Source organism: Macaca fascicularis, chromosome 5 (assembly GCF_037993035.2).
Source record: "Macaca fascicularis isolate 582-1 chromosome 5, T2T-MFA8v1.1".
NCBI lineage: Eukaryota > Metazoa > Chordata > Mammalia > Primates > Cercopithecidae > Macaca > Macaca fascicularis.
This window is the reverse complement of record NC_088379.1, coordinates 71,748,515-72,901,947: the sequence shown is the minus strand read 5'-3', so window position 1 is coordinate 72,901,947 and position 1,153,433 is coordinate 71,748,515. Positions and strand designations below refer to the sequence as shown.

At 35.4% G+C, this 1,153,433-nt stretch overlaps 2 protein-coding genes and 1 pseudogene across 51 annotated transcripts; 1 reads left to right on the top strand and 2 right to left on the bottom strand.

Moving 5' to 3' along the window:
- The first annotated feature begins 242,641 nt into the window (after positions 1–242,641).
- On the top strand, positions 242,642–1,100,333 carry ADGRL3 (adhesion G protein-coupled receptor L3). 50 transcript variants are annotated; one of them, XM_065545138.2, is made up of 28 exons: positions 242,642–242,721; positions 420,735–420,800; positions 530,462–530,689; positions 550,653–550,856; positions 621,832–622,045; positions 719,679–719,788; positions 774,108–774,122; positions 776,243–777,043; positions 840,747–840,827; positions 919,101–919,403; positions 922,191–922,294; positions 937,309–937,494; positions 940,513–940,551; positions 964,369–964,552; positions 965,450–965,572; positions 970,429–970,637; positions 971,606–971,782; positions 1,002,306–1,002,515; positions 1,006,507–1,006,727; positions 1,020,010–1,020,076; positions 1,021,888–1,021,979; positions 1,057,204–1,057,230; positions 1,059,807–1,059,975; positions 1,065,701–1,065,826; positions 1,072,410–1,072,506; positions 1,091,360–1,091,488; positions 1,096,028–1,096,045; positions 1,097,989–1,100,333. In XM_065545138.2, the coding sequence occupies exons 3-28, from the start codon at positions 530,635–530,637 to the stop codon at positions 1,098,786–1,098,788; spliced, it is 4,761 nt and encodes a 1,586-aa protein (XP_065401210.1). In that variant the 5' UTR covers positions 242,642–242,721; positions 420,735–420,800; positions 530,462–530,634; the 3' UTR covers positions 1,098,789–1,100,333. The 50 variants fall into 50 exon arrangements, with proteins under 50 accessions (XP_065401210.1, XP_073896029.1, XP_073896034.1 ...); XM_074039940.1 differs by lacking the exons at positions 242,642–242,721; positions 1,091,360–1,091,488 and adding exons at positions 243,311–244,366; positions 1,094,053–1,094,112 and having other exon boundaries at positions 919,116–919,403; positions 1,096,028–1,096,079; XM_065545141.2 differs by lacking the exon at positions 242,642–242,721 and adding an exon at positions 243,311–244,366 and having other exon boundaries at positions 919,116–919,403.
- LOC107129735 (small ribosomal subunit protein eS12-like) lies at positions 800,522–801,035 on the bottom strand. The gene has a single exon (XM_045393281.3). The coding sequence runs from the start codon at positions 801,000–801,002 to the stop codon at positions 800,604–800,606; it is 399 nt and encodes a 132-aa protein (XP_045249216.1). The 5' UTR covers positions 801,003–801,035; the 3' UTR covers positions 800,522–800,603.
- Positions 1,100,334–1,134,594: 34,261 nt separating the features above from the next.
- LOC107129682 (small ribosomal subunit protein uS8-like) lies at positions 1,134,595–1,134,987 on the bottom strand (annotated as a pseudogene).
- Positions 1,134,988–1,153,433: the final 18,446 nt, after the last annotated feature.

Below are 1,153,433 nucleotides of genomic sequence, written 5' to 3'. Positions count from 1 at the left end.
AAAGGCCATGCAATCTGGGATTATCTAGTTAATCATAGGACTTGAAAAGCTCTTGTCAAGATTAAGGTTCTTGGTTAGGTCAGGAAACCAATAAATTTATTACTGATGTTGAAGTACATTCCCTGATATTGTTAGTTTATTATCTCATGAGAATTGAAATCTGCATTTTAGTTCACTTGGGGGAAATATATTGAAGATCCATTTCAATTAGTATTGTGGGGTATTAAATGGGACCAGTTTTAAAGGGCCTATTCCCCATAGCAAATACTTTTATTCCTAAATTAAAACATATTCTTATATATCAGACCAAAATTCTAAACAAATTTCCAAAAACCACACATACTTATTTCTTTTTTTTTTCTAATTCATCAACTAAGAATGCTATTCCTGCTACTACATTTGATATAAAAAATTGACAACAAATCAACCACAGAATTCTGTGGTAAAAAAGAAATATACATTTCAAAGATTAACATAAACATAATAAGTTTAATTAACTCAAAATCCCTTGGAATTTTCAATACTTTAGAAGAGATTTCAGTTCAAGTTTACCATCTTTCCTCTCCATTCTTTTACAGATTCTATAAATGTGTGGTGCAGAGGAATCCTTAAATGATCCCCACCCCCCCCCCCCCCCACCTCACCTCCGACACTTGTGATCTCCCATCGTAACTCCCAGAGCTGGGACTGTGAATTGGATGGGATACTATGCCTGTGATTATAGTAGACCACAGGCCAAAAGAGATTTTGCAGATTAAATAATGCTATGAATCAATTGACTTTTCGTTCATGGAAAGACAGACTTTTTCAGTAAATTGGACAGTTCTAATCACATGACTCTTAAAAAGCACATAATTTTCTTTAACTGGTAGCAGAAGAGAAAATCAGAAAGATTCAAAGAATGAAAAATACTTGACTTGCCATTATTGGTTTGAAGGTGGAGAGGACGACGTGAGAAAGAATGCAGGTGGCTTCCAGGAACAGAGCGTAGGGCCCAGATAACACCCAGCAAGAAAGCAGGGACCTCAGATCTACAATGCACAACAAGGAACTGGACTGCCCATGATCTGAATGAGGATGGAAGTGGACTTTCCCCAAGAGCGTCCAGATAAAAGCCCAGAACTCCTGATACCTTCATTTCAGCCTTGTGAGACTAAGCAAAGAATCCAGCTGAGCCTTCCCAGGCTTCTAATTTACAGATCAATGAACTAATAACTTTGAGAAAATATATAAATCCTCCATGTTTATACGACATTGCTATCTTCATTTGGGTCTTATAACCACAGTACAATATTACTTCGTATAGGACAAACTTATTAATAATTGGGACCTCCATGTTAAAAAAAAGAAAGTTTAATAGTGTATGGGTTTCTATTTCTTGAAACAAATTTAGTAGCTTAAAAGAACACAAAGGTACACATACAAAAATAGCTCTTTTATTCTCTAAACCTGGCCTAATTTTCTTCTGGAGCCTACCCCACACAAAAGAAAACTTATTTTTTCCAAACAACAATATTTCAGTCTCTTCGGGTTTTTACACTTAGTCTCTTCAAACTCCATATCCTTCACAGACATGTTTTGAAGAATCTTTTTGGATCCTTCAGTCTTTTAAGATGGATGCTCTATCTTGACATTCTTTCCCCTTCACTTTTTTCTTCTTCAGAGGAGGAGAATGTGAGTATACTAGGAGACTTACGTTGTTCTCATGACAGCGAGTGAGGGGTACAGTAATACCTTGTGTCCTTGGGCTCCTCCAGTCTCTTTGAGTTTCTTATCTGTCTGACTTCTGCTCCCCCTGCTGGAACTCACTGTCAGGGTTCCTAGGGCTTCATCAAGGCCTAATGATGAGCTCTAATTCCCAAGGCAGTACCTCAGCCCTTGCTGGTATTGTGAACTTTCCTGAACCTCTGCTACATCTTCCATCCACACCAGGAATAAGCAACCCATCCCTATCCTCTAATGACCACAGTTGGATCATATCACCTCAAATAGTTTCACTTGGAGCAGGGTCATGCAGGAACACTGGATTCCATTTTACACCTCAAAGGTACAGCAAGCAACTCAAGAAAGCTAAACTACATCTCTTCTTCAGCCTAACCATGTTGAGTCCCAAAATTTAGGTTTTTGTAACCTCGGAGACGAAATCTCCTTCCAGAGTTCCACAACCTAGAGACTCTAAAGGGCTGCCAGCCTTGGTAATTGCTTCAACTTATACAAGATGCCTCCTCCTGTCCAAGACAAAGTCTGGGTGTACCAGATTTTTCAGCCCTTCACTCATCTGCCTTTCTCTCCCTTTATCTCTCAAAATTCCTTGTGACCAAAAGACAGGCTCTGCGCTATCTATCTACTGCTTTTACATCAATGCATGACATGGAATGTAAAGATAGGAATGTTTCTCCCTATCACTGGTACCAACCTATGAGGACTATCGCTGAAGCTGAAAGCTGAGTCTTCTCTATGTTTAGGAGAGAATTTTCAAAGTGTGAGCCATTGATGTTTCGGCATTGGTATGTTAAGTAAATTTAGAAAATATCCACTCCAAAGTTTTCCTTCCAAACCAGTTTTCTTATGGAAATATTGTCTTTTGGTATTTAGAATTCAATATTAATTCTATCTTAATCTTTGCAAATTGCTATAAAATTACTAACGCTGTCTACTCATCTTCTAAAGCCAAGAGAAACTTCAGTTTATCTAAAGACCCTATAAACAGAAAGTCAAAGAGAAAACCATAAAAATATAATCAAAATACCACCCAGGTATTTGAAAACATCATAAGGTTGAACAAAGAAGTCTCAACATGGGAGAACCTTATTATTTTCTCATCTTTAGTAGAGATTAACCAGTTTAAACATTTGCAAAAATAGGATTTCCCTGAAACGTGCTGTGCCACTGGACGAAAACAAAGGTTATTTTTCTTGCTTACTACATTGAATGCTGTAATAAGACACCTAGTCTAATCATAACCTTGATGACTTTAAAAATAGCAGGATTTTAAAAAGTTTTTGTAAGGATGACAAATGATTGATTTAGAATATATTACCAAATGGTCATTATGAGAAAAGGCTTCCTTCTCTAACTGAAAGCAAAGGTAACGTTTCCACATGCCTGGCAGCCTTTAAAACATCCAAGATCACGACTGTGGACAGACACATATGTAGCCCCGTGTAGGACACTTCTCTGCTGACATTATATAGTCTTGAATTATGCCTAATTTCCAGAAATGGGTAAATTTTCAATACTTATAAATTAAAATACATTTTTGAAGACTTGTCTCATATGCAGTGTTCATCCTGTTTTCTTACAGAGACTTCACTGAAAATAATGTAAGAGACAACCTTTCTTCTACATTTCCAAGGCTCTAAGTATAAGGATAAAATAGATACACAGCACTATCCTAATTTATTTTTAATCTTTTCCTGTGATTTATTATGTAGGACACTGGACACTCCCTAGAGACCTAGAATTCTATGCTACAGCATATTCAACATTGCCATTTATTCATTTAATTCCATATTTCCTTTTTTAAAAAGTCTATATTTCTGAAGTTGCAGTATCTCATATTTCCAGGAAGTTCTCACAGCTTTAGAGTGTTTGCTGAAAGGAAACTCCACCGTGTGGTCTTTCAGTTGCAAAAAATTCCAGTTTTATTGAGATATATCAGTAACAATTAAATTTCCTTCTGTCTTGTGAGCACCTTTTCTGTGAATATCTTTTATTAACAAAATGTTTCCAATAATCACATCGCATTTTTTTCATTTTATTGTATTTATTTCTTTATTATTATACTTTAAGTTCTAGGGTACATGTGCATAACGTGTAGGTTTGTTACATATGTATACTTGTGCCATGTTGCTGTGCTGCACCCATCAACTCGTCAGCACCCATCAACTTGTCATTTACATCAGGTATAACTCCCAATGCAATCACTCCCCACTACCCCCTCCCCATGATAGGCCCCGGTGTGTGATGTTCCCCTTCCTGAGTCCAAGTGATCTCATTGTTCAGTTCCTACATGTGAGTGAGAACATGCGGTGTTTGGTTTTCTGTTCTTGTGATAATTTGCTGAGAATGATGGTTTCCAGCTGCATCCATGTCCCTACAAAGGACACAAACTCATCCTTTTTTATGGCTGCATAGTATTCCATGGTGTATATCTGCCACATTTTCTTAATCCAGTGTGGCACTGATGGACATTTGGATTGATTCCAAGTCTTTGCTATTGTGAATAATGCTGCAATGAACATACGTGTGCATGTGTCTTTATAGCACTATGATTTATAATCCTTTGGGTATATCCCCAGTAATGGGATGGCTGGGTCATATGGTACTTCTAGTTCTAGATCCTTGAGGAATCGCCATACTGTTTTCCATAATGGTTGAACTAGTTTACAATCCCACCAACAGTGTAAAAGTGTTCCTATTTCTCCACATCCTCTCTAGCACCTGTTGTTTCCTGACTTTTTAATGATTGCCATTCTAACTGGGTGAGGTGGTATCTCATTGTGGTTTTGATTTGCATTTCTCTGATGGCCAGTGATGATGAGCATTTTTTCATGTGTCTGTTGGCTGTATGAATGTCTTCTTTTGAGAAATGTCTGTTCATATCCTTTGCCCACTTTTTGATGGGGTTGTTTGTTTTTTTCTTGCAAATTTCTTTGAGTTCTTCGTAGGTTCTGGATATTAGCCATTTGTCAGATGAGTAGATTGCAAAGATTTTCTCCCATTCTGTAGGTTGCCTGTTCACTCTGATGGTAGTTTCTTTTGCTGTGCAGAAGCTCTTTAGTTTAATTAGATCCCATTTGTCAATTTTGGCTTTTGTTACCGTTGCTTTTGGTGTTTTAGACATGAAGTCCTTGCCCATGCCTATGTCCTGAATGGTATTACCTAGGTTATCTTCTAGGGTTTTTATGGTATTAGGTCTAACATTTAAGTCTCTAATCCATCTTGAATTAATTTTCGTATAAGGAATAAGGAAAGGATCCAGGTTCAGCTTTCTACTTATGGCTAGCCAATTTTCCCAGCACCATTTATTAAATAGGGAATCCTTTCCCCATTTCTTGTTTCTCTCAGGTTTGTCAAAGATCAGATGGCTGTAGATGTGTGGTATTATTTCTGAGGACTCTGTTCTGTTCCATTGGTCTATATCTCTGTTTTGGTACCAGTACCATGCTGTTTTGGTTACTGTAGCCTTGTAGTATAGTTTGAAGTCAGGTAGCGTGATGCCTCCAGCTTTGTTCTTTTGACTTAGGATTATCTTGGCAATGCAGGCTCTTTTTTGGTTCCATATGAACTTTAAAGCAGTTTTTTTTCCAATTCTGTGAAGAAACCCATTGGTAGCTTGATGGGGATGGCATTGAATCTATAAATTACCTTGGGCAGTATGGTCATTTTCACGACATTGATTCTTCCTATCCATGAGCATGGAATGTTCTTCCATTTGTTTGTGTCCTCTTTTATTTCACTGAGCAGTGGTTTGTAGTTCTCCTTGAAGAGGTCCTTTACATCCCTTGTAAGTTGGATTCCTAGGTATTTTATTCTCTTTGAAGCAATTGTGAATGGAAGTTCATTCATGATTTGGCTCTCTGTTTGTCTGTTACTGGTGTATAAGAATGCTTGTGATTTTTCAGTAACCAAAACAGCATGGTACTGGTACCAAAACAGAGATATAGACCAATGGAACAGAACAGAGTCCTCAGAAATAATACCACACATCTACAGCCATCTGATCTTTGACAAACCTGAGAGAAACAAGAAATGGGGAAAGGATTCCCTATTTAATAAATGGTGCTAGGAAAATTGGCTAGCCATAAGTAGAAAGCTGAAACTGGATCCTTTCCTTACTCCTTATACGAAAATTAATTCAAGATGGATTAGAGACTTAAATGTTAGACCTAATACCATAAAAACCCTAGAGGAAAACCTAGGTAATACCATTCAGGACATAGGCATGGGCAAGGACTTCATGTCTAAAACACCAAAAGCAACGGCAACAAAAGCCAAAATTGACAAATGGGATCTCATTAAACTAAAGAGTGTCTGCACTGCAAAAGAAACTACCATCAGAGTGAACAGGCAACCTACAGAATGGGAGAAAATTTTTGCAATCTACTCATCAGACAAAGGGCTAATATCCAGAACCTACGAAGAACTCAAAGAAATTTGCAAGAAAAAAACAAACAACCCCATCAAAAAGTGGGCAAAGGATATGAACAGACATTTCTCAAAAGAAGACATTCATACAGCCAACAGACACATGAAAAAATGCTCATCATCACTGGCCATCAGAGAAATGCAAATCAAAACCACAATGAGATACCATCTCACACCAGTTAGAATGGCGATCATTAAAAAGTCAGGAAACAACAGGCGCTGGAGAGGATGTGGAGAAATAGGAACACTTTTACACTGTTGGTGGGATTGTAAACTAGTTCAACCATTATGGAAAACAGTATGGTGATTCCTCAAGGATCTAGAACTAGAGGTAACATATGACCCAGCCATCCCATTACTGGGGATATACCCAAAGGATTATAAATCATGCTGCTATAAAGACACATGCACACGTATGTTTATTGCAGCACTATTCACAATAGCAAAGACTTGGAATCAACCCAAATGTCCATCAGTGACAGACTGGATTAAGAAAATGTGGCACATATACACCATGGAATACTATGCAGCCATAAAAAAGGATGAGTTTGTGTCCTTTGTAGGGACATGGATGCAGCTGGAAACCATCATTCTTAGCAATCACAAGAACAGAAAACCAAACACCGCATGTTCTCACTCATAGGTGGGAACTGAACAATGAGATCACTTGGACTCAGGAAGGGGAACATCACACACCGGGGCCTATCATGGGGAGGGGGTAGTGGGGAGGGATTGCATTGGGAGTTATACCTGATGTAAATGACGAGTTGATGGGTGCTGACGAGTTGATGGGTGCAGCACAGCAACATGGCACAAGTATACATATGTAAGAAACCTGCATGTTATGCACATGTACCCTAGAACTTAAAGTATAATAATAAAAAATAATTTAAAAAAAAGAATGCTTGTGATTTTTGCACATTAATTTTGTATTCTGAGACTTTGCTGAATTTGCTTATCAGCTTAAGGAGATTTTGGGCTGAGATGATGGGGCTTTCTAAATATACAATCATATCATCTGCAAACAGGGAAAATTTGACTTCATCTTTTCCTAACTGAATACCCTTTATTTCTTTCTCTTGCCTGATTGGCCTAGCCAGAACTTCCAATACTATGTTGAATAAGAGTGGTGAGAGAGGTCATCCCTGTCTTGTGCCAGTTTTCAAAGAGAATGCTTCCAGTTTTTGCCCATTCAGTATGATATTGTCTGTGGGTTTGTCATGAGTAGCTCTTATTATTTTGAGATACATTCCATCAATACCGAATGTATTGAGAGTTTCTAGTATAAAGGGTTGTTGAATTTTGTCAAAGGCCTTTTCTGCATCTATTTCGATAATCATGTGGTTTTTGTATTTGGTTCTGTTTATAAGCTGGATTACATTTTTTGATTTGTGTATGTTGAACCAACCTTGCATCCCAGGATGAAGCCCACTTGATCATGTTGGATAAGCTTTTTGATGTGCTGCTGGATTCGATTTGTCTCTTGTAAGGCAGGCCTGGTGGTGACTAAATCTCTAAGCATTTGCTTATCTGTAAAGGATTTTATTTCTCCTTCACTGATGAAACTTAGTTTGGCTGGATATGAAATTCTGGGTTGAAAATTCTTTTCTTTAAGAATGTTGAATATTGGCCCCCACTCTCTTCTGGCTTGTAGAGTTTCTGCCGAGTGATCTGCTGTTAGTCTGATGGGCTTCCCTTTGTGGGTAACCCAACCTTTCTCTCTGGCTGCCCTTAACAATTTTTCCTTCATTTCAACTTTGGTGAATCTGACAATTATGTGTCTTGGAGTTGCTCTTCTCAAGGAGTATCTTTGTGGCATTCTCTGTATTTCCTGAATTTGAGTGTTGGCCTGCATTACAAGGTTGGGAAGTTCTCCTGCAGAGTGTTTTCCAACTTGCTTCCATTTTCCCTCTCACTTTCAGGCACCCCAGTCAGACATAGATTTGGTCTTTTCACATAATCCCATACTTCTTGAAGGCTTTGTTCATTTCTTTTTCCTCTTTTTTCTTTAGACTTCTCTTCTTGCTTCATTTCATTCATTTGATCTTCAATCGCTGATACTCTTTCTTCTAGTTGATTGAGTCGGTTACTGAAGCTTGTGCATTTGTCACATATTTCTCATGTCATGGTTTTTATCTCTGTCAGTTCGTTTATGGCCTTCTCTGCATTGATTATTCTAGTTATCCATTCTTCCATTCTTTTTTCAAGATTTTTAGTTTCTTTGCGCTGGGTACGTAATTCCTCCTTTAGCTCTGAGAAGTTTGATGGACTGAAGCCTTCTTCTCTCAACTTGTCAAAGTCATTCTCTGTCCAGCTTTGATCCGTTGCTGGTGATGAGCTGTGTTCCTTTGGAGGGGGAGATGTGCTCTTATTGTGCAAGGGGGAAGGGAATCCCTTTTCCTAGCCAGGGGAACTGAGACACACAACACCTGGAAAATCAGGTAACTCCCACCCCAATACTGTGCTTTACCAAGGGTCTTAGCAAAGGGCACACCAGGAGATTATATCCCACACCTGGCCGGGAGGGTCCCAGGCCCACGGAGCCTCCCTCATTGCTAGCACAGCAGTTTGGGATCTAACCGCAAGGCAGCAGGGAGGCTGGGGGAGGGGCGCCCACCATTGCTGAGGCTTAAGTAGGTAAACAAAGCCTTCAGGAAGCTCGAACTGGGTGAGCTCACAGCAGCTCAAGGAGCCCTGCCTGTCTCTGTAGACTCCACCTCCAGGGACAGGGCACAGCTAAACAAACAAAAAAAGCAGCAGAAACCTCTGCAGACGCAAAGGACTCTGTCTGACAGCTTTGAAGAGAGCAGTGGATCTCCCAACATGGAGGTTGAGATCTGAGAACAGACAGACTGTCTGCTCAAGTGGGTCCCTGACCCCTGAGTAGCCTAACGGGGAGACATCCCCCACTAGGGGCAGACCAACACCCCACACCTCACATGGTGGGGTACACCCCTGAGATGAAGCTTCCAAAGCAAGAGTCAGACAGGTACACTCACTGTTCAGCAATATTCTATCTTCTGCAGCCTCTGCTGGTGATACCCAGGCAAACAGGGTCTGGAGTGGACCTCAAGCAATCTCCAACAGACCTACAGCTGAGGGTCCTGACTGTTAGAAGGAAAACTAACAAACAGGAAGGACACCCACACCAAAACCCCATCAGTACGTCACCATCATCAAAGACCAGAGGCAGATAAAACCACAAAGATGGGAAAAAAGCAGGGCAGAAAAGCTGGAAACACATCACATTTTTGAATGCTGCTTTTGTTTTATGAAGACTGAAGGCAGATGATGAGTTAATTGAAAGAAATAGCAAAGGGTATGGGGGAAAATTATATGATAGAGAGCTCAGTGACTACTAGCTGAGTAAGAAAATGAAAAATGTGCAGATTAACTCATCTATTTCTATTAGTCTCATTTATTAAAGCTGTAGCAAACTGTTTACCCTGCTGGTTAGCTCTTGCAAGAGTAACTCTGATCTCATGAATGTCAGCACTTGCCCTCCAGGTTTCCTGAGCTTTCAGCTCAGATACCTTTCTTGTCCAGCTCTTCAAAGCAAAGAAAAGAAGAAAGGAAAAGGAAAAAAGCATCCAGTGGGAGATTACAACATCCTCCACAGGGAATCCCTCCTGCGATCTGCTGACAGTAAGAACATGTTGAGACAGTGCTCGGTATGCCATAATCCATTCTGAATGTGACTGGAACCTTCTGTGCAAAGTGAGCCAAAGGTCAGCCCGATGTCAACACAGAAGGGAAACAGAATCCATATTTTGCATCTCTGTCAAACAATTAGTTGTCACCTATAATTTCTTATTGTCAAAGGGCAAATTCACTCTTTCTTAAGAATTTTCTTGTTTTGTCAGCTGAGTAACAGCAAGGCAAAATATTCACCTAAAGGTACTTCAGCAATTTTAATTTGTTATTTCAGTCCTTGTAAAATAACAAGTTTCAGCCTCAAGAACATGAGACTGCTTTTGGAGTAGTATTCCAGATGATCTTATCTCTAGAGAAACCTCAAGGAAACCTAAGCAGTTTCATAGTCACCTTAAGGCATAATCAAATGGACCTATATTCTTATGCCATTCATGGTTTTTCACTTCATCTAAGCACATTTACAGAGGATCTATTTTATTACCAAAGCTTTGTGAGTCTATTAAGAGAACCAATTAATTTTTAGAGAAATGTGTATGTATGAGACAAATGTAATTGACTGATATATTGATCATAGGATGTTTATACAACAGATTGAAACATTACTTTTTCTATGTTTCATATCACCTCCATGTGTTAATTTCCCTTGTATTCCATGTAGAATTCCTTAATCCAAACTGCATAATTTCTCACATTAAGTATTTCAATAGCCTGCTATTGAGTCTACCTTTTTCATCTCCTCTCTTATATTAATCTTCCACATCTTCATTCTGATGCTACCTTTCGCTTTCTAAAATAAAGTGGTGATCATGTCACTTTCCTGTTGAACTTTCTCTGGATTTTCATTGCATACAAAACGAAGTTCAAACAACTCACCATTCAAATATATTTGGAGTCCGTTTCAACTGTGTTTTCAGGTTCATCTACTCCTTTACTGTCATGCCCACTTACAAACTCTACTACTAATAATGTACCATACACTCTAGCTGTTGTCAGTTACCTAACACAATCTGGTAAAAGAAAATAATTTCTACCTCTGTGTTGCTGCACATATTCTACATACCTAAAATATCAACTACAATCTCACACTGAAAGTTGTTTCCCTTACAAATATTATCACATCCCTCCCTGATGACTCCAAGTGGAATTTATTTCTCCCACTACTGTGCCTACTTAAAAGACAATTCTTTATTTAGAGACACTTAATTCCCATAGACTCTGATCTCCTCAAATCAAGGGTTTCATTTTATTCAAGCTTTGTAAAAAATGAATTATATAAATTTTTGAACGGTTCATTGAATAAAACCATAAAATAATCTAGTAAAATACTATCTGATATTCTTCCCTATGGATTTATCCATCCCAAAGTAGAAATACTATTGGCTCGTTCATTGTAAGGCGATGTCATTTTCTATTAACACTTCAAACATAATTGCTGAATATATTGCTATAATTCCATTGATATAAGTAAATTACAACCATACCAGCTGTGGTAAACAGACACAAGAGCTTTGCTAAAATCTTATTATTTGATTGTAAATGAATTAGGTTGAAATGAAACAGTATAGTAGTTCAGGTTAACTACATTTTAGACTTATTTGTGACAGCATCATATGGTTTTACCTAAATAACACAGTTTTCACCTATCACAAGGCACTATTAAGAACATCTACATGAGCCAGGTGTGGTGGCTCAAGCCTGTAATCTCAGCACTTTGGGAGGCCGAGATGGGCGGATCATGAGGTCAGGAGATCGAGACCATCCTGGCTAACACGGTGAAAACCCGTCTCTACCAAAAAACACAAAAAACTAGCCGGGCGAGGTGGCGGGCGCCTGTAGTCCCAGCTACTGGGGGGCTGAGGCAGGAGAATGGCGTAAACCCGGGAGGCGGAGCTTGCAGTGAGCTGAGATCCGGCCACTACACTCCAGCCTGGGCGACAGAGGGAGACTCCGTCTCAAAAAAAAAAAAAAAAAAAAAGAACACCTACATGAAACAGTGACCTTATGTATTATGGTTTCATATCCAATTTTTTACATATGTAAACCTGATCGCCTTGAAAAGGAGCTTTTGCAATATCTAGTACATTGAAGAAAAACAGTTTTCTTTATTTCTAGAATTGTACAGCTATATTCATTTTACTTTTATTTAAAAACATGGAGTTCATTCTATTAATATACAACAAAAGCATACCAGATAGCAGTAGTTGTTTCACTAAATAATGGTATGCTGTTTAAAAAAGAATTAATTTCCTGAATTCTAAATTATTTATATTATTTCAGTTATAACTAAGGATGAGGTATACAGTACAATCTTTCTCTGCCATTTTCTCTTAACTACCAAATGGTTATCATTTGTTACAAGTTTAAGGATACTTGAATAACTGAAAACTGTTGCAAAGGCATGAAGGTGCTTTAGAAAGCAAAGTCATTCATAAAAAAAAAGGCAAATCTTTGAAATGCTTACATAATGAAAAAGAATTTAAATTCTAGGAAAGACAATCAATATTAAAACAATTAAACATGGATTTCTTGAAGACATTATACAATCTCCCTGTTTCAACCAACAACTAAAATCAGTGACAGTGAAAAGTAGCAAACAAAATTATGGTTCTATTTGCTATTTGATTTCATTAATATATCTCAATCGATTTTGCAAATCAAACTTTCTCATGTCATCTCTTAAGTGGAACATATTTTAATGATTATTCATTTCTCACCAGTCCATAGATCCTTGTAGGCTCAAAATCTTTTAGTTTCATTCATCTTTGAATGCATTTCATTTTCATAAGTTAAGGAAAAATATTTAAAGGTAAGACCTTAAAATAAATGTGTACATTACTTAATTAATTAAATGAAAGAACTCTAAAATCAGTATAAAGAATTGAAGGAATTATTATTTTTTCATTATCTTTATAAGTTATCTTCAAGAACTGTACAAGCAAAAGAGTTTGAGATGAAAATCAAGATTCTCTTTCAAATATGCCTTGAATTACTACTGCAAGTTGGACTTAAAGTACAAAAAGGTTATCATCACCATCAACTAATATTTAATAAGCATTTAAGAGAACATGAAGCTTCCCTTTTGATTATATTGAAATTCTTCATAAAAAGCAATCTACTTTCAGGGTCCTGTACTAAAAGAGCCTATCATTATAGCAAATGTGAGTAAATTAAATAATAAGCAATAAGCAAATAAACAATAAGTAAGGAAGATATAGCTGCATTAGGTTAAAGCAAGAAATACTTTAGAACAATTATCAGTAATAAATAAGAGTTTCAAGCTTGAACAAAATAAGCATTAAACATTTCAAAATGTGATTACGCATTACCTGTGCATTTGAGACCCTGGATATGAGGTCCATATGTGTTTAAGCAGGAAATATACCTTTCATTCATTTAAAAAAAAAAAAAAGACAAAATCAAGTTACATTATAATTTGCACAAACCAGGACATTTCTCACTCCTAATATAATGTTAATCGTTCCAGCATGTCAACAAGAGCTTTTGCAAAGTTGGTCAGGTTATCAGAGTTGAACACTTCCTAAAGTACAATTTGTCTTTTTACCAGTTTCATTTATTATCTAGCTCTGCATTGTAAACTGGAAATATTCTGATTGCCTTCTGGCACACTAATATTTCTTCATCATTTCCCTTACAGTTGATTAAATGGCATGTTCATCAACTTTTTTAAAGCTTATTTATTATTATAGTGCAGTTAACAACCCATTTTAGAGATGTATGAAATGAGGAATAAGAATGTGGAGTCAATCAGATAAATTCAGTTAACTTGTTCAAAACTTGGAATCAGAACTTAATTTTTAAAAATGGAAGAAAATTATTAGGCCCAAGGTCAGCCCAGCCTAACAAATAGAGTAGTCAGCCATGAGCACAATATGATAGATTAATTATTTATATTTTTGAGAATAATTAAATCCAATTAATGGATAAGAAATACTTTTTTTTTTTTTTTTTTTTTTTTTTTTTTAATGACAGAGTGAAGCCGGGAGGGGAGGTTTGGAGAGAAATGGGATACTGAGCTCCTTCACTGGTTTGATATAAATAAAGGTAGAGGAAACCACGTGAGAGTCAGTTGAGGCTTCTTCACAATTGTCTCAAATTTTGTGCTTCAGAACCATAATGTAGTTGGTGCTCAAGTACTTTATAATTCCTTTTCTTTATACTCATCTGTACAGATCATTTTTTAATGTGAACCTTTCCAATGTCTTTCTACTTCATACGTGCATCCATCACTGGCAGCATATATCTGTTTTTCTTTCTGGATTACTTTACTAAAGTGTTAACTATTTGTTTTATTGCATATGTTTCAGGGTGACCTTCTTTTACACACCTTCTTTTGTTTTTTTCCTGCAGCTGAGACTACTTTTAAATCAAATACCAGGCTGGAATCATCCTCACCTTCACTTTCATAAGATTTAAGTGTCTCTCATTGCACAGTCATAGGATTCAGCCACCCTCGCTTTTAAACAAGTTCTTGAGCTCTAGTTCTGACTTATTTGTGAAATCATCTTTTAAAATACTAACAAGTGGCTATATATATAGAGAGACTATGTCTATATTTTTTGTCTAATTATGTTTAGGTATTATACTTTAAAATTATATAATAACTTATGTGTTGTTTTCACATAATATATATATTTAATTATGTTATCAATTTTAAAGACAGATATTATATTTCATCATAATAATATACAAACATTACCCTAAGTCAAATGATTTAAACAATATTGCTCTAAATGCTTAGAGGGATGCTGTAAAATTTATCCAATTTCTATTTGAACAGATTCATTATTTCTTTCCCATCATATATGCTCATAATTTTTTGAATAACTATGGCGTCTACCTTTGTGTCTAAAGCTTTTAATCTCAAATTCTCAAATTCTTTTCAATGTAAAAACACTAATAATAACAACGTCAGACACAATAGTAAATCTTCAATATCAAATTCTCTATAACTGAAAAAAGGGATCATATTTACTTTGTTACCCAAATTTTCCTCTATTTTGTTGATATCCTAATGTAAAGGATGTTATAACATTAATCTCAAATTGTAAAAGTGGAGAATAATGAAAAATAGTGTTATATCTCATCCTATGAAGTTCTTACAAATGTTTATTAAAACAGCAGTTTTAGTTTTAAATGTAACTATAATCAAAAGTTACACATTTCAATTAGTTTCTCACTAGTCTAATAAGAACAAACTTCTGCATGTGAAATAATATGAAATAGAAATTAATATTGCAGAGATGTTGTTAACAAATTTGTAGATTCCAATTTAATAGAAAAAATTTTTAATGGAGAGCTAAATAATTATATTCAAACATTTTGAACATTTAATATCCATTATAGTTGAAAGCGCCTGGAGCAAATATGAGTATATAAACACACTGATAGTATTTCTAACTTAGCCCGTCCCTGGAGACTTCAATAAAAGTCAGACAACATACTTCAGGACAAATACGCTAAAGAATGGGAAATTAACTTCTTATGATTCTCATTTTTAAAAATCCTTTTGCTTGAAGTATACCTTTCAAAAACCAAAAGCATTATGTTACATAGAGTATGGACTTTACTCATAGGATATCGTCATCCATAATTTTGGATGAAATCCACCTATGTTCTGTCTTATTTTATGAAAAGACTTTTGATCATTGCCTATTGTCAGATTCTTAGATGGGAATATATCAAAGTTTTAGAAGTAAAAATGAGTCTGAAATTGAAGTTATTGTTAATCTGACTGAAGAAAAATTATAGTAATATTATTAAGACATTTAGCTTTCGTGTATGTACTACTTTCTATAAGGCAGTTATTGTTCTGAGTGAGTTACAAATATACTCAATTTAATTTTATCATAACTATGTGAGGCAAACTATTATTATTATACATGATTTACAGATGAAGAAATTCACAGACAGCATAGAGCTAGTAAGTGATTACAGATCTGATCTAGGAAGTTTGGCTCTAGAGGCCATGAGCCCGTTCACTACACAACTCAGTTTCTCATTATGAAAAACTACAGACGGCTAGCAAAAATAAAAATTGCTGCCTGCATATGAGTAAAACACCAAGCCACATATATTTTATTATGTATCATAAACTCCACAAAGCACTTTATCTCTTTCTCTCTTAAGACACTTATTTGACTCTATCTAGTATTATAAACATTTTTTACATATATTCTCTCACATAAGTTTACATCAAGACTCTAAATTCCCTGACATAAAAACTGTGCCTGAATTTTTTCGTCTTTCAAAATCCTAGTACAGTCTCCCATATTCTTTAGACATTCATTAAGCATATTTGCATAATAGAACAAAAATGTCTTCTACATCAGGAAACTGAGTAAAACAAAAATATACTTAACAAAATGAACTACTGATCTGGAGTAAATTTTGGCTCTCCATATAACAAATGATTCTTCATATAACTGCCTCCTCTTGCCAAAAAATAAAAATAGGTATCAATCCTTTGAAATATCAACCCCCACTGAGAGAATTCAATCCATGAGAACTGAGAAAAATTAAATATAAAATGATAGCCTACCATACTATTTTCAATTCTAATTTTAATAACTTACAACCTATTTTATTTAAAATTCAGCATGCTTTCCCTTAGCCACTAATTTCTAGTCTTTCTAATTTAACTGGTTTAAAAATTTTTAGCAGCTATGGAATTTATGCAACAATTGTAGTTTTAGCATTTTGGCATGAAAAGAAATGGAAATGGCTGAGACCAAAATCAGAGAATGACCCAGATCATAAAGGTGAGAAACATCAGACATGTGAGAAACATCAGACATGTTCATGTTACAGTTGCCAATTTCAAAGCTATCAAAGGGAGTATTAGGAAATAATAATGGAGAAATGGTAGAAATCAGGGATATAGAATTGGAATTTATCATCATTTGAATGATTGATGAAGCCATAGAAAAGAATTTATTAATGAAAGAGAAATGGATAAGAGAGAAAAGTGAAAAAAGATGAGGATAAAATATTGAATATTAGGTAGTGACTATGTTTCATGGCTTAGGATGGGGTGTGAAATGCAAAGGAAAGGGAGAAATGGGAAAAGAACTCGACATAACTAGCATAGATAATTTTAAAGAAAGCAAAAGAACAAGAATTTCAGGAAATAGGGAATAATCAAACTTTCAAGTACTGTGTGTGGATGGTTCAATGAGAATAAAAAATGAAAGAAGTCTTTAAAGTTAGTGAAGAAAACAGTTCTTAGTGACAATAGAACAGCTTTATTTGAATGGAGGAAGCTAAACTATGGCCTATAAGGAATAAAAATTGTATAAATACAAGAAAGCAAAATCATATGTAGAGATTATTTTTAAAGACATTTGAAAATAAAAGAAAGGATAGTGGCTGAGTGGTTGGTTAACTTAGAAGTTTGCAAGATCATGGTGTGATCATTGATAACTATTGTTAAAACTTTTAGCAGAAGGAGAATTACTTCAACTCAAAAAATTAAAGCTATGAACATTCTTAAGTTGAAAGTCATCGCAGTTTACTAAATATCCCCAATAGTTTACCTGTGGTACATTTTGATTCTGAAATACTTACAGAAATATTTTACATTTATATTACACTTTGAATTTTACAAGCAAGTTTCCTGGCTTTCAAAGCACTGTGATTCTTACAATAATCAAATGAGTAAAAATGATTGTAACCTTTTCTTTCCAAGTGGGGAAATATGTTTTCTGAGAAACAGCAATTGACTTTGCAGAATTAGAGGCATTGTTTAGGCCAAACTCAGTACTAACATAACCAGTAGGTTCCCAAGCAGTTGCTTTCAAAATTTGTGACCAAGTGACTTTGAAGATCCTAATAACCCAGATATGTGTAAATGCACAAAGGTAGGTGCCGCATCACTACAGTTCCTGAGGCAATAAACAATTTCAATAGCAATCATTGGTCACTAGTTTCACACCCCTTTTCATTCATTATTCTTTCTCATAAAACCATTACTTGAGTCAATATGGCAGTCTCTAATTTAGAACAGAAATAAAAAACTGAGCCACTTGTGTTAAGTTCACAAAAATAGGTCAGTGACAGAGAGCTGGCACTAAAATTTAAAAATACCAAATCCTTATCCAGCTGCTTTAACTGAGTAACTCTATTTTTCATAAAACTCATTCAACTTATTATAACAGGTTTATGGTGCTACAGACCATATATAAGTACATATTACACATGTATATACATACACATTCATAAAATATTTGATTTTATATATTTGAATTATGAAATATTATATTTTCAGTCAACTTATAGGATAGAAAATTCCCTTTTCCTCAACTTGTAGGATAGAAAATTACCTTTTCCTTCTTACCTACAAAAAACCCAAGACCTGAAATAGATTCCCCTCATTTTTTTAAATTAAAAAATACACACTGTTCTAGACATGCCTTTGGTATCCATGGAGCTACGTAAGCTCTTAGGTGAGCTAGTAATATATCTCAAAGTAGGAGAAGAAGTTTATAAATGTGATAGATCTAAGGAAATAAAAGATAATTATAGCTTAGATATCAAGCATCATTTCAGAACATAAACAATGTGAGTTCAGGTTGTCTGGCTCCTTATCACTAGCTGGGGGGAAAGTAATGACCCCTGTAAACATCTAGTACCCATGAAACTGTAACAAAATATTGTTCAGAGATGTCTACTGATTGTGAAATTAACTTCATGGAAAATAACTTAATGTATATCGCGCCAAAGACAGAGGAAGCATAAAATATATAATATTGCAGTTACAGGCTACATAAAATCTTATTGGATCAGTGATAAATACTTGCACTCCAGCAATGTTACTGTTTTACTGACTACCTTCTTTGGGAATGTTTACAAAATACATGGACAACTTATTAATCATTTTAAAATACAGCAATTTTAAATCTACTAGCATGAAATTGTGTGCAAAGCAGTCACTCTGAAAAGTATTTAATTAATGGGATAATTTTCCAGTCAAAAACGATCTTGCCTAAATAAAGTTCCCTGTATACAGAGAAAACATTTACAAGGCACATGAAGACTAGAAGGCTTTTGTCCAGAAATTAATGTTATACAAATAAAAAGTGTTTTTGCTTGTGATGCTAATCACATTTTAAATACACTGGTATTTATATTAAATATTGAATGGCAGGCGTTTATTATTTATGACAGTCAGATATCTGCATTTACTTCTTCTGGTTCCCGAATTTTAATTTTTTTGTGTGATTTTTTAGTTATTATTTCTGCCAATCAGATTCCACCGTGGTGTTGCTGGTTCACAAGAATGTCAATGAGCTATTTAACTTTCCATTTAATACTCATTGGGTTAATTTGGGATGATGAGGATGTGCTTGTTATTTTATAAATGAATTATTCATGCCAAAGACAGTATTACCCATGAATACAGGCAAGTAATATTAAGCAAGGAAGGGTTATGACCATAAAGCCATCATACTTAAAATCTAAAGACAGAAAAGAGGAAAAAGTAAATTTCAAAAATGCAATTAGCTGAAAAATGAAAATATATAGATAGATTTACATATATATAATTTCCCTTCAAGTAGAATCATGTATATATTTGTATATATGTATACATATATATCATATATATGTGTATCATATATATGTATACATATCTATCATATATATGTGTATCAGATATATGTATACATATATATCATATATATGTGTATCATATATATGTATGCATGTATATTTATGTATATAGATGTATTTTCCCCTTAAATATCATAAATAAGTTATGACACCTCACAAATGTCATTTCTCAAACTCCTGGGCTCACGTGATCCTCCTGACTCAGACTTCCAAAGTGCTAGAATTAAAGGAATGACATACTATTGTGAAAGCTCTTATTAAACAATAGATTTGTAGTTTAGTAAACTCTGATTAAACCGCAAAACTCTTTTTTTTTTTTTTTTTTTTTTTTTTTCCTTTGAGACAGTCTCGCTCTGTCTCCTAGGCTGGTGAGCTAACTCACTGAAAACTCTGCCACCCGGGTTCAAGCGATTCTCCTGCCTCAGCTCCCCGAGTAGCTGAGACCCTAGGCAAGCCACCATGCCCAGCTACATTTTATATTTTTAGTAGAGACGGGGTTTCACTATGTTAGCCAAGTTGGTCTCAAACTCCTGACCTCAGGTGATCCTTCCATCTCAGCTTCTCAAAGTGCTGGGATTACAGGTGTGAACCAACATGTTCGGCCCACAAATCTCATTTCCAAGGATTTTAATACTTATTATACCACTGTGACTTTATGGTCCCTCTATTCACTATCATCTCATCCCACTCAATCTTCAAAATTGAATTCAGCTTTCTCATCTATATTTCAGATGTAATAGACTCCAAAATTGTGATTCGTGTTCTCTTCAAAGCAAATTCTTTCTGATTGGAAAGGTGGAACAATAGCTTGAAATTTTAAGAAAATTTCAAACACTGACCCAAGACACTTTGGGGCATATTGCTTTTATTTGGAGCCTGGATGATGATGATGATGATGGTGATGATGATGGTGATGATGATGGTGATGATGATGATGATGAATACAGCCACAAAGAAGCAAGTCAGAAAAGCACTGTCTCTGTCTTTTCTCATTTTTGAAATAGGTATTATTATGCATGTTTCCCCATTGAGGAAACAATGCTTCAGAGAAAATACGTAACCTCATTATTATGCTATCATCAGTGTGACATAGACTCAGTACTTGAACTAAGTCTCCTTAGCCCAAAGTTGTTTTATTTTTACTCTGTTGACTAATTTCTGAGGAATTACACATTAAGATCAAACATGCTGAATTGAATAAGTATATTTCTGTTTGCTGTTGCCAAAATCCCACCAAGATGATAGTAAAGGGAAGTATTATCAAAATCAGAAATTTAAGAAGACAGAGGAAAGGAAGAGACAACACATAACAGAAGTAACTGTATGGAAAATTCAGAGGAGATGTAGGGTAACTAATCTGGCAGAAAGGAATGTTCAAACTCCTGCTGGAATTCCCAGAAAAGATTAAGGCCAAAGTGTGGCTCAGGGTTTAGAAAGTAGTTATGAGTGAAAACTTGAAAAAGATTTAGAACTTAAAAATTTTCCCGTTAATTCCTTTCCCTAATTTTCCCATTTAGGCAATTATTCTATTTCAGTCTAAGAAGACCCCAGTTTCAGAAAAAAAAAAAAAAAAAAAATGAAGCTGAAAAAATGTAGTGTAGGGAGAATGAGCACAATTTAGGGTAGAAGAGAGGTGATATCTTGAAAAGTGGACATGGAGAATTCACATCTGAATGTTTATTCCCTGGCCCACCTAAGCCCCTAAACTCTCAGAATGCTATCTAGGAAGTTCATACCACATCAACACCACCAAAGCTATACCTGCTCTGCCCCAGTCATGAAACCGGAGGATTCCTCTCTGGAATAACTGATCAGCCCAGGAAAAAAGTCCTATAGAATTTTCAATTCAGTCCCTCAGGAAAACAGCAGTCTCTGCCCAATCTTTTTGTGGCCTTTCGTATATTCATTGGCTTGTTTTATCTTTTTTTCTAGTTTTATTGCAGTATAATTGACAAGTAAAAATTGAATATATTTGGGATATACAAGGTGATCATTTGATACATGCATACATTGTGAAATGATTACCAGAATCGAGTTAACTTGGCAATAATAATATAGCCACGTTAGCTCTCTTATGGTTGTTGTGTGCATGGTGTATTTTTTCCATCCTTTTACTTTCAACCTCTTTGTTTTTGTTTTGTTTTGAAACAAGGTCTCACTCTGTCACCCAGACTGGAGTGCAGTGGCACCATGACAGCTCACTGCAGCCTGAATTTCCCAGGCTCAAGCAATCCTTCCACCTCCCCCCTCACAAGTAGCTGGACCACAGGTACGTACTACTACGCCCAGTACTTTTTTATTTTTTGTAGAGATAGGCTCTCACCATTTTCCCAGGCTAGTCCTGAACTCCTGGGCTCAAGCAATCTGCCCACTTTGGCCTCCCAAAGTGCTTGGATTACAGGCATGAGCCACTGTACCCAACTGACTTTCAACCCACTTGTATCTTCGAATCTAGAGTGTGTGTTACATAGGCACCATATTGTTAAATCCTGTTCTTTTTCTCAATTTAATCTAATAATACCTGACTTTTGATTTGATTTTTAATTCATTTGTATTTAATGTTGTTATGACTATAGTCAGATATAAATGCCCTTTTACATTTGCTTTACTATAAGGCTCATGCCATTTTTGCTCCACTTTTACTGTCTTTTTTTTATCACATGTATACTTCCTAGTAACATTTTAATCCCTTTAATAATGGTCAATTGTATTTTTAAAATTATTTTCTTAATGATTATGCCAAGACTTAAAATATATGCATCTTAATTTTTCAGTCTACCACAAATTTTTATTAACTTGATTCCAGTGGAATATGAAAATTTTACTCCTGTATAGCTACATTGCCCACATTTTTGTGCTATTATATTTATACATATTATATTTATGTATATTACAAACCCTAAAATACAATGGTATAAGTATTTTATTTTGGAATCTTATGTCTTTAATTTAAAAATGAAAGAAGACATAAGAACAAATGCATATTTACAGAGTTTGTTATATTCATCTTCCTCTTTATAAGAGCTGATTTAAATTTTTTTTCCTGTGAATACTAGTTACCAAGGTGTCATATACTTATACCAATAATGTTTTGCTCCCGCCCACCCATTGTTTTTCTCAAATATTACATTTCTATGTGTTAAAATCTCAACAATTTAATTATATACATATTACTTTATCCAATTACTTTTAAATCAGTTTTTTAAAAAGAATAAATATATAGTTATACTGACTTGTATTATTATCAAAATGGTTGTTTGTACTGGCACCCTTTTGCTTTGTTGATTTGAATTACCGTCTGGTGTCACGTGCTTGCAGCCTAGAGAACATTCTTTACTTTTTAATAATTTTCTAAAGCGGAATGCCAACCAATAAATATTGTGATTTTACCTGTCTGGGAAATTCTTTACAGTCATGTGCCATTTAATAAAGGGGATACATTCTGGGAAATGTGTACTTAGGGAATTTCATTGTTGTGGGAACAAATTTCATTATTATGGGAACCTATACCTAGCCTAATGGTATAACCTTTTGCTCCTAATAAGTACAGCCTGCTACAGTACTGAATACTGTAAACAATTGTAACACAATGGTAAGCATTTATGTATCCAAATGTATCTAAATATAGAAAAGATACAGTAAAAATATAGTAACATATTTTTTATAAGACCACCTTAAGATGTGGTCCATCATTGACTGAAACTTCGTTAGGTAGCACTTGACTATATTTTACCTTCATTTTAAAAATATATTTTGGCTGGATATAAGATGGTTGGTTGAAAGTTTTATTGTATTCTGTTTTGTTTTACATTTTCAGTGCTTTGAATATATTGTCCCACTGCTTTCTGGCCTTCATAGTTTCAAAAGAGATGTTAGTTGTTAATTTTATTGGGATTCCATTCTTCGTAATGCCTCATCTTTTTCTTATGACTTTTAATTTTTTGGCTTTCAATATTTTGACTATGATGTGTCTGGGTGTGATTATCTTTGTATTTATTCTACTTGGAGTTAGTTGGTCTTCTTGGATGTGTAGATTATTGTTTTTCATCAAATTTGGGAAATGTAAGGTAATATAGTCTTAGAGGTACTATTTTTAAAAGATGGTAAGGAAAGACCAATCTTTGGCTGTGAAATTTGGCCACAGGCATGAATTATGTGCTCATGTACTTAAATAGCTCGTGTACTCAGAGCTTTCAATCTGCTCTGTGGTGTTTCTCCCTTAAATAGCAGCAGATGCAGCATGATCACCAGATGTATTAGTGTTCTACAAGAACACTAATGTTCTAGTGTTGTGTAAGAAATTATCATATTATAAACTTAGAAACTTAAAACAATATCCATTTATTGGCAGTTGAGCCATGTTTCGTTTTCCGGCCTACAGAACTATGAGCTAATAAATGTGTCTTAAAGACTAAAGTCAAAATGCCAGTCAAGCTGTATATTTGGAGCTTGATTAGAGAATAATCTGTTTGCAAGATCATTCAGGTAGTTGGTCACAATCAATCTCTTACAATATGACTTTAGAACTGAGGTTCAAGTTTTCCTGCTGATTTTTGGTTGGAGGCTCTCTCAGCTATTTGAGACTAGCCTCAGGTCCTGGCCACAGGCCAGTTTGCTTCTTCAGGACCAACAGAAGTATTCGTCTCTAGTCTGCCAAGATGGAGCACTATACAATGTAATTTAATTAACATAGTCAATCAAGGGAAAAATGATCCCACCATATTCATACACAAGGAGAGAGGTCTATATAAGGCAGGTATACCAGAGGCAGGAATCTTAATTCTGCCTGAACCACTGGATATTTCTACATATCTGAAGAATCCTTTGATAATAAATTCATAAAAAACAGAAAATGAATAAGAAAGTAAAAGGAATCAGAGGAAATAGTGGTACAACATGAAGCAAACAAAAGTTGTTTTTGTTTTTTTTATAAAAAACCTATAATTAATATTCCCAGAAGTAAAAGAAAATTCCTTTTTTTCAAGAAACAAGAACAGGAAAGGATAAATAACATAATCAGAAGAGGATAAAGAGATATTTTAAACTAAAACTATGATGTTGAATATTAAAATCAATATCATATTTGGAAAGTAAAGAAAATATTCCAAAAAGTATGACAAATAAAAATTAGATATTAAATGAGAAAAAAATAAGACAATTAGAGACACAATACAGTAACTCTAATATCTAAATGTTACCATTTCTAGAAAGAAAACATTTAGAAAAGTAATTTAGGTAGGAAATACTACAAGAACATTTTCTGAATGAATAAAAATATTTCCAGATTAAAAAGACCCATCCAAAACCTTGTAAAATAAGTGAAAATACATTTACAACAAATCATATAATTATATAAATTCTGGTAATACAGAGAAAATCCTAAAAGTTTTCATTGATAAAAGTAAAAAAAAAAAATCACAGGAAATATGTGGTATCAGAATGGCATATAACATCTCAAGAGTAGCACTAGAGATAGAGGACAATGGATTAGTATCTCTAAAATTACTGAAAAGGGAGAGTTCCCTGAACCCTGCTCCCCAACCCCCCCTCAGGGTGTGCGACAGGGGTGTGGCTTATCTTTTCTGACACAGTGTGCTAAAACCCCTTACAGGAGGGGGTGCACACAGATGGGCAGATGCAGGAGCTGTAGTGAGCACTAGAATAAAAGCTAGTTAGATGACCTAATGTGGATAAATGCATTGATAGGAGCATTACAGATTTGCCAGAAATTTTTGAATGTATTAATGACAGATACATAGATGACTTTGTATTGCCCCTCTGAAAAAACAATACCTACAATGGAAATGTGCAGAGTGGCCACAGGAACTTCATAAAAAGGTATCATAATAATAGATAATAATCATAGTTAACTATCTGGCCCAACTTAAACATTATTCACAGGGTCATAATTAAGTAAATATTGAATGTTAATTTAAACCAGAAGTGTGGATATATAAATAATGAGAAGGTGGGAGATAAAATTATTTATGTTTGGGAAAGGATGGTATAAGAGAACTGTGTTGGAAGTCATAGGTAAAATTTAAATTAGAAAAATCAAAGCATATCACCAGGAATGTATTATTTCAAACTATACAATTTATCAGCAGAAGAACCAGGGTAAAAAAGAAATCGGTGTTTGCCACCATGGAATAGAACTAAGGGGAAGTCAGCACGTGTGCTTTGTTACTATAAACAAAATTAATCCATTTGGACTTATATTACAAAACACTATAAACTGGATAGCATATAAACAACAGAAATTCATTTCTCCCACTTCTCAAGACTTGGAAGTCCAAGAACAAGGTGCAGGCTTATTTGATGTAGGGTGAGGGCCTGCTTTGTGGTTCATAGGTAGTGCCTTCTAGCTGTGTCCTTACATGGTGGAAGAGAGATATCTGTCTTGGGCTTCTTTTAGAAGGGCACTAATCCCATTCATGTGCGTTCCGCCTTTGTGATCTAGTTCCTGCATAAAGGCCTCACTTGCTAAACTGTCACTTTAGGAGTTAGGATTTCAACATATAATTTTCGGAGAAACACAAACATTCTGACCATAGTGAATACTAATCCAAACTTCCCTGTGTCCTAAAAATGAAGCTTTACCTCTCATGCTTAGAGTTGCAGTAATTCATCATTGAGTTTTTGGAAAGCCACTGTCATTCATCCTCCATGCTTAATTAATATAAAGCCTGCCACATGAAATGCATTCATGAAATGATGGTTTCCTTCTCTTCTTCCTTCATTCTATGTTAGATCATGTCATTCCTCTGCTTAAATTCCTGAATGGCTCTCTTTAGTTTTCAGATACAATTTTCAAAGTGTACTTAGCACTCAAATGCCTTTGATATTTGACCTATATCTGCTTTTCAAGGCTCACCCTACTCACTACCCTCTGCCCTATACAGTCCCATCACCAGTCATACAATTGACCACTCATGATATTTAATTATCCTGCACCTTTGCACATGCCATTCACTCTGCTGGAAACCATATCCTTGACCAACTCCACGTCTCTGTCTATACAACTCCCATCTTTTCTTCAAGTCTCCACCCCAAAGTCACTCTGTATAGATATTTTCCTGAATATTCATTCCCAAACAGCTCCTCTTGCTCTTTTTAGTATGCTTTCTAGCAAAATAAACAATATTAAAATCCACAGTTTCCCAGATTCTAAGCCTCGATGTTATTCAAGATTCCATCTTCTCATCTATCTCCTATGTGAAATCAAAGACTAAATTCAGTGAATTCTACTGACGATATCTATCCAAGTACATCTCTTTTCTCCTATCAACTGCCTGTCTCAATGTGAATTTAGAACCCTATCATTTCTCTAGAATATTATAGCATCCTGTGTCTTTATTTTCCGTCTTGCCTCCTGTTCTAATCTGTTACCCATACAGTAACTATAGTGTGAAAGGAGTTGCGTGTTTACCGCTTCCCTAATTCATAAGGGAATTTCACACTGATTACATCTAGCTCCATCCTTTGCATGAAGCAAGGTTTTCCCTTCATTTTGCCTTGGTTGCCTAAATCTCTACTTTTGATTCTAGTAGAGAGCTCAATTAAAATTGTAAGGACCATTTGTTTCTGAGTTTTTTTATAATCAATAGGATGATAGGGTTGAGGGAAAGCAAAAACTGAGGAAATGACACTGTGGTTTTTTGTTTTTGTTTTTGTTTTTTTGTTTTGAGACAAAGTCTCACTCTGCAGTCCAGGCTAGAGTGTAGTGGTGCGATCTTAGCTCACTGCAGCCTCCAACTCCTGGGTCCCAGTGATTCTTGTGCCTCAGCCTCCCAAGCAGCTGGGATTACAGCTGGGATTAGCCCACTCGGCTAATTTTTGTATTTTTAGTAGAGACGCGTTTTCATCATATTGGCCAGGATAGTCTTGAACACCTGATCGCAAATCTGCCTGCCTAGGTCTCCCAACGTGCTGAGAGGCATGAGCCACCATGCCTGGCCAGAAATGCCACTTTGAATTGATGGTCCATAAGCTGACCACTGATGTATTTTAATTTTCTCTGGACAAGAAAGAGAGTCAGTTTCCAAGTAGCACCCTAGTACTTTACAGCCTTGCTACTCAAACCAGGGTTCATGGACCAGTAGTGGTGGCATCTTCTGGGATCTTGGAAGAAATAATGCAGATTTTCAAGGCTCATCCCATTACTACTAAATTTAAAATATGCATTTTCAGCATATATCAGGTGATACACATATACATTAAAATTTGAGAAACTACTCTCTAAACGAAGTTTCCTCTTCATCCACCCTCCCATCCTCACTCAGGCCCTGCCTCCTCCAAGATTAAATGTCTTTCTGTTTTTTCTAATTGCCATGGCCTCTTTCTCCATTCTCACTTTGAACCTTATCTAGATTCTGAAAGCAGAAAAACATACTCTGCTATCATGAATGTAAATTTTTGTTTGGAACCTTGCCAGAAGCTTCTTTTGAGTCCTCTTCTCTGCAATTCCAGAATCTGTGAGTCACCCTCATCAGATTGATCTGGAAAGGGAAATGGCCCTCAGGGTATAGGTGAAAGGATTCTTTGAGTGCTACGGGGCAGAGAACCCCACAGGAAACATCAGTTTAAATGTGTGAAATGAATCCTAACACTTGAATATATTAAAATGCCAATATAAAAGCATGACATGTTATACCATAAAAGGCCTTCAGTGGTAATCTGAAACTCTCAGGAGAACGTTCTCCTCAAAATGGCATTCAAGGCTGTGTTGAACGTTTATTATTTTCATGGGCCTTTTATTTTTCTTCTGATTTTTTTTTCCCCGAAGCAACTACTCTTCTCCCATTTTAGACCACGTGCTTCAGATTAAGCTGCTTCCATCTTTAGTTTCAGGGGTAGGGATGAAACCTAAAGCCAGCCAATCTGCACATGACCAGCGTGGCTAGACAGCTATAGTCCCATGACCCAAGCCAAATCAGTCAGACTAAGAAATAATCACAGGACTTTCACCTTAAAAAGGGAGTTGGCAAACTTTTTTGTAGTAGGCCAGATGGTAAATAGTCTAGGCTTTGAAGACCCAGCCACAAACTGTCTCAATTACATATTTATATTTCTTTTGTTTATTGGCTTACAAGTCTTGAAAATATTTTTTTAAATCTTAGCTTGTTAATCTCATAATAAAAAGCTGTATAACTGATTTGGCCCTCAGGCCATAGTTCACCAACCTCTGCTAAATGATCAGGACAAAGGAATTGTCTTTTCTCCTGCATTAGAAACCGTGAGAAGGTAAGTCTTCCCACCATGGGAGAATAAATGGTTGGAGAAGAAGTCAGAGCAGAAGGACAGAGAAAGATAAGATCCTGAGAATTTTGTTTGAACTCTATCAGTTCTACTCCTGGACTTCCGAGCTGCAGGAACTCAGAAATGTTCTTTCTACTTCAATTATTGTTGATGAGATTTTCTTTCACTTGTGACTGGCAAGAGTCCTAATATACAGATCCTTCTTGTTCTTGTCCCCACTTAGTTCACCAGTATCAGTGCTTGTAAAAACGCAGCCTCACACTCTGTGCTTTGGTCATGATTTCTCTTGAGTTTATAAATGAAGCATCACAGATCAATAAAGACATGATGCTGAGAAACAGATAATGTTGAAAACACTGGCTAACAATTAGGGAAAATTTCCAAGTAGATCCTCACCTCACCTCATATAACAAAATGAATCTCAGATAGATTAACTTGTTAAATGTAAAACTGTATATAAAACCAGAGGTTCACCTCCAATAGAATTAAATAAATGTCATTTTTGTCAGTCAAGATAGTAAATATTTAGAGGAATTATAATTTTTAATTCTGGAATAGGTTCTGGAGAAAGATATAATCATGCACTCCGGTGAAAGTATAATTATTTATGACTTTATAGAAAATATATTTTTAATATGAATAAAGATATTTTTTAAAGCTCATACTGTTTAACCAGCCACAGGAAAGTAGTCATAGAGATATGTAAAACTACGCACATATAAAAATGTCCACTGCTTTGTAATTTAACATATATCATAAAATTCAAAAATTCCAGAAGTTTAAAGATGGACTATTTTAGAAGGCAAATATACTTTTAAGCATAAAAGTTATTAATAATCTTAGACATTTTTAAATATTTAAAGATCTAAAAATTTGGTATGTAACATATTCATAGTTAAAATACCATCTTGTCAAATAATTATAATTCCTGGCAGTTTATAATAAATACAAAATATTAATAAATTGAGCTTTTAGCTATACCATTTACTAAATTAAATAATAGATTGAGCTTTTATCTACATCATTTGGTAATTTGGGACATTATACAAGGTATTCCTGCTTTCCAACCTTTATTTCTAGTAAACAACAGGGAAAAAAGAAAGCTTAATACTACAGTTGTTTTAAAGATTATGTAAGATTATTATAGTAGATGTTCCATAAATGTGAGCTTTTTCTACACACACCCCCACCTCCTGAATTTTTTCTGTGGAGTTGTAGCTTATAAAAATGTATGTGGGCATGTTTTCCAGTTGAATTATAATACATATACATAGCATCGTATGAATACGGATACCCAGTTTTAGTGATGAGACAATTGAGACTTAGAAATATGGTGACTGTCCAAGGCCACATTGGCAATAAGCTGCAGATTTGAGATAAGCATCCATGTCTCCTGGTTCTCAGTTTCTTGCTGCAGAGTATACATGAAATATCAATGCTAAAAATTAGGCAGCCTGTAAAAACTGGAATGCCTACAGGACATCTTCCCACTCCCACATTTTCACAATGACCTTCTTGTTTCAGAGGTGGTATCTGTGAAGCGCCCTGACTTGCCTCTGCCTCAACTTATTGTCTTGGTTTTGTTTTGTTTTTAATGGGGATTCAAATTCTGGCAATAATAAGGCTTGCTGGCATGTGAAATGCAAGAGTAGACTTTTCTTGACCATCTAGATTGGATAGCTTTATAAGGAGGAGACTGATGATAATGAAGAAGAATTTATGCCCAAAAGAACCTAGCATTTTTTTCAAAATAAAAGGGGTTACTTAATCTCTATCAACTAAGAATTCAATTTAAAGACTGAATAACACTATGAATCCATTTGCTGAATATTTTTCAAGATCCTCTATGACCACAAAGATTATTACAACATCATCATCTCTGTAGCTGCCTACTCACCTTTGGAAAACAAGAATATGAAACTAGAATAGATTATGCTTCATTCTGCATGATTGTTCCGAGCTGTGTGGGAGAGCTGTGTGTGTTCTTTCTTGCATATCTTTGTGGAAATATATAATAGTGATCCTGCTGGCCTGAGGATGGGTGGGTGTTGTACCATGTGGAGTTAGTTGTGTGTTTGTGGGAAGAAAGCTGTGGGAGGCTGGTGTGATGTGTCTGGAACTCACATCAGTGTATGAGTTAAGGATGAGTCAAAAGTGTATCTAACAGGCAGCAACATCTTTATATGTGCAGAAGTGGAGCAAAATTTATTCTCAGTATACCTGGAATTAGATTTGAGCCTACCCATTGAAAAACCCAAGGAACCACCTTCCATTGTTACCTTCACAGTTAAATATAAACCAAAGGTAGTCATAGTAGCACAAGAGGTGCCAATTTTCAAAACTATGGAAACTGTATTTCCATCACTACCGAGGAATGAAAGCAAACTTTTTAATTTACTTCCAGTTTAGAATCAGTTGTGCATTTCAACATGCTGTGCACAAGAGAATGTCAGACAAAAAAATATGTATATAAGGCACACTCAGAATTGAGCATAGAATTATGTTTATCTTAAATGTTTAAAGTTTGTTCTTAATAATATGATATGTAGAGCGGAGTTTAGATCAATTGAAAATATACTTTTAATTACTCACTTCTACTAATAATATTGCTCTGAGAGTTTATTAATCAATGTATTGCACATTAGTTGAAGCCTACTAATTATTCCTAGGTGTACAAAGTGAATAACATCTTCTTCTGGCCCTGCAATCTATTCTAAATTAAATGCATTTTGTTTAGTTTAGTTTTTTTTTCCACTGTAGACAATGTATATCTCTATACCTATATTTTCTGCAAAATATTAAAATTCTTGTATTACTATCCATTTCCACCAGTACGCTGCACATTTTTGAAAAAAAGTTTGATGTATTTTATTTGCATATCAGTCTTAATATAGCAGGCATTCAATAAATATTGATACATTGAATTCATACAATATAAAGATATATTAATTGAGGCATTGACAAATGTTGTGGAAACAGAAGGGAAAGTGAAGGCAGGAAAGTGTCTAAATCACATAGGATTCTGGGTCTTGATGGGTGAATAAAAGTTTCGATTATATGTCTTAGTGTTTATCTTCCTGAAAGGCTATAGCATTAATTCCCACTCCTAATTCCAACACATCCCACTCCTAACTAGAGGAAGAAGGTATTTGGAAGTAGCCTTACTAGCCCCCTCATGAAGATGTTTTCTTATAGAAAGAAGGTACCTGGTAGCAGTAACCTTACTAGCCCCCTCACGAAGATAGTGTCCTATAGAAAGAAGGTATCTGGTAGTAGCAGCCTTACTAGTTCCCTCATAAAGATGGTTTCCTATAGAAATAAGGTATCTGGTAGTAGTAGCCTTACTAGCTCCCTCATGAAGATAGTTTCCTGGAATGTAGTGTACAGCATTGAGTCAACATTTAAGGATAACATAAAATGAAGCCAAACTCACTTTTCAGCCTCCAGCCACATCAAAAAGGTGTTTTATAACAAACAAAATAAATAAAAGATATTCTGTAAACACTGACACCTTAAAACTTACTTCGTTCATTCATTCATTTGGCAAATATGTATTATGTACCTACTGTGTACCAGGCACTCTTCAAGATTTGTGGGAAAGAACTGTTTCAAATTCTTTTCATTACTTCCCTAAAGGCAGAGACTGTGGGCCTAGCATGGCATACTTCATTCAGAATGAGGTATTTCTCCCAGCTTTTAGCTGACACATTCTAAAGTTAGCAAAAAAATACTTCAAAACAATGAGAAGCTTGTAAAATAAAGTTTGCAGATGATACATATGTTTTTCTCTTGTTGAAGTTGCTTAGCCTGACTTCTCCTTGGCAGGAGAAAGCTACAGATCCTGTTTAACATATTAGGCTCAGCAGTTAGTCCACTAAGCTTTCTCTAAAAGAAAATCAGTAATTTGGAGATGTCAGAGGATCTCTGCACCCATATGCAGTATCTCCCCAAGGTTTTCCCATAACTAGTCCTTCTTGACATGGACTCTTCAAAGTGATAATTCAATGAGCAGACCCTTTAAAAAATCAGATGGCATGAAAAGAAATTCCCTGTCTATATACTGTTACCTCAAATTGTAGGGGGAAATGTTAGAATGAAGTCATCTTGAAATTTATATGTAATCAATCCTTGTATAGATTCTATGGTCTGGACCAGTCATACTGAATGGTGCTTGATACATAGTGTTGATAAAGCAATTTCCAGGTAATCTGTATGAGTTGTCCCTAGAAAGCTGTGTTAGATTACCTTTTGGAAACTCAGTGAGAGTATCTTCTCATTTCTAAGCTGTGACTTTTGACAAGGGCTACAAGCCTGGGAACTACATTTCCCTGAATCTCTGAGTTAATTTCCACCAATGAGAGGCACTCAAGGATTTGAAAGTAAGAAGCAAAGCAGGATGGTCTTCAACAAGCGTAAGATTTTAGAGAAGCTTCCTGTGAATCACCCACCTCAGTTCTGGAGCTGTGACCATCACCACATAGTTTACTGCACATTTTTAAACTTCCAGAACAATTCAAAAGCAATGGGACAATTTCCTTTTTTATTTTGATCCATTGATTAGGAAAGGTTTATTGAGTGCTTTCTATGACCCTGGTACTGGCAAGGCTCTGTTTATAGAAAATCAAATAAACATTTCCCTGCCCCAAAGGAACTTATTACAATTTTTATAAATATTTGATGACAACAAAAAACACAAAAGTACTCAAACCTACAGAAATTGGTGAGAGATTTCTCTCATTTACAGATGGAGAGAAGAGGCAGTACTAGTTTTCATTTCACTGAATATTGCACTCAGCAATTTGATCCTGTAAAGTTGCCAAGGCAATGCCAACTGACTATGACAGCATATGGGAGTAGACAGACATTCACGTACACAGACACAGTGATTTTGTAAGCCTCCTTTATAAGATGCTACACTAAAAATAAAAGTTTCCATCAAAATTATGTTTTATCACATTAAAATAGCCTAATTTGCCAGGCTGTGGAAAATAGATGTTAAACCACTTCTGGCAGTTTGAAATGTGATCTAAATGTAATAGAAGATGACATTTCTTTTGCCACATGCACTTCATAGGCTTCTGGCTAAATAGTAATACAGTTAGCACAAACAACAGAGTGAGAACGTTTATCATACTCTTTATTCTTATGTACCCTAATGGACACCCACTTTCTTATATCAAACTGAAGAGATTATAATGAAGAAATGATGAATAAATCATTTAGGTCAAGTATCTTTCTATATATAGTTTAAGCCATGATTTTAAAACTAAAGCACTTATAACCTTAAAATACTTTGCGCTACATGCAGGATGTCAATTTTACATTTAACTTAAGTAAGAGACACAGAGTTGTTTTATAAGAGATAAACTGAGCATGAAATTTTTGATGTTGTCTTTTCACTGAAATCAATGACAAAGCCAAAAAGAAACAGAATAATTTGTTTTTCAGTTTGTATTTCAGTCTGGACATTTCTCTTAACAAAAGAAAAAAATTTCCTTTTACCCTTATGACACTACTTAGTTAAGCATGAATATTATATATGGAATAACTCATTAGATTAGCCAAGAGATTAACAATAATGTATTCAGGAGCACTTGATGATAAAGAAAACCAAGGCTCAAAATAACCTTAGCCAATAGAAGTCACGGACCTTTTCAGAACACAAATTTTTCTCTATTAATGGCTCTGTGGGTTCTCCACAGCCTTGTTCTATTTCAAAAAAAAAAAGAAGAAGTATATTTTCCTTCCTAAACTTATTGTGAAGGGCCAAAATAATCACCTTCTTAATTAAGAAGCAAGGCCATAAATACTGGAAATCTCAATTATGTTAAGGTGAAAATAAATCATTAATAACAAAATGGTGAATACATCCAGAGAAAATTAGAAAGTTCAACTAAATTATCTTAAAAGAAAATCTGATATTTTTGTAGAAGAAAATTACTAGTATAAAATTATAGTGAAACATAAACACCAAAGGCAGGGTCAGATAAACAAATGAAGTTCACTTTAGGACCATGATCCCATGAAGACGCTTGACTAACGCCGTCAGTGCCACTAGGTAGGTGCTTGGGATAGTTGACAAGGAAAGGTCATGATGTTCCCAAGCAGGACATCTGTCTTTAGTTGGTCCCCAAACTAACGGTGACATTGCTTATTACTATGCTTGAAATAGTGAATGGATGAATGAGTGAATGAATAAATGAATAAATAAATATTAATACTCTTGATGAACCCAAGAGCACAGAAGATAAAGAAAATAACAAACACAAGAATAACCTACTTCAGTTAGATAAAGGCCATTCTCAAATTAATTGTAGACAATTTGCAGGAAATAGTTAAGGGAAAAATGTCCAAGGAAAACTTTTGATAAAAACCTGATGCTTGAAACAAAAATAAATATTTTATATTCAGTGTCTCCTGCTGAGTTTTATCATTCACACATTACCCTAAAATTAGATCCTTACTGGAATTTTTTTTTTACATATAAACATGATATTCCTAGCAATTTCTAAAGAACAGTATGCAAGTCATAGTCAGTATGCAAAAACTAGTGATATGAATAAATATTTATCTCAGAACATATTAGCGTGAGAAACATACATACAGAATGTTTCAGAATCATAAAAAATCACTTTATGAAGGATTCAGAGTTAAAACCACATTGATCTCTATTTAAATGTTATTAGCATAATAACTAAAATAACAAAATAACTTCTAGTCAGGGGAGTAATAGGACATAATGGATGTATAGGACATAATGGATGTATAACAATATCTCATTTAACCTATAGTACCTATGATTATTTTACGTATTTTTCAATTCCTAAATTTGGCTATTTTTCACTATGTTTTTACTTACACAAACATCATAGTAAGAAATATCCTGTATATTCACAATAAGATTCTGGACTGCAAGTTAGTGAAATAGCCAAACTGGACTCAGGATAGACAGCAAAATATTGTTGTGTGTGTGTGTGTGTGTGTGTGTATAGTCTCCTGTAATATTTACAGAAGTGGGGTCTCAACCAGGACCCTACATTGGAGTCACCTAAGGAGCTTTTCAAAATTACCTAATGCATAGGCCCAATCCTAGAACAAAGGAATCAGAATTTATTTAAAGTAGGGACATAGCGGCCAGGCACGGTGTCTCATGCCTGTAATCCCAACACTTTGGGAGGCCGAGGCGGGTGGATCACGAGGTCAGGAGATCAAGACCATCCTGGCTAACACAGTGAAACCCCGTCTCTACTAAAAATACAAAAAATTAGCCCAACATGGTGGCAGGCACCTGTAGTCCCAGCTACTTGGGAGGCTGAAGCAGGAGAATGGTGGGAACTTGGGAGGCGGAGCTTGCAGTGAGCCGAGATTGCGCCACTGCACTCCAGTCTGGGCAACAGAGCAAGACTCCATCTCAAAAAAAAAAAAAAAAAAAAAAAGTTGGGACATAGCATTTTTTCCAAAGATTTCCCAGGTTGTATTAATGGTACAGCCAAGACTGAGAACTGACAGATTTAACAGTAAAAAAAAAATATATGTTGTTAAAGTAACATCCTCTCTCATTAAAATTACCTGGTGAAAGCATAAAGATGGTTTTCTGTAACGTAGGAAAATATTAAAGGTGGAAATTAGCCTGCAAAATATTCTATGTAAAAGTAAAACATTGAATAAAATTGTGCAATAATAGTTGCTTAAATTGTAGATCTTCATATTGTAATAATTTTCTCTGTTATCATTTAGATCAAATTATAAATATCTAACCAGCCTAAAAGCCTCTCAACATGTAAGAGGATCTGTATCATCAAACTAGATGAGGAACTAGTACTTAATAAACAATGTTGAGAAGGAATGAGGTAAATTCATTTACAACATACTCTCTCTTCTTTTCTTTCTCTCAAGAATATTCAAGGTTTTGCTTAAGCCTTCTAAAAATGAAACATCAAAGTTATAGATTAAAATCTTAATTAACATTTATCTTTTAGATTTTTATTCTTTGAAAACCAATTATTATATTGAGTTTTACATACCAAAAACCATATATACTCATTGTCTTTTATTTTAAAAAATATTTTAATGTATATCTATATAACTGAACTAAAATACAGAAGTCTACGTTTTGCCTTTAACTAAGACTCCCTATCCTAGATATAGAAATTATTTTAGAACTGAAATGGGCCTTCAGGTTCACACTTTTTTGTTAAATTCCTCACTTCAAGTATATACTATTTCTTTGTGCTATAAGCATTCCAATTATACTGTTTTAGTTATTTTTAAAGGTACAATGAATTATTGTTGATTGTAATAATCCTGCTGTGCAGAATAAGATCAAATATTGGGTCTTACTCATTTTATCTAACTATATTCTTGTACCCATTAATCATCCCCACCTTACCCCCTAGCTCTCACTTCCTTTCTCAGCCTCTGGTAACCATCCTTCTACTCTGTATCTCCATGAGATATACTAATTTCCTTTCTTTCGGGTAGATACTTAGAAGTGGGATTGCTGGATCACATGGTAGCTCTATGTTTACTTGAAGAACCCTCAAACTGCTCTCTCTAGTGTTTATACTAATTTACATTCCCACCACCAGTGTATGAGGCTCCCTTTTCTCCATATTCCCTCCAGCATTTGTTCTTGTCTGCCGTTTGGATATAAATCATTTTAACTGAGGTAAGATAATATCTCATTGTAGCCTTGATTTGCATTTCTCTGATAATTAATGATGTTGGGCACCTATTCATATGCCTTTTTGCCATTTGTATGTGTTCTTCGGAGAAATGTCTATTTGGGTCCTTTGCCCATTTTTTAACATGATTATTATATTTATTTTTCCTATTGAGTTGTTTGAGCTCCTTATATATTCTGGTTATTAATCCCTTGTCAGATCAGTAGTTTGCAAATATTTTCTCCTATTCTATGGGTTGTCTCTTTACTTTGTTGATGGTTTCCCTTGCTGTACAGAAGCTTTTTGACTTGATATGATCCCATTTGTAAATTTTCAATTGGTTACCTGTGATTGTGAAGTATTACTCAAGAAATTTTTGCCCAGATTAATTTCCTGGAGAGTTTCCCCAATGTTTTCTTGTAGGAATTTCATAGTTTGAGGTCTTAGATTTAAACTTTTTTTTTTTTTTTCCAGAGCAGGATTGTAAGTTTATTTTTTTTCTTTTTTTTTTTTTTAATCTTTTCTTTTTTATTATTATACTTTAAGTTCTAGGGTACATATGCATAACGTGCACGTTTGTTACATATGTATACTTGTGCCATGTTGCTGTGCTGCACCCATCAACTCGTCATTTACATCAGGTATAACTCCCAATGCAATCCCTCCCCCCTCCCCCTCCCCATGATAGGCCCCAGTGTGTGATGTTCCCCTTCCTGAGTCCAAGTGATCTCATTGCTCAGTTCCCACCTATGAGTGAGAACATGCGGTGTTTGGTTTTCTGTTCTTGTGATAGTTTGCTGAGAATGATGGTTTCCAGCTGCATCCATGTCCCTACAAAGGACACAAACTCATCCTTTTTTATGGCTGCATAGTATTCCATGGTGTATATGTGCCACATTTTCTTAATCCAGTCTGTCACTGATGGACATTTGGGTTGATTCCAAGTCTTTGCTATTGTGAATAGTGCTGCAATAAACATACGTGTGCATGTGTCTTTATAGCAACATAATTTATAATCCTTTGGGTATATCCCCAGTAATGGGATGGCTGGGTCATATGGTACTTCTAGTTCTAGATCCTTGAGGAATCGCCATACTGTTTTCCATAATGGTTGAACTAGTTTACAATCCCACCAACAGTGTAAAACTGTTCCTATTTCTCCACATCCTCTCCAGCACCTGTTGTTTCCTGACTTTTTAATGATCACCATTCTAACTGGTGTGAGATGGTATCTCATTGTGGTTTTGATTTGCATTTCTCTGATGGCCAGTGATGATGAGCATTTTTTCATGTGTCTGTTGGCTGTATGAATGTCTTCTTTTGAGAAATGTCTGTTCATATCCTTTGCCCACTTTTTGATGGGGTTGTTTGTTTTTTTCTTGTAAATTTGTTTGAACTTTTAATGCATTTTGATTTGGTTTTTGTATATGGTAAGAGATAGTGGTGGTCTAGGTTTCTTCTTCTACATACGGATATCATTTCCTCAGCACCATTTATTAAGAAAAATGTCCATTCTCCAATGTATGTTCTTGGCACTTGTTTCAAAAGCAAGTTCACCTTAGATGTTTGGATTTATTTCTGAATTTTCTATTCTGTTCCATTGATTTATGTATCTGTCTTTATGCCAGTACCATGTTATTTTTGGTTACTATAGATCTGTAGTATAATTTGAAGTCAGTTTATATGATTCCTCCAGTTTTATTCTTTTTGTTCAGGATGGCTTTGGCTACTCTGGGTCTTTTGTTGTTCCATATAGATTACTGATTCAGTAATAATACATAGACCAATTCACTTTGTGAGAAATCCAGAAGCCATTTAAGGGACTGTTGAACCCCAGGCAAGTGTGTAACCAGTCACATTGAATACAGTAGGAAACTCGGTGGCACTCACTCACCATCGTCCCTCATCCTGACTCAGCATAGGGCAATCAGGATTTCACAGAGAGGGGAAAAATGAAGATTGAAACATACATCCAACATTCAGACTTTTGAGGGAGGCTGCCCATAGAACTATTTTCTGTTTTGCCTGAATCTACATGTTGACAGGAAAAGGCACTAGGCTGGGAAATCTGAGAACAAAGGCAATGGTTTGAAGTACTCATTTATTATAGTGCCATTTTCTAGTTCAGAATGGAATGAGTAGGAGAAAATCTCCAACTCCCAACATTTCTGGGAATGGAAAGAGTTGGAGTGTAAGGCCAATTTTCCAGCTTTTTGAAGGGCAGACCATGGACTGGTTTCTGTCTCATCCTACTAGGAGTGCTGATGGGACCTGGCATACTGTAGATGGCTGAAGGCTGCTGAGAACAAAAACATCTTGGTTGCATGCTGTTGCTCTAGAGAATGTGCAGTGAGGCTGACAGAAGCCAATGTAGCTGGGCAGCTTCTCCCTCAAGGGGTAAAAAGAAAAGTGGAGCATGCATCCAACATTGTAGCATTTTTTGTTTGTTTGTTTGTTTGTTTTTATTATACTTTATATTCTAGGGTACATGTGCACAACGTTCAGGTTTGTTACATATGTATATATGTGCCACATTGGTGTGCTGCATGTGATACATATGCTCATGTGATGCACCATACAATGCTTATATGATGCACCATCAAACAGACCAATATACACAGAAAAATTCCAGAAGGAGAGAGAGGAAGGGAGTACAAAGCTTCTTTGAAGAAATAATGGCCAAAAACTTCTGAAATCCGGGGAAGGAAATGAATATGCAAATTCAAGAAGTCCAATGAGGCTGGTCATGGTGGTTCACTCCTGTAATCCCAGCACTTTGGGAGGCCAAGGCAGTGGATCACTGGAAGCCAGGAGTTTGAGACCAGCCTGGCCAACATGGTGAAACCCCGTCTCTACCAAAAATACAAAAATTAGCCAGGCATGGTGGTGCATGCCTGTAATCCCAGCTACTCAGGAAGCTAATGCAGGAGAATCACTTGAACCTAGGAGACAGAGGTTGCAGTGAGCTGAGATCACACCACTGCACTCCAGCCTGGGTAACAGAGAAAGACACCATCTCAAAAACAAGCAAACAAAAGGAAGCCCAGTGAATCTCAACTAGGAGGAACTAAAAGAGGCCCACAACAAGACACTTTATAATCAAATTGTCAAAGTCAAAAACACAGAGAAAAACTTGAAAGCAGAATGAAAAAATCAACTTGACATGAGGGAGTCTTCATAAGACTATTAACAGATTTCTTGGCAAAAACCTTGTGCTGAGGGGAAAAATGCCAAACAACACTGTATCCAGAAACAACACTGTATCCAGAAACAACACTGTATCCAGAAAAACTGTTATTTAAAAATAAAGGAGAAATAGACTTTCTCAAATAAACAAAGGCTGAGGGAAAGCATCAGTACTAGATTTACCTTAGAAGAAATGCTGACATTGGTCAAGTTGAAATAAAAGGATGCTGGAAAGCAACACAAAAGCATATGAAGATATAAAGTTTACTGGTCAAGATAAATATGTAGGCAAATACAGAATATTAGATTACTCTGATGGTTGCATATAAATCACATTTACTTTGGTATAGAAGTTAAAAAACAACAGTATAAAAACCAACTATAACTATAAAAAATATGTGAATGGATCCACAATATATAAAGATGTCATTTGTGGCATCAATAATGTAAAGTTTGTGGGAGAAGTAAAAGAACAGAGTTTTCACATGCCATTAAATTTAAGTTGGTATTACTTTAAAACAGATTGTTATCATTACAAGATGTTTTATGTAAGCCTCATGGTAATTAAAAACACCTATAAAACATACATAAAAGAAAATGAGAATGGAATCAAAGCATGTCACTACAAAAAATTAAAGAAACACTATGGAGGAGAACAAGAGAAAAACAGGAACAAAAAAGCTGCGACACAGAAAACAACAAAATGGCAATAGCATGATTCTTGTCAATAATTACTATAAAAATGCATAGATTCAGTTCCTCCATTAAAGACAGTGGCTGAATGAATTTTTAAAAAGACAAAATTATATGCTGTCTACAAGAGACTCACCTTAAATGGAGCACACGTATGCTGAAAGTGAAAAGATAGGAAAAGGTATTACATGAAAATAACAACCAAAAGAAAGCAGGGTGGCCATACTTATATCAGACAAAATAGACTTTAAGTCAAAAACTGTCACAAGAAATAAAGACCCTGTATAGTACTGAAATAGTCAATTCAGCAAGAAGATTTCATAATTACAAATACATACACAATAATCATCAGCACACCCAAATGTATAAAGCAAGCATTGACAGAAGTAAAGAAAGAAATAGACAGCAACACAACATAGGGAATTTCAATACCACAGTTTTAACAATGGATAGAATATAGAAATACATCAATAAAGAAATAGAGGACTTCAACAATGCTATAGACCAAATAAACCTAACAGACATATACAGAACACTCCACCCAACAAGAGCAGAATCCACACTCTTCACAGCACACATAGGACATTCCCCAAAATAGATCCCTTTTTAAGTCACAAAGTAGACATTTCTCAAAAGAAGACATAAAAATGGCTAAGAAGTACATGAAATGATGCTCAATATTGCTAATCACGGGGTAAATGCAAATTATAATGAGATATCCCTTTACAACTCTTAAGATGATCATCATCAAAAAAAAAATTAAAAGAAGAGCAGAAGAAACAAGTGGTGGTGAAGATGCGGATAACTGGAACCCTCATGCGCTATTGGCAGGAATGTAAAATGGTGTAGCCATTATGAAAAGCAGTATGACTGTTCCTTAAAAATAAAACTACCATGTGATCCAGCAATCTCACTCCTGAGTATTTATCCAAAAGAATTGAAATCAGAATCTCAAAGATACTTACATTCTCATATTCATTGTAGCATTATTCACAATAGTCAAGAGGTGAAAACAATCAAGTGTCTATCAATAAATGAAGAAAATGGTGTGTGTAAATACATATATATGGAATAAATAATGAAATATATAAAGGAATGGAATATGGAATATATATTATATATAATATTCCATATATGGAATATATAACGGGATGGAATATATTGTATATAATATTCTACATATATAATAGATAATGGGATGGAATATAGAATATATATGTGTGTGTATATATATATGGAATATTTTTCAGCCCTTTTCAAAAAGAAAATCTTGCCATCTGCAAAAACATGAATGAACCTAGAGGACATTGTGCTAAGTAAAATAAGCCAATCACAAAGTAAATCCTGCATGATTCCATTCATATGAAGTATATCATCAAAGTATAATATCAAAGCAGAAAGTAGAATGGTGGTTACCAGGCACTGGTGAAAGGGGTGGCAATGAGAAGTTGTTGTTTCATCAGTAAAGAGTTTCAGTCATGCTAGATGAAAAAGCTCTAGAGACCTGCTGTACAGTAATGTATGTGTAGTTAACTGCACACTTAAAAATTTAAGAGTGTAAATTTCATGTTACATGTTTTTGTAACAATGAACCAGTTATTTTTCCTAAATATCCTATTTAAATATTTTAAGATAGGATAAATGTATCTATGTCATAAATTTATTATGAGGATGTATTTGCTAATATATGTAGGACTCATAGAACAGTGCCAGGAAATTTCTCAGGTGTTAATTTTATATAAATGTATATATTTATTTATAATATATAATAAATGTATATAAAATAAATTTATAATATATAATAAATGTATATAAAATTTATTGTTCATTTTTGTTGCTGTATAAATTACTGATGCTTAATACATTTTGATGATTGATTGATAATAAAGTATTCAAAGATATCAATAAAGTAATTGAACCAAGCACTAACAGGGATATCAATTAAACCAATGGTGAAATACTCTAGCAGGGTAAAATTTTAAAAGATGGTTGAGTCAGTGTATATGGTAACCTATTATACTTTTATCATTTTGTTGTTGTTGTCTTTTTTTTTTTTTTTTGAAATGGGGTTCTCACTCTTCCACCCAGGCTGGGGTGCAGTGGTGTGACCATGGCTCACTGTAGCCTCAACCTCCTGGGCTTAAGTGATCCTCCAACCTCAGCCTCCTGAGTAGCTGGGACCACTGGTATGCAGCATCACACCCACCTAATTTATTTTTATTTTTTGTAGAGATGAGGTCTTCCTATATTGCCCAGGCTGGTCTCAAACTCCTGGACTCAAGGGCTCCTCCCACCTTGGTCTCATAAAGTGCTGGCATCACAGGTGTGAGCCACTACACCTCGCATCGTTGTTTTTTGGTTTTTTGGATTTGTTTTGTCTTTTGTTTATTTTCCTAATTTATATTTTTAATTCAACAGCTTTCACGGTGCAAGTAGTTTTTGGTTACATGAACGAATTGTATAGTAGTGAAGTCTGAGACTTGCCATTGTTAATCTTTGTTCAAAGCAACTGGTAACAGATCTATTACGATTATTCATTATTTCCTCTTATATTAACATTCAATCCATTTTTTTTATCTTACCTAACTTCAATTTAATAACATTCAATAATAAACTGAGTATATTAACACCATGCAACTGTGTAGCATTAACTGAGATTATGTGTCGATTTTGAAGCAGGAGCAAGAACCTTGGAACTAGTGCTGGATTTTCCCTATTAGCTGTGTGGTTTCAGGCAAATTACTTAACCTTATCTGGCTCACTTCTCTCATCTGAGAGGATAAGGATGGAAAACGAAGGTGCCTTCCAGACAAGTGTTTTCTCCTGAGTAACCTCAGTACCCGGGCCTTGCTGCTTCTGCCTTGCAGCACATTTCCACATACCATCACATTCAACTAATAAAAGTTCCACATTCCAAATGCACTGAAATGTATTTTTACTCAAGTTTCTGAAGACAAAGGGAGGTTGCATGATACATAGTAAATGCTCTAGAATTTTTCTTTGCTACATTCTGTCCTCCAAATATCCCCTCTCTCTGACCCCATATTTTACTTCCAAAACTATTTCTTCTCAAACCTGCCTTTAATGAGTCAGCATTTGCTTTTGTTGTAACATGCTCTCTCACTGCACCCTTCCACATTCAGCTGTATGTTATGTAGATCAATTTAGTCTCTTCAGATTTCAATCAATTATTTTTATGAATTATTCCAATTGGCCCCACAGAACAAAGAAAACATTTATAAATTCTTTTCCTTTTTATCTGTATGAAAATTTTAAAGTTTGCCAACAATTCTCTGTGTCCCAATTCTCACACAATCATGTATAACATTGAACATAATCCTAAGGAATATCCTTGAAAAGGGACTCATAGCTTTGGCAGTACCAAGAGCAGCATTACTGCCAGACACAAAATGTGTAATTAAAATAGAATGACACAACGCTTTTTTCTTTTAAGCAAAAATGTAGTTGTTTAAAGAATGCATTGCAGAGCTCAAATCTTGGCTATGAAATAGAAAATAATAAATGAGTTAGAGCTATCCTTTCTTCCATTTGCAGGAGATTCTTCCATTATGTTTGTGCTCAAAATAAGATACAATCTTCTTCACGATATTGCTTTTTGAAATAGATTGCAAAATTTGTTATCAAATATCACAATAAATGAATTACAAATATTTTCAGAAATAATCTTCCCATCATTTTTGGCTCCTTTTATTTTTATTTATTTATGTTTATTAGATAAGAACTATTTACTTGTTGCTACATGTACTCAGAGATACAGTCTTCAAATAAGGAACTCCCATGATATGGAAAAACTCAATTGACTAAAAGTCATTCATTTATTATTTCAGAGAATAAGACACTGAAATGATATGGAGACTTACCCAAAGCAAATGTTGAGATGCTAGTATTTCACATTTCATCCTCGCTGGCCAATCTTGTTAAAAAAAAAAAAAAAAAAAACAAAGTAGGTGTAATACAAGTTTCAAAGATCTTTTCAAGACTTTTGACATTTCTAGGCATTGTAGTTGAATTTACAAACTTACCAAATTTACTTCTCAATCATCATGGGCCCAAATAGCTAGAATATTATTTTTATCAACTGAGGTATACAGTGGCTTGTCCGTCAGTAAATTAAGAAGGCATTTATAGACTTTTCTAAATGGAATACTATTTTTGCTCTATATCCACAATTTCAGACTTTCTTTTTTTTTTTTTTTTTTTTTTTTGAGACGGAGTGTCGCTCTGTCGCCCAGGCTGGAGTGCAGTGGCCGCATCTCAGCTCACTGCAAGCTCCGCCTCCTGGGTCTACGCCATTCTCCTGCCTCAGCCTCCCGAGTAGCTGGGACTACAGGCGCCCGCCATCTCACCCGGCTAGTTTTTTTTGTATTTTTTAGTAGAGACGGGGTTTCACCGTATTAGCCAGGCTGGTCTCGATCTCCTGACCTCGTGATCCGCCCGTCTCGGCCTCCCAAAGTGCTGGGATTACAGGCTTGAGCCACTGCGCCTGGCCACAATTTCAGACTTTCAAAACAAGATGTTTTGGTCCAATATAAGCCCATTAAAAAAAAAAAAAAAACGAAACAAGAAGTCATGCCTTTCTCCCACATAGTTGTAGCTTACTAACCAGAAAAATACATACACACACACACGCATATGCACACACAAGATATAAGTGCCTAACTATGAGTTTTTGGACCCTTGTTCTCTGGTAGTATGTTGCTTTTTTCTCATGATTCTTTTCATATATTTTAGTAGAAATAACCAACCATAAGAAAAATGGCACATAGCTGTACCAGCATGCCAATTCTGATATCTGGTACTCTCATGGTTCCAGTTAAGTGAAACCATTTTCCTCACAGCTCCTCACAAGGAGGTAGCTTTAGAAGGATGGGACTTGTGCAACGTGACTTAGCTCTCTGTTGGCCAAACCAGAAACAGGCACTTAATTCAAGTTCAACAATAATCTATAGATTGTTGTCCAGTAACACATGATGTTGCCTGCTGAAACAAGGTAAGCTTAATTAAGCTGATTTTCTCTGGAATGTCTGCCTGGAAACAATTGAGTAATTAATAGATGGAGCTAAAGCTGAACAGATACATACACATGATCAAGAAGGTATAATCTGGGCTTAGATACAGAAATCAAATCTGAGAATGAAGAATTACAGAAAGCCAAATTCATGAGCACACAGAAGTTATGAGCTACAAAAATAAATAAATTCGTACTTATACGAAGTAACTTGCATATATTTCAATTCCTCCTTTATAACAGAAGGAAGAAAATCTTATAAGAGTAGCAGTAATGGCAGAGAAAAACTGACCATTTAAGGATACAACAGTTCTACTTATTTTTTCACTGATAAAAAAGCAAAAAAAAAAAGTTTAAATAATTTTATTTGGTTCTAGTTTCTATTATATCCTACAAATTATTTCATCAAAAGTTTCTAAGAAAAAGCAAAACTATTATAATCTTACCACCCATGGAATGTTACTGATAATGCTTTTTGCATGCATTTTGAATAAATATTAAATCACAATGGCTGAAATTATTTGTAACCTGATTTTTTACTTATTAACATATCAATAATATTTGCATATATTTATTCTTCTATATGCTTCTTTTTATGCCTATAGTTTATTTTATACAATGTGAATGATGTCATGTGGCTTACCATTAAGTTTTTCCTTTAGATTATGTTGAAATTTTCACAAGTATAAATAATACCGAGATGAACTTTTACAAAATTAGATTTTTATATACATCCATAATTTTTCCTTGGGATAAATTCAATGAATTACACTTTGCCATGTATTTTAATGTCATCTGAGTCACAATCATATAACTTTAAAATAACAAAAATTCAACAATCAAAATTCAATTGAATTACGTTCCTTGTTAAAAAATGGATAAGAAATAATACTTGTAGGCGGCATGAAATAGCTGACTCTTTTATTTTTTTTACATTATTGTAGCACAGTGCAGATATAATGACCAGTTTCAATAGCAGAGGAGAAAATACTGCCTCAAAATATGCACACGAGGAACATTAACAGGACTTTAATGAGCCGTTCTTAATTGTCTGGGTTTTAAAAGAACAAAATCTATAGTGAGGAAAGAAATGTAAGATAAAGTTGCCAATCAAATGACAGATTGGCAGAATTCTTATTCACAATCATAGATGCCATTAAAGTTTGCCTATCAACATCCATTAAATACAATTTTCTAAAAAACTCTGAACATCCCCAGTGACTTGAGATCAGTGCCTATGTTCCTTTAATTACAACAAGACAAACCAGGGGAAAGGAAGCAGAGAATAGATCCAGAAAGAATATGTCCTTTCCGTCCATTTTTTTAAATTAGCCCTGAGTTTGAAATCCACTGAAAGAACTGCCTCACATGCTGAAGAGATGAGGATAGGCCTTTCTTAATCAGGGATGACACAAAATCAAGACATTTCAGGGCAATACCTGCAGGAAAGGATAAGTATTCCGACAACGTCAATGTCTGCAAACATCCTCTAATGCCACCAGGTAAAAAATAATCACCATCAGCAGTATCCAATGCTTATTCAGCAAGCCATGGAACTAAATGACCCTCACTCAGTTTTCTGCTGTAAGATTTACAGAGATAAAGAAGCTGAAATTTAGCTTAAAAAGAAAAGTCACTAAAAAATAAGACTCAAAATCAGATATATGATCACTAATAATCAGTGGTGTCCAAACTGCCAAAGAGAAGGCAGTCGGTATGCACCCTTTATTTATTGTTTCAGAACTTGCCATAGTGTTGTGAAAAGCATTTTGAAGGATGTAGAAACTGTATGTATACAATTAATTCTAATGGTGCGGTAAAACCAATGCCACAGCACATATCTACTGTCTCTTCCTAACTCTGTTTCTTTAGTGAAACCACAATGGTAGCTGAAAATTGGTCATGATGGAAGTATTTACATGAAAATTTCCAAACACTAGTAATTGTAACTCTTTTTTTCCCATAATGCCAATTGTTAATATATTAGTACAACCTTGGAATCCTAATTGTATTTTTGTGGATTATACATTCACATATATAAACTCTCCTGATGGATAAAGTTTACAATAAAAGAATTAGTCATGGGCTATGTTGGTTAGTGATGTTCATATTAGGTACAGAAAACGAATTTTTGGCTGGCTGTGGTGACTCACACCTGGAATCCCAGCACTTTGGGAGGCCAAGGAGGATGGATCATTTGAGGTCAGGAGTTGGAGACCAGCCTGACCAACAAGGTGAAACCCCCATCTCTACTAAAAATAGAAAAAAATTAGTGGGGCATGGTGGTGCATGCCTGTAACACCAGCTACTCAAGAGGCTGAGGCAGGAGAGTTGCTTGAACTCAGGAGGTGGAGGTTGCAGTGAGCCAAGATCACGTCGCTGCACTCCAGCCTGGGCAACACAGTGAGACTCTCCCTGAAAACAACAACAACAAAAAAAAAAAAAAAAAAAAAAAAAACACACACATTTTTAATCCAGACTCCAGTGTCAGCCAAAGAAGCAACTTGATTTTTGCTTAAGTCTTGTTGTCTGTCTGCTGGGATGATAATTTGCAAATACAGTTTTTATGATTATATAATTTAATTGATGTGTATTTTACTTAACGTAAAATGCACAGATCCTAATACAGCTCCATGAGTTTTAACAGATGTATAACTCACGTAACTTGCAATAAAATCAAGGCACAGAGAATTCCTATCATCTCTGAATGTTCTTTTGTTTCTTTTCCAGTCAAGAACCAAACTCATCTTGCTCAGGCAACCATAGTCTGATTTCTAACATTATAGATTTAGCTTTATTTATTCTAGGACACCATCTAAAAGGGATATTATAGTGAGTACGTCTTGGTGTCTGACTTATTTCACTCAGAATAATATTTTGAAACTCATTCTTGCTTCTTAATAGAAATAAGACTTATTCTTGTTTCTTTCTTTAAAAAATTAATCTTTTAGGCCGGGCGCGGTGGCTCACGCCTGTAATCCCAGCACTTTGGGAGGCCGAGGCGGGCGGATCACAAGGTCAGGAGATCGAGACCACGGTGAAACCCCGTCTCTACTAAAAATACAAAAAATTAGCCGGGCGCGGTGGCGGGCGCCTGTAGTCCCAGCTACTCAGGAGGCTGAGGCAGGAGAATGGTGTAAACCCAGGAGGCGGAGCTTGCAGTGAGCCGAGATCGCGCCACTGCACTCCAGCCTGGGCGACAGAGCGAGACTCCGTCTCAAAAAAAAAAAAAAAAAAAAAAAAAACAAAAAATTAATCTTTTTATTTGCAAGTAATTTTAAATTTACAGAAAAGTAACAAGAATTAGAGTAATACCACAAACAACTTTATGCCTATTACTCAGATGTATATATCTGTTTTACAATTTGCATGTGCTCTCTCTCTTGTTTTATACATGTATATATACACACACATACATATACACACATACATAGTTATACATATATGTAAATATCTCCACATATATATTTTTATATAATAAATAGAACTTTTTTGAAACATTTGAAGAGTTACATGCATTATGGCACTTTACCGATATATATTCAGCATGCTGCTTAAAAATAGGTTTTCTCTTAGAAAATCTCATTACATTTTTCAACTTAGGTAATTTTGTTTTCAGCAAGGTTTTTTAATAAACTACACCATATTCTCATTTTTTCAATAGACCTGGTAATGCTCTATAAGCAATCCTTTTCTCCTACACAGTGTCCATTCTAGAATCAGACTTCTTTTTCATTGCAGAGGAGTATTTTTTATATGATTTAAGTTGTTTATTTATGCATTCTTAGAGAGATATTTGGTTTGTGTCAAGTTTAAGGCTATTACAAATAAAACTGTTGTAAACATTTTTGGCCACATTCTTTTGAGGACGTGAGATATCATTCCACCAGACAAATAACTAGCAGTAAAATTATTGAGTCATAGGATAGATGTTTTAACTTTTTAAGAATTACTACACAGTTTTCTAAAGTACTTGTGCAATTTTACAGACCCCAGAAATAAACGAGCATTCCAGTTGCTCCATACTCTCACAAACATTTATTATTGTCAGTCTTTAAATTTCAACAATCTAGAAAAATGTGAACTGGAATATCTCATTGTAGTTTATTTAACACATGGTGCCCTGATGACAAATAATGTTAAGCAACGTTTCATGGCTTATTGGCCATTTTTTATATTTTCTTTTGTAATAATCTGCTCAAGCCTTTTTTTTCCCCATTGTTTTGTTGATTTTGTTTTTATTATTGACTTGTAGATATTCTTCATATATCATTCATTACAGTCCTTTATTAGTTATACATATTGTGAATGTTTCCCAACTATTTGGCTCGCTTTTCTGGCAAAGATGACTTTTTATAAAGAAAATTGAAAATTTTTCATTAATTGCCCTTTTTATTTTTCTCTCTAAGAAATATTGTACTAATATAAGGTCTAGAACCTATTGTTTTTGCTTATATAATTAGTTCTATAATCTGTCTTAATTTTGGAAAATGTTATTCAAAACAGTCAACATGCTTCTTTTCCCCCATAGTTATCTACTTGTTTCAGAAACATTTGTTCAAAGGGTTTCCTTTCCCATGGTATGGTATTGGCACATTTAAAAAAAATACTTCATCATATATTGTGGAAATATTTATGTACCTTGAACTATTTATCTGTGCTAATGCTAATACCACACTGTCCAGATCATTGGTAAGCTTAAAGCAAGTCTTGGACTTAGATAATATATATCCTCTCTGTTCTTTTTCAATATTATTTTCTTTTTTCATGGGTCCCTTTGTTTTCCTATACATTGGAGTATCAGCTTATTTTTTAAAGAAAATCTTATTTTCTGGGAACATGATAGGATTTTCATTGCATCTGTAGCTAAATGTCAAGTGAATTCACATCTTGAGACTTCCAACTGAGTATTCTGCATATTTCTCCATTTATTTAGTGATTTTTAAATTTGTCTCAATAATGCACTGTAGTATTATGTAGCACTATGCAATGTATACACAAATTTAATTATCTTTTATAAATTGATTTTATGTCATAGGAAGGTGCTAAATTCAATCTTTATGCTTTTCATTTCTTTATTTTGACTGATAAAACCTCAGGAGCAATGTTGGGGGCAGGGCATAGCTCAACAAAAGGCAGCAGAAAGTTCTGCATACTTAAACGGCTCTGCCTGACAGCTTTGAAGAGAGTAGTGGTTCTCCCAGTACAGAGTTTGAGATCTGAGAATGGACAGACTGCCTCCTCAAGTGGGGCCCTGAACCCCGAGTAGCCTAACTGGGAGGCACCTCCCGGTAGGGCCAACTGACACCTCATACGGCCAGGTGCCCCTCTGAGAGGAAGCTTCCAGAGGAACGATCAGACAGCAACATTTGCCATTATTTGCTGTTCTGCAACCTCTGCTGGTGGTACCCAAGCAAACATGGTCTGGAGGGAACCTCCAGCAAACTACAACAGACCAGCAGCTGAGGGTACTGACTGCTAGAAGGAAAACTAACAAACAGAAAGGACATACATACCAAAACCCCATCTGTACATCACCATCATTAAAGACCAAAGGTAGATAAAACCACAAAGATGGGGAGAAACCAGAGCAGAAAAGCTGAAAATTCTAAAAATCAGAGCGCCTCTTCTCCTCCAAAGGAAGGCAGCTCCTTGCCAGCAACAGAACAAAGCTGGACAGAGAATGACTTTGACAAGGTGAGAAAAGAAGACTTCAGACAATCGGTAATAACAAACTTCTCCGAGCTAAAGGAGGATGTTCAAACCCATCACAAAGAAGCTAAACACCTTGAAAAAACATTAGATGAATGGCTAACTAGAATAAACAGTGTAGAGAAGACCTTAAATGACCTGATGGAGCTGAAAACCATGGCACAAGAACTACATGATGCATGCACAAGCTTCAGTAGCCAATTCGATCAACTGGAAGAAAGGGTATCAGTGATTGAAGATCAAATGAATGCAATGAAGTGAGAAGAGAAGTTTAGAGAAAAAAAAAATAAAAGGAAACAAAGTCTCCAAGAAATATGGGACTATGTGAAAGACCAAATCTACGTCTGATTGGTGTACCTGAAACTGACGGGGAGAATAGAACCAAGTTGGAAAGCACTCTTAGGGATATTATCCAGGGGAACTTCCCCAACCTAGAAAGGCAGGCCAACATTCAAATTAAGGAAATACAGAGAATGCCACAAAAACACTCCTTGAGAAGAGCAACTCCAAGACACATAATTGTGAGATTCACCAAAGTTGAAATGAAGGAAAAAATATTCAGGGCAGCCAGAGAGAAAGGTCGGGTTACCCACAAAGGGAAGCCCATCAGACTAACAGCGGATCTCTCAGCAGAAACTCTACAAGACAGAAGAGTGTGGGGGCCAATATTCAACATTCTTAAAGAAAAGAATTTTCAACCCAGAATTTCATATCCAGCCAAATTAAGCTTCATAAGTGAAGTAAAAATAAAATCCTTTACAGACAAGCAAATGCTTAGAGATTTTGTCATCACCAGGCCTGCCTTACAAGAGTTCCTGAAGGAAGCACTAAACATGGAAAGGAACAACCGGTACCAGCCACTGCAAAAACATGCTGAATTGTAAAGACCATCTATACTAGGAAGAAACTGCATCAACTAATGAGTAAAATAACCAGCTAACATCATAATAACAGTATCAGATTCACACATAACAATATTAACCATAAATGTAAATGGGATAAATGCTCCAATTAAAAGACACAGACTGGCAAATTGGATAAAGAGTAAGACCCATCAGTGTGCTGTATTCAGGAGACCCATCACACATGCAGAGACACACATAGGGTCAAAATAAAGGGATGGAGGAAGATTTACCAAGCAAATGGAAAACAAAAAAAGCAGGGGTTGCAATCCTAGTCAATGATAAAACAGAATTTAAATCAACAAAGATCGGAAAAGACAAAGAAGGTCATTACACAATGGTAAAGGGATCAATTTAACAAGAGCATATATATACACCCAATACAGGAGCACCCAGATTTATAAAGCAAGTACTTAGAGACCTACAAAGAGACTTAGACTCCCATACAATAATAATGGGAGACTTTAACACCCCACTTTCAACATTAGACAGATCAACAAGACAGAAAGTTAACAAGGATATCCAGGAATATGAACTCAGCTCTGCAACAAGAAGACTTAATAGACATTTACTAAACTCTCCACCCCAAATCAACAGAATATACATTCTTCTCAGCACCACATCGCACTTATTCCAAAATTGACCACATAATTGGAAGTGAAGCACCCCTCAGCAAATGTAAAAGAACAGAAATTAAAACAAACTGTCTCTCAGACCACAGTGCAATCAAATTAGAACTCAGGATTAAGAAACTCACTCAAAACCACTCAACTACATGGTAACTGAACAACCTGCTCCTGAATGACTACTGGGTACATAACGAAATGAAGGCAGAAATAAAGATGTTCTTTGAAACCAATGAGAACAAAGACGCAACATTGCAGAGTCTCTGGGATACATTTAAAGCAGTGTATCAAGGGAAATTTATAGCACTAAGTGCCCACAAGAGAAAGCAGGAAAGATCTAAAATTGACACTCTAACATCACAATTAAAAGAACTAGAGAAGCAAGAGCAAATGCATTCAAAAGCCAGCAGAAGGCAAGAAATAACTAAGATCAGAGCAAAACTGAAGGAGATAGAGATATAAAAAAACCCTTCAAAAAATCAACAAATCCAGGAGCTGGTTTTTTGAAAACATCAACAAAATTGATAGACCAGTAGCAAGACTAATAAAGAAGAAAAGAAAGAAGAATCAAAGAGACACAATAAAAAATGATAAAAGGGATATCACCTCCAATCTCACAGAAATGCAAACTACCATCAGATAATATTATAAACACCTCTACGCAAATAAACTAGAAAATCTAGAAGAAATGGATAAATCCCTGGACACATACACCCTCCCAGGACTAAACCAGGAAGAAGTTGAATCCTTGAATAGACCAATAACAGGTTCTGAAATTGAGGCAATAAATAATAGCCTACCAACCATAAAAAGTCCAAGACCAGAAGAATTCACAGCCGAATTCTACCAGAGGTACAAAGAAGACCTGGAACCATTCCTTCTGAAACTATCCCAATCAATAGAAAAAGAAGGAATCTTCCCTAACTCATTTTATGAGGCCAGCATCATCCTGATACCAAAGCCTGGCAGAGACACAACAAAAAGAGAGAATTTTGGACCAATATAACTGATGAATATCAATGCAAAAATCCTCAATAAAATACTGGCAAACCGAATCCAGCAGCACATCAAAAAGCTTATCAACCATGATCAAGTGGGCTTCATCCCTGGGATGAAAGGCTGGTTGAATGTATGCAAATCAATAAATGTAATCCATCATATAAACAGAACCAAAGACAAAAACCACATGATTATCTCAATAGATGCAGAAAAGGCCTTCAACAAAATTCAACAGCCCTTCATGCTAAAAATGCTCAATAAATTAGGTATTGATGGGATGTTTCTCAAAGTAATAAGAGCTATTTATGACAAACCCACAACCAATGTCATACTGAATGAGCAAAAACAGGAAGTGTTCCCTTTGAAAACTGGCACAAGACAGGGATGCCCTCTCTCACCACTCCTATTCAACTCAGTGTTGGAAGTTCTGGCCAGGGCAATCAGGCAGGAGAAAGAAATAAAGGGCATTCAATTAGGAAAAGAGGAAGTCAAATTGTCCCTGTTTGCAGATGACATGATTGTATATTTAGAAAACTCCATTGTCTCATCCAAAAATCTCCTTAAGTTGATAAGCAACTTCAGCAAAATCTCAGGATACAAAATCAATGTGCAAAAATCAAAAGTAATCCTCTACACCAATAACAGACAAACAGAGAGCCAAATCATAAGTGAACTCCCATACACAATTGCTTCAAAGAGAATAAAACACCTAGGAATCCAACTTACAAGGGATGTGAAGGACCTCTTCAAGGAGAACTACAAACCACTGCTCAAGGAGATAAAAGAGGACACAAACAAATGGAAGAACATTCCATGCTCATGGATAGGAAGAATCAATACCATGAAAATGGCCATACTGCCCAAAGTAATTTATAGATTCAATGCCATCCCCATTAAGCTACCAATGACTTTCTTCACAGAATTGGAAAAAACTTTAAAGTTCATATGGAACCAAAAAAGAGCCCACATTGCCAAGACAATCCTAAGCCAAAAGAATAAAGCTGGAGGCATCACGCTACCTGACTTCAAACTATACTACAAGGCTGCAGTAACCAAAACAGCATGGTACTGGTACCAAAACAGAGATATAAACCAATGGAACAGAAAAGAGCCCTCAGAAAAAATATCACACACCTACAATCATCTGATCTTTGACAAACCTGGCAAAAACAAGAAATGGGGAAAGGATTCCCTATTTAATAAATGGTGTTGGGAAAACTGACTAGCCATATGTAGAAAGCTGAAACTGTACACCTTATGCAAAAATTAATTCAGGATGGATTAAAGACTTAAATGTTAGACCTATAACCATAAAAACCTTAGAAGAAAACCTAGGCAATACCATTCATGACATAGGCCTGGGCAAGGACTTCATGTCTAAAACACCAAAAGCAATGGCAACAAAAGCCAAAATTGACAAATGGGATCTAATTAAACTAAAGAGTTTCTGCACAGGAAAAGAAACTACCATCAAAGTGAACAGGCAACCTACAGAATGGGAGAAATTTTTTGCAATCTACCCATCTGACAAAGGGCTATTATCCAGAATCTACAAAGAACTTAAACACATTTACAAGAAAAAAATCAAACAACCCCATCAAAAAGTGAGCGAAGAATATGAACAGACACTTCTCAAAAGAAGACATTTATGCAGCCAACAGACACATGAAAAAATGCTCATCATCACTGGCCATTAGAGAAATGTAAATCAAAACTACAATGAGATACCATCTCACACCAATTAGAATGGTGATAACTAAAAAGTCAGGAAACCACAAGTGCTGGAGGAGATGTGGCGAAATAGGAACACTTTTACACTCTTGGTGGGACTGTAAACTAGTTTAACCATTGTGGAAGACATTGTGGCGATTCCTCAAGGATCTAGAACTAGAAATACCATTTGACCCAGCCATCCCATTACTGGGTATATACCCAAAGGATTATAAATCTTGCTGCTATAAAGACACATGCACACATATGTTTATTGCAGCAATATTCACAATAGCAAAGTCTTGGAACCAACCCAAATGCCCATCCATCAGTGATAGACTGGATTAAGAAAATGTGGCACATATACACCATGGAATACTATGCAGTCATAAAATAAGATGAGTTCATGTCCTTGACTTTGTAGGGACATGGATGAAGCTGGAAATCATCGTTCTGAGCAAACAGTCGCAAGGACAGAAAACCAAACACCACAGGTTCTCACTCATAGGTGGGAATTGAACAGTGAGAACACATGGACACAGGGTGGGGAACATCACACATGGGGGTCTGTTGTGGGGTGAGGGGAGGGGGTAGGGATAGCATTAGGAGATATACCTAATGTAAATGACGAGTTAATGGGTGCAGCACACCAACATGACACATGTATACATATGTAACAAACCTGCACGTTGTGCACATGCACCCTAGAACTTGAAGTATAATTTAAAAAATACAATGCAAAATCATCTATGCCTTTTCTCTGATCGTAAGAAAAATGCATTCAAAACTTCACTATTAAAACTGAGATCAACTATAGGTTATTGTAGATGCCTTTTTATCAGAATGAGGACATTCTGCTCTATTCCTAGATTGCTGGGGATTTTTACTATCAATAGGTAGTAAATTTTATCAAATCTGTTGTTTTTTTTTCTTTTTGCATCTACTGCAACATCCATAGGTTTTTCTTCCTTATTCTGTCAATGTGACAAATTACATTATATGATTACAATTTTAATAAGTTATAAATTACTTTTTTTTTTGAGACAGAGTTTCCTTCTTTCGCTGAGGCTGGAATACAGAATGAGGTGTAAATTACTTTTAACAATCCACAATATGAGTGTACAATTTGATGTGCCCCAGAATAAAGAGAAGGTGGCGAGTTTTATTATAAAGAAATGTTACACGTTGTTTTAGAGGAAAGTATGTTGACACTAGTAAAGTTTTGAAGAGGAGGCAAGCTCTGAATGGTTAGTCATGGCAATGAGTAAAGCTAGTCTTAAAGTCTCAGCAGCTTGTTTTCGTAGCTATTATATAAAACTGGTTTCAGATTATTACAAGGAATTTCAGACGCTGGGCTTGCAGAGAGAATCACATTCTTGGAGTGATGTTGTGTGCCTTGAGTGCTTTTTCCTCCTGGCCTCTTGACTCTGCTTTAGTTGGATATGACAAGAATGACCCAAGTCGTATGATGGACTTTCACAATGGAAATTTTCTATTTTATGATTGTGGTGGCTGTTACATGACTATATGTATATATTTGACTAGACTAGTTGAATTGTAATTTTTAAATTTAGAGATGAATCTTTATATTTTGACTTTGACACCAGAAACTCAAAAAGTTATTTTGTGTCTAAGGTCTTTGATTTAGCATAATGCTTTTCAGAAAATACTATCCTTATTAAATTTAATTGGCATATTTGTCAAAAATCAATTAACCACATATGTATGGGTCTATCCTATTCCATTTATCTGTACTACCCTTAAACCAATGCCACACAGTGTAGATGCTAATCACTTTAGAATTAATCCTCAAATTATGCAGCCTAAGTTCTTCAACTTCATTCTTCTTCAAAAAAGTTATTTGTAAAGTCAAGATTTTTTACATTTTCATATTAATTTTAGCATTTGCTTGTTGATTTCTACAAAAAGTTCTGCTTGCATTTTGAATAGGATTGCTTTGAATCGATATATAATTTTCAGATAGTTGACATGTCAATAATATTGAGTCTTCCATTCCATAAAACTAGGAAACTAACTTTTGTTTAGTTTAATTTCTCTCAATTTTTCTTTGTATTTTTAGTGTTACATGTACTTCTCATAATTTGTAAAATATTTCAAAAAATTCATGTTATTCATACATAGTGTTATTACATTTTCTTGATGAATTGACTTATCATAATGAAACCTACCTTTTAATCTCTGCTAATGTTCTTTGTTCTGAAATTTTCTTTCTCCAGTATTAATGTAAGCACTACAGGTTCATTTTATGTATCCTTTTGTATCCTTTACTTTCATTCAAACTGTGACTTTATAAATAAAGTCAGTTTCTTGTAGGCAGCAGTTGGATTTTGCATTTTTGTATCCAATCTAACAATTTCTGCATCTTAATTGGATTTATAGATTTTTTTACAAATAATGTAATTATTGATATGATTATATTTCAATTTGCTCTCGATATTTATTTTCCATCCATCCCATTTGATCTTCATTATCTTTATTATTTGTTTTCTACCTTCTTTTGGATAAATTGAGGACTTAATTTTAACTCCACTGTTCACTTACTAGTAATATACCTTTTTTTTTGTTTTCAGGGAAGTTTCTAGTGCTTACACGATGGATAGATAGAACTTTTATCCTACCTGTAGGAAACACTATACCTTTTGAGATATATTGTATAAGAGCCATATAACATTATATTTCTATTTTCCCTGCCATCTTTTGAATCTTATTTTCATACATTTTACTTCTACATATGTTATAATCTCCATAATACTTTGTTATTTTTGCTTTAGTCAATTACATTTAAAGAGACTAAAATCACATGATAATTTTCACATTCATCTAAATATTTACCGTTTCAAATACTATTTAATTCTTCCTCTAGATCCAGTCTTCTTTTCTGACATTTTTCTTTTCATGTTAACTTTCTGTAACATTTTTTGAAATACATTTGTAATTCTCAAATTTCATTTACCTAAAAATGTTCACATGGCCTTCAGTTTTGAAAGATAATTTCACCAAAGTTTGAGGTAGACAGTTTTCTTTTTTATTTTAGCATTTTAAAGATATAATTAATTTTTTTCTGGCTTCCATTTTTTGTATGACAAGTCAAACGTAATTCTTTGTACTGTTCCCCATAGGTGATATGTTCTTTTTACCACTTGCTGCTTCCAAGTGTTTTGCTATAGTTTTGATCTTCAGCTATTTTAATATGACATTCTTACATTCTCTCTTTGTATTCATTCTATTTGAGTTTCACTCAGCTTGTTGAATCTATTTGTCATATTTTCCCAGTTTGAAAAGTTTTTCTCCGTTTTCTATTTCCTATCTTTCTGAAATTCCAACTTCATATATATTTGACCACTTGTTATAGTTACAAAGGCCACAAAGCTACAAATTATTGTTTGTGAATATACTATCTCTGTGTGCTGGAATTTATATAATTTTATAAAATTTATATATTCATATGTATATTTTTTATGAGTAAACATGTATAAATAAAATTTACCTATAGAGTATAATTAATTTATACAATATAGTTGCATTAGTCAATATTCAAGTTTACTCTTTCTTTTGCAGTGTCCAATCTGCCCTAAATTTTATTGAATAAACTTACTGCTGATACTGTAAATTATTGTTTTAAAATTTCTAATCTTGTTTTGCTTGTTCGTATATCTCTAATAATGTCCTGCAGTTGTTTACCCATTCAATGTTCTATATTATTTGAAGTGTATATAATAGCTGTTTTGAAGTTCTCACCAATAAATTGCAACATCTAGGTCATCTTTGAGTCTACTTTTTGTTTACCCATTCAATGTTCTTATATATTATTTGAAATATTTATAATAGTGTTTTGAAGTTCTCATCAGTAAATTGCAACATTTGGGTCATCTCTGATTCTACTTCTGTTGACTTTTTGTCTCTTGATTATGGTAACATTTAATTGTTGGGTTTTTTTGGTTTGTCTGTCTAGTAACTTTTGATTAATGATATAATATATTGTGGATGATGCATTATAGAAACTTTAGATTTTGTTTTCTTCCTTTAATAATATTTGTCTTTGCACCCTGGTTTTATGGAAGTTTAGTTTTAGTCTTTGCCAATATGGTTCTATGTTTATTTTTTCCTTAGTACTAGGGTATATACCTAACCTAGGTTCATTTCTACCAGAGTGTATATATGTCAATGAGTCACCTAGAGTAGTTGAGCTTACTACTGGCTACATCTTGTAGAAGCAAAACAAAAAACATAACAACGAAACCCCTTCTTCTTGCAACGTACTTTCAGTCCACTTTACTGACAAGGTCTAACCTTGTGCCAGTTGGCAAAGAAAAAATATTTGCAAGGTCCAGCTCCAGTACCATAATACAGAGCAAGGAAGAATGGATTTTGATAACTGACACAGATGGTATAACAGTTTCTTAATTATTTTTAAAAAATAGAAAGGAAAGTAATTATAGAAATATTATTTTCAATTTCTAGTCATCTGGTAGACCCAAACTCCAATTGTTGTCCCTTCATCCCCTTAAGACTGTTATTTTTGTTTAAATTCTATTCATCCATGCACCATCCCAAATTTGGAAGTTCCTTGTCAGCTAATTGCAAAAATCTGGGCCATCTGTGTGTTTATTAGAACCTACTTGTGGTTCAATAGAAAACCTGAGGTTTCCACTGAGACCCTCTAAATTGGCAGGTCTAGAACTTCAAACTCTTCTCACCAACATCTCAGCAACAGCTCTCTTGAGTCTCACCTCACCCTGTTGGGCAGTATTCTAGAGTCTTGCTAACACCCCAACGGGAAGCTTCCCAGGCAGACTTACCACCAACTTAGTAGGCTGTTTCCTAGCACATTTTACTAGAACTGGAACGGAAAGATACCTAGAAAATTTCCCTGGAACTCTAGTGAGTGTTTTCCTCCTCACAAGTCTTGGCCTGTGACATCCTAGCAAACTTCTCCACCATTCAGGGTTCCACAGCCACTGCTTTTCTCTGAATACTCAATCTCAGCCATATTGTTAGGTACCTCTTTGAAATCTATTCCTTCCTTGAGTACATTCCCTTAATCCTGCATATGGTATTCCAGTATTCTCTCAGATTCCCTTTACTCTGTCTTAGTAGTTTGTCTTATTATACTATCAATAATTATCTTCAAATTACTGGTATGGTTTCTGTCTCCTTAATGAAAACTATAGGTTTAACTTCAATGCATATGACTGAAGTTAACTTAAGAGCAAGCTAAGTTTGATGCCTGAAAATCTACAAATGGAATAACAGCAAGAAATCGATTTAAAGTGATTAAGATAGGGAGACAGGGGAGGCAATGTTCAACGTGAAGTCTGTGCACATTCTTCAAAAGTAGGGTCTAAGAAATATAATGAAGGCTTCAATGTACAATGCTCCTATGATGGTGAGCACTTACGTTTTGTGATGAAGTTGAAAGAAAACAAACAAAATAATCTCCTTATTATGACAATCATCACAATCTTGAAACAGATGTTTTATCTGTAAACATAATTGAAAATAATCTGAGGTCATTTTAACAGCTAATCCAAAACTTTAAATTTGTACCCTGTGATAAGTGGGACTTCTACTTGATTATATATTTTTTTTAACTTGTGAACATGGGTTCAAATACTTCTTTCAAAATCTATTACTCAGAGTACCTGTGATTTCCTCACATTCTCTCCCCCCAAATAATTCATGTATTTCTCTCCCTTCAGTCTCACTGCTGCTCTTTCTTAACACTTGCTTTTGGCGGTGTTTATTCTTTGTTGTCACAGGTAGAGACTATGAGCCTAGAAAACTGGTAAGTACTGGGTTTTGTTTTATCCCTAGGTACTTGAAGCAACTAATTTCTTTTCCGCTGCCAGTAGGAGCTGAATTTTGGGAGATGCACTGCTGTTTGCTATTCTTGAAGCGTATTGACTCTAAGTGTCTAGGAACCACCTGCTGTGGCTAGGGAATGTGATCTGGCTTTTGCAGTTTCCAATGAAAAAGTGTTCGTTTTGTTAGTGATAAATTGTTTCCCTCTAAAATATTGCTAAAAGATCATTGCCACCAGCTACTGCTCTTTTCAGGAAAGAGAACTTTCATTTTGGCAGCATATTGACTGATATAGAGAAATAAAAGGACCATATCATTAAGGGACCCCATAGGGCTTGCAAACTTGTTTATTCAGAATGATGGTAATTGTCAAATTAATGAGTATTCTGATTTATAATCATATGAAGTCATTCTGTTCAACTCAAAAGGTATTTATGAAGCATCTGGCGTATGTTCAGCATCATATTAAATAGGAAGTATTTGTAATTTTTAAAATGTTAAGGCCCTAGAGTCAAACTTTCTATATCTGAAATTTAGTACTTGCATTTAATACACGTGTAAATATAGGCAAGTCTTTCTAAGCCCCAGATTCCTCATCTATAGATAGAAATAATATTTTCTACCTTGACGAGAGAATACATATTTCCCTAGAATTATTCATAATTATTTCAACAAGTTTTTAACAATATTGTGGTATTATATGAAATTTTTCTTGCCCTCAATAAGCTTTCATAAAACAGAAAATAAAACACATAATAAATTGTCAGGTCCCATAAACCAACAATATAAGTTACACTAATATAACTTATAAGTATATGTGTTATATATATTATATATACACACTATAATATACATATGTGTGTGTGTGTGTATGTATGTGTGTATATATATATATATATATCCCACAAGAGATTAAGTGGTTGCTAGCCAAAAAACAAAATAAGAATTATTTCATTCCCCTGTGGATTTGGCTAAAATATTGGTAATAAAATCAGGCACAACTCCAACTGAAGACGTTGGTGAAAAGCCAAGCTGGGTCTATAAGGAATCACATATTTTGAGACATATATTTATGCTGTTATTATGATCACTAGCATCTCACTGTATCAAGTAAAAAGATCATCACATCCTTGAGAGTAGGGCATGTTTTGCAAGGGAATGATGTTTTTCTTTATTTTTATGCTTCTGTACTAATAGGTTGGTTCAGTAATATGGTAGACCATTGGTTTGAGTGAGGAAAGGGGACAGGTTGAACCTGTTCCAAAGAAAAGACCGACATATGTTACTGATGCTGGAAGTTTCCCCAACTTTCTCTCTTTCTCAAGGTCTGATTGTTCATATTTTTCTGTCGATTTTGTGAGCGTCTCTATTTTCCATAAACTTATTTTACTTAAATTAGATGAGTTGGTCTCACTTATCAGCAATCAAAGGTCCTTAACTGTTGCAAATCTGTTCAAAAAATGTTTCCTCAAGTGTTGATAGAAAGTAAAAGAAGTTACTCAGAACTTCTTTCAAGTTTTTTAATCCATGTACAATAAAATGTATATATGATAGAAAAAAATATTACATCATTTAACACTTTCATGATCTCATTTTCTCTAAATTTGTAGCCACTGTTCTCAGGTCAGTCATTTATTATTTTTATTGATGTACATACCATAAAATTTACCCTTTCCAGTGTTTTTTCTTTTCTTTTCTTTTTTTTTTAACTATAGTCACAAAGTTTCACAACCATCACCACCATCTAATTACAGAATATTGTCATGATGCTCCCCCAAAACTCCTCCCCCTTATCTGTCACTTCCCATTCCCTTTTCCCTAGTCCCTGGAAAACAGCAAACAGTAATCTACTTTTTTCTCCCTGGATCTGCCAACTGTCAATATTTCATATAAATGGAATCATATAGTAAGTGTCTGACTTTTCTTACATGTTTTCCAATTTCATCTATGTTGTGGCAGGTATTGGTACTTTATTCTTTTTTATGACTAAATAATATTCTACTGTGTAGATATACATTTTGTATCCATTAATTCATTGATAAAAATATAGGCTGTTTCTACTTTTTCACAGTTTTGAATAATGTTGCTATGAATATTTATGTTAACATTTTTGTGTACACTTTTGTTTTCAATTCTCTTGAATATATATACTCATCTCTTGGTATCCATGAGGATCTGGTTAAACCCAGGACCCCACCAGATACCAAAATCCATGATTGCCCAAGCCCCTTATACAAAATGATGTAGTATTTGTATATAACCTATGCATGTCCTCTCATGTACTTTAAATCATCTCTGGATTACTTATAATACCTAATACAGTGTAAGTGATATGTAAATAGTTGTTATACTGCATTATTTAGGGAATGATGACAAGAAAATGTCTATACCTGTTCAGTCCAGAAACAATCATTCTTTTTTAAAACAATATTTTTGGATCTGAGATTGGTTGAATCCATGGACGCAGAACCCACAGATACGAGGGGCAACTGTCCCTAGGAATAGAATGGCTATGTCATATGGAAACTCTGCATTTGACTTTTTGAGGAACTGCCAAATTGTTTTCCAGAGTAGCTCTCAGGTCAACTCGAATAGACAAATCAGTCTCTGAATATGATGCTTGCAAATAAGTAATTAGTATGCCAAACTCCGCATAATATATCTGAACCTAAAGGATTCCCAGATACCAGCCATATTGCTGTTAGAGTATTGTGATGGCTAATTTTTTGTGCCAAATTAACTGAGTCATGCGATGCCCAGGTAACTGGTTAAATATTATTTCCGTATAGGTCTGTGAGGGTATTTCGGGAAGAGATTAACATTTGAATTGGTACATGAGTAAATCAAATGGCCCTTCCCAATGTGAACAGGCATCATCCAATCTGTTCAGAAAAGAGGAACATCAAATGAAGTCTTGAACTGAGACATTGATCCCCTTCTGCCCTCAGCACTGTAGACTTTCAGGCCTTCAGACATGGATGAGAATCCCTACCATGCTCTTAGGTCTTCAAACTAAGCCATCAACTTTCTTGAGTCTCTAGCTTGTAGACAGCAGGTTATAGAATTTCTCAGCCTCCATAATTGTGTAAGCCAATGCATTAAAATATATCACTTCCTTGATATGTCTTTATATATGCCTTTTTGTTCTATTGAGGTCCTCAATAGATTGGATGATACACACCTACACTGGTAAGGGTAGATCTTTACACAGTCTACTAGTTCAAATGATCATCGCTTCTAGAAATACCCTAATAATACAGAAAATACATACAGGAATATATGTAGATATGTCTCCTATTGTTTCTGTTTCTCTGGAGACTCCTCATTAATAGAAGTATCATGGTGGTTCCTTTTTCTGGACATGTTAAGAGAAAGCTTACTAATGAGAGACTGTTATACTCTGTGACTGATCAAGTCCTCAAAGAAATTACCTGATTTGACAATGTTTATTTACTTGCCAAGAAGAATCCAAGACTTTTTGATGTTTGTAAAAAAAAATAATAACAAGTAGGATTTAGTATGATAGCATGAAAGTTTTTTCCCAGGTGACTAGTATAACTGGTTTGTGAAAAATGCATGAAACCCAGTCAGGGGATTTCAGTTCCAGTTCCTGATTCCCCTACGTAAGGCACCTAGGTACAGGCTCTTACATTCTTGGAAATGAGTTTTACCATCTCTAAACAAGAAGTATAACATTCATTCTGCTACATCTAATTCACAAGAGCCCTTTAGCTAAAATAAGATGATTGTATTAGTCAGGATTCTCCAGAGAAACAGAGCCAATGTGATATAAATAGATATATGAAAGGAGATTTATTATGGGAATTGGCTCAGGCATTTATGGAGGTTTAAAAGTCCCAGACGTCTCATGATGAGCTGCCTGTAAGATGGAGACCCAGGGAACCTGGTAGTATAATTCACTTTGAGCCCAAAGTCCCCAAAACAAGGAGCTCCAGTGCCTGAGGGCAGGAGAAGATAGATGTCCTAGCAGAAGAGAGAATTCAATTCACCCTTCCACTGCTGCCTTTTTGTTCTATTCAAGCCCACAACAGATTGGATGACCACCCTACATTGGTTAAGTGTGGATCTTCTGCACTCAATCCACTCATTCATATGATAATCTCTCCCAGAAATATCCTCACAGATATGCCCAGAAATAATGTTTAACCAACTATACGGTCACCACTTAACCCAGTAATGTTGACAATTAATTTAATATCATATGATATATAGATAACTTTTAAATAAATCATCAGTTTCTTTAATAATGTTATGACCTATTATCATAACATTTTTTCCTGTCTTAAAAAGACAGTAGACAGTGTGATTATACCTTATGCTTTTATGGGTTTTAACACAGTCTACATTTAATTCAAGTAACCAGAAAGTATACAATAAATTATAATTAAACAGTCTGTCTAAACTTTTAAGATGAAGATTTTACTCAATGGTATTCAATATTCAAACAAACTCTAAGAAACCATAACTTCTGCTAATTTCTGGTATAACTTCAAGTATAAGAAGATAATTCCTCTAAATCTTTTGTTGTTAGAGCTTTTTTTTTTTTTTTTTGCATTCATGTTATATTTATATAAACTATTAAGTCCTTGGTTTCAGAGGCTGCAAAGCAAAGATGTTATGTAATGGAGAGAGGACAGAGTTGGGTACAAAAATCTAAATTCAGAGTCTGTTTCTTACCACCTGAATGAATGTGGGCATAGACTAATGCTCTCTGGCCCATAAATTGTTCAATGATGTAAGGTATGCAATGATACTTCTCTCAAAAGAATGTTGAAGGAATTAAATAATATGCCATTAGCAAAAGTCACCTAGGAAAAAACTCAAAAAAAGGATATTCTTCCCTTCTTTCTTTTTGTAAACCTTAGGCTTTAGGGCAGCTCCTTATATGGTAAACACTCAACACAAAATGTATTGGGGATGATAAAATTTGATCTTGCAAGTGTGTCACTGCTAGTTTTTTAATAATTATTTTTAATATATTCTCAAAGATGTGACAGATAGTTGCTATTTTAATATATATTTATTCTGAAACTATTAATAATTAATATCAATGATCTATTGTTGAAAATACACTATTTTTTGAGAAAGAAAAGGTATTCATTTCCCCACCAAAACATACAATACCACTGTGATAATAATTAGTGCTGACCCCCGACATTGCTTTATTCTCCCCATAACAGGATGGAGAGATTGTACTTCTCTAACTCCTGGAAATTAAGTATGACCACGTTTTGGCCAACTGAATATGAGAGGTGGTATGAATCACTTTCTAACAGAGTCTGAAGCATCAACATGCTGTTCTCCACTTGCCTTTTCCCTCTGACTGGACAATTGGCAATGTTTTGAAGAGCACTGATTCTCAATCTGGGCGATTTTGCCCCCTCAGGGGATGATTACAATCTCTGGAGACATGTCTTGGTTGGATTGAGATGAGGAGGATGCTACCTGCATCTAGAGAGTAGTGGCCATGTCTGCAGTGAATATTCTACAAGGTGCAGGATAGCCTCCTCAACCTTTCTCTGATCCTGGGGCAATAAAAAATCATCCAGCCCAAACTGGAAATAGTGCCACTGTGGAGAAACCCAACTTGGAGTAAAGATTTGGATCTTAGCCCCTAGTTGTTCAGAAACAGAGGAAGTATAATCAAGAAATAAACCTTAGCTCTTTTAGATCATTAAGAGTTTCAGGTTGTGCATTATCACAGCATAGCCTAGCTTTTCTTAACTGACACATTTATTTTGCAATTTGGGTGAAATTAGAACACAATGCACTTCCTCAAGTAATGCTTAAATAATGTGGTTCCAATATTTTTGGATTTAATATCCATTTAACACACGACTGCAGGGCTGACAATTGAGGCAAGATTTATATAAAATGGAAAGTAAGTTGATCATTTCAAATTTCAAGATAGTTTAACTCGCCTTTAGAGGAAAATGATTGTTCATCAGAAGCATCTGGCTTTAATGCTTAACGTCATTTCTCTAAGATACTCAAAAATTCAGGCAAATATTTGAAAAAAAGAGATTATAAAATTTGATTTTGAACACGAGACTGCAGCTTGCATGCTTATTGAAAAAAAAAACTTTCATATCATTTAGAAATAGTTTAACAATTTCTACTATTTGCCTATGAAATAATTCAATGTACAAGTTGAAATAATCATAAAATGGCTATTTTGATGTATAGCTTTATGAAAGAAATTAAGAACAAATTTATAATGACAAGAATTTTTTACATAAGAAGTATTTCTCTTAATGAAAAATATTAGTTGTGATATCAGGCAGATGTAAACAGGCAATTTTAATTACTGCTCTCAAAGTCACATACCTTCTCTCCTCCAGACATTTCCTATGATTCTATTTACTTTTTCATTGATTACTTTAGTTAATATATTCACCTAAAGAATTAAAAAGTATATAAAGATAAATAGTAAAATGTTTTCCTCCCAATCAAGCCAGCCACCTATGACCACATGGATGGTTCATGGCTGCTCACGAAGGGCACCACCTAGAACTGGGCACACACTCACAACACGTGCAGCCACCCCTCACTAACCTCATTCACAGTAACCTTGTTATTAGATTCATATCGATATGCATATATTCATTTACTTATGCATCTATATGCATATATAATATATGCATAGTCATACGCAATATATGCATGCAAATATAGATACATACATCCATATGCATATGGAAATAAATGTAAATTAAATTGTTATCCCCTTTTTACTGTTTTTCTTACACAAAACACATGGCAGGGGAGAAAGTTATCTCCATGTCCAGTCACAATAAAGGGCTCTCAAAGAGAATACCAGACTGTTCTACAAACCTTAGGAAAATAAACTCCAATAAAAGTCAAAGCAATTATTTAGGCAGACTGAAGTAAATGTAGTTTATGCTTGGCAATTTCCAGCATCTCATTGCAGAATCTGTTGTCCTTCTCTTTACGTATACTTCAGATAATATATGTCTCCTGCCACTCAAAGCCTCTCATTTTCAACTATTATTTTTGGCAGTACTAAGTAATGAAGCTTTGCTTCATTATTAATGACATTATCAAGGTCAAATATCCTGTTGACCTTGTTAGCACATATTTTATATTTCCCCAGTGTTATACATCTGATGATCTGATGCATAATAATGTATTAATTGTTGATAAATGCTACAAATGCTACCTTTGGAGATAAATATATACTGTGATTTTTGCTAAAATATTATATAAGGTTGCATTTCCAAATGTTTTATTATTTTAATAGTTTGGGGGGAACAGATGGTATTTAATTACATGGATAAGTTCTTTAGTGGTGATTTCTGAGATTCTGGTGCACACATCATGCGAGCAGTGTACACTGTACCCTATGTGTAGTCTTGTATTCCTCATCCCCCTCCATCCCTCCCCGCTGAGTCCCCAGAGTACATTATATTGTTCTAATGCCTTTGCATCCTCATAACTTGACTCTCACATATAACTCAGGACACACAATATTTGGCTTTCCATTCCTGAGTTACTTCACTTAAGATGATGGCCTCCAACTCCATCCAGGTTGCTGTGAAGGCCATATTTCATTTCTATTTATGGCTGATTAGTATTCCATGGTATACATATACCACATTTTCTTTATCCATTCATTGGTTGATGGGTATTTAGGCTGGTTCCATATTTTTGCAAATGCAAATTGTGCTGCTATAAACAAATAACTTCTTTTCCTCTGAGTAGATACCCCGTAGGGGGGGGTTGCTGGATCAAATGGTAGATCAACTTGTAGTTCATTGAGTCTCCATACTGTTTCCCATAGTTGTACTAATTTACATTCCCACCAGCAATGTAAAAGTGTTCCTTTTTACCACATCCACGCCAACATCTTTTTTTTTTTTTCTATTGTGGCCATTCTTGCAGGAGTAAGGTGGTATCACATTGTGGTTTTGATTTGCATTTCTCTGATCATTAGTGATGTTGAGCATTTTTTCATGTTTGTTGGCCATTTGTATATATTGTTTTGAGAATTGTCTATTTATGTCCTTAGCTGACTTTTTGATGGGATTATTTGTTTTATATTTATTTATTTATTGAGAGAGAGGCTCATTCTGTCATTCAGGGTGAAGTGCAGTGGCAAGATCTCAGCTCACTGCAACCTCCACCTCCCAGGTTCAGGCAACTTTCTTGCCTCATACTCCCAAGTAGCTGAGATTACAGGCACCTGCCACCATGCCTGGCTAATTGTATTTTTAGTAGAGACGAGCTTTCACCACATTGACCAGGCCGGTCTTGAACTCCTGACCTCATGATCCACCTACCTCAGCCTCCCAAAGTGCTGAGATTACAGATGTGAGCCACCACACCTGGCCTATTTGTTTTTACTTGCTGATTTGAGTTCCTTGTAGATTCTGGGTATTAGTCCTTTGTTGGATACATAGTTTGCAAGTATTTTCTCCACCTCCGTGGGCTGTCTGTTTACTCTGTCGATTATTTCTTTTGCTGTGCAGAAGACTTTTAGTTTATTTAAGTCACATTTATTTATTTGTTTTTGTTGCATTTGCGTTGGGGTTCTTGGTCATGAAGTCTTTGCCAAAGACAATGTCTAGTTTTTCCAACATTGTCTTCTAGAATTTTTATGTTTCTAGATCATAGATTTAAGTCTTTGATCCATCTTGAGTTGATTTTCATATAAGGTGAGATAAGGATCCAGTTTCATTCTTCTATACGTGACTTATCAATTATCCCAACACCATTTGTTGAATAGGGTGTCCTTTCCCCACTTTATGCTTTTGTTTGCTTTGTTGAAGATCAGTTGACTGTAAGTATTTGACTTTATTTCTGGATCCTCTATTCTGTTCCATTGGTCTACATGACTATTTTTACGCCAGTACCATGCTGTTTTGGTAACTACAGCCTTGTAGTATATTTTGAAGTTGGGTAATGTAATGCCTCCAGATTTGTTCTTTGTGCTTAGTCTTGGTTTGGCTATGCGGGCTCTCTTTTTGGTTTCGTATAAATTTTAAGATTGTTTTTTCTAGTTCTGTGAAAAATAATGGTGTTTTGATGGGAATTGCATTGAATTTATAAATATTGCTTTTGGCAGTATGATCATTTTCACAATACTGTTTAAAATACTGCATGTTATGTTTGAAAACTTCATTTTTAAAACACTTGGAAATTTTTAGAAATCACACTATTTAAATCCAACCTTCTAGATATTAGAAGCCTTAAAATATAGAAAAATAAACATTAGCCTTAGAAATGAGGAAGATATTATCCATATACTAAGATAATCAAGGTGTTTCTAAATTATGTAATGCAGATTGTCCCAGAGTAGGAGCCATATAGGACCAACTGGTCATCCTCACTCATGAAAGAACAATATACTCAGAAAATAAATAAAGAAGGACTTGACAATAGTAACCTCTAACTAAGATAGGTGAGGGCTTTGACTCATGATCAAAACAATAAGCTACTACAGTGACTTAGTGGCTTACTACACAGGAAACCACTGAAGCAATGGAATGATACCACAAGAAAGGAGAAAGAATCCATCCCAAAGAATAAAAATAAGATATTTTCTCTATGTAATATATTTACAATAAGAAATTCTGTTGTCAGAAAAATATTTATTTTTGATCCTAAGTTTTAAAATATGTTGTAGCAGAGCATGATTGAGAAAATTGTCAATGTTCCACCTTAATAAGGATTACTTTTGTCTGTTCAACTGGACATACACACCTCATCCAAAATGACACAGCACAGAGCAGAAGAAATGTTACCTAATGATGGAGACTATCTCCAAGTAACTAAATTTTGAGCAGAATCATGCAGGGAATGACTACAGTTTAAGCTGACATATTTGATGACAGTCTCTGATGACAAAGTTCTTGAATTTTTCACTATTTGTTTATTCAACTTGCCCTTCAATTTTCTAAATTAGCTCATATTTCCAATAAATCCCTTTAAGTGTTTCAGTTCCTAAAACAAAAATAATTTAATTGAATTTTTATATCCACAAGATCAAAACACATCTTTGGCGTTAGAGCAAATAATCATGGGAAAAGAAAAACAATGAGAGCTTGAAAAACTTGTAACAAGAAACATGAGGTCAAGTTTTAAAATATGATAGAAGCTTCGAAAAACAAATTAATAACTGAAGAAGATCTATTTAGTAAAAATGGAAGACTACTGTAAGAAATTCAGCCAGTATTCTGACAAGAACAATAAGCAATAAAAAGTAAATGATTGTTATTGACCAAATGTTTGTACCCTTCCAAAATTCATATATTGAAGCCCTAAACCTCAGTTTATGCTATATTTGGAGAAGGGGCCTCTAAGGAAGTACTTAAGATTAAATGAGGTCATAACATTGTGACTTTGATCTGGTAGGTTTGGTGTCCTTATAAAAAGAGATACCAAAAATTCTCTTTCTCTCTCTCTCCTGTGTCCCTCTTTTTCTCATGCACTGAGAAAAGCCATATGAGAACCTAGCAAGGAGGTAGCCATCTGCAAGCTAGTAAGAGAACCCTCACCAGAAACTAAATCCTATAAACCTTTTATCTTGCATGTCTAGACTCCACAAACGGGAGAAAAAAATTATCTGTTGAAGCCATCCAACCTGTTCTATGTCGTTATGGCAGCCCAAGCTGACTGATAAAATGATGAAAGAAAAAGGGAACAGATCCAGGAAATTCAATCTATAAGAAAAAAAAGAGCTTAATGAATTCATGAAAATACAAGGCAAACAGACCCAAAATAATGATCAAATAAATAATATAAACATTCCTGAGCTGAAAATGACCATTAATTGAATATCTAAGGTTTTCACCAAGTACCAAAAAGAATAAGCTTAAAATAAATAGAAATATTTCTATGAACAAAGACCATCTCTACAGATATTAAAAAAAGTTACTCACAAAGAAATTTTTAAATGAAACTATATTCATGTGACTGTAATAACTAAAAAATTAAGAATTGATTAATGTCTGCAGTGTTTTGAGGAAATATTATTGATACTTCAGAATATATCGCAACTAACATTTTCATAGGACAATATACTAGTTAAGTTGTGCTGAATGTTGTAACTAAATACCTCAACATATAAGTTAATTAACACAATCAAGATTTATTTATCCTTCAACTCACAATTCATCTTAGCTTGAGGATGATCTGTTCTATGCATTCAGGGATTCAAGTTTCTTCTATGCTTAGTCAGAAGAGACATATTATTTCCTTAGATTCCATGGATGAGAACTGGCAACAAGGTCAGACCTCAACAGAAGGGGATTCAAAAATATATTTAACTGCACACCCAGGTAAAAGAAACAAGTTTGACAAACATTTAGGCAGCACTGTCCAAGAGAACTTCTTATGAAAATAAAAATGTTCTATTGTGCTGTCTAATATGGCCAGCACTACCTATATGAGGCTGTCTTTGTCTCTTTAGTGTTGTTATAAAGGAATACCTGGGGCTGATTAATTTAGGAAAAAAAGAGGTTTATTTGCCTCACTTTTCTGTAGGCTGTACAAAAAGGATGGTGCCAGCATCTGCTTCTGGTGAGAGACTCAGGATGTTTCCACTCATGATGGAATCCAAAGAGGAGCTAACATGTGCAGACCACATTGTGAGAGAGGAAGTGAGAGAGAGCAAGCAGGTACCAGGCTCTTTTTAACAACCAGCTCTAGGAGGAACTCTCATGGGAACCAGCAGAGTGAGAACTCACTCATTACCATAAAGTTGGCCCTAAGCCATTCCTGAAGGAGGGACTCACTCCTATGACCCAAACATCTTCTACCACTGGAGGTCAAATTTCAACATGAGGCGTAGTGGGCCAAACAAACCATATCCAAAGCATAGCAGAGGTTACTTAGCATTTGAAATGTTGCTAAAGTGACAGAGAAACTATTTAATTTTTCTCAATGTTAACGCATTTAAGTTAAAATAGCCACACGTGACTAGCGGCTTTCCTATTGGAGAGGGCAGACCACCCGTTTCTGCCACAAAGTAATAGAATGTGTGGTCAAGGATGTTATTGAGAAGTATTGGTAATAATAAATACATGGGGGCCAGGCACAGCGGCTCATGCCTGTAATCCCAGCACTTTGGGAGGCTGAAGCGGGCAGATCACTTGAGGCCAGCAGTTCAAGACCACCCTGGCCATCATGGTGAAACCCCATCTCTATTAAAAGTCAAAACAACACAAAAAAAATTGGCCAGTCATGGTGGCATGTACCTGTAATCCCAGAAACTCAGGAGGCCAAGGCACAAGGAATCACTTGAACCCTTGAGGTGGAAGTTGCAGTGAGCCAAGAGTGTGCCAGTGCATTCCAGCCTGGGCAACAGAGCAAGACTCTGCTATAAAAACAAAACAAAAAATAAATATCTGGAGACAAAACAAGTATCTACCAAGTTGGGAATATGTGATATTACCTCCTCAGTGAATGGTTAAAGTATTACCTGTTGAGTCTTGGTGCATAGTTCATATGCCTGTGCAGGATAGAAATTTAGGAGGCTTTGGGAAAAATATCAGAATATCAGCTTGAGTTGGCTTCCCATAAAACCTCCACAGGGTTCTGCAAATAGTACCATGCTTTGGTTTGAGGCAGTAGTCCTCAAAGTATGGCCTGGAACCAGCAGGACCAGCATCACCTGGGAACTTATTAGACAATGAAATTTTCCAGCCCCATCCCAGACCTACTGAATCAGAAATTAGGGGTGGGGTCAAGCAATCCGTGTCTAATAAGCCCTCATGGTAATACTGACACTTGCTAAAGTTTGAGAGCCACTGATCTAAGGCAATAGTTCTCACTCTAGCTGCTCATTAGAATTAGCAAGGGAACTACAAAAAATAGAGTTGTCATAGTTCTGTCCTCAGAGATTTTTATTTAATTGTTATGTGGTAGGGCAAAGTATTTTTAAAGGCTCCCCGGGTGATTCAAATGTACAAACAGAATTGAGAACCAAAACTGAGGAGACCCAAACTAAAAGCAGAAAAGGAAACAGAATACAACTCAACTTTAATACCAAAGACTTTTTCTGCCTGTTTCCCGTAGTGCAAACCTACTGAAAGTCAATCATGGATTTTGGATAATTATAATAGATCGATTCTCTGAAACATTTTAAATTTCACATGAGCGAAGACAAGGGCAATAATAGTTCAAATAGAAGAGAGAGCCTGGGCCCTTTGTGGTGTCAGGAAATTGAGAAAAGTCTGAACTCCCTGGCCCGGCCTGCTACACAATCCGCCTGACAAAGCCTCTCTAAGATGAATCCTGGGATATTATTCCCTTAGACTCCTCTCTTACCCTAGTACTGCTCACTGCTCTAAGAAGTCAAGGCCCATTCTGGAAGAAGTGTGATCAGTGTGGTCACACGCACAGACTTAGGAACCAAACTGCCTTGGTAGGACCTTGTTCTACCTCTTGTTAGCTGTGTAACTTGGAAACATAAGTGAACTTCTTTATGCCTCACTTTTCTCTTCTAAAATAAAAATATATGATTTTACCTACATTATTGGGTTGCTTAAAATGGTGGATGAATGAATGCATTGCTAAAACACTTGAAACAGTGCCTTACACTTATTATTAGGGCCAGAAATAAGATTAAAATACAGAGTCCATGCTAGCTTGTTGCTAAGAAACAAAAATCAGAAAGGCAAGTGAATGTTAAATGACCATGAGTTAGACATTGGTTATTAGCTATAACAATGATAAAAAAAAATGCATTATATATTATATGAATAATTACATGTGTAGAAGCATCAATAGTGTATTAATCCATTCTCAGACTATTAAGAAATACCTGAGACTGGGTCATTTATAAAGAAAAGAGGTTTGATTGGCTCACGGTTCTGTAGGCTGTACAGGACGCATGGCAGCTTCAAGGGAGGTCTCAGGAAACATTCAATCATGGTGGAAGGTGAAGGTGCCACAGGTACATCTCACAGGGCTGGAGCAGGAGGAAGTAGGTGGGGTGTGTTGGGTGGGGGGGGGTCAGGAGCTACACACTTTTAAACAACCAGATCTTGTGAGAACTCTATCACCAGAGCCCCACTAGTGGGATGGCGCTAAACCATTAGAAACCTCCCCCATTTTCAATCACCTCCCACCAGGCCCCATCGCTAACACTGGGGATTAAAACTGAACATGAGATATGGGTGGGGACACAGATTCAAACCATAACTGATAGACAAAAAAAAAAAACTAGATGATAGATGATGATGGAGTGCTGGATAGACATATAAATAGATAGATATACAGGTAAAAATATTTCAGGTATCATTCTAGAAAACAGCAATGAACAAAATGGAAAATGCCTTATAGTGAGATTATATTCTAGTGTTTCAGAGAGGTGACAGAAAATATACAAATAGATATATCAAATAAATATAAGCACTATGAATAAAAATAGAGAAATAGAAATAAAAGGAGGTGACACTTAAGGAGCAACTTGAAAATAACAAGGAAAGCTTTGCTTACATCTGGGGACAGAAAGATAAAGGCAGAGGGAACTGCAGTACAAAAGCCCTAGGGCATTACAAGTTTGAAGTGTTCAATGAACAGCAAGCCAATGTGATTAGAATGGACTGAATGAGGTGAAACCCATTAGAGAATCAATAGCCCGGACATGTAGAGCCTTGCAGAGTATGTACAGTCAGGAGTTCACATTCCATTTTATAATAATGAGAAGACAGAATTATTTGAGCAAGAAAGTTTGCTTTATCAGGCATATAACTTTAAAATCTACTCTATATGTATGTGATGACTTTATATTACTGGATGAGGAGTAGAGAGGGGAGGCTAGTTATGAAGCTTTTGCATATGAAGCTTTTAGACCACACAAGAGATTATACTGGCTTGAACCAGAGTGATGGCCATGGAAACGGTGATAAGTGGTCAGATTCACAGTAAACTTGGATTTGTGAATATGATTAATGAAAATGATTGGCCTGAGAAAATGGGTGAATCATTAAGTCCATTAAGTGAGAAAACCCAAGGGTTTGACCTTGTTAAATTTGAACTGCCCACATAAAGATTCCAAGGAGGAGTTGGGTATGCAAGTCTGATGCTCAGGGGAAATATGGGGGCTAAAGATATTAACTAGAGTTCACAAACTTATTTACATTTTTAAGAATACATGAGATCACCTAGGAAGTATGTGCACATGGAAGAAAATATCTAACTGCCTGGTAGTCCCACCAGCTACTTAAGTGATATTTGCCATGCAGGCCTATGACTACTTAATCCCTAAAGCAATTCCAAGATTCCCTAAACTTATATAAATAGGAAAAGTATTTCTAGTGTAGTACCATCCACGGATGAGAAATCCTCCCAATCTCCTTCTGAAAAGTGATTATGGAGGACTTTGGTCAAGGGAGGCACTGTATTAGTCTGTTCTCATGCTGCTAATAAAGACATAGCCAAGACTGAGTGATTTATAAAGGAAAGAGGTTTAATTGACTCACAGTTCCACATGGCTGGGGAGGCCTCACAATCATGGCAGAAGGTGAATGAGGAGCAAAGTCATGGCTTACATGGAAGCAGGCAAGAGAGAGCTTTTGCAGAACTCCCATTTATAAAACCATCAGATCTCGTGAGACTTGCTCAATAACATGAGAACAGCGTGGGGGAAACTCCCGCATGATTCAATTATTTCCATCTGGAGACAATAATCACCTGTCTTTGAGCACGTGAGGATTATTACAATTCAAGGTGAGATTTGAGTGGGAACACAGCCAAAACATATCAGGAACCAACCATTTTCAACTGTGGGAAATACGGCTGCTGCTTGATAGAAGTCCCTCTTCAGCCATGGGGGCAGAAATTACTAACCGTTCTCTACCACAATAAAATCTGCATTCTAGAGCTCTAATTGTTGTACGTTGCTTTCCATTTTTCTTGTTTCCAAAGGGAGTTCTTATTGGGCTTATATTGTCTTTCCACTTTTATTGTTAAATGGTTTTATTTATCATTTAGCCCATAAATGGCCAGATCACAAAATGGTGCATCCGGACCTCACTGAGAAAACTGAACAGAACTCAGAGATTGTAAATTCAGTAACTGAACAAGATTTCAGGTTGTGTTCTGATGGAAGAGATGAAAGGTGTTTCCAGTTACCCAGAAACTATTTGCCTTGTTTTAGGTATGAACACTGTTGCAAACTTATGTATCCTCAGGATATAATGTATTTATCAAAGAGTAAAATGCAGTGAATATTTTAATTTTTACCTATTTAAGAAGTCCTTCCTTTTTCTCTCCCCACTTTTCCTTTTGGGAACTACTCCTTCAATTCAACAGTATTCAACAACCTACCTTCTAAGTTTAAAAGGAAGGTATATGATCCAGGCATATGACAAACCGACATATGATCCAGGCATGTGACAAATTGACAGTCAATTTGTCAATTCACCTGGCTGTGGTGATTGGTCCACTCTTCTTATATGATTGAATGCAATACACACAGATCCCTACCCTGAGATGTTTGCTTAAAGCAAGAGGAGAGGGGTCATTTGGGGTCATGGAGTTTGAAGAATGTGAATTGGTTGCTACTGGAAGCCATTATCTCTTACTCCACATTGAAAAAAGCTGTCTGATATAAGGAAAAATGAAGTCAAGCAGAGGTAATTGCAGATGAGAAGAAGCTGAAGGGAATCCCAATTGTGTCAGGTCCCTACTTCTGAAGTCTGACATCTCAAGATCTGTTCTTAATCCTGAAACTCTTTGACTCTATGACCTTTCAGTTTCACCAATTGATAAATACCCTTGTATAAGCAGGTTCCTGTGGGATTTCTGGAACTGGTAACTTTTAATTAATACAGGTTAATTAATCTTAATTTTATACATTAATCTATACAACTAACCTTAATTCTATATCATTAATGCTGAATATATATTTACATTACAAAATTTAAATTATGGGTAAAAAATAGTAAAGGAAATCACAGTGATTACATTCACATTAGAAGTCCTTAGGAGAGAATGCTGTATGAGACATATGCCCATGAGTCACAGGGACTGAAGATCCATTTCAGATGCAGGATGTGACCTTGATTTGGGATATAAATGCCCTGATTTTATACTACACCAGTATTTCCCAACTAGTGACCCCACATTGGTGGCTTGCATGAGGTTAAATGTGCTACCAAAAATTATTTGTTGCTTATATAAATGTGAACAGTTAAAGTTTAGAAAAAGAAACCAGTTTATTTTCTGTAACATTTCTCAAATCTTCTAATTACATTGTAATTCTTTACTGTGGTATAACGTAACCAGATTACCATCTAATCAAAAAAACACCATTATCATCTTTTAGCATCTCTGCAGAATGCAGTTTGAGAAATACTGGACTAGTCTTATGTTGTAGATAGGGAAAATTGTCCTTAAGACTCTTAACCTTATCTTATTTGTTCTGATTTTAAAACCTTAGAAAGTAAGAAGAATGGGGTGAGAAGGAAAATACCATTTTTCCCCTGTGCAAAAATAGTTTCAGATAAGGATGCCAAGCCAATTCAGCCTAGCTGCCCAACATCTAGGTTGTTAAATCAAATCACAGAGAAGCAAAGCCCTAAGCCAAATAAACAAATCTCTAGTGATGGAGACATAGTGACTTTGACAGGCAAATCCGAGAATATTCATGAATAAGAGGAAACTTCTTAGTTCCAAAAATGACTGATATGCCTGTAGTCAGCTGTCTATGAATCCTGATAGACATCAACCCTCTGATAAATAGCAGTCTAATCTAGCTGTTTTAAGTGTTAAGAATTTTCTGATAGCTATATAGTTATGAAATGATAGTGATTTTTTTGAGGGAATGATGGTATCTTTAGTTTCTATATTAATCCTAAAATATAAAGGAATCATCTTTAGTCTAAAGATAAACTAAAAAGGGATTAAATCATTTGTTCTCAACTGTTAAGTTTAGTCCTGGCCTGAAAGCATGAAGATAGACTAACAGCCTTGAAAATCCCTGTGATTCATCTTCTTTTAAGGTAAAATGCAGTGATATTTTGCTAACCAATGATGTTGAAACCATTTTACTTTGGCTTTTTGCAGTTTTTGAAAGTGATGAGTAGCATTTAAGAAGAGAAAAAAAGTTGACATATACAGTGAGAATTTGTAATTAAAAGAATTAAATTGACCCCAAGATTCCAATTTGTACAATCCATATGAAGCCAATGTTAGTAGCATTGGCAGAAATAAACCTAGAAATTGTCTATCTGTATGTGACTAATGTGTATAGGAACACAGAAACACTAAGTGAAGTTGATTTAGGTGATACCTCAGGAAAGTTGGATTGTAATTTCCAAGTTCAAATTTGGAAACAATATCATTTAGAAAACGATTTGATGAAGACAAAGGCAGTAGCGGAAAAGAGAAAAATGATGCCAAATCAGCCTCAGGTTTACAGTGTTTTAAAAGTACTATGCGGGTCCCGGTGTAGTGGCTCACGCACGTAATCCCAGCACTTTGGGAGGCTGAGGCGGGCGGATCATTTGAGGCCAGGAGTTCGACATCAGCCTGGCCAACATGGTGAAACCCCACCTCTACTAAAAGTACAAAAATTAGACAAGTTTGGTGACATGCACATGTAATCTCAGCTACTTGGGAAGCTGAGGCACAAGAATCACTTGAACCCGTGGGGTGGAGGTTGCAGTGAGCCAAAATTGCACCACTGCACTCCAGTGAGACTCTTAAAAAAAAAAGAAAAGAAAGAAAGAAAAAGAAATTCTATACAGGTAAAACACGTATGAGTGGACATATCACCCATTGGGGTTCACCATGGCCCAGAAGAAATATACCTCAAAATCACATATTCTAGTAGCTCTCAGTCCATGCACAATAAGCCATTTTCAGATTACCACAATGACTTCCCATATATGACAAGAGAAGCAGTACTCTGAATAGAAGATGAAAGAATCCAAGAACTGGAAATGCCTGCTCCCTATGGCAATGTAACCCATGTTTACCAGGCCACTCTAATCCAGGATTTTAAATGAAGATGTATTAGCAGTAAATTCTATTGACTCTTATTCTGAAATGTAATTTCTCCAATTCTTAACAGAATCTTTTTCAGTTATATTGGCAAGGCCCCAACAGCTGTCTTGTACGTGCTCATAAACAATTCCGTTCAGCAACCACATGACATCACCATTTTCCTGTTATTTGTTTGGTCAGCCTCCAGACATGAGTAGGGTCGCTACCTCCATCTCTGCTGAAAGGCGGGGAGGCATTTCACCTCTGTCGTAGGTTATGCTCCCCAGAAACAGAGCCTGAGCGGTATTTTGGAAGAGTGCGTTTATGAAAAAATGGGATGAGACAGGCAGATACAGCAAGGAAAAAATGCTAAACAAGGATGTGTCTCAGCAGGAGACTACCTATACTCTGATCTCACTGTGAAATTTCAAAGTTTAAATTGCATCACAGAGGTATACCCACCTTAAGACAAGGAGCTGCTTTTTTGAACACGCATGTCCCACAGTCACTGGCTAAGGTCTGCTTGCAAGAGATGATGGAGTGGGGCTTCTGTTTGACTGATAATAATCTTTGGAAGAAGGGGAGAGCTAAGGGTTCTTATTAACCAACATTCATAGCCACAGGAAGATGGGTGTATGTACTAGCAAAGGGATCTGTGTGATGCATCAACAATGTGGATTCCTTGCATCACTCAGATCCACTTGTCACGTTAATGTATCCCGTCCAGACATAGCTTCTCCAGGATTCTGGCTGGTCTCAGTTGCTGGGAAAATTTACAAGAGAAAGGCTAGTAGGATGAACTTCATCCACTGTTGCTGTGGCTGATCCTAAAGCCTTAACCATAATTCATCACGTCCCTCTTCAACCACCCTTTCTCGATTCTTCTGCTAATTGTCTAGCATTTCTGCTTGTCAAAATCTCTGGCTTACCTTGTAGGATAAGTAAGACTACCGTCCCTGAGAACCCTGAGCTCCGATTTAACTGGCATTTTTCAGATCATCGTTACAGCACTTGCCCATTTTCAGTTACAACTATAGAGATGCCCCAGTATGGAGTAGCAACCGTACTTCCTCATGGTGATCAAAATCAATTATCCCTGACAGTATGTTAACTAATTTCTTTTCTCGTTTTTTTATGATCTACAGGCTGAAGATATATAAAGAGGTCAACCTCTTTTAGATTTCTTTGGTGTGAATCTGACTGTGTTCTCTAGTAGAAGTGAACTATTCTACAAATCAGAATCTGAGGATCCAGCCTAAAGTCGCAGGAAGGGGAATCCCAAATTCCTAAATGGATCCCCAGTAGAAAAGGTGAACCACTCTTACTTTCTGGACCCATATATTCTAACTATTAGATACACAGTTTAATATACTAGCCATTAGTTTAAGATAAATATTATGTCCTAGATGACAGCACTCCATTCCCTCAGGGGTTCATCTCCAAACTGATCCAATCAGGCCGGCAACTTTTGGGTGGCATCCTATGTGGATTTGATGGCCAGAGTATATTGATATAACTTATTTTCCAGAATGTTTATAAAAAAGAAGTTTCTTCATCCAAGAAAGTGTTATATGAAATCCTGCATTGTTGGATCAGACACTGTAGCCCTTAAATAGTGTGGAGGGGTGAGGCACCACAGGTAAACATATACTTGGATTCTATGTCAATCACAGTCAAAATTATTTCCCTTTCCATAGTTTAACAGGTCTGATATAAACTACATGACACCAAGTCAATGATTGGTCTCCTCAGGAAACGTTGCCATGTGGGGACCTCAGTTTTATGTTTTGTTGTGGGCAGATTAAATATTCAGCCTTGATAAGAGGGAGCACATGCTGTCAGACCCATGCATAGTCTCGTTCTCCACAACCATAGTGCACAAGAGCTGGGATAGCCAAAGACAGAACCTGGCTGGCATCTATTAGCTGAGACATCTTGAGCATTTGTTTGTTTAATGCCTCATTTGCAGTGGATGCTTTCTGTGAATCAAAGATCCTCAAACTTTGTGTTTACTCCTATGTGTCCATCCACATGCCTTTTCTTCAGACATTCTTGTCCTTAATCTATCAATTTTGCTCCTTCCAAGCTACTGACCACAAGCTACACAAGTTGACACTGGCCCTGTGTCTATATATACTCTTGCCTCAGGCCACTTCTTCACAATCACTGGATAAGGTATTACCCTTCAAGATTCAGTACACACCTTTAATCAATGGCAGTTTTAAAGTGGTATGTCCCCAGTATTTAGAATACATGGGTCTGGAAATCAACAGCTAGAAATTGAAGTGACCCAATTGTGGAATTTGCTTCCAGAAAGCAAAGAAATGAGTATCCACACTAGCAGGACCCTGATCATGGGTTACTGCTCGTCTTCTGTTGCATATTGAGAGCAAGGAGAGGACAATTCTACAGCTAAGGGGTCATATATGAGTTAGAATCAGAGAACATTTACAGCAACTGAGGCATGAGTATAGTACCAGTCAACAGGATCTGAGACAGGCAAAACAGCATCTACTATGATTATTGCCTCTAGCATCTAGATATAAATAAACTGATCTCTACTGGTTTAGCCACTTCTTCCTGGTACAAACTCTTCTGCTAGGCAATGTAACCACTTTCAATGCACGCTGCCACCATGCCTCTTCTAGGCAATAATAATGCTGCCTCTGATGTGTCAACACTTTCAGAGAGCACTGACTCATCTGTGACCAAGTCCACCTCTTCCGCTGGATACTGTACTATCACCTCACCCAAGCACAGCTGCCTCCTCACTGTATACTATCACCTTTTGAGAAACAACTGGTCCTTCTAACATGTACTGCTGCTGCCACCTGTCAATACTGGTGATTCATGGGAGACATTGCGAAGCCAAAGCTCTCTTATGGTCTTTGGCTACATGAGAGAAAATGTCTCTTCCCTCTTTGCATCACATTCTCTTAAAGAAGAATTTAAGCAACATTGCCATGATCCTAACATTTTGAAGAGTTTACTCAAAGCTCTCTTGACTTAGGATTCAAACATGAGTTCATAAAAAGTAGGCTCAGAATTAACTTATGTGAAAGAAACCATGTTCTTCTCAGAATCATTCCTTCTATCTGATAAGTGAGTCTGAGCTCCTTTATCCCCTAGGATGTGTTCTTTTCTTCCTAGACGCCATCTCTAATTCTCATACAATAGTTTGCTGGAAGCCCTGCCTGGCCGGTCTGTTTGTTTGACACTTCCACATGTATCTGAGTCCCAAGAATGAATATTGCTTAGGCTTAAGGCAAAACAAAATATAGAATAACTTGTCCAATATTGTATATACTCCTGTGTCTTCTAAATCTAACTGCCTTACCTGTCTCCCCAGGTTTTCTCAAAGACCTATTAAACATTAAGTTACAAAACCTATTGAACATCAAGTAAACATTAAGTTTACATCCTGAACCTTCATTAATTCAACAAGGTAACACCATTCCATAAAGCCTTACTGGAGATGGCAATCAAGATTTCTACTTAAGGTTCCCCAACCTTGCCATTGCTTCATTTCCTTCCTAATACAAATACATTTCTTATTCTCTTTGTATTTTTTTATTCTGTTCATAAGAATGACATTTGTATCGCTTTTTATTTGATTTTTAAAGCAGATGCAGATTATAAACAGCAGCAATGATTCAGAAGCTCCTGAAAACAAAATGCAAAGGTTGTAAAACACATGCTGCATATGCTTTGTAAACATTTTCATTTCATAATCATCTCTATGAAGAACTGAAATGTTTGAAACGTGGTTGAAGTTGATGGGATTCAGCAGGCTCGAAATTGATTTTTTGTTCTGCTTTTCAAGTATTAGATTGCTATTACCTTATGTGTTTTATATATACACTCTTTAATAATGATTAAAGCAATAAAATAGATCAGGTAATAAATGTAAATTCTCCCTGTAAAAGAGACCTAATTCATTTTTAGGTGACTCTAGGTACAAGATTTCCTGTAATTTGTTTTCAAATGTAGATTGTATACTTTGGTAAGCAGCATAAGAAGCATGTTTTCTCCTATGAAATCTACGGTTTTTAACTTCATGACAAATAGTATTCTGTGACTAAAAAATTATGAAAACTATGAAAAGGAATTAAAATAAGGTTACATAATTTGGACTCACATTTCATTGCTCAATAGTTTACTTGAAAAGAAGAGAATGTATTTTCTATAGAAGAATGCCATGAATATTGCTGTTTGCAAATCGATGAGAGGGTTCATGCTATTTTAGCACTTGTTTGAAGTCAGGAAATCTGAATTCTATTTAGGAATCTGATTGACATTATCAGCTAAAACCAAACATTTCTCTCAATCTTCCTGGAGTTTCTATAGCTGTACCATCAAATGATTATTACTCTGCTTAATTATAATAGTAACAGAATGTTCTTGAAATACATTTGATACTTAGGAAGTGAAGTATATATTTTGACAGACCCCACAGTATAGTTGTATCTAGCATATATTCTGCAGTCAGAATGTACGAATTCTAATAATGGCACTACCTCTTATTATCTTACAACTTTGAGCAATTTATCATTTCTCTGCCTCATTTTCTTCATCTATAAAACAGGGATAACACTTGCACTTATCATGTGGGGTGGTTATGAGGAGTCAAGCTGTGAATATCTATAAAGATTTTAGAACCATAGTTTACACATAGTAAATGATGTATTTGTTAAACAAATACCTTTCAGGTAACTATCATAAAATGCAACATTCTTTATGTTACATACATGGGAGGAGGAGTCTCAGATAGTTTTAAAAAAAACTTCAAAATAATACATAAAATGATATTCAGCAGTAGCAAAAAAAATAAAACAGTTAAGTCATCTTAGTAAAAGACCAATTAAGTGGTCATAGTATAATGTTTCTTTTTTTATTATTTTCTTGAGATGGAGTCTTGCTCTGTTGCCCAGGCTGGAATACAATGGCACAATCTCTGCTCACTGCAACTCTGACTCACAGGTTCAAGCAATTCTCCTGCCTCAGCCTCCCAAGTAGCTGGGATTACAGGCATGTGTCACCACACCCCGATTAATTTTTGTATTTTTAGTAGAGAGGGGGTTTCACTATGTTGGCCAGGCTGATTCAAACTCGTGACCTCAGGTGATCTGCCTGTCTTGGCCTCCCAAAGTGCTGGGATTACAGGCATGAGCCACTGAGCCCAGCCTAATGTTTTTGTCTATATAGTGGAAATGTGGTATATTTAGGACTTGTCTTAGATTTAAAAAATAAAATTTATACAATTGGTTACTCAATTTAATATCAGTTTAACTTTTAAAACATGAGAGAATTCTGAAGCCTTCTTAAATAATTTTAAAGCAGGTAATTTAAAAATTCAGAATTTCAGAGATGGAAGAGCCTGAAGTTTTCAGTAGCAATAGCACATAGAGTTTAAGGATTAATGATCTTGCTTTGCTGGTAGGTAGGTGTATCTACGTAACTAAGTTCTGACAATTAAAATCTAAGCATGAGTGCCATGTGAGAGTTTTCGGAAACCTGCTTAAAAGGACTCTGTTTTGCCCTATCCTACCCCTGTAATAAAAAGGTAATGGCAGGAGTTCCAACAGCAATCTTTGTCTAGGAGGCAACCCTAGGAATGGAGGTGGTGCTGAGGGTGGTGGAGTAGAAAGTTAGAAGGAGACTGGGGCCCTAGTATCTCCACCAAATCAATCTGAGTCACCTACCTTGTGTCTTTAAGTTTGAGAGAGAGAAATAAATTTTTACACTATTTAAACCAATTTTATTTTTATACTTTTAAAAAAACATGCAGCCAAATGTAGTCTCAAATGAAGCCTGCTCCCATAGAAAGCACATAACCTGTATTTGCCTCTCCCCCTACTCAGTAAAATGTGGAAACATCTGAGAATTGTATTTGTATGGAAATGGTGGGTGTTGAGGAGGTACGTAATCAAGCAAGCATTATCCCACTTAATTTGGTCTGAAAAATATAGCTTGGTAAAAAGGAACGTTCTGGTTATCCAGCTCAACTTACTCAAATTTTCTGCATTGGGATTTATGGAAAATCAAATTAGAAAACTTGTTTCTTTATTAGCAGTCTTCCTGTGGATGGGCAGCAGGGTTTGATATTTCTGGGTTTCTTTTCTATAAATTCGTTTAACATTGTAGATGCTTCCTGTCATCTCCATAGACCCAGAGCGTCCCACCTGATCTCCTTACCCGATGCTGATTAGAGCTCTAGCATCTAGTGAGCAAGGAGAGTCTCTGGCAGTGTGCACGTGCTAAAGACTTTGCAGCCTCCCCTTGAGTAATGATAATTGTTCAAAAATATCCCTTACAGATGCCAATCTGTTATCAGAGAGGGAGCTATTTTAAAAATGTATATTTAGAGTAAAGCTGTAAGCAGTGCAGAATTGAGCAAGAAGGTTGAGGGCATGTGTCTGATTTTATTTTTCCTTTACATAATGCAAAATAGTTTGCCACCTAATGTATTAATAATGTGCAAATCCCAAAGAGACAGCGATTATAAATAACATGGAGTAGTTGTTTATTCAGTAACTAGAACTTTGCTAATTTTCTCCACTACACAAGATTCACCAGATAAATACATGTTCCAGATAAATAATTTCTAATACTAAGATGAGAATTATAGATCTAATCAAAATGAATAACATTATTAGGTGAGAATATCTTGAACGTAAATAGCTTGGATAATCTCTTAAAGCATTTATTTTAAATATTTTCAAATATAGACAATGCATTTGCAATACATTTGGTCAATTCTTTATCAAAAAACACAATTCCTATTATTTGTTTGGCAATAACTGAACTTACAGAATTCAGAAAATCCATCAACATATGGACCTCCTGTCACACAAAAGAGTGTTTTGGGTCTGGGGGGTTATTTTTGTTTTTTCTTAGAGAAAGAAAGGGCAGAAGCTGGAAATAGAATGTTATTCCAGAGACACAAAAAAAGTGATGCCTAATAGAGACTCCTTTATTCATAGACAGGACGCAGTTGAATTAATCACTCCATGTTCATAATCCACTTGGTAATATAAGCACTTCCTGGGATTAATGGGATGTAGAAGTAACACATCCTGAAAAATAACCTGTAAAAGAGTGTGTCACACACTGCGGAAAACCCAAAGTCTAATACAAATGACCAGGATGTAGTGTCAAGAGGATACAGTGGATCACTAAACTCGTTTTCATGTCTAAAGTGGATAGAAGAATGTTTTAACTCTAGAGGGTGGTCTGCATGATGTTTAGAAGAGCCAGCCCAAAAAAAGAAAAGTTGGCCTATTTATGCATTGTTGCCCAGGAAAATGGAAACTAGATCTGACTAGAGAATGAACTTATTGAACTAATCAATAAAATGCATGCTTAAAAAATAATTTCACCCTGCTTTATTTAAAATGTAATGCCTAAAAAAGTGGCAAGCTATTATGATTAAACCAAAGAGGTAAGTGGAGAAATGCAGCCTTCAGTTTAATTTCATTAAAAGGCAGACCACTTCTTTGAACCTCCATGACTGAAAGAGTCACCCACATTAAAAGAAACACAAGAGAAAAACAATGGCTAGAAACCAAAAAGATACATCTCAGGGAGAAGGGCAGTGAGAAGTGTCTCACTATTAAAAGCAGTAGAGTACCTTTTTTTTTTTTTTTTTTTTTTTTTTGAGATGAAGCTTTGCTCTTTTTGCCTAGGCTGGAGTGCACTGGTACAATCTCAGCTCACTACAGCCTCCGCCTCCCAGATTCAAGTGATTATCCTGCCTCAGCCTCCTGAGTAGCTGGGATTACAGGCATGCACCACCATGCCCAGCTAATTTTGTATTTTCAGTAGAGACAGGGTTTTAATATGTCGGTCAGGCTGGTCTCAAACTCCTGACCTCGGGTGATCTGCCCACCTCAGCCTCCCAAAGTGCTGTGATTACAGGCTTGCGTCACCGTGCCTGGCCAACATTTTCAATACAATTTTATCAGCACCTGCTTTCACCCAATCTCATTTCTATATCTGGTCTGGATGGAGGAGAGAGATGTAATTCAAAAGATTATAAATGGAGTGTCTCATATATAAGAACTACTTCTCACTTTCAAATATATTTGGGTCAAGTTCACTTATTAGACTATAAGAATCTCTCTCTCTCTCTCTCTCTCTCTCTCTCTCTCTCTCTGTGTGTGTGTGTGTGTGTGTGTGTGTGTGTGTGTGTGTGTGTCCATTTCCAAATAAGCACTGGGGAATGGATTGAGGACACAGGATTCATCACGGACAAGATAAAATTTCCCTCAAGAATACCCACTCATGCCTATTATGGATATCTACCATTGCTACATGAGCAATTTCTCAAGTATTCTGACAGTAAGGAGGTGTGTGAGTATTGCAGTTTTTTAATCTTATCATAAATTTCTTAAATATACTAATCAATTTTTTTTTTTTGAGACAGAGTCTCACTCTGTCACCCAGGCTGGAGTGCAGTGGCGCGATCTCGGCTCACTGCAAGCTCGCCTCCCGGGTTCACGCCATTTTCCTGCGTCAGCCTCCTGATTATCTGGGACTACAGGTACTCGCCACCACGCCCGGCTAATTTTTTGTATTTTTAGTAGAGACGGGGTTTCACCATGTTAGCCAGGATGGTCTCGATCTCCTGACCTGGTGATCTGCCCGCCTCGGCCTCCCAATGTGCTGGGATAACAGACGTGAGCCACCGCGTCCGGCCCCTAATCAATTTTTTTAAATGTTTGCTTGTGAGTTTAAGTAGCATGGAACCCAGATTAACTGAAAGTTACTGAAGGGCAGAGTCTGTATCTCATTCAATGTTGCATTGCTGACCGAATGTGGTGGCTCCTGCCTATAATCCCAATACTTCGTGAGGCCGAGGTGGACAGATCACCTGAGGCCAGGAGTTCGAGACCAGCCTGGCCCACATGATGAAATCCCATCTCTACTATAAAAATACAAAATTTAGCCAGGCCTGGTGGTGCACGCCTATAGTCCCAGCCACTCAGGAGACTGAGGTGGGAGGATCACTTGAAACTGGGAGGTGGAAGTTGCAGTGAGCTGAGATTGCTCCACTGCTCTACAGCCTGGGTGACAGAGTAAAAATTCATCTAGAAAATATCTATATATTGTTTCACTAGCTGTGTTAGTCAGAATTATGGCCCCTAGAGCCTGTGAATATGTTATTTTACCTGTTATACATTATCCAGGATTAAGCAGATGGGCCCAATCTAATCACGTGAGTCCTTTAAAATTGATTTTTTTTTTTTTTTTTTTTTTTTTTTTTTTTTTTTTTTTGACTCAGAGAGGTGAGAGAGAAGAAGAAGATATTGGAAGACAGAGCTTTCCGGAGAAAGGGGACTACCAGTCAAGGAATGAAAGGACTCTAGAAACCGCGAATGGCCCTCAGCTGACAGCCAGCCAGAAAACAGGGATCTTAGTCCTACTCAAAGAACTGAATTCTGCCAACAATGAAATGAGCATGGAAACAGATTCTCCCTGATAGCCTCCAGTAGGAACGTAATCTTGCCAACACCATGATTTTAGCCTAGTGAGACCTGTGTCAGACTTCTGAACTACAGAACTATGATAATAATTTTTTTTTCTTGAAGCCAATAAGTTTGTTGTAATTTGTGATGAGCATAAAATGTTGATTACTAAACGTGTGGCACTGAGAACATCAGAGCCTGCAGGTACCTCGTGGCAGTAGAGGGAGGGTAAAAACATGCATCGAAAGAGCAAGAGAGAGAGCAGGGATCCTCTTCTGATTCATAGTTCATGCTAATATAGTAAAGCCTCCAAAAATTCCGAAACAATAAACTTTATACATTGTATTAGATTTAGTGTTTCTTCAACTTATTTGACTTCAGAAACCCTCTCTTTTCATGTCAAGTACTTTAATATCCTCTGGAATAAGATAGGGAACTACCATCTTAAGCAAAACCTGCCACTTGCCTAACTCGAATTTTTTTTCTTTATCTTACAGGAGAATCAGTAAATCTGAAGGAAGAAGAATGAAATGATCAACATATTTGGCAATTGTAAAAGCCATATGGGTACTAATAATGCCAAAAGGATAATGTTATGAAAGAGCAGGCTCTAACCTTACAGGTCCATTTGTTTTTTTTGGAAAATCACACTTATAAACCATTTAGCTTTAACCATTTTTTGTGGCAACCTTAGTTCTTTATATATGTATAGAACTATTGTTATTAATAAGTTAAATACCTCTAGAAATCCATGTCTTTGACCTCACGATAATATTGTGTCATTAAAATGTCTAATTTTACAAGGTTGAACATTTTATAAAATCTCAAAGATGGTGATACATAACCAAAAGTAAGAGAAAATATTTTTATATTTTTCCTATTTTCATCTCTTCCAAGATGACTGAGGATTTCTATTGGGGAACAAATGTTCAATGACGTAGATTGAAAATCTTATACTATCCTTGACAATTAAAACTTCAGTTCATTTTTACTCAGACATTCATTCAATAAGTGAGGTTTAATGTAAACTAAAAAAAAAAATAAATCATCCTGGTTAGCAATTAGACTATTAAACGTTATTTCAAATCTACTAAATAATTTGAAGCCTAGCTAATCAAACTGGAAACCCTAAAAATTAAATTTTGTCTATTTTATGATATGTTTCTTTAAAGCAGCCTTGCCTTCCTCTTTTTGTTTGTTTGTTTGTTTGTTTGTTTATTTGAGACGGAGTCTCCCTCTGTTGCCCCAGGCCGGAGTGTAGTGGCATGATCAGCTCACTGCAACCTCTGCGCCCTGGGGATCAAGCAATTCTCCTGCCGCAGCTTCCCAAGTAGCCGGGACCACGGGTGCCCGTCATCAGGCCCAGCTAATTTTTGTATTTTTAGTAGAGATAGAGTTTCACCACGTTGGTCAGGCTCGTCTCCAACTCCTGACCTCAAGTGATCCACCTGCCTCGGCCTCTTAAAGTACTGGGATTACAGGCATAACCACTGCGCCTGGCCACCTTGCCTTCGTCTAAAGGAGGTTACTAATAATGGGAAGACAAGACTTCCATCTATAATTTCTTTCAACTATTGGTCTCATTAGAATTGATTTTACAATTCTAGATCGCAAGGCAAAAAACTTTTATTGTCCCAAAATTCAAACGTCCACTTTAACAACGTTTACTGTAAATATTCTATCTGATATTAAGGACAGCAAAGCATTATTAAAATCATTGTTACCAAAATTCCAGCATTCCAGCATTGTAATATTATGATACTAGCATTAGAAATAGTAACAAAGACATAATTTTATATCGAAGAGAGTATATGTTTAAAATTCCAACTGAATGTTAGGATGGAAAAACTTTTAATTTGTAAGTTGAAATTTTTCATCGTGATTGCTTCAATTTCACTTTAGCCTGGAATTTTGGCTCCTCTTCTCATCACATTATTTAAAGTCTTGTCTTTACATATGAAATATATGAATTGTGGCACAGTCAATCCATTATTTCAGCAGGCATAACAGCTGATATCAACCACTATTAGGCTGATGTAACTTACATCTATCATGAACATCACTAAAATAGACGTTTTTTTCAGGACCTGGTGTCATGATGATCAGCAACTAAAAGCAATGCCTGACTGTGGATATCTCCATGTGTGAGCTAAAAACAATTAAATTGTAGCTGGAGGTAGAAATGGGCACTCCTGAAGGAACAGTTATTTTAAACACCTCAAAACATATTCTCTACAAGATTGGAATAAACTTCTATGGAATTAATGTTTGTTATACATAAGAGAATTATTAGCCTAACAATTGCCTTTATTTCTTGTCTGTTAGAATCTTGATCAAGATGATTTAGGAACATGAAAAGGTCATCAGGATGAGTTTTTGAAAAGAAAAATTCCTTTCTCTCTTGGAAAGTTCATATTCCAAACACACGATAAGCTGAGTCACATACTTGACGGAGTCGTTATAAACTGGAGATAACAATTAGACTTGTCCTTCCATTTCCAGACTTTGTGCCCTATCTATACAAGTCTGCACTTCAACGAGACCCAGCTTAGTAACCTTAGACGCCGTTTTCTCCTTTTCTGTCTTGTATGAGTTGTGAGGATTAAACTGCCTGTTCAACTGCAAGCAGGCCTCCCAGAGCCCATGGAAACTGGCTACAGCTGAGTGTTTAAGCCAACCAATCTAAGCAAAGGATGGAGGTGGTCCACCAGGCCACTGGTCCACTCATCCAGAAAAGCTGTAACAGAAGTCCCAGAACCCAGCCTTCCTAACGATAGCGGGGGAAAGTCTGGTGCTCCCCCACCTTGAAGGTATCTCGAACAGCATGGAAACCAGTTTTGTCATTTAGTGATTCCACTTTTACCTCCCAACCTCTGATCATACGTGCCATGGAGGGACTGGTATTTCCTAATCATGATGCTGAAAAGACCCAAGGCCACAAGTGAATAGCAATGACAGATACTCTTCACTGTCCTTGAATCCCATGATCAATAGTGGACCACTGTGGATCTGGTTTCCATGAGTGTCCCCCCACCAAAGGTTTTCCAAAAGGCCTGCTCTGTGTCTGCTCTGTCTTTCCATTTACTCTTTGTCTGACTTGCCCCATCATCTGAAGTACCATGAGCCGGTCTTTCTTTCTTACAAGCAGGAAATGCACAACTTTAATACCATTTTACTTAGTTCAAATAGAACCAAATTTCCAGACATTTTTTAATGAAAACACAGATCTTGCCAAGAAAACAGATATTGGCAACAGCGGAGAAAGAGCTTAAGATGTTACTGGCAAATTTTAGTGTTAAGAACCTGAAATTTCTCTGGAGAGATATTTCATATTTAGGGTTTCTTACCACAAAACAGTATGTATCCTCTTTTACAAACTAGAGGGCAAAATGATGTCACCAAAAGAGCTTTGGATAAGAAGTCAATAGACACACATTGCAGACCTGGCTACAAAAACAAATCAACAGTGTAACTTTGAGCAGGTCACTCAATATTTCTAAAACTGTTGAAAAGAGACTTTTTAAGAGAGAGAGAGTGAGAACTGGCATGGCAAATGAGAAAACCTAAGTTGTTTGCATCTTGTGGCTTGAAACTTTGAGCTAGTGGAGAGCATGTATTAACATAGTCCTGTGTGGTCAAAGAGGGGCACTCAGATATTTGCATTTTGAAAGGCTCACCAGCCAGGTGTGAAGGCTCATGCCTATAAATGCAACACTTTGGTAAGCTGAGGTGGAAAGATCACTTGAGCCCAGGAGTTACAGACCAGCCTGGGCAACACAGGAAGACTCCCATCTCTACGAAATATTAAAAAAATAAAATTAAAACAGGCATGGTGCACACACTCGTGGTCCCAGCTACTTGGGAGGGGATGCTGAGGTAGAAGGATCTCGTGAGCCCAGAAGATCAAGGCTGCAGTGAGCCATGATTGCATCACTGCACTCCAGCCTGGATGACAGAATGAAGAAAAAAAGAAGAAAAAGAGAGAGAGAGAGAGAAAAGAAAGGAGAGAAAGAAAGAAAAACAGAGAAAGAAAGGAAAGAAAGAAGAAAAGAAAGAAAGAAAGAAAGAAAGAAAGAAAGAAAGAAAGAAAGAAAGAAAGAAAGAAAGAAAGAAAGAAAGAGGGAGGGAGGGAGGAAAGGAAAGGGAAGGGAAGGAGGGAAGGAGGGAGGGAGGGAAGGAAGGAAGGGAGGGAAAGAAAAGAAAAGAAAGAGAAAGAAAGAAAGAAAGAAAGAAAGAAAGAAAGAAAGAAAGAAAGAAAGAAAGAAAGAAAGAAAGAAAGAAAGAAAGAAAGAAAGAAAGAAAGAAGGGAGGGAGGGAGGGAGGGAGAGAGGAAGGAAGGAAGGAAGGAAGGAAGGAAGGAAGGAAGGAAGGAAAGAAAGAAAGAAAGAAAGAAAGAAAGAAAGAAAGAAAGAAAGAAAGAGAGAGAGAGAGAAGAAAGAAAGAAAGAAAGAAAGAAAGAAAGAAAGAAAGAAAGAAAGAAAGAAAGAAAGAAAGAAAGAAAGAAAGAAAGAAAGAAAGAAAGAAAGAAAGAAAGAAAGAAAGAAAGAGGGAAGGAGGGAAGGAAGGAAGGGAGGAAAGGAGCAAGGGAGGAAGGGAAGAGTTTTTGAAATGAGATTTTGAAAAGAAAAATTCCTTTCTCTCTCAGAAAGTTCATATTCCACACACACAATAAGCTGAATCACATACTTGACTGAGTCGTTATAAACTGGAGGTAATAATTAGACTTGTCCTTCCATTTCCAGACTTTGTGCTCTAGCTATACAAGTCTGCACTTCAGTGAGACCCAGCTTAGTAACCTTAGACACTATTTTCTCCTTTTCTGTCTTGTATGAATTGTGAGAATTAAACTGCCTTTTCAACTGCAAGCAGGCCTCCCAGAGCCCATGGAAACTGGCTCAATTTTTCTTTCTCAATTTTTCTTCCTCCAAGTCTCATCTCTCTACCCATCCTGGCAAGGTCACAGATGCTTCACAGACTGGGAATTGTTGGGAAATGATGGTTTATATAAACACTAGTGTGGAGGAAAACAAAAACACACCCTAAGGAAGAAGACTACAGTCTTGTCTTGACAAGATAGTGGCAGCAGAAATTGGTTCTCTGTCTCTTCAAAGAACGATTTTAACAGTGTTCCAGAGTCCTGTTATATCTCTGCATCATATTAGCATATTCTTTCATGACAATATCCTTGTTGGTGTTTCTGTGCTGGAAGGAAGGAAGGAAAGAAAAAGGAGAAGGAAGAAAGAAAGGAAGGAAGGGAGGGAGGAAAAAAAGAGAAATAAAGAAAGGCCCACTAATTTTTTATATATATATATTAATTATATATATTTGTTTTATATATATATAATTTTGTGTGTATACACATTTTCTTTTTTGAGATCTAAACTCCCTCTGTTGCCCAGACTGGAGTGCAAGTGGCAGGATCTTGGCTCACTACGACCTCCACCTCCCGGGTTCAAGCGATTCTCCTGCCTCAGCCTCCTGAGTAACTGGGATTGCAGGGGCCCACCACCACACCCAGCTAATTTTTGTATTTTTAGTAGAGATGGGGTTTCACCATGTTAGCCAGGTTGGTCTCAAACTCCTGACCTCAGGTGATCTGCCCACCTCGGCCTCCCAAAGTGCTGTGATTATAGGTGTGAGCCACCACGTCTGGCCTTGTAAGTATAATTAAAATGTTTTTATTATCAATATTTTAATGTCAGTACATCTAATACTGGACAAGAAAGTAGAAGAGGACTGTATTATTAACTTTTCCTAACTAGAGATTATCCAGCAACTTCACACAATGAAATTACTTTAGAATAAATCTAACTAGTACATTTCGAAAAGCATAAAAAGAAAAACAAGTAGATACCACCTCTTCAATTATTACCTAACAAGCTTTGAGAAAATATTTAGATCCAAAAAACATTTTTGAAATGTGTCCAGACAAAACGTAATAACACGTTAATCTCACTTATCATTTTGTTTTCTGAAGAACTCAAAAAGTATTTTTAAGATTCATCCTTTTGAAAGCTTTTATTGCTAGTAAAGAAAGGAAGATGTCCATATAGAAAATAGCTGTGCTAATTAACAATATTAATGAGTATTACCCAAAGGAAGCATTTCAGGAAGAAAACTTTCTGGCATACCTGTCTCTGAGAATTTTTGTTTTTTCTTTTTCTTTCCCCACCTGTTCTTTGTGGGAATTTTGTTTTCCATTGAGATGAAGCTTTTCCGTGTTACTCATTTTCCAAAATTATTACTTGTAGTTCCTATGTAATTAATGTTTTTAAAGTTTCATAATTAATTATGGTAACTACCGAGATGTTTTTGTTTTAAGTTAGGAGATTCTTTAGTGATTTTTAAAAAATTATTCAAGTGACTAGTATCGTCACAGAGCACCGTCCCCCAAGTGTACAAGGAAGTCTTGTTTTATTGACATCCTGGACTTCCTTACTGCTCTTTGTCTTTTTATGTTTAATCAGGAAGGTGGAGGGTAGAATGCAGACAATGGAAGTGGTGATAACCAGCACAGTCAGGAGGAAAGATGTCAGATGTATGTGAATATGTATGTGTGTGTTCCTACAAACCTTTGCAGCCACTAATTGCCAACTCCTTTCTTTCTCAATTTTTCTTCCTCCAAATCTCATCTCTCGAGCCATCCTGGCAAGGTCACAGATGTTTCAGACTAAGAATTGTTGGGAAATGATGGTTTATATAAACACTAGTGTGGAGGAAAACAAAAACACACCCTAAGGAAGAGGACTACGGTCTTGTCTTGACAAGATAGTGGCAGCAGAAATTGGTTCTGTGTCTCTTCAAAGAACAATTTTAACAATGTTCCAGAGTCATGCTATATCTCTGCATCATATTAGCATATTCTTTCATGCCAGTATCCTTGTTGGTGTTTCTGTGCAGTAATTAAATGTTAGACATTCTAGATCTGTTTACCACATTACACAGTATTCTGCAGATGTATAAAACAGTATGAAAAATATTTTCATATGGATTAAACTGAGCAGCATCTCTCCAGTGCCTTCCTTTAGATAATTTTTTTTGTCCCAATATAAGAGTGATAGTTTTACATTGTTTTATCTTTAATAGAAAGGATATTTTATCCTAGGTAGACAGCAAAGAAATGAATCACACAGCTTTCTATTTTAGAAGATATGACAATCATCCTAAATTCCTGATTCTCTACAAATAAATAGCAGAGTTCTCAGAAACTTATTTATCTCTTTAGAAGCCTGAATTGCTAGGTGATAGATAAACAAATTACAATGTTTTACAAAAATCCAGAGTGGGTTCAGACATAATAACCTATTTATACTGTAAGCCTCATCTCCTGATTCCTTTATTGGTCAATTCATGGCTTCATTATAAGAAATATTGAGCATATTGGTTTGTACAGATAACTGTATTAGATGTTAAAAGAATGAAACAGGCACTTTCAAAAACTTACAGTCTGCTAGGCAGAAAAACAATAATATTGATAATTATAACATAAGATAGAATTTGGAAGTACGTACTAACAATATTTTAATAATATGGAAATGATTAGAAGAAACATATAGTCACTCAGGTGGAATCATGAGAAACCAACTGAAATGGGTCTGGTAATGTCGATATCATTATGGTATCTACAGATAAGTGGAGGAAGGCATTTCAAACACAGAAAATTGAATAGGCAAAAGTTCGGGCGATGTAAAGGCTTGTTTACTCTGCTGTGGGCCAGACACTGGACTTAGCAGTGGCAATACAATGATGAATATTAAGTTTCCACATTATGGAGTTCACAGTTAGGGAACAATCGGGGAATAATAAGTAGAGAAGTATTGCTTGTAATACCAGTACCAGCCAGTGGAAACACAAAGTAAAGAATATTGAAAGTCAGGCTAAGGAGTTTATTCAGTGAAATGCTGGTGTGTTTGTGCACGTGTGCATGTGTGTGTGCATGCGCACTTTAAGCAAGAGAGAGACAATCACAGTTGTGATTTAGGATGATTAATTTGGCAGAAAAAAAATGATATAGGGTTGGAGGAATGGAAGTAAAGAGGCTAGGGAAGAGTGTACTTTTGCATATCAAGTTCACTCTTTTTTAAAGCAAGGTTTTACATTTCATCTCTCTCCCCTTTAATCTTTTTTTTTTTCTTTTTTTAATGTGAGATGGATGACGGTGAGCAAGGTCACTTGCTTTTCCTCAACCTGCCACCTGCTAGGATTTTTCTTATCATATATATTACATGCACTTTCTCCACTTCTCACTGTGTTTATTCTTGCATCTGTTGTCTTTTCTCTAATCTCCTTTGTCCCTGATGCCAATTCCAAATACTCAAAGGCTGGCTAAATATATTACTGCCCACTTTCGAACTCTGATCTTTAAGTTCTTATATGGATGTATGTTTCATTCAGGTTGGCAGTTCAACTTATTATAAGCAGAGCTTATACTGACAGAATCATATATTCAGGTCTTTTCATTTAAAAAATATAAAAGAAGGGAAGCTGGTGCCTCAGATAAAAGGACTGCCCAATTACAATATGGGACAGGACCAGATGTATGAGTATGGAGAAAAGGGATCAGGAATCATAGTAGATAAGATGACAATGAGTCACTAGTGTGGGACTATAGTTAAGAAAGGGAACATGATAGTGGGATACATGAGTAGGATCATAAAATGTAAGAACCATAAGGTACTCAGCATTAATCAGGCCCAACGGATCTGGGCTTAACACAAAAGGAGTGTGATGACAGGGTCCGCCTAAGGCACAATCACAAGGTAAGTGAATTAGACTTTAGCAGCAGCTGCAGACCAATCTTTTCCATACCCTGCGTATCCTCACTGATGCCCACACCTCCAGAGAGTTAACACTCAGTATTGTCACATGGGGCCACCACTCAGGCACCCTCCCACATTCAAATACCATCCGCCTCTCTTTCTACAATGCTGGAAATTTGAGATCTGGATCCCAGAGTTCTGACAAAATACTGCAGAAAATGAAAGTAGTTGTATGTTCAAAGGAGAAGTTGGAATAGTAAGTCTTAAACTCAATGTAATGACCCTGCAGTGGTGCAGTTTCTGGCAGTATGGCATACCATATAGTGATACATTGGGATGGGAGGTGTAGTAAGGAAGGCTTTCAGTTTTCTTCTATAAGGAATATTTAAACCAAAACCACGTTATGCATGCAGCTAGTTAACATAACACATAAATCTGGCATAAAATATTTCAGAATGACTTTAGGTAACTAAATGAGTAAAACACACACACACACACACACACACACACAATTCATTTAATCCCAAAGCATATTACTTGCATTTTTTCCTGCTGAATTTCAATCCTTTTCTCACCAATTCCGCAAGTTAATAAATATGATTTAAATTCATATTGTACTCTGTAAGTACTATAACCATCTAATAATCATATATAAGGTGTCATAAGCAAACTATATATATGTATATATTTATATATTCTCCCAGTATGAAATTCAGTCACTCACTAAAATATTCAAAAACACTAAACCAATTACAGAGCATTTAGTTTCATTTATCCCCTTTTTCTGCACTGGTAAATAACACTGTATATATTGATAAAATCTCTCAAAACACTTACTTATATCTTCCACTACATAAAAGTCTTCAGGACTATATTTTGGAAGACATGATCAGTAGGATGATTTGCCACACATCAGTATTAAATAACTGAGGAGTAAATCCTTTTAAACCTATGATGTTTACAGGGGCTTCTATTTAAAGGAGGGCTTCACAGTGTGCCGTTATTCTATTTCTGTACTAGTTAGGTCAAAATCTGCTCTCTAAATGTGCACATTCACTCATCAATTCATTCAACAATTTTTTTAATGTTTTATATGTGCCAATGTAAATAAGACCAACAAAATCTTTGTTTTCATGGAAATTAAATTTTAGTTGAATGGGAAAGAAAATGAACACATAGAATAAATATCAGATAAGGATAGGTGCTATGAAGAAAATAAAACATGGTGCTTGGAGAGTGAATAGGTGATGCGATGAAACTTCAGATAGAAGGGAAGCAAAAGGCCACCTTCAGGACGTAAACTGTGAGCTGAGACCTCACTTTTGCCAAGGATTAGCCATGCAAAGATCTGATGGAGGAGCATTTCAGACACAAGGAAGAGAAAATTCCAAGACTCTAAGATAGGGAACAAGCTTAGAAAAATTGAGGAATAGAAAGAAGGCTGATGCATAGGCACAGGGGCACATGTCTAAAGTTCCAGCTACTCAGGAGGCCGAGAAAGGAAGATGCCTTGAACCAAGGAGTTTGAGGCCAGCCTGGGCAACACAGCAAGACCCACATCCCTTTAAAAAAACAAAACTGATAGGACTACAGTATAGTGACCAAGAATGCAAGAAGAAAGATGACCAGGGAGAAACCGATAGGGGCCAAATGAGGTAGTGCTTTGCCAGCCTTGGTAAAGGACTCAGATTTGATGTTGAGTTAAAGCAAAATCTATTCAAGAGTGTTATACAGAAGAGTAAAAATGCCTTATTTTTGTTGTTAAAAGGTGAATCCAGCTTTTGTGTGGAGCTTAGATTGCAGGGACAGGAGTGTAGAAACAGACAGTGGGGAAACTATTGCAGTTCCCAGGCAGAATATGCAGGGTGGTAGTAGTTTAGAAAAAGAACAAGGAAAAAATTCAGGCTATATTTTAGTAGCAGAACCAACAGAGCTTATTTTCTATTGACGGTAGGGGAAAAGGGATAAAGAAAGAGGACTCAAGTTTAACTCTAAATCCCAGTCAAGCAGGAAAATGTAAAAACTTATGAAAGAAAAAAAATCATGTAAAAAAATAAACACTAGATGCATATTAAAGTCACTTGTTAAACTAACCCTACTGAAATCCAAAAAAAAAAACTCCTTTAATTTTAACAATATTCAATTCAAAAACATTTCTTAAGTGCCTACTATGTACAAAGCACTTCGATCAAACTTACAGATAATACAAAAAGATGCAGTTCCTGCTCTCAGTAACTACTAAAAATAGAAGACATATAATTAACCAGAGAATTAATTTTTGGATAACGCTTTCAAATCAAGAAAAACATTTATTGAATGCCTACCATGAGCACAGCACTGCTAAGAATAAAAAGTGGTTATATAAAGATGAACAAAATGTGCCATTGGCAGCAAGTAATTTAAAATCAAAATGAAATACATAATTTCTCCTGGAATTAGCGAACAGAAATTATAAAATATACATCTATCCATTCCATCTTCAATAAATTGGGAATCATCACTACTTCACTTTTGAAATCCATCTTTATACTTGCCCAATGGCATCTGGTAGTCATTTTCCCTTCCTCTTTTATATTATGTCTCAGCAAACATGCTGAAGGGACTATAGCAATCAGCACATTGTGTTTTTCTTATAGTCATACTTTGCTCGGCTCATGCTGTTTTAGGTAGAGAAGCTGCACTGCTAAATTAAAAGGCTATGTACTCACAGCGAGTGGGTTCTGATGACCTAAATGATTGGAGGGAGAGTAATTTGCTATGCCATCTGAACTCTGAGTGTACAAAGCTGAGTCGTGCATGGGGCACAGCTCAGCTTTTCTGTGCATTCATGCACTAGGACTTCCCATTTCACATAATTAGTCACTTTATATTAAAATAATTAATAAGAAAGGGGTTTAGTATCTTGCATGCTGCTAATGGTCTGTTGCCATTAGCATAAAAATGCTTCAAACGTATCTTTGGAATATAAAAATGTTTCAAGCAAGCATTGTGCATTTTCAGAGCTGGGTGAGAGAATAGTGACAGAGTGCTTGTGTTTTTCAGAATGACTGAATCTACCTCATCTGCTACTTATAATTGTAGGTGTTAAATGCCAATTGTCTGTTTTCATTTGGAAGGGAAATTTTGTATTATGTCAAAGTCAATGGTATGTTTATATTCATGAGATTTGTGGCAAAGGTTGGTGAAAATGCTTAAGGCATGGAATTTTTCCATATGGGAGCAATTGAAGGGCAAAATGCAGAATCTTATAGAACAAGTCGACTTTCAGGGTATTCTGAGTACAGCTGACTTCTCTATGAGTTCAGATGAGTACCTAGAGGCTGGATCTGGCCCTCATAGTGATAAAAATAACATGTTCCCACACTTATGATGATAGACACCTGTTATTTAGACAATTTCTACCAACAGCAAAAAAAAAAAAAAAAAAGTGAAAATCTTCATTGCCAGCGCTTCCCTACTCACAGCTGCTTTCATCCCATACTAATCACAGCAAAGCAGACACCCATCTTAAAATTGACCATAGAATGTAAATGGAAATTAAAGTCACTAAAGCATCTGAATATGATAACTGTCTGGTGACAGTACTAAGGCAATTAAAAAAAAATAAAGCAAACAGAAATAGAAACAGACAGAGATAAAGAAAAAGTTATAACATTGCAAATCGTTAAGTCATCAGATTTAAATGTCCTATACGTGTATACATATATAGTAAAATATATCTGAGCATAAATGTCTGTTTATCTTTTTGAAATGACACTACATTATTCATTTAACATTTAGACAGTATCTATATGAGAAAGAATAAAGAGTTCAGAATGGACTTCATGGAAAACGATGGCATTTGTCCTATGTCTTAAAGAAAAACCAAACTCTTTGTAGAGGACAAAGATGGAAGATGATAGTATTGAACTAACAGTTCTTATCATCCTGTGAACATGTAGTATTCATCTCACTGCCGTGAGTGTCTTACCTATGCCTCACGAAGCTGCATTCTAGACTCAAGATTAGTCCTTTCTGCCAGCATAGCTGGTCCAGTCCTCACCTCGATTGCCAATTTTCCAGCTGCAATTGCTCCTGAGTTATCTAGAGTTGTGCTTGTGGGTTTAGGATTGTACAACTCAGAATTCCATCAGCATTTTCTCCTGCCTTTCCCATAATTGTCCCAGTGGAAGTCAGAACAAAGCAAGTGCTCAGATATGCTTCCATCTTCCACTTTTTACATATGCCTCATTCAGCATGTGAGAATTATGAACATTGTGGTTTCAATGCTCAGAAAGTGGCTGTGTTCTAGGGCTGAGCTGGTGTTTGTATTGATCTTGTCCTTTCACTTGATATTCACAAAAGCGTAGAGACTCTAGTGTCATGAGGACACAGAAGATGAGCGAAAATGTATACTTTGTGGATGTTTCATTTCCTGTGAGGTTTACTGAGCATTTGTAAAGATAACTTGCAAACTAGAAAAGTCCATACAAATGTATGAGAGCAATTACAACGGCATTATTATGCTGTTGGCCTTCCAAAGAACACACTGACCTTAAGTCATTTTTTTCTCTTTTTCAGTGATAGCACTATTAAAAAATCTACATATTTCTACATGCTTTTATATAACTTACAGCTAAACCCTATCAGCCACAAGTGGAGTTTGATTATTGCAACTTCGAAGCACATTTGGCTCACTGAGAAACTTAACATACTAAGGCCGTATTTGATATTGTCAGCATAGACACTGTCTAACCTGGACCACTCTCTAAGAGTGAAGGGAAAAAGAGCTGTGTGTGAGTTTCAGTCTAAAGCTCATGCTGCAAACAGTAAGCAATTGACACAAATTTGTTGAAAGGAGAAGAGACGTGTTTTGAGGCACTGATATATACTTTCTTGTCTTTCTCTGGTTCATTTGCCATTTTCCCAGGTGATTATTTCACCACTTCTCTCTCTTCAAGGCTAGACTTCTCCAAAATTGCTGGTGTCTCCATTTGCCCCCAACCCTAAGATCTGCATTCTCCCCTTCTCTGCTCCTCTGTCCTCTGAGAACTGACCTATAAATGCCAAAGGAACCTTAGAGACCATGTGTTTGACAGATCGCAATCTGGAATCTATGTTGTTTCACATATTTTCTAAAAATGATAAGAGAAATTGGATGTTTTCCATATAATGATATCACACATGGAAACAAAAATATGTTTACTTGATTTTAATTGGAATTATGTGAACATGTGATAGAGTAATCAATAAAAAGGAGTCTTTGGTGAACTATTAGTCAATTAAATAGTTAATCAAGTATTAACTATTTTCATAACAACTGATTTTGAAACAAATCAAGTTATTAACTTGAAAGAATCTCCCAGTTATCTCCTGTCTTGCCCTCTTTCTGACACATGCTCCAAGCCACTACATTGTGACATTTCTTACAAAATTAAACCTGATGAAGAACTTCCTCATTTGTACAATCCCTTAAAGATCCTCATTTGCCTAGGGAACGAAACCAAACTCTTTATCAGCGCATAGAAGACATTCAGTGTCCCAGCCCCAGCCTACCTTTACAGCCTCATTTCTCACTTAGCTTCTCATTTCCTTCTACCCACTAACACGCCCACTCTTCCCAACCTCAAACCATACAAAACTGCATGACTTGCAGTTCCTCAAAAATGCCAGGATATTTCAAGCTGCCTCGCCTTTGCGTACACTGCTTCTTCTGCCAGGAGTGTTCTTCCCATCTTTGTATGCCTAGCAAACAAACACCTACTCATCTTTCAAAATTCAGCTCAAGTATTACCTTTCCTAGGAAGTTTCCAGATTCCTCCCTCCTGGATGTCTGCCCCAGTAGAATTATCATTCCCTCATTTAAAGTGTAGATATCATAGTACATTTAGCATCAGGCACATATTCTCACTTACATGCCCGCTCTGGTGCCCCCACTCCATTCAGTCTCCTTCCTGCCATTGCCTTGATTGTTCTAATGGCCAGGAAATTTACCTTATCTTAGCACCCCCAGTACTAGCATCCTACTATTTAGTGTTCGTGAAAGGAACAGAGAAGGTAGAGATAAAGGAAGGGAAAGAAGCAAAGCTAGAGAGTCCTAGCGCCTCTACTTAAAATTATATTTCAAATCTAATAACTCAGCTGTCCAGGGGCATCTCAGCTGCTACTCCTCTCATCCAAGCTGCTCTCATCTGGACCCTGCAGCAGCCTCTCTGGTCTCTTTCCTTCCCCTTTGGCCATATGATGATCTATCTTTCACACCTCTGCCAGAGTAATCTTTCCAAAAAGGAACTTGGATCATATTGTTTCTCTGCTAAAACCTTCCACAGTTTTACAATTTTTCTTTTAAAAAAAGCACCTAAGTGTTTCATGTCAACTTACTTCTCCAATCTCATCCGGCATGGTGCCTCTCCTACTTCAGTACCATACAGCCACATTGCGTTTATTTCTTTCTCACCAAGACAGCAAAGCTTTCCTGCCCCAGGGACTTTGCACTTAATATGTCAGGAATATTCTTCCTAGATCTCCATATGGCTGCTTCCTTGAGATAATTAAAGATAAGTTCAAATGTAATCTTCAAAAAGAAGTCCTCTCTACCACATTGGTTAATGTAGCCCCAAACCTACCCCAAATACTATAATTGTATAAATAGAACGTATCGTTACCTAGGGTTATCATTTATCTATTTGTTTACTGTTTTCTGCCTGTTTTTCCCATTGGTAGAATGACAAGAGATTTGTCTTGTTCATCACTCTATTTCCAGGGCTTAGAACAAGTCAAGGTACATCCTGCAAGCAGTAAGCACTTAACACAGATTTGTTGAAAGGAGAGGAGACATGTTTTTAGTCACTAGTATAACCTTTTTTGTATTTTTCTGGTTCATTTACTCTGCCATTTTTCTAGGTGATTATTTCACCACTCCTGTCTCTTCAAGGTTAGACTTCTCCAAAATTGCTGGTGTCTCCATTTGCCCCCACCCCTAAGATCCACACTCTCCCCTTTTCTGTGCCTCTGTCCCCTGGGAATTGACCTATAAATGCATCATCTAGGGTGCCCTACTGCCTGACTGCCCAGAGTTTGTCGATGGGAATCTTTGGAGGGATATCAAAGGGCAGAAGAAAGAGATCACGATAGCTCCTTCCTGCTCCCTGCCTGCTGTGGACTTTGGTTCTGGCATTTGCTGCATCCTTAGAAATATACAGCTTCTGGGCCGGGCGCGGTGGCTCAAGCCTGTAATCCCAGCACTTTGGGAGGCCGAGACGGGCGGATCACGAGGTCAGGAGTTCGAGACCATCCTGGCTAACACGGTGAAACCCCGTCTCTACTAAAAAATACAAAAAACTAGCCGGGCGCGGTGGCGGGCGCCTGTAGTCCCGGCTACTCGGGAGGCTGAGGCAGGAGAATGGCGTAAAAACCCGGGAGGCAGAGCTTGCAGTGAGCTGAGATCCGGCCACTGCACTCCAGCCTGGGCGACACAGCGAGACTCCGTCTCAAAAAAAAAAAAAAAAAAAAAAAAAAAAAAAAGAAATATACAGCTTCTGTCGGCATAAAAGTGAATTCATTTTCTGCTCTTGTTAGTTTCCTTTGAGTTTTCCAAACCTTCCCAATACATTAAAAAGCTTTGAACCATCTGAGTTAGATTCTATTTTCTGGTGTGGCCTGGACTAAGGGATTCATCCTAAGCCAATGATATTGCTTTCCACTTTACTAAGAAAATTGTGACACTCAAAAGAGAATTCCAAAGACCTATCCCACTACATCACCAGCATCTGCTTCAATATCCTCTGCCATCTTGCTTAAGATTCTAGAGCTGCTTGTCCAATGTTGTAGCCACTAACCACAATGTGGTCATTGACCAGTTGAATGTGGCTAGTATGACTGAGAAACTAAATGTTTGATGTTATTTAACTTTAATTAATATAAATTTTAAATTAAAAAACATAATTCGTTATTGACAAATTTTAACCATGTCTTGAACACATGGATATACAAATCACGTTCTGGAACAATACACTTTTCGAAATCCAAATACCAATCATATATTAATGATGAAAATTTTGTAACTACATTGAGATGAGGTGTAAATATAAAAGAAAAAAGAATTTTGAAGATTTAGCACAAAATAAAGAATGGAAAATAACTCATTAGTGATTGCCATGTTATCGTATGTTGAAGTAATAAAACATTTACTATGCAGAATAAATATGTCATAAAATTAATTTACCTGTTTATTTATTTTTTGTTGCTTTTCTAGACACAGAGTCTCACTCTGTTGCCCAGGCCGGAATGCAGTGGTGCAATCATATCTCATAGTAACCTCAAACTCCAGGCTAACATGATCCTCCCATGTCAACCTCCCAAGTGGCTAGAACTACAGGTGTATGCCACCATGTCTGGCTAATTCCTTTTATTATTATTATTTTTTTAATTTTTTGTAGAGACAGAGTCGTGCTATGTTTTCCAGGCTGGTCTTGAACTCCTGGCCTCAGGCAATCCTCCGACCTTAGCCTCCCTACACAGCTGGTACTACAGGTGTGCTTCACCATGCCCACCTAATTTAAACATAAATTTTTTGCAGAGATGGGATCTCACTATGGAGCCCAGGCTCATCATGTACTCCTGTCCTCAAGTGAGCACAAAGTTCAGGGATTACAGGTGTGAGCCACCATGCCTGGCCCTATTTTTTCTTGTTTTAAATGTGGTTACTGGGAAAATATAAGTTACATGTATGGCTTCTATTATTTTTCTATTGCACAGCACTGCTCCAGATCTATTCTCTTTTCCCCTAATTTAAGAAGATTGATCCCTCATGTACTAGCTTACACACCTCTTACCTACTCAAACGTACCCTCCAGCAATTCCTTCTCTCTCCAAAATTATCAAGGTCTCCGCTCAGTTCAATTTTTCCCCTCTGCATATAGACATGTAATATTTTTCCATTCAAGAAAAATCTTCGACCCATTTCAACCAATTTCACTTACACCCCTTGGTGTCAAAGTTCCTTGAAAGTACTGTCAATTCAGTCTCCAATTCCAGTTCTCTTATTCTTTTTGAATCCTCCACTGAATCTGTTCTTATCAAAGTTACCAAATGCTTTTACACTGCTCACTCACTGGTCCATTCTAAGTCCTAATGTTAGTTGATCTACCAAATGAACTTGAAAATGTTGCCAACTCCATCCTCTTTGTTTTGTTTTCTTTCCAGCAGTTTTCTTTTCTTTTTTCCTTTCTTTCCAGTAGTTTTCAGGGCATCACATTCTCTTGGCTTTCCTTCTCTATCACTGGTTACTCCTTTTTGAGCCTTCTTAAATTAATCTTTCCTCATTTCCCAACCTCTTATCATTAGACTGCTCCAGAATTTAGTCCTTGGACTCCTTTCTCTTTGGTCATTTATTTGGCAATTTATATTGTCTTGTTGCTTTATGTATCTTTCATACGTCAATAACTCCAAAATATATTTATCCAATCCAGAGCTCAACCTTGAATTTTGACTAATAGTTCTTACTACCTACTTGACATCTCAAAATTGAACTCCAGTGTTCCCAATCTCCATTATTAGCAATTCTATACTTTGAGTTGCTTGGGTCAAAAACTTCAGAGTCATCTTGGATTCCTCTCTTTCTCTATTCCCTAAAGCACTTCTCTCATGAAATCCTATTGGCTATAACTTCAAAATGTGTCAAGAATCTGACCACTTTTCATCAGCTCCACTGTTACCATGCTGGTACAAGCCCCTGTCATCTCTCACAGAATTATTGCAACAGCTTTCTAACTGTTCTCTCTGCTTCCTTTAACCCCAACCCCCAGTAGTCCATTTTTAAACAGCAACCAAAGTAAATATGATAATAAGAAAATCATATCTTGTATTTTAACAGTTCAGGAAAATCCAAAGATTCCCCATTTCATTTGGAATAAAAACCAAACCCTTCACAATGACCAGCAAACTCTTATGTGATATGACAAAGACAATGTGATAATCACATCCATTTTTCTCCTCTTTTCTCACTCTACTTCAGATACGCCAGCCTCTGAGTTCTTTTTAGAGCACACCAGGCATGCTTCCATTATAGGCCCATGCTCTGGATTTGCCTCTGCCTGGAACAACTTTCCTCAGGATATCCACATGCTACTTCCTTCACATACTTCAAGTCTTTGCTCAGAATTCACCTGTCCTTGAAAGCCTGAGCTGACTCCTTACTTTAAACTGCAACTCTCACCTAAATTCTATCTCTCTTATCCTGCTGTTTTGTGTTGTTGTCTCCTAGTACTTACCACCTTTTTATGTATTATATGTTCTACTTATTTTTATCTTTTTTTAAATTTCCCACTTCACTAGCATGTAAATTCCACAAGGGCATTTGTGGCCTGGCACATAAGAGAGATGTTCATGAAGTATTGGTTGAATAACATCATCCTGCAACTCATTCCTTTAGTCTTAATAATATAATTCTTAATAGATGTGTTTTCCAATGCATTAATGACCTCAGTTATAGTTTAAGGAAAAATCCATCTCAGACTCATCCTGCTTAACCAAGAGGTAGATAAGCCCTAGATGTACTTGTAAGTCCTAGTACACAGAGATCATAGTATTAAAATAACAATATTAAGAAGATAGAAGAGACTGGGCGCAGTGACTCATGCCTGTAATCCCAGCATTTTGGGAAGCTGAGGCAGGTAAATCACTTGAGGCCAAGAGTTTGGGACCAACCTGGGCTAACAGTAAAACCCTGGATCTACAAAAAATACAAAAAAATAGCTGGGCATGGTGGTACACGCCTGTAGTCCCAGCCACTGAGGTGGCTGAAGTAGGAGGATCACTTGAGCCTAAAAAGCAGAGGTTGCAGTGAGCGGAAATCATGCCACTGCATTCCAGCTGGGGCAACAGAGCAAGATCCTGTCACACACACACACACACACACACACACACACACACACACACACAGATAGAAGATAGGTGAGGTTGTTGTTGTTGTTGTTGTTTTTCCTGAGATGGTGAATTGTAGGCTTTTAACATGTATCATCTACTTGGAGATAGCAAAACAGGCAAAACAGTGTGTAAAGATCAACACTGTGAGATTTTATTCAGGAAGGAATATGGGAATTCACCCAAAGGGCAAAGTACACTCCAGATTCTGGAGAATACAAGGTTTATAAGCAGCCTGTGTGACAGAATTTAGTTGATTAAAAAAAAAAAAAAAAAAAAAAACCTTGGTGCAGCCATGGCCTCTCTTCTTTATACATGAAGGAGAAATAAAGTATTTCTCAGACAATCAAACACTAAAAGAATTCATCTCCACTCTGCCATCCTTACAAGACATGCTCAGAGGAGTTCTAAAGAGGGAAACAAAAAAGCAATACTCATCATCATAAAAGTATATGAAAGTATAAAACTCACAGGTCTTATAAAACAATTACACAATTGAAACTTCAAAGAAACTAGGTAATAATAAATACTATGACAGGAACAAAACTGTACATATCAATACTAACCTTAAACATAAATAGGTTCAATGCTCCACTTAAAAGATACAGGATAGTAAAATGAAAAACAAAATCAAAAACAAACAAACAGCACAAGTTCTAACCATATGCTGCATACCAGAAACCAACCTAACTGGTAAAGACAGTTCAAGACTCAAAAGAGTGGAAAAAGTTATTACATGCATACAGAAACCAAAAGCAGGTAGGAGTAACTAGGCTTATATCAGATAAAACAGACTTTAAATCAACAATAGTTTTTTAAAAGGAGCAAAAAATATCATTATTTACTGATACATGGATTAGTTCAACCAGAAGATATAACAATTCTAAATATATATGCACTCAGCACCAGAGCACGCAGATTCATAAAACAAATACTAATAGCCTAAGAAAAGAGACACACATCAATACAATAATAGTGGGGAACTTCAATACCCCACTGACAGCACTAGGCAGATTATCAAGGCAGAAAATCAACAACAACAAAAAAACCTCTTGACTTAAATTAGACTCTGGACCAAATGAACCTGACAGACTTTTACAGAACATTCTACCTTACAGCAGAATATACATTTTTCTCACCTGCACATGGAATATTCAAAGAAATTGACCATATGCTAGGCCACAAGGCAATTCTCAATAAATTTTTAAATATCAAAATTATATCAAGTAACTTCTCAGACCACAGTAGAATAAAACTGCAAATGAGAAGTAAAAAGGACCCTCAAAACTATACAAATAGATGGAAATTAAATAATTCCCTCTGGAATGATTGCTGGGTCAATGATGAAATTATGGCAGAAATAAAAACATTTTTTGAAATTAATGAACAAAGAGACATAAAATACCTAAACCTCTGTGACACAGCAAAAGCAGTGCTAAGAGAGAAGTTTATAGCAATAAATGGCTACACCAAAAATATAGAAAGAACTTAAATTAACAACTTAACATTGCACCTCAAGGAACTAGAAAAACAAGAACAAACCATACTCAAATTGGGCAGAAGAAAAGAAATAACAAAGATAAGAACACATCTAAATGAATTTGAGACCAAAAAAAAAAAAAAAGAAGGAAAGACAAGATGGTTCTTTTAGAGGATAATCAAAATTGATAGACTTCTAGCTACATTAACAATAAAAAAATGGGAGAAGATTCTAATAAACCAGAAGTGATAAAGGTGTCATTATGACTGATACAACAGAAACATAAAAGATCATTAGAGACTGCTATGAGCATCTATATGTGCACAAACTAGAAAATCAAGGGGAAAGGATACATTTCTGGAAACGTATAACCTCCCAATATTGAACCAGGAAGGAATGGAAATCCTGAACAGACCAATAATGAGTAGAGAAATTGAATTAATAACAAAAAAATCTCCTGAGAAAAATAAGCCTAGGACAAGCCAAGTTCACAGCAGAATTCTACCAGACATACAAGGAAGAGCTGATACCAATCTTACTGAAACTATTGCAAAAAATCAAGAAGGGAATCCTCCCTAACTCATTCTATGAAGCCAGTATCAGCCTGAAACCAAAGCCATGCAAAGACACAACAAAAAACAGAACTACTTACTGGTATCCCTTATGAACACAGATGTAAAAATCCTCAATAAAATGCTGGAAAACTGAATCGAAAAACCCATCAAAAAGATAATACAATCAAGTGAGCTTTATTTCAGGGCTACATGGATGGTTCAACATACACAAACCAATAAAATGTGATTCACCACATAAACAGAATTAAAATAAAAACCATGTGATCACATCAACAGATGCAGAAAAAGCACTAAAAAAATTCAGCATCCTTTCAAGAATAATAATAATAATAATAAAGCCCTTACCAGACTAAGAAGAGAAGGAGCATGCCTTAAAATAATAAAAGCCATACATGGCAAACCCACAGCCAATACCATACTGAAAGAGGAAAGTTGAAAGTATCTCCCTATGAACTAAGAACAAGACACAGCCATCTCTTCTATTCAACATAGTGCTGGAAATCCTACTAGATCAGTCAAACAAGAGAAAGAAATAAAAGGCATTCTAATTGGAAAAGTGAAAGTCAAGTTATCTCTGTTCACTGATGATAAGATCTTATACCTAGAAGACCCTACAGACTCTTCAAAAAGACTCCTGGGTTTGATAAATGACTTTAGTAAAGTTTTAGGATGCAAAATCAATGTACGAAAATAAGTAGCATTTCTATACAGCAGTAATGTGCAAGTTGAGAATTAAATTAATAACTCAATCCCATTTATAATAGCTACAAAAAAGAAAACTAGCTAGGAATACATTTAACCAAGAAATTGAAAGATGTTTAGAAAAACTACAAAATACTGATAAAAGAAATGACACAAACAAATCAAAATATATCCCATATTCATGGATTGGAAAAATTAGTATTAAAATAACCATATTCCCCAAAGCAATTTACAGATTCAAAAGAAGTCCTATCAAACTACTAACATCATTCTTCACAGGATTAGAAAAAGCAATCTGAAATTTCATTTAGAACCAAAAAAGAGCCTTAATAGCCAAAGCAATCCTCAGTAAAAAGAAAAAAGCTGGAGGTATTACATTACCTGACTTCAGATTATACTACAAGAGGTTAGTAGCCAAAACAACATGGTACTGGCATAAAAATAAACACATAGATCAATGGAACATAATATAAAATAAAGCCACCTACCTACAACCAACCAATCTTTGACAAACAAAAATGTACATTTGGAAAAGGAAACATTATTTAATAAATTCTGCTGGGATAATTGGAGAGCCACATGCATGACTATCTGTCACCATATACAAAAGTTAACCAAGATGGTTTGAAGACTTAATTTAAGACTTGAAATAATAAAAATTATAGGGAAAAAAAGCTAGGAAAACTATTCTGGACATTGGTCTAGGTGAAGAGTTTATTACTAAGTCCTCAAAAGTAAATGCAGCAAAAACAAAGAGAGAACAATGGGACTTAATTAAACTAAAAATAATAAACAGAGTAAACAAACAACCTAAAGAATGGGAGAAAAAACTGACAAAGTATTCATCCATTCAACAAAGTACTAATGTCTCGAATCTGCAAGGAACTCAAATAACTCAACAACAACAAACATTGAAAAGTGGACAAAGGACACGAATAGACATTTTTTGAAAGACGGCATACAAGCAACTAACAAACATATGAAAAATGCTCAACATCACGATTCATCAGAGAAATGAAAATTAAAACCACAATGAGATGCCACATCACACAAGTCAGAATGGCTATTATTAAAGTCAAAAAAACAACAGATGTTGGAGAAGATGAAGAAAAAAGGGAATACATATACTGTTGGTGGGAAACTTCTACGGAAAACAGTACGGAGATTTGTCAAAGAACTAAAAATAGAGCTACTCTGATCCAGCAATCCCACTGTTGGGTATCTACCTGAAAGAAAATAAACCATTATATTAAAAAGGCACCTGCACTCATATGTTTATTACAGCACTATTCACAACAGCGAAGTCATGGAATCAACCCAAGTTTCCATCAACAGATGATAGGAATTTTTTTAAATGTGATACACACAGACACACGTGTACACACAAACACACACACACACGCACATACACACACCATGGAATATAAGTCAGCCATAAAAAAGAATAAAATCATCTCTTTTACAGGAACATGGCTGGAACTAGAGGCCATTATCCTCATTGAAATGACTCAGAAACAGAAAATCTAAAACCACACATTCTTACTCATAAGCAGGAGCTGAACACTGCGTACACACATGGAATAACATACATTGAAGACTCCAAATGCTGGTAGAGTGGTATGAGGGTGGGGGATGAAATACAGCATATTGGATACAATGTATCCTCTTTCATGACAGTTACATTAAAAGCCCAGATTGTACCACAATAAATAGTAAATGAAAAAAAGTCAAAATATTTTAAATTACAAAAAGAAAAAATTTAATGTCAAAATATTTTAATTACAAAAATAAGTAAAAATAAACTTTTTTTAAAAAAGATAGGTATGCTATTGAGAAGGTTCATCCTAACAATTATCTTGAAGACTGCCCAGTTTGCAACAGTAGGTCTCATGAAACCTAAGGAATTCACTACAGAAAGGAATTAAAAGCTATCTCTGATTTCTGCTTCTAAAGAGATGAAATAGAAGTCTAGACTCCATCTAGAAGAGCCTGGGGATCATCCGATCCAGTTTCCTCCTACAGCTATTCACTGGTAGTGCTTGAACTCAGGGAACTTGTCTTCCAATCAAAAGCTATTCCTGTTATTACACACTGCATTTTCTCACATGCATGTATATATATATACATGCACAGAGATAATAAATGCCAGCTGCTGTTAACTGACAAGAAACTTTGTGTTTGTTTGTAATGTAGTTGTGAATAAACTGTAGCCCAATTTCTCCTAAAAACTAGTGTTATGTCCTTAGGCAAGCAAGCCCACATAAAGGGATTTCACCTAGAACTTAGTTGAAGTATAATATGAATCATATGTTAGCACCTAATCACCATTTGTATAACCAGTTCTATGGGAAACAGTACACAAGGCTGCAATTCATTGTAATGAATACACTTCAGTGCCAGTTCCATAAACACGAAAGGGAAGCCCCCAAAAATATTTCTGCTGTTTCTCCAAGGTGAAGGTTCATGACGAACAATAACACAGTTGCTAATGTAGAAAGTGCAGCATTTCCTGATAGCTGGGAAAACAGACTTTAACAAGTTTGCTACCAAAGGGTCCTTACCAACAGAGGAATAGTTACTGTTTTCATACTTAAGGTCTTAAGCATATTATTAAATTAAATGCTAAAAGTCTGCTTACATTAATAAATAATACTGAGTACATGTACACTCATTCTCCATTATTTCAGCTTTTGTATATATGGTAGACTCCCTTCAGTATGTCCTCATCCTAATCTGGAAGCTGTGAATATATTACCTTATATGTCAAAAGAGACTTTGAAGAAGTGAGTAAGGTTAAAAATTTTGAAAAAGAAGATCATGAATCTTTAAAAGCTAAGAATTTTTCCCAGCTATAGTCAGAAAGGGAGACACAATTATGGAAAAGGGTCAGAGAGTTGAGATTCAGAGGGCTGAGAGGTGAAAAGGTCGCTACCCACTATTGCTGGCTTTGAAGATGCTGGAAAGGGGCCACAGCTCAATGAATATGGGCAACCTTTAGAAGCTGGAAATGTCAAAGAAAGATTTTCCCTAGGAGCTGCCAGCAAGAGACATATCCCTGCCAATTTGTTGCTTTTAGTCCAGTGAGACCCGTGTCAGACTTCCAACTTATAGAACTATAAGATAATACACGTGTATTGTTTTAAGTCAGTATATATCTGGTAATTTGTAATACCATGGAAATAAAATCCTTAATACACTCATTGAGAAGGATTTTTTCACAAACTATAACCAGGTAACAGCTGGGATCCTCCTGCCTTTTAAAATCAAGACTAGAAATGTACATTCCCAGTCCATTGATTGAGAAGGCCAACACTTCCCCAAAATTTGAATTGACTATAAGGCTAGAGGTGGATCTCATGGTCATCTCCATCTCTCTGATTATTTAAATAATCAGCACAGGAACCATTTCGTCATGTCTCTCAAAAAGTTTTCCTTTACACAGAATACACCAAGTAGACGTTTCTTGTTTTTTCTATATTTCCATCTATTTTTTTTTTTTTTTGGTGCAAAATATCGTGTGCAAAATATTTTACTAAAGACAGAAAATTTGTGCCATAGAAACACAAACCACATAAAATCAAATGTTTTTCAAAAAAGTTCCGTATCTTTTTTTTTTTAAACTAGATTCAGAATCTAGTCATATTGTTCTTCTCTCAAATCCTATTGCATAGTACTTTGTGGTATTTTCTCTGTTGAACCTTATATACTTCAGGTTTTGGCTCTCTTCCAACCCTGTGGCTTATGAAGAGTTTTCTTTAAATAAAATATTTCTTTTTCTAATGGCAACTACTAATATAATTCATTTGTCACCTTTCTATATGAATTTTGACTATTTAATACATCCCCTCCTATAATCTATGTAAGAACATAGTCTCCCTTCCCCATTCTTCCCAATTTCTTAATAAGAAATTAAGACAAATATTTCATAGCCATACATCAAGCTAGATAATTATTAAATTCTAATAGCCCTATGAGCACAATTCTCATGAGACAGTGAATAAAAATGGAATGTTAAACTCTAAGCTTTGTATTAAATTGATTTCCTACTGTTTTAGCTTCACATACAAAAAAAAAGCACCCATATTAATCCCCATTATAAAATTATACAGCATCGGCGGGGCGTGGTGGCTCACGCCTGTAATCCCAGCACTTTGGGAGGCCGAGGCGGGCGGATCACGAGGTCAGGAGATGGAGACCATCCTGGCTAACACGGTGAAACCCCGTCTCTACTAAAAATACAAAAAATTAGCCGGGCGTGGTGGCGGGCGCCTGTAGTCCCAGCTACTCAGGAGGCTGAGGCGGGAGAATGGCATGAACCCGGGAGGTGGAGCTTGCAGTGAGCCGAGATCGCGCCACTGCACTCCAGCCTGGGCGACAGAGCGAGACTCCGCCTCAATAAAAAAAAAAAGAAAAAGAGAGAAAGAAAAAAAGAAATAAAATTATACAGCATCCAATTTATAAAGAAATTCATAACTAATTCACAGGAAAAAGAGGAAATTTTGTTGACTATTAATAGGTGTCAAGTCCTTAAGTCCTTTGCAGGCGTTATCTAATTCAATCAACCTAATGAATAAAAATTACCAACTAGTTTTTGATATGAATGGCCCCACAGTACATGTATTTTCTCATTTATTTTTTGATAAACCCATAAGGTAGTTAGTATTTCCATCATATGGATAAAAATGCAAGCCATGAAAAGGTTAAATAATTTTCCTAGTGGCAAACAAGTGATAAAGCTAAGATTCAGATCCAAGGATGCGTGACCCAGATATCAGTCTTCTATCTCATAGGCTATAATACTGTAAGATTAAGTTGCAGATAAACAAACTGAAATTCTAAGAATTCAAACAACTTTCTTAGAGTCCCACAACTAACAGGCCAGAGGCTAGCTTTCCAAGCTCAGTTCATACAGCATACCAAAGTTTATGCACTTTCAACTACCTCTAAGATGTGCAGGACTTAAGCAACTTGAAACACCAGACAGAAAAAAAAAAAAAAAAATACTGAACGATAATCATATTAAGCCATTTTTCTCCTTCACAATGTTTTACTCCGAGATATCTGAAACAAACATAATATATAAAATAGTATTTTAGAGAAGCATAATTTTATAGGAAGGATGAAAGCTTTGTAGTGAAAAAGACTTAAATAATAGAGTATTTCTGGAAGAATGCACAAGAAAATGAAGAAATTTTGACTCCAAGGAAATGAAAGTGGCTGAGAGTCTATAGTGAAAGAAGACTTACTGTTTTACTAAATATACTGTATAGCTTTAGAATTTTCTGTAACAGATTTAATTAATTAACTACTGAAAAAATAATTGATTTTAAAAGATATATTTAATATAAAGTACCTACTATTTTAGATGGTACAGAGTAAGCACTTAACAAGTGTTTTTTTCTCTTTTTATTCAAAGACGAGGAATACCTTCAATATCAACAGGACACAAAATTTGTGAGAAATAATTGTTTTAGAGCAAAGTAGTAGCCTCACCTCTCAGATGCTGCTGGTCAGGAAAAGTATGGCTTCCAGCAGTTTTCTTCCCAAAGTTTAAAAAACAGGAAGTCTCTTAGGAATAGAGTTAAGAATGTAAAAGATGCACTGGGTTTTTATTTAAGAAATCATACTAAACTTGACTTGGCTTAACAGAGCTAGCTTACAAAATTCATAGAACAAGAAAGGTTTTAATTGCAGGCAAATTAAATTTGGAACTTCAAGTTTTAAGATATATATTTAGTCTATAAAATTTGCAGCTTCTATAAAAACACTAAAAACTCAAATAAAACACAACTGTAGAATACAAATAAAGATGAAGTTTTGGTATATCCAATTATCACTAGACTTTTCACATGCGCAAAATGAAGAATTGCTGTAATTGTCAGGATATTTATATGAGACATTTGCTGGATTGTTTGGTTCTTAGAAAAGATCTGCTCCAATCTGGTAGGGAAGAATGATGAAGGTAGAAACGAAAGGCAAGTACTTGCAACAGAGTATAGGATATCATTTGGTTCATTAAGAAGAAAAACTACTGCTTCCACTACACTAAGTTGGTTTAAAGGTATTTTCAGAAAGAAAAAAGAAAAGATAAAGATTATGGTACTTTAAAAACAATTCAAGGAAACAACATGTCAATAAAGTCCTTGACCGAAAAAGAAAGAATAACAAAGATTTTAATATAACTTATTGTCTATATAGCATGCTGCCACTTTAATTATGAAATAACCAATCCATGCTCATTCCTAAAGCAGCAGTCTTTACACAGACCAGGCAGTATCTAGCATTTTTGTTTATTCATCAGATATTTATTGAATATTTTCTAAGTACAAGGTATTATGCTGAAGTGCTGTGAGGAATACAACATATCCAGTACCTGACACCAATCACAAACAAGACAATAGGACACCATTTTCCACTGAAATGCAACTTAAAAACCTAGGGAGACAGATAAGATAAAGAAGGCAGTATTTTAAAAACATCTTATGAATACAACAAATACCATTCAATAGATGCTCAAAAGAAGGTTGTGGCTAGAGGAACAGAGAGAGCTTAATGAAGGGCAGGCTATAAGGCACAGTATCAATCTGACGATGGCCTTCATCAACTCCCTTCTTGTGACATGATGGAAAAACCTTAATTTTCAGAGTAGGATCTGGTTTTGGCCACCACTGGCTGTGCAAATTAGAATAAATTTCTTGTCCTCTGTGAACCAGTTTTCTAATCTGTAAAGTGGGCTTTAGTGATATAACCTTTCTCTGATCTTGACCATTCCTTAATCCTTAGCAGTCTCATTTCATCCCACTCTTGGTCACTGGAACAAGCACTGCAGCAGTCACCTCCTAATCGTCACTTTTTGATTATTAAATTCAATGAAGACATTTTACCTATTATTTTATCATTCTGCTGCCTTTTACCCCTTTGATTAATCATACCTGAAAACTCCTTCCTCCCAAATCTTACTGGAACTACACCATTACTTTCCTTTGTAGAAGTATTTTTCACACTATAGGCCAGTACTCACTAGTGAACTCAATTAGTAGATCACCACCAATAATTTGAGAGGTTTTGTTTGCTTTACTTTGTTTTAAATTTTAGAACTTCATTTTTTAAGAAAAGTTTTAGTTTCATAGAAAAAAAAATAGCAGAAGATATACAGATTTCCAAAATTCCTCCACCCCCACACATATATAACCTCTTCTATTAGGAATTTGTTTTTTAATAAAATAAAATACAACAAACTTTTAAAAAATCAAACACATCACACTACTTATAGTAAGTATTTTTTTGGTGACATATTTGTTTCAGGGGTGTGTGTGTGTGTGTGTGTGTATGGGTTACTGTGCACGGTATGTGTGCCTGACCAATGAGAAATATAAAATGTAAAAATAAAATGTATTTCTCATTGCAAGTCATGGTGAAAATTTTGCAAATCATGGTAATTAAGCTTCCCAGTTTAATTTGTTAATTCCTGCTCTTACATTTACCTCGTTGATACCGATCCTCTCCCCTTTTGGCTATCTATAAGCCTCGATTATCTCTGCCAGCTCTCTCCGCAAAACTTTACAATCAACTTTTCAGTGTTGCCCCTGGATTTTTATACATACCTAAACTCATTATAAATTATTGATCACTTCAGTCAAGTAACATGAAGAAAGTGACAGGCTAGAAAGTTTAAGTTGACAAGAGTATGGAAAGATAGGTTCGAATAAGAGAGACCAAAAGCAGGGAAATCAGTTAGAAAGCTATTACTGTGATCCAGGATAAAGCACTTATAGAGTAAATCAAAGTTAGAGGTAGTAAGGATGCTGAAAGAAATTAATTTAATAGCAATATTAGAAAGAAATATGTATTAAGGTCAAGGTGATGGGTGACAAAGTTGATACTAAGTTTCAACAAAAGGAAAATTAGATTATTTCTCCAACATTTTAATTCTGAAAAAAAAGCTATTTTAATAATTATAATTACCAGTGTTAATAATATCATGTTTATTTTATTTTTAACTTGAACCACTGTATTAGTCCATTTTCACACTGCTATAGAGAACTCGTGACACTAGGTAATTTATAAAGAAACAAAGTTTAGTTGACTCAGTTTCACATGACTGGGGAGGCCTCAGGAAAGTTACAATCATGACAGAAGGGGAAGCAGGCGTGTCTTACATGGTGGCAGGAGAGAAGTGAGAGAGCAAAGAAGGAACATGCCAAATACTTATAAAACCATCAGATCTCATGAGAACTTGCTCACTATCACTAGAACAGCATGGGGGAAACCGCTCCCATGAGCTAATCACCTCCTACCAGGTTCCTCCCTCAACACTGGGGATTACAGTTCAAGATGAGATTTGGGTGGGGACACAAAGCCAAACCATATCAACTATTAAACATAAGCAATTAAAGGACTATAAGCTATCCAGAACTAAGTCCACACCATAACTTAGTTTAATAGATATTTTGGTTTAATAAACATTACATATGTATATTTAGGTTCAACTTTCTACAAAGTTAATTTAAAAATACATATTCAACAAAACTAATTCCTCTGAAATTTCAGTGCTAGCTGAACCCTTAGATATATACTTGCATCAAATCAAATATGTAAATATATAGTCATAAGTATGTACTTTTTCCAATAGTTCTTCCCTCTGTAAAAATTAGAGCAAAGAAAGAGAAATTTAAAGATCAAACTATCATTTGAATTTTTAAGTTTCAGACTTATGTGTAAATATATATTTTCCCTAGTGGGATCCCCTTTACTTCACACTAAAATGTCTTTTGCTCTTTTCTAGAAATGGCTTGACTTTAAAATTATGTGTCAACAAATAAATTTGATACTATCCTGTCAGATATTTAATTCCTCACTTTCTCTTCCCCTTTAACTAAACTTCATAAAATGCCCTCTAACCATACTTTAACAGAGTGATGACAGTTTAATTAGATCAAGACCTCAGCAAAGAATAATCATGATGATAGTGAAGACATTTATGGATTACAGTTCAAGCTTTTGCTACTATCCTTCAGTGAGTCCGGCAGCTCTATAAAATGACTACCTAAAATGTCAATGAGTGCTAATAAATTCATGCTCTTACTTTCCCATCAACAGATCAGCTGATGAGAGAATAGTCATATTAATGAACAGTATCACTGAAAGAGAATTGGACTTGAAATCAGAAGACCACTTTTTGAATCTGATTTTATCATTTGCTAATGATTTGGTCTTGGGGAAGTCACTTTAAACTCTATGAAGCTCATATTCTTTTCTTTGTAAAATGAAATTAATGTATCGTACAGTTTGGTAAGTACTGACACATAGAACCTAAATAATACTTCCTTGAGGTTCTTCTGGTGAAATGTTAATTCTCTACTAAACACATGTAAAGTAAAGGAGACAGATAGACCAACAGGTTACAAAAGGAAGATAAGGGAAAGAAGGTCTAGATTCAGAAAAGTTTTTCTGGAAATGCCATCTTGTGTTAAAGGTTAGGAGAATAGGGTCTATATAACAGTTCAAGGTATGCAAGGTCAATAAATAAGACAAGTTTTGTGTTTGTTTTTGTTTTTGTTTTGTTTTGTTTTTGAGATGGAGTCTTACACTGTCACCTGAACTGTAGTGCAATGACATGATCTTGGCTCACCATAACCTCCGCCTCCCAGGTTCACACAATTCTCCTGCCACAGCCTCCTGAGTAGCTGAAATTACAGACGCACACAACCACACCCAGCTAATTTTTTGTATTTTTCGTAGAGACAGCGTTTCACTATGTTGGCGAGACTGGTCTCAAACTCATGACCTCGTGATCTGCCTGCCTCGGCCTCCCAAAGTGCTGGGATTACAGGCATAGGCCACCACCCCCGGCCACTAAGACAAGTTTTTTAATAAAAGAAGGAAAATGGGGAATAGAATTTATACACGTTCTTCCATTGTAATGATGAGAAGCACCATGCAAAAGTGCAAAGCAATGCACTTAATAATATAATTAGTTTCACAAATAAGCAGTGCTATCAGTGGCATTGTTTCAATTTGAATATGTGAGACTATGAAAGCTTATTGGGAATCATCTAGCAAAAGCATGAGATTGTCAGTTAGAGAGTAAGTAGACTTAAAGTAGGAATGCTGTTGCTATGTTTGTATCTAAGAAGAATGGAACTACAACAATGGTAATGGAATATAATAAAATAGTTGTATATATTGTATTCATGGCTTGTTTTATTCTATTCCAGGTATGTATTGAAAAATGCAGAGTGAGAATGAGCTGAAGCATAAAACATCCTGTGCTCAAAAGATCTTGCAAAGCACCAAACAGCAAAAAACTGCTTAGGAAAGGGGTAAATACAGGTTTGCATCAGTCTCTGAAAACTAATGGCATGAAGTTCATATCATAATTCTTCCAAAGCACTAGATCTGGCCCAGAGGGAAAGATACTTTCTGGTGGTGAGGTTCCCCAAGGGAATTTTTTTTCTTTTTCCTATATTTATGCAGTTAGATGAGTTTTATTGCACAAATGATTGGAGGTTACTAAGCTCTGGGGAATTTTAAAGGAGATAATTCTACCAGTCTGTCTACGATTCAAAAACGTAACTCTTCCTGTAGAAACAGACTCCTTTTATTGGGCACAGTATTCTAGGAAATATAACTCAAAATTTCTTTGAATGACATTAACTATTGAATAAGTTTCATCTAGAAACAAGCATAATGACCAAGTAACATGACCAGTGGGCAAGAGGATGGAACTAGAACCAGAAAGAGAGATAAGTGAACACAACCGGCATTCCCTTAGTGCAGAGTCCTGAAGTGGGCCCACTGTCTAAATAATCGTGCCCGAAGAGGCCATGGTTTGTTTCAGCAGCCACCAAGGTCTGAGAAACTCTAACACTCAAATGGGGACACAGATCAAAGGTTCAAGAAAGCAGGCAAGACTTGAATTCAAGTCTATTGTAGGGTTGGGTTCTCATATCAGATTATAAGGCTATGCAGAAGGTATTAAATGAGTAATAACTATACAAGAACAAGCTATACTTGCTTATGATAGGGCAATATCAAAAGTTAATCAAAGTGTTATGGTCCATTTTAGTAGGAGTTCAGGACAAGGCTTAACTCCTGGAAGAAATTAGTACTTAGCAGTACATGAAGGCAGAGTTGCAGCAACTCAGGAGCCCTATATTGAAGGTACAGACTAAGTAGACAAGTAGGTCCAAGAAATTCATTTTAGGCATATCAGATCCTGAGTGAGTAGCATCAAAACTGTTTCTAGATCATACCTCATTTGTGTGGATCAAAATCCTAAATGTGTTCTTGGTGTTAATCAACATGAATTTAGGAATGAAGCAAGCTTGTATCTTCACATAAAGATTAGGGACAACCATAGCTGAGTGGAAATGGAAGATGCAGAAATTGCCAGCAGCCCACATATATAACAAACCTTTTTTTTTCTAGGCCCACAAGAACCTTTACATCACATATACCTACATTCAGAGGCCCAGAGAGAGTGACAGGGTAAAAAACAGGAAGTTTAAAATGTCAAAATATAAAAAGTTCTTTACATATTTTCCCCCTAGAAACTTTTTTTAGACGAACTAGATTTAGCCATTTAGATTATGTACCAGAATATATGAAGATTATTCCTTATTTGGATGTCTTCAAGTTCTACTGTTTATATCTCTCTTGTTAATCATCGAGTTTTTATTCAGAAATATTTATTGTCAATAATTGGGACTTTCAGTAGTAAATTCAAGCATTTGCATTACACCAACTAATACAGTTCTCTCTTTAAAATGAAAATGAATTAAATTAAATATTTATATTAATTATTTAGAAAGAGAAATCATGGAAAAACATGATTTCACAGACTGAACCATCTCTGACCCCTGAAGACTTCAACACCAAAATTTTAAGTTAGATGGATTCCTTTGTTAAGAAATTGTTAGCCCCTAAAGGGAAGTATCCATTGTTCATTGTGGTCATCTTTCTGGATTCTTCTTACTTTGATCTCATTCTTCCCAGTTTTTTATGCCTGCTCTATTCTACATCTATTACATCATTTCTACCACTTAAACTTGGCTTTGGCATTTGGTATCTACATTTTGATTCTTGGCTACCCATCAAGAATTTTGACTAAGTTTCTCACTCCATTCCTCCTCCCAATAGCTCTCTCAGATATTATCAATTGTCCTAGATCTGAAACCTCAAATTAAACTCCTCACTGTCTCATCACCATTTCCCCAATATGCCCCTTTCCAGCAAAAGATGAGGGAGGGAGAAATCTACAGACAAAACATAACTCATAACACCAGAGATCATCAAATTGCACATATTTTCTTTATTATTAAAGAATGACTGATTTGGGGAAAAGAACAATTCAAAGACCTGTACTTGAAAAGTAAGAGGCTGCCCTACTTCCACCTTACAGTCACAAGCTAACACTATAAGTAGATTGATGTTTATCTTTCTAGACATATTTTTGAAATTTGAGAATGAAAAAGTCAAGTAGGATTTAACATTTTTTAAAGTTTTGCATTTAAAGATTCATCTAAGATTCTATTTTACAATGTAGACTTTTGTGATTCACCTTCAGAAATTCTGATTCAGTAGATTTCGAGTATGACATCTTACTTATGTCCTAGTCCTTTTTGTGTTGCTATAACAGCCAGGAAAGAAAATTTGTTTCTCGCAGTTCTGGAGGCTGGAAAGTCCAATATCAAGGTGACAACATCTTGCAAAGGCCTTCATGCTGCACCATTCCATGGTGTAAAGCAGAAGGACATACCTGGGTAACAGAGACAGAGAAAGCTAAACTCATTTTCTTAACAATGCACTCTTGAGATAATAACCCTACTCCCATGACAATGACATTAATCCATTCATGAAGGCAGAGCCTTCATAGCCTAATCATCCCTCAACAGTCTTACCTCTTAACAAGGTCACAAAGGCAATTAAATCTCATCATGAGTTTTGGAGTGGACATTCAAACCAGAGTACCAAGGGACTTGCATTTCAAGCATTACAAGTGATTCTGATGATGTTCTCTCTATGACCACATTTTATCAAGCATTAATTTAAAACTTCTATTGATTTTGTGTTTTGATTAATATTTCTACCTATTTTCATGCAGTTCAGTTACACCTATTTCCATCATTTCTCAAAACTGTATTCATTTTATGATTCTTTCATAATATATTATTTGTATAACAATCTCTAAACATTTATGTTTCCCTTTAGAAAAACAGAAAATCACATTTTAATTGAGCTGTGAATTTGGATAGAATTCTACTAGAACTCATAGAAAAAGGTGTTTCTCTGTTTTATTTTCCTTTTAATTAGTTTACAGTCACCAATTTCTCATTTATTCCTACATTTTATGGTTGAACTAATTTGATCTCATAATCTCAAGGCATTCATAAAGACAGAAAGATTAGGCAATGTAAAGACAACCAAATGTGCTGTTTTCCTCTCTGATGAAATTTAAACTAGAGCTACTGAAGTGAATTGTAAACTACCAGCGATAAAAACAAAACTAAAAATGCATTTTATTGATGAAGAATAGACAAATAAGAAACACTCTGCTCTGCTCCCTTGTAGGCCCCATTAACACTTTTAAAGCAATTAAAAAATAGTTCATTAAAGACTACAGGTGATTTGTAATGTTAGTTGGACATTGTTGTCATTGGGGTCAGTCAAGATAGATTTTCATTCAATTACCTACACATCTTGACTCCCCAAGGATACTTGAAAGAGTCATCTGCACCAACCTCCTCAGTGATTTTTAACTTGAAGTTCATTAGCTCAATGGCAGATTGATGCATTACACTTAAAATATGCTCAAATGTCATCTTTTTAAAAATCGACTAACAGAGCCTTACACTATGGAGTTAAATTCAATCATTCAATTTAGCTTTTGGTTCTTTAGAGAAATTAACTTCCTTTATCAAATTCAAGCTGCAAGGCTGCCACAAAAGGTGTTAATCATGTCATTTGCTACCACTAATGTAAGCTTTGCTTTTATCCAGTTCTCTGCTCAACTTCTTCCTGCATCAATTCTTTTCTAGCCAGAGTGTTCCACTGTATAATTACTTCCGAAGAGTAACTTATGTGCATTAGGAAGCATATTAAACAATCAATCAATAAATATTCATTGAATGTCTACCGTCTTCTTCTGAAAGAAGACCCATGCCCTTTACTCAAAGAACTTATCATCTTATTGGCATAACATGATTTACATACATGAAATGATTAAATAGTCATAAAATTAAATAACTTGCTAAACTGTGTGGCTCAAAGAATTATATGCTACAGAAGCTCAATGATAGGAAAGAGGTCAGAGGATTTAAGCTGGACTCTGAGGAATGAAGACGGTTTTGGTAGAAAAGGAAAAAAAATGAAAACAATTAGAAAAAGACTGAAAATAGTGTGAACACAGAGGGTGGGCCCAGAAACCAGAAGGAGGGTGGCCAATGTGAAATCAAGGGAGCAGCCAGCCTGCCTGGACTGGAAGCTTCATGTTGGGAAACAGTAGGAGATAAGATAGAATGGATAAAACAAGAATAATGTTTATCAGACTGTCCTGCTGTAAAACAAAACAAAAGATCAAAGACTGTCTCTGATCTCTAAAAATTTACATTCCTTAGAGAAAGATAACATTCTAAGAAGAATATTTATGCTGTCTGTTCAAGGTTTTCACCTACAGACTTTTTCTATACGTAAATTTGATACATTTTCTATAATCCCTTGATTTGTAGGCTGGAGAAGAACCTAAATTCAACTTTGATTGTGAAAGTCTATCTCCCCTTACTTAATAGGTTCAGAAGTGATAAAGGATGTAACTCAATATAATCAAACATTGACTGGGCATTATTATAACATCCACACTGATGTGAGGGCCCAGATTATATGTTGTTTTTAAATATAGAATACTTTCCCGTAATAATTATGAATTTGGAATTATAAGAGGGAGGAATTTAATTGAGAATATTTAGTAACATCTTAAATGAATTTACCTTGCAAATCGTATAATATTTTTTTAAGTTTGGATTTGACCATCAATTCCTTCTTACCTAGAAAGTTGAAAAATCTCTTCCCTCACTTTTTCACCCACCAATTCTGAGTGAGACTCGATTTATTGTTCTTTGCTATTCTGCTCTTCGGGTTTTTTCCTTGATGCCATGGAGTAGGGGGTGGGCGGGTGTTGCAGAGACCCTTGGCAGTGATGCATAGTCTAGTTAATCTAGGCATTTCAGCTTTGTGACCTCCCTCAGAATCCCAGTCAACCCCATATTCACTCTCCTTCACACTTTTTCTTGTATTGGTCTCATTATGTATATATAAGTGTTTGGAAAAAGTGTTGGTTGCCAATTTAAACTATTTATTGTCTTCACTACTTTAGCTGCTGCTGGATTTCTGAACTCAATCTACCAATAACTTCAATGCATCACATGCTCACTGCAGTTTTAATTGCTCTTGCCAGTTGCTGAACTCTTTGTACGCGTTCGCAATTCATTGTGTTACGCCCTTAGTGCGGTTTCTGGCATCTGCCCTAACTGCTGGATTTTCGTGTATGAAGAGGTTCAGCAGTTCTCTTTACAAACTTTCTGCCCAATGGGAGGTGCTATTATGGTACTTTATTTGGAGAAATTGGCGATTACCCCCAGGAAATCAAACAAAATCCCTATCTTTTATATTTCCTCATTTTCTCACTCTTACTAAAATCAGAAGTTATTTCACCTAGAGACTATGAGAGCAGCAGAAAAATTTTTGTTTACTTTAAAACCAAGTCTCTCTACTAAATGTGGGTGTAGAACCCAACCTCACAGGATGAAGAACTAGCTAATAGCTAATGTTGCCTGAGCACCTAAATGCCAAATCGTGTGCTAAATATTTTACATGATTTATTTCAATTAATTTCCACAACAAGCCTATAAAATAAATACTATTGTTCCCCTTATTCAGATAATGAAATTAAGTTTAAAAAGTTAAAGAAATCTTCCTAAGTTAACAAAACCAGAGATTTAAATATAGGTAGATGTTGACAGCAAAGAAACTCCTATATGCCAGTTTCTCTACTTTGGTGTTATATTGCCACTCAGACCGTCAATGAAATAAAGAAAACAGTCAATTTAGGGTCATAGACCAAAACCTCTTGTCTATGACCATTATTTTTTAGGTGATATGAAGCATTGTGAGAGCCTAGAAGGAGAAGAAAATGATGTACTTTACATTATGCATATGGATTATTAAAATAGGCAAAACTATTGCTACAAATAGAACCAAGCTTAGCTCAAATATAAGATAACTTCATCACTTATTCACATAGTAGTCCAGTGGGAAAAATTTAGGTCAGCAGGATGGTTCTCCCTCAATGCTATTATTCAGGAACGCAGACTAACAAGGCTTGTCCATTCATAATATATGGCTTCGAATGTCTCTCTAGTCATCTTACATTATCACCATTGTAGCCCAAAGAAAAGTGAGAAAGAGCATGGAGGGGCATGTCTAGAAGTTTGTACAGCCAGCCTTGGAAGTGGCACACACAGTAGAGAAGTATCTACTCACATACCATGAAAAGAGCACTGTCTCATGACTACACCTAAATGTGGTGCAGATTGGGAAACAGTAGAGCTGGCCAGCTGTAGGTCCAACCCTTCAATTACGGTGGATGCAAAAGACAAAAGGTTGTGAGGGTCAGATAGTCCTCTCCACCACAGTCTATCTCTCTGACACAGATAAAACAGAGCCCCCAGTTAAACTGGAGTTCCAGTGCTGCAGCAGCTGCTAGTGACCCTGCTCTAACAGGAAATGCAGGAGAGCTGGACACAGGTGTTTACAGTGTGCCTTGCGCAAGATTCTTCTTTTGCCTGTCAGATGGCCTAATGCCTACTTGCCCAACCCACAACTAGGGGTCTCTCACACAAGAAACTTGTTGAGACTGGAAGGTGCTCTTGTGGCTCTTGTCTGACCCATGTCCACTTTATGCCTGCCTGAACATTGTTCTGACCCTGAAAGCCCAACCCGACGTTGCCCTCTGTGTCCTGGGGAAAACCCTGCCTGGGGCAGCCACTCGTTCTTCAGATGGAAGGCACAAATTCAATACACCACCACAATAGGAAACAAGATCAAAGATTTTTACTTACGGATCCCGGGCAGAGAGAGTGTGATGAGTCAGGAGGGCAGACTTCCTTCATCCCCAAGTCCCATGAGGCCGGAAGGAAAAGTCAGACACACATACACAGAGAGAAAGAACATGTCAACTCACAGTCTATATAAGTGAATAGGGTGCGGGGCATTTAAATTTCATAGGCAAATGCCTGGATAATCCATTTAAAGGAAGCAGGGAGGAAGCAGGGAGCCCAGTCTGCTAGCTAAGAGCAATGCCTCTAAGTTCTCATCCCTGGCCACCTGCTTGAGGCTTTTGGGCGTGGAGTTCTCCTTCTAATGTCTAGGCAGCAACCTTTGCTGTGTCCTTCCCTTCACAGACTTACTCTCTCCCAAGGACACAGTTCAGTCTTCTCCAGCTATCGTATCCAGTCCCAAGCCCAGGATCTCCAGCAGGAGAAGTTTCTCTACAGGGCTGGATATTTTTCTTCATGGAACAGAGACCTTTAACTAAAATTATTGACTCAAAGCCCCAGTCAATATACATTAATAGAGTAGGATAGCCACAATAAAAATGTTTGTTAAAAAGGGGGATAATACACAGAGCCACATAAACTCTCATTCATTGCTGGTGGGAATGCAAAATGGTACAGCTACTTTGGAAAACAGTTGGCAGTTTTTTAGAAAAGTAAATATATACTTACTGCATGTTGCAGCAATCATGTTTTGTCATACTGTATGCTCACAAATGAGTACTGCCAAAAGTGCATAGATCTGGAATCAATCAGATACCCTTCAAAAGCTGAAGCCATAAATAAATGTGGTATATCCATACAATGCAACATTATGCAGTGATAAAAAGAAATGAACTATCAGGCCACAAAAAGACATGGAAAAAATCTTAAGTGCAGACTGCTAAGTGAAATAAGTCCACTTGAAAAGTCTACATACTGCGTGATTACAACTATGTGACATTCTAGAAGTCAAAAATCGGTGGTTGCCAGCAGAAAGGAGGGAGAGTAAGAGAGGGATGAATTGAAGGAGCACAGGGAATATTTAGGGCAGTGAAATTACCCTATATGATACTGTAATGGTGACGACACGTCATTATACGTTTGTCAAAACTCATAGTACATACAATAAAAAAATTTGGACCCTAATGGAAACTGAAGTTTAGTCAATAATATTTTATCAATATTGGCTCATTAATTGTAACAAATGTACCACACTAGAAGAATTTATTAATAATAGGTGAAACTGGTGAACAGGAGTTGAGATGAGACAGTACATTGGAACTCTCTGTACTTTCTGCTCAATTTTTCTGTAAACCTAAATTTGCTCCCCCCGCCCCCACAACAAAAAAAGTCCATTTAATAAAGGAGAGTGGGACAATAGGAAACACACAGCAATCACAGTCCATTGAAATGGCACATTCCTGCTGGGCTTGCATTGTGTAAGACCCTGCCCCGGTATTAAATAAAGTCCCCACATTAGGTGTGATTCTGCTTTCTGGGAGAAGTTTTCTGGTCTGTGATCCTCAAAGACACCAGGATTTGGCTTCTGAGATGTTTCTCCCTTTCTATAGTCTTTCACTGCACTCTGTAATGATCATCAGAGTGTATGTCCCGCTTCGGGGTTGCAGGGCCCAAAAACTCACTTCTTGTTTGTGACAGTTTGATGGTTTAAGGATTATTTTACAGGTCAGAGTCAAAGCTTTCTCAGATGAAGATTACGGTTTTCTCGGCAGTGCAATTCCCTCAAAAACTAAGTAGATTTCCTTTCTATTTCTTGTCCTTTCCAGGTGCCAGTAGCCACACCCAAAATAGTTTTTTTAGACATAGTTTTTCAATTTGCTCTTTTTATTTAAACTTTCCTGGAGAGAGAGAGAAAGAGAGAGAGAGAGAGAGAGAGAGAGAGAATGTAATGAGAGCTACCTTGAGATCATCTGAAACAGTTGAGTGGGAACATATCACCCTTCATCTGATTTTTGCTGCAAGCTTAATTGCCTTAATTTAACTTATCTTATTGAGTCTTTGTATTTGAAGCTATTTTACATCTTATTTCCTATTTGGGTTCCAGGAGCAGTTAGCTTTTCCAGCCCTGTGAAGCCCTTCATCTCTGACTCTGTCCCTTCAATCTTTGTGCACAAACCAATTTGTAATACTTCAGTTGAAGCAATGAATAGCAGCTAACACCTATAAACATGGAGCACTTTCCAACCACTTTACCTAAAACTATATGAGCATGTGGTCTGCATTCCAGGTTACAGTTGGAATTAATTTTAATAAATCGCAATGTTTTACCACAATGTAATGTATTTCTTCAGCTTTTCAGCCTGTAGCACTACCGCCCAAACATTAATTTCTGGGTTTCTTACAGAAGGTAAATTGCTTGAAGAAAATACCAAAAATTCAGTGGCCTAAAAAATATGTCTTTCTCATATGAAAGTTCAGAGTAGGGGTTCCAGACCAATGCTGACTTTTCTCCATGTAGCCATTCAGGGATTAGCCTGACGGCCAATTTACCATTTTCAATGCATGAGTTCCAAGATCTCTCTGCTTATCGACGTGCTAGTTAGGCAGGAAAAAGAGCATGGTAAAATACTCCAAAGGCTTGAGAGCCAGGCCTGGCAGTGGAATTCAACACTTCTACTCACATTCCATTAGAGGGAACTCAGTCATATGGCAATATCTAACTACAGAGAAAGCTGGAGAATGTAGTATAGCTAACCAACAATTTATCCCAAACTCCCATTCCAGTGGAAAAAGAGACAATAAATGTACATGAACAGCATTATTTCCCAAATCCCGATAGGCCTTAGCCCTAGCCTAATTTCGTGGAATAATGGCTGATTTACCTCCACCAATTCAGGAGGATGCCAGCCCACCTCCAAGTCCAGACACCAATCATTTAGCCAGAACAACAACAAAAATTCCCTTCCATCTCATTTAAAAGCTGCTCTTCTAATTTTCTGTCCCACAATCTTCTCCTGCTCAAGGTATTTGTGAGTGGGGAAATTAGTATAAGAAAAAACTCTCTTCCAGAAACAGCCAATCATCTCACAGCCTTACTATATCCATCTGCGTTAATCATATGCAAGAAATCAACAGCTTTTTTGCATTGCACTTTCATCCCTGTACTTTATACACAGTCTTCCTGCAAGAAACCAGGATCTGACCTGGAGTATATTCCTCAGCCTTCTGTGCAACCAAATACCCACATCGCTGGGAAGAATAAAATTCAGTTTTCTGGCACAGTGCAGTCACAATCAAGACAGAAAAATAAAATGTGTCTTTTAAAGAGTACTGACATTCTCAGAAACATCATTACTAATATTGAGCCACTTAATAAATGTGAGACATCATTCTAAGAGGTTGACTTGTATGACCTTATTTAATCTTCATAAACATTGTCCCCATCTTATTGAAGAGAAAACTGACGCTAGTAGACACTGACAAATTTGCACAAGTTTGGGCAAAAACATACATTAGCAAACAGAACGCTTAGCCTCACAGTTCAAAATGTTTTCATTCACGTTAACAATTACATCACATTTTTCCAAAGAATAATTCGTAAGGGATTTTTGCTTTACATTTGTGCAACTAAAGCCCCAGTTAGGTTTTCCCAGAGTGAAGAAACAATCAGCTCCAAAGGAGTGTTCATCTTTACCCCTTCAGAGACACAAGCTGCCTGCGTCTTTTATATGACAGTTTTTACAACTTCTACCTATCAAACTTTCAGAACACACTGTTAGGAAGCCTCTCAGGTATAAAGAGTTGCTCGGAAGCAATCTTTGCCTCAGCCCATTAAACTTTTGAGTCATCTAAAGCTACTTGTTCTGATTCCATATTTACCAAGCAACCTCCTGATTATGACTTGGCTTCTCAAGTGATTCTGCAAGCAGGAAAGAATGTGCTAATCAAAAGCGTTTTGAAGTTTTTATTATTTCTGTTTACAATTTCTAATAGAAAATTAATAAATGGCTTATATTATACTCTGACTTCCCATCCAAACTGCCAAGAGAAGAAACCTCAACAATCATGAAAATTTAGTGTGCAATAATTAAGTTTATCATTGAAAATTAAGTTGATATTCTGGAATTTAGCAAATAAAATTGAACGCAGAAACCAGAAGACCTCATTGGCCATGTTGTTTGGGTCAAAGATACTAGGGTATTAGTAAAAGATGAAAAGATAAGGGAAAAAAAAGAGCAACAATAATACAGGAAATTAAATTGTGCAAAATTTAAATTTGATTCAGGCACTGATAAAGAAGAATTATAGGATTTTAAGAAAGATGGGAATTTAGTCAAATCAAGGGAATATATGTTACAGTTTTACGGTAGAAAAAAGAAACCTTTAGAAGATAATCCACAGGGGCCGGGCGCGGTGGGTCACACCTGTAATCCCAGTACTTTGGGAGGCCGAGGTGGGCGAATCACGAGGTCAGGAGTTCGAGACCAGCCTGGCCAACATGGTGAAACCCCATCCCTACTAAAAGTACAAAAAAATTAGCCAGGCGTGCACACCTGCAGTCCCAGCTACTCAGAAGGCTGAGGCAGAAGAATCACTTGAACCCGGGAGGTAGAGGTTGCAGTGAGCTGAGATTCTGCCACTGTACTCCAGCGTGGGTGACAGAGTAAGACTCTGTCTCAAAAGAAGAAGAGGAAGAAGAAGAAGAAGGAGAAGGAGAAGGAGAAGGAGAAGGAGAAGGAGAAGGAGAAGAAGAAGAAGGAGAAGAAGAAGAAGAAGACGACGATGATGACGGGGAAGGGGAGGGAGAGGGGGAGGGAAGAAGAAGAAGGAGGAGGAGGAGGAGGAGGAGGAGGAGGAAGAGGAGGAGGAGGAGGAGGAGGAGGAGGAGGAAGAGGAAGAAGAAGAAGAAGAAGAAGAAGAAGAAGAAGAAGAAGAAGAAGAAGAAGAAGAAGAAGAAGAAGAAGAAGAAGAAGATCCATAAGATATTAATTTTTTTTTTTTTTTTTGAGACGGAGTCTCACGCTGTTGCCCAGTCTGGAGTGCAGTGGCGCAATCTCGGCTCACTGCAAGCTCCGCCTCCCGGGTTCCCGCCATTTTCCTGCCTCAGCCTCCTGAGTAGCTGGGACTACAGGCGCCCGCCACCGCGCCCGGCTAATTTTTTGTATTTTTAGTAGAGACGGGGTTTCACTGTGGTCTCGATCTCCTGACCTTGTGATCCGCCCGCCTTGGCCTCCCAAAGTGCTGGGATTACAGGCTTGAGCCACCGCACCCGGCCAAGATATTAATTTGAAAATTCCTGCCTGATATTGTTCCAGCTCAGGTACTAAGAAGAATGAAGAAATTGAATTAAACTGAAATCAATTTAGGGAGAAAAACTGAAGAACCAAAGGCAAATATAATATTTCATGTTTGAGAGCAATGGGAAATGGGTGAGATTCCAACAGTGATGAAAAGACCAAGGGGAAAAAGTTTTGTTTTCTGAAAAGTTGTGTCTCTCTGTTCTGATATTGATGCAATTTCTTCTGACAGATGTCTGTCGAACACCCCCATAAGCCCAATGCTATACTTGATGATAGATTAAAATATGAGAGAAAAATTAAAATGGTTCCAGCCTATGTGAATCTTGAAATAGTATTGAAAAACAATAAGGCAAATACACATAAAACAGTTTAACAACAAAAAGACTACAAAAGCTAATGCCAAAGATGGCAAGCTCCGTAGGTATTGAGAGATGAGAGGCAAGACAGACTAGAGTTGGGAGAAAAATTACTGAAGGAGAGAATATTGAATATAAATTTTCTGAAAGCTTTTAGGCTTCAGCAACACAGGACACAAGTTGACAACATCAGGTAGTCTTACTGAAGACAGTTTCAGAACCAGTATTGGCTGCTCCTCTTCCTATTAAAAACTGTATACATATATATACCATTATATACGTATACAATTTTATATGTGCATGTGTAATAAGTCTATTCTCAAAATCACCATTAATTAAAAACTTCTATGTCTAAGAGGTAGAGATTAGTATTAGAGATTCTGTTAGATATGCATGGGTGACACATAAAGATTAAAAGTTTGAGGGCTGGGCACAGTGGCTCATGCCTATATGAGGCTGAGGTGGTATGATTGCTTGAATCCAGGAGTTCCAGACAAGCCTGGTCAACATAGTGAGACCCTGTCTCTATAAAAACTTATTTTACAAAATGAGCCAGGCATGTTGTGCCATGATCACCCCCACTGCACTCCAGCCTGGGTTACAGAGTGAGACCCTGTCTCTGAAAAAAAAAAAAAAAAGTTTGAAGATGAGTGACAAATTTGCTAACACACACAAACACACATGCACACAAAACTCCTTAGAGCCCAAATGGTAAACTGGCAGTTCTCCTTGGTATTGATTTTACCCATCAAATGTGAACCATGGGATCCTTAAACATTTTTAGTTGGTTTCCAACACCGAAAAATCAGAACGGGTCAGCTAAAAATTCAGTTTCCTGTCTCACATATTTGGAAAAAAAAACAAAAAACAGTAACTTAAGATCGGATAACACTATGCCTGAATTCCCACATGTAACCCAGTCTTTCATTCACCAAATATTCACCGAGTTCTGATAGGGGCCAGGCTCTGTTCTAGTTACTGGGAATATATCTATCAGAGAAAAACAGCAAAAATCGAGAGAGAAAGGAAAGAAAGAAGGAAGGGAAGAAGGGAAAATAAGGAGAAAGAAAGAGAAAGGCAGGAAGATAGGCAGGGAAAGAAGGGAAGAGAACAGATGGAAAAATGGGAAAAGAAAGGAAAGAAAATTTAAAAATAAAAGATAAAAAAATCCTGAGTTTATAGACATGATTTCAGTTGAATCTACTAGTGCTAAGTAGCAGCTGCTCATTTAAAACAGAGTCTGTCCTCTCCAGGACCATACAATACCCATGGCTTCTAACTGCCTTGGAGATGAATATTTGGAGAAATGTTTTTAAAACATTAACTCATGTCTCTAACAATGAAATACTGAAATCCTAGGTTTCTTTTAAACTGCTTCACTCATTTATATTATTTGTCTTATTCATAAGACTCCCTAGCTTTGGGATTTGTGGAATTTGTTGATTTAAGTCAAGATCTCTTACCTCTCAGAGATCAAATTTGTAGCTGAACCCCAATCTTTTAGCTTGTGACAGTTTAAGTCCTTCCCAACAGATTCCACCAGTTCCTGCAACATTTTTTGGTCATGATTTTCTCAGTCTCCACCATGAAAGTTCAATCTCCTGCCCTGAGACACCCTGGAAACAATTTAGTCACTTCATCACTTTCCACATAATATCCCCTCACATTAAGCATATCATGATTTCAGTAACCTGTACTCAAGATCTACATGGAGAGAAGAGGCAGTTGTTGGAGGGCTCTGTGCAGTCTCTGGCATCAAAAAGCTTGCTCTGCCGCCCATAGGCACAATCCTGAAGAATAAGGGTTGAGTAGGACAGAGACACAGGCAACTCTAAACCAATGGGAAATGTGTTTTAGGAGATACCCCAGCCTCCTCATCAACCTTGGCCTCCAGTGGAGCACTCTGAAGCACATTACTGTTTCTAAAAATGTGGAATTCCACAGCAGTAACAGACTTAATGCATCTTTTGTTAGCTTTTCCCTTTCCTTGTCTCACATCCCCACTTCTTCACGATTGTCTACTAAAATCTCTTCCCAATAACGACCTTTACCTAAGGCTTTGTCTCAGGGCCTTGTGTTCATTTTGTTGTTGTTCTTCTTCTCTTTGTTTGTTTTTCATTTCGTTGTTGGAGGAGGAGGTGCCAAAACTAAGACTGCATGACAAGTAGAGGTTACATGCCTTTGCGGTAGTTCACTGATTCTTCTTTCCCTCTTTCTGTCTCCCTCATGTCTTCTCTGAGGCAATAAACAAATCCTTTATTCCTCAATTTGCATAATGATTCAATTCATATACTAGTTATTCAGAATCCTCTTCCACCAGCAATATACAGTTGACTCTTCTCAAATAAATGTTAAGTTCTTCACTAAGAGGGCTTTGAAAATTGTTACAAGGTCACTGAAACTTGTACCAATTGTTAATTGTTAATTAATTTTTTCCATTTTATTACAAATAGTAATTACATAAAAATGGAAGAAAGCAGAAAAGAACACATGGCTTGAAGCTGGAGCTAAAGACTTGAATTTCAGAAAAGACAGATTTTCAATTAGAATGCCTTGTGAGTGATGCAAAGAGAGTCCACCAAGTCAGATTTCAAACGTTTTTTATTGAAATATAGGACAGAGGTTTGAAAAGATTTACTTGAACATTGACCAAAAAGTGCAATATAAATTAGCTTAGCCTTTCACAAGATGGAAACGAAGCAGAGAAAATTATTGCATAGTTCAAATTACTGGATAAACTAGCCTTTCTAAAAAGACAAATAAAGGAGGATTTAGAAGAACCTGAAAACTGTTGGACCAAGTTCATTGAATGAAGCCAGACAGTATAATCCAAACTCATCAGTTTCATTCTATTCCACAATTGTGAGTGGACCTTGAGATTCTTCACTTTGGGGTGAAAATAATAGTTAGCTCATTTTTGATAGCTTGGTACAAATGTTAAATTGCAGAGGTTAATGAGAGGGAAGGAATTCCCATAGGAAAAAAAAAAAAAAAGTAAAGGTAATGATTCCTCCTTCTACAACTTCCCCTACATTGCCTGACCCCACATCTATTTCTTTCTGGGTGGCAAGGGAGCAAAAGTGCTTTAAAAAGAGATAGCTAAGGAATATTTTTCCTAAGGGTTATGCTGCGGCCTATTTTTTATTGGGGGAAGAGGTGATAGAGGTAGCAAAGAAAAGGAGAAACTTTTTTCTTTTTCTTTTTTTTTTTTTTTTTGTTTTGTTTTTTTGGAGACAGAGTCTCACTCTGTCACCAGGCTGGAGTGCAATGGTGTCATCTCAGCTCACTGCAACCTCTGCCTCCCGGGTTCAAGCGATTCCCCAGCCTCAGCCTCCCAAGTAGCTAGGACTGCAGACACGTGCCACCACGGCCGGCTAATTTTTTGTATTTTAGTAGAGACGGGGTTTCACCATGTTGGCCAGGATGGTCTCGATCTCCTGAGATCATGATCTGCCCACCTGGGCCTCCCAAAGTGCTGGGATTACAGGCATGAGCCACCGTGCCTGGCCTTTTAAAGACAGAACCCATCCACCAACATCAGGATCATTAAAAACCATACTATTTGAAATGCAGTTTATTTTCTTGCTCTGAGAAAACTTTTAATGATTCCCTGGCAAGCAATAATTATCTAACTATGTCAAGAAATCTTCAGAACTTTATTTTGGGCATTAAAAGAAAGTACAACAACAAGGAATGGATAGGATCTGTTTGCCATTTCTAGAAAGAATACTAAGCCTCAGTGCAGATAAACAGCCAGTTATTCTGATAAAAATGAAAATAATCAACATCATTGTCTTCCTGGACTAATTCATAATTCAGTTTAAAAAAAATAGATCTGGAAATTCCAGAACAGCCCATGAACTTCTCATATGTTATAGTAGCAATACAGGTGCATTTTGAAAACTTAGCCAAAAGTGAATTAATATTAAAAGCCACTTTATTCTTTTTTGTGTAGAGTCTTCTTGACTGGGATCTCAACTTATGCTGTTGGTCTGTATCACAGGAGCCACCTCTCAATGACTGGCAGGACTAGCAACCCAGCTATATAAAATGAACGCTTTGGAAACGATCTTGAGCATCTCTTTCTTCTCTTACATCAAATCTATCTCCAAATTTCCACCAATTTTAGCTTCTAAGGAATCTATGGTCTTATCTCCACACCCACTGCCACCATTCTGGTCCAAACAGTTGTCACCTCCTACCTGAAATACTGTAATGGTTGTCTAATATGTCTCCTTCAATCACCCTCCAGCCTTTAATTGCTTCTCCATACAACTTCAGAGCAAACTTCTTAAAATGCCAATCTCATCATACAGAAGATAAAATTTCTCAGTATAGCCTATTAAGACTTTGCAAGGTCTGACCAGAAACTATGACTGACCACATATGCTCCCTTTCTCTTTAACCCCAAATATACTGTAGGTAACTTTCAGTTAGAAGAATGCACCATGAAAATTTCAAACAGATTCAGACATTGCTCATTCTGAACTATCCCTTTTTTATCATCATCTTAATTGTTATATTTGCTAACACAGAAAAAATTCAACTTACAGTAGATCCGTGTTAGATGATCCTTCTGGAATTAATTAGATCCAAAACATTTGATCAAGAAAGACTTAACTGACATCTCAGAAATATTCCTGCTTTATCTGAGGCTGCATACATTTTAAAGTAAGTAGTGTTTAAATCAAAATCTTAGAAATTTTTTCCTTTTTGTTGATAAAAGCTTTATATCTATTATGAATAATGTTTAACAATATGAAACTCATTTTATGGTGATAAGCAATACTAAAAAGTCATAAAATTGGGTAACTTACAATGCATGCAATGCAACAAAAACACCTTTTTTTTTTCTTGAGACACGATCTTACTCTGTCACCCAGGCTCGAGTGCAACGGTGTCATCTCAGCTCACTGCAACCTCCATCTCCCAGGCTCAAGTGATCCTCCCACCTCAGCCTCCAGAGTAGCTGGGACTACAGGCACGCACCTGCACACTCAGCTAACTTTTGTATTTTTTGTTGAGATAGGGGTCTGGCCATTTTGCCCAGGCTGGTTCAAACTCCTGGGCTCAAGTGATCCACCTACCTCGGTCCCCCAAAACGCTGGGATTACAGACATGAGCCAACAAATCTGGCCTGAAGCCACTTTAAACTTTCATTTCTTCCATTAAGCAAAAATACTTTCATATTTTATCATCAATAAGATCATGTCAAGGTAGATAAAAGAATTATCCAAATGTCTTAAAGTCATGCTCTAAAAATGTTAATATTCTGACTAAAAATGAAATCAAGGTTAAAACAAGAAAGAAAACACAACCTGAATATTCTTAGAGAAAAATAAAATTCCTTTTGAAATTTGAATTTACACAGTAAGGCAAGCAATCATATACAATATTGGAAAATCAAAGCTATCAAGCAAGAAAAAGCTTCCATTTAGAAATAATACTTCAGAATGTAATAGAGTTTAAAAGAACTCCTTCAAGGTTGTTAGGCCATTTTTGTGTCCTCTCTAAAGAGTTGTTTTATTATGAGACTCTTTCCCGTAGAAATAGATATTTTATTCCCAATTTATCTTTTCTCTAGTAGGAGAACAGAGAGAAAAGGAAAGTCAGATTGTCCTGCAATTTTTTTTCCAGAAACACACCATTACGCCTATTCTCTAGTTACTTTTTACAATAGAAAGAGCTGGCAAATAAGTTGCTATTCTTTTTAAATATAAAGATATTCTGCATGGTGGATTCTTGCAGCAAAACTGAATTAGATGGCGGAGGTATTGAGTGGTAAGAGGAATTTATGAGTGTACTTGCAAGAGTTAAAGTAATATACTTGTTAATGTTTGCTGGCATTTTTGGTTCAGTGTAAATAACAAGGCCACATATTTCTATGTATTATTGATAAATTGGACACATCAAATAAAATCCAACATGTATTAAGAAATGGGACATGAACAATGTAAGTCCAAGAAATAATGTCTTTACTGAATAAAAACATATCTTCAAGCTTGGTTATCCTGAATCTCTGTATGAACCCATTCTAGCTAGCCGCGGGTCAGCTGCTCACTATTTAAAACACTTTTACCCTGGATCTCAGATATCTACAGCCCTCCCCAAGTGAAGGACTATTATAAAATTCTGAAATTAAATACTTTTTTAAAATTGTCTTTTTTTTTTTTTTGAGACGGAGTCTCGTTCTGTCGCCCAGGATGGAGTGCAGTGGCCGGATCTCAGCTCACTGCAAGCTCCGCCTCCCAGGTTTACGTCATTCTCCTGCCTCAGCCTCCCAAGTAGCTGGGACAACAGGCGCCCGCCACCTCACCCAGCTAGTTTTTTTGTATTTTTAGTAGAGACGGGGTTTCACCGTGTTAGCCAGGATGGTCTTGATCTCCTGACCTCATGATCCGCCCGTCTCGGCCTCCCAAAGTGTTGGGATTACAGGCTTGAGCCACCGCGCCCGGCCTTTTTAAAAAATTTCTTCAGATGTCACACCTTATTCCTTTACTTGTTTATTTAATTAATTAACTTATTTATTTATAACTTTTATTTTAAGTTCAGGGGCACATGTGTAGGTTTGTTACATAGGCTACCTTGTGTTGTGGGGATTTGCCATACAGATTACTTAATCACCCAGGTATTAAGCCTAGTGTGTTATTCCCAAATATTTTAATGTAATATTTTTTAAGACCATTTTTGTGGGTGGCAATGGCTCTAAATGTACTAAAAACTAATTGGGAAAATTTAAAATTATAAATATTTATAAAAGAGAACCTATTATGTTGGAAAACATAATAAAGGTATGTTTGTTTTGTTTTTTACTCATTTGGAATAAAATGTATACACCTGAGAATAAAAAGAATAAAAAGAAATCATCCCCAAATTTAATGAATGCAAATTTAAGCGCAGCAGATAGTTTTATCAGTTTTGTTCTTTGTTTCTACTCTAAAATTATAACAATGATCAACTAGTTGGACAACTAACTAGTTATATCTTCCAGCTGTGAGCATCACGAATAAAAGTACAGCTTTCTGGCATGTAACACTCAGTTCTTCCTGCTGCTTACATTTCCTTTTTTGATAAATACATATTTATTAGAAAATTACAGTTATATTTTAAAAATACTAAAGATATGTCAAAAGATAGACACTGTGTCCTGTCGTTTCAACCATCTTATATTAAAAAAATGCCTCAATCATGTGAATGTTTGGCAATTTTTTTTTCACAGATGGTAAACAATTATTTTATAATTTGAGGAAACCAGAGCTATATGCCATTCATTTCAATAGTGCAATATGATCAGTTGTGTAACCTAGCCTGGTTTAGAACACTGATTATTTCTTTTTTTCTTTCAGCAAAACAGTAAGATCCAATACACCAACTGTGATGATTAATACTGTCAGCTTGATTGGATTGAACAAGGCAAAGTATTGATCCTGGGTGTGTCTGTGAGGATGTTGCCAAAGGAGATTATTTGAGTCAGTGTGCTGGGGAAGGCAGATCCACCCTTAATCTGGTGGGCACAACCTAATCAACTGCCAGTGAACATAAAGCAGGAAGAAGAAAGTGCAAAGGCAAGACTGGCCTGGCCTCCCAGCCTACATCTTTCTCCCATGCTGGATGCTTCCTGTCCTCAAACATCCGACTCCAGGTTCTTCAGTTTTGAGACTTGGACTGGCTCTCCTTGCTTCTCAAGCTTGCAGACAGCCTATTGTGGGACCTTGTGATTGTGTAAGTGAATACCTAATAAACTCCCCACATATATATAGATATAGATATAGATATAGATATAAATATAGATCCCATTAGCTCTGTCCCCCTAGGGAAACCTGACTAACACACTAACATAGAGCATCTTAACTTTAGGCGAAAATAGGTAACCTGGCAAGGTGAAAGGCTCTTAAGCCTCTGTTAAAACCTTTATACTCACTATAACAAATTGGCTTCCAAGATGGCCCCACAGCATCCCAACTTCTTCGTTGACATAACCTACATAGCTCCCACCACATTGGATAGATCTGATTTAGGTGTTCAATAGAATATTGAGAATATTGAGTGTGACTATCAAGACTAGATGATAAAGGACATTGTGGCATCTATGTTACTCAGATTCTTGGATTGCTTAGTTTATGAGAAGCGAGCTGCCATGTTGCAAGGACACTCATGCAGCACTATGAAGAGGTCCATATGGAGAGAAAGTGAAGCCTCCGCCAACAGCCAGTGAGGACAGCAGCCAGACAGCAGCTATGTTGAATGAGCTTTTTTGGAAGTGAATTCTCCACGCCTTGCCAAGTCTTCAGATGAACATAAGCCCAGCTGACATCTTGATTGTAACCTCCTGAGAGACTCACTGCCAGAATCACCAAACTAAACTGCCCCAGATTCCTGACCCTCTCTACTCTGTGAGATAATAAATGTTTCTTGTTTTAATTAGTTAATTGGGGTAATTTGTTATGCAGCAGTAGGTAACTAGTACACTTACTAAGGGCCTTTAATGTTTTATTTTTAAAAAAGCATCTTGTCATCACTACCCTACCATAGATGCATGCATGCACAAACACCCTCATATGTACTTGCACATACAACAATGGAAAACATATCCTAACACTTATTTTTTCTACCCCAAATGCACTCAGTTAGAAAATATTCACATTTTCTTTAAATAACTTCCTCTAAGTTAATTTTGCTGCTTATTAAAAATTGCTTAACTTTAGAATATCTTAAAATTATTTTGTGTAAAAAGTCAAGAATTAATTTTACTTTTTAAGTATTTGTGTATGATAACAAAACAAATTTAATGTAACAGTGCTACTTACTAACAATAATAAGCCCGAACTTGTTACACTGTGTATCATTTAAAAATAAACCACTATAACTCTCTCAGACATTTTGTGTTACCATGACAAAGAGTTTATATTAATACTACCAACAGAGATTTTATTTTGACATGGACAAAGGTAGTCTCAGGAACCACAAAAAATCTGTGTACATAACATGAAACACAAGGTAAGTTTGCCATCAACACACAATGCTTCTTGCCTAAGACCTTTACCATAACACATAAACAAATTTGTAAGTGTTGACTGTTTTGCTGCATTACCTGGTCTGTCTGCCTGCCACAAAGAACTCCTAAGTGCAACGTCTTAAACACATTCCTTATATTTAACACCACAGGAGACCATTTTGAACTTCCTATTTGTTGTATGTGTGTGTTTGTTTTTTATTTTTTGCTTTATTTTGAAGTGGGGACACTAGAGGTTGGAAAGGCGTGCAAGGGTTGTTTGTTTCCCGCAAACCAGTAATCTTGCTGTGAGAAAAGGGAAGTTCCCATCTCAAGCTTCTGCAGAAATGCGCTGATTGGCACTCTGCTGATTCGTTGATCTTAAGCACAGCCAGTAGAAGTCTGATTATAATGATCCTTTTTCCTGTTCTCTCTGTATATATCAGGTGCAGCAGGGCTCTCAGGGATGTGCTGTTTAATATCAAAACCCAACAAAGTTGGAGAGTTCCCCTTCCTCATTCAGTGGTAGGCAAGGAAACACATTTAATATGTCTAAGTTGTTTGCAAGCCAAATCAAACATAGCATAGCTCATGATCGGAACCTGGCCAAGTGCTCATAGTGGGTGGTCAATGCACATTCGTCTAATTTAATTGAATGATCACAAAGAGCTTTAGACTAAACTGGAGCTTTAAAAAGTTTCCATTGTAAGCTCCAGGTTTTAACACTGTAATATGGTGGCATATTCATATTCTCAAAATGTGACTATGAGAGTCTTTCTGGAAACTTCCTGTGGTGTAGGCTCTAATTACAATATGTGACCAGCAGAGTGACAATGGAAGCTCCCTGCCATAGTTTTCTAACCCCCTCGTAGAGAGTTAATGAACTATCCAGTATCTTTCTAATGAATTCTTTCTCTTTTTCAATTATCCAGAGTTATTTTCTGTTTCATACAACTAAGAGCCTTGACTGATACAGAGATTATTTTGATATCTGTAATAGATAGATTCCAGAATTTGAAGCTTTTAAGCCACTTAGAAGAGAAAATAAAAATATATCAAACAGATAAGGAGCTGAAAATATCATGAAATTAAAATATGCTATTTCAACATAGTACGATTTTAAGATTAAAATCATAACATTAAACAAGAAACACTAAACATCATAACACCAAAAGCAAGAAAAATATAATTTCTGAATAAAAAAGTCACTTAGTATACCCCATTTTGATCCTGGAAAAGATAATTTTTCACAGTGGAACCAGTGATCCATAAGCATTTGGAAACTATTGCTCTAGCTGAAGTATATTCCTGACCATCCCTTACAACCATTTTACTTCATTTTATTTCTTCTCAAGTTATCTCCTTTCATTCCTACATAATAACATTGTAATTAATTTAAATAATTTAGCTAAGGGATAAATTAGGCCAGGTAAAATGATTTAAAAATAAATGATCTTCAAGTTGATCTACATAATCAACATAATTCCTAGCAAATCTCTAACTGGGTTTTTTGTAAAAATTGACAGTATGATTCTAAAATTCATAAGGAAATGCAAGACATTCAGAATAAAGAAATTTTGAAAAACAACACAGTTGAAGTGTTCCCATTTCCTGATTTCAAAATTTAATATAAAGCTACAGTAATCGCTATTATGTGGTGTATCACTTTGTTTTCATCCTGCTATGAAGAAATACCCAGAACTGGGTAATTTGCAAAGGAAAGAGGTTTAATTGACTCACAGTTCTGCATGCCTGGGGAAGCCTCAGGAAACTTACAATCTTAGCAGAAGGCACCTCTTCACAGGAAGGCAGTAGAATGAGTCCTGAGTGAAGGGGGTAGCCCCTTATTGTGAAAATTTGCTATCATGAGAATAAACATTCTCATGGGGGAAAATTGTTTCCATGATTCAATTACCTCCTACCTGGTCCCTCCTACCACACATGGAGATTATGGGAACTAAAATTCAAGATGATATTTGGGTGGGGACACCGTCAAATCATTTCATTCATATCATCACATCATGTCATATCATTCCACCCATGGCCCCTCCCAAATCTCATGTCCTCATATTTCAAAACAAAATTAGGCCCTTCCAACAGTACCCAAAATTATTAACTCATTCCTGCATTAACCCAAAAGTCCAAGTTCAAAATATCATCTGAGATAGTGCAAGTCCCTTCTGTCTATGAGCCTGTAAAACCAAAAGCAAGTTAGTCACTTCCTAGATACAACAGGGGTACAAACATTGAGTAAATACACGCATTCCAAATGAGAGAAATTGGTCAAAAAAGGGGGCTACAGGATCCATGCAAGTCTGAAGTCCAACAGGGCAATCATTAAACCTTAAAGTTCCAAAATGTTCTTCTTTGACTCCATGTCTCACATCTGGGTCACACTGATGCAAGTAGTAGACTCCCATGGCCTGGGATGGCTCCGCCTCTGTGGTGTTGCAAGGTACAAAACTCCTCCTGGCTACTTTCATGGGCTGGCATTGAATGTCTGTGGCTTTTCCAGGTGCATAGTGCAAGCTGTCAGTTGATCCAACATTCTAGGGTCTGGAGGGCAATGGCCCTCTCTTTTCACAGCTCCACTAGGCAGTGTCCCAATGATGACTCTGTGTGGGGGCTCCAACCCCATATTTCCCTTCTGCACTGCCCTAGCAGAGATTCTCCATGAGGGCTCTGAACCTGTTGCAAACTTCTGCCTGGACATCCAAGCATTTCCATACATTTCTGAAATCTAGGCAGAGGTTCCCAAACCTCAGTTATTGACTTGTGTGCACCCACAGGCTCAACACCACATAAAAGCTGGCAAGGCTTGGGGTTTTCACCCTCTGAAGCAACAGCCCAAGCTGAACAATGGTCCCTTTTAGCCACAACTGGAGCTGAAGCAGCTGGGACACAGAGCAGAGGATGCACAGAGCATGAAAGGAAAACATTCTTCCCTCCTAGGCCTCCTGGCCTGTGATGGAAGGGGCTGCTGTAAAGTTCTCTGATATGCCCTGAAGACATTTTTCCCATTGTCTTGGTGGTTAACATTCTGCTCCTCATTACTTATGCAAACTTCTGTTGCCGGCTTGGAGTTCTCCAAAGAAAATGTGTTTATCTTTTCTATAGCGTTGTCAAGCTGAACATTTTCCAAAGTTTTATGTTCTGCTTCCTCTTGAATGCTTGGCTGCTTAGAAATTCCTTCCCCCAAGTACCCTAAATCGTCTCTCTGAAGTTCAAATTTCCACAGATCTCTAAGGCAGGGCAAAATGCTGTCAGTCGGTTTGTTAAAGGATAGCAAGGGTCACCTTTATTCCAGTTACCAACAAGTTCCTCATCTCCATCTGATACCACCTTAGCCTGGACTTTATTGTCTATATCACTATCAACATTTTGATCAAAGCCATTCAACAAGTCTCTAGGAAGTATCCATCTTTCCCACATGTTCCTGTCTTCTGAGTCCTCCAAGTCTCTAGGAAGTTCTAAAGTTTCTCACATTTTCCTGTCTTCTTCTGAGCCCTCCAACCTGTTCCAATCTCTGCCTGTTACCCAGTTACAAAGTTGTTTCCACATTTTTGGGTATCCTTAAGATAGCACCCCATTCTACCAGTACCATTTACTGTTTTATTCTGTTTTCACACTGCTCTGAAGAAATACCCAAGACTGAGTGATTTATAAAGGAAAGAAGTTAATTGACTCACAGTTCTGCATGGCTGGAGTGGCCTCAGAAAACTTACAACCTTGGCAGAAGGCACCTCTTCACAAGGTGGCAGGAGAGAGAAGGAGCTCTGAGTGAAGGGGAAGCCCCTTATAAAACCATGAGATCTCATTAGAACTTACGCACTATCATGAGACTAGCATGGGGGAAACTGCCCTCATGATTCAATTACCTCCAACCAGGTCCCTCCCACCACACATGGGAATTATGGGAACTATAATTCAAGATGATATTTGAATAGGGACACAGCCAAACCGTGTCATGTAATATTAGCATAAGTATATACATACAGATCAACGGAATAAAATTAATGATTTGGAAATAAGTCTATACATTTCTGATCAACTAATTTTCTACAAAGCAATTCAAAGGAGAAAGAATAATTTTGTTTTGCTGTTCCAGCAAATGATGCTGCAACAGCTAAAGAGTCACATAGAAAATTGTGAAATTGGACACCTTCCTCATATCAAATACAAAAATTAACTCAAAATGGATCAAAGACCTAAATGTAAAAGCTAAAATTATTTAACAAGTAGATAAAAAAAAAAAAAAAAAAAACCCACAAACAAGTGTAAATCTTTGTGGCCTTTGATTATGCAATGATATTTTTAGATACAATGACAAAACCAAAGAAAAAATAAATTATATTTTATCCAAATTTAAAAACTTTGTTCTTCAAAAGATGCTATTAAGAAAGTAAAGACAGCACCCAGAATGGGGTGGGGGGGGGAACCTTTGCAAATAATATATATCTAATGGTCTATTGTCCACAATATATTAAACAATCATTACAATTCAATAATAAAGTCAAATAACCCAATTTAAAAATTGGACAAAATATTTTAATAGACATTTTCCTAAATAAATACACAAATGGCTAATATGCACATAAAAAGAGACACAGCCTCATTAGTCACTCAGGAATTGCAAATCAAAACTAAAATGAGGTACCACTTCACATCTAGTAAGATGACTATACTAAAAATGACAGACGAGTGTTGATAAAGATGTGGATAAATCGGAATCCAAATAAATTGCTGATGAGAATGTAAAATGCTGTAATCACTTTGGAAAACAGTTGGTGAGTTTCTCAAAAGATTAAATGTAGAGTTACCATACGACATGCCAATTCCAGTCTTAGATGTATGCTCAAAAGATAGAACATGTATGTCCATAAACAAGCTTTCATATGAATGTTTGTAGTAGTGTTATTTATAATAGCCAAAAAATGGAAACAATCCAAATGCAGAAAAGGTCAACTAGTGAACAGGTAAACAAAATGTTGTGGATTTATACAATGGAACATTATTCAGCCATTAAATAACATGAAGTACTATAATATGAATAAACCTTGAAAACATTATACTAAGTGAAAGAAGCCAACACAAAAATGCCAAATATTATATAATTTCATTTCCATGAATTGTCCGAGCTAAACAAATTTATAACAAAATAGATTAGTGTTTATCAGGAAATGGAGGGAGTGGGGAAGGCAAAATAACTACTAATGCATATGGCATTCTTTTAGGGCAGATGAGAATGTTTATAATTAAATAGTGCTCGTGGTTGCACAACGTTGTATATACACTAAAAATCATTGTACTGTATATTTTAAAATGATTAGTTTAATGGTCTGTGAATTATAACTCAGTTAAAAAGAAATAAGTAGAAACTTCCAGTTTAAGTTCAGAGACGATGAGAGATATAAAGAGCATCATCCCTGCAATAACAAGCAGGAAAAAAAAAAAGGGAAAAAGGAAATTTTAAATTTTTCTTGGGCTTATCATAGACTTAAGATTATAAGGCAGGGGGCGGAGCAAGATGGCCGAATAGGAACAGCTCCAGTCTCCAACTCCCAGAGCCAGTGACACAGAAGACCGGTGATTTCTGCATTTTCAACTGAGGTACTGGGTTCATCCCACTAGAGAGTGCTGGACAATTGGTGCTGGTCAGCTGCTGCAGCCTGACCAGTGAGAGCTGAAGCAGGGCGAGGCATCGCCTCACCTGGGAAGAGCAAAGGGGAAGGGAATCCCTTTTCCTAGCCAGGGGAACTCAGACACACAACACCTGGAAAATTGGGTAACTCCCACCCCAATACTGAGCTTTAAGGAAATGGGCACACCAGGAGATTATATCCCACACCTGGCCGGGAGGGTCCCACGCCCACGGAGCCTCCCTCATTGCTAGCACAGCAGTCTGTGATCTACCGGCAAGGCAGCAGCCAGGCTGGGGGAGGGGCGCAACCATTGCTGAGGCTTAAGTAGGTAAACAAAGCCGCTGGGAAGCTCCAACTGGGTGGAGCTCACAGCAGCTCAAGCAAACCTGCCTGTCTCTGTAGACTCCACCTCTGGGGACAGGGCACAGTAAACAATAACAAACGCAGCAGAAACCTCTGCAGACACAAACGACTCTGACAGCTTTGAAGAGAGCAGTGGATCTCCCAACACGGAGGTTGAGATCTGAGAAGGGACAGACTGCCTGCTCAAGTGGGTCCCTGACCCCTGAGTAGCCTAACTGGGAGACATCTCCCACTAGGGGCAGTCTGACACCCCACACCTCACAGGGTGGAGTACCCCCCTGAGAGGAAGCTTCCGAAGCAAGAATCAGACAGGTACACTCACTGTTCGGCAATATTCTATCTTCTGCAGCCTCTGCTGCTGATACCCAGGCAAACAGGGTCTGGAGTGGACCTCAAGCAATCTCCAACAGACCTACAGCTGAGGGTCCTGACTGTTAGAAGGAAAACTATCAAACAGGAAGGACACCTACACCAAAACCCCATCAGTACGTCACCATCATCAAAGACCAGAGGCAGATAAAACCACAAAGATGGGGAAAAAGCAGGGCAGAAAAGCTGAAAATTCAAAAAATAAGAGTACATCTCCCCCGGCAAAGTAGCGCAGCTCATCGCCAGCAACGGATCAAAGCTGGACGGAGAATGACTTTGATGAGATGAGAGAAGAAGGCTTCAGTCCATCAGACTTCTCAGAGCTAAAGGAGGAATTACGTACCCAGTGCAAAGAAACTAAAAATCTTGAAAAAAAAGTGAAGAATTGATGGCTAGAGTAATTAATGCAGAGAAGGTCATAAACGAAATGAAAGAGATGAAAACCATGACACGAGAAATACGTGACAAATGCACAAACTTCAGTAACCGACTTGATCAACTGGGAGAAAGAGTATCAGCGATTGAGGATCAAATGAATGAAATGAAGCGAGAAGAGAAACGAAAAGAAAAAAGAAGAAAAAGAAATGAACAAAGCCTGCAAGAAGTATGGGATTATGTAAAAAGACCAAATCTACGTCTGATTGGGGTGCCTGAAAGTGAGGGGGAAAATGGAACCAAGTTGGAAAACACTCTTCAGGATATCATCCAGAAGAACTTCCCCAACCTAGTAGGGCAGGCCAACATTCAAATACAGAGAACGCCACAAAGATACTCCTCGAGAAGAGCAACTCCAAGACACATAATTGCCAGATTCACCAAAGTTGAAATGAAGGAAAAAATCTTAAGGGCAGCCAGAGAGAAAGGTCGGGTTACCCACAAAGGGAAGCCCATCAGACTAACAGCAGATCTCTTGGCAGAAACTCTACAAGCCAGAAGACAGTGGGGGCCAATATTCAACATTCTTAAAGAAAAGAATTTTCAACTCAGAATTTCATATCCAGCCAAACTAAGTTTCATAAGTGAAGGAGAAATAAAATCCTTTACAGATAAGCAAATGCTTAGAGATTTTGTCACCACTAGCCCTGCCTTACAAGAGACCCTGAAGGAAGCACTAAACGTGGAAAGGAACAACCGGTACCAGCCATTGCAAAAACATGCCAAAATGTAAAGACCATCAAGGCTAGGAAGAAACTGCACCAACTAATGAGCAAAATAACCAGTTAATATCATAATGGCAGGATCAAGTTCACACAAAACAATATTAACCTTAAATGTAAATGGACTAAATGCTCCAATTAAAAGACACAGACTGGCAAACTGGATAAAGAGTCAAGACCCATCAGTCTGCTGTATTCGGGAGACCCATCTCACATGCAGAGACATACATAGGCTCAAAATAAAGGGATGGAGGAAGATTTACCAAGCAAATGGAGAACAAAAAAAAGCAGGGGTTACAATACTAGTCTCTGATAAAACAGACTTTAAACCATCAAAGATCAAAAGAGATAAAGAAGGCCATTACATAATGGTAAAGGGATCAATTCAACAGGAAGAGCTAACTATCCTAAATATATATGCACCCAATACAGGAGCACCCAGATTCATAAAGCAAGTCCTTAGAGACTTACAAAGAGACTTAGACTTCCATACAATAATAATGGGAGACTTCAACACTCCACTGTCAACATTAGACAGATCAACGAGACAGAAAGTTAACAAGGATATCCAGGAATTGAACTCATCTCTGCAGCAAGCAGACCTAATAGACATCTATAGAACTCTCCACCCCAAATCAACAGAATATACATTCTTCTCAGCACCACATCACACTTACCCCAAAATTGACCACATAATTGGAAGTAAAGCACTCCTCAGCAAATGTACAAGAACAGAAATTATAACAAACTGTCTATCAGACCACAGTGCAATCAAACTAGAACTCAGGACTAAGAAACTCAATCAAAACCGCTCAACTACATGGAAACTGAACAACCTGCTCCTGAATGACTACTGGGTACATAACGAAATGAAGGCAGAAATAAAGATGTTCTTTGAAACCAATGAGAACAAAGATACAACATACCAGAATCTCTGGGACACATTTAAAGCAGTGTGTAGAGGGAAATTTATAGCACTAAATGCCCACAAGAGAAAGCAGGAAAGATCTAAAATTGACACTCTAACATCGCAATTAAAAGAACTAGAGAAGCAAGAGCAAACACATTCGAAAGCTAGCAGAAGGCAAGAAATAACTAAGATCAGAGCAGAACTGAAGGTGATAGAAACACAAAAAACCCTCCAAAAAATCAATGAATCCAGGAGTTGGTTTTTTGAAAAGATCAACAAAATTGACAGACCGCTAGCAAGACTAATAAAGAAGAAAAGAGAGAAGAATCAAATAGATGCAATAAAAAATGATAAAGGGGATATCACCACCAACCCCACAGAAATACAAACTACCATCAGAGAATACTATAAACTCCTCTACACAAATAAACTGGAAAATCTAGAAGAAATTGATAATTTCCTGGACACTTACACTCTTCCAAGACTAAACGAGGAAGAAGTTGAATCCCTGAATAGATCAATAGCAGGCTCTGAAATTGAGGCAATAATTAATAGCCTACCAACCAAAAAAAGTCCAGGACCAGATGGATTCACAGCTGAATTCTACCAGAGGTACAAGGAGGAGCTGGTACCATTCCTTCTGAAACTATTCCAATCAATAGAAAAAGAGGGAATCCTCCCTAACTCATTTTATGAGGCCGACATCATCCTGATACCAAAGCCTGGCAGAGACACAACAAAAAAAGAGAATTTTACCAATATCCCTTATGAACATCGATGCAAAAATCCTCAATAAAATACTGGCAAACCGGATTCAGCAACACATCAAAAAGCTTATCCACCACGATCAAGTGGACTTCATCCCTGGGATGCAAGACTGGTTCAACATTCGCAAATCAATAAACATAATCCAGCATATAAACAGAACCAAAGACAAGAACCACATGATTATCTCAATAGATGCAGAAAAGGCTTTTGACAAAATTCAACAGTCCTTCATAATAAAAACGCTCAATAAATTCGGTATTGATGGAACATACCTCAAAATAATAAGAGCTATTTATGACAAACCCACAGCCAATATCATATGGGCAAAAACTGGAAAAATTCCCTTTGAAAACTGGCACAAGACAGGGATGCCCTCTCTCACCACTCCTATTCAACATAGTGTTTGAAGTTCTGGCTAGGGCAATCAGGCAAGAGAAAGAAATCAAGGGTATTCAGTTAGGAAAAGAAGAAGTCAAATTGTCCCTGTTTGCAGATGACATGATTGTATATTTAGAAAATCCCATTGTCTCAGCCCAAAATCTCCTTAAGCCGATAAGCAACTTTGGCAAAGTCTCAGGATACAAAATCAATGTGCAAAAATCACAAGCATTCTTATACACCAGTAACAGACAAACAGAGAGCCAAATCATGAATGAACTTCCATTCACAATTGCTTCAAAGAGAATAAAATACCTAGGAATCCAACTTACAAGGGATGTAAAGGACCTCTTCAAGGAGAACTACAAACCACTGCTCAGTGAAATCAAAGAGGACACAAACAAATGGAAGAACATACCATGCTCATGGATAGGAAGAATCAATATCGTGAAAATGGCCATACTGCCCAAGGTTATTTATAGATTCAATGCCATCCCCATCAAGCTACCAATGAGTTTCTTCACAGAATTGGAAAAAAATGCTTTAAAGTTCATATGGAACCAAAAAAGAGCTTGCATTGCCAAACCAATCCTAAGTCAAAAGAACAAAGCTGGAGGCATCACGCTACCTGACTTCAAACTATACTACAAGGCTACAGTAACCAAAACAGCATGGTACTGGTACCAAAACAGAGATATAGACCAATGGAACAGAACAGAGTCCTCAGAAATAATACCACATATCTACAGCCATCTGATCTTTGACAAACCTGAGAGAAACAAGAAATGGGGAAAGGATTCCCTATTTAATAAATGGTGCTGGGAAAATTGGCTAGCCATAAGTAGAACGCTGAAACTGGATCCTTTCCTTACTCCTTATACGAAAATTAATTCAAGATGGATTAGAGACTTAAATGTTAGACTCAATACCATAAAAATCCTAGAGGAAAACCTAGGTAGTACCATTCAGGACATAGGCATGGGCAAAGACTTCATGTCTAAAACACCAAAAGCAACGGCAACAAAAGACAAAATTGACAAATGGGATCTCATTAAACTAAAGAGCTTCTGCACAGCAAAAGAAACTACCATCAGAGTGAACAGGCAACCTACAGAATGGGAGAAAATTTTTGCAATCTACTCATCTGACAAAGGGCTAATATCCAGAACCTACAAAGAACTCAAACAAATTTACAAGAAAAAAACAAACAACCCCATCAAAAAAGTGGGCAAAGGATATGAACAGACATTTCTCAAAAGAAGACATTCATACAGCCAACAGACACATGAAAAAATGCTCATCATCACTGGCCATCAGAGAAATGCAAATCAAAACCACAATGAGATACCATCTCAAACCAGTTAGAATGGCGATCATTAAAAAGTCAGGAAACAACAGGCGCTGGAGAGGATGTGGAGAAACAGGAACACTTTTACACTGTTGGTGGGATTGTAAACTAGTTCAACCATTATGGAAAACAGTATGGCAATTCCTCAAGGATCTAGAACTAGATGTACCATATGACCCAGCCATCCCATTACTGGGTATATACCCAAAGGATTATAAATCATGCTGCTATAAAGACACATGCACACGTATGTTTATTGCGGCACTATTCACAATAGCAAAGACTTGGAATCAACCCAAATGTCCATCAGTGACAGACTGGATTAAGAAAATGTGGCACATATACACCATGGAATACTATGCAGCCATCCAAAAGGATGAGTTTGTGTCCTTTGTAGGGACATGGATGCAGCTGGAAACCATCATTCTTAGCAAACTATCACAAGAACAGAAAACCAAACACCGCATGTTCTCACTCATAGGTGGGAACTGAACAATGAGATCACTTGGACTCGGGAAGGGGAACATCACACACTGGGGCCTATCATGGGGAGGGGGGAGGGGGGAGGGATTGCATTGGGAGTTACACCTGATGTAAATGACGAGTTGATGGGTGCTGACGAGTTGATGGGTGCAGCACACCAACATGGCACAAGTATACATATGTAACAAACCTGCACATTATGCACATGTACTCTAGAACTCAAAGTATTAAAAAAAAAAAAAAAAAAAAAAAAAAAAAAGATACACCCTAAAAAAAAAAAAAAAAAAAAAAAGATTATAAGGCAAACAACAAATCCAAAATATGGGGAGATCCAGAACCTGTTCAGTTGCTTACAGGAGTAGATAACATAGGCACCAAATAAATTGCTATAAAAATTTATGAAAAAAATGTTTTAACAAATTGCTAAACGCCATGTGTGGCTAGCATGAAAAGAAGAAACCCTAAGGATCTTAGAGATAGTGGAGGTGGAGTGGGGGAGGGGGACTATTTTTGTAGCCTTATTTTTCATTAAGCCCACCAGGTCCTCACAAAGAAAATTAGGAATGATCCTGATAAAGATTTCCTTGCAGTTCTGGCTGAGGATAAGAGCAGCTACTGCTGAAACTCCATTCAGAATCATCTCTTCTATCAATCCTATAAAATAAAAGCCTATATCTGCATATTAAAGAGCCAAAAAAATTGTCACTTTGGGGCACTCACGGAACTACATTGCAGGTGGAGAAAAAATAGCTAAGCCATAAATCTCTATCTTTAAGGATAGGGTAGGATATATGCTACATGGGTAGGAGGCTAAGTTGCAGCATTGAACTACAAATGCAAAAAAGGTCTCCATCCCCACTACTCACCACCATACCAACATGTCAGGCAATCATTACATTGGAATACACTGGGAGAGCTCCAAGACAAAGATGCTATCTCGGAAGCACTGCAAAGGGAAATCCCAAAGCCAAGTAAGAAGCGCACATTGAGAATTACCTTCTTAAATACTAGTCCACACCAAAAACACAAGACATCATTAAAAGAATATGAAGCTGGTGGTGCACTGAGGTAACCCCAGCAGCAAGAACAAACATTAAATCCAGCAACATTAACACAAATCCCCACACTAGAGTTCTAGCAGAAAAAAGGCATACATACTGACAAACAGAAAAAATATTTACATTATCTACTGTCAATTACAACACTTATGAATTTCAACCAAAATTTTAAATCATACAAAAGGGGAAGAAAAAGTTCAATCTGATAAGACAAACTTTCATTAGAATTAGAGTAACATGTGACACAAATAGTAAGGCAATTAGAATTTGAATTTAAAATAATTATAATGAATATATTAGAGTATCTAATAAAAAGATAAACATCATGCATGATCAGATAGGTTATTTCAACGTGGAGATAAAGTCTATAAGAAAAATAAAATGGGCAATAGAAAAAGACTTGAAACTTTCAAGGAAAATGGGAACTTGAAGATAGGTCAGAAAAAATCACCTTAGCTGAAATGGAAAAAGAAATAAATGGGTGGAGGGTAAAGAGAAGAAAAAAAAAAGAAAGAAGAGAGCATCCATGCATTATGGGATAATATTAAATGCTTAAATATAAATATATCTGTGTAATTGGTAACATGGAAAGAGAAAAGAGAAAGAATGAGTAGAAAAAATATTTAAAGAAATAATGGCCATATTTTTTTTCAAAATTAATGGCAGATACCAAACCACAGATCCAAGAATTTAGACATCAACAGGCTGGTTAAATAACAAAGCAGGATAACAATAACCAAACCAAACCAAACAAACAATAACAAAAACCCGAGCATATGTAATATCGAAACCACTAAAACCAAAAACAAAGATCTTGAGGAAAGCCAAAGAAAAAAATATACGTTACCTGTAGAGGGACTAGAATAATAAATATAGCAGAATTATTTTCAGAAATCCAACCAATAGACTGGGTGCAGTGGTTCATGCCTGTAATCCCAATACTTTGAGAAGCTGAAGCAGGAAGATCACTTGAGGCTAGGATTTTGAGATCAGCCTGGGCAACATAGTGAGACCCCGTGTCTAAAAGAAATCTTTAAGAAATTAACCAGCTGAGGTGGCAAGAGCCTATAGTTTCAGCTACTCAAGAGGCTGAGGTGAGAGGATCACTTTAGTCCAGGAGTTGGAGACTGCAGTAAGCTACAATCCTGCCACTGCACTCCAGCCTGGTTGACAGAGCAAGACCCTGTCTCTAAAAAAGGGAAAAGAAAAGAAAAGAAAAAAAAGCATGCAATCAAAAAAACAATGCAATGACATATTTAAAGTGCTTAAAGTAAAACAATTTTCCACCCAAAATTTAATATTCAGTAAAACCACCTTCAATAACAAAAAGAAGTTAAAGCTTTTCCAGATCTAGAAAATCTGGGAGGATTTAATGCCATGGTATCTATTCAATGTTTAAGGAAGTTCGCTGGGGAAAAAAATATGTCAGAAACCTAGAACTATCTACACAAAGAACCTAAAATGTCAGTAATGGAATAAAGCCAATTAAATTAAGTTTTTATATTAATTGTTCTAAAATATACTGTAAAGCAAAAGAGTATATGTTATAGGATATATACATATCACCTAAATGTGTGAGATATATACATATATCCTATACTCTCTCTCTATATATATATACACTATGTATGTTATATACATACATGTATCTATGTAAATGTTATATAGTGTGTGCATATATAAAAATACATATATTTCAGAACTCACCAAAAATATTCTAATAAAATATTTGTAAAATCTGTATGCTGCAAACTACAAAACACTGATGAAAGAAATGAATGAAGAGATGTACCACTTTCATAGAAGACTGAATATTTTTGAAATATCAATTTTCCCAATTTAATTAGTGGATTCAAAATAATCTCAATCCAAAATCACAGGTAGTAGTATATCCACAATGTGTTTCTAAAAGTCATATAAAAAGTCTGTAAGAATAAGAACAGCCAAAATAGTTATAAAAATGAACAAAGTTGAAGAACTCACACTATCTGGTTTAACACTTAGTGTAAAGCCACAGTTAAAAAGGCAGCATGTGTCAACATAGAGTTAGACAGAGACAGAGACTGATGGATCAGAACAGAGACCCCAGAAATACACCTAATCAATGTAGTTTGATTTTTTACAAAGGTGGAACAGATATCCAATAGAGAAAGAATAGTCTTTACAATAAATGGTGCTAGAACAATTGGATGCCCATATGCAAAATAACGACTCTTGATACATAACTCACATCTTTTGTAAAAATTAATTCCAAAAAAAGACCTAAATGTGAAATATAAAACCAAAAAGTTTAAAAAGTTTAAAGGTAAACATAAATGAAAATCCACATAAACCTTTAGTTTGATACTGTTTTTAGAAATAAACAACAAAATCACACTTGATGAAGGACTTGTAACCACAATACACAAAAAAACTGTTGAAGCTCAACAATTAGGAAATGAACAACCTTGTTAAAAAAAAAATATGTAGGCAAAAGCCAGGCACAGTAGCAAGGGCCTATAGTCACAGCTATTCAGGAGGCTGAGGCAGATAGATGCTTGAGTCCATGAATTCAGGACTAGAGTCCCTTATAATATCATCTGTGAGTAATCATGACACTGCAGCCTGGGCAATATAGTGTGGCCTCATCTTTAAAAGAGATAAAGTAGGCAAAAGATCTGAACAGACACTTCTCCAAAAAAGATATATGGATAGCAAATAAGCAAGTGAAATGACATTCGGTACATGAGTCATTAGAGAAATGGAAAAATTAAAGCCACATGCGATATTCTAGAAATCTATTGGAATGGAGGGAAGGAAGTGAGGAAGGAAGGAAGGAAAGAAGGAAGGAAGGAAGGAAGGAAGGAAGGAAGGAAGGAAGGAAGGAAGGAAGGAAGGAAGGAAGGAAGGAGTGGAGGGAAGGAGGGAGAGAAAACCTGACAATATCAAACACTGGTTAGGATGCAAGAAACAGAGATCCTTGTTCATTGATGGTGGAAATGCAAAATTGGTATAGTCATTTTGAAAGACAGGTACTTTTTTACAAAGTCAAATATATACTTACCATATGACCCAACAATCCCACCTCTATTATTTACACAGATGTACTTCAATGAGTAAATGGTGCCACATCCATACAATGAAATATTGCTCAGCAATAAAAATAAGTTATTGATTCACATAACATTGATAATTCTTAATATGTTGCATTAAGCAACAGAAGTTAGAACAAAAGGATATACATTGTATGATTATGTTGATCAGTGGTACCAGAGATTGGGAGTAAAACAAACAGTTGCCTACAAAGGGGCCTGCAGAAGGGACTTTTTGGAGTGATGGAACTTTTCTACATAGTACTTGGGTGGTAGATACATGACTCTATGCATTTGTCAAAACATAGAATTACATACAACAAAGATTGAATTTTACTGTTTGTAAATTTAAAAGAATCAATAAGGATGTCGGGGGATCACAGGATGGAATGTAGACTGTGACAAATCTTATTAAACTACATGCATTTGGCAGCTTTACTGAAGGGCATGGAGGGGGAAAGGAGCTGACCTAAATAACTTTAGAACAGCCTTGACTGGATATTGTAAGGCTAAAGACAAAAAGAACAGTACACAACTATTCTCTTGTTGGTAAATTTGTTCCTCGCAAACTTTGAATTGCTAATACAAATTAGCAATTCTAAAACTACTTTACATGTATCTAGAGTTGAACATATAGCTAAATAGATTGTACATAATGGGACCCAGTTTCTCTCTGCCAGAGAAAAATGTTACAAATAAGGAAGGAAGAAAGGCTAGAATGAGCCTTGTGGTGCTGAATATGCTTCAGAGGTATCAGTGAGAACTTACATTTATTCTACAATGTCTAAAGATAGATAGGTTCCATAACATAGATATGTGTACAATACATCAGTTATGATTCTACGACTGGAGCTGAGGAAATGCATGATAAGCCCAGAGTATCTTGTAGTAAGAGAAAGTTAGAATGTGCTCAAGAAAGGGAGAAGAGGTGACAGTCCCTGTAAAAGGGGCACAGAACTGAAACATTAAGAGTTCCCAATGATCAAAGCCGGAACCACTTCTGTAAGTACAATAGATGAAGATCATATTGAATTATAAATCCAAAGAATACAATATATATTTATATATCCATTCTCCTATAAATAATTGAATAAATACATAGGAAAATGAACAATCTCTTTAGAGAATAATTCCAATTAGTAAATAAAGAAGGAATAAGGGAAATAGAAAATCACCATTAGAACACTACACTAATAACTGTTGCAGGCAAAATCTACTGAAGAATACTAAAATTACTAAGCAAACCTTTTAAGAGAAACAGAATATTTTCAAAGACTTGACATATTTCCCAAAAGCATTTACTAGTCGTTGTGGTGGTTTTACCATGTGTCCACAAATTATTTGACACTCCTTCCTCTAGATGATAAAGCTAAATTTCCTTCCCTTGTATGTGGAGTGGATTTAGTGATTTGTGTGAAAATAAGGGAATAGCTTTACAGTAGCTCATTTAATAAGGGAGTAGCTTTACAGTAGAGAAATTTGGCATATGCCACCTTAACAGGTATATTAGATTTCTAGGACTGTGGTAAAAAGTACCACAAACTGAGTGGCTAAAACAACATTAACATATTCTTTCATAACTTTAGAGGCTAGAAATCAGGGAAAAAAAAAAAAAGGTCTAGGCAGGGCCATGGTTCCACTGAGGTCTCTGGAAAAAAAATTCTTCTTTGCCTTTTCTATGCTTGCCAGCCATACTAGACATTCCTTGATTTATAAATACATCGTGCCAGTTCTCTGCCTCTGTCTTCCCATGGCCTTCTCCCTAATGTATCTTTGTCTATTTCCAAGTTTTCCTCTTCTTAAAAGGACAACAGTCATATTAGATTTAGAGCCCACAATCATAAAAGATTTAAGGCCCTTTGACATATTAGTGGAAGGTCATGAGTGAAAGAATCAGGATGTCTTCAAGGAGTGGGTTGAAGCAATGAGAATACATCTGCCATGTTTTCATCAGAGGACAACTAAAAAGGGAACAGGTTTGAAAAGTTAGTCAGTAGGGATTCATTATTTTCCATGCTCTAATTGTTTAAATGGAAATATCATTTATGCATTAATTATTATAAAGCAATGACAAACATCAAAAGCTGTTTCATTAATATTTTACAACAAAGTAACATGGAAGGAATGTTATGTGTGTAAGTGGTACTTTATTGATTCAACATAGTATTGTTTAGCATATGAGACAGTAAAGTATTAACAATTTATGGTTTATATCAATAAATTATTGTCTTGTTGAAGGCTGGTTCATTTCATCATTCATAGCAGTGATGAAGGAATATCTAAGAGGAAGTCCATATGGAAGTGGGGAATATAGGAGATAATTGTACAATCTTTATGATTATTTTCTACTATTATTTAAACTTATCCTAATAACAATTGTCAAAAACATTACAATTTCTTTCTTTTCTTTTGACATTTAAACTATATTTTAAAACGCAAAATATTTTCGGCTGGGTGCAGGGGCTCATGCCTGTAATCCCAGCACTTTGTGGGGCTGAGGTGGGCAGATTGCTTGAGCTCCGGAGTTCAAGACCAGCTTGGGCACCATGGCGAAACCCCATCTTTACAAAAAATACAAAAATTAGCCGGGCCTGGTGGCACACATCTGTAGTCCCAGGTACTTGGAAGACTGAAGTGGGAGGATGGCTTGAGCCTGTGAGGTTGAGGTTACAGTGAGTCAAGATTGCACCACTGCACTCCAGCCTGGGTGACACAGCCAGACCCTGTTAAAATAAAATAAAATAAAATAAATAAAATAAAATAAAACAAAACAAAACAAAATAAAAATAAATCCAAAATATTTTAGTTGTGACTATACAAGTTGGCCCAACATGATAGAAAGATCTAAGTTTTCATGAATAGCTTATTTTCCCTTCTACTCAAACATCAGGTTAAGTTGCTGGGGAAACTACTTGTACATTTGAAAATGATGGTGAATATGAACAATTGATTCAGTAACTACTGCAGTGACTGTCTAATTTAAATCAAAATTATTTTATTGGATCCAGATGCATCCAGAATGTTAACAGTTTTACAAGAAGAGAGACTTCAAAAATTAGTTGTGACAGTTCCACACCATTGTGGCCTAAAAACTGTTCTGAAGAAATTTCCAGCAAAAATGTTTAATCCTGCAGTTATATACCCCTTTCTATAAATAAAGGAGTGACTCTGTAATATAAACAAAAAGGAAACATGTAATAAAAGTTGAGCAACATATTAAAAAGGAAACTGCCCTTTGGAGATAATGGATCTATTCTCTACTCCATGCATGAATGCAACTCTCATTAACGCTAATGGAAGTTATGCATGAGCATCAAGAAAATATACCTAGTATAACGAATTTCCAAAGTGGATAATAGCATCTAATCTATTCCTGGCATAGTCTTGTCTTTATTCAGCCAAACAAAAGTACTCCTGAAATCTGGGGCTAGAGATAAGCATTTGAGTAAAGAATTTTAAAGTAATAAGAAGAAATACTAAGAACATAGCAGTCCTTTGGGTACTATGCTAAGTACCTGGATGACAGAGTCATTCACACCCCAAACCTCAGCGTCAGGCAATATACCCAGGCAGCAAACCTGCACATGTGCCTCCTGAATATAAAATAAAAGTTGAAAAAGAAAAATAACCAATTCCTTGTGGTCACATTGGTGTGACTTTCTGCTGCCACTGTGGGGTTTTAAGGGACTGGTTTCAAAGCGATGAGGTCACCTAATCAATTTAATAGAAAAACCTATAATACACTACCATAATGCCTAATACAGAGTGAGTGCTTAGGAAAGCTTAGCTGTTTTCACAATCTCATTTAGATTTTCTGCTTATAAAAATATCATAAGATTAGCTATTAACAAATGGTTTTCTCTCCAATATTTTTTTTTATCTGGAATTCAAAAGATTCAAAGGCTCTTGATTGTAGATTATCTGTTGATATTTTCGATAGCTTAGGGTAGCTGCCTGCAGCTTTTTAGTAGTTTTTTATTGTTGTTGTTGTTAAGACAGGGTCTCACTCTGAAGTATAGTGGCACAATCAAGGCTTATTGCAGCCTCAACTTCCTGGGCCCAAGTGATCCTCCTACCTCAGCCTCCCACCACGCCCAGCTAATTTTTTTTTCTTTTTGTGGAAAGGAGATCTCACTATGTTGTCCAGACAGGTCTTGATCTCTCCAGCTCAAGTGATCCTTCCACCTCAGCTTCCCAAACTGCTGAGATTACAGATATGAACTGCCATGACCCACACTTGTAGCTTTTCATAGTAGAATTTATTTTAAAGTCAGATGGTCATAATATTCAAGCAAATAGAGTCTTTTTTTATTAAGCAAATTTTAAGTATAGGCTGGGCACAATGGCTTATGCCTGTTATTCCAACAGTCTGGGAGTCTGAGGTAAGAGGATCAATTGAGCTCAGGAGTTTGAGACCAGCCTGGGCAACATAGCGAGACGCTGTCTCTACAAAAAAAAAAAAAAATACAGACATTGTCCAGTTGTGGTGGCATGCACCCATAGTTCTAGCTACTCGGGAGGCTGGGGTGGGAGGATCACATGAACTGAGGAATTTCAGGCTACAGTGAGCCAAGGTCATACCACTGCCTGGGTGACAGAGTGAGCCCCTAACTCCTAAAAAGATAGATAGAGAGATGGATGGATGGATGGATAGATAGATAGATAGATAGATAGATAGATAGATAGATAGATAGACAGATAGATAGATACATACATACTTGCCCAATTTATTGAAGAAAGTTGTTAGATATTAATATTTCAATAAACATGAAAATATACATTGAAAACTGGGCAGTTTTGTTAATCCTTCACCTAAATATCTTCAATGATTTCTCTCAGAGATGGAATGTCAGTGTTCAGCACAAGTTCTTCTGTTCAAAACTGCTCCACAGTAGTCTCTCTTTACAATTGGTCTGTGTTCAACCATATGACAGAGAATAATTAATTGTGTAAAATAAGCTGTTTCACAGATGACGGTCTTGGTTTTTGTTTCAGTAATTAATTACTCAGTTTATCTAAATGAGGTGTTCTTATCCATATTATGTATTGATATTTTAGGAGTTTTCTGTGCTTTTTTTCCTCTGCAATTTTTTTTCCTACTGAAATTAAGTCCCAGAAGCTTCCCAGTCACACTTCTTGCTTTTTGTTCAATAATGGGAATTGCTCCTGGTCAGCAGGTAGATCTCTCTCTCTCTCCCAATCAATCTAAATACTTTGTGCTTGCTTGCTCACCATTTATCTCCCCACCTCACTCCCTTCCTCCCTCCCTCTCTTCCTCTCCCCTCCTCATTTTACTTTTTGTTTCTGCTCTGTCAACTCTAAATATGGGATAAGCATTTCTCCTTCCCTCTTCTATCTGATAGAGTGGAACGAGTTAATTCTACTGAAGTTATCAGGAATAGTGTGCAAGATGGAAAGCAAACTGGCTACCTACTGACATAAATGTTTTCATATTTTCCATGATAATCACATATGTAAATATATTACTAAAATGTTAAGAAAGATTCATCTGTAACTGGAGAGAGGAGAAAAATTAGAGATCCTTTCAGAGCCTGGAAGCAGCATAGAGCAAACAAGTAGTGGAGGGAGCTGAAAGAATAGAGCTAATATGATTGAAAGTTTCATATATGCCTGGCATTTTAAATATGAGCTATTACTGCCATACATTGAGTATCATTCAAAGAACATGAAGCCTGAGAGATTTAGTAAATTTTCTGAAGTCACCCATCTTGTAAATAGTATTTGCACACATATTTGGTTCCAAATCTCCTGAAATGTCCACAGCTAGCCAAGACTGCTCACTAATAAAATATCATTTAATCAACACTCACTGTTCCCTGAGTAGGTCATTAACACCATCAAATTAGCAAGTTTTGGTCTCTGTGCCCAGCAAAACTTCCAAAGACACACACCACAAACCACAGTATCCATGCACTATAAAATAACATCTCATTTTCAAAAATGTGGCCAAATTATTTAACATGTCTTATGGCATGCACATTGCTCTTAATCCCAAATATAAGATATTTTAGGGTGCATGTTTTTCCATTCTCATTCAAAAGAACATCATTTTAACCCCAATTTCCTAACGACCTGTGACCACTCAATTCCAAATGTCTTACCACATAAACCATTACCTATTATATTACAATTAAAAGAATTCACTTTAAGTGTTCTAAAACAATAGACTTTAGATTAACTTTCATTCTATTTATCATTTTTTCATTAACATCTGTTAATCTTGCTTTTAATGAGTCAACATGGAATAATAGAAAAAGTATAGGGAAACTGGGTTGAAATTCCCCAAATATTTCTTATAATGTTTATAATCTTTATGAAAGGTTAAATACAATTTTTGCTTCAGTCTTTACAGCTGCAACATTGAGGCTTAATATTTCCCTCATTGATTTGTTATTAAGTTGAAAAGGCATGTACCTGTTACATAGTGGACAAAAAATAAATCATTATACTCTGTTATCATCACCATCAACAGTATTCAAGTCAATACAATAAGATTGGAAAGAACTACTTCATAACCTAGCATTTATATGCACAATTTACTGAAATTTGCTTTTTAGGTTGGGAACGATACCTGCTAATTGATGGACATTAAGTTAATTAAGATACACAAAGCACTAATTGCAGAGAACAACAGATTTCCCAACATACATGCCTTACAAAATACAGAATGACTGTGATATTATCTATCACTGTGTATGAGTTCTATCAGCACAACACTGCACTTTTCCCTGCAAAATCTAAATTTTCATAGCCAAGCGATAAATGTGTATACCTAGAAGCTTAGCCTAGAACCTAACAACTTTCTCCTTGTTCCTTCTTGCTTGCTTGCTTTCTTCTTTTTTCATTTCCCAAATTAAAATTCATTCAGTATTTCAAGAAAATAAAATAATTTACTGATTTCTCACCTACCATTTTATTTTTTTTTTTTTCTGCTTTTATTTCTTTCTTCAAACTCTATTTTTCAGGTCCATTCCTTCCAAGAAAGTCTCAAAAACTCATTTACCCTAGAATATAAAACTCCAAAGACCAGTTCAAAGTTACAATATTATTTGTGGAGAGACGAAATGTGTTATTTTACATTTAGCTTAGACCAAAATGCTGTATCATCTAACAAGCTCTTCTGGGTATGAAAATTCAGAAAAGAGGTCTCCTATGATTCTGTCAGATCTTTGGCAGCTGGTGACCCTCTGTCCGTTCTACAAAGTCCCTAGATATTAATTCAACACTCAGAGAAGAAAAAATATATATAACCATCAGAAGCAAAGCAGATGTGCCAAATGCACAGGAAATCAGCTATACAACTTGTGAAGCATACATTATGAGTTTATCCCAAACATCTTGTTAAGATATAACATTGAACGATAATAATACATAAACATACCCTGAATATTATCCTGTGGAAAAATCTGCCACAAATATATCTAAGTTATTTATGCCCTCTCAACATTTTTTGTTGTTCACATTATACTTATGTCTCCTAAAAATATGCAGAGCACCAGCCATACCTGCTTCGGATTGTTAAAGGAGAATACTTATCCTTCCAACTTGGTCCACATTTATCAATGTATTACATTTTGTATGCCCTTCATCAAACAATATTCCAGTCAACATCTCAGCCAGATGCCCTCCAATCTTTGATTAGCACAATAGTATTCCAAGTGTGCCTTATATAATTGCCTTCTGGTCTATTCTGAATCCACCTTTTGCTATGCTATATCTCTTTTCAGATCTTAATAGCTAAAATTTAAATTTGACCGATTAAAGCAATGTTTTTTATTAGGAACGCACACTGAAAAAAATAAATTTAAAAAAGAATAAAGGTTGACTCTATAAATTGGAATACATAAAGCTTAAAACATGAAAGAGTGGAGTTACATTAAAATAAGTATAATTTAAAAGTCAAATTTAAATATGTACAGAAAGCATGTGAAATTGTGTATATTTTAGCCTTTAGGAACAGTATTATTTGCCACAAAATTCTTAAGTTCCTTTAATGAAATAATACAATGCTTAAAATATGGGGGGAACCACTGTAAAAACTGAGTAGTGTTACTATGGCAACAGAAAACCATTCAACTAGTCTTAGGCACTAAGAAAAGTGAAAATGAGTTCTTGCTCCATGAGAAAAAAATAGTACAGATGATATGCAACATACCTGTTACACTTTTGACTTAATAAATATTTCAGTAATATTTAAAAACACAGTTCTTATAGAAACATCATGTTCTGAGTCTTTAGAAATGAATTAAAATTAAAAGCACCATAATGACACTAAAATTCTGAAGACAGTATGTGACATTTTTGGGATAAAGATGGTATATCAAAAATTGATTTTATGTTTTGCTTCATTCAATATACATTTATTAGTTTCTACTGTGTACTAGCACTGTAATAGGTACTGTAGATAAAATAGAATACAAAGCAACACAATCCCTATTATTTTGGAAAGACAGTACAAAATAAGACATGAATTCCACATATAATTATGTATAACCATAGGAATTTTGCATATATTATTCCTGCTGTCAGAGGCAAGGGGTGGGGAAGGACATAAGGAAAGAATTCCTGACATAAGGAGAATATCTGGTGAATTTTACAAACTCTTGCTTTTTAAAAAAAAAAAAAAAAAAAAGGGTGGGGGTTGGGCAATATGGCCCCAAACATACAGGATCTTATGAAACAGTTGACTTTGGCCTTTAGTCTTAAGGCAATATAAAACTACTGAAATGCTAATCAGGGAAATAAAACTGGTCACATTTTCATTTCAAAGAAAATTAAATTTCAGACTACATCGTTCAGTTTTGTTGTGGAAACAAACATCAAAAGTTTATAAAACAACAAAAGGAATTATGTCTCAATGGCTGCTTGTTCAATTGCAGATCAATTCTGGCTGCCAGGCTACACTTCTGCTGCCCAAGACTTTCATTTTTAGATCAGACTGAAGAAGCAGGCTCTACCTGGGGCATACTGTTTTCATGGTATATCAAAAAGACCAAGAGCACTGAGCAACCCACAATGTTCTTAAAGCTCCTGGCTAAACCTAAAACTCAATCTCTTTTGCTGAAATTTCATTGGTTCCCACAAGTCACATGGCGAAAACTAAACAAGTAGTCAGAAAGTGTACTCAACCATGCAAGAAATATGGCAATCCACATGGCAAAGTGATGGATGGGGGGTGAATACATAGTTCATTATCAAAGAGGGAAGAGATTAGTTAGGAAAGATAAAACAATCCACCACAGAGGATTTTCTCACTTATCCACCTTTAATTACATTTTGTGACCCTAATAAGTAAAAGTATAACATTATATAGCAAGGACTTTTTATTTTTTTTTTAGACGGAATCTCGCTCGTCGCCCAGGCTAGAGTGCAGTGGCGGGATCTCAGCTCACTGCAAGCTCCACCTCCCAGGTTCACGCCATTCTCCTGCCTCAGCCTCCCAAGTAGCTGGGACAACAGGCACCCGTCACCATGCCCGGTTAACTTTTTGTATTTTTAAATAGAGAAGGGGTTTCACCGTGTTAGCCAGGATGGTCTGGATCTCCTGACCTCGTGATCCGCCCGCCTGGGCCTCCCAAAGTGCTGGGATTACAGGCGTGAGCCACCAAGCCCGGCCCGACATATCATTCTTAAAATCACCTTGCTTGTTACTTACATATTAGGAGACAGGTGGTAGACATCATGAATGAGACATTGAGGTATTCAAGGATGATTATTTCAAGTAATAATAACTTAAAGGCATATCACAATCTCACAAAACATGTACCCACCAATACAAAAGGAAAACAAAATTAAAAATCATCACAGCGAATAGATTTCAAAGCTTGTATTTATGACTCATATGTATTATTTTATTTCACCTACACCAAATAATTGAATTTGAAAGATTTCATTATCAGAATATTAAGACATCTCTAATTATTTGTGTCCATCCACCTCACAAATATATACTGCACTATGTCATGTAAATAAGCATTAAAACTTAGCCAACCACTTCCTTATAAAATAACTGTAGTTAATTCATGAACCTAGTGAAAATAATTGCTTGGCACTTAAATATGAATTATATTTTATTTGAAAATTGATTGCTCAACTTCATCAGAATCAGATAACCAAAAGTTGTGTGCTGACTAAGGTAATAACGTCTTCATTTGTAGTGTTTAATGATAAGGGAATTTCTAAACCTGTAAACAATTACTCCCCACCACTGAAAAACCTGCCTGGTGTTCTGGCCATCTGGGCATTCCACCAGTCTACCTAGAAACTTGCACACCTCCTGCCTGAGTGTGCACAGGAATATTAATGTTCCTTAAGAATTATCTTAGTTATGCTAATAAATACTAATTTTCATAAGTATTATTCCATGAACATTTTTTATGAGCAAGTATGCTCTTTTAAAAATGATCCATTTTTAGTAGATTAGCTTTCTACTGCTGCGTAACAAATTATTACCAATTTAGCAACTTACAATGAGATGAATTTACTATCTTACCCTTTCCTTGGGTCAGGAGTCCAAATACAGATTACCTGGGTCCTCTGAGAGTTTCTAACAGGCCAAAATCAAGGTGGCAGCCAGGATATCAATCTCATTTTAGGTTCTGGCTCTTCCATACTTACTAGAGGTGGCAGAATTCTGTACCTTGAGCCCATAGAGACTAAAAGTCTCCTGCTTCTTGCTGCTTGTAGGTCAGGGACTGCTCCTATCTTCTACAGGCCACCCTCAGAAACTTGCCAATGCCCATGCCATAGGCAGTCCAGGACATGGTAGTTTGCTTCTTCAAGGACACCAGGAAGAGCTCCCTTTTGATTAATTTAATGTCAACTGATTAGAGACCTTACTTGTATCTGTGGAATCTGTTTTGCCATATAAGATAACATAATCACAAGAATAATTCCATCATAGTCACAGGTTCCACCCACTCAAAGGAAGGGGATAGAATCTTCAGGGTCATCTTAAAAGCCTACCCACAATACATGACTACACTTCATTTTTTTAAAAACTGGCTGTGCTGACTCAACAATGTAAAAACTGTAGAAATACAAATTCAACTCTACAAGATTAATCGAAAGTACAATTTGATAAGTTTAGAAGATCCTTCAAGAAAAGGAAAGAATGTTTTATAATATATATCATGTTAAATAACCTTCTATAATTAAACATTCATTTCATATAAACATATACTTCAATTTCAAGTAAGTTTACTATAAACAATGAGTGGACCAGAGGTCTAAGTGGCAACTGAGATGGCTTCTATTATTGTGAAACTCTCACGAATTCCTCTAATTCAGTTCTTTCTTTGTGCTTATTAGGAAAGAATACTCCCTTTTTCACTGGATGATCTTGCATGAACACCAACCTGGATAATCCCTACTAGCAACCTCAAAAGACATGAAATGAGTGAAAATCATCATCCTAGGACATTCTGCATTCCTGAAATTTGGGAGCTAGATTTTTGGCAAATAATCAAACATATCAGTTTGAGAGAGAGAGAGAAAATATTGAATGGCAACCCTAATTTTACCCCAATTAATGTAAACCGTGAAATTTGTTTTAGCCTGAATAAATGCTCAGAAAATTCCAATTCTCTTGTTTTAACATCTCAAGGCAGCCTTTTCTTATTCAAAATAAATGTATGTATATATGAACCAATTTTTTTCTTTCGTCATGAGTTTGCAGCAACCTGAATATCTGCGGATGAAAATTGGTACATGCTAAATGACCAAGGAAATCATTAGCTTTTAAAAATAAGCAGAGAAGTTCTAAGACTAATGAGGGATAAATACAGACATGATCAAGTTGCCATTTATTACCAAAAAATCATATAATTTCAGCATGATATAAGACACAGTAAAAACATTTAATTGTTTATCAAAACTATTCAAGAAAGAGATGAGGTTTTAGATACATTCTGCAAGCAGGCATAAATATGTGATAGGTTATCAAATCCAATTAGAACTCAAAAACTGCATATTGAGATCCATAGCCAATTTGAGTGATTGGATATTTACCAAATTATTGTTCTGTGATACTTTTTATTGTTTGTAAGTTTTGTTCCCTTTTATATGTATTTTCCTGCTATGAAGTATGTGATTCAGATTTGAAACTTTAAAAAAATAAACTATAAGTTATTGTTTTGCCAAACTGAGTAAGATGAACTTGGATATCCAAGTTAACAGAAATTAATCAAAACATAACTTAAAAAGCTATAAGAACGTTCTACTCTCTATACTTGCAAAAATCTGAAAAATACATGGCAAAACACAATGAAGTCTCACTACAACACTTTAATACAAATAATTCATCAGAAAGAAAGCTTATCTTTCATTTCAACAGATAAGTTTGAATAGTAAATGCAATAAAGGAATCCAAGCTCTAAAGTGATCTCTTGCTTTAATCCTTGGAGGGCTGTATTACATAAAGGTTTCACAGTATCCCTTTAGTCATCAATAAAATGAACAGATGTGTTAGTTAGGGATCTCCAGAGAAAGAGAACCAATAAAACGTAAATACATACATAGATAGACAGACGAGAGGGGATTTATTAGCAGAATTGGCTCATTCAGTTATGGAGGCTGAGAACTTCGCTTACAGCCCATATGCAAACTAGGAACCCTGAGATGCTAGCAGCATGGCTCAGCCCAAGACTTAAAGCTTCAGAATCAGGGAAGCCAATGGTGTAAATCCCAGTCCGTGATAAAAAGCTGGAGAATAAATGGATGCGGGCAGGAGGTTTCAGGTAAGTTCTAGAGTCCAAAGGCTAGAGAGCATGGCGTTCTAAGGTCCAAGGGCAAGAAAAGAATAGTGTTCCAGCTCCAGGAGGGTGGGGGTGGGAGGATCAAGGAGCAGGGCAGGATCGCTTTTCCTTAGCCTTTTTTCTTCTACCTGGGACCCCAGGGGATTGAATGGTGCCCATCCACATTGGGGGCAGACCTTCGCCACAGAGTCCACCAACTCACAGGCCAGTCTCCTCTGGAAACACCCACACAGACACACCCAGGAGTAATGTTTTACTAGTTCTCCAGGTATTACTTAATCCAGTCAAGTTGACACCAAAAATTAACTATCACAACAGGTATTTAAAGATCCGAAAATTTTTTCATAATTCTGGAAATATTTTTATCAACTATTCCTATAAATCATTTAAACATCTTTCTACCATATAAGAAGAGGATCAAAATTAAGACTTAATGCTAAAAAGAAAAAAAAAAACAAATCATGTTTCAACCTTTTTTGTACCTTATAAATTTACTTCAGTGAAGTTGACCTTTTTCGGAGATCAGTTCAAGAAATTGTAGAACGTGCAGAGATTCGTGTAACCACCACACCAATCAGGCTCCAGAATAGTTCTATTACTCACAAAAACAGCTTCCTAGGACTACCCTTTATAGTCACAGCAGGCCCCAACACTTAGTAAGAGCGAATTCTCTTCAATATACCTTTGCCTTTTCCAGAATGTCTCATAAGTGAAATTATAAAGTATTTAATCTTTTAATGTTGAATGTTCCATGTAAGTGCAAACAAGTCATGCACACACACACACACAAATTCTTAATATAATCATGTGGACCTCATTAGTGTAACCGTGGAAATACAGCTTTGACATCTGCCCATGCATTTGGAACAAAAGACAAAACTAGTTCTATAATATATGAGGTCAGAATGAAAGGATAGCAGTGGTGCCTCTGTCACCAGACGAGGACCGGAAAATGTAAAGCTGTCCCTAAATATACCTCTCAGAAGTACTTTTCTTGTTCACTTTTAGATATGTTCTACAACTTAGGATTTATTTTAAGCTGGCTATACTCGTATCCCGCTTCAGAATATGGGGCTACACACACTGCATTCGCCAGGTAGGGTCAATTAATTTGTGAAAGAGCTCTGACAGCTTTGAACAAAAGCTCTTTTCTATTTATTAAGGCATCAGAGAGCTGCCATATGTTAATTATGAATCCATTTTTTACTTCAAATACTTGGACAACAAAAAGGCATATTAGACAGAATATTTAACTAATGTGGTTTTTTAAAATATAAATTAAATCTTTATAATAAGAAGAAACAAGCTTTCCCCTTGACCTCTTCTTATTTGTAAACTTATTTTCTCTAGTCCAGTTTTTAGAGGAAAGAAAATCAGAAGAAAAAAGGTCTTACCAATGGTTTTTCACTCATCTTTATAAATAGATTGAAGATTATGTGTATAATAATTCATAATAAAAAACAACTCCATAAATATTAGTTAATGATGGTAAATGCATAATTTTATATCAATTCAGAAATTGTCTTATTAGGTGGGACTCTCAAATAACAAAATGATGGAGTAGACCACACTAAATAAAATTATGGCAACTTACTGGGGCTATCACATCCAGAAAGTGATGAAGTCTCGTGTTTTCATTTGGATTTTGGTATTTTATTGGTTGATAGATGCTGATAGGGTTTGGCTCTGTGTCCCCACCCAAATCTCATGTTGAATTGTGATTCTGAGTGTTGGAGATGGGGCCTGGTGGGAGGTGACTGGATCATGGTGGTGGTTTCTAATGATTTAGCATCATCCCCAGAGTTCTGTCTCCTGATAGAGTACTCACCACATCTGGTTGTTTGAAAGTGTGTAGCACTTCCCCTTCTCTCTTTCTTCTTTTTGTTCCTTCTTGTAAGATGCTCTGGCTTCCCCTTCACCTTCCACCATGATTGTAAGTTTCCTGAAGCCTGCTCAGCCATGCCTCTTGTACAGCTTGCAGAACTGTGAGCCAATTAAACTTTTCTTTACAAATTACCCAGTCTTTGGTGGTTCTTTATAGCAGTGTGAGAACAGACTAATACAGATGCTTTGAACTGTCATTTTGAAGCTCTAACCATAAGAAAGATTTAGGAAATGACCAAATGTTTTATGGAGAGAAGGATCCTTATTCATCACACACTAGGTTTAAAAAATTGAGGCATTGGAGAAGAAGAATAAACATTTATTTCAATGTATGATTCCTATAATTGGTCAGTTTATCTTTCTTAATATAATGATCTCCAACTTCAAAATTCATTATTTCAACATCATGGTATTTATGACTTGATGAGAATACACTGATTTTGCAATGATCTTACTAACAATAGAAGTTTCTGTTATAAAAAATAAAATAATGAATCATTGTCTTGAAATACTGTGTTTTGATCATTGCAGATTAGAGAGTTGTCCTGTGGAATTACACAAGGCTAAAATCTGGCCCACAATCTGCAAGGTCTTGGGAAACAGCTATTTCCAAATGAATCTCAAAATAGTATTTTTATTTTGTTCTTGTGCACCACATATACAGCTGGTTTATTTCTCCACTGCAGACCAGTCAGACAATTTATGCATTTTTCCCTGTTGGATATTTCATTTCATAAATTACATTTCACCACTGACTTTTCTGGTTCTTCAACTTGAAGATGACAAGAAGTCACTGGCCTTGATTAGCAGCAATAAACATTTATTAAGCTTCAACAATGTGTCAGATGCTATATTAGTGACACTTTTAAAAGAAAAGAGTCACCCAAAACAAACACCCAGTTGGATTCCCCACTTCTCATCTCTGAGAGGACTGTATCTATTCAACCACTTGCAGCATCCATTCACACAGAAGAGAATCTGTACCCACTCAGTTGATAACTATTGTGTTCTTGAAAGATGATATAGAAGAGTCAGCGTTGTATCTAGGGATAAAGTGAGGATCAGTAATCTGGGTGGGCAATTTAACACAGGTTGAAGTAAGGAGCTAGGAGCTTAAAGGTCAGGAAGGTAACACTGGAGAGGGAAAGGAATAAAACAAAGGATGACTTGATTTGATCTGGTGAAGAGGAAGGAAGGACCAATCCTATGCAAAAGTATGAAAATAGTGTATCCTTAGTGTCTGCCACACTACTTTGCATTTTCTTTGGCTCCATGGAAACAGTAATTCCATTTCACTTACCTCGTGTAACTAGTGTTTCTTTATTTACCCACTAAGAAAATTTGTTCTTGAACAGGATATAACTTTGTTCAATTTAATGTGTAATGTACAACTCTTCGAATGCTACTCTATTGGCTCAGTGCTTGAGAAGAGTCAGCTAAAAGGTAAGAATGGAGGTACTGTGTAAACAGCACCCATTGATCTGCCACCACAGGTCTGCCTTTGTCCTTCCCTTACAGAAACAAAAGTGCTTAACTTTACTCTACATAGCCCATTCTCCTTTCAGGCAACTGGAATCATGAAAAGATGAAATAAGCAAGAGCCAACTGCTCAAAGGGAAAATAGGAGGGAGCAAAATTTTACATGTTTGATTTTATTTTCTTCTCTGGTTATTTCAATTTTATCCCTGACTTTTTGGGGTGCAGGGGGCTCTCTTAAGCTGACTTTGCAACCAGTCACTGTAAGTTTTTAAAAGCAAATGACAAATGACAGCCAACCAATGATTCAGGACCTGAATCTCTCCCCAAGCCCACACTGACCTGCTAAAACTCATTATATGCTCCTGGTTTCCAATTCTTAATTCCACATTTCAACTTCATACCTTCCTTCAAACTTCACCTACATTGCTCTCCATTTTGCTAATAGACCCTTAGCATTTTGGATACTGGTGATTCTCCACTGTTTTTAGCCTTAACTACTGTGGATAGCATTTCCTCTGCTTGGAACATTTTTCTTACTCCTTTCTTCTTCTTCTCCTTCTCCTTCTCCTTCTCCTTCTCCTTCTCCTTCTCCTTCTCCTTCTCCTTCTTCTTCTTCTTCTTCTTCTTCTTTGAGACAGAGTCTCACTCTGTTGCCCAGGCAGGAGTGCAATGGCACGATCTCAGCTCAGCTCACTGCAACCTCCACCTCCCAGGTTCAAGCGATTCTCCCACCTTAGCCTCCCAAGTGGCTGGGACCACAGGCATGCACCACCACACCCAGCTAATTTTTATATTTTTAGTAGATATGGCATTTCACCATGTTGGACAGGCTGATCTCGAACTTCTGACCTCGGGTGAACCACCTGCCTCAGTCTCCCAAAGTGTTGGGATTACAGGCATGAGCCACTGGGCCCTGCTATCCCCTCTTTTAAAGTCTCACTTATCCTTCAAGATTCAGTTCAAATACAACTTTTTCATTGACACCTGTTATAATCCACAGCTCTGCATAAATGGTTCCCTTTGTGCTAATGTAGGCATTCAGTTTACATTTCTCATGGTATCAGTCTTAGAGTTAGTTGTATGTATCTGTGTCCATCAACAGATTAAATAACACACACAAAGCCTTTTAATTATTTTTATATCATGTCATTGTGGTGGTTCCCATAAGTATCTGACTTTGTAGCCCTCTCCATAATTTCTTTGCTGCTTTCCATTCTAACCGTATCAATTTAAAATCTAAATAAAAAGCACAATTATTACGCAAAAACTGCCCAAACTAGTCTAATCTCCTTTTCTCACTAGATTGCAATCAATAAACATGACTCATGAAAATTTTGGAGTCACTTCTAACCTTAGTGCTTTGATTATAATAAACATTAAAGATTTGAATTAAATTTTATTGAAGCAAAAAGCTATTCAATTTTTCTTTCAACCTTCCCTTTGGCCCACAACTAATCATCCCACTAGTTAGATGGCAAGTTGTTGAAAAGTAAGGTTTTTCAGATAGTAGACTGAGATTATGTGTAAATATAGCATTTCATTTAATTTGGATATCTTATGTAAAATATAGTTATTTTATATGCATATCTAAATAATTGCAGAAATATTTAATTACTACTCATGAATAAACAGATTATAGATCATCTATAAAGAAATTACAAAGGTCACGTTTTTAAAAATAGCACATTCATAATCAAGATAATTGGCTCTGTGGCAAGACCCATTGCGGTCTTTCTACAGAACTACTGCTATAGGATCATAATCAAATTTGTTAGCTGATTTCCAGCAGCAGAGTTCAGGTTTCTTATAAATATATGAGAGGGAGAAGGAGCACAACCTCATTTTCAAGCCTTAGGTTGAGACCACAGTGCTGGCTGGAAAATGAAAACCTTTAACTTTTTAGGTGAGTTCCTTTTAGGTGGAAATCACTTAGAAAGAATAAATATAACAGTGATAACATGTTTCTGATACATTTCAGGCATCAACCAAAGCTCCAAAAGGTAGACATAATGTTGCAGAAAAATTGTTCCTGCCTACCAACAGATAATGCATATAGCTATTTAAAATACTCTCACTAGACCAGGATATATTATAAAGTTACAGATTCTTACAATATAAATATTCAGTATAAAACCAAAAATTATCATATCAGAATTTTAAATTTAATGATTTAATCATCTATTTTTGTTGGTACTGTCATATACACTTTTTCCAAAAGCTGAAATTTATCCTATCACAGTAAAAGACAACATTTTCCGGTAAATGTCCACATGGAGGATTATTTTATTTTTTAAATTTTAAGTGTAGCCCTAGAATTGAAGACTGTTATGTTATTTGTTCACTTTTTAAACTTCATGCTTTTAAAAAGGAAACAACAATAATGTTTGATGTTTAAGCATGTAGATGCAAGACAGCATTTACGAACATCAATGTGTGTGCCTACTATGCCTTACTAGCTAAATATTCTACTGTTGTATAACAGGATCATTTGGTTATTGACTTTGGTTATTGACTTTCTCAGATTCCTGAACAGTCCAATAACAATGTCTTTCCTTTACTGATATTATATATAGTCACCGTACTAAACATCATACATTAAGAAAATCCACATCCTCGAATGGTTTAGACATACAAACATTTGAGTTCAAATACATATCAACCACTTAGTAGTTATATGACCTTGGCACGCTACTCAAACATCCTTGTGACTCCTTTTCCTCGTATATGATTTGGTGGTAATAATAGTACTTAACTCACAGAAGTGCTATGAGCAGGAAATTACTTAATATATGAACAGTGCTAGACAAATGATAAGCGCTCCATAACTGTTAATTGTTTTTTTTTTAGTCCCAGCTTTGTCACCAAATAATGTGGAACATAATAAGACAAGTCATTTGCTCTCTTTGTCAAATGAAGTTTACAGCACCTTCCTTAACTAGATACTAAGTTTGCTGTAAATGAAAAGTTAAAAATGTTAGTAATTTACATATTAACTTAAAAATACAATTTTTATGTAATTGATTAACCTTAACAGAAATGGAGCAAATGAGATTAAAGATGTGTTGAATGTAGGTATAATGGTAAAAGGGAGATATGAATAAAGGGAAAAATAGAAAAAGGGGCCAGGTGAGGTGGCTCACACTTGGAATCCCAGCACTGTGGGAGGCCAAGGTGGGCAGATCACCTGAAGTCAGGAGTTCCAAATTAACCTGGTCAACATGGTGAAACCTGTCTCTACTAAAAATAAAAAAATTAGCCAGGCATGGTGCCACATGCCTGTAATCCCAGCTACTTGGGAGGTTGAGGCAGGAGAATCGCTTGAACCCAGGAGACAGAGGTTGCAGTGAACCGAGATCATGCCACTGTACTGCAGCCTGGGTAACAGAGCAAGACTTTGTTTCATAAAAAAATAAACAAGTAAAAAATAAAAAGAGAGAAGAAGGAAATAATTAAGTCAAAATGCTGTCTATTCCTGAGTTGGGAATTCTATATATACTTAACAGAATGTATTACATGCACAGATCAAAACCAACAATGTCTACAAAGCACAGAAACCTGAAAATTATAGAAAATATAAAGAGCAATTGATTTAGAAAATGCAACATGATAAATGCTCAATAAAAATTAGTTATTATAGATAAACATATCTTTGGAACAAAATTAATGTCTTTATTTTTATCTCCAATTTACTAATTGGAAAATAGAAGTTCAAAAAAGTAAATTCCCCAAGGTCCACAACATAACTAGAACAATGTAAAAGCTGGAATTCAAGCCCAAGTTCTCTGCTGATAAAGCCTGTTTTCTTTCTAAGAATATTAACTGCCTCTCAATTCCATGAAATCACATTATGTAATATGCCTCAGGCAGTGGCAGAAACCTAGGCTGAAATAACCAACACTCCTTGCCAGACACTTTAGAAAGATTGTGTTTCTTCTCCATTAAAGAAGTGGAACATATGGTTCAGGTGGGCAGACAAATAAGTGGTTAATGGTTTCATCAATATCCTAAAGGAAGAAGTTGAATAATTAATTGACACTAGAAAAACACTGACAATGCAAGAGTGAGAAGGACTGATACAATCATCTATAGGTCTCTAAATACTCAGCTAAGTAAATTTTATTTTGTATTGTGCTATGTTGTATACACTGAACTGTATAGGGAATTTTAAGGGTAGTTTTGCCATATGCAATTTTAACCTCTATTGGCTTCATATGACCTCAAATTACACTTCCCAACCACTGATCACAGGCAAATTTAATTTATTCTCCTTATAGGACACTCTGTTTCTTATATTTCCTATATAAGTGAAGGTAGGCTAACTGTTATAGTCCATGAATGTGAAAATATCAGTAGCTTACTACAGTAAGCATTTATTCTCATTCAAAAATGCCTAAAAAGGGTTTGCCCAGTAGGTAGTTGACTTTTCTTCAAGTTGTGACTCAGGGATCTGCGCCTCTTTCATATTGTGAATGTGGTCTGCCATCTTCAACTAAGGTCTATGGATCATCTGCAATAAGGAGGAAAAGCAGGAAAAAATCCTACATAAGAAGTTGTATAGGCCTGGCCTAAAAGTATGCAGCTCTTATAACATTTCTACTGTAGATACAGTATATGTTATATACATTGCAATGTATATACAATAGACATTCCTGTGGGTAGAGAACTCAGTCACATGATTGTACCTGTTTACAACGGAGGATGAGAAAGGTAGTCTCCCTCTGTGTACAGGAAGATTTGGTGATCAGCTAGGCAGTCTAAGACATAGTCTCTCTACCAAAGATGATGTCTCATTCTAGATGTCCGCATATTAAATATTTTAAGGACCCTTCCAAATGCATCCTTCCCAAGAAGTATTCTAGGATTGCCCAACACAGACATGATTTCTGCCTCATGTGAAGTATTACACAAGATTGTAGGGTTTTCATTTTGTTGTGTTTTTACATTGTTCTTAAGGAGTTTACCCTAAAGGCAAACTACAGAGGTTAAGCATGTAATTCAGGGGCCAAAATCATCAGTTCAAATGGCAACATGTTTACTTACGAACTTCCTGACCTCACAAACTTGCTTCCAGTTTCTGTGACTTTGTCTCCTTATCTATAAAACAATACATACCTCAATGTCTGGTTAAAAGTTTCAGTTGGCATAATATATATAAAGCTCTTAGAAGACTGCCTGGAACAGGTGAGTACTCAATAAGTGTTATCCATTTTCTTAAATTTGCCATTTATTACCCATTTACTTATCTCATTTCTTGTACTAAACCATAACCCTCCTCAGGGCCAAGATCATACCTTACTCAATTTCAGATGTTATATATTTCCTGTGTAGTACTTGAGGAATATTGGGTAATCAAATAATTAGTGGATTGAGACAAGTAATTTCTTTTAGTTCTTTTTAAAGATTTTAAATGCCCTGTCTTATTTTATACAATAAAAAAAGAACAAAATTCATAGTGATGCTTCATACTCAGTTGCAAAATATTAAAATATATGTATTCATAATTTCCCCCATTACTTCACACGGTTTAGTACATAAACGTCCACCTAAATGTATAGGGTGGTATTTATGATTGAGTTTTACCCTGTGTGCCCTTTATATTAATGTAAACTCTTGAACAGTGACCAAAAATCATTACAGCTTGATGTCTGTTCAGTGGCTGGAATGAAATGAATTGGTCTCAGTCCAATTCCTAGTGGACAAGTGTCTAAATCAAAAAAACACCACCACAATTAACATTACTTTACTTAATAGTTTTAACCACTGAGGTCAAGGATAAAATGAATAATAAAATTTGAACTAACCTTGCAACACAAGTTGTAACTTCTTCCCAAATAGAGCTTGGATTAAGTTAAAAGGAATGCCTGATAACTAATAAATTTACAGAATAAAAGGAAGAAAGGAACTCCAATGAGGATGTGATTTTATATATCGTAATAATCACATAATTTTATAAAACTGGATTTTCTATAATAGTCATTCCTTTTCACAAATAGCCTTAAAATGTTTTCTTCATGAAAAAATTAATTCCTATCAAATCTTAAAAGAATATTTAACTTACTATTAATATTTGTAAATAAAGTTGAGAATTTAATTATAAGCATATTCATTTCATCCCCAAATCACATGTAGAAGACTCACTGATAAATTTCTAAAAGCAAGAAGAAACACAAATATTCCCTAGAGTCTTCACAGAAAGGCAGAAGAAACACCTTTGGATACACAGAGTTTCACTGAAGGTCTTAAAATTACAAAGCCAAAGTCTTTTTACTAGCAGAAAGGTAAAAACTGAGTATTCATTTCTTTTCACAGAATTATAGGATGCTGTATAGTTCATGTTTTAAAGAAGTCCCAACATTTCATTTTAACAAAACATAATTACGATTTTTATAAATTGACTTGATTTCCCCAGAGTGACACAAGGATCTCCATTCTTCATGTGGTACTTAGTATCTGTACGGAAACATCATGCATTAATACAATTTCTTATTTGTGTATATATGTGTATTTAACATTGTTCAAAGCACTGAGAAAAATATCAGAGAACAAAATAGGCAAAACTCTCTGTGCTCATAAATTTACATTCTAGTGATGAGAGAAAGATAAAAATGAGAAGAATATTTACTAATGCAATAGTACAAGGTCAGGGAGATCAGTGTAGGCAGTAGAATATTCACCTGCTAGGGATGTCATGACAAAGTACACCAGCCTGAATGGCTTAAAGAAAAAGAGATGTATTTTCTCAGCGTTTTGGAGGATAGCAGTCTACAATCAAGGTGTTGGCAGGGTTGGTTTCATCTGATGGTTGTGAGGTAAGGATGTGCTCCAGACCTTTCTCCCAGGTTTGTAGATGGCTACCATTTTTTCTTTCTTTCTTTTTTTTTTTTTTTTTTTGACAGAGTATCGCTTTGTCACACAGGCTGGAGTGCTGTGGTGCGATCTCAGCTCACGGCAACCTCTGTGTCCTAGGCTCAAGCGATTCTCCTGCCTCAGGCTCCCGAATAACTTTTGTATTTTTAGTAGAGATGGGGTTTTGCCATGTTGGCCAGGCTGGTCTCGAACTCCTGACCTCAGGTGATTCACTCGCCTTAGCCTATCAAAGTGCTGAGATTACAGGCATGAGCCACTCTGCCCAGCCAGATGGCTGTCTTCTTTCTGTATCTTTATAATAGTCTTCTCTTTGTACCCCTCTGTGTCCAAATATCCTCTTCTTATGAGGATACCAATTATGTTAGATTAGGGTCCAACTCCAATGACTATAATTTAACTTAATTATTTCGTTAAAGATCTAATCTCCAGGTACAGAACATTCTGGAGCACTGGGGATTATGACATCAATATAAAACCTGGGGGGATGGGGGACACAAGTCAGCCCATAACAGCAGGGGGAGTAAAATTAAAATTTTCAGTGTAATGATCAAGTTAGATTTTATTGAAATGATAATGTTTGGGCAAAGGCGCAAAATAGAAAATTTACGAAACAACAATTTAAGTTCCATTTTTGTTTGTAATAAAAGTTTGCAATAAAAACCAAATTTGCAATTAATAAAAATCAAGTAACGCTAACTAACATAAGAAGGAAGTGTTATCTCAGAGAACTTATGAAAAGACTGAGGAAAGCCGCATGACCACCACCGAGAAAGCCTGATGAAACCTGGGAGCGCTGTCTCCCTGCTGATTTTCTCTGCTTCTCTCTGCACATCTGCTTTGTTCTCTTCAGGCAGACCCACTTTCTCCGCTTGACAGTCTACATGGTTGATGATGGCTCTCCATGGTCCGCAGTCTATACATATCCCATTTTCAGCAGGTTGTAGAGACTTACCAACCATTCTTGAATGCTAATTACAAATTCCAAGGAGAAAAAGTCTCATTGGCCCAGTAAACTAATGGACAAAGACCTAGGATCATGCACAACAAAGTTAGCTGCCCATGAGCCTTCTCCATGGAGGAATGCTAAGGATATGACTTGTGAACTAAGCAAAGGCCTCCAGTATAGTCTATAAAAGACAGTAAAGGCTGGGCACAGTAGCTCACGCCTGTAATCCCAGCACTTTGGGAGGCCGAGGCAGGTGGATCATGAGGTCAGGAGTTCAAGACTAGCCTGACCAACATGGTGAAACCCCATTTCTACTAAAAATACAAAAATTAGCCCGGCATGGTGGCACACACCTGTAATCCCAGCTACTAAGGAGGCTGAGGCCGGGAGGCCGGAGAATTGCTTGCTTGAACTCTGGAGGTGGAGGTCGCAGTGAGTCAAGATCACACCACTACACTCCAGCCTGGGCAACAGAGCAAGACTCTGTCTCACTAAAAAAAAAAAAAAAAAAAAAGACAGTAAAGTTTTCCTCTTCAGATATTGAATATTGCTTTTTATAAAACTTCGTTGTTTTGACCCTTTTTCTTTATCTACTTTCATTCTTCCTTCATTGACATTTACCAACTCTATATAAAATTACTCAAATCGGCTCATCCCTGGTGTGGAGAAAGAGAAAGAGCACGGGAAAGGGAGTCATAAAAAACCCATGATCTGGGGTATGCTACTTTGTACCTCTCACCACATGTTACAAATCTTCTCTCACTATAGGATAATTTCTTGTTTACTTAAATCCCCAATTGCTTATTCAAAATTTATTCAAAAATATGTGTATTAATTTCTCACTGTGGGTCAGGGACTCTGATAAGGCAGAACCTCTGAAAGTGGGATGGGGGAGGTTTTTATCTTACCTGCACTTAAGGGTTACTACTATTTGTCATTTAAAATTCCAATCTGCTTTATAATAACCCATACTTATCTCATTAAACTTTGCAGCAAGATCCTCCCAGGAAAGTGAAGCAGAGAAAATGGGGGTAGAAACTGTAAGTTTCTGGAGGACAAGAGCTGAATTTTGTTACCTAAATATGAAGGATTTAACACATTTTTTAAAAACTAAACAGTGATTTTTGTGGACTATATTCCCCATGCTTGTATCTCACATCTATAAATAACCTTTAAGGAGATGCACATGCTGGATGCACAACAAGGATGAGAGTCCCTGACAGATTAGTGAAAGTTAAATGAATGTGAATACAAGACTGTGAAATAACTATGAAATAAGAGCATTTTGGTTGGTACACACTATTCCTATGATCAAATCTTTTAAATCTCAAAAAATGTACAATCTCCTTTTACTGGTATAAGGATTACCAAAAATTTCACATATGCTGATGGTTTTATTTTATTTTACCTCGAATTTCAGCCTCTAACTTCAACATTCATATATCCCAAATGTAAGCAATCCATGAACAGCTCCACAATTTAGGGTTATTAATTAGAATAAAGTTAGCAGTTTGACTACGGAGTTCAGCCTGTTTTCTTGTGATTCTTTAATGCGGTTGACTGCCTGCAAACATTTAAATGATTCCCCTGCCACTTGTCTACGTATTTAAACAAATAGACTATTACTAGTACAAAGGCCTACTTGGTTTTTCTAATTTGACAGAGGATAAAAGAAGGCTTTCGCAACTTTGTTTTATTTCTAAACTCATTTAGCACCAAGTGCATATCCACTTTGACTGTTTTTTGAAACAGGTTCATTATGAAAATGGTCTAATAATGAGTAGTTGGATCTAGAGTTTTATCCCTCCCCAAATGAGCCCGAGCTTGTTTCTCATCATTTCTTTTATAATTATGTTCTCTTTCAGCCCATTCTGTGGTCTCCTCCTGAACATATTCTCTTTTGTACTGTTTCCTTTGACTGTGAATACTTCATCATACGTGGTAATTTTTATTATAAGTCTACAATATAAATTCATCAACGGATATCTAAGTGTCTACCTTTCTTGAACTAATAATTTATAATATAGGTGCTTGCTCAAAATGGCATTACTCATATTAGGGAAATATGCATAAATAAGCCACTGAATTAAAAAGAAAATGATGTATAAATGTTTTATAACTCTTGAGGTTGAGCTATGCCTAAGCCAAATGCTTGCAGGAAGATTGTTTTTAAGACTGTGACTCTAGTAAGCAGATATGAGCGACAGGGACAGGGAAACCTGGAAGGAGGGAAGATAATGTAAGATTGCAAAACCTGAAAAACTAAGGCTCAGGAAATGGGCTCATCTACTCCTCCGTAAGTGGATCATATTATATATTGTCCTACAACTGTTCGAAATTAGCTCAAAGTGCTGATTGTTAATTATTCAGGAATTTTTCAAATCAATTTTTCAGCCATTGATAGTTTAAAATTAGCCACAGTGCTAGTATTCATACCGTGGAAATGAGCAAATGAGCAAATACCACCCATTAGGGCATGCATTTTTCACCTGGGACACATTGCTTATGAGTATTTTTATTTGCTCTACTAAGGGTCTACAGACTAAAGCAACATTTTTTAAATAAAGCTTTATTGAACGCAACCACACCTATTTATTTATGTATACCTATGCCTTCTCACAACTCAAACTTGAGTAGTTTAGGTATAGATCATCTGGCCTGCAAACCCTAATATACTTACTAAATGGCTATTTGGAAAAAAAAAAAAAAAAAAAAATGCCCATTCCTGTTTTGAACTATGCTGGGTGAATTTCCAACCTTGGTAACACAAAACCCTGTAGCCAGATTATTCCATTTACACCTTTGCCTTTGTTTTTCAGTATTATAGGAGAGGCTAGTCTTACTCTTCCCTGAAAAGGTTTACACATTTCTTTCCTAATCTTTGTGTTTGATTTCTCATATAGGAGTACATATCTTGGCTCCCTAAATTTATGTTAGTTCATTGAGATTTTAAACAGAAGATTTTAAGGTTTCAGACCCTGGTATAAGCACACCCAAGAAAAAGTTTAACAAAATCCTACCATTAGTGGTAGATTTTATCTCTTGTTTAAACTCTGAATGTCTCCAGCACCATATATTAGTTTCTCCTTTGCGTCGCTGCTGACTTAATCTATGTCTCCATCTTGGCCTTCGGTTTTGCAATACCTAAGATCCCCCTGACTCCAGCCATAGACTTCAATAAGTCAGTGATGAGCAGGTTCTTCCAAAGAGCTGTGTTGCAACTTTGAGATTCCTAAGAGTGATCTTAAACCTCTGCTTCTTATTTTCTAGGTCTTTATTGGATTGTTTTTCTTCTTCTGTTTCTTCTTTTGTCATAATTCCACCACTAAAATAAAATAAGCATAGCTTATACAGATCTAAAGCAATGCATACAGCTTTCCTTGATTATCAGGCTTTTCCTACTTTTCATTATTATTTAAATTTTTGTAATGTTATTTCAATCAATATTTGCATAACTATCTTTATTTCTAAAGCACAGCTGTTCTTTTCCACATTTGACTGTTTCAGTTATTAACTGCTAATCCCAATACTAATCATAATGACTGATGAGAATTTCATAAAATTCACAATCATGGGAAAACCCTTTAAGAATTATATGCTAAATATAATACAAACTCCAGTTAAAATCTGCTATATTTTTCCAAATTTATTTTGAAATTATGTTGATCCAAAATATAACCATAGAGACCAAAACTAAAAATATGCTATTTTACATTTTCCTTTTCTAAGATGCTAAATATCAGAACAATGCTACAACCTTATAATTATCCGGTAAAGAAAAAAAGGTGAGTTAGTTTTGTTTCTACTATCAAAGTAGATAATAAATGTTGTATCTTTCAAGAATCTTGCAATGAATGAAATTCAGCTTAAACTAAATTAAGCAAAATGGAAATAGGTACAAAGGTGAAATCTCGGCATAGATTACATGGCTAGAGCAGGACTTTCTCTCTCTCTCTTTCTCAACATATATATGTGTATATATATATATAGTATATATATGTATGTATGTACATATGTACAACTGTATCCCTATTCATATTTCTGTCTCTTGTCTCTGCTTTCACATGTGTTGGCTTTCTTCTCAGGCAGATTCTCTACATGTAGCAAAAATGACAACTACAACAACTTTAAGTTTCATATTAGCTTTTGGGAGCCAAAAAGTAAAATAACCTCTTTACCAATAATAGGTCAAGAGAATGTGCCCTAGGGGGACTTGGGTTGTCCTAGCAAAAAAAATGGGACGTTGTCTTTTCCTAAACCAATCAATGAGGCCAAGGAAAATGATAGAGTCTGATTGACCGAGGCTGGATTACATGCTCTTATCTGCAGTATTTGGGGAAAGGCCACATGAAAGTCTCAACTAATAATGGATTCTGTCAATAAATAAATAAACAGCAAGAGAAGGGAAAAAAAAAGAGCCATTGTATCTACCCATGTCTTCTATATGGACTACAAAAAGCTGTTTATAGCTAATGTGAAAATTTCCACTCTAAGGAAAGTGTATGCTAAAATGAAATATAACTAAAAATGTAGCACTGTCCCTCTTCACTAGAAGGGCTTGCTCCATTTCAGGTGAAAGAATAATGAATAAATGGATGAATGCCTGAGTGAATGTTTAAGCATGGACTTGTCTTCTCTGTCCAGGGCAATGCCTACATTCAAAACTTCAAGGTCAAACTGACCATTCGTCAATCCTTAAAACAGGTATAATCAACCAGGGGTTGATGTAACCATCTGTCCAGTATATATCCACACCCCTGGAGTAGGCCCAGAGCTTAGGTCTGGGGAAATGGCCAGGTTTTTACTCAACAGCAACGTTCTGAAGAATGTGTACTTTGAAGTCTTTCTTCAAAGAGCCCTCTAAAAATAAGGAAGTCATCTTCTCATGGCTTGAGACTTTTGAATCCCTGAATTTTGTAAAGTGTCTCACTTTTCAACTGTCTAAAATCCCTCTATTCTCTATAAGTGTACAGTAAAATTTCTAATCATTTAATTTAATGCATAGATCATTCATTCACTAGTTCATTCACCCAATTTTTTGCAATGTTGCTTTAAGTCATAAGACATCTCTTTTATTAAATATTCTGCATTCTCCCTCTCAATATCGATCCCTTTACCTTCGCTTTCCTCTCTCCTTTCTCTCCAAATTTTATACTACCCACTCCAGACTGAATGAATGCCTGCTTGATTAACACAGCACTGAATTTTAGGATGTATTTTATTAATTTCTAATTATGTGTGTGTGTATATATATATATATATATGCTTTTAAAATTAGATGGCAAACATGATTCACTGATAATTGTGTCTCTAGTCCTAAGTCCAATGGAAGAGTAACAATTATTCAGTAAAATAATTAAGTTTGTTTCAAATGAAAGTACCTGTGTCTGATTTGTGGTAAAAAATCATTTGTACTTTAAAGAGAGTGGGAAGGCATCGTAAGGAAGCTGAAAGAGATTTCTAGATATTTTTAAAGGTTCTAGAAATTATTTGCTATGATGACTTCAAATTCAAAATGCAAGACTTTTCTTGCTTTCATATGTGCGAGAAACTATTTTTCTCTCTCTTTAAGACAGAAAGAGAAATAGTAAATTCTGTGGATAAAATGCAACAGTGGGATAGTAGCGAAGAGACACAGATGTCTAAATGACCATGTGTGCAAATATTTTACATTTGATAGACATTTACACATTATATTTTGGAGTCAGTTTGATCCTGTGTGAAGTGAGAAAAAAAGATAGTTATCTTTACTTTAAAAAAAATCAGTAACTAGAAAATTAAAAAGTTAAGTGGTTAGGTCAAGTTCATGAATCATATTTATATATGAGTTCATCCTGTAATATGGGGCAGGATTATAATTCCACTGAAGTTTCCCAGTCTCTTTACTTATTGATGAATTACATTTGATCAGAAGTATCATCCTCTAAGTATTAATTTTCTTCATTTCAAAATAAGGGTAAAATAGTACCCACTAAATAAACTCATAGTGAAAAGTAAAGAAAAAAAAAATGCATGGAAATCTGCGCTCAACAGGAAGTGTTTATTTTGCAGTCACTTCAGCAGCACTCTCTGACTTTACCAGGCCAACTTGCCTTGTTTCAGAAAATGTTTGCCTAGAAAAGGCAGAGCAAAAGTGGAAAATAATCATATATTCTACCTTGCTGATATGGAAGAAGAGAGGCCCCTGAAAAAACAATGACAATTCATTGTGCAGACCAACAAGAAGTGTTACTGGTTGAGAGTAGATCAACTGTCATGGGGGAAAGAGCCTGTGGCTAAAGATGGTGAAGTAGCCTCAGGGTAGGATGGAGAGGAAGGAATGTATGAATACTGAATGCCATTTCCCCATGAGACATTTGCAGTGGGAAATGATTGCAAACTAGCTAGGACCTATACTGGCCAATACAAGAAAATGCTTGCAGTTTCATAACACTTTCTACATCAAAATGCTAGTTTTCTGGACTAAAACACTGTGTTAAGGGTTCATTTTAAGGAATAAAATGCTATTAATATTGGTGTATTTTTATTTTTCATATACAAGTTGCTTAATATTCACAGACTTTTAAAGTTTGTAACAGAAAAGCTGCTTCAGACGTTTATAACAAGTATTTGGAGAAACTGGAAATTAAGTGTAAGCTAAATGTTTTTAGGTCTGGGCTAGCAATTTAGAGGATTTGTCAGAGTACTTAGAGGCCTGTAAGTGTTATTATACAATTTTCTTTCATTTAAAATCCAATGAACATTAACTTTAGATTAATTTTAATGCTCATGAATAAAAAATTCTTCCATTTAGAGTTTATTCAGTGTTTCCTAGAATTTAGTTAATTATTCCTGGACTAACTAGGAAAAATTTAATATGGTAAGTATAGTCATCATTCTACAATTTATACTTTGATAGCAACTAAGTTATTTACCTAAACAACAGTATATTGCTCTGAAATGAGAAATAAGAGTTAGCTTCTCAAAAGGTTCACTAAGATCAGAGAGACCTTTGGAAGAAAATATAACTGAAGAACATTTTTATTATTATAAACATTATTATTAATAATATTACTATTGAGAGCAACTGTAAATTTCTCTTCCTCTAATTATTGATATTATTATGAAGCCTAAGATTAATAATATACAAATACTGCTAACACCTTACACATATCAAAATCTCATCCATCCGATTCTCCCTGCTAAACTACCTGCCCTCTGTAACGTAGCTCTTCTGTGCTAAAGAATTTGATACTACACAAAAAAGAAATGATGTGAGAATAGGGAGGAAGACAAGAACTTGCCAAGTAGCAACATATAAAAGAGGCCAAGGGTTGGGCGCAGTGACTCATGCCGTAATCCCAACACTTTGGGAGGCCAAGGCAGGTAGATCACCTGATGTCGGGAGTTCGAGACCAGCCTGACCAACATGGAGAAAACCCGTCTGTACTAAAAATACAAAATTCGCCGGGAGTGGTGACGCATGTCTGTAATCCCAGCTACTCAGGAGACTGAGGCAGGAGAATCACTTGAACCCAGGAGGCGGAGATTGCAGTGAGCCGAGATTGCGCCATTGCACTCCAGCCTGGGTAACAAGAGAGAAACTCCATCTCAAAAAAAAAAAAAAAAAAAAAGTCCAAGTAGAAACATATAATGAACCTGAGAGAAAAAGAAGAAAGAAAATAGTAGCCATATGGACTAGAGTAGTATGAAGAGAGACGGATGGTTGATATTTGGGTAGTGAAGATAACTGCAATATATATGGATGGAGTTTTTTATTAGATGGAGCTTTATCATTCAAACACTGCAATTCCTTGGACACATGGGTCGAGAAATCAAATCCTAGTACTTTGGGAGACCAAGGCAGTTGGATTGCTTGCATACAGGAGTTCAAGACCAGCCTGGGCAATATGAGGACACCCTGTCTTCACAAAAGATAAAAAAATTAGCTGGGCATGGTGGCATGTGCCTGTAATCCCAGCTACTCAGGACCTGAGGTGGAAAATTGCTTGAGCCTGGGAAGCAGAGATTACCGTGGGCCGAGATTTCGCCACTGCACTCCAGCCTGGGAGACACAGCGGTAAAATTTTGAAATAATCCTGGCATTAAACAAAACAGAACTGGTATGGATTTAGAATGATGATACAAAAGAGCAAAGGTTAATCAGGGTTCTCTGAATTAGAACGTCAAAGAACCATTAAGAAGATGACAATGAAATGAAGTCAGCAGGACAAAGTTAAAGAAGATACCTACTTATAAAGTGGATATACTAGCCATAGAAGTAAACAAACACAGACCTACATTAAGGAAGCTAAAATATCCCTTTATTAAGTGTTGAAATGGAAAACAATTTTTACCTGCCCATTGACACACACATTCCCACATCCCCACACTCAGTTTCTTAAGAAATCAAAGTCATTGTGAGAAATAAGAAGAGTTCCAAGTTCACCTATTATGAATAAGTAAGAGTTTCTTCCCATATCTCAGTGGTCAAAATAAAATCCTCACAAGGGAAAGGGGTGCTAACAGGGGACTTAAAATTGGTTACATTTTTGCTTTGGTTTGAGCAAAGAACATCTTCTTGTGGTAAACAGCTATTAATATTGTTATAAAGCAAACAGATGAAATTCCTTTCTGAAGCTACTATTCACAGACATGTGGAAAGTAAGGGAAATAAATAGTAAGTCCCCCTCCCCAGCTTATAGTTTGAGAGGTGGAACTTTGATGAATCCAATAAGCCTCCACTTGGCAGCATTTCTGGAATTTTTCAAGATCGGTTATGCGGCACTTGCCAAGCCCTCCTCCTCTCTTGCCCCCAGTAAAAGAACGAAAAGAAAGGGGGTTAGCCGGTAACAGATTGTCAATAAAAGGACCATCTGCAAGTCCTGTTTAAATATTGGATTTGCCTTTGAAGGTATCTATGAATATTTACTAGGGTAAATGTGTTAAAAGGGTGAAAATTTTAACTTACAAATTTTCCCAGTCATTTTACCTAATTAAATAAAGAGAAAGAGAATGTCCTTTTTCCTTATTGAGTCCCTTTCCACTGCCCATCCTTTTAAAAAATTATTTGTCAGAATTTCATGAGGCAGAATCATAGAATAAATAGGTAGAGAAAGCAACAAAGAAGTGGAATAGGAAAAGACCTTTTATAAGCCACTAATATTACCTACATAATAAACATAATTAGAGATTGGAAAATAGGGAAAAGAAAAATCTGAATTGATCGGATAGCATTGAAAGGGGATTTATTATTATTTATTTACTTGTTATCTACCCAGATATATTTTTGTGCACTCATTTTAGAGAAAGGCAGTCTCCAAAGCAGTGTAAGGTAGTACAGAATTGAAGAGAAGACAAAAGAGATAATGAGAACAGCTCCAGGATTTAAATATCAGAAATATTATTACATTTAGCTGTTTGCATACCTATTTGAATTTGACTAAAAATAAGATGGAATCAGAAGTTCTAGGATTCACAAACTTTATATGTTTATCATAGACAGGACATGCTCAGCAGATGACTGCTGTATTAGGTACTTTATTTATAAAATAGTACATTATTCACAGGAGTGAATCAGATTCAGAACCTTGTTAACTGTCTGGGTGAGAGTGAGACCCTGTCTCAAAAAAAAAGTGTAGATAACAGATATTTTGATAATGCATTAGAAATGAAATTATGCTCATAAACACTTCACTGTGCATTGATTATTTTTATCATCCTTTTAAAGCATAAGAAGCAGATAACCTGTCAAGATGTTCTCTAGAATAGAGAAAATTGAGTCTATTTCCTTCTAGAAAAGTAAATGTCCATTGTGATCTCTTAAACATGAGAAAAAGTTATGACTACATGTTTACAAATTAGAGGGAAACATTATAGAAAAACAATTTAATTTGCTAACACCAATAAGAAAGCAAAAGGATGCTTGACATTGCATGGCAAAAGCAGTTTAACCAAAAATCTTCAGGATGCAGCAAAATTCTATAGACAGTTTGTTTAACCTTTTTAAACAAAAACTTCAAAAAATTTCTCAAAGACTGTTTTAGGTATCTCAATGGAATTATTCCATAAACCAGAATAAATTTCTGAATGTCTGAGGACATTTATAAACGGTCCCATTTTCCTTGATACTAAGTTGTAGAGTCCCCGTTGCTGACTACTACTTTAATTATAATTCCTAATTTTAATTCCTATGTTGGCATTAATTCATTTAATACATTGTTTTGACACTGAACACTGATATTTCTGAAGTCTTATTAGCTCTAGGAACACAAGCTATACATTTTTGGTACCTGAGTCATCCTTGTTTCTGGAAGCTAACATTCTGAAGAGCCTTTATAGTCATGCAGATGTAAGGTAAATACAAAAAAAAAAAAAAAAAAAAAAAAAAAAAAAAAGGACTCCATCTTTCTTTTTTCTTTCTTTCTTTCTTTTTTTTTTTTTCCCTGAGATGGAGTTTCACTTTTTTTGCCCAGGATGGAGTGCAGTGGCACGATCTCAGCTCACTGCAACCTCTGCCTCCTGGGTTCAAGTGATTCTCCTGCCTCAGCCTTCAAGTAGCTGGGATTAGAGGCATGCGCCACCACGCCCAGCTAATTTTGTATTTTTAGTAGAGACGAGGTTTCACCATGTTGGCCAGGCTGGTCTCGAACTCTTGACGTCATATGATCCACCCACCTCGCCTCCCAAGTGCTGTTATTACAGGCATGAGCTGCCGCACCCAGCCAACTCCATCTTCTATAGAGACATCCAAATAGCGAATAATTCAAAAGCAGATGTTTCAGGTTAAGATGCTAAACTATCTGTTTCATAATGTATAATTTTTAGGTAGGGATATCTCTCTCCAGATAATTATTATGTTATCTGAGGACTCAGAGACCAGATATTAGGTAAAGGGACTTAGTAAAGAGAGAATATAAAAAAGAGACTATAGTTTTTGTAAGAAAACTACATATTACTATGATCCCTAAGATCATAGTAATAAGTTTGGCCAAAGGGGAATAACAACTACTAAGAACATGGAATAATGGGGAGGCTCTCAGGCTTGAAGATCAATTTTTCTTTCCGATGATTATTTTTATTACTTTTTTTTGAGACTGAGTCTCGCTCTGTCGCCCAGGCTGGAGTGCAGTGGTGCTATCTCGGCTCACTGCAAGCTCCGCCTCCCGGGTACACGCCATTCTCCTACCAGAGCCTCCCAAGTAGCTGGGACTACAGGCGCCGCCACCTCACCCGGCTAGTTTTTTCTATTTTTTAGTAGAGACGGGGTTTCACCGTGTTAGCCAGGATGGTCTCGATCTCCTGACCTTGTGATCCGCCCGTCTCGGCCTCCCAAAGTGCTGGGATTACAGGCTTGAGCCACCGCGCCCGGCTATTTTTATTACTTTTTAATGTTATTTTAAACATTTGGAATGTTTAATTTAAACATTTCAGATGAGTGGTAATTTAAGGAATAAAGGGAAAGCTTCTGTGTATATGGTAGTAGAGGTGACTCAAGGAGTTCCACACTTGTTGGAGTAATAAACATGCAATGTTCAGAGCTGAAGACAAGTAAACATCAGAATTATTGGTGAAAGAGACTGAACTGCCTGTATTTATCAAGAGATAGTCTCCAGCTACCAAAAATGTATAGTTTCTGTTCCTAGAGCTAATAAGAGTTCAGAAATGTCAGTGTTCAGTCTCAAAACAATATATTAAATGAATTTAATGGAAACATAGGAATTAAAATCATGGTGTATAAAGTAGTAATCAGCATTGGGGACTCTACAACTTAGTATCAAGGAAAATGGAACCATTTGTAAATGTCCTCAGACATTCAGAAATTCATTCTGGTTCTTGGAATAATTCCAGTGAGATACCTAAAACAATCTTTGAAAAATTTTTTGAAATTTTTGTTTAAAAAGTTTAAACAAACTTTTCTGAGTACATAAACCTACTTGTCCAATGAATGAATGACAACAAAATTTAAATCTGAGATGAAATGCAGTTTTTCTAAAATATGCATTTGCTGAAATCTTCAGTTAAATACTAATTGCTTTGGTTTTTGTCTTAAGAATCCATGCACATTCCTTCAGTCAGCTGCTTTTATATGTAATTGAATCTTCACAGCACTTTAAGGTGTATGTTACTTTCTTTTTCTCACAGGTGAGCAAAGGTAAGAAAACAGATTTAATGACCTCTACAGGTCATGCTTTTAGTCCACGATACTACACTGCTCCAAACAGAGTGAGTACACTAGACAATTTACTTCCTTGGTCCTTTCAAAGGTGAAGAATCTCTAGAAGTTAAAGAATAACACAAAGCATAACCTAACGATTACTACTGCAGTGCAAACACATATTAATTGTGGCTATGAGATTTTTTTATGTTTCTTCACATTTTCCCTTATCTTTTACATTGTGCTTATACATGTATTTGGTAGGCAAGTGAATAATAAAACTTTTTTCAAATCACAGTGTGTCTTCTGAATGATTTCTTGCCCACTCTTTTCTTTCTTTTCTTTCTTTCTTTCTTTCTTTCTTTCTTTCTTTCTTTCTTTCTTTCTTTCTTTCTTTCTTTCTTTCTTTCTTTCTTTCTTTCTTTCTTTCTTTCTTTCTTTTTCTTCTCTCTCTCTCTCTTTCTCTCTCTCTTTCTTTCTTTTTGACAAAGTCTCACTCTGTTGCCCAGGCTGGAGTGCCTTGGTGCAATCTCGACTCACTATAACCTCCACCTCACAAGTTCAATCGATTCTCCTGCCTCAGCCTCCTGAGGAGCTGAGATTACAGGAGCCTGCCACCATGCCCGGCTAAGTTTTGTATTTTTAGTTAGAGACGGGTTTTTGCCATGTTGGCCAGGGTGATCTCAAACTCCTGAACCCAGTTGATCCGCCCGCCTCAGCCTCCCAAAGTGCTGGGATTACAGGCATGAGCCACCATACGGGGACAATTCTTTCAAGACATATTTACAAATATGTGTGTTTTTACATTTATAAAACACAGTGTGTATACTTGTTTCTTGAATAAATTTAAAACAAAATCTGTACACATGAATATTTTTCTCATCATTAAATTCTATCATACTAAAAGTAAAGATGGCTTCTCATTGATACTGCAGAGATTTTCATTTCAGGGAGTGGATAGGTGAAGACAGATTATATAATTTGAAGATTTTTATGTTACAAAAGTCATCTACAGAGCAAAGATAAGAACTCCAGTAAAATAAAATCAAAAATAAAATCTTTCTTGAGATCCAAAGCTAAGAAAATACCATTTGTCTAAAATATTTAAGAGATCAGTATCCACAGGTGGTATTTAATAATATTTTAATATTATAATATATAATGAATTTAAATGAGAATTGCTGCATGCCTTCATCCACTTTGTATTGCTATAACAGAATATCTGAGACTGAGTAACTTATAAACAATGGAAGGCTATTTAGGTCACTGTTCTAAAGGATAGAAAGTCCAGGAGCATGGTGCTGGCATTAGGTGGCCCTCATGCTGTGTCATCCCATGGCAGAAGGTGGAAGGGCAAAAGAGCAGGAGAGAATCAGAGAGGATGGGTGATGAAGTCATCTATTTCATTAGAAATGCACTCCTGCAATAACTAACCCCTTCCCACAATAATGCCATTAGTCCATTCATGAGAACAGAGACTTTGTAGTGTGACCACCTCTTAACAGTGTCACCTCTTAATACTCTCATGATGGCAATTAGATTTCAACGTAAGTTTCGGAAGGGACATCCAAACCACAGCACCACAGAATATGGGACATTTCTAGCATACACCTGCCTATGGCACTTTCACTTACATAACTTAAGATTTACAAAGACATTTAAAAAAAATTCTTACACTGTCAATGTTGTTTCTATAGCGTGTTTAAGTGATAAAAGGATTGAATCATTAATTTATTGTCTTTTAAATTTTGCCTAGCTGCATGTAGGCATTTGGCATATATTTCTATTAGCACTTAAATGCAATACCAAAATTGGATTCTAATACACAATACGTCTACTTCAGCTGAACTGAAAATAAAATTTAGTTTTTAAATTATTCTTTTAAAAAATTTCCTCTTGGCCGGGCGCGGTGGCTCAAGCCTGTAATCCCAGCACTTTGGGAGGCCGAGACGGGCGAATCACGAGGTCAGGAAATCGAGACCATCCTGGCTAACACGGTGAAACCCCGTCTCTACTAAAAAATACAAAAAACTAGCCAGGCGAGGTGGCGGGCGCCTGTAGTCCCAGCTACTCTGGAGGCTGAGGCAGGAGAATGGCGTGAACCCGCGAGGCGGAGCTTGCAGTGAGCTGAGATCCGGCCACTGCACTCCAGCCTGGGCGACAGAGCGAGACTCAGTCTCAAAAAAAAAAAAAAAAAAAAAAAAAAAAATTCCTCTTAATTGTGTATATGTTTGGGTGAAATAGTGTCATCTTAGTTAGAACTAACTAGTTTTATTTATTTTTTTTATTTTTATGAGATGGAGTTTCGCACTTGTTACCCAGGCTGGAGTGCAACAGTGCGATCTCAGCTCACTGCAACCTCCGCTTCCCGGGTTCAAGTGATTCCCCTGCCTCGGGTGCCCACCACCACACCCAGCTACTTTTTGTATTTTTAGTAGAGATGGGGTTTCACCATGTTGACCAGGCTGGTCTTGGACTCCTGACCCCACCTCAGCCTCCCAAAGTGCTGGGATTACAGGCGTGAGTCATGGTACCCAGCCAAGACTAACTACTTTCAAATTTAAAAATAAACCCCCAAAATTCTGAATTCGTAGTCGGTGTATGTCACAGGCTGTAGCAGAAGTTCTAAAACTTCTTCTCACAATCTAGACGAATGAAAGAAAGGATTACTGATTCCTTAGTGTACTATAGCAGCAGAATTTAGCATGTTTCCTAAAAGTAAATTAATTACCTTATTAACTGAGTTTGTTCAGTAAATTTATGTTTCCCATGTGTCTTAGTCTATTTTGTATTACTATAAAGGGATACATGAAGCTGGGTAATTTATAAATAAAAATTATTTATTTGTCTCATGATTCGGGTTGCTGGAATGTTCAAGATTAGGTATCTTCATCTGGTAAGGGCCTCAGGCTATTTCCATTGACCGGGGAGGGTGGGGGGAAGGGAGCTGATGTGTGTGGAGATCACATGGTGAGAAAGGCAGCAAGGGACAGAGAGAGAGAGAGAGGGTAGATACCAGGTTCTTTTGAACAACCAGCTCTCATGGAAACTAATGGAGTGAGAACTCATTCACCACTGAGGGAGGGCATTCATATATTTATGAATGATCTGCTCCCATAACCCAACACCTCCCATTAGGTCTCAGCTCCAACATTGAGAATAAAATTTCAACATGAAGTTTGGAGTGAAAACATCCAAACCATAGCACAGTGTATACTCATGTTTAAAAAAAAAAATAGCTGTGTGATCTTAAAATAAAATTAGAAATATTTCTATTATTGATAGAAGCTTCAATGTTAATTTATTTAAAAATATTTTTTTGAAATCCCAGAATCTCAAAATCTCAATATCATTTTGTAGAAATGTATTTAGATTTATAAATATTCATTTAAAAATATTTAAACTATATGAGTCATATCTAACAAAGCTAACATTCTGATGAGTTTTATAGAGCAAATTACCAAATCACATAATCAGAGATGTGTTTGTAATATCACTTTTTCTTCAGAGGACTGTGAAATTATACATGGAATTAAATCCCAGTTCACTTTTATCACTATTCTTAGAAATTTGTAACTCAAGAATTTTTAAATCTTAGTAAAGATGCATTCAAGTGGAATGAAGCAACTTGCAACAGATGAATGCCCCACCTAGAAAAACTAGATAACAAACTGGCGCAGTGGCTCACGCCTATAATCCCAGCATTTTGGGAGGCCGAGGCAGGCGGATCACTTGAGATCAGGAGTTCAAGACTAACATGGCCAACATGGCAAAACCCCGTCTCTGCTAAAAATACAAAAATTAGCCAGGTATGGTGGGGCATGCTTGTAGTCCCAGCTACTTGAAAGACTGAGGCAGGAGAATGGCTTGAACCGAGGAAGTGGAGGTTGCAATGAGCCGAGGTCATGCCTTTGCACTCCAGTCTGACCGACAGAGTGAGATTCCATCTCAAAACAACAACAACAACGACAAAAACTAGATAACTGAAAGCTCAGAGAGTTGTTTAAACAATGCACATTGGAAGAGCTAAGACTCCAGAGAATAAAGAAGCTTGAAAAGCTAAGTTTAGCTCTATAGCCATGGCATTTGCCAACCATAGTTGGGAGATTCTAAGATGACTCCCTCTGACCCATGCCCTTGTATAATTTTCTCCCCTTGAGTGTAGAAGTCACTTTGTAGATGATGAATGTCATCCCTATGATTAAGTTATGTTATATGGCACAGGTTTTAAGATTTTAAGAAAGTGAGACTATTTTTGACAAGCCTAATCTAATCAGGCGGGCCCTTAAAAGAAACTGGACTATTCCTAGTGAAGAGACTCCAGGTGTGAGAGGGATTTGACATGAGGCAGATTCTCTGAGGCTGGGTTTACAGATGAAGGGGGCCACAAGGCGGGGAACAGCAGTACCTTCTAATAGCTGAGAATAACCCCTGGACAAAATACAACAAAAACATGAGGACCTCAGGTCTGTGACTGCAAGGAACTAGAACTAAATAAACTGCCAACAGGCTGAATGAGCTTGAAAACAGATTCTTCCTTAGTCAAATCTCCAAATGAGCACAAAGCCCAGCTGACTCTTTGATTTCAGCCTTGTGAAACCATGACCAGAGAACCCAGCCATATACCCAGATATCTGACCTACAGAAATATAACCTAATAAGTGGATGTTAAGATAATAAGTTTGCTTCAATGTGTTATGCAGCAATTCCAAGCAAAGACAGAAGTCTGAGAATCTGGTAGTTATACTGATAAAAAGAACAAGACACAGAAAAACCAGAAAAGCTTTTGGACTTCAGGGATCCTCAAGTAGCTGGCGAGTTTCTGTTAGAGTAGGAGACTAAAAACTTAAGTGGAAAGCCTCTGGAAAAAAAATCATATTTTTTAGCAAATGAGAAAGATAGGGTTAAATTTCAAGAAAACTCCCTAGACTCTCAATTGAAAATTTTGCAGGAAAAAAATGGACCAAAACCAGACTGAGCCTTACCATGATTACAATCAGCCTCTACTCAGTAAAATCCATGATGGATTAAGAGATCACGCTCTTTGACTAGTGGAAAAGGTAAACCATCTCCAGAGAACGATGGCATTATTTGGAGTTTCTACAGTATTTTGTATTCACTACCAGCATTTAATCAAACATAACTAGCCATGCCAAAAGTCAGGACCATATGACTGAAACAACAGAAAAACAATAGACAATAAAAACAAATCCACAAGGGATCCAGATGTTAACAAAAAGTTTTAAAAATACTGCCTTTCGAATTCTTAAAGCATTGTCACAGGTGTCTTACTATGAAATGTCTTTAATCTAATTTTATTTCCTTTAGAAGTATGAGGGACTGACAAGAAACTAGCCTGAAGATAAATCTTAATCTCTCATCATAATCTAATCATAGAGGAACTCAGCCAATGTTTAACAATAATTTATCAACTCCATGCAAACTATATTCTACTTGATCCAAGGAAACACAAATGTTCATTTACCTATATGGTATTGATTCTACATATATTAATTGTTTTGCTTTTGTTCTTAAATATAAAATTGAAGTGCTTTTTAACACATTAACTTTAACATTTTGCAAAAGGAATATAAGAACAGACATTTCTTAAACTTTTTTTGTTCATTTCTACTTCAGAAAATTTTACTCTCCCAAAACGGTGTCAACTTGCTTTTGAAAGATAGACTTTTATGAAGAAACACTTAATTATTGTAGTATTCTTAAGATAGTATATTAATAATGGTTATTAGCTACTAATATTACCTCAGATAGAAAATTATTATATTATTAACACTCAAATACAAAGAAGCATATTAGTTAAAATTATCCACTCTGGCTAAGGGGAATGTACAGATATTTAGTAATTATAGGACCATAATTTCATTTTTCTTTAAATAAACAAAATATTTTGCATAATCACAATTTGCCATATCCCAAAGGGTTTTAAAACATATTTTATACAAAATAAAATATTAAAAGATATCACATAGTTAAGTTGAAATTAAACATAAAATTAGTTTATAAATAATAATGCTAGTATTATGAGAACTTATTGGATATTATTATGAAATAATTTGACTCCAGATTTGTTCCTATATATGAATTATACACTTCTACACTTACAATAAGCCAGTATTCTCTCATCTTAAATCCATTGTTGACTCTTACTAGCCTCCTGAAATGGGAAAAATGAACTTTTTCTGCCAGTGCTTCCTTTTTTCATACTTATTAAGATGAAACAAATCTGTAAAACGTTAAAGATTTGGGCTTTAGACTTCACTATGAATTACCTTTTCTGAATTTTAGAGCCTTTCAATAATTCAACACTTTTATTTATTTCAAGGTTGGTCAGTATAAAATTTCACATTGACGCATGAGTTTTTTTTATTTCAAGACTAGATCCTGAGCTGCACACCATGACCGTATGCTGAAAATGACTTAGCAGTGCACTAATATTAAGGTTTCCAGCTTCCCAGATTATAATTGTTAGATCGAAGAATAGCTAATAAACACTGAATAGATGAGACAATACTGAAGAAATATATTGCCTATATTTATCATGATTAAACATGGTTTATGGTTTATGTAACTCCTATGTCTAAGATGCCTGGGGCTTGCAGTCTAGTTATGTTGCAGTAGTCAAGGTGAAGAAAGAAACAGCATTTTGGTTGTCCTGTGCCCTTGTTCAACACTTAAGAAAAAAATGTTTCACTGGAGTCAGCTTTGTACAAGAAAACGAACTTTGGAATTGACAGATCTGTGTTTCAATCCCGCTCCTATCCTTTATTAGCTGTTGGATATTAAACAAGTTATTTAATTTATCTTAACCTGAATTTGTCCCTGAAGTACTTATGGAGAAATAGATATAATACATTTAAAGCTCTTAGCCATTAGTAGCCATTCAACAGATAGTAGATATTCCTGGATGGCCTGGCCCTCCACAGGCAAGTATTCTATCCAGCGGTTCAAAAGAGTTAAGTAACAGAAAACAACCCTGATCAACAGTAAATCTGAAGTCTGTAAGGACTTAAACTAAACCTTATGGTATGCTATGCCTTGTGGCATCAAATCCCACATGATCATTTCTCAACTTGCTAATACACAAGTGTTGTGATGAATTTCTTCACAGTAGCTTTCACTGTGAGCTGCACCAGGTTCTGTCCTGGTTCTCTCTCTGGCTTAGGCACTCAAGGCACCTTTGCCTGGAGCACATTTCAGATGAGTGTCTTAGATTAGGGGAGTCTCTCTATTTACTCATAATATTGGTAGAGATCTTTGTTCCCTCCTCCGAAAGAACTATTTGCTCATGAAAATTAGAAAATGTGAAGGAGGTGTGTAAATATGTTTCATTTCTCTAGTCTCCCCATTGCAAATGCTAGTCTTCATCTTCCCTTTCAAGGAAATTATAATTGTATTCAATGCTTTTCTTACATACTTTGAGGTATATGTGCCTTTATTTCTCTCTTGGTCTTCATTTCCTATTCAGCGTTCATTTTTAGTTGGAGGATCCACACCAAAAAACTAAGAAATTTCTAAAACACATGAATGCACTTATAGAAATTGTGTAAGATATATGTTATTACTAAATCTGACTCATTCTTTGAGATCCAGTTAGGTCAACTCCAACATTTAAGTTTCCCTCATCAGCTGAGCCCACTACTGAATTCTAATAGCAATTCATAATACTTGCAATTCATATCACATTTGGCCTTATATAATAGTTTTGTATGCACATGGCTTTATTTTCTTCAAAACACCTGGCACAGCATAAGGAAGGCAAAAAACATGGACTTTGAATGTCACACAGACCCAAGTTGAAATTCCAGCCTCACAATTACTGGCTGGTTTGCCTTGAAATAGTTACTTTAATCTTGGACCAGTTGCTGCATGCATCCTGTGTGATACTTAACCTCTCTGTGTCTCAGTCTCCTCATCTACAAAATGGAGAAAATAGTATTTTGCTAATATATAGGTGATGAATACATAAGATATATCATGTAAAATGTTTAGAACAGTTATTGGGACATGACAAAGACATTAAAAATATTTGCTTTTATAGTGAATAATTATATTATAAAAGTATCATTATTATTAAACGCTATTTTTTTCCTTTTTCCCCAACTTTTTTGAGGTTAAACTCTAAATTTTAATGTTCACAATAAATGCAATCAGGCTGTCTTTTTGGGAATATTGCATGAGTTAAGTATGTTATTTTATGCAAAGAATATCTCGAGTATTTCCTAATATTTAAACAATAATTTAAATTGTATTTTCTTCAGAAAAGATAGGATGTTTTACACGTCTTGGAAATGCCCGAACATTTTTGTGCATAATTATATTTTACTAAAAATGTGTTGTGTTAAATTAAATCACATATAATTGAATTGAATAGCATTCCACCAAATAAATTATAGTTGGAGGAGGTGTTTTTCCCCCTCTTCAGTGATTTATTATTTCTGATTTTGAAAATTAGCAGATTCTGACAAATAGTCCTAACATTTGCTATCCACATTTAAAAAATTTGAAGATTTCCCTTCTTTCCATGGTGAGATATCTCAATAACTTACAGCTTTTGGACATCAGAAGAATCTAATTCTCAAATCTAAAGGAATCATCTGTTGAACTTCAAAGAGAATTAAATTAAAAATATGCTATGTACTATACAACAAATCCAGAAATACCTAAAGCAAAAATGAAAAGTCTATTTTGCTATGAAGTAAATAAACTAATCCATTCAGCAAATAATGGTTGAATGCATATTATGTTTACTTCTGTGCTAGACGTTGCAGATAACAAGAACATATAAGAAATGATCATTTTCTATATTGAATAGGTAGCAGTGCTTTAAGTGAAATAAAGCATGTAACTGAATGAATATAACAGAAAGAAAGTGTTTATTTTATGTTAGAAGTGGAACAACATACTTTATGAGTTATAAAGGCAAGTGCAAAGTATATTCCTAGCTGAAAAATAAGAAAAGACTAAAAACAAAGGGATATCTGAGCTAAGTAATAGAGGAAGTATAAATGTGTTGATGTTAAGATGGAGACGCAAGTACACTTGAACTCTACAGATTGAAGACTGTCTCAACAAGATGTATTATGTCCCAAAGATGATATGTGCAAGTCTTAAGCCCTGATACCCATGAACGTGACTTTATTTGGAACAAAGGAGTTTTGCAAATGTAACCAATTAAGATGAAGTTATACCAGATTAACGTGAGCTCTAAATCCAATGACTGGTGTGTTAATAAGGAGAGAGAGATTTGGAGATACACAGACACACATACAGAGAAGAAGGCCAGGTTACAACAGAAGTAGAGATTGGAGTAATGCCGCTACAAGCTAACAAACACCAAGGATTGATGACAACCACCAAAAGCAAAGAAGAGGCAAGGAAAGATTCTTTCCTGGAGCCTTCAGAGGGAGCATGGCTCTGCTGACACTTTGATTTTGGACTTTTAGCCTTCAGAATTATGAGGCAAGCAATTTCTGTTGTTTTAAGCTACCACATTTGTGGCAATTTTTTATGGCAGCCCTAAGAAACTAATATATTGATCAAAAAAGATGTTTTCCACAAATTTCTCTCTTCTGTTGAAATGGGCTTTAGTAAAAACCATCTGAGCTTTGGTGTCTTAAGTCCTGACGGTGCCTTTTTTACTAGTAGTGTAGCTTCAGTTAAATTAACTTCTAGCTTTAACTTAACTATAAAAAGAATATGATAATATCTACATGTTTTTATTTTTTTAATAAATCAATAGAAATAAAGCATACATGTTATCTGATACACAGCAGATGTTTCACCAGCATTAACAGTGATAATGTTATTAGTGATTACTTTTATACAGGGTCCTATTGCTGATTGCAATTACCAAGAACTCTGATGGTGACATAATTAATAAAATAGATAACTCCAGACTTTAAATTGTGTCTTCTTAGATTTATTAGACTTCAGCTTTGAAAGATCTAAGACATACCTGTGATTTTTAAGAATATTAATACAGCATGAAAATAAGCGAATTACCAGATACACCCTGTTTTGCATAATTACAAGTGATACGCCTGCCTCGGAGCATCATGCTTGATTGATATTGGTAGTCTGATGACACGATTAAATTAAAAAATGTTATTTTATAAGAGTGGAATGGTGATATCTTGTCATTATATTCAATAGTATTAGATATCAACAGATTTCTTGGTTCTTTGTACAGGTGCACTAATTAAGAAGGCACATGTCCCTGATTTTTTCATTTTTGAGGAATATAAAACAAAAAACACCATATGCTTGTTCTGTGCTTCTTAAAATGTGATTTAGACCCATCTAGATGTGTATAGTAGTGTGCTGGGAATACCTGTTAACTGCACAAGATAAACAGTGCATATATTCCTATAGGCTCAATTTTAGGAAGACTTTTAAAAGGGAATTCAAGGTATAATATCAAAACAAGCGTAGTAATGAACAAGTAGCTAACAATACAGTATCTAAAGCCAGAGAGCCTCAGTTCATATGCTTATCTTAACCAATCATTAACTTCATGAACTCGGGCAAGTTTCTTAACATCTGTATGCCTCAATTTGCTTCATGTATAAAGTGGAAACATTCATTAGTATAATATTATAGCATTTAATATGGTTATTAATTGAGCTAATACAAGTAAACCACTTGGAAGAACAGTGCCTCTGCTGAAAGTCATCATAGATATTACAAACAAATGGAAAATATCTTATGCTCATGGATTGTAAGAATTAATATCACTAAAATGGCCAGATTTCCCTCAGTAATATACAGATTCAATACTATTTTGATCAAACTACAAACGTCATTTCTCATAGAATTAGAAAAAAAAATCTAAAGTACATGTGGTACCAAAAAGAGCCCCAATAACCAAAGCAATCCTAAGCAAAAAGGATAAAGCTGGAGGCATCTCATTATCCAATTTCAAACGATACTATAAGGCTGCAATAACCAAAGCAGCATGGTACCGGTATATAACAGACATCGACCAATGGAACAGAATAGAGAACCCAGAAATAGAGCTGCACACCTACAGTCGTTTGATCTTTGACAAAGTCAACAAATATAAGCAATGGGGGAAATAATCACCTGTTTCATTAATGGTGCTGGAACAGTTGGCTAGCCATATGCAGAAGAATAAAACTACTCCTACCTTTCACGATATGCAAAAACTAACTCAAGATGGACTGAAAACTTCAATGTAAAACCTAAAACTATAAAATTCCTAGAAGAAAACCTAGGAAACATCATTCTGGACATTGGCCTTGGGAAATAATTTATGGTTAAGTCCTCAAAAGCAATTGCAACAAAGACAAAAATTGACAAACCAGACCCAGTTAAACTAAAGAACTTCTGCACAGCAAAATAAACTATAAATGGAGTAAACAGACAACCCACAGAATGGAAGAAAATATTCGCAAATTATACATCTGACAAAGGTCTAATAGACATGATCTATAGGCAATTTAAACAATTCAACAAGCAAAAAACAAATAACCTAATTGAAAAGTGGGCAAAGGACATGAAAAGACATTTGTAAAAAGAAGACATACAAATGGCCAATAAACATATGAAAAATGCTCAACACCGTTAATCATGAGAGAAATGTAAATCAAAACCACAATAAGATATCTCACACCAGTCAGAATGGCTATTACTTAAAAAATCAAAAAACAGCAGATGGTAGCAAGACTGCAGAGAAAACGGAATATTTTATACATTGCTGGTGGTCACGTAAATTAGTTAAACCACTCTGGAAAGCAGTTTGGGAGCTTTCTTAAATAACTTAGAGCTATCATTTGACTCAGCTATCTCATTACTGGGTATATATACCAAAAGTAATATAAATTGCTCTACCAAAAAGATGCATGCATTTCTATGTTTATATCAGCATTGTTCACAATAACAAAAACATGGATTCAACCTAGGTGCCTGTCAATGGTGGATTGCATAAAGAGAATGTCGTCCATATACACCACGGAATACTACACAGCCATAAAAAGAGCAAAACCATGTCCTTTGCAGCAACATGGATGCAGCTGGAGTACATGTCTTAAGATAATTAACACAGGAACAGAAACCAAATACCAGATGTTCTCACTTGTAAATGGGAACTACATACTGGGTACTTGTGGATACAAAGATGGCAACAATAAACACTGGGGACTACTAGATGAGGAAGGGAAGGAGGGCAGCAAGGGCTGAAAAACTACCTTTTGGATATTACGCTCACTACCTGGATGAAATATACCCATGTAACAAACCTGCATATGTACCCCGGAATCTAAAATAAAAGTTGAAAAAAAATAAAAGGAATAGCGCCTGAAACTAAAGCCGAGTTTAACCATGAATCTATAAACCTTGGAATTAGGAAAGTTCTCTTGCATAGCTCATTCCAAGCCTTGGAAGGTACCTTTGCAATCTTTGCACAAGCTCTTTTCTTTTTGTAAATATACAAAAATAAGAGATTTATTCATAGTCATTTAAGGCAGAGACCGTTTCCATTCTTATTCCCTCTTCATCAGCTTTCTTTCATGTCAGGTGGATTGGAATGGATCAAGGCCCTTTTCAGATTCAGCCACGGGTAAGTTGAGTTGGAGAGATGCTTTGGTTTTAGCTGAATAATTTGCATATATAGTTAAGATATTACCATTTTGGTGAAAAAATGCATTCCAGGGTTACAACTCCTGTGCTGATTTTCCCAGTGTCATGACAGGACGGTGAAAGACAAGAGCTTATACCACAAGATACATTAACTCGTCCTGTAGCACCTGTCATTGGAAGTATGTGGGTAATAGAGGTTTGAAATGTATACAGCCAGAAGCTGGTCTCTAGGAAATTCTTCCAAATCTTGTAGCTTATACATGAAATAAAGTTGACAGAGCTTTTCTCCAATTTTAAAATAGATTAAAAATTTACACATTATAAATAATGAATTGTGATGCAGAAAAAAAACTTTTTCTAATATCAGTATTAGCAAAAAAATCAATTATGATAGGAAGGCTAAATTATTTTTTATAAAAAATGACATTGTATAATTCATGTTATTTGAAGTGGCAATGAGTCTGAAGACAAAAGAAAGTGGTATAGAAGTGTGTTACCCATTTAATTTATAAAGAGTTTTTTAGATTTTGTGATGCTTGTGGTATTGTGATTTCTTTTCTCTTTGTAAATAAATGTTTACTTATATACTCGTTTTTATATACACAGTTTTTGGGGTCTTTGCTTGCTTGTTTGTTTGAGGTAGAGTTTCGCTCTGTTGCCAGGCTGGAGTGCAGTGGCACAATCTCGGCTCACTGCAACCTCCGACTCCCTAGTTCAAGCGATTCTCCTGCCTCAGCCTCCCAAGTAGCTGGGATTAAAGGCACGCTCCAGGTCTCCCAGCTAATTGTTGTATTTTTAGTAGAGACAGGGTTTCACCATGTTGCCCAGGATGGTCTCGATCTCCTGACCTCGTGATCCACCCACCTAGGCCTCCCAAAGTGTTGGGATTACAGGTGTGAACCACCACTCCCGGCCTATGTAGACAGTTTTATACTCATTTTCTTAATGAGCAAACAATAATTTTGTAAGCATTAGTATCTACAAAATCTAAGATTGCCTCTGCCCCTTCATATTAACTGGTAAAATCACAAAACTACTAAAAATTATGAGTGTGAATACATATAAGTATATATATATATAAATGTATATGAATGTTAAAAAGGCTTAATTTTTAAATATAAACCTGAGAGTCCAAAGAAATTTATACTTTCTACATGTAGAGGTCAGACTCTCTACCTCTGCCATGTATAATTTTGAGATTCACTGTTTTATTGAAACCATTCCACAGACATTTATTGAGCTCCCACTAAGTCTTGACTGGAATACAAATTGAACACCTCACTGTCTCCATTTTCAAGTAGCAGAATATCTATAGAAACAAAGAGTTGCTGTCAGATAAATGAATGATAAGAGGAAAAAGAAAAAAAATACAGGAAGAGTGGAAACATTTCAATTTTATTATGTTTATTTGAGACTTTTGATTTTTTTACAACATCGCTTTTATTTTCTGAGCGTTACTCATTGTCATGTCTTCCCCAAGAGAAATTAATGAGTAATAATAACTGAGAAATATTATATAGGCCTAAGTAATTAGGCTGCAAATATTTTCAGATATTACTAAGTCAAAGAGTGTTTTAGCAAGCAAAAGAATGTCTCGGCAGAAAAGAATGAAATGAGAAAAATGGGCACAGGTATTTTCCTTTTCATGTAACTGATGTTATCCTGGAAATTCCAAAATCCAATTTTTATAAAAATTACTAGTGAAGCAATTCCTCAGCATAATATAGAAAAAAATCCCTTTTTGAAATAAAGATTCATTTTAATTGCCTTTTTTGTGTTTATAGATATTGATAACATAAAGTACCATATACCTATAGAAAAAAACATTATTCAGAGTAAAAGGCATAAGATATATAAGAGAAACAAAGACTTCATAAAGAAAACTCACATTTATTAAAGTGGGTTAAGGACCGCAGTTTCTCACACTGGAAAAAGAAAATGAGCTAATAATATATATAACTAACAATTTATGATGTCCTGCACCAAACAGGCACTCAGTAAATATACATGCTTGGTGATAATGAGTTATGTAGAACTAAAAAAAAAAAAAAAAAAAAAACAAGAAAACTATGGAATAAACATGAGATTCACAAAAGATAAAGCAAATAATGAAAATTATAATATTTGAATTTTTAAAAGAATTATTAGGCACTTAACTACAGGTATTAAAGGGTGGCATTAGTGAATTATTATTGGCAGAACAGATGAAAATTGAATACTGAAAGATTTTGGCAGAATTTCATTTTCTAAAGGGCTTTAAAGTTAAGAGAATAAAAATATATATATATATATAATAAAATATGTTTAGAAATTAGGGGAACTATAGTATACTACTTTTGAAAATGTATTAAGTAAATTTTATTTTATATTTCACTTCTTTATTTCCCATGATTCTAAAAAGCACATGTTCAATAAACATAAAACATATATATGTGTATATATATGTGTATATACTGTGCATGTGTAGCTAGATAGATGATACAAAAATAACTAAAAAGATAAAGAAGCTATGAAAATCATTAAAACTTTAGCTGTATGGTCAATCCTGATGAGGTTTCTTCCTTGGTTTATCAATTAATACCTGTTCCTACAATGTGAAAGGTATTTTGTGTAATCTGCCTAGATTGTAAAATTTTGCTTTTAAACAGGATAATTTTCTGTGCATTATGTTAACTCAATTATATCCTCAATTATTTCAGGGGAAACAAAAGACAGAAAGCAAAAGTTCTCACTTCTCAAAGAGGTAAGTTTCTTTATAATCCTGTTATGCTCCAAGATGTATGTGTGTTGGGGGGTAGGGGGTGGGGGTACTGTCTCTTTAAATACTTTACCAGGTACTTTTTTCCAAGTACTCACAGTTCTGTCTTAATCGAGTCTCCAAATCTCTTCTGAAAACATTTTTTAAAAAAACTTTTGCCTTCCCCAAATCAGATTCCAAATATAGAAAAACAGGCCAGGTACGTTGGCTCATGCCTGTAATCACAGCACTTTGGGAAGCCGAGGCGGGTAGATCAGGAGTTTGAGACCAGCCTGGCCAACATGGTGAAACCCCGTTCCTACTAAAAATACAAAAATTAGCCAGGCCTGGTGGCAGGTGCTTGTAATCCCAGCTAGTCGGGAGGCTGAGGCATAAGAATCGCTTGAATGTGGGAGGCAGAGGTTGCAGTGAGCCGAGATCGTACCACTGCACTCCAGCCTGGGTGACAGAGTGAGACTTTGTCTCAAAAAAAAAGAAATTAAATGTGCAGGATATTTTTATGCCTAAAACTATCAATGCTTTTCTAGAGGGTCTCTAGAAAATCACAACAATTTGTTCTTTTACCTCTTAAAAGGAGATGACAGAAGTATCCAGTTAGGTTTCTTTGATGAGTTGCATGACAAGAATTGTCAAATCAGAAGAGATACTTAGACTTCTTTAGGTTAAATTACTATTTGTTAAATGTTATCAATGTAAATATTTCAGAAATTATATGCTTTATGGGAAGTCTTTGGGTATTGTTTAAAGCTCTTGCTTTCAATAATATGTATCATCCTCAAGAAAACACTGAAAATACTCTTATGAAATAGTTTTTTTTTCTATATTTGTCAGAGTTTAAGTAGTGCTTTATCTAATATTAGTCAACAAAAGGAAAATGTTATGAGTCATAGTTTCGGTTTACTTAAAGTGTTCTTAGGCCACAGTCTTAATTTTTTATGTTGAATCTAGCATCTTCTAAGCCAGTGGTTCTCACACAGTGGTGAACATTCGACTTTCCTATGGAGTTTATAAAAATACACATGTGCAGATTCTGTTCCAGACTTTACTTGTTATTCTTGGTATACTCTTGATATGTATAGTTCAGGAATCATTATATGTAATATTTTAAGACTTTTGTCCTATAAGAATCCATCCTTAAAAAAATAGATATAGCATTCACTGTCTTTAAAACACACAAAAATGATCAGTCTCTTTCCATAAAAGACAGTCTCCAAAACTTGTGGGTAAAACCTACACTAGGTACTTCCAACTATTGGTCCTTCAAAGTTTAGGATGTTGGGTATACGCTTTGACTCAACATTGCTTAGACCACTGTTAGACGGTAGCAGGCGGCTAAGTCAAGATCTCCCCAACTCTTTTTACTGAAGAAGCAAATGTCTTCATGAAAATACTAACCCAAGATCCAACAGAATAAGAATTAATTACAGAAGACCAAATGAACTAAAGAGGGAAGTTCTAAACTATTTAAAATCCGGAACAAATGAGTTAACTCTGCTTTCGTAACTGAAATGAAATATTTAAAAAGATCCCTGATTCTTACTGATCACCTAATTCAGAAACTCTATACTGCTTCTGGTTTTTTATGGCAATATAGTTATCTGCATAGGCTCAATAAGAATGCTTTCCTTTTCACCAAGATATAATAGAATAAAATAATTGTAAAATTGACTGTCATATTTGAGAACAATGATTACTTAATCGGACATAACAAGCTGCTTTTGAGAAACAAAAGTTGATTTTCTTATGGAGCCAATGAATATTAGACTCTCCCAGGAAAACTGCCTAAAATGTGGCTTGCAGCTTCCCAGCCTTATAGGTGTTAAGGAAGGTCACTTCCTGACAGGTAAAGAACTTTAAAACATTCGCAGCACTTTGAGAAGAAAAAAAAAAACTCCCAAATTTAGAGCTATGGTGGAAAGAGTATCTTGGGCTTAGTTCTCTAGTCTTGGTATAGTAAATAATAAACCTTTTATAAGTCAAATATGAAACTACTTATGAATATTTCCATACAGAAGTTAATCATGTGGTGTTTTTAATTGTCCAATTAAATCAAAAGCCATATCGATTTACAATGATTTGTCTTTCTTGATTTGTAAAAAACTGAAAAAGGCCTGTATGCAGAATTAATACCCTTACCACTTAACATAAGTGATCAGGTCAAACCTAGTAAAACTAGCCTTATCTTGTATTCAAGAGCATCTTTCTTTAAATTATTATGATTACAAGATAGAAAGACACCTTCAGGAAAAATTATGAAAACTTTGAAATACAGCAAAAAGGTTACCAGGTATTTTCAATGGAAAATAGCATTGTCTAGAGCACACTGTTTTGGATTATCTGACTCTATGGGATTTACCCTTTTCATTATATTTGACTATTTTATAACTCTGTAAAATGTATAGAAAACCAATAATAATGTGAATGATTCTTTGTCACACAAGGTAAATTTATTGTGTTCAATGGAATGAAATTGATTATAGCTCTGGGGATATTGATCCATTTTGCCAGCGTTCACATGAGCCTATGTAGGTGCCTGTTCTTTGGATTCTCCTAAAAACTGGTTGTACTATCTTACTAGTTTCCTCATTACTTAATGAATTTAATAAGTTTCTGCCATATGTTCATTTAAAAAATAAGCAGGTTGTGGTAAGTAGAAATTACAGTTGAATAAATAAGAGAAAGGTAAATGTACCTCCACAGGTTTAAAGTAAAGTATCTTAAATAAATTTAAAGCATATAATTAAAACTTCATTTTGACAAAACAAAATCTATGAAATGAATTACAGAAGCCATTAAAGAAAAAGCTTATGGGTTACAGTTTTATGTTGGCACCTTTTTATGTATCTTTATTTCTCATAACACTGGTTGGTATATCTCTCAGACGCTATTTTTATAAGCACTGTTCAGTCAGAGAGTTTTATTAATTTAACTTGGTTAAAAGGCACAAGAGTTGCATTTCTAAAGCAGTGAAAAAGTTCTGTCACCTAAAATAAATAATACCTCTGAAATGAGAAATACCAAAGCTTATCCATTGACTAGTGTGCTCTTGAAGATAGATTTTTAAAAACCGACAGGTTTTATCAGCCCATAAAATTTCATATCCTCGCTCTTGCTTATCTGTGTCATGACAATAAGACATTCAATGACAGTGAGGATCATGTTTATAAGGTAACTTATGCTAACACACCATTTTGCAAAGCAATATAAGGAAAACTAGTTTTTAAAAATGTCAATAAATATTTCAAGCAGAAATTATTCAGTGGTCAATTAAAATTGAGAAAGAAGAGTCACAATGAAAATTAGCATATTTGAAGTTCTGAGGATTTCTACCATTAAACATCATCACTGTGAAATGAATTAGAAAAAAACATTTTTCAAATCTGTGCGAACATTTCCCCCCACATATGCCCATTAATAGCCCAAGGAATGATATCCTTCAGAACAATAGCTGCTGAAGGGGGATGCTATACTATGTCATGAATCATATTTTAGATCTTCAGTTAACTCTCAATAAATCCTCTAAAAGGAAGGTATTTTTAATTACAGCAATTAGAAATGTTTTTAATTGGAAGAAATAGAAATACAGACAAGGACTTGCAGAAATATAACTCATATGTTGCTGCATATAGTATTTGTGTCCCTGCAAAATATGTTAAAATCCTAACTCTCAAGTTGAGAACTGTATTAGGAGATCAGACCTTTGGGAGGTGATTAAATTATGAGGGCAAAGCCCTTATGAATGGGATTGGTGCCCTTATAAAAGAGGTCTGGGAAAGGTACCTTGCCCCTTCCTTTAGGGAAGGTTATAGGGAGTAGACAGTCTTCTATGAACCAGGAAGCAGGCCATCCTCACTAGACACTGAATCTGCCTGTAACTTACCTTGGACTTCCCAGCCTCCAGAATGAAGAAAAATGAAATTTTATAGTTTATTAGCCACCCAGTAGATGGCACTTTGATATAGCAGTCCAAAAACTAAGACACATATAATCCCATTATGTCATTTTTCTGTGTACATAGTAAGTGCTTTCATTTTCATAAAAATAAATGGAATTATACAAGTTTATTTCTATAACCTCCATTTTTCATTAGACATATGACAAAGATATTTCAAGCTATTTAATTTCCTTATAAAACATAATTTCTTATGGTTGCATGATATTCCAATTACAGATGAACCATAATTTATTTAACAAATCTTATCAATAGGCATTTAAGTTGCTTCCAGTTTTTTACTATTGTAAATTCTACCATGATGTCATCCAAAAGACCATCAGGATGGCTAAATAGTAGAGAGGAGAGTTTTAGTGGCGATATCAGTTTGCAAACTGGGAAGAGACAGCCTCCAGCTTGTACCAAAGGTGCTCTCTCCTCAAAGAGGAAAAGAGAAGAGTTGGGTTTTATGCCTCACATGGCCCATATTAAATAATAGGGTTACGCATATTCAGCAAGTTTGGGAGAAAGGCTATACATATTTATGAGGGGTGTTGAGTGCATGCATAATGGGCAAACATATATGTTATATGCATCCCATATTTACTTTGGGGTGGGGTTTTGGCATCAAAATTGTGGAATTTGGCTGTTTACATCAATAAGCGAGCCATAGGACACAGTTCGTGTGCAGTCTCTATAAGCTGGTTGAAACTGGCTTATGGTCTGCAGTTGCTTATCAGGCAAGGATGTAAGACAGTCCTCTGTCCAATCAGAGTTGTAATGGTCTGTGTTGTAAAATAAATTTAGGAGGAATCTGATAATTGGCCTCACAGCTCCTATTGTCAGGGTGTTAGCAAGTGTGGTTTATGTTGTAGACAGAGGTATTTAGGAAGTTGCCATGCCAGCCAATCACTGAATTCTTGACCTGTAAGTAATTTTTGTTTCCTTAACCTTAGGATCCATCTTAGTGTATAGAGGGGCATTTACTTTGCTCTGTCTGATCACAGTGGATATCCTTATGGCTCTATCTTGGATATATTCATGATTATTTCTTTATGATAAATTCCTAATCTGAACATAGTAGATCAAAGACAATGCAAAATTCTAGTGCTTTTAATCTGTAAAAGCCTTCCAACCTCAGTGGGGCTCTCCAAGCTGCAGAGCTGCATTGTGTTTGCATTTTACTATCAGCTCTCTTTCCAGTTTTTGAAGATGCTTAAAATCATAACCACTCCTTTCAAACCCTTAACTGTTTTTAATCGCAGTCACTAACTCTACATCCTTCTTGAAAAAAACAATAGAACATACCAGAGAAGACTTGTGTTGCCTTCCTTACCAAAAATTATTCTACATAATTACTTTCATCACCACCTATTCGTTTGATTTTTCCCTCAGGTTGAAAAGTAAATCCTCCTCCTGCAAATTAGATTGCATCCTTCTAGATTTCTCAGAAGACCAATATGTTTTCTCATATATCTGTCCTCTATTCTGCCTTACCTGCCTTTCCTTTTCTACTCATTCCTTCACAACCTGTTATCCAAACAGAAAAAGTCAGTTCCACAGTCCACTCCAGCTACCACCTTATTTTTCTTCTCTCTTCACAGTCAAACTTATTTAAAATGCTATCTCTACTCACTGTCTTCATTTCCTCATTTCCATTCATTGCACTGCAAATCTGACTCACCTCCATCTCTTACATAGCTCTTGCCAAGGTCACATTTTTACTCATAATTCTAATGGAAACATGTCCTTTTGTCCTTATTTTATTTGCCCTTATTTTATTTGCCCTCTCTGCGACACTTAACACTATTACTTTCTCTTTGAAACATTTACTCTCCATAGTTTGACAAAAACATATTGTGTTGTCATTCCTCCTACCTTTCTAACTCTTTGATCACTCTCATTTGACAGCTTCTCTTACCCAAGCTTTAAAGTCAGCTATTTCTAAATTTCTGCAGTAGATTCTTTTCTCTTGTCTTCTATTTATTTTTTGTTTGTTTTTCCTTCTTATGTAACATATTCTCTCTAGGAGATATCATCCATATTCGTTAGTTTGATTATAATCAATCTCATTTTTATCCCCTAGCTACAGTCTTAAGTTTCTAACAATTTCCATGTACCAGCTCTAACTTTAACCAAGTTACTGAAGCTTTCTCATCCTGAGTTTTCGTATCTGTACAATTAAAATAATGACTGTATACTTGCTATAGATTACTATAAATCATCAGTGAGATAATTTAAATGTTTTAGTACAGTAGCTAGCAGAAAGCAAGTGCTTAAGGAAATACTAGTTATTTGTAATCTCTAGTGAATTTAAAATAATTTATACAAAACCTCACAAAATGAAGTAATTCATGGGAAGAAAGTTCTCCTTAAATACAAAAATTAATAACACCAAAACAACAGATTGCTTTGTACACAGAAGATAAAATTAGTTAAGGCAGCCATAGCTGTAATAACAGATGAACCTGAAATATTCAATGGCTTACTTAACCCACAAAATTGTATTTCTCACTCACTTCAAATATAATAGGTAAGGCACAGGCTTTGACCCATTCATTTTTCAGGAACTCAGACTGATGCAAATTTGGTATGCATATAGTTAGTTTACCTTCCAGGATTTGCAGGTGATATTTTTAGCAAATATTTTGCCACTGCATATCTGGAGTCTCAATCTTCCCAATTTCTGAAACAAATTTTCTTGACACCGGCTGACTTCCCATTCAGCCATGATGTACCTTTTAGGTTTGTTGTTGTTGTTAGAATTCCTACTTACTTCTAGTAGCAATTTGTGTATTAGTTACAGTAGTACAAGCTGCTTAAGAGGTAAATGCCAAAATCTCAGCAGCTTAACACAGTCACCTATACGATTAACTTCATTTGTATAATATCTTCCTCAATGTCTTAAAAACTGTAAGTCAGGAAACCTATATTTGTTCTAGTATTGTAAGTAGTTAGCAACCAGCTGTATAACTTGTTTGAAGTCATTTCCCTTTTTCTTGTCTTCAGTTTCATGTGGAATAAAAGCTCTAGAAGCTCCTTTCAACTCTATAATTTGGTTAACTTAAAATCATATCAGAATATTCATAGCTATCACAGAAACCAACAGAATGAGAAAAATATGTGTGTGTTTAGAAATATCAATGCCAAACATTTGTTCAAGTATTTATGAATGAAATAAGGATGATCAAGCTACAATGTAGCTTAACAAGCATCTTTCAGGACATCTTGGTGGTCAGACTTAATATGGCCCCACTGATCCTACATCCTAGTACTCATGGCCTTTATGTAATCCTCTGTTAGTGTGGGGCTAGGCATAGCGACTTTCTCTTAACAAACAGAATATTGCAAAAGTAATGAGCTATCATTTCTGAGATTAGATTACTTTTTTTTTTAAATTTATTTATTATTATTATACTTTAAGTTGTAGGGTACATGTGCATAACGTGCAGGTTTGTTACATATGTATACTTGTGCCATGTTGCTGTGCTGCACCCATCAACTCATCATTTACATCAGGTATAACTCCCAATGCAATCCCTCCCCCCTCCCCCCTCCCCATGATAGGCCCCTGTGTGTGATGTTCCCCTTCCTGAGTCCAAGTGATCTTATTGTTCAGTTCCCACCTATGAGTGAGAACATGCGGTGTTTGGTTTTCTGTTCTTGTGATAGTTTGCTAAGAATGATGGTTTCCAGCTGCATCCATGTCCCTACAAAGGACGCAAACTCATCCTTTTTGATGGCTGCATAGTATTCCATGGTGTATATGTGCCACATTTTCTTAATCCAATCTGTCACTGATGGACATTTGGGTTGATTCCAAGTCTTTGCTATTGTGAATAGTGCTGCAATAAACATACGTATACATTCTTCTCAGCACCACATCGTACTTACTCCAAAATCGACCACGTAATTGGAAGTAAAGCACTCCTCAGCAAATGTACAAGAACAGAAATTATAACAAACTGTCTCTCAGACCACAGTGCAATCAAACTAGAACTCAGGACTAAGAAACTCAATCAAAACCGCTCAACTACATGGAAACTGAACAACCTGCTCCTGAATGACTACTGGGTACATAACGAAATGAAGGCAGAAATAAAGATGTTCTTTGAAACCAATGAGAACAAAGATACAACATACCAGAATCTCTGGGACACATTTAAAGCAGTGTGTAGAGGGAAATTTATAGCACTAAATGCCCACAAGAGAAAGCAGGAAAGATCTAAAATTGACACTCTAACATCACAATTAAAAGAACTAGAGAAGCAAGAGCAAACACATTCAAATCTAGATTACTTTAAAAGGCTCTCCCTCTCTCTCTTCTTTCTCTCTCTCTCCCCATACACACATCCCTCCCCCACCCACCGGGGAAAGCAAGCTGCCCTGTTGTAAGTAACCTATGGAGAAGCATAAAGGGCTAGCAACGGATACTTTAGTCAACAGTTAGTGAGGACCTGAGGCTTGCCAACAGCCACACAGGTGAGCTCAGAGGCAGATACTATTCCAGTCTAGCCTTGAGATGACCTTAGCCCCAACTAATACCATTATCACATCCTTTTGAGATAGCTGGAGGCAGATAACCCAGGTAAACTGACCTCAGATTTCCAAGACTTATAAATTATGAGATAATAAACATCTTTTGTCTTAAACCTCTCTGTTCGGGGGTAATTTGCTATGCAGAAATGGATAAATAGTACCCTATTTAATTGGTGAACAGCGAAGACATCATTCTTTTGACAGCTGGTAGACTGCTGTAGCAGACCTCACTTCTGGAAGGGTAGCAGCAAAAGAGATTTTCTTGAGTCCCTTCTCATATTTTTTTCCTTTGGCTTAGCTCAGTTCCTGCCCCAAAAGGACGAGACTGCAAAATGTAATTTTCCTCTCTTATTCTGCCCTTTTAGCTCTTAGAATATTTAAATTGTGCCTGGTCATCCCTTATCCTTTACTGTGATAACACACTTAACACTTTCTAGTGGATTTTTTTTTTCAATAGCTTTAAGAAGTACTTTTTAATAATATTCTTACTACTTAAGTAAAACTTGTATTCATCATAGAAAATTCAGAAAAAACAGGGACGTAAGAAAGGAAAATAAAAATTACCTGCAATTGTGTTGCTCAGAAATCCATCATTGTGGATGTACATCCTTCAAACAAATATCTCATAATTATTTAGGTACTCAGGTTTTAAACAATTTAACAATAATAGCACATATAATACACTTTTTATGTGCCAAGAAGTTTTCTAACTTAATCTTCAAAGGACCTGCAATTATTGTCCCTGTGTTACAGGTAAGTAAACTGAGGTCCAATATACCTGAATTCATACGCACCTTTTCTCTCACTGAGCACTAGAGAATACGACATGAAGTCTATCTCATTTGTTCACATTTTGACAAAAAGCCTTTAATGACACACTCTCTCACACTCAGATTTGGGTAAATGATGAAAGAATATTAGAAAGCCTGAAATAGTTTTAATAACTGCTTTTTAAAGTACACACACATACATTTCTTTCATCTCTACATAAGGCCAGCACAGAGGTCAGCATTTATCAGAGGTTACCTCGGGGTCAAGCTGCTGGAGAAGGGCATAGATCATTGTTAACGTCCCATGCAATGTGATTAGGATGAAAGGGGTCATTCTGAGGTATCTACTGACTCCTTCCCCTAACACCTTAGGTTACATCTTCTTATGCTTTATGAGATCTGGAAAACACATGGGCATAATGTCCTTATTAAGTTCAGAGAATAATAGAGAAGTCAGAAGGTGATTTAAAACCTAGGACATAGCGTATTAGGAGTTCTGGTATTCATCTCCGTTGCCAGACACAAGAATCAGTAAAATGTCAAATCAGCCTGCATTTTAAAACAGCTACTACATCTCTGCATTGAATGAAAGTTGCCAAATACAATTACTATACTTTATTCTATAGCTTGTGACCAAATATTAAATATATTTGATATATGTAAAACACGTTGTGATTGTAACATCTTTGCCACCTTGATTCCCAGATAATGCAAGAAAAAATTCACTCTTTATATTCTAATAAATATTAGCAAATATAGAATATATTACATTAAACAATCACTCACATATCATTATAATATACTATATATTGCAAATGTAACTCTATGTTACTATAATTTGACCAGTATGGTTATACACTAAATGTCCTCCAAATTTAATCTTTATGAAACAGAAACTTAACTCTCTTGTACACCACTGTATCTCCAGGGCCTAGAATAGTTTGTGCAAGGTACATACATTATATCTATGTTCATTCATTTAATAAATGCATATGACTATATACTATTAAAAAGGAAATGAAATACAAAGATGATAAGTAACTGATTTAGGTTCACATAGCTAGCATTCAGGAGTTTGAATTCAATGTTACTCCTAAAACAATCCACCACCACTACTGCCACCATTGAATAGACAGGGAAATATCAGAGTGAGAGCTGGTGCTGTGGAGCTCACACACATCCTTGGCTCTGCCCTAAGAATGTGCCATTAGGCAACACTTTCAGTCCTAGAGTTTGAGGAGCGCTATTATGATCCACGTCTCTGTCTGCTTGATTACAGGTATATATGTAGAACTGTATTACAGGTATATATGTAGACATGCACATAGATCAGCATAGCTTGTAACTCTGTAAAGAATAGAATTCATGTCTTATTCATATTCATGATTATGGAGCTCGTACAACACTTTGTATACAGTGGAAACCCAGTAAAGTTGTGATTAATTGAATTAGAAAAATGCATTATGTTAGTTACATAACTCCTTCTGAATGCACATCCACAGTTGGGGATATTAACCAATGGCATAAGACCCTCTTATGTAGCTGTGGCATTCAGAAGGAGGGCTCCAGTTTGGGATGAAGAGAAGCTATAAAAACAGTTTTTCAAAATGAAGAAGTGCTTCAGTTCCAGAGGAAATGAGATATCAGGAAGTGTTTCCAAGCACAAAAGAGTAAAGTAGCCATCCTAGCTACTCCAAGTTAGATACAGAGCAAGAACTTGGTCAGTTGATCAAGACAGAAATCACTAACTTAAAGTGAAGAAAGCAGGGCAAAGCCAGACTTGAAGCAAACTTAAAATGTTTCATTTTCCCATTTTTCTCTCTTTTTCTTTCAGTATCTTCCTCATCTTTTTCTGTATTTCTTTCTTACCTTCAATATAAAAGTGACATATCTTAAAAGTCAAGATTACACATGGAAAAACTGTAACATCATTTTTAAAAAATGGCAATGGACAACTAATGATGGGACCAATAGTCACTCCAGACATTGAAGACTAGAGATACTATTGCTGTGGTGCACAAAAGCAAATGCTTATCTTTCAGGCATACAAAGCAAAACGGGAACATAACAGGATCTATCACTCACAATAGCCAATAATACAGAAAACCAAATTATCAGGAAAGAGATATTTTTCCTAGGTCTGAAATCTGAGAAGTAACAATGCATGAGTCTATTTTGGGGACTTTTTGGAATTACACATAATATTGTGATTAGGCCTTCAAGAAAAGAAAAAAAAGAAGATAGAAACTTGGTGTAAATAATGAATTCAGGCTGGGTGCATTGGCTCACACCTGTAATCCCAGCACTTTGGGAGGCCAAGACGGGTGGATAGCCTGAGGTCAGGGGTTCCAGGGACCAGCCTGGCCAACATGATGAAATCCTATCTCTACCAAAAATATGAAAATTAGCCAGGCGTGCTGGCACATGCCTGTAATCCCAGCTACTCAGGAGGCTGAGGCAGAATTGTTTAAACCTGGAAGACAGAAGTTGCTGTGAGCTGAGATCACATCACTGCACTCCTGCCTTGCAGACAGAGTGAGACTGCATCTCAAAAAACAATAATAAATAAATAAATAAATAAATAAACATAAAATAGAAGAAATCACCAGTGCAGATAAAGACAAGATATAGAAGACTGAAGGAAATATCGAATGTGTCTATGTGCACCACTGGTGTCGTCACCAATGAGGCATACTGCCCCCAGGGGATACCTGTATCAAACTGGTAGACTGGCCTAGAAGTGCCACCAACTTGCTCACCAGTCATGTGCACAGTTTCCAGGGGTTTCCTGCCCCAAAGCAGTGCACCGGCTCCTGTGCTCACCATCAGGTATGCCACCCCCAGTGGATCTCTGCCAAACCCAGCAGACTGGCCCCCAGGTGCCTCAAGCACAGTTATCAGCTAGGTGCATCATTTCCAGGGTGTCTCCATCCCAAAGCTGTGGATTATTCAGCATACTCACCAGAGAGATATGCCACTTCCAGGGGGACCCTACTATGAGCTGGTGGACTCCTGAACTCACCAGCTGCGTGTGTTACTCCCAGGAGAGCCTTATCCTGATTCAGTGGACTTGCCACACAAACTCCTACGGGGAGGCCACCAAGGAATTAGCAGGTATTGCTGAATTTGACTATAGCTGAATAAACTGTTCAGGGATTACACTACTGCACCCACCTGGAATCATAGCCAACACATTCTACTGAACTAACAACCCAAGACATATCTGCAGGTGAAAGTCTTTCCCTACAAAACTGGAAGAGGTGACTGTTCCAGATATCAACAGAGGACAAAAAAAAAAAAAGATACATAAAAAAGCAAATGAACATGACATCACCAAAGGAGCACACAAAAACATTCTCTAGTAAATGACCCTAAATAAATGAAAATTTATGAATTGCCTGAAAAGAAATTCAAAATAATGACTTTATGAAAACTTAGCAAGCTGCAAGAGAATACTGATAGGAAATTCAATAAAATCAGAAAAAAATCTATAATTTGAATTCAACAAAGAGATTGATATCATTAAAAAAGAACCAAACAGCAATCTTGGAACTGAATAAATCAATAAATAAAATAAAAATACAGTTGAAAGCATCAATAGCATCCTAGATAAAACAGAAGAATTTCTGAACTTGAAGACAGGTCTTTTGAAACACAGTGAGAAGAAAAAGAGAAAATGCATGAAAAAGAATAAAGAACATCTACATGACTTAACAGGACACTATTAAGCAAAGGCATAGAAAGGCAGAGGAAGTTTGTTTAACGAAATGATAGCTGAAAAGTTCCTTAGTCTTGGGAAAGATACAGACATCCAGATACCAGAAACACGTCCCATACAGATTCAACCCAAAGAGGTCCTCTCCAAGGCACATTATAATCAAACTGTCAAAAATCAAAGACAAAGAGAGAATTATAAAAGCAGCATGAAAAACCCATTAAATCACATATAAAGGAATCTATGTTAGACTATCAGCAGATTTCTCAGCAGAAACCTTGCAGGCTACAAGAGAATGGAAGGATATATTCAAAGTGTTGAAAAATAAAAACTGCTAGCCAAAAATACTATTCCCAACAAAGCAATCCTTCAGAAGGGAAGAAGAAATAAAGCATTTCCTAGGCAGCAAAAACTGAGAAAATGTATCCCTACAAGACAGGCCTTACCAGAAGTGCTTAAGGGAGCGCTTCAACTGAAAGTGAAAGGACGATAACTACTAATGTGAAAACATATGAAAGGATAAACCTTGCTGGTAGAGGTAAATTCATAAACAGAGTATTCTATTACTATAACAGTAGTATATAAACTTTTAAATCTCCAGTATGAAGATTAAAATCAGAATGCTCAATGATTATATCTACAATAAAATATTAAATGATAGACAATATAAAAAGATCTAAACCAACAACACAAAATTTTAAACTGTGAAGTGGGGAAGGAGAAAAGTCTAGAGTATTTGTATGTGATCAGAGTTAAGTTGTTACAGTTTAAAATAGCTTCTTATAATTATACAAAATCTTAAGTAAGCCCCATTGTAGCTACAAAGATAAAAATTACAGTTGATATACAACAGAGAGAGAGAAAGGATCAAAATTTATAAGTACAGAAAGCCAACAAACCATGATGGAAAAGAGTGAGAAAGAAACAAAGGAGCTACAAAACAGCCAGAAAACAATTAATAAAATGGCAGGAGTAAGTTCTTACCTATAAATAATAACCTCGCATGTAAATGGATTAAATTCTCCAACTAAAAGATACAGAGTGCTGAAAAGATTTTAGAAGACCCAACTATTTGCTGCCTATAAGAAACTCACTACACCTGTAAGTGAAACTCTTCACTGAAAGTGAATGATTGGAAAATGACAGTCCATGTAAATGGAAAGCAAATGACAGCAGGAGTAGTTTTATACGTTTATATACACACATATATATGTGTGTGTGTATGTGTATATATATTATATACATTTATATTTATATATAAATATAACATGATATATATAATATCATGTAAAATATACTTTAAGACCAAAACTGTAGAAAGAGACAAATAAGATCATTATATTATGATAAAGGGGTCCATTTCAGAAGAGGATATAACAATTGCAAATTGATTTGGAGAGGGGACACATCCAAATCATATCAGCCACATATAAGAAGCCCACAGCTAGCATCATTGTGAATGAAGAAAAGCTGAAAGCTTTACCCCTAAGATCTGGACCAAGACAAAAATGCCCACTTTCACCATTCTATTTAACATAGTACTGCAAGTCCTAGCTGGATAAATTAGACAAGAGAAAGAAATAAAAGTATTCAATTTGGAAAGGAGGAAGTCAAACTGTCCCTATTTAGACATGACATAATCATATGTACAGAAAACCCTAAAGACTCCACCAAAAAACCTGATAGAATTAATAAACAAATTCAGCAAAGTTGTAGGATGCAAAATCAACACACAAAGCAGTAACATTTCTATATACTAACAGTGAACTGTATGAACAAGAAACTTTTAAAATCCCATTTATAATAGCTATCAAAAAATAAGATACCTAGGAATAAATTTAACCAAGGAAGTAATATATCTTTACACTGAAAACTATAAAACTTTAATAAAATAAATTGTAGAAGACACAAATAAATGGAAAGATAGCTCATGTTCATGAATCGGAAAGGTTAATTTTGCTAAATTGTCCATTCTACCCATTCTATACATTCAAGGCAATCTGTATCATAATACTAATGACATTTTTCCCAGAAATAGAGAAAAATAAAACTAAAATTTGTATATGACAACAAAATACTCCAAGTAGCCAAAGCAATCTTAAGAAAGAAAAAAAGAAGAAAGCTGCAAACATTACAGAACCTGATTTGGAAATATATTACAAAGCTATAGTAACCTAAATAGCATGATATTGGCATAAAAACAGACAAATAGACCAATGTAACAGAATAGAGAATCCAGAAATTAACCTCTGCATCTATAGCTAAGTGATTTTCGGTGAAGTTTCCAAGAACACACATGGGGAAAGGGCAGTCTCTTCAATAAATGGTGCTTAGAAAATTGGATATCTACATGCAGAAGAATGAAACTGAACCCCTATCTTTCACCATATAAAAATAAACTCAGAATAGATTAAAGGTTTAAATGTAAGATTCAAATATATTAAACTGTTGGAATAAAACACAGGGGAAACACGTCATAATATTAAACTAGGCAGAATTATTTGAATAAAACTCCAAAAGCACAAGCAATTAAAAGCCAAAATAAACAAATGGGATTACATCAAGTTAAAAAGCTTCTGCACACTAAAGGAAACAATAAACAAAGTGAAAAGAAAATCTAAATAATGGGAGAAAATATTGCCAAACTATTCTTCTGACAAGCAAGTAACATCCAGGTATTTAAGGAACTCAAACAACTCAATAACAACAACAAAATCTGATTTTAAAACAGGCAAAAGAACTTTATAGGCATTCCCCAAATGACTAGCAGACATATGAAAACATGCTCAACATCACTAATCATTAGGAAATGCAAATCAAAACTACAGTGACATATCACCTTACTCCAGTTAGAATGGCTATTATCAACATCTCTACTAAAAATACAAAAAGTTGCTGGGTGTGGTGGCACACGCCTGTAATTTCAACTTCTTGGGAGTCTGAGGCAGGAGGATCATTTGAACCCAGGAGGTGGAGGTTGCAGTGACCCTGGATCATGCCAGGGCACTGCAGCTTGGATGACAGAGTGAGACTCTGTCTCAAAAAGAAAAAAGGAAAAAAACAAACAAAATAAACAAACAAAAAATGCCAACAGATAAGAGTTAACAATAATATGGGGGAAGGGAAACTTTACACACTTTTGGTGGGAATGTAAAGTAGTACAGCCATTGTGGAAAATGGTATGACGATTCCTCAAAAAAAAATTAAAGTATAACTACAATGTAATCCAGCTACCCCACTACTGGAAATACATACAAAAGAAATGAAATCAGCATGTCAACCAAATGTCTTCACTCCCATGTTTATTGCATCACTATTCACAATAGCCAAGATATGAAATCAAACTAAGTGTCCATCAGTGGATGAACTGATAAAGAAAATGTAGTGTACATATATGCACAGTGGGATATTATTCAGACATTTAACAAAACAAAATTTTGGCATTTGTGACAACATGAATGAACCTGGAAGACATCATGTTGAGTGAAATAAGTGAAGCACAGAAATACAAATACTGCATGATCTCACTCATATGTGGGATTTTAAAAGCTGATCTCATAGAAGTAGAGATCATTGGTTTCCAGAGACTGGGGAAGAGAGAGGCACAGAGAAAGAATTTGATGAACATGTACAAAGTCACAGTTACATAGAAGGAATAAGTTCTCATGTCATATTGCACAGTGCTTTACTTTAGTTAACAATAATGTACCTAATATTTCAAAATAGCTAGAAGAGAGGATTTTGTATATTCTTACTACAAAGAAATGATAAACACTTGAGGTGATGGATATGCTAATTACCCTGATTTCATCATTTCACAGGATATACATGTATTGAAACATCACATGGTACTACCCAAATATGTACAATTTTTATGCACTAATTAAAATTGTTTAAAATGACTAAAGAAGATAGGCAGAAATAAGTAATCCCAAAAAAGGAAGAACAAAGAAGGTAAAACCACAGAATCAATTTCACAATTTACTTGAATATGACAAAATGTATATGTAAAAATGATACAAAATCCCACTGGCCAATATCTATCAGTGTAAATGCCTACATTTTCCCAGGAATGTACTCATCATTTTCATATAAGTTTCCTTGACAGAAATAATTAGTATTAAGAACTCTTATTTTAATGTGGTGGCTACTGAATTAAAATTTAAGCTATTTTATATAAATTTATTATGTTATCTTTTAATATGTTACTTTAAAAAAAACCTTGCTCCATTCCTAAATGCCAGATTACTACACAGAGTTAATCTTTTGCTCATGTGAAGGTATAGGAAAAACAATGTAGGTTTTGGAATTAGATAGATCCAGTTTCAAATTTAACCTCTTTTGCTGTAACCTGTTGACTGACCTTAAGCAAGTCAGTTAGTCACTTGGCACTTGGCCTTTTAAAAATTTATAATATGGAGTAAATAACTTCTATAGCTCTAAATAGTTGTTGACTATATGCTATGTTTTCATTATTTATCCTCTCCAAAACTCATGTTGAAACTTAATCCTCAATGTGACAGTATTGAGAGGTGGGACCTTGAAGAGGTGATTTGGTCATGAGGGCTCTGCCCTCATGAATGAATTAATCCACTTATGAAATAATAGATTAATGAATTGATGGGTTACTGAATTAATGGAGTGGGACTAGTGGCTTTAAAAGAAAAGGAAGAGAGCCCTGAGTTAGCAGCTTAGCATGCTCAGTCCCCTGGCCATGCGATGCCCTGCACCACTTCAGGACTATGAAGAGGATCCCCATCAGCAAGAAGGCTCTTACCAGACGTGGCCCCTCAACTCTGGATATCTCAACTTCCATAACTATAAGAAATAAATCCCTTTTCTTTATCAATTACTCAGTTCAGCTATTCTATTACAAGCAACCAAAAATGGACTAATACAACTATTAAATGAGGTTCTATATATAATGTCCCCTGCAAGTTTCTAGGCATATATTTGATAAGTAGTGGGTCTATCCTCTGCTTTGCTCTGATGAGATTGGCACTCCATATCTTAAATAGGTAAATGAAACATATACATGCCAGATAGTAAAAAAGAAACCTTCAGAGGAAAGAATTTCCTAATATTTATACAATGAAAGCAACCTCAAGAAAATAATCCTATGTTACCGTTCTTAAATTGTTTTGCATTCAACAGTTCCACCCTTAAATACCTTATTCAAGATGAAAGGCATAGTGCCCAGTAACATATGTGTTAAAATAAAGTGTATATGTGTCCTCACCAGTGTAATGGAGCACAGACATTAGTAACTAAATATTAAATGTTAATCAAGTTCTGAGAAAAACATTATGAGATTGTTGAAAGGTGAACAAATGAGACGTTTCACAGTCATTCTACTATGGGTAAAGAAATAACCCTGAAGGTTGCTAATCAGCCGTACGTTTGAATATTGTGCATATTATTAAATGTATGCAGCACCGTACTAAGTTTCTGCCTTCCGTGAAATAACATTTCCTCTCAAAAAAAGGTTTCAGTGCTCACATTTTATCCTAAGAAATGCATAAGACCCAGGATTTTTCAGTACAAAATAAGCAATATTTGTAGCTCTGCACGTTGAGCTTCAGTTTTCCCAAATCAAATTGAAAGTCTGATCTCTCCTTTTCTAATAAATACAAATCAAATTTAGTTATTCTCTTATCTTTGCTCTACCACCTGAGACCCACCAGTTTTCAGAGTTCTCTTTAAAATTTTTTTCATTAAAACAAATCTGTGTAATATGGCAACCACGCTTGTTTAGTTCTATAAAATTACTTTAAGGTTTTTCCTGATGTATTTTGTTAACCAGAATATATTTCAATATTATGGCTAACCTCAAGGTACCAGGAAATTTTTTTTTCTAATCCTTTATGGAAGTTTTTTAAAAGTTCAAAAAGCTGTGTCTCATAATATTTGTAATAATTTCCTGACCCAGCATAGGACTCTCCAGAAAGCCAAAGTGGGCTACAGAAAAGTATTTCCTCTGTTTCACTTCTCATAAGCTTCCCATGGTTCCCAAGAATTTTGTAAGGTTGTATAAGGCTGGAGTTCAGTTGATAGTTCAGAGATTGGTTGGCCTATAGCAGAAGTATCCTTCATGTTGACAAATGAAGTACTGACATGTAAACAATAGCACATTCTATGTTAGGCCACACAAACCTAGTTCACTACCACAATAAAAACTTCAATTCTAATGGAGAAGCAAAATGATAATTCTAGCCATCCATATGTTCAACAAATCTTTATTGAGCATTATGATATGCCAGGCCCTATTTTACTTGCTAGGGAAACATCAATGAAGAAAATAAAGGAAAGCCTTCATCCTTAAAGAGCTTACATTCTGATGGAAAAAGAGAGACACAAACCAGGACCAATTAATCCATTAGGCACAGTAGACACAGAGCATAAGGCTTGTAACACCCAAAGTGTCCCACAAAAAAATATTTTCATTTCACTGTCTTTTAAAATCGAAATAAAAATTAGAAATATTACAATAATACATCCATGCTAGATTATATTTGTCTTTATATCAATGTAGATGTAAAATATAATTTAAAATATTTTTCATGGCTGCAGAGGCCCAGGGAAGTCATGTTGTGGACATGTAAAAAGCACAATGAATGAGTAAATCATGGTGTATTAGAAGGTGAGAAGCTCTGTGGAGGAAGAAAAGGAAGTGTGATAAACTGTCGGGTAAGGTTGTTTGTAATTTTTCATAGAGTGTTAGAGAAAGCATCACTGGGAAACAACATTTGTGCAAAGGGTGGAAGGAGGTTAGGTAAACAGCCATGCAGATCTCTGGGTAAAGAGCATTCTAGAAGCAGATGCAAAGCTCCAAGATAGAAGGAGCAACAAGGAGGCCATTAGGCTGCAGCAAAGTGATCTCTGGGGAGAGGAATTAAAGGTGAGGTCATATGAGTCAGGGATCAGATGTGTGGGGCTTTGTATGTCACTTCAGCTTTATTCTGAATGAGATAGGAAGCAACTGGAGGATATGGGGCAAGCTCCATGTTATGGGTTGAATTGTGTACGCCAAAAAGTTATGTTGGACTGGGTGCAGTGGCTCAAGCCTGTAATCCCAGCACTTTGGGAGGCCGAGGTGGGCGGATCACCTGAGGTCAGGAGTTCGAGATCAGCCTGGCCAACGTGGTGAAACCTTGTCTTTACGAAAATACAAAAATTAGCCAGGCATGATGGCAGGTGCCTGTAATCCTAGCTACTCAGGAGGCTGAGGTGAAAGAATGCTTGAACCCAGGAGATGGAAGTTGCAGTGAGCCAAGATCGTGCCATTGCACTCTAGCCTGGGCGACAGAGTGAGACTCCATCTCAAAAAAAAAAAAAAAAAAAAAGTTATGTCGATGCCCTAACTCCTGACACTGGTGAATGTGACTTATTTAGAAATGGGGTCTTTGCAGACGTAATCAGATTAAAATGAGACCACTAGGGTGGACCATAATCCCAAATGACTGGTATCCTTATAGGAAAAGGAAAACACTATGTGGAGGCAAGACGCATAGGGAAATCATCATGTGATGACAGAGACAGAGATTCGAGTGATGCAGCTGTAAGTGAAGGTACACCAGGTGATGGCCACCACCAGAAACTGGGAAGAGGCAAGGAGGGATTGGAGCATGGCCCTGCTGACACCTTGATTTTGAACTTCTAACCTCTAGAACTGTGAGACAAGTTTATATTATTTTAAGTGATGCAGTTTGTAGTACTGTATTATGGAAGCCCCAGGAAACTAACAGTGTGACATTGTTCTAATAGTATCTCTCCAGATGAATGTCGAAAATAAACTAGAGCTAGGTCAAGGGTGGGAATGGGAGGCTAACTATGATTCAAGTATCCTTGGAGGCAGATTCATAGGAAATTGCAAATAGGAGGTTTTTCAGGAATGCTCTTGGGAGCAAGATGGGGGGCGGTGGTGTTGCATGGTGCGAGGAATGAGGAGCTCAGTATCGGGAAGAGAGAGAAGTGGGGCTACAAAGAAGAGGCAAAGAGCCCTCAGGCACTCCAGTGGAGAAAGAGGTGGAGTGGTGAATCTGGAATAACCTTTCCCAGTCATCATCTACATGTGAGGAGTGGGCCTACTCTAAGTAACCCTGTGTAGTATAGGTATTGAATGTGGGCTTGCCCATTTGAGGGGATATAACGTTGAGCAAGACAGCTTCCTTCAGCAAACAGAAGGAAATACTTGAGGAACTCATCTGCAAGCAGCTACATTCCTCAAGCTGTAGAAATGAATACTTTCATCCTGGGGAGGAGGAATATGTGAGCTATTCACAGCATCCTTGAAACAGGACATTGCACCTATAGAGGTGAGATTCAAACAGCACAAGATATTAGTGTGCACGGAATTCTGTGTGTCTGAATGGTGTAGTTGTGTGTTTACATGTCCCAGCAAGGATCTTCCCATTGGTATAGCACTCAAAATGTTCAACATACTGTACTTAATTTGGTGGTGACAATAACCCTGTGATGTAGGTGAAGACAGGTATTTTAATATGCCCATTTTACTTATAAAGAACATAAAGCCCAGAAATATTGAGTGACTTGACCAATAGCACAGAATTAGTTTGTGTTAGGAATGGGACTGAAAGCATGGTCTTCTGAATTCATGTCTTGAGCTCTTCATACCAGGCCATTTGATGTAAATATTACTTCAGTTATGTGGCAGTGCTGAGGCTACACACTTGTGCATATTCTTCTATACTTCATTATTTCCGAATCACCAAGGGAGTGTAGAGGAAGAACTGGATTTCTGTTTATCAAACTCACATCAATTTCATCCTGGACCTAAACCTAGACTATATTTGCCAACCCCTCTTACATTTAGGTGTAGCCATATGACTGAGCGTTTGTGAATGGAATCTGAATGTAGGTGATAAGGATCATCCAGGCCCATACAAAATGCTAAGAAAATCGTCCCTTCCTCTTTTCCCATGGGCTGTCTCGTACAGCCTTGAAAATCATGTGTTAAGACGAAGGAATATTCATCAGCCTAGACCTCTCAATGTCTAAAAAGAATAAAGATACTCACATACTACCACTCCCCTCCAGTTTGCAGTTCTGATTCAGGGTTCTCTCAATCATTAGAAAAATCAGAAACACAATATGCATATCCTTATGTGGGATATTACAGTATAGATTTGGAATTTTATTTCATGGCATTTTGCTTAAGTATAACCAATATATCTTATTTAAGTCTAATATTGAATAACTTAACCTAAGAATATAGAAAGATGTTGGCAAGTGCATGTTTAATCTTTTGACCATTTAGTGAGATAAACTGAGAGAATATTATTATGTTATTTTCCTAATTGTTAAATCTCTAGGAGGCAAAATGGAACAATATAAACAAATACATAAATAAGCACATAAATGAATGAATGAATGAATAAATAAATGCTCCTGGTTTGCATCATTCTAACTAAAATTATGCCAGAGAAGGAGGGAATATTTCTTTATTCCTGTGCTCATATTAATTAAAAAAAAAAAAAAGACCCAAGGGAGAAGTCTGGTTTAAGTCATGTGGCTATCCCTAAACAAATCACTGGGGTAGAGCTGGTTGCAATACTTTATGTGGCCTGGATAATTTGCCTTTCCTATGTGGGTTGGGTATCATAATGGACATACCATTACTAGCACATAAAGTGAAGAGTAGAAGGATACCCAAGGAAGAGGCATGCTATTTCCAGAAGTGGAAAGAGAGAAATGATCAGACAAAACCCATTAATAACTGCTAAGAAGTTGTGCTGGCTTCATCAAAAGGTGAACACTACAATGGCTGTTTTCTAGAAACTAAGTATAGGCATGTAGTTGGATCTTAGGAAAGAAATAAAATGAAGATTCAGAAAACCACCCCAAATCTCTCCCTGCATTTCTTCTGGCTCCTCTCTCTGCATGTGCTTCATGCCACTTTCTGCAGATTCCTATTATCTTCACCTGTGCTCAGTGGCTAAAAGCAGGTTCAACTGATGATACAATAGTTCGCCACTCCCATCAAGAGCGAATCACCTCTGATTCTTGAATTGATATGGCAGAGAGAAGAGGGCCACACCACAGCTTGATAGTTTACATGGCCCATTAAGAAACAATGAAAGAAACAATGATTCTCTTAGCCCCAATTCCAACTTCCCTAAGAAGAACTGATTAGCTTGATAATCAAGGAAGTTACCTCTTTCCCTCACTGATCCAATAAACTGTAGCCAGTGGGGAAGTCGCTCATTATCAAAACTTGCCATTGGAATCTCCACCATGTAAGCAGAGCGTTAGTAAAGTAAACATGTCTATATGGTATATACTTTACTGGATTTTTCAGCCTTAGTCATTACACCCTCTGTATTTCAACATCATTGTTAATAAAGTAGAAATGACGTCTATGTTGCTTGTTTTAGGGGAAGATTAATTACAATGAAAAATGCCCTAGCACATAGAAGGTTAAAAGGGTTATGGTCTAAAATTAAATCATAAGAAAAAATTTGTCATTCTTATTTATTTTGAGTAAAAACATTGTCTTCTGGCTGTATAACCTAATTAGATGATTGCCAAGCTCTATTCCAGTTATTTAATGCCAATGATTTTCCACTAGTTGATTCCAAACCATTAAACAAATAAACCAAAACAAAAAATCAAATACACTTTAAAATCAGGAGATTTGCTCATATCTTAAGGCTATTCCAAATCATGCCACAGTACAAAGGGATTTCAAAAGGATTCAACTTGATTTGAGTAATGGCAGCCTCCCCTAGACAAGGTGACTAATTTGAACTTGATAACTCTCATTTAGATATATAAATTCTATTAATCTATAATCTTAAGAGAACGATAGATATATTAATATTAATCAGACATAGTTTAATAGATACGGATGTATTTATACATCTTATGTATTTCATATTATATATTATATAACATTTATCTTGAATTATTTCATTCATCAGACATTTATTGAATACCCGCTAGGGGTCTGAGCAATGTATGGGGGACTTAAAATTCATGAAAATGTAATTAAAATATAAAAGTAAAAAATATAAACTTTATTTCTCAACATAAGCTCTATTAAGTTCAAGACACTTTAGTAAACAATGATCCCAGCCATTTAGTTCACCCCTAAAGAACTGAGGATCCTGGGAAGTTTACCATGTCAATGTAGTCTTTTTTATGTTATTAACTGAAGAAAAATGACTGTCCTTTAAAGACTTTTTAAGATTAAGAAACAAAAAGAAGTCAGAAGTAGCCAAATCAGGGTTTTAAGGTGGATGTCTAATGATTTCCTTTAGAAATGCTTACAAAATTGTCCTCATTTGATGAGAGGAATGAGCAGGAGCATCATCCTGGTAAAGAAAGACCCTCTGGGTAAGCTTTCCCAGGTATTTAACTGCTAATGCTTTGACAAACTTTCTGAAACAACCCTCATAATAAGCAGATGTTATTCTTTGGCTCTCTGGAAAGACAACAACAAGCAAAATGTCTTGAGCATCCCAAAAATCTATTGCCACGACTTTGCTTTCAACTGGTTTGCTTTTGCTTTGACTGACCACTTTCACCTCTTGGTAGCCACTGCTTTGATTGTGCTTTGTCCTTAGGATCATGCTGGTAAAGCCATGTTCCATCTAGTATTACAATTATTCAAAGAAATTCTTCAGGATCTTAATCTCACTTTATTTAAAATCTCCATTGAAAGCTCTGCTCTTGTCTGCAGCTGATCTGGACTCAATGGTTTTGGCACCCATTGAGTGGAAGGTTTGCTCAACTTTAACTTTTCACTCAGAATTGTGTCAGTCGAATGAATTGGGAAGTCTATGGTCTTGCCTATTGTCTCTGTTGTTAATTATTGGTCCTGTTTAGTTAGGTCACAAACAAGATGAATTCTTTTCCTTGAAAATTGATGTAGATGGTCTGCGTCTGTGGGCTTCATCTTCAGTGTTGTGTCATCCCTTCTTAAAACTAGTTATCCATTTGTAAATGACGGGTTTCTTTCGGGCATTCTTTTCATAAACTGTTCTAAAGCATCGGTGAGCTCACCATTCTTCTACCTAAGCGTCATGATAAATGTGATGTCTGCTTTTGCTTTAATTGTAGCAGAATGCATGTTTCTCTGACAGGGGCTCTTTTCAAACGTATATCTTACCTTTTTCAGAGGCTTAAATGAGATCATCATCAGTCATGTTATAACAAGCTAGTATGAGTTTATTTTGGTGCAGTAAAGTTTTGAAATCCATGCATAGTTTTTCTTTTTAATAATACATATTTTCTGTGAACATTTTGAAGACCCCTCATATTTCCGAGTGGAGAATAACCATTATTTTCTGATCAGTCTTATTTTTGTTATTTATAGGAAAATAGGTGAGGCATATAATTGAATATGATGTCAGATATGAGAAAATCATCTAACTGAGAGTATTGCAGAAATAATGTGGCCAACATTCTCAGAAGGGTAATGCCGCATGCCTTCCATGAGCTCAGATTTTAAAGAAATCCAGTAGGTAATCTGAAGGGAAGCTAACTTCCTAGCTATCACCATAACACAGGCTGTATGTTAGCATTATAACTACATATCCATACAGAATTTTCCCTATACTTATCTGATTTGGGATTTAAAATATGCATGCAAAGGAAACAGGAATTTATGATAAAGGCTAGCAATACTTATTTTAATCTGATTGCATTCTTCAGGAAAATATTGCACTAAGTCAGGTTTAGATACCACCATGTGGCAGATAATGTAGCTGTGAAAAGTGTCATATTCAATTTGGGTTGTTAAAATGAAGTACCATAGCCTTAGGTGGCTTATAAACACAGAAAATTATGTCTCACAGTTCTCGAGAAATAGATCAGGGTGGCAGCATGATCAGATTCTAGTGAAGGCACTCTTTTGGACTGCAGAGTGCCAGCTTTTCGTGTCTATTCATGGCAGAAAGAGAGCAAGTGAGCTCTCTGAAGTTCCTTTTATAAGGGCACCAATCTCATTCATGAGGGCTCCACCTTCATGACCTAAGTACCTTCCAAAGACCTCTCCTCCCAATATCATCATGTTGGGAGTTAGGATTTCAATATATGGGTTTTGTGGGACCACAAACATCCAGTCCACTGTAGATAGCTCCTTAGCCTCCCTTACCATCAGGAATATATTGAGACCCTCGGTATAGTATAGTATAGTCTGAAAAATTCGTGACAATAATTTTGATTAGCCAAGCCTGCATTAGTTGCCTGTACCTGGACCCTTCAACCATGGCCAAGGGTCAGGGCCAAAGAGTATGGACAAGGCCACATCATAGACACGTTTGCCCAATCATGTGTGGAAGCTGTTCTCAGAGAAAGGGGAGTAATTATGAGTCAGACATCTACTATCTGTGTCTATTATAGTCTTAAAGGAGTGAGGCTGAAAAGCAGAGCCCACAAAAGTAGCAGTGTTTTATAAAGAATCAAAAATTCCACTTTCTTCCTTTCTAGACTATGACAGTTATTACTGACTATCTCTGGTTGACCACGATGTTTTCGTTAGTACAGTACAAACATATTTGTATACTTTATCTTATAAAGATGGGAGGATCTTAAGAAAATAGTGTTGGGCTCTTGAATGCTTTTGTATTTCTGGAGACTAGAATCTAGGCACTGTGATGTTATGCTTTTAACGCAACTCTATGAGTGCTGAATGCTTCTACTAGAGCAGGGTACTATCACTAACATTTATAGTAAGTAGCTATAAGCATTCTGTGTTGAAACTAATGAGGAGTTATGAAAGGTAATCTAACTGTGGGATCAAAGACAAGGTAGCTAGAAAAGTTACAGGAAAAAAACAAAGTTACAAGAAAAAAAGACTGTTGTTGCTTTCACAGTCTTTCAGAACTGGCATGCATGTATGCAAACATTTGAGAAATTATAATAAAGAGTTTTAAGGAGACACTTCCGTTGGAAGAAAAGAAATCAATATGTGGAAAACGTTTACTACTTAGGGAAGCTGTTTAAAAATATTTAATTTATATCTAGATCGGTATCTGTATCTATAGCTAAGCTTTCAAGTCATTAAGAATGTACAATTCATAGGTCTCTTTTGGATTGAAAAAGAAGGGGGGTGAATTACTTGAAGCAAGGAGGGAATAGAAGATACCAAATTAGCAGGGCAATATAATCTGGGTAAGATTTTACAGACTTAAAATGGTCCTTTCGGAAATATCCCAGGGTACAGAAAGGGTCACTGAGTGCTTCTTAGGATTGGGCTATCCCATAGGGTAGTCAAACACGTTCTGATAGCCCTATGTAATCTATATTTTCGTCATTATTCTACTGATTTCCAAATGCCTTAAAATTCTATTCACACCATGGCATCCTAGGAGTCTGAGTGCTATGCTTTGCTGTCTGCGTTGCAGATGTGATTTAACTCTGATTACCTTGATTTGTCAGTGAATTTAGGCCCAGTAGCATTTAAGATAGTAACTGTCTGCGGATATCTGACTGAGTATTAGAGAGTATTGTCCCTGATGGCAACAGCTCAGTAATTGGAAATCTGGTGAAAGCTTACATCTGATTGAAGTAGAAGGTCATTTCATGTGAGAGTAGCACTGTCACGTGTGTGCCTTATCCATGCATTTTGTTACTGAAAGACTAATATATGCAAGCCTAGCCCAGGGTGGTATGCAATGGTAAGTCAAAGGATGAGGAAGAGCTAAATCATGAAAGAATCCTGATTTTCACTTGGACACATGACTGCCTAAGGTAGTCTACATTTCCCATGTAAAGGATGGAATGAAAGGGAAAATGGTGTATGCAACTTTAGGAAACTTTCCCTGGATGCAAGAATGCTCTTCTCTTCCTCCTTCTTCCCTTTCATCTTTGCTCTTGCAAGGTAGGTGTGATTACTGGAACTGAAATTAGGAATAGTGGCCACAGATGGCTGAGCAAGAAGACAGAAAGTGTCTATTTCAGTTTGGAATGCTTTTGATGGCCATACCTGCACTAGACCACCTATCTCTAGATTTTCATTTGAAAAAGAAACAAATTTGTCTTGTTTAGGTCACTGCTATTTTTTGTTTCTGTTGCTTGAAGCCAAATTGAGTCTTAACTAATACAGTATGTATGCATCATTTTAAAAATTATTTTCGCTTTAATCAATTTTTTCCCACTAACTATTGATTTTATTCAGATAAGGGGACTTTTGTTGAGTATGAAAAAAACAAGATTACTTTGAATATGTAAACATTACATACCCTCTCCCTTTTTATAGCAATTATGGCTGAGATGTATATCATTATACAAAATCCTTGTCCATATCTTTGCTTATTTCTGTAGAAGAGATATCTATAAATAGAAACACTGGATTTAGTGGCATATATATTCTATAAAGCAGTTGTTTCGTATTGTCAGCTTTCTTTCTAGAGCAATTGTGTCAGTGTATATTACTAGCATAGAGGCATGCCTGTCTCAACACACTTTCGTTAGTGTTTAGTAATAGAGCACTGTTGCTATTTCACCTAATTTTATGGAAAAAAACATGAAATATGATAGATCTCCTAATTGGACATATTTTTATGTATTAGATTTCTATAGGCAGAACATATTTCCTTACATTTATTGGCCGTTTGTATTTATTCTGTGAACAGATGGTTTTAAGGTCTTCTATCAACTTCCATACTGTTGGGGATCTTAGTATACTTCTTATTGATTTGAAAGGGTCTTTGGTCTAAAAATTTTAATAGTCATTTAAATGTTTTAATTCTTTTTTTCTTATTTGATTAGATAATTACTTTTTATTTTCATTTTTGGAGCCCTTTTCCCTTTGGTGAAAATTATTTTTTTTCAATTTTAATGGTGCTGAAACCAACAGTGCCATCTTTTATAAAAAAACCACTCTAGTTTGCACAGTTACGTCATATGATAGTATCTGTGCTCAAACATCATCTGTATGATGTCTCCTCATTGAGAAGAAGGTGTTAAATATAGTAGCTAAGAGGACACAGAATTTATTTTATTTTTATGGAAGCTTCACCTTAGAAAAACATTGGCAAGAGTCATGGATTTCCTGGCAACGAAGTGAGATGCTTTATGTCTTAAATCAGATATAGGAGACTATGTCCATGAGATTAAAAATGATTTGGAAGCTTGAAGTTTGAGGTTAGAATATAAGCAGCTGCCTTAAATAATGTTGCCTTGACATTTGATTAATTATATAAACAATTAATCTGTTATCTTTCTTTCATTGCTTTTCTTTACTCATCGGTTATTTTTATTCACACCTCCCACCCCCGATTTTTGGTTCTTTCTCCTTCATTACTGTCTTTGTAATTTTGGTTATTTGTGGTCAACTTCTCTGTGGTGAACACTTTCAATTACTTATTTAACTGACTATGCTTAGTTTTCAGTTAACATTTCATTTATATAGATACATATATATGTATATGTATGTGTGTACATATATGTGTGTGTGTGTATAGATATAAAACTTTTACTTTGAAATTTCATTTTCCTGCATCCCTCCAGACCTCTGGTATTGTGTTAAAGCTGATTCTAAAAACTGATCTATAGCTACTATTTATTTAATATTCTCATTCTACCACTAATGATCTTTAATATCTGTATATTGTCATTATATATATTTTATCGATCTAAATAAATATTAAGTATGTATTTAATCTTTCTGATGCTATCACTAATCATCTTTAATACATATACTTGTCATTATATATATATATATATATACTTACAATATTATTTTTATTACTTTTCTTAATAAACCATTAAGCATTTGGGAGATGAATTGAGTAACTTCCATTTTTCCTCCTTTACAAATAAGAGCCTCTTGTCACAATTGGCTAGAGTCTACTCTTTCCAAAACTATTTAAGTAACAAGTGACTCCAGATGTCAATTTGTATTTTCTTTAAGTACCCAGGGGAGTTCATGGAGGTCCTGTATTAGGCAAATTCAAATAGCCTAACTTCAGCTTGTGACCATCTAGTTGGTCAGAATTTAGCAATATCATTAAATCTCCCTTCCCACCCCTGATTTTTTTTTAAGGAGTAACTATGCGCAAAGGACTGTAGATATAATCTTTCCTTATACAGATAATTAAAACTAGGAATTTGCATTCAAGAAAAACTGTAATCTGAAGAGGCAAATGGACAAACCATTAATGATTAAAAAGGAACAAGGAAAAGGGCAGAATAAAATAGGTGTTAGTGAAGAGATATCATCAAAGGGTTTCAGGGTATCATGAAAGGAGTGATTTTTGGGGAGGGAACTTGGTGAGAAGAGGCTTCTTGGAGAATGCTGGATTGGAGTTGAGCTTTAAAGAATGAATGAGATTTTAACTGTCACTTTGTGTTGGGTATGGTTTTAATTCTAATGAGGTTTCAGTTTCTTCAGATATACTAGGATTGATGTTACCTTTTAAAGAGCTCCTACAAGTTGTTAGATCATTCTAAATGTATACAATCAAATACAATTTGGGAAATTTAGCTACGGATGTACTGTGCTTGTTGAATGAATATGATAAATCTTAGCGATTTGAGTGTACTAGTATAGAAAATAACATCTCAGCTATTCGAAATCACGAAATTTTAGAGCAGGAAAAGATCTTACAAATTATCCACTCAACACTCTCCTTTACAAAGAAGGCACCAAAAGGTTCAGCAATTGACCAAGGTCACTCATTTAACTTGACCAGACTTTTCCTCTATCAGAAGGCATGGCTTTGGAATCGGCACCTTTCTGTATTCATTATGGTAATTTCCATTGATGTTGTGAAATAAGATAATTGAATCTCCACGATTGATCACCAGACAGGGATACTTTAAACTGTGCAATGAACTTGCAGGTTAAGTTTGAAGGAACATAAAATGGACCAAAGGCAGGAAACATTTTCAGACTCGGTACTTGCATAATGGAAATACGGAATAATTCGCACCTGAAAAAAATGAGACACTGGCAGGACTTTCAAGCCGATGTCCTTTACTCACGTAGGGTGGAACTGGAGAGGAAGACTAGAGGAGAAAGGAGGAGGAAGGGGGGGGTGATGAAGAGTGGGAGGGGGAGAGAGGGAGGGAGGGATGGAGGAGGAAGAGGAGGGGAGAGAGCGAAAGAATGAGAGAGAGAGAGAGAGAGAAAGAGAGAGAGAGAGACAGAGAGAGCGCGAGCCGAGGCGAGCCTGGAAGCCACTGGAGAGGTACCCTTTGTCTGACAAACCCTGAAAGGGAAGCCTCTATAGCAGCCCTCCCGTTCCCACCTCCAAGCGTTTGCCGAACTGCTAGGTGGAGCCCGCGCCGCGGAGCCCACGAGCACTCCAGATCCAGGTTTTGTCGGCCACCCCTTTCCCTGGCGCTAGCCCCCTCCTCGGCTCTCCGAGCTCTCGCCGCTGGCCCGCCCGACCGCGGCTCATTCTGGCCTCGGCTTGGGCCCCGGCTGCGACTACCCCGCGCGCAGGCTGCACGGCCCCCGCGCGCCCGCGCTCTGCCCCACTCTCGGCGCGTCGCCCCCCTCGCCTGCTGGCCAGGCACCGCTTGCTCCAGTTCCCAGGAGCGGGGATGCAGATGCTGCAGCTGGTCGGGGTGGGCGCCGCCGCCGCCGCCGCTGCTGGTTTTTCTCGGACTGCTCGTTGCCTCCGCTCCGGCAGCTGCTGCCGCCGCCGCCGCCGCCGCCTGTGACTCGCCCCCTCCCCTTTCTTTCTTCTCTTTTTGCCTCGGTCCTCTTCCTACTGGTGTGCGCGCGCGCGGGTTGCACGGTTTGCTTTGGCAGGAGCTCGCTCGTGTGTGCGCGTGTGTGAGTGTGCGTGTCTGGAGAGCGCCAGTGCCTCGCTCGCTCTTGCGGAGTCGAAGAAGAGAAAGAACCAAAGAGACAGCGGCGGCGGCGCGGAGCCCGGGGCTGCGCGATGAAGCTCCCACATGCCCGCAGCTGCCCGGCCCGGCCGGCGAGCTAATCAGCCACCCCACGGGCTCGGGGCTCGCCGGCCCCCGGGACGCAGCCCTCGGCGGCCGGGCGCCCACTCTGCCCGCGCGCCCCCTCCGTGCACCGGGGAAGGAGTTTGTGTGGTTCTCGCTCAGGCTGTCCGCGGAGGTTGCGGGCGTGAGAGGGGACCCTCGGCTGGGAGAGAACCTCGGGAGGACGAGGAGGAGGACGGTTTGGCGGAGAAGCCACCCCTGGCCCTCGCGGCTCCCCCTACCTATTCCATCGCTCCCGCTCCGAGGCGGAAAGGGGAGGACGTGGAAGAAGAAAAAGAAAGAGAAGGGGGGTGGGGTGGGAGAACTGGATATAAAGATCGGCTGGGGGGATGGTGGAAGATTTTTGGTCTCTTCGGCAGCGTCTTTTCTTAAGCGGCGGCGGCAGCAGCAGCAGCAGCAAGAGGAGAAGCAACCCCAGCTATGACTGCCGCATGTTAATAGCTGCCGCTGGGTCCCTCGGCTGCTGCTGGAGACAGAGCCTGACTCCGAAGTTGTGCAACTGTGGACTGGCAGAGACATTTGAACCCTCTTTTCTCTTCGCTCCGCTTTTGCCCCCTTGGGGTGTGTGAAGCGAGGAACGTAAAGGAAGGCGAGCATTTGGCTCTCTTTTTCCTTCCCCTTTCTCCGTGGCTGTGTAGCAGAAGAAAGGGAAGAGAGACTTTTTGTTGTTGTTTCCTTGACTGGGGTCTCCACCCTCCTGCTGCTTTCTCTGCGCTTCGATTCTCGTTCTTTGCCGCGTGTGGTTGGGGGTGTCTGCACAGGGGCCGGCCGGTCTTTTGCCCCGAGCTCAATGGCTGGATTGTGGAAACTGCACCCGCCTTCAGGTTGTTGAGCAACTGATGGGACGATCTCAGGGACCGGCGGTTACGAAAGGTAATTTATTCTTCGCACTCTTCATAATAGGGGTCGCTCTGGCCGGGCGCAGGCTTCGGCGTCTACCGGGCGGGCAACAGAGGGGGTGCGGGGTGCATGCACACTCGCCCTTACACTCACACACTCGCCCTCACACACACACACACACACACTCATCCGGTCGTGATGCGGGGCGGGAAAGGAACCTCCTGGCTGGTGGGCGCTCGGGTCTGGCGCGGGTTCGAGTTTTTTCCAGCCATTCGGCGATTTGGCGGCCGAGGGGAGTGAAGGGGATATGAGACTGGGCGCATTCGCAGCTGCACACGCTGGGGAATAGGAACAGTTCCCACCCCGTGAATTTTCCCTCCCCTCTCACCCCAGTGCCATCCCCTGGTGGGAGCAGAAAGCGGACAGGAGGGCGCCTTTTCTCCGCCTGGCTGGAACTGGTGCGGCTGGAGGCGGGAGCAGGCTGGAGGACGGACAGGGTCTGGGTGAGAAGCTGGGCTCTGGGAAGATGGAAAATGCAGGGTGCCGAGCCCGACACTATTCTCCCTCGACACTTGCCTGGAACATCCGTGGTGGCCCCTTTTGCCCAGGTCGCGCCCCTGAGTCGTGGAGTCGCGCTGCCTCCCCGCGCCCTGCCTGTTGTGTCCCCTTCACGGCAGTTTGGTTTAGACCTGCGTGCCCAGGCTTTGTTAGGCGGTTTTGACTGGAGAAAGCTTCCACTTTCGTGGGTGGCCCGGGCTGCGCTATGCTGGTAGTGGGCACTGGGCGGGGGGCGGCGGTGTTGCACGAATCCGGGCGGCCGCGGCGCCGGGGCGGGGTGGGCAGAGCATTGGTGGTCGCGGTTGGCGGGTTACAGGTAGGAGAAAAGGCACCTCGGCGCTTCTCTCGGGAGAAGGGAAGGCTCCAGGCTGCAGCGGAGCGTCTGAGCTCAGAAGCTTAGGGTGCCAGGCCCCCAGCACTGTAGGGGTGTGTGTGTGTGTGTGTGTGTGTGTGTGTGTGTGTGTGTGGTGTAGGGGTGGGGGCGACCTCCTCTACCAGGGTTACTTGGCGGCGGAGTCGGCGTTTGAGTGTGTGCGCATTTTTGCGCCCCAGGGACGGCAGATAGATATTTGCGGGGATGCTGGAGCTGATGCTACTGGAGCTGAGCTTGCTTATTGAAATCGCCTGGGATCCGCTTAACTGGAAAATCTGGTTTGAGGAGGCCACGGGGGCCCCCGCAGGGTGGCGAGGAAGCCTTGCCATGTCCCCTTCCCCTGGAGAGGCGCAGCTCGGCGAGATGCGTGCGGCGCGTGAGAGTCGCTGGTGCAGCGCTCCATGCACCCCAGATTGGCCCTGATGAGAACCTCATAGGGTAGTCATCTCTCCAGCAGATTGAAGTAATCGAGTCCAGCCAGCATAACTCCTGGTCCCTGGAATTCTCTGGCCACTTTCCTCGCTCTGATAGAAACATGCGCTGCTTTTATTTATGGCCAGAGATATCATAGCAGTTGGGCGAACTCGAGCCTTGCGAGCCACCTCCAGGGTGTCTCCTCCCTGTGTCTGCGTGTGATCCCTGCCTGCGGTAGTTAGAGCACATTGTAAACAACGGTGTAAGCACTCCTGCCACAGTCTCCTTTAGAGTCGAACCTGCTGTCCTCTGTTGTGTTTACTTTCCTGGCTGTATTACTCATTAGGAAGTATAAGGCTTCTTGCACCTCTGATTTTACATCCTTCCAGCCAGCTGCTGGGGAAATGAGGAGACACATAGACTCTGGCAGGAAGGAAAAATTGCCTTCTGTGTTTTGCTCTGAAGTAAATAGGCGGTCTGCTAATTTTAGTGTCATATGGGCTATCATCACTAGTTAAAGAATGTCATCGTAGAATCTGCAAAGAAATACTTCTTTAGCATTTTTTTTTTTCATTTGGAGACTCTCCTATATTTCCCTACGAGAATAAACAGAGTTTGGTAAGATTTCTTTTGTATATTTTTCCATCTGTAATGGTCCTAAATGATCTGGATTTCTGGCGCCCAATTTATCTGTATGTGGATTACAAATAGGATAGAATTCTCAGCTCTTTTATAATCACCAAAATAGGATACCAGATAATTTGTATAGGAGTTAAGAGGATATTTGTTGTTGAATTATCTCTCAGCTTTGTTTCACCCAATCTTTTTTTTTTTTTTTTTTTTTTTTGGTAACCAAAGCAAGGGTAAAGAATGCACAAAGATAAACACAGTTTACAAACTGTTACTTTTGCAAGTGAAACTGCTTTTTACTTTTTACTTTCAATAATTAAAATGTATTAAATTCCTTAGGTCTAGATTAGCTCTGACTGCTTTGGTGTTTGTTGCAAATACTTGTGTTCTATTTTGTTTTAAAAAGTATAGGGCTCTTAATGTAACAGGGTACTTTGTTTTTAGGTACAATAATTTCTGGATGTCTTCATTATTTTTTGAAGACCTTGACCTCTTGAAAAAGCATAGATTGCAAAAGACACTGAATCACTGATGCTTGACTTTAAGTTATATTTTCATGAGAGATATTGCTAATGGCCATCACCTAACAGAAAACTTAGAAAATTTTGATTTAATTCAGTGGCCATCACCTAACAGAAAACTTAGAAAATTTTGATTTAATTCATGAGAATCTAGCTTCATGTATTTGTTTCATTTCTAGATGATACGTATTAAAGTCTTTATACTTGCAAATATTTCTGAGGATTAAAGAATACTTGTCCTCCCATTTTAGAAGATCTAATCACAATGATTCCCAGTCCTTACATTACAAGATTTGATCAGATCTGTTCTTTGTTTCCTAGCAGCATGTGTTCCCTAGCAGTCATACATTCCACAGGTCCTGATGTCATTAGAACTGTGTCTGTCAGTGTATTGTGCTGTCTTTAGCTGAAGGTGAATGTGTCAGAGTATTTGAATGCCATTCCATAGCTCTTCCTTATCACTAAGTATTCAGTAACCTGATCCATTTGTGTATATGGTTGACTAGACTATTTCTACAAAATCGGGGTAGGAGGAATGATTAACACAAAGTTTTCTATGAACTATTAATGTTTTTTTAGATAGAGATGTTAGGCTGCATCAGGCATCCCCGGCCTGAAGAGTGATAAGCCAGCGTGTGATTTGCCTGATGGGTAAATGCTTTTGATGTCTCATTTTAGGTTTCTTGGTGTGATTATCCTTCAGACTGAGAGTGCTCCTCAAAAATATGAATGGAAAGTCTTTCAGAAATGATTTTCTTAATCATGATCTTCTTACATTTTGCAGATTTAAACACTCTTTTCCACAGGGAATAATAGCAAGTATGGCACTTACTGGCTGCAGCTACACAGGCTGGCATTGTTTCTACTAATTAGGAAAGGCAGATTTTTTTATGGATTTGATTTACCATTGATTCCTTTGTGTGCTATAGTCAAGGAAATCATAAATAGTAGATTAAAAAGACTATAAAATCATGAAGATTGAAGTTAGTCAAATAATATGATGCAAAACTGAATTGTTTTTCAGATTTGATTTGGACCACTTTAAGTGTTGGTTGAAACTCTCTTTAAAAAGGACTGCCAAGTAGAAGTGACAGTTACTGTTAGAAGTGGGGAGTTTTGGCCCAGAAATCAGCAAGGAAAACTGATTGCGATTTTCATATTTAGGATCAAACAGTGATTTTAAGAAATGCTGTGCAGCCTTAATTTAGCATGGTGTGAATGGCTAGAGCAGTTGGAATTTTAAAAGGATGATCTGTCCTTAAGTTTTGCAAATGGCTATTTTGCCTTCTCTTTCCTAGATTTGCATTATATTCAAAATATGCATTTGCTCACTTTGGGAGGAACCGTAAAGAATATGGCTGTATTGTAATTTATTATTTGTTTGTCCACAAGGATATATTTGCCCTTAGATTATTATTATGTCTTCTTATTTCATGCAAATGCTTTCTTTATGGAATAACCATTTTTATAATTAAATAAAAAGTAAAACTTGCAAGTATTAGTAAGGTCCTCCTGACATTTTTCCTTGGTTATCTTTCTGTGTTTTGTCGAGTAGGGGTAGGAAGAGGGTTAGAGAGTTGTTGATCAATGAAGAGAAAAATCCAGATTTTTCATTCGTTGTAATACATTGCAAGAATGTAGTGTGAGCATGCCTGTAAATAACATTTATGCATCTAAGGTATGCAGGTTTTTCCCCAAATCTTTAATGTCATTACTCTGATCTGAGTGTCAGCATGGCCCAATAAAATTAACTCTACTGCTACATAAGAAACCAGGTGTAACTTTTTTCTTAGAATTGTGAAATATGCTTATCGATTCATAAGCACAAAATATAAAAAGAGAAAAGTAGCTGTCCCACTTGAAATTAATTGAACTTCTTTATTTATTTTTGGGGGTGAATAAAAGGGGAGAGTTTCTGTATTTGCTCATAATAGGTTCTATAGACCTTGATAAATCATGTCTTCCTTATGTCTTATTGACACCTAAAACAGGAACTTAGTTTCAATTTTAACAAGTATCTTCATAAAAGTGATAACAAATAGGTATTAAAAGAAGTGAAAATTTGGTCCATATTATTCAAGAATTTAAATAGAGTATTGTGACGATAATCCTACTTATTTTGAAAACTATCTTTGGGATGGAAGAATAAATCACCCAACTGAATGTTTCTTTCTGCTAAAACTTCCATGTCAGTTTCTTTGTAAAGCAAACAATGCTCTTTTATCAGTGTTTTCAAAGTGTCCTCTGGGGAACCCTGAGGATCTCTGACACCCCTTCAGAGGAAATGTGAAAAGAAAACATTTTTATGATAATGCTAAGACATTATTTGCCTTTCACTTGTATTCTTTAACAAGTGTTCAGTGGCATTTTCCAGAAGGTATATGATATGTGATGACATCATTGCTCTGATGGCATATGTCATATGTTCTTATGTATTTGCAAGTTTTAGAATTTTCCCAGTTTATCAATACTTGAATGGTGACAGTTACAGGTGTAATAATCAAAAGTCACTTTAGAGGCTGAGTGCAGTGGCTCACACCTCTAATCCTGCACTTTGGGAGGCTGAAGTGGGCAGATCACTTTAGGTAAGGAGTTCGAGAGCAACCTGGCCAGCATGAGGAAACCTTGTCTCTACTAAAAATACAAAAATTAACTGGGCATGGTGGTGCATGCCCATAGTTCCAGCTACTTAGGAGGCTTGAAGCAGGAGAATCGCTGGAACCCAGGAGGTAGAGGTTGCAGTGAGCCAAGATCGCGTCACTGCAATCCAGCCTGGGCCACAGAGCAAGACTGTGTCTCAAAAACAACACAAAACAAACAACAAAAAAAGAAAACACTTTAGGTCATTTTTTTTTATTATTATACTTTTAAGTTCTGGGATACATGCACAGATGTGCAGGTTTGTTACATGGGTACACACGTGCCATGGTGGTTTGCTGCACCCATCAACCCATCATCTACATTAAGTATTTCTCCTAATACTATCCTTCCCCTAGCCTCCACCCCCCAACAGGCCCCGGTGTGTGATGTTCCCCTCCCTGTATCCATGTGTTCTCATTGTTTAATTCCCACTTATGAGTGAGAACATGGAGTGTTTGGTTTTCTGTTCCTGTATTAGTTTGCTGAGAATGATGGTTTCCAGCTTCATCCATGTCCCTGCAAAGGACATGAACTCATCCCTTTTTAAGGCTGCATAGTATTCCATGGTATATATGTTCCACATTTTCTTTATCCAGTGTATCATTGATGGGCATTTGGGTTGGTTCCAAGTATTTGCTATTGTGAACAGTGCTGTAATAAACATACGTGTGCATGTGTCTTTATAGTAGAATAATTTATAATCCTTTGGCATATACCCAGTAATGGGATTGCTGGATCAAATGGTATTGCTGGTTCTAGATCCTTGAGGAATTGCAACTCTGTCTTCCACAATGGTTGAACTAATTTACACTCCTACCAATAGTGTAAAAGCATTCCTATTTCTCCATATCCTCTCCAGCACCTATTGTTTTCTGACATTTTACTGATCGCAATTCTGTCATGAGATGGTGTCTCATTGTGGTTTTGATTTGCATTTCTCTAATGTAGGTCATTAATTTTTAAGAGTGTAAAACGGTCCTGGACCAGAAAGTCTGAGAACGGCTCAAGTAGACTTTTCTGAGATCTGCCTCCTTGTACTCTAAAATGCCACCCATCCAGCCACATAAAGAGCCATGTAGGATGAGAAAATGATTAGATGTCCAACCTGTAAAAAGATAGGTAGGTTGGATATAGTTATTAATTATTTGGCATTTTCATTATTTTATTTCCAAATAATCCAGTGTAGGAAACTTGTTTTTAGACTTTTGTCCCCATTTATGGAAATGGAAACTTTAACACAGCAGATATGCAGCCTGATCTGCTGACTGCTCTTGGGAAGGCTACAAAGGAGTCAAGGGGAAAATATGTTGATCTAGGGCCTTGATCTAGGGCCTAGATCAAGATATTTTGATACCTAGAAAGGCAGAGTGGCGTCGAGATGAACAGAAAGGGACTCTGGAGTGTTTGCCTAGGTTTAATAAACTATTGGATTTGGGTTAAGATACCTGATCGCTCTACGCTTTAATTTCCTGACATTTTTAATGGATTTAACAATTTTACCAAATTCACAGATGATTATGAAGATTTAATTGGTAAATCTATGCAGAGTCCTTAAAACAGTTCCTTGTGCATAATAATAACATAATTATTTGCTGCTATTATTATTACTATCATCATCATCATTATTGGGTCTCATGAGAGTCCTAGGAAACTTTAATCAATTCCCCATGTGATTCAGATACATAATTATATTTCACACCATTTTACAGTATGTCTTAAAATGTTGGTAAATTTTTAAATTTCATATAAAAGATAATCTTGACTTTATTTTACTCTCACACTAAAACTCATGAAGGGTTATTAGCATTTTTTAGAGGAGGAATTAATAAAACACCTTTGTTAGCTTGAGCTAAGTTTGAAGTTTGATAGTGAATGTGAATGCCCAATTAAAACTAGATTTCAAAGACCCTAATTGAATATTTATGTATCTTGGGAATTATTAGAGAGGAAATCACTTTTCTGAAGTGATATCAAGATGACTCACTATACTCTTAATCTGTTAATCACTATCTAAGCACCACAACAAGCCATTTTCAGTGCAAAGGATCCTTGGGGCAATTATATACTGTAGTTCAGTCTGTTTGTGAGTAATGATATGTCTAACTAGTGAAAGAAGCTATGCATTCAGATTAGCTTTACTAGATGCTAAAGTTTAACTGGAGAACTGTGTAATATTTTTGAATGAGACTTTGGCAACTATTTGAAAACTCTAAGTTACAGATGTGCTTATAAGTTATGTACATTTTTGGGGTATATTCTATGGCTTGTTATAATTTCTGACCCAGCCTATCACTATGAAATTAGTACTATAGCACTTTCCTTCCAGAACTTTGGTCGATTCTGATTTAGTGTTGTAGAAACTAAATTATCCTCCATAGATAGGAATAGCTGGGCAGTGTTTTTAATTATGAGATTCTCAGAAATGGTGTTTGGACTGAGAGTCACTTGAATACAACCCTAAATGTGCAAGTTTCTACCTCTGTTATTACTACCTGTAAAATAGAGATAATAAAGTCTACATTGCTGGTTTGAGTGGAGTAATAGGAAGTAAATATAAAAGTACCTAGTGGAGTGAATATTTCATGCATAGTACCTTTTGTTATTAGTCATAGTATTATTAGAAATGTCCTTGAGTACCATTATTAAGAAAACTTAGCTAAATGAAATATCATTTTCTTAATTGAAGAGTTCTTGATGAGCTGGGAAAATCAATAGCATTTTCTTAAGTAGTTGAGAAAGGTTCGACTCTTGTATTTATTTTTACTATGTTGTTTCCCTCTGTCCCTTTTTAACCTTTTAAGTACTTATTTCTGAGCTCCTCCTCATCTTAAAATGTTATGCTCTGCTCCGAATTCCCCATCAAAAATTACAATCCTAGCAGAAAAATATTTTTGACATCTACCAAATAGTATGTCCGAAGATTGACTTTAAATTGGGTATAAAATGAAAGTAACAATTTAAGATGTTTTAAATACCCTGTTATCTTTTCACATGTCAATCATTCTTTAAGCTTTAACTGCATCAGAATTTTCTGTAATGCTGTAACCATATCAAGTCATCATAAACGTCGAATATATCAGGATTCTCATACTTTTAAAAGATTTATAATCCCAGATTTTAAGTCTCCTAAGAATGCCATAAATGAGATAAACCTATAAAATTCAAATCCCAAAATTGCTTTAAAGACTAAAACTTTTGAAGGGCTTGTAAATAGGCCCAAATTTTAGAATTGACATCTGTATTTCAGTGACAGTGCCAATAACAGAAGTTATTAAAATGTGTGACTTTTTCTATAATTATCCAGCATGTATACTGAAAAGGAAAGGATATGATATGGTAGGTGGTAAAAATGAATGAAAAAGTAAACTGCACATTGGACTGGATGACTGGCTTGCTAAATTGCACCAGAATTAGGTGTTTTAAAGTATGACTCAAGGAACTGAAAGCCGAGTAGAAACAACACCCCCTCCTGTTTGATCAGCTTGTGTTGGTGTTTACGCATCCCGCAGAGGCAGAGCGTGTTACTATTCAGGACAGCCCCAGTGGCTCCACAGTAGCCTGAGCCTGTGAGAATAGAGGAGAGACTCAAGCCCAGTTTTTGATGTTCTGCTTGGGTGGGTAACCTGAATACTAAAATGCATTCCATTGACGCTGACCCTGTAAGAGGGTTTTCAACAGTCTCCTGTTTTGTTTTGATTTGGTTTGGTTCCCCCCTTCTCCGTTTCCTTTTTCTCAAACTCTTCCAAAGACTTTTGGATAAAAGGAAATGGTCCTGACTGATGGTCATCTTTTTGTATGAGATTTTATTTCTGGCAAGAATGGAAGGGTTCAACTGGTTTTCATTAACACCTTTTGTTTTTTCAAATTTTCAGTGTTCTTGGTTTGTCAATGGCTTATGGTTGTTGTTTGAACCTTGACTCAGAATACTGATCATGACTTCAAGGCGTGGACAAAGAACTATTGAGAAATCATTTTCTGTTAACACAAGGCATGTGTGTATCTATAGCCTTTCTTTATATTGGCTTTAAATGTTTGGTTGATGTTGTCTAATGAGTTTTAATTATATTATTAACTGTAGTTGGCTTTGGAGGAAGAGCTTAGGCAGCCATTTAAAAAATTACATACAATCATCTTTTGAGGTTTAGGCAATTTCAATTAGTTTTCACTATGATTCTTAATTTTTATGTGTGATGGTTAAATATTACAGTCATTCTAAAATGGTGCAACTTTATGATAGTATCTAAGTAATATGTACTTAAATTTAACTTAAAATATTTAATAGAATGGGTGTTTTCACTATTTCTATTTTAATTGCAAAGACACCTCCAGCTAACTTTCTGCTGAACTGATTAATTTATTGGGAAGTTATTGTGTTTCTCACCTAAAGATTCTTGGGAAAGAGTGAAGTTTTACGTAGGTATCAGAAAAAATTGGATACCTCTAGGCTTCTTCTTCAATTCCATGCCTACCAGTTCCAGGTCTACCCAGCCGACCAGTTTTCTTTTTCTCTGACTACTGGATTCATTCCCTTTCACCACAGTCTGAATTAAGTACTCAGTCTTATACTGATCGACTGTCATCAGCTTGGTGGAGGCAGTAAGAATATTGCAGTTCCTCTGTGGATGAATGGATAGCTAGCTTGAAGAAGAAAGGCTCATTTAAGAGAGGGATGTTGCTCACACAAAAAGAAAGAGGTGCTGATAGTATCTGAATAGTGATTCTTTAATAACTGGGACAAATCAGGTGTTGGAAGAATTGGTTAGGAAAATCATTGAAAATGGGTTTACCCTCTTCCTATAAGAGGCCAGAGTGATCTTAGAAAATGGTTCCTTACTCACTTGACCAACAAAACCCAACAAAATTATGCAAATCGGGAGGTTCAAATCTTCAAGTTCATTTCAAGAGCACCCAAGTTATCTATTAAACTGCTCAAGATATCTAGGCTCTGTATATATGAAAAGCCACCAAATATCTGAAAGAAGTGCCTTTGCAGAAGCAGTGTGCCATTTCCATCCTACAGTGGTAGAGCCACTGTACAATGGCTCTGTTCAGTGCCATATGGGAGAGCTGGACACAGGTTTGTTGGCACAAAGAGAGCTGGATTTTTTCCTGTACATGCTTAAAAATGCAGAGAATAATGCTGATCTTCAAGGTTTGAATAGAGACTATCTAGGCATTGAGTAGATTCAGATGAACAAAATCCCCAAGATGTGACACCTGATAGTGCTCATGGTTGAATTAACCCATGTATGAGCTTCGCTGGCCACATTACTGAAAAGGAACAAATTGTTCCAAAACCAGAAGTGGAGACTGCACAGAAGAAAAAGTTATATCAGAAGAAACTGAAGAAACAAAAACTTATGGCATAGGAACAAATACAGCATAAAATAAATGCAAATAGAAGTAAAACCAGAAAAAGTGAGTTTGTAGATATGTATCCATCCATCTGTTTGAGACGTCTAATTATTTTACACTTGCTGTGTACTCATTATGTCATGCTTCTGATGAGAATTTATGTTTATTCAAGTAAACCTTCTGTTTAGAGGCAGAGTATTCAAAGTTATATCAAGTAAGATATTTCAGATAATTGAGCATGGATAACTTTATAGTTGCCTAAAGCATCCAAACAAAATATACTTCAGTGTATCCAGTAGTGTTTTTCAAATGATAGACATCTAATATGGGCCCATTATTACCAAAACCAGAGACTGAATATTAATGCTGACACTTAACCACCTGAGATGGCTTAAAGCTATTGTATGTATTCTTTGGAATACTCCTAAATTTATTATGTTACTTTTCCTGTATTCAGAAAAGAAAGTTATGTTGAGTTTTCATTTTCATTTAAAAGTACCAAATCAATATAAGTAGTAACATATGAAGATAATTTGGAAGAATTTTTAAAGGTTAGTAGAAGGCCTAATTAGCAGAAATCTTATGTACAATGACCTTCCTTACTATTGCAAATCCTCAAAGAAGAAGGAGCACTAAAAATTAGTATGCTGTCAACATTTTTTTTTTTTTTTTATGATTTGACGTTATTAAGCAAACTTTGCGAGTATTTCTTTTTCTGGTGCGTTTGATTAAATGTGTGATTTTATCTTGGTGAAATAGCCTGCTGGGCTGCAGACAGTAGTGTTCAGAAATGAAATTTGCTTAGAGCCTCTGAGTAGACATTTATTCAATGAGACCTTTCTTAAATAATAGATGATAGTGAGATAACAGTGGTGTGTGTATATATGTTTTCTTCCTTGAATTTAGGGGATGTTGAGCTAGAGCAACAACAACAAGAGAAGTAATGGGGTATGAAAGAAAGCATTAGATTTATATATGAGAAATTAACCTACTTTATTACAAATGAATGAACAGTCTGTATGAGGGACTCATAGTATCAATGTCAGAGGACACTGTGTTAGCCTATATGTTTTGTTTTAGCAGTCCTTGTATGTTAATTCCTTCCCGGCTACTCTCTTTTAGCTTAGTAGAGGTTACCCTGGAATGAATTTTTCCTCAACATACATCATTTGTGCGTGCTTTTTCGATTCTACTTGGGTGCTGGTAATGGCAGAATTTTGATTCCCATTCTTTCTTCCTAGTATAGAAGATCATATTTAAATTTTTTTCTGATTATAGTACATGCTCATGTTGAACACTTTTGAAATACAGAGATACATAAAGTTAAAACTGAAATCACACAATATAACATAATAGAGTGGCATACCACCATGTTCGCAGAGATTACATCATACGTAATTTTTGCTTTGATTATCTGCATCTGTATTTTGTGTTTGTGTTTGTTTTAATTGAAATGAGATTAAACCATATTTAGTTTGTAGAATTATCTCCAATTTCTCAATGCCATTATTTTTTTGAAAGCATTATTTTAAGTATTGTAAAATATTTCATAATGTAGATATACTATGATTTATTCAAACATTTACTTATTCATGTGGGTTGTCATTTGTTGCTAGAATAAGTGATGTCACCATGATTACCCAAGTGCTGAAAGCTTGGCCTGTTCTCTAGTTTTTTCTGTAGTACAGATTCCTTGAAGTACAATTACCAGATCAAGGAGTAAATAATCCTTTGACTTTTTCTACTTGGTTACGGATCCAGATGCATCATTGCCGTCTGTATAACTGGTCCTCTGAAGGTTTTGGAAACTCTTAAGAATTGTTAACTCGGCCGGGCGCGGTGGCTCAAGCCTGTAATCCCAGCACTTTGGGAGGCCGAGACGGGCGGATCACGAAGTCAGGAGATCGAGACCATCCTGGCTAACCCGGTGAAACCCCGTCTCTACTAAAAAAAAATACAAAAAACTAGCCGGGTGAGGTGGCGGGCGCCTGTAGTCCCAGCTACTCTGGAGGCTGAGGCCGGAGAATGGTGTAAACCCGGGAGGCGGAGCTTGCAGTGAGCTGAGATCCGGCCACTGCACTCCAGCCTGGGCGACAGAGCGAGACTCCGTCTCAAAAAAAAAAAAAAAAAAAAAAGGATTGTTAACTCTCAGTAGTGTATATAGTTCATGGCTACTAATTCTTGGTTATGTATAGTTAGTAAAGTTAGTAACTTTTACTAAGTTTTTGGTAATTCTTAAGAATTACTAATGCTCAGCTGTACATGTACGCCAATATATAAAAGCAGAGGTCAATATAATAATAATAAATGGAAATTTACTGATTATTAATATTTAAGTAAAATTGTGCCTTATGTCTTTGAATTTAACATATTACTAAAACAAAACCATACAACGAATTTGCTCCATGAAGAACTGAGTCCACCGTGTGTCTAATATTTCCATAAACGTTCTTAGTTTCTTTCACTGATCTTGAGTGGACCTCATATCTCTTAAGTTTATCTAAAGTATCAACTTAAAAAAACTTTTATTTTCCCATACTTCTTATGGAACAAAAGCAAATGTGGTTTGGATTATTGTTCTAAAATTTAAGTATGAAAAGTAGGAGCAAATTATCAGTCAATGCATTTAAAATAAATGAAGTTTGTCTATAAAAGTAGACGGGTCAGAAAAGTAATTAAACAGAACATTTTGGCTTATAATAAGTAAACGGGAACACAGGTTTTGCTAGGTGTAACCTCAATTGGAGATCTGTCTGTAGGAATAAGAGTTAGGTACAGGCTGGATGCTATGACTCATGCCTATAATCCCAGGACTTTGGGAGGCTGAGACAGGACAATCGCTTGAACCTAGAAGTTTGAGACTAACCTGGGCAACATTGTTATACCCTGTCTCTATAAAAATTATTAGAAAATTAGGCAGGCATGGTGGTGCATGTCCGTAGTCCCAGCTCCTCAGGAGACTGAGGCTGGAGGATCGCTTGAGTGGGGGAGTTCCAGGCTGCAATGAGTCATCATCGCGCCACAGCACTCCAGCCTGGGCTACAGAGTGAGACCTCGACTATTAAAAAAAAAAAAAAAAAAAAAAAAAAAAAAAAAAATCCATAAAAATAGATACATAATGTGAAATGTCCAGTAGTGTTTAGGTAAAATTAAAGAGTAAAACAGCAGGTGGATAATGCAATTTGAAATCAATTTTCCAGTAATGCTGGTACCTACTGAATTTGATTTCATTGTAGTTCATTCTTTGTTCTGAGAGACTTTAAACAGTATTTTTGTGACTTCTGCTTCCAATTGTACAGACATATTTACGATACATTTCTAGCAGTCAGAGTAGAAACATATTCTACTTTCACTATCGATATTTTGTTTAAATCTGCACCAGAACATATTTATGGGACAGAGTTTAATGCTTGATAAATAAATGATTGTATAACTGCATGAATGTGCTTTATGGACCTAGAAGAAACAACTGAACATGAAAGCAGTTTTTGAAGTTACTGTTGCAAGATAAATTTAAGTGCCATTGAAAATTGCTCTGTACATGCGCGTGCAATAAAGAAAGGCACAGAAGGAATCTTGAAAGCCAGACTCTCTGTGTTTTAGTTTCCTTAAAAATATATTGTCAAGAGTTGAAGTGACTTGCCCAAAGTGACATGGCAGTTTTGTAGCACGTGCTGCCTTCTATTATGGAATTTCTTTTTTTTTTTTCCTTTTTTTTTTTTTTTTTGAGACGGAGTCTCTGTCGCCCAGGCTGGAGTGCAGTGGCTCGATCTAGGCTCACTACAAGCTCCGCCTCCCGGGTTCACGCCATTCTCCTGCCTCAGCCTCCTGAGTAGCTGGGACTACAGGCGCCCACCACTATGCCCAGCTAATTTTTTTGTATTTTTAATAGAGACAGGGTTTCACCGTGTTAGCCGGGATGGTCTCGGTCTCCTCACCTCGTGATCTGCCCACCTGGGGCTCCCAAAGTGTTGGGATTATAGGCGTGAACCACCGCGCCCGGCCTGGAATTTCTTAGTCTTGCACTTGAGAGTTCTCATTTCTGATTTCAGGAATGATGTTATCACTCTCTATCTTGTATCGAATTAGTCACGTAACTTCCGTAGGTCTGTTTCATCTGTAAGTCCAAGATAGGGTGGTGGGTGGTCCTTTTACCCTAAAATATCCATGGGATAAAATAAAATGGTAAAGCTTATTAGAATACTTCTGCTTGCAAGGTATACTTTTCAAAAAAAAAAACTTAATAGGTAGTTGATGTAAGAATTCACATTTCTTCCTTTGTTAAGAGCTAAGGCTCAGTATTGCATGTGGTAATAGCATATTTTAAAAAGATGAAATAGATTAAACCATCTTTTTGTGATGGCTTAAAGGGAAAGTGACATAATGAAGATGCTTTGCATGATTTAAAACCATTAAGGAGTCTGATATATTTTTATGATATTTCTCTATTATTAAGGATAGTAATACGTTTTGTTCCTAATAAATGATTTGAGGATTGGTGTAGTGTGTTATGTCAACTTTCTTTTTCTTCTGTTTATATTCAATACTTGTTAGATTCAGAGCTTTGGGCCCATAGTAGTGTTACGTTGTATCAAGGCAATTTCAACTTTTCTTCATTTATAAAGCAAAAGTGTATACCTTGAGTGTAGAATTCTCAATGTCCTCCTTTTACTCCTTTTTCTTTCTTATGGCTGAATTTGTTTATGTAAAATTATTACAATTTATTATAAGGTTCAAACATTAAATTGTGTTTAGTTCTACATTAATGAAATGATCTTTACTGGCTGGGCTTAATAAACACATAAAAAGTATCAATTACAGTAATAAAAATGTATACACATGAATGAAAATCAAAGAGGAAAAGTAGAAAAAGGGCAAAGGAATCATAAAAGCATGATTTCAAATCTTTCCTCTATGTCACATTGGAAAAGTTACTTCACTTCTCTATGCCTAATTTCTTCATGTGTGGAAAAAGGAGAAAAACAATACCTACCTTTCAGAGTTACTGTGAGGATTAACTGAGGTAGTGCACATACAACATATTGCACACTGTCTAGATTTGTATAAGCACCCAATACATTTTATTATTTGTGTTAATTTTTTCATTAATTTGTTGTTGAAGCTGCTACCTTTTCGTAAGTGGGCCTCTAAATTGTTCTATTTTTCTACAGTTCCCAAAATACTAGTTTCATTAAATCATTAATTTTATAATTCACTATTTATTTGTTAGCACCAGATGTCTGCAGGGTGCTGGGGATATGGAGCATAACATGGCAGAAAGAGCCTCTGACTTTATGGCACATGCAAAATCATGGAAATAAAGAGGAATTAAGCAATGTATCCCTCATTAATTAGTCATAGTTAAAATTGTGGTAAGTGCTACAGAGGAAAAGTCCAGGATGCTATGAGAGTTTAGCAGCAGAATCAGACCTTGTCTGAGCTGGGTGGTGAGTGGGATCTGAAAAGACTTCTCAGAGCCAGTGACATGTGAACTGAGATAGGAAGGTTGACTAGGCAGCCCTAGAGAATGTGCTCTCTTCACTTTCTGTCATCAGAAGAGCTCATCACAGACCCAAGCATGTTCTGGTGGGGGAGATTAATAGAGCTGAGTACAGGGAGGAAAACTGAACATTGATGCCTTCATGTGGCAATGGAGACAACAAATCTGAAATTTTTCCTTTACAGAGAAAGTGAGTTAACATTGAGAATGTTTCAATACCACTTGTCTAGCTTTACTATTAAATTTCAAGATGCCAGAAAATAAACTCTCTATTGACCATAAACAGTGGTCAGGCACTGAAGATCTGAGATGAGCAGGAATATGTAAGATCTATACAAATATTGAAATGAAGATTTCAGAGTTTAGTTTTGTAGATATGTATCTGTTCGTATTGTAACGAGGAGAGTTTTACTCCAGAAGGTTGGTTCCTACTCATCCTTATCCTTATTTCTTCCCATCCCTATTGACTTACTAAGTACCTGGTATCTTTTGTCCCTGAGAAACTCTGTAGAAATAGAGGAGCCAGCTTTAGGAATACCAGTGCTAAAGAAAAGGCTATGGTTATGACTCTATTTGTCAAAGAATAGCAGTAAAATATCAATCTGAAAAACAATTGTTAAGGAAAATGTGGTATTATTATTTAGTAAAGACAGTAGACTTTGTCTTCTTTTCACTGCTAGGATTAAGGTTATTATTTAAATTTGGGGGGACTTTCTACAGTATGTAATGATAAAGATTATTTATTATTTGGAACAAATTATTTAATACTAATAAAGTAATAGTGAAATATGTTTTAAAAAATGATTTTTGTTTAGGAGTCTTTGGGCAAAATGTTAAGTAAGTGTGGTTTAGGAAAATTAACTTAGTGAAATCAAATTTTTAAAAGAGGAAGAGTCCTATAATAGAAGATACTATATTTAGAATCATTAATCTTTTTCATTCATTTATCAAGAAATATTATTAAGTGCTGATTTTTTTTTTTTTTGAGACAGGGTCTTGCTCTGTCACCCAGGCTGGAGTGCAGTGGCACGATCATGGCTCACTGCAGCCTCGACCTCCTAAACAGAATGGATCCTCCCACCTCACCCTCACGAGTAGCTGGGACTACAGGTGTGCACCACCATGCCCAGCTAATTTTTTTTTTTTAAAGTAGAGATGAGATCTTGCTTTGTTATTTGGACTGGTCTCAAACTCCTGAGCTCAAGTTACCCACCCACCTTGGCCTCCCAATGTGCTGGGATTATAGGCATAAGCCACTGGTGTGCCCAGCTTGAGTGCTTCTCATATGACACAGTTAAACACAATTGTGATAAAGATTAAACAGGAAAAATACTGCATTTTATGAACTCGTCAAGTAGTGCCTTCCTGAAGAAGGGAACCTCCTGTTTCAAGGCTTAAAGAAAGGGGCTCAGTTCTTGTGAGGAACTCAGAGGTTAGAGAACCTGGAACATAAGGATTGAGAGAAGTGATGTGAGATCTGGCTAGTAAGTAGTAGCCAGAATTTGTAGTGTTTTCTAAGGTTAAGTATTTTGGGATTTTATCTTAGGAGCAATGGGAAGCCATTAAAGGTTTTAAGCAAGGTAATAACAAGATCAGATTTTCATTTTAAAAAGATTATGTTGGCTGCTCTGTGTAGACATAATTGGAGGAGGCATCAAGAGGGGCTGTGGAGAGACCAGCTACATGAGCGTCTAAGCCACTGCCCTTACTGCTTCTGAGCTAAGCAGCAAAGGATAGATCCTGCTTCTTTCTGGCCTCAGTTGATTCATGTGTAAAGAAGTGGTCTGCATTGAATAATACCCATTTTGACTGTACTATGCTGTACTCTAATTAGATTATAAAGATATGGAGGACCTAAATGAGATGGTGATCATTGGTTAAATGACCTCATCTAAACTTTACAATTTTTCACTGATCTACCTATATAAGATATGGTTGCAGTTATCATTCTGTATCCAGTTGTTTAATCTGGATTTATCTTTCACCTGAAAGTTAAAAGGCATTCTCTGGAGACCTGTAATGTAACTAGAATTTTTAATATGTTTGTATTTTAAATGCTATTTAAAAACCATAAAGCCAGATGTTGAAACTGCATTTAATTTAATTAAGACAGTTGAAACCACGAAGATCTTTCATTTTGTTTACAGTGATTTATTTATAAACACCCATCATTGAAGTCAGGGAATTCCTGTTTTGATGATACCTGAAAAGAGAGTAGTACGTTTTTCTTCTAATAGTGGTTTAATAGTCTGAATGACAGATACAAAATAGTTGACTATATTATTTAAGAACTTATGAAACACTTCAGCTTTTATGCTTTTCATTAATAATGTAAATATTTTATTTTCCCCTTGTGTTCTGTCCTCTAACTCATCATTGCTCTTTGTCATCTCTCTCTTATGGCATTTCTGACATTCTGCCATGACTTTCAATTATTTCTCTTCCTGTTTTAAACCTCTATGAAAATTTATAAAGTCATCTGCCAGGTGCAGTGGCTCACGCCTGTAATCTCAACACTTTCGGAGGCCAAGGCAGGAGGATCACTTGAGGTCAGGAGTTTGAGACAAGCCTGGACAACATGGTGAAACCCCACCTCTACTAAAAATGCAAAAATCAGGCAGGCTTGGTGGCGGGCGCCTGTAACCACAGTCACTTGGGAGGCCGAGGCAGGAGAATCGCTTGAACCTGGGAGGCGGAGGTTGCAGTGAGCTGAGATTGTGCCACTGCACTCCAGCCTGGGCGACAGGCGACAGAGAGAGACTCCATCTCGAAAAAAAAAAAAAGAAAGAAAAGAAAATACAAAGTCGTCAATGGCTGGAACTTCTTTTAGTCTTTTCATAAGCTAAAGTATTTGGTTATGAAAATGAGATTTGATTTTTTCAAAGATAAGGGCTTTGTATATTAGATGAAGCATACGTGAAATGTGTCTTGTATGATTTTAAAAGGTAATAGAACAACAAGCTCTAATAACTTGTTTGTGTCATGATACTTAGTGATTTAGAACATGAGCTTTAGAATCAGAAGACTCTGAGCCTAAACCACGGGACTGCTGTATAGCAGCTATGTGACTTTGGGTCACTTCCTAAGTATCAGTTTACGCTCTACATCATGGGACTGATATTATATCTGTTCCGTAGAAGGATCGTGAGAATTAAATTCAGTCATGTAATCTAATGCACTGGCAGAAGGTTTAGTCATTGTGAGATTCAGCTAGGAAAAATTAGTGCTATCACCACCCTTGCTTCATGTAGAAAAAGGGAGTGGAACACAGTGGTTCAAGCCATTTCCTTTTTTTCCCCTTTGCTCCTGCTCTTTTTGCAAGATTGACATTGCATTTTATATCTGCTGCTTTCAATCTTCAGGGACTTCCATTTGGAATCATTCTGGCATGCTGCTTCATGTATATCAAACTGTCTTTTTTTATCTCTGACTTATTCTGAAAGGAATGATTATCTGGCAATTTGTGAGATACAAATGGAAGCCTGAAACTTATAGCAGCGTCAGATAAGCACGCCAGAAATGACTTTATTACTTATTTCTAATACCGCATTCTGTAGGCACATATACATAATATATGGACTGTAAAATACAGCTTGCATACTTAGTATTTTAGGACAGACATAGTCTTTCTTTTTCCCCAATGAACATTTTCCCCTAAATCAATTACTTTTAGAACTTGAAGTAAATTGCTTATTTTGAAAGTGACAATTTAAGAAAACAGTCTCACTATTGCAAAGAGTTACTGTGACAGAGGCCGGAATATGAGCTCAGAGACCTTTATCCTGAGTTAACTTCTTTCTTATTGAATGCAATAGTTTCATAAACATGTATTAATTAGGGATTATAATTAAATAATATTTAGCAAATGTATTAGATATTATGAGGAAAAACATACAACTGACATACATAATAAAATAGTATAATTTTCCAGAACATTTTGAAGCCAGGTTTTCTGAAAGCACCTGTAGAGGTGTATGAACTAGGACTCAGTGTGTCTTTATATTTGGCCTGTGAGAACTTGCCCTTCAAAGGTAGGCTTGTAATATGATGTCAATATTTGTGTCCTCTTCAAGAACTGCTATTTCAATATAAGACATTGTCTGCTCTCTAATTACAGTATTCAAAAGAGAGAGATACAATTTTAAGCCTCTCTTGATAGCTGAAAAGATTTTTTTTGAAAGGACATAAAAACCCTTAAGTTCTTGTTCTGGGTAACCAAGTATCATATTTTATTTGTAATCCTAACTGCTATGAAAGTGAATTGGTAATTTTTCCATGTTTTTGAGTCTCTTATTAGAATTAATACTTCTACAATAAGTTGCTTTACTATTTATTTTTTTTTCTGAGTAGTTTATTAAAAGAGCTGTTAAACACTTTGTGACATGTTTAAACATATTCAAAAAACTTATTTTAGATAATTTTATGTAATTGTTGTAGCAAACCAGATGTTGGGAAGTTCTTATTTAATCAGAGATAAAAAATATTCGCAATATAGTTTTGTCTAGCTGTCAGCATAGATAAATGAATCCATTTCAATCAGCATGCTCCCAGTGAAAAAAGGAGGAGATATAATAACATTTTTCTAGCTACATTTGTTGAAAATAAATATTAATCTTCTATGTGGTTAAAACCATGCTGTGCCAACTCGATCATAACCATAATTGCAGGGAAGCCTTTCAGATTTTTATTTTTATGAATTCTGGGTTTTTTTAAATCCTTCTGGAAGCATTGAATTAGATTCTGCTTTTCATTTAGATTATTTGCTCATTCATGTTTGTGTTAATCTCATATTGAGATACCTTGTTAAGATACTCTTGGGTAGTTTATTGTCCAAATAGAACATGTGATCTGGTCAAGATTTTTTTGGGGTCCCAAACATAAACCTTATCTTAACCTTTCTTTTAAATCTGTTGTAATTCGTGGGAGAAGTTTAAATATATGTTTTTGTTTTTATTTTATATCAATTCATAATTGTACATATTTATGGAGTACATAGCAATGTGTTGATATATAATATAGAGTGTTCAGATTAGGGTAATTAGCATATCCATCATCTCAAACACAAAGAAATAACAAGCAATATTTTATATATTCCTCGTTCTCTTTGGTTCTATAGCATTGGTTAAGACAAACTGCTTGCTTCTGTAGTTATGCTGACTTCCTGGAAAATGTTGCATAAAGTAAATCACTAAAGGAAAACAACTTTGAACTAACAAAACAAAACAAAATTAGGCATAAGGCCAGAAAAAATGTTAATTTCAAGCTCCATTGGAAATGCCAGTGAGAAGAATGACAGGGACTCATGTGAGTACAGGAACCAAACTGGTAAGGAACGAGGTTCCATATTCTAGTCTTCTTAGTGTACAGTCAAGAAAGAGAGAAAGGGAAACCCAGACTACAAAGGGAATAATTTCCTCCTGAAACAATACCAACAACATCACTTCCCCATAATAATAAAGTTTGATTTTAAATTTATATTTCCTCTTAGGGGTCCTTAATTGTTTAAAAGGAATTGTAGTGAGGGGTTCGATGTTATGGTTATAATTACTGATTTTTGTCAAATGTATGGAACATTTGCAGGGAAAATTGTTAAGATAGTAGAAAAGTACTATGAACTGTAATAATTACCAGCATTAACTGATTGTTCATGCTGATGTTTGTCTAGGCTATTTATTGAGGAAATATAGAAAATGAAGATTGAAGGCATCATTTTATTTTCACCTCTAATAATAATTCTTAAGGATGACTGTCAGATTTTTTTTTAAGTCAGATTATCTCTCTATCTCAGTTTTATTGATACCCTCTTCAGAAAGCAACTTTTGAAAGGGTTCTTCTTAATTGCTGGATAGAAAGTTGGTTAGAAGCACTTGTCAAAATTCCCTTTGGAGACATGTTAGACTGCCAAGGAAAAGGGTGAAATGATACATATAGTTTTATTATCTTCTCTTGCTTTCATTATGACATTCTGATGAAAGAGTAGAAAGTACATTTGATGGGCTCTCTGCAGTTACAGATACAACCTACAATATAAGCAGAGAGTGATGCAAAATTGTTCTCTTATGGATTTCTCATTGGCCTCTTGTTTCAGTGGCTTGAGGAATGAGAAGTGAAACAATACTCTCAGCTTCTGAAACACAGTGGTTTTGAAAGTAGGTGTAGAACCAGATTGGTGAGAGGTGGTGTCTGTCGGTCAAATGCCTCCACTTGTGTGTAAGATTTATATGTCAACATCGTGGGTGTTTGCCCACACACTATGGGGTAACAACCCGTATTTGATTTTTATTTTTTTCTCTAATGTTGAGGGTGTGTGTCTGAGTGTCTGTGACTTAGTGATTGTTTGGGCATTTTGGGTTACCTTGTCATTCTTACATTGGCCAGTTTCTGTCTGCTTCCCTATGCCTTGAGAAACACAATAGAAACGACAATACAGAAGCAAGCCATCGTCTTCCAAGAGTAAAATTCTAACAGATCCCAGACTTTAAGTGAAGGAATGATTTGAGGACATTTCCAAATATAGCACTCTGAATTATGAGCTTATAAAGTGCTAGGTAAGTGTCTTTGTATTTATTAACTGCTTATTTTAAATTTTTCATGCTTTGCTTAATTAATCAACACTTTCTATTCATAAAATTTCTATATTGGTAAATTAGAATTTTTTTGAAATAATTTTTTAAAATTATTAAATTTTTTTAAATTGTTAAATTCTTATTTTCAAAAATAATACTTAAATTTTTATTTTCAAAAATAATCTTCATGTATACCGTTTGGGGCCTCAAAATCAGATTTAATGAAAATTTCATGTCTAATAACTACAATAACTACTTTTATCTTTACTCTTTATTTCAGCTTCCAGACAACTTTAAATATGTTTATGTTTCCATAGCTAAAATTTGTTGGGTGAACTCATAAATATTTAACATGTGTTTATGTATCTTAATTTGGGTCTTCATTGCCGTTAAATATATGTTGTTTCAATGTGGGAGCCACCCTTTAATTTTATAGTTTGATATAGTAGTGGCCAGAAAAACTTTAAATGCACAGGTTTATTTTTGGTCTTTCATTTTTAAAAGTTTCCAAATTAAAAATTTATTGCTTCTTACTACAGCATTATGTATCTTTATGTATTTAAACTGAAACTGGGTCTTCCAGATTTTCTCTGGAAGAAATATAGAAAAGTTGGCCTTATATTTCTTAAGGCCAGAAAAAAAAGTGTATACCTAGGGGATGGTGTTGTTTAAAGTATGTGAGTAGAGGATTAACAATTCATAGTGGTCACTTAGAGGTGCAGACATGAACACACAACTGCTTACTTGAGGCCACCTCCTTGAATTCTCTGTGAACTTGGTCCAGACTCAGTGCCCTGGCTAACTGCATGCTACTTTAGGCTCTTAGTCATTCAGAAATCCTTGGCAGAACCCGAGGGAAGGAATGGTGGACTCCAAGGGTCGGCAGACACCTTCTCACTGACTTCTCTGACTGGATGGCAACACATAACCATTTCTGATGTCTTCTGTAGGGGTGATGGAGCTTGAAACAGTCTGTACTCAAAAGGAGAGGGTCCTCTTATTTATTAAACTTCATCTTCTGAATGTAATGCCAACCATCCCTGTCTGCACGAACCCCAAGCATTGTGGAGAATGGGGAAGGACAAATCATCCCTCTTTTATGCTTCCTTAATTCTCTTCTCCAGTCTTCTCACTTCTAACTCAGAATCTGCTTTGTAGTTTATTGGTGGAAAAGGAAAGAAAAATATAAATCGGCTTTGTCATTTCAACCTCTGATTATAATTCAACCCTGGAATTTAGTAATTTGTACTCTGGTAGTTTCAGCTTAGCTGCCTGGCAGAGCAGAAGGGCAATCCAATGGTTCCAGGCACTGGGAACAGTCACATTCCTTTAGTATCCTGTTGTTACCTGTGCTGCTTCCTGGATGATACTGTGGGCTCATTGGTTCCTAGCCAAACCTATCTTCCTTGAATTGATAGCCCCACAGTTAAAGGGCTATGTAAAACCAAAAACTTTAGAAACATTCAGTTTTATATAGCTATTGTGTCAATATATAACCTTCCCATTTCTCCACCTTCCTGTCTCTATTCTGATAGGGGCATTATTTTTCCTGCCCTCATCCTCTTCAACCTCAGTGCTGTCCTGGGGTATAAACATATATCATTTAACTATGATTTAAATATGATTCATTATGTAAGATGTGTGAAAATCAGTCCCAATACCATAGTCAAGATGTATATGTGTCAGTAATTACAAACACCACTTTGTTATTCACTTTAGCAAAATATAGATTAATGTATATTAACAGGCATCAGTTGAATAGGCTTCTCTATTTTTACTTCCGTCTGCCCTTTCAGTGATATCCAGTTTCATTCCTGAGCTAAGCTTGCTTCATTCTTAAGGAGCCCAAGTCCTTTCTTTGGGATCCCCAGTGAACAGTCAAACCGTTCTCCTTTCAGTGACTCAACTCCAGCTCCTTAAGTTCTCTGGATTTGGTTCCATATCTGTTTTCTTTACTGGCCCATGGTCAGTGTAAAAATCCAGTAATATTTTCCTTGTCTTCTTTAATATCTTTTCCATCACTGCTTTTTACCTTCTTGTTCTCTGAATTCTTTGGCTAAAAGCTCTCAAGTTCTCATTTTTCTGTAACAGCTCTCAGAGTATTCCCCATTCCCAAGTCTTTGTCTCCCCCAAAATTACCATCTAGAATTTATGATGACTCATTTTAGGTTACCTGTGAGTCACTTTGCCCAACTTAGGTTTTGTTCTCTATTGTTTTTTTTTTAGTTCAAATATTATCATACACATTAACATTTCTAAACAATTACAATTATCCCGCCTTCCATCAGACATTAGCATGGTCCTTTCTCCTAGCATTATGAGGGGGTGTCTTAGAATCTATAGTTATCCAATTGGCTGTGATTAATGACTACTTTTTAAAAGAAAACACTGTGGGTTTATTTTAGCTATAAGTAGGCAGTTTTTAGGACTTGTAACAGCAAATAAATAATTGCAGTTTGAAGTATAGGAGACAAGAAAAATCTTTGTTCATTTCTTTGTTTGTTTGAGCTGTCCCATTACTTTCCACAGTGTCAGAAATCTCTTGTTTTCTGTGCACATGTGAGACTATTTTAATGTTACCGTTGTTAATAGCAGAACTCATATTTTGATGTGGCATGAATAGCGGAAGATAGTTCATTTTATGATATTTTTCAGGTTCTTGACCTTAGGTGAAATACAAAGGTCAGTAATCTCTGAATTATAAAGTAGGATATATGTGATCTCTATTTATTTGTCTTATTTTATGGGATGATGGAGGAAGACCCTAAGAAGTTTCTACTTCCATTTCAAAGTGCCTGGCAGAATACCTGATAGGTTGCTCAGGTGGGAATGTGGCATGAAGTTATAATTTCACTCTACTCAGGATGGTTAGGTGTTAGTAGAAAAAAAAAAAAAACAAACTAATGGAAAATGGATTCTTTACAAAAATCCAACTCTTTGCTACTATCCCCAGAATAAGTGGAATGCCATTATCTTCGTAAATTTAGATATTTGAACTCTCATGAAGGATAAATGGGAAAGATATCCTGCTGTGAAATCATATTTAATGTATTTTAGATATTTAGAATATAATTTTATTAATCTTTGCTTTGGGAGTAAGCTTTATATCTAAATGATCATGAAATCTTTTAAAGTTATGTTTTCTGAAACTTAAAATGAATTATAGTGCCTAGCACATAATAGGACATCATAATGCATGTTGCATGAATGAAGGGGTAACACTTTGTTTTGTCTTCATAAAAATGTCTGCAGAAGATGACTTGGAGGTTTTTTGTCATTTTTTCTGGCACCTCCCTTTTTTTTTTTTTTTTTCTTTTGAGACAGGGTCTTCATCACCCCGGCTGGAGTGCAGAGATCTGATCATGGCTCACTGCAGTCTCAACTTCGGTGCAGTGGGCTGCTTATGGCTCATGGCAGTCTCAACCTCCTGTGCTGAAGCAGTTCTCCCACCTCAGCTTCCCAAGTTTGTGGGACTATAGGTGTGCACCACCATGACTGGCTAAGTTTTAGATTTTTTTTTTTTTTTTTTTTTGTGGAGATAGGATCTCCCTACCTTTCCCAGGCTGGCCTTGAACTCCTGGGCTCAAGTGACCCTCCCACCTTGGCCTCCCAAAGTGCTGGATTATGGGTATAAGCCATGGTGCCCAGCCCTCGTTTTCTCATAGTGTATTTCTTATCTCTGATCTCTGAGAGTTATATCAAAGTCATAATGGCAAAGAATGATCTGTTCTTAAATTTTTTCCTTGACTGAGCTGACTGTCTAATTTTTTAACTAACGAAATACAATGTTTTTCATCCCGCATTCAAATGTATCACTTAAATTTTCATTTATCATTCATGGATCCATCTTTTAAAAATATTCTTTTGTCAAAAATCAAAGGGTAATAAGCCATTATTGTTAAACACAGTCGACATATGCTGCAATCTGCTGATATTCTAAAACTTTGAATATTTGAAATGGTCATTGTTAATGCTCTATAGCATCTGGGCTGCTTAGCCTGCTACTATGAAATTTTGTGCTAAAAGAACTAGGGATTGTTTTAAACTTTTTATTTTGGATCAGTTGTTGACTTAGATAAAAGTTGCAAAAATAGTACAAAGAATTCCTGTATACTCCTTAATTATCTGCTTCTGGTATTACCATTTACATAACTGCAGTCCACTTATCAAAATCTGAAAATTTAACATTCATAAAATTCTATTAACTGAATTGCAGATCTTGTTCAAATTTCACCAGCATTTCCATTAATGTAGGAGTTTTTTAAAATGTGGAGTGATTCATAGCTGTAACTATGTAAAGTTGATAAGTTTTGCTATTAACTGACTTTTTAAAAAGTAATGACAGAATTTAACAAACCTCTGATGCTATGAGAATGACGATGTCCTTTTCTTCTTATTCTGAAGTACATTTTTGAATGTTACCATTTGAGAAAAGGAATATCATTACTATTTTAGGAAATCATTCAATGTTACTGATGTTAACATTTTATTTTTACCCCATTTCAGTGATCTCAGTAGCATGATACATTCCACATTTCCATGTGGTTGTGGACATAGAGTGAAGTTCCATATTCTAATTTGATGTTTAGATCCATAATACTATGAAAGTTATAGAGCTCGTCAGTGTCATCAATCGCAATAACCACTATTGATATAGTACAGAGTAGGAAGAGCTAAAATGTAAATGTTCTAGATTAAAACTAGACTGAGAGGACCTTTAAGAAGAGCAGACCATGACAGATGAAAATTTGGATTATTTGTAAAAGAGCTTCCTTAGTCCTTAACATATTTAACAACCCGTTATGTGGAGAAATTTGTCTTTATGTCTGAACTTATACTGCAGCATAAATTAAATCCCTCTTATTTTGTCAACAGTAGTTAATAAGTGCAATGGCACGGTCTGGGCTCACTGCAAACTCTGTCTCCCAGGTTCAAGCAATTCTTCTGCCTCCGCCTCCCAAGTAGCTGGGACTACAGGAACCCACCACCATGCCCTGCTAATTTTTGTACTTTTAGTAGAGATGGGGTTTCACCATGTTGGCCAGGCTGGTTTCAAACTTCACCTCAGCCTCCCACAGTGCTGGGATTCCAGGCATGAGCCACCACGCCTGGTCTCTTACTTATCCTTGTGTGCTTCAGCTGAATATTGTATCTGGCACATGTACAGATAGAGTACAGTCTTTTACTTGAGAGAGGCTATGATGTAGAGAAAAAGCAAGAGACGTAAAGGTGAGGGCTGTGATCTTCTAGCCTATAGGCCCCAGGCATTGATTATTTTAAAGTGGTCTCCAGTACCTTCTTAACTCTCACTCAGCCAACTGTTTGCCCAATTGGCTCAGCATTTCCTGTGTTTCTGTCTTTGCTTATGTGCTTACCTAAGCCTTATTTACTTGTTTATGAATAATGAATGCTTATAAAATAACCTATACCAAATGAGTTGTATAGATAGCACCTTTTTGAAGTAAAACTTCTAAATAATTATTGATAAGTCAATGAAAGTAATTACTTTGGTAGCCCTATCTGGGCATTATTAGCTTTATTGCATTGTTTTGATAGAACTTAAATTTGGGGCTAGCAAGGATTTTTTTTAGATTTGAATTTTAACATAGTATACATCATACCCTTCAGAGTAACTCTGGAAGTATTGCTTTTTTAAAAACTGTTTTCTTTTAATCCTGTATTGGGTAACTTTAAGTTTGTAAATATGTGAAAAGAAGTCAGGCTAATATTAAGTGACCCTGTGAGTCAAAACTTTAGGCTGGGTATGGTGGCACATGACTATAATTCTAGCAATTTGGGAGGCCAAGGTGAGATGATCACCAAAGCGCAGGAGTTTGAGACTAGCCTGGGCAACACAGCAAGATCCTATCTCTAAAAAAAAAAAAATTTAAAAAATTAGCTGGGTATGGTGGCATTTGCCTGTAGTCCCAGCTACTTGGGTGGCTGAGGCTGGAGGATCACTTGAGCCCTGGAACTTGAGGCTGCAGGCTGCAGTGAGACGAGATTGTGAGCTCCAGCCTGGATGACAGAGTGAGACCCTGCCTCTTAAATATATATATACACATACACACACACACACACGTATATACATATTATATAGATAGACAGAATGTACTTTAGAAAAACTTTTTTCAATATCTGATCTTTACATGTTTCTAACCATAAGGACTCAAAAATATCTTAAAGCTGGAATGCCATGTATCTTTCATCAGTGTAATGTTATAGGGCCACCGTAGCTACAAGGGTATCTGGAAAGCAAGTAATTGTAAAAGAAGCACATTGTGATGGTGAATAAAATGAAGGTTCTCTTACTTAGTGATGGTAAGCAATCACGACTGTCTGCTAGAAGCCCTTAACACAGTTCTTGGCACATAGAGAGTGCTCCATGACTGGCAGCCATTCTACTACCATTATTATTATTGTTACTGTATTACACTTGAGTTCTTTCTGATTGTCAAGATTAGTCTTGGTTTAATTAAGATGAAACAGTGCTTAGTAGACATTGCAGATGTAAGTGTTCCACGTGCTGCAGCCTTTCCCTATTATTTCTGACTTAGTAATGTGGAGTTGATCGCAAAAGTTATTAAGGAATTGTAAGGAGAGATGGATTCTTCCCAATTTATTTAAACCTTTCATCCTGAGTGTGTTTCTTTGATTTGGGGGTTATGTTATTTTTAATTTTTATTCATTTATTTATTTTATTTTTTGTAGAGATGAGGTCTTACTACGTTGCCCAGGCTGGTCTTGAACTCTGGCCTCAAGTGATCCTCTTGCTTCGGCCTCCCAAAGTGGTGGAATGATAAGTGTGAGCTACTGTGCATGGCCTGTGGCTTATGTTTACAAAAAAATACAAATTACTGTTTATCTCATCCACCTATCATGTATGAGTTTTATAGTAGTATTACTTAACCATTTGACAATATATTACAGAGCACTAATTAGGAGTTCGTATCCTGATTTGGCTAATAATAAAAGCTAATCAAACTTGCAGTTCATTCTCTAAAATTTAAATCTCAGCCTCCTGGGGAAAAGGGCTGATAAAAACCAGGTAGGGTGGCTTGGCCACAGTCTGTCAGGTTTTTGTCCAGTGCAAGCATCTAGTCCAAGCAGGACTTACTATGCTTATTTAAAAATTACTTGCTCTTCCAGACACCCTTGTAGTGAGGGTGGCCCTGTAACATACCACTAATGAATTATTCTGTTAGACAAGTAAACTGAGGTGGAAGTCCAATTTTTTTTGGAGTGGATCAACAATGAAGATCAACAGTAAAAAGTCTGTGAGGAAATAGTAGACCCAGGCATGCCAAAATGTCAGTTGGTTGTCATAAAACTAAATCCATGTGACCTCACTTGATATTATCTCATATGAATTTTATTTTTTGGATTTAGCAATGTTCATATTCTAGACTTATGCTCATGTTATGCTTTCACTGGCAATTGGGTGAGGCAGAAACAGAAATTGGAAGACATCCTATGTCTCCAGGTGAGAAGGTTTGATGGATGAAGAGACCAAAAGCTGACTAGCAATTCCCCCAGGGAAATACTTCTAGTGGTTGTAGGGGTGGAGTGTAGGGAAGGAGCACAAGCAACCTCCAGTGTTGCATCTTCATTCTTTTCTTTCTTTGAGAACACTGTAGTTTATTTCTACATCTCCATCTTCCTTCTTCACCTGGCTGTTTCAGACTTTTCATTTAGGCCCCAGATTAGTCATTGCCTCCCCCAGATCTAGGTAAGGTACTTCTGTGCATTTCCTTAGCAACTACATTTCCCTTGCCGCAGCGCTTCCCAGGGCTTTTTGTAACGTCTATTTACTTGCTTTATTTCCCATAAATAAATAAGACGTCGAGGGGTGGTATCAATGTTCTTCATTTTATCCTTTGGGTCCAGCCAACTTCCTGGCACATGGTAAGTACTAAATATAAATTAATAAAAGGTATCCATGGTATCAGATACCTGCATTGTAATTACAGTACCTTGGGAGGAGTGTATTTCAGCATATAATGCTGAGGAGGTAATTATGACTCCATAATATTACAATGCTAGAATGAGACCACTAGCTTAGCATAAAGAAACAAAGGAGGCAGTGTGTGGGGAAGCATTACTAGACAGATATATTAGGAGAATTGTAAACAGGTTTGACCTTGTGCAAGTACTTAACCTCCTCGAGCCCCAGTCTCCTATTCTGAAGACAGTGGAGAGAATTGTTATATCTCCCTTCTGGAATTGCTGTCAAGGTTAAATGTTTGGATGCATGTGAAGCACTCAGAATCATGCTTGTTAAAGAGTAAATGATCACATTTTTAAGCTTATGTTATATTGCATTTTTAATTTGGATTTAAGCCAACTATCCAAGTGCTCTAAAGAGACAAAATATCAATTTTGGAGCCCATTTTCTTAAGTTTGAATTCCAACTTTACCAGTGACCAACAATGTCACTTCATTTTTTTTTTTTTTTTTTTTTTGAGACAAAGTTTTGTTTCTGTTGCCCAAATTGGGGTGCAATGGCGTGATCTCGGCTCACTGCAACCTCCACCTCCCAGGTTCAAGGAATTCTCCTGCCTCAGCCTCCCAAGTAGCTGGGATTACAGGCATGCGCCACCACACCTGGCTAATTTTTGTATTTTCAGTAGAGACAGGGTTTCACCATGTTGACCAGACTGGTCTCAAACTCCTGACCTCAAGCAATCCACCTTCCTTGGCCTCCCAAAGTTCTGGAATTACAGGTGTGAGCCACCGTGCCCAGCCCCAACAATGCCACTTTGGAAGAACAAGCGTACTCATTTTTAAAGTGGGGTAGTAATAGCACTTGCTATTATTATTATTGTCACAGGATTGTTATAAGGACTAAGTCATGTAAGACATGTAAACTGTTTAGAACAGTGCCTGGAACATAGAAAATGTGCTTTAAGGTAATTATTATGTAGGTCAAGACACTCACAACATGATGTTAGAAATAAGCCCTCAGCTTTATGAGGATGTTTGCCAGAATATAGCCAAAGTGGGAGGCAATGCTATACTGTGAAACTGTTATCAGGACTTTGACTTACCCAACATTGTAATCAGACTCATAGTTTTCTTGCCTCCATGCCAGCTTAGATGTAGTTAGTGATGATACCTCAGTGACTCTATAATGTAGTTCTGTTGCAGAATTATGTGCTTGAATATTTGTACAGACTTATCAAACAGATGTACTTATATTGTAATTACTACTAAAATCCAATAGGAAAAAATCATTATCCAGTTTATTTGATTACATTAATGAAAATGTAATATTTCCCTAGTAATAATAATATCATCTAATATAATTTAAGGTATTAAACTTAAGTTTTGTTTAAGAGCTTCCACATACATTTACTTAGAACTGTGCCATCTACGTAGGCATTTGAATGATTGAAGTAGGTAAGTAACATTTCTACAGTTACTCTTTTCTTTTTTTAAATCTCCTTTTTAGAAATTCTACCTTCCTCTGCTTTTTAAGACCATGGTTTGCCCTAATTTTCTACCATTATACTACTCTTTTTTTTCTTCTTTCTGCCTTGGTAGATTAATGAAGAAGGTAATAGGTCCTATGGAGGAAAGAAGAAGAAGAGCAGTATGAGGGGATTGAGACTGAGTTGGGGGCATAGAAGGCAGCTTGTTCTATTAAACAGGCAGGCGAGGAGGCTTCATTGAGAAGGTGACATTTGAACAAAGACTTGTAGGATGTCAATATGTACAGGGAAGTTGAATATAAACATGTTAACAGAGCATTTAAGGAAATGGATAAATGAAATAAATGTATAAATGGCAAGGACATGAATAAGGAAATAAAAGTGGTGTGTATGTATGTGTGTGTGTGTGTGTGTGTGTTCTACAAGTTTTTAGGAAAACTCAAGACTTCTGAGGATTAAAGCTAGAAAGGTAGGTAAGAGCCTAATTCTGGGCCTTGATGGACCTAACCAAGTAGTAGCCATGGAAGCGGTGGGAGTGTCTACTGGATTATAAGGTTCTAAGGAAATCTTCATTAATCTATGACTAAATTAAAGATGGACAATAAAGGTAAAGTAGTCTAGGTTAATTTATAGCTCACTTACTTGGGGGATAGAGAGGATGGTGATGTCATTTTGTGGTCTTAGAAGATTATGAAAAAATTGATGGGAAAGGGAGAGATACTACTTTCAAGTAGGACAGTTCTATCCCCTACAAGTGGATATAGGCTGGATATAGCTTAGAGGTAGAATTGGGCTAGAAGTATAGATTTTGGCACCTTGGGGCAGAAGTTGTGTGTTAGTCCATTTTTATACTGCTGATAAAGACATACCTGAGACTGGGAAGAAAAACAAGTTTAATTGGACTTACAGTTCCACATGGCTAGGGCGGCCTCAGAATCATGGTGGGAGGCAAAAGGCACATGTTACATGGTGGTGGCAAGATAAAATGAGGAATAAGCAAAAGTGGAAACACCTGATAAACCTATCAGGTCTCATGAGACTCATTCACTATCACGAGAATAGCATGGGAAAGATCGGCCCCCGTGATTCAGTTACCTCCCCTGGGTCCCTCCCACAACATGTGGGAATTCAGGTAGACAAAATTCAAGTTGAGATTTGGATGGGGACACAGCCAAACTGTATCAGGTTGAGACCAAATATATGGTTTACATTTCTAGGAGGAAGCAGAAGGAATGGGCGTAGAATATGGCCAAGGAGAAAGCCATGGAGAACTCTGATATTTTATGGTCGGTGAGCCTGGAGGGATGGTCAGACAGCTTGGAGCTTAAAATAGAAGTAAAGAAAGTGTTTCAGAAGTTCTTGTTCAAGTGTAATGAGTGTTGTTTTATAGAGCAGTTTTAGTGAAGGGTGGTAGTACCTGAAAGACGACTGCAGTAGGTTGATGACTGAATGAGGGGTAGCAGCGGACAGCAGGTGTAAATTATTTCCCCATCGGTTGAGAAAGGAAACAAGGAAGGTTTTGGCAGTGTGCAAACAAGAATCATAGACAGCTGTGAAGTTTGGTTTTTGTTTACTGTCTTGCTCATTTGCTCTTTCAAGATATGAGATGCTTGAATGTGATTATGAGTTGCATGACGTTAGCCAGAAGTGAAAACATGAGCAAAACAAGACAACCAACCAAACAAGGTCCCAGAAGAGATGGAAATGAGCCTCTTTTCTCTTGTGCACTTGTAGACAACTGTATCTACTTTAAGGCTATAAGAAATAAATGAGAAACTACCTCCTTGTTTGTCTAGTAGATCTGTGAGTAGATGACACTCAGTAAATGTTACGTCCTCCAGCCTCCCAATCCTCACTGCAAAAATGTGCCTTGCTTATCTACAATTTGTACCCAGTAGATATGTATTAAATGAAAGTACTCGACTGTACTATGTTTTTACCCTATATGTGATAATTAAGAAAGGGTTGAGAACTGGTTGATTGCTAATTCTTTTTTGTAGTATAAACTTATAATTTGGCCAATTTTTAAATTAACACATCTTTTCTGGCTATGTCATTGATTATAAGCTTTACAAATTATAATGTTTGTAGTTCAGAATGATACTGTAGTGTATTAGAGCTTGTAGGCTAAAGCGTTGCTTACAGAAGTGAGAAAGAAGCAAACTACAAATCCCATAAACAATGAGATGGGCATAGGATAGAAAAAGCATAGGTGTAATTACTCCCAGGCCAGGTGCTTTCCTAGGACTGCATTGGAGTATCACCAAACCTGAAAGAATAATGCGTCACTCAAAATAAGAGCTAGTTAACTGTGGATGTATAGAAAATAAATCCTGCTCCTATTGGCTAAGAACATCACTTGACTAACCTATGGAAGCCATTAAGAACTTGAGTTAGTTAATTCCCCTTTGTTCTGTTTCCATGTTTATTTGACTTCTCTGAAGCCAGCTTTCAGGAAGAGAATGGACTAGAAGGTGGGACCCCTAATATCCTGGTTCCGTGAAGGTTTTTTGTAAATTAATAAGGTCACATTCCATTTATGTATATCAGCTTCTGTCAACTTTGGATCCAGTGAGTTTTCTCCTGAGAGACCATTTATTTTCTATATGTGCTTTTTTTTTTATCCGTGTTTTCTTTTCTCTTTCGTCTTTTCTTTTCTTTTCTTTCTTCCTTTCCTTTCCTTTCCTTTTCTTTTTTCTTTTTCTTTTTTTTTTTTTTTTTTTTAGATGAATTCTTGCTGTGTTGCCCAGGCTGGAGTGCAATGGCTCTATCTCAGCTCACTTCAACCTCCACCTCCTGGGTTCAAGCGATTCTCCTGTCTCAACCTCCTTAGTAGCTGGGATTACAGGCACTTGCCACTACACCTGGCTAATTTTTGTATTTTTAGTAGAGACGGGGTTTCACCATGTTGGCCAGGCTGATCTCGAACTCCTGACCTCAGGTGATCCACCCGCCTTGGCTTCCCACAGTGCTGGGATTACAGGCTTGAGTCACCGTGCCCTGCCTGTTTATCAGTGTTTCTAAGCATGAGAGAGTGAATCCTTCTCTTTGTAATGTGATCACAGGTGAGACACCCTGGAGCTTTTTCTTTGGTGACCACCTTGGCCATTTTTCTACTCTGTGTATCATAGTAATAAAAATTTATACCATTCAAAACTCTTCCTGTTTATTTTTTGGTATTTGATGGAAATACTCTTTACCACATATGAATATTATTCTTTTATTTCTTTTTTTGTCCCTCCCCCTCAATGTTATTCTAATAAGATTTTTCTAAGGTTACATGTATGAAATACATTTTTTATGAGTATGTATCAATATTATGATTACAAACTATCTTTAATGATTTTTAGCCTCCATAAGTAGAGGTCAGTGTAAGATATATAGGCTCATGTTGTCTGCCTTATTAACTTTAAGGAAAACACAGTAAATTTCAGTAATAATTTCTTTGAAATATAATTGTCACATGAAGTTGTTATTCATTTCTTAATTCAATAAAGTGAATTAGAGCTAAGTTTTCTCGGCATGGTATATATCAAAACTATTTGTCTGCCTGATGAAATCATTATTGTAAATCTGTCTGGGCCTGAGTTCTTCCTATCTTTTTAGAAAAATAAGGCTATGAATTTTACTTCCTATTTCAGATAGTATTACATTAATATCTTTTGCTCTGCATGTGAATTCACATATAATGTTTACTCATTTATTTTTCAAAATGAAAAGAAACTTTATTTACTCCTTCACAGTGGTAGTCCCAATTCATATTTTTATATTTTACATTATTGTTGTTGCAGCAAGAGTTCACTTAAGTTTATTTTCCCTATAGTGTTTTCTTTTAATGCATGAGTAGTTAGCAATGAGATTCTGAAAATGCTAGGAATCTTCACATTTTCCAAGTATATATATTCATTGTGGCTGCAGGAGACTCTATGTACATTAAATCCTTTCAATTTTAAGTAGCATTAAATGAAGTATTTTTATATTGCCATATTTTATCCATACATAAGTGACAATTCTTAGTGTTTTGGTCCTGGGTTTCTGTTGGTTGTTTAAATATTCATTTGGCTAACAGAGCTATGTTTGCTGTGTTTTGCTACTCAGAGGGAAGATTTCTGTTAGTCCTTATTCTTTAACACAAGGAGGAGCATGAAATGTGACAGAAGAGATCATCACGAACAAAATCTAAATCTTTTGTCTCTGACAGCTCCATGAGGGAATCTGAGAAAAAAGGCTGCTTTGATTTGACCCCGAAATATAACTCCGGTCTGCACTTTGGGTGTTCTGAATACTGATAAGGACCACAAAAGATAGAACTATTGGTTAGCTTCGAAAAAGCAAAAAATTAGCTGTAAAATAATTAATACAGCTGAGCTTCTCTGCAGTTATTAGTATTCTGGAATTATCTCATGAAGTTTTGCACCAGTTTTGAAAAACGCTGCAACATCCACTTTGAAAATCTGGTCGGTAATCACATCTCTAGTGCATTAAATTTAAAACAAGGCCCTTTTAGGAGCCAGGTGATATTGTAATTTTGCATATAAACATCATATGTAGTGAAATGGTTAGGGTGAAATATTGAAACACAATACAGTACATTGCTGGGTAACTTTTGTAACAGTGTGAGTCTGTGTTGCTGAGACACATAAGTTGACACTTGCTCTTTTGCACTCCTGAGTTTGTGCTGTTATCAATTCGTTGGAGGCCTACAACTTTCTCCTTTCAGCTGATTGATTTTGGATTTTTCAAACTGATTAATGTTTTCATTTGAATGGTAATGCTGATTTTGCAGAAGATGTGATCTTTTAATTAGCAGATGCTGAGATTAGCATTAGGGTTGAACAGTAATTAGCATTTGTTCTTATAGTACAAGAGCACAAACTAAGTACTGCAGCAAATAGAGCCACTGTGTCCTCCTTACATTGCCTCTTTAGATCTTTATGAGAGAGGTTTAAAATTATTAAAGCACTTAGTCACTGTGGTACTACATTTTAACAAATTGAGGATTCACTTAAGATAAAAGTATTTTCAACTCCCTTATACTCTCTGTTACCTCTGTAAGGTTCTGTTTTCGAGGTTTATCTAGACACTTCATAGTGAAACTTAAACATTAGTTTTATTAAAGGGTAAATTATAATGTGTGGTGTGTGTGTGTACATGTGTATATGTGCATGTATGTATTTCTCTGAACATGTCCACAGTCTTGGTGTCTGGACTGTGCTTATAGCAGTAACACCCACTGTATATCCAAAGTTATTTTGAGGATCAACCTAAAATTGATGAGCCCCAATTACAGACAGTCAGTGGAGTTAAGACTTGGGGGTTTTCCTTCAGGCAAACCTAGATTGAAATTATGACTGTCCCACCTCCTAGGGCAAATTATTTAACAAGTTACTTCTCAGTGTCCTCATCTGTAAAATGAAGATTATAATAGAATTATTTGAAGATTAAAATAATTTCACATAAAGCACATGGTATACATTAAATAATGAGGGATTATTATAGTTAAAAACACTGTGTATATGAAGTAATACTCGTTCTTGTATATGGCCTACATTAAAAAAATAACTTGTTTTAGCTTATTAATGACATAAAACAAATTAGACACCTACAGAATAACTAAATCTTTTTAAAATGAATAAGTCCTCTTATTCTAGAACTGCAGGCTTTTTAGACACTCTTATGTGCATTATGTTAAGTTTCTACCTCCTCTCTAGAAAGACATTTGTGTCTCCGGTCTAGCCCTTCTTCATGGTCACTCCTCCAAGGAATCCTTATAGATAGATTGGTTGTCCTTACTAAAACTACCACCAAGCACTGGCTGGTTTTATTTTTTGTTTTAAATGGTTTCTGTAACAAATGGTGGTGGTTGGGAGAGTCAAAGCATGAATGATGAAATACTCATCTAGATAACTTGGGGCAGTTTGTCTGTGTGAACAATACAGGCTGTATTTTTAGGGCTGTGAAAGTAGACAGTGGGGTGATATTTTATAGAGATGCTAAATATGTGTTTGACTGCTTAATGTGTATCAAACTTCAGCATGATGAAACTTTAGCCATTAGTATTCAAAGAGGAAATTACTGGTGATCCCTAGTGCCTAGAGAGACTTCGTCCTATATAGAATTCCCCCTCTCCCCTCCACTGATGGCTATTAAAATAGCCCTAAAGTAAATGCATTTACGTTTGTTACTATGGATGTTACTCTCCCAGGAGACAACAAACAGATCGCTTAAACTCTGAGTGAAAAGAATGATTGACAGTCTAAATCTCTGTCGCCAATGCTTGCTGCCTCCCCACTTAAATACAAACACAGAGAAGGGGTAACAAAATGAGTCAAGGTAGGTTTTCAAATGAAAAACAGGAAAAAAAGAAGAAGCAGGAAATATAATGCTTTATTTCTATGAGAGTTTAAGTGGTGCTTGAATGTAATTAAATTTTAGCATGAAGAGAAAACAGGATTTTCTTCCAGTGTATCACTTTCATTCAAAATAGGTAAAACAAAATATGGCATTGAAATGGACAGTTATGTTAGAAATAGAAAATAGTTAAGAAATAGTTTCTTGAGAAAGAATTGGCTAGGATATTTAAGTTCATCAACCTAAATGTTTACTGAGTGCACATTTCGTTCACTATCAGAGGCCGTTGATTATTTGGCAACAACTTCAGTTTTCAGACCTACCTCTTTGGGATTGTCTTAGTCCGTTTGCTCTGCTTTACAAAATATCTGAGAGTAGGTGGTTCATAAAATAAAACTTATTGCTCACAGTTCTGGAGGCTGGGAAGTTCAGTATCAAGGCATGAGAAGATTTGGTGCCTGGTGAGGGCTACTCTCTGCTTCCAAGACGGTGCCTAATGTTGTTGCATTCTTGCATGGCAGAAGGCTGAATACTGTGTCCTCACTGGTGGAAAGTGGAAGGGCGAAAAGGGGCCCAGCTATTTCCCTAGAGATAATTTATAAGGGTTCTGATTCCATTTGTGAGGGCAGTGCCCTCATGACTTAATCACGTCCTAAAGTTACCTTCTCGTAATACTGTCACATTGGGTCTTAGGTTCCAACATATGAATTTTGGGGGGACAAATACGAACAACCCATACCATAGCAGGAGTATTTTGCAAAAGGATCTTCCAAGATTTCATTGTTTGCCCATCTCTAAGGAAGACTTTCTGCACCACAAGTTTAGTATAAGAAAACTTTATTTTTCTTTCAAATGAAGTAGAGCTTAAACATCCATGAAAGAGATGTAGATGTCTTTATCTGTAATTTTTTACTCTTTTAATACTGAAATAAAATTTAGTTAAATAGGTGTCAGTTTTCTATATTAACTCAATTTTTTAAAACATTTTAAGAAAGTTCAATGGATATGTAGAGCTATTTACAGATGTTTTGCTAGGGATATACTCATGTGTTGCCAGCAGAGTTTCCATAAATGTTTATTTCTTTTTTAATACTTGCTACAAGATGTAATTTTTTGTTTATGTATTTACTTGTTTAATGTTTTATGAGGGATGAATCTAATTTATCTTGTTCATTACAATCTTATGCATAGGGCTAGGGACATAGGACATGCTTGATAAATATTTGTTGAATGAAATAATGAGAGATTTTGCCAAAATGAATATATAGGTATGATTTTAATGGCTAGGATATCTAGTTGTAATGTATAATACTCATTGAGCACTTACTGTTTAATCTTATGCATTAGTTCATTTAAAATCCTAAAAATTTTGTTGCTATACTCATTTTTAGATAAAAAACTATGTGTACATATATATGTATCTTTTACACACACATACATTTAAAACACTGTGCAGATTTATAGCGAGGGTATAAATCTTTCATAATTCTTAGGAAGCATCAGAACAATATAACAAATGGCCGAATAAAGCAGATATAGCTCAGTTGAGCCTTAAAAACGAAATAATTTGGAGATTAGATGAATAAAGAGATAGGATGATTTGATAAAGGTAACGAAGGCGATAGTTTTCATGAGTATGTAGGGTCACAGTTTTGAATGAGGATCTGTGATTCAGTATAGATTCCAGAAGATCTTGAATGATAGCCATAGGATTTTTGACTTTATCAGGAAATTGGACACAGTGTAGATTCTTAAATTAGGAATCAATATACTGAACCTACTTTTATCACTACCTGTGTTAGCTGGACTAATCTACAAGTGGCTTGGAAATATTTTTAAAGATTACTTATTTTTAGGCTTGCCATTGTAAAAAAATGTTTAACTCTTATTTCATATTTGATTTTCATTAAATTTATAAGTTACTTAGAAACAGAATATGCAGTTTGAATTGGAAGTGACCTGTCTTCTACCTATATCCCTTTTTAATCTTAACACTCCTGAGATTTTAGTAAGCAGCACAATATTTATCACTTGTTTACAGCTTAATATATAAACCTTTTTACTTTGAGCACAGAAATACAATCAGACACACCATTGACGCATTATAGTTTGAATCTTATATTCCATTATTTTATTTAACATTGCTATATTTGGGAGAAATGTATTTTATGTTTTATAATATATCTAAACATACTAAATTTGCTATGGTATTTAGCGTGAGTTAGATGTCAGAATAGATCTGATAATGTAATTCCTTGCTTAACTCTTTTCTTTGCATTATTCTTAGAATGCAAATCCAAATAATTAGTATGGCCAGGCCTGAGGTGCTATGGCTTCCATCCATCCTTCCAGCTTCCTCTCACATCCCTCTCTTCATGGCCAACTCTGCTCCAGCAGCCTGTACTGTTTCTTCAGTTGTGGTTCTTTCCTGATTGAGAATATTCATGCAGACTGTTCTCTTTACCTAGAGCATTATCTTTCACCCCACCCACTTTTTCCCGGGCAGCACTTATTCATGATTGTATTTGCTTGATCATCTGTTTGATATCTGACTCCCTGTTCTGATTGTAACCTCAATGAGGATGGGGATCGTGTCTATTATGTCACACTGTGTTACATTCGTTGCCCTGCAGAGGATCACGCATGTAGTTGGTGTTCAGTAAATATTTGTTAAATGAGGTGAATGAATGTCTCCCAGACCAATTAAGTTGTACTTTGATGTTTTTCAAACACATTGGGGTGTGAATTGCCACAAGGAAGCCTGTTAGCTGTTTGAAGCCTTCTGCAATTTTTCTTTATTCTGTTATCTCATATATTGATTTATATTTGACTCAATGACCATTTACACTATTTTAAACATTACATCCCCTATCTTTATGTAAGCTTGCATTCAGAATTAATGTCTGAACCCCAACAAAAACCAGTGTTTCAGTATATCAGTCAGGAGCTTTCCAATGAAACAGTTACATGCATTTTTTATGAACATTAGAATTAGCAGTGCAGAAAACGCACAGAAATTCCCGGTACACATGTATTCATTGCCTTAAGGCTGTTGGCTAACAGCTTACCCTTAACTGTATAGGAATGTACTCTTATTTGTTGGGTAAATAGAATATGTGTGATGATTTCATTTTTACAGACTGTCATTCTCTTCATACTTAATAAACACATTATTTAATTTTAAAATTTTAACATTAAGGAATATATTAATTCTATAATTTATTTTAAGCGATTATTGAACAGTTGTTTTATGCAAGGCACTTTTTAGAGTGCAAACCAATAAAGCATAATCTCTGACTTTAAGGAGTCTATATGTAAGCCAGTGAGAAAATAGGGCAAGTGCTATAAGCAGTCTACAAACAGCCATGGGGACACGTGGGGAAACAATTCATTTCAACAAGGGAGTCAAATAAACCTTCAGTGAAATAGGTGATACTAGACACGAACATTTAAAGATGAGTAAGATTTTTGTTAGACTAGTAAGAATTATGTGACACCCTCTTTGTGTTTAGTACAGGGTTTCAATTTCAAACTAAATGGGAAGTAAACAAAAGCATCAGGTAGAGATCAAACTATTTGCTTTATTAATAGTAGATCTCAGTTAAAAACCAAAGTCTGGACTTGCAGCCAAATGGTTTTGCAAGTACTTCTCCTCTAGAGTTAAAACTTACCCAGACCAAGAGAGAGAAGAGAACCAGGTCCTGTGTGAACTGTAAATTTTTACAATTTTTTTTTTTTTTTTTTTTTGCTAAATCGAAGAATATAGACATCAATGGCAGACACTGGAGGTCCCACCCAATTCCTTTTCTCCCTTAGGCATCAGCAACTGAGGAATGAAGAGATTTTCTAGCATGTGTTTGTCTTCGAAGTACAGGTTTCTGCATGAGAGAGAGACTTAGAGTTTCCTCTAGTAGTATTTTTCTAAAGAGAAACTTGCCTACATTTTAAAAGATACATACTTGTAGTAGTTAAATAAGAGCTTTTTTATTCTAATGTTGGCTTTTCTTTAAAGCCATCATTTTGTTTGGAAGAAAAACTATTTAATGTCCATTTTAGTCCCTCTTCCTTCAAAGACATTTAAAAGGAAGTCATGTTTGTACTAGTGGAAATCTTGGGCAAATAATATTAAAACGATATTATGGTCGATTTGTGAGTGAAACCCAGGGTTGATTTTAATACAGTCATCATAAAATAAGTTAAAGGACATTATTTCATTGTGCAATCTAATAAACCTAACCACACTATTAAGATTCAGTTAAATTCAATTTTACTTTACTACTAAAAATATTTTCATGAAATACTATCCTTAGATTGAAGAAACGTTACTATAGTGAAGGTTAATTTGTACTGGCAATTGTAAATAAAGTTGTTTGATAGAATGCAGACTAGGATCATATGTTGCTATCGGGTCTACCTAACTTTCCCTATCTGTCATATTTTATAGAGCAAATATTTGTAGGTTATGGACTTCAGTGTGAGACCTTTGGCTGTGAAAGTTTATTAGCTGACTCCAGTTACACTGATTTATGCAGTAGTAAATATGATGAAAGGGGAGGGATTGTGTTTTACTGGTAAGAAAAACAGTAGAACAGAGGGGATTAGACTTGTATTTCAAGTCATCTACTCTCTGGGGCATATTTTCCTTATAAAATATTTCAAAGATATAAATGCCCATTTAATAGAATGTAAATATTTTTCAATTAAACAGTATTATAGAAGAGTGGCGGAATTTAATTTTCTTTCTATATAAGGCCTAATAGGTACACAAGTAATAAAGAAATAAAACTGATCTTTCTCTTTCTCTCCTCAAATAGATTTATGCATGTGTAAATACATGTGTGGCATGTTCTCTTATATTACATGAATTTATATCTATAGTGCTGATAAAATTAAACTAGCATTTAATTTTTTAGAGTTATTGTACAATGATAAAATAAACTCATAAAAAATAGCCAACCAAAACCCATTCTTGGATTTCTTGTTATGGAGCGGCTGTACCCTGAGTCAGTAATTGGGAACACACAGATGGAATCAGCCCCCATAAAAACACAATCTCTGACTCGATAGAACCTATGGACTCTGGCAGAAATAGGAATGATACTGGGAATCTCGAATAGTGGGTCAGAGAAGCAGACAAAGTGATCATTTTCAGCTAAATATTTGCACGTAGCACTGTGATACAACTTCACCGGTGACTTCTGTTCCATCTTTCTGCTTTTCTACTGGTTTATTTCTACCACTCATCTTTGCTTATTTTGCTATATTGTTGGTATTGTTTTTTGTAATGGAAGAGTGTTTGTTTAGAGATAAGTGAAGGATTCACTGAATGGGGCACTATCCACACAATCTCCATTCCTCTACTCTTCTGGAGATACTGGCATGAAGAACTGGGCTGCAAACCGGTGAGTGGGTTGAGCTGTAGGAAATGAGGAGACAGCATCTTGTGCATTCTGTCTTTCTCTTTGTTCCTTCTTGTTCTCTTCTCTCTGAAGCACATTCAATTTTGCTGTCTTTACTTCTGCTTCCGTTGCCAGACTGTCAAGGACAGCTGAAGAAAAATCAAATAGACTTGTAGATCAGTGCTATTACACATGTAAGGTTTTTAGCCTCAGCCGAACCTTGAGTACCACTCAGCAAATCCTTTCCCTGTCTCCCAGGCAGCTCCCTTTCTCATCTATCATGCTCTTTGTATTTGCATGTGCTATTCTTTTCGTGAAATACATTTAAAAAATTTCTTCTTCTCCAGATAAAGCCTAGTCATCCTTCAAGGCAAGTCTGGAATGCTACATCAATTTATGAGCTTTATAGTCTGCCACTTCCTCTTGTCCATCTTCCTCATGTCTTGTCCCCAGCAGAGTTAGTTTCTTTCTTTCGTGTACAACACAAGAGGCATTGTCATTATTGTTTATGCCTTTCTCTCCCACATGCAATTACTGGAGGCCATGTCCATGCCTCATTAATTGTTGTCTTGCCCAGTACTTGGCACATGGTTGGCATTAGTTTAGATTTGTTTAGTAAATCAATGCCTGTGAATATGTTGCCAGTCTCAAAATGCAGTTTGCAAGAGGAGCGAGAACCATCATCTTCACATTTGTCACAAATGTCTTCCTATTTATAATTATCATACTTTATTTTAAACACATCACTACATAGTAATAGCATTAAGTGGTAAACATATGCAAGGGTGAAGAAATAGTTCAAATGATAATCTAGGCTCCCTGCTTTCAGATAGGGCAATAAAATACCTTCAGGCAGATAGCTGTCTGTCCTTATTCTTCATCTTCATTTTCTTTTACAAGATTTTTCAGGTTGTAGGCTTCTGTGATATCTGTGAGTCCTCCCTGCCATAGTTTGTTAGCGTCTGATCTGTAGCTACCACTTATATTAGCTTTCTCTGTGTCTCCCACACTTATCATCACTTTTCTACTCTCTATTGTCTCCTAACTATGGCCCTTTTCTACATAAAATCTACAACTCTTTTCAGATCTCATTTTTGTCAGCCACTTGCCAGCTGTTGAGGCAACAGCTGATTTTTGTTATGTAGTGAAAGGGTGGGGCCCTTGACTCACAGCTGCCAAGCTTCTGGTTCTTTTCCCTCACTGCCTTGAAAACCCAAGTCCCTTATTACATAAAATAGCCCAGCTGCTATCTATCTTGTAACAGGTGATCAGGGAAGAGCTTTCTGTAGGATGATTAATAACAAGACTAGTTATGAGGGTAGCTAGATGGTGCCTGACAGAACTTATATCAAGCATCGGGGGGAGTTTAGTCATTACTATGTTGCTGTATATTAGGGTCTCTTAAAAGAGATATTTTATGACAAAATCTACAAATTTACAGGAGTTGATTGTTTTCATATACCCAAATTCGTTTGGTTTTACCATACATTTAAATTTAGATGTGTTATTTAGGTTGAAACTTAACAATAATGGCTTTGAGGACACCCAAGTCGAATGTAAATTTTATTTTTTATTATTTGTCTTATTTTTGTTACATTATAATTTTAATTTTGTGTTTTCCAGCAAAAATGAAGTTAACTATACCCTAAATAACAGATTTATGATAATAACCCTTTTCCTATATAATAGTTTAACCAAAATCAGGTGTGTATACATATTTATATAAAACTTAGCATATATTCCAATTCTGAGCCATCCCTCTTCCCATATATACCTTCTAATAAAGTTCCTCTTCAGAAAAAGAATGTATATATGGGGGAAAGGAGATGGCTCAGAATTGGAATAAATGCTAAGATTTACTAGGATTACTGATTGTGTGGAATTAAAATTCATCATGTGCTTACAGGAAAGATATTCAATTCAATTTTTACTATAGAACACAACACAAATTGAATGCTACCACTAATGGATTATCTTCCAAGCAAACAGGATATGTAATAATATAACAATGTGAGATTGAGATTTTTCTAAAGGAAGAGAAATAATTTTTTTCTGTAAATTTTAGTTTCAGGCATCTTTGCCATGAGCATATTGGCTTTCAAACCATGATGAAAAACAGTCACTTCTTTTTTTTTTTTATCTAAATTCATTTAACCATTAAGTTATCATATATTTATTGAGTTCTCATAAAGTTTCAGACACTGAGCTACATCCTGGGGATAGAGTGGTGGGTACAACACATAAAGAGCCTTCATTGTATTCTGTTGCAATTCAGAGAGTGCTTTTTATAAACAGAAACCCTGCCTGTGTATGTTCTCCTATAGACAGACCAAGATATATATGATAATTCTTGTAATGTAGATTCTATAAACATGCTTAGCTCTTTTCTGAAACTTCTTGGGACATTCACTTTTTGACAGCACGAATTGTAAATCGTGGATAAAATTGTTATCTGCGTTGGTTGTGATGGTAGTTAAACGTATTTCAAAGGGCTTGTTTTTCAACTTATTTCCCGTGTAATGCCACAATTCAAAGTTGCCCATCTCTCCTCACCCGGAATGGTAATTAGATATTGACTTTTTTCAGGTAAATTTCAGTCAGTTGTAGGATTTTCTAATTAAACCACAAAAGGATACTTGTGAGAGCATTTACATTCTGTAGTTTTGTGTTCTACATATTTTACATTGAAATATATGATTGCCTTTTCCTACCCCCCTATAATTTAGGTTTATGAGAAATTGTTATTTTCCTTTCTTAGATATTAAAATGAACTCAAAAGTATCAATAATAATAATAATAGCTATAATTTATAGATCAGGAGGAGTTGTCAAGAATGATACCAGAACGATACATTATAGTAGCCACGGAAGTTATCCTGTGATATGTTTCCTTGCTTGTAGAGTTAATAGCAAATAAATGAACCATATGAATCCCTAATTTATGCTTTGAAGAAATGCAAAACCATTCAAAGCAAAATTAATTTGATTTATGTTTTAGAGCTATTTTATTTACTCTAGATATCCCTGCAGAAGAAGAGTATAGTAATTTCATTTAAAAGGTTTAGAGGGGCGAACTGCTCTATATGTGAAATGCAGTGTTGACTTACTGAATTGAAACCTTCTCATTTACTTGTCTTTGCTTCTTTAGAAGTTAGATCAAGTGCTGCTGTAGAGTAAATTTTTTTTTTTGGTCATTCTCATAGATTTTCAGATTATCTTCTAAAGCAGACCCACAGTGAGTTGTTGAAATGCTTCATTTCAGAAAGTTACATATGACTAAGCATGCCCTAAATTGAAAAGTTAAATTAAATTATTGCTTATGTAACATTTCTTTCCAAGTATTGAGTCTGATTACTTACTAAGCAACTCATCAGTGATTTTATTTTCACTGCCTCAGTCAATTTATTGTTTATTTAAGGTCTTTTAAAGAACAAATTTCACTGCTATTTTATGATCAGCTCAGCTAAATGGCAAATACTGGGTTAACGTTACAATATTGACTATCTTTTGGTTTAATCTGACATGATTTATTTGTAGGTTGCTGACAAATGGGATTAAATGGTTAATGGCTAGAACATCTAGGCAAAATCTTAAATGGATTTTAAATTAGCTATCTTATATTTGTCTAAAATACTCTTTATTCCTTGAGACACCAATTTTTCTTTTACAAGCACATCTAATCAATTTCAAAGTGAAGAAAAATAGAGTCTGAGCCAGTTGTGAAAATTATTTCTCCTTGAAATGTTCAGAGTGCTGGAATTTATTTTACAGTTCCACCTAAGCAGGCTTCTGGACTGAAAGGAAGGGAATGAATAGTGTCTAAATCTGCTTTAGGAGAGAGCTTGTTTATCGAGCTACACCTCATTTTCCTTTATCTGTCACTACGTAAATAATAGGTCAAATTTCTTGGTTGGTTGTATTCTACGTGCACAGCATAAAGCTTGAGTCAACTAACTGTAGCAATTTTGATTCTTCCTTAAGCTTTCCTTTTCTTGTTAAGCTCGCTTCTCCATCTAACCTTCCTGTTTCCAAAAGGATGCAAACAGAATTATGAAGTTTAGACAATGAGAGTCTTCATGTCTATCTTTAAATTTATGCATTCAGTCTGGAAATGAAGTACGAGATTTTTGCAGGATGAAATAGAAATTACAGTGAAGTGGACTGTTAGAAATAAATGGATTTCTTTTTCTTTTTTGGAGCTTTCAACATTGTGTTTGGCAAAATCTTTCAGTAAAGGTAATACATTCATATGGATTAACTGTGTCCAACAGCATTTATCAGAAAACCCAACATATTAGGGGCCTAGACAGTACAGAAATACATTTCTCTGTCTTGGAAGAAGAAGTTTAGCAGTAAGTGATGCATGGCTCTATGCTGTCTTCATGATCTGGAGAGACCAAAGCTCCTGCCTCCCCCTACTCCTCCTCTTTCTGCATTTTGACTCTGGCATTCATTCTCTGGATCACCTCACATTGAAGATGGCTTCTGGTGCTACAGCTACCTCATCTACATTCCATATTGCATGAAGGAAATGAAGGAATCTAACAGGGTGACAAAAGGAATGCATTTTCCAGCTCATCAGCAGCTTTCTAGGAAATTCCACAGAACGTTTATGTATCATTAGCTTGAATTTAATCACATGGCCACACCTAGCTGAAAACGTTGGGAAATGTAGTCTTTTAACTGAGTGTACTGCCCCATAAATAAAATTGAAAAGGAGAGAATGGATATTATGCACAATTAGCAGTCACTGTCATTTTCAATTTCCTCATCTTTAAAATGAGCGAGCGAGTGGCTTTCTCATGGTAGTTTTATGAGGATTAAGGGGTATACTGCGTAAATGATTCTTAGGCCTGGAACATAGTAAACATTAGCATGGTTCCCTTTCTAATTCTCATTTCCCTTACCATTACTGTAACATTAAAGCAGCGGGAAGTCTCAAGGCTTTATGGACTCTTATGATGATCCACATTAACTTGTGAATTATTTCACTTTTGGGACTAATATGTGCTTTGTTTTGCAATTGGTGTCTCCTTGCATTGTCTCCCTTCTGTAATGCCATACTCAGTGTTGGGATGTAAGTATGTTATGTCTTTATGCCCTATATAACTAAGAATTGAGGATCAGTCACTCTTTGAAGTGGAAAAGGATTAGCCAGAGGGTTGATATATCTATCCTCCTGAAAATTTGGGGACTACAGATTTCTCTGAAGCTATCAGTCTACCTGAGGAAACCACAAGCTCTTTAGAACAGAGCATTCAATGGCAGTGAGGAACCAAGGGCAGCCTCAAGTGGGTTACAGGACTGTTTTCTTGTTAAAGCAGGAGTTGGATTGGCTGATCTTTGGGGTTCTTCTTACTTCTTAAATAACATGATTCCAGGAATTCCATTTTCCTCACATCTTTTAAGCCATACACAGGTTCTTGTGATGTTTGGTGCCTTTTATATGTAGACTGGATAGTGAGGGGCCGATCTGATGGTCTTGAAGGAGCTTATAGTCTATACCATTGATTTTTGTTGCCTAAGATACTGACTTCTCTGTTTTTCTCTCTTGAATTCTAAGAATTGCCAATTATTCAGATTTGAACCACTTCAAGTAAATATTCCTGAAAGTGAAATCGTTTAGTGATATTTACATTAGTACATTTTTGACATGCATGTTTATGTAAGAACTGCATATTTTTTTCTCTCAAATGAGCTGTGTGTTACTGACAGCTGAGAAGTTACAAATAACTCCAGGTAAACACTGGTTCTGATATTTGTTACTTTCGTGCTGTTGGTAAGGTCACTTAGATGCCTAAATACTTAGTTTCCTCATCTGTAAAATGGGAATATTTATAATACTCTTTTTATCAGTGAAATGGGAGTGTTATAATAAAATCGTAAATATGAAGCCTTAACAGTGTATCTGGAGAAAGAGATCATTAAAATTATTTTATTACTACTGTTTCTATTATGGAAATGAACTTAGAAAACTAGATAGTTTAGAGTGATAGTCCATTTATATGTTGCTGTATAACAAACTTCCCAAATCTAGTGGCAGAAAACAACTACTGTTTTATTATGTTCACAAATTATGTGGGCAGACTTTGGACAGGGCAGTGAAGGTGTCTCTGCTCCATCATGCCTGGGGCCTCAGTGGGGAAGGCTCCAAAGGCTGAGTGAGCCTCAGAGGTCTGGGGCCTGGAATCATCTGGAGGCCCTTTCACTCACATGCCTGGTTTCTGGGCTGCACAGACCAAAGGCTGTGCTGACCAAAGGCTGGACCATTGACTAGAGAACCTACACATGACCTTCCCATGTGACTTGGACTTCTCGCAGTATGACGGGCGGATCACGAGGTCAGGAGATCGAGACCATCCTGGCTAACACGGTGAAACCCCGTCTCTACTAAAAAATACAAAAAACTAGCCGGGCGCGGTGGCGGGCGCCTGTAGTCCCAACTACTCGGGAGGCTGAGGCAGGAGAATGGCGTGAACCCGGCAGGCGGAGCTTGCAGTGAGCTGAGATCCGGCCACTGCACTCCAGCCTGGGCGGCAGAGCGAGACTCCGTCTCAAAAAAAAAAAAAAAAAAAAAAAAAAAAAGAAAGGGAACGCTCGGAGAGCAGGTATATCAAGTGACCAAGTGGAAGCTGCATGGCATTTGATGACTTCACTTCAGATGTCAGATGTCCCATAACATCACTTTTGCCACATTCTATTAGTTGAAGAATTCACAGGCCCTCCCAGATTCAAGGTGAAAGGACACTGACGTTTAAGTCTTCTTGGGACAGTGTCAAGCGACTTGTGGTCATCACCAATGCCTTGCTGCTCATTATAGAAGGATGAATGATGACAAGGAGTAAACATGATTAACTTTGAAAACAATTTTTCTATAAATTATTCTCAAGAAAGTAATGTAACTATAATGTGTCACCACCTACTATGGGCAAGCAGTTTCAGGTTTCCATCAGAGGCTAAAATCACTGTAAATTTAATCCTTGATTTTCATCTTATTAATCTTGGATCTTCACACTGTCAATTCTAGCATAACTTTTTTTTTTTTTTTTTTTTTTAGTTTAAAAGTCATTGTGATCCTCAAGTAGTTTAAAAGTCATTGTGATCCTCAATACTTTTTTTTTCTTGCAGAAGTTTCTTATCCTAAGATTCTTTTTTTTCTTGAGATGGAGTTTCACTCTTGTTGCCCAGGCTGGAGTGCAAGGGCCTGATCTTGGCTCACTGCAACCTCCGCCTCCCAGGTTCAGGTGGTCCTCCTACCTCAGCCTCCTGAGTGGCTAGGATTACAGGCACTATGCCCATATATATATATACTTTTTTTGAGATGGAGTATCGCTCTGTCGCCCAGGCTGGAGTGCAGTGGCGCGATCTTGGCTCATTGCAAGCTCTGCCTCCTGGGTTCACGCCATTATCCTGCCTCAGCCTCCCAAGTAGCTGGGACTACAAGCGCCCCCCACCATGCCCGGCTAATTTTGTTTTGTGTTTTTAGTGGAGATGGGGTTTCACCGTGGTCTCGATTTCCTGACTTCATGATCTGCCCACCTCGGCTTCCCAAAGTGCTGGGATTACAGGCATAAGCCACCGCGCCTGGCCTATTTTTTGTATTTTTAGTAGAGAAAGGTTTCACCATGTAGGCCAGGTTGGTCTTGAAACCCTGACCTCAGGTGATCCACCCACCTCAGCCTCCCAAAGTATTGGGATTACAGGTGTGAGCCACCACACCCAGCCCCTGCAAGTCTTATGAGGACTAAATTGCCTATTTAAAAAATATCTAGATCGGTATTATGCATATAAGTTCATTATGTGTACATTAAATTAAATAACATGTCTGTAAGCCCCTTTTAAAAGCTATAAGGAACTACGGGAGATAAATTATTCTTAACTCAGTATGTTATTTACTAATATTGTATCATTAACATCATCATTACACTATTCTGTCAAAAGATTTGAAAAACAAGTGAGTTTGATAAATGTTTTAAACTTAGAATTCATTGCAGACAAATAAGTGATTCACATTTTTGAATGACAGTGAATGAATATTTTTAAAACTTTGTTCTAGGGGCTGTAGTTATAATTGTGTTTCAGTTGTAAATGTCTCATTAACTTTACAAATTGATCCCTGTTATTTGTTTGGAAGTGACAGCACAATAATATCAAATTCACCTAATAGCTCTCTTTGTCAGATCACCGTATTTTAGATAGTTTCTGATTTCATTTGTCTCAAATTAGAAGAACTTTTTTGTCTTTTCTTTTTTTTTTTTTTTTTAGTCCTGGTAGCTTGATTCAAAATGTGACATTTTGGCACCCAGTAGTTACTGATACTATTCTAAACTTTAAGATCAAAAAGGAAATATATTTACATCTAAATGACCGTACTGTCTTCTGCTCGTCATGTCTGCTATTTAATTTTTATTTTTAGTGACCTCAGAGTAGGCGTACCTTACATAGGCTCATGTCTGAAAATGATTTGAATAGCCAGGGTAAACTTGCCTTTTCTGGATGCTTTTTTCTCCTCCGAGTGAGGTGAGGACACTGAGGTGAAGGTGTGTCATGCATGTATTTTTGGTTACTTATTTTCAGTCTAAGCCAGTTCTATGAGTAGCTCTAATGGTTAACTTTGTAAAACATTCAGAAATCTGACTGCATTCTCAAAACATACCTGGTCCTTTAGGCAGCAGTCTACAGGTGATTACGCCTGGACGTTTGCCTAAAGATGATTTAGAAAATTGGTTGGAAGCTTTGCTCTTCCCCAGCTATCAAAAATTAACCTGCCAGAAATTTGCAAACACAGCAAAGTTATATTAATGATTCTGACTCATGCATAAGATTTTCTTTTTTAAAAAATATAAAGCTGGCTATTCCAAATTCCAAACATTCAGCATTTATTATTTGGTAATTTCTATTGCAGAATGAGTAGGACATTCATTACCAGACCCCTTGACTGTCTCAGACCTCTAGGTTGTTGATTCAGTGTACTCACTGGAGGTAGGTAATCAGTATTCTCTTACTCCATTGATAAACATGGGGTTTCATTTGTTGGGAGAAAAGAGAGGAAAGTCTTTGTACCGAACACTTACACCAAGAGGAACTGTTGTCTGATTTCCAAACAGGCCAGGGAATATATTGTGTTGCAGGATCCCCTTGGGTATTCATTAAAGCATACTGCCTGTGTCACAGGGCTGAGAGCCTAGAGAGCTGACATGGGCCTACTTTGTGATATGTACACAATTTTGTATGTTCAGTTCCATATATATGTGTGTGTGTGTATATATATATATGATTAACTATATTTATAGCCTTTCTAATCAATACCATTTGTATTACAAATTTATTTCTAAAATTACTTTGTACTTTATAATGAAAGTGAGCTTCAAAGGCTTTGAACTTTGGCATATAAGTTAGTAAATGGTTCTCTCTGTGAGAATTACACCAGATGATCTCCAAATGCTTTTGCAGCTCTAAATCCCTGTGATTCTGTGAACCACGATTATTTTTTTCCAAAATTAAGCCTCCACCTATATGATTTTTGGCCTTTGCTTAATTCTGAGTGTAAACATCTTTATCAAAATACTGTACAAGCAATCAAGTCGCATTATCAATAATCAGTAGTTGAGAAAAAGAAAGCTTGCTAATTTGGGCTCTTTTCATATTAACCACTGCTCAAACTCATTATGCATTATTTCTTTTTCAGTTAGAGGAGTTCATTTACATTCAGCATCTCTGGGTTAAGTCAAGGTGAAAAAGCATTCAGTGCAGTCCCCAGTTCACTTCTATCTTGTAGAATTGTGAGGCATTTTTTTTAGATGTTTTAAAATGGGGATTGTAAACTCAGAAGCCTCATGGGTTAGGCAGTTGTCATTAATGAATTAGGGATATAGTGTGTAAATGTTGCCAGAACCTCACATTATTTTTTGAGAAACTACTAGTCCAGATTTTTGTTATGAAAGTTTGTACCTTCTTAGTGCTGTTTGAAATTATTTTAAAATCTTGAATATTAAAAAGATAAACAAATAAGAATGACATGACTGTGCATGACCAGGTCTCTTCATTCTTTAACTTCTGCCTTAAAACCAGGCATGCTCTTCAACTTCATGCTGCTAGATATTCTGCTGTGAATCATTTACCCTTATAGATCCCTCCTCTTGAGGATTTCCACTTACTCCCTCACTGCACGGTTGTACAAGTGTGAACATGCCTGGAAACTATGATTATCCATGGATTTTGACAAAAGATCCTCAGTAGTTGTTACCATGCTTATTAAGTTCCTGAACAAATTTTTATCTCCTAAATTAACATCAAATTGACAGGCATCCAGGATGGACGCTGATCCTCTGGTCATCTGCACACTCAAAACTTAGTTTTTATCAGTCATTTTCTTCCTTGTGGATCAGTTCAGAACCTTTTACATTTTTTCCAGTTTGTTTTTTATCTTTCAATATCATCCCTGCACACCACAGCACCAATGGCTTCCTTCATGCATGCTATCTTTTATTTTTTTTTCAAGTAGAGTCATTTCATAATATGATACTCTTGTACTTTTTACATCACTGAAAGAATAGGATGGACAATGTACACAAACTAACTAAAATTGCAACATAAATATCATGAACATATATCAGATTAAGGGATGTTGCTATGGCTGACATCAGAATGACATCTCCTGACTGCTAAATTCATTTGTTGCTGACAGTCAGGGTTGGTTGATAATCCCATTGTTCTTGAACACAGACTTGCTCACTTCAGTGAAATTGTTAAGGCAGAAACTTCTCAAGAGCTGCTGTCTGAAGCAAATCTTAGGGCCAGAAGTTATAGTATATTCATATTCAGACTGATGCACTAGAGTTTTCAAAATGATTCGTTTGGTCTTCTTATGAAATAGTTTTGAGATTCCTCTTAGTAAACATTGGTTTGATTTTATTTCTGTAAATTATTTTTTCTTCTCCACTGTATGGAGAAGACCGTCATGAGTGAACTTGGCATTTGCGTTGTTAAAACCAGTTGGACAGTATCTTCCACATTGCGAAGCTATACATGTCTGATATGTTCTGAAATAATAGAAATTATAGTTAGATGTACTATTTTTGATAATTTACTCTGAATGAGACATGTAAATTATTGTCTTACGTTGCCATGAAGATCTATCAAATACATTTATATTTCACATCAATGTTATGAAGTTCCATTATTATTATTTTACAGAGGGGAAGCCAAGATACAGGAGTGGAAATTACTTGGCCACATCGCACTGGTAGGAAATTAGTCTTGGAAGTTTAACACAGAAATCTCACTCTTAACCACTATCCTGTCTGCCTCTCATTATTTCATTTGAAATAACTCATGGTTAGTGTAGTCAGGGTACAATAAATTGTTTCCTAGCACCATACAAATCAATCCCTAATAAGTTGTTATGGAAGCTTTTGTAAGAATAGTGTAAAGCTCCTCTGTCGATATTTTGAAGAATTTATTGTTCTCCTCTTTTGCAAAGTGAATATGCATGTGTCTGCTTTGGCCTGCAGTCTTCTGGCCCCTCCCCAGTCTTTTAAGTTCCTTCAAAGATTACTGCAGTTGTTGGATCTACTTTGCAAGTTCTCTCAAAAATTATGGTCCTTAGTCAAATGTCCTGGGGACTGAAACACTTTTTCAGTGAATGAGTGTTTCTCAAAACACATTTTTTAACCATTAGCTTCACTTTTCCTTCTGGTAAATTTTTCTTCTGTTCTTTTCAATCAGGTGGCCATTCTCTTGACAGAAAATTCTGAGACAACATAACAATTGGTTGTTTAGCTGTTTTTTAATCATTTTTTGCCTATCCTTTACTTTTTACACCGTTAATCTCAAAATGTATGCCCTTTCTTTCCTTGTTATGTGCATTGATTTAAACTGTAGCAGCATTTGTTGGATAATTAGGAATTTTAAAACACATCAGAAGTTATCTTTCTGCAAAGCTGACTAGAATTTATGAAAACTGTGAGTTTTTTTCTGAACTGGTAACAATAATACAATAATTATCCATTTTTTTTCTCAATATGAGCCAGTAAAAGGACTTGACATTTTCAAGAACATCATTTAACTCCTTCAACATAAATTTTCAGAGATTAGCATCTGTTGTTTGTTTATTTTGTGTGAAGAAGTATTGTGAGTGAATGAATACCAAATCAAACACAGAAAGCGCATTTTTACTTTTGCTTTACCAGTGATTCACTTTATGTTAATTTTTACCTTCTATTAAGTATAATCTGGAAATAAACTGAGTTTATAAACTCTAAGGATGATTGCAGACATCCAGGTTAAAATCACATTTCAAAAATGTGGTTAAATTTGCAGTGCATTTGACTAACTGTAGTCTCATAGCCTACTTTCATTAATGGGAAAATAATCTGTGCCTTTGAAAAACTAAATTTAATATTTCCTACAAAAATGCTAACAGTTTTTTTGATTCTCTTTCTTATTTCTTATACTTGAGATCTTTTATGCACATCCTTAACACACACACATAAAATCAAATTTTAGCATGAATTGAAACATGAAAATTATAACACAATATTTCCCAGCTGAACACAAAAGTATGCTGAAAAATCTTAATGTACATTCCACAAAGCCAATGACAAATCTTGCCCATAGTCCTTAGAGGCAGTTTCATTGTAAAATATTTTCCATGATTTTATTTCACCTTCCAATATTTTGAATTCCTCAGGATCAAAATGCGGTATTTCTATTAAATCCATATTCCCAAGTCTATCACTGACACATTTGTCCTCCTATGAAAAATATCATTGTAGTCTATGATAGATCGCAATGTCAAGAAACTGATCTTGTTTCAATTTTTAACTCTGTTGAAAGAAATAAAAAATTCCATTTGCTTCCAAGTTGTGGAGAGAAGAAATAAGATAATTATTCAAAACAATAGCTTTAATATAATATTTATTTATGGTTTCTAATTAATTCTGTTGATTATTATTCTTAAAACTGCAATAATCCTTTGGTAGCAGGTATATGTTGTGTGGGCCAGTGAACCTATTTGTTTAAGTCCATAGACAAGATGTGTATTTAAGAAGATTAGGGTTCTTTGAACATAGTGTTAGACATACTAAATAGGTAGCTCAGGAAGACATTAAATGTATTTTATGAGTGCAGTTTTTAAAGACAAAGATAAGTATTAAAGTTCAACTCCCCCCAAAACCCAATATGGATGTATTTTGGTAGATAGGATAAGTAACCGTCGAAAGTAAAAATCGAATAAGATATGATAATGTTAATATGGTATCAGTGATCATCTGTAGTCAGTTTATAAAGTTTATTAAAGATTATTTCACTTCATACCATTTTTCTATTTATTTCACTTAATTGAATTAGAGGCGTGTGTGTGTGTGTGTGTGTGTGCGCGCGCGCGTGCGCGTGGGGATGCGCACCCCATGCTTTGGGAAGGAGGCACAGCAGTTCTGGGGAAAATGTGTGTGTGTGGTCCCAGCTGCCTGATTTTTCTCTGAGAGTCAGAAGTGGTGTGTGAGTACATACAGATTAGGAGTCCCCAAGGTCTGTCTTCCTTTAGCTGCTACCAGCCCCATTTTCCCCCAGGACTAATAATTTTTAAACCTTAGTGGGAGGACCTATCCCCCCAAGACTGAATACTGATTATCACAAGAGATCTTGCTTGCTAGCTCTGAATGGACTCGTGGACCAGGTCCCTTGATAAACTGTAGTTGGGGTTCCAGTAATAGAGGTCTCCTTCTTACAACAGCAAAGATTCTGCAAATGAGGAGACACTTTGCCCACGAGTCACCATGGTTTTGGTGCTGATGGTTAATTTCCTTCTGTATTACAATCCTCTCTAGATACAGCTCTTGCAATATTTAGCACCCACCAGGATCCCCTGGAATTCATAAGCATGTGGTTTATGTTGCATCATTGCAATGTGGTTCATGAAGCCTTAGGGCCCGGAGTCCTGGATTCAAGTTTTTGTTCTGCTCCTCTGGGATGAGTGACCTTGGAAATGTTGCCTCCCTGATTCTTTCCTTTGTAGAAGGGCACTGCAAATAGCATCTGACTCCTGATGGTTGTGAGAACTAAATGACATAATGCCTGTTTGCTTAGGTCTGTTTTAGGCATATATGAAGTGCTCAGTCAGTGATACTGAAATCAATGTTTATATAGTCAGTGTATACATTATATACAATGAAATCAATGACTTATTATTGACACTTGTAAGGTGTTATCTTGCTGGTGGGAGAGTACACCCAGTGTACTATTCTTTCTTCTTCTTTGTAGCCCCTAGAACTATAATGTCAGGGAGTCTATAAACAATAGGCAAGTTAGCTCCCTTACCAGTACTCACTTCACTCACATATATCACAAAAATAAACAAAATAACCTACTTCTAGGAAATATAATTAGATAATATTGAACATTGCTAATGCAATAAAAATAATCCTTATTTACTTTGCTTCCTTAAATCCCGTATCAAGATAAGAAGATACTAATTTGGCCTTTCCTCTATCTTTCCAAAATTTTAAAACATTCCCAAATTTGCCTCATTATCTCTATCACTCCAGGCACACTTCCCCATCAATTGAACTTATCTCAAAATGAATTCATGATATATGCCAATAAAATCATTCACTAGCATCTTCCCATTGTTACCATATCTAACATTTAAGAAATAAAAATGGCATGACGATTTAATAGAAGACCATTACTGCTCAGTATTGGTCAGGCTTCTTCCTAATTCTAAGCAAACTCAACAAAGCAATTGTTCCCACAGCCTAGGGTTTTCACTTTTATACTCCTAGTGTTTATATTGCATGAAGCCTTCCTGAACAGCACGTCCATATGCTTACTGCTGAAATCACAAGGAAATGTCCTCCTCACCAATGAGGTGTGAGAAAGGAGGAAAGCAGAAGTGTTTATTTTTATATCTTTTTTACTGTTACCTTTTTTCCCTTTGAACATATTTATATTCTCAAGTACTCACTTTCATTGGAAATATTTGACATTCTAATATAACATGAGGCAAATCAGTGCAGACTCAAATAGGTTACCAAGATATAGACCTGTGACATATTAGATTTTCTCTTTTCAACAATTTCAAAAATCATTACTTTATGATTCGATTTAGGAAGCATTTGAATAAGTACTTGATATCTAACACTACTAGAGGCTTCAGGGATTTCTCCCTAAAATATTAAAATGGTTCTTGCAATCAAGGAACTTCAAATTTCATTGGTACTTATGAGATGTGTAAGATTAAATGGCAAAATGTACGATAAACACGCTAGATATTAATACCATTCAAGGTCAGAGTTGGGAGAGATCAGAATGATTCAAATATTTGAAGATGGTTTTATTGAATAATAAACCTGTAAATATATGAAACATTTGAAGGGTATTTGAAACCTAATGATGGTTGTTTTATATTATATGGATGAGAGAGAGAACAGATAAAGGCAAAAATGAACTGAATTCATTTTATTATTACCTTTTACTAAAGTATTGAATCAAGTGCTGTTGACATGAAAAACCAAGAATGTACATCTCTGCCTATTCTTTTCTCTGGGCATCGCTGGAATCCCATGTTAATGAATAATGAAATGAATAGAGACTGTATGGTGTGGTGCAGTTTATGTCAGAAATAGAGTGTAATGGTAAGAACAAAGACTTTGGTGTTAGACATGTGATATTGTATGTTATTTTTGACATTTACTGCCTTTCTAATATTGGAACAGTTAATATCACCGAGTCTCATTTTCTCTCTTAGGGTGGTTGTAAGAATTAAGTAAGATAATGAATGAAAAGTACCCAGCAGAATATATGGCATAGAATATGCATTAATATATAGAAATATGACCATCACTTGAGTTAAGAGACTGGTTAAGGAGTTTTGTAATCTTATGCAGTAGAATCTAAGTAGCGTTTTTAAAAAAATTATTTTTTTGAGACAGGGGCTCACTCTGTCACCCAGGCTGGAGTGCAGTGACACGATCTCAGCTCACTGCAACCTCTGCCTCCCATGCTCAAGTGATCCTCCCACCTCAGCCTCCCAAGTAGTTGGGACTATGGGCATGTACCACCATGCCCAACTAATTGTTGTATTTTTTTGTAGAGACGAGGTCCCACTGTATTGCCCAGGCTGGTCTCGAACTCTTCAACTAAAGAGATTCCCCCTGGCTTGGCATCCCAAAATACTGGGATTACAGACATGAGCCAACACACTCACCATTCTCATTTGTATTAAGAGAAAAATATCAGTTTACCAAGGTGTAAACTCAATCTCTGGGGCTAAAGCTTGATCCTCCCACTTCAGCCTCTTGAGTAGCTGGGACTACAAGCATCCACTACCACTCCCAGCTGTTTCTCCTTCTTCTTCTCCTCCTCCTTCTCTTCTTCTTCTTCTCCTTCTCCTTCTCCTCTTCCTCCTCCTCCTCCTCCTTCTTCGTCCTTTTTTTTTTTTTTTTTTTTTTTTTTTAATAGGAGACAAGATCTTGTTATGTTCCTCAGGCTGGTTTCAAACTCCTAGGCTCAAGAGATCCTCCTGCTTCAGCGACGCAAAGTGCTGGGAGTGCAGACATGAACCATTGCACCTGGCCCTCCTGTATACTTTAAATCATTTCTAGATGACTTATGCTACCTACTACAAGGCCTTACACATTTCTTCATTTGCGTGGGTTCGGTGTAGCACTTGGCAGGCATCAAATTCAAGTTTGGTATTTGGGACTTTTTGGAAATTTTTTCTGAATAATTTTGATGCATTGTTGGTTGAATCCATTAATGCTGAACCCACGGATAGGGGGCAATTGTATTTTGAAATCTGCCAGGGTGTGTATGTGGTGGTGGTAGGATATTTTTCCCATGGAATTTGGCCAACACTATAAATAAGGAATTTTTATTTTTTTCAAGAGCTGGTTTATAGGCATAGTGCTGAATAAAAGAGACAAATGATTAAAGAAATAATTACAATAAAGTATGCTACAAAACATAATATAGTGTTACAGTGTAGTCTTTGTGAGGACATCTAAACCAGCCAGGGAGGTCAAGGAGAGCATCTCCTTTCAAAAGCAGTAATATCTACATTGAGTTCTGAAAGATGCTAGGATTTGTCATGCAAAGAGTGAGGATAAAAATATTTGAGGCAGAAAGAAACAATGTGTGTGAAGTTCCAAAACTAAGAGAGGATTGTTCTTTTAAACAACTGAGTTCAGTATGGTTAGAGCTTAGACTTCAAGGGGAGTTAGAAATGTTTGGGAAAGATAAGATTAAATATTAAAACAGAGACCAAGGAAGGGCTTAGTAAACTATGTTTCAAAGATTTATTTTTGAACACAATTCCATGTTGAAAGTGCTCATCATGGAATCAAGACTTATCTCTGAGCGTCATCTTTGGTACGCTCATGTTATAATAATGATTTTTACATTTCAGCAATGCCATAGCAGTGTCATGGCATGTGGTATGATCATTCAGCCGTCTATGACAATGTAATTATAATACATTCTTTTTATTATGTATCACATGTGTAATTTTGTAGTAAAGGTCTTTGTGAAATTCAGTGTGCTGAGTGTCTGATCATAGTAACCCTTTCAAAATTAGAAAATAAAATCAGTTTGGCATGATTTCACTAAAAGTCACCCCTTTTCTCTGTAAGTGCTAATTCTGTATTGTATCAGTTATAGTTTTACTAGAAAAAAATTAATGTCGCCATTGTGTTATTTCTAGAACCTTTTTTTAAAAAAATTGGGCAACATTTGCTTTCAGATTCTCCAGACACTGTATTAGCATTCATCATATTTGTATCTTTTACTTACCTGGGCTGCTTCTTACCCGGGCCAGTAACCGGAACTTCTCTGGTCTCTGATTATTATTTTCTCTGTTTTGGTCCCTCCTGTTATCCTAACCATATTTATTCTATCATAGTCATTGTTAAGAGCATTTATCTTAATAAAAAAAAGAGAAAGAAAACAGGAGCTGAGGACTTATGCTCCCTCTCTCTAATTTTGTTCTACTTCATACAATTCTACCAACCTACCACAGAATCACAGACTCCTTATCTTTTTTATTAAATAGTTTTTATTATGTGAAACCAATTCATTATTTTTGTTATTTGATGCACTACAGCCACTCTTTAAAAACTGCTGTAACTCAACCCAAGAAGGATATATCTTTAAAAATGTTTCTGGACCAGCCACTAGTTTCTCATCTCTCAAGTGTTAAGTACTGGGGAAGATTTGCAAAATAGCACCAAGAAAATTAGGATCTATGCGTATTTATAAGAGGTTAGCTTCTAAGACAACCATAAAAATTTCATATTTATGATTTCTGAAAATTGTTGAATGCAATCTTAATATATTTATTAAGTAGATACGAAATAGCTAAATTAAAAAGTTATGCAAATGTAAAATAATTGCAGAAACCATACTCAAATTTACTTTTTGCTTTATTATTTCCTGAATGTATATCATTTTAACATTATTAAGTGCAAATAATTAAACTGAAATTTAGAATATATAAAATATTTTAATAGAAATTGAGTTTTGTGGTTAAAAAGAAAACTAATTTTCCTAGAAAAATAATATTTAAATTCACTTTGGCATTCAAAAAATATTGGGCTGTTCCTAATGAGGAGAAATCTGGCAATTGGCGTTTAACCCTTTCAGTATTAGCTGTAATTGAATGTAAATTGTAAAGCAAGTTGTCTAGCATAGAGTACGTTTGGAAAAAAAAAAAAAGACCCTGAAAAAGTCTCATTTCTTTTACTTTTTAATGTGTAATTCTAGCGTTTCATTTTACAAAAAGTATAAATACTCCTAAATCTTACTCATTTCAATAGAATGTCTCTGTTTTCCATGAGGTACCAGAAAAAGCCTTAAATGATATGTGACGTGCTGCTAGTCATTAAATGAGGCATTCAATGCAGTATGATTGTGACTCTGTTGCTCAGTCATTTCAAGTTCTGTCCATCAAAATTGTGGGCACTTGCTTCTCAAATGAATCAAAAAGAGTTTCCAGGACCAGGGAGATATAAAGATTGAAATGCTAAGCAACACACCTACCATAAAGTAGAAGTGATTGATTGGTCAACAGAAAACGTAATGTTCAGAGTTTCATGGTTGTAGATAAAATAGGCTATGTTTATTTATCCATTTAGGGCAGATTTTTTTTTTTCATTTGTTCCAGGTTAATTTTGATTTCTTTCGAAATAACTGGAAATTATTTTGAGATAGGCTTGTTGGTATCCTTGATTATCTGTGTGGTGTCTGCATGAAAGAGGAAGCAAGTAGATTTTCAGGAAGTTTTCTTAATAGTTCGATGCAATCAGTCTGGCCAATATCGAGAATTACTGCTCCATAAATAATTGTGGTTGGTTTTGATTTTATTCAGCCTAATAACAAGTATTGCTCTATAGATAATTGTTGATGGTTGCAGAGTCTGATTTCGTTCAATTAAGCTGGTAACCTTTTTAAGAAACTGTTTGGGAGAAAGCCAAGAATTCCAGTGAATTGACTTCTAGAGGAACTGAATTGAAATTGTCTTAGCTTCAAAAATGTTTCATGTAGGTCCAGCTGTGTTAATTAACCTTTCCCTTAAACTACCTTCTCCACAATTAGAACCCCAAATGGGCAAACATAGCGAAGGACCATGCTATCTAGAATTAGGTTTTGCTCAAAACCTAAAACTTGGAAAGACATTATAAAGTAGGTTTGCGACATATAGTAAGTGTATGAGGGTTGCTCCTTCTTTCTAAATCACAGAAAAATTCAAATTCTCTCTCCCTCCCTTTCTTCCTTTATAAAAATCATCCATGTGTGTATTCAACAAAAGTAAAACCAGTATATATTACGCAAAGGTTTGCTTTCTTTGTGTCAAATTGTTAATCCATAATGGTAAATACTGTGCTTGGAAGACAGTAGGAAACTCGATCAAACATACTCTTTACTGATAAAGAAGAGAATTGTCATTTAGAGTAGTATACTTGACCTATGGCAAATGCTGCTAGTATTGGAATTCCATTGTTTATCTCTTGTGCTCTACAGAGTGGGAGGGAAAAAGAGGTACATTGTATTGAAAGTATACATTATGCTTGAGAAAAAGTGTTTCTTTAAATACAGTACCAATACTTTTTAGTAAGTACCAATACAAACTAGGAAGGCCAAGGTCATAGGGTCTCAGTAACCACCTATGTCAGTAAAACGCATCTTGTGTGTTTCATGGTTACAGTTAGTCTATAAAGTTGTATTGTTGATCACCCAAGTGAAAGGCAAGAGAGCATTGGTAGGATTTCCTACTTGGAAAAGATAGAGGAGAAAAAAGGAAAAGTGAGAAGACAAAATTACAAACTCTTCAAAACATGCTTGTTTGATGATGATCAGTAGTAGGTGTTATCTTTGTATACAGAATCTTTGGGTTGATTTTTGTTAGTTGTATCAACTTGAGTAATAGTTCTTATTTCTGGGAAATTAGAATCTACCAAAGAACAACTTAAAAAAAAAACTGTTAATACTGGATTTCAATAAATGAAGCTTTGTCATTTACTGATGATCTTTATTCATCACATTCACAATTCACAAGAGTATTTCTAAGGTGGTTTTGATTTACTGACTTTTCCCATGCTCCATGAGAACTGCCATATGCCTGATGATTCTGGGCTGTCTCTTCTAGGTTTCATACCCATCCCTTGAGATCAACAGTTACTCCCTATATCCCTGGGGCAACTAAGCGGAGGAGAGTAGTTAACTAAAGTGGCTTTGAACAGTGGCAGAAAAATGTGCTGGGAATGCCTTATATTCTAAGCAACTTCCAATCTCTGTGGGCTAAAAGTGCTGTGCAATATGATAAAGAGTATAACATCACGAGTTTTGTTTCAGGAGAAAAAAGTGAGATAATTGGCTGAAATGGACAAATTTTGAAATTTACTAGCCTTGAACAGTGATGAATAACTAAAAGTGCTGAATCAACCTGGCCTTTGAATTAAAGCAATATAACATACTGTAGAGGTTCGTCGTTTCCAGCAAATAGGAGGTCCTGGCACACACAGTAAGATAATGTGAAAAATTAGCTTCAATCTATGATTTTTGACCTTCAGTACAATTCTAACTTAAAATATAATCTTCAAAATTTGCATTTTTGAATTTATCTTTTCCCTGTCTCTTGCAAAACCACATACATCAATATACATTGATATTTGGGGAAAATGATCCACAGTGGTATAAATTTAACATGCAATTCTGGGATACTAACTTTTGAATTTCACATATTTAAGTCTTTTTATATTTCTAGAATTTTCATACAGGATGTAATAACTTGATAACGAACTCAACAGTAATTTGCACCATTTCAGATAATCTACTGATTAAATTTTTGCATACTTTATATATTCTAACAGAGATTCCATTTTCAGAGAGGTTCTCTGGGCTTTCTGCTTCATGTCTTCTCCAGCCACCCTGAACGATTATATCCTAAAGGTCTGTATTCTAAAGGTTTTCTGACACTGGACTTGGTTCTCCATTTCATGATCTTTCTGGCTTTGGGACTACTTTAGACAGAGATGTTTTCTAGGCTTTTTCTATGCCTTCTCTTACATCTTTAAATGCATTTATGGATACTTTAAAAAGATTAAATTGTGCTCAAACATATTCATAAAGCAGAACATACAGCTGACTTATATTTGGGAGGACTTTTATATAGTGAGAGTTCTAGACTCTAAGAACATGCCATTCAATTTTAACATCACTTCTATTGATAAAAGAGATTTATCATATATTGCTTTGATTTACTACAGCCTTACTGGATGTTTGTGGACAGAATTTGTAGATAGGAAATGTTCTGCAGTGGATCCCATATTGAAATTTGTGGATCCCATTTGAGATTTACAGACTAATATAAAAACATAGGGATACAAATTTTATGACATAATTCTGAGTGTCATAATTGTCATTTCGAATTTAATGCTTATTCTTATAGAATGAAAGTTGTTTTATATATACGGTAAATCTAAGCCTTCCAAATGTATTTTATGCTTAATACAAACATCTTTTTGTTCCAAATTATAGTAGTCCATTAACTGAAGAAAACCAGGACTAATGCCAGTGCCATTGTTCTTTAATAGTAAAATCTAAAGAACATTACTGCACTAAGGTAGTGGAGCATTCAAAATCATAATTTCATTAATGGAAATGTGCTGGACTATCACTAATCAATGAACTTCTGTTTAGTTTTTAATAGTATTTTTCCAAATATTTTAAATTTTGGTCTAAGTATTAGACTTCGTCAAAGTATGATAATACTGAGCCTCATAGTAGTTTCAATGTATTGAATGTCATATATAAAACATATTTAAAAGGTTTAAGCAGATTCAAAATAAATACATAGCATAATGAAAACAGTTATACTGCTAGCTGGAAACTTAAACTTTCAATTACACTGGAATATATTTATAATAAACTTTTCTAAAAACAAAATAAATGTCTAATGTAATAAATTGCCAGAATGTGATATTTATGAAGCATCAATCAGCATTTTCTTATTTTCAAGAATGGCCATAGCTGCAACTTAGCAGGAATAAAAGTCTCTGCTCCCTCCCCTAAGAAAGATTCATGTGTGTTAAATAAGAGTCACACAGAGAGAATACCTGTAACCCTACTGTACCATCATTGAGCTCAGAGACTGGCAAACTTGCAAACACCTTCCTGTTTTCCACTACCATTCTATATCATCCCTGGAGAGTTGAGGAAGCACAGATTGATTCATTTGCACCTACAGTGTCAGTTTTCTCATCTTTCTTTTGATTTTAGCTTTCCTAAAAGCCACTCTCAACATTACAGCACAGACAAGAATGAACATTTACTGTGAATTGATATTGAAAGTATGGTTAATAGGGATGGCTTCCCCTTTTCCTGATACCATGGTTTACTAACAAATAAACAAAGATGCCTTATTTTCTCTTTTCCCGCCTCTCTCTCATGTACTGGCATACAAAAACTGTGAGCCTCTCCATGAAAAGGCAGGCTGTACATGAACTTAATCTCTGTATCTATTTCAGAGAAGATATCGGTCTCAAATTGGAGTTAGGGTATGGAGTATTTTCATTGACTTCCCTTTTTTTATTTTGAAGTTTTAATTAGAGTATTATAATTATGAAATAGGTAGCATAACTATTTCTACACAGTGGTGTGGAAAATACTTTAAAAAATAAAATATCCTAATCAAGCAAGTTTTATGGAAGTAGAGGAGCATGCTTTTAGTACAAAATCTTGGCAAGAAAAAATAGATACCTGACCTTACAATTTATGTATAATTATCACATTGGCCAACGTGCTATTTTAAAATGACTCCATGTAAATGTATGACTGTTTTTCTCAAACATAGATTCAAGTTCATAACATTTATTTTCCTTTTAATATGCATCTAAATTACTAACTGACCAAAACAAAATAAAATATAGGTAACTTGGGGGGAAATTTCTGTCTCAATAAGCTAACTAATTGCTTCAATTCTTTCAAACATTTTTTCCTATTTTTAATGGAAAACGTCCAAATTTTGGTGCAGAAGTCACAGGCCTAATAGTGCAATTTGAAATAACTGCAGCAGCTTTTTTCCTCTGATTTTATTTCTTCTTTCTATGTAGATGAAAAATACAAAACTTCATCTCAAGCGGAATAGTTATCTTTTATTTGCTGATTAAGCTAACCAAATATATATCATCTTATTTTCTGTTTTGTTTTAGCCCAGGGTCTAATAAAGTTGTATAGGAATTTCTTGGGCAGCCATTTATTTGAGGTAAATACTGCGGTTTGAGAAAAATATTCATGTAACTTAATTTCCTGAGGAAATGATCTATGAAATATTTAACATCTAGTTGCTAGCATACTTTTTTAGTGCTAATAACTGACTCCAAAGAGAAAGAAATGGCATTCTTTTTCATTTTATTCCAGTGGTGTGTGGTATATTAAAATATGACACATATTTGGAAAAATACATTACATAAAATTAGATGTTAAACCTGTAATGCATCATTTTATTAATTGAGCAAGATAATTTCTTGAGAAACATTGCTACTAGATTATGGAAAATATATGATCAAGTTGTTAAGATGGCAAAAGCTACACTAATTCTTTAAAACTAGGGACATTTATGTATTTGGAGAGCACTGTTGGGAAAATGAGTAATTTCGTCAACTCATTCATCATTTACCCTTTATACTTAGAGCTTTAAGAAGAGAATGGTAACTGATAGTATATCCACTCTTTCTTTGGCATTCAGACAGTAACTTGTTCAATTAAAAATTCTTGTTAGGTCAGACATAATGGATTCTTGTTGTTACTTTAGTATTTATTCAATGAAAGAGATCAATATTTTTGGCCCCAAGGGAGCTGCACTGATAAGAGACTCACAGTAAGTCTCTCTGTTCATTATAAACTTTTGGCTGGCAGGTGCAGTGTCTGCTGTATGACCAATTTTAATTAGAACATCAAGGTGGAATGAAAATTCAGACATTCTTTTTCTCTTTCTTTTAATAGCCTATATGCTTTTTAATAGCTTTTTACCTTCTCCTCCTTCCTTTTCTCTGGTGTGTGCCCCTTTTAGAAGGTATTTCTTAAAGGGAATTTGAGAACAAGAGATCTGATTTTGAGAAATTTAGCTATTATCCACTTGATCCCATGTGTTTCAAGTTTGAGTAGATTAAATCTGATCATGGTTGTGTGTAGCCTTGTTGTACGAGACAGGTAGAGAAATAATCATCTTTCATTATCACAGCCACCTTTGCCAAGTTTTAAATGTATCTTTGTTTAAATTTAATGGAACTGATTTGTGATTTTTTGGAAACATGACATTAAATAAAGCCATAAAAATCTATTTTGCTTTGCTACTTCAAATGCTTTCTAAATATGGCCTAATGCTCTATTCAAGTAATAAAGTCATTTGCAGAATAAGCTGTCACATTCAACAAGCTCTAAATTTGACTAGATCTATTATTTTACAAATTAAACCAAAGTGCAGGTCTCTGCCTTCCCTGCAACAAAATCTTAACCAGACTATCGCATTTAATCTGCTAGATGATTTATTAACTTGCCATTTAATTCGTTTCTTTTAAAGACTTAATTCAGAGTATAGATTTGAGAGCTGGCAGAATCTTTTACAAATCATTTAGTTTTGTTCCTTTCTTTTACAGATAAAGAAACTGAGACCAAGAGAAATTAAATGGCATGCTTAAAGTTACATGTCAAATGGTTGCTAGAGAAACCAGCTCCTCTAATTTAGTTTTCTTTTCAAAATAGCATGTCAAAGAGATTTGTTACTATATATAAAAAACAATACTTGCTTAAATTTATTTATTAATAGATAAACTGATTTGTTTTCACGCCCCAGTTTACTTAGAGTTATCATAATACAATACATAATAATTTAGACCTGTGGGGCATGCAAAAAGCAATCATGTTTAAAGATCAGAATACATAAAGGTTAAATGTCAGAGGCCTAGAAATAAGAGGTACAGCATTTAAGCCTAAACTTTAAATTGTAGGCTCTGTAAGTGCCAGGACCATATTTTCTAGGTTTTCATAAAAGGAAATCTTAAAGGCCTGAGTACTCACAGAATGTTGTTGCCTGAATAATTAAATATTCCAAAGAAGGTGAGAATTTCAGAGAATTGTACATGTTACTAACACCAGTATTTCCCACACTGGAATAATACTATTTGTTTACTTTTCAGTTAAATATGAAAAAAAATCTGTTTATTTGAAATTAGACATTTCCTGAAGCATATATCTGTCTAATCAAAAAGGTTCTAATCATATTAGGAGAGTGATAATTTTAGTAGTTTAGACTTTGCATATAACATAGCGACATATTAGAGGAAAGAAGTATAAAATGCCAAGGCAGGAAATTGTTGTTATCAGAAGTATATTTATATTATTGTGGCCATTAAGCAGGCTAAATATAAGAATGACCAAGAAATGCAAAATATCCTCACACCTGCCATTTATAACAGCTAATACAGTAAGAAAGCAAGCATATGGAGTCTACTGCTTGCCATGCCCCAAACATAAAGTCTCTTTATGACTTTACTGATCATTTTTTTCATTGTCTGTAATCAATGAAATGTAATGTTGAGACTTCATTTTGGAAGACCTGATACTGGTGTTTTCTAAGTTCAAATAGAAAAGGATAATATTCTTATGGCACTTTTGTACTTTGGAAAACTCTATCTCATAATAAACGGAAGAAACCTGTGGTTACAGGAAAGAAGAGTAAACAGTGTCATTTATTGAGAGCCTCCTATATGAGAGGAATGTGAGACACCTTCCCTTAGAAAATGGTAAAGGAAGGTATTAGTGTTCTTAAAAAATAATAACAGGGAAATCTAGGTATGAGGGGGCAGAATTCAAATCTAGGTCTTCAGAGTTGAAGTCAGGACTATAGACTCAAGTGACTTCCGGGGCCAGCAAGGAAAAATGAAATTGTGAAATTTATATGTCTTGTAAATCTTTGCTCTTCGCAGTTGTGTAGCATTGAATGCCTAAGACCTTGCTCTTCAAGATTTGACAGAAATGACTGTTACCCTGTTTTTCAAATGTCTCATCTCACACGAGGTTGTGCATTATGGCATTAAGAAATATAACTCTCCTAGAGCTATTTGTGGCTTAGAATAAGAGTTTTGTTAACATTTCTTGGTACTTTAGACCTTAAATGGAAAAAAATTGCAAAATGAAATCTATCTTATGGTGCATAGTGCTTTTATACACACATCAATGTGAAGTAGGTCTTTATGAGATTGATTTTGTGACATTGAACAACAACAACAAAAAGTAAATTACTGAAGGCTGAGATAGGTAAAGAAACAGAGAAGTCTACCCACATTTCTGAACTCTTTGCTGGAGGCAGCTGTGTCCTACAGCTTACTAGTTTACAACAGACTATTCACTGCTTTTGAACTGTTTCAGATTACTCAGAGACAGCATTCATGGCCAGCCCAGAATTAATGTGTAAGTGCCCTTCTCAGAACCAGGATAGAGGAAGACGTCACTTAACGTTGGAAGAGGTGGATATTTAGATGTCATGAACTTCTCTAGGCTTGTCTTAGGGCTAAATAGTAAAAGGTTTCCCTTTCATAAATGTTCATTCTCATTATAGAATGAATGGGTAATATATAGTTCCATCTACTTCTAGATGTTTGCTGTTCATTTGTGTGATGTTTAATGCAAAGCAAGAGGAAAGAAAACGTAGTTCTTTAACAAAGATCTCTTCAGTATATGTTAAGTTTACCACTAGAGATGAAAATACATTGTTTTTTAAGTGTTTTATTTTCTGAGGTCTTTGGGTAGTGGAATAAATTCACAGCCAGTTCCATGTAATTTGGATATGTGATTATTATTTAGAATCCCTGATTTCTTTAAGTTGTAGTTTCTTATAAGAGACTAAAACATTGTACTTTATCATGCAGATGATTTCTTATGCAAAAGCAGTGCTCTGTAGTACTTCTACAGAGTTTACAAAAAGTAGTTTCGTGATAGTAATTTTTAAAGTTTTCTGTGTCAGTTTTTTGAATTTTAATGACAATTTTTTATGATCAAAAATCAGTATATAGAAGTCATAAGCCCTAGGTTTTAAAAATAAGAAAAGAAAATGGGAAATACAGTAATATCATACTTTTTTTCAGGAGAAATTAAAGAAAATTAATTGGTAAGAATAATATTACTTTCACTTCTTATATAAATCTAATATCTATATCTGCCCTGCATTTTATGTAATGAGGACCATAGGATAGATTTTACTTTATGAGCATTCATTTTAAATTAAAAAAGTAACGTAGTCATGATTTTCATTATTTAGAAATGCCCTAGTCTAACATTTCCTCAGACAGCATGGAATATACTGCTGTGGCCTCTAGTAGGCCTCTTCAATGATGCTAATTAACACCAACATTGTTTCTGCTATTTTGTTGACATACCTCAAATTTAAAATGAAAAGTAGCTTTTGAGTGACTTTAATTGTTAATACTATTGAATTAATTTTGATATTTCTGAGGAAATGATCTTCATTTAATGTAAAATTTACTAATCAAATTTACTATCAAAACACTTGATATTGCTGTATAGAGCATACTCTACTAAAATAGTATGTTGAAGATAAGTCAAATCAGCTTTTAGCTATTGTGTGGTATTCTGGAGAGGTGTAGGATATTGTAATGTGGATCCTAGACTCAGAGTGCCTGGATTTGCCTTAGTCATGCTAGCTGTGTGACTTTGGGTAAGTTACCTACATTTTCTACTACTCAGTATTCTCATCTGTAAATAGGGAACGATGATAAGACCTAGTTAGAATTGTTGTGGGACTGGAATGAGTTTTATGTAAATGCTTAATACAATTTCTGACTTGTTAGCTCTTTTTATTTTTGTTGTTGCTATTGTTTTTAACACAGAGTAAGGACACATGATGTACTCAGGACCAGAGTTTAGTTTACTATTGTTGGATTTTTGTGTTTTGCCATGGAAAATAATATTTAAATAAGACCAATGTCATCACGCTGGAGCTCTATTTTCCCTAAGTGTGGTATTTGAAAGGAGTTACGCAATATAATGTCTTTTCCCAGCTGGGAGAGGCAAGTCACTGCTTAGATGGCCGGTCCTGGATATGAAGAAATTTGGTCCACTCAGTGTGAGTGACATATTTACCCTCCTCCACCGTGAATGCGCCCATGCACTTAGCCATTTCTGCAGAGTTGCACAGATTCTGTACTTGCTGAAAAATATGTTTGCATGGAAAGGCCTTGTGGCATATTTTGTGGCATTGAATTGCTACCATCTGTTTCCTAGCCAATGTTAAAAGAAAAAGAAAAAAAAATGAAATAGCATTAGAAAATGTGTCATTTTACAGGAGCCACAGTAAAATTTTTTTTGCACTCCATTCCCTACCCTCGAATATGTGACATGTAAGAGTAGCTTCAGATACTTTCAGATTTACCAATTCACAGCTGCGTATAATAAAACATTTAGAATTTATCACAAATGCTTTCACTGTTAACTACTAATTCCCCCCACCCCGTGGAATTGGTGGTGCAAGTCTTAATTACATTTTGTGTTATTTACTAATATATATTTTAATGTTTATTTTAAAGATATTTCTCTCACAATGATATACGTTCCTAGGCATAAAAGAATGATATTTTAAGAGAATTTGACATAGTAACTATTAATAGCTTGGAAACTGAAAATCCTGACTTTTACAATGAATACTCTATTGTCTTCAGCATTCCCATTTATAATAAAGCATGCTAAGGCGACCTTTATCTTTGTATTAAAAGGTGAATCCATATACAACATAATAAATGAGCAAAGGATTAAGAAACCTTAAAGTGCATATGTAGCAATATCAGAGGAAGAAGCTGCTGTACTTTGAACAGCTTTGGCAAGAAAAAGTTAGGTAAAGTATAGAAGTCTGAAGAAGTATTTGATGACAGAGTCCTGGCATGAATAGTCTTTTTCTACCTTTCATCATGAAGAATCTCTAACAGTTTAATGAGCAAATATAAAAATGATAAATGCTAACATTATTATAGAATCCATGGGAGAGACTGCCATCTCCAGTATGAAATTAAGGAGTTACTTTCAAATTGTATCCCATTAATGGAAGACAAGAAGAGAAGAATATGTTATGAGCTTTAAACTATGTTGGCCCCATGTTGAAAACATCAATTCCTTGTGACACTGAATTTCCATGAGAGCAGGGCTATTTATGCTGTGTTCAGCAATTTATACTTCCAGTATCTAGCCCAGAGCTTCTCAGTAGATGCATTGAATAACTATATTTACCAGAATGTGATTTAAAAAATAACACATTAAGGGTAAGTTCTGGGGTTTTTTTTTTGTTTGTTTTTTTTTTTTTTTTTTTTTTTTTTTGGTTATCAGAGACAGTGTGCTGGTCAGTAAAAAACCAGACTAGGCCAGATAAAATGGAGTGATCTTGGAGTCAGAGGCTTGAGGCCAGGAGTTCAAGACCAGCCTGGGCAACATAGCAAGACCTCGTCTCTACCAAACAAACAAACAAACAAACAAAAAACAAGATGGACACTTTGAAATCTGCCTCTGGCTTTGCCACTCACTAGTTTTTTGTTTGTTTGTGCGTTTACCTTGGAAAAGTCACTTTTTTTTTCTAGGGTTCACTGTTCTTTCTGTAAAGCAGTGGCCCAGAATTGCAACTGAGGGCACTTTTAGCCTACAGAATTTATAAAGAGGTTGGAGTCAACCTGCTCTTCTGTCCCAAACTACATACTGTTCATACAACTGGGACAAGGTAATTATTCTTAGCTGTCAATGTTGTCAGCTGTGCCATTTAAACCTGTGATTCACTCTTTTGTATTATCAGAGTAACTATCTTTATTACTCTATAAGTTTATCTGAGGGTAGGGATTCTGCCTTTATCAACTTAGAATGGTGCCTGTAACAGTGCTTTTTAAAACCTGATAAAACACTTTCTTCAGTAATCACAAAAGGTACCATTTAATGATAGCTAAATCTCCTAGAGTATCTGCCTAGTGTTGGTAGCTAAAGAGTATTTGCTTTCATTTTCGTAGGATGTGCATACATGAGTTCATGTTGATAAAGAGTATGCTATCTAATCAACATGTTATCTGAAGATAAAGCATTGGGCCTCTGGTTTTTCTGTTTTTCCCCAGAAATCTCAGAGTGTCATGCATAGTCGATCTAGTCTGAAAATTTTGTTTCTCTATGTTCTTTGAAAATTTGAATTAGATTGCTTTAGAAGGAGCATGCAGGTTTCAGTTTGGCATAGATGTTGCCACTTGCTGTTACTTCTTCTCAACCCACTTGACTCATTTATATAACCTGCCTGGTCCCTGTAGGCTCTTAAGTGTGAACCATGTCTAGACAGATCAAGACTGGGCATTTGGTTACTTACATATCTAAAATAAAAGTGATGTCTGTTGGCCTCAGGGGAGACCCTGTTGAATCTACTTATTCTCTTAAAAATAAAAGTAGAAAACTAAATAAAGATTAAAGAAGTAGACATTTGTGACTCAACTTTTATTTTATTATTTTTTTTCCAGCATTAGAGCTCAGACTGTGTAGCACAGGCCAGTGAAAGACATTAGTGAAAAGACAATAAGCTGGCATCAGAGTTCATGTTATCAGGGTGCAGGCCCAACACAGAAAGATGAGAGAGTTATTCTGGTGAAATGAAGAGTAAGTACCTGGGTGCAAAGGCTGCTAGACAGAAGAAGTTGATTATCTCACTCTGAAAACCAATCCATTAAATAAAGGTCATGCTGCTGGGGAGAAAGGAATATATTATAGTTTCCTCAACATCTTCAATATGTTGACATCCTCAACAAAGAAGGCTCTTTCCCCATCATTACTCTAGCACTTCCCTGACAAACCCCATTAGAGGTATGTCAGCCATAAGTCTAGATGCTTTTAAACCATTTATATTTGTGTCTCTATGACTTCTCAGGTTTTTATGTGTAATGCTTGCAGTATAGAGAATATATCTTTTCATTTGTTATACATTTGCCTCCTTTAAACTTAAAGGAACAGCATTCAATTCTGCTATATATGAATTTAGTGAATTTTCACTAGTCATGATTTTATAGATTTTGATCACATTTATTCTTTGTTTTGGCTTTTGGGGCTAGAAATTCCTGTGCTAAATTGTTTGGTGGGATTTCCACAGATATATTTAAGGAATCATTTTGTGTTATAGATTTTTGAATCCTTGCTGTACATTTCTAATTCATTTTAGTCAATTAGTAAAATATAACTGATCTTCATTTTAGTTAGGTTTATTTTTCTTGTTTTGATAGTCTTCCCATTTTGTTTTTTGCAAGCTGGGACTTTAGTAAGAAGAAAACTGAAATTTAGAAAGATAGCCTGCATCTTAATTCTTTTTAATTTTTATTAAAAAAATTTAACCACGAACTCCTAGGCATACTGCTTAACACTCATATTGTGCTCATCTGTAAAATAGGAATAACACCCAATATTATCAGAGTAGACATCACAGTACCCAATATTAAACAGAACAGGTACTGTTATGAGAATACAAAAATTAATGATTAAAAGAAATTGGAAACTTTGAAGTCCTGTACAAGCTCAAATTTTTATTTTCTACTGTAACTATTAGAATGAAACTCCCCTGTATTTCATTTGTTTATTTAAAAAATAATGTCTGAATTTTAGCAAGTGTTTTTTGATGGTTTCTGGCTACTTTAGATGGAGTTTATAAGACATACATTACTAGGACCAGGCATCTAAGTTCAGTTTCTGACATTGCCACATAGTGGATGTATAATTTGGGACCAATAAATCATTTATTCTCTTGAGCCTCAAGCTCTACGTTTTCTGAATGATAATATAAGCCTGACCGAGTTATAAGGACTGGAGCTATGCATACGATTTTTAGAATGGTACACAGATTAAAGTACTTCAGTAAAGGTTTCATACTGCTTTGTCTTGATGAACGCAGATAACATGTAAAGTACCTATTATACCGCACGACCCAGGTAGAAACACACATATTAGTTCCATTCTCCCCTTCTCATTAAACCTATTTATTTTATTTTATTTATTTATGTCATATTTAATACTCTTTTTTAGTCAAGGTTTAAATAAATTTAAGTTATTTAGGTAGAGTCAGCATCTTGGTGTAGAACTGACTGGAATCCACAATCTAAAATCACAGGGATATAGTTGGAAAAAAATGCTTGAATAGGAGTCTAAAGATCTTAATTCCAGTTCCAGAGCCACGCCTTGCCAGCTGTGTTGTTCAGAACAATTTACTTAACCTTCCTGAAATCCATCTCTTTCGTTTATAAAAATAGGATAATAATATCTATCCAATGTGCCAAAAAAGACTGTTGTGAGGATCAAATAAATTAATATGTGTCAAAATGTATTTTAAGCTCTATTGCTTATAATAAATTATAAAAATAAATGCTATTGTTCATATTAGATGTAGCAATGTAAATATTAGGAGTAGCCACTTAAGTAGCATATAGACAGATTCTCAGACTTGTAGAAGAAGCGGTAATGACCTAATCCCATGAGGGAAGCCAGCCAAGAATTTATACCTGCTGGGTAAACTCTCCATTGTAAGGCTTTGTGACTGTGAGCAGTCAACAATTTCCAAAGGGCTGGTCAGGAAATTAAGAGAACAGATTAAAGTAAAATTGGGTAATGTTTCCCCTGGATCTTGATACTTAAAATTGTTCAACTGAGACACAGCTGATCCTTTCATTTTTTTAAGAAAAAAACCTATTATAACTCGCTTTGGCTGCCTATAGTTATGGCATGAATCATGTTTATATGTTGAAAAGATTGTCCCTTTCATCGGCCCTTTCTGTTGCTCCTTGACAGACATGCAGCTAAGATCTAAAAGTATTTCTTCTTTCGTCAAGGGAATTTTCCCCTCACATCAAAACCCTGGAGTTCTGAGCAAAGATAATTAATGAGCTAGTAACAAATTGAATTTTAGTTTTTAGAAGACTATTAAAACGTTTTCTATGCTATTTCTAGTAGTAGTCTCAGTGTTGAAAATAAGAAACATGACGTCAGATTCCAAAATATCTTAGGAAACATTACAGTACTATTTCTTTCTCTTTTCTTTCTTTCTTTTTTGAGATGGAGTCTCACTCTGTTGCTCAGGCTGGAGTGCTGTGGCATGATCTCAACTCACTGTGATCTCTACCTCCCGGGTTCAAGTGATTCTCTTACCTCAGCCTCCTGAGTAGCTGGGATTACAGGCATGCACCACCACACCCACTAATTTTTTTGTATATTTATCAGAGACCAGAGTCTCACCGTGCTGACCAGGCTGGTCTCGAATTCCTGACATCAAGTGATCCACCCGCCTTGGCCTCCCAAAGTGCTGGGATTACAGGCGTGAGACACCACATCTGGCTGTGGTGCTACTTCAAAGGGCAAAAGTAGCACTTCAGTAGTAAGAAATGGTTTTGAGCACACCTACAAAAAGTAACAGATAGGAGCAAGTACAATATCAAAGCCTAATTTATACTGTAGATTTTGTATGTTTGCATGCAGGCATGCCAATGCCTATTAAACGTTGAGCAAAACTCCTTTAGTAATAAAATCCTTGTGTGTCTACAATTTAGTGCTTTAAACATGTTGTTGCTCCACGTCTGTTCATGATCATAAAAGAAAAATATTTCAGACTCCAGCAGATCATGACTGTCTAGACAGGTTTCAAAAAGGATATTGCATTATGTGATAATGGAAGTTGTAATATTTCAGCTTAGGGGCAGATACTTTAAAAATATAGATCTGTTTAGACTGAGTTTTGAAGCCAAAAGGGTATCACTACTGATACTTAGTTTACTTATAAGTAAACTGCTGTATCAAAATTGGGTATTCATTGACCTTTCTGAGTAGTATTTTGTTTTGCATCTATTAGGTGAATAGTTTCTCTAAATACTAGTTTAGGTGAATGCTAGATTCTTTGAATAAGATTCATTTTTTCCTATCATCCAGGTTAGTGTCTTCCCATTCATCCATTCAAAATACGTTTGCTGAGCACCTTATATGAATATTATAATAGGAGAGATTTCCTTTTGAGAGTGTGGTCAAGGGAAGCATCTTTAAGTAGACAGCATTTAAGCTCAGGCCTAAAACATTACAACTAGCCCTTCATCTGTAAGATATGGTTGGACTTTATGCTATCTAAGGCCACATCTATGATTCTGTATGTATAAAAGTGATATAATCCCATGTGGCTGAATTTAGCATGTTTCTTCATGGATTTACTTTTCCATTTGAGGACTTTACATGTTTCTGTTGCTGCTTTTCCTCCTTGTCCATCTATTATGTATATTTTTTTCTCCAATTCTGTACCCCTCTTCCACCACCATACCCCACGAAAAGAGCATTTGGATTTAGGAAATGGATATCAAGTGCGTTATTCTTATATGTTCTATTGACAAATATGAGATATGGCCAAGTCATGTAACTTCTTTGGCCAAAGTTTCCCCATCTGCAAAATGAGGATAAATATTTGTTGCAACTACTTACTGAGTAGTAGTAGCTGGTTGATACTTCTATGTCGAATGTACAAATACATAGGAATGTATTCTTGAGAAGTGTTATGGTACCTTCATCCAGAAAAGGTTGACACTAATAGAGGAGATACAAACCCAGGTAGTTTATTTCTTTCTTAAATTATTTTAAATTATATTCTTTTCTTCTCTTTTTTTTTTTTTTTTTTGAGACTGACTCTCACTCTGTTGCCCAGGCTAGAGTGCAGTGGTGGGATCTCGGCTCACGGCAACCTCTACCTTCCAGGATAAAGCGATTCTCCTGACTCAGCCTCCTGAGTAGCTGGGACTACAGGAGCGCGCCACCATGACCGGCTCATTTTTGTATTTTTGGTAGAGATGGGTTCCACCATGTTGGCCAGGATGGTCTTGATCTCCTGATCTTATGATCCACCCACCTTGGCCTTCCAAAGTGCTGGGATTTCAGGCGTGAGCCACTGCGCCCAGACTTTATTTTCAAGAAGAAGTATAAATTAATGAAAATAAAAGAAGTTTTTGTTAAAGGTGTTTTTTCTTCTCCCTGACATACCTAGTATACTAGTTACCTTTAAACACACCGTATTGTTTTTGGAGAGGTAATAGAGATTAAACGTTGGATAATGTTAAATTAAAATTTCCTTCCCTGAATGACAGCTTTGTATTGCCTGAAATTATTTTTCCTGAGAAAGGTTTTTCAGAGTAGATTGGCTTTCTAAATTATAAGATTGTTATTGTTTAATGATTAAAAATGTATCTAACATCCTTTTAAAAGGAAATAGATCATTAACTTCAGAAGTTCATGTAAAAATGCATATTTTAAGAGCAAGATATTAGAATTAACTTATATATCTAACAAAAAGAGATAGATAAATATATTGTAATATATCCACTTAGCAAAATGTTTTGCAACATTTAAAACTATTGATACAAAATTTACACTTACTGACCTGGAAAATAGCTGTGGTATTTTATAGAACAAGAAAGATGAATCAGTCACTTAATACGACCTAATTTTTTTTAATGAAACATATTGATAGGTAGAATAATAATATATAAAGTTCTGGAATATTATACATCAAAATGTTATGCTTCAAGTAATTTCTGGTATTTATGTTATATATATTAGTTAATACTTCCAGTAATTACTTGTATTTATCTCATATATATATATTCATATATATGCCTAATTTTAAAGGTTGACAAATATTGCCTTATCATCGAAGTAACGAAACTATTTTCAGTTTTTTAAAAAAGATAGTAGTTTTTTTTTTAATAGAGTAGCCATTTTGAAAAGGTAGTACCGAATGGGGTACCATCCCAAAGAACGTCGAAATGATAATATTCACATCCAGATTTTTAGCTTTGTCCATTGCTGCTATTCTTTTTTAAAGCTTTTTTACTTGTAAGCTTCCATTTGTTATCTCACAATATTTCTCTGACCTAACCTTTGGGTACCCCAAGAGGAGAATCTCTCACACATAAAACTGTAGTCTCTAATGAGAACTAAATATTTTAAGAGGACTTACATGCTTGCAGGTAGCTTTATTTTATTGCATTTAGAAATTGTTAATCACTAAAAACGGCTATGGGGACTTTACTCCTGGATGAAGCATTAAATTACTAACAGGTGTGGAAGAGAAGGCAGAATTTTTGCTTCTGAATCTTCAGATTAAGGTACTCCTTCCCTTTGATTCCTTCTAGATGCCTTATGACCATGAAGCAAATGCAGGAGAGATTAGGGCATAGTAAATCAGTAGAATTTTGGGTTTTTTTTTTTTTTTAATTATTATACTTTAAGTTCCAGGGTACATGTGTACAACATGCAGGTTTGTTACATATGTATATGTGTAACATATGTATAATATGTATATGTGCCATGTTGGTGTGCTGCACGCATCAACTCGTCAGCACCCATCAACTCGTCATTTACATCAGGTATAACTCCCAATGCCATCCCTCCTCCCTCCCCCCTCCCCATAGTAGGCCCTGGTGTGTGATGTTCGTTTTTAGATTCAGGGTGTTAGCTGGCCTTGACTGAGCATTAGTTGCTTGTCTTGTTAAAATCTTCTTCTACAGTATTCTATTTCTTTTATTAGACAAAACCATGACGTTGATTTGGAAAAGAACATTTTAAAATTGGAAGTATTATATTTAAAAATAGTTTTTAAAGTTTAGAATGTCTTTTCAGTTTATCTCATCAACATCATCTTTCTAGATTCACCAATGTGAATATATCCTCCAAACCACCCAGTTTGTTTCTCTGTGCTGGTAGGGCACTTGGCTCTGTCTCTAGCTCCTCTAGCTGTGGGAACTATATCTAACTTGTTTTTCATTTGGCTATCAAGATTCTGTATAGAATGACTTCTGCTTTTCCTTTCTGCTAATAGGGAATGTGGTCATAAAATTAAATATAATAAAATAAAAAGTGATAACTTCAGTCTCCTCTAATCATTCATTGAGATGAAGGTGGGAATACTAATTTGCGTATTTTCAAGTTCTAAGGAGGCTTCATGAGTAGTCTGTAAAGAATGCTATTTATATGCTTTCATTCTTTCTCTAAAGTATGGCACCTGATAATAGAATTTTCAGCTAAAGAAGATTGAAAAAGGTAAGTTTCATAATTTTAAAGACCATGTTAAACTGCTACTTTCGCAAGATCAAATTCAGGACTCTATAATGAGGTTTTATATCACATTTTACATCAGATTTAAAATCTGCATTTGGTTATTAAATTGATTTGTAACCATTTTAATATTCATATAAGATAATTTCGTGTGTGGGTTTTTTGCACATGTGGTAGTGTAGTATAGTGGGAAGTTGGCTTTTGGAGGCAGGAAGTTAGATTTATAATGCTTTTGAAGGTCTTCAACAACTATAACATTTTATGAATTTTTTAGGCATTTTTTTGGATGACTTGTAGCTTCATTAAAGGTATGCTAGCTTTTTTTAACTAAACATAGTAAATTCTTTTTTAGTTCCTATACCTATAAATCTTTTTATCTTGTTTTACACTGCCTAGAATTGTTTACTGAGTGTGAATATTGGTAACAGATTTAAAATAAAAAGCACTGATAAAAAGTAAAATCTTATATTTCACAGTTCTATAGTTGAGATTTGATACTGATCTTTAGATTCACAATGAAAATTAAATAAATTTCAGTTAAACAGTTTAAACCTATTCATAGAGCATGACAACCAGTAGTTATTAATATTTTGTTCATTATTACCTGACAGACCCAGAGTTTTTGTTATCCATTGAAAAACTTCAAATGTGAAGACCCTCCTCTTAATATGAAATATAGAATTCTCACAGTGGATATCAAGCCTTTTTTGTTTGATCATGGTTCAGATATATTTTTATCTACATGGTTCTTCCTTTGTAATACATTCTTATGGCAAACAGAACATTAAGAGGCCAGAATGGAAGGTTATGTTTAGCTAACTAGCAGATCTCACTTTAGAAGGGTTATCTACAAGGCCATGAATAATTGTATTACACACTGCTTGTTGTAATTTAGAAAGATAAAAGTATTCCTCTCTGTTCCCTTTGTGTTCATGTTTTCTCTGCAAGTAACAAATGTTTAACTCGAACTTCTGTTTTATGCTAACTGCAGCCACTGCTAACTTGATGGCTAAAAGTTAGCACCATAAAAAATTGCTCCCCTAAGAACTAAGAGTTTTTCAGGGAGTTTTCTCAATTGTGTTCAAGAATAGGACCTCAGATTCTTCAATTCCATCTTTTTCTGTTTCTCTTTTCATTCCTTTTTTCAATAGCTGCCTCATATGCTGATGACATTAGTGAGATTTGCCCAGCCTGTCTTCTCAGCTCTACTGATGACAAATTTTGTCACTAACTCTGGCCTTTGGAAATGAGGGACACCACTCTCCTCATTTGCAACTTTGTTTTAGAAATGGTACAGATTGTTTCTTCAGTTCTCCAAAGTACAGATCTGATGGTTCAGACTTTACTGCAAGTTTAAAGGTAAAAGGGGGGGGGGGGGTGGAAATGACATAGTAACTTACAAATTACTATGTTATTAATATTAAAGAACTCTCAGATCTCAGGGACTAAATTTGTCCTCAGAGTCTTTTAGCTTCTTACCCTGCTTGCAAGTAACTGGGCCAGTTGACCCTACCAAGTAGAGTACTTTAAGCACCTAATTGTCCCTGCATTTTTGCCCAAATTTGAAAGGGCTCTGCCCAAAGTCCCTATCTCTCTTTACATTGAAATGATTTATAGTATAAAGGTCTACATTCTGGAACATCCCCCTCAATTTAATTGTATAACTATGTAACAATACCTGCTTGCATATATAATCACAAGGTGGTAGTTCTTGTGTTTGTGAACCAAGTATGTAATGGATCCTAATGCACTTTGGATAGTTTGTCTTTGACAGAATAACCTGCCCAGTTCAATTTTGTTCCATGGCCTCTTAATTGATGTAAAGTGATACATATGTGCTTAACTCTCCATATCTTATAAACAACTGCCCAAACATGCATTAATTTGCTGTCATGTAAGTGAGACGGGCCTTCTAAAGTGAGAGATACCTTTGACTTTGAAGAAATTGTTACTTCTTTAGAGGTCACAACTCACCATCACATTGCAACACTGTGACAGAGTATTAACTTACTTAAAACGTAGAATCAACTTCCTTAACCACTGAGACCACTTATTTCCCTTCTGAAATATCAGCATCAGGTTATTCCATTGCTTTTAGTGCTTCTACAAGAAACAGTGGACAGTTGCTTGTTTTATAATTTCCTAATCTAACCAATAAAGCCTACACCACTAAGTACAGAAAATTGTATGACAAATTTAGATAAAAGTTTAGCACCTACTCTTTACCAAGGCTTCCTACCACATATCATTTGTAAGCTGCATATTAATGATTAATCCAGAAATATATCTTTTCTGTGTAAATGTATGTACAGTTTTTTCACTACTAAATACATTTGATGTTCATGTTTTAAAACTATGGTTTAAATTTTTATGAGAAAGCTTTGTCTAGCTATCAAAATAATTGGACATTGGTAATCAAAATTTTAGCATTGGCTGTGTGCTTTCTTAAAATACCTAAACAAATGGTGAAATTGCATTATCTTGTGGGGGAGGGGGTGGAAAATAAAAATGGAAAAAATATCTCTATATATAAATCAACAAAGATATTTTTCATGCCTGTTTTCCTTACTTTCTTTTATACTTTTCTCCTTTCCTTTCTTCATGTCATTCATATTATCCCTCCCTCTTAATCCCTACTCTGTATTTTTTCATGTATGTTATCAATCTTTGTTTAAAATTGTTCTATAATATACTTATTGATCTTAATATCCAAAAGTATGTATTTGTGAGATGGCTGACCACAGGTAGTTACTTGGATATGGAGTCTTGTAATGAGAGAGAAACTTCTTAATCTGTAGAGAAAGAAAAATATATGACCCTAGCTTTATTTTGAATAATGCTTTAAACCCACTGGTATATCAGACATAAAAATACCATATCACTGAGTGCTAATTACAGTAAAACATTTTATCACTTGGACAAATTAGGTAAGCCTTTAACAAATTAAATTAAAGATTTAGCTTACTGCATAAAATTATCAAATATTTATTGACAAATGGGAGGGCAGATATATATGGTTTTAGTTTTCATATCTGGGATACTGTTCTGTGTTTCAAGTCAACTACTTCAGTAATTTTCTTGATCTTAAATTCGAGGAAATACATTTTCTAAAATGATTCTCTTAATATTTTTCTCCGTTTCTCAACCATCTGCTTAAGTTGCAAATCCATTTGGGTTGGTCCTCATGTGTTTAGATATTTTTTGATATTTAGCATTGCCCCACAGTCATGCGTTAGTATCCTCAAAGCTGTTCTGTGCCACTTGGTAAAATACGGTGATTCAAGACAGTCAGGCATTGTTGTAAACAAAGGGAAAGCATGTGTATTCTAACTTCACTTTTAATCTATTCTTTGTTTAGTTAGGGGTTTAAAGGAACCCAATTTTGAACCTGGCATTATCCTAAAAATTGTTGTGTATTTTGTGAAATACTTTGTCCTTTTGGTGCTCTCCTTACAGGCCTGTGAACTTGAATTCACTCAATATAGTACCAGATATGAATAGAGGCTAATTCCTGTTAGGAAATTGAGAACGGAATCACTTGCTTTTACTTGACAGCTTTGACATAGGTTTCTACTTTACTTTTTTCTTCCCCTCCAGCTCATGCAAAGGAGAGCTACAGAAAAGTGTTTCATTCTCTCAGAATCATTTCAAAATGAAACTAGATCTTAAATATATTAAACTATTTTGATTTATTCTGCTGGAAAATTAATCTTTTTTGTGGTCAGTTGTTTCACAGTATCTTGGCATAAGGATATATTGTGTATTTTTAAAAATATAATTATTTAAAACTTGATTTATCTTTTTGGCTCCATTATTTGAACCCGTAAAATAATTCACATGGGTTACCTGCCAAATTCATGTAATCTTCAGAGAGCCGTGAAGGGTTTTTTTTTCTTTTTTAAAAATTTTTTTTATTTTAGAGTATGGAGTCACTTGTTTAGTATTTTTCTCAGCAATTAAGATTTTCACCTCATCATGCCAGCTAGCTGACATTAGCAGTGAAATTTTAAAAGGTGTTTGATTTTTTAAAGTCATTTATATTTCTTTGAGAGTAAAATTTAAAATTTTTTCTAGAATATTTTACAGCATTTAAGATATTAGCAGAAGTCATTACATGAGAAGATAAATTCAGTCTGACTTTAAGATAGTACCTATATAACTAAAGCAAATTGGTGAATTATATATCATTACTTAGTAATTGGGAGATTGTGCAAATAATTAAATATAATAATTCAGTTTGACATGATTTTTTTCCTTTTATATATATCCAGATAAACCTTGTGGATAGTTGTAAATTCTTATGTAAATTTATCATATTCATTGATATTTTTAAAAAACAGTATTTTTTTTTAAAGGTCCTAACGTGAATGACAATGGAAAGGGGACCACACATGTAATTTCTAATGTATAATGTTGAGAATAATCTTTAATAATTACAAAACCTGTACATTTCTTCTCTTAGAGGTCACTAGTTGTGTATACATTTTCTCTTTTCAAATTTTAAATTATTTTTAAATTTTTGGTAATTAGGATATCTATATTTTTTAGTAATTATGGAAGTCAAAGGCCTCTATCAGTTTATAAGAAAAAAAAAACTAGCTTTCACTGACTCATGTTTAATAATTAACATTACCAATAAATAAGGGATTTTTTTGTAGTAGGGATTTTCAATATGTAGAAGATCCCATCTTCTTTGTACTTGAGTAGAAAATACTTTTTACCACACCAAGATAGAAACAGTCCAAGTACATAATGTTTACAGTTTTTGTAATCATATCATAGAAGTGTACTGCCGTGAAGACCATTTGACTTCTTGAATACTTTAGGATTTTAATAATGCTAATTTTAATAATACTAATACAGTCTCTTTTTGTGCTGTGGTATTGCCTGCAAGAGTAAAAATACATTTGATGATGTTGTTAAAGGTGAACTCTCCTGTTCTAACATATCGTCATTTCCATTTTATTACACTGTACTTGTCTGGTGAGCATAACTTTAATATGCTCTTAAAACAGTAGAAAAATTACCTAGATGAAGAAAGTGTTCACCATGAGGGATAAGAGATCATTTAATTTACTGCTTTTTATACTATTGGAAAGCAGTTGTTTGAATAAATGTTCCTGTTTTATGTGCATTACCAAACTATAAATGAATTCTGTATGTAGCTTTCAGTCTGACAATCAAGGGCATAGAAATGTAAAATCTTTAAAATTCTGATAGAAAGGAGAAAAGTTGGCTCCCCGTTGTGTTTTATAAAAGTCCCAGGAGTCATGTTATTGGGTCTGACTGGCTTGATTTGGAGGGTGTGTCTATCCTAATCCATCTGTAATGCCATGAGGATGACACGTACTAATTGCCCTAACTCAACCAAGGCTTATCCCTGGATGGGCGTGAGACCAATTTCCCATGGCTAGGAAATTTGGGGTACTGTTTGAAAAACATAACAAGTTCTGGGGCAGAAAATAACAAATATTCATGAAACTCAGGGTCATTGAGACTATCTATGGGTTGAGTGGGCCTTAGCTTAAAGTTTTATGCTTTTGAACATTAACATTCACTCTCTCCCCCTTACTTTTAGGATCTTTTTATTCATAATACTCCATACAGCCAGTGTACTGGAAAAAATGAAATTGAACACTATAAGTAGAACAGAATCTAATACAATTATTTTGGACATCCCCCAAACCTAGGTCTGTTGGGAGAGAGGCATTTTCACTGAGAAAACCGTTTTATGCTTTCTCCTGGTAATGTCCCTCCCCTCACTAAATAACATCCCTTTCTCTCTCCCTAAGGTATTTTTATTTCACTAAATAGATACTTCTGGCTTAATCATGTAGAATGCTTTCAACTATACATAACACAAAACCAAGCTGACTAGCAGCATTAACTAAAAAGATGCTTGTTTACTTAATATTACTTCCAAAGTGGTCCCTGTGATGGTTTGACCTTGAAGTTGAATCATCAGGGACCGACTCTCTTTTCACAATCTTTGGTAGGCAGTTGCTGCTGTTTCATTTTTTTTTTTTTTTTAATCTCTAGTTAAGATGACTTTCAGATAGCTTGACATCAGGTCTTGACATAACATCACTCAAAGATAGAATATAGTGAATTGAATAAATGGTTTTCTGAAGTCTTCAAGCACTCTCTTTATATATTATTAGCTAGGACTAGGTCACATAATATTTCCTAGCTACAGCACAGGCTGGTAAATGCATATCTGAATTTTTCAGTTTCTATGGTAGGGACTGCATCACATAGAATGTGTTGAGAATAGTTGCGTGGTCAATGTTTCCCAAAACTGTAATTAAGAGTAATTAAGAGATAGCTCCCTTTGTTTTGTATAGAGGCATGTAAATAAGAGGTTGGTCTCATACTGAAAACTTTGCGTTGAGATCCATTTCTCTGGTTTAGTTCTTGAGATTTTCGGTGGTTCTAAATTTTTAGGACAGTGCCATTTTAGTCAAATATTTCATATAACACAACTGGTTATACTAAACTTGTTATCCTGGTGTGCTTCTTCAACCAGGGCACTAGTGGTTCAGAAACAGGATGGGTCAAAATAAATTAATAATGTAAAAATTAAGGTAAAATTATACATATATTTATATATACAAACACAAACGTAGACACCTAAATATATGTATATAAGATAACGCAATATGGAGGGTATAAATTTCTGTGATGTAGCACAGCTGATGAATTCTAGTAACTTGAAACAGGCTCATCATAGTTTTCTTTCATTTCCTATTCCCACACTTTTCTTCTTTCATAAGTTCTAACAGGCATCACTGGCTATCTGTCCACTCAAGGTATGTATTCAGTGAAGGCTATATTTAAGAGATGCTAGATGTATTTTCACCTTAAATATTTCACCGTAAAATATTAGCCCCTGAGTAAAATTTGCTTATTGTGTTTCATACCATCTTTCTCTTTTTCTCACTTTATATTTGATTAATAAGATACGTGTAATTGTACCGAACATAAATAATTATGACATGAATAATTTTGTTTCACTGGTCACTTCCAATATTAGAAGACCATTAACATGCTGTGTAGTAGATTATAGGGATATACATTATGGCAATAATTATCTTTATGTCATAGTCATAATTTATAATATAGTAAGGCACCCATTTAGAGTTAAGGTCTAAGGTAATAGTGTTTTTCTCTCTTATGCCATCAGAATGAGAAATATTCTGAACCCATGTTTCCAAGCTTTTAACTAGGCAAATAATTGGATATTGATGTACTAAGGATTTTCTACATGATTATGTTATCTTTGTTCAGGCTGGGCAAATTTAAATTAATACAAAGGCCAAATTAGGGATTCTGGCATAATATAAGGAGACAGTAAGAGGACGCTAAAGGCAGAATGTCTAAGCAGAAAACCCGGCTCACTACTTACAAGCTGTGTGACCCTCAGGTTGCTCTTCTATACAATGGCTGTTACAAAAGTTAAACAAAATTACCCATGTGAATCTGTAGCGTAGTGCTTAAAATACGGTAAGCACTTAGTAACTGTTAGCACTTGTCATTATAATTTGATTTGTGAATCTTACGGGAGAGATACTTAAATGTAAAGTTATATCTTGAAAAATGGAAAACAAACAGAACATGCCTCCCCTATGAAGGAAGGATTGTGGGTCTTTGTGTGTCCACTAGCTTTTAGATCATACTTACAGAAAGCTTTGAACATATACCAGGCTCCATAGTTGTATTTGGATCATTGAATAATGTTGATTAGTACCACATTTTGAACCTATCCGTACTAATCAGCCACAACTTTTATCATCTTTATGAAATTTATCTGAGATTAATTTAGAGTTGATGACCTATTGGACTTGGCATTCATATATTATCAGAACATATGGTTAGGTTGATTAATATATTAAAATACTTATGAAATTTAGCATTCTAATTTATTACATTGTCATATCATTACAAACAATGTAGTGGCTTATATTCTATCTTTCTCACTATTTCGCTGTGTTTAAACACATGTGCATATACAATGGTAAGGAACATAAGGATAACATTTAAATTATTTTAGCCAGGTGTGGTGGCTTATGCCTGTAATCTCAGCACTTTGGGAGGCTGAAAAGGGAGGATCAATTGAGCCCAGGAGGTTGAGGCTGCAGTGTAAAGCAGGGACGGGAAGGGAAGGGAACGGAAGGGGAGGGGAGGGGAGGGGAGGAAGAAAGGAAGGAAGGAAAGAAAAAGAAAGAAAGAAAGGAAGGAAGGAAGGAAGGAAAGAGAGAGAGAGAGAGAGAAAGAAAGAAAATTAATTTTAGTCTTCATATGTTTTTTTATTTACAATGTGTTAGACCCTGAACACGTTGACTACTGATTAATTTCATGTTTATTCAGTGGCATGTTATGATTGTTTACTTTGTCATACTTCTAGATAAAAATAATGCAATATATTATAAATGCAAAATATTAAAAATGGGTGAGCTCTTAAAAATGTGAATGTTTGATTTTTTAAAAAACTGGATTGCTATCTTTAAGTCACTTGCGGCCACTAGTGAAAATACTAATCTTGACTGAAAGGGGAAGTTACAAATTGGTAAAGGAAAGATTACTGCCCATGCCATTATGTTTTCTTATTAAAATATTTTCTATGTTTATTTTCAGTTTTAAAGAACTTTGCTATATGTATTTTGAATGTTAAAGGCCTAAGATTTTGCATGGATCAATACACACACACACACACACACACACACAAACACACACCCCTCCGTGTACATGGATTCCACATTCATGAATTCAACCAACCAAGAATCAAAAATATTTGGGAAAAAAACATTGAAAGTAACAGTACAATGATAAAAATAAGACAAATAAAAAACAATATGAGGTAACAATGATTTACTTAGCATTTATAATGTGTTAGGTATTATAAGTAATCTAAAGGTGACAAAGTGTATGGGAGGATGTACATGGATATATGCAGATATCACAACTTTTTATATAAGGGAATTAAGCATTTGGGAATTTTGGTATCCTGGAGTTGGGGGATGGTGGTCCTGGAACCACCTCCTTGGATATGAAGGGAAGACCATGTATATATATATATATACATAGTCTTTTTTATATATATATAATTTATTTATATCTATAGAGAGAGAGAAAATGAATGAATGGCTTAATACAGAAGCTGAACAATAGTTTCTCATGGAAAGTATTCAATTGTCCTTATACTATTCTTAGTTTAAAAGAAACTGCTTTTGAGACAGAAGTATTAATATAAAATGGAAATGTTCTATATGAGAATAAGAGTATAATTATTATCACATTTTGGGAGAATATTTTGTTTCTGTTACATCTAGTAGGCATTCTTTATGCTAGGTCTTTACATTTTATGGTATGATCATTTTTACAGGTTGATGCACTGTTTTTCTTTGTTGAAAGTGTCCATTTTAAACAATGATTTTTAAAAAAGTAATGGCATTTTTAATCAGTATTAAAAGGGAGGAGAAAATATTCCACATGTTATGGGAGAACAAATGAGATAGAAATTGCGTAGTGCTCATTGATGGTATAAGGTTTGTAGGGTCAAAAGTATACAGCAACAATTAATACTGAAGTCAGCATGAGCCTCAATAAATAGAGCAGCTGCAACTTATAGAGGACTAAATCACTTCATAATTAAAACTGTAACCTTAAGCCTTCCTGAAACATATTCCTTTTCCATTCGGTCTGAAGTATAAAATATTCTGGGAAAGAAAGTAAATTTAATCTTGTGTGTTTACTTCAATGAGAAAGTATTCTAAATGTGACGATAAAAATGAGTATAATAACAAAACAATCTCTGGGAGTTTTGAGGCTATGGTTGTGATACTAGTAATATTAACTACAACTTATATGAAAGAGACTGATAGTGTCTGGGAACCAGATTATTGTTCAGCTAGTTAGCTAGCCTGTACATGCATGTAATTATCTTTTGTTTATATAGAAACATGCCGTGTGTGTATGTGTAACTGTGTATTCATAATCTGGACTTTAACTTGCCAGTTTAAAGACTGCCAACAGTGCGTATGACTGTGCCATGCATCCGATGCATGGTAGTACTAGAGTGAATAACACAAGTGCCAGAGCGTCTACCTGGGGGCTTTCTTTCTCAATACCAAATTTAGAGACCTGGAGTCAAAGAAAGAAAATCTTGAAAGCTGTTGGGAAGCTGGAAGGCAGGAAATAATCTTGTTTGCAATGGTGGAGATCTTAGATGCTTTTTATGTTCTTTTTGATGCCTATTCTCAAAATGTTCCCCTTCAGATTGCACCACTGGGAAGGCAAATAGAACCTTCTTGACCAAAACCAAGAGTAATTTTAACAAAATGTGTACCTGAGTGGCTTGACTATATCTTCTGACCTGTAATTTCCTAAGATCGCCTATCCAATTTCAGGCCCCAAAGGAACATAAAAAGGGATTTCACAGAGTATTCAGGTTAATCGTCTTCTTTGCTTCCTCTGTTTCAGTCCCACCTATGGCTAGTTATCAAATACTGAACACTTGCCTTAGCAGAGCAGGACTGAGCAGGGAGCAGTGTTGGTGAACTGCTGAGACACATTGTGTAGCAGCTGGAGGTTTTGTGAAGTGGAAGACACCAAAGTCAAACTCAAGCTCTGAGTGTATTGAGAGGAAAAGAGCTGGGAAGCAGACTCACCAGAAGGAAGAGCACAGACACAGGGAGTGGAGAGTATACAATTCTGTTTCCTCTTTTGTGTTTTAAGCCATCATTACCACCGCTTATTGACAGGGATCTGCATAAAACATGATTTCTGCTAGGTTTATATTAAATATGGTTGTTGAACAAAGCTTTCTTGATTTTGCCTGCAAACCCTATGATTTAAAAGCAGTTGCTCACACAATTCTAAAATGGATTTATTTTCATGCTCTCACAATGATATTAAAACTGTACTTTAACTGTAAGTGGAAATATATAAGTAGCTGAAGTACTCAGATTTCAGACTTATGACTTATTTTAGTTATGATATACACAATTGTGCTGCATATATTAGTAAATGCCTACTTATGTGTTCCATGTCACAGCTGCCTTTGTTAATCAGAAATTAATAGATTCAGATGAAAATTGTTTGGTTAATGTTACATTTGCTGATAATACCTAGAATAAAGCATAGAATATTTGTAAACTCACTTTTTAATAAGCTCATCCAACTACAAATCTGTTAATGAGAATTCTGATATAGCAAGCAGTGAGCTTTGAGGAAAGGTCAACCAAATAGATTTAAATCCTAGCTCTGACCTTCCTAATTATGTTACCTAGAGCAAGTAACTAAATCTCACTCTGCCAGTTTCTCCACTTCACAGATGTGAAAAGCTCTCTTGTGGTTTTTAGGGATAAAATAGGTAATGAACTTAAGAGCTTTGCATAGTGACTGGAACATACTGTAATTTATCCCTTCTGAGACCTACATTGGTATGGACAGTCCGCAACTTACAATGGTTCAAAATGGTTTCCGACACTATAATGCCCTGAAAGTGATACACATTCAGTAGAAACCACTTTCGAAAATACTTCAAAATTGGAATTTTGATCTTGTTCTGAGCTAGCGGTATGCAGTGGGGCACTCTTGTTTTGCTGGGCAGCAAGCTGCAGCTCCCAGTGAGCCCTGCGATCACAAGGGTAAACAACCTTCAGGTCCAGTGTGCTTCCAGCTGAGTACGTGTGTGGTGAGTACCTACAGCACAATTCCATTTTTCACTTTCAGTACAGTACTCAATAAATTACATAAGTATTGAACATTTTATTATAAAACAGGCTTTGTGTTAGATGATTTTGCCCACTGTAGGCAAACTTAAGTGTTCTGAGCATGTTTAAGGTAGGCTAGGCTAAGCTATGGTGCTCTGATAGGTTAGGTGTATTAAATGCATTTTCAACTTATGATATTTTCAACTTAAGTTGGGTTTATGGAGACCAAACCCTATTATAAGTCGAAGACGATCTGTCTTCACATTTTAACATATCTGAAATTGGATGCATCATGGTAATGGATAGTGCATCAGTTTAATTGGAAAATTATTTTCCTTACTGGTACATAAAATAATCATGTTCTGTCTTATAATCAGAGGCATCTTATCATTGTTGAAATATGGTTCGTAAAATGGCATATAAAATAATGTTCTGCCCTTTGATTAGAGGCATCTTAATATCTCATCAACATGGAAATAGGCGCTATTACTGCCCCTTACTTTACTGCGGAACTGTTATTTGACTTTGTCAGCCATTGTTTAATATTAATATTTAATATTGCTATCTGGGACTCAATGTAAACTCCTTTTGTAGTCTTCAAATTAAATTGTACACACACACAGACACACACACACACAGACACACACAGACACACACACACACACAGACACACACAGACACACACACACACAGACACACACACACACACACACACACAGAGTAGTCCCCGTTATTCGCGGTTTCACTTTCCGAGGTTTCAGTTACCTGAGGTTAGCCATGATCTGAAAATACTAGATGGAAAATTCCAGAAATAGGCAATTCATATGTTTTAAATTGCCTGCCATCCTGAGTAACATGATGAAATCTCACGTTGTCATGTTTTGTCCCTCCTGGGACATGAATCATTCCTTTGCTGAGTATCTCCAAGCTGTCTACAGGCCCCATCCTTCCATCACTTAGTGGCCATCTCCATTATCTGTTGAACTGTCAAGGTATTGCAGTGCTTGTGTTCAAGGAACCCTTATTTGACTTAATAATGGCCCCAAAGTACAAGAATAGTGATGCTGGCACATTGTTATAATTTTTCTATTTGATGACTTGTTATTGTTGTTAATCTCTTAATGTACCTAATTTATACATTAACCTTTATCATAGGTATATATGTATAGGAAAAACACCATGGTATATATAGGGTTCAGTTCTACCTGCAGTTTTAGGCATTTACTGGGAGTCTTGGAACATAGTCCCTGTGAATCGAGGGGGAATGCCTGTGTATGTATAATAAAATAGAGATCTAGCAAATATCAAACAAATATAACAGTACTAAACTTTTTGAAACTGAGCAAGTTAGTAATTGTTATTATTTAGTTAAATATATTTCCATACCTCATCAAATTTCCTATAAAACAATTGATTTCTGCATAATACTTAGGAGTTTTAAAAAAGTAAGAGCAGGCCAGGCACAGTGGCTCATGCCTATAATCCCATCCAATATTTTGGGAAGCAGAGGCGTGAGGGTCACTTGAGCCTAGGAGTTTGAGACCAGCCTAGGCAACATAGAGAGACCACTGTCACTACACAGACTTAAAAAAAAAAAAAAAAAAAGGCCAAGGGTGGTGGCATGTGCCTATCGTCCTAGCTACCTGGAAGGCTGAAGCAGGAAGATAGCTTGAATCCAAGAGTGTGAGGCTTCAGTGAGCTGTGGATCGGCAACAGAGTGAAATCCTGTCTGAAAACATTAAAATAAAGCAAAACAAAAACACAAGTAAGAGCACAGTATGACATTGATAACTGAACCTTTTAGTATATATTATGTGTTTTAAAATCAAAATTCTATGGTTTCTTATATAAGGTAAATTGATTTTGGTGGCTGCATAGTATGAATGTGTGCAATTTATACGCGTAGTACAAAAAGAGTATTTTAAAATAGACACTAATTATTTGGATAAGAAACAAAAGCAAAGCTAACTTAATAATACTGTTTTTTCCATTGCTGTGTCAAATTATGCGATGAGGGAGACTTGCGTCGGAGTGCAGAGATGAAAAATCAGAATCAGAACTTGACAGGTTGAGACTCACAGGAAATGAAACAGAAGGCTGAGTGACTCTTTACTCAGAACAAATCTCTCAGGTTAACTGAAAGTCTGGGGCTGGGAACAAAGACAAATTTATTGCCCTTTCGTGGTAAATGTCTGCAAACCTAGGCATGAGAGAGCCTTTGATGCCCTGGTGCACCTTTCAGCAGATTTGTAAATTCAGTAGATATGTGAAATAAAAATCAGCAGTTGCCTTGCCTTATATTTCGATAGATAAATTGCTTAAGGATTTTTAAATCCATCCACAGTACAGATGATAGATACTGGATTAGAATTAAGGGATTTATTTAGTCTCCTTTTCCCAGAAAATCAAGATTACTTCGTGTCAAAACAGTGTTGTCAGAAAATGTAAATAGCAAAAGGCTTTACCTGAAACTTCATTTAGAAATGAAGACTCTCATATTTTCAAAATATAGTGTCATTATGAGATATGATGTTGTGTACCTTTATTTCTGAAAGTAAGCACCTTTACACAAAGCTAAACACCTTATAGTTATAAAGTATTACTTCATGAAAGAAGCAGTGCTCAAATGTATGATTTATATTACTGTTCTTTGACTCATTTAATTTTACGTTAATTATGTCATGAAATCAAAAATGCATTATGATATATTTGACATACATCATATTGATACTATTTGAAAACTCACTATTTCAAAAGAGAAAGATCACTTTTAGAGCAGTTGACACTCCCCCTACTCCGTAAGATACTATAAACAACCAAAAATAATAGATCAATGTATAGTACATTGTTATAAATACAACATTATTCAAGTCATTATATGTTTCTTAATAAGAGCAATGAGCTTATTTCTGTGTTTGATGTTGTCTGTTGCACTTTTTGATTGCATAGGTGACAGTTTATTTTACAACTGGTCTGTTTTTAAAATAGATAATTCTGATCTGGGTTACATTTAAAAACATTACAAAATAGATCCCAGAAATGTTTTTTGAAAAGGAAACCTTTTTTGGGGTGTCTGTGTTTCTCTTTCATTGCATTGATTAGACAGCTACCTAATCAGCTTATTAGTTTGCCATATGCCTTATATAATATGTGCTAAATTGCAGATTTCAATCTTTATCAGTGGAATGGGGATGCATCTATACTTTGAGAAACTGTGGGAAAAATAAAGATGTTGAAAATAAATTTCTAATTTATTAATGATGATTATAAAAATATGCATTAATTTTACTTTTTGCCTTGAATTTCTGTAAAGTTTTAAGGAACAATACTTACTTTCAACAAAAGATTTTTTTTTCCTGGTTTTTACTTGAACTCTATGACTTTAATTGAAGGCACAAGATATCCTGGAGATGAGGAGGGATTTTGAATGGGCAGAATTTACTAAATTGCCACCTTTTTTTAACCCTAAATTATTCTCTTATTTTTGACTCAGGGTTTGTTTTAGTTATCTCAAGAGATTCTTATGTTAAATGAAATGCCCTCTGGAATGTTACTTAGTACTACCGCTACAACTATTATCACCACCACCATCACTGCCATCGCCACCACCACCACCATCATCACCATCATCACTGCCACTACTACTACTGCTGACCACTATTACAGTATAATTTGCAAGACTTTCTGCTGTGTGTTTTACATTAAGAAGGTTATATAATACTTTATTTTATGTTTCCATCCTTTCGCTCAAAGGCAATTATATAATACTTTAAATAGCCATTATATATGTAAGGAAACTGCAGTGAAAGAAGAATCAGCTCCTCAAGATTAAACAACTAGTATATATTACATTCAGGGATTTTAGTTACTGTTTATTTTTCCATGTATTATACTTTCGTTACTAATTAAATTGGGTATGTTTTAATTACCAAATATTGTTAAAGTAATTATTACCCTCCCCATGTAAAAGTTATTTAAATTGTTATTTCTCTATGCTTTCCCCTTGCCCCCCAAATGCATGAAGATACAACTGTCATGGGAATATCATAGTAATATTCAGGGGAATAGAATTAGATTAATTTCATTTATACCATGTTAACCAGCCCACATTTGTGATCCCTCTACTTGGACAATTGTGCCGCTTGCTCAGTTGTGCGGGTAGAGATAACCCTTAATTCCTCCTTATCCAGTTTTTGAATCATTTCATTAAACAAAAGCCTTTTTGAGTCTTCTTTTGTTGCTGAGAACAAATGATTAGATTTTAGGAACTGTAGCTACTTTTGTTATTCACAAATTCCAGAGCCTTTCAAAATTTATCATTCACATTCTCTGCTCTGCACACAATCAGTCATTATGTCAGCAGCTGCCCAGGGAGCCTTACTTCAATTCATTCAGCCAAATAATAACGATCAGGACAACCATTTCTACATTAAAAATAATAATAAAATCAAATCCTTAAACAGCAGAGTTCTTTACTTCTGTAGTTAAAAATTAATTACTTATATTCAGTAGAAATCCCATCGTACATTTTGAAAGGTAAGGAAAAGCAGTATCTGTGTTGAAAATTAATTGATTAGATTGATATATTTTAATAATAGAGAAGGTTATAAAAGGTTCCATTTCCAAATAAATGACTTCAAGTGATTTATTAGAGGCTACGATAACTTAATCAGATGTTGGCTTTCATCATTTAGTATTTTAGTGACAGAAATCAAAAATTGTACCATTTGAATAATTATAAATTTTGAAATACCTTTAATGCATGCAAGTATTGTGATTCTACTTTTGTAAGTCAGATAATAAGTACAGTAAATATTGAATATTTAACTTGCTTTTAAATACATAATGCATCTGTGATTAAATTAGAAAATATTCTAAATTTCAACTTGTTTTCCCCTCCATCTTTCTCGCTACATGCCCACCCTCCCCATCTTCCCCCCCTTTTCTGTGATGTGTCTTTCTTAAATTTCAGTGGCATCATTCAGAACATTGAAATAACACTTCACATATCACAACCAAAGCATAAACATGAGTATTAATTGATACAGCATCATAATGACTGTGTCAGGGACATGCATTCATAGAATTCCTTTAACATCAGGTTATCGTTATTTTAAATATCTTTGATCGTGTTATTCCATACTAGTGTCTTAAATGAAAGCCTGTGTTTTTGTCAGCATCCTTAGTTAATTTCTATCTTATTCTAAAAATAAAGAAAATGAGATGTAAATGCTGACTCAGATTATCAGTTTGCTGGCAATTTGCTTTTAAGTCACATATGGAATTAGAGACATCAATCTATGCACAATGTTGCCACCTTCTGCTGAATACTTTACATCTTTGAAAAGATCTGTTTTACTTTCAGAGTCAGCATCAACTTAAGCAAATGCGGGGCTTTATATTAATTTAAATTCAGTTTTCGTTATATGAAAATAAGATGTTTATGTCACATGACCCAAAGAACTGCTTTCTTTTACTTTGGTGTATGTGAGGGCTATTGGTAAGGATCTGTGTGTAACTCTTTATATAAAGATTTATGCTGTACATTTTCCCAGTTCTTGGCAAAAGCTTAATAATTAACAGTTCACAGTTCGCTAGAAAATGCTTTTCTAAAAGATTACCAAAAAAATTTAACTTTTTACAGTAGAATATATGTCATCTATTATTATTAAAACCTTTCTAGTTTTCGCTTACTGTCTTATTTATTATCAGATATTGAAACCCAGTTTTCTTTTTATAAACAAGCCATAGCAGTATGTTGCAGAGTCGGCTTTTTATAGGTTTAAGAATACACCCAATTTACACTTGTTAATAATAAATAATTCTCACAAGTTTCTTGTATTTCACTCATTGAGATAATTAACTCACTGGAAATTCATGTTTACTGAAAAACTCATTTTTCATATATAATACCAGTATGTTATCTCCATGTAATCTCAGGTTACTGGTATCATGGCCTTCATTCAATGTTTCAATACAAATGTGTCTAAAGGGTTACTTGGATTTCGCAAATACTTTAAAATCTGCCAAATAACTCTACATGCTCTAAACGCATAAATCTTGCAAACAAATCTGATTCAGGATTAATATCAAATTGGAATGGGCCAGTCTAATGAATGCCAAGCTTAATGTACAATCTATTTTTTTGAATAAATCATACAGGAAAATTGCAGAGTGTGTAAATTACATAGCCATCATAAATCAATATCTTTTAGATTGCTCTGCCTTGGTTAAGGGGTAGCACTGCAGAGGCCATGACATACTTGAAAGTGAATGAGAGGAAAGCAGTTAAAGTGAGAAAGGAACACCTATTAAGGAAAGGAAATGCTCAGAAAATTATTATAAAAGTTGAGTACACAAATTACATATCTCTGGGTAGTGGTTATTTTATGCAGAGTACATGAACGAATGAGATGGCTCATGCTGGTCTTTACTACTTTACTCTATGACTGCTCCAGGACTAAGATGTTTGAATCATTCTCTGCAAGTTTGCCCTAATGCCTGAGACTGAGTTTTATTCTTTTTTTTTTTAGACGGAGTCTTGCTCTGTCACCCAGGCTGGAGTGTAGTGGTACCATCTCGGCTCACTGCAAGCTCCACCTCGCGGGCTCAAGCAATTGTCTGCCACAACCTCCCGAGTAGCTGGGATTACAAATGCCCAACACCACGCCTGGCTAATTTTTGTATTTTTAGTGGAGACGGGGTTTCACCATCTTGGCCAGGCTGGTCTTGAACTCCTGACCTTGTGATCCACCCGCCTCAGCCTCCCAAAGTGCTGGGATTACAGGAGTGAGCCACCACACCCGGCCAATAATGCGTTTTCTAAATTCTAGCATAAAGTAATTACTTAAGAAAGATTTGGAAGTCATTGATAAAGCTGCAGATTATGGTCTCTGTTCAAATCTCAGTTTTGTATAAAATATTAACTTGTCTGGAAGATACTAGTAATTAATCTGTTTAAAATATTTCACCTGGGACTGCCATTTTATTATAAATACACAAATGACCTTGCAATCCATTTTCCATTTGTATTGTCTAAATAAAGAAAAATATTAGCCAGAAATAAGAAGATTGTGAGTTTAAAATATCACTTTAAGAAATATTGTCTATACTGGCAAAACAAATTTTATGAAGAGATGTGAACACTTTTTAAAAGCTTTTTCACGGGATCATATTAACTGCCAGGAAGTTTTGCCAAACAGATTTTAAGGGGAAAATCAGGCTATCCTAACTGTCCAAATGTTTTCTCACGTTTCAAGCAAGCAGCTGCTGGAAGTTCCTGCCAGTAGTAAACCTTTCAGGCAGAATGTGAGCAGCTGCCAATCTTGTGTCAATATTTTAAATACATTTAGAACCATCTTAACTGGTGTAAAAAATTTCTCTTTCCCCCAAACGGGCCAACAGATATCTCTTTTTGATGCTTTGCCTTCTTTTAATCTTCTGGTGGTGACATAGCTAAGTAAGCAATTTTTGTAGAAAAGATTTTTCTGGAATATTGAGAATAAGAACAAATTTCAATTTGTCCATGGACAAGGACAAATCTGAAATAACACTAAAAAGAACATAAAAAAATTGTTATCAATGAATAGTTCAGCAAATGTTTCAGTGGTGAATTTTAGTGCTATTACTAGAGCTTAAAAAGAAAAAAATAATCGAAGCCCAGAATTTAATCTTCAGAAACTTAAGATCAGGGTTGGCAAAGGCAACAAATAATTGCCTAGAAATCAGTTTGAAGGGATCTCTTAAACTGGGAATAATTGTCTACTTGACTCTTAGATTATCATACAAAGTTTATGTTGTAATCTCTGGTCTCAAGAAGTTATTTTTAAGGTAGATGAGCATCAGAGTGCGTGGTGTTATTGCAGAAGTGGATTGAAAGGATAAAAATGGCAGAAGATTGTGCTTGAGACCTGATCAGATGAATTTTTGTTTCCTAGATTAGGTGGGCCTTTGAGTTTATTGAAAGGGTGATGATGGGCAATAATAGAATCAAAATGATGAAGGAGAGAGGTGGAGAAACAATAAGACCAGGCTGATGTCATAATAAGAGACCACGAGTTTGTTTGGAGAGTGAGAATTAACAGAGACCAAAGAAAGTGAAGTGAAAGGCTACTAGTGGAGACTCCGAAGCAAATGGTTCATAATTGGTTCTGTCTATGCTTTTATCTAAAAAACTAGGTATTGGATTTTTTTTTTTAAATTAAAAGTTGAACAGTATGTGGAACTGAGCATTATTTACTTTAATCTTTCATTTTCTCTTTTTTCCTTGTCCTACTTAAAGTCTTTTGTCATAGATTTTTTTAAAGATTTAATTTCACTACTAAAGTTTTGTGAAATTTTGATTATTCAGATTCAAAATTACTAACATTTTTCATTATACACATTAATAATATTTTAAAATACCCAGAAAACAAAATTCTAGCTCATTATTCATTTTAGATTATGAGATATAACTATAAACTAGTGTAATTTTAAAAAAAAACAAGTACCCAAGTTAGAACAATTAATGTAAATAAGGCACATTTTAGAAGTAGTCATCCTGGAAAACTATACACTTATTCCAGTGATGAAGATATTAGTGAATCATTTTTGAAACATTTCATTGGAATTGTCTTTATAATCAGGAATGGATAAGAAAATAAATTTCACTGATTTGCTGAAAACTACGTGGATGTTTCTTTCTGTCACTTCACCTCATTGGGCTTGGCTTCAAATACATTAGGACTTTCCAAAAAAATGAAATCCACTCACAAAAGATGGCAGTATGCTATTAAACATAATATAGAACTCATTGACACCTCCAAAACGTTAGTGAATTAATGAGTACAAATATCAACTCATATGACTATCCAAATTTAGAACTCTTATTGATAGAATTAACACAACAGACATTTGCTTTTTGGAAGAGTGGTTTGGATAACTAATTGCAAAGTAGTTTTACTTTCAAAGACTGGGAGATACAACGCCTACTTTGAAAGCCCAGTTTTAGCCATTACCAGCTGTGTAGTTTTCAGTGGGCAAATCACTGCATCTTCCTGTATCACAGTTTATTCTTTAGTAAATTGGAAATAATAACCTTAAAGGTTGTAAAGATTGATGACTTAGTGCATGCGAAGTGCTTAGAATGGTGCCCTGCACATGGAAAATATTATCTAATTGTTGACACTTATTAAGGTGCTACAGATAACTCTGGATTTGCCAGTCCTTTTTTTCTTCACTAACAAAAGTCATATTAAATGGCCTTTAAAAAAGTTTTTACCTGAAAGTAGCTGTGACAGAAACTGTTTCTGGAAAATATCATTGTGTGACTAAAACTGTCATTTTTTTGATTAATTGTTTGAAATCTTACACTTCTGTAATAAAGAATAATTGGTTAGATGTTTATACATTTTACATTTCAAGTGGCATCATTAAGTGTCTAAAAAGTGGGATTTTTAAAGTTAGTACAGCTTTCCCTCTCAGGATTTTAAAATGTTTCTGTGTTCTCAAACATTAGTGGTGAATTTATGAGTGATTTTACAGACTCTCTAGTACAGTTTGATTACTTCATTTTATTTTATAAATACCAAAGAATGCACACCAATTTTGGATGCTTACACAAAACACAAATTTGACAGAAAAATGAAGCTGTATTAAACCGCACACAAATCACAATTTAAAGATACATATTTAAATACAACCCAGAATCTCTGTCCTATTCACAAGGCATCCTGTTCAGTATTAGGAGATAATAGATACCTTTTTTTTCCAAGGGTATGAACATGTTTCTTCTCTGACTTGGGTAGCAGCTGTGACTGCTGTGCACAGATGTGATAGCACTCCAGGTAAATGAGAGATACAATGTTGTTTGTGTAGCAGCTGCTGATAATTGTAGAATATTTGTGCAGTAGCCCACCTACGTTGCTCTTCTGCTGATTCATAGAGGTAAAGACTTCATTGTGTGGATTGGTTTTCCCTTCAGGTAATTGATTCAATCTTTGTTTCTCATTTTGTAGTGAAATGCATTTGATTTTAATCCAGTGGTTGTGCAGTTCTCAAGGGAATACACACCTTGCTATTGTAGATGAAATTCTATGTGTTTAAGATTGTGAGACTTTCAGCCTCTTTGTTTATATTATTGACTAAAGTGATTACATACCAACCTTTAGATTATGCTATTAAAAAACAAGCTCCTGAATGGCAGCAGGCAGTGAGGAGATGCTCTTTTTAAAAAGGTAGTGTTTTCTAAAGCTTTATGCCGAGGTTTCGTACTTTATGGATTCTTACCCTTTAATTGTGTGTGAGTGTTTTCCAGAAAAAGTATCCATGTCATTTTTTTTCTCATTCTGGTGTTTGCTATAACTTTCACATTTTCATTTTAGGAGAAATTGGATGAGTATGTAATTTGTGTGTGTGTGGGCATGTGTGTGTTTGTATTTGTGGTTTCCTTGTGATAAAATATTTCTTTAGTTCTGATCATATCTGTTTTAATAAGCCCCTAAGGGTTTTGATTGGTAAATCTTCTCTTGGGGGTCTTCTCATTGATTTTGATCTCATAAATGAGTGTTACTCATATAGTGAATGCTTACTAAAATCCCAGAGCAGCATGGACCATTGACAGGAAGGTGCTATCCATCTTAAGATAAGAATCACCTAAAGTGATTCTGATAGTCCTGGAAGTAAATCAATTTAGACAGCGTAACACTGGTACCTGCCTTAGAATTCATTGTCTTTGAAGACTATTGCTCAAGATGTAGATAAAGAAGCAGAGTCCTGGCTTATATTTATAACTAATTAAATTGAAAGAGAAGACTGTTTTATTCAAAATCAAGCATCTCATGTTTTGTTATCAATCATAAGCCTGGTGCTTTGCATAAACCATTTGCAGGAATAATTTGAAGCACTGAATTCTTTGGAACAGCAGATTTTCCAAGTTACTTTTTTATAAACTATTTTGAGTCTATAATAAACAAGATACATTATTATTACAACACTTAAATTATGAGTATCTTCCTTGGAAGAATGAGTTTCAGTCTAGATTGAGGCTTTTCAGTAGCAGCACACATGTATTAAGAGTTTCTATATTGTTATATCATTACAGAAAATTTGTAGCATCTTGTACCTCTTACAAAGGGAGTTCAAGTTTAAAGTACTAAAATAACTGTAGTACATATGGTGTTATGGAATGGGTTGTAAAATCAGTGAGGCTTCTGTTTACATAAGTAGATGTAGTTGGTATAGGACACACTTGAGTTGGAGGGTCTGGGGCAAACCTTTTCTAAATGGGCTGGCTTTTACTCAGCCTCAGTGATTGTTGCCTTGAGGAAATTTGGGTTCACTCTTCTAGAACTTCTGATTTATAAAGAGAAGTAGAGTATCTATGTTATTGACAAAGCTGGTCCCCCAAAAGATAGGGTCTCTGCGTGTTTGGTGTTGTGAAGCCAATACATGAAACAACTTCAGCGTCAAGCAGTTAAGGCTTTATTTGATGGCCATGGAATGGAGAAGTGGGAGCATAGCTCATAAATCAACACCTCCACTCATGAAAGCCAGGAAGCTGTAGATATAAGGTATCTTTAATGAAGGAGTTGGGCATTATAAGCAAGGGGAGGAATATTCACGTCTTCTCGGAGGGTGGGTGGAGAACCAGAGTGCTGCCTTCCTTGTTTATGGTTTCTTCCAGTCATTGTCATGATTGCCAATTGTCATAGCACTGGTGGGGGTGTCATTTAGGAGGGAAATTCGATTATATTGAAGTTAGAGGTTCTTCAAGTGAGCTGCCATCTTGGATCCTACCAGTTTTAGCTGGTTTGGTCACAAGGATGAACTTCTTTAAAAAAAAAAAAAAAAAAATTAAGTTTTCTGTTTTTGAGATGGAGTTTCGACCTGTCGCCCAGGCAGGAGTGCAGTGGGTGCGGTGGTGCTTTCTCGGCTCACTGCAAGCTCTGACTCCCGGGTTCATGCCATTCTCCTGCCTCAACCTGCCTCCTCAGCCTCCCGAGTAGCTGGGACCACAGGCACTCGCCACCATGCCCGGCTAATTTTTTTGTAGTTTTAGTAGAGACGGGATTTCGCCGTGTTAGCCAGGATGGCCTCGATTTCTTGACCTTGTGATCTGCCCACCTCGGCCTCCCAAAGTGCAGGGATTACAGGTGTGAGCCACCCCTCCCGGCCAAGGTTGAACTTCTGACTGTGGGCTTCTTATTTCTTAAAGATAAGCAGAGTTAAGATGGGGTAGAAATTCTATGAGGCCATGTAGTCATTACACTGAGTAACATGTAAATTTCCATGTGCACTTTCCTAGTTTTAAAACGATGGCTACTAGTTCAAATTCTTGCTTTTCTATATTTATTTAATGATGCCTGGCTTAAGAGCAGATGTGCAGTGTCTTTCTGTAAAAGCTTTCATTTATCCAACTCTAGGATTAGCCTGTGCTTTAAAAAATGGAGCCACAATTAATAGAAAATAATATGCACACCTCTTAAGTGTTCTCTTTCACCATTTTTGACAATTATATACAACTTTGCAACCACCACCCCAAACAAAATTTAGAACATTTCCTTCACCCCAGAAAGTTCTCTGTTGCCCCATTCCAGTCAATTCCTCATTCCTTCACGTGTACAACCATTTTCTAGAACTTTATATTATAGAACAAAGAAATTGTGTCTTTACACCAAATGAAGCCCAAGGGCTACAGCTACCATTGGCAATCTCCTGCTATAAAGCAAAATAAAATGTACTACTCCTTTGGATGGGATGAAGAGAGAGAAAATAATAATTGTTGGATGCATTTTTGTGCACACCACTTAATTTTATTGAATTCCTGTGTGTAAAAATTTCTGTGAGTTTCAATGCATCATGTTCTAAATGCAAGAATTGAGGCTTATAATAAATAGGTGACTTGCCCAATCTTAAACAGCTTTTAGCCAAAATGGAAATGAAAAATCAGACCATAGTTTTCCAGATTGCTTTTCCACTGCTATAGGACTGGAAAGATATTTTTGAAAATTAATATAATAATGAAAAATGGTTATTACTACATGATTGTGACAATATATAAAATATTTGATATTTTAATTGACTAACACAATTCTGAGATATTATGTCTAACCTTATGTTCAAATTTATGAGATAATTTTTTATCACTATTTCACAGATTTCACAAAATAAATACTAGTGTTAGTAAGTACCTTGCCCAGATTCACATAGCAAATGAATTATGAGGCTGAAATTTAAACCAGGGACGTTTAACTTTAAAGACTTTTTTTTTTTTCATAAAATTACTTTCTTAAATTATATTTTACTGTTGTAAAGTACTGATTTTTATTTTGAAATAAAACTATTTTTAATACGTTATTCACTCTGATAGATATGTTTATGAATTGCAAATATCAGCTAATGAACATGCAGTATGAAAGTATGCAAACAATATGGATATTTCAAAAAGTATCAAAACAAAATGGATGAAAAAAATGTTTTGTGTATAAATGTAATATAATATGAAAACGTAGAACCAATGTAAGGTGCATTTAAGTTAGATAGCACATTGTACTGAAGGGTGAATTCTGCAGTTCAGTCACTGGATAATTAGCAATTTAAGTTTTTGTCCTATTGGTTGGGGGTTGAATAGTATGAATTAATCATATTCTTCCTCTCTGTCATTTCTCAACCAATTGGAAAATCAAGATCATGTTGTCATTTTTAGATGGTTAAGACTAATTTTAAAAGTGCAAGTTGCCTCACAAAGCAAGGTTCCCAACTACATCCCCCTACAATGGTCTCGCCTACTTATTTGTCCAGGAAGAAGCCGGAGAATAAAGATCTCTCTGAAAGCAAGAGCAAGAGTTGTCCTAGTTATTGGCCACTTGGGAAGAAAAAGTTGCTTATGAGCATGCAGATCTATGAGAAAGGGAAAAGACCCAGAGAAGGGCCTCAGCTTGGAGTGGTGATGTTCATGCATTAGCGGCTCCACCCAAAATGAGTATGACTTACTGAAGTCTAGTTTCTTAGCAATTCTTCCACTCCTTTGGGAGAAACAAACACCAGGTGGAGGGGGAGCAAAATCTCCCACCCTAACACTGCTCCTGAGAATGGAAGGGTTGCTGGAAGTGTACCAGTCCTTCCCTATAAGGGTGGCAGTGAGAAGAGAGGAAGGGATAAAAGGATCCTCCTTATATTAATTGTTGCTCATTCTTGTCATACACTAGAGGTTTCAGTTTGAGTGACAGGAAAGTGTTTGTGGGTGCATACTTTAGTGTTTTTAAGACTTCCTTAGGGGACACTTACTGTGCCTAACCTGTTTGTTCATTTGAGTCTGCTGCTAGTGTGTTAATTCAGTCTGGCACCATAACTGCGTCTGAAATTCACAATAAAATAAAAACCATTAGTAAAGGCATCAGTCAGTAATAAAAATAAAGTCTGCAAAGCTTGTAGTTTAATTAAAAATGGAGGCTGTTGAAAATGAGGGATTAATGGAGTCATAAAGTAGAAAAATTAAAATGCATATGTAAAATGGAATGGAATAATAGTCCTAGAGATATATCTTGTCTTAAACAGGTCTTTGAAACCTTCTCATCATTAGTTTGAAATTTTGAAGGTCATGAAGTCAAAGAAAGAAGAAAGTGCACAATCAGCTTGACTGAACTAGTGATAGGGTTTTACAGTTTACTGTCTTGTTTGAAAAATTAGTACCTCAGAATACATGATACTATTTGGCCATTTCATTTCACTTTTTCTTTCTTTACAATAAGGTAATATACATGTTTGTTTGGCAAGTTCTTCAATTATGTTTTTGCTGCACATGTAGACAAAAGAATTCACCTTCACATTGTATGATTTTAAAGTAAGTTTCAAGAGATTTAAAAGAATTTAAAAGAGATTTAAAAGAATTTACTTTGAGTCATGAAAATATAAAGTTTTAAATGTTACTAATTTCGACTTAATTTTTTTTTTTTTTTTTTTTTTTTTTTTGAGACGGAGTCTCGCTATGTCGCCCAGGGTGGAGTGCAGTGGCCGGATCTCAGCTCACTGCAAGCTCCGCCTCCCGGGTTTTTACGCCATTCTCCTGCCTCAGCCTCCCGAGTAGCCGGGACTACAGGCGCCCACCACCTCGCCCGGCTAGTTTTTTGTATTTTTTAGTAGAGACGGGGTTTCACCCTGTTAGCCAGGATGGTCTCGAACTCCTGACCTCGTGATCCGCCCGTCTCGGCCTCCCAAACTGCTGGGATTACAGGCTTGAGCCACCGCGCCCGGCCTCGACTTAATTTTCTAGAGGGCAGAGAATGTTAAGAAAGAAAGGAAGTCACATCTGTCAATTACTTTTCGTAAACCTATTTGAATTCAGTAAATTAAAAGATGGCTTTGTCTACTCTGTGGTTCAATATCTGAGGTCAGGACATCTGGTACCCTAATTTGGTTCTCCCACTGTTATACAATGGGGATTTGGGTCAAGTCATTTAAACACCTTTTTCACTCCCTCTATCAAGCCTCTACAAATTAAAATGCAGCTTAGTAACCAGTGGAGTATGTCACAAGCACCTTATTTACTCATTGCATATGTGTGAAAACTACCAAGACAATTACATCCACCATAATATTTTTCTGTTGCTGTATAGCAATAATCATCTATCATACTGAAAAATCTATTTCTTATGTATGCAACTTTCCTAATAAATGTCTATAATGTAGTAATGTTTTCACATAGGAGTCAGAATGTCATGCTTTAAAGAGGTTGGAAGGAAAGAGAAGATAGATTGCTGATAACTCATTGGTTTAGAGTCTTAATTTTTAGATGTGTTCACCAATGGACTTACAGCAGATGGACCCTCCCCACAAAAATCTCACTACCACTGTCTTCCACTCAAAAAAGTGAAAGATAGGATTTAGTTGTTCCATAAATCATCTTTCCAAGAAAGAGAGCTGTTCTTGCAATAGGGTGGCAGATGGAACAGCTTTTTACCAGTGGGGGGTTTTGTTCTTTGCTGCCAAAGATATTTAGGAAAGGAGGAATTATGCTAATTTATCTATTTTTCTCCTTTGCAAGCAACTTTACATGTATAAGAAACTCACTTACTCATTTTGAGGTCTAAGTTATTATTTTTTGGCACTTGGCACATAGCACAACTGTGTGCTGAATGTATATGCACTGTTTAACCTTTAAACATTAGATATAAATGCAATATACTATTCAAGGGTCTTCTGCTTGTTGAATTTCAAAAAGTCATGAGAAGGTTAAGATCTAGAAAACATTCCAGATAGTCTCTCTTGATGCCCACTTCCTGAGATCATGTGCAGAGTATGAAAGCTCTTATAAAAATAGAGACTTCATTTCCCCTAGCTAAAACCCAATAAATTAAAATATATAAAACGGGCCAGGTTTCATTCTGATTAAACAGTCAACGATTATTTATTTGTTAAATAACCCTGTTTATGGAGGAATAGAATGCGTAGGCTCTTGGTAAACTCTCCCCAAAGCATTGGTTTCTGACAGATGTACTGATAGTTTTACTGTCTTTCCTGACTTTATATAATGAGTGTTTAAAGGCGGACTGTTTTCTCTCTGTGAAGAACAACACCGATTTTCCATGTTTTGCCAAGGGCATGGGTTATTCCAGGGTGCAGTCAAGTGATCAATCCATTGGGACATACAATTATATCCTACTCTTTGGTGCCTTCAAAGAGAATATTTTGGGAGAATTATTAGTTTTCTCAAGCAGTCATACGTGTATTTAAATTGCAAGATCAAATCCAAAATCCTTTGAGCTTTTTTTGGAATAAAGATACCATGTGAAAATGATGAGCACCCTCATTACTATTACTACTTTCTAAGAAACTCTTTTTCCGTACCCTGTAAGATCAGTTTTGTTTTTTTTTTTAATTCCTTTGTTCCCTTTTCTTTCATCTGCTGCTTTTTACTTGTCCCACTTCAGGGGAAGATAATTGAATCACCTCCGGCTCAGTGCTTGTGGACCCTATAAATTTAATGTCTCTAAATAAATTATGCATGTTACAGAGAAGTTAGAAAGAGTGGAATGCATATATTCCAGTCTAGGTTGTAGTTACAGACGATTAGTTAATATCTTAGGTGCCTTATATTACTTTGATAGGGGAAAAAATGGATATCTAGATCTTCGGCAAGGACGTGCTACTTTGTGCCAAATTTGAACTCTAGGTTAAAAAAAAAAAAACTAATGTTTTCTGAGCTCGTTATCCTGACTGGTGAGTGATGCTGACAAAAACACACAAAAAAACTAATATTTTTAGTGTATTATTCAAGATAGTATAGACTATGTTGCAGTGACAAATAAGATATTAATTAACACCACAAAGTTTGGTTTATTGTATTCAGTACGTGACAGATCATTTTCTTGGGTGTCTCTTCTCCAAATGGTGATCTGTGGACCAAGATTGTTTCCATTTTGTTGTTATTCCTTCTGGAATATATAGCTTCTACAGTTACTGTGAAGTATTAAAGAGACCCAAAATATTGGGAGCTGTATTTGGAGGGCCAGGTCTGCTCACATTTTATAAGCCAAAACTCAATCACGTCATTTGCAACCTCACTGCAAGGGATCTGGGAAAAGTAATATTTTCTGTGTATTCAGAAAGAAGAAACAATGTGATGAACAGGCCCCACTGTCTCTGCCATAGTTAGTGCTCCTATGAGCTCACATAATACAACCTGTGCTTTTGCCCTCAGTGGCACTGTCAAATAATGTTACTCACACCTAAATACCTTATGTGTCTTAGTTTTCATAACACATCATTTAAAATCAAGAAGCTGAAGAATGAAGTAGGAGGACTGGCAATACCTGACTTCAAAAATTACTGTAAAAGCACAGTAATCAAGACTGTGGTATTGGTGGAAAAATATTCAGATTCTTATTGTCAAAAGAACCATGCTTAGGGTAATTAAAATACTCTGGATGATACTACAGTGGTAGCTTCACATTATTATACTTTTGTCCAGACCCATATACATTTTTATACAACCAAGAGAGACTGTGGTAGAAGCTATGGGCTTTGGGTGATAAGAATGTGTCAATGTAGGTATATTAATTGAACAAATATAACACTCACATGTGAGATGTTAATAATGGCGGAGGCTATGCATGTATGGGGCAGAGGGTATATGAGAGATCTCTGTACCTTCCTCTCAGGTTTTCTGTGAAGCTAAAACTGCTCTGAAGAAAATAAAACCTTTAAAAAAATAACTGCAACAAAATAGAGAGTCCAGAAATAGACCCACAAATATAGTCAACTGATCATTGACAAAAGTGCAAAGACAATTTAATAGGGAGAGGATAGTCTTTTTTAACAACTGGTGCTGCAATAACTAGATACCCGCATGCAAAAAAAAAAAAAAAAAAAAAGTCTAGATACAGACTTTACACCTTTCACAAAAATGAACTCAAAGGTGGATCAAGACCTTAATGTAAAATGAAAAATTATCCAAATCGTAGAAAATAACATATGAGAAAATCTAGGTGACCTTGAATTTGACAAAGAGGTTTTATACACACAATCACAGTTAGTCCATGGAAGAAAAGCAACTGATAAGTAGAATTTCATTAAAATTAAAAACTAGTAATGAAAAATCTAGTCATATCTGGGAGAATAATATTTGAACAACACATATCTGATAAAAGGCTTATATTTGAAACATACTAAACCTTCTTAAAACCCAAGAATAAGAAAACAATCCAATTTAAAAATTGGCGAAAGACTGGAACCTACAAATCACCACAGAAGATATACAGATAACAATTAAGCATGCTTAACATCATATGACATTATGGAATTGCAAGTTAAACAACAAAATACCACAACATACCTATTAGAATGACTAAAATCCAAAACACCAACACCAGCAAATGTTGGTGAGAATATGGAGCAACAGAAACTGTTATTCATTGCTGGTGGAAACGCAAAATGGTACAGCCACTTTGCAATATGGTTTGACAGTTTCTTACAATACTCTTACCATACTATTCGGCAATTGTGCTCCTTGATATTTACCCAACTGAGTTGAAACCATATGTCCATACAAAACCCTGCACATTAATGTTTGCAGGAGCCTCATTCTTAATTGCTACAACTTGGAGGCAACCAAGATATCCTTCAATAAGTATGGATAAGCAGATAGTGGTATATCTATACAATGGAGTGTTATTCAGAGATAAAAAGAAATAAGCTATCAAACCACAGAAAAGACACAGGGACATCCTAAATGCTTGAAATGTAAGCATTACGTGAATCTTATATTGCTTAGTGAAAAACCCCAGTCTGATTCCATACTGTGTGATTTTACAATATGATATTTTGGAAAAGGCAAACTATAGAGACAGTGAAAAGATCAGTGGATGCCAGAGGATCATGGGGAGATGAAGAAGGATGAGCCCAGGAGATTTTTAGGACAGTGAGTGTACTCTATATGGCACTGCAATGGTGGATACATGCCACTGTATATATGTTCCTACAGCATATTTCTGGTCACAAAAACATTACCAAACCTCTAAATTAAGACCCAAAATACTTCTAATGTTAAACATTAAAATGTTAACTATACATACATTTGAGAAAGATTAATAAAAACAAGTAGGGTGGTTTTCTACAAATTGATTTTAGTTCAGGGTCTTAGATGGCCAGAGCCTAACCTAACAAGTCAGAGCACAGATGGGAACGAGCCTTGGCCAGGACACCATCCCACTGCAGGGGGAACTCACAACGACACCCACACTCACTTAGACGGGGAACCTGTAGACATGACAGTTCACCTAAGGTGCACATCTTTGGGATGTTGAAGTGCAGTACCCAGAGAAAATCCAAAAACACAGGAAGAATGTGCAAGCTCCACACAGACAGTGGCTCCTGGCAGCCAGGAACTGATTATTTTTCTCATCAACATTTTAATGGAATGACATTGAACAAAATGACATTTTTCAAGGGACTGCTATGCTTGTCCTTTTCTTTATTAATAAACCCATCTAGCACATACTAACTTTGTTTTACCTGAGTATACCTACTTGATTTTTTTTTTTTCTTTCTGAGACGGAGTTTCGCTCTTGTTGACCAGGCTGGAGTGCAATGGCATGATCTCGGCTCACCGCAACCTCCGCCTCCTGTGTTCAAGCGATTCTCCTGCCTCAGCCTCCTGAGTAGCTAGGATTATAGGCATGCGCCACCATGCCTGGCTAATTTTGTATTTTAGTGGAGACAGGGTTTCTCTACATTGGTCAGGCTGGTCTTGAACTCCCGACCTCAGCTGATCCTCCCGTCGGCCTCCCAAAGTGCTGGGATAACAGGCATCAGCCACTGCGCCCGGCCCCCTACCTTGATTTTTGCCACTGTTCCCATGTAGTGATCTCATGATCTCATGGATGCTTTAGCTCCACCACTCCTGGGAGGTAAAGTTTTATCATCTTGCTGGCTCCTTGAAAAGTTTTACTAACAAAGTTGCAGTTTATTCTATTAGTTTACTTCTAGCCCAGTGATTCTCAAACCCAGGGTTTATTGCCCTCCTGGAAACATTTGGCAATGCCTAGAGATACTGTTTGGTTGTCACAACTTGGGCTGAGGGTAGTACTACTGGAATCTAGTGAGTACAGTTCAGGAAGGCTGCTTAACATTCTATAATGCATAGGACTGCCCATCCCACAACAAAGAAGTATCCACCGCTATGTTCCAATAGTCTTGTGGTTAAGAAATTCTGTTTATTAGCAATTTTTAATGATTTGTTGGAAATTGAATCCATTATGTGATTATCTATATCATTCATTAATTCATTCAATGGATACTTACTGGATAACCACTATAATTGGAAATGGTAATTCATTTTTATTGGTGAATCTATACATGGGATCTTGATCTAATCTGGGTTATGAAAGAAGGCTACCTAAGGAAGGGACATGTAAGCTGAGATTTGAAGAATAAGAGATAGTGAAATTTGTAATCACAGTAAGGAAGGGTGTGGAGAGGGAAGAGCCTTCAAAGCAAAGCGAACGCTCCCTATGGTTGATATGGTTGAGTCTAGACAAGCTTCTCAACATGGGGAAGCTCTTGCCCAAGTTCTGATTTTGCAGCTGCCCTGTCCATAGGTCCTCTTCCTTACCTGTGATCCAATATCTTGCCCCATAGATGGTAAGTATTTGCTTTTCTACCCTGTTTCCAGGACACAGGATTGATTGTGCTTTATAGGTCCTGTCAAACTGCTAATAGGAACAGAGTGGAACTTTCAGTGTTCAACCTAGACTAGCTATAAATACCATTCATGGTGGTGAGCCTCGGGATGTTAGGCAAGGACTTTGTATAAAGTTCCTTCTACGAGGTCAGGAACTAAGCCTGTTAATAGCAATGTTAAAAAGTATAGTTCACTTGATCCTGGTGGAGAAGGAGGGGCTGCAAAGGCAACTCGGCTGGCCTTGATTTTGAGCCCTGGAGATATACGTTTAATAGCATCTTTCATTTTATCTGCAACTCTTGGAAACCATGAAAGAAAGGTAGGAGTGTAGAGACATAAGAGTAGCCATACTTGAATGGGTTGTTTAGGGCTCTTGGCAGCTGTTTTTTAAACCACCATAAAATCATTTTCAGACCTGCTATTTCAGTCTTAGATGGTAAAGGATCCTCAAGATACTACTACTTCTTGGCAACAAATTAAATGCCAAATGAACTTGTAGACTAAGTTTGCCTTCTTCTTTCCATTTTCCAGATATTTATCTTGTAAAAATACAGTTCAGAAGTATCATACATTCTCTTTCATACATCAGATGTTTATTGAGCGCCTACTACGTCCCAAAACTGAGGCACTAGGGATAAAACAATAAACAAATTTGGTCCATGCTCTCATGAAACTTATTTCCATTTGGGGGAGGCAGATTATGAAAAAAATATAAATAACTTATTAAGTAAAAGAATTCCAGATAGTGTTAAATTTAATTAAAATAGCACAAAATACAGATACAGAGAATGATTTGGGAATGAGGCTCAGGTAGGCTCTATTAAAAAAAAATGAGATTTGGAATAAGACCCAAATGCTAGGAAAGATGAAAGCTCTTGATGATATGCAAAAAGTGCATTTGAAAGAACCCCGAAACAAACAAATTGGGCTTATTTCAGGGGCAGAAAAGGTCAGTGTGACTGTGGCTGGCATTTAGTATGGCAGGCCAAGTAGGGTAAAAGACAAAAATTAGGAAGATAGGCAGGGTCTAAAATAGGTCGCACCGTAAGACATCAGAGCAAGAAATTTGGATTTTTAAAAATTAAGTTGGTGCAAAAATAGTCATGATTTTTGCCATTAAAAGTAATTACAAAAACCCCATTTACTTTGGCACCAACCTAACACTTTCTTGTGAATTCTCTTGGCGAATTATAAGAAGGAAGAATGACATATCTGATTTACATCGTAAAAAGATCATCTGGTTACTGTATGCATGGGTAATGAACTGCTGGTGCCATGGGAGTAAGACTAGAAGTCAGGAGGTCAATTAGAAGCCTACTGAAGTTTTCCAGGTGATAGATAATGATAACTTGCTCAGATTGTAGCTGTGAACTATAAAAAGAACTGGTTATTCAGAAAATGATTCTATTAACTTCTATGCCATTTTCATGTTCGTATGATTGTTTACTTTGAGATAATTTAAAATATTTTAGTATATATTTTGCTAACAACATATTAAGTGGCTGATACGTAAGTGTCTTTCTGTGCCCTCTTTTTTTTTTGTTACATGTCTGGACACTATGTAAAAAGGAAGTAAGGAATTTTAGGCTGCTTTTCTTCCTGACAATACAGAAATTGAACATAGAAATTTATTTCTTTTAAGCCTGTTCCTTCCAGCTTTGAACCTTTTAAGCTTCCACCAATACTTACCTTTGTGGGTATTTCTTTCATTATCTAGAAAGGTATAAGAGAGGAGTAAACCCTGAAACTTGTGGAAATAAAAGCACTGTTGATTTCTAAATTCCCTTGCATCTCTGGAAACTTTGGTCACTTTTGTGTGATTGTTCTTTTAAAAACCTCAAGGCCTGGATTACCTGTTCTTCAAGTACATTAATACATTTCTTAGAACTAAATCTGGAAGTGTATCTGGCAGACCATTATCTTAGCTATTTGCACTGCTAAAGAAGTAGTAATTATTTTAACTTTTAAAAATCTACAGAAGATTTTTGGTGGAAATGAAAGTACCCTAGTAGATTGTAAGGCATGTTTGACCCAAAGATTAATAGGATCCTTACAAAGACTTTTCACTATTTCGTAATTCAAAGAGTGGTTAGAGTACGTTCATTATGAACTGCCAAGATCCTTAAGGGTTTTACAGGAGCGCTGGAAATGGATTTTTCCATATCAAAAGCTGCTAACTCATTTTTTTTCTTCTTCTGTAAGGCCTATAATAGTAGGTTTTTCTTTGTGTATTAGGTTTGGTACTGTTTTGAAGGACACAGGAAAATGAGTTGTGAAATGTAAATGCAGATTAGTGGAGAGCAAGGTAGCTTGTTCCTAGTTACACTTTTTGATTGGGGAAGGAAAGACAGAGGTTGAAGATTGTAACTTCTATCCTAGGTAGAGTAACCAGAGTCTATATATCATACTTCCAATCTATCACACCAACAATATTAATAGTAAAATACTTTCTTAAGATTATTTTACTCCTCTCCAACCTGATATAAAAACTTACAAGACAGTTATTTCTATGCATTAAAAAAAGAAAATATATAGGGCCAGATGTGGTGGCTCAGGCCTATAATCCCAGCATTTCGGGAGGCCAAGGTGGGTGGATCACTTGAAGTCAGGAGTTCAAGACCAGACAGGCCAACATGGTGAAACCCCATCTCTATTAAAAACACAAAAAATTAGCTGGGCATGGTGGTATACGTCTGTAGTCCCAGCTACTTGGGAGCCTGAGGTGGGAGAATCACTTGAACCAGCGGGGTGTAGGCTGCAGTGAACTGAAGGTTGCAGTGAGCCAAGATCGCACCACTGCACTCTAGCCTGGGTGATAAGAGTGAGACCCTGTCTCAAAACAAAAACAAAAGACAAAAAACAATACACACACACACACAAAAAGAAAATATATAGGATAATATTATAAATGAATGATTCTGGAAATAGTCTACTTAAACAACTTTGGAAGACTGTCATAAACAGCACTGGACAAGAAGACTCAAGATAGGGATTTTAGCTCAGCTTTGCTGATGAGCTAACATTTTACCTTCTCAGAGCTTCAGTACCCTCATCACAAAAGGGCTATAATATTTGCCTTGCCTTTATCTCAAGATTGTTTTAAGGATCAAGTGAGGTAATGCTTAGAAAAGTTTGTGAACCATGAAGTAGTATATAATATCATTATAATTTCCCTGATTTGAGTCATCACCCCTTTTCAGAAGAATTAACTGAACATGCTGTCTGCTGAAGCCTTATCACTCTGTGCTAGGACCTTAACCCAGGCTAGGCTACAACATGACAAAGGCATTATGAATTTAATCTTTGGTAAACGCCATTAGAGTCCTTCATCAGGGTAATGGCTCTGCACCACCCCCGTACACTACAGCTCTGATTATAGTGCACACCACACTTTTGCCCAGTTACAAACTATATGATTGCAAAATTGAAAACTTCCTCAGTTCAATTTTCTATGATTTTTCCTTAGCAAATTTAATATTTCAGATAATTTAAAATATTTCACATAATATAATTTTTTTATATTGACAGTCAATACTCATTACATCTAACATTTATTTAGCGATTATGAGTTGTCAGATATTTGGCAAGTTCTATAAATTTATTCTCTAGTTAATCCTTGCAGCAGTCCCATATTTTTGTGCCAATCTAGTGAAAAGAAAATGGAAACTTAGATACTAACGGGCTTGTTCAAGATGACAACTGGTGAATGGTGTCGTTAAGGAATAGGCTGCCTGGTTTTAGGATGTATACACTGAAATACTACCTTATAACACTCCCCAGGGTCATTTTTTGGTGAAAAGTGTAAAAATTTGTTAGAGATGTAGCATTTCCAGAAACCAGAAAAACGCCACTCAACGAAAATACATGACAACTTTTAGTCTCATTCTGGAGAAAGAAAATGTCAGTCCTCCCTACAACTACTTTAAATAAATCACTAAGTAATTTAAAAAATATCTTCACATCAGCATTACTTTCTGCCCCATATGCCCAAGATTCTGAAAGCCTTTGGTTATCTTTTATTATATTAAGATCCTGAGAACATGTATATGTTTATAGTTAGATCTAAGATAAGGGTAGAAATGTCTGGTTAATTCCTGAAAATTGACTTCACCATATTGTGTTGGTCTAGAAATCCCTCCCCTTTCCCTCATATGTTGCAGTTGATGAGCAGATCTGAATATGCAAAGCCTATTTAAAATCAATGGCCTTAGATCCAAGGCCCAGCTTACTATTTGCCAGACTAATAAACTGAGAATTAATGTATCTCATTGAGCTCAAATTTGATTGTATGTAAAATGAGAATAATTATTAATGATGTTGTTTGTAATCTGTTTGAGAGTACTTTGTAAACTCCAAAGTGCTATATAAATTAATTAATTCTATTTTAATGTAGTAAACTAGAGATCTCTGGCAACTGAGTGAGGTAAGGTGCTCTTGTCGATCTAATTTTCTTACGTTTTACATATAAAAGCTACTAAAATATATGCATGAGCTTTGAAAAATTGTTTCTCCTCTGGTATGGACTGAATTGTGCTCCCCGCAGCCCAGTTAATATATTGAAGCCCTAACTCCTAATATGATTGTATTTGGAAATAGGGCTATGAGAAGGTGATCATAGTTAAATGAAGTCCTAAGGGTGAGGCCCTAATGCATAGAATTAATGCTCTTATAAGAAGAGGAGGAGACACCAGAGCTCTCTTTCTCCTCCATATGAGGGCACAGTGAGAAGGTGGACTTCTGCAAACTGGAAGGATACCCCTCATCTGGAAATGAATAGGCTGGCACCTTGATCTTGGACTTCCTAGCCTCTAGAACGGTGAGAAGTAAATTTCTGTTGTTTAAGCTACCTAATCTGTGTATGTTGTCACTGGAAGTCCGAGCTGACTAATGTACCTTCTTATATGCAAATATACCTAAGGATCCGTGTAAATTACTAACTATATCAGTGTGTCATTCCTACTTGCGTTAGTCAGAGTTCTTTAGATAAACAGAACTAACAGGAGAGAAAGAAAGACACAGAGAGATTTATTTTAAGGAACTGGCTCACATAATTGTGGGGCTCCCGAGTGCAAAATCTGTAGGGCAAGCCTGTAGGCTGGAGATTCAGGTAAGAGTTGTTGTTTGCAGTCTTGAATTTGAAGGCTGGTAAACTCAAGACTTTGTATGTTGCAGCTTGGAGGCAGAATTTCTTCTCCCTTAGGAAACCTCCATCTCTGCTCTTAAGACCTGCCCATATTATGAAGTCTAATCCCCTTTACTTAAGGTCAACGGACTGTAAATGTTATCACATCTAAAAAATACCTTTACAGCAACATCTACAGTAGTGTTTTACCAAACCAATGGGTCATCAAACTCTAGCCAAGTTAACTCTTAAAATAACTATCACACTGCTATAACAAATTACTACAAATTTAGTGGCCTAAAACAACACAAATTTATTTTGCTCTTCTGGTGATTAGATGCCTGAAATAGTTCTCATTGGCTTAAAACCAAGACGTTTTTAGGGCAGAGATTTTCTGGAGATCCTAGGAGAAATATCCCATTTCCTTGCTTTTTCAGCTGCTAGAGTCTGCCTTTATTCTTTGGCTCATGGCTTCCTTCGTCTATTTTCAAAGCCAGGTCCTTCTCATACTGCCTTCTGTCTAGCTCTCTCTTCTACCACCTTCTTTCATTTATAAGGGTGATTACATGGAACCCATGTAGATAATCCTAGATAATCTTTCCATCCAAAGGTCAGCAGATTAGCAATCTTCATTTCACTTGCAACCTTTTTTCCTTTTTCGCCATGTATCATAATAAGTTCTGAGCTTTAGGGCATGGGCATCTTTGGTGGGCCATTCTATGGCCTACCACACTTGCTGATCTTCATGGAAAAAGAAATGTATGTTCATTGTTGAGGCCAGATCTTGGAGTCAGATCACCTAAGTTGGTTGTCCTAGCTCTTCCTTTTACTATATCGGCACATCTGGAAAGGACTTTGAATTGTTTTGCCCCAAATTTTTCTCATCTATAAGTTGAACTAACAATTCTTAAGAGGATTCAATAAGTTGAATCACCTAGAAAAGCATGTATCAGGAAATCATTACATTATTTTTTATAACAGTAATGTGTTGCTTAATTACAGGGATGGGGATACATTCTGAAACATGGGTCCTTAAGTGATTTCATCATTGGGCAAACATAGAGTGTACTTATACAAACATAGATGGTGTAGCCTACTAGATACCTAGGCTATATTGTGTAGCCTGTTGCTCCTAGACTACAAATCTGTACAGCATGTTACTGTACTGAATACTGTAGATAATTGTAACATAATGGTATTTGTGTATCTAAACATGTCTAAATGTAGAAAAGGTACAGTAAAAATATGATATTATAATCTTATGGGACCCATGTCATACATGTGGTCTGTTGTTGACTAAAATGTGTTACATGGTGCATTGACTGTATTTTAATTACAGATTTCAATTGTGGTTGTTTCAGAGAAATAAAAATAATATAAATTGGTTAGAAGGAAGGAGATAGATTAAATAATCATCAGGTTATTACATAGTTTTTAAAAAAATTTTTCTGCAACCCAGGATAACCCACTGTATTAGTCCGTTTTCACACTGCTGATAAAGACATACCTGAGACTGGGCAATTTACAACAGAAAAAGGTTTATTGGACTTACAGTTCCACACGGTTGGGGAGGCCTCACAATTGTGGCAGAAGGCAAGGAGGAGTAGGTCACATTTTACATGGATAACAGCAGGCAAAGAGAGAGCTTGTGCAGAGAAACTCCAGTTTTAAAACCACCAGATCTGGTGAGATCCATTCACTATTGTGAGAAAAGCACAGGAAAGATCCACCTCCATGATTCAGTTGTCTCCCACCAGGTCCCTGCCACAACAAGTGGTAATCATGGGAGCTACAAGATGAGATTTGGGTGGGGACACAGAGCCAAACCATATCATTCCACCTCGGTTTCTCGAAAATCTTTTATCTTCACATTTCAAAACCAATCATGCCTTCCCAATGGTCCCCTAAAGTCTCAACTAATTTTAGCATTGACTCAAAAGTCCACAGTCCAAAGTCTCATGTGAGGCAAGGCAAAGCCCTTCTGCCTATGAGCCTGTAAAATGAAAAGCAAGTTAGTTACTTCCTAGATGCAATGGGGATACAGGCATTGGATAAATACACCCATTTCAAATGGGAGGATTCACCCAAACAAAGGGGCTACAGGCCCCATTCGAAAATCCAGCAGGGCAGTCAAACGTTAGAGCTGCAAAATTATCTCCTTTGACTCCATGTCTCACATTCAGGTCACGCTAATGGAAGAGATGGGTTCTCATGGTCCGGGACAGCTCCACCTCTGTGGTTTTTCAGGGTACAGCCTCCCTCCCAGCTGCCTTCACAGGCTGGCATTGAGTGCAGCTTTCCCAGGCACACGGTGCAAGCTGTCAGTGTATCTACCATTCTGGGGTCTGGAGGATGGTGGTCCTCTTCTCACAGCTCCAGTAGGTGGTGCCCCAGTAGGGACTCTGTGTGGGGGTTCCCACCCCACATTTCCCTTTTGCACTGCCCTAGCAGAGGTTCTACATGAGGACCCTGCCCTACAGCAAATTTCTGCCTGGGCAACCAGGTGTTTCTGTAAATCCTCTGAAATCTAGGCAGAGGTTCCTAAACCTCAATTCTTGATTTCTGTGCCCTTGTAGGCTTAATACCACATGGCAGCTGCCACGGCTTGAGGCTTGCACCCTCTGCAGCCACAGCCTAAGCTCTACATTGGCCCCTTTTAGCCATGGCTGGAGTGTCTGTGAAGCAGGGCACCAAGTCCCTAGGCTGCACACAGCACCGGGACCCTGGGCCTGGCTCTGGAAACCACTTTTTCCTCCTAGGCCTTCAGTCCTGTGATGGGAGGGGCTGCTGCGAAGGTCTCTGATGTGCCCTGCAGACATTTTCCTCATTGTCTTGGTGATTAACATTTGGCTCTTCATTAACTTATGCAAATTTCTGCAGCTGGCTTGAATTTCTCCTCAAAATACAGAATTTTTTTTGCTATTGCATTGTCAGGCTGCAAATTTTCCAAACTTTTATGCTCTCTTTCCCCTTTGAAACTGAATGCCTTTAACAGCACCTAAGTCAGCTCTCGAATATCTTACTGCTTAGAAATTTCTTCCACCAGATACCCTAAACCATCTCTCTCAAGTTCAAAGTTTCACAAATTTCCAGGGCAGGGGCAAAGTGACGCCAGTTTCTTTGCTAAAACATAACAAGAGTCATCTTTGCTCCAGTTCCCAATTTCCTCATCTCCACCTGAGACCACCTCAGCCTAGACCTTATTGTTCATATCACTATCAGCATTTTTGTCAAAGCCATTCAACAAGTCACTAGGTGGTTCCAAACTTTCCTACATTTTCCTGTCTTCTTCTCAGCCTTCCAAACTGTTCCAGTCTCTACCTGTTACCTAGTTCCAAAGTTGCATCCACATTTTCAGGTATCTTTTCAGCAATGCCCCACTCCTGGTACCAATTTACTGTATAGTCTGTTTTCACACTGCTGATAAAGACATACTTGAGACTGGGCAATTTACAAAAGAAAGAGGTTTATTGGACTTACAGTTTCATGTGGCTGAGGAGGCCTCACAATCATAGTGGAAGGCAAGGGGGAGCAGGTCACATCTTACTTGGATGGCAGCAGGCAAAGAGAGAGCTTGTGCAGAGATACTCCTGTTTTTAAAATCATCAGATTTCATGAGACCCATTTACTATCACGAGAACACTGCCCCCATGATTCAGTCATCTCCCACTGGGTTCCTCTCACAACACTTGGGAATAATGGGAGCTACAAGATGAGATTTGGGTGGGGACACAGAGCCAAACCATATCACCCACTTTTTCTGTTTTAAGTTATCTTGCAGTCTAGAGGCACAGTGACATTTTCTGTATACACATATGTACCTACTAAATCAAATACATTCTATATTTGAGAAAAATATACTTGGAAATTGGAATAAATAGGGCATTACCAAAAAGATTAATAAGGATGTTAAAAAAAAAGAATGTTTGAATGAGAGTCTGATTTTTCCTGCTTTTCTCCTGATTTTAAGGAAGAGACACAGGTTTGAGAAGATGTAGTAAGGTAGGGTTGATTATTTCTAAGAATAAATAGCCCTATAATTAAATGTAATATTTTCAGATTAGAAAATCAAAAGCAAAATCACATTAGATTATAAAATTGACTTCAGACATAGATATGTTTTTGTAATTTGTATTGTTGAAAGTGAAGAGTAATCTGCCCAATATTGCACTTATTAGGACCCTTCTGCTCAGCAAGCAAATAGGAAGCAGCAAAATGTTATATCTTACATTGATTTTGAAAATATTTACTGAACACTTTTTATGCAATTTTTAGATTTAAGATTTTTGACAGCAATAACCATATACTAAGCTTTTTGGCATTTTTGTCTTGGCTCTTACTATTCCTGTTTGTGACAAATATTGTGAATATAGTACTTACATTGTCATGGAAAGAAACTAAATTTTCACTAATCATCTGCATAGTGTAATTCATTAGTTCATTATATTAAATAGAATTTTAAATTATTAAAGCACTAAATAATATTCTTATTACCATTTGGAACTCTGACTTTACAGATTACTTTACTAAATGCATTGCTTAAAGACAGCATGTAGGCTGAGCACAGTGGCTCATGCCTGTAATCCCAGCACTTTGGGAGGCTGAGGTGGGTGAATCATGAGGTCAGGAGATTGAGACCATCCTGGCCAACATGGTGAAAGCCCGTCTCTACTAAAAATACTAAAATTAGCTGAGTGTGGTGGCATGTGCTTATAATCCCAGCTACTTAGGAGGCTGAGGCAGGAGTATCACTTGAACCAGGGAGCGGAAGTTGCAGTGAGCTGAGATCACGCCGCTGTATTCCAGCCTGATGACAGCGTGAGACTCAATCTCAAAAAAACAAAAACAAAAAGAAACAATAGCATGTAGACAATTTATAACCTATTTTTATTGATATTTTTATTTATGTTGTAGTACAGTATTTTATACTAACATATGCTCATATATTAATGCAGTAGTACTTTTGAAATATGAACAAGTGGAAAGAATTTTCTCAGTAGCTCAATAGAAAGGTTGAGCTGAAGGTTGAGTGTGAACTCTCATTTGTTTAACAGGCTTATTCTTTTTCTTTTTCATCTAGCGAATACTTATTGAGCATGTCCTATAATTCTAGGTGTTGAGTGACAGGTTAACAGAAGAGAAAAAGTTCTGCCCCTGTGCATCCTATAGTCTAGCTTGATTTTATTTTTTTTCTAACATGATACGTCTTTGTTATCTTTCCTGCTAATTTTATACTATTCTTTTGTTACTGAAGATATAAAATAAATTAGTAGAGTAAAAATATGTTTAATAAAATAATCAAATTATTGTCATTTGAGCTAAAGATATTAAGTAACTCACTGTGGAAATAGAGAAGAGTCATTAAGCAAATAAAAGTCATGATTACTAACATATTGAAGAGAATTGTGTCCCTCTGAGATTATTAGAACCCATTACATTCAAAAGTCTAACTTCCAGATAGCATATTAAGAAATATGGTGACAGAGACACTGGAAACTATAGAGTTATTTGTCCATGACTGCAGTGAGGAATGAGGGCCCTCAGCTAAGGTGGGAACCCGCGTGTGTTTGGTTCCAACACCTATGCTTTTAACTCAAATAAAATCTGACCTCTTGGATTTTATGTTACTTATTCCCTTGAGTGAGATGTTCAGTGCATATATGTATGCTGTTAATGCATACATGCTTAAATGTATACATGCTTTCAAAAAACATTTCTTGAGTAGTTACTATTTACTAGGTGCCGGGTATAAGAAGAGGAATTAGCCAGTTTTTTTTCCTCTAGGACCTAAATATCTAGACATATATTCACATCCTTTCAAAGTTTCAGGAGACAGAGAAGGAAATTCCTGACCATTTTTTATGTTTTATTAGATCTTTCAATACAGAAAATGTTTATAATCATAACTGTTTTTAATCATAACTGTTTTTCTTTTAACCATTATAATTTACATAAATCAAAATTGAGGTAACAAACTAGTATTACCCCTAATAGTAGCTACAATTGCTCGTTTAGTGTGAAAAAATCCATGAATTTTTATTATATTTTGTTTAGGAATTTAATTATAATTGTGATTTTTTTTGCAGTATTATTGTCTCCAGCTAGCCAGTTATGCCAGGTAGTGTGTGTGTGTGTGTGTGTGTGTGTGTGTGTGTGAGAGAGAGAGAGAGAGAGAGAGATTAGGAAAACAAAAATTAAGAATGGTGAATGGATAATTATCCTGAAAAACCTAAATTTATGTTGAAAAATTTAAAAATTCCCTTCTTTTGAGGAGCTATTGCTCAAATGCTTTGGGGTAAATTTTCAACACAGTATGTGTTAACATTGAACCGTGCATCTCTTATTGACATTAATGGGAATCTCTCAGTTAAATCTGCTCATGCTGTGCTAAAAAGGAACCCCCTAATGCTTGAGTAGTTTCTTGGTTATCATTGATGCTAAAATAGAGTTACTGTGGTCCATGGTATAAATTTATATTTAGACAGTTTAAAAAATATTTATTTGATATTTATGTGAATTGTTATATAAGCACCAAACCTAATACTCTGCATTTTAATATTGGAAATAGTGGTGTTCAGTCAACCAAACTATATATTTTACTTCACACAAGGCAGAGATACTTTACTTCAGTTTGAGTTCGTTTTACTCCTCGCTATGATTCTTAAAAGAAGCCACTAAGGCGCAAAGTGAGAACACCCGACAATTCGCTAATACAATGCTGTATGTTAAATGTATTCTTAGAATGTCCCTTTTTTTCCCTACTGTCCTTATTTTTCATTTATGTACATCAAGAGCTTCAAAAGCATTCTATCTAGTGTAAGCTACACATTGAGTTTTACTCAGTTTTTTTTTTTTTTTTTTTTTTAAATTTTGCTGGCTAGGGTAGATAGAGATTTCCTGTAAAGTTTGCTCCTACCTGTTTTCCTTTTCCGTTTTAGAACTCTCTAGAATGGAAAAATGAAGTACTAGGAGATAAATTACGCATTTAAGAATGATAAAAACTAGTTTAGACTTGTTGAGTTCAAAGTGCCTCTAGATGCCATAGAGTATCGTCCAATCAGATTAAAATCTAAAGTTTGTGATAGGGGAAACAGTCAATTCAAAGGACTGATTTTGGAGTCATGAGCATAGAGGTGGCAGTTGAAATTCTAGGATTGGAGTAGATCACTAAGAAAAAGCAAGTAGAATAAGAGGTGAAATGTTTGGAGAAATAATACAGATAAAGAGATTGACAAAGAGAATTTGAAGAGTTAGGAAGAGGTTGTAGAAATGATAGACAAGGAGGAAACAATTTTAAGATGAGGTGATCAAATATTTAATGTTCCATAGTATTATAGGCATATAAATGGAGAAATGGTCGTTTAATTATTAATCCATGATGATGTTCAGTAGTTTTAAAGAAATAGGACTTGGACTATGAAATATTGAGGCATGAATGGAAAATGAAGAAATGAAAATTGCTATTAAGACTGTCAAAAATTATTTCAAGAAATTGGCAGTGAGAAGGCATTCAGTAAGATGGTAGTGTGCAATGGAGCATGAGTTAGGGGAGGATTTTTTTTTCCTGACTTGTTTCTTTTGGATTGGCAAAATTTGCATACACTTAGTAGTAGGAAGAGCTTTTAATATGTATCCCAAACTGGGTTACTTCTAACAGTGAAAATGAGGCAATGACTCCAGGATAACAGGCATACACTGTGACTGTGCCTAGTAAACTAAAATCTGTGGAAACCCCAATGTAGAGCTTGAGTGAATTAACTTAAATTTTTAAATCCTAATCTATTGAGTGGATAGGCTGGGGCAACCTAGAAAGCTTTTAGGGTTCTGGATGATACAGAGCACAGAAACATTTTGACATTTATTTCAGAGATAATAGGAACCAGTGATGCTTTCCCAGTGATTGGTTATATGCATAGGCAAAACTTGTAAGGCATATGCCAATGATCTCATTATATGTTACAGGATGTCCTCCTTGCAATGAAAGGAAAAGGCAGAAACACAGCTATGACTTAAGACATTTTTTATAGGGGATGTTTCTATAGCATATAAAAGAATAAGACAAGGAGACTACTATCTATTACAACAGAAAAAGTTACAAGTATAGATTTTTAGACATATTTCTTTATTTATTTTTTGGTTTAATTTTTATTAATCACTAATTTGAGCTATGTCAAATGGGGCCAAAGAAGTTTCAGATAAAACTTTATTTGCATATTTCAAGTTATTTAATTTTCAAAGTAGAGTATTTTCTGGAATAATATATTAGGGATGTTAGATGATACAATTGGCCTCTTTTCATACTAAGAGGGTCTCATTTGGCTTGGTTTGTTTATTGAATTCTCCTATTCCTGCTCCTGCCTTGTTGTGCACTGTTCTCCATAATCCCTCAAGCTGAAAACTGATCTCCAGTCAATAGTGTGCAGTGATTCGACCTGCTCTGTAATCAGTTCCGCTGTGTGAATGAAATTCATCATGGGAGACTTGATTACTATCTCTGTTAGGACTGACCTGGTTGAAAGGACTGTCAAGTGGCCTGAAATTTGTATGCTTTGGACGTGTGCCATAAGGAATTAGTTGCTCAACAAAAAGAGCTAAATTGAGCAGTCATGAAGGACTGGTGTTTATTGATTTCTTTTCCCTCTTCCTCCTGAGCAGCTAGATGAAAGCATGCATATTTAAAAGCTATAACCCAACCATTTAAGTGAAAATATTCCTCTACTCTTACGAGTCTTACTGATGTAGTTTCAAATAACTTTATAAAGTAAAATATTTATAATTTAAAAAATACATATTTAGATGGTTAATAAAAGCTCAAAAGAAATCTTCAACAGTATTGTATTACTTCTGATACTTACTCTAGAAAGCAGATAGTGATGTCAAATAATTCTTCCTGTAGAGATCAAACCATCCTTTGTTTGAAATCCTTTGTTTTGTTTGTCAAAAATCAGTCCTTTGATGTTGCACTGAACTTTATTTCTTTTTTAAAATTTTCTTCAGGTTTATTTTTCAATGTAGAAATTTAGTTTTTAATTTATAAAAAATGAGAGATGCTCAATTAAAATATAATGAGAAAAATAAAACCACTTGGAAGCTACACAAAAATAAATTTTGTTAAATTTTTCTCTATCTTTCCAGATATCTTTCTGTGCTGTGCACATATACTGAACTAATGTTTAGTAAACTATGTTTTTTACTCAACGGTATGTCATGACCATTTTGTAAGATAATACATATAGTATACAGTTTTGTGTTGCCTTTTTATGACTGCATAGGATTTAGATATTTAAGTGATTTTCTACTGGCGGACATATGGAGTGTTTAATATAAACAATGCTGTGGAATAACTGTCTTATTCAAAGATTATTGTCAGAAAAGAATGATTTGAGTTGTATGAGCAAATAGGGGTGTTAGTAGGGTACAGACACACCTCAGAAAACCTAAGGTTATTCCATGAAATTGGGCCTCCTTGAGGGCCTAGAATCAGGAAGGAAATTGCAATCACTTTGACACATTCTCTTGGTTTAGCTCCTCTTTGGTATCCGCCTGGTTGTCTTTTTAATAAGAGTCCCGGTTATCTTTGCATTGTGCATATGCTGGAAAATGCCTGCTCCACTCCTACATGACTTCACAATTTGAGACTGATTGAAGTTTTCTTTTTTATTTCCAACTTTCAAGGAGAGAGGTATTATTTGGTGAATATGATTGATGATTAATTTGATGCATTTACTTGACTGGGATATGGGATGCACAGATAGCTGGTTAAACATTATTTCTAGGTGTGTTTGGGAGGATGTCTCCAGAAAAGATTAGCATTTGAATTGGTAGACTGAGTCAAGACAATAGCCCTCAAAAATGTGGATGAGCATGATTCAATTTTATTGAGAGCTCAAATGGAATTAAAAGGTAGAGGAAGACTAAATTCTCTGTCTTGAGCTTGGGACATCCATCTTCTCCTCTTCCTCTCAGACATTGGATCTCCTGGTTCTTAGGCCTTTGGGTTTAGACTAAAACTATACCTGCAGCTTTCCAGGTTCTCCAGCTTGCCTACAGCAGTAGATTATGGGAACTTTTGGTCTCCATAATCATGTTGTGTCCAGAGTTGGTTCTTTCTGGTGGGTTCTTGGTTTCACTGACTTCAAAAATGAAGCCATGGACCTTCGTGGTGAGTATTATAGCTCTTAAAGGTGGCATGGACCCAAAGAGTGAGCAGCAGCAAGATTTATTGTAAAGAGCAAAAGAACAAATCTGCCACAGCGTCGAAGGGGACAGAGCGGGTTGCCGATGCTGGCTGGGGTGGCCAGCTTTTATTCCCTTATTTGTCCTCGCACGTGTCCTACTGATTGGCCCATTTTACAGAGTGCTGATTGGTGCATTTACAATCCTTTAGCTAGACATAGAGTGCTGATTGTTGCATTTTTACAGATTGGGGCATTTACAATCCTTTAGCTAGACACAAAAGTTCTCCAAGTCCCCACTCGACCCAGGAAGTCCAGCTGGCTTCACCTATCAATGTGAGTCAATTTCATAAATCTCCACATGTATTTATCTTCTATTGGTTCTCTTTCCCTGGGGAACCCTGACTAATACAACCAGCATGGGTCAAGTGGTTCCTGCTTTTGAAACCAGTTAGGTTCAAGGGGAGGGGTCATGGAGACTGCTCCTTAGCAGGGACTATGGAGATAATATGTTGTGTCTGTTTCTAAAGAGAAGTGGGGAGGATAGAAAGAGAATAAACTTTGCATGTATTTTTGTGCACAACAAATTATAACCCTAGTATAAATACCTATAAGTAAATTTTAAGATTAATAAGTATATGTTGTAAATTTTAACATAGGTCGTCACCTTAATCATCAGAAAGGTTATCTAGGAGATACTTCCTCCAATATTTCCTGAAATAGTTTTGTCCTTGATACTTATATCAACAATATTGGGATGTAGATATTTTTCACTTTGGCCTATATGATAGCCCAAAAATTATGACCAATTATGGTTCAATAAAATTTATTTAAAAGTAAAGTTAAAAATTTTTACACATTTTCCTAGTATTTCTTCTGTTTTAAATTTTCTTCCAATACATTTTCTATTACTATGTTTTGTTCAATTTGAAAAAGGTTTTCCTTAATATTTGTATTATTGATACTTTGTCTATCATTGATTATAAATTATTTTCCAATTTAGGCTTTCAAACTTGTTTAAGGTGATTTTGCCATATAGATATTTGAATTTTTTAGCTAGTTATCTTTAAGTACTATAGAATTTTGGATTAAAGAATACACATTTTAAATAAGACTAACCCTAGCTGTAAATAATAGCTTTAGTCATTCCTATATATAAGTTGCTAATACAGGTATGAAAATATATATAATTAGATTACAGTTTAGTGATTTTTCTAATTTAAATGCATGCATTGCCATTTTAAATCAGTCTTTTATTTCCCAGTTTGAGGAAATAAGAGCATACATTTTGAAACCCTTTCACTATACTATTCATGAGAGAAGTGGGTATAGTCACTGTTCTATAGGAGTGGACAAGTAGCTTAAAGACCAGCTTTTTGTTAAAATTTACTTTCTCCAAAGGCTTCATTCCAATAAAATTTTAAATTATTTGCTTTAAATACTCAATTTCATCAAACGTAGGAGATGATCACATGTAACTTGTAAAAAAAAGTAGGAACAGGAATTAATACCCGTGAATAAGAAAGAACCTTTGGAAATTTGCTAGTGACTTCTATTTATATTTTGCACTACCATCATAAATTGACTTGAAAACAAACTATATCTTGACTAAATTCTTAAAAGGCAAGCTTTAGTGGGCCTGTGTTACTATTAACAATGCACATTTTTGGTATTCAAAAGTATAAGAAATCACCGACAAATTGATTTCTTGAATAGTTAAGTATTCTGAGTGAAGTGAGCTTGAAATTTATAAAGCGTGAACCAATTACTTCAATTTTCAGTTCTATTATCAATATTCCTAAAATGTTTTAGCACATTTATTTGTAAGGAGGATGTAATAAAAATGATACATCTTCTTTGATATAGGCTTATAATGTCTGAGGATCATTTTTTGTAATATGAAGTTTCTAATTATAATTTTAGGTTATATGTCTCCTGAGTCCAGGACTGACTCTGCTAACAGTGTTTTAATAATAATAATTTATAATGTGTTTTCTCATGATTTATCTCTTTCTCTAAAAAAGTAGTACAATAAAGAAAGTTAGTTGTTGTTTTGTTGATAATTAAAGTTTTAATGTATCTGTCAAATACAAGGACGTTTGCTGGTCAATGCCAGTGACCAAAATGAACTACAGAAAGATTAGTTCAGGTAAGTAAGTGGTTAGAGGTTAACAGAAAGCCGTCATCTCAAGCTTGCATATTCTGTCTTGAAACAAATGCACTTATATGTTAGGCCAGGGTTAAGGAATTTACTGTCTTTGAAGGCTTTGACGATTGGGTTGCTGGCATGGTGAAGGCATGGTGAAAGAATCCGTATTCCATTAATGGATGAACTTCTCACCCATGTGATAAATAGTATACATTACAGAGAAGTATAATGATGAGATTTATTTCTTCTGTTTCAGGGAAATGTAGCAATGTGTGTATGCCTGTCTTAACTTAAAAAGCTGTCTCCTTACCAATATACTACAGATAAAAATGGCATTTTTTGAGTTTAAGTTATAAGCACATAAAAATACTTAATAAAATTTTATTTTCTTTGGGCTCTTTGTAAAGTAAATGAAAAAAATACATCAGAAGATTTTAACTCTGATGTACATAATACTGGTATTGCTGATAGAACTAATATCTTCATTATAAAATAGCTATATTATATAAGGTCTTACCACAAAGAGCCATAATGATTCAGGGGACATTACTGGAACTCTGGAATCCTTATAAACTAATGGGGTCCTGTTTTATTTAGTGTTCTGTTGTTCAGTGTACATGTAAAACATCACAAAATACATGCAGTAATATAATATCCTAGGAACGTGCTAAATTAAAAGCCACCTTAACTGAAATGTGGTATATCACTTGTATGGTGTCGTATTTGTTCTTCACTTGTTGTTCAACACTTGCTTAAATTTTTAGTTTTATGGCATTTCTTAATCTTAGTATTACCAAACCCTTTATAATAAAATCTCATTTGCAGTTTTTTTTTTTTTTTTTCTTTTTTTTGACAGGATCTCACTCTGTCGCCCAGGCTGGAATGCAGGTCACAATCATGGCTTACTGCAGTCTTGAACTCCTGGCTTCAAGCCATCCTCCTGCCTCATCCTCTGGAGTAGCTGAGGCTCCAGGAGTGTGCCACCATATCCATCAACTAATTAATTTGTTTATTAATGTATTTATTTTTTGTAGAGAGGGAGCCTCACTATGTTGCCCAGGCTGGTTTCAAACTCCTAGATTCAGGTGATCTTTCTGCCTTGGCCTCCCAAAGTGCTGGAATTACAGGCATGAGCCACTGTGCCCTGCCTGCATTTTTTTTTTTTTTTTTAGAAAGTCTCATTCTGCCTCCCAGACTGAGTGTAATGGTGTGATCTTGATTTGCTGCAATCTCTGCCTCCCCAGTCCAAGCAATTCTCTTGCCTTAGCCCCTCTGAATAGCTGGAATTACAAGTGTGCACCACTATACTTGTGTAATTTTTGAATTTTTAGTAGAGACAGGCCATATTGGCCAGTCTGGTCTCAAACTCCTGCCCTCACGTTATCCACCCACCTCGGCCTCCCAAAGTGCTGGGATTACAGGTGTGAGCCAACACGCCCAGCCAATTTTTTTTTTTTTAATGCTTTTTATATTGTACAAGAACTATAATATTTTTCTTCTCTGTCCAAGGTTTAGAATAGATTTACCAGGGCATTTGATAAGAGGATCTACCTTGGCAACTTTTTATAAATTGCTCCCCTCCATCTGGTGAACCCTAGAAATAAACTCAAATTTGGTGTGGTGAAGAGATATTAGTTAAATTCAGCAAAGTTTAAAGGGTGTATTTGATATGAAATGTACATGAAAGGAATAATTTTAAATGGTGTCAAAGAAGGATCCAGAGTGATGACTATCAAAAGAAAACCATGGCTGAGTGCTGTCTGGGGCAACCCTCCTTTTCTGATATGAACTGTGATCAGTTCCCACAGGTCTAGAAAATGTGTCTACTAAGTAAGGTTTCTCTAACCATACTTTAAGATGCTGGAAAACTTCTGCATATATGTCTCCAATTGGGTTTTGCTATGTCAATCTCTTTTTTGGGTTAGGAACATGAAACCTGAAAAAAATTATATAATATATATATTTTAAAGACTTTCCTAGGCAAGACTATAAAATATGTCTTTTTCAAATTCAGTTGAGTTATATATGTGAGACAACTCTGGTGGCATTTTTCTATTCATCAAATTGGATTTAGGAAGAGCTCTGTCATCCTAATAGGTTAAATGGGGATAAAATCTAGACTTCAGTTGTATCTTACCATGACACTGAATAAAATTTTACCAAAATTTATGTTGTTGGTAAAATATTTTCTTCCTCATTAAACAAAAGAATAACTATAGTCCGTATGAAGTGAATTCATAACTTTTAAAAACACATTTACAAATGAATTGTTTATATCAATATAAAAGCAGAATGATTTCTGCTTTTTTTGGAAGAGGTTGCTTAAAATAATAGAACTGGTTTATTAAAAACTAATAAAATGTTGGGTTAATAGTTAGTTTTCTATTTTTTCTTTGAAGAAAAGGCATTTAAACAAGCCTCATTTTTAAGAAGAATTCATTTCTGGAGTTATGAGAATGGGCTTATATTACTTACATGGGGGATACCTATAAAAGCAGGATTTAAAGCATAGATTTCTTTTCATTCCATTTTACTCTTAAGATTATTCAGTTTTTAAAGAAATATCATTACTGTTTAAGATTATTCCTGTAATGAGAAATCACAGCATGCCTCTTGAAAAATGGTTCCACTTCATCTTTTCTCATTCATTTGCTAGCACAATTATAAATGCATGAGTGCAGTGCGTGGCTATTCAGGTCAAATTTTCTTTCAGGACTGATGTTCCTGTTATACAGTTTATCCATCTATTAACATCCCGAAATGTCAAAAGCTTCATTTTTTAAGAGTAGAATGTCAGTTTTTTTACTTAGAGCAATTTAGTCAGCACAAAAAGGAAGAGATTTGACAGTCATAGCTATCAGGGCAAAGATTGGCTGATGATTTGAGGAAATAGGAATAAATGTTCAAATATATATTAGGGTGCCTGCATTTATATACCTCTAGGATAATTTATGAGGTGAAGTGGAAAGACAAATCAATTCAGTGTATGTGTGTGAGAAGAGCTGCATCTACCTCCTAAATTTCAGGGTTTTGAGAAATATTTCTTAATTTTATAAACTCTTTTCTTTAAATGCTTAAGTGACTTTGGATTGCAACCCAGTATATCATTGTCATTGTGGGAGAAAAGTTTTCAATTAAGTATTGTTTACACCTCACTATTTGAAGCTGTGCTCTCATAATTTTAAAAATTCATTTTGTGGATAATTCTAAATGTATTTATTGTAAACAGGTTGATAATGAGAAGACCAAGGAAGTCACATATATGTGGAAAAGCTGTTGGTTAGAGAACAAAGGCTATTTTTTTTTTTTTTTTTTGAGACGGAGTCTCACGCTGTTTCCCAGGCTGGAGTGCAGTGGCGCGATCTCGGCTCACTGCAAGCTCCGCCTCCCGGGTTCCCGCCATTCTCCTGCCTCAGCCTCCTGAGTAGCTGGGACTACAGGCGCCCGCCACCGCGCCCGGCTAATTTTTTGTATTTTTAGTAGTGACGGGGTTTCACTGTGGTCTCGATCTCCTGACCTTGTGATCCGCCCGCCTCGGCCTCCCAAAGTGCTGGGATTACAGGCTTGAGCCACCGCGCCCGGCCAAAGGCTATATTTGATGTATTCTATATGTACTTGTCTATTGTGTATAAAATGAATAATATAAAATACTAAAATTGCTTTAAAAATACTGTAAATTATATTCAGATCAGTGGAGACTTCACAAACTGTATATATCCCTATTTTCAAGTTGTTAGAGTCTAATCCAAACAATTAGTTTCCCCTGAAGCCTCTTGAAAAATTACCCTTTTGTGGGAAAATGGATTGGGGTGGCTGTTTTCCTTTTTCATTTCATAAGTGATTTGGACCTGAGGCATGATTTGGTTGTTATCCACACTCCATATGGATTGCAAATACCTTCCCATGTTGTGGGAGTCCGTGCGGTCCTGGAAGGTCTGTGGAGCTAAGTTTCTGCTCCGTTGTAACATTTCATTCTCTGACGAGTACCGTACTGTCTTGAGAAGGTCTATCTGTTTGGGCTTTTCCTCTCTAAAAAGCAAAGTCAAGAGCATGGAGGTTACAGGTTATTTTGGTGGCTTATTTTCCTCAGCATGTGAGGGGTAGGGTGGTGTGAGGGTGGAAATGGGGCTCATTATGCCTTTCAGTTTATTCGTTTGTTGGTCCTCTGTCAACCTGCCAGCCCTCTCTGTGGGATAAATGCCCTTTGTATAATAATCTGCCAACATTCATGGTGGTTACATTCACTGTACCCATTCTACTGTGGCACTCCATTACGACTGGGTTTTGAATGCAAAGCTTCATGATATCTGGGTATAAACAGTGTGCTGAGCAACAAAGGCATCCTTTGTATTTCTTAGTTTTCTTACAGTTCCATTTTTTTTTTTTTAACTAGCTTTGAAGAAAGGATTTTCTTAAAATAGGGATGAAAATGCATGCAGTCACCACTCTGTTCCATACTTTCATAAAGCGGTGTTTGGGGTGGGGAGGTGCAGCTGATTTGTTCCTTAGACTAAAATGGGCCAAATTTGAGGCTAATTTCCTACCTGTGGAGGTGTGGATGAATTGCCTTTTGTTTTCTTGCAGTTTCCTTGCCTGGCAGGTGGCCACATTGATTATTCCTGGCATGTGCTTTAGAAGTGCCTCTCTGATCCTTGTAAGCTCCTGCTTTGTCCACAGCAGTCCTGTAGAATTCTTAGCTCTGAACTCTCATCTCCAAGGAAGATGTACCCCTGACCCCTTTGTGAGTACCTCGTCTGATCTGTTTTGTTTATTCCCTCTTGTCTGTGGGGCCTTGAGGTCACTTTGAGAATAGAGTTGAATGACAGACAAGTGTCAGCAGACAAGTGACAGTTACAAATTAATCAGGGAAGATTTGTTTTCCTTCCCTCCACACTCCCACCCATTACTTTACAGTTAGAATCAAAGACCCAATTTATGAAGAAATACAACATGCTTGGGTTGCTACAGCAGACTGGAGAATTGCTGTGCCTCTGCTTTCCGGTCATTTCCTGCCCTTCTCAGGGGTCTTGCGGAGGTTTTGTGAAGGTCAAGGGACTACCTTCTCGTTTTCTTTTCCTGTTTAGTTTTTCTTGAAATCTTTGACTCCAGTGGAGATAATGTGTTCACTCTTTAATAAAGCAGTTTAAACTGACATTTAAATGGTCACCTTAAAATTTATTGAGCACTTGCTGTGTGTTATGCTTCACGTGAATTTTCTTATTTAACTGATGTACTTACATGTGACCATGAAAGTCAGTGCTTGCTTCCTTTGAAGTTTCTTTGGCTTTTTAAGGCACAGAAGTCTATTTATATTATTGTGTCTCTCAATTATTTGGACAGAGCACTAACCTGCAAGGTTCTTATATGTATACTCTTAAACACATACTCTCTCTCTCTCTAAATAATTAAAGGAAAAAAATCCTCATTATATCATAATCTCTCTAACATTGACTTTTAATACATTCAGAGTAGTACTTAGAAGACTTTCATGACAGGCTGGGAATGGTGGCTCACCCCTGTAATCCCAGCACTTTGGGAGGCGGAGGCAGACGGATCACTTGAGGCCAGGAGTTCAAGACCAGCCTGGCAAACATGGTGAAGCCCCATCTCTACTAAAAATAATTTAAAAAAAAAAAAAAAAAAAAAACGTGTATGGAGGCAAAGGCCTGTAATCCCAGCTACTCGGGAGGCTGAGGAGAGAGGATCACTTGAACCTAGGAGGAAGAGGTTGTAGTGAGCTGAGATTGTGCCAATGCACAATGTCACTGGGTGACAAGTGAGACTCCGTCTCAATAAAAAACTTAAAAAAAGACTTTCATGACAATACAATACAGAATCAAGGAAACATCTTTCTGTTATTCACGTTTTAAGGTGGTTCTCAAAAGTTAGTGCGAATATCATTCAGTGTGTGTGTGTGTGTGTGTGTGTGTGTGTGTATGAGAAAGAGAGAGAGAAGGGACTGATTTGATTTAGCGGGTGTTACGGTGGCAAAAGGATCTGCACGTTATATAAACATTTAATTTCTGTGCAAAAGGCTCAGAGACCATAGTTTGAGGATCACTAAGAAAAGTCATTATATGTGGCAGTCAGCATTATAAATGTATCATTTTGAGTGAGACTGTACTCACAAACTGAACTGATTTAACTCTATGTTGCTAGTTCCGAATTGGATGTCCATGAGAACAATGTATTCTTTGTATGCTTTCATTTTATGTACATATGTGATTATTTAAATATTGTACAGATAGAACCATATACCAATATACACCAATATGTTTTCCATTCATCATTCAAAAACTATTGAATAAATATTAAGTGAAAGTCAGCAACACAATAAACATTTTATGTAAATATGCATTATTGTAGTTTTTCAACAAAATGTAAATAAACTAAGAGAATGTAACAGTATTATGATAGTCTAATTTATATGAGTTGTGAAGTAATGACATTTTCACGTGTTAGCAAACTTAACTCATGATCACTACATGTTTTACACGTGGAAAGTAATTCCTTTTCTATCCTACAGCCCTTGTTAATGAGTACTGATGACAGTGATAATGTGGGGAGGATTTATAAAATTCCCCTCATAGACCACTAATAGAGTATTTAAGTGCTATAGAGTCAGATTTACTCTAGAAGTGATTGATCCAACTTGAGTCTTTTCTAGTCTTTGACCAAGATGCTTAACTTCTCAGTACTTCCTCTTAAATGATTATAAGAGTAGTCCTAACTAATAGGTTTATTTTGAGGTTTGATGAAAGCGTATATGAACAAGCCCATAATACAATGCTTCACACACACAAAACCTTTCCTATATGTTTAATTAGGTGCTCAGGGGTGTCAAACAAGCACATACAATCTGCAAATTTGGTGATTGTATCAGCATGGTTTTGTTTTATTTCGATAATTGTTAAACTCAACAATACAGAGATCTTAGATATTTTAAGTAAATATCCATGTCCACCATCATTTTAGAAACTGAGGAAAATATGTACAGAATAATAAGTGAGCTGGCATTGGATTTGGTTTACTTGATCCAGGAATGGACTGTACTTGCGAATATTAAATTAAGATGCATTAATTCACAGAGGTTGAGTTCATTGCCATCAAATTAGCACCCACTTTCTAGTTATTTGTACCATGCAAGAGACTTCACATATTTTTTAAATATTAGCAAGAATGTGAACTATTTTTCATATTATAATTTTTAAAAAATCTTTTGAATTTGTTCTATAACAACATATAGTTACATAGCTTTGTAACTAAAATTGTCCTGTCCTTTGTATGTTAATATAAATTGTCAAAGATAGTTATGTAGTTTGGCAGTGGTTCTACATGGTGATGGAGCCCAAGGGGACAATCTTGGGTCTCTTGGTCTTTGGGTTTGTGAAGCCAGGTGTTTTGGAGCCAGTCTGTGGCCAGCTGGCATATTTTTAGAGGAGATGCTCTAGAAGTAACTCTTCAGGCAGAGAGAAGGAGTCAGTTTGGTCAAATAACTGAAAAACAACATTATTGGGATCCCTCTTCAGGATAAATCCATCTTAACTGGCCCTGGAGGCTGTGTAAAGAGTATGAAGTTGAGTAGGGTATCTGTGCTTATTCTGCACTTCATAAAGTACTCCATCTGAGGATGCAGCACTTTATTTTGGCAGCTGTGATGTGGTGATTAGGCTTGTATTTTAGACAGGACATGCATCAGAGTCATTATCCCTCAGATTCAAACTAAATTGGATATTCTGCTTTACCCACATCTGACTGTTTGTCGTTTGCTAAAAGATGGCCTTACCAGTTCTGTTATCCTCATTTTAAAGCCCAGTCCAAAATATCACACTTCTCAGTGAATTCATTCTCTTGTTTCCTCTTTGATTCCACATTTTCCATGCTTTTCTCTATCGTAGCAATTCAAGATTTATAACTTGTCTTACTTTGGGAGCATGGGGTTAGTGGGATAGGCATTCTCTTTTTTTCTGTACAGCTTTAATTTTCCAAGTTCCCAGTATAATCCCAAGTACATACTAAATGCTTAATAAACGTAAATGAATACATCTGTCATTTGGATACATCTTTCTAAGGTAGACTTTAATATGCTATTGAGGGTCTTGAGTGAAGTGGTGCTATTGTCCAGCTTAAAACTAAACATAATTTATACCAGTCAATCTCTCTTATGCTGTGTATCTTACACTATGTGGAATATCACTGCTTATCTGGGAGATTTATGCACAGACTTTTCCTTTAAAGCCTCTTTTGAAGCTAATTTACTAGTATTTAGCAACAATACAGTTATAGTAAGTACTGATACGTCAAGAGCCAATGGATTTTTATGTAGGTTTGTTTGCTGTAGTGTATATGTGCATGTGTGTGTATATACATACACACATATATATACACACACACGTATATACATATATATATTTATACACACACACATATTTACCTCTCCTTCATTTTTCTTCTTGTGCTCAGAATAAGTTGTATGTGGGGTTTTGGTTCTTGTTTTATTGCAAAACCATTTTGTTAAATTTATAATCTATTAAAATCAATAAATTTTGAGGAATAGCTGTATTTCATATTTTCAAAACTCACTTGTGGGGAGATTTGCCAGTATGAGGATATTAATTAATATTTCCCTTTGAGTAAACTTTATTAGTATATTATTATAAAAGTAATTCATGAATTTTTATAAAAATATCAGAGTACATAAGTATGTAAAATAAAAAGTATGAACCTCGAACCCCTAACCTCATTGCCCACAGCAAATGCAATAAGTGATTTATTATATATTTTTCTAGACTTTTCCCCATATATACCTCATATATGCAGTATATAGCTACATATATATTTTTATATATACACACATATTTATGCTATGCACATCTAATGCATAAGATATTCATTTATTTAAAAATGGAAATATAGCTGTTATGCAAAATATTCTCTTAGATGTTTTTGTTATTTCAAAATTTATCTTAGATATCTTAGACATCTTCTTCGGTTAGTGTATATTTAGTTCATGCTTTTCATCAGTCCCATAGTAGTCTGTATATGCAAGGCCCATGATTTAGTTATTCAGTCTCTTATTCTGGGAATTTAACATTGCTTTCAGCTTTTTCATACTTTAAACGTAGCTGCAGCAGACACCATGGGCATACTTATGGATGCACTCGTGTTTGGTGGAGAATATATTTGTAAAAGTGGGATTACAAGGGAAATCATAAAATTTGTCATTAATATTTTGTTGAATATTGACAAAATACTCTAAAATGTAAGTGTTCTTTCTTATCTATGGTTATTTAAAGATAGGAGCTTGATATTTTCAGATAAGTACTTTTTTCGGATTATAAAATAACGTATATTCATTGTAGAAATTTTAGATTTATATGAGTGTTAAAGAATAAGATAAAAGCTTTATAATCCTACTACCTAGAAGTAAACACTGTTGATATTTTGATACATTTACTTGTAGCCGGATTTCAACTTTCCCTGCTGCTGCTGAGGGGTTTTTCTGATTCCTGGAGGCCTACAATCCATTTAACTCCTTTAAGTCCCAGAATATTATTCCTTATGTGTATATGCATTTGTCTAGTTTTGGCTTAAAGTTACAACTTGGATAAACCTCTTGAGTCTGCCAGTTGACCAAAATTATTAAACAGTTCATGAACAGTTACTTACTTTATAGTCTATAAACATTGTGGGAATAGGTAATCATAAACTACTAAATTATATAAATACTTAATAGTGATAATGACAACTTCAGGCTATTTCTCTAGAGAAATGCCATACAGATAAAATCCTTTTATACTTTGTCAACTTCTGGGTGATCTCTGAGGAGACCGTATTTCTACATTCATGCCTCCCACACCCCTCATGCCTAAGGACAGGAAAAGGGAGTCAGTCTCTTCTTTGGTTGCCATTACCTCTTTCATATTTATCCTCTTTTTGTGACAAGCTATGCTCTTTTGAGACTCTTGCCATCTGGCTCTCCAACCTTCTTTCCCATTTATTGCCAATGTGACTGATCTTGTCATTTTCTTCATTAAGGAACATTCTAGCACCCATCTCGTAGCTTTTGTCTCGCCAAACCCTTACACTTGTTTTCAGTGACTTCAAATTTTAACATAATTTTAACACATTTCAGTTCTTTGGCTTAATCATCTCTAATAGCCTCACCATTCTGCCATGATTATCCTTGTATTAGTCTGTTCTCATGCTGGTAATAAAGACATATCCAAGACTGGGTAATTTATAAAGGAAAAAGGTTTAATTGACTCACAGTTCCACATGGCTAGGAGACCTCACAATCATGGCGGAAGACGAAGGAAGAGCAAGGGGAATGTCTCACATGGCAGCAAAGAGAGAAAAATGAGAGCCAAGTGAAAAGGAAACCCCTTATAAAACAATCAGATCTTGTGAGACTTGTTCACTTACCAGGAGAACAGTATGGGGAAACTGCCCCCAGGATTCAGGTATCTCCCACCGGGTCCCCCCCAAAACATGCGGGAATTATGGGAGCTACAATTCAAGATGAGATTTGGGTGGGGACACAGCCAAACCATATCAATCCTAAATCTCACTGTCATCAGATATTTTAATTTTCAAAACCACAAAAATCAGCGCTTTCTGCCATCAGACTCCTATTCTTCCAACTCACTTTCTCAGATATCCTCATAATGTCAATATTGTCAATACGTTGATTTTCTTCTTTACTCATGTTAGGTTCCTGGGTCATGCTTTTTCTTACAGCCTTGCAAGTACTCTCAGAAACCTTGCTTTTTATCCCTCAATCACAGCAGCCTGGCAAGATGCCTTACCCTGTATCAAAAGTGATGTGTGGGAAGGAATCTGGCCAGTTCAGACTCTGGTCCTGTCTCAGGCTTACTAGCTATATAACCTGTGGCAAGTCACTTCTTTGACCTAGACTGTAAATAAATTGTGGTGTTTGGACTAGGGCACCATATTCTAAGACATAATAGATTCTAGACCTAGATGTTAACATGAAAAAAAAGTTCCACAGTCAAATGAGTTTGGCAAACACAGCATATTATTTCTTCTTGTAAATCCACAGTGCATAATATCTTAAAGGCTCTGCGAATTCCCACAGGGGGAAAAATGATTTAACATTGTTTATCCCTGCATTTCTCAACCTATTTGACTACTGAGCTTTTCACCCTTAATTCATTTCTGCAGAACTTGGGTTCAGTTAAACACATTTTGGGAAATACTGGGCCAGATTATCTTTAGCACTATTTACTTTTCATTTTTAATTTCGTGATTTTATAACTTCACTTTATGTGCTTGTTTAGTCACTCTGAATGTCTGTGATAGGTATACTTCAGCATCTCCATAATTCAGTGAGATGGATTTATGCAGCATATCACCCACAAGTAAAATAATGAAATAGTGCATTGATAGTGGTCCTTTTAAAAGGAGTATTCTCTTGAGATCAGCAGTATTTTATCTACTATGTGAGATAGAAAGAGAGAAACAATTGCTATGATTTATTAACTACAGCATGGCAAGTAATTCCTTATTCCATAGGCATTGCTCAGTGAAAAAGATTTCTTTAAGACCTTCCTTCAAAGTCACTTGAATGAGAAGTAGATACATTTCTTTTGCAACTGCATATATATAAGAGTTGCCAACAGTTGCTTTGCATAATTTAGTGATTCTGATAGGTTGCCTGAGTAAAGTACAAGTTAAACAGATGCACGCAAGTACAGGATTGTAAAGTTCAAAGGAAATGCAAACTTGATTAACAAAAGTCACTGTCAGAGACTAATTGTAATTCTGCAGCATATGAATCCTTGAATAATGTCCCCTAAAAGGTCAGCCAAAGTCCTGCTTCTGTCTACTATTCCCTTGAAGAGAATTTTCAGATTTAGGTATTTCCTGGCATCCTGAAAGTCAAGAAAGCTATAAGATTTTTTTTTTTTTCTTTTGAAGTTTCTTTTACAGATTTTACAGTGTGAGATTGGTGAGAATGATCATTGTGCCTGTCCTGGTCATTAAGTAATAAAATGATGTATCTTTTAATGAAATTAGCTAAGTGTACTACATGTAAATCATAGCTCTATAGATTGCATACATCTCTTTTGCTTGTTTACTGGATTCGTTGTCTTGAATTTACTTTATTTATTTGTTTATTATTTATTTTTGAAATGAAATTTCCCTCTTGTCGCCCAGCCTGGAGTGCAATGGCGCACTCTTGGCTCACTGCAACCTCTGCCTCCCAGGTTCAAGAGATTCTCCTGCCTCTGCCTCCTGAGTAGCTGGGATTACAGGTGACTGCCATCGTGCCTGGCTAATTTTTATTTTTTGTTGTGTATTTTTTAGTAGAGATGGGGTTTCAGCATGTTGGCCAGGCTTGTCTTGAACTCCTGACCTCAGGTGATCCTCCTGTCTTGGCCTCCCAAAGTGCTAGGATTACAGGCTTGAGCCATCACGCCCGGCCTTAAATTTATTAAAAAAATTTTTTTAATTTGACCTTTAAAAAATATAGTATGCCAGAATATTAAAGATTCATGCCAATGTTATTAGTTATGGATTTTTAAAAATTATGTTGGTTTTATTATAAATATGGTATATAATTTCCCAAGAGCATAGCAGAAATAATGAATTAGTACTTAGACATTTTTGTAGCTCTAATGATTAAATGACTGCTTCAATAGTGCAATTTTTCAACTCCACATAATTAATGACTCTGAGGAAGTAAATTATATTTAATTTTGATAACTTATGATTAAATAATTACATATTTTGTTATTTCTTAAAATTATTTGTTTTATTGGTTGTGATGTTGACTGAGTTCTCACTCACTCAATTGACTTTTGTTTTTTAGAAAATATTTTGTAAGACAAACAAAAAGCTCATGTTAATAAGAAAAACTATGATTATTGCATGAACAAGAATAAAATCTGTGGTCCATGTACAAGGGAAGTCGCATATATATTATTAATTTATTAAGGAAATTGTACCTAGAATATAGTCATTATTGGAACTTTCTGAAAGGAAAGTTTCTGTGGCATATTACACTTTTCTGTTTCTTTAGTCCTCTTACAAAATGTTCAATATTTTGATAGTGACTTGAATAAAGACATCAAATAGAATTTCTCTATATTTGTGGAGGATAATTATTTAGTAGCAAAATATTTCATTTCAGAAGCAAATTCCAAAACTGGTCTATACAGTCTATAAAATTTGCATGAGTTGTCGATTTTTGATATCTTATCCTCTTCGATCCAAGAACTTATCAGAAAAAATACCATGTTGGGGTGACGTGGGTTAAGGCCAGCTCATGTTGATAAGATTGAAGGGTTTTTATTCATTTGTCAAACCTTTTCAAAGACTTAGTATATTCGAGGCCCAGCTGCTCCTGTGCATGTGTAATTATAGCTGAAATAGATATAAACAAATTAGTCCAGTTCAAAATTATAGATCCTCTGTCAGTGACTAGGCACGCTGGTATGCACCTGTATTCCCACCTACTAGGGAGGCTGAGTTGGAAGGAACATTTGAGCCCAGGTGTTCTAGTCCAGCCTGCGTAACTGGGTAACACAGTAACATAGTCTCTCCCTCCCTCCCTCTCTCTCTCTCTCACACACACACACATGCACACACACACACGGACACGCACACACACACACACACACACACAGCTGTGTCAGAAGTAGATGGTTTGTATGGGGAGAAAATGAAAGTCATTTTAACATTGGGCATCAGTTTAGAAGTTTGAGATTTCAGTAATGTTAACAAAATTTGATCATTGTGGTGGTGTCATAAAAAGCTAAGATGGGCCAGGTGTGGTGGCTCATGCCTGTAATGTCAGCACTTTGGGAGGCCTAGGTGGGAAGATCACTTGAGGCCAGGAGTTTGAAACCAGCCTGGCCAACATAGCAAGACACTGTCTTTGGAAAAGAAAAATTAAAAAAAAAAAAAAAAAAGCCAGGCATGGTGGCTCATGACTATTGTCCCAGGTATGACTATTGTCCCAGGTACTCTGAAGGCTGAGGCAAGAGGATTGCATTAGCTCAGGAATCCAGCAGTTTGAGGCTGAAGTGAGTCGTGATTGTGTCACTGGACTCTAGCCTGGGCAACAAAGCCAGACCTGTCTCAAAAAAAAAAACAAAACCAAAAACAAAGCTAAAGTGAATTTAAATTGTGTTAATAATTAATGTTGTCCTGAATAAGGCAGTTATTAGTGTTGGACAAAAAGGAATTTTAAAAATTAGTACCAGTTTTAGAGGTCTTAATTATGAAAAATTGTGACTGTGAGGTTCCAAACTGGGTCACGTAAAGAAATATTAGCCTAAGGAAGAGAGTACTACAGGGGGCATGATAGCTTTTCATAGATGTTAGCAGATGCCATGGTCAATGCTCTCACTATTAGAGCTTCTTGTAAGGGTCCAGAATGTTAGAGTTAAAACGACTTTCCTAGCACCTTTAATTACATACAGTGAATGTGCTCGGAACCTTAAGTGTCTCCACTGGAATGTGAAACTGACCCTAGATTTGTAAAGACAATTGTTTCAAACTTTTTATGTGCCTTTCATTACACCAGAAGAAAATTTCTGGCTTTAGGAAAATTTTTAAAAAGAGGCGTAGTTATTTTTTTTCTTGTTACTAGGTAGAGAGGGATATTAAATTTGATTCCCCCCAGCGACTAAGTTCCTAGAGCTATAGGAAGGTGCATTAGCTCTTTTAGGCCAGCAGGTATCATTCGATGCATTATGGATATAATAGAGCACATTGTTATTAACACACCATTCTTGTATTCAGTATGATCTCATGACTACTTAGAATGGTGTTTTGAACTATAGTCCTACAGTATGATGCCTAAATTCACCAAATTGAAGCAAATGCAATGTATGCCTATGTTAATCCCCCTTCCCCCGGCCTCATATTTAAAGTCCTTGGGAAGTAATGACTCAATCAAATGAAAGGATTTATCACAGTGCTTTGCTTTTTATTAAGTTGGCCCCTAGAAAATCGTGCATTTTCTATGAGAAAAAAATGTTGAAGTCCCATACTGTGCTCAAAACCAGAATCAAAAGAGAAGGATTAATCAGTATAATCCTTGGTATCTTTTTCATTTACTCATATTTTGTGCATTTTATATCTGGGGAATTTGCATTTGTCTTACCACAGTAAAATAAAAAGTCAGCTTGAGATCATTGTTAAAAATATTATTAGAAAATGTCCCACTTTATTCTTTCTGAATCTATCTAAAAAGACCATATTCACATTTTTTTTATTCTCATTTCTTAAAACAGATTCTCTTAGTGAATGATTCCACCCCTAGTGAATCATTTCTTGTTCACCATTTATTAAAGGCAGACAAGGTGACTTGTTAATGTTTCCTCATCATCTAAAACCAGAAAGCACCCTTGGATAATTTTAGCACTTTTTCAAGCTTATAAGGTAAACAACATTATTTGAAAAAATAGAACATAGTACCAAAAGGAAGAAACTACATCAGATCAAACCCCCAAACCCAGAGACACTCTTTATTATTATGTGCACATAAAAATGTTGTAATCAAAATTATCATAATATGGTTATTTTCCTTTGTAGTTGATGCATTATTTTGTTATGTTTAAAGCACATACATTGAAATAATCAGGAGGATATTTTTTGAATGTATATTGAGACATCTGTTAATCTTTGTCTTTATTTAAGAAAAAAATCACCACAGTGTGCTTTTTTAACATTCTGTAATTATTCTTCCTTGAATACTTCAGTGAGATCATGTAATAAATATTGTTTATTATCGCAAAGCAGAGTTGTGGAAAAAAACATGGCATATTCAAATGAGTATCCTAGTAGTAGTGCCAGAACAAATGTATAATCTTACCATACATTAACCAAACTTACATTCTTTGGAAGGTGGAAGCATAATTCTCAAATTAAATTTTTACAAGACAGAATTAAGAATTAAGGTTATTTAATTGGTGAAAATAAATTTCTGCAATACAGCAAGCCTGAATGTGAGAAAAGAACTAGTCAAAGGTGTAAAATATGGCTGATACAATAATGAATTTAAATACCTTAGTAAATCATGACTATACAACTTTATTAGACATTGTTTCATAAACTGGAAGACCTGGCAATCTGATAAATCTGCCTTTTAATACTCAGTGGTTAATATTTTAAATAAATTATTTCTTTGTCTTTTACTGCAATAGTTAGCTAAATCTGTCTTGAGGAATGTGGAAATCTGAAGTCTTGCCAAAGAAATAATACAGTGTAAGTAAAGAATTCTGGAGTTGGACCTAAAAAGTTAAAACTATTATTTTAACTGAGTTTTTTGGTATATTTTCAGAAGTTTGAATATAGCAGAAGGAGATTGGGGGGGTGGGTAGTTATTTAAGACAAATATATTTAATTTAACTGCCTTAAAATATTTATCTTACTCCTAATAGTTAAGAACCAGCTATTGTTGAATAAGCAAATAACACTTTTATGATACGTTACTAGTTACCATGTGTAAAATTAGCAGGATTAGTTTTAAAAATAACAGAACATTTTGAATCTTATGAAGTAGCGAAACTTCATAATAAATAGACTTTTATTTTGGTGTTCAGAAATGTGTTCCGTCAATACGTGGATTTATTTCCTTCACAATTTTCAACATTTAAAAAGTGTTCTCTGAAAAGCAGATAATAGTAATTTTTAAATATTTTCATTCTACTGAGAACCAGTATATGTTTTTTACTTTAAACGTAATTAAGTATTTGGTCATAATTTTTCTGTGAATGATTTTACAAAATATAACAGCTCAATAATTACCCATGGTTATTTTAGCAATAAGTCTCTCTTTCCTAAAGTGCTGCACCATGATTCCCTGTTTCAAGCGCACCGTAGTTTAAACCAGTATCCCTTTATAAACTTTGATCAAGTCCAGACTCCTGGATGCATTGTTACATGTAAGACTATAGCTGCTTACCTCCTTTACTGCCTGTTAAATAGCACCCTATTAGTACCTGCATTGCAGATTGTAGTGAAGATTAAATGAAATAATGCTCAACAAATTCTGGTACCTTTACATAAAGTAAGCATTCAATAACTGTTAGGTGTCATTCTTTTCCATTAAACTGCAGGGCCTATAAGGCCTTCTTCTCTGTGATATTTATCCTTGGCTCCTAAAATTGTACCTCGCCCATAGAAAATATTTGTTAAATGAATCAATAAATGAATGAATGAATATTTCATGGATGGCATTTCCATACCTTGTTTTTATTTGTTTTTCAGGTAGCCCCTGAGAATACAAACATGCATTAATTCTTTTATTTATTCAACAAATACTTACTGAATAATCACTCAGAACAAGAACACTATTTAAGGTTATCATCTGGCCAGTGATATATTTCATTATTTGAAAATTCATTAATTTCCCAAATATATATTGAATACTTACTAAGGACTAGGCGCTGTAGATGATATTGCAGATTGAAAGCAGGGAAACAAGTTAAAACATGTTGCTGATATCAATTAGAGAAAATAATTGGAGGTCTTGATATCCTTGAGCATAAACCCGTATCTCTAATATTTTCAGTTAATATAGTACAGTCATTATTGTCCATTTTGGACTTTGAATTCTGTATAGAGGAATAGTTTTGGAATAGTATAATTTTTACGAAAAGGTATGCCTCCCAAAAACATTCTGATGGAGTTTTTTTTTCTAACTGGGTGAAATGTAGACCTTGATAATAACTGTCTTCACAGGAGTATAAATGTAAGAGCAATGATACAGTTCTCTTTTACGTTATCCCCAATTAGAGACATACCTTACTTTATTGTGTATCACTTTATTGCACTTCATAGATACCATGATTTTTACAAATTGAAGATTTGGGAGAACCTTGCATTGAACAAGTCTTTTGGTGCCAAACAAGTCTTTTAGCACCATTTTTCCAGTGGCATATACACACTTTATGTCCCTGTGTCACATTTTGGTAATTCCTACAATATTTTAAACTTTAAAATTATTATATTGATTGGAGTGATCTGTGATCAGTTATCTTTGATGTTACTACTATTATTACTTTGAGACATGATAAGCTGTGCCCATAAAACACAGCAGTGAACTTATTTGATAAATGTGTGCGTGTCCTGGCTGCTCCTTGAGCCGGCTGTGTTGTGTCACCTGTCTCCCTTCTTTTCCCCCGCTCTACGCCCTAAAACACAACAATTTTGAAATTACACCAATTAATAACCCTACAGTGACCTCTAGGTGTTGAAGTGAAAGGAAGAATTGCGCCTCACTTGAAATCAAAAGTTAGAAATGATTAAGCTTAGTGAGGAAGGCATGTCAAAGGTGAGACAGGCTGAAAGTTAGGCCATTTGTCCCAGTTAGCCAACTTTTGAATGCAAAGGAAAAGTTCTTGAAGTAATTTAAAAGTGCTACTCAAGTGAAAACCTGAATGATAAGAAAGCAAAACCGCCTTTTTGCTGACACGAAGAAAATTTCAGTGGTTTGAATAGAAAAGCAAGCCAGCCACAATATTCCCTTAAGCCAAAGCCTAATCCAAAGGAAGTCCCTTACTCTCTTCAGTTCTGTGAAGCCTGAGAGAGGTGAAGGAACTGTAGAAGAAAAGTTTAAAACTAGCAGAAATTGGTTCGTGCAGTTTAAGGAAAGAAGCCATATCCATAACATAAAAGTACAAGGTGAAGCAGCAAGTGCTGATGTAGAAACTTTAGCAAGTGATCCAGGAGATCTAGCTAAGATCACTGATGAAGGTGGCTACATGAAACAAAAGATTTTCAATGTGGACAACAACCTGCTATTGGAAGAAGATGTCATCTAAGACTTTCATAGCTAGAGAGAAAATTTCAGTGCCTGACTTCAAAGCTTCAGAGGACAAACTGACTTTCTCAGTGGGGGCTAATGCAGCTGGTGTCTTTAAGTTAAGCCAGTGCTCGCTAATCATTCCCAACATTTTAGGGCCCTTAGGAATTATGCTAAATCTACTCTGCCTGTGCTATATAAATGGAATAACAAAGCCTGGATGACAGCAAATCTTTTTATAGCATGGTTTACTGAATATTTTAAGCCCACTGTTGAGACCTACTGCTCAGAAAAAAAAAAAAAAAAAAGAATTCCTTTTGAAATACTGACAATGCACCCAGTCACCCAAGAGCTCTGATGGAGATGTGTAAGAAGATTCATGTTGTGTTTATGCTTGCTAATGCAACATCCATTCTGCAGCCCACAGATCAATTGAAGTGCGGTAATTTCAATTTCCAAATGTAATTATTCAAGAAATGTAATTTGTAAAGCTATAGCTGCCATAGACAGTAATTCCTCTGATGGATTCAGGCAAAGTAAATTGAAAACCTTCTAGAAAGGATTTACCATTCTAGATGCCACTAAGAAAATTTTAGATTCATGGGGGAATATCAAAATGTTAGCATTAACAGGAGTTTGGAAGAAGTTGATTCCAACCCTCATGGATAACTTTGAAGGACTCAAGACTTCAGTGGAGGAAGTAACTGCAAATGGGGTAGAAATAGCAAGAGAATTAGAATTACCAACAGAGATTGAAGATGTTACTGAATTGCTACAATCTCCACCAGCCAAAAGATTATAACTTGCTGAAGGCTCAGATGATTGTTAGCATTTTTGTAAGCAATAAACTCAGATGATTGTTAGCATTTTTAGCAATAAACGATTTTAAAGTAAGATATATACTTTTTTTAGACATGATGCTATTGTACACTTAATAGACTACAGTAAACATAATCTCCTTTTTTTTTTTTTTTTTTTGAGATATAATCTCACTCTGTCACCCAGGCTGGAGTACAGTGATATGATCTCAGCTCACTGCAACCTCCATCTCCCAGGTTCAGGTGATTCTCCTGCCTCAGCCTCCCGAGTGGCTGGGACTACAGGCATGCACTACCACACCTGGTTAATTTTTGTATTTTTAGTAGAGAAAGGGTTTCACCATGTTGGCCAGGCTGGTCTCGAACTCCTGACCTTAGGTGATCAACTCACCTCGGCTTTCCAAAGTGCGGGGATTACAGGTGTGAGCCACTGTGCCCAGCCAAAACATAACTTTTAAATGTACTAGGAAACCACAAAAAATTTGTGACTTGCTTTGTCACAGTACTCACTTGATTGTGGTGATCTGGAACCTAACTTATGATATACTCGCGGCATGCCCATAATATTTTTGTAGTACGTTGGTGCAAGAGTAATTGCAATTTTTCCATTACTTTCAGTGGTAACAAACGCAATTACTTTTGCACCAACCTGATACATCTAATGATTTGAGTGATAGATATGAATTGAAAATACTCCATGCCTGCTAGTATCCAAACTTGCAGGGCAGTATGAATAGAAAGGAACTTAGTCTTCACATCTATTTGACCCGAGGTTCTAAAATCCTATGAAAGAATCTTTTTGGCTTAGTTACTGTATCTTAGGGAGATAGGCCCAAGAATCTCCCAGAAGGAGGAGTTTGCTGTTGCTCTCAGCAAAGTGATCCAGGTAGTTTATACTGTCCTTTATTTGTGTGCTATTTTGAATAAGTAAATAAATAAGTCTGCATTTTCACATATAAATATGTAGGTACACATATATTTATGTGTGTGTGTATATGAATACATGTGTATATATGATATATATAGCTATATACATAGTGTGTTTTATCACAATATTCACTTTATTGTGAATATATACATTTTATATACATATATATACACACAACCATTTTATACTCTTTCCATTTTTAAGACATTTTAATTTTATGTTAGCAGTTGTTTCCATGGAATATATGTTTTAAAAGCCCATTTAGTCATTTAGAGCTTTGTACAGATGTGGGTTTAAAAATACATATGTGTAAAAAGGCTATTAGTCTGTTCTCTGTTTTATATAAAAGAGGTGTCTTAATAGGTATCCCTTGTAATTGGGACTGCAAATGTGCACCACCACACCTGGCTAATTTCTTTTTTTTTTTTTTTAAAGAAACGAGGCCTCACTATATTGCCTAGGCCAGTCTCGAACTCCTGGGCTCAAGTGATCCTCCTGCCTTGGCCTCCCAAAGTGCTGGGACTACGGGCATGAGTCACTGCACCCGGTCCTAAGTGTTATTTATTTGAAAATATTTCAGCTTCTGCTCACCCCGAAATAGATGAACCAAACAGGGAAAAATTTTAACAATTTTTATATGTAGATGATGGGCATAAATATGTGCTTTATATTTTTCTCTCCACTTTTCTAATTTGAAATTTTTAAGTAATAAAATTTACCATACAGTTTCCCTTACTATTTCTAATATCATAGGTGGATTTAACATTCTCATTTTCATTTTCCTATGTGTACCCTATAGTCAGCAGTGCTTTGTATTTATTTCTCTTCTTTCCTTTCAGAAAAACATCATCTATAAATAATAACTCTAATACCAGACATTTACTGGTTGCTTACTATGTGCCGTGTATTATCTAAGGGATTGACTTGTATAAACTCATTTAATCTTCACAACACACCTGTTAAATAGGAAATAATATAATCCCGTTTCATAGAGTAGCAAACTGAGGTACAGATAAATTAAATGGCTTGTCCTAGTTCTCATGACTAATTGAAAGATTAGGGATGGGATCCTTTGCAGTGTAGCTATGTTGCTCAGGTTATTAACCAATAAACAATATTGCTTCTGTAAGACAGTTTATTTCAAATACATGAGAGTTCTCCATATGCAACACAATGGACATCCACTTTTATATAAATTGTTTAAAAAACATGTTAAGGCAATACAAATAATTATAGGATTGAAATAAAGGTTAAAATGAGAAGATATTTTAATGGCTGAGGTTGTTTAGTTTGGAAATGGTGTATGATCACAAAAGCAGCATGTATTTTATATTTCATATAAAGTCTTTTATTCCTCATAGATGATAAGACTGTGTGTGTGTGTGTGTGTGTGTGTGTGTGTGCGCGTGCGCGCGCTTTAGTGACCCAAATAAAATACAGACTTTGAACTCCAACTCAATAAGCTATTGTAAGGTACATAAAATTTTCAAAATTATTAATCAGGAATGTGAATAATCTGTCCATTACCTCTGGGTTCAGAGAGGCCAGGACAGTGGGTTCTGAAGAAATTAGCATGATTTATTAGTAGTTCCAAGTCGTATCCATTTCAATTTATCAGCATGACCTTGCCAAGTCTCTTTAAAAAGCTTCTAGTGTTCACCTTGAGTCCCTATTCTGCCTTGAACAGTGGTATAGTTTTGTGGCCTTTTTTTCTCATTTTAGTTTATACTTGCTACAGCAGGTCAGTCTCTGGTTTCAACTTTCCTTTAGTCACAGACTGAATTGATTGGAATATTTATGGTCAATGGACCAGAATAATTTGTCCTTGGTCCTTTACTGAGTTCCTTAAAAGTAACAATACAAAGACTAGGTTTATTTTGTGAAAATAAGAGCAGAGACTTCTTATTCTAAGGTCAGTTCCTTAACTCTCTGGTGGGTGATGTTACGCAAGACGTTTAACTAAGGTTCAACGATCTCATCTTAAACTTTGGCAAAATGAGATCGACTCTGTTTGCTGTATAGAAATTCTGTTAGGGTCATATTTAAACAGCTCCCACATCTGTTCATATTATATTATTGTGACTGATTTTTGTTAATATTCTTGTGTCAGTTTTACTTTAAGCCTCTTCTGAAGTGCCTTTCTCTCAGAAGTAATACATCTTATTCTCAGAATATATATTACATGTATCTATAGTTCATCTTTTTGATAATTTTGCAGTTCTTAATAGTAATGCATTACTCACTCCACGGAGATAGTTGACTCCTACTGTCTGTAAGTACGATTGTTCTTGGTCTGAACGCATTTTCTAAGTTCTCAGGTGATGGGGCATATCAAAATATGGAAACGTGCACTTTACCTATCTTTCTAAAAGTGGCCATTGGAAAATTAAATTGGTATTTCTACTCTGTGACAGACATGTGACTGAGCCCTTTATATCCAAGTCTATTTAGACAAAATACACCTCGGCAGTTACAGCAAACATTGATCCACTGTCTCCATAAAATATGTAGACAGGGTTTAGTTGTTGAACATTTCACCTCTTGGTGCAGCCATGCTAATCCTCCTACAGTGGTTACAGATCTAGCACAGAATAAAAGAAATGGCAGTTTTTCAACAAATGTTGAATAAATGAAGAATAAAGTTCATATTTTAAGGATATAGTCTTTTGACTTCACAGATGATATTCATAGTAATATTCAAGTTTTGAAATGTAATCTTGAAGCTCTTAATGTGTTAATATGATTCCAATAATTAAGTTTTAGTAATAATTTAATAATTTATAATTGATTTGATCCATATCTATAAACGGTAGGGATGCCATTTCTGTAGGAAAACTGACACTTGATACTTACACATAGAATGCAGTATTTATAACTGGTGGAGATGATACAAATTTGACTATACCTTCGTTTCTTTCATTTGTGATAAATCCCTTTTTATTTGACTCTTTCTTTCTTCCTAAAACAGAAGAACATAAAAGCTTTTGCCACTACTTACTCAGATTACCCATCTACTAATATTCTCATTGGTGTCTAGGTAAGGTTATAGATTTTAACATAAAAATGATTTTGGAAAAGAGTACATTTAAGCCTTAAGAAATCTGTTATGCAGGATTTGATTAATTCTTTTCTACAAAGTACTTAAGGCAACATCAAATGCACTGTTGAGGGGTACATCATTAGTTAAATGGAACACTGTATTTTTATTTCAGTAAAAATGATTCTATATATTAAGAAAAAAACAAATTTATTTCTCCTCAGGAAAAAAAAATTAGTTATCTAACTAATGATCATATACAACAGCTTTTTTTTTCATTTCCACAATACTAATTGTAGTTTTTATTTCATTTGTGTAAGTATTTTTTCATTTTTGTAAGCACTTTGCAATACTGCAGTGAAGCAAACACATGTCATTCCATGTAATATTTGACAAGGTCATTGCTTTAAATAGCTTCTTGAGTTTTTGCTTCTTAATTTTATTTGCTTGGTTTGATTTAAATTATAAACAAACATAAAAATTTTCCTTGAAGTTACTTATCATAAACAAAATGACTTGGAAATACATTTCATCATTTATCATAGAGAGGACAAAGATAAGTTGTTAGAAAAACAACCCACTAAAATAACCATGACTGCGAAGTCCTGGCCTTGAAAGTTCTGTTTCTTTTTGTTTGACACAGCGAGTCAAAACATCAGGCACTTTTTCCTCCCTGAACACGTTCGGGCTGTTTTCTCAATGTACTCATTGGTGTTTGCCAACTTGCTGATATAATTTACTGACAAAATACAGTGCTTTTTTTTTTTTTTTTTAGTAAAATATTGGTCAAATTGTATCTGCAAAATGACTCAACAAGTCAATTAAAGTGTCATTAATTTTAAATTCTGTCCCCACATATTCACTTCATTAGCATTAGGGATTTTAACGTTTATTTTTTAATGTCGATCTGGGGAAAGTAATGAACCATAGCCTTACTTTTATCAAATAATTACATTTTCTGATTTTACAGTATGAATGTGCTAAATTAATTGCTTGTTAATGATTAATATATGTTTTGATTCATAAATGATGTTAATTAAAATAGTATTTAGGAATAATAAAACTATTTTCTGAAGGGTTGAATTCCAATATAATTATAATGAATAATGTAGTAGAATTTTTTGAGTTACATTGTAGGATAATAGTAGAGCATGTTGGTATTTTTCCATTGTCATATTAATGTATGTCTATTAAGGAATAAATACAGCAAAGAGGAAATTTGTACTTGCAAGGTGACCAAATCCTAAAACGGTTTAATGTATATCAGTTTACCTATTTTTACAGGTATTTTAAAATACATAGTTATAATATTCCTACATAGGTTTCCTGCTTTCTTTCGTTTACATTGTATTACAAGTATTTTAAAGAGTATTTTACATTTTCTATATTGACTGTGGTTTGGTTTATGCATCAAGAGTCAATTTTCATAGCAATTTCATATTAATAGCTGGCCAAATTTGGCCCCTGTGAAAATACATTAATGTAATTTTTTTTGGCACACATGAAAGTTATCTGCAATCAATAAACACTTTGATCTGTTTGGAAAAAGAAAAACATTAAGTATTTGAGAAGATACTGTTTACTATATTTAAAATAGAACATTTCTATGAAAAATCTAAAATAAATCACAAGCAGACACCAACATTTGAAGGAAACTTCAAGGTTTAAATAAACAGTATAGTCGGTGGTCAAGGTACAGGCCTTAGAATTAGAATGATTAATTATGAACAATTTACTTAGCTTCCCTATTCTAATAGGGAATTACAAGTAGTTACAAGGGTGAAAGTTGCTGATCAAATATTTCTCCTTTCTTCCTCTTTTGAACGCATTCCCATCAGGCTTTAGTTCTTAGCCGTTTTACCAAAGCTGTTGTTTATCTGAAAAAATATTAATGTTGTCAAATCCAAAGTTTAATTCTCAGTTCTCATTTTACGTTATTTCTTAATATAAACTACTGGCCACCTATAATCTGTTCTCAACACAGAAGCCAGAATGTTCATTTTAAAATGTAAGTTGTATCATGTTATTCATCGCTCAGAATCTTATAGTGGGTTTCTGCTCATGAAAGCAGACCATTGATGTCTTCTTGAAAAACTTTTCTCAACTGTCTTCTGGGTCATCCAACTTTCCTTGTATTTTTCTGGCATCTCCCTTAGTTTTCTTCAATGATTTCTCATGATCCTCTCTAATCTACAAGTTTTGGAGATTCCCAAAGCTCAGTCTTGGGTTCTCTTCTGTTTTCTATATTCACTTCCTTGGTAGTCTCTTCTACTTTAGCATTATATGTGATTTAATTGCTTATTGTTTCCAAATTTTTACCTCTAGCCCAAATGTTCCACTCTAGACTCATGTATATAGCTACTTTCTCAAGTATCTTCACTAGGATTTTTGATAGGCACATCCAACTAATATGTCCAAAGCTTAACTTCTACTCTCCACCCACACCCCTAAAAATGTCTTTTTTAAAAAGCTTTCAAAAATGACAACTCCTTTCTTTCATTTGCAAAAGTCAAAAACATTGACTTCTCCCTCTCATACATCACATATATGATCCATAAGCAAATCTTATAACTTCTACCTTACGTACATTGAGAAATTACCCCTCACTGCTTATGCCGCTAATACCTTGCAACCAAACCACCCTCATTACTCACCTGGATTATTGTGTATCTTTCTAACTAGTTGGCCTGGCTGCCTATAATCTGTTCTCAACACAGAAGCCAGATGATCGACTTAAAATATAAGTTGTATCATGTTACTCCTCTGCTCAGAATTTTATAGTGGGATTCTGCTCATGAAATAAAAGCTAGAGTATGAATAATAGCCTACCTACTTCTACCAGAATTGGTATTAAGCCCCTTGTTAGCTGTCTGATCCCTCCTACCATTTTTCTCCTCCCTCACTCTGCAGCTTCCCAATTGCCTCCTTGCTGCTATTTAAATCCCTTTCAACTCTTGCCTGAGGGCCTTTGCCCTTGTTTCCTCTGCCAGAAATGCTCTGAAATGCTATCCTTGTCATTTTCCACATAGCTTGCTACCAGTTACATTCAGGTTTTTACACATTTTACCTTCTCAATGAAAGAGTCTTTGGTCATACTACGTAAAATTTTACAAATGCACTTTTATCACTGCTCACTGAATCGTACCTTGTTTGTTTGCCCTGTTTTGTTATTACTCTAAACTCCACAAAGCCAGGGTTATTTATTTGTTCATTTCCTTATTCCCAGTACCTACAAAAATGCCTAGCACATGGAAACAGCTCAATACATTTGTTGAATTAATTAAATATTCATTGAATGAGTGAATTTTAAATCACGTAGTACATATTCAGTTCATAGGAAGCAATATTATGATGATGTTATTGATTTTATTATTATATATAGTGGTATGTATAGTACTGATTAGTCTTTATCTGTAGTATTAATTTTTCACCTGCTGTTTCACCTCAATTGCATTTCCATGGAAGAAAATATCTTCCAGATTATCTACTGCTACACTCCTGTTAGTGGAAAGGGACATCAGAGTGAGGGTATTTCTTTCTCTCATTCAATAAAATATATGAGAATTAGGACACAACACAGATTCCTGAGAGGGATCTCAGGAGATAATAATCTATGCTTGATGTGGACATGAGAGCTAGACAATTTCATGCTGTGATCTTAAGGATTTTAAATATTTCTGAGATAACTTTGACTACTAAAGCCAAACCAGAGAGCTATTTGTTAGAGGTAGCGGTTCTAAAAGTGACCAAAATCACTAGAAATGATGATATATGAAGTTTCTAAAGATGTTAAGATTATTTGGTCTTAAGAAAAGTCAAGAAATGTCTGTCTTTAAGTGTATGTCAGATGGCACTGACCAAATCGTTTCTATAGCTACCAAAAAGAGAACAAAGAAAATTACGCAGTGGTCTTTGGCTCAAATTTTTAAAAATTCCTGAAAGTTATAGTTGTTAAACTTGAGGATATGTTATTTAATAAAATATTTTCTTTTAGTCTTTCATGGTAGTTCAAAAATAAAATAAAACTTCTTTCCTGGAATTAATCAATGAACTAATCTCTAAGAAGGATTTGCATTTTAGATGCATAAATATAGCGGCTGAATGCAACATTTTTCAATGAAATTTTAACAATAACAAATAATGAAGGGGAAAATCCTTTAGACATTTTTTATCTATTTGTCATATACCACATACTAGAGATACAACATTTTTTAGTGTATAGTGTACTTTCAAATAGCCTTCCTCTAAAGGATGACTATGTCATGTAAACAACAGCAATAATAACAGCACCTGAAATTTATGTATCACATTCTTTAAGTAAGCCTGTGTCTGTGTTGTCTCACTTAGTCTTCAAAACAATATTGTGAGGTAGATACTATTGTTATGTTTGTATTGCCAGTGAAGAAACTGAGGCTAGGAGGTAATGCAACCCACAAAACGCTATTAATCTAATAAGTACAGAGATGTGGTTAGGAGCACTTATGGCTCACTCCAAACCCTGTGCTCCTAACCCCAGTGTTATTCTTTCTAACAAGTGCTAGAATGCTGTGGGATGAGCATGCTATCAGCTGCGTGGGCTTGAATCCTTTCATAGCCCTTTGATTTCCTGTGACTTTCTAAATGTCTGTAGCTCTCATTTCTTACATTTAAAAAGTGGGTTTAATAATAATAATTATATCATCTGTGAGATGATTTTTGTGTAGAAAACAGTGTTAATATGCATTAAGTGTCAGCCATCAGAGAAGAATAACAACATCATGAGATGAGAGGGAAGCTTTGATTTGACTCAGATTGCATGATTGTAAAAAGCATCATTGAAATATCTGCTTTTGAGTTGAGCCTTAAAGTATAAATAACATACTTGTCAAAGAAAGTAAAGAGTAAAATGAAGTACTTTAAGGGTATGACCTTTAGGGTTAGATAGGCTTGATTTCTAGTCTAGGCCTTGTCAATTACAAATTAATTCCCAGGCCTCCACAGCTACATCTTGAAATCAGGGCAGTAATGATATCCACTTTCTCGATGTTGTGAAGATTAGATGAGTCACTGTAGGCAAAGGGCTAACAGCAGTGTGTGGCACACAATAAAGACAGCTATTTTTATTGTGAATTATCTGTATTTAGGACAAATACTCTGGAAGCAATAAACAGTAAGACTTAAAAGAAACAGAATAGGAGATGGTGAAGACTATGAAAGATTTTTGTCAATATTATCAAAAAGTGTTTAAAATGTAAAGAATATCACGGAGTTTTGTGTTTTTTAAATAAATAAGCATAAAGTATAAAACATGTATACTCAACCATAAAATTGAAGAAAAATGTCCAGAAACAAAGAAGATATTAAATTATGAGCTGTAGTATAAAAATTATCTGAGAAAGGCTTTTTTAATGATATAATCATTATATATATATATATATTTTTTTTTTTAAATAAATTGCGACAGAGTCTTGCTCTGTCACCCAAGCTGGAGTGCAGTGGAGAGATCTCTACCCACTGCAACCTCCACCTCCCAGGTTCATGCGATTCTCCCACCTCAGCCTCCCGAGTAGCTGGGACTACAGGCCTGCACCACCACGCCTGGCTAATTTTTGTATTTTTAGTAGAGACGGCTTTTCACTATGTTGGCCAGGCTGGTCTCAAGTTCCTGACCTCAAGTGATCTGCCTTCCTCGGCCTCCCAAAGTGCTGGGATAACGGGCATGAGTCATGGCGCCCTACCCGATATGATCATATATTTGAGAATTTTATATATATATATATATATATATATATATATATACACACACCCACACACACCCACACACACACTTGACCCTTGAATGACTCAGATGTTAGGAGCACCACCCCCTACCTGTCCCCCAACCCCACAACATATAGTTAAAAATCTGAGAATAACTTCTTCCTCCCCTAAAACTTGACTACTAATAGCCTATTGTTGATTGGAAGCCTTATCCATAACTTAAACAGGAATCAACACCTATTTTATATGTTATGTATTGTATATTATATTCTGAAAGTAAGCTGGAGAAAAGAAAATGTTATTAAGAAAATCATATGAAAGAGAAAATAACTGTACTGTTTATTAACTGGAAGTGTATCATCACAAAGGTTTTCAGCCTCGTCTTCACATTAAATAGGCAGAGGAAGAGTAGAGCTGTTCTTACTGTTTCAAGGGTGACAGAGGCAGAAGAAAATCCCAGTTATTATAAATGGACTCATGCAGTTCAAACCCATGTTGTTTAAGAGTCAAACTATGTAAAGTTTCGCATATAGATGACTTTTTCATATAAATACATACGATTTGAAAAAAATTACCTTCTGATCTCTTCTGCTGTAATATATCTCCATGTCTATTGCTAATGTATAGTTTTCAAAGCTTTGTATAGCCATTTACCAATGAAAATCTCATCCTTCTATATTTTGATTCAAAGCATAGCATATTGACACCAATGTCTCAAGAATATCCCTTAACTGACTTTTTCGTGGGTTTAAAATCTGTGTTATTGATATAGCTGTCTAGCTTGAGGAATTTAAAATATTTCTTTTAGAACTTTACATTGAATAGACTGTGATACCAAGATGGCAGGTTCTCAATTTTAGCAATATGTTGGATATGAGTAGCATTTATCCTAACTTTAGTTTCAGTGGAGATTATTGTAATATAATGAAAACTCACATTGCTCCTAGGGATATGCTACCTTCCTACTGCTATGGGGGGATTTTTCAGTTGTAATTATTGTCTTCCTAAAGCTCCAATTAATTGAAGTAAAAGCCGGGTTTTTTTTTGTTTTTTTTTTTAAGGATTTTTAAATATTTAACAGAGTTTGTTCTTCATTTACTCTGTTATATTTTTATCTGGTAGTGACAGTCACTTGTCTCTTTTGAAATGGCTAGAGTTGTGAACATGTAGGTTATGATGCCCAACCTAATATATGCATGATGTTTATTTCTCTCCTTTTTGAATATTGTAGATATATGTTGCTTTGTGACTGTGCCATTTAGAAATTCTCTCATGTTAAGAAAATGTTAACTTCCCTGAACTACAGATTCATCATCTGTTAAATGGTGATAATATTACTTACTCTATAAATTAGGATTTCAAAAAGGATATACATATGAAACATCGAGTTAGCATTTAAGGCCTGACTAGCTGAACATGTTTTGTGCCAATTGTGTGCTAGAGATAGTTCTGGATAGTTTACTTGGATTATTTTTTTAATCTTTTCAGTAACGCTTTAAGATATCTCATAGTCCCAATTTTGCAGATGAGTAAATTGAGGCAAAAATAGTTTAAGTAAGTTCATGCAGCTAATGTAAGAGGTAGATTTTGTAATCAAGCACCCTGTGTCCAGAGCACACACCTTTTGAGTTGTTCACTATTATGCATATTTATTTTATATGTCATGTATATAATCTGTGATAAATAATTGGTGGGTGTGGTCAAATACTCAATAAATGATAAATGGGTTTATTATAGTGAATGATAAATAAAATATAATAAACCCATCCTCTGGGTTTATTATAGTGAATGATAAATAAAACATGAAATAGGCCGGGCGCAGCTATAATCTCAGCACTTTGGGAGGCCAAGCCAGGCAGATCACAAGGTCAAGAGATCGAGATCATCCTGGCCAACACGGTGAAACCCTATCTCTACTAAAATTAAAAAAAAAAAATAGCTGGACATGGTGGTGCACACCTGTACTCACAGCTGCTCAGGAGGCTGAGGCAGGGGAATTGCTTGAACCCAGCAGGCAGAGATTGCAGTGAGCCGAGATCGCACCCCTGCACTCCAGCTTGGTGACAGAGTGAGACTCTGTCTCAAAAATATAATAATAATAATAAAAACTTTAAAAAACATGAAATATGAGTATATAGGCAATATATGTCATGATTTATAAAAATTAACGGTATCACTATATTGAGGATTTGGTTTGTTTTGCTTAAAAATCTATTGTACTTCTTCACTGCTTTCAGTTGTTTTTTTAAAACAAAACATTGACCTTATGTTTTTATTTTTATTTTTATTTTTTTTGAGGCGGAGTCTTCACTCTGTCACCCAGGCTGGAGCGCAGTGGCACGATCTCGGCTCACTGCAAGCTCCGCCTCCCGGGTTCGTGCCATTCTCCTGCCTCAGCCTCCCGAGTAGCTGGGACTACAAGCACCCGCCACCACGCCCGGCTAGTTTTTTGTATTTTAGTAGAGACGGGGTTTCACCGTGTTAGCCAGGATGGTCTCGATTTCCTGACCTCGTGATCCGCCCGCCTCGGCCTCCCAAAGTGCAGGGATTACAGGCGTGAGTCACCGCGCCCGGCCGACCTTATGTTTTTAAAGTATTCATTTATACGACTTTCTTCCACGGGGAATTAAGCAGTTATTTATTTTTGTAGCACACAAAATAATACACTGTCTAGCACACAGCAGGTTTAGAATAACTATTGTAAGATAAATGAATGAATAAGTAAATGAAGCCATTAACATTGATGGAGAATTAGAGGACATTCTAAATGTGAGTCACCATACGTACAAACAGGTTGGAGTTAGAGATGAAGACAGAGCGAGCATTTGAGAGACAATAATCATCACCAAAATTCAGTAATAATAGCAATGGTTACTGTAATGTTGTTTGTGGAGGTCTTTTCAATAGTACCTGAATGTCATTCAATGTCAACTTTTGAATGGCTGTGTCATGATATTTTAACAGGTATGGAAAATAATAATTCTGTGCTTGTGTTCTTAAAAGTTCTAACAATTATGACAAACCTTACTTAGCCTAAGGTTGAATTTCTAGAGGGATCATAAAATAGTAGGATATTCTCTAAAAGACAGAAAAACAAAATGCTTATCTGGAGAAGGGAATGGACGATGAGTATTGTAGGCTAGTATCATTATGCCCAAGTTATAGAAAATTGTTATGACATTGTGACAATAATGCAGATGCATACTGCCCAGCTGTCTCGTTATCCAAAGTTGGTTCTCTAAATAGGAAGACTTTAAAAAAAGAAATTGTTGTTATTGAGTTTATTTGACTGGGAGATCACAAAATGTTACAAAAAAATTGAATACAATATACCACTCAGAAGTTTAACTGATTGTTTTAACAGATACGGTGTAGTTTTCTTTTGCTTTACTGAGACTGCTAAGGGGACCAATATCTTGGCAAGTGCAAAAGGCATAGAACACACTCCCAGCTAACAGAGGCTCTTGATGTTCAAGAGCATTTGAGCTAAACCATCTCAGAAAGAATTAGATCATTCATATATTGGAGGCAAGGGAAATGTATCTGCCTTGGTGCCTCACTTACTCTGTTTTCAGGAAGCCTAGATGTAGTTTGCAGTGGTGCTGTTGGATACTAGGAAGTCTCAGCTTCAGAATCTGCTGAGGCTGGGGGGATGCCCCATGGCAGCCAATCTAAAATTGCTTCAGCTTCAAGAGGAAAATCAAATTTTGGAACACCTGAATCTCTGCAGGTGAATCTCTGAATATTTTCCTGCCTAAAGCATATAGCACTGTAGAACACCAGCTAGTATTTTCAGAACTGGCAACTATTAACTGAAAAACTAATTTTTCTTACCATTTCTCTCTTTCAAGTAACAGAAAAAAAAATGAGAATTTCTATTTGTATAGTTAGAATTCTACAACATTTTCAACGCATGATGAATATAAATTGATGAGAATAATGATGAAACAGGAAAGATATTTATGAGTTTTAGAAAAGCTATAATCTTAATTCTCTTGTGAAGCATAATTTGTCAACAAATTGTTTTTTTAGAACTGGTCCGAACTAGGGTTTACAACTTACCTAAAATTTTGTTTGCAAAGATAAATGTTTAGGTATTCTGTGATATGCTAGATCCTTTCCTTGAAAATGTGTATTAGTTTTAGGGAAAATTTAAGGCATTTAATTACTTTTTTAAAAAAAGAACTAATGGTCATTACTTGCTTTCTTTTAAAATAAGCATTCTCTTTCCAATATGTGTACAGTCACCAGAAATGCTGAAAAGGTTCTAGATTTCTATAAAGCCATGATTTTATGGAACATTTAAGTGGCAGTAATTTGGCTGGCTTTACCATCAGCTGCATAAACATCAACGTCTATTGACACATTATAAAGGCACAAGTGGAGTGTAGCCTGACATCCTGATGCCTGTGCTGAAGTTTAATAGTGCATCTGTATCACTTTTCCCAGTGGGAAATAACAGGATGTCACACTGTAATTTTTTACTACTGTATAATAAAATATAGCCATAATAAATAGCATCTAAGCAAATAAAGCGGATTTGGACCAAATCCATTTTGCCTTCATCACTTAGTATATAGGTCATGCTTTTAAGTAGTTGTGGATACTAAATTGGCTTAATTGGATCAACTTGCATTTGACTGTCTTTGACTGCAGTGAAGTAGAGACAGATGTTTTGTTTTTATTTGCTATTTAACATTTAAGTGATATTTTTTAGTAATTTTGCTTTGGTATTCCATTGTAATTATTAACAGTTTATATGGATTAAGATCTAAATTGTGCTTCAATTAAGTTAGTTGACCTTTTAAGCTTGTTATTGCTGTTGCTTTGTTATTTTCACTCTTTGTTATTCATATACCTAATGTTGATCATTAAATAGCCAAACCAACACTGTTGTGTACTGTTAAGAAAGTTTGCAATTGCCTGTGAATGTCCTGGTAATAGGAACAATATTTAACTCAGTTTTGTAGCGCAGTTAGCTAGCCCAGCTTTAGGTTTACTGTGGCTTTTTCTTTGTTTATTAGATTGATTATTGAATGAAAATGACTGTAAACAATGTTCTTTTGAAATCTAAATATGTAAAAGTTTGCCTTTTATGTAATTTAATGTGTCATCCATTTTAATAGAAATAAAAGTTAAAGTAACACATTGAAATATTAAAATATTAAAAAGCTGCTGCCTATTAGTAGGAATTTTGCCAAACATTAGAAGAAAATAGCAAATTTGGGATATACAAAAATGATTTCAGACAAGTTTTTTAAAACTCTTCTTTGTCGCTTTTCCAAAAATACCTAGCTCATCTTTGATCTTGATTTTTTATTGTAATAACCACAGCATGCTATTCTTAAAATTATAATAAGCATATAACATTCATGTAAGAGACGATAAATGTATGACTTTTCTATAAAGCATAGTTATTTAATTTGAAATAATATCTTAAAGAAATAAGAGATGTAATGATTTTCATTTATAGATATACTTAAAATTATGTTTGCCTATTTATCCCATATGAATTTGAGAATTTAACTTTCATTAAGGGGGAAAGTAGAAAAAATGTTAAAATGTTAAAATTTTTGTTATTAGCATTTCCTTTATATCTCTGGAATGTATACTTCAAAACTAATTGATTACATTTAGTAACAATGGAAATTAAATTTAGTATCAATTAAATTAAAAAATAACACAATATTTTAATTCAGGTAAATTATTTTCATAGTTTGCTGTTCTTTGACTTTTGTTATTCTGAAAAATATTGTTTCACTTTAATGACTTTTTTACTTTTCAAAGAGCTGTGTTGCTAACTGTATGCAACATCCATTAATTTTAAAAAGGTCTATGGATGCATTAACATTTTCCTACAAAAAGCCAACAGGTTAAAAAAATTTTAATGAATCTTATATGAAAGGTTGATATGAATTTTCCCCCAATAGGCATGCAATATCTAAATAACTTAAAACTTAGATTTATATACTCTTCTTTTTATAGCTATAACATATAGACATAAAATATAAATACTTAAAAGTAATGTCCTCAAAAGGCAGAGTAAAATACCTACACATATACAAATCCTTTGAACTTAGTCAAGGGCGTTAACTTTTGCTTATCTAGAATACCAGTATTACCTAACCTTATTATGACTAGCTTGAATCATGTATGAGTAAAATATTTAGGATCTTGTTTGGGTGGGTGTAGGGGTAATTCTTTGGGTAGAAAAAAAAAATTCTGAAAAGTTGGAGCAAATATTCCTCCTATTCAAGTGTCCACTGCAGATGTTTGCATTTGAATAGTAAAGCTATTTCCAAAGTTCTTTCTTGTTTTTTTCTGTTTTCCTCAGAGCCTTAGGTATTTCTTTTGGATGTCAGTTTGTCAATAGTCTGCTTTTGCTTCTTCTGATTTCTGTTTGTTAGAACTCTGTATAGGAAAGAAAGAATAAGTAGGTCTTGACTGAGGGCCATTCCATGAAGTTGAATTTTAGTGCAGTGTGCCTTTTTTTTTTTTTTTTTTCAAACGTGTTTTCTGATTCAGACTTGTAAGTTACATTGGTTTGATTTCCAGATGTTGGAGTCTCAGATAAGGGACTATTACTGTGGAACATAAAGCAAAATTTTAAGACCTCAGTACTGAAGATTTTCTGCTTGAAATCTTAGACAAAGTGAGAAATAAAGCTTCATGCGATGAACTACAGGCAATGTGGGAAGGGGGCAGAGAAAAAAGGAGAAAGCAGAATGGCAATGCAATGGAAACCTGATATTTGATATGTAAGTTAATCCCTTTCAGACCTCCAGCCAGATTTCTTTTTTCACTTGTGCAGAAGCATTTCTTTATTTCCTTCTTTCTGCTTTTTGATCCCACATTCTGCCCCCTGCACAGTTGGAATGTTCCCAAAACACTTTGGCAGAGGTCACTTCTCAGAAGCTTTTTAAACTTTAGTTAGAATACATTTATTGATTTTTTTTAATAACCAGAGGAATGAGGATTTTTGGAAAAAGTTCATCTGAGATTCAGTGTCTGGCTTGGCAATCCAAACTATTTTAAACCTTTAGATGCCAGGTCTTTAGTAAAACAGTAAGGATTCTGGCATAGTGGATTTTCGTTGGGATTTGTATCACCTGACAATTTGGCCTTCTAGATATGTGAGATAAAAATCATTTTTCTGGAACTGACATTCAGAAACTGCCTAAGTTTACAAAAATTCAGTAAATCTTAAAAAAAATCTATCATGAGTCTGTAGAAGGTATATGGTAGCATGTGCTGGTGCAATAACTTGTTCTTAGGCGATTTTTCCTTGTATTTAATAGTTCAAGATTAAACTCTAAATTTTTTAATCTAAATTTACCATGAAGGGAAAGTACAGTTTTGTGAACTAAAAACTGGATAGTTAAAGACAGGATACATAAATGTTTAAGGAAAAGGATCTTTTCTTAGTAGAGCATTACTGCTTTAATGAATTTTTTAAATTTCTTACTCAAATTTTGGACATAAACCAGGACAAAATTTCCTACATCCATAACCCTGAGACAATTATCATATCTCAGGTGTACTCCCTAAGTTAATCTGACTTACCCTGTCCCAGCATGCATGTTTCAGGTTAGATTTTGGTATGTTTGACCAGTGTGAAAGGAAAGGAGATGGAGCAATGGTAGAGTGCTTAAATAATATATATGTTGAAAGCTGATTATTTTGCAATGCATTTCAAAATGATTTAGTATGAAGCTTGTGTAAAAGAAAAATATCTCCAATGCATTCAAAATGAATTAATTAATATGCAATCTTTCAAAAATACAGCTACTGTAAAGACCAAAGGGTCTATATGTTCTCTTTGTATATTCATCTTGGAAAAAAATACATGAGGTTAGAATTCATATCTGAAGAAGCAACAGCAATCAGCGTCACTTAATTGCAGGTATATATTGAAAATTAACTTTTTGCTTTATGAGTGGTAGTTTCTCATTTTAACAGGAATTCTAAGAACAGATGTTTTCTTTCCTGACTTTATCCCTTGTATTTTGAACAATATTTATTATTAAAATATACTATATTCCTACTGAAGTTGAACAAATGAACATTGATCTTTATAATCCCCTTCTTACTAAAACTTCTTAAATACTTAAATATAAATTATTGTTACATTTTCATTACTTACAAAGCAAACTTCCAATTGTTTTGAACTGTTTTGTCATAGAATATGTAAATGTATGTACTGTTTAACAATTATTTCATTATATAAACTGCAGGGTAGATTTCAGCATGTTCTACTAGAAAATTACCATTTAAAAGTATATAGAGGGTAGGCACATTTTATTATAAATGAGAGAAGCTTAATAATTCCCATTATTATAGAAGTTGGAAACCACGATTGGTATGCAAATACCACTTGTCATGTGTAATTATAGTCAAAACATAGCCATTTTTGAGGGATAAAAACAGAGGGTAAAGTTTTTTTTTTTAATATTGAAAATTTGAAAGCTATTTCTCAAGCAGAGAGAGAAAGGAGCAGGCATTGCTGAGGAAATATCTTCCTGGAAGCCCACCAAGTCTTCCTAGGGTTACAGACATGGGCTGCTGACTACTTGTAATGCAGAAAAGTGTTTAAAGGAGAGCAGGAAACCCACTGCCCCCAGCCATTAGTCCATCTTGCCCATATGGAATTTCCATTCTGTACTGAATCCTTTTCTAGATGTCTGTTCAAGCCTCCATCAGTCACATCTGCTGTATATTTTACCATCTTTTCTCCCTTCATAAGAAGTTTCTTATTTTCCTATCTACAACAGAATGCTAGAACTCTTCCTGAGGGTGGGTTATTCACAGCAGGTCTTGTTTTCTCCTTTATTATGTCATAAGAGAATGGCTACATAGTTCCTTAGATACTAGCAGTAAGTTGAAGCATCTGTGAGTCAGTCCTTGGCTAGACGACGACGGAATTGATTGTGACTGTGGAACCTGTGGGAGCTTTGAGTAGCTTTTGATACTTGAGAAAGAATAATTCTCTGCACTAAAGGAATAGAGAAAAGACCTAATCCTTGGTTTTAATGTTAAAAAAAAATCTCTTCTCTGAGGGAAAGAACTGTATCTGTTTACACTGCCCTATTCCTAGCTGTTACCACAATGGCTGGGTATATAGAAGACACCTCAGCACGGGTTCTTCTCTTTCCTTCTTTTGCCTTTGCTTTCATGGTATGGTGTGGTAGGGAATGGTACGGAATGGTACAGTATCTTATCCTATCCCATCATCCTATCCTGTCCTATCCTACTCTACCTTATATATACAGACAGGCAAACTGACAGTCACCACAATATATTTCTGCCCTTCCTTGCATTAATTCTAAGTATTTTAGTATTTATATAAACAAAATGTAAGAAGCTCAGCCTTCTTTAAGCAACTTTTTTGGGTAATATATTGACAAAGGTTTGAGCATCATTCTCTGGATTTTCTGTATTTTTTCCCTAATAATAACCTGTGAGTTTCCTGTATGTTGTGCATTTTTATATACTTTATAGATCTGTTGACTATTACCAAAAAATCAATTATATGTTTTTCAATGAGGAGGAAACCAGAGTAATTTCATTGATGTGTCATGTTAAAAATGAAAATGCTACCAGATACAGAAGGTAAGGAATTTTTTTCATAGCATAAGATAAATAATTAGTGGGATTTTAATATTAATTAGTGGGATTTTAAATAATTAGCAGTCATTTTAACATTGGTCTTCTGGTAAAGTTTACACCTTCTTTCTTTTATTCCTCTATTCTTTCCTTTATTCTCTCTTTTTTTGCCTAATTGGCATTTAGCCCACTCTTCTTTTTCTCTTTGCTTAAGGTAGAAGCTTTGATTATTGATTTGAGATCTTCCTACCTTTCTAATGGAGGCATTTAAAGCTATAAATTTGGCTTTGAGCACTGCTTTCACTGCATCTCATAATTTTTGTTATGGTATGCTTTTGCTCCATTTAGTTAAAATATTTTCTAATTTCTTTTGTGATTTTGTCTTTGACCCTTGGGATATATAGAAATGTTAAAACTTCCAAATATTTAGGGATTTCCAAAATCTATTTTTCTTTTTATTTCTAATTTAATTCTGTTTTGGTAAGGCAACACAATTTATATGATTTTTCATCCTTTTATATTTACTACGATTTGTTTTTTGATCTGACATTAAGCCTATTTGGGGATGGGAGAGGAAAATTCCCAAGTAAAATGACATGGGATCCCCATTGTTCCTACCAGAAGTTCAGTAGTGTTTCTTGATAAACATTTCCTAATTTGTTAAATCACTGGTTAATTTCTATAGTCCTGAAACTGTTGTTTTTAGCAATTTTGTCCAGTTCTATCGTTGATTTTTGTGGAGACTATTTAGCCATTCTCACTGTTCCGTCCCCAGATACTTTATATAATGGAATACTCTTTCTTGGGGCCATAGGCTAACAGCTAGAAAATATGGGTGCATGTAGGACTAAACTTTGTACTACTGATTTAAAGTTTACCAAGCATTTAGAGGTGAGTTTGTGCAAAAACAGTTGAGGCTAATTTTTTGGGAAGATGAGACTTCAGCACAGTGTTTAAAACTTTGAACAAGTGTACAGGGGATCGCATTAGCTGACAAGCCACTCTGTTCAGAATAGTCTTGTCTGAGGTGCCAGTCAGCAACACAAGCTCGCTGTTATGGAAATTCTATTTGGAGTAGAGTGGTGTCAAAAACTGGTGTTTGTAATACAAAAATTGTATTAATCCTTTATAAATTCTTGAAAACCAGACTCTGTGAAAATTAAAACAGTGCTTTTGTGGATTACAGAGCAGAAAATCATCATGAGAAAAATGAAGTCTTAAGTTGTTCTGGGAATCATTTGCAAGGCAGATTTGAGAGGGGATTGAATGGTGTTCTAAGAGGTACTATTGAGGTGTGTAGACCAGTGAGACAAGATGAGTGGCAGGCGGTTGAACTAAGTACAAATTGTCTTGGACTTTTGTCTTTAAAATATTATGTAATAACCATGGTAATATTTGTGAATTATAGCTTTCTAATCTGTAAAATAGGGTGAAAATTTATTTTCTATTTTACACAGTGATGAGGATTATGATATTAGAAATAGAGATGAAGAAACAATCTGAACACTATCTAGAAAGAGGTGGCATAAGATGATGCCTATCAATAAGAAATCAAAGTAGAAGATATTTGAAAATCACCCATAGGCTAGTTGGGTGAGACCCGAAGGGGGTAGTTGGAAAAAGAATTTGACCATCATAAGTAAAAAGATAACATTTGAAGACCTAGTTGAAGTTGTGGAGGTGGACTGTCATAAATGTGATAATTATGTCTGTTTTCAGATCATTGACTCACATTTTCCTATTTATATCCAAAAAAAATTGAAATGATGGATGTGAAAGTGATATACTTCTTTTTACAAATAATAAAATTATATTAGTAATACCTAATATGTAACTGTTGGTCTAGTTTTAAGAATGATTTAAGGATTAACTCTCATAGACAAAAAGATATTTCTTCATAAAAATTTCTCTAACTCACTGTATTGTTTTTAAGTCTCAATTATCACTGACCTTTTTAAAAAATATCACTGTCATCTTAGGCTGAAAGCCATCTATTAACTGACAACAGAATAGTCTTTTAAAAACATGTTTGTTCATGTCACTTCTTCATTGACTCATGAACCTTGACTGGATAGTTCAGTCGGTGATGCCACATAATATTGGAATTAATGGCACCTGGCCTGAGAAAATAACATATTTTCCATCTTAATTCCACATTATTTTTAATGGGATTCCTGGAATCTTGTTTTAATACCAAAATGTGAAAGTGTCTTCTAACAGTAATCAGTGTCATAAAATTCTGAGATGATCATTTTCTAAAATACAGATTTTAGGAAGTTTATTGTCTTTCATTATAAACATCCCTGTAAGAAACATAGTAACAATAAGTATGTTATTTGAAAGGCTTGAGGATGTAAAGTCTGAATTTGGCTTTTTTGCATTCAAATTCTGGTCTTGTCACTAATACCCGTACTAACCTCAGAGAATTGTTTTAAGGGTTAAATGTGAATTTAACCTGCCAAAAAAGTAAGAATTTTACATGTAAATAGAAAATGTATGTAAATTATTTACACCTATATCTATTACACATAATAGTATGGTAATATATTTTATAAATATGTAAAAATGTGTGTATGTATATGTATACATATAGACACAGACTCACATTTTCTGTGTGTGTGTGTGCGTGTGTGTGTGTGTGTATGTGTATGCATGTATCTATCTCTTACTCTCACTTACTGGTCCACAACTGGAATGCAGAGGTAAGCTCTGTGAGTGCAATTTTCATCTGTTCAGTTCACTCCTGAATTCATACCAACTAGAGCAGTGCCTGGCATTGAGTAAATATTTGATGAATCAACGAATTTCTCTACTTTTTAAACTTTCTATTTTGGGATTACAAAATGTACCTTGAACATTCATATTTATCATGTATTCCAGCTTTTTTTTAATTGTTGGATTGAATGCCATTTTTATTTTATTTTCCGTTTTGGAGATCTTATATATGTGATTGCTTTACAAAGTTTGATTTAAAGCAGAAATTAATTTAACTTTTAATTTTTAATTAAAACAATCTAGTACTCAAACTCAAAACGTTTCCATTTAATTCTCAAGACCTAGAGTGAATTGCAATAATTTCTGGTGCATTGCTTTTTATGTCTCTTTCGAACCATATGGTACTATAAAGTAATGAAACTATGAACATATATTTGCAGACATTAATTTTTATCTAAAATAAATTACATTTTTTGTCTTCCCTGACAAAAATAATCATATTGCTTAAAACAATATTTCTTATAGCTCTTTTTAAAAGATCCCTTTTAGATCATTTATTAATTACAAAACAAATTCAGTCTTATTACCTTTTACTGATAGAATAGTATCATTTGATATAATACATTTTTCTGCCCTTCTTGCAGTTTTTTTTTTTTCTATTTTCTTCACCCTCTTGCTTGCCTTTTTCTTTCTGGTGTTTTCCCTCACACCTGGTTGCCTTCTCATTAGCAGGCTAAGTGGCTCTATGTAAGCTTGTCCTTGGTCGGAGCTGTCTGCTGACTCTCAAGTGCCATAAGTGGCTGTAATTGAGAGAGGCACTGAGATGTTGAATAACCAAACTGTAAATGGAAGATTCTCTGTCCTTACCTATAAAAAGAAAATGAACCTATAAAGGTAGCTATACAAACAAATTCAAAGACACATATAAGAGTGTACTTTTGTTTTTGGTCTTAATTTATGTTCAACCAATACAGTTTCCAATAAACAAGTTTCTGTGTGTGTGTGTGTGTGTGTATGTGTGTGTGCGCGTGTGTGTTCAATTAAGAAATGGAAATGTTTTGTTTACCCAGTCAGCATTTTGTGGCGCTGTTAGGTGTTTAGTTCTTTAGGGAGGAGTAATACAGATTGAAGAAGCCACAGTCTCTGTTCTCTAGCAATTCATACTATAGTGTAGCTTTCAGCAAAATAGAGAAATGTACAAAGAGGTATAGGAGTGTCAGGGAAGATAAGATTAGTTTTGTCTGTGGTGGAGTAGGTTTGGTAGTATTAGGGAGAACTTTGTGAAATTAGTCATGCTTGGATGTCAGAATGTATTTCCCAGATGGGAACAAAACAATAAAAGATATTAAAGGTGATAGTATTGTAGGCAAACCTGTAGAGAACAACCCATGATTGTTTAGATATGTAGAACATTTGAAGATGAGATATGCCAGTTCTTCAAAAACCAGGGAAAAAAAGTGACAGCCAGTAATTATTGAGAGAGCATGCTAGAATGATCGTCCAGTGAAATTTAAGCAGTTGATTAAAAATTTGTTTTTCCTGTCCAAGCAGTCAAGTGTGGCATTCAAGTATGATCTTTAATTGTTCTTGTGGTACAAAAACCTCACTGATTGGGCAAATACAAATGGACACTCACTCCAAAAAGACAGTGAGTTTCATTGCTTTAATATTTTTTAAGTCCCTGAACAAAATGTAATGCTTTTATCAGTGAATAGCTTTCACTAATTTGTTTTCATTTTATATCATAGCATATCTTATTTTAATCAATAGTGATTTGGTAAAGTAGAGCTCAACTTTAATTTTATGCTATTGACTTTCTGCCCTGTATCTCATTCTTTATCCGTTTGGGGACAAAATTTTAGAATAGATAATGGATTTTGTCACTGTTTATCATATATATAGTTACTTAACCTCCTGATTGCATACTACCACTAATAGCATAAATAAATACTAAATATAATAATAACTAACTAATACAAAGAGCTTTGTGTAAAGCTGTGTGTAAAGCTCTTTGTATGGTAAGTAAAACTAGTAACTAAAACTAAAGAGCTTTGTGTAAAGCTCTTTGTAAGGTAACTAAAACTAGTAACTAAAACTGAAGAGCTTTGTGTAAAGCTCTTTGTAAGGTAACTAAAACTAGTAACTAAAACTAAAGAGCTTTGTGTAAAGCTCTTTGTATGGTAACTAAAGCTAGTAACTTAAACAAAAGAGCTTTGTGTAAAGCTCTTTGTATGGTAACTAAAACTAGTAACTAAAACTAAAGAGCTTTATGTAAAGCTCTTTGTATGGTAACTAAAACTAGTAACTAAAACTAAAGAGCTTTTTGTAAAGCTCTTTAAATAGACCTATTGGAACATTCAAAAATGGATATGGCCAGTTACAAAACCATTAGAAAATATTAAATATCTAAAGAAAATACTTTGAAGGACAATACTATTTTTTGGGTGTAAAAAGTCTGTCTTACTACTTGTTTACTAAAATAAAAACATACAGTAATTTAAAGAAAACAAAAACTCAAATACCTCTATAAATCTTTGATTATTTGTATATTTCTTTCTATTTTTTAAAATCCAAATTTATTTAGATTACTGCAAATAAATAGATTACAGTATTTGTGTCTGTATACACAAATAAGGGTGTGCGTATGTGTGTGTGTATGATTAGATGTGCTAAGGTGCTTCTCAGTTTGTTTTCTATGCCTGTTATCTAATGGCAAAAGTGATAAGACTCATCCCAGTATCTTAGCTAGAAGAGCCTATGGCAAGAAATAAGGATATATCTTGGAAATAGCAAAACTTATATTAAAAATGTTATATTCTTTTAATTAGAAAAAAATCTTGACTATCAAATCCATCAATTTTCCCAGTAAACCTTATAATAAACTAGATAGTATAAGAAGATGTGTCATCTGTGTCCTAAATTTCCTCTACATACCATAGTTCTGCTGTGAGACCTCAGGCATTGTGGGAAATAATAAACTTGGCAACCAACAAGAAATATTCAAATAGTTCTACAACTGTAACCATAACACAGAGTATTTATTTTTTCTCATCATGAAATTAAATATTTTTTTCTTTTTTTTCAGAAATGTTTAATTTGATAAATCGGAGGAAAAAACCATGGATTTTTAGCAATTGAAGAGCAAATTAAGGTAATCAGTAGATTATTATTGCCAACCATATAATTTCAAAATTTATTTTAAAATATTTACATTCAAGTTAGTATATTATTTTATGAGTCTTTACCATATTGAAACGTCAGCATATTTGTAATGTGTTACTAAAATGGAATCTTACATATTTTTGGAAAACAAATTGCCATTTCTTGTTATACATTTTCCAAAAATCATATTTCTTGTGAACAAATTATAAGTGATCTAATTAAAAATATTGCTGTTGTGAGGAAATATACTCCAGCTATATGAAAAATAAATGAGCTAAAAATAATAGTTTTAGTAGGTCTCCACCTTTTTGGAAAGGCACATATGTTTTATTACTTTCTTAACTAATGCAGAATAACCATACTGAGTTTTTTTTCAGTTGCTGCATGTACACTAACACAATGTGATAAAGTCATTTTTGTTTAATTCATTCCGTTTTCAATTACATATTCATAATGTTGAATATAAATATTAGGTAATAAAATATATTCATTTGGTAGCAACCAGATGTTTAATATTAAGCAAATTACTTTCAAAAATTATGTTGTTAATTATCAGAAATATGTTTATGAAGTCCAGTATAAAATATTTCAAACGGTGTAACTTTATGTCAATATCCATATTTACATTTTCCCCAGAAAATCATAGAAGGCAAAACAGGCCCGCATATTAATCAATCAACAGCACAATGAGAAATTCCTCTTTTCTTGAAGTTACTGAAAGTAATTTTTATAAAGTTACTTTGTAAAGTTTAGCATGTACATTATTATAAATACATAGCCTAAAATTTGAAATATCAACTTGCTTATTGTTCTTCATATTAAAATCATTTAAGTTCATTTCATTTTGATATCAACTTTCCTATTGTTCTTCATATTAAAATGATTTAAGTTCATTTTATTTTGAATTATTGACATAATTGATATGTACTTTAATTGCTATCATCTATTTTCAAATATTCCGTACTTTTTTCTGAACTCTAAGAGTAATGCATGACTTTAAATTGTAAAACTATTGCACCTGCCTTTGTATGCACTACATTTTCCATTTGATGTTTTGTCTTTTAAGTATTTTTGCCTTACTTTGTCATTGTTTTCTTCCCCGTATTTATTTCTATATGCAAGCAATGTTGTTCCTCTTTCACAGAAGAGATATGATTGAATTTCTTTCATTTGGAATTTCTTGTCAGTGTTTTCTTCTTCACACTCAATCACATTTGCGAACAATTAATATTATTTCCTTCTTTCAGAATAGATGTGATTGACTGTCTTTCATTCGTATTTATTAGCTTATTTATATATTAACAACTAAATTTGGCAGACATTCTTTTACTATGTTGGATATGTAATAGTTTATTTAGTACTTAACGCTGGTGAAATAAATCAATATATAAAACACACTCAGGCAATCATCCTTTTTAAAAAAAATAATCCAAGCAAACTTAGATATGTTTGCTGTGGACATATTAAAAACTGGTGAAAAAGATGAAGCACTGCAGATACTAGTGTGCACATTTTGAAGGAGTTCCTGACAGACTGCTAAAGAAAGAAAGGTGGGAGCAGTTCACTTCTGCTGGAGGCTCCGAAACTTTCAGAGAAGCTGTGAAATTCACGGAGGAGTTGTTGTGACAGGGAAGGTGAGGTTATACATTCCAGGCCCACACACTAGTTTGTGAAAGAGCAAGGGATGGCCATTGAAAGATTGCTGCTTCCATTGCAGCTGAAAGATTGCATATGTGGTAAGACAGGGTTAGGAGAGGAGTCAGGTGAAGTAGACCTGGAACAGTCCGTGAAGTATCATGTTTGCCTTACAAAAGCTTAATTTTCTATCCTAGATGCCCCCAGAGTGTTCAAAAGTATTCAGGGGGATGTTGGAATAAAATTTCAGAACATCTCCTCATGTTTATTTTCTTTATGAAAAATCAGACAGCATTACGACTTAATAATATTTAATTTAATGACTGTCACAGGTCCCAAATATGAAGTTTCTGGAGAAATCATAGGGATTGTTGCCATGTTAAATGTTTGGCAGGTTTGTTTTCTAATATATTAATTGAGATCTAATTCATATACCATAAATTCACCATTTCAAAGTATACAATTCACTGTTTTTTTGTTTTTTTCTTTTACTGTATTCACAGTTGTGCAGCTATCACTGCTCTCTAATTTCAGAATATTTTTATTTCCCCAAAAGGAAACCTTGTATCCATTAGCAGTTACTTTTCATTCCACTCTTGCCCCACCGTCTGACAACCACTAACATACTTTCACTGAGGGTCTACCATATAAAAATGATCATGTTTGGCCTTTCCTGTCTGTCTTTTTCAGTTAGCATAATGTTTGCACGTTTCACCCTTATTGTAACAGGAATCATTACTTCATTTCTTTTATGGCTGAATAATATTCCATTATATGGATATACACCACATTTTGTTTATCAATTTTTTAGTTGATGGAAAGGCCCATGGTCTTAGGTGGAGTGGCCTAGTGTGTTCCACAAACAGCAATGAAGCCAGGGCAACTGGAGAGCAAAGAAGGTTGAAGATGGATCAGGTCTCCAGTTGCTGTCTGTGACAACAGTGGAGCAAGGAAAGAAAAAAGGAGGGTGATGTAATTATCCACGCAGAAGAGGATTGTGATTTGGATAAAGGTAGTAGCCTAAGAGGTGTTTAGAAGTGGTCAGACAGAATATACTGATGGATGTGTAATGTGTGAGATAGAGAATTAAAGAATTACTCCAAGGATTTGTGTGTTAAATACATTCAAAGAGGTCATTTCCTGTGCAAAATGGACCTTCTCCGGCATGTCTTTCCTTTGGAAGCTCAAAAAACTGTAGCGTATTTTACAAAAATTTACGTAGTCCTTAAGATATGCATTGTTCTATTCTAAATACTGTGTGGTAGATCGTATTGTTAACTCAATTATGCAGGTGAGGAAAGTGAAGCAAAGAAAGGATAAACACTATGCCAAGGTTCTCTATTTGTATACTTTGAAATGGTGAATTTATGGTATATGAATTAGATCTCAATTAATATATTAGAAAACAAACTTGCCAGACATTTAACATGGCAACAATCCCTATGATTTCTCCAGAAACTTCATATTTGGGACCTGTGACAGTCATTAAATTAAATATTATTAAGTCGTAATGCTGTCTGATTTTTCATAAAGAAAATAAACATGAGGAGATGTTCTGAAATTTTATTCCAACATCCCCCTGAATACTTTTGAACACTCTGGGGGCATCTAGGATAGAAAATTAAGCATCTATCCTAGATGCCCCCAGAGTGTTCAAAAGTATTCAAGTGGCTACTCATTGGGATTTTGATGGTGGTGGTTGTTTGAAAGGGTATTTTACTGTACTCACGTTGCATGAATTTGGTTAAGTGCATCTATGGAATTCTATGATTTTTAACTAAACTAGTCTTCAGATCTAGAAAATTGCTTTTATGTAGCCCTAACGTCAAAATTGGAAAAATGAAGATTATTTTATTAATACATGACCAAGGCAACAATAAGAAAATGGCAGCTGATATTTCACCTAATATTAGTTGATGGACTTTTTGAAATGTTTAAGCTCTTATGAATAACGTTGCTTTGGAGATTTCTGTACAAGTTTTTGTGTAGGTGTATGTATTTATTTCTCTTGGATATATACCTAGGGTTGAATGTCCTGGGCCTTTCTACTGATCAGTCTCCCCAGTTATTCGCATGGCTTGTTTCCTAGACTTCAGGTATTCTCTTCTCATGGCAGCCTTCCCTGCACATTCCCATTTAAAATGGAAACTGTTTGGGAGTACCCTCTCCCCATCTCCTGCCTTATTTTTTCTCCAGAGCATATATTACCACATTACACAAACTTTGTTTATTGCCTCCTTCCATTATTTTATGTATTCTAAATATTTCCTCTTTATAGCATCCTTTTAATTTCTGTTTTTGTGTGTCTTTTATATTGCACCATTGGCTTTGCTTATGGATTTGTATATTAGAAAGATAACTCTGGAAGCAGCATGCATGATCATGTGACTGGAGGCAGGTGGATTACCCAGGAAATATTTGTAATAACTCAGGTGAGGTATGAGAAAGATCCAGTTTAACACAACAACAATGGGGATGGACAGGGAGTGACACATTTAAGACTATTTAGAAGGCTCACTGATAGATCTTAGTGACTGATTGCATTTGAGTAGTGAGAGAAAAGTTGAAATCAGGAATCAGTCTCAGGTTTGAAAGTGGCAACATTGTTTGTGATGGGGCCATTTATTGAGCAGTGTAGGGAGCAGAATTCTTTGCTTATTTGCTTTTATACGCTTTTTATACAGTAACGATGTAATGTCTTCACAGAAACAGTAATGTCTGTTTTTTTCCAGAAATAATATCCAGAACTAGATGTTAATTTTCATCTCTGGGTAGGAGTGATTTCTATAAATTTAACACTTTAAACTGAAGGCCTTTAATTGTCTCATTTTTTTACCCCTTTTTTGGTAGAAATTTAAAAAGGAAGTTTTAGTTTGCTATGAGATTATGTTTTCTAATTAATTTCAAAACCACAGTCAGAATGTGCGGGATGTAAAAACTGGCTATGGGCAGGGTAAAAGCACATTAATTATTCAGACAGGCATTCCTGCTTATTCCACTCTTGGAGATATCGTGGCTGTCAGAATCTGTCAGCTGTACATAGTTAGTGCCCTTCAGAATTTACATGCATAAATGGTGACCTTTAGAAATCTGCATAAAGATAAGTCTGGTATTCGAATGATAGCTGCCAGTCAGTTGAGCAAAGCAAAAGTTGTCAGCTACTACTTAATCCACAGAGCGGGCTGTGAAGCCATGAACGGCAAATGGAGTGTATACAAAACAACAATAATACTTTTTTTTTTCCCCACCAAAACAAAAATAAAATTCATTTTTAACAGAATTTTACAAAAGATTATAACCAATTTCTTGGATCAGTATTTTTGGTGTGTATAGCTTTTCTCACTAAATCTGTTAAAACTTACATTAAATTTAATAATAACTAATTTTAAAATTTAGTTATTTTAAAATAAATGTTTATTATTAAATTTTTATGTTATAAAGTGAGTACATACTCATTGTTATGTTAACTCTGTTTTTTCTTATTTTTACGGCTAAACCCTGAACTAGCAGTAGAGTAGCCCAGTCAAAATTTTGTATTCTGATCCTTGTCTTGACCAGATATTATTTATCTTAAAATGTCCCCTGCTGTGTCTAACCCACATCATTGAACAAATATTATGATGGTCCAAAAAAGGCTGCTTATTTCTGCCTGAATCAGGGATGCTATGTTGAATAGAGTGAGGTCTGTTCTGAGCTATAAATATTTATAGATTGGTGTTTTGTGTTGTAAACAGTGCATTATTAGCTATTGACTTTTTGTTTTCTTGCGGGAGGGAGATTTGTTCATTGTTCTCTTTCAGTTGACAATATACATTAAAATTTTTTGACAACATACATTTAAAATTACTTATTGTAAATATTTGATGAATTAACAAATATAGATACCTATGCAACCACAACTGTTGCCTTTCCATCTATATTTATGCATATAGTTTTTTTGTTTGTATGCTTTGTTTTCTGTTGAAAATTCTATGAAATGGAAAACCTGTATAGAATTGTGTAATTTTCACATTTAGGATACAAAGCAGTTTTATCATCTAAAAATTTCCTAGTGCTGCTCCTGTGTAGTCAAACACTCTGCCTCTGCCCCTAAATTCCCAGCAACCACGGTCTGTTCTCCATTCCTATGTACCATATAGTGTGTAGCCTTGTGAGATTGACTTCTTTTTCTCAGCATAATACCTTTGAGGTTCATCCTTGTTGTTGAGTGCCCCAATAATTCATTCCTGTTTTTATTGCTGAATGGTATTTTATTGTATAGATGTATCGCAGTTCATTTATCTACCTATTGAAAAACACGAGTTATTTCTAATTTGTAGTGATAATAAAAGATTGTGTTCGTTCGTTGGTACTGCTATAAAATAATGCTAGAGGCAAGGCAATTTATAAAGAGAAAAAGATTTATTGTGGCTCATAGTTCTCTAGACTGCACAGGAAGCATGGTACCAGCATCTGTTCCTGTTGGGGGCCTCAGGGAGCTTACGATCATGGCAGAAGGCAAAGAGGGCCCGATGTAGCTCATGGCCAGAGAGAAAGCAAGAGACAGGTGGGGATGGTGTCACACTCTCTTAAAAAACCAGATCTCACATGAGCTCAGCGTGAGGACTCACTCCTTATCAAGAAGGGTACTAAGCCGTTCATGACGGATTCACCTCCATGACCCAATCAACTCATACCAGGCTACATCTCTGACATTAGGGATTACATTTCAGCATGATGCTTGGAGGGGACAAACATCCAAACCATATCAAAGTTGTTATGAACATTCATTTGCAACGTGTGTGAGTCTGCATGTATGTGTGCGTAAGTTTTCATCACTCTAGGTTAAATACCCAAGTGTGGGATTGCTGGTCATATAGTAAGTTTATCTATTGATTTTTTAAATTATTATTTCTAAATTTCGTTTCTGTTACCTATTTTGTTCTAGTTTCTATTTATTTCTATTTATGGTGCCATTTTTATTATATAAATTGTTGGTATGCAGAAACTTTTATCTTCTTCAAACACTGGATTTTGTCAATTTTTTTTTTAACTCTAGTATGACTATGGCAAGACCTGCTTTTATTGATGTTTAGATTTAGGTAAGACAATAATCCAACTGAAAATGCTACTTTTTTTTTTTTTTTTTTTTTTTTTTTTTTTTTTTTTTGAGATGGAGTCTTGCTCTGTTACCCAGGCTGGAGTGCAGTGGCGCGATCTCGGCTCACTGCAAGCTCCGCCTCCCGGGTTCACTCCATTCTCCTGCCTCAGCCTCCGGAGTAGCTGGGACTACAGGCGCCCGCCACCTCTCCCGGCTAATTTTTTTTGTATTTTTTAGTAGAGATGGGGTTTCACCGTGTTAGCGAGGATGGTCTCGATCTCCTGACCTCGCGTTGCACCCTCCTTGGCCTCCCAAAGCGCTGGGATTACAGGCTTGAGCCACCGCACCCGGCCAAAATGCTACTTTTATGATATTTTCCTTCCTTGATATTTTTGTCTTTTCTCTATGAATTTTGTCTTGTTTCCTATCGTAGATGATGCCAAAACGATTGACCATATAAATAAGACTTAACTGTTTTCCGTAGTGAATGAATATTCAGCTGTTTTATTCTAATTAAAGCTCATGTCTAGTGCCCTTCAGAATTTACGTTGATAAATGGTTTCTTTTTACGTACAAAAGAGTCTCATGCGTGGGCGTGGTGGCTCACGCCTGTAATCCCAGCACTTTGGGAGGCTGAGGCGGGCGGATCAGGAGCTTAGGAGATCGACACCATCCTGGCCAACATGGTGAAACCCCTTCTCTACTAAGAATACAAAAATTCGTCAGGCGTGGTGGCGGGCGCCTGTAGTCCCAGCTACTTGGTAGGCTGAGGCAGGAGAATGGCGTAAACCCGGGAGGCGGAGGTTGCAGTGAGCCCAGATCTCGCCTCCGCACTCCAGACTGGCCACAGAGCAAAACTCCGTCTCAGGAAAAAAAAAAAAAAAAAAAAAAAAGAGAAAGAAAGAACAGAGTCTCATGAGAAAATATTTACAAATGTATTCTAACATATTTGGTCATCTAGTATACAAAACCTCTCTGATTAAATACACCAAATTATGAAACAATGGAAATACAACAAAACATGATTCTGACATTGGATATTAGGTATAGGAACCCAATAAACACTAAAAATCATCATAAAATTATTAAATATAGCTGGCTATATCCCTTATATGTCACAGCAAAGTTTCTCTATGTATCTAAGAGCCGCTGAGTTATACACAATTTTCAAATGTGGTTCCTATTGGGAAGAACCCTGAATAAGATTCTCTCCATTCTAAGCCTGGTTTTGCCATTAACTTGCTCTGCGACCCAGGGCACACTACACGATCTCCCTGGATTGTAGTATTCTCACTTGTCCAATTAGCAAGAACAGCACTCTATTATTCACAAATAACCTCCGTGAACTAAAAAAATAAGATGTTGCAATTCTGTGATGAGCCTGGGTCATTGAGAAGAAAAAGTTAGTTGGCCTCTGTGTTTTGTATACTCTTGTGAGAAGTCAAAGATATGTACATTTTTAAAGACCTTAAAAAATACTTAAAGAAAAAGTTTTAGTGCTTGACAGAAATGCACTAAGTAATCCAGTAGCTTAAGTATTATAGAATCATTAATTTTGGTATTGGTTTTCAAAAGCTTAATATTTTAAAAAAATTTAGATTAAGCAAGGACATGAGTAAATGTAAATTCATATCCTCATTTTTTAGTATAATGGAATTTTATTGAGCATTACATTTTTAAATTTTTTTCAGAATTTAAAATGTCAGTAATAATTTAGAGCCTTTACTTAATTATGAAACACAGGCTTTATTATAAATTTTCAATTTTTTTTCAGGGTGAATATACATTTTTAAAATTTTCAAGCTTATATGCTTACAAGAAAAGGAAACATTAAACATATCACTTTTACTTATATTGGTGTAATGCAGAACATTAAGTACCATGTTTCAAACGCTAATTAATGTCATCATAACCCTTGAAGAGGAATGAAGAATAAAATATGTTAATTTGAATTTACTTTAAAATAAATCATTTATTTAGTGCATATTGTATTAGCGTCTGGTGTGCATAAGACCTCGGCTGTGTTCTGGAGTAATAATGTCATACCATCTGGAGAAAACTGAAAGTCTAGTTGGGGATACAGAAACATGTACTGCTAGCTGTATGATAATATGACAAGTACTCTAATAGGAACATGAGGAATAGAGAGTAATTAATTCTTTTTTTTTTTTTTTTTTTTTTTTTTTTTTTTGAGACAGTGTCTTGCTCTGTCGCCCAGGCTGGGGTGCAGTGGCCGGATCTCAGCTCACTGCAAGCTCCGCCTCCTGGGTTTAGACCATTCTCCTGCCTCAGCCTCCCGAGTAGCTGGGACTACAGGCGCCCGCCACCTCGCCCGGCTAGTTTTTTGTATTTTTTAGTAGAGACGGGGTTTCACCGTGTTAGCCAGGATGGTCTCGATCTCCTGACCTCGTGATCCGCCCGTCTCGGCCTCCCAAAGTGCTGGGATTACAGGCTTGAGCCACCGCGCCCGGCCGAGAGTAATTAATTCTTAATAAAATTCTTTGTGAAAACTTTGCAGATTTCATAGCATATGAAAAGGATCTTATTAGTGGAGAACTCTTAGAATGGGCTTTCTAAGAGTATGGTCATGGTAAGACCATATTATTTATTATAAAATAATGAATAATCTGTTTTGGAGAAAATATAATTTTCCTGAGTGATAGAGTATTGGATTAGGAAGCAAACAAGAGGAAATTTAAGGACATATTAGGAGAACTCTTTTTATATTATTATGTATTTAGTAGAGACCTAAATATACAGGTATTATTGTGATATTGTTTTATTAAATAATAAGATCTCTAAAGAGTGTAAGACATACATTAAAGATGGGATTAAATGATCAGATAAAAATCTGAAATGGATGGCTGGATCGGATAGCCATTCATTGTTAGTATACTTTGAACGGATAGTATATTTGAACAGATAGTATTCTTCGCACTGTTCCCAAAATGCAGTGCCCTGAGCACTGATGAAAAGTTCAAATGACAGGCTCCCCTCACTGAACTTTTACACAAACCATTGAATACTGAACTTTTTCTTCTTTAAAACAGCACAAATTTTATACTTAAATATATATATTAAAAAATTACATATCTTCCCTATCCATCCAGTATACAATACATGTAGTTTTTCCTTGATTTCTAAAATGTGTTTGTGGAAGAGAATTTAATTGCTTTAAGAAAAGAAATAAAGAAATTGGATTGCTTGGTTTGGTTTACTGCTGCCTTCAGTGTTCTGAGAACAATAATGCAATTAGCTAAAATGTTTATTCACAAAATTTAATTCCTGGGGAGTATATTCTCAAATTGCCTCTTACAAGCATAATGGAAGCAAGCAGTTGTTTGCTGACTTTGTTGCCAAAATTCTGAATGGCTAGATTTTTATAAAACTTGGGTATAATGTGTGTATAATCTTATAAACTGTGCATTTTAAAATTAAATGAAGAAACTAAATTTTATACATACTTTTGTTAATTGTGTTTCAGTGTTCTCAGCCACAACTGAAAAAATCTTCAGTGTTATTAATTATTCCACAAATAAAAATTTTAATAGATTATGTTTCATTTCAATTTAATTTCATATCTGATTAAATACACTGAACTAATAGTATTTTTGGATTGTCAGTTCCAGGACAATCTAGTGATAAGGTGGTTGAAAATGTAAGTGTGATATTTATTCTGGACATAGTATAAATATTCAAGAAAAATGAATGCTTCTTCTCATTACACTACTATCAGTCAATATTGCAGCAGTAATTCCCTATGATACCACCTTTGTAAATAATTGCTCATAAGATAAGGACAGAGGAAATGTATATATAGCTTATATGGCTTCTGAAAAGCACATTGTGCTAATGCTAATTGACAAACAAGGAATAATGAATGAATGAAGTCCTCCACCAAACTAACCAGGGTGTTTTGTTGTTTAAGACCACAGTTTATTCACAAAACTTATACAGATAATTTCTATTAACTTTGCTTTACTCTTATTGTTATTTCAGGTGCTTTCTCTCTCAGCTGGTCTATTTTCTAGCTTTAGTTAAAACATACTCACTATTATATGTTAATTTTACACAACAAATATAATAAAAATATGAAGGTTTTAATAGGTAATGACCTATTCTGGATTTGTTTGATAAAATATTATAACAAATTAAAGCTTTCGCTGAAAAAATAGCCAATTGTAACTCATTTGAAAGAGACCAGAAAATGATAATGTATCAGAAAATGATATCTGAAAATGTTTTAACTGGCATGGACTTCAATAAAATACCAGGGAACAAATTTAATATAAAACAAATTGGAAAACTTTGATATGGACGGGAATAACTGAAGTGTTAATGTAGAAAGAGGAGCGCATAGATTTATTATCCCACCTGTTGAGAGCACATTGAGCTAATGCTAATTGACAAACAAGGAATAATGAATGAATGGAGTCTCCACCAAACTAACCAGGGTGTTTTGTTGTTGTGAGACCATAAGCTTGGAAAAACGCACCTGAATTGAGATCATATTCAAATTGCATTTACTGTAGCCTATTTTAGCTAAGGAGGGAAAGGATTTATTTGTAAAGTGCTACCTACAGTGTGCTTTTCACCCAAGTGCTTGACAGATTTCCTATACATACATGTCATCTGGTGACAACATCCTTTTAGCTTTAGCTGTAGCAGAAAGTGAACTTTTAACAAAGTTTAAAATTAATGAAAAACCATTAGATTTTTCTCATTATTTATATTTAATATATTTAGAATGCAAACTAAATTACAATGTTGGACCATTTCTGTCATTAATGATGATAAAGTTTTTCATTTAAAAAAAGACGTTATTTACTTTTTTGATAATGCCATAGATCAGCCCAAATTGAGTATTTAAAAAATAAAACTTATAGGAATATACCTATCAAATTACATAATCACATTTGTGATGTTAATCCCTAAGGAGAGAGTCTTATCTGCTTTATATTGGCTGAATGATGGCCAACTTGATTCAGTTGAACTGAGGTGTTGGGCATTGTTTTATTTTAAGGACTTTGATCTCTAACAACGTATTGTACAGTGTAGGTCAAAATGATGAGTAACCAACACAATTTTGACTTTCCCAATCACTGTCTTTTTTGTGGCATCAAAGCTTTTATCATCCAGGAGGGAAATCTTTGTCATTGTTATTACTGTATAAAGTAGTAACTATAAATTTACTGTAAATCTACCTTTTTTCCAGCAAATGTATTCATTTATAATTCAACACCAATAATATGTATTTTTATAGTACTTCGGCCTTTTTGAAACTTCTCACATGTAAATGCATATTCAAGTTAAATTCACTGAGTGTCTATTATGTTCTAGGCCCTATGAAACATGCTTTCATGTAATTTACTAAATAATCTATTAGCCTAGTAAGAAATAAATTATTATTATTATTCCTGCTGAATGAGACTTTGATTCAGGAAAATAAAAAAGTTTATATTTTATTAGTTTTCTAATATGATAAGTATATATACTATAAAATAATACAAAACAACAAAAATAGTGCAGTTTCTAGGACTTCAATATTTTAGCAAATATCATCACATTTTATGACATTATTTACAATTGTTACCAAATTATATAAAGTTAAGTCTTTGAAACCACAAACTTTTCTTCTTGCACATTAACATTGCCTCTGTCTTTTTCCTGTTGTTAAAACCTTTTCACTTGTTCTCCTCACAAACTTTTAAAATTTCAAATGAATTTCACAATCATTCTAGGAAGTAATCCATTTACAGAAAAATAAATTAAGGAACAGGACAGATGTGACTGAAGCTGAGTCACACTCCATTTGTGTTCTCTCCAGCCTTAAACACGAATAGTCAAAAAGAAATGAGGCAAATGTGGGCATGTTGGGCGGTGGGGAATATGAAAGCACATGACCTTCTGTGGTCCTGCTTTTTCAAACTCCTTCAGGGCCCACCTTATTGCCTAGAGAGTTGTGAGTTGAAAGCATCTTTTTAGCTCTCAATTCCTGGTTTTCTCTCTTGTTTATTTCTTTACTTTTACACTCTTTTACACCACATAGCCAGAATGTTAGTATTCCTAAGATTCTGGGTGAGAAGAGTTCTGTGCTTCAATTTTCTAATTGCTTCATATGAATACCTCTACCAGGAAGGTTGGATAACCCGTAGTATTAGCGAATTTCCTATAAAAAATTGTCAGTATTAACTGGCCTTTTCAGGCTCCAAGGGGTATGTTGAATCTCTTATCACTAAGAATCATTTCTCCAAAGACAGATTTTAAACTTTAAATGAAAGACTCTATTTCTCTGTCTTTGACTCCCAAGATCACTGGAATGTATAGCTGTTGAAAATATAATGGGTAAATAATAAAGTGGTCATTGGAGAGCTGTCCATGCTGTAATTTGAACAGGCAAGTAAATTTGGACTTTGTAAACAGATCTCTGTTGAAATTTCTGGAGGGAGCCATTCTTCATATTATTGTTGATGTCTTTATCACGCTCACCAGGCTAAACTCTGAATGATAAAATAATAAAGTAATATTGGTTTTGATGTGTTTTACTTTACCTTGTGAACAAAATCATTGAACAATGTCTCGCTGAAACTGCAGTTCTGGAAGCGTTAATCTTCTTTGTGATATGTTCAAGAATTAAGAATAAGAAATCATTGAAAGGAATATGATTAAAGAGTATTTTACTAGAAAGCAGACTTTGGAACTTTAAAAAGAAAAAAAATGATGATTTTTACTTTGAATTTGGATGAATTGAAAAAAAATAAATTTTAGTAGACCCTTATTTTTCTGGTGATAGTTAATGACAATCAAATGTATTGACAATAGATGATACCACATTCCAACCTGAAGATGGATTATTCTTTTTTCACTGAGATAAGTTATCTTTTTTTTTCTTATGTCTACTAATATTTAAGACCTGGCAAGAATTTTGAATTTAAAATCTTCAGCCAGACCTGGTTAGCAAGTTTCATTCATGTTGGTCCTATCTAGCAAACAACCTAATTACTTTACTTGGTAAAGTAATTACTTCTTTTTTGCCTTTCCTGTCTTCCCTAGGTTTTACTGACCTTTCCATCTTTTTGACTTCTTCTGTTTTTTTATCCTCCCATTTCATTTATGGAACCTCTGGTATACATTGTCTTTCTCTCTCTCTCTTTCTCTTCTCTCTCTCTCTCTGTCTCTCAATATATTTGACTCCCTTGCCATAGTCTTGAAATAAGAACTGATATATTCAAAGGATCTTTCAAAATGTAATCTAATCTGAAGTAAAGAACATGTAAATAAAGGAATCTTAATTTTTATCCTTCTCTTTCTTCTCGTCGTCTTTTACGTGCACTTTTTCTCTTTCCAAAACTGTGTCTCCTTAACTTCCCCCAACCCCCACCAAAACACATATATGTGCTTTTTCTTCCATCATTCTGTCTAACTGCAAAGAAAAGAATAACTTACTCTTGGGTTACTTGAATTTATTCACATATTCTAATTAGAAATAAAAGTCCTGAATGGACCATTTATAGGACAGGACAATCCTTTACTTGTAAGTAGAAAGCATATGGAAATGGAAATTGTTGATGGAATCAGACGTTACTAAAATTATTATTTATTCTAATGTCAAAATGACGTTGGAAGTAAAAATTGTTTATGTCAGTTAATACTCAAATATTTAGTCAAGGATATATAATATTTAAATGAAATATGTAAAATGCTCAGGAATAGAGATGATTTTAAAATATTTTTCACAGTAAGAATTAATTAGCAAAGTGAACTGCTTACTAATTTAGCCATAATGTTGAAAGTTTGCATTAAGATATAATCTTAAAAACAAAATATTTTCAGTGTGAAATAAAATTTGAAATGACAAAATTTATATCAGACAATGACATATAACAAAATTATTAAAACAATCCCAATTTCATCTTTTTAGGTTCATTTCATTAGTTTTCAAGATCTGTTTTACAAATGTCATGTGTGCACATTCAAGGTAATTAGATTTATAAACATAAGTAGAAGATGTCAACAAATAGTAAGAGAAATGTCACTATTCTGTAGTGAATAATTTAAAAATATTAAATCAACATCTAAAACTACTAGTACTGGTTCTACTACAAAGATATCCCTTAAGCTTCATGGACCTCAATTTCTACGCTAAAAACTGAGAGTGTTGGACTTAATGACTAAGATAGCCTCTGAACTCTAAACATTTAATATTTAAAATCTTCCCTCTTGCTCTATAAATTTAACCTGCTTCCTTTGAGATTTTAGGAATGAGAAGGAATGTCATTTGTGTTTGCTCTTATAGATGTTAAGGTAGACAAGAAGCTCAGTTGGAATGACAGAGTATAATTTCTACATTTAAAATGTTGTGTTGACTAATGCAATAAATTTGTACTCTGTTATAAGTAGAAGCGATGAGTACCAAGGCATACGATCAGTGCAAGTATACCCCTGAGACAATTTTCAGCGAATCAAAATAATCAGCAAGAGAGCATATATTTCCTTAATGGAGTACTGAGAGTTTATTAGCTTCTACTGGAGTGCTCATTAAAAAAAAAAAAAAAAAAAAGGAGAAAAGGGAAAGATTGAGTTTAGTTTTTAAGCTTCAGTTAAATAAAAGGATTTTGCCAATGTTATTTGCATGGTTAATATATCTAGAAGGGTTAATTTTATATTGAAGAAACCAAGGTAGTAATTATAGAAATGAATATAAATATTACCTGTGGATTTGAGGAATTAAAATGTCATAGTTTCATTTATTACTTTACTATGTCAGACCTGTGTTAAAAAGCTGTTGCTCCAGTTGAACAAGCAAGTGAAATAAATATAGGGAAAAAAAAAACCAAAAAAACCTTTTATAGTATATAAAAAGAAGAAAAACGATATACTTTTTATTTTCTAGAGGTGATGAAAAGTGAACTAGAAATAATTCCTCCGTTAAACCAGGCATTTTGTAAAAGAGAACCATCACTATATATTGTTCCTGGGATTCCCTGTGAATAACTGGCAATGTGGGGCTATAGTAGTCACAGCGCTTTATTCCTTCCAAACCAGTTATTGTGCTGCTAATTAGAATTGGATATTGGTGGTAGTGGAAATGGGGAAAACTATCAATGTTACTTTGTGTTAAATTTTAATCACACAAGTTAGGACATTCAGAATTATGGTTTCCATGGTAACCACAACACTGAGTCCTGTGTGAAGGCATTACAGTGGGGGTCTTTGATTAAAAGAAAGTAAACCAGAAGTGAAACAAAAATCTCCATATGTGCAGCTAAAGTTACAAAAAAAAAAAAAAAGTCCTGCTCCCTTGTCCTTAATTATATTTCCTTAATGGAATGTCACGTGCTTGTGCAGTACACTGAAAGGTCTGTTAGAATTCTCATGAGGTTGCTCTGTTTGCATTAGATTTAAAATGATTATTTTTATAGCACCTTTTGCATTTTTGAATTTATCTTTTCTCATTTTAAAAATAATTATAGAATCTGACTTTAGGGACCCTGTGACAATTTATGTGTAAGGAAGATTTAAAAAAAAAATTTTTTTTTTTAAATGCAGTGGATAGAATTATAGTCCTGGAATTTTTGCTGATAATTTTTCATTTTGAATGAGGTTAAGAAAGTTATTTAAAGTTTCATTTTTATTAAGTTAATTTTTATCACGTAGAACAACGTAAGCAACAAATTATACTGATTAATTCAGGGTGTGTAGAATACTGGATCTATTAAAAAGAGTGTAACTATAAAAAGGAGTTGGGGTCACTGATCACTGCAGACAAAATATATTTGGAGAACATTTATTTTTGAAGAACACATTTAACCCAGAGATAATAATCATTAAACGATTATATTACATTCCTGTGCCATTTTAAATAAAAATGAAATATTTAGTGTATAATGGAAAACAGTTATGTTTCACACAATTAAATACATGCATAGGCATGACGAGAAATGCTTCTGCTGTAGAAACAGAAAAGCCTGCTCAAATGTAGAGCTTTTTGTGTAAGAATGATCTATTGAACAACTATTATGGTTTAAATTTTGCTAAGTTTATTATCATCTAAGTTGAAATGTTTCAGGAAACATACAGTCTAGTGGTATTTTTGTCGAAAATAAGTAAACATAAGGACACAGATTTTTCTACATTTTCATCTTTAAATATGGAAAATGCTAGTAAGACTAATATTTCTCACAATGTGGTTCAAAAACCCGTAACATGTATTCAAACCAGGTATGTAGATTCAGTATTTCTCTAGTAATCCTTAGGCATAGGTGAATGCCAGTGTTTCAGCTTTGAAGATCAAACATCATTTTACAGACCATTAATCTGTTGAAGAGGTCAGCAAACCTTTTGAGTAAAGGGCCAGATAGTAAACACTTCAGGCGTCGCGGGACATGTGGTCTTTCCTAACTGCTCAGCTTCCCTGTTGTAGTGCAAAAGCAGCTTTAGTCAATAAGTAAACAAATGAACATAGCCGTATTCCAATAACATTTTAATAGGTGCTGAAATTTGAAGTTCCTATAATTTTCACATGTCATGAAATATTTCTTCCTCTTTGACTTTCTTCAACACTTACAAAATGTAAAAATCTTAGCTTGAAAGATTTACAAAAACAAGCAATGTGGCAAATTAATCTTGTGGGCTGTAGTTTGCTAAAGCCTGGTCTATTGGATGTCCTGTGTTTTGTACAGGAAGGGGTTGTTTGTTCGTTTATTTTGATATTATTTACCTGCGTGAGAAAAGTTAGTGCTTAAGTATTCATAAATATTTTTTTAAAAATTACTCTTTGTTTCCACCAATGATTGAATCATTTGATGATCCATTCCCCATTTTGAAATTATAATGCTGTCATCTACATGGATTTGGTAGGTTCAATAAGTAGCACTGTTTTAACACATATGAATTTTAATCAAGTTGAGAGCTAGACAAAGATTTGGACAAATCAACTTAAAAATGTTAATAAAGTAGTTGGAGCATGTAGCTGCAATGGGCTTCCTAATAACACACCTCAAATTAAGCAGTTTCAGGCACAGCGGGATACAAACACATCTCCTAGGTAAGGTGATGCTGCTACAACACTTATGGTGTGGAATAATACACCAGAATCTCTTTCCCTTTGCATGCTTGGCTGCCCGGAGATGGGAGAGGGAAAAGAAATGAACTGAGTATGTCAGGTTCTTTTCCTAAACTTATCAGCTAGAGAAGTCACCCTTTTTCCCTCCAGCAGAGTGAAGAAACACTGGCAACTGCCAGAAACTTACATTAAATGTTATTCTTTCTTAATAAAAATGAATTTGGTGAGGAGGGGGGCGGGGGGGGCTTTTCCATCATATTTCATTTATTCATTCATTTATTCATTCACTCATTTAACAAGTCTTTTTAGTTACCTGTTGTATTTATCTGCTTGGGCTGCCTTAACAAAATACCGTTGTTTAGGTGGCTTAAAAATAGTAGTTTATTTTCCCATATTTCTAGAAGCTACAAGTCTCCCATTTCAAGGTGCCAGTTTCCAGTATAGGCCCTCGTCCTGGCTTGTGTATGACTGCCTTCTCACTATATCCTCACCTGGTCTTTCCTTATTGTGTGCACACAGGGAGCGGGAACTCTCTGGTGTAAGAGCACTAATCCTACTGGGAAAAGGCTTCATCCTTGTAACACAATAAGATATACATATTTGGTCTGTATCCCAGTTTCCTGACACACAACTCCTAAAACCCTTAGAATCTCTGAAGTGACAAGTGTCTTTTTGTAGGCTAATGAGATTAATAGTGGCTGAAAGCTCCTAAATACCTTCAGAATCTGGACTAGTTTCCGGGGACATCAACCATGTGATTAGAAGGTGGGAACTGAATATCCTACCATCTAACCTCCAGAAGTGAGAAAGGGCCTGGAAATAGACTCAGCCACCAATTGCTAATGATTGTCAAATCGTGCCTACTTAGTGAAGTCTCATAACCCAGAGAGATTCTCAGTTGGTGTGCAGTGAAGGTGCTGGGAGGCTGTTGCACTGGAGAAGACCTTGAAGCCCCGTGCTCCTTCTCCCATACTTTGCCTTATGCATCTCTTCCACCTGGTTGTTTATCAGTTGTATGCTTTTATAATAAATTGGTAATTCAGAATCAACTGTGCAAGCACTTTAACAAATTATTGAACCCAAGGAGTTGTTTGTGGAAATCTGCTATTCATAGCTAGGGAGTCGGAGGTGGAGTTGGTTATTGGGATTTGCAACAGGTGTCTGAAGTTGGGGGACAGGCTGTGTGATTGACCCCTTAACCTGTGGAGTCCGTGCTAACCCTAGGTAGATGGTGTCAGTATTGAACTAAATTATAGGACACACAACTGGTACCTGGAGAGCTGGAGAATTGGTTGGTGTGAGGAAAATCCCCACACATTTGGTGACCAGAAGTATTGGGGGTAATAGTAGTATAGTGAGAAAATAGGCATTTTACTTTCAACCCTTATCATCTTATTTAATCTTAATTGCTTCCTTAGAGGCTTCATCTTTAAACACAGTCACTTTGGGGTTTAGGGCTTCAATATAAGAAACGTTAGGGGACAACATTCAGTCTATAATATCTACACTGTACCAGGTTCTCTGCTAGTTAGTAGATATATAATAGTTAGCAAGTTTCTGGCAGCATGGTGTTTACAGTCCATTGGCAGAGACAGGCATAACTAAAATAATTGCACTAACTAATATGTAACTGAAAACTGAAATAAATTCTCTGAATGAATGGAACAATATCATTTGACTGCATTATAATTATAAAGAATGTATATGCCATATACAATAAACCAATCTAACCTAGCCCAGTGTGTTCAGAGCAGACCTCCCTGAGGACTAGAAAGGAGTGTTCTAAAGAAAGGAAACATTTTGAGAGCATGTTTTCCTGTTTAGTTACTCTGAGGAAGACTAGTACCTTGCTATTTTCCAATTGCAATGGACTTTTTGCTGTACAAAAATACAGGAATAAATCCATGGGCTATAAAAAGTTACTTGGTTGAACTTCAAATGGTTTACCTGAAAATGCATAGAATCATGTCATTGAGCATTTCTTTATTCTGGCTTTAATATTTATTATTGTGGAGGATGCCTCAGGTGGGTGTGACTGCTGAGAAGTGAGAACACTCTTTAAATATGTCAGTTTTAAAAAAATCACCACCCTGAATAAGAATTATAAAAATGTTTATGCTATATATAAGTCATTTAGTCTCAATCAACACCATGTTCACTTTTGTCCTTCGCAAAAAGTATCTGGTTAATATTAATCAAGAAGGCAGATCCATTCGTGTTTTCAATAATCAAGTCAAAAAGTGTCAGGGTGGTGATTAAATAATGGCTTAGATGTAAAGCTTTTTAGTTTTTAGAACCCTGATGTGTTACTGTGTTGCTAGTATCCTCATATTGCAGAGAAATATCTAACAATGTTTAAAATGCACATAAGAATATCATCTAAAATGATGGTATTCATATAAACAGGTGAGATATAAAAATAATGGAATAACTATGCTTACCTGGGACTCTACTTGGTCAGAAGTTCTTTGTTAACCCCTTTTCCAGACTTGATCTCAGAAAGGCTTCATAGTAGCTACTTACTTCTTTGGAATGAAATGAAATTAATTGAGGAAGGAATCTTGTATGAGTTTTAGACTTCATGAGTCTTTGGAACCACTGCTACCTGCCCATTATGGAGAATTTTAAAATAATGGCAGATTAAAAACTAATTGATTTTGCACTGAATAAGCGATTCCAGTAGGAAAGGAAACACAGAATTTCTTAGGCTTTAACATACTTTCTTATGTGTGTGATTAGTATTATAGTAACTATACATTTCTTGTTACTGTATGTAAAGGACACAGTTCTGTAACAGGTATTATTTGTAAATGTTTAGCACTGCATATGAGCTGTGTTTATTATGAGCTACCCAGTTTAGATGCATATCTATAGTAATTCTATAATTTGAGATTTATGATGAAAGAAATTCTATAATTTGAGATTTATGACAATAAAAATTTTGTTAAGTTACTGAAGCATTCCTATAGCATGAGAACTGTCCATTAAGCCTAACGGAATACCAAACTGTCTTCTGGCACACATCACTTATTTCAGTTTATTCAAATCCCTTGTAGTCCTCAGATAAAAATACAATATGTAAAATATATGCTGAATATTAGTACAGACTATGAGATACAGTATTTTTTTTAAAAAAACTAGAGATAAAATAGAATTTGGAATCACAGATTTTTTACCCTAACTTTGCCAAATTCTTATGTTGAGAAGCTTTTTTGTATTAAATGCAAAACATATTTTCCACAGTGCCTAATGGTAAGCTTTCTAAATAATTAACATTACTCAGTGTAATGGTCAGCCACAATCAGAAAAAGAACACATTTTCTTCTGTATAATTCAACGTCTGGATGTCACTATAATGCTAAACCTACCAGAAATACTCTTTGCCAGATGTGACTTACAGTTACATTATACTTTATTCAGTTCAGCCAAATGTATTTGAAAAGAAGTCAAAGATATCACCAGGAATAAACAAACTTCAAACATTTTATACATTCATTCACTGAAGTGGTAAAAACATTCATAATGAAAATAGTTAATACTTATTAAGAAGGCCTTATATATCTACTATCTGCATATGTATTATCTTGTTTAATTTTTACTCTTTGAGAACAGATTCTGTGTGCTCCTCAAAGACAGATGAGAAAACTGAGGACAAAAAAAAATTGTGGAATGTCACACAGCTAACATGTGGGAAAGCCAAGCTTTGAATCCAGGCTGACACCCAAGTGCCATACAATATAGCTTCCGTCTATTTGGCCATAGTGTAGCGTAACTTTTTACCCTACCTATAAAAATAAGTTGGGTGGTTAAATTGCATAGGTTAAATGACTTAATTCTCATAATTAATGAGGGAGCACATATTGCTTATATAAATTACTAATACATTTTAAAGATGATATATATTATTAAAGTAGGTAAGATACTATTTTATCAATATGTCTTTCTCCATTGAACTTGCAGATTTTTTCGATGTTTAATGTTGTTTTTACTATCTCTGTATTGACACATGATGCATTTTAATAAAAAACTAAGTGAGGTGTTATGTCATTCCTAGACTTATATTATTTTAAATTTAGCATTTTTCTTTGTATTTATTTAAAAATACTAGGATATATATGTGGTTAATAAATCATTGGAGATATTAAACATTTGAAATATTACACATTCATGTTTGGAGAGGCAAGGGTAGTTCAGATATTTTAACTGTAATGTGTTTGTACAAGAAAAATACTCTGCACAAATTATTCAGCATGCCAGGTTGGTAAAAATATAAAACACTGTTAGTATTGTTCTTTAATAGGTGAGCTTATCTCCTATAATGGCTAAATGATGTCATTGGAATTTCCTTCAGCTAATAACAGTATGCTACATACTACAAATCATTCCATGGAACCAACTGTCATAAATGAGAGTGTAAGGTTTTATATTTCAACTAAGGTTAGAAATAACAAAATAAAATATTATGGATACGATTAACTTAGTCTGATTTGTAAAGGTCTTATTGCATTCCTAAGGCATTCTAAGTTAGGCAAATAATTATACAAGTAATTCAGCAGGATGTCTGTAATTGGTTTCAGTGATAAAATTTATATTCAGTGCCTAAATCTGAAACAATAAACCCTTACAATAATTTATTATAATTTTGCAGATTTCATAATAAGGATAATTTGAGGTTTTTTTTTTTTTTGTAACTGGAAGTCAAGATAGCATCCACATGAAAAAACTGCAGGTCAAGATAGCATCCACATGAAAAAATTGCATTAAAAATTATGCTAAAATAACATGTTTAAAAAATAACTTGCGGCCGGGCGCGGTGGCTCAAGCCTGTAATCCCAGCACTTTGGGAGGCCGAGACGGGCGGATCACGAGGTCAGGAGATCGAGACTATCCTGGCTAACACGGTGAAACCCCGTCTCTACTAAAAAATACAAAAAAAAACTAGCCGGGCGAGGTGGCGGCACCTGTGGTCCCAGCTACTCGGGAGGCTGAGGCAGGAGAATGGCGTGAACCCGGGAGGCGGAGCTTGCAGTGAGCTGAGATCCGGCCACTGCACTCCAGCCCGGGCGACAGAGCGAGACTCCATCTCAAAAAAAAAAAATAAATAAATAACTTGCTTTGATATTGCAGAAGTAGATATGTCATTAGTCTTCACATATTAATTTTCTTTTTTCTCAAAATATATAATGAAAAAATAGTCTCTGCCTTTTAAAACTTGAATAAAGTCTGAAAGTATAATACAATAAATACTTAGTCTCTTAATTTCATTTCTTTACGTCTTATGAAGCCTTCAAACTTCAAGATCGGTGGTTCTCACAAATTTTCTGTATTCACAACATGCTGATGGTGTCACAGAGGTGTCCACAAGAAACTGAAGAAAACAACCAGCTGTGTAAACCAATTTTTAGTTTAACTTGCATCTTGTTTTACCTGCCAAGCAAAGCTCTGCAGTAACAGTTTCTCTGTCATCACTGAAGAACAACTTGAAGGGTTAGAAAAAGGCAGTAGAGATTCAAATCCCAAGAGATGAGGGAGACTGCATTAGCTCATATGTAATGTACATACTTTACCATTAATTTTACAAACGCATGCATTTAAAGCTATAAAAACACTTTTGGCTTGCATTCTCAAGTATGTATGTTCTCTCTAAATGAATGAGTTCACTGGAGAATGAATGAATACATGACTGAATGGAGAAGCAAATAAAGGGATCCTTTGTGAATCCTGAACTCAAAATTATAAATTGGTTTTCCATAACAAACATTTTGTAGATTATCATTAGGAGGAATGCATCTGGAAAAATAGCTATCTAAATACATATGTTAGTAACTCTATATTACATCATTTCTGAAATGAGAAATTGGGGCTTCTGGCAGGGGCTGGGGTTGTAGAGCCAGGAGAGGGAAGAGGAAAGGAAAATAAGAGAAAAACAAATTAAAATGAAGGAACCCAGTACTATTTATAAGATGAATCTAAGAATGTCAGAGAAATCTCACCAGAATTTAAACTCCTGCAAGGGTTTTTTTAAAGATCACATAAAATTGACTATTTAAACTCTTCTGTGTGTTTTCTTTTTGTTAAAGATTTTCCTTCCCTTGGTCTTCAATGAGTTCCAAATGCGTTGAGCTTATTAGCTTGGTTCTTACCTCTCTCGCTGAGCCCCAGTTGGCCAATGAGAAGGCTATTTTAAACTACTGACCCTGCACCTGGGTATTTGCAGCCCATGGGGGTATTAGCTGCTGTCCTTTTTTTTTTTTTTTTTTTTTTTCCTGCTCTGCTGCTTGTAAAGACTTGCTTTGTTGCCGACTATACAGAGATTACTTTGATCATTCCCTGCTTATGAGAACAGATTTCCATAAGCCCTACATATATTTTCCAGTTCTTATTGGTATGGAGAACTGGCCGGACTGTAGCCTGGTTTTCTGTCTCAAGCCTTGTGAAAATGTCCCCTACTTACCAATATTTAAATTGGAAATAAATTGTTTAATCTAGATTATTTAATTATTTATATAGAGTACAAAAGAAGCAATCATGATACATTTTAAAGCTCTTAAAATTAATATGTATGGTTTTAGACTAAGATTCAAATATAAATTGAGTTATAACCTGATTTTTTTTTTCTTGGAAGTGAGAAAACACTGAGTCTGGATGATGCTAAAGTATTTGTGTTGCCTCTTGCTAAGTCTAACATGCTTTTAAGCTTATTTCTAAGAGTGTTTAAATCCTTTATGTGGATTAATTTCAAATAAACATCAGGAATAAAGAAAACTGTTGATTCTTAAGATTAAATATATTGGCTTTAAAATCTTATGCAGTTTCGGCATTAATTTTGTATTCCTGACCCTTAATGTGTCATCAAAAACAATCATTTTTGCTATGAATTACAATACTTGCAGATTCTGCCCCAGGACTATCCCTGCCTGGTTCATTAACTTGCTTTTCAAGTTACATTATAATAAAAGTCAAGATATGCTTTGAGGAAAAGAAAGTCACTAAAAAAATCCCAGTTAGTTGAAAAATTTTATTATATATGTTTTATATATATAATATATATGATATAGACTTTATATATATTTATATTTATATATAATATTTATATATACAATATATATAAAGTCTATCTCATTCCAAGCTTTTCCTTTTTTCCTTTTCATATTTATCAAGCAGGATATATTTCATTTTTCTTTTCTGATGTTTAAGAATAAGGCATTGTGATAGTCTTAATTAATTCATAGTTCCAAAATGCTAGTTCACATGAATGATACAAAAGAAAGGCATTCAGAAAGCCTAATTGTGTAGAGGTCTAAATGTCTCCGTTATAGACACTCTGTCTTAGCAATATTTTTTAAAATAATGTGATCATATGCCTTTTTTAACCAAAATTTGATCCGTAAAATAAAACATCATGATTTTTATTATTACAATAAAATTGACAATGATTTGATCTGTAAGGTTAATTCAAAAGAACAATGGGTTTGCTATGCCTTTCTTACCTTTAAATAAGTGTTATCTTTACATTTTCAAGTGCATTTTTTAATTCAATTTTTATAGTATTAAAACTGGTCAGAACTTTATTAAGGGATCACAGAATGGGAAGTTTAGAGAGAACATAATATGGTACATTTTTGTGTATGTGGATGCGTGTACTAGATTTTTACAATAATCAGGTCTTTGCATGTGTGTTTTTAATCTCTAAAGAAGCAAAACAAACCAAAAACTGCTTAAATTATTACTTTGGCAAATAGTGAAGGATGGAATAATTAAAATTCTGAAAGTTATTTTTTTCTAGTAATTCATGACATTAAAATAATTGATGTTGAACATTTTTAAATGATGTTTTAAAAAAATGACTCTATTTGTAAATTTATACTCATGGGTTCTAAAAATGAGTAGCATTTAGAGATGAGCTAGATACAATAGGATTTTTTCTCTTTCGACGAAATTGCCAGAATTATGCATTAATTCTTGTATATTCTCAACTATATTCCCCAAATGTAAACATTGTACCTTTTATCACATTGCTTTTTTCCCTTTCCTTTTCTTTCTCTCTTTACCTCAGTATGTATTGTGTATTTGCCCTTTCTTTAAATACTTTAGTGTGTAGTGCATATTTTCTTTGAAAAAATGAAGATATTCTCTTATATAACCACACAGCAGTGATCAAAATTAAGAAATCAACAGTATTACAATACTATTGTGTAATCTATAAACAGGGCTACCTATGTAATTAGCAGGACCCAGTGCAAACTGATAATTCAGGGCCTTGGCAGGGGAAATAAGTTTCCTCTCCAGTGGACCCACCACCCCAACCCATGGTGGACAGGTGATCTCCAAGTGATTCCAACTTCTGTGCCTGTACATACTCAATATGTCCTGGATCAGGGTTGAGTGAGAAACCCTTGCTGAATGCCCACAGAATACACTATCATGGATGCTGCTGTCCTGGGCCAACGAGTCACTTCCTTGCCCCAAGCTCCCCCAAGCTCAGACATCCTGTCTGGTGACGGAGGTGCTGATGCAGTTTTGGGGCAGAGAGTGGAATGCCAGCAGGAACTGGGATTCCAAAAGGTCTGAATCAAGTAACTGAGAACCCATGCTATGGTGGTTGCGGGATGTCAGATTATACTTGAACCAAGGCCCTTGGTGTCTGTCATCCCATTGGTCTTCACTTACAAAACACAAATTCAGAGATGAAATTGGTAAGAATTTCAGGAAGATTATTGAGAGTATGAAACTCCAAGTGTTGATCCTTTTGAGTATGGAGCCTCATGCAGCTGCACTTGGTTGTATGCCCATGATGTCAGCTCTGTCTATAAACCTATTCAGATTTTGTCGATTGTCCCAACAATGTCAGTTACAACAAAAGAACATTTCTGATCATATATTACATTCAGTGATCATGTCTCTTCATTTTCTTTTTTTCTGGAATAGTTTGTCAGTCTTTGTGTTTTATGACATTGATATTTTGAAGAATATAGGACAGTTTATTTCACTGTCTCCCAATTTGAGCTTTTCAGATGTTTTCTCCTGATATGTTTTGGCAGGAATACTACAGAAATGATGTAATATTCTTTTCAGGGTATCATATCAGGAGGCAAGTGATGTCAGCAACAGTAATTTTCTAGGCATCCTCCCTCTATAGACATTATTTTGTCTATAGACAGCAGAATTCTTTCTTAAATAGCTTGCCCAATTTTTCTTTGCCTAATATGTGGATAATCAGCTATTTCCAATTTCAGATGACCTGTGTTAATACTTCAAAGCAACATTCAACTTCCAGGTTTGAGTCATTAATGATATTTCTGCAGCTTTACATACAATTTTCACTAATTTCTCTTTCCTTCCTTATCTTTTGTCAGAAAGATGACCAGTTCTCTCAACTTTATTAAATTATGTTTTCTCCACATTCATGATCTGTCATAAATTTCATGCAGATGTTAGGCTGAGCTGGTGGAAGGACTGCTTATATTTTATTTACTAGATGACAGGAAATACTTGGGATATTTCAGAGATTCCCCAAACATTTTCAGAAGAAATGATATTGCAGAGAAAATCACTTTGAAATTTAAGCTATGAAAGTGATAATTCCACTAAGTTCACTAAGTTTTTGAAACTTTTCTTCTGTTTAGATGAAAAGCTAACAATGTGTTAACCCTCATATATTAATATTAATAAATATGAATAGAATTCTAGATATTACATCATTGTTCACACCTCTACATCATTAAAGTAGGTGCTATGGGTCTCTTGTCTCAGAAAGCTCAATTTTGTTGGTGGTGGTGTTGGTATTTTTGTTTGTTTGTTTTTTGGAGACTGGCTCTGCTGTCCAGGTGGCGTGCAGTGGTGTGAACACAACTCACTGCAGCCTTGACCTGACTCAAGTCATCTTCCCACCTCAGCCTCATGAGAGAGCTGGGACTACAGGCATGTATCACTGTACCCAAGTTTTTTTTTTAATAAAATTTTTTCGTAGGGACAGGGTCTTGTTCTGTTACTCAGTCTGGTCTCGAACTCCTGAGCTCAAGCAATCCTATTGCCTTGGCCTCCCAAAGTGCTAGGATTATAGGTGTGGTCCCCGACACCAGGCCAGCACACAATTCTTGGCCAAAGATACTACAGTTTCAGTTCAGTGGGGTTAAATCCTATGAAAAAGGTAGGCATTGGTTGTTCTGGGAACACTGATGTGGATGCCTGACTCAGCCTAGCCTAGATTAGGGCATGAACATCTTTGGTGTTGGTGGAAACGTGGGTTCTGCCTACCACAACTGGAATGGTAAATCTTTTGTTGTAGTTTCTGAGGCTCTTTTCATTTTTCCAGTGTTTCTCTGTGTCCACATTGTACAGTACTATTGCTGTATCCTAAAGTTAACTAACTTGATTCTTCTCTCCTTCCTTTCCATTTGGCTGTAGAACCCAGGTGTTATTTTAATATAGGTTATTGTATATTTTCCTGTTCTAGATTTTTTATTTAGAGACTTTCTATTTGTTGCTAAGATGGTGTTTTATCACCTGTTTTCATGCATTTTTGTAACTGCTCATTGGGAAATTTTTATGATGATTGCTTTAAAAATCTTTGTCAGATAATTCTAACATCTCTGTCATCCTCATATTGGATTCTATTGATTGTGTTTTTTTTAATTAAGTTTGACGTGTTCCTGGTTCCTCATATGATGCATGATTTTCAATTGAAAACTGGATACTCTGTGTATTAGGTTATGAGGCTTTGGCTTTTATTTAAATCTTCCATTTGAGCTGATTTCTTTTCTCACAGGAAGGTTAGTTTGTAGCTGCCTTGTTACTGCAGGTGGAGATGATAGAAGTCCACGTTCCACACTCAGCTACTGCTGATATTGAAGCTTTTTATTATTGTTGGATGTGCTCAGGAGGTTAGGCTCCTCACTAGGGCTCTATTGATGCTGCCCTTACTGAGATGGGTATGAGTGCCTTGTTACCCCTGTGTGACCTCTACTGATACCAGGGGGTCAGTGTGCCTCCTTACTGGTGGGAATCGATGAAAGTCTTCACCAGGCCTCTGTTTACACCAGCGTCTTAGGAGGTGGGGAAAGGGTGCTCTTTACTGACAATGCGGGGCGGGAGGTCATTGCCACTCTGGAGTGGGGATGAAAGTCCAAGGTCCCCACTAGATCCTGCCTGACACCACCTTTTTTGGGGGTGCATAGAGGTGCTGGGGTTATAACCTAGTGAAGGTGGAACTCTAGGCTTTCTTTGGTCTTTGGTAATGTGGGTGTGGGTGGGGCTAAAGTTTTCTCTGTTGTTTGCCTGGAGTAGTGCAGTGTTTATCTAAAAGTTTTCTGAATTACTTCATTGCCCCTTTCCTGGTTCTTTGGCTCAGGAAAGCAAGCTTTATTGGGCCATTTTGGGTCTGTATCTGTTGGTGTTTCCATGTTGCCAGATTTTTCTGCTCCACATCTGGAAGTATGAGTTAAACAACAAGCAAACGAACAAACAAACAAACAAATGAATGAAACCAGGGAAATCAGCGCCATGTTGTTCCTTGAGTCCACGTTGTTCCATGAGTCCGAGGCCTGTCTGCCTTATTTTCTCCATCCTTCAGCGTCTTCTTATGTTTGTTTTATATACAATAGTCCTCCTTCATTCACAGAGAATACTGGTTTGGGACCATTTTATTAAAATCATGCATTTTGCAAATAATTTCTACATATTTGACAGTTGCATATAATTTTTCTATAGTCATTGTGAATATTTATGTCTGAAACGCCTGTTTCTATTATTGAATTAAACCACACTGCTGGGACTAGAATTTGTCAACTCTGTAGGAAAATGAGACAAATCAGGAAATTATCTCAGGAGTCACTATTAGTCTGCCACAGACCATTCTGAAGGGCTGGAAGCATTACATGCAGATGGCAGCCTAAAACTAACTCACCTGGAAAAATGGGAATAATAATAACAAAAGCATTTTCCTACCTTTGGTTAGGTCTAATTAAAATATGTAAAGTTTCATAAACTTTTCAGTAAATAATGCATCACAAATGTAAGATACATTGTCCCTTGCATGTGATTTAAAGAAAAATTTTCTACTACTAAACGTATGTTAATTATTTTGAACAGTGGACCTGAAATTTGAGGGCTTTCTGAATTCCCTTGTAAGAACATACTGTTGTTGTTCCCAGAAAAATTTTATTATCTTAAGTTTCTTTATTCTTCTCTTCTGGTAAATAGATGAGTTACTTCAGGTAACATGATCTAAATTAATATTTCCAACAATTGGTTGATTATGCTTGGTATTTTGCTTGACTCTGGTTATTGGTCATTGAGTGATTTTGCAGTTATATTAAGGGAAAGGAGGAGACAGAGACAGTCAAAATATAAGAATGGCTTTTTTTGGGGAATAGTATATCAAATCAAAGAGGTATATTTCTGGTTCTGTTTGTTCTGCTTGATCTCTGGTTGTTACATGAGTTATTTGTCATATACTACCAAAGCTTATTCTTCTAAAGTGGTTTTTCACTTAGTGTCTTGTAAAGGACATAGTCAGTTTTCCAATCATAGTCATTGAAATAATGATAATAGTAATTTTGATATTTACGTTATCTCAGCTTAAAATCTCTAAATTTTCATCAAGATCCTGAGTAAATATATTATCTATTTAGTCTGCATAGTAGCTTTCTGCTTATTCTAAAAATAATTGGAAATGTGTAAACTATATTGTGTCTAAATGAAAAGAGATGCCCACTTATTTTTAGAGATATTTCTTATTTTTATTTTGACATTAAAAAATAATTTTAGGTATTTTTTAGTGAACACAGTCTTTAATAAAAACATAAGACCATTTAGAAATAGGAACATTAAAATACATTAGTTCAGGAATGTCTATTTTTGGCATATTTCTATTATAATATCAAGGACCTCAGCTGAGATACTAGTACTTCAAAAACACCAGATCTATTTATTAAAAGACATACCAATAAATTCATGCTTGCCTTTCACATATTGGTAATTATTGAAAAATATTATTTATAAGTACCTGCCTTATTTCCTTGAAGTCTTTTTATTTTAGGAAGATTTGTTTTCACAAGAACCAAAGAATTACTAATGAAAGATCATTTTTTTTTCCAACACAGTGTATCCAAAAGAATTTCTGTGGAATATTAATATTGAATTGTCATGGAGAATTCTAAACTAGAAATTTATTACATGAAAGCAACATCGATGTTATGATTTTTACCATCTACCATATTATTGTTTGCCTAGGGTTGAAGTGCTGGGTTTTTAAATATAGTAATAGTAATTTTAATTTCTAAGTTAATTTATGTTAACTGTCATATATAAATTTGACTATTGTTAAATGTATCCCAATTTTCCCTATTCTGTCTTTGTCTACATCTTCCTTTAACCTTCTCTTCTTCTTCCTTTTTTGTTTTCTCCTCTTCTACCATCTCATGAAAGAAATGATCTTTATTTAAAATAAATTATCCTTCTTTTTAATATAGCATATATTGTCAGCTTTTTAGATAATCATTGAATTAAACCAGGAACATATATTTCAATAATATGGCGTGAGGTTTCTCAAAGTAGGGAGCCTAGATGATGGCATTTTTTCCAACTCCTGATACAGACATACGTGTATTGCTTCTGAACTGTTCTTTCCATAAAGCATTGCAGAGTTCAAAAGTATTTTATGTCTTTTAAAAGGCTACCTTTTTCTCCATCTGTCTCTTCTATGGTTTAATTAATAAACATTCACCTAGTTTCTCTAATCTCTAGTGTTAAAAAGTTTGCAGTAATATAGAATATAGTTTTTACAATATAAAGGTATTTTTCAGTTATTTTTACCATGTGCTGATATCTAGATTAGGTAAAAATCTATAAAAATGCTATATGACATTGTTAATTTGAAATTATTTTAGCATATTTTTACAAGCATAATAATGAAATATGTCAGTCTCAATTTTGGGTAAAAACATGATGGAAATCAAAGAAACTATTAATTTTTCAGGAAAAAACAAAACTATGAGTATTTTAATATTTCTACACCTATTAGAAAAAAAAATTAAAAGCCTTTAAACATCTTTCAAAAAGCAATTGAACTGACATATTTTTCTTTTTAAAATTAAGGAATAAGGGCATTTAAAATTTTACAGACTTCTCAAGATGATCTGTTATTTAATTCAGTTTTTATTTGTAGTAAAGAGAAAGGACAGTTGAACATTAAACTCAGCTAGTATATGTAGGAGTAATGTTGTTTCCTATTTGCGACAAGCCAAGTAAAAGTTGAGAATAAGCTTTTGGAAACTTTTATAACAATTTAATATTTGTTACAACATTCAAACATATGACCAGTGGATTTTTCTGTTGTTGAGGAGGAGGGTAAATTTTATAAAAGAATTGGTATATAAAACAGATGCATTAAAACAGTGGTGCCCAACCTTTTGGGCACCAGGAACCAGTTTTGTGGAAGACACATTTTGCACAGACCTGGGTGGGGTGAGGTGGTGGATGGTTTCAGGATGATTCAAGTGCATTCTATTTATTGTACACTTTATTTCTGTTATTATTACATTATAATATATAATGAAATAATTATACCGCTCACCATAATGTAGAATCATTGGGAACCCTGGGCTTGTTTTTCTGAAACTACATCTGGAGGTGATGGGAGACAGTGACAGATCATCAGCCATTAGATTCTCATAAGACACAGGCAGCCCAGATCCCTCCCGTGTGCACTTCACACTAAGGTCCATGCTCCAGTGAGAATCTAATGCCACCGCTGATCTGACAGGAGGCGTATCCTAAGTGGTAATGCTTGCTTGCCTACTGCTCACCTCCTGCTGTGCATCCAGGTTCCTAACAGGCCATGGGCCAGTACATGGCCTAGGGGTTGGGGATCCCTGCATTAAAAAAATTGACAAACAAGACCAGGTGCGGTGGCTTACACCTGTAATCCCAGCATTTTGGGAGCCAAGGTGGACAGATCACTTGATCCCAGGAGTTCAAGACCAGCGTGGGCAATGCAGTGAGACCCCCATCTCTACAAATAAAATAATTAGCCAGTCGTGGTGGTGCGTACCTGTGTCCCAGCTCCTTGCAAGGCTGAGGTGGGAGGATCACTCTTGAACCCAGTAGGTCAAAGTTGCAGTGAGCTGAGATTGTGCCACCACACTCCAGCCTGGGTGAGAGAGCCAGACTCTGTCTCAAAAAAACATAAAAAACAAAACATCAAACAAAAAAAATCAAAGAGGTCCTTTACCATAGACAGTTTGTGAAGCACTGGTTTCAAAAAAAAATAGTATTGTTTGAGGTGATTTTTTTTGTAGAGGGTTATTCTTGAAAAAAATTAGAAAAACCTTCTTTAATGTTTAATAAAATGATAATTGATGTTTCAAAATAGTTTATGCCAAATTACATTTTTTTTTTTTTCACTTTTAGAGGAGGTGCAGAGAATCCTATCTTGTGCTTAAATTGGGTTCACTCCTTGAATGAGACATACAGAATATGGAGTCAGGTGAGGGAGATAGTTTTGGAGGTTAACCTTTGACTGCAGAATAGGTTAAAGGGATTAAATTGATTGTATGTTGGTAGTAGAGCAATGAAGGCCTTCAGTTAGACTTGTTGAATTTTTTAGAAAATGAAAGACGAATTTTAGGCAAGGGTTTCAGTTGGAGATTGAGATTGGTCTAAATTGCTTAAAGACTGGACAAAGGGAGTGGAGGCTTCTGTGGCTGCAAGATTCTTTTGCTGCTGTCCTTACATGTGACCTTCATTTTCATGCCAGCCAGTTTCTGTGTTCTGGCTGGAAACAGAGAAGAGCAAGAAGCAAAAGGCACATTTCACATAAGATTGCTACCTATTTTGGAAGTTTTGCTCAACAACTTTCTCTTATATTTAGTTGGACAAAATATCATCTGTTCTCCGATATCTGAAAGAGTAGAAGTGCAATTTCTCTTTAGGGCGAGAACAGGATTGCTGCCAAGAGAATTGGAGTTCTGTTAAAGGGGAAGTAGAGAATCAATACTGGGTAGTCACCTAGTGGTCTCTGCCATAGCAATTGTCTGATATTTTGCAATTGAGCATATTTCAGGTTCTGAACATCGGACATGGTTTTGTCTTCACAATGGAAGCAAATTTAGATAAAACTTTGTTTGGGGTCATCTTGTGTGCATTTCTTCTGTGTCTTCAGTATGGTCTGCACTTTTGTCTTTTTGCAGTATGTTTTTCTTCCATTGATACTTTCTCGTCTCACTAAAAGCTTTGTTCTTTGATAAAATAACACAGAGTGATAAATTCCACAAAGGAAAACAACACACTGAATTAAAACAGACTATTTAAATAGAGAAGCTGCATTCAGAAAATTCTCAGTAGGGTCAAATCTTTGTTCATTTTTAAATAAAATGATCTATTAATTCACATTAATATGTGTTAATGAAATTAAAATGGAATGGTACTTAATATTATTAACTGTGTTAAGTGTTCATGCGTTCATGAGGGCCATTTAAGAAGAGATACTCAGTTGGATATACAGGTAGCATACAGTAACATTTAAAACTTCTATCATGTATAAAAAGAAAAAATTAATTCAGACATTTATTTACAGTTTAGTGACTATAAATAGAAATCCCATGTCATGAATTTCAATAATTTAATTGATTTAGAAAACTTTATTATAGTTTCAATGACATAATTCTCAGAATGCATAGCTTAGATGACGATTATTTTGTTAAGAATGTTGGTATACTTACTCACAATTAAAAAGATGTAGGTATATTTAATGTATAATATACAGTAAATCTTCACTTAACATAATTAATAGGTCCTTGGAAATTGCTATTATAAGTAAGTGAAGTGATGTATAATGAAAGCAATTTTACTATATGCAATTTTACTATTTGCTAATTAATAGAAATAAGTTCCTAAGATATATTTCTGATGACACAAACATCACCAATTTCTAAATAAAGATCAAAATACTTCTAATATTAACACTGAAATAAATGTGAGCTCTATATACATTTAAGAAAGAATAATGAAAACAAGTGAGATAACTGTTTATTCACTTATTCCAGTTCAGGGTCACCAGTGGCCAGAGCCAACCCAGGGGGCAAGCTGGGAACCCACCCTGGACGGGATGTCCTTCCATTGCAAGGCACACTCACACAGCCACCCCCACTTGGACTGGAACCACTGAGTAAGAACAGTTGACCTAATGTGCACATACTTAATTTGGGATGTGGGAGGAAACCAGACTACCCCAAGAGTACCCACACACACAGGGAACACATGCAAACTCCACACAGACAGTGGTCCCCTGGAAATCAATTTGTTTTTCTCATCAACATTATAATGAAAGAACTTATTTGAGGATATGCTGTATGCAGTCAATTTTTAGCAGTGTTGTGATTTTTAAAAAATTGTGATTGTGATTTTCACAGATTTAAACATATTTAGTGTTTTTTTTTGTTTTTTTTTTTTTTTTTTTTTTTTTGAGATAGAATTTCGCTCTCGTCACCTAGGCTGGAGAGCAATGGTGCAATATTGGCTCACTGCAACCTCCACCTCCCAGGTTTGAGTGATTCTCCTGCCACAGCCGCCCCAGTAGCTGGGATTACAGGCATGTGCCACCATGCCTGGCTGATTTTTTTTTTTTTTTTTTTTATGTGTAGTAGAGACGGAGTTTCACTATGTTGGCCAGGCTGGGCTCCAACTCCTGACCTCAGGTGATCCACCCACCTTCGTCTCCCAAAGTGCTGGGATTACAGGTGTGAGCTACAATGCCCAACCCATATTTAGATATTTTAAATGATCTTTTTAATTTACTTTAAATCTGACTGGGCATGACAACATAGTAAAATATTTTATGCCACACTTTTCTATTGTCTTCATTTGTTCTCCCATGATATCTCTCACATAGAGAGTATTTTTAAGTGAGCAAAATAGTATCACTATATGATGGTGGATTCGATTTTCCAATCAGTATTTTAAAAATATTTTGGTTTCCATAACATATTCGTTGGTTAGCTTTTCTTCACATATTTTTATTATGATGAACCTTATAATAATAAAATATTTGCTCCAAAGGAAAGTTTAAAGATTGGCTTAAAATCTCATTTGTGTAAGTGGAAAAACTAAAACACAGAGTACCTAAGGTCGTACCCAAGGTAAAAACAACAACAAAAAAAAAAACAAAAAAAAGTCTACTTACATTTGGAGGTGAATAAGAACTTCATTATATAAATCTTTGTTTTTATGACTTACATCAAAGAACAAACGTTCACACTAGTTGAAAAATTCCACTCTAGTTATTTTGTAGTATTAGTGGAAGGCCTATATTCAAGTTTTAGCTCTGTTTTTTAATAACTGTCTAACTTGGGCTAAAATACTTGTCTGTATTTTCTCTGAAACTGGCAAATGTCAGTAGGGTGCAGTGGCTCACACCTGTAATCCCAGTACTTTGGGAGGCTGAGGTGGGCGGATCACGAGGTCAGGAGATCGAGACTATCCCGGTTAACACGGTGAAACCCGTCTCTACTAAAAATGCAAAAAATTAGCCGGGCGTGGTGGTGGGCACCTGTAGTCCAGCTGCTCCAGAGGCAGAGGCAGGAGAATGGTGAGAACCTGGGAAGAGGAGCTTGCAGTGATCTGAGATCACGCCACTGCACTCCAGCCTGGGCAACAGAGTGAGACTCTGTCTCAAAAAAAAAAAAAAAAAAAAAAAAAAAAAAAAAAAAAAAAAAAACAGAAAAAGAAAAACTGTCAAATGTCATCTTACTAACAAATTCACACAGTTGCTGTGAGGATCAAATGAAATGCATGTGAACAGCACTAGAAATCTAATAAAGTGTCAACAACAAGAATAATTTCTCTCTCTATGGCACTTTATTTTTTTTTTTTTTTTTTTTTTTTTTTTTTTTTTTTTTTTTTTTTTTTTTTTTTTTTGAGATGGAGTCTCGCTCTGTCGCCCAGGCTGGAGTGCAGTGGCCGGATCTCAGCTCACTGCAAGCTCCGCCTCCCGGGTTCCCGCCATTCTCCTGCCTCAGCCTCCCGAGTAGCTGGGACTATAGGCGCCCGCCACCTCGCCCGGCTAGTTTTTTTTTTTTGTATTTTTTAGTAGAGACGGGGTTTCACCGTGTTCGCCAGGATGGTCTCGATCTCCTGACCTCGTGATCCGCCCGTCTCGGCCTCCCAAAGTGCTGGGATTACAGGCTTGAGCCACCGCGCCCGGCTATGGCACTTTAAAAAGTACTATTTATTGTTACTCCAGTGCCTTATTCATTTGGCCTGCTTATTTTTCTTACATTTTATGCAGAGAAATCAGGAAAAATATTTCTAAATGCTTTGATACCACTTACAAGTAGGAAAAACTTCCTCATGATTTCAATATGATTTAATTTAGTATTTTTATGATTAAAATTAATTATTTTTTAATTTTATAATTAAAATTTAATTTCTATAAATAGTGTGATCCATACTATTAAGTAAAGGAATATTAGGGAATTTAGTAAAGTATTGTAATGACAGATAGTTCTATGGATACAATTGATGCCCATGAGTCAAAACACCTTGATCATAAAGATTTTAGTACTTATTTTCAGGAAAACTATCGACAATATTTATAATTAGATATGACTTTTCTTCATTCATTATTAATTCATTCCCACATCCCTTTTTCATCTTAAAAACATCTATTTATCCTTCATCATTCATCTATTCATCCTTGCTAAGGACTCAATTCAATACCACAACTTGTGTGAATCTTCTTGTAACTTGATTTTTAACTTATATAATCTTTATAACTTATATGAAGGATATACTTTAAAAATTGTCCAATCAAAGGCATGTCCTAACAAAGTGAGTGACTGCTTTGTATTTTCGTGGCTTTCTACGTGTGAAAGAGTGATCTACAAATTTCACTGTTTATGCGTTCAGACTGCGGAGTCTTGAGAATCTTTCATTAAAAGTAAAGTTTAAAGCCTTAGAGTTAAAATAGGTGTATAACATTTTCAATGTGTCAGCTTTGGTGTCCCTAGAAAGATAACCAACTGCAATATCTTCCTTAAAACATTCTTAAATATTTGGCTTTTTCTAAGAAGTAAATAGTAGTTTCTTTGATTTCTCATCATATATTTTCAGCCAAGATTGTGGCAAACATATGCCACTAACATGCTCATGAATATACACTAACATTCACAAACATGCCATGTTTATGCATACACACAGATATGGAAAAGCAGAAGAATTATGGAGTACCTTATTTTATACTTGGTTATATTATTTACTAATGTTTCTAAGAGTTTTTCTGTAAACATGATAAAACCAGAATTGGTCCAACATATCTTCCTAAGTAAAATCGACAAATAAGCATTTGAGACTAATGTAGATGTTTCAGTGTACCTAATTCACTGATATTATAAAAGTTAGTAACACCCTGCTTGGGGGAATATCTGTTCTATAAATGAATAGTAATCTGCCCACATAGTTTTCACTTACATAAAATAATTAATTATGTGATTTGATTTTTGCATCAGGCTTTAAGAGTATATATATATTAATAGATAAAACATATAAATATATATTCTTAGAAATATGTATGATTAAGAATATATATGTGTACATATAAATGGTGGGTTGCTATCTTGGTTTGGCACAAAATAAGAATGTTATATAGATGACCAAAAAAGTAACAATTTTGATAAATCCAAGAAAGGTGAAAATTCCTCATGATTAATTCTTAGCCTTAGAATTATAAAGAGGTAGGGCTGAGAGACCTAAGTGAGCTTGTAGTATGAGAGTTCTGATATGAATTTTGGGGACACATGGCTAAGACATTAAGAATTAGGTAAAATTGGCCGGGCGCGGTGGCTCAAGCCTGTAATCCTAGCATTTTGGGAGGCCGAGACGGGCGGATCACGAGGTCAGGAGATCGAGACCATCCTGGCTAACACGGTGAAACCCCGTCTCTACTAAAAAATACAAAAAAACTAGCCGGGCGAGGTGGCGGGCGCCTGTAGTCCCAGCTACTTGGGAGGCTGAGGCAGGAGAATGGCGTGAACTCGGGAGGCGGAGCTTGCAGTGAGCCGAGATCAGGCCACTGCACTCCAGCCTGGACGACAGAGCGAAACTCAGTCTCAAAAAAAAAAAAAAAAAGGTAAAATTTTGAGGTAAAATTATATAGCTTATCTGAGTTACTTTCTCTCCAAATTTTGCAGTTTTACGTATCTGGTTTATGCAGTATTTTTGTACAACAGGATCAGAAGATTCCAAAGAAAGGGATATTGAAGTTGAGAGTTAACTACCCAAATGAAACGACCAGAAAACATTGACTATTTCAGTAGATAAACAGGATGGTTAAGATTTGGATACATAGAGAAGGAACAAATAGGAGCAGCCCTTGGAACAGTATGGGCAAAGCCAGAGGCGATGAACTTCCATATTTCACAGAGCATTGAATCCAATGTGGATAGGATTGATAGAAGACAAGATGGGAAAGTGTATAGGAGTTTAACTTTAGAGCTATTGAACACTGTGTTAGAGAATCTGGACTTTAAAAAAGTAGAAAACGAAGAGTGAGTGAAGGAGGCCAATAAGGGTGAATGTTAATGAGAGATTTAGAAAGGAACCTACAAAAATAGGACAATGTGACTGTCAGGTTTTAACCTGAGCTGGGGTCCAAGGGGAGTTGATGGACGGGTGGTGGGTAATTGAAAGAACACTCGGGGAGTGGAGGGGCATAGGCAGGTGGGACATGGCTTTATTATGCGCTGCCCCTCACAGTGTCAGTGATACATACGTGCACTTCACAGACAATAGTGGCTCAGAGTCAGGTGATGAGCCACCCATAACATGGTAACATAACTGTGATTATATAATGCATGGGATTGTGCGCCTGTGCTCTAATCCTGTTGCATCATGCTGTGCCAGATGTTTACCTTGGCCGGCTCTTGACTGCCACGCAGCCATTTTCCTTACAATCTACCCCCTAGGCCGAGAGGGTCCTCTTAGTGGGGAAACTTGCCCACAGGGTGGCACCCTGGACCCATAGGCCACAACAATAATACAAGGAGCAACAACCTACTACTAATATCCCTGTTAGGCTCCCCATGATTATCAGGGCCCAACATAGGCCAGAGCTCAGGAATGTCCACCATCTCTGTAGGGGGTCATCAGTAAGGCTCTCAACTGCTTCAATCTCCTGTGACATCCCTTGCAAGGCTGCCGTTATGTTTTGTTGACTTTCTGGACTAAACGTACAACATTGTGTCCCTATAGGGGCACAGGTGCCACCTTGGGCAGCTGTTACTATATCTAAGGCCATCCAGTTTTGCAGCACCACTTTTCTGGTTTGATCAGCCTCATTGGTTAACAGGAGGGTGACTTGGGTGTAATTCAGGGGCCAAGCTGTGTACTCTGCAAGGGCTGTAACCTGCGTTTCTACAGTAATGACACCTGTTCCAGGGATGGTCAAAGCTAAGGGACAGAGCCACCAAGGGGCTTGCAACACTTGCAAAAAGTGGGAACGCAGCACCTCCCAGTTATGTGGGCGCCTAGGCAATGTGGGAAGCACATTGCCTTCCCACATTGGGCCACCCCAATGTGGCACAAAGCCCACCCCCAAGTACAAGGGCCAGTCCAGTTCACTGGCAAATATGGCCATTCCTTGTATCCACAGACCCATAAACTCCCAGGGGACACAAAGTCCATTGGAGCTTGACCTTGATGAGGCCACCTATTCCACTACACCCTTGGTGTGGTGACATATGCTACATTTGTGCAGGCTATGGTGGGCAAATACCCCATGTTGATGCCATCCTATTGTTGCTCTATACATCACGGTACCTGTGGTGGGGACACTACATGTTCCCCCATTAACCAGCCCCATTCGTCATAGACATTATGGGTCAGCCAGGGGATGGGCATGCCCTGGATTTTGCTGCGCCCCCTATCCAAAGTTGACCATTTCACATTCCAGGCATCGCATATGGGACCCCAAGTCTCTAGCCATGCCCAGTTCTCCATAGAAGCTAAGTGTATGTGCCAGGGCAAGCAGTCCGCAGCTGCTGCTGGAAGGGCGGTGCAGATCCTACAGTTGGAAATATTAGTCACCTCAGTGTAGGTGTGGGCCCATTTCATAATGCTTTTGGAGCATGTCAATCTATGGTCGAAACGACAAAGTGGGCACAGGTACTAACGGATGAATCATGCTCCTCAGGCAAAATACAGGCTAACTGTTCATTTCTGGCAGCTGCCAGGGGCTTCTGCCCTAGACGATGCTCCCCATGGTTCCTTTGCGTCCTGTATCTGTGCTAAAGTTAGTGGGGAGCTCATATTAGGCCACACAAATGGTACATATGTCCCCCAGAGCAGGGTTCCTTCCCTGGCCATTCCCCTATGAACAGTCATTCACAGAGGCCATATATTAAATACCCAAGGAGTGACATGTAAATCATACAGTAGGCCCTCCCCCCAGGGGACTATGATAGCTAACCATCGGCAATGGGGCCTTCGAGGGTCCATGGCCAAAGCCAGGCTTTTTGTTTTCCTGCCTTTAGGGGTATTGAGGCAGGCAACAACAGATTACCATTCATCCCCATGTCCAGTCGGAGGAGGTCATCCTTGGTGTCTGTATCTGTAACTGGATGGAGGCAGCGGCCCAGTGTAGCAGTGCCCCACTGGGGCTGGGCCGCCTTTCTGTGGCTGTTAATTCAAGGTTTGGAGCACCAGGTCCAACCTTGAACTCCAGCCCCACAAAGGCTGGGGAGGAACATGCAAACGTAATTCATTTTCCATGGGTCTTGCCACGTGGCCTGGCTCCAAATGAGCTGGTGACCAACTAGCCAATTCGGTAACTTCCAGGTAGTTAACCACAAGATTAGGCCCTGATAAACTGCCCATCTATTGGTGTAGATTGCCATGGGTGTCTCCTTCTTGGTGATCACCATCTACACTGCTCTGAGTTCAGCCCCTTGACTACTTTGTCCACACCGGATAAAAAAATCATATGGTGTCAGTACTAAGCTGGACCACAACAGCAGTCCAGGTAGCAGTCACACCCTGGCTGGACCCATCCATATACCATGCCCCATTGGGAATGTGGGGGTGCCCCTCTCCTACAGAGTCAGCAGCACAGTTATATTTTTCACTTTCACTGACCGGCCTCCACAGCTGTCTATGTATGCAGCCTTGCCTGGAAACTTATCTGGGTTCCCATAGACGAGGCTACACTCTGCACCAGCGTCTACCAGTGCCGGCAGTGGGGAGAGTGGATTGCCAATTCCATATGTGGCCTCTGGTCGTCTGGTTTCCCCCCAAGCCAGGCATCTTGGTCAGTTCCCTAATCAAACACAAAAGGCTGTGTAACTCCACCCACCTTCAAGTAGTCTGAGCTGGAGCGTCCTGGTGGGACTGGGTTGAGCAACATCGTCCTGCCCCATCTTGGACATTTTCTGGAATTGCTGCTCTGGGGGCAATTGCCTCCACAAAGTTAACAGCACTTCACTGGGTTGCCTATCAGTTTTATCTTGGTCAACCCCAGCCAAAATTGAATCAATTCACATCTGTGTGCAGGTCACCCGCTGGGGCCCTTTTTTGTCCCATGAGGCGCCACCTGTGGAAAGGGTAACTTCCCCCTTTTTATGGCACAAAATCCCTGGTCCCGCCAATGGCCCTCTGCTTCTCTGAGGGCCACCATGGCAGTAGTCATCTCATGTACACAGTGCCCCACATACAGAGTAAGGGCAGTGGCCAGAGAGCTGAAAGCACGCGTGGGTGCAGAGCCCAACACAAGGCCCCTCATGTGGGAGGTAAAGCATTCAACATATGGCCCTCAGGTATTTAAATCAAACACAATTTGCCACATGCCCATTTCCCGAATTACCTGCACCAGCTCTGCATATGATTGCTATTTACTCAGTTTTTGGTATTTCTCTGACATCGTTCCATACCATTCTATAGCAGCCATCAGCCATTCAATCAGGGTGTGGTCGCCTTGCTCCGTGCTAACAGCCTGCTCACCTGCAATCGCTGATGAAGGGAGGGATGGGTCATAATGGAGACCAACTTTTCCATTTCAGAGGCAGAGCAGACAATACCATAGGCTCCCTCATCCAAAAGGCAAAGCATCCAGGTGGGTAGGGGTTCCCCCATGAACTGCTGACACTGTTAACTAACTTATGCAACTCAGTTGGGGTATAGGCACTGTATGACATGTGATCCACCACAGTAGGGTGTCCCTGAACCCCCACCCCCTGGGGCCCCAATGGCTGTTCCTGCTCTATTTTCTGACGGACCACTGGGTGAGCCTGCAGTGGAGGTTCTTCTTCCTTGGTATCAGACTGGGCGGGGGTCTCTGACTGGGATAGTTGACCCAGGCCCACACTAACAGCAGGCCCTAATTCTCATTTCAAGCTGCGTATATGGATCTCCAGGTGCTCTGCTTGCCCCTGGAAGTCCCTTACCTGAGCTGTATCCCACAGGGACTGAATGTGGACTTCCCATAGCACAGTCAAAAACGCCCATCCAACTCTGCCAGCAGAGGCTCGCTCCTTTTCAGTGCTCTGTGCTTCACAGTGCTTCGGTGCCTTCTCCATGGTCACGGGAGACCCATCCACCACCACCCGTGTTTTCACCGGGGCCCATCTGAGCAGGAAGGCTGCCACAAGGTACCACAACCCATGCTGAGACCACATAGCTGACCCAGGACCATCAGGAGCTGAGGACTCACTCACCTTGGAATCCTGTTGACTACACCAATTATGAGGTTCCAACCTGAGCTGGGGTCCTAGGGGAGTTGGTGAATATGTGGCAGGTAGTTGAAAGAACACTAGGGGGGCCATAGGCAGGTGGGACATGGCTTTATTATGCACCACCCCTCACAGTGTCAGTGATATATTTATGTACTTCATAGACAACAGTGGCTCAGAGCCAGGTGGTGAGCCCACTCATAACATGGTTACATAACTGTGGTTATATAATGCAAGGGATTGTGCACTTTTGCTCCAATCCTGCTGTGTCATGCTGTGCCAGATGTTTACCTTGGCCTACTCTTGACTGCTGCACAGCCATTTTCCTCACAGTGACAGAAGATAACATTAAAGAGAATTTTAAGGAAAGACCATCAATAGTTTCAAAGGTTACCAAAGTTAGATCTGAAAAGATTCTAGTGCCAGAAAATTAGTTTATATTCAAATATTGAGACAGTATATATAACTTACGAGGTAAGAGTAGGTTCAGGAGTGTGTTGTCTGGTTCCGCCACTTTCTGGCTATGTGATTTGGTACAGTTATGTCATGTGTAGCCTCAGTTTTCTCATCTGTAAAATTGGAGTGATAATAGTGGCCACTTTATGAATACATCATGAGTATTAAATGAATTAATATTTGTGAAATTCTTAGCCAGTATCTGTAACATAGACCTATTTATCTGTATCTCTGTGACTATCATATATCTCACATGTTCTGGATATCTATCTGTTGTCTATCTATCTATTTATCTCTATCTATTTATCTATCTATCTATCTATCTATCTATCTATCATCTATCTATTGTTCCAGATAAATATATTTATATCTCATATAATTATGGCTTAATGAAGAAAAGCATTTTTCAGTGAAATAATCTATTCTAAATACAGATATTGTTAGATATTGGTAGGGAGACGTGGTTACAAACCCAGGTATAATTTAACTCCAAAGTTTGTATTCTGTTCTCCAGGAAGACACAGTCCATTGTTTGCATACAGTTTTGTTAGCACAGCCAACAATCACAGTATTGTTTGAGAACATAAATCAGCTCAGACTGAGAAATTAGAGACAGTGATAGGATACTGAAGCTTGACAATTGTAAACTGAACTTTAGTAAGGGAAACTGTATTGCTAGTAAATGGCAAAGTAAATATCCATATCTGAATCTAAAGAACACGACCCTCAAGTTGTTTTCATTGCACCATGTTGTCTACCTAGAAAAGAAAGGTGGGTAGAAAGCAAAGTTAAAAATTAAAGGTGAAGGAATCAGTCATACCTTAAATAAATATTGGAGAGACAAGATGCTTTGGAAGATTGTCACATCAGTATGTGAATTCATGTATTATATATCTTTTTATATCCCAAAGTAGTATACGTGATAATTGTACAGTTGATGTAATTGAATTGGAATTAACCCCCACTTCTGTAGATTGGAGTTGGAGGAAAATGATTATAGAGTTTTATCAGTTTGTTCTTTTTCTCTTTGAGTATCAGGGAGCTCTATAAATTTTCATGCACATAATTGTAAAAGGTCAATAAATGGTTAAATTTTTGTAGGCATTGTGATTTAAGAAATCCAGATAATAACTTCCCTAAGTGTTAGATATTCAGAGACTCTAAAGTTATTATAAATTGCAATTTAGAAATATGGATGGGAAATAGTCATTTTAATTAGGAAGATACACTTGGAAATGAAGTAATTTTTTAAGGTAATTTCCTTGGTGAGTGCTTTACTGATAGCTTGAATTTATTTACCACACAGATGTCATAATAAAATAGGTATTTATGGGGTAGTTTTTAATTAGAAATAATGGCTTCTAGAGTTAAAGTGATGAATCATTTTATCCATATATTGGCTTAAGTGGCCCTAATGAAAGATGATCCCATCGACAGTTTTGGACTATCCTAACTGAATGCTTTATCTTCTAAAACATAGCAAAATCTGTACTGCATTTCAGTTTCTATTCAAAAACTCTACATTAACAATGAGATACAAAGGTAATCAAAATATTAACCTGTGCTGGAAACAGACAGGTAATGTTGCCTTTCATCATAACTGAAGCGCTTTATAAATTAATAGAAAAATATCCTATATGGCTACATATTTCTAAATGTAAATGGGATTGGAAGAGAATCAACCAACCTTGTCAAATTTATGAGCATGAGTGCAGTAGTCTAGCTGATGAGATGGCTTTGCAGGTATGAAGGATATGCCATTCAGAAGGACACATTGATTCAAGTTAGTTCTTTTCTGTTTGTTTGCATTTAATTATGTCCTAAAAGGATTGGTATAAAGAATAAAATATACATGAACTAGCACTTCTGATTTATAAAAGTATATCAATGACATTTCAATTTAAAGTACAACCGCTGTAGGGAGAATAAGACACTGTACATGCAACTTGCATTAACGGTATTGAATTCAAATGAAAATTTATTTCTATTCTTTCATTCTTCTTTTAGCCAATATATTTTATTCCTATTGAAATGTACATTTTAACATTGGTTGTACTTAAAACCCACAATCAATAAAACTGAGAAACAAATATACATAAATAACTTGATAAAATACACCTAATTTCTTTCTTTGTTCATCCCTTATTCAGGGAATGATGTTTCTCACTGCCCCTTATATAATATGGAGTTGAGAAATTAAATTCACCACTAATGACTATGTAGAATTAAAATTTTTTTGTGAGTGCAACACATATCTGATATGCTGATATCCGAATATATTCTCCTGCATATTTTGGTATTAAGGATATTAGAGGTTTACTGATAACATTATAACCTCAAGCTCAGGAAAGCTTCAAGGTGGTTGTTAAGAGTAATGAGTCTTAAATGATAGTTTCATAATCAATGTCTTTGATGTACAAATAGTCATTGATTGCTACTAATATCTGTTTTCCTTCCATGTGTCTTGGCCTTTTCCCTAAAGTATGAGCCAGAGCTAGAGTAAGATAGATAGTTGCTTCCCTTAATTTTAAATCTCTTATTATAACCATGATCATCATCACTTTTAACCAAAGAAAAAAGATGGGTTGGGGATGTAATCTCTGTGTAGATTCTGTTTTTTTAGTGGAAACATTGTATCCTTGTGAGGAATCGGAAATAAATTTCACTGACCATGAAATAGGATCTTTAAGGTGCTTAAACAATCCCTCTATAAAATAGGACCAAGAGATGTCAGGACCATCTGGCAGCAGCAGCTGTCCTCCTCATGGCTGCCCTCCTTGGATAGCAGGTGCTTCTTCAAGCCTTTGTCAGGGGAAATTGTTGTCTTTCAGAGGCTGAACATTCAATAGTTAATGACCCACTGAGACAGAGGACAACTCTTCTTTTAAAGAGTGATCAGTCCCAGGTGACTAGACCTGTTTATTACCACCTCCAACAAGTTCCATTGAAATTAAACTGTTCTAAATATTTTTATTGATAGAACTTAGTCAATTACAGATAAAAATGTTGAGCAGAGAACAAACTAAGTATCAACAAAATGATTGGAATGTAACAAATTTCTGGTTCCGAAGCCACCATATAAGAAATTATTTGGATAGAATGAAAGCAAGAACGTTTTAAAAGGCAGACTAATATTAAATTTACCTCAGAAAGGAATGTATTTTAAGTCATAATATGGATGTCAATAATAGTTTATGAGATTCTTGTCTATTAGAATCGTGTAACATTTCAAAGATTGTTTAAACTCTTAAATAACATGTAATAATAGTCATAATGCTTCCTCTCTAAGTAACCTTAGATAAGTTAATGAGTTTATCTCTGCTTTTCTTTCTTCATACGTAAAATGGGGATAATGCTAGCTACTTTCATAGTTTTGTTTTGGTGATTGAGTCAATATATATTGTGTTCAGCAAAGAGTAAGTTGCTACCATTTTTAGTATTTATCTTAACAAAATGGACCTACGGAGCTTTTGCAGAATCAGTTGCCTTGCTTGGCATATGTAATCCAATTGAACTTTTCTCCTGCATTAGTGTAAGACCAGTTTCTTGATACTAACTCATTTCAAGATATAATTGAAATTACGCTGCAACTTTTATGATTCTGTGAATGTCATAAATTTTTGTTGGTAGTAATTATAAAGACAAAAAGGTTGATTCTTTAAAATCAAGTTATTATGTCATGTTAGCCTGGTTATGACTGTTCTCCCATGCCACGTTTCTTTTATACTCATCAATTTTTAGTTCATTCCACATCTACATACTTCTGCCATGCAATTAGATTACATATAAAGCAGGCTTTTGATTTTGAAAGACAAGAGAAGCCTGATAAGTAAAAATTACATTGTACTCTTTCCTAATCCTAAATCAGTATTGCAAGTGCTTTATTAACCATAATATTTTTCTTACTTATTCTTGGCATAGGTATGAAGTTGCTAATTTCCTAAAGCTCAGGTTTACTGTAAGCTACAAAACCAATAGCCTTTCTAGATTTCTTTTTTCTTTTCTTTTCTTTCTTTCTTTCTTTTCTCTCTCTCTTTCTTTCTTTCTTTCTTTCTTTCTTTCTTTCTTTCTTTCTTTCTTTCTTTCTTTCTTTCTTTCTTTCTTTCTTTCTTTCTTTCTTTTTTTTTTTTTTTGACAGAATTTCACTCTTGTTGCCCAGGCTGGACTGTAATGGTGCGATCTTGGCTCACCATGATCTCAGCTCACCGCAACCTCCGCCTCCTGGGTTCAAGCGATTCCCCTGCCTCAGCTTCCAGAGTAGCTGGGGTTACAGGCATGAGCCACCACAACCGGCTAATTTTGTATTTTTAGTAGAGATGGGGTTTCTCCATGTTGGTCAGGCTGATCTCCAACTCCCCACCTCAGGTGATCCGCCCGCCTCAGCCTCCCAAAATGCTGAGATTACAGGTATGAGCCACTGCGCCAGGCCGCTTTTATAGATTTCTATTTTAACATTAAAACTGGCAATTCTAGATCAAAAATGCATAGAACAGAGAAACAAAATTATTATTTTTCTGCATTCCAATGGCCCCTGGGCATCACTATGCATGGCTTCTATCTGGTATTTTCAGCATTTTATATGTATATTTGTGCTATAATGTCATGGGCTCATTATATGTAAATACTGTGTCTATTGTCCTATTTTCGTTTGAATTGTCAGACCATAATAGATTGCTTGTCACTTAGAATGAATTTAGTAATAGTTTGTTAAATTTAATTTGCCAATATGTATGTAGTATGTAAGATGTTTTAATATTGCCTCAGATGATTAAATGTTTACCAAGGAATGGCTTTTGATGTTAAATAATTTGTAGTTTCAGGACTGAATAGCTTTTTTTTTTTTTTTTTAATCAGGCCACTTCTCTCCCTACTAAAGCTATAATGTCTACGTTGCTAAATCTGATAGACACTTTGCAGTCTCACCTTACTTAAATATGAATAGTACTTTAAGCATCTAAAGACTTACTTTTTTCTGAAAATTTTTTTTAATGTGGTGAAACAAATCATATTTCTTGCTTTTCCTTTTCAGTTTTAGGGAATATATTTGCATTTATTCCTTTACCTGTTCACTAAATGCTAAAGTTCTTCATAGCTTGGCTGTTCGCATTTGGATTTCTATTCTAGTTGACCTCTTAACATTTCTTTATAAGTATTGAATCTGTGTCACTGACTCCCAAATTTATATGTGTGTTGAGTTTCCTTCTGAGCTCCAGACTCATGTAATCAGCTGTCTAATTGACATACCAGTTGGATATCTCATAGACTTCTTAAATTTAATATTTCACAAATATTTTTAAAAAATCTTTTTCTGCCTTTCCAAACTCTTCTATCCAACAGTCTTCCTTATCTCAATAAATAATACTCCCTTCATGTCAAAGACGTTAGAATTATTTTTGATGCCTCTATATTACTTCCTCCAGAGCAAGTCCATCCTTAGGTCCTATTAATTGAACCCTTCAAAATATGTCTTATATTGATTCAGTTTTCATTATATCTCTGCCATCAACTTAATCCAAGCCACCCGATTTTCTGATTCAGTCTCCTTTACCGGAATGTAAGGTTGTTAAGGGTAGGAACTAGTTCTGTTTTGGATCTGGTTATTTTTCAAGTGCTTAGATCAATGTCTGGCTCACATTAGACACTGACAAATATTTGTGGAGTGAATGGATTGATGGGGACTTCCTGAAAGAGCCTCTTCTGTAATCGTTGATAAATGATACTATGATAACGAGGTCAGCAATGGTCACAGTAGGAAAAATGCTGGCAAATTCTATATTAATTGATCCGGATATTATTGAGGTAAATTTAAATGACCCTTTTGATGAACATTTTCTGGAGCTTTGATGCTATGATACATTTTGACAAGATGACTCACGCTATGGATATGCGTGTATGTATATGTCATGTATACATATATCTTTAACTCAAAACATATGGTATTTGACTATGAAATTCCATGTATTCTTGTAGTGCTAAAAATGAAATATTTTGATTTTAATCTTTTATTTCTGTAGTCAGAAGAGATAATAGATAATGGACACACACAGAATGGTTTCTTTCTGCATTATCAATGCTTGCTTAATGATTACTCCGAATCCTGCTGACTATTTTTAAAATGTTCTCAAATTTCAAATGCAGTAATTTTGAATCAAGCACAGTTCTTTGTACTACTGTATTTCATGAAATTTTAGCTTTTGATTCATTGAATAATTTCAAAATTAACCAGGGTTCTTCACATATGCTACTTTTGAGGTTTTGATTAGAGCTGATTTTAAAACATACTCACAGCTTGTTTTAACTGATATAATTTGTAAAAATTAAGATTTGTAAAATTAAAAATGTACATCTCATCTCTCATCTCTCTCATTTTGAAACAAAATGGCTTTGCAAATGTTTTAATTTACATTTTATAAAACAAAACTGTTTCGTATGGCAGGATGGCCACTGAGATTTAAAAATATCACTCAAATTATATGAGAAGTTTTCAGACATTAAACTGCAGAACATAGAATTCATAATTTCATTTATGGTAGATGATATTGAAGTAAAAGCAAAGTAATCTACATTTTTAAATGCCAGAACAATTTTGGTGTGCTACATGTTTTGAAAATATTTTATCCGTAATACATATTACCATATATAATTATGATATTTTGGTAAATTTTTATGTGATGTGACAATTTAAATTTGATGTAGAGCCTTTTTATTTTATGCAAGATATGTTCCCTGAAATTAATAGTGAGTCATTGACATTGCCATTCATTAAAAATTTTTTGTAATAGAAGTATGTTATTTTTTCCAAAGGAGTTCATGATCATTACTATAAATAAATGATAAAATAATGAAATAGCAAATATAGAGAGTAAAAGTAAAGGTCTTTTTCTAATCCTCTGCTTAAATTTGAACTTCATTCAGAAGTGTATGGATTCATCATAAATATTTTAAGTTTTCCACATCAGTACATTTCTTGATGAATGCACATTTGCCCATTACCAGTGTGAAAATAGAAAGGTTGGTTCCGGTTTCTATATGTAGACTCAGCAAGTCAATTTGTCTGCATTATATTTTATATATTTTGTTGTAGTCTAAAATGTGTCTTAAATCTTATTATTTTTCACAAGTTCCTAAATGTATTGTCCAATATGTTACCTTTCAGGTGGACAATTGCATTCTCCTCCTCTCTGGTCCTTTGCTTTCTCTCTTGTCCTTCACCTTCCATTCTCCATAAAACAGTCAGTGAAACCATCCCAAAGGGTTAATCTAATCTCATTACTTCTCTGCTTAAAACTTTCCAATTAGATACCATTATTTGGTTATTTGGGGAAGTCCATAGTAAAATCAATGGGAAGTTAATCTTCATTGTCTCAGTTTCATTTGTAGTTAGTATGTCTACTGAACATTTACTAGTGATCATTTTTGTAGTAGTCACATTTTAAAATTTAAAAATTAAATAATAATTTTAAATGGTAGATTATGCCAAATATTTCAAAGTATAATGGGAATTCAAATTAAAAAGCTTTTGAATGAGGATTTAATATCCCTTTCCATGTTTACATAACCATTTAAAAACATTGTTGCCTATGTAATACAGACTTCCTTTTGCAGGCTATTTTAGTGAATAAACTATAGTCTTGCAGATGTTTGTTAGCAATATGTGTATTGTAAAACATTAAAAGTCTCTTGTTGGGCAATTTATTTCTAAAGAGGTTATAAAACATTGTTCATATAGAATAAAGGAAGTATCTCAACTAGATCCCCCCCCCAAAAAAAAAAAATCAATGTTAGGCAAGTATTAGAGAGGAAAAAAACTGAAGATTTATTTCACAAGCTTCTTACATTTTTTACATTCACATTTGCGTATGAAAAAATGTACGTTTATGTCAGCTCAAAGCATGCATATGGATTTATACCAGCTGGTAATTATTCTTCTATTCTCAAGGAGCTCATAGTCTAGTAGGGAAAGGTCATAGTTGTTTTGGGAAGACTGACTTGTAAATAAATTGTTACAGAAATGTGATAAGTTCCTTAAGAGATATATGAACAACGAGCATTGCTGAAACATAGGTGAGCAATGAAATCTGCCAAAGTTCATAGAGGAAAGAAATAAATACCAGGAGACCTAGCACTGGAGGCTGCTCATTTTAGGTAGAGAGAACATGTTCAAAGGCATAGTGCTGTGAAACATCATGGTGGTCCCTAACGTGAAAGCACAATGGTGGGGCAGTCTCCTTGTAAATGTTGAGGCCAATTTCCTGAAAATCATAGTGGTAAAGTTTATAGAGGGGAACATTAACACCTCATGTGAAGTATAGGGTGAGATCCACAGTTATTGTTCATATACAGAGAGTACTGGAATAGTGCTTTTAAATGTGTGGTACTTGATATCAAAAAAAAGGGAGTCTAAGCTGGAGATAAACATTTGGGGTTGCTCAGGCCATAGGTAATAGAAAAAAGCGAATTGCTTGAAAATTTCAGGAACTGTGAACATAACAGCCCTTACCAACTTTATTTTTATAATGCATAGCTATCTAAAGTTCATAAGTAATACTGAGTTATATAGTGTTGATAGGAACCTAAATGTAGAAAAATGGAAGAATAATTCATCAAAATATTGTTACATTTAAATATAGAAAAGTTATGTTTAAGGTGAAATAATAGTGACCAGTACAACATTGATCCAAAACTAAAAAATACAGAATGTTCAGGTTAAATTTTATTCAAAGCTTTGGAAAGTTTATTAAACTCCTGTATAAAACATATGCAAGATAATAAATACTGCTAAAAAAAAAAAAAAAAAACTTTAGGCTACCTGTTAGAAATTTGAAAACATTCTAAAAATATTCTTTGCATTTTTGTCATTGCAAAGTTTATTCAGTATATTACTGACTGTAAGGGAGACACTTTGTATTATTTCCTTGGCTGGGATAAATTGGGCCCCTCCCTTTTTCATTTCTTTTACCCCACTCATCTCATCATTCACAGTGCCTTGTCTCTTTGATCTTTAATGGTTTCATATGTGTGCTTTCTTGCTGCCATTGCTATTTGAGTTTACATGAAGGTTTAACCTTCTAACTGATTTAAATTTTCTCTCATCTGCCACTTTCAAGCTGCATACTTATCTCAGAGTCTTCTTTATAAAATATCACTTTCATCATACAATTCTCCTTAGAAATATTGAATTAATTCTATCTAGTTGATGTATACAGATCAAAATCCATAGGCAAGATTGTCCTCAAACTCCCCATACAAGCTTCTCCTTCTCTATCAGCCCCACCTCAAACAAGCTTGCTTCATACTTAACCCACTTCTTTTCCCTGCTCTGGAATTCTGCTCATCTTCCTCCCTCCCTCCTATTCCAACACTTGCCCACACTTCAGTGTCCAGGTAAAGTCCCACTCTCTTCCACTGGACATTAATGACACTTTTCTCCAAATTCATATGACACACATTCACATTTGGAACTTAATCCAAAGATAATTGTTAGCATCCTTAACAGAATGTTAGTATTGATTTCCTCAGGCCCGTGTACCTTGTTTTTCCTGCCTTCCTGGAAAACTCTGCAAGGGCTGGCAACTTACTTTGTTCCTCTTGGAATTTCTGCTGCTCATCATTGTATTACTCATTTCTGTGAGCAGTTTTTGATGACATGATAGAACAAATGTGCCTTTAATAAGGGGACAAATATGAATATGACATGGGTGAAAAGAGGTATGAATATTTTAGTACCTCTTTTGGGAAATTACATGCTAAAATGCATATGGAAATATAAAACTGTACATACTTGAATCACTCTATCACTTTCACATTAACCTGTTTTATTTCCTTCATAACACTAAGTACTATCAGAAATGAACTTATTTTATTTTTTGCTTTTTTAAAAAAATCTACTATATATTTAACTCCCATAGAAAAGGCTCCATAGAAGATGTTCCTGTTTTCACCACTAGGTTCCGGCATTAGTATAGTGTCTGGAACTTGGTAAATATTAAATATTAATTGAATGGATGGATGAATTAAGTAAGTTTAGCAGAGTCATACTATATTAGGATCTTAAGATGGGATCTAACGATAATGTTACTTGTATTCACTGGGTGGTGAGTTGAAGGAAACAGAAACCCAGAAAAAAAAAAAAAAAAGATACTGAGCTAAGTAAATAATATTATAGAGCAAAACCAGGGCACTTATGAAAACATTATCATATTATAGTATTGTGTTAAATTAAAAGTTTCTGATATGGGTCGCATCTCATAAACGAGTCTTCTCTATACTTATAAAGTACCATCTGTTGTACTGTTCTCTGTGAATCTATCTGAGATTTATTCATTGTGAGACCACTGTACTTAGAAATTTTCAAAAGAGTAAAATGGGGGCTTGAAAGATAATATTTGAGAAGAGCAACTAACTCTCAGCTTATTCTTCCGTCAAGATATGGTTTCAAGTAATGTTTGAGAGAGACCCTTTTTTAAATCAGAGGTGACATTTTTCTTGCTAAGAAAACAGATATAAATGTTGTATTGTCTGATTTTTTTTATTATTATACTTCAAGTTCTGGGGTACATGTGCAGAACGTGCAGTTTTATTACATATGTATACACGTGCCATGGTGGTTTGCTGTACCCATCACCCCATCACCTACATTAGGTATTTCTCCTAATGTTATCCCTCCCCTAGCCCTTCAACCCCCGACACACCCCGGTGTGTAATGTTCCCCCCCATGTCCGTATGTTCTCATTGTTCAACTCCCGCTTATTAGTGAGAATATGCAGTGTTTGGCTTTCTGTTCTTGTGATGGTTTGCTGAGAATGGTGGTTTCCAGCTTCATCCATGTCCCTTTCCTGTTTATTTTAATAAGATGACCCCTGGAAGTATAGATTTTAGAAAGCCTTCTTTCCTATCTTCTCCTACACTTACCCTGTACCTCCATCCTTCTCTCTTTCCATTCCATCCTCTCTTTTATACATGTACACATGGATACACATACATAACATATACATTTAATTTTTATACGTAAGTCATATGCAATGAAATTGCTGCAATTTCAGCTATCCCCATCAATGACGCATCTGTACTCTCTCTATATATATCTGTGAGATATATATACATATATATATATATATTTTTTGAGACAGAGTCTCGCACTGTCACTCAGGCTGAAGTACAGTAGCACTATCTTGGCTCACTGCAACCTCCACCTCTCAGGTTCAAGCGATTCTCCTGTCTCAGCCTCCTGAGTAGCTGGGATTACAGGAATGCCTCACTACACCCAGCTAACTTTTGTATTTTTAGTAGAGTCAGGGTTTCACCATGTTGGTCAGGCTAGTCTCAAACTCCTGACCTTGTGATCCACCTGCCTCGGCCTCCCAAAGTGCTGGGATTACAGGCGTGGGCCACTGCACCTGGCCCATGTTGATTTTAGTATACAATTTACAGTTCTTGCCTTTTGACTATTTTTGCTCCATAATTCGTTTTGGAAACTACAACAAAGTTTAGAAGAAGGACTTGGTAATTGGGCAGCTCAAGTCATGTAACAGGTGATTCAGAGCCTATTTATAAAGTACCATCTGTTATCTCAAGAGACTTCTCAGACTTCTCAGCCATGTTAATTGATTCTTTATAGTTTATGAGTGGCTTTTCTTAAGAACATGATTGAGTGTGATTTTATAAGAGGCTAGCATCTACAGATGGTAGGAGCTAAGTTGCTATCCGAAAAATGTAAGATCAGAATGCACATGATACATTACAGTGTGTTGTTGGTCCATGATGTTCTATTCGTTTATCCTAACATGATTTGTATTGTACTTCCTTATCCCAATTCTTCTAGTTCTCTTCCTTTTCATGTTTTCATTTTTCCTAGTAGCAATGGTGATAATGTTGATGATAATGACCATGCCACCAATAATAATAACAGAATTACAATTAACTGTTCGATATCTGAATATATATGCAGTCATGTACTCTTTAGTTTACACATGCCGTTTGATTTCTACAACATTCTAGGACTTAGAGGTTAAATTATTTGCCCAACATTTTGGAACTACAAGGTGGCAGAACCAATAGCTGAGAGATTATAGACTTACTCTCCAAAATTCCTTTTTTCCTGTTATTTCTCTTTATACTTTCTTACTCTTGTCAAACTGACCCATTTTCATGGCATAATTTTTTTTATATATACTTTAAGTTCTAGGGTACATGTGCACAATGTGCACGTTTGTTACATATGTATACATGTGCCATGTTGGTGTGCTGTACCCATTAACTCGTCATTTACATTAGGTATATCTCCTAATGCTATCTCTCACCCCTAACCCCTCCCCACAATAGGACCGGGTGTGTGATGTTCACCTTCCTGTGTCCAAGTGATCTCATTGTTCAATTCCTACCTATGAGTGAGAACATGCAGTATTTGGTTCTGTTCTTGCGATAGTTTGCTGAGAATGATGGTTTCCAGCTGCATCTCATGGCATCAAATTTAATCTCCTTTTAGATAATTCCTAAATTGGTATTTATGATCTTTTTCCTTCTTCTCATTTCTGATCTATATCTCCAAATGCCTGACCAATTTCTCAGCCTGAAAATACTCTGGGAACATTTCTTTCTACGAATATTTACTTCATATTCTTCTTGGTTAATGATATAATTTTCCTCTTAATTATTCAAACTCACATCATACTCTGTCACCATCCTTTCTTTCAATTGCTGCCCACAACAAGGGCCACATTATGTTGATTTTATCCACATCCCTGGTTTTCTTCACTGTTCTATATCTACAATATCCCTCCTATAAACAATTCTTTTTTTTCTTGAAACGGAGTCTCCTCTGTCATCCAGGTTGGAGTTCAGTGGTATGATCATGGCTTACTGTAGCCTCGACTTCTGAGGCTCAGGTGATCCTCGCACCTCAGCCTCCTATGTAGCTGGGACTACAAGCACATACCACCACGCTTGGGTATATTTTTGCCTTTTTAGTAGAGATGGAATTTCACTATGTTGTCTAGGGTGGTCTTGAGACAGAATTTCACCATGTTGCCTAGGCTTGTCTCAAGCTCCTGGTATAAGGTGATATGCCCACCTTGGCCTCCCAAACTGCTAGGATTACAGATCTGAACCACCACGTTGAGCCTACACAGATTATTTTAAATATCATTGCTAGTCAGTATATTTTATATCCCAAAAATAACCCTACAAATTTCATATTACTGCTGAATCATTTTTCTAAAACGATTGTAAAGATTCTCTTTCTATTCCATCAGCCCTCATTACCTCCTCATTTCATAAAAATAATTATAGAGGCCACCATTGCCATTCGGTGTTCACTATCTTTCATAATGGCATGCTAACAGATACTGGATATGCCCAGAAATTGTTCTCACAACTTCAGTCAAACTAGACACCTGTCCATTTCTCATTAATGTCCTTTCCTTGTTGTAGCTCTCTTCTTTCTTTGTAACCTCCTCCTCTCACTCCTTTATTTTATTTTATTTTTTCTCGAGATGGAGTCTCTCTCTGTCGCCCAGGCTGGAGTGCAGTGGCGCGATCTCAGCTCATTGCAACCTCTGCCTCCCGGGTTCAAGCAATTCTCCTGCCTTAGCCTCCCAAGTACTGGGACTATAGCTGCATGCTGCTATGCCTGGCTTTTTTTTTTTTTTTCTAAACTTGCCTGTTAAAATATGTAGATAATTTTAAAACTCTGACTTCACATGAAGTACTGTCTTTGCTGGAATCAGATTGATTCTGAATTGATTGAATACGCTTTCTTTCTAGTATCACTACTTTTGACTAGATAATATGGTTCAAGATGATGTTCATAATATTCTTGTCAAAGAATTAATATTTTATGCTATCCAGTGAAAATTATGAATAGTAGTTTCAAATAAAGGAATAATTTGAATTCCAGGGAACAAATGGTTTTCTTTATAAAGACTACCAAATGTTTATTTTATTCCTTACAAAGTAATACTCACCTCAGTATAACATATTAATTTAATTATTTTGATTTCAAGAAAATGTTTAACGCACCTAGAATGTAGTGTACTGAGTACCTGGAAGTTAGTAAGACCTCCACCCAGTGCTTAGAATGCTAACTATTAATAACAAAATCATTTTGATGATAACTGTAATGTTAGTTCAAATAAAGTATTTTGGAAATAGTAGAGTTGGTTATTTTGTATGGAAGAGTTATATCTAAGTTGAACCCTGAGGCATAAATGACAATATGAGAAATCTGTGACAAGTAAAGGAGACAGTGTTAGCTTTTGGAGAAATGACTATGGTGTGCTGGAGGAAGGTGGGTGCAGCCAGTTTGGCTAGAGCATCAGATATGTAGGAGAAAATGACTGGACGTTAGGTTGAAAATAGGCTAGAATATGTAAAAGGGAGCCATTGGATTATTGCAAGTAAAGAGGTAACAATCATATTGTGACACACTGTAATTGTTAGATTGGAGAGAGTGAAAAGCTGATCAGGGAGATTATTTAGGAACTATTTCTGATCATCTAGAAGAGAAGATCATGCTTGGACTGGGAGAGGTAATAAGAGGAAGGAGGCAGGTATGAGGAGTAGAAGAAAATAGTACTTTTAGGCATGAGTTTAAAGATGACTTAGATGTTTTCCTTGAACATCTGAGTTGAGTGATAGTGCCACCAATTTAGAATAGAAAGCAGGAAGACTGGGAGAGAGAACAAGTGTAATGAGTTGATCTTAGTGGCTGACAAATACTTATGGTAATATCTGGGTTATTTGAAGTCAAGATATGATTATGCATCTTAATAATTTATACTTTAAACACCCCAATATAACCATATATTTTTTATTATAGTCTTTCCTTTCCAAACATGGAAGGCTTTTGATGACCAGAAAGAGAAAGTGAATGTAAAACATTCTTGTTCAAGCCACTGACTGCTGTGGGGAATTTTTCAATTTGAATTAATTTTTGTCCTAAGTTATGTTTAATATAATGTGTCTTGGAAACATAAAACAGACAGTATTGTAAACAGAAGTTATAAGACTTGGATACAAAGCCATTTTGTTCTAAATCCAGTGCACTGTTTCTGACCCTTTCTTGCCAAATTCAGTGAGTTTTATATCAATAGAGTCATGTAGCTTTCTCAACTAACGGCAATTTAGTCCTTGTTTTATGCAGCATAGTCTGTTTATCAGCAACCGAAGTAATTTTCAAAATCCCATTGAACATACATAGCTATGCTCTTTGCAAATACTCTATTTTAAAATTTTACATGAGACTTAAAGGAACACATACTCTAAAGAATATTTCAGTGCTGTTTATTTAATCTTAAAATTTAAGTCAATTTTATCTTTTAAAGTCAATTAGAGGCATGTTCTTTTATCATTAACAATGATATTATTTATTATTACTAATTGACTCAGGTGAAAAGTAAATAATAAATAATATCTTTGTGTGCTAAGTTGTTTATGGTTTTTATCTTAGAAAAAAATAAAAATATTCAAATGAAGTTAGCTCATAAACAGCTAATATTTAATTCTATTTTTTCTACATTTCTTTAAAATTGATAATGATATTACTAATTTTATGTTATGTATGCTTCATATTTTATGTTTTTTTTTTCCTTCTGAAGCTGGTGTGGGAGCAGTATGCAATCTATAGCATTTTGTCTCTGTATACTCATTTTATTCCTCACTGAAAAATCGTTCATCAATTTTTCAAGGAAAAAAGCAGGATGGAGATAAGCCATAACTAATCTCAAATATGAAAGTCCTTTCATTGTTATATGAGAGCAATGGTGGGTAAAAAGACAAATTGCAATATAAATTATGTGAAATTTATATCAAAAACTTATTAATTCAGTAACACTAGATTTAGGTGGTTTCATTTTCAGTGGGTGTCATTTTAAATACATTGCAAATATATTTGATTTTGATGCCTGAATCAGTGTGTAGTGTCAGTGTGTGCCTGAATCAGTGTGAGTGTCATTGAGAAACAATGACAGGAATGTGTTTATATTTTGTAATACAGACAAAGGGACTGTATTTGCTGGAGATAAAAAAGCACTTCTTGTTCCCAATATGCAAATCCATTCTATGCATTAAATATCTTAACATTTAGAGATGTAATGCCATTCCATTTATGAAGGCATGTTTGTGATTTTCTTCACTGGATGTATTCGTTAATATGATTAATTCCTTCTGATGAACAGTTTTTAGAAAGATTGGAGTTTTGTCTGTGTTCATAGACTTTTGGTGCAGTTTTCCCAGCCAGGCAATTCTTGAATCCCAAGCCTTGTCTTCTTGCCAAACTTTTGGGCTTGCCTATGCACACACTTACTAGCTTTCTGCTTCCACCAGATTCCATGAGCGGCTTTTGTCTTGCTGTCTCCAGCCAGCCCTTGCCTGGAGCTCACTTTGTCTCACCATGGTTTTTTGTTCTTGAACACCTTTCAGAACTAGACCTTGGCCTACCTTCCTTAGTACCTTCTCAAAGTCAACAACTTTTGATGCACCAAAACCACTTTGTGGTCAAGTTAGGTCCTTTATCATCCATTAAAAAAAAAAAAAATTCCCCTCTTCTCCCATGTCTGTTATACTCACACCCTCTCCCATACATATATTCCCTGACTCCAGGTTTTTTTTTTGTTTGTTTGGCTGAAATGTTGGTGGAATTACTTATTGTTATGAGGTGTTTTGCCATTGAAAAACTCTTTCAGGTTAAATACAAGAATCTCTGCAATCAGTTTCACACATTAAGAATGCTTATACTGTCCGGGCACAGTGGCTCATGCCTGTAATCCCAGCACTTCGGGAGGTGGAGGTGGGTGGATCACTTGAGCTGAAGAGTTCCAGATCAGAATGGGCAATGTGACGAAACCTTGTCCCTATAAAAAACACAAAAATTACCTGTATGTAGTGGTTACACACTTGTAGTCCCAGCTACTCGGAGGCTGGGGTGGAAGGATCGCTTGAGCCCAGGAGGTCAAGGATGTAGTGAGCAGATCGTGTCACTGCACTGCACTCCAGCCTGATGAAAGAGGGAGACACTGTCTCAAAAAGGAAAAAAAAATGCTTATATTTCAAGAATGGAGGATAGTTAATTTCACTGTTTATTGAATCCCTCCGTTATTCCAGATTCTGCTCCAGATACTCTCTATACATTATCTTATGTAATTCTAAGAGAAACCATATGAGATTGGTTTTCTTATCTTCATTTATGAATGATGGCACTGGTACTCGGAGGAGGATAGATCCGCAAAGACTTGTAAAGTTAGCAACAGAGCCAGGACTTGATCTCAAGCTTGCCCAATATAAAAGAAACCCACACTCTGCTATATCAATCTGAAGACTAGCTAAAATATTTGAGTGACAGAAGTCAACTGAACATTCCATTTATGATGTTAGAACTCAGATTAATTCATGGAATTACACAAAGTATATAATTTTTAACATAAAGAAGTCACAGGAAGGCCTGTTCACTATTTAACTTGGATTCTAAAGTGCAATGAAAAAGATGTCATAGGAGTGCCATAGGCCTTGAGAGAGATAGTGTTGACTTAGCGATAAGTGGGTAATGGCAATGAGTTAATGGAGCAGGTTAGTTAAGGAGGCAGTTGCTATTGTAATAATACCAAAGTGTTGTTGCTATATTTGTACATAAATCGTCCTCTCTCCTTCATTGTAGATACTTTAGATCTAAATTTCAGCATTACTTTCTCAGAGAGACTTATATTGAGCTCTCAGTCGAGGTCAGATTTCTTAGCCTTAAATGCTTTTAAACTACAGCCATGCACCATATGTTGACATTTCAGTCAATGAAAGCCCACATATAAAATAATGGAGCTGAAAAAATACTGTTGCCTACTGACATCGTGATGTCATAGTCATTGTGATACCCTAGCACAACCATTACCTTCTCTATGTTTATGTGTTTAGATACACAAATACTTAGCAGTGTGCCACAACTGCCCACAGTGTTCAGCACAGTAACATGCTGTACAGGTTTATAGCCTGGGAGCAATAGGCTGTATATAGCAGACAGCATAGATGTGTAGTAAGCCATATCATCTGGGTTTGTGTAAGGATACCCTGTGGTGTAGGCACAATGACAAAATCATCTAATGACATTATTTCTGACAGTGTATCTTCATTGTTATATGAGTTCTGCCCTGGACATATGTGTGTATATATCTCTCACTTGCTCTCTGTCTCCCTCTTTCACTTTCTTTTATGCGTGGAGAAGCAACTAAATGTGTGTGGTTTTAACGTGTATAGTTAGGCGCAATAATGTATACTCCCCTTCATTTCCACTTCAGACTTGTCTAATCCACTCCTAGCCTTTTCTATTCTTCTAGCAAATATATTTACTCATGGTTTCAGGCCGGTTAATTTGACGAACTAGTTTATTCTTATGTGATGGTATTAATGAATTGATGTCTTATTTGAGCAATGTCTTATGTTTTAAGAATATATGGTTCCAAGCTCTTGAGGGAGGTATATTTGTAAGAGATGGAGGAAACCTTCCAAACTGTTCACATCATACCTTCTCCTACATCTAGATAGAAGCTGAAATACCACCGATACTAGTTAATGGTCTGTCTGGCGCCATGTTGCCTTGATTGTCCAGGTGTAATTGAATAAATGAAGGTAATATGTTGGTTGATCATATCCACATTTGACCCTTACAGTTTGTAAATATGGAGCTCTGAGTCCAATTTGGTCATATGAGGACATAAAATGTGAAAAAGGAGAAGTAGATGAGTTAGGTATTAATGAATATATAGAAATCAACATCATTCCTAGTAAGTGTTTAAAAAATGCTTGTTTTTGAACCTTTACCCATTTGTTTTCCCTACTTGGAATAGAAGAGTAAGAGTTGTATCACAGTAAAAGGTAGGTGTCAAATTTCATGTAGTTCTCTGCTTGGGCAGCTCTCTTAGGATTCCTGAATAGCTGTCTGACCCCGTACTTGTATGCATACCCATGCTCCAAGTACCAATAAACTCTATTATTAGGAATCAGATATAATTTGCTCAGTTAACTTGGATCCTAAATGAATTACTTTCTCAGTTTTCTCACCCCTGTTTATGGATGACTGGATGCTGGATGGCAGCCACCTGCCTGGCCCCATGATAACTGCCTGTTTTCTAATCTTCTCATAAACATCAGGGGTCTTAGTCTTGGCACTGGATCATTCATTTAGTGATTCTTGCATTCTGTACATCATTTTTGTTTGTCGTTTGATCTTTTAATATAGACATCCCTTTGTGTTACTGTTTCTCTATTTCCTCACCCGGCACTTTGTATTTTATAATCCAGTATTGATTTTCAACGGATTCAGTGTGGCCTGTACTGCCACTGGTCAAATCATGGTTATAAGATAATCGTCAGCCAGGTTTTATAATACTTTCTCTTCCTCAGTAATCTCTGGATTCTTAGAACAAACATTTTGGATTAGATTTCTTGAGTATGTGATTGATACGATAGAGAGTTGACAAACTATGAAAATATGATACTTATGGGTGGGATTTTCTTTAGTGATACAGGTTTGGTATATTCAGATTTTTAGATAACAGACTGACAGTTTTGTTTGCATAATTATAATTGGCATTGTACATAGAAAGGATATGGCTTGTTTTTGTTAAATCCGCACTTTCTAAATATCAAAAAAAAGGAAATGGAGTATAAATCAATTTTTGTATAATCTGTTTGAAACATGAGTTTTATTTGCTTAATATTATGGCTTTGCCCCTTTCTGTAAGTCTTTTGGGATCCTGTGTAGAAGCTGTTCTCGTTGAACATTAAACAGTTAAGTCCATTCTGTGATACTAGCTACAAATTTGGTTTCATATTCTACTTAACAATTTAGGTAAACTGAAATATTTCTAGATGGTCTACTTCTGTTCATATAAAAACAAAACTTGACTTCCAAACAACAACAACATACTATGGACCTGGGCCTGAACCTAGGTTAATACCGGTGGTGCTGCCTATAGAAAGAGATGTATTCTACATGTACTGCCTAGAGCAGTTGAGAAAACATAGATGAGTACAGTGAAAGTCAGAGAAGATTTATACAAAGGCAAGGGCAATCTTGTTTTTGTTAAATCACCAGAATTTAGCTCAGTGGTGTACACAGAGTAGTAATACATATTGGTTGAGATCACTAATAGCATGCTGATAAAATCTTCCCCTGCTTCCCTCTCAAGTCATACACAGTCAGGTGTGTATTTATTTAACTTCTTTTAGGCTTAGGGTACAACACAAAATACACTTGCTAAAATAATGTTTGCTGTTACAAAGCTTAAAAATAACTAGGAAGGAGGAGTGGAGATCGGAACAATAATGAGAGATTAAAGATTGTGGGAAATAATTTTAAGCCCAGTGGTTAAGAATGAGTGTGTTTTGGCTTGAATCCTACTGTATTACTTAGAGTCTGGATGACCTTCGGGCTAGTTACTTTACCTATCTGTGCCCTAGTTTTTGTCTTTATTTATGGAATGAGAATAATAAAAATACTTTATAAAGTTATTGTGATGTTTAAATGACAAGATGTATGTAAAGTGCTTGGAACACTATAGTATATTCCTCATTTGATCATCACTCCTTACCTTCTGTCAGCTTCAACTATTAAAATGGCAATTTGATTCAAATATATATCATTAGAAGTTTAAGGGGCAAAAATGGCAGTGGAAGGAGAGGAACGAAGGAAAGAAAGAAGGAAGGAGAGAAGGAAGGAAGGGAGGGAGGGAAGGAAGGAAAGAAGGAAGGAAGGAAGGAGGAAGGGAGGGAGGAAGGAAAGGAAGAAAGGAAGGAGAAAGGGAAGGAGGGAAAGAAGGGAGGAAGGAAGGAAGGAGGGAAGGAGGGAAAGTAGGGAGGAAGGAAGGAAGGAAAGAAAGAAGGAAGGAAGGGAGAGAGGGAGGGAGGGAGAGGAACTAACTGCAAAAACAAATACAGTTATTAATTAGGAGATTTTTTTTTGAGAAAGCCATGTTTATGTAGAGATTTATGTTTCCTCCCTTTTTAAATAATAAACTGAAGAGATTGTTAAGAATTATATATTTTATTTAGAACACTTATAATTTGAAGACATTGGGGGACCTTTAGAGATCTTCTAATTCAAGGACTGTTCTTTTATTTTTTATTTAATTAATTAATTAATTAATTAAATTTTTGGAATGGAGTCTCACTCTGTCGCCAGGCTGGAGTGGAATGGCGTGATCCTGGCTCACTGCAACATCTGACTCCTGGGTTTAAGAAATTCTCCTGGCTCAGCCTCCCCGAGTAGCTGGGATTAGAAACATGCACCACCACGCCCAGCTAATTTTTGTATTTTTAGGAGAGACAGGATTTCACCATGTTGTCCAGGATGGTCTCGGTCTCCTGACCTCGTAATCTGCCTGCCTCAGCCTCCCAAAGTTCTGGGATTACAGGCATGAGCCACCACACGTGGCCTATTTTTTCCATTATTTTTAGTGACATACTATTTGGATTAAAAAGATAAATGCGAGACTGTATGACTAGGCAGGTACAGTTTAAAAACACTAATTGTGTCTACCTATTTATTCAAAGAATAATTAGACACAGTCAAGTAATGTGACTTGTCCTAAATCACACAAGTTCCTAGATTCCCAGTCTGGAATATTAACAAAGCACTCTTTCATATATAATATTCTCTAACTTGACTTTAGTTACTTAAAGTATTTCCACACAGGAAGTTATTATTTAGATAATAGGAACATCTCATTCTTTAGGTCAAGTTGTTTTCGTTCCCTGCTTGTTAGTTAATCAAGGACTCTAGAAATGACAGGTAAAGTGTTCATATTCACCGCCTTTACTGGACACACTTAATGTTAGTCAATGGCAACCTGAGTTTCTCCACCACACTTAACAAGCATATTAGAAAATGCAAAGAGCCTTACAAAGAAGATGATATAATGTTGTTTTTCTAGGCATGATGTCCATTAGAAACTATAATGTGATATTCTATTACTTTAAAATAATGATTGACTCATTTTGAGCTTTGTTTTACAGTTAATCAGTAACCAATTTATTGAAGTCAACTTAGAATAGTAAGGGCTTAAGACCCAAAAGGATTTGTCTGCAGGCTTGCTCAGCGACAATGTGGTATACAGTCACTCAATCAAAGGTAGCTCTGAAGAGTCTACATTTACATTTTTAATAGACTATAAAGTAATTTTAGAAAATTATTTTTAACTTCCTTTAATTGTTTAATCAACCTCTACTTTAATGAAAACTGTTAATTTCACTATAGTTTTAAAAATTCCTAATATTGTAAGACCAAAATACCTAGTAGAATATGTATTATTGTAAATTGCTAGTTGATGATGGTGAAGGTCCTCAAATGCAATAATGAATTGTCATACATTCACCCATTTGTGATTTAAAATCAAAATCTTACAATACAATTATAAGTACTATATAGTTTAGTCTTACATTTTTTCCAGCCCTGCAATCTTTGCCTGTTAATTGGCATATTGACTTCTTTTACACTTAATATAAATATTGATATAGTTTAAGACTGCCAGATTAGTAATTAATTTTTATTTGTTCTTTCTGCTTTTGTTTCTCTTATATTATTTTAAATGCAATTGCTTGTTATTGAAATATAGGTATAATAACATGGACTAATGAAAAACAGAGATCCCCAAAATCATAACTTTCTTATATACAGGCAAAAGCGGCTTGAAATTTTGTTGTTAGAATTTCCATTTAAAATAGCCTTAAACATTTTGAACATCTATGAACAGCCATAATAAGATATATTTGAGAACCACATTAAAAATATTCTAAAAATTTGAAAAACTATTGAAGACGAGACTTTATCAAATGAAGAGTCATAACTGCTTCCCAGAGAAGAGTGAATAAAAAGATTTTGATTATTAACTAATATATAAATTCGTATGAGTTACACAATTACAATAGTGTTAGATTATTCTAAATTTAATCTGAAAGTATAACCAGATGAAAAAAAGTTAGTAACCATTTTGTGAGCACTTACTGTTTGCTGATCATTGCATTCATTATCTAATTGTATTTTTAAAATAGAAAGCTTGGTACAAGAATAGTTAGAGCGTTAAAATAAATACATAACAAAAAAAAAATGACCCATTTAAAAAAAAATCTCTGATTATATGATAAAATAGATGACTCATATAGACAAGAGTTTGGACTATGTAAGAATTGTTATTGTGATAATTTGTCAGACGTTCCTATAAAAATCCGTTAACCCTCATTTATACCACATAACTGATAAGTTATAGATGGTTTAGAGACCTAAGTGTAACATATATAACATTTTAATGAAAAAAGGGCAAAATATGACTTATCTGTGAGTGAGGAAGGGCTTATAAGCTTATGGGTAATAAAAAAAATCACCAAGGCTATACAGCCAACCACTGTGTTGAATGCTAATAGATTGAACAATGTTCAGACTGAAAAGTATGCTACCTCAAATATCACCAAGATAAATAAAGAGTTTACTTATTAATACTTTCCACAAAATTTCAGAGCAGTCAACATACAAGGCAAAGAGATGAGCAGTATTTTCTAGTGTAAATGGAGGTTTAGAGGTCAGGAGATCGAGACCATCCTGGCTAACACGGTGAAACCCAGTCTCTAGTAAAAATACAAAAAATTAGCCGGGCGTGGTGGTGGCGCCTGTAGTCCCAGCTGCCCGGGAGACTGAGGCAGGAGAATGGCGTGAACCCGGGAGGCGGAGCTTGCAGTGAGCCGAGATCGCGCCATTGCTCTCCAGCCTGGGCGACAGGCCAGACTCCGTCTCAAAAAAAAAAAAAAAAAAAAAAAAAAAAAAAAAAAAAAAAAAAAAAAAAATTCCTCACCAAAAGATACAGAGCTGCAGAAATGACACCTGACTAAGTGATGATTACATTATTCATTCTAGAAGCCCAACTGTAATCCTCCAAACCTGCCTTTGTATATGTATACATATGTTTATACGTCTGGGCTACTTCATTTCATAACCTAGTTTGGATATATTCTGGTTACTGCTTCAACTGTATGGCAGTCCTCCTTAATCATATTTTGTTTTAGTGGAATAAGAATAGAGGTCAGTTTCCCAGAAGTAACAGGAAGATGTAACAGAGGGACCAGATAAAGGGCTTTTGCTACAATAGACTACGTTTATTATGTATTGAACTTTGATTTTGCATCACTTTATTTTCAAAGCCATTGCCATCTACCTACATAAATCAAATAACTGGTTGTGACAGATGTTGTATTCATTGTTCAGATTACCCTTTTTCAGAGTGATTCCCCAGTTGTATGGAGTGTGGCTGCTTGGGCTCACAACTGAATAACTCCGCATGAATTTCTCTCAATCAAGGAGATGATTTGCTCAAAGTTATGCTTCTGCCCTAGAGGTCTTCCTCCAATGAGTGGTCGACAATAGGATTCCGAGACACTCTCCATTACCTCATTCTGGGACTGCTCTGGAGGGTCATCTTGCAGCCTCTGGGAGGCACAGGCTGAGGCCTCTGTTACACTTGTAACAGTTCATCCTTGCCTTCTGCCCAGTTCTGTTTCCCTTACTTCTTGGGTGTAACCCTCCTGCAGTAACCATGCTGCAAAAACCATCTCCAGCTCAGAATCAGGGAATCTGACCTACAATGGTAGTCACATTCATGATGACATTCCAGATCTTGCAGATATTGTCTCAGTTTCTGTTGATTTCTGAAACAGGAAGGCAAACTGTTGTTCTTTGTTGAAATTTTGGTGGTAATGTGTGAGAAACTTTTAGAGATTCCTTGCTTAGTGTTTGAAATCATTCTCAGCATCTTGTCAACCATTGAGTTTCGAGGCATAAAATATATAAGCCTAATCCTCTATTTTTCTCATTCTCACTAACATTGTTGGCATGGCTATAATGAATATAATATGTCTGCAATCTGGTATGAAATTTGGAGCATTTATGATATATAAATTCTCATGATTTACTTTCTTTAGATAACAGAATAGCCAAGTGAGATGAGCCTTATGTACAAAATGCCTGAAACAAAAATGCCAACATGTAAAATGGCTTGGTAATTCATGAATGATTTATTATTATTATTCTGAGTTTTTTTTTTTAATTGTTTAGACTAGTTAGGAAATACTCATATTAGGTTTCATGTGAATTTTCCAGTGGCACAGAGATCCATGCATAGATAATATTATTAGAAATCATATACTAAGTTATAATTAAGTGATAAAACCATAGGTGGCACAGTAGTTTGGAAGTATAATAGAGTAATTGTAAAGGATTCATGCAAGAACAGGGACTAGCTCTTTCCTGAAGGTTGAATGTGAAACATTTTGATTCCTGAAGGTTGATTGTGAAACATTTTGATTCCTGATGGTTGATTGTGAAACATTTTGAATGTCTGAAGGACATTGAACTTTATTTTTTAGGCATTATGTCGTTTTAAAGGATTTAAAGAATTGGTAACATCTGAGAAATGTATAACAGATATAACAGTAATGTCTGGGAGAGGAAGACAGTGGTGGAAGGACTCCATTAAGAAGCAATCCCAATCATGTAGGAAAGAGGCTTGATAATTACATTCTCAATTATTTTCAAAACATTCAGAAATATGTTTATATTTATCATCTTTTGGATTGATTCCTAGGGGTAATGACTGACATGCATTATCTCAGAGTATTGTGTAACTTGCACACCTCCTGTAGATAGCTGGTAATTGGCTTGTTTAGTCTCAAATTTTTTATTTTATTTTATTTTTTTATGGATGCCTTATGGGTTAAAATCAAAACAATCACTGTAGTCCACAGATTAAATATATTGTTTTCCCCTTATCTATATTGCCTCTAAGTTTATCACAGGAGGAAATTAAATTGGTTTGGAAGTATTTATACTTTATAAATCCATGTTGGTTCCTACTTAGTACCTCAAGCTTGTGCAGATAAGTGAAAACTGATTTGAATTCACTGCTGTACATCAATCTATAATTATAATTGTCCATTTCTTACACGAAATACAAAGTTTAACCTCTACTATGATTGAGAAACTTGCTAGTTTCTTCTAGCTTCCTTACTTAATTTTAGAAACATTATAATAAGTAGTGGCACTAGGAACAATATTATCTAAGAGTTGCCTAAGTACCAGTTCACAACACAAATTTTAATATTATATATATATAAATTGATATATAATCTTACCTCAAATTACTTTCAAATTCCTGTGATTGTTCAGTTGTTCACTGTAATTGAATTAGTATGGGTAATCCATTTAGCCAGTATTTCAAAATTGATTTGATTAGTATCTGCATTCATATTTCTGTTGCTTTAGACTCCATATAAAGGGCTCAACACAGTGCATGGCACAAAGGAGACCTTCAGCTCTCATGGTTGCCTACCCAGGAACTAGTTTTCTGCAACACTAACATGAGGTTTTGATTAAACAACTCCTGTAACTAGGGTTTACCTTAATTTTGTGGTCTTGGAGAAGAGGTTAAAAACAATCTGCACTACTTGAAAAAAAATGATTAAGAAATATAGGTGCATTTTGATTATTGGTTTTTTTGCTTGGCTTGTTTTTTATTTCTACCTTTCATTTAGAATAATATTCAGATAACTTATAACACAAATATTTTGCATTTTAAATTTACTTCAAAATAAAGATTTATTTTTAAAACAAAACAATGGGGATATATGCAAATAATACTTTTTTTGGTGAGAAGTATGATGTATTATTACAGTGTACTGAAGTGTGAAGAGCTTGATTTATAACCTTGGATAGTTAACATGAATAAATCATAAATTACAGCAGTGAGCTTCTTCTGAGTTTTAGAATACCTTATTTTGCATATAGTCTGTGTGAATTTGGCTGAACAAGTGGTAAGCTTGTTGTCTGTATGTGGATATGTACATAAATATTACATGAGATGTATATATATATATATAAGCATGCATACATAGTGTTTTATATATTAACTTTTGTCTGTGCAAGACTCATATACGAATACTGTTTTATCACAAAAAGTAGACACTCATACAAATATGTGATTGGACAGAATGGAAGATAGATTTTTTTTTTCCTTAATCTACAAGTGAGAGTAGTGTATGTCTTTGGAATTGATTTTTGTTCAGAGCCCACTTTAGTGGGAAGGCACGAATGCTAAATCCAACTTTCATATTGGAAATCCTTCCTCAGTGACAATGGTGTTAACAGACAAAATATGAGAAATTTCATTATGTGGCCAGTAGCATATTTTCCCTGTAAGTTAGAGCAAAGCAAAAACCAAGAACAACCCAAATGATTTTATACTCTTGAACTAAGTTCTTAGTTGGCTTTCCCTTTTTTGTTCTAATCAGTCAAAAATAGTAAGGATGGGTTGGAGTAGGAAAAGATATTTTCTAGATTTGGAACCCTTCAAAGGGGTTAGTTATTTCTCAACTAAGCATGACTCTTGAAGCTGAGAGAAGCTCACATGAAGGTTGGGGGAGTGGACAAATCAGTGGGAATAGCATCAAAGCAGTATGACTAAAAATGAAAAAGGAAAATTAATTATAACTTTGGAATATTTTCAAAGTTGAAAATGTTTTTCTGTGACAAAGGTTATAGATGAGGACACTTGCAACAAGAAAAAGTAAGTATATTGTGAGCACTTAGCCATATCTGAGATTGGATTCTGAGACCACAAGTTTTTAAATAATTCATTTATTTATTCAAAAAATTTCCTGAAAATTAGCCATCTAGGCCCTGGGATTGTGGGGGAGAACAAAACAGAAAGCACTGACTCATGGAATTTGTATTCTGCTGGGAAGAAGTAGGCAATTAAATATTCATGAACATAATATGTAGTGTTATTATATTTATAGTCTGCAACTACTGAACTCTGCTATTCTATTTCATTCTATATTCTGATGGTGGGAAGTAGATATATGTGTAATAAATTGTATTATTATATTAATAGTCTACAACTTCTCAGCTATTGTATTCTATTCTATTCTTTACTTGATTCTAAAGTGAGAATAAATATTCTCAGAGAATAATCCTGCATTATTTTATTTATTTATTTATTTATTTATTTATTTATTTATTTGGAGACAGAGTCTCATTATCCCCCAGGCTGGAGTGTAGTAGTTTGCTCTCGGCTCACTACAACCTCCCCCTCCTGGGTTCAAGCGATTCTCCCACCTCAGCCTCCCGAGTAGCTGGGATTACAGGCACCTGCCACTATGCCTGACTAGTTTTTGTATTTTTAGTAGAAAGGGGGTTTCTCCATATTGGCCCGGCTAGTCTCCAACTCCTAGCATCAGGTTATCCGCCCGCCTTGATCTCCCAAAGGTGCTTGGATGACTAGCATGAGCAAACATGCCCGGCTGACCCTACATTATTTTAAGAAATACATTCTTCTTAGACTATTGAACTTGTGAAATTATGAAGCCTATTATTTCAGAATGAGATGTAAAGCATCTTTGATCAATAAAAAAGTGGATATATATGCTTGGCGATTCATAAAGTAATTTTCATAAGTAATAGTGATCATATCTGTTTCATTCTCTTGACCTCTCCCAAATTGTCCACTAGTTTCACATGTATTTAATTAAAACAAACTAAATATTTGAAGGTGATATATATGTGTGTGTGTGTGTATATATATATATATATGAATGAATGACACTAAAGGTGCTCAGTGACTTACTTATTTAACCACTAGTTTCACATATATTTAATTAAAACATACCAGATATTTGAAGGAGATATATATATATATGTTTGCTTGTGTGTGTATATATATAAATATATATGACACTAAAGGTGCTCAGTGACTTACTTATTTAACCAGGCTTTAACCCATACTTATTGTCTATTTTTCCTGTGTAGCAGAGGCAGATAAAAAGTTGGGAGAAGTAAGTACAAAATGATATATGGCTCAGATAAAACCATGGGTGACCATTTTTGATTCTAGAAGAGGAAACAAAGAGTTTTTAAATGCTGTGTTTTGAGGTGGGTCTTGAAATATGCGTAGGAAGTCATGTTGAGGAAATGGAAAACACTTTTCATTTGTCAGTGAAAATTCAGTCATAAATTTATTATGATATGGTGAAAATTAGGGAGTTGTATACATTAATTCTTCTCAATTTATTTTTGATGTTTGTTATTGCTACTGCCTCACTTTTGTAGGAGTAGGCTGTTTTTCTACCAATAAATATCTTTTTATACATGTTTTCATGTAATTCTTTTTAGTCTTTTAAAAAAATGTATAAATGTGTTTCTAAGGTATGGACAATAATACATGTTCAGTTTGTATGTTCTTTTTAAATTCATTTATCATGAAGTACTCTTGTTGCCTTTAAATTTTTTTTCAGAATGGGATTCAGTGATTATTTCCATTATGTTTTTTTAAAAATCAATCTCCCTTTATTAAAACATGATTTAAAAATTTATAATTCCCCAATTTAATAATTTTTTCACATGTAAAATAGAGTTATTTAGTAGTTTATAAACATATTTCACAAAATTGTATTGTAGTTATTCTCAAATATTTAGGGGCTGGCATCTGGTAGTCATAATTTTTAACTTACAAGATTATAAATAATTGATTATTAAACAAAAATTAATGCAATGTTATTTTTATTAAATCACTTACCTTTTCATACATTAAGGAAAAATGGAGAGAAATTTAAAATTAAGATATTTCTATTAGCTTATTCTTTCCTGTGAATGCAGTTTTAGTACCAGAACTCTCAGCTTAAATCATGTAATAGTTATGTTCTGCAGCAGCTTAGTTTGAAAACCTCTGTTAAAATGCAAATTACATATTGTTAAATAATGAGAATTTAATCAAATTAATGGGCCTTTAATTTACATTTTTAATCCCCCCTGACTTGTTTCTTGTTCTTTCTGTCTGATCAAATTCAGTATATTATCCTACAATGAGACCTGAACCAGCAGTTAGGATTCATGCTTTCTGTTTTAAAGTTTGCTACTATGTGCTTGAGCTTTAGGAAAATTACGTAACAATTCTTATTTTACTGACATGTAAAATGATTAGATTGTATTTTTAGTAGAGACGGGGTTTCACTGTGTTAGCCAAGGTGGTCTCTATCTCCTGACCTTGTGATCCGCCCACCTCGGGCTCCCAAAGTGCTGGGATTACAGGCGTGAGCCACCACGCCCGGCCCATAAACATTCTTACAAACCAAAAATGTATTTTAAAGAAAAACAGTTATTTCACAAAAACAATGTGTTTTGCTAACCGAATATATAAATTTTATGCCACAGACAAAAGTGAATTTTAGTTTATCAGCTCATGTTCTGTTGTATATGAATTATATTTATAAACTCACCACATTAAATATTAGGGACACAAAAAACAACCTTATTAGCCACCATATTGAAAGGATCTATAGAAACACTGATGTGTAACATATAAGACCCAGGCTGGATCAATGACTTACTCCCAGATTACAGCCAGCTTCAGTCCCATGCCTCTTAGCTGGAATGTGTCAGCTCAGAAATGCATTCTTGTTTTTTTTAATTCATCTACTCAGAAAGACTGACTGCCTTTTCCTAATTACTTAAAATAGTTAATTACAAAATTCAAACAAAAGCTCTGAAACATTTTAAGCACTTTTTTATTAACTGTACAAGAGATGTAATAAAAATGTAATATTTATAGATATAATTAAATAGCATCTTGTTATAAAATTTAAACCTGACCTTTTATTTTAATAGCCCTTTTGCAAACCTGGTAATCTCCACTGAATGCATAAATGGAGACAGGAAGAAACAATAACCCCAGTGTTTCCTATTTGGGCTGAATTTAGAAATAGAGTAAGTTACAGCCTATGTATTGAGATTTCAGGGGAACCAGAAAGCTTCTGGATCCACTAATCTCTTACTTTGCTGTTGCATGAAATCTACATTAAGATCAAATCTTGTCTTTTATTAAAATACGTATGCTCTTGGGATAGATAACAACTCGAGTCACAGCAGAACTTTAGGTGAAGGGGATTTTCTCATTACTTTCTTATTCTGGCATGTAAGAAGAAGTCAGAGTTTGAGAAAAAGGGGCTTGTAAAGAAGAAAGGAAATATTAGATTGGAGACAATAGCTCCAGAATAGGAGAGACGGGGTGGTGATCTTCTGGATATGTTGGGCTTGGTTTGATCTTGTTCACATGCATCAGCAGAAAAATATGTACTAAAACATAATAAACTAAAGATATGATGACTTGATGGTGCTACTGTCCCTTAATAAATTATCTAAGTGTCAGTTAACAGAGGCCATAATAGAGCTGAATATTTTAGGCAAATAAAAAACTACAGAAAGAGAAGATTTATGAAAAGTTATATTGATTGTTTTACTTTAAACTTGGCCGAGTATATTGGGGCATCAGCCTAGCCAGGCATTACGATGTTACTCAGGATATGCAGCCATTGTTCCATGTGTGTAATGGATATACGGTACCTGATTCTTGGCAAAAGGAAGAGAACCAAAGCTAAATAGCACAATCCCTGCGTCAAAGAGATTAAAGATTAGTCACGTTTGGGCCTAGTCAGAACTGTTTCAACAGCCCAATGCTCAGATGTATGCTTTTTTCCACCTCCAAGGTCTCTGCTAGAAAAATAAAAGACCAGTTACAGATCTAACAGTCTTCTAAAGGTGAAATAGGTTAAAAGTAAAGTGAACATAGAAAGTAACAAAAGGATCAAACGTGGCTCCTCTTAATTTTCCTAGTTTCTAGGTATGGTTAAACGGGAGGAGCAAGGGGTGTGTGTAATGACCTGCAATAGTCAGACATACTTATACTAAAACACATTTGTTGTTCATCTGAAGTTCAAATTTCACAGAGTAGCCTTCTATATTCGTCTGTTCTCACATAGCTATAAAGAAGTACCTGAGACTGGAAAATTTAGGAAGAAAAGGAGTTTAATTGACTCAGTTCCACAGGCTGTACAGGAAGCATGACTAGGAGGTCTCAGGAAACTTACAATCATGGCAGAAGGCGAAGGGGAAGCAAGCACATCTTGACATGGCAAAGCAACGGAGAGAAAGTGAAGGGGGAAGTGCTACAAACTTTTAACAAGTAGATCTCTTGAGAACTCACTATCACAAGAAGAGCAAGGGGGAAATCCGCCCCCATGATACCAGGTCCCTCTCCCAACATTGAGAATTACAACAGGACATGAGATTTGGGTGGAGACACAGAGCCAAACCATATTACCTTAGATTTTTTGTTTACATGCTAAATGTGGCAAACCTACTTTAAGGGCACAGCACTCTAAAATTTTATCAGTGATGCATTGAAAAGAAAAAATATAGGAAAATAATAAATATGGTACTTTGCCTTGAAAAATAGCTGAAGTTTGCCGTGGAAGTGGGTGTCAGCTTGTGAGTTATTATGAGGATGGGGTGGGTATGAGGATTACCTGAAATTAAACAAAAGTTGTAACACTAGATGTGGATGGGCATGGCTCACAACATACACAGGGAATTGAAGTAGCTAGTAGATACTTGAAGTTTTTTTGTGCATTTTGTGCATTTTTCTTCAACTTGGTTCAGGAGGGTTCCGATTTCTTTGATCACTCAGTGCAGGGCTCAACAGACATTCCCCTAAAGGGCCAGAGAATATCTCTATTACAGCTACTCAGAACTACTTAACACATGAAAGCAGCCAAAGACAGTTCATAAAAAAGGGTATGGTTGTCTTCCAACAAAACTTTATTTACAAAAACAGGCCACCTACCGGGTTTGCATAGATTGTAGGTCCACGACTTTTAGTGTTTCTTGCCTATAAAAGCTCACATAGCAAATGGAAAAGTGGCATTATCCTCATATAATTCCCTAACACATCAGTTGTTTTGGAACAAATTTACATTTTCAAAACAAGGGTTATAGCAGAACTGACTATAGTTTGTAAAAGTTTGGCATATTAGAATAAAGAGTTATATAGGCATATGGCAAAAGGGTGAAACTCAAGGGTCATTAGTGTCTGTCTTAAGAATGTAAATGTGCAGAGTTGTTCGCTGGGACGTGCCAAATCAGGCTCACTCAATTGACCAGGACTTTTTCATTTCTAAAATTTAACTTGTGATCTGTATTGTTTCTGTATATGATATTTTGAAATATTAATTCACTCCCAAAATCTCTTGTATTTAATTCAGACTTTTAGAGAATATTTTAATTAAAGTTCTAAAATCAGAGTATTTAAAGTATGTTTATATTGTTCAGAGATAATACATAACTAATATGGCAATTTCTACATAATCTATACGACATAATACCCATTTTAATATAGGATCAGGAACATGAATTTCATATAACTGATATGGAAGATATTCTTCAGTTTTGACCATTTCATTTGAAATTGCCTCATATTTTATGCAAAGTATTTGTTAATTATCTGTTCCCCAGAAAATTAGTTAAGGATGAAGCACATAAATTCATTTTCACTTTACTACCTCTACTCAGTCAATGGGTTTTATTTATGCCATATAGAATTGCCTGAATGCTTCTGGCAATTCAACAGGCACATTAGTCAGCAGAATATTATAACCATTTATCTTACATCACTACCTTCTAAATCTCAAACTGAACCAAAAAACTTTGGGGTCTCCTTAAGAAATGTGTATCACAGACTTTGATTGAAATGTCCATGATAAATTGTTTTGCTCGAGAATGGGATCCTGATACTCAGCCATGGGATCCTGATATTGGAGTATATTGGGAAAATAAATTTAAGTGAATTTAAAATATTGTGACTATTTCAGAAGACCCACATAGTTGATGAAAAAACCTAGTTAATGCAACTGTTTAAAGTATTTTGTATACCAATAAAAATATCTTTAGGTACATTTATTTTATAAGCATAGACATGCAAGTATAAAAATACAAGAATATGCCAAAACTTTAAATATCATTTTATTTATTATTAAATATTTTGCTATGTTAAAGTTAGTATAGCATGTCCAAAGGAAGATGGGTATTCTTCCATGAAATATTTGTGAGAAGTTTTAAAAATAATTTGTATAGTTCTTAGAAATTGCTGCTTTCTGGTTACTCAGGCCTGAGTTACTCAACTCCAGCACAATACACAGACTTATGTCTAAATATAATTGGGATACAATTGCAAAGCCATATTGGTCCTTATTCTATCAATAATTGAAATGAATTTATATTGTATTTTACCAAAAGAAAAAAATATATACTTTCTACCTATGTCTTCTATTTTTTAAATTAAATGTTAAAAGAAAATATGCAATAAGTACTAGAATGTATATATTTCTAACTGCTAAATGATAAGAATTTTGTCTAAAATTAATTTTTTTGTTGATAAGATTGTCCAGCATGCTTTATCTTGGATACTTAGACTGACTCTGGATTTTAAAAAAAATATATATATATATATATATATATATATATGAATCTTATATGGAATATATATAATCATAGCAAAATAAAAATAATCCAACTCATGGTCAGGCACAGTGTCTCACGCCTGTAATCCTAGCACTTGGGGAGGCCGAGGCAGGTGGATTGACTGAGGTCAGGAGTTGCAGACCAGCCTGGGCAACGCAATGAAACCCCCTCTCTACTCAAATACAAAACATTAGCTTGGCGTGACAGCATGCACTTGTAATCCCAGCTACTCAGGAGGCTGAAACAGGAAAATCACTTGAACACGGGAGGTGGATGTTGCAGTGAGCCCAGATCGTGCCATTGCACTCCAGCTCTGGGCGACAGAGCGAGACTCCGTCTCAAAAAAAAAAAAAAAAAGATAAATAAAATAAATAAATAAATAAACAAATAATCCAACTCATTTTTAATGTGAAAACTTGAGAGCATTTTAAGGTTGATAGTAACATTTAAAATAATTTCCACTACCTGTTTCCTTTCAATCTAATTTCTAGATTATCCCCAATTAATTCACAATATACATTTTTGAAAAACTGTCATCTCTAAAATGACTGTAAAATGTATATTAACTCAGCATATGCTTGTGCTCTATGAAAAAATAGCATTTTAAAAGCCCTAAGCATTTTGTATTATTAATGTTTAATATAGGTACCAAGAATAAAATGTTCATTCTATAATTCCATTGTAGAAATTATACTTTGTCTGGTTTGCTGGAGCAGGAGGATGCATAAATCAGATTATGCATCAATGTATTTTACATTTCCTTATTCATGCCATTATATTGCCAAAGAGTGGACCTGGTACTATTTGGAAAATTAAATATCATCAGGAGATTGTAAGTTGTATGAGGTCAGAGATTTTTCTTGTTTTGTTCCTGCTCTGTTTTAAGATGTATGGTGCAAAGTAGGCACTCAAAAAATAATTGTTGAATGAATGAACATCATCTTTCTGTGCTCATTAAACTGATAATACTCAGGAAAATTCTATTGTGTATCAATTAAAAAATGGGATTACAATCAAACAAACTCCAGCTTGAAGGTCAGCTTTGGTTATTTTAGACAAGCTCCTTGACTTTTTTTTTTTTTTTTTTTGAGTGGCCACATTAATGAAATGTGGATGACGATACCTAAATTATAAAACTATCGTACAGATTTAATGAAAAAAATGTGCTACAGGTATTTAGCCAAATGCACAAAACATGGAAACTACACATTTTTAAAGTAACTATTAAAAGCGACTATGCATGAATTGATTTATTCATCAATATGTGATAAGTACTTGTGACACCAAGCTCTGACTTAGGTCTCGTGGATGCTGAAAATAATAGGAGGCAAACTGAAGGAGTTCAGAGTCAAGCAGAAGGAACAATTGTGTAAACAATTAATTATAATACCACTGTTTTTAATGTTCATAAGAGAAGTATAAACATTAAAATGTTAAGACATGCATTTTATTTTAGATATGTTTTGTTTCAATCTCTTTTGAACCTCAATGTCAAAGCTTGTTGAGCTTCCTTAAAGCACATGATAATATTACTGTTGCACTCGACATTCATGCTTTATTCTTGGAATTAATGTTATGGTATTATAAATCATACATTTAAAGAGTTTCAATGCTTAACATAGTGTCTGATAGTCTAGAAATACATGTTGAATGTTGACTAAAAGAACAAATTAATGAGAAGTCTGATTGCATTTCAGATGTGGGTGTGTGGGTGGGTGTGTGGGTGTGTGTGTGTGAGAGAGAGAGAGAGAGAGAACGAGAGAGAGAGAGATGAAGGGAGGGAGGGAGAGAAATAAGTGAAGACTGAGATAGATATAAATGAAAAATAGTAACTTTAAAAGCTGTGTCCATGGAAAGCATTCTCATTTAAAGTAGAAGCACTCTGAAGTGGATTTGATCTCTGGTTTTCTTGTCAAAGTTTATGTGAATATGGCTAAATCACCTCATAATTATTTGACAACTTATTATCCTCTTTGTAAAGTTTGATTAATTTTCAGTAGTACACATGAAATAATTATCCTTAATTTAAGAAATTAAATATTGATGCAAAATGCCTAACTACATCAAATTACTTGTTCTTTTCTTCAAACATCTATCCTTATAAAATACTGCTTTTTAAGAATTCACAGTTTAATGGTTCTATGTATGTATAACATACAATAATTTGACATTAAGTAATTTAACCTATGTAAACTTATGTTCTGACAAATGTGTACACATATTGCTTTCTTTTATTTGTGTGCTAGGGTGGCAATAAATAACCATTCTCTAACAGGCTTTCCCCTGTAGACTTTATTGTTATAAAAATCGCTTTAGACCCACAGCTCTTTAAATCATTGAAGTCTATATTGCAACAGGTGGCTGCAAAGGAATTAAACATAAAAGGAAATAAAGCAACGTAAAAACCCCATTGTTGGAAAACAGTTACCACTGGCATAATTTCTTCCATCCCATTTCCTCAGCTTCTACCCATATAGCTGCCACAGTCTCTTAAACAATAATGAGCCAACTTTTTGTAAAATCATGACTATGCTTTACTACTAAGCTTATAAATACCAGGTAGCTCAGCTTCTGCATTTTTCCTGACTTTGTGGGTTTGGTGACTCAGTGTGAGGTGCAGCTGGAAATCCGGTACTTGATGGCTAGAGAAGGATCTCTTTTTTCCAACAGATCTGCTTTTGTCATATCAGCCTGAAAGGAACCATTTTTCTCTGAAAGTCTTTTTCTGAGTATCCTAAATAGTGTGTAATATACAGGATGATTAGAGTTTAGATAAGATTTCACTTTATCAAAGCCTTAACCTCAACTGAGTTAAAAATTCTTTCCCTTTGTCCAAAATAATAGCATCTTATGAATGTGCATGTTACAAATAGTGGAGAGACAGAACTGAGAGTCTTGCCATAGAGGCTAGAAAATAGGACTAAGATAATTATTAACAATTGTGAGACACCACGGTTTCTTGTTTAATTGACTTAATAAAAAAGGCTCTGTTCCAGTGGCTGGCATAAAGAGAGTGAATGTTGTTTGCCAGAGTCTACACCACAGACTCAACCAAGGAAAAAAGACATCGAGTTTGTCCACTTTAGTTTTATCAGTATAACCACTCCCTTCTATTGACAGAGCTCCTCATTTCTCAAGTAACAGGGAATATGAAGGATAAAATTAAAATAGGTTAATAAAGTATATATAAAAATGTATAATTAAACTCTTCCTATTTTGTGTGTGTACCTTGAGCCAGACTCAGAGCTTTAGACTATATGCTCTACTTGTCTGGGTTTAGTCATATGACTCTTTCCCAGCTCCAGGGACCAATAGAGTATTAGAATTTTCTATGTTCTTATTGGGAAGCCCACTACCCATATACTTAATTGACTCCTACTCAGTCCCCAGATCTTAGAAGGGCAGTATTGCCTTCTAGTTTAAGATAAGGGCTCTGGAGCCAGCCTGCATGGTGTGAATCACTCTTTTGCCTTTAGGTGATTTTATGACCGTGACGTATTCTTAGGAAATTAATTGTTTTATGCCCAGTTTCCTCACCTGTAAAGTCATCTGATAATAACAGTGTGTTACCTAAAGAATTATTATGAGTATTAAATGAATTAACCTTTGCCAAGTGTTTTGAGCAAGGACAAGCACATAGTAAGTATTCAGTACCGGGAAGCCATTTCTGCATTAAAATTTGCTTTTACACTATCCTAATAGCATTTTATTCCTTGTTGTAAAATATTTGGATAGATAAAGAGATAAATAAATTTGGCCATATGAATCTTTAAGGTCTAAACGCTCCCTATTTTCAAGGCCATTTATAGTTTACAGCATAAGGATGTTGCACAAAATACAAGTGCCAAGGGAACAAATAGTATAGAAATTCACTTAGGGCATAGTTATGGATGATTCACTTGAGAAGTCAAAGATAATTCCAAGGTCTCAAACTCTATATGCATATGAAGTCAAAGAAGAGAATATGTTTATGTCATGATCGTATCCCAATAATAATTAATTTTATTATATTTAGTTTGTTTTAAAAACAAAAATAAAAACAAACCCCCAGCACTCTGAAGTATTATTATGCTTTCTATCAGCTGGGTGCTTTATTTATCATTATAGATTTTACACACTGAATAAGGTAGGCTATTTTAAATTCAGCATATCCCTTGCAACTTTTTAAATTATCCAGGTATTATAAATCATACTCCTAATGGAAGTATGAAAGAGTAAACATTAACATAATTTGCATTACTACATAAATAATTTCTTAAGTCATAATGCAATGGATAAAATTCCAAAACCTTCACGTTTCTCAAGTCCATGCTGAGCATTCCAGAAATCAGTCAGAATACTAGCATCTAGGGAAGGGTATTCATTTTAAACACCTTGACTCATTGCAGGTAATATTTTGTATTTAGCAGCTACAGGATCTAGAAGTAGCCTAATTGTCTGCAGGAGGGTCAACTATTTCTCTTAGCATTGGTTTTCCTATCAGTAACAGGTAGACACCACCTTTTTTGTTGTTAGTAATAAAGACTAGCATGATTAAATTCTTAAATCAATGAAAGTAATCCATGTGCTTTCCTGAAATCTGAGTTCCTGTAATGACCGCATATTTACTTCTTTATAGATAAGTATCCCTTATTTTAAAATTTTGAATTGTGACTTCGAATATAAATATATGCTGCAGGAAATAATTTAACTTTGTATATTAAAAGGTAATATTCCTCTTTGAGGAACTTACCAAATTAAACAAATGCTGGTTTAGCAACTATGAGTAAGGTACTGTGCTATGGTACAATTAAGAAGACATTCATGTAATATGGTTCATTTTAATGACATTTAAAATGAAGTTGATGAGGGAGGATAATAATTACTGCAAAAATTAAAAAAAAATAATAATAAAACAGTGGTTTTGAAATATTTTTTCATTTACCACCTGAAGGAATTTTTTAAATTCATTATGTACTTCTTTAATATTTTAAATTAACATTGAAAACATTTTCATTATAAACGTTGAAAGTTGCAAAGAATATATTTTAGAACATTGAAAACATTGACAGTTTCTCTTTTAAATTGATTCAGTAGGACTTAAATACAGTATGTATTAGATATTTACAATTATTCAACTAAAAACATCTCTGAACAATGTCTTTTTAACAGGTTGATATTTTACTTTGTTCTTTTTACTGCTTGAATTCATTCTTCCTTTTGAATTATTTCACAAAATTATGTCTCATAGTAATATGATTCTGTGCTTGCAAGTATTTACTTGTTTACTCTCTCAAGCTTCGTTTTAGCATGTGAATATTCAGTAGTCTATATTTTCCATGGAACAATAAAGCTTTAAGTGTTTCTTTTAAAAGCCTCATCTATATTGACTTATGTTTACATATAATAGTAGTATCCAATTGAACAAAATTACATAAAAGGCATTTATTTTGATAAATATTATTATAAAATATAAAATGTTGGTAATAAAATTTTCAGTAACATAGATGGAAGTGATGTTAATAGTATACAGATAAATAAATAGTTTAAATACCAATTTGGTTTTTTTTTTTCATTATTTTAGGCAGACATCATAGTGAAATTCTAGATAGCTGAGAGGAATTTCTGTTATAAAATGGAGAAAGCTGTGATTTTGAAAAAGGCCACAGAAGTGATTCTTGATCTTTGATGTGTCTTCTGAGGCAAATTCATTTTAAAAAGGAGACTACATTGAATTTTAAGATCTGAAAGTTGATTGTCTTAAAATGATCTGGAGCGCCATACCCTTTAGAGACCATTTGTGTTTTCTCAGGTTCTGACATAGGGCCGTAGTTAACTGACAAATTTAAGTAGTTAACTGATTTAGGTTACAGGGATTTCTTATAATCACAGAAATGGTCGATTAAGCTATTATTGAACAGAGTTTTCTTAATTGTAAACATTTTTGTAAGATTTGGATACCTATTCTAAAATCTCCAAATGTCATGATTACAGAAGTAGAAGGAAATGTGTTTAAGAAATACATTATAATACAATTATTTATTATAATACAATTATTGTATTATATACAGTATAATACATTAAATACAATAAATGCATTTAAGAAACAGTAAGCCAGTTAACACAAAGTGTAATATTTTAGTTAGCTTTGAGTACTAGATTCAGTACTTTCAACATATACTTTCTCTGCTATTGTGTTTAAAGACATTGCTTATTGAACACTGATGAATAGGAAAACATGGTTCATATGATGTTGTGGGAAGAATGAAGTGATAGAACAATACAAATTACTTTGGAGTGTTTAAACAATTACAGTATTACCGGAATGAGATGTTATTTTAGATGCCATCTATTACTGCATGAAAAGTTCAAAGACCAGAACTTTAAATATGATCTTATATTTTCTATGGCTCACAAATCTGGGTGTTACTTAACTAATGCCTCTGGCTCGTCTCTTATGAGGTTGCAGTAAAACTGTTGGCCAGGACGGCAGTCTCATCTGAAGGCACAAGTTGTGGAGAATCCACTTCCAAACTTATTCATGCCTATCCCTCTGTATAGGGATACATCATGACATGGCAGGTGGCCTCTCCCAGAGTAAACCATACAAAAAAGAAGATGTCTAAGATGGAAGCCTTAGTATTTTCGTTATCTAATCTTGGAGGTGAAATCCCATCACGTCTGCCATATTCTACTTGTTAGAAATGAGTAAGTTCTGCTCAGCCTGAAGAGGAATAGAATGCAGTCATGAACCAATGGGTCCGTTGTAAGACTGCCTACTACGAAGTTAAGGCCTGAGATACAGATTTGGCAGAAGTAATAGAAAGATCTATTTCAAAGAAAGTCTTGATAAACTTTGGAGAGATGGCCCTGACTTTTAATCATGACTCCATGGTTAAATCAAGATGTGACCCTCAGAGAACTGATTTATCTTTTTGGGGGTTGTAGCTTTCTCATATGTAAACTGAAGTGCTGAGCTCAATTATACCTAAAATTTTGTTATTATTTGGTACTATTTTCTTTTGTCCCTTGTATCTGATTGAATTTTAGGAGCCAAGGAATCTGATTGAATGTAGGGATTGTCAGTGCTACAAATAAATTAAGTAAATTGAAAACTATGAAGAGGACATGGGATTTGACAATAAGTCCAGAATTTTCAGTGATTGAGGAGGGCAACCTGGAAGAAATTAGAGATTGAAGTGTGTTTGACGTAATACAGCCAACAGTTGTTGGTTGCTAAGGTGAGAATTTTGGCAGTGAAAGGAGGAAAAAAAACACCTATTTGTATGTGCGTGTGTGTGTGTGTGTGTGTGTGTGTGTGTGTTTAAGCAGGAGAAACTTTTAAAACATTTCCAAGAAAGATAGAGATTAGAGGTTTTATAAACAAGCCCTCGTGTTGTTCACTTTTGTACCCTGGATACTGTACACAGTGCCTAGAACAAACCAAACACACGGCGAGGGTGTGTACGTGAAAGAAAGGCAGTTTTTCCTTCTGTTATTTTAGGCAGTGAATATATAGTTAAGAGAAGGCTCTAGGATGAGACTCCCTGAATAGAACATGGATCCAGCACTTACTTGTTTGATGACATGTGTTTGGACAAGTTTCTAAAACTTATTGTGACTCAGCTTTTCCATATATAAAAGTGATATAATTTCAGTCTGTACAAGAAATAAATTAGGAGGAAAAGAAAACAAAACATGTATGGAGTTTATAATAGGAAATGAGACACACTAAGAGCTTAATAAGTATTTACTCCTATTATCTGTTTTATCTAGAAAAAAAAGATTTTCAACCTATTTAAAAAAATAAATAAATAAGCTTACTTCTATCTGTGAGGCCTGGAATCATTGTGGAATCTTAATCATTTGTTTGTTTTAGCACAATTTAGATAAGCAGACATTTATTGACCGTCTGTTAGATGCCAAGTCTTGTGCTAGTTGATGGAGACATGAAGATGAATAAAACATGAACCTGTATATTGGGCCTTATTGTCTAGGAGTGGATATACACCTGTGGACAAATGAGAATAATAAAGTATTCTGGACCCTGAAATGGAATTGTCAATAGGCATTTTGAGGGATTGTCAGGAAAATCTTTGCAGAGAAAAAAATATCTGTGAATATTACAGAAGTAGGGATTATTTTGTTCCAGAAATAAAGATGATTAGGCAGTTCATGCTTGAGCTTCTACTTTTGCAATACAGCCAGCAGACAGAACATTTTAGAAGGTTATGTTTTGGTGTGCACTGAGAATGTAAGACAACTTGAGCAAAATTCCTCTGAAATATTCAGAATGCAGTCTTGGCATTTACATGCAAGTGTCCTTTTATGCGAATAACTTCTAAATAGGGAAAATAACAGAATGTGAAAATCCCAGGAACTTTTGTGAATGACAGTGAAAAAATCAATTTGACTGTTTTCTGCCAGAGGGTTTGTTTTGCCTCCCTACCTTGTGAGGATCTAAAAGTTAAGGACAGGCAACAGAGAAGTCTCACTGTTGTGATAAATACTGCTTGTAGAACACTGAGATAATTTATTTATTCACAGCACTTGTTTAGGGCAGTGTTTTATAGAACATTATTAGTTGCTAAATTTATAAAACTGAAGTAATGTCATCCTTGCCCTAAAGGGTTTTTTAAGAAAAAATAAAAAGAAAATTTATCTAACAATAAGGAAGAGTGAGAACATTTCAAATAACAAAAAAGGCAAATATGAGAAATGTCTTCATTGTGTTGCCTTTGTAATTTCTTTTTCCCATTAAACAGAAAGAAATATGTTAACTTCATCAGCATTCTTTACAAGAAGAAAAGGCACATATATTTCAAAGCTTTAGCACTGAGGGATGACCAGTTCTCTATTATCTAAAAGCATAAATATAGTTCACTTGAGTACTATTATATTTCACCTATTTATCCAAATGTAGTACATCTCTTCCAAAGATAAATCATTTCCCCCACAAGATTTTGAAGTTGCAGGTTAAATTAATATAAATTACTGTCCCAGGCTTATTAAATTACTACTGCCCAATTGCACAGTTACATTTTTAATTTAAAATGATTAATCTCTCACCAAAGAATGTGTGCATCCCATAACAATCAATTAAACCATTTTAGGCTAATCTAACAAAGTATTTTAGAACAGGGAGGAAAAATGTGAAATATATGTTTTCCGTACTCTAATTGAACACTCTCAATGGAGTTGTCCCAAGCTAGGAAATTTTCTCATGCTTCCTTGCTTATCATTGACTTGCTCTGTAGTAGTGTTTATTACTTATCACATGCTGTAGGATGTCTTACTTATTTGTAAAAAATAAAAGTATTGTTTAAATCATGATATTTTAAGCGTATTTTGTTGGAACTGGAAGGGGATAGTATTAGTTGAGATACAATTAACAAAACCACTATGTTAGCTCAGCCAAGGGTAATATTTCATTTTGGTTGAATTCAGAGCTCATTTCTGAAAGTCTGACAAAAATTTGTGGGTTTGTTTCCTGTCATCCCCACTTAGTCCCCATGATCCTATATCTTTCTTGAAGTACATAAGAAACAGTTAGTGCTAATGGTAACATATCTTCTATGAAAGTGCATATTAAAGGTGGATTTAGGAAATGTTAGCAAAGCCACTCTGATTTTTTGATGTAATGATGAGGTATGACTACCAAGTGTAGATCTTGATTAATATTCATAAAATATATATTACATTTTATTTGTTTTATCAAACTACTTGCCAAGATCTTGTGTTAACTGCTATAACTATATGGATACCGTAGTAGCTTTGATAATATTTCAGGGATTTAAATTTCAATCGAAGAATATTAAATCAGTGATAAATGAAGCTTCTAAATTATATTACTTCATAGATTTATAGGCTGTATGCATTTAGTTTTGAAACCTGTAGACATTCTCTTATTCATTCTTAAGCATATGTGTAGATCATGTACCGATGAACAAATAAAGATACCTTTTAATTTCAAAAATCTGCAATGTTATGCAAGCATTTTAGTTAAGGATTTAAATTTTAAAAACTTCTCAAAAAATGTAGGTAGATTAGCAGCACCACAGTCTATCTTGGTTCATGGGCACTTCTTTGGGCTTTGCTGAGTTTGGTCATATGACTCCTCATATTCATCATTGTATTTAGGCGTCAGATTTTCTGTTGCACAACGCCATAGTACTCTCTTTTGGAGGATGACTTTCTCAATTAATTATTCTTTCTACTGTTTCTTACCATAATTACTTAAGAAATATTCTTGTGTATCAATAGTTTATAAAGGCAATGACTCGTATTTATTTATTTATTTATTTATTTATTTATTTATTTATTTTTAGAGAGTCTCACTCTGTGGCCCAGGCTGGAGTGCCGTGGGCAGACGATCTCGGCTCACTGCAACCTCCACCTCCCACGTTCAAGCAATTCTCGTGCCTCGGCCCCCCAGGTTGCAGGGATTACAGGCACACACCGCCATGCCTGGCTAATTTTTGTAGTTTTAGAAGACAGGGTTTTGGCCAGGCACGGTGGCTCACGCCTGTAATCTCAGCACTTTGGGAGACCGAGGCGGGTGGATCACCCGAGGTCAGGAGTTTGAGACCAGCCTGACCAACATGGAGAAACCCTGTCTCTACTGAAAATACAAAAATTAGCCGGGTGTGGTGGCACATGCCTGTGATCCCAGCTACTTGGGAGGTTGAGAAGGGTGAATCGCTTGAAACTGGGAGGCAGAGGTTACAGTGAGCCGAGATCATGCCACTGCACTTCAGCCAGGGCAACAAGAGGAAGACTCCGTCATACACACACACACACACACACACACACACACACACACACACACACACACAAAAGCAGGAGAAGAGTAGAAAGGGTTTTGCCATGTTAGCCAGACTGGTCTGGAACTGCTGACCTCAAACAGTCCACCCGCCTTAGCCCCTCAAATGCTGGGACTGCAAACATGACCCATGGAGCCTGGCCAGCATTGACTCTTGTTAGGACTTTTCTATGCTGTCCACTCCTCCCTAGTTTCTTTCTTTACTTATTTATTAATAAAATTATTTATGTAGTTAGTTATTTTGTTCGGTTCATGTGAAAACACTGAATAAATATACAGAAATAAATGAAAAAATATTTTACCAAATCTTGAAAAAAGCACCATTCAGAAATATATCTGATACATAACTAAAAAAAAAAAAAAAAAAAAAAGATTCATAGCGTTTTTCAGTTCAATACATCTAAACTCAATTTCAGCCATAGTTTGAGCCTCTATTCAAATTGCATAAAATCAAAACAGTCAAATACACCAGAAAAATCGAATGAGTTTTCCATTATTAAGTCAGAAAATTCATAGCCCAATTTTAATCTGACAACATGGTCAAGTTTTGGTGAGGTGGTCGTTCCTATTTTATTATTCTTAAGCTATGGTAGCATTTGCTTTTTAAAGATAGTTATTGTATATATAATGGTGATGATACACACACACACACACACACACATGCACACACACAATTTTATGCAAAAGAAAGCTATTTGATCTGTAAAGATATTAACATACCATGAATAAATTATCTGCACCAAAGTGCTTGGTACAAAAATGTTATGGAATCAAGGATTTTAACTGTATACCCTTCAGCTCATTATAAGCAGAAGTTGCTTCCCAATTTCATTGTATGTTTTCTTCAGTTTCTCTGAGACATTTGACCAATGTGGTCCAGCGATAGAAGTGTGTGTAAGAGAAGGACATAGAAAGCTAATATTATCTCCTCTTCACTTGTCTTCAGGGATTTAAGAGGCTGTCCATAATTGAAAATGTATCTTACTGTGGATTTGTGGGTTGGAATCAGTACATTCTGCCATAATATGATGATATGTCTTTATCGCTATTATTTTTAAAAGCTTTAATTATTTTGACACTGTATATATACACACATGCATATATATATAGTGTTGAAATATGTATATTTTTTACTACAGAATTGGTGGAAAAAACTTGCCAGTTTTTAGTGTTTAATGTATTACATTTCTCATCTTCAAAAAAGGCTTGAAATAGGTGATTTTAAGAGTTTTCATTAGTTCTGAAACACTGTGATTATCCAAATGTGGACTTTGTACTTTTTACGTATATTAAACTATTTTAATTAATTTCTCCATAAAAATGTCTTAAAAGTCACGTTTCATTTTTTTCTTATGAATTTGCTTGGAGAATAAAACATGAAATAATAATCACTTTCATTTGGGACAGAATCCTCCATATCCAATAAAAAGTTTATATATGTCAGAGTACTCATGGGCATTTAGGATGAACTATATGCTAAAAGGATTAATGACACACTTCTTTTCTAATAATCTTAGATCTTCTGCTTAATGTTAAGATATACGAGCTCATATTGAGGTATGTGTTTGTTTAAAAGCATTTCCAGTGATGTCAAAGTGATTATGGTAATGGTGTTAGTGAACTTTTGCTTTTTTGGCTGGACCACTGTGAATCAACAAAGCAAAAGAGAAAGGGAAAAAAAAAAAGAAACACAGAGAGGTCATGTCTGAGAGTAGCTAATGGATGCTTTTGGTTTAATGATCTCTAAAATGTACTTTTTAATGCTCCTTAGAATTTGAAGAAACTTCTCCATTAGATTAACTGTTTTAATCACTGGGAACACTGATGTTCTCCAGATGGCCAATCACATTTGTTTTTGGCTTCTGCTATATGTTTTCATATCTGAATCTCTACAAAATCTGGGCAATCCAATATAGAGCTCTTTGACTCCTTCTATATGAAATAAAGAGGATCATTGTTATATCTCTTTCTTGGATCTGGATAATGATGTCTTGCCATTTGATATTTACTGGCACTATTCAGCAAATTTGCTCTTAAGTATTGATTTATAATAATACTTGCTTTCCTACCAAAAAAAAATGTAGGTACATGTCTGTGTGCACATGTGTGAGTGCACATGTGTGAGTTTTATCTGTACTAATGTGAACTCAAAAGAAAAACACAAATTTTATTTCAGTTAATGTTATGTTTCCAAGGTAAAGAAAAAACCCATAGAAATATACCCTAAAAAATTCTTAAGAATTTCTTTCTGTAATGTGGATCATGTAGAAAATACTTAACAGATCTTTGCCCGATTGATAGACATTAAAGCTATACTTCAGCTGAACTGACAGGTGAACTGTCAACATTTTTCTCTTTCTTTTTCTTTTTTTCCCCTTCTTTTAAAAATTGTTAGATGTTAGCTATTAGCAGATCAACTCTAGACAAAATTGTCAAGGAGATGCCTCCTGACGTCTTGACTCTTCAACATTTTTTTCCTTTTTTTGACACCAGGCTTCCAACCAGATCCTAAGTTTTCCTTTATATAATCCCTGAGTATAAATCAACTACTTATGCTAGAAAATTTACATATTATAAAAAAGGAGCTTATGAAGAGATGTTTAGACACACATAATGTTTAAACATATAAATACACACACCGCCCCCCATGCAAGGGCCATTCTCAAAAAAATGTATTGGTTATATTACCTACCTACCTTCCTATAGCGTAGCTTGGTGAAAAATAGAGTTGGGATGTAAAGCATTCCTTATATCTACAAAAGTACCCAATGTAAGGTCTCTGCCCACTGATAGGAATGATTCTTAAAAGGGATCTATTGTATGCAAGCCTTTAAATTATTTTATTATAAGTAGAATAAAAAATACAGGAAATTGGTGAAGATTAAATTACCAGAAACTGTTTGCAGAGCCCAACACTGAAGAAAACACCATGGTGCATAAGTCTTGATTAAAGTGATTAAATAAATTTGAGGAGTAAAAGAATGGTGTAAATTCACTGAAACATGTGTATTAGAGGTGAAATGACCATACTAGTGTTTGCATGATGGTTTAAAATTTTGATATTCACATCAACAGTGCTCCTAATGATATGGATTCTCTCTCTTTTTTTATTAGCATGCTTGTTATCTGCAAGAATACAAAATTATCAATTTAATTTTTAAAACAATTTTAAGCTTCATTGAGGTATAATTAACAATTAGGATTTGTATATAGTTAAGGTTCACAAGTGATTTTTTGATGCATGTATGCTTTGTGAAATTGTTATCACAATCAAGCTAGTTAACATATCCATCTCTCAGTTACTATTTTCTTTTCTTTTGATTTAAATTTGTGATAACACTTAAAGATCTATTCTATCAGAAAATTTGAAGCATGTACTCTTATTAATTGTATTACCATACTGTACATTAGATCTTGAGAATTCATTTAGCTTGCGTAACTGAAACTTTATACCCTTTGATCATCATCTCTCCTCTGTCCATCTCCTTCTCCACTGTCACTGTCAGCTCCCCTTCTGCTTTCTACTGCTATGAGTTTGACTATTTTAGATTCCAAATATAAGTGAGGTCATTCAATATTTGTTGTTCTGTGTCTAGCTTATTTTACTTAGAATAATGCCCTCCAGGTTCATTCATATTGTTTCAAATAGCAATAGTTCCTTCAAATTTAAGGCTGAATAATATTTTATTGTCTAAATATACCACATTTTCTGTATCAGTTTGTTAATATTCAAAATATGTAAGGAACTCTTAAAATTCCATAGCAAAAAAATATTAAATAACAGTGTAAAAATGAGCAAAGGTGGCATGGTGGCTCACGCCTGTAACTACAGCAGTTTGGGAGGCTGAGGCAGGCAGATCACCTGAGGTCAGGAGTTGAAGACCAGCCTGACCAACATAGTGAAACCCTGTCTCTACTAAAAATACAAAAACTAGCTTGGCGTGGTGGCGGGTGCCTGTAATCCCAACTGCTCGGGAGACTGAGGCACGAGAATCTCTTGAACCCAGGAGGCAGAGGATGCCATGAGCAGAGATCGTGCCACTGCACTCCAGTCTGGGTGACAGAGCAAGACTCTTTCTCAATAAATAAATAAATAAATAAATAAATAAATAAATAAAATAAAAATAAATAAAAAATAAAAAGGAGCAAAGGACCTAAATAGACATTTTTTCTAAAGAAGACATGCAAATGGTCAACAAGTATATGAAATGGTGCTCAACATCAGGGAAATGCAGATAAAATCCAGAATTCTTATTTTCAAGCCACAGCCAACCACTCTAAAAGACATTGATATTTGCTAAACAGTTTACAATAATCAATATTGATATCTTAAATATAGAAAAATTAAAATGTGCTTAACACACCCTTAGTAATATGTTGGCCGTGGTCATGAACACTCATTTATTTCAGGCAGCCAGGGTTTGAAATTATATAATTGCAATGACCTAATTAATACAATGACCTAATTAAGCTCAATGATAGGATTTAATCAAATTAAAGAATTTCATGCATTTCTTCATTCTTGCTAAAATTACCAAGTGATTACAAAGTTTTATTCATGCAGTGAATATAAAAAGAATAAAAAGCAAAAGACAAAGAAGAGAAAAGAAAGTCAGGATGGTTTTCTGTAAATAGTGTGTGATATCTGAGGATGCCAATATTTAGGGCTTGGTTTTCTCAGCCTCTTTATAGGAAGATGGACCTCAAAATTATTCAACCCTAAAAGGCCAAAAAGAGCCACCATATATGTACATGTCCCTCATGTGGACAAAACCACTGCAGTTTGTTAAGATTAAAAAAAAAAAAAAAAAAAAAAACACAAACAAAACACACTCTTGACAAATGGTGAAATTTTATTTTATGAACTCCAAAGCTCATAAAATAAAATTAATCCATGGAAACCTTAATGTTAGGAAGGGATTGGGATTTTATATATTAATGAGTGTTTTTTTTTTTTTTTTTGTCAAGACCATATGGAAGTTTGAAAGATGGTATATCCATGTTTTATTTTAAAATCACATATTAGAATATACATTTTAATAATGATAAAAGAAGATATACCATGGAGAAAAAAGAAAGAAGGAACTGTTTTCACGAGGCCACTATTTTATTTAGTTGATTAAATAATCTTCTTACTCTTTGACAGAAAAAAGTAATGATCTTCCCTTTATTTTAACATTTTTAGAAAAAAAAAGTAAAAGATGTAAACTTTGTGATTAGACTGTCATTTTTCATACATAGCATTTTAAAAAAATTACTAAGATAAATCTTCATAAAAGCAAAAATATGTTTTCTTTCTGAATGCTATTGTCTTGAGATATTTCAGGAAACACCTAAAATATCACTAAAAAAATAAATCAATGTCCAAAAAGAAAGAAGAAAATAATTTGGGGGTTAGCTGTCAAAACTGTGTCTTGTTTTAACAATCACAGACATGCTAGAAGAGCCAAAACAAGAAAGCAGAGATAACCTTTGATCCTAAAACAGATAAATGAAAGATTTATAATTACTCTCACACAATTTTTAACTCTCAAAAAATTGGCACAAATGTAGTTGTTGAATTAAACAGTGCTTTAATCTCAAGTTGCTTCAACACTTTTCATTGTAAAAAATTATCTGCTTTATCAGTCATCACTGTGAAATTAATTTTGAGAAGATTTAAGTAAAATATTAGCTTAAAAGTATTCAGATATCATATTTTAAATAATCTACCAGCTTGGTTATTTCTGATGAATTTTCCATCACAGTCAATCTGTGTTCCCTTACTTTATTTCTAGCTGGAGCCAAGTATTAAACAGTGACACTATATATCTTTCTGTACAATTTGCCAATTTGGGTTACTCCGGAACCTAGGTGCTCCTGAATTGTCCTTGTGAATCACCATTCTGCCGAGAAAAGACTGAACAAGGAAATGATTTATTTACTGAAACGTCAATGTATTTTTTAAGCTACATAACTCAAAAATGTTTTACCCAAGATAGAAAAGACTTTTTGCAGGGATCAAAGTGGTGGTATCTTTAAATAAAAATAGGAGCCTTTAAACCATTTTAGGAAATGTTTTAATTATTAAGAAAATAAAAATGTATTAAAAAGTTTTCTACAGGCTTTTATATTAAAAAGTAGTCTTTGTCAACATAGTTTTGGAAAGTCACTTTTATGCTGCTATTTTGCAAGTTTTCTGTATTTCAGGTGCATGGTCTCTAGAATAGGTTGCTGCTTGGCCTAAATTAACTCAAATGTAACTTGGTGATAATTATATAATATATCTTGCAACCTAATGGGAAATAAAAATAATTACTTTGTATAATACTATCTGACTCAAATCACTGGGATGAGTTCATTGGAATTTCCAAATTTGAGGTGCTGTGAATAGCATAGACTCCCAGAGTATGCAGTGTAAAGAACTCTAAGTGAGATATGTCTGTCCACTTTTGTATTTACCTCTTCATAACTTTCACATTTCTTAATGAGGCTATTCTTTTTCAAGTGCTGTTCTTTCCACTAACCAAATCCTCTTTGGGGTTTTCCTATTGTCTTAGTTAAAGATACTATATTTGATTGATTTAATTATCTCTCTACATCATAAAATTTATATTATTTGTATAGACATCTTTAGGAGTCATTCAGTGTAATTTTAAAAATAAGTGCTTGACATATTTACTTTGTGGTGCCATTGATTTTACCACTATAAAATATACCAAAGTATACAAAATGTATACACATAGCAATTAAATAATGATAGCACTGAATTATGGATTCATAGACATTCTCTTGTTGTGCTATGTTATTAAAGAAAATTATAGGCCTGGCGCAGTGGCTCACTCCTGTAATCCCAGCATTTTGGGAGGCCGAGGTGGGCAGATCACCAGAGGTCGGGAGTTCGAGACCACCCTGACCAACATGGAGAAACCCCATGTCTACTAAAAATACAAAATTAGCCGGGCATGGTGGTGCAGGCCTGTAATCTCAGCTACTCGGGAGGCTGAGGCAGGATAATGCTTGAACTCAGGAGGCGATGGTTGCTGTGAGCCGAGATCATGCCACTGCACTCCCGCCTGGGCAGCAAGAGCAAAACTCCGTCAAAAAAAAAAATATATGAAATTTCGAGTTCCAATATTTATTTTATAAATACATGAATGAATGTCATAAATAAAATCTATATGCTATCATAACTAGTTATATGTATAACTATATATAATCTATATGAGTTTAAATATATAATCTATATGAGTTAGTAAGAGTACATTAATGACTAAGTATAATGTGTTCTGTTATAAAGTTCTTTAATTATAGGCATCTAAACAGGACCTAACTTATAATATATTCTGCTCATATATTTAAATACATTAAATACGTTCTGCTCATGTATTTAAAGATATTAGCCAAATTAGTCCAGTGATTCCTTTTCTACTTAGATCCTACCACTTGGAAATTCTCCCCTCATCCCCTGTTTTTTTCGATTTACTGTTTTCTCACAACCTTTTGATAAGTGACACCTAGAACATGGTAGGGTGCTTTATAGTTTGTCTAATGCTGCTCCAGTTCAATTTCTACACTGATAGTACTAACTAAGCGAGATGAGTGGAACAAATGGATCCATTCCATTTGTTGGATCTATTTCCATTTTGCCTACCAAGTTTCTATTTTGACTACCAATTAAAATCCTAAAAGCTGAGGAGATATTTTTGACTGCAAAGCAGTCTTCCTTATCCTGGAACTTGGAATGTCAATATCTCTATCTAATCCTTTCCTTAGTTAGGTCATCACTGCTTTATTGGTCGTCACTGTGAAGTCAATTTTGCGAAGATTTAAATAAAATGTTAGCTTAAGGGTATTAGATATCATATTTTTAATAACCTGCCAGCTTGGTTGTTTCTGATGGATTTTCCATCACAGTCAATCTGTGTTCCCTTACTTTATTTCCAGCTGAAGCCAAATATTAAACATTACCATAGTTAGAATGAAATGAAATAATGTTATCAGTATGTTGGCACCTATTAAAAACCCTTCAGAAAAAGCTGTTATTATTGTTATTATCTTATTCTACTAAGTTGTATTTATTTTAAGGGTTCTTAAAATTGAACAATTCAATAATTATGTGTAATTATGAAGAACTTCAAGGATTAAAATTACTTTCAGTATTATATTCTTCCCCATGGAGATTATACTTTGTGGCTCAATCATCTGTTTTAAAAGTTAGCTTTTGTAAAATGACCTATTACGTAATTTGGTAGCTACGTATAAATGCAAATTATCAAACCATTACTGTAAAAAAAAAGTGTTGTTAAATTTATATTTTCAAAATATGTCTTTGTAAACTTACTATGTTAGCTATTGATTTTAAAATGATAAATATGTATTTAAATAAATTCTCAATCAGGCTAAAGTTACAGCAGAGATACTGCATCATCTAGCACAACCTCAGAAACTCTCCCTTGGCAGTAATCGTCCCTGCCTCCCTTTGGGTATTTTAGGCACTGATATTCCATAATGGGCCATTAAGAAAGGTGTTTAATTTGAGACCCATCTAGGTGTGCCATACTGAGATGAGATAATTTCAAAAACATGTGTATTTTCTCTCTTGCCTGGTTGCTACTGATACACTACTGATAATGAAATATGGGAAAATTATATTGCGATATTTTGTGAGTTGCAAGAGACTACATTTCTTTCATAATCTCAAGAACAATTTAAGACTTATTATACAGCTATCCTTTTATGTAAATAATTATTTTAAATGTGTTAATTTTTCTGCTATACATGTATTTATTTCCATTATTTTACAGTAATCTTTTCTCATTACTGTTTAAGCCCCTTTTGAAAAAAAATTGAAATTTTAAAAAATGTGAATATCAAGGGTTTTAAACTCAAATTTTCCATGTGAAAGAGATACATGGGACTGACCCTCATGGTAACCAAACATCAGTGAAATGATGTTATGTTAACCTAGCTCATGATGAGATATACCTTCCCCTGCATTCCTCTTTGTCTTGGAAAGTGTTCAAAGAAAGTGTAAGTAGATGTGTATTTTTTCCTTTTCCACTGGAAGGAGTTGGAATAGGATGAATTTGACTTTACGACCTCAATTCTTACAACTTCTCTATTCTAGGCTTTATTTTTAAGTCAGTTATTTAGGAACTGTCATTGTTGTCAGAGAAACAGTGTTAAGAAATGAGATATTGTTTCCTAGTTTAGACCCTGAAATACATACTGTAGCTTCATATGATTTGGATTATTTAAGAAGATATTTAAAGCTCATTATTTTCAGCTATGGAATTTTTTTTAACCAAACTTGACTATAGTGCCAGTTGCATTGATAATGATTTTAGAATGTCACAGGATAAGGATGACATTGATTTGATATTTAAATCAAATCCTGGAATTCCATTTATAACACAAATTGTCACTAGATACAATATATTGTCACGATTATCAATCATGAACTACTCAGGTGATTTTATTTATTCAATTGCCATGGGTATAGGCTTATTAGTCTATCCTAATCATAAAGGCTCTAAGATAGTAAAAATGCAGTAAATATTAGAAACATTTGAGGATACGTTGACGTATCATATACCAAGTTTCATCTTTGAGTTAGAATTAGTATGAGAAAGTCACAACTAATTCAACTTCGAAAATATATTTGGTTATTCTCGGTAATATTCAGAATAATCTCAGTTCCCTTTTTAGGAAAATTAATAATAGAATTAAATACTCTTACTGATTGAAATTATATTGATATATGGGCCGGGCGCGGTGGCTCAAGCCTGTAATCCCAGCACTTTGGGAGGCCGAGAAGGGCGGATCACGAGGTCGGGAGATCGAGACCATCCTGGCTAACACGGTGAAACCCCGTCTCTACTAAAAAAATACAAAAAACTAGCCGGGCGACGTGGCGGGCGCCTGTAGTCCCAGCTACTCGGGAGGCTGAGGCAGGAGAATGGCGTAAACCCGGGAGGCGGAGCTTGCAGTGAGCTGAGATCCGGCCACTGCACTCTAGCCTGGGCAGCAGAGTGAGACTCCGTCTCAAAAAAAAAAAACAAAAAACAAAACAAAACAAAAAAAAAACTTTTATTTGGTAAGTACCTTTCTTTTTTTTTTCTGATTGTTTTCAACTTTTGTTGTAACTTAAAAAGCAATGGCTTGCCTTCTGAGAACCTGGAAGATCATGATTCTTGGTTACTCTCCTAAAGAAATCTGTGATGTTGCCCTTCATTTACCCAATACATGCATGAGTAAAATGGGTTATTGCTATCTCTTCAGATGTGTCAAAGACATATATAATGCCAGATAAAAATTATTCAGTGAAGATATTGAGGGTCTTCTGTTTATGGCATGATTCTTGCAGGCTAAAGTTTGTTTATTCTAGGTCTTCAACTCACTCCGTTCATCCCACAAGTTAAAGACTAATCACACCTAGCTGAAAGCTCCTCACATAAGCTCCTTTACATAAGATATGCTACAGAGTCTGTAGTCAGTATAAGTGATGAGAAGCAGTAGAATCTGAAGACTGAAAACACAACCCTTGGGTCTAGACTGCTTAGATGCAAATCTGGGCTTGATTAATTTTAACTATGTGGCCTCAACAAGTTTTTAACTCTCCATCCCTTGGTTTCCTCATTTACCAATTAGGAATAAAATAGCCCCTTTCTTATGGAGTTATTATACGATTAACAATAATGTTCATAGTTAGAAGTAATTAAATGAGTTAATACATGGGAGGCTTTCAGAACAGTGTTTGGCATATTAAGGGCTTAATAAATGTTAGTAGTTACTATGAGGAAGATGATTATTTTTCTTGGTTCTCTGTAGATTTTGGAATAAATTCATACATTCCTGTTTGAAATGGATTTATTTACTTTCAGATAGACACCTATTATGTTCTGAATGTTTTAAGTGTAACTTACTTGCCCTTCCTGATTTCTACTAGACTTGGAATCATAAAATTATCAATCCTTGATTGTTATCATAAATGACATATTGTAAATAGTTGTTAATTTTTTTGAATATATTTTAAAATTATAGCTATGTTCATTTAGACTTGTTTTTCACAACTAATTATCATGAATATTTGAGATTTTATGAGTGATTTTATTTTTAAAGAGCAAAGGTTCTATTTTACCAATTGTACATATAGAAAGAACATGAGATCCATTTTTTGCTTTTAATTATTGGGTAGTCAAGCAAGTGTTTTCCAAATTAATTGATTTTAACATAATTATTTATATATACCTTTAGTTTAAAACTCACTGATTTTATTTCCAGTTGAACATATCGATATAGACAAATATTATCAAAGCCTATTGGATATGTTCTCCAATCAAATGCTTTATGGGATCTCAGAAAAGATGTTAACTCAAGGGCACTTCATAAGAAAGTGATCCTGTGTCAAGCGTTAATCTGTTTCCTGGATAATAGATGTGCTGCTCTACAGCCAAAAAATAGCAATGTTCATTAAATATAAATTTGTTTCTAGACATTAACAGACATTTCTTAAATCACAACACTGAGAGACAATTAAATGAAATTTTATGCTAGAAAAGTTTCTTATTAAAATGACCCTAGAGAGATTATTTGTCTTCTAACTTAGCATCAAGTTATAATATTTAAAATATAATTATAAGGAGATGTGCCTTTTTTACTTCAGCAATAAAAAAATAAATATTATTTGCCACTGTTTCAGATGATGTGTTGAGATTTAGCATCTAATTGCTTGAAACATGTTTTAGGTAACCTTAAAATTAAGGTTAACCATAAAATTCACTGAAGAGAAATAAGTCTTTCTTGCTCTAATCTCTCTGAAACTTATGTAGGGGATTGCAGAGAAGAAATGAGGGAAGAATGGAGGCATGACTCAAAGTTGTAGTGGAAGTGTCACTTTATACCTGAACTACGCTCCCTACTCCCAATTTGATTCAACTTTTTACTGTATCTTCTGTGCCTATCCTATGTTTTTTCCCTTCTGTTTTCCCTCATGACTTATGTTTACTTCCACACTGACAAGACATAACAGTGATATTTCTACAATTTCAAAAATTGTTGACTTAACATTCTTTAAATAGTATATTAATTTAAATCACATGCTGAACTTATAGGTCATTGTGAACTCCCACCATACTGACTCTGGCAAATATTGTTACTGACACTGATTGCCTAAAGTATTTTTCTTTTCTCTCCATTTTCTCCTATATACTGTGACCAATTTAATCTTCTAAAAGCATGGTATTTACAGTGGACCTTCTGATTCTATCCCCTTTTCTACTTGACCACTCACAATCTTTTATTGAATGTTCTTCTATCCCGCTTACCACTAAATGCAATCTAATTTACCATTTATAACCCCACTTTTAAATATAAATCCTTCACTAAATGAGAACAAGAATTTTTCTCATTGATTGAATGCCTACTCTTGCCAGGAAACTTTATAGCTTCTTATATATATTACCTTTATTTAAGCCTTAAACCACCTGGTAAAATAAGTATAAAATTCAGATGTGAACATTAGGGTATAGAAAATTTAAATAATCTGCTTATGTCATACAGCTCACAACTCAAAGAGAAAGAACTTAAAACTGTCCTTTTCACACTCCAAAGCTCATATTATGTCCTCTATTCATGCTGCTCCTCATGGCCCAGATTTTTTGATGTTTTATACTTGAAAACAGTAGCTTAGTTTTTTTAAAAAAATGTGTGCAGATATGAAGGACTAGGAAAATATGGCTACATTCAGTTCTAGGTCAAGGTAAATACATATTTACTATAGATGAAATTTCTTCCAAGTTGTGTTTGACTTGAATATGTTATAAAATATACATCTATCCAGATAAGTCATTGCTGCCAGTTGCAGAACAATACCATTCTATCTAAAAGTGCTGTAATTATCTGGAATCAATATTTGATCTCAAATAGCATAATGACTGCTAAGCAGTGTTATGCAAATTTGGGACTGTGACAAAAATATTATACTAAAAAATGCAAAAACTGCATTTTTTCTGTGATGTCACTCTCTAAATAATAGTTTATTAATATAACGATTCATTTAACACTTCTATTGACTCAGGCTCCTCATATCAAACCAAAGATCATTTAAAAAATTGAATTTGCAACAAAATGTTTGAATATTTAGGAGCAATGTAGAAGACTACAACAGTTTTGGGGATATATTTGCTATAAATATTTACTCCCATTCTTAAAAGACAATACTTGAGATAATTTATATGTGTTGTGTTGATATATTTTGTGTCTTTAACTGTTATAAATTTCATGATTTGAAACCAATCAAATTGAATTTATATTCCTTAGTATAGTCTTCAAAATATTTCCTATTCCACCCTAATAGATCCTTCCTATTACTTTCTACGGCTCCTCACTTCTTCCTGAGAAACCAGATGACTTGCAGTTCTGCAACACGCTGCCTTTTACCACCTCTTTACCTTTACCATAGCAACTCTTAATCCAAAACGTTCTTCCTCCACCTACTGTTGAGTGAGATCTTAGCCATTCTTCAAATTATAGCACAATTACCACTCTCACAGGTCTTCCAGATCTTTCAAGGTGTGCTTTCTCCTCTGTTTTTTTCAACTCTTCTTCTTTATCAAATTTGGATTTATATTTTACCACTTGTATTTATTACATTATTTCATCTTCCTTATCTTCCTCATTGTTTCCTTCTCTTCCTTATTGTTTCCTTCTCTTTCATTGGTTCTTCCTCCTCCTTCTTTAATGCAGGAATTATGCCTTGTATATCTTAACACATCCCTATGACCAAACACAGTGCATACTTGTAATAAATTAACAAAGAAACACACATGTAAATTTGTTGAATTAAATGTTTCTTGAAAATATTGAAGAAGGTGATTGAAAGTTTGTCCTCTATGAATTTCCAAAGGGAGTTAGCACTATTTAAGAAAGTATTCATTTAACTCATTGTTGCTGCTAACTAAACTCAATGGTTAAATGCTTTCTTCATACTTATTTAATATAAGGTTATTTGACCCCCTAAATATTGAAAAAAGAAAAAAGATCCTTGAATCTTACTGTAAGTGCCTTGGTTTTCAGAGTCAAATTTTCAGGAGAAACTCTATGAATAATGTGAGGACCCAAACTAATGATGCTTTACAGTTCCATAGTATATTCACATGCATTCTGTAAATTGAGAAACAATACATATAATTTTTCAAGAAAACAAGAAAACCTTAAAGGAGAAGCATATGTGTAGGTTTCAGACATTGTAAATTATAGCTAAAATTTACAAAACATAATATATTTTACTGAGTTCAAACTCCTTTAAAACCCATTTTGCTTTTGCCCGATGATGATCATACCAAATATATTAACATTTGCTAGGATGGTGATGGAAAGAACCTGTGTTATAGTCAGGTAATTTTTCTTCTTGCTGTCCTACTCTTTTCCCCTGAGTTAATTGTATCACTTCTTTTTTACTATTTTTTTTAGACACAGGGTGTTGCTTTGTTGACCAGCCTGATCTTGAACACCTGGCCTCAAGCAATCCTCCCACCCTGGTATCTCAAAGTGTTGGGATTACAGGCAGGAGACACCATGCCTACCCTTATTTCTTTTCTTCATATGTCAATGTCATATTATTTTTACCATTTTATCAAGGTGCCAAATTATACCTTAGATACAATTTTATACCATGTTGCTGTAAATTAATTTTATATCATTAAAAAGGTAATTTATGGAGATGGCTTGTTTTGATTTTTAAATAAAAATGGTTTTAAATTTTTCAAATTTTAAAGTCCGTATACTAACCCTGGAAGAATATAGACAACACCCAAGTGATAATTCTGAACGCTCCTAAAATTGTAAGGTCATAGCTATGATTTCCCTCTATGGAACAAGGAAACAAAACAAAACAAAACAAAACATGGGAAACTCCTATATTGCAATTAGAAATTAGGCTATATACCAATTCACCATTATAATAATGCCAAATGGCATTTTTTATATTTTGTATGTGCCAAACATGTCAGAAAATAATGACCTCCAAAAAGTATATGACAAATACAAGTAAATACGCAAAATAAGGTATGGATTAATAAAAATCTGTAAAGTCAATATTGAAGTAGAATTTGTAGTTAGAATGTATAACAAGTGAAAAGTTAAGAGTTGGGGAAATTTAAACATTTATAAAGAAAATATAGTTTCTTGTCCATGGTATTATGATGGGAAAGGTACAATAATATGCAGTATACTTTGGGGAATGTTTGAGAGTAAATTATCTTACAGAAATGTGATTTAAGAGTAGCTAACACATTCCCAAGATAAGCAGTTTTGAGACTGTAATGTTAACCTCTGTTTGATGTATAGAAAGGAAGCTAATATAAGATAGAAATATAAATTTTTAGCATGATTTGAAAAGAAAATAATACTAAAAAATTAAACTGGGGAAACAATTATGACACTAGAATGCAAGATGAAAGTTTCCAGAAAGTAAAATCAATGTCTCCCATTTAGAAGACTTACTTTTGTTGAAAGGAATAACAAAAAAATTCAATTTCTTTTAGAGTATAGTTGTGTTAGATTTGAATAAAAAGTAGCATAGTTAATAAATAAGGAAGTTTCCAAGTAGTTAATGAGGGAAGACTTTAGTTATTTAAGCTTTTTGTAGAATTTCTTTCCATACTATATTCTTTTCTAACTTTCAGTGGAACTAGTATCAAATAACACAACTTTAAAATTCTAAACCTAAACATGAATGATGTGAATTAGGTCATTTTAATCAACTTCACTTTTAAATTCTAGATACTGTGAAGAACAGTGAACTTAGTTTTGTTTGAAGACAGATAACCACCAAGATTTTTATAAGAAAAGAAATTTGTTTGGTGAAGTTAATGACAACATTTCAATGGAAAAATCATAAAAAGTTTTCTTTTCAAAAACTACTATAATTCAGAGTGGTGATACATATTTCTGTAGGTTATGAGAAATATATTTCTGTAGCTATTAAATATATATTTCTGTAGCTATTAAAACTTATATTGTATAATTATTGCAAGTTTATTATATATGTCCCCTAATTAGCACAGTATTGGAGTTGTGAGTAAGAGAGAGGCAAGTGGTGAGGCTGGAGTGGGAGAACATGTGACCCTCCTCAAACAATAGTTTTTATTCTTATAAATTCCATTTCCATTACATTATAATTATGAAAACAAATCCCTATGCCTAAATCAAATGTCAAATGTCTGAGTAGAGATGGCTCTTTGTCCTGCTGCAATACCTTAAAAGAAATCATTATTAATAACTAATAGGTATGTACTTCCTTATTCTTTCTATAAAATAACTTTCAACCATTGTTTCAACATTGTAAAATAGGTATCATATGAAATAAATGATTCTGGTTGTTATTGAAGCCAAAGTTAACAATAGTAATACTCATCCTTCACTATGGAAATAATTTTCTCTCCTCCTCCGACAGATGCGGCACTGTAATTAGGGTGGTGTCCTGAAAAGCACCACCCTTTGTGTGTTCTTTGTCCTCTCTTCTCCGAGTGCTTTCCTGCCTGCCTCTTGCATCTATGCTGTTCCGGGTTCTCCACTCTTCACAATCAAATAATGTTTCATTTAAGCAAGGCCTAAGTCTTCTTTGGAAATCCCATGTTGTACCCTTCCTTTGCACAATTAATGTTCCTAATTATTTTCATTTATTTTCTTGTTTATTTGTGCCATAGAGGAAAGAGCACTAATGTTGAAGTCAATTTGGCTTGAAATTCTAGACACATAACATGTCTGATTTTCCTTCTCAGTAAACATGGAACAATGTTATCTGCTTTATATATTTGTATGAATAATTATATTAGGAAATTTGTGTAATATCTAGCACAGTGTGTAAAATGTGGTAAGTACTTAAAGGAAGATTAATTCTTCTCTATCTTGTGACTTCATTTACTTTACTGTGTCCTGTTTTTGGGGTTTTTTTTCCCCCACTACAGTATGGGTTGTGAGAAAAACTGTTCTACTGATTTGCATTTTCTGTAAAATCTACTGTGGTAGAAATTTAGTATTATGTGTTTGAGAGAATGAATAAATAATTCATCTAGATGGCAGCTCATAATTTCTTCTAGTAATGAAATGCTATATATATATTTATCTTCTATTTGTGTGTATGCGTTTATATGTGTATGTGTGTATACATATATCTCCTGATAACAACTTTTGACTCTTGTATACTCCATGGTCACAGAGGAAGGCAAAAAAGACACAGAAATAGAATGTTGAGGTTTGCTAGGATAGAGCATTGTGATCTTGTTCATGAATCTGTCAATTATCTGTCAACTTAAATATCCCTCTTCAAGTAGCTGTCAGTTATTTTGTGCATGTTAAATAATGTAATTTTAAATTAGCAATTGCTTTCAAAATTTCTTTTGTGAGTTATACACTTATGACATTTGAGAATGGATTTTCAGGTTTTCTTGTGAGTCAGAGTTGTGTAAGAGAAAACAAAATGAAAATGTTGTGCATGATTCCTTTTCACTTAGTCTCTGTTTTATCTCAGTCACATATTTAATTTCTTGTCAATGCTTTCTCTGTTTGTAAAGGTAAAATGTTATGAGATTATCTAGAATGAGCTTTGTTTCCCATAATATCAATGAAATTGAAGAGAAAACTCTTTATATCTATTGTGTCCATATTTAGTACTGTAGGAGCCTATGTATACAATAGTAATAAAAAAAATTTTTTTTAATTATCAAATGATCTTGCTTCTTATGGATTCACATTGAAAGGATGAGTAGGACAAAATAATTGCCAATGCTATAGCACCTACCACATGCCAGCACTGTTCTTGGCTATTATTCTGTATTTTATGTAATTAAAAATTACAAATTTTAACTCATTTAATGTTCATAGAACCATATAAATTAAGTAATATCACCCTACCCATTACATAGATAGAAAAATGGAGATGCTATAGTAAATGACCGTCAACAGGAAAATTGAGATGCTATGTAGTTAAATGACTTGCCCAATGTAGTAGAACAGTAGTTGAGATCAGGTTGTCTGGCTCCAGAACCTGTGCTCTTAACTACCATGCTGTAAATAACAATATCAAAACATCCGATTAATTTGTGTAATTTTGCCTTTTGTTAAATACTTTGGTTTTTATTTTGACAGAATGAAGCATATTAATACTTTCCTCAGTAAACAATTTTGAATATCCCTTTTCAGAAGATTTTAAAATTTAATTCTAAAAGTCCGGAATTATTGAAAATATGTATCAATCTCCAGGACAAAGAAAAAAAAAGAAAGAATGAATGAAAGAAAAAAGGAAGGAAGGAGGGAAGGAAGGAAGGAAGGAAGGAAGGAACGAAGGAAGGAAGGAAGGAAGGAAGGAAGGAAGGAAGGAAGGAAGGAAGGAAGGAAGGAAGGAACGAAGGAAGGAAGGAAGGAAGGAAGGAACGAAGGAAGGAAGGAAGGAAGGAACGAAGGAAGGAAGGAAGGAACGAAGGAAGTAAGGAAGGAAGGAAGGAACGAAGGAAGGAAGGAAGGAACGAAGGAAGGAAGGAAGGAAGGAACGAAGGAACGAAGGAAGGAAGGAAGGAAGGAACGAAGGAAGGAAGGAAGGAAGGAACGAAGGAAGGAAGGAACGAAGGAACGAAGGAAGGAAGGAAGGAAGGAAGGAAGGAAGGAAGGAAGGAAGGAAGGAAGGAAGGGAGGGAGGGAGGGAGTGAGTGAGGGAGGGAGGGAAGGAAGGAAGGAAGGAAGGGAGGGAGGGAGGGAGGAAGGAAGGAAGGAAGGAAGGAAGGAACGAAGGAAGGAAGGAACGAAGGAAGGAAGGGAGGGAGGGAGGGAGGGAGGGAGGGAGGAAGGAAGGAAGGAAGGAAGGAAGGAAGGAAGGAAGGAAGGAAGGAAGGAACGAAGGAAGGAAGGAAGGAAGGAAGGAAGGAAGGAAGGCCGGCCCAATTTGTTCTTGATTGATCAGTTTGACAGGTGCTGACTGTAAAAGACGGTGTCTTCAGGATTTGAATCATGTTCCCTTAGTATTTTGATTTCCTAAGATAAATCTGTGAAGACTTTAAGAGGAGGCAACTACACTACTTTGGTTCAATAAAGTTTCTTTTTCAGTGCGTAAAGTTATTAATGTTTGACACCTCTCAGCAAGATTCCTCATCTTGAATTGTACAATCCTGGGGAATAGGTTTCATGTTTTCTTCAATATTCTATTCCATGTTTCTGGACCACTGCTTTGTATTTTAGTGAGCATTCAATTAACCTCTGTTGAATGAATTATGTTAAAACTGCATTTTAATGTAGTTTGTATCTATATGCTTACTGTTTAAAATAAGCTATTTAGAATAACATAAATGAAACTTAAATGAAAATGAAATTTTAGGCATAATAATCTATTTTTAATCATCATACATTGTGATTGAGGTAATACTTTGCCTTGATTTTCAGTACTGAAGCTTTTGACATTCAAACAAAAAGAGTAGCATCTTTTGTAAACATAAATCCATGATGTTCACAGATTTACGGAGATGTTTAGAAAAGTAATGTAGTTAATATGTAGAATAATTTCTGAATGAATATTGCAGCCTGAGATGAAAGTAAGACTCATATATTTACCTTTTCTTTTAAACTTATTTATGGTAACAATGATGAATGAAATATTTTACTGTTCTAATGTTGGTGAAATTATACTGTGGTAAAAGCTTACACAAAGTAAGCCCTAAATCCATATATATATATATATGTATATTTAGTCAGGCGCGGTGGCTCACTCCTGTAATCTCAGCACTTTGGGAGACCGAAGTGGGTGGATCACCTGAGACTGGGAGTTCAAGACCAGCCTGACCAACATGGAGAAACCCTGTCTCTGCTAAAAATACAAAATTAGCCGGGGTGGAGCTACTCAGGAGGCTGAGGCAGGGGAATCGCTTGAACCTGGGAGGCTGAGGTTATGGTGAGCCGAGATCTCGCCATTGCGCTCCAGCCTGGGCAAAAAGAGCGAAACTCCATCTCTCTCTCTCTCTCACACACACACACACACACACACACACACACACACAAACCCCACAAAAGGCCGGGCGCAGTGGCTCGGGCCTGTCATCCCAGCACTTTGGGAGGCCGAGGCGGGCGGATCACAAGGTCAGGAGATAGAGGCCATCCTGGCTAACACGGTGAAACCCAGTCTTTAACTAAAAACATACAAAATATTAGCCGAGCGTGGTGGCGGGCGCCTGTAGTCCCAGCTACTCAGGAGCCTGAGGCAGGAGAATGGCGTGAACTCGGGAGGCGGAGCTTGCAGTGAGCCGAGATCGCGGCACTGCACTCCAGCCTGGGCAACAGAGCAAGACTCCATCTCAAAAATCAAATCAAATAAAATAAAAATCATTATATTTAAGTTAATTTGTTCAGTAGAGACTGAATTGTTTATTTCACTAAGATCTGAGGCCAGGATATAAACATGATGGTAATATATGCATTGTATAAATAATGTCTTTGGATTACTTACTTATTTTATACAATAACCCCTCCCTTTTTTTTTTTTTTCTTTTTTCTTTTTTGCAGGTTTCAGATTTGGGATATTGGTGTTTCTGTTTCGGAAGAATTATTCTTTTTATTTTTAATTTAAAGAAAATTCATCAGTTTCGGAATACAGAAGAGGAACTAGAAATATACGTATTTTGTTTCACATTTGAACAGTCATTCTTGAGGAATACTCCATACCTGAGTGGACAGCCATGTGGCCATCGCAGCTACTAATTTTCATGATGCTTTTAGCTCCAATAATTCATGGTAAGATTTTTCAGATTTTTGTGTAATGCTTAACGTTTTCTCACTTATTCATACTAGACACTTCCTTAGGATCTTTGCTCTGAGATTACTTTGTAGTTTTTCCTTACCATATGTTAGTATGAGTAAGTTAAAATAAAAGAACATAATGTGTATTTATTTATTTATTTTTATTTATTTTTTATTTTTTTATTTTTTTTGAATCGGAGTCTTACACTGCCACCCAGGCTCGAGTGCAGTGGCACAATCTCGGCTCACTGCAAGCTCCGCCTCCCGGGTTCACACCATTCTCCTGCCTCAGCCTCCTGAATAGCTGGGACTACAGGCGCCCACCACCACACCTGGCTAATTTTGTTTTTGTATTTTTAGTAGAGACGGGGTTTCACCGTGTTAGCCAGGATGGTCTCCATCTCCTGACCTCGTGATCTGCCCGCTTTGGCCTCCCAAAGTGCTGGGATTACAGGCGTGAGCCACCACGCCCAGCCCGTAATGTGTATTTTAAGCTGAAATAGTTATGAGTTTTCAGTTGCATTTCTTAAAGTGCCTATTGAAATGTATTTAAAACCAAAAGGCTTTTTAAAAAGAACACTTGCATTTTATTTTTAGACTTTACCACACTTTTGGAAAATCAGCTGAATTATTAATTATCTCATTTATTGTGATTTTTTTGGCTTGCATAGTTTCATACTTAAAAAAAACATTTTTAATGTAGTAAATTTGGGCATTTGAAAGAAAACTCCAAAAGTAAAATCCTACTTATTCAAAAGTATCTGCTTTACACAACCAAGTAATTATTTTTTCTCTGAGTATTTACTATTCTGCAAAATCTTTAATACACAGAACACAAACTATAATCTCTCAATAAAGGGAAATTATTTTTGTACTATACCTTGTAATGCAGAAACACAAATAAAAAAACAAAAAACAAAAAACAAAAGAACGGTCAGGCACGGTGGCTCAGGTCTGTAATCCCAGCACTTTAGGAGGCCGAGGCGGGCAGATCACGAGGTCAGGATATCGAGACCATCCTGGCTAACATGGTGAAACCCCATCTCTACTAAAAATACAAAAAAAAAGTAGCCAAGTGCGGTGGCGGGCGCCTGTAGTCCCAGCTACTCGGGAGGCTGAGGCAGGAGAATGGAGTAAACCAGAGATGGGAAGCTTGCAGTGAGCCGAGATCGTGCCACTGCACTCCAGCCTGGGCCACAGAGCGAGACTCCGTCAAAATAAATAAATAAATAAATAAATAAAAAATAATAATATTAATGTCTATTTTCACTTTTTAAAGAAAGATGATTTTATGGAAACATGCTAATATACTTAATAGACATGTATACTTAATGTTCATTTAGACATCTTTGTAATTATAACAAATATGATAGATTAGAAATGACGTACCTTTGCAAATTTTATAAAATATATCACATTAATTAATATATAAGCGAGACATTTATATTCTGTACAACTTAGTGTAATATTCACTGAATCTCTCTCAAACCTGGTAAATTAAAGTCTATATGTAAGTTCCTTTTACACAATTTAATGTTTTTGGCTAATTATCATTGATTTTTTTCCCTAAGATGAAAATGTTGTAATATAGTCGCTCTCTCATATGTTGATGATAATTATAGCAAAGAAAAAAGGACACAGCTGTATTTGCCACTGCTTAGGAGGTCTCAGAATATTATAGTGTAGCAAGCAGCTGAAATGAATTTTTAGCCTCTTTAGCTCACTTTTGGTTTTTAATTGACTACAGAAACTCATTGTAGTTCATCAGTGATGCAATTCTGAATCTGGCCTGTGTTCTTAAGTTTTAACATGAATTGCATTTTGCTGTCATTCTAAATACTGGGTAAAATAACTTCTTTTGAAGTTTTCCTCTAAAGTTCCCTGGATGCAACATATTTAGTTCTGATAATCCACTCTATTATAAGGTAGAGATGTTTGTAAAATGGGAGTATCCTACTTATTCAACCATCTTGTTTTAAGCAAACTTGTCTAAAATATCAAAATATTTTCTTAATTCATATACGGATACATTCACATTCTCTGCATGGGCACATACAACATTTTGTGATGTGGGAAAATAAATATAATTACGTTACTTGAAACAATGCTTTTCTAAGTATCAATATATGTAAAGGTGATTTAAATTAGACATTTTATGTTATAAAAATACCTCCCTTATAATGTTATTTTGAGAATAAAATAAATAGCATGTGTAAATAATACAGCACAGTGCACAGAAAATATTTAGTGCTTGAACATGTAAATTTCCTTCATCATACAATCTATCCCTCCAGTTAATTTTTGTTCCAGTAAATTATAACAACCAGGAATTAGCTAGCCATAAGAGCTGATTTATTTAATGTTGATACTAAGGAAAAAAGAAAAATATCTACATATATATTTACACACACACAATTCATATTTAAAAGATCAAACTAAAATTACCCTTGTTAGAGAAAATTAGGTTAAAAATAGCAGAAACAGACGTTGCAAGGAAGATTCCTTTTTCAGAACTAAAATGTCTGGTCCCTAAAACTGACACATACTATGTATTTCAGTGGACCCCTAAATGTGGCTGAGCCTTGGGTCTTAGGTCTTGGTTTGGGGACTGATAATCTGCATTGAAAACACACACACACACACACACACACACACACACACAGAGGGAGAGAGAGAGAGAGAGAGAGAGAATACCTCCAAGTAACTTTTAGAAGTATTAAATCAACCCCTAGTATAATGATAGGACACATAAAAGACTGATCTGATATGTAAAATACTCTGGGCCAAAAAAATAATCATTTCCATTTTATGTGGACTATTCAATATTATCTTGAGTTTTGAACTATAGAGGACAAAACAATAGAGAATCTTTTTTCTGATAAACTTTATCCTTTATTTTAAAACTTTGCACCTGAGAAAATACAAGTCGGTTTTGTCTTCCTTCTTTAAGAAGACTTTTTCTTTTGCCTTTGTGATACCACTTCTGACTTGTAAATGAAGGGCTTTATAAGCAGCCTTTTGGAACCTAACTTGCTCATAAATAGAAAAATACACCTTTGACCAAGTGCTGAAATATAATAGGATAGGAATTTTTAGAGTCCCCATCAATCCTGGCTTAAGAGAATACTGCATAACTTGAAACCTTAGATGACTGAGTTAAAATGTATGTCATAGTTATAGAAGTATTTTTGTTTCCAACATATCCTCTGCTGATGTCTCCTTGCTACTGCTAAGATGTCCAGATATTTTGCCCTCTTAATCATTGGGAATTAATTCTTCTGAGTAATGATCTGAATTGCTATCCCTTTCTTCAGAGAAAATGGTAATGATGACTACTGATTTTATGGCCATAAACTTTAGATGTTTTAGTTCACTTAATATTCACTATAATTGCATAGGTTTTTTTATTATTTGTTATTATTATTATCATCACCATCTTTACAGATAAAGACATTGAGGTACACAGTGATAAAGTAAATTGAGGTCACACAGCTATTAAGTGACACAGAGGGAATTTAAACTCAAGGACTTGGCTTTTGAGCTCTGCTCTTGTTGGCAGTAGATATCCAATTCCTATCAAGGCCGTTCCTCTTTACATAGAATCTCGTCTCAACCCTCCTGGTCACTTGGGAGCAGGTGAGGCAGAAACATTGACCATCTGCCTCTTCCATGTTCTTGGGACAGACAGACTGTGGTTCTGAAGCCTGACAGACCAGAGATGAAATTCCAGCTCTGCCACCTACTGGCTCTGTAATCCTCTTTATCTGTCAACTGGTTAATAAATATAATTAATTTACCCACTACAAGCCAGAAAACTGCTAGATGCTAAAGACAGGATAGTGAACAAAAGACTTGTATTTCTTCCCTCAGCGAGCTTACAGTAACCTAAAAATGTGTAGCTTAATATAATTTTCATCTGTAAAAATGAACATGTATTCCTTGCAGAGCTATTTTAAGAAATGGATGTAATTATATATGTATAACTTCTAACATGGTGCTTTGGCATCTGATAAACCTTTCATTTTTTTCCCTACTCCTTTCTTACCTTGAAATAGAGGTAAATCCCTGAGCAAGGTAAGGAAAATAAATAATTACTGTTATTCTAACCCTGAGAATGGAAATAAATCTTTTTCTATTCAAACCTCAATATTTATGTTTTGCCAAACATTTCTAAATACTAGTATCTAAACAAAATTATTATCAATATTACTAATATCTAAACAAAATTATTCTCACTATGTAGGAATGTTTAAATTACTATTGTAATTGGTTATATATAATTGCTAGGGTTATATTTTTGCATAATCTCTACATGGACAAAATTAAAAACTAAGCTAAATAATTAATTCTGATAATGTTTATGTTAATTGAATAATCCCCATTTGCTCTAAATAGTCCGGTCAATGTTTTGTATAGGAAAACAAAACAAGTACCTCAATATCGTATAAATATGTACAATTTAAATTGGGAGATGTCCCTGCTTCTGTGTTTATCTGTCCATATTCCGTGTCTCTGTGTACTTCTGTATTTCTCTTTTTCTGTTTTCCATGACTGTGTTCCCTTCCTGTAGAGCCATAAAATCCTTATCTATAATGCAATGAGACCTGGCAGAAGTAAAGAGGAGCAGCTGAAGCAGATGGCCAGTTCTTTGCTGTGCACTACTGTAGTGTTGCATGAAGATAAAGGATTCTTTTTGTTGTTTTTCTATTGATGTGGTTGGGAGCAAGGAAAAAATAAGGAAATTGGAGAGCAAGAACCCAGTAATAACCTGGGGCTCATTTTGATTGGCAGTAAAGAAACATCAAGGTCCAATGTGGGACCTTGGGCTGGGAGATCTGTTCCTGGGAGGTTACTACACCCAAGCCCCAGCTGACCGGGAGCTCAGAAGGTGATTGTGGTGCTCAAATATTTCAACTACACCTCAGCTTATTTGAACCTTACTTGTAAAGACTGAATCATAGTTGAAGAGGTAGAAAGCAGGATCCTTGGCACTTAAACTAGGAATAACGGCGAGCAGTATGTTTTACAGCGTCTTCACAGAAAAAGAAAAATACAATATAAAAAAAATCTTCTAGAACCACCTTATGCATGCTTTTTTTCTGCAATTCTATTGCTAAAGTTGCATCTGTATTTATATATTCAGGGACTTTACTGGTTAGCCTACATTTCATCATGTGCAAGAAATGACTTATAATAAACAGTTCTTAGTAGGGATAAAAGAATGATCAGATGCATATTTGTTTTTATGTAATTTTCACCTTATTGTTAATCTGTGTTTACAATTATGATTCTGATGTCAATGATTTAAGATAATACTCGTATATTTTGTAACTTCTAATAAGATATGAAACTTGAAAAAGTACAAAATTAAATTTAACTACGTAGCATTTTATCATATAATTCTTTCTATGAAGATGTGTTTTATTAGTTCTGAAAGAGTCAGGTTGACTTCTAAGCTCTGCTTAACTTGGTTATTTTTAGAAATTAATCATCCTTGAAATGTTTATAACGCTTGCCAGCCTAGGTAATTTGTAATATCTGCAGTAATATAACTATGTTTATGGTCAAATACATTATACAGAAAAATCCGTGTCAGAGTAATGATATATGAGGTTACTGCTAACACATCCAACACCATCCACATTAGCCAGTGGCTACTGAGTTTTAAAATATGTATTTTGTAAGCTAACTACACAATCGCTAGTATCACAATGTAAGCTACAAACATGCATGGCTGATAGCTTTACTTTATGTGTAAGAATTTGTTTAGAAACTTTCCCAAATGCAGTTTGGCAGCTGGAAAATATTTTTTTTTTTTTTTTTTTTTTACTTTTGTACTTGCAAAAGATGTTACATATGCATTTAATTGTAGTAATAATCTATGAGTGACATGTACATATTTGGAGTAAAATAGCATTTTCCTATATTGAAATTTTATGTATTGTGACTATTTGAGGTGCTTGTAATTTATCACATTTTTATATTTCTTGTTCTGCGGTGGACTCTGACTGCAATAGGATTGTTGTTTTATATTTAATGTTGAACAAATTTAAAAATATTTGAATATACAATATAAAATCATTGTTTTCTTATTCTTTGGATTACTATTTACTTGAATCCTCAGTATAATTGGGTTTATAAATGGGTTATTTTTCTTTATATTGTCAAATTATGAGCATTCTTTATAAAAATATCTTTTTTGAAAAGACAGTAAGATATCATTAGAAGACATTTAGTTTTAAGAGTTTTTTAGACTTTTTTCTAAGAATAGCTTTTAAATTTTTATTTATTTTTAAAATTTTAATTTTAAGTAAAAATTTCAAATATTGTTATTAGTAAAAAGTAATTTTTTATTAATACAAAGCATTTGTACATGTTTATGGGGGTACATATGGTATTTTGATACATGCATACAATGTATAATGATCAAATCAGAGTACTTAGGATATTCTTAACTTCAATCATTTTTCATTTTTTTGTGTGGGGAACGTTTCAGATTTTCTGGGAGGCCATTTGCCTGGATTTACCCACTTAAATTCTCAGGTATTTTATGTTGAATTGTGCACCATTTTTCTACCCTCATCACTTCAAATTCTTCAACCCCCTTTTTCTAAGACAGGTTCTCACTCTGTCACCCAGGCTGTAGTGCAGTGACATGATCAGAGTCCACTCTAACCTCAACCTCCTGGGCTCAAGCAATCCTCCCACTTCAGCCTCCCAAGTTGCTAGGACCACAGGCATGCACCACCATGCCTGCTTAATTTTTAAAATGTTTTCATAAAGATGGAGTCTTGCTTTGTTGCCCAGACTGGTCTCAAACTGTAGACCTCCAGCAATCCTCCTGCCTTGACCTCCCAGAGTACTGGGATTACAGGTGTGAACCACTGTACTCAGCCCCCTTTTACTCATGTATTTGATTCCTCAAAGAAGTTCATTCATTCAGGATTTTTTTTAATTTAATTATTATGGATATTTAATAGTGCATATCTATGGGATGCATATAATATTTGATACAAGTATACAATTTGTAAGGATCAGTTACTCCAGGGTAATTAGGGTATCTATCATCTCAACTATTTTTATTTATATGTGTTAGGAATATTACAAGTCTACTCTTTTAGTTATTTTCAAATATACAATAAATTATTGTTGGCTATAGTCACCATATCTTGCTTCTGAACACTAGATCTTATGCCTTCTACCTAACAGTATTTTTGTACCAACTAACCATCTTCTCTTCATCTTTCTCCTCTCCACTAATCTTTCCATCCTCTGGTAACCATCTTTCTACTCTCCGTCTCCATTAGTTTAATATTTTTTTATTTCTCACATATTACTGAGAACATGCAATGTTTGTCTTTCTATACCTGGCTTAAGAATTTCATCACTTTGTTATGGCTGGATGATATTTCATTGTGTATATGTAACTACATTTTCTTTATCCATTCATTCGTTGATGGACACTTAGGTTGATTCTGTATCTTGGCCATTGTGAATAGTGTTGCAATTAAAATGGGAGTGCACATATCTCTTCGATATACTGATTTTCTTTCTTTTCCACATATACCCAGCAGTGGGATTTCTGGATCATGTGGTAGTTCCTGTAGTCTTTTGAGGGACCTTCATGCTGTTCTCCACAGTAGTTACACTATTTACATTCCCACCAATAGACAAAGGTTCCCCTTTCTCCACATCCTCACCAGCGTTTGCTATTGCCTGTTTTTTTGGATAACAGCCATTTTAACTGTGGGAGATGATATTTCATTATAGTTATATATTGCACTTCTCTGATGATTAGTGATGTTGAGCATTTTTAATTTACCTATTGGTCATTTGTATATCTTCTTTTGAGAAATGTCTATTCACATCTTTTGCTCATTTTAAAATCAGATTGATTTTTTTCACGTTGAGTTATTAACCCTTGTCAGATGATAGTTTGCAAATATTTTCTCCCATTCTTGTGGATTTTCTCCTCACTTTTTTATTGTTATTATGACTACCAAAATTAATAATTGTCCATAATTGAAACTTTATTTTTATAGGAGACCTGTATACTGGTGAATTGTATACAAAACAGCAAGGCAATTCATTGGGTTCTATTAGTTTTCAATTATTCTTCCTAAGAAAATGATGAAGATAATTAAACTTTGGTAGCCAAGAAAAATTTCTATTTTTGGTTGAGTCTGAATTTTTTTGAGATTTTGGAAATCCTCTTTTTTATATTTTTATATCTTTGCTCAAATTATATTATAAATATTGAGTCTTTCATTTTTTTTTCTCTAATATATTCTGCAAATTACTGAATGCCTCTTTTAGTTCATCTCAAGAGTAATTCTGTAACTTTGCATCTCTCTATCAAATCCACATATTATATATTAGTGTCCTCTGGACTCACATCACATCTTTTAATGAAAAAAATGGAAATCAGCAGAGAACCTGGTGTTTTATATGGCAAGGATAATTAATGATTTATAAATGTTGATACTGAATAGCTCCTGTAATTCTCAGGAACTACAGAAGATGGTGTCAGCATATTTAGGAATTATTGCTTACATGAAGCCCAGAAACTGAAATTTACAATATCATCTAATCTAAACTGCTTTAGAATCCTATCTTGTATGGTCCTATTAAATGAAGTAGAAAGATCTTAAGCCTTAGAGTTTAAGTCCAGTTCCATTACTTCCAAGATATATGACCTTCAAGAGTTTAAATCACAGTTTGTTTATTTGTTAAATAAGTAATTAGGCCTACTTTGTTATAGTGTAAGGATTAAATAAAATAATGTATAAAAAGGCCCTAATACAAAGCCTCATACATTTAATCCTGGGAGAATGGGGTCATTAAAACATACCTTTAGGAATTAGAACCAAAAAACAAATGATCTGAATAGTAAGCAAAATTTAAAATACAACACCATCTTGGGGTCACTTACATTCCACAGTTCTTTTTCAAAGACTGCATTGTATATTCTTAATCCCCATTGTGACAGTTTCTCTAATTATGAGTCTACACATTTGTACACACATCCCATCATTATATTTAGGACTCAGCCACTGGACTGTAACTAAGTCTTTAATGAGTTACTAATGAACATCTTAAGCTTAGATCAGCATTCAAAGAAAAATGTTAAAGGGTGTTGAAAAGCTATTCAAAGTGCAATTCTGTCACTTTTAATTAGACTGTAAGCCCAATAAAATATCCTGTCATCACTCTTCTTTCTAAGTTTGAAAAAATTGAATAGTGAGTGATGGATATACCCTCATTTTGGTATCATTAGTTTTATGTGAAATTAAAAAGGGTAAATTCAGTGACCTAAATTAGAGAAATCATTCTTTTGATTAAATGCAAAGATAAAAATAACATGCAAGCATAAAATAGCATTTTACAACATTTCATTCTTTTTTCTTGGACTCAGATGACTTTAAAACAGATTGATTTTGTTGTTGCACTGGAGAATAACAGATGATGTGAGGAAAATACCTAATGATTAGTTAGTTATGTAGGTTAAAAACATAAAAATAAAAAAAAACAAAAACAAACCCTCTGTATTTATAAAAGAACAAATAGTCTGCTTTCACTCATTACTGATTCTCTCCAAGCTGTTAGAGATATCACAAGAGTAGTAAACATAAATATTACCTGAATTAGATCAGAACTAATCTTTAGTATAGCTCTCCATACAAATCAACAATGGTGGTGACAATTTAGCAATGATCCTTTTTCTTCTTTTTTTTCTACTTTTGATAGGGAAGTTGATGAAACCATGCAGACCTTAAGGGCACATTATTTAATAATGAAGACAAATAATGCATAAAATTTAAAGCAACAGGCTGGTATGATGCTCTTCCTCCAGGGAACACTACACAATTACTTAAAAGGAGGCCTTTTAGATTAGTTACAATAGCTGAATAGTTGGAATAGCTGTGACAACACAGATGTATCAGAGGTTACAGGCTGTTGGCAGGCTTTATGTTGTCCCTCTGCAGACAGATAAAAAACCACCATGTCGATTTTTAAAAGTAGGTGTCCAATAATAATCACATTCTATGTATACCACCAACATAACGTAATCGATCATTTTGACATTTGAGCCTGTTAACATATTTGCTGTCTTGTTAAACAGAATTTAGGCATTCATTGAAACTTACGAACATTAAGATGTGAAATGGTTTGGCTCTGTGGCCCCACCCAAATCTCATCTTGAATTGCACTTCCATAATTCCCACGGGTTGTGGGAAGGACTTTAAAAGAGATTGATTTTGTGTGTATGTGTTGAGAAAGGCGGATGGGTGGGAAAAATATCTTAACTACCATAAAAAAGCAAAACAGTTCTCATTCTTCTCAGATGTCTTCAGAAATGCCAGTTACTATTTACTTAGGAGAAGGAGCTAGAACTCACTAGCAAAACAAACCTCTGTCAATATATGGATCATTTTTGCTCATTTTGCCCACACATTAGTTATAATTGGCAGTATGATTAAGGAAGAGTGCCTCATTACTATAGTTGTAAAGATTTTTAAAGAAGGGATTTACTTTACAGCATTCTGAAAGTATAGTTGCCATACAATTAAAAAATTGATATTCTTGAGGAGGGGAGTGGAGGGAAAAACAAAGTCAATGTTATCCAAATAATAAATTCTAAAGGTTTTTTTGTTACCATGAATTTAAATGTGTTTGCATTATGTTTACAAGGAGGCAGGTGTTTGGAAAATCTTACTATTAGTTATCACTCATCTTAAGGTACATAATACAGATTTTATTTCACTGGAATGAAAAAAATCATCCTTTTTGTCAGAAGCTAAATCTCTAATAAATTTATATCACTAACAGAAATCTGTGCTTACTCATTTTCAGAAGTGTTTAAGGTATTTACATCACAGTATTACAATTTAGGCAACAATTATAATGAAAGTCACTATTTTTCCCTTTATTGATAGGATACATAAAATGCAAGCTATGAAAACCTATTAAAAAGCAATCTTAAAAAGCTGGTTCTTTTGTTCTTTAACAAAATGAAATTTTTCCCTTTAGCTTTATTCACAGTCACGTGTTTGACTCTTTCACTATTCTCAGCGTGTTTTATAAAACTTTTGTAACATAGTAGCTTAGTGTTCTGATGATGACTCTAATGTGTAAAAGCAGACTATTCATTCTTTTATAAATACAGAGGTTTTTAAAATTTTTTTAACCTACATATCTAATCATATCTGGATCTTTTTTCCTCATGTCATCTGTTATTTATTTTTATAATTTCAATTGTTGTATTAGAGTCAGGGGGTAAATGTACAGGTTTGGTACAGGAGTATATTGCATGACTCTGAGGCAAATGATCCTGTCACCCAGGGTATTGAGCATACTACCCAATAGGTAGTTTTCCGACCTTGCCTAACTCTCTCTCTTAGTTCCCAGTGTTTATCGTTCTCATCTTGTATTAGTCCGTTTTCATGCTGCTGATAAAGACATTCCTGAGATTGGGAAGAAAGAGAGGTTTAACTGAACTTGCAGTTTCAGATGACTCAGGAGGCCTCAGAATCATGGTGGGAGGCAAAGGCACGTCTTACATGGCAGTAGCAAGAGAAAAATGAGGAAGATGCAAAAGTGGAAACCCCTGATAAAACATTAGATCTCATGAAACTTATTCACTACTATGAGAACAGTATGGAGGAAACCGTCCCCATGATTCAAACTATCCCACTGGTTCCATCCCACAACCCATGGGAATTACGGGAGTACAATTCAAGATGAGATTTGGGTGAGGACACAGAGCCAAACCATATCACATCTTTTTTTTTTTTTTTTCTTGAGACAGAGTTTTGCTCTTGTTGCTCAGGCTGGAGTGCAATGGCACCATCTCGGCTCACCGCAACCTCCGCCTCCCGGGTTCAAGCGATTCTCCTGCCTCAGCCTCCTGAGTAGCTAGGATTATAGGCACCCGCCACCATGCCCAGCTAATTTTTGTATTTTTAGTAGAGACAGGGTCTCACCATGTTGGCCAGGCTGATCTTGAACTCTTGACCTTGGGTGATCCACCCGCCTCGGCCTCCCAAAGTTCTGGGATTACAGGTGTGAGCCACTGCACCTGGGTCATATCACATCTTAATGTCCATAAGTTTCAATGTTTAGCTTCCACTTATAAGTCAACATATGCAATCTTTGGTTTTCTGTTCCTGTGTTAATTCACTTAGGGTGATGGCCTCCATTGGCATCCATGTTGCTGAAAAGGACATGATTTCACTATTTTTTATGGCTGCATAGTATTCCATGGTGTGTGTGTATATATACATACATATATCTATATATACCTATATATATAGAGAGAGAGATATATATAATTGTATTTATCCAGTCTACCATTGATGGGTACTTGGGTTGATTCCATGTCTTTGGAATTATAAATAGTGCTGCAATGTATATACAAATGCATATGTCTTTTTGGTAGAATAATTTATTTTCCTTTGAGTATATACCCAATAATGGGAATACTGAGTAGAACAATAGTTCTGGTTTTAGTTCTTCGAGAAATCTCCAACCTGCTTTCCACAGCAGCTGAACTAATTAGCATTTCCACCAACAGTATGTAAGCATCCCTTTTACTCCACAGCCTCGCCAGCATCTGTTATTTTTTGTCTTTTTAATAATGTCCATTTTGACTGGTGTGAGATGGTATCTCATTGAGGTTTTGATGTGCATTTCTCTGATGATTAGTAATATTGAGTGTTTTTTTGTGTGTGTGTTTGTTGGCCGCTTATATGTCTTCTTTTGAGAAGTGTTTGTTCATGTCCTTTGCCTGCTTTTTAATGGGGTTATTTGTTTTTTGCTTGTTGAATCATTTAAGCTCTCTGTAATATTAGACGTTCGTCAGATGCATAGTTTGCAAATATTTTCTCCCATTCTGTGGGTTGTCTGTTTACTCTGTTGATAGTTTCTTTTGCTGTGTGAAAGTTCTTTAGTTTTATTAGGTCCCGCTTGTCAATTTTTGGTTTTGTTGCAATTGTTTTTGAGGACAGTCATAAATTCTTTCTTAAGGCTGATGTCAGAATGATACTTTCTAGGTTTGCTTTTAGGATTTTTATAGTTTAGGGTCTTACATTTAAAATTTTAATACATCTTGATTTAATTTTTGCGTATGCTGAAAAGTAAGGGCCTTATTTCATTATTTTGCATACATGGCTAGCCAGTTACCCTAACACCCTTTATTAAATAGGGATTCATTTCCCCATTGTGTATTTTTGTCAACCTTGTTGAAGATCAGATGGTTGTAGGTGTGTAGTTTTATTTCTGGCTTCTCTATTCTGTTCCATTTTTCTATTTGTCTGTTTTGTATTAGTATCACACTGTTTCTGTCATTGTAGCCTTATAAGGTAGTTTGACATTTGGCAATGTGATGCCTCCAGCTTTGTACTTTTTGCTGAGGATTGCTTTGGCTACTGGGGCTCTTTTTTGATTCCATAGGAATTTTACAATAGTTCATTTCTAATTTTGTAAAAACTGACATTGATAGTTTTATAGGAATAGCATTCAATCTGTAGAGTGCTTTGGGTGGGCAGTATGGCCATTCTAGCAATATTAATTCTTCTAATCCACGTGCAGGGAAGGTTTTTCCATTTGCTTGTGTTATCTCTGATTTCTTTGAGCAGTGTTTTGTAGTTCTCCTTGTAGAGATCTTTTACCTCCCTGATTAGATGTATTCCTAGATGTTTTGTTTTCTTGATGAGTATTGTAAATGTGATTATGTTCTTGATTTGGTTCTTAGCTTGAATGTTATTGGTGTATAAAGGTAGCTCATGCCTGTAATCCCAGCACTGTGGGAGGGCTAGGTGGGCTGATCAACAGAAGTCGGCAGTTCAAGACCACCCTTGGTAAGTTGGCAAAACCCTCTCTCTACTAAAAATACAAAAAAATTAGCTGGACATGGTGGCGGGTGCCTGTTATCTAAGCTACTCTGGAGGTTGCAGTAGGAGAATCACTTGAACCCAGGAAGCAGAGGTTGTGGTGAGCCTCTCGAGATCACGCCACTGCATTCTACAGCTTGGATGACAGAAAAAGCTGCTGATTTTTGTATGCTGATTTTATACCCTGAAACTTTACTGAAGTTGTTTATCAGGTCTAGGAGCTTTCTGCTGTCTTTACGGTTTTCTAGACATAGAATCATATTGTTAGCAAAGAGAGATTATTTGATTACTTCTTTTCTTATTTGAATGACTACAAAAGTTTATCTTACTTATTTGTTTTCTTTTATTGTAACAAGCTATGTTTTGGAGAAAATTAATGAGGAATGTAGTCTGAAGTGTAATTTCTTGCCCACATCAGGCATACCAGTACTTTATGAAACAAGGTAGTCTGCAGAAGGAACCTGTTGAGTTAAATAACATTCAGGTACACCATAAAATCTGTTTCATTATACACAAGAGGACAATTTGTTACTACTTAGCTCAGCTATTTTCTTATAAGATCCGGACTTGAAACAGATTTACCCCTCTGTGTTAGAACTTTCGTGTTGCAATTTCTACCTGATGGCATCTTTACTCAGGTGCTTGAATTGGATCTTTTATGACTATTATTAGAGATTACTACCCAGCCTATAAAGAAATTATGCAGCTATCATATACACCTTAGGGAGAAATCCAGAAAGGCATAATCTTTTTATGGCTAAAATGAAGGTACTGTGGGAGAGAGCCTTTCAGGTATGCATCAGGAAGCAGGATTGAAAATGTGCCTTTATTTACAGAAAAGGAAATGAAAACAGTGGTCTCTTCTTTGCCCCCAACTCTTCTCTTTCTTTCCCTTTTATTATATATGTTGCAGTGAAGTTGGAGTAGACATTTTGGTAGCAATGGACCATTTGCTATTGTAACTTTTTCAATATAATTTCCAGCATTTACACAATACTTTCCTGTTAGCTAAAGAGTTTTGCACATAATAGCTCAGTGAATACTCATAACAATCCAATGAGTCATAGGTAGTAGGACTGGTAATTTTCAGATGAAAAAATAGACTCAGAGCTGTGAATGTAATGATGCAATACTATATTTTAAGTGGCTTTTGATGAGAAACTCAACCCAAAATTTCTTAGCCATCTTGTGGAGGTTCTTCCATAGGCATTTTTATAACCTACTGAGCATTTGCCTTATTTTGTAGATCTATGATTTAAATTGTAAACCAACCAAAGTAACATATTGAGATTGAGCTAGAATATAATAAAACAAAATAAGTAAATTTTTAAAATCTTCAATTAGGGAAGACAGCAATACCGTGTTTGTTTAAATCTTGGAAATAAAAAGCAACAAGATTTTGAGTATGTTTTAGTAAAGAATGGAAGGAAAATATTATGAAATTTGATGATGATTTTATAGAGAGAGAACTGTTTGGTAAAATTATGGAAAGAGTGATATTAGAAAGTGGTGAGATTTGGAAAGCCTAAGCAGTAGGAGAAAAGATTTCCTACTAGGAAGGATAATTTGTACAAAGGATTAGGCAAGTATGTTCAGGAGGATAAGTATTCTCTTTCCAAGAGATACTACCACGGTGAAAAAGTGTAATATGTAGGTTAGAGTCATAGCTATATTAGTGTACATTTCAAACTCTATAAAGCTCATGGTTGCTAATAAAGACATGGTGAAATATAACCCTAAAACACAAAAATAAATGACTTGTAAGAAAAATTGTTAGTTTATGAAAATAAAGCACTTGTAACTCTGATAAATATGCCCAGGTTGTATTTTGTTTTTAGCATTTCTTTCATTATAGAATTAGCCCATTGTTTGTTTAGAGTCCCAGCTCACTGTTATGATTAATAGCTGTTTGGAGGAATAAGCTGAATAATTGACTGAATTACAAAGCTGCTCATGTAAGAAGAACAAGAAAATAGAAACAGCTGAAGTTGGTTAGAAACAGTACTTACATAACTTTAAAAATATATATAAATCAGTATTGATCTCTGAAAGTTATCTATCATTGAATTCTGATATTTATTGATATTTATACCAATTATATGTTCCACAGATAATATGAAAACTCTCGTATTATCATCACAAATACTTTACCTTTTAAAAACTCATTATTTTTCTTTTGCTTACCTCTAGCCTCATATCTGCCCACAACCAACATTCTGGAACAGTGATGTTCTGATGGCTTTTGATATTTAAGAGACGTGGACATGGGATAAATATTTTGATCACTATAATAGGTTATGAAATACTAATTTTATATTTCATGCTTGCCCATTAGGGAAGCAGAATGAAAGTACTTGCATTGTAAAAATATCTGGATATAAATCAAATATAAGGATGATTTGTATATGGCAATAACTCATATTGCTTACAAGGAGTATTATATATTATGTATGATTTAAAAGTTAAAACTTTAAAAACAAATTAAAATAGAAAATTGCCCCCTCAATTCAAATAAAATCCTAATCAGATATGCAGTTTTTAAAAGATAAACATGAAATTTCTCTGAAGAAGGATGGAAAGAACAAGATATATTGACCTTATTATAGATTCCTGTCTCAGAGCCAAAATTAACTTTGCGACATCTTAAAATTGCATACAACAGAGTTTTAAACTGTGGCCTCAAACGGTATTGGGAAGGAAACTTGGAGGGTTGCCTTCAACTTATGGTTAATGCCACAACATGCTGGTGTATTTTTCATAGCTAATTTGAAAGAATCCTTTCTCTTAAAGGTCTGGAGAAAAAAAGAGACATTTAGAATGTGAAAACTATCTTCAAATATCTGAGGAAAAGAACCTTCGAGGAGTACTTTGACTTGGTTTTGTAGCCTATGTATTCAATTTAGACAAGTGAGTGAAGAATGCCAGGGCATAGATACTACCTTCCTTGACAAAAGGAAACTGGCTGCTTCAGATGCTATTGTGCCCCAAGGAGAGTGAGTTTCTGAGCAAAACATCTTCACGTGAACTTTGGGAGATTTGTGTAGCAGGAACGTTCTAACTTTCTAGCATGTGAGTTGAAGGAATCTTTGTAGACTTAAGATTCGTGTTTCTAACAGAATACCAGACACCAGACTTGTAAGTGTGCTGTTTATCTTGAAGACTTATTTGTATAATAGCTTCAGGAAGACAAATTGGATTTATATTTATAATTCAAATAAATAATTCCACAGAAGTCATACAATATCTTGAGTATAGTACACACATATTTTTTAAAGCAAAAGTTGAGATGTTGGCTCTGTTCTAATAACCCTTCTCTATGTGGGTAGTGTAACAGCCTCTCTAGTTTTCCTGCCACCCATTGAATTTCTTTTATAGATACAGTAAATTTAAATGAGAGTACAAACTATAGACACATAAGATACTTTGGTTCCATAGAACACATCAGTCTACGTTTTTCAATTTACGGTCAAAGTCTACTTAAGCTCCTGGTATTTTGTATTCTTTAGTCTTACTCCATGAAATCATTTTACTCCTCAAGCCAAACTACTCTTTTTAGATCCCTAAGAGTTTGCTTCCTAGTTCTATTGACATGTGTCTTTATGTTTTCTTTATTCTTAGATTTTTTTCATTTAGATACAGGCACTATTATACTGTTTAGTTGATGCTTGATTCCATTGTTTATTCATTTTTAAATCAATTGTCATTCTTTGCCTACTCTAGAAATGGACCTTTTCTAGAAATATTTGCTCTCTAGTTCAGAAGAAATCCCTATTCCCACCTCCCTGTCCTATGCTACCCTTTCTTCCCCAGAGTTTTAATAATTATCCTAAACAGATTGTCTTAAAACTAAGCTTTTTACGCTGGCTTAAAAAGCTCATGATCTGGGTGCTGTTTGCCTTTCTGCCTTCCAGACTATTCTTCACCTTGACCACTATACCCAGCTGTTGTGTTTTTTCTCAAACACACCAAGGGGGTTCTAGCCAGGAGGCCTTTCCTGTATCCTGGAAGTTCTTTGGCTGTCAACTTACAGTCATACAACTGAATGTTGTATGATTAGTGACTTTAAATCTCACTAAAATCCCAATTTATATTTTATCTCCATATCCAAGTATTTCACAAAAACCTAAATGAAGTAGTCTTTACATATTACTCTATTTAAATTTTTCATAGATTTCTCATACTTATATGGTATATTTTCTCTCATGTTTATTTGTGTGTTTTCTAATCTCATAATCATAATGATGTATGATTCATTAAAGTAGCTTTGTGGTCTGTTTTCTTCACCAAATTCTCCAGCATCTAGAATAGGACCCAACATGTAATGGGAGCTCAATAAATATTTGTTGAATGAATGAACAAATAAGCACATTCTCCCCCACTCTAGATGTGCTTATATTTTAACTTGGCTGAGGATAAAATCTTTCAATTTTTGAATAACAGAAGTTTATAGGATAACCTATTTTGATAACCTTTGGCTAATTTTCTTCCATAGAGTAGTAATAAAGATGTTAGAGAAAACACGCCTGTATATATTCATGTAAAAATATTTTTATATTAGTCATATTGTCATTTTAGGCAATGAAGAGAGGGATATCTTAGGAGCCAAAAGATCAGAAATGATGCCACTAGAGTGAAACATCAATGAAGGCAATTACTTAGAGATGTTTATTTTCACAGCTTTTTGGTCTTGAAACTTATTTTCTTCTTTGTCACCTTTTTCATTTACACAGGCTATAAAAATGGCATTCAGATTATGTTTGCCTAGATATTTTAGTAATTATACATTGTAATAAATTCAAATAAAAATGTTGTTTTGGGACAATGTCTCACACTTATATGTTAAAGTTTTCCATTATAGATACATTGTTTAACATATTTCTTAATATGATTTTTTTCTATAAAAGTTGTATTATTTTATGTGTTTTGGGAGGGATATATTTTACACTCCTGATTTGCAAATATTTTATATAGCAAGAAATTATGGCACCACTGTATAAATTTCTAGTATTAGAAAGATGATCATAAAATTCTCTTGCATTATTGATTTTCTTAGTTTCTCTCCTGTTTAATGTTAGCCACATAACATTATTGTGTTTTTATACATGCATGTTATAACATGTTAAAAAATACGTGTGTGAAGCAAAATCTTTTTCTTTGTAAAATTTATCCTTTCTGTTGGCAGACATATTTTCATTATCTTTCCTATTTATTAAACTAGTTGCAAACAGTGTAGGGAAATATGTATCTCGTGTGTCAATTTATCAGAAAAAAAAATCCTATATTTAAATATCACTATTTTCAAAGCATAAAATGTATGAGTGTTTTCTGAATTATTTTTTAAAATCATGTATACCTTTTTTTTCATTATTGTCTTGGTCTTTCATATTTACTCATTTATGTAATATGTACCATTTGTCAGTAAAATCACTGTGTATTTAAATGGTAAAAAATGTGTGTATATCCTTTTCACCTTAATGTCCACCACAGATCTTAATACAGTATCTCTCCAAAAATGGTAGTTAAATGACCTGAAAACATATAAATAAGTATAAAAAAATCCATATAAGTGTAACCATACTTCAAACAAAACAAATAAAGGAAAAACACCTCTCTGGGACTTTCTTTACCAATTACCTTATCAAACATTTTGTGTGAAAATTGAGTTTAGGAACCATTATTCTTATTTACACTTATGTAGATATTAGTGTCCTTAATTTACATTAGAGTGCTGTGAATCTATAAAAATAAAAATAATATTTATATTTTTTCAGGTAGCTTACTGTGCTTTCAATAATTATGTCTAATTTTCTAATCATTATTAGAGATTTGGATGAGGGTTTTTTTTAGCTTAATTAAGATAGTGTTTAACTAGGATAGCATTATACTAGGGGCCCGGAGGTAGTCCTCTCAGCTGTAGGGTTGTCTGAGTAGGGCCTGGGGTGGCTGGAATCTTGGGCCTATAGCCTGCGGCAGAGAGCAGCCTTGGAAATAGCCTCCACCAGGGCTCCCCTGAGGTGGGACTGAGGTGAGCAGGGGTCTGATGGTGCGCCCTGCGGTCCCCGCAGGTGGCAAGCACAGTGAACGACATCCAGCCCTTGCTGCTCCATTGCGACACGCTGAGCGCAGCCCAGGAGGCGCTCTTCCACCCAGACATCTACTTCAGCAGCCAGCTGCAGAGCGCACCGCCGCTCATCGTGGACAAGGGCCCCGTGGAGCTACCAGAGGAGTTCGTGGTCCAGGTGCCCAAGGAGCACAGATTGCAGCCCAAGGTGCGGCCAGCGGTGGGGAGAGAGGGCTGGGGGTGGCTGGGCAGGGGCTCCTGAGAGGCTCAGCCCCAGGAAGTGCCCCCAACTGTGTCTTCTTGTAAGTTTACTGTCTGCATTCACTTTTGTGGCTGATATTACCACTTAGTGATATCCTGGCCAGTTTTAACAATGCATGCCTGTTCTGCATTAGAGCTTCATCGTTATTTTGAAATGTTTGATTTCAAATATTTGATTGGGTTTGAAGTATTTTTGCATTATCACAGGAAATTTAAAATTACTTTTAGTGACACTTTCAACTCTTGTAAAATTTGAAAGGCTCCGTAAGTTTTAACATGTCTGATCATCTGCTTGTTTGAAAAAATTTTCACCAGTGAAAACTATCAAGATTTTGAAAATATTATGATTAAGACGTCTTGGTTAGGAATTGCGTATTAGTCATTTAAAGCGTAAAACTTGGTAGAAAAGTTATAGTTACTGAAACAACCTAATTTTCTTATGAAAATACGGAACGTTCTTTCTATAATATTGCCTCTGCAGCCGGAAAGTATAGCAAGTGGCATCCAGCCCCGAAAGCTCCAGTGAGGAACGTTAGGTCGTATTCCCGAACACTTTACATATTATTTTTTATTTACATAATATTTAGGCACTGTCATTTTTATTTTTCTCGCAAAACTCCATGTAGGTACTCTTATTTCTGTCATTTCCTCCAGAGAATATAGTATTTGTAACTTTCTTTGTGAAAAAGAAAAAAGCTGGGAAGCATTTGGCTGGGGGAACTATGAATATCAAATCTTTCCTGAAACACAGTCACTCTTCTGACCCAAAAATGTCGTGAGAGGGATACACATATAAGTAATACTAGCAAAAGAACATGAAATATCACAGTATTAGCTGAGTTTATCTTCTAAGCCCCATTAAAGAGTTATCTGGTAAAATAAATTGGAATACTTTGTTTGTTAGGACCTAAGGAAAGTGCATCATTAATCCATTTGAGATGTGAGAGACCCGTGAGAGTTAAATGTAGTTCTTCAATTACTGTGACCATGAGGCAGAGTAAGAGCATGTGTAACTTTGCATTCACAGTGGCTCTGTCTCCAAAGTCACATCGTTCAATCAGCAGCCTCAAATCTCTCCATTCAGATTGGCCTTTCTTCCTTGTAGTGGTGGTTTAGTAGCAGCAGTGATGACGACAGGCAGCAAAGTGGTGGATGAGTCCATGCAATTCCATAGAAGCCTGTAGAATGGACTCCAGTGTGTTCTGAAAATTCAAGGACAATAGATAGTAAACATTCCTTAAGAACTTCTTATTTTTCCCTGTTTTGTTTGTATTACCTTTTCAAACTTGAAGTTTTCTAAATTGGGTGCACTTTCATTATTCCCAGAATGTGCTTCAGCAGTCACAAAGATTTCATCATAACTTTGTCTTATGTTTTATATTGTAAAACAATAATATATAATGAATATTAGTTAATTAACTCCAATGCCTATACATTCATCAGAATTTCTAGTATTAAGAAGAAATACAGAAATAATATTTAATTTATATGAATTCTATAAATATTTAAATCAGCAACTAATGTAAACACACGCACACAGCTGCTGGAAACTCTGTCTTCTGACAAAAATTCAGAATATCAATTAGAATCATTGTTTCTAAGAACGTTATACTGAATTTAAATATTCTCCAATTTTTATAGCTTAATAAGATTGTTCTATATCACTAGATTTTAGTTTTTGCCATGTATGTGGCAAGTTACAGTGCAGTGATGGGTTTTAAATCACATTTTTAAATCAATTTACAAATGGAAAAGCTGTATTATATTCTGTTTTGGACAGAGATGAGAAACGAGAGTATAAGCCGATTTCATGTGATATGTTTAATGGAGACTGAGGTTAACATCTTGTGATTTAAAAGGCGCTTACAGAATTGTGTTAATCTGTTATGACGAGTTGATACTTTTTGAAAGTTGCTTTTGTGTGAAAGTAATTTTATCAAGGAGACAGAAAATAAAGGTCATCTTAGAATATTCCCTGTAGAAAGAATAAAGAAGAATAAGTAAATATTATAGGGGCATAATCTTTCCTAATATAGAAGACAGTACATACAGCTAGAATGCTTGGACAGGTATTAAAAATGAAATTGAAGTAAGAGATATCACATTATCTCGAGCTCTTTAAATTGAAAAGACATGGAGGAATTCGAACAAGAAAATGTCAGTGAATTCAAGTTCTTACCGTTCCTCCCCTCCTCCACCTTCACGAAACAAAAACAAGTCTGTTATAGAAACAAGATACTTTAAGAATATAAAGCTCAAAAATAAATAAAATAATAAAGACTGATATTAGTGCAATCTTTGATTTGAAAAAAAATTGATATTACTTAAAAGTATATTAACCTCTGTTCGTTCTGTAGGTAGCCACAAGTACAAATCCAATGAAAGCAGCCATAACAACAACATAACAAAATGCCCTTATTGGCTTGAAATTAAACTTTGTTTTTTTTTTCCCCCGCTTTGAATTCGTTTGACTCTTGATAGCTAATAGCACTTGAGAGTTAATGAGTATTTGGATTCATACAAATTAGGACATCTTGGTAAAACAGCAAAGCCTGAAGAATTTTTAAAAATAGTTCTCCTAAGTTTCTTTTTAGTATGTTAAAGCAGAAGGAAGTCTAAGGGTAGATTTCCTACTTAATGACTAGATATCAAGGCTTTCCCTAGAAGCTACAGGAATGTTAATGCGTTTTTTCAATCAGCATATTTCTTGGTTTATTTTTTATCTGCATGCAGCTGCATTAAAAGTTCATTGAGAAGATCTACAAATAATGTTCCTATAAGCCACACAGACAGTGATGCCAAGCCAGTACAAGTTTTCTCTAGGAAAACAGCTAAAGCATTTCAGGCCTGACAAAACGTCTGAAAAACTCTACTCTGGGCTCATTTTAAAGTTCATCTTTTGCAAGAGCCAAAAATGCTTCCACAAGAGGGTTGTATATTTGATCGGTCCGTTTGGAGAATTACATCAAACTCTACTATAATCTTAAAAAACAACAAAAAAAAACAAAAACAAAACTTTTTCCTTCATACCTGGGTTTTAATATTTATAGATGGGAAGGCTTCTATAAACCTCTGTGTGTGTTTGTGTGTGAGTATGTGTGTGTGTCTGTCTGTCTGTCTGAGGGGGGTACTAAATGCAGAAATAATGTTTTAAGAATATGTCATAGTTACGGAATTCTAAGGACCCTTGAGTACTAAACCTTAGATACCAGGAAATAACATCCAGGGATTTTTTTTTTCCTGTGAAACCAATTTTTCTTCTGCTTTTCTCAATCTTTCCAACAGCTTTATCTGTTCATTGTCATTATAAGTCACTGTCAACATGAATTGCACACCACTCCTCCCCGCCAGAGCACCAACAACCAACTGGTACTATCCTTCTTGCCTCTTAGTACAGATTTCTAAGAAAGGAAATTTAATCCCCATTGCGTTAGGTAAATATCCCTTACATAATTACTCATGTCACTAGCCATTCCCTGGCCCAGAGCCCACACAGTAGCAATTGTGTAACAGAGGCAATACTAGGAATACCTATTATAGGGGTGAGCGTAAAGTCCTGTGGAGCATGTAAGGGGATTATCTGCTGGCAGGTTAGAGAAGGTGTCCCTGAATATAAAGTGGTCTCTAAACTGCAACCTGACAGACAAGTAGTAGTTCGCCAAGCACAGATATGGAAGAAGAAAGATACTATTCTGAGTAGAGGGAACAGCAACACAAGGGCCTACTTCAGGATGATTGGAACACAGAAGTCCCAAGGATAATTTCTAGATATCAGTCTAGAAATGATCTGGAGAAGTAGTCAGAGATCTGGCCAGGAAGAGCGTAATGGTATAACATTATGAGGAGTTTAAAATTTCCCGATGGTAATGAGAAAAAAAATAAGTTGATCTTAGAGGAATTAAGCAAGGAATGACACATTTGAAGAATTAACAAAATTGGCTTCAAGACCAATGGAGTGTTCATCATATTGATGCAGATAGATAAGAGTCTGTTCTATTGGTGGGTCTGACTCAAGCAGTGAGTGACAGTAGTGATGATAACAGCCAAATAATAGGACTTAGATATTCATTGCACATGTGAGTAAGACAGAGGGAAAACCCAAAGGAGAAAACCAAGTGTCTGGCTTGAGAGATTGCATTATGAATGAGTTGTACCATTTACTGAGATAAGAAAGACTAGAGGAGATGGAGAATGTAGGCAAGGAATGATGATGTTGTTAACCAACCATTTACTGATTTAACAGAAACCCAACTTTCTGCCCCCAAATTTAAGTACCCATAACTTAAATACAACATATACATCTGAGGGGGGGAAAAAAAAAAAAAAACTAAACTAAAAATGTTATGTGTTTAGTGTAAGTGATTCTCAATGAAATAAATAAATAAATAAATAAATAACAGGTAGCATTATTATTTGTTAGGCATCTTCTTTTGGCCCAGATGTGATAAGATATCCAGAAACATAAGGGCTTCTGCCAGGATTTTCATTCAATCCTTCCTTCTACTTCCCAGTAATACCTAGCAGGGATATAGTGGAACCAAGGTTGGTTCTGAATTTTGAGCTCTGCTGTCTTTCCAGGCCTAGATATATTTGACATTCATTCAGTTCTTAGTACAATGTTCCAAGGCAAAATTTGGAAAGAAGCGGAGACTACTCTGCTCGTATTTGCTCTCATTAATAATGTAACATAGCACACACTTCAGTAAAATAATAACAAAGAGTAATCTCCATGTGTCTTTTGAAAATGTCTCAGAAATGAACCTTGATTAATCTCTTGCCTAATTATAACTGGTTATTAAATAGCATGTCCCTTGATGACAGTGTAAAGTGATGCTTTATCTTGAGGAAATGGTTAATGTTCGCATTGATTAAGACTCTTGAAAATGAAAACTGTGCTCAAAAAAGAAGTGCTTTCAAAGTTGAAGATCCAAGACCACAATTGCAAAGCTTAAATAATTTTATATACGATGATGTAATAGACTGATATGAGCAGGAAAAGGGTGGCAAAACCTCATTTGTTGGGTTGCTTATAACACCGTGATTTGGGAATGGAGGGAGCCAGTTCTTTTGTACATTATGAGATCACTAACTAGAGAAGTCATTCACACTGGGCTAAATGAAGAACAGAAAGAAGTAAATGTAGGCTGCTTTAAAACCTGTAAGCCAGAAGGCCTACATCTAGTATGAAGTTAGTAGGAAGCACTTTTCTCTCTTGCTCCAAATCACATCATCACCACATGTCTTATCCTTCAGCCACATGGAGGTTGCGTCAATTTACTAGACAAACCATGCTTGCCACTATACCTTTGGCAAGTATTACCTTTGTTGGCTGGAACGTCCTATAGACCACCTAACTGTTCTTCAACTCAGCTTAAATATTTGTTGTAGTGTTGAATCTCCACTTTCACTCATCCATAGCCTTATTCCTGACAAAACAATTTCTATTCTTCTGATTTTGAATTTGACTGGTCTGAAAATTGTGCACGTGTGTGTGTGTATGTGTGTATGTGTGTGTGCTTGTGCATGCATATGTGACAATGATGAGTAATCCTTCTGGCATGTTCTCATGTTCTTACTTCCCTTACTCCTAAACTTTTGGAAAATGTGGTTCTAATTTTGTTACTACATTGTAGTCTGAAGCGTGTAGGTGAAGTCTAGGAATTTGTGGGGAGGTATGAAGGTGAAAGATATTTTAACAGAAGAACAGGGATAAATGTTGCTACAGCAAAGGAAAACTCTGTTTTACAAGTTCAGCCTTTTGGATGTATCTCTTTGCTGCAGGAGAATAATATAATGTGGCTTTTAGAGTGCTGTGTTAGCTGCCTTCTTCTATATGACACTGTAATATTATTTCAGGTAAAAGCCCCGGTTCACATTTATTTATGTCTTTCAGTGAGGTTTGCCATTTTAGACAAGACTTAGAGTCTAATTGATATGCATAGTACCTTCTTTGTACATCACTGTTCAGAATTCTTTTGTGCAGCTAGGGTCATCTTATGATTTTATGTGGGAAGAAAGGTAATAGGCCTCTAGGGAAATAGGTCAGTTATTGAGATTTTTTTTTAAATGTTTGGTAGCCCTAAAGATAATTTCAAAGAACTTCTTTAAGACCCTGTTTTTCCCCTAAATGGTGTAAATACCAGAAGGAGTTATCCAATTGAAAATAAATGTGCGAGCTTGACCTTCAAGTATTTCCAGAATAATATGATAAGCTCAGTCTCTTTTTTCTATTGGTGTAAATTACAATTTATATTCCTTCTTTAAAAGGCATGTGAGTAGCTTTTCAAAATACCTACAGAAATTATACTTTTGACTACTGATTTTTTTTACCAAGAATATTAATAACTAGAAAATAGGTGCTGAACTTTGACATTTAGTGCTCAAAACGTTTTGGTTTTAAATTTAATTAAGAATGTGCTTTAAATTGTCTCCTTAAACTATTGAGCATCTGCCATGCTCAAAGTATTATATGTGTGTTTCAAAGGAACAAATTTTATACAATGGCAGATACTTCTCAGAATAAGTCATTACTAGGAAATATCTTCCTTTTTCTTCTCCATCCCCTTACTTAAAACAATGTGTGGTGTAATAGAGATCTGAAGTGTATCCCAGATACAAAGAGAAAACTTACATTATATTTATAGAAGTCTTAACACAAAATTCAGGTGAAAAGAAAGGGCAAGTCAGACGATGTCCGTAAAACATCAGACTTTTGTAGACCGCCTTATGCTCCTGTTCTTAGAATCTGCATTTCCCATTTATATAAGTCTCCAGTACAGAAATGCAGAAATTTGGCCAGGTGTTCTAACTTATTTTTTCTTTCATATATACAATTAATTAAATTGATGATTTTTTTTCTAATTCTTACTGCTTAAGGAGTATTTCTTTTTCCTTGTTATTAGGCATATCTTTAATTCTTCTTCGCTAGTTTATTTTTACTGCTGCAAAGATGCTACTGGTATGGAATTGCAGTAAATGGGCTTTAAAGTCAGATTTGTTTCAGTCTCAGCTTTACTGTTCACTAACTGTCTTACCCAAGTCCAGGAACTTACATTCTTAAAATCTTTGTTACTACATCTATAAAGTGTGATATAAAAATACATACATTGTAGTGATGTTGTGAAATGGTAAATCATGTGGTTCCTGAGACCTAGTAAGTGTTCCCTACTACTGTTCCTCCCTTTTTTTAACTTTCTGTTTTATAATAATCAAAACAGAGATATATAATGGGAAATCCATGAAAAATGTTTAATAAATTCATTTATTGACTTGTTAATATAGCTGTATGGATTGGGGAAAAGCAAAATAATTTTTGAAAATACTGGCTTTATATTTTGGGCACATTCAGGGGTTCGTAGCTTGGGTAACTGAACATTGATTATAAACATTTGGGAGAGACAGTAATTTAATTCATATATTTCTTGTGCCTATAACATCTATGGTACCCTTTGTAAGGTTGTCCCTTTCCTCAAGGACTTTGCAATCTATTGCTGGCAAGAGAAATAATAGGTAAACCAAGTATGCGGTCAACTCTATGATTTGGTGGAATATGGTGTCAGTTAAATGCTGTCATATTTTACAGAAGAAGGAAACAACATTCCTGGTATGAGATGGGGATAAAGGAGAAAGGAGGATTGATAAAGCTCTTTTAGATAAGATAGTATTTTAATTAACTCTCAAGGAAAAAATCCCTAGGATAATTTGCAAGCATGGATGAGAGGTAGTAGAGGAAGGTGTTCCAGAGAACTGAGTTATGTGAATAAAATTACAGTTGGAGAGAATTATGACATTTTTATGAAATGTCAAATAGTCTAATTTAACCAACAACAAGAACATGGGGAAAGAAATAGTGAGATAGGAAGTTTGAAAGGCAGTTTGTAGCTATCTTATAAGGGGGTCTTAAATGTCAGGGTGAGACTCTGTACATAATTTTGTCTGTAGTGGGGATTCTTTGGAAGTTCCTAATTAGAGTTGCAGTTTAGAACCTGCTAGGATTGTGTGGGAAAAGTTAGGATGGAGTGGGACTTAAAAGTAGACAGCTCAGTTAGGGTATTGCCATAGGGTGAAAAGTAATGAGTGTCTGAACTGGGGAGATAGCAATGGGGATGGAAAGAAGAGGAATGATGTGAGAGATGCACAGATAGCACTACTGGGCTACTAATTGGATGTAAGAGGTGAGGTCGAGGGAAGAATCAAAGATGCTGAGGTGACTGGGTGGTACCATTCACAAAATTAGGATGTCAGGTGGGAGCATTGCCTTTTCAGGAAAAAAATAATGTTGAAGTTGGTCTTAGATACATTGAGTTAGAGTTGTAAATGTGAAGCAGATTCTGAAAATGTGAATCTTTGTCAAGAGAAAAGTGATCATTAGCGATAAAAGTTGGCAATTTCTGACAGAGCTGATAAAGACGTTGATTGGGGTTGATGAGATTGCCCAAGCAAGGAAGGGACAAGGAGGGATGCTGAGGATGCACTTACCTTTAGAGAAGGAAAAAATGCAAGCCGTTGAGAGTGATCAAGACATGGGTTGATACAATTGGTAAACTGAAGTGAAGTTCCATACTTTTCTTACGCTTTGCCCCTCGGGCAGCCTCTGCTAATGCTAATCCACAGAAAGTTCATACAGATGTAATTGGGTGATCACAGAGCATGAACTAAGTGGATGAGAAAATGATTGGTTTTGATTCTCACTGATAAATTACTGACTCAATGACCTTTCATAAATGCCATATTTGTAAGGAACGCAAGTAGTAGAGGATTAGGCTTGTGAGTTTTATCTGATAGAAATGAGGAAATATGACTACATTTAGTGATTTTTCCTCCATTTTGAAATTATTATACCTTTTTTTTTTTTGATCATTGGTTAATTGTAAATCATCAGGCTAAAGCCGTGTTGGAGTGAACACAAGTTGGAAGACTGCAATACACTTAGCTGGGCATGATGGCTTATGCCTGTAATCTTAACACTTTGGGAGGTCAAGGAGGGAAGAACACTTGAGGCCAGAAGTTTGAAACCAGCCTAGGTAACATAGTGAGACCCGGTCTTTATAAAGGAAAAAAATAACTGGGTGTGGTGGTGCATCCCTGCCGTCCCAGGTACTCAAGAGTCTGCTTTTGAGCCCAGGAGTTTGAGGTTGCAGTGAGCTTATTGTGCCACTGCAGTCTAGCCTGGGCAACAGAGTAAGACCTCACTTCAAAAAACAAATAAATACATAAATAAATAAGTTTAAAGTATTTAATTCGAGGAATGTTGTAATACCTTATAAGTAGAGAAACACTGGGATATTTTTGAATCAGTAACTAGATGAATATAAATATATTTTCAAATAATCTATAGCAAAAACAAAGTTAAGACTTTAAAAAAGTCATTTTAGAATTAAAAAATTATGCTATGGCCAAAATATTTGTCATGAGTGATACATTTATTGAAACTAGCCTTGAAATATGAAAAAGTAAGTCAACATTATTTGCAACAGATTTTTTAGACATAGAAATATTTATATTCATCTTTATTTCTGCCAGCTAGTAAATACATTAATACTTTCATAATTTAAAAATATCAGGAATTCAAAAACATATAGATTTCTCAATTTTATTGGAAACTTCTTATAAATGTAATGTATTTCCATAGTTTCACATCTGAAAGAAAAAAATATACCATTCTGTCCATCTAATGTTTATAAATTTCCTTTCATTTGTATTAAATGATATAATTATGTCTAATGGGAAGATAACCTAGCAGAATTATTTGAATGGCCTATTTTGTTGATTATTTCTTACCTATATTTTATTTCTCAAATTCTTTGTCGTCTTAAAGAAACAGCTATAGCAACATAGTATTATTGAAAAGATACTTGTGTGAAACCTATTATTACATTCCTCCCATCTTTAATTGACATACATACACATATGTACATATCCATACATTTATATATAATCATTACATATGTGCAATTTAAACAAGTTAGAAATGTTTAGGTAACTCATGGATAGAAGTCTACTTTTGATTAACTGTGAAGGCCACTTAAGATTTTGTTGTAGTTCAGAGAATCCTCCATTTGGAATTTTTGTAAGATGTTGATGTAAATTAGAAGAATATTATTATTAATTGAAAATTTCAAGTCGTGCTTTGGTTTTTGTTTTTAATCATATGAAATGTATTTACTTTTCTTTCCATTAACAAGATTGTGATATAGACTTTGGGTTATAGAGCAATATAGCAAAGGAGACAATAAGGTAAGAGCTTTAAAACTAAGCATAACTTAAAACCCTCTCATTGACTAGGCCTTCCCACTTTAACAGGATCATATTGTACAGTTCCTGGTGCCTACACTGTGTTCAGACTCCACTTTTGTTGGTTGTGTTCTCTCACCACCATGCCCTTTCCTCTCTTTTGTTGCCATTCTAACTTCCAGTCATCTTTTAGTTCTTGGCACTTGGGGTGTGAAGCAGTGTAATTTAGTGATTAAGAAGATGGATGCTTGGTCCACAATGCTGGGTGTCCAATCATGACTCATTTGAAAGATGTGTGACCTCACTATGCTTTGGTTCCCTCATTTTTCAAATAGAAATAATAACAATCATAACTCATAGGATTGTTGTGAGTATTACATGAGTTAATTCACATCAATTACTTGGAAAATACTATCACTTGCAGTAAGCAGTCAGTGTTAGTGATTCTATTCTTCTCTCTTCTCTCTGTTTTATTCTGTTCTATGTTCTCTGTGTCACTTCCTCTGGGAAGTCTTTCTCGGTCTCTGGAGGTTGGGATATACAACACTATCATACCTAGTCTGTTTACTCATCTGTTTTTCTCCTTGGACTCTGTTTAAGAACAGAGGATATATCTTTCATCTTTATATCCCAAACACCCAGAATTGAGCACGCTGTGTAGAAGGTACTCACAATTGTTGAATGAGTAAATACATTAATGGGATTTTGGAGATATGTGCCACCATATGGGGATTTATATAGATGCAACAATAGCCTACCATACTGAGTAAGCTCTAATAGAAGCTAGGAAACTGAAAGGCTAAGCGACCAAGGTGCCATAATTCTAGAATCATGTGGTTTATTTATTTTCTAGCCAGAGGCAAGGATGCAGATGGGGGTAGGTTTACACAATTAGGATAGAAATCCATGAGGTGGAAGAACCACACTTCCTTAATTTTGTTTTATGCCATGTTGCAGTATCATGATTCACTTTCTGTCACATCAGCTATTTCTGCTGATGGTGTGGTTACAAAGACCAGATATGCAAGGAAGCTCAATAGTTGGAAGGTGCCTAGAGGTAGAGGTAGTAGCACAAGGCTTACTCTATTGGAGAGATGCTGAGACTCAGACACTGAGCACTGCTGCAGCTCACTGATTTAACCTGGTGAGCTACGAAGGCTTATGTCTGAGTTTTTCAAGCAGAGAACTCATTATGGCCATAATGATGCCATAATGGATGTTACTAAATGAGACAGATTTAGAGTCAATAACAATCTGGAGGTGATATGATCTGGGCTTTATGAATATTCAAAATTTATGGTCTTTTTATGTTTTTCTAAGTGACAGTCTTATTTGTTCCATTCTTGTTATTGATGTTCAGTAGAACTGTATTTTATAACATGTCTGTAGCTTACTAAGTTACTCTCTATTCTAAGTATACCTTATGAGTTCTGGATGTGTTTCCCAAGCTACTTGTCTATCCAGTATGTATATTTAATATATAAGTTTTATCTATGCCTTTTGCTTCTTTTATCCTACAGCAGACTGGATATTCTCAATTAAAACAGCAAACACTATACTACATGTATTATAGTTAGGCTAACCTTATGTTCTAGTTTGCTCAGAGAGTCTCAGTTTATACCTGCTATTCTGCAGTAATCCTTAATGTGTCCTCTTTCACTCCCAAAGTGTCCTGATTTGGGTGATAATTTATATAATCACCTTGGTTATAATCCAACATCTGCTACTTATAAAACTATGTAAATTGAAGTAAATTATTTAATATCTCATCTGTTAGTGGATTGGGGCTAGATTATTTGTAAAGCTCTTGCTAAATATGAAATTATTTGACATTTATGGAATGATATATAAAGCATTTTACTTCTTTAAGGCTATTCATAAGATTTCTGCCCTGAAGACCACCTTTTTTTTTTTTTTTCATTACAAATGGTTCTAAATGCAAGTTTAGCATAAGTGTATGCATTAACTGCTTTAGAATGTGCAAAATTGAAGTTTTAATTTATACTTGGGACAAAATATTTAAGATATTATGACCATAGATTTAAAAGTAAAGAAACTAAAAGTGCTTTTATTAATTTCTTTAGAATTGAGTATATTAAATAAAGGGCTTTGAAATCACTACATGTGGTTTTAAAAGTATTTTATGGCTTTAAATTCAACCTATGCTTGTATTCCTTATCTGTACATTGGAGTAAAGAGTTGGCAAGGAATACTAATTTCTAAGGAAATTAATGGTTTTAGTTTTCAGTATGATGTATTTCCAGGGGTTCATGAGCCAGTTCTGTACGGATTTTGAAAATAATGGGTTTTAAACTAAATAGAATATTTTGCCACAGATTTGGACATTATCTACAGAGAGAATATTGCATAAGTGCATGATTTGTCTCAAAGGTGTTAGTGTAGATATAGAAGGATAGTGAAGAAAATGCAGATAGCATTTCTGACGGTCTCTGCTGGTCAGCTGTTCCCTGGGTCTTTCAAGAGGTACCACTATATGGACCAATTTCTATATGGTCTTGCCATATATGGTCTTGCCATATAGAAATTGGGTTTGCTACCCTCCCTACAAAAATCTTCCCAGAGTATATGGATATTTGAACTGTTTCTTTTTAATGTGAGAGTACTTGTTTCAGCTCTCCTCAAGGCTAGACAGCTCCATGGCTCAGTGCTGAGTTTGGTAAACAAAAGACTGTGAGGAGATAGGTTTTTGTCTTTTGGAATTTTGTACTTTTGTTGTTACTCCATTTCTGAGGGGGTGGGATAATATAGTAATTCATTATTTAAGTTTCCCTGCACCCCGGCTTAGATGATTTGATTCTACTGCAAATATGATACTACCAGCTCTCTATATTGCCTCATTAATTTTGAAAATAGCAAGAGATTTGATAGGTGATTAAGTGACTTGAGCTGCTGAAAACTTCCTCACTCTTATGGATGTATGGAGAAGCAAGAATATTGGAAACATATTCTTCTGTGTATTTTTGGCAGTTTATGGACATTAGTATAAATGTAGATGGCAACACTTGGCGCTTAAATGTACTAGAGAACTTATCACATTCTCTTTAATTATGGTTATGTGTATTTTTCTTCCTTATTTGGTTATAAAATCCTTGAGGTAAGGGCCTGTGCTTTATCATATATTTGCCAGAGTTCTTAATATAATCCATGGCTCATAGTGTTAACTCAATAAATATTTCCTTACTGGTTATTAATTGTAATGCAAATAGCAAAATATTTGTAATTTATAGAATACCACCTATGAAAACATGAAGTTGCTGAAAAAATATTGCAATGATTATATTGGCATATCACTTCAAGCCTGTTGAGCAAATAAAAGCAAAGAAAATGAGTGTATGTGTGTGCATACATGTTCTTTCACAGACCTGAATCTTGGTAAAAATAATTAGGTGCATTGCTCCTACCTGCATCCTACAGGAAACAAGGGTGTTTTGTTTTGTTTTGTTTTCCCCTAGTCTAACTTGCGTTACACTAACATGCTAAAGTTCACATTTCAGTTGTTTGCTTCTGGGCTTTGTAGAAGTTGCTCACTAATCCCCTTGGGATTGTGGAAAGGGAAAAGAGGTGAGTGCCTTGCATCATTCTGTGGCAGCCTCAGGGATTCATTCAAGAGCCTTAGTGGCTTGCTGTGGTGAGAGCGATGAACAACCTTCCAGCAGGAAAGACATTATGATTATGGCATTTTGTTTCCCTCCTTCGGCAAGCATTGACTATGCACCTACTGTGTGTACATAAATGACTGCATCTAGACCTATGATAGAAATCTGAAGATTTAACTCCTACTTGGGAAGAAATTACAAATGAATAGATAAAATATAAGAAGAAGCAGAGAGAGCAATATTGATTTCAGTAATCTTTGAAGTATACAGGATGCTTATTGTAATAGAATTTCCATGTATGATGTACTTCCTAAATTTCCAATAGTATACTTTGGAAATCTTTTTATCATCCAGTATAAATTTTGTTAGCCTATGGAAATATTATTTTCACCTTTCATAACCTGACTTTAGAGTATGTAATACAGTGTCTGTGTTTCAAATGAAGGTGGTGTGTTCTACCACATGCACATACAATAAGGAAAGGATCATTGTGGTTCTCTGAGTAAATTGCTTATTTGATATCATTCAATCTGTTTTATAACATGAAATAATCAATAAGCTAAAACAAAATATTTGGCAGAATTGATGATCTCTTCCCTTAGGAGTGATCTTGGAATCAGAAGGCGTACCTTAATTTATACAAAGGTCCCCAGTTTATACTGTGTGTGAGGAAAGAAGGCCGTCAGATATGCGTGACTGCATCTAGACAGAAAAAGTCTTGCATTTATAGCCAGAGCAGCTTTTTGCTTTATCTTCAAAGTTAGAATAAAAGCTTGTATGACTTGGAGTGGGAAAAAACTTTATCAGCAAGATCATTAATAACTTGAGACTCCGCTTTTCAAGTTACAATTAGCTGCTCAACAGCTGTGACCTTCAAGAGCTACTCATTATTGTTGGTCCTGATTGTTCACTCCCACTGTAGAGCTCTTTTCAGAAATAGTTTCTCTGACATCATTGACCCCAGGGGTCAGAGTGAGAAATGAGTCTTCAAGTACTCATTTGTAAGTCTTGTTTCTGCAGGATGCTGCATGCGTGTGGATGTGTGTGTGTGTGTGTGTGTGTGTGTGTGTGTAAGGAATTCAGCTGATGGCTAATGCCTCACTGTAAATCCAGCTGTTTGGTCAGATTCCAATTAGGATGATGCCTGTTAGATGAAGAGGCACTACTGGGAGCAGCCAAGGGATTCAGTGTGGCCTCAAATACAGAGTAAAACCGATAGTGACACCGGCTCTGTTTTATTTAATTTTTTTTTTTTAAAGGTCTCAACACACATGCTGGCCAAACTCTGCCATGCACTGTGTAGCATCTCAGCGGATCAGCAGGGATTTTAGACCCGCTGCGTGTCTGGCATACACTGCAGCCCAAAGAGAAAGTGGGGATTAGAGAAACTGTAGTGAAGTATGAAATGAAAACTCAGTTGGAAAAGGAGGACTGGATTATGTTCCGCTTCTTTGCCTCAGTTCCTTTAGATATTAAGAACATGGGACCCTTTGGAAAAGGGATTTACTTCTCAGGACAAGGTGTAGTGCATGATCTCTACATTCTGAAAGGAGCCTTAATTAGGGAACAATCTATCTGCCATAAAACAAAAGAATAAGCAAATTGACAGGAAAGTTGATAGAATTTTGATAAGGACGTTTCTGGCCAATGAAGACCCAGAATTAAATCTTGTACTCTGTGGGTGTCTTGTCAGTAAAATGTATATATGATGAAGCTTTTGAACATGCACCCTTGGCAGTTTCAACCTAAGATCTCAAAGGCTGAAATCATTGTGATGTGGCAAATGGGATCTCTGTAGGAAGAGGTAGACTGGTTTTAGCTCTGACTCACTTCCAAACCACAGGAATTAGGACAGCACCTCTGGACTGTGAGTCTGAGTCCTCATTTGTGAAAGCAAAGGAACTAGGTTAGACTTGGACAATATATATTTCCTGGGAAACTGGGCTAGATTGCATTCTCTCTGAGAGCATTTGTATTTCTTTATCACCTTTATTAACTATTTTCACTAGTTTCACTATTACTAACCTCAGTAACTAGAAGATAAACCATTGAATAAAATCTAAATAAATTGTAGAGATCCTTTTCTTTGTTCTCTGACCTTAGCCTCTATATCATACCATGCTTAATTGTTTTTTATGTCTATTGTAAAATGGTTAGGTTGTCTATTTTCTATTTTTTGAAATGACCACATGGATTAATTTTCTAATATTATGATTTCTAAAGCATAGCTTTGCACTCAAGTGTCTGATAAGGTTCTCCTAATAAATAACTTATTACTGGTGAAATGGACACTCTTTTTGACATTTTAGCATGTAAATTTGCAGATTAATAACAATGACTGCAATAAGTAACTTAGTGAAAAAATGCTATACACTATGTACGTATTTTTTGTTATTTTATTTTATTTCAGATTGAGGGGATACATGTGCAGGTTTGTTATATGGGTGTATTGTGTAACGGTGACACAATTTTGATTTTGTTGCATTTGCTTTTGAGGTCTTAGTCATAAATTTGCCTACACCAATTTACAGAAGAGTTTTTTCTGGATTTTCTCCTAGGGTTTTTGTTGTTTCAGGTATTGCATTTAAGTCATCTTTATCCATCTTAATTTTTGTATACAGTGAGAGATAAGGGCCCAGTTTCATTTTTGTGCATATGGCTAGCCAGCTTTCCTAGCAGCAATTTATTGCATAAGGTGTCCTTTCTCCATTGTTTATTTTTGTCAGCTTTGTCAAAGATTAGTTGGTTGTCGCTGTGTGGCTTTATTTTTGGTTCTATTCTGTTCCACTGGTCTATGTATCTACGTTTATGCCAACATCATGCCATTTTGATTACTCTTGCCTTATGGTTTGAAGTCAGGAAATGTGATGTCTCCAGCTATGCTCTTGTTGCTTAGGAATGTGTTAGCTATTCAGCCTCTTTTTGGGTTCCATATAAATTTTAGACTTTTTTTTTTTTCTAATTCTGTGAAAAGTGATGTTGATAATTTGATAGGAAATGCATTGAATCTCTAGATTGCTTTGGGGAGTATAGTCATTTTAATGATAATTGACTCTTCCTATGCATGAGCATGGCATGTTTTCTATTGGTTTACGTCATCTACAGTTTCCTTCATCAGTATTTTGTGGTTCTCCTTGCAGAGGATTTTAAACTCCTTCATTAAATGTATTCATCGATATTTTATTATTTTTGTGTGTGGCTATTTTAAATGGGATTGAGTTCTTAATTTGGTTCTCAGCTTGAGAATTGCTAGCATATAGGTATGCAACTGATTGTTGTGTATCAATTTTGTATCTTGAAATTTTACTGAAGTCATTTATCAAGTCTAGGTGTCTTTTGCAAGAGTCTTAAAGATTTTATAAGATCATGTCATCAGTGAACAGAGATAATTTGACTTCCTCTTTTCCAATTTAAATCCCTGTTATTTCTTTCTCTTGCCTGATTGCTCTGGCTAGAATTTCCAATACTATGTTGAATAGGAGTGCTGAGAAGTGGACATCCTCATCTTTTTTCAGTTTTTAGGGGGAATACTTTCAACTTTTACTCATTCAGTATAATGTCGGCCATTAGTTTGTCATATATGGCTCATATTATATTGAAGTATGTATGGTTTTTTGATGCCTAGTTTGTTGAGGGATTTTACCAAGAAGGGATGCTGGGTACTATCTAATGCTGTCTCTGAATCTGTTGAGATGATCACATGGCAATTGTTTTTAATTTGGTGTATGGAGTAAATCAAATTTACTGAATTGTGTATGTTTAACCATCCTTGCATCCCTGGAATAAGACCCATTTGATCGTGATGGATTATTTTTTGGATAAGCTGTTGGATTGGTTTGCTAGTATTTTGCTGAGGATTTTTGCATCTGTGTTCATCAGGGATATTGGTCTGCAGTTTTCATTTGTTGTGCCATTGCCAGATTTTGGTATTAGGATGATACTGATTTCATAGACTGTGTTAGAGAGGAATACTTTCTCCTTAACTCTTTGCAGTAGTTTCATTAAGATTGGCACTAGCTTTTCTTTGTACATCTAGTAGAATTCAGGTATGAATCCACCTAGTCCTGGGATCCTAGTAGGTTTTTTACTACTGATTCATTTTCGTAACTAATTATTGGCCTGTTCAAGATTGTATTTTTTTTCTTGTTGTTCAGTCTTGTGAGATTGTATGTTTCCAAGAATTTATCCACTTCTCTAGGTTTTCTAGTTTGTGCATATAGAGATTTTCATAATAGTCTCTGATAATTTTTTTGTCTTTCTTTGGCATTGTGCTTATTTCCATCTTTTCTTCTTCATTAATCTAGCTGGCATCTATCAATTTTGTTCATCCTTTCAAAGAACAAATTTTTTACTTCATTTATGCTTTGTATTTTTAGGCTCAATTTCATTTAGTTCTTCTTGATCTTTGTCATTTCTTCCCTTCTACAAGCTTTGAGTTTGGTTTGTTCTTATTTTTCTAGTTCCTTTTGGTGTGAATATTAGGTTGTTAATTTGAAATATTTCTATCTTTTTGATATAGGCATTTAGCACTATAAACTTTGCTGTTTTTGCTGTATTCCAGAGGTTTTGGTATGTTATGTCTTTTATTTGTTTCTAAATTTTTTTTTATTTCTGCCTTAATATTGTTGTTTACCCAAAAGTCATTCAGGAGTGAGTTGTTTAGTTTCTACATACTTGTGTGGTTTTGAGAGTTCCCTGTGGTACTGCTTTCTAATGTTATTCCACTGTGGTCTAAGATTATACTTGATATTATTTCAATTCTTTTGAGTTTATTGAGACTTGCTTTATCACTAAGCATATGGTCGGTTTTAGAGAATCTTCCATGTGCAGATGAGGGAAATTTATATTCTACATTTATTGGATAGAGTGTTCTGTAGGTATCTACTCAGCTCATTTGGTCAATAGTCTAGTTTAAGTCCTGAGTTTGTTTGTTTGTTTTCTGCACTGATGATCTGTCTAGTGCTCTCAGTGTGGTATTGAAGTTCCTCACTATTATTGTATGAATATCTGTCTCTTTTGTTAGGTCTAGTAGTATTTGTTATATAAATGTGGGTGCTCTGGTGTTGGGTGCATATCTATTAACATTTAGGATAGGTAAATCTTCTTGTTGCATTGAACGCTTTATCATTACATAATGCCTTTCTTTGTCTTTTTTTAGTATTGTTGGTTTAAAGTGTCTTTTAACTGATACAAGAATAACCATCCCTGCTCTTTTTTGTTTTCCATTTGCATGATATATCTGTCTCCACCCCTTCACTTTGAACCTGTGAATGTCATTACACATTAGGTAGGTCTCTTGTAGACAACAGATGGTAGGGTCTTTTTTTCCCCTCCAATTTGCCAGGTAAGTCTTTTAAGTGGAGCACTTAGGCTTTTTAAATTCAAAGTTAATATTGATACATAAGGTATTATTCCTGTCATAGTGTTGTTAACTACTTGCTTTGTACTCACAATTGTGTAACTGCTTTTATAAGATCTGTGAACTTGAGCATTTCTTGTAGAATGTGTCTAGTGGTGAAGAATTCTTAGCATTTGCTTGTCTGGGAAAGACTTTATCTCTCCTTCATTATGAAGCTTAGTTTGGCAGATTTGAAATACTTGCCTTGCTTTTTTTTTTTTTTTTTTTTTTTTTTTTTTTTTTTTTAATTTAGGTAGTCTAAAAAGAGACTCGATCTGTTTTGGTTTGTAACAGTTTTGGTTTGTAAAGTTTTTGCTGAGAAGTCAGCTGTTAGTCTGTTGGGATTTCCTTAATAAGTGATTGACCCTTTTCTCTATTCTGCTTTTAAGATTTTTTCTTCAGCATTGATTTTGGTCTGATGAGTGTGTGCTCTGGTGATGTTCAGCTTGCGTAGTGTCTTGTAGGTGTTAATTTCCTGTATCTGGATATTTACCTCTCAGGCAAGGTTAGGGATATTTTCTTGAATTATTCCCTCAAATATGTTTTCCAAATTGCTTAATTTTTCTTCTTATCTCTCAGCAATGCCTACAAGTAATAGGTTTGGTCACTTTAAATACTTTTATATTTCTCAAAGACTTTGTTCATTAAAAAAAAAAATCTTTATTTTTATTTTTGTCTGGCTTAATTCAAAAGACAGGTCTCCAGTCTCTGAAATTCTTTCTTTTTCTACTTGGTCTAATCTATCATCTAGGCCTCCAACTGTATTTTGGAGTTCCTTTAGTGAATCTTTAAATTCCCAATGTTCTGTATAGAGAGAAACATTTAATTCTTCACTCTTCACTATCACTACACTAAGATTGCTTCTATTAAGATCAAGTGTTTCCATTTTACTAAATCCAAATTCAGTGTTTGTTTCCTCTATCCTTATTCTAGCTATCTTGTCTTTCATATCCTAAATTGTATTTCTGGTTTCTTTGTACTGGTTTTTGACCTTCCCATAGATCTCATCAAGCTTCCTTGCAATCCATTTTTTAAAATTCTTCATCTGCCATTTCAGAATTTTCATTTTGGTGAGGATTCATTGCCTGAGAGCTGGTACAATCCTTTGGAGGTCTCTAAATAATTTTGTACTGATGGAGTTTTTACATGGATTCCTTCTCATCAGTAGAAGCAATCACTTTTTATTTTTTAAATGGCTTCAGTTGGATGGAAAATTAAAAAAGAAAAAAAAAAAGTTTTTCCCCTTGAGGCCATGTCTGTAGTATTTGTTGTGTATATTTTGGCTTCTTTTCTAGGTGTTTTCAGGGGGCTAAGACTCTTTATGTGTTCCTTTCCTGTAAATAGCTTTTTTCTACGTAGTGGCTTTCTCAAATGATGCTTGTTGTAGTGATGTGTTGGATGTGCGAGTTGACACACTATCTTCTGCAGGTCTGAGAGTGTGGGGGTCTTAGGGAGCTTATCTCATATACTAGGACTATGCCCTTCTGATAGCAGGACTTTTTTTTATTTTTATCTATTTTTTTGTTTTGTTGAGATGAAGTTTCGCTCTTGTTGCACAGGCTAGAGTGTAATGGTGCGATCTTAGCTCACCACAACCTCTGCCTCCCAACTTCAAGCAATTCTCCTGCTTCAGCCTCCCGAGGAGCTGGGATTACCGGCATGCGCCACCACGCCTGGCTAATGTTTTTGTATTTTTAGTAGAGACAGGGTTTCTCCATGTTGGTCAGGCTGGTCAAACTCCCTACCTCTGTTGATCCGCCCACCTCGGCCTCCCAAAGTGCTGGGATTACAGACCTGAGACACCATGCCCGGCCTGATAGCAGGTTTTTGTTTGGTGGTACAGTTTAATCTCCAGTTCAGTAGATGGGCATGTGCCCTTGAATAATCTAACAATGAATGGAAGCCCCTGCCCTGACTGGGGGTGGCTGGGGAAGATTGCGATGGGTTGCACTGAAGTCTCAGGAGCAGGGGTGGTAGGCGTGGCTGCACCAGCTTCTTGTCCTGTGCAGGCAGGAATGTGATCAACTTTCCTATTCCATCCGTCATAGGGATCATGACTTTCAGCTCATATAGACTGTTCTTTGTCTCTGGTTACCACCAAAATGGGCTCAGGGCAGAGTCCCTTCCCCCAGTCCAGAACTGACAGCTCTGTGACTATTTTGTCCTGTGTTGCCCCCTACACAAGCTAGTGCTTTTAGTAGGGAGGGAAAGATGGGCTACACCCTTCATGCAAACCTGTGCAGTGCTAGCTTACTTTTGGTAGGGGTGCAGCTGCCACAAAATGCACAGACTGGCTGTCTCCAGGGGCACTGATGCCAGCCCCTGGTGAGAAGATCCTCTGCTGTGTCTGTCACAGTGGGCTAGGGAACAGGAGACGGCCTTCTCTCCACATCTATTCCTAGTTACCAGTACAATTGACAATGCCTAGTGGGCTTTGGCAGGCTGCACTCCCCTATCTCCTATGAGTGGCCCTCACTGAGTGTTAGGTCTTCAGGGGCCTCATAACTCTCCAAGGACCTGCTAGTCCCCTGCAGTTGCAAAAGTCATAGTGTGCTCGGTGGTCTTTCTGTAGGGGATCAGGTGATGTGGTGACAGAAAGTCTGAGGTTTCTAAGACCCAGCAGTAGCCTACGGTGGGTACACAACCAGTGTGGTGTGCATCGTCTCAGTTGAGGCCTGAGGGGGACAGCCAGTGTACCTGTCCAAGCTGGCTACTGGTGCTCTGTCTCTGGGAAGTTCACAAATCACCACTGAGAGTGTTGCCCAAGGTCCCAAGGGCAGACTTTCTCTGCGACAATTTGGTGATAAGCATATTGTTGCAAGGGTTAGGGGAGCAGAGAAGCACTCCCACCTACCCTTCCCACAGGGCTCCAAGTCCTTCAGGGGACTGTCTCCGCCAGAGCCTTTCTCCTTCCCTTTTCTGTGCCCTGGCTTCTTCCCATGGGCTCTCTGACAGGGCCTGGCTCAAATCATGACCATTCACCTACAACTTTGATCTTCTTCTTAAGGAGAACTGGCATCTGAACTAAGCATTCCCTAGGCCACCATCTTGGGAAAAAAATAATGCCAGGTACATTTTTAAGCACTACGCATTTATTAATTCATAACCAATCTTTGAAGTAAGTACCATTATTACCCCTTTTACAAATAAAGAAATTACATAACTTATCTGAAGTCATATCGGGCTAAAGATCTGAGCTCAGGGAATCTTCCCTCAAAGTCTGAAATATTTATCACTTTACCACATGTTAAAACCCAATACTGACTTAAATACAGTGGAAATCTGCCAGGCGCGTTGGCTCACACCTGTAATCCCAGCCCTTTGGTAGGCCGAGGCAGGTGGATCACTTGAGGTCAGGAGTTCAATACCAGCCTGGCCAATTAGGAGAAACCCCGTCTCTACTAAAAATACAAAAATTAGCTGGATGTAGTGGCACATGCCTGTAATCCCAGCTACCCAGGAGGCTGAGGTAGGAGAATCACTTGAACTCAGAAGGCGGAGGTTGTGGTGAGCCAAGATTTTGCCACTGCACTCCAGCCTGGTTGACAGAGCAAGCCTCTGTCTCAAAAAAAAAAAAAAAAAAAAAAAAAAAAAAAAAAAAAAAAAAAGAAGAAGAAGAAGAAGAGGAAGGAGAAGAAGAAGAAGAAAGAAAAAAAATGCAATGGATTTTCTTCGAGGGATATAAGATTTCCATATCTTTTAGACATTAAAATTATTAAGCACATTCCTAAAACTGGATTGAATATAGCAATACTTTTAGGGACAAAATTTGAGAATAGAACACAGTTTTAAGGTTAAGTTCATTGTGCTTGAAGTTTAATGTAAATTTAATGCCCAGGCTGATATATTAAAGGAACACACAAAAAAACATTAAACATGTGCCTATCAGGATTTACTGATTACTACAACTATTAAGAACAGCAAGGGGCATCCTTGGGTATACAAAAGAAGTTAAAACATAAAACAGTCATTTCACTGGACTTTTGTCAAAGGCTAAATTTGGTATAGAACATATTCCCCAAAAGAAAAAAAATCGCTATATGTGTTTAGTCACAATGCAATTATGATCAGCTGAGCTGAGGAGGTAAGGTGCAAGAGGCTTGGTAAGCAGAAACCAGTAGGACACTGTTATCAGAGGCAGGGTAAGAGGGGCACTCCAAAGTTCATAGAAACTGCTGGCAGCCCGGAGAGTTATAGGAAGTGAAAGATCCCGGGTGAGATGGGTAGAAGGAGTTCGTGGCCCCAGCAGCAAAAAAAAAAAAAGTACTGAAGCAGCTTGATTGCTCAGTCTTGGTTGTCTTTATTTGTTTCACCCCTGGTGAGAATTCACCCTGAGAGAACCTGTACAGCAGGTGAGAATAACTGAAAACAGCTGGCTGTCAGTGAGGGCAGGGGTGGAGCAGATGCTGTTTTCTGATAGATGTTTCTTTTTCTTTTTCTCTTTTTTTCTGACACCTGGGCAAGTCACATGTAGTTGACTCTTTTAGCCAGACATTGTAATGGACTTCCCTGTAATCTCATGCATGCAGACTTCCATTTTATATCTTTGAAAGCCTGTGTGTCTAAGGAAATATCAACAGAAAGAATTGGAAATGAAGTATTGACATTCTTCACTAAGGGTAGTTTGGTCCCATGTGGTAGCTGAACTCCAAAGTCATTATGACCAGAAAGTTGCTCCTAAGAAAGCCAGAAGGTAGAAATGGGAGCTTATTCAGCTTGGTTGCCTGGAGAGCAATTCCTCGCTACATTTCCAGAGGGAGCTCTCTGCTAAAAAGATAATTCGTTGATTATCCCGTGTTCCCTTGCGGCTTTATGTGTGGCCTTTCTCTCTTATCACAGCAAATAATCTGTAAAGAAAGGCAACCAACCAGGCAAGTGAATTTTTTGAGCCTTAAATATATATGTGTGTACATATATATACACACATGCACACACATACTAGTATTTCAGTAACTGAGCTCATTGAGTTTTTGAAACCATTTTAAATTGTTTTATTCTCTATGTGACTATCACCGTATTTTGTGATAACATTATATGGGGTTGTGGCCTATTTATCCACACTTTAACAAACTCTGATTATTAGAAGTAGTTCAAGAGATTTTCCCTTTTTTCCTGATAATTTTTAATCTAAGTTAATTACATAGATTTTTAGGTAAGTAGAGATGACTATGTGACTATAAGACTGTAACTGGAATCTGGATACTCTCATGAAATGTTTAAGCTAAAAAGAACCTTTGGGATCATAGCTGTAATCCAGAGGAAATTGTAGCCTAGAGGTTTTATGTAACTTCCTCATAGTTAATGGGCTGAGACCAATTTAGTGAATCTTGGTTCCATTTCTAATCAAGTTTTACAATTTATTTACTGTGAACAAATACACATTTTAGGTGAAATATTTACATTTTGTTTGTAGCTGCTCAAATAAAAACAGCTGCAAAAAGTTCCCCTATGTCTAAACATTTTCTGAGAATTGAAAAATAATTTCTGTCCATAATAGATAATTAAGAAAATAAAGCAAATTTTAAAAGACAAAAATCTACATATCAACCTGATAAAGACCACCACTATGGAGGCTTGCATGTATTTTCTCGTTTTATCTATGCATTTATTTCTTTTAATGCAGTCGCGATTGTACTACATAAGCATGCTTTATCTGCCTTTTTTTTTTCTTTTGAGAACATCAGACTCTTTGAAAGTGTTTATAGCAGTTGCTTATGCATCATAATCCATTAAGGGGATGGAATGATTTACTTTAATGCACTCCCTATTTTGTGGCATTTTATTTCTGCTAGAAAGAGATTTTTGCATAACACAAATAAATGTTTATGGAAATGTGACTGTGCTTTCTTACCATTCCCTCACCTCACATCCTCTCTTCAATACACTTTAATCCTACATTCTTTGCTATTGCCATACTAAGATTGCTTTTATTAAGGTCAAGTATTTCTGTTTTGCTGTACTCAATGTTCGTTTCCTCTACCTTATTCTAGTTGACTTCTCAGCATCCTATGACACCATTAACAACTCCTTAGTCCCATCTTCCACTTTTTTTATTCTATTTTTTGGTCAGACTCACAGAATTGAGTTGATTTTATCCCTCATTGGATGGCACACTATTATCATTCTTCCCAACTTGTTCAGTAGTTTTTTTAATGTATTTATTAATACCTTTCTCTATGGTAAGCAGAATAATCCCCCTATCCCTCCCCCCACCTCTGCTTCCCCAGAAATATCCACATTTGAATACCCGGAACCTGAGAATTTCTAATTTTACATGGCATAAAGGACTTTGCAGGTGTGATTAAATTAAGGACATTGAGGTAGGCAGATTATCCTGGATTATCTAGATGGGTTCATTGTAATCTCAAGGACCCTTAAAAGTGGAAGCAGGAGGCTAAGGGGAGAGTGAGAAGAAGAAGGGAGAAAGGCACGAGGAGATGCAATGTTCACCATCTTTGAAGATGGAGAAAGGGAGCCTCTAAAAGCTAGAATGCTCCCTTGCTGGCAGAGAAAGGAACATAGCCTTCCTGACTGGCTGATTTTAGCCCAGAGAGAAGCATGTCAGATTTTTGACCTACAGAACTAGAAGATAATAAAATTTGTTTTGTAGTAAGCCACACACTTTGTGGTAATTTGTTACTGCAGCGATAGAAAACTTAATACATTCTCTTCTTCCATTTTCAAGTTCATTCTCCTGCCTCACTCTAGTATACTTAATGTTTATTCTTCCAGTCTTACTTTCAAAGTTTACTTAAACATACTTGTATCCTTAATAGAATAGAAAATGCTTCATGTTTTTAACCATGCATAGATGCATAGGTGGTGGTGTGCTATTCATCTTATTTACTACTTTTTTCACATGATGCTATATTTAAACTGCATCTGTATTCCTAAAAGTTTTTTCAGTGATATTTCCATTATTTGAATATTTCGCTGATGTATCATCATTCATCTTAGGCATTTTACCCATCCGGTCTCCTTGAGATTCTGTCTGCTCATATTAGTCCACTCTGTGTGTATATCACAGTCTACTTAAGTGATAGAACTACTTAGGATGCTTCTAATTCTTTACGATCAAAAACAATGTGATAAGCATTGTCCTGGATGTCTTTTTGTGGATCAGTGTGAGTTTCCTTGGGAATATATTTAGGAGTAGATTATATATATAGATAACTTCACTATTGAGCAGCATTGACCATACTCCAGAATGACTGCATCAGTTTTCACTTGCACAGTGAATCAGCTCCCCTTTCTTCGTAGCTGCACCCAAGCTTAATGGCGTTCAATTTTCTGATTTTTTTATATACCTGAGAGACATTAGGTCGTATCTCATTGTTTTGATTTGCATTTCTCTGATTACTAAAGAGAATGAACTTTTCTTCAATACCAATTAGCTATTTGGAAAACTCCTTCTGTAAATTTACTCTTTATAGTCTTTACCTATTTTTTCTCTTTGTATTTTTTTAACCCTAGCTTGTAAGAACTACTGATGGTAAGTCAGAACCTTTGCCATTTTCAAATGTGCAAATAGCTTCTTCCTCTCTGTCTCCCTTTAGATACATGTGGACAGTAATCTTTCACTGAGATGTAATCAGAAAATTCTGTTTTTTCCCTTTTGGTTTTATATTTGCAAGTATTAGCTTAGACATCATTCTTTACCCAGTATCACAAATATTTTACTTTTCACATTTATAATCGCATTAAGAACTTAAATATATTAATTTGAAGTTTTTATATTTTATGAGTTAGAAATACATTGTTTATGGAGCGAGTCTTATTTTTTCAACATATATTACCAAATAATGAACCTCTTTGCAATGATTTATGATGTTTGTTGTTTATAACAAATTCCCATGTATTCATAAACTCTTTATTCTCTCACTGCTTCATTAGTCTGTATCTATTTCACTATCACTTTGCAATATGGCTTAATACTTTAACAAGTATTTTTTAAATTTTACTCTTCTTTTTCAGAATTAGCTTAAAAATGTCAAAACACATTGCCACATTCCTCTTTAAAAGTATAATTGGATATTGATTGGAAGTTTGTTGAACTTAGATTGATTTGTGGGAAGTTGATCAAGTGAATCATGCTGATATCTAGTCAAAAATCTAGAAGTAATCTTGGACTTTTCTTTTTCCTTTACCTCTCCTCCCGCATTGTCCTTAACATTTGTGGGACATAAAATAGGAGTTTAAATGGAAGCCTGCATATCGTAAGTTGTAGTTAAAAATTACAGACCAAGCTATCCCCGTGACCCAGCCCATGTTCCCACTGAAGTTATCATTCTGAAATCTGGAGGCAAAAGGAGTTCCCCTCCTTGTAGGGTCAACCCTGACAAACCTGGTTAGTACTGATGTATGTGGCAGGAAAAAGTAGAAGCTGGGTTCAGCTCAGGATCCACCCAGAGCTAGGACTGACCTAATGAACCCCTAGAGACAGAGGTGGGGGCAGTGCCTCTCTTTCATATCTTACTTTTCCAACACAGGATTTCCAGACTGTTCAGGCTCTTCCAAGCAGAGAAGAGAGAGAAATAACTGCCTAGACACTGACTTCAGGTGATTTTAGAAAGCCAAGTTTATATTATATTATATTATATTATATTATATTATATCATAATTTATCATATCATATTATATTATACATTTTTGCGACAGGGTCTAACTCTGTCGCCGTGCAGTGGCACAATCTTGGCTCACTGAAACCTCTGCCTCCTGGGATGGAGAGATTCTCCTGCATCAGCCTCCTGAGTAGCTGGGATTATAAGGGCGCACCACCACGCCTGGCTAATTTTTGTCTTTTTAGCAGATATGGGGTTTCACCATGTTGGCTAGGCTGGTCTTGAACTCCTGATCTCAAAGTGATCCGCCCACCACGGCCTCCCAGAGTGTTGTGATTACAGGCATGAGCCGTTGTGCCTGGCCAGAAAGCCAACTTAAAACAAAAGTAGCCACTCCTTTGCTGATTTTCCAATGCACAAACCATGATTTGTTCCTCCCATAGCCACCTTCAACCCTCAGCCCTGCTCATTAGCTCTCAAACGCATTTCCTCCGCCTCACGGAGCCAGTTCAGCTTTTCTCCCTGTCTCTCTTTCTGTCTTTGCGTCTTATTCTGTTTCCCAGGCTGGAGTGCAGCGGCGCCATCTCCACTCACTGCAACCTTCGCCTCCCGAGTTCAAGCGATTCTCCTGCCTCAGCTTCCTGAGTAGCTGGGGAGCACGCCACCACACCCGGCTAATTTTTGTATTTTTTAGTAGAGGCAGGGTTTTGCCATGTTGGCCAGGCTGGTCTCAAACTCCCGACCTCAGGTGATCTTCCTGCCGCGGCCTCCCAAAGTGCTGGGATTACAGGCGTGAGCCACCGCGTGGGGCCTCTTTCTCTCTCTGTGTAATTATGCTTGGTGTTTAAGGTTTCAAAAATCTTTCTTATAACCAAAAAAAAAAAAAAAAAAAAACTTTCTATGTTTTTATGACTGTGATATGTGGGTCCTCTTGGTTTAATCTAAGGATTGTGCTGCCCCCACCTCAAACCATCAATAAGCTCTGTCAGTCTGCCTCCAAATCATCATCCCCATTCTTGTCTAAGCCCTGGTTATCTCTTGCCTAGACTATTTCCAGTAACTTCTGGCTGGTGACACTGCTTCTGCTCTTACCTACTTGAAATTAATTCTCCAGAACACTGAGAGGGAACATTTTAAAACACAAATTGAGTCATATATCTCTCTCTGGATTTCAACTCTCTGATGGCTTAACTTTACTCTTTGGATGAAATAAAAACTCCCTGCATTGGTTTACAAGCCCTTGCCAGATATGTCTCTGTTTACATCTGCAGCCTCATTAATATTACTATATGTCTATATTACACCAGTGTGCTCAAGCTGGCTTGCACACTTGACCTGTGAGAACCAGTTGTTAAATTTTCAGGAATTTTGCAAGCCAGTTGTTAAAACCGACTATTACAAATATTGTATAATCTTACAATTAAGTAGATTGCATTATAAGGAAATATAATAACTACTCCAAGGTCATTATTTCCTAGTTATTTTTACTATATTTTACTATTCTCAATGTTTTGGTGTCTTTTTATATATTGTATGTGTACAGTAGAAATACCATATAATGCTGTACTACTGCACATCCTTTCCCAACTTCATGTTCAATGAAGTCATGTTTATAGCCAGAAATCAACCCTGAAGGGAGTATTTACACCGCAGAAATTGGCAAGTATTACAAAATAGAGTTTCATTTAATGATTTGTTGATTGTCTAGATATGAGAAAATGTTTAAAATGCAGACTAAAGTTAAAAGGGTGTGTCTATAGCTGTTACATTGTGAATAGCACAAAAAAAATTGAAGAAATATTCCAGTATTTGGAAACTTGTGCAATGCAGCAAAAAAGTTGTTCACATCACTGATGAGCAAGTGAAGTTCCACCGTATGTCTTTTTGTTTCACTTTCGTCTTGCTCATGAAAGTAAACAAAAATATCAAAAAATGTTTATTTCAGAACTAAACTCATTTATCAGTTACAACCATAGTTTGATAACAGATACAGGAGTTCATCAAAACTCAGTGAAAATATTCCAAGAGAATCAATTAGCTGTATAGAAATTACTATAGGAAGCATTGTGCATTTCTTTATTGTTTGCAGATTATGTGCTTTACATATTTTACATCAGTAAAATTATAATAAATTTAATGGACATTTCTGAATACATACATGTGTTTTTCTAAAGAACCAGTTGTTAAATATTTACCAGCACACCATTGCTTTCTGTGTATCTATCAGCCACAATGATATTCTGGGTTTCTTTTTCTTTTTTTTTTTTTCTTTTTACTTTTTTTTAGTTTTAGGGATACATGCACAGGTTTGTTATATAGGTAAATTTCATGTCACAGGAATTTGGTGCACAGATTATTTTGTCACAGGGTAATAAGCATAGTGCCTGATAGGTAGGTTTTCAATCCTCACCCTTCTCTCACCCAGCCCTCAAGTAGGCACCAATGTTTGTTGTTCCCTTCTTTGTGTCTGTATGTTTAACTCCCACTTTAAGTGAGAGTATGTGGTATTTGGTTTTCTGCTCTTGTGTTAGTTTGCTTAGGATAATGTCCTCAAGCTCCATCCATGTTACTGCAAAGAACATGATCTCATTCTTTTTTATGGCTGCATAGTTTTCCATGGTGTATATGTACCATGTTATCCAGTATACCACTGATGGGCATTTAGGTTGATTCCATATATTTGCTATTGTGAAAACTGCTGCAGTGAATATACACATGAATGCCTCTTTACAGTAGAACAATTTGTATTCCTTTGGGTATATACCCAATAATAGGGTTACTGGGTCAAATGATATATCTTCTTTCAGTTCTTTGAGAAATAGCCAAACTGTTTCACACAGTGGCTGAATAAATTTACATTTCCACCAAGAATGTATAAGTGTTCTCTTTTCTCTGCAACCTCTCCAGCATGTGTTATTTTTTGACTTTTTAATAGTAGCCATTCTTACTGGTGTAAGAAGGTGGTTTTGATTTGCATTTCTCTGATGATTAGTGATGTTGAGCATTTTTTCATATGCTTATTGGCTACATGTATGTCTTCTTTTGAGAAGTCTGTTCATGTCCTTTGCCCACGTTCAATGGTGTTGTTTGCTTTTTGCTTATACATTTGCTTATGTTCCTCATAGATTCTGGATATTAGACCTTTGTCAAATGCATAGTTTGCATATTTTTTCTCCATTTGTAGGTTGTCGGTTTACTCTGTTGAGAGTTTCTTTTGCTGTGCAGAAGCTCTTTAGTTTAATTAGGTACCATTTGTCAATTTTTGTTTTTGTTGCAATTGCTTTTGACAATCTTCGTTATGAAATCTTTGCCAGGACCTGTGTCCTCAATGATATTTTCTAGGTTATCTTCAAGAGTTTTTATAGTTTTAGCTTTTACATTTGAGCCTTTAATCCATTTTTAATTGAGTTTTGCATATGGTGTAGTTAGAGGTCCAATGTCAATTTTCTGAATATGGCTAGCTAGTTATCCCAGCACCATTTATTGACTAGGGAGTCCTTTCCCCATTGCCTTTGTCAATTTTGTCAAAGATCAGATGGTTACCTATGTGTGGTATTATTTCTAGGCTTTCTATTTTGTTCCATTGGTCTATTTGTCTGTTTTTGTACTAATGCTATGCTGTTTTGGTTACTGTATTCTTGTAATATAGTTTGAAATCAGTCAATGTGATGCCTACAGCTTTGTTCTTTTTGCTTAGGATTGACATGGCTATTTGGGCTCTTTTTTGGTTTCATATGAATTTTAGGATTGCCTTGGCTATTTGAGCTATTTTTGGTTCCATGTGAATTTTAGAACTATGGTTCCCTAGGTTTTTTTTCTAATTGTGTGATGAATGTTGTAGGTAGTTTGACAGGGATAGTGTTGAATCTGTACATTGCTTTGGGCAATATGGGCGTTTTAACAATATTCTTCATATCCATGAGGATGGAATGTTCTTCCATTTGTTTGTGTCATCTCTGATTTCTTTGAGCAAGGTTTTACAATTCTCATTGTAGGGAATCTTTCACCTTCCTGATTAGCTGTATTTCTAGGTATTTTATTCTTTCTGTTGCTATTGTGAATGGGATTGCATTCTTGATTTGACTCTCAGCTTGGATGTTGGTATATAGGAATGCTACTGATATTTGTGTATTGATTTTTTATCCTGAGACTGCTGAAGTTGTTTATCAGATCAAGGAGCTTTTGAACAAAGACTATGGGGTTTTCTAGGTATAGAATCACACCTGCAAACAGGGATAATTTGATTTCCTCTCTTACTATTTGGATTCCTTTTATTTCTTTTTCTTTCCTGACTGTTGTGACCAAGACTTTCAGTACTATGTTGAATAGGATTGATGAGAGAGGGCATCCTTGTCTTGTACAGGATTTCAAGGGGAATGCTTTCAGTTTTTACCCAACTTTGCATTAGTTATTTTCTCTGCTTAGATTGTTCCTCTTCATTTTTGCCTGATAACTTCCTCTGCAATCCTCATTATAATTATCATTTTTGTGGAGACATGCTCTCTGAAGAACAAGTTTACCAGTTACTCCTTTTTGTATCATTCTATTTCAATTCTCTATGGAAGACTAGATGTTATTTTTTATGTTTTTTTTTTTTTTAAATTTTATTATCTGCCTACCAGATTTTACTTTATTCCTCTAAAATATAATTTACCATAAGATTCGGGTCCCAGTATTGCCTGGCTTAATCACTGCTGTATTTACAGGGCCTTGAACAATATCTTGCATTTATTAAGTACTAGAATATATTTTTAAGTAAATTAATATAACTTCCCTGATTAAAATTAGTTTCTGAATCTGATAATGTGACTAAGAAGGGATAAATTTTTTTTTTTTCTTTCAGCAACATATTGACACACATTTCAACCCAGCAGTAAATTCTTATATTTAAATCAAATTTTTGTGGCTTTTTCCTCTCTTTTTAATCTTAGAAGTGTACATTTAAAAATTGTGACTTCATTGTTAAATCACATTTAATATACTTAGATACAACATATCAACTGTCAAAATTAATGTTGTTTTCATTTTAGAGTAATTTTTAGTGTATAATTTTAATTATATTACAATAGCACAAGGAGATAAAATTATTTACCAAAATATAGAAATATCATGTAACATATTGTTTGAAGATTTATTTAATTCAGATAGTATATTCATCTTTATGAAAATATTTTTGATCAGAATAATTTTACTTTGGGATTCAGTTGAGGTCAAGAACATAGGTAGGTTAATAGAATAAAATGGTTTTTTCTTCTTTTATGGTTTCTAGGATTAAAAGGCTACCTAGATGTTGTTTTAAAAGGCAACACTGTTAATAATTACAAACTTAGCATGATAAAATAATTCATTTTTCTTAGGAAAGACAATTTTGAACTTGTTTACTTTCTCAGAAAGTGCTATGCCTTACTTCTACCATAATTCAGATATACATGCATGCATGTATATCTAATTGGATATGACAAGAAAATATTATGGCAAAACAGATTTCTATGTCCTATAACGTTTGTTGATTCATTTTAAAGATACTTTGGTATAGGGAGTGGTGAATCAGTGATATTTGAAGTACTGGTCAAGGGGGGATACCAAAGGAAAAGTTTTAAGATTTTCTTGAAAAAATTTCAGAATACTTTGGTGTGGGGAATGGTACATCAGTGATATCGGTAGTAGTAGTCAAGAGGGTAGCAAAGGAAAGAATATACATATGATGCTAACAGTATTCTTACTTGTGAAATGAATTGATTTGGAGAGGCTGGCTAAAGCTTAGTTTTAGAGCCATGATATAGTTATTAATATATAGGTCATTAATCTAGGGAGCTGGCCAACTAAGTAGTTACCCTGTTTAATAATGGCTCTATAAATCCAGGTAATTCCTATATATCTCACTACTTAGATTACAAGTTGAGCTGGCCACAGGTCCCGCCTTACAGTTCTCTGTCAGCTTGTGTGTGTATATGTGTTATTAGGCACTTGTAAATTTTTACATTGAAGATATTAATCACATGGTAGCCATTTTTTCTTTTCTCATATTGTATACGAAATTGGTGGGTTCTTCGTCTCGTTGACTTCAAGAATGAAGCCGCGGACACTCGCGATGAGTGTTACACTTCTTAAAGGCAGCGCCTCTGGAGTTGCTCCTTCTTCCTGTGGTCTCGCTGGCTTCAGAAGTGAAGCTGCAGAGCCTGGCAAGTGAGTGCTACGTCGCACAACGGCAGCGTGGACCAAAAAAGTGAGCAGCAGCAAGGTTTTTCATAAAGAGAGAAAGAACAAAGCTTCCATAACGTGGAGCGCACCTCAAGGAGTTACCACTGCTTGCTGGGGCAACCTGCTTTTCTTCGCTTATCTGGCCCCACCCACATCCTGCTGATTGGTCTATTTTACAGAGAGCTGATTGGTCCGTTTTACAGAGAGCTGATTGGTCCGTTTTACAGAGAGCTGATTGGTCCATTTCACAGAATGCCGATTGGTGCCTTTACGATCCCTTAGCTAGACATAAAAGTTCTCCAAGTCCCTCCGAGATGCAGGAGACCAGCTGGCTTCACCTAGTGGACCCTGGACCAGGGTCCCGGCCGGAGCTGCTTGCCAGTCGTGCGCGGCGGGCCGCACTTCTTAGTGCTTGAGCGGTGGGTGGGACTGAGCGCTGAGGAGCAGGGGGCGGCGCTCGTTGGAGGAGGCTCGGGTCACGCAGGAGCTGACCGCGCGGGGCGGGGTTCAGGCATGGTGGGCTGCAGGTCCCGAGCCCTGCCCGGCGGGGAGGCAGCTGAGGTCCGTTGAGAACTCGAGTGCAGGGCCGGCACTGCTGGGGGACCCAGCGCACCCACCGCAGCTGCTGGCCCAGGTGCTAAGCCCCTCACTGCCTTGGGCCGGCGGCGCAGGCCAGCCGCTCTGAGTGTGGGGCCTGCCGAGCCCGAGCCCGAGCCCGCGCCCGCAGAAACTCGTGCTGGCCTGTGAGCGAGGCGCGCAGCCCGGGTTCCAGCCCGTGCCTCTCCCTCCACACCTCCCCGCGAGCAGAGGGAGCCAGCTGTGGTCTCGGCCAGCCGGCTGAAGGGCTCCTGGAGTGCTGCCAGAGTGGATGCTGAGGCCGAGGAGGTGCCGAGCGTGAGGGCCGCTAGCACATTGTGATCTCTCAATATCAGCTTACATGTTAGTAGGCAGTAAGTAAACACCTTATCCAAGGGTGACTGTGCATATTTCTTTTAGATTAAATTAAGGATTGTGAGGCTGTTTCTCCAGAACCAGGCGTTGAGACAAGTGTAATCGCAATCATACAGTAACTCCTTAAACACTTAAAACTTAATTATTTAGCTACCTATTAAAGGTGTTATCAAATGCATGGTGGTTTTTATATAAAAGTTTTGTAGTCAGTGAAAAAGAAATGACACATATCAAAGTCATAATCAGAATGCATCATTTCAGCTAGAGTTAAAAATACGTATTTAAAAAGTCATGACACTGTGGTGTTTTTATGTTTAAAAAGTATTTTGATTATTTTTCTCGTACATCAAAACTAAGATTTTAATTCTAGAGGATACTGAAGGAACTGTGATAATTGAAGAACCCAGCATTTTACTCATATGAGATACGGTTGGCATTTATACGAACTGTGATTGCATTTATATATAACTCTTATATATAACTCATTATATAGAGAGTTATATGTGACTCCTTTGCTAAGATAAACAAGGTTGTTTTCTCACCCCTTGGGTTGATAAATCTCTAATTATGGGATAATTTACACAGATTATAAATGGCCTAATTTATGCTACACATTCATCTCAAACAAACATAGTCACAACTGAATTTCTGCAAGGAATCACAAACCTGGACAATACTGAGGAGTAAATAAAACCTCAGGACATACATTTTTAAAACCTACATTGGTAGTTGCAGAAAGATAATAGTTTGCAATATTTTGAAAAGGCTGAATTTATGACTGTAAATGGAACTATGTGTTTATATACACACACATGTGTATGTGTATATATATACACGTCTTATACTATATATATAGTATAAGATGTTTGTGTGTGATGACCTCAAAATTAATGTAATTACATATTGCAACTTTGCCCAAAATGTAGAGATTATCACTCCACTAAGGTGTAAGTATAAAACCACAACATTTTATTAGATGGATCACCTTTATTATAACAATACCAATTTAGGGACTGTTTTAAGTGTTTAAACTACGTATTGATTATAGGTATAGAATTTGTGAGTGCCTAGGTAACAGACCCAATAAACACAGAAGCAGCTGCTTGATGACAATAACAGGCTCATACATGTCACTTACTGATTCATTCAACCTTTTATTGAGCACGTACTATAACATCAGGCAATGTCTCAGCATTTGTTACCAGTTGCTTTCTTTACTTTTTAATCTATAGTTCAGGTAACTGGTTACAGACATTTGATTCACATGTTTCAACTTTAAAGTATTCTTTCCTTATAAGAAAAAATCCCCAGAAGATCACCAAACTCTATCACTGGGTGAGTACCACAAAACAGACTCACATTTTCTTTTGAATCTGTGGAAGGTAATATGTCACTTGCCTTTTTAATTTTTAATTTTATTTATTTATTTTGAGACAGGATTTCACTCTGTCACTCAGGCTGGAGTGCAGTGGTGCAATCATGGCTCACTGCAACCTCAACCTCCCAGGCCTAAATAATCCTCCCACCTCAGCCTTCTGTATAGCTGACATCACAGGTGTGTGTCACCATGCTTGGCTAATTTTTTATTTTTATTTTTTGTAGAGATGGGGTCTCCCTGCATTGCCGAGACTGGTTTTGAACTCCTGGGCTCAAGTGATCCTCCTATCTTGGCCTCCCAAGATGCTGGACTTACGGGCGTGAGCCACCATGTCCCATCTGCTTTTTTAATATCAAGGCCAAGAGTACACTATTAGACTTTGTATGCTAAAAATATCTAAAATTGCTTCCCTGTCTAGCTTATTTCTTTGTTGTCTTGTGTCTTCATATACTGTCCTACATTCAGCTTTTTTTGTATTGGTCTATTTCCATAAATATTTATGAAGGCCTTACAGTGAGTCAGACTATGGTGAATTCTGTGAAACAAAGATATATACTGTCAATCTCCACCTAGTAGGCAGGGAAACAGGTAATTTCAGTGCATGTTAAAGGTTTTTGGCTTATTGCACCTGAGCCATTTGAATTATAAGCTGCCTCCAGTCACTTTTAGAAATAAGCGTAGTTCATAGGTACATATTGCACATTTGGATATGTTACTAAATTGCCTGGACAGATCTCCCCTAATCAAATTTTATATAAATGTGCTGTGAAATAAGTGAAACAGCTGTTATTCTTGTATTTTCACTCTCCTTTGGTTTGAAATTCCACAGGTATAAGAGCATTTCTATTCAACATAAGCAACTCTGTACCTAAAATATTTAACTGAGATAAAAAATAATCATAATACAAATAAGTATAAATAAGCTTTCAATACAGTAGACAAAATGGAAAAATAGATTTTTAGGCAGATGAGATTTTCTTGAGCTTGATAAAATAATACAACTATTAATTATTCTCTCACATACATACAATACTTCTCAGAATACTAAATGAAGCTGAAATGTGTTAATGATTTAGCATTAAAATAGATTCAGCCTCCCAGATTGATTACACAACTGGTTAGATGTGTGGTTATGAGCCATTATTTATTTTTATTTTATCCACATGGAATTATTGATTATTGTCTGACATCACAATATAATAAGAGAAATAAGTATTATTTAGGTATTAATAACAAGTGTAGGCATAAATGGAAACTTCAATAATTTTAATTCATTGTACATTTTTTTTTCAAGTGCTTATCCTGTTCTAAATGTCTTGCCCAGTGGAAATGTTTGGTTAATCAGTGGCTAGGCAGAAGTGTATTTTGTAGACTTGGTCCAAGCTCTCTGAACTTCTGAATTAACTCCTACAATTCACACCGTTGGGTTTTAGCTTCTCAAGCACAGAACAGAGGTAACAACCCATTTTTAAATTAGCGTATGCAAATGAAGAGTTTTTGAGCTCTGGCAATCAGAATTTACATATCAGTCGTATGTAGGGTTCTCTTTAAATTAGTGCTAGGGCAGTGCTCCTACCTGCCAGAGAACAGAGGAGAAAGTTTTTGAGTGAAATCTGGTAAAAGAAGAAAAAAAGGTAATAAGAATCTCAAAGTCATAGTTACAGATATATACTGGAAATTAGGCTTGGGCCTTTTTTTTTTTTTTTTTCTTTTTACATTTTGAATATTGGATCTTATTTGCTTATGAAAAAAATTCTCTCCTAACTTAGGTATTTTATTTTATTTTATTCATTTTTTGAGACAGAATCTTATTCTGTTGCCCAGGGTGGAGTGCAGTGGTGCAATCTTGGCTCACTGCAACCTCCGCCTCCCAGGTTCAAGTGATTCTCATATTTTAGCCTCCAGATTAGCTGGGATTACAGGCGGCTACCAACCATGTCTGGCTAATTTTTTTGTATTTTTAGGAGAGACGGGGTTTCGCAGTGTTGGTCAGGCTGGTCTCAAACTCCTGACCTCAAATGATCCATCTGCCTTGGCCTCCCAAAGTGCTGGGATTGAGCCACTGTGCCCAACCTAGGTATTTTATTTTTATTCATATTTAATATTTCATCCATCTGCTTTCTTACCACGATCTCTGTGTAGGTTTGCGTGTGTGCACTGTGTATGTGTACATGTGTATGTGACAGAGAGAGAGAGGAGAAAATTGATTTGAAAACAATTGCTGAGTAGCACAAGCTTTTGAACTCACAACATTCCTATACTTTAATTTCGGTGGCCATACTGAATTAAATTGTATCTCTGTGTAAGTGAAGAAAAACTTTTCTCTTCCCCCTTAGGTTATGGAGCTGGGGACTGTGAATTAAACTGAGGGAAGACAGATTGACAGAAGAAGTTTATTTCACACACAGGGGTTTCCCATAAAAGAAGCAAAGACCCCAAAGAGGGAGTTAGACCCAGGGGCTTAAGTACCTTTTTAACAAAGAGTAACAAAGTATGGAGAAGATTTTAGACAAAGGAAAAGGAAGTTTGGACTGAAGCAGGTAAATTGACTAGGAAATGTATGATAAATAAGGACTGTTTAGTAAAGTTTGTCCCTCCAGTAGTAAGAGCTGTCTCATTTTCTTCTTTTTGGTACAGGAGAGAATGCTTTTACCCATGTAAATTTCCTTTACAAATATTAATTTATCTTACAAAAGTGAAATTTATGCCCAGCTTTTAGGCACAAAAGAGGAAAGCAGAGAGAGCTCTGTGTTTGCTGGTTTCTTAATTGCCTTCAGCTCAAAATAATCCTTATGCCAAAGTGGAATATTTGGGGATGGCATATTCTGATCCCCTTCATCTGCTTTAGAATATTATTAAAGGTTCATTAAGATAAATTTCTTCCAATTTGTATAGACATATTTTAATTTTACCTTATTATATACCTTAGCTGTTTATGTGCCACCTAAAAGACAGCAGAAATCTTTGTGAGTGCAAATAACACACGAGGCTCTTCAGAAAATAAAGCCAGAATCGTATTCATTCTGCTTCTATTTCAATAAATATTAATTGAATGCATACTATGCTCTCAGAGCTGTTCTAGATGCCGAGAACACAGCAGCCAGATGGGGATAAGCAACAGACAAAATAGCCTCATGGGAAGGCATTTTAGTGGGAGTGTTACAGGAAAGGGATTCCAGTCCAGACTCCAAGAGAGGGATCTTGGATCTCAGGGCGAGTCTGTAAAGTGAAAGCAAGTTTATTAGGAAAGTAAAGGAATGAGAGAATGGCTGCTCCATAGAGCAGCCCTGAAGGCTGTTGGTTGCCCATTTTTATGGTTATTCAAGGGATGGATTGTTCATGCCTCCCCTTTTTAGACCATATAGGGTAACTTTCTGATGTTGCCATGGCATCTATAAACTGTTATGGCACTGGTGGGAGTGAAGCAATGAGGACAACCAGAGGTCACTCTTGTGGCTAGCTTTGTTTCGCTAGGATTTAGTCGGCTTCTTTACTACAACCTGTTTTATCAGCAGTGTCTTTATGACCTGTATCTTGTGCTGACCTCGTATCTCATCCTATGACTTAGAATGCCTTAATCATCTGGGAATGCAGCCCAGTTAGTCTCAGCCTTATTTATCCAGCTCCTATTCAAGATGGAGTTGCTTTGGTTCACATGCCTCTGACAGGAGCAGAGAGAGAATAAAAGTATGAAAATATGGTTAAAAATATGTCATACCTATATTTATATGTGCTATGGGGAAAAATAAGGTGGGGAAGAATGAATGGGATTGTTGATCTTTTGGAGTTTGCAAATATAAAGAATATAGTCAGAGGAGATCTCAGTGAAAAAGTGACTTCTGAGCAATGGCATATCTAGGGAAAGAGCACTGGCAGAAGGAACAAGGAGTACAAAAGGCTGTGAGACAGGAGTTTGAGGAACAGCAAGGAGATCTGGTGCGACTAAGGCAGAATGAGCCAGGGGAGAGCAGCGGGGAGGGAGCAGAGTCATGGAGGTGGGAGGTGTTAGGGCAGAGTAAGGACTTTGGACCTACAGAAAATGTGAGGGCTTTGAACAGAGCAGTAACAGGATTTGACTTTGCTGTTTCTTTTTTTATTTTATTTTATTTTATTTTATTTTTATTTTTTATTTTTTATTAATATTATACTTTAAGTTCTAGGGTACATGTGCATAACGTGCAGGTTTGTTACATATGTATACTTGTGCCATGTTGCTGTGCTGCACCCATCAACTCGTCAGCACCCATCAACTCGTCATTTACATCAGGTATAACTCCCAATGCAATCCCTCCCCCCTCCCCCCTCCCCATGATAGGCCCCGGTGTGTGATAAGAGTCACTCTCCCTGCAGTATGGACAACCATTTGCAGTAGGGAAGGGCTTTTCTGACTTTCAAATTAAAGGTGTGGCCAAATACCTACTAAAGCTGGACTCAAACACAAATGCTTTGCTTACTGGGCCAGAAGATAATATGAAAAAGTAAAAATAAATGATTAAAGCAGCTGGATGTAAGATGATAAAAGGCAATAGGTACTTACCCCCGGTGACAAGGATTTGAAGAAGTTATTGAGGTTGTATCAGATTTACTGGTGGGTGCCCACTTTGGAGGGGTAGATGTTGCTCACCTCCAGTTTTTACAGTGTGTTAACATAGGCCCAAGTGTTGTTGGGTCTTCAAAGCTTTTAAAAGAAGGTTAGACTCTGAATTTTTATAAGTCCCCTGAGTTTTAGACATATAGATACTAATTCGTATTTAAGACTGTCTTCAGTGCAAGAATGTCTGGGCCAATTAAAGCATGTCTAAGGGTGGAATTTACCAGAAAGCCTTCAGTTTGCATTTTTTAATCTACAGCAAGATAAAGCCAGCAGTTTCAACACTGGTAAATAAATCAGAGGTAAGTTAAAAGATGATGGGAGAGATATCAGTCTCTAAATTTAGTGTTTTTTTTTCTTTTTTTTTTTTTCAGGTGAAAGGTTTATAAAATTTTCTTCTTAAAAATATTTAGTCATAATCCAATAATGATTATGGCCTAAATTAAGGCATTGTTTGCCTTAATGATTTTTAATGTGCTATCAGTTTAAAATGATTCTTCACAGAAACACACATTAGAATACTTAATCCTTAAATAGCAGGAACACTCATACAAACATATAACATGAAACAAATTTCCTTTATGAACCTATAATGGATGGATGGTTCAGTTGTTTTTATTACAAATACATCATTGATTCACAGACCTCAGGCACCAGGAATTGCTGGAATCCATAGACTCACTATGTAGTTTTAGTAAAAATAAAGCAGTAAAAGTCGATAGCCCATTTATTATCTATGCGTACCCTCTAAAGAAATGGGCATTTTAATGATGGCACTGCCTATTCCAGTGGATAGAGCTGCCTTACAGTGGCATTTATAAGTCATTACTAATGTAAAATTGTACACAGGCTGACTGCCTTTCACTCTTTAATGCTAAAGTGCTTTAGATCTCCAGAGTTGCAATTAATAAGAGCACTCAAACACTAACCTTAGGAATTCCTCACAGAGGGTGCATTCTTTAGTATGAAAGTATATGTATACTTTGGCTATTCTGCTCTGAATCATTGATCAGGGTTTTAGTGGGGTTTTTTTTTTTTCTTCTTGGTTGATTGGTTTTGTTTGTTTGTTTACAAAGCATATTAGAGAACTATGGCTCCAGCAGTTTTCATAAGAAGGGAAGATAGGTTGCCTGGATAGGTATATTTACAAAACAATTCCATTGAGGTCATGTGGATCTTTACCTGAAAACCCCATTGTGCATCTTATAGCAACCTTGATGTAGAGGCTTGTGAAATACGATTTCAAAAGTGTCTCAAGTTTTGAGAGTGTAAGAATACATATTCTGCATTTTAATAGCTCTGCTGAGTTAGTTCAAAATTTGAGGTACTTCTCTATGAAATTCCTCTAGGTATACATTGATTTACACTCTGTCTTATCACAGTATCCTGAATTTCCTGGCTACGAAAATCTTAGGGTAGTCTACTTGAATGAAGGTTGACAGAACTGTACTTTTATATAGTTTTTCTTATGTGTTCCTGGGATCCTTTCTTCCTTGGATTTTTCTAGTCTGCATTGGATGCTCATTTTAGTGGCCAAGTAAGAAAATATGGAACTTTAAAATAGATATTTAGCTATTTGGTAATCCTCTAATCCATAATATTGCTTTCAGTTCCCGCTGTCTTTTACCAATACCAGAGATAAAATAGATCTCTCTTTATTTTTGGAGATCGATCTCTCTCTCTTTCTCTCTCCCCCTCTCTTTTTAAATATCTGTTCATCAATCTGTCTATATAACATCTATCATCTATCGTCTCTCTCTCTCTCACCTGTCTGTCTGCCTGCCTATCTATGTGTCTATTTATCTTCACTATATCTGGCTATCTAGATTCACTGCCTTTAAAATTGCTCCAGGAACATCATGGTTATTCAGGTTTTTTCTGCAGAATCTCTTAAGATTCCTCCATGGGACTATTTTATTTTTTAAATGAATCTTAGTAAGCCCTGGCAAAAACAGCATCATTTTCTAGGCTGCAAATAACATATCTGACATATAAGTTTCATTGGGCAGATGTCTTAAACTTCCTGAGTCCTTTTTTTCCTCATTAGTAAATAGGGGATCATAATACTTCAGTTATCATAAATATTAAAACACTGTGTGCAAAATAGTAATTGTAATAAGGATTAATGAGAATCATGCTTAGCACAGGTACTGGTGTAGAATAAGTGCTTTTCCACATTTCAGGATTATGATAATTATCATGTATTTTTCTATGTAAAGAAAAAATTAGACAGTTTATAGAATAAATTTAATACTGTGTTTGCCCCTTAGTAAGCACTTGGCAATGGTAGTAGCTTAATTCCCATCATCATCACCACCACCATCCCAACCACTGACCCTTTCTTACTACATAAAATGTCAACTTTTATTCTCTGAATAATAAACAAAATCTACTTGTAGAGAAATAACTCAGTGGATATGAATTGTTTTTAAATTCCATTTAATTTTTGTGGATGATTGGAATATCTTCTGTCAATTGCCATTCATTTGCCAATCTAAGCTGTTTTGTTTATGGCCTGACTGGATACTTTAATAAAAATTAGAAAATGAAAAAGTTTAAAAATAAAAGCTTGGACGGCACCTATCATGGCATTTTAGTGTGATTAGCCTGAATTTGGCTCTTCCTTGTGCACTAATAGTCAGTGCGTCTGACACATTGGCAATAGGTTTTTCCAGCACAAATGTTCATGCTTTGTAATATTTTGTACTTACTTTGTGGACATATTTGTTATGTGTTACTTTTTTTCTGGCATGCCATAAGGGGATGAAAGTGACTCAAAATGTAGGAAACAAGAAAAGCACGAGTGAAATATTTGTATCTCTCTTCTCTATTTGCTTATGTCCATACTAGTAAGTATAATTTACTCGCCTAAAGAGGAAATAATGGGGTACTTAAACCATAATCATGTGTTTTTAATTCTGGGGTTATATATGTTTTATCAAATAAAAAATTCACTGAGTCTTCTCAGTTAATTTCTTATAAACTATGATGCTGTGTGTGATCATCACTCCCAGAACATACTGTTTATTTATTCATGACTATTCTGTCTACATGACATTCTCTTCTTTCTCTTTGATCCTTAACCATCCCCCACATATTCACATGAAAAAGTACTAATCCTTCACGATTAAGCTTCAAGACTCATTCCTTCTTTAAAAAAGCTTCCCAATGCCTTTCTCCTTTTCTGACCAGGGAGCATTTAAAGAGATCCCTCTTTGCTTCCAATGTCTAACCTCCGTAGTTCTATTATGACACTTAGCCTATTATATTGTCACTACTTATTTGCGTGGAAACACAAGAGAAACTAGGGGAACTGATGAGTATACCTTTATTGTTGTTTTAAACCATAATGATTAGCTTGTAATATGCAAAAAAAAAAAGTTTCATAAGATAATGTGTGTTGAGTATAATGGTTAATAAGGTATCTTTCATGCACCTAGAAATCACCTGAAATATAACATCATTTGCTTTCTACTTCAAAGTAGAAATTGTAAAAAAGAATGATAATCTGAGTGTATTTGACCTTTAAGTGACGAGTAGAATCTAAATTTCCAAAGTACAAATTAATGTGTCTTGAAATTGTTCTGTGATTATTGGATTTGTCTTGTGGGAAATGGCGGGACAATCTGAGCACCTATAGTAACTATGGGAGATGCCTGCCTTTGGAGGTCATTAAGTTAGTAGGGATGGAGAAACACAGTCCTACTACATCTGCCCAACATCCAAATCCCATTGAATTTGTGATTTTTTTTTTTGCCTTAATTTAAAGAAATGGAGAATAATCTACTCCCTTTATAACAACTTACAAAGGTCTATTACGTCATGTGACTGAGTCAATATGGCCTGTCCGTCTACTTAAGGCCTGCTCTATATGGATCTCCCTATTTATGTCAATAAACCAGTGGGAAAGAGATAAGCCTATCAGTTCTCCAACCATAGATTTGTTTTCATTTTACTAAAATATAGATTCTCTGATTTATTTAAGGTTGTAGCTGTTTTCTTTCAGGTGAAAGATCATGGTAACTTGGGTTGCTAATAACTTGAAAGATATATATATGTATTGGTAAAAGATACAGTATATAAATAAATTAACAAGTATCTTTTATGTAACATTGTCTCAAGGTGTTTGAGGAGTATGAATGTGCATTATTAATAAGGTTAATCAGTAGTTACACTACAAACTCTTATATCAGATATATTTGCCATTCAGAGAAAAATAATTCTGCCCTTCTGGATTCATTTATGTTAGTATGCAATGCTTCATGTTTAATACCTTATTTGGTAGAAGATAGAAGAGTAGGTAATTCTGCTTATCTTGCATTATTTAACAATGCCATTTTAAAGTAATTTTGAAAGAATGGATTCCATACCCAATCTTCTGGTTTAAGACAATTGTTGAGAAAGTAATGTATATGTTGGAAAATGATAGACATTTTATTGATCAAGATTTAATTGCTTCAAACTACATCTCCTTTATAATCTCATTTAACTCTAGGTACATTAGAATCTTTATGTTACCTGACAAAGCTTCTCTTTTCCAGGAAGAAAAATAAGACATTTCTGGCTTTTTTAAAACAGATGATTCTGGGGGCTGGGGAGGAAGGAGAGACAAAAATGTCGTTAGGGTATTTGACTGATTTGAGGTGAAATTTTAAAAGATCTTAAATATCTAGCCTTATGCTAAGTGAATATTAGTTAAATCCTTATAGAGAAAAGAAATATTTCTGCAGTTTCTGTTATGAAGCACACTGACAATTGTTCAATTTGTAGTTAGAAATTTGTAATTTCTAACCTATAAATCTCATAAAAATGTATCATATAAACATGAATTATTATATCAATTCTCAATAAGGTTGACTTTAGAATTATTATTATTATTATTTTGGGAGGGATGAGCCCTCACTATGTTGCCCCAGCTTGTCTCAAACTTCTAGCCTTGAGCATTCGTACCACCCTAGCCTCCTAAGTACCTGGGATTACAGGCATGCACCACCATGCTCAGCTAAAATTATTTTTAGCTTGAAGATCCCTTTAGGAATTCACATATTTATATATATCTATATCTGTATCTGTATCATAATCTATATGTGCATGCATAACTTTGAGATATGGAGGGTTTGGTTCCAGACCACTATGGTAAATATTGCAATAAAGCAAGAATAAAGCAAGTTTCATGAATGTTTTCATTTCTCAATGCATATAAAAGTTATGTTTACACTATTATGTAGCTTATTAGGTGTGCAGTAGCATTATATTTATAAACACAATATACATACCTTAATTAAATTACTTTAAATTGCTAAAGATCCTCTGAGCCTTTAGTGAGTTGTAATCTTTTGGATGGTGGAGGATTTTTCCTTGATGCTGATGGCTGCTTATTAATCAGGGTGGTGGTGAAGTCTGGAATGGCTGTGGCAATTTCTTAAAATAACACAACAGTGAAGTTTGCTACATTGATTGACTCTCCCTTTCACAGAATATTTCTTTGTAGCATGCAAGGTTATTTGAAAGCATGACCCACAGCAGAACTTCTTTCAAAATTGAAGTCTGTCCTCTAAAACTCTGCTGCTGCCTTATCAACTAAGTTTATGCAGTGTTCTAAATCCTTCATTGTCATTTCCACAATGCTCCCAGAATGTTCACCAGGAGTAGATTCTATCTCAAGAAACCACTTTGCTCATCCCCTACAAGCAACTCCTCTTCTGTTCAAGTTCGATCATGAGATTGCAGCAGCTCAGTCACATCTTCAGGCTCCACTTCTAATTCTAGCTCTCTTGCTATTCGTACCATATCTGCAGTTACATCCTCCACCAAAGTCTTGAACCCCTGAAAATCACCCATGAGGGCTGAAATCCACTTTTTCTGAGCTCCTGTTTATTTTGATCTCCTTCAGTGAATCATGAATGTTTTAATGGCATTAAGAATGGTAAATCCTCAATCCTTGCTTGAACCTAGCAGTTCATGGCTGCAGTGAGCTATGAGTGCACCACTGCACTCCAGCCTGGATGACAGAGCAAGACCCTGTCTCAAAAAAATACATAGGTGATTCATTAAATCATGAATTATTCTTTCCATAAGGCTTGCAATCTCAGAGTCATCAGAGGATCCACTATTTATGGCAGCTATAGAGAGTGTTATATGTATATAACACTAAAATCTTATAAAATGTATTTTTAAAATAAGACTTGAAAGTTGAAATTACTTCATCTATAGGCTGCAGTATGGACGTTGTGTTAGCACGCATGAAAACAACATTAATGTCTTTGAACATCTTCATTGGAGCTCCTGAGTGACAGAATGCCTTGTAAATAAGCAGTAATATTTTGTAAGGAGTCTTTTTTTTTTTTTTTTTCCTCTGAGCAGTGAGTCTCAACAATTTGCTAAAAAAATCAATAAACTATACCATAAACAGATGTGCTGTCATTCAGGCACTGTTCTATTTAGACAGCACAGGCAGAGTAGATTTAGCATAATTCTTAAGGACCTTAGGATCTTCTTTAACAAGAAAGTCAGCCCGTCCTTTGAAGCTTTGAAGCCAGACATTGACTTCTCTCAGCTGGGAAAGTCTTAGATGGCATCCCTTTCCCAAGGGAAGGCTGTTTCATCAGCACTGGAAATCTGTTGATTAGTGTAGCCACATTCAACAGGTATCTTAGATAGCTGTTCTGGGTAACTTGCTGCAGCTTCTGCATTAGCACTTGCTATTTCACCTCGCACTTTCATGCTATGGAGATGACTTCTCTTTTAAAACCTCATGGGCCGGGCATGGTGGCTCACACCTGTAATCCCAGCAGTTTGGGAGGCCGAGGCGGGCAAATGACAAGGTCAAGAAATTGAGACCATCCCGGCCAACAAGGTGAAATCCCATCTTTACTAAGAACACAGAAATTAGCCAGGCGTGGTGGTGCACACCTGTAATCCCAGCTACTCGGGAGGCTTAGGCAGAAGAATTGCTTGAACTGGGGGAGAGAGAGATTGCAGAGAGCCGAGATGGCACCCCTGCACTCCAACCTGGAGACAGACCGAGAATCTGTCTAAAAATAAATAAATAAATAAAAATACAACCTCACAAACCAACTTCTGCTAGCTTCTAACTTTTCTTCTGCAGCTTCCTCACCTCTCTCAGCCTTCATAGAATTGAAGAGAGTAAGAGCTTTGCATTGGATTAGGCTTTGGTTTAAGGGAATATTATGGCTGTTTTGATTTTTTTTTTTTTTTTTTTTTTTTTTAATCCAGACCATTGAAACTTTCTCTCTCTCAACAATAAAGCTGTCTTGCTTTCGTTTTGCGGGGCTTTGTTTGTTTTGTTTGTTTTTCTGTTTGTTTGTTTTTGTTGGTTGGTTGGTTGATTTTTGAGACAGGATCTCACTTTGTTACCCAGACTGGAGTGCCGTGGCTTGATTACAGTTCATTGCAGCCTCAAATTCCCAGACTCAAGAGATCCTCCCATCTCAGCCTCCTTAGTAGCTGGGACTACAGGTGCATACCACAACACCTGGCTAATTTTTGTATTTTTTGTAAAGATGGGATTTTGCCTAGGTTCAGGCTCATCTCAAACTCCTGGGCACCAGCAATCTGGCTGCTTTGGCCTTCCAGAGTGGTAGAATTACAGGCGTGAGCCAGAGTGTTTGGCCTGTTTTGCTTTCTTATCATTCATGTGTGACTGGAATATCACTTTTAATATCCTTCAAGAAATTTTCCTTTACATTCATAACTTGACTGCTTGACACAGAAAGCCTAGCTTTTGGCCTGTCTCAGCTTTTGATATGCCTTCCTCGCTAAACCTAATCATTCCTAGCTTTTAATTAAAAGTGAGAGATGTGCCACTCTTCCTTTCAATTAAATACCTAGAGGCCATTTTGGCCTAATTTCAATATTGTTTTGTCTCTGGGAATAGGGAGGCCCTAAGAGGAGAAGAGAGGAGATGGGAAAATGGCCATTTGGTGGAGCAGTTGGAGCACATACATTTATTGATAAAGTTTGTTGTCTTACATGGGCATGGTTCCTGACACCCTAAAACAGTCACAATAGTAACATCAAAGATTACTGATTATAGATCACCATACAAATGTGAAAATAATGACAAATGAAAAAGTTTGAAATATTGCAAGAATGACCAAAATGTGATACAGAGACAGGTAGTGAGTGCGTGCCATTGGAAAAATGGCACCAATAGACTTGCTGAATGCAGGGTTGCCACACACCTTCAGTTTGTAAAAAACACAGTATCTGGGAAGTGCAATGAAGCAAAGCAGAATAAAACAAGGTATGCCAGTGCATGTATATACATACACATACACTGACATGATGTGTGTTCTTTTTATATCATCTATTGTATGGTTTTACTAAAAATCTTAGGCTTGCCTTCTTGAAAATGTATATATTATTAATGAGATGGCCATAAGTGTGTATTAATGTTTTGAAGGAGACTTGAAATTCATATTTAATGACATATTATTTTGTCATAATTAATGATGATATGGGAAATAAGTCTTGTATAACTGACAAAAATTGGAACTTAAATAGAAAAACTCAGTGCGACTTGGATCAGCTTATGCATGGGATCTCTTCAATATACTTGAATTTGGGCATCTTTTTATTTTTTTTTTGAAAATGAAGTCTCACTCTTGTCACCCAGGCTGAAGTGCAATGGCATGATCTCAGCTCACTGCAACCTCTGCCTTCGGGGTTCAAGCAATTGTGCCTCAGCCTCCCAAGTAGCTGGGATTACAGGCATCTGCCAACATGCCCAGCTAATTTTTGTATTTTTAGTAGAGATGGGATTTCACCCTGTTGGCCAGGCTGGTCTCGAACTCCTGGCCTCAGGCGATCTGCCTGCCTAGGTCTCCCAAAGTGCTGGGATTACAAGCGTGAGCCACTGTGCCCAGTCGGATTTAGGCATCTATTATATAGATTAGAAATGTTACTACTAAAATGATCCTTTTCCACCCTGATTTTCTTGAATTTTCATAGATTTCTAAAATGGAAATCTATGAAATATACCAAGTTTTTCTTGAAATTCATGATTTCCAGTTTACAGTTGCGAAAGAGAAAAATCTAAAATTATATTGATTCAAGGAAAGGTAGGTAAGGGGATTTGCCACAGAACATTGAACTATAGGAGTTTATTAGTTTGCTAGAGCCATCGCAACAAAGAACCGTAAACTGGGTGTCTTAAAAATAGAAGTTTATTATCTCACAGCCCTGTAATCTAGAAATCCAGGATCAATGTGTTTGCAAGATTGGTTTCTGCTCAGGGCTATGAAGATGAGATTTGTTTCAGTGTCCCTCCTTCGCTTGTAGTTGGCTGTCTTTTCTCTATGTGTGTCTGTGTCCAGACTTCCCCATCTTATAAAGACATGAGTCCTATTGGATTAGGGCCCACCCTAATGATCTCGCTTTAACTTAATCACCTCTGTAAAGACCCTATCTTCCAATAAGGTCTTGTTCTTAAGCACTGGGGGTTGGGACTTCAACATAGAAACTTGGAGGGAGTGGGTACAGTTTAACACATAACAGGAAGGAAAGGTTGAATTTAAAATAATGATCTGGAAAATTTTTTTCCTCTGGCAGGTTTGTACTTGCAATTTTAAGATATTTTTAAGATATCAATCTTTTCTTGGTATCTGTGGTATGTATTGGAGGAGACTAACAAAATAAATTTTGGCATAAACTGAATACTTTTAGTGTATCTGATGAAGATAAAAAATACATAATAAAGCTAAGAGTTATATATAATGAAATTTTGATAGTTTGCAGGAAATTTATCCTTATAAATATTATTTTTGAATAACAGATTTAGTATAAAATTTGTACACATTTACTATTATTGGAATATGTGTATATAGTTTTATTGCTCCTTTTGACTGTTATTATTAAAGTTTCTTTTTTCAAGGAAATCTAATTTATTTGCTCAACAAAAATATAACATCCTAACTTATATAATGTGGAATTACCCATATTGTCTCATCAATCACCCATTCATCTTGTACTCTAAGCTTTAAGAACATTATTAATCATTTACTTTACTTCCCATGTTACTTGATAAGGAAGTGGATGTCTAAAGTAGGGAAAGGATTTGCCAAATTCTATGCAATTAGTAGAAAATGCAGGGCAAGAACCCAAATGTTATAGAACAGAAATTCAACAATTTTACAATTTTAAAGGACCTTTGGGTTCATCAGCTCTGTAATTTTCCAGATGAGAGAACTAAGGCTCAGAAAAGTTAAATAATTTGTCAAAGTCATACAGTTAGCTCACTGGTAGAGTAATTACCAAAGTGCAGGCTTAACTGTTGCACTAACTTCTAAATCAGTTCAATCAAGATCATTGTCAAGGGATGTTTTAGTAGCTGCTAGTTTCTGAATGTTTGTGTCCCCCCCAAAAAAAAATTTATATCTTGAAAACTGATCACCAATATGATCATATTAGGAGGTGGGGCCTTTGGGAGGTGATAAGATCACGAAGGCAGAGCCCTCATAAATTGCATTAGCGTTCTTATTAAAAAAGGCCCCAGATAGCTGACTTGCCCGTTTTACCATATGAAGTCATAGCCAGAGGTGCTGTCTATGAGGAAGGGGTCCTCACTAGACATCATATCTGTCAACACCTTGGTCTTGGACCTCCCAGCCTCCAGAACGAAGAGAAGTACATGTCTGTGGTTTATGAGCCACCCAGTTTATGGTATTTTGTTTTAGTAACCCAAAGAGACTAAGACGAAGCCATAAGTAACCTACACTGATTTCCACAACCCTGTCCTCCAAACAACCCTAAATAAAACTACTAAAAGTTTTAGCAAGTACATGCATAAGTAGGGACAATAAAGTATGTATCTTGTAGTTTTGGGACTATTGAAGTTGCACCTCAATTCCTACTGGCCAATTGTTAGGAAGAAAAATTAATAGTAAAGCTTAAACAAGACCCTTTGTCTTCTCACCATCTGAATATTTAGGTTGCTACTTATCCCTTATTCCCTCCTGGAACCTCCATTGAATTCACTGATGTCTTCCTCATACCATTCTTGTTAGGGCAGGAAGTAAATTGAATCTAATTATTAATTTGTTTTGTTGTGATCTCTTATTGTCGTACCTTATATTTTTTCTCATTCAATTTTCATTTATCTTTGAATTTACCAATTATGTGATTATTGTATTATCTGATTTCATCAGAAATATTCTTTCTCTATCAGTATATAATCTTATCTCCTTTCATTTTTAATCTTTTTTTGCACAGCCCCACATCAAATATCTATAAACATTTTTAAGGCTTCTCCAGCAAGACATGCACAAACAAAGAAAATAAGAATTATGGTAATTTCTAGAAGTCTATACACTACACTACTCTCCAACAACCTCTCTTCTGGTTTTCTTCAAATTATATTAATACTTTGTAACTAAGTTTAATCTTTATATTCAGTGGATCCTAATTTGTATTTTCCTTTCTTTTCTCTTTGAAATTCATGGTCTAAGTACCCCCACTATGGTACAGAAACTGTTCTTAATAAGTTGAAGCCGTAGAAGAAAGTCATTGTGAAGTAATTGCTTACATTTATGGTTGGAGCTCTGAGAAACTGAGAAAATTCCCATGATAATATACTTAAAAAGTGATGAAGTCAGGATTCCTTAACAAAGAATTTCTTCATAGTCTATGTTAGTCCTCCTATAATATACTAAAGCACAAGTTAATGGTCTTTTTTCCAGCCTTCATCCTTATTGAAATCTGCACTATTTGATCGTGTTATATCTTTCAGATCCCTTTTCTGCATTTGCTTCTATCAGGCATAAACATGGTTCTCCTCTTGCTTCTTTAACTCCTTTTTTCTCATGATTCTTTCTTCTATTTCTCTGCCTTCCCTCAAATTTAATCTAATCATTCAGATGATATTCACCTATCTTGCCTTTTCTCGAACAGTGGCTGTCTTCAATCTATGGATCGTGACTAATGGTTGCATTATGAAGTCAGTTTAATGGAATCAGATGAGAATTATTTTGATAAATCGGAATAGAACAGAGTGAATCTCATATAGCAAGCATTAGTTTTGTTTGGAGAGACTTTTTTTCATTATATGTGGCAGTATGGCAGAGGTGGGGGTGGGGGTGGGGATTTGTATTGGGTTAAGAGAAAATGTATTTCTTAACTATAAGGTCATGGTTAAAAGACTTTCAGAAGCACCTCTCTGACTAGATTGTCTTCCTTGGCATTATTTTTGTGCTTTTTCATAATATGTTTTATGATAAAATTCATGTTTATTTTTTTCACAATACAATTTATTTAGATGTAATTCACATGTCATAAAACTCATTTACCTAAGGTATACAATTCAGTTGGGTTTTATAGTATATTTGTACTGTTGTATGACCATCCTCACAATCTAGAATTTAGAATATTGTAATCATCCCAAAAAGAAAAGCTGTACCTATTAACTGTCACTCACAGTTTTCCTTCAAACTCCCAAACCTGCTGGGTGCAGTAGAGCATGCCTGTAGTCCGTGTACTCAGGAAACTTAGGCAGGAGGATCACTTGAGCTTCGGAATTTGAGACGATCCTGGACAATATAACAATACCTTGTCTCTGATAATGGCATTAATAAAAATACTCCCAAGCCCTAGGCAACTTCTAATCTACTTTCTAACTCTATACCTTTGACTATTCTGGATATTTCACATAAATAGAATAATGCAATCTAGTATTTTGTGTCTGGCTTCTTTTATTTGGCATAATGTTTTCAAGGTTAATTCAAGTTATAACATATATCTGTACTTCAATCCTTTTTTAAAAATTTTAATTTTTCTGTTGGGGTGAAAGTCATATAGCATAAGGTTAGCCAGTTTAAAATGTGTACCTGTGTGGAACTTAGCACATTCACTATAATGTTCAACAACCAAATATATCAAATTACAGAAATATTTTTATCACCTACTTCATTTCTTTTTATTCTTGGAAGACATTACATGGTCTGAATACACTACATTTTATTTATCTATTCATTATTTGATGAACATTTGGATTGTTTTGATTTTTGGCTGTCATGATGAATATTGCTACTATGAACATATTTGCACAAGTTTTTGTTGGCAGTGTTTTTTCATTCATGAACTTCATGTATCATTTTTAATTTATATGATCATTTACATAACTGATTTACATACAAACCTTGTATTTACGGGCTAAATAGTTACTTAGCTTTATGTATTGCCTTTAAAAATGAGTGAATTTATCTTTGCTGTCTCCCCTGACTTCCCCTTTTTCTTCTAGTAATACAGCCATCTCTGTCCATTTTGATACCATCCTGTCCCTTCTCTCCACATCCTGACAGTTAACAAAATTCATAGTAATTTCCTCAAATCTTTCAGGGTTTTATTCTCTATTTTCTTTTTTTTTTTTTTTTTTTTTTTTTGAGACGGAGTCTCGCTCTGTCGCCGGGGCTGGAGTGCAGTGGCCAGATCTCAGCTCACTGCAAGTTCCGCCTCCCGGGTTCCCGCCGTTTTCCTGCCTCTGCCTCCCGAGTAGCTGGGACTACAGGCGCCCGCCACCTCGCCCAGCTAATTTTTTTCTTTTTTTTTAGTAGAGACGGGGTTTCACCGTGTTAGCCAGGATGGTCTCCATCTCCTGACCTCGTGATCCACCCGTCTCGGCCTCCCAAAGTGCTGGGATTACAGGCTTGAGCCACCACGCCCGGCCTCTCTATTTTCATTGCTAACATAATATAATCCAAACTTTTATTCCATCTTATCTGGGTGATTACAATTATCATCTTGTTATTCCTTCTACCATTGCCTTTTTCTAAATTCTCTCAAATTCATCTTGCTCGTCCCAGGCATATTATTCTTCCTAATGTGCTGTTAGAACCAAATCTAGACTATTCTCAAAGATACCAATGCCTCATCTCTGAAACACCTCCCTATCCTTCATAGTATTATAATTTTGCACCATTACACTTACCACTAATGGACAGTATGAATTTGTGGTTTATATTCTGTCTCTCACAATCAGAAATTAAACTCCATGAGACTAGAAGATTCTTTTGTTTTTTCCATTTATTTACTTCTATGCCCCAGCTCTTTGCACTGTATCAAGGAACTCAATAACTATTTGTGGAACCAAACCCAGTGTTCTCTTCAACGTAATCTAACACATATTCTCCCAGGTCATTTGCATTATTTCTTGTCTTGTATCTGTAGCTGTATGACAAAGTTATACTTCTTGTTATTTCCGAATAAATGCATATTTTCTTTCTTCTGTGTTTATTTCAGTTTAAGCCAAGTGAAGAAGTGGGTAAGCATGGAAATAACCGAGGCTGGAAGCCCATGGTGCAGGATTAATGGGGGGTTGCTCAAATGGCCCTTTGTCTTAGAACCTGTAATCAATGTTATCTCAAAAGATACTTACAAATAGTAAAGACAGAGTAGGGGATGCAAGAGATGATCTTGGGGGAAAGGCATAAAATCCAAAGATTTATATGGAAATGGAGACCATAAAGACTAGATACATTTACAGACATCAGGTCTATTAAGGGGCTCAAAGGCTGGGTACAGTGGCTCATGCCCATAATCTCAGCACTTTGGGAGGCTGAGGCAGGAGGATCATTTGGGGCCAGGAGTTTGAAACTAGCCTGCGCAACATGACAAGACCCTGTCTCTACAAAATAAAACAAAATAATAAAATAAAATAAAATAAATACAATTATCTTGGTATGGTGGCACCCACCTTTAGTCCCAGCTACTCAGGAGGCTGAGACGAGAGGATCGCTTAAGCCCAGGAGTTCAAGGCTGCAGTGAGCTATGATTGCACCATGGCACTCCAGCCTGGGTGACAGAGACCCTGTGTCAAAAAATAAAATAGAAAGTCTCAGACTTAAGGAACCTGGAGAGTTTGGCCTTAAGTACACACAGGTATCTAACAAAATAACTGTTTGCATGAAAGCAAATAGTTATTTTATTAGATACCTGTGTGTACTTAAGGCCCCCAGATGGCTCTGTATGCCTGTGTTCATACCATCACTTCTACTGGGAATAATTTTCTGTATATCTCATATATTTACGTGAAACATTAGTAGCATCAAAACATACTAGAAATAGAATATTGACTAATCATTTACTATGTGCCTAGCACTGTGCTTGATAATTGATTTAATTCCAATGAGGGAAATTCAAGTTATTTTCCTCATTTACTATTTACTACTTCAAAAGTTTGAGAAATTTGGTCATGAATAAATAGCTTTTGGACAAGAATCACGGCATTCATATTCATTACATTCATATTCATCTCCCAGAGAATAAAGCTTTCTTGGCATATAATAAAACTCAACAGCTGTTTGTTGAATGAATGGTTGAGCAGATAGATAAATAAATTGTATTAACTAACAAATAATAAGAGATTCACATTATATGATTTTTCCCAAATGAACTGTTTGTATGTTTTTGAAGATTTTAATAATATTTGTTAGAGAGTTTTTGAAAATTCTTTTGGCTTTTTATAAATCCTTTTTCTTGGCAATACTTTCTGTAATAGATTTATGTTATGGTAAACAAGCCCATAAACCATACAAAATACAATAATCATGCAATTCCTTTCTTTGAAAGTGCAAATATTATCCCAGTGGGTTTAGAGTTCCTCTATGGAAACTGATCAAGGGACCCCAAGTACCAAAGAAACTTTAACTTTTAACAAGTACTTTGTGTGCAGTTATTCTTCCCTGAGTCATTTTGTGCTTCAGTGAAAACCACAATTCACTCAGCTTCTCATGGTCTTCTATTGTGTTCTGTGTACCAGTTTGTAGCATAGTCTGTTACTAGACTTACTGAAAACTCTTAGTGTACCCAGATATCGTAACATGAGGAAAGAAACACAATATTAAATGCATATAAATTTAAAAGTAATTTATGAGATAGTATGAATTATATAAGTGACTACAGATAAAGCTACTTTTAAATATAAATTTTAACAAATACATTTCCCAATCCTTAGAAATTTTAAAACATGGCCTCTGTGACTGGTGGGATTTATTGCAATGTGGTATCTCAAAATACTATAAATTAAATAATACAGCAGTGAGTTGTGATTAAATTTTCACTTAGTTATGTCACAATTTTTTGACCCATAAATAGTAGTGTGTTAATTTGTGTCATGTAAAATTAAGCACTTTGGAGATTTATAATTATTTCAAATGTAAAAGTTCCATGATGTCTTTTCAAGGCTCCATCCTGGGATCTGACCTCATCTATGAGACCACCCAAAATAAAGAACTGCTTTCAGCATTTTGCATTCCCAAGGATCTTTATGTAAATGATCATCTTTTGCCAAAAATTCAGATTTCTTACATGCCAAACTCTTAGGGCACTTGTAAAATAAGATTTATGGGTCATCTGAGCCAAATCTTAGGACCTACATAACAGTTATTTATTAGCACAGAAAGCTAGGGATGTAAAAGCATTTATTCAATAAAAATTCAACACCAACAGTGTGCTAAGCATAGTGTAAGGTATTGCTATCCAGCAGGATATTCTGTCACATTTGAAAGAATAACCCCATTAAGTATAATGTGTATGTTGCTTATATTGGCCCTAATATTATATAATTTTGAATATTGTGGAAAGTTTCATATTTTTCCAAACTTTTTTCCAAATCAGAATTATGAAGTCGTCAAATTGGATTTGTGTTATCATCATTATAGTACACAGATTTTAAATACATCTGCATTCTTCTTAGCCATGGCTCCCTATAGAGAAAAAAAAAATTATTTTCATTTTCCATATTTCAAATGCCTAAACATATTTCATAAATGCTAAATAGACATTTAATGCACATTGAATGAGTGAATGATTGTGGGAACATATATCTAATTTCTAATTCTTCCCCCTCTCTATTATTCCCTTCAGGTAATCCCGCTATATTCCTAATGTGAAGTAACAGTTTTTTTCTAAATTGATACTCAGGTAATATTAAATTATTTTTTAGCGAAATAGAAATCCATTAATTCATGTTTGCCATCAATTTGTCAACTAGAATATCTTCTTTGGTGTGTCTTTGGAGCATCTTTGGACAAGAAGGCTATTCAATTAAAACTGATAAATAGGCCGGGCGCGGTGGCTCAAGCCTGTAATCCCAGCACTTTGGGAGGCCGAGGCGGGCGGATCACAAGGTCAGGAGATCGAGACCACAGTGAAACCCCGTCTCTACTAAAAATACAAAAAATTAGCCGGGCGCGGTCGCGGGCGCCTGTAGTCCTAGCTACTCAGGAGGCTGAGGCAGGAGAATGGCGTGAACCCAGGAGGCGGAGCTTGCAGTGAGCCGAGATCGCGCCACTGCACTCCAGCCTGGGCAACAGCGTGAGACTCCGTCTCAAAAAAAAAAAAAAAAAAAAAAAAAAAAAAAAACCTGATAAATATAAAGAATGAAAGGAAAAATACTTCTTATGGACCTACGTTCAACAAATAAGGCTACTAAATTGTTTTCAGTGCTGCAGGCTTGGACATATGTAACAATCAGAGAAAGCATAGTGACTGTGAAATACTGGATATTATTCACATTTTCTTATGGAATGGCATTTGACTTTAACAATCGTTAACCTCTCTTTCTTGAAACCTCAAGTGGCAGAAAGGCAATACAAAACTTTGACCATGTAAATGTACAGACAATAAAAATGAAAAATGTTGAAAAATATATTCATAGTTTATTTTTAAAATTGTTTGATTAAAGAGAAATAATTTTCATTCTCAAACCAAAAGGCCTTTGTTACTCAACCTGTTTTATAACTAGGGAATTTACACCTATCCAGTCACCGTGAAAGTCTGCTTCAACTCAAACTAAGAGAAAGAGTGCAACTCCATCAGACCTAAAGTAAACCATCAGCATTACTAGAAAGATAATTAAAAATGCACATTTTTCATAAAGCAGCCATACGTGTATCTGTGTATATTTGTGTGTGTGTGTGTTTTTTAACATCTTGCATATATTGAGAAATCTAGCATAAACAAATAGAATAATTGCAATAAGGTACAGGTGGATGTAACTATCATTCATAAAAATTTATCAGTTTATCACTTTAAAACCTTACCAATTAAGTAGAAATGTTAATTTCAAAACAGTAAAATGTTGGCAAAATGCCTTATGAACTTACAGTCTAAATACAGTGAGCAAGGTAATTGAAAAAATATTTTACTACAAATATTAAGGGTAGACTCTTATTTAGAGGGTAGAAAAATATCAACAATAATCAGCGTCAAACAAGAATCTTGGAGATACTAGAGCACAGCCAAGTTGTTAGTAAATATGAAAATAGATGATCAGAATGATATAATTAACGTTAAACTCAATGAACCAACATGGTTTGACAGGAAGATGGGTTGACATACAAAATAATTTTGAATTAATGTATTTCTAATGATGGATGCATTTCTTGAAGTTGGGGTACATTTCTAGGCATTGAGAGGATTCTTTCATTAAAAACAACTTTCACTTTGTAATCCAAAAATGATAATTTTAGGATTTATTGTTTTGCTCATGCAAATTTTTTAGAAATAGAAAATTTGGCTAATTTATATGAGAAAATTTTAGTATGTTATTTATTATTGATATTAGAAGGCTTATATATTATTTTTAATGTTTGCAAGCATCATTTTACAGCTGCTTTCTCAGGAATATTGTATTTTACACCACTTGAATTAAAGAACTAAATGTCTCTTTAAAAATGTCAGTTGATATTTTCTTAACCACCTGTATTTGAATATTCTTGCAGCGTGATTTGGTTTGATTGAAGTGGAAAAAGGAATGCAGTTTATCCCCTCATTTATCCTTTTTTGGTTTGAATCACAGAAAGCCATTTGTGAATTTAATCATCCTTTCTACTTTCTCCTACAATAAGTTATTGATTCAAGTAAATGTCTGTTTTTAATAATTTGCTTTCAGCTTCCTCTAATAAGAGTTTTAGCAAGACTTAAAGAAATAATTTATTTTGAATAATATAGAGAGCAGATGCTTTATGAGATTTTAAACTTGTGTTCTAGTAATTTTAAAAGTATTCTTGTTTAAAATCATTTTGTATACTCCCACTTTTTTGAGAGAGCCAGAGATAGATACAGAGACAGGTTAACCTATGGATAAAACTGGTATGTTGTCTCATGGTATCATATTTTGTTGTGTTTTTCCATCATAGTTCTTGTGGACATTTTGGGGTTATTTAAATCTTGTGTATTTATTCACTTTTAATGTTTATCTCCTGCCCCCATCTACTTTGTACATTTCATAAACTGATGAAACAATGTTTTATTGACCACTGAAAAGTCACCACCTCGAACGGTGCTCAATTTTTATTTGTTGGACAAATAAATGAAGTTAATCACTGAGGTGAAGGGTTGATATTGATCAGTCAGGAATGTCAGAATATGTATTTCTCAACCACCATTTTGAAAATTCATTTTTCTTTAACAACTTATGTTTAATTATACGTTTAATGAATTGAGGAAACGTGTAGAAATCCAGAACTTTTATTTTAATCTAGTCTAGAAACTCGCTGTGTGGCCCTGAAAAATGTATTTTATTAAGACTTTCTATTAATTTTTTTGTAGATGGGAATGTGTGTTTTATTAACCCCAATGGTGTATTCTGTGGTTGAGCTGAACAAATATAATAGAGTGCTTTACGTGTCCTGTGTCATTTCATGACAGTTTTTCAACATATAATCCTTGGTAAAGCCTTTTCACCTGCTTCCTGTGATTTCTTTATGTGGTTTTTGAGTCAATTCACACAGCTTTAGAAAGCTAAGTGTGTGAGCTGGTTTTTGGCCTTTCAGAATATTATTTTTGTTGCTATTCCTGTTAGACCATAAAAATTGTTCATTCAGAATATTTCTGATGGCTTTGCTGAAAAGCTTGGGAGAGTTGAGAGTTTCTTCCTAAACGAGCTACATATTTCGTTTTCACTCAAAAGGTCTTCACTAGTGTCCAGAATTATCCGGCATATGATGTGGGGCTTTCTTTGGTTTTGAGGGTATATTTTGCGTAGAATTGATGGTTTCATTTTGGCTAATCTATCACAATCTGATTATTTTTTGTGCTTTTTGTGCTTTGGAAAGAAAACTGTCATTAGAATATATGAAAAAGCAACTGGCTACTCTTCCTGTCCCACATTTCTAGCATTTGGCAATGATCTGGGCTTTCATAGGTTTAGAGACTTGGTTGGTTAATGCATTCCTCATTTACTGATATGACAAGCAGAGATTCACTGTCTTTAGAGTGGGAATTTACATTTAGCGTCTAGTGTGCAGTCAACTTCTTAATAAAAATATGCTTGTGTGGAAACATTGTTAATGAAAGTTTCTCTGGAAATAAAATAAAGAATAAGCATTTGATTTTTGTAAGCGGCATAGTCAATTTGCAGACTTATTCCTAGCAAATATAATGCAATGGAATACATGTCAAATTCTAGTTGCTACAAACAGGCAATCCGAAACTTTAGTTAGAAAACATAACAATGTGAAAATACAAATTTGGTCAGACTGTTTACAGTTAGGTGTATTGTTCTAATCTCAGGTGGATTACGTAGACGGCAATAGTCCAATTCTGAATGGGTGAATAAAGGGGAATATTTTCCATTCCAAAGCCATTGTAAAGCTTGTGGATAACGGATTTATAGACATTGTTGTACATGTTTTTCAATGTTGAAGATATTACCAAAGAAGTTATTACAAGGTCTCTATTGTGGAAGATTTATGCTTCAGAATTAGAAAAGCCTTAGTATTACTTTCCCTAGGGACAAAACAAAACAAAACAAAAATTATATGCCACTGAAAGCTCTTTGTCCTTTCCAGTGAATAATTTGTGTGTGTGTGTGTGTGAGAGAGAGAGAGGGAATGTGTGTGTGTGTGTGTGTGTGTGTGTGTGTGTGTGTGTGTTAGGGAAGTGGGGAGGGATGAGGGAGGGAAGGGAAGAATGTGAATAGATTATGCATTTCTTGATAGCATGTATAATGCAGTGAGGCATTTATTTGTTGCTTAATAACCCCTTTCCTTGAAAATTAAATTTTTGTATAGTTTTAACTGTTATCTCTGTTTATTCAAAATGTTTTTTTATTCTTCACTAAATTTCCTATGGTTTCTTCTGTTAAAATCTGCATGATTACAAATTTTCTTGGCTCCACCATAAGAATAACATAAACTTTGTAATTGTTGGTTTGCAATAAAGAAGAATGATGTTTATATACTGCTATGAAAGTATGTTGAGGCCAAGTGAGGTGGCTTGCCCCTGTAATCTTAGCCCTTTTGGAGGCAGAGGTGGGAAAATTGCTTCAGGCCAGGATTTCGAGACCAGCCTGGGCAACATAGTGAGATACTGTCTCTACAAAAAATAAAACAAAAAAAAAAATTAGCCAGGCATGGTGGTGCATGCCTGTAGTTCCGGCTACTAAGGAGGCTGAAGTGGGAGGATCACTTGAGACCAGGAGTTCTAGGTTGTAGTGACATATGATCATGCCACTGTGCTCCAGCCTGGGTGACAGAGTGGGAGCTTGTCTCTTAAAAAAAAAAAAAAAAAAAAGTGTAGTGACCAAATTTGACAGTGAATATCACATTTTAAAATTGAAGTAATATTTTCTATTTTACTACAGTAGATTTTTATACCAAGATTCATACTAAATTTTATAGTATAATATTAGAGTTAGGAAATAATTCTTAAAATTATATTATGTGTTGTGCTGTTAAGAAAAAAAGTTCCTGCCAGGCACAATAAATGGAATAGAATGTTTAACTTATATTTCATATTCAGGAATTAGATTTCACTTCACTAATGAAATGGGAATCCATAAAGATTATACCACTGATTATTAGTGCGATATTCTTGTATCACCTTACATATTTCCTAAAAGAAGTTCCCTTTCCTCTTTTCTCTGTGTGTGACACCCAAGGAGAGTTATTGCATTTTGTCTCTATGATTTTCTAGTTCATGCCTTCTATTCTTCTTATCTTTGTCTAAGCCACAGTTTGGTAAATGGGGATGATAATTTTTCTAAACGGTTATCATTGGGAATTTGAAATAAAGTGATACTTTTAAGGCACCAGTGCATGAAAAACACTTGATAAATGTTACCGATTATCATTGTCATATTGCCCTGAATAGCTCATTCCAGTATCTTCCTCATTAATACCCACACTCTCTTTCCTTCAACCCTAATCTGTTTAAATAATCTATTGTCTAATAATTTTTAAGATTAATTTGATAAATCTTTTTATTATGTAATTGTATTATGTCATAATCTTCTATCGCTTTAACTAATTTGAACTATATTCTGTGTCTAACTTTAAGACTTTCTCTGATTTTACCACTGTTCGGTTCTGTTCCTACCTCCCTTATAAATACACCTTTCTTTGCTCACAATTTTTGCCTGAAGTATTTTGCTATTCCCCTCTCCGATATCCACACATATTGTTTCATCTTTAAAGGCCAACTCAAATCTTCTTCCTTCAAGAAATCTTTTTTAAGCACACTAACACATGTTTATTTGATTTCTCTGAAATTCTTACTTTTTATCTGTTCCACATCATTCTGCTATATAATGTTTTAAGCTTTGCATAGGCATGTATTCATTCTTTCTCCAGCTACAAGCTTCTAGAGTCCCATGGAGAACAGAAAGATTCCTAGTATCCATGTTCTGGGTCATCAACCTATCTCTTCTCTCCTGCTCTGAACTTTCCCCCTTCTGGTCTTGTGAATCATGAGTAACATCCCTTGCCTTTGGGAGTTTGCTACACATATGTGAAGTTTTATCATTTCCTTTACTTCACATGTTAACTCTGAAGCTTCTGCTAGACTCTTGGAACTCCATCCCACATAGGACCACTCCTAGGCCTGAGATAATACCTAATGTGAAGAGAGACTTTAGATGACACCCATATCTTATGTGTAATAACTCCCAGCATCCACGTTGTAAGGGATCAATATGCATTTAGAATTAAATTGGAATATTTTAAGAAATTTCTTTTGAACTAAATAATTCTTTTCAGTGGATTCTTGTTTATCTTGAAATTACAGTTCTTACTCTTAAGAACATGCTGAACAGCTGGTTTGGAATTTTTGACATTTAGAAGATTGGGAAAATTGTGATATGTGAAATTTGATAAAGTTTTAGAAATGTTATTCCTCATGAATTGGAAGACAATGTGGAAAGTGATTTTTATTAAATGTTGAAATGCTATAGTAAGTAGATATGGAATGCATGTATTCAAACACTTGCTGCTTTTTTAGGCAGTCTTCACATAGACAATTTCATTTGAAGGTCACAGCTTTGTGTAAGTGCCCTCAAAAAGGATGAGGTTCATGATGAAGCTCCACAAGTCAAAAGAATAGCTGCTTAATTGTTTTATGATGTAACACTCATTAGAACTTTTTTTCTATAAGTTCAGAAACTTTATATTAAAACATCTGAATTTCATGCTTTTGACCTCAGAACATAATTGTCTTCGGTTATTCTTTCAGGGTGTCAGTTTTAATTGTCACTTTGTTACACTTAGTTAAATGCTAAAATGCCATTTAAATTATATGTATTCTTTTTTGAAATAGAATTGTTAGAATTCAGTGTATTAGAAGCTTACTGATAGCATATGTACTTTTAAAGAGAGTAGATGATGGGTTATTTCTTTTGGTTACCAGTGTTGTTTTTGCTGCCAAGTGTTTTGGATTAGATTTTCAGAGCACATTTCTTAAAACTTAGATAAATGTGTTGGCATGTAAAATGACACAGAGAAAATACATGTATTTAAGAAAATTATGTCAAAGGCTCGACTGAAACTTAAAATTGATAGTATTTACTTTTTGGCAGCATTTAAGTAATATGTTTTTCAAAGGCATGCCAATAAATAGAATCATGTCAACTTTCAAATATGTAAGTGTTCATATCTATAATTAAGAAACTCTTTTAGAATCATTAGCCTTGACTTACAAATAATTTAATTAACTTCTTCCTCAGAGGAATCAAATCTGTTTCATTTTTATTTTTTAATTTTCAAAAGAGCTCTTCTTTTTTCTTATGATCAGTGAGATACAGGGGGAAAAATCGTTTTTAGCACCTATTAGTAATTCAGCACTGTTTCCATAAAAATACTAATAGCCTAAATGCTGTTTAAGCAAATGGTTGGTAATACTAGACTATTTGTATGATCATTCATAATATTTTTCTTTCATTGATTTGGTAATTTTTCAATATCTATCTAACAGTTTCAGTGTCAATTCTTTAAACATTCCCTCAGGCTTGGTTCTGCACTGTATTGTATAGCCAAAAACTCTGTGGCTTAAAACAATAAACATTTATTATCTTCCACAGTTTCTGTATGTTAGGAGTCCAGGAGTAGTTTAACTAATTGGGTATAGCCCGGGTATCTCGTGGGGTTGCATTTGCCTGAAGGAAGGCTTTCTGGTGGATGGAAGATCAGCCTCCAAGGTGCCTCTCTCATGTGCCTCCCAAGTTTATCCTGGGGGCCTCAGTTCTTTGCTCCCTGGACCTCTCCATAGGACTGCTTGAGTGCTCTCAAGATACGATAGTTGGCTTTGCACAAAACCAGGGACCCAAGGGAGACTGAAGTGGCAGTGTGTTTTTAATGAACTACTCTCTGAAATCATATACTCATTTATACAACACTAAGTCCTTTAGAAGCGATTCACTCAGTACATCCACATTCAAAAGGAAAGGGAAGAATACTGGAAGAGTATCAAAGAACTGTGAACACATTTTAAAACTGCCACATGTATTGATGGCTGTTGTGAAAGTTTGGTTCTTGTCTTCTTAGTTTAAAGAATTTAAATAAGAGACACACAGCAATGGAGATGCAGCATGGAGCAATTTATGGCAAAGAAGAAAGAATATTTTGAAAGTTAGGTGCAGAATAGACAGTACACCCTGAGAGATGATTCAGAGGTGCAGAATAGACAGTACACCCTGAGAGATGATTCAGAGAGGGCTGCTCATAAGGATAAGACAGCCAGTGTTACTGGGAAAACTCCCTTTATGGGAGTCATCTTACATGATTATTCATGAGAGGGTGGGAAGAGGTGTTACTAGTAAGCATGTTCTGAGTGGTCCTCTGGGTGCACATGTGCAGTAGCTGTACATGCTTGTTCATACATCACATGTCTCATTAGCATCTTAAATCTCCGTCCTGGGGTGTGTTTTTCACTATTATAACCAGCAAAGAGTAAGTTTGAGGACAGGTAAAATCAAAATGTGCATGTCCTCCATGGGACAATTCCCTCCTAGAGATAGCTCTTCTTGAATGAGCTTGACTGCAATGTGAGTACTGAAAGGATTGCTCTTAAAGGGCCACAGTTGCTGCATCTCCAGGACATGGTCACTTCCTTGATTACCTATCCTGACTCACTTTGACCTCCTTAAATATCTGCACTCCCTCTCTAGGTTAGCTCATCTACTGCATGAAAAAAAAAAAAAAAAAAAAAAAAAAAGATTTGACTAGGACATTGAAGACTTGGCTCAGGGAGAGACAGAAAAATGCTTGATTCATCTATCATGTAATTATTTACGTTCCCTTCCGCCAGTGTAGTGGCAGGTGATTTAGTCCATACAGTCAAAATCTTCCTTGAACATATATGAAATGCCCTTCTCTATATTTCTCCCATGAATAAGGAGCACCTTCTTCAAGTCGTCAGTGACCACTGATGTTTCGACTTCTTTGTTCATCCCTCTTCTCTTACTCTATAGATACTCACTTAGCTACTTTATATATTAACATGGTTTTAGCCTATATTCTACTCCTGAATTCTAGACTCATGCATCCAACTGATTATTAACCATTTGCAGGTATCTTAACACCGTAAATTTAATGCATTTCAACTGAATTAATTATATTTGTTATAACCTCAGCCAATTAATTGGCTACTTGCCTCTTAGACTGTGTTTAGTCTTTTACTTATTGATATGTTTTGTACCATAATTGCATGTCTGAAGTAATATTCCCTTCTTTGAAAGCCCCCTGTTTATAACCTAGGATTACCTTGGCAAGTCTCTGACCCTAGTCCTTGGAGACCAAGAGGAATCACCTGACTCTTAATTGGTCGCCTACTTCTAGCTTCCTCACTTCCCATTCCTAGTCTGGTATCTTTAGTTATCACACACAAGTTCATCAAGGACTTATAGCATATTGAGTCAAAAAGCAGCAAATAGGTTTATCAGTAAGGGAGAGAGCCCAAGGAGAAGGAAACAGAACAACAAGAGGTTTCAGTAATGAAGTGGCTAAAATCTCAGAAAATAAGTAAAAAATCAGATTAATGTCTGTGGAAAACAAGTGAGCAAGAATAGGGAGCTATTTCCATGATCAAAAGAACTTTTCACTAGCTGTATGTTTGATATGAAATTTGGAAACTTTCTGAGGTTCTGGCATCTTTATCAGAGAAGTGTAATTAGTTCATGTCCCTTTAGTCAGTCCTGTGGTCAGTGAGTAGTTCCAAAGTGTGGCATCCTAGTGGAGGGTTTCCAGATTTCACATCTAAACCTTTTCCAATTTATTCAGCAGATATTTATTACACACCTAATAGATGACACTGTAATCTTTGATATAACAGATTACCTCATGGAATAAAAATGGGAAGGAGCATAAGAAGGTATGTATATGCCTTCTTTGCTCCAAATTATTACGTTATGAGCCAGTCCACAATGCCCAATGCAATGTTAACTTGGCACAACATGCAGTAGACTATTTGACTGATTACTCTGCATTTGAATTGTTGGCATTTTCCATGTTTCAGTGTTTTCCTTTTCTAACCACGTCTTTCTATTAGTAGCATGATAACTGAATGGAAGAAACCTTTTCTTAACAAAAATCATTTTTTTTTCCTTTGGAGTTTGGTTGTTATTAAAACAGTAAAATAATTAAAAGTAATTTAAATAGCTAATTAGATAATCTTATAGAGTAGTTTCCAGCAATACATTCCCATTAACAAATTCCTTTAAACAAAGCACGCATCGTTTATGGAGTGCAGTTTGTCACTGGGTTACTGATGATATAAATGCAATTATACACTTAGTGGAAGAAAGCATACACAAATAAACTCTGGTTCTCCATAAAAATTGCCATATCCATAACTGTTGAATCATTCTTACAAGTTCAAAAGATACATGGAAAATTCGGGCCTCGACATTTTAATTGACTTTGCAACTGTCTAGTGTCTGGTACTAAATCGTATTTTTGACAATGAAGATCCAAATTAAAGTTATGCCATTGTTTTGACAAAACTGACCCATGAGTTTATAAACCAAATTCTCCACTTAGTGAAACAGATGCTTTTTGCTAATTTGTTGTTTTATTGTTACATTAACCTTTTTTTTTTGTTTATAAAAAAACAATTGACTAGTTTTGTCAACATACTATAGCTAGATAATGAATTCAATGTTTGGAAGCAGTTTCAATGTGAATTTTTATAAAATGTTTTTAAAAGTTAAGAAACTATTTGTCTCTTAATAAATGTGTAAAAATTTACTCTAAAACATTCTGAGAATTCTGATATTAAGGACTTTTGTGAAAACAAAAACAAAAACACCTCTATGTTCCATTTAAATTCACCAAAGTCCTTTTTTTAATTCAATGATTCTATTATATAAGACTTTAAATACACTATTGAAAATGTCTGTATCCATGAAAATAGAATCTCAGTATTGAAAATGACTTCAGATTTAAATAAGCATCCAATTTCTGAGTGACAAAGACATTTATTTTAAGGACAATAGAAATGCACGTATCAGAAATTTAGTGTCTATTGTGAGAGTACCTTGCCAAGTGTTGACACAACAACAAACTTTAAAAATAACATTACAGCCAATGTTTAATTGTGTTAACGCTCTTCAGTCAATGCTGTGGATATGCTAGATTCTTCTATGGGTGTGTATGTGTGTGCACACGAGGGAGAGAGAGAGAGAGAGAGAGAGAGAGAGAGAGAGAGAGAGAGAGAGAGAGAGAGAGAGAGAGAGAAATAAAATGTTGAACACCAACCAGAATGGAATTAACTGTGCAGTGCAGCTTAAAGAACTTCAAGTGACCTGTTAACCTGTTAAGACGTTTTGCCTAGGGTCTATGGTACAGTCATACTTTTTCAAAAATATCATACAAATGAGATGAAAACCCATATCACTCTCAACTCTTAAATTATGGGTATATTTCACAAACCAAATCAATATTTTCTCTAAACTTTAAGTGAAAATATTTATAGTTATATGTTTTTCTTTGCCCCTCCATTTTTCACCTCCCTGCCTCTCTCCTCCCTTCTTTTCACATTTCATGCTTCGTAAAAAAGCCACAAGAAGACAAGCACATATTTATTTAAATACATGTCTTTTGTGCATGTGCACATTAGTGATTTAATCAACTATAAATGCAAATTTAAGCTATCACATGTTTCTCTATAACTGATTCTCTTAATGTGGAAATCAACTTATTTGACAGTTAGTAAATACTTCATTTAAAATTTTAATTACATACTTATTAAAGAAGATTTGTTGAGTTATCATTACTTAACATTTGACTCTTTCCCAATAATGCAGTGATTATGTTCACAATCTTGGAGAGGGAAACTCTTAAACTTGACAGGAAAAGGCAGACATTTTTCTGTATAAAACTTAAATGTAGATGTCCAGCAAACATCTAAAATTAAACATCAAGCTAGAAAAAGTGTATTTCTCATAAATGTAAAGGACAAATGTTTATTTTTCTTTTACAAAAAAACTTTTATAACAGCAAACTTTACATAAATGTAAGCAACCATTCACGAATAAAAGCAATATGAAAGGTCAATAAACATATGAAAATATATTCCACAGTACAAGTAAAGTAGTACAAGTTAAAGATATTATACCATTCTTTATCAAATTGACAAAACTTAAAGGAATTGATAATATTTAGTTTTGAAAAAGAAAGTATTGTTGGTAGAAAGTATACATTTTCAAGTTTATTTGAACTCTATTGATATTTGCCAAATTTGAAATGTATTGCCCTCTTGATCCATCGATCTCATTTTTTAGAAATATACCATAAAATGTATTTGGATAATTAGGTTTTCTCAAATATATTACTGCCAAGGTGCACAGATAGGTTTAGGCTTCCTTGCAGTATTATGACACAAAAACACCAAGACTTTTCCAAGTGTCCATTAACATAGGACCAATTAAATAATTTATATTTTTATGAGATGTAGCCATTAAAAACGAAGGAAACAATATCCAGATATGGAAAGATTTCCATCATATATCATTATATTTATAAATAAAATATTACAAAATATCAAACAATGTGTATAGTGTGATACTACCTGAGTAAAATTACCAGAGTAAAATGAAACGAGGAGTGGGAGAACACACACATGTCTGTTTCTGTGAAGAAAATTATAATTTGGAGGTCTCCACATGGGTAACTAGTTACCTGTTGACTTTAGGGGAAGAGTATGGGGAGGAGCTAAAGGAAAATATAACTTTTCCTCCAAACGAATCTCCATTTTCTTAAATAAATAGCATGCATTAGTTCTACAGTGAAGTCATGAAGTATTGCCTCAAACAATGGAAGTATGTTGTAAAATTGAAATAGATTAAGTATATTTAAAGTCAGCGATAGTGCAATTTTTCAATGATGATTTTGTTATTAAAAAGAGAAGAAAGGAACACTTGCAAGGTTTATCTGAATATCTGACTGTATAAACTGGATGATATCTCTATCTAGTTTTAATCGGACACACCAGGCCAAGAGTTTAATACAAAATCGACAATACCTTTTTCCATTTATAAGAAAAACAAATATAATAAAGATTTTAAGAACTGTTTTTGTTAAAATAGAATAAAAATAGTTATAAAGTTACTGAATAGAAAAATATTCTAGTTTAATTAAGATTATGAATCTTAACTGCTTTGTATCTTGGTATTGATTTACCCCAAACACTGGAAAAGCAAACACATGTAATCTTCCTTTGTATGTGGTAAGAATGGCATCTCTTTTCTTCTTCCTCCTTTTGGCAGCTTTCAGCCGTGCCCCAATTCCGATGGCTGTGGTCCGCAGAGAGCTATCCTGTGAGAGCTATCCTATAGAGCTCCGCTGTCCAGGAACAGATGTCATCATGATAGAAAGTGCGAACTATGGCAGGACTGATGACAAAATTTGTGACTCTGACCCTGCTCAGATGGAGAATATCCGATGTTATCTGCCAGATGCCTATAAGATTATGTCTCAAAGGTATGATACTTCTAATATTCTTTTCTTTGTGCATAATATAAACCTTCAACATGCATCTGTGTTACATATTGAACATAAGAACATAAACAGTGTTATGTGTTTTAGGGTATTCTGAAATAGTTTTCCATATCTGACTATTCCCTATATCACCAAAATGCTAATTGCAAACAGCATTTGGAAAGTATTACAATTTACTGGATTATCTATTACATTTCACGGTCTGCAAGACATTGCATGCTGTTATTTTGATAGTGTTCTCTAGAACTGAGTTCATTACATGAGAGAATAAATGTATTTTTCACAATTTGCAGAAATAGGATTTTCTCCAAATATGGCAGAAAAATTATTTTACTGCTAACAATAACTTTCTAACAATGTAGGGAAAAAAAGAAGAAGTAAAATTAATAGGTAATTTTATAATCATTAATCAAAATATAGTAAGAGTATTGATTAAGGATTAGTTGGCCATGGAAAATAATTTTAAAAGTATTCTTTTGCTATTCAGCATATGAAATTAATTTAAATATTTGAGCAATCTAAATATGGCCATATTAACATAACATAAATATAAATATATAATATCAGTGGGTAAGAAAAATATTTTTGATTCTAAAAAGACTGGTCAATAGGAATGCATATTATATAAGGCTTATATTAAAATTTCTTGATAAGTTAGCTATATATTATATATCTCTTAGATATTTGTTCACTATTACCATGCTTTCTTGGAAATCAGGGATAAAGTCATTCATTTACTATAAGTCTACAGCTATTCAGTTATTTCTTTTCCTTCTCTTATTTAATGACTTTTTAAAATATAGGGAAAACTATATTTTAGATAAAACTAAACAAATTGAAGTCTAAAGACAAAAACAGTAGATTTCAAGGTTTCTCTCTCTTGTACTTAAGAAAGCCTTCGTTATTTTTCACCTTTTGTCTTCTTCATATTCAAAATTCTGGCAAGTATTTTTGTGTGTAATTAATACATTCATAGTCGATATCTTATTTTTATAAATTACTGTTGTATAAACTATTAATACAAGTTATAATATGTCAAGTTTTTGATGATCAAGGCATCTGAAGTGTACTTGAAGGATAATGAAATCTGGGCAAATCTGAGGGCTTTTAGTTGTCTATTACTAAAATGACGGCTCATGCTAAGGTGAGCATTAATAAGAAATATTAAAATTAGAGATTTCATTTGATAAAAGTTTGGTTGCATCTTGTTGTTCTTGTGTGCCTCTATCATTGTTACATGTTTGATATACGTATCTCCAACTATATTAAATGCTATGCCTGAAAGACTTCTAATTATTTCATTGTCTGTAGGTATTTTAATGGCATTTCAGGAGTGGTTTTCTATGAGTACTATTCAGTGGGCACTAGGACTAAATTGTTATGTTTATTTGTTTTAGTTAATCAAACATAAGATTCTGTAGAATTCATTTGGAATGTGAGTTGAGAAGGAAATTCTGCCTTTCTCTGATTCATTTGTCACTTAAAATGTAATAGAAGCATTAGCTCTTTCATCTCTGTATGATTTTCACTGAAATTGTTTTAATGCTTTCATTGATATCATTAACGGCTCCAAAAATAAGCCTTTAATCTTATAATTATTTCAGAAAAGTAGTTATAACGGATTCTTTAGAGCCATTGAACTATATGGGATGCGTACACTAAGTGACAAATCTGTAGAGTAAAAATACTTTAAGCACCATTAGTAAATCATTTGTGTAAGCCCTCCTGGTGGTTTCACAGATGTGAGTTGTCAGTTAGCTGAAATAACTGTGGTTAATTCTCCATGGAAGCAAGTTTCTCACTTGCCTTTTAACTATTAAATGTACTACATTTAGACTTGTCCAAAGTAAACGTTTTTGACTCTCTGAGAAAAGAAATCAGGTTCTATTTTGTAAGCTCCCAAGAGACGCGATGGTCATGGTCATTTAAGCTGCTTTATAATGAACTTAGTTACACTATTATGCCAACCACAGCATGTTAAATAGTGCTAATAATTACTACTTATGATATGGACATCATACTAATGGTATAAACAGTTTAAATAGATTAAAGCATTTAAACTGAAATCATAATGGAAAACATGTATTTTTAAAAGGTATCTTAATTCTTTTCTTTTGCTTAAACTTCTAGAAAGAGACTGTATCAGAGTCTAAACATTTCTAAGCGTGTCTTATGAAGGATTATTACTCAGTATAAACAGCATTATTATCACTGTATTCGTGTATAACCTTGTTTAAAAAGCCCATAACTTGCTTCAGCTTGATGCAGTAGACAGATGCCCCAGGCAAGGAGCGACATGAAATGTCATTGAGGCAGATGTTTGAATACACATTGAACAAAGGCATAAATTAAACTGCATACTGACGTGTAAATTAAAGCTAGGTGTGAAAAATTTGGAAGTTGAATTGAAAGGCTGTAACTCTTGATTTCCATATTTTTCTTCAGTGGAGCTATGTAATCTGATATATGCTCTAGAGAAACCACTTTCTTCATTGCTTTCCAGATTTCATGTTCTCCAATCACGTGTGCTCTCATGCCATTCTGTCCACCACCCATCAATAGTCCATGCTTTACCTCTGTTTCATTATCTTACCAGATAACTTGTTAAAATATCACAACAGATTTATTTGTCCTTCTCAGGAACTTATACTTTTACTCAATTATTATCATCTACATCCCTCTTTAATCTCATCTAAACATTAACAAACCTATATTATCATACAGCTGCCTTGTCTAAAGCAAATTGTGGGCTTCTAGAAGGCAGACTGCCTGTTGATTTTACCTAAAACCAACTTTGTATATATAAATTAATAAATAAATATGCTCTCTAATTTTGTTATGCCACTTAAAAGCTTTCTTAACTCTATTATTTGAATGGTTTCTATTTCTTTTTGTTTTATTTTTATAAATTTTAGAGAGTTTTTAAAAAAATATTACACATAACTTTGGAAATCTAAATATGAAAATGACAGTTTAGCAACTGGATAACTAGAAATTTTACATTTGGCATTCAGCTTAGGTTTCATGTTATTCTTAACTATTAATGGAAATATTTCAGTTGTTAACCAGCACTTACTTGAAAGTTTACAACGTTCAGTTTACCATGACAGTTACTTTGGGGTTTGATGGATAAATAAGTTAGTTGTGTTTTCTCCCCATAAAACTATGTATTTTTTGGCAGATGAGAATACTCAACTATATCATTTGCTCAACATTTTACTTTTTATCTCATTTATATGTATTGAAGAGATTAAAGGAGGAAGGCTCTTTCAGCTAAATGATATAAGAGCGCATTTCACTGGAGAGGAAATCTTAGAGCTGCTTCTTGAAAGATGGCAGCATTAGTGGAACCAGAAGAGACCTAAGTGATACTAGCTATGTAAGTGGAAGAACACTATTAAAGAACACAAGGGCATAGCTTTTTTCTAGTAATATTTTGCTCATCCTCCGTTCACAAGTTTATTACTGTTCTGCTGTGGACTTTTTATTGATGTATAATATATCTACAGAAAATTGCATATATCATACATGTACACTTCAATGAATTTTCACAAATCAAGCTTATCCATGTAACTATCACAGACAAGGCAGAAAATGAATGTCACCTTAGAAAGCTCTCCCTTGTGCTCTGCACCAGCCATATTGCTTCCTACAAGGATTGCCCTATCCTGATTTCGAAAACTCTAAATTAGTTTTGCTCACTTTGTAATTTTAGTAAAAGGTTTCATATATTATATACTGTTTGTCTGGCTCCTCTCATGTAATGATTTATTTTTAATGTAAATCTGTTGAAGCATTTGTATATCCTATATAGTTCACTCATTTCAATTGTACAATGATGTTTTTAGTGAACTTAGCAAGTGTTGCAACCATTGCAATAAATCAGTTTTGGAATATTTTTTGTCATCACAATAAGATTCTGCATGCCAATTACTGTTCATCCCAATCTCCTTCCTCATCCTGTGCAATGTCCAATCTACTTTCTGTCTATATGTTTATCCTCAATGTATTATTTTAAAGCGAAAAAATGAGTATTTAAAACCAAGTTAAATTTAATGGCCTTTTCAGTGGGGACAATATAGAAGAAATATTGGCAGTTATTTCTGGAGGTATGGAAATAGATATATTGCCTGCATTTTGAATACTCTTAGAATCAAACATCATGAATCTAGACATTTAAAAATTATTTCTTTTGAGTTTTCTATCAAGTACAGGTGTCAAATGTACAAAGTAAGCGTATTTTTTTTTTTTTTCTGTTTAAAGGAGTGATCTGAGTTTTGTTTTAGACTCAGGGTGTTCACATATTACAGTCACATTAGGAACATGCAGAAAAGAGAGAGAGAGAGAGAGAAGGCCGGGTGCTGTGGCTCACACCTGTAATCACAGCCCTTTGGAAGGCCGAGGCAGGAGTATTGCTTGATTCCAGGAGTTCAAGACCAGCCTGGATGTACCATCTCTACAAAAAATAAAAAGTCAGCTGGACCTGGTGGGGTGCACCTATGGTCCCAGCTGCTCGGGGGTGCTGAGGTGAGAGGATGCCTTGAGCTCAGAAGGTTAAGACTGCAGTGAGCTGTGATCACAACACTGCACTTAACCTGAGTGACAGAATGAAACTGCTTTAAAAAAATAAATAAATAATTGTTTCCCATCTTTCTGAAAAATTAGTTTTCAGTTTATATCAATAGCACTGAAGGTAATTTTATAGCTTACAAAAGATCTTGCGTTGTGCTGAAGTCATTCGGGGTGATGCTAAGAATTTTTTCAACAGTATGAGGAGGTGAAATGCCAGTGGCAGTTTTGGAGTGTACATAGCCTAGTAAGTGTTCTACAATAACTGCATTTATATACATGAGTTGTTCCATTCAAGTATTCTCTTTTACTTCTTTGACAGATCCATTATATTGTCTCGTATATCTCTTATAAACTATAACGGATCAGAAACAATTCCTCATGTTAGGAACTTTTCCATTGAATCCACATTCTATGTAATAAGAAGAAAGAACGACATAGAACCTCTAATATATAATACATTATTTAAAGATTACTGTCTGTGTGCATGTCTTTTTCAATATAGAAGAAAAGAAAGGAGAGAAGGAAGGTAACTTTTTCCAAGGCCCAAATGTAAAAAAATATGGAGAAACAGGAAATTTCCTATATGGAAGGCATTTATTTATTTCTTCTTCTCTAATATTTAGCTTCTTTCAATTCTGGAAGTACATTTTGATAATGTCTGCTAAATTACTTTCAAGTATTTCTTGCTATTCATTAAATTTTGAAAGAAATTGTATGTTACCATATGCATTGTTCAAAATTAAAAATTTCATTTAATGATTCAAATATTTCATTCTAGTTTGTGGGGAAAGCTAGAGGGAATTGTGTTAGGTCTCCTTTGCCAACAGGAACTATTAACCCTTTATTGTAGTCATACTCAAAGCCTGGTTCATGGAAATTTGGAATCCCTTTTAAGGAGTCTACAAGGTCAAAACCAGATTTTTCTCTGGTTGTATGCTTTAATTACTTGCTTTTTCTTTTCTGTGTATCCATTACATGTTTTTCATGAGCTTACCACGAGGCTTACAAACACTATCTTATAACCCACTATTTAAAACTAATGACAACTTAACACTGATTGCGTAAAGAACCAAAGTCACAAAAAGGAAACTAATAAAAACTCGACACTTTAACTTCATCCTCCCACTTTTTAACATTTTGTTGTTTCTCTTTGTGTCTTATTGTACTGTTTATGTCTTGAAAAGTTGCTCTAGTTATTATTTTTGATTGGTTCATCATTTTGTCCTTCTACTTAAGTCAAGAGAAGCTTATATATCATAATTACAGTGTTATACTAATCTGTGTTTTTCTGTGGGCTTACTGTTACCAGTGAGGTTTTTGTTTGTTTGTTTCTTTCTTTTGTTTTGTTTTGTTTTGTTTTTTCCTTCAGGTGATTTCTTATTGCTTATTAACATCTTTTTTTCTTTCTGATTGAAGAACTCCCTTTAGCATTACCTGTCTGGTTTTGATGAAATCACTCAGCTTTTGTTTGCCTGGGAAGACCTTTATTTCTCCTTCATGCTTAAAGGATATTTTCACTGGATATACTATCCTAGGGTAAAAGTTTTTTTCTTTCAGCACTTTAAATATGTCATGCCACTCTCTCCTGGCCTGTAAGGTTCCCACTGAAAACTGCTGCCGGATGTATTGGAGCTTTATGTCATTTGGGTTTTTTTGTTTTGGTTTGGTTTGGTTTGGTTTTTCCGCTCTGGCTGCTTTTAGGATCCCTTCTTTATCCTTGACCTTTGGAAGTTTGATTATTAAAAGCCTCAGAGTAGTCTTCTTTGAGTTATGTCTGCCTGCTGTTCTATACCTTCTTGTGTTTGAATGTTGGTATCTTTGTCTAGGTTTGGAAAGTTCTCTGATATTATCCCTATGAATCCCCCTTGCCTCTGTCTCTTTCTCTCCCTCCTCTTTAAAGACAATAAGTCTTAGATGTGTTCTTTTGAGGCTATTTTCTAGATCCCGTAGGCATACTTATTGTTTTTTATTCTTTTTTCTTTTGTCTCCTCTGATTGTGTATTTTCAAATAGCCTGCCTTCTATTTCACTAATTCTTTCTTCTGTTTGATCAATTCTGCTGTTAACAGACTTTGAAGTATTCTTCAGCATGTCAATTGCGTTTTCAAGTGTAGCATTTCTGCTTAATTCCTTTTAAGTATTTCAATTTGCTTATTAAATTTATCTGATATAACTCAGAATTCCTTCTCTTCGCTATTGTTGAATTTCTTTGTGTTTCCTCAAAATGGCCATTTTGAATTCTCTTTCTGAAAGGTCATATATCTCTGTTTCTCCAGGACTGGTCCCTGGTGCCTTATTTAGTTCATTTGATGAGGTCCTGTTTGCCTGGATGTTGTTGATACTTATAGGTGTTCTTCAGTGTTTGGTAATTAAAGAGATAGATATTTATTGTAGTCTTTACAGTCTGGGCTTGTTTGTGCCTGTCCTTCTTGAGAAGGCCTTCCAGGTATTTGAAGGGACTTGGGCCCCAAGCCCAATAATGTTGTGGTTTTTGTAGACTCATAGAGGTAATGCCTTGGTGGTCTTGGATAAGACCTGAAAGAATTATCTCACTTACCAGTCAGAGACTTGTTTTTTTTCCCTTACTCTCAAACATATTGAGTGTCACTCTATGTGATGAGCCAACTGGAACAGGATGTGTAATCATGCAAGTACCCCTGTGACCACCGTCACTGGGACTATGCTGGGTCAGACCTGAAGCCAGCATGGTACTGGGACTTGTTCAAGGCCTTTCCTTTAGTGTAGTGAGTTCCTCAGGCCCTGGGAGTGTCCAGAGATGCTGTCTGAGAGCCAAGTACTGGAGCCAAAAACCTTAGCAATTTGCCTGATGTTCTATTCTTCTGCGGCTAAGCTGGAACTCAAACCACAATACAAAATCCTTCCCACTCTTCCCTCCTCTTACTATGGCTGAAGATCCTCTCTTGTGGCTCCCATCACTACTAGTCCACGGGGGTTCTCCAGCCTATCACCAATGTTCACTTAAAACCCAAGGCATCTTCCTCAGCTTGTGGCGAATGTTGCCAGGCCTGGACTCACCCTTCAGGGAAGTGTATTCCCATTTGGCCCAGAGCAGGTCCAGAAATGCTGTCTAAGAGTCTAGGCCTGGACTCAGGGACTCCAAGGGCCTGATTGCTGCCCTACTCCACTGTGACTGAGCTGATAAGCTAGGGTGCAAGACAAAATCCCCTTTATTTTTCCCTCTGCTTTTCTTAAAAAGAAGAAGTATTTCACCATAGCCACCACAGCTGGGAATGTGATGGGTCTTTTCTGAAGCCAGCACATCTCAGAGCCCAAGGCCCACTGCACACCACCTGGGTATCAATGGTGGTTTTTCAGGGCCCAAGCATTCTTTAGTCATCAGGTGATAAGTCCTCCCAGGACTGGTCTCTTCACTTCAAGGCAGTGGTCCTTTTTGACCCAGGATGTGTTGAGAAATGTCATCTAGGAGCTATGGCCTGGAATGGGGACCTCATAATTCTGCCCGGTGCCTTATCCTACTGTGGCTGAGCTGGTATCCAAGATGCAAGACAAGTCCTCTTTCTTTTTCACTCTTCTCTCCTTTAGCAGAAGGAAGGAGTCACTTTTATTGCTACAAGCTGCACTGCCTGGGGTTGGAGGAGCGATGGCACAAGCACTCCTTGAGCTGTGCCAGGTAGTGTCTTCCTTAGTCACATGCCACCCAAGTTCACTGGCTCTAAGACCAGCCTAGCACTAGGAATTGCAGTCCTTGTGTCCTAAATTTCCTTTCAAGTTTACCTAGGACCCCAGAGCACTTTGGCCCACAGTGGTGAGGCTTGCCATGAAACCCAAGTTCCAGCCCATGGGATGGGTGATTCCCCTCTGTCTAGGACTGGTCCAAATGCTTCCTCCTTGTGTGGGTGCTGGCTGAGCCCAACATGGTTTAATTCTCTGCTGTGACGGGGCAGCACTGAGTTCAATGTAAAGTTTCTCAGTCACTCTGTCTCCCTCCCCAAAGTGCACGGATACTCTGTGTACCTCATGACCACTGCAGGGGACTGGGGAGGGGTGTCAATGGCGATTCAAGACTGCTTCTCCTGCTCCCCTCAGTGCCCTCTTTTTGCAAAATGAAACTAAAACCAGGTACTTTGATTGCTCACCTGATTTTTGGTTCTTGTCATGGAGCTTTTCTGTGTGCAGACAGTTGTTAAAACGTGCTGTTCCAGCAGAAGGGGACAAACGGTGTATGCTTCCATTCTGCCATCTTGCTCTGCCCCTTAGCTACTTTTAAATACTTGTAAATGAGAAAATGTATCATGCCAGCCTTTTGTAATCAGACTTGAATATAACTAACTGAGTGCTATATAAATTTTACATACTGAGACTTTAGACGGAGCAATCCTCACAATCAAACCTTTTGCTAATAAGTTATAAAAATGAAAGTGAATTTTTACTTGTGCCACACTAGTAACTTTGGTTTATGATATAGTTAAATTTATTATTGTGTAGCACTCTGATTTTATTTTTCATTCTCTGCCAGAGCTCAACTTATGCTGAAAACATATTATGAAATTTGCCTCCTTGAATACTGTATCTGTCTACCAATCATAAGCTTTATATTGCCTCATTGTTTATTTATTATTCTCCAGGCAGGAGAATTGCTCAAGCCCAGAAGTTCAACCCCAGCCTGGGCAACATGGTGAGACCTCATCTCTACCAAAAATTAAATTAAATAAGTAATACTCCTGTGGCCACAGCTACTTGGGAGGGTAAGGTGGGGGGATTGCTTGAGTCTGAAAGTTCAAGGCTGCAGGAACCTGTGATTGCCTCACTGCACTCTAGCCTGGGTGACAGAGGAATATCCTGTCTCAAAAAACTGTTGGGAAATAACTGTTACTGCAGTATTTGTTAATATGAAAAAATACATTAATTGATAATGGCTTCTGTAAAGTTAGATGTTTACCTTATCACTTGTGTAGAAAAAGATATATAAATCATATCTGTTTGTAATTAGGATTTCCAAATAGTAAAAGTGAAGTATGTTTATTTTTTCATGCATAAGGGCTAATTTCAATATATAAATATATATGTGTTTGTGTTCTGGCTCAAAAAGACTTGAGATCTTTCCAAAAATGTTAGTGCCCGTAACTATTAGTACTATCAATCTTTGAAAATAAACATTTGGAACTGTTTCTTGGACTCGTTCGTGTATTGAGGAAGTAATGCTTGGCAAAGAATGTAAGTCTACAGGAATGCTGTAATATAAAAAGAAGAAAATACACTTCAAAAGTAATAAAAAGACAAGAAGGAGAGATAGTTGTTACAAAAGGAGGAGACTAGCTGTCTATGGGTTAAATGGTGAGTAGATGATAATTGAACTAAAGGGACCCTTTTCACTTAAGATTATTGATGTTGTTGAATTATTTAGAGCCACTTTGATCCCAAACCTTCACCAATGATCATCTGAACAACTCTGTATATTTTACTATTACATATTAATGTTCTCCTGGAGATTTTAATTTACTTAGCAAATTTAGTGCATCAATATTATATGAAATATTTATGACAGTTCTTTACCAATGCAAACATTTTTTAAAAGATAATATTATAATATGATCCCCTGATTTAGTAACATTGACTTTTTTATTTGTTTCATGGTAATGGTCGTTTTTTTTTTGTTTGTTTGTTTGTTTGTTTTAATTTTACAACTATATACGTGAAGTCCACTAAAGCCTGGATATACGGTACAGCCTTCAGGTTTTCTGTTATAGGTGATATATATTTCATATCTATTTCTCATATATGTTACAGCTACATATTTCTAACTACTTAGACACTCATTTTTATCTTCTTTCTCTCTTCAAGTCACAAATATCTGTCTTTTTATTGTAATTTGGTATAAAAATACCTGTAGCCAGTTTCATCAGTTAAAACCTTCTGGACAGTGGGAATTCTTTATCTGTATGTATTTTAGAAATTAGGGACACAAAACATACTGCTCTCTCACAAATTAGTCTCTGCAATGTTTTTCACAGTACAGGTTTTTCACCTTTCTAGGTAGTTCAAGTAGATCATGCCTGAGGAGATACGATCCTGAATTACTTTCTAAGTTCATTTCTAAAGCAAACATAGAGCCCTTCAAATGGTTTATAGTAAGTTAGCATTTCCCTGCTGTGACATTTAAAAAAAATGTGCAACTATAACAACAAACATGTGTGTTGTAATTTTTTATGGAAAGTCATAGAAGTGGAAAAGCATAAATAATATTAACAGCATAAGCCCACATGGATACTGGAGGGCAACATGAACCTCCTGCAAACTAACAGAAAAGTGGATCTTAATGTAATTTGTGAAGTACATAGCATCTAAAATGTTACACATGAATGAACGTGAAGGAAAATAATTCTCATGAGATGCTGTCAGATACATATCTATTCATATTTCATAGTTGTAATTCATTATAAAATAATAGCAACAAATAACAAAAAGAAGTTACAACATAAATCTCATCCCCTACATTCCTTTAATCTGTTGTTGTATTGTAATTTTTTGTCAGAAATAATTGAAGAACATGTGTTTTGGTGGTTACAGAATGAACTTAAATATCCTTAGAGTGGCACCGTTGAAAGTAGCATGCCAGTGGTGTTGGCATCCATGTGAACACACAAATTTACACACATACGAGTGAGATCATAACTTCTGATGTAAGTATATAGGGTATATATGACATATATTTGTAAGATGCAAATTAATTTCATAAAAAAATGTTATCTAATGGTTTAAGATTTCAAAAAGCTTACTTTTTTCATTTATTAAGGAGTAAATGACTCTGTTTTATCCATTTTTTATTTAAAATTTTGTTTTGATTTTGTCAGGATGATAGAGCAGACATAATTATTTTATTTTACTGATGACAGAGCTGATACTCCAACTGGTAAGAGATTAATACAAGGATATGACCCTATGCCTTGTAGGGACCAAGGGAAAACTTACCTTTTGCTTCCTGAAGGTTCACTGAAAAAATCAACTCACTAAAGGCACATTAATTGGATGAAATACATACAAATTTTAGGAATGTGTACACAGAAGTCTTCAGAATGAAGACCCAAAGATACAGGATAAATCGTTCATTTTTATGCTTAGGCTCAACACAGTATGGACAGCCATGTAGAAATAATGATTACACAAAATGGTATGGCCTAATGCTAATAGACTGAGTGAGTGGGGAAACCCAGCAAGCCCCATCTGTCTAGATTCTTCTTGGCCTCTCAGATAATTCATTCTTTCTGGGTATGGGGCAGGACCCTCTCTGGAATGGGAGTTTTATCACCTACAGTCAAACAAGATAGGTCAGATAATTCCTTTTTGTTATTTGAGACAAAATCACATTCTGCAGTCCAGGCTGGAGTGCAATGACTTGATCTGGGCTCACTCCGCCTCCCGGTTTCAAGCGATTCTCCTGCCTCAGCCTCCTGAGTGGCTGGGATTACAGGCACCTGCCACCACGCCTGGCTAAGTTTTGTATTTTTAGTAGAGACACAGTTTCGCCCTGTTGGCCAAGCTGGTTTTGAACTCCTGACCTCAAATGATCCACCCACCTCAGCCTCCCAAAGTGCTGGGATTACAGGCATGAGCCACTGCGCCTGGCTTAGATAATCTCTTTATGGTCAGTTTTTCCAAGGAAAGCAGGAGGGAAAGGTAGAGTAATGATTTCAAGTATTATGGCTAGCCTTGGGGAAAGGGGTTTCTGATTTCTGTGGCTGGCCTCCAGGAGGAATGGTACTGAGACAGGAGAGCAGAAGGTCAGAGAAAAATTTTCGCTTCTGCGGCCACTTCTGAGGCCTTCATTTTGGGGTATTGTTTTCTGAGTCACAACAGCTTTTACTCCAAGTTTAATTTTATAAATAAATTTTCTGAACTAGTTTATTTGGAAAGCAAAATGACTGATATTTGTTATTTTGATAGAAAAGTGTGTCTTCCATTTCTTGGCAGGATAAAAAATTGATTTAAACTGAAAGTTTTCTAGTTAAAAGAGGAAATGGGCCAGGCCTGGTGGCTTACGCCTATAATCCCAGCACTTTGGGAGGCCAAGGTAGGTAGATCACGAGGTCAGGAGATCGAGACCATCCTGGCCAACATGGTGAAACCCCTTCTCTACTAAAAATACAAAAATTAGCTGGATGTGATGGTGGGCGCCTGTAATCTCAGCTATCCGGGAGGCTGAGGCAGGAGAATTGCTTGAACCCAGGAGGCGGAGGTTGCAGTGAGCCGAGATCACTCCACTGCACTCCAGTCTGGACAGCAGAGTGGGACTCCATTGCAAAAAACAAACAAATAAACAAAAAACAAACCAACGAGGAAATGGATTGGAAATGAGATATTCAACGACTGCAGATTTTTTTAAGAAAAAGTTGTCTCCTGGAGCTCCAAAATTATGTTAGGTTTAGGAAGGTGTTTAGAACCCAGACCCCCCTACTCCTCAGATACTTACGCCTCATCTGTAAATTCAGAGCATGTGGTTTGAAATCTTCGCAATAGGCTTTGGTTTGGCATCCAGGCCGCATGTCCTGGTACACACTACTTTGAAGCAATTTAGAATACTTGCTTTGAAGGCTTATTTGAAACATAGAAAAATCTGTTTTTCCACAAGGATAGCACGAGAGTGTCAAAGAGGTTATTATTGTGACTAGAGATCAATGTTTTTACATGGTCCTCTGTTACTGAATCAGAGGTGTCATTCTGGATTTTGATAATGTTTATTTCTCTATATAAGTCAAAATAGAAGGGTTTAAAGAATTCGTGTCTGAAAAATAATCTCTCTTTATTATGCCTTTAGCAATACGTTGGCTTCACGTTCTAAAAAAAAAAAGGTATATTTACATTTGTGAATGTTTTACATTTTACGTGTCCATTGATACGTAATTCTTTTCTTATATGACTTTTGGGTATAGAATTCTGGTTCTGGGAAAATTCTTACAACATATGCAGTTTAGCCTTCAAAATCAGAAAAGTTTTAGAAATTGGGGGCATTTGTTTTTTATTTGGGGGCATTCAGTCTTTTAAGGATTCTAGCACATCAAGCTTCATTTCTATAGTATGGATAGTATCTATTCCCTACCCCACTCCTTCCTTTGCATTTCTATATAAGAATGCTGTTACTTTTTTACTTTAAAATTATCTCTCTTTGAATTTGAGTCATTGTGATTTACAAGTTTTCAATTTATCTATTACCAACTGTGTCAAAAATCTAGTAGGCCAATTTCAACAAAGATACTTTGTTTCCTTTCAGATCACACAGGGAACACCCATTGCTTTGTCTTTTTGTTTCATAGAACTATACTCTTTAATATTCTACCATTTGACCAGTTTTTGAAACCTATAGAACACAATCTTTATTTTAGTAACTGTAAAAACAACAAAATATTTCCTTTCCTTAATCAATTTATATCAATTAAACAGAATTTTAAAAATATGAGTGAGTTCTGCACAATTAATTCAAACTATTCCCACAGAGAACAATAAACTTTGGTCATAATTTTGGGGACAAGTTTTTGCACATATTTGATATTGTGTTCATGAAGTCCAAATAACCATGATTGTAAATAAATTATCATTTTTCCTACAGTTTTCAGAACCTAGATGATATTACAAAAGCATCTGTTTACATGCTAAGACTCATAAATATTTCAATTTTAGTTTTCCCTATCATACTTAATGCCAGTGGTGGTAGGGACTATTCTGTAAGCATTCAGCTGTGGCCGTTCTGTTAAGGAAGGCAATATAATTGTTTTTTAAAAGATTTTCAGAGGTGCATGGATAAATAGAAATACATTTGTATCTTCTTTTAGCATGTAAGTGGAAGCACTACTATTTTAAAGTCTTTCAACTACTATACTTAGGTATTTCCATCATCCATGTGTCTTAAAGTGATTAATGTTTTCTAAAACAAGTTTTCTAGTATTCTGCCTTCTGCATGATTGTGAATATACATTGTTAGATCACAAATGTGTTAAGGAAATTTCACTTTTAAGTAGGATAAAATCTAAGATAAGTAGTAAATAATAATAAGTAGTAAAATAAGTAAATGATTAATAAATAAATGGAAATACATTGGTTCAGATAACTGAATAATGAACTTGGCCTTTGAGTTGCTTGATCATGCTAAAATGACCTCCCTGTCTTTTATCTGCCCACCCTGGTTTGGTTGCTTCCTTAGAATTCCAATGTGTAATAACCCCCAGTAACCCTAGGGTCTCCCCATCAAAGCTAAAGCAGTTTCAAGACTCAGTAAGTCCAATGAAAAGCCTCTTTATCCCTACATTTCCAGAAAAACCCACTTATCCTTATTGGATCACCTTGACATCATATCCCTAAAGTAATTACTTGGTGAGAGGATGGGAAGCATAGATTGTCTTAAACCAGTGACTCTCATCTGGGGTTAATTGTGCCTCCATGGAATACTTTGCAATGCATGGAGACATTTTTGGTTTTCAAAACTGGAAAGATGTTAATGATTTGTACTGTGAAGAGGCCATACATGCTGCAAAATGTCCCGTAATGCACAGAACAGCCACCAACAACAAAAAAATAGCAAGCTCCAAATTTCTATATTACCAATATTGAGAAACCCTGCCTTAAGGCAATCAGTGACCACCCTTGGAGCTAAGATTGGTTCCAGTCCTATATGAAGCACATACTGAAAAATGAGGGAAGAAAGCTCACCAAAGGTCAATCTGTATGTTCTTGACAGAAAGCTTGAGAAACGGATGCTGAGGAAACAATCAAAACTATCCATCCCTTACTTCAAAGGCAATTCAGTATTATTATGCAGAACAATCACAAAACAGTTTATCCTTCACTAGAAATAACAATGCCAAGTGTAATACTGTGCAATATATTACAACTATGAGCAGGGATATTATTAGTTTCTCAAAGTAAACTCAGGAGTTAATCTACATACTTAAAAGAGGCTATATTTTGAGCCATGAAAATGTCACTATATTAATTAGAAATGTAGCACATCATATCACCACAAATCATTCCTTTGACCTGGGTATTGAATAATTGAATTTCTTAGATTTTCTCTATTCTATTAAAGTAAGATATTTCAAGCAATAATCTTTGTAGATTTTTAGAGAAGGAGGTTTATCCTTGTGAATATTGTCTCACAGTGCCATTTCATTCTGTCAATATTGTTGAAAACATTTTGATAGACCACATAAGTAACAGTCACCCACACACTATTTACATAAGTAATTAACAGGAATAGAATTTTAGGGATTAGAGGCATTACCAACACTCCAACATTTTCCTCTGAATGAAATAACCAGCACAGTGGGTGGTCAGCTGCATTTTTAAACCTAGCAGGCTAAATTCTGGAATAGAAACGATCAAACTCTTAGGGAAGGGTTAGAATATAAAGTTTGCTACCATTGAGTTACACTTGTAAGGAAATGCCTCTTAAACAATCCAGCCTAGGAGTTTAGAAAACTTCAGAGCTCTTTCCAAATATGTATTGCTACTCATTTTCTAGATAGCTGGTCATGTTCTAGGTTAAAAGGCCACAAAGTGAAAATGGGATCAGAGTTCTCCTTTGCTCATAAACACATTCCACTGTAAGACTAGAACCACGAGTATTTAATTAGGCTCTTTTATGTATGCTCAAAGTTTTTGGAATACAGCACTTGTATCTCAGCACTTAAGATATTTTCAGTAAGAAAAAATGAACAAGGGACAGATGCTTTTGAAAAATTAAACTTACCAACTCCCATCCCTCTTAGTGTGTGTGTGTGTGTGTGTTTGTTTTCCCTGACATCTGGGATTCAGTTTAATGGCACCATTCACCCTGGTCACAAAGATTGAGAATCTCAGAATCTTTGAGGTTCCTGCAGCAGCACCATATGCATCCACAAAAACGAGGCCAATCAAAGGAGACAAACACTGTTCCCATATGGTGGCCTTCAATTCTGAAAGAAAACATCAGTACCTCGTTATTCATCTTGAGGCATGTAGAGTGCTGGATGCCCTATGATCTGATTGGACATCCTGCATGAGAGAGACTTTCGGCACTAATTAAATTTGAATTCTAATTTTAGTTTTGTCATAACTTTTGCACCTAAAGTCTTTCTCTCTCTTGTCATCACTGGTCTGGGAGATGAATACGGAAGCCCTGGGCCGTTCTAGGTTAAAAGACCACAAAGTGAAAATGTGATCAGAGTTCTTCTCCTTTGCTTATAAACACATTCTTCTGTAAGACTAGAATCACGAGGTTGTGTTCCTGATTTTGAGCTAAGACCTGGATGCCTTCATTGTGTCAGTGTCTGCCCTCCACTCCAGGTTGTTGAGGTATAGATAATTAAAAGAAAATGATATAGAAGCATGAGCCATGCTCAGTACTAATGATAACTTTTAAAATTATTTTGAAATTGTTTAATTGCTGGTATTTTTGCTCTGGTATAAAATGCCTATAAAAGGTGCAAAGAAATACCATCATATTTTTCTTTTGGAATGAAATAACCGATGAATCACATGTTAAATTTGTTTAAATATTTAACATCATATAATATGACTTAGCAAAAACAAACTCTTAAAATAATATTGAAACTCAAATGATCCTATCTTCCCCTTTCTTTAGTTCAGTTTGAACTTTAAAACTCAGTAAAATAATTCCATGTTTTCTACTCTAAAAATAATTGTTACTGTTTTTACAGTCCTAACATTTCTTGTTTTTTAACACATATACTAAATGAGGCATTGTTAGATAATGCATAGTAAATGTTGTGATTCATTTGTAACAGAAAAAAACAAAACTTGTTTTTAGCAGTAATCAAATGTTTCAGTCTGAATAGAAAATAACTAAAAAGTTACCAGGCACAGTGGCTCATGCCTGTAATCCCAGCACTTTGGGAGGCCAAGGTAGGTGGATTACTTGAGGTCAAGAGTTTGAGACCAGCCTGGGCAACATGGTGAAACCCCATCGCTACTAAAAATACAAAAATTAACCAGGTGTGGTGGCGTATCCCTGTAATCCCAGCTACTTGGGAAGCTAAGGCACGAGAATCACTTGAACTTGGGAGTCAGAGGTTGCAGTGAGCTGAGATCACACCATTGCACTTCAGCCTAGGCAACAGAGTGAGACTCTGTCTCAAAAAAAAAAAAAAAAAAAAAAAAAGAAAAAATGAAAGAAAGAAGAAAAAGAATGTATTATGATCACAAAATCTACAAAAAATTAGAAAATTTGGATTATAAAAAGTGTCTTGCAGCACAATGGAAATCAAAAGTGAACTATTCGGTGTTTTGCGGGAGGCTTTAAATTTGTCTCATTATAACTTTCACTTCCACAGAAAATAAGGCAGTAATTTTCATAGAATTTGGATCTTAAAAGAGTAAATAATATTTTTTACTGTTTATGTATAGGCATGGAGTGGAGAAGATTGTCAATTTTGTTTTATCAGAGAGAACTTGATGTTTCATAAGAGAAATCAACAGCAAATGTGTGTCCACAAAATACTACATAGATAACGTGATGGTACTCTGTAGAAGCATCTGGCAAACTCTACTGAAGTCAGAATAAGTGCAACAATATATACTCTAATTAACTATTCCATATTCTATGTGAACATTGTGATGAGTAAGTAGTTCTACTTATAGTCTAGGGATACAAGTCTGTTATGTATCGTTCAAGATCATTGATTTCAAACTTAACATATAAGAGAAACCAAAATGCTGTTGTTTTGGCAATAATATTACTTTGATACAAAAAAGTGTGAGTTTTACTTTTTAAGCAAGCAGCACGTATCCAGGGTTTCTGTATTTCTATAGACCTTCATGAAAAGCTTACGTATGTGAAATGAGTATTGAGAATTGATGCTGAGCGAGTCCAGGATTGACAGCATAAACTCAAAATGCCCATGAAAATAAGCCTTCATCTAAGATATTCTTCCACATCCACTGCTCAGCCAGGAATCATACTAAATGCTGGGAGCTTAAACATGACTAAAATAGTCCCTAAATTACAAGGAGATGTAATGGGAGACATGACAAATACTTTGCATAAAATATGGTAGATGCAATGAGAGTGATACAGGTAATTAAAGTATCACCTGGAAGGGCTCCTAATGCAGCCTGAAGTGAACTAGAAAATATCAGAGAGAAGTTAGAATCTTAGCTCAGTCTTCAACTGTACACTAAAAAAAGATGGGTCACAGTGCATTCTAGGCTAAGGCTTTACCATGGGCTAAGGGGGAAGTATGGGATTGCACAGATGTGAAGCGAACTAATGCAGTTTGGTGAACAGTTGAAGTTAAAGTGTAAATCAGAGAGCTGTAAAAGATGAAGTATCTACAGTCAAGGCAAAATAATAGTTTGCTTGTTATGTTAAGAGCATTGGATTTTCTAATGACTGTGTTAGTTTGCTAAGGCTGTCATAACAAAATACCAGAGATTGGGTGGCTTGAATAACAGAAATGTATTTTCTCACATTTCTGGAAGCTAGAAGTTCAAGATCAAGGTATTGGCAAGGCCTTTCCTTGGCTTCTAGACAGACAAGTCCTCACCATGTCCGTACTTGGCCTTTTCTCTGTGCCCTTACATCCCTTGTATCTCTTTCTCTTCTTCTAAGGACACCAGTCCTATTGGACGAGGCTTCCATCTTTATGACTTCGTTTAACCTTAATTACCTTTATAAGGCCCTATCTTCAAATACAGTCACGTTGGAGGTTAGGGCTTTATTATATGAATTTGGGGGCAGGGAGAGGGGACAATTTAGTCCATAACAATGATCATGAAGAGGTCTCACTGCAGTTTTAAGTGAGGAAGCAAAATAAATTCTTACATTAGGAGAGTCCCTGTCTTGCATAATGAGAATAGAATTAAGGGGAAAAGAATGGGGGTATGAGGACCAATTGGAAACCTAACAAGTCCAGATATGAGAAGATTGATCTAGGGTGGCTGTGGAATGAATGGAGAAGGGAAACGGAATTGAGAGAAAACCATAGTGTTGAAATTGCCAGACAGATTCTTCCTGCCCTCTACACAGACAAAAGCAATTCACTGAGACTGTGGTATTGCAGTAAAGAATGAGTTAAATTATCACTAGCCTTGCCACGCAGAAGAGGAGTTATTACTCAAATAAGTCTCCCTAAAGGTTCAGATGTTAGGGTTTTTCAAGGACAGTTTGGTGGGCAGGGGACTAGGGAATGGGTGCTGCTAATGAGTGGGGGAATGCAATCGTAGGGGTGTGGAAAACACTCCCAGTGTATCAAGTCTGCCTCTGGTTGGGTGTTCACAACTGGTGGAGTCATGAGTCATGAGTGTGTGTGGAGTCAGTCAGTTGCCAGAATGCAGAAGTCTTCAAAAAGTCTCAAAAGACCAATCTGGCCGGGCACAGTGGCTCACACCTGTAATCCCAACACTTTGGGAGGCCAAGGTGGGCGGATTACGAGGTCAGGAGTTGGAGACAAGCCTGACCAATATGGTGAAACCCCATCTCTACTTAAAATACAAAAGAAAAATTAGCTGGGCGTGGTGGCGCTCGCCTGTAGTCCCAGCTACTCGGGACACTGAAGCAGAAGAATTGCTTGAACCCAGGAGGTGGAGGTTGCAGTGAGCGGAGATCACACCACTGCATTCCAGCTTGGGTGACAGAGATTTCTCAAAAACAAACAAACAAACAAAACAAAACACCTTAGGTTCTACACTAGTGATATTACCTGAAGGAACAATTGAAGAAGTCACAAATCTTGTAACCTCTGGCCATCTGACTCCTGAGCAGTAAAGGATTATAAAAACTATGCCTACATTTTTGCAGAATTCAGACCTCTGCCATAATCCTCATCTTGTGACTTTTCATCAGTTTTAAAGAGGCAGTTTCAGCCCCTGAACAAGGAAGGAATCAGTTTTAGGGAGCCAGCCACTATTATCATCCTTGCTTCATAATTGAATTATAAACTAAATTCCTCCCCTGGTTAGGGTTAGCCTGGCCCATTCTCTTTTCTAAGAGCCAGAACAGCCAGTCTGTGAGGCTAGAAGCAAGATGGAGTCAACCAGGCTAGATTTCTCTCACTGTCATAATCATTGCAAAGGTGGTTTCGTTGTTAATTGGATTTAGAGCATGAAGAAAAGAAAAAAGTACAGAATAAATCCAAAGCTTCTGTCTTAGGAATTAGGTGGTAGCATTCCATAGGAGGAGAGCCTCTGTGAGGCCCATTAAACTGGACCAGTCGGCCCCCACTGACTGCTTCCTACCAGCTTCCCACATTTGCACACACATCTTTGACTTTTTGTACCCCCAATCTTGTTCCATCTGATCCAGTCACGATGGTGTGCTTGAACTTGGCAGAGGCCGAGCATCTAACAATGCTATTAGTTCTTCCATTGATCAAGTTAACAGCATAAACACTGTTCATCTTAATTTACTGTAAAATGCTAAAGACTGTTTCAGAGAATATACAGAAAAATTTAAAAAATCCTTCTAAATAAATACAGTTGACATTATAAATAAACGGAAGTAAAAACCAAACAAAATCCCAAAACAATCAAACAAAAACTGAGGCAAATATTAGAAATGCAAAAGGAAAAAAGGCAATTTGCAAACTCATTCAAACCACATTTTTTTAATGTATTGAAATTTGTTACTTAGCTGTTTTATTATTTATTTGGCTCTTTTGCTGACCTTTCTGCGTATTTTACTCTATGTGTACAAGGAGATAATAAGAATGAGGAGGTAAAATTTTCATCTGAGAATTTTATTTTCTAAATATGTCCCTTTTCTTTTTTGGGGCACTGTAAGGTCATAGATACATGGAATTTACTATAACTTTTATTTATCTGTACTATTAATTGACAATAGTCTAAATCATTGAAATATACAACAGCATAGAGATGTGACTTAGATTAGAACTATAACGGATATTGGTAGTGACATTTGGTCATCTCAGTCAAATCATGTGGCAGTGTTCTTGAAACAAGCTTATTTTCTTCTTCTGGAAAATTAATATTTCACTGACTATCTGTGAACCATTTAGAATTGCTTGCTTAAGATTAAGGTGAAAAAAAGTAATAGTTATTTTCACTTTAAAATTTGTCTTTTTTTTTTCTTTACAGTTTAGCATTCTGTTAGAATGGGAGATAATGTTTATTTGTTAGTGTTTATGTAGATAAGCCTTATCAACTGTGAAGCTATTAACTGTAAAAAGGAAGTCACAGCACGGATGAGGCAGGAAAATCATTGCCAACAATATTTATATTGGTTAGTCTGTTTGCCAATTTTACATAGAAAAAGATATCTGAGTTCCAAATTGTTTAATGTTGAGATTAATTAAAACTTGCTCATCAGTATTCTCAGAGAAATCTAAACTCATGTGTTATTCCTCACCTCCTAAAAAATAAATTTTAACTCTGCAGACATGTGTAAATACATAATTAATAAGCAAGGTATAATATGCTGTATGTACTATTTTGGACTACACCCTAAAGACTATTTTAAAACCTTTATTAGGTTTCATAAAGTCATTTATGAGTAAGACAGTGCCTGATTAATTTTCACGGTTATTAATATTTAATAGACTAGCTCTTAAAATTAAAGAAGTAAACATGGTTCATGCAGAAAACACCCAAAATATTTGGGATTCATTTTTAAAGTATTTCATGTCTTAAATTACATTATTAATATTGAGTTCAGTTTCTCTGTATATGTTTTGAGTATTTTAGAATTCTTCCTCCTGAATTTTCTTTACTGAATTTATGTACAATCCTGATTATGCAGCCCAGCTTCACCTAATATTGTTATATCTTAATCCCTCTTTCCCTCGGGCATGCCCTGTGTTATTTTCAAATGTGTAGCATTGTGATAACAAATATATTAAATTAGGAACCTCCAGCTTCTGATCTGAATTTTAAAATGGCCTGTCAGCAGTCATTTTTTATATACAGAATAAATTTGGCATAAATTATGGATGGTTATTTTAGCTACCTTTAATAACCCACCCCCCCAAAGAAATTGAAACGAAACAGATATATAATAGGTACCAAAGATGTGTCATGCACAGGGTGGTTTGTATTTATGTCTAAATACAGACATTTTTGAAAGTAAAAATGGGCAGTGTTAGTAATTATATCAAAATTATAGTGGTATACCCAGAGGGTTCTATACTAACTGGAACGTGTGTATGAAGTCTAACAAAAAGAATTAATTATATTTTTATCAGCATTTTATGTTAAAATAAGGGAAGTGATATACCTACTTCTTATAAAAGAGCCTGATTTTATTTCTAGTGCAAGGGAATCTATGACATGAACATTTAATATATAATATTTGAATCTCTAACCTAGTACCTTTCTTTGAGTTGAGTATCACATTCCTGTAACCCATTCTTAATTTTAAACTTATGTGGGTAATTCATAGTTTCTTCATCTCTGATTAGTTCTACTGCCAAGAATTACCCAGGGGTATGTCAGCAACTACAGTTTATAAGGTGTGTAATTTCAGATTTAGACATGATAGATCATCTTCTTCTATCAGGACTGATCTTTAATGGTTGTGATGAACAGAGAAAAAGTATTTCCAATCTTGGTGAAATACAACTTAATCTTTCATAATGTAAGTGATGTGGCAGATTAAGAGTAACCATAGTCTAAGAATTTTTTCCAAGTCTATGATAATTTCTCAAAATATAATTTCATTGAATTTATGGTGAGATGGTCAAGTAACTAGAGAATGTCACATTTTCTCTTGATTTTTAATAAAACTGTAGACAAACATTCAAATGTTCAGTTAATTCTTCTAACATATTATCTGCTTGTCTGTGGACAGATAAGGGAAAAATGACTTTAATCATGGCGAACAGAACATTACATTAATGCATTGGAAGAGGAAATCTTTTTTTTTGTCTTTTAAACTAGAATCCATTTTATAGAGGTCGAAAACAATTATTCAAAAGCTAGTGGGGTGAAGAGTGTTTGCATACAATCAGCATTAGCAATTTGATTAAAAAGTGACAACTACTTATCAAAATCTTTTAATATTCGTAGGCATAGAGAAAATATTGTCTTTCTTTACCCAAACAAGACCATTATGTCAAAATGTTAATATATGTAGGACCATTCTGTGTTAGGCAGATGTTAGATGCTCTCAGAAATAAACCCTGAAATTTCAGTGACTTAACACATAGAAATTTATTTTTTGTCCATATGCATTTTTCAGAGTTGATGCTTAACAGGTGGTTTTCTTTCATATGAAATTTGTGATTCCTGTCATCCCTACGACTCAGGACTCCCACTCATCTAGCGTGTGGGGCAGACAGAGTAAATAGATGAGATGCAGAAGAACCCTTACAGGTCCTCAAAACCATGGCCTGGAAAGATCACCATTGCTTCCAGTCACAAGCCACTGGCAAGAACTAGTCACATGGCCATACTTGATGAGAGTGTTGTGCTGGCCTATATATTTTCCAGTGAGCAGCCCCTTCCCACATGCAGGAATTAAAAAGAAAAGAAAAGAAAAGAAAAAAACCCTAGATTTTTTGTTGAAAAACTAGCTGTCTATGTCATAGTAGCTATAGTAAATTTAATTTGATGGTGAAAACCCATTTGAAATATGAGTATTAACAAGCTGTCAGAGTGCCTCTAGGTAGGCAAGCTTAAGTCCCTGGGAGAACAGAAATTTAAGTGAAAAATATCTTCAGTAAATATCTTTTTTTTTTTTTTTTTTTTTTACATTTTGAATTAATACTATGTGCATGAATTAATTGTTTAAAAATTAAGGCCAGGCACAGGTGACTCATGCTTATAATCCTGGCACTTTCAGAGACTGGGGTTGGAGGATCACTTGAGGTCAGATTCAAGACCAGTCTGGGCAATATCGTGAGACCTCATCTTTGCAAAAAATTTAACAATTTATTGGGCATGGTGGTGTGTACCTGTAGTCTTAGCTACTCAGGAGGCTGAGGTGGGAGGATCCCTTGAGCCCAGGAATTCAAAGTTACAGTAAGCTATGATTATGTCACTGCACTCCAGCTAGGTGACAGAGTAAGATCATGTCTAAAATATATGTATATACTTTTTTTTAATATATGGAAAGGAATCTTATAAGTAACTCATTTGCCTTACTGTTTTAGACTAAGCCTCATACATTTCTTGTTCACTCATGGTAAAAATGTTAAAAATGGAAATTTGGTCATTTAAAGAGAATAAAGTTGAAAATGTAAAAAAGGACTTGCTTAATTTTTCTATTGGAAAATGTTCCCGTATAAAAAACAAACAAACAAAAAATAACGACCTTTACTCTAGTTAGATTGAAATGTGGCCAATTTAAGCTTATGATGAATACTTCAGAAATGAAAGCAGGTATAATACAATTCTTGGCATGATTTTGATACCCTTCTGTCTTTCAGCCATGAGGTTATTGTTAATTTTATCAACTGAATCATTTATTGGTGGGAAGCCTCTCTTCACTTGTTGCCAATGTCCAAATGATAGTCTGCTAAATAGCTCCTTAGAAACCAGAAGCAATAGTCAAAGGCTCACCAGCCACTAGATGGTGAAAAGAACGTTAGTTATTTCTGTGTTTTGTCTTGAAAATATACACCTTTTAGTTATTTGTTGGATCAGCCAAAAATATTAAGAATCTCTTGGCTAGTTTCTAAAGAGTTCACATTACCACAATAACCTTTTCCTTACTTCTACAAGTTAGTTATTACCTTCAGTAGATAGAGTAACACGCCTTGGAAGATCATTAAAATACTAAACACACTGTTAAAAAACCTAAAATGCAAAAATCGGTCCCTTTTTATCATTTGGAAAATGGAGCATGTTGCTAAAACCAAAAGTGATGGATTTTGGCTTTTGCAACCTAGTATGCAGAATAAAGGGCCATTTTAGATTTTATTACTCTGAATACTTCTAATTACTTATTACTATGTATGGGATGTCTGAAGTGCTATGCTCTCTAGTTTAGTCTAACCCATTGAGCATAAGACTGGCAGTTCCACATTAGGTTCTAGCAGGTGTAACCCCCAGTGCATGACTGGGAGTTACTGTCTACATAAGGGGAGAAAAGAGAGAAGAAGAAGTCTTAGAGCTTTTTAAAATCTCAACCAGGTACATGTATTTGCTTCTTTTTTTTTTTTTTTTAAATCATCCTAAATCACTGTATAGGATACCTATATGTGATTTGGAGTAATTTAGCAGAAGTGTTAAAGGGGTAAATTAGCTCTGAAAATTAAGTAATCAGATCTTGTGCCTTACCATGGTCTACAGTGCTCAACATGATGTGAACCTCTAAATCCTATCATCTCTTGCCACGTTCCCCATGCTCACCAAATTCCATTCACATGATTTGTGGTGCTGGGTATGTTCTTTTGTTACCTGTTCTTTAGATTGATCTGAGGACTCTTTGAAGCAGATTTAAATGAGAGTATAATTTTTATTTTTCTTTTTGTTTTGAATATTTTACTACAAAGAAGAATCATCTTTTATATTTGACATGGTATATTTAAGACACAGTCATAAATTCTTGTATCCTGAAATGTTTTACTGATGTTTTCTAAAAATTTTTGTATTTAAAAAATTGATCAAAAGTTAGTCCTGAGCCAGGTGCAGTGGCTCACGCCTGTAATCCCAGCACTTTGGGAGGCTGGGGCAGGCAAATTGGTTGAGGTCAGGAGTTCAAGACCAGCCTGGCCAACATGATGAAACCCTGTCTCTACTAAAAATACAAAATTTAGCCAGTCGTGGTGGCTCACACCTGTAGTCACAGCCACTTGGGAGGCTGAGGCAGGAGAATCACTTGAACCCGGGAGGCGGAGGCTGCAATGAGCCAAAATTGTGCCACTGTACTCCAGCCTGGGTGACAGAGATGGATTCCAAGTGAGTCCTGTTTACATGTTGTAGTAATACATTTAATTGTAACCACATTAGTATGATGTTAAACAAAATATGTAAACTGAGGTACAAACAGGAGGAAGATGCCACCTATGAAAATGAACAATGGAATAGCAGTGCTGCAACCTGATACTACTGAGCGCAAGATTCCAACTGTGAAGAAAGAGGCATGTATACTATTTCAAAATGCTGTGCATCAAAATTGGCAGTATGAATTTGTCCAAAATGTAGTGGTAAGGATGGTTAGTGAATAATGAATTTATTTCTCCACATGTTTATTTTTTAAAATAAATTGAAAAAATAGTATTTTTTTTACAAAGGAAATACAATATCTATAGCTCAAAAAATTACAAAATAAAAAAAAAAAAAAAGTACTGTTGCTAAGTATATTTGCAGTATTCACAGTTACCAGTCAGCACAGAAGTGAACATTGTCTGTATACTGGAAAATTCAAAGGCTGCCAGCATAATTCTCAATACAGACCTCTCACTAATAGCATTATGCATGCTTACATTGAGAATCACCTCAAAAAAAAATTGAATTTATCCCAAGTGGCAAACTTCAGAAGGATCTCTTTCCAAACTTTGTAGCATGCAGTTCAGAAAGTGATTGATCTTCTTAAGCAATTGCTGTTGTCTGCTAGGAGGCAGTTAATGTTTAAGGTCACTACTTATTCTGTGTGTCATTCATCCCTCCTTCAAATACTTTCACTGCAGGATGTGAGCAATCAGTTGGGATCCTGATGACTAAAATATAAAGCCTAGCTTCTGATGGTTTTCAACAAGCCACACTAGAGTTAAAGCAACTTTTAGCATAGTAATCACCCTATTGCTAACAGAATAAAGGTAAATTTATCAAATCTAATAGAGAAAAAAATCCAAGGTGTCAAGGAAGGACATATTGTATGTGGAATGATGAGCACTTTATTCAGTGTCTTCTTAAAAGTCACCTCATAAAATAAGTCTTTCCTTACTTCCCTGTCTAAAATAGCAGTCACTAGCACCCAACCCCATCAGACACACTTATTTTACTCCTTTCTTTTGGTTTATTTTTCTTCAGACATGACTACCAGTCTTTATACTCTATTTTAATTTTGATTTATTTATTTTTGTCTCATCCAACTAGCATATCAGCTCTGTGAGCATAGAGACTTTGGATTTTTTGCTCATTGCTTTATGTTGGTGTTAAAAACAGTGCCTGGACATAAGCAGCATTTTAAAAGAAATAAGTATAGGAATGATATGGAGGAAGAAAGAATGTGTTGTTCTTCTTTCTCACTGGGACAAAAGTAAGGCATTTTCTGTAAGCAATCTTAGAATACAGAAAGACTTTTAAAAGAACCCTTTATAATGAAAGAGAAGCTATTAATTTATCTCGCAATGATTAAAAATGAGTACAGTTTGAAAGTAAATAAAAATATTAATTTGAGGTATGCCTAAGGATGAAGATTTTAAGAAATCTACCATTTTGAGAAATAAGGTTTGTAATAATTATTAAATTATCTTTAATGTGCCCAGTGTTTTGCTGGGCATTACATAAAAAGAGTAATTGATCATTTGTCCTGTCCTTCAAAGATTCACAGTCGAGAGGGATGAGAATTAGTAAAAAAAAAAATTTAATCAGTTATGTATGTGCTAAAATAAATGCTGGTAAAAGGGTCTGTGAGAATAAAGAAGAAAAACACCTTGCAATATTAAGGGGAAGATTCAAAAAAGGGATGATATTCAATTTGAATTTTGAAATTTTATAAATAGAGATTTATGAATATATAAATATATTCATAAATAGGGATTTGTTGGTTGGTTAGACAAAAGAACAAAGAAGAACAGAAGTGTAAGAAAGAATTTTATAGGCCGATTGTAATACTTTGTGTGTGTTTGCGTGTGTGTGTGTGTGTGTGTGTGTATGTTTGTGTATGTGCGTTATGTGACAGAATAGCAGGAAACTGATGGAGAAAAAGAAAGGGTACTTTGGGGTAGAAGGTAAAGAGACCACCTTACCTTATTTAATGAGTCATTTTGTTGCTTTTGGGAATTTATGACTTGTATTGAAAACTATCATAGGTTTTCTTTATTGACTATATATATGTATTTATGTGTATATATATATGGTACTAAAAATTTCAAATACAGGTATACATGAATTTATTAGTCTGATTTTCTTTTCTCATGATTACATGAAATCAAAGGCAGGGTTCTTTTCAAAATTCCTTAGAGACACCTTGAGATAAGGAATAAACTTGCCCTATAATGAGTAGGGAAGTTTGCCTCTCACAGTCTAAGAACATATATTTCAATAAAACTGGCTATTTCATTAGATTCAAGGGAAAACATTGCAAACATTGTAAAGGTCATATTGAACATTATGAGGAAATTAGACAATAGTTCAAAAGATATTTATTTTTAAAGACTGACAATATAAGTAATAGGAAAAGAAAACATGAATTTGAACAAGTTATTTGATCAAAATAACTTGATCAAAATGGTAGTTATATAATTTCTATGACTTAGGGATATGTTATTGAACTAAAACAGTATTAGAAATGAGAGTTTTAAAAAGCAGTGTCTTACTGAAAATATGAACGTAAGTATGAAAGATGCCTAAAACTCATATAATTGACATGTGAATATATAATTTAAAGCCATTAATATTTTTATTTTGATAGTAAAAGCTACTGAATAATTAAGTGGGCAAAACAATTTCATTACTACTGGACATTAATTTTCACTTCAATAATCAGAGAAATGAACTTGAATGTTGCCGTCCTTAAGATATCACATAGAATTTTAATCAACACAAAAACCACAAGAGACGCCTTGTCTTTCTCAAACAGCTTGATTAATTGAAGATTTAAAATAAACAAACAAACAAACAAAAATCCATGCTCCCAGTTGGAAAAATAGTCTCTATCCAACTATCGACTACAACCTCCCACATTGACCAAGATTTCCTTTATGATTTTGATTGATACTTGAAATATGAAAGGCCCAATTTCTAATAGTAATTTGTGACTTTCAGTTCTGTTTCTCATGCTGTATGATGTGACTAATATAAAAAATTAAACTTCCAAGTTATAAATATATAATGTCTTACTTTGGTATCCAAAATCAGAAATGCTATCAATATTATTTTTTTAACTTTTTCTTAGAGATGGGGACTTGTTATGTTGCCCAGCTTGATCTCAAACTCCTGGCTTCAAGCAATCCTCCCGCCTCAGTCACCCAGATTGCTGGGATTACAGGCATGAGCCACTGGGACCAGCCAGTAATGTTATTAATTTGAATGGATTCTTAATATTTATATAGGATCCTATAATTTCTGATTTATCCTTAAGATAAATTTTTGTATTTGTGGTACAGTGAACACTGCTTATGTTTCTTCCATTTCATGAAAATCCGGACAATAATTTCAGGGGTCCTTTCTTAGGCATAGGATTGATTAACTCTGATTCCTAAAAGATTTGGTCACGAAATGCAGGTGGTCTGCATTGTTCATTAGGATGACATTTTCCTCATGTTTTAAGTGTGTGAAAATGTAACTTCACATATAAACAGAGAAGCATTTTCATTTAATATGATTTTTATTAATTCCAATGTATGTTATTCAAGACAAATGGTGGCCTTTAGAATTTTTGGTGATTGAGTTCATTCATATTTTCCTTATTTTCTTCTCTTTTTTAAACATTTTCTTCACTGTACCTTTTTTGCATATTTCCTTAAGCATTGTAAAGTAAAATAACTTGCTTACTTTAAGCCATTTCATGAACACTATCTTTCCAGGTCTCTAATTTTTCTCATTATTTTCCGTGGTCACCTACTGGTTCTTACACCTCTTACATTTTTCCCAAAATTACTGCAAAGTTTCCTGTAAGAAAAACACCTCTGCAGCTCAATTAGAAAGATCTTTCCTTGTAAAAGCTGCTCCGCATGTATAAAACGGGATAAGTAAGAGGTAGCAAAAAATTCAAACAGCATCTGCTCCCAAATCAGGCCACTTCAATGTTTCTTGCACAGTAGCTCTACTTGTTGTTTCTTGAAATCTGAATGTTATTTGCATTACTTGAATTCTAAAGACATGCTCCATATTTTCTTCCCTAAGCAAAATCCTCAACGTATTCTCTGTTAACATGTGTTATAAATCCTACTTACATATGTACTTCCATTATCTAGCTAGGATTTTCTCTGACTGCTCTGTGGCAAGGAAATCAGAGTGCTTGTACTAGCAAATTCGTAGCAATGAACATAGGTTAGATATTTACTCTTTGAAATATTTAATACTGGGCTGAGTATTAGGGCTTCAATGGCAGTAACACATCCTTTTTACTTTGAGAGAGAGTCTAGTGGGGGATAAAGTCACATCAATAGATAATTTCAGCCTAAGCCCTGGAATTGAGGAATAATCAGGGTTATATTGGGATCTACAGAGAGATTTCTTGGTGCAATCTTAAAACCAAGGGAGAGTTTTCTGAAAAAGATGCTGCCTTAAAAAGTAAGCAGGTAGGAAGGTTTTCTAATAACAGAATCTCTGAGATATGAAATAGAATGGGAGTAAGGAAAACTATGTTTTATCTTTTTATTTAGTAAAACACAGATTATTGTTAATACTTGTTTCAAAATGTTATTATCCTTGTGAATTTCAATCAGATAAACCAAGATTAGGCATAAAATTACTGTATCAGCTGTTTCTATTTAACAAATTGCTCCAACTTAGAGTCTTAACCAATTTCTCACATTCACAATTCTGTTTGTCAGATGTTTGGTTCTGATCTGATCTGAGCCTACTAGGCTGGGGCTTGATGGATCAAGCGGCCACACCAACATTTCTAGTGGTTGGCCATTGATTAGTTTGGTTAGGGGAGGAGGGATCTTAGATGGGGTTGCTTATCTTAGCTTTACTTGATCTCTGATTCACTAACATAGCAGTCCAGGTGATCTCAAGGTTCCAATGAGCAGCAAGAAAGAGCAAGGCCAAATGTGCAAGCAGTTTTCAAGTCTATGATTTTTCCTTGTTTGTTTGTTTTGTTTTCGAGACAGAGTCTCACTCCGTCACCCAAGCTGGAGTGTAATGACACGATCATAGCTCAGTGACACTCCCTCCTCAGTCACTCAAGTAGCTGTGACTATAGGCACACACCACCATACACAGCTTTTTTTTTTTTTTTTTTTTTTTTTTTTTTTGTAGAGACAGGGTCTTTGTGTTGCCCAGACTGGTCTCAAACTCCTGAACACAAACCATCTGCCCTCCTTGGGCCTCCCAAAGTACTGGAATTACAGGCATGAGCCACCATACCAGGCCCCAAGTTTATGTTTAAGTCACATTTTTTAAATGAGCCTTTAGGCAAAGCAAATCACATGGCCAACTTTTGTAGAAGGCAAATCACAGAGACAATTTGTGGAGAAAGAAGAAACATTTTTAAGAGGGTAGCTGCAAATTTGTTTCACATTGAAAACAGAGTATATGCAGTAGGACAGAAACAACCTGTGGCTGTCTTTGTAATCTACCAGTCGTGCATAGACTTTACAAAGTTATATCATGAGTATGTCAGCCTCCTCATGGATTTTCTTGTTTTGTCTACTTCACTTTTTTGTATTGTAATCTTTCATGAAAAACTTCCTTCAATACCTTTTTTTCTAGTTCTAATTTATTAATTCTGTTAAGAAATCAGAGGCAAGAAAATTATTTTCTTTGGAAGGAGATATTTATATTGTTTTTTAAAGAAATTTCCATGCTATTCAACACAGACATTTGAAATGTTCCATTTTTGTTTCATTGCTTTATTGCTAGGTTTTTGGAGAATGTGAGATACACACACACACACACACACACACACACACACACATACTCTAATCATAACCTCGTGTGTGTGTATTTATGTATTTGTCATACTGTCGATTTACAGCAACCTTTATGATATTTTTGATCCAATTTTTCCCTGGTGTTCGAAGTACTTCTAGCTAGTAATTGAAACTCATAAGGTGGCTTGTTGGTGCTTTCGGGCCACCAGGGTGCCATTCACAGCAGAGGCACTGGAGCCACTGCAGTTCACACTTGAAAGTTCTAGGGACTGAAACTGATCTCATATTTTTCTTTTTTTGTTCAATCCAACTATATCAACCATTTGAACTCTGTTATGGAGGAGGCAAATTTAATTTCTGGAGCTTACTGCTAGCTAAGCAAAAATGTGCAGCTTCTCATTCTTGTAATGGCAAATAGTTAAAATTTCATCTGTGTCAGGTTTCTTCTCTTGGAGTCTTTATAAGTAAAAAGAGTAGAACTGAGTAAAATCACAAATGAAAAATATTTAAATCTTATTAAGTAATTTAGGATACTTTTTCATATCTTTAGAAATACATATATATACACACACATTATATATATATATAACATATATATAAATATGTGAAATAAGGCTGGCTTTATGCTTCTTTCTTTAAAAAAATGTGAGGGAGTCTTTAATGAACAGAAATACTTCCCAGTAAATATAACAGATTAAACTCATAAAACTAATTTTTCTACCTTCTGAAACGTTTGCTAAATGACAGTAAAGAGATTTTTAAGACACATACATCCGAAAGCAATGGAAAGAACAAGACACAAGACAGGAGATAATAGTTAGACAGCTTTGGAAACTGGAAGGTAGTTGGATGAGTGGTAACTAATTGAGGATACCTGAGAAACTTCAGATCTAAACTGATTTTGAGAGAAGCTTAAAATAACCTTCATCTGAATGTCTAAAGCAGTGATGGTACCAATGATGATTTTTCCTGAGGTGGAAAATAAAATAAAAGTAAAGCTACTTCGTAACTCAAACTCCCAAAGAAGCGTAGGTACTTGAAGCCCAGGTACAGTGTCTCTTGTATGCCTGGCGTTCTCTTTCCTTCACTTCTTAAATAAGTAGACAAACAGTTAAGCTGGCTTTTCTAATCCGGTGTATAGTATATATAGTGTAAATTGTGACTTTTTTTTTTTTTTTTTGAGATGGAGTCTTGCTCTGTCACCAGGCTGGAGTGCAGTGGTGCCATCTCGGCTTACTGCAACCTCCGCCTCCCGGATTCAAGCAATTCCCTGCCTCAGCCTCCCAAGTAGCTGGGACTACAGGTGTGCACCACCACACCCAGCTAATTTTTGTATTTTTAGTAGAGACAGGGTTTTACCATGTTGGCCAGGATGGTCTCGATCTCCTGACCTCATGACCCATCCGCCTCAGCCTCCCAAAGTGCTGGGATTACAGGTGTGAGCCACAGAGCCCAATTGTGATCTTTTTAAAAAGATAGTTCATTTCTATATTATGGACAGATTTTATAATTTTTATCGATTTATTTGTTATTTTTGTTTCTGTTTTTCTCTTTGTTTTGTTTTGTTTTAAACAGTAAAGTCTTTTTAGGACTCTTTAGAGGACTTACTTATTGAACAAGTACATGTTGATAATAAACAATCTTATGGCTTTATTTAACTTTGATTAGTGCTTTTATATCCTTTTCTTACATTTCTTTCTTTCTTTTTTCTAGCTTCATTTTTTTATCTGTATCCTGTCTCAATTATATAGTTTATTTTAATAACATTGATGGATTGAGGCCTTGATGTTACAATGAAATTATCACAGACAAAATTTTTGTCTGGATTTTAAGCAGCAACAATGGTGATAAACACATGATAGTAACATTCTTTCTAAGAGAGATACTACTGTCTTTTTTTTTTTTTTTTTTTTTTTTTTTTTGAGACGGAGTTTCGCTCTGTCGCCCAGGCTGGAGTGCAGTGGCCGGATCTCAGCTCACTGAAAGCTCCGCCTCCCAGGTTCACGCCATTCTCCTGCCTCAGCCTCCCGAGCAGCTGGGACTACAGGCGCCCGCCACCTTGCCCGGCTAGTTTTTTTTTGTACTTTTTAGTAGAGACGGGGTTTCACCGGGTTAGCAAGGATGGTCTCGATCTCCTGACCTCGTGATCCGCCCGTCTCGGCCTCCCAAAGTGCTGGGATTACAGACTTGAGCCACCGCGCCCGGCCATACTGTCTTCCCTTTCTCTAACCAGTCCACCCCAGGATACAGTATCCTTGCTGCAAATTTCTTAGTGTTTAGAGTTGTTGGAGAACCTTATATGGTAAATTGGCAAAAATCTGAATGGAAAAGGAGAATTATTAATTTTGAATATTTTTCATTAATGAATGTTCAGAGTTGGGATATTATCATATGTTAACACCTTGATCCTCTTCATTATCTTTTAAAAAATACTGTAATCTTAATATTAGTGAAAATCTTTGTAAATATATTAACTGTTCTCGGTATGACAAACATGACCTTTTGTTTCCTCAGTAAGCTTATTTAGTTCTTCTAAACAGCTAATTTTCCTTTTACTTGTGGTCATCAAGATAGCAGAGCTAATTAATTGAATAAAACAAGGAAATTTTAGTGTTTTACTTCCTTTGTGGTTTTAATTTTTGCTATGACATTTAAAATTAAAGAAGAAAAATAGTTATACCTCTCCTTTTTTGCCTTAAAGGGAGAAAAAGGCAATTAATCCCCACCTCCAGAATTAATTCGAGTGAAGACTAAGGGTAGAAGAAATTGTTGTTTTCATCTATGTCTGTACTTGTAAGCAAAACTTTAGTCAGACAATTAGACTGCAGTAATTATTCATCAAGAGCCTGCCTGCATGTTGGTGGCTGTGTTGGTATATTTATGTCAAACTAGTGTTACTTTTAGTGATTTCTAAGAATTTATAGAACCAAGTTAGAGGCATGTGTACAGAACAAAGGAAACTTTGGGGCTGAATTAAACATTTCAAATAAAAGTAGTCTTTTAAAGTAAAATTATGTGCAACCATTAGCCTAACAACAGTGTAGCTCAATGTTTTCATTTAAAACATTATATAAATCCTCTATATTCAGAGTAAAATCCTACCGTATGCAGATTGTTCTATTAAGAAAAAGAGAATGCTAATTCATACCAATATTGACATTATAGCTATTGGCTTAAACAAAAATGTCCATATGATGTTCTCACTGGGTGTTACAAAGGACACATATCCAACAATGAAAGGATGAACTTATTGGAAAAAAAAGTCTTAATTTAACATTCTCATCATTGCCTCCCATTTTTCCAAAGCTTTTCTTAGCAATTTAGTCTGATCCATTAAGAATCTTTTTATACATGTGATGGGATAATAATTAAAACAATAACCATAACGATAAGAAGAAGGAGGAGGAGGAAGAAGAGACAACAACAAAGATGATGATGAAAAAGAAAAAAAGAATAGTTAACATTTATGAAACATTTACTATGTGCTAGGCATTCTGGTGTGCACTTTATGTGGATTTTCTCATTTAATCCCCATAAGAAATGGGTAGATACAAATTGCGTTTCTATTTTAAAAATGAGGAAAATTGATCTCAGAGAATTTGAATATTTTTTCTCAAAATCACATAGCTAGTAAGTAATGGATTTCAGATTGAATTCAAAGCAGTCATATTCAAGAACTCACTCTAATCATAACATTCTACTCCTTTCTCCTCAGTGCCAAGTTTAGTCATATCATAAAGAAACTATTATAATGTCATCCTTTTCAGGAAAAATTAAGCACAAAATGAAACAACGACCTATTTCTTCACGAGTTTTTTTCATTTCAGAGGGAAAAACATTCAAAAAATTCATGTTCCAGAGGTCACATTAATAGACCGATAAACAGAAAATGGTTTTGAAAGCTCTCTAACTTGTTTGTCTTTTTAACCAAGCATTAATTTTTCCCACAATGGCCTAGAATAACATGTCTACCAACTTGAAGAACTGACCCAGGCTTACAGACTTCAAACCTTATTCTGTTCTTGCTGCCCTCTTTCATTTAGTCTTTGCCACATGTCTTCTTCCCTAAGTTCCTCAGTTGTTCTTGCTTCTCTTGGTTTAACTGCACACATTGTCCTGATAAAACCAGTTCTCACTCAGCAATGTCTTGACTTTCCAAGAGACTATCCCAATCAGTGTGCTTTGGTTCTTCCAAAAGTGGGTACAACAAAAGTTATCTTTAATGTTTTTTAAGAGAAAGGATTGTGTTCAAGCAGAAGTATGTAGTCACAACCCTATAAAATAGTATGAATGAACAACAGAAAATACTGTATCACCTTCTTTTGTGAAGTTTGAATTTTAGGATACAATCCTTTCAGAAGTATTTCTGTTTAGTTTTCTCCAAAAATAAAACACATTTCATGTTTAAGAACTGATTCAGTCTCTCTCCTATCCTTACCTGTAATTTCCAGTGACTGGTAGGCAATTTGTCCCTTACCCTAATTCTTTCAGCGAGTATTTACCACACTCTTCATATGTGTTTGGCACTTACGGGGCTATAGGGAGTCTCTATTGAGGAAGGCAAACATTTGGATAATAACCCTAAGAAGTATATTATTAGTCTGATAGATGTCCTCTGAAGGATAGCACTGTTATATAAGAGCACTTAATAAAGGAATGTGATCTAGTCTGAGGTGGTGGTGGTGGTGGTGGTGGTAGTGGTGGTGGTGGTGGTGGGTGTCATGTATAACCCCTAAAAGGGACATGAGCTGAAACCAAGGAGAAGAGTCAGGAAGTGCATAAAGGTGGGATGGAACTCAAGAAGAGGAAACAACATAGCCAAAAGCCAGCCTTAAAGACTCCATTTAAAGTTTGTAACTGGCACTCAGGGTACAAGGGGGTGAGTAAACAGTGATGCTAGAGATTCAGGCATGTTTCAGATCATGCAAGGTTTTATTGGCTGCATGACAACATTTTGGTTTAAGCCTATAGATAGTAAAGAATTGTTGAATGGATTCAAGCAATGGTGAAAAACAGTCTATCCAATTTGCATGTTTTAGGAAATGAATGGCTTAGTGAAAAAAGAAAAAAAATAAAATCGATTTGCATTTTGAAGAGATATGGCTTTAGAGTGGATTTCATGAGCCGGAGCAGATATTCAAACTGGAGTCAGCAAACAGCTCTTATAGATTATTAGAGTCTAAGGGAACTATGATAGCAGAATGGGCTATAGAAAATAGCCCATAATGAAGAATGGGCTATAGAAAATGAGGCCATGAGATATATTCCGGATGACTCCTGGGTTTTTTGGTTTATATTACTAGACAGATGATAGTAAGGAAGAAAAACCGGAAGAAGAACAGTTTTGGGCAGATTATTAATTCAGCAATTATTTTGTGAGTGCCAACTCAATTCCTTCCCAATCAGGGTTCCTTGAAAGAATTAAGCCCTAAATGCCTCCTGAAAACATTTATTGTATGTAACAAATTACTTCTTTCCTATGCATCTAGAATGATACCAGTCTTGTAATCCTTGGAAGAATTGAAAAAATAGTCCATAAAGTCATTTTATATAGGGTTTGATTGTTTTCTGGAACCTGGGTTGAGAAAGGCTGAGTTACTTTATGCCAGATATTCTGTCTGTGCCTTGAATCTAACGGATGTGAGATGTCATTAAGAATTTGAAGTGAAGAAAAAACCATTGTCATATTATTAACTATAATGATGTAATTTTATTTACTAAACTACCCCCAAAACCAGCTTAAATATTTTGTTATATACAGTTAAAAAAATCTATTTTTTTAAACTTATAAATTACTTCAAAATTACACTATTGTAGTAGATGTGCCTCATTAATGTCCTCATTCTCAGGTACTTTAGGGATAATTTTCTTGCCTTTTTTAGAAATGCAAATTATTTTGAAAAATTGCCTAGATGATGATACTGAACCCAAAAGAGCCACAAATGTAGAAAGTGAAATGTAGAAAATGAAACAATGTCATGTGAACTTTGAATCTTGTATGTAATTACATTAAGGTAAAGTATTGTTTTTCATCTTCTTTTATCCAGCCAAATCATTCAGCAGTTATTTATTTAGTGCTTGATATATGCCAAGCAGTGTTCATGCCACTGAGATAAAGCAGTGAACAAACTAGATAAAGTGTATCTGTTTGTGGGTGGGGTAGGCCAGGTTGCTGTTTATACAGGGTACTCAGAAAAGTTCAGTCGTAAACATAATTAGTAGTATTTATTCCAAAAAGTACATGAACTTAATGTATAAATATTAGATGCTTTAATGCTATTTTTTTTTACTTTCTTTAGATAATAATCTTGTTAGAATAAAACATATATACACACACATATATATACACATACACACATACCAACATGAATTGGTGTATGTATATATATGTCAGCACATACATTAGTTACCTTGTTAATTTATAATTTTTCTATATATCAACCCTTACTTAGATATTTTCTACTTATTAATTTAAGTAGTTTTGAATTTGAATATAGGCCATTTGTACCTTCACATACCTTAGGTTCCTAATGAGAGGTCAGGCAAATATATAAAAATGTATAATACAAAGCTAAGAACTTGGATAGGGGTCAGTACAGGGTGATGTAGGATCACACTGATAAGTCATATGTCTCAGCATAATATGGTAAGGAAGACTTTACAGAGATGACTAAACTTCTTAAAGGAGGAATAAAGATGAAGAGAAGTGTGGATGTGGGTATTCTAGGCATAACACTAAACAAATTTTGAACAGTAAGTAAGTAAAGGGTGAAAACTGCATTCATTGGCAGTATTTTCTTTTGCTCTATTTTATGTATTTCTGTATAGCATACAACCATGATCAAGTGTCTGCAAGTGTCTAACTATTAAGAACTCTAAGTTTTTGTAGAGTAAATTAAATGCCATTATACTTTCTTAGCACTCTACAGTTTAAAATATATATTTACATGGCTAAAATATATATTTACATGGCTTTTTATTTAATCTTAAAATGAAATTAGAAAACCCTGGGTAAAAATATTAAGTCATTTCTCACTTTAAAATCTACAAAAATAAAATAATTTACTTTTTTATGTGATTTAATGATTTTTAAAATATTACTGTGATAGTGATTAAATGAATGTTTTACACAGTGACTTTTGTTTAAGTGTGTCGTTAGCTCTATTTCTTTTTCTCTAAATATCCATTTATTTGGATTAAACTGCTTATCAGGTATTCATATTTTCATACAATTCATAATTCAGCCTGTTTCTTCAAATGCAAAATCTAAGTAAGAACCAAGTTGGTGTTATTGACTGTATGCCATTTATAATCTCCTCAAACATCTTTAAAGGTATTTTTTTTTTCTCTTTTTCTCTCTAATTTAATATCCTATTAGTATTGTCTACCCTATGGCAAAGTTGAAACGTGAAATTTCTTCTTTCTCAAGAGGGATAAAGCACAACAAAATCATTAATCACTAATTAAAAATGTAACTTCAAGACCAAGGATATGTTTCCTAAGTTATGTTTATATAAATCCCTTATTTTATCATTGTATTTTCTATTATAACCTAATGAAAGAAAACTGGAAGTAATTTGGTGCTGACGAAAGAACAGTTTTAAAGTGATACAGACCTAAGTTAAGTAACAGCTTTTATTTATCAGTGAAATTATCTTTACATAATCCTCCCGAGTTTTACTATTTTAATCTCTAAAAGGAAATAATATTATCAAATATTAACATATAGGTTTTTATAAACATTAAATGAAATGTCATATATACTCAGACACTTCAGTGTATCTGACTTAGAGGTAGTGCACAGTTGTAGTTTCTTTTGACTTCTCCTACATATTTTAAATTAGATGTCTGTCATTACATTTAACTATTAGGTTGATGTGAAAATAATTGCTGTTTTTGACATTATTTTTAATACCTAAAGAGTATACTTCATTAATTTATAATTGTAATCTCAATTTGCTACTTTTCAAATAAATTAAAATAACCCTCTACCCTTTATTCCTTTTGGTTAATATTTTTATTATCAATTACCATTTCTCTGATGAATCACAAAACATTGTATTACTACTATTTTGTAGAATTTTGAACCTTTACTTGATCTTTTATTAATTTTCCCTTATTTAAAATTTGTCTTTTCTACTTGTAGCTTGTGCAAAAAAAAAAAAAAAAATTACATTTTTAGAAATGTTCTTATGTATTTCTTCAGAGCTGGTGCAGTGGTAATTATTAACAATGAATAGTTAGCCGAATGTGGTAACTCACACCTGTAATCCCAACATTTTGGGAGGCGGAGGTGGGCAGGTAGCACCTGAGGTCAGGAGTCCGATGATCAGCTATGGCCTGGCCAATATGGTGAAACCCCCTCTCTACTAAAAATACAAAAATTAGCTGGGCATGGTGGTGGGAGCCTATGATCCCAGCTACTTGGGAGGCTGAGGCAGGAGAATTACTCGAACCTGGGAGGCAGAGGTTGCAGTGAGCTGTGATCATGCCACTGCACTCCAGCCTGGGCAACAGAGCAAGACTCCATCTAAAAAACAAACAAACAAACAAAATAAATAGTGCCTTTCAGTATATTGGAATTACAAAAGACTGCATTCTACAAAGTAGAATAAATGGTAGGGTTTGGGTATTTCCAAGGGGATAGTACCCTTCTAAGTCCACCCTGCCTGCTTATATTGCCTTAATTTCCCAATTTTTTAAACCTCTCTTTTGCATTAAACTTTAAAAAAAATATGAACACATTGCTTTGAAGATTATCTGAGTCACTTTCATATGTTTTGTGTATGGGTGGGCTAGGGGATTGAGGAGATGAAAGGAGAACACTCAGAAATAAGGCTCTATAGATAGGCAGGGAGCAAACCTGAATAACAAGGATGCTTGGACCAAATGGGTTCATATTACAGAGTAACTCTCCTTGGAGTTAATTTGATAACATGGTACACATTCTAATGATAATGGTAATAGTAATAATAATAGCAGCTAATAGTTACATAACATGGTTATGTGCAAGGCTTGCTATTAATTTACTTAATTCTGTAACCACCTTTAAATGTAAGTACTAATTTTGTCTCTTGTTACATTGTGGAAAAAAACTGACAGAGAGAGATTTAATAACTTGGCCAAAAATTACACAGCCACGAAGTGGTGAAGCCTGGAGACAAATGTGAGCAGTTCGATCCTACAGTCTCTCTCCTCTTTACTCTTACCCTGCACTACCAATCTGATCAGCCTTGCTGGTCCTACCTACTAATGACAGCTACGGTGACTTAATGATTAGTAAGATGAAAATAATGCCTGTTTCAGATTCTTTGACAAAGTATTCACTTTAAGACAAAGAAGCTCTTAGAGAATAATGAGTATTTATAATGTGGTTTACCCATGACTGAATTCATTCAGCAATTTTATTTAACATTTTTCATCTTACTAATGACAAGTTTAATTTAATTATAAATGAAGGGTGTGAGTCTCAATCACAGTTTGACATATTGCCCTCCCTACTTAGAAAGTTCTAGTATGGTTTCCTAGCACGGAAGATGGTTGGTTCTTTTCTCCTGCAGAAAAGATTACTCTTCACATTTTTTTCACTCTTGTTCAGGTTTTAAGGGATGTGTTCATTTCTTCTCAAAGAGAGGGCTGTAAAGATGGTGGGAACTGCTTTGCCAAAACTCAACTTACTTTACTTCAAAATACAGCTCAGGGACAGCCCTGTAAAAGAATCTTAGCATTAAAGAAAATAAAATTGGACTTTATTCTCGTTGACAATATCTAAAACCCCCAGAGAGTAAGTGCTGCCACAGGATGGCATTGGTACTTTCTGTTTACATAGCACCTATTTCTACAAAGCAAATACAGCTTCACTTGCATGACAGCCTCCCAGTCTCTGGGACCTGAGATCTTGCTACAGCACTAGGGTAACAAATCCATGCTGAGAAAACAAGTGAGACTTTGGTGAGAATGATATGCTTTGCAGAGAAGCAGGGTGAGAATTAGTGAAATTTGTCATATACAGATGGAGACTCTTTGGGAACCTCTTTCGCTTAGAAGTACTATGGAGATAGAAAAGATTCATTTTCATTTTCTGAAAGAAAAACCTGGAACATTTGCAAATAATTGATACTGACACTATTAGAAATTAGTAGAGAAAAATATTTATTTTCTTGGAAATGTAGTGAGAGTAATTATGCCCCTATTATTACCTACTTTGTAGACATATATTTGCAGTTTAACAACATAAGTCTATTCATCTTATTTATTCAGAGCCATCAACTATTAGTATCTCAAGTTGTTCTATATGTTTTTTCCCCATTTAAAAAAAATCCAAGTGGTCAGGCGCGGTGGCTCACACTTGTAATCCCAGCACTTTGGGAGGCCGAGGCGGGTGGATCCTGAGTTCAGGAGTTTAAGACTGGCCTGGCCAACATGGTGAAACCCCCTGTCTACTAAAAATACAAAAATTAGCTGGACATGGTGGTGGGAGCCTGTAATCCCAGCTACTCGGGAGGCTGAGGCAGGAGAATTGCTTCAACCAGGGAGGCAGAGGTTGCAGTGAGTCAAGATCGCACCACTGCACTCCAGCCTAGGCGACAAAGCAAGACTCCGTCTTGGGGGTAAAAAAAAAAAAAAAAAAAAAAGTCCAAGTAATTTGGATTCATCCAAAAATTATAATGCAGACTGCCAGAATCAGAGTCATTTGCATTGAACATGTGTCCTAATTGTATCCATGTGTTGGCATGATATTCTGTAAGGACTAATTCTAATCAATTCTGTCTAAACATTCTGGATTTCCCATCAATTACTATGCTAAGTCGTTGACACAATTCCTGCCAATCTTTGGGCAAATGCCGCCCAGTACTGCTATTTTAACACCCCAGAGTGAGAGCCATATGACAGATCGCTTCATCTGTGTATTTTGCATACCCACTTTCTTTAAATGTGAAAGACGACTCCTATGAAATTAGTACTTCAAAGTTATTATACTTTTCATGGATTTTAGTGTACTGTATAGATTGGAGCAGGGTATTATCCCAGTTTTCTGAACTGAATTGACATTAAATTCTCACAGGGTTTACACACATGTAATATTTCAGGCATACTTAAACCTTCCTAATTAATATAATGTTTCTTGAAAGGTGAAGTAATTTTTCACTATTGATGCTATTAAAATTTCATATATGTAATTTATTCATGACATTTCTGTTTTAATCATAGCTCTTTTACTGCAAGTAATAGGAACTCAATAAAGAATAGCTTGATTGAGAAAGAAATTCTTTTTTGGAAAAATACCATTAACTGACTTCATGTTGTCCTGGGACAAAAACTGTAAAGATTCAAGGAGTCAGAAATCTACATGCTATTGTTTTTGTTTATCTTCCTCTCACTCATTCTCTTTTTATCCCTTACCCTCTTTATAACTCTCTCTTTTTTTCACTCTTATTTTTGTCATTGTTAAATGATTCTTACTGCTAAAGTATGCAAATGGTCAACTTTCTCAGAGTAATCATGTTTACATGTCCTTAATTTAAGAAATCAGTTACAGTTGGCTAGCCAGATACCAGAAATAATATTTGGTTAGGTTGTACATCATGCTCATGAAGTAGAAAAACAAATGTATGCAAAGCACATAAGGAGCCGTTTTATGAACAGGGAGATAGATGGTAGTTCTCAGAGAAGACAGTGGTAGACTCCTTGAAAGATGCCTACTTACCTTGTCATTTAGAAGATACTGTAGCAGTCATTAGGTATTATGGTCGAAATAGGACCATAATTTTCCCTTCACTACCTGTCTTACTATTCTAAATAATTCTGAGTGCAAAATAAATGGTTATTAGATGATTAAATGAATGAAGTAATGGATAGCAGGCCTGTCTTAGCATAGCTCAACTTATGTTGGTAATTCTATTATATTCCCATTTCCTGGGCTAAAAATTGTGGCAGTTACCTTTGACTCTTCCTTCTCTTTTGTGCTCTTTTACAATATCTCAAAGGTTTTCTTTTTGTTGTTCCATTATTATGTCTAATGAATTTGTACCGTTCTCAATATTTCTAGTGACATCTCGGTAATTCTGACTTGACCTAGATCAGCACTTTCTAAATTCAATTTTATGGAATAGTAATAACCAGTGATATATTAATGAGTGTTCTGGAGAAAAATAATAAAAGGTTTCTAAGGTCAAATAAATTTAGGAAAGCTGCATACTTTATCAACCCTTGGAGATTCACAATGCACATTAATGACTTTAAAAATTCTGTAATAAAGAAATCCATTTAATGTTGATTAACCCAACATTTCTTTAAAGCATCTAACCAAGGAACCCTTTTCATCGTAAAGTACCTGTTAGTATCTCGTAAGACTGGTGTTCTATAGATCAATGATTGGTAAATACTGAGGTAGACTCTTAGAAGGGATTCCTGTTTTCTCTTTGCTTATGATCTTGCTGAGTCTCTCCATCGTATACATTGCTGTTAAAATAATTACTACAAAACAGCACCAAGTAATGGGCACATAGAAAGTAGTTACTGAACTTTTGTTGGCTAGATTAACTACACAGATGAAGAAGAAAGTGGGTTTAATTAAAATAAGAAATTGCTTACTAAAATGTGACACTTGTTACTCAACTAAAATAAGCTAAATTTAATTTGTTTTTCTTTCTTTCTTTCTTTTTTCTTTTCTTTTTTTTTTTTTTTTTTTTTTTTTTTTTGAGGCAGAGTCTCGCTCTGTTGCCCAGGTTGGAATGCAGTGGCACGATCTCAGCTCACTGCAATCTCCGCCCCCTGGGTTCACGCCATTCTCCTGCCTCAGCCTCCCGAGTAGCTGGAACTACAGGTGCCCGCCACCACGCCCGGCTATTTATTTACTATTATTATTATTATTATTACTATTTTTTTTTTGTAATTTTAATAGAGATGGGGTTTCACCGTGTTAGCCAGGATGGTTTGGGTCTCCTGACCTCGTGATCTGCCCGCCTTGGCCTCCCAAAGTGCTGGGATTACAGGCATGAGCCACTGTGCCTAGTCGCTGAATATAATTTCAAAAAGAACAATCTAACTAGTGGGGTTTTTTTTTTTAAAAATAAACTCTTATTTATGTACCTATATCAATAAGGTGCCTATAAGAGAACTATGAAACGGTATCTGGACTTCTTAGAACACACTCACCAAGTCAAAGATAATTACTAATAGGACAAGTCAGTTGCTATTAATTTTGATCATTGCTTTCTTCATTTTTATTTGCCTATGTCTAATTTTATAATTTCTGTCAAAATGATGAATACTAGGAAGGGAGTTTTTCGTTTTGAAATTCCTACGTAAAAACACATTTATTTTTGCCCGCTAGAAATTTTAAGGCTGTAATAATCTTTTCATGTTAAGTAAATGCCTATATATATTGTGAAAGTCACATTCAGAATGAGATTATCTTACTGAGTCTTTAAATCTCTGTGAGTACTAGCTTGTTTTTTTAAGTTAATGAAAGAAAGCAATAGTCATCATCAAAGCATATATTGTTTAAAAATCAATGAAGAAATTGCCTCTTTCTTGCTCTTTCTACTTTCATTTTTTTCTTCCCCTGCCTCCAAGCTTAGGAAGTCTTTGTTCAGCCTTTAGATGTACAGTCTGGTGTCAAGCCTGTTAAGTCCATGATAAAATTGAACTAGTGTCATAATCTAACCTAGATATTGGCCCTTGATATTTTATACCAGGAAGTTAATTATCAGCTTCCTTTTCAGAACCTTGTTATACCCACACAACTATTCTTCTTTCTTGTTTATTTTATTTCTCTTGCTAAGTGTAATTACAATAACTCTTATTGTTTCCTTATAAAGTGTAAATACATATTACCAGTATGTTATAATCATCAGCTGAGATAAATGACCTTTCTGGGTTTCCAGAATATTTTAACCTTAGTTGATCTACCATATTTCTGTAGGATTGATGCGTTATATACAAGTCTGAGATATTCCCATTTTACAAAGCTTATTACTTATTTTTTTCAGGAAATAACACTGATAACTTTTAAAGCTTAGAGTTTCCCAATATTAATGGTGTTGTTCACATCAAATATTTGAAAACTGCTTTACAGATTTTCAAGCATACCTTCATGTATTACTTTATTTGGTCCTTGCAGAACCCTGTGAAGATTATAGATATTATTATTCTGTGTAATGAAGGAGTGAACTGCGTAATAGAGAAAGTCAATTGCATTGTGTCCTCGTATACATAGTGTTGGAGCTGACTATTGGAGCAACTCTAATGCCAATTTTTCTTACTCTGTTCTTCTCGAAGGTGTAACTTGATAAAACTGGACCTATATTGCAATTTGGGGTTTTAAAGTATGAGTATTGTTTTGACACACATACTTAGGTTTGACATCATGTATTATTTTATTTGGTCCTTGCAGAACCCTGTGAAGATTATAGACATTGTTATTCTGTATAACGAAGGAGTGAACTGCACATTAGAAAAAGTCAGTTGCATTGTGCCCTCATATACATAGTGGATATTGGAGCTGTCTATTGGAGCAACTCTAATACCAATTTTTCTTGGTCTCTTATTCTTGGAGGTGTAACTTGATAAAATTGGACCTATATTGCAATTTTGAGTTTTAAAGTATGAGTATTGTTTTGACAGACATACTTAGACTTGACATGTATTTTACGTACAATCCTACGCTTATTTTATCTTTTGTGTGTTCCTTTTACAATATAAAAATAAAGTGGACAGTCTTAGTATTAACACTAATTATAAATCACCCCTGAATTATAGCATTCTGTCAACATACGATTTCACAGCATTTAATGGCACAAAAAAGAAACAAGTGTTAGTATACTGAGAAGTAAAAACAGTGAACTACTTAAGAGCTCCATACAAAGTCAGACTACCGTGGCTTAAATTCGTCCATTGCAAGCTCTGTGACCTTGTCCAAGTTACTGAAGACTCATTTTTCTTAAATGCAAAGGGGCCATCATTAAAATGCTTTTCTTGTAGTGTTTCTCTGAAAATTAAATGGCATAATATGTGTGAGATATTTAATGCAGTGTGTCTATTTAGTAAACACTTGAAAATTGTTAGCTATGAAAAAAATAAGATGAAAACTTCAAACTATATGCAAGCCCTAGAACATCAAAACACACAGCTACAAAGAAAAAAAGAGAAATGAAAAGGAAGAGAAACAATTGGGGAGATGAGAAAGGGTAATTAAAAAGAAATGTGATGGGCTGCTCTTTTTATTTAAAATGTAGATGGTTTTAAAAAGTGAATGTCCTTCCCAGCTTAATGTTAAAAGTAAGCTGCATAATCTACAAAATCAAATATTTTAGCTCGTCAAAGAGTAAGGTCCAAAGAGAAAGTAACTGAGTGAATTAAAATCCAAATGTGATCCCTCCTACTATATATAGGATATATAATGGCTTTAATTTTTGGAATGAGCATTTTTCATTTAAAATCTGCAAGAGCCCTATTTACAAAGGGGAACCATTTCCTATTCCCCATCTCTTGTCCATTCATCTTCACTGAGAACTCATGAGAAAGACTGAGGCAAGGGCAAGAAAACTGAGAAGTAAATCTTTTAAGGAGCAGGCATACTGAGTCTACTGTAGTCTCAGTGAGAACTAAAAGAAGGGCGTTTGCATTCTGGGCCTTACACTGAGCAAGTGGCAGAGACAGTCTACCTCAGGAGAAGGGGAAGGAAAATTGATAGATCCCCTCCCATCATAGGTACATATGCACAAGACTAGATCTTAAGCTGGAGGAGAAGGGGAGAAAAAGGAGCTGAGACTTCACTTGCAGATTGCTAAAGCCTGAGAGCAATGGAGGGAGCTGAGGTACTCTCCGTTGAGTGACCCAATACGTGTCTTACATTCGGGGAGGGAGAGAAGAGTTAAGAGAAAAGTCTTCTACCTCACAAGTACAGTGCATTGATGGTAGAAATAAGAACTCAGAGAAATCCCACAGGTGTTTTGGACCTTGCAAAAGTTCCAGGAAATGGCCCTGTACCACTGGGACAGGCAAAAGAGAGTTGAGGTATACCTCTCATGCATCTGAGGACAGCACACAAGAACTAAGAAAAATACCTTTAGACACTGAGAATCTTAAGTGCTGCTGCAGAGAGGGTTCTGATTTTGACCTCAAAATTGAAGCCCATGGTGAACTGAATTTACTTAAAACAACAAAGCTCAGACCCACTGTATGAGTTTCCTAGGGCTGCCATAACCAAGAACCGCAGACTGGGTTTCTTAAATAAAAATTTTTTCTTACGATTTTGGAGACTAGAAGTCCAAGATCAAGTTGACGGCAGGGATGTTTTTTTTCTTGAAATCTCTTTCTTTGCTTGTAGATTTTCATCTTCTCCTTGTGTCTTCACATTGTCTTTCCTTCTGTATGTATATGTGTCCTAATTTCTTCTTCAAAGGACACCAATCATATTGGACCAGGACCTACTATATTTGTGTATCACTGCTGCACTATGTACAAGTCTCAGTTATTGACACCTTAGTGGCCTCATTTAACTTTAATTACCTCTTAAAAGACCTTATCTACAAACATAGACAGGTTCTGAGGATCTGGGAGTTAGGACTTCAACATATGAATTTGGGCAAAAGGGAATACAATTCACCTCCTAACCTCTATCGAAACTACACACTAGACTAACTCATTGGACTGTACTGACAACCTGTCTGACAAATGATGTAGTTTTTGCTGTATTTGAATGTTCCCTCAGTCCTTAATTTTTTATACACAATGCTCACATTCCCTAAAAAAATTACAATACACAAAAAAGCAGGAAAATATAATCATTTGCCAAGAGAGGAAGAAGGAATCAATAAAATCAGAGGTAGACATACCTCAAATGTTGCAATTATCAGTAAGGGATTTTAAAATTCCTATAATAAATTTATCAAGGGGTTTATTTGAAATGGTGGACAACATGTGGGCTAATTTCTCATCAGATGCAGTGGAAGCCAGGAAATAATGGAATAACATATTTGAAGTTCTGAAAGAAAAAACTGTCAACCTAGAATTAATACTTCACCAAATTTTTTTTAAAAAGAAGGTGAAATGGAGATACTTTTCAAAATTTAAAAGTAATTTTTTCTCTAAAGCTCTTCTACAACAGAAATGCTTTTAAAATGTTTTTTAGGCTAAAAAGAAATGATACCAGATATGTATGTAGTGATCTTTGAGTTGAAGAACATTTCAGAGAATTATATGTAAATAAATATAAAGAAATTTTCATTTATATAAATGGGAATATAGTATGTATATGTATAAGAATATATATTTATGTAGGAATATACATAGGCAAATGCATATAGGATGTATATACATAAATATTTTTATATAATATACATATATTTTTAATTTTGTTAAACACATTTGTCTGACTTAAGGAAAAATAATAACAATATAATGTGTTTACAGCATATATAAAAGTAAAATGTAATAATAAGAACACAAAGGATGGGAGGGTGATAACTGAAGGTATACTGTTGTAAGGTTCTTAGGTTTGCCATGAACTCTAGTGGACTATTTTTTGAAAGTAGACTGTGATATATGTTAAAGGTACACATAACAATATTATGACCAAAGACTAAGACCAGCACAGAGAGCCACTGTTACAGGTTGAACTGAGCCCCTCCTCCCCAAACTCAAATATTAACTTCCTAACCCCCAGTACCTCAGAACGTGATCTTATTAGAAAGCAGGGTCACCAAAGATGTAATTAGTTAAGATAAGGTCATATTAGAGTGGACTTCAAATCCAGTATGACTTGTGTCCTTTTAATAAATAGGAGAAATTTGAACACAGGCATGCATACACATATAGGTCGAAAACCATGTGAAAATGAAGGTGGAGACCGGGCTCATGCAGCAGAAGCCAAGCAATGCCAAAGATTGCCAACAAATCACCAGAAACTAGTAGACATGATAAATTTCTGTTGTTTTAGCCACATAGTTTGTGGTACTGCATTACAGCAGCTCTAGGAAACTAATATGGACATAAGTAAAAAGTCAATAGAGGCCCGGCGTGGTGACTCATGCCTGTAATCCCAGCACTTTGAGAGGCCAAGGCGAGCAGATCACTGGAGGTTAGGAGTTGGAAACCAGCCTGGCAAACATGGCAAAACCCCATCTCTGCAAAAATACAAAAATTATCCAGGTATGGTGGCCCACCTGTAATTCCAGCTACTCGTGAGGCTGAGGCACAAGAATCACTTGAACCTGGGAGGTGAAGGTTGCAGTGAGCCAAGATCATGCCACTGCATTCCAGCCTGGGTGACAGAGTGAGACTCCATTCCCCCACCCCCCGAGAAAGTCAATAGGAAAGATAAAATGGAATACGAAAAATAGTAGAATCATCTATTTCCATAACAAGGCAGAAAGAAGGAACAAAGAAACAAAATACAGATTGGATGAGATGAATTCAAGTACCTGGATAGTAGACCTAAATCCAGACATTACAATAATTGCATTGAATGTAAACATCCCAACTAATAGACAGACTGGATAATAACTGACAATTTCTCATAAAAATTAATACATATCAACTTTATGGCCCCGTAATTGGAATCCTAAGTATCTATAAGAAATGAAAACCTTCATCCACAAAAACACTTGTATAAGAATATTCATAGTAGCTTTGTTGATAATAGTCAAAATCAGGAAGTAGCTTAGATGTTCATCCATAGGAGAATGGATAAACAAACTGGCATATTCCTACAATAGAAGATTTTTCGCCCATAGAAAGGGACAAACTAGTGATGTATACTACAAAATGAATGACTCCCAGAAACATAATGTTGAATGAAAGAAGCCAGGCACCATGAATTTAATACTGTATAATTTCTTGATGATAGAAATCAGATGAGTTGTTTTGGGGGCCAGTTGAGTGGGGGTTCAGTGAGAGTATGAAGACACTGAGGTAGTAGGATATCCTAAACTTCATAGTGGTGTGGGCTAAGTGAATCTAGGCATTTGTCAAAACTGACCAAAAAGCGTTTAAAATCACTTTGTTTTTGGTATGTAATTTGCAATAAAAAAAGAAGCATTTACTTATTCTGGCATACAGTCCACTTTTTAAATTACAGTACAGTTTATCTTTACTAACCACTGTACACCATGATTTAATCTCCTGTTATGTTACTACTACTACTACAAATATTTAGCAGTAATGTTTACACACTGACTTCCAGTTTACAAAATATTCTACAGAAATAGTGTTTTATTTAGGCTTCAAAATTACTCTTAAGTTAAACAGGAAAGACTCAGTATAATTATCCCTCCCCTGTAGAGGGATAATGTTGATCATATGTTTATCCAGAATTGGTGATGCGTTCAGTGGTTAAAGCAAATCTGAAATGACGATATTTTGGCTCTGACTCACTTCAGTGAATTTCTTCTATTAAAAACTCAATTATATGTAAATTTAGTTCCTCCTGCTTTTCACTTAATTTGAGTGGTCCCATGCCTCATATATGTGAAGTAATTCTTTTTTAACATTATGTGGTGTAAGGCTTGGTGGCCTCTTGTACTGACCACATTTCCTAAGCCAGTCAGACTGTACTCCCACGTCAACAAAACCTGGTTACTGAAAGAAGCCAGAAAACCAAAGACAATAGTGAGGTTATTTCCTATGTGAGTATAGTAGATTTAGAAATGGAAGAAGTGACAATTCAAAGTGCCTTTGGACTCTAAAATAGAAAACCCATTTTTAAGCCATATTTGTCCAGTCCCCATTACCCCACTGCCTCATGGATGTTAGGTGTATTGTGATGATTATTAAAAGATGTAAAGTTTTTGAGGCCTTTGGTCTTTGTAACTGTCTTAGGTGTAAGATATGATGTTTAATGTAGTATATGAATAAATGCCATACCTATAAAAATAAAATAATCATAGACAAAATTTGAAAAATTAGAATAACTATATCCTAAAATAGGATTGAACATTATTACTGCCTTGTTCTGAAATTGGTTATCAAAACCTATACTGTACACTTTTAACATAGAAAGGAAATTTCAACAGTTACACTTGCAGACATAGGAAAGGGTGAATATAAATTAAAATCCCTCTGGAAAATAGGTTTATTATCCAAAATAATACTGATTCATTAGGGGAATTTATTTAACTCAATTAATAAAATATACTTTCTGCTGAAGACTTTACTGAAGCAACCATATACTGAAATAGAGAGGTTATAACATTTCATTAAACAGGATTTTTAAATTGTAGTCTCAGTAGTGAGTTAAATTAAGGAAAATGAATTCACATTTTTATTTTTCAGAAGTATGTGTTCATCAGTATAATTTTTCAACTTCAGTCATATAGCCCATATTAAATTCTAATTAATACTGGCCATCTTCTCTAATGAATTTGGTATCTAGATTTCTACTTAGTCTTTCATGTTGCAAGTTACATGGACCAACAATTGAGACTGTCTATATTTCATAGAGGTTAACTAGTACCCACACTCTAAAATTAAAGGAGAATGGAATTGTCTGAATAAATTACTTCTGACTTTCCTGCTGACAGCTGGAACCTGGGGAGCAGTTAAGAGTATAATTTTCTTACCTCCCTCTGCAAGAAGTGGCCAGAATAGTTAACACTTCCTTTTACTTTCAGCAGCCTGACTACTTAGAATCATTTAAACTGCTGTGACCAAGTTATCAGATCATGCTGCTGCCACAAACCAAAGCTGTTAAACAAGCAGAATATGGCAAGAGGAAATAATAGAGTGTGTTTTCATTTTGGATAGGAAAAAAAAAAAATGCAAAAAAAAAAAAGGAATTAGTTACAAACACCAGGTTTGTAACAGGTGTTTTATGAGAATTAGTTACAGAACAGATCGTTCTCCCTCAGACAAGATTCACCAGAGACATCTGCCCTCTGTGGTGTTAAATAAAAAGGTTCATGTTACCCCAAAGATCCCTGTTTACATATTTACCTTCAGTTGACTTCTTAGGACCAACAGTTCCATTATGTGGGATTTTGAGAGCAAAGCCTTCTTTGCTCCATTTTCCCACTATATGATCTTGTAGTTGTGACACATTATCATAAGTCTTTTGATTTATTTATCCATATCTATCTCTTCTTTGTGGAATAATTCTGTGATGGTAAGAACTATGTTTTGTTCATTTATGTGATGACCAGTGATTCCTGGTTCAGGACATGACACATATTAGACAATCAATAGGAATTTTTGTTTGCATGTAACACTTTTTATTAAGAAAACTCTATTGACTTCCACCTGACAGTACTTAGAAAATGGGACAACATTTAGTTCCTTACATATGGTAGTCAGCAGACCTCATTATTATTCTTGAGTGCTACTCAGATGGGCTCTTTTGTTTTGTTTTATTAACAAAAATACTTTGTCTAGGATAAGCTTATTGTCCTTTGTGAATTAACCAGAATTTGAGCAAACAAGGTTCTGCTTAATATTCTTCTAACACTCAGTTTGTTGGATTCAATGATACATTTTTCAAAGTTTTGTATAAGCGCTTTCAAAATATATTTTTGATCACTATATATTGTTTCCACTTAAACAGTTTATATTTCCTGAGTATTATTGAGAAGAAGACAGAATACTGTGGTCATTAAAGGATAGAGTCAGATAAATTTGGCTTCAAATAAAGTTCCGGCTAACCTTATTTCACCCATTTTTTTTTAATTTAAAAATAGGAATAAGAATAATACCAATCTCACATGGTTATTTTGATGATTAATTTTTCATGTTTACATAGTTTGATGCCTTCTTGGCCCAGTGCTTGTTATGTAGTAAATAAAGATAAATGCTATTCTTTACTAAAATAACTTTAATCCCCTTTAGACATTGAAATGAGTGAATACAGGAATTATATGTTTAGTCTCATAATAATACTTTTGAATTTTATTATCACCTTTTACTAGTTGATCACAGACACTTAAATGCATTCTTTCGGCCGGGCGTGGTGGCTCACGCCTGTAATCCCAGCACTTTGGGAGGCCGAGGTGGGCGGATCACAAGGTCAGGAGATCGAGACCATGGTGAAACCCCGTCTCTACTAAAAATAGAAAAAATTAGCCGGGCGCAGGGGCGGGCGCCTGTAGTCCCAGCTACTCGGGAGGCTGAGGCAGGAGAATGGCGTGAACCCGGGAGACGGAGCTTACAGTGAGCCGAGATTGCGCCACTGCACTCCAGCCTGGGCGACAGAGCGAGACTCCGTCTCAAAAAAAAAAAAAAAAAAAAAAAAAAAAAGCATTCTTTCTTACTATTAAATATTCAATTTATGACATCCTTCTCCCTTGTCCTTTCATATGCTTATTTTCTTATCTGACCAATGGTACTGTTGTAAATTTTGTTTATTTTTATCCTTTATTTCTTTTCACATATGTGTACATATGTGTGTATATATATGTATATGTATGTGATATACAACATCTTTCTTAACATTTATTTTTGAATAACAGTAAAAATAGTAACTATTGAGTGCTTATTCTCTAAATCACTCTACAGTCATTCTCTGATTTAACTTTTAAAATTGCCTAAAAACTTTGGTTTCATCACTTTGAATTTACAAATGAAAAAATTAAAATTAATTGAGTTTTATTATCTTATAAAGACAGTGGAACTAGGATTTGTACCCACATCTGAGTACCTGTTTTTTCACATATTTGTAGACAACAGTATGAAATCATGACTTTATGCTGCATTGAAGTCTCACTGACGGTTTATATGTGAGGGGAAGAAGTATTTTCTTTTGATGTTAGCCTTTTCATGGTACATGTGCCATTCAAATTTTTGGAGGATTATGAGAACATGACTTAAAAGATAAAATTCTCATAAGAGCTGATATAAATTTATTTTATATTCCAGTGTTTTACAATGATACAGTAATTGTACTCTACTGAAATTATCAATAAGAATGCAAAAATTAACAATAGACTTTTCACACTGCAATTCACTTTTTATTATATATGAGTAAAAAGTTGTATAAGAAATTATATAAATAGAAAACATGCATTTATTAATATCCTTTTATTTTCTTTCCACCAGTTTTCTACCGTACGTTTTCTTTCTTTCATGGCCTCTCAGGTATTGGATATTACTATATTTAAAAGGAAGTTTGTAAACTTTCTCCAAAGCAAAATAATCTTCAAGTAAATTTTTATGATCCATAGCTTTCCTATTCTGTGGGAAGACATTTTATGTATAACCATACACAATATATTCCTATAAAATATATATGTTCTATTTCTTATTTCTTATAATGATTCTTTCAGAGAGATTCCATTGAACTGACATGTATTTAAATAATGGCTGTTATTATTTCAATACTATATGAGCTGATCAGTTGTACCAAAACCAGGTGAAGGGATAGAAGACACTGTGCACACCCTGTATACTCCTTGAATATGCTGTATGCTATTTGACTTTTAAGTATTCCAGATCTTATGCCACCTTAAAAAAAATAGAATGGAAATAAAATATGTAAAATAAGAAATCTTTCATACTTAATCCAGGATTCTAGTGAGTAGCTTTTAAGAGTTAGGGAATGAAATCTGCTTTTTTTTTTTGAAGTTGAAGACAACCCTTAATGAGTGATTTGCTGCTAGGCTATGTTGAAATGAGACACATTCCTTTCCAGGTCACTAAGTTAATCATGTCCAGGATTTATCTGTATTGTCATTCTTATCAGTCACAGATTAATTTGCATTAGAATTTTTTTTTTTTTTTTTAGATTTTAATAGTCTTTTTCTGTGCTGAGTAATCCCCCTTTTAAGTCTGTGAAACTAAATTTTTAATAAGCTGTGCTTCTATTCTCTAACTAGAGGAGAAAGAACAGTCTAGAATATAAAACATCATTGCCTTTCACTAATGAACAGGGAGAAAAATGAGAGAACCGACATTCTTTCAGTAGCTGCTGTGTGCCAGACACTGTTAAGCACCTTACATGTATCATTTCAATTACTTCTCATTTAAACTACTCATCTGGATATTGTTCCGATTTTATTGATGAAGAAATTGAGGCCTAATGGATGTGGACATTCTTATACATAGTTTTAAAACTGTTAGGGACATGATAAGAACAGTTTTCCATGACTTCCAAGCTATTCCTTTTCAGTATTTTCTATACTATCTTTCTTTCTTTTCAATTTTTCTTTAAATTATGTTTCTCAACAACCCCAGATCTAATTCCTAAAAGTAGCCACTTTTAACAGTCATGTTTTAATGCCACTTACATTTACTATATATAAGAAAATAAGATATTTATCTACTGATCTGTAACTAGATATTTGCAGTTAAAATGTATTTTGGAAATGCATGCTAGTAAATGTAGTTTACTAGCACGTCATTCCTTTTAGTAGTTACATATGGATGTAACATCACTCATTTGCCAATTTAAAAAAATCAAGTTTATAATTTTTTTAAGATAATATGATAACCAGATATGTATGCCTCCAGGACTTGGTATTATATTAATAAGATGTAGGTTTATAATTAATTCATTCTTAATAGCAGCAACATCTAAATTTGCCAAATTAAAGGTTTAAGGCTGTAGGTCTTTTTTAATTCTCAGAATCTGTTTCTCTATTGCTTATGTGCCTTCAGTTCTCCATAGATTTGTAAGTGGAACTTTGCTCTTTTGTATTTTATTTATTTTCTGGAGATTCTTTACTTCTTTTGCTGGATTTATAGTTTATGTACTTTGTAGAAGAGTTTAGCCTTTTATCATTCTCTTTATTTTAGTAATTGATACTTTTATAACATGTAGCAAAACACAAAACCTCCTTTGGGCTAAATTTAATAATTGGATGTCTTATCATTTTGCATCCTTGTTTGTTTAAAACGAATGTTTAGAGAGACTCCAGTCTCTTTTGTAGGTAGTAAAATAAAAGTGTCAATCTTAATATTGTTCATCTAGTCAGCATTATAAGGACCAGAACCAACAGACATGGTACATTTTCTGTATCAGTTATTACCTCTACAAAATATTGACCTGCAAAAATGTGTGTGTGTATAATATGAACTTGAGTCACAACCCAGTTTGCTTTTTTGTTATAGTGACCCTTCATGTTTTAGGAGGGAATTGTGATTTTTGTTCCGGCAGAAGTGACAAAGATTTACTGACTCAGTCTTGCCTAGACTTTCCTGTGACATTTTTCAGGATGGGCAAGTGGAGTTAAAGCTGCAGTTTGCTGTCTGCCTGTTTCCTGCCCTTTTAGAAGAATACTGCAACCAGTAACTGTGGGAAAGTAGAAGAACATTTTAGGGCAACTAAATCTACTGAGAGAAATAATGGTATTTATTCTTTGTCTTGAACAAGAGTAGATGTTTTACATGTCATCCTATATTATAAGTATGTATAATGTACTTTTTATTAAGCAGGATAATTTTTTTTAAAATAAAATATCATTTTTAATAAAATAAAGTCCTATTTTTAGAAACTATAATCAAAATTAGACTGTGATTAATTCTCTCAAAATACTTATTGTATTACTTTTTAAAAAGTAAACGGTAAAAGAAATACATCTTAAGTAACATGAGAGGCAATGAGTAAAAGCATATTACAATGCTCCCAAATATTTTTATCAGTTTCAATATGCAGTTATATTATTAACCCTGTACCCTTATCTTGACTGAGGTTTCTCCATATTTTTTGTAATGACATGTTGTGAAAACTTAAATAGTAAATTTTACTTTTTAACGTTTTTCCTCACAATATTAAAGAGCTTTGAATCCTACCTTTTGTGGTGGTGCTGTTATTTTATTTTCTTTAAATATATTTTCTGGGTTCTTTTCCTTTCTATTTGTTGAGGGTGGGGAATTGTGAGATTCTTTGTCGTAAAATTGACTATCAAGTAAGCTAAATGAGCAAATAGTAATAATTTGACAGAGATCTTTATAAACGGAGGACAACTTGACTTTCCAACTGCAAGGTTGTGATTAGAGTGCATACTTCACCTTAACCATAGCACATGAAGATTAAAATGAAATAATTATGAAACTAATGAAAGTCAATATGGTTTCTAGATTTATAAATGAAGCAGGAGTGAGCTGACAATATTCATATTTATTTTGAACAATGAATAATTAATAATTTTAGGAAGGATATCTTTTGAATATGTTTTTTGTTTGAGAAAAATAAAAAGAAATAATGGAAAATAGTAAGGAATCAAAGAAATGACAAAGAGATTTAAATAAGTAATATACCGCTCATACTCAACCTCAGTTCTTACGATTCTTGAGGGAAAATTAAATACTTTTCTATTTACTTGGCAGTTTAAAAATGTTAGAAAGAAAAGTTCTAGCTTATGGAGGCATTTTCTATATGAGAAAAGGATAGAAATCTTAATAAATTGTTAATTGTCCATTAGAAATTGGAAGTTACTCTATTTTGGGGATCATATTGCAAGAATAATTGTAATCTCCTAATAGCACAGATGGAATAAGAAAAGCTAATAAAGGTACACCATAAATATAATCCTTTATGTTTATTCTGATTCCTAAATCATAAAATATCACTCAATATTTGTATATTATTTCCTAAATCAACAATTACTAGATTATCTAAATTCCTGTACCATTAATTGCTTTATGAAAGCACTTCTAATTGCAATAGCCTTATCAGCATCCTTAGTTTTGAAAATATATCCAAAGTGATAATGCTTCTGCAATTTGGAATCAAAACTCCTTATAGATTTGTATTTGTTTGGGGGAGGGCTTAAAATATTAGTGAATAATGTTTTCAAAATACATAACTTTTTTTTTTTTTTTTTTTTGAGATAGAGTCTCACTCTGTCACCAGGCTGGAGTGCAGTGGATCGATCTCGGCTCACTGCAACCTCCACCTCCTGGGTTCAAGTGATTCCCTTGCCTCAACCTCCTGAGTAGCTGGGACTACAGGCTCATGCCACCAGCCCGGCTAATTGTTTTTTATACTTTTTATTTTTTTTGTACTTTAGTAGAGACGGGGTTTCACCATATTGTCCAGGATGATCTCAATCTGCTGACCTCGTGATCTGCCCACTTCACCTCCCAAAGTGCTTGGATTACAGGTGTGAGCCCCTGGACCTGGCCCAAAATAAATAACTTTTTAAGGTCACTTTAATAATGTTTAAAAACACAATTTGTATTAAATAAAGAAAAAATTTATTAAGCCAAAAATGAAGAATTGAATTAAGTATTCATTGTTAACAATATTTTCTGACATAGTTTCCATGTGTATATTGAAAAGGAATGTACTTAATACCCTATAAAAGAACTGGAAAAAATGTATAAGAGAAAACATAGCTTATTTTCTATATTTTGGCAAGTATTCGAAGAGTGGCCTGTAGTGTAGATAACTTCATTAGAATATCGGGAGGTTTTTTAAAGATACCAAGATGATGCATGGAGTGCAAAGCTTTAATAATTAAAATAGAGAAATTTTTCATATTATTTCATAGAATTTTTAATTATAGAATTTTACTATTACTTTTACTTATATTTTTTACCCAGTCTGAAGATTAAAGATACATATTATTGTTGAAACCAACATGAAAGGTTCTTTGGATTGATTGATTAAATAAAGCAGAGGTCAGCAAGCAATCGCCATCATTATAAACTAAGCCTGTTTCAACACACTTTATGTGTTTATTGCTTTCTTGCTACAGAGATTGACAGAGTTGAATAATTATGATAGAACCCATCTCGCCTACATGACCTAAAATATTTACTATCGGAACTTTTAACAAAAACTCATGCTGACCTCTGAAATATTAATAAATACGTGCTATACATACATCATCAGCCATATTATGATGTATATTTAAAAAATCATTTTGTAGACAAGTATCTGGACATCTGTAAGCGCACCTAAGATTATCTCCATGTATGCTTCTCTGACTTACAACATTTATAATTCTGTCATAATTATAACCACTTTTTCCCCTGTAAGAACAGGTTTCATAGAACTGCTATTAATAGAATAATTAATGCTTTAATCAATTACTGAGCATTTGCTATAGGCAGAAAAATGTGTTAAGTACTAGTGATACAGAAGTGAATAATGTTCACAATCCAGTGGGAGGGTCATTGATAATATAAATCAATCTACGATGCTATGCACTGAGTAATGGCTGCACCCCCCACCTCCCCTCCCCCGGCCAAATTGATATGTTGAAACACTAAACCCCAATGTAACTGTTTTGGGTGAAATGAGTAAGTTTAACCTTAACTTATTTAAGGTTAAATTAGGTCATAAGGGCAGGGTTCTAATACAATAAGATTAGTGGTCTTATAAGAAGAGAAAGAGAAAGTCTGTCTGTCTCTTTCTCTCTCTCTCTCTTTCTCTCCCTCTCTCACACACACACAGACACACAGAGCCATGTGAGAATACAGAAAGAGGGCAACTGTTTGCAAGCCAGGTAGAGAGCCCTCACCAGAAACCAAGCCTGCTGGGCCTTGCAGTGGGACTTGTAGCTTTCAGAACTGTAAGAAATAAATTTATGTTATTTAAGCTTCCCTGTCTCTGGTATTTTGTTATGGCAGCCTGAGCTAAAATGTATGCATTGTACACCCAAGACAAAATGGAGTTTGGCTGGAAGGAACCAAAACTATTCAGGACTCTCAGTTGCAAGGAATTCAGTCCTAACTAAAAATGCCTTAGAGAAGGAAATTACTCTTTTAATAGAAAAGTCCAGGGTTTAACTAGCTTTGGGTATCTCTTCATCTAGGTGCCCAAGCGACGTAATCAGAGATCTGTCTCCCTCCACTTCTTTTGTCCTTTGTATTGGACTTCATTTTTAGGTACACATATTGTCCATCAGCACCACCAGATTTATTTGGTTAACCTTTCAAGCAGAGTTTTAAGATAACCAGCAAACCTTTTTCCACTGTTTGTAGCAAAAACTCCAGATTTGGATCTCATTTACCTCTCTTGGATTGCATGCCTATTCCTAAATCAATCACTGTGACAAGGGACATGAAGTGGGCACACATGGTTCACGTACCCATGCAGACTGAGAATATGAATAAATGACTTTCCAGAGAAAAACCCATGTGTTCTTATAGGAGTAAATACTAGGTGAGCAAATAGATGCTGCTACATTCAATTAGCCTAAAAGCTGTTGTTCTCAAGAAACTTCAATAGTATACTAGTTCCATATATTTATGATTTCCTCCAGTGATTTTTTTAAGGTATTTTGGGCTAAAAAGAATGTAACTTTTGTCTTAGGCAACATACATGGGGAAAGTATTCTACAGGACAGGATTATACTAACTCTAATTTTTTGGTAAAATTTTGAATTTCTCATATTAAGTACCTACTGGTAGTTAGTTAATTCAGAAATTTGAAGCATCCAACAAATATTTTGGTTTTTGTAATATCCCTGATAATGGAAATATCATCATTTGTATTGAATGTGGCTTTTTTATTTAAAAATTTTGAATTTTTTCTTAACATTAAACATTTTACAAAATTTCACATCAAATTTAGATATGCATATAAATATAACATGATTTAAATATTAAATTTTATTCTTTTTACTCATTATCTATGGGGTGATTTTAAGCATTTCCAGATGAATATATAAAATTGTTAATATGCTGTAGGGATGTACTGGCTTTAAATTAAATATTAAAAGGATTTTAACACTTATGTACTTTTTAGAATTCTATTCCATTTTATGCTCTATTATTTTCTAAAATAAAAATAATTATGAAATTTGTATTATATAGTAATAATACCTGAGCCTACTTTTAAAGAAACTAGGCCAGGTACGGTGGTTCACACCTGTAATCCCAGCACTTTAGGAGGCCAAGGTGGGCAGATCAGGAGGTCAGGAGTTCAAGACCAGTCCAGCCAAGATGGTGAAACCCCGTCTCTACTAAAAATACAAAAATTAGTCAGGCGTGGTGGTGGGCACCTGTAATCCAGTTACTTGGGAGGCTGATGCAGGAGAATCACTTGAACCCAGGTGGCAGAGGTTGCAGCGAGCCTAGATCTCACTACTGCACTCCAGTTTGGGCAACAGAGCAAGACTCCGTTTCAAAAAAAAAAAAAAAAAGAAAACAAAAAAAAAGAAACTTTAACTCATGTATGTAAGTCTATAGAAAGAAAGGAGGAAACAGTGTTTTGAGGAAATAATTATCTAAGACTTATGACTTTTTTAAATGAGTTGTCTTTTCATTATTATTATTTTATGTGTGACTCTTACTATCAGCTGTATTAAAATATAATAATATTATCTTCTTTGTGGCCAGCAGTGTACTCACACATACTGTATGACTTGCCTTTACAGGGTTCATACAGCAACTCTGTCAAGTGTGGGTACAATTACGATCTCCACTACGTATATGAGTTTGAAGACTAGACAAGGTTAAGGAGCTTGTATAAGCTGTAATAGCTGACAAGTGACTAAGGATTCATCTTCAAGTGTGCCTACTTTCTAAGAGAATATTTTTAATGGATACAAGCCTGCCTCTCTACCTCTGTGATGCAATTTGAAAATTATACATTCAAAAAGCACTTTAATAAAAGCAAAAGTATATATATAAATTTTTCACTAGCAAATTATTATTTTCTTTTATAGTAATATGTTTTATCATGCTTACCCATCAATCATCAGTATTAACTATAATAAATTAAATTAAATTAAAAGCAAAAAATACACTTTGAAAAAAATAGAAATACACTTACACTTGGAAAAATTTAACCTAAAGTTTGAGTTGTTTTTATGTAAATGTCCGTCTTTCTTGTTTAGCATTTTGGCTCAAAGCTGGGATTGTGGTCAGTAGCAAGAAGGTTGTCATTTTTCTCTTAATTGATACATTCATTCAAAAAGTTTTCTAATCAGTGATTTCCATCTGCTGAGTGCTATGGAAAATTGTGATATAAAATGGCAAACTATACTTTCACATGAATGAAGTTCCCAAATAAGATTTATTTTAGTTCTTATGGAACCCTAAGTATACAGTTAACTTGAATTTAATTCAAATGAAACAAATAGAATGTTTGTATCTTTAAATTTTGAGTAAAAACATATTTTTCTTTAAATTTCTGATATTCTAGATATTGGGAATGTGCTTACTCACTGATATTATAAAGAAAAGGCCGGGCGTGGTGGCTCAAGCCTGTAATCCCAGCACTTTGGGAGGCCGAGACGGGCGGATCACAAGGTCAGGAGATCGAGACCATCCTGGCGAACACGGTGAAACCCCGTCTCTACTAAAAAGTACAAAAAAAGTAGTTGGACGAGGTGGCGGGCGCCTGTAGTCCCAGCTACTCGGGAGCCTGAGGCAGGAGAATGGCGTGAACGCGGGAGGCTGAGCTTGCAGTGAGCTGAGATCCGGCCACTGCGCTCCAGCCTGGGCTACTGAGCGAGACTCCCTCTAAAAACAAACAAACAAACAAACAAACAAAAAACCTGTTCCTTGTCAATGCTGAAATTCAGGATTGGTGGTTGACTTCATTATGTTTTCTCTGTTATGTTTTCCCCAGTGGCTTGCAATGCATTTTCTTAATCACAGGTTTTTGATGTTGAAGTAAAGCATTAGATGCGTATTTCGTTGCCAAAAGGGCAATAAAACAAAAGGGCAATGTTCTAGTGAGGTGTACTTTTCGTCTTTCAGTAGACAATAACACATATTTTATGAATGTTCCTTAATGTTATCTTTCGGTACTATCACTTATATGTGTGACTGTAATACAGGACCTTAAAATGTCTTTAAAAAATTAGTATGACTCAGATTATGATTTCTACATGAAGCTAAACTTACATGTGACTATTTGTTGAGTGAAAAAGAAAAGTGCAATAAGGGTACTTTCTTTTAGTTGAAATATACAAAAGCCACATTCTGTGATGCTTTTGTTCATTGTTGCATGCAATGGCCTCAAGAAGTCCTTGAAGATTAGGGCAAATATTTATTGAGACCAATATTCCTTAGTTTTGGAATCCAAACTTTAAAACCACAGGTAAAAATTGACTATATAGGGAAGTTACTTGGTTCCTGGGTAAAATGAAAATCAAGAAAAGATTTTCTGAAGATATTTGAAAGGTATGCAAAAGGTTTTAGTTTGTTTTGTTTTTTACAAAAGGTATTTTTGTAAATTTTGGCAAGTTGAGATGTAGCAGTTGTATGCTACATTCTGAGACTGGGTCACTACTGACAGAAAGGAAATTCAGTGTAGGATTTAGGGAGTTATAATAAAACGATGAATTTTCTAGATTTAACTGTATTTTCACTCAGCATATACCATCATGCTTGCTAGTTGACTAATTATTCATGTCCATTTAAACATTTTAGATATCCATTTGGACATTTCAGCTGCTTAATTTTTCTCTGTTGCTATTTTCTCTCTCTGCTAAACTTCTGTTGCATTTCTAAGTTGGCATTCTCTTAATGGCAGTCTCCCAGTATTCCTTTCCCCTTGCAAAAGCAGCAAACACATCCTTCAGTTTGCACACTCTTGCCAAATGTCTATTCTTTTGATACTTTTTATTTGCAAACGTGTTTATTTATCAAATGGATTAAAATGCTTGAAATACAGTAGCCGATAAAAAACATGTGTCTTCCCCTCTCTGCTCTTGTGCTTGTACTTCACTCTTATTTAGAGTTCTCCATTTTTCCCATCCTTTTTGTATAACTTGCTTCCAACTGAGAAGCCATAAGAGGGGCTTTGCCTTCAGCTGACGCAGGTATTACTCTATAATTAGACTATAGGGAATTCTGCAGAAGGAAACAGCCACTTTCTTCCATACCTAAAGGGACTATCTGTCATCCCTGCAGCACATTCAAACTTCATATCCCCCAAGAGCCACAATCTGCAGACATATTATATATGCCTTCGGTAAATAAATGTTTGTTTATCATTTCACATGTTCAAAATATGTTGCCAATCCATGGTAACTCACATCAATATCTGAGAGTATGGGAATTGTATTCACATAGGTATTGTTCTCTCTATAGATTCAGTTTTTTTTTTTTAATATGGCATAAAAATTCTGATTTAACACCAAGAGCCAGCAAACAAAGTCGTCTTTTTAATACAACTTAACCAACTACAGTTACCTGAACCATTTCTCAAATTATATTTCTGAGAAAGTCAAGGTCTTCTGAATAATTTTGAAAATGTCCCCTTGCTTTGGAGAAAAAAGCAAACAACAATGAAACATTCAAATTTTGTAAACGTATGCATATTGCATTGGAGAGGGCTAAACATTTCAGACATATCTGTTAGAAAACCAAATGAATGCCCAAGTTATTCCTTTTGACATCAGAGATTGAGGTTTAGACTAAATATCTTAGGATCAGCAATAAACACTGGAGAGGAAGAGAGAGGAGTGCTTCTATCTGCCCCCATGGCACATTCTAGCATGGTATTGCAGAGGATCAAATGCTTGATGAAAGACACTGGAGGTTTGGTAGCAGCAATTCAGTGCTCTTACTGTATGCAAATCAACCAGTAATTCGTTTGTTATTTTCCTAAAGTCAGTCCACCGTAATTTATGCTTCTTTTTGTATTATTTTTCTTCGTAGTTTGCACCACCATCCATTCATATTCTAAAGCTGGATTCCACCTTCTTTCCTTCCTCCTTTTAACTCCTGACATTTCAACTAATTATTAGGACTTGCCAATTTTCCACCTTAAATATTTCTTGAGTTTACTTATTTTTTCCATATCCATTATGAGATCCTTATGCCTGTACTGTACTGATTCATTTTCTACAAAAATGACAGACTTACCTGGATCAAAAGCAGTGAGACCATATTGTTCCTTGCTTATAACATTTTCTATGATTCCATATAATCAGCTATATCAGTCCAGGCTCATATAATTATTAGCTGGATAACCTTTACATAAATAACGTAATTTCTCTAAGCCTTAGTTCTTTTTCACTTATATGGCCCCAGTAGAGTCATTGTGAAGATTACACAAGATAAGGAAAACACATTGCAGAGTGTTGGACACAGTGAAAGTGATCAATGTGTGTTAGCAACTATTAGTTACTAACATGTTGTGTAAAATCTCTATATTTGACCCGCACTTACCTTTCAACCTTTTCTCTTCTTAACCTGTGCCTTATAATCTAAGAGCACCAGTGACCTCCAGATCAGTACGTTACCACCCTGTGTCAATTCCCTTTCTCTTTTTATCTGCCTGCCATGCCTTTTCTGCCTTCATTCATTTCATCAAGCTGATTGACACTTGTCCGGTAACAAGCAATTCTGGAGTCTACTCCTTCAGGAAACCTGCCCTGAAGGCCCTTACTCTGGCCCAGGTTAGGCACCTGTGTTGGTTTCCTAGAGCTGTTGTAACAACGTACCACAAACAGGGTGACTTAAAACAACAGAAATTTACTCTGTCAGCTCTAGCGACTAGAAGTGCTAAGGTATCAGCAAGATACTGTTTTAGAAGATTCTAGCGAAGAATCATTGTTTGCCTCTTCTTAGCTTTTGGTTGTGGCTATTAATCCTTAGCATTCTTTGACTTGAAGCTACATCGTTATTACCATATGGCATTCTCCCTGTGTGTCTCTGTATCTGCATCCAAGTTTCCCTCTTCTTATAAAGACACTGGTAAAATTGGATTGAGAGCCTACCCTATTCCATTATGTCCTCATCTTAATTACATCTACAACAAGCTTATTTCTAAGTAAACCATATTCTGAGGTCCTGGCGGTTAGCTCTTAAACATACCTTTTTGGGGACTACAATTCAACCTGTAATAGTGACCCTTATGTATTTTCATATCATCTGTGCATAGATGCACTAAACCTATCATATACTGATAACCTGTCCAGATGCCCATCTCCTGTGCCTTTTTGAGTTCTTTTTTTTTGTGTTTTTTGTTTTTTGTTTTTTGAGACGGAGTCTCGCTCTGTCGCCCAGGCTGGAGTGCAGTGGCGCGATCTCGGCTCACTGCAAGCTCCGCCTCCTGGGTTTACGCCATTCTCCTGCCTCAGCCTCCTGAGTAGCTGGGACTACAGGCGCCCGCCACCGCGCCCGGCTAATTTTTTGTATTTTTAGTAGAGACGGGGTTTCACCGTGGTCTCGATCTGCTGACCTTGTGATCCGCCCGCCTCGGCCTCCCAAAGTGCTGGGATTACAGGCGTGAGCCACCTCGCCCGGCCAGCCTTTTTGAGTTCTTGAAAGAATGTCCCATGTCTAATTTATATTTGTTCCCAGCAGTGGACACATGATAGTCTTTTAATACATGTTGATTAAATGAATAATCTAATTTGCTATTTAAAAAACAAGTCTTATGATACAAAAGATTACAAAGATTAAAAATGCCATATAATGTCTAATAACCAGCTTTATATTATCCCATTACTACAGAAAAAGGAAGCAGGAATACCTTGAATCGAGAACAAAGAGAAGTTAGTTCTTTACCCAGGGTCTTCATTGTTCATACAGCCTTGGGGAAATTACTTAATTTCTTCATGCATATCTATAAAAATTATAAATGAAAGAAATTATAGCTTTCATGTTCACTTTCAGATATTTATATTTTGCATTTCCCATTTTAGAACCACCAGAGACTCAACTTAATCAGAAAGTAGAGACTGCTTATGAAGGGCCTGGTGTTCATGCTAAGGAGTTTGGTTTTCACTCTGGTGGAAATGGAAGGTCATGAAAATCAAGTGAAAATTAGAAAAAAAAAAAAGCTGTAGTGAAGCTGGTTAAGAGGGTTACACCAATACACCAGTGATTAAGAGGAGCACACATAGGATATGGACTGATTGGATATTGGGAGGACAGAGGAGAAAGATATTCAAGGAGCACTCTCAAATGAATTTGTGGAACGCAGCTTACCAAATGTCAAATACGATGCTATAGAGGCTGGAATCCAAAATTTTAGGCAGTAGTTGAATGATATTCCTGAAAAATGTGTGAGGCTTTTTAGTGTTTTTCTTTGTGTATGTGTACCTCAGTGAGACCTCTTTTGAAGTTATGATACCATATAATTATAAAATATTTACGTTTCCTCTCTACAGTTTCCCACACCATGTTAACTTTGATGTAAGGAGGTGAAGCTCTGTTACAGTCCTGTTGTTTTACATGAGTATAGTAAAACTCAGAAGGATAAAGTTGTTTGCTTACACAATTGTTACTTTTAAAATTGTCTTTTGATTCAGAATCTTTTTCTTAAAGCATATATGTAATTTTAATCATACTTTCTCTGACTATACCCACATGTATTCCTTTTTTAAATCTATTTTAAATGAATAGATTTTTATTTAGTCATTATTTATTTGCAAGATCTCCCTTAAAGACAAAAATATTGTTTATGTGGAGATTAAGAGGGTTTTAAAGTACAGCCCAATTCTCCCTAACTAAATGCTTTCCTATTTTTGTCTCTGTTAATCAGGGTACTCTAAGCTGTTCATGAATAAAGTATAATGACATAGTGATATAAAGATTACCATGCATTAATAATCTTAGTAGATGGTGATCCAGTGTGATTTTTACAGTGCTAAGTGGTGTCTTTCTTCTGAGTAACTTTCCACATTAAACCCAATTGATCAAAAATGAAACTGTGTGGCTTGGATGTAGAATACTTTACTTGGTTGCCTGTGTAATTGTTTTATTTTACTTAGAATCTAAATTAAAAACTTCACTTAGTCAAATTTTCTTTAGAAGGCCTGTTTATACCTTTTTAAATAACTTACTTTTTACTATTTTTAAGTATTATCACATATATCTTAGATTCAGTAACTCATCATTTATTGAATATCTATGTTCAGCTGAGTTATATGTTGTGTTGTCCTATATGTTATTACCTCAAAATAATCACAGATTAAAAATACAAATAAGTAAATATTAAGGCTTTGAGAGGTTACATAACTTGTCTTGTTTCTCACAATATTACATGTAGCCTTCTGAGTTTATTCACTAATGGTATCTAACCTATTTGCTTTAGACTGAGTTTTTAAAAATTATTTCACATTTTAAACATTGTCAATATCCTGACATTTGCACATATTCCATATTTTTCTAATATGCATACAATCTGTTGTGAATAATATAGTATAGATTCATTTAAAAATAGTAAAGATAAAATGATCACTTTCCATTATTGACTTTTTCAATCAAAAACTCTAACTGCTATCCTGTAGTTGAATTATGGCTTCTTAATAAAGGGAAACTATATTCTTGAAAAGACTGAAAATCAGAGCCTTATATCAGAGCATTCTCCTAAGTAACATGTGAATAATGAAGTCTACTACATAGTAGGTATTCATACAAATATTTTTATTTTCATTGTGTGATTGTTCGTTATCAGAAATATTTATGAAACTTTGTCTCTTTAAAGGAAACAATTATTAAAGGAAGGAACAGTGTTAGGCCGGGCTCGGTGGCTCAAGCCTGTAATCCCAGCACTTTGGGAGGCCGAGACGGGCAGATTACGAGGTCAGGAGATCGAGACCATCCTGGCTAACAGGGTGAAACCCCATCTCTACTAAAAAATACAAAAAACTAGCCGGGCGAGGTGGCGGGCACCTGTAGTCCCAGCTACTCGGGAGGCTGAGGCATGAGAATGGCGTAAACCCGGGAGGCGGAGCTTGCAGTGAGCTGAGATCCGGCCACTGCACTCCAGGCTGGGCGACAGAGCGAGACTCCGTCTCAAAAAAAAAAAAAAAAAAAAAAAAAAGAACAGTGTTATGAAGTAATATTAATATTGATTAATATTTTATTTCTGAAGTTCAAGACATAAAGTAGAGATCATGTGTATTTCATTATAATATCTTTCATAACATTGCATTAGGCATTTGGTTTCATACTTTAATATTTTTAACTTCATAATTATAAAGCAAACTAATAAAATACAAAAAATATATATGATTAATCTTATTTGGGATCAATATTTAAAAAGTTCCTTGACTAAAACTTCAACTTTTATATAATATTCATTAAGTATTAATTTATTTATCTGTTCTCAATGCAGGAAGAGGCAACAAATGCCTATTATTGAAAATGACAAACTAGAAAATAAATAACTTGTATTTACTCTTTTAAATGTTATTTCTTCTCTCTGAAAAGCAAGTTGTAATAGTGAAGGCAGTGGTGGCCAATCTGGAGTGGCTGCTGCCATGATGCCAGCTACAGTGGGGGAGGCAAGGCCAGGGCTGTGCTCCCCGGAGCTGGCAGGAGCTGGGAACAGATGGAAGCCCCACTCCCTTCCGAGCCATCAGGACAGGAGTCTTGTGCTCCCTGGGTGCAGCTGCGGCCTCCCAGCCATGGCTCTAGACCCAAGCATCTCTGTGTTCTTGGGGGCCAGGCGCAGGAGGAGCCCTGCCCTCCCAGGCACAGCTGTAGTTGCCCACCCATGGCTGTGGACCGAGGCATTACTGCATTCTTAGGGGCCTGGGAAGACCCTTTGCTCCTGCAGGCTTAGAAGTGCGTGCTGCCACCGTCCTGGCCTCTTTTCACTCCAGTATTGGAGTGAAGTTTAGGCTAAGCCTGAACGCTATTGCAACCCAGCTAGGTGTGTGCATACTCAGGGCAGCACTGACATACCAGCACCCTGCTGCCTTGGCCCCCTCCAGACTTTGGGTGCCACTGAGCATGAGAGGAAGGCCAAAGGTGGGGGCTAAGGGTGGCTCAGTGTGGGCCTGCAGGCACCCCTCGGCAGGAATAGCCTGTGTCCCATGGGCACTATGGATGGCAGGCTAATGGTGGCAAGTGGCCGACAGGTTTCTGGGTGGAAAGGGATGGTCCCCAGTGAAACCCCATCTTCAGGCCAATGACAGCCTGAGGTCTGGGGGCTGGGCTGCCTGCAGAATGGAGTGAGAACTTATGGGGCTTTTTCTGGCCACCCCATGGACCAATCCTTCCTTCTGAAGCCCATAAAAACCCTCGGACTCAGCCTGACTTGGGCAGGCGATGGAATAACCTGCCTGTGGAGATGTGCTACCCACTGTGGGTCTCCTCTCTGCTGAAAGCTGAACACTTGTCAGGACACCTTGCCTGTGGAGAGGAGCTACCCACTGTGGGTCTCCTCTCTGCTGAAAGCTGAACACTTGTCAGGACACCTTGCCTGTGGAGAGGAGCTACCCACTGTGGGTCTCCTCTGCTGAAAGCTGAACACTTGTCAGGACACCTTGCCTGTGGAGAGGAGCTACCCACTGTGGGTCTCCTCTCTGCTGAGAGCTGAACATTCATCAGGACACCCTGCCTGTGGAGAGGAACTACCCACTGTGGGTCTCCTCTGAGCTGTTCTGTCACTCCATAAAGCATCTCTTTACTTTGCTCACCCTTCACTTGTCTGTGTACATCATTCTTCCTGAACATGGGACAAGAACTCAGGACCCTCCAAATGGTGGGGATAAAAGAGCTGTAACACAAGCAGAGCTGAAACACACCCCTTGCTCACTACATTGTGGGTGATGGGAAGGAGAGAAGAGAGAAGGTGAGGATAGCTGCGGCCCTTCAGGGAGCCCAGACCTAGGAGCTCCCTGAGTCAGGTCTGTGATACCCTCTTTGGAGCTCTGTCGTTCCTGGCATCTTCAAGTTTCTGGATTTCCGCAGAAACTGCGTTCTCGGATGCCAGCTGTAGATCCCAGCCATAGAAGCTGTTTGCACTATGCCTGGTCCAGCCACAGCCTCGCAGCGAGCTGGCACCTGTGCTGCTGCCTAAAGGTGCCTATCCCATCGCAGCTGGTATGCCTGGTGGTGTGCAGTGGCTGGACCCCATGCTCGCTTGCTCACACACCCCTCACCACTCTGCGCCTGGCTCGCCCTAGGCAGGCATGGGATCCAGGCCAGTAGCACAAGCTGAGTGCAACCTGCCAGGTTAAGTGGGCAGAATGAGCCCAGCAGGCCGGAGCAAAACTCAGGCAAACATGCCACCGGCTGCAGAGGTTTCTGGATGGGAAAGTGACATCCCAAGGTTCCTGTGACAATACCAATTTTTTTCCCTTTTTCTCTTTCAACTGAACTTTAAAACGTTGGTGGTTTTCTCAGTCATGTAAGTTATGAAGCCTATGTTTCAGATAATTCATTGTTTTGGGTTGAGTATTATAGTTCCGTTTTACTATGTTTCTCTTAGATATGGAATTAAAACTACAACTTTGTAAAAGAAAAATGTGAAACACCCCCTGAAGACAATGTCTGCTCATATTATAAGATGTCATGAGTTGTCATCAGAGTCATTCTAAGACACATCAACTAACATTGTTATCATCTTAAGGCCTATAGCAACTGAAGAGATGTCATTCATTTGTATATGATATGTTCTGGCTTCCTAGGCACGTGGCAAGCTAGATTCCCGTCATGCCAGACATCCTAGGTGATCTCTACCTGCACATTATCCCTAAAAAGAGGCTCAATACTGAAAGCAAATGTAATGTTTTGGGAGCAAAGAGATATGTAGTAAATATATGAGAAACTATTGGGAAATATTACAGAAAAAATAATTTCTATGAAAGCTGCATTGTGTAGATGTTATGTAAAATGTGTAAATTTTTTTAAAGCATTAAATTTTATCAGAATATGGAGTAGTTAATTCAGATAGTCCTGAAAGAATATCATCCTCTTTAAATTTTAAATGTGGTTTGGAGTAATTGAGAAATAGTAACTGTTCAATTTGTTTTAATAAAAAAAGCAGAAAAAGTATTAAGAAACTGAAAATCACAATTATCCTACACCTCAGTGATAATCACTGTCGCTATAAATATCTTCATGCCATTCTCTACCTTTACGCATGCATACAGCTACAACACATTTTTAATCCTTTCATTTTAAATTTCAGTATGGATTTTCTTTTCAGTTCAATAAAGGAAGAGTTGCCTCATTTTAATGTCTTTCTAAGATCACATAGTAGGGATTCATTTAAATGTATTTAATCAGACTATACACTACAATGCCTCATATCATATACATTTAAAGTAAAATAATTGTTCTTTAAGTGTGAAAAAATATTTTTTATATGTTTCAGGGGTTTTTTGTTGTTGTTGTTGTTCTTAGTTATTGTGGTACCAATTTTACAGTATCTTAAATGAAGTAATTTTCATTAGACAGGGGGACTTGAGAGGATTCTATGTAATATAATGTTGTTTGCCTACCACAAACCCATCCTCTGACCCCCATCCTCTTCTTCCTTGTTAGAAAAACTCTATTTGTTCCATCTCCTATAGGTGGCCAGGTCTTTAAGAGGCAACTGTGTGCCTCTCAGGTCCTAAGATGATCATGTAAACATCATTCCCCTTACGTGATTATTTTAGGCATAAGTATGTTGTCATGCCATAGGCAATGACTCATGTGGCCGATGTTCTTTAAGGGGTGGTCTTCTTAATGATTTATGTGTAGAATATTCTTACTCTTTAAATGGCAGAACTGCCGGGTGCGGTGATCCTGCCTGTAATCCCAGCACTTTGGGAGGCTGAGGCAGGTGGATCACCAGAAGTCAGGAATTCGAGACCAGCCTGGCCACATGGTGAAATCCTGTCTCTACTAAAAATACAAAAAATTAGCTGGGCATGGTGGCGGATGTCTATAGTGCCAGCTCTTCTGGAATCTGAGGCAAGAGAATTGGGCGAACCTGGGAGGCAGAGGTTGCAGTGAACCGAGATTGCACCATTGCCCTTTAGCCTGGGCGACAGAGCGAAACTCTGTCTCGGGGGGAAAAAAAAAAACACATAGTAGAGCTTTACTGTCTTCTGATACTGTATGTGATCATCTCTTAATCAACTTAGAACCAACCCACCTTTCAATTTTTATTTATTTATTTATTTATTTATTTATTATTATTATTATTATACTTTAAGTTCTAGGGTACATGTGCATAACGTGCAGGTTTGTTACATATGTATACTTGTGCCATGTTGGTGTGCTGCACCCATCAACTCGTCAGCACCCATCAACTCGTCATTTACATCAGGTATAATTCCCAGTGCAATCCCTCCCCCCTCCCCCCTCCCCATGATAGGCCCCGGTGTGTGATGTTCCCCTTCCCGAGTCCAAGTGATCTCATTGTTCAGTTCCCACCTGTGAGTGAGAACATGCAGTGTTTGGTTTTCTGTTCTTGTGATAGTTTACTAAGAATGATGGTTTCCAGCTGCATCCATGTCCCTACAAAGGACACAAACTCATCCTTTTTTATGGCTGCATAGTATTCCATGGTGTATATGTGCCACATTTTCTTAATCCAGTCTGTCACTGATGGACATTTGGGTTGATTCCAAGTCTTTGCTATTGTGAATAGTGCCACAATAAACATATGTGTGCATGTGTCTTTATAGCAGCATGATTTATAATCCTTTGGGTATATACCCAGTAATGGGATGGCTGGGTCATATGGTACATCTAGTTCTACATCTTTGAGGAATCGCCATACTGTTTTCCATAATGGTTAAACTAGTTTACAATCCCACCAACAGCGTAAAAGTGTTCCTATTTCTCCACATCCTCTCCAGCACCTGCTTTCCTGACTTTTTAATGATCGCCATTCTAACTGGTGTGAGATGGTATCTCATTGTGGTTTTGATTTGCATTTCTCTGATGGCCAGTGATGATGAGCATTTGTTCATGTGTCTGTTGGCTGTATGAATGTCTTCTTTTGAGAACTGTCTGTTCATATCCTTTGCCCACTTTTTGATGGGGTTGTTTGTTTTTTTCTTGTAAATTTGTTTGAGTTCTTTGTAGGTTCTGGATATTAGCCCTTTGTCAGATGAGTAGATTGCAAAAATTTTCTCCCATTCTGTAGGTTGCCTGTTCACTCTGATGGTAGTTTCTTTTGCTGTGCAGAAGCTCTTTAGTTTAATGAGATCCCATTTGTCAATTTTGGCTTTTGCTGCCATTGCTTTTGGTGTTTTAGACATGAAGTCTTTGCCCATGCCTATGTCCTGAATGGTACTACCTAGGTTTTCTTCTAGGATTTTTATGGTATTAGGTCTAACATTTAAGTCTCTAATCCATCTTGAATTAATTTTCGTATAAGGAGTAAGGAAAGGATCCAGTTTCAGCTTTCTACATATGGCTAGCCAATTTTCCCAGCACCTTTTATTAAAGAGGGAATCCTTTCCCCATTTCTTGTTTCTCTCAAGTTTGTCAAAGATCAGATGGCTGTAGATGTGTGGTATTATTTCTGAGGACTCTGTTCTGTTCCATTGGTCTATATCTCTGTTTTGGTACCAGTACCATGCTGTTTTGGTTACTGTAGCCTTGTAGTATAGTTTGAAGTCAGGTAGCGTGATGCCTTCAGCTTTGCTCTTTTGACTTAGGATTGTCTTGGAGATGCGGGCTCTTTTTTGGTTCCATATGAACTTTAAAGCAGTTTTTTCCAATTCTGTGAAGAAACTCATCGATAGCTTGATGGGGATGGCATTGAATCTATAAATAACCTTGGGCAGTATGGCCATTTTCACGATATTTATTCTTCCTGTCCATGAGTATGGTATGTTCTTCCATTTGTTTGTGTCCTCTTTTATTTCACTGAGCAGTGGTTTGTAGTTCTCCTTGAAGAGTTCCTTTACATCCCTTGTAAGTTGGATTCCTAGATATTGTATTCTCTTTGAAGCGATTGTGAATAGAAGTTCATTCATGATTTGGCTCTCTGTTTGTCTGTTACTGGTGTATAAGAATGCTTGTGATTTTTGCACATTGATTTTGTATCCTGAGACTTTGCTGAAGTTGCTTATCAGCTGAAGGAGATTTTGGGCTGAGACAATCGGGTGTTCTAAATATACAATCATGTCATCTGCAAAGAGGGACAATTTGACGTCTTCTTTTCCTAACTGAATACCCTTCATTTCTTTCTCCTGCCTGATTGCCCTAGCCAGAACTTCCAACACTATATTGACTAGGAGTGGTGAGAGAGGGCATCCCTGTCTTGTGCCAGTTTTCAAAGGGAATTTTTCCAGTTTTTGACCATTCAGTATGATATTGGCTGTGGGTTTGTCATAAATAGCTCTTATTATTTTGAGATACGTTCCATCAATACCGAATTTATTGAGCATTTTTAGCATGAAGGGCTGTTGAATTTTGCCAAAAGCCTTTTCTGCATCTATTGAGATAATCATGTGGTTCTTGTCTTTGGTTCTGTTTATGTGCTGGATTATGTTTATTGATTTGTGAATGTTGAACCAGCCTTGCATCCCAGGGATGAAGCCCACTTGATCATGGTGGATAAGCTTTTTGATGTGCTGCTGAATCCGGTTTGCCAGTATTTTACTGAGGATTTTTGCATCGATGTTCATCAGGGATATTGGTCTAAAATTCTCTTTTTTTGTTGTGTCTCTGCCAGGCTTTGGTATCAGGATGATGTTGGCCTCATAAAATGAGTTAGGGAGGATTCCCTCTTTTTCTATTGATTGGAATAGTTTTAGAAGGAATGGTACCAGCTCCTCCTTGTACCTCTGGTAGAATTCAGCTCTGAATCCATCTGGTCCTGGACTTTTTTTGGTTGGTAAGCTATTAATTATTGCCTCAATTTCAGAGCCTGCTATTGGTCTATTCAGAGATTCAACTTCTTCCTGGTTTAGTCTTGGAAGAGTGTAAGTGTCCAGGAAATTATCCATTTTTTCTAGATTTTCTAGTTTATTTGCATAGAGGTGTTTATAGTATTCTCTGATGGTAGTTTGTATTTCTGTGGGGTCGGTGGTGATATCCCCTTTATCATTTTTTATTGCGTCTATTTGATTCTTCTCTCTTTTCTTCTTTATTAGTCTTGCTAGCGGTCTGTCAATTTTGTTGATCTTTTCAAAAAACCAACTCCTGGATTCATTGATTTTTTTGGAGGGTTTTTTGTGTCTCTATCTCCTTCAGTTCTGCTCTGATCTTAGTTATTTCTTGCCTTCTGCTAGCTTTCGAATGTGTTTGCTCTTGCTTCTCTAGTTCTTTTAATTATGATGTTAGAGTGTCAATTTTAGATCTTTCCTGCTTTCTCTTGTGGGCATTTATTGCTATAAATTTCCCTCTACACACTGCTTTAATTGTGTCCCAGAGATTCTGGTATGTTGTATCTTTGTTCTCATTGGTTTCAAAGAACATCTTTATTTCTGCCTTCATTTCGTTATGTACCCAGTAGTCATTCAAGAGCAGGTTGTTCAGTTTCCATGTAGTTGAGCGGTTTTGATTGAGTTTCTTAGCCCTGAGTTCTAGTTTGATTGCACTGTGGTCTGAGATACAGTTTGTTATAATTTCTGTTCTTGTACATTTGCTGAGGAGTGCTTTACTTCCAAGTATGTGGTCAATTTTGGAATAAGTGTGATGTGGTGCTGAGAAGAATGTATATTCTGTTGATTTGGGGTGGAGAGTTCTATAGATGTCTATTAGGTCTGCTTGCTGCAGAGATGAGTTCAATTCCTGGCTATCCTTGTTAACTTTCTGTCTCGTTGATCTGTCTAATGTTGACAGTGGAGTGTTGAAGTCTCCCATTATTATTGTATGGGAGTCTAAGTCTCTTTGTAAGTCTCTAAGGACTTGCTTTATGAATCTGGGTCCTCCTGTATTGGGTGCATATATAGTTAGGATAGTTAGCTCTTCCTGTTGAATTGATCCCTTTACCATTATGTAATGGCCTTCTTTGTCTCGTTTGATCTTTGATGGTTTAAAGTCTGTTTTATCAGAGACTAGTATTGCAACCCCTGCTGTTTTTTGTTCTCCGTTTGCTTGGTAAATCTTCCTCCGTCCCTTTATTTTGAGCCTATGTATGTCTCTGCATGTGAGATGGGTCTCCTGAATACAGCAGACTGATGGGTCTTGACTCTTTATCCAGTTTGCCAGTCTGTGTCTTTTAATTGGAGCATTTAGTCCATTTACATTTAAGGTTAAGATTGTTATGTGTGAACTTGATCCTGCCATTATGATATTAACTGGTTATTTTGCTCGTTAGTTGATGCAGTTTCTTCCTAGCCTCGACGGTCTTTACATTTTAGTATGTTTTTGCAATGGCTGGTACCGGTTGTTCCTTTCCATGTTTAGTGCTTCCTTCAGGGTCTCTTGTAAGGTAGGCCTAGTGGTGACAAAATCTCTAAGCATTTGCTTATCTGTAAAGGATTTTATTTCTCCTTCACTTATGAAACTTAGTTTGGCTGGATATGAAATTCTGGGTTTAAAATTCTTTTCTTTAAGAATGTTGAATATTGGCCCCCACTCTCTTCTGGCTTGTAGAGTTTCTGCCGAGAGATCTGCTGTTAGTCTGATGGGCTTCCCTTTGTGGGTAACCCGACCTTTCTCTCTGGCTGCCCTTAAGATTTTTTCCTTCATTTCAACTTTGGTGAATCTGGCAATTATGTGTCTTGGAGTTGCTCTTCTCGAGGAGCATCTTTGTGGCGTTCTCTGTATTTCCTGGATTTGAATGTTGGCCTGCCCTACTAGGTTGGGGAAGTTCTCCTGGATGATATCCTAAAGAGTGTTTTCCAACCTGGTTCCATTTTCCCCCTCACTTTCAGGCACCCCAATCAGACGTAGATTTGGTCTTTTTACATAATCCCATACTTCTTGCAGGCTTTGTTCATTTCTTTTTCTTCTTTTTTCTTTTGGTTTGTCTTCTCACTTCATTTCATTCATTTGATCCTCAATCGCTGATACTCTTTCTTCCAGTTGATCGAGTTGGTTACTGAAGCTTGTGCCTTTGTCACGTATTTCTCGTATCATGGTTTTCATCTCTTTCATTTCGTTTATGACCTTCTCTGCATTAATTACTCTAGCCATCAATTCTTCCAATTCTTTTTCAAGATTTTTAGTTTCTTTGCGCTGGGTACGTAATTCCTCCTTTAGCTCTGAGAAGTTTGATGGACTGAAGCCTTCTTCTCTCATCTCGTCAAAGTCATTCTCTGTCCAGCTTTGATCCGTTGCTGGCGATGAGCTGCTTTCGTTTGCCGGGGGAGATGTGCTCTTATTTTTTTGAATTTCCAGCTTTTCTGCCCTGCTTTTTCCCCATCTTTATGGTTTTATCTGCCTCTGGTCTTTGATGATTTTGACGTACTGATGGGGTTTTGGTGTAGGTGTCCTTCCTGTTTGATAGTTTTCCTTCTAACAGTCAGGACCCTCAGCTGTAGGTCTGTTGGAGATTGCTTGAGGTCCACTCCAGACCCTGTTTCCCTGGGTATCAGCAGCAGAGGCTGCAGAAGATAGAATATTGCTGAACAGCAAGTGTACCTGTCTGATTCTTGCTTTGGAGGCTTCCTCTCAGGGGTGTACTCCACCCTGTGAGGTGTCGGGTGTCAGACTGCCCCTAGTGGGGGATGTCTCCCAGTTAGGCTACTCAGGGGTCAGGGACCCACTTGAACAGGCAGTCTGTCCCTTCTCAGATCTCAACCTCCGTGTTGGGAGATCCACTGCTCTCTTCAAAGCTGTCAGACAGAGTCGTTTGCGTCTGCAGAGGTTTCTGCTGCGTTTGTTATTGTTTACTGTGCCCTGTCCCCAGAGGTGGAGTCTACAGAGACAGGCAGGTTTCCTTGAGCTGCTGTGAGCTCCACCCAGTTGGAGCTTCCCAGCGGCTTTGTTTACCTACTTAAGCCTCAGCAATGACGGGTGCCCCTCCCCCAGCCTCGCTGCTGCCTTGCCGCGATATCGCAGACTGCTGTGCTAGCAATGAGGGAGGCTCCGTGGGCGTGGGACCCTCCCGGCCAGGTGTGGGATACAATCTCCTCGTGTGCCCGTTTGCCTAAAGCGCAGTATTGGGGTGGGAGTTACCCTATTTTCAGGTGTTGTGTGTCTCAGTTCCCCTGGCTAGGAAAACGGATTCCCTTCCCCCTTGCGCTTCCCAGTGAGGTGATGCCTCGCCATGCTTCAGCTCTAGCTGGTTGGGCTGCGGCAGCTGACCAGCACCGATTGTCCGGCACTCCCTAGTGAGATGAACCCAGTACCTCAGTTGAAAATGCAGAAATCACCGGTCTTCTGTGTCACTGGCACTGGGAGTTGGAGACTAGAGCTGTTCCTATTCGGCCATCTTGCTCCACCCTCCACCTTTCAATTTTTAATATGCAAAATGATATAATTCTTATTTTAAGCCGCTTTTATTTATGTTTGCTGGTTTTGTTTAAAGTATTCTGATATAAATAGAAATGCCATCACATTTCTATTTATTGCTTCCTGGTGATACCATAAATTGAAGCAGTGGGATTTAGGATTGAGATGTGTCTCTCTAAAGTCATCCCTGGACTTAATACATCAGAGTCAGCCTGACTAGCCTCAGTACCAAGTGGGAGATAAAACATGTTTGGAGAAAGGGGCCCTTGAGATTTATTTGTCTTCAGTCACTGGCATTTGTGAGCTCTGCTTCGTGGTTTGTTATGCTGTGCCATGTCTGTTACATTATTCTTATAAAGCATGAAGACAAGTAACATTATTTTATGTAGTATAAGTTACTACTGCACTCTTCAAAAATCTGTAGATGACAGAGTTAGGTGCCAGACGTCATTTACCTCTGTTGTGTATTCCTGTTTTGGTAAATTTTTTTTTTTTTTTAAAGCCTGAGTGTATATGCACACACGCAGACACACACATGCACACACACACATAGTTATCCCTTCGCTTTTGTTTACAACTTTATTAAAAGCAAATATGAGGAAGTCAAAGCCATTTTTCCTAGCTCATCTCATATTTTTCTTTTTAAAGACTTTCATGTTACTTGACTTCAATATCTAGTATTAGTAAAAGTTCCTTTTCTTCCCATTTCTCTTTCTAAATGTTTGATTCTGTTTCTCCTTTTTTGAATCATAAGTCATTTGACTTGGAAATATCACATATTGACAAGAAAAATGTCTTAACTAAATGATTCAGTATGACATTCCTTGTCTCTGCCCAGTCATGCGGAGAGGACATTTTTGTTGCTCAGAAAAGAAAAGAATGCCTTACAGCACTCCACTGAAGTATAATGAATTAAATCTGTCCCTGATGGGGGAAAAAACAAAAAACAAAAACAGAACGGAAAAAAGAATAGAATAGTAAATGGTCCAGTAAAATGGATTCAAATAGTAATATCCTAACTAACTCATAGTGAAGTGGACGTCGTTTTAACTTAAGAGAAATAAATTAGTGTATGATATAACATATGTAATATATAAGGTGCATATAAAATATTGCTCCTTTATATTACGTGAACATAAGCAATATCTTTATTTGCTACACTTTCAGATAATTAATTCAGTCACATACTCCAGCTCATTTGGTTAACCATACATCCAAGTAAAGAATGTTCAACTCTAAAATGCTGCTACAAGTAGATAGTAATAAATGAATACAGATGCCGTTCCAGTTATTTTTAAATGAAAACCTTTTACCATTTTATCTGGCCATTGATAAAGCATTTAACTACTGAAAGATTACAGCTTAGAAATCACCAGTATAGAAGTGTCAGGGCTGAAATGCTTTTCCAAGCAATGTATGTGAACTTGTTAATTTTAAAAGCACATTTCCATTTATTTTGGATGAATCTTTCTATGAATTTTACTCATGTGTCTGACATAGCTAATCATTTTATTTTTGGAATGGGCTCTGTGAAATAGTCTATGGATGTTGACCGATGAATATGATAATTTGTTTTATCAAATATTGTCCGGAGGTGTGTGCAGTATTTGGAAACTGGACTTCTTTGCAAGATTACCACATTTTCAAACACATTTCTATGTTTTCAGAATACTATTAAGTCAATTTTATATATTCCTAGGAATAAGGCTTTAAGATTCATACATTTATAAATATACATTTATTGTAAGAAAATCAAAAGAAGTTAGTATTTTTTAAATTGCCACTGAAAAATTTTAGAGCATAGGCAAATAAGATCTTGTAGTATGGTAGGGAGTTCATAAACTGTATTTTGTCAGAATAAAATGATTTATTTCGGTCCATCAACATGAGTCATTTTTCCTTTTTTCTAGAAAAATATAGTAACACTGAAACATAAATTTAATTTAACATAAATCTGTGGAGTTGGTTAAAAATTTCTTAATGTTTGATATCTCACATTTTATAGGTTTTATGTAAGTCCAAATTGAAAATACATTCCAATTTCCATAAAATGCTTTATCTAGAAAAGTCTGGAAAAAAGGACTTGGTCAGCTAAAATGTAGCTCAATTTCCCTCATCTATAGCAATATGCTTTGTATGCTGAGAATTCCACTGTGATAAAAGCAAAACAAACATAATCTTTTAACCAAATTAAAGTCAAAACATTTACTTATACTAGAGGATACTATGTATAAATTGGGGCTTACATGCTTTTTAAGAAAAGTAAGTGTACATTATAGGAATAATCACCACTTTAGCCATGCTCCATGGCAATGACATGCATCTCACTAGGTCAGACTTCAAGGTGCCCACCCGAAGAGACACTGTTTTCAGTATGCCTTTTTACTTACGTGTGGTAGGATGAATAGTGACTCCCACCCCACCCTTATATTTGATTTATGATCTCCATAACCTGTGAATGTTACCTTATATGGTTAAAGGGACTTTTCATATATGATGAAGCTTTGTGGCTTTTGAGATGAGCAGATTACCTTGGATTATCAAGGTGGGCCATGCATGGAATCACATGGGTCCTTTTAAGAGGGACATGGGAAAATTGGAAAAGGGAAAATGTGATGTGACTTTAGAAATGAGAAAGAAAAGGTGCTCTGTTGTGGGGCCACAAGCCAAAGAATGAGGGCACAGTCTCTAGAGTCTAGAAAAAAGGAAAGAAACAGATTTTCCCCAGAGCTTCCATATGAAACAACCCATGCCAGCATCTTGGTTTTAGTAAGATATAGTTTGGTCTTCTGACCTTCAGAACTGTAAGATCATTAAGTTGCATTCTTTTAAGCCTTTAAGTTAGTGGTAGTTTGATATAGAAGCAACAACAAAAAGCTAATACAATATCCTAGGTTCCATACTTTTCCTTGCTCATCTCTTTGGTTATGTTTTCACTTGCTGGATTCAAATTATATTTCTTTCTTTCTTTTTTTATTATACTTTTAAGTTCTAGGGTACACATGCACAATGTGCAGGTTTGTTACATATGTATACATGTGCCATGTTGGTGTGCTGCACCCATTAACTCATCATTTACATTAGGTATATCTCCTAATGTTATCCCTCCCCCACCTCCCCACAATAGGACCCAGTGTGTGATGATCCCCTTCCTGTGTCCAAATGATGTCATTGTTCTATTCCCACCTGAGAGTGAGAACATGTGGTATTTGGTTTTCTGTTCCTGTGATAGTTTACTGAGAATGATGGTTTCCAGCTGCATCCACGTCCCCACAAAGGACACAAACTCATCCTTTTTTATGACTGCATAGTATTCCATGGTGTATATGTGCCACATTTTCTTCATCCAGTCTGTCAGTGATGGACATTTGGGCTGATTCCAAGTCTTTGCTATTGTGAATAGTGCCGCAATAAACATCGTGTGCGTGCGTCTTTATAGCAGCTTGACTTATAATCCTTTGGTATCCTTATACCAAATCCTTTGGGTATATCCGCAGTAATGCGATGGCTGGATCAAATGGTATTTTTAGTTCTAGATCCTTGAGGAATCGCCACACTGTTTTCCACAATGGTTAAACTAGTTTACAGTCCCACCAGCAGTGTGAAAGTGTTCCTATTTCTCCACATCCTCTCCAGCACCTGTTGTTTCCTGATTTTTTAATGATTGCCATTCTAACTGGTGTGAGATGGTATCTCATGGTCGTTTTGATTTGCATTATTCAGATGGTGAGTGATGATGAGTATTTTTTCATGTGTCTGTTGGATGTATGAATGTCTTCTTTTGAAAACTGTCTGTTCATATCCTTTGCCCACTTTTTGATGGGGTTGTTTGTTTTTTTCTTGTAAATTTGATTGAGTTCTTTATAGTTTCTGGATATTAGCCCTTTGTCAGATGAGTAGAATGCAAAAATTTTCTCCCATTCTGTAGGTTGCCTGTTCACTCTGATGGTAGTTTCTTTTACTGTACAGAAACACTTTAGTTTAATTATATCCCATTTGTCACTTTTGACTTTTGTTGCTGTTGCTTTTAGTGTTTTAGACATGAAGTCCTTGCCTATGCCTATGTCCTGAATGGTATTACCTAGATTTTCTTCTAGGGTTTTTATGGTTTTAGGTCTAACATTGAAGTCTCTAATCCATCTTGAATTAATTTTCGTATAAGGAGTAAGGAAAGGATCCAGTTTCAGCTTTCTACATAGGGCTAGCCAATTTTCCCAGCACCTTTTATTAAATAGGGAATCCTTCACCCATTACTTGTTTCTCTCAGGTTTGTCAAAGATCAGATGGCTGTAGATGTGTGGTATTATTTCTGAGGACTCTGTTCTGTTCCATTGGTCTATATCTCTGTTTTGGTACCAGTACCATGCTGTTTTGGTTACTGTAGCCTTGTAGTATAGTTTGAAGTCAGGTAGCGTGATGCCTCCAGCTTTGTTCTTTTGACTTAGGATTGTCTTGGAAATGTGGGCTCTTTTTTGGTTCCATATGAACTTTAAAGTAGTTTTCTCCAAATCTGTGAAGAAAGTCATTGGTAGCTTGATGGGGATGGCATTGACTCTATAAATTACCTTGGGCAGTATGGCCATTTTCACAATATTGATTCTTCCTACCCATGAGTATGGTGTGTTCTTCCATTTGTTTGTGTCCTGTTTTATTTCACTGAGCAGTGGTTTGTAGTTCTCCTTGAAGAGGTCCTTTACATCCTCTGTAAGTTGGATTCCTAGGTATTTTAATCTGTCTGCAGCTATTGTGAATGGGAGTTCATTCCTGATTTGGCTCTCTGTTTGTCTGTTACTGGTGTATAAGAATACTTGTGATTTTTGCACATTGATTTTGTATCCTGAGACTTTGCTGAAGTTGCTTATCAGCTGAAGGAGATTTTGGGCTGAGACAATCGGGTGTTCTAAATATACAATCATGTCATCTGCAAAGAGGGACAATTTGACGTCTTCTTTTCCTAACTGAATACCCTTCATTTCTTTCTCCTGCCTGATTGCCCTAGCCAGAACTTCCAACACTATATTGACTAGGAGTGGTGAGAGAGGGCATCCCTGTCTTGTGCCAGTTTTCAAAGGGAATTTTTCCAGTTTTTGCCCATTCAGTATGATATTGGCTGTGGGTTTGTCATAAATAGCTCTTATTATTTTGAGATACGTTCCATCAATACCGAATTTATTGAGAGTTTTTAGCATGAAGGGCTGTTGAATTTTGTCAAAGGCCTTTTCTGCATCTATTGAGATAATCATGTGGTTTTTGTCTTTGGTTCTGTTTATATGCTGGATTATGTTTGTTGATTTGCTTATGTGGAACCAGCCTTGCATCCCAGAGATGAAGCCCACTCGATCATGGTGGATAAGCTTTTTGATGTGCTGCTGGATTCGGTTTACCAGTATTTTATTGAGGATTTTTGCATCGATGCTCATCAGGGATATTGGTCTAAAATTCTCTTTTTTTTTGTTGTGTCTCTGCCAGGCTTTGGTATCAGGATGATGTTGGCCTCATAAAATGAGTTAGGGAGGATTCCCTCTTTTTCTATTGATTGGAATAGTTTCAGAAGGAGTGGTACCAAATCCTCCTTGTACCTCTGGTAGAATTCAGCTGTGAATCTGTCTGGTCCTGGACTTTTTTTGGTTGGTAAGCTATTAATTATTGCCTCAATTTCAGAGCCTGCTATTGGTCTATTCAGAGATTCAACTTCTTCCTCGTTTAGTCTTGGGAGAGTGTAAGTGTCCAGGAAATTATCCATTTCTTCTAGGTTTTCTAGTTTATTTGTGTAGAGGTGTTTATAGTATTCTCTGATGGTAGTTTGTATTTCTGTAGGGTCAGTGGTGATATCCCCTTTATGATTTTTTATTGCATCTATTTGATTCTTCTCTCTTTTCTTCTTTATTAGTCTTGCTAGCAGTCTATCAATTTTGTTGACCTTTTCAAAAAAACAGCTTCTGCATTCATTGTTTTTTTGGAGGGTTTTTTGTGTCTGTATCTCCTTCAGTTCTGCTCTGATCTTAGTTATTTCTTGCCTTCTGCTAGCTTTTGAATGTGTTTGCTCTTGCTTCTCTAGTTCTTTTAATTATGATGTTAGGGTGTCAATTTTAGATCTTTCCTGCTTTCTCTTGTGGGCATTTATTGCTATAAATTTCCCTCTACACACTGCTTTAATTGTGTCCCAGAGATTCTGGTATGTTGTATCTTTGTTCTCATTGTTTTCAAAGAACATCTTCATTTCTGCCTTCATTTTGTTGTGTACCCAGTAGTCATTCAGGAGCAAGTTGTTCAGTTTCCATGTAGTTGAGCGGTTTTGAGTGAGTTTCTTAATCCTGAGTTCCAGTTTGATCGCACTGTTATCTGAGAGACAGTTTGTTATAATTTCTGTTCTTGTACATTTGCTGAGGAGTGCTTTACTTCCAAGTATGTGGTCAATTTTGGAATAAGTGCAATGTGATGCTGAGAAGAATGTATATTCTGTTGATTTGGGGTGGAGAGTTCTATAGATGTCTATTAGGTCTGCTTGGTGCAGAGTTGAGTTCCATTCCTGGCTATCCTTGTTAACTTTCTGTCTCGTTGATCTGTCTAATGTTGACAGTGGGGTGTTAAAGTCTCCCATTATTGTTGTATGGGAGTCTAAGTCTCTTTGTAAGTCTCTGAGGACTTGCTTTATGAATCTGGGTGCTCCTGTATTGGGTGCATATGTATTTAGCATAGTTAGCTCTTCTTGTTGAATTGATCCCTTTACCATTATGTAATGGCCTTCTTTGTCACTTTTGATCTTTGATATTTTAAAGTCTGTTTTATCAGAGACTAGTATTTCAACCCCTGCTTTTTTTGTTTTCCATTTACTTGGTAGATCTTCCTCCATCCCTTTATTTTGAGTCTATGTGTGTCTGTGCATGTGAGATGGGTCTCCTGAATACAGCAAACTGATGGGTCTTGACTCTTTATCCAATTTGCCAGTCTGTGTCTTTTAATTTGACCATTTAGTCCATTTATATATAACGTTAATATTGTTATGTGTGAACTTAATCCTGTCATTATGATATTTGCTGGTTTTTTTGCTTGCTAGTTGATGGTTTCTTCCTAGCATCAATAGACTTTACATTTTGTCATGTTTTTGCAATGGCTGGTACTTGTTGTTCCTTTCCATGTTTAGTGCTTCCTTCAGGAACTCTTGTAGGGCAGGCCTGGTGGTGACAGATTCTGTAAGCATTTGCTGTCTGTAAAGGATTTTATTTCTTCTTCACTTATGAAACTTAGTTTGGCTGGATATGAAATTCTGGGGTGAAAATTCTTTTTTTTAAGAATGTTGAATATTGGCCCCCACTCTCTTCTGGCTTGTAGAGTTTCTGCCGAGAGATCTGCTGTTAGTCTGATGGGCTTCCCTTTGTGTGTAACCCAACCTTTCTCTCTGGTTGCCCTTAACATTTTTTTTCCTTCATTTCAACTTTGGTGAATCTGACAATCATGTATCTTGAAGTTGCTCTTCTCGAGAAGTGTCTTTGTAGTGTTCTCTGTATTTCCTGGATTTGAATGTTGGCCTGCCTTACTAGGTTGGGGAAGTTCTCCTGGATAATATCCTGCAGAGTGTTTTCCAACTTGGTTCCATTTTCCCTGTCACTTTCAAGCTCACCAATCAGATGTAGATTTGGTCTTTTCACATAATCTCATATTTCTTGGAGGCTTTGCTCATTTCTTTTTACTCTTTTTTCTCTACACTTCTCTTCGTGCTTCATTTCCTTCATTTGATCTTCAATCGCTGATACTCTTTCTTCCAGTTGATTGAGTCGGTTACTGAAGCTTGGGTATTTGTCATGTAGTTCTCATGTTATGGTTTTCATCTCCATCAGTTCTTTTAAGGTCTTCTCTGTATTGATTATTCTAGTTATCCATTCATCCATTCTTTTTTCAAGGTTTTTAGTTTCTTTGAGCTGGGTACATAGTTCCTCCTTTAGCTCTGAGAAGTTTGATTGACTGAAGCCTTCTTCTCTCAACTCGTCAAAGTCATTATCCGTCCAGCTTTGTTCTGTTGCTGGTGATGAGCTGCGTTCCTTTGGAGGGGAGATGCACTCTGGTTTTTTGAATTTCCAGCTTTTCTGCCCTGCTTTTTCCCCATCTTTGTGGTTTTAACTGCCTTTGGTCTTTGATGATGGTGACGTACTGATGGGGTTTTGGTGTGGGTGTCCTTTCTGTTTGTTAGTTTTCCTTCTGACAGTCAGGACCCTCAGCTATAGGTCTGTTGGAGTTTGCTTGAGGTCCCTCCAGATCCTGTTTGCCTAGGTATCAGCAGCAGAGGCTGCAGAAAATAGAATATTGCTGAACAGCGAGTGTTGCTGTCTGATTCTTGTTCTGGATGGTTTGTCTCAGTGGTATACCCCACCATGTGAGGTTTGAGGTGTTGGTCTGCCCCTAGTGGGGGATGTCTCCCAGTTAGGCTACTCAGGGGTCAGGGACTCACTTGAGCAGGCAGTCTGTCTGTTTTCAGATCCCAACCTCCATGCTGGGAGATCCACTGCTCTCTTCAAAGCTGTCAGTCAGACAGAGGCATTTACCTCTGTCGAAGTTTCTGCTGCTATTTGTTTAGCTATGCCCTGTCCCCAGTGGAGGAGTCTACAGAGGTAGGCCAGCCTCCTTGAGCTGTGGTGGGCTTCACCCAATTCGAGCTTCCCGGCAGCTTTGTTTACCTACTTAAGCCTCAGCAATGGCCGGCACCCCTCCCCCAACCTCGCTGCCGCCTTGCAGTTAAATCTCAGACTGCTTTGCTAACAATGAGGGAGGATTCTTGGGCGTGGGACCCTCTGGGCCAGGTATAGGATATAATCTCCTGTTGTGCCTTTTGCTAGGACCCTTGGTAAAGCTCAGTATTGGAGTGGGAGTTACCCGATTTTCCAGGTGTTGTGTGTCTTAATTTCCTTTAGCTAGGAAAAGGAATTCCCTTCCCCCTTGCGCTTCCCAGGTGAGGCGATGCCTCACCCTGCTGCAGCTCTCGCTGGTCGGGCTGCACCCACAGACCAGCGCCAACTGTTTGACATGCCCCAGTGAGATGAACCTGGTACCTCAGTTGAAAATGCAGAAATCACCCGTCTTCTGTGTCGCTCATGCTGGGAGCTGGAGGCTGGAGATGTTCCTATTCGGCCATCTTGTGCGCGCCCCCTCAAATTATATTTCTTTAAGGTAAAGGAATGCTAGTGAAGTAACATATAAAAGAATATAGGAAATGAAAGAATTGGAGCTAGAGAATCACTTTATGAATCACAGATCTTCATTTATATACATTGCCATAATGTCCTCTGAAAGATCCTATAGTACTTTTAGTTTATGGTTTAGAAACAATTTTTTTCAAAAAAAAAAAAAAAAAAAAAAAAAACAGAAATGGAGGCCTGGCACAGTGGCTCACGGCTGTAATTCCAACACTCGTGAGAGGCTTAGGTGGGAGGATCACTTGAGCCCAGGAGTTTGAGACCAGCCTGGGTAACACATCTCTACAAAAAGTAAATACGGTTAGATGGGCATGGTTATGTGTACCTGTTGTCCCAGTTATTCGGGAGGCTGAAGTAAGAGGGTAACTTGAGCTGCAGAGATTGAAGATGCAGTGAGTTAAGGTCATACCACTGCACTCCAGCCTGGATAACAGAGTGAGACCCTGTCTCAAAAAAAAAATTTTTTAAGCTAGATTAGGAGTCTTATTACTTTTATAACTCTTCTTAAAATGTCCCTTAAATTATAAGCGGATGACATCATTTAACTTTTTAATAAATGCTGAGTGTATGGCTATAGTATATACTTGGGAGGATTTCTTTTAGTTTTGATCATGATTAATATTTTTATTTCATAGCCATTTAGTTCTCTTTTTATTTGAAATCTAATTGATTCCTTTATGACCTACATATTTGTTTTCTACCATTAGATAGTTGTCTCATATTTTTTGGTCTTCTAAGTTCAGAATGAATGTCATATAAACATGATTAGGATGTCATATAAACATGTCTCAGGATGACAGGCAGTAGAAAATAAGGAAATTACTGTCTTGAGGAGGAAAATAGAGAATTGTCCAATTGATTGACATTGAGCAAAATACTGATATTCATGCATCTATTTATGTTTTCTTGTATTGCTTCATTCCATCCTGAGAACTAAAAACCCATAGTTACTGTGATAACCTAAACTATTTTGAGATTTTAAACATTAATAGAATATGATGTGGCTTTTTAAATTATAAGATATCTGTAAAATATTTTTCTATTGGAGTATAATTCCATCTTCCTTTATGAATCATGCACTAATTCATCATATATTAGATGCTATGAACTTCTTGAGTATACTGAGTGGATGTGTGTTTTTGCATAACACATGCTTTTGTATAAATGTCATTTAATAAGTGCTAGTATCAATGTTATTTAATAAGTGCTAATATAAATTTATAAATTCATATGATTAATTTTGCTAACAAAAAGGCACAAGGCACTCTTTTTTAAACATTATCCTATCCTGTCTTTAAAAAGTCAGTGCTTTTCTTTGGAGTTTTATACATGGCTGAAAGTTCATTTAAAAAGTTCCTTAGCGTTCTGAGGAATTGTTTGTTTGTATACACTGACTTTAGAATGTGATAAACATTCATGATTGAAGGGTTTATTAACCTAGAACCCCTGTGAATTATATTCCCAGCATGTAAACACTACAATATTTTACTTAAATTATTTTAGGCTGGGTGTGGTGGCTCACACCTGTAATCATAGTACTCTGGGAGGCTGAGGTAGGTGGATCACAAGGCCAAGAGATCGAGACCATCCTGGCCAACATGGTGAAACCCCATCTCTACTAAAAATACAAAAATTAGCCAGGTGTGGTGTTGCACACCTTGAGTCCCAGCTACTTGGGAGGTTGAGAAAGGAGAATGTCTTGAACCCAGGAGTTGGAGGTTGCGGTGAGCCAAGATTGTGCCACTCCACTCCAACTTGGCAACAGAGCAAGACTTCATCTCAAAAAAAAAAAAAAAAAAAAAAAAAAAACATTTTAATGATACTGCGTTAGATCTATAGTGCTGTGCAATCAACTAATATCATCTTTATATTTCTATTATGTAAGAATTTTTAAAAATATAGGTATGTTTAAGGCTTATTTTTATATGCTTCATGTACAAGTATGTTATAATCAAACATGAGATAGTGGGCTGCTAATTTTTGTCTGTATAATGGAAGTGAAAGAAGCACCATTTTGTTGAAGTCTCCTTACACCTTAGTTTAGCAAGGTCCAAATTATCGTCCCATGACCAAGAATAATAAGGCATGTAAACACCAGAGAGTGAGTAAGGCAGAGTGGGATTTATTAAGTGACAGAAAAGCTCTCAGCAGCAAGAGGGGATCCTAAGATGGTTGCAAAAAATGGGGGTGAGTTCTGGGTCTTTTATGTGTCAGAAAAAGAGTCTTCTGTGGTTCTGCCTTAAAGGAACGGGTAAAGTTCCCCCCAGGGGTGTTGTGTCTGTTCTTGCCTGGGGTTGGCCATAGTAATTCCATCTTGATTACCTATGAGTGCCTAAATGAAACCCACAGTGGGGCTAAAGTCACAATGCTCATAGAATTATAAGGAGTTCAGGGTCATTGTAGGATGTCCTTGGTCCTTGTCTGTGCCTGCACAGGCAGCTAGAAAGTCCTTTCTGAGCAAGCATCTGGGTATAATAGGAAGTTCTTAACCACATTCCCTCCTGCTAGCTACATAACAGGGGTGGTACAGGTGTGTTCTTGCAGGCATCGTCCCTCTTCTGAGACCCTGCCTCTCTATCTGCGTAAACAGCCCCTACCTGCCTCCTCTCTCAATTTTATTGAAATTAGCAGGAAAAAATAGGCTAATTATTTGAATAGTCAATATGCATGTAAATCCAGCAATATCATTTTTGCTACATGGTGCTGTATGTTGTGACAAATAGAGGAAAAGTTTACCCAGAAATGACTTTCATTTTCACACTTAGTTAATTTTTCTTCTACACTGTAATGAACCACGTTGAAATGGACAAATTAATAGTAAATGATTCTCTTTCCTATTACTAGTCCTGTGATTTGGGAAGATGTGTATCTTCTATGGCAGTCATGTGACATTCTTGAATTAACAATATTGCTTTAAAATTAGTGCTAATAACTAATAGAACTCAACATATTAACTAAAATTTATTAAACATGATCAATAGGTGACAGTTACATGTAAATTGGAGGTTTATATGTGGGTTAAATTAAAATTGCATGTATTTTTTATTGTGGAAAAATCTATGTATAAATAAATAGGCATCATACCATTACTAGGCTCTGAAATTTATCTTTCTGATTTCTGTATGCCAATTTGAATTGTGAGGGCCTGGTTATATAATGCCTGATCTACATCATGACTGAATGAATTCTGGGGCACTCAGATATTTCACAGATGGTCTTTATTTCATCAAATCATCATAGTACTCTTGAGAACCTATCAGGTCAGGGTGAATTAAATCAGGGTCCCAGAGTGACCATGAAATGTATGACTCATTCTCCCACAAGACAGCAGTATCATGATTTTCAGGCCACTGTTCTGGACTCCACTGGCTATTATTTGATTACTGAGAGTCTGAAAAGCCATTTAACGTCTTCATTCCAATTCTATTTTCTGTAAAATTGAGGGTAGCATTATTCATCTCAGAAAGAAGTGACAAATAGGTTTAAAAGTATTTTCTCCCATTCTGTAGCTTGTGTCCTCACTTAGTTAATTGTTTTATTTTCTGTACAGAAGGTTTGTAGTTAGATGCACTCCAATTTGTTTATTTTTGCTTTTTGACCTGTGCTTCTGGGGTCATATTCTCCCCAAAATTGCCCAGATCAATTTCAAGAAGGTTTTTACCTATGTTTTCTTCTAATAGTTTTGTAGTTTTAGGTTTTACATGTAAATCTTTAAGCCCTTTCTACTTGGCTTTTGTATGTCATGTAAGATAGAGATCCAGTTTCGTTCTTCATGTAGATATCCAGTTTCCCTAGCCTCCTTTATTGAACAGTCAATCCTTTCCTCATTGTGTATTCTTGGCACATTTGTTGAAAATTAATTGACCATAAACGTGTGCATTAATTTGTGGGCCATCTATTCTGTACCATTGGTCTACATGTTTATTTAGAGGTTGATATCCAATGTATACCAGGAATTTAAACACCTCTGTAGCAAGAAAACAAATAACGTAATTTAAAAGTGGACTCAGTCTATCAGCAATAAACATGATAAATATTTCTTGAAAGAAGACAAATGGCCGCCAACAGGTAAGTTTAAAAGTGCTCAACTTCACTAATCGTCAGGGAAATGTGAATTAAAACCACAATGAGATATCACTGCATATCTGTTAGAATGGTTATGTTCAAAAAGACAAAAGATAAGTGTTGATGACAATGTAGAGGAAAGACAATCCTCATATACTACTGATGGAAATGTAAATTAGTATAGCCGTTATGGAAAACAGTATGTAGGTACTTCAGAAAATTAAAAATAGAACTACCATATGATCCAGTAGTCTTACTTCTGGGTATGGATATATAAAAGAAATGAGTCAATATCTTAAAGAGATATCTGTAGTATCATATTCCTTCCAGTACTGTTCACAATAAACAAGATATATGGAATTGACCTAACTGCCAATTAGCAGATGTATGGATAAAAAGTAAATAAAAATATATTTATATATAAATATATAATAGAATATTATTCAGCCTTAAAAATGAAGGAAACTCTCATTTGTGATAATATGTATGAACCTGGAGGACATTACGCTAGGTGAAATAAGTGAGACATCAAAAGACAAATGCTATTTGATCCCTCTTATATGTGGAATCTAAGAAAGTCAAAACTTCTAGAAGCAGAAAGTAGAATGTTAGTTGCCAGAAGCTAGGGAGATAAGAAAAATGGGGAGATGTTGATCAAAGGGTGCAAAGTTTCAGTAACGCAGGATGAGTAAATTCTGCTAATCTAATGTACAGTCGGGTAACCACAGTTAACAATACCGTATTATATACTTCAAATTTGCTGTAAGAGTAGATCTTAAATTTTCTCACCACACAACACAGTAAAAGATAACTGTATGATGGATATGTTAATTAGCTTTATTGTGGTAATCATTTTACATTGTGTGTATATATATATATATATAAACATCAGGTAATAGGGATACCGAAAAGCATGTTTTTAATTTATGTTTACATTAAAAATAAACAATGAAACTAAAGCATTTGAGAACATTAGATCACTTTATCTCACTTTTTTCATCTATAGTATTTTAGAATGAATTTACTTTTATAAATTTTGAAAGAATCTTTGTGGACTAAATTGTTTACAAATCTTTAATTATATTTAATTTCATTTTAACTCACAGTAACTGAAGTCATTTAAAAAACGAAAGCAAAGGACAGAACCTTTAAACTCCTGTTTTCAAAATATAGCTAGTCTTTAAACAATCAATATTATAATGCATCCTATATAAAAATAGTATTCCAGAGATTGAATCTACCTTTTTCCATTTTATTTTTAATAATCATAATTTATAATGAACTTTTGATGCAAACATAGTAATAGAATCATAAATTATTTTGAAAGGTGAATGTTATAAATTTCTGCTGTTTTATATTGAACAATGATGATAATGACTATAAATATAGGCATAACATTTTTTGTTTTATATACCACCGAACAGACACTATCTCATTAATTAGAAGGCTTTCTTGACTCATCTTCAGTTAATATTAAATAAGCTATTTGGATCTCACAATGGTAACTATTATTTACAAGAGATAGTTGCTTTTATAATTTTCTTACATATAGATAAATAGTAATTTACAACTCAATAATATATAATATATAAATTGGTCAATGCACTTTTAGGTAAATAGATAGATAGATATGGATAGACTCCAGGTTATGTTTTCTAATCTAATCTATATAAACATAACCATTTGAAATCCCTATTGATTCAGCACAGCTTTCTGTGCAACATATACTTCCATAATTATAAATTTTAACTATTATGCTCTGGTCAGAAATGAGTAGTAAGCTGATCTGTTTATATCATACATTGATTATTTAAATAAAAGATTTACAGTTGCCTATTTATATCTGAAAATTACAAGAGTAGATATTGTTTCTAAATACATTTTTGAAATTAGAGGTATAGTAATTAAAAAGGTTTAGTAATAGGGAATAAAGTGACTGTAGACCAAGATAAGAAGAAAAGGAGATATGTATAAATATTCACACATCAGAATTAATATTACGTTTACAGAATATTTACATCATATTAAATTTTATAGTGCCACTTTTCCATTATGTCTATGTTGAATGTGTTCCTGATAATTGCTAATTTTTCTATAACAAATACAAAAATAACTTTATGAGTTCATATCCCTGCCTATTGTATTAAAAACCTTAGATGGATTTATGAGGTTGTATATTCAAGGTGTAATGAGAAAATTGTATTGTTTTAATTGCTAAAAACATGTCACTTGACTTGAAGAGCTTATTCAAATAATTTCTTTTTAATATGAAAGATCTACTATTTTAAGAAGGTGTGAGTACACCAAAACATCAAGATAACATATTTGTGAGCACATGTGTCAGGACAGTCACATTTACCTTAATGTTATTATACATTTGTCTGATCATCAGCCTCTGACACAGAAAATCCTTACAACTTGTTAACTCTCAGTATTAGCTGTTATGCTAAATTGCCTGATGAGTATGGAGCATTAGCTTTTATTCATCTTTCACTGATAACACATAATATATTTTTCAACTTAAGAAATTCATTAATGAATCAAATTTAATTTACGGACTAAATAAAATCCTCATTAAGCCTGACAAATGGTAGCCTCAGGTAAACACAACGTATTTTTACACTAAATCAAAGTGAGTTCTGCTCTAGATGTTCTTTATGTTGCCAGTATCCTTGCAAGTATTCTGAGGTCACATCAGAGAACAGAACATCTCCATAAGGAATTAACAGAAAAATCTAGCCTTGAGGTTATATTTCTGAAATGAATAAACAAGAACCTAAAACACGGGAGATAATTAGAGTATCACATGTTATAGACTTAGTGCCAATATTATGGGTAGGAAAAACCATTAGTTTTTTATAGAAAAATACTTAAGGATAAATTTTTGAATTTAGAACGTTGCTGAATGAAATTCACAGTAATTAGTCCACTGTGAATATGAGTATCTTTTTCAGAATTATAATTAATTTCAACATGTTTGTTTTTCCCCATGAATTAATCAATTCAGATTTATTTAGCCTAATTGCCACAAAAGTGCCCAAGTTTGTATTCATATTTTTTTTTCTCTTTTTCTGTGGTTTAGAAAGATTTATTTATTTATTTATTTATTTATTTATTTTTGTGGGGACATAGTTGTTGTGTGTATTTATGGAAACATGAGATATTTTGAAAAAGGCATGTATTGTGTAATAATCACATCAGGGTAAATGGGATATTCATCACCTCAAGCATTTATCGTCTGTGCTACAATCCGTTTATGATCTTTAGTTATTTTTAAATGTACAATTAAATTATGTTTGACTGTAGTCACCCAATTGTGCTGTCAGATACTAGGTCTAGGTCTTATTCATTCTTTCTAACAATTCTTGTACCCAGGAACCATCCTCACTTCCTCCCCTCCCTACCCCTCATTCCCCTCCCATCTTCTGGTAACCATCTTTCTACCCTATAGCTTCATGGGTTTAATGGCTCCCATAAATAAGAACATGCAAAGTTTGTCTTTCTGTACCTTATTTCACGTAACATGATAACCTCCAGTTTCATCTTATATTTATGTTTTAATAGTGGTATGTCATTATTCTTTTTACAAATTTAAAGTCATTATTTTGTAGTATAAGATATTGACCTTTGTGATAAGTAATCCATGAGGATCGTATCATTATTTGGCTGAACAAAAGGACATGACAGTTAGTTCCTAAAATGGTTTTAATAAGTAGTAATATTATATTAATTTATACAAAATAAATTCAAATACTCATTTTAATATTTAAATATTAACTTTTTACTAATTTGTTAGGCTCAGATAAAGCTTTTCAATACCACTTTTCATACCTTTAAAATGAATGTCATCATAGTCAGTGAATTTATTTTACAACTGCCTAATATACTCTGTGGTTATATTTTCTAAAATCTTTTTTTTTTTTTTTTTTTGTACTGGAGTGAGTCTTTCCTATCAAATAGTCTTTCCTACTTGTGTTCATATTGGCAATATCCTGTGGACCAGTTAGTGTTGCTTCAGCAATATTTCACTTCTAACTAGAAATTACGCTGTATTCAACCAAATTTTAAATTAGTTAATATGAGCAAGCTGAATAGATTGATTTTAATGTCTAGTTTCTAAAAACTGTACTACAGATATTTTCTTAATAGGCCTAAAGCCCCAAATTAAGCAAAACCTTATTCAAATCTGTATAACAGGAACTGAAATAAAATTAGTGTTGATGTTGATAATAATTTAACTTTGCGTAAGCTTACTACTTCTTTTCCTTTCTTTTGACTTCAGATGCAATAACAGAACCCAGTGTGCAGTGGTGGCAGGTCCTGATGTTTTTCCAGACCCGTGTCCAGGAACCTATAAATACCTTGAAGTGCAGTATGAATGTGTCCCTTACAGTATGTATATTCCTATACTTTTCTTGGAAAGACAAACGATATTAAACTGTGTTTTGCATGCATTGACAAATATTCTCTATGAAAACATAAATCACATAAATTAAATGAAAAAATGGGCTAATATTAGTTTTTGACAATCATAGACCCTCCCCGCCATCAGAAGAATTAGATATTGCCTACCCTATCCTACAGCGTTTACTTGTGATTATTTCTGTATATGAATACCTATTCTAACACACTTTTCTTAATTAATGCAAGAATATAAAACATTTAGAAAAAGGTTGGGGGAGTATTATACCAATTATCCAGGTCCAAGCAGATAAGAAGTGAAAATGAACAATACAATTATATATATAATGTATAGCAATTTATACATTTTGAATTTGATAGAAGAATTATATCTAAGCTTCATCTGCTGTCAACATTTTGAGAATTAGAAATATATTCATCCGGAAGGAGTAGACCAGAAAGAAAAAAATAAAGATTAAAAGATCTAAAGTACTCTTCAGACTATATGTTTTACAGCTTCAAGAATTATGTCTTTGCAATGCTTTTATCAGATATGGTATATGCCAACAATGTGTCTTTTCTCCAGGAATAATGAAGGATCAAAAAATCTAAAATGAAACATTTTCTGACAGCATCTCAAAAAAAAAATTATCTAACTCGTTAATTATTTATGAGATTCTTAGTGAAAATCACTCAGAAATTATGTATTTTCATAATAGATATTCAGCTTATCCCAGAGATAGAAAACACCTGGTATCGTAAACAAATCCTAGGTTTCGACTTCCTTTGATGTTTCATAAGAAGCAAAGTATCTGGGGATCAGCAAGTTTACTTTTGTAAAGATATTTCTAGGCTGGCCTCATTCACACTTATTAAAGAAGCAGGACATTACTCGTGAACTGGAAGTATACAAACTTCAGTGATAGAAATTTGGCCAATAAGAGATGAATTGAAATTTTAAAATAGTAGTGAAAACAGTTGAGAGAAAATTTCATTCAGCTTCATTTATAGAATGAATGATTAGAGAAAGTTTATCTTGTGAAGTTTTATAAGCTGATCATTGTTATGAAAAAGCCTTAGAGTACAGGATTTATTGATAGCTCATTTAGCTTACGCTTCTTGTATTGGTATCTCTATAGGCCCTTCTATTTGATAAAGCCCCTACTGGCCATTATTATTCACTAGTGATATTTTAAGGAAATAAAATTTGTAAACCATCTTGGAATTGGGACAATTATACTTGGGTTGCACAATAAGACCTTTGTGAAATATAAAGACTCCTTTTCTACAAAGGCATTTTATTTAAAAATGCAATAAGGTGAACCTTGCTTTTAAAGATAGTTTTAGGAAACTTACATTCATATTTTTATGTTCATATTTTGAAACAAAAGGAGAAATAAAATTTCAGATTGTAGATTTTATCATAATTTTTTAATTAAAGAATTTCACAGCTGTCTCTTCAATTTCCTGTATTCCTTTAAAATGTCTTTGAGGATAGTCACTTCAAAATCCTCTGCCAAACTCATTCTGAAATATCATCTACTTAAATCACTTTAATATAAATAACTTGCTCATACACTTTTGCATAAAGGGATTATGGTTTACCACAGATTTCCTTTCTCTAATAAATTTTCAGAGATGGGCAATTTGGTTCCTTAATATCCTATATTTAGAGAATTCTGATCATCCTGAAAGTTTACTGACTACCTTAGAAATTATATCAAAATATGTATCTAATAATTTCATTAAATAAGAATTATACACTCAGGTATACCCACTTGCCAGTTTATATACTGGTTTAATTTACACATTGTACCCCGATCGTGTCTGTTTAAATTATCTGGAATATGTTTCAGTTAAAAGTATGATGTAGAATTGGAATTCATTTAATAAACTTAACATGATTTGAAAAGAAAATAACCTAAAAGAAAGTATAAATCATAAAATAAACTATAGTTACTCATTTGAAAGGCAGATTGGTTTAGGAGAAAGACAACCAGAGATCAGAGAACATGGGTGTGTTTGTTAGTCTGTTTTGTGTTGCTATAAAGGAATACCTCAGACTGGGTAATTTAGAAAGAAAAGAGGTTTATTTGGCTCACAATTCTGCAGGCTGTACAAGCAGAGCACCAGCATCTCCTTCTGGTGAGGCGTCGCGGAGATTTTACTCATGGTATAAGGTGAAGGGGAGCAGGTACATCATATGGCAAGAAAGGGAGCTCCCAGACTCGGTTTAATAACCAGTTCTCACATGAACTCATTACCATGGGGAGGGCATCAAGCCATTTATGAGGGATCTGCCCCCATGACACAATCATGTCCTGCATAGCTCACCTCCAACACTGGAGGTCACTTTTCAGCATGAGATTTGGAGGGGACATACATACAAACTATATCATTCGGTTTAGAATACAGTCTGATTACTTAACAAAAAGCTAGGTGCTTCTCCTGGATCTCACCTTGTAGACCTTCCTGGATCTATTAATAAATCCTGATTTATTTCAACACTCAGCTATTTTTTTCTTTTCTTAAGCATAAAATTCATGACTCTCTAATGGTGAAAAGATTTACTTATTTAAAAGAGTTATTGTTTATTGACACTTAACCACATGCCATTTTCTACATGGATAGTGTTTACATGCATAAGTTATTTAATTTTTACAAGATCCTCCCTGTTATGTGTGAGTATCACCATTTTTCTGAAGAGGAAACTGAAGGTCAGTAGATAAAGTGAAATGTCCCGTGTGAAATATAGACTCGCTAGAGAATGGCAAAGACTAGATTTGGGTCTGTTTCTAATACCTGTTCTTAAGGACCTAGCTGTATTTCTCTCCATAACTGTTTTTCATTTATATTTTCATGAGCTATTAAATCTTCTATACTATTTTTAACTCATAATTTTCATCAGTACATTAATGGTATGTGGTGAAAGAAAGTGCTTCAAGGGCCGAAGCCCTTTTTCTTAGTCCTTTACCTATTTATTTTAAAGACTTTTTGTTCTTTTTCTTAAAGCAGCAGAATCACTACAAACTTTTATTTTCCCAAACACTTTATGAAACTTTATGGTGTAACTAGTTTGTACCATGAAAATACTACTTGCACTTTAGAATGAGGCTCCTAAGTAAAATACTTTTTTAATTTCCTGTATTAGAGAAAATCCTTGTGCTTAACAATATTTTGTGATCCTTGATAAAAGGTCCCTATTTCATTAGTGTGAGGGAAGCTTCAGATTTAGGATTTAATATTAATATTGGAATTAAACAACTGAACAAACAATGTTAGATTCTGTTTGTTATACAGTTTAGTAATATCCATTTCCATTTCGGATTTATGACCACAAACTTTAGTGTTTATAGTAATATATTTACTATTTATGAATGTTTTATTCTTAATATTGATATGTGGAAGAAACTTTATTATTATTTTTATTTATACATAGTCGTGTGTGTGTCTGTGTGTGTGTGTGTGTGTGTGTGTGTGTGTGTGTGTTTCCATGGCAATATTCATTTTTAAGATGAGACTTTTTCATAGAAAAAATGTAGAAAAACAAAATTTATAGGAAAATGTAATAATAATGAAGCATATTAAAGGTAATATAGACAAAGAGTCAATAAAGTTCATTGTATCACATAAGAGAAGTAGAGTTTAAAGTATCTGAGGAAAGCTTGCAGTAATTCTTGCACGGAATTTTAGGAGTCACTAAATAGGTACATAATTGAACAATAACAACTTTAGAGGAATTTTAGCTTAAATCAATCAAATGGTATGACTTTTAAAGATGCCAATGAGAAAGAAAATAAGAAGAGTTAGTTTTTAAACTGTTTACTGAGACCACTTTCTTTGAGTGTTTTGTACTCCTTTTTCAGAATCACTGAAGTTATATATTTAATCTTATCTAAGTCCTACCTTCTTACTTCTGTTCTGTTTTTTCTTGTTTGGGTTCACAGACACACTTTTTCTGAAAAAATTTGGAACAGATGAATCAATACTTTCTCTGTTCCTCGCACACCTCAGTTGCAGTGTGACTTTTGTAGCCTTTGCATTTTCTTAGGAGGTTTAATATTCTTCTTTAGTGGATATTTTCTCCCCAGGAGATGACCCACATATTCAAGAGGTTAAACCTCACATTTACCAATGCCACGTTTTTGCTCTTCCATCTTTCTTCTTATTCTCACCCTACCTCCTTCCCTTCTGACCTGATTTGAGATTGAAATTGTGTCATCTAGAGCTTCCTTCATTCAGCAGGGTTACAGGGATGACTTGTATTCGAGAGAAGACAATAAAACAACTAACCACCTACTCAGAGTATTTCTGAGCAAAGAATCTTTACTTTGTATCCTGCTGACAAATTGTCTTTCTTTGGAGGCATACAATTTCACGCACATTACACTCAAAAGGTGTTTGTCTTCTCTCACAATCCAGCTTTTCTCTTCAATTCTTTGTTTCTTTTTTTTTTTTTTTTTCAGAAGTATAAGCATATATTACTTATTCTAGCAATCATGGTGAATTTTCTTAGGAAATTACGGGGAGAAGTACGCAATTTGGAAAGTGACTAGCAATGAATGTTTGATTAAAACAAACTTGTTATAGCACTTAAGACTTTCTTACTAGTCACGTTAGCCATTTGAATAGTTGTGTGCATGATTGTCCTTATGAACAGGAAAGAAAAATGAGCATTATTGGAAAATTGATATTTATAAATAATTATATAACTTTCATCATTTTTACTAAAAGAAAAATGTATTACACATTTAGCATTTAAAACAATCTAAATATTTAATTATAAACAGTTAAATACATCTTTGCAACTAATGTCCAAATGAGTGCATATTTAAATGTGTACACATTTGATAACTATTATGTAAATAAATAAGTACATATTTTTTAACTCATCGTGCTGAAATTAACTGATAGTTTTAATTTTAGAAAGATCACAAAAATGTCCAAGGTATATTTTAATTTACAGTGTCTTTTTCTGTTTCATATATACAGTAGACATTGAATAAATATGTATTGAAGGACTGGAAGAAGGAAGAAAATGTAGTCAAATGGCTTCTCCAGAAGTACTGCATTCATTGCTAGAATCATAAACACAAGAAACTCTTGTCTGCAAATAAGACCTTATTAATTCAAAAGAAAGATCTGTTTTTTAAAATATACATTACGTACATTTTAGTTTCTCCAAATTACTTGGCGATTGCAATCCTCAAGAATGATACCAGCAACCATCTTTTTTTCATATTATTATTATTACATATGCCTTTGTATAATATAGGAAGTATTGTCCCTAGTTTAAGTGTTACTCTCTCTGTATCAGCTATATAAATATTTTTAGAGTTATATCTATATCAAGAGCAACAAAATGTTTTTTTCTTCTCTCCCACTCTTTCTCTCCCTTACCACAGTTTCTTTCCCTCCAAATAATTTTTCTGTCCTTTACAGTATCTTTTATATAACAGATGATTCAGAAAGCTCTGGGAAATGAACCAGTGATTAATTAATAATTAATTTAAGCCCTGCTTATATGTCAAAAATATTGCATATTCATATACATTGCTATCATCATTCTGTTTAGAAAATAGTAAGCATAGCTGGAGTTACTTTCTTTCTAAAAAAAAAAAAAAAAAAAAAAAAATTGTAGACCCAGGGTCTCACTATGTTTCCCAGGCTAGTCTTGAAGCAATCTTCCTGTCTCAAGCAATCTTCCCGCCTAGGCCTCCCAAAGTTCTGGGATTACAGGCATGAGCCACTGTGCCCAGCAAGTATACTTTCTTACAGGTTCTAATCATAAACTTCCTCCTATCTTTATTGAACTTCTTCACATGTACATGGAAGTTATTTTCAACTAGATTATATTACTTGCCTGTGAGACCTCCTTCTTTTATATCCCTTTCATTCAACATCTTTTGAGTACCTACTGCATACCAAGCACTATAATGAAGTATTAGGGGTCAAAAACCAAGATAAAGATTCTGTCCTCCTTCAAGGAGTTCAGTCAAGTGGGGCTTAGAGTACTAAATTTACAATGTTAGCTTAAGCAATTAAGCATTTCACATTAGAAACATACAGAGAAGGCACACTGATCCAAAGTGACTGATATTTGACTAGGGTGGTGGTGGTGGGGATAGATGTCTTCATAGATGCTCTTCTAGAGAAGGTGACCCTTAGAGAGCTATATTGTTTTTGTTTTTATTTTTGAGACAGGGTCTTGCTCTGTTACCCAGGCTGAAGTCCTGTGTCACATTCACAGCTCACGGCAGCCTGGACCTCCCTAGCTTAAGCGATCCTCCAACCTCAGCCTCCAGAGTAGCTAGGACTACAGGCACATGCCACCACACCCAACTAATTTTTGTATTTTTTGTAGAAATGGCATTTTGCTTGCTGTTGCGGTCTTTCTGCTCTTTAGCTCAGCTAGGTTCAAGTTCTTGTCTCACAACCAGGAAACATTAGCCACACGGGCACTGGAGAGTGAGTAGAGTAAAATTCATTAGGCAAAAGGAACGCTCTCAGCAATGAGGGGATTCGGGGGGATTCCCCTACCTGAAGATGGAAAAGTGCCCCGTGTGTCTGGGTCTGGGGTCTTTTATGAACCCAGAATGGGGAGTGCATGCTGATTGGTTTGTGAGTGTGTAAAAATGGTTACAGGGAAGACACCACTCAGAAGGTGGGCATGACAGTGTAGAAAAACAATTAGGAAAGAGTAGCTATATGTAAAATAGGTGAAGGGTAGGGATCAATCAGAGGAAAGCGCACCAAACAGGAAGACAAGTTCTCAATCCAGTCCCAGGATTTAACTTATAGCTTGGCTTTCAGGCTTTAAACTCTCTGTGGCTTGGAGGTGGGATTTCACTGGGGACCCCCCACTATCTGCCTAGGCATTTGGCTGCCTCCTGCTGCTCTTACTTTGACCAGGCTAGTCTTGAACTCCTACGCTCTAAGGATTCTCTCACCTTTGCCTCCCAAAGTGCTGGGACCGTGCCCTGCTAGATATGAGTCTTAAAATATGAATAGACTTTCCTGAGAGAAAAAGGGCAATCATTTTTAGCAGAGAAGACAAGATAGGTAGTAAATTGCATGGAGAATGTGAAACTAAAACCGTTTGGTATTTGCATGAAATATAAAATGCAAGAGGCACAGAAAATAAACCCACAGATAGGCAAGGCAGAAACCTTGGACTTCCCTGTATGCTGTGATTTCTCTGGAATCTAGTACCAATTACAGTGTACAACATGGAGAAGGTAGCGAGCCATTTCTGAATGTCATTAATTCATATGTTATTAAGAAATGTTTTTTTTTTGAAAATCTGTGAAAACCAACTTTGGCTAGTTTAAATTAAATAAAGCAGAGGTTTTTATTGGCCAAATACAAAGTATTAGTTCCAGAAACAAAGGAGAGAAAAGGTGAAAAGCCGGACCTCTGAAAAAGTAAGAGTCATCGGGACTCTATGTTCCCGCTAATCTAATTCCTGTAACTATCTAGGCTGGGACATCAAGACTTCACGAAATTCAGTAGCAGAGTATTGTTCCGAAGGAAGAAGAATGGGCTGGCAAAGAGCTTAGGTGTGACCAGGAAGGGTCAGATCCCCATAAAGACTTTAGAGCAAAGACTGCAGGGTAGTTAGTGGTGGTGGGCCAGATTCAGCCTGCCAAGGGATTCCCTAGGCCTCTGAAACACCTAAAAGTAAGATTTAACATAAAGTCTGGAGCAACACAGACCTTGTGTTCCTTTTGGGCAGCAACAGGCTAGGGCTGATTTGGTTCTGCCCACTTTGGGTGGGTTCTGTGCTTTTCTGTGTGTTGTATTTTTCAGTAATTCATTGTATTGTATTCTAAAGGTTCACCTGAATAATTTTAAATATTTCCTGGCTTCTGAAAGGTATCTAAATTTGCAAGCGTTGCTCTAGAGTTTCATTTTAATAGACGTAAGAGCACTCTTAATTGTTAGCGTTTTTTTTTTTTTTTTTTTTTAAACAGGATCTCGCTCTTTCACCCATGCTGGAGTACAGTGGCACAAACACAGCTCCCTGCAACCTCCACCTCCTGGGCTCAAGTAATTCTTTCCCTCAGCCTCCCTCCCAAGTAGCTGGGACTACAGGTGTGCACCACCACATCTGGCTAATTTTTTAAATTTTTAGTAGAGACAGGGGTCTCACTATGTTGCCCAGGTTGCTCTCAAACTCCTGGGCTCAAGAGATCCACCCACCTCAGCCTCCCAAACTTCTGGGGTTACAGGCATGAGCCACTGCTCTTGGCACATTTTTTTTTTTTTCTTTTAAGTCTCAAAAGCTAGTAATAAGTTCTTGCAGCAACAATAATTCTATCAAACAAGTTTATTGCTGCCTACTATGGTCCAATAACTATGCTAAATGCCAGTGAAGACCTTAGTCCCACAGGTAAGGCAAATAATGAACACATGAACCAATACATTGTATATTTGTATATTTCAAAATAAATGGAAGTTTATTGTTATAACTATGTAAATAACAAAGTTAATGATAAAAGAAATCAAAAGTTCATGATAAAAGAGAAGAAAATCAGTATGATTCTATGATAAAGAACAATGAAGGGGCTGTTTTACAGAGGGTGTGATGAAATATCTGAAGAAGATATTTGAGACCTGAAGAATAAGAAGAAGATAGGCCAAGAGTCTGGGGAAGAACTCTCAAGGCAGAGAGAACAGCTCCAAGGGTCTTGAGGTAGGGAAGAGGTTGGCCTGTTCTCATAAGTGGTAGAAAGACAGTATGGCCAATGTCCAGTTAGATGAGGTAGACAGACTTGGAGAGCTGCTAACCAGCAATTAGCACTGTCACCACTACTGATTTTCATTAAATCAGTTTTTTTCGTTAAATCAGTTTTTCTTTCAAATTTCTAGGATCTGTTGAGAATGAAAATATGTTTGCAGAAGAAAATTGAATAAATTGACCTTCTCTTTCTAATATATATTTTAGAAAATATCACATTATACTACAGATATATGGATAAACTTACATCAAATAAACCAAACATCAGATGGTATAAACATCTTGATAAGATTCATATAGACTTAGATTAATAATATGTAAATGTATACTTAGATACTAATTAGTAAGGAATCAAGATGAATTGAGAGCATTAAAAAGTTAATTGGATTGACCGAGTTAGGAAAATATTTGGTTTAGGAAGTAAAACTTTATTATAGACATAAAAGATTGAAGGGATTAGCTCAACCATGCTCATGTAGCTTTATTCAAAATAGTAAAATATAGAACTTATGCACTTAAATTTAATTCAAAGAAATTTCTATAAGTTATTCAAATTGAACACTATAAACATGGGATTAAAATATCTTGTTTTAAAAATATACTGCATACAAGAAGAATAGTAAAAAACATACAAAGATAAGGTTTTCATCCCAAAGTATTTGTTGCTGAGAAGATCTTACGGAAAACATGTTGTGTGAGATCTATAAAGTAAATTTCCAGATAAAACTGTTCTAAATAAATGTAAAATTGAGTAAAATGCTATAAATGAGCATTGTTGATTTTCTTCTACTCCAATCATGAATCTTATGAAACTAAAAAATTTAAGTAATTGCTTTAGAAAGCACTTCATCATTCAAATACTTATTTATTTAAAAGATTTGTTTTAAATTGACACATAATTGTATACATCTATGGGATACAGTGTGGTATTTTTATACACCTATACATTGTGTAATGATCAAATCAGGGAACTGGCATATCCAGCACTTCAAAAATTAATTTCTTTATGGTAAGAACATTCAAAATAGTCTCTTCCATTTATTTTGAAATATACAACTTGTTATCATCAACTAAAGTCACCCTACTGTGCAATAGAACAACAAAGCTTATCCTTCCCATCTAACTGTAACTTTTTACATGTTGACACATCTCGCCTCATTTCTCCCTCCTCCCCATCTTCCAGCCTCTGGTAGTCACTGTTCTACTCTTACCTCTATGAAATCAAAGTTTTTAGATGCCACATATGAATGAGATCATGAGATATTCTTCTGTCCCTGGCTTATTTCACTTAACATAATGTCCTCCAGGTTCATCCATATTGTCACAAATGACAGAATTACATTCTTTTTTATGTTTAAATTTAACATGATACCTCATTAAAATTAGTAATTAGTAAAGGAATATATATGTTAATACTTTTGTTTATATTTTGGAAGAAAGTATCAAATGGTAGGAGATCATAATTCCTGTTAATACCATAACATTTTTAATTGCCTAATTTTTTTTTCAAAACCCTTTTATAAAATCCAAAGTCAAATAAATACTTATTATATGATAGGCTCAATAAAGTTCCCCCAAAGAAGGCCATATTCTAATTCTCAGAATGAATATGTCATCTCAAATGTCAAAAGAGATATTGCAGTTGTGATTAAATTAAGTATATTGAGATGGGAGGTTATTCTGATTATCTGAGTGGTTCCAATCTAATTACACATGTCCTTATAAGAGGAAGTCAAGAGAGTCAATGTTGGGAAGGGGATATGTGACAATTGAAAACAAAGGTTGGAGTGGTATACATAGAAGATGGAGGAAGGAGTCACAAGCCTCTAATAGTTTTGCTTTCTAAATAAAGTTTATTGTATATTTCTAATACATTGTTTTTAAAATGTAAACATATACCTTATCTGTCATGGACTAGGGAAGGGTGGGGTGTAAAGTATACCATTATAGATAAAAGTCATTTTAATTTCATTTATGAATATATTAAACCCAAGGCAAACCCAGGTCAAATTATCATTTAGTAAAGTTTAATTTTACTATATTATACTCATCTACTATTTATATAGGGCAGCAAAAATAGTGAATGGGTAAATAAAGAGTTGTTTATGAATATATGTGTTAGATTAATGGGATGAATACATGTAGTGAGTTTTCCATTTGTATTTTCTCATATCTTCAAACAGATGAATTTTTCACAATAACTTACTTGTAAAACTTGAATTAAATGCATATTTACTGACTTACAGGTCTGCTTTGTATGTATTAATTTAATTTTACCAACATTTCATGGAAACTTAATTATATTGAAAACATTGTATGAAGTCCAAATGCCCACCCTGCCATGATACAAACATGACTGGTTCCTAGCTTCCAGAAACATACAATTTTCTCATCATTCTGTCATCATCCAAGTAATTATATCAAGATAGGATCAAAGACTGGGAAAGGAACTCTATACCATTTGGTTCTTCATACTATATATTATAAATATATGCTTTCTTCTCTCTGTGGCTAATTGCTTTTCTACTTTGGCTAAAACAGAAACAAATACAGAATAGAATAGTAAGTGATTTGGAGAAAAAATAAGTGACTGTTTCTTAGTATATCTCTATGGCAAAGACATATTCTAATTATAATTTACATCTTTTTTAGGTCTGACCACATTTTCCCTGTCTTTGCCTTACTGATTTCCCTCAAGCACTAGAGAATATAACTTAGTGGTTAAGAGTAAGAGCTTTAGAATCAGAGTTGAATTTGTGTTCTAGTTTTGCCAGTTACTAGCTGTGTTCTAATCAAGTTACTTTCCTGCTCTGAGTGAATGGCTTCACCTAGAAAATGGAGATGATAATCAATTGACAGAGTTTGTGTAAAAAATTAAAATGAAATATATTCAAAAAGCTTTGTACTGTGATGGCCACATTAGAAATGCTAAGTCTATCATAGCCATTCAAATTAATACACATATTGCATGCCATGCATTTGTAATGTCTTCTGATAATCAGTGCTATCAGGCACTGGATCTTGGAATTATGTAATCCCCCTAATTTATCCTAGGATTTGGGGAGCTCCAACCATCTTAAGAGTTATAGTATTTTCTACCTCCCTTGACTATTTGTGTAATTTCACAGACAAGACCTTTGCCTTAATTCTTCATTTTTTATTTCAAATCACTGCTGGATTTTATGTCCCACTCTGAACCACACAGAGCTAATTACAAAAGCATCTGCCATATGATTTAGCTCTTAAACCAGTTCTCTTTTATGCAGCTGCTTTCTTTAACCCCAGGTGATAGCTAAAATACATCAGACAAATTTTCTTGTTTAGTTATTTATTTACTTTTATTTTTTGGAGTTAGGTTCTCACTCTGTGGCCCAGGCTGAAGTACAGTGGCACCAATAATGGCTCACTGTAGCATCAGGCAAAATTTCTGAATCTATGCTCAGCTCACTGGGTTATTTTGTTACTGAAATTTCCTGTTCTTCAGCCCTTCTGGAGTTGACATGCTGGTACTGACAATTTCATGAATTATATGTCTTTTATTTTCTTACTTTCCTTCCACTGGTGTTAGCTTTTGGTACTAGTTTATTTCACTCCAGGCCCAGCTCTCCCCATACATAACAAGCCTCTCCCTCTTCTTAAGGAGTTGTCCATGTCCTTAAATGTTTCCAGGTGGTCTTTGGGCCATGTTCTTTTATTTCATTCAACAAATATTGGCTGAACCTGATTATATGAGTCTTGACATTCTGTCTCTAGATAGTAACAGTGGATTTTAATTATAAAACAATCTAAACCGTCTTTTAATTCTTTTTATAGGTGAAGAACCTAAGACTTAGAATAAGTGAAAGAGTCAATGATTATACAATTAGAACTCACTGGCTCTTAACTGCCATTTGACTTCTCTGTCCATCATGCTACTTTGTTTCGAAAAATTTCTAAAGTAATTTTTCTGTACTCTAGAGATGGAAGGAGTGATTAAGGCTTACTTTCAAAAATATAAAAGATTAAAATATAATCTCTTTAATTGAAATTTGCATTCTGTCCAGTTTCTCATTTTAATTCAGATTCTTCCAGAGAAATTTCAGAATTCAAATTGATCCTGATGTGACTGATTGATTGCTTGGCCTTTGGTTGCTTTCAATATGCCCTATGATAAGGCACTTGGTGGCATACTGACAAATCAAAAACCAACTTTCTCAATATTATCAAAGAACAGTCTTTCTTTACCTACGGTTGGTTCTCAAACTTCATGGTGTTTCTTATAAACTCGTTTCAAAACTACCTGGAAAAAGCCAGTAAATGAACTTTTTATTAGGGAAGGTGGGTATAAAATTTTCTTTTATGTTCACTACACACTTTTATGTTCACTACACACTAAATCGCTACACACTAACCATTTGCTTTTTGGAAGCCTTCAAATATGCATTCAGATTTCTTTGGCAAATATTTTCTGGGCGTAGTTTTTAAAGAAGTTTGAAATGTGTTCAATGCTCAGTAACAGAAACTTCATAGATACCAAAAGTTGTCTGAAGTTGGCCAGGCAAAGTGGCTAACACCTATAATACCAGCAATTTGAAAGGCCAAGGCAGGAGGACGGCTTGAGCCCAGGAGTTCGAGACCCTCCTGGGTAACATAGTGAAACCCTGTCTGTACAAAAAAATTTAAAATTAGCCAGGTGTGGTGGTGCATGCCTGTAGTCCCGACTACTAGGGGGGCTGAAGTTGCAAGATTGCTTGAGCCCAGGAGGTTGTGGCTGCAGTGTCATGCCACTGCACTCCAGCCTAAGAGAAAGAGCAAGACTCTGACTCATTTTTTTTTTAATTTAAAGTTAAAAAGCAATAAAAGGAAAACTAATGGAATTATGGAGAGAAGGAAAGACTGAATCTCTCAAAAGGTAGAACATAACAGTTATCCTATTATGGTTTTTCCTTGACTTGCTGTCTCCCATATTCACCTTAACTCTTAGAGAACACATTTGATGTTACATTTAACAAGATAACACCAAAAGGATCAGAAGAGAAATCATACTCACTTTTGCTGGAGAGGGAATGTATTTATTTCTACAAGATTTCTTTTTTCTTTTCCTCTTGGATTCATTCTGATTGCTCAAGGACCAACAGAATTGGTAGATGGCTACTTGTGTGTATCAGAGTCTAATAGAAACTTTTAATGGCGGGGTTTGGTCTTGTCCTTCTCTGTTACTTATCAAGAGCTACTCATTCAGACACATCAAGCTATCTTCAAGAAACTTGCCTGCTTAGAAAAGAATATGACTATGGATATTATCAAGAAAAAGCTCTAAGAATTTCTCCTTCCACTTTATTAGGCACTCACTAATACATTAAACGGGTTCAAACACCAAGTTTGAGTCTCATTAATTATGAATGACTGCTCTGCAACAGATGGCTTATGTTTCTCTTTTAAAGAATGAATGGTAAGTGTAAAGTGAGAAACATGTTATTCTGTGTCTTTAGGAATCTGTACTTCTTAATTCACTTATTGATATGGTCTGCATTTGTGATTAGCACTGATTCTAACACAATTTGAGAATTTATGATGAATTGTAGTACTTGACCAAATCTTGACAGTCGCTGCTACTTAGTTATCTGATGACAGTTTCTAAAATGTTGAAATACCTTATATTTATCCTCAGACAGTAGCTTGAACACTATTTGGAGCTTTTTAGCAAAAATCCCATTTATTGTTGGTTTTGAAGATCTAAGGCTGATAGGGACCAATCTATGGAGGCCATACTGGCCTTTTTTCTTTTTAACCTAACTCGTGGAAAACAGGAAATTTTTCCCTTCTTTACGGATATTGGAGATAAAGAGTCCTATTGCTTACTACAAATATCCAGGTGAACGTGATGTTTTTGAAAAAGGGTTTATTTCTTCAAAACAAGCCCTTACCTCATGGTTACTTTGACTATTCGAATAAGTAATGCATGTAACAGAATTAAAACAGTTTCCAGCACATAAGTAGTGCTTGATAAAAGTTTGCTATAATTACTTTAACAAAGTGAATCCAATATGGATATTTAGCCTATTTTTGGAAAAACTAAATCATAAAGTTCTGAATACCAAGGTTTAAAAATTACTGTATTCTTCTGATTTAAGTTCTTGAGATATTCTACCTGGATGTGCTTTTAAGAGTTAAAATTATGACATTAACTAGTGTTCATCTACCTTCAGATCCTTTTAGTAGACTGTAGACTTTTACAGAAACTGAGATCTAATTTTATATTAGTGATGGTTGCTAGGTAATTTTTTTGATGCAAATTAATCATTAAACACTAGCAGCTCATTTTCTGATTGGAGTGTAAGCTAGAGTGACTTAGAAGATGACAGCTCAGGAAACGATTGAGAAAGAATATTCTGGGGTGTTTAATAAAAATAGATTATGACTCTCCTACTTGATTTTCTCCTCTTTGTCATAATCAGAAAAGGAAGAGAAATTGCTAGACAAAATTAAAAGCTTCTTCCTAATAGTAGATGCTGTTCACTGAACAAGTACCATGTGCCAGTACTAAATACTTTGCATACAATATTATCATATTTTCATAATAATCTGTTTAATTAGGTAATAGGATTTTTATTTTAAACATAAGGAACATAGAGTAAGAATTAAGTAGCTTGTCCAAGTTGGCAATTCCTTTCTACCCTCTTCTCTGAATTTCCTTTCATTCTCCTCTATTTCTCAACCCCATATAAAGAATTCAGAATCAAAGTACGTACTGGTTGCTTAATTCTGTCTGCCTTCTAATTGGTCATTAGTCACCATTTAGTCTCTTTCTCTCTCTTCCGGTTTTTTTTTTTTTTTTTTTTTTTGAGACAGTGTCTTGCTTTGTCAACTAGGTTGGAGTACATAGCCTAATACCAGCTCACTGCAACTTCCACCTCCTGGGTTCAGGCGATTCTCCTGCCTCAGCCTCCCAAGTAGCTGGGTTTACTGACACCTGCCCCCCACGCCCGACTAATTTTTGTATTCGTAGTGAAGATGGGGTTTCGCCATGTTGGCTAGGCTGGTATCGAACTCCTGGCCTCAAGTGATCTGTCTGTTGGGTCTCCCAAAGTGCTTGGAGGTGTGAGCCACCGCGCCTGGCCTCTCTCTTCCCATCTTATTGATAGTGTTAATACTTCTTTAAATTTTTGAATAGCTGTTCCCCAATTCAATCTATTACAATTTTTACTTTACTTTGAAAAAGTATATGTTTCTACTCTTTTAACAAACATTTAGTGGGTACCTTTAGTGTGTTCTTGACCAGTCATGGAAAAATGTGAGCTCTTACCTTGAAAATTATTAGGCTTCGATCACTTTCCTTTTTAGCAGCTCTTCATGTCCCTAAACAAACCAAAGTAACCAAATTACTTTGATTTGTTATAATGCTTCCCTGTGTGAAAATAGAACTTGCAGGAAAATGCCAATGCCAAAATTTATGAATAAAACAATTTAAAGATAAGAACAGGTTTTTTTTATTATTATCCTAGCTTTGTAAGGCTTAATGATATCCACTTTGTGAAAAGAAAAACAATAATTGGAATAATAATGTAAAGTATAACCTTTTGTTTTATGCTATTCTCTTATGCTTTAATTCACTATTATTACAATTATTTATTTAGTTTCCTATATAAAGTAACTAAATTAACATTAAACTGTCATGTTCACCTTTCTAAAGCTTCACCTTTCTAGTTCCAACCAAAGTTTGTTCTTTTTCTTTTTTTTAATGTGATAGACAAACCAAAGATACAGCATGCCAGAATTCTAACTGGCATGTCTAAAGCTTATAATGCTAGATCCCTAAAATCAGTATTATTAAATCACCAAGAAGTTGTAAAGTGGTAGAATAAAGATTATGTTAAGTCTGAGATTAAGCTGTCACATCAGAGTAATTTGATTTTAAGGCTTGCTCCACCACCTCCATTAGTAGTCACATCCTTGACAGAGACAAAGTTCATCCAATATGAGTTCTTGTTTCGGATGAGGTATTGATGTTTTGTGTTACTTTGGTCAGTCAATAAGGTTAAAAGGATAAAGTTTATTTAGTTTTCAACATTGCCTTCTTGCAGTCAAATGTCTATTTAATTAAATTTTCCAATATTTGGCAAGAAAGGACTGGCAGTGTCAGCTTTCTTCAGCTTGATACTAAATAGCATCTTGTGAAATTTAGTAAACACTATCTGCAGGGATATGAAACAGATACACTTTGATTCCACTTATGAGAGGAATGATAAGTCCAAATTCTTTGTCAAAGTAGTTAATAACTTCTAAGTTTCTGAATGCTAAAAGTATGAAATATATCTTTGGATCTTAAGTATGACATTCATTTGCTAACTGACTTTTGGTGACTTGTGGAATTCTGCTTGTACAAATATTGAACAACAACAAAATACATCTATAGACAGAGTGTAATTCTCAAAAGGTGGTAATAATGACTTCCAGACAGTTTATCTTCTATATTTTATCTGCAACTCAGGCACCCATTATATTATATCATGCTATTTTTCTGTCCTATACTATTTTAAAATTTTGTCATTTCATTGTTACTATTTTTTTTTTTTTTTTTTTTTTTTTTGAGACAGGGTCTTGCTTTGTTGCCTAGGCTAGTCTCAAACTCCTGTCCTCAAGTGATCCTCCTGCCTCGGCCTTTCAAAGTATTGGGATTACGTGTTCCTGGCCCCAGTCCTTTTAAATATAGGCGTACTTCAGAGATACTGTGGGTTCAGTTCCAGAATGCCAGAATAAAGGAAATATTAAAATAAAGAGTTTTATTTCTTGCTTTCCCAGTGCACATAAAAAGTTACGTTTACATTATGCTATAGTCTATTAAGTGTGCAATGTCTATAAAAAGAATATATATATCTTAATTTAATAATACTTTATTGCTTAAATGTGCTAACCATCATCTGAGCCTTCAGCTAGTCCTACCCTTTTTGCTAGTGGAGGATCTTGCCTCAATGCTGATGGCTGCTGACTGATCAGGGTGATAGTTGCTGAAGTTTGGAATAGCTGTGATAATTTCTTAAAATAAGATAACAATGAAGTTTGTCACATGGATTGACTCTCCCTTTTACAAAAGATTTATTTGTAGCATGCAAGGCTGTTTGATAGCATTGGACCCACAGAAGAACTGTCAAAATTGAAGTAAATCCTCTCAAACCCTGCTACTCCTTTATCAATTAAGTTTATGTAATATTCTAAATCCTTTGTTGTCATTTCAACAATTTTCACAGAATCTTTACCAGGATTAGATTCCATCTCAAGGTCTACTTTTTTAAAATTCATTTATAAGTAGCAACTCCTCATGTTCAGTTTTACCACAAGATTGCAGCAATTCAGTCATGTCTTCAGGCTCCACTTCTAGTTCTATTACTTCTCTTGCTATTTGTACCATATCTTCAGTTATTTCCCCCACTGAAATCTTGAACCCCTCAAATTCATCCTCAAGGGTTAGAACCAACTGCTGTTAATGTTGATATTTTACTCTCCCATGAATCACAAATGTTTTTAACAGCATCTAGAATGGTGAGTCCTTTCCAAAAGTTTTTAATTTACTTTGTTCACATCAGAGAAATCACTGTTTATGGCATGTGTAGTTTCACAAAAATGTATTTTTTAAATAGTAAGACTTAAACATTGAAATTACTCTTTGGTCCATGGGCTACAGAATGAATATTGTATTAGCAGGCATGAAAACAACAGTAATGTCCTTGTACATTATCATCAGAGGCTTAAGGTGATTAGGTACATTGTCAATGAGTAGTAATATTTTGAAAGTAATCTCTTTTTCTGAGTAACAGGTCTCAACAGTGGGATTAAGATTTTCAGTAGACCATGGTGTAAACAGATATGCTGTCATCCAGGCTTTGTTATTCCATTTATTCAATTTATAGAGTACAGGCAGAGTAGTTTACCATGATTCTGAATTGTCCTAGGATTTCAAGAATAGTAAATGGGCATTGGATTCAACTTAAATTCACCAGCTGTACTGGCCCCTAATAAGAGACTTAGCTTGTCCTTTGAAGCTTTACAGCCAGACCTTATGTTCTCCTCTTTAGCTAGAAATGTACTAGATAACATCTTCCAATAGAAGGCTGTTTTGTCTACATGGATAATTGGTCCTTTAGTGTAGTGTAGCATAGTAATATGTTGTTTTATTGACCTTCATCAATTATCTTAGATCTCTGAATAACTTGCTGCAGCCTGTCCATCAGCATTTGCTGCTTCATTTTGTACTTTTATGTTATGGAGATGGCTTCTTTTTTAGACCTCAGAAACCAATTTCTGCTAGCTTCCAACCTTTCCTCTGCAGCTTCTTCACCTCTCTCAGGCTTCACAGAAATGAAGAAAGTTAAGACTTTGCTCTGGATTAGGCTTTGGCTTAAGGTAATATTACGGCTCATTTGATCTTTTATCCAAACCGCTGAAACTTTCTTTCAGCAATAAGGCTGTTTTACTTTCTTATCATTCATGCGTGCATCAGAGTAGCACTTTTAATTTCCTTCAAGAACTTTTTCTTGGTATTAACAACTTGAGTGTTTGGTGCTAGAGACTTAAATTTCAGTCATTCTGAGGGCAGAATTTCTTGATCAAATTTGTCATTTCTTAATCTGCATATGACTTGAGTTCCCAAAGTTATTGGGAATATTCTATTCCAAAAAGTAGCATACTTTCTAGGATAGGTTTTTTTCCTGCCCAAGAACTGACTGGTAAGTTACCTGAAGAGGATATTTAATCTTTATGGTAATGTTCCTTTTATAAGACAATGGTAGACTAACTGAATTTAATTATCTACTTTATTTCTTTTCTTTACCAATACTATCAGATTAAGTCATGATTTATTAATTTAACTATCTAGTGTACTTGAAGTCCAACTAGCTTATATTTTAAATTAAATTGCTACAGATACTATATTTCAAAATTCTACCTACCACGAAAATCTTTTTTTTTTTTAATTTTCGTTGTATAAATATTTACTGAATGCCTTCTTTATGTATGATAGGTGATGCATTCCCCAAGTTCCTTTATTTTTCTTGAGATGGAGCCTCGCTCTCTCACCCAGGCTGGAGTGCGGTGGCGTGATCTTGGCTCACTGCAACCTCCACCTCCCAGGTTCAAGCAATTATCCTGCCTCAGCCTGCTGAGTAACTGGGATTACAGGCGCCCACCACCACGTCCAGGTAATTTTTTGTATTTTAGTAGAGATGAGGTTTCACCATGTTGATGAGGCTGGTCTCAAACTCGTGACCTCAAATAATCTGCGCGCCTCACCTCCCAAAGTGCTGAGATTACAGGCGTGAGCCACCGTGCCTGGCCATATTCTCCAAGTTCTATGTGGTCAGGAACTATATCTTTCTTATCCATGTTCATAACCCCTTATGTATCACACTGCTTAATATAGTAGATACTTAGCATGGATTAAATAATCAATTGAAGATTACATACAAAGGTAACCTCAATATCCTTAAAAAGTTTATCACCAAATAGAAGAAATAATACAAATGCACAAATAACTATTACAATGATGGATGGGTAAAATCCAAAAATATCACCTATCAAGTTTTATAGTAGTTTAGACAAATGTTTTAAAATAAATGTTATCCAGAATTGGGTCAGGCACGATGGCACATGGCTGTAATCTCAGCACTTTGGCAGGCTGAGGCAGGTGGATCCCCTGAGGTCAGGAGTTTGAGACCAGCCTGGCCAACATGGTGAAATCCTGTCTTTACTAAAATACAAAAATTAGCAAAGAATGGTGGCAGGTGCCTGTAATCCCAGCTACTCAGGAGACTGAGGCAGGAGAAATTGCTTGGACCTAGGAGGCAGAGGTCACAGTAAGCCAAGATTGCACCACTGCACTCCAGCCGGGATAGCAAAAGTGAAACTCCTTCTAAAAAAAAAAAAAAGTAAAATATTATCCAGAACTTCAAGGAAGAAGTAATATTCTTGGTGAAGGATACTAATAAATAGGCTTCAATAAAGCTTTGAATCAAACATTTGCTATTATGTGAACTCTTATAAAAATAGGTAAAAACTTGCAAAAGTTCAATGTAAGAAACATCAGAGGGACATGTACAGGAGATGTAATGGCAGAGGTGTTTTCAAGAAAACGATCACCTGAATTCCTCTCTGTTCTGAATTCTCCAGGCCTAATAATTGTAGCATACTTTGGTTATGCTTAGGGGATATTGCTCTTCATGCTTACCACTTAACCAGAAAAAAATTCTGTTACATGAAGCGCAGGCGTGATCATTAGGCTATAGCAGATCATCTTCCTCTATACCATTAAATCTCAAGCTATGGAAAAATATTTAGAATCAGGAAATACTGTTCAACAGGCTCCCCCACTATTAGGAATTGGGAGCCATGGAAGAGAACGTAACTCATTCTCTGTGGAGATTCTAACTCTTCCTTTGTGGCACCAATACAAAAACGTACTTGCCTATTTGAAGTTATATGGTATTAATGATTGTGAACATTACTGATTCATTTGGAGAAAAAAAAAATATATATATATATAGAGAGAGAGAGAGAGAGAGGCCAGGCGTGGTGGCTCAAGCCTGTAATCCTAGCACTTTGGGAGGCCGAGGCAGGCAGATCACGAGGTCAGGAGATAGAGATCATCCTGGCTAACACAGTGAAACCCCATCTGTATTAAAAATACAAAAAAATTAGCCGGCCATAGTGGTGGGCACTTGTAGTCCCAGCTACTTGGGAGGCTGAGACAAGAGAATGGCGTGAACCCGGGAGGCAGAAAGCTTGCAATGAGCTGAGATCATGCCACTGCTCTCCAGCCTGGGTGACAGAGCAAGACCATCTCATAAAAACAAACAAACAATAGCAACAAAAGAAACAAACAAAAATATATGTATTGAACTAGCTCCAGTGCTGTGCTATGCATTGGGTGAGAAGCTGAGGCCAAAGGAGAAAAGAGGTTTCACTCATTCAAGCTCTTGTGGTATTCTCAAGTATTTTTTTTAATTCCATTAATTATACATGAAATAAATTGTTTATAAAAGTGTTAGTAATTTGTGAGTTTATCTTATGACATATGTGATTAGGTATTATAGAGAATCATTTTGCTGTGTGAGCCTTCATTCAGTAATGGTGTGTTGCAACCTTTGATTCCAGCCACAGCTTATAAACTGAGATAATTGCATATTACATTGACTTCCCGAAAATCCACTTAAAATTATGTAAATGGAAGACTATTCGTACGCTATGGGTGGCATTATTTAATCCAGTTAAAAATACTTTCTTTTTAACTGTAGGGTTTTGACTTAAATTAGTTTATCTTGAGGCTTTAGCATCTCACATAAACCATTAGTGTGCTTCTTCCTCTAGGGACTTCCATTTATACTTTCCCGTTCACAATGTAATCCTATCAGAAATGGTAATAATACTTTGTACTTGGTAACATCTTTCATCCAAAGAAGTCTTGAGCACTTTAAAACATGACCTTGTTATTAGTGTTTGCAACATCCCCAAGATGTAGCCAGGCAGCCGAAATAGATGCTTTCAGGTTTACAGCTGGAAAAATGAGGTGAAAGAGAAAACTGAATTCTCCAAAAGTGATTTTAAGAGTGCACTCTGATATGACTTTAACAAGCATTTTTAAATGATGGAAAAACTGAGAGAAGGGTGATTAAGGGGAATATCAGACACATCCCAAAAGGATGTAAATTTTTATTAAAAATAATTTTCCTCAGCAATTATAATATTTAATATTTTCATTATTTTTCAGCAATTATATATTAATTGGCTACTGTATGCCCAGCACTGTACTAGACACTGAATATGGCAGGAAACAAAATAAAGTAAGATGAAGTTAGAGAGAAAGACACATGGCTCAGATCCTACAGGGCCTTGTGGACCAGGTAAAGGATTATGGATTGTGGCAGAAGTTTGTTGAAGGGCTTAAAGCCAGTTTTTAGTTTAAGGAAAAAAAAAAAAGTCACTCTTGGTAGAATGTGAAATCGGGGATATAGAAGAGTAAACAGACCCATTAGGATTTTTATTTCTAACAGACCCATTAGGATTTTTATTTCTAACATTGTATGGTGGACATTTTTGGTCTTATCTCTTAACCACATGTTCAATGATTCTTAAAAATATAATTAATTCTAGAAATCCTATAATTAATTCGATGCAATCATGCAATTGTATAGGAATAGATAATGTTAAATGTATTAAATATTTAAATATAATATGCTATTTCATTCATTCAGAAACTACTTGAAAATTGCTTAACTTGGAAAAAAGTACTATGGATAAACTATGCTTATAAGTAGTTACAGCCTAGTAGGAAAATTCAGACGTTTATGTATGTCATGTGGGCTGTGTAAGTTCTTGTAAGAATGCAGAAAACCATTACTTGAGGAAAGAGTAAGGAGGGACGAAGAGTCTGTACATGAGTCAATCCATAAAATGTATACAAATATACTTAACAAATTCAGCAAATATTGTATTATTTCCTAAACACTATACAAAGAGATAAAGAGAATATAGACATAAATAACACATTATTTCTATATTCAGAGTACTCATAGTCTACTGGAAAGTATAAATAATTACTTTAAGGACTCTAATACTAGGTGTGTTGCCCTAAGTATCACAATATAGAATATGAAAAAAGAAACTTAATTCAACTAGGAAACACAAGTATGTTTTACATTCGAGAATAGCAGAAAATAAAATAACAAGTTTTGATTGAAGAGAGAACAGAACTTTCCTTACTTGTCAGTTTAAAAGAAGACAAAAGTATTAGCAAAACAGTTTTATAGAATAATATAGCAGTTATCTTCAGGGTACCGTGGATTCGGGAAAGAATAGATAGGTAACTGAATTAGCAGATGAATGTCATACTATGGATGCCAAGTAATCCAACTGAGCTAAGGTGCCAATGATGGTAATAAAAAGAAATTAGTTTGGGGTAAAGTAATAGAGAAAATTGGGCAGAAACTAGCAAATTCTTGAATGCAGTGAAAAGTCAGTAACTGAATTTTGAGCCAAGGTGATTGTACAGTGGTGATATCATAATTTCCAAAATGAAAATCAAGAAATGTTTACTTGTAGGCTTCAGTCATTTGATGATTAAAAATAAATCTTAAACATATTAAGTTTGAGGTGCTGCTGGTGAAATGCCGTGCTCAACAGTGATGATAGCTTGGGGATCAAGAACGAACTTGGGAAAGAAAAGAATAGTAATAGCTAAGAGTAAATGTTTGAGGCATTTTACCTGAAAAGTTAATTTAATTCTTAAAATTTGCTGAGAAAATACTTCTTTAACCCCACTTGTAAGTAGAGCCCTGAAGTTTGGATTCCTTCAGATCATTACACAGAGTGATACCACAATACTGTCACTCAGAAATGAACTAGACATTTAAGAATCATTTGTATGAGGTAGAATTGAAATTTTGAGAGCAGTAAGAACGTCTAAAAATGACTAAAGAAGAAAGGGTAGAGAAGAAAAGTTGGAAAATCTAGAAGACTGGAGAAGGAAAACAAATCAAGACGTATATAGAAAAGGTGTGTCAAAGTTCAGCTAATACAGAATCTAGCAAATAAACTAATGTCACAAAAAGCTGGAGTTTAAAGAAACAAACACCTTAGCTTTATGGAATTCTGTAAGGCAGCCTGTCTCAAAGTAGGTTACATGGAATATCAGCCACACAATATATTTGATGAGAGCAAAAAATGGTGACATGATCAAGTAAGTTTATAAGACAACATAATAAGAGATCTGAAGCACATTAAAGGTATGATAATTATTTTTATATTTATTTATTTATTTATTTATTTATTTATTTATTTATTTTTGAGATGGAGTCTCACTCTGTCACCTAGGTTGGAGTGCCGTGGTACGATCTTGGCTCACTGCAACCCCTGCCTCCCAGGTTAAAGTGATTCTCCTGCCTCAGCCTCCCAAGTAGCTGGAACTAGGTACATGCCGGCTAATTTTTTTTTTTTTTTTTTTTTTTAAGTAAAGATGGAGTTTCACCATGTTGGCCAGACTGGTCTCAAACTCCTGACCTCAGGTGATACACCTGCTTTATTCTCCCAAAATGCTGGGATTGCAGACATGAGCCACCTCGCGCAGCCGAAATAATTGAAGGAAGGTGATAACTTCATGATAGCTTAGAAGGCACCTTCTTCTTTTTTAATCTAAAAAATACATATTTGAACATATGTTTTACAAAAGAATCATGTTTTGGAATATGATGAAGATTCTAGAAGAAAAGTCTTGAGTTGTTAGGATCTGAGGAATGTTAAAGAAAGCAGTAGTGAGATAAGAGCACAGTTTAAGTATGGCATGAGGATGAGGAATTAAAAAATGAAGAAAAGTCCTGAAACAAGGAATTGTGGAATTGTAGAATTAGGACATAAGTGTAAGATCACTAGTTCAGTGACTGTGTGTTAGAATTACTGAGGAAGGGGTCACTTGCAGGGCTGCCCATGGACTGACTGAAGGGGATTTAGATATGTAAAGGATGATAGAAATACCAGGCTATTCCTGTCGAATTTCATTCTGCTAAATACTCCAGTTCCTTTTTTCATGCTTTCTAGATGTCATTTCTTTCTAATTTCAACCTCTAGACTAGTTGTCTTTAATGATATTGCTCTCAAAATAAGCTACTCAACAGAAAATAATACTTTGGTTCTTTCCAAGGCACTATGCATTGTCTTTTTTGACAGCATGATCAGAAGGGCTATTCCCTATGATTCCAGCCAATTTTATGCAATTTACATGGATTTTTCAGTAGCTATACAACTTTTGCGCATGAACAAAACATCTTTTTAAGGCTATTTTATAACGTTATTTTATAATTTAAACGTACATTTTATTAGCATCAGCCCTTTATTCCTGGTTGGCATTTAACTAGTTCTTTAAAATAGTCATTCTGACTTTCATTTTATTTGAGCCCCTAGTTTTGTGTGAATTTCAGGTTTTACTTTTATTTTTATCCCTTTGATTTCTTCAAGGGAATAATTAATATTAAAGTGATAAGTGTAAGGAAAAGAAATTTGCTGAAAGCCTCTAGAAATCATTATTCAAAATTAACTTACCCGGGAATCCCTTTAGGTACAGTTATTTTGTCCAACTCATTGGCTTCAATTTTCAGTCCTCTTAAATGAATCATCACTATTGCTTTTATTTCTGCATTCTATCCGCCTATGTCTATACCTATATCAAGATTCACTTTGTCAAAACATTAAGAGTGTAGTTGAAGCTTCACTCCTGTATTTTCTTGATATTCTAGTTATATTGATTTGATATAATTTGCAACTGATTGCATTTTCATTCTTAGGTAATGAGCAGTCATCTCTTCATTCACTTTAGAATCTTGCTTGTGTCTTAATTCAGTATCACTAATATGTTTTTTAAACATACATTTCCTCCATTTTGACACAAGGTATTTCTTTGTCACCTTGTTTCTCCAGAGCCTCCTTTGTATTTTATTACACTATTTCTGAAGTGGTCTTATGATAATGAGTGAGAATCCTTAAGTAATTTACATAAATTATCTGTGCCTCCGTTTCCCTGTCAGTAATATGGGAATGATTATAATATCTATCTTATAAAATTATTACAGGCAGTAAATAAATTTAAATGCTTAAAACACTATCTGAAACAATGTAGATGCTCAACAAATCTTGGTTGATATTTTTTTCAGTACTCTAGTCTCAAGTAAGAAACATGATCCATTTACAATCCTCCTGTGAAAGTGCTTTTGAGAACAGAAAAGATTTAAGTAAAAACAAAAGTTTCTTTCAATTACTAAGCTTGAGGAGTGAAAGGGTTATGCTGAAAGATTAGTATTTAATTATTTTTACATAAACATCCTGTGTTAGACATCTGTCAGGTTAAAAATATGTAAGAATGAAAACTGCTTATTCTCTCAACTCCTAAAAATAATTTTTTGATTTTGGAGTTAAAAAACGAAGTATTAGAACAATAGGATATGATTTTTAGAAAAAAAATTGATTCGTTTATAAGAGATAGACATAAAGACTGTTATTTCTATTGTTGGATGTAGTAAATTAGGACAGTCTTGCTAGGTAGTGACAGAGAGGGGCAGATGAAAGAGAAAACGGATTAAAAAAAGACCAAACTGTGTCATCACAGAATCTATGTCTCTATTCTCCAGCAGGCTATATGATACTTTCTTTATATGTTCCTTCTATTGTTTGCTTTGATGTTTATTTTAGCCTTTTTTTCCCTACATAAATAAAGGGTTTGTTTGGAAGTTAGAGTGGAGATAAGTTGAGGAACAGTATCTGTTCCCCAGCAGGTGGTCAGTTGGCATTGCAGGCATAGAATACTTGCTTTAAAAATGCTGACCAGCATACTCTTTCTTTAGATACAGCACCTATGGTTTTTAGAAGACCTAATGTGTAACCATCTTTAAAATCTAATTAACAATGCTTCACAGGGCAACTCTATTACTTGCTGAAGGATTTTAATGGGAACATAAAAATTATAATTGCTAATGAAGGTCACGTATAGGCAGACTTTGTTATTTGATATCATAACACATCCAAGATTGATTGAAAAAAATGTATCAGAGTCTCCCACTTACCAGTAAGTAAATATTTCCATATGAAGTGCCCTTCTGTGAGTGCAGGCATACCTCAGAGATACTGCTGGTTTAGTTCCAGATCACTGCAATAAAACAAATCTTGCAATAAAACAAATCATATAAATTTTTTTGGTAACCTAGTATATATAAAGGTAATGTTTATACTATACTGTAGTCTATTAAGTGTGCAATGATATTAATGTCTAAAAAATGCATATCTTAATTAAAAATATTTTATTGCTAAAAAATTCTAATGATCATCCAAGCCTTCAGCTAGTCCTAATCTTTTTGCTCATGGAAGCTCTCGCCTTGATGCTGATGACTGCTGATTACTCAGGCTGGTGGTTGCTGAAGGTTGGAATAGTTGTGGTAATTTCTTAAAATGAGATAACAATAAAATTTTCACATGAATTGATTCTCCCTTTCACAGAGAATTCCTCTGTAGCATGGCAGGCTTTTTCGATACCATTTGACCCACAGAAGAACTTATTTTAAAATTGAAGTCCACCCTCTCAAACCCTGCCACTGCTTTATCAACTAAATTTATGTAATATTCTTTATGGTCATTTTAACAGTGTTCACAACATCTTCACCAGGAGTAGATTCCATCTCAAATAACCACTTTCATTGCCCATTCATAGGTAGCAGCTTCTCATTGTTTAAGCTTTGTCAGGAGATTGCAGCAATTCAGTCACATCTTCAGACTCCATTTTTAATTCTAGTTTTTTTGCTATTTGCACAATATCTGCACTGACTTCCTCCACCCAAGTCTTGAACCTTTCAAAGTCATGCGTGAAAGTTGAACCACCTCTGCCAAACTCCTGTTAATGTTGAAATTTAAATCTCCTCCCATGAGTTACAAATGTTTGTAATAGCATCTAGAATGGTGAATCCTTTCCAGAAGATTTTCAATTAACTTTGCCCAGATCACTGTCTATGGCATTACTATCTATGGCAGCTATAGCCTTATGAAATGCATTTCTTAGATAATAAGACTTGAATATTGAAATTACTCTTTGGTCCATGAGCTACAGAATGAATATTGTGTTAGCAGGCATGAAAACAACATTAGTGTTTTTGTACATTTTTACATCAGAGCTTTGAGGTGTCTAGGTATGTTCTTCAATGAGTAGTGGGTGGATCACCTGTGTATATATACAAGTGACACATATTATTTATATATATTAGATATACATGAGTTATATATATTAGTTATATATTAGATATATATTTATATGTTATATATTACATATAGTGTTATATATGTGTATTTTATTTATATATATATATATATATATATATATATATTTTTAGTCTTGCTGTGTTGCCAAGGCTGGAGTGCAGGGGCACAATCTCAGCTCACTGCTACCTCCACCTCCTGAGTTCAAGCAATGTTCGTGCCTCAGCCTCCCAAGTAGCTGGGATTACAGGCATACATTACCACGCTCAGCTAATTTTTTTGTATTTTTGGTAGAGACAGGATTTTGTCATGTTGTCCAGGCTGGTCTCAAACTTCTGAGCTCAGGCAATGTGCACCCTCTGCTTGGCCTTCCAAGGGGGCTAAGATTATACGCATGAGCCCCTGCGCCCAGCTGAGTGGTAATATTTTGAAAGGAAACCTTTTTCTGAGCAGTAGGTCTCAAAACAGAGATTAAAATATTGAGTAGACCATGCTGTAAACAGATGTGCTGTTATCCAGGCTTTGATATTCCACTTATAAAGCACAGGCAGAGCTCAGAGTAGATTTAGTGTAACTCTGAAGGGCCCTAGGATTTTCAGAATGGTAAATAAGCATTGGCTTCAACTTAAATTCAAATCTGCATTGGCCCCTAATAAGAGACTAGCTTGTTCACTGAAGCTTTGAAGCCAGACATTGTTTTCTTCTATCTAGCTAGGAAAGTTCTAGATGGTCTCTACTTCTAATAAAAGGCTATTCTATCTACATTGATAATCTGTTGTTTAGTGTAGCTACCTTCATCAATTATCTTTGCTAGATCTTCTGGATAATTTACTGCAGCTTCTACACCTGCACTTGTTGCTTCACCTTGCATTTTAAAATTGTGGAGACAGCTTCTTTTATAAAAATCTCATAAGCCAACTTTCACTAGTTTCATATTATTCTTCCAGATCATCATTTCTCTCAGCCTTCTTAGAATTACAGAGACTTAGGACTTGGCTCTGCATTAGACTTTGGTTTAAGGGAATATTATGGCTCATTGAATCTTCTATCCAGTTCACTAAAACTTTTTCCATATCGGCAATAAAACTGTTTTGCTTTTGTAATATTCATGTGTTCAATGGATTAGCACTTTTAATTTCCTTCAAGAACTTTTCCTTTGCATTTACAACTTGGCTAACCATTTTGTACCAGAAGTCTAACTTTCAGCCTATTTCAGCTATCAGCATGGCTTCCTTACTAAACGTAATCATTCTAGCTTTGATTTAAAGTGAGATACTTGGACTCTTCCTTTCACTTGAATAGTTAGAGGCGATTGCAGGATTATTAATTGGCTTAATTTAAATATTGTTGTGTCTCAGGAATCAAGAAGGCCCAAAGAAGGAGAGAGGGAGAGAGACAGGAAATGGCTGATCAGTGGGACAGTCAGAACACAAACATTTGTTAAGTTCACCATCTTATATGGGCATGGTTCATGGTCCCCAAAACAATTAAAATAGTTACATCAAGTATCACTGATCACAGATCCCTGTAACAGATATGATAGTAATGAAAATTTGAAATATTGCAAGAATTACCAAAATGTAACAGAGACACCAAGTAAGCACATAGTGTTGAAAAACATGGCGCCAATCGACTTGCTCCATGCTGGGTTGCCACAAACCTTCAATTTGCAAACAAATGCAGTATCTGCAAAGCACAGTAAAATGAAGCTCAATAAAATGAGATATGCCTGTGCTAATACTCTGAAAGAAAGGTAAAATACAGAGAGATAATGTTGATTTTTAAAAATAAATAACAACTTGTTGATTTCTTTCAATATGCCTAAGTAGTTCATATTATTTCTTCAGTTGATTTTAAAGGTGTTTGACCTTGATTTTTTTAAGGTTATGTTAGTCTAGTTTTGCTCAGATGTGAACATTTTCAGTTTTCTAATTGGACCTTAGAAATAGTTTCCAGTTGTCTAATAAGACCCTTAGAAATATACAACATTGTAAGTGTATGGAGATTAAGCAAATGAAGAAGAGTAAGTAAAAGAAAGGAAAACCCTGGAGTTTCATGTGCTTAACCTTCCTCAAATGTATCCCAGCATGCTTCCATGATATGTAAGACCATCCACTCTTCTGAGACACCCTGATGATAGGCCCATATGTACTTGATACCTTCTGCAAGCATAACAAGACCGCAGTAGGGACATTGTGGAGGGCTCAACTCACCATGTCACTGCTTGTATTAATTCATTTCGAATTCAATGTGGGTCACTCTCTCTTGCTTTTATTCTTTCTCTTCTTTTGTGGGTTTAATGTGTGATTTAACTAAGTTTTCTTAAATATGCTACATTCACCTTACCCAAATCTCAGCTATTCCCTTCTGAGATTCAAGTTTTGTGGGTCACTTGGCACTGCTTTATTGGATTATTTCCAAACATACCATCTCCTTTTTGTTCAGTATTGCAGATACTTTCATGCTTATTCATGAAAACTATCATGTGAATTTATACTGACTCTGGGAGAAAGTGGCCACTGTGCCAACAATGAGTGTCACTTGGTATGGAGAGGGATTTAGAGGCATTATGTATTGTCTCATTCTAGTGAAGTAATATATCAGAGTCATAAATCTGACCTTTCAAATACCTTTTTAAATTGTGGTTGCTACGTTTTTTGGGTTTTGTGTTCTTATATTATTAGCAAGAGAGCTTTGATTATTCTTATGCAATATTTAAAATATGGTTTAAAACATGTTTTTAAAGGTACTTTAAAAAATGTAACTACTGGTTATTTAAAGTCTTATAGTTTTTGTTTTTTACTTTTTTTTTTGGAAATTTTCATGTTGGAAATTCAGTTTCCTTGGATGATTTATTTTTTTCCAACTTTTATTTTAAGTTCAGGGGTACATTTGCAGAATGTGTAGGTTTGTTACATAGGTAAATGTGTGCTATGGTGGTTTACTGCACAGATCAGATGGATGATTTTTTTTTTTTTTTTCTGTAAGAATAGAAAAACAAAAAAATTCAAAGAAGTACATGGTATTTTCTGTTTATATGGGTTTTTTTTTTCAGTTAAAAATAAAAATTGATCAAAGTTGAAAGGTTTCCTGTTCCATTCTTGCCAGTTCTTAAACTTTATTCATTGTTTATTTATTCGTTTATTTATTTGAGATGAAGTCTCACTCTGTTGCCCAGGCTGGAGTGCAGTGGCTGTGATCTTGTCTCACTGTTACCTCTGCCTCCTGGGTTCAAGTGATTTTCCCACCTCAGCCTCCCCAGTAGCTGTGACTCCAGGCGTGTGCCACCATGCCTAGCTGGTTCTGTATTTTTAGTAGAGACAATGTCTCACCATGTTGGCCAGGCTGGTCTCGGCTCCTGACCAGCCTCCCAAAGTGCTGGGATTCAAGGTACCCACTGTACCCAACTCAATTCTTAAACTTCAAGGCCTATTATACACAGAGAAAATTTCCTAATTTGTTATATTAATCTTATTATTACCCTCTTCTGACCATTTCTACCACATTGTATCAGCTTCTTAAATTTTGCCCATTATTGTAGCTAAATTTATTTTAGTATAATTTATACATAATTTAATAATTTACTGCTTATTTTAATGTTGCCTAATTGGCCTATGCAATTAATTGCCTAATTATTACATGAGTATAAGTCATATCCTTAGCAAAATTATGAAATCTGTGGAAACAAATACTGTGTTTTCCTGTTTTGTGTTTACTATTGATTTTTCAGTCATGATAATCATTTTGCATTTAATAATAAGAATACCTGTTAGTTTCCAAGCATCTGTGCCAGACTTTTTATAAGCATCACAATAAGCCAAGGAGGTAGAGATCTTTATTATACTTTTATTTAAAAAGGGAACTGAAGCAAAGAAAGATTGTATGTAATTCACTCACTGTTACATAGGCAAGCATTGATAGAACTGGCTGGGATTGAATTTGAAATTAATTATGTGACTCGAAAGCCTGGTCTCACAACCTTGCCAATAACTGTGCCCCTCAACCCCTGAGAAAACACATCCAATACAACATTTATTGAATAGATTGTTTTTACCTAGATAAATTTGAATTCTGCCACTAGAGGTTAGTATTTATTTTATTAATGATTACAGTCAAATTCTGGTGTATCTAAGAGAGCTAGTACTTTGGCATAGAGGATTACACAGCATGATAGAATAAAATTTAAGTAGAAAAAATGCATCTAACTTCCTGGAGTGGTTTGTGGATCTCATTGACTTTTACCATGATATAGCCATGCTATCTGTTAGAAAAGTATTCAAGGAAGCATATGTTTTTATTGTAGTCAAGCTGATGTTGCCAACATAGAAAACATACTTATTATTTCTAAAACTGGAATTGTTTAATAGAAGCTACTTTTTTTTTTTTTTTTTTTTTGAGACGGAGTCTCGCTCTGTCACCCGGGCTGGAGTGCAGTGGCCGGATCTCAGCTCACTGCAAGCTCCGCCTCCCGGGTTCACGCCATTCTCCTGCCTCAGGCTCCCGAGTAGCTGGGACTACAGGCGCCCGCCACCTTGCCCGGCTAGCTTTTTGTATTTTTTAGTAGAGACGGGGTTTCACCGTGTTAGCCAGGATGGTCTCGATCTCCTGACCTTGTGATCCGCCCGTCTCAGCCTCCCAAAGTGCTGGGATTACAGGCTTGAGCCACCGCGCCCGGCTTAGAAGCTACTTTTATGGACATTTAAGAATGAAGTGAGTTCTTCATCTTATCCAGATAGTTAAACCATGGCTTTAAACACAGTTCTGAAGTCTGTGGCTGAATGGTAGGTTTCTCCCAGGCTTTGGAGTCAAAGCCTTTCTCCTTTGTGAAATCCTGTGTGTCTATATTTGTAAAAGAAATATTATTGACTCTATTGTTCAGAAACAATAGGTGACATTTACATAAAGAAAAGCTAATGGGGATCAGTCTTATGGAATGTCCACTGATCCAATCTTGAACTTTAAAATATCCTTAAATTTATGCAGGAGGAGGTGTTGGCCTTTTGGGACTTCACTTTGGAATGTCCCTTTATTCTCTAAGAGACTCTTACTTGCAGGATTCCATGTGCCTGCCAACCAGAACCATTATCTTTTACCTAAATAACAGCTCCACAGATCCTCATGCCCAGGTGGCAGACCAAGAGAACTGTAACAGTTAATTGAATATTTGAATTTTCAAATTGGATTTTGAATGAATTACACTAAGCAAGTGTGTTGCATATTATTCTTAAGTTATAGATAAATGGCGCTAAACTTGTGTACATGTTTATTTAAACACGTATTCAAAACACATCTAAATATGATAATCTTGGTTATTCTCTTTAATGAACTAAATTTCATTTAATAATATAGCACTGTACATTCACATAGTGTGTTACACTCTCTATGTAATTATTTGCTAATCTGACAACACTCTAATATACTTGTCAAGCAAAGTTCACACACTTTAAATAAATATTATTGATTTGTGTTTTTTTGTTTATTGTTTTTATTTTGATGTTGGCTGTACTTCAAATGGTATCTCACATGCTACTACATGACTCTACTCACTTAATTTAACATTCCATCCAGCAGACATACTTCTCAGTTGTATTAATACGTTTTCCACTTTGATCAAAATTTGATGGCACATCTGTAAAGGATTTGTAGTACATTATAAATTATGTAGATGTGAGGGCTCTGTCCATGAAAGTTACCAACAGGTGGACATTGTGCCTAAGGGAGAACCAATCCCAAGATAGCAATATCTAATTGGAAATGTCATTTTGGAGCACAACTTCTTCTTATATCAGAGATTGCTGTTCTCATAAAAGACATATTGTAGCACCACTACCAACTTTCGCAGACAATGTGACCAAATAGTATTTGCCTGTTACTATTTTTGCAGGAGAATGTATTTCACTGCACTAGTTATAAATGATGTTTAGTTTGCAATGTGGGAATCCTGCACATAAAAAGTAGGCAATGATTGCTAGTGTTACTTTCTGTCCTTTCCCTTACTGAAGTTAAGATCCAGTTGGCAACAAGGGACCTTGCAAACCTAATGGTGCTATCTTAAAACATACACTTCATAGTATTATATATATAATATATATAAATATTATATATATATAAATATTATATATATATGTAAAAGAGAATGATTGTAGAACTGTTAAAAGAAAAACTTCAGGCACATTCAATCTCATTGAGAAAAGAATGATTTGCAAATTGGACAGCTCCCAATACCAGAATAGATTCAGAGCAATTTTGGGGCTGCCACATGATTGGATAACATTTATGGACAGAAAAAAGAAAGTGCCATACAGAAAGCAAAAGTGCAGTACGAAAACAACTGGATTGGTTACACGTAAGTGTGTGACTTATTTGAACCGGCTTTGAATGGTTGATTGTCTGTTGTTGGCAGAGACTTCACTACTTGTTATAAGACCAAGTTACAGTCTATTTACACATCGAGTGAGATTGCAGTTCAATGTATATGGAGAAAACTTTAGGTCAAACTTAAAATATGTACAGGAGCAGCTTTGGGCCAAACAATTTAACAGAATAGACACCATTTTCAGTAAGTCAGTTAGAGTACCACTAGCTTTAAACACTATCAGGGAAAAACATGTTTGAGAGTTTTAGGAATCATTGCAGTAAAAATTTTCTTTCACCTTTGCATTTCATTCCATACTCAGTTACATTCACAAACAACAGTATAGCATTTTGGTTAGAAAGGAGGTTTTGGGCCGGGTGTGGTTGCTTACGACTATAATCCTAGCACTTTGGGAAGCTGACACGAGAGGATCACTTGAGCCCAGGAATTCGAGACCAGTCTGGGCAACATATTGAGACCCTGTCTCTACAATAAATAAAAAATTAGCCAGGCACGGTAGTGTATGCCTGTAGTTCCAGCTGCTCGGGAGGCTGAGGCAGGAGGATCACTTAAGCCTGGAAGGTTAAGGCTACGGCGAGGCATGATTTTGCCACACTGCACTCCAGTCTAGGTGAGAAAACAAGACCTTGTCTTAGGCCAAAGGGGGGAAAAAAAAAGAAAAGAAGAGAAAAGAAAAGAAAGTTTAGGAATCTACAAATGTGAATTGAAATCCTAAACTCATAAATTTCAAGCCGTGTATCCTTAGACTATTCAGTTCATTTAGCCTCAGATCCCTTATTCACAAGATGAAGATATTATAAGATGAATAAATGAGAAGTTGTATGTAAAATGCTCAGTACAATGCCAAGTATTTATACTGTTTGAACTCCATTCACTTTATTGAATGGAATTTTAAAATTAAAGTGTGTAATTCACTACCATATATCCCAGTCCTCTCAAGTTTTGACTTATGGTCCATGCAGTTACGTCATTGATACCACTGTGTGAATATACTTTGGTCATCTATTTAAATTCAAAAGATAACTTCCATCTGCATGAAGCCAATGCTGTCTTATTTGTTCATTACTGTGGTTTTAGTTCCTTTTGTCTCTTGATATGGCTCTCTCTGTATACACTTATGTTCCGTGTTTCTGCATTGAAATGTATTGTTTAAAATTTAAAATTGTCCCTGTTGACAAAAATGACTATTATATGCTTTCAAGACTGTCAGTCAAACATGGGGATCTGAGTGGCACAATACCCAGATACCTGGACAATGATGAGGCCTGATATTGCAGCTGCAGCAACGAATTATGTGCATTAAAAAGTAATTGCATAAATATGTAATGATAAAACTTTATAATTATTTAATTATGTAAATATTATTACATATTACTATATCACTAGCTTGACTCTGGAGCCCTTTTTAACAGTAATAAACTTATTCTGCATTTTTATATTAATTATACCAGTAAGTAATGATATCTTGTGCTCATTTCCTGCAATGAGAAGACATTTTGGAACCGGTTATGCTTGTGTGACAAGCACTGAGTATACTCATTTTTTTCCTGTATGTTCTTTCTCCAACTAGAAATTAGTTCTTATTAACTCATCATTAAGTTCATTAAGGTGATGAATCAGCAAGTATTTATTGTGTGCCTAGTGTTCACCAAAGCATACATTCTGTTGCCTTTAAATTGCTTATAAATATTTCAAGTTTCTTGCTAATTTACTGTGTTAAATTAATCGACCTTGATCTAATTCTAGGTCTGTTACATTCTCTGAGAATCTTAAAAGTTGCAAGGGCTCACTTTTGTATATGTAAGTTAGTAAATGAAAGTATATGAGTTGAAATTCCAAGCATTCTCTGTCTCTTTTATACTTTTTATTCAAGAATTCTGGACTTCTTTACATTATACTGAACTAAAGATGATTTTTCAAAGTTCCTTTCTAAGATGTACTTTAAAAGAGCGAGAAATAAGAGCCCAGAAAATAAGCAATGTTTTTTATGTAGAAAGTATTTTATTTAATAATTTGTTATGATAGAGGTCTATCTAAACACATTTTCTCTCATCAAAACAGGAAAGGCTATTCAAGGGCTAACTTCAAATAAATGTTATTGTATCACAGAACGAAGCAGGAGAAAGGAATGATTACTTCAGTCCAAGTCCCAATCATCAGGTGTATCTAAACTGTTTATGAACTCAGGATTCGTGGTCTAGGTGATTTATCTTTCTCTTCCTCCATTCCCTGTATTGATAAGAGAATAGACAGAATCAACCACAAGTTCTATTTCTTCCCCTTTTTTATGCCTGCAGGAGGAGTTCTATGGAATGTGTAAATGTTGGACCTCTAGCTACAATTCTTTTCTGAACTTTTCACTCTCAGCTGCATGTGACTGGAAAGAAAGTTACAAAAATAAGCTAGTAATGCTGTAGTAGTAAAAAAAAAAAAAAAAAGAAAAAAAAAAGAAAAAAGTTATTTTTGTTGTTGTTGGAGAATGAGTGAAGAAAAGCTGCCATGTAAAATACACACACACACACACACACACACACACACACACACACAAAATTAAAAATATATTTTGCAGTGACAAAATTGAAATGACTGTTAAATAAATGTAAAACTTGGCCGGGCGCGGTGGCTCAAGCCTATAAACCCAGCACTTTGGGAGGCCAAGACGGGCAGATCACGAGGTCAGGAGATCGAGACCATCCTGGCTAACACGGTGAAACCCCGTCTCTACTAAAAAAATACAAAAAACTAGCCGGGCGAGGTGGCGGGCGCCTGTAGTCCCAGCTACTCGGGAGGCTGAGGCAGGAGAATGGCGTAAACCCGGGAGGCGGAGCATGCAATGAGCTGAGATCCGGCCACTGCACTCCAGCCTGGGCGACAGAGCGAGACTCAAAACAAAAAACAAAACAAACCAAAAAAAACCTTGATATTATGAGAAAATCGGAGTTAAAGATTATGGTCAGTGTATTTTTTTGTTCATGTGTACTTGAGTACACACACACACACACACACACACACATATTTAACAGATGCCTCTGCATACATGTTGTATCCCCTTGGCCCAATTCTGATTTCAGCCAACCTGAGATGAACTATTTGTGGGCACTCGGGCCTACCTCAGCTACCTAATTCCTATCTCAAATGCTTTCTATTTGTCTTTACGCATTCTTCCCGGAGACTTTCCTCCATGCCAGTGGCTTGGGTGGTGGGTACCCCAGCCATCTGCTTGTGTGCTGTGGATGTCATACTGGTAAAGATTGTCCTCAAACACTGGGGAGGAGGAGGTCATGCAGATTTTTCCAGCTTCCTATTTCAGTTGTACAATTCTGGGTGGCAGTCTGTATTTCTCAGAGATCTTGACAGAATTTGGTCTTTCTTGCCAATAGCAACAACTGTAATAATAGCAACATAGTTTTGGCTCTTCCTCTTTTTCTGCCTCTCCTTTCCTTCACACTTGTTTCCTGGGTTCATCCTCCAGTAAACTAGCTGCATCAAAGTTCTTGTCTTGGGCTCAACTTTTTAGGGGATCCCAAACTGGAATGCTATGCCATATAGTAATATTTGATCATTTTATGTTTGAGTAACTCAAAACAGTTGTAGGCATCATCAATCAGTAAGTATTTCATGTCTTTAATTATTTAGTATTATGAAAATATTACATAACCATTTGGAGATCTGATTTGGTAGAACGTTAATTATCTTACCACCTTTTTAAACATTTAGCATGTTATCTACCTTCTTAAAGAGCAGCTGTAATATTGTTGGTCAAGTAAGACTTACATTTTTGAAACAGTTGGCCAATATTATACAAAATCTGCTTCTTTCTTGCATTCTACTGGTTATTGAAGTTCTTGTTAACACTGTAATTGAGGATGTCTTACTCAAAGATCAAAGTGGCAAATATCTATAAAACTTTCTTCCTACGATTTATCTTTTAAAAGCAGGCCAAAAATGTCACAGTGAAGGTGGGATTTCACTCATTTTAACATGACAGTATAGGAGATTTGTTAAAGGCAGTATTCAGTGGTGAGTGGTGTGTGCAGGGGTGCAGATATAGGAGAATCATATTTAATTCCAAAACAGCTAATTAAGGAAGAATAGCTCTATAGCAACTTACTTTTTCTTGTGTGAAAGTATTAATATATGTTCAAGAAAATAATATATATAAATGAAAGCAAGACATTTATTCATTCACACATAGCTTTTCAGAAATAAGACTAAATGTGTCATAATAAAAATTCTGGCATATATCTAATCAGAGATATTTTGCACTTGTGGTAGTTAAAAAAAGATGTTACATAGCTATTTTACAGCTATGGATGTGATCTGGTTTAATAGACATGTATTATTTTCTTTCCACTCTATTGCCATAACCAAGGACACAGTTGTCACATAGAGGTTGGAGAGATGAGCTTGTATTGTCTCTGGGCATCTATTCTAAGTGTTGCATGCTTGGCCAATTGGTCAGCATGACTCTAGAGGCAGTAACATAAGCCATTTTCATAACCATCTCCTTTCATAACAGGAAAGGAATTGGAAAAGGAAGAGTTTGTTTACCCGTAAAGTTAAAAAATCCTTTCCTCGACAATACTGTCAGGAAAAGTACTGACTATTTCTACCATTTTCTTTATTCCTCAATTATCAGCTTAAAAATGTAAGACTAAATTTGCCTGTATTTTTTTTTTATTTGCTCGAATGGAAGCAAATTAGATTTGCTAATGACTTATTTTTTGGTGATAAATTTAAGAAAGGCATCAAGTTAGCATCATAAAATTCAACCAATTAACTTTAGCTGTACTTCCTTCTTCTGTTATTGAAATAGTTGTGTGGCCCTGAAAACAATAGATAGGGAACCTTTTAAAATCTTAATATATCCCTCATTGACCCTTTTCTAAATTTTCCCGAGTACTTATCAGAAATATAGATCTGGTTCTATTCAACTGCCATTTACTAACATTAACAATGTAGCATTGCTGCCAGGGGTAGAAAAAAAGAAAATTAACCTCTCTCTTCTGCCTTCTTGAAGTTTGCAAGATAAATACATACCGGTTTTAAAGGAAAGTGAACATCAGTAAACTGGACAGATTTATTGAGTTAGCTTGTAGCAAAATGAGTTTGCTCCATTTTCACATAATTTTTCTGGTAGTAAATGTTTTGATCTATTGATGTCATGGAGAAATGCTACATTAGCTATAAAACAGAAAGAGGGCACTGTTCAGTGACAGGACCAATAATATGTATAGTGCAATAAACACTTTGTAAGAATTTAATGGCCCTGAATTCAAATAGATAATATATAGTTCACTAAACTAAGGGAGAAGATTCATAAAATACTGCCAAATCCTCCAAATGCATAAACTTAGATGTACTATTAAGACATCAGTTTTACAATGGTAGATGAAACTATGCGTGTTTTGAAAAAGAACGAAAAAAAAATTATCATAGCATTGCAGCACATCAGGATTTTATACTGTTTTTCCTTTTGTAATGTAGGCTTTTGATGTTAACTTCCATCGCTAAGGAGTTAATATTTTCTGTGATAAATCTCTCTTCTTCTGTAAAATTAATAAGGCACAGAAGAGTCTAGAACTTGACCATGGTGTGATGAATTCATGCATCTCAATGCATGAAAGGGGAACTGATGTTAAGGAAAGTCCTGTGGGTTAAGATGTAATTGTTTGTGGTTAGTAAATATACATCTCATAAATCTCAGAAACCTAAAACTTTACCTCCACACTGTTTCCAAATGTGTATACCATTTTTTTCAAAGTAGATGCCAAATTCTGTAGGCCACATAGTTTATGTGTGTATGTGTGTGTGTGTGTGTGTGACAAACCATCCAAAATTCATGACTTGAGATTTCATTTAAAACATCATGCATTTGAATGTATTTTTCAAATCCATTGACCTTTGAAATAGGGCATCAGAATTGTGTTACTTCATTTTCTGGGTGAGAAAAAAATAATTGAGTACCAACTGATCTGTAATCTTCTTGGGAAATTATATGCTATCCAATGAGCCTAAACCTTGGAGCTAGATTGTCTTATAAATTCCTAGCTCTATCTCTTACCCGATTTGTGACCTTGAGCAAGTAATTTAATTTCTCTTCTCCTCACTTGTTTTATCTGTGAAATGGTGATAATATCGTTCCTATCAAAAAGTCGTTTTGATAATTAAGTTAGTAGTAAGAGTTTACACATAGTAAACATTCAATAACTGTTGGTTGTTTTTTCTATAAATTCTTCTTGTTTTAAAATTATGCACTTATGTAATTATGTTTAAAATGCCCTCAAATGTAAGCTTTTGTTTGCAGTTTTCATTATTTTAAAATGTAGCATACTAGGGCTGGGCATTGTGGCTCACACATGTAATCCCAGCACTTTGGGAGGCCGAGGCAGGCAGATCTCCTGAGATCAGGAGTTCGAGACCAGCCTGGCCAACATGGTGAAACCTGGTCTCAATTAAAAACGCAAAAATTAGCCAGGCATGGTGATACATGCCTGTAGTCCTAGCTACTCGAGTGGCTGAGGCGGGAGGATTGCTTGAACCTGGGAGACAGAGGTTGCAGTGACCCGAGATCAGGCCACTGCACAGCATCCTGTGTGACAGAGTGAGACTCTGTCTCAAAATAAATAAATAAGTAAAATAAAATAAAATAAAATAAAATAATGTAGCATAATGGAACAGACCATGGTTGTTTGGTTTTTGGGTTTTATTGGGGTTTTTTGTAATTAGAATATTAACCAAAAATAACAAATAGATGTATTCATTAAACTTTATAATCAGAAAATATTCATTTCAGCATAGCATTGGTACAATCCACATAGCTATTTTATTTTTTTCTTTAAATGTGCCTTTCTTAATACAAATAAAGTTGTACCTGTTACTCAAGAGCATCTGAGATAGAAAAACCTTGTATTTATTTAATAAATTTAAAATACTTATTGAGTGGCCTGTTTTAAGTGAATATTTCACAGCAATGAATGAAGCAGTCATTAAACATATACAGGTTACTTTCTAGTAAATTAGCAGAATTTGTCATTACATAGCGGTTCCTGAAAACATATAACTTCTATTTAAAATTTATTTGTTCTTTAAAGTTGAATTTTTTTACAAAAAAGATCACCTTATGTGGAAGATGTACTCATATTTATATAGTACTTACAGTGAATATAAACATAAAATTAAAGATTCAATAAGTTTCAACTCTAATCACTTTAATAGATATCAACCACTGTTTGTTGTCTACCAAGAAGCTGATTTAATTGGTGAGAAGGTTACACCTAGTAATGTTATATTGTTGGTAGTTCCTTCCTTAATGATCTCACTAACAAATTTCTTTTTATGACCCTTCTACAGATGGCTTTTAAGGAAAAAAAAAAAAATAGTTGGGGCTAGTTAGTTTAAATAGACTGTAAAGGATGTTGACAGTGGTCCAATAGAGCAAAGAATAATGTGGTCATTTGTTTCATTCTCTAAAACTGACTTTTCCTCTAATTTGACACATTTCACTAAAATAAACAAGACATGCATTTAGTGAATTGCCTCACAGATGTTGGCTGAGTATTATAAAGAATGAGAGGGAAAGTATACTTCATGCTGTGTTTCTATTTGTTTTAATTTAATTTTTCTATTCAATTTCTCACCTTTGGATTTTGTATCACATTATATACATTTGGATAGCTATCTGCTTATTATTTCCTTTGTCAACTTGGACCTACCCAGTTTATAACTGTTTTTTTAACGAGTATTTATTATTTCTGTCACTATCTCTCAAAGGAGGACATAAATTCATAAGGAAAACAGATAGGGAATATGATGCCATCATTCTCAGAGGCATGCAATTCTTGTATTAAATATGCCAATACTGCAGAATTAATCCTTTATAAAGAGTGGAAAACAAGTAGAAACCATTCACTATCCAATTAACTATATTTGGTTAGGCCAGTGGAATCATGCTGCTGAATTGTCATGAACACACTGTGATGGTCACTGAAGAATAAAAGAAGAAATAGGAGGAACCACATGAGAAAACTGCTACTTCTACATGACTAATAAAACATGATTTTTCTTTCAAGTAAGACAAATACTAGCAAATAGTTTTATGTGTACCACTTTCTTCTTGGCATATTTAATTCTTCTACCCCCGCGTTTCTTTCACCTCTGTCATACTTTTTTTTTTTTTTTTTTAAAGACAGAGTCTCACCTGGTCACCCAGGCTAGAGTGCAGTGGTCATGCTTGGCTCACTGCAACCTCCGCCTCATGGATTCAAGTGATTTTCCTGCCTCAGCCTCTTGAGTAGCTGGAACTACAGGCGCCCACCACCACACCTGGCTAATTTTTGTATTTTTAGTAGAGACAGGTTTTTATTATGGTGGCCAGGCTGGTCTTGAACTCCTGACCTCAAGTAATCTGCCCACCTCAGCCCCGCGAAGTGCTAAGATTATAGTCCTGAGCCACCGCTCACGCCCCCTGTCAGACATTATTGACTAACTCAAATGCTGGCTCCTTGCTTTCCAAGTGACAAACATTGTGCTTGTAAGTCTGGAATGTGATACTGCCTTAAATGGTGTTCAAGAAAAGCAATGTAATCTGAAAAGAGATCCTAAATAGATGACTCTGAGAAGAAATTTTTTAGCAAAACTCAGAATGATACTTTTTTTTTTTTTTAATTTTGAGACTGAGTCTCACACTGTCACCCAGGCTGGAGTGCAGTGGCACGATCTCAGCTCACTGCAACCTCTGCCTTCCAGATTCAAGCAATTCTACTGCCTCAGCATCTTGAGTAACTGGGATTACACGCGCACACTACCACGCCCGGCTAGTTTATATATTTTTAGTAGAGATGAGGTTTCACCATATTGACCAGGCTGATGTCGAACTCCCGACCTCGTGATCCACACACCTCAGCCTCCCAAAATGCCAGGATTACAGGCATGAGCCACCATGCCCGGCTAGAGTGATACTTTTTTAAGATAAGTTATTCCTAGCTACTGATTTTAACTTTGAAATGCTTTGTTTGTTGTAATCACAATCATATTTGTATTAAGAGCAGCCCATCATATAATTTTCTATTTCTGCTGAATATTACTTAGCAGATGAAGCACTGATGGCATGTAGAGAGAATAGGGGTAGCTGGGAATATTATTTTCTGTTTAATCAATGGAGATATTCAATAATAGTAGCTTGCACATGAAAGATAGTGGTTTAGCAATTGTGCTCTGGTGAGAAGCCTGGCATTGTATCTTGAATGTGGCACTTACTATTTATTTAACTTATCTATACCATTGTTTCTGCCTTCGTAATATTGAAATCATGACACTATCTAATTGTTAGTGGTAATGCATTAAGTGGATAATAAGGAAGTACCAGGCACTTAATAAATATGAGTCGTTCTCATAATTATCATAATCCTTTTGTTCTGTTTTCCCAGGGAGCATAGCACAGAGGTTTAGTGCAGGCTTCAGAGTTCAAACACCAGCTCTACCAATTACTAGTTATATGAGTGTTCTACTGTCTCCTCATCTGCGTAATGGTGACAATAATCTCAGCAGGGTTGATGTGAGGATTAAATAAGATAATAGAGGAAGTACCCAGCAAATATACTGGTATAGTGTAAATGCTAAATAAGTAGGACTAAGAATAACTTAAATCTGAATATCAATAAGGAGGAATTCCACCGATTACAAATCTTTCTTATCAACAGTATTCGGGTTCTCTAGAGGGACAGGAGTAATAGGATAGATGCATATACTAAGGGGAGTTTATTAAGGAGTATTGACTCACACGATCACAAATTGAAGTCCCACAATAGGCTGTCTGCAAGCTGAGGAGTGAGGAAACCAGTCCGAGTCCCAAAAACCTCAAAAGTGGGGAAGCTGACAGTGTAACTTTCAGTCTGTGGCCGAAGGCCTGAGAGCCCTTGCAAAGGGTCCAAAAGCTGAAGAACTTGTAGTCTGATGTGTGACCAGCACAGAAAAAAGATGAAGCCCAGAAGGCTTAACAAGTTTGCTCTTTCCAACTTCTGCCTGCTTTATTCTAGCCCCTGTGCTGGCAGCTGATTAGATGGTGCCCACCCAGATTGAGGGTGGGTCTGCCTCTCCCAGTCCAGTGACTCAAATGTTAATCTCCTTTGGTAACACCTTCACAGACACACCCAGGAATAATACTTTGTATCCTTCCATCTAATCAAGTTGAAATTCAATACTAACCATCACAGTATATTTGAGGGTTTTACATGGACAGAGTCATTCTCACAAGCGACAATCATTGTGTAAGCCATCCTTTCCTCCCATCACTCCCCTTTCAAGGTATGTGAGTGCTCAGTGACAAACAAAGCAGATTAGGTAAGACAAAAATAAAAGGAAAATCAGAAGCTTCGTGTAGGTTTTACAAAATGTTTGGCCTTTCAAATATGAACAGAAATTTCATAGAAAGCCTGAAAAACAAATACTGTTTGTATAAAAACTTCTTTCTAGGGATGATAGATTCATTGAATTTTCTGAAATTATATAAAAATATATAAGAAACACATATTGGAAGATTATAGTGATGAATCTAAAGATTTGGATATCATTTTATTTGAGCCAATATTTTATAACTAAGAAGAAATGAAGCCAGATAACTGAGATATTAGCCTCAAATCACAGTTTACTTTTTAATCCTTAGGAGTGTTTAAAATACAATAGTAAGTAATGTGATAATTTTTGATTCACTTAACAATGTTATGGAGTGTGAAGGCAGAAATTGCTATCCTAATTCTATTGACAAGATAAACATTTAGCTGTAAGAAGTCAAGTCAGTTTATTTCTGATACAATTATAACTATTGTCTGTACCAGAGCTCTTGAAATCTTGTGAATTAATCTTGGAATGGTAACTTTCTATCATCATTTCATGCAAGAGAATAGAACAACAAAACCCACCAAGACATTCCATAAGAAAAAAACAAAACACCAACAAAACCCAACATCTTGAGGAATAGCCTAGGAATGCTTAAGAAACTATGGAATACTCTGGTACTTTGTAGAATTCTTTCAAACGCCTCTGTCGACTTGGGGCTGGATTTACTAGCCAAAGAACAGAAAATATTTTGTATTTAATAATAACATGGTGAATCATATGTTCATTAGTACAAATATGATTTCTAGAATGGAAACAAAAAAAAACTAACTGTAGAATTATTTAGAAATTGACATGTAGAAAATATGTCAAATATATCCTATACATGTCAACTGAAGCCCTTAGAAGGTAGCTTTAAGATCTTTACTCATCAGTTTTTTTGGTATTTGATAAAATTGGAATGCCAATTAATCTAACATAAACTGTTATTTGGAGCTAATATCTCAATTATCTGGTTTCATTTTTCTTATTTATAAAATATCAACTAAACTAAATGGCATCTAACATACTTTCAGCCTCCAAACTCTGGGACTATTAATTTAAAAGTATTTATGACATTTCTGAAATTAGATCTAGATTCATTTTTAATATCATATTTGTTACATATCCAGAGCTGGATGTATAGAACCTAGTAATAAGAATCAGTCAAAAATACATGTCTTAGGAACAAATAGATGACATTTTCCATAGAAAGTTAATTTTAGTCAAACTGTTGTGCCTTGTGTTTCTAACTTCAGCTTCTTTTGACAATTCCCCCTTTCTCTGTCATTCACTTCTATTCTTGTCTGTTTTTAATGTCTTTACACAGGTTTCTTTGACAGCATTTAAGAACAGTTTATCTTTAGTAAATAAATATACTGAAAATCACCAATTATTAGACTACAATTTCCCTGATGCAGAGATTAGTTTGTCCTTTATAGCATGGTCGTAGTAGTCATATGGCTTCGATGACCGGAGAAACATCAGGGCCCTTTGTCTCACACCGATAAGATTAATGACACGGACACACGTGGAGTGGTTTTAAGGAGAGGAAAGTTTAGTAGGCAAGAAGGAAGAAATAAAGCTCCCCCATACAGAGGGAGTGGGGGCTCTGAACAGATAAAAACCCCTGCCCCTTCCACAGAAAGCAGTCATTTATACTGGGAGGCTGTTGGAGGCAGTGTCTGATTTGCATAGGGCCCAGGGGATTGGTTTTACCAGGTGTACTATTCACGTAAGCAGTGAAAAAAACTGGCCCTCCCACCTTAGCCATTTAATGTACAGATGCAGGTCGCCATGATGTCTTGCACAGGTGGTGGTGTCCAGGGGCAGCCAAGACACCTGGCATATGTGGTGACTAGAAGAGGGTGGGAACCGCCATGTTGGGTGGATCAGGTTTCTATTCCCCAGCATTTGCATATCAATGCTTGCCCGTCAGGCTTTTCAAACCGCTTTCTATTAGAAATGTTTTGGGAACTGTTTTTATTAAAAGAAAAAGCCTTACCGAGGACTCCTTACCCTTTCTACGTACCTAAAATAATTTTTTAATAACTCCTGTAATAATAGTACCACCAAAGTCATGAGTTTCGATGAGGATGAAATAAAATGATTCACAGATTGACTCTTCACAGAGTACATATTCGGTAACTATTAAGTGCTATGATTGTTACTATTTGTCTCTATTTACAGCTCTTAAGTGTGTTGCACATAACAGGAGCTCCACAGATGCATTCAGTGGATGTAATATATAAACATGCATATTTAGTCTTATACAATCTGAGGTAACTCTGCCTTTGTTTTTTGTTTAGCAACTCTAAATGCCATGTGGTTATCACACAGTAGTAACAAATCACTATAACAACGGTACATCATTGAAGAAGCAAATGGATCAACTTTAAGTATTACCAATAATAACTTTGAAAAATTATTATTTTTACTAAAGCTATTATAAATAGATTCTCAAAAGAGTCTACTAAGAGAGCTGCATTTTCTTCTAAAAAGCTAAATTAATAGTCTGAAAGGTTTTGCAGATACATCAATGGCATGGAATGTTAATGCAAAATAAAAGGCCATCTCAGTTTCTGTAGCATCTATAGATACTGCATTTAAGTGTTTAAATTAGAATGTGGCTAGCAAAAGCATTTTATGAATTATTGACATTTTCAATCTGCACACTCCAGGATGAAATTCATTAGGAGGTGTTAATTTTGGAAACAAATTATATAAAGCCATTGTAATACAAGGTGCTTGAGCAGCACTTTTGTTCAGTGATGCGTGGGTATTATTTGAAAAACATAATTTAGAAGCTGAGCTGCAGAGATTACTCCTGTCTCTCATTAAATAAAGGATTAGTACTTTATTTACTGAAAGAGACAGATGTCTGTCAGAATTTTTGATATGCAATATACCAAAAAATTTAGTGAACTTCACTTTTTTTTTTTTTTTTTTTTTTTTAATTTCTATTTACTGAAGTGCTTCTGTATTTCTTGGTGGAAGTGAAATGGAAAAAGAATTATCTGTTTCAGAATAATAACAATTAGGGAGACATGAGAGTTATTCAGCACAGGTTTGTTTCCAGTGATAAGAGAAATCTTGGTTTCCCTTGGTCAAGAAATCTGGAAACCTTTTTTTTTTTTTTTTTTTTTTTTTTTTTTTTTTTTTTTTTTTTTTTTTTCCCCTGTTATTTTATCTTCTCTGGAGAGTTGCTTTGTAACACTAGTACACTAGTCTCAAGGGGTGATAGCACTGAAAAGTGTGTCAGTCAGTCCCTTTCTTTGAAAATACCATAGTGCCATTTAGTCATTGCACAAAGCATGGAAAATATTAATTAAGCTCTGTTTATGTGTTGAGCACTGTAGATGAATAAGATGAATTTTTATCTTATTGAACATCGATAATGAATAATATCTAAACTTGGATTCCTATTTCAACTCTACCTAAACAAAGCTTAGCTACCTAAACTTATTAGCCATAGAGCCATGGTATTTGTGCCTCAGTTTCCCCATTTGAAAAGTTGGGATAATGAGAATGCCTGCATTTAAATATCTACTTAAGGCCGGGTGCAGGGGCTCATGCCTGTAATCCCAGCACTTTGGGAGGCCAAGGCGGGCGGATCACAAAGTCAGGACATCGAGACTATCCTGGCTAGCAAGGTGAAGCCCCATCTCTACTAAAAATACAAAGAAAATTAGCCAGGCGTGGTAGCAGGCGCCTGTAGTCCCAGTTACTGGGGAGACTGAGGCAGGAGAATGGCATGAACCCGGGAGGCGGAGCTTGTAGTGAGCCGAGATCGCGCCATTGCACTCCATCTTGGGCAACAGAGCGAGACTCCGTGCCAAAAAAAAAAAGAAAAAGAAAAAAAGAAAAAAAGAAAGGTCTACTTAAACATTCATTGGTTTTGTATGCAAAATTTCAGTACTTAATGAAAGAATATTATACCAGATATAGTGCCTACCCTCAGGGAGATTCTATTTATATTTTTGTCTTTTCTAAAGTATGCTTTTTCAAGGATTTGATGACAGGGAGGAAATGGAGAACAAGAGTACAACAATTAAACTGTGTTTCATTGAGTTTGTACCTTGTGAGAGTCAGCGTATGGTATTAGACAAATGGCAGGACTGTGCCACCTACCAGGGTTGACCTTGGTCAAATCCTTTAGTGTTTTGACCCTCTTTACTCTTCTCTGATGGGAATAATAAATACTGCATCACATTACTGTGCTGTTAATTCTTCAATAACTAAATAAGGTGATTCATGTGAAAACATTTTATTAAATTATAAAATGCTGTTCATATATAAAGTATAGGCTGAGTATCCCTTATCCGAAATGCTTGGGATCAGTAATGTTTCATATTTCTGATGTTTGGGATTTTAAAATATATTCAATATATTCCTGTTTCAACTCTACCTAAACAAAGCTTAGCTACCTAAACTTATTAGCCATAGAGCCATGATATTTGTTCCTCAGTTTCCTCATTTGAAAAGTTGGGATAATGAGAATGCCTGCACTTAAATGTCTACGTAAGGTCGGGTGCAGTGGCCTTTGGAGAACCGAAATGCTCCAAAATCTGAAAACATGATGCTCAAAGGAAATACTCACTGGAACGTTTTTTTTTTTTTGGAGATGGAGTCTCAGTCTGTCACCTGGGTTGGAGTGCAGTGGTGCGATGTTGGTTCTCTGCAACCTCTGCCTTTTGGGTTCAAGTGAGTTCAAGTGATTCTCCTGCCTCAGCCCCCCGAGTTGCTGGGATTACAGACATGGGTCACCACGCCCAGCTAATTTTTGTATTTTTAGTAGAGATGGGGTTTCACCATGTTGGCTAGGCTGGTCTCGAACTCCCAAACTCCTGTGATCCACCCACCTTGGCCTCCCAAAATGCTGGGATTATAGGCGTGAGCCACCGTGCCCAGCCTGGAACATTTTTTATTTCGGATTTTTAGATCTGAGATGCTCAACCTGTATTATTGTGAGCTTTTGATTATGCAACTTATAGGTAACTGGTTGTGATTTTTTTATTACTTTCTTAGTTTGCCTTTCTGCCATATCCCAGCTGCCCCGCTGGGATGTGATAAGGGTACCCAAGTGTATTTTAACAGTCTAAACCAAATGTAATAAGGACAATTGTTCTGTTAACAATACTATTACATTGCAATGAAAAAAAAAGTTTATAATATTTAATATTTTATTACCATGTTATGTCCCCTATAAGTGTCTTTTTCCTTATAGATTACAGAAATATAGGGGCATTATTGGATTGTAACATTCTACATTGTAAATAGAAAATGTGTTCTATGATTTTTGTAGTTTAAAAGAAAAGATAATTTAAACATTAGAATTGAATACAAGTTCATAATTCTTAGTTATGGCATTAACATTTTTTGGCATGCAACAAATGTATTTCTCTCTATTTTGTAATGTAATTTTAAAAAGCTTGGCAATACATACATATGCTCTCTGATCCATGCCTTTTCTAATTAAACAATGCAATTCAAAGGTATTGCATATGATTCAGAAATGGCTGAACAGATATCTTATTTTTCAAAACAGTAGCATAACTATATATTGTATCTATTTTATGAACTCTTGGAAAATATAGAGGAAAATTTACTAGTCATTTTTACCTGTTTCTTTCTTTGATACAGAATAAAATTTTCCTTAATTGAATTTGTCATTTACTCTAACCACAGGATATAGCTTATGACATTAAGTTTGACAAAGGATAACGATGAAATCACTTTAAGGAAATATATAAACAGATTTATAGAGGCTGAATGCACAGTAAAAATAGTTTGGAAATTAAAAGTGTAGAGAGAAAAGGAGACAAACTAGTTTCAAAAACTTTTGAAAATGAACAATGACAGCTATGCCAGAATTCAGGATATTGGACTAGACTAAAAAACAAGAGATCCTGAAAAAGGCCCTCACACAGTTGTCATCATGCAATTCATTTATTTATTATCTTATTACAGAGAGGAGGGAAGAGAGTATTTTAGGCCTGTGTTTTTAGATCATTGCAGGCTGTTTCATAGCAACAAATGTTTTTTGCCAGTATAACCCACAATACCACCCATATACTTTTTCTTCTTTTGCTCTCCAGTTTTACATTTAATGGGTTAGAGATATAAATTGCTTATAAATTTTACTTTCCTCCCCACCTATTAAAATATACAGACATTATGCAGATAATGCATTGCAATATGATTTTATATAGTGAATGCAGATTCTATTTCACCACTTTTTCTTTCTACAACATGCTTTATATATCAAGAAGCAAAATTATTCAATGTTATTTGGATTATGTGTTTAATTCAAGAGCTATTCACTGAGTATTTATTATGTGGTTATGCAGGATGTAGTAGTGTGCTTGTTTCTTGTATTCGTGTAATTTGATTATTTATTCAGTGTAGGGAAGCTTCTAGAATCAGAATTAAATGATAGGTAATGACTGGCCAATCCTTAGTGTTACTAAGCTTTTCAATGACAAATTATGTTGTCTTGCCAGTTTTTGTTACGGGAATATGATTTGTATGCACTTGTTTCAACTTAAATTATAGGACTATTTTACTTCAGTCTTGAAAATATCAAATAAATGATAAATGAGCTACAGCCAGTCATGACATGGGCAAGATCATAATAATTTTCTCCAAAGCACAACAGCCTAATAAATCTTCATTTTGAGTAACCAGCAATCAACAGAGGCAAGCTTTACTTACTGTACAGCTTATGCCAGTGTCTCTGATATTAAACAGGACCAGAGAATCAAAACCAAAATTTTACTAAATGGCAGTTGAGTTAATAGAGGTTAAAACTCTTCAAAAAATAAAAATTTCCATTAAAGTGTAAGATAATATTTGAAGAATATAACAGATACCATTGCCAATACTTTTTTTGTCACACAGCCTTCCTTCATCATTAAATATTTGTTGAAGAGATAAATAAAACTCACAAAGAAGTTAGGATAGTTCCACTCAAAAATAAGATTGTGTATGAGTTTTATGTGAAAGAAGACTAAATTTCCATGAACGTGCATTTCTGTGTTTTAGAATGTAAAACTCTCTCTGTGTGTGTATTTATCAGAAATATATCTCTATCTAAGGCTATTTCAAGGAACAAAATTAGTTCTGAAAACTTCTTTGTAGACTAGTAGTTGAAAAATATCAACTCTAGTATGACTTTCTATCCCCAACCTCAGCCTTCATTATAATGGGCCTCAAATCTACACGTTGGAGACTATCAATTATGCAATTTGTTAAGGTGCTTAGTTATGCTTCTTCTAGTTGTCAGTCTGAACACAGGTTTATTATTATTCTGGTATAAGCATGAAGTGCATCCCAGATAAGGCTTGAGATGCCTGTATTAGCCTATTTGAGACATATGGTCCAGTAAACCCTGGAGTTACTCAATAAAGATAATTGAAGATGATGATAAATTATGACAATATAATAGAGTTTTTAAAAGCATCCAAGAAATATCATTAAAAATAATATTTGTAGAGAGGGAGGGAGGGGGGCAAGGGTTGAAAAATTTACTATTAGGTACTATGCTCACTACCTGGGTGATGGGATCAATTGTACCCCAAACCTCAGCATCACATTATATATCCATGTAACAAACCTGTACATGTACCCCTGATTCTAAAATAAAAGTTGAAATTATTTAAAACATAATAATATTTATTAGTGAGATGAAGGATCTAAAATTTGATAACCTTATTTGCAACTTTCTAAGCAGAACTTTTGATATATGCCAGTTTTTCCTTGGTGAGATTGAGGAATATCACTACTCAGTATCACTTTGCAACATGATATTGAGGCTTCAAAAAAGTCGTTGGAGAGAAACGAGTGTGGATTTGACAATAACTGGAAACATGCAAGCTTAGATCAAAGTATAAAGATATCACCCAAATGTAATTATCCCAAACAGTATTTCTCACTTGTTTTTGAAATCTTACTACAGTTTTACATTTATTTATTGTGCATAATATCTGAGTTCATCTCTTCCACTGAAATTGCTTTAGTTTTACATCACTTGAAATCTGTGATTTTTTGAAGTTTGTGTTGTGAACTATTCTTCCCTGACATTCTCCTCTTTTTTCTTATTGGTCCCTCTTTTCATGTTAGAATATAGCACATTGTCTTTGGTGAAACAAAATGTTTATAAGATAAAGAGATGCTGCTTGCTGAGTGTGTGAATATGTTAACAATTTTCCAAATTTTTTACTGACTTATATTGGTCAATACCTTAAAAATAATTATGGAATTTAATTTGAAATGTATAAACATAACATGTTTGAGGATCTCTATTTTTATAAGTGTATGTTGACTCTGTTAAGAGTTTCAGAAATGACCAGAGTCAGTGGCTCATTATATTTCTAAACCTTCTGATAACATATTTTTCTGAAACAATATTTTTTCCACAGTAATATCAAATATTACTGAGTGTCAGGGAGAAAAGTTTCTTCAATAAGGATTCCAAATCAATTTATTTAGGGTAAGAGCATTCCACATTAATGTGTAGTCGCATGATGTGCATTTCTCATAAGACTGACAAGCTACAGGAACTCTTAGGCCTTAGGAAATGAGTTGCCGAGTAGTTCTTCTTCTGAACAAACTCTTTGAAATGCATAGAAAACATAACTATTATGTGAAATAGTGGTATAGACTATAATATTTATAAGTGAGACTAGTCAAACTATTTGAAAGCTTTCTTTGTGTAACTATTGACCTGCCTTTCAAATGGAAATATTTGTGTTTTTATTATGAATATTGCATTTCCTATGTCTGTAATTTGGAATGGTGTGTTTATTTAATCATAGTTTGATTAATTTTTACCCTTTTTCTCAAAGTTTATAATATATTTTAAAGAATATAATATGATTATTTTTAAATAACTGTATTAGAGAGATGAGTTTATTAAAACATATAATGTTCAATAAAGCAAGTATGAGTGAAATAAATTATTTACTTTCAGTTTGGAAGAGGTGAATAAAAAGTGCTTGGCCAATACCGTACCATTAATCTATTCTCTTTTCTCCTTTCTCTCTTTACTTCTCTCTCTCCAATAGAAGTGGAACAAAAAGGTAATTAAATACCTTTCATAAATTATATACTATTTATAGGCTAAGTTATTTAACAGTTTAACATTTAGTTACAATAATTTTGTTATTAATTCTTATCTATTTTATGAAAATTTATTTACTACTTCTGCTGCTCAACTTCACTTTAATCTGTATTACTGACAAGTGTCAGCTTCTTTTATCTAAGAAGAGTTTAGTAGTATAAAAGTTTCCACAGTGTATTTTATTCCCCTTTATTTTTGAGTAGTTAGAAATCCAACTCATGGTGATGAATAGTAGTTGCTTTAATTTGTTTTTATTTCTATACTAGACAATTTTTCATAGCTCTGGCATGGTTTCCCTATTCCATTAATTTTTAACTATTGGGGGAAAAGGGAAATAGTTTTCCGAACCACCTAAAGTAAATTACTTTAGTCATCAAGGATGATTATTAATTTTAGCATAAAGCTTATATACAGTTTTGATAACAATGGATACCTATCCTTTATAATTATAGCAAGCATATGAAATTCTTATAATCAATATTATTATGGATTGTATATTGATGATGGCCCTCTGTCCTTGCTATGGAAGATTTTGGTAGTTAGCCTGTTCCCAAACTTCTTATTTCTCTAAAAGTAAAACTTCAGGCATTTTAGTAATGTACTTTTCTTTTCGATAATCTCCAAAATCTACCCGAGTTTCATCTTAGATTGTTCTCCATTGCATCTATGCTTATAGTTGCTGTTTAAAAGCTAATCACTAATGCCAAAATAATACTACTTTAATCATTTAAAAAAGGGTCAAAGTCCAAATTACGGTGATTTTCTAATTTTTTCACCCAGTACACTTCTAATCATTCCAAACATAACAGTAGACTGCATGATTATTTTTCAGTGTATTTGCTTTGCAAATATATTAGAGCAGTGTTTCCCATAGTAGGTTCAGTGGAACTCTATACTCCAAAGAAGCTCTATAATAAAGGTGCCATGATCCAATTAGTGTGTGAAATTTGCTCACCCTTCCCACTTCCGCCTTGGAGATTCACGAATGTACCTATGCTATTAGAATCTCTGCTACAGTTATATTTAATATAACATTTCTTAAACATATGTGGGTAAGGATCCCTTTTTTCTTTCTGTGTAACATCTAGCTATGCCACTTGAAACACGTGATTCAAGGACCAACCTTTGGGAAACATTGCTTTATAGCCCCTTCACTGCAGATGAATCAGCCAGGCTTTCTTACCACCATTCACATGATATGCTACTGAATCATACAAAAATCAAGTGAATCAGATGATTCCTAGCCATTTTCATTCTGAAGTATGAGCAGCAAAATATTATAGCAAGTAATCTTGGGTTTTAATGCTCTTTTCATGTAACAGTAAAAGGTACATGTTTTTAAGTTCCAATACTACTGTATTTAACAGGACATTTTTAACTGATTAAAATCTAGATCTTGGGTTCTTTTCTGTAACCTTTCACCTTTTCTTCTTTCCTTATTTCTTCTTTCCTTTCTTTTTCTTCCTTTCTCTTTTCCTTCCAGTATCCATCCATCACTCATTTTTAATTGTGTGGGTTGCATGCTCTGTGTGTGTTGTAGCAACTTTGAGAGCTTTTTTGCTAAAAGATTCAGTGGCCTGTATTACAGGGCTTTTCTTTTCCTTTATTAAAAAATTACTATGGGATATTCATCTGTTTCTTAATGATAACTACTGAATGGCTAATTTCATCAGAATGGAAACAATAATTTTTGTTTTGAAATATGTTCTTCAGTGAACTATTAAAAGTATTGTGTATAAACATTTGTGTTCTTATATGTCTATAGAATACGTAGACATATGTCACATCTAATATATATTTCCAAAAATATTGTAGCGTGTTTACAAAGGTAACAATCACAGGAAGGCACAGCTACTCACAAAAAGGCTAGATATTTTTCAGTTATCGAAATCAAAATGATTTTGAAATGAAGCCAAAATTAATGTGGAAGAATACTTTGTGTTCTTAAAAGAATGCAGCAAAATAAGTGATGGTGGGTATCTCCTGTTAGAGTTGCATTCCATTTGGTGAAAAATAAGACTAAATAACAAAATATGAAATTAATGTATTTATTTATTTTAACTGTTTCCCTTCCAACAGTTTTTCTTTGTCCTGGACTACTAAAAGGAGTATACCAGAGTGAACATTTGTTTGAGTCTGACCACCAATCTGGGGCGTGGTGCAAAGACCCTCTGCAGGCATCTGACAAGATTTATTATATGCCCTGGACTCCCTACAGAACTGATACCCTGACTGAGTATTCATCCAAGGATGACTTCATTGCTGGAAGACCAACTACAACCTACAAGCTCCCTCATAGGGTGGATGGCACAGGATTTGTAGTGTATGATGGAGCTTTGTTCTTCAACAAAGAGCGCACCAGGAACATAGTAAAGTTTGATTTGCGGACTAGGATAAAGAGTGGAGAGGCTATCATAGCAAATGCCAATTACCATGATACCTCCCCTTACCGATGGGGAGGCAAATCTGACATAGACCTGGCAGTAGATGAGAATGGGCTATGGGTAATCTATGCAACAGAACAAAACAACGGTAAAATTGTCATTAGTCAGTTGAACCCTTACACCCTACGGATCGAAGGAACATGGGATACTGCATATGATAAAAGGTCAGCTTCCAATGCCTTTATGATTTGTGGAATTCTGTATGTGGTCAAATCTGTATATGAGGATGATGACAATGAGGCCACTGGAAATAAGATTGACTACATTTACAACACTGACCAAAGCAAGGATAGTTTGGTGGATGTACCCTTTCCCAATTCATACCAGTACATTGCAGCTGTGGATTACAACCCCAGGGACAACCTGCTTTATGTATGGAATAACTATCATGTCGTGAAATATTCTTTGGATTTTGGACCGCTGGATAGTAGATCAGGTAAGTTCAACCTTTTATGGTACTCTTTGGGGAAATATTTACAGTTTGTTCTCAGCAAGTTCATTTTATGTTGGTTTTTTGTTTGTTTGTTTGTTTTTGTTTTTGTTTTTTTTTAACTTTCTTTGTGGTCTTCTGGCCTGTGTATCTGAAAATTGTTCTTTGTCTTTGCTCTAAAGAAGGTTGCTGCTGATCACTTTCAGCTGTAAAAATTTGTAACTACGAAAAGTAGACTCTCCTTTGTTCTGCTCAACTCCAGTCTTTAGCTCTTCTCCTTTGAAGGGTGTTTGTTATTTTCAGCAGGTTAGTTCTTTGTGTAGTGAACTGCACAAAACCATTGCTGAAATAGAATGCCAGCCTGTCTAATTAATTGTGAAATGCCCACTGAAGTGCTGTCTACTTGGAACATGTCAAAGGGTTAACTTGATATTATGTTTCAGGAGCCTGCACTAATGTATTCACCTCACAGAGAGCATCATATATGACCTCCCCTTTTGGGAAAGTTGTCAGTTTGAGTGTGCCTGTGTCTGAATGAACTTAATTGGTATATTGAGAAAAATGTTCATAACTGATAAGTACAGGAAAAAATATCTTGATTTTTATAAGACATTGGAATTTTTTATAGTTTTAATTGCAATTCTTTACAAGCACCCTTTTTCCATTAAAAACATACCATTTCCTTTTAATGTTGTTTAAAGACAATCATAAATAGCTTTAATTTTTTTCATTTTTATGTACTCAACACAATTATCTTAATTTAAAAGTTAAAATTTTTAGCTAGCATATTAGTCCATTCTCACACTGCTATGAAGACATAAACAAGACTGGATAATTTATAAAAGAGAGAGGTTTACTTGATTCACAGTTCTGCATGTCTGAGGAAGCCTCAGGAAACTTACAATCATAGCAGAAGGTGAGAGAGAAGCAAAGGCGTGTCTTACATGGCAGCAGGCAAAAGAGAATGAACAAGCGAAAGGGGAAGACTCTGTTATAAAGCGCTCAGATTTCATGAGAACTTACTCACTATCACAAGAACAGCACAGGGAAAACTGCCCCCATGATTCAATCACCTCCCACCAGGTCCTGCCCTCCACATGTGGGGATACGGGGATTACAATTCAAGATGAGATTTGGGTACGGATCCAGAGCCAAACCATATCAACTAGTCATAATAGTCTTCCCCAAGATAAAGTATAATGGAAAACTAAGATAGGGGTGTCTGAATTTTGACAGTAATATAGCAATTCAAAAATTAAATTATTTTTGCCATTCAGCTTTAAAAATGTGTAACTACAAGGAATTGACTTTCCTTTGTTTTGCTCAACTCCAATTTTTAGCACTCCTTCTTTGAAGGGCATTTGTCATTTTCAGCAGGTTAGTTCTTTATATAGTGATGTGCACAAAACCTTTGCTAAAATAAAATGTAATCCTGTTAATATTTCATATTTTCTGCATTATGTGTTGAACTACTCTTTTATTAGCACAACATTCCTCTTAGTCCAGTATATGCATATCTTTTTACTGAACTAGATCCTAAGTTTTTTATGGTCAATGGCTTTGCCTTACCCTTTCTTTTATTGTATTTTTCTCTTACCATTATTTCTGTCTTCTCTGACTCTAGTATAATACATTGCATATATATAATAAGGCTCAATCACTCTTGTGGAATGAATGAATGAATGAATGAATGAATGGCTTTTCACTTCTTATTCAGATAGGATGACAAATTATTTTTTAGTATTTTCTCTAATCATGGAGAGGCTTCAGTCAGAGTGACAGCACTTGTTTCCACAATCAGCAATGCTGATATTATGTTGAATTAGCTTTTACGGAAAGAAAAGACTAAATATGCAATAGCAACAAAAGCAATTTCACCTAAGTCCTCAACAACATCTCCTAGACCAACTCTATTATCTGACTCACTGCTGTACAGGTAAGGTTTTTTGTTTGTTTTTTAAACCACTGCATTCTACAGTTTAAAACCCGATCAATAATCCATTATCTAGAGTATCTGGGAAGACACTCCTTTCATAGTCATGATATTCTTAAACTAAAATTTATATTTGGTAGTGAAAACTTTGTTATGGATGGTTCTTAGTCTTTTTTGACTCTTAACTAGAACAGGAAGTGATTTCTAATATCTCAAAGGAATAATAAATAATAACACTTTTTTTAGTTAATCAGTGAATAAGAGGCAATAACATAATTCAAATTTTATTTATTTAAAAGATCATACCTTATTTTTATTTAGAGTAACAGATAGGTTATAATTAATTACCATTTCAGGTTCTGATATGATAAACTAAAGCAAGTTCTTAACTCGGTTTTATTAAGTTATCCTTAAAGAATAAGATGGTACCATAATCCCATGTGTTTAAAAACTTGCCAAAAATATTTTTAGCATACACACAATTTTAGCATATAATAAACATAGGAATATATATACTCATGCACATATATGACTATGCTTTTTGTGTGTACTATATATATATGTATACATGTATAGTCACATGTGTATTAGTATACATATTCATATGGTGGTTATATGTTTATATATTAATATATTCATGTATCCCCCTCCATATGTATATACATATCCCCATCTATATATATGTACATATCTCCCTCCATATATGTGTACATATATATGGAGGGGGTAAGAGAATGAGTTATTGTAATTGTGAACATAAGGAAAATTACACCTTCATTTAATTTTTTAAAATGTATTTGTTTGTCTGTTTATGGTAGTTAAAATATGGGCCGTCTCTCCCTCATGTACTAGTGCCTATTATTTGTTAAAAGGATGCTATTGAAGTTTGGGCGAGGTGGCTTTCACCTGTAATCCCAGCACTTTGGGAGGGCGAGGTGGGCGGATCACTTGAAGTCAGGAGTTCAAAAACCTAGCCTGGCCAACATGATGAAACTCCATCTCCACTAAAAATACAAAAAAAATAGCCTGGCAAGCTGGTGGGCACCTGTAATCCCAGCTTCTAGGGAGGCTGAGGCAGGAGAATCGCTTGAACCTGGGAGGCGGAGGTTGCAGGGAGCGGAGATTGCGCCACTGCCCTCCAGCCTGGGTGACAAAGCGAGATTCCATCTCAAAAAATAAATAAATAAATAAATAAAAGGATGCTATTGAAGTAGCAAACATTAAGAAGTGATAGACTTCAGCTTTTAAAATGAATTCCTAACTTAAGTCAGGAGATTGAATTTTCATTCCTTTTGAACAATGACAATTAAGACTTTGTCTGTTTTACAAATAGTGCAATTTCACCCTTTAAATTTGTCAATATAATCACAAAAAAACTATCAATTTTCATGGATGAATGCTCAAATTGAAAAGCTAGTGCTTTAGCATGGACTTATTGCAGTTTAGGGGTGGAAAGAATATGTATAGAAATAAATTTTATGCATGATGTGTGCTGATAGGAAAATTTCAATTAACGTTAGTAGAGCCTTTTCTTATTTCATACAAACAGTTTCAGCTGGGTATTTTTGTTTAGTAAGTTACAGTGACTTTTTTTTTTTCCCCCCAAAGAAATTGCCTTTAGTGAATTTTTATTACCATTTTATTTTGGGTCCTATGTGTCTATGTACAGAAACCCTCAACTTATTACAGATATGTTAGAGTCAAAAACTAATCCTAAATCTATCAACCCAAAGTGTATTTGTCATTACCATCTGTTGGTAGCAGGCTAAATCTTTTTGCGATGATTTTAACTGTATTCTAATCAATGAAAATTCATTCTTTTGAAGTTTTTATGTAAAGGGGTTTCTATGTTTTATGTCTCTTGTAAAAAGATCTGGTGTTGAAAACTAAAAGGCAAATATGCTTCTCTTGGGTGTATAAAGATCCTCTGGTGACACTTGGTGATGCTTACACATAGGTAGCATAGGCTTCTGAACATGAGCTTGGGAATCAGAAGGATGTAGGTTTGAATTCTCTCTGTCTCTTGTTTGACTCTGGGCAGGTTGTTCAGTCTTCAATCTTGATTTCCTCAGACTATAAAATGGAAAAAAATAACTCCAACCTCACAAGACTATTGTTTTCTTTTAATGAGAAAATGTATGTAATAGGCACAATACAGTAACAACCTAATAAATTTGCACCAACCCTAAAAAGGACCATTTTTATCCATGTTTTCTAAATGAAGGCCCTTTTAAAGTACTTCAGTTCATATAACTTATTCCAAAATTGCCCAGATGTTAGCACCTCTAGATACAAGCATCATTTGTAGTTTGTATTACAAGTTAAACATGATGTATTTGTACTCTAAAAATTATATCTACTCTTCAACCATGAAATCAAATGATTTGTTTTTATAAGGGCCTTTTTTTTTTCAGTCTTTTTATCATTCTTTTTTTTTTTTTTTTTTTTTTCTTATTACTTCCATAAGTTTTTGAGGAACAGGTGGTATTTGTTTACATGAGTAAGTTTTTTAGTGGTCATTTGTGAGATTTTGGTACACCCTTCACCCAAGCAGTATACACTGAACCCAATTTGTAGTCTTTTGTCCCTCATCCCCTCCCACACTTTCCTCCAAGTCCCCAAAGTCCACTGTATCATTCTTATGCCTTTGCATTCTCATAGCTTAGCTCCCACTTGTGAGAACGTATGTTTCCCATTCCCAAGTTACTTCACTTAGAATAATAGTCTCCAAGTCCATCCATGTTGCTAAGAATGCCATTAATTCATTCTTTTTTATGCCTGAGTAGTGTTCTATTCTATATATTTATATCACAGGTTTATTTTTAATCCACTCATTGATTGATGGGCATTTGAACTATTTCCATACTTTGCAATTGTGAATTGTGCTGCTATAAACATATGTGTGCAAGTATCTTTTTTGTGTAATGACCTCTTTTCCTCTGGGTAGGTATCCAGTAGTGGAATTGCAGGGTCAAATGGTAGTTCTACCTTTAGTTCTTTAAGGAATCTCTACACTGTTTTCCATAGTGGCTGTACTAGTTTGTATTCTACAAGGGTCATTTTTAAAGTCTGAAATGGTAACCTTGGAGGAAGAATATGAAAAAAAAAAAAGCTCAACTCCTCAAAGTATTCTAAAAGTGGTTTCAGGAGTTATTAATCCTAGTTCCTTACTTTTCCCAACACTCATCCCCAGACTTTTAATTGTTACATTTTTAAATTTCTCTGCCTTTGGTTGAGCTGCTCAATTGTGTGACACACATGTTTGCGTTATTTTTCAGAAGAAATGTCTTGGGAAATGGTAGGATCTGTGAAACATTGTTTTCAACAATAGCTATGTTAATAAATTCATTTCAATTGACTTTTTAAAATTGTATTTAAAATGTTTTCAGAGACTGTAAGTGAAGTTTCTCCTAGAAAAAAAATCATTAATTGGCCAAGTTTTCTTGGCAAAGTTTAGAAGAAGTTTAAAATTCATGTACTATGTTCCCTAAAAACATTACTTTTGGAACACCATCCTGTTGTCACTTATTCTGCATGATATTAAATGTAAAATTGCCAACATTTTTGTCATTTCCCAGCATTAAGTTGGTAGAAATATAAATCTGAACTTATTTTGATACTGCTATTTAGCATTCATATAGCAAATAGATTTGCAAATAATTTCTTAAAATTTTAAGTAATATAGTTATATTTCACATATTAAGGAAAACACAAATGCAAAGAATATCTAATGTTTTATAAAAAGTTTTTTTTTGGAACTAATTAGACTTTGATTCACATTGTAATATCTTGTTGATTTTGTTTTATCAGTTTCTTCTACAAATTCCTTTTTTTTGTTGTTTGATTGGAGACAGTGTCACTGTGCTGCCCAGGTTGGAGTGCAGTGGCACTGCAACTTCCGTTTCCTGGGTTCAAGCGATTCTTGAGCCTCAGCCTCCTGAGTAGCTTGACCTCTCAAAGTGCTGGGATTTCAGGTGTGAGCCACTGTGCCCGGCCCGTCTACAAATTCTTAAAGTGTCTGATAAATAGTGCTTTTAAAAGACTGTTGAGTGATTAAATGGATAAATGGACTATATTTTTTAAATCTGCTTTTTCAAGATATTAGGTGAATAGGAGTATAGTTTCTAAATGTGATTTACTAAGATTATGTGTATGCTCCTCAGGTAGTCATCTTCGCTGTCAGCACATGAATCTATAATCTAAGTTTTATTAAGTCACTCAGTCATCCTCCACACCCCCACCCTGTACCTCCAGCTTCTCCCCTCCTTCACTCACGTTGTTGTGAGCTTTGGTAATCTAAGGGGCATTTTAGCGTGTGATAAAGATAAGTACTAAAGTACATAAATACTTAATGTGTTTTCTCCCAGAAGAAATTAAGGCCAGTGATTTTACAGTATGGAAGAAAGTGGGCAACTGTTTAAAGAATTCTATATTAAGAACGTTTTCTTAAATTGTTTAGTTGACAAATTGTAGGGATTTCTTCAACTTGGAGAAAATGGAAAATATGTTATATTTAGAAATGCGTAATAGTTGTATTCTCTTGAAAATATGTTTTGTCTAAAGAACCAGTGATTCAGCTTTGTACACAGGTACCAAAATGATTTTAAGCATTAGCACTTGAGTACAAAGTACATGTGAAAGCACTTCCTCTGTTTTTTCTGGGCAGAGCACCAGATACAGAACTATCAAATCTAGAATTTTCTTCAGATATAATTTCAACCGAGCCTATTTTCTAGCTTATAAAATACAATATAAAAGTATACCTTTATTATAACGTTTAATTGGTTATTTTTTGTAAGATGTACATTCAAAATGTTCAAGTCATACTTAGCTGTTTCACAGATTATTTGAGTGATTCTCACATGGGCATCATAACTCTAAAACCATATGCTATATCCTGATGCAACTGGTGGGAGGGAGTCAGATAGTTGCATCACTTGCCTTTAGCTATGATTAGTGGCTGGTTTTGACTGACTTTCACCCTTCACTGTTCTCTCTCCCAAACCACCTTCTGCTGAATTGATTATTCATTAATAAAGAGGAGTTAGATGAGAGGTATTTTCTTTGACTCTTACAGTTTGTTTCTAAGCTGTCCATCAAGAGTCTAATTTTCCTTGTTAAATATTCAAATGTTTTTCAGTATTTCCTGCTGAAGGAGGATGGGGAAGTAGGTTCAAATTGGTAATAACAGGCAGAGAAGCTGAGTTTCAAAAATTTCCTAAAATTAGTATGTCTAACAGATCTAAAAATCTACTGAGATTTAGTGAAAAACACATCCAGCAATAAGTACTAACAATAGAATGATAAAGAGATGTAGCTACTGTCTTGTTACCTGCTGTTCTGCTTCCCAAACACAATCCACATTTTCTTGAAAGACATTTGAGATTATGTAAATATAACCATTCTTATGTACGCTAAAGATAGTAGACTCTAAACCAACAAAAAGCCTACACATAACAGTTTAACAATGAGGATATGGTGCACCTTCTGTCCTTATAATATGCAAATTAAGTACATTTGTGTCTCCAGTAAAAGCTGTGGCTGTGTAGTGATGAATAAGAACTTTAAACACACATGACACCTCGTTAAAATGTAATTTTCACATCATATATCTGAGCGCTTTACTATGACAGCTGAGTAATGTGAGTCCTGGGCAGAGAATCCTGAACATTTTGAAACTGTCACGTGTTTAATAGGTAGCTGAATCTGCTTCCTGAATGGTTTAGTTAAATATGGTGCACCCTAGTCAGAAAATAGAGCCTAAAAGTAGTAGGATCTTAAATCAAACTTGTCTTCAGCCTATGTGTATGATTCCTTCACAGTTCCACTTGAGATTCCACATTGTCTCTAAAGTTTAATTTACATCTATCTTAGTAGCTGAGTGAACTTTACAAAAAGGAAAAAAATAGTCAGCAACTTGTTGCTAATTTCAGCCCTATCTGTATTTTTATGCATCAGCTGTTTTCTCTGTCTGCAGAGGAACCCCTTCTTTTTCTTTCCAGTGCTGCTGCTTTGCTTGCAGTGACAGCTGCTGCCTGAAGGACATTGCTGCTGCTGATTTTTCAGGGAGCACAGCCAAAGCTTGCAAAATTTGCAAGAGCTATTCCATTGCCACTTCACAGCAGCTGAATTTTCTCTTACACTTTTTAAAAAACCTTTCCTGTATTTTTCTTTCTTCATAATTGAGGGTAAAACTTCCCAGAATGGCATCTGCCTTTCAGGCTCTAGTAAAAGAATCACAGTCCTGTACAAAGTAAAGCTGAACTTAGCTATACAGCTGAACCTACTGTTTGTTAGTCATCTGACTAGGTGACCTTCCAAATGGATGAGAAAAGCGATAAGGAATAAAAAGGTTCACAAATGCTCTAACGTTAGTTGTTTCTACAGAGTGATGTCCCTGATAAATGTATAATTATTAGACATGTAATCAAAATCATTTCTACATGTATTTTACAGTAATAAAGAAAGATGACTTATTTGTGCATAAGCTTCCCTCTCACACCAGCTGTCCTTTCTGTAGCCATTTCACTGCTCATTAGCATGTCCAGCAGAGGGCAGGCAGGTGGAACTGGAATAGTGTTGCTGCTCTTTATTGGCACATCTTGTAAGGGTTGGTAACGGTGCCAAAAATGATTATCTAGGGGTTCCACCTTAGAGTCCTATGCTTCTACCCATCTTAGCATAGGTAAGTGAGAGTAGACTCTATTACATAATAGCTGTTACAATAGCCAAGTCAGACATCTGCTTCACTTCTCTGTTTTTAACATTATTGTTATTATTATTATTATTATTTTATTTTTTTGAGACATAGTCTCACTCTGTCGCCAAGGCTGGAGTGCGGTGGCGCGACCTCAGCTCACCGCAAGCTCTGCCTCCCGGGTTCATGCTATTCTCCTGCCTCAACTTCCCGAGTAGCTGTGACTAAAGACCCAGCGGGCTAATTTTTTGTATTTTTAGTAGAGACGGGGTTTGTAGAGACCGTGTTAGACAGGATGGTCTCGATCTCCTGACCTCATGATCCACCCGCCTCGGCCTCCCAAAGTGCTGGGATTACAAATAGGCGTGAGCCACCACGCCGGGTCTGTTTTTTGCATTTTTAAGTAGTGGTCAAATACCTTGGACTAGGCTTGACGGGCAATAGTATGAGTTTTTAAGCACAAAGGTATTTCCTTCTTAATAACTACTTTACCACTAGAAAGCTAAATTCTCGGATACTAATGATTAATGACAAAATAATTCAGGACACGTAAATGACAGTTAAAATCTACTATACTATATAATTTTACAAGATGAGGTATGTTAACTGATTTCCCTGAAAACAAATGGGGAATACTTCATCTTATTTACTTAAAAAGAATTCTGGCTGCTTTTCATTATGCCTTTCAATAGTACAAATCAATGGCCAAACTTTTTGCATCTATTTATACTAGCAAAGATACAAATTAAAATTAGCCAGTGCTTTCTATATAAAATGCCTTGTGACTGCAATATTTTAGCCTTAAAACTTATTTTTTTTTCTCAATAATGTTAGAAAAAACAATTCTCCAAAAAACATACAGGTATAAGTGAAGAGTAAGGTATTTGTTGACATTAAGATTTATCTGAAAATTATCTCTAATGCTAATTTTTTTGTTAAGGGAGAAATGTCTTTGAAGAAACTTTTGCCTTTCAAAACAAGATAATAGTACTATATTTAGAAAGACACTACTCATTAAAAATATAAAATAGATTATGTTTAAAACATGGCAAACCTTTCAATATCTACGATAATTTGGCTGTTAGCATGCATATTTAAATAGTAAGTAAAAATTTAGACTTCCATGTTTTATGAGAAGCCCACTGAGGGCCATGGGTAGTTTGTGGTGAGGTAGTTTAAAGTGGAATTGAAAGAATTCAGAAAAAGACAAAAATGAAAAATGGAATTCATGCACAAAGTCAGATCTGCTGTGAGATGTAGAAGCAGGAGTTGAAACTGGGTTTACATCAGAAGATGGATGATTCATTGATTGATTCGTTTTTATTTCTTTCTTCCCTTCAGTCAGGAACTACGTCTTTAGGTAGAACTGAACCGTGCCACTATTCTATGTTCTGTGGTTGTTACAACAAAGAACAAGGCAGGCACTGGCCCTGTCGTCATGAACTTAGAGTCTATTAAAAACAAATTGAGAAGAAAGAAAAAAGGGGATGGTAAAACAAAAAAAAAAAATATATATATATATATATAGTATTCCCTACTATTTTTTAGGTGTTTGCTGACCATTTACAAAGATTATCAGATTTGAATCTAACAATAATCGTTCAAAGACACAATTATACTCATTACCAGATGAAGAAATTGAGCATCAGAGAGTTTTAATAATTAAAATGTGACATACGTAGTCCAGAGATACATTTAGAATCCTCGTCTGCCTGACTTTCTGCTTTGTCACGTTGCCTCCATCAGGGATTTAAAAGAATACAGGTGCCACAACTGAGAAACAAGGGGAAAAGCAGGAAAGCAGTGGACATACATTAGAACTGAAGTCAAAGCAGATAAGCTAAAGGAGCAAATAAATGCAAGGCAACAAGGACATGTCAATCTTGAAGTGGAATCGGGACAAGCAAACAGTAACCAGTGTTGTAGAGCAGGATTCCTCCGTAGTGGTCCATGGGCTTTTAGGAGTAGGGCCATACAGCAGAAGTTGAGCTGCACATGTTGAGCGGTAGGTGAGCCAGCATTACCGCCTGAGCTCCGCCTCCTGTCAGATCAACAGTGGCATTAGATTCTCATAGGAGTGAGAACCCTATAACGAACTATATATGCAAGGGATCTAGATTACGTGTTCCTTAATGATAATCTAATGCTTGATGATCTGAGATGAAACAGTTTCATCTCGAAACCTTCCCCCCAAATTCCTGAGTTAAGAATTTGCTTTAGTTTTTCAAATCAGAGGCTGAAATGGTAATTTTAACCTATTATTCTAAATGAAAATAAGGTATGACTTTTAAATAAATAACATCTGAAATATGTTATTGCCCCTTATTCACTGATTAACTAAAAACTATAAGTTATTTATTATTTCTTTCGAGATTACATATTTAACCCTTGAACACTATTAAGTACAGAGAAGGGAACTAAGATTCAGAGATATAGTCTCCTGCCCAGAGGAATCCATTTTGTAAGTGTAGATTTGGGCTCAACTCTGAATTATAAAGCTGAAATACTTTGTATTTTCAGTAGAAAAAAGTATATAATGCACACAAGCATACAGAAGATAGTGATATAGTGGTGTGTGGATTGTTGTATGTATGTGTATGCATTAGCTTAGACAAATTTGAAGAAACAAAGATTTAATTATTGGAGGATTAGAAAGATGAGTTAGAAACTTTTGCAGAGATTCTGAACAAATTGAAAGACTAGAGATTTGGAGACTGAATATTTATTAGATTTAACTCTAGCATACATTATTTGCATGTTCTTAATTTTGCTGTAAACTGGACATTCAGATGTATTGCTAACAACACTCTCATGCTTACAATCTATGGGCAGGATTGACAAAATGGTGAAAAGCTGAAGAGCAGAATGAAGAAAAGAAAAGAGAAATAAAAGGGAAATACACATTTTTTCTTTGAAAATAAATGAACAAGTAATGGATGATCTCACTTTCTTCAAAAGAAAGTGATGAGAGAACATGCATTTTTTTATTTTAAAAAGTTATTTCCCAGGATTGATTTAACTAACCTTGAGTAGTTAACAATATGATTAAGGACAAAGTGAGGAGTGCTTATATACTGCTGGTTGGAGTATAAAATGTTGTAACCACTCGGAGAGCAATTTGTCCATAGTTACCTAGGGAAAAAAAAGTATTTTGTTCCTGCTCTTATAGATTCTCAGCTTGGGCTCTGTAACCAAAAGTAGATTAACAAGAGAAAGAATAGAAATTGTTGCTTTTATTTAATATAAGTTTTTTATAACATAGGAGGCTTCCTAAGGAAATAAAGACCCCCAAAGTGATTAAACATCAGTGTTTTTATAATAGGCTTGGAAAGCTTATTATATTGCCTATTATTAGCCTGGAAAGCCTATTATATCACCTATTATTATATTGCTTAATAAGCCTATTATTATGAAAAACCATAGAAAAATGTGATAGGACAAAGGGGTATGAGTTAAAAGCTGTAGACTGGAGAAATGTTGGCAAGTTCTGTTCATTCAGACTTCTCTCAGCGTTCCTTCATCCTCACAGATAAGAAAGCTCCTTTCCTCTGAGTATTTGGAGAGTACTTCTTACAGGATTGTCTTATGTTCTGCTTCAGGGGACTGTCAGAAATATCTTCCTGTAAAAGTTATTTCTCTTCAGCTTATAATATTCAGTATGCTGGCTGGGCACAGAGGCTCACAACCTGTAATCCCAGCACTTTGGGAGGCTGAGGTAGGTGGATTGCTTGAGCCCAGGAGTTCGAGACCAGCCTGGATAACATGGTGAAACTCCGTTTCTACAAAACAATGCAAAAATTAGCAGGGCATGCTGGCATTCACCTGTAGTCCTAGCTACTGAGAAGATTGAGGTAGGAGGATCACTTGAGCCTAGGAGACTGAGGTTGCAGTGAGCCAAGATTGCTGTACTACACTCCAGCCTGGGTGACCGAGCAAGATCCTGTATCAAAAATATAGATGTATTCAATATGCAAAGGTGCCCTATTTGGGGGTATTGTGTACTGAATCTGTTATTCTTCCAACTGGAACTTCCCACAGGAAGTTTTACAGTCCAAAAACTGAGTTGGTAGATTGTCCTGTATCCCAATGAACAAGTCTCTCAGTCCTAGGAAGAGGATAGTTCAGTTAAATAATTGTATCTCATTTCGGGAGACACCATAAAGGTAGAAATAGGGTGCTTCCCTCCTCGAACTCCTCTAGATGGTATGAACAATCAAGCATTTAATAAGGTACATTTCTATTAAAAAAAAAATGAAAAAGATAACTAGTTAGAACAAACTGTAAACCCTGTTTTTGATTCCAGAAAGCAGTCACTCAAGATTTCAGGACATTTGGCTCAAAGTGACTTTAGATGATAGCATGAAAATGGAAGTAGTCATTCAATAAATTTCCTGGCTTGCAGTTTGAATGCCTCTGGTGATGAAAGGGTTACAGTTACTTCTCAGAGCAAAATATGGAAGTTTCCAGTCTCAATGTCCAGGGCTTCTTTAGATATTCCTAACAAAGACCTGAGCAGTAAGGTTTTAACCCTCAGTAGTACCAACTTAAGAGGGTGAGAGAAAAACTGGAAACATTAATTTGAAGAGTTATAGTCAGGTATTGGAGGATGCTAAAATTGAGCATGATCTAGTCTACTTTACAGAGACATAATAAAAGCTTCAAAGACAGAGAACAGGATTAGATTCTATGTTTGAAATAATAATGGAGTAATTTTATTCTCTATAGTTATTTCCAATTCTAACAAAGTAAGACTAATTAGATAGCAAAATAAGTCTAACCCCATTAAACTTCTCCTGGTTATTTACATTAGTGCAGCAAGAATGTACTTGACCACATAGGTCTTTTTTTGAATTTGTTTCCCTGGAACTTATGATAAGGAATCTCAGATTAGACTTTTAAAAGTGCCTGGAGTCACGGGACTCGCCATTAGTTTTTGCCTGTGGCACCTATAGATTTTGGTGAATTCCACTCTTCCCAAGGTACTTAATGTATTTTGAAGTTCCTGGACCTGCTGGGAAGTGACCTTCCTTATGTGTAAGGCTGAGAATTCTGTAAGCCAGGTCCAAGGCCAGTTTTTCCAAGGGTCTTTGTAATCATTGGCCCCATGAAATCAAATTTAGTTCCTTAAAATTTTCTAGTCATATCTGATTCTATACATATTCTCAAATGTATAGGCTTAGCAATATAATCAACGTTTCTAGTTATTTTCTGTTATAAGAAGTACATATTCTTTTTTTTTTTTTTTTTTTTTTTTTTTTTTGAGACGGAGTCTCGCTCTGTCGCCCAGGCTGGAGTGCAGTGGCTGGATCTCGGCTCACTACAAGTTCCGCCTCCCGGGTTTACGCCATTCTCCTGCCTCAGCCTCCCGAGTAGCTGGGACTACAGGCGCCCGCCACCTCGCCTGGCTAGTTTTTTGTATTTTTTTAGTAGAGACGGGGTTTCACCGTGTTAGCCAGGATGGTCTCGATCTCCTGACCTCGTGATCTGCCCGTCTCGGCCTCCCAAAGTGCTGGGATTACAGGCTTGAGCCACCGCGCCCGGCCAGAAGTACATATTCTTATTGAACTTATGCATATATTTATATTACCTTGAAAATAAGAATAATCAACAATAGTTTCCAAATTCTGGAGAGATCAGGTAGAGAGAACAAATAAATATTTTGTTTTTCTTTATAGTTTGCCAGATTGTTATAAGGTACAGATAGCTTGAGAGAAAAAGAGAAAAACTTTAATTTGAAAAACAAAATATTAAAGAACCAGCAATGTCTCAATCAAAGTAATTTAAAAATTATAATATTCCTTACCAGTTCATTTAGTTCCATGTAATTAATTCTTGTTATGCTTGATTGTAACCACCCAATGGAGTTCACCTTGCCCACTGCCTAGACAGAGCTGTATATTGAGACAGGGAAATTGCAATAGAGAAAGAATAATTCACACAGACTCAGCTGTGTGGGAGACCAGAGTTTTATTACTCAAATCAGTATCCCCAAGCATTTGGGTATCAGAGTTTCTAAGGACACTCGGTGGGGGAAAGCCAGAGAGCCAGGAGTGCTAATTGGTTAGGTAGGAGATGAAATCATAGGGAATTGAAGCTGTCCTTTTGTGCTGAGTCAGTTCCTGGGTGGGGACCACAAGATCAAATGAGCCAGTTTATCAATCTGGGTGGTGCCAGGTGGTCCATCAAGTGAAGGTTTGCAAAAACATCTCAAGCACTGATCTTAGGAGTAGTTTAGGGAGGGTCAGAATCTTGTAGCCTCCAGCTCCATGACTCCTAAACCATAATTTCTAAACTTTGTGGCTAATTTGTTAGTCCTACAAAGGCAATCTAGTCTCCAGGCAAGAAAGAAGTTTGTTTTGGGAAAGGGCTGTTATCATCTTTGTTTTAAATTATAAACTAAGTTCCTCCCAAAGTTAGTGTAGCCTACACCCAGGAAGAAACAAGGACAGTGGAGGTTAGAAGCAAGATGGAGTTGGTTACGTCAGCTCAGTTATAATTTTGCATCATCTTTGATTAGTTTTATGACTCAATCAGATTTTTAAACTAGGGTTCTGGAAATTTTTACCCAGTCAAAGCGTATGATCTTATTATTGTCAGAGGCCAGGCATGGGTGGCTCATGCCCTTAACCCCAGCACTTTAGGAGCCTGACACAGGCGGTTTGCTTGAAGCAAGGAGTTCAATACCAGCCTGGGCAACAAAGCAAGATCCCATCTCTACAAAAAATTTTAAAATTTAGCCAGGCATGGTGGCACACATTTATAGTCCTGCCACATTGAAAGACTGAGATAGAAGGATTGCTTGAAGCCAGAAGTTCGATACCAGCCTAGGCAACAAAGTGAGACTCCATCTCTACAAAAAAAAAAAAAAAAAAAAGAATTTATTTAGCTGGGTATGGTGGCACATACCTATAGTGTCCCAAATCCTCAGGAGGCTGAGGTCAGAGGAGTGTTTGTGCCCAGGACCTGGAGGCTGCAGTGAGCTATGATCACAACACTACACTCCAGCCTGAGCAACAGAGTGAGACTCTGTCTCTAATAAATAAATAAATGGATAAATAAACAAACAAATAAATACAATTATCAGAAACCTGTACTTCAGAGTATTTATTAGAGTATGTTTCATGAATTTCTTTGAAGATAGAGCAGTTTTGGCCTGCTGCTAATTGTGAACATTTTCAGAGAAGAATCTGAATAAAACTAATTGTCTGTAAATGACAAAAGACTTAAAGTGGTCATGGTTAAAGATCTGATAGGAGCTTATTATAATGTGGCATATCACGTTCTAAGATAACTGAATTATGATTGATTCATATAGACAGAAAGAACATTGACATATTTCTAGGAATTTCATAAAATTTTTGAAACAGTTATATTAAAAATGTATACCCATATAAATGCAACTTGAAGAAGGTTAAGCATTACTTTTTGACAATGCTTCTATGTAATTCAGTATCTCAAATAAATCTAATGAGTTTAACATCTCTCTCTTTACAAGATGAGAGAACATATTATTTAAGATTTTCCAGGGGTGCTCTGGGAAATCACAAAGTTAGTTTTGAAGTCAAAACGACTATTTAAATTTGATATTGAGTTGCTTGTCAAAAATGTGAAAAGTTTTGAACATTTCATTAAGTAGGCTCACTACTATGAAATAATATTTATTTATTTAACTAGTGAGACAATAAAATATTTCAAAGGCAAATACCATAAGTTATATAGCTGTGAAAAAATTTTAGCTCTTCTAATATTGAGAAAACTTGGTTTTCCTAAGCAAAGATCTGATAAATACAACATGAAGCAGAGGAAATTATTTTGCTAAGATACAAAATCTTTGTTTCCTAAGTAGATTACTTAAAAGATAAGGAGAAATCTCTTATTTTTTAATAAGACCAGACCAATAATCCAAGAAAACTGTCATGCTGGTTTTGCATTAGTATGCTTTTAAAGTTGTCTCATTTTTTTAAATTAGAAATAAAGTCATTCTCTCTTAGCGGCTGACTACACATAAAATTATTTTTCCACGAACCCTCTACGTGTTTTTAAAAATCCATTGAGTTTTGGTCCTACTCTTTTCCTTTTTCTCATTCTGGAACAACCAGTCATTCTACCTTAGGACAAAATTACTCTTTTTTCCCCCTTAAAAAAATATATCCTTCATACCACATTTCTCTTTTTAAATCAAAAACACATCCTACTTTTCTTGCACACTTTGCATAGTTTTTTTTTCTTTACTCTCTTTATTCATAGTAGTTTCATTTATGTAAATTCAGTATAACTTTTAATCATGAGTAACATTTCCTCTTTTTTTTTTTTTTTTTTTTGAGACAGAATCTCCCTCTGTCACCCAGGCTGGAGTGCAGTTGTGTGATCTCAGCTCACTGCAAACTCCACTTTCCAGGCTCGTGATTCTCCTGCCTCAGCTTCCCGAGTAGCTGGGAAATACAGGCATGTGCCACCACACCCTGCTAATTTTTTTTTTTATTTTTATTTCACCGTGTTAGCCAGGATGGTCTCCATCTTCTGACCTCGTGATCTGCCTGCCTTGGCCCCACAAAGTGATCAACATTTCTTTTACAGAGAAAACTAGGAAGTAGACAATTGTGAATTTCCTGTCATATGCCAGTGTTCTGTAACTGACTGGCACATTTGCAAATACACTATTTTGTGTTTTTATAGGTATATACTGTTTCCTCATGGTATAGTTTCTCATGTGTATTAACATACCCACATATATTTCGTTTCTTTATAACATATAAAAACAAGATGCCAAAAATACATAGATTTAACTTATGTTCAGTAATGAATGTTTCAGCATTTTATCCTATTTGGAAATTTTGAACACACGCACACTCTACATATATATATACACACACATATATATACATATGTGGACTATGTGTATATATAGTGTATATATACACACTATATATATACATACATACATATGTATAATTTAACATAATTCTAAGGTTTCAAGTTACCATAAACATTTTTGAAACTGTTTTTAGGCAGACATATTATAATACCAAACAAAGCTAACCAACATTTTAACTTATTTCCCTCTTAACTATTTTTAACCTTATTTGGCTACTAAATCCAGTAGAATAAAAATGTATGCTCATATTATACATAATGCTGATAACTTAGAATACATAGCTATTTTTATGAAACCAACCATGTTAAACTAATCTTTTATATCAACAATTTATCCAAGTCATGTGAACATGAAAGCATTTAGGTTAGTTTCTGTATTTCCTGGGGTTTTAGGAATATTTATTTTATGTAAGTGTTCATTTATCTCTAAGCCAATTTGAATAAACCATTATAGAATTTTATAAATTAATTTGGTAACACTATTCAGAGGTGGAAAACTGTCATGTATACAGTACATATACATATACAAGTAAACCTAAGTATACATAGCCATACAGACAGCTTCAAACAGAGATCTTAGAGTTTTATTTTAAAATTTTAGTCATGATTCAGTAAACGTATTAGTAAAAACTCACGGGTTTATCTCCACTTTACATTTGTATCCAAATTGTATTTCTGGCAAATGGGACAAGTTAGGGTTACCTGTTGACTCATATTTATGGAGGAGGCTTTTAAGATTTTTGTTTATTGTTATTAAGTAATTTTCTGGAAGTGGTGGACACTGGAGCATTTTGTTTTCAAAAAGCCTGTTTTTGTTGTTGTTGTTGTTGTTGTTTAGAAGCAAGAGTTATCTCCCAGGAAGTTTGCATAGCAAATAGATTGCCCTCAGGTCCTAGAGAGGACAGGGTCAAATATTTATATCTGAAAGGCACAAAGAAAGGATGTAAGGTTTCTCTGAGAGCATTTTGGGGCATATCAATGATCACAGATTTAGGGTATTTTTTTCTAAGTGCAGGACAATTCTATTTCCAATGTTTTGACTTTTTAAAGTATCTGCAAGCATCTTGATATGAACAGGAGAGATTTGGGGATTGTTAAGAAGGATGGATGGGCTTTGAATTGCTCCTAGTGCTGCGTTTCTGTTTTTAATGGACTCAATTTGTAAGACAAGGGTAGTTGTTTTAAACTCTTCAGAAAACTGTGTTGCAGCCTGAATAATAAAGAGGCTGACCTTCCTATCAAATTACATTATATTGAATTTGCTACTTCATATCAGAGAACATATTTCTAACTAAGATGAAAATAAAAATCCCTATGTTCTAGATTGAGTTGCATGCCTTTAGAATGTTTTAATAAATTATTACACAAAGCCTTCCTAATGTTCTTTCTCTCTAAGTGATGCAGGAGCTTTTCCTCCTTAGCTCAACCAGATTTGGGTTCTTTTCTCACAACCAAGAATTAGGCACAAGGTCATCAAAGAGTGAGTGGAGCAGAATTTATTAAGCAAAAGGAAAGCTCTCAGCAAAAAACAAAAAAGGGTCCTGAAAGCAGGTTTCCAGTTGCTTCCTTCACAGTTGAATATGAGGGCTTAAGGTGTGAATTCTACCCCATCCTTCCAGTGCACATGTGGGTCCTTAGGCTGAGTTCCTCCATATTGATTTATTTCTGTTACCGCACATATGTTAAGGAATGGAATTGTCCACTATGGGCATGTTTAGGCAAGACCCCTGTGCAAGTTCCTTTATCTGCAAAAAACATCTGGTATAAATTCTTCTGGGGTGGATTGAAGTTCTCCAGGGACCCTTCCCTTACTGTCTGCCTAAAGCAAGCTGGATAACTCCTTTCATAAGTGCATAATTCCATATTAGAAGAGAAGGCCTTAAAAATAGTTCCTCTCAGGCTCTGAAGATCAACCTCCAATTAAGCCCATTTCTGACCGTAGAGTATTTTGGCCAAAAAAAAAAAAAAAAAAAAAAATCCTTTGAAATATGATTGTCAGGTTTTGAATGGGACAAACAGTAAATTTTCCGGCACAATTGAATCCCCTTTTTTCCCCTAACTGTAAAGACCAAGAAGAGATGAACCCTTTTCCTTTAATTAATTATTTTTTCAGAGAGCAAGATCTCATTGTGTTGCCTAAACTGGTCTCAAACTCCTGGGCTCAAACAATCCTCCTGCCTCAGCCTCCCAAAGTTCAGGGATTACAGGCATGAGCCAACTGCAACTGCCCGCTGCCACCCTGCCTTTTTTTTAAACCAAAGGGGTATCTATTCCATGTGACTCAAAATCAAAATCAGTAAGCCCTTTTATAGCCTAATCACAGACACAAGAGGCATCCCCAGAGAAGAAGACACCCTCATGATCCAGAGCCACTACCAAAAACAGACAGAAGAATGACAGATGCAGACAAAACCTCCTACGAGCTAGTAATGCCAGCAGGATACCAGCTGCAAATGGGGTGCAGCCCACATTTCTGTTCAGCCATCCTCATATCTCAGGGCCCCTATCTAACAGTTGGCCACCTGCAGATGCAGGCCTGACAATCTGTGTGCCCTGACAGGTGTAAAGTCAAGCCAAGCTCTCAAGATACAAAGTGAGACAAATAGGAATGCCATGGCTGTCCCTGGGAGGAAAAAGATCAATAATCAATGAGTACTTCGAACCAAATTTGTAAGAGTTACAATTCAAAGGAATACTTCTTACAAATTTCTCCTGCTAATCTGAATTTGGAAAGGACTGGATGGGAAAAAAATCTTACCTTCCTCTCTCAACCGGCCTCTGCAGATAGAGATCTAGGAAACTGACTCAGTAAGAATTCTTTGCTGGCTTAGTCAGTGACAGCCCCAGAGTCGTTGAGTGCCCTAGCCAATGCAATGCCATCCTCATCACCAGAAACTGCAGTGAAGGAAAGCAATATTTTCATTCTACCTGTCTACATTCTTGGCTGGGACTCTGTAACCAAAGACATTAACAATAGAAAAATATACACATTTATTTAATTTAAGTTTTACATGACATGAGAGCCTTCCTAAGGAAATGAAGACCCCCCCCCCAAAAAAGGTTAAACCTGAGTATTTTTATGTGAGATTTGATGAAGTGTGCAAAGTTATGAACAAGTGTGATAGGGCAAAGTATGGGTTAAGCGAAGTAAACTGGGGGAAATTTAGCAAAGCCTATTCATTCTGATTCCTCTTGCCCTTCCATCTTTGGAGATAAAAATGCCACTGGGTATATGGAGGGAAGCTCTCATTTGAGATTCTTATGAAATGCTTCAGGAGAAAATCAGAGATACCTTCCTGCACTTGCTATTTGTCAATTTCTTAAAATATTCAATGTGTCAGAGCTCTGTATTATGGGGTAGTACGTTCTGAACCTCCTCACCTACTAAAACCCATGTTTTACTACCTTATATTACCATGTTTTAAAATACCATGTTTAAAATACCGTGTTTAAAAAATATCATGTTTTACATACCTTGTATATTGGAAATCTACTTCTAAGTTTTCCTCCTAGACAAACTCTCATACTTGTGTGCAAAGACATGCATAAGGTGTTCATTACAGTGATGCTCAAAATAGCATAAAAGTCAATCATACTGAACTGTTCTTCAGTAAAAGAGAACAGGGTGGAATAGGGAAGAAAGAAAAAGCACAGTTTGCTTGCATTTGTCCAGGTGGATAATGCCGAGCTGGAGCAGAAGATTTGAATCTGACAATCATCTGCACTGGCACCAAAGGTTTTTTAAGCCCTGGACAACATGAAACGTGGAGAAAAGCATTATGTGATCAGTTACCCCTTAGTAATATACTAAATCAAGTATTGGTATATATGAAATAATGAATAAGAATTGATCTTATACTGGAGTTTTCTTTTTCCTAGTACCATTGTCTCATTCGGTCTCAAGCTGCAATAATATTGCAAAACAATCCAGATTATAACCTCCTAAAGCACTGGCAACCTTTTATTCTTATAACTCTTTCCATCAAATTATTACATCATTAGTAAAAGAAGCCCTCACTTTTCCAAAAAGTAAAATTTTATTCTGAAAATTTAATTGAGTGTGGCCTATAAGAATAACTGCCATGTGTTTCAGGTACTGTGCTTATTAAACAATTCTTGATAATGTAATTTCTTAAAAAATTATTTTTATACCACTGCAGGCAAGGAGAAAAACCCCTTTCCATTCTGACTTAGGTTCATTGGTGGGGCCCAGCAAATTAGACTGACAAAAGACAGATTAACAAGAGAAAAACAGTTTAGTAAGGAGTGCTTCATGGACGCACATGGGAGAATTCTGATGAGTAACTCAACGGGGCGATTGAAATTTAGGGTTATATAGCATCTAAACAAAAAACAACAGATTTTGTAGAGAAGTGGCAAAACAAAGGAAAAGAACTTTGAGCTTGTAAGGGCAGCAAATTGTGGGAAGGTAAATATATGGGGGAAACTAATGGAACATGAGAGCTACAGTAGTTCCCCCTTATCTGCAGTTTTGCTATCCGCAGTTTCAGTTACCTGTGGTCAACTGAGGTCTGCAAACAGGTGAGTAAACAACATCAGATCAAAAATATTCAGGAAATGGGCCGGGCATGGTGGTTTATGCTTGTAATCCCAGCACTTTGGGAGGCTGAGGCAGGTGAATCACCTAAGGTCAGGAATTCAAGACCAGCCTGCCCAACACAGTGAAACCCTGTCTCTACTAAAAATATGAAAGAATTAGCAGGGCATGGTGGTGGGCACCTATAATCCCAGCTACTTAGGAGGCTGAGGAAGGAGAATCGTTTGAACCTGGGAGGCGGAGGTTGCAGTGAGCCAAGATCGCGCCATTGCACTCCAGCCTGGGCAAAAAGAGCAAAACTCTGTCTCAAAAAAAAAAAAAAAAAAAAAAAATCAGGAAATGGAAACATAAAGTAAATAAATAAATAATACGATTTTTCTAGAAAAAACAATACAGTATAACAACTGCCTAAATTATATTTACATTGTATTAGGGATTATAAGTAATGCAGAAATGATTTAAACTGTTTTGGAGGATGTGTGTAGATTATATGCAAATACTATGCCATTTTATATCAGGGACTTAAGCATCCACAGAAAAATCCCCGGGAAGATTTGGAACCAATACCACGTGACTACAGAAAGATGACTGTACGGTACAATATATTTTGAGAGAAAGAAAGAGATACTGTATTCACATAATTTGTATTGCAGTATGTTATTATAATTGTTCTATTTTATTATAAATTACTGTTGTTAATCTCTTACTGTGCCTAATTTATAAATTAAACTTTGTTGTAGGTGTGTATGTATAGGGAAAAACCTGGTGGTATATGTACTATTTGCTGCTATGGGTTGTTTCAGGCATCCACTAGGGGGCCTTGGGACATATTTCCCATGGGTAAGAGGAGACTACTGTAGTTAGTAACATTTATTATGTGGATTCTTCTGGTGCCATCTCCAGGCTGATAAATGTTTAAAGTTGTCTCTGGTGATTAACTTCTATTTTTCCTAATAGAGAGGAGAGAGGGATACCTTTGTAAATTTATAGTCTGCTTAGAGCTTGCCTTGTATCTGCTTCCAATTGTCTTCAGTTCAAAATCATCAATATGCCAAGTGGCATATTTTGGGGCAGCATATTTTGCTACTTTTCATAACCTTCACTGAATTTTCCCCCAAGTATGAATATATTGACTTGCCAGATGGTCTGGATTCCTATGACAGCATTTTTTTATTTTTATTTTTATTTATTTATTTTTAACTAAAAGCTTTCAGGAACATGGCAAAGTAGTTCAGTGGATGAACAAGACTATTGATTTAGCTGATCATGTTCTAGAGTTAAGAATTTGAAATACCATGACACAAATTCAAGTTCCTAGTTTTACAATCACGGAAAAGCTCAAATTTTCTTTCTTTCCTTCTTTCTTTCTTTCTTTCTTTCTTTCTTTCTTTCTTTCTTTCTTTCTTTCTTTCTTTCTTTCTTTCTTTCTTTCTTTCTTTCTCTTTCTTTCTTTTTTTTTTTTTTTTTTTTTTTTTTTGTGCGTGTGAGCCAGAGATTTATTTCTTCATTTCTTGCATTTGAAGTACTCTTCGATGACATCCTTGGCCTGAGACTCCTTGCCATAGTCCTTAACTACTACACAACTGCAGCCAACCACTTTATGGGGTTTCCCCTCTCTGCCAATTGTACAGAGGCCTACCCTTTCCTCTAGTTTCTTGTTGTCATCCACATTAATTAGGTTAATTTGGTGTTCAGCACAAAGGGCCTCCACCAACTTGACATACATAGGCTCATCACAGTTGGATGCAAGCACACAAAGGTGGGTTTGGTGCTTGTCTAATCCTTTGGCAGCTTCGCGAATTCCACATGCTAGGCCATGGTGGATGAGGGCGGTCTTCAGCACCTCTGGTAAAGCAGTATTAATGGCCATTACACCTCCAGCAGCAATGCCTTCCTCGGCCATGGCGGTGGGTTACGGGTGAAGCCGAATCTTGAATGCACCCAAGCCTCTGCCTCCGCACGACTCAGTGGTGGCGGGCAAAAACGCCTCACGCGCCGAAAAGCTAAAATTTTCTAAACCTAACAGTGAGCAAGAAGACTATTACATGTGAATGAAGGTAGGGGTTTTGAGTTCTTTTATTTTATTATTATTGCTTTTTTTTTTTTTACTACTAAAACGAGATAACCAGAAAAGATTTATGAAAGTTTTAAACTGCAGGACAGAATTCACATAAGAAATTGAGTATCTGAAATAATCACCTAGTTGAATTAAATTATATGTTGGGGTCAGGGTCTGAAATCAACTATTAAATTTTAGTATAATCAAAATTATTTTTGAAACTTCTTCATTAGATCATAAAATATACTGAATTTTAAAAAATATATTCCTATGTGGTGTACAGATATTATTACATATTATTGTACAAAGTGTGTAGTACATAATGAAAAGTATCTTTACAAAGTATCATTTTATAGTATTGTAATAACATAAAAGAACTACTTGAATTTATGTAAATTAAATGTATCTGTGATGCAATCCTCTGTATTAAGAAAAAAAAATTCAGTTGCTATTTCTGTGTTGATAAATCTTTTCCATGAGAACTTTTTCCCAAAACAATGCATCAACAAGAGTCTTCTTGAATATATTGATTTATACTTTTCCATTAAAATTGTATGCAATTATTAGATCACTTACTACGTGTGTCAACAGTGCGACTATTAAACATATATAATGATCTGAGAAATGTTCATTATGCATTGCTATTGCTTTTGAAAGCAGGTTAAAATGATTTGGAATTTCGATCTTTATTAATTTCCCTGCTTTTGTTTATGTTTGAAAATTTCTGGCCGGGCGCGGTGGTTCACGCCTGTAATCCCGCACTTTGGGAGGCTGAGGTGGCGGATCACGAGGTCAGGAGATTGAGACCATCCTGGCTAACACGGTGAAACCCCGTCTCTACTAAAAATACAATAAATTAGCCGGGTGTGGTTGTGGGCGCCTGTAGTCCCAGTTACTCGGGAGGCTGAGGCAGGAGAATGGCGTGAACCCAGGAGGCAGAGCTTGCAGTGAGCCAAGATCACGCCACTGCACTCCAGCCTGGGCCACAGAGCACGAGACTCAGTCTCAAAAAAAAAAAAAAAAAAAAAGAAAAAAAAATTTCTCTTAAAAAAATTTTTTTTTAATTACTCACTATATGCCTTTTTATTTTATGTAGTACATGTTTTTACTACATGTGATCCAAAGTTTTAATGGTACTTAATAAAAGTACCGTTAAAATCTGAGTGTTTCAGATTTGAGCTCTTCTGCATTTTACCAAAATTTTTAGTGAATATATTCAGTCTTTGAAATTTTGAAATAAATTTCTGAAGATTAATTTAATAATTCACATGAACACAGGACTGATAGTTCACCTAGAATTCAATGAAGGAATGTAAAAAGTGCTAATTGTGTTCAGGAGAGTTATCCAGCTAGCTAATTGGCACCTGCTCGTCATTAGTACACACAAATTCCCAGGAAAGTGCCAAAGTATTACTGTGAAAATAAAACTACAAGAGAAGAGCCTTACTCTATTTCTAATATTTGTTTATTTATTTATTTATTTATTTATTTGCTAAGGAAGGAAAAAAAAAAGTAGTTCTTAAAAGTTTTGAGTATTGCTAGGGGATTTGCTTCTGTCTATTTATTAAATAGCCCTGAAAAAGTATATAACACATTGAATCTACTCTCCTAGGGAAACATAGAATAACAGAGTGGGTTGGTCTTTCACTCCAGAGACTTAAGAAATAGTTCTAGTGTCATGTCAGATTGAGCATCTCTAACATGAAAATTAGAAATCTGAAATGCTCCAAAATCTAAAACTTTTTGAGTGTCAACATCCTCCCACAAAAGGAAAATTCCACATCTGACCTCATGTTATAGATTGCAGTCAAAATACTGTCAAAACTTTATTTCATGCACAAAATTGTTAAGAACATTGTATAAAATTACCTTCAGGCTGTATGTATAAGGTGTTGATGAAACATAAATGAATTCTATGCTTAGACTTGGGTCCCATTCCCAAGATATCTCAAATATGTATTTGCAACTATTCCAAACTCTGGAAAAATCTGAAATCCAAAATGCTTCTGGTCCCACACATTTCAGAGAAGGAATACTCAACCTTTATTTGATTAAGCGGTACTCTCTTTTGACTTTCACATTTAAACAGTTCAAACAGACAGCTTTCACCAGTTGTTTGTAAGGACAAACGTTGAAAAACATGAAAAGAAAACCATGAAGTGTAAAAATGTCAACATTGAATTTGAATAAAAGAAGAGTCAACCATTCTAATCAGAGGTGAAACTTTAAAATTTTTGCTTTCAGCTTTCACAGTAAAACAGGTAAAAATTGCCTATCTACAACATTCTTTTTTTTTTTTTTTAATTTATACAACTATGGCTATTTTATGTTGTACTTACATTCCCTTGGAAGGAGTAGGTACGTATATTCATCAAACCTTGTTATTATAAATATTAACCATTAGTATTGACTATTAGCCTAATATTGAGTGAATGCTTTTGATGAGAGAAGCACTACTGACGGTCATTATCATAGTGTAATAATATTAAAAATCATTTGTAAGCTGGGCACGGTGACTCACGCCTGTAATCCCAGCACTTTGGGAGGCCAAGGCAGGTGGATCATCTGAGTTCAGGAGTTCAAGACCAGCCTGGCCAACATGGCGAAACCGCATCTCTATTAAAAATACAAAAATGAACCGGGCACGATGGTAGGCATCTGTAATCCCAGCTGCTTGGGAGGCTGAGTTAGGAGAACCGCTTGAACCCAGGAGACGGAGGTTGCAGTGAGCCAAGATCATGCCATTGCACTCACGCCTGGGTGACAGCGGGAGACTCTGTCTCAAAAAAAAAAAAAATCATTTGTAGAGGAAATATTACAGTGTATTACTACAATGTTATGTAATTTTGTTTTAGTGATCAGTGAGTTTAAATTCTTTGATGAATTAGAGGTGTACTATCCATATTCATTTGTATAATCAAACTTATGTGCATATAGATTACACTTAACTGAATTTTTTTTAAGGACTGTTACAAAGAAAAGTTGTCAGGTCCTACCTTAGACTGAATCTGAAACCCTGGGGGGTGGAGACCAGTAATCTACTTGTAACAAGCTGCTTAAATTTGAGAATTATCGGCTGTAATCCCAGCACTTTGGGAGGCTACTAAGTGAGTGGAACACCTGAGGTCAGGAGTTTGAGAACTCTGGCCAACATGGTGAAATCCCCTTCTCTATTAAAAATACAAAAATTAGGTGGGCATGGTGGCAGGCACCTGTAATCCCAGCTACTCGGGAGGCTGAGGCACGAGAATTGCTTGAACCCAGAGGTGGAGGTTACAGTGAGCCAAGATCGAGCACTGAGCCACCCAGCCCGGGTGTCGCGGTAAGACTCTGTCTCAAAAAAAAAAAAAAAAAAAGGAGATAATTATCATGTATTCCATAACTACTACTAGGTTAGTATAAGCTACAAAATATAATAAAAATATGTTAAAATGTTTTTTGTGTTTTAAATTTCTGTGACTATTTTTGTTGATTGCCTTTATATAGATGTTTATGTAGATGTTTCTGAATCTCCTAATGACTAATTAGATGTTTCTGAATTTCCTGTCTAATGCAAGGAGGCTCTATAAATCACCCAGAGATCATGTTAAAATGCTAATTTTCTGTCTCTCCCACATCTCATCAAATCAGAGCCCTAAGATGTGTTGATTCAGTATTTGTAGTAAGGCCCTGGGTCACTATTTTTTTTTATGGTGATTCTGGGTTTGGAAAAGAATCACTGTTCTCAACTTCCTAACATTGAATTGAATTTATATCTTAGCATGAATAGGTGTACTAATCTATTAAGAAGCTGTGGAGCGGCCGGGCACGGTCTCTCACGCCTGTAATCCCAGCACTTTGGGAGGCCGAGGCGGGCGGATCACGAGGTCAGGAGATACAGACTAACCTGGCTAACACAGTGAAACCCCGTCTCTACTAAAAATACAAAAAATTAGCCGGGCGTGGTGGCGGGCGCCTGTAGTCCCAGCTACTGGGGAGGCTGAGGCAGGAGAATGGCGTAAACCCGGGAGGCGGAGCTTGCAGTGAGCCGAGATCGTGCCACTGCACTCCAGCCTGGGCGACAGAGCGAGACTCCGTCTCAAAAAAAAAAAAAAAAAAAAAAAAGAAGCTGTGGAGCGATGTATATGCTGCCTCCCTCTCTAGACTTAGGCTGCTCAGGCAGTGAAGCACATCACTTTGTTTTGTTAAATGACCCTATTTTGTGTCCTCACAGAATTACTGCCTGTCTGGTTGACAGAGAAGAGCAGCCATCTGATATAGGATGGGTATGTCCCTCACAGGTTTACCTGGCCAAGCAGAATACTGTTTATCCTCACCTTGAATAGCTGGAATCAATTAACACAGTGAGAAGAGCAATGAGACTCGAGGCAGTCATGCAGTGTTTTGATCTGTTCATATGTTGGAGGGGGAAGAGGTGAAAAATGGACAAAAAGACAAATTAGACCTGTTAGTATAGGTTAAAGGAATTTAGAAAAGGAACCAGTAGGTTTATATTCTCACCATGGGCAATACCTTGGATTTCCATATTTTAACTTAAGCAAAGGTTATGTTTCATACTCAAAAATAGGGAGCAGGTAGAGTTTCAATTTTTCATGTGTGTTTGTAATTTTCTCAGTGTACTAACTCATAGTCTATAACACATGATGGATTCCTTCTTCTGTCCATTCCCACTGATTTCCCTAAACATAGACAGATGAAGGGCTGTTTCGAAATGCTGTGAGACCAATCCCTCTTTCTGACTGTGTTAATTTATTCTGGCTCTGCAAGACCAGCATGAATGGCACTCAGCTTTGCTAGCTGAGGTCTGAGTGAATGTAGGGAACCAGAGATCTTGCCCATCCTGAATCAGGCTGATGTGTTTGTTCCAGCCCCCTGTTGCTCTTACTTTTCTCTTAAAGACAGAAACATCTGTTGACTTTGGTCCAACTATGACTAAAAATTTAAAAGCATCTTTTCAAATCTGAATCTGTTGAATTAAATATTCTAATATGGTTAAAAGGGACTCCAATAACATATCTTTTTAATTTCTAAAATTATGCATGAAATTGTTGTCTCTGCTGGGGCCCGGTGGCTCACGCCTGTAATCCCAACGCTTTGGGAGGCTGAGGCAGGCGGATCACCTGAGGTCAGGAGTTCGACATCAGCCTGACCAACATGGAGAAACCCCATCTCTACTAAAAATACAAAATTAGCCGGGCACAGTGGTGCATGCCTGTAATCCCAGCTACTCGGGAGGCTGAGGCAGGAGAATTGCTTGAACCTGGGAGGCAGAGATTGCCTTGAGTCAAGATTGTGCCATTGCACTCCAGCCTGGGGAACAAGAGCAAAACTCTGCCAAAAAAAAAACAAAAAAGGAAAAGGAAAAAACAAAGTGTTGTCTCACTTAATGAAATAACTATTTTTAAGAGAAACATTTCTTTATGTTTACCTCTCTCTTCACCTCTTTTCTGTATGCATCATTATAGTTTACTTCCAGAAATATTTGGCTTAGTGACTAAGGTGGGTAGTAGCTGGTTGTTGTGAAGATCTTTGTTGGGTTTTCATTAGTTCTTTTAATTTTATCCCGACTCTACCTCCAATTTAGAAATGAAAATACTATTGATTTTTGTTACTGATATTGATTTATTTATTCATACTCTACCCTATTTCTATTAGGATGTGTGGCAATTCTGATATTATTCCTGTTTAAAATAATACGAAATACTAAAAGTGGTAAAATTAAAGTTTACACAAGCCTTGGGAAGTGTAAGCATTTCTAAACTATAAGAAAAAGTAAAGCTTAAAATATGAATCCGTTTCTTGTTTCACTAATAGCCATCATGATTACCTATATTTAGATTCTAAGTATACTGTCTCTGAGATAATTCAGAAGACTTTTAGGTGTCCTTAATTATTCTTAATGATAAGGTTATGTAATTTTACATATTTCACTCTTTTAACAAATACTTATCGAATACTTAAATTTGTGCCCAACTCTGTGCTTCAGACCTTAAATGAATTACAGTGACTGTGTAATGGAATTGATCCCTTTAAATTACAAAGCAATTGTTTACGATTAAAATGGGCTGACTGTATTACTTGAAATGGGAAGAGGAGGATGTAGTTACCATTTGGCAGAGTATTGATGAGTACTATAGACAGAGATGCAACATTGATTGCATCCTAAATATGTGAGCTCCCCGTTATTTTGATGTGCACAGCTTATTCTACATTCCTTTATTTTTCCATTAATGAGAAGGAATAATATTCACTGATTCAGTCAGTAGCACTTGACCATTATTTGCTGAGCTGTATAAACAATGAGCAGCTGCATCATTGTTTATATTACATGATTTTGTTTATTCATTTTAAAAATTTTATGACAGTACTGTAGCTTAGCAGCATTGCTTATGGTAATGAAGAAGTTAATTAGCAATATTGAACAAGACTTTAAGACATGAGTTTTAATAAGTAGTGCTAAAAATATTACAGTAGTCATCCACAGATAAACATAATAAACCTCAGATAAATGGGGAAAATGGTCAAATTATGAGGAAAAATATTTTAGAATGCTTTGGCTTTGTGGTTTCAAAAGAATAATACAGATAAATATACATTCACATACCAAGGACACTACTAATTTCACTGGTGTTTCTTTCCTCTTAACCTAAAACTACTAAATGGTAGAAAATGGAAGCTTACGTTAACAATAAATAAATAAATAAATAAATAAATAAGCAGTAATCTTTTAATATTAAATTCATGCTGATAGAGAAAGAAGACGCTGCCAGTAAAGCAGTCAGACAGCTTACGAAGGATACTGGAATTATCTGAGCTTTCTAGCCCAGAAATATTGACAGACATAGTCTGAATGTGTCAGTCAGCTTCATTTTAGAGCCAAAGTCTTAATTCAAGCACTGGGAAATCCATAATTGGAAAGAATCCCATAGTCACTGCTGATATTTTTCTCTAATTATAAGTGACTTTGTTGTATCATAAGCTTCCTTAAGAACTCTTGATTTTGATAAGAAACGTATTCCCAGGCTCCACTGACTAGACCTGGCATTATCAGAAATTAATTTCTATTGACTAAGCATTAGAATGTCATGCAGTAGTTGATATAGTGATACAAAAACACTATTATCAGAGTATTTAAATGTGGCATCAATTTTGCCTGAGGGTCAAACAGAGGTTAAACTTGCATTTCTTCATATCAGTGGCTTAAAGGACTCTGTGACTCATTTTGGGATTCCATTATGATTGTGACAGATGGTGTTACTTTACCTTATCCTTTTGTCATGCCACCATCAGCAGTGTCTCTATATCTGAGCCAAGTGCCTGGGTGATTTAGTATGTATTTAATTCCCATAGACCTTCAGAGATTATGAGGTTATTTTTAATGCAAAAGGGGTGTTTTCCCTCTATATATATATGGTATGTCCACAAGTGAGTGGGCTGTGCCAATAGTTATTAAAGCCAGTAGAAGTTAGATTAGTGATAGGAAATATCTTGAAAAGAGATAGTTCTAGGAAATTGTATATAAAGCCTCTCAATGAAGGTTCTTTGCTGAATGAGTTATGACCACATTCAAAATTATTTTATTTTATTTATTCAACATTTGATGAATATTTATGATATGTAAAATACTTTACTGAAAGCTGTGGGAGATAAAGTAAGAGCCTTGGTCCCATAGATGAGGAATTAATTATTTGGTTATAGAGACAACAAACTTGAAGAATCAAGTTATGCCAAATAACAAAATTTCTTATTTTTGTAAAATTTATCAAGTTAATAATAATAAATCTTAAAATAATATACATCTTATTAAAGTTATGCATGATGTGGATTTATTTTTATTTAAACAAGATATTTAGTAAAATCTCATATGACACTCTTAGAAAATGAAGAAATGTGGACTACATTAGATTAGGTTAAATTATATGAAATTGCCAATATCTAACAGTTTTGATGTAAGAAAATGCAACTTTTATGACTTGACCTAATATAATGTATCGTTCTCACAGGTAGCTTGAATTACCCAGAGAGAGTAAAGCAATATGTCTGTTCATCAGAGTTAGCCTAGAAAGTAGTCTTATGAGAATGTTGACAAGATTTGTCCTTGGCCCTCTCTTGTTCAATATTTTTCATCAAGAACTTTGATGAAGATATAGAAGATATGGCAATTTGCATTGCTAGATGACAGATTATTTAGAAGGAATACCCTAATAGACCAGATGATAAAATCAAGAATCAAATGGTTTTGAACAGCCTGTGTCAAGGTTCTAAAATTAAAAGATGAAATCTAACACAGATAAATGTTAAGTCCTATGCTTAGGTTTTTTTTTTTATTTCCTTGTATATTATACAATTCCAAAATGTGAGACTCTGCTTGACATGTGAACAACAACAACAACAAAAACCCTTAATTCATTTTCGGCCAGCAAATAGATATTAGTTGACTCACTTTTTTCCAGTCACTTTATAAGATACTGAGGATGCAATGACTCAAACACATTCAATCCCTGTCCTCACAAGTTTACAGAATGTGGGGAACCACAGGTTCACTTTGTAACAACAGTTTGGGGTATGGGGTGTGAAAGATGAATGCAGTCTTCAGGTACGTTAATAATAGTAATAATTACAATGACACCTAGAATCAAGGTGAACATTTTTATGCTATTCCCATTTGGTCAGACCACTTCCTAAGAATTGGGTTCAGAACTCCTGGGTATCAGCTTTTAGGAAGAACGTCAAAATGTGAGACTTGGTTCACAGGAGGATGCTTATGTTGGTATGAATTCTGGGAACCATAATCCAATAGATGAAAGGTTGAAGGATGAGGGTTTTTAGCTAATGGCAATCAAGTCTAATTGCCTGGGTTCAAAATGGCTCCACTACTTTCTAGCTATATAACATTGGGCAAGTTACTGAGCCTTTCTCAGCCTCAGTACTCTTATCAGAAAAAAGAGAAATTATATCAGTATCTATATCTCAAATTTGTTAAGAAGAGTGAGTTAATATTTGTAAAGTACTTAAAACAATGAATGACATGTAAGTGACAAGTGAGTGCTAAATGTAAATAAATGAATAGATGGACAGATAGATCTATAAATTGATAGGTGGCTAGATAGGGGATAAATAAATAAGAGGGGTTAGGAAGGAGATTAAGAGAGAGACATGGAAGGTATTTTGAAATATCTGAAAAGAAGCTTTGGAAGAGAAAGTATCCATGCTTCATTCTTCCTAAAAGGAGCATGATCAAGTAGCCAGAAATCACTAGGTGAAAACAAATCCTTATTCTTTGATAAAATATACTCTTTTTTTATTTGGCCAGTTTTTATTCTGCAGTGCTCCAAATCTTGTTCATTTCTAAAGTGATGCAAAATTGGCAAAATTAACTTCAACAACTCTGCCTCTTCACATGATACCTTTCATGTAAAGTAGGTGGCACTGCTTTTAAGGTCTAAAATTTCAAAATATTGTTACCTTCTAACAGGGAAATAAAATATAATCTGATAATGATTGGAACCTGAGGAAATCCAATGTTAAGGCATGGTTGCCTATTGGCTGATAATATAGCTGACTTAGAGGGGTAACTGCAAGTCTTCTTGTCTTGTTTCAGGAGCTCTTCTGCCACAGATTATCGGAATAAACCCATAGAATTTTCTTAGTCTCTCTCTCCTTCTTTAACCAAATAAAAGCTCATCAATGCAGTGCTATTTTTTAGCATTATCAGAGATTTATTCTGGCATCTAGGCATACTGCAGTGAGTTTATCCTTTTTATAGAACTTGATTATTCTTAATGGTTTTAGAGGAATGTTTCTTGCTAAGATCAATTTAATGTAACATTTCCAAAGTAAAAACTTTGGTTAGGAAGAAACAGTGGAGCTTTTGGAATGATATTTTTAAAAATTACTTATTTGGGAGGTTGAGGCAGGAGAATCTCTTGAACCTGGGCCACAGAGGTTGCAGTGAGCCAAGATCATGCCACTGCACGCGGGCCGGGCGACAGAGCTATTGGCTGTGTAGTGTTATATAATTAGACAAATAGATTTTTTTTTTATGTGCTTAAAAGACATATATCTAAGATAATTATATACACTAGCTGGATAATATATACAACTTTATCTGCAGAATGTTAGTTTCATGTTTCCACTGATACATACATTCTACATTCATGCTAATAGAAAGCCATTCAATGTTGGTTTCGGTGGTTGTCTTCAGAAAGGCTAATTTCTTCTTACTAGAAATGTATAAAGTTTGGAATGTGATTTGTAAGCAGCCAGTTTGTAGCATTTAGTCAATAGTTGTTACTCTTCTTCCTCCAGTTTAAATATTCATTCATTCACTCACTCATTCAGCTTTGAATGAGGTTATTTGGCAAGCACTGTGAGGATGTAACATATGACTCTTGCCAAAAATGAACACCTTCCCATTGGGGACAGACTTTAAATGAAGAAACCAGATGGAGAAAGAATAAGAAGAACATTCATAAGATGAATGCTCATAAGATGATAAAATAATACTCAAAGGGGGAAAAGAGGAGATGCAAGATATTTGGCAAGGCACCCTTATCTTAGCTGCTATTGCCATTAGCCATCAGAGTATTACACTTCCCATAGTTTTTGTTTGTTTTTGTTTTTAAACAGATTTCCTGTCTGAATAGGACATCATATTGGAAAGCATAAGCAATGTGTTAAAAATTGTAGCTCTTATCCCATAGATGCGCTTATAAATCAGTAAGATTTTTATCTTAAATGAGATTTTGTTCCAAAAATATTCTAACATTTGCCCCTTGTGTTTTCACATATCTAGGCACACATCTAGGATAGGCTTATTAAGTATAAATAAAATAGGACGGGCGCGGTGGCTCAAGCCTGTAATCCCAGCACTTTGGGAGACCAAGACGGGTGGATCACGAGGTCAGGAGATTGAGACCATCCTGGCTAACACGGCGAAACCCCACCTCTACTAAAAAATTAAAAAAACAACAACAACAAAAACACACACACACACAAAAACTAGCCGGGCGAGGTGGCAGGCGCCTGTAGTCCCAGCTACTCCGGAGGCTGAGGCAGGAGAATGGCGTAAACCCGGGAGGCGGAGCTTGCAGTGAGCTGAGATCCGGCCACTGCACTCCAGCCTGGGCAACAGAGTGAGACTCCGTCTCAAAAAAAAAAAAAAAAAAAAAAATTATAAATAAAATCAAATATTTTATATTGATAATTCTCATTTTATAGTGACAATACAAAATAGATCTTTGTGAAGTCTTATGCTGATTACTTATGAGATTCTTCAGTATTAAAAAAGAGAAAAACATGTCACACTGCTAATACTGTGATGCTAAGACTGATGGCATTCATGAATGCACAAAAGATAGATAAAAACTTGAAACAGAATTAATTAAAATACATTTGTTAGACATTTCTTAGTTTCCTGGGCAAGAGCAAGGGGAAAAGGTAAAAGGATTCCTCTTATATTCTGTAAATGATAAAATTTGTGAATAACTCAGTAACATCACAATTGAAGTTATCATTTTTCTCTAATTGATATGTCACATAGGATGAATTATTGTTTTTCACTAATTGCATATGCTATCCAGACATTATTGGACTTCCTGAAATTCTATAAAGATTTTCAACTTTCCTCACAGTATCTTTCAAATATCCCAGCTTTTAGCAAATATTAAAAGTATAGTCATACTTTATTTTTAAAAAGCCTAGGCACATATATATAACAGTGATTTTGGAATGACTAATTTTTTGCTAGACAATATCTAGCACTGCATGCTTCGAAAATATTATTGTATGTTCTTTACAATTTTATACAGTAACAACGTAAAGAGTGTTTTGGGGACTCCCATATTAGTTTATGCCAATGAAGGAAGAAAACCATCCAGTGGAATTTAATACCCAAAACAAATTCATTCAAAAGAATTCTGTTTTTCCAGTAGTTTATCAGTACTTGAAAGCTTGTCAGAACTATTTATAAAATATATTCTCTTCTTTATTTGTTTATGAATACCCAGCCTTATTTCCAAAATAGTGTTTTTCATTTTTAAAAATTAAAATATTATTTTTATACAGTAAAATTCACTCATTTTAATACAGGGCACAGAAAATTATGACAGATTCATATAAATTCACTGCCACAATCAAGATATAGAATAATTTCATCACTCTAAAAAATCCAGAAAAGATCTTACCTTGGCACATGAAACAGAGCACATAAATTAAAACTGGAAAATAATTTAGAAAAAAATAAAATGAAGAAAGTAATAAGGCTAAAAATGCTACTGCAAAACTGATAGCTGTCCACAACATATATATACATATATATACATATATATACACACATATATATATACATATACATATATATACATATATATATATATATGTGCCACGTTTTCTTTATTCACTTGTTGATTGATGGGCATTTAGGCTGGTTCCCTATTTTTGCAATTGGGAATTGTGCTGCTATAACCGTTAGAGCAATTCATCAAAGAACAACCCTTCCCCAAGAAAGGAGAAAACAACAAAACAACAGCTAACCCCACCGCCTGTAACATCCTGGCTACCAGAGATCCTGAGTCTATCCATGTGACAACTTTACTGCAAGCACTACCAGCATTAGTGAAAACCAGTGCAGCAATCAAAACTACGACCAAGGTCCCACCTCATTCCCCTGCTACCTCTACTGGAACAGGTGCAGGTATTCACACCTGAGAGAACTGAAGACAGATCACATCACATGACTCTTTGCAGACACTCTCCAATATAGGCCCAGAGCCCGGTAGCTACACTGGGTGACTAGACCCAGAAGAGCAATAACAATCCATGCAGTCTGGCTCTCAGGAAGCCCCATCCCTAGTGGAAGGAGGAGAGCACCACATCAAGGGATCACCGTGTGGGACAAAATAATCTGAACAGCAGCCCTTGAACCCCAGATCTTTCCTTTGACATAGTCTACCCGAATGAGAAAGAACCCAGAAAAGCAATTCTGGTAATACAACAAAACAAGGTTCTTTAACACCCCCAAAAGATCAAACTAGCTCACCAGCAATGCATCCAAACCAAGAAGAAATCTCTGAATTGCCAGAAAAGAATTTAGGAGGTTGATTTTTAAGCTACTCAAAATAGAAGACCATGTTAATGTAGACTGAGAGTGTATTAAAGTTTAAGAATCTATGTACATCCATAGATTTATGAGTTTACAATTAAGAAAACTAATTAGTGCTTTTTCCAAAATAAGATTTCAAGATATGGGCAATTGATTTCCAATAATGTCATAGTAAAAATAACCTATTTGTTTTATAACCAATTATGGAATTTTAAATAAAGATTTAAATCTTAAAGTCTAGTTATGGAATCTTAAATCAAGTCTCAGTTCTTCACTTTTAAAATGAGAGAATAAGAAACATTTTAATCAAATTTAACAAAGGAGTCATAATATTAGAAATTCATGCATTATGTCACAAACAGATGAACCAAAGATATGTTATTTACCTAGACTTTTTTTACTTGTTTTCAGGATAAAAAAAAAGATAACTAAACCTTGATTTTAGATTATACTGATTAGAAAATTATGTATTTATTTATCAAATTTATGTTTTCTTGGAACACTTTTCACTAAATGATACAAGTAAAATTTCTCTGTGTGTGTGTGTGTGTGTGTGTGTTTGTGTGTGCACACACACATATATGTTGGTCTTTATTAACAAAGAAACTCCTAGAGAGAAGAAATGTAAGAAATGTCCTGAGGGCTTTACTATATGGCACACTTAAAAACAGACCAATTAATCACCAAGCATACAAACAGACCAATTAATCACCAATTATATGCAAGAAACTTATTTTTTTTTAATTTATTTATTATTATTGTACTTTAAGTTGTAGGGTACATGTGCATAAGGTGCAGGTTTGTTACATATGTATACTTGTGCCATGTTGGTGTGCTGCACCCATCAACTCATCATTTACATCAGGTATAACTCCCAATGCAATCCCTCCCCACTCCCCCATCCCCATGATAGGCCCCTGTGTGTGATGTTCCCCTTCCTGAGTCCAAGTGATCTCATTGTTCAGTTCCCACCTATGAGTGAGAACATGCCGTGTTTGGTTTTCTGTTCTTGTGATAGTTTGCTAAGAATGATGGTTTCCAGCTGCATCCATGTCCCTACATAGGACGCAAACTCATCCTTTTTGATGGCTGCATAGTATTCCATGGTGTATATGTGCCACATTTTCTTAATCCAATCTGTCACTGATGGACATTTGGGTTGATTCCAAGTCTTTGCTATTGTGAATAGTGCTGCAATAAACATACGTGTGCATGTGTCTTTATAGCAGCATAATTTGTAATCCTTTGGGTATATACCCAGTAATGGGATGGCTGGGTCATATGGTACATCTAGTTCTAGATCCTTGAGGAATCGCCATACTGTTTTCCATAATGGTTGAACTAGTTTACAATCCCACCAACAGTGTAAAAGTGTTCCTATTTCTCCACATCCTCTCCAGCACCTGTTGTTTCCTGACTTTTTAATGATCGCCATTCTAAGTGGTGTGAGATGGTATCTCATTGTGGTTTTGATTTGCATTTCTCTGATGGCCAGTGATGATGAGCATTTTTTCATGTGTCTGTTGGCTGTATGAATGTCTTCTTTTGAGAACTGTCTGTTCATATCCTTTGCCCACTTTTTGATGGTGTTGTTTGTTTTTTTCTTGTAAATTTGTTTGAGTTCTTTGTAGGTTCTGGATATTAGCCCTTTGTCAGATGAGTAGATTGCAAAAATTTTCTCCCATTCTGTAGGTTGCCTGTTCACTCTGATGGTAGTTTCTTTTGCTGTGCAGAAGCTCTTTGACCTAATACCATAAAAATCCTAGAGGAAAACCTAGGTAGTACCATTCAGGACATAGGCATGGGCAAAGACTTCATGTCTAAAACACCAAAAGCAACGGCAGCAAAAGCCAAAATTGACAAATGGGATCTCATTAAAGAAACTTATTTTTAAGATTTACTTTTTCTTCAAAATATATAATAAAGTACCTTTTGCTTAAATTTTCTAATTATGCTTGAGCGATTATATGCTAGTAATAGTAAACTAACCTTTCTTTTAATTGGTAAGTTTGAACTTTAAGTATTTAATTGATGCTTCATAGTAAAATTGACTGATAGTTGATTTTCAAACAATTCTCTAAGGAATGAAATAAGTCTCCATTACTAGCGAAGTGCAATTAATGTTTAATTAGTATTTTTGCTTTTACCAAAATATGCTTATATACCAGAATATACATTATGTAACTACAATGTTAAAGCTTCCAAAATAGGCACAGAAAAAGTGTTGAATAATCAAAACTAGAACGGCAAAATATAAAATACAAATGCATAAATGAGCCATACCTTTTCCTCAGCACCTGTTATTAAAAATAGAATAAATCTTTTCATGTCTGAATCTCTTAAAAAATGAGTCATGCTGAGTAGCAGAATATTCTACCTAAATCAGATTGTTTAAGCACTAAAACTTTTAGGATACATTTTAGTCATTTGGAATAGATCCTTTCTGTAACTTTTATACTTAATTTTTATTATAGCAAAGTTAACTACATTTAACTTTTAACTTTTCCTTGGTCACTACAGATTATCATTATGTTGGGGTTTCTTTAATACCTGCCTTATGTATTTAGTATTTAAATTTGTGGTTTTAAAACAAATAGGTTATTTTTACTATGACATTATTGGAAATTGATTGCCTATATCTTGAAATATATGTTCATTTTAAAGTTCTAAACCAAATTTTGGGAATATTACACAACTCCTATCATAATAATTGACTGTACATTCATTTATGTATAGTAGGGCTGCCCTTATGGTAGAGGATTCATCCCAAGACTCCTAGTGGATGCCTGAAACTGTGGATGATACCAAAGCTTATATGCATGCTTTTTCCTATACATACATATAATAAAGTTTAATTGATAAATTTGGAACAGTAAAAGATGAACAACCATAATTAATAATAAAATAGAAACAATTAGAACAATATACTGTAATAAAAATTATATGAATGTGGTCTCTCTCTCTCTCTGTTGAGAATGACTGCTTTGTGTATCAGTGTTTCTGATGGAAGTATGTCTTAATCCTTTTAAATATCTGGAAGCTAAAAACCAGAACTATTAGTTTAGGCTCTGTATTAATCTGTTCTCATGTTGCTGATAAAGACATACCCAAGACTGAGTAATTCACAAAAGAAAGAGGTTTACTGGACTCACAGTTCCACATGGTTGGGGAGGCCTCAAAATTATGGTAGAGGCAAGGAGGAGCAAGTCACGTCTTACAAGGATGGCAGCAGGCAAAGAGAGAGAGCTTGTGCAGGGGAGCTCCTCTTTATAAAACCATCAGATCTCATGAGACTTAGTCACTACCATGAAAATAGTAGAAGAAAGACCCACCACCATGATTCAATTACCTCCCATTGCGTCCTTCCCACGACATACTGGAATTGTGGGAGTTGCAATTCAAGATGAGATTTGGGTGGTGACACAAGCAAACCATATAATTCCACCTCTGACCCCTACAAATCTCATGTCCTCATATTTCAAAACCAATCATACTTTCCCAACAGTCTTCCAAAGTCTTAACTCATTTCAGCATTAACTCAAAAGTCCATGGTCCAAAGTCTCATCTGAGATAAGGCAAGTCCCTTCCAGCTATGAGCCTGTAAAATCAAATGCAAGTTAGTTACTACCTAGATACAATGGGGTATGGCATTGGGTAAATACAGCAATTCCAAATGACTAAATGGCAAAATTCCAAATGACTAAATGGCAAAATTTTCATACATCTGAAATCTAGGTGGAGGTCCCCAAACCCCAATTCTTGACTTATCTGCATTCTCAGACTCAACACCACGTGGAAGCTACCAAGGCTTGGGGCTTACACCCTCTGAAGCCATGGCCTGAGCTGTATATTGGCCCCTTTCAGCCACAGTTAGAGCAGCTGGGACACAGGGTACCAAGAGCAGGGGAACCCTGGGCCCGGCCCGTGAAACCACTTTTTCTTCCTAGGACTCCAGGCCTGTGATGGGAGGGACTGCCATGAAGACCTCTCTCATGCTCTAGAGACATTTTCCCCTTTGTTTTGGGGATTAACATCCAGCTCCTCATTACGCAAATTTCTGCAGCAGGCTTGAATTTCTCCTCAGAAAATGAGATTTTCATTTCTATCGCATTGTCAGGTTGCAAATTTTCCAAATCTTATAAAACTGCATGCCTTTAGCAGCACCCAAGTCACCTCTTTAATGCTTTGTTGCTTAGAAATGTCTTCTGCCAAATGCCCTAAATCATCTCTCTCAAATTCAAAGTTTCACAAATCTCTAGGGCAGGGCAAAATGCCACCAGTCTCTTCGCTAAAACATAACAAAAGTCACCTTTGCTCCAATTCCATCTGAGACCACTTTAGTCTGTACTTTATTGTTCATATCACTATCAGCATTTTTGTTAAAGCCATTCAACAAGTCTCTAGGAAGTTCCAAACTTTTCCACTTTTTTTTTTTTTTTTGGAGATGGAGTCTCACTCTGTCACCAGGCTAGAGTGCAGTGGCACGATCTCGGTTCACTGCAACCTCCACCTCCCAGGTTCAAGCAATTCTTCTGTCTCAGCCTCCTGAGTAGCTGGGATTACAGGTGCGTGCCAGCACACCCAGCTAATTTTTGTATTTTTAGTAGAGATGGTGTTTCACCATGTTGGTCACGCTGGTCTTGAACTCCTGACCTCGGGATCTGCCCACCTCAACATCCCAAAGTGCTTGGATTACAGGCATGAACCACCGTGCCTGGCCACTTTCCCACAATTTTAAATCTTTTTCTGAGCCCTCCAAACTGTTCCAACCTCTGCCTGTTACCCAATTCCAAAGTTGCTTCCACACTTTCAGGTATCTTTTCAGTAATGGCCCACTCTACTGGTACCAATTTACTGTATGACTCTGTTCTCACACTGCTGATAAAGACATACTTGTGACTGGGCAATTTACAAAAAAAAAAGGTTTATTGGACTTACAGTTCCATGTGGCTGGGAGGCCTCACAATCATGGCAGAAGGCAAGGAACAGCAATTCACATCTTGGATGGAGGCAGGCAAAGACAGAGAGCTTGTGCAGGGGAACTCCTCTTTATAAAACCATCAGATCTCATGAGGCTTATTCACTATCACGAGAACAGCACAAGAAAGACCCACACTATGATTCAGTTACCTCCCACTGGGTCCCTCCCACAACAAATGGGAACTGTGAGAATTACAATTCAAGATGAGATTTGGGTGGGGACACAGCCAAATCATGTCAGGCTCCCAACATTACGTATCTTTTGCAACAACTAATTTGACCCCCAGCCTCCATTCTCAACATATTCCTCCGCATCCTTATTCCCACTCTCAGTCTACTCTCCAGAGAGCTACCGGATATTTCCAAAACTCAAAACGATAAGTTATAAAGTATAGTTTATTTTTTTAACTCCCTATTTTTTTTTTTATAAACTTGATGAAACTTACCTTGAGAAATATGACCTCAACATATGGTCATACCAAAAACAAATGTGTAGTCATAATTTACCTACATCTATACTATGAATAAGAATGTAGTCTACATATTTAATTTCAAAGAAGAAACATAATAATTTAAATTTAAGTAAAATATAGATTTAAAATACATTAAAGACCTGGAAAAAGTAGAATAAATCTCTAATATTTAATGACCAGTACATCGAATCATTAGAAATCTGTTAGATAATAAAGGGTGCTAGGTGCTATGTGCATGATGTCATAACTAACTTTGCACAGATGCAGTCATACTGGCTAAGATTATATCGCCCTTGAGAGAACCAGGTAGATCATACTTATTTTTGTTGTTAAAGAGTTTAAACATGTGAACTAATTTCATTGACAATATTCAAACAAATGTATTTAGCCATTTATTCTACTTATAATTTCATTTACCGGTGGAGAGAAAACAAGTCATTGTCACCTGAGCATTAGCCAGGTGGTCATTTTGCTCTCACAAGACAAGGACATGAGTGGATGAATTATTACAACATATTGTCTTTAGTATTTTTTTTCACCATAGTAGCTTATGCCTTTGTGATGTCTTTTACTAATATATTCAAAAGAGAAAGGAAATTTCTGCTTGTAATACTTTCTGAAAAAACCACATTGGTTGGTTTTTAAACAAGTTAATCGAAGAAGAAAACACCTGTCTCTTGTTAAATAATGAGTGATATTTTTCTGTGAATTCATTTGAAGAAATAATGCTAATCTGTATAGCCATGATTCATTTCTAGTTGTCCATTTCTTCCCATTTTAAACAAATAAAAGCGTTCTGTTATTGAGATTCCTGGAAAGGAAAGACAAGTGATTGTTCACTTGCCTGTGGAGACATTCTTCATGAAGAGGAACTCAGAATGTACTTGGTGATGATTGACTGACTTAAAGAATAGGGTAGCAGTGTTGTAAGAGGCACTAACTCATTTGTAAGTTTTAAGCCTAAATGAAGTAAACCATTAGGTGGTGGCTTCTTCAGTTTTCTCTCGTTTGCTTGTGAGCTAATGACAATTCTGAGCATAGCTCTTAACTGTGAATTATTTTAAGGAAAGTTACTTATTGTCATTGCTTTCACAATTACTTTTCTACATGAATAACTTCTTATCTCAACCTCTTTTCATGCCTAAGCAATTCAGAAAATTCCTATGCAATAAATGCACTTTACATGAATAATTTTATGTCAGACTACTGAGAAATTGAAGAGCTATTCATAGGATCTTTCTGCCTATCAAGTAGAACAATAATAACTATTCTCTAAAAAATGGAAAAATATCAGTTTTGTGCTCAACTTAAATTTATGTATTTATTTTTTAGAGATGGGGTCTTGGCTGTGTTGCCCAGACTGGAGTGCAGTAACCTGATCATAGCTCACTGCAACCTCGAACTCCTAGGCTCAAACAATTCTCCCATCTCAGCCTCTTGAATTACTGGGACTACAGGCACAATCCACTGTGTCTAGCTAATATTTATTTTTGTGTGTAGGGTCTCACATATTGCTATGCTGTTCTTGAACTCCTGGCCTCAAGTGATCCTCCCAAAGGGCTGGAATTACAGGTGTGCGCCACTGTGCGGGCCTCAACCTAAATTTAAAAAGAACACCTCAAGAATGATTAGACAGCAACTACTGATTCAAATTCCTGCATTTTATTCTTTTCGGTTCATATGTGATCTTGAGCGAATCATTTGAACTCATTTCCATTTAACTATGTCTAGGGAGTATATATTGTACAAGTTGTGAAATAAAATATATAAACATAAAGAAAATGAGTCACGTTTTCAGCTTATCAACTACCATCTGCAAATGAATACTTTTCAGCTGTTCATGGGGGCTTTCACTATTGTATACAAGTATGTGTACTTTATTGAGAAACTCAAAGCAACTACTATTCTTAAAAAATAAAATGAGAGATTTTTTATTTCACTTCCCCAAACAGATTATTCATCAACCATATTGGCAAATACAAGCATAATCTGATCCTGCTTGCATATCTTGCATCATATCCTGCTTCTTTTTGTTTTTGGAGACACAGTCAAGCTCTGTCTCCGAGGCTGGAGTGCAGTGGCGCGATCTCAGCTCACTGCAACCTTCGCCCACTGGGTTCACGTGATTCTCCTGCCTCAGCCTCCCGAGTAGCTGGGATTACAGGTGCCCATCACCATACCCAGCTAATTTTTGTATTTTTAGTAAAGACAAGGTTTCACTATCTCGGCCGGGCTGGTCTCGAACTCCTGACTTCATGGTCCACCTGCCTTGGCTTCCCAAAGTGCTGGGATTACAAGCTTGAGCCACCACCATGCCCAGCCAATATCCTACTTCTTATACATTGTAGTGTGCATCGCAACACAATGGACTGCTTGTGGTCCCTGTGCTGTGACATGCAAATAACCCCCTGCACATGCTGCCACCTCTCTGCTGTCTCTATTAGAATGATGTCTCTTAGGGAAGGATCTAGGCCTTAATCATTTCGAATCTTCATCATAATTCCTCCACAGAAAAGACTCAGCTTTTTTCCACCCCAGCATATCTGTTGGACTTCTTTCTGTCATCAGTGTCTTTGCCTCTTAACTATAGTAAGTCTTGGTGGAGATTAGAAAAGCTGGGGCTCTCTAGATCAAAGATAAATTAACCAAATCAGAAACTGAAGTCAGAGCTTTTATGAAATTTGACAATGCCCTGAAGGTAGATTCTGAGGGGATAGGCTTGGAGAATCACTGGCTGTATATATTATGTGGATTCAATAAATATTTGTTGATGACTTCACAAAAGACGAGATGCCTATTCTAATAACAACACATGATTAAATCTATCATGACTTTGAAAATGGCTTTACTCTTTTGCTTGAGTTTTTTTCATGCTAACTCTGGATAGCCTCTATTTTTTGGTATTTGCTGTTGTTATAATTTTTATAAGCAATTCTTTACTTACCAGATATGCTCTTGAATTTTTCTTTAGAATTGTTTAAACATTAGTGAATCTAATTGTAAAGGAGTAGATACAAATTTCAAAAGAAAACAAAATACAAAAGGATAAAAAAAATACAAAGAAGTATTTCAGCATGGAGCAGTTAGTACCCCTTCTGTATTTGAGGTTTTGGAAATTGAACCATGTGATTTTGTGGTGGAATTGTTTTCCCCTTATCTTTAGCATTTCTAAAGTTCAGCATTCACAGCCTTCCCTTTCTTTCCTGTCCTGTCAATTTGGCTTTGCCTTTGCTTCTCAGGCATAGCACCCCTTTACTTCTCCGAAGAACTGAAGAGATTTCTCAGAAGCCCTTGCCTTTTATCCTTACATGGCCAAATCAAATGAAATTAGAGACTTTCCTTCTCTCAGTTCTTCAAAAGCTTTGTATCTACAGAGAATTTAAGCAAGGTAAATTAAAACATAGGAAAATCAGAGTTTTGGTTACAACTCTGGTGTCTTAGAAGGATATTCACATTTTATTATGTATGAAGACTAATGTTTCAAAGTATCAATTGTTTAATTTTAAACAAATATTGGAATTAAGTACCCTACAAAAAAGGTGTTTCTAAAGGATCCTGGGTGTTAATTTGGGGATCATTATTTTCTCTGAACTTAACACAAATTTGAGGCAGAGTATGGGGCAAAAATAAAACATAATTTAAACTGAGACTTGGTTTCCTGTCTAATAAAGTAGAAAGAACTATAGCAACTACCTCATTGATTTGTGTGAGGATAGAAAGTGAGATTATAAAATAGTTCACAGAAAGTTTAGCAGAATTAAATATTCAATAAATATCATCAGTGTGATCATTATCCTCTTCCTCATTATCATGTTACCTTTTGTAACAGTTTATTTTTTACAGAAGCCAAATGATAAACGAAGAAAAAATCTGCATGTTTATTCTAAATATTCACACTATTAGAGAAAAAATCCCAACACCACATAGATTAAGTTTCACTATCACGTCAATGAATTCCCAATTCCTAATGGGTGGGTTAATTTTCTCCTTCATGTTCAACTTGGGTATCAGGATCTATGTCATTATTAATGTTAAATAATTAATGTCAAAGTATTAATGTTAAATAATTAATATATTGTCGTACTTGTTAGCTATTTTATTTTCACAGTTACCTCTTACGGGCTTTGTGACTTTATAAAAATCGCTGGCTCACATCCATCTATTAATATGAAAAGGCATAGCCTTCTAGAACATTTGGCAAATATAAGGGTGAGGATGATGGCATGATGTTTAGAAAAGGTATCTTGATCTTTATTGTTCAGTTCTGTTTCATTTCCACCTTTGCGCCTTACGGGCAAATAGGGTAAAATGCATTTTCTGAAACAATTTTTACTTTTATACTATTGTCTTGTGTTGTACTTATTAGTAATAAAATAGCAAGGGATGAGAATCAACAATTTCTAGCTTTAAAAACTTGTCAGAGCTAAAAATCACATTAAACCTCATTGGAAATTAATTTCCGAGTCCCATAGTATGTGACTGTTGCTTGTGATAAAATTGAGCACATGGTAGGTACACACAAAGCAAAACCTATGATTCTTTCCTCTCTGTATATGTGCATGTGTGGCTGTGTGTGTGCCTACATTTACATACACATATGTTTCTGAAATGGAAATCTTTGTTGTAGGACTGACTGCCATTAAATGTAGATGCATGATACAAAATCATCTAAACTGTTTTTGCCAAATGATTACTGGCAAAGATAATATTGTACATCTTCCTCTGCCATATTTAGCATATTTTGTGAACCAAGGAAAGTAGAACTCTTTTATCTATCTATCTATCTATCTATCTATCTATCTATCTATCTATCTATCTATTTATTTATTTATTTATTGTGACAGAGTCTTGCTCTATTGCCCAGGCTGGAGTGCAGTGGCACGATCTTGGCTCACTGCAACCTCCGCCTCCTGGGTTCCAGGGATTCTTCTGTGTTAGCCTCCCAAGTGGCTGGGATTACAGATGCACGCCACTATGCACAGCTATTTTTTTACGTTTGTAGTAGAGATGGGGTTTTGCCATGGCCAGGCTGGTCTTGAATGCCTGACCTCTAGTGATCCACCAGCCTCAGCCTCCCAAAGTGCTGGGATTATAGTTGTGAGCCTTGGCACCTGGCTAGAACTCTTTTCAGAAGGCTTTTTCTAATGAGTTTAGAATATTTTATATAATAAATATGTATTTATATATAACATATATACTATATATATAAAATACCCATTATCAGCAGTTAAATGTGGTCCAAAATGATTTTTTATGGTGCATCCTTTACTATGGTCTTTAGAGGACTGCTGACAAGTTTAGTAGCAAGAATGATAACTACAATAACTACAATTATGCCAGGTTATCTGCTTAGCATATTTCACATATTAGTTCCTTTACCATTCACAATGATTATATGAGATGGACTAGCAAACTTCTTCTGTAAAAGACCAGATAGTCAATATTTTAGGTTTTGCAGTCTACATATGATCCCTATTGCTGCTAGTGTTGGAAGTACTTCTGCTGTAGCTGCTCCTCCTCCTTTTTCTCTTTCTATAACTACTTCTAATATTTTTTCTTCTAAACTTTTAAAAATAGAGGAAGCATTCTTCTGTGACAGACCACACATACTCAGGCCATGGCCAGCTTTTGTCTGCAGACCATGGTTTGCTGACCCCTACTCTATGAAATATCTATCAATAGCCCTATGTTACAGATAGGGATGCAGAACCCCCAAGAGGCTAACCAACTTGCCCAGAGTGCCTCAGTTTAAGATAGTGTTTTGAACTTCAGGCAACAATATGCTCTTTAAATACCAGCTTCTTATTCACCAAGCTAAATGTCTCAGAAGGGATTTGATTAACCATACTGGTATTATCTTGTTTGTCTCAGAGGTAGCAACTGTGACACAGCGATGATACAGGCAATGATGATGACAATAGTTCAACATTTGGGTGCTTGTTATGTGACAAGTACTCTGCTTCATATATATGATTTTAGAAAAACATCCTTACCACAATCCTATGAAAAGGGATTGTTTGCTTTTATAGATGAAGAAACTGAAGCTAAGAGATTAATATATCCAGGCCACAGACTTCACGGGTTATGTAACTAAAATTAGTACACAGGTTTTGCATCTCTCGAACTTGTGTTCAATGCCATGGCACGACCCTGCCTTATCATTGAACCTCTTGTGTACTGGGACATGTGACTTTGATTAGAATTAGTGAAATTTACTTAGCTTATCCTTGTAAGGTCTAGCAAAAAGAAACCTTCTTAACCATCTGTAACAATGAGCAAAGAAATGAAACAGAAACAGGAAAAATAATGTATGTATATATTGTATATATGAGATATATAGATACAGATATACAAATATAGCTATGAAGATATACATATATAATATTTTTAAAATTCTCCGAATAGTACACTTAAGGCAGAACCTGAGTTATCGTCATGAAATTCAGGAGGAATGACTGCTGTTTTGGAGCATTGAGTGACACTTTGAACACTGAGAAAACTTGGCACAATCCATTAGCTAATAATTTTCATGAGTCTATTGTAGAGGGTCCATTCTAGTCTGTACAATCTTCTGTTAGGTTAACTGTTTCTTGATAAAAAGCAGAGTGGCATTTAGACAACGATACTGCCAATGATATTCCTAACCTCAGTGCAAGTGCTGTCTTAAAAAAGTTAACGTCTGCCAAGTTGTTTTGATAGGGAAGCTCTTCTGGAATTATTCTAGAACATCACTGAAGATACTTGTTAGACATTTCTGGTCTTTTTCTAATAAGGAAATTTCTTTTAATGGGTTATCCTGAACAGGTAGATTTAGACTAAATTCCTCTAAAGCCTTCTCAGTATCAGAATCAATTACAGACCATCAGGCATAATTCTAAAAATATTATCATGAAAATGATCCCTTTTTGTGTGTAATATCTTCAGGATGATGTGATGACAATGTTCTAGAATTACAATTTAATTTTTTTCTTTAAAGGTACACATTATAGCAGATAGGACAAATGGCTTTTTTGGAACTTCCCCAGCCAGTTTCAGTATTGCTCTTTGTACCTGGTTTATATAAACAAGTCTGCTGTCTACACAGTTAACTGCAATTTAATCAGGTTGAAAAGATCATTGAGAAGGTCTACTAGCTACATATCTTCCTAAGTACAGCATCTCCTCAAATGTTCAGTGGCAGGTGGTTCAGCACATTAGTATTCAGCATTGCTTTTCCAGTTTACACCTGTGGGTAAAAACGTCATGGCTTTTCTGTAAAGATAATCTACCTGAAAATATGCTTTTCCCAGAAATAAGGTTAGTGATTGGTACTTGGTAAAGTCATCTTGATAAAGTCATCATGACAGTAGAAGCAATGGATAATGGCTTTTGGTAGGTTTATGTGATTGTTTTTCTTGAGATATTAATAACATTTCTAGGAACAATTCTTAGAACATCAAAGCTATTTGAGGACAGCTCCAGCACCTGACATAAAATGTTGATGATAGGAAACACTAATTTTTATATGGCATGACGGTTTTTAATTAAATTAAGAGTGGACATAAACTCTATTGTTCAGCCTGTTTTTAAAAATAGACTCTCACATTCATGTCAAGATGATAGTGGTCTGTAGTAGCATAAACTGAAATAATCCGCATTGCTTCTTTGAAACCATAGTTTCTTGTTACAAGTAGAACTTTGAACTGTGACATTTTAAATCATTTAGCAATGAAATACAAAAAGAAAAAAATGAGGGATATTGTGACGCCTCCTGGTATAAGGCGTCAATTACTCCTTCTATACCAAAAGAGGATATAGTATCAAGTCCAGCATTCCATAATATAAGTTGTTTACAGTAGGATTTAAGGGTTTTCACTCATGCCTAATGTCCCAAAAGTATATTATCAAGACACAACAGTACCTCAAACTTTTTGGATTTTGAAATAATTTTCAGTAATGAATATGCTCCTTAATGCTTTATTAATTTCATGTTCTCCGAATATATGTAAAATATACATGAGTGTTTCTCTCTCACTAGCATGTGAAGTGATTTACCATGTTTATTTTTTTATTTGCAGACATTTCTGTCTGAAATTTCCAAGTTGTCTCCCCTTTATCAATTAATGAGCACTTGGAGAGCACTGATAATGAATAATTTTGAAATGATCATATGCTAGCCCTCTGAATATTCTCATTCTCAAAGCAGAATATTAAGATGTGTCCGTTGAATTATATGTGGCTGAATTAGTTGAATTGAAACCATGAAAGTAAACTTTTGAATGGCCAAAGAAAAAGAGTTGATAAACTTATTAAAGGAAGAAAACACTTCTGCTTTCCAGACACATATGCACGTCTGCACACACAATATCAGTGAAGTTGCTTTTGTTTGAAAGTGAGAAAACCCAACTCAAATTCTCCAAAACTAAAATAAGGAATTTAATCTCTCCGGTAATTGGGTTTTCAAAGAATGAGGCTTGCTTCAGACCTAAAAAGTTCATATTCTGCTATAAAGCCTTTGTCTCACACCATCACTATAATTTTGCTTGCTTCTGTATGATTGGCTGCTTTCTCAGATAGATTTCTTCCAGATGTCAACAAGATGACCATGGGCATCTTCAAACCTGATTTTTCATAGAGCTCATATTCTTGTAGAAGTAGTGTTCCTTCTCTCTATGAGCACTACTCATTGGTCATCAGGGAACAATCTGATTGTGCCTTCTGACAGACTTTTTAAAACCCTCTGAATGGCCAAACCCGGGTAATGGATTCACCTCTCTGATTTTAGAGATACTGGAGAGAGTAAGTCCTTCCCCAAACAATTTAAACTGAGCAGGATTAATATTGAATGGTATATGGTATCTGGAAACAAGGGATGCATTAGGCATGTAATTTTATGACACAATAAAAAAATTATCTAAATCTACTCTAGTAGAGGTGTTTTGTTTTTTATAAAAATGTCCTTGGTGTCATTTTTATTGCTGCTTTGCTTGTTTCCCCAAAATATAATTTTTAAAAGAAAAATCCTTCATGAATAAGAATTACCACTTCTAATCCCACATGAGGCAAGCTAATATATCTATCAGATACTGTTTCCTTGAAGGAAAAAAATAAGACTATAATATGCAGAATTTTCTCCTTTACATTTTTATTTCTATTTGCTAGTGGTATCAGTGAGAATCTTTAAAACATTCAAATTAAACAAAAACTATGAAAACTCCCCAATGATAGCACATAGCCCAGTGAACATTTAAATGGACAAAGTTTTTTTTGTTTAAGCATAAAGTAAATTATCTGAAATTGATTGTGCTTGATTTTTCATACAAGAGTTATGTGGAAAAATTATTTGAGCCTTGTTTGAAGCTTATATTGAAATTCTAAAGTATGAATTTTTATATTCTATTAAAGTCACCTCTTCCACCTTTCCCCGTTTCAGGTGTTCTACAGAACTTTAATGAGTATTACTTGGTGCATGTTGTTAGGTAAACAGGTCTGATTTAATACATACATTTTCTGAATATTTAATCTTGGCGTCTGTGATATGAGAGAAAGCTCTATTCATCTATGACATAGAGCTGTATTTGTTTTTCACTATGACGTCTTTCTCATTCACTCTCTCTTTCTTTGTTTTAGTAAGAGTTACCTTGAAATGTCATGATATTTTTTATATAGTAAAGGAAACCAAAATGGAAATATAATAGGAACCAAGTGATTCATTTAATCCTACATTAAGTTGAAATAATGAAATGGAATGACCGTTTTAGAAATATTAAGATATCTGTTAAAGAAGAAAACATAAAACTATTAAATATGTTATAACTATGAAATGATATTTCTACTAAAGTCTAATACACAGTATCTTAAAATCAATCAAGCTCTCTACTGTTACTTTGTAAATATTTTCCCTTCTATGACGATTTTTACTTTTTATAGACAACTGTAATATAAATACCTAGTACCCCCAAATTATGCTAATAATGCCTCCTATTCTTTGAGTGTAAAACTAAATTTTGACTTTTCCAAATTCCTTTGATTAATGCTACAAACATAAAAGTAGGATGAATCTGTCAAAAATGAACAATTTGCAAAAAGAATTCAAATTTCCCAGGTGACAGCATTTTAGCACACAGAGGGGAGTTGTCAAAATTTCACTACAGGCAGTTATATTCTATACAATGATACATTTTAAATTATCTTGAAAAGAATTAGGTGGTAAAATTCACTGTCATCATCCTGGGAGAATATCCATATTTTTAAATTTCTCTATGTTCCAATCTGGTCTCTTTATACTTAGGTCATTCTGATCCCATTTTTATAAGCCTTGCAATACATTTGCAGGGAACTTCCTGCATTCGGGTCTTTGGGGGCATATATTGATCTCAATCAGCTAACTGACATGTTGTCAAGTCCTGCTGGGCCATCTTCCTGGCAGATCCTCTCATAGATCACTTGGATTAATGAAAAGGAAGAGGAGATTCTGAACTAATTATAAGGAAAATAAGAGTCTCCTTGCCTCTTTTCTTTATAAGAACAGTTAATTGGACACACAATGTTTATCGATATTCTGCTAAAAACCTCCTCCTCTGATTCTTCATCAGTTTGCTTAACCATATCATTATAGGTGTAAAGAACTCTTTGAACACTGGAGCCGTAATGGACATATTTAAAATTTTTCAGTCTTCTCTCAACTAAGTTGAGCTACACTTAGTTTATTATGACTCTGGTATTGAAAGACCTCATTCTAATTCCCTTATAGATATGCCTTCTTTAAGGTCTACTGACTCAAGAGCTGATACGGAGAATGCCTATTGGCCATTATTTGAGAGTAATACATGATAAATAGCTTTTACTTTGAGATCTATATTGTCACACTTCATCATTGATAACATTTTTTCAGTCAAATTCCAGCTACTACATTTTGTATCGTAGAGCCTTCCTTGGGGGGAGGGGTTGGGGAGAGGTGTTAGCATTTTGCTGCAATCCACCTATTAACTTTGTTTCCTGTGCCTTTTATTTTTTCATTATTTTATTTTAGTTTAGTTTAGTTTAGTTTTTCGAGACGGAGTCTCATTCTGTCACCCAGGCTGGAGTGCAGTGGCACAATCTCGGCTCGCTGCAACCTCCACCTCTCAGAATCAAGCAATTCTCCTGCCTCAGCCTCCCCAGTAGCTGGGGCTATAGGCGCGTGCCACCATGCCCGGCTAATTTTTTGTATTTTTAGTAGAGACGAGGTTTCACTGTGTTTTGATCTCCTGACCTCATGATCCGCCCTCCTTAGCCTCCCAAAGTGCTGGGATTACAGGCGTGAGCCACTGTGCCGGGTCTGTCACCTGTGCCTTTAACATGCTTTCTTATTCTGCTTTTTGAGTTAGTGCTACTGAATGTTTTCTGATCTATCAGCAGGGAGGAAAAGAAAACTTACCACATTATGTTTTTCTTAGCATGCCAAGATAGGATTTAAAGCAGAACTTTAAAAACATAAGCACAGCAGGCCAACTTCCTGGATCTGTCCTCTAGGGAACAAACCTCTTTGTTGTGACTTCCCTGGTTTATGGTTTTGCTGTTTGCTTCTGTGGTTCTAGAGGCAAATTTTCTCCTGCTAGTTCTCCTTTGAAATAATTCTAATATTATTTTTCTAGCACCATAACCCTTTATCCTAAACACATAATTTCAATATTTTCTTTATACCAGCAACTATTTTCAGTTCTATTAAATAGATGAATAATAGAAATATGGTGCCAATTAATCCAAGTTTTTCATATTATAGTTTACTATAATGATACAATTGCCCCCTACCTAGTAATTATGTTATTTTGGAAAAATAAAACTGAGAAAAGTACGTTAGGGGAGTATGTTTAAATAGCTACTTTATATAAGGGCACTGGGTTAAAATCACTGTTTGGTGAATTGTTATACCCTTCATTTGGTGGAGGCCTTTTTAAGAACTCCATGAATGTTTTCTGCTAGAAAATAGGTAGACTGAGAGTTAACATCGTTATCAAATTTGCAACACTTCTCAATTAAACAGAATTAGTTGCAGTGTGAATTTGTTTTAACTTTTGAAATTTCCCCAGAATTTCAGTGTTTCTCTTGTTTATGATTTGAAATATAGCAATTTTAACATTTGCCTTACTTTTTTTTATGTCATTCATATGTGCTTTCACCAGAAATACACTGAGCTATTACAATGTCTAAGACATTCTAGTAGGTCCTAGGATGACAGAGAACACATAGGAGCTGCAGTTGATACTTCCAACCCTCGTGGAGTTTTATATCTGATTCATCCTATTTAGTCATCACTGAATGTTTTCATTTAGGTTACTCTTCCAATAAAGGGAGGTTAGAAAAGGGAAAGGATGTTTTGGTTTCATTGTCTTTAAAAATATAGCGAATGTTAAAATATTTTAGAAATTCTAGAAGAATTTGTGGATAACCAAGTTGTGTGTGTGTATGTTTGTGTGTGTGTATTTATATTTATATATAAACAAAAGATATATAGTGTATATAAATAAAATATGTAAGTTATATTACACACACCTGCTAATATAAATAGCAAGTATTTGTATGTAATACATCTATTATAAATGCATATTTGCTATTAGTATTGTTTTATTTAATATACACTACCTGGAGCATACAAAATTATAAGTATTAAATAAATTTTCCCAACAGAATTTGAGTATAGAGCCAATGTCATCATTTTTGTTTTCTTGGAATTTGTTATTTAGGCTACATGTTGAAAAGGGTTAAATAATTGGTACTTTCTTTTAATGTAAAGTTTTGATAGGTGAATTGATTTATAAGTAAAAATACAGATTCAAGAAATTCATAAATTATGCCCTTTATCTAAATTTTGGCATAAATAAAATGTCACAGGAAATGCCTCATCTTTTTCTGTTTTATCAAAAGCACTATATAATATGATGAATCATATTTTCAAATATCACATGAGAATTGCGAGTTTAAATGTGACAGATAATTTTGTCTTTCATAGTCACAGTGTCTGCTTTGTATTTGTTCCTCTACCAGTCTTTCCTGAGTCACCCCAAAGAGATTTTACTTCTCAGTTATCAAGATTATTTTTGTCTTTCTTATAAACAAGAAGTAATAAAAATAAGCATTTTTAAATACCTACTGTGAGTCACACCCATATTGATTGGGTTTCCTTTCCTTTAGGAAATGGATTTCTCAATTGAAATCAATCATTTTATATTTTTGATTATAAGTTTCAAGAGTTACGGGTTCACCAGTTTATTTTCAGTACTTAGTATCAATCACATAGTAGGCACACATTACATATTGTCCAAATGAATAATTTAGTAATGAGGGAATTAGTGAAAGCTCATTCACATTTTTTTCTCTTTTGCTGTTATTTGTGTTGAGGTGTTATTTTGCTCAATCTTTGCAAAAATTAATTGCTCTAATTTTTTTTTTCTTTTCTTTTCTTTTTTTTTTTTTTTTAAGTTTTTTGTAGTAATGCTTGCTACAGTAGATCTTTGAGACTTCATGGAATATATTTTTTAATGGTGCTTTCAAAATTAACATTTGTCATTTAACCGCCAAGTCTATTTTTCATGTTTATGAAAGAAAGGCATCTGTATGGTTTTATAAAATAGATTTCCCTGTGTATCTGTGAGTAGTTGAAATTTATCATAAATTTAAAGCATTTCTCACGCCAATGTGAGAGAAGTGAGACAGATCCTCTCAGATTGTTTTATATTGTTTTATAATCAGAAAGAGAAAGAGAAGTTAAACTAAAGGCAGGTAGCCCGGCACCTAAGAACCAGACCCGAAACCAAGGAACCAGACCTGAAACCAGGCCTGGGCCTGCCTGACCTAAGCCTGGTAGTTAAAGATTGACCCCTGACCTAATGGTTTATGTTATCTGTAGATTCTAGACATTATATGGAAAGTCATGGTAAAGATCCCTGTCCTGTTCTGTTTTGTTCTGATTACCGGTGCATGCAGCCCCCAGTCACGTACCCCCTGCTTGCTCTGTCAATCACTACCCTCTCACACACACCCCCTTAGAGTTGTGAGCCCTTAAAAGGGACAGGAATTGCTCACTCCAGCAGCTCGGCTCTTGAGACAGGAGACTTGCCAATGCTCCCGGCCAAATAAACCCCTTCCTTCTTTAACTCAGTGTCTGGGGAGTTTTGTCTGCAGTTCATCCTGCTACAATGTAGTTTCAACATTAGGACCAAGTGATGTTCTTCAGGCTAAAAGATTTTCATCCCTTTCGGATTAGTTGATTTCTTGCTAACAATTGCTATATTAAATTTCACACTAAATTCATTTTCAAAATGTATTTTCTTAATTTGGGGGTGTCATAATGGTATAAAGAAGCCCCTAGGCTGGGCATGGTGGCTCATGTCTTTAATCCCAGCACTTTGGGAGGCCAAGGCGGGCAGATCAAGAGGTCAGGAGTTCGAGACCAGCCTGACCAACATAGTGAAACCCTATCTCTACTAAAAATACAAAAATTAACTGGGCGTGGTGGTGTGCATCTATAGTCCCAGCTACTCGGGAGGCTGAGGCAGGAGAATGACATGAACCTGGGAGGCGAAGGTTGCAATGAGCCAAGTCGTGCCACTGCACTCCAGCCTGGGCGACAGAGCGAGACTCAGTCTCAAAAAAAAAAAAAAGAACCTCCTGTGTTTTGCAGATGCATTTTCAAATAATTTATAGATGAAATTGTATGTCCTGGATTTGCTTCAGAATATTCTGGGATGGGGAAAGCAGCATAGGAAGAAGATGAAACAATATAGCCCAGAATTGATTATTAAAGCCGGATGATAAGCGTGTACTTCTTTTTTTCTTATTTTATGAGTACATATCTGAAGTTTTAATTATTTCTTGGTCATCTTTTTGGCATGTGGGTTCTTGTCCCTTATCTCTCACTTCTGTGATCTGTAGACATCCACTCAAAATGTTGCTCCTGCCTCGCATACACTGCCCCAGTCTTTCACTGGACTACGACATGCTCTTCCCTCAGATCTCAGCTTTCTCCAGGTACTGATTGTCCATTACTTACCTCAGTTAGGTGCCACTGCTATGCTCTTCTCTCTCTCCTCTTATCAAGGTACGTATCAGACTTTCCTGTAATTGCTTAGTCCTGCACCTAGACTGAAATCTGTCAGTAGAGGAATAGTGTTCATATGGTATCCTTAATACCGACCACAGAGTGGGAGCAGGTGCCAAATGAAATACACAGACAAACACAAAGTTACCTGGCTTCAAAGTACTCCGTGTTTTCTGTGCAACAAGTAATATCCACTAGGGAGAGGCCCATCAGTAACCTTTGCACCTCCATCAATGACTTTATGTCCAGGATAAATCAAGCATGTAGTTGTTTCTCTGCTACCTCATACTTTACTAAATTCACTGCAAATCTGTAGGATTATTAAGATGAAGGGGGAAAAAAAGAAACCAGAATAAAAGGATAGGTATCAAATTGACTTTACACAGTTTTTGGTTGATGATGACTTTTGACTGGTGTTTACATCATCTCCTGAGAGCCAACTTTATAAATGCAGATGGGTATAATCAGAGTGGGACTTGAAGAAAAAAAAAAAAATTTCAAGCTGTTATAATGCTAGGCATGTCCAGTTTTCCATCAACACAAACAACACATTGACCTATGTTTTGTTTTGTTTTGTTTCAGCAGTAGAGATTATTTCCAACAAGAAATCAGGCTTGCTTTCTGTTTTTTTTTTTTTTTTCTTTTGGAGGATCAGAGCTACTTTCAGAGTGTTTTAAAAACTTAGAAAAATCCCACATGCCATTTTTAAATGTAGTATGGTGTGGGTTCCCTCTTCCTCACGTGGAGTTATTATTGTAGTAGAGCAGAAAGATATAACTTACTAACATCCAAAACGTTATAAAAGCAAAATGATAATATTATTAAAAATCTCAGGAGTAAAAATGTGGCATCCATTTTATTGTCTTTAAAGGGCAGGAATGTCATATCTCTAGAGTAAAATAATCATGATCAACAGTTGAAAAATGTAAAGCAAACAACAACAACAAAAAAGGCATAAAATCTGCCTGGAAGACCATCAGCTATTCAACTTGTTTACAGTACTGTATAGTAAATGGCAAAAAGTTGAGTTGAAAAAATGGTATAACTGTAGAAATCAATGAGGATTTTATGGTAGTAAAATGTGGTTTTCCTTTTAGAAGAAAGTTGTGGTTATTTTCCCAATTGCATATCTTCATGGTTTATTGATATCTTCTTTTATCCATTGGTCAGTGGTGACAGTATTAATATTTCTATAAATATGCAAAAAATTTGAAATAAATGGGTTAGAGGAAAAGCATCTGATAGCAGCATATGTAGTTCTTTAAGTCTTACTTATTAAAATTAGGTTTGAGCCTTTTTCTGTGCATTTATCCTTTTAGAGTTTCTCATAAAAGTCAGATATTACCTCTTGTCATCTCTTAAACTCTGTAAGTGCTGTTCATGGAAATTAAATTAGGCCTTCCTTGAGCACCCTATTGAAAATTGCTAACTGCTCGTCCCACTCCAGATACCCTTTAACCTAGGTTGCTCCCATTGTCCTTAGCATCTTGCACATATGATATAATTCATATATTTATTATGTTTACTGCTTGCTTTCTTTTCACTCTACATAAGAATATGGACTCTCATTTATTATGGTGTTGTATGTATGCCAAACACCTAGAAAGGCACCTGTGCCTCAAGAATTAATGAACAAAAGAACGAACTTCTAGTAATAATAATAGCTAAAAATTAATAAGTACTTTTCAGTGTACTAAGCACTGTTTTAATTACTACCTATGTATAAATTCTTCTACTCTTCAGAATGCCCCTATGAGGTCAGTGCTGTTATAATCCTCAATAAACAAATGAGGAAACTAAGACTCATAGAAGTGAAGCAACTTGATAGTTACTTAACTAGTTGGGTTATATGACTAATAAGTGGCAAAATCTGGGTAACAACACAGACTTCCTGCTTCTGAAGCCGTGATCTTACCCATTAAATTAAACTGCCTCTAGTTTGTAAACCTAGCCTTATGGGGAAAAATGTACATATTTTCATAAATAAATAGCTCTCAATATTTTTAATGTCTCAACACACATGAAGCATTATGCCCCACACACCTTGAAAATAATGTCATTCTAAGTGAGGCTTGAGAGGTAAGAGGATGAGGATTATTGGCAGTTTTCTGCAGGCTAGCTGTAAAGCATCCACTTTCTAACCGGCCTCTGACATCACTCTTGACAACCACCATCTTGACTTCACTTTTGAAAAGTCTCCAACTTCTCAAGATGTCAGTTTTCTCATTCTAAAATGTGGATTCTGGAATATAAGCTATCAAATGTCTTTTTCCGTCCTAGTTCCATAGTTCTATAAAGTATTTCTATGCTCAGATGTACAGGGAAAGTATTGACAGTAGAAAGAGAGAAGAGCATTTTCCTGTACCAAATGCTGGTCAAGTCCTTTTTCTATTTGAACTTTAGTAGAAATTGCACAGGGTTTCTCAATAAAATAGAAATTAAATGAAAGTTGAAAAAGAGATTGAAGATAGAAAAATAAAGGCTTTTCCAGAATCCATAATGGCCTTTTGATTTTTGCTACAGCACTGGGCTTTATTGAGCAGGCCCTTGAAATTTTTACTTATCTGGCATACCTGACAGTGGAGAGTCCGCGTTTTCATTTCAGAACAAAAGTTTTTTTGTGTGTGTTTCTCTGTTCATTAGATCATTTTTCTCCTTCTACCCTCTCAATGGGGACATAATTTCTGGCTCAAATTCTCTGATTTATCTTTCTATACTCAGGGAGATTGGTCCTTTCCCAGATTTTACAGTCATCATAATATTAATCATTTCAAAATCTGGTCAAAGCTGACTTAACTATACTATCACCTTAAAAACAAACAAACAAACAGCAACAACAACAACAACAACAAAAAAACCTCAAAATGTCTCCATGTCATTGGGACCTTTATATCCTGTTATCGAAAAGTAAGATAGTGCAGCCTCTTTGGATATCAGTCTGACAGTTTCTCAAAAGTTTACATATAACATTACCATATGACACAGTAATCCACTCATGGGAATATATCCAAGAAAAATGCACATAAAAATTTGCACATGAAGGCTCAAAGCAGCATTGTTCACAATAGTCAAGAAGTGGAAATGATTCTAAATGTTCATCAATTGATGTATGGATAAATTAAATGTAGTATGTCTATGCAATAGACTATTATTTAGGAAAAAGAAGTAAAGTACTGCTTTGTGCTACAACAATGGATGAGCTTCTTTGAATTATGTTGAGTAAAAGAAGCTGATCACAAAATATACAAATATATATTTTATAATTTCATTTATATGAAAAGTCCAGAATAGGCAAATCTACAGAGACAGAAGGTAGATGAGTGGCTGCCTAGAGCTGAGATGGCTTGGGAGGAAATGAGGAGTGAGTGCTAATGAACTTCAGATTTCTTTTGGTTTTGATGAAAATGTTCTAAAATTGGTCGTGGTGTTTGCATAACTGTGAATATATTAAAAACTGTTGGCCGGGCGCGGTGGCTCAAGCCTGTAATCCCAGCACTTTGGGAGGCCGAGATGGGCAGATCACAAGGTCAGGCGATCGAGACCATCCTGGCTAACACGGGAAAACCCCGTCTCTACTAAAAATACAAAAAACTAGCCCGGCGAGGTAGCGGGCGCTTGTAGTCCCAGCTACTCGGGAGGCTGAGGCAGGAGAACGGCGGGAACCCGGGAGGCGGAGCTTGAAGTGAGCTGAGATCATGCCACTCACTGCACTCCAGCCTCGGCCACAGAGCGAGACTCCGTCTCAAAAAAAAAAAAATGTTGAATTGTATACCTTAAATGGGTGCTTGTAGTGTGTGAATTATGCTTAATTAAGATACATATATGAATGTATGTGTGTCTCTCTCTCTATATATAAATCTCCATACAAATGTATCATTTTACCTAGAGTAAATATAATCAAACTAATTTGCAAGCCAGCCTCCCTTTTCTCTATTGCCACTATTCTTTGGTTTAAAAATGCTCGTATTTTAACAAAGTACATAGTGATGGGGGTTGGATGAAAGGAGATTAGGTATGTGTGAGTGTTTTGTGGTTACTGTCTTAGGTGACGAAAGCTATGTTCCAGTATTAAACAGAAAATCAATATTATTCTATATGCTAAGGTTATTTTGAGCCAATATAAAGAAAGCAACGTATTATTTGTATTTACAAGACCTACAAAGTTTCAAACCAATCTATATGTAATGACACAGGGCCTGAAGAATAGAAATGTCTTTGCAACCAATATGTTACATAGGTCAAGAGGTGGTTTTATAATTAAGATTATCCTAAGTTCTTAATAAACAGTATTGAACATGGACTGCTAACAGTACACAATTGGTGTCTTATTCTTTTATAATAATGTTTTTAGTATTCCACTGAAACATGGCCAGTGAATGTGCAATATTCTTAGTTACCATTATGCGGGACTCTGTATATTACAGTCTCTCCACCGTCTCTGCTGTTAGCCGGAAAAATGCTGGGAGCAACGGCAGCTACTATCAACAGGGAGCCATATTAATTATTTGAAATGTGCCTCATAAGAGGAATCAGCAGAGTTTATTACAAGTCGAATATTACTTGAAATGGGAAGGTTACTCCAACTGTTATCATAATCTATGTATCATTAACTTTACTTGTTTAGGAAAAGAGATTAACAACCCTGTAAATTGCTATAGTAGATGTATGAAATATATAACTGCATATTCCCATTGTAGAAAGAAAGTAGTGGGTCCTCCACTCCCAGTCACACCTTCTGTATATAAAGTAGCTTTAGAAATTGAACTGACTCTGTAATTATGCTTTCTTGCCTCAAAATCCTAGTTGCTTATTATTATCAGTATACAAACTATGGCTACTTTGAGAATTAGAGAATTCTTTTATATTTAAGCTAACAATTTTTCAAATCAGCATCTTAACCTTAAAATTCACTTTAATGCTTTCATCTCATGAAATAGAAAGTGTATTACAAATTTGTGTGTTAGTTAATAAAATGTTTTGCAAGGAACACAGAATTAATCCATCTACTTCCCTTTTAAATTGTGGGTGTTTTTTTTTTTTTTATTATTAAATACAGATAGGAACACTTTTGTATTCAAGTAGTGGAGATGAATCTTAAAGGTAAAATATAAATTAATCATAATTGTAAAGTGATCTAAATAAATGTTTCTCAAAGTGTTATTTGTACATTGGGTGCCAGTCTCCAGACTGTTTATTACTGATCTTTATTGAGGTAGGTGCAGAAATTGAGAGAGTTTAGAAATATTTACAGCAGGCTGGGCGCAGTGGCTGAAGCCTGTAATCCCAGCACTTTGGGAGGCAAAGGCAGGTGGATCACGAAGTCAGGAGTTCAAGACCAGCCTAGCCAACATGGTGAAATCCTGTCTCTACTACAAATATAAAAAAAAAAATTATGTGGGTGTGGTGGCATGCATCTGTAATCCCAGCTACTCAAGAAGCTGAGGCAGGAGAATTGCTTGAACCCGGGAGGCGGAGGTTGCAGTGAGCTGAGATCACGCCACTGCACTCCAGCCTGGGCAACAGAGCTAGATTCCATCTCTAAATAAATAAATAAATAAATAAATAAATAAATAAATAAATAAGAAAGAAATATTTACAGCAAATAAATATACCACTTAATATTTATTTAATCTAACAACAAAAAAAGGACTTTTGTTTTATATGTCTTCGCTTTGAGTTTTTTTTTTCTTATAACTCATTTTTATTGTGTTTTTAAAGTTACCACTCCATAACACATTTGTAATTTCACGACAACAGAAAAAGAAGAAACATAACTCAGATTGTTGGAGAAGCACTACTTTAATTGGGTGATGTTTGGATGACACATTGTTTTTATGTTTGGGCAGATATATCTACACTTTTTAATGTAGGCTATTAATTGAGTTTAGAGTAAGATAATGTAATATAAAAACAATTTATAAAGGGAAAAGACATACGAATGATGTCTTCTTAACAATTCTTTTTTGGGTCCACAGGGCAGGCACATCATGGACAAGTTTCATACATTTCTCCACCAATTCATCTTGACTCTGAGCTAGAAAGACCCTCTGTTAAAGGTGAGTTTTTCTTTATTTAAAGAAAAAGTAACTCTGCTCATTCTTTGATGAAAGCAATGATGGTTGTACCTGTGTATTTTGTAATGCAGTGCCTGTTCAAAAAGCAGGGGTAAAATTAAGTATGCGAGTAATCTGGAGATAAAGCAAGTCTCATTTATAAACCAAAATGTGAAATATTTCTCAGAGAAATGTTTGTAAACCAAAATACAATGGCTTCAATAAATGAGTATTTATAGTGATTCAACTAGTGGAGGACTAGTTGAATACCAATTTAGATTTAGAAATTACCAGATAACCCTAACTTTTCTACTGGGACCTTCTTTTTGTACTATTCTATTTTTTTTTTACATTAACATGTCTTAACCTAAATCATATTGACAGATTTTTTTCCCCTGAAAAGTAATATTTTATTATTCTTAAGTCATTTTATATTAACCTCGTTTAGTTTTTTAAATATGTGTTAAAATTATGTGTTTTAAAATTGATGCTACCTGTTTCAGTTAAAGATTTTTGTAAATAGTCATACAAAATAAAAATTAAAGGTAACATTTACTGCATCATAATCTAAATACAAATTTAATCCTCCAGCTTTTAAATAAATATTTATCAATGATTTTCAAAATGTTTCTTGTTCTCAAAGCTGATATGTGGACATGCCTTTTAATTTTATAAATACCAAATATTCCAAGGTCAACTTTTCGGTTTTAACTAATGCAGTATATTTTCTCATGTTTTCAACAGTATTAATTACTTAATAAATTAAAACTCATTAGGTCTGACATTTCTGCACATGTTTTCTGTATAGGCTATTTCCTCTCCTGAGAATCTCTTATCCCTTCTTGTCTAATTGATAGGTTTCCACCAACATTTCAAGGCCCTCCTCTGTATTAGTTTCTCTATTAAGTTTTCCCTGACTGTGTGATAGGGTGGACATATGTGCATGTGTCAGTTTTCCAAATGCCCCCTGTGCTTGCCTCAGTTATTACACACCTAAGACACTGGATTTTATTTTGTGGCATACATGTTCCTTTCCCTTATCTGTATGCTCTGTGAGGGCACAGAGTGTCTTATTTATTATTTTTCCCTGAGCCATCGGGTCTGTGCTTGACACATAATGGAAACTCATTCAATGATTTCTAAGGTACTGACAGTGAAGGTGACAGCATAGATCCTGAAGGATGCATCTGTGCTTTATTAGAGAAAAAGGAGAAATGATAAGCAAATCCCATGAAAAGGAAGAAAAATAAGACAAAACATAAATATGTGAAGGTATTTTTAAGGAAATGTGCTGGATGCACAGTAAAAGGGGAGCGGTTCTGGAGGAAAAGACTAGAGAGATGTAATGAGGCAGATTGTGATGGATTCTGTATCCCATACCAAGGAGTTTGTGTTTTATCCTGGATAAAAACATGAAATATTTTAAATTATTTTTCCCCAGGTCAGTTGGGTGTTACATCATAACATTATCAGTTCTAGATATGAGAAACATATTTCTGGTGTTAGTGTAGGTGATGAACTGATTGGAGAAGAGATTGGCAGAAGGAGACTTTTCAGCAGTTCAGATAAAAGATGATGGGGAAATCAGGAGTGTGTCCTGGCAATGTGAGGATCTGATAAGTATTTTGAAGAGACATGACATTTCAATGAATAGATACAGGGAAAGGGGCAGAAATGCCTCTGAGGTTTCTATATTGATTAACTGCTTGGATGCTACTATGGTTTGAATGTTTGTATCCCTGCCAAAATTCATATGGAAATTTAATCCTCAGTACAACTGTATTAGTATTAAGAGGTAGACCTTTACGAGATGATTGTGCCATGAGGGTGCTGCCCTAATGAATGGATTAATGACCTTATAAGAGGGCTGGAAGAAACTAGCTAGGTCCTTTTTGCTTTTATGCGTTTTGCCATGTGAGGACACAGCAGGAAACAGAGAGCAGCCCTCACCAGACACTAAATCTGCCAGCCCCTGATCATGGGCTTCTCAACCTCCAGAACTGTGAGAAAGTAAATTTCCATTCTTTATAAATTATCCCATCTCAGGTATTTTGTTATAGCATCACAAACGGACTGAGCTGGATGCTTATGACATCATTGCTCATCATGAGAAATAGATATGAATTATAAATCAATGCATTGCTTTAGACACATTAATCCATAGTAGAATATTCCTACTAAACTTGGAAGATAGAGTCCTACTAATAGAAGTTGGTGACTTCAGTAGAATTCAGTTCCTCATGCATGATCCCAATATGATTTGAGAACGAGTACTACTTTAGGGTCATGGATAAGACAGTATAATGATCTACTCCAAAACTTAGTGACTTAAAACAAGAAATATTCATTGTAGTTTTGAGAGTTAGTTGATGTCCACTGACTTAGCTGAGGCTGAATGTTTTATAGTTAACAGGCTGGTTGGTTTTGCAGAGGAGGAGACTCACTCATGTTTTTGAAAATTGCCCTGATGTCTCTAGGGTGATGGTCACAGGTCTCTCTCTTCATTCAGCATGTTACTGTCATGTTTGCTGATGTCCCAGTAGCCAAAGCAAGTCACATAGCAAATTCAATTTAGGAGAGCAGAAATAGATTATGTCCCTTGACTGAGGAGCCACACTTCAAAGGACCATGAATATAAGAAGAAGAGGAATTAGAACAATTTATAAAGTACCATAGGTAGTCATATAAAAAGTAAAATCAATGTAAAATCAAACAAGACAAAAAACTGACTGATAAACGGATTTGGAAGCTAATAAATGGCCAGGTGCAGTGGCTCCCATTTGTAGTTACAAGTGATGGTGGTGATGACCTGTCTGGAGCAGCCGCTGAGGGGATGCCAGCTGCAGCAGGGGAGGCACGACTAGGGCGGCATGCTCTGCTGAGCACTCAGGGACCAGGAACAGGTGCCCCCTACTGAGTTAAAGGGACAGGAACCCTGTACTCCTAGGTGCAGCCGTGGCTTCCTAGCAGGCAGCTCTGGACCCAGCCATCCCTGAGTTCTCAGGGACCCAGGAAGCCCCCACTGCCACTGCAGGCTCAGAAGTGACTGATCCTACTCCCTGTCCTCTCCCTGCTCCTGGTGCCTGCTCCAATTTCAGAGCAAAGTTGAAGCCGAGCATGGTCACTGTTGCATCCCGACTGGGTGTGCATGTGCTTTGGGTGGTGCTTACATCCCAGCCCCGCTCCACCACCTCAACCCTCTCTGAAACTTTGAACACTGACAAGCTCAGCAATGGAAGCCCAGGTTCAAAGGGCTGAGGGTAGCTTGACACAGGCCTGCAGACCTCCCTAGGCATGAAAAGCCTGGGCACCATGGATGGCATGTTGAAGGCAGGAGGCAGACAGGTTCTTGGGCTGAAAGGACTGGGTCCCCAGCTTAAACCCCACTTTCAAGGAAGGGATGGCCTGAAGCCGGGGGGCTGGACTGCCAGTTCTGAGTAGAATCTGTGACCTGGAGTGAGAACTTATGGTCCTTTTTCTCAAGCCCTCCCATGGCTGCCCATGGACCAGTTGGCATGCACTTCCACCCTTCTGAGCCCATAAAAACCCCAGACTCAGCCATACTTGAACAGATGTTGGGATGACCTGCCTGCAGAAGGGAGTTACCCACTAACAGTCTCCTCTCTACTGAGAGCTGAACACTCATCAGGATGACCTGCCTGTGGAGAGAAGCTACCCACTTTGGGTCTCCTGAGAGCCATTCTGTCCCTCAGTGAAGCTCCTGTCCACCTTGCTCACTGTATTAGTTTTTTCTCACTCTGCTAATAAAGACAAACCTGAGACTGAGTAATTTATAAAGGAAAGGAGGTTTAATGGACTCACAGTTCCACATGGCTGGGGAGGGCTCACAATCATGGCAGAAAGTGAAAGGCATATCGTATGTGCTGGCAGACAAGAGACAATGAAAGAGCCAAGACCTTGCGCAGAGGCTCACGCCTATAATCCCAGCACTTTGGGAGGCCGAGGTGGGTGGATCACGAGGTCAGGAGATCAAGGCCATCCTGGCTAATGTGGTGAAACCCCATCTCTAATAAAAATACAGAAAAATTAGCCAGGTGTGGTGGCAGGCACCTGTAGTCCCAGCTTCTTGGGAGGCTGAGGCAGAAGAATGGCATGAACCCAGGAGGGCGGGGCTTGCAGTGAGCCAAGATTGTGCCACTGTACTCCAGCCTGGGCAACAGAGCGAGACTCCATCTCAAAAAAAAAAAAAAAGAAAGAAAGAAAGAAAGAAAGAAAGAAAGAAAAAGAAAGAGCCAAGCAAAAAGGAAAACTCCTTATAAAATCATCAGATCTCATGCGACTTAGTCACTACCATGAGAACAATATAGGGGAAACTGCCCCCATGATTCAGTTATCTCCCACCAGGTCCCTCCCACAACACATGAGAATTATGACAGCTACAAGATGAGATTTGGGTAGAGACACAGCCAACCAATCACGCCTTTCCAACAGTTCCCCAAAGTCTTAATTCATTGTAGCAAGCATTAACTCAAAAGTCCACAGTCCAAACTCTCATCTGAGACAAGGCAAGTCCCTTCTGCCTATGAGGCTGTAAACTCAAAAGCAAGTTAGTTACTTACTAGATATAATGGGGATAGAGGCACTAGATAAGTACAGCCATTCCAAATGGAAGAAATTGGCCAAAATGAAGGGGCTACAATCCCCATGCAGGTCCAAAATTCAATTGGGTAGTCATTACACCTTAAAGTTCCAAAATGATCTCCTTTGCCTCCATGTCTCACGTCCGGGTCACACTGATGCAAGATACGAGTTCCCATGGTCTTAGGCAGCTCCACCCTATGACTTTGCAGGGCACAGCCCTTCATGAGCTGGTATTGACCGTCTACAGCTTTTCCAGGTGCATGGTGCAAGCCATCAGTGGACCTACCATTCTGTGGACTGGAGGACAGCTCTGTGGAGCTGTAACACAAACAGGGCTGAAGGGGGATGGTGCTAAAATATTCATAAGAAATCTGGCCCCATGATTCAGTCACCTCCCACTAGGCCCCACCTCCAGCATTAGGGGTTACAATTTGACAGGAGATTTTGGCAAGGACACAGATCCCAACCATATCAACCATAATCCAACAGTCATTTCTGCTTGATATCTACCTCAAATTGTGCTCTCTACTTTAAAATGGTTGTCCTGATAGATTCTACTTATTCGATTTAGGAGGTATATGCTATACCAGAGAAATGATATACATTTCTCTGCTTGCACAGATTAGAGACTCTCCTAAAGGGTTCTGTGATTAATTGTTCAATCCAATTGCAGTTATAATCACTAGCTCATGTGACCCTGACCTGCAATTTTCAAAATAAAAATAAGATTGATTAGACAAATAAAGAAGAGATTTGTACAAATTACCAAAGTAACAATGCAAAAACTCTTATTCATTTATCTTAAGACTGTCTTATATTTAAAGACAAATATTGGAAATGGGATAGAGTTGGTATAATAATATCGTTAGCTTGGAACTATAAAATATTTCTTTTCAACTATAACCCCTCATCTCTATTTATAATTTAAAAGTATATTGTACATTATTGTTGACACTTATATGCAGTCAAATTATACATGCAAAATGTACATACATCTCTATATCTATCTGCTCATCTGTTGACAAGGGACATGGGAGAGAGAGGAGGAGGAGAGCGAGTTTCTCTTGAATGTTACAGATTTTTATTTGAATGTATATAATATGACAAATTAGGTTCTTTAAATAATTGAAATTCTATCTCCAGTAATTTTCTGTGAGAATATATAGCAATATCCTTTGAATTACCTATAAACTAACACCAGTTAACCATCTTACCTTTTCTTCTTCTGTTTTTCTACTGTAATTTCATACGTATTGAAAATATGAGCAGCATTTCTAGGTGTTCCCCTTACTCCATTCACCCATGACTCTCTATATCTTTTTCTTTCTCTTCCTGAAGCAATTTCACCAGTCTACATATATGTTAATGTTTCAGGAATTATTGCTTCATATATTAATTCCTTTTATAGTTTATGGACTTGACTATATTCCTATAGGAAAATCATACTTAATTTTCTGTTATTCATCAATTTAGCAATATGAAACAAAAACATTTAAAATATATTAACATAAATATTAGCAGAGGAAACTCAACCTAACAATATGAACTCAATCTAAAAATAACACAGAATGCTTCAGATACTATGACATTTTATTCTTCTGTCATATGAAATATCTTGGATTACTTGATACTTACTTTTTAAAATAGTGATTGTGCTTTGAGAGTTTGAGACAATAAAGTAATTATTGGTAACTTTGAAATTGTGTTTTAAAACTCTATTTTGAAAAAAAAATATATATATATATATGGGGGGGAGAGAGAGAGAGAGAGAGAGAGAGACATTCTAACCCCCTTCTGCCCCCTCACCTATGAATCATTTTAGTTTTAATCCATGGGTCACTATTCTGCCTCCTTTCAATTCCCTTGATTTATTCCACTTTCACTCTCACATTTTTTAGGGAAAAAGTATTTTGTGTTATTGTTACATTTGTTTACCATAGTCACAGTGTGTTTCTTTTCTGATAGTGTTCATTTGAATTATGTTTAATCTGCTCTTAGTGATCAAAAGGAAAATACAGTAACAAGTAACAAAATACCTTTGAATAAAATGTACTCTCTGCAGTTGCAAAGTAGCCACTGAATTTATACACTAATGAGCAAATTTGAGAGATTCTGTTCTTTAAATCTAATGTGATAGTACATGGCATTTGGTCCCATAATTTATGGCTGTGATGGCTTTATGTGCATTCTTCAATTTACAGATTTTATTACTGAATAGGGGTGTAAATTCCAATAGTTTACTAGTCCATTAAAGTCACAATACATTACAAGGTAATTAACCAGAGCTGCCACTATAAATAGAAAAAATAGTCACAGCCTTCACTATAAACTACTTAATAAAAATAAGGTTCTGAATCAGCATTCACCATTATAGTAATTTTTCTTGCCATACGTCTCATTAATCAGGACTTTTTAAAGAAGCTTCATCTCAAAGCACTGTTATTTTTAAAACTTTCATTATTAGAACAAGTTTGTTATAATTTTGTAGTTCATCTAATGAGATTGATTATATAATTCTGTATGCAAGTAAGCTGTGCATGCTTTTAATGCATATTTCCCAGTTTTACTAAAGTGGAAATGAAACAAATACTACTTTGGTGATTTTATGGCAGATTTGTAAATAAGTACATGAGAGTTCTTAGCAGGACTCATTGAAAGTTAGAGTTCTGAAGGTCATATGTCTCCACCAACTCTCCTTTCTCCCAACCGTTATTTTGCCTCCTAACTACTCATGTGTAAAACGCCCTACACCAGAATCATGTCTTAATATATTACAGACAGAGTCACTCAATGAAGGTGATTGGGTGGGAATTTGTGTTAAAGGTAAATCAGAATCCTAAGGAGAGGCATATATTATTTGAGGTTTCCATATACCAGTTGGGACACACCGTTCAGTTGAGATTTTGTTGTTTTTATGTTGGGTTTGTCTGTTTCGTTGTTTTCCTGTACAGTTTGGTGACAGCCTTAGCAGTGCATTATAAAATCCATTACAGAAATTCGTTACAGTATCACTAACAATTGAAGTTAGACAAATTACTGTCAATTACAAAAACAAAATAAAAGACATTAACTTCTAAAAAATGCCCTCCTAATGTCATGCTAGTGATGATATTTTGAATATTTTGCTATATAAAAAAATTGACAATTATTGAATATGTTCCACCTTCCAATATAGTGAACTACTTTTTATTTATTTATTTACTCATTTATTTTTGAGACAGAGTTTTGCTCTTGTTGCCCAGGCTGGAGTGCAGTGGCTTGATCTCGGCTCACCACAACCTCCGCCTCCCTGGTTCAAGAGATTCTCCTGCCTCAGCCTCATGAGTAGCTGGGATTACAGGCATGCGCCACCATGCCTGACTAATTACTACTTTTTATAAATCTAGTGAATTTTGTAGAGTTTTTCTATAGGTAGGGTCTTAATAAGGAGTCTAATGTTGGATATTAATTTATACATTTGCTAACTATTGACAGTTACAATGTATACTCTGAGACAAAGTTAATTTTTCACATTTGAAAAATTACAATTATTTTTAGCTTTTTTTCCTCAAATAAACCAAGTAATATAAACAGGGTTCAACTGACACATAATCAATGAACTAGAGTAATGCCAAGCATTAAGTTTCATGTGCAAATTAAATTATATTCAGCAAATCCACTCACTGAAAATATTTTTTAAAGTTCAAAATAAGCAGATGGTCCTGCCTAGTGCATCTATATTAGAAATAGGCTGTAGCCAAAGATTTACTATCACAAATTAGAGACATTAACACATGCTATTATCTAGTGAAGTATAAAAACAGTTGAAATTGACTAAAATAGGAATGTCACATCTGGCATTCTCTTAGAAGAGTCTGCAGGCCTGTTCTCTAATATTCCATGATGATGCTTTTCTAACTTATCTGATTAGCAGACATTACAGGGGGAGGGAACATAAATTCCCTAGTTTTACCTACTCTTATCTCAATAGAATAAAAATGAAACTTGCATATCAGAGAGTTCTTTGATTGCATTAAATTAAATCCCTTTTCCTATGTTCCTACACTTGTAAAGCCAAAGATTTTTTTTATTATTTAAAGTACACTGTCAACACCTAGAAGATATAGGCAGAGAGTATAGCTTGTTATTATTAACGATAAAGACAATTCCCATTTATTAAGTATGTACCTTGTATCAAACACAGAAAAAAATATTTCATACACATTGTCTCAATTAGTCTCACAAAGATCCTATTACTTTTTTATTCAGACTTAATGATCATGATTATCATATCTCTAGGTTCTTGCATGATACCGTGATACCCTATACTACTAATGGAATGTGTTGACTTTAATTAAAATTATATTCTAAACTTAATGCTAAAATGTATTTGTTATTCAGTATTGTCAGGAATAAGTATGAGGATTTTGTAAACCTGTAACATACTTTCCAATTATAGGTTTTTGTTTAAAGCTAACTTTTATAATTTGAAATAATTTAGCATACTCTTTCTGGCCCCTTGTGGTCTGTAATTCACATACTGAGAATAATTATCCCAGAAAGTAGAATGATTTGACAGTTTTTCATATTTGGTTGTGCATCAATTTGTCCTGGTGATCTCTAAAGAGACTGAGAAGGGAAAAAGAATTTGTTCAAATTCTCTTTCCATGCTGGCTGATGGAATGGTATTCTTAGTATTCAAAGGGCGTTAAATAAAGGCTTGGTACTGTCATGCTCTGAACATTCTTCTTCAGGTTTGATGTGACTGGTTGCAGATCCTGTGATAATGATGCTCACATTGAATACCGTGGTTCCCCGATGGTGATTCTGCCCTTGAGCACTGCTCCAGAAAAGAGAAAGTCACTGGGATTAGTATGTCTCTAAGTAGCTATGATCAGGCTCAGTTCTCTCAACTTCACCCCTCCCAAACTACCACACGGAGCTTCCTGTGTTCTCTCTCTTAAGGTTATGCACTGGCCTAGCTTCCCTAAGATTGCTACTATAGGTTCCAAGGCTTATTTTTCATTGTCTTACTTTGTTTTTGGTCTCTTTCAGAAAAGTGCTGATAGAACTGTGTTATCTTGTTCTGAAAAAATATGTTTAATGTCTAAGTATCACAGGTTGTGACTGAGGCATTGCTAGTCAATAATGACAATAATAATAGCTAACATTTACTTTGCAAATTAACTGTGAAATCATGTGTTCAATCTAATATAATTCATATGACTCCCTCTCTCATTATTCCTTCGCAAAGAGAACAAATCATACTATTCTTCAGGTTTTTCCATAGATATCACCTTTGGAGTGGTATGAACATTTATTTGTTCCCAGCTCTATTCTAAGCACTTGACATGGATTATTATTTAATTAATCTCCCAAATCCCGTGGCCGGGCGCGGTGGCTCAAGCCTGTAATCCCAGCACTTTGGGAGGCCGAGACGGGTGGATCACGAGGTCAGGAGATCGAGACCATCCTGGCTAACACGGTGAAACCCCGTCTCTACTAAAAAAATACAAAAATCTAGCCGGGCGAGGTGGTGGGCGCCTGTAGTCCCAGCTACTCGGGAGGCTGAGGCAGGAGAATGGCATAAACCCGGGAGGCGGAGCTTGCAATGAGCTGAGATGCGCCACTGCACTCCAGCCTGGGTGACAGAGCGAGACTCCGTCTCAACAACAACAAAAAAATCTCCCAAATCCCATGAAATAGGTAGACAATTATTGTTGTCTTTTTGTGAATGAGAAAACTGAGACATAGAGAAGTTCTTTAACCTTATAAAGGTAAGACAGATAATACTAAGCCTTGGAGCCAGGATTCAAACCTAAGTATTAAAAAAAAAAAAAAAATCTGCTATGGCAGTTTTTCATGTATAGGAAAGGATCTACGACTTAGTGCTCAGTCCTATACACTGTAATAAGTAATCCTTAGGCTGGGCCTGGTGGCTCACGTCTGTAATTCCAGCACTTTGGGAGGATGAGGTGGGCAGATCACGAGGTCAGGAGATCAAGACCATCCTGGCTAACATGGTGAAACCCTGTCTCTACTAAAAATACAAAAAATTAGCTAGGCATGGTGGCACACACCTGTCGTCCAAGCTACTTGGGGAGGCTGAGGCAGGAGAATCGCTGGAACCCAGGAGGCAGAGGTTGCAGTGAGCCAAGATCGTATCACTGCACTCCAGTCTGGGCGACAGAGTGAGACTCCGTCTCAAAAAAAAAAAAGGTCATCCTTAATGAAACAGTACCAGCAAGGCAGGGAGGATCTGACTATCCATAGTGTAGTATTTTTTAAGAAAATCTTTCATCATCTTATTTATTCATGTTAAGAATACAATATGACACAAGTATTTTGAAGACATATCTACTATTTACTCACCAAGTGAAAAATAATTTTTTGTGTGCTTGTTGTTTTCCATAAAACGTCTTTGTTCTAGTATCACCCTTTACCTTTTACTGTTTTCATAAACATATACTGCTTCTCTCAGAAAAAGTATTTAAAATCATACTGCAAAAAGCGGTCAGACGTTCTAATGATGTATTACAAATTGTATATAAGTTAATGTACTAAATCTTGTAAAATACTAAAACGTAATATTTTATTTGATAAAATATCCTTTTTTAAATTTTTTTCAATGTTCTCTTCCCCCAAATGGTTAATGTTTATGTTATCACCAGAAAATAGTTTTATACCCATATAGTAAAAATTAATTAGCTTACTGCCTGGAGCAGACAGCTGGCTGGTAGTTGTGTTGGCTGTTACCACCAAAGCCTGAGGGGGTGAAGTAGGAGGTCTGCCTTGACCTCCAAATGTAACAGTCTCCTCAGCCCCACCTGCTGCATATCCACAGCTGCAAGGTTCCAAATTATTTGGCATACTCAACATAACACATGCATACGTGCACACACACGGATGCCACTCAGGGGAATTTTCTTGAATATAACAATTCCTACTTGACAGTAGATGTAGAAGATATGCATGACAAAAATTATATTTGGTAATCCTTACATTTTAAATTTTAATCTTAGAGTCAATTGCCTGAAGTTAAAGATCTTTCTTGAGATCTTTTATACCCTAACAGTAGGGGTAGGAACTGTTATACATACAACATCAGCCTATATAATGCCATTTCGAGAATGAGAATCTTTTCTTCTTTGCTGCTGAAAGGCATATGCTTCTGTTTGGAAAGCATTGACTTTAGCTATTATTTGTCCCATTGCACATTAACCGGTGTTACCTTGACACTAAGAAGCACTTGGCTCTCTCAATGCCAAGAAGCACGTTTCTCTTTGCTAGTGATAGCCCTGGGTCCAGCAATTATTTCCATTTTTTAAGAGTGCAGCAAAAAACAATATCCCTTGCTGTTAAGTGTGGCATTAGAATATCCTAGGTGGAGTCAAATGTTAAGTACACAGCATGAATACCAATGCCTGCATTTAATCCTGATATCCCACTTTGGTAAGTATATGGCCATGGACAAAACCTTTGCCACAGTGCCTCAGATTTTCCAGCAAATCTCCTTCCCAAGGTTAAGTATCAAATATTGAGTATGATATTATATGTGAAAATGCTTTATAACCTAAAGAATGCTATACAAATATTGGTTAATTTAATTGAGCAGCAATACTCTATTGCTCTAGTCAAAAGCTTAGTATATCTCACATATGGTAAGATCAAATAAAGCAGTTTTCAATTGAGTTTTCAATGTTTTTATCCTCCTTAAATCCTATTGGTTTAATTATGATACAATTTTAATTTTATATGAAAACATATTTTAGTTGTGAGTGGCTATACATTAAAAATCTCAAATATATGTCAAATAATTTATTATAGTCTATGTAAAACTACACATGACTTTTTCTCTGTGTTCTTCCTAAGGACTCCAACTGTCCTTCACTGTTCAACAAATATTTGTTATGCAGTTGCGTCTTATGCATGGGTTAAATTCTGAAATTGTAGAGTGAAGCTAAAAAAAAAATAGATCTTGAAAAATTTGTTAAATTACCCATGATATGTGGTCTAATAATGAGTTATTCCTTAATACTAGAAAATGTGAATTTTAAAATGTCATAAAATTGCTCCGGGGTGTCTAGATACCTATGTGATGGGGGTGTAGAGAGACACAGACAGCATTGAGGGCACCTGATCACTGCTCCTCACTCGCTCTGGGCTGTGTGCTTACTGAGTAAAATGGCAAATAGAATCTTTTCTCAAACTTTTTTTAAATGCATACAGTTGAATTTAAATCAAATTAATTTTTGATGTGACTGTACAATAGTGAATGTCTAGGAGAGAAAAGATTTTTGCCCTCATGGACTTTATCTTGTAGTCGGAGATTTAAACGATAGAAAAATTATTGATTAAACAGTCAAGATTATAAAGAGATCATTATTATAGCCATAAAAGACATATAAGATGGTTAGTCAAAGGAAGCCACTCTAGGGAGGTGACCACTGAGCCTAAGCATGAAGAATGAAAGTGAGTTGTCCATGATTACAGTTGAATAGTGTGTTCAAAGGCCCTGAAGTAGGAAATTTATAGTATGTTAACTAATTTACTCACTAAGCAAAGACTAATTAAGGCCTCATATTTGCCAGGCATTTGTGGGACTGAGCAGTTTACAAGTCTGTCAAGATTTCTATTCTCATGGAGTACACATTCTAGACAAAGGAAAGTATAAATAAACAAAAAAGTAGGCAAATAAATGGATAAGCTAATTTCTGGAATATAATAAGAGGAGAGAGTAGGGATATAGGCAGAGGATTTAGGTGGGATCTAAATCATACCACAGTCATGTGGGGTCTTGTAAGACATGAAGAAAGTTATGGTCTTGTTTTAAAAGCTGAGAATAACTCTGAAGGGTTTATAACATAGAGTACTACATACTGTGGTTTCAATTTTTAAAAGATGACTCTAGCTACGGAATGGAGAATGACTTACAGAGAGGTACATCCAATCATACTGGTGTGACCTTTCCTTAAAATTTTATTACAGAATTCCCTCCTGTCCCTTCTGTTCTCCGAAGATTCCATTCCCTTCTTTCCCCTCCATTTCCCACACTAGTTATTGTTCCGTGGGCAAAGTGGGTTGCCTTTTCTGATCAGATGTAGCAGAATAGTTTGGAAACAGGCAAATTCAAATTGCAAGACTAAATTCTGAGTCTCTAAGAGCAGCATCTCAAGGAACACATTCCTGGATTCCAATATATGTCCTGGGGTTAAAGCCTCTGCTGAGCGTAAGAGCATTAACTACTAACGGATAACCAATGAAAAGACTGCATTTACTGTGCCCACACAATCAGATTCTCCTGCTGAATATTGATTCTGTTAAATCACGAATAGTTTTAGACTCTTGACTGGTGATTGTGAATCTGTTAATCTATTGCCAAGGTTAGTCTGTATTGCTTCTAGTACTGAGTAGGGCTTCAGTGTGAACAACTGATGTGGGGCGAAGTGGGAAGAAAGACACTGACAAAAGAAATCATAGCCTAGGTTATAATCAATCTTTGTATACTAAACCTAGCAATTCCAAATATCCTATAGATAGTGGGAAACCACAAAGGACTTCAAGCATAGAAGGCATGAATGCAATTAGTTTGCATATAAATATTGATTCCAGTTCTTTTTTTTTTTTTTTTTTTGAGACGGAGTCTCGCTCTGTCGCCCAGGCGGGAGTGCAGTGGCCGGATCTCAGCTCACTGCAAGCTCTGCCTCCCGGGTTTACGCCATTCTCCTGCCTCAGCCTCCCACGTAGCTGGGACTACAGGTGCCTGCCACCTCGCCCGGCTAGTTTTAGTATTTTTAGTAGAGAGGGGGTTTCACTGTGTGAGCCGGGATGGGATGGTCTCGATCTCGTGACCTCGTGATCCGCCCGTCTTAGCCTCCCAAAGTGCTGGGATTACAGGCGTGAGCCACCACGCCTGGCCTGATTCCAGTTCTTAAGGTGGATTGAGAACAAAGAGAATTAGTAGGTTATTTCATAAAATGCTCTTGAGAGTACAAACTACAAGACAATAGCAATGGAAATAAAGATGACATGATGGATTCATAGACTGCAGTTAAAGCATAAATAGATCTCCTTGATTGTTTAGAATTGTTGGAAATGTCAAGAGAGAAATTTTTGATACCTAATTTAGATAATTTGGATGGATGTTGGTACTGTTCTGGAAGACAAGGGCAATTCATGTTCAGACTAAAGATCACCCATTATTGATTCTTTGAAAGTACATGTAACATGAAACATGATTGCAAAGTGGTTCCTTTCAGTCTATAAAAGATGAAAAAAATAATAATTTTAGGAGTGTCTGAGACCTTTAGCCTTGTCTAAGTAATTGAATTGGCCCTTCGGTCACCGGGTGGTTAGTTATCTTGAGATGTAATTTATTTAGAAAAGTATGACTAGTGGATTTATGTGATACTGAGTCTGATAAAGATCTTTCCTGGAAGTTGAAAGGTGTGCCTGCCAGAATTTATTTAGGTTTTAATAAGTGAATAAATGAAGCCAGGGCTATAGAGTGGGAACCACCTCTGGTCACCAAATGGTCCACGCCTTTTCTTTGTTTCACTGTTTTGAACAATTGTAGTTCTTCATTTCAGTGTGCCTGTTCATTTAAGAGGGAACCCTTAGGGCATACTTGTTTGTTTGTTAGATAAAACCATCCTAAGGCACAACACAGAGCATACAGGCTGCAATGCAAGCGCATAAAACCCGAGATACCAGATGGAAAATGTGTTAGCCTTGTAATTCTGATTTGCTAAAGTAAAAAAATAAAAATAAAAAGCATGAGGTGTCGGGAGGTGGATGTAGGGGCAAACATTTAAATTTTGCTTCTGTTGTTTTCCCCCGTTAATACAGAAATTTGGTGTTGGTATCTTACAGAAAATGAGTTTTTAAAAGCAAATCTTCAGAGTTTAAAAATCATCCCATCCTCTTCGCAAAAATCTGCATTATTATTTTTCTTTATAAAATCTACCCAGCTGAAATATTTTCTGATGAATTTAAATGCGTATGAACTAGTGCTCTACAGAATGTCTTAATTGAGTACTTCGTTTTGTACTTTATTGAAATGTGTACTTTGAAAACATTGGTGAAATTTGCTGTTTCCCACCTGGCATCAGCAACAGCTGGAGCCTGGCCCATTTAGGATGGCCTACACTCACGCAGTACTAATCTAAAGCAAATGTCATATGAAAAGCTATGTCCCTGCCCCTTCTTCTGTTAAACGCATCTAAGACAAAAGTAAGAACATAATATTTTATTTAAGCTCAGCTATTTTTCTTTTTCTCCTCTTCCCTTACTATTTCTGTTGCTCTAAAACTATTACTCGCAATCATGCTCTTAACTGAAATATTTATAGGGAAAAGATTTGTTTTAAATGAGCAGATGGGCCAGACCTGAGACAAGCTGCTATATTAATAAACATGTGTGGTGCTTTATCAGTAACGGAGCCTATTTTGACATTTCTTCCGGATGATTTGTATAGCCTATCACTATCACACCTGGTGCAGGGACAATAAATGGGCACTTAATAGTCAAGCAGTGTGCGAACACCTTCCATTATAACTTCATTATGTCAGATATAATCATCTATTACTGAATGTCAGGCACTTAATTTATGATCAGTTGCCCTATGGAATTAGTGGCCAAACAAATGAATAGTCCATTCACGTCACTTTTGCTGTAAATGTGTTTCTCCTAATACCAGCCCCTTTTTTTAAAGCACACAGACTTAATCTGATATCCTTTGGGATTTTAAAACATAAGATGTTTTGTTTCATATTTGTGAATTTTGAGAAGTGGGAAAATGTGAATAACATATGATGTAAAATTCCATACTCAATTATGTTAATGCCCCTATCTGTTTAAAATAAGCACAATTCTTTTGTTTCCTTTACCAATGAATTTCAGCTTGATTTTGGTAAAGCGACAATGCTTTTTGGAAAAAAAATAAAACGGCCCTAGAGATCTGCTATACAATAATGTGAATATAGTTAATACTGTACTGTACACTGAAAATTAGTTGAGGGTAAATTTCGTATTATGTGTTTTTTTACCACATTTTTTTTTAAAGAACTTCTCCATTGGACAACATAAACAGGGTATAGTTAGTTAACCGTGGCATTATCAAAGCAATATGTACAAAAGACACAGCAAAAAGAGAAGCTTAGGTTTTTGAGAGAGGCACCAAGAGGAATAAAGACAGTCAAGGAACTGGTACTTTGTAGGCTTTAATAATTAATGTTCCTGGTTGGACATGGTGGTTCACACCTACAATCTCAGCACTTTGGGAGGCCATGATAGGAGGCTCTCTTGAGACCAGGAGTTTGAGATTGGCCAAGACAGCATAACAAGACTCCCATCTCTACAAATTTTTTTTTTTTTTTTTTTTTTTGAGACAGAGTCTCACTTTGGCACCCAGGTTTGAGTGTGGTGGCACCATCGTGGCTCACTGCAGACTTGACCTTCCAGGTTCAAGCAATCCTCCTACCTCTGCCTCCCAGGCTAGGACTACAAGCACAGGTGCTATCATTCCCAGCTAATTTTTCTGGTTTTTTTGTAGAGATAGAGTTTTGCCATGTTGCCCAGGCTTCTACAAAAATTCCTTTAAAATTAGCCTAGTTACTCAGGAGGCTAAGGCAGAAGGATTGCTTGAGCTCAGGAAGGTGAGCTACAGTGAGCTAACTCCACACCTCTACACTCCAGCCTGGGCAACAGAGTGAGATGAGACCTTGTCTCTAAATAAACAAACAAAACAAACAGACAAAAAAGAATTAATGTTCCCTGCTGGCATCTGCAGAATCTTTTTGCCCTCTTCTTTGGACATAAGAACCTGCTATCGGAACTCCACCATGTGTATGTTCAAGGTCATTATTAGAGAAATCCTTAGACTCTCAATTGAAGTTACTATCTATGAAAAGATTCTTTCAGAGATGTCTAGCCTATTATCTAATGAGGACCTTAGAATGGGGGCAGTGATAAGACCAACTGTAGGGGGAAAGAAGTCTCAAAGACTTTTTAAGAATCAATTAAACTATTTGACCAGCCAGATTAGGAAGAAACTGAATGCTACAGAATAGGAAAATATTAACAAACTATTAATAGAGATGGATGGTATGAGAATGAATCTACAATAGACATATTAGAATTGTCTTAAGCTATTTGAAGGGCTAGAGATGCCAAAAAGGAGATCGTGTCAGTGTCATAATATTATCAACCTACCTTTATTCCTCCTAGTTCTAGCTTTACCGTTTTGTTTTGTTTTATTTTATTTTATTTTATTTTGTTTTGTTTTGTTTTATTTTATTTTGTATTTTTTGAGACAGTCTCGCTCTGTGCCCAGGCTGGAGTGCAGTGGTGCCATCTTGGTTCACTGCAACCTCTGCCTCCCAGGTTCAAGCGCTCCTTGTGACTCAGCCACCCAAGTAACTGGGATCACAGGTGCCCACCACCACACCAACTAATTTTTGTATTTTTAGTAGACACAGGATTTCACCATGTTGGCCAGACTGGTCTCAAATGCCTGATTTCATGTGATCCACCTACCTCTGCCTCCCAAAGTGCTGGGATTATAGGTGTGAGCCACCACACCCGGCCTAGCTTTGTCATTTTCAATAACAAATAAGAGAGGGAGAATTTTGATTCTGATGACTTTCATAGTTTCATTCTCATGACTGATGGCACTCACACTGGAAGCAAGGTGATAGAATAGAAGGTCATTAACTTCTCTGCCAGGCCTATATGCTTAAAGAAACCATGCATTTTGGTGATGTCTTCAACAGCTAAAAAATGTCATGAAAATGAAGAAAGGAAAAGATGCTAAGTGGGGGATAACCAGGAATGAAGCAGGGGAGGTGGGCTAGGTATTCCTAACATTCTAAATTTAAAAGCCCTGGTACTGTGAAAGAATGCATTTTCAATGTCTGGCCACACTGATGCATTTATAACTGGCATGGACTGCCTCTGAGATTTACTCCCAGTGGACACTAGTGGTCAATAGATAATTAGTCTCTAGACTATACCTTTGACCTAAATGGCTGGAAAGTTCATTAAGGTGTCTAGGTTATGGGGGAAGATATTTTAATAGCCAACTCAAATAAAATTGTTAAGGTTTAGTAGGTGAAACCTCATGCTAAGGTGACCTAGCATGGCTCTGGCTGAGACTATTTAGGGGTGCAAGCTTCCCAAGAACTGATCAAGACTGTTGTCTTTTACATGTCTTAACCCTCAGGCAAGTATAACCAGAATGAAGGGGGAGGTGGCAGCAAGTTTCAGCTGGCTGGCAAAAAAAAAGAAAAAATCTAAAGCCTGCAGATTAAGCTTTATATAGAAGAGCCCTGAGCCAGTTCAAGCCCTAGACAGCTGAGTAGACCTCAGAGCCTGTTCTAAACCACAAGACTGGCATTTGGCAGTGTAGGGGCCAAGGGAAAGCATTCTTTCTGCCCCCTAATGTTTGCTGAACATGAAATGACCAAACGAGAAAACAGCATACAAGATTTCTTTAATGCACATATGGACTTAAGAGCCATATACAATGCATGACACTTGAAGAGGGGCCAGGTAGTTTAGGCTTAAATACTCTCTTCAGAGGGGAGAGATGTGTGGGCCTGGCAGGCAAACATTAATTTGTAAATGATTCTCTTAGGAAAAAGGATGGGACCTATGGGTTATGACTTACTGTGAAGATAAAGCTTCCCACGTAATCTCTTGGAGCTGTTCTCAGGACACCAGATGAAAGTCAGTCTTTTCCAGTGTTTATTTTTCCTGGATATTTGTTGAGATTCCTAGGGAGGGGATCTTAATACAATTATGTTTCTTTTAGAAAGAAGCTTTCTTAGTCAGATAAGGAAATTCTGCAGAAATCCCTTCCAGTGCTTCCAGAAAGACCATCAGACCTTGTTCTGAGACATTTGAATTTTTAAAGCTCTAAGCATGCCAAAGCACCATATTTTAGGGAATTATTTTCTGTGCCCCAATAGCAGGGACCTCCTATAATCTACTATTCTTTCCTCATCATCTTATATGTATTTTTCTCACAGCTTCACTGGATTGACTATATCAAAAATCTAGCTTAATCATCTGAAACCTTGTTGGAAAATCTGAATATATAATCAATCACTTGACTGGCCTAGAATAAGTTTTTTTTTCTTTCTTTCTTTCTTTCTTTCTTTCTTTCTTTCTTTCTTTCTTTCTTTCTTTCTTTCCTTTCTTTCTTTCTTTTTTTAAGAAGTGGTCTCCATTAAAAAAAAAAGAGAGAGAGAGAGAGAGAGCCTGGTCCAGGTTGGAGTGCAGTGTTGTGATCATAGCTCACTCACCTCTCAAGCAATTCTCTCAAGCAATCCTCTTACCTCAGCCTCTCGAGTAGCTGGGACTACCAGCATGTTTCTCTCTTCTTTCTGACCTTTGAGTTCATGTAGAGCCACATATAGTTCCTGAAGTGCCTACATCTAAGATTTTGAGGATTTTCATGTGAAAATAAAACCATTAAGTAATAGTACCATCTAGAAATTAAAAGAAAAAAAAGTGCTTATTTATATTTTTATCTTCAAATATATATTTATTTTTGCTGGTTATGCCAAGACTGAATTGCAAATCGAAGTATGTATCACACTTTGTAGGTGGTAGAAAAAATACTGGCTGCACTGAAATTTTATATAAAATAAGGAGCATAGTTCTTGCAAGGACACTTGGTTTATTTTGCATTAAAAAAATGTGTAAAGGTGAACATGTAACAGCCCAATGGGTTCACCTTGCCTGCTGCGTAGACATTGCAAATTTATCAAGACAGGGGAATTGCAGTAGAGAAAGAGTAATTCACTGAGAGCCAGCTATATGGGAGACTGGAGTTTTATTACTCAAATTAGTCTCCCTGAGCATTCAGGGATCAGAGTTTTTAAGGACAACTTGGTGGGTAGGGGGAAGCCAGCGAACCAGGAGTGCTGATTGGTCAGGTCAGAGATAAAATCATAGGGAGTCAAAGCTGTCTTCTTGGATTGAGTCAGTTCCTGGGTGGGGGCCACAAGATCAGATGAGCCAGTTTATCAGTCTGGGTGGTGCCAGCTGATCCATCAAGTGCAGGATCTGCAAAATATCTCAAGCAGTGATTTTAGGAGAAGTTTAGAGAGGGTCAGAATCTTGTAGCCTCCAGCTGCATGACTCCCAAACCATAATTTCTAATCTTGTGGCTAATTTGTTAGTCCTGCAAAGGCAAACTAGTCCCCAGGCAAGAAGGAGGTTTGTTTTGGGAAAAGGCAGTTATTGTCTTTATTTTAAACTATAAACTAAGTTCCTCCTAAAGTTAGTTCAGCCTATGCCCAGGAGTGAACAAGAACAGCTTGGAGGGTAGAAGCAAGATGGAGTTGGTTAGGTCAGATCCCTTTCACTGTCTCAGTCATAATTTTGCAAAGGCAGTTTCAGTCCCCCCCTTTGGGTTTTAAAACGTGTTAATCTTAAGGTGTAGGCTATGAAGATCGGAAAAGGCCATCAAGGGCTCTGGGTTCTTCCTGCGGACAGGGGGCATAGCGAGAATAGGAGTTGATCCCAAGGTGAGAGGAGTGAAACCACTTTGTACCTGGCTGAGCAAACTCACATGAGCCAGGCTGGGGGTCCAAGGCTTGCATGACAAAGGCATTAGTACTTACATCTATAATTTTAGTACAGTATTGAAGTGAACAGTGTACTATAAGGTAAATAATGAGTACTAGGATGAAGAGTGCAATTCCTAATTTTAAAGGTAAAACCCAAAGCCAGTCAGCCCATTTTGTAATCAGCCCATCCCCCATGGGAGTGTCATTTCTCAGTGGGGGTTGCACATGTTTCCATGTCTTCCGGGTGGCAGAGAGCATGATTCTCTGATCCAAGCATGCAAAGAGCTAAGTATCTCTTCATAAATGACATTAGCCATTTCTTAAAGTATGTGCTTTTACGTTGTATGTTATACACCAAGGGTAAAAGCTTTCCCATAATTCAGAGTAATTTTTGATACCCCCAAAACTTAAACCATTGGATAACTCAAAAGCAAGACACAACAGAGCCTTAGATATTGAGAGGGATCTATCTGCTTTTAATTCCCGGGGTTTCATGAGGAAAACAGAGTTTTGTTTTTGTTTTTGTTTTTGTTTTTTTTCCAAAACGAGTTCTGCAGCTCGTCGTCTGTTTTTCCCAAGGAGTCCTAGGCTACCACTAGCAGAAGTTACCTTAGGACCTCTCATGTGTGCTTTAAGAGTGTCAAGACTGGAAAAGAAAAAAAAAAGAAAAAAGAAAAATGATGCAACTGAGAAGAAAAAAAAAAACCTTTTTCCAGAAAAACAAGATCCAAGAAGAGAAAAACATAAAGGCCTTTTAAATATATCTATAACTTGTTTATCCATTAAGCTGATGTTTAACCATAGTGCTCTTTAAAAAAATAAATCCTTTTAAATCTGGGTATTATCTGACTTTAGCCATATCAAGTAGCCAATATTTCTAGCTTTTGAGCTTTGCCAAAGGTAACCTCTCAGGTGTTTCAAAGACATGGTAAGGAGTTTCTTTTTTTTACAAGATTTGCAGTCTCCCCATGGGTAGTTTAGAGAAAGGAAAATTCAAGACAGAAAATCAGAAGCTATCCATGGGGGGCAAAAAACCTCAATAAATGGCAAAGTTATACAAATAGCAAACCAGAAATGAATCATTCCAGAAGCCAAGAATTGAACCTGGGCCACCATTGTCAAAAGATAAAGCCTTAACTACCGAGCTATACAGCATTGAGTGATTTCTATTGTTTTTCCCATAAGGAGCCTAGAGAAGCCAATTTTGAGCTTGCAAAGGCTTTTAACTGCTCAAGATAATTTTTAGGAGTAACCACGAAATGAACCTCAAAAGTCCTGTCCTCCAGATGTCAGAAACCAAAAAAAGTTTCCCAACATGGTCGCAAAGTTAAGCTCTTAAAGATGAAAAACAAGACAGAGAAATTTTATCCAGTATTGCTTTGTGTCCTTAAAAGCTTAACCTCGTGCCCACTGAAGAATATCTAATCTAAAAATAATGACAAATTTTTGAGAAATCACACTTTTTCCAATTTTAGTCCTTTCTTATATTTCACAAAGATTAATCCCTTTAAAATTTCTAGGCTAGAAAAACTATTCATTATATTAAAGCTGCAACATTCTATGATTTCTGAGAAAAACATTCTATAACTAGGTTTCTCTTAAACTATGTAAATATCTTATTGTCTGTACTATGGAATAATATTTGGGACAAAAATTATTGAAACATTGGAGTCTTAAAAGTCATAGAAGCCAAGTGGAAACAATTTAAGTGTAGCGTTTCCTGTATAAGATCCACTGGATTTTTTTTTTCTGTGATTTAGAGTAGATAATGTTAAATGGTTGATATGAAACTTTATAGTCCCTTTTTCAATTTTACCCATGAAAGTTGAATGTGTGGTATTAGGACATTATGCATTTCTAAAACTATATGAATCTGAAGTACCCCATAATTTCAAATCAAGAGACATGTAAAACCCAAATGTCTTCCTTATGCTAATATTTTTCCTTGAATAACAATGTTATTCATGAATACTTATGGTACCTATTAACATTTCATTTTAAAATGACTGTGTTTATCATGAAACAAATTTACTTCTGTTGAACGTTTTATATGTTCTTGATTAGGAAAAAATTGATGAATGGTTTCCATTTATTCCATCATGTAAAAACTTTGACTTTATAAACATGTAATTTAAAATATGACTTTTACCCCACTGTAAATGTAGTGATAATACTGAATAATAGAAGAAAAATCAAAATCAAAGACTTAGGAAATATCATTAGAAATTTCAATAGCAGGCCGGGCACGGTGGCTCACACCTGTAATCCCAGCACTTTGGGAGGCCAAGGCAGGTAGATCACGAGGTCAGGAGATCGAGACCGTCCTGGCTAACACAGTGAAACCCTGTCTCTACTAAAAATACAAAAAATTAGCTGTGGCGGGTGCCTGTAATCCCAGCTACTTGGGAGGCTGAGGCAGGAGAATGGCGTGAACCCTGGAGGTGGAGCTTGCAGTGAGCCGAGACCACACCACTATATTCCAGCCTGGGTGACAGAGCAAGACTCCTTCTCAAAAAAAAAAAAAAAAAAAAAGAAAGAAAGAAAGAAATTTCAGTAGCCAATAAAATAAGGATAAGAAAGGTCACCACTGACTGAATGGCAATTCTAAACCTGCTACATTGGTGTTTCATATAGAATATTGCAAATTCTTTTGAAAATTTGACAAAATAAATATTTTTATCCTCATTATAGAAATAAAAGGCCGAGGCTTACAGAGATGAAGTAGTTCATCCAGCTATTAAGTGCTAGAGTCAGGACTCTCGAATAGATTATAAACAGTAACCACATTTTTTAGAGTTGGTAAAAGATACAATAAAAGTAGCAAAATACTGTGCCAGGGAGGAAAAACTTCCTCTACCCACTTAGGTCTTATTTTAAGAGGCCTGCAAATTGAACTGACAAAAGACAGATTAACAGGAGAAAAAGCTTATTTACAAGTGCAGTGCACCTGCAGACTGCTCAGTGGTGAGTAACTTATCATCACTACCATCACAAAGGCAATTAGGATGTGGTGCTTACATACCTATCTTATTTGGGGAAAGGGAGAGGGTAGAAAGACTTCTATGGTTTCTTTGGAAAAGACAAATGAGTTTTTAGGAGAACGAACGGGAAGATGATAGGAAAGTTTGTGATAATGTTCATCTATACAGGTCTGATTGGTCTATTTGTCTTCTTTAGGGCATTAAAATTTTCCAAAAGGGACTCAGAGTTGGTATGTTCTCTGTCTACCCACTAGGAGTAGTCCCACCCTGAAATGGGAATTTATGGCAGCCTCATATTTTTAGAAGTTCTGTTTTTAGGGAAGTTCTGGGAAGGATTCTGTCTGCATCTATAGATTCTCAAAGGTTTTGAGCCTAAAATAATCTTCATGCCAACTGTGAAGTTCTTAGTGGCCCCTCACTATCATCTCTTATGAAACAACTTAAAAATAATAGTCATGGTAGTCTTCTAGGAAGAAACAATTACACACTGTTGTCAGTCAACAGACCTTATTTCCTAGGGATAGGGTGGGGAGCTGGCATTGCATTATCATTTTAAAGTTAAATGAATGAGAATTCCATGGATAGTGCTCTCAAATGAAGAGTTCCATTGTCATGATGTGCTTCATACAGTTGAGGAGTAAGCTCTAGAATGGCATTGTTGTTGTTGTTGTTGATAAAGTTTGTTTGGGGGAGGGAGCAAAAAAAAAGAAAGAGAAAGAAAATAAAATTTTTTTCTCATGAAACTCTCTTTACCATGAATCACCTTCCCCAGATCCCAAGCTATAGCTAAATAAATACATCATGGTGCTATTTAATAGTAATTATACTTGCTGGATTCTATCATAAGAGGAGAGAGAAAGAAATGTTTATAAACCACTTTGACCATTTTCATTACATATAAAGATAAAAATCAAATTTAAATCAAGAAGCCTTATAAACAGTTTCTGAAAAACACAGCTATTTTAAGAGGGTGTTTACAGTGGTTTAAAATTACTTACTGGGCACAATATTAACCTAGCTCTATAAAAAGGAAACAGAAATAAACAGGAAATGTTTATAGAATTTCTCATGGCAGTTAAGCATTTGTCTATTTAGGATTCTGTTTAAGGATGTAATATTGTAAAGCAGGTAAACTCAAGATCATTCTTATATTTGTTAGAACTTCAAATTTTGTTCATGTGAAGTAAATTAAAACTACATTTGAACATGTATGATAGAGTTACTTTGGGTTAATAAAGATGTAGGTATCTAATACAGAAACACAAATGTCTAGCATCTTTGAGTAGAAAAATTAAAGAATAACCAACTCTGTTATATTAAGTTAATAAATTAAGTTTTATCATAAGAAAAATCATAATTTCTCTGGTTGAAAGTAAAACTGGTCTATGCCTTTTATCTTTAAGTAAAGACATGAAGATACTGTTTTATTCCATTTCTTCTCTTTGTTATTTTTTATTGCAGAGGAGGGAAGAGGGTTGGTTTAATTTAATTTAATAAAATATGAAAGGCACTCCCTATAACTTACCTTACATTCTTTTGTTGCTATAAGTGCCTAGAGCAAATGAGAATGATCCTTAAAGAAATCTAAGTTAAATTCCAGTAAGAATAACACGAAAGTGATCTTCAAAGTCATCTACTGTAAGGAGTCCTGTACATAGAGAGTGTTTTGTTTTTTTGTTTTTGTTAAGGAAACTTGGGCAGGGTGTAGGAAGGAAATGGGGAAGGAAGAAAGGAAGTGTGTACTGGAGTATTTAAAAGTAATGCAACTTATGTGGTAGTTTTAAATATGTATTGCTATCTGTGGTATCCTTTGTTTTTATATAACTATGAAGTTTGTAATTAGATTGTGATTTTTTTCTTTTTTTCTTTTTTTTTTTTTTTTTTTTTTGAGATGGAGTCTTTACTCTGTCACCCAGGCTGGAGTATAGTGACACTATCACAGCTCACTGCAGCCTCAACCTCCTGGGCTCAGGGGATCCTGTCACCTCAGCTTCCTGAGTAGCTAGTCCCACAGGCATGCAACACCATGCCCAGCTGATTTATTTTTTTTTTGTTTTTTTGGGTTTTTTTTGTAGATACAGAGGTCTCACTATGTTGCCTGTGCTGGTCTCAAACTCCTGTGCTCAAGAAATCCTCTCACCTCAGCCTCCCAAAGTGCTAGAATTACAGGAATGAGCCACTGCACCTGGCCATATGATTCTTAAACTAAAAGGGAAAAAAAAGTATAGTTATGGTAGTTTTGTTGTTGTTGTTGTTGTTGTTTTCTTTATAATGGGCATAATTTGTCAGGTTTTTTTTTTTTTTTTTTTTTTTTTTTTTTTTAATTGGTTGGTTGATACTTCTTAGGCTTTAGAGATAAGATATGTGGGGGCCGGGTGCAGTGGCTCAAGCCTGTAATCCCAGCACTTTGGGAGGCCGAAACAGGTGGATCACGAGGTCAGGAGATCGAGACCATCCTGGCTAACACGGTGAAACCCCATCTCTACTAAAAAATACAAAAAACTAACCGGGCGAGGTGGCGGGCGCCTGTAGTCCCAGCTACTCGGGAGGCTGAGGCAGGAGAATGGCGTAAACCCAGGAGGAGGAGCTTGCAGTGAGCTGAGATCCGGCCACTGCACCCCAGCCTGGGCGACAGAGTGAGACTCTGTTTAAAAAAAAAAAAAAAAAAAGACATGTGAAAAGGCCAGCTGCCATGGCTCACGCCTGTAATCCCAACACTTTGGGTAGGCCAAGGTGCGTGGATTACTTGAAGCTAGGAGGTCAGGACCAGCATAGCGAGACCTTGTCTCTGCCCACCCCTCTCCCAAAAAATTAAATTAGCCGTACATGGTGGTGCATGACTGCAGTCCTGAGGTGGGAGGATCACTTGAGCCCAGGAGTTTGAGGCTGCAGTGAGCCATGATTAGGCTACAGCACTCCAGCCTGGGCAACAGAGCAAGACCCTCATCTTAAAAAAAAAAAAAAAGGACATTAAAAAAAAGCAAATCCAGGTTCTTATGTAATGAATGATGTACATAGGATAATCTTACATTTTTTTTTTTTTAAATGAATTAACCATCAACTAGTTTGTCTCACTTATTGATTTACTTGTATTTTTATTTGAGATGGAGTATTGCTGTGTCCCAGGCTGGAACGCAGTGGTGCAATCTTGACTCACTGCAACCTGTGCCTCCTGGGTTCAAGCTATTCCCTGCCTCTGTCTCCCATGTAGCTGGGATTACAGGCGTCTGCCACCATGCCCGTGCACATGTCTTATCTCGAAAGCCTAAGCAATATCAACCAACCAATTAAAAAAAAAAAAAAACTGATAATTTTTGAACTTTTTGTGGAGATGGTGTTTCACCAGGTTGACCAGGGTGGTCTGGAACTCCTGACCTCAAGTGATCCACCTGCCTCAGCCTCCCAAAGTGCTGAGATTACAGGCATGAGCCACCGCGCCCAGCTTGTTTGTCTCATTTAACTTTCACAAATACATGTTGTGGTATTAAATCCTATTTACATATAAGGAAAGAGAAACTCCATTGGTTTGTACCTGATAATAACACATTATACTGTACACTTTTTTGAGTCTAAGCCTGAGAGCATCTCCTTTTATTACCTTCAACTGAGGAAACACTACTGAATTTCTCTCTTGTTGCTTTTCTCTTTTTCAGTGTCTGTTTTACTGGTTACTGTACTAGGGCCTTTGGGAGGTTATAATAAATGTATTTGTTTGCTTGTTTAGTTTCTTTGATATCACCTCCTGAGATGAGAATTTTTCCCTAAAAGGGTAAGTCAGATAATTTGAGAAGCAGGAATAAGTAGCCTATGTTCATGAGTTTGCACCTGAACTGGGAAGAGAAAAAGGTTCAAAATAACTGATGCTGCTTCTGAATGATGTATCAAAACATGCTACTGGGGGGAAGTTTCCTTCTTTGGTGGAAGGAGAGGAAATTGGGTTTTTGTTTGCTTGGTTTTGGCTTAGAGTTTATCTTTTAGAGTTGCTTCCTTCCTTCCCCACCTCTTTTTCTCTATTCCAAATCTTGAGTTTTCTCCTCAAACTTCCTCTAATCACAAGGGGGAGTAATAACTAAATGCTAGGTGTATTTTATCATTGTAAACTAAATATTTTCATTGGATAGGATTGTAAAGTCACAGACTCTAGATTTCCATAAAAGGCAGGCTATTAGCTTACCTCCTTCCCCTTTCTTTCTTCATCTCTTGCCATCCCTACTCTACCATCTCCTCTCTTTCATATCTTGCAAAAATAAAAGCAACAATGAATATCCTAGTTCAAACCTTAAGCGTTTGAAAACCCAAGGAGAGAAAATCCTTAGGCATGACTGAAAATTGTTGATCTCTACCAGGTTATTCCAATAAGCTGGAGGCTCACTTACGTATTTGCATATAAATTAGGTCATTTCTTAAATTTGCATATATATATTCTTAGGCCTTGCAAGTAGTCTCAGGTGATGTTCAAGTCCAAATTACAGTAGCTTGTACCCTGGAGGAAGCTCTTTCTTGAATTTTTCTGTTCTTCACACCATTTCATCAAACACTCATTGTAATTGACCCAAAATTTTATGTCAGCACTACATAATTGTTAGACATTTTGAACATGGAAGATGAGACAAAGGGGTTAAAGACGGCAAAAAGATGTGTTTTGAAGAACAGTTCATACCTGAGGACAGATTCTCTCTAAAGAGAAGAAGGAATACACCTGTGAGATCATTTAACCCATGAGAGAATTTCAAAATTGTAGAATGGATTTTTTTGTTGTTGTTATTAGATAAAGTAAAATAAATTACTTATCATGAAAAAAAATAATTTCCACTGCTGAATGCCTATAAGAATATTAAATCATCTGTACCTGGCTGGAGTTTGTTGAAAGTTTCGCGTTCCTGGCTGCCTAGACTTTACTCTTATGTGTGCACACATTGTTTTTATAATACATACTTGTCCTGGGGGTAAGATGAAGGTGTGAGAAAAGTCCAGCATGGATGGAGATAAATGACTGAAATTTGGCTTTAGTTGTCCTTAGTAAGAGCCAGCAGGATTGACACCATGGGTATTTTGCAATCATTTGTTTAATTAGCTGAATCTCCTAAGGGAAAATTATATGAAATGGCAAACTCTCAAAGCCTAATTTAAATCTGCTTTTTTAAAAATGTACAACAGAATTTCATAACACAGAGAAGTTAAAAAGGCACTAGTGAATAAATTCTATACAGTTAAAACATTTTAATACCAAAAAAAATAAATTACAGAGAAAAGTGAAAATAAATTAGGTTAAAATATTATTCACATGAGAGAACTGAGGTAAATATTTGCAGGTGGCTAAGAAATTCATACATTGGGTGGGAGAATTTTTCCTTATAGTACTATTTTCTTTCATTTTTGTTTACTGTAGATTTTTCTATACAGATAAGTATATGATCCAGTTTACATTATCTTCTGACTAATAAATTTTTTAGTCTACAGGATATTTAATTGTTTTGGAGTAATTAAAGGGATTAATCTAAAAGCACTAAATTCTTCATCTTCTGCTTTGGGGCGTTCCTAGTTTAGATCTAGGTAGCTGGCTGATTGAAAGGCCAGTGAGCTCGTTTTCTTCTGCATTGGGGTACAAACACAAAGACAGCTATGGGCTGTGAATTATCTTCCCCTGGGAGAAAAAACATCTGGCTGAAACACCATCTTCTCAGGTGTTTTTCCTTTAAAAAAAAATTGACTGTATCCCTAAGAAAATCAGAATCTTATTAATGTATTGATCCCAGATGAATAAAGTCCATCAGGTTTGTTGCAACCCTAACTCTACAGGGTAAATTCACTTGAAAGCAGTTTGTGTTTTGTAAGAAGCTGCATCATTTGCTGTTTTCAGTGGCTGATGATTTTAGTATAATTTCATTGAAAAGATCAGCTCAGTGAAGCCTTCTAGTCGTGAATGCATATAGTCTACACTGAAGATGATAGTTTCTATATTGGAAATTGGAAACAGGTGTTTCAGCACTGGTTCTTTAAGGGCTGTTACAAATTGCTTTCAGTAGTAGGCTATGAAGAAACACATGTAAGAGGAGAAAAAGAGCAACTTATAATTCTTGCAATTATTACCTCCTGTATACTGGTATTGAGAGATTCAACTGAAAAAAGGGAGTAAAGAGCACCAAGGATTAGATCTTTCAAAATGTGGTTGGAAACGTATGATAGAAGAGAGACAGAGAGAGAGAGACGGATTCACTTTTCATACTACAAAACTTGTTTAATTTCCTTCACTCTCAGAAATTGGGTAATGTTGATGTCATTTCTAAGTTTATGGATATAAACTTAATAGATATGCAAAAGCCAATGTAGGAGAGGCTGATAATATCCACCAATATACTTTCCTTTTCTTCTGCAGTGTTAGAACATCCTGTTTTTGACTGGCCACTTAACTTCTGAGAATAAAGATGTTTTCCAACTTTTTCTAGCAGCTAGCTGTGTCTTGGCCAATAGTATTATAAATAATGCTGGTGTGTGCAACTTCCAGGAAGTGTTACTGAATGAGGGTCTCATTCTCTTTCCCTTTTCTATCCTTCCTATTGGCTGGTACAATATGCAAGAGGAGCCGTTGTGGATCACAAAGTAGACTCTACGAAGGCAAAACAAAGAGCATGATGAAAAGATGGCTGCTTTTGTACCAGCTCTGGAAAACTGTTTTTGCCTTGAGAGAGAGAAAAAATTATCCTTTGAATAAGCCATTGCTATTTTGGATTTTCTGTCACTAACAGACCTAATCCTATTATAATTTGCCTAAGATCCAATAAAGATTTCACTAGTAGGTTAGGTGTGGTGCTTCATGCCTGTAATTCCAGCACTTTGGGAGGCCACGGCAGGAGGATGGCTTGAGCCCAGGAGTTCAAGACAAGCCTGGGCAACATAGCAAGATCTCCATCTCTACAAAAATAAAAATTAAAAAATTAGCCAGGCATGGTGGGTAGTGTGTGCCTGTAGTTCCAGCTACTTAGGAGGCTGAGGTGGGAGTATCATTGAGCCTGGGAAGTTGACGCTGCAGTAGTGAGCTGAGATGGTGCCATTGCACTCCAACCTGGTGACAGAGCAAGACCCTGTCTTGGAAAAAAAAATCACCGGTAGACTATATCCGTGTCACATTCACAGGGGTCTTGCCCTCTCAAAAATTTATAAAAATTTTGGAAATCATATATTTTGTGTCTTCTGTTTTATCTTGGCTTCCTATTTGTTTTTTTCTTTCTATGCTGATCTTCCCAGAATATAGTGGGTGCTAACCGTCTTAACAAAAATAACAGTCAAAAAAGGGTTTCAGAAAAATAATTTAATTAAAATGTCTATATATGGCTGGGTGCCATGGCTTACACCTGTAATCCCAGCACTTTGGGAGGCTAAGGTGGGTGGATCACCTGAGGTCAGGAGTTCGAGACCAGCCTGGCCAAGCTGGTGAAACCCCATTTCTACTAAAAATACAAGAATTAGTTAGGCGTGGTGGCAAATGCCTGTAATCCCAGCTACTAGGGAGTCTGAGGCAGGAGAATCACTTGAACCCAGGAGGTGGAGGTTCCGGTGAGCCAAGATTGTGCCATTGCACTGCAGCCGGGGCGACAAAGTGAGACTCTGTCCCAGAAAAGAAAAAAAAAAAAAAAAAAGTGTGACTATATTTACTTTACTCACCCCAGAAAAAGAGGGAAAAGACTGACTAAAATGAATAATCGCAATAACCTCATTGTTTTGTAGTTTGAACACCGCTGCTTGAAATATCCTCATTGATAAGCTCTGACATTCATCGTAACTGTCTTGCCTTAATGCAGATTCTCTTCATCTTTTCTTTGCCTTTTTCCAACAGATTCAAGCTACTTTCACTTCTTTGACTAGCTCCCTCACTCCCTTCTGCTACTGTGTATTCATGTCTCTTTAACACTGAACTACACACTGCACAATTATTCTTCACATGTCAGTTAAAAACAGCAGAACCATTAGTTCCTACATGACTAGTGGGTATATAGTAGCTACTCACTGAATATTAAGAAAGAAAATGGAAGAGAAAGTGGGAAAGATGGAAGTACTTTTTCTTAAAGTAAGCCAGCTTTCCTGTTTATGTTTATTTTTAGAATCTTATGTGTAGTCATCAAATGCATTTATAATCTGTTTGATCATCTTTATTACAATGTTTTTGTTTTAACAGTCTGTTTGCATTTTAATTTTCTTTGATGCATAAAATATCTTGGAATATACCCTCACCTTTTCTTTTTCAGACAATCTCTTATCTTGTCCAAAATATTAGAGAAACATGAAGAAGCTACGCAGATTTCCCATTACATTTTTCTCTTTTTCTTTTTTTATTTTATTTTTATCTTTGTATTTATTAATTAATTTTCTTGTAATTTTTATTCTTTGAGACAGGACCTTGCTCTGTCACCTGGGCTGGGAGCACAATGGCATGATCATGGCTCCCTGCACCCTCAAACTCCTGGGCTCAAGCCATCCTCCCACCTCAGTCATTAGCTAGGACTACAAGTGCATGCCACCACACCTACCTAAGTTTGTTTGTTTGTTTGTTTGTTTGTTTGTTTGTGTAGACAGCAGTCTTACTATGTTGCCCAGGCTGGTCTTGAAATCCTGGGCTCAAGTTACCCTCCCTCCTGGGCCTCCCACAGTGCTGATATTCTAGGTGTGAGCCACGGCACCCAGCCTTCCCCCCTTTTATGAACAATTATCGTTCTCTACTATGTTTTATTTAATGGCCCAGAATTTGCTCAGTAGTATTATTAACGCTTAATGACAGAAATAAATGGCTTTAGTGGGAGACATGGCCATCTGGAGAAAATCAGAAAATAATAGCAATATAGTGATACACTTAAAATTGCAACAATGTAGATGTTTACATCATTTGATGTAAACCAATTCCTACTAGCAATTGCTTACTAGTACCGTTCCTATTAATGTGTAGTATTTAGTAGAGTTTTATAGCATTTATTGGCATAATATTCTGTTGGCAGCAATGCCTTCATTTGTTCATTGCAAATGTTTGTCTTTATGCAAATTAAAGTCCTTTCTTGGCCAGGTATGGTGGCTGATGCCTGTAATTCCAGCATTCCAGAAGGCCACGGTGGGAGGATCTCTTAAGCTCAGGAGGTCAACACCAGCCTGGACAACATAGTGAGCCCCATCTCTACAGAAGATTTTAAAAATCAGTGGAGTATGGAGGTGCACACTTGTAGTCCTAGCTATCTGGGGGGCTGAGGCAAGAGGATCTCTTGAGCCCAGAAATTTGAGGCTGCAGTGAGCTATGATGGCATTACTACACTCTAGCCTAGGCAACAGAGTGAGACCCTGTCTCTAAAAAAAGAAATCATAAAGTACTTTTTATTAAAAAGTTAGACATATTCATGTAGAACATACTAAAGAAAGTGAATAAAATTTTTAAAAAATTTCAATTGCCTACTTTCCACAGGTTATCAATATTATCATCTGCATTTATAGCCATCTAGCCTTCTGTTAATGTTTATGCAGGTAATCCTGTGGTGCATTCTGTTTCGCAAGCTTTTTTATTTATTTCAAAATAGGTCATTAAAACACCTTCCACATAAATATTTTTCTATAGTATCATTAATGTTCATGTAGCATTTAATTTGTGTGGTATGTTAGCCTGTTCTTGCCTTGCTATAAAGAAATACCTGAGACTAGGTAATTTATAAAGAAAAGAGGCTTAATTGGCTCACAATTCTGCAGGCTTTACAGGAAACACGGTGCTGGCATCTGCTTGGCTTCTAGGGAGGCCTTAGGAAACTTATAATCATGGCAGAAGATGAAGGGGGAGTAGGCATGTCACATGGTGAAAGTAAGAGTGAGAAAGCAAGGTGGGGAGGGGTGGGGAGAAGGAGAAGGAGAGGTGCCACATGCTTTTAAATGACCAGATCTCATAAGAATTCATCATCACAAAGACAGCACCAAGCCATGAGGGATACTATATATATATATATATATATATACACACACACACACACACACACACACACACACACACACATATATATATATATGTTAGAGGGGCAGATCCATGACCCTCTGGGCTGCTATAACACATCATTACAAATTTATCCTTAACTTTAAGTAGAATTAAATAATAAATCACTCACTTTTACAATAATACTGCTGTTGAAAATTCAGTTCCTAAATGGAATCATCTTCCCCAATGACATCACTTTATTAAAATTTTAAAAAGCACATTTCTTAATATCAAGTGTGAATAAAAAAGTGAATCAATTGTCATTTTTAATCAGTCACTGGCTGAAATTTGAATTAATTGCCTCATATCCATTATTTTTAAACGTGTAATTTTACTTTCCTATCTACTGTTTTTAATTACATACTTTAGTATCCAAGTGTTTTATCTGTTTCTTTTTAAATATACTGATATATCTGAATGACAGAGAAATTATAAAGATCTTTAGCAGTAACATAAGTGAGCAAAGGTGTGTATCTCAGAAAGGGATATATTTATTTTAAGAGCATTTTTTACATACTTAGAATATTAATAAAAAATTGAGGTGTGGCCGGGTGCAGTGACTCACATCTGTGATCCCAGCCCTTTAGGAGGCCAAGGCAGGAGGATCACTTGAGACCAGGAGTTTGAGACCTGCCTGAGCAGCATAACGAGAGACCTTGTCTCTACAAAAAAATCAAAAATTAGCCAGGTGTGGTAACACATACCTATAGTCCCAGCTACTTGAGAAGCTGAAGCAGGAGGATAGCTTGAGCCTGGGAAGTCAAAGCTGCAAGTGAGGCATGATCATGCCACTGCATTCCAGCATGGGCAACAGAGTGAGACCATGTCTCAAAAAAAAAATTTAAAAAAAAAAAAAATTGAGGCTTTTAATTCAATGCATTTGAGTGTCATTTTCAGGGGACAATTACTGACGAGCAACTTTAGAAGATCATTTGTTAAGAATATCCCTCTAAAATGGTGTTTCCTAAAAATAGATTTTAAAATTTGTTATTTTCTTTTTGTGATGTCATGTAGAACAAACCTCTCCAGTGCCTTGTGAAACTGTTTATGTGGTGTTGGCATAATATAATAGATGCAATGTGTTGACTTTTAAAACTCTTGAATGGCACTGTCAATATACAATAATAGACTTGTTTTGCCACACACCTAGAGAAAACATTGACATAGTTTTTAGTTTTTTCCGGAACTGATTATGTCATCACGCATGTGTTTACAGAGAAAAAAGTGCCATGGATAAATGTGTGGTTAGTGTCTAAGTATTTCCAAAGCAAATCAAAATGTAGATCTCAAAGTTTACATGTTGGGAAGCTTCCAGGGTGGAAAATAGCAAAACTGAGGGTAGCCATATTATTGTGTTCCCATTTACTTCTTAGGACCCTTTTTTAAAAGATAAAATAAATAAATAAATAAATGTTTTCTATACTCTGCTTAGTTAACACTGATATACATTGTTGCATTTAACTATTTAATAAAATAAAAAATTGTTTCTGAAGTCCAAAATTGCTGCATTTAACTACTTATTTTATTTATTTTTTTGAGACAGGGTCTCACTCTATTGCCCAGGCTGGAGTGTCGTGGCACAGTCTCAACTTACTGCAACCTCTACTTCCTGGGCTCAAGCGATTCTCGTGCCTCAGCCTCCCGAGTAACTGGGATTACAGGCATGTGCCACCATGCCTAGCTAATTTTTGTCTTTTTAGTAGAGACAGGGTTTCTCCATGTTGGCCAGGCTGGTCTTGAACTCCTGACCTCAAGCGATCCACCTGCCTCGGCCTCTGAAAGTGTTGAGATTATAGGCATGAGTCATTGCTCCTGGCCCATTTAATTATTTAGAATAACAAAAAAAATCTGTTTTAGAGTGCAAATACCACAGTTAGTTTAGTCTGTTTAGTATATTTGATTAGAATGTGTAAAATTAAATATGAAAAAGTCTTTACGAGTTAAGTCTAAAATTGTGCAGAGTTAGTGAGTAGGTATTTTTCTCCATAAAGGAATCCTGAACTCAGCATCTTTTTATTTATTTATTTATTTATTTATTTATTTATTTATTTATTTATTGTTTTTTACATGCAGCTGTGCTTAGAGCATGTTACTTTTAAAAACTACAGTTAACTCCTCTCTTGCTGTCACCAGCTACTCACTTTTAGAAAAGAAAGAAACTTTAATGCTATAGAAGTGTTCTTTTTAGTGTTCATCCTTCTCCGCACACTAGTTTTTTGTTTGTTTTTGTTTGTTTTGTTTTGTTTTTTGAGAGAGAGTCACGCTCTGTCACCCAGGCTGGAGTGCAGTGATGTGATCTCGGCTCACTGCAACCTCCCTCTACTCTCCAGGTGTGGAGCCATTGCCCCTGGCTGAAAGTCCCTAACTTCGAATTCTGTGTTTGGTCTTTCTGGTGACCAGCCCCCATCCTGACACCATTAGAGGCTCCACCTTGGGTCACCCCATTGGCATAAACTCAGATGCATGCGTTTGAAGGGTCTCCTTATGAATAACAAAAGACATTCCTACCACTCATGAAATTCTAGGGTTTTAGGAGATCTATGCTAGGAACCAAGGCTGAAGAACCAATATGTTTTTTAGTATACCACAGTTTGACTTCTGGGGACGGTGAAATATTACTCAGATTTTCCCTTCCCAAACCATCAGTAAGCTTTCACAGTGTGTTTGCTGTCCCATCAGTTGCTAATTATTTTATATTTTACTACTTGATTTCACTTTTGGCTGCAAAGCTTTAGTATAATGGCTATGAAAATACTTGGAAAAAATTAAAATCGCTTTCTGGCTACAGAGTTTTATTATTACTTGAGTTACGTTGAAGAATATTTCCCCCTTAGAGACAATAAAGAAGCCTGTTTGTGTTTGTGTCCTCAGTCTGTTACCCAACTAAAAGTGTTATCTGAAAGCTACCTTCAAAAGCTGTTTCTCTTTACCTACATGATTTGCATTCCTGAAGTTGATGTTTACATATGGTTCCTAATATTTGAGATTTATTCTTACTTTCCAGGTTTCCCAGTCATAGTCCCAAAAGACAGGTTTCATTTGTAAAGCTCAACAAGGGAGAGCCAGATGTGAGAAGCATGGGGTGTAATGATTCCCTAACATAATTGTTTTTATTTACAGTCTCTTCTCTATAGCCTGAACTTAAAAGATCTATTACTTGTCTTTGCAAGCATATCTATCTTTTCTGGTACTTATGGATGCTGATACATGACAGTTATCATTTGCAGATACGGTTTAGTTTATCTTCTAAGAAATCTTCTATCTTTGTATGTTGATAAGCCAGAGCATCTGGGAATTTATTGCTTCTTTATTGGTAGAATTGTATATGTGTGTGAATATGCTTTTATTCATATTCATTAGAAGGAGTGGTGAAATTGTAATGGAGGGCATCCAGAGCATTTACTGGACAATACTTTCCTCCCTCACAGAATTGAAGTAAAAGTAGGAAATAGAAGAAACCAACCAGCACCCATGTGCTGTTTTCTAGTAGGATTATCTATTAGGATTCTCTAATAAAAACACCAGACTCCTTGGAGAAATGGCTGATTCTAGGGCTAGGGGATGAAATATACAAAATAAATCTGGTGAATCTTACAGCACCAGAAAGTAAGGAAGTGCTCAAAAAATAATTTGATAAGAATATGTCAAAGTGAGATAGGAGCAATCAAACTGAAAGATCTCTCATGAAAAAGCTGAAAAATTTAAATTAAATAATGTAATATTGGATTATCTCCTAGAATATAAAATAAATAATCATGAGTTCATACTGATACAAATAAATGCATGGGCGAGTAAATATGTGAAGGAGAAGAGACAAATCTCCTGTAGAAAAGAATTCCAAGTAATTTGTGCAGATACTTCTTCCTCAGTGAGATGGAGCTGAATCCCTTCCTCTTCAGTGTGGGCTGCACTAACTTGCTACCAAAGAATACAGTGAGGAAAGAGGAAGAAAGTAAGTTTTTAGTTGAGAAAAAAACTTAGAAGACACTACTTTTGTCAGATGATGAATTTAACATTGTTAGTGATAAGTCAGATTAATAGTACTTACTCTTGATTATGATGTGATCAAAATGGTACTTCACCTCTGTGGTCATCCTTCCAAAAATCTATGATCTCAGTATAACCATGAGAAAAGGACATCAGACAAACACAAATTTAAAGACTTTCTGCCAAATAGCTGACTGGCACTCCTCAAGGTCATTAAACACAAGCTAAGTGTAAGAAAGTGTCACAGACCAGAGGAAGCTAAGAAGATATGACAACTGAATGTAATGTAATATCCAGGATGGGATTCTGGGACAGAAAAAAAGACATGAGGAAAAACTAATGAAATTTTTAAAAACAATGGAGTTTAGTTAATGATAACTTATGAATATTGGTTGATTAGTTGAGACAAGTGTACCGCAGTAATGTAAGATACTAAAAATAGAAACGGAATGCTGGCTGTAGGGGAACACTATGTGTTTACAAGTTTTGTGTAATAAACTAGGAACTATCATCTTTCTAAGCTGTAAAATAAAATGTTAATTACACAGAAAAAGAAATAAAATTAAGAGACCAAAATATCCAATTCATATAGTTGACTTAATTTTTATATTGAAGAATATTTTCTGGAAGCAGTCAAAGCTAGAAAAACTTTGAAGAATATAAAATATATGTTTGCTTGCTTTTCCACAGATAAGAGTTCTGACTTAAAACTCATTGTTTAGTGAGTGGATTAACTATAGATAAATAATATTGATATATTGATAAGAAATATTGATAAATATTATTTTTCGCTTTTTAAAAAATAACTGGGATTATTGAAAATATCATGAGATTTATGTTCTTTTTGATATCAACATGTTGTTGATGGGCTTAAATATATGGAGACCTTAATAACTTACCTTAAACCATTAAAAATAGTTCCATGAGGACTGTGAGCTATTAAAGAAGAAAAAAAAAAATACTTGCCTAAAAATCACCTAAATGGTGACAGACGTAATTTCTTTCTTTTTTTCAACCACTATTTATTGAATGCCTACCAATTTCTAGGCTATAGGGATACAAACCTAGTCCCTAATTTCAAGGATGTTACAGTAGAAGGCAATGGGTATATAATTAAAAGAGCAATTAAGTACACTCTCTGTCAGGGTTCATTGAGAATATTGAAAAAGGAGTCATTAATCCCAGACGATAGGAGACAGTTGAAAAAGGCTTTACAGAACAGGCGAGTCTAGAACTTAAACGTATCTCACCATACCGAAAGAGTTGGGAAACCTTAGGTATAGTCAGAGGCATGAAGCAGTCTATCAAATTCAGGGAACTGGCCAAGGACAGTGATTTAAACCTGTAATCCTGGCACTTAGGGAGGTTGAGGTGGGAGGATCATTGGAATCCAGGACTTTGAGACCAGCCTGGGCAACATAGCCACACTCCACCTCTACAAAAATAAATAATAAATAAATAAAAATTTGAAAGAACTGTTTATGTCTGTGAATTTTTCTTTATTTATTTCTTTCCTTGCTTCTTTATTTCCTTCCTTTCTCCCTCCCTCCCTCTCTCCCTCCCTCCCTCCCTCCCTCTCTCCCTCCCTCCCTCTCTCCCTCCCTCCCTCCCTCTCTCCCTCCCTTCTTCCTTCCTTCCTCCCTCCCTCCCTTCCTTCCTTCCTTCTTCCTTCCTTTCTTAGAACTTGGAACTGTGTCTGAGAAATGATTCCTTCCTTCCTTCCTTCCTTCCTTCCTTCCTTCCTTCCTTCCTTCCTTCCTTCCTTCCTCCCTCCCTCCCTCCCTCCCTCCCTTCTTCCCTTCCTTCTTTCCTTTTTCTTTTCTTTTCTTTCTTTTTTCTTTTCTCCCTCCACTCCTTCTTTCCTCCCCTCTTTCCTTCCTCTCTCCTTTACTCCCTCCCTCTCTCTCTCTTTCTCTCTTTCTTTTCTCTATCTCTTTTTGTTGTTGTTGTTTTGTTTTGTTTTTGAGATGGAGTCTTGCTCTTGTCACCCAGGCTGGAGTGCAGTGGTGCAATCTCAGCTCACTCCAACTTCCACCTCCAGGGTTCAAGCAATTTTCCTGATTCAGCCTCCTGATTAGCTGGGATTACAGGCGTGTGCCACCACATCTGGCTGGTTTTTGTATTTTTAGTAGAGATGGGTTTCACCATGTGGGCCAGATTGGTCTCGAACTCCTGACCTCAGGTGATCCACCCTCCTTGGCTTCCCAAAGTGCTGGGATTACAGGCGTGAGCCAGGGTGCTCAGCCTGCCTCCCTGCCTCTGCCTTCCTCCCTCCCTCTTCCTTCCTTTCCTTCCTTCCTTCCTTCCTTCCTTCTTTTTTTCAGACAGGTGTCTTGCTATCTTACCTAGGCTGGTCTCAAACTCCAGGCCTCAAACGATTCTCCCACCACAGTCTCCAAAAGTACCGGGCTTACAGCCATGAGCCACTGCGTCTGACACCTGATAATTTCTTAATCATGCTGGGAGTAGAGTATCTACAGGAGAAAAGGTTCCATAAGAGAAAGCCTGAAAATACAGGCATAGGTCAGGTTGTAAGGCGCTTTGCACATTAGGCTAGAGTAAGTAAAGAAATAAGATTATCAAATCATTCTAACAGCTATTTATCAAGGAAAATGAGGTTGGCTTCCCTGTCAGAATGTCTTGGGGGGCTTTAATTTTCAGCCAACCAACCACTGCTAGTTTTTTTCACTATGATGAAACAGTGTACTTAAGAATGGTGCTAAAATAGCCCTGAAGAGTGATGGGTCAGAAAGTTGAGACGAGCTTTGGATGGGGTCTAAGATTATAGATTATACACAACCAAGAAAGGTATTGGACAACTGTTGTGTTCTTTTTTCTTTTCTCTCTCCTTCCTTCCCTCCTTCCTTCTTTCCTTCTTTCCTTCCTTCCTTCCTTCCTTCCTTCCTTCCTTCCTTCCTTCCTTCCTTCCTTCTTTCTTCTCTCTTTCTTTTTTAGAGTCAAAATCTTTCTATGTCACCCAGGCTGAAGGGCAGTGGTGCATTCATAGTTCACGAGACTCAAGCAATCCTCTCGCCTCAGCCTCCAGATTAGCTGGGACTGCAGGCAAGAGCCACCATGCCCACCTAATAGCACAACTGTTTTAATAGTCAATTTGGGAGCTTTACATTAAGGTTTAGTAATAGTAATAGGGACGAAGGCAGATGTGAGAAACTTTAATGAGGCAGAATCATTGGGAACTTGATCATTGGTAGGTGGTAATTGTAAAGAAAAGGTCACAAATAACTTCATTATTGAAAGGAACAGAGGCTGCTTTGTGGGAAAAGATAATGAATTAAGTTTTTGCATATTGAATTTGAGATACCTACATAGTGAATTTGAGATACCTACAGGATGCAGAGGTAACATACCCAATATCAGTAAATCAAATGATCTAGAGCAGAACTTGGCAAACATTTACTATAAAACACCAGATAGTAAGTATTTCAGTCTTTGTAGGCTATGTAAGGCCTCCCTCACTGCTCAGTTCTGTGGTTGTAGCCTAGAAGCATCCATAGGCAATATATCAACACATGAGCATGGCTGTGCGCCATTAAAACTTTATGAATATTGGCTGGGCACAGTGGCTCATGCCTGTAATCCCAGCACTTTGGGAGGCCAAGCAGGCGGATCACCAGGTCAGGAGTTCGAGACCAGCCTGACCAATATGGTGAAACCTCACCTCTACTAAAAATACAAAAATTAGCCTGGCGTAATGGCATGTGCCTGCTATCCCAGCTACTCAGGAGGCTGAAGCAGGAGAATCGCTTGAACCTGGAAGGCGGAGGTTGCCGTGAGCTCAGATCGTACCACTGCACTCCAGCCTGGGAGATAGACTGAGAGTCGGTCTCAAAAACAAAATCAAAAAACAAAAAAAATTTATGAATATTAAAATTTAAATGGCATATAATTTACACATAATGAAGTATTTGTCTTCTTGTGTTTGTTTCTTTGTTTGTTTTTTGAACTATTACAAAATGGAAAAAACATTCCCTACTTGTGTGCTGAACAAAAGCAGAGAGTGGGTCAGATTTGGCTCATCGTTCTTAATTTGCAGACCCTTGATCTAGAAAGAAGTCTTTAGAAATGGGAGTTTTCTGTTATTCACATATAGAGAAAAGTCTAAAGTGGTGGCTGTGAATGCAATCACCTCTTTGGATTGATGGAGACTAAAAAGATGGCGAGGATAAGGCTAGGAGACCATTAAAATTTAAAAGATCAGAGTCAATAAAAGAGATTTTGAAGGCAAAACAAATCCTGCATTGTGATGAATAAGCCTATCGTACTGTTTAATACATATATTAACATTATGAAACTTATGTGTATATACTATCCTGTGAACACTTCTGGACTCATCTCAGCCTTCTGTGTATTTTTCAGTGCTTAGTATAATTGTACCACCTGAAATAGAGCTAACATTTGAAAAGTCTGTTTAAGGGATGGATGGTTAGCAAAATGTTAAATACCTCCTTATTTAGAGGTGTTTGATTTAACACCTGAAGTGGTGGGTCGTTTTGTTTTTCTACATATTAACTTAGATAAGCAGAAAGGAAGCTGAATGAAATACTTAGAATCTTTGAAGTAACTTGCAAATCAAGTAATAATAAAAATATCTGTAGTGACAATATGGCAAATTAGTGATTAAATTTAATTTTGTTATACTCCAGTCATGATGGTGTTAAATGTTTTTGCTTTCTTAATTCTGTGATGTTGAAAAATGATTAATTAAAAACACATTTATTAATAAAGCTCCTAATCATTCGGTAGGTTTTAGTGATCCAAACTTCACATTGATTTAATGCCATTTTTTCTCTTTACAATGTATAAGTTGTCAAAAAGCATGACATAGAAACAGCAGTAACCTCATGAAGTTCTGTAAGATACAGAAGAAATTTAAATGTAAATAAGTTTTAAAATACCGTTAGAACATATTTATAACTTAGTTCAGATTGAATGCTGAGGAATAACAGACTGTGGATCTGCAATAATGATCTATTTCTGTGGTATGTAGTACTAAAGTGACAGTATTCTTACTAAAAAGGGAAGCACTAAACAGAGCTGGTTATCTCATCAGGAAAACCAATTTTAAGGAGAACAAGTCAGTGCCTAATTATTTATGTTAAAGAAATAAATGACATTGTCTTTTTCCAGTGCTTGTCTGAGTTAGAGAAATATGATCTTAACTGCTTTTAGGTTAACAAAATAACAACACTACACTAAAAGTGAAGGAATATTTTTCAAAATGAAAATCCTTATACTCACCTGAAAAAAATAGAGATAAAGGTGTATTTCAGTGTTTACTGTTTTGAAACAAAGCTTCTGCTACAGGGCATGCTTCAGTGTTCCTTGTAGAGAGTCTTGATTCAGCAGGTTTTGGTTGGCTGGGCATTGTTAAAACCTCCCCAGGTGCTTTCCAACACATAGCTTAAAGTTAAGAAACACAGTTGTGTTCTGTGGGTGTGCTTGTGTGTATGTTGTTTTATTCCTTCTTGGCAACCAACTTAGGACAACTGAACTGAACAACAGTCTCATTTCTCCATCCCCTCATCTTTTTTTTTTTTGGTCTTTTTCTTTAACAATATACAGATAAACATATGCCCTTTTACTTTACTAGCATTGTCCAAAATCAAATTATCAGAGTTGGAAAGAAATGTGGAATTATTTGCGTAACTTATTGGAAAATGAAGAAATTTGCCCACAAAAAGAGATTGGTTAGTAGCCACTGCCAGCTAATCCTTTTATCTCTCTGGATCGGGGTGGAGTAGAAGACTTTTATGATGCTGGCATCAATACAGTGTGCCAATGCCAATATCTGGGCCCCTTTGTTGTTGCCAGCATCATACAATTCTTATCCACTCTACTCTATCTGCGGTCCTTCCCTGAGTGCCATGGCTAAGTTGTTAGTGAAATGCCTCATTCCAGTGCAGTCATATCTCAGAGCCCCTTCATATTATTAATAGCTGCCATGAGAGTGCCTGTCATATGGCAATTACTCTTCTTGGTGTTTTATACTTTCTCATTTAATGATCATCATAGTATTATTAGATAGTTATTATTATCATCATCCTCTTACTACAAATAAAAAAACTGAACCTCAGCAAGTGCAGAGTAACTTAACGTCAATAAAAAGTGATAGAGCCAGGATAGGAACCATGTTCAGTCTGATTGTTAAGTCTTTGCATTTTTTCCTAAGCCACACTGCCAAATGTTACGGCGTTAAATCACTCATCATTTTGTGTCAAACTGAACATTTCTACATAGGAAATATTGAAATCTATTTCCAAATATAGTGAAGATGAAAACACAATTTTGAAATAGGGTAGGTGCAGCAGAGCAATTGTGTCCACTTGTTTCTTAAGAAAACCAATTTCAGGATTACCAGGGAAGGACCAGGGAAAGCTGAGAGTCGGGGTGTATGCAAGGATTTGAGAATAAGGCATGTATTTGAATTTATATCCAGTGCTTATAAGATGTGAATTTAAGCATCTGAGAAATGGGGATAATAATTGAACAGGGTGTTGTGAAGTTTAAATCAAATAATCCAGGTTATTGATTTATGATAATGCCTGCTAAATGTTTAGAGCTCATAAATGTTTGTTTGGAAAAGGGTTCTGAAAGACTGGATTGGAGGGTTGCACTGAATCAAGGAATTAATGGGTTGGAAAATTAAACCAAGAAACAGTATGCTTGGTTGAGCAACAATCTTGACAAAGTCAAGTCAAGATAGATACAAAGATGATACCTTTTGGATTAGGTGGGGTTGTGATTATCTATTGGTGCATAATTACCTCAAATTTGGTGGCATAAACTATCATTTTATTCTGCTCATGACAAGAATTCATGAGCAGAATAAAATGAACTCTTGTCATGAGCAGAATAAAATGATAGTAATTAATAGTCTATGTTACCAAATTCATCTAGGGCATAGTAGGATTGGTTTGCTTTTGCTCTACCATGTCTATGGACACAGTCGAGAAGATTTGAAGACTGGAGGTGACTTCAGTGAGTGGAATGGAGTTTTCCAGGAGCTCCTGCACATACATGTCTACTGCTGCGCTTGATTACTTGAAGGCCCGCCCTACCTGGAACTGACAAGCGGAACACCTGCGTGTGGCTTTTCCACATAGGACTGACTTCACAACACAGCTTCTACTCCTGAAAAGAAGTGTCCCAGAAGAAAGCTTCTAAACAGCAAATGTTCCAAGAAAACAGTAGAAACTACACAGCCTTTTTTACATAGCTTTGCAAGTCATATAGCTTGACTTTGGGAACATTCTCCTGGCACAAGGCTGTCACTAAGGACAGCCAAGACTGTAGAGGAAAGGAATTAGATTATCCCTTTTCATAGGAAAATGGTAAGGTAGAGTGATAAAACTTCCTTGTTTCCCCATGACTCAGGGGGTTACCATGACATGGGTCTTTCCATTTTAAAACTAGGAAAGTCTCAGGAAAACCAGAACAAATTGGATTCTTTATGGCAAAGTCACATTCAGAAGAACATCAGGAAGAAAAGATTTTTGGGCAAAATACAGTCTGCATCCCAGATGGGGACTAAGGGACAGAGCTGTAACTATGACCAGCCAGAGTCTACATCAGCCAAATCACAGGCATTGGAATGATGTTTCAGCTGGCATGACCCACTTTTTAACTAGAGTTGTTTGTTGGCATTGTCAGCTGTAGTTCAGGAGAGAAGGAGATGGGACGGGGATATTATGCTGAATAATCTAACCCTGAGTGAAAACAAAGCCTACAGTTCTCCCCTCACACCTGTTCCTTGATATTATGTCCCACCACCACCAGCCTTGGGAATTAGGGCTCCTCTGCTCCAAGTCTCTGCAACCAATGATGGCCTTCCTCTCATTAGTATTGCAGTTCAGAGTATAATCCCTGGACCAGCAGCATTAGCACCTTCTGGGAACTTATTCGAACTCCAGATTCATGGTCTCTATCCTGGACTGCTGAATTCAGAATCATTGAGAGGTGACCTAGGACTCTTTTGAAACAAGATCTCCCGGTGATTCTGATGCTTGCGAAAGTTTGAGAAGCACTGCTCAACACTACTACTAGATAAGTGGTTCTCATCCTGGGAGTATATTCAAACTAAATGGTTGGGATTTTGAGGGGGTGGGGATAAAGGGAGCTTATTTTAAATCAGACTAAAGTCAGCTTCCTAGGTCCTGTCACCACAGTGATTCTAATTGAGTAGGTTGGGGAAACAGTGGTATAGGTGAAAAACATGACTTGGATTTCAGAAACCAGGGTTGGCAGTCCACCTGAGCCACTTCAAAACTGTGTGACTCCTCTTTGAGAAGTGCTGGTGGCACCAGATGAACAGTGTGATCCTTTTTCATTCCGACATTCCACGACATGCATGATACCCTGAAGTGACTAACGTAGATCAATACATTATTGACAAGGAAACGTGCTTCTGCACATCATGTCTGGGCATCATTCATTCTCACTTACTCCATCCCACCTCTTTTAGGAAAGTGGATGTTTATCTTGGTAGCAATATGCAAACACACACACATATATGTACACATGAAATAACTTTCTTTTCAACCAGGATTTAATAGAAAACTTGCAAATATATCATATTAGTTGTGGGAGGAATTTAGGCATTTTGGAACTTTAAGGTAATAATTTTTTATTGGCAACAAAAGGCACAAAATCACTGCCAGCATGAGGGCAGTTTGAAGAGATTAAAATCATACAAGCATTGTTTCATAAACATCCATCTTTGTGAATCATACAAGCATTGTTTCATAAACATCCATCTTTGTCTAAGACCATGGTCTTAGACAAAGCTGATTTTTCAAAGGATATTTTAAGTATGCTCAATCAGGTGTTTGGAATGAAATCCTGTACTGCAATTCTCTCTATGAAGGTTTGGTCAGAATTGATTATTTCTAATGTCTAGCTCTGCAAGAGAATAGAAGGAAAATGGTTTCAAGCATTTGTAACATATATTTTATGTGATAGTAGCTAGGTTGTCATCAAAATCTTGAAAATAACCTGGACATATTTAAATGGAAGATAGTGTACTCAATGCTGCTATAGGAACAGACTGTACTATGTACCTTATCCCTGGAAATTCAGTTACTGAATAAAGCTTCTTAGTTTTAAAAGCTGGTAATAATCGATTTAGGTCTTCTTTTTAAATTAGATTATTCATTAATGACTGCCATATCTTTGTTCTCATATATCAGTGAATTGGCAAGAAATATTGAAAACTGGCCTATAAAAATAACTTCTCTAAGTCAATAACAATTTCCCCATTGAATTTAAGCTCCAGATTAGAGCAAGAAGGCAAACTAACTAGTTTTGTCTGCTGTGCAAAAGGACTTTCATGAGCCTCAGTAAATATCTGAATGTCAAACATAAAACTTTGGCTCTTCCCTGTCTTGCATTTGATTCTGAACATTTCAAAGCCCCAGAGTATCAGATACTTATGTTAACTGAGCTCCACAAAAAGCCAAGCTTTTAGATGTTATTGTGATAGTCACTTACTGCCAAAAACACATGCAGAAACTATAGTAATGCTGGCTTTAGAAGGACAGAATTTTTATCTGTGTTTCCTTTTATTTGTGCTTAGAATAACTTTATACTGCTGAGACAACAAATAAAACTAAGGTCACCAGCAGAAACTGGAGCAAATCATGGAATTTTCAATGATTCTTTTGAATCTGGTTCTGAAGCAACTGAGAAAAAAAAAAAAAAGTGTTAAATTTACTGAACTGAGAGAGTTCTTTGAATAGAGCCCCAAAGAGACATAAAAATCACAGTTTTGGAAAACAGGTAAAATTGTGAAGCTGTGGAACTAAAATGCAATCAACGGAAGCATAGAATGTAATGTGTTACTTAATTGTATTTTGTTGTTGTTTTGTTTGAGGGACATACACTATCACATGTTTGTTACTTTGCCTGAAATGGCCAAATATACAGAACCTAGTGATTTTTAGCCTGTTAGGGTAAAATATAGAAGCTCTTCTTTATGCCTGAATTTTTGTAATCTGCATGTCACTCGTCTCTCACAGAATGAGATTGGTTTACACTAAGCATAAACTATGAAATAAAATTTTGGTCTTAAGAATAAAATGAGTATTTTCATAATCAATTTTCTGTGGACAAAAGAATTCTCTAAGATATGTTTGGCTGACTAATAGCTGTATATGTAATCTGTATTGCCCACCCCCATATACAAGCTACTTTAAAAAAATTATCTAAATCTAAGTCGTTTTGAAAAAAATTATTAGACTTTTACCTTTCCACCAACTTGAAGCTTGTGGGGGTATAATCTGGACAGGATTTTTTAAAATAGCATGTGTAACTGGAAGGCTGTGGTTTGACATTTCAGTGTACTAAAATAACCAGCTAGATTGTAAATAAGCACATTAAATAAGGATTTTGAGACCAATCATAAAACAACTTTATTCTGACTGTACCATATGCCTTCTCTGCCCATATAGCTTCTCCTTTGCACCACAAACATTACTTTTAGTCCTAAAAATAATCCAGTTATTGAAATTCAGTGTACAGTTCCAGATGACAGTAAAATTTCTGAACTTCATTTAAAGTAAATTTCTTCACAACGTTCTCCTCTTTTCAGTTCTTGCCACGCAAAACAGGTGTTTAGTGGGTTTCCTCAGTTTCTCTACCTGATATTTCCACTTGACTCTTGTTTGCTAGACTACCTCTGACTCCTACATGGTTAAGATGGAAGGAAGAGGGAGGAGGGGAGCACAGGTTTGGGCAGGAAAGGTCTTAAGTGACAGGCTTTGACAGAATCCAGTTTCAGTTTTTTCATAGGAAGATGGATAAAGATGAATCTCCGGCTTAGGCAGATTTTTGAAAGCTGAATAGTAGTATAAGTGATTTCATGGGATTTTTGTACTACCCCATTGAGGAATGTTTGACTGAAAATGAATGATGCATGTTCTTCCATCTGGATGACCATTTACATTTCTTTTTGGGTGCCTGGGAATCCAGTTGTATACCTCTTCTGTGGATATCACAGACACCTGCAGAAAGTTGCTTTGGGCTTCCAGGCAAGCACCATCCCCTGCCCCTGAGAAATTTATGCAGCCTTCCTTTCACTTTTACAGTGGAATCATAGCTAGCTCGCTATGCATCTTAGTCTCTGTTTCTCTGTTTTGTCCTCAGACTCTAGGGCAAACATATTAAACCTCCATGAATCCCTTATCATTAAGTTTAAATGAGGGGAAAGCATCAAATCAGCCTCTGTTCTGAATATGGCAGAGGAACAAGAGAGGAGAGAAGAAATGCCATAGCCCTTCACTAACATAAATAGACTTGCTGATGGCATGAGATACTCTACTCATTGGAGTGTGTTCTTCATGTTCATGCACAAGTTTTCAGGATCATCGTGAACTTCCTCAGGACCATCTTCAGTCTTTAATGACATCAGATTTGTGTGCTCTGCAGCTGGTCAGCCTGTCGTCAGCATTGTATTCTCCATGTTAGGAAAAGCTCAGGTGCTATTCGTACTGGCCCAGAGCTACTTCATTCTCTTACTTCCTGTCAATGCCGAGGCTGGAAAACACTCAGATTTGAAAATGCCTCTAAGCTTTCCAATATGCCTTCTGAAACTTCATAATGAAGGAACTCCTCATGCAGTCAGTGCTTTCTCTGAAGGCTCTTCTGGCATTAACTAAAATGCATCTCTCCCCTGAGTATACCCTCAAGCCCTCTTTGAGGGAAGGTTATTTTCTCATGTCTCTTGTAATTCTGTTTTAAGGATTAAAGGTAGTGTCACATCGATCAATCCTCCACGTGCTTGTTGAATAACAAAATCAAACAAGACAAAAGAAAAGCCCCTCTGCTTTTTTGAAGATCATTGTATTCAGATGCACTCCCAGAGAGTCAACTATAAGCACAGTAAAGATTATGCACAGACTGTATAAGGATTGTGTTGACTTTGTTGAGAGCTTCTATTGGTTACAACATGGAAAATTCATGTGTACTTGGCCTTCAAATTATGTTTTTTAGGTAAAGAATTTTAATAGTAGAAAGAATTATGATACCAGCCCATATCTATTTTTTAGCAGATATGCTAAAGAATATTTGCATTATTACGATTAAACCAGACAAAAATTGAAATCTAAATGTAAGTGATTTAAGATTGTAGGAGAGGCAGGCACAGTGGTTCATGCCTGTAACCACAGCACTTTGGGAGGCCAATGTGGGCAGATCACTTGAGCTCAGGAGTTTGAGACCAGCCTGAGCAACATGGGGAAACCCTATCTCTACAAAAAATATAAAAATTAGCCAGGAGTGGTGGGCTCATGCCTGTAGTCCCAGCTACTTAGGAATCTGAGGCGGGAGGATCACTTGAACCTGGGAAGCGGAGGTTTCAGTGCACTGAGATTGTGCCACTGCACTCCAGCCTGGGTGACAGAGGGAGACCCTGTCTCAAAAAAAAGTAAAAAAAAAAAAAAAAAAAAAGGTACATATATACATATATATACACACACACACATATATTTGTGTGTGTAAATACATATATGTATTTTATATATGTATAATTGTAGGAGAGAAAAGATTTCTTACCCATCTTAAGATTTATGACTGAGATCCCTATAACAAAAGACAAATTAACAAGAGAAAAACGTATAGATTTATTTAATATTTATTACGTGACACAAGAGCCTTCACAAATGAAGACCAAAAGAAGCAGAGAAAATTGTTTTATGCTAAGTCTGATGAAGTCCGTGTTATGGAGAAACATGGTTAGACAAAAAGGGGTATGATCTAATCGTCATAAACTGAGGAGGGGAGGTGTTTACTTATGGCAAGGCCTGTTTGTTCAGAGGTTTCTTGGTGTCTCTGTGTGACATTCCTTTTCTCTGAGTATAGGCCAGGACTCCTTCTAGAATGAAGGTGTTTCAGGAGGAAGTCAGTTAGGTTTTAGGGCTCACCTCAAGGGAGAAGGGGCAAGAATTCCTTCCAGCTTCCACGGTCCGCTTCTGGTATTTCCTCAAATGCCAAGGTGCCGTATTTTGGGGTAATGTGTCCTGAACTCATCAGATAATCGTAGCAACGCCCAGTAGTAACTACATTAAAGAATTGTAATTAAAATTAAACAAGAGGAAGACTATATATGAAGGGAAAGGACACAGGGCATGGAGAAGGCAAGCCTGTAAGAAGGTACAAAAGCAGTCGTAGGAGTAGGAATTTAGAAAGGTAGTAAGGAATAAAACAAGACCAAATATCACTTGATAGGTAGAGAAGATCCACCTTAGGAGTCATACAAACCTGGTTTTGATTCCCTGCAATATCTGTCTCTAAGTGGTTGTTTTTGATAGTTATTACCATTGCCCTTCCAAAATGATGCAGTAAATTTTTTACCCCCAATGACCAAACAAGTGAATTTAGGTGAGGCTGATTTTATTTTTTTTTTTTTTTTTTTTTTTTTTTGAGACGGAGTCTCGCTCTGTCGCCCAGGCTGGAGTGCAGTGGCGCAATCTCGGCTCACTGCAAGCTCCGCCTCCCGGGTTCACGCCATTCTCCTGCCTCAGCCTCCCGAGTAGCTGGGACTACAGGCGCCCGCCCCTGCGCCCGGCTAATTTTTTCTATTTTTAGTAGAGACGGGGTTTCACCATGGTCTCGATCTCCTGACCTTGTGATCCGCCCACCTCGGCCTCCCAAAGTGCTGGGATTACAGGCGTGAGCCACCACGCCCGGCCAGGTGAGGCTGATTTTAATGAAGAACTGGTGGAATCTGACAGGAAATTTTGTGTGTATCTTCTAGAGAAGGAGCTATAAAATGCAGCTTCGTTTGTGTATTAATAGTATGCAACATCTTAAGTCTTACTAATCTTAAACTAGTAAATTTATCCAATGTTTATAATCAAATGTGAGCAAAGAGCTTTTGTGTTGCTATTTGAAACTGGTTCAGTGAGGAGAAGCAGTTCTTACAGTTTTACCAAATAAATTTAGGCTACTTGATAAGAAATAATGGATTTTTTATGTTATGATAAAGGTGAAGTTATATCTTTTCTTCTTTATGGGAAATTTCACTTAATCAAAATGTAGCAGTTGTGTGTTTTTGATGATAGTACAGTAATTTAGTTTTAGGAACGTGCTGCATTTCAAAAAAGGAATATAATTAAATATATTTTATAAGAGGGTACAGCAGTGAACCTTTTAAAATTACTTTTACATCCTAATATTTCATAATATGCATTTTGATATGAAATGTCAATGCTTTTATTTAGGTCATTATATATCAATGAAGTTGAATTTTTATTAACAGTTTTTTTTATTCAATATCTATGGTAATAAGTGTTAAGATGTAATAAGTTACAATATAAGTGTGACAAGTGCATATTATTCACCATAACTTTCTAAATAAACGTATATCTATAAATGTACTCATTTATTTAATTCCCAGTGAAGTAAGGAGTTTTGGGTAAAAATCAAAGAATATGAAATAGACCATATAGACCAATATAAATGACAGGGCATTTTCTTCCTACTTACTACTTAGCACGTCTATATTCAATCCAGAAATGTAAACTATACTTTTAAGCATATGACAGTATTTGTACTCTATTCCAGTGCTGTGCCTGTTACTCGATTTTGCATGGTTGTAATAATTAGGCATATGCTGTTAGGTCTTGTGCTTTTTTATTTTTTCCTCTTAGATTACGTATAAACTCTTAGATATACCTGTGTAACTTATATATTTATCACTTTCAGTGTCAAGAGTACATTTTTTTTTTTTTCTTTTTTGATACTGGGTTTTGCTCTGTTGCCCTGGCTAGAGTGCAGTGGTTCAATCAGTTCATTGCAGCCTCAACTTACCAGGCTCAAGCGATCCTTCTGCCTCAGCCTCCCAAATAGCTGAGACTACAGGCATGCACCACCACGCCCAGCTAATTTTTAAACTATTTTGTAAAGATAGGGGTCTCCCTATGTTGCCCAGGCTGATCTCAGGCTTCTAGGCTCAAGCAGTCCTCCCACTTCAGCCTCTCAAAATGCTAGGATTACAGGCGTGAGCCACCACACCCAGCCTCAGTGACAATAATCTAGAGGCAACTTAAGCCATCCTCAAACTGTGCGTATTTATAATCCTTTCATCATCTTGTTAATAGATAGCATAGATATACAACACTTTTTATAAATATTTGGATTTTTTTGTATTATTTCCTTGTGATATAGTCCCCTAAGTGGGTATGTAAAGAGAAGGAGATATAATGGGGTTTTCTTTCATTCTCTACATGTTGTCACTTTATAGCTTTGATTTTCTTTGCTTGAAGCTTTATAATATCCTGTTTTAATATTATTCGGCTTAGCTAGTGGTTTAGATATGCACAAAAAATTTAAATTGAATCATATACTTTCTTGTGGCGATATATATATATATGTGTGTGTGTGTTTTCTTTTGTTTGGCAATAAATAAAATATGTCTTTGGTTTTTAAATATCCTAGAAATATAAAAGTAATTCAGTGATTGAGACTTTTAACAAGATTCTGTAGATTTTTTTTTTTTCAGTCCATTTATTTCCCCATAGGTCTCGGGAAATCTCAAATTTCAGCTCTGATTCTTTTAAAAGTCAAATGATTTCTATTTCTGTTTCTTCCCTCTTTCTCTCATTAGCACCATCTATCCCCACATCTACCTCTAGCACCTTTGAATAGGTAACTACCAGATCTACATATCTAGCCCAACCATTTTCTGAGCCCCAGTTATGGATTTCCAAATCCCTGCTTGACATCTCTGTCTCTATAACAAACTAATGAAAGGAATGCACTTTACAATGCATACTACCTTTTTCAATACCACTTTCATTGTGACCCTACTGCCTTTAACTTTACTGTTGATTATAATAACAACCTCTAAACTTGTCTTTCTTTTTTTCCTCTTCTATATTATCCAGCTAAATTAATCTTTCTAAAACAGAACTCCATTCCTTGTTCACAAACCTCAACAGAAGCTTCAAAATATCTAATTCGGTAGACAATTAAAGTCCTTGGCAAGGCATTTCCAGCTGCTGAAAAGTTTCACCTCAGCCTGTCTTTGCAGCTTTGTCTGCCTTGGCTCCTGTGCTCACTCACTTTAAGACCCAGTTTTTGCAACCCTAATTAAACTGCTTTCCAGCGATGCTATTAATTGTCCAAGTACTACCACGATGGACCCAACATCCACCTGAAAGGTTTTTTTTTTTTTTTTTTTCTTGAAACAGGGTCTCTGTATGTCATCAGGCTAGAGTGTAGCAGCTCACTGCAGTCTGGTGATGGCAGTTCACTGCAGCCTCAACCTCCTGAGCTCAAATGATCCTCCCACTTCAGCATTTCGAGTAGCTGGGACTACAGGCTCAGGCCACCATGCCCAGCTAATTTTTTTGTACTTTTTATACAGAGGGGTTTTATACAGAGGGGCTGGTCTTGAACTCCTGGGCTCAAGCCACCCTCCTACCCTGGCCTTTCAGTGTGCTGGGTTTATAGGTGTGAGCCACCATGCCCAGCCAATTTTTTTTTTCTTTTTTTATAACATGCCAAACATTTACCAAGTTCCTACTATGTAGCAAGTACTGAGAGATTTAAAAATGAGAATGGGAGTGGTAGCTCACACCTGCAATCCCAAAATTTTGGGAGGCCGAGGCCGGTGGATCACCTGAGGTTGGGAGTTCGAGAGCAGCCTGACCAACATGGAGGAACCCCGTCTCTACTAAAAATACAAAATTAGCCAGGCATGATGGTGCATGCCTGTAATCCCAGCCACTCGGGAGGTTGAGTCAAGAAAATGGCTTGAACCCAGGAGGCAGAGGTTGTGGTGAGCTGAGATCATGTCGTTGCACTCCAGCCTGGGCAACAAGAGCAAAACTTTGTCTTAAAAAAATAAGAAAGAAAGAAAGGAGAAAGAGAGACAGAGAGAGAGAGAGGAAGGAAGGAAGGGAGGAAGGAAGGAAGGAAGGAAGGAAGGAAGGAAGGAAGGAAGGAAGGAAGGAAGGAAGGAAGGAAGGAAGGAAGGAAAGGGAAGGGAAGGGAGAGAGGGAGGGAGGGAGGGAGGGAGGGAGGGAGGGAAGGAAGGAAGGAAGGAAGGAAGGAAGGAAGGAAGGAAGGAAGGAAGGAAGGAAGGAAGGGAGGGAGGGAAAGAAAGAGAAAGAAAGAAAGACAGAGAGGAAGGAAGGAAGGAAGGAAGGAAGGAAGGAAGGAAGGAAGGAAGGAAGGAAGGAAGGAAGGAAAATGCCTGTCGTTGGGACTCAGTGTGGTGTTGAAATTGAAAACAACACAGTTCTATAATTGTTGACAGTTTAGTGAAACTGGAGTTGCTTAGATGATGGAAGGTGCCCACCAGACACAAGAAGTTAATGACAACTCAATGAGGGAAAGAAGAGTAGTCTTTTCAACAAATGGTTTTCAGACAACTGGATATCCACATACCAGTGAATGGAGTTGGACCCATACCTTATACTGTACACAAAAATTAACTCAAAATATATCATAAATCTAAACATAAGAGCTAAAACTATAAAACTGTTTAAAAAAAAAAGAAGTAAATCATGACCTTGGATTAAGCAATGGTTTCTTAGATTTAACACCAGAAGCACAAGCAACAACAGAAAAATAAGATAAATTGGACTTCATCAAAATGAAAAACAATTGTGCTTAAAAGACACTGGCATGAAATGAAAGGACAATCCACAGAACTGGAGAAATGATTTGCAAATCAGATATCTGATAAGGCGCTTGTATTCAAAATATAGAAAGAATCCTTACAACTCCATAATAAAAGGACAAATAACGTGATTAAAAAGTGAACAAAGGGTCTGAACAGACATTTCACCAAAGAAGAAAAACAAATAACCAATAAACACTTATAAAGGTGGTCAACATTATTAGCCATCAGGAAAATACAATCAAAATTATAATGCGATACTACTTCAAAATCACTAGACGACCTGTAATCAAAATGACAGATAAGTTTATGTGCTGGCCAGAATATGGGGAAATTGGAACACTTATACGCAGCTGGTGGGATTATTAAATGCTGTAGCTGGTTTGGAAAACAATCTGGTAGTTCCTCAAATGGTTAAACATAGCATTACCAGATGATCCAGCAATTCCACTCCCAGGTATATACCCAAGAGAAATTAAAAAGCATATGTCTACATTCAAAAAGTGTGCACACGGGGGCTGGGCATGGTGGCTCACACCTGTATGGGAGGATGAGGCAGGCAGATCACAAAGTCAGGAGATCAAGACCATCCTGGCTAACACGGTGAAACCCCGTCTCTACTAAAAAATATAAAAAATTAGCCCGGCATGGTGGCGGGCTCCTGTAGTCCCAGCTACTCGGGAAGCTGAGGCAGGAGAATGGTGTGAACCCAGGAGACGGAGCTTGCAGTGAGCCAAGACCGCGCCACTGTACTCCAGCCTGGGTGACAGAGCGAGACTCCATCTCAAAAAAAAAAAAAAAAAGTGTACAGAAATGCTCATAGCAGAATTAGTTATAATAGATAAAATGTAGAAATCATCTGAATTTCCAGCAACAGATTAATGGAATATTATTGTGTGATCGAAAGGAATGAGGTACTGATTCATGCTACAACATGGATGAACCTTGAAAACAACATGCTAAATGAAATAAGCCAGTCACTAAAGGCACATACTGTATGATTCCATTTATATGAAATCTCTAGAACAGGCAAATCCATAAAGATAGAAAGTAGATTAGTTATTTTCTAGAGCTGGGAGGCTGGGGAACATGGGAATGACTACTGTTGAGTAAGGGCTTTCTTTTTCAGGTTATAAAATGTTCTAAAATATGTTATATGCACAATTCTATGAATATACTAAAAACCATTGAATTGTACACTTTAGCTGAATTATATGATATGTGAATTATATCTCGATAAAGCTGTCATTTTTAAAAAGCTAAGAAAAAAATATGCAGAGAGGCATGTTCTTTTCTCTTGCTATCCCCTCTACCTGGAATGATCTTCCTTGTTTATCTGTGTGGCTCACTGCCTCATTGCCTTCAAATGTTACCTTTCAGTTACGCCTGCCTTGATGACTAATCTAAATGTCAAAAATTTCTTCTTTATACTTACTACTATCCCAATGTTTTACTTATTTTCATATTTATTGTCTACTTCCTTATAAAGTGAGGATTTTTTGTTTGTTTGATTGCTTGCTATAATTCTAGCTTCTAGAAAATGCCTGGCACATAGTGTATGTTTAGTGAAGACTTGAAGTGACAGCACTTAGGTCCCAAGCAGCCTGGTTTGTATGGACATCACAAGTGGTTCTTAGTGGCTGGATCATAGTGTGTGTCTGATGTGATGATAAATAAGTCAGTAAAGGAAGGGAAAAGCCCTGTGACTGAATATCTTACATAGACATATTAAGTATAGACAAACAGAGAATGATGGAAGGAAAGTGAACGGAGAAATAAAGTGATAGTCGTGTTGCATTAGTGGCAGCAGAGAATAATGCCTGCCAACATGCCATTTCATACCATTTCTTCCTTTCGCCCTTCCTTCCTTCCTTTTTTTTTTTTTTCTTATAAGAAGTGGTCTCCAAAATTGGTTTTGTTTTTTTCTCTTTTTACTCTCCCACCCTTTCCATAATAGTTTATGTTATCAAGTAGTTAGAAGTATTGGTGACACTAAAGATATATAATTTGTAGGATTAATTTATAATTGTTTATTATTTTATTTTAGACTTTTCTCCCCCAGGTTTAATTCAGACATTTACTTATTCAGTCTCAAGTCAGTTTCTAGTCTCAATGTTAACCTTGTTTAAAAAAAAAAAAAAAAGGAATTTAGGCAAGGTAAAACACTTTGCCATCCAGAAAAAAATATGTATGTTTTCCCAACTTTCCTTGATAATTAGCAGCATTTAGATTTCACACCAAAATCAGGGTAATGAGCAATATCCATGGGCAAGGTGAGAAAAGTAGCATTTTTTTATTTGGTTTGAAATTATTATTTAGGCCAAAGTTGTGAACCTAAACTGATTAGTGTTTATTTTACCCTTTAAAGGAAAAATCTATTTATTGACCAATAAAGAAATTACAATGCCTTCTTTCAGTTCTTTGTTTGAAATGCACTGTAGTGCCGTATGATTTGCATGTTAATGATGTGAATCTAACTGTATAATAAATAGGAAGGGGAAGATAAAACTTGTTTCAAAGAGCAGGCTTGTTTGTTTTCCTTGATTTCCTCCTTAAATGTTTAACTTGAGAACACATCTATGAGGTACGCTTATGTGAAAGCTAATAATTTGTGATCACTGAATGGAGTGGCGATGAAGCAAGAAGTTTCATTCTCAGATTTCTCACTCAGAAAGCAACTGGACACTGGGGGCATTGAACATCGTTGAAAGGCAAATATAATGTAGTAAACAAGAGGCTCACAGAGTTTCTTCTGTGCAGTATAATCTCTGAAATCAAAAAGCATGAAGCCTTCACAATTTCTGTTTCTCTCTCCAACTTCCCTCCCTAAGCTAATTCAAGCATTCAATTGAGATGCTTTGTATTTTGTGCTTTGCATTAGTTTCCTGATATGTTGTTATGCATGTTCTCCTTAAGTAAAATAGCAAAATAAAACCAATTTTTAAATACTAATGTGTGATTTGAGGAAGTGTGTCTTAGACGCATTGAATCACTAGAAATTGAAAAAAGCATAATCTGTATTTCTGAAAGCCATCCAGTTTCCTTTTATTTACAACCTTTGAGCCATTTCACAAATTGAAAAGCAACCATCCAGCCATTTCATGTTTAGATTATTACATATTTAAAAGATCCTAAGACCATTATCAGCATGCAGTAGCCCTCTCACTGAACAAATACAGATTAGAGGTAAATGCAGAAATTCCTCTAAATCATTGTTTCTCAAACATGGGAGATTTTTCCTTCCAAATGACATTTGACAGTTTCTAGAGATATTTTTGTCACAATGAGGAGTGGCAAGTGCTACTGGCATCTAGTGAGTAGAGTTTATGGCTGCTGCTAAATATCCTACAATGCAAAGAACAACCCTTTACACCCTTACTCACACAAAAAAAGAATTGTGTGGCCTAATATGTCAGTTAGTACCATGTTTGAGAACTCTTGCTCTGAATAAAGATATAAAGCCGGATCATATCCTAAATTTTAAAAGCTTTTCCTATTGTGAAAAGCATTAGGCTTATGTTACTTACTGATAAATAACAATGCTATGACAAACTTAGTGGCTTAAAACAATACACATTTATTATTTCAGAGATTCTCTGAGTCAGGAGACCAGGTACAGCTTAGCTGGGTCCTCTACAAGGTCACAGTACTAGTGCCACTATGGACAAAGTTCTCATCTGAAACCTTGACTGGGGAAGAATCTGTTTCCAAGCTCATGTGGTTGTTGGCAGTGTTCAGGTCCTTGTAGACTGTCAAACTAAGGACTTCATTTTCTTGCTGGCTGCTGGTCTCAGCAACTTGCCCCATGGCTCTCTTCTTGGGTAGCTCACAACAAATCTGCTTGTTTCTTCAAAACCATATGGAAAATCTACTTACAAGATTAATGTTAGAGTTTGCTATAATGTAATCAGTGCGTGTAATCATATACATTGCACCACCTTAGTCATATTCTATAAGGTATAAGCAAGTACAGGCTCCACCCACGTTCAAGGGGTGGGAATTACACAAAGCTGTGAATATCAGCAAGAGGGGCCACTCTAGAGCCTGTCTGCCCTAGAAAAGTTGTCTTTCTTCTCTTTTGTTTGCATGTGTTTTTTTTTCCTCTAAATAATATTGCTATTTATTTAAAGTTGATAGGCTAAATGTGAAAAGTCTGCTAGTAAAATATACACACTATTATTCAGACAACTAAGAGAAAGGGAGACCACAGAACCCCTTCACATGATAACCATCACCACTTTTTCATTTGTGTAAAATATTTTCTTTTTTTTTTTTTGAGGCGGAGTCTCGCTCTGTTGCCCAGGCTGGAGTGCAGTGGCCGGATGTCGGCTCACTGCAAGCTCCGCCTCCCGGATTTACGCCATTCTCCTGTCTCAGCCTCCTGAGTAGCTGGGACTACAGGCGCCCGCCACCTCGCCCGGCTAGTTTTTTGTATTTTTTTAGTAGAGACGGGGTTTCACTGTGTTAGCCAGGATGGTCTCGATCTCCTGACCTCGTGATCCGCCCGTCTCGGCCTCCCAAAGTGCTGGGATTACAGGCTTGAGCCACCGCGCCCGGCCTGTGTAAAATATTTTCAACAACATCAAAATGCTCTTTTATAGTCAACACACAAAATTGCCTAGTTTTATTTGTGCCTTTTTTTCTGTAGACCTGCACTTTGTCAGTCTTCTTTCTGTTTCATTTTCTTTCTCTCTATAAAAGACTTTCCACATTATTTAGGGTTGGAGGATTGAGGAATGGAAAAGCCATCCTGGATTTTTCTTCATTGCCAGTGGTAGATGGAAATTCTCTTGCATTTAGAATACATAATTATAAATAAGATAAATGGAATAGTGAAAGACTAATAAGGTAATGTGAATCACATAACACAAAAATAGGTATTGAATCTCTCTCTCCAACCTAAATTTAAATGGACTTGTTATAATAAATTTTGTTTACTAGATCTTTGCTGGAGAACATTGCCTGTTTATTATACTTTAAGTATAAGCTGAATGTTCATTCCTTGATACTGAACTCTGTTTTCCTTTGCTTGTAATATAAGCCAACTTAATTTCTACATAGTGTTGGAAACTAATTTCAAAAGTGAAAAGGTAATACTAAAAAGATAACATTAAATGGATTCATTGTTAAGCAAGGTGACACAAATATTGCTAAACACAAGTTTTATGATTACATTGAATTTTTTTATCCATTGCCTTCTTTTGAGGTCTACAAACAACTAGAGTTCTTTTCAGATACTATTTCATCTGTTTGATTTGTACTGTAAGGCATATTCTGTGGTCAACATATGTGATGACTGAGAATACTGCATTATGTCAGATTGAAAGTGTACTTCGCACTTTTTTAGGAGATATCAGAATTTCTGTTTTACATAAATTGTACTCAGGCCAGGTGCAGTGGCTCAGGCCTATAATCCCAGCACTTAGGGAGGCCAAGGTGGGAGGATCTTTTGAGTCCAAGAGTTCGAGACCAGCCTGGGCAACATAGTGAAAGCCTGTCTCTAAAAAAAATTAGAAAACAGAAAAAGAGCTGTATTCATAATGCAGTTTTTAGGAGATGTGGAAATTATACTATCAGATAGGTTTAGATAGTTTTTAAATAATTTCTCTGTATGTTTGCACTATTTGCATATCTCATATGACTTTTCACATGTATATCAAATATTTAAAACATTTATTCAGCACTTGTTATATATCAGAAACTGTGCTGGGTTGCTGGATGCTCAATATTACAATATCATTCGTAAGTCTGTTTTATTCAGTTTTTTTTTTTTTTTTTTTTTTAAGGGAACAACGCTTAGTCCAGTTTAGGGGTTTGCCCAAAGTTTCACAGTAAGAAAATACAATAACTGATACTCATGAAGAACTGTTTCTTCCCCTGATGCATGGCCCTGCCTGGCTAGTGGTGTAAAATATGACCGCTTCCCAGCAAGAATGAAATTTTGAATTCTTTTTCTGAATTAATGTCTAGAAAATAGCCATATATTGAATACAAATATAAGTAATCCAAAAATGACGATTTCTTTCTTCTTTTTTTTTTTTTTTTTTATTTTCTGCTTACAATCGTTACAAATCACAGATATTCAAAGAATTAGTGGTATAATTAAGTAAAGGGAGTTGGGCCTAGAAGGGAAGAAGAGAGTAGAGAGTATGAAAAATAAATGCCTGGGAGGGAAGAAGACAATAGAGAGTTTGAGAAAGAAATATCCACATCATTGAAGATGAGAAGGGGCCTTTTAAGGACACAGGAAATAAACCTAGGATAATTAGAAGAGAGAGAGCAAAGGTGAGGAGCTCAAGTGGAACTTTGAGAGGTTGGCAGAACATGGATTGGAGGGCTTTTTACAACAAGTTTGAGGATTCTGAATTGATGAAATCGATGGGAGTTTTAAAAGTGAGAGAACATCAAATCTGCATTTTTCAAAGGTCAGTCCTGCTGCAAGATGAAAGACTGATGGTAGGAAATCATGGGATGATGCAGAGAGATAATTTAGCTATTGATATATACAACATGGATGGACCTGAAAACATTATGCTTAGTGAAAAATTCTACCTCAAAAGGTTCCCTGCTGTTTGATTTTATTTATATAACATCCCTGAAACAGTGAAACTATGGAGATGTAGAACAGTTTGGTGGTTGCCAGGAGATAGGGATAGGAGTGAGTAGTTGGTATGAATACAAAGGAGTAGCACAACACAATTCTTTCATAGTGATGAAACTGTTCTGTATCTTGAATGTGGTTGTATGTGATTGTAAGTGGTTATACAAATCCATACATGAGATAAAACTGCAGAGAACTACACACATGCACACGTGAATGGAGACTTTTTGAAATGGTGATGTATTAGTTTGCTAAGGCTGCCATAACAAAGTAACAGACACTGGCTGGCTTAAACAACATAAATTTACTGTCTCACCATTCTGGAGACTAAAAGTCCAAGCTTCAACTGTCTGTAGGTTTGGTTTCTTGCCTCTGTCCTTGGTTTGAAGATGACCACTGTCTCATTTTGTCTTCACATGGTCATCCTGATAATGGTTTGGCTCTGTGTCACCACTCAAATATCATCTCAAATTGTAATACCCACATATCAGGGGAGGGACCTGGTACGTGACCATTACCTTGGGAGGTGGCTGGATCATGGGAACAGTTATACTGACTAAGTTCTCACGAGACCTGATGATGATTTTAAAAGTGCTTGTCAGTTCCCCCTTCATACTCTGTCTTGCCTGCTGCCATGCTAGACATGACTTGCTTCCCCTTCACCTTCCACCGTGATTGTAAGTTTCCTGAGGCTTCCCTAGCCATGTGAACTGTGAGTCAGACCAATTTGGTATAACTTATCCAATCTCAGGGAGTATCTTTTTAGAAGTGTGGAAACAGACTATTCCACATCCTTTTGCTGTGTAATCTGTGTCCTAATCTCCCCTTCTTATAAGGACATCAATCATATAAGATTAGGGACCACCCATGTGACCTCATTTTACCTTAGTTAGTTTTATAAAAGCTCTATATCTCCAAATAGAGTCACATTCTGAGGTACCCAAGATTAGAACTTCAATGTATGAATTTTGGGGAAATGGAGGCATAATTGAGCCCATAGCAGGTGAAAACTGAATAAGGTCTGCAGTCAAGTTAATGACCATGTAACCAATGTTTGGTTTTTTGGGTTTTGCATATTACTATAGCTGTAAAAGTCATTGTCATTGAGGGAAGCTGGACTATCTTTGCAACTTCCTGTAAGTCTATAAGTATTTTGAAATAAAAATTTTTTTGAACAAGCCATTGTAATAGAACAGACATATTAGAGTGAAAACAGTCAAAAGATGAAGTAGGGTGATCTCCTCTGGGTACATGAATGATCACATTTGTGAGTCTCAATGTTAATATTTTGGAGTAAATCAAGGTTGTTGATGTTAGAGTTCATTTATTTATCAACTATTATTTGACCCCCCTTCTGTGTCACACGCTGCTCAAGACATTGAGAGTTGTTATCAAGCAAAACAGCAACAGTCTCTGTCTTTGTGGTGCTTTTGGGGTAAAATTTGGTCTGCAGAGTCTTACATAAATTCTTGACATTCCCCTGTATGAAGATCAGTCTATGCTTCCAAGAGGCTAAGGTATGAGTGGAATTCCATTATCACTCATTGACTCTTAAATTATTATTATTTTTGACTCTTAAATTCTATGGGCCATCTACAATTATGATTCCAAAATAGTTTGATCTTCTTTATATTGTACATTTTAATATTGATTTAATATGTCCCTTTAAGGTTTATTTTTTTTAAAGATTGTTATATCCTTTATGCCCCAATTTTCTATCATCTGAAATATTGAAATATCATAGAGTAGGCAAGAAAATTTGAAGAAATATTTTTCTGTCTTTAGAACTCTCCTGAAACAGAGTTGACAATATATAGGCATAATCTGAATTTGATTATAATGTTACTATTGTTGAATAACATTATGTGTTACCAAATAACATATTGTGTGTTGGTATTCCTAAAATAAATATAAGAATTCTCACTGACCCTCTGGGCAGATTTCCCTAAGCAATCTGCTTCTTTGACCCATTTATTACTACAGGTTGTATATCGCCTTATCTGAAATGCTTGGGAGCAGAAATGTTTCTGATTTCAGACTTTCTCAGATTTTGGAATATTTGCATATACATAATGAGAAGTCTTAGAGATAGTATCCAAGTCTAAACACGGAATTAATTTATGTTTTATATGTACATTACACATGTAGCCCAAAGGTAATTTTACACAATATCTCTAATAATTTTGTGCACACATCACATGTGGTCAGGTGTGGAATTTTTCACTTGTGACATCAGATTTTGGAGCATTTCCAATTTCAAATTTTCAGATTAGGGATGCTTAACTTGAACTTGTGGAAAGCAAGACTCCATATTCTTAAAAAGAAAACAATCAAGAGAAAGCAAAATTGGGAGGTCTTCAGGTCTTTTTACTATATTGATTAATTAGTTATCATTATTTGAAACAAGGTCTCATTCTGTCATCCAGGCTGGAGTGCAGTGGCACAATCATAGCTCACTACAGCCTTGAACTCCTGGGCTCAAGAAATCCTCCCACCTCAGCCTCCCAAATAGCTGGGAGTACAGACATGCACCACCATGCCCGGCTGATTTTTTAAAAAATTTTAGTACAGACTGGTGGTCTTGCTATATTGTCCAGGCTGGTTTCAAATTCCTGGGCTCAAGCAATCTTCATATCTCAGCATCCCAAATTCTTGAGGTTATAGGTATGATCCGCCATGCACAGCTACTCTATTAATTTAAAAGGTGGTGGGTAGGCTTGGTTGGCCATGATAGTAGAAAGAAAATAAAGTGATAAATAAGTGATTGAGGAGAAGTTTCTGAGTCCTCAACCTACAGACTAACTGCAAATATTTGTCTTAGAGATAAACATCCAGAATTCTGTTTCCAAATCCATATCATCAGAAAATACATTGTCCTGATTACTCAACCACTTAGTCATTAGTTCCAAATAGGTGATTCCTGTTCTTTCTTCTATTTCTAGAGGAAAGTAATTATGAATTAGTGACTAAAAATATGCAAGTTAAAATTTAAAACTCATATTAAGTTTTGTTATAAAATTTAGTCTGGAGTGGGTGATCAAATCTTTAATCCAACTTTATCAAAGTCACAGTGTAATTCAGACATAGTAGTATATATATATCTTCTGAAAATATACTTTTCAAAATAAATTATAGATATTTATTTTGTCACTCACCCATTTTGCATCTACTGAGTACTTACTACAAAGCAAGTAATATAAGGAAAACAAAGTGGAATGCCAAATTTCCTTGCACTTAAGAAGAACTGTATAGTTTACATGTGGTTGTGGTAGAATGACTTAATTTATCTATCAAGTGTATACTCTGTACACTGATTATTAAGTGATTTAGAAAGATTTACAATAGGCCGGGCGTGGTGGCTCACACCTGTAATCCCAGCACTTTGGGAGGCCGAGGTGGGCGGATCACGAGGTCAGGAGATGGAGACCAACCTGGCTAACACAGTGAAACCCTGTCTCTACTAAAATTACAAAAAATTAGCCGGGCATGGTGGCGGGGGCCTGTAGTCCCAGCTACTTGGGAAACTGAGGCAGGAGAATGGCATGAACCCTAGAGGCAGAGCTTGCAGTGAGCCGAGACTGCGCCACTGCACTCCAGCCTGGGGAACAGAGCACCAGACTCCGTCTCAAAAAAAAAGATTTACAATATTTTTGTGGTTTCACTTGAATTCAGGAATCATTTATATGCCAATTATGCAGCTCGCTCTTTTTTGCTATTTAAATTACTTCAGAAAAATGAAATGTTTAATGGCCTCACCAGTCTTAGAGAAAATTCAGTGAGTCTCATTATTAGGTAGTCACATTGAAGAGTCAAGCTTTAACTCTACAACCCATGATAAAATTAGACTCCTTAAGGAGTCTAATTTTAAGCTCTTTGAGGAAAGGGGCCTTGTTTTACTCAACCATGTATTCCCATTATAGCACCTAGTTGGATCTCTTGTTTGTTTCATCCTTATGTTTATTTGATGAAAAATCAATACTAATTTTTTTAAAGACATATTTTATGATATGGTACTTGAAAAGTAATATAATCTTCTTTGTCTTCCAGACTCTAAATATAAACAACAAAACAAATAATCAAAATAGGGCCTTACATTTTATCCGTTTCATAGAAATGAACACATATGTAACAAAGACAAATGCATATTTATTCTCTAACCATCTGCAATAGATCAAAGTTACCAGAAGTGCATTCTTAAAAAGAGAAAAAACTTGAAGTTTAAATTACAGGCTTGTTTTTACTGTTCACTTTAAATTTTCTATTTCCAAACATGGAGGATAATTGTCTTTTTCTTTTTTTTTGGAAATGGTGTCTAGCTCTGTTGCCCAGGCTGGGGTGCAGTGGCGTAATCTTGGCTCACTGCAACCTCCACCTCCCAGGCTCAATCAATTCTCCTGCCTCAGCCTCCCAAGTAGCTGGGATTACAGGTGCATGCCACCATGCCCGGCTAGTTTTTTTATTTTAGTAGAGACAGGGTTTCACCATGTTGGCCAGGCTGGTCTCGAACTCTTGACCTCAGATGATCTCCCTGCCTTGGCCTCCCAAAGTGCTGGGAATACAGGTGTGAGCCACCTCGCCTGGCTAATTTTATTTTTCTTAAATTTATTTTAACTTTATACTTATTCATAACTAAATCTTCCACAGCATTTATATTCTGGTATCCCTCTATCATCATACTTAAATTATAATTCACAAGTTAATATAAAAATATGTGTCTTGGCCGTGCGCGGTGGCTCAAGCCTATAATCCCAACACTTTGGGAGGCTGAGACGGGCAGATCATGAGGTCAGGAGATCGAGACCATCCTGGCTAACAGGGTGAAACCCCATCTCTACTAAAAAAAATACAAAAAACTAGCCAGGCGAGGTGGCAGGCGCCTGCAGTCCCAGTTACTCCGGAGGCTGAGGCAGGAGAATGGTGTGAACGCGGGAGGCGGAGCTTGCAGTGAGCTGAGATCCCGCCACTGCACTCCAGCCTGGGGGAAAGAGTGAGACTCCATCTCAAAAAAAAGAAAAAAAAAATGTGTCTCTAGAAATATTAGGCAATAACTTCAGTAACTAGGTAACAATGATATCAAAACTCGAGAAGTAAAATACAATATTGAGGCTAGCCCTAAGAAATGACTCTAAATCTATACTAATTCAACTACTTATGCCCTTGGTATGTTTTGTTGTTCACTGAGAAATCAATCAACTCTGATTCAGTTGAACTGAATCTCCCAGTTTATTTATTTGTTTTTATGTTTTTCTCACTCCCAAAGTTTATTTGGCATTCCCATCAATTAAAACTTTTAGCAATTTCACAGTAATGAGAACACTAACATAACTGTATTAACATTTTCATACTGCTTGGGGTCAGTATATTTATTTGATTGTTTCAAGTTTAAACAAGTAATAATAATTGAAATGGAGCTATAGAAGAATTTGTATAAGAAGAACAAATTCATTTCACTACAATGAAGAAGCAAACATTAGTTCAATTCAGCCAACAATGACTGAAGGGCTACCATGTGCCAGTGAGGATCATGGTATCCATACTCAAAAGCCACCGCCACCTCTCTCACACCCCCATGCTGTATTATGTATGTTTATATCCATACCATTCTAATTGTCATTATCACCATTACCACCACAGATGTTTAGCCAAATAGGTACACTGACTCCTCTCTCATTCAATCACTCTTCAACACAACAACTCAAGTGATCCTATTAAGTGAAAGTTTTATCACATCATTTCTCTGCTGAAAACCTTCCAGTGGCTTCCCACACCACCCAGAGTAAATGCCAAAGTTCTCACCATGGCCTGTCAACACCCATATGCTGTAGTCCTCATCATCTCTCTGTCCTCATTTCATACTGCCTTTCATATGACTCACATACTATGCTCCAGCCACATTGCTCCCTCACTGTGTCTAGCCCTTTGCAGATGCTATTCCCACTGCTTAAAAAGTTATTTACACCCCTCACTTTGCCTCTTTTATCAAAATCTTTATTGTCATCTTAACAGTCAGGCTATGCTTGACATCCAGTTAATACTTGCAACTGAGCATGGTGGCTCATGCCTATAATCCCAGCACTTTGGGAGGCCGAGGTGGTGGATTGATTGAGGTCAGGAGTTCAAGACCAGCCTGACCGACATGGTGAAACCCTGTCTCTACTGAAAATACAAAATACACACACACACACACACACACACACACACATTAGCCAGGCATGGTGGCAGGTATCTGTAAACCCAGCTACTGGGGAGGCTGAGTCAGGAGAATCACTTGAACACAGGAGGCAGAGGTTGCAGTGAGCTGAGACTGTGCCACTGCCCTCCAGTCTGGGCATCAGAGTGAGACTCTGTCTCAAAAAACAAAACAAAACAAAAAATCCTGCAATTCCCTTCCCCCAACACAGCATATCCCCCTCCTCTGCTTTTCTTCTTCTTATCCTTAACACTTCTTAATATCTAATATAATGCATGTTTTTACTTTTATCCTATTTACTGTCTGTCTCTCCTACTAATGTAAGCTCTATGAGGGCAGATATTTTTATTTTTTTGTTGTTTTCATGGTTTACTTCTGTATCCCCAGCACTTAGGATAGTAGTTGGCATGTGGTAAGCAATCAATAATTCTTGGTTAAGGAATAAATAACAATATTACTACTAACAGAAAACATTTGGCCGGGCGCGGTGACTCAAGCCTGTAATCCCAGCACTTTGGGAGGCCGAGACGGAGAGATCACAAGGTCAGGAGATCGAGACCATCCTGGCTAACATGGTGAAACTCCGTCTCTACTAAAAAATACAAAAAACTAGCCGGTCGAGGTGGCGGGCGCCTGTAGTCCCAGCTACTCAGGAGGCTGAGGCAGGAGAATGGCGTGAACCCGGGAGGCGGAGCTTGCAGTGAGCTGAGATCCGGCCACTGCACTCCAGCCTGGGCGACAGAGCGAGACTCCGTGTCAAAAAAAAAAAAAAAAAGAAAACATTTACTAAGCTATTATTCTCTGCCATATACTTTGCTAGGTACTTTAAAAATGCATATTTCCATTTTTCTCCTCAAATAAATACAAATATATTATTATCTCTGTTTAGCAGGTGAAAAAAGTCTAAGGCACAGAGAGGCATTACAATTTGTCCAAGGTTACATCGCTTTTAAATGATGGAGTGTTTACTTCATTATATTGTAAGGAGATATGTCCGTTACTACTACGTTTTTCATTAATTCGAATAGTCTCATTTTACCCTTTAACATCTCATGAGTTGGGATGTGCCTAACCATTGAAGGCACGTCAGAGTTAAATTGACAGAGATTTTTTTTTTTCTTTCTAAGTGGTACATAGAATAAGTGATGATGTTGTAGCATCCATAAGATACAGTTTATTAAATCTTCTTAAGGGTAGTACTCTTTGCTTCATCTCTGAATCCCTGATGCCCAGCACAATGTGTAATGCAAGACAAATATCAATAAATATAGGCTGAATGAACAGAGTTTGCATATTTCTCCTCTTTGTATTTTCTATTTTCTTTAATAGCTTTTTCTATAAGGCTTTTTAGAGAAGGTTTCCATGAGAGCAAGGAACATAATAATTATTATTCAACATTTTATTCCCAATATAATACCTGTCACATGATAGTTGATTAATAAATATGGATGGAATAAATTAATCTTATAATTCCCAGAGCTGAGCTCTCTCACAGGCATATAACATATGCCATATTCTGACACTTTTTAAAAATTACTGCAAACCTTTATCAGTTCATCAGAAAATATGGGTACGTATGGGTTCTTGAGTCAAACTACCTGCATTAAAATTCTGGCTCTACCACTTGTGAATGCTATGAGATTGGGAAATTTATTTAACCTCTCCGTGCCTCAGTTATGCATGTAGAGCATTAGAACACTGCTTGGTGCATAATAAATGCTCAAGAAATGCGAGAGTTTATTTCACACTATTGTTTGTTCATTGTTTATTGCCTTATTTCTATGCTGAACACGATAGCAAGCTTTGTGGAATCAACAGTTTTTCCTTAGATGGTCCTGAACCCTTACTTAGGGGATTTAAAATGCCATAAACAAAAATAAATTAGCTCTGTAAAGATTACTTCCTCTACTGTCAACTGCAGTGAGCAGGCTGCTTTCTATTATTATTATTATTATTATTATTATTATTATTATTAATTTATTTATTTTTTGAGACAGAGTCTCCCTTTGTCACCCGGGCTGGAGTGCAATGGCGCGATCTCGGCGCACTGAAACCTCTGCCCGCTGGGTTCAGTCCTCAGCCTCTGGAGTAGCTGGGATTACAGGCGCCTGCCACCACGCTCGGCTAATTTTTGTTTTTTTTTTGGTAGAGACAGGCTTTCACCATGTTGACCAGCCAAGTCTGGAACCCCTGACCTCAGGTGATCCGCCCCCCTCGGCCTCCCAAAGTGCTGGGATTATAGGCGTGAGCCACCGCTCCCGGCCAAGACCCAACTCTTAACTGTAATAACTTGGAATATTAAGAACCTGAACTTGATCCATAACAAAACAGCCTTGCCGGGCACTGTGGCTCACGTATGTAATCCCAGCACTTTGGGAGGCCTAGACGGGTGGATTACTTGAGGTCAGGAGTTCGAGAACAGCCTGAACAACATGGTGAAACCCTTCTGTACTAAAAATACAAAACTAGCCGGGCGTGATGGTGCATGCCTGTAATCCCAGCTACTCAGGAGGCGGAAGCAGGAGAATCGCTTGAACCCTGGAGGCGTAGGTTGTGGTGAGCTGACATCGCACCATTGCATTCCAGCCTGGGCAACAAGAGTGAAACTCCTTCTCAAAAAAAAAAAAAAAAAAAAAACGGTTGGTCTCCTTAACAGTGCCCGTGTTGTTCCGTTGTTCTACTTATGAATTTGTAACCTTTGGAGAATTACTGAATCTCTTGGTGACTCAGTTTTGCCATCTGTAAAATAATGATAATTAATAATGCCTTCTAACAGATTTGTTGTTCTAATTAAATGGGTTAGTCCTTGTAAAGTATTCAGAATATTGCCTGGTCCATAATAAGTGCACAGTAAGTTCTCAACAGGTCTGGACCATAGTAAAGCCTATAAAAGCATATGTGAGCAGTATTTGGGACAAATTAATTTCCAAATCCATTAAAATGTTTACATATGTTTACATATGTGTTAAAGTTTCAACAGCATTGGCCTAGTGGACAGGGAGAGATTTTAATAGACCTGGATTAGAATCATGGTCCTAACAATTGCCAACTATGTAAACTTGGGCAAATTATTTAATTTAACCTATTTCATCTCTGAAATGAAGATGAGTATGCTTACCAAAAAGTTGCTTGCGAGTACTAAATTCGAGAGCGCATAGGTAAAACATTCAGCACAGTTTCTGGCATGGTAGGGGCTAAATATGCACCAGATAATATAAATAAATGCCCCCCAAAATCTTACATGATAAAGCCACTACAATTTTCTGTTTATTAAAACAGCTTCCTCAATCTCCTAGCCGTGAGAGAACTAGAAAATATAAATGGATCCAATTACAAAAATAAATATACTTTCGTATTGCTGATAGTGTGTGGAGTTTCACTATCTCAGGAGGCCATGGAGCCAAGTATTAAAATGAATTCCGAAGAGAACTGGATAATTTCATGACTGATAATATGAATGCTTCTTTTTAAAAACTACATGTAATCAAATCTGCTGCCACCAACTGATAGCCATGGGGTCTCAGGCAGAATTTCCTCTTTCTACCCAGGGCACTGCACAAGTAGCCAAAAGCTACTGAGAGCGTTGTTATGGTTTCAGTTTTCTTATTTCCTCTATTAGGCCCTTGGTAAGGTTTCTTCAGTAATGGACTTTGGATGTAAATGAACGCTTGAAGGGTGGGCAGAAGGAAATGCTTCTGTAGTCAGCCAAAGGATTGTCTACTAGAGTGAAGTTAGAGCAAAAGAAAGATTTGTAAAGGGAAAACCATGAAGGAAGGCACATATTTAGAGAGCAAAGGAAAACATGAAGGAGAATAAAAAAGAAAATTAATGCATTTTATGAGTAGAAGGTAAACCTTTCTTCTTTTGTGCAATTTAGACTATGTTTGTTTATTTGTTTATTTGTTTGTTTGTGACAGTGTGCTCTGTAGCCCAGGCTATAGTGCAGTGGGGCAATCTTGGCTCATTGCAACCTCCACCTCCTGGGTTCAGGCAATTCTCCTGCCTCAGCCTCCTGAGTAGCTGAGACTATAGATGCCCACCACTATGCCCCAGCTATTTTTTTTTTTTTTTTTTTTGTATTTTTAGTAGAGATGGGGTTTCACTATGTTGGCCAGGCTGCTCTCAAACCCCTGACCTCGTGGGATCTGCCCGCCTCGGCCTCCCAAAGTGCTGGGATTACAGGCATGAGCCTCTGTGCCCAGCCTAGACTATCTTGGATTGTATAATTTTATATTCTCTCTTAAGTATTAAATCTTTTCAGAAGATGCCCATCCCAAATAATAAAAATGTTTGTGATCAAGAATAGTAATACTTTACTAGATTCTTTTTATTTCCTTCAGCTTCTTCTTAAAGTGTTAAGGAAGACTTATAATTAATCATAATCATGAAATCATTGAGAATGACATTTTTAATAGCACAGTATTAAAAACATGGAATATGGAGTCAGAGAATGCCTGTTTAGTTACTACTTGTATGATTATAATTCACTTACTAGTTGAGCCTATATTTTCTCATTTTTAAAACTAGGAATATATAGTAATAATTACACTTTTTTTGGTCTGAATTAAATGAGATGATAGTGACTTTAAAATATTGCAAAATGTGCCAGATGTTGTGGCTCACACTTGTAATCCCAACACTTTGGGAGGCTGAGGAGGGCAGATCACGAGGTCAAGAGATCAAGACCATCCTGGCCAACATGGTGAAAACCGGTCTCTACTAAAAATACAAAAATTAGCTGGGCGTGGTGGCACGTAGTCTCAGCTGCTCGGGAGGATGAGGCAGAAGAATCACTTGGACCCGGGAGGCGGTTGTTTCAGTGAGCCAAGACTGCACCACTGCACTCCATCCTGGCAACAGAGTGAGACTCTGTCTCAAAAAAATAAATAATAATAATAATTGCAACATGTAAAGAACTTTACAAGTGTTTATTTTCACTGTTTTCTATTATTGTACTCCAGAAGTTATAACTCGTAATAGCATTCAAAATAATGCTTATACTTTACAAGGCAGGCTGAAGGAAAAAAATTAAGCAAAATAAATCAAATTCTAAGAAAGAAACAAGTTATGAACAGTGAATTTCAAAGGACAGGAGAATTAAAATTTTCTTTTGGAAGTAAGATTATGAGGGTAAAATGCTAAGAAGGAGTTTTATTTAGTTATTTTTATGAAAATACTAGTCTGTATAAGCACAATGAGCACAAAAACAGTGACGAAATAAGGAAAATTGCAAAACTTTAATAAAATGTCGTATGTAAATAGTCACTTAAACTTAATTTCTTTTAGACAATAACTTTTCTCTGATATACAACCATACAAAGCACTTATAACACATAGTTTTATTAAGCTAGCTATGTCATCAGGTAAGATTCAATAATAGTACATATTGAAAAAAGTGTCATGTCACCTCTCCATTCCTGGAATATAAACTCTCATAGCCTATTAATATGGGCTAGAACTTTGCCAATCAGTGACTGTTCAGCAAATCTAGATTTTGTTTTTCTCTTGTATTTAGCAATAAGATGAATCCTTTCTTGGGCACTGGTGACAGCATGTCTATCACTAGGATTTATTCTGCCAAAAGTTGGCATTGAACAGAGCCTGCGATAGTCTTACATAGCAGTGAATGGAAGGGTGGGTATGGGGGATCAGGGACAGCCTTTAAAATCGATTTTAATTCTGCTTAAAGTTAAATGGAATGGTATGACCCTGCTTGTAGACAATCTCTCTGTGGCACAGTTCCATGAAAATAAGTTCTATATTGATCCCTAATGTTAGTATGTCTATTAAACTAAGTCCTTCCAATGTATTTCATACCAAATTGAAGTTTTTAAAAAATATTGTATCATTGTTATTGCTTCATAGAATTGTTCTGAGATATGATCATTTGGGGGAAAGGGAGCTTAATTTTCTTCCTGAATATTTCCTGGACAATGTAAAGTGCATTTAAGAAATAAATTTTCCGGTCTGTTAATTGTATAAACTCTTAACTACCCCATTTGCTTGTCCTACTATTTATCCTTTCCTTTCTTTTGTTATGCTTCTCTTTTTGTGGGATACTATACCCTTCACTGCCTTCTTGACGTAGTCCTGATGTTCATCTCCCTTTCCTGAGAGCTCATTTACTCCTAGTCAGGCACAACGCTAAAAGCTAAGGAACTAATCCTAACAAAACACATGTTAGTGTATAACCCAGTCTTGGTAAATTTGGAAAGGCTCCTTGATGGAGATGGCATCCAAGCTAAACCGAAAGGATAAATAGGAGTTCGTTAGCCAGGTGAAAATGGGGGCAAGAACACATTACAGGATATGCAAAGGCCCTGAGGCAGAAAGAACAGGGCGCAGCTGGGAACCACTGGTAGTTTTGTGTGGTTTAAAGAATATACTTAAAAGATGAGAAAGCATTATAATGAGTTGGAGAGAGAAACTCATGAAGAGCTTGGGCATGAAGAAAACAATTCAGCTTTTGTTTGAAGGGCAGATAGAAACTGTTCAAGCACTTTAATCAGTAAACTAACATATTCCAATTTATACCCTAAGAGTATCTCTGGAACAAGGTAGAGAATGATTTGAATAGGGTCATTTGAGAAAAAAGAAAGAAAGAAAGAACATTAATTTTCATTACATGGTACTGGTGCTATTGTTAAATTATGTTTGGTTTGATTCTATTATCTTTAAAAATCTGAAATATAAATCATTTAAATAGAGGATAAAGATGTATTATTAAACCCATGCTAAAATACTTACACCACACAGCCAGCAAAAATCTTGCGGTGGTGTGCCATGGCCCGTTGTGCATGATTTGTGCAGTTGAGACAATAGGCTGGAGAAATCTTGCACTACGTGTGTAACTAGGTAGTTTGTCATAGTGAAAATGATTTTGCTGAACAAATCTTTTCTTCTCCCAGAGAGTTATATGCTAATTAAAATATCTAATCGAAGAAAGGTGCATTCGTTTAGAAAGCATTTGTCAGTACCTACATAATCCTCAAGAAGGGAAAGAAGACAATTGAAAAACAGAGCTTCTATTTTAAAATTAATTCCTACTCTACTTCAGAGGCCTCCTGAACAAGTTAAGTTGAGCATGAGATTATTTAACTAATAACAGGTAACTGCTAAGAATCTCCATTTTTACGTGATCAAACTAAAGAAGACAAAGAAGAAATCGTAATGCTTTGTTTGAAACAAAAACTGTAGCTCATTATCAATGAGAAGATTATAGTCCCTGTCAAAAAATTAAAAGTTGCTCAAAACCGTCCCTTCAGAAGTACAAATGAGAGCTGGCATTATTTGAATTAAAGGATAATTCCAACTTTAATAGTTAGAGAAAATAGTTGGAGCTAGCTTTTAACTATTGCCTTACTACTTCCCTATCTTAGTTCATTTTCTACTACTGTAACAATACCCAAGATCAGGTAATTTATAAAAGACAGAATTGTTTCTTATAGTTCTAGAGGCTGAGAAGTTCAAGGTCAAGGGCCCCACAACTGGCAAAATTCTTCTTGCTGCATCATCCCATGGCAGAAGGCAGAAGGGCAAGAGAGCATACAGTTTGTGGGAAGGATGGAGACAGGTGGGAGGGGACCAAACACACATCCTCTTATCAGAAACCCATTTCCTAGATAACTAGCCCTCTCCCACAATAATGGTGTTAATCCATTCATGAGGGCAGATCCCTCAGGTCTTAATTCCCTCATAAAAGTTCCACTTTTCAACACTCTTGCACTGGGGATGAAGTTTCTAACACATGAAGTTTGGGGGACACATTTAAACTGTTGCATTCCCCAAGTAGTATGATGTCAAAAAGGTTTTTTCTGTCAGCTGGAAAAATCAGCACAAAATGTTCTTACATCTCAGCAGTGACACCACTGACACACTTTTTTTTTAAGCTAATACTTTCTAAAAATTTAGTTTTTAAGTTATTCAGTTTTCTTGATTGTAGGTAATGTTTTCTTTTTAAAACATTTGATTGATTATATATGCAAATTATAAATATTAGAGTCATTTTTATTGTGTATAGTTGTAAGCTTTCAATTGCACTTAGTATTTTGAAATATGTTATTAAATGTTATGTTGGGATTGTGTTATATGTTTAGTGTCAGCTTTGTTTTTTTAATCATGAGCTTTGATTTGGCAAAAGTAAATATTGAAATAACTGTATTGCCATTTTGCTCTGCTACTGCTTTCATTAACAAAAAGTTGATGATGGGGAGCTGAACATAGGTAGTGATGATTAGAAAGAAAAAAATAAGTGGATTTCAAATAAAGGCATGAGACAGAATCAAAAAGACTTGGTTATTTGGGAGATATAGTATATGTGGAAGAAGGAGGGAAAATAAGACACTCTGCCTTCTTGTATGAACTTTGAGTAGATGCAGTTCTGAACATTACCATTCATATGGAAAGGGACCATGAGAGAAAGAGAAGGAAAGCTGAGAAGACTGGGAGGGAAAATTGAAGAAAGAGGCAAACGGCATAATAAAAAGCATCACTTCAGAAAATACTGCAGTGTCAGTGATGAAATGTTCAAAAATATCCCATCCCTTCACCATCTCTATCCTGTTTCTTTGGAAGCTTTATATACACCAAATACATTGTGATGAACCTGGGACTTCCTTGGGGTAGCAGAGGTGAAGATATTTTAAGGGAAGTAGAAAATGAATTACAAACAGCTAGAGGCTCGTATCAGAATGCCCTACATCTCCTTCAACATGAGTGATCTTGAATCAGACTAGAACCAATATTCCTACAGTTTATTGCCAATAAGTGAGGTTAGCAGTAGTTTCTAATCTTACAGATAGGAATACAGTCTGTGTACAGGAAGGACAAGCATACTCTTGCATTCCCATGATGAGAATATGAATATATTTTCCCAGAAAGATGATTATTTGCAGTGGTTATTTCTGTAGTATGCCTATTCCTTGGAAATATAGGTTCAATTACCTGACAAAGAACCTAACTATCTTTATTTGGAACTTGGAATACACTTTCCCATTCAAAAAATCTTGTTAGAGGATAATTTAGAGTTGTAACCATTTGGAAACTACTTATACTGTATATTAATAAAAATCAAATTTGAAAATTGTGTGAAGGTGAGTCTGTTCTAAGAGCAATAAAGTAGATCACTAAGCTACTCCAATTTGTGATTAAGGAGACTATATTCAGAATTGCTCTTTATTTTTTAGCTTGTCAGCAGTTTAATTTGTTTCCTGGTTGTTTGTTTGTTTGTTTGTTTTTTGTTTTTTTTTTTGTTTTGTTTTTTGGCCTCTCCCCTGTTTGCTGCATATATAGAAATCCATATTACACTTCATGTGAAAATAAAATTTTATATAGTTCCCTCTTCTATACAAAGTTTGATAATTCTAAGGAGAGGGCTTAAAGTTTTAATCCTCTGATTCTCAAAAAGGCTGGGAGCATTAAGAAGCTTACTGAAGAGTTGAGTTGTGCTATAATTTTGTTTTCTAGGATTTGAGTTTCGAAGAACCATTAAAAAGCCTGTGTTTGGCAGTGATCAGTTGGTTGCTTTGATACTCAAGTGGCACCCTGATACCTTGGTATTGGCTTATTTTTGCCATGTTTAAAATGAAAATCAGGTTGAGGACTTCTAGAGCTTTAAAGCCCTTTCAACTGTCAAATAAAAATAATTTCTAAAGTGTTAGGACATCTTGAGGTCCTACTGTGAACAAGCAATGCAGGTGTTTTCTTTCTAATTTTATTTCAGATATCTCTACCACAGGACCCCTTGGCATGGGAAGCACGACCACCAGTACCACCCTTCAGACCACAACTTTGAGCCCAGGAAGGAGTACCACCCCGTCAGTGTCAGGAAGAAGAAACCGGAGTACTAGCACCCCATATCCAGCTGTTGAGGTGCTTGATGACATGACCACACACCTTCCATCAGCATCGTCCCAAATCCCAGCTCTCGAAGAGAGCTGTGAGCCTGTGGAAGCCCGAGAAATCATGTGGTTTAAGACCCGTCAAGGACAGATAGCAAAGCAGCCATGCCCTGCAGGAACTATAGGTATGTCTGTGCTAAAGCACTGAGTTAAAACTGTTGTGTTACTTTGGCTTTATTTTCTAGTGTTCTTTTCCTTTTCCTTCCTCCCTCCCTCCATCCCTCCCTCCTTGTCTCTCTTTTCTTTTCTTTTCTCTTTTCATTTCTTTTCTTTTGTCTTTTCTTTTTTCTTTTCTTTCTCTTTCTTTCTTTCTTTCTTCCATCTTTCTTTCCTCTTTCTTATTTTCATTACAACATATTTTATTACTTGACATTTGACTAAATTCTGAACTCAGCTAAATTATAATTTAAAGCTATCTATTTTCCAGTTTGAAAATGTAACCTGATTAAGTCACAGGTAACCTGTGAGATCTGCGTTTTGCCCTCATAGTCTCAGGTCTCTGGGTCAAGGTAAAGTTAGGCTGTAGATGTTCAGGCTACTCTAGAGGCTGAGCTTTTCTATGCAGCAGTCCAGAGGGGATTACTTGATTGCTGGGAGTTAGTCTCATGCTTATCACCAACCATCAGATATTGATTGCAGAAAATGAGGTCGAGGACTTCTATATTAGAAGATTATCATGGAAACGACCTAACATGTTACAAAAGAGAACGTTTGACTCTCCTTTTTATCAGCCATTGTAGTTGTCCTCTGATGGTCAAAGGCTCTTAACACTGTTGGGGACCACGCTGTAGGAGTCAACCTAGCACTCATGCATCCACCAGAGAACAATCCTGCATTGTTTCCTCTAGGGGATAGATAAGAACTCAATATTTCTTTTCTTTTTTTTTTTTTTTTTTGAGGTGGCATCTCAGTCTGTCGCCCAGGCTGGAGTGCAGCGGCATGATCTCGGCTCACCCTCTGCCTCCAGGGTTCAAGAGATTCTCCTTCCTCAGCTTCCTGAGTAGCTGGGATTACAGGCGCCCACCATCATGCCCAGCTAATTTTTGTGCGTGTGTATGTGTTTTTAGTAGAGACAGGTTTCGCCATGTTGGCCAGGCTGGTCTCAAACTCCTGACCTCAGGTGATCCGCCAGCCTCAGCTTCCCAAATTTCTGGGAGTATAGGCATGAACCACTGCGCCCGGCCTTCTTTGCCTATTTTATTACTGATATAATTCATAATATCTTCATATGGTAACCATATTATTATTTATTTTGCTTAAGCAAAGGTATTCTGATTTTCTTATTGTTGCATACATTGATATTCGTAAATGAATACTTGTCACGTTTGCATTATTCTCTAAAATATGTAAATAAGAGAAATTCACAATATATGTCACCTCGCATTCTCAGGGACTTTCTCCTTGGGTATTATTGATTTGGCTCCTTTAAGGAAAGAAGTTTTTTTTTAGAAAGTTCTGATATGGGTATATCATTTCATATTCCGTGGTATAGGAAATGGTGGGTGGGAAGACCAAAGGGTATCTTGATTTTTATAAAAAATACACTTTTTTCCAGCAAAATATTTAAAAACATTCAATAATATTCATTTTCTTTAAGAAAAAGAGGGAGAATATTTATTTGTAAAGTTTTCTGTGATCCTGGTATCAGAGAACAGTTGGGAGCCACCTTCTTTCTTAGCTCTGTTTCCTTAGTTCTAGGTTTCAGTTCCTTTACTTCTAAAAGAAAAATAATAATAGCCCCCTACTGCAGAACTTTGTTTTGAAGATTAGTGAAACACTTTATTTGAAAGCACTTTGCTCTGCAGAAATGTGTCATTATTTTTCTGTGACAATTGGAAAAGATATTTTCTGAAGCCCTCAGGGATTACTGTCAATACACCCCAGTCTCATTGTTACTCATCTCTGTCCATTCTGTTATGCCTTTGTCTAGGCCCCCACAGTCTGTCACTTGAATTATTGCAGTAGCTTCCTCACCATCACTCCATTACTCTCTGAAATTCATCTTCCATGTTCCTGCCAGAAATATCATTTCAAAACTCAAATTTGCTCATCATCTATCTCCTCTTTTAATATTCTCATTGATTTTCCAGCACCCACAGATGATAGAAAAGGGAGTTTATGATCTGGTTTACTTTTCCACTTTCATTAAATACAACTCCCCAGTCCAGTAGACCCCAGTTCAAAAAAACTTGACGTTTCCCAAAGAGCATATATTTTTCCACCTGGAATGGCCTTTTCCACCTTGTTTTTTTTTCTGAAAAACCTGCACACTTACTCCTTTAAGGCTCAGCTGCTACTTTTCCTCTACAAAGTCAAGCACTAAGCTCCACGGAGGCACATATCACATCATCTCACACATGAAATTCTTTAAAACAGTCCCCAGCTGGACACGGTGCCTCACGCCTGTAATCCCAGAACTTTGGGAGGACAAGGCAGGTGGATCACGAGGTCAGGAGTTTGAGACCAGCCTGGCCAATATGCTGAAACCCTGTTTCTACTAAAAATGCAAAAATTAGCCGGGCGTGGTGGGGTGCACCTGTAGTCCCAGCTACTTGGGAGGCTGAGGCAGGAGAATCACTTGAACCCGGGAGGCAAAGGTTGCGGTGAGCCGAGATCTTGCCACTGCCCTCCAGCCTGGGTGACAGAGCGAGACTCCGTCTCAAACAAAACAAAACAAAACAGTCCCCATACCTAATGTGGCTGCCACAAGTGCTTCAAATATATTGTATGTTTTTGTTTGGAGTACTACATTTCTCTAGTGCTAAATGCTTACCTGGCACTGTATCTGGTGTTTTAATAAACATTGTGTCAATTTAATTATCTCATTTTTACCTTTGCTCATTTTTAAATATACTATGGATGTGAAGTCATTCTCAGAAAAAGAAACAGATATATTTCTCTCATTATTATAGGTGTATCAACTTATCTATGCCTTGCTCCTGATGGAATTTGGGATCCCCAAGGACCAGATCTCAGCAACTGTTCTTCTCCTTGGGTCAATCATATAACACAGAAGGTAAATCTTGTGACTAACAAGAAAGTCTTTGCTAAAACTATGTTATCTGCTGTTGATGATAGCTGTTGGAAACAAAACAGTCAAGAATTCTTTTAAAATCAATGTAGAAAAATTCTTCCATTTTAATTTAATTTCACATTTAATGACAACCTCTAATACGTTATGAGCTAATTCTAGAATTTTGTTGTTTTTAAAGTGCAAATCCATGAATTTCCTCTTATATTGCTTATAATAATTTTATTATTAATAAAATTTCTATGGTATTGTGAACTACCGATATAAAAGTCCAAGAGGCATTATAAATTAAGCAAGTAAAAGTTTCTAGCATACATACATATGGGTTTTCCTGTGGAAATAATAATTATAATTTTTCAAAGTCTACCTTTGGAATCTTAAGGCATCTGATTAATGTTCTGTAACCTAGTCATTTATCAGTGTTAAAAGGATACACATGTGTGACAGAATCTTGCAGACTCAAATTTTCAGAGCTTATTTGGTTGCAATATGTTGAACATTTTTATTATTAATGCACTGTGGGGCTTTGAATTGATTTCATTACAAACAGAGACCAGATGTGCATTTATGCCAAAAGGGTTATGGGATGAATCCTTATTATAGCAATTTATGTGAATTTATGCACTCCTAAAATGGAGAGTCCTTCTATGGCACATTAGCTATGCTGAGGAATTTCTGAGAGAGATTTTCCTGAGAAATATTACAAATGATGACCTTACTAAAAGCCTGCCTGTGCCATTTGCTGTTTTCTCTATTTGTTTTTAACCAGACTTATCCTCAATAATATACTGTATAATAATCCATAAATATCTACCCAGTAGATCATTTAGCAGATGAGCCATAACTATCTATTTACCCTAAATCATGGAAGAATAGTGGTTATATTGACTCTAGTTACCCTCTTACATATGCATCTCCATACTTGTTGCTATTCATAATGATGCTTCTCCAATTTCAGCACTGTTCCTGCCACAGTTTTTATGTCCTTTGATTTTATTACAATGTAGCTCAGACCCCAGGGCAAATAACTCTTGCTGGATGTGATCAGATTAAAAGATCAGTAGCATATCTCCTTGCATTAGCAATTCTTTAAAAACAGTCCCTAGATACTTAGCCCAGGGGTTAATATAAATTCAATAATAATTCTTCTAGAAGGCTGAATGTTTTCACGATAATTTCTGAATATAGTTGGATCATTTTATTGTAGAAATTACTAGGTGACTTTAACTGATAATGATGCTTAATTCTTTTCTTTTCTCTGCAGCCCAGCTAATCTTAGGACAAAAGATAATTCAAAGACCAGACAGCTGTTGTCCATTTGATTTATAGACAGGATGTTTTTGTTTTGTAAAAAAATACCTCCTATTCTTCCAGGGCATTTTTGTTTCATCCTGTAGAGTCTACAAAACTATGTTATGTGATCATTACATTTAAACTTAAATAACTTAGGTAATTGGAACTTATAAAAAAAATCTTAGATTGATTACTCAAAAATTTATAAAGTCTTAAAAAGTGCAGCAAGAGACTTTTGAGCACTCTGAATCAGCTTATGTAACTTGTCCAAGGTCAGTGGTGGAGCTGGTATTTGGTGGAGAAGAAGTCAGTGGTGGAGAAGGTAGTTGAGACTACTTTCATGAAGACATCATACTTAACCACAACACTGGTTAAACCATGGATAGCTTGTGATTGGCTTCATAGCCTTACACTCAGTTACCTATGCTGTCCCTCTGCACTCTGCCTACCCTTTTACTTGGTTGTGTCCTTTATGCCTCCAAATATTTATGATACTCATTGGCTATAAATGATAGTTGAACAGGTTTCTTTACCACAAAACTCTAACACTTTTAAATATTAGTATTGAAAACTTCAAGAATCTGTTGTAGCATTCATAGGATTATTTGTCTATATTTTATCCTCCTCCTACCCAGGCTGTCTTTCATAGAATTCATCCCTTTTCTCATCTCCTTCCTCTCATTGTAATACCTGCGTAATACCAGAGTCCACACAGATGGAACACTTGAGGAGGTTTTGTTTACAAAGGTATGGGACAGTAAAGGCAAACTGCAAGGGATTGAGCAGGAACTCAGAGCTTGTAGCAGGGGAGGAGCTGTTCCCAACCCCAGGCCTGTAGAGTACCAGATCAAAGGAGTGACCAAAAATAAGGAGCTCTTTGTCCTTGGGAAGAAAGATGATCTTAAGGCAAGGGACACAGCTTAGCCCCAGGTGGCCATTCAGAAAGGAATCCAGGTGAATGAATACCCTGACCTTACTTACCGTCCACTGTCCATTTACCTGCCAAGCCACCCCACTGGCCAAACCCAACCAGAAGCCAAAGAAGGACACACTTAATGACTACCTTGTAAGTCCGCCTTGTAGGGCAGAAGGCAGGATGGAGGAGGGTAGAGTAGCCCTGAACTAGCAAATGGAAGGTACCCAACATAGTCCTTGGCTTTTCTCCACTCCCTTCTCTCACCCTTCTTCCTTTTCCCATTGAATCAGCATTGTTGTCTAGGGTAAGCGCTCATGGCTCATCATCTAGAGCCAAGAAGATTAAGGACACAGACACACGCAAGGAGTGAGTTTAGGAGCAGAGGTTTAATAGGCAAAAGAAGCGAAAGGAGAACAGCTCTCTCTCTTGTGAGAGAGAGGGGCTCCAAAATGGGAATTCCAACCTGGAGTGGTAGTTCACCGGATTTTATAGGTAGGCTTGAGGAGATGGTGTCTGATTTATGTAAGGCCCAAGATTGGTTGGACCAGGTGTGACATTTACATAGCCTGCAGGGAAGGCTGGAAGGCTAGCCACCCCACCCTAATCTTTTTTTTTTTTTTTTTTGAGATGAAGTCTCGCTCTGTCACCCAAGCTGGAGTACACTGGCACTGTTTTGGCTCACTGCAACCTCCACCTCCCAGGTTCAAGCAATTCTCTTGCCTCAGCCTCCCAAAGCTGGGACTACAGGCGCACACTGCAACACCTGGCTAATTTTTTGTATTTTAGTAGAGATGAGGTTTCACCATGTTGTCCAGGCTGGTCTCAAACTCCTGAGCTCAGGCAGTCTGCCTGCTACGGCCTCCCAAAGTGCTAGGATTAGAGGAGTGAGCCATCATGCCCCACCACACTAATCTTATTATGCAAATAGGCTTTCCACTTGGCCTGCCATGTTGCCTGCTCCTTACTGTGCACGTGGCTGGCAAAGGGAAGGAGCTGCCATTTTGAACATGCCTAGTCCCAGGTAGCCTTCTCTTGTCAGCACAGCTGCCAGCAATCACCTGTGCAAGCTTCTAGCTTGCCTTTCTATGTCTGCAGCTTGATTTTACAGGCTACTCTTTGTTAGAAAAGAAATGATTTTGGGGCCGCTTTTCTTTAAGAGGAAAACCTTACTGAGGACTTTCTTACCCTAACTGCCTAAATAATTTCTTTTTAATTCCTGTATCACCATCTCCTTCTCTTTCCTTTGCCCTTCACCTCCCCTCTCCTCCCTCTTTGATTTCCTTTTTCCCACACACTCTTTGCTCTGATCTCCTACCTCTTTCCATTTCTGCAACTGATTTTTTTCTGCCGTCTACCACGTTGAAAAATTGAAGTCAAATAGATATCTTTAATGTTTCATTCTTCCTGCTACCCTCCCCCTGCTGCCAGTATAGTTTTGTGAATTTCAAACTCGTAAAGCAAAGAAACGCTTTTTACCCCCAATGGAAACACAAGTGAAAAAAACACAATATACACATGCAAAGAAAAAAAAAGTATATATTTGAAATGCTAGTTTTCTTCTTCTCAGGGATTTTGTGAATTAATGTACCCTGAAGGGTGAGTCCACTTGGACTGCTGTGGTTTATGGTTAAAAAAACAAACAAGGCCGGGCACAGTGGCTCACATCTGTAATCCCAACACTTTGGGAGGCTGAGGCAGGCAGATCACGAGGTCAGGAGATCGAGACCATCCTGGCTAACACAGTGAAACCCCATCTCTACAAAAAAATACAAAAAATTAGCCAGGTGTGGTGGCAGGCGCCTGTGGTTCTAGCTACTCGGGAGGCTGAGGCAGGAGAATGGTGTGAACCCAGGAGGCGAAGCTTGCAGTGAGCCAAGATCATGCCACTGTACTCCAGCCTGGGCTACAGAGTGAACCTCCATCTCAAAAAAAAAAAGAAAAAAAAAAAAAATTAAAATTAAAATTAAACTACAAACCATAGACGAGGTAGCTTATAAACAACAGAAGTATATTTTCCATGGTTCCAGAGGCTGGAAAGTCCAAGATCAAGGTGCCAGCAGATCCTTTGTCCAGTGAGGGTCTGCTTTCTGGTTCATCAGCAGCACCTTCTCACTGAATCCTCACATGGTGGAAGGGACAGCTCTCTGGGGCTTCATTTATAAGGGCACTAATCCCAGTCATTAGGGCTCTGGCCTCATGACCTAATCCCTTCCCACAGGCCCCACCTCTTAACACTATCACATTGAGGATTCAATGTTAACATGTGAATTTTAGAGGGACATAAACTTTCAGATCACTGCAACCTCCTTCTCATCTTTACAGTGCTCCGGAGAACTCCTAAGAATGTTGAAGGAAAGAGCACTGACCTGAGGATCTTGATTGTTGAGTTATGGTGGACATATCATTAACCTCTGGATTGGTTTCCCCTTTCGTAAAATAGAGTAGATCATTAATTTTAGTGCTCACTAAATTTTAGACATACAGTGCTCACTGTATGTCACCACCATTATAGATTGCATAGGTAGCAGTTATACTCAACTAAATGAACCAAGTTGCTGACTTTAGTTCAAAATAGGAAATCTTACGTTTACATTTTCTTGAAAACATGAATTATGTTTTTTTTTCCCCCAGCAATCAGGCCACGTGGGAGAAAACAGCTAAAGAATCTTGATGGTTTCAACTCACAAATGAATTTGAGTCACTTATGTACTTGTGAAGTTAGAGATTAAGTTCTGTGTGACACCTAAGAGTGGATTACTTTTCACTAGAGAAGATGTAAGCTTTTAAAGTTAGAATATCACAAAGGAATTTGTTGTAAATAAACCAGCTGGATACATTCATAAATATGAGATTTAATTTAAAAAATTATTTGTGCAGAAGAGAAAGGAGGAAAATCATAAGTTGTACACAAGGTTACCTTTACTCCAACAATGAGATAGAGAAAAGGAGAGCGAAAGGGAGATGAAAAGGCAGGCCAGTAGGCAGGTGGATGGAAGTCTTGATGGATGTACGTGGATGGATGGATGAATGGATGGAAAAGTAGGTAGAAGGGCTGGGCACGGTGGCTCACGCCTGTAATCTCAACACTTTGGGAGGCCGAGGCGGGCAGATCACGAGGTCAGGAGATCGAGACCATCCTGGCTAACATGGTGAAACCCTGTCTCTGCTAAAAATACAATAAATTAGCCGGGCGTGGTGGCGGGTGCCTATAGTCCCAGCTACTCGGGAGACTGAGGCAGGAGAATAGCGTGAACCCAGGAGGTGGAGCTTGCAGTGAGCCGAGATGGCGCCACTGCACTCCAGCCTGGGCGACAGAGTGAGACTCCATTTCAAAAAAAAAAAAAAAAAAAGGGAGAAAAGTAGGTAGAAGAATAAATGAATAGATAGGTACATAAATAGATACATATCTGTATACATATCTACATACACTGGAAGAGAGATATATGTCTTCAAATTAATGTTTTAAAAAAAGTTTCCAGTTTTTATTGAAAGCCAACAAGTTGGCTTAGAGCCATGCCTCCTGAAACATGAAGGCAAAATATCCCATTTCTCACCTATTTTAATGACTGCTGTAAAATCATAGTCTCTTGCCTCAGCTTGATCTCCAGCTTGCACTCAATTTTTCAAAAAGGAGACTATTTTGCATACTTTTAAAGAAAGCATTGTGCTTTATAACTTCACCCATCTTTTTTCACTTCAAGTTTGGTGGTAGTACAGTTCTGTATAGCTTCCTTATTTACATGCAAAGGGAAGTCAGCTTCCTACTCCATTGCCTGATTCCACTATTACATGAAAAAGAATTGTCAATGTTGTAATGGTGAGAATAGCCTCTTCCTATTTCTAAGAAACCAAAGTGCCTCTGTTTCTGTTTGTATACAAGTTACTGATAGATTTTCAGATAATGCAAGGTTATTCCTTACTTTCTAAAGAAGAGGGATGTGAAAATCTAGAAAGAATGTAGCTACTTTACAACATAAGTCAGTTATCTCCCCTAAAAACTAGGTCGAATCCTGTCTCCTGTATCTTAAATTCCCCATTCTATCTTCCTTAGATCTAGCATGAAATAAAAGTAAATTGCTTCTTTATTTTGTCAGAGATGAGTGGCAATTCCAAAATTTTACACTTATTTAACTTACGTTTAATTGTAAGATAGAAGCATTTTGTTGCTTGTATACCCATTTGACTCAGATTTATGGTAAAATAGATCTCAAAGAAATGGTAGCTATGTACTTGAACACTGTGTGTAATTCCTTTATAAATTGTTTTGGCCCTTGATTAGTGGTTGATATAATAAAATCTCAATGCTGATTTTTTAAAAATTGCTTTGACTTGTATCCAAATTTAAAATGTTATCTGTCTCCGTCATAATTATTATTTTTAACTAAAGCTGCCGGGTTTTCCCTCCCTGATTCAAGTCCTAGATATAATCCCACCATATCAATATAGGCATTAATTTACTAATCCTCACAAAACTTGTAACATTTCTCAGTGTGTATTGCTTATTTCTGAGAAAAATTTTAGTAGAATTTAGCAAAAGAAGTTAGTGAGGTCTTTAAGCTGTGAGATATAGAATAAATGTGTTTCAGCCCTGCCTATGTGCACAGAAAACTTGAGGCACATTCAACGTATATATATATATATTTGTATGGAAATAAGATCATTATAGTCTGCAATAACTGGAGTAAGAGAAGTAAACAGGGTGATCAGAAAGAGATTCACTTTGGATGCCACTGGAGAGGATGTGGGCCGTGACAGCCGGACAGAAAATGTGGCCATGAAACTGAATTGGGAGCAGCTATGGGAGAAATCAGTTAATGGTACCACCGTGTAGTTAGGAAAACCAGAAACCCAAGGATGGCTTTTGGTGCCTCCCTCTCCTTCCCCTCCTGCACCCAGTCAGACACTAGTCCTGTCAGGTGTAACTGTAAATTCCTCTCAGGCCAGGCCACTGCTTTTCACTTCTCTCCATACCCACTACCCCAATCCATAGCAATTTCTCCTCACCCAGATCTCCTTTCATTCACTCCTGAACCCTCTAATCCTTTCCCCTGAATTTGACTTCAAATACAAACCTAATTTGGCATATCCCATGTAAGCTCTTCAGGACCTTCCCATTATTCTTAACATAATTCCCCAAATCTTCATGATAACTTCTAAACCAGAACTACTTAATCCTGTCCTTGCTCACCTCTCCAGCTGCCTAAACACCAGATATGGTGCCCTTTGTGCAATTTCCCTAAGATTGCATGCCCCTCCCTCCTAAAAGCTGTTCCCTCTGCCCAGATGCCCCCACCCACATCCCAATCTAATTTCTTCTTTCTGTTCCATCTCAAATTAAACATTCTTCCTCAGAGAAGCATTTCCATGCCAGGTTAAAATGTCTTCAAACTACTCTACCACACTGGGATTCTGTATTGCTCTCAACAAAATTAAAATTATATATTTGTACAGTTAAATTCTTAATAACTATTTCCATGGCTAGTATATAAACTCCCTCTCATTAGAAAGCATTTTATTCAACACTGACCTTAGCACAGGGCTATAGAGATTCAAATGTTTATCAAAGAACAAATGAATATATAGGCTGAATGAACAATCATTGAAATAATAGATGGATGGATAAGCAGATGGAGATAGCTAGACAAAAACATACGGATATGCAGGTAGCAATACTGGATTCTGAAAGTATAAAAATTTTTTTTTTCTTCTTATCGTACCTAGTACTATGTCTACTCAAGCCATGTTTATTTTAGATCTTACTTTTTATGTATCATATTCTTGGCTTATTCTTTCCCCTCAATAGCACCGATTAGTATTCCATTGTACCTTGTATCCCTCGACTTTTATCTTTTAAGATTTCACTTGGTAGTTACTTCTTCTTGCCGTCCCTCGGCTTTGTGGTTGTTCTCTATTCCCATAATACCTCATACACATTCCTGTCACAACAACTGAATTGTTGTGAACTCATATGATCTTTTACACACCTCACTCCAACCCCATGAGTGCAAGAGTTGTGTAAGATTCATCTTTATTTCCTCAGGAAATAACAAGTGTGCAAAGAATCATTGAAAGAATGAAACATTTTTGCTATGATTTCTTCACTTTAAGATGAAGAGAGGGCCTGTAGTCCCACCTACTCGGGAAGCTGAAGCAGGAGGACTGCTTGAGGCCAGGAGTTCAAGGCTGCAGTTAGCTGTGATTGTGCTGCTGCACTCCAGCTTGGTAAATAGAAAAAAAAAAAAAGAATAGAGGGTCAGAAAATAATTTGTTATAGCAGTTTTTATTTTACCCTAAAAAGGTACTTTTCATATTTTTACTATAAACGTATTTATTTATTTATTCATTAAAGACAAGGTCTTACTCTGTACTCTGTCACCCAGGCTGGAGTGCTGTGGCATGGCCATGACTCCCTATAACCTTAACCTCCCAGGATGAAACAATTCTCCCACCTCAATCTCTCAAGTAGCAGGGACCACTGTGGGCCCTGAGAATTTTTTTTTTTTTTTTTTTTTTTTTTAAATTTTGTAGACATGGGGCTTCCCTAGGTTGCCCAGGCTGGTCTCCAGCTCCTGAGCCCAAGTGATCTTCCTGCATTGGTCTCCCAAAGTACTGGGATTACAGGTGTGAGCCACCATGCCCAGCCTACAAAATTTTTTTTTTTTTTTTTTGAGACGGAGTCTGGCTCTGTTGCCCAGGCTGGAGTGCAGTGGCCGGATCTCAGCTCACTGCAAGCTCCGCCTCCCGGGTTCCCGCCATTCTCCTGCCTCAGCCTCCCGAGTAGCCGGGACTACTGACAGGCGCCCGCCACCTCGCCCGGCTAGTTTTTTTGTATTTTAAGTAGAGACGAGGTTTCACCGTGTTAGCCAGGATGGTCTCGATTTCCTGACCTCGTGATCCGCCCGCCTCGGCCTCCCAAAGTGCTGGGATTACAGGCGTGAGCCACCGCACCCAGCCCCTACAAATATTTTTATAACCTATTTGCACTTCAGTTTTTTTTTTCCTTCCAACATTTTTGTTGTTAAACATTGAATTCCAGGGCTCTTTTGAAGGATTAAGTTTATTGTTCACAAACAACAACAACAAAAACCCCACTTCTTGAATGCTAAAATACAGTTACTATTTATAAGAGAATTCATTAGTGATTTTCTTATTTTATTTATTGATTTATAAAACTACACTGTTGTTGACACATATATGGACAGATGAATTTGCCTGGCTGTTTTTTGTAGAGATGGGGTTTCAATGTGTTGCCCAGGCTGGTCTTGAACTGCTGAGCTCAAGTGATCCGCCCACCTCAGGCTCCCAAAGTGTTAGGATTACAGGTGTGAGCCATCCACCTGGCCTTCATTATTATCTTTTGTATTGAGAACAATTACATTTTGACTTGTTGGTCATCTACATTTTCAACTTTTTCATTACTGCACATAAAGAAAATGTTTAATTTTTTTCTGCCCTTTTATATTGATAAATTTTTATATAAGGGAATTACATAGGCCTTCTTTTCCACCTTTTCATTTCCCACTCCAATAATGTAATAATTCATATTGAAAACTATACTTGTATAACCACACAGAAAAAAGAAAAAAGAAATGGAATTACAATAGGAAAATACCAGTACCATTATTTCATTTTTTTCTCTATTTGATGACTAATTTTGCTATTCATAATGATCACCGATAGATGTAATTAAAGTCAATACTTGTATCCTTAGTTTTGAAGATGTATTGATGAAGAAAAAAGGATTACCTAATTTAGTAGATCTCAAACTTTTGTCACCGTAGTATATTTAAAACCGTAGTATATTTTATGATTCACCGTAGTGAATCATAAAACCTCAGAGGTCCATCAAACTGACTTTTTTTCTTATAGAAATGATATTGTATGGTAACAAAGACAGAGAAAGAAACTTAATAATAATAACAACAAAATAATTACATAAGAACCCATGATTAACAAAATAAAACAATAGTAATTCTACAAACATATTCATTATTATAAGAGTATAATAGGTGAAAAATTATAACCTGCAAGACACTATGAATGGCACATTAATTAAAATAACGTCCCTTTGGAAAATTATAGGAATTCCAGCTATCTTAGATATCTCCATGCCCAGTGGGGGAGTTTTCCAAAGTATCAGTTGTATCAGGTGTCCAGACTTCTTGATGGAATATTGAATTTGAATACTTACACTATACTGGCATCTCACTAAATTAATTAATGAACACTGAATTTTAGAATGTGTTACTTGATTTACTATATTATCAGTAAGTAGCCCTAATTTATGTACAGAAATTTAAACGTATGGACTTTAATCACATTTATATCACTTTATGAACACTTAAAAGTACATTCATGACCCACCAGTGGGCCACGAGTGCTACTTTGATCTACATTAAATTTGTTACATACATATCCTTGAACCCTATAATGTATTCCTTTTAGTCTTACAGGTATTTTAGGCAAAAAGACCCTGACCATATTTTACAAATTTCTTATACTGAGTCCTGATATTTTCTATTTTAAGAATTTCTTGAAAGTTGGACCAGGTGCAGTGGCTCACGCCTGTGATCTCGGCACTTTGGGAGGTCAAGGCGGGCAGATGGCTTGAGATCAGGAGTTCGAGACCAGCCTGGCCAACATGGCGAAACTTAATCTCTACTGAAAATACAAAAATTAGCTGGGCATGGTGGCATGTACCTGTAATCCCAGCTACTCAGGAGACCAAGGCATGAGAATCGCTTGAACTGGGGAGGCAGAGGTTGCAGTGAGCTGAGATCATGCCACTGCTCTCCAGCCTCAGAGACAGAGGAAGACTCTGTCTCAAAAAAAAAAAAAAAAAATTCTAGAAAGTATTGATTATATAATAATTGTTTAAAATATTTTTCATGTAAAATTTTAACATTATAGGTAAGGATTTTTCTTTTGATTCTCCCTTTTTAGGCTTTGTTCTATATATTTAAATATATAGAAATGCACATATATAAACACAAATATTGTATATATTATTTCTTTTTCACAAGTAGCATATTTACAATTACTTATGTAGTGTGTTTATATTTCTCAATAGCATGCAAATATTTATTAGCATGTATATGTAAATAACTTTCATATCTGCATTTAACTCAACAATATAGCCTGAAGATTAATCTTCACATTATTGATCTCATTCATAATTTTAAACTGTTGGATAATATTTCATGGTATGGAATATTTCATGGATCAGATGGTAGTGGATTATCAGAATTTATTAACATTAGTGTCAATATACTTGCTATACAACCCCCTCACTGCCAAATTTGACTGGCTTAATTTAAAAAATTAATTAAAAGAAAATTCCAAGGTATGAATCTTCCTGCAGAGTTTTATATAGTCATAATCCATTTTATTGTTTATCATAAACAAGCTGGAATCAACATCCTTGAACATTTCTCTTTGTATATCTGTGGGATTATTTCTTATGGTTGATACTTTGAGTTACACAGTCTTCACATGTCAAAGTTTAATAGACAATGGTAATTTACTGTCATAGGAGCAATACAAATATACACTACCAATAGTAGTTTATGAAGGTGATATTTGTTGAAACAAACCCTTGCCACCACTTAATGATATTAAATCCTTTTTGTTTTGTTTTGTTTTTACTTTTTGAGTTAGGCTTTTCTATATACATGAGAATATGACTGTAAATAATTTAGGTGTTCTAATCAGTTTAATTAATTTATTGTTTCTTTAACATTCAATCCTGATGCAAACGCTAAGCATCCCAAGTAGATCATTATAACCGATAACCTACCTATTTAAATAAGAGTTTTACTTGTCCCCCTTTTAGCTTTCTGAATAGCCATTAGTGAAACAACTTACAGAGAGTATGGCTTTCTCTTTGTGTTCTCATTTTCTGTGTTGGACTACCTTTAAAAAGGGGAAGAAAATAATTTTGTACATAATGACACTATTATATATTTAAATAGTAATGGTGTTACAGGAAAAGGCTTCGGATCCAGACCCCAAGAGGGGGCTTTTGGATCTTGCCCAAGAAAGAATTTAGAGCGAGTCCGCAGTGCAAAGCAAAAGCAAGTTGATTAAGAAAGTACAGTGGTGAAAGGATAGCTATTCCATAGGCAGTGTAGGACGTTCCCAAAAGTAAGAGGAGGAAAGCATCCACCCTAGATAAAATGCTTGTATATGTATATTTTTTCTAGTTAGTTAGTTAGTTAGTTAGTTAATTAGTTAGTGTGTTTGTTTTTGAGATAAGAGTCTGGCTCTGTCACCCAGGCTGGAGTGCAGTGGTGCAATCTGAGCTCAGGGCAACCTCCGCCTCCTGGGTTCAAGCAATTCTCCTGCCTCAGTCTCCCAAGTAGCTGGGGTTACAGGCACGCACCACCATGCCTGGCTAATTTTTGTATTTTTACTAGAGACGGGGTGTCACCATGTTGACCAAGCTGGCCTCAAACTCGACCTCGTGATACACCCGCCTCAGCCTCCCAAAGTGCTGGAATAACAGGCATGAGCCACCGTGCCCAGCCCAGTGCTTGTATATGTGTGTGTGTGTGTGTGTGTATTTATATATATGAGATAAAAAGAGATACTGGGGAGATGTGCTATGCTCCAAAGGTTTGTGATAAAGCGTTAATTTTCTTTTCTGTCTTTATTTTTTTTTTTTTTGGATACGCAGTCTCGCTCTGTCACCCAGGCTGGAGTGCAGTGGCACGATCTCGACTCACTGCAAGCTTCGCCTCCCGTATTCCTGCCATTCTCCTGCCTCAGCCTCCCGAGTAGCTGGGACTAAGGGCGTCTGCCACCACACCCGGCTAATTTATTGTATTTTTAGTAGAGACGGGGTTTCCCCATGTCGGCCAGGCTGGTCTCGATCTCCTGACTTCGTGATCCGCCCGCCTCAGCCTCCCAAAAGGCTGGGAGCCACCACATCCGGCTACTTTTCTTAATTACTATGTTTTGCAAAAATTAGTATTATTGTCTTTAAAGCAAAATTAGGAATGCCTTTGTTCTCTGGATATCGGGATATCTCCCAAGGCTGCGTCTGTTTAGCAAACATTACTAGTTTGTTCCCTTAACCATAAATATCTAGAAGCTAGGAATGCCTAACTTTCTGAGAATGCAAGTCAGCGAGTGCCGGCCTCATTTTCTTAGCCCTCACTCAAAATGCAGTTACTCTGGTTGGAAGGCCTCTGACAGTAGGACAGATTAAAGTTTGAAAAGATAATATCAAATTATTAAGAAACTCCTAGAGACTTGCAACTATAATCTCAGCGCTTTAGGAGGCCAAAGTAGAAGGATAGCATAAGACCAGGAGCCCCATCTCTACAAAATTTAAAAAAAAAAAAAAAAAAAATTAGCCATGCATAGTGGGTGCACACCCATAGTCCCAGCTACGTTGGAGGATGAGCTGGGAGGATGCCTTGAGCCCAGGAGTTCAAGGTTACAGTGAACTGTGATGAGCTATGATTGTGCCCCTGAACTTCTTCAGCCTGGGTGACAGTGAGACCTGCCTTACCAAAGAAAAAAAAAAAAAAAAAAAAAGCTGGGCGCGGTGGCTCATACCTGTAATCCCAGCACTTTGGGAGCCCGAGACGGGTAGATTGCCTAAGGTCAGGAGTTCAAAACCAGCCTGCCCAACATGGTGAATGAAACCCCCATACAAAAATTAGCTGAGCGTGGTGGCAGGCATCTGTAATCCCAGCTACTCGGAAGGCTGGGGCAGGAGAATCGCTTGAACCCAGGAGGCAGAGGTTGCAGTAAGCCGAGAGATTGCGCCATTGCACTCCAGCCTGGGTGACAAAGGGGAAACTCTGTCTCAAAAATAAATAAATAAATAAATAATAAATAAATAAATAAATAAATAAATAAATAAATAAAGAGTCTCTGGAAAGTGAGAATATAGAAAGGTGAAATAGAGGTGTTCATTATTTTTACTTTGTACACTTTTTATTTATTTAATGTAAATGTGTTATAGTCCTGTTTTACTTTTTTAATTTCAAAACAAAGAAGAGTATAACTTGGGAAATTACACTTATTTACTCATTCTTGTTTCTCATGACTTTCTTACCAATTAATATATATTCATATGTTTGAATTACCCATGGCTAACAAATTTGTTTTAATGATGATGACGTATTAGGTCTTTATCTATTTTAATATTTTTGGAGTGTTGACAATTTGACATATTCTTGTAGAATGTACTTGGAAAATCAGCATGTACTTTCAGAGAAAAAAAATACTAGAAACTAAGCAATAACATACCGGGAGAGAAATTCCTTATTCAGTTAGTAAGAAGACGAAAATCACTTTGAAAAGCCCAGATTTTATTTCTGGTAGAATTTTCACAGAGCTTAGCAGCTGATGAGTATTCACTGTGAACTAAGTGCTACACTAGACACAAAGGAAAATGTGTACGTGCCTCTGAGAACTTACAATGTGGTTGGGGATCCACAACACACAAGCAACTAAGTCAACTTCAGAAACTCACAGAGAAAAACCACAGGGCAAACCTTAGACTTAACTACCCAAATAGATAATTAAGGTAAACATGATTTTTCAAAGTAAGTTTCCTCAGGAGGAGCTTTCTGAAGACATGAGTTTAAAGTCAAGTTTTGAAGAAAAAGATGAATTCGCAGGAAAAATTGGGGAGTGTATTCCAGATGAAGATGGAGTTTAACAACTGTTTCTTTAATCAATCATTACAATTACAAGCAAACATGATCATTGAAAGAAACCAATAAAAGTATTTATGTGAGATCTCTTTCCTTTGTATTCCGTTTAAAAATTATAGTTGAAATCTGGTGAGACAGCTGCCAACATTGCTAGAGAGCTGGCTGAACAGACAAGAAATCACTTGAATGCTGGGGACATCAGCTACTCTGTCCGGGCCATGGACCAGCTGGTAGGCCTCCTAGATGTACAACTTCGGAACTTGACCCCAGGTGGAAAAGATAGCGCTGCCCGGAGTTTGAACAAGGTAAGGACCCCAATTATGTGTGTGTGTGTGTGGTGTGTGTGTATATATGTGTGTGTGTGTATATATATATGTCTTTAAAGTTTTCGTAAAATCAGAAAGACTTCACTGCTTAATTTTCCCCCTTCTATAGAATATAATCATTATAAAGAGAATCAAGTTATTTTCAATTCCTTTGTTATTTCGTTATAATAATAGAACTACGTGGTTCTTAATCTAAAGAAATGATAAATGATAATCTCTGTATATATATTTTGAATTTATAATTCTGTTTTCCATGGCAGTTATTCTGGTATGCTAAATTCAGAGAGGGTTAATGTACATAAATGCAGTTTCTTTTTTCTTTCAAACTTTTATGTTAAGATAATTGACAATGAAATAAATGTCTAATCAATAAGTAAGACTTTAGAACATAATAACAAGAAGATATTACAGATCTTCTTCTGGAAGGATGGATGGATCTCTAACATCCATTATAGATTATTTAAAAACTGAGATAATTTACCCTAATTAATAAAACTTTTAAAAAATTCATAAGGCAAGTAATTAAGTTTAATTTCTACTTCCTTTTAACTTTGAAATCACTCAGATTTTGTATCACTAACATTAAAATGTTAAAAGCTTAAATATTTTCCAGCAAATTTGAATTGTAATTAAAAAAATTATTTATGTTTTCAACTTCAGGGGAAATACATTTTATGAATTTTCATTTATATTTACATAAATGAAATAGGCATTTATTTACATAAACATTTAAAATATATTTCATATATTTATAAATAATATAATTATGTAACAAAATATCACATGGTGAATTAACCCCATGGTAAAACATATTAGCCTAGCTACCTTCAAATGACATGTGTTCCCTGACTGGCTGGCATTTGTATAGTAGAGATGTTCAATGATTGAAACTGAATTTTAGGGCCTTGAATATCATGATAGCCTTACTACTTTAAAAAAGAAGAATTTGACATTGCCAGACTAATATTCCTCTATGGAATTCACTAAAAGAACATTCTCGTTTAGAATGAAAATGACTGCAAAGTAGTCTTTTAATATGTTTAGTTCTTCTATGGCTTACTAGGTTAAGAATTTCACTCATCAAAGGGAAATAAATTTTCTAAATAATGATTATTCAACACAGAAAAGCCAGGTATTTTATCTGGCAAACAGTTTTGTTTGTTTGTTTGTTTGTTTGTTTTTTGTTTGTTTTGCAATTTCATCTGCAGAAAACAGGTACAGTTTTATTATTCGATACAAATTATTATTTTTTTCATTCTGAGCATAAAGGAGTTATTTTTGTCACTTATGCCCTTGATAGAATCACAACTAATTGCTTGATGGAATATAATCCACAGCTACCTATATAATCTGGGCATGCTGTGATTTTAATGCGTTGTTGCCCAGACTGGCTGGATGCTATTAATGAATATTGCTGCCAGCTATTGTTATCATAATGTACTGGATGTAGTCATTTCTATTAATGTTACATATCCATAACATGACTTGTTATAGCAGTACTTTGTATCTTTATTTAAAAATGGTGTTGATGTCTGACAATATCAGGTAAAGCTGGCAATTAATGTCACATTCTAACTGGCTACAGCTAATCAGCTTGCCTACTCTGAATATTAAATAACTAAATAATGGGCAAATTTCCATTTGTGAAGCTTTTTAATGCTTTCTTTTGTTACCCATTTGGCTCTTTTCAATTGTTTATATAATGTGGTTTGTCATATGTTAATTTGCATGATGGGGTAAGGAGAAGGGAGGGCAAAGTTTATTTACATGCTTGCTGGCTTGCTCTCATTTCCTGTGGTTCCCACTTTCCCTGAAGCAGTTATAACCCATCAGATTTGAAAAGTCAACTCAGTACAAATTAACTGTGCTCTGTATTGAAATTCTGGAGGGTTAGAGTCCTGCAAACTACGATGCAAGTCAGTGATCCAAATGACAGCCCTGGCAATTTACTTGCACTCATTCCTCACTTAATTCTTTAGAGGAGTAACTGCTCTATGCTCATTGAAGAATACATGAATTAGGGTTGGGAGAGTATAAGCCACACAAAAGGCATCTGGGTAACTGCTTCTTAAAACTGGGTAATTTTCTCCTTCGACAATCAAGGCTACTAAGGAAAAAAAATATATATATAGGAAAGAAGAGGAAAACCCACAAATGAATTTATAAAATTTTAGCTCATTTATTTAAACATGGTGGATAAACTGCTATTAATTATTCATTTTATCACCAGGAAATAATGTTTGGGACATAACATGAGTTGTTGCTAACCTTTTGCCCAGAAAGACATCACTCTCTATGCAAACAAACAAACAGAAATATACTTCTTATCCCACCAAAGTTTCTATCATTTGATTTTTGGCCAAAACTGTCAAAAGAAATTCTTCAAGAAATAAAAGCAGCGATTAATCAGGAGAATAATCACATTCTTTTAATCAGTAGTAGTTATCTCTAGTATGTGCCCATTAGAATCAAAGAGTCATAATGAATGGGCATTTCTTTTTTCCTGATAAACAGAAGTTGTTGTATATATGAAGAACATATGATTTGTGGTGCACATTAACCATTTATATTATCTGTAAACCACAAATAATCTTTGAAAAATGGGTTCCAAACTTTTGACGTAATTTCCTTAACTTCATGTCTTTGTCACCCATAAATTCATAACTAACCTAATGTGAAATGAATCATTGCAGATGAATGAAGTATATTGATTTTTACTAATTTCTACTAAATGTATTCAAAGATTTCTTGCTATCATTAACAACTTCATACCATACAGTTTTCACTTAGGTTGTTCTGAAAGGATGTTGGCTACTATTTTTCAAGCCATTGCTTGCTTACATTTTGCTGCTGCTTAGCTTTCATTTTCTTCTGAAAAGCAGTGAATGACAAAATAAGGTGTTTTGTGTAGATGTGTTCTTTTATTTTTCTTGTTTTCTTCTGTCACTAACTTGTTTTTTCTATTCTGTGTTTAATCTGCTGTCTTAATGGATTCAGCTTCAGAAAAGAGAGCGCTCTTGCAGAGCCTATGTCCAGGTACTTTCTGCGTTTTTATAAATGTGTTAAGTTGTTGAATGTCTGTGTTTTGATGGCATGCATGGACACCTGATAGAAAAACGATAATGTACCTTACTGAAATAAAGGAATTTCATGGGGGGCAGAAGGGTGGGAACAGAAAAACATAAAAGCGTTGGCAGGGCCAATGCTCTGTCAAACAAGAGGAACACAGACTAAGAAGGAGGTGCAACTTGAGGTGTGAACTTTTTCATCATCACTAAGAGGTGAGTTGGGTATAATCTATAAAATCCCTATCTATAAAATCCCTATTTATTTTTCATAGCGGTGGTATGAAAACATTTCATTTTTTCATTGGGTCAGCCCATATTTGAGTAGCAAGTCGTTCAGAAATGAAACTAAATCAGTCTTACAAAACAACAAGTAATCCAGGATACTTGGAATATCATGCTTCTGTTCCTCAGTAAAGCTGTTTATTGGCTCAAGGCATGATTGTGACTATCTTACTCTCTTACTTATTGCGAAAACTGTAATCCCAATGTAAATGTGCTGTGTTTCTGTCTGACACGCTCTAATTTGTAAGCATGTTGTAATTTATAAGCAATAAACCATACCTATCTTTATGGATTTTGTATGACAGAGAACAACCTCAGAAGCAAGCTCTCTAGTTTTTGTTTTGTTTTGTTTTATAAGAAATTAAGGAAAGAAACAAAGAAGGCAGGAGGAACAATGAAAATGTTTGGCTGTAAACTTTATTCTACATGTATACATTTCACAGCATTTTAAAAAAGAAAGTCCATCTGCATTTATAAAGAGATACCCTCAAGAACCAAATTAATGGGTATGAGATTAATTTGGTTCTTGAGGGTATCTCTTTATAAATGGCAGTTTAAAAACAAAACTTTATCAGTTAATTTGAAGGTGAACATAATATCAGGGTGTTTACTTCTTTAAACCAAAATTCTTAAGTTAGGTTGATATAAATAGTAAAAATTGATTTGTTTATTTATGCCTTTCCAGTGATCTGAATATTCACACCTGCTATCCTTCTGGGTAGTATAGAATTGAGAATTGGATTTATAATGAGAAAGTGACTTAATGAGCATAAAATCATAGCAAAAGGAACTGGATAGGCTTGGGACAAACTTAGATTGTGAAAAGCACAATACAGTAGATTTTTTAATGAATGGAAATACCTCTGTGTGCCAGCTATAATCATTTGCTTAATTCTGGCTGGCAAATTCTTTTTCTTGCAGCTATGCCATTTGTAAATTCTATACATGACTATCTTCATATCCTCAACAATTATAAGTGAACAAAGCGAATATAATACAGTCCTTGTCTAGAATTTTACTATCTAGGAGAAAACATTGATTAATAAATGTTAGTACTCTAACACTTCAGAGGAATGAAAATGCAGTTGAGTAGACTCAACTTTCTTTAGATATACTCTCGTTCTGGAAATGTATACTGATCACTTTGATTGGATTTGGTGTCTTCTAAGTCTCCTGAGCAACACAAGAACACATTACAAATGTTCCCTATAAGTCGGCTAAATTTGTAGTTGGCTAAAGGTGTCTATTATGATTATGTGTGGTTTCTGTAGGGAAGGAAGTATTTCTTTCCTGATCTATAGCTAGGTTCATGACTCAGGCCCCTATAACAAAAGACAGGTTAACAAGAGAAAAACAAAAATTTATTTTGTGTAAGTTTTATGTGAGATAGCAGCATTTGGTTATGACCCCAAGAAACAGAAAAACTTGTATTTTTTTATGTGTAGGTTTGATAAAGAGGAGACAGTCGTGGGAAAGTGCAACTGGACAAAGGGGGAATTATCTAATGGTAGTACATTGGGGGGAACTTAGCAAGGCATTTGTTCAGATTGTTCTGGGCATCTCTGTGTCTTGGGATCCTTCCTTCGAGGTATAGGGAGATGTGAATTAGGTTGATGTAAACGCTAAAAATTAATTTGTTCATTTATGCCTTTCCAATGATCTGAATATTCACATTCCACTATCCTTCTGGGTAGTATAGAATTGAGAATTGGACATTCTTTAAGGAGAATATTATGACTTGATTCAGGGGAAAGTTAGAAAATTCTTGCTCAGTTGTTTGATTTGCATCAGGAGAAAAAGGCAGGGTGAAGATGAGAATTACCTTCCTGCTTTTGCTGTTTTCTCAAATGCCAACGTGCCATATTTTGGAGTCACATGTTCTGAGTCTCATCATTCTTACTACTTTAATCTCAGCATTGTTTTGCAGAATGAGCAATTAGAAACTTAAAAACCAGATTGAAAAAAAATATTATTTTATTCTTGCGCTTTTCATTCTGAATGTGAAGTGAAGCTATTAGAATAAGGCTAATAAGGACATTTTGTGAAAATACTATTTAAAAGGAAAAAGAAAATTTCAGCATTGAACAGAGATTAGGAAGATAAACTTTTAATTTGTGTTTTATTTTATAAAATAATGAATCTTTGTGTATAAGAAACTGTTCAGGTTTATTTTTCTAAGGTTTTGGGGAAAATTGCTTGCGAGGTCTATATAGGTGTGTTTATATACATATACACATATATATATGTATATATAAATATATATCTATATATGACCTATACTCTTAGTGAGTGCAGTAGGTAGAGAAATAAAAATATCCTTTATCATCAAAAGCTGAAGATCATTTTTGAGCTGAGCAGTGTTAGGATTGTTTTTGATTGCAATCTATGCTATCCTTTAATGGGGCCTTTGGGATAATTAGTCTTTTGGTATTTAAACCTATGAAATGCATGGTCATTCAAACATGAATCTCTGGTGCAAAATTAATAGCAGTTTATTCAATGGTTGATTTCCTGGGTTATAACTGACTATGAATAAATGTTTCAGCTACTGAGTAAACATTATAACACCAAACACAAACAGAATATTGGTGTATCAGAAATGCTCTGCTCTCTAATACATTACACCACCTCTGTTCCTCTTAATGTAAATCATTATTCCATGAAATTCCAGAGTGAATAATCCTTTAAACTTTAGTCTATTTACATTTTAAAGACTTGTTTTATGTTTCTTATTGTTTCTATGTTCAGAGTACATTCAGAGCTATCTATGAAATAGGTGTGAAATATGTTTGAAGTGCTTTATGCATTAAATTTGAAATAAGATTATTTCTAAGTCATCATAAATTTTTTAAAAATATATGGCCTTTTCATAGGCATAAGCAATGAATCTTTTAGGGTTGATTTTGGCTGTCTAACTCCATTTAGCTTTCAATTACTTAGAAGTTCAGTGTCTATTTTATGAATTATCCAGAGTTATATTTTGTATCTTCTTACTTTTAACCTTTTGTTTATCTCACACACAAATGAAAGCACAGTGAAATTTTAACTATCACTTGTCAACTATGATAACTGACCTGTAGTTGTACAATTAAAAGTGGCTGGTGTGATATTTTAAATAATATGTGAATCTTAAAAGCCATTATGTTTGCATCCCAAGAGTTTTAACCAAAAAAAAAAAAAAAAAAAAAAATGAGTTTAATATGCATATTTTAATTGTAATTATAATCTTAGATTACACTAAAATTCTTGTTGGGTATCACAAGATATAAATTGATATGTGTCATAGTAAAACATATTACTTCCATTTCTTAGACACAATGACATGGCCCTACAGAGCCCCGGGTACTCAAGAAGCTAAGGCAGAAGGATTTTTTGAGCCTAGGAGTTCGAATGTAGCCTGGGGAACTTAGTGAGACCCATGTCTCTTAAAAAAACAAGAAAAGACAGAGAGTTTTCAGTTTTATATTAGAGAAAACAAGTAAGACTTGTGTTACACATGCATATTAAACAGTTACCGTGATTTAATATTAACAGAAGAGGCCTTATAGATGAAGATGAGATAGTGTACTAGCCCAGGGTCACACAAATAGCACTGATGGTACTACTGCTTCTCTCCTGACATGTGTCCTGTGCTGCTTCAACACCATGATTAAGAATAACAATGATTTGTTATTAAAAATAAATTAATTTCCTGGAATCCTAACACTTTGGAAGGCCAAGGCGGGCAGATCACTTGAGACCAGGAGTTTGAGACCAGCCTGGCCAACGTGGTGAAACCTTGTCTTTACTAAAAATACAAAAATTAGCTGGGCATGGTGGTGCATGCCTGTAATCTCAGCTACTCGGGAGGCTGAGGTAGGAGAATTGCTTGAACCAGGGAGGTGGAGGTTGCAGTGAGCTGAGATCGTGCCACTGCACTCCAGCTTGGGCGACAGAGTGAGACTCCATCTCCAAAAAAATAAAAATAAATAAAAATAAATTTATTTATTAAGCATTAATTATGTGCCATTATTGTACAGAGCAATTAGAATACATTCTTATTTAATATTCACAACCACCATATGATATAATTATTGTGATTTTTAACTTACAAATGAAAAATTGGAGGCCCAGGGAGGGTTACATGACTTTCACAAGATCGCACAATAATAATTGAGGGTGCCCTAAATTCAAAGCTAAGTCTTTCTAATTCAGACGCTTGTGCTCCTAATCTCTGAGATACTGTTATTAGCAGGACTGATCTCATCTTTTGGTGATAGGGGGCAAGATATATCATTAGGTTTATGTTTATTGATTTTTTGCACTGTATTCCAAGCATGGAATGCAGTAAAACATTTTTTTTTAATCTCTTTTTTGAGACAGAGGTAAAATGGCTATGTGGTAATTTTGTGCTGCCATCTTAAGGTCATATCCAAATATAATTTGCTTTGAGGTCCTTTTATTTTCAGAGGAAACTCTGATGAAAAAGTTTTCATCTTAAGAGAATAAAAAACCAGCAGAAAGATACAGTAACTATGTTAAAGGGGAACTGTCCAACTGTTTTCCAGAGACAGTACCATTTTCCACCAGCAATATATGAGGATTCCAGGCTGGGCGCACTGGCTCACGCCTGTAATCCCAGCACTTTGGGAAGCCGAGGCGGGCGGATCACTTGAGGTCAAGAGTTGGAGATCAGCCTGGGCAATATGGTCAAACTCTGTCTCTACTGAAAATACAAAATTAGCTGGGCTTGGTGACACATGCCTGTAATCCCAGCTACTTGGGAAGCTGAGGCAGGAGAATCGCTTGAACCTGGGAAGCAGAGGATGCGGTGAGCCGAGATCATGCCATTGCACTCCAGCCTGGGCCGCAAGAGTAAATCTCCGTCTCACCAAAAAAAAAAAAAAAAAAGAGGATTCCAGTTGCCCCACAACCTCACTAACACTTGTTATTTTCTGTCTTTCTTACTATTGCCATGCTAGTATTTGTGAATTGAGGAAGTTCTTGACTGTAGTCATGAGATTGGGGGCAGAGGAAAGTTTAAAAATATAATTTATGAACCAGTACAAATCATGTGGTTTCAGAGAGAGGTCCATGGTTTTCGTGAGAATATGGGAGTAGAGTATGACCTCCAAGAGCTTAAGAACAACTGCCTTTATGTTTTCTAAATGTGACCAGAACTTAGGTTTGCATTTTTTTCCTTATCTTTCAACCTCAAATTGTCATTTTTAAAATAGTAATAGTTGTTAGCATTGTTCTCCTCTTTAGCAGGAACTATTAAGAATTACTGGTGTTTATTTTTTACTACTTTTAAGACAGGACATTTTCCTCATGATTAAAAATATTTTCATTTTTATCAATAGTTTCTTTTGCCCACCAAATCTCAGAGGCAGTGTGTACTTGCTAGAGAGTCTGCAGTTGACCATGCTTAATGGAAAATATAAGTTCATCTAGGTATTGATGTGATTCCTTTGAGTCATTGTGTAGACTCTGTTGTGGTCACTTGCATAGCTCGGTTGAGAACTGATCAGAAAAAAAAAAAAAAGTTAGGCAGGTGTAAATTTAAAAACAAAAATCACACACCTGGTTTTTCTTCTTCTTCTTTTGTTTTTGAAAGGCAGGTAGTCTATATGATTTTTTTCATGCTTAAAGAGTATTATTATAGTATACTAAAGTATGCAATATATATACTATATAGGTATATAGGACATAGAGAGCTTATTACTGTAATATATTTTATATATATAGTATGATATAATACTATATCCTAGTAATGGAAAACCATCACATAGTGAACAACAAAAATATTTAAGAATTACTAGTTAAGCACATGTGCCCAGTATAATCTTACCAGCTCTGTGAGTACAGCAGTACACATAATAGGCAAAAATCCCTGCACTCTCTTCTAAGGTGAAAATCCTAGTGAAAGAATATGAACAATACACTGAATATGTAAAATATATGGTATGCCAGATGATGATAAATGCTATAGAGTAAAATAAAGCAAGAAAGCATGAAATGAATTACCGAGGTGATATTTGAGCAAAACTCGAAAGGAGATAAAGGAGTCAACTATGCTGATACGCAGGAGGGAGCATTTGAGCAGAGAGAACAGAAAGTTCCTGAAGCGGAAGTATTCTTGTTGGTAATGAAGGAGGCTAGTGCGACTGGAACAGAGTGAAAAAGAAGAGGATCACAGGGTGTGAGCTTGTGGTACCACAAGGCTTAGATTCTGATAGATGATTGTAAGGCCTTCAGCTTTTATTCAGAAAAGCCTAGTAAACAAACCACTGCAGGTTTCTGAGGAGAGGATAATTATCTGATGTGTGTTACAAGTAGAGAGTAGCCAATAGCAAGAAAAGTAAGGGCCAAAGCTGGGTGACCATTTGGGTAATGACAGCCACTTGGATTAGTATATTAGTGCGCATACTGAGGTAATTATTCGGATTCAGAATTTTTTAAAAAAATGAAATAAGATTCGCTAAGAGAGTGTGTGGAGTTTTCAGAGAAAAAGAGGAGTTGAAATGACAGAATGTTTTTTGCCTGAGCAATTGGAAGGATGAAGTCGCCGTTAATTGTTGAGATGGTCTATCTGCAGCCAATTTGGGAGGGTCAGGAAGAGAACTCCACTATGGCTCATGTTAAGTTTGAGATTCTTATTAGACATGCAATATCGATGTTAAATATGTCATTAAATATACAATCATGGTGTTCATTTGTGAGATTAGCCTAGAAATAATTATTTGGTAGTGTTATGCTTAGAGTGGCATTTGAAATCAGTGTTCTAGATGAATCCATCAAGGGGATGAGTATAAAGAGAGAAAAGAAAAGAATCTAGGACTGAGCCCCAGGACTCTGTAACATGAAAAGGTTGGGGAAATGAAGAGAAGTCAGCAATAGAGACTAAAAAACAGCCTTAAGGAATGAGGAGCACCAGGAGAGTATGGTATCCTGGAGTCAACTGAAGTTATTGCAGAGAGGATGAAATGATGTGAAGTGCTGCTGAATCTGCTCAGAAATGCTGATACAGCTTTTCAAAGATAAAAGTAATGTCAACTTTTGATAATTAAAAAAATTCCAAAGCCCACATGTCTACATTATTACATGCAATATCTAAACATTTTTGCCCATTCTTTTCAATTTTTTTGTATTATAAATGCACACTTTCTGTGAACCAAAGTTGCTACTTGCGCCTTTGACAAAGTGCAAATTGAATTATGCCAGTTTTACTTGTGTGCCTTTGGTGCATAAGACAAGAAGGATTCTAAGCTCCATTTATACTGCTAGGAAGAAATTAATGAGTATTTTCAAGTTCCTTGTTTGGTCACTTAATTGGCTGTGTGACAAAGAGCTCTGTGGTGCATGTCAAACAACTTTCAGAGTCCTCTAATGATTTGTGCTTTGCTTGACTTGTGATACTATTCTGTGTGGCCTGTCAGGCTGGATATCCTTGTTAAAGTGGCTAGAATAAATTGGCTAGCAGTGTGCATACAATGTAGTATATTAACTGCAGCAACAGGGAGTACTTTTAGCAGCTCTTTCAAGAGATTTAGATGTTTGCCCATAAGCATCAAAGCCAACCCAAACTTTCATTTAATATAATTAAAAGGACATCTGAAAGTAGTTTGAATCACAGCAGGTTCTTGTGGTTTGGTAACCCTTTGTTAAAACCCTGTGAACTTAATATATTTCACAGCTTGATAAATCTGCACTTGATTTATGTCAGTAAGAAAGAAAATATAAATCTGCACCCTGCATGTTTCTGGTGCCCTAAACCTATTGTTAAAAGACATTGAGATCAAAGAAAGTGACTTCTATCTACAAAACCAGAGTACTGTAGTTTTTTTCAGATAAAGAATGGTTATAAGAATTCCTTTCTATAAATTGTAGACATTAAACGCTACTACATACAAAGCAATCATTGAATCAAAAGAGTAAAATCATAAGTAATGTAAGCAGAGTAATCACACAGGTATTATTGAAAAATGTGAACAGGTCAAGTTGTAAATCTAATGATTTAAAAACTTCCAAAGGACAGTGACAGATGTTGATGATGGAGATTCTGCACTGACGTGGAAAGAACATCATTCTGGGAATCTCTCACAATTCCCCTGGCGAATGTGTCAGGTTAGATAGAAATGGCTGCTTTAGAAAGCCATTTCTGCCTCCTTCGTTTTGTACATTTCCTGTAAATAAACAAATGTTCCAGCTGCTGTTTGTATATGCATGGTTTGTGAATGCTTCAGGAAGTAATTCTAATGAGGGTGTGAAAAAAGTGTCTTTCTGTTTTTAAATAAAATGTTGTCATCTAAAACAAAAATGTTTTCTCTCTTCTTTGCACCAACTTGTGTTCTCTTCTCTTATTTAATTTTCTGATCAAAGTCTGGGCCATTATGTAATTGTAAAACTGTTTACTTAAAGTCCATTCTATGCATCAGTGCTTTCTGAACATAAGTTTACCTTCAGAAAAGTTTTAAATACATAGAAAATAAATAGATATTATTTCTATGCAAATGCAAGAGAATACATATCAATTTACTTTTCCATTTATTTAATAGTTTGATGGTTACATAGCTAACCAGAAGGCAAAGGATATTAAAAACAGCATTACATGTCCGGCACAGTGGCTTACGCCTGTAATCCCAGCACTTTAGGAGGCCGAGGCAGGTGGATCACCTGAGATCAGGAGTTCGAGACCAACATGAACAACATGGAGAAACCCCTTTCTACTAAAAATACAAAATTAGCCGGGCATGGTGGCACATGCCTGTAATCCCAGCTACTCGGGAGACTGAGACAGGAGAATTGCTTGAACCCGAGAGGCGGAGTTTGCGGTGAGCCAAGATCGTGCCATTGCACACCAGCTTGGGCAACAGAGCAAGACTCCATCTCAAAAAAAAAAAACCAAAAAAAAAAAAAAAAAACAACATTACAGATTTAAGATCCTACTTTCTGAAACTATCATTAACTTTTTTGGTACAGATCAGAAAAGAAATGGAAATTTTGAAGTCCAATTTGCAGTAAAGTAGTTGTCTGAGGGTGTGGAACCAAACAAATGATTTTTTAGGACTGCTCCCAGAGTTACAATTTTTATGTATTCCTTTGTTTAATATATGAATCTTGGACAGCTGGTAGTAACGGAAAGTTAGCTATGGTAGCTTAAACAAACCAGGGCTTTATTCTTGCATATGAAAAATGCAGACGAGGCAGTCCAAGATTAGCTTGGAAACTGCATGAAATCATCAGGGACCAAGGCTGCATCTGGTTTTTTGCTCCATCATCTTTAGCACATGCGTTTCCATCCCCCAAGATGACAAGATGGCTACTTAAGTTCCAATCATCACGTCATGCCAATCTTCCAAAAGGAAGAAGGAAAAGGATAAGTACCGGAAGGATTTGTCCCTTTTAGTACTTTCCAGGAGTCTCTCCAAACTATTTGTTATTATATTATGTCGGCCACCCTATTTGCATGGTTAAATACTTCATTAATAGGTGCAGCTTTGCAGCTGGGCATAGTGTCCAATGATTCTGTGTCTAACACAAGAGGGATATTGGGCAACTAGCAGCTTCAGATGCAACGAAAATGCTTTTTCTTTTTCTTATTTAATAACAGTGAAATCTTACTCAGTTTTAATGTAATAACCTACCATAGATTTTTGACAATACAAAGGTAACTTTTGAACCCTAGATATAGATAACAATGTTCTTCTACTTGTTCTGTTAGTCATAGTTTGAGATTAATCATTTTGTCTTAAAAACAAAACAAAACAAAACAAAACTTTTAAAAGCTATTTGAAACTTCTCAGATTGCATTTTTCTACCTTTTAAGTAACTTTTTGAATAGCTAATATAGACACATGGTATAAAATTCTAAAGGTAGAAAATAATTATTTCTCCCTCCCTCTGGAACCTCTGCATTACTAACTCCAGGGCACGCCACTGACATTGTTGTCTATTTCAGTGGTGCCCTCTTGCGGTTGCCTAGTTCAACCCGGCCTCTTTTCTCTTCACGGTCTTTCAGCAGTCCTTTTCCAAAGCATGATCACTGTTAGCTTTTTTTTTTCTTTCTTTCTTTCTTTCTTTCTTTTTTTTTTTTTTTTTTTTTTTTTTTTTTTTTTTTTTTTTTTTTTTGAGACGGATTCTTGCTGTCACTAGGCTGGAGTAAAGTGGCGCGATTTCAGCTCACTGCAACCTCCGCCTCCCGGATTCAAGTGATTCTCCTGCCTCAGCCTCCCAAGTAGCTGGGATTACAGGTGTGAGCCACCCTGCCCGGCCTGTTAGCTTTTTAAATATCTTACCAGAGGAGACTATTTTTACTCACATCTATATTTTTATGCTGTTTCTTTATAAATCTTGTCATACAATCACAAAACAGTGTTGTTCTCCTTGTCGAGAGAAAAGACTTTGGGGTAACTTGTGGCCGACCCACACAATGGGGTAGCATTCCGCCCTGGAAAAGAGTAAATGTGTAGACAGGATCACAAGCTAGATTAGGGTAGTGTTTGTATCAACAGAACAACTTACCTCTTCATCAGTAGGAAATCGGTTGAATAAACTACTAAATAAAGGAATACTTCCTAGCCTCAGAAACAGTGAGGTAGAACTTGTGTTGACTTAGAAAGATAGGTGTGATATATTTTCAAGTAAAAATAAACAAGCAAGCCAAAAACGACAGATAACAACCTTATTGTACGGACTGAGTTTGCTCTCATAAATACATAAATATTTACAGGTCGAGAGAGATCCACAATGAACTGTCAAAAGTGATTTTTTGTGTGTGGAGTTTTACGGTGTTCTATAAATGGAATTTCAGCTTTTACCATATATACTTCTGTAATTTAAAACTGTTTGTAAATATGTCTTTTTAAAACTAATAGATACTATTTTTTGAAACGGTTTTAGATTTGTATCTAGAAAATCTAAAAAATTGATCAAGTCTGATAGAAAGTTCCCATTGACATGAACAACTTCCTCTATTGTTAACATCTTACACTAGTATGGTATATTTATAATAATTAATCAACCAATGTTAATATATTATCATTAACTGAAGTCCACAGTTTATTCAGATTTTTAAATTTATTATCTATGTCCTTTTTCTGTTTTAGGATCCTATCCAGGATATCATATTACATTTAATTGGCTCTGCTAGGCTGTGGCAGTTTTTCAGACTTTCCAACAAGTATCTCCTTTTCAAAGTCTGAAAAATACCTTTTTTATTAAAAAACAGTAAACATATATACTTTAAGAAAAGCATAGATTTATTCCTTCATTCAATCAGGCAACATTTGTTGAGCTCATTCAGACACTATTTCAGGTGCAGGGATTCGGGGGTGAAGACAGACAGAGTTTCTGTCTCTTAGGGCTCACACCCTAGTTCAGCCAGCTGGAGTTATGGAGAAAAATAGCCAGTAAATCAGTCAATCAATCAAAGTAATAAAATAAGATTGCAGAAATGCTATTCAAAGAATTAAAGCAGTCATACGAGTAAATATGACCTTATGATTACTTAATTTCATGCAGATCAGGGAAGACTTTCTAAGGAAGTGATAGGCAATTCAGCAATGTGACTACCTGGAGAAGAGCAATCCAAGATCAAAGGTCACCCAAGGCCGAGATGGTCAAGTGACAAGTGGTTGGAGAGTTCAGGGAATAGAAAAAAGACAAATGTGCCTGAAGCAATGGGTTGAGGGAGAAGGCTATGGAAAAAAGTCAAGCATCTGAGTGCTATTAAAAACCTTTGACCAGGGTCATGACGTATTTTTTGCAAAATGACTTTGGCTGCAAACTTTGTTTTCCTCTGATATTGATTCTTATAACTTCAGCCATTATCCTTGTGTAGATGATTTTCAAAAAAAAAAAAAATTTAAACAACTGCTTTACACATTGTCAAATTCCTCTGTTAATCCATTCCACCTACTGTCTGAGTAATGTTTTAAAAATGCAAATTTGATCATGACTTGACCCTATTCAGCTTGTCCCTTACTCTTTTTTATCCTTATAGAAAAAAAAATCCTTTTCTGAACTACAGTGCTTGAATATCAGACTCCTGTTGCTAATTTCTCACCCCTTTAACTGGCTCCTCCTCAGATCCTACACTGCCAGAGGATTTAAATACTTTCAGTTCGTGTCTTTGTACCTTTATAGTCACAGCCCCTTCTGCTTGGATTAATTCTAGATTTGCTTTCCTTTCTCCTTCTCTTTATTCCAGTAACTTTGATTTACCTATCAACACTCACTTCATATGTCAATCACTCTAAGGAAGCATTCTTTGTCCCACTTAGTCTGAATGAATGACCTCTTATGCGAACTTACAACACTCAGTTTTCCTCTATTACAATTTCCTCAATTATCAAGCTGTATTTTAATGTCTCTTCATTCTCTCTATCAATAAGCTGCTTGGGAAGGAACAGTGCCACTTTTATTTCTACATCTTCAGGACCTTTTAAATTGTATTTAGCACATATTAAGTGGTCTCCAAATATTTACTGTTTAATTCAAGCTCCAGGCTCAAATTTCTGATTGCCTACTAGTATGTCCACTGCAGCAGAAATTCTGACAACACTTTTCAACATTTGCTGTTGCCAGTCCCTCTCCTCGCATTCTCCCTTAAATTCACCTCCTCAGGCTTGTGCCCCCACTACACCACTGAAACTGCCCTTGTTGACCTTGTTGAGGTCATTAATGACTTCTAAATGCTGCTAGACCAACAGTCGGTAGTCAATCCATACCTTACTTGATTAATTAGAAACATCTAGCACAGCTGATCACCCCCTCTTCCTTGATATATTATCTTTAGGACAACTCACTTTATTTTTCTCCTACCTAATTGACACTTATTTCCAGTCTCCTTTGCTGGTTCCTCCTCTTCTCCTCAAACCCTTAAGCTTGGAGTGCCCCCTAGCACAACAGTTAGTCCTCTTGTCTAAGCTTTGTACATTCACACCCTTGGTGATCTCATTGATTTACATACCACCTATACGTCTATCACCTACAAATATTATCCATGGCACAGACCATTCTCCTGATCTCCAGAATTAATTTTCCAGCCAATTTCTCAATAGCTTCACTTTGTTGTGTAATAAATACCTCAAACTTTCCATATCTATAACTGAATTCCCAATCTTCATTTGCAAACCATTCTTCAGCATCTCAGTTGAAGTGGTTGAGCCCCTCCTCCCACCTCTACTGTTTTCCTTCACTTTACTCCAGACGCTTGCCATTTTAAGGTTTTGGACCATGCAAACCTTCAAAAGTTCCATTTGAAGACTTTTATTCTGGCTGTTCTCTCTGATTGGAATGCTTCTCTTCCAGATGCCTGCATGGCTAACTCTCTTAATTCCTTTGTCGTTTTTGAATTGTTACCTTTTCAGTGATGCCCGTCTGTACCATCATATTTGAAAGCCAACCTCTATCCCAACACCATCCCTGATTCTAGATCCCCCTATCCTGTCTATTTTCTTTTATTTCACACTGTACATTGCATCTTCTAACAGTATATGGTTTATTATTTGCTTCCCTTGCCAGAATGTTCAGTTCTAAGATTATTTTTTCTCTGCCTTGTTAAGATGTATCTCAAGGGTCTAGAACAGTGTTGGCATGTGTTAAGGGCTCAAGAAATATTAATTAAATGAATAGATGTCCTGCTTCGAAGTGTTGATACATAAAATTGTATTGATTGCTCCTCAAAAGCAGTATCTCTGTGGTTTTCTTTTTTGTTTTACAATCACTCTGTTACCCGGAACAAAAATAGAGTTATTATTTCTAGTTCAAAAAGAAGAATTTTTGGACACTTTCTTGATTATTTTTGAAACCAAGGAAAACCCTCTTTCCATCTGTGATACCACACTCTCTGACTGCTTACTCTTTCATCTTCATTGTCAACTATTCTTACTTCATTTGCCCCTCTATTTTGTTAGTGTTTCTGTACCATCAATTCTTCTTCTACACAGTTTATCTGGGTAATTTCAGATATATCAATGGCTTTAATAAGCCTACTTAAATTTATGATGCATGCATTGTATTAAGCCGTTTTTCTGCTGCTGTAAAGGAATACCTGAGCCTGGGTAATGTATAAAGAAAAGAGGTTTAATTTGCTCATGATTCTGCAGCCTGTACAAGCTTGGCACTGGCATCTGCTTAGCTTCTGGGAAGGGCCCTGGGAGATTTTACTCATGGAAGAAGGCAAAGCAGGAGCTGGCATATCACATGGCAAAAGCAGGAGCAAGAGAGGGAGTCGGGTAGGTGTCACACACTTTTAAACAACCAGATCTCACAAGAGCTCACTCGCTATGTGAGGACAGTACTCCGCCCTCATGACCCAAACATCTCCCACCAGGCCCCACCTCCAACATTGAGGATTACAGTTCAACATGAGATTTAAAAGGAAAAATATCCAAACTATCTCATGAACTATATTTGAATATCAGATATCTTATATAAGCTTCAGGCCCATCTAGATGCCATTCAATTACAGTCATGCATTACCAGTGAGGATACATTCAGAGAAATGCTTCATTTTGCTGTCATGCAAACCTCATAGGGTATACTTACGAAAACCTAAATGGGATAGCAGATTACACACCTAGGCTACGTGGTATAGCCTACTGTTCCTTAGGCAACAAACCTGTACTGCATGTTACTGTACTGAGTACTGTAGACAATTATAACACAATAGTATTTGTGTATCTAAACACAGAAAAGATACAGTAAAAATATGATAAAAAGATAAAAGCTAGTACACCTGAATAGGACAGCTCCATTTTAATCTTATGGGACCACCATGGTATACATGGTCCATTGTTGAGCAACACATCATTATTCAGTGCAACACTGTATATTCCATTCAAAATAGGCAACCTGAATTTACTGTGTTACTCATACTCTCCACCCACACATATACTCTTATGCCCACTACCTTTTGAAAAACAAAATTCCCATTTGAAGTAAGTGCTACCTCCTTGACTACCCCAAATTCTACGCATTGCACTTCTTTCTTTTCCTCGTCAACTGACATTAGCTAATCAGCAAATCATTTTAAATATCTTTGGAATAATCCCTGCTTTTCTTTTTCTCCAGAACCAGAATTCATGTACTTGAGCCCTGGTTCTACTCTATGTTAGCTAATTAGCCTTTAGCTAGTTACTTAACTTCTATGAGTCTCAGTATTCTCACTGTAAGATGATGATAATAAATTATACCTCGCCGGGTTACTTCGAAAATTAAAGGAGTTAATGCATGTAAACCATTCATATCAAGGTCTGGAATACACTCCACAAATATTAACTGTTACTGTGTATCACTCTGTTACCTTAAATTTTCTTTTTTTTTTTTTTTTTTGCAGTGACTATTTGTCACTTTTGGGAAGAATTGTAAATACCTTAACATAGTTTGCAAACCTCTTTGAAATCTAGCCTTCACTTACCAGTCTTACCACTGAACCCCTTATACTCTTTGCTCTACCATAAGGAATTTGTTTTCAGTTCCTTCGCAGTGCCTGTTCTCTTTCACCTCTGTGCCTGTAAGTACACGCTGTGCCCTTTGTCTCTTTGTTCAGTGTTGAGTTTCATCTTGGAAATGTCCCACTTCATGGAGCTTTTCCAATACAGAGCTTGAACTCTATGTTTCCATCATTATAATGCTTGCCATGTTGGATTTTAATTACTTGTTTAATTGTCTGGCCTCACTATATTGCCATTACCTTCAGGGAAGGGAGAACATCTGTCTTTCTTGCTGCATCCCAGTTGACTGCCACATTGAAGATGCTCAATTAATATTTGTTGAATGAATATTGAGTTAGCAAGGAGTTTAAGTCAGGTCTGTAGATCCATTTAATTCCTGTAACATGATAGAGATTTATTTGACAGCATTCAGTCATTTCATTCTAAAGTAGAATTAAACAGTGATATGATCAAATACAGTTTGCAAAAAAATAATGCTTTAAAAAAAATAAGGGTCTCTTAAAGACACACTCTGTTCTATGAAATTTTAGTTTCACCTTGTTTTACTCCTAAAGGTCCTTATTGCTATATTAAGGTCACTTGTGTTATATGATCTAATTTTAATTAAGATTTGAAAATGCCAGCACTTCACTGTAATATAAAAGGTAGTTCAGAGATTAGTGGTTTTTATATACTTAATAATATCAAATGACAGTGGTTATAAAAAGCACCTTAGGTTTATTGATCAGATGTGTAAATATCAGTCATTCAACTTGACTTGTAATAAAAAACCTGCAAGTTATAAACTGTTTTGAAGACACTTCTAACACTTGACCTTTACATTTTGATTTGAATCAATATCTAAACGCAGATTGCAGTACAATGTGTCCTATTCAGTAATGATTTTAAACTTTTGCTTCATTTTACTTTACTCTCAACTGATAAACTTTATATCAAGAAGTCAAAGTAAAGAATTAAAGAACATTTTGTTTTTATTATTTCAAATTATAAATCAATGGATACTATTTTCATCTATCTATCTACAGAAAGCAAGAAATGGGAGCAGAGACCTGAAAATATATTTTTCTTCCTTAATATATCCTGAGATTTAGATATGAAGAAAAGTATTTAAATGTAACTGTATAATATAATAAAATAATAATATAATAAAATAGCATTATTCAGCATGATTATGGTATATATTGATAAGGACATAATGCATTCAGGAAGACATATTTAAAAAGTGGAAGTAGAGTAAAATATAATGTATATTACTAGGCTGTTTTTCAAAAGAATTTAGGCAATTCATTAGTACAAATGTATCTATTATTATGAAATAATTGTTTCCAACTTGTATTGGGCTGCCTAATATCAATTTGCTTTTTTTATTTGATCATCATCAGCTTGCTCATTATGTACTTTAGCTTTGGATTTCCTCTTCAGAGTCAAAGAAAATGTATTCATCCTCTAGTGTCTAACTCAAAAATAAACATTTTCTGGGATGTTTTTATGGTCCTCCCCAGCAAGAATCTGCTACTTTTTTGCTGTATGCTGTGGGTTTCTAGATCTGTTTTGTGCTGGATCATAGGTAAATTGAAGGCAAACTCTATGTTTTCTTCTCTAACCTCATTCAACAGTGCCTTACCTAGTTTTTTGCATATAATACATATTTAATGAAATCTTATTAAATTACATTAGAAATTACCTTTGGAAACATTATGGAAAACTTTTTATAAAATATATATATATATATTTTCTTACTCGTAGTGTCCTGTGTTCACTATAATAACCTGTGGTTCAGATTTTCTCCTTCTGAACTCTGTCATCTTAACTTCCTCTCATTCACCCTGCCTCCCTCCCAAATTATGGTGATATCTGAACACGTTATTCTCTCAGAAGTATTTGGGGAGACAGGGAAAAAATTAAAGAAACAAAAAAGGATGCTTTCAATTTTCCTATTGTATATAATGTCATTAATAATTTGATAATAAAAGTAACTTATCTTTATGTGATAAATATTAATGAATACCTAAAAGGTATCACAGCACTAAAATTTACTCTGGGAAAACACAAATGAATATGATCTCTTCTCTGAGGACATCGTAGTCTGGTGAGAAAACCAGATACAAATATGGATAATTCTGTTAAAGATAAACAAATACTAAAATGGGAGCCTTCTGTGGTCTGACTGCTTGTGTCTCCCCATAATTCATGTGTTGAAACTTACTCTGCGGTATAGTGGTGTTGGGAGGTGGGGCTTCTGGTGAGGTGATTAGGCCATGAGAACAAAGCCCTCATGAATGAATGTTACTAGTGCCCTTACAAAGGAGGCCCAAGGTAATTTGTTTCTCTCTTGAACCCTGTGAGGATGCAGAGAGTGAGACCTCACCAGACAATGAATCTACAGGTACCTTGATCTTGAGCTTCTCAGCTTCCAGAACTGTGAGCAATAAATTTCCGTGGTTTATAAAATTGTTCAGTCTAAGATATTGTGTTCTAGCAGCCCAAATGGACTAAGAGCCCACTGGGGTATTGATTCTCTGAAGTGAGACTAATTCAGGGAAGTATTGGCTAGCTAATAAGTTTTATCATTTCTATTTATTCTTTGCTCTTATACTCATCAAACTAATAACTTCAGAGATTTTTATTTTGGCTGATATGAAAATGGAGAAAACTGACTTACGTATGAGTTATCACGGATGGCAAATCCCTCATCTAGGAGTTACCGAACACTGCTTTGGGCTCTTGTAAATGAGACAGCGTCTCCCCCTTCAGAAAGCTCGCCATCTGTCTAATGGGAAGTTTAAGATAGTTGTGCAGGTAAACAAATATATGAGACATCTTTAGATAATGACATATGATACAAAGAAAACAAAACAGGTAATAGATTTAAGGATGGGGGGATTCTCCCCCACCTTTCCCCTGGTTTTGCTAATAATGGAAGACCTCTCAGAGCAGATGATATTTGAGCTAAAACCTGAATGAGCTAGTGATTTAAAAACTTGTCTGCAAGGCTGGGCGCAGTGGCTCACGCCTGTAATCCCAACACTTTGGGGGGCCAAGGCGGGTGAATCACGAGGTCAGGAGATCAATACCATCCTGGCTAACACGGTGAAACCCCGTCTCTACTAAAAATACAAAATAATTAGCCGGGGGTGGTGGCGGGTGCCTGTAGTCCCAACTACTCGGGAGACTGAGGCAGGAGAATGGTGTGAACCCGGGGGGTGGAGCTTGCAGTGAGCCAAGATGGCACCAATGCACTCCAGCCTGGGCGACAGAGTGAGACTCTGTCTCAAAAAAAAAAAAAAAAAAGAACAAAAAGAAAAACAAAAAAGCCATGGTGGTAAAGTTAGACATTTATACATCTTTCCATAAGGCATTCCTTCTATTGGAGTATTTATTTTTATGATTTTCAAATGGAGGAAGAGGGGATAACTAAGTTCCCCAGATGATTTTGCTTACTTTCATAGTTTGATATTTACTGCTCACCTGGGTAAGAGGTGCCACTCATGTGTTTCTCACTGTTGATTCTTTTGTGTATTCTTCCTGAGAAATCTTAGGCTATTTCACAAATACATCCTCTTGGAATAATGACAAAAGTTGTCATTGCAAAAATATATAGCAGTTTTTCGCAAAGGCTTTTGCAGTAGTTATAACAAATAAACTCTGTATTTTGAAATATATAAAGTTTAATTATAAAGTATACAGCATCCTTAACGAACATATCAGAATTATATGCTATGAGTAATATTCGTCAACTGAATTCGCCTAAGGTCTGAATTTAATGATAAGGGTCCTAATAATGTTGCATTAAAAAATAATGCAAATATGTGTCTAGTAGGATATGGTATGTCCATAATCTTGGTGTGAATCAAAATGACTTTTGGCTCTTTCCCATTTGTGTTTGATTTTTAGAAACAGTCAAAAGTCACTGAGAGTTTAGTGAGTATACTGTATGATGAAAAGGATAATACTCACCCCTACCTACTCTCAAATTGAAATATAATAGGTCTTATGTTGAGCTTATGAAAAGAATGCAAATAACTAGTTTGAGAAAAAATAATTATCTTGTGACCAGATGTCATAGTGTGTGAATAAAATATACAATACATAAATGTATAAGGAAATCCAAATATAGGTATTCATTGAGGAGTTGTAACTATTTAATTAACCTTCATTTAGCTAGTAAAGGGACATGTCAGCAAGCTTTAGAAAGTTTAAGTCATTTATAATTATAAAGCTTTTAAGATGGACTTAATTGTGGTGTCTCACTAGCAATGGGGCATTTTATTCAAGTCTCTAAAAAAATCATTATGAACTATTTAATACACATGTTGCCTTTACTCTCCAATTCCTCAAAGCTTCAGGTAGTATAGGCTTCTGTAGTTGTGTAAGAGACCAAATTATGCAGATTGCATTACTGAAGATTTATTCCTTCCAGATCTCAATTCAGTGTGGCTATTTAGCAATTATCAGATGTGAAATGTGCTTTCTAAGTGAAGACTTCCCTTCTTCCTACACTGGACTGTGATATCAATTAAAAGTAAAAACAAGGTTACATTTTGAGCACTTGTTATGAGCCAGACAACTTTCTGAGATGATTATATTATCATACCAAATTCGTAGATGAAGTATAGAGAAGTTAAGTAACTTGCCCAGTGTCACACAGTAAGAGGCACTGTGAAGGTACAATTTGGGGGATGTGGTTCCAAATCCCACACTCTGATTTTAGAACTACAGAATACTGTCTCTCGATCCTTGTGTAAACATTTCCTTGCAGTTATACTTAAGCAATGGTGAACAGGTGTGTCTTTGAGCAGACTAAATAAATGTTAAATTGGTGTCATAACTCACCAAATCCTAGGTTTGGTGGCCACATGTTGAGTGTGTTGCTTTTTAGTAAACTTGGCAATTGTTTGGGCTTAAAGCCCAAAATTAGTAGAAAGCCTTCCTAAAGACTGCCTTATCTTGAAGAATACACTTGTTGAATACTTGTAGCTATGAAAAAATATTGCACCTTGCACTTTTTCAGTTGCAAAACTAAGATAAATTAATAAATGGTACCTTTGATTTATTTGCTGTCGGTTCAAAGACATACAAAGTTTTTTAGATAAAGCAGTCTGTTGTAAACACGTTCCTGATTTTGTTCATTAGTTAATATATATATACACATACACACATACACACAAATATATACAGTATTTTATAGATATATACACACTTACATATATACAGCATTTTATGTGTGTATATATATTTAAAGGACATACACATATACAGTCTTTCATATATATATATACACACACATACAGTCTTTTATGTATATATATATTTAATGGAGTCATTCAGGTTTTCTGTATATAAGATTATGTCATCTGCAGACAGGGAGAATTTTGCTTTTTCATTTCAATTTGGATGCCTATTATTATTATTACCTAATTGCTCTGGCTAAGGACTTCAAGTACTATGTTGAATCGTGGCAGGAGTAGGCATCTTTGCCTTGTTTTTGATCTTAGAGGAAAAGCTTTCAGGTTTTCAGTGTTGAGTATGATGTTATCTAAGGGCTTTTATACATGGCCTTTATCATGTTGAGGTAACTTCTTTCTGTTCCTAGTGTGTTGAGTTTTTGTCATGAAAGGTGCTGAATTTTGTCAAACACTTTTTCTGCGTCTATTAAGACAATCATGTGATATCCTTTATTCTGTTAATGTGGTGTATCACATTCATTGATTTTTTTTATGTTGAACTCTCCTTGAATTCAGGGATAAATTGCACTTGATCATAGTTTATACTTTTTTTCTTAAGTGCTGTTGGATTTAGTTTGCTAGCGTTTTGTTGAGAATTTTTGCATCTGTATTCATCAGGATATGGCCTGCAGTTTTCTCGTGGTGTCTTAGTCTGGCTTTGGTGTCAAAGTAATGCTAGCCTCATAAAAATGTGTTTGGAAGTGTCCCTTCCTCTTATATTTTTTGGAGTTTGAGAAAGACTAGTGTTAATTCTTCTTTAAGTGCAGAAAACTTTGGTAGAATTCACCAGTGAAGCCATCCGATCCTGAGCTTTTCTTTCTTGGGAGGCTTTGATCACTGATTCAATCTCCGTATTAGTTATAGGTCTAGTCAGACTTTCTATTTTTTCCTAATTTAGTCTTGGAACACGTTCTTTCTTGGAACGTTCTCGGAGTTGACCATAGTTGTTTCTTTTTCCTTTTTTCTCATCTTGCATTTTTTAAATTATGAAAATAAAAACAATAAAGGACAGAAGAGAAATATATTATGCCCAATAAAATTTCCCCTAAGGTAAGATTTTAATTAATTATTATAAGATTATTAACTAATTATTAAGATTATCAGCAGCTAAAATGGCTGCTCCATAAAGAACAGGCATAATTTCTCTTGCATGTGGGATTTTCAGAGCATTTTTAATGAATTCACAGTATCATCTAATCCCTGAAAGAATACTTATTTACACTGAAGAGGTCTGTGTTCTCTTGTTTTCTGTTTTGCTTCAGAAAATATCTAAAGTTGTTATTTTATTTATTTTTTTTTTTTGGTTTCCTATCTGGCATCTCTTTGTTTGGCATATCCTGTTGGCATGCCCTTATAGAGAACTTCCTGGAAAGCGGATCAGTTTGTTGTGATCCAGAAATACTTTTGTCTGGCTACTAGGTCATGCTTTACACCAAGAATAAATGACGGAGCTAAGCACACTATATTAAAATGTCCAGTGTTTAAACTTGTGAGAGACTTTTTTGATTTGTTTGTGTTGTTCCTCTTTTAAAAAATAATCCAAAGCATGCAAGTTGTGAGTAGGATTATTTTACTTAAAAGTACAGTGATGTTGATTTTTGACCAAAACTTGGAATAGCTGGGAAAATATCAAGAAAAACAACTTTTATCAAAAGGCAAATTAGTTTTTGAAGCTGGTGTTAATTGGCAGCCAAGGTGTTTCATTAGGAAGCTGAATTTTTAACAGTTGTTACTTGGTTACTATGAAAACACCAGCCAGGAGAAAACACTGCCTTGTGGAGGGTATTTCTCTAGTCTCTCCCAGCCCCTCTGCCAATGTGTCAATAATGTGAGTCCTGTTTTAAAACACTTACGTGCTGCCTGGTAACTGTGCCTGTGTTGGCTGTTTATTCAACTTTATTTCTGGATTAGATGCATATTTCATAATGATTTGTGTTCAGGGATGTTCACTTTCAAGCTGAAGGTATTGTATCTTTCTATTTTACAATTTTCTATGTTTGAATGAAACCCAAGACCTTATTGGGAGAACTGTTTTTCTTTGTAACCGACAGCATAAAGCAAACCACAGGAAATATATAAATTGTAACTATAGAGATGATTCTTTTGGATGAAGCAATGAGAACTGTAGTATTTTGTCTCTATGTGTGGGTGTACTGCTGATTTTTTAAAGATAAAACACCTGAGGACCATAGGTAGTAAGGTTCAACTGTTTATTCCCCTTCTTAGTAGTAAACAGCATGAAGAACGTTTCTCTTTGTACATAACATATCTAAAGCCCCTGGAGTATGTATGCTTTGATATTTTCCCCATTCTGACATTTTACTAGCTGGCTAAAAAACAGATAGGTTTGCTATGTGAGTCATCAACCTATAGGCAACAAATTCTTGGATTGTCACATTTATGGTCATCCTTTTAATCTCTGTTGTGTTCAGCATCCAGTTTTATGGTAATGTACAGAAAAAATGATTTGCTCTGAGTCATGTGGTAAAACTCTTGGTTTAAATTTTTTGTCAACAGTTCCCCAGCCAAATAATTTAATTATGTGATCATAGTCTTGTTGAAGCTTGTGTTATTGATTCTAAGAAGAAAGCATGACTTTATTTGTTGTCTTTCAAAACAAAAACAGGTTTTCCTCTTGCTTTGCAAAGTCTCAGCTAGGGTTTTACAGAACAAAATAATGAATGCTTCTGCTGCAGCATGTCACAGGGGAGGCTGGGACAATACTGAACTCATGCACACTGCTGATCCTTGCTTGCTGGGCAACATGTACACCTGGATTTCTGACAGCTATGTGGGTTCACTAGAGACCTCTGTCATTCTTTTCATCCTCTTATATAGGCAATGGTCGAGACAGTTAACAACCTCCTTCAGCCACAAGCTTTGAATGCGTGGAGAGACCTGACTATAAGCGATCAGCTACGTGCGGCCACCATGTTGCTTCATACTGTGGAGGAAAGTGCTTTTGTGCTGGCTGATAACCTTTTGAAGACTGACATTGTCAGGGAGAACACAGACAATATTAGTAAGTGGCCTTTGTTATTCAGAAGGTCTAGACACTGTTGTATATCTGAAGAGGGAAAAGAAAAAAGTATCTCTGGTGTCCCAGATATGAGTGATACTTTATTTCAATGGAGAAAAGTCATTCTTTTTCTAAAATAAAGAGGGCATCACTTGTCATTGGCTTAAAAGGATAGAAAATCATGTGTGCTATCTGTCTTAGGACATTTCAATATTAGGTTCAATATTGAACATAGTAGCCTGAGATCACTTACGGTGAGGTTTGTTTTTTTTAAAGGACTTTTATGTATGTATTATACCATTTAAAATTTTATCCTCTTAATACAGGACTATTAGGAGTTATTTCAGTTATAATGAGAGTATCTTTGAATTCACATTATAAAGAAGTAAGTCATTTGAGTGAAAATGATAAAACAGTGTTTGATAATCATGTTATTTGGCTTATATAGGATATCAATCTATTTTTATTGTGGATTAGGAGTAGCTAACACTTTTATTTCAGAAGTTATGATAAAGCTGTTTCAAATTTATTGGGCTTAAAGATCAATATTGATAGGATAGTACAGCTCTAGATTATAAAAGGATTTTTATTTAATTTATAAAATAAAGATTATATTTTGAAACTTAAGGCCAATGACAATGTATTACAATTTGGGATTGAATTTTAAATTTTAGGCTTTATTATTGACATGTTTGTATTATTTACATAATTTTAATAACTTTTATTTGCATTACTTTTATAAAATACGAACAATATATTTTCTGAAAGATTTTCATAAATCATGACAAATAGAACGAGAATTCCAGTGTTTTGATTTCAGAAATACTGCAATGATCTAGGAAATTATTGTAGCTTAGGTATGTTTCTCAATGAGCACGGGTATCTCTTTGATATTAACAGAATTGGAAGTTGCAAGACTGAGCACAGAAGGAAACTTAGAAGACCTAAAATTTCCAGAAAACATGGGCCATGGAAGCACTATCCAGCTGTCTGCAAATACTTTAAAGCAAAATGGCCGAAATGGTAGGTTAGAGTTTATTTTTTAAGCTTGATGGAATTGAACTTGCATCAATTCATTCTTTTTTGGCCCAGAATATTAGATCCACTATTGAGGAGCTTTTCCCCTCTTCCTTTTCCTACACTATTCTCTTTCTCCTCCTCTTCCTCCTCTTTCTCTACTGTACAGCACCATCAATATTACAGTGATATTTATTCTACAAAATTCCCAATCAGATTTGGAAATTGTTCCATTACTTTTCAGTTGCCAGAAACTTAAATATAAAGGAAATTATGGACAACAAAATTCAGAGGATCTGACATCTTTCCTCAAAAGGAGGAACTCTCACTGAGTGTGCAGATTTCACTTGTAAAATTTTTTATGGAAATTATACTTTTAATTAATTTTTTTTTTTTTGCTTATTCAGCTTCTTTTTGAGAGTTTTTATGCTTTTCTTTGCAAAGCATACAAACATTTAAATGTAAGGAGATGATTTTGGGAAATGGAACTATAAATATAATCAGCTTAGCTTACTACTAAATTGAATACACTGAAAATAATTAAAATTCAATAAATAATCTTATAAAGTATGTCCCAAACTTCACTAATATTAAAAAATGTTTAAACTTACACACATGTATGTGCATGTATATGTATGTGTGTGTATATATGTATGTGTGTGTATATATGTATGTATAGATGTGTGTGTATATATAATATGTATGTGTATATATATATCTCCTCTAAAATAGACCCCTCTTTCCCATATTTGTACATATATGCATACACACACACACACACACACACACACACACAGAGATATTTCTTTTTTGCCAAGAAAGGGAGATTGTTTAATCTGCCAGGTGATAGGAAGATGACCTCAGTTCCTAGTCACCAACTTAATGCTAATATTTCATATTGCAGGGTGAACAGTGTTGATAAATAATATCAAGAAAAACAACTTACATTTGTTGTCATCAGAATAAAATGGTCTGTAAATGTTAGAAATATTGTAAGACTAAACTTAGAAATCATTTTTATGTTACTCATTTGACTAAGAAAATTTTTGAGACAGCAGTAAGATTAAGTAGAGCAAAATTAGATTCCTGCATTAGCTTCCTAAATCGTTTCCCTGCTTCCACTCTTTTGCCCTCCAACAGTATATCCTGTTGACAAAGGGTTCTTCCTGAAACATACATCTGACCAGTTGACCTCCACTTACACTTACAATGAGATCTCATGACTTAACTAGGCCTGCCAGGTGCTACCTGGTCCACTTCCTTCCTGCCTCATTTGCCACACCTCACATTTGTCTTCAGCATGTTCTGTGTGATACAGACAGAGTAATCTTGATTCTGTTTCTTGAACACACCAAGCATGTTCCTGCATCAGGTTTGGGGTGTTTTTGTTTTTGTTTTTGTTTTTTTAAACCTTTCTTCTTAGAATACAATTTTTACTTTTTTTTTTTTTTTTCATGGCACCCTCTCTATCATTCACTTTTTAGAATAAATCTACCTCTATAAGGAGAGTCTTCCCTATCTCCTCTAAGGTAAACTCCTCTTTCCCAATCACTCTTTCCCCATTAGCCATGATTATGCCAATGTTTCTTCATAGCATTTATTCACTTACCATTATAAGAAATAATATTATTATTATTTTTCAATCTGCCTGCTTACTGCCTGGGTCTCCCTCCAGGCAGTAAGTTCCATGGGAGCAGGGGCCTTGTCTAATCTTGTTCACTGATGTAACCCTAGTACTTCAGTGCCTGGTTCATCTATACATCTATATACTCACTACTTAAGTATACAATAAATGTGTGAACCTTCAGACACAAAGCTGTGTATCCGAAGACATTTAGAAATATATTAGTCAAATTCAGTTCTGTGTTCATTTATTTTCTAAATTAACATATAGTTGTTTTTTGTGTGTTTTGTTTTGTTTTAATAGAGAAGAGGGTCTTTCTGTGTTTCCCAGGCTGGTCTTGAACTCCTGGCCTCAAGGGATCCTCCCACCTCAGCCTCCCATAGTGCTGGAATTGCAGGCATGAGTCATCACACCCAGCCTGTTTTTGTTTTTGTTTGTTAAAGTCACATTTAAGCATTCATTTTAGAGCAGAGAATATGAGAGAATTGCCAGTGACTAAGTGTGCTGGTAACACACGGTGGGATGGCAAAATGACGCCATCCTGGAAGTGGAAATTGGCATGAATTATCAGCCAATTATAAACCAATTAAAATTGAAGTTTTTAATGTCAACAAGAAAAATGCATGAATGTTCTTAATTTTCACCTTTCAAAAATCAGCATTTTAATACCAAATCTAGAGGGAAAGAACAAAATTAAATTGTATGTTATAACAGATAAGTATTTAGTGAATTACTATGATTTGCTCAGTACTGTATTAACACTTGTAGATTAGATAAGAATGCTCTCTTCCATTATGTAGCTCTCATCATAATCTCTTTGCTGGATTACGGAAATGATAATGGATATCTCATAGAATCACTGAGACGGCTGGAGAATCAGGCCCAGAAGATACACTAGAGCAAGGAGGCTGACAGCAGCCTATACTACATCACGAAATCACTGCTGTGAAATGTCACTGCTGCCCCAAGTGAACTCTGTAGCAGTAACTGTGCCGCTGCTGCTGCTGCTGTTGCTGTACCACTTCCTGCTTATTTGTATCACTAGCTCCTCATCTGATATCTGAGGCTACTGCATCTGATTGGATGCATCTAGCAGAAGTGCCTAGAGCAACCTATTCACAATAAGCTAAGAAAGCAAGTATATGTCCATTTTGTGTCTATAAATCCCGAAGAGTAGGGAATTTCCCAAACACGGGAGTTAGATGTTAAATAGCCCTCCTCCTCAAAAAAAGAAAAAAAGAAAAAAAAAAGTAACTTTTTTTTTTTTTTTTGCCTATGTCCTCACACGACTCAATTTTCTTTTTTTCCACTTGATTCTAAGATTCAGAGATAGGGACTGTGACTTCCTCTTCCTAGTAACCATAGTAGTTGGGGCCAGAAATAAGATATAGGGCTTGACTTTTTTAAATAAAGGAAATAAGACAATTTTTAAAAGTGGGTTAAGAGAAAATTCACTTCATAGAGGATTACATTTAAGAGACTGTCATAAAGGAAAAAAATTAGGTGGAAGGACTTGGTGACTTTGTGGAAACAGTGACCTTAAAATAACATGACAGCTGAGTTTTAAGACAGTAAAGACTGTGAATTCTTATGTGTTTTCCTTAACATTGCAATTGAGAAATAATTTACATACACTAAAATATACATTTAGCTTGAGGAAGCATTTAGCTTGGGAATTTGACAGTTGTACATTCTTTTATAATATCACAAAAAGAAAGAAAATAAATCTCTTCTGTACCCAGAAAATTTTCCCATGTCTTTTACCAGTCTTCTTATTCCCTCTCCTCACCTAATAAAACTTTCTTCTCATTACTATTTCTGTAGACAAAATTTGACAGTTTTTGGTTGTTTTTTTTTTTTTTTTTTTTGAGACAGAGTCTCACTCTGTCACCCAGGCTGGAGTGCAGTGGCACAATCTCAGATCACTGCAATCCCTGCCTCCCGGGTTCAAGTGATTCTCCTGCCTCAGCATCCTGAGTAGCTGGGATTACAGGCGTGTGCCACCTGTAAATTTTGTATTTTTAGTAGAGACAGGGTTTCGCCATGTTGGTCAGGCTGGTCTTGAATTCCTGACCTTGTGATCCATCCGCCTCAGCCTCCCAAAGTGCTAGGATTACAGGCATGAGCCACAGTGCCCAGCCAAAATTTGCCAGTGTTTTAAGACCTCATATAACTGGTACCATACAGTATATACCATTTTCTGTCTGAATTCATTAACCAGGCAAAATATTTTTAAGACTTTCTCATGATGTTCCATGTATCAATACTTTGTTCTTTATTGATGAATAGTATATTCTATTATGTAATATGCCATAATTTATTTGTCCTCCTATAAATAATAATTGACTTGTTTCCAGTTTGGGACTGTTAAGAATAAGGATATATATCCACATGTATTGTGGTGGATATATGTTTCCACTTATCTAGGAAAGGTAGATGTATGTTTAATTTTATAAGAAATTGTCAAACATTTTTTCCAAATGGTTGAACTATTTTATACTACCACCAGAAGTGTATGAGAGTTCCGTTTCTTCCACATCCTTATCAACATTAGTGTGGTCAGTCTTTTCAATTTTAGAGATTCTTGTGGGTATGAAATGGTAACTCAATGTAGTCTTATTTTTTCATTCCCTAATTACTAATGATGCTGATCATTTTTCATTTTTCATGTGTCTATTGGCCTTTCCTTTATTTATTTTCTAAAGTGTGTATTTATGTCTTTTGCCATTTTAAGATGCCATTAATTTATTGTTAGTTGGTAAAAATGCTGTATATATTAATGAATCTTATTTTTAAATGTATTTCAGTCTGCTTGTTTCTTAATAATGTATTTTGATAGATTTTTGGTTTTGATAAAGTTTAGTTTATCATTTTATGATAAATGTTTTGGGGTCTTATTGAAGACATTTTTGCCTTCTTCAAAGTTCAAGGATATTTTTCTATATTTTGTTCTAGAAGCCTTATGATTCTGGTTTTCATGTTTAGGTGTATGATCGATCTTAAATTTAGTTCTGAGTATGGAGTGAGTTAGGGATTGAGGTTCATTTTTTAAAATAGTGGTATGTAGTTGTTTTAGCATAATTTGACTTTCCTCTCATAAATGACTTGGTACTTTGGTTGAAATGAATGCTGAATTTTTTGTGTGAATACATACTATATGAATTTAATTTTCTGTTTCATTAGTACTAACTAATTTAAGTAGAATGGACAAACTAATCAGAGTTTGCATTTATTTTAGGAGAGATCAGAGTGGCCTTTGTGCTGTATAACAACTTGGGTCCTTATTTGTCCACGGAGAATGCCAGTATGAAGTTGGGAACGGAAGCTTTGTCCACAAATCATTCTGTTATTGTCAATTCTCCTGTTATTACGGCAGCAATAAACAAAGAGTTCAGTAACAAGGTTTATTTGGCTGATCCTGTGGTGTTTACTGTTAAACATATCAAGGTAAGAAAATGGCATATTAACTTGGTTGTTCATATTATCTATATTTTTATAACACTGAACATTAAGTGTATTAATTTTCTTTTAATATTTTTTCTGTTTGACATATAGCAGTTCATTATTTGTACAATGGAGTGGTAATTTTTTTTCAGAAATAAGATTTGGAGGAGAATCATCCTTGCATTTGTAAATATTTATGGTGAAAGCATTCATAGATGGATTTATAAATGCTTCTCCATAACTAAAAATACCTAGTCCAAGTGTAGAGATCTAAAATACGGCCTGAAAATCATAGATAATATTGCAAAATTCTATTGTATTTGAGATTCATGTGAAATGAATAGATTTTTAGCTGCTCTTGCCGCAAAAACAAGAAAACAACGGGTAACTACGTGAGATGATGGATATGTTAATTTGCTTCACTTTGGTTACCTTTCTACTATCTACAAGTATTTCATAACATTGTGTTGTATACCTTAAATATTCACAATACTATTTATGTTTTTTAAAGAAGAATAGGAGTACATTAACAGAACTAGACATGGTTCTATATTTGATATTTCAAGCAATTATGTCCATGTGAAGATATATTTTTGCATATATACAAAGATTGAGGTTGTAAATTCAACAAAGATTTCTAAAGATCATCCATTCAGATGTTGGTTGTTAAGAGCAATTAACCTCTTTATTTTGCAATGTGTATTAATTAGTGTGATTTTGAAACATTGATACTAGTATGTTGTTTTACTGTTAATTTAAAAAAATAGTGCACTCCTCTCTAGTCAGAGGGAACAAACAACAGCATATATTCAGTTTCCCTTAGAATTGATGAGGCCCATTCATGGAAACATTGGTAGACATCTCTAAAAAAAAGATAGAATATGAAGTTGTATTATATGTAAAGAAAATGCCAACTTAATTTACATGATCATAAAGTAGTTGTTGATTTTATGGACTTTTTTCCCCTTTAGCAGTCAGAGGAAAATTTCAACCCTAACTGTTCATTTTGGAGCTACTCCAAGCGTACAATGACAGGTTATTGGTCAACACAAGGCTGTCGGCTCCTGACAACAAATAAGACACATACTACATGCTCTTGTAACCACCTAACAAATTTTGCAGTACTGATGGCACATGTGGAAGTTAAGGTAAGATATATACCATACAATGAAAATGTTTTAGTACATAATATGATCACTAACTGTAAATAGTCCTAACTATATGGGCTATCATATTTCAATGTTTTTCTACTTTCGTAGTAATTCTATTAAGGAACTCTCGATGTTCAAACCATATCCTTGTGGATGATTCAAAGAACTTGTTATCTCTTTTCCTATTATCAATATAGTTCTTAAAATTGAAGTTTGCTTAATAAACTTCCCCTAGTCCCCCTGTTATTTTGTATAATAAATGTCAGACCATAACCTCACGAACGGGGTAAGATAGCACCCCAGGACCAAAGGCCAGTGGGGTTGGTTTAGAAAGGTGGGACTAGTGAGGTGGAAAAGTAAAGAGCTATGCATAGGTTAAATACAGTCAAACTGACTCTTGGGAAAGCAACCTTCAAGCACAATACCCAGAGAATGATAGTGCAAAGGACTTGGCATACCCTGACATAAGGAAATGGGTTCTGCCCATGCAAGAAGACATTACTCTAAGGAAAATTCCAGATGATAGATAGTTTCCAAAGTCAGAAACATGGCTGCATCAATTTCCTCCCAGTGTGACTAGCTTTCATATGGATAGAGGGTTGTCAGATGGAGTCTATGAGTTTGCAAGGGAAGGGAAGGTTGACAGGGTTTCAGGAGATCAACTCAAGCAGGATAACAGTAAAAGGTAGAAATGCAGTAACTATCAGATTTTAGGAGGCCTAGGCCAGGAAACAGAAAAAAACGCTAAGCAGGTCAGTGCATCAGTAGTAGGTAAGATTATTACTAACACTGAGTAATATTAATACTTAACCTATAGAAATGTATGGGGTTGAAAACTTCAATTTTTATTTCAAGCAAGATACTTCATGGCCAGAGATGTTCGAGAATGCAAATATCTTGCTTCCCTCATCACAATAGTTAAGAACTGAGGCTGACTCAGATCCACATGTTGGATTCCACCAATTGTTATTAGTTGGAAGAAGGCTATTAATAGATTATATACATTATGTGGCATTAAAAATTTAATTTTTGAACTTTGAAACAAGATGCTCAACAAAAATAATACTTTTAAAATAAATATTGTATGTCTTAAACTAAATGGATAATGACATTTAAAATCTTAAAATAGGTTGGGCATGGTGGCTTATGCCTGTAATCCCAGCACTTTGGGAGGCCAAAGCGGGAGTATCACTGGAGGTTAGAAGTTCGAGACCAGGCTGACTGACATGGCAAAACCCCTCTCTACTAAAAATACAAAAATTAGCTAAGCGTTGATGCATGCTTGTAATCCCCCCTACTCAGGAGCCTGAAGCAGAAGGATCGCTTGAACGGGGGAGGCAGAGGTTGCAGTGAGCTGAGATTGCACCAGTGCACTCCAGCCTGGGAGACAGAGTGAGACTCTGTCTCAAATTAAAAAAAAAAAAAAAAAAAAAAAAATCTTGAAATATAGCTTCTTGTTTTTTTAAAAATGTCTTTATAAGTTAAATACAATTTCATATGTATTAGTCTTTAAGATTATTAATCCTGTATAATATATACAAAATTTTTGTCTTTAGAACTAGCATTGTTATTTTGCTTTGGTAGGGAAAAGCACTTATAGCTTCAACACTTTATGCAAAAGTTAAAGCTTAGTTTTCACAGCTTTTTATATTATAATACCTCTGCTGTAATTATATGGTACATATTTCATTGTGAAAAGAAAATGAGTACTTAAAACCCTGGAATGGCTTTCACAAAGATTGAACATTCTTTCATACAATTCATTAAAATTTTTCACTATTTAACTAATACTACTTAGCTTTCAACTTTAGTAACTGGTAAATAGTATTTTCAAAACAATTGTCTTTACAAGTTCAATAAAATGTGAAATAACATGTATTTTTAACCATACTGTTCAGTTCAGCACATATATGTTAGTGTAATAATATAAGATATGAACACTGGCTTCAAAAGTTTACAGGTTTTCTCTTTAGATGAGACAGAAAAAAAAACAGCTATATAGTTAATAAGGTAGTGATAAGAATGAAGTTTGAACAGTGTACTGTGGGAAAATTGAATAAGTATAATAAAAGTCTGGAGAAGTTCTTAGAGATTTAAAAGCTGTATATTAAGAGATTAATGGATTAGCCAGAAAAGTTGTGAAGACCATTTCAATCAGAGAAAACAGCAGGAGCGAAAACACAAAGATGTTATATACCATGCTGTGTAGAGCATGGTAAAAGAGTTTAGAATTTAATACACGATAAGTATAACAAGGCTAGTGTTTAAGTCAAAATAAAATATCTAAATTTAAGATTTGATTGGGGAAGCAAGAATTGCAGTTCAGTTATACATACAGACTGGATGGTCTTCCTTATGCCTGAAGAACAAAAAGAAAGTTGGAGATTTCATAAAAAGAAGAAGTGTTACATATTGTTTTCCCAGAAAGTTCATTGGCACTAGTCAAGTGTGGAGAGCTGGCAAGCTCTGATTGGTGAGTGACAGGCAATGGGTCTTGGAGTCAAAGGAGGTTGTTTCAGTAGCTATTGGGTAAAACTAGTTTCAGGTTACAACAGGCAGTTTCAGCATGCAGGCTTACAGTGAATTCCATTCTTGGAGCCATGTTTTGTGCCCTGAATGCTTTCTTCCCTGTCTTTTGCCTCTGTTTTAGTTGGTATGACAAGAATAACCCCATTCATATGACCATCTTTCATTGTAGTTAGAAACTGGAGGCGGACTGAAGAATTTAGTAGGACTGTGGCCATGAAGGGCATAATTTATTTATTTCCATCTCTGGTGCTTGAATCAGGACGATGTGGAAATTTAGATGGGCTTAACATCTGTAGTCTCGGAGTAGAAGTCTCAATATCCTACATGTCTAAATATTTACAAGTAATACATAAAGTTGGGAAAAATGAAATATAACCTGACTTAACAAAATATAGCTTTATAATAACCGAAGACACACAATCTGAACTTAGGATTCTCAGAATCCCCAGAGCTGTGCACCTGTACATGGCAGTGTCAGAAGAGCCGACTCCTGGCTCACAGTCAGTGGTTTAGCCAACCCCTTCAAAAGGAGGAGGCGTGGGGATGGGGGGGCTCTCTTTCCAGAGTCTCAGGGTATAACTGTGGTATGGATCTTTGCTGTGATTCCATGGGCAACTAAAAAATGATTGCCAGATCTCTAAACAATAATAGCACCAGTTTTGGAGAGGATGTGGAGAAATAGGAACACTTTTTACACTGTTGGTGGGACTATAAACTAGTTCAACCATTGTGGAAGACAGTGTGGTGATTCCTCAAGGATCTAGAAATAGAAATACCATTTGACCCAGCCATCCCGTTACTGGGTATATACCCAAAGGATTATAAATCATGCTGCTATAAAGACACATGCACACGTATGTTTATTGCGGCACTGTTCACAATAGCAAAAACTTGGAACCAACCCAAATGTCCATCAGTGATAGACTGGATTAAGAAAATGTGGCACATATACACCATGGAATACTATGCAGCCATAAAAAAGGATGAGTTCATGTCTTTTGTAGGGACATGGAGGAAGCTGGAAACCATCATTCTGAGCAAATTATCGCAAGGACAGAAAACCAAACACCACATGTTCTCACTCATCGGTGGGAATTGAACAATGAGAACACTTGGACACAGGGTGGGGAACCTCACACACCAGGGCCTGTCATGGGGTGAGGGGAGGGGGGAGGGATAGCATTAGGAAATATACCTAATGTAAATGACGAGTTAATGGGTGCAGCACACCAACATGGCACATGTATACATACCTGCACGTTGTGCACATGTACCCTAGAACTTAAAGTATAATAATAATAATAGTAAATATATGTATATAAAATAGAAAACTAAATTAGACTGGTTAAGGCTTTTTAAATAAAGCATAAAAATGACTGTCCTATTTAAAAAAACAATAATAGCACCAGTTTATGTTGCAATTTTAGACAGATTATTCCCAATTCTTTGTGGATGATAGATGTCAAACGATTAGACTGGCTGGGCGCAGTGGCTCATGCATGTAATCCCAGTACTTCGGGAGTCTGAGGCTGCTGGATCAGTTGAGGTCAGGAGTTTGAGACCAGCCTGGCCAACATGGCAATCCATCTCTACTAAAAATACAAAAATTAGCTGGGCATAGTGGTGCATGCCTGTAGTCCCAGCTACTCAGGAGGCTGTGGTGGGAGGATCACTTGAGCTCAGGAAGCAGAGGTTGCAGTGAGCTGAGATCCACCACTGCAACTCCAGTTTGAGTGACCAAGCAAGACTGTGTCACAAACAAACAAACAAACAAACAAAATGATTAGACTGGTTGTAGTGTGACAGTTATTTTAATAAGTCCTGGTAAAGTAAGGGATGTCTAGGGCATAGGCAAGGGCTGTTGTAGTAGTCATGAAGAGGATTTATATTTCAGATATACTAGGATACAAAATATAAATGGCTTACTACCTTGTTTATAGAGGTCGATAGAAGGGCTATACACATGTACATTGTCTTCTCCCTGCTATCAGTAAAAATAGGGAAAGTATTAATGTCCTTAACATTTTACAAAGTAAAAATGATGGCAGAATTATTAGCTACCTTATGTTATTGATCCAAATAATTTCATCCAAGCCAGGCATGGTGGCTTGCAGCCTGTAATCTCAGCACTTTGGGAGGCTGAGACGGGCGGATCACTTGAGCTCAGGAGTTCAAGACCAGCCCAGACAACACAGTGAAACCTCATCTCTATTTAAAAAACACAAAAATTAGCCAGGTGTGATGGCATGCCCTTGTAGTCCCAGCTACTTGGGAGGTTGAGGTGGGAGGATTGCTTGAGCCCAGGAGGTTGAGGCTGCAGTGAGCTGTCATTGTGCCACGGCACTATAGCCTGGGCAACAGAGTGAGACCCTGTCTCAGAACAAAACAATTTCGTCCAAAATTTTATTTGATTCAAATTTAGAGAGAGTTGGTGCAGGTATACCAGAGGGAGAGCAAATTCATGCTCAATTAGCAGCTTAAAAGTAAAATTATCTTAGCTGTGTCAGCACAGTTTAAATTTTGATGTTCGAAGGACTACAAACTCTATTTTGTCAGAGCATCACAAATTGATCCATCTTAGCAAGACTGGCTATATATTCACAAGTGATAGATTTAAATCTGGATTGTATTACTCTGGCTCTGAAAGCCTACATTTTAGGTTAGGTTATAAACTCAGACTCAGAAAAATGAATCAAATTTGAGGCAGCAACAAAAAATATCATTTTATGCTCAGTTCATTGCCTAACAACCTTTCCCCAATCCATTGTATAACAGTCATGACTGTGACCACTATTGTGTGTCAACAAGAGATAAAATAAATGGAAATCAATATTTTCCTTTAGCAGTCAATCACAAAGCATGTGTGTCCTGGAATTCTTATATCATAATCTCTTGTGATTATCTGCATCAGCCCCATTTGGATCTCACAACAAGATTTTGAAATGTTAGCCGTCAATGAAAAACAGAAGACAAGGAGACTGATCATCTCTAGAGTTTCAAAAAGAAACACACTAGCCAAACTTACCTAAGACTAATGTTTCAAACAGAACATTAATTTATTCATACACAGTGAGAAGTACAGCAGCCAGTTGGAACAGATATTTATGTCTTCTAGTTTTCAGTTTCTAACTCTACAAGAAAACCTGTAAAGGAAACAAAATTATCATTGGAGAACTTTGTTTGAGGAATTTGGAAAGAGTGCAGGAAGAGTTAGCTCAAAAATCTTGATAGCTATTGGCATCAAGCTATGGTATCCTGATGCATCTTTCTCCACTCCAGAGCTCTCCCAATACACTGAATTGCTTTTATTTGTCCTATGTGTTATTTCTGCTGTTCGGTCAACACTTTCTTTATTCTTTTATTCACATTTTTGATCACGTAAGTTAAGATAAACATCATGAAGATACTGACACGTTGCCTAATACACAGTAGGCTCTGAATAAATTTAACTTCCTCCTTCCTAGTTGTCAGATGTATTACTGGATTCCAAGGACTCCAGTACAAACTTCAGGCCCTCAGGAAACTCGTATTTTTAGAGAAGTGGTGATAGGGAAGAAGGGCACAGAAGAGAAACTGCAGCTAGAGTCATAGTTTTGATAAGAATTATAACCAAGGCCTACCCTGTGATTTAGAGACATAGGGGAAAATCATCTGTGTGAGCCAGGAGTCCTCAGAAAGGGCTTATCAAAGAAGTGTCCTGTTACGAAGATCAGATGTATTTCATGAGTTAATGTGTGGAGAATTTGAGTTGGCCTCATTCTTGCAACACCTTCTTCACTGTGCCGTGGGTACACCACTCCCTAGTTTCTTTCCTTTCTCAGCAACTTGTCCTTTTTAGCATATTTTGCTGTTTTCTCCTCATCTGCATGACCTCTCATTGCCATTCTGGTCCTGAGCATAATCCTAAATACCTGCTCTTCTCCCTCGGAGATGTCATGCAGTCGTATGGCTCTATACCTCATCTCATGACTCTCACATATTTCTATCTCCATTTTTAAATTCCAGACTCAGATTTCACCAGTGGCTTGATGTAACTACTTACACTTATCTAAAAGTGTCACAATCTTAGATCTATATACTTATGATATTCTCTCATCTAAGTCTTCTCCATTTTAGTAAAAGACTACTTTGTTCCTTCAGATGCTCTGGTCCTAAAGCAGGCATCACTTTTGATTTGTTTATTTTCCTTCATACTGCACAGTCAATCCCATCAACATCTCCTGCCAGATCCAGAATCTGACCTCTTCTCAACATCATCTCTACCACCTAGGTTCAAACCTCTATCATCTCTCCTCTACTTGTTTGCTATAGCGCCTCAACTGCTGTTTCCTTCTTCGTTTCTCTTAATTTAATTTTCAACATAGTTGCCAGAGGGATACTTTTAAAATGTGAGTTAGATCATGTCACTCCTCAAATTTATTCCCAAAACCCTTTAAAATGCGAATCAGGCACTTCATACCTTTGATTCAATCTCTAATGACTCCTTATCTGAGTAAGAGAAAAATCTCAAATCTTGGCCCCCATTAGCATCTCTTGACATCCTCTCCTACCACTGTTCACCTTGCTCCCCTGCTGTAGCCACTGGTTACAGTGGAAAGCCACTCCTTGCCTTTCCACAAACACATCAGATGTGTCCTAGTTAGACCTAAGTGTCTTTCTCTTCTCAACACTCCCCACCCCACCCCCGCAAAGATAGCACTTGCCAAGATTCCTCATCTCCTTCAAGTTTTTGCTCAAATATTACCTTCTCAATGAGGCTTTCCTTGTTCACCCTATTTAACATTTTAGATTACCCCATCTCCACAAAATATAGAAGGAGTAAGGCAAACCAGGTCCCTGGCCTCAGAGAATTTATAGTTTATCAAGGGAAGGTTGTGTCAAGGCTGATTGTTGACTAGGGTGCTCAGAGAGATTTCAGCTAGGTTCCCCTCAGGCAGACAAGAAAACTAAATGGCATAATTCCAGCTGAACGTTGCTTAGAAAATTAAATACGAGGACTGAAACTTTTCTACCTTTTCACAAACATTATTTTGTTTTTTCCTACAGAGTAGGGGATAGTGGGTTAGGGTAAGTGTTTTTTATTGTTTTTGTTTTCTTTCTAAAATTTTAAATTTTTCTTATTTTGATTATTTGTTCAAAACTTTTAGTTTAGCACCAGAGGTCTGAATAAGACAATACTGGGTAACTATTTTTCAGTGATCTAGTCCTTAGCTTTCAAACTAGACATTAGTAAAAACACTGTAAATATACTTTAAATTAGAGTTGCTGATTACTTGTACCTCAGATATGCTCTTCAAACTTTAGAACAAAATAACTTAAACAGATTAAACTACATAATAATGAATGCTTACTAAATTAATTAAGATACATGTAGTTTCATTCATTGTAGCTATCCCATATCAAAGATAAAATATACTTTGAAATGATTTTTCTTTAAGTACATGACAGTTAAATACAAAAACTAATTTAAACTAATTAGTGATGAATTTCTGCTGGGGGGAAGTCATTTCAATAAAGAAACACCTCTCAATTATTATTATTATTTATTTTACTTTAAGTTCCAAGATACATGTGCAGAATGTGCAGATTTGTTACATAGGTATATTTGTGCCATGGTAGTTTGCTGTACCTATTGACCTGTCATCTAAGTTCCCTCCCCTGGCCCCCCATCCTGCAACAGGGTCTGGTGTGTGTTGTTCCCCTCCCCGTGTCCACGTGTTCTCATTATTCAACTCCTACTTATGAGTGAGAACATGCAGTGTTGGGTTTTCTGTTTCTGTGTTAGTTTGCTGAGGATGATGTACTCCAGCTTCATCCATATCCCTGCAAAGGACATGACCTCATTCGTTTTTATGACTGCATAGTATTTCATGGTGTATATGTACCACATATTCTTTATCCAGTCTATCATTGTTGGGCAATTGGTTTGGTTCCATGACTTTGCTATTATAAATAGTGCTTTAGTAAACATGCATGTGCATGTATAGTAGAATGATTTATATTCCTTTGCCTATATACCCAGTAATGGGATTGCTGGGTCAAATAGTATTTCTGGCTCTAGATCCTTGAGGAATTACCATACTGCCTTCCACAATGGTTGAACTAATTTACATTCCCACCAATAGTGTAAAAGTGTTCCTGTTGCTCCACAGCCTTACCAGCATCTCTGTTGTTTCTTGACTTTTTAATAATTGCCATTCTGACTGGCATGAGATGGTATCTTGTTGTGGTTTTAATTTGTATTTCTCTAATGATCAGTGATGTTGAACTTTTTTTCCTATGTTTGTTGGCTGCGTAAATGTCTTCTTGGGAGAAACGTCTGTTCATATTCTTTACCCACTTTTGGATGGGGTTGTTTGTTTTTTATTCTTGTAAATTTGTTTAAGTTCCATGTAAATTCTGCACATTAGACTCTTGTCAGTTGGGTAGATTGCAAATTTTTTCTCCTAATCTGTAGGTCACCTGTTCATGCTGATGATTGTTTCTTTTGCTGTGCAGAAGCTCTTTGGTTTAATTAAATCCCATTTGTCAACTGTGGCTTTTGTTGCAATTGCTTTTGGTGTTTTCATCATGAAGTCTTTGCCCATGCTTGTGTCCCAAATAGTATTGCCTAGGTTTTTTTCTGGGGTTTTTATGGTTTTGGGTTTTATGTTTAAGTCTTTAATCCATCTTGAGTTAATTTTTGTATAAGGTGTAAGGAAGGGATCCAGTCTCAGTTTTCTGCATATGCCTAGTCAGTTTTCCCAGCACCATTTATTGAATAGGAGATCCTTTCCCCATTGCTTGTTTTTGTCAGGTTTGTCAAAGGTCAGAAGGTTGTAGATGTGTGGTGGTATTTCTGAGGTCTCTGTTTTGTTCCATTGGTCTATATGTCTGTTTTGGTACCAGTACCATGCTTTTTTGGTTACTATAGTCTTTTAGTATAGTTTCAAGTCAGGTAGCATGATGCCTCCAGCTTCGTTCTTTTTGCTTAGGATTGTCTTGGCTATACGGGGTCTTCTTTGGTTCCATATGAAAGTAGTTTTTTTCTACTTCTGTGAAGAAAGTCAATGGTAGTTTGATGGGAATATCATTGAATCTATAGATTACTTTGGGCACTATGATCATTTTCACAATATTGATTTGTCCTATCCATGAAGATGGGATGTTTTTCCATTTGTTTACGTCCTCTCTTATTTCCTTGAGCAGTGATTTGTAGTTCTCCTTGAAAACATCTTTCACATCCCTTGTTAGCTATTTTCTTAGGTATTTTATTCTCTGTGTAGTGATTTTGAATGCGAGTCCATTCATGATTTGGCTGTCTGCTTGTCTGTTGTTGGCGTAAAGGAATGCTTGTCATTTTATACCTCTCAATTATTAGAGTTGGCTATGTGAGAACTTTTATATAAAAGAGTAATTACGCCTGGCCATCTCAAAGTCCATAAATAAGCATAGCCAAATTATAAGTAATCTCTCTATATAAAAGAGGATTACTTATTAATTTAATGGTGCATTTTTTTCTCTTTTGGTTTTTTATTTTATTTATTTATTTATTTATTTTTATTTATGACAGAGTTTTACTCTTGTTGCCCAGGCTGAAGGTTACATTTATATAGTAGTTTACAATTTGGAATTGACAAAGACCTTAGGAAAAACTAAATTTTTTGTGTGTGTGCAAGGACACTACTGTTGATACAAGGAAAACTAGTTAAAGCTTTGTTTTGATTATTTCTGAAATATTTAAATTTATGAAAAATATACCTAATTACAATTTGAAAAATGGTGAAGCTTTTAGTTAGTCAAATGTAAAATTATCCTATAGCATCTTTTTATTTCATTTTCTTTCCTTCATACATGCTTTTTGCCAATTAAACAGACTCTGCCTCTTGCTTTCTATAAAAAAAATATTGTTTTTAATGTTTCACAAATGTTACTAATTTCTAATCTGTGTGTTCAGAAATTGCTGCAGTTGTGCAAATTTAAAGATTTGGAGCTGTGCTTGTCACATAATGAGTATTCAGTAAAAGTTAACTTTCTTTTCACGTATTTCTAAAATACTTTGTGTACCTCTCATCATTTTATATTATAATCATCTCTTGAAACGTATTTGTCTTCTCTAGACTGTGACTTCCTCCTATTAGGGAATGTCTTTTCTTCTTGTTTGCAACCTCAGTGCCTTGTATGGTATATAAAATAATCTTTTTTGACTAAGTGGACAGAATTCATTGAAAGAAAAACCATGTTATATGGTATAAGACCTTTTAAATATCCAAAAAGTGTCTTGTTTTGCTTTGTCTTCATTCTTGTTTCTAATTGATTGTAAGTTTATTAATGCTGATGTTGTAAGGGTTTTTTTGTTTGTTTCTTTCTTTCTTTCTTTAGAAACCACAAAACCAACTGCTATGAGGAATTGTGTTAGTTCATTTTCACACTGCTATAAAGAATAACTGAGACTGGGTAATTTATGAAGGAAAGAGATTTAATTGACTCACAGTTTCACATGCCTGGGGAGGCCTTAGGAAACTTATAATCATGGCAGAAGGTGAAGGGAAAGCAGGCAGTTTCTTCACAAAGTGGCAAGAGAGAGAGAGAAAGCAGGAAAAACTGCCACTTTTAAACTATCACATCTCATGAGAACTCGTCACTATCACAAAACAGTGTAGGAGAACCACCCCCAGGATCCAATCACTTCCCACCTGGTCACTCCCTCCCCACATGGGGCTTCCAATTCAAGATGAGATTTGGGTGGGAACACAGAGCCAAATTATATCAGTGTTATCTCTGAATTCCCAATTATGCTAACATCCAAAGGTGAGAAGAGCCTGTCTCATCTACTTGTAACTTTTCTGAATTGCTACCATAAACCTCAAGGTGGCAACACAGCTGGTTAACTACTGAATTCCCCCTGCTTCTACTGTCTAAGGAAACATTTGATTGTCTTCTCCTTTAGACACAAAAGTAACCATTACAAAATTTAGGTCATGTAATTGTATACTTAACTGAGATATAGTATTTATGATATTTTAAAACTTTCCATTATTGGGAATTGCAGATTTCTCTGTTGTTTAGAAGAATGTTAAAAAACTAAATCCAAATGTCTCTTCATCTCTTAGTAGTAATTCTCTTTTGTAACCCCCTTTGTGGAGGGAATATTTTAATTTACAGGAGCATAAGTTTCAAAGTAATTATATTAACATTTCTACTGTGGTTTTGTAGAGCACTGTAAAAATGCCTCAGAAAATGGTCTTATAATTTATACTACTAGCTCTTTTCTCTAGTCAAATTATAATTCTTTGGAGATAATACAAAAAGTCTGCCTACTCTCTCCTGTCAATTCAACTTGTCATTGATTTTTATTATCTTTAAAATGCTTCACTTTCTTTAGTTTGATGATTGTATTTTTTTAAAGCTTACTATTATCACCCCATCCCAACTTCACCTCATTCCAAGTATAGAACTTGATTTGTTGTTTAAAGCCATTGTATTTCTTTCTAAATGTAGAATTGATTGAAAACAGTCACAGGTTGGAACATTTTAATTCCATACCATGGATTCTGTGTGTTGAATATTTTATGGCTAAACTTTTTCTAGGCTAGAAGAAAACACTAGGTAATTTAACATTGTAAGGCTCTACAGTTGAACATGAAAGTACTTGTTTTTCAAAAAGAATATTTTTACTTTTTAACGTCCAAAAAGAAAGTTACTTTAAAAATGTAAGAAATTAATTTTATTATTAGAAAACAAAATATTGAATTTATGATGCTAAAAGTTGCACAATCCTATTCCTAGTTCTTACACTCATTTTGTATTTTGCTGTCTATAGTATGGTGGGATTTAGGTGGAGGTGGATATTAAAAATCATAGCTAATACTTTAGTATAATACTTTAGTATAAATAGTACCTTAAGTAATGTATTTATTTAAGGAAAAACTATATAATTTGTATGTTGAGTACCTCCAAATACAGAAAATTTCTTGAAAAGAAACTGGTTTCAAAAACGTAAGATTTTATTATATTATCTTGAATATTAACTTTATCCAAAAGCTAACCTTTTAGAACCAAGAATTTTTTGGTGCTTTCTCACTGAACACACTTGTCATAATATATCTCCTTCATACACTTATTCAAATTTGAAATTATTTATTTGCTAGTATGCTGTTTTATTGTTTACTTCCTCCTCTTGTGTCCAAGTTCAGTATTAGGAGCAGAGTCCTGAAGGAAGTGAGAGAGTAGGCCTTGAAGATCACCTGGGGAAAGAAAGACTCTTCCAGGCAGAAGGAACAAAAACAAGTCCCTGAACCAGGATGATTTTGATATGTTTGAGGAGCTGCAGGGAAAACGGTATGGTTGGAGTGGAAAAAGTATGAGAGAGAGTATGTTAGCAGAACAGGCTGCAGGGTCTAGAACAGAAGACTTTGTACGACATAGGAAGGACTCTAGGTTTGGGTTTTACTCTGAGCACTCTGGAAAGCCACAGGAGAGTTTTGAGCAGAGGAGCAGCATGGCCTGTTTTATAAATATTTAATATATAGAATGTTTTACATTTACCAGTTTTATATTGACTAAAAAGGAAACTTCAGCCATGCCCATGTGCAGATCCTAAATGATGCAATGATGTACATACTTCCTAAAAGTATGGATTAGTTTTTTTGTTTGTTTGTTTGTTTGTTTGTTTGTTTTTGAGACGGAGTCTGGCTCTGTCACCCAGACTGGAGTGCAATGGCGCAATCTCGGCTCACTGCAAGCTCCGCCTCCTGGGTTCAAGCGATTCTCCTGCCTCAGCCTCCCGAGTAGCTGGGACTACAGGAGTGCGCCATCACGCCCAGCTAATTTTTGTATTTTTAGTAGAGATGGAGTTTCACCATTTTGGCCAGGATGGTTTCGATCTCTTGACCTCATGATCTGCCCACCTCGGCCTCCCAAAGTGCTGGGATTACAGGCATAAGCCACCACACCCAGCCTAGTTTTTACATTAAAATAAATCTGTATTTTGCAATATAGGTCTGTACGTCTAACCCCTCTAAATTTTGAGATCAGTTAGCGTGTTTACTCAGGCTTCCTATGTATCTAGAGCTAGTTCTTAACCATTTATAATTGTCTAGAACTAGATATTAACCATTTATAAGAGTTGGTTACATTTTTGCCCAGGCTACCAAGAAACAACAAATCCCTTTTACTTAAAAAAAGATAGCTGCCACCTTCCTCGTCCACTCGCTTTCGCTCCTTCTGTGCCAGACACTTGCAAACACTGATGTTTTAATTCCCCAGGTTGTAGAGAGTATTTAGAACTATATTTCACTTGCATACAATCGGCAGAAAAAGGGCATTTCAAAATATGAATGAGTATAATGGGAGAATTTTCTTCCTACCATCATAGCTCCTGGGACATCAACCTTAACTCTAATTCTCTTTTGTTCATTTCCTGTTACAAAACAGGAAAAGGAGAACGCTGCCTTCCATACCACTTTCTCCCATCTAGAGTGGACCACCAATTATCTAAAACCTCTTTTACTTCATTTCTGATGAAATTGTTCTGAATAGGAAAAATCACTGGAGGAAGAAGAGTAAAGGGTCTATGTATTTTCCCCATTACTTATCTCTGTGAAGGGCAGGGAGGAAAAAAAGAAGAAAGAGAATCTACCTAGAGATAATGAGAAAGATAGTGTTTCTATTTGAGGAGGGGAATTGACACCAACTTGTTGTATATCTTCTTAAATTAATGAAAGAAAAAGATACGTCTAAAATTATTTGTAGAAAGAGAGCATTATGGACTTGAAGAAAACCCATTGAAATCATTTTATTTTTTTTTCTCCACTCCTTTACAGAACTTTTATAGAAAAGGTGAAAGAATGATACAATAAATATTCATATACCCCTTTTTTCTGAATTCATATCTATTTGACACAGTTGGCTTTCTGTATATGTTGTGCATGTGTGTATATTTTGCTGTTATTATTTGACTTTTTGAAAGTAAATTGTGCAGCCTGGGCAACACAGTGAAACCCCGTCTCCATTAAAATACAAAAAATTAGACAGGCATGATGGTATGGGCCTATGGTGGTATGGGCTTATAGTCTCAGCTACTCAGGAGGCTGAGGCAGGAGAATTGCTTGAACCTGGGAGGCAGAATTTGCAGTGAGCCAAGATTGCACCACTGCACTCCAGCCTGGGTAACAGAACAAGCCTCCATCTCAAAAAATAATAATAATAATAAAAAAAGAAATAAAAATAGAAAAATAGAATGTAAATTACTGATATTATATTACCTAACTCCTAAAATTTCAAGCAATTATATTTTAAGAACATTATTGTTAACACAAACAAGGTATTTAACATTGATACAATACTATCATCTACTATATAATCCACAAAAAAATTTTTCCCAGTTGTCCCAATAGAGTCATTGTTTTTTCAAGTAGGACCCAACCAAAGATCATACATTGCCTTCATTTGCCTTGTTGCTAATCTTCTTTTATGTCTTTCTGCCTGTTTTTCATAAGAATGACATTTTATAAAGTCCAGGTCAGTTGACCTATAGAATGTTCCACAGTCACAACCTTTCTTATTTTTTTCCCTCATGATTAGATTTGGGTAAAACATTTTTGTCAAGAACACCATGTAGTAAATGCTGTATCCTTTCCGTTGCATCAAGAGGTCCAGTTACTATCAATTTAGTCATTTGTATTACTGAATTGGATCACTTAGTTAAAAAGTGACATTGTACAGAAACATTGAACTTTTTGTAATTAAGAGAAATCTGTGGGAACGTATTTGGAAACTTTGTTCTATTAATCTTAATTTTTTAAATTTATAATGTGCTCAATCCATCCTTTATTGTTCCCCAAATAGTTGAGTACCATCTTGGTGACGAGCAAAGCTTACAGTTTATTTAGTAATACAGACAACTGATCAACAAAATCAGCATCTTGTGAGAAATGTGTTGTAGTTCTCACAACTATAGAGGATTCTGTGGAAACACATGGGAATGAGCTTACCTGGACCTTGAAGAGTCAGGGAAGACACCCTAGAGGAAGTGACATCACTTCCTAGGACAGTTAATTTAAGCAAAGCGAGAGACACAATTATGATAGCATGATATAAGGCTGTATTTTTTGTTTGTTGGTTTGTTTGTTTTGCTATATATATTTTTTCAATACATTTTATATTATTTAATAACATGCTTCGTTTGAATTTTTTTCTGGATTATAGCAGAATTTTTTTTTTTTCTTTTACTATGACAATTTTTTTTTCTTTCCAACTTTTATTTTAGGTTCAGGGGGTGCATGTGCAGGTTTGTTACATGGATAAATTGCATGTCACAGGGTCTTAGTGTACGGATAATTTTGTCTCCCAGATTATCAACAGAGTACCTGATAGGTAGTTATTCAATCCTCACCCCTCTCCCATCCTACCCTCAAGAAGGCCCTCGTGTCCATTGTTCTCTTTTTTGTGTTTATGTGTACGCAGTATTTATCTCCCACTTATAAGAGAGAGCATGCATTGTTTCGTTTTCTCTTCCTGCATTAAGTCTCTTAGATAATGGCCTCCAATTCCATCCATGTTGCTGCAAAGGACGTGATTTTATTCTTTTTATGGCTGCATAGTATTTTATAGCGTATATGTACCACATTTTTATTTTTCCGGTCCACCATTAATGGGCATCTAGGTTGATTCCATGTATTTGCTATTATGAATCGTGGACAATATAACTTTTAAGCAGAAAGAATCCCGTGATCCTCCCATGCACAGCTTGGATCCTCACACTTGAAATATTTAGATTCTATTTCATCTTCAGCAAATAAGATTGGCTAAAAATAGCAACTAGAGGTCCATCTGCAATTCTAGTGAGAAACGTTTTGTAAGAAAAAAAAGTAATCGAGTACATAAGGGATCCTACATGTGGACACTGGATGAAGACTTCAACTCTCAGAGTGTCTCAAGACCTTTCCTAATAAGGATGAACATCATTCCTTTAATGTCTACATAGATTACCTCATTTTAATCCATAGCATCACAAAAGATATTGTCATCACAATTCTTTATTTTCCAAGTTTATAATTCAGGAAAGTAGAAATAAGAATTAAAAATCAGGAGGCCTAGGTTTCTGATTCCAGTGTTTTAAGTAATTCCATTTTGTTCTTAGGCAAATCATCTGAACTTCCTGTTCCCATTATTAATTGATCAAATATGATTAACACAATTTTTTCTAACAGTCTGTCAATTATTTTAGGAATTGAATAACAAAATCTATAAGAATCATATTGAGAATTATAAAGTTTTCTGAAAATATGATTTTTAATTCACTGTTTAACTATTCTCAAAGCCTTTAAAGCTCTTCATCCTGGATGTAGTTAACTCTCAAGGCACAAACACATGATTGAGATTCTAATAAAAAAAATGATTTTATCTCCATTTAATCAGGTAAACTTTTCCTGAAAGAGAAATGTTTAGGCCAGTGCTTTGCCTTGGGTTTAGAAGTGACAGACTCTTTTTTTTTTTTTTCATAATGAAATTATCTAATAATAGCTTTGTGGCAAGATATAACTACATATAACTTCCCAACTCTTTCAAATGTTGGTTGTATGAACATTGGGAATTCCCACAATATCAGTATCACTCAGTTTAGTTTTAAGTACAATCATAAATCAGTACTAAAAATAAATAATCTTTTTTATTGATTCGGTTTCTTCTTCATTAGTGAAATGATTTTAGCACTGTTTAACTGAAGGAATTATTATTTAAAAATAATTTAAATATAATGGTTCTAATCATCCAATTTATTCATGCTTAAGCATAATCAATCAACGAAGCAGAAGATACCTACAAACCTTTCCATCCTAATATCCTAAAAATATTTTCAATTGTGTGTACTGTCCCTGGTAAGAACTAGTTGAGGTGTTTATTAACTATATTTGTTCCAGATCACAAAATTTTACTTTAACATGGCAACATTTCTGTAATCATTTTTCTTTTCTTCTGGCTTATTAGATTTTTGGACGGGATCTCACTCTTTCACTCAGGCTGGAGTACAGTGGCATGATCATGGTTCACCACAGCCTTGACCCAGGCTTGGGTGACCCTCCCACCTCAGCCTCCCAAGTAGCTGGGACTACAAGCACCCACCACCATGCCCAGCTAATTTTTGTATTTTTTGTTGAGATGGGGATTTGCCATGTTGCCCAGGCTGGTCTTGAATTCCTGGGCTCAAGCAATCCGCCCGTCTTGGCCTCCCAAAGGGCTAGGATTATGGGCGTGAGCCACTGTACTTGGCCTTTTTCTGGCCTATTTCATTTGGCTATTTCTAGTAAATAAAGTGATAAAGTTAGAAAACTACTAGAATTAGGCTAGGTTTTCCAGAATAGTTATTTATATAGCTTTATAAGATAGACAATAATGACAAATTGTATAAACAAGATTTTAAAAGCATTTGAGGCCGGGCGCGCTGGCTCACGCCTATAATCCCAGCACTTTGGGAGGCCGAGGCAGGTGGATCATGAGGTCAGGATATCGAGACCATCCTGGCTAACACGGTGAAACCCCATCTCTACTAAAAATACAAAAAAAAAAAAATAGCCAGGCGAGGTGGCGGGCGCCTGTAGTCCCAGCTACTCGGGAGGCTGAGGCAGGAGAATGGCGTGAACCTGGGAGGCGGAGCTTGCAGTGAGCCAAGATGGCGCCACTGCACTCCAGCCTGGGCGACAGAGCGAGACTCCATCTCACAAAAAGGAAAAAAAAAAAAAAGCATTTGAATAAAAATATGGCTAAACTAAACCATTTTGCCTATCTTGATATGTACAATTCAAGGGATTGCGAGTTTACTCTGTGTATATTGCAATGTAAATAATATTTAAAAATCTCCTATAGTTACTTGCTAATTTAAAAATCCAATTCATGAAACTTTTAAGATGTTAATTATTTTTTGAATTTTGTATTATCTCACATTATTGTCACTAAGCCTGTGGGATAATTGTCTCTAGAATATCTGGAAGACCCGCATTCTGCTTAAAATGCAATGCATTTATTCATCAGAATGTAAAAAACAGAGCCTAATAAATATTCTTTTTTTTTTCCTGAAATTGCTGTAGCTAAGAAAACCAAACGAAAATGAAATAAAAATGACATGGCTGTGTGTATGTGCACATGTACATATTTATATTTATATTCTGTTTTGTTCAGTACCTGGCACATAATAGGTACCCAATAAATATTCTTAGAATTAATCTACCAAAATGTTATTGAATGTTTCTTGCCTTATCAATGTCTATTACATGGTTTTTATAATCTAGATATAAAAAATTACCTTCTCCTTTAATTCTAATTCTGTTCATCTATAATTCAAAATTTTCTTTCTCACTGTGGTAAATTTCTCTTTTCATACAAGCTAAAGGTAATAACTCTGTGAGAATGATAAAGTGAAAAAAGTATACATATCAGGTTAACTCATGTCTAGTATTTCTAGAATTACTTTTCCTTACTCTTCAGCTGCTCTACTCCACTCCACATCACCCAACCCCTTTTAGAAGTACTTTCAAAAGGGGTGTGTGTGTGTGTGTGTGTGTGTGTGTGTGTGTGTGTGTGAATGAAGACAAACAGAAGTTATCCATTTTATCAGAGAATAAGAAAATTTAGAGCTAGAAATGAGCCCAGAAAACTCTGTTTTAACAAGATATCTGGGTTTAATCATTTTATTCAAAGGATAGTTAAGACATTTTTACCCATGTAAACCTTGCTCTTTCCTGTTCTAGGGGGTTAGTAGACAGATGTTCCTCAATCTGTGACGGGGTTATGTGCTCATACACCTGTTGTAAAGTCAAAAAATCATCAGTCAAACTACTGTAAATCTAGGGCCACCTATGTTTGGTCATGGAAGGAAATATAGCAAGCATTTGTGGACCTTCCCACTGTTAATGATGTTGCTGAAAACATGGAATATTTAGCTACCAGTTAGGGTGACCAAGTTTTTAGAGAGCCAACGGGAGATAGCACTGCAAGACCAAAAATATGCTTAGTACACCATAAATAATTATTCACGTGTGTGTTATTACTATTTAACAATGAAAAGTAATAGTACTTTAATGCTAGTTCATAGTAGGGCCAATAGTATGAAACAATGTATTAATTTTTTTAACGTTTCTGTCTTCTGATTCAGACATTTATTTTAATGTTTTTTAAGTCTTCACTGGATATTTAAATTTTGAGGCTGTATTATTGTGCATTTTTAAGTAAATATAAGAATTTTTTAAAAGGTAGATACAGTGTAGTAATTAAATATATATTACCTTTATTGAATAAAATAACTATGGCATGTTTATATTTGCCTTTCCTTTCTTTTCTTTTTAATAGAGGTAAAAATGAATACAGTCAAAACTAAAATTTACTTTGAGTCATAGTTCTGTTCTGCCCTCATTAAGCCCATATTACGTTGATTTCTTGTGTCAGTCCAATGTGATAACATCAAACCAAATATCCTCTCAAAAAAAAGGTTTGAGCATGGAATACCTTTGATTTTACTGCATAGCTTTACTAAATAGCTTTTCAGACTTGTAGGAATTAGTTCCCAGCTCTGCAAAATGCCCATCCACTTTGTATCTACATGCTTGTTTTGGTAGACCAGCTGCCTTTCAATCAGGTCGTTTGCATCTATGAATTCATCATATATGTTCTCTATGTCCAAAATGTCCATCAGTTTTAAACACTTAGAAGTATGTTGGATGTCAACATAAATTAAAACACTATCAGGATTAATAGTTGTAAAGCACATAGTTTTTTACCTTATGAAATAGAGATTGGATGCTGTTTTAGTCTATTTTGTGTTGCTATCACAGAATACCACACACTGGTTAATTTATAAAGAATAGAGATTTATTTCTTAAAGTTCTGGAGGCTATGAAGTCCAAGAGCATGCCACCAGAATCTGGCAGAAGGCAGAGGGCAAGAGAACAGGGATGCTAAAGAGGGCAAGAGAGAAAGAGAAGGCCGAACTCACCCACTCCCATTATAACAATATTAATCCATTCATTAGGGCAGAGCCCTCATAAACTAATCACGTCTTAAAATTCCTACCTCTGAACACAGTTGCATTGAGGATTAAGTTTCCAACTTAAGAACTTTGGGGGCCATATTCAAACCAGAGCAGATTCTAAACAAGTTACAGCTTTAGTAAATAAGTGAGAAATTCTTGTTTAACTTGACTGCCCTTTTCCAGTGACATTTTTTGAAAACAGTCTTAAATCCTAAAAATGAGTCCTTTTTTCCCTCTATGGCTTTTTGTCCTAAACTACACAGAACTTCAAACAACTCAAGTAGAGTCAGTTCATCTTTTTCTAGGTTTCTTACATCTTCTTTAGAGATCATTAAACAGTTTTAGAGAAACATCATTTACATTTCTGTGTCATGGTAATCTTTTTCTTTGTTCTCATCTGTCATGTATTTAAAAATCAAAGAGAGACATTCTTTTTGTTCCATGCTTTGAAAATATAATTTTACAGAAGGCCAATATTTTAACATGTTTTTATGGCCAGCCACAGTGATGGGCATCTTGTCGGCATATGTCTCAAAGTACATATTTTCTTCCATTTCCAGAAAGTCAAAAAGCTCATTAAGTGCTCTGCACATTTTGAGGAAACTGAAAAGTGACCAAAAAATTTCATTATAAAACCACAATATCATAGCTAAGCAAACCACATACCTTTTTATTAATATTGTATAAAGATGTACAGGACATTTAATAGGTAAGAACTGTTCATTTTCTCTTATAAGACATTTATGGGCTGAATGGAATTTTCCAACATTTACATTTGCACAGTCTGTCAAATATGCAGATAAATGAGTAGAGTCTACTTTAAATTTGGACAAGATGCAACATCTTTTATGTCATCTGAAATTTCATTAAAATCTTCACAGAATTCCAGGAGATGATTTGAAACTCCATTTTAGAATTAAAAATTCCAAGAGCTAGAGGGAGCATGGTTTTGCTAGCATGATTCAACATATCATTTGATATTTTGTAGCACCATGATCATTAAAAAGATCTGACAAAATCAGCTCTACACTCTAAGGGGTCAATGTATTGGTCCTCAAAATTTCCTCTTTTGTTTACCCTCAGGAATGTTTTTAGTTGCAACGTTTGAATCAGAAAAAAAACTGTACTCAGGTGTGTTGAGCAATCAAGAGAACAAAATGATAATGCATGTTTATTCTTATTCCATTTTCAAAAGAGCATTGATTTTTTTTTTGGGGGGGGGCGTTGGGAGGAGATAAAAAATGGTTTTGATTGACTTACAAAAACTTGCCTGTCTCATCCTAGTCTTCTGAGATCTAGGCTCTACAGGTGTATTCACATCACCTTCTGTCTAGTATCAAATTTATTTCTGTTTATTGTACACTACTCTGTTTTGATTTTCTCCCTATTCTAGATCCATGCATCCTTCTATGTTATTTTTAAAGTAACACAATTGTTTAGATTTTTTTTTGTCAGTATTGTCATGCTAGCTTTGGTATTATAGTCATACTCATTTTCATCACTGAACTGTAGGAAAATGTGGTCACGATATTCACAATATAGGGATTAAAGTAGCACAATCTTGACACAAATCACTACAGTTAATTCACAGGCAAAATCAAAGAGGAGCTCAGGATCACAATGCATGTGGGTTAAATATTCAATCACATCATCTAGAGTAATGCAACAATGGATGAACTGGTATTGGGATCACAAATCTTCATTACCAACTTCAGTAGTCAGGAGAAAACTTGAAGGCGCCATTAAGAAAAATGAGTAATTGATGCTTCATCCATTCAACACTAAAAATACTGTGGCATTCAGCCTCCAATTTCTAGGTGGTCCTGTGGATTTTGTAGATTTCTTTCAACGTTCTGCATCCATCTCTGAAATCTGAGGCTTTTTATGTCTTGGAGAAGGCTTTCCCAGAAAACAAAAATTTACTGCTAAAACCAAGACAGTACTGAGCAAACCTGGGCAGTTGGTTGCCCTATCATTAATTCTGTCTCTACCGCATACTAGTAGAATGATTGTGGATAAATTCTGTATACTCTTTGCTTCAGTTTCTTCATCTGTAAGTTGGAGATAATAATAGTATCACATCACAGTGTTTTATAGAATGAAAATGAGTACCTTAAGAAAATAAATAAGCTCTTCTAATAGAATCAGACATTTTGAAAATTATGTGTTAGTTATTACTGCTATCATTATTAGCCACTTTATTTAACTCAGAAATGCTAAGGATAAAATTTTTCCATCTGCCTAGCTTCATTTCCTACCTTCATCCCCATCCCAGACACTCTTAAATTATTTTCTTTCTATTGATTGATCATTCCATTTCCTTTAACAATTTCAGCTGTTTTCTTTCATTTGTTATGGTAGTTGCAAATCTGGTACAGCAAATGTAGTTTTTTTGTTTGTTTGGCTTTTTTTTTAATTCAAAGCAAGAAGATCACCAATAACTTACAGTGTGCTCATCATAGTAAGTATGCTTCTGAAGCCAGAAATTTTGCTAAAGAAGTTCCATTGAATCCAAAGGATAATTGTATATGAATGTTGTATGCTCTTAAGAGCACACACTTGCTAGTGTTTCTCTTTTACCAATTAAAGCATGAAAATACTTAGACTGGTTTTCAATTTGATACAAACTTGAATGTTGTTGGTAGGTTGTTTCAGTTAATTGACCTAAAAAGAAGTAAGAAATATAATCATATTGTCCTTCTTACTGGGTTACCCAACTATGGTATGTTCTGCAAAGGAAATCCTAATTTCTTCAGACCATTAATCCCTTCACTTTCCCAAGAGCTTGTGAGGTGACCTCTGTGTCTGATGGCCTGGTTCTTAACAGTTAGATCAATGCCAGGAATTTTTTTCGCACAGTTCATGCCACATTTATCTGAAAATAGGCTTTTTGGAATCCTGCTGGCTTCAGTTTAATTTACGATTCAAATCAATATTTTATGCTCATGGATATGTTAGTGGTAAGGTGAACACTCATACATTTTCATTAAAAAAAGAAACTCAGCTATATTACAAATATTTCAGAACACGATATGTTGAAGAGGCAATTTTAAACTCATATTATTCTGCTTTACCAAATCCAGCTCAACATTAAAATAATGCATTATTATGCAAAAAGTAAAATAGGTTCTTGATAATTATTGGCAAGCAGTTGATAATTATTACAGGGTGATTGTTCAAACAGTCTGAAAAATGCAGCTCTCTAAAATTATTTTTTTCAAAAAAGAAGGAAAAAAAAACTATCGAGAAGCGTTCACAATTAATTTGTATAGTTTGTATCCCATCTGGAAACACTTACATAGTTAAAAATGAAAACTATTTTAAGATCTGTCTATCTCATTTGCTGACTTGCTTTTTTGACAATAAAGTTAGAAATATCAACAGTTTCACATAAAGTCTTCGTGTACTAAGATTATTATTTTTTAAAAAATCATAAGGCAAAAGTCACATTTCCCTGTTCCAGAAATTTGGTCTTAGTATCATTAAATGTACCTCATGGTATATTGGAGGGGTTTACACGGACAGAGTCACTCTCACAAGTGACAATAATTATGTAAGCCATCCTTTCTTCCCATCACTCCCCTTTCGAGGTATGTGAGCGCTCAGTGACAAAGACAAAGCAGATTAGGTAAGACAAAAATAAAAGGAAAATCAGAAGCTTCATGTAAGTTTTACAAAATATTTGGCCTTTTGAATATGAATAGAAACTTCACAGAAAGCCTGAAAAACAATTATTTTTAATATAAAAATTTCTTTCTAGAGATGATAGATTCATTGAATTTTCTGAAACTATCTTCTGAGGAATAATTCTGTCATTCTCCTCTGATTTTTCTTTCACATCTCCTTATCTTCCCTTAAGAAGCTAATTTCCTTGAAGTCTTTGATATTTTTGTTTATTGTTATTTTTTAATGAGTTTTCCAAGAGTTCCTTGCAAAAATTACACTGGTCTGTGGTACAGACCCTGACAAAATTTTTTAGTGTCATTCTTTGTTTGCTACTTTATTTGTCTTTTTGTTCTAACCTAAGGAAAAGTATACAGATGAATTAGTGTTTTTCTTGTTTTATCATTTAAAAGTCATAAGTGCAATTGTACAGTAATCAAGATGTAATTCAGATTCAAAAGTTAAAATCTGCTGTCTTCATCTGCTTTGGACGTTTTTTGTTTTATTTTCTCCCAGACAGGATCTGGGTCTGTCACCCAGGCTGGAGTGCAGTGGTGTGGTCTTGGCTCACTGAAACCTCCAACTCTTGGGCACAAGCCATCCTCTCACCTCAGCTTCCTGAGTAGCTGTGACTACAGGCACCCTCCACCCTATCCATCTAATTTTGGTATTTTTTGTAGAGACGGAATTTCAGCATGTTGCCCAGGCTAGTCCTGATTTCCTGGACTCAAAGCAATCCGCCTGCCTCGGCCTCCCAAAGTCTGGGATTATAGGAATAAGCCACCACGCCTGGCTGCTATAGGCATTTTTATAGTCTTCATTTATAACTACCACAAATATTAATAATAACTAAGCTGGAAATGTTATAAAGTGAAATTAGATAACTCATACTTGATTGGAATATTTTTTGGTGTTCTTAGTTAAAATAACATTAACATTTATTATTGTTATAGTTATTATTTTTCTGATCATCCCTATATCATTTATATAGGCTTTTTATTATTTAAATGAAAATTGCTATTGAACATGAAAAAATTCAGAATACACATTCAGATTTAAAAAAGGAAAGAAATACTCGCTTTCTTACTTTCATATATTATGTGAATTACTTATCACAGTATCCTGAAGCCTCAGTTATTTTACTGCTATGCGGATAAGACTTCTGATACTCGAACAGATTAAGTACTTTGTTAAAAGTAATAATGACTAAATTGAAGTGACAAGATTAAATTCAAGGCTTTAGACTCCAAGAATTACTCAAGATACCTCTTATTTACATCTGTACTTTTGTCTTCATTTTTGTAATTGTTTGACACCTTCACATTATAGGATACCTTAAGGTATTATGATGTAACAACCTTCTTATTTTCTAGCTCTAATTTTCTTTATCTTTTACTCAACATTTTAGAGCTGATGATTTAAGAGGAAGAGTCCCAAGGACTGTTTAGTGGGCAGCATGATACAACTTGTAGTTTGAATAAAAATCCATTGTAGAAGAGAGGGATGATTAAAGAGAGGTCATTTATTCAATCAATGCATTAATTGTGCAGCTACTGTATACCACCTATTTCTCCAGGACCTGGAGGAGTGGTAATCAGAAGAGATGAAACAACTTACTCTCTTTGAGCTTTCTTTCTCGTTGGGAAGGGCACAGAAAATAAGTAGAAAAAATTATTAAAATATATAGTTTACATAAGTGATAAGGAGTAAGGTGAAAATAATACAAGAAAAGCAATAGAGAGAGTCAGAATACGGAAAACGGGTCTGTAATTTTAGATAGGAAGACTCAGAAAAAACCCTCTGTGGGAAGGTGACATTTGAATAAATAGTAAAAGGAGGGTGGCAAGTAAGCCATGCAGATATCTTTTGGAAGAGTATTCCAGGCCAAAGGAGCATCAGATGCAAAGGCCAAGGGACTGGAATATCTCTCACCCATTCAAAGAACAGAGCAGGCCAATGGAAGTGGAATGAACTGAAGGAAGGGAAGAATAGGAAATGATGTCACAGGGGTGCAGTTATTAGGGCTATGTAAGTCTTTTGTAAAGACTCAGTTTTATTTTCATTGAGTGGGAGCCATTGGAGGCTTTGATTAGAGGAGCGATGTTGTATGACTTATATATAAAAAGAATCTCTCTGCTCTGCTAAATATAGAGAGAAGTGGGATTAGGGTCAAAGTAGGGAGATCAGTTAAGAATCAATTAAGAGGCTCTTCATAAGAAATCAGATGGCTCCAATCAAGTTGGTGCAGTTGAGATAAGAACCTGGCAGGCTTAGTGGGTAAGACCTATAAGATTTCCTGTTGGATTAAATGTAGTGTGTGAAGGAAATAAAGGAGTCAATATAATTCCTGAGTTTTTGACCAAAACATTTTCAAGAATGAAGTTGCTATTTGCTAAAATGAGGAAAACAGAAGGAAGAGCAGATTGAAGCCAGGAGAGCAGAATAGGATAAGATCAGGAGCTGTTTTGGACATATAATATTTGATATCTTATTAAATATCCAAGTGGAGATTAAATGGGTGCTAAAGCTGTACTGATATGAGACGGTTCAGCTCTAAGGCATTTAGCCTAATAGAAGTGGGAATATAATCATTCAAAACCAAATATTTTTATAGATTGTTTTAATGTTAAGCACAGTACTAGGTGCTAGGATGTAATATTAATAAAATTGATATAATGCCTGCTCTCAAGGCACATAATGGTATATAGTTTGTCTTATAGGTGATTGAGTTATGTAGTGTTCACAAACATGTAATCTCAGAAAGGAATCCTTGTGCCATTATCACATTGGTACAACTATACCTAGGAGTTTAATTCAAGGGGTTGTCCTCTTGAAAGGAGTTTGCTTTTTTCCATGCATGGACCTCCTTCCTAGAAGTTCTATTATGGCAGACTATTAATTATAAACAAGGCTTTTCATATTTACATCTGTTATTTACATTCAGTGTCCACTTGATATGGTTTGACTGTTTCCCAACCCGAATACCACCTTAAATTGCAATAATCCCCATGTGTCAAGGGTGGGGCCAGGTGGAGATAATTGAATGAGGGTGGTTCCCCCATACTCTTCTCATGGTAGTGATTAAGTCTGATGAGATCTGATGGTTTTATAAATGGGAGTTCCCCTGCACAAACTTCCTCTTGCCTGCTGCCTTGTAAGACGTGTCTTGCTCCCCCTTCACCTTCTGCCATGATTGTGAGGCCTGCAAGTGGAACTGTGAGTCTGTTAAACTTCTTTTCTTTATAAACCCAGTCTTGTGTATGTCTTTATCAGCAGCGTGAGAATGGACTAATACACCATTGTTCTTTCCTGTTCATGTTACTGGTAAAATTCAAGTATTGAGTTGTTTTTGATGAGTGCTGCCCTCCCAGTATCATGGACATATAGGTGGTTGGGGTTGATGTTTTCCTGGCTAAATAGTCATAACTAAAAGTGACTTATTTACTAGACTTGTTTGTTTTATATTTGAGTGCTACAAATTTTTGCTACTGACATTTCAAGATCTGATATTCTTCTCTTAGTAACTCTGCATGGGGTTTTTGAAGAGCCTACTAAGGCACTGAGTAAAATAAATAAACTTCTAATAATGCATCTACCCAGATAAAAGTGGGAGTTCTTTGGTTTCTTATCATTTTTGCTTGTTCTTGTTCTTCTTCTTTTTTTTTTTTCTTTTTTTTTCAAAAGGGTGTTTTAGGTCTTTTGGATACATTTGAGAGGGTGTTATGCCTGCCATTTTTCCATTATGAAAGACTGCTGTGCTAAACGTTGGTACTTGATTCTCAAATCACAGCATCTTTCCTTTGAATCAAAGAAGAGAGCAAATAGCTGTCTATTCAGGGAACCAGGTAGCACTAACCACTCTCCATTCTCAAACACTAAAAGTAATTTAAGCTACCGCAGACCCAGCACTGCTTTGGTAGTATCCCCCAGAGAACAAAGCAGTTAAAGCAAAATTTCAGGTGGTTTTCTTTCATGACCTGAGCTCCTTCTGAGAAATATATCAAGAGGTATGCAGGAATATTTCGAAACTGTTTCATTGACAGTATTCTAGTGGAGGTCTTTATCAAATAACAACTGTGAAGTCATATCTGGCAGTATGAGGAATGCTGTGATTCAGATTACAGTATGGTGGCTCACTTCTAAGAATTTCCACATCCAGAAAAATTTTTGAAAGGATGAAGTTAAAAAAAAGAAGAAGAAAATCTGGATATATGTTTTTCAAATGTCCTCATTTAAAATCCATTTTTTTCAACATTTATTTTAGATTCATCGGGTACATGGGCAGGCTTGTTACATAAGTGTATTCTGTGATGCTAAAGTTTGGGGTACGAATGATCCCATTACCCAGGTATTGAGTGAACATAGTGCCCAATAGGTTTTCTACCATTGCCCCCCTCCCTACCTCCCACCTCTGGTAGCTCCAAGTTTCTATTGTGGCCATCTTGATGTCCATGAATACTCAGTGTTTAGCTCCTGATTATACGTGAGAACATGCAGTATTTGAAAAACCTGAACATTTATATAGGTCAAAATTGGGCTTAGTGTGGAAGCTAACTAAATGTGACGACTTCCATCCTAAAACAAAAGTCAGTGTGTATGATCTATATAGCTCAAAAAGGCATCACTTAGAAAGACAACTCTTTGTTGTCAGAATTTCTCCATGTAATGTTTATACTTTTACCAATTTTACGTATATTCATAAAAGTCAATGCCGTTGATTTTTCATCTTTTTTTGTTTGTTTGTTTTTTGACAGAGTCTCGCTCTGTCACCCAGGCTGGAGTGCAGTGGCACGATCTTGGCTCACTGCAAGCTCTGCCTCCTGGGTTAACCCTATTCTCCTGCCACAGCCTCCCAAGTAGCTGGGACTACAGGCGCCCGCCACCACGCTTGGTCAATTTTTTGTATTTTTAGTAGAGATGGGGTTTCACCATGTTAGCCAGGATGGTCTTGATCTCCTGACCTCATGATCCATGATCCACCCGCCTTGGCCTCCCAAAGTGCTGGGATTACAGGCATGAGCCACTATGCCCGGCCTGATTTTCATCTTTTAAAATTTTACAAAAATGCTGTCATAGTGTGTAGATCCTTTTGATGCTTGCTTTTTTAAAAAAAAAAATATTAGATTTTTGTGTATTATCCATGTTTGTGACTTTAAATATAGTACACTGATTTTCTACTACTCTTTAAAATATCATTGTACAAATTAACCTTTTACCCAATCATTTATCCATTCTGCTACTGATAGAAGTTAGGTATTTAGGGCTCTTCAAAAAACCTTGAAGGAAAAGAATTGACAGTCATAGACAATTTCTCAACTTTTCTCAACATCTTGATATACTTATTTGTTGGGCCTCTATAAATTCTAAAGTTTCACAGAAGTTTTTTTAGGGTAGGGACAAAATATCTCAAGGTGGAAATAAGAGTTCTGAATCTTAAAACAAGGACAGAAATGAAGTAATTGACAACCAAGGAACATGGCAGACACAGAGCTTCCCCTACTATGTTAATAGAACCAAAACATGATGTTTCAGTACAGTTCACGAACTTTTTCTTGTTTCTTAGCTCTATTGTCTGCTATATGCCACTTTAGTATAGCAATTCTGAATATTTATTTTCTGTCAATGTATAACAGGCTCTATTCATGCAAAATCTTTCAAAGATCAAACTTGCTGATGTCTCTAAGTCATTCAATATGAATATAAATCCAATGAATATCCTCATTCTTTTAGATCTTCCCAAAAATAAATGGTACACATGTGTGGCTATTCATCAGAATTCCCTGGGGATCTTTATGAAAATACATACTTACATAACACAACCTTGGAAATTATGATACAAGATTTATAGGACAAAGGAATTGCATTTTTAATTTTAAAAATCCTTAGATGATTCAAAAATTAGTTGAGATACAACTTCCCCAAGTATAAAGCTTAAAATTTTAAATAGTGTTTCCTAGTGGAGATGGTCTGAAAATTAGTCCAAAAAAGTGATACAAATTTAAAAAATAAAATGTTTTACCTCGAAATCTTTGGCCAGAATTAAGTCGGTCTGCTTTAACTACTTATATTCTGAAAATGTTTGTAGCTGAGAAAGAAGCAAACACTATTGGCATCTCTGAATATCAAACTGATTTACACCTTACAGAAAAGATAAAACGCTCTATCTGTGGAAGAGAAAACCCAAATCATTAAGTTACTTTATTCGTTGTGGGTATAGAGGGTATTTTGTGCATTATTACTATCATGCTTTCTGAATCCAGGCCCTTATAAAACTTTGTAATTGGTTATGCATAAGCGCAACTTATGGCTTTTTCGTTGTGTTTCCAGCACAGTGATGCGGTCCATGACCTCCTTCTGGATGTGATCACGTGGGTTGGAATTTTGCTGTCGCTTGTTTGTCTCCTGATTTGCATCTTCACATTTTGCTTTTTCCGCGGGCTCCAGAGTGACCGTAACACCATCCACAAGAACCTTTGCATCAGTCTCTTTGTAGCAGAGCTGCTCTTCCTGATTGGGATCAACCGAACTGACCAACCAGTAAGCAACCTACATTGATACCAGTGAAGAATTTTTCCACTTCCAGCTTTTCAGTACTGCCAATACTAAAACTACTTAATTTGAAAGTATCATTTCTTCTAGTCATCTAAGATAGATACTAATTTTCAGGCCTTACTCAGTTTTCCATTTTTCATATCCCATCATCATAAATAAGCAGCAAACTTTATGAATAAGGTGTATATTTCATTTTTAAATAGACTTTTGTTTTTTAGAGCAGTTATTGCTTTACAGCAAAATTGAGCAGAAGCTACAGACATTTCCCATCTATTCCCTGTACCTACACATGCATAGTGTCCTTCATTATTAACATCCCCCACCAGAGAGGTACACTTGTGACAACAGATGAACCTACATCAACACATCATTATCGCCCAGATTCCATAGTTTACCTTAGGTTTCACTCTAGGTATTGTACATTCTCTGGGTTTGAGTTTTTTTCACCGCCTTGAAAATCCTCTGTGCTTCCTCTGTTTAATCTCTCCTTTCCCACTAATCTCTGGTAACCACTATTTTTCTTTTTTACTATCTCCGTTGTTTTGACTTTTCAGAATGTCATATGATTGGAATCATTTAGTATGTAGCTTTTTCAGATTGGTCACTCTCTTTCTTTCCTTCCTTCCCTTCCTTCCATCCTTCCTTCCTTCCTTCCTTCCTTCCTTCCTTCCTTCCTTCCTTCCTTCCTTCCTTCCTTCCTTCCTGCCTTCCTGCCTTCCTGCCTTCCTTCCTTCCTTTCTTTCTTTCTCTTTCTTTCTTTCTTTCTTTCTCTCTTTCTTTCTTTCTTTCATTTTTCTTTCTTTTCTTTTCTGACACAAAGTCTCACTCTGTCACTCAAGCCGGAGTGCAGTGGTATGATCCTGGCTCACTGCAATCTCCACCTCCCAGGCTCAAGCGATCCTCCCACCACAGCCTCTGGAGTAGCTGGGACTACAGGCATTTGCCACCATGCCCAGCTAATTTTTTGTATTTTTAGTAGACAGGGTTTGACCATGTTGTTCAAACTGATCTCAAAATCCTGGACTCAATCAACCCACCTCCCAAAGTGCTGGGATTACAGATGTGAAGCACCATGCCTGGACTTGGCTTCTCTCAAATTGTCATATATATTTGAATTTCCTCCATGCATTTTTGTGACTTGATAGCTTATTTCTTTTTAGTGCTAAATAGTATCTCATTGTCTGATGAGATATTACTTCCAAGATGTCAGTTATGCTTTTGTCAATTACAAAGAAAGCTGCTATAAACATTTGTATGCAGGTTTTTGTGTGGACCTGTTTTTAACTCCTTTGGGTGAAACCAGGAAGCACAATTTGTGGATCACATGGTAAGAGTATATTTAGCTTTAAAGAAACTGACAAATTGTCTTCCAAAGTGGCTGTACCATTTTGTGTTCCCATTAGCAATGAAGGAGATGTACATTTCTTCAGAAATTATTTCATAAACTTGTTTTTCTAAGGAACTACATATTGTCATTTTTTTTTCTTTTGTTTTAACCACAGGGCTCAATATTGAGGAAACTTTGGTAAAATTATTTAGAAAATGAAAGAATATCTTTTTTTCCAATTAATAGAATAATGTTTTTTTTTTTTTTTTTTTTTTGAGAGGGAGTCTCTCTCTGTCGCCCAGGCTGGAGTGCAGTGGCGCGATCTCGGCTCACTGCAAGCTCCGCCTCCCGGGTTCACGCCATTCTCCTGCCTCAGCCTCCTGAGTAGCTGGGACTACAGGCGCCTGCCACCGCGCCCGACTAATTTTTTGTATTTTTAGTAGAGACGGGGTTTCACTGTGGTCTCGATCTCCTGACCTTGTGATCCGCCCGCCTCGGCCTCCCAAAGTGCTGGGATTACAGGCGTGAGCCACCACGCCCGGCCAGAATAATGTTTTAAAGTTTGTAATATGCCTTAAAAATAGACAATATTATATTAAAATCTGCAGGTCTAAAATAAGTTTTTCTAATTGATGTATTTTGGAAAATAGTACAACCTGCAAATCATTTTTAGTATATGTAAGCTCTTCCCAATTTTCGTTTGGCACTTTATATTTGGATGAGTTCTGGTCATGTCTTTAAGTGCTAACCTTACACGTTATTGCACCCTACATTTACTCGTATCAAGGAAAGGAGGAAGAGAAAAAGGGAAAGAAAAGAAAAAAAAAAGAACAGCACTAGCCAGCTGTTGGTAAAACCAAACAGAAAATGTAAATAATAGACAGTATCTTAATATTACACAGACTTTATGCCCACTTATAATTTTTGTGAGCCAGTTTCAGTTTACTTAAGATTTATGCACATGATACAAGTTTGTTATCATGAGTAAAATTGCAAATGAGCAGAAAAGTTTCATTTTGTAGAAGACTTTTGAGCATAATAAATAGTTCGCTTATTTAATGCTGTTTTCTGGTATGTGTCCATATGTATGGAGTACTTTACAATAAAAATGCAGTTGGATTCATGTTTGTGATTACACATTCATGATTAATGACTGTAAAGGGTACAATTATGGTGATTATATTTTTAATTGGGTATCATATACTAATGTGACAGCTTTCCCCATAAATGCATACCTATGAATAAGCAATCAAAGTACACATTTCTTTCCCCAAAAAAGTAAAGCCTTATGATAACAAAAATTAATAGTTGAAGTTCCAACTCAAAAAAGCAAGAAATGGAAAATTGTGTTATTTTCCAAGAATATATCATTTTATTCTCTTGTTAGCTTGCAATTCAAATGCTGTGTGATTTCTTTTCATTTAGAAACCTTATTCTTATTTTTGTTTCCTGATGTTACATATGGTATGAAAAACTTCGCCAAATATTGCAGACTACACAAAACTCATTTCTAACAAGTAATATAGAGAACAATGATTGATATGAAAAACATGGGTAGAGTGCAGCTCAGCAAAACTTGTCTTTACTCTCCTTGCTAGCGAGGTGTCCTTTTCTGCACTCCACGTAGTGTTTAGGACCAGCTTTCTTTCTAGCTCCTCAGATGTAAGACTTCCTGATCTCTCCTTCATTGTCATCTTTGTAACCCAAAATTTCACCTGCCCTTTTGTCTCATTTCATAGAGATTATACTCACCAATGAATTTCTATTACTCTGATAACTTCTGTAAGTTTGTTGCCCTTTTCCAGTAGCAGTTATAGATTTTAATCAGGGCTTCCTATAAGGAACAAGAACTCAAAGAAATGAGAATTCAGGAACTGACATAAGGGTAAGAAATTGATAGTTGGTCAGCTGAAAATTGTAGTACTTTAGAAAATATACAAAAATGAGAACTGGCTGCCTTTTTTGACCAAGCTTGTCTAAACCAGTATTTAGTACAATAACAAAAAAATCAAGGAAAGAAAGCAGTTTGGGAACATTTAAGTAGATCAATTTTTATTCATATTCACCATGAATTTTCCACCACCACCTTAAATCCTTTTTGATACCAGGCAGGGAGAAATAAACAACTACTAATAATTAATTTCATCATGAAACAAACAAATAGTAATAATCTCATCATGAAAAGACTGCAATTAACTACACTATTTAATTTTCCCCTTAGTTTTAATGTTTCTCTTTCATTGACTATTGAAAAACTTACTCGGTTAGTATGTTCTAACTCTAACTCTAACTCTAACTCATGATTATGGCTAAGAGAAAAAATTCTTAAAATCTATTTTAAAATATTTAAGCTCATTTCTCAGGAATAATTATTCATAGACTTTTATTAGAATTTTTCCTAAGTATTTTTTTTATTCTGATGATATGCTGTCATCCATAAGCCATTATTAATGTTAAAGGCAGTTTTCAAAGGTAGATTATATTTAAGTATGTTAGTTTTAATATCTGTGTTTTAAGAATCTTCCCTAGATGATTATTTTGCAGACCTATTGTAATGCAGTTTCGGTAAATATTTAATTTGGTTTTATGGCAGTTGACCAGTATCCCATGTGGTAGTGATTTGACTAAATCATTTGTTCCTTTTCCTAGATTGCCTGTGCTGTTTTCGCTGCCCTCTTACATTTCTTCTTCTTGGCTGCCTTCACTTGGATGTTCCTGGAGGGGGTGCAGCTTTATATCATGCTGGTGGAGGTTTTTGAGAGTGAACATTCACGTAGGAAATACTTTTATCTGGTCGGCTATGGGATGCCTGCACTCATTGTGGCTGTGTCAGCTGCAGTAGACTACAGGAGTTATGGAACAGATAAAGTGTAAGTTTATTGTTTTCTTTCTTTTTAAATCTAGGTGAAATAAAAGTGTTGGATTTTCTTGGAAGCTAAGGTCTTTATATTACCTCACAGCAATAAATGAAGAAACTGAGCAGCAAATGTGTATAATTCAATCCATGGTTATACTTTGGTTATGATGTAAAAAGAAAAAGATACCTTGAGACTTACCACGATGCTGTTTTAAAACAGTATAATTTTTCCACATCCACATCATAACCTTGTGTAATTACGAAGAGATCATAATTTTATTTTTCTTCAGAACATTAAGACATTAGTCAAAGGAAGAACTAGCTATATGAAGAGCTGTTTGCTAGTATAGGATGGCATTCCCTGACATTGCTGGCTTCTCTTCTTCCTGACAGGTCAGTTCAAGTCACTGGAAAGCCTTTTATGTCATCAACAGGAAGAGTATAGGAGCAGGGACAGCCTGTGTTTTTTCCCCTTTTTTCCTGGGTAGACATTGAGGTAGAGTGATGAATTTTGCTTTCAACATAGCTTTAAATTGCTAAGACATACCTATCAAGATGTGAAGCATATAAGCATGGAGTTCAGAGAAAAATACGTTTGTAATCTACATGCGTATAACAGTTGAGATCTCCAGAGTAAATCAAAGTTTTATGAGAAGATTAGAAAGTAAACCAAGATAGACCTCTGATGAATAATCATATTTAGAACATAGCCTCAGGAGAAAAATTACAAGTAGAGAAAAAGAAGAGGTAAGCAGAGGCTTATAAAGATTACCATGAGGTTCAGATTCAAGGCAAGGGAGAAGAAAGTCTCAAGATGGTGTTTCAAAACACCGTCAGTGACCAGACACAGTGGCGCATGTCTATAAGGCTACTTAGGATGCTGAGGCAGGGGAATCGCCTGAGCCCAGCCTTTGAGATTACAGAGAACTGTGACCATGCCACCTTACTCCAGCCTGGATGACAGAGTGAGAACTCATCTCTAAGAAGCAAAACAAAACTAAAACAGAAAACCACCATCAGTGGTGTTTTATGTCAAAATTAACTTAAGTAAAAAACAAAAACAAACAAAAAAAAAACATTTGACCTCTTAAACAAGTCTTTTTTTTTCTTAAGAGGCAGGGTCTCTATGTTGCCTGGGCTGCTGGAACTTCTGGGCTCAAGTGATCCACCTGCCTAGCCTCCCAAGTAGTGCAACAGCCATTTTTGCAAAGTACTGGAAGCAGAAGTCAAATTGGGAGGTGTGAAGAGATAAGTCAGTAGTAATAGTGTTATGTACACCTGGAAGTAAGTTGATTGAAAAATAGTGAAAATATTAACTTATGTGATAATCATGAAGGAAGATTTTAAATATGAAGTCTTAAGCATATCTAGGGTGAGAAGAATCAAATTAATAGGAGGAGATTCGTAGAGAGAAAATTCCTTATGGTACATATGGGCCAAATGAAAGCGAAAAGTCTTGGGGGTTAGAATGACACAAGACTCAACACAAGATTAGGAAACTCTTGATTTATTAATAAAAGTGGTCTTAGAATTTGCAAAGTCCATGGCACTAATTTTACAGGTGAGAAGATAAAATACTAGATTAATTAATTGCATTGCCTGTGGTTATAGAGTTAGTTGGTAGCAGATGTGAGATAAACCAAGTCAGGTTATTTCAAATAAACTAGGAATTTTTTTTTTTTTTTGAAACTGTAAAATGACCTCACTCTTTTGAGGTGAGTGTGAAGAAAAGGACAGGCAAGGTACATTTTGAAGCAGAGGAACTTTTCCATCAAGTAAAAGATGCTGATTTCTATTGAGTGAATAGGTGAGGTCACGTCAAGAGAACGGATTTGAAAAGCTTTGAAATGAAGACTATGGAAAATGTGCTAAGGAGCCAATTAGATATTAATAAAAAGATTTTCAAGCAGCAGTGAAGGCTCAGATGAGGTTAGATAACTTCAATTTGTACAGAAGTTAATAAGCCAAATTTCATGACTTTCCACCGGCAATCAGCAGTCTGAACATGCTGGCAGTAAAACAGCTTGCTTCTCAGAAGTGAGGATTCATAAAAAGGGAACGACAAGAAGAGGACGCCAGAATTATTGGGAGCATAGTTAAAACAGCATATGTGAACTATGCTATTTTAGGCACCAACACTACAATTAAAAGAAGACTTATTCACGTTGAGTCTTTGTCTTGAGTACAGTGACAGGCTGTATAAAACCATTTGTCTAGTCTTTGTCTTGAGTACACTGACAGGCTGTATAAAACTATTTGTCTAAATATGCCAATAACTATTATTTTTTTAATCTCACCTTTGTGAATTGTAATCAAGTCTGTGATTTTTTTCTGTTGATTCCAGTGACATCTGTGATACAGACTAGGATTAGCAAAAAAAACACAAAAAACAAACAAACAAAACACATTATCTGAGGTTGTCCCTAAAGATATCTTAGGGGAGGGGTGTTAGATTGATATAGATTTATTTGTTTTTTTAAATAATATCTTTGATATATTCATATAACAAAATTCAGTCTTTTAAAGCATACACTTCAGTTGTTTTTAGGATGTTCATGGTATTATGTACGCATCACTATTGTCTAATTTTAGAATATTTTCATCGAAACAAAAAAGAAAGCCCCTAGCAGTCATTTCACCTAGATCATGGGACTTTACATTTTTCTCAATGCATTTTCTACCACGAAATTGAGTAATATAGTTATCTGTGACCTTATACTATTTCAAATATTGTTGCTAAGTAGCTCCATTTTGCTCTCTTGAAGTTCCAAATTATATTTTTCTTTTACATTATTTTTTTTCTCCTTAGGTATTTGGAAATTGTCCTGTTACTGAACTCATTCAATTTGTTTGGTTTGTGTTTTAGTCATTTACTTTGAGACAGATGTCATTTTTTGGATAGTAGAAATCTATCTTTTCTTAGAATCAATAATATGTAGTCTCTTGTGACTTTGTTAAAGCTTTGGCCATCATTGCTTTAATTTCCTGCACCATAACTGGAAGCTCTCATTTACTGACATTATTACTGTGTGAGACTAGGGGCTAATTTATTTCCCAGGCACTGATTTAAAACAAGCCTTAATAACAGTTCAGTTTTGCAATTATCACTTTTTCCAACAGAAAGAGAAGCAAAACAGATATAGAGAAAAGGGAGGGTAGATGGAAAATAAAAAGGAAAAGATAGAGAAAATTTCATTATTTCAATTATTTCACAGGCAGGCATAACACATTTTAGTGTCTTGTTGTACATTTTAAATAAATTGTCCACAGAGAAGCCTTCAGAATACATGTAAAAAATGTTTAACTTCTACTTTTTCGGAATTCACGCAGTCCAACATCTATACAGTGCTGTTTTGCCCACTGAAGAAGCAGATACTGAAAAGAGAACCAGTACTGAGCCATGGTGTTTGCTTGAAAAGTTGAAGTGAACCAGATTGTTTCCATTGGGGTTTAATCAAGACATCGCAATGAAAATATAAGCCATTAATTTTTATGCAACTCAAAGGATTTCTGTATATAGAATTATATATCTTGTTTCTTATCATCGAGACTGTCTTTGTTCCAGTTTCTCCTGCTGTTGTGCATTGCTTTTATTTTGTTTTATTTTCTTTTTGAGATGAAGTTTCACTCTTGTTGCCCAGGCTGGAGTGTAATGGCACGATGTTGGCTCACCACAACCTCTGCCTCCCGGGTTCAAGCGATTCTCCTGACTCAGCCTCCAGAGTAGCCGAGTAGCTGGGATTACAGTCATGCACCACCATGCCTGGCTAATTTTGTATTTTTTAAGTAGAGATGGGGTTTCTCCATGTTTTTCAGGCTGATCTCGAACTCCCAACCTCAGATGATCCGCCAGCCTTGGCCTGCCAAAGTGCTAGGATTACAGGTGTGAGCCACCATGCCCGGCCTGCTTTTATTTTATTTAATATGACATTTCCCACTCCCTGCTCACCACGTGCATCTTTTTTTCACACATCTCTGCTGTCTCAAGTTTGTTTGTTTGCAGTGTCACCTTCCTATGTACTACACTGATTTTTTCAAGTATGAAAATGTATAGTCCACAGCCTATAATACAGTGGAACTAGCCAGAAATCAGAGAAATATTGTTAACTATTTTCTTTAAATTATTATTAAGCTCAATACAGTAAAATTGTATGTCTTGGAAATCTTTTTTACTTGTTTTTGCAACTTCATGATTCTTAAGTTTTTATTCTTCAGTCTTGCCCACTTAGAGTACATCTAGAATAAAACCATTGAATGTCTATTATAATAATTCAGATAATAGACATATCTCCCTTTTCTCTCCTCTTAATGTATTTATTATACTGACAATGAGGCTTTATTTCTGAAACCTTTAATATAATAATAATACCTTACATTTCTAAAATATAGAGAATTATATTAATGGTAGGAGATAAAATCAGAGATAAAATTGTTTCATAGGTTAAATAAATGCTATTTTTACAGATATGGAGATAAATATCATATTCCATCTGGCTGATGGATTTTGACGTTTTTCTATGAAATGTTGTTAGGGCTATTGAATTTATTATTTTATATAACACAAATACACACAAAGCATACAAATCTGATTCTGAGAAGTTGCTTAATTTGCCATCAATTTGCAGTGCTTGTAAGGAGCCATTATTTGTTTAACAAAACCTTTTTATCTGTACTGACATTATATTCAAGAATGTACTTAGAATAACATCTGGTTAAAATAATTAGATATTTTAAAAATCCATTTTAAAAAACAATAATCTTAAAAAAAAAAAAAAAAAAAAAACTCTGCTAGTAGACCACAGGTATAAATTGCACTGTTAATAATGGGCATTTATTTTCATTTACCTCTTTCTTTTATCTTTTTATGTCTCTCATACTGTTATTCATATGGATATTCAGTGGGATGACATCAATATGATACTGTCAGAAGAAAACTATAGCGAAGGCTGGCACTGACTTAACAATAATTCAAATGGGACAGATTTGGAAATTCAGTGCTAAATACTTTGGTTTTATGACCTGAAACTAATCACTTCATTTAAACTTTAATTATTCCAATATTACCAAAGCATGCAAACTGTTTGAACAGTAAATTTTTATTTAAAGAAAAAATCACATTGATAGTTTATAGCATTTTCCACTCAATCTCATGTATGGAAAAGCAGTGGTTACCATCATGAGTGGATTGGAAGAAGGAACTAGAAGTGGGTACCAGGAAGAGGGAGAGAGTACACTGGGAAGGGGTTAAGCCCAGAGAATTGTCTAGGAGAGAAAATCTGGGCTAAAAAATTGTTGAGTGGTTTCTAAATATGTGGATGAAGTCATGAACATTTATAATCGATCAGAATATTCTTGAGTACTAGAAGAATAGCCAAGCTGTTAAAAATAATTGAAATCAAATTTTATGATCTGAAAATTGTTGTAAATTATCTATTAAATTTTACATTTGTCTTTCCAGCTCATTAGCTTAAGAGTATCTCTAAAAGGGGTAATCTCTCCTCTGTTAGTTAAAAGACCCCAGACTTCCTTATTTTCACTTCATCATCTAACCAGCATAATCATGTAGGTAGAAAAGTGATTATAGATTTTTTTAAAGATATCAGATTAGAGTATTATTCAAGAAAGAGATTAGTTAAGGAACATTGAACTCGATGGTACCTGCAAGTTATATGCATAGATTTATTTAATTACCTTGTTCACAATTCCTTAGCATTTCAAATTCATAGAAAATCATATTTTCACTTAAGGAGTATTTTTCTAAGCAATGATTACATGATGTTATAAAATGTTCTTATAACATTTTGTTGACGTAAAGCATCTGCCTTGCTGTAATATTATCACCAGGTGTGTTTGACTATAGCTTGGCCAGTAGGAAATAGTACAGATAATGGAGAAGTATTTGTTATTGACATATGAAGGTCGTCATTCAATATGTCTACAGGGAGTACATGTATATGTTTATATTCTATTTTATTCAAGGCCAAGAGCATTTTATGTGTATGTGTAGTAAATGCTGAAGGGTTATTGTGTCATCATTTTATCATCCAGAAAGCCAATGATTGATTGAACATATAAAATTATCATCATATATACAAGAATTCTGGGTTGAGCATAATTTTTTTCTATTAAGAAGTTATCCATACTAGAATTATGTCAGAGATCATCAGGACCACTGTACTGTTATTTTTAAAATGCAATGAAATGCTAGACTTAAAATTGAATATTGGACCTGAGTTCTTATTGGAATCAAAGAAGTATAACAACTTCCACAGCTATCATTAGACATCTAGAGCATCATGTATAATATAGCATGACTTTATTGATTAGGATGGCTACATTAAAAAGTACGTAGTGACAAACATTGTTGAAGATGTGGAAAATCAGAACCCTCATGTATTGCTGATGGGAGTGTCAAATGATGTAGCTAGCTACTTCAGAAAATCGTTCCACAGATTTTCAAAATGTTAAACATAGTTTTGATCCAGCAATTCCACTCCTAAGTATTTATCAAAAACTAAAAAATAAAAACTAAGGACCACGTTAAAACTTGTATACAAGAGTTTATAGCAGCATTATTTATGTTAGCCAAAACATGGGAATAACCAATGTCCATCAACTGATGAAAAGATAAAATGTGAAATACCTAAATGAGTATTTTTTGGCAATAAAAATGAAGTATTAACACATGCCATAAAATTATTATGTTAAGTGATTAAAGCCAGTTATAAAAGACTATATATTATATGTTCACATATATATATAATGTCCAGAATAGGCAAATCTTTAAAGACAGAAAATATAGTCGTTGCTAAAATTGGGGAGAGGGTGGATGGGTCATTGTAGGGCAGTGGGAGGTCAAAAATGGGGAGTGACTTTTGGTGGGTACAGAGTTTCATTTTGGTAAAATGAAAATGTAAAATTAGATTATGCTGATGGGTTCACAACTCTTAAATATACTAAAAACCTTAGAGTTATACTCTGTTAAATAAATGATTTATGATATATAAATCATATTGCAGTGAAGCTGTTTAATAGTACTAAAAGTTTCACTAACATCGAGATGACCTTATATTTAGAAAGATCTGATATTTTGACTTGAGAACTGTTTCAGTAATCTGTGCATTATATACAGCATATAAATTTCTCACCTACTCATTGAGAATTTTTAATTATCAACCAAGCTACACCTTTAGTTGTTTTATAATTTATATCTTTATTCTCTGGAGAAACATCTAACAGCCACAGTGAGTTTGGAGTCAGGTAGACTAGAACAAAATTCAGTCTCAACTACTTATTATCTATGGGTCTGTGTGTATTTACCCGAGTATCACATTCCTAATCCATAAATGGGAGTTATTGTAAGTACCTTGCAAGATTCTTCCAATGTTTGAAACTCTGTGTGTGTGTGTGTGTGTGTGTATTTATGAATCAGAGTATATACATAAAGTGTATATTTGTATGTAAACAGTATGTATATATGTAAAGCATATGCTAGACATCTATGACTAGCATAGATAAGTATTTATTAAATTAGAACTTTTATTATTACTGGTACTATTATTTGGCTGATACAAATGAAGAAATACAGACATGATCAGCAACATTGTTTTTAATTATAAAATAGATTGTATTAAAAAGCAACCATTCACTAGAGTAGTGATTACAGTTCTTGGTTTTTTTGTTTGTTTGTTTGTTTGTTGTTTTTTTACCTTTCAGGTTCAGAGGTACATGTGAAGGTTTATGATATAGGTAAACTTGTGTCACAGGGGCTTCTTGTACACAATTCTTATGATATCATCTTAAGATGAGACCATGGCAATCACTCAACATTTAGTAGTATTAATAAATTATAATAGTTATAATTCTTACCTTTATAGTCCATCATAGAATGTAGTATGCATTTTACCAAAAAAATAATGAAATTCTTTTAAAAACTATAACATGTTGAGGAAATAAAGACAACACAATCTATTTTTGATATATTAGAGGTAGTGTTTAATTCTAAGATCCAAAACTGTAGCAGAACCTCAAATGCTAGTCTTGACCACCACTGATTTCACTGCATCCCTGTATCACTCCACCAACCTTTTTTTAAAATTCATGCACTTGCTTGCAAAGTATTTCAATATTAGATGTATGAATGTGCTGTGATGAAAATGGCATTAAAAAATCCCTAACAATCGTATTATGCAATAAACTGAGGACCAGATTTATTATACTTGATATATATACCTGTCCCTTTTTTCTCTTCTTGTCCTTCTTTCTTGTCCAGTTTATTCCTTTCTTATTCTCTCAATCTTGCCAGATATATATATGTAAATATAATATGAATATATTATATATGAATCATATTATATTTACATATTATATTTATATAAAAATATATTTATAATACATCAATACATAAATATAATATTACATATAAATATATATATTACAAATATAACAATGTCGGCACATATTACAGAGAAAAAGATATTATATAATTAAAAATTCTCATAAACAACTTGCTATGATTAAGCCTTGTGAATTTCATCATCTAATAGTAGCCAACGATTGTTTACTGGTTACATTTAATACTCATCAAGAATAATTCAGTCTGTGATTTAGCATCCTGTAGAAAGTGAAACAAGCATATTGCTAATTTACATTACCCCAAAAAACTTTGGTTAGTATTTTGAAATAGAGTAATTCACAAGGACAAAGACTACTTATTCTTGTGGGTTAACACCAGTCCTTTAGAGTTTTGAAATCAATAAACTTGTATAATTCAGTAAGACTTCATCATGTAGCTAACAATATATGTTACTTTTATTATTTGAAAAAAATTATACTACAAAATGAATTTCAACAACATATTTATATTAGATAAATGAAAAGGAGGTCAAGTCAAGGTTTGTGGTATATGACAAGTGTTTCTTTGAATTATAGGATATATCTAGTATCAAAAGGTTTTTACTATGGCCTCAAATAAACATGAGTGTGGTCAGAATGCACCTGCTTTCTCAAGTCTCTTATGTCTTTTGTTACAGTACTTTTATAAACATAATGTATAGATGATATACAATGATTGAATTTCATTTATAAAAAAGAAATTTCCATATCTTAAAAATTAAATGTGAATGTCCAATCCAAATTACTAATTTCAAAAATTAAATGTTGCTAGATAGATAAAGGCAATTTTCAGATAAATTGTATTCTTCAATAGCGGGTCTATCTTACCATTCACAAGCTGGACTTCAGTGTGTTTAGTGTGATAAATTGTTCTTCTAGCTTTGTCTCACCTTAAACAGTGTTTTTACCTTGTATCTAAATGTCATTGAATGGTCAGACTTATAACTCTGAGGTAGGATATATGTGCTCAGGCATGTCATACACCCCACGTAATATTCTTCTCCACCTTAAAGGCTGAGTGAAGTGTTTTAACATAGACACAGTGAACTGGGACAGGAATCATGCAAATTTTTAAGGTACTTAATAGGAATAGGAGGAAATACAGAAGGCTTTGAGAAAGCCAGCATGTGGCCAGAAACAACAGCAGGTGTGGCCATATGGCAATCAAATTAGAAAAGGGATTCTTGCCACACAGCCTTCCAGAAAAGAGTAAAGCCCCAGCAGTCCTCATGGAGGGATGATTTGTTAAGTACATTTTACTTATTTTATATTGCCTCTTTCACTGTTCAGTTCCAAATGAAATGTAAATCCATTTTGCCAAACTGATATAAAAATTTTTCTTAAAGAATAAAAATAATCATTTTGAAATGCCCTTTTACATTTAGAAAATATCACTATGCTGAAAGCACATTTCCAAATAAAGCGTTAGCTAAGCTGAGATCATTGTCAAAAAAGCAAAGTTTTGCAAGGCTATAATTTAATGATACTATTTTTCTTTATTGAAACATTTGGTAAGATTATTTAATATTTTAAAATTCCCTTAGTCCAAGACAACTGTTAATAATATAAAGGTATTTGTTTAAGATTCCTTAACTTGTAAAATAATCTTCTATAGAAGATTGTGAAGCACATTTTCCTATTAAAAATTTTTCTGAAAACGTGTTTTAGTTCTCACATTAGCTTTCAAAAACTTGTTTGACCTACAAAATAACTAGAGTTATATTATTAAGTCATTCTTAAAACGTATTATTACTATTGTATCATGTTGCTATAATTTCAGCAGCATTCATGGGCTGCAGTTGTGTGTGTGTGTGTTTGTGTGTGTGTGTGTCTGATCTAGTCTGGGAAAATGTCCATGTTTTGGTCTCGTCCTTCATTGTTTTTTTGTTTTTGTTTTTGTTTTGAGATGAAGTCTTGTTTTGTTGCCCTGACTGGAATGCGATGGCACGATCTTGGCTCACTGCAACCTCTGCCCCCAGATTCCAGAGATTCTCCTGCCTCTGCCTCCCAATTAGCTGGGATTACAGGCACCACACCTGGCTAATTTTTGTATTTTTAGTAGAGATGGGGTTTCACTATGTAGGCCAGGCTGGTCTCGAACTCCTGACCTCAAGTGATCTGCCCACCTCGGCCTCCCAAAGTGTTGGGATTACAAGCCTGAGCCACGTGCCCAGCCTCCTTCATTGTTTTTACCCTGAGGGAAAAAAGGATATTTGTTCAGAACTCAGACCTTTGAAAATCTTCCTTCCCCAAGAGTTTCTTTTTTCTCTCTCTCTCTGCCCCCGTCTGTCGCTCTCTCTTTTTCTCTCTCTCTCATACACACATACACCCTCTGTCTCTCTCTTTTATTACGTTGATGACAAGCTAGCCTATAATCAGAATGAAGACAATGTTCATATTTCAACCTTGAATTCTCTGGTTTGTTTCTGCTTATATTTAGCACTACACTTCTATTTCATATGACCAAGTTTTTTGAACACCACCACAACAAAAGGGTAACTAATTATCCAAACAAACCAGTGGTGTTTAAACATTGATTGCTTCACTAATAGCATTTTTTCAAACAGGATTATTGTGTTTATTTTGAATATAGAAATTATCTTGTCTACATAAAAAATGAGAACTTGTAGTCAGTTTCTTTTTAGAGTGCCTATTCTACTTCTACTGAAATTAGTTTACATGTATTTAACTTAATAGAAGAAGGCCAGACTTCGTTTTTCGTTTTTGTTTTGTTTTTGTTTGAGACGGAGCCTCACTCTGTTGGCAGACTGGAGTACAGTGCCGGGTTCATGACTCACCACAGCCTGACCTCCTGGGCCCAAGCCATCCTTCCACTTCAGCCTCCCGAGTAGTTGGGACCACAGGCATGCATCACGATCCCCAGCTAATATTTTTTTTCTTTGTAGAGATGAGGTCTCACTATATTGCCCAGGCTGGTCTTGAACTCCTGGGCTCAAGCGATCCTCTTGCCTTGGCCTCCCAAAGTCCTGGGATAACAGGGGTGAGCCACTGTGCCCAGCCTCTTCATTGTTTTAAAATGGGCTTTTTGTAGGCAATCTGTTTGGGTTCAAGACTTTTTTTTTTTTTTTTGACTTAAAAATCTAGCTCTTAAAATAAGTTTACAAGTTATAGCAAAGTGAAGGAAGCCAAAAACCATAATAAACATCATTGCCTCCATTACTCAGATGTTAAAAATGTTAGCATTTTAGTGTATTTGCTAACAGTAATTACTAACCTAAAACATATGGCTAAAGCCCATTTTGTTCACTTCTAGTGCTCTCTATTCTTATGTGAGAGGCAACCACTAACATGAGTTTGGTGATTTTTTTTTCTTCCCATTAAATAAAATAACATATATATATATATATATCCATCAAAAATGTATTGTGTGTAGTTTTTAATGTCTGTGTGTGTGTATTTAACATGTATATATACACACTATATTATATATACATTTGATATAGTTTAGATTCTGTACCTTACTTTTTTACTCAACTTTTTTTTTTTTTTTTTTTTTTTTTTTTTTTTTGAGTCAGGGTCTCACTCTGTCACCCAGGCTGGAGCACAGGGCTGTGATTTCAGCTCACTGAAGTCTTAACCACCCAGGTTTAGGTGATCCTACCACCTCAGCCTCCTGAGTAGCTGCGACTACAGGGACACACCACCCTGCCTAGCTAATTTTTGCAGACACAAGGTTTTGCCATGTTGCCTAGGCTGGTCTCAAACTACTGGGCTCTAGTGAACCGCCCTCCATGGCCTCCCAAAGTGCTGGTATTACGGATGTGAGACACCACACCCAGCCCCCAACTTTGTTTGTTTTTTTTATTTATCCTATTGACATATGTAGATCTACTTCCTCCTTTTTAACTGTTTTATAACATTTCATCATATGAATAGAAAATATTGTATTTATTCATTCCTTTTTTGATAGGCATTTCTAATTTCCCTTCTTGATAGTTTTTCTGTTATTCCATTATTACTTAGGTTTAAGTAACTTTTATAATCACAGAAATATTTGAGTACTTAGGATTTGCATGTTTATATTATATAGCAAACCAGTCTTGAATATTTACCACTGGAGTTATTTTCTTCTTATGCCTTAACTATAGCAAAATGGCAAATAATTCAAGATATTATTTTTAACATCAAATGTAATTTGTTCAAAATTTACATTAATCTTTCTCATAACTAGTCACTTCCATTTTCTCTTCCTGTCATCCTGAAGAATGAAAATGTAATTTCCCAGAGGTTTTAAGAATTGGGGGAGTATTAAATGTAGCTGAAATTAAGTGATTAATAATTTACTTCCGGGTCATGAATCAACTTCATGGGATGCTAAGGATCATTTGCAACCCCAGAAGAATGAGCAGTAACAATGCACTTTTTCAGACTCCAGAAATCTCAAAGGTTGGCTGCCCAACCTAATTAAACTTCAATCTTCTGATACCAAATTTATTTCTTCTTTGTACTGCATTTCCTCAGATCTTCTTGACAGGAAAATGTCACTTTGCCTGACAGCTGATAGACAGGTTATATAGCACCATAATTGAAGAGAAAAGGATACCTTAAAGCTCCTCGATTTAATGGCTACGTGTATGGCTTTTTCTTTCTTTCTCTCTTTTTTTTTTTTTTAAGTTTCTATGACAGACACAAAAGGTCTGAGCAAATAGGCCCAGTGCCATTTTTTCCTGCTTCCTCCAGGGGTAATTATCTTACTCCATCAATAGTGCTGTCAGAAATTGAGCACATAATTCAGCATTTAAATGAACAAGCAACGTAATATTTCCTGTCTCCCAGTGGAATGCTTTGCAGCTCACATTCTTCTCTGTCACTTGCTCACTCTTGATGTATGTCCCATACCCAGTCCTTGAATGCCTTCTCTCCCTTGTGTTTCATTGCAGATGTTGGCTCCGACTTGACACCTACTTCATTTGGAGTTTTATAGGACCAGCAACCTTGATAATTATGGTAAGAATTCCTAATTAACTATGTGTTTCCCAGCTCAAGATATAAAACTTTCACTATCCCAGTTCTGACTGTCTTTAATTTACAGAGGTTGATTTGGGGAAAGCATGTACTTATTTGACCCAACATAATTCAAGCAATTAAACACTCATTATAGTCTATTTTATGTTGTAAAATAGTTAATCAAAACTGGTGGGAAAGAAAATATGCATTTGCAAAAGCTTATGGAGCTACTCAAGGGTCCAATCCAACATAATCCATTTGGTTTCATAGATAGTTGAACAGGGATAACTCTAAGGTTGACAACAGTGTATTTCCATTATTTTTCTTTTGGATAATTTGAATTGGGAACTGATATAACTTAGAAAGGTGGGAAAATACCTGACTGTTCCTATCAGCTTTGTTTTTTCAATGAATCTTGAAAACTTTAAAATTTAAAAGCAAAACTTTAACACTTTACTTGAGAATGGCACAATCGCATTAGGCATACATTCTGGAATCATGCTTCCTTTTCTGTTTTTAGATCCATAATATTCTGATTTCAAAAATGGATTAACTTAATTTCGATAAAACTGTTAGTAGAATTGCTTATATACTTACCATTTTAAAAATACAAATTTGCTATCCATTTTGTGAATAAAATGTTAGCCTACTGACTTTGGATAAATATAGGTCTCAAGTTTCTTATCTGAAATCTTTGGGACAAGATGTATTTTGGAATCAGTAAGTTTTCAGACTTTGGAAAGATAATATGGTACATACACTGCATAATATACAATAACCCTATTGAGGAATAGGCAGTTACCCAAAATCAAATACATCAACAAATACTCACAGTGGAGACTAGGCAGCAGTCTCTAATCAAATACAATATTTCAACAGAGAGAAAAAAAAAAAAAGGAAAAGTAAGAGCAAATAGTGGAAAGACCATGGACAGCCTTATGTCAATTCAAATTAGGTTTTCCCACCACATAGATTTACTTCATGTTAGGCTTTTTGGTCACTGAATGGATTTTTTTAAATAACTTTCATTTTGCAGACTTTTGGGATTTGGGGATGATTGATAAAGTGTTGCGAACATGTATTTTTGAGAGAATTTCAGGAGCGCCTTTATTGCCAAGTTGTGGAATATATAAATTAATCAAGTGGTAAAGGGCAACTCACTATGTGGTTTTTGTACAGTTTACCTGTGTGTGATATATGAAGTCTACATCAGCGCTTTCTGTTTTTCTATTTTGTTTTGTTTTAAATTTTATGCTTTCTGTGTTTCCAGTGACATGGCAATACCACGGGTGGTTCCCTTTACTTTAGTCTTAGTTTATTGTAGCATCAGAATTTAACCAACATTTTATAATCCTTTTGAACTAGCTACACAAAAATATATTGATTTTAGTATTTGCATTTTTGTAATACAGTATTTGAAAATGTGTCACTAAACAATAAATTTAGATAAATGTTCAGAGTGTAGAAATAGTAACACACCTAAAAAAGTATTGTTTTTGTTTTGACATACACTAGACTTTGAATTGTTTCACAATTTCCACAGCATCATTCCAGCTGATGCTGATTTTGTATTTGTGTGATTTGGCATAGCAGGCATGATAGTGCTTTGTAACTCAGTAGTATCCCAATTCTCAAAGCTGGCTTCTTGCCTTTACTAAAACACTAGGCAGTCATCTATGATCCAATTCCTTTAAAAGTGTACTGAGACCTAATTTCCCAGAACAACTCATCTGTTACAGAGAATAGATTTGTTTTTTTTTTTTTTTTTCCTACTCCAATTATGCTACATAACACTACCTTTTGCATTCCAGCTTAATGTAATCTTCCTTGGGATTGCTTTATATAAAATGTTTCATCATACTGCTATACTGAAACCTGAATCAGGCTGTCTTGATAACATCAAGTAAGTGATTTTTATTTTTGTTTTCTATAGGTTGCCTTACATTTATACTACAAACTATCCTTTCTATTATACCAAAATCTTACGACAAAAAGATAAAGAATTTGCTGAATAAGATTATTGATTGACTATCAAAGTGACTTGATCTGCCTGAAAATAAGTATAATAAAGTTCTGTTTTCAAAGATACTTTTTCTCCTAAATTCTAATTTGGAACATGATAAGTTTTAAATATATATATTCATTTTGTCCTGAAAACAAACACAACATTTCCATTTAGGACAGATTATTCTGTTTTTTTGTTTCTTTTTTTTTTTTCTTTTTTTCTTTTTTGAGATGAAGTTTCCCTCTTGTTGCCCAGGCTGGAGTGCAATGGCACGACCTCAACTCACTGCAACTTCCTCCTCCCGGATTCAAGGGATTCTTCTGCCTCAGCCTCCCAAGTAGCTGGGACCACAGGCTCCCGCCACCACGCCCAGCTAATTTTTTGTATTTTTAGTAGAGACAGGATTTCACCATTTTGGCCAGACTGGTCTCAAACTCCTGACCTCAGATGATCCACCTGCCTCGGCCTCCCAAAGTGCTGGAATTACAGGCGTGAGCCCCCATGCCTGGCCAGGTTATTGTTTCTTAGAGCAATTACCACATCACTTCCTCACACTCCTCTCACTCCAGAGCAATGTGATGAGAGCCAGATGATGGTACCTACAAGTACCAAAAGGGGAATTTTACATCACAGAAGAGGAACCCTGGAATTATGAATCTGGGCATTTATATAAGAGCTGTTACATGGCTGCCATCTTCGGAGAGAAATAAAGAAACCTTCCTAATGTAAACAGATACTTTGTAATATAAAAATATGGCTCTACATTTTACCTCCCCTTGAAATATTAACGCTTAACCTTCTGGGAGCCAAAATTAAATCTCTCCAGAAGTCTTTATCTATTTAATCATCTCTCAAGTTTGAAAGTTTCTTCTTTATCCCAAGATCTACTTTTATATGTTCAGGAAGTTCTGCCATGCAGAAATATGAAAACATTCACATTACTTTTCAACAGTAGTAGTACTTTATGTGGGCAAAAAAACGTAGCTGATTTACATTTTCTGAAAAGAAGAATAGTTGCAATCCTTGATATAACAAAAAAAAATATTGTTTCTTTGGAATGTATCATATTTTAGAAAGATAGTAATATTTAAATGCATATTAGTTATTAAAATATGATATATTGAATTGCATTTTCATATAATTTGCTTATGCTAGTGTTATATTTGTTAAATGCTTTTATTTAAATGAATGTATTTTCAGAAGTTTCATGAGGTAATCTGTGACTTTTCTGTGCTACTGACATTCTCCTTGAACTACCTCAGATAGCAATTATGTCACCCATTTTCCATCTTTCTACATTCAATGCCTGACAGTTCCTGGCCCATAGTAGACCCTCAATGAATGTTTACAGAATAAAGTAACATATTAAAGACTTTAGTGCCTAAGGTGTATTGACATTAAGTAGTTAATTTTGTTGAAGGAATTATTTATCTACATTAAATAAAAAGGATAACCAAGGAATTAGAAAAATTAAAACATAGTGGTGCAAAATAGAAATTATCTACAATGAGTGATAGCCTTTTGTAATTCTCAATATTACTTAGTTGAGCTAGTAGTCATCATATTGTTTAATTATATACAATTAAACTGTCCTTCTGAAGTACAGTGTTGATTTCTTAGACTATTTGTTCTGATGAAATTGAATTTGGCACATATTCAATTTAGGCACATAAAATATATTTATCATATTGTACTTTTACCCACTTTAGCACAAATTACATCTTTGTACCTACTTTGTAGTATAAAGTAAAACACAAGTAACACTTTATTTATTATTTATATTATATATTTAAATACTAGCAGAAATAAGGGAATAAGACTTTAACATTTATGTAACACTAGGTTATAAATTGGCAAAAAGGATCATTCTTTGTCCTATATTTCAAGTATACTTTTTAGGTAATTGTTTTTTTCTTTTTAACTTTTTTGTCTAATTCAACAAAAGCTAAAGCCTTTGCTTAATTTTAACTTTATGATTTGTATTTAGTACTGTCACATATTTTAAAAATCAATTTGTTTGAATAATGTTCATATGTATTTTTTTACATAATGTGGATGAATTTTTATGATATTACTGTTTGGAAAAATAATTAAACATGAAAAAATCAATAATTATATTTAGTGGCATTGGTAGCATCAAGTTTTATATTACAAAGCAAATAAAGCCTTAAATGAAAATATCTTAAATTCAATTATGTCTAAACTGCCTTCTAGATTATATTCTTTGGAAAGTGCTTAATGTTCCTGAGTCTTCCTCTCTTTGAAATGGGTATAATAATGAAATATACCTGACCATTAAACGGGCAGAAGAACATAAACCTTTGATGATGCTGTTTAAAAAATTTAGTAAATGAAGGAGAGAAATTGGGTAGTTGTTAGAAGGGGTATAGAGGATGGCTTTTTTTTTCTTTGTTTTTATTTTTATTTATTTATTTATTGTTTCAAGAGGTAGAGTCTCGCTCTGTTGCCCAGTTTGAAGGGCAGTAGTGCCATCAAAGCCCACTGCAGCCTAAACCTCCTGGGCTCAAGATATCCTCCCACCTCAGCATCCCTAGTAGCTGGAACCAGAGGCATGCACCATCATGCCTGGCTAATTTTGTTGTTGTTGTTGTTGTTGTTGTTGTTTAATAGTGATGGGGTTTCATGATGTTACCCAGGCTGGTCTCGAACTCCTGGCTTCAAGCTATCCTTCTGCCTCAGCCTCCCAAAGTGCTGGGTACAGGCATGAGCCACTACACCTGGCCTAGGATGGTTTTAAGTTGAAAGAATTATGAATATGGATATATTGATGGAAAAGAACCAGTGATAAAGAAATTAAGAATATAGGAAAGGAGAATTACTGTTATAGTTGTGATGTGAGGTTGTGTAGAGAATGTGATCCAGGATAGTGGTAGAGCAATTCCTCTACATTGGATTTCAGGAAGGACATTTGTCCAGTAAGCTAAAAGAAGCCAGGCAGGAGGATCCGTTTCCACTGAGACTGAATGGAATAAATAATGATAGGTGTGATGCAGATATGTTGGTGGAACTGCGGTAGCGCAGTGAATTGAGGGATTTCTGCGTAGTCTCCTCAGTGAGTTAGGAAAGATAGTTTTTGGCAGGATAACGGGACATGTTGAAGAAAAACAACGAGAAAGATATCTCCAGAAAATATCCCTTAATGTTTTCCAGAATCTGAAGAAAATTTCATTTTATTTAAAATACATTATATTAACTGTTTAAGAAGTGGTTGTAAAGAAATCAGCAGGGCATAATTTATAAGGAAAAAAGGAGTTAAGAAGAGTAATAATGATGTTGAACATTAACTAAAACTGAAAATCTGGCTTTTTTTTTTTTTAACAAGAATAAAGCTCTGTATAATATGTATTCAAAATGGTATAGGAAATGTGAAAGTGTTCGCTTTAAAGATATAAGCATCATTTATCCGGAAAACTTTTTTTTAGTATATTGGGGAAAGCATAAAAGTTAATGTTTACTTGTATTTTTCAAAAATTTTTGTAAAATGGTGAACAAGACAGGTCCCCTTGTTCAATGTATTAAGAATAAAAAATCACCACGTAAGGCCCTTTGGAAGTCATTGTCTTTCTAAAACAAGTCATTCATTCAGTTACCAAGTATTCGTTGCTTTGATTATACACGTTCTTTCACACACATATATCTCCTTTATCTAAAATGTGTTTGCTTCTCCCCATATTCACTGGCACTGTTTTCTTTAAGCCACTATCATCTTCAGAATCACTGCAGTGGTCTCCTAACTTCTCTACCCACACCAATTCTTGCCCCTGCCTTCACCAGACAGATCTCTTGAAAAACTTAAAACCATTCATACAACACTCTGGGGTAAAACTCTTCAAAAAAAGAGCCCATTACTCTGAACTAAAGGTCAGACTTCCTGCCAAGGCCCATTAAACCTCCCTGATCTAGTTGCCCTTTTCTTTCTTCAGCTTCATTTTATGCATTTTGGCCCTCTGGCCATTCTAGATATGCTCTCTTTTGCCTCAGATCTTACCTCTGTTGTTTCTCTACTGACTTTCATTTCCCTAACACTATGACTGGCTGACTCCTGTTTATCCTAATTAATTGAATTATTATTGTATTATCTTAAAAATTAACTTTTTTAAATTCTAAATTTACTGCAAGTCATCATAGAAAACCCCTTTTGATGTTAATAGAGAACATTTAATTAGTTGGCTTGTTACTATATTAATGAATTCTCTAGAAAAAATAATAAAAAATAGAGTGAGGTAATATAGGTAATATGATTACAGGGGAACTGAGGTATGCTAATTCTTGGATTTAACTAAAAAAGTAATTAAAATTAAATAATACTTGTCTGTATTATTTGCTGCTTGCTTACTTGTCCTTTGTCTCTTTTTCATTCAAATAGGTAATTATAGTTAGAGGAAAGAATTCCAATCATTTGAATATTCTCATTGAGTTTCTGACAGGTCAAAATCAATGCTTACAATTATCATAGCAAAACTCTAACCTAATTAAAAAATAGTATATGTAAATATGAATAAAACTATTATTGAATTGTTACCAGCACAAAATTAACTTACAGTATGGCTGAAGTACTATGACATGTGAAACTTTAATTTGTGAGGAGACTTTAGAACTCTCTTGACATTTACCTTCAAAATAAAAATGGGGCCGGGCGCGGTGGCTCAAGCCTGTAATCCCAGCACTTTGGGAGGCCGAGGCGGGCGGATCACGAGGTCAGGAGATCGAGACTGTCCTGGCTAACACGATGTAACCCCGTCTCTACTAAAAAAATACAAAAAATTGTCCGGGCCTGATGGCGGGCGCCTGTAGTCCCAGCTACTCAGGAGGCTGAGGCAGGAGAATGGCAGGAACCCGGGAGGCGGAGCTTGCAGTGAGCTGAGATCGCGCCACTGCACTCCAGCCTGGGCGACAGAGTGAGACTCCTTCTAAAAAAAAATAAAAATAAAATAAAATAAAATAAAAATGGATAGTTTCTCTAATCACCCATTTCTGTTATTGAAAAATATTAACAACTGTATTTCAAAATAATTTGTTTAATAACATCTCAAGTTATTTTGAAGAAAAAATGAAATAGTGGCCGTTTTAAGACGTAGGAAAGAACATTGGTGCCTAAGTGAAGGGAACACAGAATCTCCCAGGCTTTGGTTTTCTGTATCTGTCCCTTTGCCCCTTCTCATCAACGGACTTCTGCATGAAGACTTAGGATTTCACCGGGTCATGTTTTCTGATTTCTAGTCTCTCTCCTTAGGTTTTATATGAGTGATAGGTTGGCAAAGACTCTGTCAGATGGTTTAAACAAGTATTTGTTTAAAGATATAACTTTTACTTTCCTTTCTTCTTCCCTAGTCCTAACTGTCAAGGAAGACATAATGGTCAAGGGGAGTAATAACTTGAGTGTCCAACTTAGTTGGGTTTGAATTTCTCTTCAGTCCTGTAGTGTTTACAAGACCTTGGCAAGTTACATCAGCGGTCTGGGTCTTACTTTCTCCTCTGAATTGGGAATAATTATGCCTGTTTCATAGAGCTTTGTGATAATTACATGTAATCACATATGTAAAGAATACAGCATGTAATTTGTTGCCCATACAGGGTGGTTTGAGTATTTTTAACCACTCTGTATGGAAATGCCCTGCTGCCTTTGGTTCCTTGTGTTTTTAATGGTGAAGCTTTGCTCAGCCTCTATCAAAATCCCTTTAGAATTTGACTGGCTTTGTTTACCATATGGTATCATGAAGAATTATGCTTGATATGATCCTTTCTTTTTTTAAGCCAAACTTATCCTATTATGAAAGAATTGGCTCCAGGGGTGGAATGCTCATTTGATTAATAAATAGCTAGTTTTGTTCTTAGTTCTGGAAGGAAAAAAAAAAGTATTCTCAGTGAGGTTGGACACCTGCCAAATGCTAAGAAATCTAAGAAGGCTTCTGAATAGCTTCAGGGATGAATAGCAAAATACCTTACCAGTACCCATAATAACTTATTATATTTCTTAAGAAGATAACCTTTACTTTGAGAAACATGTGTCTAAATGTTAGTAAAAACAATTAAGTCAGAATTACGTTCAGCTTGATTAGTATTATATTAGTACTTTGTGGTTGAGGTTTAAAAAAGTAAAGGCAGAAAACCAAATGGACATGTTCCTGAAAAATACAACAATATCACAAAAATATTTTAATGCTTTAATTTTTCAATTTCATATTAATATAATGAATATACTTATGAAAACTTTCATCTTAATATGTTAAAAGTAATAAATATATATAGCCTACTTTCTAAAATTATCTCATCTCTATACTATAGTCAAAGCAATAACTTAAAAGTTTAAGCCTTTATGAGAACAGTAAATCTAGTTCTGAGTTGTGTAGTAAAAATTTCATCAATTGCAGAGTTTTCTGGATGAGTTTTGAGGAAATTTTTTTTTAGAACTTATTCTCAAAATACTAGTTACTGATAAAAATATTGATATACTGATTTTTATTTTTAAGAAGGAAGCTCAAAATCATCTATGCAAACTTTAAAATATTAGCTTATATCTCTATACAACTGATTTTATTCATGGTTTATCGTTCACCATCAAAGCTATTCAATTAAAATCAAGATTTTACAGATTTCTAATTATTTTAACTACGTAGAGATAGTATGTGTAAAAACTGTTACCCGTTTTGTAAAAAGATTATTAGGTCAACATGCTATACTGAAGATGTATTTTCCCAAATTTTAAAAACCAAATATACTTCTGAATGCCCATGTATACTATGAATACTTTAGTTTTAAGAATTAGCTAGAACCAATAATAAATTTATTTTATTCATTGTAATAAGATAGAATCATTTTTAAAGATAATTCTGAAAGTGAATATAATTTGTCTGTTATCCCATTTTTTCTATCTTCCTCTATTTCTTTGATCTATGTTTAAACATTACTAGAAATCACCATAACGATGTAATAAGCGATCCAAGTGTATTTAAAGAGTAGTACAATCCAAACAACATTGTGTGGAGCTTTGTATATTTTTTAATGACACTACTAGACTTGCTTCAGACAAGTTAAGACTTTTCTAAGGTAATAGTGGGTCCTTTGCTGATTGCCTTAATTTTAGCATTTAAATGCATTTAGCAATCACTTCTTTAAAAACTGAATTTTAGTCACTGATTCAAAAAACTGTGCATTCTGCAAGTGTTATTGTCAGTCTCATTGTATCCTTTATTTTAGGCTATAGTTTTAAGTTTTCTGAAATGTAAAAGGACTGCTCTCTTTTTAGGCTTTTCTTTAAAATGCATTAAAATTCCCATATGATCTTCCTATGAATCAGGGTTTATGAATAAGTGTATTTAACATATTTCGTCGACTGGAAGCTCACATTTTAGAAAACTGGTTTGAAGGATGACTGCCATAGGCACACTGGAATTGTTTTCCATTATACCTTGAGGTCAAATTATAGTTTCACTTTTCCCCAAAATAATTAGGTTTCTATCAGATATAGGAGAGTCAAGTGCTATCTAAGGATGAGAAAGTCTAAAAACCTATCTAAGGGGAAAATGTCTTCTTCATAATGAAAACATAAAAATTAGCAGGTTATCTGTTCTTTATATAGGGCTTAGACTCAGATTACCTTTATATCCCACTAGAAATGTGCAGTCTAAGGAAATGCTTAAAAATCTGAATTAATCTAAACTAGCTATTCATAAGACTGTAGTTTTTCCCCCAAATAGTGAAGAGTAAGATTTCATAAGAGTAGAATAAATCTGAGAATAGTTATAATAATTAACTTTTGTGTTCCATATTATTCATATATTTTGATTTTAATTTTAATGTATGAACTTTGATTTGATTTGATCCTTATTTCTTAATTTATTCAACAAATGAGAAATATGAAAATTGTGGATATGTTTCAAAGATGGAGTTTACAGAATTAGCTAGTTTTTATTTATTATATATACACATACATTATATATACATATATTATATATATATATATATAATATATATATATATATTTTTTTTTTTTTTTTGAGAAGGAGTTTTGCCCAGGCTGGAGTGACTGCAGTGGTGTGATCTTGGCTCACCGCAACATCCACCTCCCTGGTTAAAGGGATTCTCCTGTTTTAGCCTCCCAAGTAGCCAGGAGTACACACATGTGCCAGCATGCCCAGCTAATTTTTTTGTGTTTTTAGTAGAGACGGAGTTTCACCATGTTGGCCAGGCTGGTCTCGAATTCCTGACCTTAGGTGGTCCTCCTGCTTTGGCCTCCCAAAGTACCTGAGCCGCCCAGCCCAGCCTACATTTTTATGTAGATTCTAAGAGAACAGAGTGGAGTGTGACTCCAAGGTTTTTGGCTTGAGGTTCTAGAGCAGTGAATGGTTGTTACCGAAATGCGGAAAACTGTGGAGGGATCAGTTTTGGGGGTTGAACAGATTTATTTATTTATTTATTTATTTGTAAGATAACTTGCTGAATATCTCAGTGCAGATGCTGAGTTGGAAGCTGGAGTAGTGAAAGCTGAGGATACAATTTGGAATCATCAGTGTATAGATTTTTTTTGTTTGTTTTTAGTGTTACTCATGTTTTATTTATTTTCAGTATTGATTTCACTTTATATATCTATTATTTTCTATAATAGCAAATTATCCTGGTTTTCTAAAATTTATGGCAGTTATTTATTTCCTTTTAAAACATTAAGAAAATAAAAGTGAGATGATTTGAAAAAAATACAACAGTGAAAGAGGCATAGAGATATCGTAAACAATTGAAATGGTGATTTTCCAGCCAAACTGATTTCTCTCACTAGTCACTATAAAGTATGTTTCTGTTAGAATGGCCACTACTGGAAGTATCAAATGCTGACCAGTATGGTGTCCTAAATCATAGTGACACTGGTGATGTATGAAACTTAAAATTCAGAGATAAGTGTTCTAGAGTTGGTTCAAAAGCTTAGTAATGTCAACAAGGACCAAAGTTCTTACATCATCCTTGGAATGTTGACTGTTGTCATGCACTGTGTCATCTTATGGTCCAAGGATGACTTCTTCAGCTCTAAGCATTATTATATCCTTTCTTGGTTGCATTCAGAAGCAGGAAAGAAGAGATAAGAGAAGGGATTCTCCTCATGAGCATTTCCTCATGGGCTTCTCTCCCATGTTCAGGGTGTAAAATATTCCTCAGAAGCCCCTTGCTGGCATCACATGTCTGAGTCATATGACCACTCCTGGCTAGAAGGGAATCTGGAAAAGCAAAGGTCTGGCAAAGGGGCTGTGGGAACAGGACAGTCTCAACATTTGCAGAGCTCAGGGCAAGAGGACATATCTCCTAACCTCCTCTTGTGATAGATACACCTTCAAAAACACTTGGAAGATCAAGTGTGAGTTTAGAATCCTTTGACGTCTTAGAGTTCCATGCCAGGATATGGCTCCTGGCTCACTGCCTGTCTTCCTTCTCTATCTAGCTGCCTCCAGCTAGATACCACATGTGGGGCCTCATGCACAGGTATGTGGACACTGTGCCCCACACGTCCAAGGTTTTTCTACCTCTCCCAACCTGCACCCCTTGGCCACTCCTCAAACCTAGACAACCTTGGGAGAAAGGGTCAGGGTCGATTTTATTTTAAACCCATGATACTGGGTAAGATATTGAGATTGAGGGTAGACACTGAAAATAAGAGAACTAGGGACTGTAACCCTGGGACACTCTGACTTTTAGAGATCTTAGAAGAAGTGTAGAACCTGCAAACTGGATTGAGGAGGAGTAGCCAGTGAGATAGGAAGAAATCTACAGATCCTGGAAGCTAGCTGAATCTAGCTTTTCAAATGAGATGGGAACTTAGACTTGACCACTGAATTTAGCAACATGGAGATCTTTGGTGAACTTGACAAAGGCTGCTTGACAGAGTGGTTGATGAAGATTTATTAGAATAGAGTGAAGGTAGAATGGGAGGGGAGGAGTTAAAAACCACATGTAAAGACAATCTTTTCAAGTCTTTTGCTGTAAACAAGAGCTGAGAAATGTAGTAGTGGACAGAGATCTTAGGTTCATGAGGTTGCTGTTGTTGATAATAATTGGTTTGTTTTTAAGTATGAGATATGTTACAGTCTTTTCCTTTTAATTTGGTAAGAATACATAATTAGTTGATATTGGAAAGAGAGAGGAAATTGTATGGGATCTGGCATCTACACTTGAATAGGCAAAAGAGTATGGGATACAGTATACAAGTGAAGGCTGATCTTAGATAAGAAGGATGCAGACAATACCATTATTTCTTTATGTGATAGAATTATGACTGAGACCTGCTAACCTATTCACCAGTAGATGTTTTCTTTTAAAGTAATGCAATAAATTATCATGATTCATAAGTATTCAGTGTGTTGAAAAACGTTTATTTACCTAGAAAAAAATTATGTAATATTGACAAATATAACATTATTATGAAGTTTTAATCTTCTGTTTTTCCCCTTGATATTAATATATAGTAATATATGTACAGGTTATAAATTAATATTCCAATTATAAAATCTATTTATATCTATATGTATATATGCGTGTGTGTGTATATAGGTACAAGCATACATATATATGCTTATATATAATCGAAATATATACACACATATCCACGCACACAGTAATGCACTGCGGAATGACATTTTAGCCAACGACAATCGCATATATGATGGTGATCTCATAAGATTGTAATACTGTTTGTTTCCTGTACCTTTTTTACATTTACATTTGTTTAGATATACGAATACTTCTGTGTTACAATTGCCTAGAACATTCAGCACAGTAACATGCTATACAAGTTTATAACCTAAGAGCAATAAGCATTACCATATAGCCTAGATGTGTGGTAGGCTAAATCCTTTAAGTCTGTGTAAGACCACTCTATAATCACACTACTATGAAATCGCCTAAGGACACATTTCTCAGAATGTATTCCCATCGTTAAATGACACATGACTGTATATGCTTTCTAGAAAATACAACTGTCCAAAGGCTTTATTAACATATAAAAATCAGTTAGTTATCAAAACACATTTAGTAACTTTGTTGTGTAATTTCATGAATTTAAGAAACTAAATAAATCACGTTTTGGAGAAAAATTATTTGTCAATGAAAATTACCTAAGCAACACAATTCATTTCCTTCAAGCAATAATAAGGCACGCATTTTGATACCTTATAATTTTTTATTTAACTGTCTTTCTAAAAATAAAATATAGTGTTATATATTATAAAATTTTATGAAGTGTACTTTATAAAATAGCTGTGTGTAATATACCTTTTTGGACATTAAATGAACACTCATTGTTATTTGTCAGAAATAAATGATTATACATAGAGAAAAGGAGACTAAATGGAAATGTACTAAAGTTAATAATGATAATGTTTTAGTGTCAGGATTATGCATAATTTAAAATTTTCTTTTTTATGCGCTTGCATGGTGTTTTCTGATACCACTTCTCAACCAAGTACATGTCCTTTTTTCACACACCAACCAGTGCTCCAGCAGCAACTGGTGTCCAACAATGCAATTCAGTTTTGAAACTAACTCCTAGAGTTAGCGCAGACCCTACAGGTTAACAGCTCTGTCCCTCGAGACTGCCCCCACTTTAGGCACCAGGTGCCAGTGGAGTGCCCAGGATACCCACATTTTGCTCAGGCAACTACAAATTCAGGAGTCCCCACAACCATCCCTCAAATTTGATAATTTACTAGAACAATTCTTAACTTAGAAAAGTGCTGTACTTCTAAGTACAGCTTTATTATAAAGTATATAACTCAGAAACAGCCAAATGGAAGAGATGCAAGGGCAAGGTGTGGAGGAGAAGGCATAATTTTCATGCCCTTTCCAAGAAACCACCCTCCCAGGCATGTGGATGTTTTCACCACCCTAGAAGCTTCTCGAAATCCATTCTTTGGAATTTCTTATGGAGGTTTTATCACATAGGCATGATTGATTAAACATTGGCTACTCTATCTCCAGCCCCCCTTTTTTCCCCAGTGATTATGCAGGAGGGGAGAGGAGGCTGAACATTCGGCCTTTTAATTTTTATTTTATTTTATTTTATTTTATTTTTGCGACGGAGTCTCGCTCTGTCCCCCTGGCTGGAGTGCAGTGGCGCGATCTCGGCTCACTGCAAGCTCCGCCTCCCGGGTTCCTGCCATTCTCCTGGCTCAGCCTCCCAAGTACCTGGGACTACAGGCGCCCGCCACCGCGCCCGGCTAATTTTTTGTATTTTTAGTAGAGACGGGGTTTCACCGTGGTCTCGATCTCCTGACCTCGTGATCCGCCCGCCTCGGCCTCCCAAAGTGCTGGGATTACAGGCGTGAGCCACCGCGCCCGGCCTCATTCGGCCTTTTTAATGTTAGCTTGATCCTTCTGGGAACGAGGCCCCATACTGAAGCTCTCTAGCCTCCTGCCATCGCCTTGCCACACACCTTCCCCCTCAACACACCTAGTCATCTCATTAGTATGCAGAAGGCACATGGGAGATTTCAAGGGCTTTTAGGAGCTCTGTGCCAGGAATCAGGTACAAAGAACAAATATTTATTTTTTATTACACCATTTCACTCTTGAGTTTTCAGAAGCTAGTATGATGAATACATAGTACTCTTATAAAAACGTTTTATTTTAAAAATATCTCACCCTACGTTATGTCCGAAAACATATTTGTGAAAGAACAATATAAGAATGTCATTTCCCTGAAAGGATTATCCTTCTATATTTTTGAGCTGTGAAACAGTTTTTAAAAAATCAAGTCTGGTATTCTATTGTTAATATGCTACTGTGGCTATATCTACATAATGAAAATTTAATGAAGTCTTATGAAAATGGGAACATTTACTTATTGTAATTTATCTGTCTGCAAATTCTTTATGAGGTAGAACTCACTCTAATGTTGAATTGCTCTTATTTGTATCATTAAAATATTAGTGAAAGAATCCACTTCTGATTCGGGGATAAAATTTTTAAAACTTACTCTGTTTTTATCTTTTGTATTCACTTTTAAAAGGTAATTGCTATTTATTTACCTTGGATTTTAAACTTTAGAATAAAAGTTCAAAACCGAGTGCTTATCTTTAATGATATTTAGTTCCAACTTGTAAAACTGAATCTCATGTGCTATAGGTAAAACTAAAAAATATCCTAAAATGACTTCATAAACTTTTTAACTTATTTATTTTAGTGCAGTTTCAGCTCCTAAACAACTACACAAGAAATAGGATTTGGAACTGTACATTCCAAAATAAAGTATTTGATTCCATAGGGGAGAAAAAATTTCTTTTCTCACCCATTACTAGGTTCTGGCTGAGACTCCTATGACTAAAGATTAACAAGATAGATGCGTACAAATTAATTTAATACAACTTTTACATGTTATTAGAGCTTTCAGAAATGGAGACTCAAGGAACGCAGTTAAACTTGAGAATTTTTTTTACTAAGTTTGATGAAGAAGTGGATGGATGTGGAGAAATACGATTGGAAGACAAAAGGTTATGATTCAATGTTAATAAACTGAGGAGAATTTAGCAAGGCCTGTTTATTCTCAGATTATTGTGGGTGTCTCTCTGTCTTAGAGGATAAAAATGTTCCTTTCCTCTGGGTACAGGGCGGTTATCTCTGGGGTAAGGGTCTTATGATCTACTTCAGAGAGAAAGGTCAGAGAATTCTTTTATGGTCTGTTTCAGAGGAGAAGGGTGAGGGCAATGTCAAAGAGACCTTCCCACTTTTGCTGTTTTCTCAAATCTGAAGGTGCCATATTTTAGGATACTATGTCTGGAACTGTATCAAGTAAATCTCTTTCTAATTATTTCTGAACATATCTTTTTTTGTTTGAATCCAGTTTTAAGAAAAATGAACATAACTTTTTAAAAATACATAAGCCGATTTTTAACCAGTTAGTTACTACTTAAAGTCAAAGTTCTTAAACGTCTTAAGCAGAAATACAATTTCTTCTAAAGGCTAAGTGAAATACGCCTTAAATCTCTTTGATAATATAATCTTGTGGTTTTTAGGAGTTTGCCTTGTATGCTATAACAAAAACCAACTAGGAATACATTTTTTTTTCCTAGCATAGCTTTCTTTAAAATAACACAACTTATTTTAAATTGAGGGCTTTATTTAGTATGATGATTATATGTGTTAATACATATAATTTTGTGTGAAAATTGACCAAAATTTGCTGACTTAAAAATTTTTTTGTGCGAAAACTTAAATAAGTGATGTTAGACTGAAAGATTTGGGCCTCCAAGTTCAAACCAGCCTCTTTTTAAAGCTTCTTGGAGATAAAGTGAAACTTTGTGAGGCATTGAAGTTAAACATTCCATTGTATTTTGAGTCACATACTCAAAACGTAGTCATAGATTCTGAAATAAAAGATAGGTGCTCCCTGGTTCTGCCCTCATATCAACTGTAATCTCTGCACCTGATTAAACACCAACTTGAATTTTAAATATTGTGTCTATTTGGAAAATGTGTGCCAAATAATAAGAATAGTTAGTTTATTGACATTTTACTGTGTGCTAGGCACTGTTCTAAGTTCTTTACATGTGGTAATTTATTTAATCTTTGCAATAATCCTTTGAGGTTTCTGAGAGGTTAATTAACTCACTTCAAACCTCAGATCTAGTTAGTGCCAGAACCAGGATTTCAACAGTCTGGCTTCACTGTCCATGTACTTAACTCTTAGATATAGTCCTTGTCACATCAAATTGCATACCTATAAATCTAGTAAAATGTGTCAAATTTTTAAGAGATTGTCATTTCAGAAAACATATCAGTTTAGATCATTTTCTAGGGCATGCTCAAAAAGCTTTAATCCTGATATTGATTGGATAATGATGATCATTAAGGGTCCTGTTTTTAACACCTATGATTATGTTAATATTTTAAATTATGAACTATAAAATCTGGCCAGCAGAATGCAATTATAAGGCGTCTTAGTGTACAGTAATCTTGTCAGGATGAGAGACAGGGATTTCAGCGTTATTAGTGTGTAAAGTGAATTACTGAGTGAAACTATACAAGAAGAATATTGTTCTGGTGAAGATGACTTGGGAAGAAAAGTCACTGAGGTAAATGTAAAAACATCATTATGGAAAGCAAAAATCAAAGGAAGCAGCAGCTGGGGATGAGTTTGAGTGCTGTACAAGAAATTGACAGGTCTGGACAGTGCAAACATTTGCACTGTCAGATTGTTTCCATTTTTTCAAGAAACTAGGAAATACTCAGCTGAGGGAGTTGTGATGGGAAAGAGGTTTGGAATTGAAGAAAGATGTGAAATATCCCTTATGGAGAATTGGAAATCACATGCACTGGGGAAGTATGATTGGCATTTCAGATATTAAGTGCCATTAGAAATTTGTTGTTATAGGCTGGGTGCCGCAGTGACTCTCGCCTGTATTCCCAGCACTTTGGGTGGCCGAGGAGGGCGATCATCTGAGGTCAGGAGTTCGAGACCAACATGGTCTTACCAACATGGTGAAACCCCATCTCTATTACAAAAATTAGCCAGGTGTGGTGGCACGTGTCTGTAATCCCAGCCACTCCGGAGGCTGAGGCAGGAGAATCGCTTGTACCTGGGAGGAGGAGGTTGCAGTGAGCCAAGATCACATCATTGCACTCCAGCCTGGGCAACAAGAATGAAACTCCATCTCAAAAAAAAAAAAAAAAAAAAAAAAAGATAGTTGTTAGGAATTTAACATGTCTTCAAAAAACAGCCGGGCATGGTGGCTCGTGCCTATAATCCTAGCACTTTGGGAGGCTGAGATGGGCAGATCATGAGGTCAAGGGGTCGAGATCATCCTGGCCCACGTGGTGAAGTCCCGTCTCTACTGAAAATGCAAAAATTAGCTGGGCGTGGTGGCAGGCGCCTGTAATTCCAGCTACTCAGGAGGCTGGAGAATCACTTGAACCCGGGAAGCGGAGGTTTCAGTGAGCCAAGATCGCACCACTGCACTTCAGCCTGGTGACAGAGCGAGATTCCATCTCAAAAACAAAAAAACAACAACAAAAAACACATTTTTTTTTTCTTCAGCCTTGTTCAGCTACCTCAATGTGTGTGTGTTTTTTTCAAATCATTAAAGAGGAAAGGGGTTATAAGAAAGTAAATGGTCATAGTATCTGGGCTGCTCATGGGGGAAAGTATGAACATGAATTGGGTGATAATGCAGTGGAAAGATGGAGAGACAGAAGAAGAAGAGGTCTAGGAATGTGCAAGATAACAAAAACAAGAAGATAGTACTGAATAACCCATGGCAAAACCTCAGAGGATTTGGGGTTTTTGCACTGGGGAAATCATGATCTGGTGATGGCACGTCCACCACCTGAGGGATGAGAGAACCAATCCTTTGAGTTTGTGTGCTCCTAAGGGAAAGCGCTGCTGGTGGGCAACAATTTCACTTAAAAGCAGTAAGTGACAGAAACACCAAAAATGAAGTTTAGGATTTAAGGGAATTTGTTGAGTTTGGATCATGAGTTTCAAAGGACAGGATACAATTTGTGGGGAGAAAGGGAAATGGTAGAAAATTAGTTGGTCTAGGAGGTATACAAAAATGTCAGAAGAAAGGAAGGAATAGCCTATAATACAAGGTTTTTTTACAATTTTTGTTGCCTAAATTCATTACTTACTATATGCATGCAGTCACTTACAATCTTGGGCAATAGAATCCCACTCATGAGCGATAGAAAAGCCCCCTAGATGGGTGAGAACACTACTACTGCTTTGCTTTAGATACATACACATTCTCCCCAAATTCCAAAAAATACTATAATACATAAATCTTGAGAATCATTGCTCAAGCTATTCAATTTTACCACTGTTCATAAAAGAAGTCTGTAAAATGTTCTATCATTGAAGTTACTGCAGATGATCACTGATTAGCAAATTCATCACTGAAAAGGTTAGTGGATTACACAAACGGAATGCCAAATGCTTCACTATACTCCAGGTGCTTATCAGTTTCCCCCAATTCCAAACAAATACCTCCCGTTTAAGCAAAACAACAATAAGGTAACAGATTTCAGCTTTTCTCATTCTCCTGTTTTTCGGCAGTGGTTTCCATCAGGAGTGTTACTTGGTTTTAAAATGCTATTTTTTCTTTACCTCATTTGAAAAGTGCTGAAAGCATACAAGTCAGAGTTACCTAAGACAAAAGACTGTATTAAATCATTAGATTTGTAATTAAAATGTGCAGACAGTATACTGGAGTGTTAAGCATCTTGAGCCGCTCAGTCCTCACTTGAAAATTTCCTAATCTAATTTTCTCTTGGCTGAGAACCAATTGTTGCTGGTTTTCTCCACTACATACAGTTATGTATTCTTAAAAGGTCTGTCATCAAGGTCCCTGGTACTTTTAAAAATGTGCTACTTGAGCGTGCATTCTGCAGTACTCTGGATTGCTGCCTATGGAAGTTGATATTTTAAACCAGATACTTCAAAGTGCTAACACAAAAATCCTCTTTGTTCCACAACTGAGATTGACAGTCTAAGGCTACAATTTAAAACTATTTAATTTTGAGATTAAGATAATAACCCATGAGCATAAAAAGTAATAATTTATTAGCACAAGTATTGACACTATTAGATAATATATTATACGTACCATGCTATGACTCAAAAGGTAGCACATTTTCTTTGTAATAGTCTTCATCATTACAGTGCTCTGATTTTTCTGCCTTCATTGAATTTACTGCATCTTGCACAATTAGCTGTGGAAAGGTTTCTAAAGCTGCCAGATCTCCCATTCTGTAAGTTTTAATAATGTGCTGTAATGCAGCATATCTCTTAATATTCAAAGAGACATTTTAGTAAAACTTGTGTACCTATTTGTTTCTACTAGATTTTCTCTCTCTCTTTTTTTAATGGTTTTAATTTTTTCCACTTTTTTCTGTTAGCTTCCCTGTCCTTTTTCTTTTACTTGCTGATATCCATTTTGAATGCTTTTGCTATTGCAAATATCTTCTCCCAGTCTGTTACCTCTCTGTTACTTTTTCCTTTTGGTACAAATATAAGTATATAATTTATAATATATAAATGTAAACCATCAACTTTTTCCTCTAAGGTATATGCTTTCGAAGTCTTTCAACTGAAATCCTTTTAAACTAAGAATTTTAAAATTTAGTTTTTCCTTCATTCCCTTTTATTTTCTTTCTTTCTCTTTCTTTTCCTTCCTTCCTTCCTTTCTCTTTCTTCCTTCCTTCCTTTCTTTCTCCTTCCTTCCTTCCTTCCTTCCTTCCTTCCTTCCTTCCTCTCTCTCTCTCTCTCTTTCTTTCTTTCTTTCTTCTTTCTTTCTGATGGAGTCTTGCTCTCTCACCAGGCTGCAGTGCAGTCACATGATCTCGGCTCACTGCAACCTCCGCCTCTCAGGTTCAAGCGATTCTCCTGTCTCAGCCTCCCAAGTAGCTGGGACTACAGGTGCATGCCACCATGCCCAGCTAATTTTTGTATTTTTAGTAGAGATGGAGTTTCACCATGTTGACCAGGATGGTCTTCATCTCTTAACCTCATGATCTGCCCCTTCAGCGTCCCAAAGTGCTGGGACTACAGACATGTGCCACCGCGCCCGGACTTTTATTTTCCATTCTATATTTTGTTTGTCTCACAGTTTTACAATTAATGTTACAATCTTTAATCTCTTTGAAGGACATTTTCCGTTTCTTTATGTAATAAGCTAAGTTTCCAACACCATTTGCTAAATAATCCATCCTTTTTCTGAACATTTATGCTACCACACTATCCTACATTAAATCTGTTTCTGTGCTTTCTCTTCTGTTCCATGGACATACTTTGTGTTTTTCTATCATTACTACATCATTACTAGAACTTGCTTAATATCTGGTAGGGCGAGTCCTCCCGTTTTGATCATCTCTTGCAAAACTGTTTTAGTTACTCATAATTTTTTTTATTCCTTCACATAAATTTCAGAATCAGTTGTTAAAATTCTTTCAATATATTCAATTCGAATTACATTAAATATGTGGATTATGTTGTAAGGCCTGCTATCTTTATGAGGTTAAGTCATACCATTCATACACATGCCTATCTATTATTGAGGTCTTTCGTCATATCCTTTTATAGGTTTTTAAGATTTTTCTCCATTAATGTCCATTCATTCTTTGCTTGGTTGATTTCTGTATAGATTCTTTTTGTTTTGTTGCTATTAGGTATGATACCTAATTTCCCTTTTTTTTTTTAGTTTATTATTGCCAAATAAGAAAATGATGTTGATTTTTGCATGTTGATCTTATATCTGACAAACTTATTGAACATTATTAAATAGTTACAACACCTTTTCTCTGCACTCATTTGTATTTTCTATGGAGATGATCATGTCATATTTAAATAAAAAGTTAAAAATTCTCTCTCTACGTCTCAGCTTTATACCAGTTATTTATTTATTTTTGTATTTGATTTGTATCATAATTGAGCAGGTCCCAGGATAACCTATATCCTTGCTTGGGTCCTGAGGTTTAAAAATACACATTTTGAAGTTTCCCCATTAAATATAATATTTGCTATGGATTTAAAAAAATGAATGATTCCACCAAGTTAAGGAAACTACTATATACTAGTTTTCTTTTTTTTTTTTTAATTTATTTATTATTATTATACTTTAAGTTGTAGGGTACATGTGCATAACGTGCAGGTTTGTTACATATGTATACTTGTGCCATGTTGGTGTGCTGCACCCATCAACTCGTCATTTACATCAGGTATAACTCCCAATGCAATCCCTCCCCCCTCCCCCCTCCCCATGATAGGCCCCTGTGTGTGATGTTCCCTTTCCTGAGTCCAAGTGATCTCATTGTTCAGTTCCCACCTATGAGTGAGAACATGCGGTGTTTGGTTTTCTGTTCTTGTGATAGTTTGCTAAGAATGATGGTTTCCAGCTGCATCCATGTCCCTACAAAGGACACAAACTCATCCTTTTTGATGGCTGCATTGTATTCCATGGTGTATATGTGCCACATTTTCTTAATCCAATCTGTCACTGATGGACATTTGGGTTGATTCCAAGTCTTTGCTATTGTGAATAGTGCTGCAATAAACATACGTGTGCATGTGTCTTTATAGCAGCATAATTTATAATCCTTTGGGTATATACCCAGTAATGGGATGGCTGGGTCATATGGTACATCTAGTTCTAGATCCTTGAGGAATCGCCATACTGTTTTCCATAATGGTTGAACTAGTTTACAGTCCCACCAACAGTGTAAAAGTGTTCCTATTTCTCCACATCCCCTCCAGCACCTGTTGTTTCCTGACATTTTAATGATCGCCATTCTAACTGGTGTGAGATGGTATCTCATTGTGGTTTTGATTTGCATTTCTTTGATGGCCAGTGAGGATGAGCATTTTTTCATGTGTCTGTTGGCTGTATGAATGTCTTCTTTTGAGAACTGTCTGTTCATATCCTTTGCCCACTTTTTGATGGGGTTGTTTGTTTTTTTCTTGTAAATTTGTTTGAGTTCTTTGTAGGTTCTGGATATTAGCCCTTTGTCAGATGAGTAGATTGCAAAAATTTTCTCCCATTCTGTAGGTTGCCTGTTCACTCTGATGGTAGTTTATTTTGCTGTGCAGAAGCTCTTTAGTTTAATTAGATCCCATTTGTCAATTTTGGCTTATGCTGCCGTTGCTTTTGGTGTTTTAGACATGAAGTCTTTGCCCATGCCTATGTCCTGAATGGTACTACCTAGGTTTTCCTCTAGGATTTTGATGGTATTAGGTGTAACATTTAAGTCTCTAATCCATCTTGAATTAATTTTCGTATAAGGAGTAAGGAAAGGATCCAGTTTCAGCTTTCTACTTATGGCTAGCCAATTTTCCCAGCACCATTTATTAAATAGGGAATCCTTTCCCCATTTCTTGTTTCTCTCAGGTTTGTCAAAGATCAGATGGCTGTAGATGTGTGGTATTATTTCTGAGGACTCTGTTCTGTTCCATTGGTCTATATCTCTGTTTCGGTACCATACCATGCTGTTTTGGTTACTGTAGCCTTGTAGTATAGTTTGAAGTCAGGTAGCGTGATGCCTCCAGCTTTGTTCTTTTGACTTAGGATTGTCTTGGAGATGCGGGCTCTTTTTTGGTTCCATATGAACTTTAAAGCAGTTTTTTCCAATTCTGTGAAGAAACTCATTGGTAGTTTAATGGGGATGGCATTGAATCTATAAATTACCTTGGGCAGTATGGCCATTTTCACGATATTGATTCTTCCTATCCATGAGCATGGTGTGTTCTTCCATTTGTTTGTGTCCTCTTTTATTTCACTGAGCAGTGGTTTGTAGTTCTCCTTGAAGAGGTCCTTTACATCCCTTGTAAGTTGGATTCCTAGGTATTTTATTTTCTTTGAAGCAATTGTGAATGGAAGTTCATTCCTGATTTGGCTCTCTGTTTGTCTGTTACTGGTGTATAAGAATGCTTGTGATTTTTGCACATTCATTTTGTATCCTGAGACTTTGCTGAAGTTGCTTATCAGCTTAAGGAGATTTTGGGCTGAGACAATGGGGTTTTCTAAATATACAATCATGTCATCTGCAAACAGGGACAGTTTGACTTCTTCTTTTCCTAACTAGTTTTCTAAATTGTTTTGTATTTTCTTGAAAAATACTAAAATTCATCAAATAGTTTTTTTTTTTTTTAATTTTATTGGGAGTTTTTTTTTTTTTTTTGAGACTGTCCATAGACTATGAAGTAAGTGACATGATAGATTGATTTAACTCTTTTTACTGTCTGGAATAAATCTTAGTTGATTATGATGTTTATGCACCATTACATTTTGTTATTTAATAGCTTATTTAAGGCTTTTAACTAAGTTCTGAAATAAAATGTTAGTATAATGTATTTTTTGTTCTGTGGTAAGACAAAAAATACATTATAAAAACTTTTATGAGTAGACTCATAAAAGTTTTTCTTGAAAGAATGGAAAGGAGGACGGAAGCAGGCCTTCCACCCACTGGCTGTGCTGGAGAAGAAAGCATGGTTCCTTTCTTAAAGAATTCGTCCATGTTTTCTCTAAGTAACCCTTTGTCCAGCATTTAATGTGGACATACTAAAAGTAGAGCTTTGTTTTTGTTGTTGTTGTTGTTTTGAGATGGAGACTCGCTCTGTCGCCCAGGCTGGAGTACAGCACCTAAGATCAAATTCAAGAGAATGTAGATTCCTGAAAAATTTCACTGTTTGCAAATTGAGCAGTGCTGCAACATGTACTGCGTGGAGGTCATAAAATATAACTAGTTATGGATTACACACTTTAACCTGGTAGGTGCTAGATACCAAGAGGCATCCCAAAGGCCAGCAGGTGCTTCCTTGGCTCCCTGTGATGGAACATAGGCATATTAAAAGCAGAGGAAAACAGAGCTCTCAGGAGTTTTGTGTTGTGTTCTTACAAGAGTTTGCAGAGCAGTAGGCATTTCAGGATAACAGATTCTTATTGAGTAGATCAATTAGGAGATTGAGGGTGTCAGGAGAGGAGTCTCTGATATAAGACTCCTGGTTACCAGAAGAGACTCTGTTTCATTGCAGTAGATACAGATTTAGAGGGGAAAAGACCAAGAGCTTTTCAGCACTGCAGTGGTGATTGCACTTACTCAATTATCAATGAATGGCTGTGCAAGACAAGACGTAGGAATGACCAGGTATTTTGTTGGCATAGACGTCAGGAAAAGGCAGAATACTGGCAAGAAATGAGAGAGAGAGAGAGAGAGAGAGAGAGAGAGAGAGAGAGAGAGAGAGAGAGAGAGAACAATATACTTTCTTGAGTGTGAAAGTGCCAGACAAGTAGGAGCCCAACTGGATTGGTGTAGGAAGGACGGAATGCTGACTGGTGTGGCCTCACTGCCCCAGCTTTCCTTTAGAGGAAGGCCTGTCCTGCTGGAACTGGGGCTGAGGGAGACTGTCTGTGGATGCAGAAGACTTGGAAGAGTTCACGCACTGGGGGCGGTAGGTATGGTATTTGTAAACAGAAGGTGGCTGATGTAAGCCAAAAGGAGATATCATCCTGATACACTCTATGAAAGGGAAGATGTGCCTCCTGTGTGTGATGCAGCTGGGGTATGGAAACACTGAGGAGAAGATGATGAAGGAGTTTGCATAGCAGTGGGGATATGTACAATTTAACACCTGGACTCATCAGGGGAACAGGAAAGTGACTCTGTAACCAACATTAACATTACTTTGGATTTGTAATCAAAATAGTTCTATGATTTATCTCTGACTATTCACAGATAATTATAAATTCTGGTTTTATAAGCCCAAGCCATTTTACATTTGCTTTTCTAAATTTGAATTTTTAAATCCTTTATATACATATAAAAAGTTTTTCTTTTTTCATTTAGGCTTAACCTAGATCAGAAGAAGAATTATTTGTTGAGTTTTAGGTAGAACTTATTTGCAAAGTGGTGTGGGACTTGAGGCTTTCTTAGAGACAGCAGCAAATGGATAATTTTCATGTAGTCATATGCATATATACATATTTTATTAGTTATTGGTATCTAACTTTATTATCATCAGAGAGTAAATTCCAATTGATGTTAATTCTTAGTACATTTTTGAAGCTGCCATTTGGCTTAGAATATGTTTGATTTAATTTTTTTTATTTTGTGACTTGGAGCTTTTTATGTATTTATAAAATTTGATTTATTATTTTGTTTAAATATTCTATAATATTTATTAATGTTTTTCTCATTGACATCTTTTTAAGAAGATTATCTTTCAATTTCTTTTAACAATTTGAATTAGGAATAATTATATCTCACTGGACTTCTGTATTAAAAGCAGAATTGAGATAGAGCTCTTAAGTAATTAATCAGGTCTTCTCTAACAAAGTAATAGCTCTTGTGCAGTAGATGTGGAGTGTGATTTTTTTCAAAATCTTTACAAGAAAAATTACAATGGACATTCACTGTTCCATATAAATGATAAATTCAATGATTCAGAGTGTACTTCAAAAGCTTTTACTAATTTGTAACCTTTTAAGGACCATCGAATATTCTTTTCTTGAGTCCACTCAACTCTAAAAAGATCCCAGTGAGATTATCTTATTGATTGTGGAGTTGAGAAAACTGAGGCTTATAAATAGGATAAGATACTTCCAAAATTAAATAAATCTTGCCTGCTTCCAACTGTGTTGCAGTGCCTTCGATGGTTCCATTTGTTGGAATCTTTAGTTAGTACAGATGTATTTTAAATTCTCAGTTGTGCTTTCCTTGTGTTTTAGTTATTCTCCCAAGCAGTTTATAATCTGTTGTTTATTCAATGAATGTTTCCGTTGGAAGTTGGTGAAAAGAGAGGTGAAAATACCATACAGTATGAGGAAGAATATAACAGAATTTCACCTAGTCAGAGCATGTTTGGCAAGGATTACAAAAGGTTTTTAATTTCTTGACTTATTTTACTTAAATTAAAAGTTTGTATATTCTGTAAGTGGAAAAAATAAATCCTGAGAGTATGTAATATAGTCCTTAAACTACTTCATCTCCTTACATTCCAATGACCATATTTTATCAGCCCCACAGTTACAGGTTCTAAGGAATTCATGAATTCTAAGGCTCAATGTAAGTGTAGAAAACACTGGACCTCCAAAAGTGAACCAGAAAACATTGTAAATTTTAATCATAAATATCAATAAGTAAGATATGTCAACTTGCTAAAAATATTTTATGGATCTTGAAGTGTTACTGACTTCAAGTTTCCACTGATTTCAAAATAAAAACTGTTGGAAAGAAATATAAATGTGTATATATAAGCATCTTCTCATTTATTTCATTTTTCCTATTCAAATTTCAAAGTTTAGAAAAGTCATAAGAAAAAAACATTAAACAATCCAATTCCAGAACTTAAATCTCTAATTGAATCTTCAGGAACATTTCACATGTGATGTTATGGCTTTTATTCTTTATAGTCAAATGATTACACTTAGCAGAACATTGCCATTATATAATGGACTTTTCAACACTAAGGATATAATATATTCATGAATTAGAGTTCTCATGTAAACCAAAGAACTGTGGTTATCTCTTTTAATGTTCAGTAGGAATTTTGGAAATACTTCAATTTCAACTCAGAATATGAAAAATGCATAGCATTTACTAAATTTAAACTAATAATCTAAAAGAAAATGCTACTTTATATAAACTGAGGCCCTTTAAATGTATGTATTAAAGATCAACTCAGAAAGAGGCAGTGACTTCCTCATCTTCTTTGTATTTACACTTAATATATAATTTCCAAAATACTTAATAAAAAAACCTAATATAGAATCATGTATGTATTTTTTCCTACAACCCCTTTATTGAGGTCAGAAGGTCAATACACAACAGCAGTTACAATAGCAAATATTTATATAGTACTTTTGCACATAAAAATTGTGTATGTTTGCATAGTTTTTTGTAATAAATAAAACTACCAAGACCTTTTATTTGATACGCACAATGGTCCTATGAAGGAACTTCAGTGTCTATATCCCAATTTCACAGAAGAGGGCTATGAGGCGCAATTAGTGAAATATTGCAGAGTTATTAAAATGCTTGGCTGTCATTCAAATTCAGACAGGTTGGTTTGCACGTACATATTTTCAGTCATCAGCATACAGCCTTTCATACTTTAATATTAATTAATAATCGAATGATATTATTATTTTATTCAAACATAAGACTCAAAAATTGCATACAGGCATACCTCATTTTATTGTGCTTCTCTTTTTGGTAATAATACTTCCCAGACATTGCATTTTTTACAAATTGAAAGTTTGTAGCAACTCTATTTCAAGCAAGTCCATCAGTACCATTTTCCCAACAGCATGTGCTTACTTCATGGATCTATTTCACATTTGGATAACTCTCACAAAATATCAAAACTTTTTCATTATTATCATATCTTTTAGGGTTATCTATGGTTACTGATCTTTGATGTTACTATTGCAATTATTTTAGGGCACCGTGAACCATACCCATATAAGACAGCAAACTTAGTCAATAAATGTGTGTGTTCTGACTGTTCCACCAACTAGCCATTCTTCTGTCTCTCTCCCTTTCCTCTCCTTGGGTTCCCCTCTTCACTGAGACACAAAAATATTGAAATTAGGCCAATTAATAACCCTACAAAAGCTTATAAGAGTTCAAGTGAAAGGAAGTGTCTCTCACTTTAAATCAAAAGCTAGAAACCATTAAGCTTAGTGAGAAAGGCATGTCAAAAGCTGAGACAGGCTGAAAGCTAATCCTCTTATACCAGTTAGCCAAGTTGTGAATGCAAAAGTTCTTAAAGGAAATTAAAAGTACTCATGTAGTGGACACATGAATGATAAGAAAGCCAAACAGCCTTATTGCTGAGAAAGTTTAGTGGTCTTGTTAGAAGATCAAACCAGTGTCAACAATCTCTAAAGCCAAAGCCTAATCCAGAGCAAGGCCTTAATTCTCTTCAGTTCTGTGAAGTCAGAGAGGAGTGAGAAAGCTGTAGAAGAAAAGTTTTTTTGAAGGTAGCAGAGGCTGGTTCATGAGATTTAAGGAAAGAAGCTAGCTCCATAACATGGGACTGCAAGGTGAAGCAGCGAGTGCTGATGTAGAAGTTGCAGCAAATTATCCAGAAGATAGAGCTAAGATCATTGATGAAGGCGGCTACAGTAAACAACAGATTTTCCATGTAGGCAAAACAGCCTTCTATTGGAACAAGATGCCATCTGGAACTTTATTAGCTAGAGAGAAGAAGTCAATGTCTGGCTTCAAGGTTTCTAATCTTCAAATAATAGCCTGACTCTCTTGTTAGGAGCTAATGCAGCTGGTGAATGTAAGTTGAAGCCAGTGCTTACTTATCATTCTGAAAATCCCTAAGAATTATATTACATCTACCCTGCCTGTGCTCTATAAATGGAACAACTAAGCCTGGATGAAAGGCACACCTGTTTACAGCACGGTTTATTGAATACTTTAAGCCCACTGTTGAGACCTACTGCTCAGAAAGAAAAAAAAAAATATATATATATATATATTCTTTCAAAATAATACTGCTTCCTGACAAGGCACCTTGTCACCCCAGAGCTCTGATAGAGATATACAAGGAGATTAATATTTTTTACCTGCTAACACAACATCCATTCTGCAGCCCATGGATCAATGAGTAATTTCTACTTTAAAATCTTATTACTCAAGAAATAAGTTTTTTAAGGCTCTAGTTGCCATAGATAATGCTCCCTCTGATGGATCTGGACAAAATAAATTGAAAGCCTTCTGAAAAGTGTTCACTATTCTAGATGCCATTAAGAACATTTGTGATTCATGGGAGGAGTAAAAATGTTAACTTCAATAGGATTTTTGAAGAATTTGAGTCCAACCTTTATGGATGAATGAGGAGTTCAAGACTTTAGTGGAGGAAATAACTGCAGATGTTGTGGAAATAGCAAGATAACTAGAATTAGAAGTGGATCCTGAAGATGCGACTAAATTTCTGCAATCTCATCATCAAATTTTAATATGTGAAGAGTTGCTTCTTACAGGGTTGAGCAAAGAAAGTTGTTTCTTGAGACAGAATTTACTCCTGGTAAAGATGCTATGCACATTGTTGAAATGACAACAAAGGATTTAGAATATTACATATTTAGTTGATAAAGCAGCAACAAGGTTTGAGAGGAGTGACTCCAATTTTGAAAGAAGTTCTATTGTGAGTAAAATGCTATCAAACAGCATGACATACTACAGAGAAATCTTTCATGAAAGGAAGAGTTAATTGATGTGGCAAACTTCACTGTGGTCTTATTTTAAGAAATTTCCATAGCTCCCATAACTCTTAGCAACTCATGATCCAGCAGTTTTAACATCCAGGCAAGACTCTCCATCAGCAAAAATATTAGAACTCGCTGAAGCCTCAGATTTGGTAACTTTTTTTTTTTTAACAATAAAGTATTTTTAAATTAGGGTATGTATAGTGTTTTACTCTATTTAATGCTTAATGGACTACAATATAATGTGAACATAACTTTTATACTCACTGGAAAATCCCCAAATTTGTGACTCACTTTATTGTGATGGTCTGGAACCGAGCCTGCAGTATCTCTGAGGTATGCCCATATCTTACTTGTATGCAACCTACCAATTCATTTTTGTAAATCTGATAGAGAGGAATACTAAGTTCTAATAAGCATTTAATTATATAAACGAAGTACAATTTAATACTTCATGATTCTTTCTCCTTGTTGATACCCTTAACTTCTCTCACATATAAATTAATTATTTGATAGTATTATATGTTGAGTTAAAGAAACTTATATAACATTGAGTTGTAGAGGAAACATAATTTGTATAACATTGAGTAGTAGAGAAAGTAAAATTTTGTCTGTCATTGATTTGATATTTATTGGTCTTAATTTATTATACTCAATTTTTCCTAATTTCAGACTTACCTGATTCATAAGCAGCACACAATCTATTATTTAAAGTTTAATATTGGTGTTTTGCTTTCAAATTTGCAACATTGTTATGGTACCCTTGAGTCATAGGGATAAAATATTTATTATATATTCTAAAATGTTTGTGATGTATTCTAAACCATTTATTTCATTTATTTGGTTCACTTCATTCTCTTAATAAATTTCCTATGAACAAAACATAGGAATATAGCTTTTGGTAGGAATACTTAAATGGTAATAAAATTCATAGTTGAAATATAATAATCTGTCATTTATAATTTTTATATGTATGTGACTTTCATGTTTTTGAATAATTTTTAATATCTTTAATGCTTATTTATTATATGGCCATAGATAAAAATTGTTAATATTTTACTCAGAACCATTGAATTAAATTCTGAATGCCAGACTGGGCACGGTAGCTCATGCCTGTAATCCCAGCACTTTGGGAGGCCAAGGCAGCAGATCACAAGGTCAGGAATTTGAGACCAGTCTGTCTAACATAGTGAAACCCTGTGTCTACTAAAAATACAAAAAATTAGCCTGGTGTGGTGGTATGTGCCTGTATTCCCAGCTACTCGGGAGGCTGAGGCAGGAAAATTGTGTGAACCCGGGAGGCGGAGGTTGTAGTGAGCTGAGATTGCACCATTGCACTTTAGCCCAGGTGACAGTGTGAGACTCCGTCTCAAAAAAAAAAAAAAATTCTGAATGCCTTTTCCTTTTCCTTTTATTCTTCCTATAGTGATGAACAAATAACAAATATAATAATATAATTGCAGGATGGTATAGTCCCATTAACATAAGTTACATTTGGAAGAAATATTAAGCTGTCAAGATTTCTATCATAAGTATAACCATTTGAGCATTTTTAATGTAATAGAATAAAAGATGAAATGTTTAGATTTTTTTTCTGATCACTAATCTAGCTATGCTATCTTAAATATCCTTGAACCACTGGGTAGCAGATCACTTACTGCTATTTTAGATATACATTGTAATGTTGCCAATCTATTCGTGTTATTATATGTCTGACCAACTTAAAACTTTAATAACATACCCACGTAAAACATTCTTCCTCCACTGCCTGCTAAGATTTGTGGCTAGGGGATTAGTATAATAAAAGTTGTTTCTTCTTCCTACTATTTAATATATTCCGTGAATACTACAATCCTAAAATGGCCTTGTTTGTCCCCTTGCATTTATAAGGACTTGGAACACCTGGGCTTATAGTATGGCAAAGCAGTGTCTCTTAGATCACTTCTAAGTAAACCTTATGGAAGTTCTTTATCTCAGGTTACTGCTGGCTCCTTTTAGAATATGGGCAACTGAATCTTCTTAGTCCTCAGTTTGGAAGCCTTGTTGTTGATTGAGGAAAAGCCCACTCAACATAGAGATCCATTAGAATATTTTACCGTTTTTTTTTTTCTATGAGGAATAGTTTGATCTTGAAAAATCTATAAGTCACTACTTATAAATGATAAGGTAACCTATAAGTTCCTCTTAACATCTGCTAAGAACGTATTAGGCCTTTGCATCGACATTTTTACAAAATTCTTAAATATACTCCAGTAAAATTGTTTTAGTCATACAACCTGTAATGGTATTTTATTTAAATGGATTATCATTGGTAAAACATAATAAAAATTATTCAGCTATAGAAACTAGTTCTGGGGATCTGCTTTTTCAAATTAAAAAAAAAAAAAAAAAAGAATCAACAGCATGATGACATTACCATCAAATTAATTTGGATTTGATGGAGAGAAACTATAAAACTAGATCATCTAGACCGGTAGAATATTTGACAAAAATTATGGAGGGTACTGACATATTATAGGTTACCTTTAGTGATCTTTAGATTTTAAATCATTGAATATTATTGTCTCATTTTGGGGATAAAATAAATGCTTTGTTAATTATTGCACAAATCAAGCCACTGCAAAAAAAACTTCTAAAATATTGTGCCTTAAACTCTGCTTTATGAGAGTCTAGTAGTAGGTAGTCTAAACCTAATATTTCAGCTCCACATAAATAAACAACTTCCATTTTGATGCCTAAGGCTCTGCATCACTTTCTCCTGGTAAAAGGACAGCATCAAATGGTAAAGAGGAGACCAATTCCCATCCTTTAATTGACAAGACCCAGAAATGTCACAATTCACTTGTGGCCACATCCCTGTGAACACTACTTCTACACATAACTATAGCAAACTGTCAGTGAAGCTGGAGTTGCTGTTGTCTTTGTTATTAAATGGAGCAACTGAATGGTCCCCACCAATTGATAAAAACTGCTGAATTGCACCCTGAAATCTCTACTTTTTCATATTTCATCTTAAAAGCAAAACATACATGGCCTCACCAGTTATATTGCAAACTTTGTATTTTATTTTCTTTTTTCTTTTTTCTTTTTTTTAAATTTATTTATTATTATTATACTTTAAGTTGTAGGGTACATGTGCATAACGTGCAAGTTTGTTACATATGTATACTTGTGCCATGTTGGTGTGCTGCACCCATCAACTCATCATTTACATCAGATATAACTCCCAATGCAATCCTTCCCCCCTCCCCCCTCCCCATGATAGGCCCGGGTGTGTGATGTTCCCCTTCCTGAGTCCAAGTGATCTCATTGTTCAGTTCCCACCTATGAGTGAGAACATGCGGTGTTTGGTTTTCTGTTCTTGTGATAGTTTGCTCAGAATGATGGTTTCCAGCTGCATCCATCTCCCTACAAAGGACACAAACATCCTTTTTTGTGGCTGCATAATATTCCATGGTGTATATGTGCCACATTTTCTTAATCCAGTCTGTCACTGATGGACATTTGGGTTGATTCCAAGTCTTTGCTTTTGTGAATAGTGCTGCAATAAGCATACGTATGCGTGTGTCTTTATAGCAGCATAATTTATAATCCTTTGGGTATATACCCAGTAATGGGATGGCTGGGTCATATGGTACATCTAGTTCTAGATCCTTGAGGAATCGCCACACTGTTTTCCATAATGGTTGAACTAGTTTACAATCCCACCAACAGTGTAAAAGTGTTCCTATTTCTCCACATCCTCTCCAGCACCTGTTGTTTCCTGACTTTTTAATGATCGCCATTCTAACTGGTGTGAGATGGTATCTCATTGTGGTTTTGATTTGCATTTCTTTGATGGCCAGTGATGATGAGCATTTTTTCATGTGTCTGTTGGCTGTATGAATGTCTTCTTTTGAGAACTGTCTGTTCATATCCTTTGCCCACTTTTTGATGGGGTTGTTTGTTTTTTTCTTGTAAATTTGTTTGAGTTCTTTGTAGGTTCTGGATTTTAGCCCTTTGTCAGATGAGTAGATTGCAAAAATTTTCTCCCATTCTGTAGGTTGCCTGTTCACTCTGATGGTAGTTTATTTTGCTGTGCAGAAGCTCTTTAGTTTAATTAGATCCCATTTGTCAATTTTGGCTTATGCTGCCGTTGCTTTTGGTGTTTTAGACATGAAGTCTTTGCCCATGCCTATGTCCTGAATGGTACTACCTAGGTTTTCCTCTAGGATTTTGATGGTATTAGGTGTAACATTTAAGTCTCTAATCCATCTTGAATTAATTTTCGTATAAGGAGTAAGGAAAGGATCCAGTTTCAGCTTTCTACTTATGGCTAGCCAATTTTCCCAGCACCATTTATTAAATAGGGAATCCTTTCCCCATTTCTTGTTTCTCTCAGGTTTGTCAAAGATCAGATGGCTGTAGATGTGTGGTATTATTTCTGAGGACTCTCTCATCACTCCTATTCAACATAGTGTTGGAAGTTCTGGCTAGGGCAATTAGACAAGAGAAAGAAATCAAGGGTATTCAGTTAGGAAAAGAAGAAGTCAAATTGTCCCTCTTTGCAGATGACATGATTGTATATTTAGAAAACCCCATTGTCTCAGCCCAAAATCTCCTTAAGCTGATAAGCAACTTCAGCAAAGTCTCAGGATACAAAATTAATGTGCAAAAATCACAAGCATTCTTATACACCAGTAACAGACAAACAGAGAGCCAAATCAGGAATGAACTTCCATTCACAATTGCTTCAAAGAAAATAAAATACCTAGGAATCCAGCTTACAAGGGATGTAAAGGATCTCTTCAAGGAGAACTACAAACCACTGCTCAGTGAAATAAAAGAGAACACAAACAAATGGAAGAACATACCATGCTCATGGATAGGAAGAATCAATATCGTGAAAATGGCCATACTGCCCAAGGTAATTTATAGATTCAATGCCATCCCCATCAAGCTACCAATGAGTTTCTTCACAGAATTGGAAAAAAACTGCTTTAAAGTTCATATGGAACCAAAAAAGAGCCCGCATCTCCTAAGTCAAAAGAACAAAGCTGGAGGCATCACGCTACCTGACTTCAAACTATACTACAAGGCTACAGTAACCAAAACAGCATGGTACTGGTACCAAAACAGAGATATAGACCAATGGAACAGAACAGAGTCCTCAAACTTTGTATTTTAATTTTTACAAACATTTTTATAGTACAGAGATAGAGAACAAAACACAGGGACAGGGGAAAGAAATGGGGAGATGTAGATCAGAGGAAAACAAAGTAGCAGATACATAGGATGAACAAGTCTAGAGACATAATGTACATGAGGCCTATAAGTAATAAAATTGCATTTTGTATGAGATTCATGCTAAATGAGTAGATTTTGGCTGCCTTGCTACAAAAACAAACAAAAAGTTGGTAACTATGTGAGATGGTGGATACATTAATTTGCTTCAATATAGTAACAGTTTTACTGTCTACATGTATCCCATAGCATCATGCTGTGTATCCAAAATATACATAATGAAATTTAGTTAAAATATATACAAAGCTTAATCCATTTCCTGGAGCATTTTTGCATGGATGCCTATGTGTCAACCTCTGTAACTTTCTTTTCTTGACCTTGTACTATATGAATTAAGGTAGAGTTATTCGAATCATGAATAGTACATCACAGATGGAATATACTGATGCAATGGGAATGCATATAGTATAATAAATATCACATATTATGTTTTATAAATTTTTGATAGTAATGTAAGTACAGGATTTTTCTTTCTAGGCCTGTTTTACAGCTGTTAAATACCATCAATTCTTACAAATTCTTCTCTCTTTATCTTTCACACATCCATGGCATTATTTAAATATCTCTTCCATTTCTTGGCTTAAAACTCTCTTTGAATGTTCTCGTCCAGTACTGACCAATAGAACTTTCTGTGATGATGGACATATCCATTATGGTAGCTAGTATGTGAAGGTTTTGAGTACTTGTGTTGTGACTGATGTAACTGAGGAACTGAATTTTAAACTTAATTTCATTTAATGAATTTAAATGTAGATAGCCAGACATGACTAGTGATCACCCCCTTGGACATACAGTTCTAGTCACTCTCCACTCCGTTTACCAACTTATTTCAGCCACATCTATTTTACTGCATCATATTACTCCTGAAATATCCTTCAATAAATTTACTTACTCAACATGTATGTATTTGGGGTTTTATTCTCTGGGTGAGAAATTTTGTATTTTAGGTGTGATTTTATCCTAGCTTTGAGTAGTCTAATAATAATATACATATATAATATTTGTTGAACACATTTTGTGTTAGAAACGGTTCTGAGCATTTTATTCATAATAAATTGTTTCATTATCACAAGAAACTAGCATTATAATTATCACCATCTTATATATGTATAAAAGGACACAACCATAAGTTAATCAATTTTTGTCTAAGATCAAATAGGTAGCTAGTAAGTGGATGAGCTAGGATGTAAACCTCACGCAAACTGGCTTCAAATACCATTCTTTATTATTTCATCATTCTGGAGAGTAAGTTTTCATCAGTGGTTCTCCTTATTCAAAATACATCACAGTTGGAGCCTTTCTAGAAGCTTTATTTGTGTATGCATAATATAGGAAACTATCTTGCCTCTGACAAGAGAGAAGAGAAAGGAACAGTTTCTCTTCTTTCTTTTTCTTATCACAATTCTCTAAGCAAAAACTATGTTTATAAAAATTGATCCAAACCATTCCTTATCTTCACTGAGTATTAGTACCTTATTTTATCCAAATGATATTAAATAAATTAGTAAACATAAGTGAAAATAAGCAGGCGCTGTATGTTTGTTCCTATTACTACAAATGATTATTCAGGTTTATCTTACTCAGAACACAAACAGAAAGAGTTATAAAGTACTCAAGATAGATTACTTTCTAAAGGCTATAACGTTAAGATTTAACTCAGGTCAATCATCTCCAAGTTAAAATTACTTAGAAGCGTACTGTCCATAATTAAGTAATCTTACCTACTAATATTACGGAATAAGAATACCTTTAGGTGACATGAAATCTGTCATTTTAAGCATGCCCCCAAGCCTTTTCAAGATTGCTCATAAAATTTCTCATTCTCTAGAGAAATGTGATCTCTAAGAAATAAATGTCTCTTTCAAGTCACAAGTAATATGAGCACATGAAAAAAATGGAATTTTGAGTCTTAGAAGGGATATTGCAGTATTATAAAATTGCTTTTATTTCTTGTTATTTAAGTTCTCATGGTCGTTTTAGGATTTACCTTCTAGATATAAAGGATTATGATTTCTTTTAGGGAGGTGGGGGACAGAAGCCTTTGGGGACCAGGAGAATATTTTTCATATGAAATTCTTTGTCATAAAATGCTAATGTTGGTGTTCTTGTCTTTATGTCTATGCATTCTTTAGCTATGAGGATAACAGACCCTTCATCAAGTAAGAATGACCTGAATGGCTGATAAATTCCATTTATCAGTGTGGTCCCATGAACCAGCTGTCAGATCAGTACTGAAAAATCATTAGAGCCTCTGTCATTCACATTGAGGCAGAAGAGCAAACTGTGCAGGAAAATAATCTGGCATACAACTTACATGCAGAATAAATATGCTGCAGGTGTATTGCCAAAGAAAAAAATTCTGCTTCACCTCTGTTAATTGGATATCACCTGAATCTAGTGCCACAGCAATAGCAATTTCCTGTGGTACAGACTTGTTTCTCTTTTAATAGCTTCCCTCTCATTGTGATGTGTTCCTCTGTGCCACATACATCCGCTTTTCTGTTGTTTGTTTGGGCATCATTCATCTAAAATTATTCTGTCATTTACTGGTATATCTTCAAAATGATCTTACGGGTATAAAACTACCCAATTGCAATTGATATTAATGAATTGCTATACTAAATATAAATAAAGAAAAAATTGCCTTCCTAAAAATTAATTTTTACATATGCAAAATTATCCCTTTCAAATTTGACACCTATCACTTGATTAATGATCTAATCTGTATGAATATATTTCAGTTTCTGAAATAAAGCCACAAGTCTGTACTAATCTAACAAATGTGAACATAAATGTTAACATTTGGACATTTTTCCCATGTATACTTTAAAATTACAAGTCCTGCAAGAATAAACTAAGATTGGTAACCTATGGGCAATCTTGCTATAGACTTTCAGTTTGTTCTTCTGGTGAAGAGTCCTTTGTTTTCATTTTTTTCTAGTGCCATTTCGCTTCTTCATGCTTTTGCTTTCATTCTTTCTTTCTTTCTTTCTTTCTTTTTTTAAGAAATTGGGGCTCATTGCAGTTTTCTGCAACTTAACCCTTGGGCCCATCATGTGTTTTCCAGTGGTTAATACCTGACTTCAGTATTTGATCCCATTATTTTGCTTCTAAATCTAAATAGCAATATTGCCTTGATTTAATGGCAGTTCTTATTTTTTCTTTTTTGAACATCCATAAGAAGCTGAGAGCTTTTCCTTGAAAGTTAATATACTTCTGAATCCCGCTGTAGAATAAAATATTAACACCTAAAATGTTTTCTAAATGATATAAGGAAACATGTAACATGTAATAGCAAAACTCCTTTAGAGATTCTTTATTCAAGAATGTTGATGTTTTCAGTTAAACGTGTTAAATTTAGTGGGCATTTAAACATGAAATATAGTGGCTGATTATTATGGGAGAAAAATAGTAAATATTTATAATTAATTTTAATAAGACTTTAATAATTAACTACTTTGGAACCATATCTTTCTTAAGATGCAGTTCTCTCTAAAAAACAAACCGAACTCAGCTTCAGATTATCATAAACATATATGATCTTTCCCCTTCATTTTACAAAGTCTCAATCCCTGTAAATATATCTTCCAGAGACATTATAGTGGAGGATAATAATCTGCTAGAAAGAAATATGAATTCACCCTTTTCAAGGAAGATGTGCTGGGAATAAAGAGGTTGGGCTTTTTAGTGTATAGAGATCTCTACTGATTTGGTCCTGTTCTCCCATATACTTAGGAGTTGAGAATGATTTCATTTCAGTTATGAGTCCCACCTGTTGCAAGAATTCATTTTATCTTGATATTCAATACATAACTTAACCACAAATATATGAACTTTGTTACCTGCTTATACTCTTGCAAATGACATCTTGGAGGAAACTAAGAGAATGGAATGGGAGTGAGAGCTTGTCTTTCATTCTATACCACTCCGTTCATACCACTCCATCTTCATTCTCAGCTTCATCTTCTCCCTTGAGTTTACAGACACTTCAAAGAAGTGAAGTTTCTCTGAGCCTTCAAAAATTTTTTCAGCAAAGCTGCCAAATGACTGATTTCTAAAATCTACTACAATGTAGCATAGAAGAGAGTGATCCAAAGGCTGAAGGAGAGTAGAAACAGAGTGTTTCCATTAGAGTGGAACTATTTTTTTCCATCTACTATCCCTCACTCTTAGTCTTTATAAATATAGGTTAGACAAGTAGGGCTCATTAAATTCATACATTAACTTCAAATCCATGTATTTCCTCCTAATACGAGTTATATTTTTGTCAGTAAACAATAAAATTTTTGTGGAAAAAGAGGAAATTTTGAAAAAATGAGGTACAAGTGTATCAGAAGAAGCACTAATAGAGGGAAATCAATCAAACAAATGTTACCCCTGTGAGCCCAGTGAAGACTAACATAGCTTTATAGCCTGCTTTCCTCTTGCCATTCACCATAATTACACCTCATGCCATTTGCATATGTGCTGCAAATACATGAATAATTTATGGTACAAATCTGCTTTTGCTTAAATGAATTTCTGTGTTCATTACATTTTCATTCATGTATATCTCCTCAAGCTTGAAAACTTGTAGTCTCATTAAAACCTTAAAGTACTTACACCACCTGTCTTACATTTTCTGTCAATAAAAGTTACTGTAACATTTTTTTTCAGTGTCGTATTGTTGATCTGATATGGTTGTTAATTAAAGACCAATTATTTAATAACCCTTAATTTTCTCTTCTCTCTACAGGTCATGGGTTATAGGTGCAATAGCTCTTCTCTGCCTATTAGGATTGACCTGGGCCTTTGGACTCATGTATATTAATGAAAGCACAGTCATCATGGCGTATCTCTTCACCATTTTCAATTCTCTACAGGGAATGTTTATATTTATTTTCCATTGTGTCCTACAGAAGAAGGTAAGCTAGAATTCTTTTTTTAAAATATAAATGGCGTACATTTCATGACAGCAAAGCAGCCATAACATATTCTAACATATTATTATTGATATGTTTGTCTACAAGAAATGAAGATACTCATCTTTTATAATAGTAAAGCAAAACAAACACAAAATACAAGCATAATAGTTGGTGAGAGTGTCCAATAGTAGAAAACAATAAAAACATTTTCAGATTTAAAATATTAACAAAAATTATTTTCTTGTAGATTTGACTTTGTAGTCTTCAATATTCCCATTGATGGCCAATTGTAGTTGTGTATTAGGAAGTAATTATTTTCTAAAAATGTTGTGGAGGCATGAGATACATGCACACACACACATCATGGAAATATATCACAGTATAGGAAATAAACATGTGGGTTTGAATCTCTGTTCTTCTATTTAAAAACTTATGTGACTTTTGGCAAGTTAATTAACCTCCCCATGTCTCAGTTTACTCATGTGTGACATGAAGGGGGTAAAAATAATTATAAAATATTCAAAGAGATGACTCTGAAAATGAGGTAGAACATTATGTTTTAAAATTTGTGGGAAAGAAACAATAAGATTTATAATTTTTCTTTGGAAAACAAAGGAAATAAGAAGTAAAGATATCCCTTTCTAGGATTTTTAGTTTTAGAGACTGGTGGGACCAAAACAAGAAGTTGAAAAGAGTGTCCACTTGTCACAAGATGGACAAACATAAAACAAAACACTACTCTGTTTCAAATTTAGAAGGTAGTAGATATCTAAAATGTGTTGACACGATCACAAATACAGAATAGAGTAGTAATGATGAGGCAGGCTTCTAAACGTATGTTACAGAAAAGGAAAGAGGTAACATTAGAATGGATGCATTGTAATCTAATTCATTAGAATTCTCCTTATAAAGAGGTTGTTTTAAAATAGATGAATCCTGCTATAACAGGATGTTTTAGAAAAAATAAAAATAAAATAAAATAGATGAACCCTCCCAAATAATTAATATGTATACCTCCCAAATTACAGAAGCCTTACTCAACATATGTTTATGTTTTACTCATTGCCCAATGGATGGGGTTGCCCCATGAAGGGACATAGGCTGATGAAGATTCAAACAACCTCACTCTATGATTTTATAGTCCTCTTTGGTTTTGACATCCAACAGGAAGTCTGGGAGAGAGAGAGATGATTTTGTACTAAAGATTTGAAAGTGGCTCACATGGCTTCTACTAATTTTTTTTTTTTTTAAATCAGATAGGACTCTGTCGATGGTACCACCTAAACTGCAAGGGAGACAGAAAAACATAGTATAGCTTTCTTAGTTACAAAGAGAAGAAATTGGGTATGGTGAATAGATGGCAGTCTGCCACACTTAATGTATTTAAAGAATAGGAGACATGTAAGTGACGAGTGAGAATAGAGCTAGAAGGAAGAACAAGAATCAAGATGATACACTGAATTAAAGATAGGAGAAAATGTCAAGAAGAAGACAGTGGTTGGTATTCTAAAAGACTTTAGAGAAGTCAGAGAGACTAAAACTTGGGAAAGATGTTTAGATTTGGATAGAGGAAAGCCATAGCCATAACTGATGCTCAAGAGAAATACATACAAAAAATGTGAACAAAATCAGGAGATTAAGGGAAAACATAGCATTTGCCCGTGAAAAAAAAAAATGTATTGGGTCATTATAATCAGTCATAACATATTGAAGTATAGTAGATTTATTTGCCTGTCATCTTTATTTTGTACATTAGCTGGAAATTTGGACCAACATAGTTTTAAATTTTTATTTAATTTTTTTTTACTAACTCATTAAGAAGTAATTTTTAAATTTTAAAGTTAATTTGGAAATTTTCTGCAAGGCAGAAAAGAAATTTTTGTACTTTACACACAGATTATTTTGCTTTGAGTATTTTTTATTAGCCAACACCTCTTTCAGTTTTCCCAACATTAATAAAAATGTTATTTTAGTTTTTCTTGTCTTAACATAAACATATCACTGGAATAAGTAAGAATTGCATTTGATACCCAGGTAGAGATTTTACATCTCACAACCCTAAAACAACTTTAGAGTTTTTAATATATTTAACATAAGTTAAATTTTAAAATATATATGTCATCAAGTTCAGTTTTGTGATTCATTAAAACAGAGTTCCAGAAACTGTGGCTCATGAGCCAAATTCATCCAGCTGCCTTTTATTTTTACAGCCAGGAAGCCAGGAATGGTTACTAAATTTTCAATACATAAAGTTTAAAATAAGTATATACACCATATCCTTAGTTTTGGCTCCTGACTCAAAAACCTTAAAATATTGACTACCTGGACCTTGTCTAACTTGCCAGGCCCTGATTTTGAAAGTTTATTTTCATGATTTACGATAACAAGTAATACATATTGTTCTTTCATCCATTCCATGTTTTGAATTTTAAAACTTTGGTTGCATTTGTATTTGGTGTCAAGTGTATGGGCCAACATGAGAAAATACAGAAAACATAATTATTTTTGGTTTTTATTTTATATAAAAAATGTCATATACTTGTCTTTGAAATTGAAGAAATGGTTGGGAGGTGTTTTTTCTTTTAAGCCATCAGATTAAATTTCACTAATATGCCATCGCTGGTATAGTTGCTTATATATTTTGATTAGATAAATATGAAGTATTTCATATTTGAAAATTGTTGTCTTATTGAATTATTTGTCGATTGCTTCAACTTAGTCGTAAAATTAAAATTTTTGAGTCATCAGTCTTTTTCTGAGTATGGATTGTGTAAACAGTATTTCCACTGGCCACATTAAAGTGGTCACTTTTACTTTTGTTGTACATTCAAATATTTTATATATTCTCAGAGCTTCCATGATCATTTTATTTCTGATATGAGAAATATCAGAAATATTTTATTGGTAAGATATATTCTCTTTCCTGTATTCTATGTTCTAGAACAGCATCACACCAAAATAGGATATCATCTAACTAGGGTAACTAAGATGCAGTGCCATGTGAAATAGTAGATTAGAATATGCAAATGATTGAACAATCAAATAACTGTTTTATTGTAATCTAAAAAATGTTTCCTGGACACGGTCCATGTTATTTTTTTTTCTTCTTTTTAAGACATATGCTTACCATTTCAAATCAAATCACAGCAAAATAAAGTCAGTATAATGATTCAGTAAGTAATGTAGCTAATGCGAGACTTGGCATCACCAAATATCTTGATTTTCTGGTTGTTTATATTATCAGTTCAGAACATTTAATCTTTGTTGGGAAATTCAGATAGTCCATGATGAATTATTGTGGCTTAAACAATATTGCTGATTTTGTAACAGGAGGGAGAGTGGTTCTTTTTCTGTCTTCTTTGCCTTTATTCCTCATTGTACTGAAATATTTGTTTAGGTTTATATCACTTCATTCAAATACCATTTCTCATCTAGAAACAAACATATCATTTGCTGTTTACCTTAGGAAAACAATGGGATGTTGCAGGGGGAAGTTATGATCAAAGTTTAGATTCCTAGAGATGTTTCATAAATCAGTAGAAATTACTAAGCTATCATTGATACTGCTGACTTTTGGTTAGAGATTATTTTAAGCCTTCTCGAGTTCTAATTAAACATTTGTCCTCATTCTTTCCAGACACAAAGAAGGAGATAATTAATAGATTACTTTAATAATGATATTAGTGATATACAATGTCTGTGCTGGTCAATGATTTCATGTTCCAAATATGGCATCTTAGAGCTTTTTGATCATACAGCACTCGTAAAATTTAGAGTTTTCTCCTAGGGCACATCGCTTGACCTTTTCAGTCTTGTTTACTCTCATTACTTAACCCATTTCAATCTCCTAATCTATAAAATGAAGTTAATAATTATTTTTCAGACTCATTTTGAGGGACATACCTAGCACAATTCCTGACACATAATAGTTAAAAAGTAGAAGTTTCTTCTTTTTACCCTCCCTGCAGATGCATCTTAGAAACACACATAACTGGTTGCAGACTGGTGTCTTTTTTTAAAATAAACAAAATATGGACTAACTTGTAAACACTGAACAAAAATGATTGTCTCTATTTCAAATTATTGATAAATGTAGCACAGAAGAGACTGGTTGCAAAACAAATCAATAGCATTTTAAATACATTAAAAATAAGTAATTTTGCCATGCCAGAGCAGAGAAAGGCCTTAAAGACCAGCACATCATAACCCTGTTTTGTTCATTCTATTCTTTGTGGTGAGAATGCCTTTTTCTCCTCTTCTTCCCTATCTTTTATTTCAACTTCACTCTATGAATTAATTCCAGCCGCTCTTTTGAAGGCTTTCTGGGAAGCTCTCTTCCCCAAGAAGCCCTCCTTGGCCCCCCACACCTACCTCCCACAGGCACTCCTCTTCTATGTTTGAGTCACCTGACCCTATCTCCGTCACTGTTCTTATCCCATAATAAGCACTGATAAATGTGAGTTCTTTGAGCAAATCTGCATATGTTCTGTCTTTGATTCTCCTATGTCTTTGACACAATGAATTTTACAATAATAAGATGAAACGTTCCCATTTTGAATACTAAATTTAATGTATCATTTACATACCTTTTTTTTGCTTTTGATTCTAAATAACATCCCTTTTTAAAGCACATGTTTAAAACTTTGATTTAAATAAAATCTTATTTGAATATTACATTATCATAAGTTGTGGAAAAAATGAACTAATGTGAAATCAAATACATAAAGGCTTAAGAATAATTTATGTATATGATGTTGTTTCATAATATAAATTCATGAACATATAATCGATCTAGTAAGATGTCCCTTTGTTGTTATTGATAGTAGATACGTGATTTAAGGCAGTTACTGTTTATTTTTATATGTCTTGTTCAATTAAATAGGCAGTAATAAAAATTATAGACATGATTAAAATTTTTACCAAAAGTTGATATATTTCTCTGCTTGAAAACATCAGCTAAAAGTTTTCCTTTTCCCTGTAATTTTATACTACAACCAAGATTAAGTATTTAATCAAGAATGCTATAAAGAAAAGTAATTATATTTCTCTGTGATTATTGAGTAGAACTATTTTGAAGGACTACATTTACAATCTTTTTAATTTTTGTTCTCAATTTGAACATTTGATCTCTTTTAAAATAAACTTCAGAGAAATATAGATTTAGAAGAAATGATTAGCCCAACATACTCATATTTTCTGTCTTTAAATATCCTTTCTCTGCTTTCTCACTTTCTCTGATCTCTCTCTCTGTCTCTCTCCCCCACTTCTTACCCTACTTCCTCCATCCCACTCTCTTTAACTTCCTAACTAGGCTTCTACCTAAAGAACAACAACTACAATTCCCTTGCACCAATAGGCTACTTTATATAAAATTTATGAAGCTAAAAATAGTATCTTCGATGGGCTTAAGTATATGTTCTTGGAACTAAGAGAAAGTACCACTATGATGTGATGGGAGGAGTGTGAGTATGTGTGTATGAGTGTGTGTGTGTGTGTGTGTGTGTGTGTGTGTTTTAAAAGGCTCCAGAGTTAGGCAAAATTTCAAGCTTGACAGTATGCATATAATTATGTTGTATTGTAAAATACATGCTGAACAGACTTTCTTATATCTGTAGGGCAAGGAAAAAATTATGTTATCTAAAAATAAAACTCACATATATTGTCTACTTTTGTTCCTACCTGCAATGAATTACTTGCTAAGAGAAGTTAATATTTAATTGTCTAGGTACGAAAAGAGTATGGGAAATGCCTGCGAACACATTGCTGTAGTGGCAAAAGTACAGAGAGTTCCATTGGTTCAGGGAAAACATCTGGTTCTCGAACTCCTGGACGCTACTCCACAGGCTCACAGGTAAACAATATTTGTTCACTGAAATGAAGTAATTCTTAACTATATTCTGTAACCAGTTCCTGTCCCTTATGATTGGAGCTAATTTCTATCCTGTGCTTAACACATCGTTTGTTTTTGTTGTTTCACTGTGTCTCACATGGGAATGATTCTGACAAAAATGGAAGAAACTAAAACTGTATTAAAATGATGAAATTGGGGTCTCAGTTTGCATAATAATTAATGACTTCAGATTGCTTTCAGTTCAATAAATGCATCAGGTAAAGAAAATAATTTTCCAGTTCACCCAAAATTCAAAGAAAGTAATATTTCATGTATATAGAAATGTGATATATTGATATGATTCTAATTCTTATAATTCTTCTAACTAGTATAATAATTATCACAAACTGAGACAATTTACATATGATATGGTATGTTTAGGAAAAATAACTATGACTCAACCCTATTATGTGCTGAGAAGTTGAAGAAAAGTCAGGGCAGTGAAGACTACTACAACAGCACTATTAACATAGCTGGTCTAAGCCCCACTCCCATTCGCCCAACACTAGACATAGCAGCATAGTACCTTACCAGAAAAAGTTTAAGCTTTTAGGTAAACTGTGTGCCATTTTTCCCAGGGCACAGAGTCAGCTCAAAGATTATTACATAGAAATTTTAACAACTCCTGTATGTTAAGATGAGCCTGTCAATAAAAGACTTAGAATTGTGTAGGTCATGAGTGAGTTTGATTCAAGCTAGCAAACTAGTATTATTTGTTTGTTCGTTTTTTGAGACAGAGTCTCACTCTGTTGCCTAGGCTGGAGTGCAGTGGTACAATCTCAGCTCACTGAAACCTCTGCCTCCTGGGTTCAAGCAATCTTCCCATCTTAGCCTCCAGCCTTCTGAGCAGCTGGGACCACAGGCATGTGCCACCATGCCCAGATAATTTTTGAGGTTTTTGTAGAGATAGTGTTTCGCCGTGTTGGCCAGACTGGTCTCAAACTCCTGGCCTCAGGTGATCCACCTGCCTTGGCCTCACAAAGTGCTGGGATTATAGATGTAAGTCACCTAGACTAGTATTTTTAGGATTGCATGATTCAGTAGAAACAAAAGTCATGTTTTCAGTGTTGCCACTTAAATTTTTCTGAGGAAGACTTGAGTTTAAATTGATAAATAAAGTTATAAATCAATCTTTTAGCTCAACCTATAAATTTAATTATTGTTTCATAAATTTGGTTATTTTATATAAAATAAGAGTGATTACTTCATTTTTTCTTTGATGAATGTTCAATTGGCTTGTAAGCTTAATAGATTAAATTTCCCTAAATAATTTCATTTATATGCTTAGAAAATTTAATTTCCTTATACCTTTTAAACATCATTTATAAATTTAATATACCTGATTGTCTCAAACACATCAACTGTCAGACTAGACAGTCATACACACCTAACTAGCACTTGAACCAGTTATAAATCAATGAATGACCAGTGTTTTCATAGTTTCCTCACCAATTGAGTTTTTAATTTTACAAATAAAATCATATCTTTAATATCAATCCGATATTTCCAATTAAAATTTTAAAAGTTAACATATAACTGTCAAAAATATCAGACTATCTTAAATAGTTTTACCAACCACAAATCATGAAACTTAAATATAATTGCATGATTATTAATAATCTGAATTTGATTTAATTTTTACACACTACACTGAGGTTGTAAAGTTGCAAATCAGAGGAACAATTGTCCCAACTCAGATGGATGGAAATTTCTGAGTTTAGGACTACTAAATTTGCCAATCAGAGATCTGAATTCTCACATAAGAGTAGGGGCAGACCAGGATAATGCTTATAGCATGAGCCCCTTTAATAATTAATGCCTTTATTTTCAGACTTACAATCCCTTGCTCTTCCCCTGCTTTTTGTAATACCTTTTTCCATGACTTTTCAATTGATATTGCTGAGATTCTCTATATCATCCAGCCTGATTAGATCCCACATGCTTTTCACATTACTGAGCTCATCAGCTACCATCCTATAGTCATTTTATTGAAATATATCATTAATATTATAATAATACTTGGGGGTCTCATTTGCTACAACAGAGTTGTGCAATGTTTAGCAATACTTCTAAACTATGAGTTAAGACAGTACAGCTCAATGGAATAATAATAAACTCTGTGGGTGGGTATACCTTGTTTTAAATTCTGGCCTTGCTACATACCAGCTGTGACACAAAACAAGTTACTAATTTCATTGACACTCAGTTTTTTCATTTGTAAAATGGTGATAATAAATACTGACGTCTTAAGTTGCTAAGAAGATTGAACTAATATACACAAAACAGAATAAATTGTGGGTGCTCAATAAATGGTGGTTGCTACCAGTTATTACTGTTGTTATAGAATATTATTGTATATATATTTTAAGTTGTATCATATTTTTCCCCTCACTCTTGCAATTTGTAATATCACAATTCTACTCTTGGAAAATAATTTACATTTTTTCTTATACTTAATATAATACTAATTCTGATTAACTATGACCATCCAAGCCTATGTAAGGTTATAGTTACTTAAATCTATATTATTTGTTTAGGTAAGACGAGTAAATACATTTCTCACTAATTATGGCCATCCATAAGCAAATGCTAAAATACTGATATGAAAACAAAATTTGGGGAGTATGGATGCATCTTTCACATAAGAGCACTTCTAAAATAACTATTTTATTTAGAAATATTGAGTGCCTCCTATATAATGCCATTGATTTTCTAATCTCTGGGGATAAAATGGTTAAAAGACATATAACTTCCCCTGTGATCTGGAACTTTTATTCTAGTATTGGAAGATAGAAAGTATATTAATTACAAACGACCAAACAAAAATATCAAATGAGAAAGCTGGCAGAGAACAAAAATATTATGTCAATTAGCCAGGTGGCTACTGGAATTAAGTGCTGGAGAAAGACTACCTTTGGAAGTGGTACTTATGCCAAAGTCTGAGTTACAAGATTCTAAATGAAGGAGAAAAGGACATTCAGGGGAACAGAATTCAAAGTGAGAAAATGTCTAATGCAAAGCCTTTACAGTGTGGAGAACTTACAAAAACTGTTGACCAAAGTAGGTTAGAGGGAGAATGAGACAGAAAGTCAAAAAAAAAGGAAAGAGACCGATCCCTAGGTATTTGTAACAGTATGAAAATTAAATTTTATTTTGATTACTTTGGATAGCCAGTGAGATAATTTAGAAATGAAAATGATAGGATACAATCCGCATGTAATAAACATTATGTTGCTACATTGTGGATAATGGAGGGGATGATGGCCAAGACTAACAAGTAAAAATCCTCTTCACCTCTTGCTCCTCCAAACTTACTTCCTGATCCTAATCACTTACAAAAGTTTTATAATATACATCAGTCACACAAACATATTCACAGAAATGGGTGTAAAATTTTTTTAAACTATGGACTGAAATAATATCTTTTGACTTTCTTGTAATTGTTTTCTCATTTATCTTTCATGTATTTTATTGACTTTTAGATATATTTGCTTTTTATTATATAATATTTGAAAAATAAGTGACATATGTATATGAAACATTGAAACATTTTAATAAGATGAACACCTGTGAACTCAACAACCAACCGAAGAAATAGAACATTTTCAATATGTTTTCCTTTTTATTTAACCTCTCCCTAATCAACCCCTATGTCTTCCTCCAGAGAGGCCCCTAAATTTTATTTTTCCATTCCTGCAACTTATTCTAATAGTTTCCCTCCAAAAAATGTTGTTCAGCATTCCTTTTTGAAATCTTTGTTTAAAAATGGTATTTGATTGTATGTAGACTTCTCTGACTTGTGTTTTTCACTCCCATATTCTAAAACCCTTCCTGATTCATTCCATAAATATCTAAGTGTGGCCTCTGTGCCGTATACTATATACCTTTTTCTCTGCCTGCAATACTTCTCCTTTTTCTCCTTTTCCTTTTTTCCTCTTTTCTCTTTTCCTCTTAAACTATGTTTGGTGTAGTGCAGTGAGTTGTTAACCTCTTGCACTCAGGAGCCAGATGACTGCATTCCAATGCTGATTATTAGGTCTGTGCCATTAGAATGTTCATTAACTGCTGTGCTTCGGTTTTCTAATGTATAGTATTACCTACTTCATGGAGTTCTTATGAGGTTTTGATGGGTGAATACGTGAAAGGTGTATATTATGGAAAAGAGAGCATAGAAAAATTGATACAGATGTATATACACACACATGCACATATATAATATACATACACTATGTATGTATGTGCCAAGTATATGTACCTCAATTAACAAAAAAAAACAAAAATTCTGTTTTCATAGAGCCTCAAGCCTATTGCAGACATCAGACGTTAAATGGTTAGCTATTAAGTATAAATGTAAGAAATAATTATATAATACATGGTATTGTAGGAGATGTTAGTGACTGTTGGGGGAATGTAGTAGGGGAAAAGGGACTGAGATGTGATTGAATTGTGTGTGTAGCCTCCAATTCTAAGGAGGGTGGTCAAGTTATGTCTTCAGAAAAAAATATTTTAGAGTTAAAAGGGTAAAGGAATTATGCATACCTGTGTCTGGGGGAAGAGCACCCAAACAGAGAAAACAACCAACATTGCCAAGCTCTGAGGCACAAACATGCCTGGCATGTTAGAGAACAGCAAGGGGACAGGTGCAGCTAGAGCAGATGGGGGAGATAAATAGGAGATGAGATAATGGGGACAGCTCGTATAAATATCACCTAACAATAATAACTTCGTCAACTCCAGATAAAATGTTACTTCTTCAGTCTGCATTGTTCTCAGACTCCCTAGAGAAGGACATATCCTTTAATATATGGTAAAAATATATGGTATAATTGGTAGAAGTCTTTACAAATTCTGTAGTATAAAGAATAGTCACAAAAGTATACAAAACATAAATGTATGGCACAATTAATTATTACCACTTCCCAGGCCAACTATTAATATACTGAGAATACCTTGGAAACCCTTTGAACCCGTCTCAATCATTAACCTCCAAACATAACCACTATCTTAGCTTTTAATAGCACATTTTAGTTTGCATATTTTGATGCTTATTCACCTGAAATCATTTAGTACATACTCTTTTATGTTTTCCTTTGTTCCCAAGACATCTGCATTACTGCAGGAGGCTATGAGCTCTTTAATTTTCTTTGCTTTATATTTTTGTATAGTTTATTCATCCATTCTACCATTGACAGTCATTTTGATTGTTCATTTTTCAGCTATAATATTTAATGACTGTATGGAGATTTGTGGGCATATTGTACGTTTGCATTTATTTTTGTGATAATTTAACTAATCTGTTACTAGTTTAGCAGCTCCGTCAGGGTCAAGACATTTTGTGCTTACATTTCACCTTTGTATCTTATAGGTTAGTATTTGGCAGGCAGTAGAGGGTAATTGATATTTTTAATTAATTAATTAATTAACCAACTAATGAAACAAATGTGAGAGACTGGCTCCCATCATTGTCCTTTTGTTTATTAGTTTTCTGTGTGTGTCTGTGTCTGTGTGTGTGTGCGTGCAGGCATTTGTCAACCTAGGAAAAATGTGATATACAACAATATATCTGAAGAATAATCATATTCCAAGATTCATAAAACCAATTGTCTAATATTCTAACATTGGTTACTCCCATTATTCAAGAAGTTCAAATGCATTTGGAACATAACCCATTGTAGGCATGGTTTCATAAGTAGTAGTAATATTTCTTATAACTATTTCAACCTTGAAAAAACTTCTGAAAATATTTTGTTTCTTCCTCACAAGATTGTTAATACTTTTTTGATCTATAACTCAATAAAATAACAGAATAAAACCGAAAAAAATCCCCCCAATGGAAAAAGTTTATAATATTTATTTTCTTGAATTATCTGACACTTAGAAATTTGAATTTAAGAATGTCAATAATAATGTAAGAATTTTTAGTTATCTATAAAACTTCCTACTGAAGCAATGAATCAACTAACTTTATTTTCTTCAAAGAAAGAAAAGTCAGGATAGTTATGTAATCCCTAAAATTACATTGATCTTCCTATAAAAGTTATGAGTTAAGTTTGGTAGCATTTTAATAATGTTCTCTTTTCTTTTCTTAGCAAACTCTTTTGCAAGATTCTGATTTCTTAAACTAAATCTTTTGTTAGAACTGACAATTTAATGCATATTTAAACATTCCCATTCCAATAAAATTTACAGTAAAAATTGTTTCACCTTGGAAATTAAAATTTTCTAATTCTGTCTGAAGATATATACATCTGTATATCTTCAACATATTTAAGTTGGTATAGTACTTTACATTTATTTCTTTTTTCATAGTTATAATTATCTTTGGTATATAGGCATTTAGGAATACAGTTAATGAGAACCATGTATTATCATGAATGTTATTTCTGATGTTCTCATCCTACTGTACTGCAAACATGTATTTGTTTATTTGCCAAATACTAGAAACAAACATCTCATGTAACTATGACAGAAAAGGAAATAATAATTTGTGTGAAAATTCACTGTCTCATGAGTTCATTTTCTTTCTACCTTTTCCCCCACCCAGAGCCGAATCCGTAGAATGTGGAATGACACGGTTCGAAAGCAGTCAGAGTCTTCCTTTATTACTGGAGACATAAACAGTTCAGCGTCACTCAACAGAGGTAATTAGAAATAATTTTTCATATTTATTACTCTTCTGATTAAGAAGTTCTTAAATGCATTGCTTTATTTGCAACTTCTGAACCTGTTCCACGTGATAGAAATATTGTAAGAACATAAAACTTAGTTGAATGTAGCAATGTGTTCCTTATTCATAAGACACTTTAAAAAAAAATTCTGAATTTTCCAGAAGTCTTTTCCAAAAGGAAATTAGAAAATAAGAAACTTTTTTTCCTAATCATCTGCTGCTGCTATAAACGAGAGCTGTCAGGCCTCATTGGAAGCAGTGAAAATGGGCAATTATGTGGCTATATAGTCGGCTAAGCATCATAGAGTTCCACATTGTCTTAGGTATAAAGCAATTTCATAGTCTTTGCGGAAGTAAAAGTATACTGTCTAATACATACTTAAGGCAACCTGTGTACTTGGAAAAAATCACATCTTAATGTCTAAAAGACTTATCTGGATAATATTGCATATTTAAAGATTTAGGAGAAAAGATACTTTGGGGTATATTATGATTTTTGTGTATATACTTGTGGTTCAGTGCTCCCTGGGAGGCATTTAGATTTTTGAAATGAAGAAATGAAGTTCCCTTAATCTATTGTTTTGTTTGTGGTCGAGTTTTTTTCCTTGATCTTATATTCTCTCTCTCTCTCTTTCTCTCTCTCTCTCTCTTTCTGTGTGTGTATGTGTGGGGATATGATTAGAATTCATTTTGCTGCGGTAAAAATGACCAGATGCAATTTTTTGGAGACCAAGAGGCTACTACAGTCAGCAATGGGAAATGTTTAGAATATAGTTTTATCCGGGAAGGAGGCATTTGTATGAATTTAAGTTATTTTTATGATCAATATTATTATTTTTATCCCCAAACTAGAATTATTATTTTGTTTTTAACTCATTTCTGTTAGTTTTTTTGTTATATTTTATGACTCAGGAAGAGATAATGTAATAATTATAATATATGATTCAGAAACATTCAGATACTAGTACTCTCAATTATTTGTACTCAAGTAAGTTACATCTTATTTATATAAAAAAGTTAGGACAGGCAGTGTCAAGATTGAATTTGATGCAGGGATCCATGTTTTAATATAATCTTAATTGAGTTTCATGTGTTGTTTGGGGTAACAATATAGAAACTATAAACTAGTGATGATTTAAAATTATCTACATCACTTTTTCTTGATTAGTAAGAATAGTGAGTGAGAATATTCCTCCAAATATGAAGAAAATATATTAAAATAAAACAACTACCTCCTAGTATTTTGTTTCATTATTAGTTTGTTTTTATTGGCTAGAATATATTCATGTAGACAATATCTCTCAAGTATCATATCTTTTTCAATTGAGTTTTAATGTTTAGTTTGTGAAAATTTCTTTTAATATGAGTGTTCTAACTTTTTGACATTACCTTTAAATCGTAGAGAACAAATTACTTACAAATACCTCCATAACCTAGGATTAATTTGCTTACAGATGACTAATTTTCTGTATTCTTTAAACAATTCCATATATAAGAAAATTTACTGCATGTTCCAAGAAAGAGAACTGTCCTTACCCATAGGATTTATTGATAGAACTATCTTGCATTTAAAGATCCTGGCAGCCATAGAATAATTATTGATTAAACAAAGAATGAGGTAATATGATTTTAATGATGAATTGTTTTTATATCGTTAGGATAAATAAAATATGTAAAATTATTATTTTGTCTAGTACTGTTATCTAAATTCATGTAAACATAATAAGGTATGTAAGTTCAGTAAAAACTGCTATGAATGGATACTATTTATGGGCTTAAAGGTAATCACTATATAACACTACATTTAGTTTCTTCCTTTTTAATTGCTTCTCAAGAATTTAATCAACTTGGAATATAGTGATGTGTGGATAACTGGATCAATTTGAAATATATTTAAAGGAAATAGTATTATTTTATATTGTCTGGTCATATGTTTAAGTCTGTTTATCAAAATCTCTAGTTTTAAAAGATATTTCATACAGTTATTAAAGGAAGGGTATACAATTTCTTGTGACATTGAATAAGTTACTTTAATGATGCCTTTTTATAGAGAATTCAATTGAATTTATCATTTAAAAGCTGCCCAGATAGTGATCATTTCATCAGGATATATATTCTTCCTTTCACTTAGTGACTTTATTGGTGCTAGAAATCATAGTGATCTTCTTCATTTCCTATATTAATTTCTTAGTGCCCCTCAAGTCAGAAACTCCTAGTTTTATTCTCATCTTGTTTTTTTATCTTAGATGAGTGGACTACTTGAAATTTTGTTTCTTCATATTGTATCTCTGAAGATAGTCTTTAACCTCCTTCTTTAATCTTGTCTTATTTCCCAGGGTCCTATCTTCCCTGCATTCAGGCGTGTGTATCATATTTAGGTAGGTGACATCCAAGATTCATCTTTTCAGATAAATAGTCACCTCAGCAACATAATTATTCACTTCTGTTTATTCAATCGATTATATTCTCTATTACTAAAATAAAAATCTTAGATACTACATCTTTACATCTTCATATATTCTAACTTCCCATTCATTTAGTTTTTTATAGATAGTGCTTTTATTTTAAATTCAGACTCCATTTTCCTTTCTTTCTAAGTTAGATATATTAAATCTCTTATTTTTGTCTTTAAGATAGTTCTGACCCTTGAAAATGACAACTTGTTGTCCAAAAATTAGTCCTATTTTTAATTTAGGTTTTCTTTCCTGTTCATTCCACTGGTCAATTCATCAAAAGAGTATTATTTTAAATTTTTGTATGTTTTATCATCTATTCTTACAAACAAGAATCAATCATTATTGTCTTTAGGATCCATTAGGAATAAAGAATACATCATGCAGTGTAGAACTACTTCTCAATGGTATTTATTTTTTTAAACCATCTCAAATATTCTGTTCTTGAATTAGCTTGTCGTATCATAAGTATGAGATTACCTTTCTAGATTACCCAATGTGATAAATTTGATTACTATTGGGATTTTACTCCTTGGAAGCATGTGAAACCTTGGAAGATTTATTGAAATAATAATTTTCAATGAGTATATTAATTCCTTTTTATTCTTTTTGGAAGTTTGTTGTTTTATAGCTTTATCTTTTTAAAATCTTTCATTAAAATTGTACTTTGAATATCTATAAATATGAAAATGTTTTCTATACATTTTCAAATATTTTTCTTCAGCCAACTTGTTTGGCACAATGTTACACACTTAGACAAATTCAGAATTCCTTGAGGCCAATACCCCAGCACTACTATTAAGTTAACTTTAGCAATCCAGCTGAATACACAAGTAGAAGGAGCTTTAGAACAGCTGTAAGGTGATGGTTGATTATAGAGAGTTTCAACAAAGATTAACTCTACGCCAAACCCAAGTTTTCACAAACTTGTAGGACTTCGGTATGGTTTATTCATTGGTTCATTTAAGTATTTACTGTTCTGCTCATACCTTGAAGGTTTAGTCAGCACTCAATCCCCAGTCTCCTCCCAGGGCTGCTGGAAATCGAATTCAAATCTCTAGTAGTTCCAACTTTCTGGTAGCGGTGAAAATGACTTGTAGCTAGTCTTTTCCACCCATAGCTCCTACCAATAATCTCTGCAGGCCAAATCTTATCTTGAGCTATGTATTTATTTACTTTTATTTAATTTATTTTATTTTATTCATTTTTTTCATTTATTTTTGAGACAGAGTCTTGCTCCATCACCCAGGCTGGAGTGTAGCGGCATGATCTCAGCTCACTGCAACCTCCACCTCCCCACTTCAAGCAATTCTCCTGCCTCAGCCTCCTGAGTAGCTAGGATTACAGACGTGTACCACCACACCCAGCTAATTTTTGTATTTTTAGTAGAGACAGGGTTTCACCATGTTGGCCAGACTGGTCTTGAACTCCTGACCTCATGATCAACCCACCTCGGCCTCCCAAAGTGCTGGGATTACAGGCATGAGCCACTGCGCCCGGCTATTTTTATTTTTTTGAGTCAGGGTGTCCCTCTGTCACCCAGTTTGGAGTGCCGTGGCATGATCATAGCTCAGTGAAGCCTCGAACTCCTGGGCTCAAGTGATCCTCCTGCTTCAGCCTCTTGAGTAGGTAGAACTACAGGCTCCCACACCATTTTTTTTTTCCACTTTTTTTAGAGATAGGGTTTTGCTATGATGCCCAGGCTGGTCTTGAAGTCCTGGCCTCAAGCAATCCTTCTGCCTCAGTCTCCCAAAGTGCTGGGATTACAGACAAGAGCCACTGTGCCTAACCTAGAACTATTTAGATTAACAATGTCTCTAAAACTTTAGTTTTATCTAAAATTTTAGTTTGATCCAAAAATGAAATGTTTACTGAGAAATTTCCTCTGACAGTGGTATGAATTGTTAAATATTTCTACTTTTTTTGTCACTCTATATAAAAATTAGGATATTTTCTGAAATTAGGCTTTATCTTATGATAAATATTATATTTGTTAGGCTTTATGTCATTATAAATATTTTATTGGCTTTATCTCATCATAAATATTATATTTTTCATTTTCTTTTTATTTAATTAGTTAGATTGAGGTCAGAGACTTCCCTTTGAAAATCAAGGTTTGCTAGGTAGCTCTTACCAATATGGATCTTTGAATCACAAAAGAGTGCCCCATTCCCATCCCAGCCCTGAAGTTATTGCAAAAATATGCAATTTGAGCGGTAGAATTAGAAAAACGGGCATTTTTTTTTTTCTTCTGGAACAATTGCTTGGCTAGCATCATGGGTTTTTATTTTTCCCTAAACTCCTATCCTCCATCTTGTCAACCTCTCACACAAGTTAATTTGATTTAGATTTTTATGCATAGAGATCTGACTAGTAAGGGTGTATTTATTTAAGCCAAATTTAGTTGTTATATGTAGGAAGACTGATCTGTAGATGTGTAACACTTATTTATAAATGCTGATGCATTCTCTTTTCAGAGTTCAGATCTTTATTAATCTGCAAAAGCATTCTCAGTAAATATATGTAATTGACAAAACTGTGATTGCCTATGACAATGGATTTATTTTAATAGATTTTTTAAGGGTAAATTTTGGCTTGTAGCTAGTGGCTTTGCTACCTGCTGAATGGCGACCCCACCTGTTAGGAGTATGGTTGATACAGAGGGTAAAGATGCTGCTATCAAATAGATATTTGCAAGTAGTTGACCTACTCATTTTAGTTTTGCATAATAGTTCTAAGAATGGACACCTGAGTTTTAATCCAGAGACTTCTGGCAAATTGCTTAACTTCTCAGGGTCTATGCAATAGGTAAATAAATAGTACTCACTTCAGAAGGTCCTTAAGAGGAGTAAATGAATATGTTAATATGTAAATTGCTTACAACAGGGCCTGGAACATAATTATTATTATTTTATTCAGAAGTTCACTTATACTTTCTAAAAAATGAAAACTTGTCCTTGCTAGTGCTCTCAAGTAATCAGATATTAAAATCCATCATTCACTACCGAAGTTTTGTTTTCATTTTTATTTTGCAGAAATAGGTGGGAAGAATGAAGTGGTTAACTGAATGTCAAGTAAAATAAATGATTGTGCTACCCTGGAGCCTAACAAAAAATAAAATAATAAAACTGAGTTGTCGCTTCTAAATTAGAAATTAAATGCACATTGCATCTGCTTATTTGTATTTCCCACTTTTGATTTATAACCATGTTTTAGCATCAAAGAAATAAAGGTAATATATTTCTTCTCCCTACCTTAGATAATGACATAAGCAAACACTGCCTTCACTTTTCTTCTAAGCCCTGTCCTGTCCCTTCAGAAGCTTAGAGAACACTATTCCAATTCAGACAGCTCTGCTATATAATCAATTATGTAGTGGAGCAGGGATGTGGCTCAGACCCGTTTTTAACAAAAGTTTTCTCAGAGCCTGTATTGTCTTTCCCAGGAGGTAGGTCACTGAGGCAGAAGAAACCTCAAAATAAATCACCTGCCCTCCCATTAATATTCAAGCTTCTAAACATATTTTGCTTTTATGTTTTTAAAGAAAAATTGCAAATGAAAAAAATTTAAGTGGTGTTTTACTGTGATTAATGATTTATATAAATTAAAGCTACTAGGGCAAAACACTCATACTCATTCACTGTTGTTTATTAATGTCAATAAATATAATTTGGCTTATATGCATAAAATAGGCTGTATTGCCCAAAAGTCTTACTGTTCTGAAGGATTATAAAATCATTGGTTGTAAATATTAACCAGCTCCTAATATAATCTGACATCTACTTATGAAATTTGCAAAAACAGTTAATAATGTGCCTATGGAACTTGCATAGCTAACAAATCAGAGTAACCTATATAACAAACTATTCTTATTTTGAACAAGCATTATCCTGATATGAATGCAAATATAAGTATTCAATGACATAGGTAAATTTTTCTTTTGAGAAATACTGTTATATTTATGTCTAGTATGTCTATAATTTTGTTCTTTATATTCTGTGTAAATGAGGCAACAGCATTCTGTGTGTATATATATATATGCAAAGGATATATATATACACAAAAGACATATATGTACATGTTATCAATAGACACAATCAGAAAAGGAACAATAACATAAAGAAGCCTGTGTTAGGAAAATCAGTTTAATAACACAAAGGCAAAAATAGGCTCAGATTTTTAAAGTGAGATGCTGAGTCAAAGAGATAATTAAACAAGGCTGTTAATATCCAGGTTTTTAACCCAAGGAAGCCAAATAATTTTCAGAGTTAACTCTTCATTCAAGTGGCAAAATGAAATATATGAAATATTGACATCCAGTCAATCCAGGGCAAAGGTCCTTGGCTATAAATCGTTGGCAGGATCTGAAAAAGAAAAATCTTCGTATTGCTTACTCAGCAAGTCCTTCTTATGCATTACATTCAACTTTGTCTGTGATATGACTCTTCCAAGTAATCCAGTCTGTCACAGCCAACTAAGCAATAATAAACAGTTTGTATTTATTATTATTATTAACCTAAAGCTCTCATAGATCCTTTTAAAAAGAGAGGTTTGTAAAATTCTATTTAATTTCCTTTTGGTTATTGATTTATTACCTTATTACCTCACGTATTATGAGTAGTATTCCTTACCTCTATTATGAATCAAACAAGCTGCAGTGAGCTACCTTGATAAATTCTAAATATAAGTGCTATAGAATATTTCCACTTAGCTCTAAAATATTACTATTTGTTTCATGTAAGTTATTGAGGACATAATTTTTAAACATTTCTTTTCTTAGAGCTAAGTGCGAAGATTCCAACTTAGGAGTTGCTGGTGTTCCTTTCTCTGATAGAGCACAATATGCCTCTTTATATTTGTTGATAAATGTGATGTTTCTTCTTTAGTATGTGTGTAATCATTTGCATATTGTACTCTGTTCATTATTTATTATCCATTTTCTTTATATCCATGAAGACACTGAGTTTCTTGGTAGTCAAAGTAACTTGTCCAAGATCACATGACTATTAAAGGCAACATCTAGATTCCAAACAAGGTCTTTCCGACCACAAAGCCCTATACAGGATAACAAAAACATTCATTCTTTCCATATAATGACAATTTTTCATGAAGTTGAAGATTAGAATATAGATATAGTTGTTTGAAGGAAGTATTTCAAAGTGACCTTTATTTTTATCACCTAATATGGGAAATAGATATTCTTAACAGTGAAGTTATTCACATCTTTATTTCTAAAATTCCTTCATGTATTATTCATTTGCTTCCATTTTATTTTATTCTAAGCACAGTTTTTTAGAGTGGATTCTTCCTATCCATGTAAGGAAGAAAAGCTCGAAAGAACTGAATATATGAGGACATAGTTTGGTAAATCACGTATTACTTTTACAAAGCTATTTGATCTAGAATATGTTGAATTATTATACATTATTGCCCAATTGTAGGGCTTAGATTGTAAGAAGAATTTCATTGTCATTCTTCTTTCTTGGAAGCTTTCAAAGTATTTTATTTGTAGAATCTTTTTTATTTTAATTTAAAATTTTTATATTTCAGTACAAGGATGAACATTTTGGTGAGGGCAAAGATTATGTTAGAAAACAGGTAAATAGCTTTTCCCTATAATCATGTAGTAATAGAAAAGATATGACTTTTCCCAGATCTTTGTACTCCTGAATTTGATATTTTTTGAAGCTGTGCCCTTTTCTGACAGAACAATACAGTAATGCCTGGAATAAGTAGAATATAAATTTCAGTTGAAATTGCAGTGATAATATTATAAATTAAACTTTTTATTATTGTGTTGCTAATTCTGGTTTTAACAAAAAGTATGATATGCTTTATAATTCAAAATTTTAAAACAAATAAAACCTGAACTGTGTCTCTTATCTGGAAAAATATTCCTGCTAATACTGTAAACATAAAGGTTGTGATGATATAAATACCATATATAATATTCAAAGTTAATTCTAGCAGAGTCATCATTGGTTCAAATTATTTTTCTAAGAAATAGGCTGTATTAATTTCTGTCTGCTATTGTGAGGTAAATGGGAGTTAACTCAATTATCTAAAAAATTAAAATGTGAAAGGAGGATATATGTTTAGCAAAGAGAAAAAGGCCTCATTGGAAAAAAAAAAAAGTACTTAAATTGTAACAACCAATAATTGAGTAGTATTTGATTAAATGAGCTCCTGTTGAATTGCATACAAAGGCTTGCACTTTATATAGCTCAGCTTTATATACAACATGCCATTTAAAAGTTTGTTTATGTGATAGCTTCTCCTATGAATTTTTATGATAAGCTTTCTTCATAGTTTGTCATAATAAGGAGTGTGGCCACTTCAGAATGTAAGACAAGTCAGCTACCACGTTCATAGAAGGTAATTTACAACCCTGGAAAATCACTGGAGAATTAAGAAAGAGTTGAGAGGATATATAGATTGAAGGAAGATAGTCAATCTTGATTTAGAAAAATGGAAACAATATGTTTCCTGAATCAGCCCCAATCTAAATAGAACAGAGCTGACTATGATCATAGTATAAAATAAGCCTTCTGTAACATTATCAAAAATCTCTTTATTCATGGATACCTTATTTGAATTCATGTCTATTTTGTTCAGACACACTGTTTTCAAATATAGGTTCCAATTTAAAAGATCAAATTTTAGTCACGACAGACCTTCTGCATGTAAGATTATATAATTTGCACAATATTAAAAATACACCAATATTGGGCAGTGAGTTATACTAAATGTCATATTTTTTTCACTTTGGTAAATTATTTTATCTTTATTAATAATACTTTCATTTGTTCTGTATTTTATTTCAGAACAAATTCACAAGCAATGTGTGAGTAACAGATAAATATAGCTATAGGATTGACTACATACCATTAGCAGACTATCGAATAATCTGATTTAGAGGAAATGAATTGAGTTGCTACTGTGTGAATGACAAAGATAAATATTTTTTGCTAAGTGCCTTTAATTTACTAAAAAGAACTGCAGTTTACTGCTATTTTGCCTGTGGTTAAGGAAAATTGCCCCAGGATTTCCAGACACAGTATTCTTTGAGTACTATGCAAAAGAATTCAAAATGTGCAAGTTAAAAGAAGACAGAAATACATGGCTTTGACTGCAAAAGATGAGCTTTAGAGATTAATAAATTACTAATAAGAGTCCCTCACTTCTGCAGACCAACCACTTTCTCTGTTTTGAAGCAGATTCACCAACAATTCTGAGTTTCAATCCTACCGTTGTTGGCTTAAGCAGTTGGAAAACCTAAAATCTCTAAAGAGCTTTGGTTTCTAGCTAATTATATGAATAATATCATTGAATATCTAATGACAGTAGTTTTCTCATTTGCAATATGATAGTGTTGTGTTGCATAATATGGAAAAATACTAAATATAAAACCCTAAAAATTTAAAAATTGTAGTTCAGATTTTAGATTAAAGAAGGAGTTTTAAAAAAAAAAATGATCACAACCTATAAGAAAAAGACAGATAAGGTCATTGTCTCAACATTGAAACAGTACTCATAACACATAAGCCATAGGGAGAAAGTGTAAACAACATATATAAAAAACAAAATGCTAGTGCCCATGTTGTATAAAGAATGTCTACAAATTAATAAATGAAATTCAAACACTCAATAAAAATGTGAGCAAAAGATAAGAACAGACAATTCACAAAAAAGAAACCCTTATAGCGAATAAATATATGAAAAATTACCCACCTTTATAGTAATAAGAAATGCAGAGTATAACAGTGATATGAAATATCATTTTATACTCTACCTGATTGGCAAAAATGTCAGTCTGACAGTGCTAAATCCTAGCAAGAATTTGAGAGAATAAGTGCACTGTTCATGGGAAAGTGAATTGTACAAGCACGTTTGACAGCACTTTGGCAGTATGTTACTTCAATAAGCTGAAAATGTGCACAAGATATGACCTAGTGATTTGACTTTTAAGTATTTATTGTGGAAAAACTCGTGTCCGAACAAGAAGACACGTATGTAGCCAGTTAGTACAAAATAAGAGGAATTGAAGAGGTAACTTCTAGGGTTTCCAACTCTGAATCTTCAGATTTGTATGTTAAAATAGAGGCAACACCTCTGAATTCAGACTATGTCATTTTATATTGAACTAACAATAACTTAATCTGTACTTTAGAGAAAATGTGTCATTGAAATCCATATTAATGGATTCCCAGTGAATGAATTAGCTATTAAAAGAAGCTGAAGTATCTCCAAACGATTTGAATGAAATTTAATAGGCAGGTTGATTAAAATTTAATAGCAAACTTGTTGGCTATTAAAAGTGCACAGTGTGATAAATCAAGATGTCAGCTCTTCAATTTATGACTTTAGGAAAAAAATGATGAAAGAGTTCTTAGCGTTTAATGAAATATTTCTTTTTTGACTTTGTAATTTCATTGTTCGAATTAAAACATTAAAATCTAAAATTATGGATTCTGTGATTTTAAAACTTATGTAACTGAAAGGTGTCATGTAGATTCTATTCGTTGTTTTGTTTAATAAGTGACTTGGTATTGATTTATATAGCTATCCCTGTTTTATAAAGTAACCCAACCAAGTTGAACTAATCATTGTTTGCTCCTTCTGTAGATTGTTTATATGTGTTGATATTGTTTTGCTACACCAAAAAGCTAAAAATAGGAAACAAAATACTTAAAATAGGCAATGCCTACTGAATCCGTTCTCTGTAATTCTGAAGCTTCTTCTTTTGTCTATTTACTTTCTTTTTTATTCATTTATTTTATATAATTTAATACAAAAATATGAAAATAAAGTAATTCAATATTATCAGAAAGTGTATGGAAAGATTAGTGAACTCCTACAAGGCTCCTAATAAAATTATGTTGAAACATTTTTTGAGGAAGAGGATCCTAAAAAATATTTTGAAAATCACAGATTTAAACATATTTAAATAAAACTACCAGAGGTCATGTGTGACCTTGAATAAATTATAAATACCTCAGCCTGTTATTCTTTATGTATTAAATAATGGTGGTAGATTAGATGATGTTAAAAATTGTATTCAGTTATAAATTTTGAGTTATAACCTTTCTCCATAATGCAATCTTACAGTCAATTAGGTGATATAAATATAACATATATTTGGAGTACTTCTAATTTACTTTTTTCAGTTTTCTTGTTTATATTATATTTTACTCACTAAGGAAAGAAACTTGCCTCTTATTCCTCTATACCAGTTTTTTAATTCTTTGTAATGGAAATAAAAGCCATTGGACTCTTTCAGCAGAAGGAAGTGCAGACATGTGAATGTGCACAATTTAGCATACAAACATATACCTAAACCATTTTACATGCAGTTTAAGGATTTCCCAACTTCATATGTCTCATCTCCCTGTGAAAGATCCCTTGCTTTACACTGAAGTTAGTGTTCTAATGCCCTAGAAAATACAACCATTAGAAAAACTGTTTTTGCCTGTTACAAATTAAGTCTCCACTGTGGGGCAAAATTAAGGTCTGAAAACAAAAATAGAGAGACATCACTCAGTAGTAACTGTGTTTTATGCAAAACTCTAATTTATATACATTAATGTATATATTAGAAATGACTTCATAAGAAATGTTATGTCAAGACAAAGGAGAGAGAAACATAAGGGACTGGACTGGAGGATATTAGAGAAGAAAGAACCATCAGAGTATAACTATTTTATTAGGATAAAGCAAACAGAACATTTGTCATCTTAAATATTTATAGATAAAAGAATTTGAAAATTGAGGCATCTTGCTATGTGACTGTTGATGAATGGTTGTATTCAGTTGGTTCATTAGATCACCAAGGTTTTGAATTTTAAAACTTTGGCCATTCAGTATGATCAAACCAGAGTGTAAGTGCATTTAAAAAAAGAAATAAAGTCTGAGGTCAGAGTAGAGTGGCAATTCAAGTTATTTTAAGATCTTTTCAGTATACATTTGTTAGCCTGCTGTCAAGAAGAAGCGTTGTTTGAATTATGTTTCTGAATGATAGAGTCAAGTGAGATCCAACTGTCATCCTTTTTCAGATGTGTTTTTTACTTTACAGTTTCAAAGCACATCATTCAGCCTTAGATTTCCAGTCCTCAGTTACACTGAACCAGCCCAGACAGTGCTGTCATTCAGGGCCTCCCAATGTCAAAACACCTATTCTATTTTCATAAGAAAAAAAAATCACAGTTTTGTGTTAAAACTATACATTTGAGAAGAGTGTGACTCATTATTTCATTCAAAATTCACTCATTCACAATTTTTATATCAGTCTAGATCTTCAGGTATAAATGAAGTAAAAAAAAGAAGAGAACCCCGCTTAAAATGACTATGAGTTTAACTGAATCTATTTCAGTGGCTTTAGGATCTGACTTTCTTCTAAACATGTGTTAAAGAAACTTCCCCAAGTTTTTCAGTATAGAATACGAAATTCATTTTTGCTTTGTATCTCACTTTCATCAGAAATAAAAATTTTGTGCTGGGCCTTCTATTGAAAACCATGGTAATGATTCACATATATTGTTTTCCTTTATTATTTATTTAGTTATTGAGACAGAGTCTTGCTTTGTCGCCCAGGCAGGAATGCAGTGGTGTGATCTCAGCTAACTGCAACCTCTGCCTTCCAGGCTCAGGAGATCCTCCTGCCTCAGCCTCCTGAGTAGCTGGTACTATAGGCATGCTCCGCCATGCCTGGCCAATTTTTTTGTATTTTTAGTAGAGACGAGATTTCACCATGCTGGCCAGGCTGATATTGAGTTCCTGACCTCAAGTAATCCACCCACCTCAGCCTCCCGAAGTGTTGGGTTACAGGCGTGAGACACTATGCCGTGCTTGATACACATATACTGTAATTCAATCTTAAATAATTTTCCATGGCTTTATTAGAGGGCTAATTCTTGTTTCTGATAGCAATTAAGCAAGTATGACTAGACCGTAGCCAGGAGTTTGTGAGTTAAATTATTAAGGAACTGTCATTTTCATATAGCCACTTTATTTTTAACCCAAATTTGGGCTTTTTACTTTGAGTCATGGCAGGTAGTGAGTTGTTTTTTGTTTTGTTTTGTTTTGTTTTGTTTTCTGTTGTTATCCACAGTTAGTATTCAGGTAGCCTTTTGTATTTCCAAATAACATATGATTGTTTATTTCTGCTTTTAAAGTTTAGATAGTAGAGTACCTGGTATAGGATTAGAAGGAAATAAATTACATTAGGAACTGGACAATTGACACTATTAAAAATTTACTAAAATTATAAGACTACTCATAATGGATAAATTTGATTTAGTTTTATATTTTCAAGATGCCGTCAATTTCACGTAAGTTTTTTCATTAATTAAACAAATATTTTTTTGAGTTCTAGGGACTATTGAGATACTTGATGTAGAGCAGTGAAAACCCCTGTATATCGCTTTTTCATGGTGCCTCTCCATTCCGGGAAAAATTAGCACATGAACACATGAACCTTCTTTTCACATATGTAATATTGTAACTATCTCGTCCTCCCTGAGCCCCCAAAATTCACCATCATATGTATGTCTTCAAACTGACTAACGAGTAAGCCCAACTTTTCAGCTGAGAAACAGTGACAGATGGTCTGTAAACACTGAACTTCTTGGAAGTCTTCAACAGTTTCACAGCTATTAGAAGGGAAGTTTACAAATCAGAAGCTGGTTGGAAGGAAGAGGAAGAGACAGGGTAGACAGAATCCTGGAAGACAGTATTAGAATTAAAAATGACCTAAGTCAATTGAGGAGACAGCCAAAAGCAAACAGAATAGACTTCAGCAAAGGCAAGAGAAATGCAGTGCAGCTACAGAGAAAAGACAAAAGTAACTTTGCACATAAAAGGGGGAGGAAGACAGCTTCTGTGCAAGTTTTTAGTTAAAAGATCTAGGCATTGGCAGCAAGCGAGGTTTTGTTTTCAGCACAGTCAGTGCTACTATTCAGAAATATAATTGAAATGCTTACTTAGTGAGTGTGGACTGTAGGAACTATGTGATAGTACCTTCCAGAAAAATTGTACTTGTTTGGTAGAGTGATAGGAAGCATGTCCTCTCGAGGTCACTCCGAGTCCTAAATAGTCATGGAAAAGTATTTAATTCTTACATTAGGTGAATCCAATGAGGAAAAATTGTTTGATTACTCAGACATATCCGTTACTCTTTCATACTCACAAACCCACAGAGCTTATCTGTGTCTTTATACACTTTGAAAAACACTAATCATCAAATTCCATTTCTTTTTTGTTTCTGTTGCTGAAGACCTCATTTGAATTATAACTCTCCATTTGCAGAGTTAATTTCAGAAACAATAATTACATTGATTTCAAATGGTGCATGAGGCATGAAAGTGAGTGCTAGACAATAAAGAAACAAGTGATTTTTAAGTAGCGATTATTTTCTTTTGTCAGGAAAAGCTCCTTAATAACAAGGGTAAAGAGGAACATGCATTTTCCTTAATACTTTTATGTTATTTTTTATAAGTCTTTATATGGTTTCAGTGTAACCAGCAGATAGATCTCCAGTTATGACTGCATGACACTCATTAGGGCTACAGATCAATAACTGATTCTGGATTACATTGAGATGTGAAGAAGCAACCTACCAAAGCCACATGGCTGAGACTAAATATTGTTCCATGTAGCCACCATTGTGTCATAACACTTAGCTATATAGTATTTCTGCCATTGTTGCTGGATTTTCCAGGTTTGCAGAAATGATTGAAAAAGAAAATGAACTTTAGAACTAACTGTCTTCTCAGATTAATAGTTTCACTGATCAAAGTAGTTTTAAAATACATTCAAAATTAGAAAACACTTACAAAAACTGACAAGGAAGCTTATGCCAGGATCGATATAACCACATAGAATATTTTTAAAAACTTTGATAGTTTCATTAGAAATCCAATATAAAACTCCTCTTTCTTTGTATGATGAATCCTTTTTTGTTCTTGTATTCTTGGCTTTTCAATAAAGTGAATGATAAACACAGAAACCAGAAAGTTGAGTCATCCGCTTCTTGCTTGCGTTTGATTCTTCCCAAATCAATTGTTCCTTATTCAAAAGTGCATTTTTCTTTTTTCAAGTTATCTTCTTTTAGATCAACAGGGAAAAAATGTATATCTATTTAAGACAAAGAAATATTTTACTTTTGGAGCTATATGAAGCAAGGAAGAAGAGTGGCGTGCAATCTCCCTACCTTATTATTTGTTTTCCAATTAGTTCAAATTAGATAATGTATAACAATGAAGGGAAATACGGAGAGATGCAACTGCAAGCCTTAGCCATAAAAATCTTGCCCTTATCTTTGAGGGAGTATAAAGAATTTTGGCAATTATATGTTTTTTAAGATTTTTTACACTAGTTCAGTTTAACTTATACCTTTCATTTTCTATTGAAATGCTTATTTAGGGTGATTTTAGAAATTATTGTATTAGAAAACTAATTTTACTTTTTTACTTGAAAAATATCTAGAATAATAAATATAAGATGGGAAGTATAATTTACAGATAATTTGGTTTTCTAATATGCTATGCAGACTAAATCCTGTTATTCATCTTAAATTTGCAGAACATCAACAATATAAATGTTCAAGATGCACGATTTTTTTTTTTTCGTCTGAAAGGCACTATGATGAACTCCTTTTTTCTCATAAAATACCATATATTTAATTCATTAATGGAAAATAATGCCCTTATAGGCCCATTACACAATAGATTGCAAATCTGCCATTGCACTATGTAAGAACATTTAGATGTATATGTTTTACATCTTCAGAAAGCAAATATTGAACACTTAGAAAGTGAAAAATTCGGTGACAGTTCTACGCTAATTATTTGCAAGAAATACAGGATGCAAACACATGAGTTATTTCCTGAATGAACTGATGCCTTCCAACTCTAGAGATCTGACAAGGGATAGTGTCCTTTAAATCAAGAGATGTTCATTTTTTCAATGTTGAGGTTAAGACATTTGTTACTTGACTGATAATTTACTCTGACAAAGAGTTATAATTTAGAAAAGATCGAAAATATTACTACCCACACTTCCCTTCTCATTTTTAACAGTTTTTAGGAGTGATTTTTTGTTGTTGTTTCATTAATTTAATATGGATTGCTAAAGTGCTGGGATTACAGGTGTGAGCCACTGTGCCCGGCCTAATTACTTATTATTTTGAGATAATTGTAGATTCACATGCTGTTGTAGGAAATAATACTGAGAGATATTGTATCACTTACCCAGTTTCCCTCATATTTTGTGAAACTATACTGCAATATCACCCCAGAATATTAATATTGATACAATCCACCACTCTTGTTCAGATTTCTTTAGTTTAACCTGTAGTTAATTGTATGTATGTGTTTAGTTCTATGCAATTTTACCCACAAAGTAAGTTCATATTTACACCATCATAGTGAAGATACAGAGCAGATAATTTTATGACCACAAGGATGCTTCATGCTGCCCTTCATGACAATACTCACTCACTTCCATCCTCTATCTTTAACCCCTGGCAACCAGTTATCTGTTCTCCATTTCTATAATTTCGTCATTTCAAGAACATTACATGTATAAATGAAATTAAACAGTATGTACATTTTGGGGATTGACTTCTCTTACTCAGTAAAATTCTCTAAAGATTTATCCAAGTTTTTATGTGTATCAATAGTTTGTTCCTTTTGGTTGTTGACTAGTATTTCATGGTATGGGAATACTACAGATTGTTTGACCACTCACCAGTTGAAGGAAATTTGGGTTGTTTCCAGTTTGGAGCTACTACAAATAAAGTTGCAATGAACATTCATGTACAGGTTTTTGTGTGAATGTAAATTTCCATTTCTCTGGGATAAATCTTCAAGAATGCAGTTGCTGGGTGTCATAATAATTGCACAAGTAGTTTTATAAGAAACTGCCAAACTGTTTTCCAGAATGGCTGTATTATTTTACATTCCCACCAACGATGTCCAAATAATCATTTCTCTGCATTCTTGCCATCATTTAGTATTTTTCATCATTTTTATTTTAGATATGTAGTAATGTCTCATTGTGGTTTTAACCTGTATTTCTTTAAGGCCAATAACAATTTGTTTCATAAGATTATTTGCCACTTGTGTATCCTCTTCCACAAAATATCTGTTTACGCTTTTGAACCATTTTCTAATTGGAGTGTTTGTTGTTGCTATTAGTTTTTTTTTTTTTAATGTTGACTTTTGAGACTTCTTTCTGCATGCTCGATACTAGTTCTTTTTTGGATTAAAAATATTTGTAAATTTGTTATACAAATCTGTCTCCTAGCCTATAGCTTGTGTTTTCATCCTGTGATGAAACATATACTTGTCAGTTCAACATGACTATTCCCATGCCATTTGTATTTTCCTTTCCTTTGTGACTTTTTCTTTCTTTCTCATCTAACACAAATACACAATTCTATTATTTTCATAAATGTCCTAAGTATATTAATAAAACTTCTCCTCTGATCTTTGCTTCTTGGTTAAATGGCTTTGGAGGATGGAAAGTTGCAAGTCATGCTGATGGTGTTAGAAACTAAGAACAAAAAGTATTCACAAAAGGGTGAAAGAATTTAATACTGTTTCGTTGCTATGTCAAATTCCAAACAGCCAGTTGGGAAACGGAAAATGGAGTGTTATATATGTATATATATATGTATATTGCTTGAAATTGTAAACTTAATAATTTACTTACAATATTTAAAAATAGCATCTCTATGATTTTTTATCAGATTTGTAAGATCACCAAATTAGTATGCTTACCATGGTGTACTAATGGGTGATTATATTTTGTTTTTATTTCATCTTAAATGATTCCTCTTCATAGAATTTCAGAAATGTCAAATTCTGTTGTGTCAACAACTGCTCTCCAAATGAGTGTTTCATCATCAATGTTGCCTTTTATCCTTTTTTACTTTCATTGGAAACAACCCAGTGGTTTCTGTGAATGAGGGAATGTTTTAATTTTTGCTTTTCTTTTCCTGTTTTAAACTTTTTTTGACTTTTGTTTTGTGTTTTGTTTGTATGAATGATTAGATTTTGCTTTTTTCATTTTCATTTTCATTTTTAGCAAGCATGGAAATATATTCTAACATACACCTTGGGAAAAAGAAAACCTTAAATGTAGCTTAATCAACATTGTAAATCATTTTCTTTCTTTCCCATTGACTCAGATATGTGCATTGTTGGAAATGTGTGCTCTAAGTGGCATATTTTTTTAGTCTAGTTAGCTGCCTGCCTGTAATCAGGACTATATCAATTGTTGTCATTCTAAATGTTTCCTTTCTTTTTTTCAAACACATTTGCCTGATTGACCTTTTTTTTTTTTTTTCTCTGTCTTTCTATGGGGCTGCTCCAGGAGCCATGGCTAATCATCTTATAAGCAATGCTCTGCTTCGTCCGCATGGTACTAACAATCCCTATAATACATTGCTTGGGGAACCGGCGGTCTGTAACAACCCTTCTGTCAGCATGTACAACGCACAAGGTGTGCTGGAGTTTATCTTAAGTTTTTCAAGTGAGAGTCCCATTTTATGTAGCTTTTATGGGCACATTCTATTTTTCTTTCTCCTGCTTTTCTTTGTTTTGGAAGCAGACATGCAGACTCCTTTCGCATTCCACCCTTCTTGGTGCTTTTATTTTCCATTTTCCTTAGGTTTTCCTTAGTAAGAAATGGATTCCTTCTGATAAACAAATGCCTGCTTCATCAATACGTGTTTGTTTCTCCATAATGTTATAAAATGTATTGTGGTTTGTCAGTACTTGTTGTTCATTTGTTTTTATATTAAATATCTATGTATTCATTTTGAGAAATGAGATATTTTCTTAAGGTAAGTAACATAAAAGAAGACTTGATTCAGTAGTCTTAATATTACAAGATCAAGAAAATAAATCTTAATTTGTTATACCATAAAGTACACTCTGAGCACAAACCATTAGTACTGATGAAAGCATTTAAATCAACTCTGGGGAGAATTACGTTGAACTAAGCAGTGGAGGATAAAAACAGTGTACTGGGCAGTAGCAGCTTGGGTTCTGCCTTAGCTCTGCCATTGCCAGTAAGAGCTGGCTCAGGCAGATCATAAAATTGCTTTTTCTAAACAAGGCTTTTGAGTATGGTTCCTCTGTACGTCCTCCAGCTTGAAAATGACCCCAAAATTAATTGTATCTCAGAAAAAAAAAAAAAAAAAAAAAAAAAAAAAAAAACCATAGATCTCTTTAAAACCACTTACAATATAAGCATTCGGACATGGTTTTATCTTTCCTGAGTATAAAAATGTGTTAGGGACACAGAAAACTTAAAATATATCATATGTAAAGAGACCACAAGAGAAAATTATTCAAATAAAAGTTTTTTAAAAGTCCTAGTCAGTGATCCACTTACTTGAAATTATATTTGAAAGAAAATTCACAATTACAAAGAGACTTCCATGATTCTTTCAACTTGAATGTGACTGGCAGTATTTAAATTTTCTAGGCAATTTTAAATAACATTTCTACTATCCTCTGTGGAAATCTTTGTTGTTGTTGTTGTTTTTCTTAGTCACAGGTGAAAGATTAGTGGTGTGAGTATGTGCAACTTAGTGTGAATGTGCCATTGCAGAAAAGGATATATTTGTTAAAATAAGGCCATTGTGTGTCTAAAACCATCTGCGCTTCCTCAGGAGGCATCTTGCCAGATACGAAGGATGATTTTACATTATTTCAGAAACACCAAAGTCAATAATCAAAAGTGACTGCAGGAATATAGGCAAGTCATTTGTCGATACAATGAAATAATTCAGCTCACTTTCAATTTCAAATTTCTTAAAGGGTGCATGTCTTTAGAATTAGAAAGCATAGAGCTCATCGAATTCTCTTTACATCATTGCTGACATTCTGTCAGCTTGTGCTTAAGTATTTCCCCTAATGGGGCCCATCCTACCTCAGAATCTCATATATTCTATTGTTGAAACACTCCATTTGTTATGTATATTTTTTTCCTTCCTCTAAGCTGAAATTTGTCTCTGGCCTCTAGAACAAAGAAGAGCAAAGCATTCTTCTGTTGTCTATGGCAATCCTTTAAATACTTGGAAACAGCTATCCTGTCTTCCTTTAGTCTTCCATTTCTGTAATGAATCAGAACCATCAATATGAGACAGTTTCTGGGTCTTTCTTCTTGGTTACCCCACCTAAAGTGTCTCTTTATATCTCAATGTCCCTATTTCATTGTAGCACTCAATGAATTGTACATTACACAATGTATCAGATGTGGTTTGGCAGGACAATTTAGTAGACCCTATAAAGGCTTGTTTTATTTTGCTTTTTTCTTTATTTTCCTTAGGACAAGTGACAGGTTAATTGTGTCATTATAAACATATTAATATGTGCTGACATATTAGTAAATTTTGAATGATGTTAAATGAAGATTTTCACCCTATCTGGAAATTAAATGTATTCTACATTTATTCACCTTACATAGAAGAGTCATAGGTAATTATTTCAAAACAAGTAATAAATTTGGACCACATTTTGTTTAACTTTTTTGCTAATTCAGATATAATTTCTAATTTCTTATATAATGAAAAAGTAACACTGATTAATCTGTATGTTTTTCCTAATTCAATATCTGCCTTCTTGTCTTACTTTATTTTTACTGGTATCTTAAAGTATGAGATTTTTCCAAGGATGGAATACTTCCATAAAAACTATCAAACTGCAATTCTCACAATGTAAGAATTTTAAATAATACTGTATTGATACAAACTTTTATTCTTGGGATCTATGATTGGTTATTGCTACTGAGATTATCAATAAATACACAAAGGATTCTTCTGAATGAATTTGTCTTTTATTCCAGTAAATTCAATAACTTTACTGACTTTAAAAAAAAAAAGTAAATAACTTTATTAATGTTTTCCAGAGTCAGAAGTTGAATTGTACACTATATAATGTTTTAATATTTTTTAAGATGTTAAGAAACTATGGTAGTGCTTAAAATAATTCTTTTTTACCACTGACCAAAAATAAATCTTGGTGATTGTCATATTGCTACTAATCTTATGCTTTCAGATGAATGCACTTATATTCTTACTGGCAAGGTGAAATCTTACATGAAATATAGGTGGCTCGGTATGTACTGGAGTGGTTTATATTGAATTACCACTTGGTTCTATTCTGTGGGTCCTCTGGTTCAGTTGCACCAATGCTATCCAAGCATAGAAGCATTCTGATTTAAAGTATCTATTCTTGGTTGTAACACCATTTATTTAAAATATGTAAAGATGTGTTTATTGTGTCACTGAAGCATACAGAATTAGAAATGAAGATGAATAATATACTTTTATTACATTGAATTCAGAGTCTATCTGGAAATGTTTTAAATTTCATGCTGAGTACTTCTTGTCAGTATTAGGACCATTATCTTCTTGTCAGTATTAGGAATTTAATTTTTGTAAAGATAAATCTCATTATACAAAAACCTGTCAACAAAACATAATTTAGAGAGGAAGTCATGATTTTACTAAAATAATTTACATTTTAAAGTAATTTAATTCAAATCTAAAACTTTAAAGAAACATAGTCCTAGAATGGAATATAGTGAAGAATATATTACAGTTGGTAAGAATACAAGATCATTTTAGAATGTATATAAATAGATTTTCTGTGATAGTATTCAAAGCCTAAGGCAGATGTGAAGTGAAGGAGATTGAAGCTAGACAGAATTGGAAGAAGTCTCGAAGACTTTTTTCTGATCCCAGTTCTGCCATATTAGCAGGGTGTGGTGTTAGATAAAGGCTCAGCCCCTCTGGGCTGCAGTCTCCTCTTCTCTGAAAAGTAGGAATTGAACTTCAGTGATTTCTCATGTGTTTTCCAGTTCTAAAATGTTTTCATTTAAGGAATGAGCCATAATGAGCCTCCAGGCATTTACATCTCTTGATATACTGGCTTGGCCCTTCCTTTCAAATTCTTATTCTTAAACTCTTTTGAAACTTTAAAAGAGATTTCCTTTGCATTTTGAAATGTTGTTGATCTTTTTCTGAGAAGCAAATCAACCTTTAAAGTACCAAAACTGTCTCTTTAAACTATCATTAAATTATAATAAGATAGAACCCTTTGCAATGATCTGGCCCAGTGAATTTGCTGGTTTTTATTTTATGATACTTTAGTCTTTTTGTAGACAAAATCAGCAAGAACAACTCTGTTAACTTGGTTAAGAGGTTTTTTCCCTTAAAAAATAATTTGGACAGGATTGTTGTTTAAAGGATCAAGTCTCAAAATGTTTGATCACATACAATTGTGCAACAATCCAGAAGAAAACCTAATATTGTTGGTTGCGTTTTTCCCCTCTCACATTTTCTGTATTCAGAATAATAAATACATTTAATCTTTTTTCCTCCATAATTACACAACCTTTGAATATGAGTTCCAAAAATGACAATGTTGATCAGTTTTTATTTAAAACTGATTTTAAAAATTCATATATATAAAATAGGGAAATAACTTTTGTGCAGGAAAAGAGAAGATACAGAAGGTGGGAAAAAATGAACACAATTATGAAAGTCTTCAACTCTGGTTTCTCTGTGTATAAAAGCTTCAGATTTTATTTATACTTTTACCGAAAAAATTTAAAATTAAGTAACATTCCTTGAAGCAGGTATACTCTAACATACACACACATATGTGACATTGAAATATATTGGTGAAAATAGTCATGGTCTGCCCTCAAATTTTTACTCTCCTTGGTTTATGTGATAATCTTAAGTGTGTATTTGTTTGAAATTTACAAACGGTGGAAACACTTTTTAAAAGACTCAGTATATTAGCATGTGTTAAGGGGGATTTCTTATTTTCTGACTAACATTTCAGTATTTTTAATTATGAGAAATCATGTAACCCAGACTCATGAATTTTGGGGCAGTGGAAATTATTTCCTTTGACTCTTTTTTCTGCATATCATCAATTTGCTTTTTACTCATGTTTCTTCTACTGTCGCTGTAAGCTTACTTGTTGTTTTTTCTTTCCTTTTCTTCATGCTGTCGTTTAGAGCCCTACAGAGAGACAAGTATGGGAGTAAAGCTAAACATTGCATATCAAATGTAATTTTTTTTAGTTCACTTTTATTGCATCACATATAGATGATGTAGTTATTAAAAACAGTTCATCTCACAATTTAAAAACTAAAAAGCCTATGAATCAACTTATATAAATATATGTTAATAGAGATTAGACGCTTTTGTTGTCTGATTCTTTTATTGTCACATAATCAACATAGTTGTTAAGTTTCATGTAATGTTTGTGTGAGTTAAATTGTTTTTAAATTAAGCATTTATTTTTGCTAAGTAATTCATAAACTTTTAATTTTTATTAGTACATTCCATCATAAAAATGTGTCACGTGCAACATATCCACTTTATTTTACTATGGCTGTTTTCAGCCCTTACCTAATGCATTGATAAACCGAAATAATAAACACGTGTTTCAATGCATCAGCCATCCAACCATAGCCATCAAGCATACCATAGCAGCTTCTGCAAAAGCTATCACCCATCACATACAGCCCTTTAAGAAGCATTTACTTTTATTTTTTCTTAACATTGTGGATTTGTCTACAAGATATAAAATGAAAATAAATTGCTTCACCCTATGTCTGTGATGGCTGCTTATTAATACAATTTATGCATTGCTAATTTTGAAAACTGTCCTAGTTGAATACACAGTATGCATCAGGAGTCCAAATAAAAATTGACATATTTGAAACACATAATTTAAACCAGTAATGAAACTAGTTGGGTTTTGATAAATAACTGCATCACAGATATAGAATGAATGCTGTATTTTCACAAGTTACCAATATATTAAGAAGTTTAATAGAATTCTCCAATTAATTTTTTTGTAAATAAACACCCTTTCTTATTTACCAGTATTGGTTAAATGTGTTTTTTTCATTTTGTGGTTGCATTTGAAGTGATTTATGAAACTACTATAGATTCTCGGATTTCTGTTCGTTCAAGGGAAGGCAAAAACCTTGAAGAAATATGTGGTCAGATTTATTTCACTGCAGCTGTTTCTTACCAGAATAAAATGTTTATCCTCTTTTAAACCCAAACTTTAACATGCACACAAATCCATCATTCATTACACAATGGTAACATTAATACTGACACAATGTTTTCAGGCACCAGATACCTGTGTCTTTCCACATTCTTTTGTAGTATTACCTAATGACCCTAAAAAAAATCTCTGATGGGATAGTATACAATAACATAGCATATAATAACAGCCAAAGTCCTTATAGCAGAAAAAAAAATTGGAAAGTAAATCCAAATACTTTTGTTTTGAAAATTCCTAGGTGTCAGTTCTTTTGACGTGCCATTTATCTGACTAAACATTACCTCATGACCTCATCATTCTGACAAATTTAACATAATCCTTTTGTGGTTTTCTATGTAGAGATTATTTTTAATCTTACAAAATTAAGTATCAATTTATTAGACACTGCTTATTGCTTTTACTTTTGACCAGTATATTCAAAGTACCACACATGAATTATGTTAATATTATACCTATTTTGATGTTAAGACAATATGTAAAATTAAAGGTAATGAATTATTTAACTGACTTTGATGTGTATAAATTGAAAGCTATGAATGACTATACCAAAATTTTGTGTTATTTCGTCAAGTTATAACCAAATACACTTCAAATAATGTCAGCCAATGTTTGTGTGGCAATTGCAAATTGATAATTTATAGGTTTTTAAAAATTCTTTTAAAGATCTACTTTAAATATGATTTTCCCATTTATATGATTTCAATCACTGGTCCAATTATACACATATATAGATTTAATAATATTTTAGGTTTCCTTCCAAACATTTTATACTTAAGTAAATGCTAGCAATTTATACATATTTCATAGTCGATGAATGTTTTTGCTTCTGTGTTTGTGTGTGTGTTCTATGACTTGTTGGATATAAATGTCATAGTATCTTGTAATCTTTTTCAGAGGGGCTTCTGAACAATGCCAGGGATACAAGTGTCATGGATACTCTACCACTGAATGGTAACCATGGCAATAGTTACAGCATTGCCAGCGGCGAATACCTGAGCAACTGTGTGCAAATCATAGACCGTGGCTATAACCATAACGAGACCGCCTTAGAGAAAAAGATTCTGAAGGAACTCACTTCCAACTATATCCCTTCTTACCTGAACAACCACGAGCGCTCCAGCGAACAGAACAGGAATCTAATGAACAAGCTGGTGAATAACCTTGGCAGTGGAAGGGAAGAAGATGCCATTGTCCTGGATGATGCCTCCTCGTTTAACCACGAGGAGAGTTTGGGCCTGGAACTCATTCATGAGGAATCTGATGCTCCTTTGCTGCCCCCAAGAGTATACTCCACCGAGAACCACCAGCCACACCACTATACCAGAAGGCGGATCCCCCAAGACCACAGTGAGAGCTTTTTCCCTTTGCTAACCAACGAGCACACAGAAGATCTCCAGTCACCCCATAGAGACTCTCTCTATACCAGCATGCCGACACTGGCTGGTGTGGCCGCCACAGAGAGTGTTACCACCAGCACCCAGACCGAACCCCCACCGGCCAAATGTGGTGATGCCGAAGATGTTTACTACAAAAGCATGCCAAACCTAGGCTCCAGAAACCACGTCCATCAGCTGCATACTTACTACCAGCTAGGTCGCGGCAGCAGTGATGGATTTATAGTTCCTCCAAACAAAGATGGGACCCCTCCCGAGGGAAGTTCAAAAGGACCTGCTCATTTGGTCACTAGTCTATAGAAGATGAGACAGAAATTGAAACCAACAAAACTGCTAACATCTTGTTGACTGTTCTGAGTTGATATAAGCAGTGGTAATAATGTGTGTACTCCTAAATCTTTATGCTGTCCTCAAAAGACAAACACAAACTCTCAGACTTTTTTTTTTTTTTTTTTTTTTAAATGAGATTTTTAGGTCAGCCCAGGGGAGAAAGATAACTGCTAAAATTCTCCTGTACCCCATCCTTTCTTGTCCTTTCCCCTTCAGATGGAGACTTCATTATGTTAATGAACAAGATATGAAGAAAATGGCACTCATTGTGGCCTTGTTGAATTACGTTGTGTCTGTTTTAACATCTCTGATGCTCTGTTACTAAAATTACAAGGACCTGCTTTTTAAAAGGCCAGAACAGTTGTCTGAAATTAGTAACAATGCTGCATCTAGATTGGAGTGCTGCACAAGCAAACATAAAAGCAAAGCAAAACTGTATCACATAGGGTTTTCGGTCACTCACAGCCTGAATTCACCACAACTGCAATAGCTGTGGAAAACAAAATAAAACAACAAAATTAATAATGAAATGGAGGGGAATTCTAGAATTATATGCTAAATGCATATTTTATGATTTGCTGTATTAACTGATGATAAAACTAATGGCAGAAAAAAGCTGAACAATTTCTATGTAATGTACAGATACTAGCATTGCACATATAGTCTGCTTTCTGTTCCTCCAGAATTTGAGTCCTGTTAATGTAGTAGAAAAAAAAAAAATTTCTTTTTCTTTTGTGCTGGTCTTGCAAGTTTGTCTACCAGTAAGAGAGCAAAGTTTCCTTCCTTTCTTCTCTTTCTTCGTTTTCTTTCTTTTTTTCTTTTTCGCCTTTTTTTCCTTTAAAACTTCGCCTGGCAAAAAATAAATAAATGAAACTATCACTTTATAAGAATCATTTTCTAGTAATGCAAACAAATTATTTTTTACAAAAAAATAAAATAAATAAAATTAGACTTCCTTCCCTCACTATATATCTTTATGCAGTCAGGATATTTCCAACAGTGTTTTTTGCAAACTAGAGCAGGACAAACTTTTATGTTTACAGGGCACATCTGTTGTAATGCAAAGCATATTTGGCAAGCAGTTCATCACCAGGACACTAGCTATGATTCTAGAAGTCAAAAGGTGTCTATAGAACTAGTGGGACTTCTGCATGTGAAAACGGTTTTCCATAGGCATTAAAGTGCTGAATGCTCAGTCTGATCCCCAAGTGGGCACCTGCACTACCGATTTTTAGAGGAAATTCACTCCCTCATAGTAAGAATTGAAAGGTCAAATTATTTTGAAGTGATTTTTTAAAAAAAAAAGTCTTCTGTTTATTAACAGGAAAATTTATTTATTTGACAGGATTTTGAGTAATGTAGGAATACAAAAGGTAAATTAGCAGCACATATAATTTTTTTTTTAATTTATGATCCATTTTGTATGGTCTCAAAGTTGGATGACCTCATTACTAATATTTGTTGTAAAAGTGAAACTTGTTTGCCAACCAATAAACAACTGATTGAGATTTAGAAGATATTGTATTGATGTATGTACTATATGATTAATTAGTCTTTTTATTTTTCTCGCCTTTCTTTCCTTCTGTTTTCAATACATAAACTTTGCTAATCCTCCATGGCCCAAATGAGCCATGCAAAAGAAATCACTCTGCCTAGATGAATAAGCTAAGCACAAAATCTTACAGGTTTGCAGACAAAGTAAACCAGAAAAATGGAATGGGCATGTTTATTTTGGCTGAAATCAGATGCATCACTTAATTTTCAGCAGGTTAACATATATGTTACTATTTACTATCTAAAACCAGGTGCAGTCACTATGCTTACCTTTAAAAATAGATTCAATCAGAGATATAAATATCAAATTTGGGGTCTGGGTGAGTCATATTTTTTTCCTCCTTTGTACATTCCATTTTGATGTTAGAAATTCAAATTTCCTGAATTTGCTAAAAGCTGCAAAGAGAATATTCATTTTATAAAGATATAATAAGACTTTTATTGTGTTTTTTTCTTATTCTATGTGATGGAAATAGGAAAAGATAAAGAAGTTCTTTCCAAGAAATTTTCTAGATCTCTCATTACTGCAGATCCTTTATAGCAGTGTCCAGGTACAGATCCCCTGTTACGGCAAAGCTAAACGGAATCTGCCAAATTATAATTTCTCCTGTGGCGTGTTTTATCTTGGGGTTTCCTTTTTCAAAAATCTAAACACTATCCATCTATAAATGACTATCTTAAACCAAGTTTAGAGAATGGCCAATAATCTGTGTATAGTTTATAAATACATGACAAAAAAATTTCTGCTAGGCCAGAGTGCATCATAACCTTCACATCACCTCAAAATATTTTATGTATCATTCCTTTTTAGTCAATTGGCATGAATATTTTTTAAGTCTACAGATTTTATGTTGGAGGAGAATGACAAGCATTAATGGTAATTCGGTTTTCTCACACCACACTATGGCAATATTAGCACGTCCAAGGCGTTTAACCCACCTGATACGTAGAATACATTTGGCAATAAAAGAATCCTTTTTAGATGTGTTTATGGTAACTTCAGAAACACAAATGTGGTCTGTGGATTATGAGCACTTATGCTTGTTTTGTCAAACAGTAACCTACATGAAAGTATCTCTGTCAGTAAGAAGCTGGTTTCACAGAAAAATGGGGAAACTACCTCAATTCAGCTTGCTGATTTTCTGACATTGCTACCTCCCTGCCCATTATTTTTGTGTTTCTATATGGAAAATTGAAGCAGGTAGCCTCTCAAGCTCTACATAGACCAAGTTGAAGAAAGATCACTTGAATACATGAACTGGTGCAGAAGAACATTCAGCATATAAAGTTACTACCACGCTCTTGCATCAAGAAAAAAGAGTGAGATTTTTGAACTCTATACATCATAAATGGCATGCTTTCAGAGAGACTTAAGATCCCAAAGATTATAACAGAGAGAGATTTCCCCTGCAAGTTTTATGTAACCATAATAAAAAATTAAATTGGATAAAGGAACTAATTTTACATACATTTCAATAGAAATTTGCATATATCTAATGTATTCATTTTGCCCTGTTTACACTAGCAAGGGTTGAATTCCTGAACTTGAATCTTCTTCATATACATTTTCTTATAGAGCTGTTGATGATTAATGATTTTTAAATTTTTCTTTTTTCTACCATCTTTTGTGACTCAATTTTTTCAATATCCTGAGACATTTATGATCTGCTTATCTGTATATTTTTATGTGTTCATCTGACTTTCCAGTAAGAAGTGAATTTCCATCAAACAGATATACTATAGAGCTATAATACAGCTTATTTAGCCAGTTAGAAGTAAAACTTATGCCACTGAAACAAACAAATGTTTACTTTCTTGTCAAATAATATTTTTGTAACATTTTTAGACTTGGTTGTTTTTCCTCTTTGAAGTCTAGTTCACATGATATTTTATCAGGGACACTAGCTAATGGACCTCATGTTCAGTTAATTCTGAAGCTGATGGATTGTTGCACAGCCCCTGTTCCTAATTGATAAATATTTGTGGCAAAGTCCAAATTTGGTGAAGGAGAAATTGGTTGGAATTAAATTTTATGGGCATCCCTTCCTGTTTCCACTATATTATAATTAAACACACTGAAGTTGAATAATAAATTACTGTGCTAAAATAATTATAATAACAAAAACGAACTGACAGAACAATTATCTTGAAGTAACAATAATCAGGAAAATACATTAATAAAAAGCAGGTAAGGGAAATATCCTTAACTTCCTGTAAAAAAATAATTCACAATGCCTCTAAATTAAGATGTAGTTTATCATCTGTATTTTAAAATATCCATCATAACTAAAAATGTTGACATATTAAGGAAAGGATCTTTAAGATTTAGGTTTAAGATTTTTATCAATATTGATTGGTATGACAAAACTTTTCATAATAGATATAAACATATAAGGGAATTAGTAACATTTATAAAGGACCCACATATTTAATTTTAGGCATTGTCTTCAGCTTCCCTGGATCCCCAACACATGTTGAAATGTTATTGTCAAGCTTGCTTACTTTAAGGAATGACATTAAAAACTTTGACTGACTTTCTACATTACTGTAAAGACCAAAAGGGAGAGGAAAAATAGTTTATGAGTTGTCTAAAGATCAACTCCAGACTAATCTATATCATCCCCTAATAATGAAGAAACAATCTGTGTTTATAATTTGTCTATCAGTACTGTACCAAAGTGCTACTGCTTGGATTTTTCTGCTGTATTAAAGAGATGGGGTCTTGCTCTGTCACAAAGACTGAAGGGCAGTGGCACAATCCCAGCTCACTGCAGCCTCAGACTCTTGGTCTCAAGTGATCCTCCTGTCTCAGCCTCCTGAGTAGCCGTGATTACAGGTTTGAGCCACAGCACTTAGCCTGTGATGTATTGTGGAGGGGAAAAAACACTACAGAACTACAATGCATGTCAATTCATTTAGAGAGTGAAAAAACCAAAAACTCAAAGTCTTAATTTTTTAGTTTTGAGCAGATCTGAAGATATTGGCATGAATATCCCTTTCTTCTCTAAGAAAATTTTTGAGATAAAATAACAATATATATGAACTTCCCAGTATATTGTAGACCAAGGTGTTGAAATTTAATTAGTTCATTTCTAGTGATTCATAATTTTAACTTACCACATAAACAATTACTATGCATATCTAAGTAATGCTTTCAATATAGCTTATGTTAGATTTCTGCACATCATTAAATTAGGAAGATGGAGGCACAAAAGCAAAGCAACAACATTGCACAATAGATTATGGAAGCATTATTGTGCAAATGGATTTTACATAAGAAGCTTTTTTGAGTTCATAAAATATATTCAATGGATCCCAACATTAAATTTAATTTTGTAATCAGCAAATATGTTCTTTATAATATCTGAAGAATATTAAACAACTAAATTTTCATCTTTAGGCTAGCAGAACTTAAATGTGTTGGTAGTTGCTTCTTTCCTGATTAGGCCATAAGAAGAAACTTTCTTATTTACTAATTCACACTGATTACACTCTCTTTGGTTTAAAAGGGAAAGTTTCACCTGTACACAGACTAACACACTCTGATTCCACTTATTTACAGCCTGCAGAAGAAATAGCTTGTTTACGATATTTAAAACTTCGTGATTTCTGCAATAAAACAGGTAGTTAATATAGTTTTGCATAATGTCATTGAAAGATATTGCTATCCCTTCTTTATTTGAAAAAAAAATTAAAGTCAGCATTTCTTTCACATCTAGCACCTCTAAGTTACTATTCAAATGTCTTGATTTCAGCTAAGTTTTGATGTTTCTTTTTCTCTTAGTAGTGTGTCAAGAGCATTGTTCTCATTTGATGATTTGTGTCCCATTAGAGTATTTCAAAGGTAAATGCAAACTAATTTTTAAGAAGAATTGTGAAAGAACTTTGACTTATGTGAAAAAATCAAGAATGACTATACATGAACAAATCTCTATTGGGGTAAACAAGTCTCTTCAACTACAATATGAACAACAGAAGAGCAGAAACCAACCAAGTTAGCAAACTTATGGTGAGGTGACAGGACCTAAACTAGAGTTACAGAGAAAAGTTTCCCAGGAAAGAATAATGAAGTCATTTGCAGTGATAAAAATCTTATAGACTATGCCAAATGTTACAGGTGTATTCCAAAAAGTAAAATTGGAGTTTCTTATATTCTGATATTCTGCTAATTCCACAGGAAACAATAAATACTTTAAACACTCTTGAGATATTTCTTATCTAGCTATACCTTGTCTCAAGGAAACATCAATATTTTATAAATGTTTCTTAAATATAAGTATTTTGTCTCAATTCATCTTCACTCTCTAATCTGCTGACTCTATTCAACACCAACAGAGCTAATGCTTTTAGTAGCTTTGTACTGTTTAGAGCTCTATTATGAATCTTTCTAATACATATGAAATTAATATTATATTAGAATTATGTACATTGTACAAAATAATTCATAACCAAGCAATATTCATACTATAGAATAATTTATTATTATATATATGAATATTACATTGAGACTGAACAAATAACTACTCTGCTCCAAATATTACTCTCAAGTTCTCTGCCTTTAATTATTGTAGTCAATTCATAAAATTCTACATACAGTTGTATATGGTGGGTTATCAAATACTCCATAATCCAAATGCACCTAAAAGTATTCCCAATGCTCCTTTCATTCTAGAATACTAAAGGAAAGAGTTTGAAAGAAGAGGAAAGTAAAGCAGGCTTCTAACTATACAATTTAAACATGGCCATTCAGATTGAATAATTTTTAAATGATGATGCTCCACTCTTTGATCTATAGATGAGGTTACAAAAGATTTACAATTAGTTCAAAATCAGAGGATTTTAAATCTTAAAGGAGTTAAGTTCATCTCAATGATCCAAGACTACAAAAATTCATGCTAAATTGGCAAGGAAATATGTTTAAAACCAAGACCTAAAATAGCTTTCTAAGTTTAAAAATCCCTGTGTTTCTTCTGAATGTAAAACAGGCAAAATGATCCCGACTTCAAAATGAAATATACTGATTGTTATTAAAAGATGTTTGGCAAAGTTAAGTCAGTATCTTCAATGCTTTAGCAGTAGGTAGAAGTCTTTGGGGTTGGAACTCAGGATACAGTGACTAGGACAGAGTATATTCTTAGACTAATCAGTGCCTAGTCCCCTGGAGTATTTTTTTAATGCCCTGAATTTCAAGTTGTCAAACTGGTTTACATATTGAATGACATTTTGAATCAATAAAAATGAGAAAAAACATTCAAATTTGGTTTTCATGTCTCATTTGAGAATAAGGATTTCCTTCATCACCCTAAGTAATAAAAACTGATATGTCTTGAAACAACTACAGATAATCAGAATGTGTTCATTTATAAAGTATCACTTGTTTGTATATTTTAACGCTGACCTTTGCCTGTGAACTAGAAAATCAAGATTTGTAGAGTCAGGTTGATTTGCCTTCATTTGATTTCTGCGAATGCATTGGAAGTGGATGGATAACTTGGAAGTTTTTCCATACTGTTTTCCGCCTTGCCAAGCATTAAATCTAATTCAAAATATGTCTTTCTAAAAAACAGTAGTTTATTTTTAAAACTAACAACTAATTGTCCTATTCCTTGTTGATAAGAAAACTCACTTTTTAGAAACAAGTATAGCTATTGTGGCTTTGGTCTCCTAGGATCCTCATATATTTACACATGGCGTTATTCTTTTCATATACACCTACCAGATTTCAAGCTATTGGATATTTCCCTTGTACAACCTTTACATCCTTTTTTTTTTTTTCCTTAAATGCTCTGTACAATCACATGTAAAGTCATCAGCTACAAACCTCAATAAAAATATCAGTAAACAAGAAGTGATGTAGTTACTGTTATTATATGGTATTACCAAAACTTTGATTTTGGGATAGTGTTTCAAATTTCAGGATAATAACTGAAACATGGGTTCCTAATATATTTCCTATGTCCACTACCTCACACCCTGCCACCCTCCCCTTCATGCATTGAAAATATAATGAAAGACCTTTTTAACTTTTGTTTTCAGAGAACTGCTGCCACCAGAGGCGTCTATAAGGCAATTTTTCTCTTCCAGAAAGATAGAAAGTTAAATTAAGAATTTACTGTTTGACCTTGAAATTTGCCATTAATGAGATATAATCAAATTTAGTCTTATATCTACTGTCTGGTCGTATTTCTCCTTATCTCAAACTAGGGAGTAGGACAGTCAGTCACCAACCAACCTCTGGTCCAAATAAGAGTTTAGAGCTATGCGTTCTGACATGTCATTCTTCTTTTGAATAAAAAGTTGTATATATATTAGTAAATATTTTGGATCACAAAGATAGATGTCATATAATCATTATTCTGTAGTGTCACGGATTCTGATTATTTAGCTTACTAACTCTGAATGTCGGTTGAATGAGCGCAAATATCAGCTGGATAAATCAAATTCAGATACCAGTTTTTTATAACATTGAAAATTCATTTCCATAAGAAATATTCAGCAAAGGAAATGGAAGAGAATCAGCAGCTCCTGAGTGCCTAGTGTATGTCTGGCCCTTTACATAGCCTCATTTGATCTTCCCAATAATGTGACAAAAGGGAATATATTACTGTGTACTCCTTTTATGGAGGAAACTGAAATTCAGATCTCACAGTCACAGAGCTATTGTGTTTTGAACCAAAATCTCTATTTATTAATCATTTTATACTGCATCAACAAAATGATTAGTTGAAAAGAAATGAACCAAACCCTTTTCATTTAAATAAGGGGAGGAAACAGGCATTTGAAGAAATGTTGCAATAACGTGGAACTCACAGTTTATGTGAACCTGCTTTATAAGGTATTTAATATATCTATAAATATAATATATACGTACAAAGATAGAAAGAGATCAATATATCTATTGCTATCTATCTATCTATCTATTGAGAGAGAAGAGAGGCCTGACTTTTGAATTCTGGTTCTGTCACTTATTCTGTAAGTTTCAACAAATTAACTTCTCTAAGAATAGGGTTTCTCATCTCCAAATATCTAAATACAGCATTTTGTCTGTGATACACATATATATAGTGTACTAGGTACGCATAAAATTCTCATCCAGGAAATTCTTAAACAGATTCTGGGGTAGTACTAAGTACATTTTGCTGGTGTCTTGTTGATTCTATTAGTCCTCTCACCCCCAATAATGGTTAGATAATAGTAATCTGTTTCTGAAATCAAATTCTAGTTAAAGTTCCACTTTAATATGTATGGCTGGCTCATTTGATTGTTATGGCATGTATAATAATTAGAAGTTTATGTACAGAAATTTTCAAAATTTAATCTTTACACTACAGTTTTAACAACTGTATTTCCAATGTGATAACACATCATTTTGTAGTCTATTTGCAGCAGTTTGCACCTGATAAAAAGAGATGGCTTTGCACTTCAGCCTGGGCAACAAGAGCGAAACTCTTTCTCAAAAAAAAAAAAAAAAAAAAAAAAAAAAAAAAGATGGTTCTAAGTTTAAATACATTTAGGAGATGCGAAACGAAATACAACACAGATTTTTTAAACTGTAGGATTTCAGAGAATGCACTGCAAAACTCCAAGAGGAGCATATATTGTGCTGTTTACTAAAATTGTTTGGACCTGAAATCCTCAAGGAATCTGAAGAGCAATACATTATGAACCTGTTGATTCATGAAACACAGTTTGTGAAACACCCCTCAAAATATTTTTTTACTATTGAGTTTTTTTTCTGAATATTTTATGTTCATGAAATACTGGAGGTGTGACTCCTCCAATACAGGTATTAATTGGCTTTATAACTCATGATTTAATATTTTTAAAGTATCCCCACTAAATTTCTGCTGCTAATCTTTAGGTGAAGAAAGAAAAATTGAGACTAATACTGCCCTAAGAATTCTGCCCTAACCGTAGAGTCTCTATATTTTAATATAGCTTCCTATCTTCTAATATCAAGTATCTATCTGGCTGCAGCAACTGGAGGGAAAAGGAGACTACCTGCAAATAACTGCAGAGATGCCTGCAAATAAATGAAATGGAAATCTTGTTAAAATGCAAATTTGGATTTTTGTCAGTCTTTGGGGGTGAGGGGTCTGAAGTGGTGCATTTCAAACAAGTGCTCAGGGATGACTCTGCGGCTCTTCCAGCTAGTATCAGGGCACTTGGGCTTTCTCCATGTCTTCCATATGCCTGTGATCAGGTTTATTATTTCCTCTGAGTGGTAATTTTTAGGTACTAGGGAATATATTATAGGAAAGGAGAAAAACATGTCTAGATGTTGCTCAATTTTACCAAAAGATAAATATGTTTTGATATTTGGAAATAAATACAGCGTATTCTCAAAGCTGGTAATGGTTACAACGGTACTGAAGCTAAAGCCACGGCTCTTTTAGTCCAGCATGTTAGGTGAAAAACGTCATGGGAAAAGGATACACACACACACACACACGCATGTATGTGTGTGTCTGTGTGTCTTATGTGTTTATGTGTATGTCTCTGTGTAACTGCATATATATAATTGCATATATATGTAAAATATACACATATACATGAAGTAATTGCTTATCATGAAAAATGATCTTAGCTAAGTGTTATTTTCCTCATAAACACTTATCTAAGACATGGTGGAAATAGCTATTAGAGATAACTAACATTTTTAGCATGTGAAACATTAATCCGACTGTTGCAATTGGAGATACTTGCTGGTCTTATCTTTGTGTAAAGTGGAGAATAATCACATAGGTAGGTATGACAAGAAGTGAAAAATTAAAGAATGTCCAGGAAGTAATATCACTTTGAATTTTATAAATACTTTTTAAAAGTATCAATTATAATTTTTTGTTTCATTATAATACTAAAAACTTTATTGCTAGCAAATAATCTTCTTTGATTAAAATATCTCATAGATAAAAGTGAACTTGTTTTCTCTATTTACCTCTGAGACACGTTATTCGGGATTTACTGCCATTAATGGCAGTAGAAAATATAAATGTTTTATCCAAAAGTTTCAAGGATGTTAACTGCTCTGAAGATTTTATGTATGCATTGAAATAAAAGATCTTGTCCAGATTGGTGATTGTGTGTTAAATGTATTAATGTCAAAACACATCATTGTATTAAACAAAAATGTCTAATTATGAATTAGATAATCCTTATAATGAACATGGTCTTTCAGATAATCATAATTATCTGAAAGCAAGACTCATACTGAATTTCCAAGATATTAATTCTCTTTATGTTTCCAATTGGGAAAAAAAACTTCACTAAAATATTTTATTTTTATTTTGATATTCATGCTTTGCTTACCACAAGATGTAAAGAATTTGTATTTGATATTTAGTATACAGCCTTAATTCCATGAATCAAGCCCATATTCCAAAAATTAACAATTAATTTTAAATGTTGGGAAGAAAAGATAAGGTGTACTCAAATAAAATTCCGCTTGTCTTACCCTTTATACCTCTTAAAGTTGGTCATTTCTCACATCTTAGAAAGTCTTTAGCACATTGTTAATTCTATCGTTCCATTGTAACTGATGAAAACAGAATTCCATTAGTTTCCATTAATGCGGAATAACACAGTAAGAAGAAATAGACAAACTGGAAAAATGCATAAAAACTTTTTTTAAAATAATTTCAACTTTTATTTTAGATTCAGGGGGTTACATATGCAGACTTGTTACATGGGTAGACTTTGTGATGCTAAGGTTTGGGGTAAGAATGGTCCCATGACCCAGGTAATGAGTCGAGTACCCAATAGGTAGTTTTTCAGCCCTAGCTTAGTCTTTAGTTTAAATTTTCATTTATCAAATTTTCATGATTTGTTAGGCTTTTTCCTCTATAATCTAAAATTATTTAATTAATAGAAATTTTTTGCAGTTGCAAACTATGTGTACATACGTTGCCTAAAAGATTAAAAATAAATAATGATATTATTTGGTTTTTAAAAATGGAATAATATTCAAGAAGACAGAGTCAAGACTGATTACTGACCCTATGAAAAATACAATAATTCAGTGTTACATTTTAGTCACTTATTTTGGAAAGACCTTGATAAAACTTTTCTTTCTATTTTCAAATACTGTGAAGGTCAATAGAGTAGTTTTGTATTTCCCAGGCTTCCCTACATTAGAATCACTAGAGCACATTAAAAAGAAAAAAAAAAAGTCCAGGTCTCACACCACACTTATTAAATCAAAATCTCTGGGAGTGGTTCTCAGGTATAAGTAAATTCTAAAAGCCCTCCAATGATTCAATGTGCAGTTTGGGCTGAGAATCACAGAGTTAATTGCTTAATGAATATTAGGTATTTGCATTAATCATGTTTAAATATCCTTGAAATATTTAAAAACATTTTAAATGTTTCTTACTTTTTAAAGCAAGAAAGAAAGATGAATAAGGAAGTTCAAAATAGAAAATTTCTTGTCCCCAGATGAATCCAGCTAATTGCCTAAATATGGTTTACCTCCCAGTTTATAAAATGGATAGTATATTATTCAAGTACAAAACAACTTGATTATTAAATCATCTTTTTCATGATTTAATTCACAGAATAAACATTCTTTTTAAAAATATCTGTGTTTCTATCATCATTTGAGGGGATTATGAATATTATCACAGTAGAAAGAGGTCAGTTATTAACTTTAAATCAGGCAGAATCACAGACACATATCAGGAACTATTTACATGGAACAAAATCAAGTTTTTCTGGAAAATTTAGCAATCCTTGGACCATATGTCTACATGGCATTTAGTACAGCGTAACAACTATCAAAAACCTACTCTTTGTAAAACTTAGTTGTGTATAATTCCATAGAGTAAAGCTATAAGCTGAAGGATTGTCATGTTCTTATTCATAATAAATAATGAAAATAATAATACTTGTTTCTTCAATATGACTTTAAGTGTTGTATTTAGCTTTCGTGCGTCACCCAAATCACATTCTTCTTTTTAAGTTTTAGTAAATAATTGACAGTGATTTCTAAAAGGTTCTCTAGACAGGAATAGTATGGAGGACTGCATCGAAGATAAGAACAAATTCATTAGATAGAAGAATCACTTCTGTTTCTTTCTCACACCCACCAGTATTCTCCTTCAATTTTTGGAATAACACATAGAATTATGCATCTAAATTGCCTAAACCAATTAACATATAACTTTCATGGATAATGTGATGGGGCGGCAAATAATTTTTGACTCTAGTGACAACTCCTGATCAACTGGCAATGTCTGTTCAGAGCACAGTCCTCAAACGCTTTCTATAGTATTCGTAAAAAAGAATGCTTTAATGGATTATTTATGTCTGCTATGACGGGGAAAAGAACCAAGGTGAAAATGATCAACTCATGTGCAATTTATATGACATCTCTGACATACAAGTTGTTAACACAAATAACTGACACACATATTTTAGAAGAGTTTGGAGCCCTAAACCTTTTTTTTTTTTTTTTTTTTTTGATGATAGCTACTTTGGTTATGCAATGATAGATAATATTTTCTAAAGGGAGCAGAAAAATTATTTATATCATATATTCTGCTTGTTCCAGATGCTTAATTTATATTACTTATATAAAGTGATGTTTAGAATGATTTTATTTTACATTACTTTTCACAGAGGTATATACTTGAGGTTTCTTCTTTATCCAATCATCACTTCCATCTGGCCACATTCCTAACCAGTCTCCCTTAAGATTTGGACTAAGCTCCATTCAATCTCATTGCAATACAGCATCTTTTTTCTCTTTTTTACTCTTTTCCTACCTATCAATGTTATTCTCAGTCTTCATTTTATGTTTAATCTTAGCCTTAGTCTTTTTCTCTTTTTGTTTCTATGTTGCACAAAAGTCATTTATCTCTTATCTGATATTTCTTTGTTCCATCAATCAGCAGCGTCTTGTCTCACTTGGTCTAGAGATTTACTTACCAACTAGCTCTTTCCTGTCTCCCTTCTGTCTCTCAGTAGTCCCAAATCCAGTTTGCTTCAGCCCTCAGCTGCATTTTATTCTAGTCATTTTCATTCATCTCCCAGGGTTTCTCCACCTATCACTCTAAGCTTTTTGTCTTTTCTGTGCATAATGTAAATTCACAGAACTGAAGACCTGAAACAATTCTTGAAACCATTTAGTCCAATTCCTTTATAGACGGCAAACTGAGAACTACAGAGGACATCTGTTTATACACCTCATTCATGGCAGAGCTAATTATTGATCAGGGTTTCCTAATCAGCACATTTTCCTGTTATTTTTTTTTTTCTATTTACCTTGTTAAACCCTCCTACCATGATATATCTGTTTCATATGTGATCTAGTTTCTCCTTTCCTACTAGGTATTTTTCAGGAGACTTTGGTTTTAAATAACAGAGTCATAATTCACATTTACTTATGGTAAACTTAAAATAAAAAACCAATGCTTTACTAGAATTAAAAGTACTTTTAATGGAATTAATGGAATTTATTGATTCACCTCATCAGGGGTGATTTTGGATGGTGCCAGAGCTGGTTGGGAACCAGGACAATAAACACACTAAAGACTTTTTCTGTGTCTTATTTCTATTTCTTCCTGCGTAATAACTTGATTTTTTTCTACTGAAAGGCACGATTTTATGGTGGCTGAGTGTCCAGACTTTGACTTTAGACTGCCTGAGTTAAAATCCTGCTTCCTCCATTTTCTAGTTTTGTGATTTTGAGCAAATTCCTGTCTGCCCCTAGCTCCCTACTCTGTAAAATTGGGAAAATAATAAAATCTACTACACAGGGCTGCTGGGTAATAGAGTTAAAAGCATGAGTTACTAAATTGTTAAGAACAGTGCCTGACACATAATAAATGCTTAAGGATTGCAACCTATCATTGTTGCAGCAGGACAGCCTCTTTTCATAGACAGAGGCATGTTTGAAAGCAGCTTGGAATTTCAATCAAATGGCTCCATGAGACTATGAAAGATCTCTTCCCTGTAAACTAGTTAGAAAGCTGCCAGGAAGGATTCAGACTCACCACGGTTGGTTCTTTCAACTTCCCCTGAACCAGTTTTGCCCAAAGGATTGGGTACCATGATTGGTCCACCCTAGTCTACTGATATCTTTGGCTAGAACAGCGAAGTCTTACTAGAAGCTGGCATGAGGGGGAAGCTGAACAGATACACCGGTATTAGCATTGGTTGTTACAATACTACAGCTTGCCAAGTCTGTCTGAGATATGATCTGCATGAACTTCATTCTTTCATATCTGAATCGTGCTTCACATCTGATTGAGAGTGGCTATTTATCTTTACTCAATTCCATTTCCATTTCACCAGTGTAATGCTAATAAAAAGCAAAAGTTAAAGTCCCAATTCAATCAATATTACAAAGCTGCACGTTACTATTGGTTGTAATTAATTTCTGTGCTGTCCTTAACAGGCCTTGATTGTAAACATTAGGAAATCAGAAAAAGTTTAGTTCTTCTATTTACTCTTCTCATTTTCATAACAAAACATTGAATTTCATTCTGTAACTTTGAAATTTTCAAATACAGAAATACTACTTTTTCTAAACACTTACATGCCCTTGAAAAGATAATTAAATTGGTTTTGATGAAAAGTCCTTCTCAAAATAGGATAGAAATAAAAATACTATTAGGTTTAATCCAGGATTAGCAAGAGATATCCAGAAAGGCTTTTACTCTCAGCAAGTCCGAAGGCTTATAGCTGAGGGATACACACCACCACAATATGCATATCTAAATACAATAACTGTTACACTCAAAAGGATTCTTCTTTCAGTTTGAAACAATCTTTCAGATAAAATTGGGGGAACTTTCCCAAGGCATACTTTGCACCTAAGCATCTTATCTGAATATGGATTACGGATCTTATCGCACAACACACACAAACACACACACACTCGGCTGTTGGAAAAGAAAGAAGTGCAAAATATATATATATATAAAAATATATATATTTATATATATATATATATATATGAGAAGGGAAGGGATGAGAAGGGAATGAGAAGGGAAGATTGTTCTCTGTGGAGCAGAGTCACCAACAGCAGCAAGGAAGGACAAATGTGACAGTCTGAAAGACAAAAAGAAGGCCCTCACCAGATTGTTGTCTCCTTGACCGAGGGCTTCCCAGCGTCTAGAACTATGGCACAAGAGGCCCAGGGAAATGGAGGACCTGGCTTGCTCACACAGCAGAATCAGAACTAAGACCCAACTATCTTTTCTCTTAACTGAGAGTAACTTCTACCAGACCACAATATTTGGACACACAGTGTGCTTTGAAGTAGGAGAAGATAAATCCAGGATCAAATATGTTTTGGGGTTTATTTTCCATCATCTCAGTGACTTCCAGTCTCCAGCTTCTGAGTCTTTTTGCCAGAGGGCTTCAAACTCATGTCTGGGGCAAGCCAAAAGCATGGCGTGGCGGAGGGGGTTCATTCCCCAGGAGAAACACTTAAGCAGTGTAGGATGGGTGCTCTGTATGTGTGTGTACATATACACACAATTCTAGCAGACAAAAAGGAATCCTTTTTTTTTTTTTTTCCAATTTCATAGAGACTCTAAGAGGAGTATGCATGCAATATGCACTGGGGGATGCACATTCTTTGAGTCGAGGAGAAGATACAATTCCTTGTATAATGCCATAGGATTTCCAGCTACCAAAAGAATGCAGAAGTTAAGAGCAATTACAATTCTGCTGCTTCTGCTCCATGATCCATCTGTGTATAGAGTTGTGTTTTATTTTTTGGGATTCTCAGTTTTATTCTAAGTGGCCTGAGGTTTTATAAGTAAACAAAAAGAAGATGTGTTGCTAAAATTTCATTTTTCTCTTGAAGTATTTCCAGAAATATGAAAACCCAGACAAAAATAAAAACTTATTGAGTAGTCTCATTAAAAAAATAGATTGAAGTGTTCCAAATCTGAGACTCAGTGACTTGGACATACATCGGAATAAATTACTTGTTATTTCTAATAGATTTAATTTAAAACAAGCTACAGAGGAGATTATCATAAGAAAATGATACAAATCTTTAATTAGAATAATTGAAACCTAATTGTGATTTAATTACAGATAAGATTAAATTTTATCAAGTTAAAAAAGTTCAAGTGAATGGTAATGCTTGATTGAAGATTCGCTAGATTTAAAAGGCTAGATTTATTTTGGAATTGTGGAATTTGATTATAAAAAAAGAACTATATCTTTATCTATGTATGTAGGCTTCACATTAAAGCAATTGCATGATTTTGGTAAACTATAGTTTTGTAGGTGATAGAATGATCTGTGATTTTCATTTCCTGTTATCCCAGATAAATAACAACATACAAAATCAACATATACTTTAAATTTTCTCAGAGGAGTATCAGCTTCAAGATCAACACACAATACTGAGGATTAAATCACACTTGGGGCTTATGTAGTCGCATGCCCAAAGTGTTTGAAAATGCTTTCAATAGAAGGGAGTGCTTTAAAGGATTATAACTCTCAAGACTATTGTAACTAAGCATATTGTGCTACAAATAAATCCTGATGTAACTGTTACAGAAAAACAGGTGCTGTAAAGACCATCCTTCAGAGAGAAAATACAAACTGTCTATGCATATAATAAAATTTATTTGACTAAATGAGCTAGAGCTCTGGTGTCTCCAGAGTTTTAGAATGCTATTCAGCAATTATGTCCCTATTGAGATTTAATTATCCCATTAGATATTTATTTACTACTACATATTAAGTTAGAGTACACCGTTAGGGTCAGTGGAATAATAAATACATAACTGCTGCTAGATGGAAACAGCTTAGCCAAAAAATTATTTCCAATTATTTTGCAAATATTTAACACTATGCTCAGAACTATGCCTTGCCTATAGTAAGCATTTAATAAACATTTTATTTATTGTATTTTAAGTTCTGGGATACATGTGCAGAATGTGCAGGTTTGTTACATATGTACACACGTGCCATGGTGTTTTGCTGCAACCATCAACCTGTCATCTACAGTAGGTGTTTCTCCTAATGCTATCCCTCCCCTAGCCTCCCACCCCTTCACAGGCCCTGGTGTGTGATGTTCCCCTCCTTGTGTCCATGTGTTCTCCTTGTTCAACTCCCACTTATGAGTAAGAACATGCAGTGTTAGGTTTTCTGTTCCTATGATAGTTTGTTGAGAATGATGGTTTCCAGCTTCATCCATGTGTCTGCACAGGACATACACTCATCCACTTTTATGGCTGCATAGTGTTCCATGGTGTATATGAACAATATTTTCTTTATCCAGTCTATTATTGATGAGCATTTGGTTTGGATCCAAGTCTCTGCTCTTGTGAACAGTGCTGGAATGAACATATGCGTGCATGTGTCTTTAAAGTAGAATGATTTATAATCCTTTGGGTATATACCCAGTAATGGGATTGCCGGGTCAAATGGTATTTCTGGTTCTAGATCCTTGAGGAATTGCCACACTGTCTTCCACAATGGTGGAACTAATTTATGATCCCTCAAACAGGGTAAAAGCATTCCTATTTCTCCACATCCTCTCCAGCATCTGTTGTTTCCTGACTTTTTAATGATCGCCATTCTAACAGGCGTGAGATAGTGTCTCATTGTAGTTTTGATTTGCATTTCTCTAATGTCCAGCAATGATGAACTTTTTTTCATGTTTGTTGGCTGCATAAATGTCTTCTTTTGAGAAGTGTCTGTTCATATCCTTCGCCGACTTTTGATGGAGTTGTTTGTTTTTATTCTTATAAATTTGTTTAAGTTCTTTGTAGATTCTGGATATTAGCCCTTTGTCAGATGGATAGATTGCAAAAATTTTCTCCCATTCTGCAGGTTGCCGGTTCACTCTGATAATAGTTTCTTTTGCTGTGCAGAAGCTCTTTAGTTTAATTAGATCCAGTTTGTCAACTTTGGATTTTGTCGCCATTGCTTTTGGTGTTTAGTCACGAGGTCTATGCCCGTGCCTATGTTCTGAATGGTATTGCCTAGGTTGTCTTCTGGGGTTTTTATGGTTTTAGGACTTCCATTTAAGTCTTTAATCCATCTTGAGTTAATTTTTGTGTAAGGTGTAAAGAAGGAATCCAGTTTCAGTTTTCTGTATATGTCTAGCCAGTTCTCCCATCACCATTTATTAAATAGGGAATCCTTTCCCTGTTGCTTGTTCTTGTCAGGTTTATGAAAGATCAGATGGTTGTAGTTGTGTGGTGTTATTTCTGAGACCTCTGTTTTATCCCATTGGTCTATATATCTATGTTGGTACCAGTACCATGCTGTTTTGGTTACTATAGCCTTGTAGTATAGAAATCAGGTGTGTGATGCCTCCAGCTTTGTTCTTTTTGCTTAGGATTGTCTTGGCTATATGGGCTATTTTTTGGTTCCATATGAAATTTAAAGCAGTTCTTTCTAATTCTGTGAAGAAAGCCAATGGTAGTTTATTGGGGATAGCATTGAATCTATAAATTACTTTGGGAAGTATGGCCATTTTCACAACATTGATTCTTCCTATACATGAGCATGGAATGTTTTCCTGTTTGTGTTCTCTCTTATTTCCATGGCAGTGGTTTGCAGTTCTCCTTGAAGAGGTCCTTTGCATCCCTTGTAAGTTGTATTCCTAGGTGTGGTTTTCTCTTTGCAGCAATTGTGAATGGGAATTCACTCATGATTTGGCTCTCCGTCTGTTATTGGTGCATAGGAATGCTTCTGATTTTGTATACTGAGACTTTGCTGAACTTGCTTATCAACTTAAGGATATTTTGGGCTGAGATGATGGGGTTTCTAAACATACAATCATGCCACCTGCAAACAGGGACAATTTGACTTCCTCTCTTCCTATTTGAAAACCCTTTATTTCTTTCCCTTGCCTGATTGCCCTGGTCAGAACTTCCAATACCATGTCGAATAAGAGTGGTGACAGGGGGCATCTTTGTCTAATGCTGATTTTCAAAGGAAATGCTTTTGGCTTTTGCCCATTCAGTATGATATTGACTGTGGTTTTGTCATAAATAGCTCTTATTATTTTGAGATACATTCCATCAATACCTAGTTTATCGAAAGTTTTTAGCATGAAGGAGTGTTGAATTTTATTGAAGGCCTTTTCTGCATCTATTGAGATAATCATGTGGTTTTCATCATTGGTTCTGTTTATGTGATGGATTACATTTATTGATTTGCATATGTTGAGCCATCCTTGCATCCCAGGGATGAAGGTGACTTGATCATGGTGGATAAGGTTTTTGATGTGCTGCTGTATTCATTTTGCCAGTGTTTTATTGAGGATTTTTGCATCAATGTTCTTGAGGGATATTGGCCTGAAATTTTCCTTTTTTGTTGTGTCTCTGCCAAGTTTTGGTATCAGGATGATGCTGGCCTCATAAAACGAGTTAGGGAGGAGTCTTTCTTTTTTTATTGTTTGGAATAGTTTCAAAGCTCCTCTTTGTGCCTCTGGTAGAATTCAGCTGTGAATCTAACTGGTCCGGGGCTTTTTTTTTTTTTTTTTTTTTTTGGTTGGCAGGCTATTAATTACTGCCTCAATTTCAGAACTTGTTATTGGTCTATTCCAGGATCTGACTTCTTCATGGTTTAGTCTTGGGAAGGTGTATGTGTCCAAGAATTTAACCATTTCTTCTAGATTTTCTAGTTCATTTGTGTAGAGTTGTTTATAGTATCCTCTGATGGTACTTTGTATTTCTGTAGGGTCACTGGTGATATTCCCTTTATCCTTTTTTATTGTATCTATTTGATTATTCTCTCTTCTTTATTAATCTGGATAGCAGTCTATATTTTTTGTTAATCTTTTCAAAAAACGAGTTACTAGATTCGTTGATTTTTTGAAGGGTTTTTTATGTCTCTATCTCCTTCAGTTCTGCTGTGATCTTAGTTATTTCTTGTCTTCTGCTAGGTTTTGAATTTGTTTGCTCTTGCTTTTCTAGCTCTTCTAATTGTGAAGGTAAAGTGTTGATTTTAGATCTTTTCTGCTTTCTTTTATGGGAATTTAGTGCTATAAATTTCCCTGTAAACTGTGTGCACAAATTCTGGTACGTCAGGTCTTTGTTCTTATTGGTTTCAAAGAACACCTTTATTTCTGCCTTAATTTTGTTATTTACCTGGTAGTCATTCAGGAGCAGGTTGTTCAGTTTCTATGTAGTTGTGCAATTTTGAGTGAGTTTCTTAATCTTGAGTTCTAATTTGATTGCACTGTTGTCTGAAAGTATTTGTTATGCTTTCCATTCATTTGCATTTGCTGAGGGGTGTTTTACTTCCAATTATGTGGTCAATTTTAGAATAAGTTTGATGTGGTGCTGAGAAGAATGTATATTCTGTTGATGTGGGGTGGAGAGTTCTGTGGATGTCTACTAGGTCGACTTGGTCCAGATCTGAGTTCAAGTCCTAAATATCTTTGTTAATTTTCTGTTTTGTTGATCTGTCTAGTGTTGACAGTGGGGTGTTATAGTTTCCCACTATTATCGTGTATAGGAGTCTAAGTCTCTTCGTAGGTCTCTAAGAACTTGCTTTATGAATCTGGGTGATCCTGTATTGGGTGCATATATATTTAGGATAGCTAACTCTTTCTGTTGCGTTGATCCCTTTTCCATTATATAATGTCCTTCTTTGTCTTTTTTGATCTTTGTTGATTTAAAGTCTATTTTATCAGAGACTGGGATTGCAATCCTTGCTTTTTCTTTGCTTTCCATTTGCTTGGTAAATATTGCTCCATCCCTTTATTTTGAGCCTATGTGTGTCTTTGCACGTGTTATGGGTCTCCTGAATACAGCACGCCAATGGGTCTTGACTCTTTATCCAATTTGCCAGTCTGTGTCTTTTAATTGGGGCGTTTAGCTCATTTACATTTAAGATTAATATTGTTATGTGTGAATTTGATCCTGTCATTATGATGTTAGCTGGTTATTTGGCCCATTAGTTGATGCAGTTTCTTCATAGTGTCAATGGTCTTTACAATTTGGCGTGTTTTTGCAGTGGCTGATACCGGTTTTTCCTTTCCATATTTAGTGCTTCTTTCAGGAGCTCTCTTGTAAGGCAGGCCTGGTGGTGACAAAATCTCTCAGCATTTGCTTGTCTGTAAAAGATTTTATTTCTCCTTCACTTATGAAGCTTAGCTTGGCTGGATATGAAATTCTAGGTTGAAAATTCTTTTCTTTAAGAATGAATATTGGCCGCCACTCTCATCTGGATTGTAGGGTTTCTGCAGGGAGATCTCCTGTTAGTCTGATGGGCTTCCTTTTGTGGTTAACCCAACCTTTCTCTCTGGCTGCACTTAACATTTTTTCTTTCATTTCAACCTTGGTAAATCTGAGGATCATTTGTCTTGAGATAGCTCTTCTCAAGGAGTATCTTTGCAGTGTTCTCTGTATTTCCTGAATTTGAATGTTGGCCTGCCTTGCTAGGTTGGGGAAGTTCTCCTGGATTATATCCTGAAGAGTGTTTTCCAACTTGTTTCCATTCTCCCCATCACTTTCAGGTACTCCAATCAAATGTAGATTTGGTCTTTTCACATAGTTTCATATTTATTGGAGGCTTTGTTCATTCCTTTTCTTTCTTTTTTTCTCTAATCTTGTCTTCATGCTTTATTTCATTAAGTTGATTTTCAATCTCTGATATCCTTTCTTTTGCTTGATCAATTTGGCTATTGATACTTGTGTATGCTTCATGAAGTTTTCATGCTGTGTTTTTCAGCTCTGTCAGGTCATTTATGTTCTTCTCTAAACTGGTTATTATAGTTAGCAATTCCTCTTACCTTTTTTCAAGGTTTTTAGCTTCCTTGCATTGGGTTAGAACATGCTCTTTTAGCTCGGAGGAGTTTGTTATTACCCACCTTCTGAAGCCTACTTCTGTCAGTTTGCCAAATTCATTCTCTTCCAGTTTTGTTCCCTTGCTGGTAAGGAGTTTTGATCCTTTGGAGGAAAAGAGGCATTCTGATTTTTGGAATTTTCAGTCTTTTTGTGTAGGTTTTTCCTCATTTTCATGGATTTATCTATCTTTGGTCTTCGATGTTGGTGACCTTTGGATGGGGTTTCTGTGTGGATGTCCTTTTTGTTGATGTTGATGCTATTCCTTTCTGTTTGTTAGTTTTCCTTCTAACAGTCAGGCCCCTCTGCTGCAGGTCTGCTGGAGTTTGCTGGAGGTCCACTCTAGACCTTGTTTGTCTGGGTATCACCAGCAGAAGCTGCAGAACGGCCATGATTGCTGCCTGTTCCTTCCTCTGGAAGCTTCGTCCCAGAGGGGCACCCACCAGATGACAGCCAGAACTCTCCTGTATGAAGTGTCTGTCGACCCCTGCTGGGAGATGTCTCCCAGTAAGGAAGCATGGGGGTCAGGGACCCACTTGAGGAGGCAGTCTGTCCCTTAGCAGGGCTTGAACACTGTGCCTGGAGATCCATTGCTCTTTTCAGAGTCAGTAGGCAGGGATGTTTATGTCTGCTGCAGTTGTCCCCAGAGCCGCCCCTTCCCCCAGATGCTCTGTCCCAGAAAGATGGGAGTTTTATCTATAAGCCCCTGACTGAGGCTGCTTCCTTTCTTGCAGAGATACCCTGCCCAGAGAGGAGGAATCTAGAGAGGCAGTCTGGCTACAGCGGCTTTGCCAACTTGCAGTGGGCTCCGCCCAGTTGAACATCCTGGAGGCTTTGTTTACAGTGTGAGGGGAAAACCACATACTCAGGCCTCAGTAATGGCGGATGTCCCTCTCCCCACCAAGCTCCAGCATTCCAGGTCGACTTCGGACTGCTGTGCTGACAGCGACAATTTCAACCCCGTGGATCTTAGCTTGCTAGGCTTCATGAGGGTAGGATCTGCTGAGCTAGACCACTTGGCTCCCTGGCTTCAGCACCCTTTCCAGGGGAGTAAACAGTTCTGTCTTGCTTCCAGGCGCCACTGGGGTATGAAAAAAAACTCCATCAACTAGCTCTGTGTCTACCCAAATGGCCACCGGGTTTTGTGCTTGAAACCCAGGGCCCTGGTGGAGCAGGCACCGGAGGGAATCTCCTGGTCTGCGGGTTGTGAAGACCATAGGAAAAGTGTAGTATCTGGGCCGGAATGCACCATTCCTCACGACACAGTCCCTCAAGGCTTCCCTTGGCTAGGGGAGGAAGCTCCCTGACCCCTTGAACTTCCCGGGTGAGGGGATGCCCCACCCTGCTTTGGCTCACCCTCTGTGGGCTGCAACCACTATCTAACCTGTCCTAGTGAGATGAGCCAGGTACCTCAGTTGGAAATGAATAAATCACCCACCTTCTGCCTTGATCTCACTGGGAGCTGCAGACCAAAGCTGTTCCTATTTGGCCATCTTGCCAACTATTCTAATAAACATTTTTCTTAAATGAAAGAATAGATGACCTGACATGCATTTTATTTAGCTGCTATTATGTGATCTCTTTTGTAATAAATCATACAGGGATCTACTTGGAACTTGAACTGGAACTCCAAACTACATTAAATGAACTTGGGGAAGGAAAGTAATGTGAAAAAAATGGCAGAATAAAGAGGGTCTCTTACAAGTTCCAGGGATTTATTTATGTTTTTTTTTTTTTTTTTTTTTTTTAAATACATCCTGCTAGGGTTCTTTTCTCTACCAAAAGCTACCATGGCTTGGCAAGAGAAGGTTTACTGTGTTAAAAACTGAAATACAAAAGGCTAAAGATAAAGCTTTTGGATAAGTATTTCCATTTTGTAGTTCTTCAAAAAAAAAAAGAAAAAAATACTGATTTACTGATTCTCAAAGTAAGCTTAGTGGTTCCCAGTAAATTGGTATTTATATTATATCTCTTATTCAAAGAGTTAGAAAAAGTTATCATACCTTCAAAATAATCTCAATCATGATAACATTTCTGTCTCGATGAAGCATAAAGAAGCTCCTCTAAGACTTAACTCCATGTTTCCCGAACTATTTTGGTATTTTTCTGTTCTTTGAGATGTTATGTGTGTTTTTAAGGCGAGGCAAGAGGAGGTGGTTTCTGAAGCTCAGTAATTTCAGAAAGACTAGATCAAACATATTCAAATGTATTTTTCTCTCTCTCTTTCTTTTTTTCTTTCTGAGATGGAGGTCCAGATATGTTGCCCAGGCTACTCTTGAACTTCTGGTCTTAAGTGATGCTCCTGCCTCAGCTTTCCAAATCATTGGAATTATGAGTGCGAGCCACTGTACCCACCTTTAAACACATTTCTTAACAGCAGGGTCAGCAAAAGCTTTAACACACTAACCTTCACTCTGTGTTTCCTTACATAAAGCATAAACCAAATATTCATTAGGAAGATAAATGATAGGATATAAAGGAAGGAAATCAAATTAGAAAAAACTTTAGGGGTCCATTATTAAGTCCACAATCATTGATTTCTTGACCTACTCCTCAATCAGCAGGCTTTCAAATGTGCTCTCTTTTATAGTTAAAATGTTGGAAAGGAGTGACAGAGTAAACTCACTCTTTAGTGACTAACCAGCTATTTGTTACTCAGGCCCAGCCGTCATTCGGAGCTTCCCTTTTATAAAGGCAGGATCAATATCAGCAGAGGTCAGCCAAGTAAACTATGAGTACTCTTACTATTAGGTTGGTGCAAAAGTAATTGCAGTGTTTGCAATTACTTTTAATAAAACCCTTATATTATAAAGCTGCAATTAGCCCATCTAAAAGTCTATATTGCTGATTCTTTCTTATAGTGAGAGCTGGCCAATGAGATGTAGGTAGACATTATTGATTTTTTTTTTTCCAGGGAGCTGCCTCAGCTAGCAGTGAGTCCTTTACCTTTCTTCTTCTTCTTCCTTATTCTTGCTGGAATGTTGCTATGATGGTTAGAACTCTAGCAGCCATCTTGGACCATTAGGAAAGCTTGAAATAGAAAAAGCTATAGGCTGCCGGGCACAGTGGCTTTCACCTGTAATCCCGGCACTTTGAGAGACTGCGGTAGGCGAATCTCTTGAGCTCAGGAGTTCGAGACCAGCCTGGCCAACATGGCGAAATCCATCTTCACACACACACACACACACACACACACACACACACACAAAATATAGCCTGGCATGGCATGGTGGCGGGAACCTGTAATCCCAGCTACTCAGGAGGCGGAGGCTGCAGTGAGCCGAGATCCTGCCTTTGCACTCCAGCGTGGACAAAAGAGAAAAAAAAAAAAAAAAGAAAAAAGAAGAAAGAAAAAAAGGCAATACGCTAAAGATGGCAAAGCAAAGACAATGAAGAAGCCAAAGTTCTGTACAAATGTAAACTGCCAACTTTCAGGCCTCTTTTTTTTTTTTTTTTTTTTATACTTTATGTTCTAGGGTACATGTGCACAACGTGCAGGTTTGTTACATATGTATGCATGTGCCATGCTGGTGTGCTGCACCCATCAACTCATCAGCACCCATCAACTCGTCATTTACATCAGGTATAACTCCCAGTGCCATCCCTCCCCTCTTCCCCCACCCGACAATAGGCCCCGGTGTGTGATGTTCCCCTTCCTGTGTCCAAGTGATCTCATTGTTCAATTCCTACCTCTGAGTGAGAACATGTGGTGTTTGGTTTTCTGTTCTCGTGATAGTTTGCCGAGAATGATGGTTTCCAGCTGCATCCATGTCCCCATAAAAGACACAAACTCATCCTTTTTTATGGCTGCATAGTATTCCATGGTGTATATGTGCCACATTTTCTTAATCCAATCTGTCACTGATGGACATTTGGGTTGATTCCAAGTCGTTACTATTGTCAATAGTGCTGCAATAAACATACATGTGCATGTGTCTTTATAGCAGCATGACTTATAATCCTTTGGGTATATACCCTGTAATGGGATGGCTGGGTCCTATGGTACTTCTAGTTCTAGATCCTTGAAGAATCACCATACTGTTTTCCACAATGGTTGAACTAGTTTACAATCCCACCAACAGTGTAAAAGTGTTCCTATTTCTCCACATCCTCTCCAGCACCTGTTGTTTCCTGACTTTTTAATGATCGCCATTCTAACTGGTGTGAGATGGTATCTCATTGTGGCTTTGATTTGCATTTCTCTGATGGCCAGTGATGATGAGCATTTTTTCATGTGTCTGTTGGCTGTATGAATGTCTTCTTTTGAGAACTGTCTGTTCATATCCTTTGCCCACTTTTTGATGGGGTTGTTTGTTTTTTTCTTGTAAATTTGTTTGAGCTCTTTGTAAGTTCTGGATATTAGCCCTTTGTCAGATAAGTAGATTGCAAAAATTTTTTCCCATTCTGTAGGTTGCCTGTTCACTCTAATGGTAGTTTCTTTTGCTGTGCAGGAAGTTCTTTAGTTTAATTAGATCCCATTTGTCAATTTTGGCTTTTGTTGTCAGGCCTCTTTAATCAGTGAGGAAATAATATGTCTTGTTTTAGTCATCATTATTTAGACATTCCTGTCATAGACAGTTAAACATAACTCCTAACTGATAGAGCATTCAGTGAAAATTAGTATTTGGTTTTTTTTTTTTTGGTGGAGGTGAGGAGAGGTAATATCATGCCATTTCTTTAAACATAAGGATAGAGCGACAGAGCTTTACATTTCAACATTAAGCTGCAAGTTCATATCAAAGGCTCCTTTTAGACTGCTTAAAACAGGACAATTCCATTTAATTCTAATCTCTTCATGGATTATATATTATTGTGAGGGAAATCTCACCTGTCATTTAGCTACAGCACAGCATGCTTTCTCATTACCAGCCTGCAGTCATCAGAAGAGCTTCCTCTCAAGGTTGTAATCATTATGAAAATGGCAATGAGGTACTTTGTCAAAAGATAGTAAAGTGTGCTTCAATTAAAACTTGATAGCAACACATATCTTTCTTTTCTTTCTTGACTCATAAATAAAAGCTGTCTATACCAACACTTAACTACTCAATTAGGAACCAGCACTAAATAAGGTTTAGCAAGGGCTATACTGGCAAACACACCATGAGGTGACCATTGAAGGAAAGCTCTACTATCTTATCAGAGGGGAGATGATCATATATGGGATATTACTTTTCTCTTCATGAGGACATGCCATCTTACTGAATGACTTTAGAAAGATGTAACGCTCTCTTTAGGTGACACACAAGACATGTGACCAGCATGATATAATTACTTGTATATTATAAGTGATTGGTTGGTAAAACCACTTGTTGGGAAAATGAATTTCTGTTCATAAAAGCAACATCTTGTGTCTGCATGCAGGTGTTTCTGTTATCGGGAGTTACACAGAACAAACACAGAGTAGATCTAGGTGCAGTGACACGTGAAGAGATGAGTTTTAGCAGGTGGTTACAAGAAGGAATAGTGAAGATTACTAGAGGTAAACTCAAGACTATTTAAAAATGACTCAAGGTTTGGTTTCTGTGGTTCTCACACAGATGAATGGCCATTGACAGCCAACCTAATAGAAAGCCTTTTTTTTTTTTGGAAATCGTAACACTTTCAAATTAAATGAAGACAATTGGAGATGTCTTTTTATAAGGATCTTCCTATGAAAAATAATACAAACTTCTTATAAATCACAACAAAACAACTATAAAAGGAAAATCTCCGAAGCAAGTATTCCAGAAACAAGAAAGATCTGATGCCTTTTCCCATCTCTCTCATTGTAAAATACTAAATCTTTACTGCAAGGTTCAGCGCCCAGCTTCCTCTCTGAATTCATCTCCTACAACCGTTCCCCACATTCCTCTCAGCCACACTGTTCTCCAAGCTGTTCCTCAAATTTAGAAGACATAATCTTGCTACAAAATCTTCTAATTGCTGTTCTCTCTGCTTTACAGCTTTTTGCCAAGAAAATCACTAAGCTTATTTCCCACATTTCCTTCAGGTCTTTACTTAAAAGTTGCCCTTTCAATGTGACTTTCCCTAGCCATTCTATCTAAAAATTCATCAATCTCCCTCTCCCACTCCTTTTCTGTTTCTCTCTTGACATACTATAATTCTTACCTATTTATCTGGTATATTATCCATCTCTCAAGATCATATTTCTGGGAGAACAGTGATTTATGTTTGTGTTGTTAAGTAGCATATTCTAATACCTACAATAGTACATGACAATAGTATATGCTAAATAAATATATGTTAAATGAATGAGTGAATAAACGGATAAGTGATAATGAAAACAAAATCAAACAAAAAAAACCATGTTATAAAACTTGCCACTGATACCAATTGGGTGCATATTCTACCAAAAATATTCTAGGGACATACAATGTATATGTGTGGTCGTGTGTGTGTGCACACATATGTGTGTGTATATATATATTTACAAGCATATATACACACACTTTATTTAATTTTATATATATATCTCACTGACCTAAATTTATATATAGTAGTCTGCCCTTATCCACAGGAAATATGTTTCAAGACTCCGGTGGATACCTGAAACTGAAGATTTTACTGACCCCTCTACATATACTGTATTTTTTCTATGCATTCATACCGTACAGTATAGATGTGCTGGACGAAAGGATGATTCACATCCTGGGTGGGACGGAGCAGGATGATGCGAGATTTCATCATGCTACTCAGAACGACATGCAATTTAAAACTTATAAATTGTTTATTTCTAAAATTTTCCATTTAATATTTTTGAACTGCAGTTGTCTGTGGATAACTGAAATCATGAAAAGTGAAGTCATAGATAAGGGAGGACTGCTATATGTAGATTGAATATATTACTTAGGATAAATAATTTGGTGCAAGTTTCTTTTTTTAACATTATGGTTAGTCCACAGGAAGCTTGCTATTTAATACCTATTGTTATAACAGTTTATGTTTTTCAACCGGGTACAACCTCTCCTTTAAGTTAGTTCTAGATTTTTTGCTGTTCATTTTACATCTGTTTCACAATTATATTTGTTAATATATCTGTAGATAAACTGATAGAAGTAAAATTACCAAGTCAATGGTGTATGCAATTTTAATGTATTATCAAAAATGTTAAACATGTACTAAAAAAGAATAGTACAAAACCCACAAGTAATCAGCATTCTCTTTCAATCATTATCGACAAACAGCATGTGTTGTTTCACCTATATTCCCATCCACTTCTTCCCTTCCCATTTTATTTTGAAGAATATCATTTTTATGATTAGCATTGCTTTTTATAAAGCAAATCATGCCATTTCATCTATACATATTTCAATATAACTCTCTAAGAGATATTGACTTCTAATTGTAACCTGTGATACAACTTGTACATATTAAAATAGTTCTTTTTAAAAATCCTCAAATATCTAGCTAGTCAGTGTCCATATTTTCAGTTGTCAGTTGTTTTATAGTTTGCTTGAATCAGGAACCTGATATAATGCTTCCTGGGCATCCCATTATCCCTTTTTTTTTCTTACATTTTGTTGTTGTTGTTGAAGAAAACATGTTGTTTACTTTGTGGAGTTTATAACAATCTGAATTTTGCATCTTACCAGGCTTCACTTGCAGTGACTGTTTTCTGGTGAGAATCTTTTCCAGGTCATTTAGGTGTCCATTGGCTTTATTCTCATGCCTCCTAGACATTTTGTACAAGGCAATAATATTGTTATTGGTGGTTTATTCCATCTGCTTGTATTTTGGAGTCCATGGAGATACTTTATTATCCATTTTTGTTGTGTTTGCTTGCTGCGAGGTTTTGTTTTGCTATCCTACTTTCTGTGTCTCTTTTTACAATTTGATTTTGGAAATTCCAACTTTATGCCACTATAACCATCCCCTCAGAATTTTCTAGAAGAGTGGTGTGTGGGTTTGTGGGTTCTCTCTCTCTCTCTCTTTTTTTTTTTTTTTTTTTTTAGGGGAGTATCGCTCTGCCTCCCAGGCTAGAGTGCAGTGGCATGATCTTGGTTCACCGCAGCCTCTGCCTCCCAGGTTCAAGTGATGCTTCTGCCTCAGCCTTTCAAGTAGCTGGGATTACAGATGCCACCACCTGCTAATGTTTTGTATTTTTAGTAGAGGCAGGGTATCACCATGTTGGCTAGGCTGATCTCAAACTCCTGACCTCAAGTGATCCACGCACCTCAGACTCCCAAAGTGCTGGGATTACAGGCATGAGCCACTGTGCCTGGCCTAGAATGGTGTGTGGATTCTTACTTATCATAGATAGTGACAAATGCCCCTCAATAAAGACTTGTTCATTGTATTGTCTCACATAGAGTTTATAAAAGTTTGTTTCCCCGAAACAGGTTCAATTTCCCCATAGAACTTATATTTACAGTTGATTTTTGTTTTTATTATTGTTTTTGTTTGAATAAACATAGAAATTGACCTTCCTGGTCTTAAAGCTAGAAACTTGCATTTGTCTTATATGAATTCCCTCCTAGGGAAACCAACCCCCAGGCTTCCCAGATAGTATTAAGGAGCTGAAATGCCTCTTCCTTAACCCCTAATTCCTGCTTTTCTAACTGATCATCTGCTTCCTGTTGACCAAATCCTCTTCCTTCCCTCCCTAATTCCCATTTTCCTGCACATAGTTACATTCCTTCCTCACTATATAAACCCTCAATTATAGTCAGAGAATTGGGGAGATGGATTCAAGATTTATATTCCATCTCCTTAGCTGCAGCATCTGAATAAAGGCTTCTTCCCTGGTAATATTCATTGTCTCAATTATTGGCTGGTTATGCAGTGAGTATTAGAACCCCAATCAAACCCTGGTGTTTGGGTAACATCCCTGCATCATGACACACATTTGATACTACCAATACTTTTCATCTTTGGCAATCTAACCAGTAAGCAATTATAAGTCAGTGCTTTACATGGTCTTTCATGATTGCAACTTAAAGGAGAGGTAATCTGTCCTTTTTCCCGGATGTACTAGACAATCGTGTATGTTTTCCTATGGATTTATGCTTTATATGCTTTGAACACATTTCTTACAGGTTAATGGTCTTGTTTGTATTAATTTAGTATTTTAGTATACTAACAAGTTTATTTTTGGAGTTTTAACATGGTAATTTTTATGTGTCATAAAGTATTCCATGTCTTTTGTTTTTTGTAAATATCCCATTATTTAAACATCCTATTATCCAAATATCCTTTTTCCCTAAATTATTTGAAATCCTATATTTACTACTCTTAAATTACCAAACTGTACTTAGATTGACTAATGGACACTTAATATTGAGTCACTGAACTGTGTGCCTATAAAATTATCATTATAATATTTTAATATCTATCAGAACTGATATGGTTTGGCTGTGTCCCCACCCAAATCTCAACTTGAATTGTATCTCCCAGAATTTCCATGTGTTGTGGGAGGGACCCAGGGGGAGGTAATTGAATCATGGGGACTGGTCTTTCCCATGCTAGTCTCATGATAGTGAATAAGTCTCATGAGATCTGATGGGCTTATCAGAGATTTCCACTTTTGCTTCTTCCTCATTTTCTCTTGCCACTGCCATGTAAGAAGTGCCTTTTACCTCCTGCCATGATTTTGAGGCCTCCCCAGCCATGTGGAACTGTAAGTCCAATTAAACTTCTTTTTCTTCCCAGTCTCAGGTATGTCTTTATCAGCAGCATGAAAACGGACTAATACAAGGACTATGTCCCTCTCAACAAACTTTCTCAATTTTTTCTTTTTACAAAATGAAATTCAGTTGTAATTTTCCATTTCTAAGGGAACAGTGGCTTGCCTGAGGTCACATAGCTAGTGGTGGGTAGAAGCAGCATTTGAAATAAAATAGTCCTGGCTCTAAAATCTGTACTCTATTTACATAGTTCTTATTTTAAAAAAATACGATTGTTTTCATAGAGCAAGAAAAACGAACCTGTGTTGTGTTCTGTGTGCCAGATCCTGTGTTAACTGCTAAGGCTACAAAGATAAATTACTTTGTTTCTAGACTTGCTTATTGCCTAATATCCTATTGTTATCCTTTTTTATTTCCAATTTCCCTTCAGAAAATCATATATAAATCTTTATAAAGCCTTTAAACCCATAAAAGTAGTCATTTTTAATATCATAAATACATCAGTTGGGTACAAAGACAGTTTCTAAAATAATTATTGTTTGGATTCATTTTTTATGGAAGTAGAGAAGAATGCTTTAAAAAGAATAAAAGCAAGGCTTAGATTTAAAGAAACAGAGTAAGCACAATCTCTTCTACAAAACAGTTGTATTTGTAGTTTACACATAAAGGTCTTAACGTCCCCTAATTTCTCTTTAGAGATTATTTGGTATACTGGAAAACATGGCTCTTGTTTCAAATCCTTGCTCCTTATATTAGTTATTTGTTGCTGCACAACAAACTACCTAAACTTAGTGGCTTAAAACAAAAACGTTTATTGTCTCATAGTTTGAGAATCCAGGTGAGGCCAGACTGAGTGTTCTGGTTCAAGTTGCAATCAAGGTGGGGTTTAGGACTGCAGATATAGAAAGGTTCAACTGGAAAAAAAAAGTCCCCTTCCAAGCCCATTCACATGGTCCCTGGCAAAATTCAGTTGCTCATGGTTGTCATACTGAAGATGTCAGTTTCTCTGAGAGTCTCAGTTATTTGCTGGCTATTGGTCAGAGGTTGCCCTCAATTTCTTGCCACTTGGGCCACTCTGTAGAGCAACTCACAGCATAACAGCTTGCGTCATCAGAGTGAACAAGCAAAAAGACAAGAGAGAGGTGTGCTAGCATGATGGCAATCACTAATCTAATCTTGGTAGTGCCATCTAATCTAATCTTGGTAGTACCATCCCATCACCTTTGCTTTATGCAATTCACTGGAAGTGGGTTACTAGGTTCTTCCCAGATGCAAGTGGAGGGAATTAGAAAAGGGCATGAATAATATGAGGCAAGAGTCATTACAGGCATCGTAGAAGTCTGCCTACAATTTTTCTCTCTGTACTGATTCTGCAAAATTGGTTTATCTATGAAATAGAGGGTTGCCAAAGAAAAGAAACATATTTATCAATTATTATCAATAAAAGTAAATTTAGATATGCATGGGATGTATATATCAGTATTTTCTTTATTTTTACTATTACTGATAATATTTTTACTATTACTGCTAACAGCTAACATTTATTAGATACTATATGCCCAATGTTAAGATAAATAGCATACAAGTTTGATCTCATTTAGTATTCATATAAGGTTGTCAGCATAATTCTAAGAGTTAAGTAATACTATTTTCCCTTGTTATATCTGAGGAGCCTGGGGCAAAGAAAAATCTAAGTAAATGCACCAAATCATACAATTAGCAAAAACTAGTCAGCCTATCTCCAACTCTGTGATTGATACCACTACAGCATGAAAAAAAAAGTGTGTATACATATACGTATATATAAACACATATTAAAAAAAACCTTTTCATAAACAGTGTAAAACACTATACACACACATACATACACACAGCCTTTGTCTAAATATTGTGAACTGGATACTCCCCAATTCACTTCTAGTAACTGATTTTGAGACCAAAATCATCTTCTCGGTAGGCCTTTGGGTATCTGAAGAAAAAAAAGCCAACTAGGAGTTAACATCCACATAAACATCGTGCAGTTAGGCTATGCTGCACATCAATTTTATAAGCCTACAGCAGTTATTACCCTGAACTGTGAAAAAGCCTGAACAGACACAAACTGTTTGCAGATAATTGTACTGACATTCCTACTTCATTACTTTTAATAGAACAGCATTTGCAGTGTTCATGCCAGGGTACATGAGCACTACCTTCAGGAGAAAGACATATCATATGTCCTTTTCTCAGTTGAATAGAATGCTTTCGGCAGGAGGTCACTTTGTGGCATGAAGGACGTATTCACTTAACTAAGAGACCAGCTTTAATTAAAATAAAAGAAGTTTTAAAAGGGTTTTAGATGAGTCTGGTAAAAATCATTAGATTTTAGATAATCATTAGATAATAGAAAGTCATTTTATAATGGAGCACGTGTGCAAATTTGGTATTAATTCCTGTGTATTATGTGTCAGACATCTACTAAATAAGCTGTTTTTCCAAATTGAAGAGGAATAAAACATGGGACATAGATAGATAGATAGATAGATAGATAGATAGATAGATAGATAGACAGACAGATATGTTGTCAAGAATTACTCTTGCATTCAATGAGTAATGAGATTAAGAAAATGTTAAAACATTTAGTAGGAAACAAATTTAATTAATAAAACTAAATAGTTAAATATAGCACTCAGGCTCCTGCACCTATTGGTTTCCACAGGTCCTGAAACCAGCCCGTGTTCTGTACCATGACTCTGCAGTCAGTCATTCAAGTCAGTTCATTCAATGCACATCTGTTGAAAGAAAATAGGTTGTTTTGACTGGTATTTCCTCACTCATTCAACTAGTGATTACCTATACTTCTCCTTCTTATAGTCTTTTCCTGACTAATGCTACCCCACACATTATTTTTACACATTTAAGAATTATAACATATGGCCTGGCACAGTGACTCACTCCTGTAATCTCAACACTTTGGGAGGCCAAGGCGGGCAGATCACCTGAGGTCAGGAGTTCGAGACCAGCCTGACCAACATGGTTAAACCCCGTCTCTACTAAAAATGTAAAAATTAGCCGGGCGTGGTGGTGGGCACCTGTAATCCCAGCTACTTGAGGCGCTGAGGCAGGAGAATCACTTGAAACCGGAAGGCAGAGGTTGCAGTGAGCCAAGATTGCGCCACTGCACTCCAGCCTGGGCAACAAGAGTGAAATTCCGTCTCAAAAAAAGAAAAAAAAGAAAAAATATATCACACACTTGTATAAGAATCCCAAAATGTATAGTTTAAGGAATAATTGTAAAGCAATCACACATTTATTTAACTTCATTTATTTATTTTTAAGTTCAGGGTACATGTGCAGGTTTGTTACACAGGAAGACTTGTTTCATAGGGGTTTGTTGTACAGATTATTTCATCACCCAGGTATTAAGCCTAGTATCTATTAGTTATTGTAAAAAAATCTTCTCTTTCCTCCCACCCTTCACCCTCCTACAGGCCCCAGTGTGTGTTGTTCTCCTCTATGTATCCATGTGTTCTCATAATTTAGATCTCACTTATAAGTGAGAATACGCAGTATTTGGTTTTCTATTCCTGTGTTAGTTTGCTAAGGTTAAGGCCTCCAGCTCCATCCATTTCCCTGCAAAAGACATGATCTCATTCTTTTCTATGGCTGCCTAGTATTCCACAGTATATATGTTCCACATTTTATTTATGCAGCCTATTATTAAAAGGCATTTAGGTTGATTCCATGTCTTTGCTATTGTGAATAGTGTTGCAGTGAACATACATGTGCATGTATGTTTTTTTTTTTTAATGAGGCATTTTATTTGTAAATATATGTGTTACATCCCTAGAAAAAGAATTCCAGGATTTTCCCTCCTGTGTGTTTTTGTCTTGCTTTCTCATGGTCCATGATGCCAGCTGAGGTTGTCAGTATAATGAAACCAGACTGGCGGGATGGAAGCAGATTATTCTGTCATTTTTCTAGATCTTTGAGTTGCACATGAAATCTGGGACTGATCACTCCACACTTGTTCAGCCTGTCTGTGAGGTTCACAACAATTTTCCCAGCTCTGTGATCGTCAATGATTTCAAATTCGCCAATGTAACCATGCTTCATCATCAAAATGAGAAACCAGACAATGACTTCGGAGCACGGCCTAATAAGCACCTCGTGTTTGCCTCTCTTTTCCACATTGTTGATCCTCTTGAGAGCATCAGCTAGGACATTCATGCGCACCATTGTGGCGGTGCAGAAAGATGGCAGAAAGAGGACGAGCATGTGTCTTTACAGTAGAATGATTTATATGTCTTTGAGTATATGCCCAGTAATGGGATTGCTGGGTCAAATGGTGTTTCTGTCTTTAGGTCTTTGGGGAATCACTACATTGTCTTCCACAATGGTTGAACTAATTTACACTCCCACAAACAATGTATAAGCATTCCTTTCTCCATAACCTTGCCAGCATCTGTTACTATTTTGACTTTATAATTGCCATTCTGACCGGTGTGAGATGGTATTTCATTGTGGTTTTGATTGGCATTTATCTAATGATCAGTGATGTTGGGTTTTTTTCATATGATTGTTGGCCACATATATGTTTTATTTTGAAAAGCATCTGTTCATGTCCTTTGTCCACTTTTTGAATGGTGTTGTTTTCTTCTTGTAAATTTAAGTTACTTGTAGATGCTGGATATAGACCTTTGCCAGCTGCATACTTTGCGAAAATTTTCTCCCATTCGGCAGGTTGTCTGTATACTCTTTTCTTTCTTTTTTTTTTTTTTTTTTTCTGTGGAGTAGCTCTTTAGTTTAATTAGATCCCATTTGTCAATTTTTACTTTTGTTGCAATTGCTTTTCACATCTTTGTCATCTGCAAACAGGGATAGTTTGACTACCACTCTTCCTATCTGGATGCCCTTTATTTCTTTCTGTTGCTTGATTGCCCTGGCCAGAACTTCCAATACTATATTGAATCAGAGTGGTGAGAGAGGATATGTTTGTCTTGTGCCAGTTTTCAAGGGGGATGCTTCCAGCTTTTGCCCATTCAGTATGATGTTGGCTGTGGGGTTGTCATATATGGCTCTTATTATTTTGAGGTATGTTTCTTCAATACTTAGTTTATTGAGAGTTTTTAGTTCACAGTGGATGTCAAATTTTATCAAAAGCCTTTTCTGCATCTTTTGAGATCATCAGGTGGTTTTTGTCTTTAGTTCTGCTTATGTGATGAATCAGATTTATTAATTTGCATATGTTGTACCAACCTTGCATCCCAGGGATAAAGCCTACTCGATGGTGGTGGGCAAGTTTTTGATGTGCTGCTGGATTCGGGCAAACACACATTTAAATAACACCCAAGTTAAGAATTAGAAACTCGCCAGTTAACTCATAGACCTATTGTATGTTTCTTCTTGCTTTTACCCTTTCCTTTCGAATCTTGTTTTTTTCTTTGGAGCATTACTATCTGTTTGCAAATATTTTAAATTATGATATTGTTTTTTCTTTTTTTTTGAGTGGCATTAAAATGAAATTATGTTGAATCCTTTGTTGACTTTTATTTTCTGCTAAATTCCATGTTTATGAAAGCCATTTTATTGATGTGAATGTAGTTAATTTTTATTGTTGGAGAGCATTCTAGTTTGTCAACATACTACCATTTATTTATTCACTCTACTGTTAATGGATGTTTGGATTATTTCCTGTTTGGGGCTATAGCATCAACGATGCTATGAACATTATAGTACATGTTTTTAATGTACATTTACAAAACTATCTAGGCTTTCTTTATTTTAATTAGATAATGTGAAATTATTTTCAATATTACTGAATAATTCTAAACTATTTTCAAAAGTGAATATACCTACAGTGTATGAATTTCTGTTGTCCCATATCCTCACCAACACTAGTATTTTCTTATTCTTATTCTTATCAATTTTAGTTAGCTTGGTAACCATGTACTGCTTTCTCATGTTATTTTTAATTTGTATTATTTTATTGGTAATTAAGTTGAGTACATTTGCATATGGCTATTGTGTCATTTGGATATCCATTTACATGAAATAGTTACTTTTGTCTTAGGACCACTTTATTTGTGTTCGCTTTCTTTTTCTAACTTATTTATAGGAACTCTTTATATACTCAGGATTTGAATTTTTAATTATATGTGTTGAAAATATCCTGTGTCATCTTGTAACTGTGTTTTTATTTAGTTTACAGTGACTTGATGAACAGACCTATATTTTAATAGTCACATACATTGTTTTCTTTTCTTATGTATTATACACATATAGCTAAGATGACAATACTCTCCAAACTGATCTAAAGATTCAATTAAATGTCTATCAAAATCCCAGTGATTGGTTTTACAGATCTTAACAAGCTGTTTCTAATATTCACATGGAAATGTTTACTTTTCCAACCAAAACAAATTTTAAAAAGAACAAAATTGAAGAACTCACGCTTCTCAATCTTAAAACTTTCTACAAGAATAGTTATCAATATAATGTGATACTGTCATAAGGATTGACATATAGATCGTAAAACAGAATGGAAATTCCAGGATTTTTTTTTTTGCGTTTACAATGAATTGGTTTTGACTAGGGTGTCAAGCCAATTTAATGAGGATCGAAGAGTTTCTGTGGATGATTCTAGTACAAGGGGATGGGGTATCCACATGGAAAATAAATTTATTTATCTGCCTCACATCATGTATAAAATCTAACTAAAAAGGGCCCCAAGACCTAAATTTAAGAGACAAATATATAAAACTCTTAGGAGAAAACATGACTAAATTTTCATGACCTTGGATTAGTCAACAGTTTCTTAGTAAGATGCCCTAAGTATAAGCAACAAAAGAAAAAAACACATAAACATCATCAAAATTAAAAACATTTGTGATTTAATGCACATCATTAAAGAGGTGAAGGACCACCACAAAATGGAGAAAATACTTGCAAATTATAAGGGATTTGTATCTTGAATATATATTAAAAAACTCTTACAACTCAACTAGAAAACATCAAACAACATGATAGAATAATGGATTAAAAAAACTGAATAGATATTTCTCCAAATATGGTATACAAGAGGCAAAACAGCTCATGAAAAGATTATTAATCTCACTACCCATTAGGGAAATGTAAATTAAAACCACGGTGATACCACTTCCCACTCACTAGAATCACTAAAACAAAAAAGACAGACAATAATAAGTTCTGTCAAGGATGTGGAGAAATTGGAACTATCCAATCTTGCCTGTGGGATTGTAAAAGATACAGGCACTGTAGAAGATAGTTTGGAAATTCCTCAAAAGGTTAAACCTAAAGCTAATATATCATGGGAGAATTCTTTTCCTAAGCGTGTCCCAGGTGACTGAAAACACATCCACACAAAAACTTGCACCAAAACGTTCACAGATGCCTTTTTATAATAGCTAATAGTTAAAATATGAAAACAAAAACAAAAACAAAAAAACAGAGGTCTATTAACTGATAAATGGACAAACAAAATGTGGCGTATTCTTTATTCAGCCATGAGAAAGAATGAAGTAATGATACAAGCTACAACATGGATGAACCTCAAAAATATTGTGCTATGTGAGGGAAACCAGCCACAAAAGACTGCATATTGTATAATCCCATATATATAAAATGTCCAAAGTAGGTAAATCCATAGAAAGAGAAACTCGATTAGTGATTGCCAAAGGCTGGGGAAGGAGTTCAATTGAGAGTGACTGCTAATGTGTATGGAGTTTCTTTTAGGAGTGATAAAAATGTTTTTGAAATTAGATAGTAGTTATGTTTACATAATTCTATGAACATTAAAAACCTCTAGACTGTACACCTTAGAGAGGTGAATTTTGTGTTATGTGAATTATGTCTCAATAGAGATGTTGTAAGGAAATTTTACTTGCCTCATTGTGGATTTGTCTATTTTTTTCTGGTTTTGTTATTACCTGAATATCTTTTTAAATTTAAAATGATTATGTTTTATCTTTATGAAATCACTGTCTTTACCTGTACTTTTTGACATAAAGTCTACTTTGTCTAATATTTATAGAGCTATGCAAGCTTTCTTTGATAAGAATTTGATTATAACTTCAAAAAAATTTGTTACTTTCAACTTTCTTATTTTCCAATTTTAGATGTTTCTTGTACATGTAGCCAGGCCTTTGGAAAGGCCTTAGCAATATATTAACTAGCCATATGTTTTGGTTAACTACGCAATATAGGCATCTTGACTGCTATTGAATAAGTTTGCTGCTTTTTCCCATGCAGTTTTTTCTTGCTCATACTTCCCTACCTGATAAATGACAATGAAATTGCCATTGGAATTTTGGTGGTTAAGCTAAAGTAGGTGTAGAGGAATATATTTATGTGACTTCTAGAGTCACTTTCCTGGATACTTAGTTATTGTGTGCCATATTAGTATAGGAAAGCTTTCCAGGAATCCTCCTGCTATGCATTGTGCTAACTCAGCTGGCATCATCTCACAATACTTATAACCTGAGGTTGCCCTGCTATAAGAACTTGCTCTATAGTACCTGGCACCAAACACATGTGTGAGTGGAGAGGAAATAAGTTTGGAAATGTATGAATGCAGAAATAAAATTTGAATTATATGAATGTAAAATTCTTCCAACCAAAGATATTTAAAATTGCAAGCAAAGGGTTTTTTTTTTTTTTTTTTTTTGAGATTGAATCTCGCTCTGTCACTGCAACATCCGCCTTCTAGCTTCGTGCGATTCTTCTGCCTCAGCCTCCCCTGTAGCTGGGACTATGGGCACGCGTTACCGCGCCCAACTAATATTTTTATTTTTATTTTTGTACTTTTAGTAGAGAGGGGGTTTCACCATATTGGCCAGGCTGGTCTCAAAGTCCTGACCTCGTGATCCGCCCACCTCGGTCTCCCAAAGTGCTGGGTTTACAGGCGTGAGCCACCATGCCCAGCCCGTTTGGTTCTTTTTGATGTTTAGTCAAAACAGAAGCTTCCTCTCATCAGGTATACACTCAGTGATTCACATATACAATTATAAATATGCAATTGTTAAAAGTATTTTACACAATAGAATATTTTAGACGGCCTATGCATTGTAGGGCATAAATCTTTAGGCATTCTACAAATAAATGGGTCAGTGACTTCAAGTCTCACGTTTTATGCACCTCAACATATGGGAGTATATCTTGGTATATCTGATGTATCGTGTTCTATAAGCCCCAGATGCCATTGCTCATATAAAAATAGATGTATATTTCCTGCTAATGTGACCCCGAATACTAACTTTGATGAATATAACATAAAATCCACCACACGAGGAGGCTATCAACAATAATCTAGTTAATGAGTTCATAATTCTTTAATATAGTTCCCTGCACAATAAAACTTTAAACGCTCTAAAATCTCACAGCTTATGTAGAAAATAAACATAGAGAGGTTTTCCCAAATTTGACAAAAATCTTTAAAAAATCTGTGTGGTTATTACTAATAACTAGTAATAAAGCTGAAACTTTTCTATACTATCAGTATTAAAACCAAACTGTAATGATCCTTAAATAATTGGAATTATCTTTCTATCCTGTTTGCCAAAAGTTTTCAAAGTTGTTGTTAAAAAATTAAAAAGTATGCAGCCAAAGTATTTAAGGAAATAGTATTTTATATATATGTGTTCAAAAGGAAATTTTTAAAAGTTTTTATTTTGGCCTATGTCATTTAATGTATTGTCAGCTTTTTAAAACCTGTAATTTGGTTTGATTTCTTTTTCTCATTCCAAATAAATATTATAAAGCGCAACTAATTTTTGTTGTTAGCTAATTTTTTATGTATTTTTCTTAGAGAATGAACTACCAAATTAAATAAACCTCTGGACTCACATAAAACCTAGATTGACGTATCTCCTCCCCTTGGAGTGGTCATTCATTTTAATTTTTGTTATTAAGTGCATGTAAACTGGTACTTTACTATAGTCATGTTTTGTATTTCTGGGATCACTACTAATATTTGTATGGGTCATATACATTTTCTCTTCTGTGAAAAGTCTCTTTATGCCTTTGAACATGTTTTCTATCTTTTAAAAGTTTTTCATACTGAATTGTGGAAAATTTTTTTTTAAATAGCATCTTAATATTTTGTTGGTTATCTGTATCATAAATATTTTCTCCCAGTTTATAATATTTTCACTTGTTTTAATATGTCTTTTGATTTGTAACAATTCTCAATTTTGATATAGTCAAATTTATAGGTCTTCTTATTTATGATCAACTCTTTTTTAAAAAAACATATTTTATTTTATTTTATTATTTTTTTCTATAGAGTACAGTGAAAGCAGGTTTATTAAGAAAGCAAAGGAATAAAAGAATGGTAACTCCATAGGCAGAACAGCCTTAAAAAATATTTTAAATAAACTTTTTCATCCCACTAAACCTAAACACGTTCCAAATGAACTTTTTCAAGTAGTTATTTAGACATTTCACTTTGACATTTATCTTTCATTTTCTGCAGTTTATGTTTATATAGTGTGAAGTGGCTTCAATTTTTTCTTCTTTCCATATGGATAGTCATTTATTCTCCAATCATCCCTTTCCCTACTGATCTAAAATGTCACTTCTGTCAAAAATCAACATGTATGGATACGTTTCTGAGTTCTCTGTTCTATTTTGGGTGTCACACTGTTTATCTTCACACTATTCTCATTTGTTATAGTTCTACACTATCATATGTATTATAGCTTTATAATAATTCCCATTAGCTAGTTGAACAATTCTTTGTCTCTGTTCTTTCTGGTTATTTTTGGCCCTTTACTCTTCCATATAAAATTTAAAATCATCTTATCAGATCATGAATAACCTTGTTATACATTGGAACTATATTGGATATGATTATTAGCAAAAGATATACTATTTTCAAATACTACATTCTTGTAGGCGTGAACTTGGCACATCATCCCATATATTGAAGTGTTCCTTAATATCCTTTACTGAAGCAATTTCCCTTTAGTAGTTTTGAATATTTGAAAAGATACTTGATATTCTGTGATAATATTGTAAATTATAATCTCTCTTTAATTGTATTATTAGGATGTTTGTTACTGGTAATTAGAAATGCAACTGACAAATGTTGTATTAATATTTAATTAAATGTGAATTTTATATACAACCAATTTACTAACTTATTTGTAGCAATTTAAAGACTCTTCATTTTTTATGTAAAAGGTTACATCTTTCCTAATTTGCATCTTTATGTCTCCATTTTTTTTCTTGTCTTATTGCACTTTCTATGACTTCTAATACAATGTTGCATAAGAGTACTGACATTGTGCATCCTTATCTTGGTCCTGCTTATAAAGGGAACTCTTTAAATCTTTCCCCTTTCAGGAAAATATTTACCCTATATATATCATTTTTATAAGATTAAAGATGTTCTTTCCTATTTCTTATTTCCTAACAATACATATCATGAATGGGTATTAAACTTTATTAAATATTTCTCTTCAGCCTAAGTAAATGATCATCTTTCCTCTCTTTTAATATGTTAATTTGTCAAATTGAATGTATGAAATTGAAAATATTGATCTGTTCTCATACAATGAGAATATAATGTTGGCCAAGCTATATTTTTTGAAAAATACATTTGGATTCAATTTGCTATTATAATCTTTTGTTTAGGATATTGCATCCATATTTATGAGTAAAATGTGTCTGTTATTTGCCTTTATTATTTTATATATATATATATTTATTTAATATCAGGTGTTTCCAGAAGTAGTAGAATTAGTTTGAAAGATTTCCTCTTTTTTATTGTCTGTAAGATTTGGTCTGATCTGTCATTTGAAATTGTCTTGCATTTCTATTGCTAAAAGGTTAGCTGTTCATTTTTCAATACTTTGAACATAATCTGCCTTTTTTTCCTCACATTTCTTTAATGTATCTTTTTATTTGATGTTCTGCAGATATTTCTGGATGTGGATTTCTTTTAACTTGTTCTACAAATAATATATTGGACTTCTTGAATTTTTGGTATGATATCTTTTATTAGTTAGGGAGTATTCTCAGGCATTCTCTTTTTACTAATTCATTCTTTTCTCTCTATCTGGTTCACTAATTGGGAGTATATTAGACTTAGTTAATTTTACCGTTTCCTAACTTATTTTTCATAGTTTCCGTGTTTTTTTCTCTATGTGCTATACTCTGTTTAATTTCTTCTCACCTGTCCACCATCTCGCTAACTCTCTCTGTTCTTTTCAATATAATGATATAGCCATTCATTGAGTTTCTCATTCAATTTTTATATTTTTAGTTTCTGTGAGTTCTCTATTTTCAAAACGCCTTTACTTTTCCTTATAGCTTCCAGATCCCTAGAGATAGAGTTCACCTTGTATTTTGTTTTTCAAATTCTAGCCAGCATAATTACTTTTTATTCTAATAATGTGATTATATGATGAATGTATGGTCTATTTCTGTTGTTTGGTTTTTGATTTTTTTAAGGGGGGATGGACTGATTCTTACACATAGTGTATTATCTCCTTCAGTATTTTTAAATTTTTTTCTTTCTTAGAATTGCTTATGGTTTGAGGAGAAATTGTTGATGAGGATTCTTTGAGTTCTAAGATGAAGATGTGCTCCTCTAGAGAAGATTTTTGTTTGCCTTTTTAAGATCTTTGAAAGTACTACCAATCTCTAACAATTGTACTGTAAATTTATGACTCATTTTTATGGGTTACCTATATAATGTGAATTTTTTACTGCAAATTCAGCTGAGAACCAGCCTGTAGTTACTACTTTGCAAGGCCAATTTTATAATATACATTTGCTTTTGGAATTTAATGTTGGTGATTTATTCAAATAATGTAATTGGTTGTGTTTACGATGAACAAACCAACTTTGAGCTTGCATTGCAATTAGTTTAAGTACTTGAGGAATATGAGATCTGCTATTTTATTTAGATCCTAGTTTCTGTGATAGCTTTATAACACCTGTGTAACTGAAATGATCTGATTGCTACAAATGTATGAATTCATTTTAGGATTTAAGGTTAGATGGGTTTATTAGCTATTTAGTTATAAAATTCAACATTGGATGTTTACAGGAAGCTAATTTGGCTACAGCCCAAAAACTGGAGATGTTTTTATGGCACTGCTTATTTGTAAACATTTTGCTTAATCAGCTTAAACTTTTAAGCAGTAAAAAAAAACATATATATCCTGTGAATAACAATTTAAGCACCACAGTAGTTTTAAATACCTTTATTTAAAGGAGAATACCATTCTGGTGCCTTTGTTAGCAATCCACAAATACATTTAATGTAAGGGTTTTCATCCTTCTAATTAACTAGTGAGCTGCTTAAAGAAAAAAATGCATACATTTTTAAAAAGTCTCTTTAGCTTATGGAAATATAATATTCACTCTAAAGTGGCACTTAATAGATTTTTCTATCATTGCACATCTGTAAGTTCAATGATTGTTATCTTTATTTATTTAGCACCAAGTTCTAAAGTAACAGATGTGCTGAAATAAATTTGATGCAAAAAATTTTTACAAAAATTTGCACATGTGTAATATATATTATGACATACATACATTTTCCCTCTTAGCACAGATTCTTAGCACTTCACATAAATGAGGCTGTGATTATGGATCCCAATCTTATGTGCTTTTAGCTGTACAGAGATAAAATACATTACACTTTAGAGCATAAAGTTAGTACTCCTTAGGTTGTATAAAATAGAAACCCACTCAGCTTGAGTAAAAAGGTAATTTATTAGGGCAGCAATATACCTGGGCCTCAGGAATAGAATTAGAATGGCAACACACTAAAGAATCCATTAAATTTCTCTCTTGGTGCCTATCGTGTCTACTTCTCTCTATATGTCATGCTTTATTTTTCTCCTTGGTCGCAGAATAGCTTTTTCTGGTTCAGTCTCATAGGTAGAAAACTACCAACACATGCTATGTAATTTATGTAAAATCATGAAGTAATTGAGAAATACTGAATTGACTTTGTCTGGATCTCAGTTCCCAATATTTGAAAAGAGGACAGATTGGTTGAGTTTAGGGCTCATCCCCGTGGTATAAGTGATGAGCAAGTGTGAATGTGGTGGCTGCCACATTACCAGTGTTGATGAAAGGAGAAAGGAACGTTTCCAGAAAAGAGATGCCGGAAAAAAAATTCAGTAATTGTCTGCATATAGCCAGAGGCTGAGTGTGTGGCTTATGGAATACCACCAATATTACCAGGAAGCCTGTTAGACATTTAGACTCTGAAACCTACCCTACCCCTTATGAATTAGGATTTGCATTTATCAAGATTCTCAAGTGATTTGTATCACATTAAAAATTAAAAACATGGTTCTAGTCTATTAAAAAGTCAGTACCCAGGTGTGTGAAAAATTGATTTTATTTCAAGGTACATTTTACTCCTAACCAGACTTAACCATTTAGCCTTCTGAGTTAAACCTTTGCATCCTTGAAGAATCCCTATCAACTGTTTTAGAACTATATATATATATTTTTTGTTTGTTTGTTTGTTTGTTTTTTGAGACGGAGTCTCGCTCTGTCGCGCAGGCTGGAGTGCAGTGGCCGGATCTCAGCTCACTGCAAGCTCCGCCTCCCGGGTTCACGCCATTCTCCTGCCTCAGCCTCCCCAGTAGCTGGGACTACAGGCGCCCGGCATCTCGCCCGGCTAGTTTTTTGTATTTTTTTAGTAGAGACGGGGTTTCACCGGGTTAGCCAGGATGGTCTCGATCTCCTGACCTCGTGATCCACCCATCTCGGCCTCCCAAAGTGCTGGGATTACAGTAGAAATATATTTTTAAAATTATAATATAAAGGGAATCTTTAGAGTGACTGTATATATTACTGCAAATTCATTTCCCCTAGCGGAAAGTCAAACAATTTAAGGTACAGGTCTTAATAATGTGGGTCAATAGTTTCAATTTTATGTATAAAAGATAGCACAATATATCCACTGACAATGTATTTCTAATATTTCTAAATTTTACTAGTATGATACATTTACATTAATTGCCAAAGAAATAGCTGATTTGGCAACTCAGATGGAAACAAGTAATCCAAGTAACCTAGGTAAAAATTTTTTAAATAATGGAAGTCCTTAGCTCTTAGGTATTATATACCTTTAATTTTCACATAGGTGTATGTTGTGGAGTAAAACATTATTAGCTAGGTGTTATTAATGCTTATTGCATGCCAGAAACATTTCCAAATAATTTACATAGGTTTTTCTGATTTATGTTTGTTTCTGTTTAGATTTTGATATAACTCAATTTTTACAAATATGGTTGTTTTTAGCTAGGTTTTCTTTTTTGCTCTTATTGCTGTAGTATACATCTTCACTCTAAAGCTTGGCATATGAAGTTGAATGGACAAGTATTTGAATTGTGGTTCAACCTCTTGTTGCATAAGCTCAAGTTAGGCATATCAACTTCTTAAGCCTCAGTTTCCCATCTGTAGCGTGAAAATAATAATTATACTTTCTATATAGAGTTATGAGGATTAAGAGAAACATTATATTCTAGCATAGGGGAAGCATCAATAAAAATTACTTTTGTTATAATGATGTATTTTATTATGTGATCATTTTTAATTTCATTTGGTTCATGACAGTAAGTTTCTTCCTATTGTATTTAGAACTAGTTTTACTCTATCTGATTACTTGGAAAAGGAGTTTTCTTCTTAAAATCAGCCTATTTCTTACTGAGCCAAATGTGGTTGCTTTAGGTTAGATAATAATTATCATTAGCTCTCTTTTTTAAATAAGAACTTGAAAATAGCATGTGTTGCCTGAATTTGACAGTAAGAGCCATTTGGAGTTTTTCACTGAATTCTTCGTTTAGGTTGACTTCATGTAATCTTACACCGTGGTATACACACAATGTCAGAAACAGCTAAGCAGAGAGAAAAGTCAACATGGAAAACATTGTTTGGTGATGTTTACATATATTTTTGCCAAATTTCTTTCCATAAATAGAACTCTAACTTTCTAATTCAATATTAGATTTGCCACAGATATCCTATGCAACATTTTAGGTCTAAAACTCTAGGTTAGAAAGTTATGTGGTAAATTTATGCCTCCTTATAATCACAAAGATAATTTTTGATCTCATTAAAACTTATTTAAAAAAAAAACTTTGCAAATAGCCTTTAATATCTCTGTAAAACATGGGGTTAGGTGGAATATTATTCTGATTCAATATTTCATTTCTTATGTCTCATCTCGTATACTTTCTAAGATGAAAAATTTAGGTAGAATGTATTTCACATAAAAACACATTGAATTCTTTATTTTGGAGTTATAGGAGACTATAAATAAGGCTATTCTTATTTTCTCAAGTTTGAAATGAACTGAAAGATCGATTTAGAGGTCAAAGATCAAAATATGTTTATTTCCAATTATGATTAATTGTTAAAGGTAAATTTAAATGTAAGGCTAGGTTGTTCTGTTAATAATCTGTTTCTGTATTAGACTAACTCATGCTATTAGTGGGAGAACTGTACAGTTCTAGAGTGGACATATGAGGCCTTTTTTCAATACCTTTGTAAATGAGATAAAGAACAACTCAGCACACATACCTCCTGCAGACAAAATAGAAGCACAGCGGTTGCCATGAGTCATACATGTTTCTTTCTTCCAATACCATCATCAAGATAATTTCTCTTCCTACCATCAAGGTAACTTGAGCTTCTCCGTATTTTTTTCTCAAGATAATTCAGCAAGATACCACACAATTTTAATTATACAATGGAATTGAAGGCATTCTAAGAACTGGTAAATAATAGTATTTTAACATTCTGAATAGTTATTAGAATCTAAGGATAGATTATTCAACTGAAGTGTTTTAAATAGTATTTTATATTTTATATAAGAATAAGTAGGGATTTACAACACTCAGAATAATAAAATCTAGCCCATTCTTTGGAAATATGAATTAAAATGTATCATTGAATATATATTTTAAATGCTGTTAAATTCCTTTTTAACATTGTCAATTAAAGGACATACCTTCTTTACCAAACCTCTTCTAAGTTTGTGTATTTTATTCTGCTCAACTTTCTCTCTAATATTTTAAGTTCAGGCATGGAAGGAAGCTCGTTGTTTAAGTCTCGGGGCAAAGCATTAATTATAATGCAATTACATAGATAGAAATCTCAAGTATCAAATTTAGAATATGTTTTTACTTTTCTTTTTCATTGGATCAACTCAATTTACTTGGATTCCTCCAGCTCCAACCTCAATTAGACTCATTACATCATCATAAGAAGCTAATCTCTTCCCATGAAACCCTGTGTGTGGAATGCATGAAAAAGCTATGGAGACAAGATTTATTTGTCAGAGTTCTAGGCTCTAAAATTTAATGAATGGATAAACTTGAATTCTGCTTCTCCTTGCCTGTTTTTCCTTCTATGTTCTACCTTTATATTTGTTTTCTTTTTAATCTCCAAACTTCTTTAGAAGCTTCTTTTCTTTTTATTTTTCAACATAAAAACTAAATTATAGCTATTGATTGATAGTAGGTAACAAAATACTATCGATTTGTAGTATGGCACAAATTTTAATACTATTGATTTTGTAGTTTGGTAACAAATCACTAGCTAGTATACAGATATTTTACATATTGATTGTTGTTTTCAAGACTATTGTTTGTGTGTTTTTTAAAAACCTTGCAACTTTTATCACTTACTTTAAATGAAAAGTGTCTGAAACAGATTTTGTGACATCAGCTTTTTCAATACAATTACCCATTTAAAAATACACATGTTGGGTATTAGTGACATTATTAAAGATGATTAAACTATTCTCTCTGGACAGTTTAATAGCATTCTTACTGCATACAAGCCAGCCATCTGGTTTACCTAAAGAGAGTTTAAAGAATGATGTCACCAGGGTACCTCATCTACATTTAAAACACTGCACTGCATATACAAGAGTGTTATTGGAAACATATGTTTGGTTTAAAAAATGCCTGCCATTTCATTCATTGTGAACCAGATTCTATCAGTGACAAACATTTCTCAGGAAGTAAGCTGGCATTTTAGAATTTATTAAATTACTACTAAAAGGCACAATATCTTAAAAGTGGTCTCATATTTCTTTTGCAACAATTATACTACTTAATTTACTTTAAGGAGAAAGTTCTCCTGTAAGAAACTCTGCGCATTATTGTTGAGAAGGCATAGCAAAGATTTAGTTCTATTGACCAGCACTTATATTCCTTCATGTTTAAAGAAAGGAAGGTCAACATTTAATCTCACAGCAAAATTATTGACCTATTTCCACAGAGAGTTTTCAAAAAATTGAAAAATTGCCTGAATTCAGAGAGGAAATGCAGAAATTGTATTATGGGGGAAATTTAAAATAAATAATCAGAACAAAGTACTCTTTTGAGGTTTACTTAGTGTTTCAGTGATTTCATTTTTAAAAGGAAGAGTCCTTTAAAATAAACTACCCTTAAGGTACAGGGGAAATGACATCAGGTCTTAAGCAATAGAAATATACAAGATTAAAGACTTTTTTGTAATAATTATTGAGGTTGCAAGGCAAACATAGGATATACATTGTATCTATACAGTGAATTTTAAGTTTTGCTTTAAAATATTACTTGAGAGGTTTCTCCTTCACATTATCATATAATTTCTTTAAAATATTTTTTTCCAGAAAAACAAGAATATTTAGATTAGCAGAATTCATTTTACTTATATTTGGAAGTAATCTCTCCTCAGAATTGAAGGGGGTGGTAAATATCAAGCAAAATCATATTTCTGTGAGCAAGGATAAAGACAGAAAAGTTTTTGGATAGGCAATGGTCCACCTCTGCTTAAAGGGCTTATTTGAAATTACTCTTGGTGTAGTCAAATTATTCAATGCACTTGAAGTATAATGTTAATGTATTGCTACATTCATATATTAATTGATGTATTTCTCATCACCCCCCAAATTAAAAAATGTATATAGTCAAACATAATAAACATAAAAATGTAACTTAAAGTCAATGAAAATAGATAAATTAACAAATAAAAGTTGGTGCAAGCTATAGATGACCTAGAAGTAATGTGGTCTTCCCCAAAGCATATTTTATTCATTTGTTTATTAGTGTATCAGATTGCATATATAGAATGGTCTTAGATTTATCAAATATCAAAAATTTAATGTTGTACTAAAATGTGGTATTTTTCTATAGGCTAGTGAGTATCCATAAAGTTAAAGTTCAACAACTTCCAAATTGGATTTCTCTTAGGAGATAATTCAGCATTATAAGTTTTGGAAATAAAACACAACCTGTGTTTTAATCCCTTAAGATTCATCTGAAGATTAAGTTAGTCTTCATGTACTAACTGTGTGGTTCAGTGAGTCATATAATCTCTTGGAGACTATTTTCATGCCTGTAATCTGGCAAGAATTTAAGGTACTGTGCACATGATACATATTTATTCCAGGGATGCCTAACAAATTTTCCAAAATATAATGGTATAAAACACCCATGCTCATGGATTTTGTGAGTCTGCAAGTCAGGGCACATTTTAATACTTCAATTTTCATATCTGCTCTGCAATGTCTTTGGCCTCAGCTGGAAGACTTGAAGATGGAGGCTGGAATTATCTGAAGAAATAATCAACTAATATATCTAGAGTTGATGCTAGCTGTCATGTGAGGGCCTTAGTATCTCAGAACATCAGCTCCCTAAGTGAGGGCTACTTTAGCTTCCTCACAGCAAGCTGGGTTGCTAGGGTAATTGTCTTGAGAGAGCACCAAGTAGAAGCTGCATCCTTTATATAGCCTAGCTTGCAAAGTCATATGACATCGTACTGCCATGCTCTGTGGGTTAAGGCAGCCACAAACCCTTGTTAGATTCAAGTAGAAGAAAAATGGAACCCGATCTATTGATGGGAGAATTTTCATTCACATTATGAAAACAGCATGTGGGATGGGGGTGCATATATTGTGTGATTATCTTTAGAAAATTAAATCTTCTACAGTACTCAACATATAGAAGCTATTATTACTTTTATACGATATAGTATGAAATTGTGGAAAACGCAAGGATTGGTGGTCAGGACATTTGCCACTTTTAACTTAAAAACCCTTATTAAATAGTCTCTTACATTCTTCATCTATTAAACTAGAAGGGTACACTTATTTTCAAGGGTTATTTTGAGGATTAGGGAGATACTAAGCAAAAGTATTTGAAGATACTTAAAGCTCCTCCACCTCGTTCATCATATTTTGGTTCCACAGGAAATGACACTAGAAATGCCTCTGTCTGCTGTTAAGTCAAAGAGTACCAACAGGCTAAAAGAAGCTAATAATAGGCCAAAAGGATGGATTTCTGCTTAGAATCAAATTTGGAATAGTATGCTGAGGACAGGGCAAAGATGTAATTTTTTATATGGAAAAATCCAGTGTCACCAACAAGCTTGAAGAACAAATCAAATCACAGACACACAGAATCTTAGAAAAGGAAGGTGGCTGATAGGGCAAACTCCACATTTGATAGATAAGGGAATCAATGGAGGTTAAATTGCTTGCTAAAGGTTACACTCTAAGGAGTAAATGTGCTGCTTAAATTCATGTCTGCTAACTTGTTAAGTTCAAGTCTCTAATAGTCAACTATGCACATTATACATTTTCTTTAAAGCTTTTTTTTTCTTGGAACAGAATCATACATTGATTACAATTGAGCATATTATTTGTGTGACTATAGTAATAATGTGATGACAATAGCTAATGAATTAATGTCTTTGGATAGTTTTTCAAAATCTTTGTTACAGTAGAAGGAGTAATTATTCTTCATTATGAGAAATAATCAGGAATGTTAAAGTCAAGGTGTCAGCAGGGCTAGTTCCCTTTGCAGGATTATTTCTCATAATATTTCTCAGAAACTTAAAAATGGCTGAAATCATTTCCAGTTTCCCTTTAAAAATGTGCATTTTCATTTTTGAATATTTATGAAATTGGTTAATTTAAAAACCCATGTGTGGTTGGATGGACCATAGATGTATACACAGCAAGCCAGTCAGTTTTCTTATCATGGAATATAGCATGGTGGCTAAAGACAAGGACTTTTGAATCCAACTGCCTGGACTGGATCCTACTTCCGTCACCTTAGTTAACTTTTCTGTACCTCCATTCCCTCACATATAAAAAGGGATAATCACAGTTTCTACATTGAGTGGTTATGAGGAGTAAGTGCAGTATTACTTTCCTGTTGCTACTGTAACAAATTAACACAAACTTAGTGACATAAAATAACACAAATGTGTTATCCTGTGGTTCTAGAACTTAGAATTCTTAACAGTTTCTTTACGTTAAAGTCAAGGTGTCAGTAGGACTGGTTCCTTCTGCAGGCTCTGAGGAGCAGAATCTGTTTTCCCACTTTTTCAACTGCTAGTGACCACCTACATTCCTTGTGATTGTATTTAGAGCCCACTCAAATAATCCAAGATTGACTTGCCATTTCAACATACTTTTTTTTTTTTTTAATTATACTTTAAATTCTGGAGTACATGTGCAGAAGGTGCAGTTTTCTTACATACGTCTACACATACCATGGTGGTTTGCTGCACCCATAAACCCATCACCTACATTAGCTATTTCACCCAATTCTATCCCTCCCCAGCCCCAAAGTCCCTGACAGGCCCCAGTGTGTGTTGTTCCCCTCCCTGTGTCCATGTGTTCTCATTGTTTAACTCCCACTTATGAGTGAGAACATGTGGTGTTTGGCTTTCTGTTCTTGTGATAGGTTGCTGAGAATGATGGTTTCCAACTTCATCTGTGTCCCTGCAAAGGACATGAATTCATCCTTTTTTATGGCTGTATAGTGTTCCATTATGTATATGTGCCACACTTTCTTTATCCAGTCTATCACTGATCGGCATTTGTGTTGGTTCCAAGTCTTTGCTGTTGTGAATAGTGCCACAGTAAACATATGTGTGCATCAACATATTTAGTTTAATGACATTCTAAAGTTTCTTTTGCCATATAAGGAAACATTTGTAGGTTCTGGGATTAAGATGCAGATCATTTTAGGCACCATTATTCATCCTACCATAAATATGATGATGCACGTTAAGTACTTTACACTGCCTCTAAGTAAATGCTTACTCAATAAGTGCTGTAAGTTACTGTTATTGTGAAAGAGGTGAATTTATAGTTATACACATTGGGATCACATGCTTCCTTCAAAACTACACTGTTGTGTGATATTTTTGTATTAGTCTGTTCTCACACTGCTATAAAGAACTGCTCGAGACTTGGTAATTCATAAATAAAAGAGGTTTAATGGACTCACAGTTCCACATGGCTGGGGAGGTCTCACGATCATGGCAGAAGGTGGAGGAGGAGCAAAGGCACATCTTGTATGGCAGCAGGTAAGAGAGTGTGTGCAGGGGAACTGCCCTTTATAAAACCACCAGCTCTCATGAGAGTTATTCACTAGAATGAGAACAGCAGGGGAAAAATCCATCCCCATGACTCAGTTACTTCCCATCAGGTTCCTTCCATGACATGCGGAGATTATCAGAGCTGCAATTCAAAATGAGATTTTGGTGGGAACACAGCCAAACCTTATCAATATTATTCAAAGACTGTGGATTACAAAAGCAATAAAGGTGGAAATTGCCTTTCTCTCTGAGTCTCACCTTGTGGAATACTGGGATTCCAAGGACACCCAATCCCTTCTTTTCCT

Coding starts and splice junctions, on each gene's coding strand:
- LOC107129735 (XM_045393281.3), bottom strand. CDS start 801,002: ATGGCCGAGGAAGGCATTGCTGCTGGAGGTGTAATGGCCATTAATACT.
- ADGRL3 (XM_065545138.2), top strand. CDS start 530,635: ATGTGGCCATCGCAGCTACTAATTTTCATGATGCTTTTAGCTCCAATA. Junction 922,295..937,308: donor TCAATCATATAACACAGAAG/GTAAATCTTGTG, acceptor TAAAAATTATAG/TTGAAATCTGGTGAGACAGC. Junction 1,059,976..1,065,700: donor ATTGTGTCCTACAGAAGAAG/GTAAGCTAGAAT, acceptor TTAATTGTCTAG/GTACGAAAAGAGTATGGGAA.